The following is a 1,153,433-nucleotide window of genomic DNA, read 5'->3' on the forward strand; positions in this document are numbered from 1 at the left end:
CAGTCAGATTACAGGTTCAACAAAGTCACCTTCAGTCAGCAAAGTCGCTATTTCGTACATGAGAAAAACGTCTTCATTTCCTTGGATAAAGTCAGCACAAGCACAAGCACTGTTTCTTTAGCAGCACAACTGTCATGGTAGACGGCAACTTTAGCTTGTCTCTGTATAAACTGCAGCCTCTTTTAAAGTTCCCTACCATGATATTATAAGGCAAATGAGTAAGTGCTTACATGCTGTTTAAGACTTGGGACGAGCGGTGAGAAGCCCCAAGCCGGTGATTACTGAGCTCTAAAGCACATCTGCACGTGAACACAGTGTGTGTGGCGAAGAGGGGAAAAAAAATCACACAGGAGCAAAGGAGAGCCCTCAGGCATCTAACTAATTCAATAGAATCACAATCTGAGTAATTATAGTCTGCTTATGTGAATTATGTGTGTTTAAAATGGGGTAAGAAATGGGTAAAGAAGACATGTTAATTTCGGAACTGGGATCAAAAGAAGAAAAGAGCCAAGCAGCAATGACAGGGCGGAACATTGGTTGAATTTCTCTATGTTTACTTTCAAATGACTGTATTTCCCAGCACAGTGGAGTTTTCTTATTTAAAAAAATTACTATCACTGAATTGGACCTGGACTATTTACAAACACTCTTATTAGTGATAGCATATATGGATAACTCTCTTCATGTACAGCTCATTAGAATCACAATGTGTCAATAGCCTGAGGTCACGCAGCCCTTGTTTACCCACACTAATTGCCTCTGAGCATGTCTATGGAACAGAGAAGAGGTGGGCACACACAGAGTGAGAAACTGATGGTGTTGGTTGAGTCTTTTGTCGGTTGGAGCCCTTGGGCATGGGCTCGCTCAATTATCCCATGTAGACACAGCAGGGAACAGGAGGGCTACTCCCACACCAGTCCATAAAAATGGAAATGTCCTCTTTCAACGTGCCATTACTCTCTATAAGTGGGTTGCAGTGCAGCTTTAGCACTTTTACTAACTAATATAGCACTACTGTGTTGCAAATGAGGCAGGAGTGTAATTCAAATCGATTCAAAGACTCTGTATAAGTCCCAACAGCAACAGCATTTACAAATCACTTTTAGCATAGCGCAAGTTTGAACTGCATGCAGTTGTACGACCAGACAGGCATGCAAAAGATTACAACATGCTGACATCCAAACTCACAGGTATTACAAATATCACACCTATATCATAGCTCTCTCCATTAAAGGTGTATGTCATGAGTCTTAATGAAGTTTTGAGGAACATAAATGCAAAAGTGAGTCATGTTACTTTAACTGGTTTATCTGTGATGATATCTGAAAAGGGTTTTATTTACTGCTCATTACTCTATTAACGAGGCAGTTCTAAGTTTTCTGCAGATCTGGACTGTTTTACAGCAGCACCAGTCAATGTGCTGCAGTGGTGACAACAGTAGGTCAGATTTGATGTATGGCCTCTGTTTGTAGAAGTTGCAGCATCCACTTGAGCACTTCAACAGTGGCCATTAGTCTTGTGTGAGAAAGACCTTGCACAGCATAGAAAGGACGTACAAGCACACACACACCATCCCACACCCATGCTGAGAGCCTGACCCCCCTCTCCTGCTGGCATCTAACAGCGGGCACTACATCACTGTCAGCATCCAGACCACCAGGGAAAAAGCTCCGGGCCACTCTACTCGTGTAGCGCCAAGATCTGAGCTCCTCTTTGGCCCGGCCCAGTCGCTGAATTATGGCCAAGCCAGGGAAGTATGTTGTAGTGGGAAGATGTTCCAATTTGCTGGGCTTTACAGATAATGGACAGGTACAAATAGCCCAAAAGTTGTCCGGAAATCGGTCATTCAAGTGTCACTTTAACTCTCCAAAAGCCTAAGGGATTGGCAGCACACATCATATATTGTCTACATTCCAACCCTGTGGATGAGTAATCATATGCTGTCTCAGCCCCATTAGGAGTCTAACAGGATTACAATATGTTGAATATTCAGCGCAAGCAAGCACTTCAATGTCCTGTTTGGCTAAATAGTGTCATTTTCAGGTTTATTTTCCCACACAACATCTTTGGGTAGGACTAATTTTTAAATCATCACTATTCAATTAAAAAAAACAACCAACTCTTGACTGGAATTTGATGTCAGTAAAAATTTAGCAAGAGACGATGTCACATTTTCACAAAAAGAAATGAAGCTCAACCTCTCATATATTCACAGTGTGAAGTGTTCAACAACAACAAAGTACATCCAGCATCAATAACAACGCCTGGGAAAAGAGCAAGCATCTTCTTCACGCCACAGGGAGTCCCACGCCTGGTGGAGTTGAACAGAGGGTGTAAGTTCAGCTCTCCTCTTACAACAGTCACCGGTGCTTGCCACAAGCCTCAGAGCTGTGTCAACGATGGCTATCAAACACTGAGTTTGACCTTCCTGAAAGGATGAAAGTGAATGGAGGAAAGACAGAGGAGGTGTGTATTGACACTTTGTTTAATGTTTTTACTCTCACACTTGATTGTTCAAACACATCTTTAAGCTATAAATTGTGGTACCTGGGGGGTTGCTGGATCATTACGACCCTAATAAAGATCCAAGAGGTCTCATTCATGAGGTTAACAGACATGTTATGAGGAAATTACGGCTCAGTAGTGTGTGGACAGTCCATTGACAGCTGTGGGCAGCTCTGGACTGCCTCTCCACCTACAAAGTATCAGCTGTCAAAAGGGGTCAGTGTCAAAAATATGTAGTACTACTTGTCTGTGGTCTACTTATGGTTGTGCTGTTGTTTGTCCATCAACCAGCCGCAAAGAAGAGCAAAGTTATAACTTACAAAGTGTTTGCAGGACTGCTTGGGAGCATGTTTGTATTGGCTGAAAACCTTTGTCCATAGGGTCCATAGGCAATACTCCACAAATGGATACAACCACAGTAGCATAAATTGACTGACCAAGAATGTTCTTCAAGTCAGTGTGCAATGTGGTTTCACCCAAGTACTTGACCATTCAGAAATTCAACAGTGCATCGGTTATAGAGACAAAATGTCTTGGTTCCATGACAAAAATCCAAAGGTGCTTTTCCCATGAGACTTCAGGTTATTGCAGAAAATATACTCTGTGGGAAATGAAGGTATATGATATTTTCACGACTACCTACTTGTTAGCAAAAGGCTTCCCTGGGACACATATTAGCTTAGCCTGGGACACAGGCCTCATTTAAAGTATATCACTTTAAATAGTGGGGTACATGTGTTGATGGTCTTTATTTTAAAAACTGACAAAAAACGGACAGACGTAGCTCCACTTAAATGGTCCTATAATGGCCATCTACACTTTACCTCTTCTGCTTTAACTATCAAGTAGAAACAATAGGTCATTGGGTAGCATGTTTGCTGCATCAACTTATGAACTATAGAAATCCTAGAGAAGAAAAAATGGATTAGTTTATCTGGACCTAAGCCAATGAAGACCAGAGAGCTCAGGCTGACTCTGACCTGGCCTGTTGGGTCTTGGGAAAGGTTGTAGTAAAGGTCATGGTCAGCTATACCACTATCTGATATAACCAGCCTAATGGGGGGTGTATTTGACGCTCAAACATTTAAGTTCTGAACACTGCCAAGTCACAAACAATGCTATTTAGAGCAGTCACACTGCTCAAGTCGAAAATGTTTACAAATGTACCACAATATACTTCACAAGGTACTGCAAATTTACTACAAGGCAATGCATCTTAAACCACTTCAAACCACTTTAACTGTGGTTTAAGATGCATCATGTGTTAATGTTGTATTTCTAAGGGTTGGCAGAGAATAGTACAGGCCGGACAGAATTCAGATCTGCTGTGCTTACCCAGTAAGGAGTTTCCTATCCTGGGAAGGTGCTAGAAAGACAAAGGGGAGCTATAAATCATTTGTTTTCTGGACTCACACAGGTGGTGAGCAGCACTGAACTTGAACATTGTAAAGACCTGTTAAGAGTTCAGGTTAAGTCCCACCAACCCCCACATACACCAATGAATAGAAAATTTAGGTCAAGCAGCACAGTGACCTCAGACGAGAAACCTTCAAAAGAAGAAAGAGAGAAGACCCCTCCCCAACCCCCAACACCATCCACTTCTCTTACAAATCAGAGAGCATTACATCTAAAGAGGCATCCTTTCATCTCTCATGCAAAAGTGAGGCAGACAACTTTGGTTCATTCAAGAACAGAAGGTGCTTTTACAGGTCATGGAGAAAGTGATTAAACCCAACAAATAACACCATGTTCAATTAATAAGGATTTACAGTAGAAAATCCCACTATGCAAGTCATTCATCCAGCTATCCCACTCTGCTCTTAATACCACCCTGGTCTTCATTTTGACAGTTGAATCCCACTCCCATCTGTTTAAAAAAGAAAATGTCCCAGCCCTTATTTGGCCCGGGGTCTGGTGCTGAAACCTCTGCTTTTATTAAAACGCAAGGTCCACAGCTCTGTTTCAGACACTGTCTTTTCCCTTTTCTTCCATTTCCTTGTTTCTGTTGAAAGGAGACAATGAAACAAAGCACGAGAAAACGTTTTTCTTCCTATCTCCACCTCACTTCTTCTCACCTCATTTCTTCTCCAAAGCCCTTTGACATAAACAGAGCCCATCTCTCCAACTCTCTATAAAGAGACTATCCAGCCTCCCTGGGAGCTTGAACCACAGACAATAAATTCACATTACTCTTGCACAACACTTTCTCTCGTGTGCTGCCTCCCAACCTGACCCAGCTCACTTTTCATTCATTACTTTACCCTCTTTTCCATTTTCTCTCTTGTATCCTTGTCTTCCTCTTTTTTTCTTCCTTTCTTCCTTCAACCAATGTCTTTAATCCCACCTTAATCTTTTACTCAAGCCCATCAGTGCAGTCAGCACACTTGAATGACTCTTTCCTCATTTATACCTAATCCAAATTTTCTAAGCAGAGGGCTAGATGAAAAGAAGGGGTTAAATGTCTTTATTGTCCTAAAGCTCGTAGCAATTTAACACAGACAGACTGATTTTTACAAAGAGACAGAGTAAATGGTTGGTACCAGAGTATCTTTTCAGTGTACTTGTCATTGTGTCTTACTTAATTATTTTATTTTGGAGAAAACTCTGTTTATCTGCTAGAAATATAACGATAACAAAACATCCATCAGTGGCCCAGTGGTCGGACTTGAAGAGGAAAACAAAAACTTGCAAATGTTCAAGAAGAGTAAAAAATAGATCAAAGTGTTTGTACCAACTCATTCAAATGCAATCACAACCCAATCACACTGTGTCCTCGCAGCTCTTTTAAGCGAACGGGTCAGTGGTGTTTTATTGTTAGTGGGAGCTAGCCTAATGAAAGGGACAATGCAAAGATTAGCAGTGCCAGCCAGGCGGCTCAAACTTCACCCTGGCTTTAATTGCTGTGAACAAGAGGAGATGTAGAGGGAGGGCAAACAGAGGACAAAAGAGGAGGGCAAGCGCAGGAGGAGTAGGTAAGACGAGGTATGGAGCTTAGATGATAAATGTAAGTATGGCATTTATGGGGGTATAATATGTCCATCTGGTCCATGCTGGTATGGTATGTGTCAAACACTGAATGTGATCTTTTAAACATCTAATAAACCAAAGAAAATAGTGAAGCTTATAGATGACCAAAAGGCACAAAAGACACACACTGCATGCCACTAGTGGATGTATGCATATGCACATGGACAGATTTCATTGTTTTGACTTGGTGGTAATTAATGCTTTATGAAAAGATTTACATTGTTGCATCCAGCTGTGTTTGTGGAGTCCCTCCCTTGAGTTTATTACAGAGCTGTGGCATCACACAGCAGCAGGATCCATATGAGCATCTCCAAAGCAAATTTTTCCAGAGTGCTAAAGTAACTAGGCTATCTGAGCTATCCCTGTCCTGAATCTTCTTTAGTAAAACTCACAAGGACCGTGTTGATATTATCTTGTAATCTGTAATGCCTTTTCCTAAATGTTGACCTATACCATTACTTACAAGGTACACCACTGGGCGAGTGGTTGAAGAAAACTGCCCTGAGCAATGGCCAAAATTACACTGTAACACAGTGGTCAAGGAAAAAGTGATGACATCCCTGACTAAATTATGGCCTTTTCACTGTACTGTCCTGTAGCAGTGTAACTTTTCTCTCTTCTTCTGCTCTTTTCCTTTTATTCTTTCTCTTATGTCCTCTCCTCCCTGTGTTCAAAGCAGTTCCAGACAAAGCACCGAAACTGATGCATACACTCATGGGTAATGATGTCATGTTACAGTTCACCCATGATATGACCAAAGTCTGACAATGGTGCATCAAAACAGCTGGAATGCTAGAGGACACGAAGCATTCAAGGACAAATAAAGGCATGGAACTTGAGGTAGGGGTGGAGTGCAAAATCTGCTGTGTGACAGCCTTTTAGCTCCACAAACTTATCAGAAACTGAAAAAAAAAATTCCCATTAGGGTTGTGAAATCATCTAAATTGACTTAGAAGTGTTTTGTCAGCCTTTCTTGAACTAAGTAGAAGCATGTAATCAGTTTAAGAATAAAACCATATAATTGAGGTAAAACATAAAATGACTCAGTTTTTCATGTAACAAAAGCTCAGCCAGAGGTTACTGACACTTACCAGTCCAGAACATGTCGATATGGCTGCAGAGGAGGCCGACTGGTTACGGATAAATCCCTGATAAAGGCAGTTGTGAACCTTTGCATCATCCATTGCTGTGGTGATGCCATTTGAGCTGATCATCTGCACAGTGAACCCAGGGCCAACCACAGAAGATAGATGCAGGTGAAGGTGCATGTCATGCCCAAAGGCAGAGAGGCGATAGTGCAGAGAAGGAGGCAAGGACCTTTTGCCGCGATGGCTTCGCCTGGTCACATCATGGGTCAGGTACGCTCCCTGAGAGTCCACTTCCACAGGGGTTACAAATACGTAGTCTGATGATAAGGGATGATAAGGGATAGAAAGACTACATCAAAAAATTCTGATGTCAAATACTTTAGCACAAAGACATCATGTTTTAACTACAATTTTCAGTATAATTTAGAATATGCATAATTTGACCAAGTGGGAGTGCTGTCTTCTTCCTTGCTTATATGTGCCAGTGGAGTCACCAAGGTGTCATTTTCATTCAAACATCTATCTCTCTTTCATCATTGTTATTTTCAGCATCCAAACCTTTCTATAGTATACCTCTGGAAAAAGTGCTGGGAGTAAACAAAAGTATGTAAATCACATTCGGGAAAGCGGAGGACAGAAAAGGGAGTCTTTGAATAAGTACTGCACTCACTGGTTCATGTAAACAAGCATTTCTATCATTTCCATCCACATAAGCAGTAGTCATGTCACACTGTGTAACAAGTAATATTCTTCACTGTTTAACACTCTGGTCTAGTAACTGATTCAATGTTGGCATTTATCTCACTTTATTCACTTTCTCCCTATAAACATGGAATACAGCCAGCTGGAAGAAACATCCTCAGATGTGAAAAGACAAGCACTCACCATGATTTAATCCGTGGCTGTTGCTGGAAGAATAGCTGGCTGAAACGGTGTGGGAGGCCTGTGAGCAGTAAATGTGCAGCGTCTGAAAGAAAAAAATCATAAATGGACAGGTAGCAACAGGTTACAAGCAGCAGAAAACTGGGAGCCAAAAGGGGATATCGAGTTCCTCTACTGAAATATGAGTTGCACTTGAGATTAATTTGGGATCACTTTTCACCGCAATGAATGTGATTAGACAAGTTTGTCGCTGATTTAGTCTTGCTGATAAGAGACAACTGCTTGTTTGGTTTTTTTCTCGCAAACTACACGTGCATGTGCTGAATTTAAAAGTGCACACGTATATATTTTTCGTATGTAAGTGCAACATGCCTTGAAAATACTCCAGGACAAGAGGGTGGAGAGTAGCTTGACTGAGGTGCAGCCGACCAGCGGGATTGGTAAAGTCCATAACAGAAGAAAAAGGCAATCCATGGTGATGGCATGCAAGCTCACACCTCCTCCGTTACCTCCTAAATGAGCGCAAAAGTAGTAACCTGTGGTAGCGCATAGTGCAGTTGGCACGCATTGTTTAGTGGTTCTGTCCGCCTGCTTTGCTCGCTCAGGTGAAGTCGGAAAGTTGCAGAAGCCGGTGGTGCGCGCAGACGCGGTGCGCACACACGAGAGTGTGTATGTGTAAGCGTGTGAGCGTGTGTGGCGAGAAGCGGCGGCCAGCGGTGTCGGGGATCACCGGGAGGAGCGCTGACTGAGCATTCAGCTCGGCTCTGAGAGAGTGGGCCTGCGGGATGGAGCACAAGTCAGCGGCCGACAGCCAATCAGCGCGCGGCATCATTTACCACGCGTAGATAAAAGAAGAAAAAGAGATTCTCCTCTTGACAGCGGCTGGGCTGCTGGTGCCTTCAGAGGCCGCCGGGAAATTTAAGCTTTAAAAGTTGTGTGAGCCGATATTTAATCAAAAGTTGGCAACATCAAAGATCTGAGCGGCATTTCGAAAGGCAGATTTTCTTTGTAAGTACGAACTTTAAACTTACAATAACGCAGATTTATTTTCAAATACACCAACAAAGATGAAGCCAGATCCCACTGACGTTTTTGTTTGACCACGGAGAAAAAGAGAGACAGCGATAACTGAAGTAGTTTTACTTAAGAAAACATAAATTTAAAAGAAAATCACAATAAAGGGAGTGCAGAAAGAAAAGTGTGGAAGTTAGGAATTTACGGCAGAATCCAAGGCAATCAGAGAAAACCTCCTTATTGTGGCTGTACATAAACAACTGGCAACAAATATGAAAGATTCCCTGAATGCAGCTAAAGGCTCAAGGTTTCATTATTCTGCTTTGACATGAGAACTGCCCGGGGTCCCCGAAGTCTGTCAGACCATATTAGGTTCCATTTCATCTGCAAATGTGAAACTGTCAGCAAAGTGTTTCATCTTGTGGTTGCAAATGACATTGTGCTTTCATCACATTATACTAACATTCCAACAAAAATAGTACTAAGCGTCAATAAAGCCTGTGCCAAAACAAGAAATGGCCGAGTTAAGACAAATGCACAAGATATAAAAGAAATACAGAGCTTGGATTAAGAAAAGCAAGCATTAAAGAGGTTTTAAGAGCAAACTGGCTGAAAAGCAGTTTGTGCCAAATTGCCACACAAATTAGCACAAATTGATTCAAAACCGTGGACTCGTGAACCAAAATAATTCTGGCAGTATTTGAGGAAAATCGTGCTTTACTGATTTCCCCCTATTTGCGGCAGTGTTAATGACTATCCAATTACAGTAAATAAGGCAAAGTGGTTGCTAACTCTTTTGACATTTAAAGAGGAGGTTGTCACTTGCCTGCATCAATTTGCAGCAATTAATACAATGCATTAGTTATTGTGAATAGATGACAAACACCTTGATATTTTGCTGCACCAACAGAAACATAACTGAAGTATATTGTCAGATCTCTGCACAGATATCAACATCACAAAGCATATTAACACTTTGTACCACCTTGTGTGGATTGAATTATGAATCGCATTGTCTTAATAAAAGTACTAAATAACTGTGTGGGCTATTTAATCTTATGTTGCAAGTATGTAGGAAGTAACTACCAAATCATCTTACACTTGCTTCACTTGCTTTCCTTCAATAATGGTGCGATCCGGGCTCTGAGGAGGCAAATCCAGCACTGATAGAGTTCCACTGTGTGTTTTTCCATCTGGTATGCTTTTATTGTTTTGGCAGTGTGTTTAGGGTCATTGTCATGCTGATAAATAAAGCCATTCAGATGCTTTCCAAAAGGTATTGGATAGAGGATCAACTGAATGACTGTACCTTTCTGCATTTATAAGCAGAACCCCAAACCATGAGAGAACTTCCACTGTCTTTTACAGATGGCTCTAGACACTCGGTGTTGTATCTCGCTCTTGGCATTCTTCAAACATATTATTGGAAGTTTAAGCCAAAAAATTAAAATCATTCTTTGAGACCTGTTGTTACTGATTTTCAGTCAGATTCTTTTGTGTAATTTGATATATCTCAGCCTTTTCTCTCCCATGAGAATAGTTTCTTTACCGCCAGCCTTCCATTGAGACCATTTTTGATGAGACTTCAACAAATAACAGATCAATCAATGAAGAATCGTGTCAGGTCTTCACTGGATTTTTTTTCATGTTTCGTAAGGACATGACTTTCAGATAGTTTTTAATCTGCCGTAGATAGTTTTATGGCCTGCCATTTCTTCTTTTGTCCTCCACTTGTCCGGTTCCCTCGTATTTTTAAGGTCACACTGTGTCATCATTGTCATCTTTTTATTACATTCATAGGCATAGAAACAAATTATGTGGTCGTCTAATACATGTAGAGGTTAAGCTTTGCTATTTTATGCTCGAATGACAAATCTCAGTGTTAAGTCGCTTAAAAAAAAGAAAAAACATCTCTCTAAAAATGGTAAACAACAAGGACTAAAGAAATATTTCCATTAAAAAAACTTAAAAACCTTCAGGAAGGATGGAGAACTATTACTAAAGACCAGTTAAAAAAAAAAAAATCGAATGCATTTTTCTTGCATTAGGAAGAAAATTTTAAACACTTGTCTTCTGGACAGAACTGCATAATATTATGACAGCAATAATTTTTATAGAATTCTTTCTTGTCTACTGATGGAACTCAAACTATAGTCTATTTGCACAATTCTGATATATAACCCAAGAAACCTCAGACACTAAGTTCAGTAGCACATTTTGTTGTTCTTCGTGCTCTATACTTCTGTGCTTGTCTTGTTGAAACAACTGACAGCCGACAACGCCAGCCCTCCAGTTTTCCCCGCACCTTGGAACACCAGCTGTGCCAAGAAAAAGAAAAAAAACAACAATCAAACCAGACAGAGAATTCATGAACCTACGGCAGTGGAGGCTCTCCAGAAGGTAGAAGCAAAGAAAACGAGGGAAGAAAAAGAGTAAGATGACAAACAATCAGTTATACTTAAGTGATCCAGAACTACCAGCTTGTAAGCATATGGGGTATATTACCGTAGCAAATTAACCAGCCTCTGATTTGAAGGGACTCGCAGTCCCATCAATGTAACAGACAAACTGTTAATAGAAGCACATCTAACAGGATGTGCATTACAGACAATACAACAGAGTATTCAGGAAAACTGTCAGAGCATCCTGGACATTCTGGCAGAAGTAAAGATAAAGGCTTTTGCTTCTGGAAGACAGGTAGGTAAGGTAAGTTCTAAACAAGACCAATTAACAGTTGAAATAAAGAACATGTTGAGTAAGTGACGGGCAGGTGAGTAAGTGACGGACAAGGTAAGCGACTCATGTTGTAACTGACGTCAGACGCCGGAGATTTTGGCGGAAAATTAAAGCAAATGGTAGTTTAGATTTGAACAAATTCATTTAAGCTTCAGCATTACCAAATACACTTATCAATTGTCTTATAACTAACACTATTTGTCTAAATAATCTCCAACACCCTGGAGAACAACGAGGAGAGTTTAGAGACTCTCCAAGATTACATCGATCAGTGCTTTCAGGATCTCGTGATGAAGAAGACCCCGTGTGCAGCTTCCCCGGCCAAAGCTGAGACGCCGTCGTCGAAAAGACAACGCCCGGCAGATTCCCCCGGCTCAACATCGCCAGCCGGCAAAGATATTGCCGACATATTGGAGTCAGTCGACAAGCGATTGTCCAGTTTCGACGCAAGGCTGTCCTTGGTGGAGATTCTTCACCGAGAATTTAAATGCTTGCGAGAATCCCTGGAGTACAGCCAGCAGCAGGTGGAAACGCTTGCCACGCTAAGGGAGTCGGTGAAATGTCTCACAGAAAATGTTACCCAGCTCAATAGAGAAAATAAAAAAAATAAAAGAAACAGTTATCGATCTACAAGCTCGTAGCATGCGTGATAATCTGGTATTTTCTGGTATTCCAGAAGCCGCTGGAGAGGACGCGGAGACCACGGTAAAAAGCTTCATCAAAACCCACCTGAAGCTGCCGGAGGACACTGTGAAGAACATCGTCTTCGATCGGGTACATCGCCTCGGCCCCATTTGGGCTACGGCCGGGAGACCACGTCCTATCGTGGCCAAATTCTGCCACTTCAAACAAAAGCAACATGTGAAAAGCCGCGGCAGGGAATTAAAAGGAACGGACTTCAGCGTGAACGACCAGTTCCCCAAAGAGATCTTGGAACGACGCAGGGTCCTCTTCCCAATCCGACGCGGCTTCATCCAGAAGGGCTCCCGCGCTGTCATCGCTGTGGACCGGCTGTACGTGGACGGACAGCTCCACCGCGACCCCAACATCACTCCGTGGCTGTATTAACCTCACACCAGATAAGAATCAGCTACACCATTTCCCTATCCACTCACACTAACTTGCATTAACATCTGTTTAACTTACCAGTATCAAATCGCATCTTAAAGTGTGATTTCATAGCAGAATTAACACCGTCACTCTCCGTCAGTGATTTAATTGGAATGTTTACGTTTTGTTTCTGTTTTTTTTTTTTTTCTTCTCGTTTTTTTTTTCCCCTCCTCTCTTTTCCCCCTCTTGGTTTTATGCTGCTCACCCCTGTCCTTGGTTTCTTTCTTTATTCCTTTCACTGCCTCGATCACCTGCTTCGACACTCATCCACAAACAACACCCTTTATTTCGACACATACGCACCATGCGCTCAACGGCAGCACATTTACATCAGTCAGACAGCGCACACAGTCATATAAGATACACACACACACTTAAGCCAAGCCTACTCATATTAGTAACTATGCATACACAAAGTCAGACTCAGGGAGCATCTCGCCACACATTTTTTCTCTCTCTCCTTCTCTTTATTTATGAACAAGTGACGTATTCTCTCCACCTGTCTAAGCAACGCACACAGCATACATCCCTAGTTATACACAAACATCTATGGGTACACTGAGGTTCATTACATGGAATATAAATGGAGCTGGCTCCAGAGAAAAGAGGTTAAAAATATTTAACCAACTCAAAAAACTACAGGCAGATGTTGTCCTATTACAAGAGACCCACAGACCTCTTAGAGGTTCGAATGAACTTAAAACACCTGAGTTTCCTAATGTGTTCTCAGCTTGTTATAATTCTAGACAAAGGGGAGCAGCAATTTTAATACATAAAAATATTAATTTCACAGTACTCGATACAGTTATAGATCCAGAGGGCAGATTCTTAATCATTAAACTATCTATACGTGATAAAAAGCTATGTATTGCAAGTGTATATGGTCCAAATGTTGATGATCCCTCATTCTTTCACGGTTTTTTCAGTGCACTCTCTGAACACTTAGATGGCACACTTGTTCTTGGAGGTGACCTCAACCTTGGACTAAATGAAGACATGGATAGGCTCAATACAGCGGGAACTCAGCGTAATTGGCAGTCCACAAATATAATCAAACAGTATATGAGCGACTTTGGTCTTTGCGATGCATGGCGCTCCCTTCACCCCACCAGTAAGGAATATACTTTTTTCTCACATGTCCATCACTCCTACTCTCGTCTGGATTATTTTTTTGGTCAGCAGCTCACTGCTGAACGACATTTCAGACACTGAGATTCACCCTATAGCTGTCAGCGATCACGGTTTTGTATCTTTAACACTAATGCACAAGAATAATACTACGCCAAGAAAAAACTGGAGATTTAATATATCACTACTTAAAGATGAAGACTTTATTAAATATTTTAAAAAAGAGTGGACTTCATATTTGAACTATAATGACACTCCCGAAACATCAGCTTCTGTTCTATGGGAAGCAGAGAAAGCTGTGATGAGAGGTAAAATAATTTCTTTCTCATCACATAAAAAGAAAAAAGAAAACAAAAATATTCAGGAATTAGAAAAAAACATCAAATCACTAGAAGAAGCCTACGCGTCCCACCAAGATCAGGAAACATTGAACAAAATACGCAAAACAAAACTAGAATTAAATGAGATAATTGATTAAAAAAAACAAAATTCTTAGTACAAAGACTACGCCTACAAAATTATGAACATGGTAATAAATCCGGTCAATTTCTAGCAAACCAGCTAAAAATAAATAAAGAAAAAACAATTATATGTGCTGTTCAAGATTCATCTGGGAACACATTATATGAACCGATACAAATAAACAACATTTTCAGGGATTTCTATAAAACGTTGTATTCACCACAAATAAACCCGTCTAAAAAAGAAATTGATCAGTTTTTGGACAACATAACTCTTCCAAAATTATTGGACACTCAAGCAATGGCACTGGATTCACCACTGACACCAGGTGAACTCCAGGAAGCCCTGATAAGTATGCACAATAATAAGGCTCCAGGTCCAGATGGCTTTCCTGCAGAATTCTACAAAGAATTCTGGTCGATTCTAGCACCAGTTTTCTACAGAACGTTGTTGGAAATTAAAGAAAAGGGCAGACTTCCATCAAATATGAATTCTGCAAACATTAATCTCCTGCTAAAACCAGGCAAAGACCCTGTATATCCCTCAAGCTATCGTCCAATATCCCTTATAAATGTAGACCTTAAAATAATCTGCAAAGCTCTCTCAAAGAGACTGGAGAAAATAACCCCCCTCTTAATTCATCCTGACCAAACTGGTTTCATAAAAGGTAGGCACTCATCAACAAATACACGTAGATTACTTAATTTGATAGACTACTCATACAGTAAAAACCTAGAAACTACAATATTCTCTTTAGACGCAGAAAAAGCATTTGACAGAGTTAACTGGAAATTTCTATTTGCAACTTTACACAAATTTGGTTTTGGATCCTCTTTCATAAACTGGTTAAAAATATTATATAATTTCCCAACAGCTTGTGTTAGAACAAATGACCAGACATCCTCCAGCTTCTGTCTTTTGAGGGGCACCAGGCAGGGATGCCCACTCTCCCCTTCACTATTTGCAATTTTTATTGAACCACTAGCAGCAGCAATTAGACAGAATTCAGTAATTAAGGGCATAAAATGCAAGAACGTGGAACATAAAATCAGCCTTTACGCGGATGATGTGTTACTCTTTCTCCAAAATTCACAAACCAATATCTCTGGGGTGATTGAATTGATAAACTCTTTTGCAAGAATATCAGATTACTCAATTAACTGGTCAAAATCTACAGTCCTACCGATTAATTGCTCCTTCCATAATTCCTCTTCTACACCACTGCAATCGGGAAATATAAAATATTTAGGTATTAATGTTTCTCCCAAGCTTGCAGATCTAACTAAATTAAACCATATCCCACTTTTAAAGAAGGTAGAAGATGATCTGGCTAGATGGAAATGTCTACCCATATCACTCATGGGAAGGGTTGCCGCTATAAAAATGATGGTCTTACCAAAAATAAATTATTTATTCTCAATGATCCCAACTAAACCGCCACAAGATTGGTTCAGATCTCTAGATTCATGCATGTCCAAATTCCTTTGGAAAAATAAACCCCCACGTATAAGCTTAAAAACACTACAAAAGACCAAGGATAAAGGAGGACTAGAACTGCCTAACTTTCAGCACTACTTCTTAGCCAACAGGCTTCAGTTTATCTCAGGATGGCTAAAACACACCCTCTTAGATGAACCTTGGCTAGATGTAGAACAAGCACTCTGCAATAATCTAGAGATCTCAGACCTACCATTTATCAGCTCAAACATCCAACGACATGAATGCTTTAAAAGCATCAACATCAGCTCTTCTCTGACAGCATGGTGGGAGTTTCTAAAATTGACGGCGTCTTCATTAATCCCATGCAAACGTACACCTATCTGGAACAACCCTGACATATTACAAAACAATAATATGATAAACTTTTCAGATTGGAGTGATAAAGGAATCAAATATTTAGAACATATACTAGAAGGAACAGAATTTATTTCATTTGACGGACTAGTTACACAATATGGGATCAACAAGAAAAGATTTTTAGAATATCAACAAATTAAATCCATAGTAAAAAAGAAATTTAAACCGGGTCAAGTTGAACTACAAACACCACCAAGTGTGGTTCAATTTCTTACTCTTAAACCCCCCAAATTACTATCCAAAATATACAGAATGCTTTCTAAAACAGATGAATCAATATCACTTCCTATTGCAAAATGGGAAGCGGATTTATCAGTTAACTTAGACCAAAACTTCTGGTCTCAGATTTGCTTAAAAACCTTTCATCTAATTAGAAATCCCAGTCTTCAATTAATTCAATACAAAATATTACATAGAGTGCACTATACAGGTCATCGGATGTTCAAGATGGGCTTTACGTCTACCAGCAACTGCTCACACTACCAAACCAATTCACCGGACAATTACATCCACGCTCTTTGGTTCTGTCCACCAGTTCAGAAGTTTTGGCGCGAGATATGTGAAGACTTATCGAAGTGTCTGAAATGTAACATTCCAACTTCCCCCTTAGTGTGTTTGTTGGGCAGCTTAGATAATGTCACTTCAGAAAAGAATATCGCCCATATGGTTTTCACTGCCCTATGCATAGCCAAGAAAACAGTCCTCATGAACTGGAAAAATAAAAATAATCTTAATTCTAACCAATATAGAAATTATCTATTAGATTACATTAGTCTTGATACAGCCTCTGCCACCACATCAGATCAATTGCTCTGGGCTCCTTTGATCAGCTCCATCACCTAGTGGGGGTGGGGGGTCATAGTTTGGTCCCGCCTTCACTGTTGTGATTGGTGAGGGGGTAGGGACAGGCTTAGGGCGTCGGGGGGTTCCCCGGAGGCATCTTCCTTGGGGGGCTCAACCCGGGGTAGCGGTCATGTCCGGTTAGGGGCTCTGTTGGCTCTCCGGTGACTGTTTCCTCGCGGCTGCGTGCAGCGGGGCTAGGGGAGGGTCTGTGCTGACGGACGTGGGTTACTGACCTGGTAGCCTGGCTGCCCCTGGGTGGGTCCGGGATGGGCGTGAGGTTCTGGGGGCGCTCCGTCTCTGGGCTGGGACCCGGACCGGGCCTCGGGGGCTTGGGTCCTGGTTGGTGTGTTGCCGGGGTTGTGGGCGGGTGGGTGCATGGGGGCCCAGCCCTGGAGCAGGGTGCCGCCGGTGCGTCGAGCCACCTGGGGGGCTCTTCAACTGGTGGGGGGGATGGTCACATCTTGCAGGAGCTTTCCTCTCCTCAGGAGCTGCCTCTGCAGGAGGGGGAGATACAGGAGAGGTGGAGGAAGATCTCAGCCTGGGTGTTTATTGTCTTATGTAGTCTGGAAGATGAGTGGATGGTGGGGTGGGTGCAGTTTTCTCTGTGGTGGGGTTGGGTGGACTGTCCCGGGCTCTTTGGGCCGGGAGGCGCTGCTGCACTGGGCCCGGTCTGGATGGGCCTGGGCGGGTCGCGGAGTATGGGGGTGCCTACTGGGGTCAGCGGGGGAGCTGGCCCCAGGGAGGGGTCACTTGCCCCTCCCTTCCTTCCCTCCCCATCTCCAGCTGCCTCCCTCTTCCCGCTCCACCACAACCACCCACACATGCAGGGCCTTGGAGTAGGGGTATGTCACCAGGGTGCAGAGGAGGCTACCCCCCCTCTGTCCCCTTCTGGCTGCCTCTGCCTCAATTTTATCCCACAACTTAGACATTCACATTACTCACACTCTCATTACACATACATATAGGATCTTGGGGGTGGGCACGATACACGGAGTCCAAAGTACCATCAGGGTGTACACCCCACCCCTGGCGTCGTTGCCCACCTCTCAAGGTTAAATACACGTAGACATTGAGGGCTAGCAGGAGGGACCATGCGCTTACCTGCTGCTCTCTGGCAGGTAGCTCCAAGCCCTCCTGGGTTTTAAATGCACCTTAGAACACACATGCATCAACATTACAATGAGCGGGTGGAGGGAGGTTCGGAGTCTTCTCTCACCCCCGTTCTCTGCGACCTGCTGGAGCAGGGGGGCTAGGACTAGGAGGAGGAGTTGGCCGTCCGACTGCGGTCTGGAGTGTGGAGCCTTCCTGCTGCTGCGGAGTCGGGGCGGTCTGCCTCCCCCCACCGCAGGGAAAAGGGAAACACCACCTGGGTCTGGGTGCAGTTCCCCCCTCCAGGGGCGGGGGCACCTAGACCCGGTTTGTAGAGTACGCTTGGGGAGTGTGATCGTGTGTACAACGTCTCTTTATGTCTGTCTCCACGTTGGTTGAGTGTGGAGTAAGTGCATATGAGAGCATGAGGGTGGGAATGGATGTTTGTATCTGTGTGTGCCTGTATTTCTGTGTCTATATGTCAGGTTGGGTGTCAGGCGCCACCTCTCTGGGGACATCTCAGGCCCTCCAAGGTTTGGAGGCCTATCTCCCCCTACCCCCCCCCTATCCCCTGCCAGTGGCGGACCCCCTCAGACATCGGTGCGTTGGTGGTTCTTTGTGTCCGGGGATGGGCGTCCAGGTACACACCGGCTCACTCCTTGGCGGCCGCTTATCGGGGCCTGGAGCCTGGGGCTCGCTCGGGCCACTTCGGAGGTGGGGTGCCCCCGGCCTCTCGGCCTGGGGCTCGGTCACTCAGGCGCAGCTGGCTGCCGGCGGAGCTCACGGGCGCGTCACTGCAACTCTCCCTGGCTTCTGCTCCGCGGCTGCTGAGTGAGCCCTCATCTGGGACTCTCCTCAGCTCTTTCCGGGACAGTGGCGCGGCTGCCCCTCTGTTGGTCTTCCTTGGTCTCTTGTGTTCTGGGGGCCTCTGGATGTCTGGAGTTTTGATCTCCTCCATACCTGCTTCATGCCCTGGAGGACGGGGCTGTGGCCCCCCCACACCCTCTAGCAGATTATTACATGAAGGAACCTTTTAAAAAAACAAAAAACAAGCGCGTCCATGCTCACAGGTGTACACACGGGTGATCACACCCACAAACTACACCCTTTTTGGCTCCTACCTCAAAGCACACTGTGTTCTGTTGATCTTATGTGCTGCACAATAATGTTTAATATTTAGTATTTACTGTCATATTCCCATATATCATTGTGATGTTGTTTATTCTATTACTCTTGTTCTCTTCTGCTTGCTTTCTTTTTTCTTTCTCAGCAGGTGACCCAGGTGATTGATATATGCATTTTTTTTTCTCTGCCCGTTCTGTTGGTTTTTGTCTTTTGCCCTTCTCCCCCGTCCCTCTTCTCAGCTGTTTCTCTTTCCCTCTTTCTTTCTCCCCTTCTTTCCCCCAGTCAAGTCTGTCCCGTATTCAGTAAGTGAAAAGAAAATAAACAATAAAAGGTGAATCAAATGGACCATTACGGCAAGGCTGGGATGGTCAGTTTGGTAAAGTAAATCCGTTGGGCATCTTTCTTTGCTTTTAGACAACAATTCTGATGGCAAAAGAGCCAAACGGGACAGGCCAAAAAAAAAAAGAAAAAAAAGAAAAAAGAAAAAAAAGAAATAAAGAACATGTTAACTTAAAAAAAAAAAAAAAAAAGAAGTAAAGATAAAGCTAATAATCAGTTATTCATTAGCTGTTATTTATCTACAGTGAGCTACATCACTTGACTGTCTTTCAGTACAGCTCCAAAAACTGTCTCTCTGTCTCTAACATGTTGATTTTTATGTATTTAACACAAAAAGTGAAGCTTGAAGTAATTCTGGGTTGTGGGGATAGTGTGGGAGCAAGTGTACACCATGGTGCAAACTTGGGTAGGTTAGGAAGCAAGCCTTGATTACATGTAATTATCTTCTTGTAGTATTTCTTTTTCAACTGATTAAAACAAACAAAAGCACACACACACAGGAAAAGCAGATGTGGTTATGAGATTCCAAAGCCTACACTTGGTGAGGTTTCTGTTTTTCTGCGTCTTGAAATAGTATTAATAATTCAACATATTTTAGTTGAATAGTTTTTTATTGAAGCAGGATAGTAAAAGCTGAAGCTATCTTAAATATAGGAATGACTGAATTGTTGGATCCCATTAGAAGATCTAAAACATCTTCTAAAAAACCTTACTATCCCTAGCATTTTTTTTTTAATATACTTGGCTTTCAAGACCTTCCACCCAGTGTCCACAGAAATTGGGAATAAACTCTTAAGTTATATGATATAGGTTATTTCACTGGCTTATTACAGCTTATGTTTGTCATTACAATGTAAAATGCAGTTTTGGTGGCCCTAAGTGTCAGTGTAAGTGCCAGTGATTTGAGGTTGCTGGAAAATTTCCTGCACTATACTGCACTTCAGCAGGTAATTGCACTGTCATCCGCGCAGTCTGATGCAGAGTTCCTGAGGAAATAAAACCACAATGTTTCTCTGAGTTCTCAGGAAAGATTCTGAATGATTGTAGATGTAATTGCTCATTTGACACTACAGCGCACTTCTTAGTTTCCATTGCCAGAGCCATATAAAATGCAGAAAATTAGAAAGAGGAAAGATTTGTGGTCTGAGCGGCATGATGTGGTTCTCGTCCTTCGTTCCCCGCTATTTCTGCCTCAGTGTTAATCTTTTTCTCTTAACACGGACGCCTCACTTTCTCTTCCACTTAAAATGTTGTTTGCATTGTTGGTGGTGGCTACAGATGTTTTCAAATCTATAATCTGAGTACTGTTACACCCCAGCACACCGCAGCTTGTTGCACTCTGCCACTGTGTTGAAAGATGATGTGCTTATTTACAGCATACTAAACCCACTGTCTAAAGCCCTTAGCAGTCTCTTCCTTTCTCATCATGTCTCTGCCCCAGTTGGGTTGTTGAGTTACCAGGGTCTGTCAGGCCGGTCTGTTGTTTGTTTCCCAAAAGCGATACAACATATCCAGTTACAGCTGGAAATATAAGCAGTTAGATTTCCTGGCCAACCCAGCTGCCGGGGACCACATTGAGACCACATCTATCCTCTGAGCCTTCTGTACTGGGAACAAGATGTGGAAGGAACCAGAGTAAAGAAACTTTGACAATTTGATGGTATCTCAGAACTAGCAGACGTATTGTACTCAATCATACACAGAAATAATTGTACTTGCAGCAAAACATGCCTGAGAACAAATATTTGAAAGGTGGCTTTCAAAGTTCTTCATCATCACAGTGAAAATAGCCATATCTGCATGACCCAGATCCTCTGTCGAACCTACAATTGCACTGAGCTCAGTCTAATCTACCATAAAAGGGGCTAATTTGAATCTGTAATCTGTGTTAAATTAATTAAAACTAGTAAAAGGAAACAAGTCAGTTGTTAAAAATCAGAATTTTGTTTTATTTGCTGAAATTAAACCCCACTCTGATTTTTAATTTCATACCAGCTGGAACTGTAGTTTATCATTTTTTTTGCATCACCTCTTCTTTTATCAAAATCTTTTTTGGAAAAAAAACACTCAGCTCCACAGCTGTAAAGCTGTAAAGTGTTTAATCTCTGGGCTCTACCAATAGGAGACGCTTAGGAGATAGTTAGACAGTGGCTCTTTCTGTGCACTACATATAGGCAAATCTAGTCTCTTTTTCTCTACTTGTTGTCCAACACTAAAACTAAGTTAACATTTAGTCACAGTTGTAAACATCAGATGGTGTCGAAGCATGAAATTCTGTCCCAGTAGGTGGAATCACTGCACTTCAGGCCAATTTTTTAAAACAGTCTGTTGGTGGAACACAACATAAATTTAGTAAAAAATCACTAATAAGGTATCTAATTTGTCATTTATTTGTGAAATTATATTGAAATGAACATTGAATTGTTTAACCAAAGTCCAATATGTGGCTCAATTCTACAACACAACTTTGTGCTTTGAAAGTGAGCCTTTGGTTTAGGGCTTAGGCTCCACTGCATTGATGTCATTCATCACTGCTTAAGCTTTCTCATTATACTGTGCCATATAGTTACCCACAGGGAAGACCCATTTAGGATGGGTGCAGAGCTGGCCAGAAAAGCAGATGCATGCTGTTTCTAATCAGATGTAGAACCTATTTACTTAAAAGTCAAACACTTCAGTGAAGCCTTAAAAGGCCCAAGCTGTAGCCTCAGGAACATGTCAGCTTTTTTCCCCTGATTACGTCTCTTTTCACTTTTTGTTTGTTTGTTTTGCCTGTCACAAGGCACTGCTTTTTCCAGCACGGGCCCCAAAACGTACAATTCCAGTACCAGACGTTCCTCTTCTCTCCTCATCGGTCCTTTCCACCAGTATCTGGTCCTCATTTCAGACCTTGTAATTTCCCCTCCTGCTTGTATCTGCGGGACTTTTTGGGGTGAATTTCTGTCTGTTTGTCCTTCCAGGATTATTTTAAGCCATGTCAGCGGTTGCCACGGTGGCAGGCATTTCTTTCCCTGTCAGTCGCGTCTTGTCCTTTCCTGTCCTGTAAGAACTCTTCTTCCGTGTGGACAGAAATAGACAGAGCATGGGCTAATCACGTTCAGAACATGTGATAATGTTTCAGTTTGAAACTAATGTCATCAAATCACGTTCAATGATTTGAAATATGTTTAGATGATGTCTACACAAAAACGGATTAGAATGCAAGTTTATGATGAGCGCAGATGCAGCCTGTCCATGCACACACAGTATGTCTCTAAGAGTGTTTGTTGGCAGTATAAGTAGTCAGTGTCACTGATAGTCTCATTTTTTGCCGAATACTTCTTCTGCAGTCCACCTTCTGTTGTTTTTCTCTACCCCACACAGAAATGAAAGATGTGAAATGTTATAGTTTAGCTCACAGATGGTCCATCTAAGAATTCGGAAGCAGCATCTGGGATATCAGTCATCTGGAAGCAGAGAACCGTGCAGCTTATGGCTCTGCTCTGAATATCTGCCCTCAGATTACAGGCTTTTGGAAAGGATTTTAGACTTGTTTGTCTCTCCACATTACTCTTACAGAATCTTTTATGTCTAAACTGTGAATCATTATAATTGACTGTTCATTAAACCCCTCTGTCAAACAGAGATTTTGCATTCCAAGCTTAACCATTTTAAGTAGGCACGACAGGTCTGTCAAGCTTTGGATTTCTCAGTCTACACGCTTGAGTGTTTGGAGGGTTGTGTGTTTTCTGGAACCTCACCAACTGTAATCACAGCAGTGAAAGTGCAATGAGTGGATTAACGTATGTGTTTACATGCCCTACGTTATTTCCTAAAGTAATAAAGCCACATTTGTTTGTGACGTCACAACAAGTGATGCTAAAAATTGCATGTAGTAATGCGTCTGTTCTCTCCCTACTGTTTTTCTCCCAGTTCAATGTAGGATGACTAAAGGACAGTTCAGGTTAATATCAACCCGTCATATTTCCCAATAATGTCTCTACTGTTGGTCAGATGAACTTTTCACATTCACTGTAGCGTTTCAGAGAAAGAGCTGGGTACTGGGGAGTAAGTAAAACTGAAAAGATGAAGGGAGCTTACTCTAGTTGTGGAATCTCTACAACAGAGCTGGAGAGCCACAATCTATAGTAGCCTGCAGCAGAATAATAGTGTATCAGTACCATGAGGATCGTGCAGTACATGCAACGTTTTGTAGTTTTGAGCGCCTTAATTGTTAAACAGAATAACATACTATACAAAATAGAATAAAATACTGTAAAAATAGAATAAATTACTTGTTTAGTACACATAGTACACAAATCAGTTGGTAACATCACACAGGATATATCCTGTGTAATAAAACTTATAAATAAGTCAATAAACTTATTGATTAAATGCCATTGATATCCAGATGAAACACATCCATAACTTAAATTGACAATGCCACATTTACTGTGTTTGAAAATGTTTCTTTGATCTAATATCTGCTATTGAAATACTTTTTTTGCAATGCACACTACACTTAATCAAATTGGTTTATATTGGTACATGCTTTTTCTTATTTCTCTGGATTTTTCTTCTGGCTTCTCAGACTGAGTTTTGCTATAATCACACAAAATCCCGTGTTTTCTTAAAACCCTGTGTTTCAGCTTTAAACTGCTAAAGAATGCTCAGAAAGAGGAAATGGCAGCTCAGCTCAGCTCACAACTTGCCAATGGGGGGGATGAGATAAATACATGGTTTACATGCAACAGTGTGCATATCTGAGGTGGGATTCCCCTACTTTCACTTTGAAGTCAAAGGGATCATTACATGAAAAAGGAGATGTCATCAGTTGTCAGCCAGGTGCCCTGAGTCGCGAGCAGCCAAAGAGACCGTTTCTATCAAATCAGCACCCGGGGTTTCTGCCTTTGATGACATCAAGTGAGCCTGTGCAAGTGGAGGCGCTAACTGCCCACTGAGTGTGAGTTTGATGAGAGTTTGTAGTGAAACAGAGTGAAAGCCTGCTGCTCTGTGGCACTGGGACAGTTTATCTTTTTAGTTTTTAAATATAAGTTTCTATGCTTTAAATTCATTGTGCCTCTGTCATATATGTAGACATTCATCTGATTCATCTGTATACAACTACACAGTTTTCCTAGCTGGTTTTTATAAAGCAATATGCAGGACTGTAGGTACCATAGGACTGTAGATATGTTTTCATGAAAATGCATAAAAGCATTTATATTCATATAACACACTGGCTTTTTAACTCTTTACCCTCTTTGTGTGTCGTCAGTTTTTTCTACAAAATAAAAACAATTTGAAACACAAAGAACAGACTTTTTTAGTTATTTAAACCATACATCAATACTTGTTCATCTAAAAAATCAGGATACAAGAAGGTAGACTGAAATAGACTGGTAGACTAAAATGAGAACATAAGGAATATACCTATCGATCACTTATGGGTTTTTTTTTTGTTTGTTTGTTTGTTTTCTGTTCTAATGTGGATTCAGCCTGTTTCTGTTACTCGTCTAATGAAAGAGGCATCAGAAGAGCCAAGTGCAGTTACAGATACCTCATGGAGGAGTACTTCAACAAAAAGCTACACAGCCAGTTCCAGTGACAACACTCTGCTGGACACACTTAAGTTCTTTGCTGCTTTTGACCACCAGAACAATGAGGTCAGTGTATATCCTGCATATTCAGGGAAGAATGAGGTCAGATCTAAGCAAAAAGTAAGTAAAGCAGCTGGGCCAGAGCTACAAGTACTGAAGCCCTTTGCAAAGCAACTAACAGAGGCATTTGCAAAGACCTTTAACCTGAAGCAGGCTGCATTTTCCACCTGCCTCTAGTCAGCCATGACTGTCCCAATTCCTAAGAAAGCAGCAGCTGTAAGCAGTACCTGTGAGGATGTCATACATATGATATCCTCACAGGTTACAAAATTATACTTTGACCTCATAAACATGAAGCAAACATTTTGAATTTATTTATTCAAATAATTATTATTTATGCTTGGTATAAACTGAATCTGTACATATCAAATAAATTTCATTTGGCCAGATTCCTTTAAATGTAACATTTACACACTTGAATGAAAATGTACATAATCAAATTATTTACATTCAGCATTTTAGGCAAGAAAAAACAAACAGCACCTGGAACAGATAAACTAGAAAATACATGGATACATAAATCTTCTTCTAGAGAGTGTGTGTGTGAGAGAGAAAGAGAGAGAGAGAGTGTGTGTCTCTTTGTCACAAATGCGCTTGATAATAAGGGTGGGAAGCCACACTAACACCCACCAGGAGCCACAGGCAGCAGGTGAAGGAGGGAGGTGAAAGTCCCAGACGACCAGAGGAACCTCCCCTGATAAGGACGAGGTCCAAGCCAGGGAAAGCCACCAAGAGAGTGGGCCAACAACCACACCAGAACATCCAGCCACGTACCTCAGAACCAACAGGCACCCACATCTCAGGGAGGGGCAGAAGCGTCCAATGGGGAGCAAAACCATGTCCCACAGTGGCCAAGGCTCAGCAAGCCCCAGACCCAGGCCCAGCCATGCACCATAGATCATTCACTCTCACCCACCTAGTAATAATACACAAAGAGAAATATAGACACATACACACTTTAACCGCAAAATTCAAAGATGATGCCACCATAGTGGGACTCATAACCAATTACTTTGAGACAACCTATAGGAAGGAGGATCAATACTTGGTTAAGTGGCACTTCTAGTGTATAAAAACTTGGACTTTAACATGAAAAAAGCAAACAAGATGATAATTGATGATAACCAAGGCATACTGAGGACTCTGCTTAGGGCGCAAAAAGGTGGGGTATTTCAAAATCCTTCTAGTCAGCAGACCTCGCAAACATCTCCCATCAGGTGAAGAACCCTGCAGAGACTCTACTTCCTGAGGACATTCTCTGATGAAGGACAGTTTTGACAAGTGCTCAATAAATAAAGTTAATGTAATAAAGAGTGAACCAATGGCAAAGTAGCGGAAGTGCAAAAATACCATTAGCTCAGTTCAGAGTCAGGAGGCCTATTTTCATTTTAGCTTCCAGTGAGTGAATCTGCATTAGATGCAGGCAGGCGGGCAGGGGGGTGGCACACTAAGAAGACGTCATTCATTTGTGGCTTGAATGAAACAAATACATTTACTTTAATCATCGATTAACAAGTAGCTGACCCAAACTATCTGTATATAAACAGCATTAAATGAATCCTGACGTCAAAGAGTATTATTAAAGGGCTTTCATGTTTTAGCGTCTTTTAGCTCACTGTTTTGGTTTGGAAGCCTGACCTTTACTGTATTGGTTCACTTTCACCATTCTCAGCTAAATATTGAGATCAGAACAAGTATTAAAAATGAGCTAAAGCTAAAATGTAGATATATGTCCCAGAATTTTTCTATTTTAGGAATTTTTCTATTTTTCTATTGTAGCGTAGCAAGTTAGCATATGCATAAACACAAATCTCACCTTTACAGATCTTTTTTTTTTTTTTTTTTTTTTTTTTTTTAAATAAAACCAGTAATTGTGAGATCAGTGTTTTTACACTTTCTCCTCTGTGGACCATAAATGATTGTGTAAAATCACATTTCCATTTTAATAGTTTCAGCGAATAAGGTGGGTCTCACCAAAGCTATCAAGACTGACCCCAAGAGACCCATAAATATGTTTAATAATTTAAAGATCTGAAATAAGGACTCTAAATTAAATACTTATTACAGCCACACTTATGATATTATAGATCAGCTTACTCTAAAAACAAAACTTGAAATAGGCACATAAAAAAAGAAAGAAAACAATATCATTGTCTTTATATTAATGGAACTCTCATGTTTTTTGACAGTCACAACTTAAGTAAGCCTAAAATATTTTCATGGGAATTTGTCATCAGGGCAACACAGAAGCTGCCGTTTTGAAAAAACAAAACAAGCAACCATAAACAATCATCTTTCTGAACGTAATCTAGTATTTTTAATGCCTAAACTTAACAAAGAAAAAAAGACTCTATTCTTAAAATTCCTAAATTCCTAATGAAATATGAAAACATGCAGCATATATGACTCAAACCTGGTCCTCTAGTGAGAGCAGTGAAAGGGTTATTTAAACAACCAACTTGTCTAGGCTCCAAGTATGAAAGTTTCCAACATTTCAAAGTGGAAATTATAAATTTAAATCAGTACAGTGGCCAGACAGGCGAAAAATGTTGTTCGGGGACATGAAAAAAATATTGAGAAATTCATGTTCAGGAACACCAGAAAAAGTGGAAAATCTGTATCCAGAAACAGCAAGAGGTCATGACTGTTTCACTGCTTATTTAAACAGTTCAGTTCAACTGGACCTTCAAGATGGCCTTGGGAATATCAGCCCTTTAACACTGTTTGATCTGGGTTAATGATTGACCAATAGTGCCCTAACATCCCTTTTCAAAACATTTTTTTTGTGTAAATATAATGTAAAATAGCAATTTTTCTAATAGTAATTTCCTGTCCTGATCCACCAAATTACTGTTCTTGACATTCTTGGTTTTCATAGCAGCCTCAATCTAATTAATCTAGATGAGTGCAACAGAACGATGACTTCATCCAAAAGGTTAGGTGGAGTAAAAATGTAAGACATTTATTTTAAATTACAGTCATTTTTCTGGGGGAGAAACCTCAGACATCACTCCAAAAAGAAATTATTGGTAGGATCTCTCCAAGTTTTCTCCCAGTTTTTAAAACGTAACCAGGTGCCTGTGTTGTTGTGTTTCACTGGAAACATACGTAACCCTGCGAGGAAAAGATTTGTGAATAGTCACTGTACAATGAATTAACAGACTTGCCAATTATGCAAGCCTGCATAAAATATACTTACAATCATCACTGCACTGGAGTTTAAAAATTGAACAAGCTTTGAGGAAATAGCAGAAATACATGACATCAGTCCAAGACAAGTAGTAGTGTTGTATTTTACTCTATCAGCACAGTTTATAAATTATACTTGATGTTTGCAAGAAGAATGCATGCAAATTTGCGCATTTCTAGCACTTTGTAAAAGTTTTTTCTGCACACTACAGGTATTGGTGTCTTCTTCTGTCAATGAATTTATACAGTGCATGGTGTTGATAGTGCAAATAGTTCAGCAGACAAACATAGGAAGGTTCTAACTGTTGTGGCGGGGCTGGGCAAAGATGACTGGGCAATGTTTAAATACGCTGTTTAATTCTAATTAGGTACGGTCTGGTGGTGCCCTCGGGTCCCAGTGTATGTGCCAGTCTTCCCATACACACATACACACACTGTAATGTCTATTGCCTCCCTCAACAAACCCAATTCTATGTTCTTCATAAAAGTCTCCATAAACTACAACACAGGGACTATTTCTTGTAGAGTAACCCGCCCTAGAGTAAAAAAGTTGCAAGAAAGACAAGCTGGTTCATTTGCAGTTGCAGAAATGGCTCTTTCTAAGTTTTCTATAGTGTTTTTTTTTCCTGTATTTGCCATTGCAACGCACATTAATTTTGTTCTTCATGTAAATCAGATATTAACAATTTTTTGCTATTCTTCTATTCTCTTCAACCCAAGTGTAAGTGGTAGGAGAATACTGTCCGAGATAAGTAACACAGACATCTTCCAGTTCAACCACTTTCAAAATGTGTGCCCATAGCTTTGTTTGTAAGGGCTATTTGAGAGTCTCTAGACACAAAAAAGACAGAATTATAAAGTGAAATTTTGGGAGTACGGGCTTGTGGTGGGGCGTGGTTTGCGGTGCCGTGCGGACGCACCTGCACGGCATCCGCAATCACGCCCGCCGTGTTAAAACACGTGGACTCAGGGGTTGGGGTGGGTGTGTGGTGTGACGTGAATTAAATAAAGTTGGCTCTGAACGTTGCTCGGTGGTCCCGCCGTGCCTTATTCACGCCACAGGGCTGAATGACGCTATGGCATTCAGACATACAGCATCTAGACAACATAATGTATGGAGTAATTTGTTTTAAGCCTACTGAACCCCTACAGCTCATTGTCTCACTTAATGTTTCACAGTGTCAAATCGACAGGTGAAACAGTGCAAAACAGCAGAGGTATGAAACTTGTTTCATCCTTGAAGTGATGCTGGCTGCTTTGAAATGCAGCTTGAGCTTTCCTCCTAAATACTTTCAGGCCCACCCATCCACCCAGGATTAAAACACATCTGTCTTGGTAGAAATACCTTCTTATGAACCACTTTAATCTGTTCTCCTGTTACACCATTGTTGACAATAATATAGTATACAGTATGAAATGCATATATCAAATTTAAAAGGTTTGTGAGATTCTGCTCAGCCACAAAACCACCGACTGACTCACTGTTTTCATTTAGTGAGAAAAGCATTTCAGAAATGTTGTTTTGCCAAAAATATCATCTGTATTCTACTTACTCTAGTTTGCCTGTATTTAATTCACACCACCTTCCCCAACACACACGTTGCAGTTAACGCTATTATTTTTGGATGACATGAACATAAAACTGAAAATAAATGTTTCCCACTTGAACACTGTATTCCCAAAAGTGCTACAATAACTCCAGAAATTGGTTATAAGATAGCAGCTCGTGCTTATAAATTTCATGCTCCTTCACTAGATCACACAAGGACACAGATGTCAACACAAACAGGAATTTGGCAGAGGCCAGGACTGTCAAAAGATGACTTAATAGTGTATTTGGACTAGCATTGTGTCTGTGATAAGAGGGATGACGGTGAGGCTGAAAGGTATAAACTATGCCAAGCAGCTGTCAACCTCTCCCATCATCTGCTCTCCAGTGAAAATAAGAAGCTCTTAATAAACATTCATTTGACAAAAATATTTACAGGGCTGAATATGGGCGTAATCTTTGGATATCTTAATGCCAGTAAAGAAGAGGGCAAGCCTGAGCCAGGGATAAGAGGAGATGGATTTAGTGGAAGCAAAAGCAGCTGCAGGGAAGCCTCTGTTTCAGATTCAGTGAGAATATTTTCTCCTGGAAAGTAATAGTAGACATGGGATAGTTGACCTACTCTGTTTATCCATCAGACAGTAAAGGTTTATGATGCTATCTGCTTGTGCAGATAGTGTGTAAGTGGAGCAGCATTACCTCATTCTATTTCTCTCAGGAACTACAGGTAAAGAATAACAGAGGGGCATTTGTTTTGTGTCACATGGTGCCCCGTAGGCATCAGATACCTGCTTAATGGCTTTATGCAGACAAAGAATTGCAGGCGTCAGATGACAGGTAATAAAAAGAGCTGATGTTTGGCAAAACCTCATAGTCAGCTCTATTCCATTCATATTTAGGCCTTTTCAGGACCTCTGGAGCATACTCCTTTCTTATTATATCTGTTGATATGTGAGGCACCAGGGACAGCTGACAGTGGAAACCTTCAAGTTAGAAGTGCAGCACAGTTCCTGCCTGAGCACTGGATACGACTGTCCAGCACACGGGAACATTGAGCTCATGGAAACGTACAATTACCAAAAAGAAAAGACATATAAGCTGTTGCCCTGAGTCCAAAAAAGTGTCTTATTAATCTTTCAGTGTGGAAAGGCTTCACTGCTTCATCGTTTATCTCAATGAGATGTAAATTTGTTAAACTCTTCTTCAAATAATCCGCAGAATAGTGAGCATACAGATAGACAGCTGGGATTTGGATAGCAGGAGGTTTCAAGATATATCAGTGCAACATCAAACCTGCTGTTGTAAGTGAAAAGTGGGGCTACATCAGTCTTGTGCAACTTTATCATCTGGTGCAATGCAATTAGCAAATGGTAGCATTGTCACAGTCACAAAGGACTCCTTCACATAGGACATATGCATCATTGGCAAGCACTAAAGGATTTTTACACAAAAGTGTACACTTTGCGACTTTGTCTTGATTAGTAAATTAGGAGATATTTTTTTCATGCAGCAGTGACCAGATTTGTTGTCAGTTACATGCAGTAAAACTATAATTTAGCTTACAGTTAGGTTGGCCAGTTTTGTGTTTGGGTGAAAGCAGTTACTCTATTTGAAGTAGAGACTGTGTGTTGTTTCCACAAGTAAATGGACAATCAGGAGTCCACGGTGTCTGTTACAAGCTAGGATGACCCCTCACTGAGTCTAAGCAAGCGCAATCTGTCCAGACCACGTGGCAGATTTCACCTACAGCTCTCAGCATACAAGACTTGATGAGTCTGGAAGAATATGCTGTTAGGAAGTGTGTAGTCACTTAGGCTTAGCTAGTCCTTATTGGTCAGTAAACCAATGCAAATTAGAGGACATCTATTTATTTAACGACTCACAATGTTTCTGCTAATTACAAAAACTTTGATATCTAAAGAATGTAGAGTAGTTTATAGTCAAGTTTGAAAAAATTATCACTCATTCTAATAATTTATTAGAATTTCAAGACATTTGTCCCATCACGTGGAAGTGAAAATTACTTATATTTGTAACAAACTTCGCATCATTTAAGTTTTTTTTTTCAAATTCTGCTTAATACTTTAAATGGTTAAAAATCCAAAGTACAAGTCTGATACCAAGCTTGAATTTACAAACAAAGACGATGATGTGTGAAGATGCTGGGTCGGCTAAAACAAAGAACGAGTGAGAGGCTGGAGACAGGAGCTACAGAAAAAATTCTGCCTCACTGAGTCACTTCAGAGCTGATGGGATAATGAGGCCTGGCCAAGAGCAACAGCCTTGGAGGTCTGTGTTCTGTGCTCCACCACCATGCTACAAATACAACGTGACAACTAGCCGGACTCGTCTCTCTGTCAGGGATGCACCAACTGCCAGTGTCTTTCCTGTCTGTCCCCCCCTTCCATCCCAAAATCATCTCTCACATCACATGGCTGCGTGTTGGCTCACTCACAGTGCAAGTCCTCTGTTTTGCTCTACGCATCGGGATTTCCCATAATGAGCCCTGGGGTCTTCCATACTCCCTTATCCCCTTATCCTGCCTTCTTCCTGTTGGCCCAATCCCCATGCGGAGACGTGAGAAAGTGCAGGTCTGTAGTATTACTAAGATGACACCATTCACACTGGCTGATATGAATGGTGCTGAGGTCTTGGCTTAGATAAGTCCTGATTTGAACTTTGGGATTTGATAAGTACTGATGTAATGTTTCATAGTCGAGTAAATAATGGTGCTACACACCCTAATTCTAGCTCATTGCTAACAGTTTTCAAGTCAGACATTTAATGTGGATGAACAAAAGCAACATATGTCATTGGTTTCCCACACAAAACATTTGGAAGTTTGTTTTTTCAATGTGCACTGTAATCATTTGCAGAGTCTCAAATGAATAGTTGACAGGGTTCAACAATACATTTGAAAACCCTATGAAGTAGGACATGAAAATGTTTCTAATTCAGAATGCTGACAAGTGTTTGGATTGTGGGGGGAGAACCAAATCATCCAAAAGAGATACATGCAGATGTGTAGAAAAGTCTACACACAAGGGACCAAATCAATGGGTCAATGTGCCATCCATTTTTACTGGGTTAGACTCTGGATGAAAAGTTTGGATACACTTTCTAATTGAGGTATTTTTTTCTGCTTTTTTCACAGTTTCCTTCAATAATGAAGACAACCAAAGACATTAAAAACATGCAAAAACGTGAAATTAAGTAGTGAAGAAGAATATTAAATTCAGTATGTTTGGTCTGTAATGGCAGAAAGGCTAGAGAATTAAAAATAAAAAAACAGAATAAAAAAACAGCAAAATGAACAAGAAAGGTACTGAGAGAGTGGCTCACCTGCCATTATCGCTGCTACTGCCGATGCTCATGCCAGTTCTGTGCAGTATCTACAAAATGCGAGATCGCATACCTTTGCCTTGGCTCTTGAAACAATCTATAACCCACTGTTCATATAAACTGAATTGTCCCACCAAACTACAGAAGTAATGCAACTGTCGCACTAGGGAAAACAATGGTTGGAGACTGTGACACGACCAGAATTATGCAATAATGCGCAATGAACTTGCAACCTGTTGCCTTTGAAATGGCCTTTGAAATCTTCAAAGTGACTTTCGTGTGTCAAGGCAGCAATAAAACAGAGTCGGTCTGCTATTAGTTTGAAATTGAATCGGGTCAAGTTGGCAATTACAGGGAATCTGTTTGTGATAATGTGATTATTAACTGTGATAAATCAATAAAAACTGCAAAACGTTTGCCTTCTGCATAAACAGAAATTTGCATTAAACAGAAAATCACACTGACTACTTACATCGTCATTAAGTAGTCAGAACCTCATAGTTTTGAACAGAAGTTCAGAAATTCCTCCACAAATAAAATAAATTGCTGCAGCAATTAAACTGCAAAATCATATGAGTGCCCTGTAACCTTGCTTTTATATAGAAATATAACCAGAGTACAACCAGTCTGCAGACAGTCCCCTACTGCAAAGAGACGAATTGTGCTCATCAACGCAGACAGTGCTAGCCAAAACTAGCCTACTCATCTTCCAGACTCCTTTAACTAAAACATCTTCCCCAGTGTTGTCTTTTTTCATTATTTTTATGACAATAAGTGAAAACACATTACTTCACCAAGAAAAGATATGGAGTGATTACTAGAAGACCTGGCCTTCATTGCCACTAGGGCTGCCACAAACGATTATTTTGATAGTCGATTAGTCACCGAGTATTTATGCGATTAGTCGACTAATCAGATCATCATCCACTGGACGTAAAACTACAGCTTATTGCACCATGCAGCATATGCTCTTATATAACTATCATTAGCTTACAGCTTTAAGCTTTTAAGGTGCTAACTAAAAATAAAGACAAGATGATAGTTTATTCAATTTTAATGAAATTTGCAGATTGTTTCGGTGAAGTTTAATAAACTCCTTGCTATCTAAAATATAACAGGACAACGGAGTATATTCTCCAGCATCTCACACTTCTGATAATCAGCTGTCTGCTTGACGTTTATTCAGCTGTGTAAAAACTATAACTTTAATCTCAGACAAACCGATTTACTCAGGAACAAATAAAATACTAAAAAAAAAAAAAGCCAAACAACAACATTTTTAATTTATCTAAGTGACTCATATATATTTAACCTGAGTCGCGAAAGACGGCGGTGGGTTTGAAAACAATTTGCCGGGAGTCCGGTGTTCTCACCGCGCTAGTGACCTAGCCCCCGGCTAGCTATCGAGCTAGTGGGTAACAGACGTCTCCGAAAACGTCGGAGCGCTTTTGAAAATATGTGGTGTCCTGATAAACTGAGCCGATATTTGAGGTTTACACAGCTACATTCTCGCCTGAAAATATGTTAAACGTTTATTTTGTGACCCAGAAAGAATAATAAGAGTAATATTAAAACTAACTATCTGCCGCCATTGTTGGAAACTAAGCTGGGCCGCGCTATGAATTCTGGGACACAGCTGCTTCTTCTTCTTCTTCTTCGGGGTTTAACGGCAGCTGACATCCTTGTACATGCAGTGCTGCCATCTTCTGTTTCAGTCCGTTATTACACTCTTAAATCCTGCTACTTATTCCTGCGTCTTTTGGGATCTTACAAAGCTTCAAACGACGCGTCGACTATTAAATCAGTCGTCGACGATTTTGATAGTCGACGTAATCGTGACTAGTCGACAAATCGTGGCAGCCCTAATTGCCACCTAATGTTGGTTTGAATTTGACTGCACAGTGAAGGGAAAAACAGCTAACAAGTGCTAAGCATATGTGTGACCTCCATCAAGACAGTTTGCATTTTGTAAAATGGGAAAAGGGATGAAAACCCTTTGATGAGTAGATGTACAAAACTGGTACTGTATCTAACATTCTCAGAATTATGCCTTTCAAAGCAAGACTTTAAATGTAGCACATCTTTTCTTTTAACTACTCATTGACTAGATGGTGTGTCCTGAACACGTCTGAAATGGCACATATTACACGAGCGTTACTGTATTAGCCAGAGGAGAAGCTGCATGAGCAGTTCAGCCCCAGTCTGCGCTAGTGGTCAGCAACCACAGCCTCGCTCCTTCCCTGGAGAGCAACAGACAGACACGCAGACGAATGAACGACCAAAATTACAGCTCAACCAGCGTTTTGAGGATAAACATCCCTTGCAAAAATACACCGAGCAGCCAGGAGCAGAAAAACCAGCAGGTTCAGCAACCAGGGCACAGCACGAGGAAGGCACGTTGGCCTGCTGTATTTAGAACTTGTCTTTCTAAGGATAATCTCATCCCTGGACTTCTGCGCATGGATCTCAATTTGTGGCTTCTCTGACAGACCAAGGGTGGAAGGGCCATCCTTTGATGTATTTATAAATATGTATTGCTTGTTTGTAAAATGCACCCACAAAGTTGAAGGAAGTACGGTGCACACTAGAATTCTTGACCACAGAGGTCATTTATTTCATGCTAAATGATGCCTTATTGGCAAGAGCTTCTAACCTAAAGTAAAGCTATATTAGTTTTACCTGACATCTTTGGCAAAATTCAAGCTTGCGATCTCCATCTTCAGACCAAATTCAGTCACAAGGGATCGCTTTTTGACAACCAGACCCAAAAGTTAAATAGCTGAGTCTAGTTAAATGACCTCTCTGAACCTTTCTATCTGAACCCAGCCGCTTGTTATACTTTGTCAGTCCTGGCCCCCTCCAAGGGCCCCATTGTCTGGGGGCAGAAGCTGTAAACCCTGCCCTGTTTCTGGCCTCAGAGGCTGGACAATGGGCAAAGACAAACCTCTGACATCCCGTCCTCCAAGGGTACAGCACTATTGACTTTTTCTATCTCCTCTTTTCTCACTGATGTTTGTGTGTGTGTGTGTCTGTGTGTATTTGTTGGAGGGTAAACGTATTTGCTTTTTCAATCAAAAGAAAAACACAGAAGGAAATACAGCGAGTGAAAGAAAAGGACAAAAGATGTAGGGCCTCAATGATGAAGTGACCTGAAGAGAGGTGAGATCATTTCAGATGGGATTACACCCCCACGCCCATACACCAGCTTCATTGTCCCCAACCCTACAGTAGAGAGCAGGATATTGCTGCACCGTGCAGTCTTTTCACTATGTGATCTCAAGCCTGCTGAGTAAGGTTTTTTTAGGGTCAGCAAGTTCTAAGGGTTCTCTTAAAGTCAGTGATGACTCGAAGTGAATTATGCTGGAAGTAGTAGACAGAGACTTGCCCCCCAAATAAATCAGTTTAAATCAATAAAAGTAATAATATTCTAAAAAACTGGCAATGTGTCTTCTTCACAATCTGCATGTAGCTAAAGGCACCACTGTGTTCTTCAAGTAAGTGTTCTTCATCTTCACCTCCCTGGCACAGGGAATCCCCCTCTGCCTTCTTGTTTTTATTTTTGTTTTAGTAAGACAATGGGATACAGTGTTGCAATATTTCTAAACCTCACTCACAGAATTGCTACATGAAAATATCATTTTGAATCCCAGAAATGTTGTCATCAGCTTTCACATCTAAAGATGTATCTATTTTCTCTAGACTTTGCCTATATATATATATTTATATATATATATATACAAAAATATATATATATTTATTTTTTTTTATTTTTTTTTTTTTTGAAGTTCAACTAATGCATATTTGATACATGACATGAATGGCCTCAGACAGCAAACTGATCCAGTGACTATGAAGAGTGACTAATTAGTACAGTACATCAAAGTTCAAAGGCAACTTCTCCACATGTCATCCTCCACAGCTTGTAGCTATACTACAATAATCTTCTGTGCTCTTGACACAATCAACTATAGAGCTTTGTGATTAGTTGAGATACCAACACACAGATACATTGTGAGCTGTGGTGCAGCAGTAGTAAATCAGCAGCACCTCTTTGGGTCATTGCTGTGCCTTCTTCAGCAGTGCCATGGAATTTGCAGTCACTGAGAAGTTCTCAGAGGTGTTGGTCCCCTGGAACCTGATGCTTGGTACATGCTTCATTCTTTGATGAAGACTGGAACATAATCCTCATCACATGATTTTCTGAAGTCAACGATAAGCTCCTTGGGCTTCCCTGTGTTAAGGGACACTGAGCATCATCTCACCATATTTGCACCTTCGCTCTGTAGGCTGATTCATTATTGTTGGAAATCAGCCTAATCACTGTCATCAGTGAATTTTATGATGGTATTGGTGGTGAATGCAGGAAGACAATCATGAGTAAAGAGGGAATAGGGAATCAATACAAACTCAATACACAGCCTCGCACGTCTTTGTGTTTAGTGTTATGGTGGAGAAGAAATAGGACTCTAGTCATGCCACCTGAGGATCCAGGTAAACTGTGGTAAGCTGAGATCCAGGTAATATGGTTTGTGAGTGAGCTGCCAGGGGACAGCAAAACTGAAGGCAGAGCTATAGTGAACAAATAGCACCCTAACATATGTTAGGATGCCTTGACTGATCTAGAGTGACTGATCTCTTTGATGAGCTAGCAAGTTGGCAGGCTCTGTAAACAAACTAATGTCCAGAGTCCAGAGAAGCAGGGATACTGGCCTTGATGTGGAAGGGGACCAATATTTTTAACCTGGTATTACTGTCATTGTGAGAACAATTAGTCAAGAATCATTCATGACGTGACGTGGACGTGACATTCTGAACTGAAGACTTGTACACCAAGAAAACAAAGTGCGAACTGTTAGTCTACTAATGTAATGTGATCTACTAATACATAAAGAATACTTTTATATATTTTCCATGTAACTCTGCTAGATCCAGATGGAACGATTACTCTGTTGACTTTACCACTTGGGAGCTGCAAAGAAATGAATTGAACTTTAACTTTCACTATTGGCTGCAATTATTGCACCCACAGTGATTTACCATCATACACACTTCCATATTTCATCCTCAGAAGGCTATTCCCAGAGTTTCAGCTAGTATCTAGGAAGTCTTTGATCATACATTTAACATTCAGCATTTTTTCTACCTTGCTAGTACACAGTATATGCCAGCAAAATCCAACAATAAGCTACTGTCAGAACAAGCCTTTTCCCAGTTGTCAAAGATAATTTCCTTGTATGGATCAAAGTACGTCAGTGAATTCTAAAAGGGTCTGACTTCCAACAGTAGTGAATAATTATTACCTTTAAAATAAATTATGGAATAGGTTGAATAGTCAAAAGGGTAATATTCAAGGAGCAATGAAGACCACTTTTTTTTCTTTTCTTTCCTTTTTTCATAAGAATAAATAAATTCTGGAACATGGAGCTCAAATTCCCCACAAATGGTTCTGTTTATTTACTAGAGCTAAGGAAATCTGTAACACAATCTGGTGGGTAAGGAAGTCTTAAAAATGAATTTCAATTTACCGTCAATCTCCGAGACCCACTTTTATTTCCAGGCTAATGTAGCGCAACATGTGACAACAAATTATTCTCTTTGTTTTTACTCTTCACCCACACAAGGCCTCGTTCAAAGTGCTGGGTCCACTGAGTTCAACAGGCAAGCATGTAAACAAAGTCACAAAAGCACAGATTAACCAGTTACCATTGGTTAACAATTTCAAATCACTGAACAGCTGATTATCATGCTACTGATTACCAACAACCCCCATTCACTTTTCAAATTAGGCTAGTCTTGGCATTGATTTTACAGATCTCTATGGGGATTGAGCACCATTCTTCCATGATTTTATTTTTTGTGTGATGGTAGTAGACGGGTATTCAAGTGAGCTGAGATCTGGTAGTCTAAGGAGGTTGAAAAGAAAGTGACTGTACTTCTTTAAGTCATGACCCATGCCTTTTTTCATACCTTGGCTCATGTGATGAGGCACATGATTAATACTGGGACAGCATCCTCTTAACAAAGAGGTAAAACATCTACACAAGCACATAAAGAAGTTCAGTTTTTCCTTACACTACCATGACCTGGATGACTGAGACCCTTCACAAACACATTCACATCCCGTAATTGTGAAGATCATGGGATATGATCATTTTCAGGCTGATAACAACTATGAAGTTAGGCCAATAGAGGAGGAGGCTTTATAATCATGGAAAAGGCCAATCCCTTCAGGATAGAAACATATGACCACAGGGAAAAGTTTTTTTTTTTTAAATTAGATATTAGTTTGCAGTGATTTATGCTTGAAAGGTGGAAAGTGGACCCAAAAATGCACATAACAGTACAACAGACTCTGGATTTCCTCAGTGCAACAGCTGGCGTTGAGATTTTTCTTTTAATCTGTCACTTATCTGCATGTATCATTTTGTAATGATGATGCTACAAGAACAGATAAGAACCCATATGGCCATACCATATGCAGTCACTGAACCCTACATTAAAAGCTGTACATGTCTTGACAGTACATAAAGGTCATACATCAAAAATGGGTTGATCCCCCCATTACTGGCTGGTGATACTATACATATACAGTGGCTTGCCATATGCAAGGCCAGGATGTTTACCAGAAAAGTTTCCCTCCTTCCTTATAATCGTCTAAACCACCATGAGTGTTGTGGAAACTGGTTAGCCTTCACTCTCATGGATCTGTAACGGAAGGCAGCTTTCACGGTTGATTTTTTATTGTCCAAACAGTGCCTCAAAATACACAGGGTGCTAAGCCTGATCCTTTATAAGATGATGATAATTATAATGCACATCTACATTGTGTATCTGAAACTGCTATTGTGGGGGGGGGGGGAAAGTGCTGTGTTTTCATTATGCTAAATCTTCAATGAGTGGTTTCCACTGTCAAAGCAAAGACATTCTGTCTATTATTGAGGCAGTTTGTCTCTCTGTTCATTCGTTTCTTAGAACAAGAGAAATGTGTCTTTTTCTCATGTGTAAATCACAGTAATGCTCTGAGCCGAGGCAGCTGTAAAAGCACACCTAACAGATGAGTTCTCAATTAAGATTCCACAGTCAGTTCACTCCCAGCACCAAAACACCAAAAGACTCATGAATATTGAAAAACTGTGTTAGAACATCATTTTGTCCCTTTTTCATCGCATCATTACTTTACTACTCGCCCTTGTCACTGTAAAGAACCTCGACATAAAACCTGACACATTTTAATTTAGATTTACTGGGAATTCAGAGGATGTTCATTGAGTTTCTATAGGACTGAAATCTTAAGGATTTACAGGTTTACTACATAGTGGGAGGTTTCATGTCTCCAGTGGTGTGGGCTTAAAGTGATTTAATATCTGTATCAAAGAGTCAGAGAACTGAAGCTCATTCATACACAGCAGCTAAGTCAGTTCCACTTTTCTTTATAATCCTTCACAAGGTTGACTAATGAAAGTAATACAGCCTTCACTGTGACAATGGCACATTATTACTCGTGCTATAGAAAACCCCTGACTGCAGGCAGGGAAAGAAAGTTGTAATCTAACAGCAAGCATGGAATGATGCAGGCAGCAATGAATATGTAATCCTGTCACATCCCAAAGTATTCTTTGGTCATAAATAGATATCATGTATGGATTAGACATAAATTATATACACGTTAAGCTAATATGCAACATTTCTTTTCATTTCAGGGAACTAAAAACAATTTTATTTGTTTCATTCATTAATCACAGCAAAAGTGTTTCTGCAAGATGAGAACAATAGGAGCTTCTTACTTATAAAAGATAAGATGAACGTGACTAGAACAGCTTCCAACAGCAACTTTTAATGTTTTCTGATCTGCACTTCTGTCCACAACAAAGCTGCATGCTATTATTTACTGCCGCGTCCGAACAATGATAACAAGAGCAACTGCCACACATGTGAGCTCATACTTTGATAAGCCCCGCCCACAGCAGCGCAGTGGCAGGGAGAATCAGAGTGGTCACATGGCTTCTCTAGTCATCTGTTACAATAGTGGCCTAACTTGGTCTGTCTGATCGTACCGACCGCTTTCAACTGCTGCCAGGGCCACAGGAAGCCAGTCATCATCACTGTGCAAGTGTGTGCGCATGTGTGTGTTAGGTGGAAGTCCTGGAGGGAAGGGATCTCTTGTCTCGCAATTTTCCGCCCTGATTGGAGTGAATGAGTGGTCATTCTGTTGCTCAGCTGAATCTCTCCACCTCCTTTTCACTTAAAGTTCGCAGCGTGGAGGCAAAATGACACACTCTTACAGCTCGAGATGTGACATCATCTCAGGCTTGATGCTTGTGCGTGCCAAGTTGCACACCCCTGCAGACTATGAGCCTTTTTCTATATATAAGAAAGTTAATGCAGCATTAGCACAAAAGATTATAAGGATACAGAGAAACAGGGTCGTCTGGTTTTCTGACAGCTAGATAGAGCTTTTAATGGCAGAAGGCCTTTCCTGGTGTTTTGACTTCTTGTAACAGCTGGGATGGGAATAACCCTTTGTTAGAAATTATTTGTCAAGTTAGTAGATCCTAAGGAGCTGATCTCACAAAACAAATTCCCAGGAGTCTAAAGTGACTGCGTTGTCTTAATATTTCTTAGTTAAATCTTTAGTGCTTAAATAAAGGTTGAAAAGGTTATAAAAGAGGGAAAAGAACAAAATAAACAAATAATACCCCCAGGAGTCATAATATTTTTTTACCCTTTAAGATGCAATAAGGTGCAAAAAACAATAAGTATAATGTCAATGCTAAAAAAAAAAAAAGATGAAGCAAATTTAATGCACCATTATCTCATGACATCCTTAAACATCTACACGATGTGACCTGTTTTTACAAGAGGCCATAAAGTGTGTTTGTGTAAATCATAAGCTCAAGTTTCATGTTTAACATGTAGCTCACAAACTCACTAATATAGTACATTTAACAGAATGAAGACTTTTCTCTTAGATCAGCACTCTTCCTTTCAACTAAGCTCCCGCCTGCAGCAACTCTTATTTAATTACTGTATACATCAAGGCATGTTGCGTCTTGGTGGTGAACGTTTTGTAGTGAGTTTGTGTGTCTGTGTGTGCATAGCATAGCGCTTATAAATTTTTACAGATTTGTTTTCACTGTAACCAAGGATTGACTTTAAATATGCCAGACTTCCACCTAATATCTCTTCAAATCCCTGTGAAAATTATGACTCAATCATTGCTTGAGGTAATGACTGTTTACACTCTGTTTTACAGCGTGGTGTTTTAATGATCAATCTGTTCAGCGGGAGTGTCAACGCCCAGACTCGCATCCCTTGCCCCGGGTCTTTTCACTAATTTTCTGCAGCGAAGAGCGGATACGGGTCTTTTCAGAGTTCTTGGCCTGAAAAGGTAGAAGCAGATATGTTTATGTAAAAGTTCTACTAAAGGTGGAGGCCAACAGTGAGAGGTTACGTGGATTGAGGGTGCTCTGGCAAACATGTTTGCTCACATCCTCCCACACACACAAGTGCCAAACATCAAATCATCCAATTTTCATCATCTCAGAAGGAAACATACAGACATACGCACATTTTCTTGGCTATAACACACAGGCAGATTTATGAGTATAAGAATTTCCAGTTTGCCATGTACTCTGTTGCTGCAGAAAATCATATAAAAAGCAGAACAGAAGCAGAAAAAAACATATTCCAGAAAACAATAGGGACCGTATTAAACAGGTTCTTTATAATGTGTTCAAATGTACACATTAATACATGAAGGCTGTTCCAGTTTCCTTGTCTGGAGGCACTGTTATGAGAAATGTGATCTGAGGAGCCAACACACTTAACTGTGAAGTTCTTTAGTGGTTCAAGTCCCCTTTAATAAAGAAAAATCCCCTCACCTGCCACAGCTGTCTGCATAAACATGTTGTGAGCCCATACACCCCCTCACACACACATACACACACACACACAGGGACAATTACCTGCTGTCAAACTAGAGAACAGTCATTTAAGGAAAATCAAACCAAACAAAAGGCAGCCAGTTCTCATCTTGGATTACAAATCAGAGGAGCCAGAGCTCTACTGCAACAAAACACAATGCCACTCTGTCTATGCCCTGACAGATGAGGAAACGAGAAAACATTAGTGGGAGGAAAGACTTTAAAATCAAAGAAAGTGTTACGCACATCTGACTTACACATTCTGTACTATAGTACTCTAAGTTCTAAAGACCAAACAAAGCTGCAGCATATGAAACTGTAACGAATGTGTGCGGTGAAGTCATAGTGGCCAGGGTCAGAATCACAGTTTAGATTTGAGCCTTTAATGGAGTATTTACATACAGCTGTCAAATGTTTTAGTCAAGTGTGTGTTTCAATTGAGGAACAGACCCTTAATTTAATAATTTGTAGGAGCCCTTTGTAGGAGCCCCTCTGGCAGGGATCATGGTTTTGAGTTTTGTTTGGTAAGTTTCTACAAGCCTCGGATGCCCTGGGGAGTTTTCCGATTCTGCCACACAGATCCTATTAAACTTTGCTGAATTGAATGGGGAGCATCTGTAAGAAGCCATCTTCAGGTTTCCTCCCAGATATTCTGTACTGTCTGTGCTTTAAAGGGCAGTCAAAGAACTGTTCTAAATCCATTCCTGGGTTGAACATTTTGGGAAAAAGCTAATCTATTGCATCAGTCTCTGTGCACTCTGAAACAGGGCTTTTGGCTGTCGTCTATTACTGCTGAGAAGCCCCCTCAGGTATGATGCTGCCACCTCCATGCTCCGTTATAGGATAAGCAGCACCTGTTGTTTCTTAGACATGGCACGTGACGTTCAGCCCAAGTAGTTCGACTTATACAAGGGTTTTATTCAAAAAGCTTCCATATAATCTTTCTAAACTAAAGGCCTAATTAATAAAGTGCTGCAGAGAACCATCTTCTCAGCAGCTTTGCTCAGCTTTTGCAGAAAATCTGAAGTCCTCTTATAGAGACATGACAAGAGATGAGATGATATGACATGATAGAGTAACTTTGTGTCCATTCACTTCAAATTGCCATATGTGAAACCTTAAAACTGAACAACTTCATAATTTAAGAAAAAAGTAAATTTAAAAAGAAGTTTTTTATTTTTTTCAAAAATAAATGACTAATTAGGTCAACTTGATTCTAATTGTCAGCTCTGGACAGACAAAAGATGTTCACTGTGAGGGTGTTTGGTAGTTTCTGTACTTTTGTTTCATTCAGGAGCTTCATCATTTAGGCAGCTGTACACCCCAAGTGTAAACACGATTCATTAATCAGTTATTCGTAGCAGTCCCACTGCCTCAAGGCAACCTTTGTTGGCAAACACTGTTTTGTAAACCTCTGAATTTGCACTGCAAAGATCCAGTGTAAAATGGAGCCGTTATTAGAGCAGCAGCTATGCTTCTAATACACTCTAAAGAACCAATTAGCAGCATACTATTCTCAGGGTGCACAAAAGCAGGAAATTAAAGCATTTAAAATTTTCAGGGGAGCACGAGATGCAAATGTGGCTCTGTTTCTCACTCTCTGGTATTAACTTCAGAGGGAAGTGGGGGTTGAAAAATAATTGATAACACACTTTAGTTTAAAAAAAAGAAAGAAAGAAATCTGTTTTCTTTTTCAAGTTCACTTCCAAACATATTGCACACATACACCGCTGCAGGAGAAAAGGACAACATGTAAAATAACTCCTCAAAACTAAGAGCTGAGGCTCATTTCATTTTTAATGTATTAAAAAACAGTCTTTGGTTTGCATTTAATGTTGATGTTGAAATGGAGAACAGGTCCTTTCTCTCATCCCCACCCCTGCTTCCTGTTCTGCACCTTACTAAACCTTAAAATTAGAGATTCATCTACTTAGTATTAGATTTCAGAGAGTTCCAGTATTTAATTTTTACCTGCATGCATGTTACTCACATACTGTTCCAGAGACCAAGTCAACATCCATTCCAAAAGCACTGAGACCTCAAATCGTTTCATATCTATTCATATCCAATAAAACATTAGTCAAAAACATCTGAAAGTACAGTGCTGTGAAAAACCTTGGACTACCTTTAATTTCTTTATGTGAAATGTTGCTTCCAAGGAACCACACTTTTGCTATTTCTTTTATTTAGAGTGGCCTTGAGCAAAGGTTCTCTAGCCTTTCTAGAGGTCTTTCAATTCATTAATTTGGACACTGGCTGCTTTTTTGTTGCTAATTTTCTTAGTTCGGTTTTTATATGTGACCATTTTCAGAGGGATGTTTTTTTCTGTGTTTGATGAACCACTTCAATCATTCAAACGTAAAATAGCACACAACCACAGAGATGAACCAGATTTGTGTCAGCACATAACAGACAACTTAGGGTTTGTAGGGTTTGGTTGGGTACAGTATGGTGTGCTTTTGGAAGAAGTGGCATGAATAAAAAAAATATGTACAGATGAATGGTGTCTGAAAGTTATGCCCTTAAGAAATAGTGGGGGAAAAGCAAAACTACTGGCACAGGACCTGAGAGATGCTGATACATGGTGAAGCCTCACCAAAAATGGTGTCTTGGTTGAACCTTGGATTCAGTAGGAGCAATGCAGATTCAGGCTGTGGAACAGTGAACCACAAGTTTTCTGGAGAGATTGTGAGAGTTCGACTATCCACTTTATCCTCTTTACATATGTTTTGTGGACTTGGTGAATTCTTATAATCAGGTTCCCCTGGGACACCTGTGGGGTGTACTGTGAATGTATGGGGTTCAAGAGTTGCTGCTACAGGCCGTCAGGTGGGAACTGTGTCTGGTCCTTGGCACAAAGTCAAGCACATCTTCAGAGTATGTTGGACTCTGCCATCTATGTCCAAGCCCTCGACTATGGTCATGAAATATGTTTAATGCTTAATAGAGTAAGGTCACAGTCACAAGCAGCTGAATTAAGTTTACTATGTAGGGTGCTGGGCTCAGCCTTAGAGATAGAGTGAGGCTCTTGGACAACCAGAGGGACCAAAAAAAGAGATAGTTGAGATGGTTCACCTCCATTTTGAGGTGTTCCAGGAATGCCCAACTGGGAGGAGACTCTATGAAACCCGTTAGAGAGAATGTATATATCTCATCTGGCTTGATCCCAGATGATCCCCCATGAGAAATTGATGTGGCTGGGGAGGACATGTAAAATATCCTGCTTAGGCTGGATGCAGTACCATCAGGAAAGCGATTAAGTGGCAATAGATACATTTTGCAGCATGTATCTATTGCAACATAATCCGAAACACACTGTCAATGCAGTAAAAGCATACTTGGGTAGAAAAACACACAATGAAGCAGTATCAGTCGTGGACTGGTCTCGCCAGAGCCTGACCTCAACATTACTAAAAAAGTGTGGGATCATCTTGAACAGTGAACAGAACAAAAACGCAATGTTCACAATGAACACACCCGAAACTCTGGCTGATTGGGACCCACACCCAGTTTCACACCTTGGCTCAGGCGATTAGAAGATCATCAGGGGGTCCTTTTGTCCCTCTGTGGGGGGTTACTCCCACTAGGTTTATATCTGGGACTCTCCACCTTAGAACTGAAGAAGCTTCTCGGATGAGAGGTGAAACGTCTTCAAGTAACTTAAAGAAGTCCAGACGCTTTTCTTTGCAAGCTCCTTTGATTACGATGACCTGGATGACTGAGAACCTTCACAGACAACAGAACAAAAAGTAAAAGAAGAAGAGCTTTAAATTTCCTGCAGTTCTTAAGTATTTTAAAAAGAAAAAAGAAAAACCAACAACCAAAAACCGTTTTGTTACACTTACCACAAACCTACACAGTAAATGTGAAGAAAGTTCTAAAATTGGACGATTTCTGTTCAAGTAGGGATTTAGCTTTGCAGTTTGCTTTGTTAATTGCATGAAAGTGGAGCTTACAGAATCTGAAATTCTCTCTTATAAGGTAACACATGTGGATATTTACATATCATAGTTTGTTCATTCTTGCATAAAAATGACAAAATCACCATGCGTGCTTAAAACAAGTACCCGCACACGTTCTTGGAGGATTTGGATAGGAAAAGTCATCAGTATCATCTGAAGACAATTTAAAATGATCCTCTCAGTATGCTGAGACCTTTCATCTGACAAACAGAACCAGTAGTGTATGCGTAGTCAACCAGAATCAAACATTTTATATTTATTTAAACACATGAGTTTTGAGTTTTGAAAGCTGAATTGGCATTTTTTGTCCTAGCTGTCTCCTCAAAGTTATGATGTAATTACTGCAGTGTGTGTCCCTGAGAAGACAAAAGAGGATAGAGGACCCTGTCCCCTATGACCTTGGTCCAGACCGCCTCCTTCTTTGCCATTCTTATCTGATCTTATTTAAGGCTGTCATTTATATGTGAAAGGTTTTTTTCCCCATGTTTATGTATTTTTCTATACTGTTTAGTATATTAACTCCTACTTATGCCATCGTTTAAGAGGTACAGCCCAACATCAAGCCTCCGCAGTATAAGGTAGGACTTACCATGTTTGTTTATTTTGTTGCTGTGTATTGCCATCTTGTGGGCTTCTATGGTACTACTGGAAAGAATGTTTATAAGAACAAGACCATTTCATTGTCCTGGTTCTTCCCTAATATCTGGTAGCCTTTATTGAAGGTATCAGAGGTCATAACAGCAGAAACAAAAGCATGAACAACACATAAAAGAATCATTTACATAATCATGAATTTGGCTACATTCTTCCTTTTTTGCCACTGTCTCTTTTGGCACTGCTCGTCTCCGTTTCCCTAAAAAGATGTGTAAAATGTTTAATATCTTATCTTAAAGAGAAATATATGAGTCTGAAACAAAAGGAGTCAGATAGGAGAGAAGAAAGATGGTAAGATGGTCCAGAAAGTCAAACAGGCTGAGATAAAGACAATATGTAAGCGAAGGGAGGAGAAAGTAAAAGAGCTATGATCAGCTGACAGCACTGGTCAAGCACCAACAAGACATCAGCAGATGTGACGCTATTTGAAGTAGCATGAGTGCTGTGGAAAACAGATAGCTTAGCGGACAAGCAATCCAGCCCCAGCATGGCTGATTTATGGGTAGGCTTACAGTAGAGTAGCCTTACCAGGCTGGAGTTCCTTGTTTCAGCACCACTCACACTGGTGTGCACAGTGAAGCTGACTCTGCCTGCAGGACACTCCAGACTCTGTTGAAAAACACAACAATTTTAGTTCAGTCTAAGTTCTTTTATTCATGTAAAAAAAAAACTGAAAATCATACGATGGAAATAACATCCTGTTTTCTTGTTGCCCCATTGCTCTATTTTCTTTAATTTAAAAAATCTATATTTACTACTGTTGTAGAAACTCACAGGGACTTTGACCCAATGTTGCCCTATTGTTTTTCTTACTCCCTAGCATACTGCATGCTCAACCCTGTGTTGGACGACCAAGGTTAGAGGCTAAGTTTAAGTAGTTTAGCTCTGAAAAAGGTGGAAGGTCTGCTGCCCTTTCACAGCTGCATTCCACAGCAAGTAAAAACACCTGCAGTGTACCTTTTGCAGCAGTAGTTCAACATAGCTTATACAGAACACAAAGCCCACCGAGGGAAGCAAAGGTTAAGCTATGCGTTTATTGTTCGCATTTGATATGTCAGTTTTATACTACTAATAGGAAAGACCTTTTCTTTATGAAATACTGTGTCTAATTTTAAACATCTATATTTTATGCAGATGGAAGATTTGTATGAGTTTTATGGCCACATAGAAACAACAGAAAGCCAATAAAACTGATTTGGGTAAAATGTTTCAACATTTTCATTTGAGACACTGTCAAGTAACAATTTAAGGATAATTCCATAGTCTCAACCTGACATGTTTCCCATTAGTGTGACTGTTGTTCCTCCTTGGGTCATGCAAACGTTTTTTACTAGTTTTTCTCCCTGCAGCTTCCCAATATGAACACATACGATTTCTACATGAATCATTTTAAATGTTTGCTTTTGAGTCTGATCCAAAACAAACACAGAAATTAGCCATCTGGAGGAGCTACAGAACCTACAGAAGAATTGTAATGGGACTTTAAAATTTACTGTGGTGCTTCAATATGTTACCACATCCTCCCTGACTCAGAGAAGAGAGGACTAGGTGTATTTCCAGGCTTCTGTCTGCTCTGTTTTCTCCTGTCCCAAACTCCTTTTTTCTCTTGCTGTGAGGAGTTTCTCTCTGACAAGGTCAGGGGATGTGGTACTTCCCCAAGTCTCCTCACAGGTTTCCCATCATTTCCAGTCTGGACCAACTGCTGCTGCAGAGATAAACACACCACATGTGGTCAGATGTGACTGTCCTTCACATTCTCTTTCTTCTCCTTTTCTTCATTCTTGCTCCTAATCTTTCAATTGTCTAATCAGCCCGCGTTGTGCTTCTGTCACACTGCATCTCAGCTCTCTTCTTTTGCGTTTCCTCCTTCTTCCAGGTCCTCCTCCCAATCCATCTCCACTTTCCTTCCTCACCTCCTCTTGTCCTCCTCTGTCAGCAAGCAGAAAGCATTAACTCTCGTTTTGGTTGGGTTCTGGAGAGAGGAGAGGATTAAATTTCCCACGAAGGGTAATTCTTATCTGGAAAGTGTCCAGACTGAAAGATGGTGCTGAGGATGTTTATATTAATCTCACCTACATCTGCCTACAGCTACCTCACTGTAGACACAGACAGGGAGTGCGTCTGTGGGAGGATTAGTTCACCCTGTCGTTAATCTCGCACACTCCCCAAACAGAATTAGGTAGTAAGGTTTGACATAAAAAGCTTTTAGTCAAACTACACATATGGGAAAATACAGTAAAACAATGTTTTAAGACATATGGTCCACTACAATTTACTGGCCACTCATGCAGAATTGCTATAAAAAGATAAGGTATTAATCAAGTAAAAATGAGTATGAGAAACACAAAGTAGTCAATTTCATGAGATGGCCCTCAGTTGTAGTATGAGACTAAGTCTTGTGAGTTTAAGATTGGATGCATTACAAAAAAATACATATTTGCAGTACATCGTCCTATCCTGACAGGAATCACATGTTGCAGTGCACTGGTATCCTGTCTACTGTTCTCATACTAATACCAGGTTTCACGTGCTAAAACATATTTAAGTGAAAACCAGTGTGTACAGACAACAGAACAGAAACAGAGATTCATAACTGCATGGATTAACAGATTTGCTTGTTTTAAACTAAGACCCCGAATATGTCGATCATACAATATACCTCCATTATACAAACCCTCCATTAAAACAAAAAGCTTACTCAGGCAATATATTTGTTAAAAACCATGACCTAGGTAACATTTTGAGGTAAAGGTGCTTTTATTTCTTTAGGAAAAGATTTTAAAGCATATTTCAAGTTCTCCAATGGCCCTCTGGTGGCTACAGGACCCATAAACAAGTCAGGCTAACAGAGATGCACCCATGGCTTCACATCAGAACGGGCAAATAAAGGTGTCCAATGGATAGCTCTGCAAAACGCACCACTCGGGGGGGGGGGGGGTTTCTTTTCTTCTTCTTTTTTAATCTAAGACATTGAATTATTAATTATGCTGTGATGCTTATCACTACTAAAGAGGAGTAAAATGTCTGGAAATCATGTCTTAATTTAAGTAATCAGCTGCAGTCATAAAGATTTAAAATACTATCTGGAATGTGTAAATGAATGCGTAATAACACATTCAATGAATATGGGAAAACTATATTGCTGACATGCTGTAGTACTTAGTAATTTTCTCAGACTGTTCACCATCTGTTTTGTAAATGAACTGCAAAGATAATTCAACAAGAAATGATCATTTCTGTTTTTGGCTTTTTTTAATTATTTTTTTTATAAAATCTTGGCTATGGTCATTTTTTTTTTTAAATGTAAGTTGTTACACCGTGCTTTCGCTGATCTGGACCACTTCAGATTAAATTAGGATATATGTGGCCCTGTCACAGTCCACTAGTCCTCCTCTGCCAACTTGCCCTCTATCTTTCTCTCCTGTCTGTGTGTGGGTGTGTGTTCACTCTGGCTTCTTTGCTTCTCGACCAGCACACCTGGAAGCAATCTGGTGATAACTCACCTGTGTGCAAGCCTGTGATTACTCATCTCCTACTTACGGCTGAAGATTCCTTTCAGCTAATGCCTGATTGTTGCATCAGCAGTGGTAGTGTAGCTCAAGCTTGCTTTGGACCCACCTGATTCTCCTTGCGTGCAGATGCTTCCTGCTTGCTTTCATTCTGTAGTGCAAAATTTGTGGAGAAAAAGGAACCTGAAAAAAAAAACAAGTTATCTGGAAGTTATCTACCTGCTCCCTTTGTTTACACCACATGAAAGAAAGACAAAGCATTTCTCAGTTTCTGCTTTATTGACTGTTCTGACTTGCATATTTACAATAAACCTATTACAATTTTACTCTGGAGACCTGCATTTGAGTACAGATCTGGTTTGTTTTTTGACAGGTACAGAAACTTTAGATTTTTGTTTCCACACTCTTGATTACACAAAACAGCTTAACTGAGGTCTCTGTTGAGTCTATTAGCTGGATCTCCGTATGTAACTTGTCTTTACATTTGCTTTTGCACATGAATACTGTTACGTCCCCAGCTAGGGCCGTAACAATACACTGAGAGCCACTGAAAATCAAATTCCTTTTATAAGTACATCCATGTGCAGGCAATAATGTTCACTTGCAGTTCAGATTTTAATTCATTTTAGTTCATTCTTCAGGCGATGAACACAAACTTTTCATTAACATGGACAAATCATATTAGCATAGAAACGTTTTCAACAACAAAAAAAGAGGCAGATACTTGCAGCCATTGGTTATAGCCGTAGGTTTAAGGTGGTCATAAAGGACGTTTGGGGGTCATTTTAAAAGTATATGTTTAAAGAAAAATTAATATTAACCTGTGCAGAGGATAATATATATGTTGATCATAAATGTCACCATTATTATTACTATTGTTATAAAATATAAAAGAAATAATATCTCTACCAGCTTACTTGTTGTCAGAAAGCTGGTAGAGATATTCAGTCCAATTACTGTGGAGACAAAATCAATGGAAACTATGCTTGTTTGAGAGAAAATACCTTCACGTTGAATTGCTATAGGTCAAGCTGTTATTTGTATAGTGTCATTGACAGCTTAACCCGTGTGTTGTGAATTATTTTCAGCAGTGAAATTGAGCTTGTTTCCTTTTAATTAAGCAATGGATTGGTGCCAAAATTGCCACTAAACATGTTTGTCATGGATCAAAAACCACACGAGTGCTAATTGATTATGGAGTCTCCATAGAGCAAATAACCTCCCTGAGGTTAGACTCATTTGAAACTTGGCCAGATAATAACTGTGCCTGTTTAGTATCCACAATGATTTTAGCATTAGTTGAATTGCTGAAATCAGTGTAGACATGTTCTTCACTTAATGAAGGAGGACAGAGTCAACACAATGTCACCCTCTGGTTTGTGGACACCTGAATCTGACTGAGAGACTGATAATACTGTAGTGATGGCCTAAAAGATACTCTGTCTTGTTCTCTCTAGGTAATAAAATAAACATACTGTAAACAGCAGACTCATTAGGAAAATGTTTATTAAGGTGACAGATCAAATGTGCAGTTCAGCCATTTTCTCAAAGGTTTCTACAGCCTACAGTCTGATATGTTTTTGAAATTAAAGGAGTCATCCTATCCCAGTCATTACAAAAAACACAGGTTTATAGTGCTTCCACAATTGCTTCACTTTTGAGACATTTCAAAGTACTCTTTGAATAAAAAAAAATCTAATCTGCACACATGCTGAAACAATCTTTCATCTCTGAGCTACATGTAGCAGTAGGAGTAGGAGTGCAGACGGATCTCCTGTGAATGTCCAACTTTCCAAATGAGTTCAGCTTTGCTTAGACACTACCACTTTAAGCAGGTCGTCTAGACAGAGTCACGATGACCTGCTGAAAATATGAAGAAAAATGTGAAGAAAATGTGGCTACATGTAAATCTGGAGCAATAACGTTTCCACAATGCAGAAAGAACATTGCTGGAGATTCAAATTTAAGGCAGACTCATTTACTCTGTTTACTTGGTACAAAAGAGAAAAGGTTAACCGCATGTCTCACCTCAATTCTAAGGCTATTTCTTCACTGGGAATAATTTTATATTTCAAATATTCTAATCATTCTTTCATTCGGGCAAGGTACCTTCTAATCTTTTGTCTACAGTTCAGCAGAGATCTTGTGTAAAAGTCCCTCTCAGTGCCAGTGCTGTTCTCTGTGTGTGTCTAGGCTCGCTGCCAGCCCTAATATGAAATATTGATAGATATGTGTCACCTTGGCGTTATTGATGACAGATGCTGAGTTATGAGACTGCAGCAGCATCAGTGTGTCATAACGCGAGCAAACAGCTTCAGAAAAAGAACCCTGATACACTGCTGTCCCCTGCCTTACGGGGAACATACTCACTGCCTACTTTATTATGTATAGCTGTTCAATTGCTTGTTAATCTAATCTCAGCCAATCACATGGCAGGAAAATCTGTGCATTTAGTCATGTAGACATGGTTACAATGACCCGCTGAAGTATCTGAAACATCAGAATGGTCTTTTAAGTGACTTTGAACATGTGCGCATGATTTCTTGTGTGGGATGGGTCGGTCCGAGTATTTCAGAAACTGCTGATCTACTGTGATTTTCACTCACAGCCATCTCTAGGACTTAAAGAGAATAGTCCAGAAAAGAGCAACTATCCACTGAGTATCAATGCCTTTCTGATGACAGATATCAGAGCAATGTGACCAGACAATTCTTCAAGACCCATAAAAGCCCTCTTTACAACAAGGGTATGCAGAAAAGTATCTGCAAATGCACAACATATTAATCCTTGAAGCAGATGTGCTACAGCAACAGAAGATCACACCAGGTGACACTCCAGTCAACTAAAAACAGGAAATTGAGGCTGATTGTCACAGGATCACCAACATTAGACAACAGAAGATTAGAAACATGTTGCCTGGTCAGATGTGTCTTGATGCTCAAATAATATCAAAATGGTTTCTTGAACATGGACATGACTGAGTTCACTGTGCTCGACAATCACTAGGTCTCAATCCAACTGAGCACCTTTGGGATGTGGCAAAATGACAGATTCGTATCATGTAGGTGCAGCACAGAAATCTGCAGCAACTATGTGATACTGTCATGTCAATATGGACCAAAATCTTAAAACCTTGCTGAATCTATAGTTTTATGAATTAGGGCAGTTCTGAAAGTAAAAGGGGATCAACATATAACTGCTTTAAATTTCTCAATCCACAGTCCTCCTCCCTGATCCCAGTATTGAGCGCATTCTTTCTGACAATTTCTGTAATTTTCTGAAAACAGCGATAGAAATATAAAAATCCACTTACTGTACAGGAACTAAGCAAAGTTTCAGTAGCTCTCGCTTTTATAGTCTTTACAGAGTGGGGGGGTTTTTTGCACCATAAAGTGCAGCTTTATGAAAGCCTCCCAGGGAAGACTGACTGACAGTGTGTGCAGGTATTTCCAAATTTTAATCATCATTGCATCTTACCCTTTTCCACCACTTCTGGTTCTTCATTCTTCCATTCGAACATTTTTTCCCCTAGAGTCTCAGGCAGGCAAATTTTGCACAAACTGAAAAGTGGATTCAAACCACTCACTCAAATGAAATGTTTTCATTTGGTGCATAAGCCTTAAAAATGATTTTCTAGATATCAGCTTGAAGGCCCATTGTATGTGTCCATTGACATTTCTCATGCAAATACCTTATCTACAATGTTGCTTGGCACATAGGTATAAAAAAAATCACTTTTCTACACTCTGGGAAAGTCTTCCCCTTGCATAGATAAAAAAAAATGTAATACAAAGAGTCAAAACTGACCTTGCTTGCCATTGTAGGATTCTCTTTAATGTTTCTATTGGAAAATACCATCTGAGCCAGAGGGGATTTTTGATACAATACTGCAGGCGGTCAGAATACAAATGCATTTATACATGAGGCCTTATGGGTATACCGGGACTTTGAGATGAATGCTGTTAGCATATGGTTTATTTAACTTTAGTTATTTTTAGAGTAAAGGATGTAACAGGAACAAATGCAACATACCACAGCATATATACCCTAGACAAACTCGCAGAAAATCAGATGAGAGGTTATTCCTTGAAACCTATTCCAGCTTGACCCAAATGAAGATCTGCAAGAGGGCATTGTGCAGTTTTCACTGGATGCTCACTCTTATTACTAAACTGTCCTGAAACCAACTCACAGAGCACCCCAGTTGCCTGGCAATGCAGAAATATATCAACGATGTTGATATATTTGATATATATAAACACAGCCTGGGTGTTTATTGTCTTATGTAGTCTGGAAGATGAGTGGATGGTGGGGTGGGTGCAGTTTTCTCTGTGGTGGGGTTGGGTGGACTGTCCTGGGCTCTGTGGGGCCGGGAGGCGCTGCTGCGCTGGGCCCCGGTCTGGATGGGCCTGGGCCCCCTCTCCCTGGTGGGTCGCGGGGTATGGGGGTGCCTACTGGGGTCAGCGGGGGAGCTGGCCCCAGGGAGGGGTCACTTGCCCCTCCCTTCCTTCCCTCCCCATCTCCAGCTGCCTCCCTCTTCCCGCTCCACCACAACCACCCACACATGCAGGACCTTGGAGTAGGGGTATGTCACCAGGGTGCAGGGGAGGCTACCCCCCCCCCGTCCCCTTCTGGCTGCCTCTGCCTCAATTTTATCCCACAACTTAGACATTCACATTACTCACACTCTCATTACACATACATATAGGATCTTGGGGGTGGGCACGATACACGGAATCCAAAGTACCATCAGGGTGTACACCCCACCCCTGGCGTCGTTGCCCACCTCTCAATGTTAAATACACGTAGACATTGAGGGCTAGCAGGAGGGACCATGCGCTTACCTGCTGCTCTCTGGCAGGTAGCTCCATGCCCTCCTGGGTTTTAAATGCACCTTAGAACACACATGCATCAACACTACAATGAGCGGGTGGAGGGAGGTTTGGAGTCTTCTCTCACCCCCGTTCTCTGCGACCTGCTGGAGCGGGGGGGCTAGGAGGAGGAGTTGGCCGTCCGACTGCGGTCTGGAGTGTGGAGCCTCCCTGCTGCTGCAGAGTCGGGGCGGTCTTCCTCCCCCCACCGCAGGGAAAAGGGTAACACCACCTGGGTCTGGGGGCAGTTCCCCCCCTCCAGGGGCAAGGGTACCTAGACCCGGGGCTTAGAGTACGCTTGGGGAGTGTGATCGTGTGTACAGCGTCTCTTTATGTCTGTCTCCACGTTGGTTGAGTGTGGAGTAAGTGCATATGAGAGCATGAGGGTGGGAATGGATGTTTGTATATGTGTGTGCCTGTATTTCTGTGTCTATATGTCAGGTTGGGTGTCAGGCGCCACCTCTCTGGGGACATCTCAGGCCCTCCAAGGTATGGAGGCCTATCTCCCCCTACCACCACTTCCCCTGCCAGTGGCGGACCCCCTCAGACATCGGTGCGTTGGTGGTTCTTTGTGTCCGGGGGTGGGCGTCCAGGTACACACCGGCTCACTCCTTGGCGGCCGCTTATCGGGGCCTGGAGCCTGGGGCTCGCTCGGGCCACTTCGGAGGTGGGGTGCCCCCGGCCTCTCGGCCTGGGGCTCGGTCACTCAGGCACGGCTGGCTGCCGGCGGAGCTCACAGGCGCGTCACTGCAACCCCCCAGGCTTCTGCTCCGCGGCTGCTGAGTGAGCCCTCATCTGGGACTCTCCTCAGCTCTTTCTGGGACAGTGGCGCGGCTGCCCCTCTGTTGGTCTTCCTTGGTCTCTTGTGTTCTGGGGGCCTCTGGATGTCTGGAGTTTTGATCTCCTCCATACCTGCTTCATGCCCTGGAGGACGGGGCTGTGGCCCCCCCACACCCTCTAGCAGATCATTACATGAAGGAACCTTTAAAAAAACAAAAAACAAGCGCGTCCATGCTCACAGGTGTACACACGGGTGATCACACCCACAAACTACACCCTTTTTGGCTCCTACCTCAAAGCACACTGTGTTCTGTTGATCTTATGTGCTGCACAATAATGTTTAATATTTAGTATTTACTGTCATATTCCCATATATCATTGTGATGTTGTTTATTCTATTACTCTTGTTCTCTTCTGCTTGCTTTCTGTTTTCTTTCTCAGCAGGTGACCCAGGTGATTGATATATGCATTTTTTTTCTTCTTTTTTTTCTTTTTCTGCTCATTCTGTTGGTTTTTGGTTTTTGCCCTTCTCCCCCGTCCCTCTTCTCAGCTGTTTCTCTTTCCTCCTTTCTTTCTCCCCTTCTTTCCCCCAGTCAAGTCTGTCCCATATTCAGTAAGTGAAAATAAAATAAACAATAAAAGGTGAATCAAATGGACCATTATGGCAAGGCTGAGATGGTCAATTTGGTAAAGTAAATCCGTTGGGCATCTTTCTTTGCTTTTAGACAACAATTCTGATGGCAAAAGAGCCAAACGGGACAGGCAAAAAAAAAAAAAAAAAAAAAAAAAAAGAGGGCATTGTGCAGTTTTCACTGGATGCTCACTCTTATTACTAAACTGTCCTGAAACCAACTCACAGAGCACCCGAGTTGCCTGGCAATGCAGAAATATATCAACGATGTTTTATTATTTCTGGTGAGCATGACACCTGGGTATCTACAGCAGTTGTGGACACTGCTTTTAACCAAGAGGTCACATAATGAACTGAGTTGTGAAAAGATCAGATCTACACATTTCTATGACACTCTGCAATGAAAACAGTCTCGTGCAAAGTGACAACACACTTCACCACACCACAAAAACTGCTCAGAAACAGGATGAGGAGGAAATTGCAGACATTCACCCCAAATCCAAACCCAAAGAGACAAGGATACAAGCCCATTCCATGGAGGCCTTACCCCGTAACCTACAGGAACCAAAGAAATCCATTTTATCATCCCAATGCCAGACTTCACGGGAAACTGGATCAGAGATGTTTGGGTAGCATGAGGGTACCTACACAATATTAAGGCAGTTTTGTTGATGTGGTGTAGATTATATATGGATGACAACCACCTGTGGGAACAGCTGTATAAATTCTCCTGTAGTTGGCTGCCTGCAGACTAAACACATCATAGCAGCATTTTATCTACAGTCAGGCTTTCGCTCACATATCAAACCAGATAGCAGCAAGGGAGAAGGCAGGCAGATGTCCTGCTGTATTATAGCAGGAGGTGTGATAGAGATATAGATGTGGGAATGTTGTGCTCACCGCTATGGGATGAAGTTCCTCTGTTTCAACAGTCAGTCAGAGCACACCACATGGGTTTGTCATCTGCGATTATGCTCACCATGATGACAACACATTTCCAGAGAAATGTATGGCTGCTGTTCTGTGGGATGTGTGTGGATATAATGACATGAATATGACTGGAGAGATATATTTATGATGAAATGCCTCCTCATATGCACTTCATTTATCTACCAGCAAAACGCTCTTCTTTCCCTCAAAGAATCCCTGCATGACCACACTGTAATTTATAAGTGGTGTTTCAAATTCACACCAGTTCGTAATTATTCATTTATTCTAATCTAATAATCAGTTGAAACACTCTTTTGATTTCATTTGCTTTAGTTCTGGCATGAAAAGCCCCTCATATTTGGATTGCTCACTGTTGGTTGCTAATGTCCCATCTTGTTTGTTTCCATTCAGCCAAACACTAGGGAACTCGCCAGTTCCCACTTTTTTGCATTTCCCCCCTAGTGGACAAGTTAAAAGGCCCTCTGACTGCTCTCACCATGTGTACCCTTTGATCAGAGAGCAAAAAAAGCAAAAGCAAAAGAACGAACACAAAAGCTCCTTGATTCAAAGGTTTTTATGTAGGAGACATTTAATGGAGTCCACAATGTGATTTGAAAACACAAATTAATATTAAATATAATGTAAAACAAAGTGCTGCATAACAGCTCCTTGCTTCATGGACTTGTTTGGATCATTAATATATTTTGACATTACTTTGGTAAGTTGGTAAGAAAGTTACACCTTTGAAATATAACTGAAACTATATGAATTGCATTTCTTGGACTCTGCTGCATTCTAGTGGACCGATGGTGCATCAGTTTGAGACTTCAGCGGTACATCTGTACAATATTACTGAGCTGCATCTCAATGCTCTCTAATATGATTTAGTTTTCAATACAAGAAAGGCTTTTTTTTCTCAATATCATCTTATTTATGATTCAGGCCATGAGAAAATAGGACATAATGCCTGAATGGTAATCTATTTATGAGTGGCGTTCCCTGGTGTTTGAAAGCAGAGCTCCTTTCTCAATGAAAGCACGGCTCTTTATCATACATCCCAAAGTGTTTAACTAATTGGGAAGAAATGAAAAGCCTTCTTGAGGTTACTTGTTTAAATTAATGCTTAGGGATTCCTTTTGGATTTGCCTCGATGTGGAAAACATTCATTCAACAAGACAGGCAAAAGCTCTTCTCACCAGAGTCGACTTGAATATATCGAGTATGAGGCAGAGCTCATTTATCTTCTCTGGCTTTTTCCACCCTGTCTGCCTGTCAGTCAGTGTTGCAAGACAGCAGCTCACGCAGACTCAGTGCTGAGATGCAGATTGATAAGGGGTTCAGTCAACATGAGGGGGTGTAACTGGTAGGATGCAGCACAATGCCAAACACACCCCCTCGGGGATATCAGTTACACTCCATTTCTGCTGCAGTTTTATAAGAAACATGAGATTTTAGCTTCATGTAAAGTAATTATATATTTAGAATCAAAGGGGTTGGAAGTGACATTTGGCCTCTTTACTCATTCACAAGCACAATTCACAACAGGAAGTCACAGAGAGAAAAATGTTTGTAGTTTTTGTGATAACTTTATTCTTTCAAACCACAGTTTGGAGTTAAAAATACTCCTTTTGAATGACAGAGGCAAAGAACACACACCGACACACTCAAACAGACCATGACGAGGTTGGGCAGATTCATCACAGTGATGATATTCAAAGAGGCACGCTTTAAAATAAGTCAAAGGGAGCCTTATCATTTCTAGTTAAGGATGGCAGAAATCTTTTCTGTTTCCCACGTTTAACAAAACATCAGTTTCTTAGGGAGGCTCAGTCCCAGACTTTGGATGAGCAGTACTCATTGTCAAAAAGAGGACTATTGTGGAGAAAAAAGGCCTCGCAAAAGCTCTGTTTTGTGACCTGTAATACTGAGAGAAACCCTCACAATTGTTATGCTAACAGTACCTATTGTCATGCGTATTCTCTGCATGCACAAAAATAAGAGGACACAGAGTTCCTTTAAGAGTACAGCAAACACCTAACTTTGTTCGTATTTTTAATTCTACATTTCTAAATTTTATGTAATTCACTAAATTAAAAAGAAAGACATTTTAGAATGTGTGCACACATTTCTAATGTGTTTCTAATGCCAAAGAGCCAGAGCCAGCCTGTTAACAAGGCCATGCTGCATTTTGATTGAGACTGCTACATTTTGGATGAACCATATATGAAATAAAGACAGAAGTTACTGCCCTCTGCTTTGCATGATAAGTCACATGATGTCCAGGGAATCAAATTCACCAGTGTAAGAACCACCTTTCTCCTGATATAGTATGACCTTGAAACTTCTATGTAACATCTACAAGTTATTGCTGGTGACCTACAATGTATTGCACAGCTGTTACTTAGCACAGCTCACTGAAGTATAATTTCTGACATAGCTGACAGCTAGAATGCAGAGAATTTAAAACCAATTTCTCAGCACCAACAACAAAAATCATAAAGCAATAGTTCAACAAACAGTTCAAGCTTTGTGATAAACAATTTCTCTCTTGCAGACCAGAATGTAGATGCTGAGTTAAGCTAAGTCTCCTGGATGTACAGTATATGAATTGCAAAACAAAGTGCAGATATGCTAATCAAAAACATTCAGATAGCAGGGAAAAAGAGCTAGCTAGTTGTGTGGTGACATTAGCTAGTTATGAGTAAAATGTAAAGATATAAGATAAATAATCTCTGGATAAACACTTCTGTTCTGGACAAGTAACACACAAATTTGTATCGCTAAAACAAAGTGAACACATGATCTACTTTAGAATTATCCCTAATGATTACAATTTTATTTTTATAGCTATTTTTATTTCCTTGAGCAAACTGCAGACATGCTAATCTCTGAAAAAAATAGCTTGCTAAAGTGGTACTGCTGAAGACTGAAGTTATGCATATAATGCATTATAATGCATATCAAGAATGGGGGACAGTCCACTGTTTTCAACTGGTATTGGGCTAAAAAAGCTCATAATTTAACTAACAGTGCATGGGTCATCCTTGCAGGGCTTAACATCCCCCTGCAGCAACTGGATCACAACAGCCTTGGTCAAGTAGCTGGAGGTGCCTCTCTTTCCCACTGGTGGTGTGTTGTAGAATTCCTCCATGTCATCCTGGGACAAGTAAAGTCAGGGTCAGATGATAAAATATGTCTTTAAAAAGTACCTAAACCAACGAGCTGCAAGTACGAAGAGGCTGTTCATGAATTAGATGCAATAAAGGAGGAAAAAAATCAACAGGATTAAATCTGACAAATGTAATAAGACTCTAATGAATTGGAAAATGTCAGTGTTAACCCTTCAACAATTTAATTAAATTGAACCCACCTTAATATAACTGGAACAGAAGATAAAAGATTTTAGAGGATCAATTTAAGAAGGTGATGTTACAATTTTGTGGTAGACACTAAGGTCACGTTTAAAGAGGAAAAAGAAAGTATATTACAGGTCACCCTAAGGTTGAGACACATTACCTGTTTCTCCATTCCTTCAAAGCGGCTGCGATCTCTCTGGAAATCCCTGAAGGCTTCCTTCACCAGATTGTCCAGATCCACCTTTTCACTGAATTCCAACTCCGGGTTCCTCTCCAGAACTATGGACACCACCATCAGCAACTATGGGCAACCGGAGCGAGGGCAAGACGTTAATATTAATAACAATGAAGACAGTCTCAAAATTACTGAAATCTAATCATTGTAAACCACAGGAACAGTCGATACCAGGATGAGTAAAATCCTTCAATACTTTGATTCTATTTGTTGGTGCTGATGAACGGGCCTGTTTACCTCCACTATGATTTGTCTGTACTCGGGCAGAACAATGTTCTTCAGCGTGTCCTCCACCAGCAGGGAGAAATTCATCTCATACATGGTCATGTCAGACAACGTGGGTTGCTGCAAAGAGATGAGGATATAGGAGATGAGATAAATGTGATTAATGGGAGAAAAAAAATGTAATGGAACATGTCTTTGCATGTTTGCGACCAGCAAAATATGGTCATGCTGCAGTGCTACAGTATACATGAGACCTACTGTAGACATCAAAAAAGTTTGTGTTGCTTGTTAAAGCTTTACTCTTCCATGTATTTCAACAAATTAAGCTAGAAACACTTCACAATAACATGAACCTGTTGTATTTTAAATAATGTTAAAACACTGTGAGCAGAAATAGCTAATCAAGTCACACTAACTGAATCTACTGACCAAACAACCAGCAGTTATAAATAATTCTTCACAGAAAATCGGTGAATGACTCCAGAAGTCCAGACATCACCATATTTATGAAGGTTCTAGTCCATAATTACTGATATTAGTGCTAATTCACATTTCGTAAAGTATGCATGCGAACTGCATGGATTCTGCTTGTGTACAGACTTTACAGGTCTTTACTCCCAAACAAGCAGCAGCTAAAGGTGGCTGCAATAAAATGCCTGCCATAAAATGTCTGTCAATGCATCTCAGGGGAGCAAACTCCATATGTGGTGGTGTCTACGTGCTTTAGATTTCAGGCCACAGTGGAGCCAAAGGGCTATAACCTGCAGTGAAGCCTGTTAGGAGGCAAGGCACATTTTCACAAATGGAGTAAAAACTACTAACTACTACATGTCAAGCAGAACATTTGTGCAGAAAGCCATCTTCATTTCCAGTGTTTCCACATTTTAGCAGAGCAACTATCCATGTGGCGGTCATATGAGCATTATCGAGACTTTAAAAGTAGTTACTTTACCAACAGTTAAAGTTGGTTTAGTCAATTAAGGGTTTCATTAAAAGGCTTATGCACAAGTACTTATTCTGTATTTCTTCATGGGAGTCATGCCTGCATATGCAAACATATTAATGATTTACCAAAAAAGAATTTCTGGCCTACAGAAATTTTCCACACAGATTAAAAAAAAGTGATTCTTTTACAGCACACAACACACAGTGTCATCATTAATCAGCATGGGTCAGAGTAATTATCTAGCAGCAAAGTGGGGGTAGGCGGGTACCTGTGGTAGGTGGTTCCCAGCTACCACAATACCATTTGGGGTCCTCTCCAGGATCTGCCACACACGATCATAAAAGCCCAAAGGGGTCCTGTTCAGAGAGCCATCGATCTGACGCTTGTTCAGCCAAGACCTGAGGCGAAACGAGGAAGAAACTGCTGAACACATCTTAGTAACAGGCAAAATATGAGGATGCCAGCCTTTGTGCCAAAGGAAAATTGTCTGTGAGCTGGTGTGTATTAGATCAGATGAGATAAGATAAGATTTTCATAATTGCCAAGGGGAAATTGGGTTGTGGCAGCCGCAGATAATAAGATATGAATGTAGACAAGAAAGAAGATAAAATAATTAAAGTCAAAAAGATTATACAAAAAGTAGAGGCATTAAGATAAAGACACAGCATCTTCAAAGGCAGATCTGTGAGTTAATGTAAGGAGAAAGCATGGATGACGCTCTTGATAAAGTGCGATAATGTGTGTTTGTACGATGCGTGTTCGTGTGTGAGTGAAAGAGAGAGAATACCTGCCAGTGTGCTGCGGCTGCAGCACGTCCAGCAGAAGCTGCTTGATGTCGCTGGGGGAGAGCTGGTAGATGTCCTGGGGTGGCATGTCTCCTGCCACGATCTTCAGTTCATGTTTCATAGCCTGGACAATCCATCTGGAAGTCCACATAATACACATGTGCTGTTATCAATGGTGGCACTGAGCCCTGCACAGCTCACATCAATATGATCACTTAGGGATAAATTGATTCACACGTATATAACTGATAAAATAAGTTCTAATCCATCACTGTTTAGTGTAACTGCAGACAATAGTCAAGTGCACAGGTAAAAAACTGCCTTTTTAGTCTGCTGGGATTACACCTTCACAGGGTTTTATTCATGCTCACACACAGGATGCAGATAATTCAAAGGTTTAAAAAAACAAAACAAAACAAGGATGAAGTCAAATCTGCCACAGGTACATGTGCTTTTTCATTTTAATGAGCTGGAAAACAACGCATAATTTCTGACTGTGCCCCTTGTGAGAAGCCATTTTTTACAGCTTGCTTAACTTATTTACAATGCCACCTTCTTGTGCTCTCCAGTGTTTTTGTAAAGTTTTTATATGTCACAGCCTTGGTCTGAGAAAGAATGGATATGTCCAAAAATAACTAATATTAAGTAATTTCTTGATCAAACGTGTCACCTTGTGCTGCTATTACTGCTTTGATTAGCTAACATGAGGGCTTCTTTCTATAGTTTGTACTAGAATGAACAGCAGGGAGGGAAGAATTACAGCTGCCCCATCCTGCTCAAATTCATCTAGCTTCACTAAATACACTTGGGTTACCCGACTCTGATCTTGATCATGCCACTGAACAGCTCAGGGTTGTTGGAGATAATGCATCCGATGTGGATGACCATCTCTTGCTGCAGAACAGCCTCCCGCTCCCCACCATAAGGGGAGCATTTGCTGTAGATGATGCCCTGGATCACCCCTGGAGACAGTGGGTTAGAGATCACCTCTTCCTCGTGTCCAAATAGACCAAGGGTCACCTGGTAATCACAGGAAACACCACAGACACATACATATGTACACACAGACACACACAGACAGCAAACATCACGTTGGTTAGAAAGTTTTGCAGTCCGGCAAATCTGCAAAAGTGTGTATGTGCAGAGGCGAGCATGAGCGCAGTACTTCTCTAAGGTGTAATTCTTACAAGTATCCTTTTTCCATCAATCTAAAATTGGCCTCCTCTCTCAGAGTCACATAAAAGTGAGTAGGAAAAATTACAGATCTCAAGATTCCACTTTTGTATTTGTTTCTTCTGAAGCCATCTCAAGAAAATTACACCTCAGCAGTCTAACTGATGAGAGGACACGCTTTTACTCTCGTCTTCAGCTGATGAAATCTAGCACTGAGATGTATCTTTCATCTATACATCTAAATGGATTCGAACTGAGTACAAAGAAGACAAGCTGGAAATAAAGTTTGGGTACAGCCGAGTTTAAATTCAAGGGGAATGCTTTGTTGGATTTCAATAACGACGAGAAATTTAATCAAAACTCAAGTCAGAATTGACTTAAATGGGGTGGTGCCTCTTATTTTTTCCAACTGAGCTGTTATTGTAAGCAGAGGAACACAGGCGTCTCAAATTTTAAATCAGCTTTTCCAATCATGTTGAGAGGAGCATTCCCTCCGGTAGGCAATCTATATGCAGATTCACACCTTGAGCTACTTGAGCATAATGAAATGCCTAAAACTGCTCAGAAGGGTAAAAATGAGGCAAGATAACTGACACTCTTGAGAGGAGGCTAATCTCTGAATAACACTTGACAGAAAATGATGTGCCGAAACTCATCCAGCGTGAGGGAGTGGCATCAGGCAAATTCACGGGTCACAATATATCAATTGGCATATGGAGTGTGTCTAGACACGGTGCAGATTAGGACTCTATGGTAGTCACACCAGCAGCGCTACTATAACTACAGCTTATATGGACACACAATGGAGGCGAGCTGTGATGATTGATATGAGCATGCAGCTGGCCTAAGCAATTCCCACAGGACGACAGCTTGAGGAGCTTTAAACCAAATATTTCAACTTTAATTTTTTTCCTAATCAGTGAACATTAAAATTATTATCCCAACATGCCACCAACATTTTTTCAGACATAATTTGCCGAAAGGATTGTCACTAATCAGGCCCTGCAGTCTGTGTGTCCACTTACCTGCTTGCCATGCACTAAAACACTAGTAATACTGGGGGCAAGGCTGTCCACTAGCTTAGATAACAGACTGGCAGCAAGACGGACAACAGACCTAGTGGGCGAAAAGACACAAGAACATTCTTTACACCACGACAGATAATGACTAACAGCTAAGACTGCAGCCTCATTTAATTAAAGTTTAAAAAAATAAATTTATAATCATTGCAATTCTTCCAATATTTGATTAAATACTCTTTAAAGTATTAAATCAGAATCAGAATCGCGTTCATTGGCCATGTATATGCACAGACACATACAAGGAATTTGGTTCTGGTAGATGGTGACTCTCAAGCACAGCAATGTATATTTCAACAATGTAAGCAACACAATTCACACACACACACACACACACACACACACACACACACACACACACACACACATATATATATACAGATATATACAGCTACACATACATACACAAGCTGTGTAAACCAACCATAAATCACCAATCTAAATCTAAAAGTCAAACACATGACTAGAAAATGTGTCCCTATAAATAACATCTAAAAGTTTGTCATCTCCTAAAATATTTTAATGTTCACTAATTTCTGATTGCATTGTTCAGGATTCAGCGCAACCTTCAAACTGCCTCCTCGGGCCTGCAGGAATCCTATGAGGAAAAAATCAGCACACAAACTGTTCACAAATCTTCACATGGTAGCCCACAACCAAGCCTGCTATCGACACACATCCACAACACAGAAGCAGGGAACACATGGAATACTTAATTAATGGGGGGCATGGATATAATCAGCTGAAACACAACCTCCTCTTATTATATGCTGCGAATATCTTTTTTGTGTGTGTTTCTGTGTGAAAGCGTGTGTGTGTGTGTGTGTGTGTGTGTGTGTGTATCTGTAGAGTTATTCAGTGCTTAAACCTGCAGAAATACAAGGGCACATCTTGAATACAATGAATAAAAAAGGTAACAAAGCTTTAACGTTTAGAAGGCATGATGTGGTGTCAATCCACCGATGCTTTGTTGGGGAACCTATTTCAAGCTTCACTTCCTGGCCCATGTTAGGTAAATGAGAAAGTAAATTGAACTGAGTATTGATGCCATTTGCCAGCAAGCTGAAAACCTGCCTGCAGACAATTTTTTTTTAACTTGACAGCATAATCAAATTTCTTTATGCTAAAATCCTATTAATTAACAAAAAACAGCATACAATAAAAGTTGTCATTTCAGGCAACTGGATACAAAATCAAATAAAAACACCGAGGGGAACAAAAGCTCACAAGTTGTGACAACCATTTGTAGTATTTGGTCAGTTTTTTGTGAGACAGGCCAGCAGTACACCACAAACAAAAAGGAATTTTGGCAGTTTTATAGACAAAGATCAAAAAGAGAAATGCAGAGATTTCTTGACAACATAAAACACTGTACCCTGATTTGATGTTTTCATTTACCCATATCATTGCCTTAGAAGACCCGTATATTATTTCAAAAATTACTGAATGCCTTCTGTGCATCTGTTGTGCAAGATCTAACAACAGACACAGAAAAAGGCAGTCAATTTGGCTCAGTTATGTATTCCACAAATTTTATACCACATTTGTTCTAATATTACATCATGTTTGCTAGATGAAGCACTTTCATCTAGCAAACAAATAAATTGGACCTGTGGCTGCAAGTCAAATTCTGTTTCATTTGCAGTATACAGCCAGCCTTAGAGAAACATGTGATGCTAAAAAATAAATTATATATGTATATCAAAACAGCAGAAGTGAAGGGCGAGCCACTGTGATGGTTAATGGAGAGAGAAAGCCCGTACAGATCTGTGTCAAGGCGCCTGCTAGCTTGGCAAAGCTGCCTCATCCAAACTGACGACTGTGTGAGAGTTAGCTATGTTCTATATTTCTAACCCCAGTGGTTTCACTAGGAATACGTTTATCTCCTTGATATGCTAAGATATTAGCCTATTCGTGTTTTTCCAACACCTGCTAGTCAATTAAATAACACTAAGATGCTAAATCTTATTCTTTTAAACACATCTCTAATAGCTAGATAACTCTAGGGGCATTAAGTGGCCACTGCTTATGTTCACATATTGTAAGCATTGTATAAGTTTTATGCATATTTATTGAACTTGTTTAAAAAAGAATGAACTCCAAATTCAGTTTAATGTTTTCTTTCACACCTCTAAATGACCTGCCTAAGAAGAATCCAAAGTGTGGATGGGCTGAACCTCACACAGCTCTAGGAAAGCTTTTTCGACAGCAAGCTAGCCAACTAACCGGTGCTACTCATGCACGGACTTGACTCCATCTCTGCCTGAACATTACCTGTTTCCCATGCACCAGAATTGTGGTGATGTGAGGAGCTATAGAGCTGGCAAACTTCTTGGTAATAGCTGCAGCATGGCGCACTGCCAGCCTACAGTTCAGCCAGATTAAATGACAGTTATTTTGAAGTGTTTATGAAGATTACACAACAGGTCTATATACAAGCAACTGCTTAAAAGAACCCTCGCTAAAGTACAGAGAAAAATCCTCATATAGTTCACATCTCATTCAATTTTCAAACTCCATTCCAAGTTCTTTTATTACACACACGAAGAATGTTAGCAAAGGCAAAAACCGAAAATCAAATCAGGACAAATATAATGTAATCCAAAGAAATGTAGGAACAGAAGGCTGAACTGCTGCAAAAAGGTCTATGAACAGATTTTAATAGTGCATGTGTGTGTGTGTGAGAATATCAGACCAAAGTTTTCGGCTGCCAGCTCTTCTGTAGATTCTCTCCAATTCTTCCATCATGTTCTCTATAATTACAACAAAACGTTCAGACGTTAAAAAAAACTTCAAAGAGAAATAGAGTTGTATTTAAATTAATAAGATGTAACTGATGAATGCATCAATTTTTAAGGTAGAAAACAGTTTAGATGATGTCAGGCAAAACTGGGAAGTGGAAATTACAGCTTTTAGTTGCTCTCTAGCTCACAATGCGAGTGCTTACCATCTTTGGCAAGGAAGTCAGATCCTTCTCTCCTCAGAAGGATGCTAGCAAGCTGAGCCTGACTTGCCAAGCAGTCACAGTCCTTTACAATGATACACAATGATACACATTCAGATGAAAGGGATGATGAGCCTTCCATACAAAAACAGTATAGTTAAACATTTCAGCCAAGATCATTTCTGTTTGACAGTAGGGCTCTGTTCTGGGAAAGCAGAGGCAAAGACCCCGGGGGGAACAAAGCTGAGCATGCATCAGTGACAACAGGCACGACACTGATTAAGTCAGACATGGCATAGAAGGAAGAGCTGGAGGGGCTTCTGCCAGTCTTGGTAATGCTGTTCGGATAAAAGATTACCATTTAATTAGCAGCTATAGCGACAACAGTGAGGAAAAGTTTATGCCCTGCCCATTTTATTCACAGTTCTCTTTAGTTAAGAGAATGTGTTATTTTTGGGTACTTTTTGAACAACTCACATGGAACTTCTGAATGATCTCATTGGTGGATTTGTTCTGCCACTCCTCCACATTAATCTCAGGCTGCTGCTCCAGGTCGGAGACGTTGGGCGTGCTTGTTTGTCTTTTCACCTTGGAGTGCTTAGGCAGCTCCAGCTCCTCAAAGCTTTTAAACTCTGGGATCCTGTTCACACACACACACAGATACAGATACAGACAAATTATATTTTTTGTGTTATCCGCAGCTTTGCTTTCACATTTAAAGCAGTAAATGAAAATAAAGCTGGTACCACTTAGACACTTTGATTTATGCAGTAATTATGGCAAAAACACTGACATCTGTCAAAGGGAGCATAAACACTAGAGGGACTCTTACTCTGCTTCGTTGATACGCAGGAAGTCCAGTTGCTCCACAAATGCCCCAGATATCAGGGTCTAAATGATTGATAAGGACAGTGCACATCAAAGAAATTGTCAAGTGACTTTTTTTTTTTTGGTGAATTTAGCATTCAAGAGATTCTGCAGTACTGCACTGACAAAGTACTTCTAAAAGCCTACTCAGGAGCTGCATAGATCCCAGAGGGGAAGTTTGTCGGGTTACTCGGTTTACAAAACAACTGTTTAAATAATGCAGTTTGTACCAGATAACAAATGGAGTAGTAAGGTGTGCAATAAGTTCACGCTTACAATTTTTACAAATGTGTACTGTTGCAGTGACAAGTGAGTGTCTTACACGGTAATGCGATGATAAAAGTTTGAGCATTTTAAAAGCATAGCTGTGTAGGAGTGCAGTTCGGTTTGCCTTTCTCCTGTGGTCTAAATGTGATATTAGCCATTCCAACTGAAGTTAACTCCAAAACAAAAATAAGAGGCGTAGGAGAGGAGCCATCCTGCTCCCCATAACAATGAGATGATGAAGAGCAAATGTTTCAAAGCTGTAGGAGTTAGCTGTGTTGCGAATGGCAAATAGGCAAAGGGAAGGAAAAACTTGAAAGCAAAAAAAGAAAAAGAAAGGATCATATGAGGAAGTCTCTGCTGAACACCACAAACACACTGGAAGTGAAGTTTAAGTTAGAAAACTGTCATAAACTTTGCAAAGTTACCAGTGTGCAAATAATCCTGGTTCTACCTTGGCCTAATTTTCTGGGTTTTTGAAATCATGAATACTGTGTTCAAAATCATTCAATGTAGACATATTTGAACCATGCAGTTAAAACTGAGGATGATCTACAGGTTAGCTTTAAGGTTAACTGTAAATTTGGGAATAGCCCTACGAAGATTTCCATGATGCACCAAATTGAGATATAATATGGACAAGGCACCAGCAAAATAAAGCAGCTTTTTTCTATCCCTTTATAACAATCGCACATACACATCTGCACTTTGACGGATGCATAAGGGCTAATTAAGCATTCACTATCTTGTCCAATGACGCCAAGGGTTGGACCAATAACCATCCAATTAGTGGACAAGCTGCTCTACCTCCTGAGCTACCAGAAGTACTCAAAATCTAGCAAATAAGAAAAAATATAATCTGATTTTACTTTGAATATGCTTTATGGTCCTGACTCTTCTTCGGATTGTAGGCACTGCAACATCTACTGAACACTGACTAATGAACCATATAGGCAGAGGTTATTTCATAGCATTTGTAACACTTGTTTCATCCATTTCATAACGCCAATAAGCCACATTTATTTATTCATTTATGCACTTAGACTTAATTTTATTTACCTCTGAGTAGGTCAAAACCCACACAGAAGGAAAAGACTTGTCTTCTATAAATATAACATTTAATTCCATGCTGTCATCCAAATTCAAGCCATAAAAAACCTTCACTCACACAGTCCCAGTCACCTTTTTTAACATTCAGAGCTCAAAGCAGCTTTAGCCTTCTCAAGCCAACAATGATAGTTTTCATACTGAATTTCACAGACCAAGGTCACACACAGATGAACACTGGTGCTGCTATTAAAATAAAGGGGAACACCAGCTTAAAGGCTGAGAAATTTTTGTTTGTACTGTAAGGCAGAGGGGAAGCCCTGGACAACTATTTATTATTAAAACATTTGCTATATTACACCAGTGCATTTATTTTAGAGTTTATTTGTAATATCTGTTGAGCTAAAAGAAGGGAGCAGCCTGTATACTTCTGTCTCTACGGCTGCTTTTATAAAAGCCCCCACAATAAGCAAACAATCAAAAGTGGAGGAAAAGTAGTGGTGATATTGATTCTGTGCTTGCTTGGAAATGTAAGAATATGTGAATCTAAGAGCATGATTGATCAGTTAAATGTAGGATTGACCCATTCTGATGATCACACAAGAAAGAGAGGTTCTAGTTGTAGAAATATATGATATGATATGAAATATATTCAACGTGTTCAACACATAAGAAGAACCAAACCTAACCAAATACATGCCCAGTGGCCTCTCTTAAGTATTCAGATATAATCCTATGAAATAAAATCATAATAAAGTCAAGCTATCAACTGCAATAGCCTTTTATGTTCACTGGTGTCTAGCACTAAATCTACCATCCTGTTTCAGTATCATGTCAGCTTACGATGTGCTGCTGTATCTGTCTATTTTTGTTACATTTCATATTTTGACAAGAATTATTTTGAATAACTACAAAATGCAGTCAAAGCAATTACATTAAACTAGATAGTAGGGCTATGTTAGCCCTACGACAGACTGGCAACCTGTCCAGGGTGTACCCCGCTCCTCGCCCTATGCCAGCTGGGATAAGCTCCAGCAACCCCCGCGACCCTGAAAAGGATAAGCGGAAGCAAATGGATGGATGGAGAGATAGTAGCTAGTATCTCAGTGTCAAACAAACTTGCCTCACATTGCTTTTGCTGTTTCACACATAAAATCCAGGCCATGTTGGAAAACCATTTCAGGTCATTGTTCACAGTGCCTCAAGTGGACATAGTCCATTTCAGGTTTCAAGTGGAAAGACTCCATTAGGTTTAGGTGAGCAAGCTACCTGATTAGTGTGTGCAGGATGCAGAACACACGATACCCACTGGCCTCACTGTGAATTCACCAGACAGTTACCTGCTATAGTCTCTAATGGGCACAGACAGAGATCGCCCTCGCTTTGCAATGAGAGTTGCCAGGATTAAATCTGTTTGATCTAACTGGATCCAACTACTGTAGAAAGCTTCGGTGCTGCAGGTCATGTTCGACTTTTGTGTGGGTTTTTTCATTTAGTTGACCAGTTTGATTGTTTAAGTGTTGATTAAAGCATATCTTTGACATTTGCACTGCAAACAAAAACATAATTAACCGGATCCACAAACCTGAAGTCTGTCAACATGAACTTTGACTTCTCCGATGCTGCCCTTCTTGAATGAGGCCAGCATGTCCAAGACTGGGTTAAAGCGGCTTCCTCTGATGAGACAGAAGTTAAAATATTGTGATAAGCTCTCTCTCCTTTTATCACAAGTATCACTGATTTTATTCCAGACATAATATCTGTATTAAACACACTAATAGTATGCAACTGAAGCTTCAGATCAAATGAGTATACTCAGTGCTTTATCTGGTATGTTGTTGACCCCTAGACAGCTCATAATCCCAATCAATAGCAAACTAAAGACTATTGAATTGTTTCTATGAGAGCCCACTGACTCATTCCAGATGCTGTAGCGTGGCTGCTTAAACGTTTGTAGCACATTTAACATATGGCTCCCTGGATAACGGTCAATACTACTGTAATCAGCCCACCAGCCAGGTTATAGTGATACAAATGAGAAACATTATCACCCAATCAGCAAGCAAATGTGCAGTAGCACCTTTCTGCTATAAAGACAGATAGTACATACTGAAGGGAAAAAATGGAGGGGAGGAGGAGAAACAGAAACATGATTGATGGGGAAAAAAAGCGAAATAAATTCTCTGTCAAGACATTTTGTTGCAAGCTTGAGTCGGATGTTAGACAGAAGATGAGATAGTGAGTGATGTATGACGAGATTGGAGAAGGGAGAGTGCTTTGAGAAAGCGATCATACAGCAGGAAGACCACAAAAAAACGACAAAAGGACTATTATAGAGTGTAAATATTACTTGATGTTATCCTCACGGATGAGAACGAGGAAGAGAGGACGCCCTGGCATCTTCCAGCACTGTTTGATGAACTGCAGGGTGTTCTGGACACACAGACACACACAAACACACAGACACCATTTCATACGTCCAGAACAAAGATTCAACTTTCAGCTTGAATCTGTGGTATTTCTAAAGTTCACTCTGGGTTTAAATTCTTTGACAGTTGTTACATATTAAAAAGTACAACAGCGGCTTAATGACCACATAGGAAACTTAGGTATAGACTGCCTGATAATTTCCTTTAATTAATATTTCAGTCTTGGTATATGCCAATTCCTGCAGTCATACGCTCCTACCGTTTTTCAGTGGCAGGTGCCAATTAATGCTGATAAGCCATTCTTAGCTGGCAATCAGTGTCAGACACTGATGTATGTAGTGCATATATAGAGCAGTCCTGAAAGTATGCAACCATATTAATATCATTAGTCTTTTTATGGAAATATGGAAATAATCAGAAAGTCTGACATTTTTAAAGTAATTAAAAAAGAACAACAAGTTCTGAACCTTCCATGAATTACCACCATGGCTGAGAGATCTGAGTATACAAATGATAACAGTTGAATGTGCTAAATATTTTGGCTACCTGCACTTTGTACATCTCCTGATTCAAAAATGTTCAGTGGTAAGAGGCTACTTTGCACCAACTATTGAAGATTAGCTATTATCAAGCCTAAACAGTTATCACTGGAAAAGCCAGTGATAACTGTAGCCACTATCAGTCCTAGCATTAAGCAGTCTATGACAGCGTGTGCCTTTTCTATTGGGCCAAGTGAAAGCAGTAAGAAATCACATTAAATTACAGATTTCTTGCCTTTTTTGAAAAACAGACTCTTTAAACCAGACAAGCTGAATATATCTCAGTTATTTAAGTTGTGTAAGCACATAAAATCTTGTAAGTTGTGGACTCGTGACATTGGTAAGCTCCATAATGTGACTCTGACTTACCTTAATGTCATCAATCAGCAGCATAACATCTTGGGACAAGTAGAAGTCACTTAGATCAAACACTATTGGGTAACACACCACCGTCTTGCCCAGGATACGATAAATCTAGAGGGAAACGAGCACGCGCGCACACACACGCGCGCACACACACACGCAAACAAACAGCTGCATTAGAAGACGGATAGCTCACAAGAAGCCACATATACATTATTCTGGATAGCGTATAAAACATGCCATCAATCCTAAGACAGAGGGGGCACACAGGAGTTACACAATCACTCTTGATAACACACACTGATGCAGCACATTCACACAACTGGTAGAAAGCTCCTTTTCACACATACAGATTTTCATAGGGGCACACACACATATAATGATAATGTCCTCTGGCAGTCAGCCATCTTCCCCATAAATGTTCCATTATTATATTGTCTTAGCAATGCGTTGGGAGACATGATTCATTTGTTTGGCAATGCTTTTGTTTGAGGAGGCTGTTATAGCTCAACTTATTTAGTTGTACTATGTTCTTCATTTGCAAGAAACCGCAAACAACACCAGCAAGAAACATTAACGCCACGCAAACATGGACATTAGAAATGCTAATATGTAACAGCTACACAACATGCACATACCCGGACAAAGCACACAGGCTGCTGGACAGCAACTTAGCACATTAAAATGCAATAACGCCTGAGACTACGCAAAACCTCAGCGTTCACTGATGCATAGTGTATGAATAAAGAAGGAAAGCACTCGTGGAGCTGAATAATTTTTGCCATATTGCGAAGCTCTGGAATATTTATGTGGATCAATATGTGGGAGGTTTGTTAGGTTAGTGGTCACCCATGACCTGTGCAAAGTCTCATGGAGCACATATGTACAGTAAGCACATGTATTGAGATGTACTTACATGACTGTGGGTACGTGTGTGCATATTCAAATACCTTACAGGTCCCAATGCAGCCCACTGGCCTCTCTGGGCGTCCACTCAACCCCAGCTTTTTATTGAAGGCAAGGAAACGGTATGCCTGCAGAAAGACAAACACACACACATTATACAGAGACATAAACTAACACCTTATCAGTAAACTAAACTCTGGAAAAATCTTCCTGCTCTCTGATTTCACATAAGCTACAACCTACATCTTTATCTGCAGTCCCTGCGATCAAATTGGTGACTGAAAATACCACATTTGATTTAAAATGTCATGCAGCACAGTTCTATTCACCATTTAAATGAAAGCGTGGGTCCAATATCTGTCTGTCCCACTGGGACATTTTTTGTTGTTGCAACTCATAAGCTGAAATTACCTCCATATGGCAGAACCACCTACTGATAGCAGCTCTGTGTAAAGCTATGAGACGTGGCGATAATGAAAGGTCCCCGTGCCACCATCAGCAGCATGCTTAGCGGACCCAAGTATACCCATGGGAGCGAGAGCTGATAACACCGTTGTAATGCAGTGCAGGGGCCCACGAGAAGAGACACTGACATCACGCTGAGTTCTCAACAACATCTTTTGGTGTGATAGTTCCCAAAAATGATTTCTTCTCGTATTTGGTGATCTGAGTTGCAAAGCCTGTCAATCGCTCTGTTGTTACGTGACACATATACAAGTTATGATGTTAACAGCGGCAGATCTATCCAAAGCTTTGATTAATTTTTATAACAGTTGGTCTTCAATTTCACACTGTTGGGATTTGTTGGCTGACATGACAGCAACCAAAAGATTTTATCAGTTGTAGATAGCTAGCTAATTAGCACTGGCTCTCGACCGGTTGAAGGATTCCTCTGCCATAATCTGCCTTTCTAAAAAATAATTAAGTTAGCGAGTGATGTGGCTTTGGAAATATTGCCTGTTGCTGGGAGCAGTTTGGTTCTTGAAGTTGCGAGAAAGTTCAGTGCCACTGCCATAGGAGAATTGTGCTGTTGGTGGGTATATAATTTATTTATTTTACCCATCACTAGTTTTAATGTTGTGGCTCAATGTTACAAAGGCCTTTTTGAAGAGTTGTATTTAGCCCATGAAAACAGTAACTTCTTAGAATGAAGATTGTGTTACAAACCAGGCGAATACTTGAATGGGATGGACACTTTGTTTATGCTATGGGATATGTAGGATTAAGCATTATTGAAGACTACACATAAAACAGGAAAAATTAGAATCTTCACTGCTTAGATTTTGACCATTCTCCATCTCATGAAATACCATAACATATCACTGATTGAATTGAAACATCTATCAGCTTTTTTTCTTTGCACTGAACTACAAAATATGACCTTGTTTCTTTACAAATTAAACTAAAGTGAAAATATTTAAAATTATTCTTTTAAAAGACATTCAAAACTTCTTCTTGGATAGATGTTTTTCCCCCTTTGGGTAAATCATCACAGCTCCACTCAATAAAATGATCCAGTTCTATGTTCACATCCAAGATTGATATAGATTGGAGAATGAAAGGGGTCCTTTTTTTTGAGAGTAGGTGTTTTCTGTCTGGTCAATGTGTAATCTCTTCACACTGTAATTCCATCTCTTCCAGCTCTACAGAAGAAGTACTGTGCTGACTTTAATCAAGTCACAAGTCAAGTTTCAAGCCTCAGTCTGGTCCTTCAGTCGCAAGGTGAAAATCCTGAGTCAGTTCTTTAGTACAGAACAAATTTATGAGATGAAAAATGTTAACATCAGCAGTGCGAGTATGTCTGGTGCACAGAGGCCGGAAGAGAGCTTGATATTAATTCTCAATTCCAACATGGTTTGGCTGATGAAGACAGGCAGAGGTCAAATATCACATTTAATTGGTGAACTGATTAAGACTTGTAAGTCAAGTCTGAAGATATAATATACACATAGGCATTATTACGCATTTTGCACTAATTATGGAACTGGAAAACCCAGATCTATAAACAACTAGCAAGTAAAACCAAGATGGATGAGTAAGTTTGCAGGTAATAACTTATTATTATATCCAAAAGGCTCTACAGTTTGTCAAAACAGAACTGAGGAAAAAGGTCACGGCCTCCCCCTCAGCCATCTCTGAAATGCATTTACACACGACAGGAGAGAGAATACAGGAGCTCCAGCCTTTCAGCTTCCCAAGCATTTCTTTGGTGTTTTAGATAAAAGCTTCTTACCACTGAGTTGCCTGCTGACAAAATCCACTGATGCAAAGATGCAAAGAAAAAGAAGGTGGACATTGATTTCTTGCCGCTGCTGGATCGAAGCCCAGTGGTGTGACACAGTCACCACAACTTATCATTTATGTGTGAGGGAGAGAGAGAAATCTGTGTTTGCAGTATTACATTTCTCTTTTGTACGTGGCTGAGTATGAAACCAGTATGAACAACATATGAGCGTGAAATTTAAACACGTTCTGAGTTCTATCATCATGCAGCATCAGTACACAAAGACTCAAATATCAGAGCAGGAAATCTGCCTATCAAGCTTTCCCTGCCGCATTACAACACATCCTAATTGCAATACACAACATCCTCCAAAAGGTGGTGCTCTGCCACTCCTATGTGGTTCCTCACTGCTCTGAAACGCTGGCATTTAATACTAAATGATACAACATTATGTTAAAAAGAGGGAAAAAGTAAAGTTTCATACATATATGCTTATTTATAAAGTAGAAAAATGTTAATTAAAGATTGACTGACTTTGCAAACTATTGCCATAACAGGCAAAGATAAGACCTGGAGGAGAAAACCCAAAGGAGGGTGGAGGAACCTCTGCACCCAGTTCTTCCTGTGTGCAGAATACCAATGACGAACAACAACACGCAGGCAGCCTATCAAAGCATCCTTTCATTCTCTCGCATTTCCACTGACCGAAGCGCAAACAGCAAGACTGACATGTGGAAAATGTAACAAAAAGCTGTATTTCGCATTTCTTCTGTGGGTAAGTGTGAGGATGAGCAATTATTTGCTTACAAAACTTTTTCTTCGGCATAGATATACTCCTCATTTCGACAGGTGCTCAGACAGGAGTTTTTCTGCATATTTTACTATTGCTGGTTTGGTGCCCTGCACAGTGTACATTTAATTGCTGAAGTCAATGCTCACAAAAGATTTAGTTTTGCTGTAGTTGCTGACAACCAGAGAGACTTAAATTAAGCTTACAGGTTGCAGAACAGCTCGAAATAATGTCCGCGATGACATGGGTAGTTTCCACATCTTGCCCAAAAGTCCCTTGGAAATATTATTTTTCACTGAGTTATGGTCGAAGTAATGACACAAAATTGATTACAATTACAATAAAGAAAACAAAAAAACCCTCTTTACATTGACCAACACTTTTTCAGTGTAGATTTACAAAGAGAAATGGATAAGCTATCACAAGCTGATTCTCGATTTTATATTTTTGTCCATTATGACTGTTTAATAGTATTTTACTCACTCGCCGGAGAGTTTTGGTCTTCTAGATCATAGATTACAGAGCCTTCATAAAGACAACAGGTCAAAGCTACTGGGGAATGCATACAGCAGCTTATGATTCAATGCCTTTTTTTCCTCCACTGCATTTCCGTACATGCTGTAAAAGGAGGAGTAACTGTGGGAAGAAGGTTGCTTTCTATAGGCTTTAAAACTGAACAAGCATGAGCACACTGCAGTTTAGTTTTTAGGTCTCTATCGAGACATGTGTTTGACGCAAAGTGTCATCCCCACCCCCAAAACAACAAAATGTATTTTTAATGACCTTTAAGAGCCTCATTGGGATCTTATTTGGAAGGCTTCACAAGCTGGAAAAAATTCAAGAGTAGTCTCATCAAACAAATTGCCATCCTTAGTGAAATCGGCGATGACAATCAGATATGAAACGGCTAAAAGGAAGGCTATTTTTGGAGAAAGCAGTGACATGAAAGAGGATCAGCTTAAGGGTGCATGGGTGGGAATAACACATTTCAAATGTAATTGCCACTCTCCCATCGACAGGCAGCTGTTGTCAACACAATCAAATGGCTGCAAGAAACGAGGTGAGGTGAGCAAATGCAGCCCGCAGCACCAGAGATGGTGATGACTCGGAGATAAACAGATTCTGTCGAGGAAGAAATGTCTGTCTGGGCTTCAGATTTAATATTCAGCACAGTGCCCGCTCTGACTCACAATTGCATATCCATCTGAGAGGCTGAGCGGTGCAGCAGAATGAGGCAGAAGGGAGAGAAGGAAAAAGTAACAGGTATGACAGTTCAAAGGCAGATGATAGACCTGGAGGGGAGAGTTGTTTGGTGTAACGGACATAATGGGGGGCGGGGCAGGATATGGGCCTAGGGTGGAGACTCGGGTTACGGATTCAAATGTGACGAATATTGTGATGGAGGGACAGAAAGCAAAAAGGCCCATGACTACAGAGCTCAAAGAGATGACATGATAGGAGAAAATGGCTGTTTACAGAATGTGGCGTGGAGGATAAACGCCAAGTAACCGACATGACAGATGAGCACCAGCAACTAGGGAGTGACTGAGTGATGGATATGACAGAGGAAAGACAGACAACACAGAGTTGGTAGACTTCAAACAACAGACATGCAGATGAGGAACAGTATCCAGTGGAGAGACAAGGATTTGAGTGATGGATATTATGGGACTGAAGCACAAGTTGCTAGGGAGGTAGTGCTTGGTGTCATAAATATGACAGTACAAATAGTGTAATCTGCAAAAGATGAAAGGAGCAGAGTGGACGGAATGAAAATAGCAGCTTGTGCTAAACTTGCTACTCAAGCAAGTGACAACGGCTTCACTTTCCTTCCATCTCATCTTTATCTTACAGGAATATTTCCATGTAAAGGGCTCAGTTCCTTGTTCTGAATAACAATCTGCTACTTGCTTTTCTTCTGTGTTTAAAAATATATAAATAAATAAAAAATCTAGACACTGAGCATAAGCTAGACCATCTCACAATCAGTATATTAATTTTGCTCTTTAAATAGCAAGAGTTTTATGACTTTTGTTGCTTAAAGTTATGAAAGTTAAGGTTTGAAGGGATTTAGATTTGCTGAGCAGATTCACTGGTGAATTCAGATTTAATTAAAAGCCATTGAACCTCAACCCCTTTTGTAGTAAAAGCTGATTTATACTGAAGATGACATCAGGGAGTTTTTACATCACACAGGATTTGGACTTTCATTTTCACAACATGCTTGTTTGATTCATAAGAGCAGGATTACTGCTGAAATCAAAGTTACCTTTTTTTTTTTAAAACAATCCTTTTACACAGAAAGATTCATTATCATTTTATTCTATAAAATATCACTTTGCATTGAGAATGTACCTTAGATCAGATAAGAATTACACTGAGGTAAACCGAAGAAAGGAATAGTTCTAGTGGCTTATAATTAAAAAAATGTAGCTGAACCACTAACTGACCTATTATTATTGGAGGTTTTATCGTTCATCACTCGACCTAGTCTCATAATGCTGATGAAAAGGCTTTTTAAGGGTTGTGTTTATCTTTAAATATTTAAATGCGAGATTGAAACAGCTTATAGTGAAACCAATTCAAAATTTTTGACCCATCTAACATACTGTTCTGAAACCAAATTTGGAGACAGCTCTGCTAAATGCATCTCTAGTTTGCCACAGTGAAAGCTACACCATTATGCTGATCAATCAATGTGAACAATGACTGCTCAACTAATAAGTCACTTCAACTACTCTGCAGCCCCGCTGTGACTGATGGGACAATCGAGAGGAAAATCTTAAGAGCAGGAAATCCTGGACTGACAAGCAGATGGACTGACTGAGCCAAGACGTATTGGGGTATTGATAGATGACTGCTGAAATGTAATCTGGCTCACTGCAAGATTGATCTGTGTAGTTGTGTTGGTGGTGGGGTGGCTTCAATAGTCTATCACAGTTTTCCTCCCTCACATTTTCTTCCAATCATTCAAAGCAAACAGGGCTGGGCTTTCTTATTTGAAGATAAGGAAAAGCCCGTAACTCAAGGACAAGTCACTGGCGCTAACTGTGCTAACCGCTAACCTCCAAAGGATCTGCAGTTACATTTCAAGTTTAACGTTGGTAAAATCCATCACTCAAACAGCAACTGTCTAATCATAAAGAATTGCAAATGTACATGGCTAGACTGTAGAATTTTAGACTCATTGTGGATTATAGTTAATTAGTTACTTCTGTGGGCAGTAGTTAGTTTGTCTTCAACCAACTGCCTCATAATGAAGGAGGGAAAAACAAATCACGTTATGAAGAGCCCACTTCTGGACTGACATATGCCCCATGTGAGTGCTGAATTACCACTAATACCACATGATATTAAATACCACATCCAAGTTTGTGTTAAGGAACCTTTTTTTGGTTTCTAATAGTTTAGTTGTAATAGTTTCCCTGACATCATCACTACACAACTAGACAAAAAACCAACAGGAAGCCTCACTGAAAAAGTGTATTTTCAAGTACCGGTATGTTGTTTTCAGTTTGTTACTTGATTAGTTGTTAAAACCTCTTTTCTGACTGTTGTCATTTTTCCAGTGGACATCTAATAGGAATGAGAACACCTCAAACATTCTGAACTACACAAGAGGAGAACATAAACACAGGTCATGATTTTAAAACGCTTCTAACCAACATGTGACCAACAAGCTTTACCTTGACCAGTTCCTTTTGGGGCCAGATCTGGATGGGCTCCACTTGCTGGGGTGTCTGGGTCTGAATACCATAGGTATTCAAAAACACTTGCAGTCTACAACCACATAGAGAAAAAAACATACAATATTATTTTCATGCCATCTCCATCAGCTCCCACAGACCTTTTGTTGAAAAATACATATGAAAAACCCTGATATGCTGAGAGACACAAAAAGCTGGAAATCTAACTGGACAGCAGGATATCTATTCAAATATATGGTTAAAAGACTATGACTAAACAAAAAAATGGAACTCGTTTCTCCTTCAAAAGAAGAAAAAAACTATACCCATGATTCACCTTATTATTATCATTTTTCTTATTTTAAGAATAGATGGAGAGATGCTGTAATCTAATCCTGTCCTCACTTCACTTAAACTGTTGGAGGCCATCTAGCACAGTGCCATTCAACTGAAATTCACCACTGTAAGTTTTTTTAAAAAACGGTTGGACGGTCATAACTAGCATCGTCATTTATATTCCTTGCTCTCTAAGCTGCTGAGATATGCTGACTATAATGGGCCTGCTTCAATTTGTGTGGTCATGGGTAACTGTTGAATGATTTATTAATCATTAATGGGATCGTGTCTGCATGTCTTTTGTTCTCAAAATGAGTAACAAGTAACTACATCCTTGGTCTCAGAAGCCTGCATTACCTCCTTTAGCAGAAGTAACTTGGTGACTTGTTCTACATAAGCGTTTGTCCACCAGCCTCCGACACAAGCTTGTTGGCATTGCTGACCACTTTTTCAAGCAAAGGTTTTGTTACATAGGGTTCGGGGTTTTTCATGGATGTACTGCCTCCTTCAAACCAAAAAATTTCCATCGCCATCCTTCACAGCTGGTATGATGGTTTTCTCCAGAAAGCTGTGTTTAATCGCTGCCAAATGTGTCTACTGTTCACTATGCTTCATTCAGGCCAAAGTAAATTATTCTAAAAGGTCTGGTCTACAGCAAAACTGCTGTTTTGCTCTAATTTTCTTTTTTGGACTGTGAAGCCCTACTGTACAATATTAAGTGCCTTGAGGCGACTGCTGTTGTGATTTGGCGCTATATAGATAAAATTGAATTGAATTGAAATCTGTTGCCAGACTCCAAGCGCATCTTACACACACACACACACACACACACACACACACACACACACACACACACACACACACACACACACACACACACACACACACACACACTATTTAAAAGCTGAATATGTTTTACGGCTCTGCAGCTATAAAATCATGTTGAAAATCTGTTGACCTGCAAAACTTTCCCAACAGATTGATGTTTTAAAATCTACAGCCTTGTGAATTTATAGGTGTTAAAGCTGTGGCTGAGTCAAGTGAAATCTAATGAATGGTAATAAATATTATGTCTCTAGATTCATTCTCTTTAAATTAGAACAAATGTAGAATGACTGTTGTAAATATAAAACTAGACGCAAATTATTCATGTATCGAAATGTTACTAATGAGCTTTACTGAGACACAGTATATACAGGAGACATGTTGAAGATGATGCAGGAGACCTGATGGGGACTTGCAAGCAGCAGTAATTGGAGCTACAGGTTAACAAGCTTCACAGAGTCACTTGACCCTGTTTAACACACATACCCACATGCCACACATGTATTTAAGTGTGCTTACACAGGCACATGTGTACTCACACAGACACACACACACACACACACACACACACAGACAATGAGAAGAATGACAGATGAGGCAAAGGTCAGCCTGAGCTCCAGCTTTATGAGCTCACCACAATTACGGCACTGACAGAGTTGACTAGGAGTGAGCAGCGGAAAATAACCTCCCTTTATGGTCTGCAACACATTAAGAGAGAGACACACACACACACATATATACACACACAGACACACTCACACACAAAAATTACCTCTGGCTCTCAGCTATCAGGGCCACGTGAATCACAATGTCATTCTCTATGGGGCCCTGTGAAAGAGAAAAACAGAGAGATTTACGTGAAGACTACTTTTGCCTACAGGTTGCTAATGAATAACCAGACACAAACGTGAAAAAAAATGTCCTGTCTGACAAATCCAACTATGAAATACGAATTCAGGGAGAACAGGGACCATCCAGTTTGTCGCTCACATTTTTTTAAAGATATATATGTATTTAGCTTTTAGAACTACAACAACTGGTCTTCAGAGTTGACTAAAGACTGTCGTGACACAATGGAAATTGTCGGCAAATATTTACACAGACAGTAAATAACTGGATCAAGATTCTTATCACGTTTTAGAATCACTGTTAACATGGACTTTATTGTGTTTTTTTTCCATGATATAGTAGAAATTTGTTCTTTACTGTTTAAGATATTTTTTAAATTTACTTTCTGGCATTGGTGAGCCTTGCAATTTAACATCAATCAACAAAGAAGAAAACTGGAAAACTGAGTGGAAAGTGGCTATAATCGAAATTTACCTCAGTTGCATAGAAGAAAAACAATAACCTGTGTTATTGCTACTTCTAATCTCAAACAATTCAACTGAAAAAGAAAACAACTGATACAGGGGTACCTGTCTGAGAGGAAAGTGCAATGTAATTAGGAAGGTTGAGAGCGACATAGATGGGGGGGGAAAGGGAGTAAAGATTAGAGAAATGTAATGTTATTACACTAATGTTTTCTCTGCTTAAGTACCCATATGGTGAAATGAAATTACATTAAATGGACACAGTAGTGGAACAGAGGCATTCGATTTTCTCACTGCACAAACACCATCAAGTTTTGTCCCATCCCACGTGCCACTGCCTGCTGTAAGACTCACTAATGTACGCAGATGTGAATTAATCCACAGCTGAATCCACAGCACCAGAATCATACATACTAACATCTGTCAAAAACTATAATCCAAAGTTTGTTTTAGGAAACATTTTTATGTTAAATATCAAACTGAGGGTTTTGGGGGAATATACATAAAAGAAAAACAAAACATATCCTAAACCACTAATACAAATCAGTTCATCAGCAAAGTTAACAGCATCGTAGTATTCTTCATCTCCATTATATTAATCCTTTTCATAGACAGCATGAAGATACACACTGCCAACCTGACCAGAACACAGAAACGTGTCAGTCATGTTGACATCAACAACAATAATAAAAGAAAAAAAGTGACTGAAGAGACGTACAAATTGTCTTTTGTGGAGAACTTATATACTACAAAAAAGGCATAAAGGCACAAAAAATGTTGACAGTTTAAATCTGCACTCATTATCTTCCACAGCACAAGAAGAGACTTTTGAAAGGCTTTTGTAACTTTGCTTTGCATTTGCCAGTAATTTTATTTAAATTTATTATGCATTTACAGGTCTTCGTGACAGTATTCTTTCATATCAAAGTTCACCTTTACATGTCTTTTCCAGTACTTTAACACATGACGGGTTTCTATGTATTCATATGTTTGCAAATCAGTTTTTCTCCATTGCTTTATTTTATCCAATAGTTGACTGTATGCATCTTCATCTGTATATAGGCTTCTCTCTCTGTGTATCCTTCAGTGTCTTTCATCTTTTCATTCTTTAAGATAAGATAAGATAGAACTTTATTAATCCCTCGGGTGGGTTCCTCTGGGAAATTCGACTTCCAAAAAGCACAGCAACGACCGAAGTTACAGTTACAGAATTGAGATATATATCTCTCTATCTCTATCTCATATATATATATATATATATATATATATATATATATATATATATATATATATATACACACATATACACACATACACACACACACACACACACACACACACACATATATAAATACAGAGACAAATATAAATAAAATATACAAAGGGGATAAATAGAATAAATAGGAATAAAAAATAAAAATACAAGTGAATTGCACATTTCAAGTATTGAGTCTATTGCACTGTTGACTATTTACAAAAAGTATTGCACAAGGTATTGCACAGTGAGGTGAAGAGGCACTACAGCTTAGTTGTTCCCCCCTCCTTTGTCCTCCTGTTTCCCCTCCCTCTCCCCTCCAGAGAGGAGTTAAACAGTTTGATGGCGTGTGGGACAAAGGAGTTTTTAAGTCTGTTAGTTCTTGTCTTGGGGAGAAGCAACCTGTCACTGAACAGACTCTTCTGATTGTTTATGGCCGTGTGCAGAGGATGCCCAGCATTGTTCATAATGTCCATCAGTTTCTTTAATGTCCTTTTCTCTGCCACTGTCACCAGAGTGTCCAGCTTCATGCCGACCACAGAGCTAGCCCTCCTGATCAGTTTCTCCAGCCTGGATGAGTCCCTCTTTGCTGTGCTGCTCCCCCAGCACACCACAGCATAGAAATTTATTTGCAGAATTCATTTTCACGATTGTAATTTCGATGTGCACAAACCAAATGTAAGTGGAGCTGATCATCTTTATTGTACATCGACTATTCGGGGCCATTTAGGAAGCAGGCAGCATCTTGTGACTCACAGACGAACCGGCCTTTCATCTCGTTCTCATTGTGATGATACTCGCACTAAAACGGTTACACACTAATACACACATGTAGCAGAACATGGCAGCATGAGCACCGTGCCAGTATGTGTTGATGCTCAGAATCATCGTCAGGGAGAGAATGCAGAGCCAGGGAAACCAACACACAAGTAGGCATTCTCTCACACACACTCACACACACACACACACACACACACACACACGGCTGGGAGCCATTTTGTTTTGTCGATAAGAGCTGGTTTTAGCCAACCATCTCGTTATCGTCAATCAGAGAGCAGAGGGAGAGATGGGGGCGGCTGAGTAGAAAAAAAAAAATAAATACGCCTGAACACAAATCTCTCCAGATTAATAGGGGAGCAATGGGTTCTAAAATGCTGCAATGCAACTCTCTCATTAGCGCTGCTCTCTGAGCTGACAAAGGACTCATTTGGCAAAGGAGACGATGTTGAAATGTATAATGGAGACGCAGCAGATATGTACTCCCGCTCGCTTTCTTTCATAGTCGACACACGACTATGCAACTGCAGCGAGGAAAATGAGATGAGTCTTCAAATGTTTCTTTAAACAACCTTTCAGAGGAACCCTGAAAACATCAATGTAGTGTGACCGGAATGCTTTCAAGGCTGAGGCGAGTGTGGGGGGGGGAAAGACGTGTGGTTTCTCCACAGGGGCTCTAGAAGGTAGTTAACAAACCATACTGGACTGTGGGTATACCCAGTGGTTAGACCAGCGCAGATCTAAGAGTCCAAAGTCCTTTACGATACTTCAGGGAATTTGATTTTAGATAAATAAATGGAAAAAGAAGACGGAAGAAAAAGAATGGGCTGCATTTAAACCTATGAGCAAATAAATTCTCAAACTTTAACTACTCAGTACAATAAGAAGTTCAGAGACGATATTTCAGAATGTATTTACTGAGGCAGATTTGATGAAAACAGGTAGGCTGCCTTAATCCAGCCTCACATTGTTTTTAGACACGCATTTGAATATAATTTTGCTTGATTGGAAAAAAGAACCCTTTCTTGTACCACAGTGCCTCCAATTACACAATTAAACCCACATATTACATACCCACAAATACCACAAGTTCACTTAGCTTCTCCCAGGTAACTCTACTGGAAATCGGAAAGGGGACATGAAACGTGAGCTGCATTGCTTCAACATAAAATAACTGCTGGAACTACTCAGCATGAGTATAGTACAGTGCACTGTATCCAAGCGGACACTCCTCCGTTGTGCCAGCATTAAGGATTCAGCTGTTAACAGCTTAAGGATTGCATATAATCAATCAAACTGAGGTAAATTTACTCCGACAAAGCAACCAGAAAATAGAATTACCATGCATAAGACAATTTGCCCTACCATGTCCTCCAGTGAGAGATGTTTGGATAACTCAGAAACTTCAAATTTATACTTCCAAAAACTCAGTGTGGCCTATATGCTATAATAAAATAAAGACCAATGACTACAACAAATATTTTCATTTTAAAGCAAAAATATTGGAAACTAACTAGTATAGGCTCCAGCACCTCACTACTCCAGATTATGAAGCAGACTGCCCAATAAAATCTCTTCACTTTGTTCATGGTTGCTCTAAGCTGTGGTAAGGTTTTTGGTGCTGGTTGCAGTCTTTGGTGCTGATTGTACTGGTTAGTAGAAACACGTTGTTGCGCCCACAATTTGCCTAGGGATCTCTTGCCGATAAAAAAAAAAAAAAAAAAAAAAAAAAGGTAAAATCAGCTGCTTTGTTTGACTCAAGTAGGGTTTGGCAAGGGCAAACAACTTAAGCACTTAAGTGCTCTGTCATTATTCTTAGTGGAAAATCAAGCATATTTTCAGTGGATGTTGCGATTCAGCAAATTTGTTTGTGATTCCCATGGATAGTATCTTAATATGGAGCTAAGGGTTTGTGGGAGACTGCCCAGTAGAAAGCCCTGCAAGTTGCTTATGAGTTCTTTTTTACTTTATGTGGTATTGTTGGTTTACACCTCAGCAGATCCGTAGTAGTAGAAGCTTAGTAGAAACTGGCTTGGGTACCTTGTTGTTAATGTTGAGGAGTTGTAGAGCTAATGTTACAGAAGGTGAAATTTATTACCTTCAGGAAGGGCCAGGCTAGATATTTGCCATTGCTCCCAATCTTTAAATTAAGATGACAAAACGTTTTGATCCACTATCATTACTTTCAACATAATGGTTCTAAGATGCAGGTAGGTCCTTATTGTGGCAGGGTAATTAATTTAAATTAGCACACAACAAAATTATTAGCTGATGTTAGCTGTTGAGTCTAGTAGCAGCTTAAGAGCTGCGCGCTAGTGGCAAATAAATCTAAATAGGAGAGTTAAGTTCAAATGCACTTTGATGAGGCAAATTCAAACAGTGCCCCAAGTAAATAGTTAATATCATTTTATCAACTGGATGCATAAACAAATTGCTAAGAATGCAAGAGCAGTGTAAAGGTAGACTTGTATTAATTCTTAAACACTAAGATATTTTAAAGTTATAAACTGCTGTGACTTTATGAAAACTTATTTACAAAGAGAGCAGCAGAGAGCAGCAGGATCTGCACATGCCCTCTAGTTCACAGCAGTATACGTTTCCCATGCCAAATTTAAGCACTCTTATAATATTGCTGTATTCTTATAAATGCATAACAACACGATGTCAAACATGTTGTGCCAGAGGGAAATCCAGCTCAGCAGGCCAGATCACAGAATACTTAAATACTGTTTACAAGAGGGCAAGTGGGCAGTGGCAGAAAACTCTGAGTTACCACTGGAGAAGTCATGGACTAAGATTTAGGAGCAAATAGAAATGGAAACCAAGAATATATCATCAGCGGAGGCATCTGGATAGCAATGATTAATTAAATCATTTGAATACCGCTGGAGTGCCTCCAAGTTCCTCAACTGAATTGATATGGAAATGTGATTATTTTATTCATGAATTAAGTAGATGAAAGCTAAAACAATGCAGTGAAGTCCTCAATATTAACTCGAGATGCCTTAGAGGTGGATCCAGAGTGCTTAAAAAAAGGCAATTTAGACCATCAGTGATGTCTGTTGTTACCAAAGAAACTTTACAGCATTCTAGTTGGACAGTAATTACAAACACTGGCCGACCACTTCTAAATATAGAAACGAATGTTCCCATTTGGAGAACTCAGCTCAATTTGGTTGGGCTTAATCGAGTTGCATTTATTGAGGCTTAATAAACAGTCAATCAAAAAAATCACTAAACTCACAAGAATTACTGTGTAGTGCACACTTTTGCTACACTAGCTAAATGAACCTAGTATTTAGGTTTTCGGGGTGTATTTCCCTTCAACCCCAAAAAACCTCAAGTAAGTAGTGTTTCAAATAATGGTTTCCAAAATGAGATAAACAAGAAGTAATGCATTCATAGTCTAATTTCTCGACCTATTTGAACTGCAGATGCTCGCGCTTCAGAAAAATTGGACTGCTTCTACAGAGGAAGCATACTATTGGGGAAAAAAGGTAAAACAAACAGGGAACTGGAATATAAAAGTGCTTAAAAAACTCCCGGAGAGGAGGGACACAGTCAGGGAGCTTGTTTGTTTTGTTTCTGTCTAATAATACTGTCTATTTCAAATGTGTGTATAGAATGAATAGAACAACCTCAGGCACTTCGCTGTGACAGAAAGAACACACAGTTTTGTTTACCTGTGTGTGGACTGATAAACACACAATCACTAATGAAAGAGGCGCATTAGTAAATAGAGATGGCACACATCTGTCACACAAACCAAACAAATTAGAATAAATAACTCCACAAAAGAGTAGACACAGAATCCTAGAAAGACTGAGGAGAGATACATATACTGCATGGGAAGGATTTTCAGAAATACTCTACATAAGCTGCTTGAAAGTGGCTACAGCCTACACTGCTGTTGGATACTTGTGATTATAAAATACAGATGAAAAGTTACAGATTACGATACTGAGGTGGATTCCAGAAAAATGCACAACCTGGCTGCTAAAGACAGCATGAAACCACAATGCACGCAGACAAGGAAGTGGTAAAAGGAAAATAAAGAAGTGCTGAAATGGAACATGCTGTTAAGTGCTATAGTATATCTTCAGCTGCCGGGTGGACTGGCAGTAGTCTGCAGCAGGCCTGGATGCTGCGTGCTGCCCCTCAGAGATACGGCCTCGCTAAATTTGACAAAGTGAAAAGCCATTTGCCAGAGAGCGCTGCTGTGAGTCCCCGCAGAATAGAAATGAATTTCAGCTCCGCTTCATTTGACTTTCCCCCCAAAATTAAAAGCACTGAGTTGTGACACAAGATGAAAAGTGCATCTCAGATCTTTCACTTTTTACTTCTTTTTTTTTACTTCTTTCCCATCTTTTCATTTTTTCTTTGGTACTTTTCAGTCTTTTATTTCATCCTGCTTATATATTTCTACTTTATTTCATTTTTTTGTATCATTCTACTTTTCCTTACTTCTAGTCTTTTTTTTTTTATTTCCGTATTTTTCTTCTGCTTCTGTTCTTCCTTCCTTCTGTCTTTACATCCATTTGCCTTTTTTTGCGTCCTCCATTCAAATCTTTCTTCCTCTCTTTAGTTTTTTTTTTTTCCTATTTCCACTGATTTTTACCTTCCATAATTCAATCTCGATGTTTTGCTCTCCATCTGTTTTTCCTTTCTTTGGAGCTCTGTTTTTCCCATCCTTCCAGTGTTCCGTATCTTATTCCTTTGGAATAAGATAGTAAAGAAGAAAAGAAAGGTCAAGGAAGGCTCCTTGACCTTTCTTTTCTTCCTTCCATTTATTCGTGGCTCGTGGGTGATCGTGGCACAAGAGTTGGGAGTTCGCCTTGTAATCGGAAGGTTGCCGGTTCGAGCCCCGGCTTGGACAGTCTCGGTCGTTCTGTCCTTGGGCAAGACACTTCACCCGTTGCCTACTGGTGGTGGTCAGAGGGCCCGGTGGCGCCAGTGTCCGGCAGCCTCGCCTCTGTCAGTGCGCCCCAGGGTGGCTGTGGCTACATTGTAGCTTGCCATCACCAGTGTGTGAATGTGTGTGTGAATGGGTGGATGACAGGTTGTGTAAAGCGCTTTGGGGTCCTTAGGGACTAGAAAAGCGCTATACAAATACAGGCCATTTACCATTTACCATTCCATCTTCCTCATATAGCTCCTCCATTTCTGCTGTTAGCCTTCCAATTCCCCATTCTTTCTTTTCCAACTCTTCCTTCCTTCTGATTCACTGTTGTGGCTCAAGAGTTGGCAGTTCGCCTTGTAATCAGAAGGTTGCCGGTTCGAGCCCCGGCTCTGACAGTCTCGGTAGTTGTGTCCTTGGGCAAGACACTTCACCAGTTGCCTACTGGTGGTGGTCAGAGGGCCCGGTGGCGCCAGTGTCCGGCAGCCTCGCCTCTGTCAGTGCGCCCCAGGGCAGCTACAATGTAGCTGCCATCATCAGTGTGTGAATGTGTGTGTGGATGGGTGGATGATTGTGTATAGTGTAAAGCGCTTTGGGGTCCTTAGGACCAAGCAAAGCGCTATACAAATACAGACCAATAACCATTTACCATTTCTTCTCTCCTTCATTATTGTAACTTTTTTTGTCGCTGCTTCTTTCTGTTCCTTGTTTTTTCTGCCACCTCTGTGGATTCTGACATTCTCACTACTGGTTTTCATTCCTCTCACTCTCTCAGTCTTGCTGTCACTCAGGTTGTCTCACAAGCCAGAAGTGAATCGGCTACAAACAAACAGCTTTTCACAAATCTCAGAGGTTTCTGTCAACACACTCCTGTCAGTAACACAATCAAAACTCAGCTACTTTCAAACACTGGAAATAACTTGAAGCAGTAGCAGATTTACTTGCACAGCTGCAAATCGGGTTGTCACAAAGCATCACTATTTCTGATTAATGTTGTGTGCTGAACTTCCACTCCTATTCTTCCCTTTAATTTCTCTTCCTACTTAGAGAAGCTGGCTGCCCAATTTCACCAAAAGAGTCAGTTTATTATGACAGGGCTACAGTTTAGTCGCTGGTTGGGCATATTTGAAACCAAAAGATATTAGTTGTGGTCAGGAGATGGACTGAAAAGAGAAAAAAAATGTTCTGGTGATGTAAACCTAGAATTTATAGCTGTTTTCATTTGCCTATAACATACAGTGACTTATGAGGATATTTATTGATTGACACGATGTTTTCCTCGAGCCTCAGTCTATATAAAATTTATATAAAACTTTAAGAGTAAAAAAAAAAAAAACACCTCTGCTGAACCAAATGATGTGACGCTATTTCAAGGTCAGATCCCTCCCAGTGTGTCGGCTGGCAAAGCGCAGCACGAGGGAGGCAGCCTCAAGCGAGCATCACATCACAAAGGAACAAAACATTCAAAGGCTTCCATAAAGTTAAAAAGCAAGCAATGGAATTTATCCACCACCCCAAAAAAAAGAAAGAAAAACTATCTGAATGGAATATAATCCCTTCTTTTCATGCCCCTACACAGACGAATGACTCCAGGCTCTGTATCGTCCTCGGGAAGTTGGTCTCTGTGCAGCTCTGAGATTCATATTTTGATGAGAGAATTTCAAAGTGTCAGGGGTTTTAGCAGAAATATGTGGGGCGGGGTGGGGGCATAAAAGTAATGCTAAGTCATTTTCAATCCAGCGTCTGGGAAAGAGAAATGTCTCCTGTGTACATTTTTAAAGTTGGATCATTTCAAAAGGTCATCTAGTGGTAATAACGATGAGACCATGACAAGAATGTGAGGTGAACACAAGAGAAGGAAGAGGAGTTGATGAGGCGAGAGTTTGATTTAGGGAAATGTTTTTTAGTCTGACAATGTGGCGGAAAAAGAAACCAGCAGGCCTGTAGAGAGAAAGACTGACAAAAAGAGAGAGGGAGGAAAACAGATGGAGTGAAGGAGGGTGGAGTCACCTCCACAGAGGAGAACCAAGTGAAGAATTCAATTGCATGCTGCTGGCCACTATAATTGCAAAGGCGCCCTGACTGAGAAAGCGATACATTGTTCCTCAGCTCAGAAATATTATCCTCCGCCGGAGGAATCCTTATGAGTGAAGGAAAAAAAATCTATTGATATTAAAGGTGAGCCGTGGTGTGAGCTACAGGAGCCTCTGCTTGTCATAGCAGCCCCGTTTGATATCATGCCTGAAGAGCCAGGGAGGCTGGGGAAGATAAGTGGCCTGATTACCACTGCCTGTACGTGTGCAGAGGAGCATAATGAAATGAGTGCCGCATTGAATAAAGAAATATACATGCAGCCACATATGAAGATCAAACTCCTGTCGGTGACACGTTGTCTCAGAGTTAAGCGCGCAATGTTTGTCTTTCTCCATTTCGTGTGAATGCAATTCTAGATAATGCCTTAACCTTCCATCCCCTTTGCAAGTCATTAAAAGAAAGCAAAAAACAAAACGTGAACACAAACTAGCAAATCCTGCCAGCATGCGTTATTCTAAATGAGTTCTAATGCACACACGCAGGCCGACAATGACCCTGGAAACACAAATATGTTCCCAGTCGCTGTGCCAGGCTCCACTCAGATGTCCACACAAAAGACAGACAACAGCGTACACGCATAATTACAAACTTTGGGAACAGATGGGCATTTTGGTTTCTAATGTGTGCTGTTTTTAATCGCTTCCACACACACACACACACACACACACACACACACACACACACACACACACAAGCTCTAAAATGCTTGACAAACAGAATACACTGCTGTGCCTGTCACCAGATGAGCAGAGCATAAATGCAAACAAGATAAATATAAACTAGATCCAATCATTTAGACATATGCGAGAGCCAAGGTGAAGTCAGAGGAATCTGCAATCATTAAAAATCTTAAAGCATGCACAGCTGTTCTTATGCATGCCAGCAAAGGTAAAGTGCCAAGGTCACTACGGGAGCTGCAGTCTGTGTTCTGTGTACCTTCAAATGCGTACACAGGATGCCGCTGTCACAGATGACAAACTGTAAACATCCAGTCACATTCCTAATATCATGTTATACTGGTACAACGTCTGTAGGCATTCATAAAGAATTAATGCTGCTTTTCAAAAATTATGATACCAGTGTCCTCTAGGGAATTGCTTTTAAAGGAAACCCACAGGTTAGGATAAAAGACAGTCTGATGATTTACTGAATATATTTCTACATTATAAAAGAAAAATGTGACAGTGATTTTAAGTAAAACTGAGCTTCTAAAGTTTAAACTTCTTCAGCAGGCGTGTTACTAATGAACTGTTTAGGTGACATTTCTTGGTCTCAAAGGATATTCAATACACTTTTAGGAGTTTATCTGGTAGTGGCAACAGATGCAATGTGGCTGTGTTTTAATTGCTTGCATCTCTTTATCTGTATTTATTAAACAGTGTACCTGTTCTCCTACTATAATCTTGTTTCCCTTTCATTTTCTCTCTACACTTCCTGGGAAAATGCTACTGTCAGGACCACAGCAGTCTCTAACTTCTAGTTTCTATTGCTGGGGAGCAAATAGGGAGCTCCCTGGGTGATCTGTCTCTCCTCCGCCCACATGAGAGGGAAGGCTTTCATCAGTGGGAATTTCCGTCCAAAAGATTACTATGTTTAATCAGTAATTTGTCTTCTTTCCCAACATATAATTACAGACCTCGTGCTGTTCTCTGGTGGCTGAGTCTTGCATGTATCAGTTATGTTAGTTCTGTTTGGTCGTTTCAGACTGACAGACAAGCCAAAAGATAGGGAAGACTTGGCGGTAGTATTTTTGTTCGCTCAGATAACTTCCTAAGCACGTTTTCTGTCTCCTGCCTGTACTTTTGTTCCTCTCTCCAGACGTACGCGTGTTAGCCAAAATACACTTGCCAAGCCGAGATAGCAAACTTTAGGGGGGAAAAAAGCCACTACTGAGCCACTTTTCTCACTCACACCTTGCATTTTAGCACACTGATACTATACATAAAATGAATGTTGTAGTCAACAGCCACATTGGAAAAATAACAAAACATGGTCTATGAATAACTCAGCAGGAACCTTTTGAATGTTCTTTTTCTTATAAATATTCTTACAATGGTGGATGTTCATATTAAAGATGGCAAAAGAGTATTTTATAAGGTAAAATAAGGTAAACGTATATGTAAGTGATTCCTATGAGCCAGACGTTCAGGCTTCAGATTACTCCTTTTTCTACCCGGATCACAGCTCTGACTATAAGCACAGAAGTACCACCCACCTGCTGTTCAACCCTTCTGTTTACAAAAGGCAGCGGATCAGATGTGCCAAATTAGGTCATTGGTTCTCAAACTGTGGGGCATCAGTCCACTGCAGGTGGGCAGTCTTTCATAAACTGCATGATTGGAAAGTAAGTGCCAGGGACCAGTTCCTATACTATCTGATAGACATAGTTTTCTTCAGGTGTAAAGTTTTCCAGAAGAAAACTATGAGTGACCTTAAGTTTTCTTGAAGTCATAGATGAGTGGATTGCATCAGCAACCAACAAAACACATTCTCACCAGACGGTGAGTGGCTGGTGCATTCAAATGTTTCATGCACAAATCAGTGCCTGAATTTGCTCATACTTTGTACTAAAGCATTTCACTACTAGTACTACAAATTTCATGGCACTAGTCTACAGATGCTGGAAAATCTGGATTTGTTTTTTCACTTGTATTTAGTTTCTTATCTTGGAATGACAGACTAGCTGCACCAGGTCACTGTGCTGTTCTCTTGTTTTTCTTATAGTCTCTCTGGTGGAAACATTTACCTTTCCTGGCTTTCTCTTTGGAGACAATTGTTTCAGTTTCTTCAGACTTGGATTTTGTCCTGGTTTCTCACCTGATTGTTAACATGCTTCTTTATATTTAGATAGCATGCAAATAGTGTAGAAGCTATACATTTTGTGCTAGTCTATTGAGTCAGAATGATTCTGACATATGCACAGTGGTAAGAACCAAATGGGCCAGTGGGCATGTTTCATAAATCTGATGGTAAATTAATATAATTTATGCAGGGTAAGAATGTTTCCATACACATATTAACAATTAGTATTTTTTTTTTAGTAATAAAAAAAATACTAAAAAAATTAGTATTTTTTTAGTGCACAAAGCATATGACATTTAAAGAAAAAAAATGCCAAAAGACTTATTTTAAATGAGAAAAGTTGTGCAAATTGTTTAATCTAAAAAAATGGGCATCTTTTGTTTGCTGTCAGAATTCTTTGGGTTTAAAGCAGAATTTGAGTACTGGGAAAAGTGCGTCTATTGTAAAGCCTGGGCTTGTACACTGTCAAGAATAACTATGAACAAACAGAGAATAGATGCCAAGATGCCTCTTCTGAGTACATGTTGCTGCAAACACAAATCCCACACTCACCTAACACTCTGAATGCAGCAGCAGCAGGAAGTGTTGATATACCTTGATATACAAGGGATGAGACAGTCTTTTGTTAAATTGAGGGCTTGGATGAACTGAGCACCACAGGTTCAAATATTTGATCTCTAGTTGGATTTTTTTCTTCTACTCCACCCAAGGTTGTTTAGCCTCCCAGTCTGCTTTTTCTTTGGTGTTATTAGCAACCTGTAACACGAAGACACTGTACAACAGAGTTGGCCAACAACACTGACAGTTAGACAAAGAAACGACAGGCCAAACCAATCAGACATTGCTAATGGGGCCCCTGGCACAGAGAACGGCTTGTAACCCAGAAGAAGAAGTAGAGGTGTGTCAAAGGAAGACAGATACACAGAGACACCCACATTGTGAGAATACATAAAAGCAGCGCACATATTGGCATGAGCATGAGGACGCATCCGAGTACGGGTGATGTGTCAAGTGTTAATGCATGCAAAGTGCATGAGTGTGTGTGAGTGATGTCCATTTCCCTGCAGGTTAAGGTCAGTAGCTATCCCTCCAGGGCTTTTACTGTCACAGACCACTGAGCTCGACATTTCCTGCCCACTACCAGGCCATTTGGCAAACAGCAGGGTTTAGCACACTTTCAATCTGTGTCTTTGTGTGTGTGAATGTTTCAGGGTGCGAGTGAGGCAAAAGATACAGAAGGAAGTGTTTGCATGTTGGCGTGAAAAATGTGTGATTCTGTTTGTGTGTAATAGTATGAAGTGAAGGATGCACATGTTGGAAAATATTGTGACTGGGTGTGTGTGGATGTGTGTACACTCTTGGGTCAGAAGGATTCTAACACCCATCTGTTTCATGCTGCTTAAGGTGTCACTTTGCTCCTCTGAAAGAGCCAATCTGTAGATTATTGAACAGTGTCCTACTACTGACCTCTGAATCCACTGAATCTAGAGGCACATACCTATTTCAATGATCTCATCAGGCGTCTGTGTTATAATCTTGCAGCACAGCTATTGAAATGAGTATTACAGCTCCACGAGTTGATGCCACTGCCACATATTGTAGCCTTTCTGTCTCAGCAAAGGGACTAATACACATCATGCTTTCAATAAAATGTGTGCTTGAAGGCAGGCATGCATTTAAACACAAAACAGCCACCTGATGCAAACTGACTGATACAAATAAGGCCATTTTCTCCTCTCCACCCTGTGCTGTGCTCCAATGGAAAATACACAGATTCATGAAGAAGTAATGAGAATGATACTTCAGTTATTCTTTTTGTATTAAATCTGTTATACTAAAAACAGCTGTTCTGAAATAATTCAGCCTGTAGCCAATTTCTTGCTCAAAAGAAAATTGTGTGCTTCATCTGGAATAAAAAGAACTGCATAGTGACTATGCAATGACAAATAGAGCCAGTTATTTTGTAAACTAGAGGCTCTTGGATTGACATGATCACTACAAAAGAGAATGTTTGCTCTGGTATCTTCTCATCCAAAGTGCAAATAAAAAAGTAAATGGAAGGAATTCCGTTTTACCTCATTAGCATGCAAATGTATGCAACAAGGCATGCAAAAATAATCAGTATTTAATCATCAACTCCATATGGTATATTGGTTATTTATGCCTCAACTATATATTGTTCTTGAGTCATTATAAAGAATTACATTACCCTATAACTTCATTATCCAGTTGGATTTTCCATAACAATATTTTTCTTTTGGATTCAACATATCTGGAGGTGCTTTGAACTTGTTAGCCTTGAAGTATTAAGGAGTTAGCAATTTCTTGAAAATATGGGTTTTCTTATTACTATGCAAATCTATGCAGACTGGCATTACAAAATTTAATGAAATCATCTACTCCATATGGCGCTCCTGTTGTGTTAGTATGATTTTTCTTTTTCTTTTTTACTACGTGTTCTTCTTGGCTATCATGTTGTGATACCAGAATGACTTTATAATGTCCCACAAACCATATACCAAAGTGGGGGGAAGGGAGGGGGGGTCATCTATTATTCCACTACTTTTATTTTTCATTATCTGCACAAAATCTATTCATAGAAATGCTACATGCACACTGTGTAGAAATAAAAATGAATTTAAACAGAGCTGTATTAAATATATTGTCTTAATATTTAAATGGCACTCATTTATTTATTTTGTATTTAAGATGGGTATAGATTCAGATTCCAGTATGGACTCGTTCACTATATTCGGTCACGTTTACAGATTATGTGATAGATATAGCCCTATCTATCATGCGTATACATTTAATGTAAGATCTAAGAGCAGGCATGTAAATAGTGTGTATATAACATCTAAACATCATCAATGGAAACAATATCTGACCAAAGTGATGCTAAAAAAAACAAAAAACAAATGTGGTTGCTTGTGTATTTCTTATTCATCTAAGAGTTGATTACCCAACTCCATCTCACTTTTGGATCCCATCGTTAATGCGTGCATTAATGCCCTATATTTTATGTTCCAACAGCTTTGTAAAGGAGGGCAAATTCTTATTAGCTTTATAAAATTATTACCAAAAAACTCCAGAAACGACACATTTCCAAAGGTTTTCATTTTGATATAAATCATTTTTTGCAACCTTGGAAAGATTTCAGTCAGCTGGTATTATAAACAAACCTGCCTAAAGTTTTATATCACAGAGGTTAGCTTGAATTTTGGGCCTCCACCAGATGCAGCATATATTGAGCTGAAAGCTGCTACACATTGCATCAAGCTACACTGTGGTTGTTAATTCTCAGCGGGACTTACGCTACAGAGAGAGCAACTTAAGTCTGTCTTGGTGTTGTGTTAATGAAGCTTTATGTTTGGACCCTGGAAGTTATTGATTTACATTTCCCAGATTTTCCAATTAGATTTAACAAGTTGGTTTTCAGCCAACTACCTTATTTCATTCTATATATTAAGCATGAAATCTTTTTGTTGCTTTTTACCTCCATACCTCTTTCAGACTCACTCCCTCGCCTCTCTCTGACCCCTCTAACCTTACCCATTCTCTACTTTTCTACCTCCTTTCGTTCTGCCTCTAAGGAGGCATGTTTGTTGCTGTAGTATCCAATTGGGGGCCCCTCTTGACCCACGCCTTATCTCTGATTGATGACTGACAGCCTCCACAGTGTGGACCACAAATGCAATTTTTCCATTAACCTCATTCTCACATAGGGCCAAGCGTGTGTGTGTGTGTGAGTTTGTTTGTGTGTGTGTGTGTGTGTTTGTGTGTGTGTGTCAAAAAGTGAATGGATCTATATGCAAAAGAGAAGCCTAACAAAAGCTAAAGGATCCCTGAGTTTTATAACAGAGCTGCTATTTTTGATGGCTACATGCTCTTTTTGCATGTGCTTAAGAAATGTATGTAATTTGCGTGTTTAGTTGAACACACTGCAAATTGAACAAAATTCAAAGCGACAGATGAAACGAGTGATACAGACAGAGTAAGAATAAAAAAGACTAAGAGAATGCCACAGTGGTAAGGATGCCTGAGTAGCTGAGCACATTAGGGACACAACATTAATAGCAAGTGTGTGACACAAGCAACATAAGCAGCTAATTCACTTTCACAGCCATTCATGACTTCTTGGATCCCCAAATTGCTATGCCTGCTGCGTATTATTGCACGTTTGTCAGAGGGATGTCACCCCACGCTCCCCAGGGTGTGCTTGATCTGACTCACCCCCACAGCCCTGGGAGCGCCTTTTCTCTCATGCAAAAAATCAGCACACAGTCGACCGATGAACTTTTGTAAGCTGCTACATATCAAGGGAAGCTGTGCTTATCCACTGACTCCAGCTAAGAAAATAATCTTGGTAATTTATTTGCAACTATTATTAGCGCACCAAGAGGCCAGCAGCACTGTAATAATGCGCTTTTGCTGATTTCTCTCCTCTTGCCACATGGCTTACATACATATTTAAGCTGTGTAGTTTGATTTTACAGCTTCATACGCTATTTAACAGGCTTCTAGTTTACTACAATAGTAAAAGGTTCCTGCACATCAACAATGCATTAAAGCTGCATATAGGAATATCCCGATCACCAACTAAAATCAAAGCTCCACCATCCAAAAGCTTATTGTTTGGAGTGAAATCCACGTTCCACTTCCTGCTCAGGTGCACACATAATGCAGATTTAATGCATCATTCTTTACCTATGCATAATACAGGAATCTATGATATAATATTTCTTAGATTCAGGTTGATGATAAAAAAAAAACAGATGCTTTGTAGTGCCCACTATTGAAGCAAGATGCATGAATATAAGTGCAAGTGGCATGTAAGCGCCAACACATCCAAGTTCCTCCAGGGTAGTGGATTCAAGCCAGGGTTTCTGTAGGAACTGGATTAAAAAGCTGTGACAATAAACCTCATAAAGAAAATAAGTATGTTCATTTGTATTCAGGGGAAACTGTTAAAATTACATTACAACTATATCTCCCTCTGCACTTAATTCAAAGGAGCTAAATGTAGCTTCTAACATCCTGCTGTTTAGAATAGCTTCTAAATTGAGTCTCTCAAAATTGACTATTCCTGATATTTTGGTGGAAATGACTCAAAAGATGCATTAATTCCTCATGCAGGTATTTTTATATGATTTTGTACGAGGGAGTGCAACCCAGTTCTTTTGCAAATAATTTTCTTTTCTAAACCTTTACTGAATGTCAGAGCTGATGTCAAAAAGCCCTGCGGTAACTCATATCATAAGCTTATATGTGGAACCAACAGCACAACATTGCAGGCTATTCATGGGTGCAGCATCTCATTCTCCCCAGTGAAATGAATTGATGCAGGGACTTTAAGTGTTAGCGTAACATTTGCAGGAAAGGCACGATGAATAATACACACGTACGCCAACACGCAATCCTGTAAATAACTGCACCCACAGAAAAACACACACATTTCATATAGAGACTGAGATGTCATGCAAAGACATATGTAGAGGCTGTATGTATGTATATGTGTATGTATGTATGCATAGAACAGGTATTCTGTTTTTGGACACATTATGAGAACCGAATTATATACACACAGAAGAGAAAATAGGAGTGCACAAATCAGGCCTTAACTGCATGTGAAAGCTCAGCATGCCCATGTGTCTTTTCTGCCTGCAGACCAAACACAAGACGCTGGTGATGCAGAAGCAACTGGACAGCTGATACATGTATACACACACACAACTCTCTGTCTCACTCACACACACACACACACACACACACACACACACACACACACACACAGTATACACTACATTTCTTATTCTTTCTTTTCCTCTCCCCTCACTCATATTTTTTTCCTCTTCCCATCTTGGGCCTCTTTACTGACACAACATGATACTTAAGCTTCATACTGAGGAAACAAAGGTGTGAGTGAGAGAAAGCTGGTAAGTTGGCGGAAAAAAAGAAAAAAGAGATTTTTTAAAAAGGGGGGGGGGGGGGGGGGGGGGGGGGCAAAACGAACACAAGATTATGATCCAGCAAGACTTATTACAAAGCAATAAGAAAGAAAAAGTAAAGATGAGAGGCAGTGGAGGATGAATGGTAATAGAGGATGAAGTCTACAAATTCTGTGGCCATTTGACCCCAAGAAACGCTAAGCTTAGCACCAGCTGCATGAATAAACAACCCTGGCATTCCTGTCTTACAGGAAAATAAAATCCTCTTCACATAAGCTTTCAGGTGGTACTGCTTGAAAAGATTTCTCATATTTACTGATATGCAGACAGAAGAGCAAAACACCTGCTTCACCTGCAACACCCCTGTTTGAAATGCTGTCTCCTTTCAAATCTTTATCACAGCTTTGTAAATGGCATTCACAGTGCAAGTACACCTAAAATGTTCAGTGTGTAGCTGCAAAAGTAACCAACTATTTTCTACCAGGCTTGTCACATTAGCTTAAATCTGTGACTTTTTTTTTTATCTAAAAATTCTGCGAATTTCTAAGTCTGAAAACATTTGCCCAAATGTTATGTTCTCAACAAAAGGGTGGGGAGGAGGGAGGGAGGAATACTTATCATAAAGTATCTGACTAAAGAAAAAGTCAAACAAAGCAGATTCACAAATAAAACAGTATTTTAATTAGGGCTGCCACAAACGATTATTTTGATAGTCGACTAGTCACCGATTATTTATGCGATTAGTCGACTAATCAGATCATCATCCACTGGACATAAAACTACAGCTTATTGCACCAGCAGCATCTGCTCTTATATAACTATCATTAGCTTACAGCTTTAAGCTTTTAAGGTGCTAACTAAAAATAAAGACAAGATGATAGTTTATTAAATTTTAATGAAATTTGCAGATTGTTTCGGTGAAGTTTAATAAACTCCTTGCTATCTAAAATATAACAGGACAACGGAGTATATTCTCCAGCATCTCACACTTCTGATAATCAGCTGTCTGCTTGACGTTTATTCAGCTGTGTAAAAACTATAACTTTAATCTCAGACAAACCGATTTACTCAGGAACAAATAAAATACAAAAAAAAAAAAAAAAAGCCAAACAACAACATTTTTAATTTATCTAAGTGACTCATATATTTAACCTGAGTAGCGAAAGACGGCGGTGGGTTTGAAAACAATTTGCCGGGAATCCGGTGTTCTCACCGCGCTAGTGACCTAGCCCCCGGCTAGCTATCGAGCTAGTGGGTAACAGACGTCTCCGAAAACGTCGGAGCGCTTTTGAAAATATGTGGTGTCCTGATAAACTGAGCCGATATTTGAGGTTTACACAGCTACATTCTCGCCTGAAAATATGTTAAACGTTTATTTTGTGACCCAGAAAGAATAATAAGAGTAATATTAAAACTAACTAGCTGCCGCCATTGTTGGAAACTAAGCTGGGCCGCGCTATGAATTCTGGGACACAGCTGCTTCTTCTTCTTCTTCTTCTTCTTCTTCGGGGTTTAACGGCAGCTGGCATCCTTGTACATGCAGTGCTGCCATCTTCTGTTTCAGTCCGTTATTACACTCTTAAATCCTGCTACTTATTCCTGCGTCTTTTGGGATCTTACAAAGCTTCAAACGACGCGTCGACTATTAAATCAGTCGTCGACGATTTTGATAGTCGACGTAATCGTGACTAGTCGACAAATCGTGGCAGCCCTAATTTTAATAAATGGGAAATAGCTAGGCTATGCCAATCAAAGGCCTAAAACAAAAGCACAAAAAGGAAAAACATCTTGAAATGAAAAATTCTAAAAAGAAAAATACAAAAACGCTTCTTGCTTACAAGAGGACAAAGCCACTCACTGGTAGCTCAACACTGGCCCACACTTTGAGCTGGCAAACTTCTCACACCAGTTTTAAGCCAGTGCTGATTACTAAGTGGAAATTGGCTCCACAGGAAACAAGGGCTGGCACACGACTTAGAGAGAGTGCTGGATAACCCACACAGCCTGCTTGGGCTGTAACAGTGATTATATGTCAGTCATGCTTCCTTTCATAACCCCCAATGGGCCAAGTATAAACATTAATATCATTATTTCACGTTTTAAGCAAAATTAGTTTTAATATTCATCACAAGCCAGCCTTCAAGAGTCCATTATATCTGTCTTTGAAATGTATATATCACAACTTATGGCTACTTTAGACCAGATAAGACGAGGTATTTTTGATGATAACGACAGCAAAACCATAAAAAATATCAGATGAAAAACATTAATGTCCAAGGAGTGATGAAGTACTCTGTGTACCTAGTTGTGTGTTAAATAGCTGCTGTTAGGCAGGCACTCAGTAAACTTTTCGGAAATGTCCATATTCCACCACTTCCATCAGTTGGATCCAGGTCGACGCGAGCACACACAGGGAAATGGAAACTATGACACTTGGAGACTATACCCATGCTATAGCCTTTTTAAAAGCTAATTCTTCTTGAAAATTTACATGATCTAAAGAAAGAGTTCCTATTTGACCTTCAGATACAGATGTACAGACAGCAATCATCATTTTATGACGATTGCTGTATGATGACACTGCAATATTGTCTATTATTATATTACCTTTTATAAATTCCTATGTGACTACTCACAGGTGAGGTCATGTATTTCTCACCTATGGAAGCAGTTCTATGATGAAAATTAGCACATTGAATTAAACGGTTACGTTAAGGTAGGAAGCTGTCAGCTATTGAATGACCTTACTGTGCAAAACTCGAACCTCTCTTTCAACCATAAAAGGATTTAATGAGTGTGTCATCATTGTCACAAAACACCAGAATTTCCTTCAGGTTTCTCAGAACTAAAGTTGAAGTAAGACCATTCACACATTTATTTGGACTGCGTGAGACTGAAAACATCAAACTCAATACGATAGGCTTTTGTTGATGGGTTTCACACAGAGCCGTGCCTGCTACCATCAGAGGCCAGGTTCACAGCAAGCTTTCACACTGCCTACAAATCAACTTTCAAGAGTATTATTGTTAGAACATTTCTGAGCATTACTCCTACTCCTAACAGGAGTCTAGCACACAAGGCACACTTCTTTAAACACTGAATTCATAAAAGCAGTGCTGCCAGCTAAACATACTCATACTGATTTCCTTTTGAGAACGATCCCTCTGCATCCAAGATGCTGATATGTAGATATCCTATTAACAAATACAAACACACATATTTAAAATCCTCTGTTTGATCCCAGCTAAAAATCAACGGTTGTTCCAAAATGCAAAGATCATAGAGAGCTTAGTAAGTAATCTGCTTTCAGTCGTTCAGCAACGCTCAAGACTTAGATCAATGACTCCGAGTAGCTATGCTGTTGCTTGAAGGTGTGTTTGAAAAGAGTGAAAATAACATACATTTTATACACCTGTGTTGTCACCCACAGTACTTGAATGCCCTGTGCTGGAACTAATGCCTGAATTCCATTGGGAGAACGCCTTTGGGCTCCTGATATAATAGCTGGTGAAACTGATTCGACTTGATCCTAATTGCTAAAGCCAATGCTTGCTATCATACCACTGCCTAATTTTTTGGATACCTGCTAAAAGCAGTACCTGAGTTTGGGTTGTGGGTTCAGGGCTGAGAAGCCCAGACTTCCCACCTCTTTAACCTGATGAAGTCAACAGAACGACACAACGACACAGCATAAAGCATCAGGTCAGTTTTCATAATAAAAGAACACATGTAGACCAAACCCTTATCTTCTGAACTGCACTCAGTTGCTAGCTGACAAGACAAGTTGTAAACAAAAACTGTAACGGAGTATAATGGGCGTGGGAGCTTCCTTCTTTAACAATTATTCAGAATTAAGAGAGATGAGTTACGTCTTCACAGAGCTTGCAAATGTCCAAAACTTTCAGTAAGTGTGGCCCTCCTTGAGTTGAAGAATGTTTGTGAGCCTCACAAAGTTAAAAATATACGTGTTCGTCTCAGAACCAAATATTTCTCTCTAAAATTTTCTCACTTCACAAATGATTTTCTGCTGATTTTTTCTGACATGATCTTTTCCATTTCTGGCTCGCTGTTTGTTTCTCTCTGTCTGTTCTGTCTGCTGATCTTTTTCCAGGCAACCTATTTGATCCCGTCTAGTGTTCATCATACCTCTGAGGATATGTCCTCTCTTGTGTGCCTTGTTCTAGTACTGTCTTATAGACCTAGCTTCAAAAACACAATTCATCATACAGCAACAGAATAGGATGCTGTACAACAAAGAAAATGAAAATCATTCCAGTGTGTATGTATCTCTACCCTTCATCTGTGTGATCCACAGAGCTGCCGGCCATCTCAGATACAGAATTAAACCTCAGACATGATTGCTATTCAGGGAGGTAGTTTGTGGAGAAAATTGACTGGGTTTAATCCTCGTCTGCAAGCCTGGCCTTTGGCAAGGTAAAATAAGATGAGAGTTTCTGCTTGTTTAGATGTTGATGGATGAATAGTAATTAAAACCTTACCACACATGAATAACAAACAGTGGTAAGCAGGACTGAGTAGTGTGAATGGTTTAAGGTAGGATGCGGGAATTGCCTTGCGGGAGTAAGGGTGGGTGTATAGTTGGCATTGAGAGGTTACTGTACATCTTTGAGGCTGACACATGCAACTGCACAATAGGTGAGGTCATAGCTTATGTAATCCTCCTGAAATATGAAACTTAACATCAGCAAGTGAAGATCTGTAGAACTCTGATAAGTTATGGTTCTCCCACAATTTCCTGGTTATTTCTAAGATCGCTGATACTGAAACAGTGTGGCTCAGTTTAGATATCTCATTTTCAGTAACACATGTGACTAGGCAAACTCCAGAGCACGAACAGTATATCTGCATTTTGAAACCATGTCAAAAAAAAAGACTCTAAACACTGTGCGGTGAAGAACTGTGTTTCTAGCTAGTCTGAGTTACACTCAATAGTTTTGTTCAGTATCATCAATTGTCATTGTTTTGGAAAAAATATATATAAATCCAGCCAGATTTGAAAAGTGAATACGTGGGCATGGAACAAGAGTGGCTTTAGTGAGGACCTCGCCTTTTTAAATACCACCTCCACCCACCTACCACCTTTTTGTTTATGTACCTCTGATGCAGGTGTTTGTTGATCTAAAATGCCAGGAATAACCCTGGAGCAGCTTATATAAAGAATCCAGATATAAGCCTGATAAGAATCATAAAATCGAAATATCTGTTTTAAATTTGAATAAATGTAGACTTTTAAACAAGAGGAGAAGCTGCTAGCAGAGAACACCATCACCACTGGAGACATTCTTATTATTATATATAGTGTATTCCAATCAGCAATCAGCTTTTGATTTTTCATTACAACTGCTAACATTTCCACTCCTTTTACTCCCCTCCCAGTTGATAGAAATTACAAATATAGAAGTCCTTTTCTTTCTTTCTTTTTTTTAATGCAGAGTGAGCAATCCACTTGCTGCCCACTTTCTGCATCTACAGCAAAATTCCACTTACAGCTACTTGACATCTAGAATAAACTAACAATTAGGATTGTCATCATGTGTAAGATGCAATTACTTCATAGGCTAAAAGCTCTTAAATGCTTTGATTTCAGCCATATTTACAGGGGGGTAGTATAAGTTTACAACACTTCAGCACTTGAATCCGATGTTGTACTGATAATAAACGCCTGTAGATGACAGATGATCGTCAGATAGAGTTACATCAGAGCTTACCTGGTTGGAGTACCGCATACTGACATTGCGCTGGTCCTGTCGTGGCACATAGCGATGAATTGGATCAATATCTTTGGGACTGATCAGCTCATCCACTGAAAAGTGAATGTACACAAACATACCACAAAAGGTAGATATGAATACCATTAAAATGTAGGGAATACTGTGGGATACTGACGCACGACTATTGACAAGTAACTAAGTGTAAACGCATAAAGACTTAATGAAAACAAACCCCACATAAACACTTGGTCCTTGGATTATTGTGAGACACGTATTAAGCTACAGTTACAAAAAATAATTCATAATGAAAAACTATTGAAAACATATTAGTTTTAAGTTAATCGTGAACTTGCAGATTAATGTCAGAGTACAGTGAATGAATGCATCAATTCAAGTCGACATACTAAGCACACAGACGCACAGACATACCCAGTAGCTTGGCAATGTTGTACAGGGCCTGACCCCACAGGAAGACTTTCCCATCACGGCCAGAGTTGCTAGGGAAACGCTTCTGGCTCCCATGCTTGTTCTGCTCCGCCTCCACAAAGTCAGCCGGTACATAGTAGTACTTGGGGATTATAGCGTGGCCTGGCACGAGAAACGAGAAGTGTAAGCTCTATGTGCATAAGACTAAGCAAAAATAATCTTTACTTCTTACATAGTACAAAAACTATGTACTTCAGTAACTTTGCACTGGTGGCACACAGGGATAATAGCAACAAATCATACAGCAGTACAGATGCTGAGTTTAACCTTTGAACCACTGCTGTACTTAAGATCACCTTTACATCTTAGCATGTTTAAACACATGACTCTTATGCAGTTTCTACTGAAGCCTTTGTGTGTACCTGGACTTTAATAAAAAAAAAACCTGGTATTTGAATTTAGATGGACTAGAAACAATTTGGGGTTCATTATCTTCCCTGTGGACACTTTGCAGACTGGAGGAGCCTGGATTTAAACTACCAACCTTCCAACTGGTGGACAACCAGTAACTCCTGAGGCACAGCTGCGATATAGGCAAATAACTTTAAAGCGTATTTTTCAATTTGTTCCCAAACTAAGTTTTATTTTATTTTGTTATTATTAAAAAACAAATAAATAAATAAAATCAGATAATTATAAATGGCTACGTGAGACACCCCTGTACTTTTAGCTTAATTCAAAAACTTGGCTAATGCTACTAAAAATTCTCTTTAGCAGTATGGGGCTTACCATGTTAACCATCTAAGTTTAGCACTTTAGCAGGATATTTCACACATAGTGGTTGTAACTGGACCTACAGATAAGAACACTAAATCTTTTTGTGCCCACTCTTAGGCTACGTTCACACTGCAGGCGAAAGCGCATCAAATCCGATTTTTTTGACCCTATGCGACCCATATCCGATCATGCTATGACAGTGTGAACGGCGCAAATCCGATATTTTCAAATCCGATCTGGGTCACTTTCGTATGTGGTACTGAATCCGATACATATCCGATGTTTTAGAAAGCGACTGCTGTTTGAACGGTCAAGTCGCATTAAATCCGCCTTTTACGTCACCGACACAAGACTGAAGCCAATTATCAGCGCCCGAGAAGACATCGCGAACGCTTCCTAGCCATCCAGTGTAGATGTCAGTGAAACTGTTGGGAAGACAACGTAAACATTTCATTTGTACTGTATAATCTGCAGATTCTGACAGAAATCTGCAGCTATCCTTTGAAGCACCGCTCCTCTCTTAAACGGCAATAAGGATCATTATTAGGTTATTTACATTATTATGTAAATAACAAAATAACTTAAAGCAAAAATTGGGAAACGTAAAGTCCGAAGTCTTTATATTAACGGCCATCAGTCAAACAATACTGTTGCTCTGGGTCTAAACAGAGCGCGTTGTGTGTGACATCTTCTTTTGCGCATGCGGGCCGCTTTGAGCGTTCACACTAGAGCGCGTTTGCTGTCGCATTTTATTTGTAGTGTGAACGAGGAGACAAAAAAATCGGATTTGATCAAAAAATCGGAATTGAGCATTAAGACCTGCAGTGTGAACGTAGCCTAAGGCTACGTTCACACTGCAGGTGAAAGCGCATCAAATCCGACTTTTCTGACCCTATGCGGCCCATATCCGATCATGGTATGACAGTGTGAACGGCACAAATCCGATATTTTCAAATCCAACCTGGGTCACTCTAGTATGTGGTCCTGAATCCGATACATATCTGATGTTTTAGAAAGCGACTGCTGTTTGAATGGTCATGTCGCATTAAATCCGTCTTTTACGTCACTGACACAAGACAGACGCCAATTATCAGCGCCGGAGAAGACATCGTGAATGCTTCCTGGTCATCCAATGTAGATGTTAGTGAAACTGTTGGGAAGACAGCGTTGGAGAAACGTGAACATTTTATTTGTACTGTATAATCTGCAGATTCTGACAGAAATCTGCAACTATCCTTTGAAGCACTGCTCCTCTCTAAAACAGCAATAAGGATCATTATTAGGCCATATCTAAATAACAAAATAACCTTATAACTTTAAGCAAAATTGGGAAACGTAAAGTCCGAAACAAGTCTTTATATTAACGGCCATCAGTCAAACAATACTGTCTGGTCTGGGTCTAAACAGAGCGCGTTGTGTGTGACGTCTTCTTTTGCGCATGCGGGCCGCTTTGAGGGTTCACACTAGAGCACGTTTGCTGTCACATTTTATTTGTAGTGTGAACAATCAGACAAAAAAAAAATCAGATTTGATCAAAAAAATCAGAATTGAGCATTAAGACCTGCAGTGTATAATATAAATACTAATACTAAATAAATAATATAAATGCTTACTTCAAGGCTAGCACAACTGTAGTTGAGGACCCCACCACCGTCCTCACTCACTCATCACAATATATTAGCATGTCTTCAATAGCTGAACCCTGCATGTGCTTTATGTATTATCAAAACAATAGGAGCCCCTGACTCCTGGGAGGTCAGGCAAACCAGCAAAAGAAGATACAATAGCAGCTTCTGACAGTACAAAATCCATTGGTGGATTTACACTTTTAATAAGTATTTAACAGTAAAACAGAAAACACTCCCTTTGTGTTCTCCTCTAAAACCCAGCCAATTAACTTCAGGAGTTTTGTTAATTTATACAGAACCAGTACAAAGAGCTCTGCAGAGACATTCAGGGTAACTTAAGTCAGCTCTGTTTCACATCATTATCCTTTCTGCACTCCAATTATTTCAATTTCTTTTATGAATAGATGAATAGAAACACCCAGCTCTTGACATCCTCATCATTTAACTGTGTCCTCTCACATCAATGTGTACCGGTGAATGCATGAGCCAGGCTCTTTAGCTCACAGGGAAGGTTGAGTTCACTTGGATGCATCACTCTTGTGAACCTTGGTATGTGGTGTATGAATATGTAAAACTGATTTAATAAGAGAAAGTTTGTCGCTGCCGGAAGGGGAGAGAACAGAATCAAAAGTATTAAAAAGAACTATATTGACAGGCCAGATGAGATAATATCATATATGTTTGTGTTCAGGAGTTCACGGTTTTCCTCATTCAGCGGTCACTGCATGTGTGTGGGTGCATGTTGGCTTTTATGTGGTTACTCACCGTCATACGACTGAAAGATGATGGGTTCAAGGAGTTCCTGGTATTCTTTGACCTGGGCCTTATTTCCTCTGAAGACCCCTACAACACACACACACACACACACACACACACACACACACACACACACACACACACACACACACTATAAAACATTGAAAATGCTTTTTCACATCTAACTGTTAACTGCATCAGTCAGGCAAAGTTACCCTAATAAAATAGTTTTACAATACTGAAAAATGGTGAGGCACTGTCAATAAAAATCTTCCTAGGTATACAAGATTTTTTAAGAGCATTTCATTGTAGAGGCTTGTTGGTTATTGATGTATCCGTCTGGATCAGTTTAACTGCCTTTTTTCTTTTGAGCAGAGCCAATAAAGATGAATAGCTTCATATAGAGCAACAGGCCCTGCAGGTTGTCTGTTAGTCTTAAGAAAAACCTGTGGCATATAGAGAGGCAAAGGGGCTATTAGATTTTTTTTTTTTTTTTTTTTAAAAAAGGAAGAAAGAAATGCTTAGGAAAAACTAGAGTCTTTCATTTATTTCTGACCATTTACTTTGGGTCACTAACAAATTTAAAAAAAAGAAAAAAAGTGTGTATCCATGTCCTCTAAAACCAGAGAAAAATGTAATTTCCTGTAAAACGCTATAAGTCTGTCTTATACCATGGCAATGACCCACTTGAGGCACCATAACAGCAGCAATGGATAGAACAAGGCTTACCGTCAATCATCATGTAGATGAAAAATATGGGAAACTCGCACTCGATCCCATCAAAAAGCTGGAGAAAGACAGAGAGAGGAAGAGAGGGGAGGAATTATTGCTTTTTTCATTTCACAAAGAGAAGAGAGGCGCAGGAGCTTTAAAGCTGAATTTGAGCAGCACTGAGTATGGAACAGTATGGCACAGAGAAAAAATATAAAGGATGTGACATTCTGAATGAAACCTGTCAGTATAGAGAGAAATATTACTGATCCTTTACAAGGTCTTTTTTTTTCTAATTCAAAAACTTGGCTGTTTGTTTTGAGGAGGACATCTAGAGGTGTGAAAGTTTAGTATGTTTACAATAGACAGACACATAGATGGAAAAACACAGAGAAAGTCGGAGTTTAGTTTTACTGAGGACTCAGTGTCACTTCTCTATCACTGAATAATCAAAATCTTGGCTTTCAGTCTTTTACAACCTAACATGAAATAAGGTATTATTTGTAACCTAGCAACAACAAACACTTAAGAGCAGCGCTCAGAAAATGACACTGTGGCAAAAAACACTGCCATGTTGCCTGTGAACTCAGACCTTCAATATCAAAGATTTGTCAGATTTCACTCAGTATAACAAAGACAAGAGAATTACAATGTATGTTTAACAATATAAATACCTACTCGCTGTGTGCTTAAGTTAAAAAAAAAAGACATTGTTTGCTTAGGCTGCTGCCCCCGCGACCCGGCCTCGGATAAAGCGGATGAGGATGGATGGATGTTGCCTTTTAGTTCTGGTCGAGTTCTTCTTGACATTTTAGAATGTGAGGTTCACAGTAGTTTTATATAACCTAAAGTTGAAAGTATAAAGTCCAAACAAAAATCCAATCAATAAACTATACCATGTGTTACAAATGGGACTGCAAGCTATCATACATATTTAGTCAGGCCACAAATAAGCTTCAATATACCCTTTAAGGTTTTTATTCAAGTTTCTGAAAGCTTGTTAGAGGCATGTTCTTCCAAAACATTTTTGTTTTTGGATGTTTTAATGATGGTGGTGGAGACTGATCTGGTGACTGTGAAGGCCATAACGCGTGATACTCAAATTCATTGTAGTTCAATGACCACTCCCATCATGACAGAACCGCTCCATCACAGAAGAAAGGTGATTTTGCGGTGACCCTTCCCTCTAAAAGGTCAAGTGAAGCCAAAATGCATCAGCACAATGTCACCATAGCATAACTGAGCCACCTGATCCCACCACAATAGTTGACCGAGTGTTAAGGGTTTTGCCTCTAATCCTATAATTTCTTTTAATTCAAACTATTTATAAATATGGGAGCTTTGGCTCACATTAAATACATGTATTTCATAGTAGATAGTTCTGCTTGTGTATTCATACTAAATCACAAATCAGAATCCTTTGACTGATTCACTTTCTCACGCCAGACATGCAGCAGATTGCTTGGTTGTGGTCCAGCTGTTTAGTGTGCAACAAAGTTTGACTGACAGCTCTCATGTTGCCTGGAACAGACCAACCCAAGTCATTTCAGTAAGATGTTCGGCTTCCTTTAGCCTCCAAAACAACTTCAAAACCCTCGGCACACATTTGTCTAATTTAAGATGAACATAATTTTTTCTAAAAGATTAACTCAGTTGCTGTTTTGACAAATCCACTGCAAAATGTAACCCATGCCTCTTCCCACAAGTAAGAACTAGTGACTTTGTAGGCCATGGCATATGATTTCTATCATTTTTTATACTTGTCAAACCATTCAGTGTTTTTCCCTCCTTGCTTCCTCTTATTTGGCCAATTTATTCAGTTTTTTATTTTATTTATTTAATTAAACCTGTCAGCTCATAAACACATTGCTGTCAAATGAATGTGAATAAATCAAAAGCACCAAGTGGCAGCAGCTAGACAAAAGTTCCCTAAATAAACACTTGAATTCACACCATCACTTCCTGGATTTTTCTCTGAATCTTGCACACTTCATCTACTGTATTTGCACTGTATCTTACACAAGCACCCATGCACAAACAAACGAACAAAAATCTTAAGCCATTCAATTACAAGTCACATTTACAATAGACAATAAAGCTAAGCAGACAATTATTCACTTTAGCAATTCAGTGCTTAATTAAAGAGGATCAACTCAAAACACTGTCCCTACACAATAACCCACCTTTAGTTACCGAATTTGGAAAAACACTAAAAATAATAAAAGGTCAGTTTGTAAAAAGATCAAATAGTCTGCAGAATTTTATTAGCCTCTTAAAAAAAATCCATCGATACAAAATGCATGTGTGCATATGTCCGTGTGTGTCTGCATTTTAGTCCCTCTATCTATAAAAGTAATTAGTTCTGACTATCTTTGTACCTTATCTTTTTCAATAATCTCTGCGCTGATGGAAGATAACAGAGACATCCTAATGCAATAACAAATGCCTGGCTGAGCTGGCACACATGCTCGTACAAACACACTTAGAAGGTGCTTTTCACTGAGCGGATACTCATGTCTGTATTAATGTGCTTCTTTAAATGTCGGCACTCTGTGATTATGTAGATCTGCAGGTCTCGAGGTGTATATTTCACCAAAGACGGGAAGCAATAGCAGCTATCAGGTGGGTTATAGAGAGGAAGGAAAAAAGAAAGGCAAGTGCATAAAGAGATAGAGAAGCAGGGGAGGGGTGTATTTGGTGGCGGGGGGGAGAGAGTACGAGAGAACAGGAGAGCTGAGGCAGTCACCCAGTGAGGCCTGTGCCTTTTGGCCCGTTGAGGCTGTAAACAGACAGGGATCCCTGGTGTTTTGTGCTTGAGCAGCTCGACTGATTGGTAAAACTGTCTATCACACAGGCTGCTGCCGCTGCTCTCTGTCAATGGTAAACAGACAGGGAGCACAGACGCCTGCCCTGCTGTGAATTCTCTCTTAAACACCAACAACAACTTTAGTCAATGTCTTCTGCAGGGGAACCCGGCCTACCTGTGATTTCTTTCCTCCAGATAAAACGCAAACTGTGTCAGACACACTCAAAGCATTTCATTTTGTTGTGAGGTGGCTTATGACTCAAAAGAGGTAACATTTTACTCACGGTATTGCTTTTCGACTATATTTGTAACACTATTAATCAGCGAGGATTCTGAAACTGGCAAATCACTTTTTTTAATTCATTAATAAAAAAAATTAATGAATGAAAAAATTAATTGGGTTTTTACATTATGAAACGTTAACTGGCCAGAGTGTCTTCCACAACAAATCTGACTGCCTGCTGGTTGAACTAAGGGCAGGACGGAGCCTGAAGGAACTGAGGCATTAAACATTGTTTGATAATTCTTAGAGTCTTTGTATCCTATTAACCGCAGGATTAAACAAAGCTCATTTCAAAGTGGTTCAGAGTTGGAGCCCCATGAGTGCCCACTCTGACATATCAAGCAAGCACTTCCATCATCAGTGCCTTTTTAAATCTTTTTTTCTCAGCCTCACCTTTCAGACAGAAAAGTCACCTTTTGTCACTACAAAGTGATGACTATCCTTTTTAATGAATCATGAATGTAATTAAGGAATCAAATTACTGTCAGGTGACTCTTTGATTACATACATCCCTACTAGGTACAACTGATTAGGCCTTTTGAAACAGTTGGTTAGTGTTTCACTGCCAAACAGAAACTCCAGCATCTGTCTAAACTCACAGATCTCTGCTTTCTTACCTAACGCCTCTCTGAGCTCATTAATTCTAGCAGGCTAGCTCTCCAGGTAAAGTAATGATTTGTTTAGTATTAAGAGTCCAGCCTGCGATTCACTCATGGTATGCTTCTAAAGTGACTGCACTGTCATTTGGCCAGGATCACAGGGAATTCACTAAAGGACAATGAATGCCCGGTCATTCACATAGGTGTATATGCATGAGCATACACACTGATAAGGAACAACTCAGCTGCATACCCAGCGCACCCACACACATGCACGCTAAGATTTAGGGTGAAATACCTGGGGGATTAGGATGCGTGGAATGGGAGAGGCTAAGTCGCAGGCAGATCTCTTAGCATTATCATAAAAGGATGAAACCTTTGGAGGATTATGAATTTCGAAAACTTTTGAAATGTCAAGCACTTTCAAGCTGAACTTTTCCACATGTTATGCATTGCTAGCTGTGCTTGTGGTTACTGGCAATTGAGTTCAACTCAGTTATATTAAACCTATATTTTACACGCACACACACACACACATACACTCGTCATTTTGTTCAGCTGCTAAATTGCTCACTAATGAAAATAGCTAATCAGCCAATCACATGGCAGTAATGCAACACACTTAGGCATCCTGCAGCTCAAACTGAGCATCTGTATGGGGAAGAATGGTGATTTAAGTGATTCTGAACATGGCATGGTTTTTGGTGCCAGATGGGCTGGCCTAAGACTTTCAGAAACTGCTGATCTACATCTCCGTGACTTACAAAGAGTGTTCCAAAAAGAGAAGGGGGGGGGGGGGGGGGGGGGGGTGAATGAAGTCTGAGGTGAATGACCAAACTAATTAGAGCTAACAATAAGACAACAGTAACTCAATTGTTTGTTATAGTCAAGGTATGCACCTTAAGGTTCAATTCAAACTGGACTGGCTCACCAAGATGTTTCCAGCACTTTACCAACAAAGAGGTAAGATAGTTCTGAAGCAGCAAAGTGTACCTAATAAAGTATCATCCTTTAATTCTGTGAATAATTAGCTGCTATGGAACATGTGAGGCAGATTAAACAGAGGTGATAAGAACAGCGCAGACAATTTTAAAAGAGATAAAAATAATAGAAAGGAGGTAAAACGAAAAAAGAAAAAGCAAAAACAGATTAGGAATAACAAAAGAGAAAATTACTAAAGAAAATACTCAACAAGAATCACAAACCATGACAAAAGGACTAGAAGTGTAGCTGTCAGCACACTGGACCACAATATATTTATTCGATGTCTAAAAATTCTAAAATGTCACTGCTCGTAAATCTCTAACTGATCATTTTCTTTAATGGAAAGTCGGGTTAATTTTTTAAAAATCCATTTACTAGATTTGAAGCATATTATTCACAGATATAATTTTTATTTCAACTGCTACGCTAATGACCATCTTATTAAAACCTGGAACAACAAGAAACATTTTGGATCACATTATCTTCGTTAGGAATATACCCCATAATTTCTTCTTTGCATTGGCAAAATACAAATGAGCTATTTAAAATGAAACAAAAACTGTGGCTTTAATCCAAAGAAGAACAGAATATAGAGAAAAAACACGAGTACAAACCTTCATTTCAGCAGGTTTGTAGTAGCGGCGATTCTTGTCTTCGTTTGCGGTGCGGTAGCCATCACGGAGGAAACGTTTGAAGCCATATTTGCCACGGAGCTTGCGGACAATCTTGTCAAGTGTCTGAGTGTAAAGAGCATCATCATCAACAGCAAACGCAGGATAGCTGATGGTTGGAAGTAAAGCTGCATCTGTGTTCTGCCGGAGACAAACAAAAAGATTTACAACAATTATGAACTACGTGAAATGTTTTTGCCACATTTGCTATATATAATATATATTTCCAGGCTGATATTTTTACTTCATTTTTTTAAAATATATATATATATTTTAGCTACATTTAGTGTTTGTGTAAAAATCCACTGGCATTTTAGGTCAGAGAAATATTTTGAAAATTCCACAAGGACCAAAACTTTTCCCAATGACTGCATCTCACAGTCACTTTGCATAATTTCTGAGTATAAAATGAGGGAAGCCAATAAGATAATTTATTGTACATCTATATATTCTACAGAAAGAATTATTAAACATGCGTGAATGCCCATAAGCGGTTTAGGAGTGAAAGTGTCGGTTTATAAATAAAACACTACAGCACTGACTACATTTACATACAGGCTATGGTTAGGAATGAATCTTGTTATCAGGCTTGACAAACCACTGTGACTGAGCATCTAATAGTCCCATTTTATTGTTTGGTTTACTCTATTAAGCAAGGGAAATGAAATCTATCAGGGCATAGCTTCACTGCAAACAGCTATGAATATTTAAAGTTTATTAATAGACGGCAGATTCCAAAAATCAAAGCCTTTCCATATCCTGTCTGAGCACTGGAATCTATAAAATAACTGCAGGGACAAGCGCTCTGACATGGACGTGGCTATGAACGCTTAAGGACCAGATTTCTGTTCTGTTTTGATTTCTGCTGCTCTCCTTTGTAGCGCGTTTCTTTTTTATACTTTGCACATATCTCTGCAGCTCACAGAGGAGCCAGGTGTAGCTCTTTCTAGTCCTATTCATTTATATTCTTCAAATTCTTGTTACAACCCTAATCTACATGGTAACATCCTCAGCAGCTACAGCTGAGAAATCATATCAGCTTGCAACACACTCTGTGCAGGTATTGAATGTGTCTAGAATTGAATACTGGATTTCAATCTTTTGACATATTACATGACATAGTGATAATATATTGATGTTTTGCATATCTTGACACAATCCTGACAATTGTTGGCGTCTCCTGCACTCCTTCAGACTTCTTAATGTCAGTCTCCTATGTCTATAATGCCATTGCTGATCGTCTAATTACACTAATTTCCTCCCAGGCTGTTGGTGACTAGACAATTCTGGCTTACAAGTTCGACACACACACACACACACACAGCTGTAATAATTTAAGTGCCTGCGAGTGTTGGCGAGTAGGAAAGATTTTCCTCACGCTTTCTTCTTTGAGCTTTACCTCCCTGCATCTCTATATCCAGCTCTTACTTTTGCCATTTCTTGTCAGTGGTGTACGATCAAGAGCTCAGGTACGGGCAGTGTAATGACTGCACCGTGAGGAACATACATTGTTGAATTGATATCTACTGACACACTGACATGAGTGCGTGGTCTGTTTGATGTGTGTAATTAACCTTATCTGACATATGCGTGACAGGCTACTATTTTGTAGAGACTATGCATACAGCTGCTTCTCTACACCGTAAAAGAGCGTTGGGGGAAACGTTTGCGTCATGCTGTGAAACTGTGGATATTTTTCTAAGAACAAAGAGATCAGCTCACAGACAAAATGCAACATTTAAACAATATTTTAATATTTATTCTAGTTCTAATATGATCAATTTAGACAAAATAACAAAAAGGAAATAAAAATAAGATTCTTGATTTTTGAATAAACTATTTTAAAAGATTGTTGCATTTTAGAGCAAAACGAAAGGTTACTTGATCACTGTTTTAACGATCACTGCAAGGCGGATATCATAAAAATACTGTGGGAGTTTTTTTGCTCTGACTGCACATTCCTGTATGCTGGTTCAACATTTCTCTACAATAGTTAATAGTTTAAATATTTTAAAAATTGAGCAAATGCAAAGTGCTCACTGTGCTGGACTGACATTGTCATCCCAAGACCATGTACCAATTTGTCATAAGCCTTCAGTGAAATTCAGTTTACTGAGTTTGATTCAATTTGCAAGAACAGACACCTCAGAGCACTTCATATTGTAAGGTAAAAACTAATTAGAGTGAGAACTACAACAATCAGACGATCCCCTATGAAGCAAGCAATGGTGGGAAGAAAGAACCCCCCTCTTTCTCTGGAAGAGACTTTCAGCAGAACCAGGGTAAGGGTTTAGGGGTGAGGTAAAAGAGAAGAGAAAAAAGGAGAGAAAAGAGAAACAAGAATAAAATGCATAATGAAGAAGAAATGGTTACCAGAGAGAGTCCTGACTACAACCCCAAGCTTTATCAAACAGAAATGTTTTAAGCCTAATTGTAGAAGTATGAGGGTGCCAGTATCTCAACTCCAAACTGTGAGCTGGTTCCACAGAAGCGGGGATTGATAGTTGAAAGCACTGACTTAAGTTCATTCTACGTTTGGAAACTCTAGGAACCACGGAAAAGCCTGCACTCTGAGAGTGAATGGCTCTACAAGATGTTTAAGATATGAAGCTGATAATATTTTGCAAATTTTAGAAGTGCTCTATTGCACATATTGCTTTGTGTCGTTTCTGCCTTTTGTTACTTGTAAAATCTGTATGCTTTTCTTTGTTTTATTAAAATTATTTAGAAGATGTACACAGTCAATAAATTGATTGATGTACTCACATGGGAGCGAGACTCTCTGGGTAGTAGAGAGCAAAGGGTTTGCCTGTTCCTGTTGTGAGCATCCAGATCCACAAATATCACAGACCATGAGCAGCCCTGCAGCATAAAAGAAAAGCATTCAATTTACAGCTAAACAATTTGTGCTTCACAGTAACATATAGCTCTATACGTGCAAAACGACAAACATACACAAAGTCCTCCATTTGTCCAAAGAAATAAAAATAAATAAATAAATATGGAAATGCTTAAAATTATTTGGCTTCAAAGCCTCCGGTATTACACCTCCACACATCAAAACACTGTTTTGCTGTAAAACCAGGCAGATATATTTGGATTGCTCATGTTATTGAAGTGCAGTGTGGGAGTGCTTAAACAACAGCTAGTCATCCGATCACTTTAAAAGTCTCCCTGTACAAAAATGAAGCACTACTACCACGATGCAGTTTGTCCATCCAGAGCACTTAAACACTTCCATGAGAGGAAGGGGGGGAACATTTTGTGCTTTTTACTCAGTAAGGGAAGCAATCAAACCATTTTTCAGGAAAAAAAAAAACAGTCCACTGCACTTCATCCATCCATCCATCAGCAGTGCTTATATGAAACCAAGTGGGCAATTCCCCCAAACTGCTAAGCAGTTTCTAACGCAAGTCAGATGCATTATGTATGAATATTGCCAATGTCGCGTTTTTTATTTCTAAAAAAAAAAAAAAAAAAAAAAAAAAAAAAGAAAGAAAGAAAAAAAAACATCTGGCCAAGGCTTTTAGTCAAATCAGCAAGCTTTCCTCTAGAAATTTACATAGTGCATACATAGTGAATTGCTAGCCACCAGTGTAGACAGCTGTGTGGCAAGTTAGTGAAAAAACCCACATAAGAAAACAAGAGTGTTAGAAAAGCAACGTATAAAAACACTAACCCACAAAGCAAGCATGTAAAATGAGTGTTTTTGCCTTTTAGATTTGAGCCATTTTGTCTTCTTTTATTTAGTCACATTTTTTAAGCAGAAGCAGACAGTCCAACCAGCTTATCATGATTTAACTACTACATTTTTCTATTTACCTCTTTTACAAAAAATAAAAAATAAGTTTGAATATTCACTGTATATTTGTAGCATAATATCTCTTCCAACAGAACTAAGCAATAAAAAAAAAACAAAAAAAAAAACTAGGCAATGAGTTAAGATAAGACATAATCTGTAGAATACTTTCAGTGCAACAGCTCAACCCTTTTTGAGCAGTGGATGCTGTTTTAAGGTTTTCTTCAAACCAACTTTGATTTTAGAAAACTAAGAACTGCTTGTTCCTTGTGCATCTATCACTATGCATCCTCATGAGTGATCTGAAGTAAAAAAAAAAAAAGTTGACTATAACCTGCAGTCTTTGATAGTCTTTGAAGGCAAATATCTGTCAATATAAATTATTTTCAGGTTTTTCTCAATACAACCATCCTTCCACCTACTGTGAGGATTTGGCTCACGCCTCTCAAAAAAAACCACTGATGTCATTGGGTTTTTTTATGGTCTGCTATGAACATTGATTGAATGTCAATTATTTAAAGCCCATTTTTTAAAGACACTATAATGATTTACTTTGAACTTTAACTTGGCACCACTTTCTATGCACTGATATATGTATGAAATACATTTAATTTACAGAAATATATTAAACTGGACTTTGTTAAGCATGTGCTTGGCTCTGCTTTATCCCTGCTCTTGACACGGTGTGAATTAGGTGACAGTCCCTTGAGAGAAACTAGAATGTGTTGGGATTTGATTGTAGAGCCGTGTGTAAACAGCACTGTGAATTTAAAGACCGGCTTTAAAGTTGAAGGATCCTCCTCATGTGAGATCAATTTTATCCGCCCAGTTCAATTTGTCACACCGAGAGGCTTCTATCATGCGTTCAGTGTGACTTTGAGGGGGCTGTGGTGAGGGGTTGGGTGTGACTTTTCCAAAACTGAAGGATGCGTGTCTGTCCATGTAATACAAAGGCTAACTGTGATATACAGCCACAAGAGTGTGCAAAAGTATGATAGAAGAGTTAAGAGTGTACTGAATGTTCCGGTTTAGGGCATCGAGGGGAAGGAGCTACATTTGGTGCTTGAGCGTCAGCTGGGACATCAAGATTGATAGAGACCATTAATAAGCAACTGGAAAGCTTGTAGCATTCCCACAAAGGGGCACGAGACCGGCAGAGACAGGCACACTCATTCTCTCACATGTACAGAAGCCCCATACAGCATGGACCATAAAGCAGCCACCTCTATAAATTGATTCTTTCAACAAGCTTGAGCTCAATGACAAAATCCATTTTCAGGCACAGTTAAATCCTTTATTTTGCAGATGTTCAGAAGAGAAACACAAACAGCAACTTTACGGTCATACCCGACAGCCATACGATGAGAAGATAAAGAGTCTAAGCTTAAATGGAGAGAACTGCCACACAAACCATTCTGGGCAAATACCCGAGTGAAGAAAATAAGAAGAAAAGATAATAAGAGAGGAAGCTTGCTAAGTGGAAGGCTTCATTTTCCAATCCATTAGCAGGTATAATGAATGTCTCTGTTTTCTTCTCCTAAAAAAATTAAATAAATAAATAAGAAACATATCCACTAATGGACTTTGCACACAGAAAAACAGCCTCTGAAATTTGGAGGGAAACCTGATTCAACTGTGGCCATCGATCACAGTCTGTAGAAGCACAAACAATTTGCTGAGACAAACACAAACATGCACAAACATACTTTCCTGATCAATCGTCCACTCAGAGAAGCAATCTTGCTACAGTGACAGCGGCACTAATTACACTGATGCTGTCTACCTGTAAATAAACTGCAGTTTTCTACTATTCAGGCTGGTCATCGGGGTGACATTGCACCCAGCTAGGATACCTTCTTGATGTACAGAGGAGATTTGAATGGGCTATAATGCAGTCTACTACCTGGTGGCACAGTTAAACAGGAGACAAATCAATGTGAGTTCGGAAGAGGTGGCAAAGTATAAGAAGTCAGGGAATCAAATACCTGGTTTCCAAACAGGTTGAATCCATTGATGGCCTCCAGTGCAGCTTTAGCAAGGCCCACAGAGCTGAAAAGAAAAGAAACTGCAAACTTTCACCAAAACATACAATAAGCAAGTATAATTCAATCTAACATTGATCAGTTTAAGAATATATTATTTTTCATTCTTAAGAAAGCAGAAAAAATGATGCAACGTGAACCAAATGTGTTTTGAAAATGTCAAAAGTCCCCAAAGTTCACCAGAAAGCCTTCTGAATCACATTTGAATCTTAAATGGCTATCTGTTAGGATTCAATAAAGCTGAAGGCTCCTGAGATTGTGGTCTACTTTCGATAATGGATGATGGAGAGGAGAGAAAAAAAAAAAACATAATGCATTTCACAGTGGCTGGCTACTGTGATTGCAATGCAGCCTAAATGTGAATCAATTTTACTGTCATTTTGTTTCCCTTTCTACCCTACCAAGATTTCCCTAGAAAAGAACAGAGAGGAGAAAGGGAAAAAATGCAGGAAACTTGCCACTGACTGGTGGTAGATGTGCTGACATATTAAAAAGCATTAGTACAGATGATGGGAGGCTAATTTAGCCTCTAAAAGAGTTCTGCTGAAAGTAGTTTTGTGTAACACACAGAGATACACAAACACGCGCAAACTGACAGCAGTGGTCAGAAATCCTGACAGTACCTCACATGTACATAGAATGCTTTAAAGCTTTGTGGAAACCCAGGGTGTTAAAAAAAGTGATGCTTGGAATCAGGACCAGAGTAAAATGATGATGCAACCATGTCGGTTGACAGGTGGAGATAAGGATTCGCATGATGAAAATATTGCTGCAGACTGTACAACAGTCTTCTGCTACTCTGAGAGTAGGTGTGTTTACATACAGTGGTTCAGTATTGATCCACACACACCAACTTTTCTTTACTTGATTAAAAATGGACAAACTCATTGTGATTGTGATTCTGCAGTTGACAGAACCACCGACTGCTCAGGAATGATCCATTGTGAATCCTGTGAGCTTAGAGCCATATTCGTGTTTCGAAGCCGGACGTGACAGATGAGGAATGGTTCTAATATGGAGTTTGATTATTATACAGATCGTGTTTCCATGGAGCCATTCTGAATTGTTTCGTTTTTGGATACGCCATGGTAATTAATACAAAAGTACATATATAAGCCAACTCATTAACTGGGGGAATCCAAAAGCATGGCATGGAGAGATAGAAACACGAAAAGACACAGCACTCCTCAATACACTGAATTTGTTATCTTTTCTTGAGGACATCTTGACAGGCTGGTGCCAATAGCTCTGGATTGTTGGAGAAAGAAAAAAAGACATGCTTTTCAGAGATAAGCAATAGCAGAAATTGAGGATCTTTATCAAGAAACCGAGCGAGGAGAGGAAGGCCGGTTTGACCTTGGATGATAAATCAGTTAGGGAAAACGTAACAAAAAGTCAACACAGGCTAAGAACAGTGCTGGTGTTTGAACAGGTTGTTCCAAATCCTTATCTGCATGGTGGTTAACCATTCAGATGGCTGGTCCATTACATTTTCTTTTAATATAGGTTATTTACTTGCTGACTGACATTTTTTTTTAGCTACCAACTTGTGCTGATTTGACATTTCCATCAGTACACACTGACCCGACAAACACCTCACTAGATCAAATAGACTTGATTATAAAGAAAAGCATTACATGTTCCCACATTTCTGCTGCTTCCTGCAGGAAATACAGTGTTTTTACATTTATTGTTTGGCGCTGATCTATTTATATGGACAGGAAAGAAAAAGAAGATTGAATAGATAAGAGTCCTTCTTGCTATAGTTACTGTTGTTTTCTCTATAAGCAAAAACCAATGACTGTTTTCTACAGTCATTGGCAAAAACCATTAGAATTTCACAATCTAGTGAATTAAAATACATAGATATTACAAATAAACTTAACTCAGAGCCCTATTACTAAAAATCTGAAATAATTAGGGGTTTTGTAGTTAATTTCAAGAAGATGGAACACTCTACATCATTGTTGTTTTTCCAAGTGCTGCACTCACCGACAGTGAGACAGAAACAAATATGGGCCCAGGCAAATATGATTTGCAGTTGCGTAAGAAGAAAACCAAAGTAATACTTTAGTAAAACTAAAAGATCTGTTTTAACGGGTGTATTTATAAAACTAGAAGAGTATCAAGGTATAGTTTCTCTTGGCCCATGGAGCATTTAAGCACTGTTGCATTTTTAAAAAACGATTGTTTCTCTCTTGTGACTCATCAGTAGGCACCTCAGTTTACTGCTACACCCACTGCTCAATCCCCAATTTAAAGCAACAGCTGCTAAGATTTAAAAAAAAAAAAAAAAAGGGGGGGAAAGAAAAAAAACATGAGCAGCTAAGGTGAGCACAGTGAAGAATTTACCAGCTAAAGAGTGACGCATTTCCCTCAGGTGTGGGTGGACAAGGTGGTGGAAGGTGACTCGATATTGGTCTACTCATCAGATACATACAAAAAATGACTCCAAATGCATCCTAATGCATTAGACGAGTGGATGTGTAAAATGGCAACTCTTAAGTGACACATTTAGCATATTAAATATATGTAAAATATATCCATCCATTCTCTTCCCTTTGTCCATTTCAGGGCTGCAGGTGGCGCTGGAGCCTATCCCAGCCGTCTTAAGCGAGATCCAGGGTAGAACCTGGACAAGTTGCCAGACTGTCGCAGGGCTAACACATAGAGACAGACAACAATTCACACCGAAGGGCAATTTAGAATCACCAGTTAACCTAACCCCACAAACTGCATGTCTTCGGACTGTTGGAGGACGGTGAAGTACCTGGAGAGAACCCACGCAACACAGGGAGAACATGCAAACTCCACTCAGAAAGACCCCGGCCTGATGGTGGAAGTGAACTCAGGACCTTCTTGCTGTGAGACAACCATGCTAACCATGTAAAATATAGTGGGTTTGCAAACCCATGAAGTATGGGTTTGCTCTAAAAACATTTATTTTGAATCTTTGATACATTCTCACATCTTTTTTCTGGTGTTACAACTTTCCCACAGACCTTATTTCAGGTATGTAACTTAAGAGTTTTAGGACTTTTGCAGCACCCTGCATACAGGACATATTCTGGCCAGTACTACAAAAGTGGTAAAAGTATAGAGAAAAGCAAAAGTAAGGTTTAAAAAAAAAACAAAAAAAAAAACGAGAGTGTGGAGAGAATGTTTTTGTGTGTTTTCTTTTTACTGACCTGGAATGCAGTTCAGTGCTGCCATTATTGTACTTGCTGCCTCTCTCCCACATGCCAAAGTCAGGTACCCTATATGCTCTTTCCACACAGAAAACCAGGTTCTGGATGAAGGAAACCTGCATGTAGAAAACAAACATACATGGGACACTCGGAAAAAATGCAACATACTGTGTTTATGCAACCTGCATACACAGAGTATACTGACACACACGCCCATGTATGCATAAACGGGGCTAGAGACAGAAGATGTGTCCAAAAAGAAAGTGGAATCGCAGTACATAACGTAAAATGCAGCCCCACACACACACACGCACACGCACACACACACACACACACACACACACACACACACAAATGAACGTCTGGATCCATTGATAGATGACCTTTGATACTGATCTGGGGTGATGAGTATAACTCTCTCATTACAAAGGTTACTACGGTGAAAAAGAAAGCTGATTTCTAATCCATGCTCAAGGTGAAACTGACCCTATGGCTAGACTGTAATTAAAAAGAATAGAGCACCAGTACGTGAAGCTAGAGCTTCATTGCCTTGTCAGCTACCCATAACTATAAAGACACTAAATCAACACACTTTACAAATTCCAGCTAAAACAAATGCCACCCTTTAGATGCTCTAAAAACTCATCAGTAGTGTTGTTGATTCCACCAAACATTACAGCGGCATCGAAATGTTTAAAATTGCAGTTAGCCGATTTCAAATGTTTCTTATAACTAGCATCTGGCACACGCAGATTCCTGCAAAATTATACAGTATACATATAGGAAAAAATTAACTAAAAAGTGAAACATATAATGTGCCAGCACACTGGTGTATGTGCTTGAGTGATGGTAGATTTAATCTAAAATGACAAAGTGGTGGAGGGGAATTGAGAGATGAGAGTAAAACAGCTGAAAGAGAAAGACAGAACCTGTGCAGGTCTTAAATAGGCCAGGCAGTGAGGATGGGCAGAGAAAGAGGGGGCAAAGCAGATGAGGCTGGGAAAGAGGGAAAGGTGTTTGCCGGGTCTCTTATTGGGGGGTTTTATGAGCAGAGTGATTAACGAGGGGAACTTTTTAGTATCTTAATGGTATCTTAATGAATGTTACTGCCCGTCGGCCAAATGAGTCCCTCTGTCTCCCCTCCCTGCTGCTAGAAAACCATCCTGGCCAGTTCTGCTTTTTTTTCCTTTTTTTGTGGGGGGCGGGGGGCTGACTATTTGGGAACGTGGGCACATTGGCAAAAGCACACTACATGTGCTTCTGCTTTTACCATGTGCCAGCAGCTCTCACGTATACTCCTGTGTGAAAAAAAAGCACCCCAGACATACAAACTGGCTAATGAGTCGCTCCATTTCATGCTGCATGAAACTGAAAATGGCATCTGGGAGGAGGTCGATAGTGTATCTTCTCAGAGGACATGCATCAGCCTTTCTATGCCACTCTAAGAAAAAAAAAAATATACTGCAATGCAGCTTCCAGCTCAGTCAAGTGGACACCGATGGACTTCACAAGTAGTGACAGCCAACAACAAACTAATAAACACTCTAATAATGTGATTAGTCCAAATGAAACACATTTCAAACAGTGTTCAGTGAGAAAGCTAATCTCAAACCCTTATGCTCAGTGCATCTGATGTTTGTTAATGTGAGATTGGGGGAGGCGTGCTTCGGTTTGTATTACACAACCTAATAAGCACTGTTTAACCATGCAAATTAAGGTTGCTGCACAAACAGGACTGCCCTCATAAAAAACTTACATTGTCAATTTGCTTTGTTCAGAGTAAGAAATGGAGAAAAATGAGAGATGACTGGGTTGGGAGGTGTGTGTACGCTCACTAATTGGTTAGTGGTATAACGTTTCACCATGTCCTTACTTTCTTAAGATAAGCTCAATTTAGTAAACAAATGGATTCCTTTACCAGGGGCACAAATTTCACTGCTCTGTGGCGGTAAGTAAAGCTGAGCAGGCTGTAAAAACTAACAGAATTAATGACGTTCCAAATACTCCTGCGGGCCACATAATAAACAGCACAGTGTGTAAACTTAACAGCCAAGTTGCCTTCTTGTTTTATTTAGAGCCAAACATAAAAAAGGCAAAAAAAATGACACCAACAGATAAATCAAACTACAAGAGACCGTTCAGCTTTACAGTAATAGAGGGCTGGTGTGTTGCCAAACACAACGTTACCGGTTCGATTCTCAGGAGGCTATTTAAGCTTCCACAATGAAATCATCTAAACGTTTCTCTGCTGAAAGTCAACTGAGCGGCTCAGCAAGAGCATAAATGTGAGCCAAGCTATAAAAGTGAGATACTGTCCCCTGATCCTGCATTTGTGTCAGCTCTAGGATATCTGTAGGGGATTTAGGATATATCTAACTGGCTTTAGAGACCCTTTGGTCTTACTTTACAGCAGCTAGCTCAACCTTCAGAAGGTAGCATCAGATTACTTAGATCATTTAAACTATATCGTGGTGTATTTTAGAATAAATACAGAATTTCAAAAAAAAAAATTCCAAAGATTAGAGAAGCTGTGAGATGTTTTAAAATACAACATTGCCATAAATGCACAGCACCATGGAAAATCCACAAAGTGATAAAATGTAACAACTCCGTAGTTATTTTTCATGCAGTTTATAATCATATCAGTACATTTAACCTTGACAGTAAGTGAGACCAGAGATTGACACTATTTGCCTCTGCTTCACAGTTTAGAAAATGTAGCGATAAACAGGCCGACATTTACATCCTAATATTGAAAACCGCAGTCATTTTAACGCCTTGTTTACCTCGTCGGTGTTGAAAATGATCTGCAGACCAGAGCAGATCATCTCCACCAAGTACAGCAGGAATAAAGAAACGGCATCGATCTGTAGAGGTGACAGAGGGAAGTAGGGTGGATAAGATGCCATCAAAGCAATTACTATCATTTGCACATACACCGTATAATAACTTCATACTTATAAATTAGTCTTCAATTTCTCGCACAGTGCAGAGAATGAGACAGACTTTACAGTAGCTATTAAACTTTTGACATTGGAAATCATCAACAATGGTGAAGTTGCTGGAAAAAATAGAATAATCAATAAATAAGTTACCTCTTTTACATTTTTGAATGTCTTTTTCTCCCCTCACAGGCAACTAACCTTGCAGCTTTATTTCGATTTCTCTCTCTCTCTCTCTCTAGCTCTCTTGATGTATTGGCCACCCTTCACTAGAAATGCATTCTCCATTCAAATGCTACACACCAAACTGACCTCTGTTAATACCACTGACAAAGGAACAAGCCGTTTTAGTGCCAATTTAGTGCACAAGCACTTCTCGGAGAAAGTCATTTTTCTGAGCGTCTATGCATGCCAGGCAGAGGGGCTGAGGAAATGAGACATTTTAATGGAATCCCCCCCCCCACTCAAAACACTTGAAACAAAACCTGTCACAAAGAGATTGATTGTCTATTTTATTCATCCTGTTGTTCATTCATCTTTAGCAAGGTTCACTTACTACAGACCTTCTTCTCTGACCTCATTTTTTCCTAAAGTTATATTAAATATGTGACACAAAATAAAATACCAGGGTGGCAAATTTTACTCTACATTTTTTACAATATACAGTAAAACCCCTAGGTAACACACACACATCAAACACACAGGTGTATGCACGAAGAATTCAATTTAAACGCTCTTTTTTCATTTGGTAGTTGCCCCATTTTTTCACTTGTCTGCTTGCTGGCTGACCTGCAGGTGGTGGTAGTCGCCGTGCAAGTAAACCTCATCTCCGGTGTCCACATGGAATACAGAGTGCAGACACTTTGAGGGGCTAGGATCCTGTTTAAACTCCTCCACCTAACAGAGATGCACAGAGAGAGAGAAAGAGAGAGAGATGAAAGGAGGAAAAAAAAGGTCCAGGGTAAAGGGAGGGAGAGAGAAAATCAAAGGGAGAGACATCCATGGCCCCACAGAGGTTACTAGAAGAAACTAGCTATACTAGAGTAGCCTTCAACAAATTCAAAAACATATCAACCGAAACCTTTTGTATTGAGTCAAACATGGTGATGAACTTTCTTTACACACTGTAATGTCTGTCATGTCTCTTATGGTTGCACTGCTTAAGGCAGAGATGGCACCTCTGCTCTAATTCTATATATGTCAATTCTAACGAATCAAATTCAATGCTGCTTCTTGTTTCTCTATCCTCCTCTGTCCATTCTTCTCTTTCCCCCATGTCAACTTGTCACGACAGATTCCCACATCCCCGGGATTTCTTTTCTATAATTTTCTCAGGCAACTTGAGATAACTGCTGTGAATGGAAAAAAAATTAAATTACACTTCACTTCCTTTCAGCATGTTCTCTTGAGCTAAAGCTGTTTGTTTTTTATATTTAAACTGTCAAACTGAACTTCTTTTACTGCATTCACTTTTGCTGACCCATCAACGTCCAGAGTTTTTTCCTGGCTCCAAAGGCTGGGGTGAAGGGTGATCAGAATGTAAGCATAATTGGTCTGAATATAGTTAAGGCAAAAACTTGAGTCTTACTTAACAGAAGTCAGTGGATTTCCACATCTGGCTCCTTTGTCTTAGGCCATTTAAATGTTTGTCTTTGTTTGTTTGCCTTTTTGGCTCCTCCATTTCAATTGCCACTTCAGCTTATTCTAGCTTTCTTTGCAGCTTTTTCACTTCAGTTAGTCTTGCTGCTTAAATTTAATCAGCTACTTAAATCTTAACCACCATCTGCCTGCACTGTTTTTTCAATCTATTATACCCATACAAATATGATTCAAAAGGTTTAAAAGGAACTAACATTTCTTTAACATTTTTAAGCCGTTTCAAAAAAATTAAATGTTTACAATCCTGGCTGCAAGAGTTCATCCCCACTACAATCATACATGCTGCACATAATCTGTTCTTTTGTTTTGGTTTTTAATAAAATAACCTGATAAAGAGTGAAGAGTTTAATCAGGGAACAACACCACACGCTACACGTTACAGTACAAACATCTCTGCTCGGGACCACATAAGGGCCAGATTATGGCAACCAAAATGATAACACTGTTTAAAACAAGACATGTACAACATTTTAGTTGTGCTTTATCCTCGGTGGTTTGTTGATGGCTTCGCATGTGTTTGCTTCATCGACTACACTACACACCAAATCACAGATGGGCCGCCTGTCCTGTCGCACAGTTATAAATAATTGGCCCTTTGTCCCATTTTCACCTCCTTCGTTTCTTTTCTCTACTTCTCTCACTGCTCTCTCTATCATTAAATCCCTCGTTGTTGTCTCCATTGTTTTTCTTACTTCCTACCTTCTTTCTTGCTTCTAGCTCTCTATCTCCTGTACTTTACGCTATGAGCTCTTTTATTTGGGTTCTTTTGTCGTCGTCCCCCCTCACACCTATTTTGCTATATAGTCAGGTCATAGTGGAGACCCGCTGTCCCACTTTCACTGAAACTGCTCCATTTCTTGCCATCCCATAGTGAGTAATGCTTATGTGCGTATGTGTACAGAATAAGAGGGGTACCTCTGTCAGCAGCTAACGCTGTTGTTTATGTTTCTATAAAACTTGCTTTTGTGTAGTGGTCTCACAGTGTCAAGTGGCTCCACTCTTGGGATATTTGAAGAGGCCCCTGATCTTGCTTATTGTTTCAAGTGCTGCAATGCGCCAATATGGGCTTCAATTTAGCAAACTACTTCAACGCCTGCTGTTTTAACAGTCCACTTTCATGCACTTATTTTCCATCTTTAGCTACGCACAAAACTCTTGCATCTCATCAAGTCAATTAACTGCAATTCCTTATCATTTCTCACTGAAAAGGAAATGACTTTCATTTTCAAAACAAAGTTATGTTAAAGGGATACAGTGAGCTCAATAACTGTTTAGATCATCACGACTAAATGATCAGCTCACGTTTTTACGCTTAGATCTGTGACCATATCCCTGAATTGATCAATGTTTTGGTCTCTTCAGGCAGTGTAACAAGCCGTATACAAAAACACTGACTTATTGGCCTATTTAGTGTTCCAGCAGCCACTGGCACATAATTAGCATTTGGAGCACAGTAAAAAAAAATTACAAAAAACAAAAGTAAAGTTGCAGAGTCCTGAACTGACAAAAAATGACTTAAAATATGCTAAAGAAATAGATGTTGGATTAGCAATAATGGTAAGTGGGCCAAAATTCCTCCACAGCATTGACAGTTATTGCAAATCCTTGAATAGCTGTTGTTGCTGCTGCTAAGGGTGGCCCAACCAGTCATCAGGTTTAGGGGGCAATCACTTTTTCCACACAGGGCCATCTAGAGTTTTTTATTTCTTAATCATAAAGAACTTCATTTACACCACTGTATGTATGTATTAAGGATAGGGATGTCACAGTAACACAAGAAGGCCGGTGTTAGTTAACTATAGAAATGGAAAAGAGTGTTGTTTGCAGCCTTAATAAGCCCGGACAGTGAGTTCCTCTGTTGCATATATAAAAATTTGTATTAACAAATATTGTTCTGGATGATAACGCTGCCTGAATTTCAATGCAAATCAGCATAAAAGCAGAGCATCTATATAGCATGTTGTATCTGTTGTTCACTAGCTCTGTTTCATGAGTTTCTCCTGCAGTATTGTCCAATTCCTTGAGGAAAACACACAAGTATTATATTTATTTATTTGTTATAATTAAGTTTAAGCACCTCAGGACATTGTTTAAAGATACAGGAATTGATTATTTGAAGGAAGAGAAAAGATCTGGTGAAATTTTAAACAATGTATTTTAAGCATTAATATTTTTATTATCATTGTTATCATCAGTAATCTCTAAATGTTTCGGTATACCTTTGTATTCAGTACGAACAGAGCTGCTTTAAATAAACATAAACAGCCACCTCATTTGTTTATCAATGGCAAAGGTAGAATCTTTTCCTTTAAGAAAAGTGTAATTGTTAAATAAAAGATATCCTTTCTTCCTCATACACTATCTTATCTAATCAGTGGGGCACAGCTGCTGTATTTGCTCTGTGATATTTGCCCTGCAGTGCCCCCATGTCACAGTTTCCATAAAAAATGCCATGTACTTCGTAAGCGTTGGTGACGGGGCCATAACGAAAGCTGTTCTGTGTAATTAACTGTGTAAACGCAGCTTTGTAATTAAGACAGAGAAACTCTCTCCCCTAAATTGGATCGTCAAGGTCGAGGCAAGATGAAAGAGGATGCCTTTCAACGGTGCACACCATATACGTGCAGATACACAGGGACGCAGCAGGCTGCTCTATTAAAAAAATATGCTCAACGAGGGAAAAAAAAAAAATATTCAGGAGACATATCTGGCTTTTCTTTGAATACATAACATGGTTTGCCATTTTTTTCCTCATTCACAGCCTACTCTACACATTCATCAGTTTTCAGTAGAGGTGGCGTGAAATTTTCCTCCTTCGGAGCAAAAGTCATTGGAAATTAGGAGACTGCTGGTTATTAAGCCCTCAGGACTATATCAACTGGCTCCTTTTGTTATTTGTTGTGATATGAAAGAGGAACCAGATGTGTCCAAGGCTGTAGCACTAAGAGGCTTTGATGAGCAGGAATATACCTTTGATCTGCAACGCAGTGTGTAATTTCGGGGGTGTTTTTATGCAAACATGCAGAAGCTGTACTGAGCCAGGATGAAACACTCACCTTATCGGCCTGTCTCATGTAACAGTAGAGAATTCCTCTCATGCACTTGATGGCAGAATGCTCCAACTCGTGAGTTCGTCCCATGTCATCATCAATGCGTCTGAAGGGCAGGGAACAAAGGCCGAACACATGAAGACAAACTGTCACCTACAGCAACTCCTTTTGTTTTAAAAATGGCAAATATTACTAACTGGAGTCACAGTTGGTCTTTTGGTCAGTATTCTTACTCCTTAAATGTCCGAAAATAACAGCAGAGATCTCACAACTTAATATGAAGGACAAGTTTTCCGAGGGAAAAAAAAGTCCAAGTAGTCAGAAGATCAGACACATTGTAGAACTGTCTAAACTGTTATTTTATTCAAATAAAATATGAGTGAAAGAGAAGCAGAACATCAGAACCAGCTTAATAAATAATAAATAAATAATGCTAAATATTAAGTCTTTAATTCCTTACTACCTTTTGGTCAAGCCATTTTGTTCCCAGGTTTAAGCAAATAACAAATAATAAATAACCTGCTGAACCCTTTTTGGGGTAAGAAAGATAAAAAATAAAAAAATGAATCAGGTTTAGGTTGACATAACCCAGATCAAGCCAAACTTTTGCATTCATAAAGCTAGAAATGTTTGCCTAGCCCATATTTCATCAATAGGATTGTGGATCCATCCTAAATATTATTGTGATACAGAGAACTACCATGTGATTTTGACATGGACAACACAAATCCTGATCTGATGAGGACTGGAAGAGTAGTAATGGTCAATCATTTGTTCCGTTAAAGCTGTCAGTTGGCCAGGACTGCTGTGAAGATCAAACTGCTTAACCCAAGACTAAATACAATGGTTCTCTGGCTGTTTCAGTTACCCATAGCTATGAAATAATGATCATACTGTGATTTTTTTTTGCTCTTTAGACTTTCCCACACGTAGTACTGACTTTGAAGTATATTAGTCATCAGTGCTGATAAACCAACAGAAGCTCTTAACAATTTACACAATTTACATTTAATAGTGAATGCAAATTAACTAAAACATGAATGAATGCACTATAGAAAAATGCATTCAAATTGTGGGGAAACAAATCAGCTTTAAATTAAATCTGTTAGGTATAGAAAAGAAAAGTTTTGAAAGTCCTGAAATGAATACTGGTAGTAAAATGCCACTTTGTTCCTTGGTTGCAGCGACCACAGTGCGAATCAGCTCATTCTTTCTGAGGCTGGCAGATGTCAGATGTGTTTGACAAAGGTCAAGCTAGTAATGACTCTGGCTAACAACAAAGGAAAGCTAAGCCACTGATGTTATACTTGTTTAAAATTTACAAGGTACACAATGCATTAATGACTGCCTTCAAGACATGACCCCGTGCATCAAAACTGACTGCATGGACTTGTTAGTGAGAGGAAATTTTCACTAGAGCTACCCAGTGTCATTAACAAGAAAATGTATATAACAAATAGAAAAGTGAGTAGGCAAAGCTGCAGATAAAAGCTATCATGTTTCCTTAAAATAGAAGTTTGTGGTAACTCCAACTGCCAGTCTTGTCATTGAATCTCACACACACATACTCAAACACACACAGCATCTGGGTGTGAAGTAAGTAATGGCACTATCCAAGCCTGTCAGATGAGAATCATCTTAATTAAATCCCAGTGACAATTCTAATAGGAGGCAGCCATGACTGATGACTGGGATCTGCCTCTGGTCACATCACTGCAGTACACTCTATTTTTACCCCGCTCTTTCCCTCCGTCTTCCCCCTCCATCTAGTTTCCTCTCTGCCTCTCTCGCCATCTTCCACTTATTCTTCTCTATTGCGAACCCTGACCAGCTTAAATCTCCCCTCTACCACTCCCGCATCTCCACTTTCACTCTTTCTTCTCGTATACCTCCCCTTTCCAATTCTGCCTCCTTCCTCTTTATCTTTTTGCCCCCCACCCTTCTTCTGTGCCCTGTTACAAGCTCATTTTGTGGAAGTGCTCTTTCCTTAAGAGGAATTTGGGCATCAACACAGGGGAACATTGATAAAGGGGTTTGGTGGCCCCAGTGAAATTTTGAAATGTTCTTCTAGAAGTAATAACCCCTATGTGGTTAAAAAGCAAAGCCTCCAAATGACAGAGGCAGATTAAAGATGAGGATCAGTAAGCATGAAAACGAAGAGAGCAGGGAAAAAAACCTGTGAAACTAACTGGGGCTTTTTGGTCAGCTTTCATATAATGCCCAACAAACTGAGCTGTCCATCTATTTTAGTATTTCTTTTACACCAGCGTTGCTGTGATGCTGAAAAAAGGCAATACATAGGACTGGTTTTTCAGCTACTCCTGAGTTTATGGGTCAGTGGCATATTCAGAAGCACAACATGCTGCAACCATCTATCACTATATAACAGCAAGAAAGACCTCTGCCCACAAGAAACTGGACTCACTGCAATAACCATCTGTGTTTATGACCTCCGCCTCCACTACTCACCATGAATTTAGATTTCAGTCTGAGATACTCTCACAACAGTAATCGAAGAGTTCTTTAAAAAGTCTAACTGAACATAAACATGAGTTCTAAGTTTTTAACTTGTACAGATCACTAGCTGTTTACCCATATTCTATGATTGCACCAATTACAGACCCTGCAACCTCTAGCTTGTTGGGTTGGGTGTGTGAAAAGACATATTTTCAAATAATTTCAAGGATTGTGTGCACTTGTTAGTACAACTGGGCTTATCTTGGAGCCACACTCACCCACAAACACGTACATGTTGGTAATCTGCCAAACAGCTTTGGTCAAGTTGAGCTTTCTATGAGTTTTGTAACTCAATTTTAGGTAAAAAGCACTATCTTTAGCACACAGCTAAGGTGCCAGCTTCCTAAGTCCACACAAATTTTGGAAAAAGACATATTGCATACTTATAAACAAACATATATTACACAGTTTATTTTGCATGCGTGTGCATTTTGCATACTAACCGATATGCCATTGCCAAGGCCCAGGCACTGGCAGCACAGTACAGAGAGTCCCGGACCTTTGCCTCTTTGCAGGTAGAGCATGTTTTTACTGGGAACAGACCAGTGGTGGGACTCTGGTAGTTCAAAATAGTTGTCTTGACTAAAAAGACACAAAAAAGATAGAGACAGACAGAAGAAGTGGTGGGTTAATAGTTGCAAAACTGGAAATGTCATCTGCTCACAGCTAAGTAGTTGAAAGGCCAGTGAAGAAAGCGCCTGTTTTCTAGGCTGTAAAGTATTCTCCTGCAGCTCTTTGTTACGAATATCAAAAGCATCTCGTTCTAACTGATGAATTAGGTGGTAAATCAAGAATCAACAGAGTAAAATTACCAGTTGGAAAATACAAAAATGAAATTTAAAAAAACAAAAACAAACCCCCCCCCCCCATAAGATTCTGTTTAAAGCGCAATAAACAAATCAGATAAATGTAATAAATAAGTATAAGATGAGAGAGAGAGCACTATGCGCCTCACAGCTTCAATGTCAGGGGCGGGGGAATAGTGGACCTCCCAGCTTCAGCGTCATATAGAGGAGCCCAGAGCAAACCCAGCAGCAAGCCTTAAAAAAAGGCTATAAATTTATATATAAAAAAATCCAAAATAGCTGCAGCAATCTAAGGAGAGTGGGCAACCAGAGTTTTACAACTTAAAGAAATTCTGCACTTGTGAGCAATTGTTGCAGAGAATCACCACGTTACCAATGACTGTGACACTTTTCATATGTTTTACTGTTAATGAATAAGTACTTTTTAAGATTGTAATGCACTTCAATAGATTCTTACAATATTAAAATACAACTGAATAAAAAAAAACTATAATACACAAAAATATTATTCAAATGCCTGATAGATCTGGATAGATGCATTTTCAGCTGGTTTTTTTTTTTTTTTTTTTTTAAAAGAAGACACAGAGTCAAGGGTGCAAAGAGAGAGAGGTAAACTGCTCCATAGTTTTGGCACAAATGTTTGAAAGGCAAAATCCCATTTATTTTTTAGATCGGTACGTGGAATCACCAGAAGACCACTATCAGCAGATCGAAGGAAGAAGCATGATGTAGAAGATGATGTAAGTGGGGGCCTCTCCACATCAGGCCATGAAAGTAAGAGTCAAGATTTTAAATTGAGATCTGAAACTAAATGGAAGCTGGCGCAGATTCTTTAACAATGGGGTGATATGTGAGAATTTGTGAGTGTGAGTTAAAAGCCTTGCAGCAGCATTTTGGACAGCTTGAAGGCAATTTAAAGAAGCCTTCAATATTATAATCATGAGGCAATGAAGGCATAAAAAAGCATCTCCAATTTACCTTTAGAGACAACAGTCCTGAGTTTAGCGATATTTCTTAAGTAAAGAAAGCAATAGAAGGTCATAGACTTGATGTAAACATGAAAAGTCAAAAATTGATTAAAAATTAACCCAAGATTTGAAGCTGTAGTTTTTACAGTGGATGAGAAAGATCCCAAATGATGTCTAGTCTGGGGCTTAATGCTCTCTGGAGCAAAAATTTAACACTCATCCAACCATTAATTTCCTTAAGAAGTTCCATTAGAATGGATAGTTTATCTAACTATAAGGTTTGGAATAACGGTACAGTTGAATATCATCTGCATACAGATGATAGGAAATGGATTTCAAACTAATTATAATATGGCCTTGTGGCACAATATACCAGTTAAACAACAAGGGACTTAAGATAGATCCTTGCGGAACGCTGCATGATAATCTAGCTACAGCTGACCAAAAGTTTCCCACTGACATCAAAAGTGTTCTACTCGCAGAAATGAACTGAACAACCCCAAGATGGAGCTAGACATCCCTATCATGTGATTTAAGCGGTGGATTAAGATTTGATTATCAACGGTACTGAAGGCTGAACTAAGGTTAAACAGAACAAGAACTGAGCAATCACCCCTATCTGCAGCCACCAGAAAGTCATTTGTCCATGAAACCATAAAGCTGCACTTTCTTTTTGCCTTATAGTCTGATTTGTCATAACTTTTCCGTTTTGTGGTAAACTTTTCTTTGGCTGTCACTTCTTCACCCTGACCTGTCTTATTTGGCTCAGCAGAACTAAAATATATATCCTGCTACTTTTACACACACACACACACACACACACACACACACACACACACACACACACACACACACACACACACACACAACGGTAAGCGATTCTCTGCGCGATCAACCTCTCACATGTTTAAGCTTGCTGCTGGAGATTTCACTTGTCATGTTTGCATAGTAAGCCAACGATTGATAAAACGATGTCAGAGGAATTGGTGCGCAAATTATCATCACTCACCAATCAGTGCTGTCGCTCTCTATACACAGTTTGCGCGATTGCAAAGTGAAAGCAAACAACAAGCGCAAATTCAAACGCGATTTCAACATGTCACATATTGACAGTGGCTCATCGATGCCAATGACATAATTATCCAGCTACATTTCCGAAAGAATGCAAAAGCATTGACATATATTTTTCCTTCCTACAATCCGGTTGTTCAGTGATGACGCAACGAATCCTACTTCCGGGTCTAAAGTAGTCTGCGTTTAATATGGCTTTTGTGTTGTTAACATGTTTAATGTTATGTATTTTCTTCTATTTGATCTCAAAAAGCTTCTAAAACAGTCAGTGATCACTGTTGACCTCCCTCGGCTTTTATTACCGCTAATCATTTATTTAAGCTCAGTTTTTAAAACCTTAGGATGTAACTACAGCCCAGCCCATGCAGCAGTATATGAATGACTAACCTCGTATTGTGGATGGATTATCTCAGTTGTTCTCCTGGCTGAAGTTTGGTCCTTTTACAGCATCCTGCCATGCGATTACATTTGTTCCTGACCACCGAGAACACTCACGTTAACTTTTATCGAGTGGGAAAAAAGTTAGCTTGTTTATATTATGCTAACATAGCCGTCTCTCTAGCGGTCATGTAGCACATCATTAAATACCAGCTAGCCAAACTTCAGTAACCCTACAAACGTCACTGCTGTTTAGTTTTCTGTCTTCATTTATGCTGGAAGTGATAGCAGAGCTGTATGTTTTAATTTGTTTCCAAAACCCTGCAGTCAGGACATGCTATATTGTATTTAGATAGAAGCTAGCGAGCAAACTCCCTGCTAACTTCTAACTCCGTTTTCATGGATGCCTGGATGTTAAACTCAATTGTTACACCTGGTAGAGCAGAACGCTGATCATTTTATTAAAGATGAAAGACTTTAGACAGTTTTTCAACTCTCAGTAATGCCATAGTGATCGTTTGATATATGGACCTGCAGCAGAGTTTAGGTCCAGACACGGCTAGTGACGTCAGACTGAACAATCGGATAGCCCGATGCAGGGCAGAGATAGATTTTGGTAGCCTGACTGGAAAAATCGCTAGCCCCGGGACGTCGGGCTAGTGATATTGCAAGCCCTGTATCTGGATTGAGGAATCACTCATCTTTGGAAAAGAGAGTTTATTACAGAGAAATGGCTCTTTCCCAAATAAAAGCTATACTATACGCTTCTTCTGGGCTATATTCTCAGCAGCATATTGTAGCGGGTCAGGGCTGTTCTGTTTGTACAGTTATGTTTTGTTTATGTTGCCATAGTGACGGGTGACGCCCTCTCGCTGCAACGGTGTGTCCTTCCTGGGTCAGAGGGCGCCCTGTGTGTTGTTGTTGCTGCTGTGCGGTTGCTGCGCTGAGCAGTTAGCTAGCGACAGTGTTCTTCTGCAGATGTCAATAAACGGCTGTGCTCCCTGGCTAGCTCACGGGAAGCAAGACCAAACGACACCTCCGTCTCCTCCTTGTCTGAGCTCGCCACAATATTAAACATATCAGGTCCCCATAAGGAGAATCATGTGCTAATGGCTGTCTAAATGACTCGGGTAAAGTTTGTAGCATGCATGCTTGTTGTTTTTGTCTGCTTCCACTTGTCTTTGTACTAGGATGATGTCGGCATAAATGTGCAGTCATATTCGTTGTGTTCCCACTAGTGCTGTCAGCGTTAATCTCGTTGAAATGACGTTAACGCCACAACATGGCAAATGTCCGTTAACGAGCTACCCCTGATCACCCGGTGCATGGGGCTAGACGGCCAACACGTTAACGAGCTAACTGTGCTAACACACTAGCTCCCACCCATGTAATTGAGCATTGCGTGGCACATCCAACATACTGTTTCACTTTAGTCCATGACGCGCTTACCTTCAGGGTCATACGTCACATGAAAACCAAAATAATTCCAAACGCCAGATCTGAATGAGGGTGGGGGAGGTTAAATTTTCCATGTTGCAAGGAGAGCTTAACTTCTGTCTTGCTAGCTTGCCCTGCGCTCTTCCTTCTTGATGCTGTCTGTGTTGAGCGCTCAGTGGATCTGCGCTCGACAGTGCAGCCTAGGCAGAGTAGTCGAACACAGATTCACTGAGCGCTCAACACAGACAGCATCGTCAGAAGGAAAGTTGATAAAATAAATTACAAATTTTGTATTGTTCATACATGTGCGTACCGAACGTAAAAAGCACTGTTCAATATCGATACGAGTATCGTTTCGTTGCACTCATGAAGGCACCTGGGCATTTGCAGGACTTTGTGTGGGGTAATGGGGTCGTCGGGACGACTGACCCCTTAGTTGGGGGCTATGTATAGCGGGTCAGGGCTGTTCGGGGTTCTGTTTGTACAGTTATGTTTTGTTTATGTTGCCATAGTGACGGGTGACGCCCTCTCGCTGCCACGGTGTGTCCTTCCGGGGTCAGAGGGCGCCCTGTGTGTTGTTGTTGCTGTACGGTTTCCGCACTGAGCAGTTAGCGATTGATAAGACGTCGTTGGATGTGCCACGCAATGCTCAATTACATGGGTGGGAACTAGTGTGTTAGCGCAGTTAGCTCATTAACGTGTTGGCCGTCTAGCCTCATGCACGGGGTGATCAGGGGTAGCTCGTTAACGGACATTTGCCGTGTTGTGGCGTTAACGTCATTTCAACGAGATTAACGCTGACAGCACTAGTGGGAACACAACGAATATGACTGCACATTTGACATCATCCTGGTTCAAAGACAAGTGGAAGCAGACAAAAACAACAAGCATGTGTAACCGGTTTCTGCTTCATCCCGCTGCAACAGTTCGGCCCAAACAGACTCCTCGACTCTGCGTTGTGTAGTGTTTTTAAAAAGACAAGGAGTCTCTGATCAATCGTTGCCACTTTATTTCCTGAATGGAAACAACAGTGTATTATCAGTGCACAGGCTCGCCACACACCACTCCGCACAGCACACTCTCGTTTGGCTACGGCAGACTGGCAGCGATTACTGCAGCAATATTACAATTTCTAATATACAATAAAATAACAGCAACAACAAATGATGTACCTGAATGGAAACAACGGTGTATTATCAGTACACAGGCTCGCCATACACCACTCCGCACAGCACACTACGGCAGAACATCTCATTAGCATTCCGCTTTAGTACATAAGACAAAAGTACATAAAACTGGTGTTGGACATGTGTCCACTAAGCACTTATTACACTCGGTGCTCGTCAGCTAATCAAACATGTTTTATGTGTCTGTACTACTTAGCTATATTGTGTGCGGAACAATACAACTCACCTCTCATATGGCTACGGCAGACTGGCAGCGATTACTGCAGCCAGCCTCACCTAAGCAGCCACACCGAGAGGGGGGCGCTGTTTCCCCATTACACTGATATTTGCGGCAAGTGGAATAATACCACATAAAGACTGTTACACATGCATGCTACAAACTTTACCCGAGTCATTTAGACAGCCGTTAGCACATGATTCTCCTGATATGTTTAATATTGTGGCGAGCTCAGACAAGGAGGAGACGGAGGTGTCGTTTGGTCTTGCTTCCCGTGAGGTAGCCAGGGAGCACAGCCGTTTATTGACATCTGCAGAAGAACACTGCCGCTAGCTAACTGCTCAGCACGGCAACCACACAGCAACCACAACACACAGGGCGCCCTCTGACCCAGGAAGGACACACCGTTGCAGCGAGAGGGCGTCACCCGTCACTATGGCAACATAAACAAAACATAACTGTACAAACAGAACAGCCCTGACCCGCTACAATATGCTGCTGAGAATATAGCCCAGAAGAAGCGTATAGTATAGCTTTTATTTGGGAAAGAGCCATTTCTCTGTAATAAACTCTCTTTTCCAAAGATGAGTGATTCCTCAATCCAGATACAGGGCTTGCAATATCACTAGCCCGACGTCCCGGGGCTAGCGATTTTGGGCTACCAAAATCTATCTCTGCCCTGCGTCGGGCTATCCGATTGTTCAGTCTGACGTCACTAGCCGTGTCTGGACCTAAACTCTGCTGCAGGTCCATATATCAAACGATCACTATGGCATTACTGGGAGTTGAAAAACTGTCTAAAGTCTTTCATCTTTAATAAAATGATCAGCGTTCTGCTCTACCAGGTGTAACAATTGAGTTTAACATCCAGGCATCCATGAAAACGGAATTTATGACATTTAACGGAGTTAGAAGTTAGCAGGGAGTTAGCTCGCTAGCTTCTATCTAAATACAATATAGCATGTCCTGACTGCAGGGTTTTGGAAACAAATTAAAACATACAGCTCTGCTATCACTTCCAGCATAAATGAAGACAGAAAACTAAACAGTGACGTTTGTAGGGTTACTGAAGTTGGGCTAGCTGGTATATAATGATGTGCTACATGACCGCTAGAGAGACGGCTATGTTAGCATAATATAAACAAGCTAACTTTTTTCCCACTCGATAAAAGTTAACGTGAGTGTTCTCGGTGGTCAGGAACAAATGTAATCGCATGGCAGGATGCTGTAAAAGGACCAAACTTCAGCCAGGAGAACAACTGAGATAATCCATCCACAATACGAGGTTAGTCATTCATATACTGCTGCATGGGCTGGGCTGTAGTTACATCCTAAGGTTTTAAAAACTGAGCTTAAATAAATGATTAGTGGTAATAAAAGCCGAGGGAGGTCAACAGTGATCACTGACTGTTTTAGGAGCTTTTTGAGATCAAATAGAAGAAAATACATAACATTAAACATGTTAACAACACAAAAGCCATATTAAACGCAGACTACTTTAGACCCGGAAGTAGGATTCGTTGCGTCATCACTGAACAACCGGATTGTAGGAAGGAAAAATATATGTCAATGCTTTTGCATTCTTTCGGAAATGTAGCTGGATAATTATGTCATTGGCATCGATGAGCCACTGTCAATATGTGACATGTTGAAATCGCGTTTGAATTTGCGCTTGTTGTTTGCTTTCACTTTGCAATCGCGCAAACTGTGTATAGAGAGCGACAGTACTGATTGGTGAGTGATGATAATTTGCGCACCAATTCCTCTGACATCGTTTTATCAATCGTTAGCTTACTATGCAAACATGACAAGTGAAATCTCCCGCAGCAAGCTTAAACATGTGAGAGGTTGATCGGGCAGAGAATAGCTGACCATTATGTATGTGTGTGTGTGTGTGTGTGTGTGTGTGTGTGTGTGTGTGTGTAAAAGTAGCAGGATATATATTTTAGTTCTGCTGAGCCAAATAAGACAGGTCAGGGTGAAGAAGTGACCGCCAAAGAAAAGTTTACCACAAAACGGAAAAGTTATGACAAATCAGACTATAAGGCAAAAAGAAAGTGCAGCTTTATGGTTTCATGGACAAAAGAATTTCTGTGGCTGCAAGACGAGCTATATAACCGGGGCTGCACATAAGTGGTCCGCAGGTGCGCATTTGCTGTCAAAATAAAATAAAATAAAAAACGCGCACAAGATATGAAGTTGCAACGCGTGTTTGCATACATAAGATTTTCTGGAGGAGGACAGACATTTGTTTAGAACTCTTAAAGATGTCGAAGAAGCAAGCTCCTTTAAGCAATTATTTTGGTGTTCCTCCACCTCCAAACAAATGTCAGAAGGAGTCCGAACCACAAAAGAAGCACTTATTCTCGGAAAAGTGTTTGCAGGAGGTGAGCTGGCTTCAAACAAATGATGAACGCACAGAGATGTGGTGCGGAATGTGCCGTGAAAATCCCACTCTAGCGGACAAAAACAGTGCTTTTTATATGGACGCAAATGCGCGTTGCAACTTCTTATCTGGTGCGCGTCTTTTCTTTTGACAGCGAATGCGCACATGCGGACCACTTATGTGCACCCGTGTAAATAAATAACATAATGTTCTGCTGGGTGTGTTGTTGGTTTTCTCTCGATTTCTGAGTCGACAAGCGCCTTTGTTACTGGGACCAGTCATTTTAAGAAAGGCCCCCATTAGAACCCATGAGAAATGCAAGAAATGCATTATTGCTCAGTCTGCAATATCTTTCCCAGAACAAACACCAATTGCAAATAACATACTAAAATAAACCTGAAAAAATCTGTTTAGAACAGCGTACTATGTTGTAAGGAGTGAACTACCACTGGCAAAATTTAGCAGTCTTTGCAAACTTCAAAAAGCAAATGGCCTAGATCTTGGTTCCACTTGTCTCTTACCCGTGACTTCAGTGGAAATTTCAAATTCAGGATCTGACACAGACTGATTCATGTCCTACACAGTTCTTACAAGTTCATAGAAATTTCTGTTCAATTAGAACCAAGTATTTGAGTTGATGATTGTAATTTTTATACAATGTTGTAATTTGTTTTTCAACAATTTTTTGATTAATGTTTTGTTTCCTTTACAATATTATACTTTAATGTATAATATTGTAAAGGAAACAAAACATCAATCAAAAAATTGCTCTCTTTTTTATTTGGGCTACTTAAATTTATTTTGGGCTACCAAAAACTGAAGAGTCCCTGCCCGAAGGGGTACCAGGGATTTTGAAATTTTGAGAGCCCAGAGATATATTTATTTTTTAAATTACTTTTGTTTCAGCAACATTAAATTTAAAAACTGTACTTTTGAGTTAAAATATATATTTATAAGTTTAATAAATGATAAATTAAAAAGGTATGAACATTTTTTTTGTATCGAAAAAATATTGAACCGTGACACCAAAGTATCGAACCGAACCGTGAATTTTGTGTATCGTTGCACCCCTAATATATATATATAAAAAACTAAAAACAGACAGCATGAACAACATGAAATGTACCAGATATGATAAATATTGGTAACAAACAGTTCAGTTATTCATTTGACCAACATGCATACATAACTTTAGCTTGTGTATTTTAACTAATGCATTCGGTAACACAGTGACACCCTCCTCGCCATTTCGTTCTATATCGCTATGTAAACTGGGAGCCAGAGTCAGACACAAGCTATCCAGTAATGCACTGTCAGCACATACTTTCTCTGCTTTAGGGTTCACAAGCTAGTCCTCATTTGTGACATGTGAAATATATTTAACTAGCTCTAGAGCAAGGTTACACCTCTCTTGTGCTGTAATGGTTGACCTGTAAAATTCCTCAGGGTGTGCAGCTGTGTCACTGCCTCATCCATTTCTCTGGATCTGTTTGTATGCAAATTCAGGCATAAATTCACTCGGGTAAAATTAGATTATGTTAAATTCCATTTAGAAGAAGATTGGGCAAAGATATTTGACATGCATTTTTTTTCTTCTTTGATCAAAGATGACAAAAACTGATCTAATAAACTTACTTGGCACACTCCTCTTTTAGTTTTAGGCAGAGTGACAACAGATGGCTTCTTGGCAACAGTTTAGAAAAAGCAACCGGTCCTGGAGGAATATGACTTTGACTAAAGATGTTTGTTTTTTTTCCTTTTCATTCAAACAAAAAAAAAAAAATGGCATTTTGCTGCATAAGGTGACAAGAGCCAGTTTATGTTAATGTTTTATAGGGCACATTGCTTGAGAGTGTCAGCTTGCTCATGTTTAAATACTTTACAGACTTAACCATGTTTTCTATGAGGGTAAGGAAACTTGGTCATCATTTTAATTTAGGTTTTCTTTAGCACAGTAAAATTCTACACTGCTTGAGTGAGCTGGGGAAAAAAGTGGGTGAGAATGAGTGAGTGAATGGTCTGTATGTGGGTGTGTGTGTGCGTGGCTGGGCTTGGGTCTGGGGCTTGTTGAGCCTTGACCCTGTGGAACATGGTCACCACTCCCTGCTCCTACCCCTCCCTGGGATGTGGTTGCTTGTTTATGTGACTGGATGTTCTGGTGTGTTCATTGGCCACTTTGGCTCAGGGTAGCTTGGACCTCCTCCTTGTCAGGGGGCCTCTGCTAGGTGCCCCCTAGCCCTGTGACCTTGTTCTCGACTTGTACCATGGTGGCTGGCCTCTAGCGGGGTTGACTGCCCGTCGCCTCTGGTCCTCTCACCCTTGTTCCATAACCTCAGACTACAATCTGACATGTTCTCATATATTGCTAAAGCAATTATAAACTATATAATTTCATGAATTAAGTATTTTTAACCTCTTTTGCAGCCACATTAGAATCAAGATGCTATGAAAAAGGAAACACTACTCCAGGAAATAATTAATTGCACATTTTTGGCTCAACAAACAAACAAACAAAAAGTAACCCAACTTATTGATTTTTGAAAGTAATTTAAGAAAAGCAAGCATTGCTTTATCAATATTAGACTTGGAAATAAAAAAACAAAACAAAAAAATGCCTATAGATGTATGCCTTTGCAACCACAGAAGTCCCAATTTCTGTCCTTAAAAGTTGTAGTGTGTACTGTGTCCAGAAAAGTGTTTGTGAACAATACTACATACGAATACATACTACATATAAATCCCATCACACAGGTTATCTGGGTATGACATATTAAATTCACATGTGAATTTATTCTTCCTGAAACACTTGAATTGTTTTTTTTAAATGCAAAATGCACCATCAGCCTTGAAACGCCACAAGCTCTTCTAGTTTTGACTGTAGGAATCGAAAATGTGATCCCGACTGCGTGTCTAAATCAGCAAAGCCGATTCTTTTTAAATACGACACATCACTCTTTGTACTTTTTTAATTCATTCACCTGCTCTGCTGTAACTGCACCAGTGTGAAGTCTTTATCGTGTACATAAATTCTTACAAAAAGCAGATTAGAAAGCCACTTATGGTATGCACAGCAAAGACACCAGTAAGATGTAAGATTTATCTAATCCCCCATCTCCCATTACAGAAACCAGGATTCTTGTTTACAGCATGTCGATCTCCTCTAGCGCTATCATGAGATTCACATTTCATATTTCACTCAGATCCCAAAAATTGGTACAGACATTCATGACCCCCTTTGGGTGAATTTTAATAACTTTAATCATCCTCTGACATTTAATTTGTGTAATCAGATCCAAGGTTTTACTTTTCCATTGATTTATGACCAAACACCTGTATAACTATTAAGACTGAATACCGCTGTCACTGCAAGCACGCCAGCACACATTTACCATTTAGCTCAAAAACACCACTGTGCCTAAGTACAGCCTAACAAAGCTGTTGGCAGTACTGTGGACTTTCAGTCTTGTTAATAATTTAGATGTTTACTCTGCTTGCCCCCTTCTTTTCTTTTAATTATATAGAGTCTTTTAAAATTGCAAAAACAGAATTAAATGTCTAACACTTGGTTCCTGATTTACAATTGAAACTTTTTTCATTTTTCCAGTTAGAAAATGTCTGCAACTAATTTTCACAGGATTTTTAGATATATGGGATAAAAACCAGGCTTCCCAAATGATTGCCATAAAGGCTATACATGTTATGATATAACCCAGACAACTAAAAGCATGTTTGCAACAGAATTGAATCCAGCAGTAGGCATTTTCTAAACATATTAATAAGCAACACTTACTGTGATGTTGGTGTAAGAGAAACAAAAATCCCTTGAATTCCGACTCTACAGTGCCAGGATGAGCTAGTATAAAGAGAGAGTGCCCCCATCTATTAATTGCTTTGGTGTCACCAGAGTGGGACGTACTACAGCAGGTAATGACCAAGGTCATTTCATAAGGAAAAAAGGGACATTTTTCAGCTGGAGTCCTGACTGTGAAAGTCTGTCTGCACTACATGGATGAGCAAAGATAAACTAGGATGGTTCAAGTTCATCAAGGTTCATGCTCAGCATTAGTTATTGAGGACTGAACAACGGTTCAAAGATCTTAATACAAAAACAGATCGTAGCTCTCCAATAATATATGCTGAAATATTGCATAGTCAAACAGAAGGGCTCCGGGAGAGTAATTTATGTCTCTCACACACACGCACATGCCCACACACCTCTCCTGCAGAGGTCCCCTCGCTGATGACTAATCTGTCTGGAGGGATCACTTCATTTTTCATCAGAACATTATGCCGACACAAATGAAGGGGACATCCATTCTGCACTGTCGTTTGTTTCAGAGCAAAAGAGAGACGGACAGGAAGGAGAGTGATATCGAGAGAGACGGAAGGAGACACAGATGAAGGAAAACCAGATCAAGAAGAGATGTGTCTGTGTGAAGGAGAAAAAAATATATGTGTGTATGAATAAAAAGTGAAGGCTACTGAAAGCGGGACGAGAGGGTGGGAATGTCATCTGTGTGTGTGCATGCATATGTGTTCAGTCAACTGAAAATGGAAGTCACATTGGCAGTCAGATAAAGAGGCTGATGGGGTGAATTAGCATTAAACAGAAGGACATTCAGAGGATGCGGTCTTTTGCCAAGGCCAATACTGTAGGTAACAATTTTTTAAAAAGTGAAACGGGTGTACTAAATTCATAGGGCTACTTCTTTGCTTGCGCTCCACCCTTCCATCAGGTTTGATGATATTCAGCCAAGCGTTTTAGCGCAACCTTGCAGACAGTAAACCAAACAGACAACACTGGGTTTCGTTCACCTGCCCACAGTCTGCATATTAGAAAATACACAAAGTCCCTGGCGCAGAAAAGAAGAGAGAAGCCAATGTCAAGGTGCTGTAATCCAATATATTTTCTAATGGCCAGCAAAGGGCAAAACCTTTAATTGCAAGAACATGTGCAGTTGTAGTAAAAAAAAGTCTCTGATAAACAGAGACACTACTGCTCATTTCACTATAACATGATGGGGGTTTTTGTGAGTTGTGGACCTATTAAGAGTAAAACAGGCAATAAGAAACACACATGCTTCAGGGCAACAGGCAAAAAGCTCAAGTCTAGCTTAAAAAAACAGGACTTCATGGGTGATGGACAAAGCAACTTTGTGCATCACCTTTCCCTCCTTTTTGACCTTTTAAACAATGGATAGAAACAATGTTTTATAATACATCTGTTAAAGAATCGACTTCAACTGCATCAAACAATCATAAAGTCAAGCAGGATAAAACGAGTGGAGATGCTTTGCTATTGCTCAATTTGAAACTGGTAAGGTCTCGAGTTTCCTCTGCTGTGAAACGGTGCAGTGGAAGTCCTCAATAGATGTAGAACATAAACAAGAGAGAGCTTAACATTGTTCAGTCTCAAGCTGCAAGTTTCTCTGGATGCAAATCAACTGTTGTTAGGAGTTTTCTGCCTAGCCATCCATCAAGCTAATGTCCCACTAAATCAGCAGCTAATGTCTCAGACGCACACAGTCTGCTCTTTTACAATGGGCCATTTCACTGCACCGACAGTGTGGAGAAAATGAGAGAAGATGATGAGAAAGGAAAAAAAAACAGCAATAGATTGAAAAGCAAAAAAAAAACAAGAGCAAAAAGATGGAAGAAGTCAGATGGTATCCGAATAGTTCCACAGCAGATGCTACAAGAGAAAATACACAAACGTTGATATTCATCATTCATACCAGTCTTAACAATAACTTCTCTACTCCTGCTGACGCTGAGATAATGGTTGCTGCAATTCCACATCTGTGACACGAGCTGTTGGATGAAAAACAAATGCACACACAAAGCCACAAAAGGACCTGCTTGCATCTCAATGCTAACAGAGTAACCACAGTTAACAGCACTTCTATAATGTACAATACCTTTTATAAAATATGTAGTAAATATACAGTTGTAAGAAAGGATTGTATAAACTCTTGGAATGTTCTATAGTTCTACATTACATTCAGTACAGAAATACAAGAAACAATTATGAACTAAATTGTGTTTTAGGTTACATTTATGTAGAAGTTTAGAAAAAGGCTTCACATTCTTTTCCTATAAATTTTATTGAAGCGTGAGATGGGAAAGATAGACTGATATCAATGATACTTGTAGGATGATAAATTCATGAGGTGACCTAACCATAAATTCAAGAGGCATGAGGGAAGAGCTCCATTGGATCCCCAAATAAAGAATTACAGCATGTAACACAAACCCTGTACGGATCAACCAATGAGATATGTGTTAATTTGTCATAAATAGTGAACAATGAAATACTGAATATGGGATGCTGATCATTTTTAACGCAGATTTTGTTAAATCCTGAAAGCCTTTTTCTTGCCAAGAGAATGAAAGAAATAAGGCAGATGACAAAGACAGATAACATAATTGGAAAAGCAAGATATAAGAGAGCAAGACAATCTAAATTTGTAGTCAAAGATAAAAGACTGCAATAATTGAAAAAAAAGAGGCGTATTCTTATTCTCTCTTCTGTAATCAGTATGAGGCAGAAGGCAGAGCGATAGTAGCCATACCTTCTGCTTCCTGTTTTATCAGGGAACTGGCTGAATCAGTGAAGTGTGTGCTCAATGCCACATAAACAAGAAACCATAGAGCGGTTCCAAGTTTAAAAAAATAAAAATAAAAAAGTGGAGGGAGAGAGGAGATTGAGTGATGAACCATGAGAGATGGAGGTAAACCTTCCCTGGTATTCTTTTCTTGATAACGCGAAAACAAGCCCCCAATCACAGCAGCGTAAGCTTAATACTGCTGCCTTTGACTGAGCTAGGGGTGGCAACAAAACAACAAACAAACAAAGAGAAGGAAGGAAAAATGTAACTGGTTTGTTTGTCATTGTCACCCCAGCCTCACCCCTCTCCACCCCTTTTCCTCCCTAAAACTGAAAGAAAGCAGGTATATTGGCAAGCGGGTCTGGGTACAGGCGATAACAATGTTGGCTTTGTTCCCTGCTAGAATTGGACAAGCGCTTCCAATCGGCCCCCAACACAACAATTAAACAAGCTCAATGTTCAGCGCTGCGTTTTCGACATACCGCTATCTGGCAGGGGCTTTTTTCTGTAAATCTATGGGGTCTCAAAAGAAGCTGATGCTGGAGGCACTACTGCCTTAGCTGATAGCAGCAAATCGGTTCCAACTGAGAGCTACACCTGTTGCACACTAAGCACCGTTTATTGTCTTCAGTCATTTTCCAAACACACATAAACATGCCGCCTAAGGAAAAGCCACCAAGGGCACATTAATGCGCACGCAAACTGCCACAGGAGCACACACATGCACACAGAAGCTGCCCCGTCTTCATCAGGGCTGACCAATGGGCTGTGTCATATCTGCCACGAGTTTGTTCATGTGAGAAAATGGTGCACCCAGCCTTTAACAGATGCTTTCACACAAGACATTAACAATCAGCACCTGGTTCAGGGGCAGTTACCTTTCCTTTTCCTTGTTTTTCAACTGTGGAATGAAACAACGAGACAAATAAAAATGCATTAGCTTACTTCAAATGCTGCAGTTTCTAAAGCCTTAAATAAATCCGACGCCTGAGCTAAATCCTCACCCAAAGCTGTGATTTGCCTCAGTAAATGTTCGCATTTTTTACGGCTATTCTTCTTTGCCCTTTAACTTTGGTATTATTTAACATTTACAATGTGATCATCTAAATGTAAATGACACATATGTCATTTTACTGTGTGTTTAAAATACTATAAAACACAGAAATGTTTGTTGTGCTACCTTTGAGTTAAGTACCTGTAGTAAACACCAACCTGTTGCCAACATCTGATCCACTTCCACATGCTTAGTAGCGCTGAGCTTGTCTGTGAGTGACTTGACTTAATTTAGATTCATTTAACAACTTGTTTGTAGTTGTCAGCTGTGCAACTGTTTAATATCAAGAAATCGGTTGCAACCAGTCCAGTCAATGCAAGCTGGAGTAAACAAGAGGCAGCAGAGGAAACTAATGAAGTCAAGGTTGTGTAGCTGCAAACAATGCACAAAAGGTTTGGGGAGATTTGTAGGCGAGGCTGGAACTACAGAGAAAAAGAATGAACGCTTGTTATACCTTTCAATCATGCATTATAACAAGGTGTGAAAATTGCCTCTTTGTTTTGCTGCACTGTGATGCTTGGGTCCATGGGGAGAAGCTGAGCTCTTCTTTAATTTAGAGCTGTGTATGATCGCAGTTATTGATGCAAACAGCATGAATCCATGAGACAAGCTATTCAAAATCATAAACAATGACTCAAGGCTAGGAGGAAAGGCAGGAGTTTGCAGCTTTTTAATAATTAGCATGTATTACCTTTGACCTGACTTGACATCAAAAGTGTGGTTTGAAATTCACTGGGCTGAACTCAGACCCATCAGAGATGTCATACAGTCTGCAAGTGCAAGTGCACTTTACTCAAAAAAAGGTCCTAATGGACAAAGAAAATTATTTTAAGTGATATTAAGCAAAACTGGCAGCAGTGCTCAAGAACAACTTGAGAAACAGTGCAAAGTCTCTAGATCCCAGTGTGAATATCTGAGGGATGCACTTGTACAAGCCCAGTTGCCAGAGACTCCACGCCTATAAGCTACAGGCCCCAAAGAATCCACTGCTAATGTCCTGGTGCCAGACACGACAGCTTGCCCTGATGAGTCAAGAGCGGTTTTGGCAGCCCAAGGCATGCCTACACAATATAAGGCAGGTGGGTTTAATATGCAGACTGATCAGTGTATATATTTCATTAAAGTGTAATACTGTCTTCTGGCATTTGCAGATGTGCTCCTTATTTTTAGGAGAGGCTTCCACTAGAAAAATCCTGCAGGAGATCCTGTAGCCTAGTTTTCACTTTTTGCAATTCCAGGTGAAAAAAAGAAAAGAAAAGAAAGAAATGCTAATGTAGGTCACCCTGTTTTTAGATCTTTGTTCACGGTCACTGCCAGGAGAAGGCCACAATTTTTGTATATTCTGTAATCCCTTAAATGTCATGAGCAGAGGAGCACCGACATCATTTACACAACATCAGTATTTCTACTTCTACCCAGGAAATCTGCGCACAGCCAGTCGAAGTTGCCTGGTTGCACTCTGCAAAACAAACCAACAGAATAAAAATATGAAAAACACCAACTGCACTGACATTCCTTCTGAGATGACGTGTCCATTTAGCTGCTGTACATTAGGTTTTTGTTATTTTCAAAAGAGCAACGGAGAAAAGTCCACCATGTTTCAACAGTGGCAGCATCAGCACTGATCCTTAGGGACAGCATCCTGAGCTGCATTACCAGAATCCAATAGCCTTACACAGCCAGAGGCAACACACGATGCTGCCTCCTGCACCCACCTCTTTCTGCTCAGATGAAGCAGTGTGTTTGGCTCTCTGGCTCTACTTGTATTGATTTTACTGTAAAATAAAAAGAAAGGCGAATCCAGTTTATCATCAGAAGGCAAAACAAACATAAAGAGACAGTTTTCTGTTGTTTCATATTTCGCTTAGATTACTACAATACGTGTTGACCAGCTAATAACGGCAAATTGCCACCTTATTACCCATTTTGTTTAACTGTCCTCACATTCTCATTAAGGCCGCCAAACACAGAACAGTCTCACGGCAGACATTCTGACAGTCTACGAGATTAATAACAGATGCATTCAGTCTAAGTGTTGCAGTGCCTGAACTCTGCAATAGTGTACAATGGCTCAGAAGTAATATTCACAGGCACATCTAAGTAGAGCAGAACCAACATTAATGCTATTAGTTACACCTCAGCAATTTATTAAATAAGCCAAAAGCTGTGTCAGGAAAAAGGTTATCGCTAGACACACCGATATCCATTTGTGAGGAGCACAGCAGCTTTACAGTCCCACATTTGACTGCAATTTGCTGTTTAGCCTTCTGCCAGCTTATTGTCCCTGTCACACAAACATTTATGAAACCAATAAATGAAAGCAATAAAAAGTCTAATCTTAACTTTTATAGAACAGCGGGCTAGAATACATACAAACGGGTGATCTGAATGAATTCTGAAATTGAGGATGCTAAAGCTGTGTGGCATTGTGGGGAGGTGCCTGTGTGGACTGGGAGGTAAGGCTGGCAGCCACAGTGCTGCACTAACAGCTGCAGGTAATTCTGTAATCAGCACTAATGCGTATTTATCTCTCCTGCAGTGAGGCTGGTGCCTCCTTATTGATTACACATTCTAGAATTATCACCTGGACCAAGCCACACAGGCTATCCATAACCAAATTTGTGTGTCTGTAGCTCACAGTTAGTTTCAAACTAATGAGACAAGCTTCTGCTAATGTAGGCATGATTTTGCGTATATGTTCAATATGTTGGGATTTTATCTATTAACATCTTCGACTTCCTAAGATGTTAACAGCTTTCGCCAATAAGTTTAGCACATACATATGCTAGGCATGATTTCCTTTCCCAACCACCACTCACCCCCCCCTCACCCGCTGGCTACCGTTTAATGTTCCAGGTCTGAGTACATTTCAGTTATTCTCTTTTTCTGTGTAAATTTTACCCCATTACTCTGTCTTTTCTTTATTCTGAACTTAAAGGCCTTTCATTCCTCTCGCCCGCTCGCTCTCTCATGCACACGCATCCTTTTGAAGACAAACGCTCTCGCAGACCACAATGAGGTTCATGATTTTATGTATTTTGTGGCTGTTTTTTTTTTTTTGAAAGCACAGAGACACTGCCCTCTCACACGCCTTATAGATTGTGAAGCTCGGCTGAAAATTATTCACCAGAGGCAGTTGTCTGCAAGGAAGGGTTGGAGTTCTGTGCTTTTCTTTTTCAATCATACCAGATCAGTACCAGGGCATGGTACACTGCAATCACACAGGTCAAAAGAACTTGACATCAGCGGTGAAATGTGCTCATGTATCAGTATCTGTACTGCCCAAACCCTAAAAGGCTCTGAAGCAGTAATACACACTGGAAAGTCATTTAATTGTCCTTACTCAGATAATACCAACCGAGTGATGAGTATCTAACATTTATAAAATGTACTCTGCAGCTTCAGGTATTAGTTACCAGGATTTGTTTATTAGCTTTTGGATTATTTTGATTTTAATATGACTATTATATTCTAAGAGGCTATAGTATATAGCAGCGGTCCCCAACCTTTTTTGGGCCACGGACCGGTTTATGTCCAACAATATTTTCACAGACTGGCCTTTAAGGGGTCGCAGATAAAAACAACAAAATAAAATCAGTACCAGTACCTAAAAACAGAAGATTTATTCATAACACACAGGGAAAGACCCAGGGAAACCGAGTTAACCATAAAAAGCAATGAAAACCCTGAAAACCATAAATTTCACACCCAAGCCTCACCTCTCGCAGCCCAGTACCAAAAGACTCATGGGCTGGTACCGGTCCGTGGCCCGGGGGTTGGGGAACGCTGGTATATAGTATTGTCACAGAGTATGTAAAGAACACTGCACTATAGGCTTTTTTCTTAATGAGTACTTTTACTTCTGGTGCTATAATTGCATTTTGGTGCCAGTACTTCTTCTTAGCTCTGTCCAATATTGAGATTTGCTAAAGTGGGATCGTTACTTGTTGCACATTATTTCAAACCGCTCTTGCTGCTTTTACTTAAGTAACAGATCCAAACACTGTTCTCACCACTGCAGCTCAATGCATGCTGCGGTAAATGCTCCTGCATCTTTAACATCGGTGAACTCCCATGTCTGGCCTTTATCCTGCCAGCTGAGTCTCTCTCCAAACAATAATGTATGTCTGCAAGATGTAATCACTATACCCAAGGCTGCAATTTAAGAATATTGGCAATGACAAAACAAATGCAGCCTTTACTGCCGTATACAATAGCTCAGCAGTGTTGCCAGTGGGCCACAGGTTTATGGAGAGGAAAGGATATCCAGTTATAGAACACTGTAGGTTCTTCCAGTCCAACATCACAGTAAAACCAGCATTTAAACTGAATAAACCTTAAAATAAAACTCAGACGAATATATGACACCTTGTAAATTAGGAAAATATAGTTTGAAACAGGTACACAAGACAGAGATGAGGACACATTTTGGATAATATATAAAAAGAATGCCTAGGCTATAAAACCTTTCTTTCCAGGTATTTTGGAACTTTCTACATCATCTTCTGTGACATTTAACAGGGGAGCTACACACTGAAAGCACTGTTGTTGGTTGGAGACTGTTAAAGCTGAGGTTAGAGAGATTATGTTTAAATTCCATCATGATCATGCCTTAACACATGCAACCTGATGCTCTGTTGAGATTACAGAAACAGTGAAAGGCATTATCTAAGACAGTGGTCCCCAAACTTTTTTTTTTTTTTTTGCTGGGCCCTCTTTGTTTTACAAGAAAAATGTTTGCGCCCCCCCATCACCTAACCCCCCACCCCCTCGCACAAACACATCCTCCAACCACACACACCCATATTGTTTCCAAACTCCATTGCGCTTTATTTCACACCTCAAACATTTAGTAAACAATTAAGCAAATACAAGTAAACTGCAATAAATTACAGGTAGTAGTAAAATCCACTACTAACTCTGTTACGCTGTGTCCACACCTACATGGGTATTTTTGAAAACGCAGCTGTTTCTATGCGTTTGGGCCTTTCCTCCACATGTAATCGAATCACAGAAAACTGAGATTTGTTAAAACTCCTTTTCTGCGTTTACGTGTGGACGAGGAATACAGAGTTCATCACGCAACGTCAAAGGTATGTGCCTTTTTTCACGTCACGCTGTGCGCCATGTAATTGTTTACATGAGATGAATTGCAGAATGGCAGATAGAGACAAAATACTGTTAATCTGACTATCTGCAGGTTTTACACACTTACATATACCCACGCAGTTACTGTCCCTCTATTTAGAAAGGCAGAGGCGTCACGGTGTGATTATTTTACTTGTTGTTTCTGTTGTTTCCTGTGTAATAATATTCAACATTGCTATCAAAACATTTTTTCAAAAAATGCCTCTTTGTGCAAAATGGGTTCAAAAACACAAAAAACTGTGGGACACTGTTTGTCTGTGATTTGAACCGGGGAACAAATCATGGCAGGATCAGGCTGATGTTATTTGTATCCCGCTGTAACTTTACTGTATAAAGAGCTAACATCTCCAAAATGTCAGGAGTAGTTAGTCATTACAGCAAGCGTTTGTGAACTAAAAAATCAAGAATGTAGGATACTGTTTGTCCGTGATTTGGAGAGCCCAGCGGATCCTCCCGACGCAGGGAAAACCAATTCTGCAGGGGAGAGCTACCTCGGCACTGGTGCAGGTGAAGCTAAAGGGCAGATATGCTTCAAATATGTTAGGAAGCATATTTGGCGATGCTTCATCTCCTGCTTTGCGTTTGTGTGGGAGCCCCGTTAAAAACCTGTCCATTATGTGTCCAAAGCGTTCCTTTTTTTTTTCTTTTCATACCGCGCCCCCCCTGCAATGGGCGGGCCCCACACTTTGGGAACCTCTGATCTAAGACAATGTAGAAACTTTTTCTGCGCAGTTTTAAAATATTAAAAGCTGTGCACTGTGCACTGCAGCTATACAGTGAGAGAACATAAAAGATGAAGTCAAACCACTGAGATACTGTGTAGATTATGTGGGTGTCAAAGACTCATAAACTTGATGATGTTGGAATTACTATGGGAAATTAGCGATCTAATGTTCCTGTAATACGGAATAACAGGGACTAGTTTCTCTTATGTTTAATGACATGGCAGAAATTGAGTGGAAATTAATACAATTACATCAGGGGAAAAATATTACACGTGAATGATCAGACTCCTCCATAAAAGTACCAAAATGCCTGCAAACTCCTCTGATTGCCATTTCTGCTACACATCTTTACATTATTAATCCGCAGCTTCCAAAGAGTGAGCAAATGTATTTACCTGCACTGTAGTAGCGGTCCAGCTTCTCCCAGAGGGGTTCATCTTCCCGCTGGAGATTTGACAGCTTCAGAGGTTCATAGATGGAGCCTGAAGAAGAATATACATATTAAACACAAACACTTGCAAACACAGTCCTTCAATAGCATTCCCAAAACTGATGTTCTTTAGAGGTTTAAGTTTAGCAACAGTTTCAGAATACATTTATTTTTTGTTGGATGTTTCCAGTTAAAAAAGAAGACTAAAATTGTAGGCTTGCGGTTGTATGTATCCATCAAACTAAAGCTGATGTTTACATTGATCTATACAGTAATATAGATTTCATCTCAATTCAATTCAAGTTTATTTCTATAGCCAAAAATAACAACAACAGTTGTTTCAAAGGACTTTTTAATATAAGATAAAGACCCTACAGTATTCTGGAGAAAACCCCGACAATCAAACAACATCCTATAAGTGGCATTTTGCGATGGTGGGAAGGAAAAACTCCATTTTAACAGGAAGAGACTTCTGACAGCCATTAATTTATGCAGAAATTAAAAAGGTAGAGACCGAATTATGAAATAACGCCAAAATCCCCATGTCTTTTTCCATGTTACGGCACAATGGACAAAAAGTGTTTTTGCAAACATTGTGATATCACAGTAAAGCTGACCTTTGAACTTTTGGATAGAATAAAGAAGTGTTGACATTTTCTATCTGACTGTAAGAATTAGCACATAATGTCTTGAGGCATATCTTGAGTGGTCAAAGTGAGTTTGACCTTTGGCCACCAAACTCTGTTTATCTTTAGAGAGATTATGACTTGTCATATCTATTGGACAAACCTTTGTATGTACACAAAGACAACCTGAATGGATAATGCTCTGGCCACGGCTTTTGTCAGCTTGGGACACAAGAACAGGCAGCAGACAAAACACAGAAACAATACACACATGCTATCAGTACATTCTGTTTTTCACTGCAACACATCTGTGCTGAGACTCACAAAAGTCTCAGCACACAAAATGATATTCAAGCCCTGAGCTAAACATTCAGAAAGTAGCTGCGACTCGTGAGCAGACATTTTCCTCTGAACTGAGAGAGAGTAGCAGTTTGAGGGAAGCCCCAATTTGTTAGACTTTCTCCATTTTCAGACACTTTTCACTTTGCTGAGATTTGCATTTTAATAGGTTTGACCTTGGGTCAGTACCACAGGTACTGAAAAATTCACATTCTTACTGAAATTAGCATAATTTCCATCAGCATAAAAGTTGCTGGGGACAAAGCCAATCCATCTCTTTTTAAAGATAACACTTTAAACAGGCATGGAGGAAGTACAATGTTCCAATTTTAATTTCTAACATGAGATCAGACAAATGTAAGCTGTCACTGTTTGCTTGGTTTTAAACAATCCCCTGACTAACTTCAGTGACTTCATTAATACTGTAAATTCATTTTGTGCCATATCAGGATCTTTCATGCTTACTGTGGAGGAGCAATATAATTCTTCTGAGTTTAATCCACATAAGCCACACTGTATCAACAGTGTGAAATTACAGAAGATTATGGGTAATACTCTACTTTGCACGTCAGAATTCCCAACAGTCCAAGCATGAGATGGTTTTCTTTTCTTGTAAACACGGAAAAAAATGTTCTGACCTGAACTTTTCTGGGTTGCTGTTTGAAGGAATAGGATGATCACATTCACAACATATGTTTTCCTGTAATCGTGAAATAAGTATATGGTCTAGAGTCCAGATATCGTCACCTATGTCCCCTTCAGCTGTTTCCCTCAGATCTGCTGTCACTACTTACCGAGTCTGTAAACTGTCCGGTGGAGCTTGGTAATCGCAGCCGAACCGGCCATTCTCAAAAGGTGAATTTAAGGCCAAGCGTCTCTCAGCTAAATCACAAATCTACAGCAATTCACAGTAAATGAGTTAGTAGCAGAGAGTTACAATTTTAGACATGCATGAATCAACAACGAATTACATCCTGGGATGACGACAATAATCAAGAACATGCAAGAAATTACAATCCATTGTATTTCTTTAGAAATGAGTGATGAAGAGTAGAGTTATAATGAAAGATGACAATACATGGTTTAAATGACTACATCACTATATTAGGACATAATTTGACTAATTACTGCACTTTATTCTTCATAACATAAATGGTATGCTTTCAGAATGCTGCGTTATTAGGCTACACTGGGATACACCTCTTGTTAAATCATAATTTCACACCAAGATCTCTTTTAAAGTAGATGGTTATCAGCAGTTCTTAAAATGGTTGGCTTCTTACAGCTGGCGACAGTTAAGAGTTTAGGTAACGTTTGTGCAATATCCGACACATTCCCCCAGCGCAAGAGTAGCATAATGTGTCAGCTTTCACAGGCCCGCACAGTCCTTCAGGAACACAGTTTAACACAGTAATATACAGCAGCACAGTTTTACTATGGGCGAGATCTCACAGCGACCTGATGAGAAGCTCTTAAAATAGCTCTTGAGTGCTTCACATTTACACCTCTGACCTTTCATGCTTCTACCAACAGTGCAGTAGACACATTAAAACGGGCAGAACAGAGGCACTACGTACAGAGGCACTGCAAGCACAACAGAAAAAGCGGGCGTGTCACAATGCAGAAGATCATGCAAAGTTATGTCAGACCTGATCGCTTTGATCGGGCTTTAAATTCCAAGAGCTTCCACCCGACATCTGCTAAGCTCGCCATGTTTATGAAAATGTTAAAATAGCTACAAAGCTAAGGTGTATCCGGTAGCTTCTTTCAAAATAAAACGCGAATCGGGCTTCTCAGCATAGGGTAAGAAATCATAAGGCTAAATTCTGCCGTGGCTTACCGGTAAATAAAGCCCGAGTGTTTCCACAAATTATCTTCTGCGTGTTAAGATATTGAATTTATTTTTATTAACGCACTCATTTCGATAGTTAATATGTGTCTCATATTTATTAAGAACACAATTTCTTTCCGTTTCCGGTTTGTTTCTAAGTAACTCTCAGTGACTTGATAGCTGTGAAATAGCTCGGGGAGCACGACACTGACGTAAATAAGGAAATTCTAATGTCATATTATTTATCTTTATTTCTAAACGTTACTTGCAGCTTTTCCCACTAGAAATAAAAAAGCACGACATATGCTTAACGCCGTTAAATGTTATGTGTAATTACTTAAAAAGCAGCTACCATTTCCTTCTGCTGTAAAGCAGTGCGCCGTATTACAGTCAGTGTTGTTGTTGGGAGCTACACTGACAGGAAGATGATTTGGACGCTTAAATTAATTACTTTAGCGTTTTTGTTACTTTTGGGGGGACAGTATAACACATTTGCTCTTCAAGATGTAACGGCCGACCTTTTCGGTCCCGGGAATTATGGGACGGTGGCAGCTTTCGGAGATTTTAATTCGGATAAACAGACAGACATCTTCACGATCAAAGAACGTAGGTTTACTCATCCACACTTCACACAGCAAACAGTCAGTAAGGCTTCTTATTAACAGTTTGCACAAATTATGTATATTGAGTTGAAACACTAAATGTAATCAATTTAATATAAAATGTAATTTGACATGTATTAATGTATATAAAATGCGTTTTTACCTACACATTGAGCTACAATGTAGCTTTGGTTTGCTTCTTTATTTTTAAAACCGAAGTTTAAACGTCTCATAGCAGCCAGAGGGGGGGAAGTCCACCTCTGGACGACAATTAGCCTGGTCTTGCTGTATTTTTATTAAATGCACCTGTGTTTTCTCTGCAATGACATTTCAGAATGACTTGTGAAAAATATATACTTAAATAAAAAGTAAGTAAACTTAAATTTTTTAAACGTCTTTATATTGTCTTCTTTTTGTTTCAGAGACTGATTTGGTCATATTCTTGGCTGACTCCAAACCACCTTACTTCAAGCCCAAAGTTCAAGCCAAAAACATTTTGGGAAAGTATGCATATGTGTTTGTTATTTCACTCCATTAGCTTTATTATGGCACTGGTCTTAATTTATGATTGTAAGTATGTTCAGTGCTGACAAACTGAACTTACTCGCATTTCAGCATTATGTTTACTCAGTACTTTTCTTGCTGTTTCAGAAACATCACCAGCGTGGTTCCCGGAGATTATGATGGAGACTCTCAGATGGATGTCCTTCTCACAGCTAAGAATGGCCAGGAAACAGAAGTTTTCATCTTTTGGGGGCACAACCAGACATTAGGTACAGCTCTAATAGTGATTTATTTACAAATGCTGCCCTGCCGTCACAGGAAAAAGCCATACCCTGGACAAGTCGCGAGTCTCTCCCAGGACTAACACATAGAGATCGACAACCATCAATGCTTGCTGAAATGGAAACTCAAAAACCGTTTCTACTCTCTGATGATACTTTAATTTTTTTTAAATTGCATTTGTAAACAATGGTTGGTAGAGAGAACAGAAAGTCTTGGCCTCTCTATCCACTTGTTACAACAGAAGCAAAACATTGTCAAGATTATGCATTTGCTCAGATTTGTCATTGGTGATACTAAACTTTGTATCCACACATATTAATTTCCCCACAGATTTTACTGCTTATATTACAAGTTGATGGAGGCATATTATTGCAATGCAGTAATTCTTAGTGAATCAATCATTGCTGCAACACATGATGTAACATAAATCACAAAATGTGTACATTGCCCGCCAAACTTTCCATTTGCTGTTTTAGAGTTGGTATTGCAGTAATTTACAGTGAAGAAAGCATAGATGTTTTAGGACCTTTTGGAGGGTCACTGCCACAATATCATGACTCACTGGGAAACCGTAATTTAAAAGACACATTGTTAATTTTATTAGCAACTGCTGTCCTTTTTTCTTTTATAGGCTATCACCATTCAGTCCAAAACAATAAACATTAACTAGATCAATAAAAATGATACCTCATTTTCCACATGTTACCAACTTTTGCTTAATATACAATGCCAGTAGAAGCTCATCACCTGATTATTCAGATTTGTTTCTTTTTTATGTGTATATTTTCTGTTTAGGGATTCCTTTTTTATTGAACTACAGGCAGAATATATATACAAGAAAAACCATTGCATAATGAATATTTCAAGCTTTAGCTATTTTTAGCAATTTGTAGCTGTTGACTTCAGTTAAGCAAAACCACTGATTTCTGTTCTGTGTTCTTGTCAAACCATTAATACTCAAGGCCTTTTTACCTTCTTCATTTTGTATAGATATTGGAGGGGGGATTAAGCTGAATCACACCTTTAGTGATCAACCTCTTGTCATGGAGTAAGTATCAGTGTAAATTTACATGAATTGCTTTGAATTTTAAATAATTTGCCTGATTTCGATTTTTGGCTCCATTTGTGCATTTTTAGTCAAACTTGGTTTTTACAGAGTTTTTTTTGTCTTAGTTTTGAATAATAAATCTTATCTAACTTTTCCAATATATTAGCAACCATTACCTCATGTTTTACCTCCCTCATCATTGAAGTCCTTCAAAATGACTACTTTGGTGATCTCCGTCTCTCCTGAAGTCTTGTTTTCATTAAAAGAAAAACAATCTTTTCAGTTTTAATGGGGACATGATTCCAGATGTTTTTGGAGTCATCAGCTCTTCCTCCAGTGTAGTCTGCTATCTCACCAAAAGGTAATGGAAAAGTTTCCAAACTAAGAGTTTTCTATCTTTATTTCTAGTGCTGTTACACCTGAAGTTCAATTCTGTGGTGTGTCTAAATTCTTTGGTTGTTTTATAACTTTGGCTTCTCTTAGGACTGAAGTGTGCAGCAAAGCACTGAGTTTAACTGGCGCCATGCGTATGCCTCACTCCAATGCTTTCATTGACCTCAACAAGGACTTCACTGCTGGTAAGTCTGATGTTTAAGCATTGCCTAAGCATGAATAACAACTGTAAAATGCTTTGGTGTTCTTAGTACAACTTATGTTGTCAATTGTATCAAGTCTTTCAGCTTTGCATGTTTTCAAAACTGTCACAACCTTGTACAAAGGTTACATTGACTTAAGGGAAATTATCAGAGAAACTTCGATCATAAATGACTGCATATTGCAAAAGTGCCTATGATACTTTACTGATGTATCATGCACATAAATTTAAAAAAACTAAAATTAAACTAAATGAGTATTATTTTATTCCTTTTTTGGTCATCTTTGGCTTCATGTTGGGACTTTTCTTTTGTTTCTGTAGTGGAATAATATTTCCTGCATAACGATATAGAAATGTTTTCCCTCAATTTATGATTTGTGATCTCCCGGCATAATTCACCATCACTGCAAATGCATTGCTTTAACTGCACAAATTTCTTACCCCTAATCACCTCCTGATTTGCCCAAAATATACCCAAATCATTTGTTGTTTCAAATCGTTCAGCAGGTCGATAAAGTGAGCTTACACTGTGCAGTAAGGTGCTACAAGGATCTCATTTTCTATAATTTTGAGACATTTTGTGTCACTGCATGTTTGCACTACGGGTGTTTGATAACCTTGAACGTGGAATTGAGTACAGCTACTAAGAGGAAAAAAAGGTGGAAAAAAATCCAGGAGGAACCTTTCCAATGCTGTAGCTGGTGCATGTGTGAGGTTGGGAGTTCACAGAAACTCCCCACTAATCAAGCCTTTTAGACATTGTTTCCATTGTGACCCAAGGGAGGATGGAATAGGTTTCCACCACCACTGATTGCAGCAGTTTAACCAAGCCCTTTGGGCATAGGTTCATGGCACACTAAGACGTGGCCTGGAATTGGTAGGTTTTTTTTCTCCCATAAAAACAACTCTAGAAAACCTCCTACAGGGCCTGGTTCCTACAGCCAGAACATACAAGACCCCAAGCGTGAATAATGTTTACATAAAGCCTGGCTTTGAAAACACTGCCTATGGTCACCTCACTCTAAAAGTGCAGTGTTGCCTTCCACTTAACCTTCTTGCTAGCATATTGCTCCATTTCTGTTGGCCTATGATCAGTTTCAGCTGAGACCTAAATCTCTTCAACACTGTTTTGTTTTGTGGCTCATTCCTCTGCTGGTGTCCTTGTACTGTTTTGGTGTAAAGGTTGATACCTGTTATCACCTATTTTAAAGCATGACTTCTGAGACTGAGTCTTTTATAGTCTTTTATTTAGTAAAGCTTATGAATTGATTGAAAAGTAAGCATTCCCCCCCACCCTGCCACCCAAAAAAAGAAAAATCTGGATCCTTTTGCTGTTAAAATGTATCATTTGTTAATTTTTACTTATTTATAGTGACTTTGTCCATAATGCCATTTTTTTCTATTTATTTGTATCAGTCAGTGCAGCACGGAGACCCTGCCTACTGTAAACCACAGTAATCATTGTCTTCTTACAGCTGCAAACATAACCTTTTGGTGTTTGGAGACATAAAATCCATATAATCTCCTGAATAAATTTAGTGTTTATAAAAAAAAAAGAAAAAAGAACTGGTGCATTTTTCTCCAAAAATCTCCATACGATGCAGATGTGGTGTAGCTGAATTGTTTCATAAAGTTCATTCTGCAAAGATGTATTTTTTATTTTATTCTTTTTCTAGAGAGAACTTGAGGAACTGGGAAAAAAACACCAAAATATATTTAATGCCACAAGTTCAGCTTGACTAGGGGAAAATGGAACAGTCATTTTCTTCACCAGTGAATGGAGAAATCACCTCATTCTTGTTTTACAGCATCTCACTCCTGTCCTTCTGCCCACTAAGTGTAGCGCTGTCACTTATACTTATGGGAGGATTTTTGTTTTTCCTCTGGAAGCTAATCCTTGTGTTTAAGGTAATCAGAAAGGATTTAGTCATGTCATACTCACTGCAGGTATCTTTTTGAGCTATGAGGTTTTTCCCAAGGCTGTCACAATTTAACCAGAGAAGATTTTAATTCATATTTAATCTGTTTAGGGATTAGGAGAAAGTCAATAAATTTCCCCTTTTTGTTGCAGAATTGAAAAAAAAAACTTTGTTTTTTGGGGGTTGTTTTAATACAAATTAGAATGTGTTTCTTTATCAAGTGTGCTGCAGCTTGTCTGTCAGAGTGATGGCCTACACGTCAGCCTGTCTTTTACTTTTTTTTTAGGTTCTCTGCTTTAGGTAGTCATATCTTGCAGTGCATATGTGCAATCACAGAAAACACACAAGGACAGTGATCATTATAGTAAATTCTTATGACTTGTCAAGTACATTCAACTACAATCACTTGCTGTGGTGAATGCAAGGAAACAGCTTAGAGAGAAGAACCTGTGGGGGGTGGGGACACTTGCTGTACATCTGGTCGATGTCAGACTCTTTGGCTGCTGCTATCTGTGGGGGCATGCAGATGGAGGAAGAGAGAGGAGAGAAAAGTAGGCAGGAAGTGATGGAGTGATAAAGCTGAGCCGGAAAGGATGGATGGTTTGAAATAAAAGGATGCCTGGAAAGATAAAGGGCAGAGGAGGGGTGAGCAACGCAGTGGGTGAGTCTTGAGAATGGCTCAGCTCGCTGTCTGCTGCGACCACCTGCTCCTCTAAGCGGTACCGGCTGGAGTATAACAGTGCGGCTTAAGCAGGGAGAGAATGAGTTTTGAAGACAATCTGGATCCTGTTAGTTAGCCAGTTTAAAATAAATTTGTCTTTAAAGTGACATTGATGCTTTTACGTATTCATATTCTATTATGATATTAATATGTTTGTCATAATTCATTATTTATAGTCAAGCACCTTAGGCAGTTACTGTAGCCTCAAGTCTTTTTGCGCCTATTTATATACATCATCATCATCATCATCATCATCATCATCATCATCATCATCATCATTATTTATATACACCTATTTCTGGGAAGTTTAGGCTCCATCAGGTGGGTTGGGGAGCATTGATGTGCAGCCATTTTCAGATCTGTCCAGAGATGTTCACTTAGGTTAAATTTGGGCTCTGGCTGGGCCACTCAAGGACATTCAGAGTGGTCCCAAAGCCATCTCTTTATGAACTTTGCTGTGTGCTTAGTGTCACTGTTCTGTTGGAAGATAAACCTTTGCCTTGGTTTGAGATACAGGCTCTCTAGAGCTCTCTGGAACTGATCTCACAGTTCTTACTGCTGAAAAATGCCCCCACACATAATGCTACCACCACCATGCTTTACTGTAGGTATGGCATTGCCCAAGTGACGACTGTTGCTTAGTTTCCTCCAGACAAGACGCTTGGCATCTGTTTTGATAAACCTAGCAACTGTACCTTATGTGGTTGCCGATATTTGGTGAGCTGATAGAAAAATTGCATTTTGAATTACTTGCCACAAAAAAAACCATTATTCCGTTTATACTCGCTCCTCTTTGGTAATGCTAGTTTGATGCTAAAGTACCAAGACCATGCCTTATGAACATCTGCTACAGATTATGCAGAAATTATAAATTGCACTGGATGCACAAGTAGCATTGTCTTTTATGCATCATTGTTCGCTTTATTTGGCGAACAGTGCTAAGAAATAAAAACTTCCCTCAAATTTGTGGAAACCCAAAATAACAAATTCAATTTGGAAATGTAAGAAGTAGAAGATACAGATATTTGTATAAAAATGTAGAGAGTGAAAATAAAAAGTTGTCAGAAAAATAAATGCTCAAGTAAAGTACAGACACCTAAGTAGTTATACTTTGTTACTTCCCACTTCTGCTCAGCACACTCTTTGTAGGTAAAATGGAAGAACAAAGAATTCATGAAGCCTAAAATAAACTCCAGGTTGCAGTTTTTTTTTCATATACTGTAGCTCAGTTAAAGCACCTGTCTTTACTTAAGCTACTAATAGCAGCATATCAACATGTCAATCAACATGTCAAGCAGATGATTGAAAGATGTGGGTTTTTTTTGTTTTTTAAAGGTAACAGACATTGATTATATTACATTATATTACTGTATTTCGCAATAAATCTAACTAAGAAACCCCAATAAACTGGTCACCCAGTATATTTACTCTGTTTTTAACTTTGTGTCAGCGCTGCTGTTTAAAGGATGCTTTCTTCAGCATCTTATTTTACAGTGAAGTATTTTGTTAGTGTCGTTCAAGGAGGATTGAGGCTGTTGCAGGGCTGTGTCATGACCCCAATCTAAGTCCAGTGTCCCTGTAAACAGCACTATAGTAGTGTATTGGGTGACCTCCCTACATTAGCACTGCCAGCAAAGGGCTGGGGGAAGTCAGAAATAGTTACTTGGGCAGTGTCAAGGCCTCATTTAGCTTGCTTATTGGGCACTTCAGCCAACCAACCTGGTGGTGACACATTGCAAATGGCTCATCATCTCTTTTGTTGCCATCATCCTCCCCCAGCCTCTGTCTCTAACTGCAACACATTCGTAACAGCTTCATGCTCATTTGTTTTGCAGTAAATTTATCTCTTTCGTAAAACATTTGGGAAGCTGACGCCTGTTTTAACAAAGTGACATTTTTTGTCATTTAGTTTCTCCAACAGAGTTCATTGTGTAAACTTTGTGTATTAAAATGTAATTATGTAGATATACCAGATATATTTTTAGACCATTTTGTCAAAATAATGGTCCTCAGGCTACTATTTGTTAGCACTTAAAAGGGGTGATGCCACAAAACAAAAGTACAGTATATTTCTCTGTTTTATTTTTTGAATGACAAAAGAAAGCCTGTCATTAAGCACTTCATTGTAGGTGTAGATGTTCTCTTCTGATTACTTGTCACCACAGTGACACCTAATTAACAGGTAAACCGCTCTTACAGGACAGCCAGGAGGTCCAGCTTTAGAAAATAGACAGCCAATGTGAGCAGGTGCTTCAGTGGTCATCAAAGCTTCCGTAGTCATCATAGCAAAAATGGCTACAGGAGATGTCCTTATCTTTTGAATGATGTTCTGTGGGAGTATTCACACTCATAAGATCTGTCTCCCGTAGAGGATCACAGTAACCTCCAGGGGCCACATCACTTCATTTCAAAAAGAGCACTGCCTGGAAGGAAGTATCAGGAGCATGATAAGAACTTGTCTGAGGGAAAGGTAGTAATTGCAAGGTAATTTTAGATGCCATTTTAGGGGAAAAACATGCACAAAGACGGCAATACCAGCATAAGGCTCCATTGCTAGGCAACGGACATGGTAATGCTCTGTGCAGCATCCAATTAAACTACCTCTGTGTTGAAGTGGCTTGTTGATTGTGTGACTAATAATGTGGTGGTGGGGGGAGAGAACAGATTTGCCACCTAACAAGGGTGGCCAAGAAGAAGAATTGATTATACAGGGATTAAGTTTACATTTGGTGAGGCATTTTTAATAGCCATTTTAGAATCAGGACACTTGCACAGAGAAAGCAAGAGAGAGACATTCACTAAGTGAGGAAGGATATTACAGAAATTTTAAGCTTTAACAACCAACCAATGCAACATGTTATTGCTGCTGTGTCTTTTTGTTATGTGAAAAGTATTTTTTTCCCAGTATATTTTAGAATTAGAATTAGAATTCAACTTTATTGTCATTGCACATGCACAGGTACAGGGCAACGAAATGCAGTTTGCATCCATCCAGAAGTGCTTTAGTGATATAGATATATTACAATATATATTAGCAATAGTATAGATATGTAAGTATACTACAGAAATGGGTCTATTATGGTATGTTATAATGTACACGGTATGAAGTATGTTGTGAATATTCTATAACTAAGTATGTAAAGGCTGTAGTGAGTACAAGCTATGAACAGGATATAAATATGAAAAACTATACAGAATATGAAATAAATAACTTTACAGAAATCTGAGATATACAGCTATACAGAAATGGGAACTATGCAAGTTGTAAACAGTTGTAGGATTAAAGATTATTGAATGTACAGAATGATTATTTACACAGAGCTATACAGTAGTGCAGTTAAGATAAGTGAGGGTGTAGATAGTTTCTACAGAGGCTATATAAAGTGCTAGTGGTTGTGAGTGGTGGTTCACTCCATGTTATTATTGTGTGTTTGAGGGTACAGTTGTCCATTGTGGGTGTGTGTATGTTCAGTCCATGAGTTTAACGTGGGTCAGATGTCAGGAGGCAGAGTTCAGGAGTCTGACAGCTGTGGGGAAGAAGCTGTTCCGGTACCTGGTGGTCTTAGTCCGGAGGCTCCTGTGGCGCCTCCCAGAGGGCAGGAGGGTGAAGAGTCCATGTGATGGGTGACTGGGGTCTTTGATGATTTTCCCAGCCCTTTTCAGACACCGCTTCCTGTAGATGTCTTTTATGGCAGGAAGTGGTGCTCCGGCGATGCGCTGGGCAGTTTTCACGACCCTCTGCAACGCCTTCCGGTCCGAGGCAGAGCAGTTCCCGTACCAGACTGTTTCCCTGTTTTATCAAATAGTTTCCGAGAAGGAATATTTCAGACGTGAAAACCTAAAAGAATGAGTGATAGTCATGTTAAGGTATTTCTTAAATATGGGATAAAGTATTCCTTATTTTTATGGGTAGCACAGTGATGTGGTGATTAGCACTTACCTCACAACAAGAATCTTCTGAGTTTGAATCCCCTGGCTGGCTGGACCCCTTCTGTGTGTAGTTTTGTGTTGTCCTTCTACTCCTGCTTCCTCCCAGGGTCCAGAGACATTCACCTTGGGTTAATTGGTGATTCTAAGTTGGCCGTAGGTGTTAATAGTTGTCTCTTTCTCTGTGTTAGCCAGTAGAAGCCTGTCCAGAGTGTATCCCACCTCTCACCTTGTGACAGCTGGAATAGGCTCAACCCCCAACCTTAACCCTAATTTTAAAGAAATTGGAAGAAAATGACAGGATGGATCCCTTCTTTATTTTTCTGTACACTGAAGGTCATGCATTTTGGAGAATACCTGTGCCCAAAGTGCATTTAGTATGAAGGGATTTGAAATTCTCATAGGTGTCTTACAAACGAAAAGATCAACGTCACTGATATTCATCTAAGCTTAACTAAACAGATAGTTTAACTTTACAGACCCAAAAAAGAGACCACAAAAACTGTTGGCGGGTCTGGTTTGTGGGAGTACTATGTCTGCCATATTTGCAGTAACTTGATAAACTGAGAATAAATGCCCAGTCTTTTTGAATAGTTGTGTTGTAAATTGAAGTGTGGTAGTGGTGTGTTGTGGCATTCACGTCCATGACCGTAGCCTGTGAATATACATTACCTCTTTTATATATATTATATATTGCAAACTTTAGAAGAAAAGTAAAATATTGAAGAAAGTATCTAAGAATAATTCTTACTGACCTCCAAGATCCATTTTTTAACCTTTAGAATATTGACATTTTTGTCTTTTGGAGAAACGTGTTAGCTATTATTGGATGAGTACCCATGACATTTGCTGCATATATCCATTTTAGCCAGAGCATGAATCTTAATAAATTTGGGGATCCTTTGATGTGTCTTTCAGCACCACCAGTTGCTTAAATATTCCGATATTCCAGTATTAGTCATTTGAACTCTAGATGGAAATTTTTTGTATAATATGACAGATAACCTACTTAACTCTTTAGGTTCAGAGTGATTCACTCAGATTGTCAGTGGGAAGAAATGTGAATCACTTGATTTTCCCAAATCCCTAGTGAAATACTTTGCTGACCAATTAACATATGAATGAAGTTCCCAGCATGAAACACGTTGATTCTTTGTTTCTTTAATTGAACAGGAGCTGTGGACATGCATATTTTGCAGTGTCACTGATAGGCAGTATTGCTTTCATTAGTGTGGAATGCTAAATGGCCGACGAAAAGAGGGGCATTTTTGTACTTGCTTTCAAAGAACACTCTTTAAAGCATGTATTGGGTGACCGATTGTTTGACGATGTGTATGAAAGGTCCCAGGTTGGATTTCAGCCGTGGAAGGTTGTTGAGATTTAAAAAAAAAAAAAAAAAAATTTTCACGTTTTAACCAAATTCACAAACATGGTTGGTTTTGACAAGTCCTGCCAACCTTGTTTGTGACACTTTAGGTTTGCATATTTTGTGTGTGTTTATCAATCTTAATATGTAATGTGCCCCTTGCAAATGTTATTGCTTAACCTGGAATAGACACACCCAACAGTGTATTTATTGCAAGTACACTGCTCATTGCTCTTAATGTTGGGACACTCCACTGATGTACTGTATGCACACACACACACACACACACACACACACACACACACACACACACACACACACACACACACACACACACACACACACACACTTGGTTCCACTCTGTGTAATGAGCTTTTATAGCTTGTTGCACATACTCACAGACAGATACACATTTAGCATAAAAAATGTTGTGAACAAAATAGGATTGAAAGTCTGTGTGAAAGTCCCCATAGCTACTGCACCTACGTTGTTCCCTGTAATGGTTTTAGGAGATTATTTTTTCTGGGAATAGCGTGGCTCCATTCTGCGTTTGTGTGTTTTGCCATGTTTGTGAATGAGGCATTTTGATGGATCGGGGTCAGAGTCACACAGTGTGGAGTAGGCCTACATATTGGCTTAGAGACGGATTTATTCAGCAGAGCTTTATACTTTGTTCCTGGCCCGGATTTTGCATTTTATCTGGGCGTGTGTGGGGTAGTTTTGTAAGGGAAGGTTGTGGATGTATACTGTGAATATCAGAACTAGCATCATGATGTTGAGACAGTTTATTGATGGTCCTGTATGTGTGAGAGTTGGTGCATGTACTTGCGTAGGAGCTGAGAATTGTGTGTAAGTAACGGTGTACATTTGTATGGATGCTTGTAGTGTGTGTACTTGTGTAAAACCTGTGCAGCTGCTTTGACGTTGATTGACGGCATTCATTCTTTATTAAAAGTGTTTTGACTAATTTACCAAGTCAGCCATGTTGCAGCCTCTGGGGAAAAACACTGATAGAGAAGAGCATCTTTGAAGCAGCTCTTTCAACCCTCTTGGTCTGTTTCAGACATTTTAATAGAGAGGAAAAAGTTACTGTCATTTTTCACTGCATTAACAAGTGAAGTGTAGGTGATATAGTAGCAGTGCAAATGTTTTTTTTAAAGGTTTGCGTCTGCTCTATCTTTCAACGCTATAGTAAATCGTCTTTGTGGGCTTTGGGCAAGTTTGGAAAAGCTCGTTTCACAGTCCACTGGTTTCTTGCTAGCAGAGAGACAGGGCCACATATCAGTGAAGGTGGCCAGAGAATATTTGCCACCAAACTTGCACACTACCCACTGCCCTGCACCTCTTAAAGGGACACTCTGACATTGCAAGATTGTAAAGTTTTTCCAATGTGAAGGGACATTACATTCACCATCACACTGGATTCAAACTGTTTGGTTCTTTTAATTTCAGAATCATCTTAAATATTTTAGGATTATTTTTAGTTTACTGTGATTGGTGCCCTGTAAGTTGGTTTTTTTGTGTGTGAATTCCTTGATATGATATTCTTTAGAGCCAGAATTCTTGAGCAGACACCTCAGTGTGCTATAACTGTGAAGGGCTAAAGGTGAGCAAGTGTCAGGCATCCGTTTCCTTAGGATGACCTTTTTGATCTCACATAATCAAATAGATGGCAGATGTCTGCAACTATGTTGTTTTTCATAAGCATACATACTCTGCATAAAATACAGACCATTATTCTGTAATGCACAATCACAGACATAACATCCTGTCTATTTGCAACCACTCACTATATGCACTCATTCATATTCTGTGCATCTGTTGTTTGTCAGGTGTGTTTACACTGGGAACATTTTTACATTTTCTCCTTGTTTTTTTACTTCTTTTTTTTTTTTTATTAAATTGAAAGCTCTTCACTACAAATATAAAACTTAGCTCGAAGAGTAAAGAAATTTGTGTCTGGTCGATTATTTCTTTGTTGTAAAAGTGCTTCTTGGCATTAATTCTTATATCATTGGAAAGTTTGTTTATTTTTCCTTAAATGTTTCCACAGCATAGTTGAGTATGTGGGTTGTGCCCATGAAAAACTTGTCAAATCGTCTATGCCAATGCTAAATAGCCTATTCTGCTAAAGGCTCTTGTTTTTAGTTTGTGGTACCCCGAGTGTTGACAAGCAGGTGCCTGATTGGCAGCTGATTAGCATTATTCAGCGAGGAGTCCAGATTTGGCCTATGGCAGTTAGATCGCACTGATACGGTAATAGCTTTTGGTGGAGGCAGTGTGATGGTGAGGGGCGGCTTCTCCCTCCATCATAAAACAAGGCTTATCATCATTGGAGGCAATCTCAACGCCGAGTGCTATCAAGATGAGATTCTGCAACCAGTGGCAATCCTATATCTCCACAGTCTGGTACTGAATGCTGTCCTCCAAGAATATAACACTTGCCCCCTCATTATCAGAGACTACCTCCAGAGTTTGGGAGTGGAGAGGATGGAATTGCCTACTTGCAATTCTGATCTCAACCTCACTGAAACTGGTAGCATCAGCTGGGGGGTGCTGTTTGTGTCAGAGTGACCAACACAGCCGCACTGGCTGTACAAGGGGGGTGCCAGGGTATTAAGACCCCTGTTTATTAATGAATACATTCTTAAATTGCCGATATTGCAAAAATTGTTTCTTCAGACTTCAATCATCCAATCCAATAAACGACGCCAAACAATAAGTTTATATTCACAAGTAAAAATATTTAAAGGCTGCTGAAGTATTACAGATGAGAAATTACCAAATGATTACAAGTGGTGGACAAACAATTTTATAAAGAAAAAAAGGAAAAACAAAAAGAGGAAAAAAAATCCTCATTGACAAGAACTGTGGATATCAGAGTTGGTGCCAAGATGCAAATCTTTCACAGGGCTGGTCAGGAAAAGTATAAAAGATTTGGGGGAACAGAAGATTATCAGTGTGGTGCCAGTTAGTGCGTTAGTTAGTACAATTTTCTTCTTCCAGCATTGAAACAGGCACCAGTTATTAGCCTTTTGGGCTCAAATGTCAACATATTTTCAGACCAACCTTGTCTCCTTGCGTCTCTGCTCCCTCCTCGCTGTAAGTGAGTGAGGTAAAGTATCTGTTTCACTGGTGACAGCTGTGACATTTCCTTCAGAATGCCAAAAGCTCTCTCTCTGTCCAGCTGAGCTGTGGATCAGTCCGAGGGTTAAAGACAGAAGGAACAGATCGATGCAAACAAACACAGAGGGCCTGACTGATAGGCTGCAGAATGGCTTATAGCAGGCCTGTAGACAAATATATCCGAAATACACAAAAACAAGAAAGTGCACATATGTACACTCTGCATTTATCCTCCGTTTTATCCTCATTTTACTTCATTACTGTCAATATAATCCAAACTCTGTCATGCACACACATGGACCCACACACTATAATTAAAGACCCATGAAGTGGACATTTGTCCTCTAGCCTCCATAAATAAAACAATGTGATCAGTTGGAAATGATAGCCTTCCTTGAGCCCATCTTCATGGCAACCCTGATAGGATAAACCCTTATACACAGCTGTGCATCTTCACATGTGTGTCTGTGCTCCTGCGTTCATATTTGACAGCCAATGGGGGGATGAGAGTCACAGCTTGTTTGCTGAGTAACTGGCTAACAAATAACCTGCTTAGGGGCAGCAGGACAAGAAGGAAACCAAGGACTGGCACTTTCTCTCTCTCACTATTACTTTCATACTGTGTCTCTGTTTCTCTTTTGCTGCCATTCTCAAGGTTTTACTGACCCTTTATCCTATTTTGACTGCACTGCCTTTTTACTTTAGTCATATATAATTGTAGCACTAAAAACATTTATATAACCCAAATGGCTTGAAGTGTTGTGGTGGTGAGTGATGTGACAGCACACGTGCAGAAAAACACTCAGCACATCAGACACTAATGCAGCATTCGTGTTGCTGGCTGTCAGATCCACTCTGCACTGCAGCCTGGATAAACTGCAGCTACTGCTGCTGCAAGCCTTTTACAGGTATAAGCAGGGGGCTGTTATTTTGCTGTTGTTGGCCTCAAATTACCCTTGAAGACTAAAGAAAGCTTACACAGAACCTATATATTGAAGTGTGAAAGGTGTTTGTTTATATGTATTAATTTATTTCTTATATTGTAATTAGTCTCCATCATTTTTATTTATTTATTTATTGATGTACGTATTTATTTAAATCCTAAGTTTAAGTAATAAATGGCATTGACTTGCTCTAATTGAATGGACAGTAAAATAATTACTGTGTTAGTTTGTAGCTCCTCAAAATTGATTTTCACAACACAGGCAGCGTGGTGGCTTAGTGGTTAGTATTGATGCCTCACAGACAGAGAGACTTGGTTTAAAGTCTCCTCTGTGGAGATTCTCCCTGTGACCACTCAGGTTTTCTCCAGGCATCCCTGCCATTGAAAAATAAGCCAGGTAATACAGCAACCTTGAGCATTTTTAAAATAGATTTTCTTATTTTTAAGAGTCATACTTCTTTGTTAAATAAAGCTCAAACAAATTAAGTGAATTTTTTGCTGCCTTTAATATTTTAGGCTAGTATGTCAGTTGTTGAAGTTGGACCTACTTAAAAAAAGAACAGTATTGTTTCTGACTTTACCTATTACAGTATCAGTTGCTGAAAACATTCGATGGCTGTCATGAAAAAGAAGTCAGAGCATACAGCCTTAGAAATCAGTCCACAGGAAGTGTCCAATTTAACCACTTTCCACTGCCGATAGCAGCTGCAATGGTCTCTAAAATTGAGAATTGGACTTGGAAATGTCTGCTGGTAGTGTATATATGTGTATGTATGGATGGATGGACGGATGGATGGATGGATGGATGGAAAAAGACAAAGTATATACGAATCAAGAAGTCTGGGTTCTAAAACCTTTGAGTATATCAAGAGTGGACGGAGTGACTGTATTATGTTATCTTATACTATGTACAAAAGTTGATTCTGTTCATCTGGACGTAGCGTTTTCAAAAACTCTATGTACAAGGCATACTATGTAAATCTTGTACACAGTGACCCAACTTTACTTGTCAATCAGTGCACGCACAAAAACCCACCCATAAAAGTGCACTAGCCTTTTAACAAGCTGCTAATTGTGAACTTGCAAGCACAAAGAGTCACAAGCAAATGAATGCGTTTTTTTTTGTTTTTGTTTTTCTTTTTTTTAAGTATGTGGTTTCCACGGTGCTGAAAGACAAAGAGACCTGCAGATGTGTTCAGAGTATTCCAGTGTAGTGTGTGTGTGTGTGTGTGTATTTGTATGTTAATACTGTGGCAGACATGAAAGTAATACAACTGGTGTTAACAGGGCAATTAGCTTCAGCTCTATATATAGACTTCGCTTTTGCACCATTAAATGGAAGTTTACTGGTGCTTGTATTGCACTTTTCTAGTCTTACTAACCACTCAAAGCTAAATTCACACTACACTTTATTCACTTCACATTAAACACTTGCATATAACATCCACTCCTATGGCCACTTTAATTTCACAAATTTTCCTAGCATGCATGTCTTTGAATTTAATTTTCTTCATGAAATGTGGGATGAAACGAGAGGCTCTTTCCACTATATTTTGATAGTGCTGCACTACTGGACCATCCAAGGTCCTTTTTATAATTGTGTCTGGATATTTTTAGAGGCCAGGTTAATGCCTACAGATCGTTTTTTTTATTGCATGGAAAAGCAACTGTTATTTCAGTAAAAGCATAGCACAGAAGATTTTTATTTTTTATTTTTTACTGATTCAGTTCCATAAGATATCACACTAAGCCATAATAGCTAGACAGCATCCAGTACCAGGGCCTTTTAATTAGTTTAAGCTCTCCCCAAAAAAATAAAAAAAGCGGGGTTGGCAGTACGGGGTGGGGGGATTGGGGGGGGGGGGCTGTTTGGTCCTCAAGACAGTAGAATGGGCGCTAAGTGATGGTCTGCCGACAGGTTCCACTCTTGCCCTTTAAATGCAGGTGGTGTTTGTCGTTCACTTTTGGGGCAGGAGAATTTTTTTTTTTTTTGCCATTTTTTGCTTCACTCTGGAACATGAATTATTAGGAGAATGCAGGGAATGGCAGTACAGGACTAGCTCTATAGAGAGAGTGTTGAGAGACTGCTGTGATAAGGCATTTTAGCCCTTAACAGTTTGCTTAATCATTTACAACTGGGTTTCCCCTTTGGCCAGAAATTTTGCCTTTTGATGTGCTCATTCATTTATACAAACCAGTTAATGTTTCAGCTTACTGTTCTTGGGAGTCATAACACCTTTTGATCCGCGGCAATGATGCTACCCTGTAGTAGCGCAGATAAAAGACTTTGTGTGTGCAGAGAGAAAAAGATAGAGCGAAGGTGATAGTGAGACAAAGCAATAGATAGTATAGGCCCCTGCCTGTAGCTGTCTATTCTCCTCAATGTCAGAGTTCTCCTTCTCTGCGAGAGGCTTAGCACCCACCTAGCATCACCCTATCTGTTTATACAGAGGCTAATAGGAAGCCTGGTCTTTATCCCCACACTGCAGCTCAACATAATGGAATAGAAAGACATAATGCTGCTCGAGTCAAACAGTCAGTAGAGGCCTTTAAATTGCTTCCAATCCCCTTAACAAATCTGATGGAGAGGCTATGAATAACTCAAGGGCTTCTCTTCTCTTCTCTTCTCTTCTCTTCTCTTCTCTTCTCTTCTCTTCTCAGATTAGCCGTACTTAACCAGCAACGGAACTTACTTTTACTCTTACTTTTATTAATTAGGATATGTCTTCTTGTGCTTACCTTCCAGTTTGGAGATCTTAATTTAAATCACACTTGCTGCAAACAGTTTCTTCAGAAATGTACATTTTCTCTATGAATGAATACAGACCAGATAGAATATAGTCCAGTCTCCAGATGACTTGTTCAAGCGACATCAGTTTGATAGAGACCACCCTTGGAGTTTCTTCTTTTATGCTCTCTTTCTCCTGCGTCATGTAAATCGACTGAAACAATCCAATGAAATGTGGTTACAAGAATGTCTAAAATATTCAGCTCTGATGTTTTCATCTTCATTGTCAGGGTTTATTAAGCAAGAAGCACTCAGTACTAACAAGGGGAAAAGGTTTATATGATATTGAAGTTTAAAAAAGTAAAGTAATATTACAATACATTTGAACTTTTTCTACATGAAAGATGCAGCCTAGTTTGAATTTAGAGCAGGAGGTGTGCTATAAATTAGTAAAAGCAGGTTACAGTGGTGAGTCAAATCAGAGCCTGAGATGTACGACTTGTCTAAGCCAGAGAATCATTATCTCTACTGTTGTCATGAAAAAGCAGTGAAACAAATGGTCCGGACTGGACTGGAATAAATCCCTGCTTTGAGAGGAAATTTTGAGGAAGAGAATATATTTATAAAAGAAATTCCACTAATATGCATCCCCACCATTTTGCTAAGTATAGTTTGCGACCCAACTCACTTTTGGTGAAAATATATTAATGATGTGGCAAAAAATCACATCATAGAAGGTAAAAATTCATCAGCTGGTAGGTTGGGGTTTTGATGTTTTAGGTGAAAAACTATATATGTTCTGTTTTTTCCTTCTTCTCTTTAAATGGAACCAAAACATAACAGCCACTGTTTTTTGGTTATTTACTTTCCATTACTTCTATAGAACCTCTTGGTAAATGGATTGACTGGCACTTATAAAGTGCTTTTCTGCTCTTACTGAATACTGAAAGTGCTTTTTACTACAAAGTCACTTTCAACCATTTGAACACACTTGTGCAGCAATTTGTTGTTTGCCTATAAGCTATCATGCACACATTCATATGCCAATAATTACATCAGAGGAGTCCACAGTCTTGCGTGAGGAACTGGGGCAGCCTGGGATGAGCTACAGCAACAGCCACTTGAACTAGTCATGTGGTAATACATAAAATTAGGATCAAAATTGTACGTCAAGCTTCAGATCCTAAATGCAGAAAAGAATAACTTCCAGAGAGGAAGAGTAAAAATCTTTTTCTCCAAGTACCCTAAACAAAAAAAAGACAGTTACTAACTCTTATGTGATTGAGGATATTGTAAATCCACATGAGGCACATTGCATGTTTTGTTGCCAGCATGTGTTAAACAGCAAACACCTGTCCTAAGAAGTTCAAATCATCTATGTAGTAATAGGAACTGCATCAGCCATCCAGCCTTTGTGCTACATGCTGTTATTTGTCCCAAAAATAACAGCTCAAAGACGTACAATACCCACACAGCCTCAGCATTGTGCAACATGGTGTTGTGTGCCACAGTTTACCATGCTGGTTGTTCTGTGGTACTTGAGCTGTTTTGCTTGTTGTTTTAAAAACCATGTTATTAGCAAGAGACACTTGCAATTATTCTGTTAGTGTGAAAGGCCCAGCTGATTGTAGATGATTGGCTGGATCACAAACTGATGACAAAGAAATTCACAGATGCACGCTCAGATATTTAAATAATGTGCTGAAATCAGCCATGCGGTGTGGGGGTGGGTGTGCATGTGTTTATGCAGGCTGCTCATCATGTACCCACTCATATGGGTATGACGTGCATGCCTTTTGCAGTGCCATTTCTAGGGAAGGAACAATTTAACAACACTGAAAAGCCTGAAAGAGAAAGCAGAGTAACATGGAAGAAATGGTGAAGTTACTGAAGATGGAAAGCATCTTTTGCAAATTAAAGGACTAGCTTGCTTTTGCTCTGTACTAATTAATTAAGTAAACATCTTTTTCAGATGCATCTCAAGCACAGGATGGCCTTACCATTTGGTATCAGTTTCTTTCTGTTTTGCTTTGTCTCCCTCTGCCCAGTGTTTTTGATGCCTTGTATATCCATCGCGTCAGCTATCACAGTTAGCATGTCTTTAATTATCCGACAACATGACATACCAGTTAGAGCTCTGAATCCCTATTGTTGTTACGCAATCCCACCCTCCTACACACAAACACATTTATATACCTCAATTATGCATCTTTCCCAAGTGGTGGAGGATGACAGCTCCATTAGCCTATGCTTTAATTGAGTGTATGTGCTCATACTGCAAGGAGCTAGATAATGTTGTTGAAGTTGGATTTGGTGCCTCTAGTTTGTTAAATGTGACTCAGCAAATAAAATGAGCTAAAGGATGAAGTGATGTAGCAGTCGGTATTTCCAGCCTCAGACGCATGATTAGTTTCTTTTGTATTTGTTTGTTTTTGTCTATAGTTGTATGGGATGAAAAGAATAGAGCATTATGCACAATAAAGTCCTAAAAAACAGTTACCCTCAGTATAGAAAACATAGCAAAACATAAGAGAAGACAAATCAACTGTAATTGAGAGAAGAAGGAAAAAACAGGGAGAATACTTTTGTACAGAACGTGGTAAATTGTACTGGGTATTTGAGAACAAAGAAAACTGAGTAAGATTACGTCTTCTAACATCTATCTGATGAAGAAGATTGTGTTTACAGATTATATGGTTAGTTTATGCACTGATCAAAAGAGGTTCTGCCTGGGGATTCAGCGATATAATAGTGCAGGTCACACCGACATACACCTCACTACAATTTAAACTCAACATGCAGAAACATTTGCTAATCACTTTGTTTGTATAGTCCTAATATTAAGCAGAAGGCTACACATTCCTTATAGCTGAGGCATTACTGATGGCTTACAAGTACACAGCAGCTGTCCTGATTTTCTTTTTCTACTGGGCCGTGGATTGATGGGATTCTCTGGCTTTGATAGATGTACTGGTCACCACCAAATGCACAGGACTGACAGGATTACTGGTGGCTTGTCGTGATACTGGGACAACCACAGTGCCCGTGAACTCCCAGTCAATGTTTCAATGTTTTGTGTCATCTTCATTGAGAACATCTGCCTGTCATAGCATTGCTTGACGTTGAAAAAATTTGAAAATGTAAAAAATTTCATCCAGCTGTTTAATCTCTACTTCAAACATGGGTGGCTTGAATTTGGTGCTGAGCAGGAGCCCACCCCCCAACAAGAGATTGGTGATCAGATAACTAATGCTTATTCCTAAAAGACTATCAAACAGTCCATAAAGCCGGCTGCTTCAGTGATTTCTTTGTATCATTAAACTGGTGTCACGCTGATTTACCATTGCTATCATACAACACTGTCAAATTCACAGTGGGCATTTTCTAAAATTAAAAAGATTAAATTAAAGCAGCAGAACCAACGACATCCTTATTTGATCCATACTTTTTTTGTCATTTTTGGTCCTTACACTAGTATTACATTTAAACTGCCTTGCTTGTTTTCTTTCGTTTCTTTTTCCTTCACACGTTCTAGCCCTACTAACGTTGCTAAAATGAAGCTAAAAAGATTTTCGGCAAGTCTTTCTCATATTGAATATAGGAAGGAAAACAGATTTTTATGTTAAAACAATGGAGTAGACTTGACCTATTGAGTCATATCCCTTTTGATCCCTGCTGTCTGTCCAAAGATTCTGCATTTTGGAAAACTGACAAGACTTTCCTCAGTTTTTAATAATTTAACTGTTTATATTCTAGCAAAAAATGACTGGGTTAATTCAATGGGATGGTGTTTTGGTTTAAAATTTATGAACCTTTTTAAACTGATATATAAATTCTTACTCATACATACTTTACTGCATACATGTTATCCTTCGCTAAAGTAGTTTGGACTCATGGTCATCATTAAGGTATCAGAGGTATCAAAGGAAATGATAAATGATCAAGGGCAGTAAATACATACTTCTTGTTTAACTTAAATTATCAAAAGGAATGCTTTTATAGGCAGTGGTTTAAATTTTCAATATGACTGAAAAAGTATCCAGTGAACTAGAAAAGAATGATAAAGATATGCTTTGAAAAAACATTATTTCAGAACAAAATTAAATTGTGATAAGTGGTCAAAACATGAAATACCATACCCGGAGGAATTTCCCATAGGATCCACTCTTCTGTTCTGTTCTGTTTTTTGTTTATGTTCCTCTTTTTTGTTGGAGTCCTCTTTATATCTTTATATTAAAGACCCTTAGAAGCCCAGTTATAAGTCCCTGTAACAGCAAAACTATGTTAAAGTGAGTGATGGTGGCAGCACTTATGTTTCTATTGCTATTTGGAGCTCTTCTCTCTGGAGAATTTGTGGAATACTTTATTGCAAAGAAAGTGAGTTAGAGAAGGGGGAACAGAGAAGTACAATACTTTTAAAAAGATCATTTTAAAGGAATCACATTGCGATTACAATATTGCATAGTTTACAAACCAGAACTTTGTTTTCAGTCTGTCTGTATTCCCCTTGACAGACTGTGAAACTGCTTTCCTTCTTAGGACAGATCTGAGAACAGAGCCACCTGTAGTGTAGTGTCCAGGGAGGAAACGGAGTGAAGTTTCAAGAGTGCTCAAGTGGTCTTTCCACGTTTAAATTGTCAGTTTACACCCTCAAGATGCTGCATGAAAGTGGTGAAGACCAGACTAACCAAAATAAGTGCAGTGACCTTCTAAGTTGGGCTGAATTTAGTTAAAGTCTAAAGCAAGAGAAAATAATGGAGATGAGTCTGTTAGTGGTGAACATGGGTGAAAAAAAGAAAAGCAATAAGATGAGCAAAAAGAGGAAGAACCCCCACAGCGAGAATGTTAAGTGTTTACAAGATGAACATCTCTCTGCTGCTCTATTCCTCTCTCACTGACACAACGCCATCGCATCTAATCAGCCAATCACGGCTGGGTTCTGTTTAAGAGGCCTGATTGGCTGATTAACCAAGCTCATCAACACACCACCCGGTGTGGCTCCAAACACACATAGTAACACGAAAACCTGCATAAACACGCTCTGCAAAGTGCTGTGTGTTTGTTTGTGCGTCTGCACATATGCATAATCTATGCATACATTTGTTATGTACTTTGCATTTGTTAAAAAGTTTGGAGTCCGCGTGGGCAGCATTTCTGCAAGTCCACAAGGATTAAAAGTTGTAGTTGAACTGTTTTACCAGCTTGAGCACCTTAAATGTGGCATTACTTTGCAACAGCTGTAGCTGGTTTTAGATAAATAACCACCATCTGTGGCCCACCATCCCTGTGATTAAACACAAAGGCACCAGAGCCTCAGATACATTTTTGGATATGTAATGTTATATGACTATAATTTGTAGTACACCGTAGGTTCTATTAAAACCATGAATCCATGTGTGTTTAGCACAGATGGCGTAGTATATTCTCTATATGTTAATAGTTGGTAACTTGATAGTTAATAGTTGGTATCTCTCTGACATAAGAAGCTGATGAATTATTTTGAAGGAGGGCCAGGAAATTCAAATCCACCAAATTAGGAGCACCTGCCACAGTGGGAAGCATGTGTAAAGCACAAAACATACATATATGCACTAAAACCTAGATTTTAAGAATGCTAGCCAACTAAATCCTTTCTCACATGAGCTCCTAGAATGTATTTGGGAAGTTGAGCTCATCCAGAGAAAGTTACTTGTCACTTGTGAAATGACTACAGATGAAATCTAGGACTACATTTCCATGTGTATTTGTTACAAGACTTTTTTAATCGGTATGGTATCAGAGGATCACTTTTCAGTCAAAAAGCTTTGACTGAAAATCTCTTTCAAAACAGTATTTTTAATGTCATGTATAGTCATGCATATTGAGTGACATTGTAGCATCTTGAACTTGTTGGCTTTGATGACCATGACATTACTAGATAATTCTTCTGTGTATGGATATAGGATTTCTATAGTGCTTTCTATCATTACACACACAACCTCCGTTTGTCCTGTTGTTCCAGTTTTTCCTTTATTAATTTTCCCCTTATTTCAGTACCATTTGTATATGCCCATGCAGGGCACAGCAACACATAGCAGGGCCCAAAGCAGATCAATGGCAATATTTATTTCATGTCCAATTATTGGGGCAGAACCAGAGCACACAGGAATGAAAGTAAACGTCCTCTCAAAGAGAAGCACGCAGAAACTGCATTATAAGTGCAGCCTGCAGCCTGAGCTTCAAGAGCAAGTAATATGAGTACAAGTGCAGGTTATAGGATTCCAATAGAGCAAGCTACAGGCATTACCAGGGGTGAAGACTCCAGAAGCTGAGCAAAATCCATCTGCTTTGAGCAGGAGATTCCACCACTATCCCTTTTTCTTCTCCTTACTTGTTTTTACTTATACTGTTTTAAGAAGCCAATTTATCTTTGTTGCTTTAGGAAACCTACTTAAACTGCATATTGAACAAGCAGTGCCTCTCTATATCAGAGTTGGAGGAAGAAATGTCAAAAATATACAAAAATGAATAAAGATATTAATCATTCCTCTGTGTCAACTGTTGAATGTTAAAATATTTAGACTTTTCTTCTTCTGTATATTTTGGTTTAATTAATTAAGTTGAGCATAAACATGTATTGAGTCCTGTGCGTCATATATTGTGTTGAAGAGTAGATTTAATTTCATGTTTTCAATTTTAGCTGCTGAGAGACAAAATGAAAAAGAGAACTTTTTTTTGGCTACAATAGAGGTCTTCTCAATTTTTTCAGGATTTGTTAACATTGTCCATATCTGTTAAAAGCCTTATTGCAAGAGTATAGTGTACATTTCCAGTTATGTGATTCTCTGTGTTGTAGATCAGCACATTTGATCAGCGCATCTGCTCCATACTTGATTATAATTGCCAAACAAATTAATGTATCACTTAATGACTTGCACCCTCCCTTCTTCTGTCTTTTTCTTCCTCTCAGATTTATTCCTGACAATGAAAAACGACCGAATGTTTGAGACCTGGATCAACAAGGTAATAAGCTTTTTGAACTTATTTGAGTGTCTTTGAGTCTCTTGCCTATCATTAGTGACTTTTTACAACTCAGACTCTTCTATAATGATCAAAATTGACATTAGTGAAGCATTACAGTCCTCCAGAGTAAAGTAGAGCCCAGCTTGTATTGCATGCATGGTGCTGCTAATAGCCTAAAACCATATTGGCATTTATATAATGTCTGTCTTATGTGGTTAGCCATTTGTAATGTAACAAGTAGGATAAGCACAGTGACCTGAAATGTTGCCTCAAGTCGGCAATCAACTGATTCCATCCACCTTAACCACTACAGCTACAGCAGGCAATGACGCAATTGTAATGAATTTATTTGACAAATTACAACTGGCTGGCTATACATATCACATCTTATCATCTTTTTGTTTTTTGGGGTTTTTTTTCAGTTATGCTGGAAAAGGAAAACAATGGTAGAATTGTTTAAGCTTCTGGCAGTGTAAACTAGTTGGCAACTTACCGTGAAGACACTGCTTGAGTATACAAAACCATCTGCTCAGCTATGATTCAGCTATATGTATTACAAACACTGCAGAGTATTACAAACAAGAAAGCCAGGACTGCTCTCCAGAGCAAACTCTGAGATGACCCCATATCTAAATTACCCCAAACATTCTTTTTTATATTATATTCTGTTAAAAAAAAAATTCAAAATTTAATGTCCGACAGCTTATACACTGACATTGATGATGCCACAGACGTTTACACAATCTCAGTAAAGCAGTTAATATTTTTGCACTTTATTTTCCAGGAGCTTAATAACTTTATTCGTTTTCATTACAGTGCACTAGAGTAAAATATTCATATTGTGTTCATCTATGTTTGGAGCTTTAAACGAGTTAAACTCAATAACCCCTAAAAATCAGTCATATGGTAAACTGTCAGCGATCTGGTTCAGTGGGTCTTGACTGATAGGTTGAGTTCCGAAAGAGGGCAGCAGGTCTCTTCCGAGTAGAACTTAAATGTATAGTTTGAGTTTTTATGAAGAACAGCATAGCTAACTGTGACAATCAAATTAGAACAGAGGTTTTGCTGTAGTCTGTCCTACTTCTTGAAAAGAATAAAGAGATTGGTGATCACTATACAACAGCTATTTAATTTATTGTTACACAACATTTATTCATTTATTTATTGCTAAGATTTGTGTTCAGTCTCAAAGGCATTCAGTTATAAACTAAGAATGTACAGTATGGCCTCAGTTGCAGTCTCACGTCCTGAAGTATAACTACAGGTATTGACAGTGATGATCCCCTCCTCTGCTTCAGTGTTCATTTCCTTAATGCAACAAATGGATCTGTAGTGCTTTGGTGGGCTTAGGAGTCTAGGATTGTTGGCACTGCTGCAGAACTAGTTAATATTCTGGGAGAGCAAGGAGGGGAGACCATGGCTCTGGGTTTTTGTCAAAGGGGCCTATTTGAAATTCAGCAGGTCGAGGCACAAGCCGAACAGTAGTCTATCTTATCACAGAGAAGGGGAATAGGAGAAAGGACGGGGAGGAGGTAAGGAAGAAGAGGGGAAACGGAGAGAGATTGAAGGATGTGGAAGAGACAGAATGTGTCTGAGGGGAGAGAGACCAAGCAGGAGCAAAACTGTGCAAATAAACTGCCATACCCAAATACCAGTTGGATGTGCGATGGGTGGCAAGAATGCTAATTGGAGAGGATGAAGCAAATGAATTTCAGAGAAAGATCACTTTAAACTTTTGAGGTAGTTCCAAATGATTTTTATAAAACTCTGCAAATGAAGGGTTTTTTTTGTTGTTGTTTTTGTCTATTTCATAAACAATATCTTAAAAATATATTAGCTTTTTATTCAGTTGTGAATCTTCAACAGACTGAACCATTTCACTGCAGTTATTACAATGAAAAATATGAAATAGAATCTAAATAGATGCCAGGGCCTACATCCAAATGCAAAACATACATGAGAAAATGAGAAAATGAAATGAATGAAAAATGAATAATTGAGTTTAACAGAAAATTTTAATTCTAGTTTTAAAACAATAGGACACTGAGTGCATTGACCTCAACTATTTTATCCTTCTACAAAAGAACTTCCATAATATCACTAAACACAGTAATATGCAAAGTATAATTTCCTTTAAGACAAAAGTGCTAACAGGCACAATGCAATCATTTTTCAAGAAAATCCAGTATATCACATCACATCTGTTTTTAACCCTGATCAATAACTGGAATTTACAATGACCAAAGATCAGCTACCACATTTTAAAGATACTGTTTTCAGCTCAGTTTTGCTTGTGGAATTGTTTCCTTGAAGCACTTTTTAATATACGTTTATCCTTTTTCTGTTCGGTGTATACATGGATACATACGTAGACTATAAACCATAAAACAGATGAATCTATGACTTACACTTTTCAAGGATTAATTTTTAGCCATGAAGAAATAAAAAAAAAAAAGTGAAGTACATAGTATTATCAATGTTAAGAACTGAAGAATTTTTAGTGAATCAATAAGTAATTGACACTCACACCAAAACAGTTTTAGTATTTTATAATTCTATTTAATGTTGATCTTGGCATTTATTTTGTAATTTTGCATACTTTGCCTCCTGCCAATCAAGTCATAAGTAGTTCTGCAAAAAGCATGTCTTACAAGCATCTCTAGGTATAGTGGAAAGGATTTGGGAGCAAGACAAAGTGAACCTTGTCAGTGTTTCTGCAGTCTCAGATTATGGATCTCTTGATCTACTTCTTAGCTACTCTATGAAGAAGTTAAATCCTTTTCTTTGTCTTTTTTTCTTCTTTCTCATTTATTAGCAATGCTTTTTCAATTTTTCTTTTTCTATTTATGAATTTTATTTTGCATCCACTGGCTGCAGCTTTTCAGCCACACTATGATGGAATTTCTTCAAATTTTGGTTGAGTTTATTCACTTGAACTGAGCTGAACTGAGCAGTATTTAGTGGTCAAAGGTGAAGTTCAGCTGTGAACTCAAATAATATGTTTTTAGCCATACCTTATCATTTATTATAATTTATTTGCTAATTATGATTGTGTACAAATAATGGCAAAGTGACATTTTATATGCAAAAGATCAACTTCTCTGTGACTCCAGTTATTTAAAACAACCAGTGTATATGTCCTGCCTCTTTCTTATGTTTTTATGTACGTGCCAAGACACATGAATTTCCAGTGAAAGGGTGTACTCACACTTCCATGTCAGAGCACTCTTGACCCCCAAGTGTCCACTTTGTTTGGCTAAGTGTGATCACTACTAAGTGTTGTGCTCTGGGCTCCTGCAAGAAGCAGGCCCAGGCACAGTTGAGTTGGATGTGGGCACAGTATAAATATAGTGTGATTGTAATGGACATCATGAAATCACTTTTGTTAATTAATTAGCTAGTATGTGAGAGGCCAGTGTGTGTTATTGCTTCCACAGTTAAGCCACATAATGCATAAAATCATGAACCCCCTTATGCTCTACAAGAGTGCTTTTCGTGTGTGTGTGTGTGTGTGTGTGTGTGTGTGTGTGTGTGGGTGGGTGTGTGGGTGGGTGGGTGGGTGGAGGGGAAGGGAGAGGGTAAGACCAGCCAAGAAAGAGTGTGAAAACCTAAAGACAAAATTAAGCGTATTCAGGCCCAGATATTCAGGCGGTGTAAGTGCATTGTTGGGGGGGGCACCGTGCCTTGTGTGAGTACACCCTAATTTAGCTCAGTTGAGTGATACAGACATGAGGTGTTACTTATAGTGCTTTTCCTGTTTTCCTTAGCAGTGTATCATTTTTTTCAGTCACACTGACAAACAAGTCTGTACATCCACACTCTTGAATAATTTCTAAAACAAAAAAGGTTTCTTCGGAAGCATTCCATGGACACACACACACACACACACACACTTGTGCAAATCTACACAAACACAGAAGACCAAGCCATTTCCCAGCATCCTTAGAGCATTAGACCTCTGTTAATCCCATCGTGGTTTTCGGTTCAATGCGGCTGCATCTATCGGTCATAGGCCAGCACGCTCCTCTTTCTCCAGCACTCTGTTTTAATTACTTTTCTATGTTTTCTCTTCCCCTAAGTCTCCTTCCATCTTTCCTCTTTCCCCTGTTTTTGTGTGATTACACAAGAGAAGGCAGTCACAGAGGGGGAAATAAAATCAACAAGCTCCAAAGAGATGAGTGAAGAGAGGTGTTTTCATTGGCTGCCAAATAGAGCCAAGTGCTTTAAAAGGTCAGTTCTTTAACGGCTGATATAATAATTTAGTTCACTGGTCAGTGAGAAGCTGTTTTTATCCCCAGTCACACACTTACACAGATTAGCACATGCATATAAATAAACTACTGCTTGCCATCAAAGCAAGTCAGTGTTTTTATATTGAGGCTTGCGCTTTCAGTTTTTAATGGTAAACACCTTTCAGATCAGCTTGCTTGCTTTTCACCAGGATATCAGAGAGGTAGGCAAAATGAAAAATTCTTTATAATAAGAAGAAAATGAATGTCATTTCGAAGAGTTCTGCTTGAAATTTGGTCCTTTGAGCAACAGAAGAAGTCAAATGTGGACCCATTTGATGAGATTTATTGGCTATTCACGACATCCATTTTTTTTAAAGTCTCCCCCATATGTGTATCATCATTCCAAATAAGTAGTATTAGATTTCTTTGGCTCTCTTCCACAGCACGTCTTTTATCCTGTCTTCCTTCTCTCACCCCAACCGGTCACAGCAGATGGCCCAGCCCCTCCCTGAGCCTGGTCCTGCTGGAGGTTTCTTCCTGTTAAAAGGGAGTTTTCCTTCCCACTGTCGCCAAAAACGCTTGCTCGTATTAATGTTGGGGATCATATAATTGATGGGATTTTCTCTGTTTTCTTTGTATTATTGTAGGGTCTTTACCTTACAATATAAAATCACCTTGAGGCAACTGTTGTTGTGGTTTTGTGCTGTATAGATTAGAATTAGATTTGCTGCAGTCTTACACACAAACAAGTTGTGATCAAAAGCTTCCTGGAATAATCCCATTACAATAAAATAAATGAATAAAAACAAACACATGTGATTTAAATTTGATCGATCTCCCTTACTGCATCCCCAGACAGTGTTCTATATCCACAGTTTCGCATGCATTTCTCAAACTGGCACAGAGGGCAATCAATCAATCAATCAATCAATCAATCTTTATTTATAAAGCACTTTTCATACAGAGAAAATGTAGCACAAAGTGCTTTACATAGTTAAAAGCAGCCCACCCCACCCTCCAACTCACTCCCCACACTCTCAATACACATATATCCCCCCACCCACACACACATACACACACGCGCACACTTAAAGAGTAAAAATTGGGCTGGGCTCGCATGAGCCAAGTGAGGAAACACTATAACAGGGAGCCGTCTGCACCGGGAGCCGGTCACAGACCGCAGCCTCCAGGCTGGGCACACAGCAGGAGGGAGGCAAAGGAGCCCCCCAGCCAGGCTGAGAGGACCCCAGAGACCCAGCAGCCACGGTCAATAACAGCCCCGGTGCAGAGAGCGCCCTCCGAGGAAACACTGGAGATATGACGCAATACAATATATATAGGGTAAAATGATAAAATAAATAAGAACAGGATACAATATAAATATAAATAGAATAAGAAGATTAAAAAATGAATAAGAATAAAATCAAACAAATATTAGGTAAATCCTAAATTAATAATAGAATAACAGGATAGAATAAATAAGCATAAAATAAATAAACGCTAAGTAAAAGCTAAATTAAAAAGGTGGGTCTTGAGCCTGTTCTTAAAAACATGTACGTTCTCTGCGGCCCTGAGCTCCTCCGGCAGGCTGTTCCACAGACGAGGACCATACCACTGAAAAACTGCCTCTCCGTGAGTATGTGTCCTGACTTTAGGGACAATCAAAAGGCCAGTACCAGAGGACCTCAGGGTCCGCGAGGGTTCGTATGGTAAAAGCAGATCTGAGAGATAAGAAGGCCCAAGACCATTAAGACATTTAAAAACCAATAAAAGAACTTTAAAATCGATCCTGAAACACACGGGGAGCCAGTGCAGCGATTCTAAAACCGGTGTAATGTGGGCCCGCCCTCTGGTCTTCGTCAGCACACGAGCTGCCGAGTTTTGCAAGAGTTGTAAAGTTGAAATATTCTTCTTAGGAAGACCAGAGAGCAGGGCATTACAGTAATCAATGCGACTGGTAATGAAAGCATGCATCAGCATCTCCGTGTTGGCCCGAGAGAGAATAGGGCGGACTCTGGCTATATTTTTTAGATGATAAAATCCAATTTTGGTTACATGTTTAATATGTGGGATAAAACCAAGCTCAGAGTCAAAAATAACACCCAGGTTTTTCACTTGTAGCGAAGGACATAGTGAAAATGCCTCTAATTTAGACAAGAGTTTCTCTCTCTGAGCCTCAGGACCGACAATTAAAACTTCAGTTTTGTCCTGGTTAAGTTGTAAAACGTTTTCTGCCATCCAAGATCTTATATCCAAGATACAGTTAAAGAGGGCATCCATTTGTCTGGTGTCATCAGGAGACACGGAGATGTACAGCTGCGTGTCATCAGCGTAACTGTGGAAGTTCACTCCATGCCTCCTGATGACACCGCCGAGAGGGAGCATATACAAATTAAAAAGTACAGGGCCTAGAACCGACCCTTGAGGCACACCACATGTCATTTTATGGATCTTAGAGGAGCATGTATCCATACTCACCATAAAAGTTCTGTCAGAGAGATAGGAAGTGAACCAGCTGTGTACAGCACCAGAGAGGCCCACCATGTGTTTCAGTCTGTTTAAAAGAATAGCGTGGTCTACTGTATCAAAGGCTGCGCTTAGATCCAGTAGCACCAGGACTGAGAGCTTTTGGGAGTCCCAGTTACATCTAAGATCATTTAAAACCTTTAGGAGAGCCGTCTCTGTGCTGTGGTTCACCCTAAATCCAGACTGGAATATTTCCAGGATCTGTCTATCATTGAGAAAATCAGTAATCTGAGTAAAAACAAGTTTTTCTAAGACTTTACTTAAAAATGGTAAGTTGGATACAGGTCTGTAGTTATTAAAATCATTACAATCCAAATTGCTCTTCTTCAGAAGGGGCCTCACCACCGCCGTTTTAAAGGCAGCAGGGAAGACACCCAACTGAAGAGAGCAATTCATCATGCACAAAAGCTCAGCCTCAAAAAATCCATAAAGTGTTTTAAGGAGTGAAGAAGGAATTGGATCTAAAAGACATGTGGTGGGTCTCACTGTGGAGAAAACCTTCTGAAAGTTCTCAGCATTAACCAGGACAAAGCTGTCCAGTGTCTCCTCAGGTACAATCGAGCCCTCAGATGTATTTAAAATCATATCACGATTAGATAAAATATCAGATCTGATGGCGCTGATCTTTCCCCTGAAGTGGTCTGCAAACTGCTCACAGAGCGAGTCTGTGGGGGTTCTTTGGGAGCTGTTAAAATCAGGGTTAAATAAATGATCTATGGTGGAAAAGAGGACCTTGGGATTATTTTTGTTAATACTGATTATTTTGGCGAAGTATGAATTTCTTGACTTCCTTAATGTATTATTGTACACTTTAAGTTGCTCGCAAAATATTTGATGGTTGATAGTATTTTTATTTTTCCTCCATCTCCTTTCTGCTGCCCTGCAATTTCTTTTGAGTTTTTTGACTTCTTCGTTTCTCCAGGGTGATGCATGTTTTACGTTAATCTTTTTGGTGGTGAGTGGAGCAACGGAGTCAAGGCTTTTCTTCAGTTTGCTGTTGAAATAACTAAAAATCAAATCGCAGGATGCAGGTAAAATCACAGGGGGGCATTCGTCTAAAACCCTGGTAAAATTTGCAGCCACTTCAGAGGTTAGATAGCGCCTCCTCACAGTTCGCACCGAGGTCTCCCGCTGAATAAAACCGGTGATGTTAAAAAACACACAGTAGTGGTCAGAGACAGCCAAGTCAACAACAGAGGACACGCTGGTGGACAGCCCATGGGTGATGACCAGGTCCAGAGTGTGTCCTCTGTTGTGAGTCGGCTGCGTGACGTGCTGGGTAAAATCCAAACAGTGAAGAATGTTTAAGAATTCTTTTGTTGCAGGGTCAGAAGGATTATCTATGTGCAGGTTAAAATCACCGGTTAAAATTATCATGTTATATTTTGAATGTATGTTTGTTAAAAATTCTGAGAATTCCTTGATAAAAGCAGCGCTGTCTTTAGGTGGTCTATAAACTGTGACAGATAAAACTGGAGGGCTGCTGAAAACAATAGCATGGAATTCAAAAGTGGTAAAATGATCAAATAAAATTTGTTTGGTGGTGAGTGTGTTGTTGGCTAAAGATGCAGTCCCACCACCTCTCTTACCACTTCTAATAGAAAAAGAGAAATTAAAATTTGGTGGGGAGGCCTCAGTGAGAACAACTGGTGCATCCGAACCCAGCCATGTTTCAGTTAAAAATAAACAGTCAAGTTTATTATCTAAAATTAAATCATTAATAATAAAAGACTTGTTCGACAGAGAGCGTACATTTAAAAGTGCCATACTGATTGAGACTGGTGGATTTTTGACAATAGAGTTGGATGGATGTTGATATTTTTGAAGAGGCCGGAGGTTATTAATATTTTTGGAGTTACTGGATTTATGATAATTCTGTTGCTCTCTGTTTGTGATTATGACGGGTATTGTGTTGACTGTGGGAGAGAAAGGTCCTAGTCCAGAGTTTTGTGTATCACTGTTAAAAGTGGAACAAATATAGGAGCTGGGACCAGGGGAACATCAGTCAGTGGCAGACGGATCAGCAGGTAATGTCAGTTTGGGGTAGTGACAGGGCGATGTGCGGGAGTGCTGTACGCCAAATGCCAAATTGGCGGACAGCAAACGGCGTCCCCAGGCGTTGAGGTGGAGCCCGTCTGCCCCAAAAAGATGCCTCCTCTCCCAGAAGGCATCAAAGTTGTTAATAAAACCCACGCCGTGGGAGACACAGGCGGAGGAAAGCCAGGTGTTAAGGCTGAGCAGCCGGCTGAAACGGCCTATCCCTCTGCCACAGGTGGGGGTGGGCCCAGAGATAAAAGCACTCACCTGCAGCTGACCAAGGAGGCTGAAGAGTTCGAGGAAGTCCAACTTCAGCAGCTCAGATTGCTGTTTGGGGATGTCATTGGTGCCGATGTGGATGATGAGCCAGTTAACCTGTGGGTGGGATGCCAGAATGTTGGGAATTCTGTCCACTATGTCAACAACAGTGGCTCCCGGGAACGACAGCGTGAGCGCCCCCCTCATCCGCACGTTCCTGACGATGGAATCCCCGAGGACCAGCGTGGAGAGAGGAGGTGCCACTGGGGGCTGTTGGCCATCTGAGATGCCCGCGCCGCGACGCCGGGGGTGTTCAGATGGAGATGCGCCAGCCGGACTGCGTGAGTGACTCCCAGGTAGCCGCGCCGTGGGTCCTCTTCTCCGAGGAGCCGGGGTAAAGCACAGCTCTCCGCGGTGAGTTTGCACCACAGCGTCGGGTTGCCCGCCGCGGCTCCGGGGGCGTAGTGGTGGAGATGGCGCAGACCTCTGCGACACAGCGGGATGGCGAGGGCTAGCAGTCAGAGGAGGAAAGTCCACAGGATCCAGGACATTGAATTTATTCTCCAATACTACCTCACCAGAGGGGTGAGGGTGCGAGAGACGGATCCTCCTGCCCTCTCTGCAGCCACCACGCGTCTCAACCATGGTCCATGGCGCTGGTTGGAGTGGAGTGGAGCTGACCAGAGCCTTGGGTCTGGCCCCTAGCTGAAACCAGGAGTTCTCGTCCTTGGCAGAAGCAGCAGCGACGCAAGTTGAGAGCCTGTGTTGACTGTTGGCGGGATCTTGGGACACAGCAGCTGGATGGTGCACTGTGTCGGCTAGCTCAGCGCTAGTAGCGGTGGTTTGAGCTTTGCCAAGGAGGATCGTGTCAAGTTCGCATTCAGCCCCCTGGATTTGGTATAGCGTGGATATCCTTTGTTCCAGCTCGATCACTTTTTGGCTCAGGTTGATGCAGCTTTCACAGCTGGATGTTGAGGTAAGTGGTGCCATTCCGGAATCTCGTACCGGCGACAGCGTCAAAAACAAAAACAGACACTGCCACTTTAGCTTACGTTAGCTAAACTCCTTTGCTAGCTTGTTCCCAGTACTGAGGTTTGCAAGTTCTCTAACAAACTGACCTGACTTTTGTATGGAGGCTCATGACTGGTAATGGAAGGTGGATTTCTGTCTAGGACAGAATAGGTTATAGCAATTTTAGTAGAGAAGTCAACAGCTTGAATTTGTCCTGTAAATTCATCCCCAGACTTCATATTGACAACAGGGGATCGGAGAGAGAAGTTAACAATGGCACGTCGTCATGAGCACAGAGCACATTGGAAACAGTATTTGGCCAAACCAATATCGCTTTGCTCACCACCTGCCCCATTCTTCAGATTTGCCTCCCTGCAACTCATCTTTTTCAGGAAAATCACAATCATGTTAAAAGGTTATGTTGTCACATTACAGATATGGCGAAATAACTGGTACATTTCTGAGGTGAGTGAGCAAGAATTAACTGGAAGCTATATAAAGACCCACTAGAAGATGGCCTTAAGGGGCTTTTGTGATTTTGAGTTTACTACCACGAGTTTACTCATGGTAGGGATGCACTGATCCAATATTTGGATTGAGATCAGTTTGATCCTGACTCAATAATTTGGCCCTGATATTGGTATAATATCTTGTATCCTTGGCTGTAATTTTACTATAAATACCAGTAAAATTGTTTTTTAAGCCTTACAGATTACAAGTTACAAAAGCAACATTTAATAAGTTAAAGTCAAATACGTATTTTTCGGACCATAAGGTGCACGGGATTATAAGGCACATTAAGCGAAACAAAGCAGTCAGATAAATCAAACTTTATTCAACTCATTCTTGCTTCCTCCACGTCTGTACCATTGACTCATTAATGCTATATTCTATCACAGCTGCTCTATTCCCATGTTGTTGCACTATATTAATGACTAACCTTCTATTGTGGATGGATTATCTCAGTTGTCCTTCTGACTGAAATTTGGTCCATTTACAGCATCCTGCCATGTGATTGCATTTGTCTCTAACCATCAGGAACCTTCACGTTAACTTTTATCGAGTGGGAAAGTGTTAGCGTTCATCCTCCAGCTTCACTGTTTGTTATGCCAGCGGTCCCCAACCCCCAGGCCTCGGAGTCGTTTGGTACCGGGCCGCGAGAGTTGAGGCTCAGGTGTGAAATGTATGGTTTTCAGGGTTTTTATCGTTATTTTGTCATCGTTTTTATCGTTAACTTGGTTTTCCTGGGTCTTTTCACGTGTGTTATGAATAAATCTTCTTTTTATCGGTACCGGTACTAGTTTTATTTTGTTGTATTTATCCGCGACACCTTAAAGGCCGGTCCGTGAAAATATTGTTGGGCATAAACCGGTCCGTGGCGCAAATAAGGTTGGGGACCGCTGTGTTATGCTAACATAGCTGTGTTGCTAGCGATCACGTAGCTCATCATTATATACCACCTAGCCCAACTTCAGTAACCTTACACACGTCACTGCTGTTTAGTTTCCTGTCTTCATTTATGTTGGAAGTGATAGCAGAGCTGTACGTTTGAATTTTTTCAGAAATCTCTCAGTCAGAACATGCTATATCATGCTTAGGTAACTACCAAAACTAGCGAGCTAACTTCCTGCTAACTTCTAACTCCGTTAAATGTAATAAATTTCATGGATGCCTGGATGTTAAACTTCATAGTTACACCTGATAAAGCAGCAATGCTGATCGTTTTATTAAAGATGAAAGAATTTAGACCGTTTTTAACTCTCAGTGATGCTGCAGTGTTCGTTTGACTTTGGGACCTGAAGAGGACGGAGTTTAGGACCCAGATTACTCCCAGATTTACAAGCACCTTAGTCCGACAAATACGGTAATAACGACGGCCGGCTTCCATGTTCTATAAAAAAAAAAGAGCTTTGTAGGGTATCTGACGGACAAACACCAAACCAGTTCCACATCACTGAAGTGGCACCATTTTTACAAACCAATTCTGGTTCATGCGTTTCACTCAACGATCCGCTTTCTCCCTTCTCGTTCTCCGTTACCGCCATGCTTTTTTTGGCCATGTGCGTATGAAAACAAAGGCACTGCGCATGCGCGTTTTACCCATATATTATCGCGATATTTCATTTTCTTATCGTTGCCTAACATTGTACCGGTATTACCGTGAACGGTATAATATGGCCCAGCCCTAATTGGATTCATACTCTGTATCAGTATTGTAAAAGAGCTGTATAAATCTGGATTCCTGCATCACTAGTTGCTGGAATTTTGGAACTTGATGATACCTTGCACAAGCTGATCCAGGCCTCCCTTGTTTTTAGCTCAAAAAGCACCAGCACAGTAACACTTCATGCATACACATCTTTTCCATTAGCATTTGAGTTACTTATACACAATACTGGTTAAGTGGTGTTTTTAGACACTTTGACCCATCTCCCTTAGTTTTCTAAGATAGACTTGGTCCCTGTTCCCTTCTGTTATTTTCTTTTTTGTTTTTTTGTTTTTTGTTTTTTTGCATAGCACAGCATCTCTTAGTGCATTAGCTGGGCATATGTGATTGTGCTGTTTGCCTATGAGTGGGTGTGAGTGACAGAAACGTGTTGAAGGTAATGTCAACAGAAATAAGGAACAATAACAAAAATTTATCCTTTTATCTTCACAAATCAGTCAGTTTACACACACATGAATGCAAAATCAATACTAGTCAGTCACACTATTAAAATGTTTCATGTCAATGCCTAGAGAGTTAACGGACCACTTCCACATTCCTAATTGTGGATTGATTCTAATTTTGTAAGCAAATTGACAGAATATTCAAGTTGAATGAGTTTAAATATCAATTACTTTGTACATTTTCAAATGTCAGCATGACAGAATTTTTTTTTTTTGTTCCCTGTAACTTCTTATAAATCATAGAAAAACACTTCAAAGTGCACTTGTGCTTTGCAGTCTTTCCCTAGAAGATTTGTTTGTACAGTCAGTACACAGTAAGATAAGATAAGATAAGATAAGATAACCTTTATTAGTCCCACACGTGGGAAATTTGTTTTGTCACAGCAGGAAGTGGACAGTGCAAAAGTTATGAGGCAAAAATTAGAATACAATAAGAATAAATACAGTACACAACTGTACAGAATAGAATAAAATAAAATACTATATACAGTAGAATAAAATAAAATAAATATACAATAAGATAAAAATAGAATACAAATACAAATACTATATACAACTGAGTAAAAATACAACGATGACAGAAAGGATTATTGCACTTAGTATTATTGCATATGTATGGATGTGTGTGCTTGATCAGTTAAAGTCTTTATTATGGAGTCTGACAGCAGTGGGGAGGAAAGACCTGCGAAATCTCTCCGTCCCACACCGTGGGTGCCGCAGTCTCCCACTGAAGGAGCTGCTCAGTGCTGTCACAGTCTGCTGCATGGGGTGGGAGATGTTTTCCATCAGGGATGACAGCTTAGCCGCCGTTCTCCTGTCACTCACCACCTCCACTGGGTCCAGAGGGCATCCTAGAACAGAGCTGGCCCTTCGGATCACCCTGTTCAGTCTCTTCCTGTCCCCAGCAGAGATACTGCCGCCCCAGCAGACCACGCCATAAAAGATAGCAGAAGCCACAACAGAGTCATAGAATTTCTTCAGGAGTGGGCCCTCCACTCCAAACGACCTGAGTCTCTGCAGCAGGTACAGCCTGCTCAGCCCTTTCCTGTAGAGGGCGTCTGAGTTATGAGTCCAGTCCAGTCTATTGTTCAGATGAACACCAAGGTACCTGTAGCTGTCCACAGCCTCAATGTCCATACCTTGGATGTTCAGTGGTTGCAGTGGAGAATGCTTGTGCCTGCGGAAGTCTACCACCAGTTCCTTGGTTTTACTGGCGTTGATCTACAAAAGTAGTAATTCTTTCAAATGGAAACAAATAGGTTTGGGAAACGCATGAATCTGCACTTTCTACTGTTAGTGATAGTTTAAACCTTTTTGCCAAAGTACCTCTTGGTGCATTTAAATCACCAGGCTAAGTACTTCTACATTTGTGCCTTGTCAGGACTGAAAGCATCAAACATGATGCAAAGAATTAACCTTTCAGTGCACAATTTATGTATCGTAAATAATTTAAATTGAATCTAATATTGGCCTTTTACTGAAGGCTTATTGCACCAAAATACCCTAAAATAGCACAGAACAACATACCTGCATGTTTTTCATTGCAGCATTGGGTGAGTAAGTGTTGACTTGAAGGCTCTGTAACCCTACTGGAAATAAATATTGCAATAACATTATCATTTTTAGGGTTTCACTTGCAGTCAGCAGTATTTAAGAAATGCATGATTAGCAAAGGGAGAAAACCACACAAATGAATCCCACATTGCTTCAAGAAATAATCTTTCAGTTTGCTTTAAAAGCAAATCTGGCAAGACGTGTATATATTTAAATGCAGAACAAAAACTTCCTGAAGTAATTATTAATTTTACAAGTTTTTATATTTTAGTTTTAAAAGACAAATATTAGTATATGTTATCTAACTACTGAGGTTATTAACTCAAAACGAAGTGATTTCTTTACCCAGTAAAAATGAAACCGATAATTGGAATTTGAGTTGGACCTTTAGGGCTCAACTAGCCAACTCTGTCAGACTGTTATGTTCCACTTCTTTATGACGCAATCAAGTCATGCAAAAGCCCCATTTAGATGTCAAAATATTGAAGTACTAACTAACCTAAAGGGAACTTCAGACTGAACAGTCATAAGTCTTACTAAGCAATCATGTTGGCAGCACTACTCATTAGTCTCCTAATCTTAATGTCTCAGAGTGGAGTGGGGGACCATGGCTATGAAGCTGCCATTAAGTTGATCAAGTAGGTACTTTCTATCATACTTTTCTGGAAGCATTAAACCCATGACAATTCCCCGAGATAAAAAACAGTCTTTGGCATTTCAGAAATGCCCTCTCTCAGGAAGAAAAAAATACTTTTTTAGCACTGCCTACTCTATCTCTCCAGGACCTGCACAAACTGAACTGTATCACCACAATTAAATAGGTTGCCTTCTCACAAAAAGTCGTCTTACATGTGTCAGGAGAAAATTAGGAAGTTAATGATTAATTAGTTTCATCTAACTGCCTCACTTTCAGGGACCTATTGTTCATTCTGGCACACTGTCACAATGTCATGGCTTTTTGGGACACTTGAGTATAACAGAAGAAAGGTGTTTTATAGTCCAGCAATAAAAAAATAAAGAAATAAAGAACTCACTGAGTCTGAGTCATGACTTTCCTCTTTCCCAAACCTATCTACTTTTACACGTAGAGCAATTTTCGAGTCCCCCATTATACTCATAGCTGGATCCATTACCTTTGCTGTTACCAGGGCACAAATATCATGATATAAATTTTCAGATGTGGTGAATTCACCGGGCTTATGAAGGCTTGCTTTGCAGCAGCTGTCTGGTCCACGGTACCTATGGCGATGTTATTCAGGGCCTAAGCTGCCTGAAAATGGATGGAGGGGCAGTCAGACTATGCCAGCAAACTAACAAACCTTGGGATGAGCCTGGCAGCGATGATGCTGTCAGTAGACGGATGCTTTTCCCTGGAGTGCAGCTTTCTGGCTGCTTGTGTTGTCTGCAGCTGCTGATGTAGAATTCCAACTGTTAAAACAGACCAGGAGATTGTACACTGGGATCTTTGTCTCGGCTTTTCCAGGAGGCTTTGGGCAATAATCATTTCGAGGATCTGATTATTTTTCACCTTTCCCATTGATATCTTTCTTGTTATTTTTTAACTGGCCAACTTGATCTCGGCTCTCTTGGCAGTAGATTCCACTTAAAAAAATCAGATATGTTTTCTATTTGCATATATTGGGATAACCAAAACAGCCAAAAACTTTAGGAGGAAAAAATCATGTAAATTTGCTCAAAATCAACTTCAAGGTAATCTTCTCCTGCATTCCTGGACCATTTTCATTACAGCTGGGATTTTCAGATTACACCCTGGAAGTTCAATTACACTGCTTTCACTTTGGACCACAGTAACTTTTGAATAGGCACTGCTAGTGTTCTTGCCAAATATGCTTGGAACTGGAATTTAATCAGTTAATGCTATTTTATGACCATTCTGCAAGCAGCTGACAGTAGAAAAGAATACAGTAATTTTATGTCCGTCTGTGCGTTCTAATTAGAAAGCCTTAAATATTTCACAGCCGTGAGTTTTCTTTGGAAAAGATTTTGTTCAAACCGGTGCTTCCGTCTGCATGAAATATTCAAGCAATCTTGTGGTGTAGTGGAATTTCTATCTACATAGAAATCAATATCATACAGAGTGTACTGGATTGCAATGTAGGTAGAAAATGTGCTGCAAGTGTTTTTACACAGTTTTATTTAAATGACATTTTGGAGTTTATAGTTAATAATTTGCAGTAATAGTGTTGCATTAACCTTTGGTTTCCTTCACCGTAGCTTTGTCTTGATAGTTTACCCACTTGTTTTGCTACATCTCATGCCCAGCACCATTAAGTGAAATTTATATTTTGATTCTAGTCGTGTTGTTATAATAGTTTTCACATCATTATAACTATTAAATTACTGTTGTGCAGTTGCTAATTTGTGGTTTGCCATTTGTCTGATTCCTTTGTCCTCTCATTGTTATTGAGTCTATTATCGCTCAGCTTTAGTAAAACACAATAATTTATAGATGTATAACACACCCCTCATGTCATAGTTTATTCATTTCAACAATTATTGGCTTGTGCATAGAACAACATTTGACCACACATATACACACCCACACATTATATACTTATATATAATAATGTATAGATTGTGTTCTCTGACTCAACTATTGTACCTCCCTCACCTTCTCTTCCTATCTTTCTTACTCTGTCACTTTCTCATAAATCAGTAATGTTGTTATCGGCAGGCTCACAGACTCACATGTGTTCTTAGGCAAAGGCACCCACACATACAAATCTTTTTTTCCCCCCACTGATATACTTAAACCCTTGCCTTTTTTCCTTGCCCTATGTAAAGGGCACCACTTACCCAATAGGTTTGCTAAATTTCAGAACTCTCACAGCCACTGTTTTCTCTAAATCCACAAACCAGCAATGTAAAATGCAATAAGGTGCAGTGTCATATTAAAATGAACAATTACTCTCCGGGGTGGGGGGCTTATCTTCAACGGATGAAATATTAATATAAAAAGTGGCATTTTGCTGTAGTATTTAAAATTAAAATGTAATACATAAATATTAAATAATCCAGAATGGAGACAATTGCCGGTTGCTTTACCGTATATTAGTTGAACTCATCATGAATGTGGTTTGTCTTCTTTTCTGCTAAATGCAATGATTTAAAAATAAATACATAAATAAATAATAATAATAATAATAATAAAATCTTACAAAAACACTGGTTGTGAATGCTAACTATTTAAAAATTTTCAGTTATTCCACGAAGCATATTTTGGCCTGTAATTCAAGAATTTATAAACCAATCGTGTTTTTATCTTGTTTTTGTTTCATTTAATCAAACATTTCTAATAAGATTAAAACGAAGTTTTTGCTTGATAAGCGTTATGCATATATTTTGAAATTTTACTGAGTGCATGAACAAGAGCAAGCTTTTTACTTTTTGCTTTCCAGAAACATTACAGCTTTTTATGGTACACGCGAGGGGTAAACTGGACTTGTCTTTTATTGCTGGATCTCTGACTAAACATTTGAGTTGTTCTTTATGTTTTTTCTGTCCATTTGTCATCTATCAGGACGGGAACTTCACCAAGACTGACGTCATGTCAAAGCCAAACGAAACCACAATTATTGGGCAGTCTTCCTTTGTGGACTTTGGTGAGAATTATAAAGATTTTTCATTTGCTTGTTTGCTGTGTTTTTGTGTAAATGTGATACAGTTATTGGTTTGAAACCTAGCACTGGGATATACTTTCAGTAGCAGGGCCATATGAACAGAGCCAAAATGGAGCAAAACAAAAATCGAAGAAGACAATGTGTAATGACAATATGTGCAGTCAAGGTGCATAAAAGTTCCCAACATTTAGTCACTGTGTGGACGAGGCTGGATTGTACTGAAATTTGTCCTGGTGTGTGTCTGTTACATCCCTTCCTTTCCTCCTGAAGTCCTGAAAGCTCTTTCTGCATTGATGCTTCAAAGGCTATCAAACAGGACTATGTTGTGTTTTGAGGTTTGACAGTTTCACTGTCTGTTTCCAAATACTTACAGCCCAGATATGCTCATTCCTTAACTGGCAGGCTAATCTCATCCATGCACAGTGGCAGGCACACACTACAATATAAAACTCTATTATACACACTCATAATCCCATAGCCAGATTTTTGTGGACATCTTATCCCTTCAAACAATCTTGGCCAGCGCTATTCATTGTTCAGATGAGCTTTACATTTATCCGCTGCAAATCTCTGCTGGCTCGCTAATCTCCAGGCTGCAGCCTGCATGCCACAAAGTTGGCTGGTCATCTTGACAGTGCTGTCACCTCAGTTAGGGCAGCATTGTGTTTTGGTGCCTTCTTGTGCTTGTTTTTAAAAGTAAGTAACCGTTTCATTTACCAGTCTGATGATGTACAAAGTAAAATGAAAGGGAAAGCACCGTAGTTTTCGGGTCATAAGCCGCTACTTTTTTCCCACACTGTGAACACTGCGGCTTATACTGACGTGCAGCTAATGCATTTTTTTTTCATGCGGCCAAAAACATTTTGCCTGGTAACAGTAGACCAATAAAATTGATAAGTAGTATATATACGGTATATATTTTTACCGGTTGTTAAGAGACATTGTAATGTTGTTTGTGCACTGTTCCGTAAAAAAAAGAAAAGCAACGTAATTTGTGTGTTACTGATACATACGTATATTTAAAGGTAGCCGTGTTACAGGCGCTGTTTGCGGAAAAAAGCATTTGCAGTATGTATTTTTGTATGTTTATGTTACCATGTTTATGTTACCTTACGGATTAAATTAAACGTTAAAAATCCTCATGTGTAATATTTCTGTGTAAATATCTCAGATTACAAGTGAAATGCATACGGCTTAAAATCCGGTGCGGCCTGTACAAGTACAAAATTGATTTTCTTTCTAAAATTAGAGCATGCGGCTTTTAATCAGGTGCGCTCTGTAGTCTGGGTATTACAGTATGTGAATGATTGCTCAAATAGAGAAGAGTCAAAGTTATCAAGCTGGCTCATTTGGAAGCAATACTACAAAACTGATATAGAAACATCTGATCGAACTGAACATCTTAAATATTGTTTAGTCTTAACATTAGTGTGGGATTATTTGAGCACCAGTAACTGTAATTTAACACTTGTGAAGTGTTTCGGTCCTTGGCTCATTATATACTCTGTCTCAATGTCAGATTCTCTTGAAGCATGGAGTTTTGTTTGGATGAATCTCAAATTGATTTTGATTTGACTCCAATAACACTAACTCACTCACTCCAATGTGCCAATCTATTTTGAACCTGCAAGCAGCAGGAGATCCTCCTACACAACTCTGTTAATAATTTCTTGAACTGAAACCATGGTAGACTGATCCTCTGGACTCCATTATGAAAAAAGACTCTAGACTGATTTTTATTTTAACTTTACAAGTGAGTATTTCAGGATTGCGCTTACTTTTATATGAGATTATACTACTTTATATAATGCAATAATTATTTTCTTTCTCTCTTTCTGTTGCTTACATCTCTAAGTCACTTTGTTTTTGACAGATGCCATGTAGTTATTTTTTTTTTATGATTCTTCTTCTTGTTATTATTATTCTCATTATTATACTTGTTAAAATAACTTAAATTACCATGAAACTACTATGGTTGCAGAATGTTTTCAGAAAATTGGCTAACTGACCAGTTTACTGCTCACACTAACAATAATTAGTTGTGATAGTTTCATTAGCAATGAAAAGGATAAGCATATAGGAACTGTAAGACGCTATTGACATAGTATCTGTTTGAACAGAGTGGTTTGTGGCTTATGTAAAATTGACGCCACAGTTGAAAATGTTGCTGGTTTAACCTCTGCAAGAAATTCCATAGCTGAACTTACATATTTTTACTGCAAATTGTAAACCATTAAAATAAAAAAATGACCAGGAAGCTGGTTTTACTGGATTAAAAAAAAAAGTGAATTCATTTCAGTGTAAGAGTTTAAAGAGAAGGTTGTGTTTCTTTATTGTAAGATGCATAACAGGAGTGGATAGAATAACCTACACGACCTGAGACCAGCTAATAAATACATTGCAGAACTTTATGAAATTTCAGCCAAAAGTTCAAGAGGGTTTTGTCAGAGGCAGTAGAGAGATATTATTTTTTCATGTATATGTAGGGTTTGGTTTTTCTCCATCCATCTGTAACCTTCTGATTCCACAAAGTCATGGTGGCAGCAAACTAAGCATGGTAGTCCAGATATCATTCTCCCGAGCAACTTTCCGAGCTCCTTCTGGGGGATCCTGAGGCATTCCCAGATCAGATGAGGATTATAATCTCTCCAGCGAGTTTAGCCTGCGGTCTCTCCCCACTGGGCATACCCAAAAAATCTCCAAAGGGAGATGCCCAGGAGGCATCCTGAGAAGATGCTGAACCACCTCTACTAAATCTTTTTTCCCCTTTTATATTAGAATCATCTTGTATTGTTAGATGCTATCCCCGTAGCATACTCTGGCTTCAGTTCAGACTTTTTCTTCTTCGTGTTTTTTCCCAATCATGGGAACTGCACTTCTCAGAGATCACTACGCATCCATCATCACATTCTTTCTTGCTGTAGTGGTCTTTGAGAAAGGCGAGTTAGATTATGCATAAGAGAGGAAGAAATCAAACGCATCCCTCGTAATTGAGGAGCTTCAAGATGGGGGCCACTTGATGTCTTCAGGGCAAACGATGCAGTGTGCTCATTCATGTAAGGTCTCTTCTTCCTTAGATTTTATGTCTGCTGCTTCATGCTGACAACACATTTCTTCTGCTGTATTTATTCAAAACAATCAAATGCACCCTCTTCTGTGAGCCAGGCAGTGAATATTAAGTAAGTTGGCAGGATAGCGCTATAGATATTTGTATGAAAATTAAATTACAAGTATGCTAAAGAGTACATTTAAAATCTCACGCATGTAGTATCTCTTAGTTTGTGGCTCTTTGGCTTTTAGCTTTAGTTTTGTTTTTCTGTTTATCTTCTTTTTTTTTTAATCTATGTAACCTTATCACTTAGTTTGAGTTATGTTCTGCTATTAGCTGTGTAATGTTCAATGCATTTTTAATTAACTTTTGGGCTTGTGCGGTACTCATGCACATGAACACAAACACATGCACGAAGGGCTTCACACTGATAAACACATCCTTATTGGCAAGATTAATGTGTTAATCTCACTGCAGCAAAAGGGTGTCCATCAAATATTTAGTGAACAAACTCCCTGTGCCAAAATTGGCAATATTGTATGAGCCAAAGGGAAAATGACCTATATGCTGTGGCTGCATGTGGGTGTCTTTGTGTTGAGGGAATCTGCGCGCGTGTTGAATTTATTATCTCAGAAGTTTTTTTTTAATAGCTTATCTTGACATAATTTTTTTTCCTTTTTTAAAAAAAATCATAATTTCTCCTTCAGTTTGGAAATGCACACTTCCACATCTTGTTCTTGTTAACTGGTGGAGAGAAGCCTTTAAGGGTCACGCTTCTAATAATCTGCCAAGTCCAGGCAAAAAGATGCCTTCAGAATACAGAGGGATTTTTTTTAATTGTCCTGGTTTGTCTTGCTTCACTTAGCCCCTCTTCAGCTGTCAGTGTCTTTCTTTATTTCTCTTGATCTACTCCGTATCTCCTATCTACGGCTTACTAATTTTCTGCTCTTGTTTTCTTACATCGCCGTCTGTTCTTCATCTAAACAGCTTTGGGTGTCACAGATTGTTACACTAGTGGAAGACCAGCTATCACCCTTTTTCTGTCTTTTAATCCGTTTAGTTATTTTGTTGAGTGTTCTTATAAGCATCACTTTACTCTGTTCATTTTACTTTAGTGGTTATGATTAGTTTTACAATATATGAAGCAATGGTGTTTAAAAGAAATAACTGAATAAATTGTTACATTTAGTTCAGGTTCCATCAGTCATGCTGTATAAGGTGATGTTAGCTCAAAAGGCATTCCTCATTATAACCTATGGTTTTGTCTCTGGGCTCTGAGATGCAAAAGACACTGATACAAAGAGAGATGCTCTGTGCCACTGAGAGTGAACGCAGTATAATTCAGAGGAGATTGTATTTGACAAAAATAACCACAAACCTGAAAGAAGACGTATTATATTTTAGTGCCAAATGTCCAAAATTGATTTATTTCAGCTTGAAGAAAACATAGTTCTTACCTGTAAATTCTACAAATAGATGCAGCTTGAGTGATGACAGTATTGACATAAATCCTCTTCTACTTCATCTTTGTTATTTATACAAATTGCCAAAGTCATGTAAGTCCCATTTTTGTGTGTGCTCCAATGGTTTTTCTTTATCTACCTGCTGAGATTTACGTACCTGATCCAGTCTGTTTCTGCCATCCAGTCTCACTTTGTCAATCTTATTTTGCAGCGTTTGTTTCTCTGTGTGCGGCCCTCCTGATGAGTCTCTCTGACCAGCTTCCGCTTAGGTTAATTAATGAGCACCTTGTGAATTTACCTTAAAAACTTAAATGCATGAGAAAGTGGAAAAGGAAAGAGTGAGGGCAAATGGCACATTTCAAAGGTGGCATGAAGTGAGGTGGAAAAAAGGGTGAAATATAGAAAAAGAGCCAAGGTAGATGATCTGCAGACGGAGGAGGAAAGATGGCAGGGAGGATAATAAAAGCAATAGGAGAGAGGAGAGAATGAAATAGAGCAGCATTGCATCCCTCTGTGATTTGGAGTGGGAATTATTTCCATCACACATCACAATGTCAATTCTCACTCTACCCTTCTACCTCTGGTTTTCTGTCTTCCACCAGATTTTCCCCCATAGATTTACATCTGTGTCTGCTGTCCTGTCTGTTCTCTACATGTTTCGTCATTTTCTGTTTCTTAAAATTTCTTTTTTTATTAAAAATATTAAATATTTTATCATAACAATAGCAACAGTAATAAAAAAAGAAAAAAGAAAAGACAATTAATTCTTATCATTACTGCATTGTGTTTGGTGGCTGGAAAGTTCTGTTACTGGTGAGTACGTGCTTTACTGCATCTTTGTCATGAGGTAACCTGTTCTCAAATGGCAAATTATTCTAGTGTCTTGTCACCAAAGGATCATCACCGAAGGGTTAAGTGTCCGCTGTGACTGAAAATGCATAAGGAAAAAAATACAATGGCTCATAATTTCCCTCTTTGCACATTCAAGTCATTTTCCCTTATCTATAGTACATGCATCCAAAAAATCTGAGTCTGAGATTTGTTTAGAAATGCCCCAATTTTGGCTTTTTAATTTGATTTAAAGTTTATTTTCTTCAGCTCACTCTAGCAAAACTCAGCTTTGTGCTTAAGGTTCTTTCCCTTGCTTTAGAGTTTGGCTTCTGACCAGAACACATTTTTTTACTTTCAAAAGTCACAAATCTTCGCTTTATTGACTGGAACCTTTCTGGCCTACACCATCACCTCTGGGTGTGGGCAGAGATTTAAGGTTAAGTAATAGTCTTGTGAAAATACGTGTGTCAGTAATTTAAAAGTGAAAGAAACTGGAACCGAATAATACGTCTTTGTCCCATCAGAAACGGCACTGCCTTCAACCACTCAACTCACACGGGCAAAATGATGCACACTTGTAAATACCAAACAGGAGCGAAAAATTTGAATCCAAGTGTCTGAGCAGCATGCCCAGACAGCATACATTGGCTAAACTTGAATCGTGCGTGCACTTGTTTATGTGCATGTGTATGCGATTGTTCATGAAAGCGTACGGGAATCTGTTCACACATCCATGTTTGTGTGCTTGCAGTTCATTTTCCAGCAGTACACTCTTAATAGATGCACAGCATATGCCAGACAAAACAGGCCCATCTGCCTTATCACTGAGGTAATTGCATTTTTCAAAGTGACAGCGGCCAATGCATAATTCATCATTAGGTAAAGCACAACGAAGTCCCACAACCGAGTGTGTCAGCTCGCGTCAGCGCAGGTAGGATGTAGGGAGGCGGCTCAGCGACCAGCAGCTCACTAGGATAGGAGATATTTCAGACAGCGAGACGGGAATGTGTTTGGAAGTGATATTTAAAATTGGAAAAGCTGTCATCATGCTGTGTGTGCATGCGTGTGCTCAACAACGTGTATGTGTGTGTGTGTGCGTGCAGGTAAGTCGGTATGTTAACAGCCTATTTCTCTCCGCTCTCCCCCCAGGCATTTTCTTCTCCACTCATCTTATTATATTGTGCTACATCCAACCTCTGGCCTGCTCCCTCTTTTCTCTTTTCTGCCTCATTCTCTCTCCAACCACTGCATACCTTTCACAGTCCCCCCCCCCCCCCCCCCCCCCCCCCCCTTTTTGTGTCTGTGTGCTTTTTCTTTCTTTTACTGGCAGTCTTGTCTTGTTTTCAGCCAGTCTACTCTGCCATCGCACTCACTTTGCTTTTTCAGTCTCAAATTCTCCATCACTTTCCTTTTGTCTCAGACTCCAGGAGAAGTGGATATACCTGTAAAACAGAGGTAGTGAAGTGCTGCTGGGCTAGTCAGGATCAGAGTGGGTTGTATAAGCAATATTGCTTAACATTATGCATCTATGTTTATGTGAAAGACATCCCTCCAGACCATGTTAATGAAGTGAAAATGTGGCAATTGGAAAAATAAAATCTCCTAATCAGGCACCATTTAGTGACATCCCTTGCATTTAGAGATATTCCAATGCAAATGCAAAAGATTTATTCTCCTGGGTTTACGGTTTCCAAGTTCAGATATTCATTTGCACATTTTAATATGCAATTTGATGCAAATTACAAAGTATATCTCACAAAAGTGTCCTTCATTGAAGGTAGAAGCCCAAGAGTTCTTCTTTCTTATTCCAGTGTCTGCTGCACAGTAATTATGAAAAAGTGGCACTCTCAATTAGAAGAACTCACCCACAACAATCTACACACTAATTAGCACTTAATTTTTGAATTAATTTTAGATTGTGTTGCACATGTTCTTAGTGTTGTGTATGTGCTTTCTGTATAAAAGTTTAGTTAGTTTTCCCCCCCTTATATCCACAGTAATAGACATAACACAGACTTACTACATGAGTCATGAGGTAAAAAGTAGCAGTGCTGATTTATTAAAATAATAATAAAACAAACACAGGTAGCTTCAGAACCTCCTGAAGATGTGTTTTGTTCTGTTTTGTTTTCTCCCTCACTATTTTCAATGGGTTTAATGATGATTGTATATAGATCCATGGGTAAATGGCAGACAGGGACTGGTATTAGCCAGTCAAGATGCCAGTTGGCAACATTTGGCATCAGTTCCCTAAAGCAACTAAAATATCAAAACAATAGCTTCAAAGCTTACAGCGTGATTATCCCTCAGTCAAAGTGAATCACACAATAATAAGAAAAGATAAGTCACAGTTTACATTTATCTTGTTTGGGAGATCTCTATAGACCTGTCAGATATAATTTTCATCTTATATGGCCCTGTTTTATCACGATGCGTGCATGTGCTTACAGTGTCATGATCAAAGACTGAAATCCCGATGCCTCAAGCTGGGCACTTATGCTATTGGTGTCTTAGATTTTAAAGCCATCCATTATGAATGCAGGGGAATCACACTGAAACTGACACTGCTTCTCATTGACTGATAACTTGTTAGTCACAAGCTGTTATCCAGTCATCCAATACCTAATCTAATATACTCTGGTTCGTCTACCTTTCTAACCTAATGAGGGAATTGAATTCGGTATTCTTTATGACAGAGGTGTCGAACTCCAGGCCTCAAGGGCCGGTGTCCTGCAGGTTTTAGATATTACCCTTGGTCAACACACCTGAATCAAATGATTAGTTCATTACCAGGCATCTGGAGAACTTCAAGACATGTTGGGGAGGTCATTTAGACATTTTAATCAGCTGTGTTTGATCAAGGACACATCTAAAACCTGCAGGACACCGGCCCTTGAGGCCTGGAGTTCGACACCTGTGCTTTATGACTAGTGATTGAGCCCAAAAATTTGTTGAGGTCATAAAGCAAGGAAGCCTAGGGCCATTTTCCTATAGACTCCTAGCATATACAGCATAGCATGCAGATACTTGCCAAACATATACACAGGACAATGACTCAAGGACTCTTGTTGAATTATTGTGCAGATGCATATTATGATTTGCATAGTTATTGCTGCTGTTTTGTGTGTGTGTGCTATGAATCCTATCAGGTCACAGTGGATACCATCAGTCTTTGTATATCCTCTCCTTTTTCTCTTTCTCTCTAGCTATTTAGCTCTGTTTCGCCTCCTTCTCTGACCAACCCTTTCCAGACTTCCCCTCTCCTCACTGCCTTCTCCATTTCAATCCATACCTGCAGTTTCCTCCCTCTGCGACTCTCTCATCCAATCTACATCACAACATGCATCATCAGTGGTAGCGGGAGATGAAAAGCGGGAGGGAGGGAGGGAGGTAGGTAGGGAAGAGTGAAGGAGAGAATGAGGTTGAATAAAGAGGAAAGACAGACTGAGGAAAAGAAACTTTTGAGACTGAGGAAGGAATATCATGTGAGCTAGAAGAGGAGGAGGGCAAGAGGAGACGGGTGAAGGAGAGCATAACATAAATAAAAGAGACAGATGGGTAGATAGATGAAAGAAGGTATTCAATGAGGAGAGGGCAGGTGGGACAGAGGGAGCTAATGTTGGGGTGTGTTTGTGTGTATAGCAGAACTGACAGTAAGCATCAGAGGCAGAGTGGCGAGTGACATCCTCTGTAGGACTAAATTTGCACTCATTTTCTCTCACAGTCTCTTTTTTTCCTGTTTCTTTCCCTACAGCCTCTCGACATCCCACACTGCAGAAATGTCCAAATGCGTTCATTTTCTGCATTTCACTTTGTTTCTATTACACCCACAGTGATGACATAAATCAGAAGCATTGCCCACACCTAAAACCATGTTTTTGCTTTCCACCTAATAATACATTGTATTATTTTTATGTCAATATTTGCAGCTTCTGCTTGGTTGTGTGCTAACTGAGCTAGAGTTGCTGGAATTGTGTTCTCCAACATTGGGGGATGCAGTAATGACTAGCATATACCGACATTTATTAACAAATAGCGGTCACGTTCCCAAAATACTGGCCTCCTACAATTCATTCTATGTGATAGGACCTGCCCGTCTTTCAAATGCCTACACCTCTCCAACTCCACATCTTCTCCAGAGACTGCATGGAACTGGGATTATGCATTAAAGAATACTTTCCTGTATCTCTCTGTCACATGGTACCACGGTCTTACGTCAACAGAAGGTCCTGAGTGTGTTGGCTGCGATGGGAGAAGTAAACATAAGCAAACATTCTCACCAAGGCTGCAAAAGATGATGATACTTAAGCCTCTGGTAGTCTGAAACTGTAATATTTCATGAATATTAAAGTTTAAATAAGACAGAAAAGAAAAGAAATGTATCATTGCCTACTCAGAAGCCAATTTTAAAATCTGGAAATAAGCTATATTTTAAAAGTGTAAAAAACTCCACCTTTTTTAATGTTTATTTTGTTGAAATTTTATCAGCCATCAGTATTAAAAATTATAAGAAATAAATACATCTACCTTTACTATTCACAATTTAAAGCACTTTGATACAACTGCTGTTGTGGTTTGGCGCTATATAAATAAAATTGAGTGTGTGTTTGCATCACAGCAGGAAATGTTTTGATATTTTGTGCATTATTTAAAGAAAACTTGGCTTTAATGACCTTTAGACTTGTTCTGTTTTGTAGTGCATCTAATTATCTGACTCATTTTTCCCCCCTCTCTGTCACTTGCTCAGTTGCCCCTGACAGACATGTTCAGCTTCTTCTCCTCCCCTGCTTTGTACTGTCATTCATCATCAATGTCATTCAGTTTTCTCCTTCCACATGGCACAGCATCTGTCTGGGAGTGTTGCTCTGTCCTGTTGAAACAAATTCAGATAAACCATGCGATGAGAAGGCTGGAAGCAGTTTCACCACTTTATGTCTGGTGTCAATACATGCCAACCCATGAACACAGAGCAAGTGGTGTGTTTTTATGAACTGGCCCAGCAAAATGTTAGAAGCTGTGCAACAAACCATTTACTTGATATTCAAACCTTTTGTTATTTGTGTCTTTCTAGTGTTTTGATGTGTGCTTTTAAGCCAAAGTAAATTGTTTAGTTATGGAAGATTTCTTGTTACAACAAGAAGAGCACAGGTGTAAGTAGCGAAGGTGATGATGGCTTCACTTAATTTACTAAATCTCCTCTTAATAATTCAGCAAGCATGCCTGTATCATTGCAAGGCTCTGAAGATTTAATACTCAATTGGAATTCAGTGCTGATTATTTTTATTGAGCGCACCTGTGATCCCTGTGCTTTGGCAAGTCAAAATATCCGCAATAGGAGAAAAGGTCCTAAACTCGTGCAAGTCAAAGGAATGTGACTTTACTTTGATATTTGTAAGGAACTGGACAATAACACAATTCTGTGTCATTTTTTTACAAACTCATATTAGAATTTGAGGAACAGGATATTTTCCAGTTCATCAAAATTCAATACATACAAGCTTAACATTTCCCTTGATAGATGCCGCATTGAGCAGCAATGAAATCAAACTTATTCGAGTCATTTCACACCTGAGTCATATGGAGGCTTTTTGCTAGTCATCTTCTATGCTGTTTTCATTGACGCCAAAAAGCTGCTTTGGCACTTTGGCCTTTTTTTTCACATAGTAAATTGATCAAGAATCAATGAGAGAACTGATGAAGAATCAAATTTAAAAGCACAGCTAATAATGGCCATGGTGTCATCAATCAATGAAATCCTCTCAGTATTTGTTGCTAACAGATTTTGAGTAACAGTCTCATGTTACTCAACAAATGACAGACGACTTATAACAAAAGCAACAAAAACATTATAAGAAGTTCTATTAGTGCCCATAGTTTTGTCTATCCTTGCTGATGCAAATGTGTTGAAACATTTAAGATTCAGTCAGCATGGTTTAATAAGGGTTTTTTTGGGCTATTTTAACTTAGTTTGTGCGGCAAAGCCATACCTGGTGCACTCAAGTGTTTTGTGCTTTGAAAAACTGTTGTTTAGATTTTGGAGGCTCTGTCCTTGTTTGTACATCAGAACCCTGCATGGCATCATGATTAGAATAATTAATAGCAATGAAAATCAGTTGAGAAAATGATACTCAACTCTACTGACATTGTTAAAAGGCATCAAAGAGACAAGTGCTGCTTAGATTTGTGTTTGCTTGTGAAAAACAAGCAGGTGCTCCTGTGATCCATCTTCTACATGAGAAAAAAAAGTGAGACATTGTAATGGAATAAAAATATGAAAATAGCACAGCTTTAGAAAGTAAAGCATCACAATAACCCTGTGTTCAATCAGAATTTGTTGCTTTGTGATTTAACGTTTTGTGTATGTTTCTGGCAGATGGCGATGGCTACCAGGACCATCTCCTTCCTGCATGTTTGGATAAAAGCTGTCAAAGAAGTACCATCTACCTAGCCAAGTCAGGCTCAAGAGACTCAAAGGTACGCACCTGACCATATTTTGATGCGTTTGAAGTCATTCAAATGTATTAGTTTGCTTTTATCCTTGTTAAACTCTTCATTCTTTGTTACAACAAATGTTTGTTACATTTGTTTTCCTCACTTCTTTGCTTGACTGTCCTCTTTTCTAAATTTGAATTTTATTACACTCTCAAAATAAAGATAGATTGGATCTCATGTGGATGAAAAGGATTGTTGTCATTTCTATGTAAATGACTTTTACTGTTAGTATAGTGAGTAGCACAACAAAAAGCAGTTTTGCCTGTTGTGTGTTTTAGTATACTCTAAACTGTAGCATATCTTGTTTGGTATGTTATTATCTTTTTCCTCACTCTCATTTCACACTGAAAATGTAAATGCAAGCAGACAAAGACACGTACTGTTCAGACGTGGAGATCTGACAAAACATTTAGCCATAACAACAACTTAGATGATTTCTTAAAGATGTATGGAACAACCTTTTAGAGAGACATTTAAAAAGTGACAGATATACAACAACTACCTTTACAGAATGTTTGAACAGTGTCTTTTCAGGAAATGTGATAATACAGTGAAGGTGGTATGACACAATACTTGCAGTAATGCAGTAATATGTATATTTTTACATACTGTCTGTCCTTTATAATGGCACCAACTCTCCAAAGTAAATTTATGCACAGGCTTCTTAGGGTACTTTAAAGGGTTGGTTACGAGATTTCTCATTGTATAATTGTGCTATATCATGTTGCCCATGATAATACCAGATATAAAAATGTCATATAGCAATATTTTGCCATGCATTTACATCCCTAAGTGCAAGCAGCGAGACTAGCACAGGCAAGTCTAAGATCAAGAGCTGCAAGAAGTCTTCAATGACGACTTAGTACCTAAAAAGCGAGTTACTTCAACAACCTCCAACAAAGCACAATACTTTGCAAAATATGAAAGAAAGATGTTCCCACTACAGGTGGAAACGACAAACTTGTTTTCCACTTAAGGCGAAAATACACTGAGCATAACCAGGCTATGGTAGCACATGCGAAGGAGTTGCTAGCGGCTGCCAGTGTGCAGCCCAAGAGTAAACAGGACTCAACCAAGCATCACTGGAGAACTCCTAGTTAGAGTCCTTGGGGCGGGTTAGAAAGGTCGATCCTACACAGCAAAATCCGAAGTGTTGATGTGAGTTAAAATTACTGGTGTTAAAAATTTCGAGTTGAAAAGTGTTGGTTTGAGAGTTACAGTAACACTAACGGTGCTGAAAAAGCTCTGTAGCCGGAGTTATTTCAAAGAGTCAATACTATAACACTCATTTGGAGTTGATTTCCACATCCGGGTTTTTCGCGCTCATGGGCATGAGGAGTCCGCCAGAAGTTTGCTGTCAAGATCGAGGAGGTTGTTCAGGTAAGAACTATACAACAAGACCTATGTTATTTTATCATTATTAAATATTGTAACTAACTAGCCTATAACATTATTTATCAGAAGCATGCAATATTTTCCTAATGTGGAGTGTATTCATCTGCGGTAAGAGATGGGATTCGTTAGCTTAGGTAGCTAAACTATCCTCTATAACAAGTTAATATTGCAGCGAAAATAAATGCGTGCTTAATATAATTCTCAATTCTAGTTAGTTCTAATGTCATAAGAGAAATGCTTTCCAGTGTTCAATGCTTATTAAATGAAACGAGGGAGGAGTTAGCTATCCTCTGGATATGTTAAATGTAATGTTAAAATTTGAATTTGTGGTAGCCTAGCTGGCAGCTAAGACAAATGCGTTTAGCCCACTGCTTTTAAGGGAAGGAACATTCGCCTCAGAAATATCCTATTTAAAAGTGAACTAAACAATCACATGGAGACGTTCAAGTCAAGTTTTGGAAAGCGTCAAGATAGGCTAATTACACGTGCTACCAGCGAGTTTAGCAGTAGCCTAGCCTACAAATCTTTGAAGTGGCAGGGGGTTATGGAATTCTGTTAGATGTTAGTGACCAAGCAAGGCGCGCTGCGTTTGTGCATGGATTGCTTGCTAACGGTTAGGATATATCATACATGTTGTAGTAGGGCTGCTCAATTAATCGAATTTTAATCACGATTACGATCTGGGCTTTCAACGATCATTAAAAATGACTGAGCCGATTATTAGCCCCTCCCTCGTGCTTTACTCTCGCGCTGCTCCGTGTGGCAAATCGAGCGCACCTCTCTGCATTTCGAACACGTGTCACAACAATTAAGAGGACGCGAGGGAAGCTCGGAAAGCTAAGCAGAAGTTATTTGGAGAGGAGAGTGACTGCCGTTGGTTGAAAAGAGAGGTAAAAAAAACTTCTGTGGTGTGGAAACATTATGGGTTCGCGGAGTCAGACGTGGATCAAGTAGACATAGTGTGTAAACTTTGCTACAGTGTTGTAGCTGCACCACAGAGCAACACTGCAACGTTCACTAAACATAGATGTTTACATTTTTCATTTATTTTTTATATTGCAAACATTTGCACTGTTATCAGTATTTGCACACTATTTTATATTATTTTTTGACAATCTTTAAAGTCATTATTCAATACATTGTTATTGTTAAATAAATATCGTCAAATAATCGAGATCTCAATTTCAGTGAAAATAATCGTGATTATCATTTTTGCCATAATCGAGCAGCCCTATGTTGTAGTAGGCCTAATCTAAGGGAACATTTTCCCCTTTTCTACAGTTTTAGTGAAATAGGCTACCATCCAGTGTTTAAGACAAAGCGGTATAACGACTGAGGGTCGTTGACGTCGCCTCCACTGATAATCCTAGCATGTCGTGTCACAAAACAACCACCACAAAGTAGCAACTAGCCAGACGGCTGTGCATGTGTCAGAAACTCCCGATATAAATGTAAGACTTGCACTCATTAATTTACAGTATAAGGGATATTTGTTGTCATAAGTGAAAGCGTGATGAAGGCAGGTGTGCGTTCAACAGGAAATTTTATGTGGATTATCATCCTGACATGGTTTAAACAGAGATGCTTTTCCCCAAGTAGGCTACAGCGATTTACTCGCAACATAGCAGAACTAAGTATCTAGCCTGCGTGCAGACGAGAAGATCGCCGTTGTCGTCTTATAAACATGTGGATGGGTGGATAATTCATTGGATGCTATTTCTGTGTACCCAAGTTCAGCTATTTTAGTGCGCAGGGGGAAGCCAAATTATGTTCCTGAGGTTGAAGTGGTCTGTCACCCCTTCACAGATCATCACACAATGTATAGCCTAATATTTTCTTAAAGTTGTCCGGATTTGTTGCCACTTAAGCTATGGTTTAAATATATGGTAAAAAATATTCTGTGCCCCCTTCTCTCCACCAGGTGCTGTTGTAAGACATGTTGCTGAAAGTGAAATACCTCAATGTAAAGAAGTACATTAAATTGCACGCAGGATTCACTTATCTAGAATTCATCAGTGAAGGTAAGATAACCTGGCAGAACAAAATTTGTTGCACATGTATCAGTTCATCATGTTTGCATCTCATCTATTTAAAAAACGAATTAAATGTTAACACATTTTATTTTAATGTGTGACATTAAAAACAGTACAGAGCAGTAGGCCTAGGCCTATATTGTTGCTGCAGACTTGTCTAATTTAACCATTTTAAAGACAGGTAAAACAGCTGTTAATAAATATTAGCTAAATAAAAAAGTCAAAATTAGTTTTTAAAAAAGTTTTTCAGGCATTTTAGGTGACATTATGCTTATCTTTTTGTAAAGCCAAAACCAAGTTTGGACTTCCGGATGCTGCTGACCTTGATATTTTCGATGAAACTGACACAGCTGTCGAAGAAGACATTTTTCTGGAGTTACTGGAGGCCCAACCAGACCTATGCCTGACAATACGTGAAAAGATTTCAGATGAAGGTAAATGTTATCATAACTTAAATTTTCAGAGTATAGCCCACTCAATGTAGAGCCAAGTTCTTTTGCTCTTGATGCAGATGACATTGACCTGTCTTCATGCAATATACATGACAGTGGACAGGGCTGGGTCATATTTGTATAGAATGTTGTCTGAACATGAACATTGAAATTGTGTTATTAATGGCATTGTGGAGTAGCCTAAAGAAAGTTAACCAAATCATCTCTCCCAAAGATTTTTGTCCTTTAGCTCATTCCACACCATCCTCCTCGGATACATTATCTTCCCTCACGGACACTATATCACTTTCATCAAGTGACAGTGACCTCAGGGAAAAGGGCATTCCTGCAGGCCGCAGTAGATCCAGCAAAGACAGTTCTGCACCAAATGTTTCTGTGTCAGAGGCTGCAAAAGAGGTAATTGAGAACAGAAAATGTCTTTTGTATTTTTGAGTTGACACCATTTATACTGTAGATTGTTATACAAATTGAAATTCAAAACATGGTGGTTCCCAACTTGCCCTGTATGAAAAAATGTTAGTAGAAGTTAGTGCTTCTTGCTAGATATGTCTTTCACAGGTTTGTTGACATTCCTCTAAACTTTCACCTTTACTGACAAACAAGTTTTTATTGTTATTATTTTCCCTTTTATATGAGCAGATGGTTAAAAATGCCTTGACTAGGAAACCTGGTGGAGAGGAAATTCTTGAAGAATACAATGCCGAAAATTCACTGAGCCACCGCACCCGGCGGCAGCTTGTTAACATATTGGCAAGTGATATGACTGAGAGACATGGGTAAGAGTAATAGTACCTAATAAAAAAGTAAAGATGGGCCATATGGAATATTCTTGTAATGTATACTGCAGTAAAGACACATACTTCTGATTTAACATTGTCAATTGTATTTCCTCTATAGCAGAATTCCCTCCCGTAAGCAAAAGGAGAAATATGCCCTTGGAATAATTACACTCTTTCCCTCATTGAAGGATCCATTTTCTCCAAACGGCTATGTAAGTCATGCAGTGATTGTAAAACAGCACATTATTTAGTTTTCATCATGGAATAATTACATCAGCTAAATGATTTAAAAGAAAAATCTTAATTCCTCTTTCGTAATAACTATTGTCATAAAACTGTATTGAAATTGTGGATGTTGTTTAACATGTATTGCACCTGTTACATGATAATAGTCCTTGGGTTTCTTTTTGCTGAATCTGCAAAGTCTGTAAGATCGCATTTGATGTTTATTTTTCATCTATGTTTAAATGTGACAGGAGCATTTCTACGACGGAGTGAAAGGCACTGGATATATAGCGTGGCGCCTCAAAACCATGTCCAGGTCTACAACCAAACGGCCAGTGAAGGAAGTCCCAGTGCATCAAGAACAAGGGCCTAAGCGCAGAAGATTAGCAACCACATTGCCTCAGCAACTTGATGGAGATGCCTGCAAGGAGGCCATCTCATTTCTTGTTCACTCTCCTGATGAAGCAAGTGTATTTCAGAAGATGAAAATGACGTTCCAACATCGCCAGGATCTGGTGCATGATCCACAAAGAACTGCAGATGTCTTCAAAACATTTCCACGCTTTTTGGATGTCAAAGGACTAGTAAGTCAAATCACTTGATATTTTCAACTGTTAATCCTTTTTTTTTTGTTTTGCTGATGTGGATGGCAACAGTAAAAGATGTGATCATTGGTCATCCCAGTCAGGCTATATCCCATATTGGTCAAAATCACATTGCAATGTAAACAATGTTGAGCACTGTCTTTATGTCCTGTGTGTATGATGAACAGGTCAATCAAGACTTCCTGCTGCTGTTTGGTGCTGAAACAGCCACCAAGTTGCTTGAGAAGTGGGACATGTCATTCAAGCCAAAGGTTATTAAAGAAGCCAAACAGCTGACTCAGTCAACTGACCTGTGTCGTTTGATAAAAGCTGCTGAGAAACCAACAGAGAGTGATGTAAATGGTAGGCGTCGCACCATGCTTGTTTGATTTTAATAATATTTATTTTTACCTGTCATTTTGAAATTGTTTTATAAATTCAACCATACACAGACTGGGACAGTGACATGGCCTCTCTGCTGCTACTCCTTCAACTTTTGCCACCCACAGCTGGACGAAAGAGGAGAACCAAAATAAGTCCAACTGATGCAGCACACAAAATGGTGCACTTTCACAAGGTAAATATGTTGTCTCACTTTTTAAAATCCTACAAAACACTTTTTCAGTTTTTGCACTTTTTAGTTTTCCTCTCCATGAAGTATGTGTCTTAGTATTTTGTAATAAGTTAGCAAGGCACATAATGTCAAACTGAATGAATGGTTCATACTCAGCAAGTATAAGCTAGGCCTATATGTCAATATCTCATTTGTTTTTAGTCATGCTGCAGCATTGATGAACACTTGCAAGCAAGAGATGGTAAACAACCATACATCCTCGCTGTTGGTCGAACCCAGAACAGCATTGACACCTTCTACATCGCAGTGGACAAACAGCTCATCCCCTGCCAAGCCACCAGCTCACTCAGTGCTTTTGATGAACTTTTCAAATCCCACTACGTGTTCAACTTATCTTACGACGAGTCACTGGTTCATCTCTACAGTTTTGTGCAGACCACCATATTCAACATTGATGCCACCTCAACAGATGAGTCACCACGTGTTCGTGAGTTGCGTGCCAAAATGTTGAATGAGAACCATGTTTAAATGTTTTATCTGTCAAACTCTGCATAGCACCAGTCAGGCTTTGATAAGTCATTTGCGACTAGGTCACAGTTTTTATCCAAGCACCAAATTTAATGACTTGTTCAAATTGTTGTATCCAGGTAGGAACATGATTCCCAAACACCACTTTATGTTGCACTACCCAACTTGCATCAGAAAAATTGGGCCATTATTGCATGTATGGAGCATGAGAGGTGAGGCTAAACATAGGGTGTTCAAAGACACCCTTAAGAACTTTAAGAACATCACAGTGTCACTTGCCAAAAAACATCAAACATCCATAGCATACAAGTGGGAGACATGTCCTTTAAGCCATGTTGAGTATGGGCCCTTGAAATCATTTGATGTTGATAGTGAGGAAAATAGTGAAATGATCTCCCTAGGCTTGCCTGCTGTTGCAGAAGAGGCTTTCGCTGCTAATTGGGTTAACATTAATGGGACTGAGTACAGAACAGGATTGGTCATTTGTTGTGGTTCTGAACATGAGATGCCGGTGTTTTGCAGAATAAAAACAATAGTTTTGGTCAATAGTCACACCTACTTCATAGTTCAGAAGCTTGTGGTTGAAAATTTCAGTGAACATTGCCATGCTTATAAAGTGTTTGAAACGGATGAAAAAGATGTTGTTAAAGCAGACTGTATTGAAATATACAAGCCCTTTGATTTGCAAAGTGCTTATGGTGATGATGATGGTCTGTACATTGTGCCATTATTTTTGTTGTGAACGTATGCTGTATGGTGCTTGGAATTTAATATTTATTAAAATGCTTATGTGACCAATTTTATGTTTTCTCCTTTTATCCTGTAAAGGGACTTAACAAGGACTTTCACTGAATGTAACACAGTAGTCATACAGTAATTGCACTTTAATGCATTTTTGTATTCAGACAATTAATACAGACTAGTATTTAAAAGCTCATATATGTCACTTTAAAGTGCCAAAATAACACTGTAAAAGTTACAGAATAACACTCTAAGTGAAAACAGTCAACACAATCCAGTGTGAAAATAAACACTTAAAAGTGTCATAAATAACACCATAGTTGTTGTGTAGTAACACCCTCAGTGAAAAGAGTTAACCCAAGCCAGTGTAAAAGTGAACACTTATCAGTGTCCTAAAACAACACTATAAATGTTAGGTAGTTACACTCTGAGTGAAGACACTTCACACCATACAGAGTGAAATTTTAACACTATGGGTGTTATATTTTTAACACTACAATGGAGTTAAAATAATAACACTTTGCAAAGTGTTACTTTAACTCTAAACCAGTGAGAATTATATAAACACTGGAAAAGTGTTAACTTTAACACTATAGGAGTTGAATTAACACTGGAGATTTTGCTGTGTAGGTAACATCCTGGGATAAAAATATATTTTTCAGTGTTATTATGCCACAATATTCTGCAGCTTTACTGGGTGATTTTCTTTAGTGATTGGTATTGGTAAGTGTTAAGCACTTATGGTACTTAACCTCCTAAGACCCGAATTCTTTCACGACATGCATTTTTAATTTCTCTTTGATATTTGGGCATATTGGGGCCCGATGAATGTAAAAAACAAAGACTTACCAGATTTTTTTTTTACCTTATTTTTAAGAAAAATAAGAGCCACATATGAGGATATTTGTTTAAAAGTTTGATACAACAGAAGCAGTATAATGTCCTCGTAAGTGGATATCAGGCCCATGTAGAGCAAAATTGAGTATTTTATTCTAAATAACCCAAAATGTGATGTCCACATATGTGGACGCCAGGTCCTAGGAGGTTAAAATTTCCTAGGCTACTATGGTGCTCACATTTAACTGGATATAATTCTGGGTTAATGCTAATCCAATATAATGCTGCTGATCCCTTGTTTTGATAGATAATCTTTTGTGTGTTATCAGTGACTGCTGCTCACTGATAACACATACAAAAAGTGGGATGATTAAAGGCGCTAATTTACTTAGTCCTAAAAATGTTAAACTAATTTTTTTTGTTTTTTTATATATCACCAGAAATATAATTTTTGCAATTTTAAGATTTTATTGCCCAGCCAGCACATGCCGGATAGCCTACCACCTTTCTTCTGTGGATTTAGACACTTTCAATTTGTTCTTGCAGCTTATCTTTCATGAGTACAATTTTGATGTCATTAAAAAAATAATTGTTCCAAAATGAATTGGGGGGGCAGATCCGACCCCACCATGATGATACTGCATGATTGATTTTAAAAAAATATATATTTATGAGGTGCCCAAAACATTTGCAAATATTGTATATGACCTCAAGTGAAATTTAAAGAAAATCAAAAGTAATTTATTAAACTAGAGAAAATAAGCATTAACTTTGTTGAATGCATAACATTAAAAAAAAATAGTACTCTGTAGTTTTAAAGTGATTTATATTTCTGATACCATTTAACTGGAAAATATTACTCAATCAACCAATTAGTTAATTAGTTAAAAATGTAACTGTTAGATAATCACTTAATTGTCATCTAGAGTGAAACAAAAATTCACTCTAACCCCCCCTGACATCTTGAATATCTGTGTAACACTACTTAAGGTAATAACCCAAAGAGGTTGCTTTTAAAAAGATTATTTGAAGTGTTTTTACATATGAGCAACGCTGAGTGAAGTTCACCTCACCAATCACTCCGCTGCAAAGTAGAGCAGTGTTTACCCGTACAATGGTAGTCTATTTCAGGAATGCATTACCCACGTGGCTCTCTGCAGGAGGCTCTCTTGCTTAGAAAGACATAAGGACTGCATGTCACTGTGTTTATGGAGCCATACAAGATCGAAGTAAAAGATATGCACATAAACATGCTGTCCCATCCAATTAAATGTACCCATGCAGAAATTATTATATGTGCACAGACATGTTTTTGCACTCATATGAACACACAACACCACCTACGTACCATCTTGAATTATTCTTTTCAGTTGCATCCTACCATTTGGCATGAGGCCTCACTTCTTTTTCTTCCTTCCTCTGCCACCAGAGAACAAGCTTCCACTTTCATTTCCAGTCCAAAATAGAAATATTACAGGCTTATTTGCGTGTCCACCCCCACAAACACATGTGCACACAAAAGACACACATGCAGATACACACTGATGCGCATTCCCTGTGGACATGGACGTCTTTTGTTTGCCTGTCAGCCACAAGGGGGGAAAAAAAGATTGAAGGAGGAAGTGAAAGAAGGAGTGTTGAAGAAAGAGGAGGGAAGGTAGCGTGAGAAGGACTTATCTGCACTGATGGATGAAGTGAACACATGTTGTTTTCTGTGTTGCTATTTGCTTGAGAGACAGTAATCACTGTCAAAAAAGAGACAGGCAAAGGATTCTTCCTTTGAGTGGCAGTGGTTTAGCGGAGTGACAGGAAAACGAGTTTATCTTTAAGCTTTCATACATATAAGTAAACGTTTAATTAACACTGAGAAATTACTTTTTTTGTTGAGTTTTAAAGGCGAAAGAAACAAATACACTCCCTACAGTAAGCAGATTGTAAAATGAGTCTTTCCTGAAACATCAATATAATTAATATTCCAAAATTGTGTAAAAGGCTGCTGATTTAACTAACATCAGAACTCTCCTGGTATCACCAGTAAGCAACTCGGACATCTCTATGAAACACAACCACAACCACCAACCACAACAAGTCTTGTGTAGCAAACCTTTTTTCTGCTTTTTGCTTATTACCATCAGGACCTGGCCAGGGTGTTTTATTTCGAAGATCGACTGGATGCTCTATGAAACTTATGTTACTGACTTCCTGCTGTCTTACTCTGCTCAAAAATAGATTGGGTACATAGGTTTTGTCATAGCACAGAGGAGCTGTTTCTGGGATCCTTCTGAAAGTCTGTGGCGAACTCCATGGAATCACAAGCGTTGTTTAGAGTTGCCGTGCACTTCTATGGCAGTATGTCACAGCTGGAACACAAAGTAACTGTATCTCATGGGTATCTGATGCCTACAAAGCCAACATTGCATTGGAAGACTATAAAAAGATACTTAAAATTTGGAATTGTGCCATGTCAAAATAAAATGGTAGTTAAGGGGAGCTGCTGAAGTCAAAACAAGATGTGAAAGGACAGCAAAACAGGAAAGCAATACCTTGCTATGATTGCACTGTTTTACTGCACAACAATAATGTGCAAATAAAGAAAAGTAATCAGAAGGAAATCTGATCAACCTCATCAGATACATCAACATATGAAGTATACATAGCAACATCTTGACAACATTTTTGAATTACTTTGGGCAAAAGTACTGCAGACGGGTATTAATAGTTACCATTTGTTTAAAAAAATAATCTACTACAAGGGAACAGTGCATTAACATATGAAGAAAACCTTGATATTTAATATGCATTCACTTCAGGGGTTGTACTTGATCCTTTTTACTTTCCAGATTAAGTAAATATAGAATTTGCCCATGGGTGCCCAAACCTTTGCAACTGTATGCTTTCAAGGAACTGTAGTAATGTGCAGTCTACATAATATCGTATTTTAACAGAGGCCAACACACATTTTGTATTTTTATCTACACGACTCTGTTGATTTTTATCAGTTCATCATTATTTGCTGTGCAAATGCTCTGCCAGCTATAATTATGCCTGATCCTACATTATGTGTGTGGCTGGTTGCTCCTTTAGAGTGGCTTCCCAGCCATTTTAAGCACACAGTCAGCAGATGCCTCTCCTGGGAAAATGGTTGAAGAGATGAAGGAAGAAAAGTTTAGAAATAAGGAAAAGGATTCGTAAAACCTTACAGGAGGGATTAACATAGAAGGAAATCAAAGAAAAGAGTTGGTTTTGTGGTTATGTGGGAAAGATAAAGTAAAGAAAAGCGAGCTGAAAGAAAAAGAGAAAGTGTAAAAGAGAGATTTTTGTTGTCCTGTTATTGTCACCTTGAGGGGAAACGGCCCATTTAGTGAGATACTGGAGGGGCGATAATGATGGAGAAAATGAGTGATATGTACACTGGCAAAGAGGAGATGGGATGAAACCCACTGAGTAAAACTAGTGTGTATCAACGGTTCATCTCCAAACAGCAGTTTTTGTGTTCCTTCCTGCAGTCTCCACCACAGCTTTGTCTCTACCTCTGCAGCAGCTCCAGGCATTTAGTTTACCATATTGAAAGAAACCGTAGGGGGCTTCCAACACTCTCTTTGCTTCATTCCCTGTCTTTACAGACACACATACTGACTGCATCTATTTCACTTTGGACCTTCCCTCTTTAATCCTACCAAATTCTTTAACACAATAGGTTATTACTAAAGAGAACTGGTTCATTTTGTACCACACCTATCAAACGAATTGTAGCAACACAAACCAAACCACAAAATGACAAAACAGCCTCCTGAATGTCAGAGGAAATCTGCACCATGAGGGAGCACTTCCTAGGCAGTGGTACTGCTTCTGTAAGCATTTAATACCATGCCTCATTTCCAGTTGGGTAAAGTAAAAAATATGAATGGCAGAGTTGACATATAGTGTAGGGTTAGTTCTAAATAGCTTAAGCATTGATGAAATTACTTTACAGATTGATTTTTGTAATCATAATATTAACTTAGACGAGCAATCGTTTCAAAAATAACAGATGTTTTACAGTGACTGTTATTGACATTCTTATACTTAAGATATTCTTTTTTAAATTATGGTGTTTTTTAATATCTAAAGTCACACAACATGGGCTATGTTTTTCTTTAAAAGTGAGAGATTTTATAGAGGTCTAAGGGGTCATACTGGCTTCCTTTAGTATGCTCCAAAAAGTACAGATAATAATTGAATAAATGGGTATGCAGTACAATTTAAACAATTCCATGAAGAAATAATTATTACCAATACCTGTCTCTGATGTTTATTTTTGAGTTTTTTTGCAAAACTATAAATAGTCTTCTATAATAAGTTGTCACATAGACTGTACATACTTTATTTGTCCTGTACAAAGCTTAAATTGTTTTCATCTTGTACTTTATTGTTTTTAATCCATCAGCAAACTTCTTTCTCTTTGAAACAAGTCAGCTAATTCTAAATACACTTGCATAATAGAGGTCTCCTTCATACCAACAAACAGTTGTAACCCACTGAGGAATGCACATTGGACTTCTGGTGTATCCTGTGGTTTCAGGGTTGCACTTTCTAGATTGAGTTTGTTCTACTGTATCTACATGGATGAGCAATTTGATTGTGATGTGATCTGAAGAGTATTACATGCCAGATGGTGGTTAGGTGGGAGATATGTGTTGAAGGAACATTCCTGATGAAAGTCAGAATCTAAAGTTTCCTATCAGAGCATTGTACTAACAATGTTGCTACAACAATGACAGTGTATGCCTCACGCTGTTACAGCAATGTGACTTCACCTGTCAGTGCTATTAGTGTTGTGACTGATGGTGTTTTGTGGATTCTGTCATCTGTCATCTTTCAACACACCCAAAACATACAAAGCGCCACCATAAAAGCCAAGCCAGCTGCCTACTGTTGCTGCCCAGGCATTGCAAGGGATGCCAGTGTGAGTCAGACAGCCTCCTTCCAGTCTTCCCAGTCAGCCGGTCAGTTAGTGGTCAAAGAGGTGACACTGACAGCAGGTACCAGGGTCCCCACCCTGCTCAGCTGACACAAAGACATATGGTCTCACTCTGTTACTGGCTCTGACTCTGACTGCCTTTTTCCGGACAAGAAAAAAGGGGTAGAAAACCTTAAAAACTGAAAAGGGATGTATCAGTGTAAGGTGTTCTACTGTATAGGCAGGCAATGTAGATGTCATCTACAGAAATAGTGTCCCTTTCTGATTTCCGCTACACTTAGTAGTAGAAAACCTCTCTAGCTGTAATGCGTAACTAATCTGAGACTACAGGATGTTCTGTATATAGCATCTGTTGTATTTTCTTTGATGTTATGGTTTCTAGGAAAACCAAACTTTTATTTAAAATGTCCAAAAATAGACATTATTGCTTTCTTTCAAAATACCATTCTGTGCTAATAAATTAAACAGAGTCATTTACTAGAACACTGCTATAACATACATGTAGACTCATAATCAAAGCCATTAATACACGATTACATTTAATTTTTTTCTGTACTGTTCAGTCCCACGCCGTCTTTTAATGCCAGTTCTAGTGTGCTGAGCGTTATAGTCATTATATCAGTAGCTGCATAAAAGTCACTGCTTTACTACACTTTTTTTTGTTTTTGTTTTGTGATTTTTGTTTCCTTTTTTTTTCTTGTCTTGGACAGCCTTGTTGTCTGTCAGTATTACTGCACCTCCCCACATCACCCCATAAACCCGCACCACCTCCCTCCTCCACTGCAGGCCGCCCACATTTTAATTTCTTGGCCTAATGAAGCGGGAGCTCTCTCCGCCAAGTTGAATCAATGGGAGTCTGCAAGCATGCCGCGGCTTTTTCACTTTAGTCATCAGCAAAGCCAGGAGAGCGAATTTGCGTCTGGGTCTGTGTTTGTGCCCTTCCTAGTTCTTATTCTTTTCTGCATACATGCACATTTTGCATGTAAATGTGCATGTGTGTGCATGCACAACACCATAATAAGCTGTCTTAACATGGTGTTTTCTCACTGTTTCATAAAAAAGCCATTTGTATGCGGGATCCTTCCCTTCACTACCATTAAAGGTATCAGATTACTTCTCACACACAAATCCCATCATCGTCTCTATCTCCATTAACTTGGTCATTTGGATTTGTGCTTTAACACATTTGCATGCAGACACACACACAAAGTCTCACACTCAATTTAATGTTAATATGTCGACATTTGAACCGAGCTCAAGTTATTTAGACTTAGTATCTCTCTGTTTAACTGGACACTGTAGAGCCACTGATTAATCTATAAAGACACACACTTGACATTATTAAAATACTCTGCTATATTTAGTGATTAAATGTCAAAACTTCTGCAGCCACAAGGAAGGAGTAACTGCTTCATGATTTATTCAAAAAGCTGCTCTGTCAGTTTGGCTGTTCATCCAGCTTCTGAAATAAAAATTATTTAAGTAGACTAGAAACCTTTAATATCCTCACTGAGCCTTGCATGATTCCCTACACAGTACTGCTGGCCAATAAAACCAAAACAGAGTGAAAATGCGGCCTCTTTTTGCCGTGTCCAAACACCATGAATTGGTGTTTTTGCTTGGAAAATAGTTAACTTATGACTTCCACTTTTGCTTTATGACTTCATTTGCCAGTTTACCACAATTAAGTCTTTCATCATCTGCTTTTGTTCTGCCATATGTTCACACAATGTGATCATTACGTGTCTGTGTCATTAGGTAATGTTTGAGAGACACAAATTATCTTTCTATTTAGGAAATGATGTAATAAGAGACCATAATGATAATGTATTTCTTGCATTTGATTTCACTCAGCTAAATAAATTACTAATATGATAGGCTTCATTTTGGTCCCCTGTTTCATTAAGCATCTTTTTATCTCATATTCAAGTTCTTGTATGTGTACACGCAAGTAAGTGCAGGTTTTTAATCGTAACACTTTTGTGTCTTTTGTTTATGAGACTTTATTTGACTTTATTTTATTTTATTTTTTTAATAATTTTCTTTGCCAGTTCCATCAACAACTGTCACATAACGATAATGCTTAGATTAAACTCTTTAACCCAGTGCACAATACACGTCTGCATTTTCTTCAGTGTTGTGTAGAAGCTGTTTGTATTCTCCATGCTTTTCCTCATACTTCCTCTAATCAGCGTCAGAAAGGAGCAACAGACAGTACAATGATTGCTTCAGGGCCTATAGCAGCACAGTGGTGTGCTGATAAGGCTGGCGGCCAGCAAAGGCCTTGCTCTGTCCTGAGAGAGAATGTCATAGCAGAACTGAGCACAGAAGGGACCAAAGGACTCAAGAGGAAAGAATTCACCTGTGAATTAATTCGGCTGGCAGACTACAGGGCAAAGATTGAAGATGTAATCAGAAAATCTAGTAACCCAATCAGTCTGGAAAACTTGTACACAATTCTAACCACCACATCTTATAGCTTTTTAAAAAGTTCAATAAATGAGGGAGAGAGAGATTTTGGATTGAAAATAAATATCATTTGGATTTATAAAGCAGTGCCAGTTTCAGTAATATGTCATTATCTAAAGCACAGTCTGTCATTTTAGATCAAGGCCTACATGTATTCATCCAAACTAAAGTATATGCACGCCTGTCATCTTCACTCCTTTCTTTCTCATTTGTTTCTCTCCCATTTCTTTTCTTTCCACCCGATGTCTTATTGGTGACTTCCCTGAGTAAAAAACTGTAAATAACTGAAATTAACATGTTTGCCCCCGGCATTACGTTAACAGGGGAATAATTGTTCCACCTCTCTGGATGTGTCCGAATGAGAATGATTTTGTGGGACAGTGTACTATTATGTCCATCCATGTCTAGCATTGTGTTTACTGGCCGCAAATAGGCTGGCAGCAGCCTCTGTGGGTCTTACTCTCTGTTCGCTTCTCTCTGCCAGTCGCTGCACTGCCGCAATCTCTGGCACTTCCATCCACTCTGGATGGCAGTAATCATGGCCAAGCTTTACGCCCATATGGCAGGCAGTCAGCCTCTTAAGCTGGATCGCAACATCACTTAACAGTCATTTAATGATAGCTTACTTGGGCACCATTGCATTAAAGCTCCAAGTTCGGTGTTATCTTCAGAAAAAGATGAAACGTAGATTTTAGTTTCTTTTTTTACGCTCTCGCTTTTAATGCTCCATCTGAATGTAGAAGAGTAATAATTACTGTCACCTCAACAATCTTCTGCCTACATTTAGTCAGTTCAAGTTACTGCTTGTACGCTTAAGGAATTAAAGCACATTATTTGCATGATTTATGAAAACAACTGTAATGTTTCACTAAATTAGAACTTGAACGTGATATTAAAAGCAACTACCTTCACGATAAAAATATTCTGCATGATAAAAGCTAAAGTGGTTAAGTATCTTTAATTGGCTTCCAAATAAAACAAAATGATGATTTAAATAATATTTAAGCATTTATTGGGGCAAAGCGACCAATTTTAACCAAATGCAATTGTTTGAAATTATGCAGATATTTTGTGGTACTTAGTTATGGCAGTTTGTGTCTTTACATTTGCTGAGTCAAACCAAAAGTAATTAAGCAAAGGGAATAAGACAAGCTCTGCACTTTGGCTTTTTAGTATGAATTGAGAAGCCAATAACTGTGTTTTAGTCATGTTTCTAAATGCTGTCTGGGATTTCTGTTAGCATCTTGAAGCGGGGGGGGGGGGGCTTTACTTGGCCAATGACTATTCTTTATTTTCTTTGTTTTTGAAAATGAAGAGTAAAGAAATGATATTTCAACCTGGGACCCTCTAAGCAAATTGCTGATGCTCATTTTGCATTTAGCCACTGAGGCGTCACATCATTAACGTGACCTAAGCCCACTACCCCGCCTACGAATAGGCAATCGTGTGTTACCTCTATATCATGTAGTGTGCACAGCTGGTTTGGAGAAAACGTGGATTACGATTTTCATGATGGATTTCAAACTAATTGGAAATAGGCTATGGTTTTCTTTTCCGAGACATACTGGTTGTATTAGGAGCCATTAGTGGCAGTCGTGGTGAATGTATCTCTGGTGTCTCTCCCCTGCACCTGGTGTATGTTTAACATTCATGAATAGTTTAAACCTCTAGCATCCCCTCTTATGCCTCTCTAGAAACTGCACATGTAATTAATACAAACTGCCCGTTTAGTGCAGTTTTTAAAAGGGTTTTTTCCCCCCTCCCTTTATATCTGTAAAACTACAGCAACTTACAGTAAAAGGATTGATGAATGGATTGATGGCTGCTCTGTGGGTTGTTGGGTGTGCCTTATTATACCTATCGGGGATCAGGACGAGGCATCTCAAAGTATCTCAAATCCAAGTTTAATGCTAACTGTAGACCATCTGATGTCAAATACATGCACTGATTGATAACACATGTTACTCATAAACCTCTGTTTATAAAAGTGAAAATTTGGGCTGATAATAGTCTCCCCCTTTTCTTTGTGTAACACTTCATTCTCTTTAATTGTAAGTAATTCACAGGAGTCTATTGTGTAACAGCTCACTGTAATGGCACTAATCACAGCAGAGAGATCATTACGGCCATCATGGTAACAACTTTGCTGAAATTAATTGTTTAGGAATATTTGGACAATAAAACCTTTCTGTTGCAACATGGAAAGCAATAGCATTTTTTTCCCATTGTAGGCAACTGGAGAACAGTAATAGGACAAACATGTCATGTAAGTCAGTTTTCGAACTGCAAAAATGATGCTGCTAAGGTGGGGGGCCTACTTTCATTATTCTCTTAACGTGTAAAGAAAATTGCATCGAAACGAGACTGCGGGCTGTGAGCACATGCACAACATCTGATTCTAAAACTCCCCTATAGGTGACAGTTTTGTTTTCAATGTAGTATGTAAGTGAAATGTAGGCTGATTTCTGTATATTTTGTTTTATTCAGTCACATTGTTCATTCTAAAAATCATTTGGGAAAATACACTGAACATTACAGAGTTGCAAAAATTCCAGTGCTACCAGTTAGAGATGTATAAGTTCCTTTTCACATCTCTAATACTTAGTGTTTGTCAAGTATTTTTGCAGCCTTAGTTTTTATTCAAGATCCTGCAGGAGAAAGAGAATGATTTATTACATGGTGAGAAGATTTAGGATTAAACTTAAGTCATGTTTTTTTTTTTTTTTTTTTTTTTTTTTACTTTACTGCTGAAAGTTTCAAAGAAACTCATTTTTGAAACACTTAATGTTGTTATGCTCTTAAAGCTAGCCACTGTTGGACCATCAGGTTTGAGTATTATTGGAGTGCTCTAATCGCACTAAGAAAAAAAAAAGAAAAATTGCTATTAATGTCAGTTGCCTGAACCATTGCTCTTAGTCTGCTGATTTGGATGAGATAAAAGCATTTGAAAATAGGCAATCATTTGTCATTAGCTTGAGATTGCTTCTTTCTTTCTTTCTTTCTTTCTTTCTTTCTTTCTTTCTTTCTTTCTTTCTTTCTTTCTTTCTTTCTTTCTTTCTTTCTTTCTTTCTTTCTTTCTTTCGACTTTTTAAGCTTGTTACTGCTGTCAAAATTCCATTACATTGGCATACGTACCGTATGAATGTGTAGGTGTATACACTGTGTGGGCAAAGGGATCTGTAACTTGTGATGCAGTTAAAGTACAAATAATACCTGAAATGCAAATAAAAGATTCCACAAGAAATTAGGTTAAACTCATATAACAACCACTCCAGACAGGTAATTTAACCAAGTCATTTATGATTAACAGAATATGTAAAATTTGTTTCTTTCATGTAAATTCAACTTTAAATATTCATGATTTTACTACTGTATTTATTTAATATATATCAGATTTCTGAACACTGTTCAAGAGTTATAATCTCCGGTTTTCTTTGAGAAAGATAAATATACACAAACGTTTTTTCTCTACCAGGCTCATTTGTTTACCTTTCTCTTTGTATTCTTGTTGTTCTTGATTGTTAAAGGTTCCAGTAACGTATCACTGGTATGACTGTGATTGATGACTAACTGTTGGGGGACTTGTTTTTGCAGTGGATACCAGTTCTCTCAGATTTCAAGCGGAAAGAAACTGTCTGGGGCTTTGTGCCAGATAACTCGAGTCAACCCCCAGCCCTTCACCTTGGGGACTACAACCTGGATGGGTTCCCTGATGCCCTGGTAGTCCTCCAAAACAAAAGTGGAAGGTAGGAACAAAGCACACCTGAGCTCCATTTAATAACTCCTCATATGTGTGCATATTTGCAGGTTTTGTTCTGTAATAAACCTACTTGTGCGAGGGTGAGATATGTAGATATAATTTTCAAGTTCCTCCAAGATCCTTGTATAAGATCGTGTCTTGAAAAAAATAATTTCATGTGAGAATGAAGCTAATCCTCACTTGGCAGAGGGTCCTTGGAAATTTGTCAAGTAGGTCCCCGAACTCCAATCCAGCTAATGTTTGACTCCCATCATTCACTTCATGAGCCATCAGTGCAGAGGAATAAACTGTCAGTATGCACAGGTCCAGGAGGAGCCTACAGCATGTAGTGCAGCTACGTACAAACCTTGTTTGCATAGTGATTACTCTAGTTTCTTGACATTAATATCATGAGACTCTCAGATTTCATGGAAACCTCTGAGTTTGCTTCATTTATTAACCACATTTGAATTTGTTGTGTAGCATCCTACATTTGATGAGATTATACTAACTATAGTATTCCAGCAGCACCATAAATTTGAATTGATTGGAAACTAATAACTCAAGATGCATAATTAAATGGCTTATGCAAATTTGTTTAGCTTTCAAAACTATAAATGTATTTTTCTTTCTTTTCTTAAAGACGCCACACGGTGGATGAATTTACTCATTAATTTACTGTGAAATTAGTGTACTTGCAAATGACGCATTCTCATGGTGGGGGTGGGGGTATATGCCTGACAGTATAGCACTATCCATTATGACATTTAAAAAATTTTTTTTTTTACAAAAGCAACAGTCACCCACAAGGGACAGGAGGGATAATATAGCAGCATTTATTTCTTATTAATTTACATTTTCACAAAGGCAGTTAATTTGGGCAACACATTTTCATCCTAGTGCTCAAAGGCAGAAAACTATATATTTGCAGTGTACAAGGTATTCAGAAATAGACCTGCAATCCTGTTCACAGTAGACTTCCAGAACAGCTCTCTTCCTCAAGCACGGTCACTTCTAACATGTTCAATGCATTCACATATGGTGACCAATTTCAGGTGGTGCAATGGCAAACTGGTCATCCAGAGGTTGACAGTGTTGCACGCTCAATCTCGGGGCCGTGCAGTTGGATGTATTCTGGTTATATTCATATATAAAATGCAGGCACCTATGTTATTCTGCATTTCCCCCCCCCCTGGTGTGACTGTAGCATTAACCAAATCTATTTAATATTGAAAGAATGTATGACATCATAATTTAATGAAGAAGTGTTACTGAGCACAGGCTGGAAGGAAGGCGACTAAGGTGGGTTTGTTCTTCAGCTTATGGACGTTGTGACTGATAAGCCTAGTCTTTAAAAATCATTGCTGCATGCGTTAAAATGCAAGCACCACAACCACTGGGAGTAAGGAGTATGTGTTTATTGAAGGACATGTTTGTTGTGGATTATCTTGCCTCAGAGATGATGATAAGATAGCTGAAGAGGTCAAGGCTGCGATTATCTATGCATACTGATTGCTGTGTTTGTCAGAAGTAGTAAGACGTTGGGTAAGAGCTTCAAAAGACACATTTAAACTCTATTTTTCTGTATAATTATCAGTAAGTTCTGCTGGGCTTAACTCTTTGCATTCACCCTCATCTACAAATGGCTTATTTCTCAAAAGCTCTAATCACAAAAAGCAATGGTGTCTCCCGTCCTCTCGTCCTTTTTCCATTTCGCTCTCATCTGAAGCCTGAACTTTGTAATCCTCTACTGGGTCAGGGACATTATTGCAGTACACTTTACCAATATAGTATAGTCTGCTCCAGCTAACTTTTCAAATGACGTTATAAACTAATGAAAACAGAGCAGGATAAAGAGAGAAAAAAAAGGTTAGAGAATTTTTTAGATGCCTTTTTAGATTTTTTTAGATCTCTTTCAGCTACCACAAACCTTAGAAGATTAGCATAACAGTGCCAGTGGCTTGATTAGTAAATTCTATATCATGCTTAGACTATAGGCCTATACACAACCATTCTCCCACAACTCTGGTCTGAATTGCTTCTTTTGAGTAAAAGGTACGAGGTTTCAGAGGATAGCCTTGACAGATCAGATGTAGCTGTTTTTGTTCACATACTTTATGAAATACCACCAACCTCCTCGTCTGCTTTGGATTCAGCAGCGCTCTGAAGTCCAACCTGCATCGGGCGTTGCTGTCTCTGTAAATTCTTTCCACTCAGATGCTCTCATCTAACCAAATATTTGTAATGCCCACAACTAGTCTATTTCAAGTCCCACTCCCCCTCCGCCTCTCTCTTTTCTCTCTCATCTCTCCATCTCTTCTCGTTCAACTGGGTATTTATAGCAGCTTTTCAGATGAAAGTCCTGCCAGTCCGCGTCACTCCTCCTCGCAGGAAAATGAATGTTGATTTAAGTGTTCAAAATAGGAGAACAGAAGAAGAGAGGGTGTGAGATGAGTGAAATGAATGGAACAATGAGCAGATGGAGGCAGCAGAAGGAATAAATTGAGAGTTGGAAGGTCATTTAGTATGAATGAGGCCATTTTCTCTTACTACTCAAGCTTAAAAAAAACCAAGTTGTTTATACTGCTTTAGAATGATATGTTTCTTATCTTATTAATGCTTAATTATTGATTCCGCTGTTCTTTTTTCCTCCTATTTTAAGACCTCAGACCTGCTAATAGGGAATTTTGGGAAATGAATGATCTTGAAAGCCAGTGTGACAATATACTTAAGTACCATGTAGTTCTACTGTTTGTGATGGCTGTAGGATTGACCCTAAGATGATTTCAGAGTTTGTTTGCTCTTGATGTCATTCAGACTGCTAAGCTCTTAGACATTTCAAGTCATTCATGACACTACAGTTCTATGAATTAGAATTTATGTTTCTCTATGTGTAATAGCTGAAGATATTAAGAATAGATTTTGCTCAGCAGAAAGTTGGCAAACCCAATAAATCTCAAGGAGGAGTCACTTTTAAATTAATTTTTTGTATGCTTAATTTAAATTTTAGGTTGTAAGCAATGTAGGTAACCTACTATCCAGCCTTTTCACTTTAAAAAGCTGTTGTCACTGCTGTCAAAGGCATCAGTTGCATCACCTACCATTTCAGGGTAAGAAACTTTATATCAGCATAAAACTAGAATTATCCTCTAGTAATACTTTTTCTCAATACTATTACTAATAATAATTACAGATTTCTTTGCGAAGCAGTCATTATGAGTTCTATTCCCCAGCCAGCTGGAGCCTTTCTGTGTATAGTTTGCATGTTCATAGGTTAGCCAGCTTCTACCAGAGTCCAAATGCATGCATGTTAGGTTAACTGGTATTCTAAATCAGCCATAGGTGTGAATGTGAGTGTGAATGGTTGTCTGTTTTTCTGTGTTAGCCCAGCAATAGAATGGCAGCTTGGTGTACCCCACCTCTCATCTACAGCCACCCACCACCACCATCCTGAACTGGATAAGCGAAAGAGATGGATGCATTATGAATTCCAAGACACTGTCACTGTGTGTGTTTGTGTCTTCATATCTGTGCCACGTGTTTGCTTTTATCTTTGTGCAGTTTAATGTCTATCGGCAGTTCCCAGAGCTGCACTCCTCCTGGTCTACGTTATGTCCAGGTCACAGGACAGATGGTCCCTCCAGACTCTTTCTCTCTGTCACTCTTGCTCTGTCTCGTGCACACTGTTACATGCTCACACAGATGAACATCACAACAAAGAGTACAAGGCTGTTGCTTCCTGCTGAAAAGAAATTTTATAGGCATTTCAGTGATTGCCAGAAAGTTTGGGATGCCGACTGAGATGGGAAGCAAGACCGAGAGAGAGAGCAATGCGGTCTCAGTGAAAGAAACGTAGTGTGAAAGTAAAAGACATGACCTTTTCCCTGTGTTGCCTTTTACACATGCAAGAAACTTTCTACCGGAATCCTCATGATAAAATATCTCCTTTTCTGGCATAGATGACAGAGTATGTCACTGTGCAGTTTACATGTAGCAGATTCTTCTTCTTGTTTCCAGGCATGAAGCAGCTTGTAGAGCTGTATGATTTATTCACAAACTTACATGGCCCATTTTCTGTTACGGCTTCGAATAAAAAATAATAAAATAAAAAAAGCAGTTATTAATTGCACTTTAGTCATTTGAGGTTCACCATTCATAGACTAAGTAGTGTTAGAGATGTCACGTTGACAAAAGCATAATGATTTATGAACCTTTTACATGTTTACAGATATAAACCCTGCATGTGGGTTGGGAACATTCACTTTATGCAGCAGTTAATCTAATTACATCTAATTTTATTAAGATAGTAATAAAGGTATTGTTTTGTTTTATTTTGAATTATTTTGAAAGATCTACTGTTTCTCTAAAAACCAATGTAGGTCCTGATCACCCAAAGTTGTGATAAGTTGTTATGCAAGTAAATTGGACACATAGTACAGTAGTACAATATACTAAGAACAAACTTAGTATATTGTACTAGCATCATTAGTGTGACTTTGAAAGTGTCAAAGCTTCAGAAGATGCCTATTTAAAGAGAATTTGCCACAAGCTGCTACAGAGTGCAGTTAGATAAACCAGTAAATGGCTTTACTTTCTAGGTATAACACAAAATATGAACCACTCTTAAACTGCTTTTGTATGCAGAGTGTAAGACTGTTTGTGTCAGCCACAGCCCTCACAGACTGGGATTATCCTCAGCTGTAATCACCCACCCTCAACTGTATCACATTCATAGACTGAATAAAATGTGCAAAGGTCAGCTTTAAAGTGTAATCTGCCTGAAGCAACTTGGAGATAATTACAAGTGTGTCTCCAGCGTGCACATCAGCATGTGCGTCTCAAGTAATTGAAAACAGCCAGATGACCTTCTAGATGAAACCTCACTTTCAGTCAGATCTTTGCTCCTGCAATTCTGAGGCTTTCCCAAACCTCCGTCACCATAACCTTTAACTTCAGCGGATAACTGCAAGTGAAATCAGACCAATGGATTAAAATGGGCCTACATCATCATTGCACTCTCATATACACAGAGATAATAATTTAATACCCATTAAGTCCAAGTGCTGTCCACTGTTTACCTTCTCAGATAAAAAATAAATGCTACAAAGCGAATACGATATTTGCAGTATGACTATTTTCTCTATTTTATCTCTCCAGCATGAATATTTCTCTGTGTTGTGCCTTGGGCTGTATCAGCATGCTTCTAAGCAATATTCCAGCCTTTCCACCCCTGTCACTCATATAAAATGTTCAGAACAACCATTTTCAAGGTGTATGAGTCAGCGAGCACTAACACGCCACAGCAGTGACAAGCTCCCACCCTTCCTCGGAGACTTCAGAGATGGGTCCCAATGCAGAAATTGATTTATTCCGAGGACCTAGAAATTAGTATGTATTGCTTCCTATTGACTATAAATCAACCAGATAGCATATTAATAATTAGTAATATATATAATTTTTGGAGGGTACCTTATTGTGTTTTCTTGATTCTGGGTTGTCTTTTTACTGCCACTGAGCTAGAAACAAAAATATTATGAATCCCTTTCACAGTTTCTTTACTTAGCAATATATAAACTGCTGGTGGTTGGTGGTTTCATTTAGTCGGGCATAGTTTTTCCTTACCCACATACTTTTTGAGATTCAGGGCATGGTTTGCCAATAATAAAGGTATATACCATTTTTGACTCAGTAGAGAGATTTTTATTTTATTTTTTTTGCTTTTGTTTTGCCAACTGTTATTTACTCCCAAGAAAATATGGTCATTATTTTAAATGTCTAATCAGCCTTCTGTTTAGAATAACATTAATTGTTTTTCCCCCAAATTGGAGTCAGAAATGTTTTTTAGATAAACAGAATCTCCAAACATCTGCTGATCTCTCTGAATTTAGCTTTTGTTTGCCTGTGTCAACATTTAGAGGACATTAATGTGTAGACATGTTAATACCAGTCAGATCTCCCACTATAGTGTGCTTTTGAAAAAGGGCTAAACTCTTCTCTGATAATGAACTATGTGGAGTGTTTTTGTTTGGTGTTTCTATTAGAGAGCAGAGTGTGGCGTGGGCAGCAGTTAGCAGCACTAACTGTCTCCTTCTGATCTTTTAGCTCTGACCAGCTGCCGGAGTATAAAAAAAAAACAACAACAAAAAAACGACTCATCAGACGTCTAAAACCAGCAGAAGGCTTTTTGAGCTAAATGCTATCTTTTGCACACAGAAACACTGTGACTGCTTTTGGAAAAGGTGGCCCCATTAATAAATTAGTTTTTGGTTTGTCCAAAAGTGAATTCTATGAAGTCGATAAGACCACTTTTAATTGCGAAAATTGAATTTGTTGTAGATTTCTCCCTATACTTTGCAAATAAATCAGTCTAGTCCTACTGTTCTAAATGTGAAGGTATCAGGAGGTTCACATGAGAGTGTTAATGCACAATCCTCCACCCATTTATTATCCTAACAGCTTATCTAGTTCAGGGTCTCAGGAGAGCTGGAACCAGAATACAACCTAAATGAGAGAAACTTCAGGCCAAAGCCGTTACGTTTAATAGTGCACTAAGTTTTCATGCAGTCTCTGTTGAGTGTGTGCCATGGGGGGCTAAAAGCATAACCTAGAATGTCCTTCAATGTCAGCAGCTCCCAGGTGAAATTTCACACACAAGAGCCCTGTCTGGGTTGAAACTCAGGTCCCTCGTGCTGTGAAGCACTGGTCCTAGCATCAAGCCACAATTCTTTAAAAAAAAATCCAAATTTTTCCAAAATTAATTCCATCCATTTTCTTCTGTTTATCTGGAGCCTGGTCTTGGGGGCAGCAGCCTAAGCAGAGAAGCCCAGAACTCCCTCCTGCTGGCCACCTCCTCCAGCTTGTCTGGTAAAACACCAAGGCATCCTCCTGGTGGGACATGCCTGGTAGACCTCGCACAGGAGGCATCTTGGTCAGATACCCGAAACACCTCAACTGATAAAGGCATCAGAGCCACATCATTTGCGTAAAACAGAGACGAGATTCACACACTGTCCAAGTGGAAGCCTTCCGTCACTTGGCTATGCCAAGAAATTCTGTCTATGACAATTATGACCAGAATTGGTGACAAAGGACAGCCCCGGCTGAGTCCAGCATCCACTGAGAATGAATCAGACTTATTGCCGGCTATACAGACCTAGTTCTTGCAACGGTTGTATAAGGATAGAATGGCATGTAGCAACGGGCCAGACACCCTATACTCCGTGAGCACCCATCACTCTGAGGGACGCAGTCTCCAAGTCCACAAAACACACGTAAACTAGTTGGGCACACTCCCATGCCACATGAAGTATCCTCAAGAGGGTAAAGAGCTGGTCTGTACCGTACTATAGACATACAACTTCACCGAAGTGAAGTCGGTGCTCTTACGGAAGAACAATTTCTGAATTTGCACTGCATGAAGTTCCCACCATGGGAAAAAGGTAACTTCTACAACACATGACCTTTAAAAAATGGTTCTTGGTTTTCTCTCCAGCCCGCTGCGGTGTTCTGAGCTGCTGTTGCACATACATCTCCACAAAACGAGTAACATTAGTGAACCAATACAGGCAGTTAAATGGTGATGGCTCTCATAACCATACTTCATGTCGCACGCAGATTTGCTACCAACTCAACTTAACTTGGTCCACTCAGATGACACAGTTCACTTTTTTGCATCTATTAATATTGTCATTGTTATGGGCTCATTCTAAACAAACTTAACAAAGCTTTAATTGTATATAATCGTTTGGTATAATTAGCTGGGAAATTATAGTTTTGGGGTTGAGACCGAGCTGTTCTCCACTTTTCTTCCAGTTGTTGTACTGTTTCTCCCCATCAGCTGCAGAGGGTAGAGGACAGAGGGCAGGATGATGCCATAGCGCTGTCAGCAAGTTGAATGTTAAAAAGTTAAGAACCACTACTGTGAAAGGGAACTTTTGCTGTTTAATTGTAGGTAATTTTCTACCAGTAAATGGAATATTTACTGTCCTGAAAACGATTTTCCATGTATTCGTGAGAGCGAGAAAAATATAGACTAACAAGCAACACAATGAGTCTAACAACATCTTGTGATGGGGTTGTGTGCATATTGTATGCCTCTTGGATTTCCCACATCATCCTGACAAAGAAAAAACATCATTTCTTTTTTCTCTTGTCTTATGAAGGAATGACTAAAGGATAACAAACTACATTGTCTTCTTTGTGCTACCCACAGATGGGTCCACAGTTATTTGGTTTTTTGGGCATCTCTAAAACACAGAATAGGATGCCATCTTTCAAAAACCAGCTTCTCTTTACAGTACACTCATGTTTCCTGGTACCTTTTTCCAGATGAAATCGTGGGACGTTCTTAAATGGCAAGTTAGTGTAAGAATTTATACACTGAGTATAGATTGTATACAAAGTCAGTAATGTGCTGATTGCTGTGATAAATTCCTATTTTTATTTGATGAGTCAAAGCAAATTAATGACCATATGCCTGCTCTCTCATACACAGACACAGGAGAGCAATCAGCCTTTACACGTTCCTTTGGGCTTTTTTCTCTTTTCCTCATTTTGTACATCAAAGCCATAGTGTTTTACTGAATGCCACCAGAGATGCTCTCTCCATGGGAACACACAACTGCTGCTGTTAAGCATAAAGATAATAGCCCCTTCTTTGCTCACCCATATACTTTGAAAACTAATTAAATCTTCCTTATTAAGGCTTTAGGGCCCTCTCAGGGATTGAGCATGAGTACGAATGTGTATGTGCAGTGTTTGTGTGCCATGGAGAGACAGAGATGGAGGAAAAAAATGTGTATTTGTTTTGCCAACTCGATGAGAAAGATTGTAAAGTCTGTGGAAGATGCTGTATAAAGAAAGGAAGGCAGGAATGAGAGCTTCCTACATGAGTAATAACTCCACCTCAGTGATTGCAGTCAGTTGTCAGCCTGTACAGATGTTGCTTAGGGAAAGCAGTCATCAGAATATATCAGTGGCAGCTTGTGAAAATCCTTTCTGCTCTAAACTATAGAATTCAAATAGAAAGTTGGGAATAATATTTCTTTGTTGCTTTCTTTCCTAATTGCCTTTTCACCATTTGATAGTAGGGTATAACTTGAAAAATATTTTCACTTTCACACAAATTATATGTTTCTATCCAGTTGGTCATAATTTACTGCGGGAAAAAGAACTGCTTGTGTAGGTGTTTTTTTTTCTTGCCTCTAATCATCCAGGCAGCTGCTTAAACCCCAAACTGGACAGCAGTTTCCAGCGTTTAATTTGTTTTATTAAGCCATTTGCCTCAGTTAACTAATTTTACCTTGAAGCATCTTGCTCTCCACTTTGCTCAGGAAAAATATAGATTCATTTTCGGTTGTGTACAAAAGCTTTTAGGACATTATTGATGAAGCATGGCATGAAGCTACTGAAACTTAACATTAGACAAACAAAGCAGAAAGATCCCTTACCATATCAACACAAAATCTGTATAACTTCCATTCCCCATACTTAAATTTAGCAAGTAATGCAATGATGCCAGTGAAGAGCAGACATCCTGCACATTTTTACAACCTTTTACTGTGACAACTGGAGCTAAAATGCTGATTCCTTGAATCAGATAGTGCCGCTTTTCGTTAGACCACGCTACTTTCATAGACACAACAATAGTGAAGCAGATCAACCAGTACCCCACTGCCTCTCTGTACTCAGGTAGGCTTCGCATTCACAGGAAGACGCACATATGATCTCCATTCGACCCTCGATTTGCGACCCTCAACGAGACGCTGCGTCCTGCTGGCCTCGAGTGTTTGATGTTAAAATGTTCCTCCTCGGTTTTATAAGAGCCCCCCCTGTTGCATGTCACACTGCACCTTCCACTGGGCTGCATTACATAGCTGTGTGTGTGTGAGTGTCTGTCTGTGTCTGTGTGTACATGTCCCATGTACCCATGCGATGTAGCAGTGTGAGGTGAGAGGGAGCTATTTCTGGAATATGAAATGAGGTCACAGACAGAGGCAGCTAAACTTAAGTGATTTCTGTTGTACCTCAAACACTATATGAGAGCACTTCACAGTGTCCTACACACCACCTTACTACTTGTTACTGCTGATTGCAGATAGTTTTATTTAAAACTGATATTGTCTATGAAGATGCACGTTCAGATGTCATAATAATCTTTGCAAAGCTGAGGAAATCAACAATGGGAAAGGATAAGCCTTGAGGATGTGTAGCAAATCTGCAAGACACACACTCAGACACACATGTGTGTAAACCTCTTCAGGCTATAGGTCAATGAGTGTAATAGAATAATGTAGTTAACCTCTGCTTGAGGTTGTTCCTAACTACAGTCACAAAATACCTTATTGTGTTATCAATTCTGTCTCACTCTGCAATAAACACGTGTTTTATGAGAGAAGAAAAAACAAATAAACAAATTATAAGTACATTCTTGATTCAGCAACAATTATGAAATATAATTATCTTGTTTCTACATGACAAGAATCAGATAAATTGGCTGTTTTCTTTTTTTCATTATAAAATTTACCATCTCTGTCAATTTCTAGCTAATTGTAATGAATTGCAAGTCTTTCTTTATATTAGAAGGAAATGTCCTCTTCTGATATTAATACTAGATTCTTGCAAAATATACAAAGCCAGTGTAAAAGTGTTGACAACTCTATACTCAAGCTACTTGAACTAACTTTAGCTTCACAGGCTGTCAGCAAGAGGTGCTTCACAGCCTGAATCCTTCACATTCAGGGCTTTTAAAATGATGAGCTGAAAACAGAGTGAAGGACTTTAAACTGACAGTTTCCAAATAAAATCTGCTAGCCATTTATAGATTACACCGATTAAATTATCTTCAATTACATGCCAAGATATTAAGTACAGTGGTAGTTGCTAAGTGGGATAATTTGTCTTTTGTGCAGTCTTTTAGTTTAGTTTCTCTTTATCAGTTAACTTCAACAGAAAAAAGATAAATCAAAGATAAATCACTCATTGCTTTTAAAACACCACCAATACCAGGTGCACTTGCACAGCTTGTAAAACTTTTCAGGGTCCTTGACACAGAGTTTACTCCTAACATTTATTCCCTGGATTCATGTTATCACAATATCTTGTGGCCACAGCACTTTTTGTTGAAGATGGCTTCCGTTATGCTTGGGGTCCTCATCCTGGTGGAAAATGACTTCCAAATGTTCTTCTGAACATTTGTGAGTCTCTTCATTCTGACAAAATCCTCAATAAAGTTTTTCAGAATTAAAGTCCCAAACTTGCCAGAAACGAGTCTGATCCTTCAGCATTGCCTGCAGACACTCTGTCTTGTAGGCACCTTAGCATATAAACCGTCTTCTGTGAGGGCAGATGTTTCAGATTTTGACTTGTCAGTTCAAAGCACCTGCTGCCATTTTTCACACCCCACTTCTTTTTTCTGTGCATTTCTATGTCATGAGTTTTTTTGCACAGAGAAAGGGAGAAAGAGAAAAGGCTCTTTGGGTGCAAGTCTTTCATTAAAACCACTTCTGACTACTCTTGTGCAAGTTGTTGATGGCTGTGTCAGTCTTTCATCCTTTCTTTTTAAGGCCTCTCAATCTTGTTTATTTCTTTGTGCTTCTGTAGAAAAGCTTTAACCACACATCTGTCTAACACATACCTGTCTCTCTGTAAAGTTTTTGGAATTGCTTCTGTCTCGTTTCTGTGCTTACTCTTTCCGTAGTGTCAAATGCTTCACTGTCCTTTAGCTATTTTTTTCCCTAGCAAAGCCTTTTCTCATTCAATTAATAATGGTTCAGCCTGCATATTTTGTTTTTTAGCATATGCTTCCTATGTCTAGATAACTGTAGATTAATGCAGAGTCTGGCATTTCCTATTGCCAAGCTAATGTATATCCAACAGTCAGAGATAAATGATTGTTTTTGAAAATGACAGAATGACTTTTTCAAACAAAAACTTACAATGCTGGTTGAAAGATTCTCCCTTTGCAAAGTCATCATTTCAGTTACTTTAATTATAATGAGCCGAGCTCCCAGACATTTGTTTATCTTGGCTTGCTGTCAGCTTGTTTTTCTCTTCTTGATGTGAAAAAACTTTCTACTTGTAGTTATGGGGCATCATGTACCTGCAAACTGGTCAGAGTCACACTCAACACTTAAACCAATGTTTGCACAGTTTTATGAGTACTTTATTGCATCACTAAGCATGGCCAAATAAAAATTTGATTCTTAATATTTTTTTTGCAATTAAATGTAAATAATGTATTTTTAGTGTCCGTGCTGAATTTTAATTAAATATGTTAAACTTAAAGTTCAAGTCAGTATAGCATCGCATTCATTTGCCCACTCACATAAAGCAGAGCAGCAATTAATCCTTTTGCTTATACAAAGCTCACTGCTCTTCACCTTGTTGATGCCTTGATGAGTTCCATCACATTAAGTTTTACTGTTGCTGTCTGTATATATGTGTGTGTGTGTGTGTGTGTGTGTGTGTGTGTGTGTGTGTGTGTGTGTGTGTGTGTGTGTGTGGCTCTCTGTTTCTATCTATCAGTATGCACCACGACTAAGCAGCTGCCAAGAGCTTAGCAGGCTGTTGCTAGGCAATGCCATTTAAAATCCATCTTACTCTGTATGTTGGAAACAGGGTAGCTGCATTTGTCTCTCGGTTTTTGTTGTTAATACCAGAGTGGAAACTGTAGTAGCATGAGACTTTTGGCTTGTTAGTCCTGCACAGTATTTTCTTTGCTAAGTTTTGCTTTGTTTGCAGGAGGCTGGTTTGAACTCAAATGACACCCTAAATGAAGTAAATTATGCAGCTTTCTTGGAAATTGCTAAGTAATGTAATGACTGAGGGTGTTTGTCATTTTGATGATTAGTGTCAAAAGTTGTCATTGTACCACATTCTAGTATTTCTTACCACATATTGTCACAGCACAATGGTGTTATTGCTGTTTTCTGTCGGTTAAAACAACACAGTAGAAATGAGGCTATTCCCAGGTTATAATGTTTCACATTTACTGTCCTCAAAATCCAGTTTTTGATTGGACAGTCTTGAGTAAACTCCATTGCTGTATACTTTTTCACTTTTTTTTTTAAACTTTTTTGTCTATTCTTCATTTAGTATTTGTCTGTAAAGATCACGTGTAATCCGATTTCTATTTGGCTGTACTTAGCACACAGTCATAGGCATAAAAATGTAGGTGATCAGTTTAGTTGAACTGATTTGTGAAAAGCACAATAAACCAGAAGTCTAGTAACTCAGTAAATCCAAATTACTTTATTATTATAGTGCAAGCATCAAGATGTTAACGAGTAGATTTTTATCCAGTATAATTTCTACCCTCTGTCATAGATGTCACAGCTAAAGCTGATTTACAAGCCACTAGTTTTACAATTTTTTTAAATAAACAAAATTATTGAACAAGTCCAGTGATTGGTTGCATATAATATTTATTTGCTATTTTTGTATCATAAGTTCATCAGTAATTTGGGTAAAGTATTTCAGTTTTGTTATTTTTAAGTCAATTAGACCATGGTGACACTATGGCACCCATTTGATACCCATCTCTACAAAAATTAACTTTAGCTATCAAACTTCTCTGACCTGACAGGGTGTAATTTCCCCCTCAATCTATCACAGCTAGGGTAAGCTCCAGCCCGTCTGCAACCCTGAAATGGATACGTGAATTTTGCTTCACAGATTGTGATTTTCTTTTGTAATGAAAACCTTGTTTGACATATTGGTGAACAAAACAATTTGGTGGTTGTTATTTGATAAGCTTGTGAAGAAAAAGTCAAGTAAGGCAAGACTCAGAAGAAAGCTGACTTTGTAAAGTGTGTGAGGACAAAGATGCAGCCAGACACAGACAGTGAGGATGAAAGAGTGAGTGACAGCAGGCGGACCGTGTAGAGGAGTGACACTACCAAAGGATGTACTTTGACTTTGATTGTGTCGTTGTGAGTTACTGCCTGTGTTCATCACCACAGTGGCTAGCAGAATGAGAAATCACAGCCCCTCGGGGCCAGGACAACATATCGCTGTCTCACTGTCACTTCGTCTACGTGGACCTGCCCACTCGTTCCCTTCGTTCACCTTTCGTCCGTGTCTTTCGGGGGTTTTTCCTGTTGCTGTCAGTCTTTCAGTCTCTCTTATTGTCAGCTGGTCAATAAGTTGGAGGACTGCTACATCGGAATCATTGCAACTGGAGATTCCCACAGTGATTGCATCAACAGGGTTATTTCCTTCCTTCAGAGTGGGTTAATAGTATTATATAATTGTTTTCAAAGGCTACAGAGAACTCTACTAGTACCAGTACTATTTGCCCTCATTAAAACTTGTCTGTGAAAGAGTTCTTTATTTGTTATATATTTTTACTATATAGAAATCAGACACACAAAAGCAGAATGCATAATCATAAACACAGGATTTAAAAAATAATAATAAAATTAATTGCAAATAGGTAAACCAGATCATAAGTAGTTACATAATATTTAGGATTAAAAGAACCATCCTAATCTAAGTCTAGATTTTATGAAGGTTTTACAGTTCAACAGTATACTGATTTATCTTCACTCTTCATCAATAAAAAATATCTATATTTTTGGCTAGTAGACATTCTAATCTGCAGCAGGTCTACTCAAAAAGACAACATGCTCTGGATTAGGCACAAAAACATGCTAGGCAAGGTGTGAATTTGGAGGATGAATGTATGATGGGTTAGAAGATAGACCAGCTGCTGAAATCATGTATTCTAATATGGGTGAAAAGTAGCATAAACAACGAATTTTTTATGATTGGATCAATTTGATTAGCGAGTGATTTAGATGGTGTGAAAGCAGATTAAATGGTAAGGTTTCTTCACACAAAACAACACAAAATGTTTTAGGGTTGATAGACTATGAAAGAGAGACTACATATAGCTACGTGGTTACAGTCTGCAATGTACTAGGTGAGATTGTCTGCATACAACAAAATTGTACGGTACAATTACCCTGTTGTAAAAACACATTTGAGAGTGGATTTATAATCATATAAATATGAGATACGACTAATACTGACCTAAAATATGGAAATTAAATTGTCTATCCTTATTATTTTAAAGGTTTTTTTTAATCTTTTGGTTTTTTGTGTTTTGTTTTTTAAAGTTATAATGAAATAAATAGTTAGGTAAATTATACCCTATAAATAAAGGGACAGTAGGTCATTTCACCAAAGAAAGAAGAAGGGAGTCTTTCCTTGGCACTGTAATGTCGTTATTATCAAAACAAAAAGAGAAATTTGAAATGCACCCACACACACTGTTAAAATGTCTTGTAGCCATGTGTTAGTCCTTGGAGTTATGAAAGGCAGAAATGTGGAACAAAAGCGTATGATTGGTTGGACTGAGGTGGAGGGAGAAGCAGAAGGGCCGATAAGATGAAATGAAATGAACAGAAAAGGAAAAAAAGAGAGAGATGAAGAAGAAGTTGGCCAGGTTAGCTTAGTCATTCAGCTTTAGGGAATTGAGTAGATGGAAGAATGAGTGGATGGACAGAGGAAAGGGACAAAGGTGGATAGGTAACAGTGGTGCCTCTGAGCTTTTGAGGTTGAGGGAGAGAAGTTGGTGTGATCAGTTGGTCAGCCTCCTGCCAACTCACCACCCCTCTGGAGGCCAATTAGAGAGAAGGTGGATAGAGCCTGAAATAGTGTAAGACTCCCCACAAGCACATACACACACAAGAAAACAGAGCTGACACTGGGTTCATACAATAATGGAATCTCTCAAGCACACTACCTCAGATACACACACATATTAGTGTCGGTACAGGCTCAATATTCAATTCAATTGAAATTTTTTGAGTTCAGTTTTATTTCTAAAGCGCCAAATCACAGCAACAGGTGACTCAAATGTTTTATATCATAAGGTAAAGACCTTATAATATGCAATTAGGGTATTTATAAAATAAGTCTTGCCATGCATTTAATGTCATGTTTTTGTTAACTGTCAGTTTTTATTTAAACATTTTATTACCAATATAGGATGAAGAAGCTGTGATCAATATGACATTATTACAAATTAAACAGCATGATGACTCAGTTGTTAACTAGCAGGATGGGTGTGGTTTGTATTCACTTCCTGGTTAAAGAAAAGCTAAAAAAAAAAGAAAAAAAAAGCAATAATAATAATAACTGACTTCACTCATTGGTGCATAATTGTCTGCAGAAGAATTTGATGCCATGAAATAAGAAGAATGGACATTTCTCTCCTGGTATTGAGTAACCCCATTAAAACTAATCTCATTTCAGTAAAACTATATATTTTAACCTCACAGGAACATCACAGAAAAACCTGTTACTACTCTTCAATATTTTGTTGTTGTGTTCTTTTCAACTAATGTGGCAAGAATTTAACAGCCTGTGTAGTGAGGTTGAAAAAGCAAAATCAATGCTAAATGTCTGAAAGATAGAAATAAAGAAGGAAGAAAGTGTTGATTTTGGACCCTATCCTTAAAATAATTACCCCTTGGACATTAGACATTGAAAGTCAAATTTTTCACATTTTTCATTTTAATTTTTTGAATAGTACTGATGGTTTGAAGGTGCTATTTTTTGTTATGATCAATGCATTTAATGAAAACAATCTTTCTTTAATAAAGTTTATTGCATTCAAATTAAAATATAAAATCAAACTGGTGTAACTTCAGGACCATGGACAGCGCACACCATTTTCACTGTGATCTCTTGAGCTGGGCTCTAACAGAAGAATCCTTTTAGTGGTGGAGACAAATTCAGCTCCCTTCACTTTGAGAATATGTGAGATACAGATTACAGATACACAAGACTCCCCCACAAATCTGCAAATCCTTTTTACTTTTTTTAGCTGAATAAATCCAGCATAGAACAATTGTGGCAGTACTTTAAACAACACCAGTCACAGAGTATAGCTACAGTACAACACTGTGCTTGTTCTTTTGCAAATGGATAGAACTTGGTCCCTGTATGGGTTATTTAGCCTGTCACAACCAGTCACTAAAGTTTACATGCACTGCCACTATCTTTGAAGGTGAAGTTGGAGTTGGTGAGGGTGCTCAACCATTCAAGTTCGAAGTCCAACTTAACAAGGCGTTAGAGTTGAAAAGGTCTTCCAATTTCAAATGGAATGCACCAAAACATTTATATTACATTGATTAAATGAAATACTGTATTACACTGCCATGGAGTTGACTGCCATATAAAACACAGTGTCGCCATGTATCTGACTTGGTATGCTAAACACTTAAGAGTTGCATGTCTTAACATTGTTTTAAAAGAAATGTGGACAGGGAAGACATCATAGAGGACATGAAGTAGATGTTTACTAACAAAAAAACACAAAAAACAAGGAATACATATTGAATCATAATACTATATTACACAAAAAGAAATTTGTGATGCTCAAATCAAAATTAACACCAGCATGCGAAATTGTGGGTTCAGAGTAGTCATCTGCACGAGTGCATGTGTATAATATGAATAGATATCAGGTTTGCACCTCTACCTGCTGCTGTAAACATAAAACCGATGCCGAGAACAAAGTTGTGTGTGTTTGTGTGTGTATGTGTGTATATATTGAGAGCACATGTACCTGTGTGTAAGTCTGAGTCTGATCCACACTATGACCTTGAGTTCATCCCTACCATAACCACCCCTGCAGTGCTGGAAAAGAGGTTCTTTTGAAGTACGAAAATCTCAGAAAGGACACACACATATTGGCGAATAACAATCATATACCTTCTAAAGTTCAGCCTGAAACTTTGATAGCGTTACTTTCTTTTTACACACACTCAAACACACACATGCACAAACAGAGATACTCTCCCTGAATGTCAACAAATCTATCTGGCTACAGGCATGATTATCTGCTGGTGAGCCAATCAGTGCTCACCATTTACACTGGGTCTTGTCCAGTAGGTGCTGCAGTTGCAGGTCCTAATGAGAGCCGATCATATTCTGGATACAGTGTTGTTTGCATTAAGCCTAATGAGGAGGGGAGGACTAGTTCATTGTCAGTACGCATGGGTTACACAGAATGACCTTAAACAAACCTCCAGCTGTAATTACAGCCAAAGTCAGTTAATCCTACAGAGGTTCCCGCAGCCCCACCCTTCAACCCCACTCACCCCACACAGAGATATAGCTATTCTGAAACAGCAGCACACCATCTCAGCTGACACTGAGCCTGAAGCGTTACGTCCCTGCTATAGGAATTAATTAAATTCCTGCTCTTCCCTGCTCTTTGAAGTGTTTTATATATAGATTCTTGTCCTTATTGAATCTAGGAATTAACAGCTAAATGCACATTTATTACTTTCAGTTAACCCGAATATTCAAATTCAAATTCAAATTTTATTTGTCACACACACACAACCATACACAGTATGACATGGGGGTGTAATGCTTGTAGCTGTACAATGCCCGACCATTAAATGACAGAAGAAAAGTTTTACAATATTTACAATTTACTACAAAAATTTACAAATTAACTTAGGAATTTACAGTAAAGAATGTGCAAATAGCAGAAGAGATTATAAAGATAAGGATTATAAATTATAGGAATTATAGGATTATAGGAAATGTGTGGTGGTGCGTGTGGTGACGTGTGTGAGAGTCCAGTCTTACACCTGGTTCAGGCCCCGAATAGCCTGGGGGAAGAAGCTCCTCTTCATTCTCTCTGTTTTGGCCTTAAGGGAGCGGAAGCGCTTCCCAGACCTCAACAGTGAGAAGAGTCCATTGTTGGGATGGGAGAGGTCCATCATAATCTTCCTAGCTTTGGACTTGCACTGCTTGGTGTAGATGGACAGCAGGTCAGGGAGCTCTGATTGAATGATGCGTTCTGCCGAGTGCACCACCCTTTGCAGATCTCGTCTGTCCTGCTTGGTGTTGTTCCCAAACCAGGTGCAGATGTTTGACGTCAGGACGCTCTCGATGGTGCAGGAGTAGAAGTTCTTGAGCACCTTCAGTGGCAGATGGAAGTCTCTAAGTCTTCTGAGGAAGAAGAGACGCTGACGGGCTTTCTTAACCAGGGTGTTGATGTGACAGGACCATGACAGGTCCTGAATATTGCAGAGGCAACCTGCTCATTGCATTTCACGTGTTAATTCCATCCAAATATATGTCAACATTTTACGTGACAATTAAGGTTTCCAAGCTCTGTAGCTTCTCCACCTCTGTGTTTGGAAGTTAGTAAGTCTTATGTCAGACGATCCAGTTTAGCAAAACTTTGAACTGTTTGCTGCTGATTACAGGAGTTTGTGTTTTTTTGTGAAAAGCAACAATCAAAATTTCAATTAGATGCTTTATGAAAAGGACTACAGGGATAAAATACAATATTACAAAAGTTGTTCATCTGCTTTCTCTTACTCCTGGTTCCACAAGCTCTGTTTTTTCCTATCACACAGCTAACAGCAGTGGAGAGGCTTACAAGCATATTTCAAGTACCAATTTGACCAGTAGGTTTCCACTTTCTGAAGCTTGCTGTTATGTAACATCACCATTTATCAGATATGTGTTGCAACTATAATGTACTATGGTGCCATAATGTAACAACTGCACACAGCTGATACTTTAAATAGAGCATACACTTCATAATCACTACATAAACTTTACAATGATTCTTTTGTTGCCGTGTCTTCCTCCCTTTGTGGGTGACACAATAGTAACTTGTGTTGGTGCATCGTGTCGTAGTGTGGTACTTCTCTTGACTCCATCTGACTCCATATGATGTGCCCCCTTTTTATATTCTCTACAAGATCGCATGCTAAGCAAAGTCAAACACAATTCCAAGGAGGATAAGATAATCGTATTGACACGTCTCCATCAATCATGGTTTTATCAAGCAACACACTCTATACATTACAGTATTTTATCTTTTCTGTTCACCATTTTCTGGAAGCATGAGGATAGAATGTTTTCCTGCTGCTGAAAAGATCACACAGTCTTTCTAAAATATCCTTGATGAAAGATGTCCCCGCTTGCGGTCTATCTTCTAGTCCCCAGAGGCTTGTACTAGCTTTGTGGGTAGTGGTGATGGTGGGGATGGGTGTTTACAATCCTGATTGACTGAGGGCTTTCACAATTATTCTATTTTTAAACCAACAGCTTTTCTTTTTTTTAAAGCTCAGCAATCCCACTGAGATCTAAGAACAGGTACAGATAGCTATCTCCAGTGATAAAGATTGAATTTAGTCTCGCCAGTGAATTAAGATGTGACAAAGACTGCACAGAAAAAGTGCAAGTACAGAGATGGGTGGAAAATAGAGGAAAGGGGTTGGGTTTTGCCTCAACTCAAGTATATGATCAAGTATACTTATTTGCTTGCATTTGTAAAGAAATGCCAAATACAAGGTGCAGGAAATACCACAGTAAGCTTCAGTATTTAGACCTCAACTTATCTTTGTAACTCAATGAAGGAATGGGGCACCATTCTTCCAAAAGATATTCTCCTTTGGTATGAAGATGATGGTGGTGGAGGGTTCTTTGTGATATATCTGTCTAGAATTTTCCATCTGTGTTCATTTTAGTTAATATTCTGCCACTTTAAAAGCCATAGTGTCAGATTCACATCATTTTCATACTCCTGAAACAGTTCACTGACCCCTTTTTTCTGTACAGATAGGGGCTTATCAGGGTAGAAATGTTTTATCATGGGATAAAAGAGATCAAAGTAAGTTGAGGTCCATAAGTATTTTATACTGAGGATTGGATATTATTAATAATGGCTGCATTTCCTAAACAGTTAATGTTATACTTTAATTAAAGTAATTTCTATCACATCTTAGTTATTTGACTCAAACTCCACTCTGGTGGTTTACAGAGGAAAAATTGTCCCAAATCTTTGGGACCAAATTATAGTATAATGCATTCGATGACCTTGCACTATAATAAAAATGGCATTTCAGACACCCTATAGATTCAGATTCACCCTATAGCTGTCAGCGATCATGCTCCTGTATCTTTAACACTAATGCACAAGAATAATACTACGCCAAGTAAAAACTGGAGATTTAATACATCACTGCTTAAAGATGAAGACTTTATTAAATATTTTAAAGAGTGGACTTCATATTTAGACTATAATGACACTCCCGGAACTTCAGCATCTGTTCTATGGGAAGCAGAGAAAGCTGTGATGAGAGGTAAAATAATTTTTCTCATCACATAAAAAGAAAGAAGAAAACAAAGATATTCAGGAATTAGAAAAAACCATTAAATCACTTGAAGAAGCCTATGCGTCCCACCAAGATCAGGAAACATTGAACAAAATACGCAAAACAAAACTAGAGTTAAATGAGATAATTGATAAAAAAAATAAAATTCTTAGTACAAAGACTACGCTTACAAAATTATGAACATGGTAATAAATCCGGTCAATTTCTAGCAAACCAGCTAAAAATAAATAAAGAAAACACAACTATATGTGCTGTTCAAGATTCATCTGGGAACACAATATATGACCCGAAACAAATAAACAACATTTTCAGGGATTTCTATAAAAGATTGTATTCACCACAAATAAACCCGTCTAAAAAGGAAATTGATCAGTTTTTAGACAACATAACTCTTCCAAAATTATTAGACACTCAAGCAATGGCACTGGATTCGCCACTGACATCAGGTGAACTCCAGGAAGCCCTGATAAGTATGCCCAATAATAAGACTCCAGGTCCAGACGGCTTTCCTGCACAATTCTACAAAGAATTCTGGACGATTCTAGCACCAGATTTTACAGAACGTTGTTGGAAATCAAAGAAAAGGGCAGACTTCCATCAAATATGAATTCTGCAAACATTAATCTCCTGCTAAAATCAGACAAAGACCCTGTATATCCCGCAAGCTATCGTCCAATATCCCTTATAAATGTAGACCTTAAAAATATTCTGCAAAGCTCTCTCAAAGAGACTGGAGAAAATAACCCCCCTCTTAATTCATCCTGACCAAACTGGTTTCATAAAAGGTAGGCACTCATCAACAAATACACGTAGATTACTTAATTTGATAGACTACTCATACAGTAAAAACCTTGAAACTACAATATTTTCTTTAGATGCAGAAAAAGCATTTGACAGAGTTAACTGGAAATTTCTATTTGCAACTTTACACAAAAATGGCTGTATTTCCTAAACAGTTAATGTTATACTTTAATTAAAGTAATTTCTATCACATCTTAGTTATTTGACTCAAACTCCACTCTGGTGGTTTACAGAGGAAAAATTTGAACCTCCCCCCAAAACTTTCATGTCCCAAATCTTAGGGACCAAATTATAGTATAATGCATTCGATGACCTTGCACTATAATAAAAATGAACTCAAAGCTTACAAAACAGCTGAATCGTTTCCAATGTTAGTTAAGGGCTCATCATTTTTCCTATAATTTGTCACCCTTCAATATATACACTATGACACAGTGCAATGTAAGGTTTGGACTATATCCAGTCATGCAGAAAATTATTAAAGTTTTTTTAAAAAGCACAAAATTTCCTCAGGGCAGCAGCCTAAGGCAGCTCTCATCATCTTAAAAAGAGAAAATCAACCCTAAATTAATATGTTGTAGCATTTTAATTTGTCAATTCCAAGTGCATAACAAATGTCATGTTGTTGTAAAAGCCTGTAGCTCCAAATGATTCTAAGCATCAAACTTCCAGCTAAGACTCATCGTGGTGTTATTGTTGCCAGATAACAAACTCGACACAAGCAAAGTACTGATCAGCTGATGACATGAACATTACTTACATTTGACATCACCAGGGCTCTCTGTCACTGTCTAAATGTAAATGGTAACATGCACTTACAATGGTTTTTTCCCCTTCTCTCTCTTTGCCCCCCAGTGGCCAGCAGGCCTTCCTATTGGAGAACGTGCCCTGTAACAGCGACACTTGCCACAGTGTTGGACGAATGTTCCACATCCACTGGGACCAGTCAGATTTAGGAGCCATTCAAAATGCCGTCAGGGCAACTTTCTTTGACATCTATGAGGACGTGAGTAGTTAAATTTTGTGTTGATTTTCAGTTCTGTCCAGTAGTATTTCATAAATCATTCTCTGTACCATTTCTTACGCCTTTTTAAAAACTCATTTCTATGGATACTATTCTTAATAATTTTTTTGTGTTTTGACTACATTTCCATAGCCAAAGATTATCTTGGTCTAGTGGAACTACAGTTCTTTAGCCAGCTGATTTTCTTTTAAATATAGCCTATTTTAAATATACATAAAAAGCCATGTGCAGCATATTTAATCATTTAACCTTGTTATTTTATTTTGTTGTTATTTATACATTAGGAGACTCACAGGAGCCTTGTATGCAGCTTGCAATATTTGTACTTTTGAAAATTTAACTATAATAACAACTATAACAACTCCCACTGCAATATTAGATTTGCTTTTATGATGAGGGAAGCGTCATCCACCTTTGTTTAAGTAGATCCAATGCTCCTGACAAGTTAATCTTACCTGAACTCTTACATGCAAACTCTGAGAATATCAGACAAGTTAGGCTCATATCTTTTTTAGCAAAAAGCACCCACACTCATCACCTCTCCTAGTTTAAGAGCTGACATCAAGTGAATAAATGTCAACATTAGATTAGTTAGACCTACCATTCTCTGTTAGATTGTTAGAGTCAAAGCATTAACTAGTCAGATTTCCCTGCTGTCAAAAACAATATTGCTCTTTCTGAACTCATATTAATTAATTAATTAATTACTTCATACTGGTAGGCTATTAGTATAGTACTTTTCTCTTTATGAATGCAGCATTAACAACTGTCACAAGTCAACTATGCAGTCATCCAGCTGACCCTCAGAATACAGCTCTGGGTCATTTGTCTCCGCTCACAGTCTTTCCACTTTTGTCTTATTTTGTTAGATATACCAATAAACTGAAATCATTTTGTGAAAAATCCTACGTAAAGAAATCCTTGCCAAATGGAGCAGAGGAATGCATATCAGAGAGTGTGCAAACTAGGATATCTCTAATGCAGAAAAGTGGATTATGTGTAAAGCTTTTTTGACACGCGCATTAACAGAATTGTTTACATTAATCGGTTTTCTTTTATATTCTGAAGCAATAACTCCTGATTTAGACTGAGAATATGAGTATTTGGTTCAGTGCTTCATTGTTGTTATTAAAATATTTATAAGCACATGGGGTAGCGTGTGCATCAGTGTGCTTTTTTTCCCCCCCTTTTTTTCTGAGCTACTGTATTTATTTGTGTGTGCGTGTGTGTGTGCGCGCGCATGAGTGCTCTGTGTGTTTTTGGTTTTTTTGCTCTCCCTCATTGTTGCAGTGTTATTCTTCACTTTGTGCATTTTTATTTTGGAATTTGATTCATTGTGGGAGTGGGTGCAATAGATGCAGGACCTGGCAATACACCACTATAGAGGAAGAGTAGATAAAACAAGATGAGCTATACTTTAATTTTCCCAAACGTTGGGAAATGATTTGTTAGGTTTTGCTCTCATTAAGTGTGTTAAGTGTGTTGCTCTGTGATATTAAGCATTTAATTAATGCTGCAAATGAGCCTTGCTAGAAAACATCTACACATACTCTCTTACACACTACCTTTGTCAAAATCCTTCTTTGTGTGTGTCGTAGACTTTGATTCCAGCACTCACCCCCAGTCTCTTAATGAGAGACTACATATAGTACAGAAGCTGTATTGCGATCTACTGTATGTTCTTGTCTTATCAGAATTAATTACTACTGCTAATGTGGCCTGTCTATTAAATTCAACTCTCCCGCTTTCAGTGCTTGGCTCTCTCACTCGCCCCTGAGAGAGAATTTATAAATGAGACCGAGAGAAAGAGAGACTTAGTGAGGAAAGGAGAAAGACAGCGGAATAGAGATGATGCGATAATTCTGGATGAGACATCCAGTATGTCAGAGGGATAAAAATGTACATCAGAAGAAGCACCATGCCATGCTCTCATTGTCCCTTATCTATGTGTCTGTCTTCATTTGCAGGGTATTTTAGACATGCTGGTTCAGAGCAAGGCAGAGGGCAAACAGGACTTGAGAATTCACGCTTTGAAGAACAATTTCGAAGCCGATGCCTACTTCGTTAAAGTGATGGGTAAGGGACTGATTTGCCAAGTATGCTCCCTTTCTCACTACTCTCCCCATGCTGAAACCAGTCCCTTGAAGGGGCAACATGAAGGAAGAACATTTATTTCCATTCCCAAGCTGTCCTCACCAGATAACATACACATACTGAAATTTGAATATATTATCATTTAGTCCTTTTTTTCTTATTTTCTTTCTGTAACAGCCCCTCCTAGACCAATTAGGAACATTAAACATGAGCAAGTCTTTTCCCCAACCTCGAAAGCAGATGGTCATGACTATTATCTGTCATATTTTGATTTCTAGCCTGGAGCTACTCAGTTGGTGGTGAAAAAGGGATCTCTCTGAGCTTTTTGTTCAATTTCATCTTAAATTAAACTGGCCACTGTCCGCACAAAAAGATCTGCTGTAGTAAATGCACCTTCTCCCAAAAGGCCATTTCGAATCTAGTCTCCTTGTACAGCACATAAGGCACTCTATTGCACTCTATTGCCTCTCAAAACATAAAACCACACTTCTCCTAGTCTATGTTGGTGCCATTAATGAATCAATGGCAGTTGAGATGAGAGGAAGAGGAGTAATTGGTTTTTTTGTGAAACATATATTCTTCTTCTTCCTAGCGGTTTATATCCCGCGACACAGGGTCCGCTATCTTGCATGCCTTCCTCCACTTCTTTCTATCAAGGGCGTCTTCTGGTGTAATATTCACAGCCTTCATATCATCCTTGATTCGGTCCATCCAGCACTTTTTTTTGGTCTTCCTTGTGGCCTAGACCCAGAAGCCACCTCAGCATCTTCATCTCCATGGTGTGAAGAGCTTGTTCATGTTTGGTCGTCGCTGGCCAGCACTCTGACCCGTAGAGTGCCACTGGGCGCACAGTTGACCTTAGGATAGATTGGCATTCTCTTGTCACATAAGACTCCACTCACCTGATGCCACTTCCTCCACGCTGTGTTGACACGGAGTCTGGCGTCTGGTAGACTTTCGCAGTCCGAGATGACAAGGGACCCGAGGTACTTGAATTGGGCAACTTTAGTCAGCGGCTCGCCGTCGATAGTGATGGTGCTGTTGGTCTGGGGGCTGCATTCAAGGTACTCAGTCTTCTTGATGTTCAGGCGCATGCCGTTTTCGAAGAGCCAGTCTTTCCATGCTTGTGTTTGGGTTTGCAGGGCTAGGCAGTTTTCTGTTTCTGATAGGCACACATCATCTGCATACAGGAGGCTCCATGGATGTGGTGATTGCAGATCAGCCGTTGCGGTGTCCATACAGAGAGTGAACAGCAGGGGCGAGAGGGCCGAGCCCTGGTGGATGCCAACGGTAATCGGGAAGGCTGGTGATGTTCCCGCTGAACATCGGACCTCGCTTGTGACGTTACGGTAGAGCAGCTGAGTCCATTTCACATAGGCTTCCGGGGCACCATGAGTTCGTAATGATCGCCAAATCAGCTTGTGGGGGACCCTATCGAATGCCTTTTCCAGATCCAGAAAGACCATGTGCACCGTCTTGTTCTTTTCCCGGTGCTTTTCCATCAGCAAACGGGCCGCGTGTATGGCATCGATAGATCCACAGCCCTTAACAAAGCCGCATTGATTCGGGGTGATTGTGACCAGTTGACGGATCAGATTTTCCAGGACACGTTCGAAGATCTTCATTGCATGGCAGAGTAGACGAATTGGTCGATAGTTGGTGCACTCTGTGACGTCTCCCTTGCCCTTCCAGTTGGGCACTGTGATGCTCTATGTCCAAGCTCGGGGGGCTTTGTCTTCGACCGTGATATGGTTGAAGAGTGCTGCAAGGAATGTTGTACCGCAGTTGCCCATCATCTTCCAAATTTCAGCTGGGATGTCGTCCGGTCCTGTGGCTTTTCCGTTTTTCATTTTCTTCAACGCGTTTTGGACGTCGGCAGTGGTGATTGGTGTGACAGGCCCTGCGACTGGGTCCGCGGGCGGGATAGGCGGATGTGTAAATTCTTCATTGCTGATTCCAGCGAAGTAATCTGACCAGCGCTGAAGGATGTCTCGGGGGTCTCGCAGAACCTGCCCATTGGCTCCTTTGATTTGGACAGCATGGTTTGTATCAAAGTCCTACTTCACGCGGTGGCGGGCTTTGGCAAGTCGGTAGATGTTATTGGTCACTTCTGGGGTTTGGAGCTGGTCATAAAAATCTTGGTAGTGTCGTCTTTTCGCGGAGGCCACTGCCCTCTTTGTTGCTGATTTCAGCGAGCGGTATCGGGTGAGATCTTCATGCGCTCGCGATCGCCACCAAGTCTTATAGGCCAGCTTCTTCACTTTTATTGCTTTTTGTACCTCCTCATTCCACCACCAGACCTGTTTCTCAATGTATTTTTCACCCGGTTTTGTTGAACCAACGGTGTCCTCCGCAATGTTGTGGATGCGCTGTATGATCCTGTCCAACGTGTCCCAAAATTAATTTTTTGTTTCATCGCTGCATCCAGTCTGTGGTGCATAGCAGGTCACAACATTAACGTCAGCTGTTCCTAGTTCGATTCTGATAGACATTAATCAATCAGATGTTCGCTCAATCTTATACGGGGATTGGAGCAGGTGTTTGCTGAGTGCGATGGCCACTCCATTCTTAGTGGCTCTCTCTCCGCAGTAGAAGAGCTTATATCCCTCTCCATTCTCCGCCGCTTTGCTTCCGGTCCATTTGCATTCTTGAACACAGGCTATGTCGATGTTCCTCTTCTTGAGTACCTGGGCCAGCTCTCGGCTGCATCCAGTCAGAGTTCCAATGTCGATTGTTCCGAATCGTAGATGAGCTGGCTTCTTTTGGTAGAAGTTTCTGGCTGGCATGTCTATAAGATGCGACAAACTGGTGATTGGATTTTGCCGGCCGAAGCATATATTATACCTGATATTTTTTTGTACAGTAGAGTGAGTTTGACTTGTCTGTTGGGTCACATTTCAGTGGAAGTACACGTAGATATTTCAACACAAAGACTTCATTAAAGTGTGTGAGGTACACAAAATGAATTAAGTTATATACACAAGGACAGAGCTAGTACATTATCCATCATACATGCATAAAACCTCATATACCAAAGCCACTGGCCATCTTTTATCCATTAGAAAAGTCATTATCAGGTTCCTGTTTACTTCAAGACAAACCCCCAAATTATCAACTGTCACATAAATCAAAAGGCATTTAATATTTAAATAATCATCGGTTCTATTTATTCCCATGGTGTTGAGGGTGTATATCATAAATATTTCTCTCCAGGCCAGCTTCTTTAAAGCATCACCTCTTTTAATAGTCAGCATGACCTTCTCAGTCAGAGAGAATTTTAATGAAGAGGTTGAAGAGGCTGATTTGCTTTCATGCCATATTTCCAATTGTATGCAATAATTATGCAGTAAATTACATTTTTTTTCTATTTACTGTGCATTTGTTTCTTTTTTACAGCAAAGATTTAAAAATCAAGCCAAGAATGTGTGATTCAGGTTGTAAATGAACTGATTTACCACCAAAATTTAGTATCATCAGGTAAAGTTATTAACCCAAAGTTAAAGCAATGGGTATGGGTGTAGTGTATTGTTTTAGGGAGTCAATAGCCTGATACAGTTATTGCTTGTCTTTTTCTACTTTTTCATTACCCAATTATCCTGTCATTTTCCACTTTTGATAGTCAGGCAAAGCTGTCAGAGATCCTCGAAAAAATACCTTCTATTCTTTTATGCAAGGAAGACAATTAAATGTTCACTAAGTCTGAAGAAACGGCACACACTTTTTGTCCAAGAGTGCTGTAAAACTTGTATTCAAATGTCTCACTACAAGCAGCTTTGGCTTCAGTATCTGTTCAGAAATAGTTTCATGTATTTTTGGCTCACTTTTTTTTTTTTTTAAGTTAATAGATTTTATTTCTTTCATTTTTTTATTGCAGCAGTGTTTGAGTAAAAATCAAGATGTGTTCTTTTGAAGTCAAAATGTTTGTACAGCATTAGTACCTGGTGACATTTGAGAAAAGTAAAAATAGTTCCACTCTGGGGTGGGCCTGTGCACAATTTAATCTGTCACTCTGCTCTGCTCATTAGCACGAAAAGGAGCGCTGCTCATCCCTTTCTGTTTCTGCACAGTTGGTGAACAGTTGTTGTTTTGTCTATTGGGAGGGGAGGGACTACACCTCCTCTTCTGCTTTCTGAATCACACACAAAAAACGACACACAGTGGTACTAGCACTTACTAACACTTAAATTATGCCTCAGAATCAATATTGTTTTCAAGGGATTACATACAAAACAAGTTAACCTCTCCTGAGGTGCACTGTATACCAATGATGCCTTTCACTTGTCATTGATTCAATGAAGACATTATACTGTTGACACAGCAGATCAACAATAAAGGCATTTGAGACCTCATTCCACTCAAACAAATTGTTTGTGGTGGTAACAAATGCTCAAATTACATCAAGTTCACAATAGTGGATCAAGTGATTTGAGTCATAAGACTAAATGAAATAAAATTATAGTTTGGATTTAGGAATTTAGTATGTTGGTATCCACCACAGTGGTATAGTGCAAGTACCCTTCACTTGTTAGCCCGTTCAGTTAGACAGTTAAATGTCTTAATACACATCTTTGAATTGAGCCAGCAAACCAATCACTGCTCTCTCCACCACTTGAATGACACAGTAGTCAGAAGGAGGAGTGGCAGAGCAGTGCCATACTTTCATGGAATAATAGGATGTGAGAGGCAGAAGAAGGTTAGTTCCATTGCACCGACCTGTTACAACTGACACTAAAACCCTCTATTTGGTTCAGTTGGTAGCAATACTGTTGTTTCTGGGAACTTGGCAACCTGGTAATGGCAAGGTGTGTTCTGTGACATGTCATGTCAAGGTTAGTTGAAGTAGAAGCAGTGACCTGGATATCAAGTTGTAGCGCTAAGATTTGACCCAGGTGTCTTGTGTCTTGGCTTCCATTTTGCATTTGTGAGACATGTGTTTAAGCTGAAAGGTTGTCCTACTGAAGGTGCAAGTGGTTCCTAGGTACCCACAAGAAGTCTGCGTGGACTTGATATGGACAAGCACTAATGTTTTCATTACATAGGGTTGAATTATTAATCGTTTCTGAAATAAAAAGTGAAATTTAGAATTTTCAAGAGGAGCAGTTGTAATGACTCACCAACACATATTACCAACAATGTCTTTAAATTGCTGTAAAAAGGGAAGTAATTATTCACCAAGTCCCAATTTTGCAAATTGGCATCTGCAGATGTAATCTGCTGCTGATATTAATATTAATTTTTGAAGGTGACCACACTGCAAAAATGACATTTTTGGCAGACAGATTATTATATGTTGAGACTGTCAAGACAAGATTTAACAAATATTTTTATTCAGAAAGAAAACATTTTGTTTCATTATGATGTTCCAAAATATAGACTGTAAAGTGGTGAATCATTTTCTAAATAAATAATTTTTCCAGCTAACTGCTGCTCACACTATATCATTCACAAGCCGTCTCATTACTATGGCTAACACCTGCTTGATTAGTTACCAGTAGCCAGAAATTTAACATTTATATTTCAAGTGCATGATAGTGTTGTTTAAAGCCTATCATCTATAACCCTATAATGCATACTTCATGCATACACACTTTCAGTAGACAAACTCCCAGTGATCCTCTCTGAGCTAGCACTTGGCGACCTTTTAACAGGGAGAAATCTCCATCAGAAGTAGGCTCAAGATTGGACAGCCATCTGCTGCCAGTTAGGGAGTAATGGGAAGGAGAGAGAAGAGCACAAAAAGACAATAAACTGCAACCAATATAAAAATAAACTCTCTGGTTGTTGGGGCTGGTAACTGGATATGAGAAAAATGCTGTTTCTGAGCTAGAAATGCCTGCAAAAAAGTACAGAGAGAAAAACAAAGAGGACAAAGAAGAAACTATAAAAGAGAGAAGACAGATGGTTATGGCAATAGGATTCCAGTGCTGTCACACATGAGCTAAATAATGACAGTAGGTTACAGTAGGTAAGTGATGCATTGACATGCACAGTTAAGATGCTGCTCAGTTAGCAGTCCCTAGGAAAGCTTCTGATTGGGGATCTTCATATCATCACCTCAACAAACTTGCTCTGATTTCCTCAGAAAACCTTGATCTTGAGCTGTTTTGGTTATTGATGTAGAAAAAGAAAGTGTCACAATCTCCTGAAGTTGATGGACATTTTAAAACATCTTTAGATTCTGTACAAGCAAAAATGCTGACACATTGACACGCACACTCAACCTTTACACAGTAGTTTGCCACTGATTACAAGCAAGTGGCTTTTATTAGCGATTTCTCTTATTAATGCTGGGTTGTGTAGGAAATGACAGGATTCCTTTATCCAATATTTAAAAAAATTAAAAGTGCAACAAGATAGCCGCCAGTCTGTAAACAGACTGCCAAAAATACGTGGCTGTGCTGTAATAATGCAAGGTATTTAATTTATAGACAGTAACAATTCCTGAAATCATTGTCGCAATACTGTTTACAAAAATCCCAATGAAATTAAGTATATTCATCAAATCTTTATCCCTAGATGCACAGAACCCATTTTCCAAATTCAGTGGGCTATAATATATTGGTTGGTTGTAGACTCTGCTTACCAGAAATCCCTGGGCTCCAACACAAGATGAAATTTTGTTCCCACATAAAGTGCACATATTTCAGTTTGTATTCTAGTCAGAGAGGAACTGCTGCTTTTCTGATATTCTTTCTTTCGAACTTGTTGTTTACATGCTCTTCTGCAACATTTTAAGAAGCTGGTTCGCAGGGGTTCTGGGTAATTAGAATGAGAAGGGAGGCAAGGAAATGGCATGAACCTCTGCATGGATTCCCTCCTGTCAATGAAACCCCTTACAGCTAATAGGAAAGAAGCAGCTGGTGACTTTGTGTGCATCAGAGGAGGCACATTGTAATCTAGATTCTCTCCAGGCATAGTCGGCTCAACATCAATAAACATGGTTGTACAAATTGGGAATCTGAAAGACCACTACATTAGGAAGAAATATAGCAAAATACTAAAACTATTATATATTAGGTGGTTTATATATGCCAAAAAGTGAAAGAGAGTCATTTGTTTTTAGTTTTCTGACAGCTTTTGTGTGTATGCTTGTACGTGTGTGACCTTGACACGTCCCCTTTCCTCGTGCCGTAACAGGAATTCCTTTCGTGCCGCCTCTTTAAACTCTGCCGTCCTTATCGTTATCCATGTCTTGTCTCACTGCAGCACTTCAAACAACACACAAAAAGATACACCCACGCCAAAATTCATGTTTTTTTTCCTCCCCACTGTCAGCTTTCCCGTGTCTCCTCTTCATTCAGCTTCACTTATTACATTTCTGGTTGTAAATATTTCATACATGTTCACTGTGTTGCATTTTCACTCCATCTAGCAGAGTACAGATGAGAGAGCAACAAGCAACCAAAATAAAAATGTATCTGTCAAGTGTTCACACCTTGTCAACATTTCATTCCTCTCCCTTGTGAGTGTGAGCTCAAATTCAGCTTAATAGCCTTGCACCTCCTGTGAATCCCCATGAGGATAGAACTGTTTATTTACCATTCTATTCAGGCATCTCTGATAGCGCAGCTAATAGTATTACACTGTAGTAAGTGAGGCCTAAAGCGTGCACTTCATATTCACCCTTGACACTTTGTCAGTTAGTTGTGTGTCTTTGTAGACAGCCTGATACAGTCCTCTGTTCTGTAAGATGAAATCCCATTTTCTCAAGACGACATCCCTCAACCCTCCCATGCGCATTATTGAACAACACCCACTGTAGGATTTACTTTGTGTCCAGCCTGGTATACACTTGCATGTGAGCGCAGTTTCTGAGTGAAAGCTCAGATACCATGAAGTACTTTGACTTTCCAGGCTAAATCCATCACAATTTCCATCACACACACCTTAGACAGCAACCTTGCCTTTCTGCCTGCCAGAAACCTGGACTCTTGCAGGCATGTTCACACTGAGATGACCTGAACCTGTACTGGTTTGACATCTTATGCTTCCAAGCTCCTGACATAGAATAGTCCCCTCAGTAGTGCTTTCCATCAAGACCTGTACCTCTGTTGCTATCGAACCATTTATTATTTACAAGCATGCTATAACTTTGTGAGTAGAGCCACAGAGCAGTGAAAAAGTTAGCAGTAAGGACGCCATTCTGTAATAAATAAAATAAAATTGAAAGCAGAGGGTAAAAATCATATCGGTTCTATATGTCTTGTTGTTTTGACAGTATTTCAAGGAAGGTTTCTTTTGTATAGTCAGTTGAATTTGGTATGCTCTAAAGTTGCTTTTCAGATTTAGACCCTGAGTATTTTAGTTAATATGAAGGTGAATTGTTGGTAATAGCTTTTATTTAACCCAGCCATATGGAGTGCCTAATGCTGGAGTGCCAGAAACACACACAGCACATGCAGTGTTAGTTTGCAAAAACCAAGCTAAAGTACAATACAAAATTTAAAAAAAAAAAAAATAATTATATAAGGATATTATATATATTAAAAAAACACCCAGCACGCCCCTGCGGGCGGTTTATCCTTCAAGCTCGGGTCCTCTACCAGAGGCCTGGGAGCTTGAGGGTCCTGCGGAGTATCTTAGCTGTTCCCAGGACTGCGCTCTTCTGGACAGAGATCTCCGATGTTATTCCCGGGATCTGCTGGAGCCACTCGCCTAGCTTGGGAGTCACCGCACCTAGTGCTCCGATTACCACGGGGACCACCGTTACCTTCACCCTCCACATCCTCTCGAGCTCTTCTCTGAGCCCTTGGTATTTCTCCAGCTTCTCGTGTTCCTTCTTCCTGATATTGCTGTCATTCGGAACCGCTACATCGATCACTACGGCCGTCTTCTTCTGTTTGTCTACCACCACTATGTCCGGTTGGTTAGCCACCACCATTTTGTCCGTCTGTATCTGGAAGTCCCACAGGATCTTAGCTCGGTCATTCTCCACCACCCTTGGGGGCATCTCCCATTTTGACCTCGGGACTTCCAGGTTATACTCGGCACAGATGTTCCTGTACACTATGCCGGCCACTTGGTTATGGCGTTCCATGTATGCCTTGCCTGCTAGCATCTTGCACCCTGCTGTTATGTGCTGGATTGTCTCTGGGGCATCTTTACACAGCCTGCACCTGGGGTCTTGCCTGGTGTGATAGACCCCAGCCTCTATGGATCTTGTACTCAGAGCTTGTTCTTGTGCTGCCATGATTAGTGCCTCTGTGCTGTCTTTCAGTCCAGCTTTGTCCAGCCACTGGTAGGATTTCTGGATATCAGCCACCACCTCTATCTGCCGGTGGTACATACCGTGCAGGGGCCTGTCCTTCCATGATGGTTCCTCGTTTCCCTCCTCTTTCTTGGGTTTCTGCTGCCTGAGGTATTCACTGAGCACTCGGTCAGTTGGGGCCATCTTCCCAATGTATTCTTGGATGTTCCTTGTCTCATCCTGGACTGTGGTGCTGACACTCACCAGTCCCCGGCCCCCTTCCTTCCGCTTAGCGTACAGCCTCAGGGTGCTGGACTTGGGGTGAAACCCTCCATGCATGGTAAGGAGCTTTCTTGTCTTTATGTCAGTGGCTTCTATCTCCTCCTTTGGCCAGCCTATTACCCCAGCAGGGTACCTGATCACAGGCAGGGCGTACGTGTTGATGGCCCGGATCTTGTTCTTACCATTCAGCTGACTCCTCAGGACTTGCCTGACCCTCTGCAGGTACTTGGTGGTTGCAGCCTTTCTAGCGGCCTCTTCATGGTTCCCATTTGCCTGCGGGATCCCCAGGTACTTGTAACTGTCCTCTATGTCTGCAATGTTGCCTTCTGGTAGTTCAATCCCCTCAGTTCTGACTACCTTCCCTCTCTTTGATACCATCCGACTACACTTCTCCAGTCCGAACGACATTCCAATGTCATTGCTGTATAGCCTGGTAGTGTGGATCAGTGAATCGATGTCTCGTTCACTCTTGGCATACAGCTTGATGTCATCCATGTACAGGAGGTGGCTGACAACTGCTCCGTTCCGTAGTCGGTATCCGTAGCCAGTCTTGTTAATGATCTCACTGAGGGGGTTCAGGCCTATGCAGAACAGCAGTGGGGACAGAGCATCTCCTTGGTAGATCCCGCACTTGATGGTGACTTGTGCTATGGGCTTGGAGTTGGCCTCTAGTGTTGTACGCCACATCCCCATTGAGTTCCTGATGAAGGCTCTTAGGGTCCCATTGATCTTGTACAATTCTAGGCATTCCAGTATCCAGCTGTGGGGCATTGAGTCATAGGCCTTCTTGTAATCAATCCAGGCAGTGCACAGGTTGGTCAGTCTGGTCTTGCAGTCTCGGCTGATTGTTCTGTCTACCAGTAGCTGGTGTTTTGCGCCTCTGGTATTCTTGCCAATTCCTTTCTGTGTCCCGCTCATGTATTGACCCATGTGCCTGTTCATCTTAGCCGATATGATGCCTGACAGGAGCTTCCATGTAGTACTGAGGCAGGTTATTGGTCGGTAGTTGGAGGGGACCGGTCCCTTCTTGGGGTCCTTGGGGATCAGGACCGTCCGGCCTTCAGTTAGCCATTCCGGGTGTCTCTCGTTAACTAGCAGCTGGTTCATTTGTGCTGCCAGACGCTCGTGGAGTGCAGTCAGCTTCTTCAGCCAGTAGGCGTGAACCATGTCGGTGCTGTCCAACTCTTCATACTGGAGACCCTTTCTTGGATATCTGCCACTGTGATGGTTACTGGACCCTGTTCAGGGAGGTCGCTGTGGTCTGCCCTCAGATCCTCTAGCCACTGAGCATTGCCGTTATGGGTTGCATCCTTCTCCCATATGCTCTTCCAGTATTGCTCCGTCTCCAGCCTTGGTGGTGCTGTTCTCTTATTGTTCCCTTGCCACTGAGAGTACACCTTTGCTGGTTCTGTGGAGAACAGCTGGTTTATTCTCCTGCCTTCTATCTCTCTGGTGTACCTCCTCAAGCGGCTGGCCAAGGCCGTGAGTCCTTGCTTGGCAGTTTCCAAGGCCTCAGGTATGGACAGCTTGCTGTATTTCTTAGGCACCTTATTTGTCGCACCTTGCTGCAACTCCGTTAGTTGGCTAACCTCCCTCCGTGCTACTTTGATCTTGCCCTCTAGCCTCCTTCTCCATGGAGGGTACTGCCCCTTGTCACTGTTCAACTTGTAGCCAAGCATCTCACTGATCACTGCTGCCGTATTGTAGATCAGCTTGTTAGTGTCGGTAATCGTGGTTGTAGGTATTGCCCGTAGTGCTGCATTAACATCATCTAGCAGACCTTCTGAGGGTACTTCACGTAATCTTGGTAACCGGCTGTGTGTGTGTGTGTGTGTGTGTGTGTGTGTGTGTGTGTGTGTGTGTGTGTGTGTGTGTGTATATATATATATATATATATATATATATATATATATATATATATATATATATATATATATATATGTATATATATGTATAATATAAATTCAAATATAAGATGGTAATGAGACATAATATGGCCTGAAGATGACAACACTAACAAAAAGACAGGGTCTGAGTTGGATGTGACAGTTTCTAGATGTGAAGATTTTCAATGGAAGTCACCAGGATGGCCAAGAATAGAAATGAAGGTTAATTTTTGAATGTGGCTACACTGCAAAAATGACATTTTTGGCTGACAGATTGTTGTATGTTGAGACTGTAGTTACCAAGAGTCAAGAACTATTTGTATTTTTTATTCAGAAAGAATATAAATGAATATGAATGAGAATATAAATTGTAAAGTGATTAATCATTTTCTAGATAAATAATTTTTTTTTACCTAACTGCAGTACACACTAAATCATTCACAGGTCTGCTGTCTTGATTAGATACCAACAGGCAGGATATTCAAAATTATATTTAAAGTGCATGATAGTCTTATTTAAAGTATATCATCTTTAATTCTCTAATGCATACTTCATGCATGCACACTTCCACCAGAGAGAAATCTCCAGTGATCCCCTCTCTCTCCAGAAATGATTATATCAGAGGGACATTTCAGGTTGAGCTGCTTGGAGACAAAGTTGGTGTTTTAATTTCAGTAAAAACAGGTTCGCACATGCAAGATGAAATTAAAGGTTTTCAGTATAACACAAAGATGATGGTTAGTTCTGATGTTTGTGTTTTGTGCTTTAGAGAGAAATATATTAATATAGACATAATAACCACCTGAAGATCCACATTTGGCAAGCAATGAATAGAAAAATTACTATATGACACCTGTCTCACAATCTCTGCTACAATTATATGTGTAGTTATGCATCTCAAGGTTGTGTCGGTACTTTTGTGAGCCAGGTGGATCCTGGAAGGTGCTTTATTTGCTGTGATCAGGCATTGCATTATTACCTTTAGTGGTAGAATGCATGTTTTCAAGTTAAAATGAAGTTTGTTAAGATACGCTATTGGATCTGCAATTACCGCGGCTGCTGGCACCAGACTTGCCCTCCAATGGATCCTCGTTAATTGAGAATTACAGAGGAAAAACAGAAATGTTGCAACTCTTTTTCAGCTGCTCTGTAACTGATATTTTCCTCCAGGTCTTTCTGGAGATTTTATTGAGGGTGAAAGCAAACAAGAATGGATCTGACATTGATTATATTTGCAGTCACAGCATGGTACAGATTTCTCAGACACCAACAATGAAGCCAACCACAGAATGTGTAGCAGCAGTTTCGATTCAATTTCAGCCAGTTTGTTATAATTGAACCCATTCATTAGCTTCAGCAGTCTGTGGTTAAAAGTATTGTGCCACCTACACATTACACCTACAGAAGCTGTTTGGACCATGGAAACCAATGGCATGAAGCTCCCAGCACACAGTGTTTGTGATGACATTAATACCAAAGGAGGTTTGGAACGCAGTTTGCAGTTAATGATTCAATGGAGCGTGGGCAACTTTTACCTACTATGTACCCCAGCACTTCCCACATCCCTAACTTTATTTGGTCTGCCACTTCATGGCTGAGTTGCTGTGGTTCCTAAACACTCACACTTGCAATATTGCCACTTACAGCTGAATATCTGGGAATATTTAGGAGGGAACATGCTGCGAAGATGGCATCCTATTAGAATACGACACTCTTCAGTGAGCTCTTTAGAATGACCAATTCTTTCACAGAGGCTTGTTAAGGCAGACTGCGTAGCTGGAGGCTTGATTTTATAGACCTGTAACAACATGACTGAAAATACCTGTGCATGTGTTCAGATTTAATAATTTAGGAGAAATTTTAGCATTTTTACCCCCAACAGTGTAAAAGGATTTTTTTTTAAATTTGCACTTATTACAAAACATAGTAAGGACGTGCATGACTGTTAAATCGTATGCAGAGCAAAGTGGATCCACATTAAGCTGTGAAAAAACCGCGTATGCAAAGTGGTTGCTTGGTGGACAGATGGATGGATGATTACTGCTGAGGAGGGAGGAAATGGGAGAAATCATAAACTCCAAAATTAGAAAGAAGGATAAAATCGTGGGTGATGGGAAGGAGGCGGGTATCTCAACATGAGCATCTCAAAGTGTGTGTTCATGTCAGTGTGTGTCTATGTGTATGGAAAAGACATGAAGAGAGAGACTGACAGGCAGAACTGTATGAGTTGATTAGTTTCCTGCTCACTTATTAGGATGCAGATTAGCTGCATTGAGAAACATCTGGGAGCTTTTCTCAGGCTAACATGTTCCTCATTCTCTCCTCACTCTTCACATCCTCTTTCATCATTTCTGTGTGAAATTCAGACCTCTTTTCTCCACTTTCCATATTTTCTCCTTTCTCTTTTTTCTGTTTATCCACCCATTTTTTCCCATTCATTTCCTCCTTCTAACCCCTCTCCAGCCTCTGTTTTCATAGTCTCACCTTCTGCCCTCACTCTGTCAGCACTCTTGTTTCTCTTCTGCAAATGTCTTTTACGGTCCCCCAGTTTCCTCTCCACTCTTCTCATCCTGTCAGTCAGAACTGTCTTTTATTCCTTCTTTTCATTCCATTTAAATGGCAATGAGGAGATTTACATGAAGTCTTTAAATGTAACTGTGTCATCCAGAGTAGTATTTGACTGGAGGCAGTATTTCCAGAGTGGTGTGACTACTTTTTCTCTCTCCCTGTCGCCACACAGAGAGTGTGGAAGTCCTGGTCCAATTTTTCTTTAAATCACCCCCTACCAGCTCAGTTGAAGTCTCAGTGACTCTGACCGTAAATTAAGCTTTTAAGCAAGTGAAACAATACTGCATATTAAAGTTAATTTATTTATATTTATCATCTGTCTACAATGTTTAATAGAAGCTATTGTAGAACAAATGAAATTACATAAAACACCCAGTGGGTGTTGTATTTTGGTGTAACGGTGTGCCAATAATTTTAGCTGTCTTTGTTCATTTCAAAAAGAATAACATTGGACCTCTACAACCAAATGACCAGCAGCAGTGGGGAAATCAGCTTCAGAAAAAGAAGTTACTGTTATTAGTAGAGCTGGAATGATACCACGTTTTTATGTCCAATACTGATACCGATATCATAAATTTGGATATCTGCCGATACTGATATGAATCCGATAGTGTTTTTTAATCAATAAAAATGTTTTTTTAATATCTTGCTGCTTTTTGTATAAGTTCATACTCAAGTTACAAAAAAACAAACACTAAAGCTATTCTGTTATACCTGTATGTAAAAAATATACTGCACCCAAAATATTTCATAGTTCAGCAATACTGATCAATCTAATAAACTTAAACCTACTCCATCCTCCCTATTCTGGTATTTTAAAGAGTAAGCAACCTAACTAATAGGGTTCTAAAACTCCCAGCAAAAAAAAAACAAAACATAGGGAACCACCCACCCTCCACCTCATGATGCTTAATCGACGTTGTTGAAAACACGCAGTTCTTTGAATCTTTGGGCTGAAGGAAGGACAATACTCGGTGTATCAATGCTCAATCAACAATCATTTATTTCCATACAATTCAACAATAAGAGCATTACAACGTCCGGACGGGAGAGATGCCACCAGAGGGTCAGGCACATGTCTCAAAATGGTGACGGGTTGCTCAGCTTTTTATAGTCTCTAGTGGCCCCCAGCTAGTCGTAAAAGCCAAAACATCACATTTTTTTCTCTGTTACAGCGCCTAAATTATGACCTCGGCAGTTGTTTCTCTGCTTTCTGTAAGGTGGGGGTGTGGAATGTAGTCTATCTATCTCCCCTGTCTTTAGACACAGAGTCTCCTGCTTACAACCTTCTCTTCATGATTCAACAATTAAGCATGTCAAGAAAACAGTGTAACACATTCCCAGCAGATCAAGGATACAGAGTGATGCACATTTATCTAATGAACTAATATGTGAATATGTTCTGTTAACTCAAAAGTATAATGAGAACTAAACTACATACAGCTCACACACTCTATATTAAAGGGTATAATGTGATCTACAGCAGTATTCTAATTCAACTACTTTGATTACATATATAAGGTAACATATAATAACAGAATAATCTAATAACGTAATCAACTTTAATTTGATGCAGTGTGGGGAAAAAATGCACAGAAGTCAATTATTTTTCAAGAATAATTAAATAGATTCAACATCTTTCTTCAACAGAATTGCAGACTGCACAGATGGAAAAAGTACTATAGCTTACCTAGGGTATATTAGACTTAATAGTTACTATATACAGTAATGGACTTCTATACATTTTTCATCCGATTAAAACTTTGGGTGTAAGATTCGGATAATTATTTATTAAAAGCTACACATTTTAAATGAGAATAAGAAAGAAAAGTATGTCTTTGTGCCCCCTTCTCCCTGTTCATGCCCTATAGGCCCCACCTGGCTAAACTTTGCTAGACCCGCCCCTGCACAGTTACCAGCCGTCAGCTACGTAGAAAAGGATCCTGGTGTAAAAAGTAATATTAAATAAATTCTAACAACAGCTTATCAAGCTTAAACGTGCTGCTGTTGTTCAGCCGCTGGTTTCCTCTTTCTGGCGCGAAGTGGGCCAAAAACAAACAAGAGAGACGGACTCACGACAGAAAAACCGATCAGCTGATCATTGATCAGTTTCATGATTGAAGTAGCAGCAGGAGAGGGAGGAAGAGGCAGTCGCTCCATATATCGGTTGTTAAGCTTACCGCGGGAATGCTTTACAAACATTCAGAGATGAACTTAGAGAGTGTGGAAGTCCTGGTCCAATTTTTCTTTAAATCACCCCCTACCAGCTCAGTTGAAGTCTCAGTGACTCTGACCGTAAATTAAGCTTTTAAGCAAGTGAAACAATACTGCATATTAAAGTTAATTTATTTATATTTATCATCTGTCTACAATGTTTAATAGAAGCTATTGTAGAACAAATGAAATTACATAAAACACCCAGTGGGTGTTGTATTTTGGTGTAACGGTGTGCCAATAATTTTAGCTGTCTTTGTTCATTTCAAAAAGAATAACATTGGACCTCTACAACCAAATGACCAGCAGCAGTGGGGAAATCAGCTTCAGAAAAAGAAGCATAAATCAATTTCATGTGAACAATGTCTGTTGAGAATGAAGGTAGATGAAAGACAGACCAATTATCACATGGGAAGTGGTTTAGATAATGGAAAAAATAATAATAACAAGCAGTACCTCATTTTAAATTGGACTTGGGGGATGTTTGATTCATGAAGTCATGAAGACTAATCCAGTTCCCTGAAAATTATTTTTTCTCAGTGGCTATTGACAGTCTTGGGTTGTGCATTGTCTTTATAAGGTTTATAATTGTCTGTATGAACAAAGAAACTGTCAGTCAGCTTTAAAGACATTAAAAAATTGTTAGTTATCACCAGAGATAGGCAGTAACGCGTTACTTGTAACGCGATTACTTTTTTCAAGTAACGAGTAAAGTAAGGGATTACTATTGCAAAAACGGTAATTAGATTACCATTACTTTCCCGTAGTAACGCTGCGTTACTGCGTTACTAAAACCGTGATTTTTTTTTGTGAGAATGTCTCATGACAGTGACGTAAGCCAGTGCGACGTTAGTGACAACAGCTGTGTGCAGATCAACAATGGATCACATATCGATTGTGGGAGAGAGTATGAGCGTGCAGCGTTTAAAGCGTGGAAGTACTGACCTTACTTTGAGTTTGATTCCATATTAGCACATTAAAACATTAGCGTCCATCGTGCGTGGGAAGAAAACTTTTTACAGCGAAAAAAACCCCTAAACTTCCAAACAAGCACCGAGTGCGCTACCACGTAATGGGAAACTCACAGAGAAACTCGCGGATTCTTCAACTGACCGCGGCACACCTGCACCAGGGTAAACCTCCGCCTACCGCAGTCCTGCTTTACAGGTGAAAATAGAGCAACAGGACCGCTGAGTCTTTGACTTTATTTATTTTCTGCTGTGTTTTACTTGCATCTATTTGAAAGAGTGAGTGTAAACACAAAAAATATTTTATTTTATGTGCTGGAATGTGCAGAAAATAGGTTTAAATGTTAAACTAATTTATTCAAGTCAGAGAATGGTGCATATAATTAAATTTTTGCTTGATGCATAAAGTTAAAAGATTAAAACTGATAAAACAAGTTTTAAAAAGAGACTTTTCCATTTGATTACATTTTGTATGATGGATTATGTAGAAAAAGTAGAATTGGGCTGAAAGATCTGTCGCTTTATCACCTCTTCAGGTTGTAAATAGTGTTTTTAAAAAGTAACTAAGTAATTAATTACTTTTGAAAATAAGTAATCAGTAAAGTAACGGGATTACTTTTTTGGGGAAGTAATCGGTAATTAGTTACTGATTACTTTTTTCAAGTAACTTGACCAACACTGGTTATCACACTAAGGGTATATGTGCCGTTTTTATCTAGATGTTGGAGGTGGGGTTTTTTATGTCACACCTTTTGCTCTGTTTATTTTATATATTTAGTATACGATAAATATGTAACAGAGAACAGTTCGCAGGTCCCTTGGTTTTATCATTTTACTGGCGCTAAAATAGCTGCCACGACCAATTTTTGCTGTAAAATTACTGTAATTTGTTTGGATAAGGAGAACATGATTTCTTTAGACGTTTAGCCTTTGTGACCACGTTTGACTTTATTTTAATTGATAGGGAATATTAACATTGTGGTCACGTAATTTTTATCAGAACCTGTAACAAACTACAGGCCACTACCAGCTGTTCAGCGACAGTGAGCATACATACTTATAATGATGTTGCCCAAAGTGGAGACTGAATAACGAAGCCTCCCCGTGAGATTTGAATCCTCACGGCTGTGCTGTGCCCAGTCTTACTTACAGTAGGCCCAGACGAGACAATAACCTTTAAAGTGTCTGATGGGAGCACTGGCTAGGACATGTGTATTACAGTGGACATAAACAGTACACAAAGTCAGTGAATGTTCTGTAACAATATATATGTCATCCCTGTAACGTGGATCACAAAGCCATGAGCAGGAGGTCATTTCACTGCCAGTCACAATGTGTGTTCCTTGTTGTCTGGGCATGTGTGGTGTCCACGCGTATCTGTAAGCAGCCCCTTGCAGTCAGCAAAACCAGCCTGAGGACAATGGGAAGTGATGTGCGTCTCAGAGCAAATGCAGCTCAGCTGTCTGTTTGCTGTGTTTGTGTGTCAGTGTGTTTGCGTACAGTGTGTGTGTGTCTGCATGGGTCTCGTTGACTCACACTGGTAGCTGCTAGCGCTGATGTGGCATGTTTCCTTATCAAAGTCTGCTCATCACATTTTACTCTTTATGTGTGTCGCTGTGTGCATTTCACTTTCATACATGACTTCAGCTAAGAACACTGTTGTGAAGTTTGCATGTGGTTACCATGACTCCAAGACTGCCAGCAAGGAGGCAGTTAAAGGTGAGAGTCTTGCTTGAGGAGGCATGCTCTCTGCCACACACCAGACATTTCTCAAATTGTTCAGCCATTTGTGTTAGAGCTTAGCCAAAGATAATTCATCTCCCTTTCCAGCTCGTAGGTGGCTACTACAATAGAGTGAGACATGCATGAACATATCATAGCAATATCGTGTTGAAAATCTAATTTCAGCTTTATAAGACTTGCGTGCCGAATTGTGTGTTTGTAAGTGTAGTTACAGAAATTCATTTCCCATGAAATTACCCCTCTGCACTGTGAAGCCTGTATTACTGTGATTTTTCTGGTGTGAAAAATACACTCTGAGAGCTTTTTCTCTTGCAAACTATAATGTCACAACAGGTCTCAGTGCAGTGTTTGTAGCAAACATAAAAAGGGCTTCAAATAGTGATTAGTTTTCTTGTGTATCAGCATATGAAATGTTTTCTGCCACATATTTGGGAATCAAAGCTGAGCACAAACATTGATTTTCTTCCTTTTTGTTACATTTAAAATTTAGTATTATATCATTTTTGTATTTTCTATGTAACCAGTGATTTTTTTGTCACCTTTTTAAGTAGTGAGTTTAGTTTGTTTTTACAACTCAGATATCAAAAGAAGAAACTTAATTCAGGTTAAAGTTTCCCAAACATTATGTGGAAAGCCAGATGAAATTGTTGGTCAAACAGGTGTTACAGGTGTTAATTTATTAATATTAAATGTCAACACCTTATATATGAATAAATGTTTCAAAACTAGGCTAAGGTTTAATAAGCGGGTGTTTTTGTACAGTCTATGAAATAGCTTGTCTGATTTTATGAATCTAATAAAGGATCATCTGTGATAGATTATATATAAGAAATACACTTGGTTTACACTTAGTGGTGAGAAACAAACTGTCTTCTCATATCACAGAACAAAGACTGGCAGTATGGGTTAAAACACAGTGCCCCTTACGTACCTTCAATAATATCAGGCTAGGATTTATTAGAACGGTGTACTTTTGTCCAAATCAGTCAGTGCACCTCATCGGTTAAATCTGAATAATGGCTAACTGGCAGCTCTTGGCAAGCTGTCACTGAAACTGGACATAACATATTGATGAGTATAGCAAATCCAAGCATGGCACCCGTCTTTTACTTATCATTAATTTAGCCATAAGCCTACACAGTGAGCTGTGCTTCCACATATATTAGAATTCTTCTTCACTGGTTTCTGGGAAGAAGCATTCACCGTGTTATTAAAAGCCAGAGCACCCACCTCACTAAATATAATTACCTCACAAGATGCTCAAACATCTTGGTCATTAGTTTGTTTTTGTTTTTGGGGGGAAACCAAGTGTTCTGCCCAGCAATTTGTGACTGGCCAGGGCATAATTTTTAACATTTTGCTAGATTAGAAAAAATAAATCTCTCAGCAAGAGGTCTTAGCATTCGGCAGTGTTTGAAAACCTGCTCACAAGTGACTAATGTGAACTGGGAAAATTGGGACAGAGCCCATGGGAATCTACTTGCATAGTATAAAATATACATTGTGTACTAATTTTAATCCCTACATTAATTCAAAACCCCAATCTTTACTGCAGATGATAGGTTTTCTGATTAATCTGAAGGGTGGGAAAAGTGCCTTTGCTTTTCTGTTTCTTCTGATTGTGTGTACACATAGACATAAACAAGCAAATCCTTATTTGATTTTACTATTTTTGACAGTTAGACAAATGGACTATTTTGGTTGCAGAGCCTTTTCAACAGTGTACATGAAACTATACTGTACAAAGAAACGCACACACAAGCCCTATTCATAAAACGGTGCTTACCGTCTCTGCTTAGCTCACTATCACTATGATGAAAACACGCACAATGACCAACACAGAGTACAGAGGCCAGTTCATCCTCCACTTGATTAAGTTAGCCCTGCAGAGGAGATGCCATCAGTCTTAATGTTACACGAGAAAATAGGCAAGCTCAGTCTGAGCTGGATAGGCTGTACTGCGTGAGAGAGGGTGAGACACTGAGACTATATTGGCAGCATAGGATGCTCGAGAATTATTCTTAGGATCTTGTTTTGTCTATTGTGAAGCTGCTATGTAGTTGTTTCATATTAACTAAGGATTGAAGTATGTGGAACAAAAGAAGCCTCACAGAACACACACACACACAAACACAGACTCATTTTATCTCCTGAAGCAATGGCGTGCCCACTGAGTTGTGAAGGACTTCTGCATTGATGCTGTTTGTCTATGTTTTTCTCTTTATACATGAGTGACTTTGTGCCACAAAATTTGTAATGTAGCAAATTTTTGCCCCCTTTCACTGATTGAAGTTTCTACTTTTTCTGTTGTCGAACATATTGTATTCGTCAAGAGCCCTCAGTGTATTTAAAAAGACCTATGAACAAAACTGCCTTGTTATTAGTAGAGCTGGAATGATACCACGTTTTTATGTCCAATACCGATACCGATATCATAAATTTGGATATCTGCCGATACTGATATGAATCCGATAGTGTTTTTTAATCAATAAAAATGTTTTTTTAATATCTTGCTGCTTTTTGTATAAGTTCATACTCAAGTTACAAAAAAACAAACACTAAAGCTATTCTGTTATACCTGTATGTAAAAAATATACTGCACCCAAAATATTTCATAGTTCAGCAATACTGATCAATCTAATAAACTTAAACCTACTCCATCCTCCCTATTCTGGTATTTTAAAGAGTAAGCAACCTAACTAATAGGGTTCTAAAACTCCCAGCAAAAAAACCCCAAAAACATAGGGAACCACCCACCCTCCACCTCATGATGCTTAATCGACGTAATCAACTTTAATTTGATGCAGTGTGGGGAAAAAATGCACAGAAGTCAATTATTTTTCAAGAATAATTAAATAGATTCAGCATCTTTCTTCAACAGAATTGCAGACTGCACAGATGGAAAAAGTACTATAGCTTACCTAGGGTATATTAGACTTAATAGTTACTATATACAGTAATGGACTTCTATACATTTTTCATCCGATTAAAACTTTGGGTGTAAGATTCGGATAATTATTTATTAAAAGCTACACATTTTAAATGAGAATAAGAAAGAAAAGTATGTCTTTGTGCCCCCTTCTCCCTGTTCATGCCCTATAGGCCCCACCTGGCTAAACTTTGCTAGACCCGCCCCTGCACAGTTACCAGCCGTCAGCTACGTAGAAAAAGATCCTGGTGTAAAAAGTAATATTAAATAAATTCTAACAACAGCTTATCAAGCTTAAACGTGCTGCTGTTGTTCAGCCGCTGGTTTCCTCTTTCTGGCGCGAAGTGGGCCAAAAACAAACAAGAGAGACGGACTCACGACAGAAAAACCGATCAGCTGATCATTGATCAGTTTCATGATTGAAGTAGCAGCAGGAGAGGGAGGAAGAGGCAGTCGCTCCATATATCGGTTGTTAAGCTTACCGCGGGAATGCTTTACAAACATTCAGAGATGAACTTACACACTTGCTTTACTTCTCTCGGGGATAACTTTGTCGGAGATGAAATGCCGGTTTGGTAGCGAAATGCTCAACCAGACCACTGACAGGTCTCGCATGCCACAGCCGCTCTATCACGTGATGCATACTGCTCCGAGATGCTAAGGTTATGAGGCGAGTTACAGCGTGTCCCACATTTTGTGAGGTGCTTTTTTGATATTTAACGGATCGGATTACATTTTTTATTTCTCTCCAATATCCGATCCAGTAATTTAGGTCAGTATCAGACCGATACCGATACGTAATATCGGATCGGTCTAGTTATTAGTTTTTTATTTTACTTTTTTTGGCTTTAAATTTAACAGGAAAGAAAAGGGAAAGTAAAGCTTCACACAGACAAGGTCACTCTGACAGTTATTTCAGAGAGGTGCCAATTTTGACTGAGTTTTATCTACACATGAAATGAACACATCAAATCGTTTTCTCTTATATGACAAAAAACAGAAATTGCCATGTATATTAGTTTTACTTCAGTATGCAGCTTATTCTGAAAATGGAAAACGGATGCAAGAATCTACTGAAATGAGCAAATATGCATAGAAACAGATACAGCATGTAAGGGAAAAAAAAAGAGTTTGTACAATTTGAATGAGTTTGAAAGTCAATATTTGGTATGATAACATTGATTTTTCAACACAGCCAAAATTCTTTTAGGCAAGCTTTCCTGTAATTTCTTAAAGTTGTCTTCAGGAATAGTTCTCCAGGCTTCTTGAAAGACATTTAAAGCTCTTCTTCGGATGTTGGCCTTTTGTTCTGTTCTCTGTCAAGATCATCCCACACTAACAACGCTGTGGTCCAGACCCTGGGGAGGCCACTCCATCACTAATAGTGTTCCATTGTTTGTTATTTTGGCAAGAGCTCCAGTACCACTGGGTCAAATGCAGCTCCAAAACATGACAGAGCCTCCACCGTGTTTTACAAATGGCTGTCGACACTCACTGTGCCTCTCTCAGTGTCGGGGTCTGTACAAATTGATCATTTGCATCAAAAATGAGCATTTTGTGCGTGTGTCATTCATTCTCGTTCTTCTGTAATTCAGAATATCTCAGCATTTACTCCTTGTTTCCATTTCTTAACACCCATCGATTAGCACCATTCCTGATGAGCTTTTGGTAAACAGTAGATGGATGAACTAAAGGGTTAGATAAATCTCTCAGGTCCTATGTTAGATCTTTTCAGGGGTTTTCCTATTGCTTAAGAACATGGCTTTTATATAATGTTTATTTTCTGTAGGCCCACATCCTTTTCTTTTGCCCTTCACTTCTCCAGTTTCCTCAGATACGTCAAAGGACACACTGCACAACATGCAGAGATATGCCCGGGTGCTCCGGTGAGTCCCAAATAGCTGATAGCTTTCTCACCCCATTGTTGCAACAATACAATTTTATGCTCATCAAACTGATTCAACTAAAGAAATGAGACCAAGTTATGTGTTTTTGTGACAAGCTGCTAGTAACAAAGTACCAAAGAGATACAGTTAAAAATGTTTTGGTTCTTTACTAAGTTGTCTGCTATGTGTAGACACAACACTAGTTAATGATTTGAGTTAATAGCCTTTCTTTTGCTTGAATGATTCATAGGTCAGTGTTAAGTGGCTTAACAAACAAAGAAAAAATTCCTGGGAACATTGTCAGGTACAAGGACTAGACTGAAAATGAGTGAAAAAGCAACCAAAGACCAAATAAACACTTGAAAATACCTTCAGAAAGCCTGGAGAAATATTGCTCAAGGACATCTTCGAAGCAAATATTAACGAATCAGGAGTGAACCAAGACTTTTGCTCAGTACCTTATCAGTACCTTTATTTTTGCTGTAAGCATTCAATTTCAGACATGCAACAGATGCTATTTGTATTCCAGCTGCATTGTGTTGTTTACACCCGTCGACCCTTTAATGCACTGACATCTGTCTGTTTTGCTCTGCTGTTTTGATCATTCAGGATACATTTCACATATAGTGTTACTCGGGATGCATTTTAAAGGTTACTGCTAGATTGACGCTAAAAAATGAAACAAGTTCACAGTTTGTGCTGCAGCCCACAGAGATGCACAGACTCCACTGGAAATGGTGTTCTTACACTTCGGGTTTCCTAATCGACCTGTTAACCACACAGACATGCTGCTGGAGTGAAAATGGGTGTTCTCTAATAATGTGTGAATGCGTTTTCAGTGGTGCAAAATGGATCTCAGAAAAAATTCCATATACTGTATGTAGCAGAGGGGATCACGGAGTGTGTGCATTGTAGCTTTCAGTCTCTCTAGACTGTTTCTGTTATGTCCTATGTCCCTTTTCTTGATAATCCCAAGTGGAACTTAGTTCAAACAAGTGGCAATCTGAGCCCTCGGTGTTGTATCTTTACAGGGTCAGTGACAATGACAGAAGTACTCTGACTCAAAAGAGCCTGAATTTCAAACACACCATAAATAATCGGATCCCTTGGATCTATTGATCATTTGTGTCCTTCATAGATGACTTTGGTGAGAAGCCTATAAAGTGTTGATGTGGCGTTCACTCAGAGTTGATGCTGCAGTATAATTATATGCTGCACTGTTTTTGACCATGTTGCTGCATTAGGCCAGATTTCCACTTGTACTCCCAAAAACTTTGATCTTTTTAGAGCCAAATGACCTCGTGTTTTCTAGTGTCATTCAGCTTTATCTAACTTTATTCGACATTCTAGGGCCTTAGAAAAAGTAAGAAACAGCCTTGGGAATTGGAAAAAACAAACTACAACCCTTGTCAGATTTCCTTCTCCCATTGAGTGATGAATGGCCTGTGATCACTGCTGGCCAGATTTCATACCCCAACATGAAAACATTTGTAGTTCATTTTTGGCAAACAAATATTGACAGTATCATAGAAACTGTACCTATGTGATTACTAAATGTGCTTTGAAAGGCATGTTTAATGAGAACAAAGCAAGGGTCCCAGTGAGCAATGAAAGCATTTTTCCTGATAAAATTCAATTTCTCAGTCAGACTTGTGTACCAAAGATGTTAAGTAGAAGCTGATATGCAGTGTGGTCAGTTAAGGTCAAGGAACACATGCTTTTCTTTGATGGGAGCTCCATCTGAATTCTGCCGCAGGCATATACTTAATAGGCTTGTGAACTTCAAAGCACCAAATTTGCCTTTGCCCCGTGTACGCCATTTGTTTTTAAATCAAAGTTTTAAAAGGAAAAAAAAATCCTTGTTTATTCACATAGTGGTGTCAGACAGGTTACCACATAGAGTGACCAACGTATAAGAAAATGGTGCAATGCAGTCCTTCATCTCTGGTGCATTTGCATATGACATAGGCATAATTGGTCACACTTTGTTTGGCTAGCGTATCAACGAGTCATAACAAAATGACATCATTGCTCCACGTAAAAAGGGTGGTGTTGTAAATATTCACTCTGGAATTGGATTGGTTGAAAAAATTGGCTTAAAACTGATTACTATTACTATTTGTCAGATAGTAGATAAGTAGTAGTCATGTAAAAATTTTAAGAAGATGGATAGATGGCAATTTACTACATGTGAAGTATATATATATATAATGTGCAATTGGTGTTCTATGTCATAGTAGAAGATGTAAATGCAGAACTATATCTTTTATGGTTGTAGATATCCTAACACAGAGACTGATGAACAACATCTTTGTCTGTATGGACTGCCCTTAATACCTACTGATTTTACCTACCACTTGCTAATGCTTAGTTCTATAAATATTCTAAACATGTCAGAGAATGAATAGAAGAGGCACGCTGATAAGTGAATGTTTAATTGAGGGAGGAGAGAAAAAAAGAGTCCATGAATGGATGAATGGAGATCATGTAATGTGGAGTGGTCCAAAATTCACAGATCGCCTGCTGTTTCTACATTAGAGTACAGCTCCCTGGTTTCAAGGGCTTTTACATAGCTAAGAAACTTCACAAAATAATTGCAGCACTGATTTTTGTTCAGATGTTATCGAGGCTATGCATACACTAAAACTGTTTGTAGTTATTTATGAACATTTGAAATTTAAGGCTTTATCCATCCACTGACTATATGATTTTACCAAGGGCACTGGGATATTCCCTTTGAGTTTGGCTTTTGTTTAGTACATTGCTGGGTGTTGACCTTATTAACACAAAATCGGGTTTCAGCGTGACTTCATCAGGCAAATCAAGACAACCTACACCCAGGACCCTATTAGTATGCTAATAAAGTCACTTCTCTAATGACTGCTTAGCAATTCAGTGGATTTTGTCTTTGCTCTGCTAGTACACACAAATGAGGGAAATACTTTCTTAGCATGCACGTCCACAAACGCATGCAGTGCTAATAGTTTGCACATTTATTTTTCATGTTTTTCAATGCTAGCAATTATTTTATAACCTCCCCTCTCTCCCTGTATTGTCCAGGTCCACCTAGTGCAAAGAACTGATTAATAAGTTGTTAAAATGCAATGTAAATATGAGGAATGCTTAAGCATGGTTAATAGTGTATTATTTGGATTTCACTTTCAGCATCTGATTCATTTTGAACAAATTCTTTTATCTGCCTGATTGGTGTTTGATATATATATATATATATATATATATATATATATATATATATATATATATATATATATATATATATATATAGTGACTGTTGGCGAACTGATACAGCAGCACTTCAGGTACTTGTTTTACAGTGCTGTATTATTGTGCTGCACCTGTAACACGTGCTGAGTATCATGTCTAACTCTTGCCATCTCTTCTTCTACAGTACTCAGTGGCCTCTGCTCCAATGACTGCCCTGAAGGTGTTAAGGTAAGATATTGTGCTTTGTTTTTTCACTTTTCTAATGATGACATAGAAAAGGTGTTATGTTCTTATATGTCTGACCACAGATATATCTGTCTATCCATTGCACTTATCTGTGTACATCATCGTCCTCCAGAGGTTGCAGTCTTCCAGTATTCTATAGCAGGAAGAGAGATGGTACAGCTGCTGGCCAAACTTTACATCAGTGCAGAGCATCAACTTTATATTTAGGAAATTAGCAAGGAGGATCTGAATGGGTGATGTGCATTTAAGCTTTAGAGCAGCATGAGCTCTTCTTTATAAGTAAAGTACCTATCATTTAATGCAGCTTGAGAATGTGGGAAAAAAATGAAATGATACGTTTTGGTTTCATTCAGTAGCAGTACCAGAAATGTGCTGTTTATATTTGCTTTTTCATAATGGAGAGAAGTTACAGACCTTCATAATAAATTTATAACAGATATCAATACTTGGTTAACTCCCTGACGACATTATGTAACTTTCTGACGTATCCAAGGCTTCATGTTTGCATCGATGTGATGAGACCAGGTACTTCTTATCAGTTTGATACATACTGGCTTCCACAAAGTTAAATTCAGTATTTCACAACTTTTACAGTATTTCTTAAGCTACATTTGTAGCTCTTTTATTAGAAAGTAAAATGTACAGATGGTCATTGTACAATCTATGTAAAAAAAAAAAAAAAAAGAAAGAAAAAGGTAACAATAAGGGATTTTTGTTTCTCATTTGTTGGACATTGTGTAATAGCAAATAAAGGCTTTTGAAATCCTGATGTGATAAAGCAGTTACAGAAACTTACCAGCTGCTCAGACTGATAAGAGCTTTGCATAAAACTGTTGATGGGCTTCTTGCTTCAGATACTGACGAGAAGATGTAGTGCAGTCCTAGAAAGTCTGTTTGGTATTCCCAGTACAAGGTATTCTACTAAGTGCTGATAATGTCCCCTGTACCCATCACTGGACTACACTGCACATTACCAGATGAGGTTTCATTGAGGCAAGTCGAGTGGGGTTGAACTTTTTGTGTAGGTCCTTTTGGGAAAGCTCTGCATTATCTGATGGCTGCTAATATGAATTGCATTGCAGAATGATAGCTCTTGTAGCTTCCGTTACCGCTTCTGTTACTATAACAGAGACTCCATTCTCCATTATAGCTTGTACCTTTCATTGATTATCACAAGAATTGCGCTGGCTTGCATCAAAATAGGTGGAAGTTCAGTTTCATATTCACTTCTCCCTGTTTTTACTTTTGTCCCTCTCCTGCTTTGTCAGTTTTCTTTGTGTGTGTGTGTGTGTGTGTGTGTGTGTGTGTGTGTGGGTGGTGGTGGTGGTGGTGGTGGGGTGAGGGTTGCAGTGCAGGACCAAATACCTCTTTAGGATTACTTTGGTCACTAGCAGATTGGAAAACACTGGCTTGTCTGCAAACACTAACCATGTATTGGGCAAGTTGCAGTGAAATTTCAAAATGTGAAAAATGTGCGACACAAACCGGAAACAGAACACACTCTGTCAAAGTAAAAGTTTTGCCTTACTACTGCAACAGTCACATTTGAGTTTAAAGTTCCCATTTGGAATTGTGAAACACTTCTCACAGTTATTTAGTGAGTAGTTGGCATTTTCCATATTAACTAGTTGTATCGCTAATATTATATACTAGCAACCAAAGCAATCAGAAGGAGTTTTTTTTTTTTTTTAGTGCAGCGCAATATACCACTTTGCAACCAATTTTACACTAGTGACAGCCCGCAACCACTCACTGACCAGTCGCAGAAAACACACTTTTCCCTAGGGATGGGTACCAGGGGTGACAGTTAGCAGTCAGTGCACAGTGACTACCAGTAACCATTCACAACTGACTGAGAAATAAACATTTTTCCCTCGTGCGTGGCGGTTGCCAGCCGTCCTCTAGGGCTGTGTGAATGGGACCTAACCGTGGTTGTGTCAAGGGCTCTTCAGTGGTGTCTGGTGTCTTGCGTAGATTGCTTTAAATGCCCTTTAAGCACATATGGCTACTCATCGCATGTAGGTGGACAAAGAAATAAACAGAAAAAAGACTGAAACAAAGCAGCCAGTAACATCCACTACTTGTATTGTCTCTTACCAGTGGAAAGCCCTTTGCAAAACACGTTAACTTTGGCATCAGCACAGGCTGCTGGTGTTAGAGTTGTTTTTGTTTTCTGTCTGTCTACTCTCCCGCCCGTTTGTTGTCTAACTGAAAGGTATGATGAATGCTGTAGACGAGTGGAGCTCGTGGCTGTTTCTACTCCTCTCGTCTCCCATCCATCAAACCCCTTTCATTTCACTCTCCCACTCCTCTTCTTCTTAGTCACACCTCTCTTCTGCTGTCTTTCTTTCTTTCAGCCCACTAGTCTGCTCCTCATTGCACTCTTTCCTTTTTTTCTTTTTTTTTTACCTCATTTCTATTCCTCTCTCACCCAACTGCTGAGTGTCACAGCATAAAGGCCCAAGTCTCCCTTGCAGCGTGTATGTGTGTATAACAGGCTCATGATTAGTTGATGTAAAGCGAAGGATGGCGCGACAGATCTCTTCATTAGTTGCCATCCCTTCATAATGAAGAGATAATATGAGAGATGAGTATCCACCCACACAGGCACGTAAACATGCAACCGTCACACTCATTTATGCTCAGTCAAATCAGCTCGGTCCGACTTTTGCGTGTTACCTACTAGTGGAAATAAAACTGAAGAATGACTCAAGGTCACTTGTGCCTGTATCACTTCCACCGCACCCTGATTGTTTCTCTCTGTCCTCTTTTTCACCTTCACTGACAGATAACTGAAGTGAAAAGAGATTGCAAAATATTAGCTGTTGTTCGATGTCTTATTTATGTGTCTACATGTGTTTTTTTGTCAGCCTTTTGGTGTGAACCAGCCAGGCCCCTATGTCAAGTACACCACAGTGGATTCTAATGGTTACCTGAAAAATGCATCAGGTAAGACCTTTTTTATTTTTTGGGTGGGGTGGGCTGATCTTTTCCTGATAATTCTAAATAACTCTGTAATGATGTAGAATAGCCAAAATAAGCGTTCATTTCTTTGATATGTTACCACCTCAGCTTTAGCACACCAGCAACAATTATACCTAATACCTATTAATAACTTAACCTTCTGACAGTGACGGCTGTCCTTTGTCTGGCTGAACTCCACAGGTGTGTTTCGGAGGATATTGGAGAAAGTAGAGACTTTGAAGAAGAGGGGCATATTGATTTTTATTTTCTTGTTTTCTCCTTTTATAAGTGAAAATAGCCTTTAAGCTTTTTAGTCTCAAAGACTAAAAAGGCTGAAATAGAAAGGGCAGCTGAAATAATGGAAAATATAGTGCTTCACAAAGTTGCTATAAAGGAAAAGAAAACAAATGAGTTTGATGTGTCAGATCTGTCTCATCTGACCTGTCGTAATGCAGTTTTAAAGTGTTAGTCCATGTTTACAAGTATTATGACTTAAATATGAAACCTGGAGTTACTGCATTGGGTCTGTCTGTGGGATACAGATTTCTTATATTTTGTGGAAGACTATCGTAGAAAAATACTGTGAAAGCTTGCAAAACACTCGGGGCCCTGTTTCTCCTCTGAAGTGCTTTCCTTGCTGAAGCAACACTCAGAAAGCTGTAGCTTCCTCTGTTTTTTTTTTTCCTTTTTTGATTCTTTTTTTCCTTTGGATTTAAGTCCAAGTTACTTGTCTTTCTAGAAAGTGCCAGCATCACACGACAGCTGTTTTCTTGTTGCTGTTTATTTTGTCATGCTGCATCACCTGCCACCCTCCTTATAATTCGTGAAGAATACGTTCATGATCGTATGAGGCCATAGTGACTGTTTGTTATGGATGGAACTGGTTAGGAGAACTGAACTGAAAATATGTTGCCTACTGACAAACAGCTCCACTTCATGTAAGCTCGAAGGACTGTTCCTTGCACATTTCACTCTATTAAATAAATTCCTCTTGAAAGTCATGTCCATAATTACTTGGACAGTGACACAGTTTTTGTAATTTTGCCTCTGTCCACCACCCCGTGGATTATAATTCAAGGGGTTTTACAAAATATTCTGTTAACTGTAGTTTGAGCTGTTAATGCTTAACAGCAATTGAACAAATTAAGAAAAATGTAAATATTAGAATAGAATAGAATAGAATAGAATTCAACTTTATTGTCATTGCACATGCACAGGTACAGGGCAACGAAATGCAGTTTGCATCCATCCAGAAGTGCTTTAGTGATATAGATATATTACAATATATATTAGCAATAATATAGATATGTGAGTATATTACAGAAATGGGTCTATTATGGTATGTTATAATGTACACGGTATGAAGTATGTTGTGAATATTCTATAACTATAAGTATGTACAGGCTGTAGTGAGTACAAGCTATGTACAGGATATGAACAGGATATAAATATGAAAAACTATACAGAATATGAAATGAAATAAATAACTTTACAGAATCTGGGATATACAGCTATACAGAAATGGGAACTATGCAAGTTGTAAACAGTTGTAGGATTAAAGATTATCGAATGTACAGAATGATTATTTACACAGAGCTATACAGTAGTGCAGTTAAGATAAGTGAGGGTGTAGATAGTTTCTACAGAGGCTATATAAAGTGCTAGTGGTTGTGAGTGGTGGTTCAGTCCATGTTATTATTGTGTTTGAGGGTACAGTTGTCCATTGTGGGTGTGTGTATGTTCAGTCCATGAGTTTAACGTGGGTCAGATGTCAGGAGGCAGAGTTCAGGAGTCTGACAGCTGTGGGGAAGAAGCTGTTCCGGTACCTGGTGGTCTTAGTCCGGAGGCTCCTGTGGCGCCTCCCAGAGGGCAGGAGGGTGAAGAGTCCATGTGATGGGTGACTGGGGTCTTTGATGATTTTCCCAGCCCTTTTCAGACACCGCTTCCTGTAGATGTCTTTTATGGCAGGAAGTGGTGCTCCGGCGATGCGCTGGGCAGTTTTCACGACCCTCTGCAACGCCTTCCGGTCCGAGGCAGAGCAGTTCCCGTACCAGACTGTTATACAGTTGGTCAGGATGCTCTCGATGGTGCAGCGATAGAAGTTCACCAGGATGTCTGAGGACAGGTGGTTCTTCCTCAGAGTCCTCAAGAAGAAGAGGCGCTGGTGAGCCTTCTTGACCAGCTTGGAGCAGTTGGTCGTCCAGGTGAGATCCTCGGAGATGTGGACTCCCAGGAACTTGAAGCTGCTCACACGCTCCACAGCCGTCCCCTTAATGTGGATGGGTGGATGTGGGTCAGCATTCCTCCTGTAGTCCACGATGAGCTCCTTGGTCTTCTCGGTGTTAAGCAGCAGGTTGTTTCTGTCGCACCACTCAGCCAGACGATCCACCTCCTCCCTGTAGGCGGCCTCATCGTTGTCACTGATGAGGCCAATCACCGTGGTGTCATCTGCAAACTTAATGATGGTGTTGGAACCATCAGCAGGTCTGCAGTCGTTGGGATGACGTTTACTTGGAAGCAAATCATTTGTAGTCAGTGACTGCCAAATGCTGTTTCAGTAGCTGCTTAAGGTTCTGCTTGTTCGTGGGTCTCTCTCCATTCAGTTTTGTATTTATTAACTGAAAAGCTGCTCTACTGGTTTGAGATCAGGTGACTGGCTTTGTCTTTGAAAAATATCCATTATTTTGGCTTTGTTAGGAGAGCTGAATTAAATTTCTGTTTCCTGTTGAAAAACAGCTCTTCTTGTATGGTCAAAGGACTATTCTTTCCATAGTACAGCTACAGATGCTTTTGCACTATGCTTTGTTTTTGTCAACCGCTGTCCAATGAGTTTTGAACCCGTTCTCACTCCTGAGGCGTAATATACCAACGATTTGTCACGTCCTGTGGCAGGAGGAACGCGAAAGATGACCTTTTGCATTCTTATGCTACACGCCAGGTTATGGATTAAATCCAGTAGAATGACGCTCCAGTGGTAATACACGTTCCAGCCCCAACCATAACCTTATCCCTAACCTTAACCACGACTTTAATGACGTTAGATAGTGTTTTCCAAAGCGATTTAAGTAAAATTAACGATTCCTAACGGTTCTCATGTTTCTCAATATAGGGACGTGGTGGGTGCCCGGCACCGCAATATACCAACGATTTGTCACCTAGCGTAAAATGTTACTCTTTGAGAGTGAGAACGTGTTGCAGTTTTGCAGCAGTTGGTTTAATCAAAGCAGATAGTTTACACTTAAAAACTTGTACTTCTACCAGCACTTACATTATCAATAAACACTAGTGACCCAGTCCACCTGGCAGCCATACAAACCCATGGCATAACACTGCCTTCACCATGTTTGACAAATGATACAGTGTGCTTCAATCACGAGCTGTTTCTCTGCTTCTTCATGCTTTTCTCTTCCCATCATTCTTGAACAAATTGGTTTGTTCTTCCCACAGTGTTTTCAGTACTGTGCCAGATCTTTCAGATGTTTTCTAGCAAAGTGTAGTCTAGCTTTCTTGTTCTTGAGTGTAAATAGTAGTTTAAAACTTGTTGTTATGCCTGTATTTCCATTAATGAAGGTGTCTCTCGATTATAGACTTTGACATTGAGTGTCTTGACATTCAAGACCACATCAGACAGTCTTCAGTCACTCACGTTTTACTGTTTCTCTTACAGGTTTATTTTGTTTTTTCAGCCTAATGTTGGCCTCCGTTATGCAAACAAATTACTCTTTAAACAGTTAATGCAATTCTTTTGAATTAAAGCTGAATGTCTGCACTTCAATCATATCTTGATTGTTTGATGTAAAATCCATTGTGGTGTTGCAAAGAGGAAAAAAAATTACAAAAATTCTGTCCTTATCCAAATCTTACATACCTTAGGGTGGGTGGTATTTTATTAATGTCAGTTGAAAACTTTTGACTCCAGCCGTTTTGATTATATTGCTAAAGCTAGTAGGATCACTGGGTCATGTTATATTTAGCAGCCCATGAGGTAACGAACTCTACGCTACTCTACTGCTCAAGACTAATAAGGGTAGAAGTGAGGAAAAAGAGAGTGATGCATAGAAAGATAAGGGGAGACACTGAGGACAGCAATGCTGTGCTGTATTAGCTACAGTTAACATAGTTGATGTTACATTGTGGGAAGGACAGAGAAGTGGAAGAGGACACGACGCACTGACAGCCTGGGGTCAGGGATATATATAGTCTGTGTGGATTCCTCTGTGCAACATAATTCAATTTTGTCAGGTTTCATTGTTTCATTTGTCTGTTGGCACAGTTGGAGAATATACATATTTAAAGAAAGAGCGGTCATTTCACAGTCTCACATCATCATTATTTCACCACTATTAGACAGCTATAAGCTCCTGTCTATGAAACTGTGCTCAAACGAATCTTCTAATAGCTGCAGAGTTTTTAGTTTGGTGCTCTCTGTCCCAGCCCCAAAACACAGAGTGGACAAAAAATCACATGAACTCTGCTGTATTTGGCTGTTTCGTTCCCTCTCCACACATCCCACTGCTTTAAAATATGCAGTTAAATGGGCGTAGAGAGCAACAGTGAAGAGGGAGCAGTGTGGGGGAGAGAGGAGCACCACCTGCTCTCATACCCACTGCAGAGAAGATACAGAGAAGAGCGTGATACAGACTCCCACTTAATGTGGATGCACACTAAGCTTAGATTGTACAAAGGTTTTAGAAATGTATATGTGGTTACGTTTTTATATTATGTTTAGCAAACAGCATTAAAACACACTGTGCAACTGCTTAACATGAGTATGACCAAGAATACAGACAGCAGGAAAATGGTGAAACTGATGTCATAAAGCAATGTGGCTTTTACTTACTGCTTCTGATTCTTTAAAGGTCTTTCTCAGCTGTGAAGTGTGGTGACTCTTAAACATTACGTTTATCTCTGCTCCAAGTGAAAATCTTTGAGTATTAATATAGAGCCCCAAGGTTTTGATCCCTAAGGTTTTAAATGTGGTCCGGGTCAAGGATCTATGTTCTTCCCACCAAACCTAGAAATCCAGCATGCCTTTTTTCTTTTTCTTTTTCTTCATAAACCTCAGCTTGCATTTAGGTACTTTGTCGTGTTCCACGTAATGTGAAAACCGTGTTGTGAAGTGACTAGTTGTAGTAATGAACCAAAGGGAGAATTATCAAAGACCTTCATAGCCTAAGCTCACTGCAACAACTGTCCTGTTTTGATTTCTTCACACCGAGTCACAGGAGTAAGTCATTTTCAGCTGCAGCAGGCAGCTGAGGCAAACCCACTTGAGTTCTTTTCAGCATAAATCACTAGACACAAACAGTTAGAGACTAATAATAATAATAATGGATACTTTATTGATCCCCATGGGGAAATTACTTGTTTTTCTCTGCATTTGACCCATTCACTCAGTGAAGCAGTGGGCAGCCCACTAAGCAGGCGCCCGGGGAGCAGTGTGTAGGGACGGTACCTTGCTCAGGGGTACCTCAGGGTAGCCGTTAAGTGGATTCGAACCGCCGACCTTCCGATCATGGGGCGACCACTTTACCTACTGAGCTATCCCTGCCCCCTAGATGGACATAGTGCAACATTTATCAATCAAAGAGCCAGATATCTTCCTCAGGAATTGTTTGTGACAAAAACAAATGTTTTGTAACTCCTAGAGGTCTGAAGAAGACTATCATGTGTTTACCGCTTCGAATTTAAGATTAAGCTATTTTTAAATACTGTTGAGTTTTTATAGATTCTTATTCTAGTGCAAGGGATGATGCATACAGTAAGTGTACCATAGTTGATCATAATTCATGCTACAGATATGGTAATAAACCCAAACTCTTTCATGGCTGATGTGGAACTGGGGAAGGAAATCAAAGCAATTTTCGTCAGATAAATGTGAAAATGTTTCTCAGCACTTATACAAAGAGAAATGCAGCAGTGAGTGCTAATACCATGTAACTGTGAATCTCCTGTGACCCCCACCCCTCAGGGAGTTTTGCTGCAAGTCATCTGTATTTCTTGTTTTTTAAAGCCAAAAATTCTAAATAAGACACATACAGAACAGAATAAAATAATCATAATGAATAGCTCCTTGCTTTCATGTTGGTCCATGTGGTCCTTCTAGTTCGTAAGAACATGGTGACATTTTGTTCACTCAGCCAGTACATCTTTGTCAGTAAGAAGTCTCTGGATCCCCAGACAGTGCTCCTGGTTTGGGATGTTCATAAAACAGACTCCCATGTATTTAGAATATCCTGGCAGTATTATAGCCTGTCCATCATAACTCCAGCTTATTCTTTCAGTGTGTGTTAGCTTGGAGTGTACAGAGAGAGAGGAGGAGGAGAGCACAAGTAGCCAAAGGCTTTGCCGGCACAACTCCCCAGACCCCTCATTTAACAGCAGCAAAGTGCTGCCAGGGAGCAGGCGTGTGTGCATGTGTGAGTGAGTGTGTGTGTGTGTGTGTGTGGTGATTTAAAGTGTATTTATTCTGTAGCTTGTAGCTCGGGGAACAGCCAGCGAGGCTGCCAGAGATGAGCAATGATGGGGGTGCACACAAACACACACATACACACACCCACGATGTCTGGGGCTCTCCACCGGGGCCCAACGATCTTCACTTACCCTTCACCCTCCTGAAAGGGAAAGAGAGCAGAGAGGAAAGGAGAGATTATAAAATGCTAAGAGATGGAGAAAGGACTGAGGAGGCTCAATAGGGGATTGAAATTCCAGTAGAAAATAGGAAAAAGGAATAAAAGGACAGAAAGAGGGGAAGCAGTTACTTATAAGAAAGAAATACTAAGATCTAATCAGAAAAGGAGGCCGTTTGGATGAAGATGGGAGAGGAATAAAAGCAGGGATGGTAGATGTATATGGCAAGTTCAATCAAGCACATGGGACTGCTTTGTGTGATATGAAAATGGCACAGAAGGAAATAATTATTTTTGGACTTTTCATAGTATTTTGCATCACAGAGCATTGTTTTGCAAGTAGCTTTGAATGGACCACATCAGTAGATGTGATTTTCAAACTGTTAATTTCTTCCACGACAGAGGTCTAAATCATCAGTTTTAACACAATGAAGAAAGATGTCATGTGGATTTGTTCTTGTAAGTTACAGAAATAGTTCCTCTTTCCAATAACAATAAACTGACTGAATCTGGAAAAGCAGTTTTTAAGTGCAGTTATTGAAATTGCACTTATTTTTCCAAAGATATTTCAGGGTGTCAGGTTGATTCATTTAATGTGAACATTTTCAAAAATGTAATCATACAGTTTTTTTTCTTTATCGATTATTTAATGGTTTCACTGGATTAATTGGTCCAGCCCACTTGAAATCAAACTGGGCTATACTGTATGTGAACTGTGACTTAAAATGAGTTTAACTTCCCTGTACCAGAGCTGAGGGGAACATCGTATATACTCAAAAACGATATAATGATCATATCACCCTCTAATCTGATTAGATTGCACTGCAGTATAATAAGTATGTGTTCATGTATTTATCTTTTATACATTCTGCAGTGTGTGCATACTGTATTTCTATATGTGTTCTGTCTGGGTAGCAGCATGTGCATGCATGCATACCCTAACATCTGTCTCATTGTGACCTTGTATGTATATTGTACCAGACAGTGGTGCGCCATGCCCCTTACTAAGCAGGTTGGATAGATGAGCATGGGCTGTGATTCTGACAACACCACACCTCATTATCAACTAACTCCTGCTGAGACACAGAGGGAGTGAGGGGGTGGAGATGAATAGTTGAAGTTATTCATTAACAACCTTTTTAATCCTTTTTCTCCTCCACTCTGGACACTGCATTGTGTTCCTCTCAGGGTCCCAACTTTAGACAATCAGGGGACAGAGTTTGAATATAATGTGCCTCTATTAGCATGATCAAAACTGCAGTGTCAGGAAAAACATGCTTAGAACACATGTAAACATTTTTATTGTGAGCTCCAGTAAATTTGTTGTCTTTACATGCAAGCTGGGGTCAGTTCACCTGCTCCTGGTGCTGCTGCTCTGAGTTTTACTGCTTTTTTTGTGGATTTCATTGACTGCAACAACAGAAGCAGACTGATCAGTTTAACTCTTGATGTGACCTAACAGTGAGCATGAACACCACAGCCTGCTCTGCACCAGTGCAGCATAGTGCACCATTGTCAACTTCTGTCAACAGTACAGTAGACTAACCAATTTAGTCTTCAATGAACTATACTAAACTGTGTAGTATTTTCATACAATCTTAAACAATTTCAAATTACTATGCTTGAATTGTTTTATGAAAAATCTTCGGCACAACACCATGTATAGATCCTATAAATGATTAAAAAATCTAGCATAATTTGGAACCGTACCCAAGCTTTAAATTGATAGTTGACTGAATTTCATTGAGCAGTCCTTACCTTTACTTCGGCATCTCTTATGAATCTATCGAAAATGAACATTTTTTTCTCCCTAAGAAAGTACAGCCCATCTGCCTTTATCTCACAGATGTAGGGTGGCTGTGGCTTAGGTGGTAGAGCAGATCAGCTACTGATCGGAAGGTTGGTGGTTGGATCTTAGGCTTCCCCAGTCTGCATGTCAAGTGTCCTTGGGCAAGGTACTAACCCCAAATTGCCCTCCGATGCGTTCATCGGAGTGTGACTGTGTGTGAATGTAGATTAGTTTGCACTTGTGAATGAGGCATGTTGTATACGGCGCTTTGAGTTCTCCGGGAGAAAAACGCTATATAAGAATGGTAAATGGCCTGTATTTGTATAGCGCTTTTACTAGTCCCCCCTAGGGACCCCAAAGCGCTTTACACACCCAGTCATCCACCCATTCACACACTGGTGGAGGCAGCTACAGTTGTAGCCACAGCTGCCCTGGGGCAGACTGACAGAAGCGAGGCTGCCATATCACGCCATCGGCCCTTCTGGCCAACACCAGTAGGCAGTAGGTGAAGTGTCTTGTCCAAGGACACAATGACCGAGACTGTCCGAGCCGGGGCTCGAACCGGCAACCTTCCGATTACAAGGCGAACGCCCAACTCTTGAGCCACGATCAATCCATTTACCATTTACCATCCATGTACTGTGATCCAAACTGCAAAGTTTGTGTCTGGTGATTTGTTAAGCTGTTTAAAACATTTTCATTTACCTGCCAATTCTAAAAATCACTTTGCTCGTCTTCTGTAGCACTAGCCAGAGCCCTCAGCTAGATGCTGAGGTTCCACAACAACAACGTTATTGACAACTTCAGCATGAATGCATCCCAACAATGAGAAGAGGGGAAAAAAATCTGTGGGTGCGGGTGTAAACGGGCCTTGGGATAACATCATTTACTTAATACTGATCTCCACGCCATTAGCTGCAAGCAATTCCAGGCTGCAACACACAAAACAAACTATTCTTTTTTTGTGTTTGTTTTTGGTTTATTTTGCCACTCTTACCAAATTCAATTTTGAAGTATATGTACTGTGTGTTTTCGGTAAACGGGCGCATCAGCTGCTTTGATGGTAGTAAACCACTCTGCAAGTATAATTTCTTTTGTGTCTTCTGTGGTCAAGCAAATTTATTAGTTTATAATTTAAATTAAGGGTTTAATGGCCTTAGTATCACAACAGCAATCAGGAGTCCGCACTTTCTCTGGGACGTGGTGGAGGACGGTTATTTTTTAAACAGCTTGTCAATGTCTTGAAAGCCACCTGTGAATTTCTCAGCTGAGATACAGTGAGATAAAACAGTGCTTATACTCTAATCCAAATTATCTTGGGAGCTTGAAAGATTCTTCTTATTTTGGGAAATAAACTAAGAAAATACCATCACTCTCATAAATAAATTTGATGGAAAACTAGCTATAGTCCATGCCCATAACTCTTCATTACATTAGGTTGTTTCTGCCAGACATATTTTGGCCTTTAGTCTCACCAAGCTGGAAATTGAAGTAGAAAGAATAATGTTATTATGCTAACAGGGAATAAGGAAAGCTCAAGAGTTCTTCACATTGTCCAGACAGTGCAGTTGTGTCTATAGTGTCAAAGACTATTTCCTTTATGTTCACCACAGACAAAGAAAGAAAGGGACATTTGAGAGCAAAGTAACAGGAAAGGCAAAGAAAGTGTAAGGAAGGAGTGCTCATAGGGAGAAGAATCGTAGCACGCCCGCATCAATGTGGAGCTCTCAATAGACTGTCCAATTAGATTAATGAGTCCACGGGATTAGCAATTACACACACACACACTTTCATACTTAACCTTTAAAAAACACATGTTCACCTGCAGCAATTCATCCAAAAACATATTGATCTTAACCTTTTAAATGTTTGTTAAAAAAAAAAAATCCAAAGAAATTAAGAAGAGACCTCAGAGAGAAAATTATGTGAGTGCTGACCTGTCCACTTGGAACCAGTTATGTTGCTTTTTGCTGCATCACTCTGATTCCTCAAGCAGAATCCTAAAAGCCAGCCCATTTCACTTGACGTCATACTGATCTATGGGCAAGTGTACCCCTGTTCTCAGAGACCTCGTCAGGTCAATAGTGCAAACCTTTTCTCCGAAAATTTATTGCATGGTATATTGAGGATAGACTTTAAACACACAGTGAGAATTCATAATACTGGGAGAAAGATAGGGGAGTAGGTGGATGGGAGAAATGAAAAGGGTTAAAAAGGGAGAAAATGAGAGGGTGCAGAGGACAGAGCCGCAGAGAGAAAAGGATAGGAGTGAAAATGAGGGTGGAACAAAAGACAAAGATAAGAGATGCAAGTGGCGAGAGATCAGAACCGAAGATGAGAGAGGGAGAGAGGAGAAGGAAATATTGGTGTGAAAAGAAGAGAGGTAGCCCAACACCGAGATATGGTGAATTACTATTGATCAGGCTTAGCATATTTTTTCTCGTCTATGTTTTTCACTCCTTCACCTATCTCCCTTTGTCTCTTTCCTCTTCTCACCCATTAATCTCTCTTTTCTGCAGCTAGTTTATTGGTACCATGTATTGTCAAGACTGTTTAACTTATAATATGCTTCTATTGCCTACCTGTCTGTTGTCCTGTGTGTTGCTAAACATCCTTTGGTTTCCGTGAAGCAAGTGCTCATACAGTATGCATCGAAATGGATCATGAACTTTTTCACAGAGAGTAAAACTAATCTCAGGAAGCTACAGTGTGTCCTTCAGTGTTTTTGTTCTGAGATTTTCTCAGTTTGTTGGCTGAAGAAAGTAACTTACCTAAAGCAATGATATGGTTCAAGCAATATGACTGTAATGATTGTAAACGTGTCCTCATTGGATCAAAAATGTAACTTCCTGCTGAGGTAAATGCCTGTACAGTTAATAAAACCATCATATTCTTTGTGTTTAGTGGGAGTTAATAATTATTAGTAGACTAAACTGAGATGGGTGGGAACATGATAAACATTTTACCTGCCATACTAGCCTTATCATTTATAACAAAGCTCCACTTAGGTACTCCATCATAGAGGCTCTGGTGTCAGTTGTTTTTGCCAATATCATGTGTCAGCAAAGATTTGTGCAGTGGTACAGAAAATTGCAAAGACTTATGTTTTCTGTCATAATAGAAAAGGCAGTGGCTAAATATAAATGGATTTGGAAATGATCAGCTTAAGAACTTATCCATGGAGACAATTGTAAATTTAATTCAATTCAGATTTGTTATTAAGAGTCCACTGTGTCTTGCATCATCAGCAATAATATCTGTAAACAGACCTACAGCGCTGCACCAAGCAGCATGCGTGTGAACTGCTGGTAGAATATTATTCTGCAAACAGAGCAGTATTTTAATCTGTTGTAGTGTAAGTAACCTGGTACAGGAAGAATTTCATATTATAGACATGTATTTCATGCTGTAGGAAATGTTCTTAATTTGAAGAAATCACCTCTGTTATCCAAACTATACACTGTTGTTAGGTCAAATGTAAAAGTCTGTATCTCATTTCTTCTCTGTGTGCCAAGAACTTAAAATCCCTCAACCCCAAAACACAACTGTTTTTCGGACTCTGCCTACAGCCCTGTGATATCCCAAATGGTGCATTTCTAGAAGAAGTTAGAAGTTGAGGTTTTGGCTGCTGTCTTCAAATCAAGGGTGTCCAGTGCAATAGGGCTGTTCAATATAACGATATATATCGGATGACGATATAAAAACGTCTATCGTTTCACAAAATAAACTGTTTACGGCAATATTTTTTCATCGTTTTGATGGTCACTGTAGTGGCTATATTCATTTCTTAAAGTTCTCCCTTTCTGGACAAGCGCCTGTTTTTATGCGGTGTGGTTAGCAACAACGACGGTAACAGCATCGCGTGTCCGCTTGTTTATGTTCCACATAAACCTTTCACAATAAAGCTCAAGATCCTGTTGAGACTTTTCAAAATAAACTGAATCACGTGAAAGAGCAGATTATTTACGGATGAGAATTAAAAAAGAGCTGCCAAGTGCTAAAAAATAAACCTTCGACTCAAACGTTAGAACAGGCTTTTCCCCGCAGCACGCCGTGTAATAAATACTCACCAAGAAAACGGCGGCCGTTACAACTTATGTCTAAAAATGTATCGTTTCATACATCGGTTAAAACACTCGACTCCAGCTACATGACGCGCAGCTGGAAACACTTCACGCAAGACGAGCTCCCCGAGATTCACAGAAATTACAGAAAATGTTACATTTTTGTGATTTATATCGTTATCGGGACGATAGAATTCTTATATCTGGATATGAGATTTTGGTCATATCGCACAGCGCTACAGTGCAATGTGAGAAATGTTGACATTGATCTAAGTCGAGACTTATTCACAACTGCGTGGTTTATTTCTCTATTCTAATGATTTCAAAATCAGATCTCACTGGATCATTTTCATAATATCAGAAAAAGCAAGCCACTATGCAAGCAGTTAAATTGTTTTTCTTAAGTGTGCAGTTGAGGGGGATTGCTGTAATTTGAACACACCTGCCAATCATCTGCATTGATTATAACAAAACTCCATTTAAGTATCTAATGTTGACATGTACTGTAACTTAATGACGACGTTAAACTTTTTCCCCACATGATGGAAGTTTGTCAATCCTAAGAAGCAGACCTGTATTTTTAAATGCACTCAGCACTGGCTGACAAAACTTTTTGCCAACTCTCAGGTTTCTCCTCCTTCTGCCAGTCTTGAAGTGCACATTTATCATTCCAGACAAAGCACACTGACTACTCACTTGTTTTGCTGGGTAGTACTATTGACTTAATTCATCTTGGTCTGGTTTCCAAAGTTTCTCATAACAAGAGAATTGATGAATGCTTCCATTTTGAGAGAATGTATAATAAGGAGGTCATCCATCCAAGAACATTATTCATAACTGTATGCTCTTTTGGTTCATCAGTAAAACTCCCAACTCTTAAATGTTTTCAGGCTTCTTAACTTAAAAAAATAGAGTTTATTTTTGATTCAGGCTGAATACTTTTCTTCTCATTTGAATCACATTTTCTTCAGGTGTTTTGTAGCTTTATTTCATTTCTTTCTACAGCTGACATGGCTGGGAAAACTGAAGTGAATACATAAAATTTAAGAAATTTTACATGTCGTGGAGCTACACTGTATTTTTTTAGTAAAGGCGAGCAAGCAAGAGTGACGCACACTGTCTTTAGGTCTGTTGCTTCACACATGCAACCATGCTTCCATTTCATTCATCATCTGGATGCAGATGTCAACATGTTTTATTGCTGTATCATTTGAGAGAGAGCGCAAATCTAGATGGTGATAAAGACAGAACAACTATAGAGCCCATTGCCACACGTGTGGTAAAACACAAATCAATGTTCAGATCTTGACACCATTGTAGGGCTCTGAAGGGGGCTCTTCAAGCCAGGTGTAGTGTGTGTGTGTGTGTGTGTGTGCGTGCGTGCGTGCGCATATGCGCTTCTGTCCCTTATGGCTCCACCCTACATCTCGGCAATTTGCTCCTTTTATCGCCATCAGGGGACCAAATGGTTTCTATAGCGACGGGCACCAGGAAGTTCTCAAAAAAAAATGTTTCGTTTTTGAAACCCCAGGGAGTGAGAGAGAGAGTGTGTGTGTAAGTGTGTCGGCACTGCAAACCAATTATGTTTATGACCGTATTTCTTTCCTGTATGAATTTACTGGGATCATGATATTGGTGCATTTTTCATTTTCCCGTGGAAGGATTTGCAGATGGTGTGCTGTTGCTTTTAACAGTTGTGTTTTACACGTCTGATGTTCAGATTCCTTATTTATTCTTGATTTTTTTTTACATCACTTATTGCCATCTTGTGCCCGTACACAAATTTGACTCTGTTTCAGACTGATAGACATGACATTGTTATTCTGCATGTGCCTGGCCAGAGGTGGTAGAGCCCAGAGACAGGATGTGTCATAAGATCTCGGCAGATGGACACACACAAACGTGTTGAAGCTCCCTCAGAGGCATCCATGTCCTCTCTCTGTCCGACTTTCTCTCTCATCTTTGTCTCACTCTTCTTTTCTTTTTTTTTGCTTTTTTTTTTTTTGCTTTCTCATGCCCACAAGGAGTTAAAATGTGTCAGCTTAAATATCATGGGGGCGGGCTTGTATCCCAAAAGCCTTATCAAGGTCCTAGCTTGCATTCTGTTGTGAGGAAAACAAGGTATGATGGTGTGAGAGGAAGTGAAATACATTTTATAAACTAAGAAAAGCACTTGCTCTTCAACCCACAGTAGAGTAAAATGCAATTAACATAAAGTAAAATGAGATTCCACTCAGGTACATCGAAGTCATTTAATTTTCAGTGTTCCGAATTAGTTTCAGCCTAGAGTGTTATCTCAGGTACTGTGACTAGCATACAGGTGTCAAAGAATACACCCAGTTGTGTATCATATGCCAAAACTGTCAGTGAGTCAAAACAGAATGAAAGACTGTCAGAGTTACCACAGCTAGACTTTGCACAGGAGGGTGCTCATTCAAGAATGAAAACATAAAACATAAAATAACACAAAAGTGCTGTACTAATAATGATGATTTAGAAGAGTAAAAAATAATAATTTCCATAATTTGTTAGACAAAGACACAATTTTTATACACCGCTACAGTTGATTTTAAATCTTTCAGCTTTAATTCAACTGGTTTTACAAAACTTGTGCATTTTCAGAGGTTTAAAATGAATCGACAAGCGGTTTTATAGCCAGGTGAGGCCTGTCAAGTTCTATAATCAGGAGAGGTCTTTATGAAAGAAAGTACAGAAGATTTAGGTGCAAACCACTGGTTATACTCAAGAACAGGAAGTCAGGATTTGACTTGCAGAAAATATTTTTTAAAGCCTGCATAGTTTAGAAAGAAGAAACCAAGATTAGAGAGATAAAAGTAGGTAGAAGGAAAGGAACGGCTCATGATCCAAAACATGCCATATCACTGCCAGTGGTACATGGGCCAGTAGTGTTTACTGATGATGAGACTGTTGGTAGAAGTAGCAGGATGAGTTTTGAAGTGTTTAGCACTATACTCTCTGCTCAGATTCAGCAGAATCCTGCATAACTGATCAAACAGCACTTCAGTGACCATGTCAGTCACCTGATTTGAACCTGATATAGCATGTTCTTTAGTTATTAAATACAATACTGAATGTAGAAACAAGCTAAACGTGATGATGGCTGTAGTAAAGCCCTGGATGGGCATCTCAAGGGAGGAAACAAAGAATTTGGTGATGTCCATGGGCTCAGGTTCAGTTCAGCTTTACTTGTATGGCATCAAATCACAGCAGCAACCACCTCATCTCAGTTTACTTTAGTAGGTGTACAGTCGGTGGCATTTCCAAATCTTTTATTTTACTTTCCTTTGTCTCAAAATAATATAAACACAAAATAATAAAATAGACATTAACGTGTTTTGTATTCTACCAATCCATGTTTGGAGTAACAAGGTGGATGATCAAGTTCAGTTCTAAGGACTTAAGCAAGATTTCTAAGACTTTTTTATACTATACTTTGTTTTATGTAATCAGTAAAATGAAATGTAATTCTTCAATGAAGAGCAACTTTTTATTTTCATTCTATTATATTTTTCTTTTCTCTTTCTTTTGGCACAAATTGGGTTGGACCCTGTGGATATCTGTGTACTTTCTTTCGTGGGCGTGTGGTCTTGAGCGTTTGCTTGTCGATGTGTTTGGCTTTGGAGCAATAACTTGTTGAATCGAAGCACATCATGCTGCCCACAAGTGTGTCTGTGTTTAAAACTTGAGAAAATGAGAAGTCCGCACAGATGTACACACACCAAGGGTGACTGCTTGTGCTACTTTGAATCCGCTTTGTCTTCTAAGAGATGGATTGTAGGCTGTCAGTCATGTGTGCAGGGTGGAATCCCCTGCCAAGACCTCCGCTGGCTCTGCTATTGGAAGATAGGACAGAAATGCGCTTGCTCGCATATGCACAAGCGCACACAAAATGCAGACACTCCGATACACTGCTCTGCATAATACCCTTTGCCAGCCTCCCCGTGTTGTGAAATGGCTTTGCTCCAGCCGTGGCCGTGTTTGTTAGCCGGTCTACTCAGACACGCACTCGCACAGTACTCAGCAGACGTTAAGCCAGGCTCCCTGCCTGCAATATAACCCTGCTTGATCCTCCATCACACACACACACACACACACACACACACTCTCTCTCTCTCTCTCACCCACTCTACCCTGCTGAGTGGCGGGCTGCAAGCTATCCACCTCTTGCCCACAAACGAGGAGAAGCCTTCTGTCAAAACCATCAAACCAAACCTGGCCTAAAGGTTCAATCCCCTCAAAAATCCCCTTTTGTTCAGCACCATGGCTCTGAGGTTCTGTGTGAAGCAATGAAGTGGGGGTTTTTTCACAACTGCAGGATAGAGAACAGAGAAGAATTAGTCTGCCAATAAATTATTGGTTGTCAACTATTAAAAAAAATAACCCTAAAGGCTATTTAATTGTTTAGATTAAAGACAGAAGTGGTTAACAAGAGTTCCGACCTGTCAAGTTAAGCAGCAAAAACTCTAAGTTTACTTGGTTAATCCCCCCACTGTGTTATCCTCACACCCTTGTCCCACATTCACCAGTTTTGTTCCCACACATTTATGTGTGGGTACAAAAGTAGCAATTGACAAGAATTTTTATTTTTTTTTTTTAATTCAAATCATTCAGATTCTTACTCAGAGATGCCGTTTCTGTTGTTGTTGAGGTTTTTGTTGCCCCAGTTTCTGTAGATATCAACAAAGGTACTCTATCTTGAAACACCATCATTCTGATTTTGATCAATCAGGACTTGGGGTCGCTATAAGCGTCGTTGCTATTTATTTCTCCTTTTACATCCTCAACTTTTCTTTGTAGTTGCCAGAAAAACTACTTTTGGTAAACTTGGATTTTGTGTTTGTCCACATGTTTTAAATGTAATGCACATGTAAATTTAACCAGCTGGGGTAGGATGAAAAGTCTCAGAATCGCCAACATAGTCATGATCCATTGTCTTACAGTCTGTAGTATATTATAGTCAATTTTTGCCAGTCTGTTTGATGGTTTTTGAGCTATTTCAGGCTGGATCAAGTGGTCAACTGAATGACCCATTGAAAAACATTTTTATCCCTGGTATGATGATGTTGCTATGTGTAAAAAGCATTTATAAATCAAATTTCATTGCAGAAGTACACAGCTTTCCACTCTACTGATCTGGTGAATTCCCCTAACACACACACAAATGCACGCACATGCGCGCACACCTCAGTAAATGTCAGACACCCCAGGATTCAGCTTCAATGTCTCATAAAAGCTCTGTCTTTGTACTTCAGGTAAGTGTCCAGCTCCTCCTGGAAACAGCCAATATTTTTGACCATCCATCGTCTGTCTCTCTCCATGTGCAGTGTGTGATTAAGGCAATTACACTGCCTCTTCAGAAAACCGCATCCCGGTGCTGAAAAGCTGTGAAAATAAAATGCATAGACCAATAACAAGCGAGAGAAATTTAGGCATAAATAGACACGGCTGAAAAGCTTTCTTTGGTTGAAGATGGCAAAAGTCAATGGTGTTCATTGAGCTTCCATGCTAACTGGAGCCACAGAGTGGACATTAGAGCATCAAGGACAGGCTTTCATTGCACTAAAACCATATAGTAGCTACTAGATACTTTCACCCGCTGGCTGGTCAATTTGTACCCCTGCAGTGTTCCTGAGGTAAAAAGCCAGCTTTATTTGTGCAGCAAGGAACAGCTTTTAAGAAGAGAAATATTTAGCTGCAGTCAGGTGGACTGACAGGACCTTACTGCAGGTGGCCAAAATGAACCGGACAAACTGAGGTTGGGCATAGATTAAAGAAAATAAAGAGAGAAGCATAGCTGTTGTGCTTCTCTTGGCCTGCAATACGCAGTCCATCCACATTAGTTCTGATCACTGGCTGCCTCAAGGCTTTCTCTTTCTCTTCTTCCATCTTTCTCTCTCTCCCCTTCCCTCTCTTTGTTTACCACATAGAGGTTGATTTATGTCGGCTGCACTTGGCAGAGTTGGGTGGCGTGGGCGAGATACAGCAGCTGAAGGGGAGAGAGAGAGAGAGAGAGAGAAAGGGGAAGCAAAAGGCCAAATCAGAGTGATGTATCAAGAGAGAGGAATGGAGAGATGAGCAGAAAGGAGGAAACACAATAGTGAGGATTGGATGAGAATATTAAGTGAGTGGGGAGAGATTACAGGAGGGAGGTTGGGTGAAGAGACAGAGAGAGGTGTTGCACTGGCCTCAGGTGTCTCTCTGATTTGTATCTTTTATGACGCTGCTTCATGTCAGAACACAAGGTCTCATGCTGCAGTCCCTCTGGCTCAGTCGCTCTGGTTGTGTATTTCCTTCTCATTCCTCTTATTATGGTTACTCGTACGTATTCATGTTGTCATCAACAGTCGTGCTCAGGATAGGTTTGGTTGGAGCACATGGTTTTACATTATATGAGCCCAGTGATGAAGTCTAAGTTGTTGATTTAATGTTCTTTATATCGTTCCTGGAATCTACAGCACTTTGTTGTTTCTAAATGTACGAAAAACAAATTTGACTTGACTTCAGATGTTACACTGTGTCTCATTCCCACCCATCCCAGACCAACACCTTGTAATGATCTTGGATACAGAATCGTTTTGAGGTTTCCTACTTTGTCAGACACCAAGATGTTGGCGGAAATGGAACCTTTTGGTGTCGCGAGTCGATCGGGCTTGTTCTGGTACTTGTACGCTTAAATTTGGGGAGTTTGGAGGCCGAATCAACTCCTTTGTCTTGCCTCTTGTCATTCCTGCACAGTTTTTGTGGTGTTTTAAGGTGCAGTGTCCTTCTTAGGGATGCTGCTAACATTTGGGCAGTGTCACTGGAAGGGAGGGGCTTGTGGTCTGGCAGTATTAAGATGGATGGCGTGTTTGAAAGTAACTTCTAAAGTACATGAATTCCAAAGCCTAAGACTTAAAAAGCCCAACAGAAGATTCCTTTGTATCAAGAATGTTCACTAATTTCTGTTTATATTTTCTGCACTGCTTATAGTTGCTTATAATAATGCTCTTTAAAGACTTTTTGCTGCACTCTTTTTGCACATTGTTGAATCTCATAGATTACTGAATTATGATATAGCTTTTTTCCCCCAAGTATTTTCATGATAAATTTCAGACTTGACCAGCCAGAAGTACAAAGTTGTACTGGCAAGTGTACCAAATTTCATTCTCTCGAGTGCTTTCCAAAGAATTAATTAATGCAAAAATGTTAACTGTGGTGGCAGTAGAGTCATAATGATTCAGCATCTGGAGACCGCACATGCTTGCTTGTACATTCAAGGGCAATACATGCATATTTTAATGTATATTCTGACTTGGTTTTAGTGTTTGCTGAAAAGAATACCTCATTGATGGCAAACTTGTCTTTTCTTTGTCTTCCCTCCTGTAGCTGGTCAGCTAAGCCAGTCAGCTTATTTCTCCCTCCAGCTGCCCTACACTGTACTGGGGCTCGGACGCAGCGCCAACTTCCTGGATCACCTTTTCGTCGGCATCCCCCGGCAGCCTGGAGAGACGGTGAGGAAATTTTACCGAGATAACTGCCAGTACTTCTGCTGCAGGGTTCATGGTCTCACAGAATGTCTGAGGAAGATTCCTTTACAGAGCTTATGTCACAGCAAATAGCAAAAGGAAGGAAAGTTGTGCAAAAAAATGAGCCTTTTACAACCCCAGGTGCAAAGTGATTTAAAATACAACACTTGTAGTCAAATGCCAGATTAAGTCATTTCTGAGCAGCTTAACGTGTCCTGAATTTAACAGTGTACGGCATGCCTGACTAAGACATTGAATGTCTCTGTAATGAGCCTCGGAATCGTGGTTTTAAAAACAAGAAAATCTTCCAAGAAAATATCAAATGATGGATGAATTAATATAGGGAGCAATTGAAGCACTTTTTGTAAGTCATAAGCGGAGAGCAAAAAAGTTGTTTTTCTCCAACTGCTCCAGCATTTTTCATGATGATGCTTGATGTAGCACATTTCTTCCAGGGATTGTGAGATTAGTTTGAAAGGTGTTTCGTGAAGGTTCAGTAGAGGGATTTCCCTCCACATACTTTCTTATCAAATTAGAAAGTGAGGTAAACAGAGACTACAGTATCTCCCTAATCTTGCAAAGGCATTTAATGCTTGGTTGAGATTTTTCTTTAATTAAAGCAGTAGTTTATGCAAGGAACTATTTTATACCTTGTTTGCCAAATGACATAAACACAACTGTTTGCTTGCTGTTGACGTTAGTTCATAAATATAGAAAGAGAGACGTTAGTCTGTACATTTTATAGCTTTTATGCTTGAAATATAAAAATAAAATATAAAAAAGAATTATCATGCATCTTAGCTTTAAAAAAAAACTATGACATCTTCACAATCTCACAGTTACTACTTTTTTTCTCTCCAAGTTTTACTGGAAGTCTTTGGTTTGATTTATGTATAATTCACCTAAACACAGGCCAGCAGTTTTATTTTTGTAGGGATTTTCACATTTTATTTACCTCTGCTTCTCCTGCTTAATGAGGACAATATTTTCTCCGGTGTCATAAACAATGATTTGACTTGAAAAAGCATATTTTGCCACCCACATCTCACTAGAGGCGTGATTGCGCAGTAGAATCTAGGTGAAAGAAAATCAGATTTCCCTGCCCATTTAATGACTAAAAAGTAAATAAAGGTTGAGAGAATTATGTGACACAGATTGATGCTTTACGGAAGCTAGATTACACAGCTCCTTTTTAATGTATGGGATGATTGATGACATCAACAGAGGAATTAATAAAGGTGTAGCGAGCTTCCCACTGAAATAGAAATGCTAATGGCTTCCTTTTTTACTACTTCTACACATCTTTGCTGAGCAACCAGCTAAATGACTGTTTATGAATGACTCTGAATCAATCACATATGTGATTCCTGTCATATGGCAACAGATCAGTATAGTAATAATAAAAAATTGGTTTTATTTTATGGTTTTTATCTATTCTTTGTCTATATTTCTACTCTTCACTACCTCTAATCTCATCTCTCTTCAGTTCAGCTCTCTCCGCCTTCGTCTCCGTCTCTCTTTTTCTCTCTGTAACGTAGCACTGTCACTCTGAATATTAGGCACGACAGGGCCCCTTTTCCCTCCTGTGTGGTACCAAGGTTTTCGTTGAACAGCTGATTAGAATTGCAGATGGCTCAGTCCGCTAGTCAGACAGCATAGGGCACCGGGAACACTCATCACAAACAAACTGCGTTATTGTCCTCTTTCCACACCCTCCTTTTTCCCATGCAAAGGAATGCAATCCTTTTTCCCTCATTTTTCCTCCTCTCTTGTCCCTTTTACAGTGTGAATTAATTAATGCCTAAAGATGTGCGCTATTATGCAGAGTAGTTTTTTCTTTGGTGTCCAGAGGGACTGGGGAGTGGAGTACCTCCATTGAATCTACCTGTAATGAGAAAAGAGGCGAAGGTTTAGAAATCTGATCGTTACGCCACCCTGCACAGTCGGCTTATTTAGCTCTTTCTGTTTGCCAGCTCTCTTGATCTGCTTGTCTCTCATTTTTGTTTTGTTTCAATCTTTATTTCTGTCCTGTTTTCTTCCTGTCTCCCCTGCTGTGCCCTTTACACTTTCTCCAGCACAAAGAGAGTTTCTGCCCGCTGGTTCGCAGAAGGCGATGTTTTGTAGAATCTTAGTGGATATCTTCTTCCCTCTGTCCAATCAGTCCTCTCATTTATTCACCCCTCCTCATCTTTCTCTGTGAGTCTCAGTCCTCCTGTTCACTTATCTTCCACCCAGGGGATTCCCTTTGCTGTTCAAAGTGGTTTACTTCACTAATCAGTCCCCTACTTGTCACTCTCACTCTCTCTCTGTCTTCCTCATCCTCTAACTCTGTATCTATCTCTCTCACTCTCCATAGTGTGCCAGTTTTCCTGGCTTTGAACCAGAGTATCTCTCGTTCTCTCTGAAGACTTAGGAACACTTTTCTCTTCCAAACAGCCAGATCGGATCTGCTCCCAGGCAGCGGTAGTGGAGGCTGACTCGTCTCCAGCTCTGCTCCCCCGCCAGTTGCCGCACCAACGGCAGTGCTTTCCAAGAGCTAAGCGACAATGGCTGGCGGCTAGAATGTGCTTGTTATGTAAAAAGCAATGCCGTTGCTGTACGCTTATTCAAAATAGCAAGATGTAGTTCCTTCCAATTGATGAAGAAAGGAGTCACAATTAAAGAGCAGTGGCACTTACAGATTCTGCCAAACGTAGAACTGGAATTCTTTCCTCTGAACTGCGAGTATAGTTACAGCCTTTAAATCATTAATATATTGCCCCCTTCTCCTATTTATACCACTGCGCTCTTAACCCATTATGAGCCAGAGAACAACCCCAGTTGCCTGAGCAGGCTCTTAAAGCAGAATAATATGGATAAGAACGCTAGCAGACACAGACGACTACACTGGGCTTTTCCAGAAACCTAAGCCCTGTTTTATAAAGATGCTAAATACAGCCTGTGTCAGTCTCATGTCAGATGTCACCACTAGTTGCTGAGCCCTAAGGCAGCAAACAACTAAAAATGAAACTGAAACTTATGCAGAGTCAAGCTGCTGTCAAACAGTTCTCTAAGCAAATGTTTGTAAACTCTGCAGTTATGTTAAGTCTGTCTTAACCATCTCAGAACTTTAGATATTCCCCAATATAAAAGATTTCTTTTTTTTCCTCTTGCAAAGTAGCCTCATTTATTCACTTTGCAAGGCATAATTAACTCGTGTGGTAAACGGGTTGCCCCTTCTCGTGCCAAAGTATTCATGTGCAAGACACTGAACTTGTTCTGGCAAGGACACAGTGGAAAGTGGTTTGCAGAAAGTTAAAAGGCACTCTGTAATTGCAGATCTTTTAGAGAAGCGATTTCCTCGTTCAAATCCAAGTCATAGCCTGATGTTTCTAGGCTAAAACCAGGCTTCCTTTCTCCTACTCTTTGAGCTAACAAGGTAAAAATGATTGCAGTATTTAGTAATTAGGGATGTTTGTGGCGTGATGAGGTTTTGCCACCTTTTTAGTATACAATCAAATATACAATATGGTTTCTTGCTGTAAAAGCAAAATCATTTTTTCTTTGTAAATTTGTTGGGTTTTTTTCTTGTACATATGTCTCATTACCGTTGTCTTAATTAAAAAAAGAAATCTAATCTGCTTTCATGCATAACTATGAGGTTCAATATATTCATCATACTGTTTTAACTTTTGCTTATTTTCATGATACCTGCATGTAACGGCCCTGCTTAACCTTTCAGGCTTTCATTTTTGCATTTAAATTTTGAATCAGGCAATGTGGCTAAATGCTTTAAAATCATAGTAAAGTGTAAGTTATCTGCTCCAGTCTACAAATGTAGGCAGAAAAAAGGCTTAAAAAAAAAAAAAGAATTGGACAGTATGTCCCATTTGTCCTCATTATCGCCACTGTGGTGTCCTTTTGTAAGACCTGTACCCCTACCTGTACAGGGAAGCTGTTCCGTGACCAGCAGGTCAGATTGTGGTTGCACTGAGCAGCTTCTACACAAGAAAAGTACTTTAGTATATTCAGAGTGTTCCTGCAAACAAGAGCTTTTGACACTAAAACATCTCAAACTAAAATAAGCTTTATGATGAGCCTGAGGGATCTGTCTGTCAAACACTGTCTTTCCCTCGCCTACACAGAAATGAGTCGAGATCTAATCAGGAAATATAAAGCAAAACTCTTATTTGGGTAAACTAGGAATGTATCATAATTTAAAAGCAGTATCCCTGCCACTGTGGACACTCAGTGTTAATATAATCACTGTTGATATAATACCAAACAAAGAAACCAGTAAACATGAGCATTCAAGTTGTAAATGAAACACAGGAGACAAGACATCATTAACATAAAATACTTTTGTTTTTCCAGAATTTGCTAAATTGAAGTGGTAATATTCAAAAACACTACTTATCTTACTTAATAGTAATTCTGAATCTCTAACTTGTAAATTTTCAAGCTGCAGTCTTCAGATGTGATGTAGTGAGTCATTACTGGACTGGAGATTTTTGTCAAAATAATTGACTTCAGTTAGAATTTTGTATGTACTTTTAATGTGTGTTCTAACTTTCAACTCCCATAAATTCAGTCTTCAAAGCAGACCTTTCTGCTGCTGCGATGTGATGCGTTACATGATGAAAAGACCATGTGAATTTCATCAAGACGGAGACTGACTTCTCCAGATGGCTGCGCTCGCACACAAACTGCCACAGAAATCCTTTATCATACATGCAAATACACCCGGCCATATGTACCACACTCACAATAAAGAAAAAAAAGGGTTTTATTCACCATAGCCTGGGTAATTTATTTCAAGTAGTAGGTTATCTATGTCTGAAACACACGGCTTAAAATAGCAAGTCCACAGTAGCTAAGAATGAGACCCATTACTCTGCCTCGAAGGGCTTAACATACATATTGTGTCGGTGTGTGCATATCTTAAAGCAGTCTGCTTGTATTGCACATATGGTTGCTATAATGTATTACTGTGAATAAAGATAATCAGTTAATGTGTTTTTCTTCTCTTTTCAGGAGATAAGGAACAAGGAGTGGACGGCCATCATTCCCAACTCTCAACTTATTGTCATGCCTTTCCCACATGATACACCCCGCAGGTACATAAACGCTTACACCTCTAGATATAATACAATATAGACGGGTCACAAATGGCTGCTTTCCTTGTTCACAGTCATATAATTTGCTCAGAGAACCTGTTAACATTTGTTACTATGGACACTATTCAACACTTTTAACCGCCTCGCCTGATGTCATTTGCTGGCATATTCGAGTTAATGTTACCCTCAGCTCGCTCCAGACAGCGTCTCTGTGGTATATCTTCACAAAACAATACCCAGAAGTGAGAAAACATGCTCACGCACACACGCTATTACCTCGCAGCATGTGTCCTCATGTTATCATGACGCTATTCACATGTAGCTGAAAACCCAGGAGGAGCTCCAGATGGCTAGTCATCGCAGACAAACAATGACACACATGCACTTTCCTCGATAGGCTCATAACACTTGCATGTTTGCCAACGCACACATACCTACATATACACCACAAGTGAAATCAGACTAACTGACTGTTTATATGAAAACAGGCGCCTTGGTAGTCTTTTCACACAAAGTACAAGCTAACAGATTGCAAGATGTATCATGATGAAGATAAAGTTAATACATCAAAGTGGCTGGATTTCTGGAAATACATAAAAGTTCTTAGAAACTAGAGAGAGCGCAGTCTTTCATTCTGTTCAGCTGTATGACCAGAAAGTGAAAGAGTTGTTCGTTTATTTATTTTAACATAACACAGTCTCTGCTAATGTCCAGCATTTTGGTAATTGCATTGTTTTTCTGTCAGATAAAACTATGGCAAAACATAAAACAGCATATGGCAATCTTTCTTTGTCTCGCTTTCTCCCTCTCTCTCCCTCTTCTTAGTTGGAGCGCTAAATTGTACCTTACTCCCAGCAACAGCGTGTTGCTGACGGCCATCGCACTGATCGGCGTGTGTGTCTTCATCCTTGTTATTATTGGGATCCTTCATTGGCAAGAGAAGGTCAGAACACACACACACACACACACAGACACAGAGTAGCGTGTTGTAGTTAATGTTGGCCTCTTCCTGGTGATTTACTGCTTCAGAGTGTGAGTGTGTGTATGTGTGTGTGAGACAGAGAGCGAGAGAGAGCAGATTGGTCACAACCAGCAGCAGATGGGTCTCACTGTCCCTGTCCTGTAGTCCTCTCGCCTCCCACCAAGACACACATACACACTCTTTCTCTCGCTCTACCTCTCTCTCTCTCGTTCTCGGGGTCACAACCTGGAAGGACGTTCAGCTGTAATTGCCTTCTTCTGTCCTTTCAGCACGGCAGATCTGCTGTTCATTACCGCCATAAATGTGCTCTCCAGGGAGTCGATGCATGTTTTCATGTTTTTGGTTTTGTTTTTTTTCTTCACCACCTCCGGTGAAGAAAAAAAACTGTTTTCTTTTTCTTTTTTTTTTAATGGAGGCACACACACACACATCACAGTCTCAGAAAAATGTATCCCATCATAGCAGGGTTGATGACACTCAGACACAAACACAAATTATCGCAAATGTTCTCTTTTTTTCTGGATTGTTTCCTTTTTCATCCACACACACACACACACACACACACACACAGTCTGCTGGGCTGAGCAGTGCAGTAAGTTGTTGGCATCTTCTCCAAACCATCTGCCGTGAGACCATGTGCACTTAATGTGTTCCTGTGTGTGTGTTTGTGTGTGTGTGCGCGCGTCTTCACTCAGGTTGACATGCAGCATGGTTACACACACAGAAGGGCTCTAATTGCCCTCTTTTTTAGAAACGTGGGTGTGTGTGCATCAGCTTCATCTGAGCTGATGCGAAATTCAAAAAGATAAAAATAAATAAATAAGCATGGCTGGTGCCCAAACTACGTACACAAGATACATCTAGCAGGCTCAGGTGGATGGGAGGAGTGATGAGTGTGTGGATGAAAGCTATGTTGCAAGAGCAGGAAATGGGGAATGCAATTAAGAAAACGGTTATTTCACTCTTAAAGGTTATTTACGATTCTGTTTATACACAAGCTACTTAAACGTGCTTGGGTGCAGCCCTTCAAAAAAAAAGCAGAAATGCTTAGCTCAACATGAATCGTACTGTACATACGTCAAATGCTGATTGGTTGAAAGTTGGACAGTATAGTATTGACATTAGTTTTTGGAACAACAGGTTGGAGTTTGAATCCCAGTTAGCACATACACCCAGTAAAGCTAGATGTTAACCATGTCTACATCTGGTACCAATCGAACTCCTTCAGTTCACATGCTGACGTATCCTTGGACACGGTACTGAACTCCAAGTTGCCCCTGATGCATCCATCAGACTGTGTCAATGCCAGAAAGCACTTAGGCGTAGATAAAAGCATATGAATGTTTGTGTGGATGAGACTTGTAGTAAGAAACCACTTTGAGTGCTCAACTGAGTAGAAAGGCTATATGAGTACCCGTCCATTTACCAAACATCAAAGATAAAAGAACAGCATGAAAAGCTCAGACAGTGGCTATGTTGGACACTTTTACACACATTTCACTTCAGTTCTGTTATGTTCCGTCCCAGTGTGTACTGTTGTTGAGTAGCCCACAGATTCAACTCAGTTCTGTCTTGTTCTCACAGAAAGAAGGAAGGAAGCGGTTGTCAGTCATAAACCAACAATATATTTGGCTTTGAACACTGTGGTGTCCATAGGCTGACTAGTCACAGTAATCAAAAATGTCTCACTACCCCCCACTGTACCCCTAATAAGAGTAATAGTTACTAGTTCCAGAAAGGTTTTTGGCCTTTTTGACTACTCGTTTCAGAGTTCTCATTTCCGCAGCATGCAGTTCAGTAACATTTTCTTAATGGTTTAATAATATGGTGGTATATCATATAGTACTTGCAAACTCATGATAGGCTTTGATTAGATAGATTAGAAGCAGCACAGGAATATATTATTCAAATGCACCGAAATATGTAACATCGCACTCATCATCATTTCAATTCAGAACAAAACACTGCACCACATTGGTGAGGCATCCAACATTCACAATGCATATGAAAACTCATTTGATTCAGATTACTAAGTGCATTATCAGGTTTCCACTGTGCATAATCCTGAGCTTCCACTGTGCATGCAGCAGAACTTCAGGTTCAGTGATTGAAGTTCTTATTGAAATGCTCCTTGGGAGTCACAGTTGAATTAAGCCGTGTTTGCACTTGACTAGTACTACCTGGGGAACTCTGTGCAGTTGGAATATTTGCAGAGGTAGTCTGTGATGTTTATCCCATGCAAATCTGCCAAGGCTGCAATTTGAAAAGTAGAAATTCCAATTATCTACCATGTTACACCAAATACAAAAGTGCTGTGAAAAAATTATCCTTTGCAGTTGTTTGTTTTCTTTTTACTTTTCTGTTACCTCTGTACCGCCCAAGAATTATGAAGGTTGTGTTTAGAAACATTTTGGGTGCAAATTCAGGAGGCTAGAGTGTCTGTACAGCTTAGAGACAAATTCACAGAAAGGGCAACTTAAATCTATCTAAAGAGCAAAATCCCAAAGTATAATGAAATGGTTGACATGCAGGGCAGCATGCTTAAGGAACATTTCACCATCTTTCTTTAAAATGTAGCAGGCTATTAGTAGTAAGTTAACATTAGGTCTGTAGCAAGCAGCCAGATGCCTTCTAATCAATATTTGCCATTATATGAGAGTAATATCAGTGGATTCCAATAAAACTCAGATCTACCCAGTTCAAATGTGCCACTCTAAACACAGACATGAGTGGGTAATTTTTAACTTGCACAAGATTTTTAATATGACTTATCTTTGTTTAGCTACACTTTTACAGTTGTCATTTATACCATTGAAAACATGGATTTGTTTTTTTACTTCTAGAAAGGTGAAATAACACTTTTCACTTTGCAACATTTATTTTTACATACATCTGCACATAACAGTTTCCTGCCATAAATCAAACTGCAGCTGTCTCTAATTTAACTGGTGAACAGTGTTTTAAACCCACAGCGTTCTTCTGTCCCTAAAGCTAAACAGCATTGACTCTATCTGAGGACGATCTCCAGTGTCTTGTCGGTATATACCCTTCAGGTTGTTCAGGTTGACACAATTTAAAGATAAATTTGATTTGAATTGGACTATATGTCTGGCCTTGATAACTTGAAGACACACAGCTGAACTGACTGGCTAATGTGGTGTAACCTCCTTCACCACCCAGAGAATTAACACTGAAGGTAAATCACATATAAAAGCTGCTAACATTCTTTCTTATATCTCATCTTCTCCCATCTCCTTTATGCGGGGCATCCGCTAAGGTCAAGGCGAGACGGCTGATTGACATTTGGCATTTCTGTGTGTTTGCACCGCCGCCTCTGGTATTTGCTCTTCTAATAACAAAGTCAGGCAGAGGGCAGAAGCATGAGGGCAAAGACACGTTGCCCAGCCTAACCAGCTAACAGGGCTTTTACACAAATTCTGTGAACTTCTGTTCAATGCAATATTAGCTAGGGATATGAAGAAGTCCATATGACTATATTCCAGAAAGTAGAAGAAACAAGTATTTAAAGGCACCTGTTAAACCATTTTGAACCCCATATTTTTATTCTTGGACTTTGTTAGAGTCGATCTGCATGATTCACAGCTCGTGTGGCTCAAATATGGGAGGTATGTCTTATCTTACATATATGGTATCTCACTATGGTTCAGCCTATTGGTTTGTCTGAAATAGCTGTCCTCTTCCTTTAAAGCCAATTTTATTGCAATTGGCTGCCCGTAGCAAGCAGAAGATTTTCTGACCAGATTGGTAAGTCTTTTGTGCACAAAGCCAGCGAGCTATGTGTTTGAGATTACCTTATTAGTGATATCCTATCTCATGCACAGAGCTAAGAGTAGAGCAACTGCCTGAAACAGAGCTTTTTGAGTGTTCGTCTCCCAGGGATTAGGTTCACATACACTGACCTCATTATTTGAAACTTTGGCCATGTTTAATGCAAGAATCAACCTTTGCAACAGTATATAAATGACACAAGTTGAGGAAAGGTCCCCTTTAAACAAATTGTGGGAAAGAAAAAACCAATGAAGCAGAATTTAATCAATCTCATCATCATGCAGGCCAGACTTAATTAGCTGACATTAAAGCCCTGTGAGACTTCAGTATGCATCACTGTAGTTTTCCACCTGGTTTGGGACACAGACCAGCCCACTGTGTCAGAAAACCCTTTAGATGGACACAAATCAATGCTCTGCTGCTTAATGATGATTCAAGCCTCAGGATGACTATTGGTAGTATCCCCAGGACAGTCAATTAAACCAGGCCTGGACAGCAGCACAGCCCAGTGGATTGGTTATCCAAAGGAAAGAACATCAAATCAATCTGCTCCCTAAAAACATGTTGCTTTTTTTTTTTTTTAAAGAGTAAAAAAAAGAACACCGCATCAATCAATATGAGATGCTGCAGTCTTTGAAGATAGATGAAGGCTTTATTACAAACCAAAACTGACAGGATTAAAAAAAAAAGATTGAATAAATGTGTTTCTGCTCGTCTTTTGGATGAAGCAAATTAGTCAACATCAGGGACGCACTGGCTTACCCACAAAAGAGGACATGCGTCTCAAAAAATCTTTCTAATGTAGTGACTGGGTTTAGTCGTTTTGTTATGCTAAAACATGAACGGCTCTGCCGTAACATTTAAGCAACGTTTAAATGTTTGGAAAGGGAAAAAAAGATCTGACAGTATTTTAACTTGTTGCCTGTTCACCCACAGAACAAAGTCATTGACTGACTACACAATCAGCAGTCCACATAACATAGAATTGTTGTTATTCATTTGTCTTCAACTGTGCCAAATCACAAACTTTAAAGATGTACATTTCACCCCTTTAAACCTGTGCCTCATCACGTCTTGATTATAAAAACAGACCAAAACCTTTACTCTTAGAGTGATAAATGAGATAATAATATGGACACTACCAGAGTAGCTTTGTATGATTCAAAATAATCCTTCTGTATTTTACAGTGGTGTTTCCCTCCTTCCTGGTTTCCTATTTTTTGCATGTTTGTTACACTTAAATGTTTCAGATCATCAAACAAATTCAAATATTAGATAAAGATGACACAAGTAATCAGTTTCTAAATTGAGCTGTTTAATATTAAGTGGAAAAAAATCCAAACCTATATGGTAATGTGTGAAAAAGTGATTTCCCCCCTAAACCTAATAACTGGTTGGGCCACCCTTAGCAGCAGCAACTGCAATCAAGCGTTTTCAATAACTGACAACGAGTCTTTACAGCACTGTGGAGGAGTTTTATCCCAATCATCTTTGCAAAATTGTTTTTCAACCATATTAAAAGGTTTTCAAGCATGAACTGCCTTTTTAAAGTCATGCCACAGCATCTCAATCGGATTCAGGTCAGTTCTTTGACTAGGCCACTCCAAATCCTTCTTTTTTTCTTTTCTTTTTTTTTGTTAAACCATTCAGAGGTGGACTTGCTGGTGTCTTTTGGATCATTGTCCTGCTGCAGAACCCAAGTGCGCGTTAGCTTAAGCTCACATTGTCCTTCAGGATATTTTGGTAGACAGCAGAATTCAGGGTTCCATTTACCACAGCAAGTCTTTCTGATCCTGAGGCAGCACAACAGCCCCAGACAATCACACTACTACCACCATATTTTACAGATGGGATGATGTTCCCTTTCTAAAAATGCTGCGTTACTTTTACACCAGATGTAATGGGACAAACTTTGTCAGTCAGATTCTACTTAAGTGATTTCTTGATTGAGAACAGGTGTGGCGGTAATTAGACTTGGGTGTGGCTAGAGAAATTGAACTCTAGCCACATTGAGCTTTCCAAAGATGTGATAGCAAACAATCACTTTTTCACACAGGGCCATGTAGGTTTGGATTTTTTCCCCCTTGATAATAGATAATTTAGAAACTGCATTTTGTTTTTACTTGCATTATCTTTGTCTAATATTTAATTTTTTGATGATCTGAAACATTCAGTGTGACAAAAGTACAAAAAATAGGAAATCAGGAGGGGGCAAACACTTTTTTACACCACTGTATATCTTGTTGGTTCTACCCATTAGTTTACCATCTCTGACACCAGCTGTTTTGGCTCCTCTTCCTTAAGGCCACCCTTCTTTTAATGCAATTTTCTTCAGTTTGAATGATGTCACTGACATCATACAGACAAAAATAGAAAAGAATTCCTGAAACTGGGTGATTAGATCAGTCTGTCACCTCAGCTGTTGACTCACAGGGTTTACTTGTTACAAGCACTGACCTCATTATTTAAAACTTTGACCTTGTCCCCTTCAGATTCAACTAAAAAGCATAGAGTAGGTATAATTAGGTCCACTTGGGCCAACACGACATTTAAAGAACTGGATCATGGATTTATGACACATTTACAAGTGTGGCTTAAAGCAGATAAGACATATGTAAGCTGTTTGTCGCAGCAGTTATTTCTCTTGGTAATCAACAGACCCCGTACTGTTTCCAGAGATGTAAGGGAAATCCTCATTCTGTGCATAAATACATAGTTGAGACAAAGCTTACACGAGGCTTCAGCAGTGTGAGGTTGTCCACATCGATGAGGATCTTCTGCATATTTTTAGCACAAAATTTCCTCCCTTTGTGCGACTGTCCCTTCACTGCAGCTCAGCTAGGAAATGCCCGCAGAAATGAAAATCTTGTACTTAAAAAATACCCACTTGATCAGGTTTTTTATTCCTGATTACTTACACTGGCTTTGTGTTGGGAGAAACATGGCCAGTAGGAATGGCAGGAATGATTACACCAACAATTACACCGATATAAAACATCTAAACAAAAGAATACTTTGATTCCAAATGGCTCCCAAAGTGACATAAATGGTTCATTTATAGATTTGACTGTTCTGTACAGAGACTAGTTTTACATAAGGAGGGTTGAGGACTGATGTTGGGAATTAGTCTGCAAATTTTAAACAAGGAGATTAGGGTTGTGTCCTGGGTATAGCTTTTTTTACTTCAATATTATTTTATTTGTAGGTTCTTGGTTTGATTATAGGGACCAAAAATGTATGTTTAGGTGATTGAACAAATCACTGATTTTGTTCAAATAAACCCCGGAATATCAGACACTTGTTACTGTTACGGCCTTGATCAATAGAATAATGGATTCTAACTCATCCGTGGCCATTTTCACATGTGAATAATCATTTTACAGTAGTTTCACACACATTTGCACTACTGGAAATACTCTGTGTGGTTTTAGTCACCGAAGCTGTCTGGGTAGAGCTTGCAGAAGACCACGCTGTCTGACATCATACAGACTTTTTAATGAGGGAGCTAAATGTTTTAAAGACCAGCTAATGTCCAATCTGACTTTGTCTCACATCTGCGTTCACACCTGCACTTCTTCCAGGTGATGTCTCAAAAATTTAAAAGCTGTTATCTATGTGTGAAAACGGCTTAAACGGCAGGGTCGACCCCAGATCCTTTCTGTTAAGCTCAGACATTTTGCATGTCATTTTTCACACGGCTGCAAGAGCTCACTCTGCATAATGGTTGTTTTAACCTGCAACGTCCACCTGGTGAGGAAAGCATCAACTTGGTGTATTCTGGAAGGTGCAGCTTATAAATAATTTAGTTAATACCCTCACAGTCCTTTTTAAGAAAGATAGAATTGCATGTATTACAAGTACGCAGGAACTACTTCTTCATTAAATTTAGCATTTGAGAAGAAATCGCAGTCTTTTCAGGTTGTTGGTAGTGAACAGTCATTAAGTTGGGACAAAGTGGTTCTGACACACTTACAAATTCAACAGTAAGGGTGGAAAAAGTGTCTTTAGTTTTATTTTGGCGAAAAACGTTTTACACTTTCCTTTGAAGTCTACAGGGGGTTGAGTTTGACACCTGAAAGAGAGATGTAGGGTGGAGTATCACTTCAGCTGTGACTTTTGATACCACAGTTGCAAATGTTCACACATCCCCATGGCCTCCTCCTTCTTGTCTTCAAAAAGAACTGTACATTATCCCTACTCCTGCACTGCGGGGATGAACACAGTCTGGACATGTTGAAATTACAAAATTGCTTTCATGGGCTCTCACATCATAACATGTTCTTGTTCTGTTTGAGACGATGTTAGGTGCCGGTTCAAAGAAGTAAACAGAAAACATGAGAAATTGCTGCTGTTGGCTGAAATTTTGTTGTTGTTTTTTTCATCAGCACACCAGGAGTATTAGAGTAGAAGCAGGTGACTTGAGCGGGGCCCTCAGGGAGGAGGTGTTGTTGGGAGAGGGTGGTGGACTTTGCTGCTGCACGTCTGTCAGCTTGTTCACAGCTTAGTTCGTACACCACTGCCTGCAGCCATCACACCTGCCTGTCTGTCCCACTGCCCAGATGATGATAATAGACTGTTGGCTATGAATGCACACATATTATCCTTAAAAGCCTTTTCACATTGACGGGAGGACAGAAACTCTGTGTGTTTGTGTGATGTTTGAATTTGATTAATCATTGGAGCAAACATTACATTTTTACCTGTTGTGATGTAATTGAATATTAACCTCCTAACAAAAAGTCTAATTTGTGCATCACTTATTAACAGATTTGAACATTAGACCACAAACCTCCAAAAGTTGATTCTGTTCATCTGGAGGTAACGTTTTCAGTGGGAAAACCACTGAAAACGTTACCTCCAGATGAACAGAATTTACTTTTGGAGATTTACTTACTGGGGTGATTGAGCATGCATCAAGACATTAGACCACAAAGTTAACCAGAATGTTTTAGTTTGATCATTTTCTCCTAACACATTTTTAACTAATCAACTGGTAAATGTAAATAAAGTACAAATTTTCCAGTTAAGCAATCTGTCCAAGAATAAATGGTAGTAGGTTCGTCCTATTCAGCACTGCTTTCAGATCTGAGTGCGTTCAGTTGGGCTTGGTTCAGGTTCTCTGACCGATGCACTGCAGATTGCAAATCAAGATTTTAGCTGTTTCTGGTTTAGAAGTAATACAGTGTCCTCACATTCAACAAGCACACAGATGCACAGAGCTTTTGGCTTTTAAGAAAATGTACTTCCGTTTTAGTCACACATTAGTCATCTCACTGCCATCAGTTTTAGTTTGGCTAACGAACAGCATGCTCAGGCTGCAGCTGTCAAGCTTTGATATGTACAGCTTCTGTGATTGCACATGTTGTTCGTGTTTATTGTGAGGTTAGGGGAACAGGCACTGTTTACCTGTTTGTAGTGGAGTATTCAGTGGTTCCCACATACTGTGCCCGTGTAACTTGGCTTTGCAGAAATAATAGCAGGTGATGTCTAAATTATTCTCCACGGCAAATCCAGTAGTTCTTCAGAAAACTCTGTGTTCCTGTTGTTCTGTTTTTCCTTGGTTATTAGAGATGTTATAAAGTACAATTTAAGGCAGGGGTCTTGTATTTATTTGGCTCATGGGCCACCCTCCATTAGCCAAATCAGTAAAAACATTGCATAGTAACCTGTACTTAAAAAAAGCCTCCAGAAATATCTGTTTCTCTGGAAAGGTTGAAGCACAGTACTATGCAAAAGTCTTGAGCTACCCTCCACTTTTATTCTTCGCAAGCTTTCTTGTAATTTCTTCAAATGTCAACTAAAGGTCCAATTCAGCTCTCGGGTGTCAGGTATTTCGTCAATTTCTTTCCCATTTCTTAAGGACATGACTTTCAGGTACTGTTCATTTGCTATAGATGGTTTTCTTAAGCCTGCCACTTCTGTCCTTCACTTGTCCAGTTTCCTCAGATGTTTCAAGGACCCCCTGCACATTCGGAGGTATACCGAGGTTTTCAATATTATCTCAGTGGGAAAAATCATGTGGTTGCAAAACTACTATTATATGTTTGTCAAACTGTTATTTTTGTCACTTCTAATAACATTTGCAACAAATTGTGTGACTGCTGGTAACAAAATACCTAAAAACAAAATCTTAACTGAGTTGTCTTTTGTGTGTGGACACAACACAGGTTTGTAAGTTGGTGCCAAAATGATTTGTAGATCAGTGTTAAAGTGTCTTAACAAAAAAAAAAGAAAAGAAAATTCCTCTGAAAATGGTCAGGTACAGGACTCAAGATGATTGAAAAAGCAGCCAGTTGCCAGAAAAAAAACTCTAAGAAAGAAGTTGAGGAACATAGTGAGTAAAAATCGCCAAAGCTCTGCTAACAACAGTTCCAAACCTCCACTGGTATTAACATCAGCACAAAACCTGCAGTGATTTCCATGGCTGAGCAGCTCCTGTGTTATGTGTAGGTGGAAGCACTTACATAGTGTACAGTAGTATAAATCATACGACATTATGCGAACTCTGTTAGAGCATACAAATCCAAACATTTGATTCAAGAGCAAACAGGGGTTTAAAATAAAAGAGAGACGGAGTAATACAAAACAAAACCTTGAATACTGAAACCAGAAAGCTGTAAGTAACACAGTTATGAGGTTGTTAAACTACAACTCTCACTCATTTGCCTGCATGATATTAATAAACTCAATCCATCCTTTACAGCTTTCATCAGATCTGTCCCTCTGAAGTCTTAAATCAATAAAATCCTGCGTCACGTTAGAACTGTCAACTAACATCGGTGTTTTCTCACTCAACCATGTGATGAGTGTTTTTAACTTTCAAATAGCATTATTCTAAATGCCTTTAAGTTCTGATGGCACATTCCCCAAGATTTGAAATAATCAAGCCGATTTTCTTTCTTTTTTTTTTAAATTTTCCCTACCATCTCTGATTGTTAGCCAGTAATTGAAAACCCCACGGGCATTCCCAAAATACACGGTAGTGATTTGCCTTTCTGGTCCCTCTTCCCCTCCAGCACAAGCTCTGTCCCTCCTTAGAAATTAATTTTTGTACATGACAGTGAAAAATCCATTTCAACAGATGATGGAGAACCTAAACTTTCTTTAGAGAAATAAGTGAAGGTCGTCATTGTTTGTTTTGTATACGCTACAAAATCTGATGATGTGTCCTCTTGTATTTATGACTCCAGTGCAAGATAAATGACTGTTTTCCTTTGACCTTAAAAACCTGGCTTTGTGTGTTTCTCTGTGTGTGTGTGTTGTGCAGAAAGCAGATGACCGAGAGAAGCGCCAGGAAGCCCACCGTTTCCATTTTGATGCCATGTGAAGAAACAAAGCTGCATCATGGGAGACCATCCTCTCCCATCCTCCCGCGCATGCCTCTCACCTGACCACCCTTTCCTCTTCACACGTTTTCACTCAGACTCATTTCAAGGGCCAATAAATGGATTCTCGTATACCCCAAAACGTTTCTTTTTGATATTTTTCAGTCCTTGAGTCAGATGTTAAATATTTATGCTCCATTTCATTTATTCATTCCAGTTTTAGAAGTACAGGAGCTGCAACAAGGCCATAGAGACAGACAACGAAATCCTAATGGGAATCACTCTCAAGTTTAAAGCAGTGATTTCTTTGGACCGACTGTCGTTAGGAGTGTGATCGTCAGTGGTGTTATTAGTGTATTTGGATCCTTTTGAAATGCCCAACAAGTAGCTCCAATGATAAAAGCAGTTTCTTTTTGTTTGTTCACTGGGAAGGAAGCACCTTTAACATTGTGTGTATATAAATGTGCATCGTTACTTCAAAGCCACACACGTGTTTCTGTCCATTGTCTTTGCACAGCTGATGAACCTCTTGGGTTTTTTCCTGTGAAATTAAACTGAACTGATTGTATTATATTGATTCAGCCTCACAGCTACAGACAGCAATTGGTGAAAAGTGAACATAATGTGATATAATGATGCTGCAGAACATTTTTATGCTTCCGATCCCACTAAAAATAATGAATGGCCTTCATGTCTGCTGAGTGCAAGTTTGTCTCTTTTGAGTCTGTCCTAAAACGCTGCATCATGGGAGTGCCAAAATAAAGAGCCTGGAGTCTGTAAATGTCTAATTCTGCTGCATCAAAGTCCTGCAAATCATCCGACGCCTGGTTGTCCTGCTGAATAAAGTACAGTTCGCTAGTTTCATGTTTTAATTTCTGTAGAGCTGGGTGGCTCCGGTGTGTTTTATTTATATTCCAAGAATGAGCTCATGGTTTTCCATGTGGTTTGCACTTTTTTTAACAAATGATTAACTGTGGGTGTATGTAATTTATTTGGCTTGCAAATGAATGTTCAACCTACTAAATGTGTTTACTTACTAAAGTTGAGAATAAAGGTTTCTTCTGCTTAAGTCACATGTTTCTTTCCCTGTTCCACTCCTCTTAAAGCTGTTCATAAAATTATGACCCCAAAGTCATACTTGATCACTTTTAGGAATTTCCCACTGGAGCTCCTTTCCAAGAACATTTTTTTGTTTATTTTCTTGCTGAGAAGCTAGTGGCAAATTTCCACTCAAAATAATCCTCTTTTTATGCTCTCATTATCTGAATTTGTTGCACGGTTAAATTAAACAGCCTTTAATTTTACATGAGACCCTTGAAGGTCCCTTGGAGCACCCCTCTGGGCCTGCACCCCTCTACAGGGCCGCCCTACTAAATAATGCATGAAGAGGGTAAACCTCCCCTGCATGGAAAATGAGAGTAACAATGTAGCCTTCAAGCAGATTGCAACTGATTAAAAACACTACAGTATTGATAGACAATTGCCAGCCGTCGGTGTGTGTGTGTGTGTGTGAGTGAGAGAGACAATGTTTGACGGAGAGATACAGTGAGGAAGACAAGGGGACTCAAAGCAGTAGGTGGTGCGCTGCACGCTGTGTTAGACTAGGCAGCAAATAAAGCGTTACAGAACCGGAAATATGATATTTCCTTAAAAATAAAAGCATCCAGTGAAACAAGCAAAAGTTGAACGTGGGGAAAACGTGTCATTCCCTTTCTTAATGAGAGCAGTGTCCACATGTGCAATATTTAGCACATTAGTTATCCATGACTGTATTATTCGGGATAGCTGAATCAGTGTTATCCCCATAGATAGATAAACAGATATTTTTTATGCTCTTTTCTCTTTAAAAATCGCAACAAGTTCGCGAGTGAAACTTTATTTTTGAAATACCTCACCGGAAAAGCTCCGTGTGCGTTGTCTGTAACTTGACCGTGTTTCTGACAAGCCTCTCATTGATGTAAGCAGCGCCCACGGCTTAAATGAGCCTCGTTCAGGAGCGTTTCTTAGTTCAGACACGGGCGGAGAGCTGGCAGAGACGGACTCTTCTTCTTCTCCACCACCTCCTGCTGTCCTCCTCCATACTCTTCCCCAGTCTCTCTGTCACTCTCCATCCATCATCCATCCGTCTGCGTCTTTTGGATACCTACCTTCCTCTCCTTACAGCGCGTCAGCCCAGCTGGATCAGTCCATCCTCCACATGTCTTCTCCACCGTGGTCCAACTGCAGGCTGCTTTTGCTGTAATAATGCCTGGCTGAAAGGCTCGCAGCGGGGTTTTTCTTGCAGCAAAGGGAACGCCGAAGAAGAGCTCGGTGGAGCGCGGCTCTGCGTAATGGATTTACTTTTGTCCAAGCAAAGTTGGATTTTGTGAAGAGCCTCGTGGACCCCTACAATGGTCAGAAAAGGAGGGCGTTTTTAGAAAAGGTGCTTTTGGGTTAGGAATCACATCGTCAGAGGAAATGCACAGAGGTGAGTTGTACAGGAGCCCCTCGGTCATCCGAGGTGCGCGTCAAGGTCTGATTCCTTGGCCACTACACGGACGACAGCACATTTCAACCTTGGATATAATGTTTAACGTTTAATCCTCTCTTTTTAGCGCAGCTGACAGTTTAACTGCAGGTTGTGGGGTTTGATCCCATCAGAATGAAGGTGCCATGAAATTCAAATAGCCTATTAACCATGGATGCGCTTTAGAATATTAAAATGCGCCTCGTTAATTTAATGTTTTTCGCTTAATCTGATGCAATTTACAGACAGTTTTCAACGGGTTTTTTTTCCTGCTTTCTGTCACACCTATTTCCATTCTTCCTTTATTTGCATCTACTTGCCCTCTTGTGACAGATCTTGGTTCAAGCTTCTGCTGCTCAAACCACGCAGGTCCTCCAGGGTTTGGTTAGGTCTGATTGGCTTTAGTCGACCGGAGCACATTCGCTGCTAATTAGAAAGACTTAATAAATAAATAAAAGCGAACACCATTAATCATCTGGTATTTTGAGCATTTAATCGCTAAAAATAGTTTTGTGGTTTTATTATATTGTAATGGTCCAGTGGTGCAAGAAAAAAAAACAGAATCTGTGCGGCACTCAGTTTACAATCAGTAAACAGTGGGAACAGATTTATGATCATAGTGGACAGCAAAGGTCAGATACAATTTTTTTTTTTTTAAAAACGCACAGCAACGATACGAGCCGTCAGCGCGCATTGACTGCTTCCAATAAGGCGTAATAAAAACAACTCGTCACAAACAGTGTAGCCTAGCGTAAATCTGTCCAGAAAAGGAAACTTAAAGCTATTATATGTTTTAATATATGTTATCAATAACCTAAAAATATATACTCTCATATTACTTTGTAATGCACGGGTTACAGCTAGGGGTGTCAATGGGTGCTACCATGGCCAGTTCCTTCTCTGCTGCGGTGGAAACGACGAAGTTTAAGAGCCAGTCACAGACGTCCCGCACACGCGCGTGCTGCCGCCGGAGCGACTCCCGCTGCAGCCACAGGATCGTGCCGTTGGCACAGGAGGCACGCGCCGGAGCACAAGGCTGCAACGCCGATTAAGTGCATCGAACCTGTCAAAGGGTCTGCATGTGTGGGCAGTTCACTGCATCGCTGAGGCGCTGAGGTTTAGGCCATGAAAACGATTTAACAGCAAAGCGAACCACCGCTAACAAAGGTGAGGAGAGCGTCACTGCCAGAAAGTAGCTTGGCCGCAAGAGGTTTGCTCAATACACGGGGATGAAAAAACAAGTTCTGGGCATGTAACTCTATCCTGACCACGTCTTAATAATAAGTGACCAGAAGATACATAGTGTTTTAAGTTCAGCTTTACAAAGAAACCTTAAAGAAAAATATTTTTAAGTAGTAAAAACTACTGAACAGGCTAGAGTTCCTTGCACTTCAAAATAAAAGCTGCTTCAAGCATTACTGTCCATATTAAGTCACTAACCTGCTGTTTCTAGGGAACTGACTTTGAGGTGTGTTTGTAAATGCTCAGATTAATACATGAAAACCAATCCTGCTTGCGGTGAGTCTAATAGCCAGCATAGTCCGGTGTGTTCCAGCGCTGTTGATTTTCTGATGCTTTCAGCACCCTCTCTGGGTGAATGTACCTCACTATTTCACTACACAGGTTACAGTGTGAGTAAAACTGAAGCCTTTTTAGAGACTTTCATATCTTATCAACTGTTTGGCAACAGCCATGATGAACTGCAGGATATTTCTGCCTGGTGTGGCCATTAAACAAAGAATTCTGCATCTCCCCCTAATATAAAGACAGTTTAGTTTCTATGTCCCTTTGCTTTGTACTTGTAGCCACAAGGGAATTATCTAATTCCCAGGCACTTCTAACTCGTGCCCATAAGTTATTCATCTTGAAGCCACACTAAATCATTGGCAGGCAATAGTATCTCATGGGCCTGCAATGATATTTCTCCCACCCGTGTAACAGGGGGTGTCTCCGTAGGGTACAGCAGTGCTGCTGATTCTGTTTCAGTTCAGAAAGCTGCGGTGACCTCAGTTTGTGCCCAGCTTCTGCTTGGTTTGGACGCCAGAGTCAATGGGATGAGATGACCCAACCTACATTTTTAAAAGAGTGCTTTATTTCATAAGATGTTAGCCCATTAACTCATTTTTTTTACAAGTTGTGTCTATGTTCATAATCTCCACACTCCACCCGTTTTTATACACATTTGCAAGTTGTTCTCTTGATGTTGAAGTGACAAAGACTGAAATCCTGTTTAGCTGCTGATTTATTTATATTGTTTCAAAATATGTTACAACTACCAGAATAAATTATGCAACCTTTGCCATTTAAGTGAGTTTACATTTTTATAGACTTGAAACACATTTAAGTCACTGCAGCCCTCTGTCTTTACAGATAAAAGCACTCTTCTTACAAAGTCTGTGTTTTAAAACTTCTGACAAAAGGCCTTCGGAGTGTGGTGAGATTCCCACTGTGCACACTTTAGCTTTGTGGAGGGCAGCAGTGTTTCAGATATCTTCAGAATTTAGATTCTGGCTTATTCAGTGAAAAAGCCTCAGTGTGAGCTTGCAGCATCTCTCTGTTATTTGGGTGGTCTGCTCTCCAAAATTGCCTGTGGTAGTTCGTACTCCCACCTACTTCATTGCAAGATAATGGAGACAGAGGTAATGAGATCCTGAAGCTGGGAGGGAGGGTTTCTGTATGTGTGCATTTCAAAATGAGTCTAAGCATCTAGGCTCACTGGTACGTTTGTGTTCATTGCTCATGTTAAATGTGGATTGTTCTTCATTAGATACCCGCTTCTTTTCTTTTTCTCTCTCTTTCTGTCAGTCTTCCATCCGTCCTTCCTGGGTGCCATTATGCAATGTGCCACGCTCACACTTGCTCTCCTATTCGATGTGAGCGGGCCAACCTATTATGAACTCAGTGGGGATCAGGTCTACAGCGGCTTATCAGAGCAAGACAGTGTCAGAAGCTGTAACATGCGTGCTCTCAGCGCAGATATCATTGTACTACAACATATTCCATGTATTGGCCGTGTCCATGCGCTGCCCAGATGCCTGTCTTTTCATCAACGCTGTGGGCCCAGAGGCCCGGTATCCATTTTTTTGTGCGAATGCTTTATCTTTCTGGTGCCCAGAGGCTGCAGATTAGTAGGTGGAGTTGGTAGATTCAAATTACCTTTAAATAACTCTACAAGTATCATTGCAAGTCTGTTCACACTGTATAGGTACATTTAAAGCTGTGACTAATTCAAGTATTCCCACCATTCATATCTATATATAATCTTAGCTGTATTATTTCTTCATGTATGCCTTTATCTCACACTGAACTTTATCTCCATTAAGTGTTGTCATTAGCAACATATTTCTGAAGCCAAAATGCCTACTAGCACTGCACTTTAGTGTTGCAGATAAAACTATTATTGCTATTGATATTCTTTTGCTTCCACGTTTCGTGTTTCGCTAAGCATCTGTGGAATTCCTGAACAACTGAAACCATTTTGATAGTCATATGTGAAAATGTACTTATAGGACAAGGTAAACAATCTTTTAGATTAATATTTATTTGACATTTTATAGACCAACAATTTATCAGTTAACATGGAAATAATATGCAGTGTAATTAGAGAAAAGAATCACAGTAGCCCTTGTTTATTGTGCCGCGGAATGACAAGTACTGTCATAATAGTGTGTAGTAGAGTGTCACTATTGTGGCCAAACAGACTCATAATAAATGTAATACTGCTATTTATGGAAAATCTGATGAAAATAAATCTCCTGGTCCAATTAATTTTTGTACAGCTTTCTTAATTGTGTCTTTTTGCTTCTGTTTTCGGTAAATAAATGACACTGTAAATGGGGGTTGGAGAAAAAGTCTGTAACCATGACTGTATGAATCTTTAAAAACATGAACATGATATCAGTATTTCTTATTGAGACAATATGGCTATCATTAACACAGATATATCACAACACCCAGTCACTGAAAAGCAATGAATGAAATGGTGACCTCATGTCTAGTTCTCACTTTCCATCTTAGATTTGTGTTATTTCCAGGATGCCTGTGCACTATTTGTCCTTCCATGAATAATTTCCTTCCTCATTTCTCATTCTTGATATACCTTTATTGCATTAACTTTTCTCTCTCAGCTCTCCTCTTCCTTTTCCAGCCATACCTTTTTAAAAAAAATTTACTAATTCAATCACAGACGTACTTAAAAATGATATTGATCTATATTTCACTTTCATCAGACACAGGGGAAATCAATACCACAGCCGATCACATTCGGTGTCTGTTCAGTGGCTTTACTGCTGATGAACTCGAGGATATGAATACAGAATTTAAGTCACCTGTGACTAATGTGTAATATCTCTGTTTCACAGCGTGGGTACTCTTCTTTCTAATAGAAGAGGGTTTCGCTCTGGCACAGAGAACTAAAGGTAAGCTCAGGTACTCCTATTTTCTCTTAATGTTGTTTCATCCATATCGAACCAGTGTGAAATGAGGAGGCATTATCTCTACTTTTATCACATTAATTCCTTCAGGCCTCTCGTCCCTTTATAGCCTCTGCCTGCTTGTTCCTTTTCTTGCACCAATCCTCCGTATACTCTCCTTGCCTTCCAATCATCCCCCCATTCATCCCTTGACTCAATACCCCATCTGTCTGTCGCTCTCTCTTTTCCCGCTGTCTTTCTGATTTCAGAATCCCCGAGCGATTATGGCGGCCAGAGGCCCAACCAGAACGACTGTGGCACGTGGATCCGCAACATCAACGGCGGGAGTTTCACCTCCCCAAACTACCCAAACCCCTATCCACCCAATAAGGAGTGTGTTTACATCCTGGAAGGTAAAGCCAGATCACTGATGTTTCATCTTCTGCTCCATAGCACCAGAACAGCTGACACAGTTTCCCGCCTTTCAACGTGTTGCCTCCTTCAGTGAATGTCATTAGCCTGACTGGCATTGTTTTATATAACCTCGCTCCTATCTGATTTTCTGTTCTTTTGCTAGCGGGCAATCAGCCTGACATTTTTCCAAATGAGCCATCCGGAGTTTGTTTCAGCACACAGATACCCTTTGAGAATGATGGAGAGTGGCGTATTGTGGGTAGCGCCTGACTTCTGGTCTCATCAGAGCAGTGCTACAGTGTGCTCATCTTTATTGGCAAAAGATTCGGTTGAAGTAAAATATAAAAGAGATGAACATCTGCTACACAACTGAGCTCTGATGGCATATCACTGAATTGTAGGCATTCTTGTCAGCTTTAGTGTTCACCAGAAATATCACACCCATCAGTAATTTGGTTTCCTGCCGCACGGGAAACATAACGGAAAGCATCATTAGTAGCTATAGGAGATGCGGTCTGGGATGCTGCTTGATGTGTTTTCTAAACTGATGAACTGTTTATCCATGAAGTTAAAGTACAGGCTCTCATGCTGATGAGATGCGTGCTTTTACCTTCTGTGGTGGAGAATAGATTTTTCATATGGCTCAAGTGCTCCCCCTGTGGACAAAGCAAGCTCAGACCTATTGTTGGTGAATAAGCCTACTGATGTGTGCAGTAGTACCTCGCAGCAGGCCTGGGACACCACAGATGGAACCTATCATTTACTATTATTTAGTCCTGAATGGCCTTAGTCATATTCATATTCAGGCTCCAGTGTTCAGCCTTTCAGTCTGAATCGCAGCGAGATGGATGCTCACGTTTGGTAGAAGAGCTAATCAGATCGCTTTGTAATCATAAACTGTGGTTAGTGAGCCTCATTGATTGTCATGTCCCAGAGTTCATCAGCTCAGTGATTATACATTCTGCTCTTTACGTATCAAGCTGTGTCATTTACGTGTGTGTGTGTGTGTGTGTGTGTGTGTGTGTGTGTGTGTGTGTGTGTGTGTGTGTGTGTGTGTGTGTGTGAGAGAGAGAGAAGGAGATGGAAATTTATAGAGAAAATGAGACTCAACACATCAGGGAGTGAATGCACTCATAGCAGGAAGTGCAGGCATACAGGCTGCTCATTCAAGCAGAAAGGTTCAAATTCAAAGGCAAGAACAGAAGCAAAAACTCACACAGGGAAAAGAGAATCACTTTGGTTATTTTAGTTCACTTGTTCTCTGTGCCATACACATGTACCACCCTTGACCTTGCTCTTTTTTCTCTTTTCCTGGGTGCATTTTGCTTCTGCAAGCTTGGCATGATTGAGAGCCCCACGCCCTCACCCTCAACATCTCTTTTTAGTATGATTCATCTCTGAAGGCATGAATTGCCCTTGCAACCGACTATGTGTGTGTGTGTGTATGCGGGGAGGGAAGGCATGGTATTAAAGTGCAACAAACATTCAGTACATTCATCTGGATCTGCATGACAGATGAACTTGTGAACTAGAGTTCATGCTGTGACTGCAGTGTTGTGTATTCACAAAATCAGTGACAGCAGTGCTGACATATCCCACAGTGGCTCCATTTGTGGATGCTGTGGTCATGTGTGTCCACATACACATGGGTGACACATTAAAGGAAAAGTGCAGAATAGAATATTTTAGTGTTGGGCCATTGCACACCTGTCAGAAAATGACATTGATCATACAAGTTTCTGTAACCCACTGGAAGGATGAACAACTTTGTCACAAGATATATTCTCTCATTTGGTGCTTTGATGATGGTTGGAGAGCACTGCTTGACATCTCCGTCCGAAGTCTGTCGTAGGCGTTCAGCTGGGTTAAGATTGGGTAATGCAAAGGCAATCAAATGTGACTCACATAATTTTTATACTCATTCAGTGCACCCTTATACCTTATGGATAGAGCATTTTCGTCCTTGAAGAGACCACTCCAGTCCAGACAGAAATGTGTCATCATACACTGAAGACTCAGAAATGCTCAGAGCAACTTTGTACTGATTTGAAGTGAACCTCTTCTGAGGCGAGAAGTGGGCTCAAACTATACATGCCAAATATTTCCCCAGCAAACAAAATCGCCTTCTGTATTGTGAAGCACTTTGTGATTTTTATCTGTGAAAAGATATAAATAAATTTGACTTATTTACTTACTTTCTCATTGTAGGTTTTCCTTTAATTTGTCACCTGTCTGTATATGTATTCTTCTGAGTGATGTATGCACACAGGGAATGCACTGTAAACAGACTGAGTAGCATAACTTGAAAGTATAAAATCTAAGCTAAAACTTGTCTGCGATGGATGAATGGATGGATGGATGGATGGATGGATGGACAGACGGATGGATGGATGGATGAATGGATGGATTTTGAGTTAGACCATCATATTCGGGGGTGAACACCACCTGTGCTAATATTGGTCATTATTCATAGTTTGAATAGCAGAAATTACTCTGAAAGTCCTCAGTAATGCAGCCTGTACAGAGACAGGAAACACTTTCGTTTGGATTGATCATTTTTAATTCAGTGCTACTTTTCAGTAGTCAAACCACTTTCTTGTGGGCCACTTGTCACATTTTCCTTGATCATTTTGGTTCTCTCTAGAAATAGAATATCATGCCTGAATACAACCTTAAGAAACATTTACATACAGTAAACATTTAGCATGGCTAAGTATCAGAAATTAACAGTCAGCAATGTGGAACAGGATTTACAAGACTTTATAATCTGCACCTTGCTCTGAGCCAACTTCTAAAAAGTTCATGTCACCACCCAGATTATCTGCGTCCTCTAAAGGAAAGACTTAATTGTATTCTTTTCACAGATTTTCTCCCTTTGTTTCTTTTCTCTCTCTGCTCCCTTGTTTGCCAAAGCCCTTCCTAGACAAAGGATTCAGCTGTCTTTTGATAAGAACTACTACATAGAGCCATCGTTTGAGTGTCGCTTCGATCACATCGAAATACGTGATGGGCCATTTGGTTTCTCTCCACTTATTGATCGCTTCTGTGGGGGAAAGAATCCAGAGATTGTCACATCCACAGGACGTTTTATGTGGGTTAAGTTCACCAGCGACGAGGAGCTGGAAGGCCTTGGATTCCGAATCGAGTACACCTTTATTGCAGGTACAAGCAACCGAACGGCACATTTGCACTGAATGTAATGGCACAGAGTGTGAAAGCATGTTTTTGTACACATCAAAGGTTTTGAGCAAGATGTGTGAAGAACAGGATCTGATTAGTTTGCTTTTATCCCAAAACATAAAGGAGAATCTGATCTCCGTATAACAAAAGGAATACTTATCTTCCCCCCTTTCCCATCTTGTTTGTGTTCATTACCAGTGAAAGATGATGAAAAAAGACAGAATGGACATCCACAGTTCTCTCATAGATCTACAATTTTCTTCAATCATAGATTTCCCCCCCCCCCCCCCCCATTTTCTTGCCGTTCAATAGAGACAAGTCCAACATCAGAGCCTTCTAAATCTAAACCCAGTATGCCCAGAAATCAGTGCCTCCCATCAGGTGACAGATATTAGCTCCAAACAGACCTCCTTTCTGCTTTATCTAGGATGCGTTAATGTGATCTTATCTTGTGTTCTCTTCTTACCTGTTTCTGCTATGTGGATTGAGAGTAATGTGCCATCCAAATCTTATCATTTCAGACCCTGATTTTCATCTGCACGTGGGTGGACTGCTAAACCCCATCCCAGGTAAGCTCTTCAGTATTTTGCAGGTTTGCGTTCGATCCTTTTTGAAGAGCTCCTCTGTGCTCAGAAGCTTACCGGAGGCTATCTCAGGCACTGGCGTTAATGCTGAATGCGTAAATGTACCTTGACAGGCATACGACTGTATATGAATTGAAAGGACGTACATGAGCACACATGTACAAATTAAAGAACACGAAAGAATGAACACACACCTCTTTTATCTTGCTCTTCCCTCCCTGCCTTTCTCTCTTTGTTTCTCTGTCTTCTTATTGTCCTTTTTCCTAATCCGCTATGCTGACTTCAGTTCAGCCTTAAATCCTTTTCTTTCCTCAATAAAATCCATTATCTGTCCCTCTGTTTGTCATGTGTTTCTTTTCATAATAACCATTTTTCTTGTTATCCTCTGCTCTTTTTTTTCTATTTGGTTCTTTTATGTACATCCATGTGACCCCATTCTTGACTTTTTTATTTTACACCCTTCTCTCCTTTCATTTTTTTTCTTTTTTTAATGTTTCTCCTCCACATTTCTTTTGTCTCTCTGCAGAATGCCAGTTTAATGTTGGTGGATGGGACGGGATTATCCGCTCCAGTCAGGTGGAGGAAGAAAAACGAGTGAAGCCTGGTGATGCCCTGGACTGTATCTGGACAATCAAGGCTCCTTCTCAGTCCAAGGTCAGTACAGTAAGGCAAGGCAAGGCAAGGCAAGTTTATTTGTATAGCACAATTCAACAACAAGGTGATTCAAAGTGCTTTACAGAGACATTAGAAACAAGAACAAATAAAAAGCATGATTTAAAATTGAATAAAACAAGCAAATAAACTGACTAATTTTAGTCAGTAACCAGGTACAATCCTTAACACATTTTTTCTATCCTGCTCGAGCTCCATTGTTGTGCTTTCTAAACACTAAAATCTAGCTGGTGTCTATCTTTCTGCTTGAATGAGTCATGTTCAAACCCATTTCATTATGCCAGACAAATGCACACCTTGAATAAATAAAATCTCTAAACATCCTCCATTCTCACTACAAAATAAAGTGGAATAACATTAAAGGGTTTTTATTCATCTCTCTTGGGGATATTTGTTACACTGGCAACATACTGAGTTAGCGCCACAGAAAGACAGAAATTTTACATCTAAAGCATCAGTAATGTTTCTCTCAGTTGTGTTCAATCATTTCACGCCTCTCAGCGTCACTGAAAATTGAGGTTACACATCTTTCTCAGTGAATTGTAAGAGCACAGGGGCTCTGTTCACACCCCAGCTCAGAATATTTATTTTGGCCACTAATGGAACTGTGGAAATGACAAAAACCTGCATGAATCCTGTCCAAGATCGCATGAAAATGATACAAAAATCTCATTGCAACAAATGCAGTTAATCCCAGAATAGATATGAATAGTCATCCATGAAAAGAAATCTGAGGAGAAGTAATTTTGAATTTTACCATGAGGACTTGAAAGGAGTTGAAGCGAGTGTGTGTGGGGGGGGGATCCTTGGAGTACAAACAAGAATAGGAACGACTCAGAATATCTAAACAGTCATGAAGTAAACTCTGAAATCATCTTGTATACTGCCAGTCTGTTCAGTGTGCCCCACTTTCCATTGCTTCACCTTCCTACTGTTCTCTGTCTTTGCACCATTAATTCTTTGCACATTCACCTATTACTATTGTGATGCTATTACACATTTCTTTTATCTATTTTTGTGTCACTGGGAAACTATTTTTGATATTCTCTGTAAGAATATCAAGTAAATAAGTAAACATGCAGCCAAGAAGATGTAAAACCACAACCCGACAAACCACCTGTTTACTGTTTACCACTGAAGGGGGACGCCTAGGAGGTGGTTTGTGGGTGTCGGTAGATCAGGTTTGTGCCAATTCACGCAGAGTCAACTCAATACTTTTTTTTTCTTTTTTTTAATCATGTTCCTTGAGCTGCTGCTGAGCAGTTTTTACAACGTAGCGGTGCAGTTGGTGTTGAGAGTGTTATTTCCTTGGAGTGTACTCAGTCTGTTACAGCTATGGCACCCCTCACCCATTTAAGTAAACCTCTTGTATAGACGTGTTTTTTGCCACATTTTTGAGCCAGTTTTGTCACATTTGAATGGCTAGCATGTAAAAAAGTAACATCCACATGAATGCCTAGGCAGGTTGCATTGTAGCACAATGACCGCTGATTAACTTTACCTTCCAGGGGTTTTAGTGTTGTGGCTGATCGGTGGATATAAATCTGAGTGAGTCTATAAATTATTTACATTTAAATATGTAACGGTAATACATACAGTAGCATTGTGCGCTCCTTTCATTGAGAACAACACTTCTGGCAGTCTTGTCTGTACTGTGGCTGTAATTTAAAACATAATAGGTGTGAGCATTGCAAATACACAGATAGGCAGCATGGGAAAAAGCAGTGCAGGCGAATTTTATTTAGTGTGGCCCTGGAGATTCACGAGTAGGCAATATTTTCAGGCCAAGAGTGAAAACCCAGTGATAAGTTCTGATATTTATGACTAGATATCAAAAATCTCATTGGAATTACAACCGCAACCTGGCTAGCCTTAATTCATTGCTGCTCTGCTTCTCCCTAGTGACTAAATGAGTCATCCACACACTCCTGGGCTGCTCACTGGGCTCAATACACTAATGCACACAAATTCATGCACATCCTATTAAGTATAAAGTGGCAGATGCATTCAGTCACAAATTACACAGTATCCATTCACACAGTACAAGTAATTACCTATGCACATTAAATACTGATATGTATATAGGAAAGTAATATTTTATTCATACACGATTTGCATGGATACGCATTCTTTTCTTACTTGCATAGAAAGTAGCCTCCACAATCGCTTCACTGATTCATCACGTGCAGTGTGAAGCAGAAGTGAAGATGATCTGAATTTAGTAGAAGGACAGAGTTTAGTGGCCAGACATTAGCTCAATGACGCAAAAGGAAAAGAGCAGCAGGCTCAGCAGCTATTTAACTGCTGCCTGCTCACCGGTGTCTGTGAGCTAAATGTGCTGAAATTTAATCTGAGCCATGGTCATGATTTTATCATGTCATTATTCCTGACGTGACTTGTGCGCAGAATAATTTGTTGACTCGTGCTATGCAGTTACTCACAGTGGGAGCTGAAATGAAACACAGTTATATACTTGGGCTTAATAATAAGCAAACTATGCTGTGCTGGCTACATAGACTGTAAAGATAAGATGGACATTGCTACTGTGACAAAACCCACTGGTTTGTGAAATTAATTTTGAAGCTTGGCTGGCATTTTAACCGTCACCAATTTTTTTGGAAACACACATTGGGTGCAAGAGGTGGCTCTGACTGAGAAATGGAAAGTGTTGCACCCTCATATAGTGTCAAGGTAGCCACATCCTAAAGCATAACCTGCTTTGTTGTTTATTTTACTCAGCATGGATCCATGTTAGCATAATGAAAATTACTTTGTCTTAACTGATGTAAAACTACTGATTGAGGTCATTAATTAGTTTGCAATAGCTATGTATTTTCTCATAGGCTGCTTTATAATAGGGAGTCACCCCCTAGTGGTAATTAGAAAAAAATGCAGGTTTACATGTCATCACCTTCCTTTATGTCCAGTTTGTAAGAAAGACATTCATAAACAGGGCACAGGCTCAAAGTGAAGTTGTATCTCAGTAGTAGTGTTATTGTAGAAAAAGCACAGGTGTAGTAACAAAATTATATGAATAAAGAAACTGTATTGAGGATGCTTTCTACTGGCTGCATAGTCTAGCATTTTTACACGTTTCTCTAACAAGTCAAAGGTCCTGTTTCAGTCCAGTAAGGAGACCCACATATCTCAATGGGGTTGTGTCAGCAAGAGTGTCTGGTGTTAAAATGTGGCAGATCAAACATGTAGAACTACCTTCTAGCGTGACCCCTTGTGACTAAGGGAGCAGCTGAAAGTAGCTTTTATTAAATCTGTTTTGTAACTGGCTTATTCTTTATGACTTGCTTCTTTGTGCTTCATGCTATAACCAGGTGAAACTGTTATAGGCTGAGAATCGATGCGATGTTCAAGGACAAACTAGTGCATTTCAGTCAGGTTTTTAAAAATCCCATTAAATTTTGGGTCAGTACAACATGATAAATACAAGGTGTTTTGATACTTGTGTTTGACTGCAATTTCTGGAAAGCTGAAATTTTCTGACTTTCTGACCAGGTGAACACACCATTAGTATTTCATTCTGAGCCCAGACTTTCAATGCCAGGAGAGCTGCAGCTTCAGCTCACTAGTCTTTCCTCCCTGCGGCATTCTCTGAAGAGAACCATGAAAAAAACAGTGTGTGAGGAACACAGAGCACGCTGCTCCATATTCTCAGATTTACTTTTACACATTGCTATACATTGCTATATGTATCACAACCTGGATGAATTAGATTTACTTTGTTGAAGTAAATCTATGTTCTTTCCATCTGTTAAACTCTTTATCCTTCCTCCATACCTACATGCTCTAAGGAAGGGCTTTATAACAATTCACAGGTTCACGGGGTTCTTCTCTTATCTGTGTTTTGTTTATTACGAGTGTCTGAACATCTTCCGTGTCTGCTATATTGGGTTTTCTGATTTAATGAATATTTTTCACACTTTGCTGACATAAAAAGTAAAGTTAGTCTGCTGTCATGGTTAGACAGCAGTGAAGCGAAGTGATGTATCGCTGTGAATTTCATTTGATTTGCATCTCCTGTGCATCCCCAGATCTACCTGCGCTTCATAGACTACCAGATGGAGCATTCCAATGAGTGTAAGAAGAACTTCGTGGCTGTGTACGATGGCAGCAGTGCCATTGAAAACCTCAAGGCCAAGTTCTGCAGCACCGTGGCTAACGATGTGATGCTTAACAACGACATGGGAGTCGTACGAATGTGGGCCGACGAGAAGAGCCGACTCAGTCGCTTCCGCATGCTGTTCACATCATTTATTGATCGTGAGTGCCAGTCTTCCTGACAATACTAATTCAGCCTGGACCCAGCATTTTAACATCTTGTTTCCTCATGTGAACTTCCACATGGTTGAGTATTTGGCCTAGAGCCATTTGTTATGCTGTTAAAAAAACAAAACAAGCATAAGACATCAGTTTCTGGATGCCATCTGGAATACACAGAACGGGCTCAGTCTGACCACACGTATAAAAACTGTGAGCTAGACAATTTTTACGGCATCAAACCCGGCATTCTGCTGCGGGTTTAACGCTGCTGTTGAACAGCACTTTATGCATCTCTGTAGATATTGACTAATTAAAGGGATTTAACCATCTCTAGCTTTTTTTTTAAGCTGACAAATAAGATAAAATATAACAGTTTTGTGTTATTATTTGTTTATTAGGAGTGTGATTTGTAGTTTTCTTTGCCCTCTTTGGCTGAATAGTTCTCTGTTAAGAACGGGTAAGCCGTAGGGATTTATATAGATAAGATTTTGTTGCCATCATCAATTCTGCTTGTTGGTTTGGTGATTCATTAACACTTCCCTAATGAGTCTTTGTCATTTTCCTGTTTAGGAAAAAAGAAAAAAAGCCTTCACAGGTTTTCAGCATTAGCATGGCTGATTTACTATTTGAGTCCAAACACATTCAATAAACAGAAGAAAAACGCTTACATGTGACTCGGGCATGCAAAAAGTTCTGCTGCCTTGTGTTTTAGATTCAGCAAGTTTCATAAAAATGTGTTCATACTAATAAAAGAAACTGAAACTTTGGAGAATCTGGTGCCTCTTCTCAACTGGAACCAGTTCTCAATTCCCATCCGTAAAGAGAAAATACATGTTGATACTTTCAGGATCTTCCAGGCCCTAAATTATCAACCCCACACACACGAGCAGTCGTAAAAACAGTTGATTTATGAGGTCCTGTGTTCTATTTGCATCAGCAGTCAGCAGCAGACACTGAAGTGGCATTTCAGCAAGGAAAGCTAATTACGCTGCGCCATGTTTAGACCGCAGATATGAGAAAACCAATTATTAACTCCAGCATTTTTAAGTAACTGAAAGTATCAAATAGTTTCTTGATATGCATGTCACCGCATCATACTGTGTTTATTATAGGTCACTTACAAAAGGAAACTAGAAATTTATTTCTCTGTTTTGGTAAAAGGAAATGCTGCATGGGGTTAATGGAAGTAATTTCAGTTTGGGCTTCATCACTTTTGAAGTACAAGAGATTTTCAGACAAATGCTGCCAAAGGTTGCGTATAAAGTAGAAAGAAATTGCCAGGCAGAAAACAGTTTTCTGTTAGCACACTGTAATATTTTCATTAAATGCCTGAATGGACTGAAATATTAATTGCTACATTCTCCTGCACACTTCCCAAGCCCTGTGTGAATGCTAATGTTGTTTTCATCAGCAAACCCATAGCGATTGCAGTCGCAACTTGAAGGCTTTTAGATTCAGCAAGAGTGTTTTTCTTTTTGTTTTTTTACTTGAAGAGTCCTTAAGATCATTTGGATCCTCATTAATTCTGACTTTGAGTAACACACAGTTCATCTCAGAGTAGTCTGAAGACGCCTGAAGAACTCCTAAACTTTATTTGGTCAGAGTCAGCGACTGGCTTAAAGTTTGCTTGGAGGTCAGAGGGAACAATTAATCTTTGTCACTTAGTACAAGATGAGTTGTGCCTTTTGCACTCCGTCATGTGCTCTAATCTTCCAGCAGAATCCCCTATGAAATGTAAACCAGGCACATGAAAGCCTTATTAAATAAACACACGGCCACACAATGCACACACTCAGATGAGTTATGTCCTTGTGTGAGGAGAGAGGCTGTGAGGGTGAAGCACTGTTGACACCTTCCTAGAAACTACATTTTGAAGGCGAGAGACACATAATCGGTTTGGAAGTGATGGCGGTGTCAGGGGAGCGACCCTGTCTACTTTCTCACTGGGAAATAGAAGGAGAGCACACTCCAGCGCACACATACTCTGTCATGCACAACCTCACATACATGCCCATATGCATGTCCCGCTGTCAAAGTTATTTAACCCTGAGGCAGAGGAAGCAAGTGGAGGCACAAAGCCCTCATCACAATGGACCTCGGAAGAGGGTTGAAACTAGTAGAGCAAACTAGAGTCTGTTTCAGCTGTGATAAAGACTCAGAGAGTGTGTGTGCACACAGCCGCTAAGCTTGTGTGTTTAAAAAAAGAGAGAGGAAAAAGGGGTGGAATGATTTACTCAGGGGAGCTTGGAAGGGACAGTTTGGAGAAGCAAACAAGCCATGTACTGCATGCGAAGAGGAACAATATTTATCTTTGTGAACACCATTTTAAAAGCATGCTCATCCTTTGGGCTCAACAAAGAAGTATAAATATGAGGCATACATTAATCATAATTGTTTTTGTTTTTTATGTTATCATTACTTTATTCCAATCTATTCTCTGTTACATCCTTTACTCAACTGAACAGGACAAATCTGATTGGGTCATATTTTGCACAAGTTATGAGCTTTAGGATTGGACAGTGTGCTTAGCACTGTTCTGGCTTTGAATCTCTCAGTGTGGACTTGGCATGTTTTCCCTCTCTGAACTCCCATTTGTTACTCAGTGATTCCTGTTTGTCGTGTATGTGAGCGTGAATGGCTGTTTCTGTGCCTGCGCCATCCTGTCCAGGATATACGACACGTCTTATACAAATAATTGGATACTAATGGATTTAGTGTAAAACCGACTTGAAATTAGATGAAGAAAATATCCTGTAGACATCATTTTCTGTTATTGTTGGCAACTGAAATGGAAACAAATTAAATGAAAGCATACTACTCATCAGCTGTTTTAACCCTGTAAAGCTTGAACCATGAAATAATTACCATAAAATTCAAATTTTTAGAAACTAGAGTGTTTATTGAACCTTCTGACAAATTAAAGAAAAATAAAATAATAATTTGCATGTATTAGTTTTAGTAGTAGTTTAGTTTTAGTTTTGCTCCTGGTATTTCTGTGCAGTTTTTTACAGTGGCAATGCATGTGTCCGATGATTCATATGATCAGATTTTTTGGGGGAAAAACACACTGAACCACACAGAAACTCATGTATCGAATATGATACACTTGGCGTTAAAAGTGTTTATAATATAGGGCTGCTCTCACAAAGATCAGGTTTTCTAATTTCCCTTATTTTGTATTAGACTCAATAAGAAGTTTTAGTTGCACACTCCTGTTTCTTTACAACCCGACATGAATTTTCCATTTGTTATATAGAGGACTTTGTGAAATATTAACCAACTATTAGTGTTAAAATATTCTGTCTGCTAAACAATTCCTCTGGACTAATAAACAAAATACTCTATAAATATCCTTAAGTAACCTAAACCCAGTTTCCACATCACCCATCTCTAGTTCCACTTGGCAGATAAGAATTGGCTTTTGCTGCAGCTCCAAACTTGTCTATACGAGTATGCAGTCATCTGCATCTTCTTTCAGCCTTGCATGTCTTCCTGCTGACTGGAAGTGCATCGGTCTCCTGAGCCCAGCAGCCAGCCTCAATTACCAGCCATCTCTGTCTCTGCCATCACAGTCTTCATACGCTGAAAGTTGCTTTAATGTGCTGTGTCTCGCGGCACCTGCCTAACCACCTGCACCCCCATGATGAACCGAAGCCATTTCTGCCCCCACATCCCCACCTCTGCCTTTCTTTTCATCTTTTCCCTATTCCCCCTCTCCACCCGCTCTCTGTCTCCCCTCTGTTAGAGTCTCTTGACGTGATGGCTGCAGTTTAGTGAAGCCGTCATCTCCTCCCCTCGTCACTCCGATGTTATGTGTGCAGGAAATGATGATGCATGGCCTTATGTGTACTGTGTCTCCATTAGACCTCCAGTGTTTCAGAAAATAATAGAACATTTCATCTTTTATTACGGGCCTCTACAGATTTCCACAGCCAAATGATTGTTCTTTTATTGTTATTGTTTTATTGTTATCATCAAAATAGCTTCTGGTCCTTTTCACAGTGTAGTCATCTTTTACTCAGCACTGTTAGACAGATGTTTTCTTTTTTTCTAAATTCCATTATCTCGGTGTATTGTCTTTTGCCTGCAGCTCCTTGCAACGACAATACTTTCTTCTGTCACAGCAACATGTGTATTAACAACTCCCTGGTCTGCAATGGCGTTCAGAACTGTGTCTACCCATGGGATGAAAACCACTGCAAAGGTGATTATCTTCTTTCTTCCAGCTAGCTGATTAAGATTTACATGGCATGTTTGTAGAGTTTGGATTTGCTTTTAAATTTCCCAGTTTTCATTGCTTTTTTCCCTCTCATTAACCTTTTTGCTACAGAGAAGCGATCTAAGGGGCTTTTTCATCAGATCACTAAGACCCATGGCACCGTTATCGGCGTCTCATCAGGCATAGTTCTTGTTCTTCTTATCATCTCCATCCTGGTCCAAATGAAACAGCCAAGAAAAAAGGTAATACAGTCTTTGTTTTGCCATTGGTTGTAGTTGGACTTTCATTATTTTTTTTTTGACTTTTCTTTTTTTTTCCCCAAGCTTTATTTTCATTTTTAAATTGGAAAACAAATAAAAACAAACAAACAAACAAAGCAAAAAAAACAAACAGAAAACTCACAACTTGTTTCTATGCCTTTCAAGGTTAACCTCAGACATCTGAAAACCAAACACAGAAAATACAAGCATAATAATAATAATAATAATAATAATAATAATAATAATAATAATAATAATAATAATAATAACAGCATAGCAACATTAATAATTACAGATTTTTTTTAAAGCAAACAAAAAAACAACAAAAAAACAAATAACTCAAAAAAAAGAAGGAAAAAAAAAGAAAAAAGTGAGCAAGACAGAAAACACACCATGTGAACCCCTCCCACCATCCCCCCACCCCTTTACCCCTGTATGGCTCTCAACCTCATCACATTGTGTATCAAGACAGCCCATATTTACACCTATCTATAGAAACTCTCATGCACAGGAATCAACATCTCCCACGATAAAACTGCAGCATTCAGGAAATCGAGTCAGGAGGGCCTAACCGGGGATCAACTCAAGGCAGACCCAGGGGGATTTGCGTCATCTCTATGATCTATTAGGTCCAAAGACGGTGGTTGGACTTTCATGACTTTCATTCAACTAAGAGATGTCGGAGCCTAAAAAGATGATACAATATTAAAAGCAATGGAATTACTTACAAGTTGGAAACGAATGTAGCTCTAAAGACAGAAAACAAAAAAAGCTTATGCTTAGATTTCACCACATGTCATAAATAATCCAGTACATGAGATAGGAAATGTATAGTCGCATTGTAATATCTTCTTATGTTACACCATTTTCTCTTAAGCTTCCTTTTCCATCTATTTTTATATCACTCTATGATGCCTCATAACTCCCAGAACCCATTACTTACTCAGTAAGCATTACTTTATGGCTGTCTTGAGGTGGCCAGAAATATTGGAGTCTGACTCTCCCATAATGGATTTCTCCCTGAGTGAGTGCTGAACATTTTTCAAAGTGGAGACCCTAAAAAGGAGTACTCTCCTTTTGACTCATGCTTTAAATGGATATAAAATATATATATTAAAAAGCAAGCAAATAATGTGCATTGAGTTAAATTATTTATTCATGTTTATGGCACAAAAGGTACTTACTAAAACAAGTGCTTAAGTACTTGTTTTACCATTTTAGAAACATGACTGTTTAAGTGGAGAAAGTTAGAGAAGATTCAGAGTTAGGTGTTTCAGATTTAACATTTAACTGGCATTTCCCAGCTGACACCCATCCAGTTAATCAGCACAAAAAAGAAAACATACATAAATGTCTCATGTGATAAATTAGTCAGTCAAATTTATTTATATAGCACATTTAAAACAACAACTGTCAACCAAGGTGCTGTACATTTCAGATAATCAAAAGAGATAAAAACATAGGAAGACATGATAAAGAAAAAGAAAAAGAAAATGAGATGATTTGAGTAAGAAATGAGACACATAAAAGTACAAATTCATTCTGATTTAAAACCCAAGGTTTTGAAGTGTCTAATGTTGGAGAGGTCCTGATGAAAAGGGGAAAATAATTAAATCTCTGTCCACATTGGACCAAATCACTCATATAGGAAAAGGAGAGATTTAGTTTTCAGAGTGCTTCAAGCAGCACATTTATTACATTTTTTTTGACAGTTTTAAGACTTAAAATGGTTATTCCTTCTATTGTCTTGATATATGCTCATGCTGCATCACAGTGGACAACCAGTGGCCTGGTAATCACTTAAGTGTATCGTCTGAATGGATCTTTTTCTTTTCAAGGTTGTAGCTCGACGTCCTGGTGTTTTCAATAAGGCTGGATTCCAGGAGGTCTTCGACCCTCCCCACTACGAGCTCTTCTCTTTGCGTGACAAAGAGATGTCCTCTGACTTAGCTGACCTTTCTGAGGAGCTGGACAGCTTCCACAAGATGCGGCGCTCCTCCACTATGTCCCGCTGCGTCCACGAGCACCACTGTGGTTCACAAGGCTCTGTGGCTACTGGCGGTGGCAGTATGAAACACAGCCGCACCACTCTGAGCTCGATGGAGCTGTCCTACCACAACGACTTCTCCAAGCCGCCACCCATGAAGACTTTCAACTCCACAGCCAGCTATAAGAAGAGCTGCTATGGCTACAAGCAGCACTCACAGACTCACGACTGCGACCAGCAGGTCATTGAGGACCGAGTCACAGAGGAGACCACATGTGAGATTTATGGGCGCGGTGCAACAGGAGTGGGTGGAGGAGCCGCAGGTGGAGGAGCAATGGGAGGAGGAGGAGCATCAGGGATTGCAGGAGGAGCAATTGGTGGAGCGGTGGGTATAACGGGAGGAGTGGCAATGGGTGGTGGGATGGGTGGTGGAATGAGTATGGCAGGAGCCATGAGCATGGCAGGGCCTAGTGGCATCGCTGGAGGTATTGGTGGGATGGGAGGAGCCTGTGGAACCCTCAGTGTTCGTGGCAACAGTGCTCGTAACAGTACCACCATAGTTGATCCACAACAGCGCTCGATGTCCATGGACTTTTAGATGGAAGAAAAGAAATGGAAACAGATCTTGCAGGTCGATCATCTAAAGAATGCAAGACAGGAGGACTATAATTCCAAACTGATTACTCCTGCGTGCTCTTCTGCCATTGGTCTTCAAGCACTGGTATTGTGGGTTAAATCTCGAGGACTCCTCTCATTCTCATGTGTAGGTTTGGGAAGAATGGATCAAAAGAACTAAAAGGAAGTGGGGAAAAAATCTGACATAACTACTGGTTCTGTTCTTCAGGATACTGAATGATTCGGAGTGCACAAAGTGTGGAGACATCTGGTCTCTGCAGTCTTATACTCAATAAACATCTCCTTCCATCAGAGACTTCTAGGAGAATGTTCTCGCATGTAGACCCAGACTTCTCTCTGTTGGGTTACCACTCAAACACAGAAAGAGAGAAACCTGGAGAGATGTTGTAGACTGACTTTTTGCATTTATTCACCTGCCATGCACAGATATATGATATATGATCGATAGTGTGTCTTCTAATAATTTATTTGAGTCTTTATTTTTGTCAGTGTACTATACCGTTAAGACCAGTATGTATCCAGCCTCACGATGATGCTTGGCTTTTAACTCTTTGATCTTTTTTATTTGTTGCTCAGACGATTTTATGAAGGTGACTCATCCATGACATGTTGTGTTGATGATGAGGTGGAAGATGAAGAAGTTGTTGTTATCAATAATGATCAACTAAATATGAAGATGGCGATGATAATTATGTGATATTACTATAATAATTATGTATTTTTCATGGTTACCTCACATATACAGAAGGTACACTTCATTCAGTCTCTCCTCAGGAAGAGCACATGAAGAGACTGTCTTATTTTGCTAAAAAATACAGAAAAAGACTATTTCTGCTCTGAGTTTTATAGCATAAGAGGATTCAGACTTTGAGTGATCATTTATCAGATATAAATATTTGGATGTGAGCCCTGGCTTGAATCAAGATAGCCTCTCTCTGCCATGCCTCTCCAAACCCCTACCCTTAAAAGGAGAAAATGTAATTCCTCTGTGTCCCCATGAATCGAGTGTGTAAAACAAGCACAACCTGTTTCCTTACAGTGACAGACATGTAGCCTACTTGGGACTCAATTATGATTTTAACCACTAGTTGTATAATTTCATTTTGTTGAATTAAATGAGAGCTTATTCACCTCACCGTGTGAGTGTTTCTGTTCGCTGTAACCAAAAAAACATAAAAGTAACTCTGCTCAGGCTGGAGATGTCAGGACAAGATTCACTTTGTGACATGCAGGCAGAACAGACACAGCCTATGCAAAGTGTTTTGGTTTGCTTTGATGCAAAAGGGGCTGTGGGGATACTTTATTCCCTGAGTTGTGCGAACCTTAAGATTGAGTTTAAGTTGAACACAAATAATCAAAAGCTGTCAAATTCCACTTCCATCATCTGTTGTGCTTAAAAGACTTTTTGAGTGGAATGCATAATGCATTGCTTCCTGACCACCAAAGACCAATTAAGCTTAATTAATATTTACAGATTATTTTCTCTTTGCCTCTCACTCTGTCTCTCACTTGCTCTCTTATTTGCTTTGCTGTCATGATGTGTTTGCCTTGTTAAAAGCTTATGACACAGTCTTAAAGTATTTGGCCGTTATTGATGCTAATTCCTTTATGCATTGGGCTGGTCACCTACACAGTGACACCTACACGTGCTGTCTCGGGATTCAATCTAATGATATTAATCAATACATTATGCTGAAATCACTCTTGAACAATTCAATTCAATTTTATTTATATAGCGCCAAACCACAACAACAGTCACCTCAAGGCGCTTTATATCGTAAGGCAGGCCCTACAATAGAGATACAGTAGAGCAGATTTCACAAAGTCTCACAGCTCACTACAAATAACAGTCAGCCAAAGTATGCAGTACTGTGAAAAACTAAGTACAGCCTGCAGCAAGTAATCATTTTCTGAACATTATGAGTCTAAAATCTTTGTGAAGGAATTTTGTTCCACTATTCTTTGTTTGAGTTCATTGAGGTCTGCAGGTATTCGTTTCTATACGCAGCTTTCTTGCAGTCTCGCCACAGCATTTCAATCAGGTTGAGGTCTGGACTTTGAGCCACTGCAACATGTTGTTTCTTTTCACGTTCAGCCATTCTTTTGCAGGGATCTGCCAAAACCTCTGCTTTTAGGTGGTCACTATTGCTGATGAACATTTAACCAAGTGCATTTAATTAACAGCACATGGCTGTTACTTTTTTCCACAGTACTGCATAGAGTAGTAGAATTTCTATAACACAGCATAACATAGTGGGAAATTCCATTACAAATTGTGTTTCATGTGAAAACAAAATACTATCTGTTTGTATTTTTACAATAATAAGTGCCAAAGGTCACCATTAACATCACTGAGAAACGCATGCAATAATAAAAAAGCAGCGCCACCTGCAGACACACTGCATTCAGCATGCGTTTTTATTAGATTGATAAGATTCGAGCTAAAGACACAAATCTGGACATCAAGAAGTGTTTTATACGCATATAAACTAAGACATATGACAGATTGCGGGTGAATTAAATGGCAAATAAAATCAGTTAGAAATCATTGTAACATAAATAAAGTACCAAAAAAAGAATTTAATGTGTCTAATTTAAATATCAAAAACATTTATTTTGTTTCTAAATCGGATCAATGTCCACTCGTATGATCTGGAAGAGAACCAATGAAATGAAATTGAAAAGCTGAGATGTCCTCTCTGGGATTGGAGTAATGCTCTGTGACTGTGGTAATAAACCTGTTTAGACAGTAATTGTTCTAGTTTATCCTTTTGCTACGTAGTACACACAGAAGAGTATACAACACGTGTATAAGTACATGCAATGAATGACGTAATAAGCATTTATAATTAACAGGGTGTGACTGATTGGATGAGTTTGTTGTCGAAGTATTATTGCACTGTTCATGGCCTCTCAGAAGAGGAGTGAGACGGGACGAGGAGATCTACTGACACCCAAGACAATTTGCACGGACAAGCTCTCATATCCCCCTCCGGTCCTAATGCTGGATGAGACATCTGAGGTTATAATATGCCACAACAGTAATGGATCTTTGACATGAAAAATGAAGACAAGTTAGACGTGGAGAGATCTTAATTATTGAGACACTCGCTATTAGGTTGAATTCATTAACTGACTTCAAAATTGAATTTCTGTGCAGGCATAACAAACTCAATGCCACTCTAAATCGTGACCGACATCTTAAATTAGCATCGGGTTTAAAACGAATTAAAATAAATTGCAAATATCTGCAGTGCTAATGTGGTCAAGTACAAGATTATATTCCCATGTTGTGAGTGTGCGATAATCACATGGTTTGGATTGTACTAAGATGCAACCATTCAAAAACAATGTATTCCATAATAAATAAAAGGGCCCAATAATAAATCAACCATAATTTGTCTGCAAGGAGTGGAGGTAGTCAAGGTGGATGAGTTTAAATACCTGGGATCAACCATCCAAAGCAACAGAGAGCTGAAGAAGAGACTGCAGGCAGGGTGGAGTGGGTGGAGATGAGTATGAGGTGTGACAGAAGGATATTAGCAAGAGGGAAATGGAAGGTTTACAAAGTAAAACCTGCTATGATGGATTGCTTGGAGATGGTGTCACTGACAAAAAACAGGAGATCGAGCTGAAGTGGCAGAATTGAAAGATTCTCAGATTTATTTATAAATGAGTATATCAGAGGGACCTCAAGTCCAATGCTTTCGAGACAAATTAGAGAACCAAGGCTGAGATATTTTGGACATGTGCAGAGGAAGGATAGTGGATATACTGGACAAAGGATGTTAAAGATGGAGCTGCCAGGTGGGATGAAAACAGATAACGTTTATGGATATAGTGGAGGATGACATACGGAAGACTGATGTGACAGAGGAGGATGCTATGAAGAGGGTGACATGGGGGCAGATGATCTGCTGTGGTGATCCCTAAAGGGAGCGGCCAAAAGAAGAAGATTCAGTGAGCATAAAGAGAAACAGAAAGTTCGCTTTTCATTAACAGACTGTAAAAACAGGATGGCAGTTTGAGCTCATAAACTGAGTTTAAACTTTTATATGTGAAGGTGTAACTATAGGGCCAGTTATAAAATGGCAAGAAATTGTTCAAGCTTTGTCTAAATTAACTTTAATTAAATGATTAATATTTGCTAAAATAAATAAATGAATGAATGAATAAATAAGAGAAGAAGAAAAATGAAAAGGAAATCGAGTGTTTACTCTCGTGTGTAAGCTCATCAGTCATCAAGCACATCCACGCCAGGGGGCACCAGCGGACACGCGGCGGGTCTGACTTTCCGGAAATGGAGACACGAGGCGAGCCAAACATTTTCCACCGGCTCCTTCTCTCTTTGTCCATCCAGCTCCTGTCGAAGCAACATCAACAGCAACACCATGTCGAATGTTGTCGACACGAAATTGTACGACATCCTCGGAGTGTCTCCGTCTGCAACTGAAAATGAGCTGAAAAAGGTAAATACACGGGAGATAATTTGCGGGATTATATATTGCGTTTAAGCTTCAAAGTCTTAAAAGTGCCTCAATCAGGAAATGCGTTGCTATGCGAAGCTAACTAACATTAGCAGTGAATCAGGCTGACCGGCCTGGATATTCATGTGACAGTCGGGCTGTGTCGTTTATGAGTTCAATAAATGTTTTATTTTTCTTTCACAGTTTAGCTACGATCGACTAGGAAAACGTATGTTTTTCATTTTGTTAATGTGAAAAAGGTCAACCGAAACCAAGGCTAGCTCGTACGCATCAAACGATTGACCTCACGCTAGCTTTAGCTTAAGTGTTTGTCGCGAAACCAGCCAAACTAGTCCTTGATTTTGTGTTTGACAAACGGTGGAAATAGATTCCTAACACGTAGTGATCAAAATGAGCCGAAGAATCCAAGTTTGATATTTATTCAGCGGTTTTGTTTTTTTATTTAAATTTGGTTGGGTTTTTTTTTCTCCCAACCGGCGTGTGATGTTTTTTTTTTAACTGGCCATGCTAGACTAGACTAAATTGATGTTCACCGACCTCTTGTTTATTAGCACATTATCGGATAACTTTATTACGCTGTCATATTTTCATCTTAAACGTTATCGTTACCCCGTCCGTGCTTGGCGAGAAGATATGCTAATTAGCTTAGAAGCGTTAGCACTGAAATTGTCAGACATTTTGAGTTGCCTTTTTTCACTAAAGGGTAATTCCCGGGGATGGGTGCGTGGAAATGGTGAATAGCAGTCGTCGCTACTAAACCAGTTATGGATTATTGTTGGGAGAAAATGATTTTTTTAAAGCCGAGACAGAAAGTGCGTGGCCGGCCAGGTTTGTTCGGGGAGGGAGGCACGTGTGATTGCGTAAACCGTAGATAAGCTTCCTTCATGTGTGTTGGAGTCATGTCGACGCAAGTTTCCCGTAAACAACGCATGCCCAATGTAAAACTTGCTAGCTAATGGAGTTATCTCTGTTTTTTGTTATTGTCTAGGCATACCGGAAACTCGCAAAAGAATATCATCCCGACAAGAACCCTAATTCTGGAGATAAGGTAACTCCTCCGTGGCAGCCTCCACCTGGTTTACAGTGGAGCTGGTCATCATATGTCCAGATGAGTTATGCGATTATGTTTGTTTTAATTATGTTTGAAATTAAAAAACGTGATTGGGAAAACAATAAAAAGCTAAAAAGTCTGTTTTCATTTTATGCACCAAATTCTAATGTATGTGTACTTAATTACTCTGTTTCGTTTATTGATTTGCAGATTTTCTTTCTTTTGTTTTTTGGATGTTTATTAAAATTAGTCCTTTGGATAAAGTGCAATGTGTTGCTATCAGTGTTATGTATAACTAAAGAAGAAAAATAGTTTAAAATGTTTAAGTAAAACATTTTAAACATAGAGAACATGTTCTCTCATAGAGATGTGCCTAGTATTTTGTGTATCTGAAGCTTTAATGTATCTTTCAGTCCTGTTATGACAGGAGTTACTTCCCGTTTTAGTTTTACTTTTGCTTTGTGGTGATTTCGCTTTAAGCCTTTACATTTCATTAAGGGTTTAAATTGTTATTGAACATTGAGCTGAAGTTGGAAGAGCCCTTTCCACAGCTGTGCTTAACATTCGCATTAGTTTCTAATGTAGATTTTGGAATGTTTATTGAAAGGTGTGTGGGGGGAATTACAAGCCTCTCTTTCATCATCCCCAATATGGCAGTGAGATTTTCTCAGCAGGAAATTGTTGCCAACAGGAAAATGGCAACTTTAGAGTCTTAAGCCTGGAGGCAGTGTTCATAATAATGAAAGCATTTGAGTTTTGGAAATGGTGTGTCCTACCGAGAATATCCTTTACACTGGCTGTGAGATTAACTTGTAACTCATGCTGAACGTCACATTTTATCTTCAAAGCAAATGGAAGCTAGATGTTATTCTTTTTAACTATTAGTTTTCTTTCTAATTTTTTTTTTTATTGGAGACCTAAGAGTGTTGGTAAAGTTTGTATAGGTCAGTTGAAACTTTGAGTTACTGTTTTGACAGGTAATCAATTTGCTGTGAATTTGCTCTGAAGTCTTATGTTTTGGAGAGCTGAAATTGTACCCAAGACTTCTGTCCCCCTCGGGTGTTTTAGATGGAGCCAAAGGAAAATCCCAAGTGTTATTTATTTTTCACCAGTTTAGTTGATTGGTGTCTGCTTTCCATAAGCTTAAGACACATTTTTATTTAATGGTTCTAAAATGAACCCCAGACTGTATGTGTGGCTGGATCTAAGTGGGTCAGTTAATTGTTTTGTCAAATCCCAAAAGCCATTTTGAAACAGGCCGTTCCCTTCGTCCAGTTAATTTTATTTTATTTTTTGTCTTGTCTCCGTTTCTGGTCTTCTCAAAATGTAGTTCAAAGAAATCAGCTTTGCCTATGAGGTGCTAACTAACCCTGAAAAGAAAGAACTTTATGATCGCTATGGAGAACAAGGCTTGCGGGAAGGTGGCGGGGGTGGCCCAGGGATGGACGATATCTTCTCCCACATCTTTGGAGGTGGACTCTTTGGCTTCATGGGTGGACAGAGCAGTCGATCCAGGAATGGAGGTCGGAGGAGAGGAGAAGACATGGTCCATCCACTCAAGTAAGACCTAGCTTGGAAACTCAGATGAAATTGATTTAATGTTTTTGTGTTTGCAATTAATTAAAATTGCTCTTGATGTGCAGCACAACTATTTTATCTTGCATCAGTTGATATCATGTTTTTTTTCTGTAGGGTTTCACTGGAGGACCTTTACAATGGAAAAACAACTAAACTACAACTTAGCAAGAATGTACTCTGTAGCACTTGCAATGGGTGAGTAGTATAACCAACATCTTGCTGTTATTTCTGCTTGATAGTTTAGATATTAACAGTTTTAATCCTGGGATATTTGTTGGTTATTACAACAAATCCATCTGTGGCTTTGTGTGAATACAGGCAGGGAGGCAAGACGGGTGCTGTACAAAAGTGTACGGCGTGTAGGGGGCGTGGCATGCGCATCATGATCAGACAGCTGGCCCCGGGTATGGTCCAACAGATGCAGTCAGTGTGTACTGATTGTAATGGAGAGGGTAAGTGCCACAGTGATGTAAACCATGACTAAGCACTTGCGTGTTTTATTGATCTGCACAGATCTCTGATCCTGTGTTTTATTTAATCTGCCCCAGGTGAGGTGATCAGTGAGAAAGACCGCTGTAAAAAATGCGAGGGCAAGAAAGTCGTGAAGGAGGTGAAGATTCTGGAGGTGCATGTGGACAAAGGCATGAAGCATGGCCAGAAAATTACCTTTGGAGGAGAAGCTGACCAGGCACCTGGCGTTGAACCTGGGGATATAGTTCTTGTCCTGCAAGAAAAAGAGCACGAGGTACATGGGGGGAGTCTGATTCATGTTATCCTTTCCCTCGTAACCCATGCATACTCTGTAATAGGAGGTGATGGTTTTAACATTATTTTGAGCAGTCTATTCTCCTTTTGTGTTTTTTGTATGTCAGTTGCTAATTACTTCACTCCCATAAAAAGGTGAACTTCTTCTAATTCAGCTCCTCACACCTGACCAAAGCTTCCTGTTGCATTCTTTTGATGTCAAACTGTTGATTCTGTTTTCACTAATGGCCAAAATCTCATAGTCTCAGCTGGTTCGTAAAATGTATGTATAACACAGTATAACACAGTACATGTGTGGGTGTGCAGAGGTGACGAATTTACGCACAACTTAAATAAGCATCAAAGAAGTGGAAATAAAATCTCGGAGACGTTGGAGTTAGTCATGCAGAATTTGTATATTTCAATTTTTTTTTAAATAAGTTTTAATTACATTTTGATTTTTGTTTTGATTTCAGGGTGTTTTTTAAATAAATTTGGTTAGTTTTGGCGTGTTTATAAATGTTTAGTTTTAATCTTTAATTATTTTAACACAGAGGATATTTATCTAGGAGCAGATTTTAACATTTTGGAATGAGTGTTATAGCAGCAGAGTGTCAGGCTGGTGTAGAGGTTAGTATTATCATTCCCTGGGGTGTTTCCTGCATGGAGTTGGCATGTTCTGCCTGTGGGAACTCAAGCTTCCTCCCACAGTCCAGACAGACACGTAAGGTGAATAAGTCATTCTAACAGGTGAATTATGCTTCTGTGTTAGATCTGTGTCGTACCTTACGTCATAACCAGGACCCTATTATTATTATTTTTTTTTTTCCCTACAACATAACGTTGTAGGTAACGTTTCATGATTTCATTTTTAATTATGATGCTTGGGTTTTTACCCCCTCCCATCCCACCTGATGTGGTTTAACAATGCACTTTTTGCATACAACCTGAGTACATCTGTGAGCATTGTGGTAACTTGGAGCGTTGCATACAGTTTGGAAGGCATTTGGGGGGCAATCTATAGCATTTTCAGTTTGCTCTAGTAAATTCACTTAGTGTAGTAGATGGACGACCTGGTCATTGTTTCTCTGTCTATGGCATTATGCTTCACCTAACTTTCATACTAACATGCCAACCTCCTGCAGCGCTGATGGATAATAATTTTATGGGTCTTAGGTAGGGCTGGGCCATATCATACCGTTCACGGTAATACCGGTATAATGTCGGGCAACGATAAGAAAATGAAATATCGCGATAGAATATGGGTGAAACTGATACAGATTAGAAAAATATGATTTCTGTATCAGTCATAGTTTTGTGAGCTGTCAGAGCCTAAAATGCAACATTACTAAGGTTGATAGTTTTTAATTAATTTTATCTCTCATAAAAGCTGCAATTGTCTTGATCAGATATCATGTCAAATAATTTCTTATGTGTTGAGGCACCCCTCCTTATGCAATACGAGATTTAAATAATTGTTTTAGCACTTTGAGCACTCAAAAGCCTAAGTCATGTGTTATATAGTGTTTGATTGTGGGCTAAATGGTGCACCTGCTGTGGAATATATACAGCTGTTGTTCGTGAGTTTATGATTCATGAGTAAGCTACTGATTTAAAACACCCCCTCTGTTTGCAAGAAATAAAGTAAGAAAATCTTAAATTGTATCACAGAAAATTCTAACAGGGAAAAAAAGTCTGTATTTCAGTGCATATAAGAAGGAAAACATTATACATTATTGAGTTTTTATAATTAAATCGTATTATGCCTTAATGTTGAATTTCTTTGGTAGCAAAACGTCTTGATGCATTCTCAATCATCCAGGAAAGTAAATCTCCAAAAAGTTGATTCTGTTCATCTGGACGTAGCGTTTTGTGGGAGAAATGTTTCGTCACTCATCCAAGTGACTTCTTCAGTCTCAGCTGACCGCAGGTTTCCCCAATCTTATAAACCGTACATTTGCATAATGACTGAAACCAGCCCACTGAAGGATGCAAATTCTCATTACCACTGATCAAAGACCACTGATCAATGGCCATGAGTACCATTCACAGAGAGTTGGGGAATGGCTGCAATTACAGCATTGTAAGATGGCGAAAGATGGGTGTGCCGTGGGCTCCCCAGCCTAAGGGTTAATCTTTCGGCATCTTACAATGCTGTGATTGCAGCCACACAGTGGACCAAAGGAAAAAGGATTTTGTGTAGTAGCTGAACACAGTGTTCCTGGAAATGAAGAAAAGGAGTGTTTCTGTTCACTGAAAAATCAGCGCTTATGATTCTACATGGTTGAAGTGTTGAGTTCCTGGTTTGCATTAACAACACTTGTAGCTGGATGCCAAAAAGTGATGGGTGTCCTCTCATGAAATAAAGTTATATTGACATCATGAGTGGTGGATTGATAGGCTAATCAGTCTTGTGATGCTGATCTTTTTTTCAAGAGCAATTCAACTAAATGTTGTAATTTTAATAAAACAGACAAATCGTAATGAAGCTTATTTGTCGTAATGGTGCCAAATTCAGAAATATGCAAGCCACTTACCTTACTCGGCTGAGGTAAATAAAGACCCTGGTAAATGTTAAAGGAAATGGGTTGTGGATGGTTTTGGCTTAACTAGAACACCACCCAGAGCTTCAGGAGTGCCTCTGGCTCCTCCCACAGGATGTCTATCTTTAATGTCAAAATATGTCATTCATAGACATCTGTAGCATAATGAGTTGGTACAGCCAGCAGCAACAACACATAAAACACTGATCATGGAACATCAGTACTCTTTATGAAATGGCACTATATCAAAAGGTCTGAAAATCATTTGAAGTAGTACAATAAAAAGTATTTAAGAGGCATTAAAAAAACTACTTGTCTGTGTATACAGGAATACATTCTGACAGCATCCTATTGAGTAAATTAGTAACTTTTTTGTGCTATACTTGTTTGTACTATTGATTTCTAACAAATGCTCTAAGGCAGAGGTGTTTAGTGTTCGGATACAATACAGTTTACAAAAATGTGATGGTGCGAACTTAATTGTTTTCTAATAATTAATAAAAAATAATTAAAATTGACAAAGCATTACAGTGCCAAAAAAGCTAGCTTGTGGAACAGTGTGAATTTAAAGTACAAGGCCTCTACTGAGTGTTCCATTATGGGTTGATGTTTGTCTTGTTAATTCTAGCCTTTTGATAAGATATTTATTTGCCTGTCAGTTTAGTGTGCAGGAGTTCTTAAAGCTGTTGTGTAACGCATTTTACTGCAACATAAGAAAGAAATGTTACAAAACTCCAAGTTCATAGCCTCCCCCAATGTCTTGACTGCCAAATTACACCATGAAGAAGCATTGTCACACAGTCAATTATAGCTGTCACAGATGACGAGCTCAAAAGACACTGTCAGAGAAAATGATTCTGACCACTTTAAAAGGCTATCAGTCACAGACAAAAGCAATTTGTTCTGAAAAATTATCTGTTACCGTGTTTAATGTGGTTTTTATGAGAGAATAGGCTTCAGCGATGAGAACTCTTTGGATTATTGGAATAAAAAAAACTTTTTTTTCCCCCTAAAATTGACTAACTTCTGCTTTAGCCCCAGCTTTATTCAAAGGTAATGATATACAGTGACATGCTTTCCCACACTGTCATATTTGGTATATCAGGAAATGATGCTTTGTTTGTTTGGTTTGTTTGTTTTTAAATCTGTTAGAACTGTGACGATTTCATCTATTAATAGATATTACTAACAATCTCTCTCTATTTTCAGACATATAGACGAGATGGCAATGACCTCTTCATGAACCACAAGATTGGGCTGGTGGAGGCGCTGTGTGGTTTCCAGTTTATGTTGAAACATTTAGATGGAAGACAAATTGTTGTTAAGTACCCTGCTGGCAAAGTCATTGAACCAGGTAAACATCCATTTTTAACATTGCTTTTCTTACTGAATTTGTCAGGAACAGACTGCATCATTATTCAAAGCTCTGACGTGGTTGCCAGATAAGTGTATTAGCCTAGCAGGTGTCCAGCTTTGGGCTTTATTGGCAGAGAGTTTCTATCATTGTAAAGATGTTCTTCACACTAACACTGGGGGGTGGGTTTACCCTAAATCCCCAGTGCTGGAAATACTGTTTAGAAAAATGTGATTAAGTCTAATTTTAAACAAACGGCACTCTTTTCTAGGCTCTGTCAGGATGGTGCGGGGAGAAGGCATGCCACAGTACCGAAACCCTTTCGAGAAAGGAGATCTTTATATCAAGTTTGATGTCCAGTTTCCTGACAACAATTGGATCAGCCCTGAGAAACTTGGGGTATGACAGATTTGTGCTTTTAATTTACTGTCTTTAATCTTCTAATTTTGATTTGTCTCATTATAGACAAAGACCAAAGCTCATTCTTCGTACTTAGAAGTAATTACAAAACTGTCCTTCATAGGCAATTTTTTTTCCTCCATATAATTAGATTAAGACATTAAAACTATATTCCAAACAGACTTAAGTCAGCGAGTCATTTACAGTTGAGTTCAAATATATTATTTAAATCAGACTTGCCCATCAGGCCTCTGAGGGGGCATCAGTGATGGCAGCACACTGAGGCAGTAAATAGATTTGCTCTTTTATTAGCAGCTTTGAAACAAGCAAGGAAAAAGGGAAATATTGGCAGCAGTGTTGATGGAGAAAGGCCACAGCACACCTTACTTTGAACAACAGCTGCTTTAACTTGAAAAATATACATGATTTTCAGACAGCTCAGCAGTGAGTTAGCTGTCTGACCTGTAACATGTTCACATGTAGGACTGCTGTTTTTCTTGGGTGGAAAGCAATTTATATGTGTACGGTTAGTGGGGAGAAACCCAAGGTGCATGTTTTCTCAAATGATTTTTTTCTACTATGTCTTCAGAGTCCGTCACATAATCTGGTTTTGGTCTGAAGAGAAAGTATGACCTGTTTGTTTGTTGTCGTTGTTTTAACGAGGGGGGGAAAGATATTAATTTCATTCAGACTTCCATTCAGCGATTTGATTCCTTCTTGTGATGAATGTGAAAGTACTTAAATTCTGTCACGCTTGTCTTTCTGGCTGAGGATGGAAGTGAATTTCTTCCTGAGACAGCACCCCTTCTCGCTCTCTCTCTCCTTGTAGCAGTGCACTCATGACCCCACAACCTTCTGACACCAGAGAATGGTTAGAAATCCCAATGAAGCTGCCTGTTAAAGCTGTATTTTGAAAATTGTTTTCCCTGTGAAGGAGCTGGAAGACATGCTGCCCTCACGGTCAGAGCCACCCATCATCAGTGGAGACACGGAGGAGGTCGACCTGCAAGATTATGACGTCAGCCAGAGCTCGTCATCTGGTAACCGCAGGGAGGCTTACAATGACAGCTCGGACGAAGAGGGCAGCCACCACGGCTCGGGAGTACAGTGTGCCCACCAGTAATCTCATGCGCTTTCCCACTCTGACATATACACATACAGACACACACAACCCATGAGCTAGATGGGAGAAAATGTATGAGTTGCAGACTAAACAAAGGCAGGTCAGGCTCAGTAGCTCCTCAGACACAGATCACAATCACACTGACTGTGCACAAGTTGTTGATTGTTTGAAATATTGTGCCCTTGAATCATTTTGATTTTTGTCTGAGGAACTAACACTGGTGCAGCCAGAGACAGATCTAGACACTTTAAACAGCAACTTTAGGTAAAAATTCATATAAAATATTTAAGATGTAATGAAACAAGTGGTCGCCTCAGTGAACACCATGTTAGGATGACGATCTTCTGTTCATACAGACTTCACCCACCCACCTTTCTCTTCCTCTGTCATGGCTGATAGTCCAGTGTCCTGCTAATTGGAGCTCAAGATCAGTAAAAAGGAATGTTTCTTTGTGACATGGGTTCTGTTTTCATAGTATTTACATTAATTTAAAAGACTAACCAATGTGCAAAGACAAAGCAGCTGAGCAACGTGACATGCAGATCCTCGGACTTATGCATTCATGGACTTGTCGACTCGGCGCCATTTGTAGGATTTGTTTTCTGATTTTTACAGCTTTAGTTTCTTTCTAGGTTTTTACGTGTTGTTGTTGTTTTTTTTTTGTTTTTTTTTGTTGTTTTTTTTCCCCTGTCTTTACTTTTTAATTCGAACAGAAATTTCATTAAGTGTGTATATCACTGAAGTGGTTGTTGGTAAGCTTCATCAGCTGCTGTATTTCAAGGCTGTGTGATTTAAAAATAAATAAATAAATAAAAACCTATAGTCTGTACCTGTGCTGAGACCATGTGCATGTACAAAGCTTTGGTTCCCGCACTTGTCAAACATCCAATAAAGCAGCACACTTCTCAAGAAATGTCTATGAAGTTGTTGAATAAACTGTTGAAATATCATTCGTAGTGTGTTACATTGATTTTTGCAATGTTTTTCTTTTTGCCACCAGAAGTAGTAGGCTAGAAATAAGTTGAAGCCATCAGAGTTTTGAAATGGCTCACTAAGGGAAAAAAGTTGTTCTTTCTATACACAATGTGTCAATGACGAGAACTAATCCAAGGATCCTGCCAACTATTCTCTGGAGGTACTGTATGACTAAATCAAAAAACATTTCCATCCTCAGTCAGCTGTCATCAGTGAACGGGATCGCACACTGTCCTAAAAGCAGTCTGAGTGGAAAGACATGCCAATGAAACTACAATGCTGTGACCTCTGTAGTTCTTGAAGAGGCAGCTGATCACTGCTTCTTCCATTAGTATTTGTGTACAGTGTAAACTGTTGAATGGGTTGAGAAGCACGCATATATACATGCATATACATTTCAACTGGTCATGCTGGTAGCTTTGGTTAGTGGTGCTGATTTAAGTAGTGTTGCCATTTAAGTGTCCTGTGATGTGGTTTATTGACTTCAATGTGAGGAACCCTTAGTGACCTGAACATCGGGCATCTATTGGCCCTTTCAGTGTCATTTAAAGAGTGAAACAGCTAAAACCAAGCTATTTAATTAGTGTGGATCATGTCCTACCTGTGCCAATGACCCTTGTGTTTAACAAATCTCAGCTACGTCTTCTTTGTAATCATCAAACTTTTATTAGAGTTCAGAAAAACCTGTGTAAATGCTGGTATCTGATAGGTCACTGAGGAATTTCCTTCATCAGTGCTTGTTTTAGAGGGCTCCTGACATTTGTATTCTATTGGAAAATGCAGTAAGTTATGAGCCATCAAACAAATATGGAACAATGCAAATTAGTGATAATATTGAAGAAGTCACTTGTTGACCCATTAGCGGGGGGCCCTTAAACAGTTCTTTTTTTGGTGGTCATAGTAGTAATGCTAGCGAAGGAGGCAAGGGTTTTGTGTTGCAGTGTGGTGCAGATTAACAGAAAACAAAAATCTGTTTTACAGTTTTCCCAAATTTGGGGATAGTGGAGTATGTAGGAAATGTAAGAAAGTTAAAATGACAATCTAGTAAAAGTCTTTTATTTTAATTTTAACAAGTACATAAGTAATAACAAAATCATTTTATTTCCAATTTTGCTGTGTCAGTGTGAAAAACAATCGTTATTATTTATGGTTATCATGTAAGTTTAAAGACAAGCTTAGACAGCATTTTCACATTGACTTTTCATTATGGAAAGGATGGAATTTTCTTTAGTGCTAAGTCAGTTTTAATTTATGGCAAAGATGAAGTTAGCTACTTCACTGTAGAAGCAAACCCTAAAGTGCTTAGTAAAAGGGTGCCGAACATAAGGCCCGGGGGGTGTAAACGGCCGTCAAAGACTCAAAATGCATCCAGTTGATTGCTTTGGATAGGTGCATTTTCATAAATTTGAGCCTACCCCTTTTCCTATTTATAAGGACCGCCCCATGGCCTTTCATACTTATTTACCAATGTATTAGACAGAATCTTTTTTTATTTTATTTCACCATCTACTATACTTACTATACTATACTACACTCTTGGTTTTATAATGACAATTTAACCCCCGAAATGTCAGACTGACAGATTTCTTTCTTCATACTGTTGACATTGCACTTGTTTTTGTTATATTATAGCATTAAACATGTAGTAAACTTCTTTGTACTAGAAAGATCAGTTTCACTGGTCCAGCTAGCTTAAATCAACGTCCATTGACTAGATGGACTTAAACAATGAATAACAAAATACAAGGAAACTTAGACCCAAACTAATAACAGCTACAACATACCTAAGAAAAGAAATATAGCAATAAACCCTGACAAATTGGTAACTCTTTGAAGTGTTACTGCATTCACAATCAGTCACTTTGTGCAGTGAGTCAAAGCATTGGGTGGACTGCATCAGGCTAAACTAAATTGATAGAATTGAGTGGACTCGTACTTATAAGAGAGTTAGAACAACAACTAAAAAAACTTAGAATATTCTGAAAAGAACTAATATAGGTTAACTGGGAGGAGCGGTGAAAATTAAGATGGAACAGAGGTGGAGGAAGACGATGTTACATCATGTGAGGAGCAGCAGTGTCCCTCCTCCAGAACAAGTGAAAGTATTTTTTCTTCTTTTTTAGGCACTGTTCCATGAGCACTTTTTTTTCTCAAGGATAAGGTTTGTCAACTCATGGATTATTTCTGCATTTTCTTTCTCAAGTTTCTTGCATCTTTTCTCCACATCTTCTAATTCTGCTTCATGTGTTTTCTGTTGTTGCTTTTGCACCTGGATTTTAGTGTTCTTGTTCTTCAAGTAGTTAGAAAGTTCCTGAAGTTCTGTGTTTTTTCTCAGCATTTCATTGATGCTACTCTGCATCTCTGAGCATTGTTTTTCCGGCTTTTTCTTTTCTCCCTCCAGTTCAGTTGTTTTGTACTTCCTTTTTGTTTTGTTTTTTCCTCTGAAGAACAAGTTTTTCTTCTTTCTGTTTCATGCTCCTTCTCTTGAAGTATTTCTTGATTTTTGAGCAGTGTTTCATCAAGAGTTATTTGGAGCACCTTGTATTTTTCTCATCTCTTCAAGTTTGCAATCCATTTCTTTCTGTTGTGTGTCCTGTTGTTCTTTTTCTCGAAGAAAATCTTTATTTCTGTGCAGTGTTTTGTCGAGCCTTAATTAAAGCACTCTGGATTTTTTCCCCCATGTCTTCAAGCTTGGTGTCCATTCCTTTCTGTTTTATCTCTTGTTGGTTTCTCTCTTGGAGCAGCTGTTGATTTTTGTGCAATGTTTTGTTATGCTTTACCTGCAGCCTTGGAGTTTGGACTGCATGTCTCTCTGCTTGATGTCCTGTTGTTTCTTCTCTTGGTGGATTTCTTTATTTTTTCCAGAGCTTCATCAAGCTTTACTTGCAAGCCTTCGTTGTGTTTCTCTGTGTTCTGAAGCTTGCAATCCGTTTCTTTCTGTTTCATGTCCTGTTGCTTCTTCTCTTGAAGCATCTCTTGATTTTTCAGCAGTTTCACTAAGAGTTATTTGGTGCATTTTATATTTTTCCTCTTTCTCTTGAGGTTTGCAATCCATTTCTTTCTGTTGTGTGTCCTGTTGTTCTTTTCTTGAAGAAACTTTATGTCTGTGCAGTGTTTTATTGAGCTTTATTTGGAGCACTCTGGATTTTTCCTTCATGTCTTCAAGCTTGCTGTCCATTTCTTTCTTTGAACTCTATGTCCTGTTTTTTTTTTCTCTTGGAAGATTTCATTATTTTTTTCCAGAGCTTGATCAAGCTTTTCTTGGAGCTCCTGATTCTTTTTGTCTTGCAGAGCCCATTGTTTCTCCTCAATAATACCTTCTTTTTCTTGAAGCTGGTAGGACTGTTTTTTTTTTTCATTCAGCACTCTTTCACTCATTTTCTTGCCTCAGGGACATAATCTTTTCTCTGTTCATGAGATTTTCATTCTGCATTTCTTCAAAGCGCTTCTCCTCTAGTTGTACGTGTTCACCCCAAGGAAGAGAGCTGAGGTAAGGGTCTAGGGGTTCATCCCATGGAAGACAGCTGGGGTCAACTTCTTGTCTTTCTTGATCATTTCTCTGTATCTTTTATATATATTTTTTTTAATTATTCAACTTTATTCAACAAAAATTTACAATGTATTTCAATCGGGAGACCCTTCAAATCCTCATTCAACTTATTCGTCTTTCAACTCTAACTACTTCCACATATGTTGACCCACAGATACCATTTAAACTTTAAAACGAAGTCAAGCTATTCAGCTTGTATTTATCTTTTCAATATCTTTTATACTTTTTTATTCAGTTCCAGTTTAAGTTTCATGCTTTATTTTCTAATGTACATTTTAAACATGCTCGGCTACTTGCCAGCTTCAAAACCCCTGAAATACAGACACACAGAGACATACACTCACACAGGGAGAGAGAGACAGACAAACACACAAGGAAATACAGACACACAGAGACATACACTCACACAGAAACACACACATACATGTGCGCGCACACACACAGCGCAAATATTCAGTTTTTTTCTCATCTACATTTTAAACATCTTCAGCTACTTTCCAACTTTGAAACTTCTTCATCTGTGTGAACTTTAGCTTTCAACAGTTCAACACTTCAGCCTTCAGGTGAATGTTTCGTCCTATTTCAGCTCATTCAACATTTTTAACAACATTCAGCAGCCATTTCAGCTCAAAACATTCAGCTATCAGCATTTACACTGCAGTTTCTTCAGAAAATGCATTTTCTAGTTCTAAATGTACTAGTTAATAGTAAATACGTGACATTCTATGCAAAACCTTATTGATGGGAATCAAAAGCGTAATATTTTTGCTTAAATTTGAAATAATCTACAGGGAATTGTAATACACACTATCATCTTTTTCGCTTAAGTGTGCTGTGTATTTCAACCCTGTACTCTTACAATACTGAATCCACACCGAAGACACTGCTGCACTGCACTGTTTCTTACACTTTAAAGTTATGCTTTAGTGTCATCTCATATTTATGCTTCCGTTTGACTAAGCCACGTTAATCTCTCCTTTTAGTTGATTGATTTGGATAAATGTAACTTAACGGTGTACTGCTAATTATAACATTTTAGCCCTTCGTATTTTCTAGTACCTAAAAAATAAGATAAAAAAAATAAAAGGAGACAACTTTATATATCACGTCGCATTCACAGGAGAATACATGTAATACACTGAACATAGCAGTGACGTCATTGGACCCATGTATTTCACTATTCATAAATGCCCTTTTCGAGAGTTTCCGTCAGCGGCGCCGTGGCTTAGTTGGTTAAAGCGCCTGTCTAGTAAACAGGAGATCCTGGGTTCGAATCCCAGCGGTGCCTTTTATTTCTTTCCTTTCAGTTGTTTCTTTTGTTGTTCAGTGTGCACCATTTGTCATAACTTTACATTTACATAGTACTTTTCTCTCAGCAAAACACTTTTCCAGGTGTATGTGAAACTCAAAATACGTTATTAAATTAAAAGGGACTGTATAATTTATTTTAAAGTCCAACTTGCAGTACAAGAGTTTAACCACACGAGGGCGAAAGTGAAAGGGCATACTCATAAAAGAATCAGAGCACAAGCGGGCGAGAGGGAGAAGATTGTTATGTATCTTTCCTACCAGAAGCCGTCTACGTAATTCTGTATTTCAGTTCAATATATAAAGTTTCATCTGGAGAAAGAGGGGACAAGGCTTAAGAATTATGTGAGCCACTTTTTTTCATTTAAGATGTGGAAAGCTGAGTAGAGTCAGCCAAAGTTAGAGCGGAAGTAGTCTTCAAGAAAACAAAAAATTTCTAGCTTTGCATCTCAACTGTAATTTTAAACTACAAATCCAAACCCTATATAATCTTGATTTTTATATCTAAGACTATAGTCTATAAGACGTTTAGTTTTATAATGCTGCAAAACTTAACGTTTGCCACGAAGCCTTTATTTTGAAGGGAGTAACAAGAAGCCGCATCGCTAGTTGGAGCTAACTTGATCGTAGCGTCTTGGCTACCGCTGCAAAAGAAGGACACAATGCCTTTTCACGGCAAGGAGGAGCTCTAGCTGTGTCCAGGCTGGACGCAGATGCCGGAGCTAGTGTGGATCGCACAGATGTGGAGCGAACAGCGAAACGCGTGTGGGAGATAATAGCAGAGGTCCCCGCCGGACCATGGGACTGACGGTACTGCCCCTGCTGCTGCCTCTTCTCGGGCTGCTGTGGCTCCGCTGTGCTCTGCTCTGTGCAGGTGAGAAACAACAATGCGTCTCTACACCGCTGTGATGTTTTAGACGGAGGCTTGTTCTAATTAGTTTAGAAAGCTCTGCCTGTGATGTTCACGAACACATGATGGCATGCACAAGTGATCCGCATTGCCCGGTGAAATGTAAGTGGCCATGCTTTTCTATTTCTTGATCCGTGTTCGCATCTTTACGGGAGATCCGGTAATTTACAAAGCTCCTACTATGATTACATCAGTGACTATCAGAGCGGAGCGTCTCTGTGTTCACACCCGAGCAGCAGCAGTGGGTGTTATTTTGTCTACTACTGTGTGTCTCTGATTAAGTGATCTGATAGATGAAGACGGTTTGTTTTCATTGTTTTGATTGGATGGAGGGAGAGCACAGAGGCTATCGTTGTGCAGAAACCTGCGGGATTATTGATCTGTGGTGGGTAAATGATCACGGTTAGTGTGGAAACATGGACGCGCTTTCGCAAATGTGATACTGCTGCTATCGGCATTACATCACTGCTTCTCTGCAGCCAGTCAACCCCACGGTCCCCTCCTCCCCCCTCCATTGTCATACACTGCACTTAATTGGCATTTAAATAAAGAGGAAGGCTGCTAAAGGGACACAGAGTGAGAGTTTGGAGGTGTGTGTGTGATCCAGGTGTTAACATTGTGTGGGGTCGAGGGTTCTGGACTGTGTCTTCATTATGGGGACAGAAAGCCAGTCCAGATAATTCAGGTCTTCAAAAATTAAGATAAAGGGATATGTTCAGGTTAGGTTTTTGGGTTAGACAAGTTGTAGTTAGGGTAAGATCATGAATGTTAAGTCAGGGTGATGTGAGACTGAGGAGAGAAGAGATTTGCACGATTAAAGGGGAACACACCATCCCAACTCAGGAACCTTCAAGCTTTGAGGTTGGCTGATGTGTCCAGTGTGCATGTTGTCCTTATGCCTGGTGCTCCAGCCTGTGTTGCTGTCTGTTCCCCTGTGCTGGCAACCTGTCCAGGATGTCCACGAGTCTAGTCGGATAAGCGGTTTAAAAAGCAAAAAGTCAAAAAAAGAATTGATGTTTTCACACATAAAGTTCTAGGGTGATTGAAGTTGCATGCACAAATACACACACAAGCTGCAACTGCATTCAGTATCTCCACATTTTACCTGAGCTCATGATTATGTGTGGTTTTTGAGAACAATGCAGATTAAAAACTGAAGGGCTTAATGCTGAAGTGCAACCTTAATCCACTTGTTTCTCTCAGGTACGCTTCACTGTAATCAGAGCAGGAAATTAAAAAGGGACATTTACATGCCTTAAAAGCTATAAATGCAATTTCAAATGTTTTTGTAAAAAAACAAACAAAACTTAATATCCCTTTATACACATTTCAGTGAAAGTTTGGCATGGTTTACTCCATTACATTTGTTTGAAAGCTATTAAACTACAGGTTTGATATATGTTAAGCTAGAAAACACACAAATATTATCAGCACCACTGAGGTTTACATCACCTAACCCAAGGTAGCTCCTAAAAAAAACTACGGGAAGTTTTTTCACATCTAATAATTCCAGCGTGATGCTAATAATCAGCCACGGGATCGACATAATAATCTCCTTTAAGGAACATTTTACAGCTGATCTTCATTAAATGTGAATGCAGCGTCAAAACCTATAGATGTAGTTTTCCCACCACTATCTATTAGTGTGTCTTGTGTTGTTACGTTTTGTGTATTCACCTTTCACTGATAAAACACTATTTTAATATTTTGATGACTCTATTGGCGTCTGAGCTGGAGTTGTTCTTGGCTGCAGTGCATTTTGGAGTCTCTGGATGTCATAGAGAAAAGGTTTGCTCCCTGAGCAACTATTGTTGGTGAACTGTTCATGTTCTGTAGTTTAAGCATAAAACAGCAGCTAAATCTTATTTTTTTACATCTGTTGGTAAACCAAAAATAGTGAGTTAATGTGAATTTTCTTTCTCTCTCTCTTTCTCTCTGTGATCAGATTTTTCCAGCATCTGAGTTTGAAAGTAGATGAAACACAAACACAACAGTCAAAATGTGCTTCAGTTCTCTTATTCATTGTACCAAACAACAGCATTGTGTAGCAGCTTGGTCCAGCCCAGTATGTGTAGGTATTTATGTGTGTGCTAAGTTAGTGTGGATAATCGATATCCGCACTTAAACGATTCCTCCCTCCGCCACCCTGCTTCACTCTGCTGACTTTACTGATTCATCAAGTAAGCCAGAAACAAACAGCACTAAGCAGCAGACTCCCTGCTGTGTGTCAGCGCTGGATCATAGTTGAGCTAATGTTCTGTCTCTGTGGTTTTGGTTAATTAAGAGGCTTGTTAGACAGCGTTTCCTTGCATGTGTTTCATTCTTTCTGTGGCATTAAGCAGTAATGCGATGATTAATGCGCCTGCTCTATATTATTGCTTTCAGCACAAGAATGAAATGAGATACTTCCCATTCCACATTTATGTTGCAGATTATGATGCCGGTAACTTGATCGCTGCGCCTTTACTTAGAAAAACAACAGGATTCAGTGCCTGCACACCACACAGAGGTTTGCGTGTTAGTCCTGGAGCTTTTCCTGGCCTGCTCACACATTTGTGTTGCTCCCTGGAGTAATGGTGTGATGGCAGCAGGAGATGCTGTTGCCTTGGCTGCCAGTTTGGCTGCTGCTTCTGTTTAAAGCTCCATCTGATCAGCGTGGAGCTTCCCCACAATGGCACTAAGGTCATTTGTCTTGTCAGTGAATCGTTTAGTGTTTTTTGTAGCGGTCACAAATAAAAGAATGAGGATAAAACGGTTTATAGAGTGTGGAAGCCAACATTTTGGTAATGCTCGATGTCTGCCAAGTGTTCGTGTTCTTAGTTCTGATGTGCACAAGGAGCATTCAGACCGACCTCCCTAATATGTATGCTGCCATCCCCCCTGTCTTTTTTGAGACAGGCTGCAGCGAGCAGGTGGAGATCCATACAGAGCGGAGGGGTGTGATCTACAGCCCTTCCTGGCCTTTAAACTACCCAGCTGGGGTCAACTGCAGCTGGCATATTCAGGGGGGTCAAGGAGAAGTTATTACCATCAGGTAGAGTCCCTGAAACATACGCTGCATACATATGATATTTCTATAACCGAGTCACCTAAACTCATGTTCCATGCTCCAGTTTCCGTAACTTCGACCTGGCGGAGTCAGGAAAATGCATGGGAGACTGGCTCCTGCTGACACCTACGTGGAAGAGAGAATCCAGGCTATGTGGCTCGGTGCTGCCGCAGCCCTTCATCTCCACCAGGGGGCGTGTTTGGCTCTTCTTCCACTCTCAAGCCAACAGCTCTGGGCAAGCCCAGGGCTTCCGACTCTCTTACATCAGAGGTAAGCTGGAGAATATTTGCATATTGCTTATCCACTCCATAAACATACCAGAGTGCGTGAAAATATTAGAAATACCTCTACAGTTTAATCCATTAGCAACACCCACTGCAAACTCATTATTAAATAAAATGAAATAAAATAATAAATAAATAAAAAAAATAAAATAAAATGAATTATCATGTTTATAACATTTACGTCAGGGCCACCTGCAGTATTTTATATTTGAACATAAGCATCTGTTCTGGGACCTCCCCATGCTTCTATGCACATATGTGGAAAACACGAGGTGGGTAAAGTAGCAGCAGAATCTCTGTGCAGACCAGAGCATGCATCAGTAACAGCAGTTATAACAACATAGAGGTCAAGATGCAGCATTAAAACAGAGATTTAATAAAGCCATAATAAAGTTTTGTGAGGGTTGAATTAATAGAGCTGTTTTGTATGTTTACACAGGGTTACTGCTTTGTTTGTTTTGATATAATCATCCACAATACTAATGCATTTTTTTTGTTATGGTTTGTCTTTTTTTAAAAAGCTGAGAAAAGCCTAAAACCTGTGATATTGATTGCAGTTGGACATGGCAGACAGATGAGACTGGCAACTATCTCTTGGGGGGTAAAAGTGATGTTTTAGCAGCTAACCAGACATATTCTTTTTTTAGGTCACCTAGGTCAGAGCAGCTGTCAGTCAGATGAATTCCTCTGTGGGAATGGGAAGTGTCTTCCTCGCTCCTGGAAGTGCAACGGTCAGGATGAATGTGGGGATGCCTCGGATGAACGCAGCTGCTTGCCGACTCCCACTGAGGCGCAGCCGGGCCTCTGCCCCTTTGGCTCTCTGCCGTGCACCGAGGCCCAGTCCACCCGATGCCTGCCCGCGGGCCTGCGCTGCAACGGAGCCCGGGACTGCCACGATGGAAGTGACGAACTGGGTTGCCCTGACACTACTTGTGGCAAACGTCTGGGGAACTTTTATGGCTCGTTTGCCTCTCCCGATTTTTTCCGTGCGAACCGTAGCGGCGACACTGAGCTGAGATGCTCCTGGTTGTTGGACACTCAGGACCCTAAGCCCATTGTTCTGCAGCTGGACCTGCAGCTGGGGCCTGGAGATTTGCTGCATGTCTATGACGGCCTGCTGCAGCGAGCGGAGCATCTGTTACAGGTGTTGTCATATCACAACAACAGGCGGCCCGCCCTGTTGGAGTCGAGCCGGGGACAGATGAGCGTTTTGTACATGGCCCAGCCTCACAGTCCGGGGCATGGTTTCAATGCTACATATCAGGTACTGAGGTTGGCTAATGTTCATTTCATTCATCGTTTATTCTCATCTATCCTTTGAAATTCTTTCACCTCTTTTTTTAAAGTTGTTTAAAACTTTTAATTTGTCAAAAGTTACAGTGTTTTTCTTTTTTAATCCAAAGTAACTGATTTAGAAACAGTAACTGCTCTTTTTGTTCAGAAAACACAGTCAGTTAAGTATAGTACAAGTTGTCCCTTCTGTGTCTAGACAGTGATGCATTTCTCCTCCATCCTACCAGGTGAAAGGTTACTGTTTTCCTGGCGAGCGTCCCTGCGGCAGTGATCAGGGCTGTTACTCTGAACGCCAGCGCTGTGACGGCTACTGGCACTGCCCATCTGGTCGAGATGAGGAGGGCTGTCCGATGTGTCCAGATGGAGAGTTCCCCTGCGAGGGTGGTACAGGAATGTGTTACCCAGCCTCTGAACGCTGCAACAACCAGAAGAGGTGTCCAGATGGGTCGGACGAGAAGAACTGCTACGATTGCCAACCTGGAAACTTCCACTGTGGGACTAACCTGTGTATCTTTGAGACGTGGCGCTGTGACGGCCAGGAGGACTGTTTAGATGGAAGCGATGAGAGGGACTGCTTGGCAGCAGTGCCCAGGAAAGTGATCACAGCTGCCCTGATCGGCAGTCTGGTCTGCAGTCTCCTGTTGGTTATTGCTCTTGGCTGTGCCCTTAAACTGCACTCCCTCAGGAACCGAGAGTACAGGTGGGCCCTCATTCTGCCACTAAATGAATGTTAAGTCAGAGGAACGCTGGGATGGTGTTGATTGTTGCAGCTGCCAGAAACTGTAGAAGTGAAAGTATTTTTGTGGGTTTTCAAATAGTTTTCCTGATTTTTCCCTAATCCTGCTCTGTTTTTTCCTTCCTCACTCCTTTACAGAGCTTTTGAGACGCAGATGACTCGCATGGAGGCCGACTTTGTCCAGAGAGAGGCTCCTCCTTCATATGGTCAGTTAATAGCCCAGGGTCTTATCCCTCCGGTGGAAGATTTTCCTGTATACAATCCCACCCAGGTAACAAATTCGCGCACACTAACAGACACTGGCGACGCTGCATTTAGAGAGAAATGAACTTCAGCGTGTTTCTGTTTTAATCCCCCGTCATCCAGGCTTCAGTGTTACAGAATCTTCGGTTGGCAATGCGCAGGCAGATAAGGCGTCACTCAACTCGCCGCTCCACTTCCTCCTCTTCCAGACGACGTCTAGGCCATCTTTGGAATCGCTTGTTCCGTAGTGGAGGACGAGGCAGAGGCCACGCCCCACTCCTGGATCCCCCTGGACCCACGCAGATCACACTAGGGCTTCACAGCTACCGGACTGTCGGGGAGCAGGGACCTCAGAACAGGGCCATGTCTGCAGGTGGGTCTGACGTAGTGGGTGTGGACCTGCCGGAGAGCCCTGCATCGCCTCTCTCCTTTCATTCAGTAGACAGTCCAGAGGAGGAAGAGGACCTGTCACCTGTCAGCAGAGATGGCAGCAGGGCTGCAGAGTCTTCACCTCCCACTCCTTGCCAGAGTGACTCCTCAGTACAAAGTGGACTTCCTCTCTCCCCCCAGGAAGCCTCTGTACCCCTGTGCCCACCCCGGGCATCTAGAAAATTGGTTCTGGAGCTTGCAGTTAACCTGAAGGGGGTTTCCTTAAGACGTTACTCCCCCTTAGGACCTTTGTCCCCTATTTCACCCCCTGTGTTTCCCAGCAGTTCCCAGACACCATCAACTCAACCTCAACCACAGGGTTCAGAGGTGACTTCACCCACCGAGCCCTTATTTTCCTCTGTGAAACCAGAGGACAGTGACAGCCAGTTTACTGTGAACGTGCCAAGCAGGGATGAGATGAAACCAGAGGCAAGAAGCAGCCTATGCAGGTTCGGCAGAAGCATCAGTGAAGAGGGAGGAGATTTAGGAAGGGAGACGCTGTGCTGAAAAGTTTAGGATGACGCTCTCCTCACTGTCGAGAGCTGGCAATTGCAATATCAGTTCTGATAAAGTGTCCTTGAGATGTGACTCCACCAGAGTCAGAGGTGAGAACCTGTACTTCAGCCTTTTGTTTGGAGGGGGTACAATATGAAACTCAATAAATATCACTCCATTTCATTATTTGAATGCATAAAATGTGCAGTTGCAAACAATTATGCACATGCAGTCTTATCCTAAGACGAATAAAACCAGCATTAGTCGTTCTTCCTGTAAATTGCTTTCTAAAGCTCATGCCAGAGCTTAACTACTTCATTTAAATGCAAACAGATAGCCCCAATTAGCCCGTTATGATATTTACCCTGAATTTGTTCCAAAAGATTAAATCCAGTTTTGGCCACAAGTACTAATACAACCCACTACTGGCAAAATGTATCTGAAATGCCAAAACAGCCTTTATGTCTTTACCCAAAGCCATTATGCACCGCTACATACTGTGAGCCATAACAGCCTAATGAGTGAACACACAAATTGATCTGATCGATCCTCTATTCTTTCTTGTTCCCTTTTATTGTTTATGTTAGTTGTTATTGTTTTATGACATCATTAATATGTCACGGCTGAGTGCATCAATTAAGGATGTTGTTGCTGAAATTTTACATTTTTTTTTAAAATATTGGCAACAAATCCTGTGATTTGTCCACATCAACCTTCTTAAAGACATAACAGCAGTAAGGAGAGAAATCAGACAAAGCCGTGGACATCGAACAGAATAACACACGAGGTGCACTCGTGGAAGCAGGAGTTTGAAACTCTTATGTATTTATTCATTATTTAACACATTTTTGTAATTTCCTTATAAGATCTTATTTTACACATTGATAAATATGATGATAAATAGATGGAATATTGAGCTGAATATTGACTCTACATTTCCATGAAGAGTCAATATTCAATATTCAGGGATTGTTCAGGGATTTGTTCTTCATGGTTACATAATAACAGACCATTACAGATATCACTGGTTGATTTTGGTCTTGTTGTGCGTTTTGTTGACAGTAAGAAATGTCTTGAAATACAGCTTTGAACCGTGTCAGAAAAAGGTTTGATATTTTTTTTAATAGGTTTTTATATTTTCCTGTGGAGAGTTTGATGAAAATAGCACACCTGGTAGTCTAGGTTACCCTAGTGTAGGCTAGGATAGTTTCTGTCTGAAGGCAGTCATTAAAGCTAGTTTTCCCCTCTGTTTTATAACCTTGTGCTAAGCTAAGTAGGTGCAAGCTATAGTATATATTTATAATTGAGAATTTGGAAGCTTATCTCCCAGAAAAAATATCAACTTTTCCTTTAACACTTGCGCAGTGTCAGTATTGATTCATCAGACATCATTTTGACCACTTTTAAGAAACATCAAGAACTTATTTATTCACTTTTATCAATTGTAGCTTTAGTTTTTATCTTCATGTATGATCAGTTTAATATAAGCCAAACTTGGATGAAGATTTACAAAGTGAGTCCAAGAATATTGCCTCTAACTCTGTTCAGCCTCTCATCCTTTTCATAATAAACCAAACCTGTCCCGTTAAACAAAGTCCATCCTTTTAAATGAACCCGACTTTATATATATATATATATATGAGTGTTTGCATTGACCTCCATTCAGTGCACTGACTGTATGTGAATGCCCAAGAAACTTTGGAAAGAGGAGCTTCACATGGAAATAACATGTTTGTTCACTGTTCATCCCAGTCGATGACTGGGTCACCGTGGATGTCTGGACTGCTGGTTTATTCTGGTGGAAATTCAAATCTATGCTGTGGAATTTTCTAATACTGGACGCTTAAGCAAAGACCTCTATTTTCAAGTCTTCAGTGGAGACCTGTACAAAGTTTTGCTTTACGTTTCTCTTTCTGCCTTGAAGTTATTGCCTGTTTCTGGGCTGCTTTTTGACACTGGTAACATTTTGCTAATCACTGTTGGACCTTTAAAGAATGTACCAGTCTTCTTTTGTTATAAATATCAGTGATTCCCCCCTCCCACTTGTGCTGCAGGATATTTATACTAGAAGAATAAGAAGCCAATAAGTAGTGTGGGTTTGGAGCAAAAGAGAATTGACCAGAATGCCATTTCGTGTGGAAAAACTAGATCGTTCCTACTGTTTTTTTTTCTTTAAAATGAGCTGAATGTGCCATGCTACCCTACAAGTTTTGCCAAGAACAGCTGCTATATGTTATGTGCCATTAGAGATATCTCCATAGTCCTTCCAACTAATTTCTGCCTCATAATCTGTTCTCATCTCCAGTTCTTTCTTTGAAATATCAAAAAATAAGCTAATTATATTTATTTATAGTTTTACAGATGTTTTACTTGTGTTCTCTTGTACGTCTATTTAAAAAACATCCGTCCTCATTTAGCTTAAAGTGAAATCGTTTAGCTGCTGTCTGGAAAAAAAATGCGTATCTTGCTTTGTGATTTAGAGACATGCATTAAAAACGCCTTAATGGGGTTTTCCCTGTTGTTGCAATGGTCAAGGAGGGTTTATGAATCAACTCTGTGGTTTACCTGTTTGAAGAGATTAGATTTGTCTTTGTCTAGACAACACTCTTTTATACATGTCATGTGATTGTTAAATATGACTGATCTGGAGGTACAGTGCACTAATATGTCAGAAATCTCAGCTCTGGGATTATTACAGCGAAGAGTAAGAGAAAGGGAACCTTTCAGGTCTTCTTCCATTGTATTTAAGTAGTGATTTATTCAGGATGTAGTCATCAGCTTAAGGAGAGTCATGGTAATTTGGTACAATCTTTAGTGAAATTGTGTTACACTGACTGCTAATGTGGTTAGGTTGATGATTATGACCTGCCAGTTTAGATAAGTGTGTCTTTTCTGTTCCCTGAATTTCAGCGTTTATGCTTTAGCAAAATGTCTTCAGTATGCTTTAGTAATAGCTGTACGTTTGTATAGTTTTGTGCACAGGTAAGCACACTGGATTGTGGCCACTGGAAAGTAAAGTTCTGCTGAAAGCTTCTGTCTGATAATATCATCATTAGAGACTTGAGTTTGAAGCTTTGTTCCCTTCACAGGCTGAAGATGATGTTTGTTTCTCACGTTTTGAGAATTATATTTGTATATTTTGTGCTGCAAGAGAAATGCTGCCATGGCATTGTTGGGTTTGCAGATCCAAAATTCTGTTTAATCTTCTGCTTATCATAATTTTCCTGTGCCTGCAATAAATAAACTTCAAAATTTATTTTCTGGGGGGTTTTTTTTCTCTTTTTTTAAAAAAATTTTTTTTTAACTCGTCACCAAAAGACCAGTGAGTTAATGTGATGTGTGAGCGTAATGTGCACACAAACTATCCTCATTAGATTGTGCAATGAAAACAAAACATATAATTTGCTTTTCTGTGCTTTAAATGATACAATAACCTGTAAACTGTGGTGGATTGTACCTGGATGAGCTACTACGTCACTCGCATTCTGGTTTTTCATAGTAAAATGTACTATAGTAAACTGTTGTTGGCATCAAACTACTCAAAGTGCAACCACCAACGTACTACTGGTACATAGTTTATTTTGCACAGTAGTTACCTTTGACTGATCTTACTTCAAACTGTGAGGTGCAGAGCCACTGCAGGTGGGCCATGAACAACCAGAGGAAAAACAAAACCATTAAAATATGTTAAGAAAAAAAAAATTGCTGAAAACTTGCTAAAACCTATTATAGCAGCTGCCAAGCTTCCGAAGTGGGTCATGCCAGAAAAAGCTTGAAAACCAACGACTTACTTAATTAGCACAGAAATCCCCATTTTTGACCTGATGGTGCTAAAAAGGATCCCACAGAGGAGACGACACACCGAGTTTCTTTGAAGTCGCTATATTTAATGATCAATTACATTGTTATTAATTTACAACTTCTGTCTTTTACAAAACAAAGGTACACCCATTATACAGTATACAAATGTACCACAACATGTTTGAGGAATGTCATCTTTGTAGAAGCCCCTGGTGCGTTTTTAAAAGTTTATTTTTGTCACACAGTATTTACAGCTCTCAGAGCTAAAAGCACCGGGACATGGCAGGACAGACACGAGTCTCTTTTCATGGAGTTCCCAGCAGCTACGGGCTGAGAAAGAGACTGCACGTTCAATAAAGTTCAAAGCTGCTGGTTTACTTTTCATTTTAAAAGGCCAAAGGCCCCAACCTTCATTTGTTTGTTATATGTACAACATAAAAGAGATATTAAGAGAATACTCAAATACGATAAGGTAGCAACAACAACAACAATATCTCCTGGACCACAGTGAATGCAAAATTACTGAGGTTGCAAGTTTGACCAGGTCTGGGCCATAATACATCAACAATGTTGACTAATACAGGAAGTCCAAGAGGTCATGGGATACAAAAAGGATGTTAATCCAACTCTGTGATGTCAGCAGTGTCATGTTAAGTCAGCTGATCAGTGGATAAGCGATATTGAGTTAACGGTCATTGTAGTGGCTTTTGGGGAAGTGAGAGCTCAAGTAAACATCCACTGCCAGCCGTCTGTCAATCATTACAGATTCTGTTAGAGTTATGCAACAACACATTAGTGCTCAAATACTGTATCACAACAGGTCAAGAGTGTAATAACTGTTTTGGCTGGTCGAGCACCTTGAGAGGTTTCACAGTGGGAACCCAGAGATGAAATCACTGCTGAAGCAACAAAATCCTGCAAGAACCAGTCATGGTCTTGCCCGTCTTTTAAAAATAACTGGGAGAGATGAGTGTCTCTAATAAAAACATTAAGGCAGCAACAGCATCTCTCATGAGGGAAAAGTGATATAATCATAATTCTTTTTAAAAAGTCAGTGGAAAGAAAATAGAACAGCCAGATTCTGTAGCCAGGCAGAGATATAGACAGAACAAATTACTCATCCACAACAGATCAACAGTGAGCATCATGTGAGTAATTAGTAAAGCAAAGTGCAAAGTAGCAGCAGTTATAGAGAAGTATTGCTAAGTGCAGAAACTGCTTGCATATTTATCTTATTCCATATAAGACATTACACACTCCAAATACCCGCACAACCAACACACTATACACACGTCTATATTTCATAAGGCACATTAGCATGCTGGAAGCATCCTGGAAGTGAAGCAGAAAAAGACTTGGAACAGAATGGAGATTCTTTGAGTAAGAAGGGAAAGGATAAGGATCTGTATGAAAAATAAAACTTTGCATGCTGGTGATGACAATGGATGGACAGCAAAACCAAAAAGTTAAAAACACATGCACTGGGTAAAATGGGCTCCATGCCAGCCCAATCCAGTCCACACCTGTGCAAAAATATATGACACTTTCTCTTCGTGCTTCACTGACCAAACAAGAACACGTTTAAGACGAAAACGGGAAGTATTGACGTTGATGCAAAAGGGGAAGTCCTGGTTTGACTTCACTCCTCAGTCAGTAGCTTTGGCAGTGAGGGGCTCAGTTTCTGAGGGGTCATCCTGAGGAAACACCACATAACACACCTTCTGGCCCTTGTACGTGAGTTTTTCTGCAATACAAAAGACATCATGAGCAGTCAGACTCAGATGGAATTACTGCTGACATAAATAGTTAATATGTTCTGTACGCTGGAAAAAACCAACTCACCAACTAATCTATAGAGCCATTTGGGTTTCTCCTTCCACTGCACACCCACAAAGTATACAGGGACTCCAGTCAACATGATAACCATACCCAGGCCACAAACCACTGGTTCAGAGTACAGGCTGAAGCCCAGCAGCACAGCCCAGAAGATCAGGTAGCTGATCGGGATCAACAGGTTCACCTACACAGAACAAAAACACATTTGTACAAAAACCCTTGCCACTGTAAATATGTTGATTTATCTGCAATGAACATAATTATCTTTTTCCTTACCTTTTTTTTCTTTTTACATTTGTAAACCCATACTGTCTCTACATGTAGCATCCAAATATATAAACATGTACATATATTTGTCTGGGATATTATCAAAAACAAATTTTTGACATTTAATTTAATGCTTTAATGTATTGCAATGTAATACTTATTTGTTTGTTTTTACTTTTTATTTTAATTTTCAGCTTTTATTTGACAATAAAAGTAAAAACAGAGAGCGATTGGAGGGAATGGCATACAGGAGAATGAACGTAAACAGAAAACAGGAAATAGTGGATGTTATTTGTGCACTAACTAATGTCATGTAACTGCCATTTGTGACACCAGGGGGCGCCAAAACAATATGCATGCTAACTCATTGTTAAATGGCAAAATCTAGTGGTACACAAATCAGACTGCTGGGAGCTCTCAGTTTCCTATGCTAAATGCACAGATTACTGTGACACATTCATTGCAGACTACTTTATATACTACTATATGAAAATTAGCGTGTATGTCTACATCACCAGTCTATACATTACACTGTCTTCTTTGTTTTAAATGCATTAAAATTGACACACTGTTCAGAGCCTTTGAATAAAAGTTTTTAAAAATTATTGATTTGATGTAATGGGAAGCTTAATTTTATAATTGATTTGCCTTTGTTTAAAAAAAATCTAATTATTATAATTTAATTCAAAATTAAATACTTTTATTTGAATCTGTCAGCTTTTTAAGCTTATTTCAAATTTCTATTTTTTTCTTTCTGCCTTACATAATTTTAATATTTTCATTTTTTAAATTCCTCACTATAATCTGCTTTTATTGTGGTTAAGTTATACCTCCAGATAAAACAAGTGCCATACCTTTATAGGTCTAGCCAGGTTGGGCCTTTTCTTGCGGAGGTAGAGAAGGCCGGCAATGGTTACCCCATAGGACAAATAGTTGATAAAGGACACATAGTTGATCAGGTTGTGTGTCTCCCCAATACACAGGATGACAACTGTGGCAAAGCACTGTAGGACAGAACAGGTTCAAACAAGAGAAAATTAAAGCACTGAATCTCTGTTTTGAAGCTACACAGCTGGATAAACCTGTTAGTGTGAAACGTACACAGAGCAGCAGGGCAGGAATTGGTGTGCAGTTTTTTAGGTGGATCATTGCCAGCAGATAAGGAAGGTGACCCTCTCTGGCGCCAGAGAAACACAATCTACCGAGAGACATATTTACACATGTTATACACGTTATTTTGTGGAAACAGCGGGCATCAGTAAAAATAAGTAAAAATTAGGGTTTGGTGTGTTGTACAATGCAAGACAAAGCGTTTGTGCTGTACCTGGAGGAGGTAAACAAATATCCATTAATTCCTCCAAAGGTGGACAAAGCTACAGAGATTGGCATCACCCAGGAAAACATTCCCAGCAGTTTCTCCCCAAATGTCTGAAAAAACACAAAACGTGATTGTCCAGATGACCGACATGTTGACTAAATTAATTATTTATTAATTCATCAGTCCCCTCGATTACTGCACTAATTGATTGATTCACTGAAAGATTAAATAGCCTTTTTAACAGCCTGCCTGCATACCACTATAAGACTATGGTTATATATGCATGTAGGTACGATGTAGGTACGAGATATAATTTTTTACAGTATATTTTCAATGTTTTTCAGGCGTGAACTCAAGATCGAGAAATAACAGTCTCGATCCTTGGTATGTCATTGAAATCCAATGACTTGTAATAACAACCGATGAAAAAACAACAACTTTCAGTTGCTCCCTCTCTACAAGGGGCTCCACAACAGGTGGCTCCACATGTTTGATTTGGCAGACGTTTATGCTGGATGCAATTCCTGATGCAATCCCAAAGGGGTTAATGTCTCAGGCTGGAATTAAACCAGCAACCTGCTACTTGCCAAACTAAAATAACCATTAATGATGCAAAATAAAACTGCGTGCGTAAGCAGTGACTGAAGTGACCGCTGCTCGACATGTGACAGGATTGCAAATACACAACTGGAGCCTGGAATGTCTGTTGACTTTAGCAGTATATGAGCTGAAACAGGTTTGAATATACAGCCTGAATTCCAAAAATGAGGCCACTGTGTGCACTGTAAACAAAAGTAGTTTTATGATTTGCAAATCTAATAAAACAACATTTTCACAGTAGAACATAGAAAACGACTCAAATGTTCAAACTGAGAAAATGTCCCATTTTAAGAAAAATACTGGCTCATTTTTAGTTTGTTGGGAGCCACCCGTCCTAAAACCCGTTGCTATGTTTTCTATGTGCTGCTTTGAATAAAATATGGATTCATGAGTTCAGTTATTGCATTCTGTTTTACATTTTCCACAGTGTCTCAGCTTTTTCAGAACTGGGTTTGTAAAATATCCAGTCATGGCGCTGGAGAGCTGCTCACCACTGCCACAGCATTAGAGCTGAGGAGCTCCTCTGGGGTCATGGAGGAGAAGTAGGCAATGTTGGTCATAGTGTAGACAAGGGTCACCAGTGGGATGGAAATGTAGATGGCACGGGGCAGGTTCCTGATGACAGGAAAAATATTAATGATATGGGGCAGAACTTAAGAAAAACTTGTGGTGTGTCTGCTAGCTTTGCTTATGCATATCGTACTTGCGCGGCTCTACGACCTCCTCTGTGACGTAGTTGAGGAAATTCCAGCCGCTGTAGGCAAAGGAGGCCTGGAGGAAGGCCAGCGCTATCTGTCCCACTGAGGGGTCCTGACTGAATTCAAAGGCCGCACTGGGCTGCAGGGCATCGTAATGACCTGGATGAAAGATGAGAAATATAGAACGAGCAAATAAAAACCGTAAAATAATTGTTGGTTCATCACTAATCATTTTAATGCAATAAAACCAGAGAGCAGATGAAACATGTCCAAAGCACAGAAATTACTGTTACCAATTACTGAAAAACATTTTTTATGCATGTGTGCACATGTCTGTGTGTTTACCTCTACAAATTTGGACAAGTCCTACTATTATAATGAGAACTAGCGCGAGAAGTTTTCCTATAGTGAAAATGTCCTGGATCCTTGTCGCCCAACGCACACTGGAGCAGTTCACCCAGGTCAGGAATACTGCACATATACACACAAACACACACAGCAGAAAAATCATTAAAGTTTTACGTAAAAAAAAGTTAAAGGTTTATTCACAGGTATTTGTGTATTTCATGCAAAGCATCACGTCAACAACACATTTAAATTTGCAAATTACTCTCTCTCAATCCCTACTTTCTATTTCCTGCTTGTGTAAACTGCACATGTGTGGCCCTGCTCTCCTCTAGGCTGCTGACCTTGACATTATCACTAAGTTTTGAGGGTATTTTTGTGAAAGCCAACATAGTATCGAATGGCCCAATTCCAAGAGAGCCAAATCAGCCAAGCACAAATGTCTCTCAGTTGCGCTTACAAGCAAAAGAAAGAAAACGGAGACCTACAAATACGTCAAACAATACTGTTATTGTTCCTCTAAACTCCTAGGCTACTCAGGGACTAGGTATTTTCTGTCTTCTTTTTTGTGCTGTTCTGAAAGTACTTCAAGTGCTCTACTGAGAAGAAAGGCGCTATGTAAGTACCAGTCCATTTGTCCTGCGGGTGCAGATCAGATGCACGAGCTACACCTGCACAGTGTGCTCATTCTTTTACTCTGGCATCCTCGTCTTCCAGGCTCTTTCCTTCATTCTTCCAAATACTCTTTAGATTTGTTTTGCTCTCCGAATTCAATCCCACCTCTCCTTACATACTTAACACTACTGGCTCAACAAATTCATTATCTTCCAAATGACAAAGATCCTTGTTTGATTAAATCCCCATTTTCTTAGTTAGTTCTTGTGTTGTCTCTAATTTCATGTCACACTCTTTGAGCCAGGCTATAACATGCTTATGACTTCCAAACATTTCTGATACTTTAAAGTCGTTTGCCCAGAGCTATGCACAACATAAATAATAGTGACATCCAAATAAATCACATAAAAATATTAGTGATGGGTTTATTGGGTGGAAATCAGTGATAACTTTACAAGCAGGATGAGAGTTGTCAGGCAGGAAAAGCTTCCCAGCCAGGGTATGTCCACTTTTTTGTCAACTCCAGTTATCTTCACAGCGTCTCTATAGTCCACTTATCTGTTGCTTGTGTTTCACATGCCCTCAGAATTGCAGGTGTCTTAAAATGAGAACATGGAGATTAGGAAACAGTTGAGCCCTCGGGGTGTATTAAAGGAAGATAATCTAGTTATTCATTCATTTCATTCTTTTTTTTTTTTGGGACCTATTCTTTTTTTGGCTCATATTTCACCTTCTCTCTTCTGACACTTCTTTCCTTCTCTCTTTTACCCACTAACACCCACTCTAGTGACCTAGCAGTGACCATGTCATCCATCACTAGGGCTAGAGTTTTCCTCCCACCACAGAAATCTGAACAAGCTGCTTCCGCTGGCAGAGGCACAGACGTATATACACACACGTGTGAATTTTTGGCAAGAGGTTTTGGAGGCACCGGGCAGAGCTTTCTCTCCCCTACAACACTGCTGTGTTTTATAGTCAATTACCCTTGGAGTGTTACATGAATTTCCGTTTCTGTGTTCCTGCATGAACCCCCACTACGACCTCCCCCAACTTTCCTCTATTCTAACCCTGACAGGAAGGAGGTGCCAGTGGCTTTGAATGTGACAGTGCAGGTAAATCTGTGTCCTGCTGTCACTGCTTCTATTGAAGGCTGCCTCAGCTCTAGAATACTAACTAATTACCACTTTAAGTCTTAATGGATTCTGACCCCAACTCACTGCAGATTTATCAGCAGGCTTTAACCTCAGGAACGCCTCCTCCTGGTCCAGGATCTGGACTCAGGAGTCACCACACTGGCAAAAACTCCCCAGTCCTGTCTATACATCACAAAATATCTGATAACAAAATCTTCAACGAGGAGACCTATGAGATCTAAAAAAGGATGCTGAAAGTTACAGATAGAGAGGAAAGAATGTAATTACATATGTTATATGGAGGAGATTAAATGGGCTTTGAGGAAAAATTCTAAATGAATAATGAATAGGGGCAAAACAATTCTGAAACCAAGAACAAAATGACTATGCAAGCATCCACAATACCGTACCCCAATTCTTGTGCCATGGTACACTTGTGGAACTGTTGGCTTAATAGTTTTTCTAGCTATAAAACATTTGTGATTTTGTTTTCAGCTGGAGAATTAGCAACATAATAAAATTAAATCCAAAATTCCTCTAAGGCCATTACAGAGCTCTGTGTAAACATGACATTCTTCTTGGCGTTTGATGCCTACCATACACTGGAAGAATCATGTCATTTGTCCAACGTGTGACAGTTTTTCCATCCCCTACAACGATAGTGACATTTTGTTCTTCTGAGCCACTCTGGTTTGTTCTGTCTTTAGGGCAGCCGCTAGTCTGATGATTCACCATGAGCCCTCAATCGAATTTTAAATGAGTTTTGTGCAGCATTCAATAAAACATCCAGTGTGTTCAAGGGTTCAGAGGAAGCCTGAACTAAACTCGCTCAGCCACACTAAAATAGAATTTGTGCATGACGTTTTTATTCTGAGCTAACATACTTGTGTGCTTTCTTAATTTGTGTCTACGTTATGCTCATAGTTGTTCTGACTCTATGGGGGGCTCCATTTTCCAAATAATGAGAAAGAATTAATACACAGTTGATACACGAACGTTTAGAGCAGTAGTTCAGATTGTAGTACACATAGTAAAATAAATAGAAATGGTATTTCCACTTTTACTGAAAACAATTTTACAGTCTTCTTTTTTGAAATAAATTGAAGTCAATGATCTGAACCAGTGATGGAGACATAACGTGAAACTTCTCCCTACTGTACCAACACAATAATGGACTAACACAGACTTCTTGCTGGAATATTCTCTTGGCCTTTGAAATAAAAACATCACATTTATAGTGACTGTTTTGTGGGATTGAGTATAAAATTAATGATGATGGCTCCATAAGACAAGTTACAGTGTTTTACAATTTAAAGAAATATTTAAAGAATACGGGGCGATCGTGGCTCAAGAGTTGGGCGTTCGTCTTGTAATCGGAAGGTTGCCGGTTCGAGCCCCGGCTCTGACAGTCTCGGTCGTTGTGTCCTTGGGCAAGACACTTCACCCGTTGCCTACTGGTGATGGTCAGAGGGTCCGGTGGCGCCAGTGTCCAGCAGCCTCCCCTCTGTCAGTGCGCCCCAGGGCGGCTGTGGCTACACTGTAGCTTGCCATTACCAGTGTGCGAATGGGTGGATGATTGTGTATAGTGTAAAGCGCTTTGGGGTCCTTAGGATCAAGTAAAGCGCTATGCAAATACTGACCATAAAGAATATAAAACAGTGTTGACTGCTGGAAAATGAATTTTTCTTTCTTTTTAGTGAAACTGATCAGCAGATGACAAACTAAACTGCAGGATAAATGAGCGTGCATGGCTGTGCTGCTGTGGGCTGTCGAGTGTGCCTATTCTTAGAAGAACACAGCCAGCTTACAACTGGACCTGTCTGGTTTTCACCAACACACGCACGCCTGGGTCACCCTGTGACTCTTGAGCAGTATGCTCAGCAGGAGAGGAAGGAGGGGGGAAACATAACTAGGCTGACTCGCATTCATAAACCCTCAACTAAGAAAAGTTCAGTGAACTTAAGAGCACCCTCACGAAGACTCAGCACAGCAAGAAAATATAACACATTAATTCTGGTGCTGGAAAGTGATGAAATATTTACTTTATCCTTCACAGGTAACTTGAACTTTTTCTTTTCTTATCCCTTCCTATCGACTACCTGTGTTGCCAATTGCCTGATATGATGCTGCTCATTTACATGCACCTGTCTTTGGTTTTTAAGGTGGATGGAACTACAATGAAAGGGCTTCAACTGTACATAGATGATTCTTTTAGGGTTCAGAATAATATGTTTTCCATCTGTCATCAGACGTCTGACACTTTTTCTCCTCACAGACTGATTGAGTTTCATAAGATATGAAGCTTGCATAACTGCTGATCACAGACGGGTGACTACAATCTTTCTGTGACTTTAAGTCTCAAGTGTGATGCCATAGACCAGATTGGAGGACAGGGGTCGAACCAGCTAGCCAATAGAAACATCAAACATCTGACTCGAATGTCTGGCTGGCCAATGGGGACTTCCATCATTATTGATGTGAAAGGTATTCTGCGCTTTTCCTATTTCCATGGTGCCCTGTGACAGTAACAATGCACAATAGTGTAGACACACCCTCTCATTAGCAGCGTCCACAAAGACTGGCACCATTATGTATTCTGACACTGATACTGAGACACACGCGCACACACACACACACACACACACACACACACACACACACACACACACACACACACACACACACAAACTCATACCACACTCTAGAATACAACACAAAAACCCACTCGCACAGTGTCCCTTGCCCAAAGTAGGCAGCAGTTGTAGGATTCTGTTGCCATAAATAGTAGAGGGTACTCAGCAAATGCTAAGCCTGACGTGCGCACACACCCACATACGAAGCCAACCATCCCACTCCCCGTCTATCCCGTTTCCCCTTCTCCATCCGGTTCTGACAGGACCAAACTGGCTGGTTTGTGGATCGGATACATGCAAGGTCTGCTTGGGCCACTGGCTATTTAAATACAGATACCCCAACTGATCAGATTAGAGGCTGGAGATAGAGCATAACATTTCTTGTGGAATTATCAAATGACAATGACAGCCCTGAGCACACTGAAGTGTCACAGAATCACATTTCTTTAAGCCACCGCAGGAAATGGATTTGATTTGGTTTGATTAGTCTGGTTTACTTTGGTAAATGCACAAACTTGCCTAAGATGGAAGTACCTTTTTCCTTGTTATTATTTGTCTTCCAAACAGTCATTTATAGGAACATCGTATATAGGAGCAACAGTATTTTGGAAATATATGTACAAGTGCAAGTTAAAATAGATATTTTTCTTTAAGATCAGTTGCTTTTTATGTTGCTTTGGAAGCAGATGCTTGGTCTGATGTTTACCTCACTGGGAGTCACTCTGGCTCATTCAGTCAGATGACTTGCATGTTGAAGACAACAGCAGGTCTGAAGTGTGATACTGTGAACTAGTTTGTCATGATGACACAGGCATAGGCCACACACATGCAGTCACGCAGAAGAGCAACAAATCTGTCAACCACTCATCTGTTTATTCCATGCCACCTGAAAAATCTGGCCAGCAACCAATCAGCTTGCCACTATGGAAATGCTAAGGAAAGCATTTATCCATTATTAATCATTAATCATAAATGGACAGTCAAAATTCAGGCTTATCAGAGTTGAAGTAAACTCAGAAAATGTTGCGTTCCTGAGGTGGAATGTTAAGCACTCCCAGTTCCCATGGTGTATTGCAAGCTGTATGAATGTCAAAGCTATTTTGCTCTCAAAAACCTGAGGGCAACAACTGTATTCTTAAATACATAATTAGCAATTTTACAGCAAGTTGTTACTGCACTGGATGCTTCAGTTTGTTTGGAATCAAGAACCATGTGCTTAGCATTAGCAACAATGTTTACCCTGGCAGGACAGTTCTAAAAACTGTTCAGTGGAAAATCAAAGAGAGATAAGACGTAAAGGACAACACTAAACTAGAATAAACATTTACTTAAACTATCATGGAATAGATAAATAGAGTTTCTAAGGCTGCTGGTGACTCACAGACACAAATTGTTGCGAGAAGTTTGGTGGCGATGAACGGAGGAAAACAGTGCTGAAAGGCCGGCTGCAAGACGTAATTGGAGAAGGTGAGCGCAATGACGGCCAACGTGGTTGGGTACATGATGAGGACAGCGCTCCATAACAACAGGAATCTAAAGGATGAAGAGACAGAACGGGATTTCAATTTAGAATAAAGTTCAGTGTAATAACTTGAGACTAAGTGGAGAGGGGGGGGGCTGTCACTTGTGGGCAGTTATTTTGACAAGGAAGGGACTTTCACTGCTCTTATAACATTATTCCATATTCAATAAACTGTATAAAAAATAGACATAGCTGCCATGATGTCATATTGGTGATGCTTTTTAAACAACTTGAGCTGAGCATTTGCACCCAACTCACTGGTGAACAGCTGGTGATTGATTTGTTACCCAGTGATGGTACCCTGGATAATCCTCCTTGCTGACTGTAAAAAAAAACATTAAAAAAATAACTTATTGTTTAATTATGACCTGAAACCAGAAACTAGACCCAGAAAGTGATCAGGAAACGGTTTACTCTGGCACAGAACAAGACAGTTGAAGACCATTAAGTCTTTCTGCAACCACAGAGGTTGCAAAAAGGTTGGTGGTTTCACTTTTCAGACCTGGATGTTAGGTCAGTCTTTTATACTGTCTTTGATTCCATCCCAGCTTTACAGTCACACCTATACTTAAACCTGTCAGCAAAACAACATCACTGTAGAAGTTGGGTCTTTACTTAACCTCCTACGACCTGGCGCCCACATATGTGGGCATCACATTTTGGGTTGTCTAGACCACAACACTAAATTTTGCTCTAGCACATTAGCAGGAGCTTCAGCGTTCCATCTGTAGCTGCAGAGGATGTGCTCAGGCAAACACTCAGTGTTTGACACTCGTTTTTTGACAGCATTTAAAGCAGATTTTACAACCACTGTTGTAACTTAGAAAAAAAAGGATGTACTTGCATGCATAAAGCACTTACTAAATGCAAGCCATACTTGGTTATCATCAAGGAAGCATTGACCTGATGATTTTATTAAATTAAAAACGTCAGAGGACCAAAGCCATTAAGCACATACTTTGGACATGTAAGGCTTTGGGGGAGTTTTTTTCAAACTCAAGTAACTCCAGAATTTTACTATTGGTGCGTTGGAAGTTGAAAACATAATGAAAACTTTAATTCCACCTCCAGAGTGAGTGCTTTTTGTTGCTTGTTCCCTTCTTATTCTTTCTGTGTTGGTATTCAACTGTAATTCAAAAACTCCTACACTAGTTCTTACTTTCTGCTGTTTTTAACATTTTTGAGTCGTTTGCTGCTGCTCCTGTGTTTAATCCTTTGTGGTACTTGCTTCATTCATAGTTGCAAAATAACCGAACAGAGAAAGTCAGACTGAACTACTTTCACAGAAATGCTTCTGAAGGCTGGCACAGTATATAACAAGTTTGACCTTCTCAGACTTAGAATGCCGCTCTATGATCAGCTGACACACCACATGACCTCTGAAAGTCATAAGACGCTCACAGATGATTGGTTCAAAGCCAACACGCCCATTGGACTGTTGCAATATAATTCATATGAGGAAAAATAATTCAGGGGGAAAGACGCAACAAGCTGCTACTGCAGTTTAGGAACATCTGTATTTTAAAAAATGCATCTAGAAAAATGACAACGACAGTACTTACCCTACTAGGCCCCCAAAGATTTCTGTCACATATGAATAGTCACCTCCAGACTTTGGGATGGTGACACCCAATTCAGCGTAGCACATGGACCCAAGGGTGCAGATGCCCCCTCCACAAACCCACACGATGAGTGACAGTCCCACTGAACCTGCATGCTCCAACACTCCTTTAGGTGAGATGAAAATCCCAGAGCCAATGATGTTCCCTTAGGAGAAAATATTACAGTGATTATTTATACATAAATATTCATCAAAGACTTCTTTTTGTGTGTAACACAAGATTTGCTTTTATTGGTTTGTGCTCCCAAAGCTGTCACACTTCAATTTAAAACTCCAGACATTTAGAACAAATGGCATTTACCATTTATCTGTAGTTTGGTGATGATTTGGTCAGATGTTTATACATTCAGGTAAAAAGAAAAGTAACAGAATAAAGAACACAAAGTAGAATCAAAGCGATTCCAAAAGTCTTATTAAAACTTTGGCTTGAAGGTCACAATACTCTAACAGTAGCTCTCCAAGCTATTTTTGCTAAAGTTGGACAACACACATCTGTAGTTAAAGAGAAGGAGAAAGTGAAGAGGAAAGACTAGCACAGCCATGATGGGAAGTAAAGAAAAAACTCTTTTCTTTCTGCAGTAAGGCATGTGACTATTGCTTTCACTTAGTGATTAATGTAGCTATATATAGTAATGCTTTGACATATGACTGCATGGTATGCACAGCCTAATCTCAGTGATTTAAAGCTGCTGTTTGTACAGTGTTCTGCCACAGTGGCTACAGGCATTCTTCTATTTTTCAGCCATCCATTTTCTTAACTGTTGATCCAGTTCAGGGTTGTGTAGAGGATGGAGCCTATCCTGCACAACTCCCCGGAGGAAGCAGCACTCCTCAAAGGTAGTAGTGTCCTGCAGAAGAACAATGTACCCCACCACAATGCAGAAACTGTTTAGGGATGGCCCAAGGAACAGCCAGGCCTCTAATTTCAAGATCCCACTCAGATGAAAATCTGTAGGATGAACAAAATCTGATTCATGGATCCATGGAACCAAGTGGACCCAACAGATCTGATGCTAACATTTCAGTGTTAAACATCACTGAACATGCAAAAGGTGTTCTGTCTATGCCCTGATTGTTCAGATCTTTCAGCAGAACATGAGAGACCAACACAATATCGGTAGGATATTTTAATACTGGTGATAATACAGGTGAAACCATCCATAAAGCTGCAATTTCATTTATACAAATAACTAGTATATTTAATAAGATAATAAAGTAATTTAGTCCAGGCTCATTAAAATGTGACTCATTAAAAATCAGGCTCAGCTGACTCCCTAACAAGAACAAATAAAGGTTCTCTGACAGCTTGGTTGGCTCAGGCACATACTAATAAGCAAGTTCAGACTCAGTCTGACATTTACATGCCCTCACCCCTACCAAAAAAACGACAAAACAAAAGCTAGCACACATAACAAAGTAACCAAACAGCAGCTGTCACAGCAAAACATTGTTTGTACTGTCCTTCAAGTCTTTGTCCTCTTTGGAAAAGTGTGAGAAGAATTGAGTCCTCACAATAAAATATGACCCTGTCAACTGTAAATCTTTTAGAAACTATTAAAACCCAGAGGCACACTATGGCCCCAAATGCTCCCTAATGATGCAGATCCAGCAATGAGATCTGAGGAACGCATTTTTCATTGTCTGATCTGATTGTGGAGGCCACTGTGAGATGCAGAGCTGTTACATAATGCAAGTGTTGTGTTTGTTATGTCATAAAGTTTGGCACTACAGCTGAAACTGTTAGTCACAGGCCTACTGACCCTCTCTGCATCATATCCCAGCACCATCTCTGAGAAATTTTCTCAAAATGACCTCACATTGCTCACCATTTTATACAAGCAAATACTCCAAATCTCCTGTGCAAAAGGGAAAATGAAGAATGTCTCATATTATGTGGGTTTTTTTGTAATGCTGCATGTATAATACCTTCTAACGGAGGGGAACTTGTACTACTACGATAAAGCGGTGAGCGATGATGAAGCTGGTGGCATGAAAATAGTGATTAATGTCACGACTAATAGCAAGTGAGCAATTGCAGAAAAGTATATTCAGTGTGGTTAGAGATTAATAATACAGGACATTTGATAGTTGTGGAGTATTGTCTAACTGTAAGTGTAACCAGTGGTAATCAGTAGCTACCTGAAGGCTTCCCTGCTGACAGCTTCAGCAGTCTATATTACTAGAACAAGGCATATGAAATGCAATGTGAGTAGGCTGTATCTGGTGGGTAGTAGCATGACTCAAGTTGCCTGTGTGTACTGGCTGTACAGGCTTTCCTCCATCTGTGCTTGTGGCAAGAGTTCAGCATTATGCTAAGCTGATCTGAGCGTTTATTTTAATCTTAAAATATTAATGTAGAAGAAAAATGAGCAGTCAATCGTCATATTACCTGAAGAAATCCAACACCAGTTTCTTAAATGATTACAGACCTGCCACATTAACATGTAATTATGAAAATCTTTGTGTGTGTGCAGTATGTAAACGCCTTCCCAATGTGATCAGCTTAAACGCTTACCAGCAAACATCCAGGATAAGCAGGGCTGCAGAGTATGCACTGTGTCTCCATCTCTTTTCCAGCCCGGAGCACTTACAGGCTTACCACTTACAATGCATTATCTTTGTGGACCACATTTCTGTGTTTTTGATAGGTTATGACACAACACTTGTTGATCAGCACCAGTCTGTAAAGAGCCTGTGATCAAATTTCAGAGAGATGCAAAAGGCTCTCTCATTACTGATCGTGGTGGAAAGTGGAAGAGTGGTGACTCTAGATTTCCTTAGACCAAAAATCCCACACTCTCTGAAATGGGATGACAGGGATGACTGGTTATGTCTTCTTATTTGTGTGAGTGTCCTTGCCTTATATGAGCAACATGAATCCAGAAAGTGTTTCTCAGTACCAGGAGAAACTAGAGCTCTGGGAGAAAGAAGCTCTAGCGGTCAGTTCCATACCCAGGTTTGAACCCAGGACACTCTTACACCCCTCTGTGATGCAGTGGTGATCTGCTGTGCTCACCTGCTAGTTTATTTTGAACTTGGCAAAGGACTTTACTTCATGCCAAATGACCACTTGAGTTGTTGCCCACCCGATGCACCACTCACTAGGCAGGCAGCGGAGCTCTTTTTCTCACACACTCATTCAGCTGCACTGCCAGATACAGGAAGTCTTTCACACCAAATACATTAAATCTTTATAATACTTTAATATTACTTCAACTCTGATAACAAAATAATTTCACAAATATGGACTAAATAAAGCATTATACTGAAGGAAAAAAAGTGAGTCAAACGCAAAATTTGCAGAAATAACATTAACTGCAATTACATCTCATTTCTATCAGAGCACATTAGATGTGAGCATGGCTATGAAGATGAACTGTTGAACTGAAAATATTTTTAAAAGGCAAACTATTAACTGGTTCCTTTGTAGCCTCTTGACTGTCGCAGAATTCCACCTTTCACTGAACTGCAAAAACCATTTGTCCCAGTGATAAACATTTCCCTTTTTATTTGTTGGTTAGTAATTTTTTTCCACTCATTAAGACTAATTTTTATATTTACCACAACAAATGTACAAAAATGAGGAACTGTTATTGAAGCCACTGATTGCCACTGCCAAAACCCTACCCTGCAACATGTGGTTCTGAAATACAATAAAATATTTTCGTGACAGGATTCATTGCAGATTGAATTGAACACTAGAATAGTGTAGAAGTCTATAAAAAGAGTATATGTTAAATTTACCGACCATTTCCTTATGTACACTTACTGTAAGGGATATGTAAAATGCAACATCAGATTTTGGAGGAAACTACAAACAGCACTGCAACTTCCTGTATTTTGACAGTTATCCAATTTTTGCAGATGCACGTGTAAAGTAAAATTCATTGTCTGCAGTATAAGCGTATTTTATGATGTAACTGGTATGATAAGGTTACTGAAATTAACGATATTAATGCCTTGGTTTAGTCAGTAGACTATCCGAGGACAATGCTACAATGGTAACAGTAAACTCTCCCACTGAAGCACGTGGGAGATGTGCCGGTTCTGCGTGTCTGTCAAGTTCAGCTTTAGATCATCCAGCCACGTATGCACGCTCATATTCAGACCACTCAGACTGATGCAACAGTTTCCACACAAAGCTCAGAACCCTGCATTCATACATCAGAGCGTGCGTGCGTAACGGCGACTTTCCAGCTATTCATTCTTAGAGTCAGACAGTCACGAACCACGTCTAAAAGAAAAGTCACATCTTAGTCTTTATAGTGTCCGTACAGCAAATATAATACGTAGAATAAAAGAACGGACTAGAATAAAAGCTCATACGTACAGTGAGTGACTCACACTGTGTGTAATTATACTCTAACCTTGACAGAGAAAGAGTAACTGTACATCAGCCACGTTATAAGCTTTCCGTTCGGTCACGTTTCCTCGTCAGTTTTTTCCTTGTCGCAGAATTCATCACTTCGAAACACTCTCCGTGAGTTGAGCACGTATAACAAAAGCTGTCACACACTCACCGATGATAATAGCGCAAGCGCTCAGAAGTCCAATTTCTTTTTTCAGGGTGACTCTGTCGCTATTGGAGGAGTCTTCATTCTTCTTTCTTTTCTTTTTGTCCTCCATCTCCTCCGCCTTGCAAATGGGCTTCCTGGTAGCCTCGGTCCGGTCCAGATGCTTCCGACTGAACCAAGCTCCGCTTTACGGGCTGCCCTTATAACATCCCACAGATGAAGCAGGAAATGCGCATGCGTACAATGCGATCCACCTCTCAAACCCCAACCTTGACTCAGGTAAGTGAGTGCTGGCGTAGGCAATAGGGAACCAGTCCACTTTAAATAAAATTGTTCGATGAATGTGTTTGTAGAATATTGTGGTTAGATTTGTGAATCTGGACAAGCACATACTTTACTTTTTTCTTTACATATATTTTGCTTCGAAGGGGTCAAATATTTTAGTTTCGCAATAGTTCTCCAGGCTTTCTGGAAGTCTTTAAAAAAACAAAACAAAAAGTTTTGTTGGACATTTTTTGACTAGTCTTGAGACTGAAGAAGTCGCTTGGATGAGTGAAAACGCTACGTCCAGATGAACAAAATCAACTTTTTGGGATTTCCCTACCTCGATGATTGAGCATGAATCAAAACAATGGTCCCCAAACATATGCAGTAAATGCAGTAAAAATCAACCTGGATAGAAAAGCATATAGTTGAGCACTATCTGTCATTAATGACATTCCTATATGCGATCATCTTGACAGAGAACTGAACAAAAGGCAGCCAACATCCAAGGAAGAGCTCTGGAATGTCCTTCAAGAAGCCCGGAGATCTATTCCTGAAGATTATTGAAAGAAATGACAAGAACACTTTCACAGGGAGCTCAGGCTCTATTGAAAAATAAAGGTGATCATATCAAACATGGACCTTTAAGCTCATTAATATTCCACAAACTATTTTTTCCCAATAAATTTGTTATTATATTATTGTTAGTATGTTTATTGAAATATATAAAGAAATGGTTTAGCACTTTTGTGCTAGACTGTACTCATGAGGTGAATACTTTAAATGAAAGCCTGTCCTACTTTGGTAAAAATAGTCCAGTGCAAGCAACCTTATTAGTCCCATCAGAGTCAATTAGGTGAAATCCCTTTCCCTACAGACTATTGTAATTTGATCCTCTGCTCATTCCCTTTGTGTATAGAAAGGTCACCACATATCACATCAGTCAGTAGGTATTGAACTTTAGAATATCCCTGATCAAACACTAGCTATTGAGATTAGATTATTTGACATTTTGCTTTCTTCATGCCCTGTGGTACAACGCTAACTTACACACGTGTTGTGTACTAAAATCAGCAATTAACATTAAAAAATGTAAAGACTTTTACTGGCAAAAGTCCAAACACAGAAAAAAAAATTAAGAAAGGGAACACAAAGCAGAAATCCAGAGCAAACAGAATGACAGGACACATGGAAGGCAACAAGAGGAGCTCACAATAGGCAAGAGGATATATGGAAAACAAGGCACAGGCACAATGGAGCAATAGACCACAAGTGAAAAACGATGAAGACAGAGTAGACAATCAAAAAGGAGGGAAGGCAGGCAGGGGAAACAAACAAGGAAGAAAGAAATGCATCAAATCACAGAAGATACACAATGAAAAGTAATTCCAAAAAAAGAAAAGAAAATTAAAAGGCAATGCTTGTGACAGCAGAAAAATCAAAACTCAGTAACGTCACGTCATCATCTGGGTCGTGGGGTTAAGAAATCCATCTTCAGTCAGACTGTGAATTTAGCATTGGTGTAAATCACATTTTTTGGTTAGGATTTCACCCAAATCATTTTTTAAGGTTAACTTGAAAGACCATACAAGGCTCATTCTAGTGGTTCACATCTGCAGAATTAGTGCTTACAGCTGTTATATGCAAAGGAAATAAAAGTCCTTACCCAAACAGATGTTTTTGGTGATTGGGTGACTGGATTCCTTCTTAGATCTTCCTCACTCTCTTCCTAATTACACTAAAAAGAAGACTTTCTACTCATGTGACCTCAAGCATTACTGATACCTGCTATAAATGTTATTAATGTACACATATGTACAAGAGCATCCAAATCCAGGGGATAGTGCATGTGCTATACTTACTTTAAGGCACTTTCTCATTCACCTGTTCACACTCACACACACACATACACACACACACACACATACACACACACACTCCTGAATTTGTGACTGTCATGTACAGTGTGGCTTGCATTCAGACACAATTTGGGTTTTAGTGTTTTGCTCCACGACAATCGGGGCGAGTGATTAAGCAGCTCTGTCCCTTGAGTGTTTCCATCTGAGTTTCTATGTTTCACATTTCTAAGGACTCTTTACTTGTGTATTGTCCCCGGTTTGTATGTTTGGATCACACCAATAAAGTCATTAACTTGTAAAAACTTGATTTAATCTTTAAAATTAAATAAAATGTAATTTATTTGATACATTTTGTGTCATTGTCACTTTTAGATTATTGGAAACCCATTATTAGGTGACCTCTGATGTGTTGGCAAAGAACATGCCATATCATACTAAGTCTTGTTAAATGTTGAAGTATTATTATTGGCACTTAATATACTTTGATAAAAATGTATTAGTTTGACACGTTGCTTGGCTTGACTTTTCAGCAGCCAGTCTTTCAGCATATTTTATTGACTTGTTTATATGAGATTGTTTATTGCTGGTAATCAAAGATTCTTTTCTGGTGCAAGCTTGAATTTTCCTCCACCACAAAAACAAAGACCTTTGAGTTATTTTTACAAAGCAGGCAGCTGGAAACTAAGAGACATAAACAGACACATTATTGCTGTATTTTAGGAGTTCAAAACTTGCATAATTTGAGGATTTTTGTCATGTAATTGTGAGACATCAAGTGGAATCGTAAGATTCCCTTGCAAAATGCGACATTTTCAATTTGACTTCAGCAAATGATCTAAATGATATAACAGTGGGTTATTTCACAGTGTTCATTAGAGTGACAGCCTGGGGGAAGAAACTGTCTCTGTAGCGGCTGGTTTTTGTAAACACTGCTCTTTAGCGCTTGCTTGAAGGCTGCAGTTTGAACAGTTTATGTCTGGGATGTGAGGGATCTGTAGCGATGTTTTCTGCCTGTTTCCTAACCTTGAACCTGTACAGGTTCTGGATGAATACCAACAATGATCCTCTTTACAGACCTGATTGTCCATTGTCTGCTACAGTCTGGCCCTATCCTGTTTCATCCAGTTCCTCTGCACCTTTCCTCTGGTGTTTAACTACCTAGCAAACTTAACTACAGTTGGTCTTCTCTGCTGCCAGTGTGAGGTTTAGCCATTTAAGTAAAGACCTCTGTCCCTAACAGTTTTACAGCTTACGGTCAGAAGCAGGGTTTGTTGTAGATAAAAAATAAAAAACTAAATCTCCTACAAAGCAACTAGATGCTTGCTCGGTTCACTGGGTCTCAGTACATACATTTTGCCACCAAGGTGTGTATGCCAGGCTTTCTGAGGATGTCATCACACCATTTTAAGGGCGCTAACTGCACATGCAAGAGAATCCAAGTAGAAAAGAAAGTTGTATGATGAAAACAATACACCACAAGTGTCAACAGCAGCTCTTGTGCACATTTACAAGTGATTATATTCAGTGCCTTGAGATGCAAGAAAAATATGACTCAAGGAATAGTCCACCTCATGGTTCAGACTGAAATCACTCTCTTAGGTATTGGGTGGATTATTATCAGTTACTTTTCTGATCCTTTGTATTTCCATGGAGCCTAGCCAGCAGACTGAAGTCTTTACTTTACAGTTCTTCACTATTTTTTCTTTTTTACAATTCTAAAACATTATATTTAAGTAATGCAAATTCACAGCAGCGGTGGAAATGAGCTTCCTCCGAAGGGTGGCTGGCCTCTCCCTTAGAGATAGGGTGAGAAGCTCAGCCATCCGGGAGGGGCTCAGAGTAGAGCCGCTGCTCCTCCACATCAAAAGGAGCCAGCTGAGGTGGTTCGGGCATCTGACAAGGATGCCTCCTGGGCGCCTCCTGGGTTAGGTGTTCTGGGCATGTCCCACCGGGAGGAGGCCCCGGGGCAGACCCAGGACACGGTGGAGAGATTATATCTCTCGGCTGGCCTGGGAACGCCTTGGTGTTCCCCCGGATAAGCTGGAGGAGGTGGCTGGGAGGTCTGGGCTTCTCTGCTTAGGTTGCTGCCCCTGCGACCCGGCCCCGGATAAAGCGGAAGAAGATGGATGGATGGATGGAAGTTCACAACAATAGTCATCTGATATGACTTTATATTGTGCAATATTAGAGAGGGATTTGGCAATCCTCTGTGAACAAGCACTTGATAAGAGTGGGTGGATAAACTCTTTTAACAGTAAGAGAGCGCAGGTAAACCTCAGGTCACGGAGGGGCACCCATCTACCATGACTGCTGGAAAGGACCACAAACTGCAGTAAAGAGTAGACAAGAGTCAGTGGTCGCATATACATGCAGAGGGGAGCAGTAGATGAATTATGGTTGGTGACAGCTAACACTTATCACTTGTAAGCATGCAGCTATTTCTGTATGTAAACATACACCAATAACTACATGCTTACATGCTCAACTTAAACAGTATATATACTAATATGATAAATGATACCAGCGAAGGATTTTAACACCTTCTTCACTGTTTTGGTCACTTACATTGGCTCTTGTCAACTCATTAAATTAAAGATGAATTAAACAAACTAATAGAAGATGTGTATCATCCATTAAGATCCCTGGTGTATGCAAAATAACTAATTATGTATGTGTGAGTGTTAAATCTATACTAATGTCTATAATATGCCTACCAGTCCACTGAAGGACACAGGTGAAAGAAATGGTAATGATGGCTGAACTAGGAGGCAGAGGAATACTCCGACCATATCTATGGGAGCAGTAACAGAGGTATGGATGTTACTATCCATCTACACCTCCAAGGAGTCACCAGGGTCATAAAAGGGTCAGGGTCTTAAAATTAAGCATATATCTAACTGTTTTTTGAGCAGGGAAAACCCGCGGCATTAATAATATTCTTAACTTTTTTATCTGAAGAAAGACATATTTACAAATAGATTTATGCTGTTGCATCAGGAATTGAAAAGTTTGATGCAAGAAATCAAACCTCTTTAGGCGTTTGAGTTTATTTGTTTTTAATGAAAGTATTGACAATGTTTCAGGTGGATTTACTGATCCAATAAATACACAGCTTACAATAGAGATTCGTACTACAGCCTAAAATAGAAATGGCTAAATAAGCACAAAAAAACCAAATACACATCACTTCTTCTACAGTTTAAGGAGTTAAGTCATTAAGCTGCGGCAGGCGAATGCTAACGAATTCAAAATTAATTTGGAGGCCGGCCTCCCTCTCCAAAAGGAGGGCCCAAACAAAGAGAGGAGATGCTTTGTTGGCTACAGGAAGGCAGGCAGAAACACTGGCTGCAGTGTGATGGCAGGAGGGGATGAGGAAGAGGAGATGGAGGGGAAAACAGCCAAAGTACTGCAGTGGCATAAGGGAGGAGCTGTGTTGCAAACAAATACATCACGGCATCCCAGTAGATGACATGCTCTACCGCCTGAGCTACAGCCACCCCATAATAAGACGATTAATGTACTTTAGGTTCACATATCACGACCCACTGACATATTTGTCTGAAATATTTACGCTATACTTGGCTTATGGTTGAATTAAACAATACAATTTACATCTCATAAAGTTCATTCTGTTCATCTGGATGTAACGTTTTCAGTGTGAGAAATGTTTCATTATTCATCTGAGCCAGTTCTTCAGTTTCAGCTGACTGCAGGCTTCACCAACCTTAAAAACATTACAGTTGTATAACAACCAGTACCAGCTTCATAACAATGAGTCACAGCCTCATATCATTTTGTTTATATGCAAATTGTCATGACAGCTGAGCAGAGTTGGGGAATGGCTGCAGTCACGCCATTACATGATTGTGACTGATATAATCTTAGCCCCCTCCTTGGTTCAGCGACAGTTGCTCAGCGATGTGCACTGTAAACAAACCCATATGGATTAATGTTTAAGGTTTGACACAGCAGGTAGAGCCATAAATTAAATAATATATATAAAAAACATTAGTCATTGTTAGAAATATGACCCGATGGCTTCGGATAACATTTTCTAAATTCTTTTGCAGTACATCAATAAGACCCAGTTAAACTTACATTTTACCAGGGTATTGAATCAGCCAAATTGTCTCAGCCTTTATATTTCTGACAGTTCAATAAAACATTTCGGTGGTTTCATCTTCTCCACTACAGTCACATTTCCCTATATGGTGTTTCCTTATTATAAATAATGGATAATGTGCCAGCAAACATGCCCATGTAGGTCCACAGTAGGTAGGTCTGGGTAAAGTAAAGTTAAAGTAAAGTAAAATTTTATTTTTATAGCACACCTCAAAAAAAAAATCACACTGTAAAAAAAAATTGTAATATAAAAGTATTTTATTGTGTATTTTACAGTTTTGTACTGTTCTTCTAGAATACCATTAAATTTACATAAATAGACTGTGATTTTACATTTCAAATGTAAATTAACGTAAAAATCAAACATTTCTTTCACTGAAAACGCTACATGCAGATAAAAAGAATCAACTTTTTTGGATTTCCTTAACTGACACACATAGACTTTATTTAATCCAACTCTGGGGAAATTCACTTGTTACAGCAGCACAAGGGACAGGAAGAAAACGGGAATTATATTAGAAAAAGATATATTAGAAAAACTAGAGCTAACCCAAAATACTATACTATGTACACATGATTAATATACACAGTAAAAATGCACCAAGATTTTCTTTCTATATGTACATAGAGTGCAGTGCATTGGGAGTGAAAATAATACACATGTATTTTTATTTTGCTTTATTTATTTATTTTACTTTTTGTACTTGGTTGACTCAACTCTTGTACAAGATTTGAATGTAATAGTAAGGCTAGTAAACTACAAGTAGAGGATAAACCAAGGACAGAGATGCAGAGGGAGGAGACAGGTAGAGAGGGAGGAGAAGTGGAGAGAAACAAAACAAGAGGGATGAAGCAAGAAGCACCAGAGGAAAAAGGGAGGAGAAGAGGCCACAGACCCAACAACACTTTAGTGCCGAGGACAAACTATCACTCTCCCTCATTCTTTCTTTCATCCAAGCCTTGATCTATTCTTACTGTAGAGCTTCTGGAGTGCCTGCTCCAATAGTTCGCCATACTGCCCAAATCACAGATCATTTGTTAACAGGGAACCCAGAGTTCTTGCAGTTGGGGAGCAGGGCTGCATAGCAACCCTTCAGCACTTCCTGTTGGGCCGGGGGTTGAACGCCGGTGCCCGTTGTTCACTGCCGTACCCCCTCTGCCTTTAGAAAAGCAGCCGGGAAGTAGTTGACTTACAATCGGCTTTGTGCTTCATAGTGAGGAGAAGAGAAATGAGCGGAAAGGCAAAGCACCCTCAGTTCACTGCAAGCTAAATCAAACAAGGGACCCTCTATATGATAATATACATTTCTGAGGGCTGACATTAAGATTTTCAGAGAGATGGTGCTCAGGGCTAAGTAATGTAATGTAATACATTTAAGATTGTGTGACAGTGTTGGTAAATGGCGTGGATTGTCCATTTTCAGCAGTAAAAAAATGTTGTGAGTGAAAAATGCAGCTCTGTTTTTTACCACTCTGCAGACTTCTGTGATTACAGCCAAAAGGCTTTAAGTGGTTCAAAAGCAAATACAACTCAGCTGCTTATGTGGGTCAACTCACATAAGCAGCTCAAGCTATTTACTTGAAATACTGATAGAAACTAGTGACACAGTGGTCAAATGTGTCAGCAAGACAGCACCAAACACTGTTAACTATGTAACTTAAGAAGACAACATTTCTGACCAGAAATGTAATTACTGCAGATAGCCACATTTTTATGTATTTACTTTGTCTTACTCTCAAAAGTGTCATTTCTTTGCTAATAAGGGTATTTTCTATTAAGCAATATCACTGTAAATAATTATAGCAGTAAAAAAGTGTAATATTTGTAAAATAATTCCAGTCAGTATTATTTATGTAATACATGTAGAATGTAGAATTATCTAGCACATGCTTCATGTTGCAACCCTGCAAACATGTTACTTTGGGGCCTGTATGAGGCCACTGTGGACAAACCCACACAGTCTCAAACGGGGCAGCCCATAGTGTATGCTGACTGTGGGCAGCCCACACTAAGCAGATACCCAAAGTGAGACCCATGAACCTGGGTCTGTGGGCAGCCCACAGCTAGATGGGGCTCCACCCAGGTTGCACAGATGGGCCCCACATTTCACATCAGTATTGCCCATAAGAAAAAAACTCCTACAGGGGCCCCAAAGAGCTGCCCACAAAGACCACGCCCCAATAAGTGCCCACATGTGCTCCAAATTTGATGTTGATATTTAGCCTGTAAAATTATGGATTGACATCTACAAACCCATAACTCTGCATCCCCTTAGAGATAATTTAGAAACAAAACAGAGCTCGCTTATTAAAAAAAGAAATTTTCTGGTGGTCAAAATCCCCTTTACGTCGTTTAAAAATATTTTAGCTACATTTTCCCTGACTTTTTCATTTCGCTTTGCAACAAGAGACACTTGGCAGTTAATGATAACCTTTGGATATGTGTTTAGTGAAATATGACCGTTACAGGTCCTTGTTGTTAGTCACACCTGCCACACCTGTTTTTGCTGAGTTGTTTGAAATGAAGCAGTGCTCCTTCAGAGTCATAGTAACAGCCTGAAAACAACAACAACAACAACAACAACAACAACAACAACAACAACAAACAAACAAAAAACAAAACATAAAGAAAAATGAGACAGAAAATATAAAAATAGATAAAAAAAATTTAATAACTAAATAAAAAGATCTTTGGAAAAGCACCTTAAAGTCATTTTTCTCAAAGTTTTTCTAATGTATGTATTGATAATATAGTAAACTGAGATAACCTCATGACTCAGAACAAACACCATGGCGTATAAACAACTACGGAAAACTATAAGATTAAAAAAACATATTGCATAAAATAGACATAGTTGTTGATGAAAGAAAAAACAATATCTCCATCTAGTGGACTGTATTCTTAGGTACAAGACCCATCCACCCTTTAATTTCCTCCCATCCATCCATCCATCCATCCATCCATCCATCCATCCATTCTCTTTCTCTTATCCAGGTCAGGGCCACAGTTGGACTGGAGGCTATCAGACTTATCATAGGTACTCTGGACAGATCTATCACAGGGCTGTAAAGTGCAACAATCACCACTAACAACAATTACAGAACAAGGAATTGTTACATATGAACAAAGCTGGAAACAACAAATGTTTACAACATAAGAAACTGTGGGGTGCTGGTTTCTTTCAGAGGATTTAGAGAAAGTAAACTACACAAAAACAAACAATAACAAATACACAGTAACAACAGCTTGGAGTAAATTAATGCAAGCCAACATCAATACAAATGTCTGGTTTGTCTTCATACAAATCCCTTAACTATAAAATCTGTCTGCAGTTTTAAAAAAAAAACCCCGAAGATATAAATAGAAAGTTCCTTGTAAGCTGTTGGCTGGGTTTCAGATGCAGAACTGGTAAAACAAGCCCCTGGCTTCTGTTAGTATTGCATACATGTGCCATCTGACAGCTACTGACAGCAACACTACAACAAATCTTGCTGAGGTAACTTTAAACAAGACACAGGCAAAAATTAAAGTTAACACAGGGACTGAGTTTTAGGACACACACATAATCACACACTACTTATTGTAACGTCTGTTTTTGTATTTCACATCATCTTGTTTCCCTGAATGCCCCCTTTCTGCCAGCCTACATGTCAGTAAAGGAAACTGCGTTCACTATTTTATTTTAGCATTTAAAAAACAGATAAACTTCAAGTAATATACTTTTGAAAGCTGTGATATAATATGGCGCTATATTGCATATTCAAATTCATACAGTTCGGGAATTCTAAAACAGAAAAGCCCAGGGGTAACATTTTTCTCTTTCAAAGAAAGAATCTTAAAGAAAGAGACACAACTGTGGCAATCATTCATGTGATAATAGTGATGTAATGAAATATGTGTCAGACACTGATTTCTTCCAAGTATTACATCTTAGACTTAAAGACATACAGCCTGTATCAGCATGTGGAAAAATAAAATGAAACAACACCACCAGGTGGCCTAGTAGGCTGTTAGCCACATCATCTCATGTTCCGTTTAAAAAAGAAAAAGAAAAAAAGAAAAAAAAAGTTTTATTCTAGAATAAAGCTCATGAATGACAGCAGCTTTGTAATTTTTAGTAATCATTCCCTCTATGAGGATAAATAACTCATATGGCTCAACAAAACATAGCATAACCATGGGATGTCCTCACTGTAGTACGCAGGGGTTCAGGTTTGTTAGTTTTTTTGTTTACGTGTTTTCTCACACATTATTATATCCTTGTCCGGTGTTGGTGTGTAGGACATTTTGAACAACAGATCTGTTGCCAAAGTCACATTTCCGTATTGGTTTATGTTGAAGGAACTATTTTGCATAGTTTTACATAGATAACTGTCACTTTGCAAACCATTGGTTTAGAATAAAAATAGAAACTGAAAAACAAACGACTGTTATGTTGAACTACTACTGCTAGTATTTTACAGTGTTACAGTACTTTAATACTTAATGTGTTAATGTAATACTTTTGTATTAGCTCAACATTTGATTTTCTTTGGTCAGACAGATCTGGGAAATTTAGATGAGGGTGGCACAGGTATTAATAGAATATAAATATGACTTTGAGATCAATACAAGAGTTAAAAGACCGATATATTTTCTTTTTTTTCTTTTCACTATTACACGCTTACATAACAGCATTTCATCTTATATCTAGCCGTCTCACATAACGCACTCCGTAGAGCCTGAACTAAACAGGTGTCTTCCGCTGAGCTTCTTTTGGGCCGTGAAAGCACCACCCATTCTGTTTGTGTGGGCGGAGCTTCTGGTTTCCTACTGGAAAAATCTCTGACTGAGTGAAGAGAAGTTAGAACAGCAGGCATATTGGTGGTGTAGAGAGGTTCTCACCTGTTGTTAAAAGCTGTTAATTAAAAAAAGAAAAAAAGAAAACATTTTTTTCTCCTCTTGAGGTTCTCGGAGTGCGTGCCTTCAGGATGACGGACGCTCTTTTACCAAATGGCATCAACGACGGCGGCGGAGACAAAAATTATTTCAAAAAGGTGAGTTTTTGTCTCTCGTCCTTCCACTTTGAGAACAAAAGCAGGACACGTATCCCCACAGTAATGTATCCAGCGTATACTGTTAAGTTTAACCTGGAAAAATGGTGACTTAAGGTTAGGCTTGTTGTTGACGTGCTACTGTTTTAACTTATTAAACCGAACGTTTAATAAGGCCTGTGCTAATGTTAAAGACAATTAACATTTCCCAATGAACTCCCCTTTTTATATCCAACTTATTGTTTCCGCTTCCCATTTAAAGAGCAATTAGTTGCTATTTTATTTTTCTTCCATTTTAATTTTTTCCAAAGAAACCAACTAATCATGGTAAATTATTCTTTGGTGTATTAGATGTAATAAAAATCGATAGGTTGATGCTTGATTTCAGTCTTTCGAGTACAAAAAGCTGCTCCTTATCTGTCACCAACAGCCGCAGCAGAAACCACAGCATTGTCAGCTTCAGGTGTCCGTGGGGGTGTGTGTGTGTGTGTGTGTGTGTGTGTGTGTGTGTGTGTGTGTGTGTTACACCCAGAATAGCTGTACTTCGTGCACTTGTTGATACTGGGAGCCGCGGCCAAATATCCCACAATCAACATAATCAACTCCCTGTTTGTTGTTAGGGAGGTGTGAGGATGATTGATAGTTAAAAGAATTTGTTGACATTCCTGGTGGACTTTGGTCAGTTTAGCCTTACTGCCGAGGCATGAAACAGGTTGGGTTTGTTTGAAGAAAAAAAAAAAAAGAAGATCATTGTATTTAAGAGAAATTGATAGCCAAGTAAAGCGCAAACCTTTGATCTTTTTAATGATTGTATCTCACAGTTCCTGGGAGGTAATCTGAATAACCTCATCAGCAGAGTGATGTAAAAGATACATATTTAAATTGGACTTGGTTAAAAATGCACCCCTTGTAGTGTAACTGAGACAGTTTCATGCTGTAAATAGGCTTGTGAATTGTCATGGCACAATAATTGACAAACCCTGCATGAGGACCAGCAGAGAAACCTCTCCAACTGGTTTCACCTTTTCAAGTACCTGGGGTTGTAGCATTTTCCAGAGCGCCTAGTCTGTCCAGTTTGAGGTCATGAGAAAGGCAGCTGGCAGTGAGAGAGTGATTATCTAATGTGTTTTTATTGGCTTGCCTGACTGCCATGCTGTGGTCTGTGTCTCATTCTTCTACATTTACACTGGTATCCACAACTGAAATGTGTTTTTATAGAAAAAGCTTGTTTAGATGGACATCTGAACACAGCCTTTGTTTCTTTCAATCCCACCAAATCCCCTTCTGAACGCTGTCTGGATTTAGGCTCTGTGTTGCACTTCCTCTGTCTATAAAAAGGTCAGTGGGAGCTGGGGTCTGGCACTGCCACAAGACATGATGGGAGACTATAGAGCCTCCAAAATATTATTATTATTATTATTATTATTATTATAAGGCATTTCAGATATTACAAGCACCTATTTTTTTCATTTTAAGTTCTTTCTTTTAGTTCGGTGTATTTCTGTATTGAACATTCATGTGTTTTACTTTCATGGCCTTGCCATAAAAATGCTTGCACATTTGCTAAAACCACACAATGAGTTCTGTGCCCTCATTTTGTCACGCTGAAGAGATTTGCAATTTGGAAACTTTGGGTCAAATTTTAACTAAGTGAAGTCGAGTCGATCTTTGCCTCCATTTTTGAGCTTCTCTCTCACTCTTGAGTGAAAATGAGTGTAATGATTTACAAGGCCTCACCGGCTCCAGTGGATGCTCCAGGGAGCTGTTGTGGTTCGGGGCTTCCGTCCTAGCCTTCCACCGTTTCACCTCCAGCTGGCTGGTGTCCGACTGTTTGGGCTGCAGAATGGAAAGATGGCAGAACAAAAAGCCGAATAGGCATGTTTCTTCTCCTTATCCTCCTTGGCCAGTTAGAGGATTGACGTAGCATCTGGCCTGAGGGTGTCCTTCAGCCAGACCACAGACACAAATTGACAACATGTGTCCTGGTTCACAAACCAGACAAGCTCAGCTGACTTGGAGGCACACTTAGATTTCCTCAGTAGACTTTTGTATTGGAAAACGACAAATGAGATCAAGCCATAAACAAATATTTACTCATGCAGTAGTTCCCCTGAAATAAATGCATGTCTTTGAATTGAAACAAGAACACACTGTTTGACAGCAGTATGCACACTTGGAATGGATTCAGAGTGAAGAGTCATTTAGGGAAAATACAAGTTTTCAACTTGTCATTATTCATGTCATCATTAAATGATGCCGAGCAGGAGCTGTGAGTCTGTTGCTACCAGAACTGGGTCATGGCTGAAGCCTCTCCCTGGCTCGTTGCCAGTCCTAATCAGCACTTGTATAAACCAACTATCCCATGAATTAATGCTCCACATGTTCTTTATGAAGAATCAGTTATATAATACCAGATTGATTTGCTGTTTGATGGATATGGTAATGGACTGCGCTGCCTTTGTGTTTTGCTCTAATGAAGTGTTTTGAACACTTGTAGAGAAAGACTGTTCTGTTCAAGTGTGCCAGTGGGTAGGAGGGGCTCACTTCAGTGTGCGGATCAGTGGGTTAGTAAGGGCAGCAGCAGCATAAGCAGCCAAGTGGTTTAGTTCCATGTGTCACTTAATAGGATGTCAAAAAGTTTTGTAGCATAGTAACAAAGTATACATAGAAAAATGTCCTGCTATGGTTGCTATCATACTTGAGCCACTCCTTTGTCCTGGTACATACTGCTGCTGGTGATGTCACGATTGACGTGACCGGACAAAACGTCTTCAGCCTGCCGTCATTCTACAATTATCTGTTGTGTTTTGCCACACCCTTGATAGTTTCAGTACTCTTCTATTGTGTAGTTAACATGACTTGGTTAATCATTACGCCCTCAGGTGGTTCAACTGTTTGAACAGGATGAACCAAATAACTATGGCAGGCTGGTTTCGAGAGTACATTATACTGTGACTAAAATATTATGCTAAATGTGACTATTGTTGAAGCCACTTGACCTGCAGTGCTGAAATTTGTTCTCAAGACAAATACCTTTGCTTACTCATTTTACAGGAAGTCTCTGAGATCAACATTGACGTGAGACTTAGTTATCTGTAAAATATCTGGCAGGTGTGACAGAGAAGCACGTACATCTATAGCCTTACTTGGAGAAACTGTAATGAATAAGAATATTTAAGCTGTTTTTGTGGCAGACATAACAAAACATCTAATTTCCGGACAGTCTTGTGAACTAATTAAAGTGTTAACAAAGTGTGGGTTCTGTTTTTGTTACAAAATATAACTTTTGCTCAACATCTTATAAGGTGAATTAAGTCAGTTTAGGTAGTGGGAAGGCAGTGAGAGACTGTCACATTATCAGTGAAGAGATGGTGACTGCATTCAAAGCTTTACTACATTACAAAAAGTATTTTTACTCCTAAGTTTATATTAATATTTTAACTTTGGTATTATGCTGTTGTTGCTATGGTGATACTACACATCTCAGGTGTAACTAATTTAGTTTTTTGAGGAGTTTGGCTGTTAGATTCAAAACCTTAATCAGAGGTACAGGGCACAGATCATCTTCAGCTGTTATGTAGATATGTTCATTTGTATTGTACAGTGTAACAGTAATTTAAACATTACTCTGAAATTTTTGGTAAAATTTACTCAGACTGTTTTCTCCCCTGCTGACCATGATTGTGGGAATCCTCCCTGTTATGGAAAAAAATTAAATAATCGAAACTTGTGCCTCATTGTTGACATTTAAAATGGGACAGAGAAATTAAACATATTATCCATTTATTACTTATTACAAAAGAAACTAAAGCTCATTCTTTTGCTGACCTCAGAGTGAGTCAGATCATTTCAGCTTAGATGTCCCATGCTGATCACTGTAATCTAACTAGTTTTACTGTGCTGACTGGTCTCTTCACATCACGTTGTTTTCACTAACCAAAATAAACCACAGACCACACCTCTGCTCTTCAGTGAGTCAGTGAGAATGAATTCCTGGTGCCAGTTTATGTGAGCTGCTGTGAATGACAACCTTTTAACTTATTTAGATTGGTAAGTTTGTGATAAAGTCAAGGACACGTAGTACCGCTATAGTTCATGTGGGTCCATTATGTGTAGTCATGGAAAATGACATCAGGTACCTTAATTGATACACGTAATTACATAATAAGGTGAAGCTTTTTTTCTTACGTCAAAAACTAAAAATGATGTAAAAGCCCTAAAATTTTAACAGAAAGAAAAATGTTGAAACCTTAAGAGTGTCAAGTATTTTATCACATTGAATAAGTAATAATATAATAGATCTTTTATAGTAAATTGAAGCTGAAGTTTTGAACGTGCAGAATCTGCTGGGAAGGCACAAATTTTTTGGTATCAGAAGCTTTGTAGTTGTCCAATTTTTACAGAAGAGCAAAGAGGGAAGCTACTGTTTAGCATCCAACAATGTTTCTCTCTAATATGTAAAACTGTTCTATTGTTGCATTATGTTTTTCTGTTTGTTACATTTTTAGAAGATGGGTTTTTTGTTGGGGGTTTTTTTCTTGCTGACTCATTTTTCCTTCTTGTGTTTCAGGGTTGCAACCCATTCGCACAGACTGGACGAAGCAAACTGCAGAACACACGAGCCAGTCTTAACCAGCAGATTATCAAACAGATGAGGATGAGGGCTGGAGCTGAGAATCTGCTCAAGTAAGAGCAAAGTGATACATGCATCCAACTTAATATATGGGTTTACTGTGTGCATGTGTGTGTGTGCTTGAAGTAGATATGTTTTTTTAAGTAATAGTTGATTCATTCTAAAGTGGAAATATTTAAAGAGGAGAGCAAAGTCTATGATGGGTTTAAGAATCCAAGCACACATGTAGTTTTGCATATGTTACATCATTGTAGCTAGCCTTTGTCACTGCATTGCAGGGAACTGTTGCTGTTGATATGTCTGGCCTCACTTTTGTCTTTCTGTCATGAGCTGTTGTGAATTTATACTGGTAAGAATTGAAATGACACAGGGTAAATGGTAGTCAGAGATAACAATCTCGCAGAGGAGCATTCCTTGTAATCTGAAAACAAAGAGCTTCAGTGACATGTGATTAAGGAGGGTCTACTGAACTCTTTACTTTATGCTTTACTTTTATCCATTTTATTATAGTGATTATAAGAAATCAAGAGAGCAAGATGTGAGAAATTAAGCCTAAAACTTTCCCCAGCTGAGTTTACAACTCTGACAGCCAGGATGTTGTTTAGTGGTATGAATGTCAGAAAGCACCTTGTGATGAAAGGTTGCTTTTCTCTAGAAGAGTGAATCATTGTCTTTCATCACTGTGCTCATGACTGTGATGGCACAAGATAAGAGATCTCTTTCCTTTTGTCTGATAATACTGCTGTACATGGATACCACAGTTATTGCATGGTCTTTAGGTCTGTCTAAGCCTGCCGTCAGCCTCTGAAGTCTGCACATTCCTTTAGTACTTGACATATTCTGACCAGGCAAGGTCGGAGGAAAATGTGTGTGTCTGTATGTGTGTCTCCCTCTGCCAACCCACCTGCAGCCCAGAGAACGGCATGGATTTACTTCTGAGTTATAGGTATTCTCTCTGCTCTATTTTTTTTAAAGATCTTAAATCATATGCAATCTAACCCAAGGTCTACCTCTGCTCTTCCATCTCAGTGTGTGAGAGTGTGCATATCCTGGCAATCTTATCCCACTAGGACACCCATTATATGCTCTGCCTGCTTTCTTTTCTTCTGCTTTGCTCTGCATTCCTCCCTTTCAGCAAAAGTCAGTCTGGTCAGACTGGTTTTCTTCTATTCTTGTCTCTCTTCTCTTCTCAAAATTAAAACAGCAGAGACCAAGACAAGATAAAAAAAAAAAATCTAAATTTCCAATATTGGAACTTTACAGACCATCCTGCCTGGTCAGTACTGAATGAAGCAACTGTAAACTAGCAGGATAAAGGTATATTAACCTGCTATACAGGCCACTTGGAACAAGGGGTTTAAGGTTATTTTTTTTATTTGAAAGTGTTTTCACATTTGCTTTATAGTTGCAGATGGCAATCATAGCAGCCCTTATTGTACTAAAATGAAAATGTATATGTAAAATTGGTGGAGTCGCCCTTTAAAGCGTTTAGTTATAAAACTCCACCAGCTAGCTGCCCCTAAGGTTAAAATACAGCACACTGCCAATCTGCCAAAAGTGTAAAAAAGCTTTTCCAAAGAAGTGGATAGAGACAACCACAGATGCTGGCATACAGTTGGATTCCCACACACTGCAGGATGATATTAGATATTTAAATGACATATTAATAATAGCCTCTGGGCTAGCAGACATCTGTTCTGTCCAAACCATAGGATCTCTTCCTCCACTACCATGATCTGTTCCCCAGACCAAACTCCTCAGAAGCCCTTCAGCAGGCCAACAGGAAGTGATGCAGGCTGTGGTAGAGTATAAAGTGTGGATTTAAAATCCAGCATGTGGTGACCTTTTTACAATGTGCCTGAACAAAATCCAGACTGCTGGATATTATTAGCTTCATGTCATACAAAGGGAATCCACTGAACCTGACTGTGGTTAATTCTGGTGGGTGGTTATTTTGTACCTGCTTTTTTACCCTTAGGTTAAGCAGGTTTTTTTTCCCCCTCCAACCCCTGCCTTGTAGGACTTCATTACTTGTGACCTTTCATGTCTAAAAAATGCAATCCTCTGTAATTACAGGGTAGAAGGAGATCAGGTGACAGATACGTTCTAAACAGTCTCGAGACTGACAGGTTGTAGGTGACGATGGGTATGTGTGAGTGTCCCATTAATTATGACTGACGGGTAACTCGTTAGGATCCACTGTAAAACGTAGATAAACATAGTGTATGTGTGTGTGTGTTATCTTGTGTCTCCATGAATGCACGTTAATTGCAGGTTGTTTTCACATACTGACAACGTAACATAAATTCTACATAACAAAGGTTCCATCCACTCTGTGCATGCATGTTAGCATTAACAAACATGCAGCGGTATTGGTGCAGGGTTATCTCTGCTATGCAGCAAATGCTCACACCTTATCCATTTGTTTGTTCCAGACTTCCTGCATGAACACACGTATACAAAGCTGTATGCAAATGGAACATTTAGTGCACTGATCCTTCTAACTTAAAAAAATGCGAACTACATTTTAAACATTTAAATGTGTGTAAGTAATGATAATTGTTGCAGAAGCAGATGGTGACATGGAAGTTGATGACTAGTGGGATTCAAAAGGGGTCTCCTTTCTAGGCGTATTTCATTCAGAATGGTTAGGCTTTAAAAGCAGGGAAATCTGAGACTAACGTTTACACACACGTGTCCTTGACCAGATCCTAGGTGACCTCTGTGCAGTCCTATTACAGTAGTGACATGTACATAGTCTGAGACATCTGTCAAGCATGCGTGCCGAAGAGTAGAGCAAGTGTACAGTGGGCCGCAGTGACGCAGATCTGTGGTCCAGAATACCAGAAGAGACACGCTTGTTTTAATAATCAGCTGCAGTGAGGTTTGGCTGAGCCAGAATGGATAATAACAAGGCTGATCTGTTTTTTTTTCCTTCTCCATTTTCCCCTTCAATCTTTCTCTCTCTACAATCACCTGTTTGCAGGGCTACATCCAATAGCAAGGTGAAAGAAATGGTTCTCTTGGAGTTGAGCTACGTTAACTCAAACCTTCAGCTTCTGATGAGCGAGTTGGAAGGTCTCAACAGCTCTGTGGAGGTTTACCAGAACAACCAGTAAGTACAAATGTTTCTCCTCTCTTTTCTACTGCTCCAGTTCAAGGGTTTTAGAATGAAGGAATTGTGAACTTATGACCTTATTATTCTTATGACCTCACATTAGATGGTAGTATTCTTGTGAGTAGCAATTCAGCTGCTGGCAATAGGCTATAATTGCTTACAATTTTCAGAATAATTGTAGTTTTACATTAAGTGCATGTAAGGAGGCTGTGAAATAGATATCATGCTAAAATGTCCACACATCTCCAGGAGCTCAACGCAAAGGATTTTGGTCCCAGTTTTCTTGTGGTGAGGTGACCACTGATCCAACCTCGCGAAGAAAAATTATGAATTACTATTAAAATAGAGATGTAAGACAACAGACACACATTCACAACCTACAAGAGACAGATGGCTCTGGCACGCTTTCAAACGAAAGCCTCTTGATGACAGAGGAGGAAAAGTGGTGACAGTGGTGTTGTTGTTAAACTGGAATATCAGGTTTTGCACAATGCACAGAACAACAAGGAAACACTGAGTTGAATTTGTATGCAAGCCAAGATGATCATCTGGCAAAAAGCATTCTCTCACTCAGTGTGACGGTCAGGTGTGTGTTGTATGGGTGTGTGACAGTGAAAGATTCTAGTATTTTCTTTCCAAATGCACCTGCCATATTTATAAGGTTTGGATAAAAGGAAGTTGATGCATGTTATCATTCTCTCACTCACGTGTAAATGAAACTTTGGCAAGACACAAAGGACTTGATGAGGAAGTGGTGACAGATTTTTATTTGAAGATGCATCTGTTTGTGCTGCAAATAGTACACTTCCTCGTGGCTACGAAGTAACCAAACAAGTTTAAGCCAGTTGTGGGTAAAGAATATTAATTGGGTGACTGAAAGTAATCATGGGGTAGGTTTTATTCCAGAAAGAAATTAAACAACTGTGGAGTCTTCCATTTTGAAAATATGAAGTGTAATCATTATTAAAAAACAAAAACACATAACTGATTTAATTTTGACTGATGAGTTTGTTCCATCGGAAGCTTCGGTGGCATTGTTTTTAGCTCACCCAGTACCTTGCCCACTCCATTCTGACCACTTACGTGTGGTGATCAGTGATACATGCTCATTCTCAAAGAACAGTGTGGCTGGTAGGGTTGATGGTATCAGAATATTTGGGTGTCTTATTAGGATCTCTCAAGACGTTACTGTCAGTGCCTGGAGGTAAATTCATGGTACACAACTCTGTGTGTAAAAACAACAACCCCCCAAACAAACAAACAAAACGACAAACAAAAAAAAACATAACTAAAATAAAATAAAATAAGAAAAGAATGCACACCCAGTAGAGGTAGAGTAGTCTATGCTACATATGATTTGTTATTAGGGTTAGCTCTATGTCCTTCCATCCTTGCCCAACAAAATACTGAGCAAATTAACAGGGTTGTTGAGGTGACAAGGTGTAATGCTTCTAATATCCAACTGTGTATTTCCTATTCTAAAAACTGTTGTAACGATTTGTTGAGCTAAAGACCTAGTTAGGGCAGTGTTGTAATTTCTGACATAAATCTGCAGATGACCTTATAAAACCTAAAATGCCAACTCATATTGGCTCCACAGTAAGCCCAGATTAGTTTGTTTGGTCTGCAGAGTCTCAGTGCTGTAAGCACCAGGAGCCTTCAACCTGGTTGTAATAAATTTGGTTTCCTGTCTGCAGGGTACCAGGCAGGGAGGACAATGAACTTTGCTCTTAGGAATCTAGGGAGGCAAATATTGAGTGTATTATGTGTTTTACACTTGTGTTGCTTGTGGTAGTTTGTATCTTGCTTAAATGCAAAAAAAAAAACCTTCTCTTTGTGAACATCAAGAAAACCTCACGCATCAGCCACTAAGATTATTTAGATCCTCCAAATTCACCAGCTGCCTCTCAGTATAATTGTTAGTCCCAGCGTGATCAGTCTCATGGGATCAGATTCATTAGTGCTGGAACAAACAGCCTCTCTTCAGTCTCCTTATCAGACTATTAGAGAAGCACCTGCTCACGGCACACACAATAGGAAACCTCTGAAACTGTCATTGTGGGTCTGCTTAAAATAAAACCCATTTAGGTCCATAGTGTTCTCATCGTCAACAAGCGCCTTATGCACAGGTGTGTGGGAAGCCTAAACTGGAGAATATTAGATATGTTGAGAAAGTCCTTTCGTGTCATTGCCTAGCAGGTGTCTCATAGGGATGACGCTGTACAGCCACAATGGAGCGTTAGCCTCCTCCTCTCAGCCTGAAATACAACCTCACTCTTAAGTACAGAAACACAACACCTGTCTCCAACAGTCTTTCCCACTAGTCCACTGTCCTTTGTATAGTGTCTTTCTGTGGTTATTTCTTAGATTCAGCTCCTTTGTGGCATGAGGCAATGCATAACACAAAGTGCCATACAGTCTGTGGCCTGATGGCAGTACATGTAATGTACATTTGTTTGTTCTGTTCTCTGAATTGCCCTATTGAGGAAAAAAAAAATCTGGCTCATCACTGATAGATTATGAAGTAAAAATGAAACGGACTCACTAGCACTGCTCATTATTTCAATGTATGAGTGTAAATGATTCGTCACACTACCAAAGTGTTGCTGATTTGTCCAGTTCCTTTGTGCAAAGTTCATGAACTTTCCTAGAACATTTCTGAATCAGCAGAATTAAAATGATTACTAATGAAAACAGTAAGATAATATGTCAGCATTGCAGGTCACCGTATTCATTTTTGCTGAGTAAGAGAGACTAATTTGCTCTTGTCTATTGTCCAGAATACACAAAGATATCAGATGCTCAGCTCAGCTGTGACCTCTGACACCAATTGCGAATACTTTAATAATTCAGTAATAAATATCATCAGAGTTTTAGAACTTCAGATAAATTTAGTTAATATTAATAACATCATTTTATGAAGTTAACACTTCTGAACACATAAAATCACACGTTTTTAGTTTTATAACATTATTTTAATATACGTTTTCATCTGTCCCTCCTTAAGGGAAGATTAGTATTCATTAACATCATCCGGTTGCTAACAACATATCCAAACTGAGTACACACTGACTTCTTAGCCTCATTGACATGTTCTAGTTAAACGGGTTAAGAGGTCTTCTTAGTCGGTGTATACTAAGAAGTCAGAACAGATTGCAACAGCCTGAAACCTTTTGCTTTAAACGGTTTAAGAAGTGCTTGGCTCTGTGTAGCTAAACCCACAGCTTCCCTTGACTACTTGTTGTCCGTTTCCCGCGTGTGTGTGAGGAGCGAGTCTCTGAGAGGCTTGTAAAATTTTCCCTCCAGATTCCCTGTGAAACAGATGCACTCAACCCCCATGGACCCATCTCTGCCAAGCCAGAGAAAAGTCCAGAGTGATCTCATCTACAAGGACTAATGGATTACACTGCAGCCTCTCTCTCTCTCTGCCAGTGTTACTGATGAATGAGGTTTTCCTCTGGCACGTCAGCATGCCAGAGGAATGCTGTCTTATCACTGAGTGTTGAACATCTCGTGTAAAGAACAGTATTTTGCAATAACAGTGCACAATAGTTCACCTCCACTCCTTTTGATGTGAATTTAGAGAAAATCATGTCTCTTATGAGGTCTGAGATTGTTAATTAATCCTTTTAAACATAAATGGTTTTGAGCCTGAAGTTTGTATCAGGCAATTCCAGAAGCAGGTGTTTTTTGTTGTTGTTTTTTTTTAAATACAATTTTTAATAACAGCTCATTATTTTGCTTTGAGGAAAAGAGAGAGTTTAGTTTTTTGTTTTTAATGATGCCTCTGTGATTAGCAGCAGGTTTCTGTCAGGTTATAGTCCCTCAGCGCTGATAACAAGCTGAACTTGCTTTCCATCTGTCACTAACAAGGACCCCCATAAAACCAGAAAATTTCCAAACCATTAAGGTTGTAGCTGACATCAAAACAGTGTGTTTTATGGCAGCCTCTGTTTACTTTTTGCCAGGCTGCAATAATCGGAGGTTAAAACCTGCTAGTAGCTAGAAGAAAGACAGACTGAAGCAAAGCTGCAACTCCTGAATAATTAATCAACAGTGAGGGACATGGGAGGCCTCATTCACCTTTAAATCCTAACAGATTTTTCACAACACCATCTGCCTAATCCTTTTGTACAGTACCTCCTATGAAACTAAACTTTCTCAACAACAAAGCTGTCACTAATGGGACTAGTGTGATTTAATATTTACTAATCTAACTGTGTTGACCTCATATACCCACTAAGGCTTGGTGTGCTTTCAAAGGGTGTTTCCTGGATATATATATTCACACAAACCATAGAGACGTCTTTTTAACCATCAATCTGTTGCACTGGTATATTTTCTATTTGTCCTTACTTGTATTGAATATTTTGTCCCTTTTTTAAAAAAATGAAAGGTCCTGCTGTCCTGCTATCATGTGTTTGCTTTGTTGGGAATTTATATCATATGGATTACACAGATCAGCTACATATTTGTCTTTGTTGCCTTCAGAGATTCTGCCAACATTCCCCTCATTGCTTTGGGCCTGAAGGAAACAAAAGAAGTTGACTTCTCTACTCCATTCAAGGTACAAAAGAAACCTCAAAAGTTTCGACTTGGCATTCTTAAACTGTGTTGTGCTTTCAGAAATGCATACTTGAGTACATGCAAAACACCACTTTTGATCATCAGTTAAACAAAATTGTATTATAATTTCTGTCAAAACAGGAATATAGGTATGGAGCTACAAATAATAATAATAAAAAAAAAACTGATATTTGTAGGCAGTATTTTCAGTTTGCATGTTTACATATATATCCGTGAAACTAAGTATCCTTGAATTACGTATTTCAGTCATATTGTCTGTCGCATGTATGTGTTACGTTACTATGTCATGTCACTGAATGTTCATTTAGGACCAGGACATCACCTGATCAGGAAAAAGCTAAAAGTGGGTCACTAGTTATAAAGACAAGTTGAACTCTCGTAAACGGGGTAAGCCCGCTTGTAAATGTCATAGTTGGCACGTTTATGTTGTGTCGCATCCTGTTTCGGATTGTTGACGGGCATGTGAGACGTTTTCTGACAAAGATCTCCGAGCACGTTAATTCTGCTCTACTTCTTGACTGAAATCGTGCCTCAGTTTTCATGACCTGCGGCCTTATTCAAAAAGCTTCCAAGTACAAAGAGTTGCTCTCATGAATAAATTCTAAGAAACCTAAGTTCTCCTGACAGTAAAGGGTGTATTCCAGTAAAGATAAAGGTTATTCATCCATATAAACATTTTCAAGTTAATCCTCCTTAATGGGGGTATTCACAATATGGCTTTAAATTTGATGGAGCCTCTCCTACATGTGGCTGGCTCAGAGAGAAAAGAAATTCTCTCCAGCATACACAACACAGGGTTGTCTTCTTTGTACTATTTAGTGATGGTATGAGAAAAACCACTGTGTAACCAACAGATTGAATGCTTAACTTAAGCTCCTAAATGCTAAAAAGAACTTGTATTTACATGCTGATTTTTTTTTTTTTTTTTTTTTTTTTTTTTTTTTGTCTTTCTGTCTTTTATAGGACTTTATCTTGGAGCACTATAGTGAAGACGGGAAGACTTTTGAAGATGAGATTGCTGACTTCATGGACCTGCGACAGGTGTGTTTAATATACCCATTATTCATGTCTGTCACGGAAAAAACCATGAAATCCTTTGACTTGAACTTTTATGGGCTGGGTCAACTACAAAAACATATTTCCTGTGCAGTTAGCTGCGGAGTTCACTTCATTTTAGTTTACAGGTAGAGTGAGAGATCATTCTTGACATTTCTGCCACCTACCAAATACACTGGAGATGATAATGATTGAGTAGCACAGAAAACAGATGGTCTTTTGTGTTCGTTCACCACTTGTGAACATGTGCTTTTGTCTTACATATCCTAGGCATGCAGAACACCAAGTCGAAGTGAGGCCGGGGTGGAGCTGCTTGCAAAATACTACAGCCATCTTCCTCTGATAGAGAGCCGATTCTTCTCCCCAACCAGACAGACGGGCATCTTCTTCACATGGTACACTGCAGTCATTTCCTAATTAGCAAAACGGACAAAGCAAGCAGTGCAAATGTCACCTTGTCTTTCTAACCTCTGACAGAAAGGAAACAGGTGAGACTATATCCAGTGACTTCAAAGTAAGCAAAGAGGTGCCATGAACACCTGTGCTTTCCTGAAACCATGTCAGCTGGTGTGACTCGACTGGAAACTTCCTTATGAAATAAATAAAAAGGAAACATTTGACAGCAGTTTTTGGGGGTTTTTTTCCCCTCCTGCTGCTTTTTCGTCATGTATCAAGCCTGGAAGAGAAATCCTGTTTAGAAAGCAAAACAGTAGACAGCTTGAGAGACATATTAACTTATCAGTGATATCAGATGACAAATCCTGTCTTGGATTTTATAAGAATTCCACACTCAAGAGTCACAAAGGAGTCTCAATGAAGTGCAAGCATTCTTTTCAGAGAGGTTTTATTGCGTGTTAGTCATGCTACTTATGTTAGTCATTGCTACTGAATTAAATTGAAAATTCTAGCAAAGATAAATGCACAGATAAAGAGCTCAAAGACTTTAAAGAGCTTTAGCTGTGAAGCAAATTTGAAGCATTTCAAACAAGTGATATAGACAAGAATATGATATACATGCTGTTACATTAAAATGTAACAACACACAAAGTGTGACATAAAGGCTGTTATATTGCTGCTAAAAATATTTTTCACTTCATATTCTTTGGACTGTTTATCTTCATGAGTTTTTTTTTTTTTTTTTTTTTAACACATTAATGTTGTGTTTACTTTCCTTTAGGTATGACTCCTTCACAGGAGTGCCACTATGTCAACAAAACCTGTCACTAGAGAAGGCCAGTATCCTTTTCAACATGGCCGCCCTCTACTCTCAGTTCGGTACCCGTGCTAATCGACAGACACTAACTGGCCTGGAGGAGGCTGTTTCTTCCTTCCAGAAAGCTGCAGGTATGCAGAGACGTGATGAACTGATGATCTGCAGTCATATTAATTCTCTCTTTTCAGCCTGTGTTAAGGCCAACAGTCAGACTTTTGTTTCTTAAAGTTATGTTTATCTTTGTTCCTCTATAGTCTGAAACACTGCTACCGAAAGCTGAATCTTTGAGTAAAAGGAGCAGATATAAAAAAAAAAAAGAAAAGAAAAGAAAGCCAAGATGAAAAAATAAATAAATAGTGACAGCAAGAACTTCTTTTAACTGCTGAAAAAGCGCCAGGCACAGGGTTTCATTCAAAGCTAAAGACTTTTTTTTTTCACCCTCGTGCAGTGCTTCTCTGATAACACAGTTCTCAGAAAAGTATTACCACTGCAGTACATTTTTGTTTTTAGAATATTGGCCAGCTTCCACCCTGACTTCTGTTCCGTGACGGAGAATGAATGTAGATGTTTCTTGTCATGTGGCTGAGCTCCAGGAAGCACCAAAAACATGAAGAGACTGTCCAACCCTCAAAGGTTTCAGAATGTTTCGTGATAGATTTATGACTTTGCAGTGTCGGCAGTATTGCTCTATAATTATAGCTCTGGATATTGCTTCAACTATGTTGCTTTGATGGCTTTAATTTAGGCTTGTGTGAAGGAAAACAATTATGTTATTATGAAGAACATTGTGACCAAGAACCTGTAGTAATCCAAGCTGGGAGTTTACAGGCAGGAAAGCTAGGTGTAGCGCAACTGCTGCAGGGCTCTTTAGCCAAGGATGCAAAAGGTGATGTGAATGAGAGAAGCCAGCTACTGTAGGAGTTGCCAAGTCTTTATGCGAATTGTACTGAGGCATTGCTCTGTTATTAAGCTGTCTGCAACTCACTGTTGCCAGGTTTTTATCTGGCAAACAGTAGGCATAAATTCTTAGCTGGAGTGGACATGGCCTTATTTCTTCCAAAGTAACTTGTATCTATTATTGTACGATCTACTGTACAGTGTAAAGCGCCTTGAGGCGACTGTTGTTGTGATTTGGCGCTATATAAATAAAACTGAATTGAATTAATTTAATGTTTATTTCTTTGCTCAGTGTTTAACAGACAGACACAGATATAGTTAATCTTGCTGAAATAATATTAACAGCAAAAAGGCACTGGTCTACCTGTGCACCTTTTAAAACATCTGTCTAAAAGGGTGTCAGTACTTGGGGTTAAAGTACCAGCAGAACCACATCTGTTGTTTTGTGGACTAGCAAAATATATGCTTTCTTTTAATTAAGTAATTGATAAAAAAAGAGAGAGAGATGGCAGATGCCCAATCTATTAACTATAATATCAAACTTTGACAGTAAATTTTTGACAGTAGAAGTCAAATGTGGGCTAGCCATGATACATAAATACTCATGTTCCAGATATAGCTCATGTCAACCAAATCCCAAACGAGAGGTTCTATTCTGAAATTACCATTATAGCCTTGGAATTACATGACGACTTAGATTACATGAAAGTGGCTTTTGTTATGTAGCTGACCCAGACTTGAGGCTGGAAAAGAGAAAGCAGGCTTTCTCCCTGCAGGCTTCAAAATAGAACCCAAAACTGGAAATTTTCCATGTAGTGTAGGAGTAATTTAGTTTTTTTTATTTTTCTTTCTTCTTCTTATTTTCTCAGTTAAGTCTCTGATGATTTAAATAACTAGCACTAATTGTAGTTTCCTTGGACTAATTAGATTTCGACTTGTGCCGACTGCTCTTTCCTGTCCAGGTGTCTTGAATAACCTTAAGGAGACTTTCACCCACACTCCCAGCTACGACATGAGTCCAGCCATGCTCAGTATGCTGATTCGGCTGATGCTTGCTCAGGCTCAGGAGTGCTTGTTTGAGAAGATTGCACTGCCTGGCATCCGAAACCAGTTTTACTCTCTGATGAAAGTTGCACAAGAGGCTGCAAAGGTAAACTTCAGAAAAGCCACACATAGTCCTCACATTATATACAAGTAATACTCTTGTTCTTGCTCCAGACTTACAAAGATCTACTGTACTTAAAGTGAATGTAAAGTGATAATGTCGCCACAGTTCTTTTTATTTTTTGTACCTGTCTTGGTGCTTTTAATGCACTTTTAAATGTAACTCTATCATCCTCTTCCTGCCAGGTCTCAGAAATCTACGATCAAGTCCATCAGTGCATGATCCAGACACCAGTAAAAGACAATGTGCCATTTTTCTGGTCCACCATGTCACAAATTAAAACCAACCACTACCGCTCCATGGCACACTACTTTGTAGCTTCAGCACTGCTGGACCACCAGTGTAAGAAGAGATTCAAATTTTTGATTCAGTGGGATTTGGGAGGAAGTTTTTATTTCTTCATAGATACATATAAAAAAAATGCTGTTGTGTTGTTCTGCTTAGACAACACAAATGTATTCTTTACCTGAAAAAACTGTTTATGTTAAAAGACTGTTAATACATTTCTCCTTTAGTACGTTTTCATGCGGGTTGTGTGTAGTAGATATTTGGCTCTTGGTTGTTAATGTGTACAGCAGTTCAAGGCTGGATGTAACAGGATTTGGGCTGCCTCTTGAGCTCTCTGGAATATCTGATCTCTTAAAGTGCTGTATGGGCCATTGGGTTGGTCATGTCAGATTACGTCCCTGTACCACAGCCATCTTGGATGCTTTTATATAATGCCTCTTTGGGGATACTCACAAATTGTCTGACACACAAAGAGATCCATGCTTGCAAACACACACACATACATGCACATGCACAGAGATACACACGATTGTAAAGAGTCCCAAAAAAGACAGCAAAAGAGGTCATGATGAGAAGGGAAAGAAAGACAGCTGAGGTGATTTAAAAATAAAAAAAACAAACAAAAAAACCCCAACTGAGTGTAAGTGCTGTATACTTCTGCAGGATTAACAGTTATGTAGACTCTTACTGCTCTTTACATAAATAGATGGGACCAAGTGAGAGAGTGTGAGGGAAAGGAAAGGTGATTTTCTTATCTCCAGCTTTATGTCAACTCCATAATGCAATTTTCTACTGATGTGCACTGTTTCGCTGTATGTTTTTATTCTTTTCCTTTTGTACTTTACATGTACATTTGGAAATGAATAAATCAAAAACAAAATAGAGCAGAGTGGGTGGCTATGGTTCTGAGAGTGGGACGAGACTGAATAAAGGAAACAACGAAACGAAGCAGCTTTGGGTTTGGCAGCTCATTAACAGATTCCTGTGTGAACACGGAGAATAGAGCAATTAACCACTGGACTGTAGAGAGGCCTTGACTACAGAGCAGGGCTGAATTGAGATTGCTGTAGTAAACAGATTAATCACAAACGATTCCAAATAAATTCTCTATACTGTCTCTGCTAAGCAGAAAACTCAGGAAGCTAAAAGATATTTCCGGATGCTTTTGGTTTAATAGATTTAATTAAAACTTTAAAATCCAGTGAACCAGAAAAGGAAGATTGAATTATGGAATATATGAACAAAGATTGCATTTCAAAACTTCTTTTAAAACATTCATTTGCTTGTCCAATTCAGGGTTGGGGGCAGGGAACCTATCTAAGCTGTCATAGGGTGAGAGGCAGAATATACCTTGGACAGGTCACCAGTCTTTCACAGGATTAACACATAGAGAACGATAACCATTCACACTCACATTCACACCTACTGTCAACTTTTGACTTTGATCTTTGGACTGTGGAACAAAGCTGGAGTACTGATAGAGAGCATGCAGACCCCACATAATAATCAAAAGCATTATCAATAGTTCTGCTTGTATTTTATGCTTTAAAACGAGAGATATAAAACAGTTTTCCAGTTGCTTAATTTTTTTATTTTTTTCTTTTGCTCTCTGTGTGTTCAGTGGGTCCGGGCGATGATGAGGACAAGCAGGAGAAGACCTTGTCACAGGTGTATGATAGCCTTCCTGAGGGATGCACTGCTCTGGACATCTTAAAGAACAAAGATGAACGTCAGCGGATTGGTAAAATAAGCACAAAGCGGAACAAAATAGCTCTGCCTATTCATCTCAGTCCCTCCTTTCCTTTTTATTGTCTTCTTCACTTTTCTTGATGAATTTTTCTCCTCCTCTGCAGGTAAAGCTCACATCCGTCGTGCCATCTTCGGTCATGAGGAGGCTTTGAGGATTTATGGATTGTGTAAGAATACCAACAACTTGGAGGTCCTGCAGGAAATTTTAAAAGCCAGTCACCAGCGCTCAGTCAACAAGCAGAGTGAAAATGAAAATGAAGAAGAGTTCACTGATTATTTGGAGGCCCCAAAAATCATCTGTGAGTTGTTTTTGTTTAGTTTTTAAATAATTTATAATAATAAGAGTTAAAATATATGCAAGGAAACATAAGTTTGTCAATGATTTTAAAGTTCATTTGAGTCTCCAATAAATGTCACTGAGGTGAAAGCTATTCATCCTCTGGTAATCACAGAAACCGAACAGTCACCTTAGTGTCGCCACAGCTAACACTTAACACTAACAAAAGGCACTAAAGCGAAGCAAAAACACTGTTGATTTGGGAGGACTGTCTCTCAGGAAACTGCTCATAAAAAGGGAGCTGCATTGTCTGCCACACCTGCTGCAGTTAGCTTTGATAAGTGGCATTTATTTCCAAGTAGAGATGATGTAATGTTTATACTGCCAACTCCCTGTCCATCTCTCTTAACAGTTGAAATGTGGTTGTGACGGTAAACATTATAGAGTGATAAATTTATTTTTGTTACTCTCTTTTTATAGCTAAAACAGAACACAAAGCAGAGATGGAATTTCCCGCAGCTGCAAAGGTGAAAGTCATCGACTTTTTCCAGAGGCTGGTACGTGGGTTACTAACGATTTACTCGCACATTTCATACATGGTTGTTGGTCTGGTCTATTCATTAAAGGACATTAAATGCCTCTGGATTTGTGTTTTGTCCTAAAAAGTTTCATTTATTTATTTTATTTTAACACCCAGAGTGTATTTTTTGTTGTTTCTGAATACACCCAACCAAGGATGAGTCTTCTGGAAGCTTTGGCACATGAAAACTCCTCTGATGTGTCCAAACCTTTCTGGACTCATGCAAAACTAACACTAAACATGGACAAAGGTGCTGGTCCTTGCTTTAAGTCTGCTCATGGTTAATGTGGTATTTTAAAGGGAGATGAGAAAATAGAACTTTTTACAGTTCACTGCTTCTGTTGAAGGAAAAATCTCTACTGAAGTTGGTGAATTTACCTTGAGATTGAAGGTTGACTTCATTTTCCTGTAACTCCCAAACTTTTCGCATTCCAAGTGCGGAGTCTTTCATGCTAAATGCATTGAGTAATGTTCCTGTACCTTTCATAAATGGTGGTGGTGAGAGGTAGGGGGGATGGGTGACTAACAAATTTTCTCTCTCTAACCCTGGAATCTTCTGTTCACTTTGTTTGAAAGGGATGTTTAAAAAAGCTGAAATCATTCATAAGGGGGGCCTGGGTCACAGCTGACATTTCCAGTAGTAGGTGAATAAGTACCTGTCTGGTGCCAGTTACAAAAGCAGTCACAGCAGCAAGAACATATTCCCAGAGATATGAAGAGGAATGTGGGACTGAAAAGCTTAATCTGGCACCATCTCGCTGAACAATCACTCTGGTGATTACTAAAGCCAGTGCGATAAGAGTCGTCTTGGTACTAGGTACAACTGAGTGTCAGGATTCAATGGAGGAGAGATTTTCCCAGCAGATAACAAGTGTGTTAGAGACGGGCAGCCTAAATGGAAAGTATTATTGGAAATATCAACTTTCAAGGATGGATGCATAACACCTACAGCATTTTGAGAAGGTTTTCCATGAGTGTCAGTTTGTTCAAAGGATTCACTGCCTTTTTTGCCTAATCATACAGAAAAATGACATCCTTGCTAAAAAAAATTTCAGTTGTGTGAAAGGTACCATTAATTCTTCAGTCATATGACTTCCAGCTCCTCTGAATTGAAGTGGTAATACACAAGACTGTAGCCACCGTTCTGGCCCTTTACCTGGCATTTACTGCTACAGTAATATAGCTCAAATATGTGAGTATTAAGGGCTCAAGCCAAGACATTATATTGGATTTTCAGTTTCCCCCGCAGCATTCACTGAAATCAAACTCAACAGGATATTATCTTCTTAAGTCAAGAATACCTGTAGCCTTATTAATCCCAGCATCCACATTCTGTCTCCGCACAGGGCCCGCAGTCAGTCTTCTCGGCCAAGCAGCGGTGGACTGCCCCACGGACAATACGGGTTCGCTCAGATGACAGAGACCTGGGTTTCACACTGAAAGGAGACTCACCGGTTCAGGTGGTTTCACTGGACCCTCTCTGTGCAGCTGCTGTGAGTTAAACTCTATTTCCTACCACTGAATGAACAGGAGTAGATATACAGGATTTTAGGTGACTGTCAGTGTGGTCCTATGTAACAATCAACATTACATGGTTTATTAACTTTCTATGTAATTCATAATTAATGCATTAGTCCTTTGGAAGTTCCTTTTTTGAAATTACTCTGTTAAATTATGATCACGCACTGGTTGGCATATCTGTTCTCATCTTAATTTTACAAGGTACATTGTTTTTAGAGCACAGGAGAGATATCTTTTGGCCACTTTTGGTGCTCTTGGCAGATTTGATTAAAAATCAGATGCATAGGTTTCTCGATATTAATTACAATCATGACGTAGCTTTGTTTGCTGTGGAAAATCTAACAGCTTGAATTTTCAGTTGTGCTTCCATGCAGAATATCAAATATGTTTCGATCTTATCTACTCAATGAGCCTTTGATTAAATAAAGTCACTCTTGGAAGCCTAAACAGGATTTCAGCCTCAAAGAATGTTTGGAGGCCTTCCCCTCCTCCTGTTTGTCAGCTACTCTGACTACTAATTTAATTAAGAATCAGGGAGTATTTACTCTCTACAAGCCAGCAGTCTGACAGCTCATTAAGAGGTGCTGACAAAGAGCAGACTTTTATTAGGCCCTGCAAGCTATGTAGAGAAACAGATTAGTAGTCTTGCATAAGATAACTAGGTCAGACTATTCATAACTTTAAATACTGCATTAAATAGGATTTTTATTTAGAACTTGCTGGGTCATTAGTGTTTGACCTATCTTAGGTGGACATGGATCACATTATAAGGTAGACACATGTGAAATCATGTTAGTGGAGTGCTCTGCAGCACGCTAATGATGAGTTATGCCTTCTGAAAAAAATAAGGCGTAAAAACCCCACCCCCCCCAAATAACCCCCACTTTAGACTAAACTTCAGTTGTTTTTCGGCTGATTGTAGCTGCCTCAAGGGAGTCGAAGGAAAGTAGTTCAACATGACTTGTAAATGTTTACTCTTCTACAATATCAGGACATTTCACCCTGTAACTCAATTTTCTTTGTCATGTTTTTTCCCAGGCTGATGGCCTCAAAGAAGGTGACTACATTGTTGCTGTGGGTGACACAGAGTGCAAGTGGATGAGCGTGAGTGACATGATGCGACTTCTGAAGGACATTGATGAGGAGGGGATTGATATCCAGGTGGTCAGCATGATGGACAACAGCACTGCCATGGTATGCAAGGCCCTCGTTTTGTCCAATGTGTTTAGGGAAAGGTTATCAGCAGGTTTGTTTGATTAACAAATGGTGACGGCAGAATTGGTCTTTGTGCAAAGTGATTGCTCAGTCCAGAGTTTTAGATTTCTCCTTGGAGGTATCAGTGTAAATGGTTTATATCATTTCCCATGAGAAACAGGACCTTGACTATGACCTACGTGTGTGTTTAAAACAAATTACTGCTGTGTGAGTTCACCAGCCAAGTAGCCTAAACATGTGGACAAAGAGCTAAAATCATTGAGGTTTAAACTCATCCACAGTGTGGCATGATTTGGAAAGAAACAGTGCCTCAGTGAAATTAAGAAACTATATGAAAGTATGTTAAAAAGTAATGCACTTCTACAAGTATTTAAAAGGTGGTAAACTTCATTAGGTTATGTATTTATTCTGTACTTGTTTTGAAACCCCTCATAACTATTCGCAATAGTTTTTTTTCATGATTTCGGATATTAACAACTGATCAATAACTCATTGACTGATGAAATAATTAGGACTGTTTGGTATGCAGTGTAAAAAAAATAAATAATAACTCTGCAAAATCCTGACTGACACTTTTTTTTTTTTTTTTTTTACTAAATGTCATTTTCATTGTCTGTACCATAGCCTACCAAGAGTGCAACCTTCTGTGGAAACTTGCCTAAGACCTACTCCATGATTTGTCTGGCCTATAATGAAGATGACAAGAACTCCAAGTCTCGCAAAGTAGCCAAGAAGTCATCATTCCTCAGCTGGGGTTTAAAGAACAAGATGAAGAGTGCCAGCACCCTCAGCCTTCCCACAGCAGACAAGGCCGGCGCTCTGCCCTGGAATAAACCTTGTCCCACCTTCCCCAGCTCCAGCTCCTACAACAATGACAGTGGCCTCTACTGAGCTAACTGCAGCTGTTACTGTCTGCAGTACGCATATTGAGCCCAGTATACAGTACTGTGCTGTACCTATACTATCAGTGACCTTTGGTGTTTCCACTGGAATACTAAGCAGCAGTGTATGTAGTATGTTGCTTTGGAAAGTGGCTGTGCCAAATACTGTATATTGGTGGACATGATGGTATGTGGGTGCTTTCCCAGCACAGTTCTGTATCTGATGCAAGTTGCACTGTACGTCAGACACAATAAAAAAGCATTTAGTGCCATTCCAGTATATGTACAGCACAGTAAAACTGCACTGTCGGAAAAACTAAAACGTATACACACGCGCACACACACACGCGCACAGATCACTGAGACTGGCTTCTTAGTTAAGCTGCGATTTCAGTGTTTTGTTTTTGTTTTTTCTGAAAAACATGCTCCAGACGAATCGAAGAAGAAAACAAAGTGGTGCAAACACACCCAGCCCCAGTTTCTGCTTGACTGAAAGGCAGTGATTTGATTGTGGGTTAAGCACTCCCTTGTTAGTGCCATTGTGTACAGAGCTGTACACAGTGAGCATAGCTGTGCATACTGTATGTGGGAAGGAATCCTCTTATTGCCACAGTTTTGTAGAAATCAGTGGCTGCTGATCAGTTTCGGGATTTAAAATTCATGGATTTTATGGATGTAAATTTAATAAACTATGTTGCAGTATGTTAAACAGTGATTGAGGGAATGCTAATTGTATAGTGGAGGGGTTTTTTTTATGTCTGGGAAGAGGGGTGTGATGAATGCAATATTCTATAAGCTGCTAAAAAAAAATCATGTGTACCATGGCTATGTATTACTGTCATTTGTATTTGTGAGACAGTCTTTGAGGACTGTTGTTTCTGCTGAGTGCCGTTCCTGGGACACAGTTTTAAATGCACAAATATTGGTATTTTAAATTTGCTTAATGTACCAGTTATGCCACAGACCAATATGCCTCCAAGTTCCAGAAATACAAGGATGTATCATTTACCCTTGTGATTCATCCTACCCGCTTCCCTAAGAAGAGCATGACCTGTGTTTTATTGATGTGAATTTTGATGTAGTTAAAGTTTATTATGTCTGTAGAAGGGAAGAATGTGGGCAGACTGATGACTTTCCTGCATCACTTGGACAGCCAGTCACCCTACAGTGACTCTGATCAAATCCCACATTTGGGTTTCTACTCTTTATCTACCTGTCTTTATCTTAGTCACAGTCCCTATTTTACTGACACTTTGCCGTGTTGGACTTTCTCTTTATCTACAAAGTAGATTCTTATACACATTTGATAATCAAATTATTTATGTAATAAAAAACACAAATATATATTTACCTGTAAGCTGTAGGTTGTAGAGCTACTTTGTGAATGGTCAAGTTGTGAATGTTGTTTTGCACGCGAGAGTCCTTGGTTTGTTTCTTGAATGAATGTATTTTACTAGCCTTGCTTAATCCATTAGCGAACTTATATATTGCTGCATTTCAATGTTTTAAATTCTAAATGTTTTTAAGCAGTTTCACTGAGAAGACGTAACATTCTTTACTGTTTACCTGTTACTTTCTTTTAAGTGCCATTTATGCTAAATCATGAAGGAAAATGCCTCACCGAGTGTGTAACAAGTCTGTGCAGTGAATGCTTCATATTTTGTTAAGTGTACTAACAGATGCAGAGGATCATCTTTTTTACATCTTTGTGTTCATGTTACAGTGCCTAATAATTCTAAATGCCTTAGTGTATCTGCAGAGGTTTATGGTACCTGGTTTTTCTAAAGCTTTCAGGTTGCCTTTGTTCCTTTCTGTGCTTGGTCCTGCATAGCTCTGTGTTGATAAGTCTTTGTATGAGTTCAAATGACAATAAAAAGGAATAAAACACATGGAAAGATAAAATTCTTTAATTCTGTCTGTGGTTCCAGTTACCAATCAGGTCGGGAATGCGTGGAATGAGTCTTGACCACATACACGCCAAGTCAAGACTCGTGCTTTTAACTATTGAACGTCTAGCCCAGGATCATATGACATCCTAATCCACAGAAACTGAAAAGAAATACCATGTGGTTAAATTTTATTCACAGATTTTCTTCATCTCTGTGATTTTAGTTCCAACATAGCCCTGGAAAGATAAAATTCTCTCCAGCTTTATGTTAATCAGAAAAGTAGATATTGCAGGAACCAATGTGTTGACTTTAGTCACTATTTGTCTACATTTCCTAAGGCAAAGTTGTTTTGTTTGCTTTTTTTAAACTAAGAAGCAGAACAAAACAAAGATTACACTTTTTCCCCATTTATTACAATAACTCTGTTTTTCATGTTGGAAAGTAATAAAAAGGTTAAAATTATACTTATACAATGCTTTTCTAAAGCTGTTCCTTTATGCTTCAAATGACAAAAAACAGGCTAAAGATCTGACTCACACATAGCTGTATTTTATTGAGGAACGTCTCAGTTATTTAATGGCTTTATGGTTGTCTTCTGTATTTGGTTTTGTGTTGATTGGGTGGATTTTATAGTTTGACGTATTTCCTATTGGTGAGGAACTGTAAAGATTGCAATTGGGATACCTATAAACGTAGCCACTGTTATAATATAGTAGATAAATAGTTTGGGAATTTAGACAGAACAAACACAGCAGGCCTTCAGATAGGCGGCTAATACAGGTGGGAGAATGACGTTTTATTTACTTATTCCTACTTGAAAAAAGCCCTGGGCCCTATTTCAGGAAGCCGGTTTAGTGCAAACTTTGAGTAAGTATACCCTGAGTTAACGAAAACTCTGGGTTTTCGGTTTCACAAAGCGAGTTTAGATTAATCCTGAGTGAGTTACTATGACGACACACTCCGTGAAGCTAACCTGCCCCCTAGCAGGTTTACTTCAACTAACCCTGACTTTCTCCGCCTCTTTGTCGGAAACCTGACTGTAGGAAGTGTCAGACATGGCGTGCTCCTTCCTTGAAGAGCCAGTAGATGTTGAAGCCCAAATTCTCCGCAGAGCTCTCCGCCGGGAGAGAGTGATTAGAGCGCGTTCGGACATTTTATCATTTCCTGATGATTTCCTGTGTGAACGTTACAGCACAATCTATAATTTATTTGAATAACACCCTCAGGCCTAATATTGCTCATGTGACACATCGCGGACATTCTCTCAGTTCTGTACATATTATTTGTATTGCACTTCGGTTTTTTGCAAACGGGAGCTTTCTGTATAATATTGGTGACGCTGAGCACGTTTCCAAGGCTACCGTCTGTCGGGCAGTCAGGAATGTTACAGTTGCACTGAAACGTCTCCTGTACTCGTTTGTGGTGTTCCCCGGTCATAGACCCACAAGATTCATCAAAGAGGGATGCCACAAAATTGCAGGTATCAGGATGAACAAAACTTAATTCATGATGTGGTGATATTTGAACTACTACTTAAATTTTACATTTATTCTCACGGTTCCCAGGCGTGATTGGCTGTATAGATGGCACTCACATTCCAATCATTGCTCCTTCAGTAAATGAAGGAGACTATGTGAACAGGAAGTCTTTCCACAGCATTAATGTGCAGGTACATAGTTCCCTGTAGCATTTCAAACTAACAAATTATTTCATTATAGTAATGGATGCTAATTTGTGTTCTCTGCACTGTGAAGATCATATGTGATGCTGCCAACATTATCACAAATGTGGAAGCCAACTGCTCAGCCTCTGTGAGTGGTGGTGGTGGACGACCTCCACCTGTTTTTCGGGCCTCCGCTTTTTTTTCTATTGGCTATAACGGGTCACATTTGAGCACACAGAGTAAGCAAATATGTACTTGTAATGTGCTCAGATAATTTCAATAAGTGCTTACAGAGGGGAAATTAATGTAGCCTCTAACTGCAATTGGTTTACAAACAGACCAAGCACTATGGCTCATAATACAATTACACCTTACCTGTTTGGACTATATTTTTATATTTCATTTTTACTTGCTGCCAGGAACGTTTGGGGCCTGTTGGGTTGCACCTGCGCTCACATCACATCACAAAATAAAATGTATGAAATAAAAAATAAAATAAAATGTAATAAAATAACGTGTTAAATGGGTGGAAATCCCTAGATCAATGTTTAAATTAACACTCACGCATTGACTCTGTCGGCTATGTTTTGCCATGCATGCTCCCTTTCTTTTGCAGCTGTGGCTGTGTTACTTTTTTTCCGCGGAATTTGCATGTTATCGGCATATGCTGCCATCAGAATTTCGGCCTCAATCAGAATCAGAATCAGAATCAGAATACTTTATTGATCCCTGGGGGAAATTATTTTTTGTTACAGTGCTCCATTTTAAACCAACATTAAGACAAGACAGACAATACGCTAACTAAGAATAGTACAATATATACATATATATACATACATACATACATAAGTCACTTATAAATAAATATTTGGAAAAGAAACATGTGTAGTTGTAGCAGCAAACAGTGTGTTAAGTGGATGCGTTGTACAGGGAGATGGCCACAGGCAGGAATGATTTCCTGTGTCATTCAGTGGTGCTTTTCGGTAATCTCAGTCTCTCACTGAACGTGCTCCTGTGACTGACCAACATGTCATGGAGTGGGTGGGAGGTGTTATCCAACATTGTCTTTATCTTGGACAGCATCCGCCTCTCCGACACCACCTTGAGGGAGTCCAGCTCCATCCCCACAACATTGCTGGCCTTACGGATCAGTTTATTAAGTCTGTTGGCATCTGCGACCCTCAGCCTGCTCCCCCAGCATGCAACAGCATAGAGGATCGCACTGGCCACCACAGACTCATAGAAAATCCTCAGCATTTTCTGGCAGATGTTGAAGGACCTCAGTCGCCTCAAAAAATAGAGACGACTCTGGCCCTTCCTGTAAAGTGCTGTGGTGTTTTTAGCCCAGTCCAGTTTATTGTCAATGTGTACTCCAAGGTATTTATAGTCCTCCACAATGTCAACACTGACCCCCTGGATTGAAACAGGGGTCAAGTGTTTCCTGGTCTTCCTGAAGTCCACGATCAGTTCCTTGGTCTTTGCCACGTTGAGCTGCAGATGATTCTGCTCACACCACGTGACAAAGGAGTCGACCACAGCCCGGTACTCTGTCTCATCATCCCTGCTGATGCATCCAACCACCGCAGAGTCATCAGAAAACTTCTGAAGATGGCAGGTCTCTGTGCAGTGGCTGAAGTCTGTGGTGTAGAGGGTGAAGAGGAAGGGGGAGAGGACAGTCCCCTGTGGTGCCCCTGTGTTGCTAATCACCTTGTCAGACACACACTGTGGGAGACGTACATATTGTGGTCTTCCTGTCAGGTAATCAACAATCCAGGACACCAGAGAAGCATCCACCTGCATCGCTGCTAACTTATCACCCAGGAGGGTCGGCCTGATGGTGTTGAAAGCACTGGAAAAGTCAAAAAACATGACCCTCACAGTGCTCGCCGGCTGGTCCAGATGGGTGTAGACACGATTGAGCAGGTAGATGATGGCGTCCTCTGTTCCGAGACGAGGCTGATAAGCAAACTGAAGGGGATCCAGATGTGGTCTTACTATGGGTCGCAGCTGGTCCAGGATGAGCCTTTCCAGGGTCTTCATGATGTGGGAGGTCAGTGCCACGGGCCTGTAATCCTGGGGGCCACTGGGACGAGGCGTCTTTGGTACAGGGACGAGGCATGATGTCTTCCACATCACCGGGACCCTCTGCAGACTCAGACTCAGCATAAACAGTTTATGAAAGACTCCACACAGCTGGGGGGCACAGGCCTTGAGGACAAGGGGACTCACTCCGTCTGGTCCAGCAGACTTGCCTGAGTGAAGTCTCCTCATTTGCATCTCAACCTGGTATTGAGTGAAGGTGATGGGTGGGGGAGGGGTGTCAGGAATCTCACAGGAGGCAACATGTGAAGAGAGAGGCTGGCACAGTGGTGTGGCTCAAGCGCTGTAAAATACATTGACCGCGCCTTCTTTCCCTCCGTCTCCATGGTGACTCGCTTAATCTGTGCTCCACTAATCAGGGCTTTATGTATCCTCGTGTGCGCGTTTAACTTGGGGTTAAAGCAACTCCGCGTTGACTGAACTAATTGTTATCAGCCTTTCTGAAACCGAATATTCCGAGTTGGACAGTTCGGGGTTACTCAACCCTGAGTATCGTTTTTCACTCTGAGTTTTCTAAACCGGCTTCCTGAAATAGGGCCCTGTTCTTCAAATTAAAAGTCACCAGCAGTGAAAGAAGAAAAAGAAAAGTTTTTTCGGGGACAAACGGTGTTATTTAAATGGGCCAACATCGTCCCCTGTTGGCCAGGCTGCGAGTTGGTAAGCAAGTCGTTGCTAGGTGGATCAAAGCAGTCTCTGATTGGCTTTTGCCTTCAAACTTAGCCAATCAGCGTTACGTTTGGAGCACGGTTCCTTCTTGTTGTGAAGCGTCTAGATACAAGGAAACTGCAAGCAGCCATCCTTGTTGAATTTAGTTAGCTTACACATTTTCCTTTCTCGGCGAATTATAATTTCTGATTTAATTGTAAAACTGTTTTATTGAAAGAATACTTCGCAAAAGCATTAAATAACATTAACCTATATAGTAGACGGCAACTGTAAAACGTATTTCCAGTATGTTAAGATTTAGCTTTAGGAGGGAGAAAGACAAGGAGTTTGTAAGTTTCCATTCTTTTATGATAGATATTAACCTTTTGTAGTTTGTCTTATTATTTTTGTGTTTTTTAAGGCTTTACTTATGGTTAATTAATAATAGTAGGAGTTCTTTGTTTTCAAAAATACTGCCGCTAACTCTTGGTAATGAGTATTTAATTGGTGGTATTGCCTATTTTTTAAGCTAGAGTTTGTATAAATGGTGAATTGAGGGTTTTTTGTGCACTAGCGATTGCTCTAGCATTACTTAGTAAAATTTGAGGATAAATATTGGTGCTGTTGTGCCTTCATTACGCTCATCACTGGTCGTCAGGTGGTCATACTGTGATTCTGTAATAAATCCCTTTACCCTTCCCCTGCTGTTCACCCTGCACAACATCTGTGTTGTTTTGTTTTTGTTTGTCCCCCCCCCTCAATTTGGTGTCATCTTATATAAACCCTCCTGAAGCGTTGTGTCTGTATGTCCCTCTAACTCTTCTCTCTGTGTTGCGTAGAAGCATATAGCTCATGGTTTGATCCCTGCTGCCTCCATTGCTCCCAAACCAGCCGTACCTCGTACCCCTCCCCCTCGCAGCCCAAACCCTTCACCTGAGAGACCCAGGTACCTAACACTTTCTGTTTATCGCCCATAACCTCCAACAGCCTTTCATGTTTCATGTTTCTACTAAACTGTCATTTAATCCACACTTTCATGTTTGCTATGAGCTTGTTAGAGGCTGTTTATCGAAATGTTGATTATTTCCACCGTATTTGAGGTTATGTTCTGTCCTTCCGCAAGCTGGGCTTTATTTGTTTTTCTATCTGTTATTACAAAGAACGTTAACAAGCAAAATATCATGAGACTTTGTGTAGCAATAGATCATGTGTAAAGAAAAAAACATTAAATTTTAGTGCAGGTCCAAGTCATTTTAATTAAATTGAAAACTAGAGCACTGGCTTTGGTTAATGATCTGCTCTGCTTGTGCCGTTGTTGTTGTCATAAATGATGCATTTATTGATAATTGTCATCATCCAAACTCTATAAATAAAGTCAAAAATTGTAGAGTGACTTCAAATTTTCATGCGATGCTTTCCATGCATTTCATTTACTTTTCTGTTACACATAGTGTCTCATAAAGTATGTGTTTCTATCTACAGGTCAGCTTTAGCAGCAGCCATTTTATCATCCTCACTCACTGGACAGACATGGGCCATACCTCCTGCCCGGCTGATGTCTTTATCCGAGAGTGGTCAATCAGAATCCTTCACATCTGAGCCAAACATCAGCACAGCACTTTACACAAGGTAGCCATCATATGGGAAAGGCAACAGTATTATGTCAAGATTTGTGTCATCACCAGTGTGTCAGAAAAATAAAATTCATTTTCTCTGGCAGGAGTTTTAAGAGAAAAAAACTGTTCATAAAAGTGGCTGTATTAGTTTGTGCCTCTACTAAGATACATCTAATTGTCTTCTGCTGTTATCTTACATGCTTAACTTCCTCAGAGACAGATGGTCAGAAGATTTGGTTAGCCGGCCACGTCTGTCCTCTCCTGACCAGTCAGAGGGGGAGTTGGAAGACAAGGAACAGGAAGTGGTGGATGAAGAGGATGGGGAGGAACATGTCTACCACACTCTGGACCGAAGGCAGAATTCTTCACTCACCGAATCTGTCTATGCTCTGCCACTAAAAACTAAGGTGAGGAGCTGCAGAAAGAGCTTGTATTATGTGCATGAAGGTTTCTCAGTAGATTGTTCCATGCTTCTAATACAGATCGCATAAAATACCTGTAAGAGGTGATTAGTGGTTATAAGACTAGAGGCTAAATGGGTGGCTGTGTATTTATTAGGTGTAACCCTAATAGTGGCATGTGTTACATTTAGGTGAGGCAGTTCCAGGTGTCTCTTCCAGAAGACAAGAACTCTCAGAATAACTTTAATCTTGATTCATCCTAAAATGGGAAACTTCTCGGTTCCAGAGCATCTAATCAGAATAAGTTCAGCCACCGCTGAGAATATTTGCAGAGCTAAATATGTCTGTGTAATAAAAAAAAAAGCCATCATCAGATGTCATGATTCACTATGGCAACAGGTTAAATAGAGCAGAGCCTCCATTTTAACGCAGAGTAGTTATGAATATGTGTGCCAATGCAAAATATGACATTTATCTTTAAATGGTGAGTGATGAAAGAAATAAGTAAGCTTTATTTTTATTTATTATTTTGGTTATTTTGTTGATTACTCATTCATATTTTTCTAAAGATGATCAAACTAAAATCCAGCCGATATCTCTACATATATTACAATAATTATTTCGATATATTTATTCATCAGTTATCTGACGTCTGTCTTAATCTGTAACAGCTGAATAAGAGTTCTTAGATTGGATTTATTTATTTATTTATTTATTTTTTACATGCAAATTTTGCCCAATTTTCCCAGCTCTGTAATTTGGAAATGTTTAAATATTTCAACATTAAGTGTTGTCAAAACACATTTAAACAATCTTCAAAATGTATCCAAAACCTCACTTTAAACTCCATTTAGTTCACCTTCAGGATCACTACAGTCATTCTCACTGAGACATTTATAAATCTCCAACATGATGCCAATTATGACAGCAATTTTCAGTCTTGGCTGGTCACCATGTAACAGTTGACTGGTAATTACTTATTATTTTGTGCATCTAAAGGGTCAGCCCATGAGGTTTATTTAATGGGAGGTTGGAGTGTTGGCATGTATTTAATGAGTGTTACTACTCCTAAATAGGTTTTCCTTGAGTCTGTGGTATTTTGGTATTGTAATCCCAGTCTGATCCAGTAGGAGGCACAGTTGTACTCAGAATCGATACTTTGTTTCTTTTTAATGCTGTGCTATGGTTGTCACTAAAACTATCAGCTGTGATTCAGCTCAGTAGCCATATATACGGACTTGGCTTATAGCATCTGCAGATATCCTTTCAGTTTTTCTTAGTAAATGTTGGTGGTTTTTTTGTTTTTGTTTCCTTCTATCAAACAGTTTTCTCTGTTGTACATTTGGCATTTAATTTATGTATCTACATGGTTAAATCCTGAATCCCCCCTTTTTTCTCCACTACAAAATGTTACCGTGTTTGTCTGTGGTGCTCTTACAATCCAGGTGGTGAGTTCTTGCACTTCTGCAAATTGCCTGAAAATTGCCTTAAAAAGCTGTTATTGTGATTTATGGTAGTCACTGATCACAGTACATTAGTAATGGGAAGTTTTTCACAGTCTTGGTTTATCTGCACACAGTTAATTCTATTCTGTGGTGTACAGTTTATCTGTAAAATTGCCTTGTGAGTTCTCTTCTTAATTCGGTCCGTGGCACTATGCCAAATGTCTCCTTTTATAGATCCCTGAGAAAATGTTATATTATGTTGTTGTTCTTCTACTTGGATAGCTAACCTGTAAAGGTCCCAATGGTCTCTCCCTGTCAACTATCTTTCCAGGCTATGGCAGTGTCTGAATCTCTCAGTTATGACAGCCACAAGTCAAAGTGATATAGGACATCATGGATCTATTGTGTCATAATCTAAGGCCAACAGACCTAGTATGGTGACTCATATGATATAGTAGTTTTACACAATGGTGTACCACCTCTAGGTCCAAAAAAACATCAGCCCGAACCCACATAAATCTACAGGATGGTCTTCACTTTCTGCTTTTTTTATGACTCAGGGTGAGAGTAAAGGTCACTGTGAGGACATTGTGCTTGTTTCTAAATATAGAAATGCAGTATATTTTTTTCCATCAACAATTGTGGAATTTATTGAATTTTTATCATGGTTGAGGTGTTAAAAATAAATTGTCTTCCAATTTTTCCTCATAATTCTGTTTCAGCTATATGTCTTCTCTACACTGAACTGACAAATGTAATTCATTCATGTTGTTTTGTAGGCTCTTTCAAACGGTACAATTTAATAAATACACTGATAAGATATTATCGGATACGTTTTGGCAAAGACCATAAATAAACTCCTCCAGGCTGCAGGGATTTATATATTTGTTTGAAAAGACTTACTATACTGACTCCCTCTTTATTTATTTTGACAGTCTGTCTTCAAGTCCTCTACACCCCTGCCAACTCAGACTTCTGGCAGAAGAGAGTCTTCACCAGGTACTGATTTTACAATAATGACAGATGGGTTAACATATTTCATAAGGAGAAGAACATCGTAGTAGTAGTAATAATGATAATGATAATACGAAGGACAATGCTCATGAAAGAATTGATCTGTGGTAAAAATTGACCTATGTATTTAAAATATGGCCTGTATATTGTAGAGCCCACTGAAAAAGATCAGAAATCAGCACTGATTTCCAGTTAGCTTTCTTCTAGTACATTTTCACACATCCAACACATAAATGCTTGAAAATAAAACTGTGTGTATTTTTATAAACAGATTTTTGTATATAGGTAGCAAATAGCAAACGCACATGCCCACAAATTTCAAACATTTTAGCTGATATAAAACAGCTGGTTGTGATCACTGATGTGAAAGACAGGTGGTAACATTGACAGTAATAGGTCTATCGAGTAATTGGAATGACTCTAATTATGAACAGCAAATCTGAAAATCTCTCCAACAACATGTAACTAAACATAAAGTTCTGTTATTGCTTTTGTGTATTGTTGGTGCTCTTCCAAAACAACGTGTAATAGAAATTCAAGACTATTGGCTTTTGGAGTCTTTTCTATGAAAAGCACTAGTAAAACAATTAAAGCCATGCAACCTGATATTAAAATCTTCTCCATCACATAGCCAAATTACCGGTACACCACACTCTTGACTCTATGTTAGAAAAGTACAGCTCTTATTCAACTGACATTTAGTTTCATAACAGCCATAAGGTAACCTCATATCATTAGAGCTAAATGGAAAGCCTCGTTAGAATTGTTATTAGCAGTGCTACCCTCAGGCTTTTGGTGGTGGTAAATTAAACTGTTCTGTCTGTTCCTAAAATGCTCCTACCTTAATAACTAAAGTGCAGACATAATATCTGTCTGATTCGCAAGGTAACACTTTCAGGCTTTGCAGAAATTACATTTTTACATAACCATTAGCTGATTGTGGTAAAAAGGGATTTTACTATAATAAAACCCTTAGAAATCAGCGCTCCTCTCGGTTTTGAATTCATTCAATGAATTTGTTCACATCACACAGATTTCACTGAGGAGACCAGTGGCCAATCCCCAGAACCCAAAGAGAAGAAAATGTCTGTGAGGAAGACTCTTGAAAATTGGAAAGATGATGTTCCAAGTAGGTGTAAATACTAAAGTAGCCTGTGTGTGTCTGCTTGGCATTTTTACATATAGATTTTTAATTTAAAAATTAATAAATGTATGTATATTAAGCATTAAAGGGTCACCCCACTGTTTGCCTTTCTCTTCATGTCCTGTAATCTACCCAATAAAGGGTGAAGGCATTCCAATATCTGTAAGTTAACATGTTAATGTTAATATTAACTGTAAAAAAAATATCAGAGTAAAAACAAACCATTCAATTGGTCAGGTGAAATAAACATGTTAACAATGAAATATTTTAAGTTGCATGCATTTTATGTATGTATATTTAACATAGTATTGTAGATAATGTTCTATAATGATATTTGTGGTCATCAGTGCACATTGTGTTCTGATAAATGGCTTTAGCAGAACTCGATGTGAAATGCAACATGCCATGTAAAAGTACTATTTCTTCTCTACATCATTCTCTCCATGACATTGCTGTTTTGTTGTTTTTTTTATTCATGTAACAAGAGTTCCCACCTCAAATGAGAAATGTATTTTGAAATGGTTATAGCAGGCTGCCTGCTGCCTAGATGCCTAGATATGTTACTAGATAAATGATAGTAACATAACTCATATAGTTATGTTACAGTTTTAGGATTTTTTTCTGTTTGTGTCCATGTTTTCTATCTCTGCTGTAACAAAAAGCAGCACTAAATTTGTATTTTCAATACAGTACATACTTTCTGTTCATTTATACATTTTATTCTATTTTTGAAAAGTATTTTTGTTGCCTGTTTCAGCAACACCGACCATTTTCACTGCTGGTCACCCCAGGCAAGCAAGCCAAGCCAAAAGCCCCAAAGACCTCCGTGAGCTTCCTCCAGAACCCAGCAATACATACAGTGAACTGCGGAAGAAGGTAGTGAGGGACCGTCGGGAAAAGAACACAAGGATGGTAGACAAAGAAAAGCTACTAGAGGAGAGACTGCAGCGCCTGGAACGGGAGATTAGTGACAGCAAAGCCTTCTCAAACCAGAGGTCCTCTGCAGGTAGAGTAGAGGAACCGCTGGAGAGATACTGTACAGAGGAACAATGTGGAGAAATTGAATGAAGGGAAGTAGGGAAAGTATATAGAAGTAACAGTGGAAGTAAAACAGATGCAAATGAGGCAGAAAGGAAAAGTAAGCAGAGAGTTACAGCGGATGGAGGAATTTACAAGTGTCAAAAGAGGGAGCTGGAGATAGTGCTAAGGGTAGAAATGGCACTGATCGTTGGACTCCACAGCATGTCCTCAGCATGAAGAGAAGAAGAGGGAGTAATGAAAAGAAACATGAAAGCACTTTGCTGATCTTTAGGCAGACCACATGTACTGTAGAGTCAAAACCCATGTTGAGGAATGACCTGAATGGGCTGTGTTGCATTGTAGTGTTGCATAGTTGCACACTCCTGAAAGATACTAATTATTGTCCTGATTTTGTAAAAATCACAAGCCCTCACATTTCACATTTTTTGCTTTAATTCAATGCTTTGGCATGTGGAAACTGGCTTAAAACTACTTATTAATCTGGAAAATTATTTGTAACCTGATATGCTTTGTTTGCAGGCAGCCAAGCAGAGCTGCAGAATTTGAGGCAACATGCTCAGGAGCTGGTTGATGAAAACGATGCCCTCAAACTGACAGTTCACCGTCTGAATGTGGAGCTGAGCCACTACCAGGCGCGGTTCAGACCACTGTCCAAAGAAGAGGTATAACAAGCTCAAGACATGAATATGACAAGAGACTACTTCAGTGAAGGATAAGGGGCTAATTGAGAATTAATGAACTATAGGTATTTCTAAAAAAAAAATATATATGGGTCAGTTTAAACTTTTCATGAATAAGATGCAATGCAACCTCAGGGTTTGCTTGAAAGAAATTTGAGAAATTGTATTGTGAATATTACCAATCAGCTCAGTTACGAACAGCTGTTCCTATTAGGGAGTTGTACAGAGAAAAAAATTCAGTCTGTCTCACTCCTACCTTACCAAATTTAACTTAAATCAGGTATATGTGTTTGTTGGGTCTGTGTTTCCACAAGCCCCGCTGGTTTAGAGACTTATTCATCATGAAGAAAACAAGACAGTCAGCGATCGATCGATTTACTTTCAAGGGAGGCCTCATTGTTATCTGCCACAAAATGACCCCTTTTATTGGGAAAACAGTTCATATAATACACATCACAGCAAAAGCACCACCCACGTAAAACCCCCAAATGGTTACAACGACAAGGCACTATGCGTGTGTATGTGTAAACATCTGTATGCATGTGAGAATGTGTGTGTGTGTGTGGCCTCCTGCTGACCAAAAGGGTCATAAAAGCAGGAAGCAACATCACAAGAAACAGATCTTCCAGATAGGATGTATCTGCAAAAAAACACTACATCCCCCCCAGAACCTCGAGAGGTTGGGGAGGGGGATAAAAGAATTCCTTTCTTAACAGAGTTAAAACAATGTAGAGATGGTAAGCATAAAAATGACAACATTAACAATTCACTCTAACAGTGTTCTCCTGTATTATCTTCATTTACTCTTAGACTTATTTTCTTAGATTCTGTAGAAAATCTAATGGCAGTACATCTCCTTATTTTCAAAGCTTCATAACTGAGCTTTTAAGATACACATCCACCTTTGATCCAAAACCCTGCTGAGTGAAGTAAGGTTTTATTTTTGTCAGTCCTTCCCTCTGATTTGTTGAACCAAAAGAGTTTTTTGTTACTGTCTGTGGCGGTCTCTCTGGTACAGTCTGTCCAGATTATTGTAGGTTTAGCGCTGCAGGAGAAAGCCAGCCTTTGGTTTTAATCATGACTACCTCATGCTGTGTTTTCACACCAGGGGATCTCCTGCTCTCATCACTGCCTCTGTGGCTGCATGTCTCTGCAAAGGCTCATTACTAACAAGTGAAGTGTGGCTGGAAAGAAAGAGATAAAGGAAAATGCATTTTACAGTGAAGTAACACAGTTATAAGAGATTGGATGAGTCATAATCAGTTTAATTGGTTCAGTTAAAAGGATCTGCTTCCATATTAAATTATCTATAGCAAACCTTGAGTGGGTCTCCTCTTTTTTGCTGTAGGAGGCATTTTGCTGGTAAGTTAGAAGTTCATAGGATCAGTACAGATCAATACAAAGTTGCTCTGATTGATTATCTTTATCCTATAACATGTCCTAACTGATGAGTGTTCTTCCAGCAAGACATTGCCACCATTCAAAGGGCATGAGGTAACACTCAATGATTTGATGTGTATGAGCCAAATGAACACCTAAATTAAATTTTAGAGTGTCATGGAAACAGGTCCATCTTTAAAACACCAAATAAAGGGACATCTTTGGAAGAATGGTGTTCCATTCCTCTATTGGAGCAGCTTAGCTCTTAGTCAGAGTAACTACTCTTGTGTAGTTATTGATGCTACACTAGATTCCAACACTCTATTGGCCCATTTTGATATATTCAACTTATCCATGTAAAGGACTAAACTGTAGTGATGGGATAAAAGCCCAACTTCATTTTCTTTCTTTCTATGTCACTCCTTACTCATCTAGCACTCCAAAGTCAGTGGCTTACCAAACACGGGGTCTCCTCCTCCATGGCTGGTAAGTATAAATATATAACACTACAGTACATTTCTGGCTTGACTGTAGGCTGACCTTTTAGGAAGTTAATAATCTGATGTCACTAATCAATACATATAGTGTCGCTGGCTAATCTAATAGGCAAGTCATTTCGTAAAATAAATTGACTGGTCAATCGATTACTATGGTTGATTTTTTCAGTATCCCATGAAATTGAAGAAAAATGTGAAATTGCAGATTTTCAGTCTGCTGACAGTTGGTCTGGTAGCACGGTTAATCACAACCAAAGCTCACTAAAATTTGCAGGTAAGAGACTGGGCATTTTCTTTTAAATGAGTATATCTGAATGCCACATTGTCCAGTATCTGTCCACCCTAACAAGATCATAAAGCCCATTTGCACCAGGTATTATTACTGTCACTGTCTGATTGAAAACAAACTTTTCCTGTGTGGCGTAATCTCTAGCAAGGCAAAAGATTCATGGCACTCATGTTATGTCTAGTTTAAACTATTTCTCTTTGTCCCTTTTATGTAGGTCGACATGAAGTATTTATCTCCTCTACTGCTGGCTTATGAAGACAGAATGAATGAGAAAGATGCCATTCTGCAAACCACTGAGGTAAAGTGGTGAAATTTGTGTGAGTTTTAATGAATCATCTTTCATATTTTCTTTTTGGAGAATTGGTGAGGTTATTTCAGAGGTGGGGGTTGTTAAGTACTATTTGATGTGCCAACTTGTATTTATGTGGTTCATGGGTTGAAAACCTGCAGTACACTCAGTAGATAGAATGCATTAGTCAAGGTGCTCCCAGGATCTTATTAGATGAGGTAAACATTTAGTCATGCAAACAACAGAAGTCAAAATAAAATCATATTTTGTTCTAGTGGTAATTATTGTCTTTTTAATAAATATTTGGGTCTTTTAAAGGTAGCTATATAATACATCCTTCCTTTGGAATTAATAAACAAGTAAAAAGTAAAAACATTCTGTTTAATATGCTGCAAAAGGTTGCGATTGAGCAGGTTTCTGTGTCCTGAGGCGATCCAGTTCCAGCATAAAAGGACTTGGAACAGTTTCACAGGGGGAGGTGAGACCAGACTTAGTGGGTATAACACTAACAGGACAGCTGGTGTGCTCAGGCAGTCTCAGTGAAGGATGGTATCTCCCCAGGGGGACCTTTAAGCCTTGGCTTAGAGGTGGTAGTAGAGCAGAAGATGCATTTATTTTGTGTTTTTCTTTATGGCCTTGAAATCATTAGTTTTTGTGTATTTGTCTGCTACAGGAAAACATGAAAAAGTTGCATTTTCAATTAGAGGAAGTCATTAAAGAAAATGAGAAACTCCATGATGAAATTACCAAGACCGGAGCGGTCAATCAGAAAGACTGGTAAGAAAAAATGCACGGCTTTGTGTATGTGGGTTATTTCAACACTGTATGAACTTGATTTGCCGTCATCATTCATTCATCTGATCTTGTAATGAAAATTAAATGTCTTTTTTCTTTATCCATTGCTAGATGATAGATGCAATTAAGAAAATGAAAGAAGCTAAACCTTTGTTTCCTTTGGTACACCCCTGCTGCTGGTATTCTGTCTTTCGTAATCATTCTAGCATAGAATGCTGCTGACACTGACTGAAACTAACTCTGAGAAGTTAGATAATTGCACTGCCTTTATGTAAACTATCAGGGATTTTAGAGTTGTTAACCTCTTCATGTATCTCAATCTAATATATAAGGGATTACTTAAGTACTAGGAATACATGTTGATGCTCAGTACATTTGTATACGTATAGACTTAGTCTTTATTTCAAGTGCTCTTGTGAAAAGTATAAATACTTCATGATACTAGATGTCCAATTCATTCAAAGGCCAACACTTGTAGGCAATCATATTAACTCATTTATTTGTATTCAGTAGACTCATCAAGTTGTTAATATGTTTCTTCTTAGAAAGACTAACTTGCAGGAGTAGAAAAGTATATGTTATCTTACAAGGATTACAGAATTTATGTAAGATTTGTTTCTTGGAAAGATAGCTTAATCTCTGTAAAGGCTAATGTAGCATGTAGCAAAGCTATTTATAGTATTTTTGTGTCTGTTTGTTAAATTAGCAAGTTTTGTGATGTGCTGATTTAGCATTGATAATATCTCACTCTCCTGCTTTCTTTCTTTCTGCAGTTATCAAATTCAACAACAGGCCGTTCTGGTTTTGCAGGAGAACCAGGATCTCATCAATCAACTCGAGGAGCAGCATGCTGAGGCCAAGGCCACTCACAGCAGACATAACACTGAAGGTATTTTCTGAAACACTGAAAGACCTAAAAAAAAATTAAAAAGATGAAATAAATTCTTCCACAAGCATTTACACTAAAATCTTTAAAATGATGCATGCATTTCAGAATTACGTCTGTTTTTTTTGTTTAAAAAAATGTTTTTAGGTCTTTTTTGATAGGGATAAATGAGGAAATACAGAATATAACACAGAATACGCAGAAAAAGTCTAAATGTCTACTTTTGGTGTTGGCCGTGTCCCTTTGAAGGTCGTAGATTCGAACGTTAACGCAGTAGATGTTTCTTTTTGGATTCAGGTATATAATGCAAACTTTCATTTTTGTTGGCTCTTTGACCTAGCTAACACAAAGATGCATTGTTAGACATAGGAAAAGCTTAAAAAAAGCAACAGCTTGTTTAAAAGAGCCTTTCACAACATTAACAATGTAACAAATCGTTGCCAGAATGAGCCCCGCCCTAAGAATATACATCTCGTCATGTGTCTCAGTCTAATATGGATGTGATTTATTGAGTAGTAGTCATACGTGTTGATGCTCAACGCATTTTTATAAATAGGATACCATTAAACTTCATTTTGAGTTGTTTTCACCTACTGGGTGATACCTAAGGTTTTTTCCATATTATTTTTGGTTTCATAATACATACTTTCCTTTCTGTTGGCCCCGTGATCTAGCCAACAAAGAAACACAAAGACCCATTGTTAAACATAGGGAAAGATCACTTTTTAAAAGTCTTTCACAACGTTAACAGATCTTCATTTTCCATTTCGGGTGAGCCCCACCTCAAGAATATGCAACTTAAAAACGTACACACTCGCAATTTCACGGCCTTTTTTGTAAACATGTTAAATTCAGAAAAGATTACTCAAAAAGACTCAAGTGACATACAAGGAGAATACATACAAGAAAACATGAAAATACATTTTGAGCACTAAAGGCATTTAGCCTAATGTACATTTACTGGGCTCGCTTCCCTATTTCGTTTTTTTATTTTCCTTTTTATTCATTTTCTTCTGTTTAATACTCTCTTTTTTTCTTATCTCTTTCTTGTTTCTTTAGTGGCAAAAGTGTCTAAGAAACTGATGTTATTAGAAGTGGAAAACCAGCGTTTGGAAGGGGACCTGGAAGAAAGCAGGAGGGAGGTGCAGAAAAATAAGAAGGAGCTTCAAGTTCTGCAGGCCCGCCTAAAGGATGCAGTCACCTGGGACGAACACTGCAGCATTGCTGGAAAACTGAGAAGGTACCCTTCTAATCTCACGTTATTAAACAAAACTGAATACTTAAGTATTAAAGCTGCTCTGTTATTTCAAAGAGAAAACAAGAAACTGTAGACTGAACAATTTATCTTCACAAGCATTGACCATTCTTGCTCTATGTTGGGTAAGGGTGTTGAGAAAGCTTTGTTTATTATTATTTCAGTTGATTTGTAGCACAGATAAGTAGACAAAACAAGAACTACAACAAGAGTAGCACCTGAAGCACTGCAGTTTTAAGTGCAACAGAAAAGTCAAATGGGATTTAATGAATAAATGTACGTGGTCAGGTATTGTCATAGCCCCTGGGATTTAAAATACAACTCATGTTTACACAAATGAATCAAAAATAAATTGCATAAGCATGAAATAACAGGACTATTACATTTAAAACAAATATCAGTAGGCTATATTTTGGAGTTTTAATTGCAGATTGTGACACGTGCTGTGACATAATTCTATGAACTCTTCTCTTCACTCTCAGACAACTGGAGCAGCATGAGAGCAGAAGTAAGGGTGAAATTGACAAACTGCTTCTGAGAGTATCTAACCTCCAGGAGGAGAACAGGATTCTAGCTCTGGACAAAGCCCAGCTAACTGCAAAAACAAGGGCAATGGAGGCTGAGCTGGAGCTCTCCAGGCAATCCAACAGGTAGTAAATATTTAGTGTTCTTTGTTTGCTGTTATCACATACATGAAACCTGGTATACAGCAGTGAGACACAGTTCTTGGAAGGTTTTCAGCATTGCTTGAGCCATTAAAACAAAAGAATGTTATGATTACTATAACAGCATGTGGAACCAATTCCATTTTCAATATATTAAAATACTTTTGTGCAAAGAATATGCAGCATCTGGATATGTTGAGAAACAAACTGCCATAAAAACTGGTACATGGATGTTTAACAAGAGTAAAATCAGTGTAAACTATTTATTGTTTATAATTGGGACAGCTTGCTTTTAAAAAAACAAACACTCATGATAACTTGAAATTGAAGCAGTCTGATAATGTGCTAGACTCCTGCACATCCACTGAGCTCTGTGTTAAGGTTTTTTTAAATAAAAAAATCCAACCTATATAAAGTAATATGGAAGAAGTCCACTTAGTAAGTGTTATGCACATGACTTTCATGTGGGAAAATGTGGTTCATATCCTATGTGAGGATCAGTGCCAACAAGCTCGTCTGATGGGAGACAGGAGAACTTTCTATTTTCATATAATCACTTTATTAATTTAATTATTATTAATTTATTTTTTTCTTTTCTAGATTTCTGTCCAACATTGTAGCTGGTGATTCATTCTTTTGTCCTGTTTGTCTAATGTTTTGACACCTAGTATAATTATAATTAATTAACTGTAGGGATTGCAAGGGATTGCAGCTGTACTTAAATATGTTCTGGTCTGGAGCCTTCGTTTCCCAGTAGATTTGTGCTGAGATTAATGTGAACTCTTTCAATATGAAGTGTGAAGTCTGTCAAAAGGTGTTTAATAACCAACATTTCCCCCCACCTTGTGCAGATGGCATGATCTCAAGTATCATCCAGCTAACCTATTGTCCTTCTTCTTATTTAACCCTTCTATCTGCTGCTTTCCCTTTTCTTAACCCCTGCTTATTTTTCTTTACCATGTTTTCACCAAACCTCCCTTTCGCACTCCATTCTCGTGCCCCCATACTTTCTCTTTCTCTCTTTTCTGTGTTTTTGGTCCTCTTTTAATACTCTTTAATCAATTCCCTTCCTCACTCGCCTATCTTTCCATCAATTAGGAAGGCTGAAAGAAGAATGAGTATGTTGAAGCAACAAAAGGAAGAGTGTGTGTTAAAGGAGGAAAAGACACGGCACTACCTGGGAGCTGTCATTTCTGTGGCAGAACACATTTCCCAGGAGAGAGACCAACTATTACACATGGTACTACTGATGCTACTGTAAAAAGATTTTGTACCACATGTGACACTGAATAGATGCACAAACATGAGGGTCTTGAAACTTTCCTTTGATAAAAAAAAAAGGTCTAAATATACTGAATATTAAGTATCAATTCATTCACTTACTAATTAAGCTGTTTGTAGTAATGCCAGCTTTGGTTGCTGTTTACAGACAATTGATCCGAAATGACAACAAAATTCAGTAGTTAAGGTGTAAAGGTATTTCATAAGGGTTGCAACAGGTCTGGAGGCAGGTAGGATTTTGGATTTTAAAAATAGTCACAGAAAAACTAATAGGCACCCAAAAACTGCTGGCAGATGCAAATCAGACTGGCTACCCCTCAAAATTTGTTGGTAATAATGTCATAAGGTTGCAGAAAACCTGGGACCAGTCCCTGGATAGATTACTGGTACATCTCAGGGCCAACATAGACAGGCAACCACTCACACTCACATTCACTGACATTATCTAATGCTTATTTGTATTTCCTGAACAAGTTTGCTCTTAAAATTAACTCCATTCTAGGAGAAAGAATCTTAAGCTCCTTCTCCTCAGCTCTGCTGAGAATCATTAAATTGATGGTTAGGACTTCCAGATAATCAGTCAACTGATCAATTAAAACTGAATTATTAATGATTCCAAAATCTTATTTGGTTTTCACATGCACCTGTTTTCAGAGATAGCAAATTTAATAATTTAATAGCAGAAAATTAACTAGCCATATAATACTATTCTTTCTCTCTTTTTTGCCATATTTTTCAAGTAGTATTTGATAACAGTGTAATAAAACTGGAAATTCTGTTTTTGGAGTGCCAGCCCAGTATTTTTAGTGGCTCCCATATAGCCACCCCTAAGAAATTTTTTTGGAGGAGGTGCCCCTGAGGATAGGTGACAAAAGTGTGCATTTGATTCAGTGTCATGTTAAAAAAACAGTTTGAGATTATTGGAACTTTGTGACATGATGCATTATTTTGCTAGAAGCAGCCATGAGAAGCTGGGTACAGTGTGGTGATGAGAGATGATGAACATGGTCAGCGACAATACTTGTGCAGGGTGCGGAATTTAAATTATGCCCAGTGATGTACTGAGGAACCCAAAGTGTGTCAAGAAAATATCCCCCATACCATTATAGCACCTCCACCACTGGCACCTTGTTTTTGATACAAGACAGGATGGATCCATGTTTCCATATTTTTTTACCCAAAATTGTGACCCCACAGACAGGCAGCAGTTTTCCAGTCTTCTATTGTTAAAATGATCCTCACAAATGATCCTCACATGTATGCATATCTCTGTGTATATCTCTGTTGTATACTTTCATTATTCAGACAAGGTACACGCACAGAGAAGATAACGTAAAGGTTTTTTCAGTCAAAGCAATTGTATAAATCAGACCAAAAAGTGTGTAAGGCGTACAGGAACCGAACTGTCTGATTTTCCACCTCTGGCATTATATAACTGGGTATATATTATCTGGGTTTTTTTTAAGCATTGTGATTATGTATGTTATGTAAGCAGTAGAAATGTTTTAAATGCTGAAAACATTTTATTTTTTTTTAAATTTATACATAGTTGCCTATAAAGCACTATGATTATTGCAGAGTTAAAGAAGACTCACGGTTACTTTTTGTGTTTTTGGAGTTCTAAAGAGTCATGACCAATAATCTGAGAATGACTGGCATGGGGGAGCCTTAGCTGACTTTGACTTTTTATGAAATCTTGATTCACACAGTTACTTAGTAGGTAATAATGAGTGAGTATTTTCTTATCCATCCTTATCCAACCTAGTACAAGTCTGCAGATTGGTTATACTGTCCTGAAGTTAGACAGCTTTTGTGCCTCACCCATTTGGCTGCACAGGATTTCTGTAAATTGGCAACAGTTTGACGTCTTTCATTCATTTCCTTTATCCAATTCTCCCATAATCCCTCACTTCCTTTATCCAATTGTGTGTTTAACCCTCCCTCTGTGTTCCTTTTTTAGCTCAGTAACCCGCCATCTTCCCTGTCTGCCTCCCTAGGCATCATCTCTTCAGCAGGAAAAGCAGAGATTCATCAGCAGGATTCTCAGTGGCACAGTTCGATTTGGAAAACTACAAGAAGAAGTCAAAGTAAGTTTGTTTATTAAAACATCACTTTCAGAATACAGTCACCTCCCCTGTAAACACTTTTTTTTTCACACAAGAATCATACATCAGTGGTTTTAAAAAGTCAAATCTGGCTCACTGGCTACAGTGGGTTTGGTTTGTCTTAATAATGTCTGCACATATGATTAAGGAGCCAGAACTCTCTTAATGTATTCCCAGAAGCTGCACTGCTACGTGGCAGGCAGGTTAATTTGATCTTAACCTCTGATGCTTGGCAAGCTTTTGAACAACACATTTGGTTCATCTGGTGCCTCAACTGATCAGGCTGAAACATAACGTTCCAGTTTCAGTCCTCATGTCTGGTGTCTATTGATCAGCCCACTCTACTGGAATTGATAAACCATCTGCTTGTCAGCCTCCACTACTCGCAACGAATAAATTGATGAACACTTGTGTCTTGCAGATTGCTTTCTCTTATGCTGACTTGAGTGGGTCAAGTCAAGTATCTTAGATAATCTTCTCATTTTTAAGAGCTCATGCAATTAGGACCATACATTGTAAGCATGTTTCATGTAAAGAAAGCACCAGTATAATGATAATGATCAGAGGTTATAAAGGGGTGCCGTTTGTGCTCTATGACTGTGGTCATAGAGAACATACTGCTGTTATGTGCTATTTTACATGCATTTTCTCACTTTGCCTGTCAGCACTTTTCCTTTATGTTTGTCCCTTTCTAAAAATCCTGATTCAATCCCCACCAGGCCATGGGTTCTTTAGTTCAGTTTTAGATTACTTTCATTTAATTTTGTTTTCAGTTGACTTATAATTATACATGAATTCAAATTAATTAGAGTTTAAATTAAACTATTATGCCATGAAATCTCATCCCTCATGTACAGTATTGCACTTGCATGTAGTTGTCAGTACCAGACACATGCATGAGCATAGGTAATTGTAGATTAGAACACAGAGCCTCTTTCTTCCTTGTTCATTCTTTGGCAAGACCACATTGATCCCACCATTCCCACAGAAATAAAATGAAGCCTATTATAGTAAATCACCATGGTAGCCTTTTCTGCTGATATGAATCTTTCCACTGTGGTTGACAGTTGTTGTACACCATCAGCTACTGTACAGTTGTGCATTCTTCTTTTGTAATTGTTTATTATGATGAAAAAAACATGACACTAGCTATAGTGCCTTGCTCAGCGGCCAGTGGTATGTGTGTTCTGTCAGTAGCTCTTGTCACTCAAACCAGAGCAAGGAAAAACATCTCAGTGGGTTTAACAATTTTATTAGGGTCTCTATAGCAACAGCTCATAGGGAGAGAGAGAGAGAGAGAGAGAGAAGTGTATGTGTGTGTACGTGTGTGAATGCAAATCTCATAGTTGGTGATCAGACCATGAAAAAAGGAGAGCCGTAAATGTTGTGGTAAAAAACATTTTCCCCTCTTTTCCTAATAGTAACACAAAAAAAAAATCTGACATAAAGGTGGACTTTAAGGTTTGTAGTGGTTTCACAAAAGCATTATGGCTTAGGAATTGTCTTCAACACAATTTTAAAATGAAATAAGAACCAAATTGAAGTCCTGATAGAGTATCAGCACTTATTGTTTGACCACTGCCTGCTGCAAGAATAGCCCGAACACACATTGGCATTGATTCTGAAAGTCTCTGAAACTCTGCTGGATGGATGGAACATTATTCCTCCAAAATGTTTTGATCCCTTTTAGTGTAGGGTTAAAGAGTCTTGGTTTTTACCTTGTATTTGTCACACATCACGTTGTTGTAAGCCAACCATAACGTAATATGGTCGGCATTTGCGTCATCACATTGTATTATATAAAGAAACCATACACATAATTTAATTAAGATGAGTTCATAGATTAATTAAACGAGTCACTGAGTGTTTACATTCTCTTATTTGCTCTGTGAGTCACAGCTATGTTGCCTTTCTGTAACCTGCTCCCTTCTGTACCAAACACCTGGATTGTACAGGAAAAAATATACAAACCCATTTCAGACTGGTGTATCCCAGTTCACATTTTTGAGGACATTCACACCAGCTAGAGCAGATAAATATCCCTGTGTTGTCTTTTTTATTTCTCACCTAATCAGTGTTTAAAGTATTTAGAGTTTACTTAAGCAAATATGATGCAATGGTAGGTTAATATCAGTGGTTGCTGTTTTTACTCATTTCTATTTATAACAGGACTGCATACATGTTATTGTTCTTGTCTGTACTGCACTACTTACATCATTCTTTTTCAAAAGCCTCAATTGTGGAGAAATTAAATAATGGAAATAATTAGTGTGGCTTAGCCTGTTACAGTAAATAATGCATTATCACAAATAGCCAGTAACCCAGTTTCACAATATAAAATACCACGAAAGGAGGGTGGAAGGGAAATACATACTCTAAAAGTATGTTAAGAAAAATATTATGCTTCTGTTATATTTTAACTGAAATATTTGGATAAAAACAGCAACTATGATAATTCGTTTGTGTACTTTACTGTTTCACAGAAAAAAGTGCATTCATTGCTCCACTTTCAGTTGTACAGCAGTTAGTTATTAGTTAGTTAAGTTAGTTAAGTTATGCCAGTAATGATTGTGAGATGTTTCATTTTTTGCATTTTCTTTGTTTGTAGTGCACAGAAGTGTAGTGGCTATCCAGTCTTTTTTTCTCAGGCTTTTCTTCAGTTGAAAATGGATTTAGTGGCTCTATAGGGCTTAGACATAAAGACCTGGAAAACTGACTAGGACAAAAAAAGACACCTCTTTGATAAGGAGGAATAACAGTCACTGGGAATGATAGCAGAGGAAATTGATCTATTTAGCACAGCATTGTGGACAATTTTATAGAAAACAAAACAAAACAAGTGAACACAGGGCAGGTCCCTCTACGGAGAAAAACTGCAGCTGATAACAGAAAAATCTGGAGAGCTGTAAAAAAAACAAACAACAACCCTTAACCATCACTGATATCACCAACAGTTTGAGAGTGGATAGCAAAGTTCAAAGAAAACTTACTGTAGGGAATAACAGAGATTCATACCTCTTATGGCATACCACTAGATTGGAATTATGCATGTTTGGAGCAAATGTTTAATGAACTAATGAAACCAAAATTTCTCAAAGTGAAAGTGAAAGAAAGACTGAAGAATACATGTGATTCAAACCTCATCAAATATGAAGGAGCTAATAAAATGTTATGGGCATGTTCTGTGTGGCAGTAAAACAGGGATGGGCAATTGATTTTAACAAGCTGAACTCAGTTCTGCTTAGTATTAATTTGATCTCTTTATAAGCTTGTTGGTGAAGTCCTCCACGACAGTCCCAGTTTCTCCTGTGGACCCTTGGGGAAATTAATTGTCCATCCCTGCTATAATAGAATCATTTCAAAAGTATACACAAACATTTAGTTTGTCTATGCATGAAGCAATTCCCCTGTCTCATTTAACAGGCCTTCCAAAAATACAGTGGCATTAAGCACATTGCCTGTGCAGCCAACGCTTTATCAGTGACAGCCAAGCCAGTCACCAGATTTAAAGCCTGTTGAGCCTTTTTTTTTCTAGATGAAAAGAAGATTGAAGGAAGAAATCCCCAGTAACAAAGATCAGCTGAAACCTGCTGATTTGAAGCCCAATGATGATAGTAAAGCTTTTGTCATGTCAGTGGTCTGCAGACTTCGTATTCTTCAAAGAGCTATGAACATTTATGACTGTTATTTCTGAAAGAAAAAAAGCATCCACATATGAAAAGCATGAAAAAAGACTTAAATGCTAGTTTATACCCCACTCATATTTCGGCTTCAATTTCAATTTAAATAGCAAAATGTTTTTATTTTTGTTAATTAAAAAACAAAAATGAGTAAATGGAATAGTAAATGATAGTCTGATAAATTCCTGATAGTTGTGATGAAGAAATTTCAAAGCCATCAAAAGGGTTAAAAACCCACTAATGTTAAAATGACCAGATAAACCAATCTTTGAAGTTGTCTAGGCCACATGATAACAGGATTTGGTGCACATAAACATAAACAAGTCACAAGTTTTTAGAATTGGAAAACATCGAGGGCAAATCAAGGCAAACATTTGTAACAGCAGAAAAGTATACAATAACAGCAATAGGGAAGTAAGCTTTTTCACTCTTTGTGAGAATGAATGAATGAATGAATTTTATCCTCAGGAAAGATTAGACTTGAGTGTTGAATTACCAGGCAGGAACCTTTAGTACCCGACCTCAACCCAGGCAACTCAATGAAAAGCATCAAAATGGAATTGTGAAGGTTATTCTTGTCCCCTTATCTTCACACCTGCTAAAGTCCTTTTTGTTCTTTCTCTCATTGCAGCTTATGTGGACTTGCTCTAAAAGCTCAGTTACTTAAATAGATGATAACTGATTGAGATCAGAGGTTTTCTATCACAGGTTCCGTTTTAATACAAACGTGAAATACTAGCAGGTACTAACAGTTGCTTTCTTTTTAATGAACAGCTCTTGCTCTTGGTGATTACTGTCAGCCTGCGGTGATTGTAATATGTGTTGCCACCTAATGAGTTGAAAAAATAGGGATTGTGCATTAAGTGTGTGCTATAAAGAGAAACAGATTGTGACTACATTATTCATATGTAATTAAAATTCATGCTCCTCCATCTCCTGGATACACCTGAAAATGTTAAATATTTTAGTGAGTGCATGTATAAATATAGCCAGGTCACAGGTTTGACCCATTCTGCTGCTTGACGTCAGTGTGGGATGACTTTTTTCCGCTTTAATTTTCTCCTCCACTCTATAATGTTCTCCTCCACTTTCCCCCCCATCATCGCATTTATATGAACATTTACAGAAGTTATTACTCTAAATAATAGGATCACATAGGATATTTATTTGTTCTACCCTCCTGGTGTGCTGACCTTTGACCCTCCTTCTTTGTGCCTACTGTTCAAGAATGGCCTGAGTGAGTCAATTTGGCTAATTGTGTTTGACAGCTGAAAACCATAAACCACAGACTATGCTAATTAGTACCATTTTCAAAGCAAGAGAAACGGTTGCTAAGGAAAATAATGACAGTGAGCTCATTGAATTACCCACACAGAGGTTTGTCATACTCAAGGCTGTCCTATATGTGGACCAATTTCATATTTGTCTTTTCAGATGTAAGGAGGGAGACTGGGGTTTTTTTTTAATGGAAGCTGTCACTCAACTCAGGAAGATGAAAGGCAGGGTCCTTTAGATGTTGTATTGTACAACAAGCAGGACAAACACTTGACTGACACGAAGTCTTTGTAACAGATCTTACCAAATAGAGCAAAAATAATAACTCTGTTCCTCTTTTCTGACCTGCTGCTGATATCTGTCATAACTAATATCTCTTCTAAGAATCGCTTCTTCTTCTTATGTCTGTTCAGATCATTTTTCCTCATCAAGTCTAAGCTCATTGTGGCATATTTACTGTGTATCTTTGGTGAAAATAATATTGCACAATAGTATGCCACTAAAAAATGAAAGATCTTTGTCAAAGTAGTAATTCTCAGTTGCCATTATTCAAAAGAGAATTAAATTGTTATCCTTTTTTCTTATCCTCACACCTGGCAGTAATATTGAGTCTCATCAAGCTTTGGAAGGTTTGGAGATAATCATGTCAAAAATTGAGTTTAGAGTCTCTAGAAATCTTCTAAAGATTAAAAATCCCACTTCTACGAACACAGCGGTGTTTTGTGATATCACATATAATCTCTTGCCTTTATGATTTTATTGGTTTGACGGCATCTTGTATCTCTAAGCTTAAAAACACTACCTATGAAAAATTTCACAAAAATCAGACAGGAGGTAGCAGAAGGGAAAGTATGCACACGAGCAACCTATAGAAGAAAATAGTTCAATTTATTTAATTGCCTAGTAGCGTCTGTACTCGGTAGCATAGTGCTAAGCTGCAGACACTGTATCATAAGCAGAAATACAGGAAATCATAAAAGATAAAATGTACAGCAACAGATAGAGCAGTTGACAAAGGAAATCCAAGAAATAAAAATATAGAGCACAAATGACAGAAAATCATCAGGACATACAGAACAGAGAAAAAGTTTATCATTCAAATGAATTGTAAATGCTACATCTGCATTTGATGAAATGTACCATTACCCGACTTCAGTCACTGGATATATGAAAAATAGTAGTTCTAGGCCCCTCAGTTATCAACATTTTAACAGAAAAGACTCTAAATGTTCTCCGAAGACTAAAATAAAGCCTACTTTTAAATTCAACAAAGGTCATACTATACTCTCCTGCTCATGAACTTTGTTTGATTTAGTTTGATTTACAGAATGAAATGCCCCTATAAAGCAGTTAAATGGTAAAACTATTTTAACTGGTTCTGGAAATGTCAGGCACTGCTGGATACAATTAAACGTGTCGCAGAAGAGAAATTTCTGCTACAACAAAACAAAGCTTTAAGGGCAATTTCTTTCTGCAACACAAAGGAAAAGACTTGATCAAAAATAGCATTTAAAATTCTGGACTTTCTTTCTTTCTTTCTTTCTTTCATTTTTATAAAACCGAATTAAAACACAATTTGTTGAGTCAGTATTTCCTGGTGGTACATGTAAGAAGAGCCTTTTTTTAAACATGCAGCAGACAATTAAGACAGCTGTTGCAACACATGTGCAAATTTGGCTTCTACCACGACACTCATTAGTATCTTTGAGCAAAACAAGCACGTTACCTGTACCAAAAAATCAAGAATAGCAGAGTTGCTAAAGCCAAAGGACAAACTGAATGGAGGATGTGTTGTTTGACAGGAAGTATCAAAAACCCTGAGGTATGAGCCTAGTTTATGCCTCACATGCACTGTTTCCTTGCACAGTAGCCCGAATGACGTGAGAGCTAGAGGTGCAGAAATGCATATTCACTAACAGCAAGAACCTCGTCACACCTCTGCCTGTGTGCTACTTGTGTAACAATTAAATTATGGCCATGTCACAGGTTTTTATTGGTGTTTTGTATTTTGTCATGGCAAAAAAACATGCTTTGCATGCAGACAGTTTTTTTCGAAAGTGAGGAAGGCTGAAAAATCGAGCCAGATGGATAACATACAAAATGTCAAGTCACTGTGTTTGCAGTTCTCACATTATGACCTGTCCTTCACACTCACTTTGAGGAACGGTGTTTCAAGTAGGATATTAAACTGTTGTAACAAAAATGCACGATCAGCAGGCTCATCAGCAGCCTAGTTCATAATAAACCATAGATAACCACCGACCTAAATCACACCCAATTATTTTTCTTTTTGTTGTTGGCAGCTGTCAATTGCAGTAATTAAAACGAGTTTGAAAAACGAGTAAGTAAACAGACCTTTCTTGTAAACCATTATAATGCTTTGAAAACTGTATTCACATTCATGTCAGTTCACACAATCCCAAATTTAATTTAAAAAGGTTTGCATCCCGGATTTTTGTACATAAACAATGTTGATAATTGAGGGCACAGGACTCCTGTCAGTGTTGTTTTTATGCAAGTCGAGGATTAAAGGTTTGTTGTCAAATGCTATGTTAGACTAGGTCAACACACAACACATAACAAATAAAGGTCACAAAAATGCATCACAGAAAAGTCGGTATAGGCTGCTGACAGACCATGCCATTGGCTCTGTTTCTCTTGACCAAGCTGGTATCTCCGTTGAAGCAGTACGTCTAACAAAAGCACAGCACATCACTGAAAACTGACTTATTTTGTCTCACTGGCCTTTTATTTGCATGAAGGTGACTGACTGCTCAGCTTGTTATGCCTGTGCAGGAGAGGATATCATCTTTACCTGGAGGCCTGTACTCCCACAGGCTGACTCTTTCCTATCCTAGGACAACCAGTTTTCAGGATCCCATCATCCTCTGGAAGAGCAGTCACACATGCCTTGACAAAGGCACTGGCAGAATCCATAGACCAGGCAAACTGTCAGGCTTGATGGTACTAAGCTAACGCATACAATACCCAGAGTCACTCTCTGAATCACCAGCAAGTAGATTCCAAGAGGAAGTGAGCCAAAGTATAAGAAACCCAGAAGCCAGACCAGGATGCGTGGGACATGATTACAGAACTTGGACAAGGCATCCTGATCTGCTGGCCCATTAGAGCCTATAGATACTGAGTCCAGGCTTTGCTCAGCATAAACATCTGAGCTGCCATTTTGGCTTGGAGAGTGTTGTGAGTCCCTCTGCACCTCCATTATAGTGATTACCAGGCAGTTGGATGAGTCACGAGATGGACTGGAGGAGGAGAAACTCTTTGGAGTCAAGACCACCTCCCTGTTTTGGTCGGAATTCCAGGATTTGTCTCGCATCACCAAGTGGGACATGATGTTAACATCATCAGGCAGGGCTGAAATCTCCTGCTCAGTGATCTCAGTTTGGTGTCGGCAAAAGGGGCAGGAGATGCAGCCTGCACTGTCAGCAATATCCAGGATTTTAACGAGACAACGGGCACAGACCCGGTGAAGGCAGTCCAGGATTTTAGGCTTCCGGTGGTGGACATTGTAACGCTGATAACAGATTTTACACTCTAACTCCTCCGGAGGAGGACTTTCCTTCTCCTCAAACTCAGTCTGAGGACAGCTCATCTTCAAGTCATGTTCTAGGGAAACATATAGAGACAGGGTGAAATAAAAACAGAACATCACATGTGACTTTAACTAGTATGCAAAGGAAGTAATAAAAGAAGAAGGAAGAAGGAAGGAACAAAAAACCAGAGCATGTTTGTCACTACAGTGTCTTGCATCTCTCTGCCCAGCAGGAAAAGGTCAAAGCTCCTCTCTGACTGCTTTGACTTTGTGTACCTTCTGGTGATGAAAGATTTATGATTTGGGAGTTGAATCAGGGTATTATACTAGTGCCCTTTTGTGGCAAAGTAAGAGCCAGTAGTGCTATTGATAATCAGGGAGAGATGGTACAGGGAGCTGCTCCCTGAACATTTTTCATTGATTCATTAGTGTTGATGCAGTTCTTAAAATAAATGACCAGCCCTTGAACCAAAGGTTTGATTGTTACTTAAATTATTTTTTAATGTATTTATTCATTATCCATTGGATTATATAAAGTCCTTCTTGGCATTTAATTTATTCAGTTAGGGCATTGGATAGTAGAGCATTGTCATTCATTGAAAGACTCTCATTGTTCTCCCTGAACAAACTGATTTCTTTTATTGGGCATTAAATGTGTTTGCTGAGTTAGTCATCAGGGCATTCGTTTTCGTAACCGTTTATTGAGCGCAGGGTCATGGTGGGGATAATGCCTATCACAGCTGTCATAGGGAGGGGTATAGGGTACACCCAGGTCATCAGTTCATCACAGTGCTTCCAGAGAGAGACAGACAATCACACAATCACCCTCACATCCAGTTTAGAATCACCAAAGACACCTAACATACATGTCTTTAGACTGTGGGAGAAAACTAGATCACGCAGAGGAAACCCACAAAGGCACATGGAAAACAGGCAGAAAGGCCCAGCCAACCATGAACATTCAAAAACCAGCAAGTTAATCATTACTTGAATTTATTAGTTTACTGAACATGATGGCCATTATTGGCTAGGATATGCTGAAATTTTTGACCAGTCTACCTACAGCGGGGAAAATAAGTATTTGACACATCAGCATTTTTATCAGTAAGGGGATTTCCAAGTGGACCATTGACACAACATTTCCACCAGATGTTGCCATCAAGCCAAATATTGACGTCATACAAACAAATCAGAACATATAAGTATACAAGTTAAACCACAATAAATAAAGTGAAATGACACAGGGAATAAGTATTGAATACATGGAGATAACAAGGGGCAAAATGACATAGAAAGCCAGGAGATCACCTGAAATCTGTCAGTATTGATAGAGAAATCCTGTCCCCTATCAGTACTAATTGATATCAGCTGCTTTAGTCCTAATTGATGGCCTATAAAGGCTCCTCATTACCCAGAAGGCACACAGGAAAGACTTCATGATGGGTAAAAGCAAAGAACTCTCTCAAGATCTTCGTAATCTTATCGTTGAAAAGCATTTTGATGGGAATGGTTATAGGTGCATTTCCAGAATGCTGAATGTTCCTGTGAGCACTGTGGGGGCCATTATCCGGAAATGGAAAGTGCATCAGTTCACCATAAACCTGCCACGATTAGGTGCTCCACGCAAGATCCCTGTCCGAGGAGTCCAAAGAATAATCAGGAGGGTTCTCCAAGAGCCAAGAACCACTCGGACAGAACTTCAGGAAGACCTTGCATCAGCAGGTACTGTTGTTTCAAAGAAAACTATAAGCAATGCACTGAACCGCCATGGCATCCATGCACGCTCACCACGCAAGACTCCATTGCTGAACAAAAAGCATGTCAAGGCTCGGTTAAAATTTGCGCAACAGCATTTGGAGAAGCCTGTGGATTATTGGACGACTATAGTATGGTCAGATGAAAGCAAAATTGAACTTTTTGGCAGTCATTCTACACACCATGTTTGGAGAAGAAATGGCACTGCTCACCACCCCAAGAACACCATACCAACAGTCAAGTTTGGGGGTGGAAGCATCATGGTTTGGGGCTGCTTTTCAGCAAGGGGTACTGGCAGACTTCATATTATTGAAGGCAGGATGAATGGAGAGATGTACCGGGACACTCTGGATAAAAATCTGCTGCCATCTACCAGGAAGCTAAAAATGAAAAGAGGGTGGACATTTCAGCAAGACAATGATCCCAAACACAAGGCCAAGGAAACAATGAAGTGGTTTCAAAGAAAGAAAATCAAGTTGCTTGAATGGCCCAGTCAATCACCTGACCTAAATCCCATAGAAAATCTATGGAGAGAACTGAAGATTAAAGTTCATAAAAGAGGCCCAAGGAACCTTCAAGATTTAAAGACCGTTTGTGTGGAAGAATGGGCCAGAATCACTCCTGAGCAATGCAGACGACTGGTCTATCCATACAAGAGGCGTCTAGAAGCTGTAATCACCAACAAAGGCTTTTCTACAAAGTATTGAATAAAGTGTGTTCAATACTTATTCCCTGTGTCATTTCACTTTATTTATTATGGTTTAACTTGTATACTTATATGTTCTGATTTGATTGTATGACTTCAATATTTGGCTTGATGGCAACATCTGGTGGAAATGTTGTGTCAATAGTCCACTTGGAAATCCCCTTACTGATAAAAATGCTGATGTGTCAAATACTTATTTTCCCCGCTGTATATGTCAGGATGTTTGCAGTTACCTAAAGGTGCTTCATTACTGTCATACTAGACAGAAGTTTTACAGTCTTACAATTTCCATCCCCACAAAAATTTAACAGCAACACCTAGCTATATTAGTCATAATTGTCATGTACCTACAAAAATTCCCTCTGAAGACATATGAGGAAGGCTTCAGACCCCACACTACATGGACTTTGCTCCAGACCTTCATTTAGGAGGACCCCTCTTTGTAGCTGCATACTCCATTGTTGCTGTTCCTGATCATGTTTCAAGATATTCCTGATTCATGGTTCATATTTGTAAACAATTTTAATTTTAAATTTAAATCTGTGTGTGTCCAACAAAATTGATAGCTCGTTTTTAACCATCCATCAATCCATACGGCCCTCCTTTCCGAAGAAAAAAAGGGTTGTAACATTGTGTAAAATGTAGGTAAAAAAATAATGCCCTGATTTGCAAATCAGTCAGACCCTGTATTTAATTCTTTATAATATTAAGATGACCAATACTGAAGCTTAGATTTAAAAAAAAATATATATATATATATATACTCATAATTTGGGGAGCTTTTAATGGTTTCCAGAACAGAGACTTTTGTTCTTGTTTACATTATACACACCATTCAAACCTTTTTTGGAAATGGGTTGTAAGCCCTGAAAACAATGCAAACATGACATGATAAGGAACTTACTGACAATTGCTCTGGTTGTTAATTCAGCATATACTGATGCAACTGGAAATGATACCGAAGGACTGTTGTAATCTAATTCCACAGACATTGAGCTGTGATACAAAAACTACTGAACATCAGCTCCAGTTGTTACTGTCACATTTGTTTTTGCATATTACAAAACACATTCGAGTCGTGATGAGGTTTCTGGTAACTCGTCTACAGCCTGAAACACTTCTTCTTTTTAGCAAAACTACCACACTGTGGATTTCTTTGAATGTACCTGAGGGCTGAGAAATATGTGCGATCATACAAAAGAGACTAAATACTTAGCAGGAGGTCTGTCATTTCTGAAGCAAATAAATATCAAAATCATTTTATCCATACTGTGTATATGTTCTGTTTATTAAAACTGGATAAGGTAGAAAATTCTCAATATCAGACATGGGATTTTTTTATAGGTTTCCCTTGCTTCTGCAGATTTAGAACAGCATTATTCTTTTATGCTCTGTTCTCTTGAAATTTAGCCTTGAGAAAAAAATGAAATATGAAACTCAGTTTTCTTCAGGTGAAGAAATAATCAGTAGCTCTTTTAACCGTCTAATTTTCAATTTTTTCAATTTTCCTGTCGTATTTGGATATGCCTGCATGGCACTGCTTGTGTGTGTGTGCGTGTGTGCACAGAAGTCCACAGTTTAGGTTTGTTTTGCTGTCAGTTGTGCCAAGAGCAACTGACAGCAAAGGAGCAAATGAGCAGCTACTGTCTCTGCAGCCAAATCAACAGACCTAATACTTAATACTGTGCATAAACTCATGCACCCATTGTGTTATGTCAAATAATATGTAAAGATGTTGTTCTTAGTTAGCTATAGGCTATGACACATAGTGCTCAGCTAGTAGATTTAACGTTTTGGGAATATTTCTCTTGCCTCTAGCATACAAAAGTAAAGTGGTTCCGATGAGGCTACTTGTGTGGAAAACACATCCATTCTCTTACAAAATCAACGTTTTTTAGTCTTGAATTCTTGGCACTAGGATTTGCGCTACGGCCACGCAACTTAAATGGCATGTTGAGGCCAGACACAGTTGCTGTATAAGGTGTAGTAACACATTGACATTTTTCGTCCTTTTTAGAAAAGTGCTTGAGATTGTCCTCTGGGACATTACTTCTGATAGGTATTTGTCCTTGAGGGCCCCTCCATTACAGGTAGTGCCCTCACCTGAAAATACCACAGATCACGCTGTACTTCCTGCGTATTGTATTTTTTGCGCAGCATCTTCTTGGAGCCTATATTATGGCTACATTTCCCTAAAGATAGTTGGTTCATATGATGAATTTTAATACACTTTTTCTGTGTAGTGACATGTGTAAACTGAAAGACAAGGTAAAGCTGGTTACTTAACATGCTGCCTCTTACATGTACTGTAAGAATAACTGTGGAAAATACTCTAACCTCAATATCCTGCAAAAGTGCGTGTGTGAAAATTGATTAGATACCAACTAGTCAATGGGATATAATCAGTTTAATCAGTACTGTTTCACCATCATTCAGAATGAAAGATGTGTAGCTCTCTCTAAATGTGGCAGTTAGCATAGGAAACAGCAGTGTCTGGAGATGGTAGTCCAGTCTTTGTTCAGCTCTAAGTTTATTTAGTTCAATTCAAATTAAATCAGTGAGGTTTAGAAAGGTTACGAAAGGTTTAGTAAAACCTCAGAAATTGCTTTTGAGAGCCATGGCACAGTTCATTCCTCTTGATACGGCTTACTTTACTTCTGTATATGGACATTAGCAAGTCCCCCTCCCATCATGAAAGTGTTATATAAAGAATGGCCAGTCTTTCACTCATTCATGACCATGAAATATAGATTGAATAGGTGGATTTTGCACTGGCAATTGCCCAATAGTACTCTCTGTGACTTACTGACTGTTAAATATTTAAGCCTGTCTGTTGAGTTAAAAAGCCTTCTGAAAGATGTCAGAAAGACGGAGATGTTCTTGCTAGATCAATCATGTAAGCAGAACTGCCTGATTTTCCACAAAAGTCCCCCCCCAAAAAAAAGGTTGTAAAGAGGGGGATCGATGCTCATAACTCATGAAAGAGCCCAGTTTGCAAAAGGAATTTGAGAGTTGGGGTTATAATTTTTTTAAGTATCCCAGAGAGCTTACATTGTAAACAAACTTTCATTTGTTTTCCCCACAAAGCCTGTATTACTAAGACCTAACAGACCATTAACAGTCATTAACCTTTTGCAATGCTTGAAACATTAATGATATTATTCACATCAGTGTTTTCTTCTTTTGCAATCATTGTACTACCTTAGTACTTTTTTATCACTACTCCCTGTCATTATGCATTAACTGGCCGTTTACTGCCAGAAATTTGTATCCACTTTGGAGATATACTTTATGCCACACTTTCAAATCTACCATATGAACTTACAGCCACCATAATATGTATATTAAACATTTCTGGGGGGAAAAATTGCTTTTGTTGGTTGAGCTGTGGTTTAATTGAAAGAATTTGCTGAGTGTGTTGTTGTCAGGTTCCTGGTCTGTAAGGAGAATATCCCTACTTTACGTGCTAAGCTATTAATCACCACAGCCTTCATCACCATCTTGCACTTTGCAATATTGCGTATCTCATCACTTTGCAGTCCAACCAGATGAATTGTCCAGAGCCATCCAGCGGTGCTGTCATCTGGAGCAACACACATTTGCATTGATCTATTCTGGTCCAAGACCTGCCAGGTTTTTTTTCTTTCTGTACGTGCTGTCAGATTCTCTTTTTTTCAAGTGTATTGTTTTCAACTAATAGAAGACAGGGTATGCATGTGTTATTGCATTCAATTAAAGATAAATTATGAGCTTAGCTGGTGATATTAGACTTGTCTCAGTTTTTACAGAAACAGGACATAGATTTTTTTGTAGTCCATGCAGAAAGCATGTCTTCTGATACATGCTGCAAATACAGAAACACTGCCGGCTAAAGTCAGCTTCACGTGTTGAAAATGCTACTGTGATCTCTCTCCTAATGAGAAACTGCTTCATAATGTGGATGCTGTTGCAAAATTATCAAGCAGGTGACGTTATTAGTTGTTAATAGTCACTGTGAACAGAGTGATGGTAAAAAAATAATAATAATAAAAGGTACCCTTTGGATAAGATTAGTTACTTGAGGTTAGATAGCAGGACAAATTAGTGCCCATATTGAAGAGATTCCAAAAATAAAGAAAGAGTTTCTTTTTAGCCATAGTGTCACTCTAAAATAAATCAACCACTCTTGCCTACTGTAGTAGTTAAATTTCATGACTAAATATAGAAAAATCACACCTTAGTCATTGTGACTGAGTAGTTAATTCACTGGGATCTAATTTTTTTTTTTTTTTTTTTTTTAATTTATTCATTTTCAGGCACAACAAATACCTATATTGAACATAAAATACACAAAACAAAAAACAAAACTTGCCTGAAAAAGGAGTGGGACGAAGAAAACTTATTAAATCCCACCCCTATACTCACTCATCAACAAAAAAAAACAATAAACTTCCCGCAGCTACGCCCATCATTGCATACAGACCCATCCACAGCCCCGGGCAGATACAAGCATCTAAGCGGCAGCTCGCAACCAACAATTAGAGCCTTCATAACTGAATACAGAATATATAAATTATAAATTGCATTACCACAGGTAACAGGCAGTAATAACTACAAGTAACAGACACACATACATATACATACATATATATCTACACACACAAGTACATATATGTACATACATACGCACACTTTATTTTTTATTTTTTATTTTGGAATCCATACCAGCAATGGTAAGAGGACAGACATTACAGAGCACACTAAAACCCATCATTGAGTATACTGTGACCAGACCAACTGTTTGTAGAGAAATTTAAATCTATGAATATTTTTGCATTGTTTCAATTGTAAACTCAGACTGTTCCAGATTTTCACACCACATACAGACACACAAAAGCCTTTACGGGTTGTTCGAGTTCTGGGTAATTTGAATTCTCCAAAGCCTCTCACATTATAAACCTTTTCTCGAATTTCAAATCTAGTTTGTAAATTTGCCGGTAAAAGTTTAGTAAAAGCTTTATACAAAATTATGGATGTATTGTAATTAACCAGATCCTGGAATTTAAGTAACTTTGCCTGAAGAAAGAATTTGTGAGTATGATCTAGATAACCAGCCTTGTGAATAATACGCAGTGCTCGTTTCTGTACTGTGACTAATGGATTAGTTGTATTTTTATATGTATTTCCCCACACTTCCACACAATATGTAAGATATGGAAGAACCAGGGTACAGTACAGAGTACGAAGTGCATCTTTATCAAGGAATTGTTTCACTTTGTTCAAAACTGCGAGGCTTCTAGAAATTTTGGTTTTTATGTGTCTGACGTGGGGTTTCCATGAAATTTTGTTATCAATTATAACTCCCAAAAATTTGTTTTCACTCACATTATCAATTGGTACACCTTCAATGATAATTGGTAATTCTATATTATATTTTAAATTACCAAAAAACATTGCTTTAGTTTTATTTATATTTAATGATAATTTATTTATGTCCATCCATTTTTTTATTAATTTTAGCTCCCTGTTTACAGTCATTACAAGATCAGTATAATCATCGCTACTGAAAAATATGTTGGTGTCATCTGCGAACAGTATGAGTTTAAGTACTTGAGAAACATCAAAAATATCATTTATGTATACATTGAAAAGTTTTGGTCCCAACACTGACCCTTGGGGAACACCACATGTAATACCAAGTTTCTCTGAATGGTAATGCCCTATGCTAACATATTGTTCCCGACCTGTTAGGTAACTTTTTATCCAGTTACCAGCTTTCCCTCGAATACCATATCTTTCCAATTTATCCAGTAAAATTGAGTGATTGATTGTGTCGAAGGCCTTTTTGAGGTCAACAAAAATACCAACTGCATATTTATTTTTATCCAGTGTATCAGTAATTTCTTCTACTGCCTCAATTATCGCCATTGAAGTGGTTCTTTGCGTTCTGAAACCATACTGACCAACATTTATTATTTGATGTTTTTCAAGGAATTTTTCTAATCTTGAATTAAAAAGTTTTTCTAGAATTTTTGAGAATTGAGGCAGTAGAGAAATAGGCCTATAATTGGTAAAACTGTGTTTGTCATTACTTTTATATAGTGGTATTACTTTCGCAATTTTCATTTTTTTTGGAAAACAACCGGACTGAAATGATAAATTACAGATATATGTTAAGGGACTAGCAATATTCAGAATAACCTGTTTAACTACAGACATATTTATGTCATGATAATCCATTGAAGACTTACTTTTACATTTTAATGTGATATTTATTACTTCTTGCTCATTTGTAGCTGAGAGGAACAGTGAAAAGGGATTTGATTTTATATTACTGATATTTTCATTTTTATGACACGGGATGTCCGCTGCTAGTTCAGGGCCAACATTTATGAAGAATTTATTGAACCCATCGACAATATTACTCATGTTGTGATTTTCACCATTTGCATCAGTAAAATATTCAGGATATGATGTTCCAGAAGATCCTTGTTTAATTAAGTTGTTTAACACATCCCAAGTTCCTTTTATATTGTTTTTATTTTCATATAATCTTCTTCTATAATAAAGTTGTTTGCTCGTTCTTATAATATCAGTCAATTTATTTCTATATGCTTTATATCTTTGTTCCACTTCTTTTGTTTTTACTTTGATAAACTGTTTATACAGATTGTTTTTCTTTTTGCAAGCATTAATAATTCCTTTTGTGAGCCAAGGACTTTTTATCTTTTTTTTCTTTGTCATGTGTTCGTTTACAGGACAATGTTTATTGTACCACATAGTAAAAATATCTAGAAAATTATCATAAGCCTTGTCCACATCTGACTCTTCATACACCGAACTCCAATCTTGTTGTGCTAAATCGAAATTGAAGGCATGAATTGCTTCTTCATTTATTGTTCGCTTTGCTATCATGATCTTGGTATCTATTTTTTTTAAATCACAGTCACACAAAGTAAAAACTGGTAAGTGGTCAGTTATATCACAGACAAGCAGACCACTATTAATTTGGAAATCCATGACATTAGTAAAAATGTTGTCAATAATAGTGGCGCTATGTGAAGTTATTCTGCTTGGCTTTGTTATTGTTGGATATAGTGATAAGCTGTACATTGTGTCAGTAAAGTCATCAATGGCTTTTAACCTTGTTGGATTTAGCAAATCAATGTTAAAATCACCACAGATAAATAGTAATTTTTGGTTCACCGAAGCAAACGTTTTTTCTATCCATTCATTAAAAGTGTCAATACTTGAACTGGGTGTCCGATATATACAACTTATTATAACATTTCTCTTTTTTTCATTCATAATCTCAATAGTCAAACATTCCAAAATTCCATCAATAGCCATAGACATAGTTGTTACAACATTATATTTTATAGAGTTATGAACATATATAGCAACCCCGCCGCCCGCCTTATTTAATCTATTCATGTATTTTAAATCATATCCATTCAAACAAAAATCTATTCCTTTATCGACATTGAACCAAGTTTCAGTGATGGCTATAATACTAAAGGGGCGAGAAAGTTGTTGCAAATAGTCCTTAATGAAATCAAAATTAGAGTACATACTTCTGCTGTTAAAGTGAATTAATGAGAGCTTCCCGTCTAGGTTAATTTCTTTTTCATATTGTTCCTGAGTGAAATAATTACAATTTTTAACAAAAGAAGAGAGAAAGTTACTTTCAGAATCTATTTCTGGATCTATTATATTATGCTCCTTATATTCACAATCTAGATCAATTACTTTCTGTTGAAGAACTAATTTCAACGTGTCCATGTCATTTCCTGGTGTAATTGATACATTGGTGTCAGTTATACTTGTCCAGATCCTCCATGTTCCTCACTATCAGTACTTTTGCCTCTTCTGGTGTCCCGTTTAGCTTAATGAAAATCTTACAGTTTGTTACCCATGTATGTTGTATTTTACCGTTCTTCTTCAGTTGCCTTGCCTTCCTCGCGATGTCTGCGTTTTTTCGTGTCAGATGCTCATTAATGAAAACGTCCGTGCCTTTCAGTTTGCGTCCTTGTTTCAGCAGTGCGACCTTGTTCTTCCGATTGACAAATCTCATAATGATGGCCGGCAGTCTGTCACTCCTCCTGGGCAGTGAGTGACATGCTTCTATGTGCTCCAGGTCCATCTCTATCCCCTTGCTTTGGAGGAAGGACGCCACCTGTTGCTCTACCGAGCGGGTCTCCTCGTCGCTGGGCTCCCCGACGTTCCCGGCCACCGCGCGCGCGTACGAGCGCGGCTTGATTTTAATACCGCTGATGACCACGTCGTTCGTACGGGTGTACTGCTCCAGCTCATCCACCCGCCGCTCGAGATCCATGATCCGTCTGTCCTTCTCGGCATTTTGGAGGCGTAGCTGTTTTACCTCCTCCAGAAGCCCCAGAAGCAGCTCCTGCTGTGCCCTGACTGCGGCCACGTCTCCGCACAGCGCTCCGAGGGAGGTTTTAATGTCCTCAACCTCCTCTGGTGTTGGGCCTTTCTTGGGTGGCATACTGAAGCGAGAGCACGAGGCGGCCACCACGAGGGACCCGGAAGCGGAATTTCTGATGATGGCGCCTGGCTAGGCCTGCTGGCTGATGGTGGAGCCTGGCTGTGGCCTGCTGGCTGATGGTGGAGCCTGGCTGTGGCCTGCTGGCTGATGGTGGAGCCTGGCTGTGGCCTGCTGGCTGATGGTGGAGCCTGGCTGGGTCTGCTGGATGTGGCCTGCTGGCTGATGGTGGAGCCTGGCTGTGGCCTACTGGCTGATGGTGGAGCCTGGCTGTGGCCTGCTGGCTGATGGTGGAGCCTGGCTGTGGCCTGCTGAGCCTGGCTGTGGCCTGCTGGCTGATGGTGGAGCCTGGCTGTGGCCTGCTGGCTGATGGTGGAGCCTGGCTGGGTCTGCTGGCTGTGGCCTGCTGGCTGATGGTGGAGCCTGGCTGTGGCCTGCTGGCTGATGGTGGAGCCTGGCTGGGTCTGCTTTTAGTTTAATTTTTATGTCTCTTCCACGATGTTATTTCATATCTGCTTCTGCCGTGGCCTGGTGGACAAGAAATTGGTTAAGGGTTCCCCGAGCTTTCACGCCCCTCATGTTCTTCATGTGCCCACCACTAGAAGCATGCCAGAATAGTTCAAAAGGCTCGAAGAAACACTCCGACTCCTTCGAGGTAGGTACCCGTCTTTGGTTCACCGCTAACGACAGCTCTCTCACAAATATTAATTGAACCTCTTTTCTCTCTTTCAACTGGGAAAAACCGTGCTCCGCGGCAGCATGGAGGTTTTCCTTGCCGTCTTTGTTCTTCTACACCACACCTTCACGCGCACCGAGATGCAGGTTTACTGCACTTTACTGTGGAGAGTCACTCTCTTTATATCTGAATTTTGAGATACTGTAAATAGTCTTGTAATAATTAGGGAGGCTACTGTTTACCCAGAAACATGCTTTGATATGTCCCTGAGAAAGGTTGTTGTAGACCAGGTTACTAACCACTTCATAAACATATGTTATTTAATGTGTAGTTCAAGAGGTAGCGTAACATGTGAGAGAAAGTGGAAACATTAAATTCTAAGATACACATTGAATATAATCCCAGGTACTTTTGATATGTTTTTGCACATTATGACTGTCATTGAAAACCTTATATGTTGCCCAAAGTAAACAAATGTACTCATACAGGTTTCAAGCATTGATGGGGTTCCTTTTACTGTTATAGACTGTTGAATGGGTATGCCTGCCCTATAACCCTTAGAATTCATTTAACTAAAGAGAAAGCCTTTAATACACACTGGTTAAAAGATGCAATTGATAATAGAAACAAAAGGATAGTGAATGAGCAACAAAAGCATTATTCAAGTTAAGGGAACTATTAGTTAATAGTAGAAATGAAAATGACAGACTTTTATGCTACTAGCAAAAAGTCTTTAGCCTTCACATGTACAGCAGCAGGCACTGGGTTTCTTAACACTGAAGTCGACTTCACATTTAAGCATCTGTTGGACTAGTTACTGTGTGTGAGCCAGTCTACCGTTCTGGCGCATTTTTACTGAATAATTAGGCCCTTATTGAGTCAGATGGTAATTTCACACTAGAAATTACAGCCATTTTGGTTTACCAAGAAAAATGCTAGAATCAGTCATTTCAGCATGAGACCCATAACAACACGCACACTATCCGGTTGTTCAGTGATGACGCGACGAATCCTACTTCCGGGTCTAAAGTAGTCTGCGTTTAATATGGCTTTTGTGTTGTTAACATGTTTAATGTTTTGTATTTTCTTCTATTTGATCTCAAAAAGCTCCTAAAACAGTCAGTGATCCCTGTTGACCTCCCTCGGCTTTTATTACCGCTAATCATTTATTTAAGCTCAGTTTTTAAAACCCTAGGATGTAACTACAGCCCAGCCCATGCAGCAGTATATGAATGACTAACCTCGTATTGTGGATGGATTATCTCAGTTGTTCTCCTGGCTGAAGTTTGGTCCTTTTACAGCATCCTGCCATGCGATTACATTTGTTTCTGACCACCGAGAACACTCACGTTAACTTTTATCGAGTGGAAAAAAGGTTAGCATGTTTATATTATGCTAACATAGCTGTGTCGCTAGCGGTCACGTAGCACATCATTATATACCAGCTAGCCCAACTTCAGTAACCCTACAAACGTCACTGCTGTTTAGTTTTCTGTCTTCATTTATGCTGGAAGTGATAGCAGAGCTGCACGTTTTAATTTGTTTCCAAAACCCCGCAGTCAGGACATGCTATATTGTATTTAGATAGAAGCTAGTGAGCTAACTCCCTGCTAACTTCTAACTCCGTTAAATGTCATAAATTCGGTTTTCATGGATGCCTGGATGTTAAACTCAATTGTTACACCTGGTAGAGCAGAACGCTGATCATTTTATTAAAGATGAAAGACTTTAGACAGTTTTTCAACTCTCAGTAATGCCATAGTGATCGTTTGATATATGGACCTGCAGCGGAGTTTAGACCCAGACACGGCTAGTGACGTCAGACTGAACAACCGGATAGCCTCTTTTGTCTTTTTGTTTGTGCAGAGAAGAGATGGTTTTTTTCAGTATTACACTGGGTTTTAAAACACTGGACCACTTTCTGTCTCCCATTTGCCGAACAAAGTGTTCTTATAACCTTGATAAACACGCCTGCCTTTGTATCCTGCATTCATGGTGTTTAGTGGCTCATCCTGGGATTTCAAGCCAGTAACAAGTCCATCTTTTTAATAGCAAAAAAAATGCTTTGAGGAACACGTTTCATGACATAATGGAAAAGACTTTAATCAGCAAGATAAAAGCAAAGTCTAAGCTGTGTTATCACAGCTACAGACATCTTTGAAATACTGAGCTCCAGACGCTTTGACCTGCGCCTTCACACCCAGAGTTATGCAGGTCAATACTTTGTATAGATCCTGACAAAACCAGATCAAACGCGGTTTACCTGCATTTATAGCACTAGTGTTCCAAAAAAAAAAAGTTGTAATTGTATATTAAACATACTGCAATTGTTTTGTAAATCTTGAAAAGCCATGTTATATTTAAAATAGAAAATAAAAAGCATATAAAAATTTTGAATATGACAACCATATTAAAAATGTAATTGTACTAAGAACACCATTTGCATTTGTTTTTCACTGGCAGGTACTTCTTGGTTACCAGTTCGGGTTTTAATTAATGTACAGTCTGACTTTGTCCAATGTCATTGAAGACATCAGATTTTACCTTAGGTTTCTTGCCATATTCCAAACATTCTGTAAAAGACTTAGCAAGTTTTTCATAGACAGACTTGCAGGATGTGTAAGATATCGTGCGAAAAAGACCTTAATGTATGTTGCTTTCCTAAAGTCTGCTGCTGGACACAGAAATTTTGTCCAGTGGCTTCTGATACTCCCTTAGTTTACAGCAAGTGGACCATTTGCCCTCACCTTCCTGTGTCATTATTCTCCTGTCCCCTACCTTCTTCATTTCACTGTGGATTGTTGATGATAGCTTTGACCTTTGTTGTCAGAATATCCGCTTGGTGATGCTTGTCTGAATTATGCCATTGATTCAAAGGATTATGGCCATGCTGCTGCCAGAGCTTTCATGCTTGTTTATAACAATTAGGTGTGAAAAACAAAGAAAGGCAAACTTTCTTTGATTTTTTTAAAAACTAGATTGTTTAAAAAACATTAAAAGCATTAACAGTTCTATGTGTGCCTGTGGTAATAAATTGTACCACAGCTTTATACATACAATATAGTCTAGTGATTCTAGTCAATTCTAATAAGGTACTTTTGAAGATTTTCTCTTCTTGGGAGTTCTTAAATACTGATAAATTATCATTACTGCTTGTGTGCTTGGTGTCAATATTGGGCACATATTTAACTGCATGTTCATTTAGTCACATATGTTGTACTCCTATATGACACATTTGAAAATGCACAATATTTAGGCATTTGTTCAACCATTAAATCAGCAACCACCATATAAATACCTGATTGAGTCTAATGAATACAGAAACAATTATGCAACCAGACAAACATAGTAGCACTACTACAAACCATTTTACATAACGTTTTACAGCTATTTATTTAAAGTTATTTAAAGTTATTTAAACTGGCATTCAGGCATTTTCTTTTATATGCAGCTGAGGCAATGACAAAATTGTGTCTTTTAAATAAGACATCTGGCACAAACAGTATTCTGTTAGGAACAGTTGTCAAAGTGTATTTCATCATAAGCAGCAATTATGTATGGATGGGAATGTGGCTTAAGTCTCCAAGCTCACTGCCATCTTGTGCAGTTACACAGGAGAGTGTAACTGTAGAGAAGAACACCCACTTATGCTATAATCTGTACCTCAGATAGTACTAACAAAAATGAGTAAACAGGGATTTAACAAAACACAGGGAAGCTGGTTACAAAGTTTTCAAAAAACTGAAGTTACTAAACAAGTTGTATGCTGTATGTATGAAACTACAGGAAACTGCATGGTGGCACATTTAAACATATCACACATGTGGCATCTCTCACAGTTACTGAAGAGAGAAAAACGGGATTTATGCTTCAGAATGAAGTCAAGCAACTGATTTGGAGAACAGCTCTGTAAGTCTACTGTGGATTATTGTATGAGCATTACCATTAGCATTTAGGTTTGAACAGTTTTATTCCTGATAACAGAACTGTCACAGTGAGTACTTTACTAGATAATATTAACAGACTTCTGGCCTCTGGCCTCTGGTTCATGCTATTATACGATTTTTAAAAGGGAAAGTAAAAATAATTTAGCCGTCCAGGGAAGTTTAGCCCCAATAGCGTTTTATCATAGCGCAGCATTTGGACACAACCTTTGTGACAACAAATACATTTCACTGGAAGAAGTCAGCACAGTGTCTGGTCCTCGGTCCTTGACCTACTTTTAATTCCCGTTTATTGTTTAATGTTCCATTTGGTTCTTAGTTTGTTTAGTGTTCATATTTGAGTTTCATCTTCCTTTATATCTTTTTTTTGTTGTTGTTTTTTTGCTTTAGTATCCTGGTTAGTATAACTCAATGTGTTCCTTTTCCTAGGCTTTACACCTGTGTCTTTCTTCATAGAGTTTACGGATGTTAGGGTCTTATGTCTGTGTGTAGTCAGTCACGTTTCACATCTGTAGTCAGTGTTGTTGTGTGTTCTTTCTGGGCTTCTTGAATTTTTTTAGATTTCCTCCCCCCCCCTCTTTTTTTTGCATTTAACCCTAAACCAAATAAACTTCTCACTCTGTTTTTGTTTTTGAACTTTGTCTCGGTATGCCTTGTATTTGGGTTGTAATCTGCTGCACATGACAACATTTTGACTCCTAGGGTTTATCATTCTGTCCTGTAGTCCAGTTTCCGAGTCAGCCATAGTTGCCAAAAAGTAGAAACTATTCAATAATATTCATTTTAAGGTGATGGCCTAGGTTTTACCTGGGCAAGTTTACGTTTACATGTGGTGTTTGCGTATTCATCCTGTTTTCATGTAGGTTTGATGTGGCAATTGGTATTTACCATCAGAATTTTAAATCCACAAATGAAAAACAATCAGTGTAGTTGTAAAGAAATTTTAAAAACTATAAAGCTCCTAACAACTATATGTTTGTATATTTGTATTTTTATATATTTATGTTTATATAGTTATTTATCCAGTGCTCTGTGGTTCACTGGAACTACTTCACAAAGTGGTTATCAATGGTAATCTGAGTTTCTGTGGAGGTTAAAGCAGTGCAAGGACATTGTGTAAGGTCACCCTTTATGGCTGGCATCCCAGGAATAAACCTTGCTCTGAATCTGATGAACATTGCAAAATGATTCTATGGTCAGATGAGACCAGCATAAATTTGCTTGGCTCAGATGGGGTCCAGCATGTTTGTTGTGATGGTGAATGTTATGTACCAAGGCAGCATAGTGCGATGATTTAGAGCTGCAATTCCAAAGGTTTTGGGGCTTTTCACACCATGGAGGCCTGTAAATATAATTAAATGCTACCAGTCTACAGAAATCTGACTGAAGAGGGATAACAATCCAAAGCACTATTGCACAAGAATGTCTAAAGACAAATATAGTCTAGATGTTTCCCTACTAATCCAGTGCAAAAATCCTTTGGGGTATTTTAAAGAGAAGGTTTTCTTGCATTACATAGAGCAGCACCATCCCTCCAGCAAAGAGCGACTGAAAAAAGTTCATACAATGAGGCCTGTACTGTCAATATAGTTCAGTCAAGACCACTATAGTCAAAGGAAAACTATTTCCATCAACGTTTATGTATATTAAAATATATTTGGCAGTATGGTTCTTTCCTGAGACCTTCCCACATTTCCCTGTGCACACATGGAAATATGGCAGCGCAGATACATGGTTGGCTTTGAGCAGGTGGTAAGACTAAAAGGATGAACTTTAGCTAGTTTTTAATGGAACAAAACAACTAGTGATGGGCATTCTAGAGAATCTGTACATAGCCTTGGCTGCTCAAGCTGGAAGTTAATGTTTTCAAACTCACATGAAAAGTTGTTTAACCTGAGCTGAAAAGTATATTTAGTAATTTCAAGCATGATCGCTAAGCACACCATTTAACAGCAGCTTCTGTCCTCTTCTTACAGAAACAAAGTAGTCTAGCTTGCAAACAAGGCTCAGAGTGATAGCAAATCGAATCTCGTTCTCTGCATTCTGCACAATGTGCTCCATGATCATTGTGCTATTCCTTCAACCCCTCTGTGACCATCTCCTGCGGGAAATGTCTGACTGTCCATTGGTCATGCTGATCAGCAGTATCCAGCTATATGGGATGCGCTCCTGACTCAGCAGCAAAATAGGTTATTTCAAAATGGAAGAACACCTGACCACATTGACCCGACAACATGTTATTAGACTGATTAAAGTGGACACTCAGTGATCTGATCTTACACACCAAGTTACAATAACAGTTGATGTAATTCATATTCATGTTGGGGCTGTTTGTTGTAATTTAATGTGGGGTTAAAGTATTGTTATGCAAAAGTCCTTCTGCAGAGTAGAGCTCTTTATACCATACCTTCAATTAATACATTCTTTTGAGATTTTCAGGAGTTAATCCATTTCTTTCTCAATGTCAGAATGGTAATAAAATAAATCATTTGCTAGCCCAAACCACCCTTACTCCAACTCTAATCTGTCTTAAATTATACTTATGCGAAGAAAATATACTGGATTTATTTTGTATTTTTGTTGTTACTGTGTGGAGAAGGTCAGCAGCCCCTGGGATGCAGCTAGAATGGGGGCTATATTGGCTTTGTGTTGCTCAGCTCAGCTTGTTGTGAGGGCTAAATGTCACCAGTTCAGCTGGGCTGATGGCTGACTCCCTGGAGAGTTGGAGACATTTTGATTTGACAACATATAATACCGATTCCATTCATCACTGAGCTCAGCTGGGAATTAGCATGCCAGCTGGGCAGAGACAGAGGCCATATTCAAGGTTGAGACTCCTAAATGGTTAAGCGGCCAGCATGTGAGGAGGCAAGACAGGCGTCAGATAAGTTTCAGATTAATATTTAGATTCTGCTTGTCAGGTGGGGCTTTGGAGCCACCCTGCTGAGTGAAGGTCGGTGCCCTGCTGCTTTTGTGCTTTCAACATTTGTTAAATACATCTTGAATATTTCTGGCATGTTCTGCTTTTTATCAAACATGTTTGCATGTGTTTGACTTCTCTCTGAGTGTGCACTATTATACCCCATGGACTCCACTCCTGTTTTTCTATTTTCTTTTATAAACTAAGACCAATACAAGAATGCATTAAAAATGGTGTTATGTTATTTATTTTGGTTGTCTTAGGACATAATGACAGTTTTAGTCAATGCATCTTAAGTCAGCTCGTTTATTGGTTGTTTTTCATTGGGGTTTAATTAGGTTCTGTGTGGTTTTCAAGACATTAAGAGAAGAATTGTTTTTTATGAGTATTTTTGTAAGGAGAATCCTATTTTTTATTTTTATTTTTAGAATTTGTCATTCCTGGTCCATGAGAAGTAAAGCAAAACAGGCTGTCCCTTTGTCAGAGCATTAAATACATCACACAACTACAGGGTGGCGGATGGTGACATATGCTACCCCCTAATAACCACATAGATGCTCTCCTCCAGAGAGCAGTCACCTTTGTTGGATTAAGTGGGAGATGTGGCCTATGGTTATATTACAGATGAAGCCTGTGTAAAATTGAACAGACAGGCTACACATATGTAATAATCTTCATTTATTTTGTTTTAGCTACATTTAGATTGTTATTATTAATTATGCTTCATCTCTGTGGTTGTATATTCCATAGCACTGTTAGTCATTCTTACATTGTTCTTTTTCTTTCTCTTGTTATTACAAAAAACACAATCACAGCCACACACATAGACTGCACTTAAAACTCACTCTCTTTGCTTATAAGGTGTTAGTAAATAAAACTGGTCCTACGTTTAATCAGTCAGATACATTTCTTGCAGCATGTTCTCTGTCTTGCTATCACGCTATTTGCAATCTGTGGCCTCTTGTATACACACCTTTATAGAATCAGAGCAGCCTTTTCAGTGCATCTTGCAGATAGCAAGGCTAACAGATACATTGAAGCTGTTTGAGTGAAAAACACCTGTGAATCTTTAGAGTTGCTCTGCAGATAATGCACTAAATATATGTATTCCTTAAAACTACCATTGTGTGCATGCCAAAGAGAAAAATGAACCCAAAAGTGCAAATATTTAATGTGCAAGAGTTGCTGTCATCTGAACATAACTGTCTCGCATTGAAACACCAAGGCTGGTATCCCACAATAAATGATTATTGTTGTCACAGTGTAATTATGGCTGACTTATCATAGTGAACCAATCTTAATAAGAAAACCAAAATGATTTAGATTTGGTTTTATAACAACCCTGAATTGGAATCGCTGAAGAAAACGGCTGGCTGGATGGATGGATTATAACATGTTTATCTTGGTAAGGCAAAAATGTCTTCAATTCAATAAGTCATGATTTGTCCTAAGATTCAAGTTGTAAATCAAAAGATATATATTTTGGTTCTACTAGCAGTATAGTATGACAGACTTCTGATGAGAATTGTGTCAACTGTATGATCAGAGAAAATATAAAAGCTTATATTTGGTTTAATGTTGCCAGTGTACATCCATAAAACTAAATAGAATGTCCATTTCTAGAAATGTGTAGAAATGTGTAGAAATGGACACATTTCTACACTGAAATGGACACATTTCAGTGTAGAATGCTGGATAATCTTTTTTGTAAACATGAAAAATATATGTATATGTCATGTTAACTCTGATGCAGGGAATTATTTCAGTTCATGTTCAAGATAATGTTATATATGTATACATTTTTCTATACATATAATATGCTATTGAAGGTTTTCATTTTCTTGTATGTTGCTGGTACAAATGGTACAGAGCTATGGTGATGTTACTGTTGGCATGCAACTGCTATAATGGGCACTTTAGGAGTAGACAATATAGCCTTGAAATTATGTCCCAATATTATCGATGATAATATCATAAATAAATGAAAAAATAAATACTGAACAATATGTGCAGCTCACAGGCAGCAGCGTTTCTTAGTGCAAACAAAACAAAGGGCTTCGTTTTCCGTAGTAGTAGTCTGTCACTAATGGCAGACTACTTAATTCAAAGTCTGAATTTATTTCCACCCGGAATTATAGTGAAATAGTGGCGGCATAATATTACACATTTGACATCTAACAGAGTGCAAGTCAAATGTAAGCACAAGGTAGCCTAGGTAGTGATTTGCTTTGAAAGAGCCTGCACCACTGTGTCATATAAAAAAAAAAAATGAAATTGAATCTTGAAATTGAATCCTATCTTGTGCTCACAATGCTGTATCTTGTTGGTTCAAGCATTTAACCAGCTGCTTAAAGCTCTACTTTCACACCGTGTAACCACATCAATAAACAGTGAAACATGTTTTTTATTTCCACTTTTAGAGAAAATAGTTTTCTTGCATATTTTGCAAAGTACTGTGCTTTGTTGGTGGTAACTGGAGGCTGACACGCTGCCCTCGTTCTCAGACATGTCTGGGCTTGAATCGTTGTTGTATATGCTAGCAAATGGAAATGCATAGCATCACTTTATCACTGATGTTGTGATATGACGCTATATGCCAAATAAAAATCAATATTGGAATTATCACAGGCAGTATGATAAGGTATAGTACTAGTTCACATATGTGTTATAGGTACATAATTAACACGGCCAATAATCATGTCACAGCAAGCTGTTGATTTCTGTTAATTTTATTTTAATTTCTTGTTTGTTTTGTCACAGATTTAAGCTCTGGTCATAATGTAGTATGAACTCATAATTGGTTAAAATAAATAGTGGGATTATTAGTCACATTTAATAAAAAAGAATCACATTGCTTCACCTATTTATCTGTCAGGACATTTTTTAGCTGGAGCAAAAAATCGTTTCTCAATTTAAATTTCTTGGAAATGATAAAACTGTATGCCACATGCATATAAAATTATAGAAATTATTGCTTTGAGGTCACAGAGGAAGCAAAGCTGTCCATGTAATTCCAACACTTATTTAACAGGTGGTTCATTCATACTTTTGCTGTGACAAGACCACAGTTAGCCTAAGGAAAAAGCATTTAACATCTGGTGTTGCTTCTCTGAAAATATTTGAAGAGAGGCTTTATTTGAAGGAGTTTTCACTTCTGCCTCAGTCTACAATAACCAGGAGCAGTTAGGGTCAAAACATAATTTGGGTGAATGCCTCATGTTTGGATAATTATAACCCAACAGTCTTCTAATCGGGTATCGTAATTGCTAGATTTGAAAGGAAACGGTGGGACATAGCCTTGTGGATAGAAAAACGAGCATCAAATTCATCGTCAGTATTCAAACATTAAGCAGTTTGCCTAGCTGCCTCTGTGAAGAATGTCGTATAATAAAATACAGGGAAGCCAGTTATTTAGTAAGCAATTAATCCGTAAAGTAAAAGAGTAAAAAAAAGCATGTTCGTTTTACTCTTTCCGAGGCAGACATTGTAATTTTCCCACTGCACACGCACACAAATACACAGGCTGAGAGATGGCTACTACCCCCACACACACACTATCTGTCCTTATTCAGACCTTGTTTTCCTCAGTTCTAAGTTGTCTCTGACTGCAGTGCCCAGAACAGCAGCATGTGTTATAGCTACTGTCATTGTGTCTTTTTGTGCATCTGTATTTTTCTCTGCCACACAGTTTTTCTTATAGTCTAGTTTTTGTAGATTGTTACTTGACTTTATCAGAAGTAAAGCAGGGCACAGTAAAAAAAAAAAAAAACCCTCACCTGTTTCCACTTGTAGAAGTGTGTGTGCTGCACTACGAGCAGTTGTTATGAACTGTCAGCAGCCTAACAGCTGCTCATCTGTAGACACAATGACTGAAGTATAACTTTATAACAAACTGCTATTTCCTGGACACAGACATACACAGACACAAAGACAAGTACACGCCCACCAGACAAATAAACACCACATGCAGAAGAAATACAGAGGGATTCACACCATCCTTTCCACAAAATCTACTGATCTGTGTGTGTGCATGTTTGTGTTTGTGTGCTGTTGTTGTTGTTTCTCACCTTGTCCCAGTGTGTGAGACTCCCCCTCCTCCACTCCACTTGTTTCTGCTGCGCTGTCCTTCATGTAAATCCACCCCTCTCATAGCAACACTCCACATCTCATTCCTCCGTGTCTGTGTGCTGCTAATGTGTATGTGCAGGTGTACCGGAGCCAGGCGTCAACCAGACTGGCAGCGTTGGAGGAGGCGGTGGAGGGGAGGACAGTGTCTTACCAGACGGAGATCCTTCACCTGCAGACGCTGCTGAGAGAAAGACAGGAGGCAGAGGAGAAACTGCTGCAGTCCAAACGGTAGGAGGGGTGTGAGGAGAAGGGAGAGGGGGGGGAGGAGGAGGAGAAATGTTAGAAGGCAAAAGGGCAGGAAAAGGGAGGAGGAAAGGGAGAGAAGGCATGAATGGGAGGAGAAGGAGGAGGACGAGGAGGAGGAAAAGATGATTTGTGTGTATCTGTGGTTTGGAAAAAAGAGTGAAGACAGGGAGAGGCATAAGTGTGTGTGCAGGTGCTCGTAGAGGCAGAAGGAGAAGACGTGTGTAGGCAAACAGATCACTTTTAAGTTTTTCAAGTATTCACGTAGCCTAGGCTATAAAAAAGAAGGAATTGCCATACAGAAATGTGAAAGGTTTTCTTTGAGTTTATTTAGCAGTTACATCAACAGGTTTATTCCTCAACTGTGAAATTCTTTGTTCAATACATATTCCTCCTAACTCAGTCCTAAATTATTAAACTGAAGATGCCAAAAGTATTTAGAATATTTCTTTTTATATGTTGATAGAGTTGTCAGAGACCACTTTATTTTCTTTTTTTGGTAAAGTTTCATGGTGTGTGTGTGTGTGTGTGTGTGTGTGTGTGTGTGTGTGTGTGTGTGTCAGCCCTCCCGATCTGTGAAATGGCAGCAACACGAAGAGCAGAGGCAGTGACGGTGTGTGTGTGAGGTGGTGACGATGCCCATCGGGCCCTGTGTCCCTGTTATTAATCGAGTCAAAATCTGTATTCGCTCAGTCGTGCGAGATCAAACATCTTAATCGTTTATTAGAAAGCACTGAATAACAGCACAGACATACACAATATTCACATGAAAATTTGAAGAAAAGAAGCAATATCATTTCTTAAGTCGCAATAGGGCTTATCAATACACTGAAAAAACACTGACGTGTGGAAATGGAGCAAGATGCAAACACTGTTTAGTGCAATACTGATTTATTGTATAGCTTTTTGTTCTGGGGGTGTGTACATAATGTTACAATGTGAATAGGTGACGCTGCATTGAACACCCAGTTATATTACTCAATTGTCTGTGCTTCTTCCACTCAAGACAATAAACGGTTGTAACCAGGCTTCATTCTGCTAGGTTCATTACCTCACTGTTGACTCTTCTGCTTCCATAATGTAGCCATAATTTTATGGGCCAGCCATGTCTCCTCATGCATGTTTGTGCAGACAGTAGGTCTGTCCACAATTAAAAGTATTCCATTCAAAAAAAAAAAGTCATTACCCATAACTGAGACATTCCTTGTCCACAGATCCACATTGGGCAATTCCTACAGCCACATCTTGGGCGACCGTGGTTCAAGAGTTGGGAGTTTGCCTTGTAATCGGAAGGTTGCCGGTTCGAGCCCCAGCTCGGACAGTCTCGGTCGTTGTGTCCTTGGGCAAGACACTTCGCCTACTGGTGTTGGCCATATTCTGGCCAACACCAGGCGCGATATGGCAGCCTCGCTTCTGTCAGTCTGCCCCACGGCAGCTGTGGCTACAACTGTAGCTTGCCTCCACCAGTGTGTGAATGGGTGGATGACTGGGTGTGTAAAGCGCTTTGGGGTCCCTAGGGGGGACTAGTAAAAGCGCTATACAAATAAAGGCCATTTACCATTACTCTCTGGACCCCATATATCTTTAATTTTAGTTTGGTCTCAGTAGTTTAAGAACATGTGGACCCGCGTTATGATGCCTGCTCAGTGCCACATGGCCCTCAGACACCATTATTAGCTCTCTTGCAAGTATAATGAAGCATTTAGAGCCAAAACTATTCCCCTCAGAAGATAAAGTAAGACAGTAAATGTTTACATTACAGTGATTTTGTTGATATGACCATTTAAAGCTGATACCTTTGCTGATGTTTGTATCTCTTTGCTAAGATAATTGCTCACGCTCCTACCCTACCTAGAGTAAATAGTATCAACTTCACAGCAAGCTGTAAACACAAGCAGCCAAAAAAGGTTTTAAATATCACTTTTTTAAAACATCTCGTCAGTGTCCTATGTCATTGTATATCTGTGTGTTCTGTCCAGTGTATGTATGTGTACAGTGCATTTTTCTCTTTCATCACTGGGTTCAGGACATACATGCTGACATTCTGTAAAGTGGTGGAAACAGCAGATCACACAGCTCTGTTCTAAAATCCTCCCTTCACATAAAATGAGTTAGCCCTCCCTCCCTCCCCAGGATGAGCAATTTCTTCCAACGTTACCACCAACCCCACAGTTGTACACAGTGCTCACAGACGCTGGACTGCTTAGGGTGGAAAAACTGCACCTGATTCTTAACAGGATTCACATGAATACTGCCTGAAGCAATATATTTTCAGTAAATATGATATTATTTGATTGAGAACATGTCAGCACATACTTTACGTTATGTATTTAGTAAATATTTCGTGTATACAGTAGTTGATCATATATTCTTGGTTCTTTTTAGACTATTGTAGTACGACACCCAGTGAACACTGAGTCTTTGTACTCTGATGCTCCTGAAACAATCTACCGCTTCCCCTTTATTCCCCTGTTAGTCTGTTTTTAGCTCAGTCTCTGAGCCAGCTGCCTGCTGCTATCAAATGAAAGCAAGCTAATCAGATTGTTAGAAGATCCTGTCCTGGTCTGCCCTGAGGGCATCTTAATGACAAATTGTACACATTACCACAGACATTACTAACCTACTGGCTTTACCACACCACAAACCGCTGCACCACTGCCTTTGAGTAACTGCAGATACCCTTGAGTCAGCTTTACCCAGTCATCAGAGTGCATGTGAATGAATCTATGACTGACCTCCAAATGGTGGCACAGAATAAAATGTGTTATTGTGGCAATAGCTGATGGTGAGTAAAATCTTGGTGATTTAAAAAGCCAGAAGTACCTTCTTCTCCATTTGAGCGTTACGAGACGATTTAAATGAGAATTGACTAGGGTGAAGACAAACTTCTCAGAACTGAACAGAAGAAAATCTATCTCTGCTTCATTCGTTTCTCTCTGATCCACTGCTTTGTATTCTGCCCATGATACAGCAGCAGAGATGCTGATAAGTTGTGATTACCGCCTGCATGCTGAGTTCTGCGTAGCCTCCAGGGAAGCTGCATTGCCTGAGACTTCCAGGAGCTCAGGAGGGGTTTGAGTCTTCAGATCACTTTTTTCCCCTCTAAATGCAGTCCTGTCTTCGCCATATCCAGCCACAAAAAAGCAGAACATAGAAGAGCAGTCCTTATAGAGCTAGCTTCCTCCCAACAAACATTTCAGCTTTTGTTTGATTTCTTTCTGCAGCCTTCTAGCTAAGACCTGAATGCATAATCTGCTCTCACTGTTTGGTGTTTGTTGATAAAACATATTTTTAGCATGTTTTTCAGGATTTTGAGTGGGTGGATTTGAGCTCAGTGATGAATAATTGTTTGGAAATGATGCAATAGATTAAGAACTGCCTGAGAATGGGTTTACACTGAGTTTGTTGTCATATGCTATGTTGTAAAATAGCCATAGATTCCGTTTTGAATTGAGTTTAAGCATCGTTTTAGCTTTAGGTTCAGGTGAACTACAACAGCTAATCTAAAGTCGGTTCGACTTTTTGTCTGATGCAGCATTAATCTCTCCTGTTTTCACTCGTGGGAAAATGAGAAGTGTAAATTGCTGACATTATTTTATGTTAATGTTGTGCACACTTGGAGACTCATGCATAATTAATGCCTATGTCCAAGAATGTGGATAAACATATTTTTTAGCAGTAGTTAATTATCAGGTTCACGAGTGGTTCTGAATCTGCTTTATCCAGCAGAGTAAAGGACCAGAGGGGATAATAGCTGGTTCTCTGTTCCTCTTGAGTTACATGGTTCTGGGCACAAAGGTGTGGTGTATTTCAGGAGGATCATGTAGTGACCAAGATGTTTATGCTTTTAGTGGCTCATCAGGTGGTTGAACGTTATAGAGCAGGGGTCTTGAACTGCAGGCCTCGAGGGCCGGTGTCCTGCAGATTTTAGATCTCACCCTGGGTCAACACACCTGATTCAAATGATTAGTTCATTACCAGGCCTCTGGAGAACTTCAAGACATGTTGAGGAGGTAAATTAGCCATTTAAATCAGCTGTGTTGGATCAAGGACACATCTAAAACCTGCAGGACACAGGCACTCGAGGCCTGGAGTTCGAGACCGCTGTTATGGTGGAACCTATGTTAAATCTAGTTTCTTTTCCTTGCAATTTGTTTTCCAGCCTAAAGCATGAAGTGAAAGAGGACTGTTACTGACACACAGCAGTGATACTTTTGTAGTCCAAACTGTACATGTAGCTGACATAGAAAATCCATAACCTTTTGTAGACCTCAACCCAACCCAACTCAACACCAAGATGCCATTTCTTCAGGGGTTTTTTTGGTTTTCAGTTACAAAATAATGTAAATTTTAAATTGGTTTGCAGTGTTTGTTATAATAGGTTGATTTTATTTTTAATGATCAATGAAAAATTAAAACTTATATCTATCTGGATGAGTAAAATTTTGTAAATATGTATTTGTATTGCTGTGACTAACTTCTCTTTAGTTAAGGACAAAATACTTGCTTAAAGTCATAATTAAGGAGAGATGCTAGTGTTTTTCCCTGTAGCTGTCTTTCTGCCTTATTTGCCTTATGATCCCCAACAGCTCAGAATAACTCAGAATGATGTTAGTGTCTTCGCTGACTGAGACAGGATGGGGGAGGTAAGGAGTGAGATGTTCTGCTGCAGAGCAACAGACCAAATCCTGATATAGCGACAGCTTACTGAAGCTATTATTGTAATGGAGGTTTTCTGGGATGGCAGAGCTACTGCTAAGCCTTGCTAAATACAATAGGTCAGACTGCATCTGTGTGGCTTTTGGCTCCTGCAGCTATCCCACCAAACATACACACTCCTATTGAATTTTCCATCTGTTGTAGCACCAAGATTAATCTTTGTATTCTGTGTGAGTAGTGAGTAGCCTCATAGGAAGCAGCGGTGAGAGCTGTTGCCCCAGGTAACTGTTTGGGTTGGAGGTAATTAGCAGACGTGTGAGTCTTTACTCACCGAAGGCAAAGGACAAAGTGTTTTTTAGCAAAAGTCATTCACTCCGAGGAACATTGTTAATTAGGAATGAGATCATTTTTTTTCTTCACAGTCAAGTTAATGTTCTCAAGATAAATTTACAGTCTGGAGGGTTTTTTTTTCCTGCCTTTAAAATTGCAGGGAAAATTGGTCATTATAAAAATTTTATGTGTGCCTTTTATAATATATAGGCTTTTGATGAACCGCCAGGATCATAGATTTGTCCAGAACTGTAGTCATCTAGAAGTAAGAAGTCACCAATCAGTAGGAAACTCACACAGCTGGGAATTAAAAAAAAAAAAAGAAGAAGCCTGAAACAAGATTTAAAGGGATCTATTGCACTTTCTTTTCTTTCTTTCTTTCTTTTTTTAATTTTCCATTATTTTCCATTTTCCATCACTCACAGTTTCAGCAGTTTTGGTCTACTCTTGTCTGTCAGTGAAAGAGATATCCATGTCCCAGAAACACAGAAACCCCACCCACTTACAGTTCAAACCTTCTTTTTGGTCAGGAGCAGCCTATCAGAAAAAAGCAGGCTTAAAGGGAGGGTGGCCTTCAAGGGAGAATAGCTAAATGAGCTTGTTTCAGGCAGAAAATTGATTGAGTTGCTAATCAAAGGCCTAATATGAGACCAGATATAAGATAAGATCCTTGAGGTGTTAATTATGCAAAGACACTCTAGTGAGAGCTGGAACGGAAACTATATGATAAAACAGTTATGTCTGTGAAGGTTGTCAGTCATCCAGGTCATCGTAGTCTAAGGAGCTTGTAAAGAAAAGCATCTGGACTTCTTAGAATAGAAGTCCAAACACTTTTCTCTACAAGCTCCTTAGATAAAACAGTTACAATGACAAAAGATTGATCTGTCTTTTACAGGTAAACATAAGGCAACCAGACTTCAGTGGTGGACTTCAGAGAGATGTTCTGATGTACACTTGGAGCTAACCCAGAGTACCAGTAGTAACTTCTACTTAGGCTTATTTCTGAAGCTTTGCTGCACCTTATATGGTCCTCACAAGCAAATTAAGGTTGTCAGACTGACATCATGTGCACAGTATAGTCAGACACAGCATCAACTGGAAAAGTGTCAGAGTGCAAAAGATACAAACAACGTGAGACCATACACACCTGCTTTACAACTTTTAACCAGACACACTGACTCATTTGCTGATGCAGACCTTGAGTTGCTTTGTATTAGTTTGACTTTTTTTTCCCCGTTGAGATTGTTAGAAATTATGATCATTTGCTAAGGTTAAAGTGCTTCCCCACAGTCCTGCCTAAAGCTCAAACAGAGATCTAAACATAATACAGCTAATGCACAAAGGAGTCTAATCGGTGCATCTAAAGTGCATATTTTCAACAATATCGCATAACATGAACAAAATCTAAAGAAAGTAAAGGTTCATAAAGACAGTATTTATTTTCTTTAATAAATGTTGTATCAAATCTGGACACACACACACACGCACACAGACATATATATATACACATGCAGATGTACACTCACCCCTCCAAACGCCTTCAACGCTTATTCCCCTCCGATGCTGCAGGCCCGGATGTACTGTCTACATTGGCTGTCTCTCACCCTTTACCCACCCCTGTTGCTTGTCATGTGTTTCTTTGGTGTATTAAGAGTTTTTTCATGTGCTATGTGCAGAGGTGTTTTTTTTTCTGTTCTCAAACTGATCTCCCTATTGAAGCTCAGTCTGGGGGGAGTTATTTTTTTTTCTCCTTATCTTTCCTCATGTGGTGCATTTTGCATTGTTATACCTCTCTGACCTGTCTTCCCCATGTGATGTTTTTGTGTAATGTATGTATGGTCGGAGGGTAAGATGGCGCCGCCATTGCGTGCAATAGGTCGGCAACATTAACATGAAATTTCCCCTTGTGGGACTAATAAAGGTATCTTATCTTAAATCAATCAAATCATAAACAGCTGTCCTGCTTGGTAGAGCAAACCAACAGCTAAAGAAATATTGAGGTTATTTATTTTTGTTGTTCACATCATGGTTAGGCAGAACAATTTAGAGTAGGTTCTTCTAAGAAGCCTGACAGCTACATATGAAAGGCTGAACCGAGTAACTTCCCTGGGCACAGAAAACAAACTCAGTTAGTGGGAAATGAACTCAGATGGGTTTTTTCCCTCACTACAGGCAGACCACATCTACATTTTTGGACTGGCACTGCTCATTTTGTACCCGTGCTGTGACCAAACTCAAATGTCACCACATCTCACACTGAGCTAATGAGGCAAACAAGTCATCTTCACTTTGAGTGTTTAAAAGTTGGAAAAATACTTCAGAAAAGTCAAATTTTATGGTTTTGTTTTGGTGTTGAATGCGTGAATGTTGCCACATCTGAGCCGTCAACAATCATCTCCCTCTGACAGTTATTCCCATATCATCTAAATGCAATATAACACCCTGGCCGAGCAGAGTGATTGCTGCTTTATTTAGAAACACTCCACTTTTTCCTGCATTGTGCCTGGTGAGTTAATTTCATGAGGAAGTGCTCGTCTGCTCCAACTAAAAAAAAAAAAAAAAAAATCCCTACTGACATGGAGGTAAGTGTTGTGGTCAATGCGATTTAAAGCCTTCAGGGAGACTGATTTTAAAAGCTTTATGTTTTATTTATAATCTCTAATTGAGGAAGGTAGCTCTCTGTGTGCTTGTGAGATTTGTGATGTCTAATCCAAGTCCGGCCAGATGCCACAGAAAGTGATGAAGTTTATAACACTCGTGCTTGTTTGTCGAAAGCCCCTGATTATCAGCACAGTCTAATTAACTGACTGTTCAACCAGAGGCTGTTTATTAAACACATCATAGGTCAATCTGGTTATAAACTTTTGCTACTGAATCGCAGAAGGAAGAGAGTTATAGTGCCGTAAAGCCTGATGCTCAGTCACTGCAGTATTGAGCCTTTAAAAAGCGTTTGCTCTAGTTAATGTATATTTGTATAGCAACAGAAAAATGCATCTGGTCAGCAACTAGTATTTTTTTGTTTTTATGGGTTTAAAAAAAAATATCTGTTACATGTTCAGAAAATTTGATTCACATCTTGTTATCTTTTAACTCAGGTTTTCTTTTCCTGCTATAAGTTCTTTCCATTAGAAAAGATCCAGGATCACTCTCAATATACCAAATACATCACCTGTTGTTTGTGTAACGTTTCTAATTTGACTGCTGGCTTGTTGCTGACATTAAGAATGCACATCAGATGGCAGGCTAGACTCACATGAATAAATAATTGGGCATTCGTGTGTAGAATATATATTTTTAAAAAGGATCAAAGTCTTATTTAAACTGTCAGTGCAATCGATTGCAGTTGCTGTCATTAATGGATCAGGAAGACATTTAGTCCTCAGATTATACCCATGTTTGTTTGGATTGTAAGCAGTTAATGTTGTGATCAGCTGAATGTTAAACCCTTGCTGATATGACTGCTGGCATTAACCTTCAGGCTTATACATTCACACACACATGCATAAACACACGACTGATGGATTTTTTCAATTAGTTCTTGACTAAAAGCCCCACAGTGAATCTTGTGTTTAAAGAGATCGTAATGTTTCATTTTCTATCTAATATGGAGAGGTGTCCATTTAACTTAATGAGCTTTTCAGTAGCTGCAGTTTGTATTGCTTTATGTTTATTTATAACAATACCTTTTTAGCTAACCTTTCTATTACAAAGCACTGATTTTCCACACATTCTCAATCTATCTTAATGCATACTCCTATTTGCACAGTATACTCTTCATTTTGGAGTGCCTGCACTGTGAAATTCACCCAAACCAACAACTACATTTCTGTTCTATTACATTCTGATGGGGTGCTATGTGTGCTTCTCTTTTTCAATCATAATATACAATGCCTCTGGTGCTGCTTTAGATATAATTGAGAAAGAAGATGAAGCATGCACTTCCCAGCAACCCAGAGTGATGTAAGGACAGCAGAGGACTGTTGCCGCAGCCATTGCATCCCCATTATCTGCGATGGTGATGACAGGTTTACGGTAGAAACCTACAGTCTGTTTTGGATAGTGTTTTCGAAAAGAAAAGCCCCTTCCTCGCTTATTATTATATACAAACGTGCCATTATTCACTGTATTTAAACATTTTCCTTCATTCTTCAGTTTCTTGCTTTAATGCCAACTCCACTTCACTTGATTAGCCATTATTTTATTGAAAACTGATGCTGCAAAACTGAAAAACTGTTTGACATTCTTTCTGTTTTTTATGCTTTTTGACTTTATTTCGTGCTGATCTCACAGAGATTCAAAGTTCTTTCTGAATCTGGTTGTTGTTTTTTTAAGCTGAATGACTCCAGAACTGAAATAATCATAATTACACCTTCCTCCAACAGAAATAGTATTGAACTCTCTTCTAGTCTGAGCTTTGTGTTTGCAAAGAGGCTCAAAACCGAAAAGACTCTGAGCTCTTGTTTAATATACAGGCATCTAATATCATGCATTTCTGTTTAATTCTTCTTAGACACATGTAAAAAATTCAGCCATTCCTGTCACAGTCCGATTTAGAATAGGTCATCCATCCTCTTATTTGTTTCAGACTTGATTACCATAGTGGACTTTATTCAGGCTTTAGCATACACAGAATGCATGTCATTCAAAATGTCGCTACCAGAGTTTTAACATGAAGAAAAAAGAGTGACCATCAATGGCCTTCAATGACCACAAAAATTTCAGCACTTGTTGCAAAATTTCATCTTGAAAATTGAGACAATGTCATAAATTGCAGGGACAAGGTAAAAAACTTGGGCGTGTGGTTTGACGTGGTGCTCTCCTTCAAGTCTCATGTAAAAGAGATAACAAAGACCACCTTTTATGATTTGAGGAACATAGCCAAAATCAGACAGGTTTTGTCAAGCGACACTGCAGAGGTTCTTGTCCATGAATGCTCTTCTTTCTGGGCTACCAAAGAAAATTTTAGAGGTCTACAGATGGTGCAAAATGCAGCTGCTCGCATTATAACAAGAACCGGGAAATACATTACCCCTGTACTGAGATCTCTTCATTGGCTACCTTGTCAGGTTCGAGCAGATTTTAAGGTCCTGCTGCTCACCTACAAGGCTTCAAATGGATTGGCACCTTCATACCTCTCCGACCTTTTACACCTTTGCGTTCCATCCCGTGCTCTACGATCTCAGCACTCTGGCCTTCTAAAGGTTCCTAGAGACAGAAAAAAGACAATTGGAGAGCGTGCTTTTTCTTTTCGTGCCTTAAAGTTACGGAAAGTCATAGCAAAAGGAGCAAAGCAGCCCAACACTCAAAATCAGAATATTTTATTAATCCCGGAGGACATTATGTTGTCACAGTCGCTCCATGACACTAAGAACAGTACCTAACTAAGTTAAATAAAATAATACAAAATATAGCAAAAAAGCTCTAATTACAAATCTCCCAGTATATTACACTACTATACTATTATATGCTATTATACTAAAATTAAATGTATACAGTTGACACTGAGGTGCCCCTCTTATCATTTTGACTTTTTATTATTGCTGTAGAGGATGCGATATTAATGGTGTGCAACGATTGCAGTGTGTACTTGGGCTTTAGATAGAGGAACTGTACAGAGAGATGACCTCAGGCAGGAATGATTTCCTGTGTCATTCAGTGGTGCATTTGACTAATCTCAGTCTCTCACTGACTGTGCTCCTGTGACTGGCCAGTACGTCATGGAGTGGGTTGGAGGTATTGTCCAGCATTGTCCTTATCAAGGACAACATCCGCTTCTCTGACGCCAGCTCCACCCCCACAGTGTTACTGGCCAGTAACTGATCGGTTTATTGAGTCTGTTGGCATCTGCGATCCTCAACCTGCTGCCCCAGCATGAAACAGCATAAAGTACGGCACTCGCCACAACACGACTCATAGAAAATCCTGACCATTGTCATCCAAACAGTTCAACTATGAAAATCTGAAGATCATCTAGGTGTGTTCTGACAAAATTCAGATTCCTCCTGCTCCTGACAAATGTAAACCAAATCCATGTTTCTAAAAATGGTGATGATTTGATTGAGCAGGGGTGGGAGTGATCAGACCTGTGTGCCCACTTTAGCTGCCAAGGGGTGTAAATTCAGTTTACACAGGTCCAGTTGGTATTGTGTAACTTTATTGCTATTTCACAATACTGTAACTTATCAAATATGTAGAATGATGGACAAATGGATCGTCTGACTCATTTTCTTGTCTCCTCTCTTCGCACCTGCAGGGAGATAGAGGAAGAGCTGGAGGTGGTGTGGGAGGCAGCAACAAGGGAGAACCAACAGATGAGGGAGACTCTTTTGGATTCCAAACTCACTGGGGACCTCCACAGTTGGCCTGCTCATGCTCCAGATGAGATCACTACATCCTCCCAGCAGCAGCAGCACAAGCATGGGCTGGATTTCTATTGCTGAAATACCTAGAGCAATAACCTGCAGGTGTGCCTGTCTGCTCAAAATAGACTGCTCAGATAACTGTCAACTTGTTATCATGTTGTCAGCCTGCAGACATCCAGCAGCTTGCCTTTGTGTCAGTTTGTTGTTCTATCTGAGTGATACCTGAAATCTGTCTGGTGGATGGAAATATTTGCAATACATGGACAGAAACAGTATTCACTTAACACAGTCAAGCTGGTGAGGAAGACTTGGCTTGGGCACTAGTGATGGAAAGAAAAGCATCTTGGATAACTTTTATTTCTAGAAGTGAATGACTTTTGTATATTTTAGCATATATTTGTATTTTTTAAATTATTATTCTCAGGGTTTTATAAAACATGCAAAGTATAGTGCCATACAGGATAGTGAAGAGTTGCAAGTGGCACTCTGTGGTTATTACTTTTTTTGTTGCTAAGCGAAGGTTGCCATCTGCTGGACAAATGTAGTAACAGCATTTTTTACTGTCATGTATTTGCGGGTCTACATTTTATACAATGAATGAGAAACGCTTTCCTGACACTGTTTGAATCCCACAAAATTAAAACGACAAAAGGGCACAATTTTTTTTCATGTAGAATTGTGCATATATACGCGGTTATTTACAGACTTTTTACAGACCTTGTTTTGGACTTGCAGTTGTATTTTCATTACACAAACAGCAATGTACTGACCCTTCAGATACCATGTTAATAATAAAGAAGTTATTTCTTTTCTTTATGGCTGGACTTGAGTCATGGTAAGCCGCACTTGTCGTCTCACATCTATGTTTCATTTGATGGCATCCATCCATGAGCAGTCCTCAGGGATTATTCTATCCTGATCAGTCAATCCAAACTTAGAATAATCCTTTTTCCTTACTAGTTACTATGTTTTAAAAATCTGACGATTCTCCTGCCTAATATCAACAAAACTGGCAAATATAACAAGCTGATGATACATCCCTCCCAAAGTCACTTGTCTGTTGCAAAAGACTACATAGCTTTAAAGACCATGTAGCTCACAGATAAGGTAGCCTTATTACCAAACCTCCTCTGCAGATCGATCGATTAGTATAAAAGCGCCGCCTACAGACCAATCACCTCTCACGGAAGTAGTGATGGGATTTCCGGCTCTTTTTAGAGTTCCGGCTCTTTCGGTTCGGCTCACTAAAAAGAGCCGGCTCTTTCGGCTCCGAACCGGCTCTTCAGGTTGTTTTGTTGCTTTAATTAATTTATTATTAACAATAATATAAAATTATGCACAAAAGGAATTACTAACGTAAAAACAAGTGGTTTTATTTATATATGTTTATATATAAATATATGCGGTGGCCCCTAGAGACAAAACACGTATAAACTCCAAAACACATTTCTAGCATGAACTGAACTTCCAAAGCAGAGCTACTAGATCACTTAAATCACACAATTGAAAGCATGTGTGTATTGTTTGTGTATTTATACACAGGCACTCATATATATATTCAAATAATTTAAAAAAAAGTTCATTTACCTGTTATTACCACACACCAAATCCGGTCGTTGGTACTTGCTGGCTTGTGTAGCCACAAGATAACAAAGGCTCAACACTGTGCCCAGCATCCTGGAGCACTTCTGTTGTCTTTTGTACGTGTTTTGAGTTTTTATGTGCTTCTGAGTTTTTATATGCTTCTGAGTTTTTACGTGCTTCGGAGTTTGTACGTGTTTTTACGTGTTTTGGAGTTTGTACATGCTTCAGAGTTCGTACGTGATTTGAAGTTTGTATGTGCTTTGTCTCTAGGGGCCACCGTAAATATACTTTTATTTATTCACTCCACATAAAATTTAATAAATAAATCATATAATACAAAAATCAACTATTCACATTTCAAGTTTTAACTATTTAAATTTTCAGCTTTTTCCTTTCACAAATTTAAAGTGAAAAGAACACAAAACACTGCAAACCACAACACAATTAAATATAAATTATAATATGAAAACTAAAAGAACATGCATATTCTCTGTCATATGGACCTGCATGAATAAACTTTCTCAATCCTTTATCATCTGCAACCGAAAATAGTTGTGGATGATTACTATACCTTTCTAATGTTGTTGTCCCTGCCTCTCTTTCTCTCTCTCTGGCTCTGTTCCTGTGCTACTGAGTGTAACTACCGCCCCTCCCCCCTCTGCCCAGCGTAAAGCACAAGGCTCGCGTGCAGAGTGAAGCGGAAAAAAAGTGCGAGAGAGAGGCTGAGAGAAAGAAAAAAAAAACCCCCACGTGACGGCTCGCGATAAGGAGCCGGCTCGCGTCGTTCACGTCAAAGAACCGGCTCTAAGAGCCATTTCGTTCGCGAACGACCCATCACTACACGGAAGATGGCGTCGGCACGTGTGGAGCATCCTGCGGATTTGGTTGTGTGGGGGGTAAGAGGTCTTGAGAGACCGTGTTATCCCTTTGATGTTTGCACGAGCATGACCCTAAAAGCGCACTGAAGTCTTGTAGACAACCTGTTGTTTACAACAGAAAGGCCGCAGTTTGAAGAATTTCTTTGTTGGAATATTGAAACTAAACATCCATTGCATAAGGAAAAATTGCAAGAATAAATATAAATAATGGAGTTGTTCCTGTAATTACACTTACTAGTGCTTTATTGCCAGGACAGCGGCTTCGAGAAGCTCCTTAATGGTATTTAAAATCGCTGGGAATGTGCATGATCGGGGTGTACTCTGATTTATTTCTTATGTGACTATGTCGAAATAGTTTTGTTGTTTTTTTTTGTTTTTTTTTGCAGCAACTAGTGCTTTTAATCTGCGGGCCTGCAATTCTAATTTTCTGAAAGTTCTCTGATCCTGTCCCTGTTCGTGATTGGTTATATCCTGCCAGCAGCGACCCCCCTTTGTGTGAACGTGTTCGTGGCTAAATTGGGAAAACCAACCGTTGATTTGCTGAGTCGTGAATAGGGATGGGTACCGGTGTCCGGTGCCATGATGGCACCGGTTCTGACATAAACGGTAGTAACCAGACCGAAAAGCAGCGCACATTTCGGTGCTTTATTTCGGTGCTTTTTTTCCCTGAGCTGTGATACACTTCTAGCCAATCATTTTACGTTTCCGAGGATAGTAGGCGGGGCCAGGTACGTACGTTCTGTTAGAGCAGAGCTACAGATTAAAAATGTCCAAGGCGAAGCGGTCAGAAGTCTGGCTGTACTTCACAGCAAAATATGCAAACTCAGCAGCCTGCAACAAGTGCTTTAAGCTGATACTGTGATACTGTCAAAGGAGGTAACACCAAGAATCCGATTAAACAGCTGGCGACACATCGCGTTTTTTTTTAAAAGCCGAGAAATGCGCTGTATTTGATAGCTTGCTGCGAGACCTCACACCGTGCACGTTGGGTGGGTTGCCAGTTATCGGACCGGAGCAACATCCCCCAAAAACCCGAAGAATAGAGTCCTGGCCCCTAGCCCTGCCAGTGTAGCAGAAATGATGAGGATGATGATGCAGCAGCAGCCGTTCTTCTCTGCGTGAGTAGCTTAATGTTGTTCGTGTGTGATTTACATTGAGTAGGCTAACCACGTTATTACATTAATGCATGTAAGGTGAACTAGCAAACATCATCATAGCTACATGCGGCTGTCTTCTTGTTTGATGGCAGATACTCCCTTCACCCTGGCCAAAAAGGCTAAAATGACCAAAGAAAAAGTGGGAAACAGTTTTGTTTTTTTTTTTTTTTTTTGTTTTTTTTTTTTTAAATGACATCAGAAACAGCAGTATGCGACATTACGTGATGGCAGAGCTTCAGTTCATCCTTTGTCATTTTTTTTTTTTTTTTTTTTTTTTAATAAATAGGACAGGGGGAATGAATGAGAGAGAGAGGGGGAGAGAAAGAAAGAAAACCAAAGAGGAGAAGAGACGGTGAGAAGGGGGGGGAAGAGAGAGGAAAAAAAAAAAAGAACTCCTGGGTCACCTGTATGGAGAAAGGAAAAAAAAAAACAAACAAACAAAAAAAACAAACAGAGGAGACAGCAAACAACAAAGAGCAACATAATAATAGAGAAAACAAAGCACCATCACGTCCGGGTACACACCGGCTCACTCCTTGGCGGCCGCTTGTCGGGGCCTGGGGCCTGGGGCTCGCTCGGGCCCCTTTGGAGGTGGGGTGCCCCCGGCCTCTCGGCCTAGGGCTCGGTCACTCAGGCGCAGCTGGGGGCCGGCGGAGCTCACGGGCGCGTCACTGCAACTCCCCCTGACTTCTGCTCCGCGGCTGCTGGGCGAGCCCTCATCTGGGACTCTCCTCAGCTCTTACTGGGACAGTGGCGCGGCTGCCCCTCTGTTGGTCTTCCATGGTCTCTTGTGTTCTGGGGGCCTCTGGATGTCTGGAGTTTTGATCTCCTCCATACCCGCTTCACACCCTGGAGGACGGGGCTGTGGCCCCCCCACACTCCCTAGCAGATCATTACATGGAGAAACCTTTGGAATGCAAGCATGCTGATCCACACAGGTATGCACACATGGGTATTCACAGACACGGACTAAAGCTTTCTTGGCTGCTGCCTCAAAGCACACTGTGCGCTGTCTATCTTGCGTGCTGCACAATATCGTTTATTATTTAGTAAATATTGATATCTATGACTAGCTAGTTTATTGTGATGGTGCTTTGTTTTCTCTATTAAAGTGGGAAACAGTTAAACATGAGAGGTTTTTGGACAAAGTTTGTGTTTTTTCCATTGTTTAAGCACTGCTTCCAGCCAAGAGTGATGCCATATATGTAGGGTTGCCAACCGTCCCTTAAAAAACGGAATCGTCCCGTATTTAGAAACAAAAGTACACGTCCCGTATTGAGCTAATAAGGGACGCACTTTGTCCCGTAATCCAGTGAGAATCAAAAGTAGTCTATAACTTTTAATGGAATTAACACTTTGTTTGAAAACATAATTCCCAGCCCCTCTCCTGCTTTGTGACCAATGAGCTGACAGCACACTTATGACAATTCGAGTGTGACAATTCAGATTACCGCTCATCTCATTGGTCGAGGAAAGGTCGCTTACGGAGAAAATACCGGAAGACAACAGATGACCACAACAAGAAGCATGGCCAACAGGGAAACAAACGCCGACACTGCGGTGCAAGTCTCGGACGACAGTACACCTAAAGCTGGGCAGACACTGTGCGATTTTTTCAGTCACGTTATTCAGCTCCTGCTCAAACTGCACGATTGACTCGCAGGGGTTAGAAGTTGGTAGGTCACGATGCAGGGTCTCACACTATACCACCCGATGCTCTGATGCGACCTGAGTGCTCACACTGTGCCTCCATAAAATGAAGGTTATAACAGAAAATCTGTCGCTCGCTCTCCCTCTGTCTTTCACTCACACAGACACGCACACCACCATCAACTTTGCTAAATTGCTAATGAAAAACATTGATCAGGCAGCTGTGATTAAGCAGCAGTGTAAATCCAACTATTTTCACGGTTGTTGTGGTCGTGATCATTTTGTGAGGCCACATCGAAAAGGCTCGGATGAGCTTTCCAAAGTTCTACAAGTTGTGCCTCCATCGCTTGTGTCCAGATCACACGCTGCACAGCCGAGCTGCACCGTCTTTTTCACCGACGTTTACGTGTTTGCGCGTGAGCAGTGTGAGCGGCTCACGAGCGATTGATGATCGGGAGCTGCTCGAGGTGTTAATCGCTTCTCGTTACCCCACGTATACTACACGATGCACGATGAAGGCCAAAATCGGGCCGATCACCAAATCGGTCGCACGACTCATAAATCGTCTCAAAATGGGCCAAAAATCGCACAGTGTAAGCCCAGCATTAGAGCAGCAATGTTTGTTCGCCCAGAGAAAGGAAAAAAAGGCTGCGAAAGATAAGATAAGATAACCTTTATTAGTCCCACACGTGGGAAATTTGTTTTGTCACAGCAGGAAGTGGATAGTGCAAAAGTTATGACGCAAAAATTAGAATACAATAAGAATAAATACAGGGAGGAATGGGAAAAGGAAACCACTGGGCTGGGAACATGCACGATAACACCTATAAAGCGCACTGCACTGTGTGCCGGCGCACTTTTTCCATAGGCATGCTTCTAGTGGTGGGCACATGAAGAACATGAGGGGCGTGAAAGCTCGGGGAACCCTTAACCATTTTTTTGTCCACCAGGCCACGACAGAAGCAGATATGGTATGTAAACACTGGTTTGTTTTTTAAACCCTCTGGTTAAGGTTAATATGGGCATGTGCAGTGAATATCAGCGCTATGTGGCCAGAAGTGTGATAATATAATTTATTTTGTGTAATAAACAACTGAAAGGATAGATGATTACAACAAATAGATCACTAATACATAAAAGTAATACATAGATGAATAATGATGATGAGTTATGATGCGTAATCATGGGAACAAGCGGGTTTACAAACAGGAGCAGCTGATTAGCATTAGAAAAGCTGAAATAATACCTCAACTGAAGCCAATTGTACTAAATGCACTATATGTGCACTGTTACAAGAATATTTTTGTTGTATTGCTTTCTATTAATTTATATAATTTTAAGTTAAGCAGGGCAGAGTTCTTTTAAAGAAAGATTTACTTATATTCTCAAAAGTTAAGCATGACAGGCTTCTGTTTAAGAAAGAGACCTGTTTTACTGTGTTAATGTTGTCATTTTGAGCTAAAAATAAATGGCTAAATGATCATTTGTTTCCCATATGGTCATATCACAAAGAATATGCATCTGCTTAAATCAAATTCAAGTCAAATGGTTAAAAAAATAATTTCACACACAAAAAAAAGAGCTACCACACTGGGAAGGGTGAAGACAACTGGGTTGCCCGGCCCTGGCCACGAGGTGTCCCTTATTTATTTTTCAGGGAGTTGGCAACCCTACATTTAATCGAATCGAGTAACTTTAATCTCAGCCAAAACGATTTACTCACGAACAAGTAAAACACTGGAAAAGCCAAACAAGAACATTTTGAAGTTATCGAAGTGACTTATATATCCTGTTTAACCCGAGTAGCGAAAGACCGCGGGGGGTTGAAAACGATGTGCCGGGAGTCCGGTGTTCTCGCCGTCTCAGAGATTTGAAGTTTACACAGCTACATTCTCGCCTGAAAATAGTTTAAAAGTTTATTCACGCGCTATGAATTCTGCCATATGTTTTTTCAATTTTGTTGTCTGGATTGAAAATCGGGAGAAATTCGGGAGAATGGTGGCTCCGGGAGATTTTCAGGAGGGGCACTGAAATTCGGGAGGGTTGGCATGTATGAGACGGTTCACCAAATATGTGGCCCGCGAACTGTGGTGAGGACACAGACTCAACCATGCAGTGCTGAAGTTTGTCCGTAAAAGAGCTCTCACCCTGTTTAAACCACTAATGAGAGAGACAGTAGATGGAGAAGTCCTCCTGTGAAAAGTTGTCCGTTCATAAAGTGTGTCAGTATTTTATAAGGATGCCATGTTTCTGTATCATCTCTCTCCTGTCAGAGCCTCTTCCAAACATCAGCCTGTTTAATGCTCTCATATCTTCAACATCTAGAGTAAATTATACTGCACAGTTTTCTCTCCAATAAAAGAATATTTACTGCATGAGTCTGTTTTCCATTTTATCTGAAACATTCAAGGAGATCTTTTACTGTATTTTGGTGATATTGCCCTTAAATGTGACTAAAGTTTTCATACAGTGGTGATCACGGACATAACTCTGAGATCAGTCTGACTGAACTCTGAAAATCACTGAGTGTTATTTCACAGAACCATAATTAGATTAACTCAAACGGAAACACGCGGTGTTAAACAGTAGTATAATTATCATTAACTGTCAAAGTAAGTGCGTATTTTGCTTGTTTCCGTTTCCATCAAAAATCGAATTAATTAATAATTGTTTGATTTGTGTTGATGAAGGCCTGCCTCCTTCTCCTCACAGTCACTTTTTACGAGACCATGAGTGTGTTTCATTTTTTGTTCTGTCAGTCTTGGATGTGACTCCTGAAAAGAGATTCACCATGATTCTGGTTCTCCTTTCACAGTCAGTACTGCTGGTTTCTCTCTCAGACTGACTGAAGATGAGTGATCTGGAGTCTCCAGGATCCAGCCGTCTGTCTGTGACCGACACAAAGTAAGATACTGTCTCTAATGTACACGAAGGAAATAGAGAACATAGGTGAAATCAGTATGTAGAAACAATTACAAGTTTAAAAGGACAAGTAAGATTGAGTGGGAGAGGACTGGTTTAACAGGCTGTGAGGCTCCTGAACTCTCTGCCCCCCTCTCACGGACAATAACCATATCCAACTTCTTAATAGCAATGAACTGGTCTGCATTGGTGCATCATATCTTTATTCTCTTCCCCCTCCTGCCCCCCCCCCCCCCCCCCCCTCTTTCTTAAATAGATAACTATCATATCTGATATCATATCTCACAGTACAATAATATTGAATGGGTTGCATTGTTGTATTTTGTCATGTTTCTCAGGTCTTTGTCTGAATTTCTACGAACATTATTGCTAAGGATTGTCTTATTGCATTGGAGTCACACTGGGTTAAATATGTACACTTGGGTTTTAAGGGGTATTTATTTATTATTTTCTTCTTTTTTTTGGGTTGTATGGAAGCCCCAAACGCAATTTCATTGTTCTTGACAATGACAATAAATAAATAAATACTAAATACTAAATACTAAGAAGAGAAAATTCCACAGTATCCGTGCAAAAAGTTTCACTTTGAAATCTTTAAAAGAATGTGGACAAACAGGTGGACTTGGTGTCAGTGGAGTTTACTCCTGGAAGTTTGAGATTATGATGATTATTACTTCAAAAACACCTGTACAGACGTTTATCAGTCATTCCATACCAGCGCAGTGCCCAGTAACACTTTGAGGTGACTGGAGCTTTATATATAAAATGAATGCAGTCCGATCAGTTTATGAGAATAGTCAAAGTGACTTTGGTAATATTAGTTGCCAATTTTTAGTTGGTATTGGTTTGTAAGATTAGTTTAAAATGAAGACTTCATTTTAACTGAATTTTGTTACGTCTCAAGAATTTGGACGTTTAGCCTTAAGGACAAACCTAAGGAGGAGGTTGGACTTTAGAGTTGAGCCCAGAGATGTACGGCTGAGTGAGGGGCTACTTTTTGTCATCAAACTAAAAAGAAATAAAATGTAGGCTTAGAAGACACGGTTGGTTGTTTGGTTCAGCATCTCTGAATATCTTCAGAGCTGTAGAGGCTTCAGAATGTAGAAGTTTGGATGGAAACTCCAAATACTTGAAGCCCACAAGATGCATCTTTAAAAAGTCAAAAAGAAGCGAAGAATTGCTGTCGCTAAAACCAAAATAACATTTATAACAACAACAAAAGTGTATGATTTGGTAATATGATTGGAATGGAACAAATGGATTCTGAAAATCAGAGATTGAGTTTCCAAGTGAATAATGCAGCTGAAAAACTTTCCTGTTATATGAAGACTTTTAACCTGTAGTTCAGTATTGATCTGCCACAGTCAGCGAACAAAACTGCCAAAAAGGAAAAAGACATTAAGATCCTCAAAAGCTTGGCATAATATAGTCATACATTTTCACCTGAATACATCTGCCCTGTGCAAATCCGTTTCAAAGGCCTTTGCAGCTAATAATGGTCAATATATTAATTTAAAGAACACAGAAAAACAGCTGGTTCTTTTTCAGGGTTTCATAGCTTTTTTGTGTAGAATGCCAAGCTTTAATATTATAGAGATTTGCAAGTATCTACAAAGCATGATATGATGTGAAGTTCAACATCTGGGACATGTGTCCCGCTATGCATTGCAGAAAATGACTCAATCTCTTAGTACAGCAAACAAACAATGCAGGAGGGCGGGAAAATAATGGTCTCCTCTGCCGTGGCATCAGAAGTTGAGAATTGACGGGACAAAGTGTTGGGTTTCTCGTTTTGGGTTGCCGGGTCTATAGATCATAACACAGTTGAACCAAGCAAAGGAGAGGGCCCACCTGGTTTGTCTTGAGTGGCTGCTGTGAGATATGCAAGATGCTTGTGGTCAGTCAAATGATGAACAATGAGCAGGTGTTCTGCTCCCTCCCGCCAGCTAGCAGTTCCACTTCTCCCACGTCATAGTTTTGCTCAGTTCGAGAAAGACAGCAGAAGGGAAAAAGCTGCATTTTCCCTTCCTTGTTCTGGAACAAGATGAACTCCATCAACGATAAATTGTTGGGTGGTCACACACAGCTGACTGCAGCTTTCCAGTCTTATAAACAGTACATTTGTACAATGACTGAAACCAGCCCACTGGCTGTGACGTCAGTTCCTTGATCATGAATATGCAAATTGTCATGACCATTGATCAACAATCATTGATCAAAGACCATTGATCGTGGAATAATCTTCCACACTGCACCTAACGTGACAAACTGAAAGCAGTCATTGGGTGGGAAACCTTGAGGAGAACACTTTTGACCTTAGAGAAGAGCTCTGCATAGAAAAGGATCAGGTTTGAACTTAGTTTGTGCAGCTGTACCTTTAACTAAGGCAAGTTCCTGCATCAACTCGTCCTGTTGTCTTTTTGAACTGTGCTTCACTATTCACTACAGATGAATGCACTGTAAACACCTGCGTGTGAGTCACTTTGGTCACTTTGACAGTTGCACTGGTAATAATAATTTTCCCTTTGTGTCCTCAGAGAGAACAGTGATGTTGGTGTGGAGGAGGAGGAGCAGTTGTCCTGCTGTGCTTTGGGTCAAGATGTCTCAGAGGATTCAGTCGCTACCAGTTGTGGCATCTCTGTCCAAAGTAAGAGTCGGTATCCGTGTGCTGATGAACACATTTTTGAAAACTTGACTTCTTGTTTTGTAGGTGCATGAAAAAGATTTCATTCGATTTTTTATGGTATAGGTTTTTTTCCTGTTTTACTTTGAATGTTGTTTCCTTTCATGTCTCACGTTAGTTTTACTTCCTGTCTTAATTATTTTTCACCTGGTTTGCTAAAGTTCAGCTGTCATGTTCCCCACCTGCTCACAATATCAGGCAATCCTCAATATATACTACTCAAAACAATCAGAGGAACACACTGAAAACATAATGGCTCTCGCGCGGAGAAAAACATGCTGGAGATCAATACTGATGCAAACTGGGTGATGTGTTAGAAACGAAAGGATTCAATTGTTTGTTGGAAATAAATGATCAAAATACTGGATACTGGCTGAATCCAAATACAAACAGAAAATCAGAGTAAAAAACGCTGCAGCAGGCTTTTCCATTTGGCTCTGATTTCATAGCAGCAGCTCAAAATGAAATAGTTTGTATGGCTGCGTGTGCTGCTGGGCCAAAAGTTTAGCTGGTCATTTGTAGATTTTTAGATGAAATAAAAAACAAAAAAAACACTCAACAAAAGATCATCTAAAGAAGAGCAGAGTTCATGTACACACTTTATTAAGCAGCTACTGTACAACAAGAACAGAATCATGTAAATGGCCAAACATCAGCAACAGTAATCCCAGGGTGTAGCACAGCAGGCAAAGAGACGCAGTAGCACAGAGAGAGTAAAGGATCACATGGAGAACAAATGGAGCGCGCTCACGAGCCCTCTCTTCGTACAGAGCCAGAAACGTCTGACCCACAGAGCTCACTAAGACGACAATAACTCGTTTTTCCCCACACAGATTACATATAACATCACACTGAATGAAATTACATGTAGCAGATTACATGAACTATATAAGATGAGGATTCGCGTATTAAGCATATTCAGAACTATTTCCTTCCATTATTTTCTTGGGTTAACAGTTTTTGTTGCTTTTCTGCTATCGCTTAAATTTTATTCATATAGCACCAAGTCACAACAGCCACCTTAAGGCACTTTATAGTGTTAGGTAAAGCCTCAGTAATAAAGCCTCAGACAACTCCCTACGAGCAACGACTTGGAGACATTAAGAAAGAAGAACTCTCTCTTTGTACAGTCGAAAACTGAGACGGAACCAGGTTCAGTGACGGGCCGCCATCCACCACGACTGGTTGGAATGAGGGGAGGAGGGCAGGATAAAACCTGCAGGCTGAGAGCAAAGTGCTCCATCTATCTGATATGATACTGTGAGGCCTCTCAGATAAGATGGGGCTGTTTTATTATGGCCCTTTTTATGTGAGAAGCATTTTGAATTCAGCTCTGGATTTAACAGGGAGCCAATGATGTGAAGCCAGTATGAGGGGGATTTTCCCTCCTCTTAAAATGTCTCATTAGGAACATTTTTAACAGTTGCTTCTTGTCTCTGCTGTGACAAAAAAAAGGTTCTGATTATGAATCAAAATGTTTTAAATAAGTCACACACTGGTTATAACTTAATGCCGAAAATGTCATGTTACACGATTTACTATTTTCTGAAGCTTATTTACAATTTACAATGCTTAACACCATTCCCATCCCTCCCGTCAAAAGATAAAAGTCTGTTTTTCATGCAGTTTCACACACTAAAGACATTTCATTCTTTTTGGTTTCTTGTTGTCAATCAGCAGATGCGAGTCTGGAAGAGGTTTTAGAAGAATATAAGACCAGTCTGAGGAGGAGGTTTGAAAGTGTGACTGAAGAAACTGATAATACAGGAAGTGGAACCCTCCCGAACAGGATCTACACTGAGCTCTACATCACAGAGGGACAGAATGAAGACGTTCATAACCAACATGAGGTGATGCAGCTGGAGACAGCTTCCAAGATGGAGGCTCTTGATGACATTACAGTCAGGTGTCACGACACCTTTAAAGCCTTACCTGACCAACAGAGACCCATCAGAGTGGTTCTGACCAACAGCGTCGCTGATCAGAGACGAGCAGTACAGTCTTCTGGAGCTGCTCCATGTTTTCCATCCAACATTACAGAAGGTCACAGCAGAGAAGCTCGCTGTCTGTAAACTTTTGTTCATCTTTGACGGCCTGGATGAAAGCAGACTTGGATCATTGGATTTCACCAACGGGAAGCTGCTGTCTGATGTCACAGAGAAGTCATCAGTCAGCCAGCTGCTGACAAACCTCATCCAGGGGAATCTGCTTCCCTCGGCTCTCGTCTGGATAACTCCCCGACCTGCAGCAGCCAATCAGATCCCTCCTAGACGTGTTGACAGGGTAACAGAAGTACGAGGCTTCACTGATGCCCAGAAGGAGGAGTACTTCAGGAGGAGATTCAGTGATGAAGAGCTGTCCAGAATCATCTCCCACATGAAGACATCCAGGAGCCTCCACATCATGTGTAGAATCCCAGTCTTCTGCTGGATCACTGCTACAGTTCTGGAGCACATGTTGACTACAGAGCAGAGAGGAGAGCTGCCCAAGACCCTGACTGACATGTACTCACACTTCTTGTTGGTTCAGATGAAGAAGGGGAACAAACATGTGGGGGGACATGAAACAAGTGAGATGGCTGAAAGGAAATTTCTTCTGAATCTGGGGAGGCTGGCATTTAAACATCTGGAAAAAGGAAACACCTTCTTCTACCAAGAAGACCTAGATCAGTGTGGTCTGGATGCTACAGAGGCCTTGTTGCACACAGAAGTTTATACGGAGCTCTTTAAACAGTGTTTGTTAATCTTGAAGGTGGCTTTTATTTGTGATTCAGGTCTCAATGTCTCTTTGTGTATACTTATATGCAGAAGTAACACAAAAGAAGAAGTGGGAGCTGGCCTGACACCAGTAACTGACTTCCAGTGAAAGCTTTGGCTAATAATATTTTTTAGCGAACATTTTTCTTGTAAAACAAAGGGGGGCCTAGCAAAAAAGGTTTGGGAACCACTGCTCTACAAGGTTGGCGAAATAAAAAAAAAAAGTATTAACATTTTTTTATTTGGACTTTTATTAGTCCAAATTTTTTTATTTGGACTAAAAAAAATGTTCGAAGTGGACTAGGTGCTAATTTTCAGATGTCAGGTCTACATCTAGAATCAAAATGAGCACATACATAAACAACCAAAGTGAAGCATTAAGACAAAACATAGCAACGTCAAACAGCGTCCACACATTTTGCCACAAATACATGCAAAACAACTAAATTGGGCCACAAAAGTGATGTAAATTGACCAAACTAAGACACAAATCAGACAAAAACAGATGCAGGATGATCACAAACAGACACGTCGGCTACAAACTGATGCAAAATGACTAAAATCACACGTGTAACACTTTCTACATATTTGACAACAGAAGAAAAACACAAACAAACTTGGAATGCATTTTTAATTTGGATTTTTTTTATTTCATGCCGAATTAGATATTTTAAAAATCAAGCCAAAGTCTCCTCCCTGTTTGTACTGTAAGGTCAAAGCCCTACTGTACTACAGAGAACCCCAACAATCAAATGATCCCCCTCTGAGCAAGCACGAGGCGACTGTGGGGAAGAAAAACTCCCTTTAACAGGAAGAAACTTCCAACGGAACCGGGCTCAGAAGGGACGGCCATCCGCTGCGACCGGTTGGGGGGATGGAAATCAAAAGGAGACGAGATGGCGTGAACTACAGTTCTAAAATTTGGATTTGAGGGCTGATCCCAAAATTTTATGGTGATGCTTTTAAAAAAAGGATTTGGTGCTAAAAGTCTGCTTCAAGATTTTAAAAGAAGCAGGGCAGTGGGAAAAGCCAAAATGGTCATTTTAATGATCTCTGGCTTTAGTGAACCACCTGAAGGGTTTTAGCAATGTTTTCCCCACCGCAGAAAAAAACCTGGATATTTTGGACGTCTTTGGGGGACCCGGGATGACTCCGAGAGTGATTTTTAGATGTCTAATCAGAGCCTCATCAAAAGATGAATCATTTGCCATCAAAGCCTTTAAGACATTGTCTGGGGAGCCAAACTCCTTGATGAGGCGTTTGGCTATTTTCTTGATGAACTTTGTCTTGTCATTTGTCAGACTTGTGGCAGACGCTGTGCTGCTGAGTTCAGGCTGCATTAGATTGCTCAGACGATTGATGACCGTGTCTATTTCTTTTGTAGTAGTTGCGATCCGAGCAGCAAACTTTTGGGTCTCAGGTTTAGATTTATAGATGACTCTCATGATAAGGAGCAACGCAAGGTCATTGGAAATTTTCTCAACATCAGAAGATGAACCTGACACAGAATCCATCTCTGATATTTTGGAGGAATCTTTGAGAGAGTGTTTCAGGCTCAAGGCTCCAGATGATTTATCTGGAGAAATGCTCCCAGGTTGTGGCATTTGAGGTGACTTGTCAGATGCCACAGAGCATTTATCTGGAGAAATGCTCCCAGGTTTTGGTGTTGGAAGTGATGCACCAGATTCTTTTCCTCTGCCATCTGAATCAGGGCTTTTTTCCTGTGTTGTGGTCTGTGTTCTTTTAATAAAGTTGTGGATGTCTTCCAGGGCCCCAGAAATCTTGTCCATTTGAATCATTTGATCTTTCTCTTCATTGCAGAAGAGTAAAAGCTTCTGCAAAAACCTTTCTACTGTGTCATCTATGAGGACATAGAGGACTTCAGTAGAAATGCGACGCTTTGAGCCCTGTACTGATTTCGGAGTCCTGGAGATGACCGTGTCTGAGAGGGACCTACCCATTAGAGGTATGGGGATTTGATAGCCTCGATCCACCGTAAGTAGATCAAACAGGTTTGCCACTAAGTCCTCCGTAAAATTCCTGATATGCCCACTATTTTTAAAGTCCCCCAAGGTCTTATCGATGAGGAAGAGTTCTTCTTTCTTTGTTAATTTGTCAAATAACTGATTAACGTCTGATCTAATGACGTTAAAGTCGACTGAAGAAGAACGTTTAATTGCGGTTCCCAGGCTTGCCGTATGTCGAGAAGGGGAGCGATGAGCCTCTGTACTCTGGGGAGCAGCCGTTTCAGGTACTGACCCTGGGAGAATGAAAACTATACTTTCATTGGAGGGCGCAGTTTCCTTCTTGGGGTGGCTGCAAATGTTTTGTAGACAAACAAAATGTTTCCTGTTTGCCTTTATTCTTTTTTTCAGCTCTGTTTTCATTTTTTCAAATTGTTTTTTTGCAAACATGGAAAAGTTGTGTTTGCGTGCTTTGAGCCTGGCGTGTGAGGTGGATGGCACACATTTGGAGAAGAAGTGTCTCACCTTGTGGATAATTAAGCCTGCATTAAAGGCAGGTTTGGGTAAGTTACATTTCTCACAGAGCTCTTCACTGCTTGAATCCATGTTAGCAAGTATCTCACCTACGATGTCAGCTGCAACCATTTCTACTGGGGTTGGAGCCTGGATACTTTGTGTTTCTGCAGTGGGTTTTATTTTGCTTTGTGCTGTTAGAGCTGATTCTTCTGGGAGCTCATCTTTATCTTTTCCTGTCATCTCTCCATCTGAGCTCCTTGTTGACAGAATAACAGAAATCTCTGCGATTGCTGATTGCACTGATATTTTTGAACCAGTACGTTCTGTACTGGAATGAGACCCATTTGTCCCACACTGGCAGCGCAGCTTACATGCTGCATACCTTTTCAGGCATGAGGCAGCGCAACAAACCATGCGGTGTAGTTTCTTAATACTACTAAATTTGCCGCTAACATAAACGGCAGGGTCTACTGGGAAATCGGGGCTTTTTTCAATCAGTGCAATGGTTGAGCTGACCTTTTCTGAGATCTCTTCCTCAACCATCAGCGTCAGCTTGTCAGCGCTCTTATCTTGCTGTTTTGAGACATTAAGAGCGCCGGCGATGGCAGCTGAGATCGAGTCTCCGAGGGACACCCTTATTTTCCCCTCATCCATAAACTCTTCCCTTATCATGGGTTCCTGAATAACAGGAAGGGCTATTTCCAGGATGCTGGCAGAGGCGATCTGAATGATTTCAGAAATCATATCAGCGAGCACGGCATGGATGCTGGAGTCGCATTTTCCATTTTCTATAATGCTCCACTGAACTTCAGAGAGCCTTTCAAAGCACCTGTTGATTGGCGGGATAATCTGGTCTGGTGTGACCACGATTGAATTTTCGTTGATGGTTTCCATTGTTGTGTCACAAATTAGATTTTCTCTGTTTGAGCGTGTGAGAATTTTCTTGTATTACAGAGCGCCGACTGCTGAACGTTTTGCAAACAGATGAGCATCGAGTTCTGATTTTTCTGTCTGAGAGCCGTTATTTATAGGCTCGGTTGTCTGTGACGTTACTGACAGACCAGCGCGAACGCCTTTGATCTGCCAGTGACGTCACAAGAAACGCACGCGGAGAGGCGGCGTTCCTTGCGCGCTCTCACAGATTTGAATGACGCTTTGGAGTTGACGGCACGCCGCAATGCATTGTGGGAGCCCGGCACCATTTTCGGGGTCTACGAATCAAAACAAACACGCTGTGTTGGAACGACGATTACAAGATGCTTATAAGCAGTTCCTGACCCACCAGGATTCATTGGAATCATAGGTTGGAGGACGTTTTGGGGAAATGGCCGACTGTCGAAGCGGAGAAGAAATAAACTCTTAAAAGTTAGTTCTGGGTTTTTATCCCACTTCATATATACACCAGGACACATGTTAGCATAATGAAAGAATTGTAGAATTAGGTGGAGTCAACAACAACAGCATAGTGCAGTCATATCACAAATGTTAGCATAATGAAAAAGTCCTACAAAGTCAAATTTAGCTAACCTTCGGCTAAGTTACGTGACGTTAGTGATATCGCCACTTAACGCGGCTCTTTGGTCGGTTAGTTAGTTTAGGTTTGTGCCGAAGCTGGGTCTGTTTGTCAGTGTGAAGCCAAACGTGCTTTAACGTTTTAGGAAACACCGAGCAGACGGCTCATACTTGCCAACATTCAAAGGGCTGTTGGGGGGGGGGGGGGGGGGGCAAATATATTTTACAGTGTTTATTTATTCGACAAAATACGTTAAATGTCACCGTTATTATTGGCTGGCCGGAAACAGCGGGGGTGTCCAAATTCAGAGGCTGCTTCCACCTGAGGACCCGCCTTCGCGGTCTAAAGAAAGCCGCGTAGTACGTCACGAGCTCCCTCGGTGGAGTGAAACTGCGTCTGCTCCTTGCTGTCTAAAATATAACCGGGCGCTGGCGTCAATTCTCCACCGTCTCACACTTTGTTTAATCAGTTTTCTGTTTGACGTTTATTCAGCTTTGTGAAAACCCCAGAGGACCCCTCCCGAGGGATTAATAAAGTTACATTTAATTAGGGTTGCCAACCGTCCCTTAAAAAACGGAATCGTCCCGTATTTAGAAACAAAAGTACACGTCCCGTATTGAGCTAATAAGGGACGCACTTTGTCCCGTAATCCAGTGAGAATCAAAAGTAGTCTATAAATGTTTATGGAATTAACACTTTGTTTGAAAACATAATTCCCAGCCCCTCTCCTGCTTTGTGACCAATGAGCTGACAGCACACTTATGACAATTCGAGTATGACAATTCAGATTACCGCTCATCTCATTGGTCGAGGAAAGGTCGCTTACGGAGAAAATACCGGAAGACAACAGATGACCACAACAAGAAGCATGGCCAACAGGGAAACAAACGCCGACACTGCGGTGCAAGTCTCGGACGACAGTACATCTAAAGCTGGGCAGACACTGTGCGATTTTTTCAGTCACGTTATTCAGCTCCTGCTCAAACTGCACGATTGACTCGCAGGGGTTAGAAGTTGGTAGGTCACGATGCAGGGTCTCACACTATACCACCCGATGCTCTGATGCGACCTGAGTGCTCACACTGTGCCTCCATAAAATGAAGGTTATAACAGAAAATCTGTCGCTCGCTCTCCCTCTGTCTTTCACTCACACAGACACGCACACCACCATCAACTTTGCTAAATTGCTAATGAAAAACATTGATCAGGCAGCTGTGATTAAGCAGCAGTGTAAATCCAACTATTTTCACGGTTGTTGTGGTCGTGATCATTTTGTGAGGCCACATCGAAAAGACTCGGATGAGCTTTCCAAAGTTCTACAAGTTGTGCCTCCATCGCTTGTGTCCAGATCACACGCTGCACAGCCGAGCTGCACCGTCTTTTTCACCGACGTTTACCTGTTTGCGCGTGAGCAGTGTGAGCGGCTCACGAGCGATTGATGATCGGGAGCTGCTCGAGGTGTTAATCGCTTCTCGTTACCCCACGTATACTACACGATGCACGATGAAGGCCAAAATCGGGCCGATCACCAAATCGGTCGCACGACTCATAAATCGTCTCAAAATGGGCCAAAAATCGCACAGTGTAAGCCCAGCATTAGAGCAGCAATGTTTGTTCGCCCAGAGAAAGGAAAAAAAGGCTGCGAAAGATAAGATAAGATAACCTTTATTAGTCCCACACGTGGGAAATTTGTTTTGTCACAGCAGGAAGTGGACAGTGCAAAAGTTATGACGCAAAAATTAGAATACAATAAGAATAAATACAGGGAGGAATGGGAAAAGGAAAACACCTGGCTGGGAACATGCACGATAACACCTATAAAGCGCACTGCACTGTGTGCCGGCGCACTTTTTCCAATGGATGCTTCTAGTGGTGGGCACATGAAGAACATGAGGGGCGTGAAAGCTCGGGGAACCCTTAACCATTTTTTTGTCCACCAGGCCACGGCAGAAGCAGATATGGTATGTAAACACTGGTTTATTTTTTAAACCCTCTGGTTAAGGTTAATATGGGCATGTGCAGTGAATATCAGCGCTATGTGGCCAGAAGTGTGATAATATAATTTATTTTGTGTAATAAACAACTGCAAGGATAGATGATTACAACAAATAGATCACTAATACATAAAAGTAATACATAGATTAATAATGATGATGAGTTATGATGCGTAATCATGGGAACAAGCGGGTTTACAAACAGGAGCAGCTGATTAGCATTAGAAAAGCTGAAATAATACCTCAACTGAAGCCAATTGTACTAAATGCACTATATGTGCACTGTTACAGGAATATTTTTGTTGTATTGCTTTCTATTAATTTATATAATTTTAAGTTAAGCAGGGCAGAGTTCTTTTAAAGAAAGATTTACTTATATTCTCAAAAGTTAAGCATGACAGGCTTCTGTTTAAGAAAGAGACCTGTTTTACTGTGTTAATGTTGTCATTTTGAGCTAAAAATAAATGGCTAAATGATCATTTGTTTCCCATATGGTCATATCACAAAGAATATGCATCTGCTTAAATCAAATTCAAGTCAAATGGTTAAAAAAATAATTTCACACACAAAAAAAAGAGCTACCACACTGGGAAGGGTGGAGACAACTGGGTTGCCCGGCCCTGGCCACGAGGTGTCCCTTATTTATTTTTCAGGGAGTTGGCAACCCTACATATATGCCACATAGCTGCAGAAAAGGCTAACATTGTTATATTTTTACAAAAAAAACCAGCTGAACATGAGAGGTTTTTGGACAAAGTTTGTGTTCTCCATTCTTTAAGCACCGGTTCGAGCACCGTTTAAGCACCGGCACCGTTTCAAAAGTACCGATTTGGCACCGGTATCGGATAAAACCTAAACGATACCCATCCCTAGTCGTGAACCAGCTTCCTGAAAGTTGGTGGTTTTAGTGAAGCCGCGTAATGACAAGACGCTTTGGGAGCGCTGAGCTTTGTTTTTAGAACAGGCCCGGTGTTTTGGCACAACACCGAGCTGAGCGATGTAGATGGGGCCATACTCACACAAACCAAAAACTAAACACCAGTAATGTTCCCTCTAAGCTGCGCAATTGCGCACTGCTGGCACGGTCTCTGCGCACAGAAAATCTGCGTTGCGCACAAAAAAAAATCTAACCTGAATTGAAATTAAAATTAATACTTTAACAATTCTGTTGTGCAGTGTTAGTCAGTAAGTGGCTGCTTCCGTATGGGATACGTGTCATCGACCTGAGCAGCCCAGTTCTCTGGGTTTTGCTTACGTCGCCGGGGAAGGGCTGCTTGCATTTAAATAAATAAAGAAATGAATAAATAAATAAAGGGACAAAAATTAAATCAAAGAAAAGGAGAGCATGGCGTAATAACACGATGAAGAGCTGTTTGATTTGCATGTAGTATAAATAAAAATAGGTGTTCACTTTTTTCTCTGCTTGGAAAATGTTTAAATAATTTCACTTGTGTCAGTTTGATTAATTTTGGTTGTTTAGGACATGACGAGGTAGTTAGTTTTATGTTTTCTGATCATGTTTCCATATCTACTAAAATTGTAATTAGGAAGTACAATTAATTGTTAGTTAGTTTAGATGTCTTTTTTTTCATTTTGTTTCCAGATTTGTTACTTGGACTGAGCTTATACACCTTTCTGTCTGTCTTTGTTTTTCTGCCTCTTTAGGGAGAAGAATTGGGACCTGTGTCTCTTGCCTCAGAAGATACAGATAATGACAACAGGGAAATACCCCATCCTTGCCCATTTGGAAAATACCGACGGAGCTTGGAGACCCTTATACCCTTCCGCTGTTCCTCACCAGAGTCAGTTTCATTGATGAAAGAGAAATTGCTAAATGTAACCTGTCTGCCAAATAAGTTACTTTCTTTGATATAGAATGTCTTCCTTGTACAGTACTCATTTGCTTTTGCTTTTTTTGTCTTGTCCAGGTCCCACGCTGTAGATAATGCAGGTTTAATATCATCTTCAGTCTTTCTGTGGATGATCCCCAAAATGTGGGCCATGTTCAAGAATGGGCTGGATACATCCGACCTACACCTGTCTCCTTCTGATGTAGCAGACATTAGCGCAAAAAGGTCTCTCTTTGCAGATTCACATTTTTCGGTTGTTGTTTAAGGCATTCGCAGAATCTAACATTTCAATGGATGATGCATTTTGTTTACAAAGGGGGTAAACAAGCATGTGGGAAAGAAACCTCAGACGAAAGAGATGATGCACAACGAGGAACAAAGAAAGGGCTTTATTAGAAATATTAAGAGGAATAGACAGAAACCCAAAGTAGGTCTGCTTGGGACATGACGCACCATTAATGTAGCTGCTGAAATTTGCACCTTGAAGATAAGTCAAAGGAATGAGGCTGACTTGTCAAAATTAAATGCTAGACAATTTTTAGTGTACATGATTTGATTGTGAGTGTTTTGCAGGCTCCAGAGGCTATGGAATGAAGAAGTGGCAAGGAGAGGCTTGGAGAATGCCTCACTGATTCGGGTGACTCTTCGTTTTCAAAGAACTAGACTGATTCTGTCCGCCCTCGTTTCCATTCTTGCCATGGTGGCGGCCTTTTTGGGGCCGGTGAGTTGTCGTCATCTGTATTTTCAGACTTTGTGACGTTCTGATGTTTGCCTAAATGTTTTATTTATTATAAATCAAATTTGACTTCAAGAAATAGTGGTTCATACTCTGTAAACAGTTTCTAATCGCTTTTTTAGAATTTCTACTCTCTGAAGTGTATCAAGCATTTTGTCTGTCCCTTCAGGCGGTCGTCGTTTATAAGATCTTAGACTACGTTTGCGACCCAGGAGAAACCAGTGGTGTTGGTTTGGCCTTTGCTTTGTTCACCACAGAGTTTCTCAAAACTTCCATGATATCCTTGCAGTGGGCATTAACACTGCGTACGGCCATCAGACTGAAAGGTGCCTTATGCTCTTTGGGCTTCCAGAAAGTCACATCTCTGCGAGTACTTGGCGACATGTCAAACGGAGAGGTAAAGACTGGTTTACACACACAGAGAATTCACTTTACCTGCACTGCTGTGAAAAGTGGCCTAGTCAAAGTCTAGACTTGAATCTAACTGAGATGTGTTGGCATCAATAAGTCTTTCATGCTTGAAAATCCTCCAATGTGGCTGAATTACAACAATTCTGTTGAGAAGAGTGGGCCAAAATTCCTTCGGGACTCATTCCCATTATTACAAATGTTTGATTGCGGTTCTTCCTCTCAAGGGTGGCATAACCACCTATCACTTTTTCATGTATGGACAGGTACATTTGGAGAACTTCACCTTCATAAATTAAAGCACAATTTAAACACTTTGTATTTATTTTGGTAATTTTTGTCTAATATTAAGATTTGTTTCATCCTAAAGAAATGCATGAGACAATAAGATACTTTTTCAGTAAATCTTCTCACATTTGGTGTATTATGAAAAACAGGTGAAATATAAGGTTTCGTTTTCTCATTTTTCTTTCATCTAGATTCTTAATATTTTGACAAATGTTGGACACAATGTTTTTGAGGCAGTTGTGAATGGGAGCTTTGTGATGTCCACCCCTGTACTCTTTGTTGCGGGCATTTGTTATGCCTGGAACATTCTGGGCTACACTGCAATTATTGGAGTCCTCATCTACGTCATCTGTATTCCCATTGAGGTATGTACATGAAGTTAATAAAGTGAGATAGATAAATACAAAAAGGGCTCTGATTGAGGTAAGCATTACAGTCAATGTTGTAATGTAAAGTTGTAATGTAGATAAACTATGAAAGAATTTGCCCAAACGTAATATTGGGCATGTAGTTTAATATGCTGAAACCTGTGCTGTGAGGTCTAAGTCATCATTGAGGAATACCCTTACCTTCTACTTTTGGAATCTTGGCAATCAGGGGACTAATCATTTTTTCTTCTTCTTTTCTAGTATCTTGGCATATCTCACAAATGTATTCAAGACAAAAGCAATGGTAATAAAAGACAAACGTGTTCATACAATGACTGAGATTCTCAACAGCATTAAGCTAATCAAGATGTACGCCTGGCAAGAATCTTTTGAGATGAAAATTGCAGGTAAATCGAGCAGCTGTTTCCCATTTGGCAGCACTTTCCATTTATCTAGTAATATCACATATCACACGCATTATTTATAGACTCCCATTTGTTTAGATACAAAATCAGGCATGTAATCTTGTTACTAGATGCAAAAGAGATGATGTGAAATGTTTGAGTGCTATGGATGTGTGTTAGGGTGCGTCTACAAAGAATGATGAAAGTAACAGACTAGGCAAACAAACTTTCTTTCTTACAGAGTTGAGGAAACTTGAAAAGAAACTAGTACAGAAGATCCTTGAAATCCAGATTATTAATGGCAGCTTGACCATGGCCATCAGCACCATTGCCACTGTTTTCACCTTTCTCATCCACACTTTGTTGGGGTTACCACTGAAAACATCTGATGTAAGTAGTAGCACAGCTCTGTAACAATATTATGCAGTAACACAGCCTCTGTTAGCATTTCCACTCGGTGATTTGGAGAAGTTGTGAGTAGAGATGAACTGAGAAGAAAACTGCGAGAATTTTGTAAGAAGGCTTGGTCTACTGACAGAAAAGGTCTAACATATAAATTGAGGATTGTTGTGTTGTGAGATTATAGTGCAATATTTTCTTCCCAGGCTTTTACTGTTGTTGCCATCTTCACCTCCATGAGGTTCACCTTTGCTCTCATGCCGATTGCTGTGAAGGCCCTCACTGATGCTTTTGTGTCACTAAAACAACTTAGGGTAAGCTCTTCTTTTTGGTTCTAGTAGTAGTAGTAGTAGTAGTAGTAGTAGTAGTAGTAGTAGTAGTAGTAGTAGTAGTAGTAGCGTTTCCACTTGTTATGGTCTTTCTGTTCATTATTAAGTTTTCTTTAATACACTTTTATCACTGTCTAAGGAGCTTGGAAAGAAAAGTGTCTGGACTTCTTGAACACGTTTCACCTCTCATCTGAGAAGCTTCTTCAGTTCTAGGGTCAAATGGTGGAGAGTCCCAGATTTAAGCCCTGTGGGAGTGTCCCCCCCAAGAGGGATAATGAAACCCCCAAATGATCAATGGTCATGAGAATTTGCATAATTAAGATTAAGGAACTGACCTCCCAGCCCATTGTTCCTTCAGTGGGCTGGTTTCAGTCATTATGCAAATGTACTGTTTATAAACTTGGGGAAACCTGCAGTCAGCTGAGACTGAAGAAGTCACTTGGATGAGTGACGAAACGTTTCTACCACTTAAAGAACTTAAAGAAGTCCAGACGCTTTTCTTTGCAAGCTCCTTTGACTACGATGACCTGGATGACTGAGAACCTTTCGGGTGAGCTCATTGTGAAACCTAGCCCCACCCTATCATGGGATTTCCTGAGGTCAAATAGCCCAGGATGTGAGTGGGCACAGTGGACATAGATGGCTTCTTTCACTCCTCTTTCAAACATCTGTCCTCTATTTCCAAAATGTGAACATTGGCATCCTTGAAAGAGTGACCTTTGTCCTTTACATCCTGGCCCAGAAGCTTCTCGGATGAGAGGTGAAACGCGTTCAAGCAACTTAAAGAAGTCCAGACACTTTTCTTTCCAAGCTCCTTAGACTACGATGACTGAGAACCTTCAGACACACTTTTATCACTATTGTAATATAAGTACAATTTAAGCATTGCTTACTTGTGAAGTATTTCTATGGAAAATAATTGGTTTTGCAAGGCAGCAACTCATTTAGACATGTAGACACAGTCAAGATGACCTGATGGAGCTCATCCAGTCAGATCAGGGGATGGTACAATACCACTAAACATCAAAATGTTGCTTACCATTGTAAAAAAGAGTAGAATGCCTGTCTATAGGATAAGATAACTGCTGACCTAGCTAAGTTTGCCCTGCAGACCTACCCTGTGGCCACACTTTGACTTGTTTCCCTATCATACCTGTGCCACAGACTTTAGGTAGAGTCATAGTTATTATGTGTCCTTTTTGAATTTCATTATTCCTTTTGCATTGATGCCAGACTAAATGTAAAGGAGTAGTCTCACACTCACCACACACTCATGTGAACCTCTCCAAATCTTGTCCTCTACAAACCAGTGAAAAAGGCCATGCTGCTAATCACAAGCTGGATTTGTATTAATCATGATGCTTTTAGGACTTGCAGTACAGTATTTTAATTCATAATCTTTTTAGTTTTGTTAAAGTTGTTACTGCCATGGATCTTAGAAATCTGAAAAGCAAAATTGGTAAAAACCTGAATGATGTAAATGCACTGTGACTGTTTCAGAAAATCTTACTCATCCAGAATCCTGAGCCTTACCTGACGCAGATAGCAGGCAGTAATTCTGCTGTAGTGATGAGAAATGCTACACTTTCATGGACCAAACGCAGCCAGTCAGAGTCACCGCCCAGAGCAGCTAATGAGGTGACGGAACACAATATGGACGTGCCTTCTCCGAATGAAAATGTTGAGACCTTACCAACCCTCAGAAACATCTCTTTTACACTACCCAAGGTGTGATCAAATAATAACTGAAGTTATCAAGACTCTGCTGGATATGAAATGATTATCTCTGTGATATTTCCTGAAGGGAAAACTGCTTGGTGTTTGCGGGAATGTGGGTAGCGGAAAGACGTCACTGATTTGCAGCATTTTGGAGCAGGTTTGTTTCTTTTGTATGCTCTATTGTTTTGTATCTGTCTGCATTTATTCACATTATGTTTTTACTATTTCTAACTTTACATTACAGTGACATTAGTTTTTTGGCCTGCTCACTTTCCTTTTAGATGTACCTTCTTCAGGGCTCCATCACAGCTGATGGGACATTTGCGTACGTTTGCCAGCAGGCCTGGATTTTTCATGGAACTGTTCGAGAAAATATTCTCATGGGGGAACCTTTTGATCAGGCCAGGTAATTTAAATCCATCTTCTTGCATTTATGGCTGCCATCTCCTCCTTGTCAACCACCACTTTGTCTGTATAGTTAATCGAGGCCCTTTCGAACTGCATGTCCCCAATCTGCCCTGGGAGGCACAAAAAAATCAAGTTGGATACCTTCCATGGAACTTCTAACGGTTTTTATTTTGACATTCTGAAATGTTGGTGGAAGGTTCATAGTCAACCAAAATGAGGTCCTCTTGGTTTTCTGACAGTATCACCTCTACTGCCAGAGATGGTAAAAAGCTTGGCTAGGAACCAGTGTTTGCTGTAAACTTTATCAATTCACTTTGTTTCAAAATCAGATTTCCATAAACTGCTGCTGAGGGGAAAACGGTTTAGGAATAAATTAATAGCAGTCCTTTAAAATATGTCAAAATAGCATAACTGAATTGATACATTTAATGCAACATTTTGCATGAAATCCTTTTTCTTGTTAAATGATTTTGGTCATGCTTTACTGTCAGCAATTGGTAAATTGGACTGGAACTTCTGTAACACCTTTCTATTCAGGTGAGCACACAAAGCATTTTGTTCTTGCACACATCCAATCACATACACATTTATACAGTGTTTAACATTCTTCATTTATAACATTCTTAGACACTCACTCACCCTTTGATGGATGCATCAAGGGCAACTGGGGGTTCAGTATGTCGAGGAACTCGGGTTAAATTCAGTGACCTCTTGTTCTGCTAACTGAGCCGCAGTCACCCACAAGTTATAATTGGCTGAATAAATGACTAGCTCCCATCCTATTAAAATATACTTCGCTATAGTATTAACCAGTTTGTTGCCTTGTACTGCTCCCCAACAGATATGACAGAGTTGTGGATGTCTGTAGCCTCAGAGCTGACCTAAGCATCCTGCAATATGGTGACCAAGCTGAAGTGAGTGCTTTCCAGACCAACAGGGGAGTGTCACACACCGACACAGGGGTTTTTAAGTGTATTTATTTACCCCACTCACTTAAGATGTAACTCAAGCTTGCAAATTGATGCTACAATAAAGTGGAAGGATTAAATTGTAATTTAGTATTAATCAAAAGTTCACAATATTATAAATATCCTTTTTGTGGGCAGATTGGAGAGCGGGGTCTAAATCTATCAGGGGGACAGAAGCAGAGAATCAGCCTGGCAAGAGCGGTCTATTCCAACAGGGACATTTTCCTCCTTGATGACCCACTATCTGCTGTTGATGCTTATGTGGGGAAACACATTTTTGAAGAATGTATAAAGAAAGAGCTGAGAGGAAAATCCATCATACTGGTTACACATGAGCTCCAGGTAGGAAAACGTATTCAATTATTATGTAGTGGAGACTGGGCTGTCTGGGCTCAAAAGCACCTTTTCCTTTAGTACCTACTCTGACTCGCCTCGGATCGACTGGTTTTCCATTGTAATCTGGTACTACATGCGTGGTTGTCGTCATACCAAAGCGTCTAAGTGTCCGGTGACGTAATTAATATACAACACGAATGCTACAAAAAAGATGGATGTCAAGGCAAGAAATATACCTGCTGCTGCCAGCCAATCGGTCCCATGCAGTGTTACAACGTCACATTTTAGTACCTGCTCGGATTAACCCCAGGCAAGCAGGTACTGTGGCCTAACTGAAAACTGCAAGTCAATCAGAGTAGGTACTAATGGGAAAACAGGCTATCGTTTAAAGCGGTGGTTCCCAAACTTTTTTTACTGGGCCCCCCTTTGTTTTACAAGAAAACTGTTGCTCCCCCCCGCACAAAAACATCCTCCAACCACACACACACTCATATTTTGTTTCCAAACTCATTGCGGTTTATTTCACACCTCAAACATTTAGTAAACGATTAAGCAAATGCAAGTAATCTGCAATAAATTACAGGTAGCAATGAAATAAACTACGAACTCTTGTACGCTACGTCCACACCTACATGGGTATTTTTGAAAACACAGCTGTTTCTGGACGTTTGGGCCTTTTGTCCACACGTAAACGGGGTTTCGAATCACTGAAAACTGAGATTTTTTTTTTTTAAACTCCTTTTTTGCGTTTACATGTGAACGAGGAATACGGAGTTTGTCACACAACGTCAAAGGTGTGTGCCTTTTTTCACGTCACGCTGTGCGCCACGTTATTGTTTACATGAGATGAATTGCAGAATGGAAGATAGTCAGATTAAGAGTATTTTGTCTCTATCTGCAGGTTACTGCAGTTACATGTCCCTCCATTTAGAAAGGCAGAGGCGTCACGGTGTAATTATTTTACTTGTTTCCATTTCCTGTGTAATAATATTCAACATTGCTATCAATACATTTTTCAAAAGATGCCTCTTTGTGCAAAATGGGTTCAAAAACATAAACAACTGTGGGATACTGTTTGTCTGTGATTTGAACCGAGAGAACAAATCGTGGCAGGAACGACCTGATATTATTTGTATCCCGCTGTAACTTTACTGTATAAAGAGCTAACATCTCCAAAATGTCAGGAGTAGTTAGTCATTACAGCAAGCGTTTGTGAACTAAAAAATCAAGAATGTGGGATACTGATTTGGAGAGCCCAGCGCATCCTCCCGACGCAGGGAAAACCAATTCTGCAGGGGAGAGCTACCTCGGCACTTGTGCAGGTGAAACCAAATGGCAGATATGCTTCACCATATTTTCTAGTCTTTGGCTTAGAATGAAGTTGGTTTGGAAACATATTCAGCGATGCTTCATCTCCTGCTTTGCGTTTGTGTGAGAGCCCCGTCAAAAAACCTGTCCATTATGCTAGCAGCGTCCAAACGTTCTTTTCTTCTTCTTCTTCCCCCCCCCCCCCCCCCCCCCCCCCCTTTTCATATTGGGCGGGCCCCACACTTTGGGAAGCTCTGGTTTAAAGAAACATACCTGAGTACGTATGGAAAACCTACATATTTTGCTCATGAGTTGTAAGGTGCAATTTTTCCAAAGAATAAGGATTTGTCACATGCCAGTAACGCACACAACTGTTTAGAGCTCTAACCAGAGTTGAGCTGGTTTTGATAATTTGTTCTTCCTTGTGGCTTTTAGTATTTGGAGTTCTGTGATGAGATCCTGGTTCTGGACAATGGAACAGTATGGGAGTCTGGAAACCACAGGGATCTGATGAGAGCCAATGGACGCTATACTCAGCTCATCAGTACCTACCAGATGGAAGAGTCCAAAGTAAGGGTGTCATGTATCATGGTTCTATTACTGTCCTTATTATTGAAACAAAATTGACTGTAAAACAAAGTGTGCGTTCCATAAGTGTCAATGTTTTAAGCTTATCCAGACTGAGCTGTAAGACTGTCCTTGATATATATTTATTTATTTTTATTTTTCTTCTGTCAGGCCAAGAAAAAGAAAGCTGGGGACATGGCACTAGCATCATTTATTGATGGCCAGTTGGAAGAGATTGACCTCAGACATTGTGCAAGCACTGGCACTGAGAATCCTGGTGTGAAAACATGGAAGAAAAACATTTGATTTAAACTGACATATTTTCCCTGAAGAGCAAGTTTAAAAAAAAAAAAAAAAAAAAAAAAAAATTAATTCAGATATTAGATGTCAGCTAATAAAAATGTATTTTTCTTTTTCATTCTATAATGATTTGTTTGTTTGTTTGTTTGTTTGTTTGTTTTTGTTTTTTAAGCCGCTGTCCCAGCTGGTAATCAGCTAGTGAGTCAGGAGTCCTCTACAAAAGGTGCCATCTCCTGGAGAACATACTGCACATACTCCCAGGCACTTGGAGGTCTGTTATTCACACATGGAATGTTGGGGTTATGTATGAAATTAAATTGCATATTTTCATTTTAAATGTTTTTTTGTTTATAAATTTTTTTATCAATGCACAGAAAGTTATTGCATGTCAGTTTTTAATTTATTTTTAACTTTAAAATAAAGGATTCGATATTAGCCTTTTTACTGGTGTCAAACAAGCTTGGCTATATATACTGGGTTCTAAACATCCCCTCACAACTGCCAAGACACTTGTTAACAACTTGGCAAAGTCAAGAATTGTAGTCTCAAAGAAGATAAACCACTACAACGCTTCACAAGAATAGATTTGTAAGACCAAGAACTACTCCAGACTTTGGTTGTTTAGAGCAAACAAGAGAATCTGTCAGATATTACAATTCAAGTCAACATAACATATTGATCAGTAGCTTTCATTTGTTTTCCCCCCCATATAACTACCACTGAGTACACTGTAAATTCTTCCTCTAACTCCTGTTTCCCAATGCTGCATATGCTTGTGGATACATTATTATGAGCAATAATGCACAGCCAAACTTGTGATGCATAAACTGCTCATTGTTGTTACAGGCTACACAGTTTCTTTCATTATCCTCCTGAATATGTTCCTGTTGGCAGGATCCACAGTCTTCAGCAATTGGTGGTTTAGCTTCTGGATGGCAAGTGGTGATGGGGTGAGAATTATTTCATTCCTTATCACTGTCACACACGTTGAAATAGTTCTCTGTGAGCCTTCAACTCACAAGAGGGTAAGAAGTCATGCCTTTTTTGTGGCTGTTGTGCAAGATAAACTCTTTCTGTATTTACATTTTGCTACGTAAAGCTGAGTTGATGTTACATCATCACTCATTGGTCTTCTAGCTCTCCTGCTGGTCCACACTTACACGCTCCGCCTACTGCCAATATCTCAAGGTTGGCTTCATCAGCAATCAAGTTTTTTTCTAATTGCCAGTTATTTTTGAAAATGTTTATTTTGGCCTAGTCCAAGCATTTCTCATTGAAACAACTTGATGTTTTGATCTTCTGTTGGTTTTGTCACTTAGTTTTGGTCATTACACACTCACTCTAGTTTCCATGCACTTGCCCCTTAAAATACTTGGAATGCCTGAGGGTCATCTTTCAGCTTGAAGACAGTATAAAAATTTCAGCAAGGGTTTTAGCTGTCACTTGAGTAAGCGTCATCCCTGAACCATAAGAAATCAGTTTGAGGAAATCTTGAGGAAAAGTATTTGATGCTCACAAAGCAGGAGATGAAATCCTGTGGTAACTTTGTATGTCTGAGTGTCAAGAACTTGAGTGAGAAGTATCGTGATTTAAAATCCAGAGAGCCACACATTATAGACCAAGCCTGGCAGATGTAGCAAGCGAAAAACTGTTTCTGACTCCTCAAATTCTGCTTATTTCTAGTTTTAGGAAATGATATTTAATCATTCGTTTATGTATACAATGACTTTGTCTGACTTCACTAACTTTTCTTTTTTTTAATTAATTTATGTTTTTATTTCCAAGTAACACAACTGCAGTCCAGGGAGAAATCTCTCAAAATCCACACCTTCACTTCTACCAGGTTATTTATGCTGCAACAGTGGTTGTCATTGTTGTACTTTCCATTGTGAAATCCATAATCTACACTTATTTCACCTTGAAGGCCTCCTGCAAATTCCATGACATGCTGTTCAAAAAGGTACTGTGAATTCTCAGCACCATAGAAATCTCTGCTAGTCACCATTACACATGGTCATTTTAAATATGGATAAGGGTTTACTTATCACAAATGTATTGAATCCAAAACTGGGAACGTTTACTAGCTACAGATGAACTGTTTGTTTTCCTATTGCAGATTATTGATAGTCCAATGAGTTTCTTTGACACAACTCCAACGGGCCGACTTCTAAATCGTTTCTCTAAAGATCAAGACGAAGTGGAAACTGTCCTTCCTCTTGTCATGGACTCTTTCTTACAGTGTTCTCTACTCGTCGCATCCACAGTTGTTGTCATCTCAGTTATTTTCCCCGCCATGCTTGTAGTTGGAGTTATTATGGCAGCTTTTCTTGCCTTCACTGTCTTGTGAGTTTATGCTGGTTAAATCTATAAAACACAGTTACTGAAAGTAACAGGTCCTCTAAGGTACTATATATCTGTGCCTTCTCTGCAGTGTATTCCAGAGGAGTATACGTCATATGAAGAATCTAGAAAACATCAGTCGCTCTCCATGGTTTTCTCTAACCACCTCAACTTTGCATGGCCTCAGCACCATCCATGCCTATAGTAGAAGAGACAGCCTTATAGAACAGTAAGTTTCTGAAATTTGTTACTAGGCTATCACCTCTTGCTTTTGCAATGTTTTTGATACAACACATTGTAAATTGTATGTTTCTTTGGGGCGGGGTGACTGTGGACAGTGGGATGTTCAAAAACTCCTGTTTTATATTACAGGTTCAATATCTTGACTGATATCAACTCCAAATACCTTTTCATGTTTAATGCTGGCACACGTGCATTCGCCTTCTGCCTGGAATTAATGGCTGCTACTACGACGCTGTTTGTGGCTCTCTTTGTAGTGCTCAGCAGTAATGACTTAATCAGTCCATCCTTGAAAGGCCTCGCGATATCCTATTCCTTGCAGGTACATTTGGACAGCACATGAAGCCATGTTCATTTTGCTTTTCAGACATGGATTTACATAATTTTCAAACTTATTTTCAGTTGACAGGCATGCTTCAATATGTAGCCAGACTCTCGATAGAAGCGGAAGCAAGATTCGACTCAGCGAAACGGCTCCAGGAATATGTCACGGTCAGACTCATGTCCTGAAATCATTCACCTGTCATTGTTTTGCTGAGACCAAGGCCAGAGTTCATTAAACATGCTACACACCCATCTGCTTGATCCCTGTAAACTTTTAATTGTGTTTGCAGGATTGTAGGTCTGAGGCTCCCAGGCATGTTAAGGAGACTCAGATCCCACAGGACTGGCCTAGCAGTGGGGGCATCACCTTCGTAGACTATAAGATCAATCAATCAATCAATCAATCAATCTTTATTTATAAAGCACTTTTCATACAGAGAAAATGTAGCACAAAGTGCTTTACATAGTTAAAAGCAGCCCACCCCACCCTCCAACTCACTCCCCACACTCTCAATACACATATATCCCCCCACCCACACACACATACACACACGCGCACACTTAAAGAGTAAAAATTGGGCTGGGCTCGCATGAGCCAAGTGAGGAAACACTATAACAGGGAGCCGTCTGCACCGGGAGCCGGTCACAGACCGCAGCCTCCAGGCTGGGCACACAGCAGGAGGGAGGCAAAGGAGCCCCCCAGCCAGTCTGAGAGGACCCCAGAGACCCAGCAGCCACGGTCAATAACAGCCCCGGTGCAGAGAGCGCCCTCCGAGGAAACACTGGAGATATGACGCAATACAATATATATAGGGTAAAATGATAAAATAAATAAGAACAGGATACAATATAAATATAAATAGAATAAGAAGATTAAAAAACGAATAAGAATAAAATCAAACAAATATTAGGTAAATCCTAAATTAATAATAGAATAACAGGATAGAATAAATAAGCATAAAATAAATAAACGCTAAGTAAAAGCTAAATTAAAAAGGTGGGTCTTGAGCCTGTTCTTAAAAACATGTACGTTCTCTGCGGCCCTGAGCTCCTCCGGCAGGCTGTTCCACAGACGAGGACCATAAGATGAGGTACAGAGAGAATGCACCAATTGTGCTGAACGGTATTGATTTCCACATTCAACCTGGAGAGAAGCTGGGGATCGTGGGAAGGACTGGCTCTGGTAAGGCTCTGGGTTCAGTAGCTGTTTCTCTTGTTGATTTCATCTAGTCTTTGGGTGATGATGATTTACAACAATACACCCTAGAAATGATGATAAATACATGAACTAGTTTTTCAACATCACTCTGAGACAGACAATTTAATCTTAGAGTGTGCAAATATAGGAAGGCAGTCCTACATAGTTTGTTTAATATCCTCAATGTTACTGGAGGCCAAGGTAATGTCATCCAGGGTATCTGGCCATGTTTCTAAGATAAGGCAGTGCACAACAACCTCAGTTTTTTCTGAATTTAGAAGCACTTAGAGGGAATTAGAGGTGATCCAGGTTTTAATTTCTTTAAGAGATTCCTGTAGTTTAATTACTTGGTGTGTGTCAACAGGCTTCATAAGTCTGGGTATCATCAGGCAATGAAAATGTATGCTATTTATAATAACACTGCCTAAGGGAAACTCTTATAATGTAAACAGAAATGGTCCCAACACAGAACTCTGTGGAACTGTATCAGCATCAAACGCTGAGGTCTAACAAGTCAAGAACAAAGAGTTGACTGTAAGAGGCCAGAAGAAAACCATTTGCCACCTTCACTTGTTCCATTTCTGTACTGTGAGCTCTGAAAGTTGACTGAAACTGCTGTTTTACTTTGAAGAATTTTTGAGATAAAGTTAGCCAATTATAGGCCAGTCTCTAAGATAGCTGGGTCAAGTGATGGCTTTTAAATAATGGTTTAATTACTGCCACATTAAAGGCCCGTGGTAAATAACTTGTTAATAAAGATAAGCTGATTATAATTAAGATGAAGATTGGTTAATAAAGAAGATTAGTTAATGGTAGGAGGGCTTTTTCTTTTTTAATTGTTATTGTTGCTATTATTCCCCCACCCCAACCCTCTAAGATAGATGGCACCCCTGCCTACACCTGGTTGTGCTGAAAGTTTAGTGATTGACTCTAAATCCTCCCATATTCCTGATTTCAAATGATATTTTATGTAGCACATTTTAATGTAAATTTTAACAGTTTTAGGTTAATTCAGCTACTCTAATCTGCGGTTTGCATCTGTAGGAAAATCGTCTTTAGGAGTAGCTCTATTTAGACTTGTGGAGCCTGCAGCAGGAACCATACTGATAGATGGGGTGGACATCATGTCCATTGGCCTGCAAGACCTGCGTAGCAAATTGTCTGTGATTCCTCAGGACCCTGTGCTATTTGTTGGTACAGTCAGGTAACCTTGGCCAACCCATAAATCTCACATTGGTCTGACCACTGTGGATCAGTAACTGGCTAATGACCCCCATCCCTGCAGGTACAACTTGGACCCCTTTAATAAATACACTGATGAGGAGATCTGGGCAGCGCTCGAGAAGAGCTACATGAAGGACTCGGTATGTTTTGAGTGCAACGTAAAAGTTGGTACATTTAAAATTCCTATACAGCCCCTTTTTTTTTTTTTTTTTTTTTTTTCTCTCTGCTCTTTGTATACATTATGAATTAGGATAGTGGAGTGGAGCTGTAATGTGATTTGTTTCCTCAGATCTCAAAGCTGGAGGGGAAGCTTGAAGCACATGTTATGGAGAATGGAGAAAACTTCTCTGTAGGCCAGAGACAGCTGATCTGTATGGCTAGAGCTTTACTCCGTAACTCCAAGGTCAGAGTGCACTTTTTTGGGGGGGGGGGGCTTGATGATTTGTCACCTGGCTGGGACAATGCTGCCACATACTGCATTCACTGATGCCAGTCAAAGCAATTTCCTGTGACTCTCTGTCAATATGCTCTGCACTGTCCTTAAACATCGCAAATCTGTCCTGATTTAAATTTTTTCCCCTTGAAGGTCATCAGTACAATGTTTCGATTCCTCTTCAGAAGTACCCCTAAGCCTTAAAAGCCTGGTAGGGTATTGTTGTCACGCCGCAGGGCAGATGGACAGGATGTACACCTAAGTTTGAATGCTACTTGAGATTGAGGTGACGTAGGAGCGTCAAATTGAGACCATAGACATATTTACTAAAAATCTCAGACGGAGTTGAATCTCAAATTTCTAAAAATAAATATAAAAACTTGAGAACAAGGTGATGTAAGATTTTGAAATTTGTACATAGGTGTGTCTGCTAGGAGGCTGAGTGGCACCACTGGCAGTCACCAGTATTTTCTTTCTGTTTTTTCCTCTTTACATGGCCACTGCAACATAATCTTCACTCGGTATCTGTTGGAGAGGTCTGCCACCCTGTGGCCAACTTCCTTTGGAAAAAATACAAAAAAATAACTTAAGACAAAGGAAAATTATTTTTACGGACTTCTCCGATTTATCATGGCACTTTTCAGAAATCCAAAATTAGCAGCCATGCTCAAAATGGCCCAGAGGTGAATGAGAATGGTAAATGGCCTGTATTTGTATAGCGCTTTACTTAGTCCCTAAGGACCCCAAAGCGCTTTACACCACATTCAGTCATCCAGCCATTCACACACTGGTGATGGCAAGCTACACTGTAGCCATAGCTGCCCTGGGGCGTACTGACAGAGGCGAGGCTGCCGGACACTGCCGCCCCCGGGCCCTCTGACCACCGCCAGTAGGCAACGGGTGAAGTGTCTTGCCCAAGGACACGATGACCGAGACTGTCTGAGCCAGGGCGCGAATTCATGGGGCCCCATGACCGTGAATGAATGAGAGGCCAAATTGAAATTGGTTAAGGGTTATGATTATTATGGACCTGTTCTTCAAACTATTCTATAATGTCTCATTTGTATGAGATTGCTAATCGCCACATTTGTATTTAGAAAGTATGGGCGTTTTATGTATTGTGACATGCTGTCCTCCTTTAAAACTGTTTTTGCTTATACTAATGGTCTGTCCTCTTCTTGAGCAGATCATTCTTTTGGATGAAGCCACTGCCTCCATAGATGCAGAGACAGATGCTCTGATCCAAAACACCATCCAAGAAGCCTTACGTAATAGCACTATGCTCACAATAGCTCATCGGCTCAGCACTGTGATGCAAGCAGATCGTATTCTGGTCATGGACAATGGACAGGTAACAACCCCAAATATGCACAGATTAATGTTGTGTCATCTTATGCTTACTAATTGCTCCATATGACAGGTGGCAGAGTTGGATGATCCAAATACACTGAAGCAAAAGCCATTCTCTATGTTCTCATTACTGCTGACTGCTTCAAACACTGTAAATTTGTGAAACAAAGTAAATCTTGAAACCAAAGAACATCTGTGGAGTAGGCACATGTATTTAGATTACTATTTTAATGACTATTCTGTATATTTAAAAATGTTAATTATTTTATTGTCTTTGTCTTTAAAGTTTAAATCTATAATTGTGTATCTATAATGTGTTGTGTTTTTAAAAAATCTACAGTAAATAAAATGTTGTAACAAACTGTAAAACCATGTTTTGCCAACTTACTGCAGTTATATTCTAATGTTGCTGACAAAATGTTGAGTTAAATTATTCATAATTTAAGAGTTAAACACATCCCCATCTTATTAGCTTTTAGCCTATTGCTTGTTTTTGCATGCATCTGTTATTGCATAGCATCTTAATTTATTCCACCAGTTAATGGACAACTGCACTAAATCAAATGTAAACATTCAGTGACGCGGTGGTGGCTAAAAAGATTTGTTTACCAAAATGTGGGCTGGCAGACTGGACTTGTTTGAGAAGTCTGAAATGAGTCAAGCATAAAATTTGACCACTAAAACATTTTTATTTTTCTGTTCAGAAATGCAAGTAAATAACTGTCATTTGGGTTCCTTATTGAAACACACACAAAGTATTTAGTAAATATGAGGATTCGTGAATGACAATCATTGTATCCCCCAATACAATGATCAAACTAAGAAGAGCAGCATACACAAAAGCACCCAACATTCTTAAAACCAATTACAAAGTCAGCTTATATATGCCCTGGAGTGCATCCATTGGCTATAGGACTCAGAACTCAGCCAATAGGATCAGATGGTGTGAAGGGTGGAACTAAGAGGTCGGGACCTGTCACTCAGCCAATAACTGAGTTTTATTTATGCTAGCGCTAGCAGATTTTTATTTGTTGTGACATCTTTGAGTTTTTCATTTGTTTTGTAAACCACTAACAATGATAAATTGCTTGCTTTTCTTTTGTCATGTGCCCTGTATATGTGTTGTCTCCTCCACCACCTCACCTTTTAATCCCGAGCCTTAGAAGTTAAAAAAGAACAAAATCGCTAACATTAGATTTACTAGTTGGAGTAAAACATCTGAAATTGTTGTTTTGTTTTTAATATAAAGATATTTGGCATAGATTTACATTGAAAGGTTAAGCATGCTAGCTCTCCTCACAGCACCTACAGGTGGTGTTAATGCTGTAAAATCTCCAGTGAAAGCCGTGATTTCTTCCTAGAATATATTCTTTCCAGCTGCTTTGGAAATACACTGCTGATAAGAGATTTGTTGGCTTTATTATTTAACTGTCCTATGTCACCAACTGTCACTCATGAAACAAAACTACAATTTATTTAGTTACATTTGCTGAGTTTTGGGCAGCAGCTTTGGTGACATGCAGCAGGATGCAGCCAGCAGGTGGCAGCATATAGATACACTTGTAACCCCAATTCATCCATACGTTTGTTAACTGCATATCCAGCATAGGGTTGCTGGTGCCCTCATAGCCCCACAACCTGTTTAAAATAAAGGTAATCTCGCTGTATATATAATTTCTTTTTTTAAAATACCAATTAATACTGAAACACAAATTTAAGTAATTTATTAGCACAGATCTTATCAGGGTCATCTGTATATACCTACACTATGAAATTTACCATGGTTTTTTTTTTTTTTTTTTTTAAATGTCACACAAAAAAACAGGATTTAAATTACATTTAATAGCAGCAAAGAAAGACTTGGCAAATACATAACATAATTAAACTATAACGTGCATAAGAAGTCATCTCATTCGAAATATGAAGAGAAACCCAGTAAAGTACAGTGCTCATTGTTTTGTATCAGCAGACAGGAGAGATAAATGCATAGTTTTTGAACTTTGTAAATAGTTATGTTGTCTTTCCTGCACTGTTATCAGTTTCCATCTCTGCTGCTCAGTTACATCTCATACAAGCACACCAGAAAAGAGTGTAGTATCACAGTACAGACTTCGATATGGCTGTGTATATGGATAACTGTTATGAACATGCCCAGTGACTACTATGCAGCAGTTTTTTGGTTGTCCTTCTGTTCAGGAGTTTACTGTATTAGCAGCTGTCAGGAGTGATGAGAACAGAGAGTCTGGCCGTTGCTTCAGCACATCTGGATGGTCTAATTCTGCCACCTGTCGAACAGAACACTTAGTGAGTTTAAGTTAAAGATTGTGTAATCATCTTTGATTTGTGTTCATTTGTGGGTTGGTTTTTTTTTTGTTTTTTTTTTTGGGGGGGGGGGGTTTGGGTACCTGTCCATTGTCCATGACCAGAATACGATCTGCATGCATAACAGTGTTGATGCGATGCGCTATGGTGAGCATGGTGCAGTCTTTAAAGGCCTCTTTGATGGTGTTTTGAATGAGAGCATCTGTTTCTGAATCGATGGATGCTGTGGCTTCGTCTAAAAGAATAATCTGCCAAAAAATAACCAGCGTAATGGTGGTTAGAAAGAAGAAAGCGGTGGATGGCAAAAGTGTCATAAAATACAAAAATGTTTACAGTGCTTATGTTATTATACACTTTGAATGCACGCAATGGTAAATAATTAATGGAAATATTGGTAGAGGCATCACAAGCTAATGTGGCAGCAGTATCCCAGCCAATAAACTGTATTTGCAAATTAAATTTAGTATCATCAAGAAGGTGTTATGTGTGTACACACCTTGGAGTTACGGAGTAGAGCCCTAGCCATACACATCAGTTGTCTCTCACCAACAGAGAAGTTCTCTCCATTTTCCAACACTGGTGCCTGTAGCCTTTCTTCCAGCTTGGAGATCTGATGGAACAAAATCATATTTTGGTACTGCCATTCATACCCCTCAGGCTAACAGAAAGAGGATATTCGCAGCAAAAAAGCCCACAAAATAAACTACAAAGTCGTATAATCCTTGCCTAAGGCAAGGCAATCAAAAGTTTGAACTCTTGTATGGAAAGACTATCTGCAGTTAAACAGGAGCAGCATAAGGATGCTGGGACGGTGCCTCGGGCTGGAGAGCCAGTGAGATTGGCTTGCAACCCCCATGCTAGTCTTGGATTAAGGACTACTACAGTTCATTTTTGCCAGAAAGGAATTCCTGAGCAGAGATGGGCAGTAACGGGTTACTTGGTAATTAGATTACCGTTACTTTCCCGTAGAAACGCTGCGTTACCTTGTTACTAAACCCGTGATTTTTTTTTTGATTTTTTTTTTTTTTGGCGAGAATGTCTCATGACAGTGACGTAAGCGAGTGCGACGTTCGTGACAACAGCTGTGTGCAGATCAACAATGGATCATATATCGAGTGCGGGAGAGAGTATGAGCGTGCAGCGTTTAAAGCGTGGAAGCACTGACCTTTAAGTTTGATTCCATAAAAAGTGACAAAAACATTAGTGTCTGTTGTGCGTGTTCAGCGAAAAAAAAACCCCTAAACTTCCAAGCAAGCACCGAGTGCGCTATGACGTAATGGGAAATTCACAGAGAAACTCGCGGATTCTTCAACTGACTGGTGCGGCACACCTGCACCAGGGTAAACCTCCGCCTACGCCACTCCTGCTTTACAGGTGAAAATAGAGCAGAAGGACTGCTAGTCTTTGACTTTATTTATTTTCTGCTGTGTTTTACTTGCATCTATTTGAAAGAGTGAGTGTTAACACAAAAAAACATTTTATTTTATGTGCTGGAATGTGCAGAAAATAGGTTTAAATGTTAAACTAATTTCTTCCAGTCAGAGAATGGTGCATATAATAAAATTTTCGCTTGATGCATAAAGTTAAAAGATTAAAACTGATAAAACAAGTTTAAAAAATTTACTTTTCCATTTGATTACATTTTGTATGATGGATTATGCAGAAATTAGATTTGGGCTGAAAGAGCTATTGCTTTATTACCTATTCAGGTTGTAAATAGTGTTTTTTAAAAAGTAGCTAAGTAATTAATAACTTTTGAAAATAAGTAATCAATAAAGTAACGGGATTACTTTTGGGGGAAGTAATCAGTAATTAGTTACTGATTACTTATTTCAAGTAACTTGACCAACACTGTTCCTGAGTGTATTCTGTGATAAACATTTAGACATGCCAGAACCTTATCAAACTTGTTGTAATAAAAATCTTTAGGGTTTATTACTTCCAGGTTCACGGCATGAGCGCAACATTAGTCAGCATTAGTGGTGCCATTAATAACTGCTAGAGAGTTGTTTTCCTCTGCGGAAAAACATGTGCCTGGACAGATGGTACTATAATTGTACACAGAGGAAGGTGAACTAAATGTAGGGCACTGGAGGAAATTTTCAATGCAAAGATAAAGTAAATATGCAGAGCTCGTCAGAGAGTAAACAATACTGGCCAGTGGCAGAAAAATTGTTAAAAATCTAATAACTGATAGCTAATTAAAGGAAACAAAGAACAGAAGTAAAACTAAATAAACGTCATGAACAACATGAACATAGGATGTGTCAAAAAAATGAACATAAAATATATGTTTGGCTCTAGGGCTATTCCATTTTCTTTTAGGGCTATATCAGACGTGTCACAGAGACTGCAGTCTTACGCGTTGTGGGTTTTAGTTTTTGTCAAAGCAAAATCTTGGATAAAAGCAAGTGGCAAAACAAACAATAAGACTATACAATACTGATAACATACTGAGTCCTTTATATAGGTCTTCTCCAGTGCTGCCCAAATCTCCTCATCAGTGTAGTTATTAAACGGGTCTAGGTTGTACCTGTAGGAAAAACAGCTCTTTAGTGACTGACATGCAGGAGTAAAATCAGTGTGTGATTCTGTACTTCTGGTTCACTACCTTACTGTACCGATGAACAGCACAGGGTCCTGAGGGATGATGGACAACTTGCTGCGCAAATCCTGCAGGCCAATGGACATAATATCAACTCCGTCTATCTTTATGGTTCCTGCTGCAGGCTCTACTAGTCTGAATAGAGCTACTCCTAAAGAGGATTTCCCTACAGACACAAAGCACAGAGCAGAGTAGCTGAATATTACACTATAGCTGTTGAGAAGAGCTGATTAAAATTGTAATCTGCACTATGGAATAATTAGGAATTCACTGCTATAATAATTACAACCCTGTTTCCCAAAAAAAGGAAACTGTGCAAAATGAGCCATGCATGTCATGGCGGAGGCTCTGCCGAACCCCTGAGACCGACTCACCGAACCCCTAGGGTTCGATCGAACCCAGGTTAAGAACCACTGCTCTAAGATTAAATTGTCTGTCTCAGAGTGATGTTGAAAAACGAATTCATGTATTTATCATCATTTCTAGGGTGTATTGTTGTAAATCATCATCACCCAAAGACTAGATGAAATCAACAAGAGAAACAGCTACTGAACCCAGAGCCTTACCAGAGCCAGTCCTTCCCACGATCCCCAGCTTCTCTCCAGGTTGAATGTGGAAATCAAGGCCGTTTAGGACGATTGGTGTATTCTCTCTGTACCTCATCTTATAGTCTTTGAAGGAGACGCCCCCATTGCTAGGCCAGTCCTGTGGGATCTGAGCCTCTTTAACATGCCTGGGGGCCTCAGATTTACAATCCTGCAAATAAAAAAGTTTATTTTTTGAGTGAGGCAAACAGAGGGAATTTGGGGTTTGGTCTTGGCAAAACAATGAAAGATGGATCGTTTCCGGAGAGAAATCTGACCATGATGTATTCCTGCAGTCGCTCCACTGAGTTGAACCTTGCTTCCACTTCCGTTGACAGTCTTACTACATATTGAAGCATGCCTGTCAACTGGACAATACGCAAAAGTTCTAACAAAACACAAACACACATTTCAACATGACTTAGACGTATAACTCTGCTCTCCTTATTTACCTGTATGGTATAGGTTATGGCCAGGCCTTTCAAGGATGGAGCGATAAAGTCATTACTGCTAAGCACTACAAACAGAGACACCAACAAGGTCATAATAGCAGCCATGAAGTCCAGCCAGAAAGAAAGCCACCGGGTGCCAGAATGAAACAATAAAAAGTGATTGGAGTTGATGTCATTCAGGGACTTGAACCTACAATATGACACAACGACGTGATGAGAGTTGAGAGCACCGATCAAAGACCACATCATTTACAGATATTTACAGAAGAACACATTATTTACTATTACGACCAGTAATAGAGAGACTTTTATTTGTTTCTGTGAAAGAGTTCTGGTGTCTTACATTTCTATGTGACTGTTTCTTGTGTTGTAAGCATGGATGGTGCTGAGGCCCTGCAGTGTAGAAGTCGTTAGTGAGATACAGGGAGAACGGCTGATATTTTCCATCTTCTTCATAAGACGAATACCCCTTTGGAATAGGCTGCAGATAAATTCAAACAAATGTTGAGCAAACTGTACCTTAAACAACTATCTGCTCTCGCACTAAGACAATTTTTAAAACTTAACTCACAACAGAATGAGGGTAAACAAAGCTCCCATGATGACTACAGCCACAAGCATGTATGGAAAAACGGATGTGATGATGATAATTGTGAATGTGACGAGAAGACAATACTGCAGGAAAGAATCCATGACAAGAGGAAGCATAGTGTCCACCTCCTCTTGATCTTTAGAGAAACGGTTTAGAATTCGGCCTGTTGGAGTTGTGTCGAAGAAACTCATTGGACTGCCAAAAATCTGTGAGAGGAAAATACAAACAACAAAAATAATCATTCTTTGAATCATTGAGCAGTTAATCTGTGTTTCAATTGGTCATGTTGGATGGTAAACACTGGGGATTATTTCTTGGTACCTTCTTGAACATTGTGTTGTGGAGTTTGCAGGAGGCCCTCAAGGTGACGTAAGTATAAAAGAAGCATTTGATGAGGGCAAGTACCACCATGATGAGCATCATCACACCATAAATCGTTTGGTAATAGTGCAGGTCTGGATTTTTTGAGATGTCACCTGGATCTGAACCTGGGTTAGTCGATGACTTCGATAAAACAGACAAAATATCTTTTGTTAGTGGAGAGAGAGTGGACTTGGCGTGTCTATCGTTTCAGTGGGTCTTTCTTGAACTGTCATCTTGAGTGACAAGACACAGCTAGAGAGCAGTTTTCTAATACAGCAGTGCATGGAAACGAATTTCTTTCCAGATCCAGAATTTGCTAAATAAAGAACATAACACTCCAGCATGCAAAAGTACTGTTAAAGAACAATTTTTAGCAGTAATGGTGTTGGAGCATGGTTAGGGTTAGGCTCAAGCTAAACAAGCGTAATGAGTAGACTAAGATGTGCCAGTATTCTGTGTACTGATAGGCTGGAATAATACGAGAGTGTACCACTAAGAAATGTGCTAGCTGGAATATTATGTTCTTCATCACATTGGTTCTGCCCAGACCATTCAGTTAGCACTCTGTTCTTTACAGGTATGCTGGACCCTGTAAAAGATTCACACTGCAGCAGTATAATGAGCACATCCAATAATCTGATCTTAATAAGAACTGCTCAAGGCCAAAGAGCACTAACTCTCACAGACCTCACTTGACCACCACCTGAACTCATCACTAGTAAGTATTTGTGGGTTACTTAAAAGCTGAGATAGCCTGGAAAAAGCCAAAAATTCAAGGTTTGACCTTAAGTCCATTGTAACCCTCTAATTTTAAAGAGACTGGCTAACACGGGCAATCTTACTTGAAACAATGTACCTTCTGGTGCTTGTAATCATCTTTATTGGATTAACTTGTGTTAGGCTACACAGTGACTGAGAGCTCATAGTCATTTCACCCAAGCTGTTTATGCATGATGAGATTATTTTTGTGTGAATGCTAGAGAGAGAGGATTCTCACCCCATTACCCTTTCCAAGCCAGAAGCTGAGCCACCAGTTGCTGAAGGCTGTGGATCCAATCATCAGGACAATGTTCAGGACAGTGAGAAAGACGAGAATGTAGCCTGTAGCAAAGAGTTGCAGCACAACTATTAAGTACATATTGGTACATTATTGCTTAAAATCATGTAAATGCATGTGTGTGTTATATCAGACCTCCAGCTGCTTGACAGTACCGGTGGTAGGTTCTTAAGGAGACAGCACCCTCTGTGGAGGACTCTTGATGGACCAGCTGGTCATCAGACTTGACAGGAGCTTAAAACAGGGAAAATATTTTAATAGAGTCGTAACAGGATTAGTGACTTCCATTTGCATTGACATGCATCACATGTGCATTTCCATTATAAAAAATATTTAAAAAATCTAAAGTATTGCTTGGTGTAAAAAAGGGGATCACATAACAACTAAATATGTAATAGTGAAACAGCTGACAAACGGTGGGATGACACTCAGAATTAAGTGAACTTTAAAGACTTACGCTTTTGCTCAGCTGTTGTTTCATGATCCTTTTCATCTGACATGTCAAATGCTGAAAGGAAGAATAGAAGTAATTTTATCATTCTACTAATCACAAAAATTGACTTAAATTATCATTGTCCACATATTGTAAGACATAACTGCAAAGAGTTGAACCACAGACCCCTACAGCAAGGAAATCTGGAAACTGATCACTTGTATACATTGTATCCATAGAGGGAAGAGTCATTTTAAATAATAATAATGGCTTGGATTTATAAAGCGCTTTACAATGCCACTATTCATTCACTCTTGCATTCACACACTGGTGGAGGCAAGCTACGGTTGTAGCCACAGCTGCCCTGGGGCAGACTGACAGAAGCGAGGCTGCCATATCGCGCCATCGGCCTCTCTGGCCAACACCAGTAGGCGGTAGGGTAAAGTGTCTTGCCCAAGGACACAACGACCAGGACAGAGAGCCCGGGGATCGAACCGGCGACCTTCCGGTTACAGATGGGCCAATGAAGATGGGCCAATGAAGATGGGTCAATGATGCATATAAATATGATAGTAATGTTATGTCATGACCTTCACAGGTCATGTTTTTGGTACGAAGTCACAAGAACTTATAATATGGGTATATAGCAAAAACAGCCAGGTCAACAAGTTTGCTGCCCTGTCTGTTATTACTTTACAAGGCCTTGTTTTTGCTTTACAAAACTTTGACCTGTCCCTGGTTATACAGTTGCTCTTTAACAATCAAAAGTACTGATGTGTCAACACTGCACGTGCATTGGCACAGCAACATTTAGAAAGTGTCAGCGTCATCCCCCTGAACACTGGTCTCTGGACAGTGAAAAAACAAAAATCCCACCGTATTCAAAAAAGCACAACTAAATCAAATCAAATCAAATCACTACTAAAACATGTAAAGTCTGTCATGAATTCAAAAACACCCAAAAAGTTCAAATTATTAAAATGATTTTCTTCCTAGTTTTTTTTACCAGGGTTTGCCATCCCACTGTCTGCACGATATCTGAGCTCAACCTCTTTCAACTCAGGGGTATCTTGGGATGATAAATCCTCCTCTTCCCCTCCCTCCTCATTCTGAGTCTGACAAGCAAGAATATCAGGAACACAGCATTACAGCACAGCCCGTACAAACGTATAACCACAAATGGAATGATTTGTACCTTGTTTTACAACTGATCATTAAGTTTATTGTTTTTGACATAATAAAACAATAAAGAACAGGTGAGGTGGTTTGCAGGAACATAATAATAAGAATCAAAGATAAAAATAGAAGAGGTACAAGATGCATGCTTTTAATTTAGGGTATACTTACTTTGGACTGTTCCATCTGGTAATTGGTGATGAGCTGAGCATAGCGTCCGCTGGCGTTCATCAAGGTTTGGTGGTTTCCGGCCTCCCTGATCTCCCCGTCATCCAGAACCAGGATGTCATCACAGAACTCCAAATACTAGCAAGCATAAGTGAGAACAACTGTGGCAACAAAATCTACAGACCTGTTCAAAACTATAATCACATGTACGTACATATTTATGTCATTTGACAGATGTTCTTATCTCCAGTAGCGTGACTTACGAAATGGCTTAGAACTCACGGGTAAGAGCACCAGTCAAATACTCTTCCTCAGATTAGTGACTTATGATTAGTAGGTAAACTATTAGCCAAGAATGCCTTCTAGGTTTTTTCAGATTTGACTGAATTGGTCCAAAATGTCCATCCATCCATCTTCATCCGCTTTATCCGGGGCCGGGTCGCGGGGGCAGCAGCCTAAGCAAAGAGGCCCAGACCTCCCTCTCCCCAGCCACCTCCTCCAGCTTATCCGGGGGAATACCAAGGCGTTCCCAGGCCAGCCGAGAGATATAATCTCTCCAGCGTGTCCTGGGTCTGCCCCGGGGCCTCCTCCCGGTGGGACATGCCTGGAACACCTCACCCAGGAGGCGCCCAGGGGGCATCCTTGTCAGATGCCCGAACCACCTCAGCTGGCTCCTTTCGATGTGGAGCAGCAGCTGCTCTACTCTGAGCCCCTCCCGGATGGCCGAACTTCTCACCCTATCTCTAAGGGAGAGGCCAGCCACCCTTCGGAGGAAGCTCATTTCTGCCGCTTGTATCCGCGATCTCATTCTTTCGGTCACTACCCACAGCTCGTGGCCATAGGTGAGGGTAGGGACGTAGATTGACCGGTAAATTGAGAGCTTCGCTTTTACACTCAGCTCCCTCTTCACCACGACGGACCGGTGCAGCGTCCGCATTACTGCAGCTGCAGCCCCAATCCGTCTGTCGATCTCCGGCCCCTCCTTGAATCGCTACCTTATCGTGGTGGAGGGGTTTGTGTGTCCCAGGGATCCCAGGGGCTATGTTGTCTGGGGGCTTTTGCCCCCTGGTAGGGTCTCCCATGGCAAATTGGCCCTGGGTGAGGGACCAGACAAAGAGCGATTCTGAAGACCCTTATGAAAAGGACAGCGAGGGAACAGTTTACCCTGCCCGGGATAGGGTTACCGGGGCCCCGCCCTGGAGCCAGGCCCGGGGAGGGTGCCCGAGGGCGAGCGTCTGGTGGCCGGGCCTTAGTCCATGGGGCCCGGCCGGGCACAGCCCGAAGAGGAGACATGGGCCCATCCTCCCGCAGGCCCACCACCCGCAGGAGGCGCCATAGGGGTCGGGTGCATTGTGTGCTGGGTGGCGGCCAGGAGCGGAGGCCCTGGCGGACTGACCCCCGGCTGCCAAGACTGGCAATAGGGACATGGTCCAAAATGTCATATTTAAAAATACAATTTTAGACAATATGCATATTAATTTCATGAATATGTATATTCATATTCATGAAATCTGATTTCCAGATTTCAGAGTCTCAGACCAAGCTATGATCCATCAAGTAACCTGGTTAATTTTTCACTTTGGTTTTTATACAGATTAACAAAATGGAATATAGTGATTTTTATAAAACATTAACGGATGTTTTTCTATTCTTCCTGTCATGGTAAGACATGGCCTCTGACTGTAAAATTACAATATATATGGTCAGGAAAGTCTTCTTTTAACTGCTTACATCAGTTGTTCTTGTCATTTAGTGTTATTCTTTAGTGAAAGCACTAAAGAATGAAACCGTGTTCTTACCTGGAGCTGGTGTGTAACCAGTATGACAGATTTTCCTTGGAGTTCCTTCTTTATGCATTCTTCAAAAATATGTTTCCCCACATGAGCGTCAACAGCAGATAGAGGATCGTCAAGGAGGAAGATGTCCTTGTTGGAGTAGACTGCTCTGGCCAGGCTGATCCTCTGCTTCTGTCCCCCTGACAGATTAAGCCCCCGCTCCCCAATCTGACAAAATGTCAGTAAGACTTAATATAATCCAGAAATTTACTCAATCTTTATGGAAGAGATGGTATTATATTTTAAATATTGTAATTCATTACATTATACTAGTGCATTTATTCCATACAACACTATGGCATTATTCTGTCTCAATTAGGGCTGCTCGATTATGGCAAAAATGATAATCACGATTATTTTCACTGAAATTGAGATCTCGATTATTTGACGATATTTATTTAACCCTTACGACCTACTATAGAACCAAGTCCGCCAGAGCTTATATTATTTTTTTACATGTTGTAGTGCCATTTGTGGGAGCATTTCAAGTTGCTATACAACTGTTATAGCCCATATTTTAATAATATGTATGCATTAAGTCCATAGTAACTACATTAATTGCAAAAAAGTGCAATAAACTACAAAAAAATTGAAAATCATTTTTGTTTTGTTTTTTACATATATTTCTACTTGGAGAAATTTAAGAGGTTTATCCCTCAAAACTTTAAATACAAAAAAGTTGCAAAAAATAGTTTACAACAACAGGAAATTTATTTTGAGTGTCTTCATAGTTTTATTTTGGAGATACACCAATTTTTATATACTGCAGGAAAAACGAAAAAACAATCCTATGATGCAAATTTGCAAAGAAAACAGCATGTGCATCAAAATAAACTATTTCCAGCAGTATATAGATACACTTGTAACCCCAATTCATCCATACGTTTGTTAACTGCATATCCAGCATAGGGTTGCTGGTGCCCTCATAGCCCCACAACCTGTTTAAAATAAAGGTAATCTCGCTGTATATATAATTTCTTTTTTTAAAATACCAATTAATACTGAAACACAAATTTAAGTAATTTATTAGCACAGATCTTATCAGGGTCATCTGTATATACCTACACTATGAAATTTACCATGGTTTTTTTTTTTTTTTTTTTTAAATGTCACACAAAAAAACAGGATTTAAATTACATTTAATAGCAGCAAAGAAAGACTTGGCAAATACATAACATAATTAAACTATAACGTGCATAAGAAGTCATCTCATTCGAAATATGAAGAGAAACCCAGTAAAGTACAGTGCTCATTGTTTTGTATCAGCAGACAGGAGAGATAAATGCATAGTTTTTGAACTTTGTAAATAGTTATGTTGTCTTTCCTGCACTGTTATCAGTTTCCATCTCTGCTGCTCAGTTACATCTCATACAAGCACACCAGAAAAGAGTGTAGTATCACAGTACAGACTTCGATATGGCTGTGTATATGGATAACTGTTATGAACATGCCCAGTGACTACTATGCAGCAGTTTTTTGGTTGTCCTTCTGTTCAGGAGTTTACTGTATTAGCAGCTGTCAGGAGTGATGAGAACAGAGAGTCTGGCCGTTGCTTCAGCACATCTGGATGGTCTAATTCTGCCACCTGTCGAACAGAACACTTAGTGAGTTTAAGTTAAAGATTGTGTAATCATCTTTGATTTGTGTTCATTTGTGGGTTGGTTTTTTTTTTGTTTTTTTTTTTGGGGGGGGGGGGTTTGGGTACCTGTCCATTGTCCATGACCAGAATACGATCTGCATGCATAACAGTGTTGATGCGATGCGCTATGGTGAGCATGGTGCAGTCTTTAAAGGCCTCTTTGATGGTGTTTTGAATGAGAGCATCTGTTTCTGAATCGATGGATGCTGTGGCTTCGTCTAAAAGAATAATCTGCCAAAAAATAACCAGCGTAATGGTGGTTAGAAAGAAGAAAGCGGTGGATGGCAAAAGTGTCATAAAATACAAAAATGTTTACAGTGCTTATGTTATTATACACTTTGAATGCACGCAATGGTAAATAATTAATGGAAATATTGGTAGAGGCATCACAAGCTAATGTGGCAGCAGTATCCCAGCCAATAAACTGTATTTGCAAATTAAATTTAGTATCATCAAGAAGGTGTTATGTGTGTACACACCTTGGAGTTACGGAGTAGAGCCCTAGCCATACACATCAGTTGTCTCTCACCAACAGAGAAGTTCTCTCCATTTTCCAACACTGGTGCCTGTAGCCTTTCTTCCAGCTTGGAGATCTGATGGAACAAAATCATATTTTGGTACTGCCATTCATACCCCTCAGGCTAACAGAAAGAGGATATTCGCAGCAAAAAAGCCCACAAAATAAACTACAAAGTCGTATAATCCTTGCCTAAGGCAAGGCAATCAAAAGTTTGAACTCTTGTATGGAAAGACTATCTGCAGTTAAACAGGAGCAGCATAAGGATGCTGGGACGGTGCCTCGGGCTGGAGAGCCAGTGAGATTGGCTTGCAACCCCCATGCTAGTCTTGGATTAAGGACTACTACAGTTCATTTTTGCCAGAAAGGAATTCCTGAGCAGAGATGGGCAGTAACGGGTTACTTGGTAATTAGATTACCGTTACTTTCCCGTAGAAACGCTGCGTTACCTTGTTACTAAACCCGTGATTTTTTTTTTGATTTTTTTTTTTTTTGGCGAGAATGTCTCATGACAGTGACGTAAGCGAGTGCGACGTTCGTGACAACAGCTGTGTGCAGATCAACAATGGATCATATATCGAGTGCGGGAGAGAGTATGAGCGTGCAGCGTTTAAAGCGTGGAAGCACTGACCTTTAAGTTTGATTCCATAAAAAGTGACAAAAACATTAGTGTCTGTTGTGCGTGTTCAGCGAAAAAAAAACCCCTAAACTTCCAAGCAAGCACCGAGTGCGCTATGACGTAATGGGAAATTCACAGAGAAACTCGCGGATTCTTCAACTGACTGGTGCGGCACACCTGCACCAGGGTAAACCTCCGCCTACGCCACTCCTGCTTTACAGGTGAAAATAGAGCAGAAGGACTGCTAGTCTTTGACTTTATTTATTTTCTGCTGTGTTTTACTTGCATCTATTTGAAAGAGTGAGTGTTAACACAAAAAAACATTTTATTTTATGTGCTGGAATGTGCAGAAAATAGGTTTAAATGTTAAACTAATTTCTTCCAGTCAGAGAATGGTGCATATAATAAAATTTTCGCTTGATGCATAAAGTTAAAAGATTAAAACTGATAAAACAAGTTTAAAAAATTTACTTTTCCATTTGATTACATTTTGTATGATGGATTATGCAGAAATTAGATTTGGGCTGAAAGAGCTATTGCTTTATTACCTATTCAGGTTGTAAATAGTGTTTTTTAAAAAGTAGCTAAGTAATTAATAACTTTTGAAAATAAGTAATCAATAAAGTAACGGGATTACTTTTGGGGGAAGTAATCAGTAATTAGTTACTGATTACTTATTTCAAGTAACTTGACCAACACTGTTCCTGAGTGTATTCTGTGATAAACATTTAGACATGCCAGAACCTTATCAAACTTGTTGTAATAAAAATCTTTAGGGTTTATTACTTCCAGGTTCACGGCATGAGCGCAACATTAGTCAGCATTAGTGGTGCCATTAATAACTGCTAGAGAGTTGTTTTCCTCTGCGGAAAAACATGTGCCTGGACAGATGGTACTATAATTGTACACAGAGGAAGGTGAACTAAATGTAGGGCACTGGAGGAAATTTTCAATGCAAAGATAAAGTAAATATGCAGAGCTCGTCAGAGAGTAAACAATACTGGCCAGTGGCAGAAAAATTGTTAAAAATCTAATAACTGATAGCTAATTAAAGGAAACAAAGAACAGAAGTAAAACTAAATAAACGTCATGAACAACATGAACATAGGATGTGTCAAAAAAATGAACATAAAATATATGTTTGGCTCTAGGGCTATTCCATTTTCTTTTAGGGCTATATCAGACGTGTCACAGAGACTGCAGTCTTACGCGTTGTGGGTTTTAGTTTTTGTCAAAGCAAAATCTTGGATAAAAGCAAGTGGCAAAACAAACAATAAGACTATACAATACTGATAACATACTGAGTCCTTTATATAGGTCTTCTCCAGTGCTGCCCAAATCTCCTCATCAGTGTAGTTATTAAACGGGTCTAGGTTGTACCTGTAGGAAAAACAGCTCTTTAGTGACTGACATGCAGGAGTAAAATCAGTGTGTGATTCTGTACTTCTGGTTCACTACCTTACTGTACCGATGAACAGCACAGGGTCCTGAGGGATGATGGACAACTTGCTGCGCAAATCCTGCAGGCCAATGGACATAATATCAACTCCGTCTATCTTTATGGTTCCTGCTGCAGGCTCTACTAGTCTGAATAGAGCTACTCCTAAAGAGGATTTCCCTACAGACACAAAGCACAGAGCAGAGTAGCTGAATATTACACTATAGCTGTTGAGAAGAGCTGATTAAAATTGTAATCTGCACTATGGAATAATTAGGAATTCACTGCTATAATAATTACAACCCTGTTTCCCAAAAAAAGGAAACTGTGCAAAATGAGCCATGCATGTCATGGCGGAGGCTCTGCCGAACCCCTGAGACCGACTCACCGAACCCCTAGGGTTCGATCGAACCCAGGTTAAGAACCACTGCTCTAAGATTAAATTGTCTGTCTCAGAGTGATGTTGAAAAACGAATTCATGTATTTATCATCATTTCTAGGGTGTATTGTTGTAAATCATCATCACCCAAAGACTAGATGAAATCAACAAGAGAAACAGCTACTGAACCCAGAGCCTTACCAGAGCCAGTCCTTCCCACGATCCCCAGCTTCTCTCCAGGTTGAATGTGGAAATCAAGGCCGTTTAGGACGATTGGTGTATTCTCTCTGTACCTCATCTTATAGTCTTTGAAGGAGACGCCCCCATTGCTAGGCCAGTCCTGTGGGATCTGAGCCTCTTTAACATGCCTGGGGGCCTCAGATTTACAATCCTGCAAATAAAAAAGTTTATTTTTTGAGTGAGGCAAACAGAGGGAATTTGGGGTTTGGTCTTGGCAAAACAATGAAAGATGGATCGTTTCCGGAGAGAAATCTGACCATGATGTATTCCTGCAGTCGCTCCACTGAGTTGAACCTTGCTTCCACTTCCGTTGACAGTCTTACTACATATTGAAGCATGCCTGTCAACTGGACAATACGCAAAAGTTCTAACAAAACACAAACACACATTTCAACATGACTTAGACGTATAACTCTGCTCTCCTTATTTACCTGTATGGTATAGGTTATGGCCAGGCCTTTCAAGGATGGAGCGATAAAGTCATTACTGCTAAGCACTACAAACAGAGACACCAACAAGGTCATAATAGCAGCCATGAAGTCCAGCCAGAAAGAAAGCCACCGGGTGCCAGAATGAAACAATAAAAAGTGATTGGAGTTGATGTCATTCAGGGACTTGAACCTACAATATGACACAACGACGTGATGAGAGTTGAGAGCACCGATCAAAGACCACATCATTTACAGATATTTACAGAAGAACACATTATTTACTATTACGACCAGTAATAGAGAGACTTTTATTTGTTTCTGTGAAAGAGTTCTGGTGTCTTACATTTCTATGTGACTGTTTCTTGTGTTGTAAGCATGGATGGTGCTGAGGCCCTGCAGTGTAGAAGTCGTTAGTGAGATACAGGGAGAACGGCTGATATTTTCCATCTTCTTCATAAGACGAATACCCCTTTGGAATAGGCTGCAGATAAATTCAAACAAATGTTGAGCAAACTGTACCTTAAACAACTATCTGCTCTCGCACTAAGACAATTTTTAAAACTTAACTCACAACAGAATGAGGGTAAACAAAGCTCCCATGATGACTACAGCCACAAGCATGTATGGAAAAACGGATGTGATGATGATAATTGTGAATGTGACGAGAAGACAATACTGCAGGAAAGAATCCATGACAAGAGGAAGCATAGTGTCCACCTCCTCTTGATCTTTAGAGAAACGGTTTAGAATTCGGCCTGTTGGAGTTGTGTCGAAGAAACTCATTGGACTGCCAAAAATCTGTGAGAGGAAAATACAAACAACAAAAATAATCATTCTTTGAATCATTGAGCAGTTAATCTGTGTTTCAATTGGTCATGTTGGATGGTAAACACTGGGGATTATTTCTTGGTACCTTCTTGAACATTGTGTTGTGGAGTTTGCAGGAGGCCCTCAAGGTGACGTAAGTATAAAAGAAGCATTTGATGAGGGCAAGTACCACCATGATGAGCATCATCACACCATAAATCGTTTGGTAATAGTGCAGGTCTGGATTTTTTGAGATGTCACCTGGATCTGAACCTGGGTTAGTCGATGACTTCGATAAAACAGACAAAATATCTTTTGTTAGTGGAGAGAGAGTGGACTTGGCGTGTCTATCGTTTCAGTGGGTCTTTCTTGAACTGTCATCTTGAGTGACAAGACACAGCTAGAGAGCAGTTTTCTAATACAGCAGTGCATGGAAACTAATTTCTTTCCAGATCCAGAATTTGCTAAATAAAGAACATAACACTCCAGCATGCAAAAGTACTGTTAAAGAACAATTTTTAGCAGTAATGGTGTTGGAGCATGGTTAGGGTTAGGCTCAAGCTAAACAAGCGTAATGAGTAGACTAAGATGTGCCAGTATTCTGTGTACTGATAGGCTGGAATAATACGAGAGTGTACCACTAAGAAATGTGCTAGCTGGAATATTATGTTCTTCATCACATTGGTTCTGCCCAGACCATTCAGTTAGCACTCTGTTCTTTACAGGTATGCTGGACCCTGTAAAAGATTCACACTGCAGCAGTATAATGAGCACATCCAATAATCTGATCTTAATAAGAACTGCTCAAGGCCAAAGAGCACTAACTCTCACAGACCTCACTTGACCACCACCTGAACTCATCACTAGTAAGTATTTGTGGGTTACTTAAAAGCTGAGATAGCCTGGAAAAAGCCAAAAATTCAAGGTTTGACCTTAAGTCCATTGTAACCCTCTAATTTTAAAGAGACTGGCTAACACGGGCAATCTTACTTGAAACAATGTACCTTCTGGTGCTTGTAATCATCTTTATTGGATTAACTTGTGTTAGGCTACACAGTGACTGAGAGCTCATAGTCATTTCACCCAAGCTGTTTATGCATGATGAGATTATTTTTGTGTGAATGCTAGAGAGAGAGGATTCTCACCCCATTACCCTTTCCAAGCCAGAAGCTGAGCCACCAGTTGCTGAAGGCTGTGGATCCAATCATCAGGACAATGTTCAGGACAGTGAGAAAGACGAGAATGTAGCCTGTAGCAAAGAGTTGCAGCACAACTATTAAGTACATATTGGTACATTATTGCTTAAAATCATGTAAATGCATGTGTGTGTTATATCAGACCTCCAGCTGCTTGACAGTACCGGTGGTAGGTTCTTAAGGAGACAGCACCCTCTGTGGAGGACTCTTGATGGACCAGCTGGTCATCAGACTTGACAGGAGCTTAAAACAGGGAAAATATTTTAATAGAGTCGTAACAGGATTAGTGACTTCCATTTGCATTGACATGCATCACATGTGCATTTCCATTATAAAAAATATTTAAAAAATCTAAAGTATTGCTTGGTGTAAAAAAGGGGATCACATAACAACTAAATATGTAATAGTGAAACAGCTGACAAACGGTGGGATGACACTCAGAATTAAGTGAACTTTAAAGACTTACGCTTTTGCTCAGCTGTTGTTTCATGATCCTTTTCATCTGACATGTCAAATGCTGAAAGGAAGAATAGAAGTAATTTTATCATTCTACTAATCACAAAAATTGACTTAAATTATCATTGTCCACATATTGTAAGACATAACTGCAAAGAGTTGAACCACAGACCCCTACAGCAAGGAAATCTGGAAACTGATCACTTGTATACATTGTATCCATAGAGGGAAGAGTCATTTTAAATAATAATAATGGCTTGGATTTATAAAGCGCTTTACAATGCCACTATTCATTCACTCTTGCATTCACACACTGGTGGAGGCAAGCTACGGTTGTAGCCACAGCTGCCCTGGGGCAGACTGACAGAAGCGAGGCTGCCATATCGCGCCATCGGCCTCTCTGGCCAACACCAGTAGGCGGTAGGGTAAAGTGTCTTGCCCAAGGACACAACGACCAGGACAGAGAGCCCGGGGATCGAACCGGCGACCTTCCGGTTACAGATGGGCCAATGAAGATGGGCCAATGAAGATGGGTCAATGATGCATATAAATATGATAGTAATGTTATGTCATGACCTTCACAGGTCATGTTTTTGGTACGAAGTCACAAGAACTTATAATATGGGTATATAGCAAAAACAGCCAGGTCAACAAGTTTGCTGCCCTGTCTGTTATTACTTTACAAGGCCTTGTTTTTGCTTTACAAAACTTTGACCTGTCCCTGGTTATACAGTTGCTCTTTAACAATCAAAAGTACTGATGTGTCAACACTGCACGTGCATTGGCACAGCAACATTTAGAAAGTGTCAGCGTCATCCCCCTGAACACTGGTCTCTGGACAGTGAAAAAACAAAAATCCCACCGTATTCAAAAAAGCACAACTAAATCAAATCAAATCAAATCACTACTAAAACATGTAAAGTCTGTCATGAATTCAAAAACACCCAAAAAGTTCAAATTATTAAAATGATTTTCTTCCTAGTTTTTTTTACCAGGGTTTGCCATCCCACTGTCTGCACGATATCTGAGCTCAACCTCTTTCAACTCAGGGGTATCTTGGGATGATAAATCCTCCTCTTCCCCTCCCTCCTCATTCTGAGTCTGACAAGCAAGAATATCAGGAACACAGCATTACAGCACAGCCCGTACAAACGTATAACCACAAATGGAATGATTTGTACCTTGTTTTACAACTGATCATTAAGTTTATTGTTTTTGACATAATAAAACAATAAAGAACAGGTGAGGTGGTTTGCAGGAACATAATAATAAGAATCAAAGATAAAAATAGAAGAGGTACAAGATGCATGCTTTTAATTTAGGGTATACTTACTTTGGACTGTTCCATCTGGTAATTGGTGATGAGCTGAGCATAGCGTCCGCTGGCGTTCATCAAGGTTTGGTGGTTTCCGGCCTCCCTGATCTCCCCGTCATCCAGAACCAGGATGTCATCACAGAACTCCAAATACTAGCAAGCATAAGTGAGAACAACTGTGGCAACAAAATCTACAGACCTGTTCAAAACTATAATCACATGTACGTACATATTTATGTCATTTGACAGATGTTCTTATCTCCAGTAGCGTGACTTACGAAATGGCTTAGAACTCACGGGTAAGAGCACCAGTCAAATACTCTTCCTCAGATTAGTGACTTATGATTAGTAGGTAAACTATTAGCCAAGAATGCCTTCTAGGTTTTTTCAGATTTGACTGAATTGGTCCAAAATGTCCATCCATCCATCTTCATCCGCTTTATCCGGGGCCGGGTCGCGGGGGCAGCAGCCTAAGCAAAGAGGCCCAGACCTCCCTCTCCCCAGCCACCTCCTCCAGCTTATCCGGGGGAATACCAAGGCGTTCCCAGGCCAGCCGAGAGATATAATCTCTCCAGCGTGTCCTGGGTCTGCCCCGGGGCCTCCTCCCGGTGGGACATGCCTGGAACACCTCACCCAGGAGGCGCCCAGGGGGCATCCTTGTCAGATGCCCGAACCACCTCAGCTGGCTCCTTTCGATGTGGAGCAGCAGCTGCTCTACTCTGAGCCCCTCCCGGATGGCCGAACTTCTCACCCTATCTCTAAGGGAGAGGCCAGCCACCCTTCGGAGGAAGCTCATTTCTGCCGCTTGTATCCGCGATCTCATTCTTTCGGTCACTACCCACAGCTCGTGGCCATAGGTGAGGGTAGGGACGTAGATTGACCGGTAAATTGAGAGCTTCGCTTTTACACTCAGCTCCCTCTTCACCACGACGGACCGGTGCAGCGTCCGCATTACTGCAGCTGCAGCCCCAATCCGTCTGTCGATCTCCGGCCCCTCCTTGAATCGCTACCTTATCGTGGTGGAGGGGTTTGTGTGTCCCAGGGATCCCAGGGGCTATGTTGTCTGGGGGCTTTTGCCCCCTGGTAGGGTCTCCCATGGCAAATTGGCCCTGGGTGAGGGACCAGACAAAGAGCGATTCTGAAGACCCTTATGAAAAGGACAGCGAGGGAACAGTTTACCCTGCCCGGGATAGGGTTACCGGGGCCCCGCCCTGGAGCCAGGCCCGGGGAGGGTGCCCGAGGGCGAGCGTCTGGTGGCCGGGCCTTAGTCCATGGGGCCCGGCCGGGCACAGCCCGAAGAGGAGACATGGGCCCATCCTCCCGCAGGCCCACCACCCGCAGGAGGCGCCATAGGGGTCGGGTGCATTGTGTGCTGGGTGGCGGCCAGGAGCGGAGGCCCTGGCGGACTGACCCCCGGCTGCCAAGACTGGCAATAGGGACATGGTCCAAAATGTCATATTTAAAAATACAATTTTAGACAATATGCATATTAATTTCATGAATATGTATATTCATATTCATGAAATCTGATTTCCAGATTTCAGAGTCTCAGACCAAGCTATGATCCATCAAGTAACCTGGTTAATTTTTCACTTTGGTTTTTATACAGATTAACAAAATGGAATATAGTGATTTTTATAAAACATTAACGGATGTTTTTCTATTCTTCCTGTCATGGTAAGACATGGCCTCTGACTGTAAAATTACAATATATATGGTCAGGAAAGTCTTCTTTTAACTGCTTACATCAGTTGTTCTTGTCATTTAGTGTTATTCTTTAGTGAAAGCACTAAAGAATGAAACCGTGTTCTTACCTGGAGCTGGTGTGTAACCAGTATGACAGATTTTCCTTGGAGTTCCTTCTTTATGCATTCTTCAAAAATATGTTTCCCCACATGAGCGTCAACAGCAGATAGAGGATCGTCAAGGAGGAAGATGTCCTTGTTGGAGTAGACTGCTCTGGCCAGGCTGATCCTCTGCTTCTGTCCCCCTGACAGATTAAGCCCCCGCTCCCCAATCTGACAAAATGTCAGTAAGACTTAATATAATCCAGAAATTTACTCAATCTTTATGGAAGAGATGGTATTATATTTTAAATATTGTAATTCATTACATTATACTAGTGCATTTATTCCATACAACACTATGGCATTATTCTGTCTCAATTAGGGCTGCTCGATTATGGCAAAAATGATAATCACGATTATTTTCACTGAAATTGAGATCTCGATTATTTGACGATATTTATTTAACCCTTACGACCTACTATAGAACCAAGTCCGCCAGAGCTTATATTATTTTTTTACATGTTGTAGTGCCATTTGTGGGAGCATTTCAAGTTGCTATACAACTGTTATAGCCCATATTTTAATAATATGTATGCATTAAGTCCATAGTAACTACATTAATTGCAAAAAAGTGCAATAAACTACAAAAAAATTGAAAATCATTTTTGTTTTGTTTTTTACATATATTTCTACTTGGAGAAATTTAAGAGGTTTATCCCTCAAAACTTTAAATACAAAAAAGTTGCAAAAAATAGTTTACAACAACAGGAAATTTATTTTGAGTGTCTTCATAGTTTTATTTTGGAGATACACCAATTTTTATATACTGCAGGAAAAACGAAAAAACAATCCTATGATGCAAATTTGCAAAGAAAACAGCATGTGCATCAAAATAAACTATTTCCAGCAGTGCAATTCGAGTTCTAAGCATCACAGAAACTATTCAGAAAAGTCAAACATGACTTATAAAAACACCAGTATAGGCTTTTAAGGCCTACAAGTAAAAAACTAAATTTTCCGCGAAAATGACGTCACTTCCGGTTTCGGGCAGGAAATGGCGGACATGCGATAGTTTGCGCTGACATCTGTTTCACTGTGGGAAGTGTTACGAACAGCTGATTGGATCGGCAAAGCGTGTTTCTGGAATATTATGTTTTTGTTCCTGCAAGCGCTTTTTATGCAATTTTTGCAAAGCTATATGTGGAACGAAACCGTGACCGAGGACAAGCTGATGTCAAGTACAACTCCTCTGATTTCATATGCAAAAAAAAATTATTGCGCTAGCTTACACGGTTCAGGTTCTTCAGGAATTTAAAAATAGTTACACAAAACAGAGCGTGCAGCTCGGACCGGCTTTAAAGGGTTAACAATAACAACGTATTGAATAATGACTTTAAAAAATAATATAAAATAGTGTGCAACACCACTGAAGTTTTTTTTACCTCTCTTTTCAACCAACGGCAGTCACTCTCCTCTCCAAATAACTTCTGCTTAGCTTTCCGAGCTTCCCTCGGGTCCTCTTAATCAGCGGTCTCCACCCTTTTTTGCGCCATGGACCGGTTTATGCCCGACAATATTTTCACGGACTGGCCTTTAACGTGTCGCGGAAAAATGAGGGAGGGGCAAATAATCGGCTCAGTCATTTTTAATGATTGTTGAAAGCCCAGATCGTAATCGTGATTAAAATTCGATTAATTGAGCAGCCCTAGTCTCAATATACCCTCCTTTATCTTCACATAGTAGTTGCTGGAGGGGAGATATGATTGTTACAGTTTGTTTAACTTCAAATGGTAAATGGCCTGTATTTGTATAGCGCTTTTACTAGTCCCCCCTAGGGACCCCAAAGCGCTTTACACACCCAGTCATCCACCCATTCACACACACATTCACACACTGGTGGAGGCAGCTACAGTTGTAGCCACAGCTGCCCTGGGGCAGACTGACAAATAGCTCATTATTTATTTTGGACTTTGTTGAATTGTATGTTTAAACGACTAGGACACATGACACAAGGCTTTTTTTTCTACTTATCTAGCAGATACTTGTTTATGCAGATAAGGACTTTCAATGAATTTCTTTGACAGTTTAACCTCCTAAGACCCGAACTCTTTCACGACATGCATTTTTAATTTCTCTTTGATATTTGGGCTGATTGGGACCCGATGAATGTAAAAACAAAGAATTACCAGATTTTTTTTTTTTTACCTTATTTTTGTTTTTAAGAAAGATAAGAGCCACAAATGAGGATATTTGTTTAAAATTTTGATAGAACAGTAGCATTATAATGTCCTCGTAAGTGGATATCAGGCCCATGTAGAGCAAAATTGAGTATTTTGGTCTATCCATTTATCCATTCGCTTCCGCTTATCCGTTTTCAGGGTCGCGGTGGGCGCTGGAGCCTATCCCAGCTGTCATAGGGCGAAAGGCGGGGTACACCCTGGACTAGGGATGAGTATCGTTTAGGTTTTATCCAATACCAGTACCAAACCGGTACTTTTGAAACGGTGCCGGTGCTTAAACGGTGCTCAAACCGGTGCTTAAAGAATGGAGAACACAAAATTGGTCCAAAAACCTCTCATGTTCAGCTGTTTTTTTGTAAAAAGATAGCAATGTTAGCCTTTTCTGCAGCTATGGGGCATATATGGTATTGCTCTTGGCTGGAAGCAGTGCTTAAACAATGGAAAAAACACAAACTTTGTCCAAAAACCTCTCATGTTTACAGTAACTGTTTTCCACTTTTTCTTTGGTCATTTTAGCCTTTTTGGCCAGGGTGAAGGGAGTATCTGCCATCAAACAAGAAGACAGCCGCATGTAGCTATGATGATGTTTGCTAGTTCACCTTACATGCATTAATGTAATAACGTGGTTAGCCTACTAAAGGTAAATTACACACGAGCAACATTAAGCTACTCACGCAGAGAAGAACGGCTGCTGCTGCCATTAAATACGGTGCATTTCTTTGCTTTTTAAAAAAAACGCTATGCGTCGCCAGGTGTTTCATCAGATTCGAGGTGTTAGCTCCTTTGCACAGTATCACCTTAAAGCATTTGTTGCAGGCTGCTGAGTTTGCATCTTTTGCTGTGAAATACAGCCAGACTTTTGACCGCTTTGCCTTGGGCATTTTTAATCTGTTGCTCTGCTCTAAAGTACCTGGACCCGCCTACTATCCTCGGAAACGTAAAATGATTGGCTAGAATCTAAAGTGTATCACAGCTCAGGAAAGAAAAGCACCGAAATAAAGCACCGAAATGTGCGCTGCTTTTCGGTCTGGTTACTACCGTTTATGTCAGAACCGATACCGGTACCCATCCCTACCCTGGACAGGTCGCCAATCTGTCGCAGGGCTAACACACAGAGACAGACAACCATTAACACCTAGTGGCAATTTGGATTATCCAATTAACCTATCCCCACAAGCTGCATGTCTAGCTTGGGCAGTGGGAGGAAGCCGGAGTACCCGGAGGGAACCCACGCAAACACGGGGAGAACATGCAAACCCCACACAGAAAGACCCCGGCCTGATGGTGGAATTGAACTCAGGACCTTCTTGCTGTGCGGCAACAGTGCTAACCACTGTGCCACCATGCTGCCCTATTTTGGTCTAAATAACCCAAAATGTGATGTCCACATATGTGGACGCCAGGTCCTAGGAGGTTAAAGAGAGAGCACCTACCTCAGTTTGGTCACCGAATGGCAGAATCTTCAGGTCAGCTCTGAGGCTACAGACATCCACAACCCTGTCATATCTGTGGAGTGACAATGTAAGATAGTGCCCTGATTGAGAGAAATATAGTGTATCGAACAGAACCATTTAAATAATTCTAAAAATCCAATGAGTCCAATAACATATGTAATCAGGATAAGCACTGGTCTCTGGAAAACTTTTCTTTGAAAAAGAATTCCTTTAATTTGCTCAGACATATGGTGCCTGGTGGTTTATGAGAGGTTATGAAAGGGCCCTTTCACTTTCTGTTAAGTCAACACTACAGAGGTCAGCAAGTTTCCCTTCTCACCATCACTAAATTGAACTTCCTATTAGGGATGCACCGATACCGGTATCTGGTATCGGCCTCGATACCACATTTTCTAAAGTACTCGTACTCATTAAAAGTCCCCCGATACCGGGAACCGATACCACGGTCTGAGACCTGTCTATGTTTGAGCGGCATGTAAGGGGTTAATCACAAGCGCCAAGTGCCCGCCCCCAGGCCCCGGCTGCAGTTCAGAGCGGGGAGAAGGCAAGGCGAGACATGTCAGCTGTGTGGAACTATTTCAAAGTGAACGAAGACGTGAAAACAAAGGCGGACTGCAAATTGTGCTCAGCGAAATTGTCCAGAGGAGGCTCAAAAGGTAGTGCATTTAACACAAGTAATTTAATCAAGCACCTAAAACCCCAACACGACAACAAGTACAAAGAGTTTACCCACGCTTATTTACCCATGCTTATTAGCACAGAGGAGCATAGCTGATGCTATAGCAGTGGGACGGAAACTAGTTGGGCATTTTAAACATTCCGCCTTAGCCTACTCCTGCCTCGAGGACATTCAGGGACAGCTCAACCAGCCAATAAAGAGACTGCAGCAGGACCTACAGACGCGCTGGAACAGCACGTATTACATGCTCCAGTCCCTCATTGAGCAAAAGCGAGTGCTGGAGGTGTATGTGTCCGAGCACGAACTCCCTGACTATCTCACCGCTCACCAATGGGCTCTTATGGAGACGACTGTTGCCATCCTCGCCCCCTTTGAGGAACTAACTAAAAAAGTGAGCAGCTATGACGCACTAGCCTCTGATGTCATCCCAGCTGTGACTGTGCTAGTGAGACTTCTAAACAGAGAAACAGATGAGGACCACGGCGTCAAGGCAATGAAAGCAACCTTACAGGCAGCTGTCAAGAAGCGCTTCAGTGACGTCGAGACCAACCCACTGTACTTCATCTCCACCATACTTGACCCAAGGTAAAGTCTGTGTGCTATAGGTATTCAATGATAAACTACAGTACTAAATGTAAGATTATTTTACATCTGAAATATTATATATTTGTAACTAAAATACACAAATACAAATGTATGCAATATATATAATATGAAATACATTTCCCTTATTACTACCAGAAAGTCAAATGGCTGGCATTTGTCAATGAGTAAGTACTTGGTATCGGTATCGGCGAGTACTGAAATGCAAGTACTCGTACTCGTTTTCCAAAAAAGTGGTATCGGTGCATCCCTACTTCCTATTGTAACCCTGTCAGATAATGAAGATGACCTCCACCTTTATTACATTCTTATCAGATGCAAATTCACAAAGATAAGATGAACTTTCTCCTAGTTAAACATTTTTCATGTAAGGTAAAGTCACAGGGAATATATAGTCAAATCTAAAACGCTTGCCCTCATTTTCATAGTCTTGGTTGGTGCAGTAACTAAAATCATATTGCCCCAAATGAAATCTCCTTATTTTATAATAATACCTGTTCTTTTCATATTCAAGTCTTAGCTACTCAAAAATAGTGACAAGCGCTGATTTATGTTAAATTATCAATTACTTGGTTTGGTCAAAAGGTTCCCCCATGAGGATATTTTCTTGAACAGTTCCGTGGAAAATCCAGGCCTGCTGGGAGACGTAAGCAAATGTCCCATCGGCTGTGATGGAGCCCCGAAGAAGGTGCATCTAAAAGATAAAATCAAGGAGACAGAAAAGCTATATTTACTGGACATTTTATGTACGGTTAGAAATAGTAAAAACTTCTTCTTTCTCCTCCTTCGTCTCTTGTTAGACCTTATCAAGGCTGATCGTATGCCCTATTCATATATATGTATTGACTTTCATCCCTTTTCTCTCCAGTGTGTACTTCCACCTCTCCAGGCTCTTTTCCACCTGCTCCACACTCTTAATAAAGATCACAGTATCATCTGCATACATCCTAGTTCACAGAGACTTCTGCCTGACCTTTTCTATCAGCATATCCATCACCACTGCAAAGAAGAAGAGGCTCAGAGCCACTCATTGATATAATCCCATTTTCACTCCTACCACAAACCTCACAACTGTCTCGTTGTCCTCGTACATGTCTTGCACCACCCTAACATATTTCTCTGCTACTGAGAGAAGTGCAGCAGCACCACAGTTTGTCTTGTGACACCATACCATAAACCTTTTCTAGATTCACACAAAGACACAGTGCAACTTCTTCTTACCTTCTCTCTACTTCTCGGTCAACAATCTCAAAGCAAACATCAAATCTATAATGCTCTTTCCTGGCATGAAGCCATCGTTCTGCTCACTGATCGTCACCTTTCTTACTAACCTACCTTCAACAATTTTTTCCTGTAGCTTTATGGTATGACTCAAAAACTTTATCACTCTCTGTCATCTACATAATTCTGAAGATAAAGTTGGAGATTACTACTATGTTTGCAAACAAACTGTAACAGCTTCCTTCTACACAAGTGTTATGCAGATAAGATATGTAGAAGATTGTTTTGTTATATACTAAGATACAGCTTGACCCCTGCATGAAGAAGAAGTGCAAGCATGCAGAATTTCCCCAACTCAGACAGTGCCCTGCTTCTAGTCTCTGGATTGATAAGACTTGTTTAGCTTATCTGCTACATATATCCTGTTGAACTATGTTTGACCTGTGTAGGGTGACTAGTTTTCTGTCTTGCAACAGGGTAACAACCTATACAGGTGGGGTCTGCTTCCCCTGTTCCAGAGAATTCCTCACTTCAATCCTGCATGCCTTGTACTGACTGAATTCCTTCATGCAAGAATAAACCTCGCAAATGAACTCCAGTAGTAGGACTTATTTAATCGACTACATTTAAATAACAGACATTAGCTGAATCCTAGTAGCATTAGCACAAGTTTTGCCTAATAACGTGTCTTCAAGCTAACAAAACAAAAAGAAGAAAAAGGTTATTACACTTTTGCACATCACCCTTGCCCTGGTCATAAATGCCTTTCAAGTCTTCATCCTCTTCATAGCTGCCCTCACCTTCTTATTAATCCCCTGCACTTCCTGATTCACAAACTTTCCTCCAACAGTCCTCCTGTTTCGCTCACTGTCTACATTCACTGAATCCTCAAGGTCCTCGTTCTATCTTCTCAACGCATGCAAATAACGAAAGAGTGAACAAAAATAAATAAAAGAAAACTATAAAGAAACGATACAAAATAACAGAAAAGGACAAAAACACAAAAGAGAAAGCAACCTGTTCCAAAATGCTGGAAATCAGTGATGTCTTTCCACTTCCCACATTCCCACAGACACCGAGCAGGTTGCCCTTCGGGAAATACCAGAGACAATCAGTTTACTTTTAATAGAATGCAGATAACCTGAGATATCATTATCAGAATTGAATCACACCTTAGGCAGTGTGAAGGAGATGTTTTTCAATGCTGATGAGGATTCAGTCTCAGCTGTCTTGTGTTCTGACACTCCGCTGGCTGTGCTGGGTGGGGGGGAAGACTGGCTTTCAGGTCTGGTCCAGGAAAATGTAGCATTTTTCATCACTATAGCCGAGTCATTATCTACCTTTTTCATCAGGTAGGGCTCAGGATTCTGGATCAGCAAAATTTTCTGAAATAACAACAAACAGCATTTACAAGCTTATCTGTGTTTTTCTGTTGATATTTCTGAATGAAAGTCAGATACAAGGTGTGACAAAAGCAAGGGTTAAAGTAAGACAGGAATCAAAGCAGCGTTAAACCAGATTTGTGATGCAGGTTGACAATATATCTTATATTTAAAAGATGTGTACCTGAGATGACCTTATCATGCATAGCATCTGCCACTGGCAGCCAGCAGTACAAAAAAAATAAAACTGTGATTTTAGAAACGTCTGAATTGTGAGGTTTTGGCTCGCTTGTACATATGCTGACTTCATTGTTTGAAAGTGTGTTCATATGAGCATGCATCAGTGTAAGAATATATATGACAAAAGACACAAAAAGCACAATAGAGTCACTACATGAATTGTTAACAGTTACAGAGGGCACAAAACAAATAATTTACCCTTAATCGTTTTAGTGCTACAACAGCCTCAGCTGTGGCCTTCACAGACGGGGGCAGGACAAGGAGGGAGAACCTCATGCAGTTGAAGATGCCAATTGTGGTAAAAGCCTAGTAAAAACAAAGAATTATGTTAAGACACTATATATGATTATGGAATGCAAGAAAATCATGTTGATATTAAATGGGCCACAGCAATCTGGTTTAGCACAATCGCAATTAAAGGAATGCAATAAACCTTTATTTCATTATCTTATGACTCATATCCAAACAGTCTGAGTTTCAGAACTGCAGAATCTCAGACTTGTTACTTTAAGTTGACATGTTAGTTAAAGGTGTTTTTCCGCCTGTACAGTTTTAGTATACTGCTGTAGTACTCACATCAGAAGTGCTGAGAGGTAACCCCAACAAAGTGTGAACCAGAAAGGTGAGGATAGTGGCAATGGAGGGTAGGATGTTGGCGATGCTTATATTAATAGTCTGGACATAACTGACCTTCTGTAGTTGTTTCTTTTCATTTTTCCTTAAGCCTGTAAGAATTAAAAGTTTTTCATTAGTTAACTTTATCTTTAGTGACTTACCTTTTTTCTTTACTGTAGTTCTTTAGTGAGCACCTTAGTAATGAGAAATAAGGCATTCAGATGACTACATTATGATCATTTTTTAAACAAGAAACTACCAAGAGTACAGACTGAAGACCTAGACCTCACAGTGTTGATAAGAAAGTTAACAAGATCATAAGATACTAAAGCATATCATATTCCCACATGCACTTTACTTGTCATAGGAAAATGAGAACACGTGCCCCAGATTTGGCAGCAAGCCAATGAATGTCCATAAAAGTTCAAGGTAAATTGAAAGTAAGTGAGAGTTCAAGATGTTCTCACAAACAACTGCATGTTTTAGAGGCAGATGACTGCTTCAACTTGTAATGAAGGGAGTCTAACAAATAGATATACTTGTGAGAGGTACATAAAAGTGTATGGATTAGTTAGACATGAAGTCACCTTACTCATTATAGATCTGTAGTTGCGGTCAGAAGTTCACATACACTCATGAATGTCATTGTAATTTAGGGCTTTAACTATTTCTTTAAACAGTTCTGTCTTTGGGATGTAATGACGGTGTTGATGGTTCTACAATGTGTTTTCACTTGACTGGACCAAAACCTATTATTATCTCGTTAGTGATAATGATTAATGGCAACTTTTAGGTTCTTTTTGCCAGCATAAAAAGGATTTCATTAACAACAATCATTGGACGGACCAATACTCAGAACAATGGGGAAGAGAAAGAACTCAGTGAAGATCTCAGAAAGAGAAGTATTGATTTACACAAGATGCAGATTCCAAGATCATCATTTCAAACAATTCTAAGTACAAGAACATCGACATCAGTTTTCACAGTGAAGTGAGTTATAGCTTCATGGACTGAGAGGCTGCCAACCAAGAAAGAAGCCCCTGCTTCAAAATCGACACCTTCAGACTTGACTGAAATTTGCACATGGAAAAGCCAAATGCCCTCTGGAAAAAAGGTTTTATGGTCAGACAAGACAAAGATTGAGTTATTTGTCCATGGTGATAAGAGATACGCTTAGAGAAGTAAAGATGAGGCTTTCAAACCTAAGATAATAGTACGAGCTGTAAAGCATCGTTGCCTGGGGTTATTTTGTGGCCAGTGGTACCTCCAAATTCTTCCACTTTGGCACAAAATTGGTTTTGCAATGGATAAATTAGACTAACATTTAGAAGACCAGTCCAGAAGCTTAAAGCCCTAACCTCAACCCTCTTGCGGCTAGGCTTGATGATGGTGACCAAAAGCATCTGGACTTCTGATCACAACTGTACATAAGGATGCCCATACATACCATTGTGACTATATGTTTGCTGATTTTGTTTTTAAACAAATTGGTGTGTATGAATATTTCCTTGATATTTGACATACTGATTTAAAAAATATCAACATGAAACAGCTTGACATACCTGTAATCGTCTTCTCAAAAGAATCTTCCCACGCGTACATCTTGATTAGCTTTATACTGTTGAGAATCTCATTCATCGTGCGAACTCTGCTGTCAGTTATCAATAAGGACTTCCATCTGAATTTATTTATGAGCTTGGCCAAGAAAATCTACAAAAATCAAGAAAAATACATTGTAAGTGACTAAAGTTAATAAGAAGCAAAGTAATATATTTGGGATAATATAAGAAAAACACAGAAAAATCAGTTTTGCTATCTTAGCAGCTTACTAAACAAGGAAATGAGTTTATAGAAAGGTAAAACATACCGTTCTATATGCCTCAATTTTTTGTGATATAATATTTTGTTCTTATTGTTCTTATTCTTATTCTTATTCTTATTATTATATTATTGTTACAAACCTCATTTGTGCAGTTTTTTTGTTTTGTTTTGTTTTTTTTGATTATTTTTGTTTGTCTGGTTTTTGCAACATTAGTATTTGCCATTATTTTTCATTAGCTCATATTAAACACATACTTATATTTCATTATTGGTCAGTATTAAGTTTTAGATATTAAGAATTTTATGCTAGCAAAAAAGAGTTGCTGGCATAAAAACAAACTATTTGCATTCTCGCAAACACCTCCCCCCTGATCAAGCTTCCTAAAGAACTATGGAGTCTCCACAGGGAACCTCTTCCAGGACCCTAGCCACAAAATAGGCCAAACATTTTTGAACAATGATGTAATTTATGTAATTTTGCCTGTCTACACTATCACTATGCACAAGGTGCAAAAGCTTTCCCCTAGGCAGTACATTAGGACTTTTAATTGAGCCCTTGTTTTTCCCTTTTCCTGGGTCAGAATTGTAGTGGGAAATTCTACAAGAACATATTGTCCTGAGCAAAACAGCTCCCAGGAATATACAAATTCTTTACAACATTAAGGTTAAAATCATTTCTGTTGCTAACATCAAATTTGAAAATATAGCATATAAGCATACAATTTCCAAAATTTGGATTTGCTAACTTTCCACTATTTTCAGTTAAAATAAGAACCAACTTTATTTTCACAGCTTCTAATGTAAAGATATGTCAGATTTATGTGAAATATACACAGACCTGTACAGGGACAAAAATCAGGTATGTGAAGATTCCAGTCAGTGCGGTGTAGCCCAGGATGTAGCATATGTAGACAATACACAAAACATAGAGCACTGTGCTAGACAGCACAAAGCTCCCAAACACTACAGCCTCGAACATTCTCTGGCCATCACTGGTCAAAATGTTAATCATCTAGACAGCAGAAAGATATGAAGAAAAGTTAATTAGGAATTGCATCAAAACAAATTTCTTTTATGTCAAAACAAGTTCAAATTATTTGTAGCACTATTGACTCACAAGATAATTTATAATACATTATGGAGGGATAGAAAGAAGAATACATGAGATATTAAAAACATGTAAAACATATGTATACACGTCAAAATATAAAGCATGCTCATTCAAGATAGAATATAGCAACAAAGACAAACAAGGGTTGCTTTTCATGTTCACAGATAGCAGACATTACATCTGGTCCACTAATGTCTACCATGGACACAAACAGCACCCCACATCCAAGTTTGTTCCACTACAGCGTGGGTGAAAGCAATGTCAAAGTTTTTTAAAGCAAAAATGAAATCTTTGCTAAAAAAGACATTAGCATATTTTTGTTACACTGGCCTCTGTAGGCTATCAGCTGTAAGAATATTGTACAAGTGGATAAAATTACTTTAGAATCAATTACAAGAGCATTAAAACTTTCTCAGACAAATGTGGCTATATTGCATTTGCCATAGAAGTGAGAACTAGTCTTTACCTCTCCCATTGAAACACCGCTGTATACCCGCAGCGATATGATTTTCTGAAAAGCCACTGTAGAGAAAGCCCCTTTCAGTCTCACTGCTGTGCGCAGGTTTATTGACCACAGCAAGGATATTAGGAGAGCTTTGCAACATTCTGTGGTGAACAGACCAATGGACAAACCAACACCATAGGACACTGTGTTGGACACGGACTCCTCTGGGTTTTCAATATAATTTAAGATCATGCTGATCAGTACAGCCTGAAAGAACAGGGAGAAAATGGTTAGTGACACTTAAATAACATGAATCTTTAAGATCAAATTACATATTTTATATCACCATGGACTGAGAGGGTGCAGAGAAAGAACGAAGACCCTGCTGCAAAATCGACACATTCGGGTTCGACTGAAATTTGCAGCTGCCCACATGGACAAGTCGAATGCCATCCATGAACAAATTACACGGTCAGACAAGAGCAAGACTGAGCTATTTGGCCACAATAACAAGAGATACATTTAGAGGAGTAAAGCAGAAACTCTCAAAGCTAAGAACACTGTACCAGCTGTCAAGCAAGGCAATGGAGGCATAATGCTATGAAGCTGTTTCCCTGCACAATGTACAGACTATCTCCAAATTTTTCAACTTCATCTTAACAGATACATGGTAAAAACTTGGACAAAGTTGTTTTTTTCAACAGGACAATGATCTGGGTCTGTGCCAGAAAATCAACCAATTTAAATGAACTGTACTAGTTCTGTGAAGAAAAGTATTGAAGTTTGATGATGGCTACCAAAAGCATCTAGCTGAGGTGCAAATTGCTCGGGAAATTTAACAAAAAATGAGTGTAAGTATATTTTTAGGCTTGTAGGTATACTTTTAACCCTGTGGGGATTTGAAAAAATCTGAAATGTTTTCAAACTTACGCACCCAATTTTTAAAGTCATTAATGATGTGTGCTGTACAATAGTTCCACCCTGAAAAATGAAATAGTTCAAAGAAAATAAAAGAGGCACAGAATTACCGTGACATTCATCCCCTTGATGAGTGTATGTAAACTTCACCACAGATGTACATATTAGTTATTATATATTGCTACACTTTCAGGTACTACTTTTCAGAACAAAATGTGCTTTCATCACAAGATCTGAGATTAAAATCATTGTTTCTTTGTTTTTTTTTACTTATGTGCACCTTCAGATGACTTGATGAGATGGTTCCTCTCTAAATTACTCAGATGCGACATTTAGAAATGGCAGAAATGCCTTTGGACAAAACTGGTTTCCACTGTATACAGCTGGGATTGTTCATGTTCTAATATCTAAGAACATGAAACACAGAGATGATGACTCACCGGGCCCAAAAATGCTGAAACCATGGCAAGAATACCAATAATGACAGAAACAATCAGCCTGGTTCGTTGAAAGTGAAAGGCCACACGAACCAGTGAGGCTTTTTCCAGACCCCTCTTTGCCACTTCTTCATCCCAGAGTCTCTGAAACCTGTCAGACACTTACAATCAGGACCTACTCACCCAGCAGTCTGTTTTTCTTTTAAATATTATAGGTACTTAGTAAATTTCAAGTACTTTTCCAACTGTCACTATGTCTTTGGATTTTGACTGTGATCCCCCTGACTGATTTTTGGATATGTTGTGTTTAAATCTGAATATAATATGAAGAGAAAAGACCTTTGTGCACTGGTGTCAGCAATATCAAAAGGAGACAACTTTAGCTCGGAGATGTCCAGCTTATTCCTAAAAATGGACCACATCAAGGGGGTCATCCAGGCAAAAGTCATGAAGGACAGGAAACCTGCATTGTCCACAGGGTGGGGCCTAAATATAAAGCAGACATAAAATGTTGTGTGAAAGGAGGGCATTAATAGATTTCCAAGTATAAAGTATTTATATGGAAACAAATAACTAGCCATCAAATATTATCTAAGTTCATCTAAACGATCAAGTTTGATATTGACACTGACTGTGGTGAGGAAAAACGCAAGGGCTTGAGCATCTGCAAGCTCTGCTGATATTTTCTAAATGAGGAAGGGTGATCCCTTTCACAGCTGTGCACACAAGGATCATCTGGATTGATGATCTCAGATCCAGTTCGCCACTGGACACCATCGTCTGCCTAAACAGTCAAAAAAGCAAAAAGAAAGTATAAGACAACCAGTAAAAAAAGCAGAGTGGATGAAAGACTGAGGTTGTGCCTTAGTCAATAGCTAAATGTCTGAAATTAGCTAAGCATCTAAAAGGAAAGCAGGATGTGGATGATGGAAAAGATGTCAGGAAGTAAAAGCAACATGTAAATTTGCTGTTTGTTTAGTACTTACAAAGGAGAGTCTTCGAGTGCCATTCTCCTCCAGAGAATATTTTTTCTTCATTTTGTTCTATGTTAAAAGAGACCAAACCACAAAGTTGAAATGATACTAACCAACATGATAATTCAAGTAGAAATGTCTAATTTAAGAGCATTATTTACCAGAATCAGAAACAGGAGGCTGTAATACATCACACATGTAATGCTGGTTTTAAACTGCCCTGCCTTAAGTCCAGACCTGTTACTCACTCAAAACATTTAATGTGTTGTGAAACAAAAATAAAACAAAAAAGGCTGTGAACTGGTAAGCAGCTGAAATCCTCCATGAAGCTAGAATGTCCTTTTAAGAATCATTGAAAGGCTGAAAAAATGGGTTGGTGTATTTGGAAGTGCATTAGAGTGGTTCTCCTCTTATCTCCATCACCGATCCTTTTCTGTGGCAGTCTCCGATTTTAGGTCATCCTCTACCTCCCTTACTTATGGTGTCCCTCAAGGGTCAGTCTTGGGGCCTTTATTGTTTTTAATTTATCTTCTCCCCCTCCAGCATATAATGGGCTCTTTTGAGGACATTTCTTATCATTGTTATGCTGATATTCAGTTGTACGTTTCTTTTATGCCCGAGGATTTATCTAAGCTTCAGCGTCTGAATGATTGCTTAGATTTGATCAAACGTTGGATGGCTGCAAATTTCCTCCAACTCAACGAGGGGAAAACCGAAGTCCCCGTATGCGCCCCTGATAGGTTTCTATCACAGATAGTGAAAGCCCTTGGTCCTCTCTCACTTTATGTTAAATCCTCTATCAGGAATTTAGGTGTCACCTTTGACTCGAGTCTCACATTGGATGGGCATGTGAAATCTCTGGTTCGGTCTTGTTTTTATAATTTAAGAAATGTGGCTAGGCTAAGCCCGATTTTATCTCGCTCTGAACTTGAGATATACATGCATTTATTTCGCCACGCTTGGATTATTGTAATTCGCTGCTTACGTGTCTAAACAAAGGTTCTCTAACCACTGCAGAGCAGTACCACAAATGCCTATCCAGTGTTCCATTCGAGATAGTAAAATATTGCCAAAGACTGTGTCAAAGGCAGCTGTTAAGTCTAGGTGAACCAAGATCACATGATCCTGAATCTGTAGCCAGGAGAATGTCATTAACAACCCTATGCAACGCAGATTCTGTGCTATGCAGAGATTTAAAAGCAATCTCAAAGACATTATTTTTAAATTTAAAAAGTTTTCAACTGACAAGCAATTTTCTCCAGAATTTTACAGAAAAGAGTAAGCTTGCAAATAGGCCTAAAATTTGATAAAATGGCGGGCTATTTTTCTGAAGCAGAGGTTGAGCTGTAGCATGCTTAAAGGTTTTAGGAAAAGTACCAGATAAAAAACTGGTATTAATAATAGCTAGAACAGATAGACCAAGAGTAGAAATGACCTCTAATAATTGAGGTGGAGCAACATCAATAGGGAAACCTGAGGGCTTCAGATGGCAAACAGAGAGAAAGTTACAGGCTCAAACTGGTAGAAAGCAACAGAGCAAAGAACAAGGGCTTGAATGGTAAAGAGTAGGTGGTGTCATCTGAGCCCTGGCATTATTCACCTTTTCCACAAAGAAATTCAAAAATCCCTCACATGGCTCAGGGGAGCTAACAATGTGTGAACAGTAGAAGCAGACAGCTAAAGACAAGTTCATCAATTATTAACATCTATTTTAATGGATGACACATTTCAAGAATTTCCCATTTTAAATATAGTTAAACTAAATCTTGCTTAAAACTTAAACTGACTCATCAGAACATGAGGTGAGGTCTGGAAAAAGCATAATTTTAAAAGGTTTTGTACAGTACCAATTAACCATTCATTTGAAGGTTTAGTTAATGAATGGTTAACCAGTCATATGAATGGTTAACTGCTAGTTAGTATGTCCAAATTTTGGACCGATATTGAATCTGAAGAAAACAAGTTTTTTTTTTCTGAATAAAGAATTCTGTTCATCCATAACTAACACCTGAATATAAAGTGTTAATGAATGAACAGTGTCCTCATACCTGCCTCTCAGCTAAATCATCTGCACAGAATACAACAGGTCCTCTACTAATCAGATGGTTATTAGTTCGATCCAAGGCTTTTCCAGTCTGCATGCCAAATATCCTTGGGCAAGATACTAACCCCAAGTTGCTTTGTGATGCATCCATCAGAGTATGAATGTGTGTGAATGTTAGATAGAAAGTACTTAAATACATAATAGGTGTGTGAATGGGTGAATGAGGCATGTTGTTGAATCAGTTCATTTATACCATTTAGATATGTTTAAGCTTAAAATCTTATCAACTTAAAGACTGCACATGCAGATTACAGCGCTGTTTTTGAAACATCTAACTAATAACATATAAAAAAAAACCCACTAACTATTCCTAACTAAATTATTAATAAATAAACATTAAGAATATTAATAGTAACTGTAATTTATTTTGGTAATGATTTCTTAAAAATGAAGTTAACTATAAAACACAATCAATGAAAACTGACAATCATAAAATACAAGCACAAACTAAAAAGATCAAAACTGAGCTAAACTAATTTACAGTAAACACAGTGAAACTTTTCCTGTCTGAATGAATGAATTAAATTAATCTAAAAAAATCTGAACAATACCTCTGTGTGGAGAACAAGGGAGACACACTGCCGCTAGTCAACACTGACAGTGAGTGAAGCAGCATTTTACTCTGCCTTGCATAACCTTTATGGAGATCAAAGGTTAGCCTGTTTAGAGGTGATTGCCATTCTTCGTTCTAACTGGACAGCTTAGTCACAATGACAAATCATTTAAAATCAGTGGTAACACTTAATAATAATGACACGCTATTGGGCATTAGTAAAGTATTAGTAAGTGCTTAATTCATTTATAAAGCATTATTCCTCCTTAGTCTGTATCAATACAGATATACATGTGATGTCTCATCATGGAGCAAGGTGTGAAAAAAGGCATGGGTCATTATCAGCAGAGGTTATTGGGTGAGGTGACCTCGATAGGTCATCATGTGAACTTTTGATGTCATCTCCATAGCTCACCATGTGACTTATTGAGGTCACCTGATTATGTCTACTGCACATATGCATTCAAGATTATACATCAATTGATGCATCAATTGATGTATGATGTGCCATTCTGAGTTTTTATTGAATTTGACTGAATGAGGAGGAGGAGACCATCCAATACTTCTTTTATTTCAGCCGTGTTCACCAGACACCGTTCTTTCTAATTCAGGAGCACTCTGGAATTGAACCTGACTGGATGCTGACTCATCTCACTAAAAGCTCACTAACACAAACCAGAGCAACACTGAACCTCAGGAATGAACTAAAGAACTTTCAAACATCCCAGTAATCCTCACTAATGTTTTATCATGACCTTATTCATATTTTATTTTAAATGACAAACCTTAAACGTTATATTACCCAGTTACCCAACTGCTCATTCTCTCTTAAACTCCTCTTACAGACTTAGACTCTCATCCTACCAATGTTTTAGTATTCTGCAAACCTCAAGTGGACTATGTTTGCATCACTCATTTTAATTATCTGTGTGTGTGTGTGTGTGTGTGTGTGTGTGTGTGTGTGCGTGCGTGCGTGTGTGTGTGTGTGCGCGCATTTAAATACTTTGTTAATCACTTTCTTAAACTTTTTAAATGATACCATGAAGATGTTATACATGTGACTGTGAATGGAGAATAAATATTTATATCTGGGGATTGAACTGGTTCTTATGTAGTGCTCTTCTATTCTACCTGAGCACTCAAAGCGCTTTATAAAACTTGACTCATTCACCCATTCTTACGAGCACGCTTTTTTAAGTAGATGAGTTACTCTACCTCCTGAGCCACAGCTACAGACTAAGGACGACTAATGCTTTATAAATGATGAATTAAGCACTTCCTAATATCTTATTAATGCATAATAGTGTGTCATTATAAAGTAACTACCTGATAAAGACCAATATGTGTGTCATTATCCTTAAATCAAACTTACACTGAAGAATTAAACAAATAAAATCTAGATTTTAGGTTTTTCTGTCTTCTAACTTAATGTATTGGGGAAAGCATGCAACTATTCTGATAAATCTCACAAAACAAACGGCCATGTGAACATACAAACCACGCTCAGTGGTAACCTTTTATGTCAAGGTATCCCTCTTTCTGATGACTCTGTGTGGACTGGTGATGTCTAAAAGAAGAAAAGAAAAGAAGAAAATATCATTTGCTAATAATACCACTACTAACATTTATCTGCAGGTAGATAGGACAGTAAATTCTGTGCCTTCTCAAACAGCCACCAGTTGTTTCATATTACATTCCTGACTGTGCCATATGGTGGGATTAAAGGGGAATTGCATCAGTTTTACATGTCAAAATTAATGTATTTGCATGGGAGGAGCCTCATACAGCTGGAGGAACTGTGTCATGTTTGAAGGATATTAGCGTTTAGTTAGTCTACAAATTGTAAAATCAAGGTATTCAGTTGAGTGGGTATAAAATTCAAGATACCTCTTCTTCCAATAAAGTGGACTTATCTAAGTCATCTCAACATGTTTTTACATATGAGGGAAAAATCATAATATATCAGATAGGGAACCAATGACACCCTGTGAGCAAGCACTTCCAAATGCCACACATTTAACTGAGTGGCTCATTACAGTTTCCATTTGGATTTGTCAAGCAAATTAACATTTGATATTAATAGATAGATGAGAACACAGTTGATGTTAAGAGGTTAAATATTTATACTGTGCTTTCCGACTCCACATTAAAGTAAAGAGACCATTTCATGCCAGGATACGGAAAAGGTGAAGACATTAATTATTCAGTACAACCTTCATAAATCTCACTGGTAACTGCTGTGTTGGTGGCTGTCATGATAGCATAATATCATTCATGAAAATAGTTTGAAGAAAATAGTTCTTAAATTGTTTAGCACTGACTTTATTGTTTGTTATTTACGGAAGAGGATTAGGGCCACTGGAAAAAAAAATCGGAGAAAAAAGCCAGAATTCTGACTTTTTTCTCAGAATTCAGGAAAAGAAGAAAAGAAAGACTTTTTTCCCCCAGTGGCCCTAATCCTCTTCCGTAGTTATTAATCAAGTGTAGATTAATTAAACTGCAAAATGGTGTTGCAGAGAGAAAAAACAACTCTAGTGGAATCAGCTAGAAGTATGCTGTCACATGCAAAGTTGCCAAACACATTCTGGGCAGAAGCTGTTGCTACTGCAGCTTACATACAGAATAGGCTCCCAACACGTGCTTTAAAGAATGAAACACCCTATCAGAGATGGTATGGAAAAAATCAGACATTAGCCATATGAAAGTATTTGGTTGTGTTGCTTATGCTCATGTTCTAGACACAGAGAGAAAGAAGCTGGAAAAAATGCAGTGAAAGTTCGTTTCCTGTGATAGGCAACCAATGCAAAAGGCTACCGACTGTGGGATGAAGAAAAAGGAAAAATACTGATTCGACGAGATGTGGTCTTCAATGAAACAGAGTTTAAATGTAAACAAAGTGAAAATGATCTCTGTTTGGGGAATGAGGTGACACTACACACGGGTGAAAGACAAACAAGTACTGAGGAGGCTGTCACCAGTGAGGCTGTAAAAGGAGATCAGCGGATCAGAAGACCTCCAAAGAGATGTGGATTAGAGGAGTTTGTTGATGTAGCTACAGTTGATCCTTGTAGCGGCAACCTTCGGTCCTTCTTTGCCGCTTCTGCAGGACGTAAAGTTTCTGACTCGTGCTCTTGTTAAGTCGCTTGGATGCCTTCCGGTAGCAAAAACGAGGCGAAGGAAAAAAGGGGCAAAACATTTATTCTCCATACAAATCGAAAGGTACAAAACAAATGCCTCTGGTGGGAGCTCCGTTTACATTCCCTTTATGTTACAACAAAAAATAACATTAAAACGGCGATGGTCAGAAAACTGTTGCTCCATGTCTTGCTTGCTTACCTAACCTTTTACCCACACCCCTCCGCATGCGGGCCAAATATACACCCCCTTTACGACATCTATCAACACTTTACAACAACAACAGACTAACAAAGCAGGATTAATTTATGGAGCACAGCCTATTACATTATAACATAAAATGATCAAGATTATAATAGAAACTTAAAGATCATGACAAATACTTAACTATGGCATGATGTAACTGAGTAAAATATTGGCCTGGACTTGGCTCCAACAATCATTATGCGAACATCTGTTGTGTCACAGAACCAAATTCACTGGAAGAGGCTATGTCAAGTCCAAATGCAAAGGAGTGGAAAGAAGCAGCTGATTTGGAATATGAGTCACTGCTGGAAAATGGCACATGGGATTTAGTGGAGCTACCAAAGGATCGCAAAGCAGTTGGATCAAAATGGGTCTTTAAAGTTAAGCATCACAGTGATGGACAAGTGGAAAGATACAAGTGCAGACTTGTTGCCAAAGGCTATTCACAGATTTATGGTGCAGACTATGATGAAACATTCTCTCCAGTTGTACGATTTGGTTCAATTCGTACATTGTTATCATTTGCTGTGCAAAACAATCTAAATGCGCATCAAATGGATGTCGTGACTGCATTCTTGAATGGACACCTGGAAGAGGAAATCTACATGGAGAAGCCAGAGGGTTACATCAAACCTGGGCAGGAACATCAAGTGTGCAAACTAAACAAGTCAATATATGGACTGAAGCAGTCTCCACGTTGCTGGAGCAAAGCTTTTACAGAGTTCATGAAAAGCATTGGTTTTACACAGAGTACTTCAGATCAGTGTGTGTTTGTTAGAACAGGTCAGGAGTTGGAAATATTGGCTATTGATGATCTGATTTTGATTACAGAATCAGCAGAGAGCATGAAGAACTTAAAGGACACTCTGAAGAAACACTACAAAATGAAGGACATGGGTGAGCTATCCTACATTCTGGGCATCTCAGTGGTCCAAGACAAGGCCAAAAACCATGTTGTGCTTCATCAGAGACAGTATATTGAAAACATACTACAAAAGTATGGAGTGGACAGTGCCAATCCAGTAGCAACTCCAGCTGACACAAATGTCAAATTAAGAAAGAGTGATGATGTCAGTAAACCTGCAAACCCAAGCATGTATCAGTCAATGGTTGGAAGTTTATTGTATTCTGCCATAGCCACACGACCAGATATAGCGCAAGCAGTGAGTGTGTTGTCAAGATTCAATGCAAACCCAAACACTACACACCTTACAGCTGTGAAAAGAATCCTGAGATATTTGAAAGGAACTCTAAACCTGGGACTCAAATATCAAAGAACAGAAACAGGAACCTTGGTTGGGTATTCAGATGCTGATTGGGCAGGTGATCAGGATGATCGACGTTCTACAACTGGAAACATCTTTCTACTTGCAGGAGGTGCAGTTAGTTGGCTTAGCAAGAAACAAGCAACAGTTGCACTTTCAACTGCAGAGGCTGAGTATATTGCTTTGAGCCAAGCTGCACAAGAAGGAGTTTGGTAACCAAACCACTGCCTAGACAAAAGTTTGAGTATCTCAGAGGGAAGATTGGACTGTGTTCAGTTTAAAAGGGTTATCATATACTTAACATGCCTATACTATGCTTATGTTAAGATGGCGAGCATTTAACTGTAATGAAGAATAATAGTTTTGTCTAAGATTAACACAGTACTTTTTTGTGTGAGTTCAAAACAAAAGAGAAAATGTTTATTTTCTAGTAACACTGTGATATAGGTGCATTTTTTTTTTTTTAAAGAAATAAGCAATGGCAGTCAAGTAAGTGAACTCCATGGTAAAATTAAGTGGGATTGTTGTAATAGTAATTTTACAATGTATGTTGAAGGGATATTACTGCCCTCTGTTGGCGTGTCTGTGCATTACATGCAATAAAAGGGGTTCCTTAAAAACATCAATGGCGGCCCACTACGATTATTTATACCATATGCGAAAGCACATCACATACCAGAGGATATATGTGCACATTGTGTGATTTCAAAAATTAAAATAAAGTGCAGCAGCCTACAAGGAAGAGAGTAACCATGCTAAAAAATTGATATGCTCTTTCACTACTCAGGGATTCATGTTTGGACAGATGGCCACAGTGTCACAATTCTCTGGTTAACCTACCAATGATAAATCATCCATTTCACCAGAACAAAATTTTACTAATATTACATGACAATATTCACTGTAAGCTGTAACACCTGCAAACTGTAATTTTATGGCAAGCTAAAATATCAGTAAGTTGGACACCAAATCTACTCATAGCGTTATTTAAAAATGAAGGCTGTAAAAGCAATTCTCTCTCTCATACACACACATAACTCTCTAGACGAATAATATATGAATGTTTTAAGTCTGACTGAATAAAACAAGTCTTGTAATACTTTTCTATGTTGAGCATTTGCATACTTTTGGCCAAGCTACTATTCAGTGAAGACGTGTCTCTAATCAGTTTTTATCATTCTAAAATTGTATAAATTCTAGTTCTTCTAACGTGTTTCCTTTTTACGTTTTATGTTTTAATTCACTATTATTATTATTTCACACATTCCAAAACATTTTCGTTGTTAACTCCGACTGTTGCAAGCTTACGTGTAGGCAACCCCCCTGTTCTCAGAAGGGCTCACACACACACACACACACACACACACACACACACACACACACACACACACACACACACACACCATCCCTTTGCACTCCCTACATGAAACGTCCCTCTTCTTTAACATTTCGGCTAACCTGGCCTCTTCCACATCCGACGTATATCCCTGAATTACGGTGGCCCCTAGAGACAAAGCATGTATAAACTCCAAAACACTTACAAATTCCAAATAGCACGCACAAACTCCTCAACACATACAAAATCCAAGACACATGCAAACTCCAAAACACATGCAAAATCCAAAACACGTACAAAATCCAAGACACGTACAAGCTCCAAAACACATACAAAATCCAAAACACGTACAAAATACAAAACACGTGCAAAATCCAAAACACGTGCAAAATACAAAACACGTGCAAACTCCAAAACACGTGCAAACTCCAAAACACGTACAAAATTCAAAACACGTACAAAATTCAAAACACATGCAAAATCCAAAACACATGCAAAATCCAAAACACGTACAAAATCCAAAACACGTGCAAAATTCAAAACACGTACAAAATTCAAAACACGTGCAAACTCCAAAACACATGCAAAATCCAAAACACGTACAAAATTCAAAACACATGCAAACTCCAAAACACATACAAAATCCAAAACACGTGCAAAATCCAAAACACGTGCAAAATCCAAAACACGTGCAAAATACAAAACACGTGCAAACTCCAAAACACATACAAAATCCAAAACACGTACAAAATCCAAAACACGTGCAAAATCCAAAACACGTACAAAATCCAAAACACATACAAAATCCAAAACACGTACAAAATCCAAAACACATGCAAAATCCAAAACACATGCAAAATCCAAAACACGTACAAAATCCAAAACACGTGCAAAATTCAAAACACGTACAAAATTCAAAACACGTGCAAACTCCAAAACACATGCAAAATCCAAAACACGTACAAAATTCAAAACACATGCAAACTCCAAAACACATACAAAATCCAAAACACGTGCAAAATCCAAAACACATGCAAAATCCAAAACACATGCAAACTCCAAAACACATACAAAATCCAAAACACGTGCAAAATCCAAAACACGTGCAAAATCCAAAACACATACAAAATCCAAAACACGTGCAAAATCCAAAACACGTACAAAATTCAAAACACGTGCAAACTCCAAAACACGTACAAAATTCAAAACACGTGCAAACTCCAAAACACGTACAAAATTCAAAACACGTACAAAATTCAAAACACATGCAAACTCCAAAACACATACAAAATCCAAAACACATGCAAAATCCAAAACACATGCAAAATCCAAAACACATGCAAAATACAAAACACGTACAAAATCCAAAACACGTACAAAATCCAAAACACGTGCAAAATCCAAAACACGTACAAAATTCAAAACACATGCAAACTCCAAATCACAACGGAAGTGCTCCAGGACGCTAGGGGCAGTGTTGAGCTCGATTTGTAAAATAAACGGCAAGTTTGTTGCAAACACATGGGCTCTAGTCTCCGTTGCGCTTCCCAGGTTGCCTAGCAACTATGATACTAACAGCTGGAAACGTGTCATACAACTTTTTTTGACAGAAATGAAGGAGAACATATTTTTTTTCATTTGTTTGTTTGTTTCTACAAGAGCTTTGTGTGATTTGATAAGTATCTGAGGCTGAGACCACAGGACAGTAAAACATGATTTTTGGGCTTCATTTCTGTACTGAACAGTCATTTAAGATTAGCTAGTAAATAACAATTAGCTAATGTTGTTCATGAGACTAAAGTCATATCACTTTGGTAATGTAAATATAATATGGACAATATTATGGTTATTATATTAGTCATTATTAGGTATTACAGCAGTGAACATGAACTCTTTGTCAAATACTGAGCTTCAGTACAGATTCAAGTTGCAGTTATTTACATGTCTTACCACCTTAAATCTTCACTCAAAGACAAGTATATAGGAATGACTGCCAAATTTATTTGCCACTGAAGCCAAAGGATGGCATCTGAATAAAACCTCTCTTGACATGCCTAGATGACATTAAAGCTTGGTTGGCTCTAAACTTTTTAAATTTGAATGAAAAGAAAACAGATTTGTTGGTGTTTGGACCCAGTGGCCCCTGTGAGTCCTCTTCTTTTCATTTGGAACCCCTGGAGGTTTATTTTAAACCTGTTGTTACTGCCCTTGGTTTTAAGTTGGACCAGTCCATTTTTATCATTTAAGGCGACTGGCAAGAGTGAAATCGTTTCTTTCTAGGCAGCACTTTGAAACCGTGATCCATGCTTTTATTTCTTCCCCTGTGGACTACTGTAACGCACTTTATGTGGGGGTCAGTCAGTTGTTACTCTGACATCTGCAGCTGGTTCAAAATGTATATTGACAGTGCATATATAGGTGTATCATATATAAGAGACAAATGTTGTTCCTTCAGTATGTTGGCATTACTAAATTTGGCTCAAATGCTTACATACATGTGTAAAAAGAAAATGTACAAGCTGTGAGCTGTTTCAAATCAAATCACTTTTATTGTCACATCACATGTGCAGGTACATTGGTACAGCACATGTGAGTGAAATTCTTGTGTGCGAGCTTCACAAGCAACAGAGTTGTGCAAAATACAATAATGTAAACAAGCAAAATACAAGAATGGCTACATCTGAAACTAATAAATATATGTACAATATATAATAGTATATATATGTTTCTGATAAAATGAAGAGTAGACTGATGTATTAAATATTCCTTTATTGGGTGAGAAAATCAGACCATGTCATAACTGCTTTAAGTCATACAGAATAGATATCAGAGCTTTAAACAGGCTGACGTCTGCTAAATGGGTCAAACTGGGCAGAAAGTATACAAACACATAACATCCTTATAGAATATGATGTAACACTATAGATCAACTTACCTCAGAATATATAAAGCATATAAACAATTACAGCAATATGATGCAACAAACACAGCAGTGCTACTGATCCAAAATACTCAAAGCTTCATAGAACTGAAACAAACATTTATTTTTAGTTCCATTCTGCTGCTGATACAGACTTTAGGTTTCTGAACATTAAACTTGTTGCTGCCTTTCATAGTGCGTAACTTGAAGGCCCTGAGTACTTTCTCCCACACTGGAAACACTGGAATGATAAAATTATTTGAACATTACCTAATAAGACTGATTCAGGACAGACAATTAGTTATTTTAAACTTTTCTAGCAGTCCTTCACAAACAGGGAACAGTCTGTCTATTCTCTCCATCTGTCAGCTGCTGCTGGCTCTTCCTCCTCCTCTTCCTCACATACTGCTGAGATTGTCCTGGTGGATCATCAGGGGTGCAAAGCCTCACAGATGATGTAATGCAGTGGGTCCCTCAGTCTGTTCTCACTCTGGACACTTGCAGGTGTCACACATAGAAATCAAATGTGTGATAAGCTGCAGGATTCAAACACAAGTGTGACTTATAAATACATGTTCATACTTTTATTCCACAATCAGAGAGAAAGAAACAGAGAGAGAGTGCAGGACAGACAGACAGGTGACAGTCTCAGGTGTACACACTGCTACAAAACAGCACCAGAGAAGGAGGATTTAGTGTTTGTGTCATTACGAGTGCTAAACAAGAAGAGTTCCCAGATGGTACAGTGGACACATGTGTGACTCCTGTGATTAAAGCATCTTTCTTTCAGCTTAAGGAGTGAACCGTCAGCTGACTGACATGACTGACTTTAATTACGCATAAAATCATCACATTCTCTGTAAGATTAAAGTCAGCTATTGAACGGCGAATATTTTGAAGTGAAGGCTTTAAAACCAAGTTAGTACAAACGTCGCTAATGTCACATAACTTTCCCGACATGTTGCCAACAGTAATGTTTTAATGTTCTTCATTATAAAAACATTTGCGCATAAATAAGTGACATAATATTCAGTACTTACTTCTGGAAGTTTACTCTTCGTCCGCTCCGCTTCCGCCGTTTTTTTTCGGCAAAATTATCCAAACCACCGCCGCGCTATGAAGTCTGGGATATGTTGGGCCATGAAGGCTACACAGACCCATCCTTAAAATTCAGGGAAATTAAGGAAGCATTTGAGGGCCGCATTTCGAGCAGCCTTGGAATTGGGACAGTCTTTGTCGTGTCGCTGTGACATAATCGGCCTTAAAATGCGGCCTTTAAGGCTGCAGACCCCAAATCCGGTCATTGGTACTTCCTGGCTTGTGTAGTTACTAGGTAACAAAAGCTCAACACTGCCCCTAGCGTCCTGGAGCACTTCCGTTGTGTTTTGGATTTTGCATGTGTTTTGGAGTTTGCGCGTGTTTTGGGGTTTGCACGTGTTTTGGATTTTGCACGTGTTTTGTATTTTGCACGTGTTTTGTATTTTGCATGTGTTTTGGATTTTGCATGTGTTTTGGATTTTGCATGTGTTTTGGAGTTTGCGCGTGTTTTGGAGTTTGCACGTGTTTTGTATTTTGCACGTGTTTTGTATTTTGTACGTGTTTTGTATTTTGCATGTGTTTTGTATTTTGCACGTGTTTTGTATTTTGCATGTGTTTTGTATTTTGCATGTGTTTTGGAGTTTGCACGTGTTTTGTATTTTGTACGTGTTTTGGATTTTGCACGCGTTTTGGATTTTGTACGTGTTTTGGATTTTGCACGCGTTTTGTATTTTGTACGTGTTTTGTATTTTGTACGTGTTTTGTATTTTGCATGTGTTTTGTATTTTGTAAGTGTTTTGGAGTTTGCACGTGTTTTGTATTTTGCACGTGTTTTGTATATTGTACGTGTTTTGTATTTTGTACGTGTTTTGTATTTTGCATGTGTTTTGTATTTTGTACGTGTTTTGGAGTTTGCATATGTTTTGGATTTTGTACGTGTTTTGGAGTTTGCACGTGTTTTGGATTTTGTAAGTGCTTTGGAGTTTGCATGTGTTTTGTATTTTGTACGTGTTTTGTCTTTTGCATGTGTTTTTTATTTTGTAAGTGTTTTGGAGTTTGCACGTGTTTTGGATTTTGTAAGTGCTTTGGAGTTTGCACGTGTTTTGTATTTTTTACGTGTTTTGGATTTTGCATGTGTTTTGTATTTTGTACGTGTTTTGTCTTTTGCATGTGTTTTTTATTTTGTGTTTTGGAGCTTGCATGTGTTTTGGATTTTGCACGTGTTTTGGATTTTGTAAGTGTTTTGGAGTTTGTACGTGCTTTGTCTCTAGGGGCCACCGTACTGAATCGCTAATTCTACCTCCTCCCCCGGCCCGCACGAGCTGCGGCAGCAGAACTTGTGGTGACAAACATATCAGTAAGTTTTGCACATTTTGCTGCGTTCACTCGAAGGCTTTCCCCCCTTTTTTTCTCGGAATTTTCTGCACCCCCATTGCGTTTTATTTTTTTGTTGTTGTTTTTTTTTTTAATTTGTCCATTTGTCCAAATGCCACTCCTCTCCAACTCCGGCCAGCTCAAATTGATGGACGATCTGATTTCCTCGTGTCAGCATTGTTCCCACATCATCATAATTAATGTTGTTCCAGGTTCAACATTGCAAGTGACCAATCACCTTCTTGTGACGTCATTCCTTTGCGACTTCGAAATACCCGCCTTCGAGTATTTCGAAATACAAGTGAAGAAGCGAAAAACCGCCGCCTGTCCGCCGAATTTGAAGTCAATTCGCCTGTCCGCCGAATTTGAAGTCAATTTAGGATACTTTCCTTTAATAAACGGTAAGCATTATACATATGTTCCTCACTTGGCTTGCTGTTTGTTTGCTAGTGATAGGCTACTTGACAACAGCATTAGCTAACCAGTGTTCTCTAGACCAGCGTTCCCCAACTTTTTGGGTTGGGTCAGGCAAAATTGCAGTAGCTTCCCTGATCATTTTACAAACATAAGTGAAGAGAATCTGGACTAAAAGGCCTAGACTTATGGTTGTGTGCTGAATCTATGAATCAAACTATCACCTGGAAACATAATTAACTGGTCCATAGCTGTGAAACTGGACATGAGTTCTTGATTCTATGGAGATTAACAGTAATCCAGAAATTTACAAATTTGTCCCAGGGACATCGCGTAGATGTTGTCCCTGGGACATCGCGTAGATGTTGTCCCTGGGACATCATGTTAAAGTTGCCAGAGACATACCATATGAAAGTTTAGCTTCTTTTAGCCCCTGTTTGTTTTATATTATTTTATATATATATATTTTTTTAATATTATATTTAATATTTACATTGTATTGCAAAAACCCCCAAAACAAGTTAAAATGAATTAATGAATATTAACTAATTAAACCTTCGTTATTTTTCCACCAGAAATGGACGACATAATTAGAAGAAGTGTTCTGAATGATGAAAAAAAAAGAACTGGAAAAGACACACAACTTTGTGTGCATGTGTCACAATGCCAGGAGGACCCATTCATTGTTGTGTTAGAAAAATTGAACTCATTAACCCTTCATGGACATTATAAATGTTTAAATGTTGCCTCAGGTAAAGACAGGAAAAGAGATTATTACAAATTCAACTGCATCAGAGCTGGGGAAAAAAGTCGAAACAGCTACAGAGCAGTGGGCTGTAAGGCCTATGTTTCATTTAAAGTACTCAAATGTTGGAAAGACCACACAGTCATCGTGCAGCGTACATATGATAAGCATGATGGGCATGATCCTTCGGACCCAAAAGACGCACATTTCAACAATATTTCCAGTGATTTGAGGAGGAAGATTGAGGAACTGCTTTCCCTTGGAACTAAGCCAGCCATCATACTAACCGAATGTCATAAATGGGCCAAAGAACATGGACACAGAGATCTTCACAACAGAGAGCATTTTGTCACACCACGTGACATTGACAGTGTTAGAACCTGCATGATGAGGAAGAAGCACTTTAACTGTGGAGACAGTCAATGTGTACATACCTTACTTAATGGAAAACATCAAGAACATGTTCTCTTCTATCAACCATACACATCTGACCAAGAACTAAGGATTGTTTTGCAGACACCTGTAATGAAATCAAACATGGAGAACTATGCAAAACAGTTAGTATTTGTTGACACCACGCACTGCGTTAACCAGTATTCCTTTCCCTTATTCACACTTGTTGTAAGAGATGATCATGGGCATGGAGTCCCTGTGGCCTATGCTATTGTCAGCAACGAAAGTCAGAAAACCCTGGAAACTGTTCTTGGAATAGTTTGTGAGCATTTCCCAACTTCCCCGAGGTAAATAATACATTGACAGCTATTAATTTTGAAATAATTCCTTTTCAAAAAAGTTATAACATGCCAGAATCTAATGCTATAGCTGCAGCATGGGCTGCAAAAAACTTTCCTTTCCAGTTGTTAAAGTTATTCCTATAGGCTGTATGCAGTATTTTATATATCTACTTGTGAGTTGAAATGTTTAATTTGGCATTGAAGTGGTGCTTTGAGATAGCAAAAACATTTTCATACTGTTTAATCTCATTTAGTGTTTTCTTTTTTTCTGTAGAGCATTTATGGTTGACAAAGACTTTGCGGAAATAAATGCTTTGCAGAAGGTTTTTCCAGAGTCAGCTATCCTTCTATGCTGGTACCATGTCTTGCAGGTAAACCACATTGTTTTCTTTTCACGTTGTCTAAGATGCACCTGAAACACATTTTTACAACAGGGTCCTGTTGTTATGATTTGCCTCATTGTGATATTCACCTACTCAGGTTAATGAATATAAAGGGATAAAATGTTGAGTGACTATGTCCATCCATTTAAGACCACAGTGCACTCATCTTCTGGTGGCTGCTTCCCAAAGCTCTTTTTGACATTTAAAAATATGTTTGCCTGGTTGATTTCTGTAATGCACAGGTCCTCTTGTCCAGTGAGTGACAAAGTTATTTTTGGACGTCAGCTTTCTTTTATGCTTTTTGTACAGCTGCTCCTCTGTCTCTCTCTCCAGATTAACTTTTTTTCTCTTACATTCACAGGCTGTTAATCGATGGCTTTCAAAATCAGAGTCCGGGGTCCATGGGCTTTCTAACACCCAAAAGAGAAATGAAATCATTTCTTTCTTTTGTAAGCTGAAAGCTTGCACATCTGTAAGTGTAATTTGTCTATTTCACATTTTGATTTCTTGATTACACTAAGAGCATAATAACTTTCAGTTGCTAAAAAAAGTTACAGAGAGATACAAAATAGATTTTTGAAACAATTTCTAAAACTGGCTTCTTATCTTGCTTATCAAAACAAGTACTTAAGCTGTGCAGAACATCATTGTGTCACCCACTGTGCAGTAGAACTTGTGAGTGGGATTCTTTCACAGACAGATGCTGAAACCAAATATGCTTATAGGTTTAGTGTTCCTTCTTAGCCATTGTAAGGGAAGAAATAATTGCTTCTTAATACAAAAACACGACATATTATTAATAACTTAAAATTCTTAATGTTATTCAATAAAAGGAAAAGGGCTTCAATACATAATATTAAAGATTTCAATAGGTCTGTTAAATGGATTGAAATATATTCTGTTGCATCCAATTCTCTTAGGAGGACGACTTTAAAGCCACATCAGCAGAGTTCTGCCAGACATTTAAGCAATACCCTTTGGTGTGCCAGTATTTTCAGAAGCACTGGGAAGGCATTGGCCACATGTGGTGTGACTACGGCCGTCGCTTCAGTCACGCTCGTTCTGAAACAAACAATGTGATTGAAAGGTATGATTTATTATTTTGACCTCATTCAATTGTATTGCTGAAAAAAAGATATTATGCTTTAATCCAAGAGGCTAAACTGAGTAGGTTCGTCATGTCATTGCCAGAACAGGTTTTAGGCAAATCCTTTAAATTCTAGCAGCGTTTTTAATGTTATCACAACAAAAAACAGAGTAGGTGGATTTGCCTAAATCAGCTAAACCGGCACAGAGCATTCCTTTATAAAAGACGTGTGCAATAGGTATTCCAATTTTTTAAAAAATAATACAGTCTTGATTAAAACTTTAAATTCCTTCAATTACAGTTACTAATCATTTCAAATAACTGTTTTTCAGATTTTTCCACCGCCTGAAATACCAGTTTTTATCTGGCTACAAGAATAGGCGTCTGGATGATCTGATTGAAGTGCTCCTAGGGAAGGCCGACGACTACTTCTCAGTCATAAAAACCCTGCAAGATGTGGGCCGCATGAAAAACAGGTTTGCTGACACCTTGTCTCAAGTTTCAGACTCTGCTTCAAGACTGATGGAAAGTGGTTGGGCTCTTAAAATTACAGTCAAGAACAGCCATGGAGTTAATGCATATCAAGTCCCATCTGAGTCAAGAGAAGACATGGTGTATGATGTCTGCCCTGTTGAGTCCTACTGCAACTGTACATATGGCTTACGAGGACTTCTTTGCAAGCATCTAGTGTTACTTGCAAAATTAGCAGAGGCTGACAATGACATCTATCCAAACATGGAAACAGATCTTGGCAAGAATTGCAGTGAAAGAAAGGCATTACTTTGTACACTGTGAGGACTTGAAAGTGATAAAAATGCCAAGTTTGTTTGGAAATCTGTGTTTTTTTGCATCGGCTGAAACACTTCAGTGCACTTGTTGTACGTTCTCTCACTATAACACATGTGCTTGCCTGAAGGTGGCTTGTAGCCATTTTAAACAAATGAAAAACTCTCTGAAAAGTCCTCTATCAACTTTGAATGACACTCCTGTAGTTGAAAGCACAGACAAAAAATGCACAGAAGATGCAGTTGGAAAACTAAATGCTGTTTTAGACACAGTTAAACAGTGGGCATTCATTCCAGAGGGTATTACTGCAATGATAGATGAACTGCATACAAATGTCTTAAAAACAAAACAAGTAGGCAAAAGTATATGCCAGTACGAAATAAAGATGACAGATAATGCACGCAAAATTAGGCCATTGTATTCTAGCAAGAAATGTTCGGCCAGCATCGACATTCCAACAGTCTGAAAATGAATGTGAACAGTCGATAACCACTGAAAGAGAGACATCCTCTGGAGAAAATGAAAACCTTTTGGAATACAAAACAAAAAAGAGAAGAGTTAAAGCTAAGTATATGCACAAGTAGACTTTTGTGTGACATTTCAAAGGGACTGCATCCATTACTTCTGTTTATTGAAACCTAAAGCTGAATAGCTGTCTTAACTTTCTGCCAAGGAACAGATGAAAAGAAATTGTTTGGTCTCTCAAGCAGTTGTTATTTATGTGTGTTATTCATTACTTTGGCTTGGTTGCTGTTTTTGATACAAATTCATCTGTGCCCATTGTAATATTTTCATATGTTACTATTTTTATATTGCTATGCATTATAAATAAAGGATTACTTATTACTATTAAAGGTCTGCATTTGTAATTGTTGGTATTATTTATAAAATATGCGCTCTTAAGTTTTTTGCTCCATAAAACGATACCTGTCACTTTTTGGACATAGAGTATCAGCTGTTGAGAATCCTGGCTCATACAAAATAGAAGTAAAAGGTTTCAACATCCAGCCTTTTTATGATTAAATACAAAGTGTAATAACAGAGTTATTGGGGTGTGATTTTGTTAATAGTTAGTCTTAAGTATAAGTTTAATAGTAATGAGTAAGAAAATATAGCCAGAATAATGGAATGAGACTAACACCTGACCTCACACTGAGATGAAGTGGCATGTTTGTGCTAATGCTGACATTGGGGCTCAGAGTTCCTCTGTGTGTATATATTTGTGAACGTTAACTTGGCTAATGTCCAAGGGTTTGACTGCTTTCCTGTTGGATTGTATCACAAAGAACAGGGATAAGAGCACCAGTGGCCGTGCACACCCTCATCTCTCTCCTTCACCCGATCATTAGTGTTGGAAACCGGCATTAGCTCAGAGTAGATTAGACTTCAGTATAGTGCAAGTGATTTGATTTTATGATTATTTGATTCAGTTTTTTCTGTGTTCAAGCTCAATTACTTTAATAAAATATGTTGAGTTCAAACAAATAAATAAACAAATAAACTGTGGACATTACCCTTTTAAACCTTTCTGAAACAAGACAGGTAAAAACCAGTGTATAAAAGTTTACATAGGTATAAATAGCTCTAACACTTTACTCCAGCCTGGCGTCCACACATGTGGACATCACATTTTGGGTTATTTAGACCAAAATACTAAATCTTGATCAACAAGTGCCTGATATACAGTTATGAGGACATTATACTGCAACTGTTCCATCAAAATTTCAAATTAATGTCCTCATATGTGGCTCTCATTTTTCTCAGAAACAAAAATTAGGTAAAAAAAACAAAACCTGGTAATTCTTTTTTTACATTCATCGGGTTCCAATCGGCCCAAATATCAAAGAGAAATTAAAAATGCATGCCATGGAAGATTTCGGGTCTTAGGGGGTTAAAATGACCAGACCCCTCCGGCCTGTTTTCCAGGCCACTAAATTAAACCCAGTCAATTACCAATTGAACAGAATAAAAACCTACGAGGTCCACTAATAGTCCAAAAGTCCAAATCTTTAATAGAAAAGACAGGCAGAACTCAAACAAACAATAATCCAAACGAGGAGCATATATACACACTGGAAAGTAAATAATTATAAGTTATTAAATCAGACTAATTAAATACAGTAAAACTAATAAGGGAAGACAAACACACGGGAAATAAAAATAACAGTGTAAACATACCAAAACTCAAAATAAAACAGGAAAGCTACTACAAACCGAGTGTGACACAATTACATTCATATTGAAACATATGTGATAATTTTCTTTCTTTGTAGCATTTTTAAGATATGTGTTAGAACAGTCATTATGCTGTTTGGATTAGGAACCAATCATTTTTGCCAAATAGTTAACACAAACTTAGAACAACAATGAACAATTTTCAAGATTCTGATTTACAGAACAAACAAAAGTCACAAAAGGTTTCATTATTTAAGAGACAAGATCAAGTTTTTCACACAGGAATGAAATGACAGAATCCAGTGCAGCGGGGCCAAAGGTGTGTGTCAGCAAACTGAAGGTTGAGGAATCAGTCAGCTCATGTTTAAGATTGTGTTGGATTTTGAGAAGAGTCTGTCTGTTATTAGAAAGTAAGATTAACAATGTTACACCAATAACCCAAATACGGGGAAATGACAAATAATACCAAAAAAGATACAACTTTCATATTGTTTTACTAACTTACTTTGTCATATCAGCACTTGAATGGTCGATGCCTTTACAGACCATGTCTGTTGTGACATCGCAGGCCAATCTTCCGGCAAACCCGAGGGCTAGCTCCCCAGCCTCCTCTTCACTCAGAACACTAAACACTGTTACTTTAGTTTTGGCCTTCTTAGGCCTGTCAAGAATCATTGCGGGCAGTTTGGCTTTACGGCCCTAAAAAAGAAAAAGTGCAAACACCAAAAGAGCAGAGAGAGACACACACACGCGCACAAAGTTAAATGCTTTTGTTTACATGGTGTAATTGTGTATATGTTGCAGCAAATGCACAATTTCCAGCCACATTGTCACTTCATTGATACGAGTAACCCGGATTTATTTCAGGTGACATCAAAATCACGAAATGTATACCTACCCCAATCAAACCTCTGAAAACATGAACTGACATGTTCTCTGCGTTGATTCTGCGCTTGATCTCGTCTTCTGTTATTGTGTAGGTTTTCTTTTTTGAGCTTGGTACAGATAAGCGACCATGCACTCTGTAAACTGTACTAGTTCCTTCTGAATCAGTTTGGAATTCTGTATCTGCATCGATCCTGTCAACATCATCAGCAGCAGCATTATCTGTACTCAGACTTGTGCCGTATACTTCTGCTTCTTTTTCGTTGTCTTCAGTCTGTGTACCTTCATCTCTTTCAGTCTGTGTACCTTCATCTCTTTCAGTCTGTGTACCTTCATCTCTGACTGTCAGTCTTCCTATCTCACTGTTACTTGTCGATTTGCTGCAGATGTTCTCTCCCTTAGGAACTTTTCCTTTGTCATTCGCTGCCTGATGCTTTCCCTGATGACATTCTTCACTGGCTACTTCTATTGCTCCTCCTGTATAGCCACCTACTATGCTGCACAACTCCTTTCCCTCTGCTGTGCTGCACTGTGCTGTTACATAAAGAAGAATGATATAAACAGCACTATATCAATTTAATTGTGAAGAGAAATCCCCACAATACGACACAGTTATGTCTAAAATAGTTTTGTGTAAAAACTGGATCTTGAAACGTCCACTTTAATTACACAGTCCTGGTGTGCAAAGGCAAAATTACGAAAAAAAATTTCACTTTAAACATTTTTGGACATTGTTTAGTTATATTGTGACTTACTCTCACAGAAGATACAGATGCCACAAACAGACTTTGAACAACGCATGTGCTTGTATGCACCACATTTCTGGCACTGCACCTGTGAATTAAAAAAAAAAAAAAGAAGAAGAAGAAATAAACAAACAAAAAACAAATGAACAAAGTCCATTAAATAAACAATCTATATGGCTAAGGACATGTCATAGTGTACCCGGTCTTTGGCTGCAATCACACACCAGCACTGACTGCACTTCCTAGTTCGATCTGCAAAATATAATTTGTTTAAGTACAAGTTACATTTTCCAATGTTAGAGAAAAAGAAGGCAGCTAATTTTATCTTTACCTATTGAGGAAAATAAGTAGTGGCAAAGTCGGGATCTGAGCTTTGTGATTTCAGTGTTGTACTCCTCCACTTGTGTTTTACCGTCAATGAGAGATTGGGCAAACTAATAATTGATGAAGAAGAAAAAAAAAAAAAAAAGAACAAAAAGAATTAGATTAACAAAGAAATGTTTGTTTTAACCCCCCCCCCCCCGAGAAAAAAAAAAAAAACAGAGCAACCAAAGCAAAGCATTACTGCTGAAATGGTTCAATCTACAAAAAAAATTGAGATTTTACCATCCTGCCTCTAAGGCTTTAAAAACTGAATAGGCAAAAATGTAAACATTACTTATATAGGTTAAAGCTATAGTTTTCAGTACCATTATGACATGCACTCCACATGAGTTCCCATCCTGTTGATGTGGGTGGCTCACATGTGACAAGGTCCACTCTCCAGCGCAGCCTCTTGCTGAAGCAAATGAGCTGAGAGATCGCAGTTATTACAAATAAAAAGCATATAGAGAAATCAATAACCACGTTCGGTAATGATTTCAATTAAATTAAATATGTTATGTTAAATATGTTAATTAATTACCTCCAGTTTTTCAACACCGCACTTTTTCTGACCTCCGACTCGCCAAATGAATTCATATAGACTATGGTCCTCTTGGGTATGTCACAAAACTGTTTTGTAAAAAGATGGATATGGTAGGCTTGGGCCTTGAGAATTCCTAATGAGGGACACTGAAAAGTATCATGCACTAGAGAGAGTGCAAAATCTGTGCAACTTACAAACAAGGTCCAGTGGCTGCCGTTTTCCAGACAGGCTCCAATCAATTTCTCATACATCTGAAAGATGTTTTTCTGGAAATAAAAATAATGTGACAAGTATGTTTTTCTGTCAAGAATGACACTGCAAAACTGCAAAAGCTTGTCAGGTGAGACTTGTAATTAATTCTGCAGATACACAAACATATAGAAAGTGTCATTTTTGGTTTACATTAATTAATTTCTATAGTGTGTACAAAACAAATCAAGACCACAGACTCAACACGCACCACTCAATTTTTGGTGTTCTTTATCAGTTGGCCAAGACAGAAATGTTTTAATCTGTGTGCATTGCTTTTGAACAAGTCTTTACACAGAAAAGGTTTCAGAAAGGTATTTTTCAGGTTCTTCTGACAAGGCTTCAATTTTGGAAAATGCTGTTTGTTTATAGTGGCAACTTATAAACCCTTTGTGATAAGAACATAGTTACCACAGTCCAAGTCATACCTTCAAAAAGTATGCACTTTGTGCTCTTGTGGACCCATCCAAAATTTTTCCAGTGATTTGGCTTGGTATTGGATAAATGTGAGGGAAATTCTATAAAAATAACATAAATACACCTATGTTTTCAAATACATTACAAAAAACGTAAACATGCTATGTCATTATGATCAAACAAGCTTTTCAACATACCTCACACTGCAAATAGATTAGGCCATCTATTACCTTATAAAACAAATAAATAAATACATATAAATAAAAACAGAACTAAGGAATACGATTCATTAAGTAAATTGTACAATAAAGTGTATTTAAAGCAGAATTTAACATTAGTTTTATGACAACATAAAAGGATTTTTATGTCAAGAGGTACCTCATCTGAAATGTTAGTCTGGTCAAACAGGGATTTCAAACTTGAAATACCAATAGAGTTTGGTCCAGCTACTCCCACAAGGTAATCTGTGAGAAAGCATATGCTGTAGTCAACAGATATCATTTTCTTTTTGCATGCTGCAACCATCATCCATTTCAGTCTTCTAGGAGCTTTGTCTGGTTGTAGTTCTTTTTTCTCCTCCTCATCTATTAATTAAATTGTTTTCTGACCTTCCTAACTGTTTCCGACCTGTCTTCCCAATGTGATGTTTAAGCAATATATGTATGGTCAGAAGGGGGTGAAATTTTCATTGCAGTTGTACGTGTAACATTGCATGTGATAATAAAAGGCTTGATTGGTTGATTATTCAACATGAGTTGACATTTACCTGACATTGTGAAGGAGTCACAGTTTCTGTAAGGGTGTAAGAACATAACATGTGGATTTGTTACACTTCTTTTTCACAAGTTAATAACAATCAATAATTTTCATTCCATTATTTACAAGCTATCACACGATGTCCCAGGGACAACATTTACACGATGTCCCAGGGACAACATTTACACGATGTCCCAGGGACAACATCTACACGATGTCCCAGGGCAAATTCTACATGATGTCCCAGGGACAACATTTACACAATGTCCCAGGGACAACATTTACGCGATGTCCCTGGGACAACATTTACGCGATGTACCTGGGACAAATTTGTAAATTTCTGGATTACTGTTAATCTCCATAGAATCAAGAACTCATGTCCAGTTTCACAGCTATGGACCAGTTAATTATGTTTCCAGGTGATAGTTTGATTCATAGATTCAGCACACAACCATAAGTCTAGGCCTTTTAGTCCAGATTCTCTTCACTTATGTTTGTAAAATGATCAGGGAAGCTACTGCAATTTTGCCTGACCCAACCCCCGGGCCACGAAACACCCAAAAAGTTGGGGAACGCTGGTCTAGAGAACACTGGTTAGCTAATGCTGTCGTCAAGTAGCCTATCGCTAGCAAACAAACAGCAAGCCAAGTGAGGAACATAGTGATGGGACGTTCTGTATCGAGGCTTCGGAGCGTGTGTCGAGTAATGGAGGGGGCGTTTCCGCGAAGCGCGTATCGAGGCTTGCTTCATTTATGGGAGGAGCTGAAAATGATGACGTCCGAAGCCTCGCTGCCCGGCTGTACCACGTGACTGGTTCATGAAGTGGTTCGAACTTTGCCGCGAGATATGACAGCGATATAAACCCCTCAGACTTCATTCAAAAATGTGGGTGTTTGATGGAGAGTTGCGGTTAGTGAGAGTTTGGAGACCGTTTGGAGGTTTATGAGAGTGAGGAAAGTCAGGAGAGAATGGAGCCAGCTAAGAAGAGGAGGATGTCCTCCCCTGTGTGGGAACATTTTGATCTTATTCCTCCCAACAAGGTATGTAAATTTCTACAGAAGATGTATTTTCATGATACTGATGGTGCAATACAATTTATGTTGAGCTGTCTTGACTTTTGTACAAGGTGAAGTGTTTTCTATGTGCCAGGGAGCTGGGATATAACAACAACAACACCTTACCCATGCTTAGGCACTACAGAGCTTTGCATGAGAATAAGGGGGACACCGATTGTGGAGCAAGACCAGGTGAGCCATCAAATGCAATGATAATATAGGATGCAGTAATGTTACTAAATGATATAACAATATTATACAACTGTTATAAGTTACGTATGTGATATTTATATTTGTGCTTTATCTTTATTGTCTTTCCTCAGGAGAACAATCTCAAATAGATGAAGACCTGGTCAGCATGGTGATTGAGGACTCCCAGCCATTTAGCATTGTGGAGGACAAAGGATTCAAAAGATTTGTTAAATCATTAAATCCTAGCTATGTTCTCCCCACTAAAAAGGTCATAAAAGCAGTGAAAATTTAGTTTTTACAGAATAAAATGTGAACAGGCAGTGTGTAGCTGTCCATACCTCAACGTTACAAAAGCACAACCACTGTCCACACCCCAACCACACCTCACCTCACAGTAAATGATCATTTCCATTTCAAGCATTTCCAAATAATCATTTCCCATACTGCCACTATAAATATACACAGTATACTGCCATCACTACAATATACATGTTTTACACACTCCTTTTGTTGTTGACATTTACAGGCTGTGTGCAAAATGCCACACTCTTCAAATTCATGCCAGCTATTATTTTTACGTCCTGCTAGAGCAAATGAAGCTTCATGAAGCTTCGCGTTGGGGTGAACCAATTGGATGAAAAGCTTCAGTGCTTCATGGGGCTTCATGAAGTTCTCTTACCGTAATATTTAGGACACACACAACTCCAAACATGCACCCCCTGCACTGACTGTGCTTCTAAAACTGGAGGCTGGTTTGAGGAAATCCTCATCTGAACCCACCTGTGATGTCCAGTCCTGAGGCATAAGGGTCACAGGACAGACCAACCTCTCTGATAAGGTCTCAGGCAAACCAGATGTCGAAATATTTGCGCAGTGAAATTTGGCTACCTGTGGTAAGTAAGGAAAATATTAACCTGACAGCTTGAACATGTTCTTCCCGTGATACCTACCTACATCCATCTAGTGTCAAGCAGTTTTCCTTTTCTCATTCTTCCTAATCACCTCCTGGGCTCTATAGGCGTATTTTCTCTAGAGTTTTTGTTTTTTCAGGGAGCAGGTCAAGTTCCTGATAAATACCCCAAACTTTGAAAACGCCACCTACTGACCAATCATTTCTCAGGAAAGATGGCGTTAGCAGATAATCCGAGGACCGCTGTGTGGAGATGGTAAGAAGGTATCTCTTTTTAACAAACTGTCTAAAACTGACGATTTGCGTGATTAGTAGAGAAAATTCCGAATCAGAAGAGAGAACTTTTTCCTTTATTTAGGTCTAAGTAAAATACTATTTTTAAAGTAGTTTAATTTGCTCTAGACCAGGGGTGCCCAATCCCGGTCCTCGAGAGCTACCGTCCTGCAGCTTTTAGATGCATCCCTACTCCAACACAGCTGAATCAAATGAATGGCTTGTTATCAGGCCTTTGCCAAACACGATGGCATGCTGAAGAGGTAATCAAACCATTTGAATCAGCTGTGTTGGAGTAGGGATGCATCTAAAAGCTGCAGGACGGTAGCTCTCGAGGACCGGGATTGGGCACCCCTGCTCTAGACCATTAAAAAAAATCATAAAAGAGCACAAGAGACTTCCTCCCGTGCCTAAGTGAAATAACAGTGTCACTGATTAGGCATTTACCCCAAAGTCATATTTACTTGTTATTCCCAGTAAATATGCAGCTCTGGATCTGTCCCCGTTTGACAGTCATCCTCGATTGGAAAAAACCTGTTGTTACGTCCCCTGGCTAGTCTAGGGGGTTGAAGGGACGAACATAAAGGTGGATAGAGAAGGAGGAGCCAAGATGGTAAGTGTAGAAGGTCTATTTAATGCTGGTGATGAGATTTGGGTTCAGACTGAGGTATAACGTCAGGGAGAGCCATGGCCAACATAACAAACAAAACATCCCTGATGTAGAAATAAAAGAAACTTACCTAACTCCAAAGAAACAAAATATACAACCTATAACCATAACCTACCTAACAACACATAAACAGGAGAAAACAGAGTGTCAAAACAAAAGGCAGCTCTCCCCTACAAGCAGTCTGAACATGAAAAACAACAATGTTCATACAAGTTACAAAGGCATGCAAGCCTGCACGAGTATGGCAACCAAAATGGCCAGAGGGCACAGAAGCACAGCTCCACAGGCATTAAGTAGTGCTTTGCTGATTACCAATTAGCCAGACTCTGCGCAGCATCCAATCAGGACAGAGGAGGTGGAGCCTAGACAAAACAAAGGGTTAGTAGGGAGAAGAGACATCCTCCTGGGGGATGTAACACCTATAATAACCAGCGTCTCGTGTTCTTATTGGGATAAGTGAAGCCACACAATAAAAAGATGCACCCAGTATGTCAAACTTGATTCTTATGACTGGCGTAGACTTGCAAGTTGAGTTAAACATATTCAAAAAAGCCTACTTTCACTAAAAGACTTGTGCTGTAGTTACTATATCGACCCTCACACTATCTCCTTCAGATGTTGCTGACGTTGGTACGCAAAGGTCTCTGATTCCCATTTCTTTACACTCATTTATCATATACTGTAATACTAATGCATAATAGACCTAGTTTATGAAATTTGTATTTGAGCCAAAGATTCATCAAAAATTAGACTATACTGTCCACATCAAATGTAGGATGTTTTAATCATGGAAAAAGACTTGATTTGTTGTTTAAATGAGACCACTGAGTGTGAGTGTCTGACAGGTTTCAGAGACTCTGGAAGGAAGAAGTGGCAAAGAGAGGCCCGGAGAAGGCCTCGCTAGTTCGTGTGGCCCTGCGCTTTCTGAGAACCAGGCTGATTCGGTCGACTGCTGTTTCCGTCTTTGTGGCATTGTCATTATTTCTCGGGCCTGTGAGTTATCTGTCTTACAATATATAATACACTGCTCCAAAAAATGAAGGAGAATTTTATAATTAGAGTATAACGCCAACTAGGATAAAGCTCTGGGATATTTATCTAGTCAGTTAAGTAGCAGAGGGGGTTATTCATCACTTTCAACTGCTTTGGTATTAAGGGTAAGTTAAGTAGCTGTATGTTGGCCAACAGAATTATGTTATGTGTATATAAGCATGCATAAGAGCATTCAGTGTGATTGTTTTCCCCATCTTTAAACATTATAAGGAACTATGCCTTTATTTGTCTGTAATTTTTAACATGAATGTTCAACTCTAGCAGAATTGGTCAGAGCAAAAAATATTATTGAAGGTAAAGAGAACTGGCAAACTTTTTCTCTCACAGGATTTAGAAAAAAGAAAAAGGAACAACTAAAGTTGGTGGGTTACATCCAGGCTACTAATTGTACCACTACCCTAATCTCTGCCACCTTTGCCACCGTTCTGACCCTCTTTATACACCCCGTGATAGGCTTGCCACTTTGTGCAGCTAGTGTGAGTACCACAGAAGTACAGCAGTAATGACAAATTTTAAATGTGGTTTACCACAAATTGAAATTTTCCTGTATTTTTCTTTATTTCCAGGCCTTTACCACTTTTGCCATCTTCATCTTCATGAGTTACTGCATTGCTCTTATGTTTATGTCTGTGAAGTGGATAATTGAAGCTGGAGTGTCACTAAAATGATTAAGGGTAGATATACTGTAAAGGCTTGCTTTTCCTCCTCCCAGAGGGAGGGCGTGTGTATGGGTTCTGTTTGTCAGTTACTTAGCAGTCTAGCAGTTTTAAATTTATCGTTTTCAAATTTTGTGTGATGTTAGATCTTAATAAGAGCTTAAGCATATTTAATTTTGGTGATAATTGGGTCAAGGTTGCTCACACCTACTGTTAAAATTGGTAAAAACTTTATATTACCCAGAATTTTTTATGGACTGTCTTCAAAGCTTCATAAAAATACACTACACCTTTGGGGACTTGAGTAACTATATTGGTTAAACAATGTTGACTTTGACCTCCCAGAAATCATATGGAGTAATATATAAAAAGTGCACTCTCGCTCACCTTCAACTTTAATTTATTCTGCACATTTTGACTGCTTTGTCCCCCTCCCTGGATCAACTGTTCTCACACTTTGTTCATCAGCAGTCTTCAGAGTCCACTGAAGGTTGTTCCCTATGAGCAAAGTATAGTGTGCATTGGCTTTCATCAGGAATTGAAAGAGTCTGCTGAAAGGGAATTTCAGGTGGCCAGAGCAGGGCTTCTAGGGACTAATCTAAAAGCAGTCATACTTGAAGCAGTGCAGTCTTCCCTGAAAAGGCCACCTTCAAGAAATATAGAAATATAAACCTGTTTAGGTTTTAGCTTTGCTTTTATAGGCAGTCTTGGAACTTCTTGGTCACACCTGGTATATAATCTAAATAAATCACTGTGCTGTGATTGTTGAAACTTAAACTTAATGGTATTGTTTTAATCACAAATTGTGAACCATTTTGGTAAGTCACTCCACTTCAGATGCAACAAGAGTGTTTGGGGGGGGGGGGCATTTCTCACAGTTGTCTTAACTTGTGTCTTTTAGTATTTGGAGTTCTGTGATGGCATCTTGGTTCTGGAGGATGGTGAGGTTCAGGAGGCTGGAAACCATCAAGCCCTGATGAATGCAAATGGGCGCTATGCTCAACTCATCAGCAACTACCAGATGGAAGAGTCTAAAGTAAGGATTTCACACAAACTGCAGTACAAATGTTTGTAGCTCTGTTACTCTTACTGTTCAGTTAGCTCAAAAGCCTTAGTATCAGTTCTTTGTTGCTTTGAATTCACTGAGTTCTGTAAGCTTTATTATGTTAAGTATGCAGACCTAACTGTGAAACTGTTATTGTTCTCTTTTCAGAAGCAGATGGAAGATGAAGTGATGTCCCTGGATCCTGCCAACTTGAATGAATCTGAGCTCAGACCTGGTGAAGATGTTGGAATGATGAACAACGGTATAAAAAACATGAGCATGAAATTATTATTATTATTATTATTATTATTATTATTATTATTATTATTATTATATGATTTGTAATGCACTATTTAATTCATGGTGAACTATGAAGACACATGTAAGAAATGTTTGGAATAACGGAGATGTTATGGGACAGGTGCACCATTGTGGCACATTTCTCAAAGTCCATGTGTGACAGTGTCTGTGCCTTCAATCTAGCTGTCATGATATGACTCTGTTAGCTACTTTAACTTTTATTGATGTCTTAGAACTTAGAAAATAACTGCATTTTGTGCAGGTTTATGTTCATATTGGAAGAGAGATATCGGGTGAAACTGAAGAGCTTAAAAAGTTGTGCTGTCCGAGTATAGTGTTCATTGATTGTTTTTATAATCTCTAAAATATCTATAATCTGACCATATATCTATCTTTATCAACTCTCTAGAGATACAACTGTATACCCCAAAAATTGGATCCGTTCAATAAGTACACTGATGAGGAGATCTGGAGAGAAGTTGTTTCTTTCCATGTGCTCCTCCTTAAATCAGTACTTTCCTGCAGTAACAGAGGCTCATATTGTCTGATAGATCATTCTTTTGGATGAAGCCACAGCCTCCACAGATCCAGAAACAGATGCTCTGATCCAAAAGACAGTCAAAGAGGGCTTTCAAGACAGCACTGTGCTCACCTAGCACATCGCATCAACACAGTGATGAATGCAGATCGTATTCTAGTCATGAACAATGGACAGGTAACAAAGACGGTTAGACAAAACTAATCCGTATATGATCTTCAGCCTCAACTTACCAAGTGTTCTCTTTGACAGGTGGCAGAATTGGACCACCCAGATGTCCTGAACCAAAGGCCAGAGTCTCTGTTCTCTTCTCTCCTGGCTGCTTCTAAAACAATGAAGAGATGAACTGGTGTAAAGCTGTGATATCAAATAAGCACAGTAATCCCTGTAATGTAATACATTTACACAACATATTTTAATGTTAATGAAAAGGCAGTGTAACCTTTTTATAATTTTGATCAGTCACAAACATATTGGAGTATGTCGACCTGTCCCTCACACTTGGCTGCTATTTAGTTTTTGCTTGTTTAGTTCTCTGTTTTATTAGGTTTAAGCAGCAAAGCTTTTTTAAGCTTGATCATCAAGCTAACCATTAGGTTCAGGTTTAGGTTAAAATGTACTTTCACAGTATAAAACATCACAGCATTTCCCATTAGTATTCACATGCACTGTACACAGTTGTCTGATGTCTCTGAAATAATATTGCTCTGTTTATTACCAATAACTACTGATGATGCTGCCCTATTTTAAATGACAAGAAGGCAGAGGAGGGTACACAATGGCGAGAAATGATGAACATTCACTTATCAGTATTTTATTATTTCTCTATTTAGATAAGCAGGATGTGTTTTTGTTTTTCAACCTCGAAGTTTTTATAAATAGTGCATTTTACTTTTTACTTAATTGCATGTTAAATGTTTCATGGCTTTAAATAGAAGTGAACACGAGTTTTTTTTAATGTAAGTTTTAAATCTATTGTGTAAGAAGGGACAACTCACTTAAAAAAAAAAAAACATGGTGAGGGCTAACCTAATAGTTACGTAGGTTTTTAGGTTTAATTTAAAAACGTAATTAGTTGATGTAGTAGCAGACAAGCTCACAAGAACCTTAAAAGAACCTTTTGATGGGTGCATAAAAAGTTTTTTTTCTTATTTTAAATAAATTTCAGCTGTTAACTGGTTAAAAAGTGCCACAAACTGACCCACATTAAGAGGATGTGTAGCAGGTGAAACTGCTGTAAACTAGGGCAAAATGTTTACTGCCACACATTAATAGATGCCTTTTCTTAAAATTGAAGAGCTTAAAAATCATTCATTTTAATAGAGGGTTATTTGGAACTTTGAGTTGTATGTTGTTGGAAAATGTATGAAAAATGAAATTATAATTAATAAAAAGTCATCAAAACTTGTCTTTCAATTAAGCAGAGGTCAGATGGTTATAAAGAAGTAAAACTTCAGTGAAAGAAGCTCGAGTCAAGTGCACTTCAGCTGTCACGTGGGGTAAGGACACACGAGGGCACTACAGGCTTCTATACTCGTATCCTTGAAGGACTGGGTTTCATTTTTAATATGACTGATCCTCCCTTGGCACAGACACATGTTCTCAAAGAAATGCTCTGTGAGGTTACCTTTTACCCACTGAACTTTAAAAATAACTCATCTCTCTGAAGAGAAACTACAAGCCTCTAAATATATAATAATGTATGGTTCAGTTAAACAGTACGAGTCTTTTTACATCACTTAATTGTAAATATCCACACCTGCTGAACAGATTAGACTGGGCTTAATAATTCATTGCAAGTTGTTGCATTAATATTGGTTTAAAAAATAATTTGGTTTTCCCAAGCTACATGGGAAAATATGCCATTTTATTGAAACTAGGAGAGGTTTTCTTTTTCTAATCAGTGATTGTATAGAATTCTTCTAAAGTTTTCTACAGTCATTATTTCTAATACTACAGGTATTTAGATTCATCTGAAGTCAATTATAATTGTTTATAAATAAAAATTATACAGCAAAACTCTTTTTGTTATCGTCTTTTGTTTTGTTTGCAGCATCCAGGATCTTGTCTTATCTGATCATATGTAAAGCTTGCTTCAGTCTTTTACTAGTAAAGAATCACGACTTGCATGAGAGAAACTGAAACATCAGATTAGCAATGAAATAGTATTTGAGGTATACGGACAAGTATTGTACTTCAGAAAAGTATTCTACAAATGTAAAGAATTTTTTATCTTTACATTTGTGCAGAATAAACTGAAGGTTGAATTGCACAGAAGGCACTGAAGGAAAAAATATACTGGTGGCAGCTCAGTCAGCACAAGGCCTGCTGTGTGTCCTCAGGCGTGACTTCTGTGTGCTGCTTTAATGTAACTAAACTGAACTTGTAACATATAACAATAGAAGAGAGAAGCATGACATGCTCACAGTTTATTTACCCTTATGCAAGTCAGGTCTGTCTTGGAGTTTGAATGATTTGGTTTATGTTTCTTAACAATTAAAAATTTCCATGCAGAGAAATCTCCAGTGGTCTTCAGGCAGCATCTAAAGATTTCAGCTGGGTGCTCAAAGCTTCACCAGCAGTGTTGTTGAAGGAGGAATGTAACACTGAATGTTCTGCTTCGAGCAGATCTTCTCAGCTGCCTTAGAAATTTAAACCAGTGACCTCACAGTCACAAGCTTTCTCACCCCTCCTTGAGGCACAGGCTAAATTAAAATATCAATGGATCAATTATTATACTGGGTCTGTGTTTGGGTGAGTGCCGACTCACATGCTGTGTTTTCCGCCTAAAAAGTCTTGATCTCCTGTTTTTGAAAGATTGCATCTGTGATTTAAACTAATAAAGTACTAGATTGAATACACCCATGTACAGATGAAATATTGGGGCCTGGGCACCAACATGAACACCCAGCTCTCCCACAGTGAAGAGTCACTGAAATGAAAACACATACAAAATTACAGAAGAAGACAAAAAGTGATGACAGAATGTTTTGCATGTTTTTGCAGATGTTTCATACTTCTTTAGTATTTGTATATTTTGCATGGGTTGTGTGGTCTTGTATACTGAGTTGGTCTTTTTGCAGCCATATCTAGTGTAGTTGTGCCTTTATTGTAAGTTTGTGCCATATTTCTGTAGTTTTGCTTCATTTGGAGTCATTTTGCATCTCCTCTGTATCTTTTTTTGCTGTTATTTTTGTCATTTTAGTGGCCAATTTGTTGCTGCTTTTGGTTGTTTTGCCCTTTAATGTAATAAAGCAATAGTTTGTCTCTTATTGTTGGAGTTATTTGTGTGTTTTTTCACATTACAGTGGCCATTTTGTTTCTGTTTGTGATTGCTTTAGGTGTGTACCAATTTGTGTGTGTGTGTTTTCTTTTTTTTTGTTGTTGTCATTTTTAAGTAATCATCTCTTTATTTTTTGTCTTTTTTATTTATTTGAATGTTGTTGTTTTTTTGGGTGGGGTGTAGTGTGTCTCAGAGTTGAAGGTCAGCTAACCCTTTGTGCCCCTTATCCACCAAAGAAGATCTAGATTGTTTTCTGAAGCGTTGTTTTATTCGTTAGCGAGCTACTTACACTGACACGTTTAAAGTATAAATGTGAACTCATATTTACAGCCCTGTTTCAGACACGTACACACTGCAGTACAAATCGTGTATGTCTGTCAGTGTGAGTGTGTTGGAAGATCCAAGCACACACGTACAGACGCTGCTATACACACACTCCAGTGGGAGGAGCCAAACCTCTCGCAGCTCCGAGTTTGTCAGTTTCCTAAATATAGCGGACAGGATCTGTCCGTGTCTTTCAGCCGGAGACACTTTGATAAAAAGCCCGTATTTACAGAAGCACCGGGAGGCCAGCGGGGGTAAGTGGAGCAAACATGTCTTTGTATGTGAAAGTGTGCTGACTGTGTTCTGTGCTTTGGAGACTGAAAGGGAGGGGAACCACGACCCTTCTTGAAGTGCTGCGATCTTCTTTCAGTGTTTGAATTTCTTCCAAAACTGCCTTAAATGTTGCTTCTGCACTGCTTCATCTCTGTCTAGGCTATATTTGGTAACGGTTCGTGCTTGTTGTGATCTCATGCCTGAGTGTCGCTTACTGTGAATACTGTACGCGGAGGCTACTGTACATGTTGTGATAAGTGGTCTGAGTGAGAGCTGCATAAAACTTTGATTGGATTGGACTATCTTTGACAAAGCGTTGCCTTTTCTGCGTATCTCGCTTCGAATATCGCAAAACCTGAGGTGTCCTGAACAACGTGTGTTATTTCCTACAGGTACACAACACCCAAAACTATAACCATAAATTAGCCTTTACAATGGTTCAGCAAAGCAGTCATGTTGGAAGTCCCCATCAGTGTACATGATCACTGATCGAATAGGAGTGAATTATACAAGTTTAAATAGTTTTAAGCCAAACTATCCAGTAGTCTAAAGCAAAAAAAAAAGAAGAAGAAAGAAGAAGAAGTCCAAACCATAATTTGTTTAAAAACTAGTTGAAGCAGTGGCATGATTGAAGAGTTATTACAACTCATCACAAAATATCTGCTGGAAGATTTCAAAGTACACCCTGCTGGAGATCCTGTGACGACCAGTACACATAGCTGGGGAACAACAATCAAAAATCATAGATGTATGTCAATAAAATAGAAAATTTAACATTAAGTTTTTCGACTCTCTGAACCTGACACATTACGCTTAAGTATTTTACCTAAAGGGGAAATGCTGCTTTAATCCTTATTTTACTGCACATGCTCATGTTGACCCTTCTCATATTGCCAGATTTGAGAAGTTGTCGCTTTCAGTCAAAACCGAAAAATTACGTTGCTTAGTAGGTTTATTAATAATATATCTGTTATTACAACCCTAGTGCTAGAACACCTCCGTCTTACTTCATTCATTCCAAGAGTAACTCATCAGAGCTGAAAAAAAGAAGAAGTGTGGCAATCATTTCAACTAGAGATATGTCATGTAGGAAATAAAGCAACAATGTGAAATAATGGCTAAGAATTCAGTGAAACGGATCATAATTTTGAAAAATAAAATAAACTAATGCATTTGTGTTGTCATGTGAGACTGTAGCCTGTCAGATTTTAGATGTTAGTCTGATCTTAGCGGGGTTAAAATATTTAAAAAGCTCTCTCTCTCTCTCTCTCTCTCTCTCTCTCTCTCTCTCTCTCTCTCTCTCTCTCTCTCTCTCTCTCTCTAATTGGAAACAAACAATATAATGAAACCAGTAAAAGTCATGAAATAAACAGTTATGACATAATACAGAACTGTTTTTGTTCGTTTGTTTGCAGTACCGACATTATCCACTAGGAGGAATTTATTAGCAAGGCAGTAATTTCCTGTCCTCTTCCTCTCACCCCAACCAGTTGCAGTAGATAGCCGACCCCCCCCCCCTGAGCCTGGTTCTGCATGAGGTTTCTTCCTGTTAAAAAGGAAGTTTTTCCTTCCCACTGTCACTAAAGCATTTAAAAGCACTCAAAGCTCAAAGGGGGTCATATGATTGTTGGTGTTTTCTTTGTTTTCTTTGTATTATTGTAGGGTCTTTCCCTTACAATATAAAGTGCCTTGGGACAACTGTTGTTGTGATTTGGCACTATATAAGTTAATCGAATTAATACATACTTTACTTACTTTTCATTTTTATATGTATTTTCATATATTTTAAATAAACCTCTTTTTTAAAAATTATTTTTACTGTAGGCATCACACATTTGCACAAAAGCAAAGTCAATCTTCTTCGGTTTTTAGAAAACAGTCTGCTATTTAGAAAGCAGCATGTCACTTAAATCAGTCTCTCCAAGAAGACAGAGAATGACAGAGTTCAGTCTCCAGTTGTGTGATTTCTATTAAACAGGCTGTGGTTATTTTATTGGTGTCTGTTACTTAATAAAACAGTTAGCTCATCAAATCAGTGCTTATCGCTGAGATAAGGGATAAGTACTGACTAACTCATAAAGTTTAAAAACATTGTTTCCCTCACTTTGTTGTAAAGTTGTATTTAAAGGATATATGAAGATTATTTAATTTGCTAACCTAAACTTGAAGTGTGGTGTGTTTTTAGTTCAATACTACTTGGTAAAAGAATGATTTTGTTAAGGGTGGTGTCACTGATGCTGGGTTAATAATTTCTTTGATAGTCTAACTGTGGCACTATAAGGAGCACTGTGGAGTGTGTCAGCATTTAATTGCTAAACTCGTAATACAGCACTTTTCCTTTGATAAACATGAGAAGGGAAAAACAGCGACATAATATAATGTCTGTGGGAAACACCTAAAAACTTTTTAAATGTGTTGGCTCATAAGAAAGACCAATCCACATTTTTTACACATTGATTGTTAATAGACAGAAGTTATTGGCTCTGTAGTTCAGGCATTCATGCTTGTCCCTGCTGCCTCATTCCTGCTCTTTGTTTTCATATTTCATTAGCAGGGCGAGCAGCATGTACCATCAGCTTCAATTATCCTCCCTGTCAGCGGACCGGCAGGGCCTGTCTGCTGGCTTTAGTGATTACAGGCTTCAGGGGACAGGTAATCAGGTCATGGTTACACTGTCACCCTGTCAGACTGCTGAGACCACGGGGAGCAAATGGGATGAAAGAACTCTACCATCTTCAGTCAGTTAAGGCTAGATATTGATAGTGTATATAACCCGAATACTGTCTGGCATCATTTTGGTGCAGTATCACATAGTGTATATATTTTCTTTCCATTAAACATGGTTGAAACTCTGATGGCATCTCCCTGGTCAAAACTAGTCATGTTAGAATACCAAAAAAATAAAAGACCATAAGCGAACAAATGTCAGTGTTGTATCCATGTAGCATAGACGTTGAGTCAGACAATTTCTTTAAAAAGTGAGAAAGATAGATTAGATGACTGCAAAGAAGGGACCCAAAATCCTTTTCCCATGATGACTAGAGAACATGAAAAGATCTCTACCTGATGGTTCTTCAGCATTGAAATGTTTTTTGGGTTCTTCTAAGAGTTTCGTTCAGTTTTCCGCAAAGAGCTTTCAAGGCATACTGTACAGGACTTGCTAAACACCAGATGGAAGCTGGTGATCATATCATAGCTGAAAAAAATCTTAGAGACCAAAAAATGTGGTGTCCCTCAGTTTCTTGACTCCAAGTTACCCTTAATGTTTAACATCAGCCACATGAGTTTAAAGTTGCTCCCTGTTTTTTTTTGCACAGGTTCAAGTTATCTGAATGGCTTAATAGCTGTTATCCAGGGTTTAAAGTAAAGCAGTGTATTGGGACTTGATGGGAAGTAGTGCATTCTTAAAAACACATCATATGTTATGATGGGTTTCACACGGGAATGTTCTCATCACCCAGTTGCATTGCATAGTGGTTTCATGCACATCCTGATCTGATTATTTTAAATCTGATTAAAATACATGTTGCTAGTGCTTATGTTTAAAAGAATATACTGTAATATCCCTTGATACTTATGTCAGCCCATTTGGAGAACATGGACCCTGCCTTTCATCATTGTTTAACTTAAAATTTGCTTTAATGCAGCCCACAGTGCTGCTTCTAAAACCCATTAAACAGACTATGAACATGTGGATATCCTAGCAGAAATGATAGACATTATTACTGTGTCTGCCAAAATAAAATGGGAACCCACCCCCCCAAAATATCTAAGTGTTTTATAAAGAATGATGCAAGGGTTGGTGCTGAAGATGTTACTAGGGTGTGTCCAGTACATGCAGAAGAAATTCAGCACCATCGTATTTTCTTGATTTATACCAATGCTTCTATAAATTTACACCTAATACAAAAGACTGTTCAAGCCTAACAGTCATTTATTTACTTAGATATTATTCAATATGTGCATACAGCCTGTGTGACACTTGCAGGGCACAGTCCCAGATTTTGCTGATTTTACATTCATCATTGAGCTACCCAGGGTAAGTATGTAACCAATGATAAAAATATAAAACATAATTTCCCAGAAAATAAATTAATTTATCTGACAATGTGTGTTTTCAAATATTTGGAGGGGAGAGCTTTTAAATACAGTTATATGTAAGCTACATCTAAAGGCATGCAGCTGTCATCACTGGTACTCCAGCTTCAAGTACTTTTTAGCTACAGTACCACGATGCTGCTTGACTCAGCTGTCATGATGGTATTTGCTAGCCTTGCATTGCTATACAAATGTAATTAGTTTATAACATGTGATTTCTAAGACACATTATCACTTGGCACAGACCAAAGCACCTCTGGAAACAATTGGACGATTACAACCAATCAGAGCAAAAAAATGGGATGTATTGCTAATGGATGGAAAAATGTCATTTTCATCAAACCCGCCCCTTGTTGGATTAACAGTTGTCTCAATGCCAACCAGGCTTGGAACAGTGACTTTTCACATTCATATTATTCCCAGGCTAGGTCTTGGCCATTCATGCACATTGTCTAGTATTCAGTGTGACTCACCACAGACCAGGGTTGGGGAACTCCGGTGTCCTGCAGATTTGCAGATTTTAGTTGTGTCCTTGATCCAACACAGCTGATTTAAATGGCTGAATTACCTCCTTGACATGTCTTGAAGTTCTCCAGAGGTTTGTTAATGAACTAATCATTTGATTCAGGTGTGTTGACCAAGGGTGATATCTAAAACCTGCAGGACACCGGCCCTTGAGGCCTGGAGTTTCCCACCCCTGCCCTAGACCATGCTGTGTTTATTTTATTTTATTTTTTTTGGTGTAAATCTTTCTCAGTTGAAGGTAAACTTTAAATTTCATTTTAAAACTATCGACCTTTACTATTCTATCAGATTAAAACACCAAAGAATTGAAGAATTATAAATCAGTTTTGCAACAGGAAGCATACAAAACCAATATTGGTTGTATAACACGTTGGGTAAATCATTTAATAGTATAATGTTAAACAAACCTGTGATTTCTCATGAGAAGTGAGGAAATATCCTTTTTTGACATTTTGATGTAAATGAAGATGTGGATATAAAACCTGTTAGCAATAACATGACAATCTTTAATCTTGTATCCACTCTGTCAGTTAGGTTTCTTTGTGTGGCTGCACCGAGTCCATGTGTTCCCAAGTGGTATTTCCTTCCCCACCTAGTTTCTCTAATGATAGAATATTTGGGGCCTTGTGGTAAACAGAAATAGCAACACTTCTGAGGGACAGGCTTCTCTTTTTGCACCACATGCTGAAGAAATAGAGGCTGCACTGTATGCATTTGTGTGTGTGTGTGTGTGTGTGTGTGTGTGTGTGTGTGTGTGTGTGTGTTTTATTGAAAAGCTATTTTAAGTTATCCGTGACTGACTGATTTGAGTTTTTCTTTCCTAGTCAATTAGATGACTTGCTTTAGTGAATCCAAGCTAAATCACGTAGCTTTAATGTGGATAAATGCGTTGAACCTGATGAGCTTGATGACGACTCCCTAAACGTTATGCATTTTGTATCACGCAAAGAAGAAAAGATGAAAGCTCTAGTTGATAATTCTTGCCGTAGAAGCATTCAGCAGATTGACTTCATAACTCTCAGAGAGTTATGACCCATTTCAGCAAAAAAAACAGTCTAAATGAGAGAAGTGCTCTCAAGATTTCCTCTCCAGAACAAACTGACTGGACTGCATTTACAAAGCACTCGTCTAGCTTTAATAAGCACTTTACACTACAAACCAAGCTCGCCCATTTGCACAATGCTTTCTATACTACACATTTAGCATTTTTTCCTATTATATTCACACACTGTCACATTGGGGTTAGTTTTAAGGTTCAGTATCTTGCAAAACGACACTTGAGCATGCAGACATTCATTCAGAAAAAAAATGTAAATAATGGTTTCATAAATTAATTGATATGTGTAGTTATTTAGATTTAGCACACCGGTAATAGCCAATAACTGAACAGTCACTATCAGCAGTTTTACCAAGAGGTGCATCACTATTATTGGAGGCACCATACACAAAGTAAAGGCAGTGCCACATTGCAGCACTTCAGCTCCTGTCATCCAATCAATATACTTTGAGCTTCAATGCACCATCTATTGACCTCTCCACATCTTCGTTTACTAGTCTGCTAACATCTTATTTCATTGTAGAGCTCTGAAGTTCATGAATTGAATACTTATTGTAACAAAAAAGTGACACAAACCTAACCTTTCTAAATCTTTTGACTGTGCCACCTTCTCTGTATCCATTCCTTCTCCTTTCACTTGCCATACCAAACACTTCTAGTTTCTATCTGACACTTTAGACTTAATTCAAAGAATTCACTCTGGCCACTCTTGTAGTGTCGTGTAAGGATGATGACAAAAAAACTAAAAAATATTCTTTGTCTTTGACTGTTTGAAACGCCAATTGAGAAACATTTTGTTGATCCACCCATCCACCCTCCACACTGCCGTATGACCTGGCTTCCTAAGTTTGCTCCTGTCATAATTACTTTGGCCATCAGAGGGCTGTGTCACATGTTTTGAGGTTAGTGATGCTGTTGTTCATTTGAGCAACTGAAAGGCAAGGCAAGGCAAGGCAAGTTTATTTGTATAGCACAATTCAACAACAAGGTGATTCAAAGTGCTTTACAGAGACATTAGAAACAAGAACAAATAAAAAGCATGATTTAAAATTGATTAAAACAATGAACTGACAGAAAGGTTCTGTCAGTTCATTTGCTTGTATTGCAGTGACTGATGATTATGAAGATGTATTTGGGCGTTGAGGGTTTGAAATGGTGATATTAGTTAATTAAAATGAACTACAGTGAGCCTGGCTTGTGACAGGTGAGCACATTAAAATACTTATTTGATTATGTATCTCTGCTTGTCCTGATTCAAATTACTTTCCGGCAGCGCTGAAGGGTCAAGGGAAATATAAAATGTGTTTTAGGCGTATTTATATATGGAGGTAATATTGAAATCATGTTTATTGTGTTGAGCAATACTTTCTAGCAGTGAAGGCTTTGAGTGATCTCGTTTCTCTTCAACTCTACCCTACTCCACTCTTCTCTGCTTTCCTCTTGCTGTGGCTTTTGGAAAAGCTCCTAATCTGTTGGACTTGAGAACTCTTCCTGCGGGGTCACCCCAGTAATCGGGTTTGAGCCAACTCTTCCTAGCCAGCCAAACCTCTGGCTGCCTGCCGTCTGACCACAGGCCCACACACCCGCACGTTTGATGCTAAATATGCTGCAGAGGAGCTAAGAAATTACGCTCAATAAATATAGAAATCAAATAAAACAATTTCCAAATATTAGCCTTGCAATTTACTTTCCTGCAATCATATAAGTCTGCCTTTGTTGCTCACAGTAAATAGATTTCCCGCGGAGCTGCCAGGTTAAACAGTAATGTTGAATCAATAGCAACATGGCTTGGCTTAATTAAACTCACTGTTGATTTGTAGGGATGAGAGCCAGACCAGAGAGTGGTTTGGGTCTGCTCAGTGTCCTGACACTGTTCTTAATGGTGCCAACACTTGATTAATACTGGCTGTACATGAAGACACTGTCACTCCATGCTGAGTTGAAGACTAGGTTATACCAGCAGCTTCCACACTGTTCAAGAGAATTCTTTATTGCGAGTGTCTGACTTTTAGAGTTTTCTGCTAATATGTGTAGGATTGTTTTTTCCATACTGTGCTATAGTATGTCAAGCAGTCGTGCTGTGCATTTGTACTGTGGCCTTAAAAAACAGGGGATAAGTGACTGAAGCTTCTCTTGTGTTGCTCTTTTTACATTTAGATATCAACCTAACTTTACATTAGCATCATCCACGCCAGGGTTTTGCAAAGTAGCTGTTGGTATAGTAGTGGACTGAACCATTACTGCTGTTGCTGCTTTGCACTAAAAGTTTTCCTCTGGTGAACTTGCATGAGTTTTTTGTGAAGTAATAAAGAAGGCATGGTGTGTTTGTTATGCAGTTAGCAAATCTGTTCAGATAAACTGCTTTACCATCTTTCTTGGGGTGTTAGCAAGGACAGCTTCATTTCACAGCTGTTCTTAGCATGGCTTGGTCTGACTAACAGGGAGTTTATGTTTTTTGTTTTCATTGCATGGCTGTGCAAAAAGACAGTGAGCTCTCAACTGCTTGTATGGCACGCTTTTAGCTTGTTGTGCACCTCCCAGTATTTCTAACCCACTGCGTGCAGTGTAGCCAGAGTGTTCAGGCATGAGGTACAAGTGACAAGTCACTGTTAGTTTTATTAGCCCGACTTACTATCTTTTTTTTAAAGGAAATAAATGTTTTGTATTATATGTGATATCATTTGGCCGGTTAGGCAGTTAGCTGTGATTGGTTGTTGTGGTTCTTTTCATTACTCGGCTTGGGTCATGCACTTCACTTATACTGTGTTCAGTTATTTATTTATTTTTTAGTAGGCTTAGGCAAGTAGCTATTCAAAATGTAGGAAACAAAAAGAAGAAACTAGTTTGTTAATAACATTGCTTGAAGCACTGAAGCTGGTATTAAGAGAAGCCAGGATCATGGATTTGAGCAATTATTTCTCATAATCACAGTAAACCTAGAGGCTGATTATAAGTAATGTTAGCATAGGCACCCATATGGTCTGAGGGTGAATCAGCTGCTTAAAAATTCTAAAACACACAAAGATGCCATGAAGAAAAAGTGGTTTACTATTGTTTTATCATCCAGAATATTGAGTTGACACGTAATTAGATGTCTATAATTAGAAAGACTGATTAAAATAGGCAAAGTGCCTTCATTCAAACACTGCAAAACTGTAGGTTTGGAAATCAGGCCAGTTACAACATGTGTTGAAATACTAGCCAGTTTTCAGCATCTGCATAAACTTATAAACTCATCCTGCAGCTCTACACCGTCCATCTGTTTGCACAGCGTTTTCTGAGCACTTATTTTCTTGTGTTCAAAGCACCCACGTCTTATCTTTCCATTCAACAGGAGACAGTTTTTCAGTGTACAGCTTTTTTTAGTCTGACTTTGTTTTATTATTTACACTCACTAATCTAATGATCTGAAAAGCTTTAGAGACTCACCTTTTTATAGTTTTCTATTACCTCTATGTGGCACTTTTGCAAGATCGATACAAATTCAGTTTGTGTGGAGGCATTCTACTCGTCCAGTACATATGCTAACCTAAAAAAAGAGCTCACTGTTTAACCAGTATTTTCAAAGAGCCAGAAATGCTAATGGTGAAATATATGTGTGTATATGTAAGCAGGGGTTTTGGGTAGGGGATAGGAGATTGCCTAAAGGAACCTCAAGATGGAGGCCTCAGATCTTCTTACCATTACTTCACAAGATAAAAAGGAAGTTATTACTTTGCTGAAAGCGCAGAATTTCAATGAGAGCAGGAACAAACAAAATGTTAAAGAATTCATTATAATATCATTTAATAGATCAAAAGATTGGGCTGAGGCTACAGATATTTCTCATTTTTGGAGCTATGTGGCTCGGCAAACTCACATGCACTAATTCATGGTGTGATGTTCGCAAACTTTCCAAATGCGTCCCTTTCGGGAACTTTAGACTCATGTTCAATTCCCACAGCCCACGCCAGAGCCCAAAAGTGACTAGTCGATAAGTGCATGAACAAGACACTCGGATAGGCTACCTCTCAGTCATGACTGAGTGAGAAACTCATGCAGTCACATAACTTGTTGGTGATGACTTTTTAGAGTGGAAACTGATCAGTCAAACTACAATTGATGCAACTTCTATGTTGGTTGCCTGACTGCTAATAGTTGCGTGTCAGTTTAACCTTAAAAACTGTAAAATCGTGGATCACTTATTTGGCATACTTTAAGGCACGATCCCATCACCCCTCTCTCCAGCTTTACTGTACAAAATCAGCAGCTATTGCTTTTCAAAAAGTTATAAGCAAAAATTGCCTTTCTCAGATCAACTCATAAATGAAGCTGTAACAGCTAACTTTGGTGGTCTTCTTGTTTTACTTCTACTCAAAAGTGTGCTGAATGTTGCTGTTTTGTATTGGCCTGAAAAAAGGGACCAATAAATCCACATTAAACACTAAGCACTTATATGGTTGTAAGGCTTGCAAAACTCTCTCATAAAGTCAGTTGCATCACTTCAGTTTATACATCAGTAACTGAATGAGAGTCTGTTCTTTTGGCCAAATGGTTAGTACTGATTGAGCGAAGACTAGAGTTTCTAGTCCTTTTTCTATATTCATTTCTGCAGAGAAATGTAATTTTTATTTTCGTCAGCTCTCCATAACCCACAAGCATTTGTAGATTTGTGTCTCTGTGAGACGTTTTTGAGGCAAATACTAAATGAGCTTCAAAGTTGTAGCAGTAGTGTTTCCATATAGAAAATATGATTGGGGATTCTTGACACTGAACTGTGTGGGAGCAGCTCAGATTGTAATTTGTAAATGTTATTGGCTCAGCAGACCTTCAGCCTGTTTTTCTTGTTAGAAATTTTACACTGTACGATTACAATTTGGAAACTCAAGCAGACACATAACCAACATAATGACCCTTAAACACAGCCCAGGCTCATCTCACCTCGCAACCTCAGCTGACAGCCTTTTAAGAAAACATGAAACTGGCAGACAGAAAAAAAGAACATATTTTGTCAGGATTCAAACTTAATTTGGAGTGCAATTAACATTTTTTTGTTTTCTTTTTAATGAAAGGAACAGAGGGTATGGAAGTGTGGCCGTATTTTACAAGGCAGCTTGTGTTTCAATCTTTGTTGCAGGCATGACATCAGTGTCTCTGTGTTGAGACAGGAAAATCTTAGCCCACTGCCACTGCCATAAAAGCAACACAATAATGAAATGACATCACAGTGTGCCAGTAATTAAACGAGCAGACTGCTGTCTTGGAGTTTTTACAAGGCTGGGAGATTGAGAGTAACATTGTGGCGCGTAGGAGAATGGGGTGTCAGTAAATGAAGCCTCCAAGCTACGGGCTTTTTTAATGTATAATTCACAAAAGTATTATTACATTTTTATTGCATTATTCTTATGGTTTGATACACACACTGACATGGCCTTTTATGTATTCTTGCCTCCTTAAAGAGAATCATACTTAACAGAATAACACAGCTTCTTCACATGCTAACTGGGGAGTCTGGTGGTACGGCAGATGACAGTTTAAGCCAACTAATCTGCCTGGCCTTCAGCCTAGCTCAAATGGCCATGCTGCTGGTGCATGGAGATCAGTTTAATTATTACATTTCAAGAAAAAACCCATTAGCTTCGTGACCTGCAAAACAGCATAGGCCAGTGTCGATACTCTGGCTGCTTGATACCAGAGGCTAGCTTGTCTGACTGTGGGTGATGAATTAATCACAGTGCATGTTCCTGTCATGCCTGGCAACAGACTACAGCATCATTTGGTTTCCTTTCTCCTGACTCACTATAAAAGACGTGTTCCTGTCTCACTAAGCCACAGGAGAGAAGCTAAAGTGGAACATTCAGAGGACTTTGACTCTACTGAATGTCAGGTTTTGTCATTGGCCACGTTTACAAGGAATCTCATTTGCAGCTGTTGTTGCTGGTAGTAATATGCAAATTATCATTCTTATTCAAAAACTGTGCATTGTGCCAGAGCATGATTTGCATAACAAAATGTTAATTCAGTCTCATGATATTTTAACATAAATTGACATTCACTTTCTTTACATCAAAGAAGTATGTGCACATCTGGGCTTGTGTGGATAGTGGTAATATAGACGGGGAACTGTTAAACACTTCAGCTAGTAAATAAGCCCGATCTAAGTCCTGCACCCTCAGGGACCAGGTCCACCATATAGAATGTTTATGATGCATTTGTTCCCCTAGAACCTTTATAAAAAACTTCATTTATTAGAACTTCAAAGAATGTCCAGGCTTGCTGGGGAAAGAGAATCTTCTGCCTTATTTTGCCTTGAGCAAAAGATCCTCTCTTCTCTTGCTGGTGGATACCATGCAAATAAGCTGCTAGAAGGAAGAAGGACGACACTGAGCAAAATGCGAAGTAGGAGAGAGCAAGGAGACAAGCAAAGCTGCAGGGAAGGTAAAGATACGAATAAAGCAATCTCTGTCATCAGTTCTTAACACTTTAGCAAACAGTAATGAAAGAGAAACTCTTTCATCTATTAGCAAATCACCACAGATCTCACCATGGTTGTTTCTGCACTGACTACTAGGATCAGCTCCATAATCTACTGGAACAAAATGATATTCGGAGACAGTGATTTCTTTATTCGGCTGGCAGCAGAAGATTGGGGGGGCTATCAAGTGGTGCCTGCTGCGTAGTAACAGCTTGAAACCTTATTGATTTAATGTTGGAGTGACTGAAGCAGAGGTCACAGTGGGGTCAACACAATTAGAGTTGGACCCATGCTCTTTAATGAGGAGAAGTGATGAAAGGGTTCCCAATTACTCTGCCAGTTTGTACTGAAAACAACCTGTTAAGAAAGAGCATGATTAACCTTCCACAGCTCTAACTTCTGCTCATTCTTTACATGAGGAGCTGGTGAAGGGGACATTAATTAGTGCTCATAATGTTAGAACTACTGTGTAGAACTTTCTATTTTTACAAAGCCCCTTTAGTAAGACATATTGAGGTCAACAGTCCAGTGTTAGATGGGGCCCATCATGTTTATGTCAAAGGTAAATACTGAAAGAGGAAATGCATGGTACTATGTGCACTCTATTACAATTTTTAAATATGTACAATTGCATACACTTTGAGCAACATTTATTTGACACATAGTTGTGGTATGAACTATACTGTGCAAAAAAATCTTGTGTAGCAAAGGTTGCTATCGATTGAAGAAAAAGGCATCATCTTTTTTTGCCTTCCGCTCAAAAACAGTCTTGCTGACCAACTACACAAAAGTTCAACTTTGTCAGCTTCTTTATTCTGAGAGAGAGAGAGTCAGTGTTTCAGGAAAAAAGCTGCACATCTGTTGTGGATTTTAATCTTTTTCTTTTTGCAGTGCAGTAAACGCAGAAGCGCATTCCATCACGGATACAGTGTTTTTTTCACTGCATGAAAACTAGACTTTATGATCTTCCTGACGGCTGACATCGATCACCTCTACTGATGTCTAAGAACACTAGGCGATTTTGTTCCTCAGAGACTCTTATTGGCATTGAATGGACCAGGTGTTGCTATTGTCAAAGATGCATTATATTATATTATATATTACATCTATGAAGCAATAGGCAGTATATTAACTTATAGCCTTTACGTTAGCTGTGCCTATAGAACATTTGGAAACAGAGGAAACGGCTATCATGTCTCTCCCCAAACAATCAGCTTACCAGCAGCTAAGTAACTAATTTGATCTTGTTCGGCTAATCTGTACAACACCCCCAACACCCCTGCAAAAATGCCACGTGGTTCCATGTGGGTGTAGCTGTGTTGAAAGTCCTTGAAAACAAATTCTTACCAAAAATTGTCGTCAATTTTATATTTCATTTTGACCAAAGGCTTGCTTTTTGCCTTATTGGCTCATAGACATCACAATAATTGTTGTAATGTGATTATGATATGTGACAGTGTGATATGTATTTTTCAAAATTAATGTTAACTATTTTCACACATGAATTGCAACCATGAACTTCTTGAGAAATTATCTAACAAAGGTGCATGTGAGAACACAAGTTGGACATTGAATGCCCTTTAACATGCCATCTCTCTCCATGTGGTGTTGACTGATGTGAGAACATGGCAAGTAAATTCAAATGGAATAAGTGGAATGTTTCCTTTTTCCACTATCTAGACAGCGCTTTCTTCTAAACCACAATGAGTAATTTAAATAGAAAAACCAGGGGAGTGAAGTTTTTACCCTTGTGTAACAGATATGGAAGAAGGAAATTATAGGGTTTAATTTTCCTGACACTGGCCCTTCGGAACAGTGGAAACCAGCTCCAACCACTAGTATGGATCACGCGCTTTGCCCTTAGAAATTTGTTTGGTGTTTGTTTGTGTGTATATATTTTTTAAATTCAGAGACAGACTGATAAATAACTTTATTGTTGATAAATAACTTATAATAAAGTTTAGCATAAAATAATTTGATCTATTTGACCTTTTGGCCTGACTTCTGGCTTTGGATGTAGCAATAAATTTGTGCTCAATGGAATAAGAAAATGTTAATGGTGGTTTGTGTGTTTGTAGTGTTTTGAAGGGTGGTTTACTCAAAGCTCCTTCCTTGCCAGACAGACTGATCATAAAACAGGAAGTACTGTAGTTGACAGAGCTAACAGGAAGCTGGCAGCTTGCAGGGGTTTTACTTCACTCTAGTTTAGTTATGTCCAGCCTTTTTGTCATCACTGTGGTAGTAAATAATTTTTTCATACTTTTAAATATAGACTTAGTTGAAGTTTTGAGACGCACACAAATAAATGCTAGTAATAGTTCCAAATCATTTTTAAATGACTGATGAATATTAGATGACTTAACCTGCATTTAATCTTGGAACATTTCAATGGCCATGAGTTTGAAACACTGTTGCTGATGAACTACGTGGGTGACACAATGTTTCAAACTCCCACACTACACTTCACTATTCATAGGAATTGCTCAGTAGAGTCATGGGTCATGATGTTTCACTGTCAGAAAATGTAGCTTTAAGTGAGCTTAAATTTAAGTGAGCTCTTCATAGTGGATATAGGTTATTGCTTAGTATATTTATAAATTGTATACAACCGGGAAGTATTTTAAAGGAACAGTTTAACATTTTGGGGTATATACTTTACTTTCTTACTAAGATTAATGATATCATTGTCATGTTTATGCAGCAGCTAAACAGCCAGCCGTATGGTGGCCATGTTCATGGATAGAACTTGGCCAGTGCTCTGCATATGACTTATTTAGCCATTTGCAAATATAAAGCAGTGGTAGTAGTGATTGCAAGCTTTACAGTTTAACCGATGTTTATGTGCTCTGCCACAAGTTAACTGCATTGCCGTCAACTCAGTAATGTGTCAGACACAGAGAGAGGGACTAGTGCATTGTTCCAAAGATCTTAACAACAACACTACAATGCCAGGTGTCCACAGCACTACATTTGCTTACAATACATGATAAGAATCTCTGTCACAGCAGTTTCAGTGTTTGTGCAAAACTCTTCATCCTAGCTTAGTGCCTTAGGATGGCACTACTCAGCAATTCCGCTTTAAAGACTTCTTGAAACATCTAAACAAAATCTGCCATAAATAAAAAAAAAACAGTCAGAGATGTGCTCTTCTGCTGGGCTCTGCCAAACCTAAGCAGCCCATATATTCATGCACCATAGTGTTCAGTCACCCAGCACTAGCTTGGTGCTGGTTATTAACAACTCCAAAAATAAGTACTGCTACAGCTACATTCGCCCACACTAACATTCACTAAGCAACATCATTTGTTTGAATCATAAAAATAACAACTTGCATTTTTTTAAAACTTGATTCAAATTTAAACTGACAAACAAAAGCACAGAGAATAATTATTAAAGGTAAAACTTTCTTTGGCGTTCCTTTTTATTTTACAGACCACAGTTTTGTCTTTGGCTGAGCTCAATATTCTTTACTTCTGCTTTACGTCCATGTGATTATTCAAAGATTTTGTCACTTTGTCTAACAACTTAGAACTATGTGAAGTTTTAGCAAATGTATTTGGCTGTCAGCTATTTTTTTTGCAAAGAGGTTACAATGTGTGTACTCCCCATTCATATGTACTCTTGTGTGGCACTCACCATATTTTATCTGTAAAACAATGTTAGGTGGAAGCTCTTTGACTCTTATTTACCAAATCAACAAGAAGTGAGATTCTGCTATTGAAGAGACATACGAGATAAATTAAAATCCAGCGCAATCCAACCTTGGAAAAGTGTGTTTCACACCCTGACAAAGCATTGTCACGCTTCCGAATATCCACAGGAATTGGATTTCATGGGCGAGATAAGGCGGAGGGTTTTTGACTGTGAGGTTCACTCTAGGGTTTAGCGCTCCCTGTTTAAGGATGTATCAAGAGGAGAGCATCTTCTAACGTTAGAGAGGTGCTGAAAGGGTCAGAGCAAGTTTAAATGATGAAATCAAATGTATTTTTTAAATTGATGTTTCCCCATTTTTTATGTTGGTGTTTATCCGTATAATTAACACTTTATTATGATCTGATATTTGTGTGTTACTTCACCACAAAAGGAGAAATTCCACAGCAATATCACATTTGTTACCAGTGTATGAAACACATCCTAAATTACTGTAATTTTCTTTTAGGCAAGGGAAGACAGGTTTATTTATAGAGACATGGCAGTGCTCAGTGCTTTACACAAACATCAAGAGCATTACATAAAAAAGCAAAGGAAATTACAAATATAAAATAAAACAAAATAAAATAACGAGAAACTGTCAACAGGATGCATACAGTGAGTTACCTATGACACAGACATACATCATCATTGCCATCATCACCACCACCATCGTCACCACCATCCCCACAATAGCCATCATCACATTCACTAGTGTACATACCCAAGAACGTATATTCAAAAGGAAAAAGAACATCTCTTCATCTTAATTCAAAGCAGTAGCGAATAAAACAGTTTTAAGATCAAACTTAAAACAAATTTAAAAATGTACTTAAAATTAAAAGAACTAAGATTTGGAGCAGACGTCAGGTTTTGTAGTAGTATGTTGCAGATATTGGGAGCACAAATAGTAGATGCTGATGTTCTTGTTTAGTTTGAATTCTCAGAATGGAAAAAAGCAAACTGTTAAAGTGATCTAGTTACTCAATGTTTTAGAATAGATGGGACTTTTTGTTTGGGTGTAATAATATGACAGTACATGGATGATTTGTGTGTTTGTGAGTGCTGGTTGTCTGTTGGGTCATCTCTGTTTGTATTAATTTTCATATCAGCCAGACAGTTTCTGCCATAGTAACATTGATCAGGACAGCTTGTCTGGGAAACATGTGAATGAACGGTGTAAAACAGACTCCACTGAAGCATGGGCAGCCTGAAACAAAGCAATTGTTGCTACTACAGAGAGGAAAAAGTGTCCATAAGCATTTGGCAATTTTGTGTTTCAGTAGTATTCCATTGTTTCTGGATCCAAGGTTGCATCATCTTTCATTCTTTTTAAAATGTCAGCAATAAAGCATTCAGAGAAAAACATGGAGACTAGACATTTACTGCCAGTAGGGCTGCCACAAACGATTATTTTTGCAATTAGTCGACTAATCAGAGCATGCATCCATTGGATGTAAACGTACAGCTTATTGCACCAGCATGCATCTGCTCTTATATAACTATCATTAGCTTACAGCTTTAAGTGTTTAAGGTATGTGCTAACTAAAAATAAAGACAAGATGATAGTTTATTAAATTTTAATGACATTTGCAGATTGTTTCGGTGGAGTTTAATAAACTCTGCCGTCTGCTCCTTGCTATCTAAAATATAACAGGACACCGGAGTATATTCTCGAGCATCTCACACTTCTGATAATCAGTTGTCTCTTTGACGTTTATTCAGCTGTGTAGAAACTATAACTTTAATCTCAGCCAAACCGATTTACTCAGGAACAAATAAAATACTAGAAAAAGCCAAACAGTATCAATTTTAAGTTATCTAAGTGACTTATATATCACGTTTAACCTGAGTAGCGAAAGACGGCGGTGGATTTGAAAACGATTTGCCGGGAGTCCGGTGTTCTCACGGCTCTAGTGAGCCTTGCCCCTGGCTAGCTATCGAGCTGGTGGATAACAGACGTTTCCGAAAATGTCGGAGCGCTTTTGAAAAAATGTGGTGTCTTGATAAACTGAGCAGATATTTCAGGTTTACACAGCTACATTCTCACCTGCAAATATGTTAAACGTTTATTTTGTGACCCAGAAAGAATAATAAGAGTAATATTAAAACTAACTAGCTGCCGCCATTGTTGACAACTGAGCTGGGCTGTGCTATGAATTCTGGGACAAAGCTCCTTCTTCTGGCATCCTTGTACATGCAGTGCTGCCATCTTCTGTTTCAGTCCGTTATTACACTCTTAAATCCTACTACTTATTCCTGCGCCTTTTGGGATCTTACAAAGCTTCAAACGACGCTTCGACTATTAAATTAGTCGTCGACGTAATCGTGACTAGTCGACTAATCATGGCAGCCCTAACTGCCAGCATGAACAACAAATCTTAACCACATCTTTAATATTTACCATCATTTACCTATTTGCAAATTATTCACTGACATCGATTTTCTAGCTTACAATACTAACACATGGCAGCTACAAATTATTCACCTTTCTATGACTATATTTAGGCCCTTGACGGACCTTTTTTGGGGAAAAAGTCAAAGCGATGGCTAACTAATGATAAAGTACTCGATATGTTACATGTATTAATATTTCAGGGAAACCACAATCTTCCCCTGATGTAGCCAAAAAATGACAAAACACAAGAGAAGGTGAACCCAGAGTCCTGTGCTGTGTCCTCCTACTATTAAGCACTTAATGTGTGAGTTGCTAAATATATTAGAAAAGAGCACTGGTCCACTATCCAGTCCAGAATCTAACACTAGTGTGTAATAAGTAAAGGGGTCTTAAAAACAAACTTTAATTTGTCTTTAATTATAAAAATATCCCATTAAAAAGGTTAGCATTAGTGCAATTCAAAAAAGACAAACAGACCTAACATTTGTCTTTTTTTGGTACATTTTTCCACATTTTCTTTTTGAAGCAAATAAAGTGATAGGAAATATTCCCACAGAATGCATTTTGTGGTAAGAGAAACAGCAAGCTGTCCCCTAGTAGGAGGGTCAGTGGTTCAATTCCTGGCTTCTCCAGTCCGCATGTCAAAGTTTCCTTAGACAAGAAGCTGAATCCTGCTGCCTCCGATGCATCAATCAGAGTTTACTTGAAATAGGAAGGATAAATGCAGCTTGTAGCATAGAAGCACTTTGAGTGCTCAATTTCAGTACAAAGTGTTGGAGTAGTTAGTGGTTTCTAATGTAAATCTTACATAATCTGAGTTATATATGGATGCAAATTGCTTCCACAACAACACTTCTATTAATTTGGCAAGTTGGCAGCTTGGTTCAAAGTAATTATTGTACTGATTTTAGCCACCATATTTTTCATATCATAGGCAGCATGGTGGTGCAGCGGCACTGTCACAACACGAAAGTTTCCTTGTTATCCAGCTCCCTCCCACAGTCCAAAGACATGTTGGATTAATTGGTGATTATAAACTGGTCGTGGGTGTGGATGCGAGCATGAATAGTTGTCTGTCTGTCTCTATGGTAGACTGGTGGTCTATCCAGAGTATACTCGGCCTCTTGCCCTGTGACAGCTGGGACAGACTCCAGCCTGTTATGAAAATGGATAGATGATTAGAGGTCATTAATGACCAGTGAAGCAGCAGATTCTTGAAAGATTTTTGCAATAATGTCAAACTTTAAATCTGCTACAAAATGAAAAAGCACCATCTCAGGTAAGTTTTCAATGTTATTACATAAGATGCATTTATACTGAACACATTTATACTGATATAAATATATAATAGCAAACAATGAACACATTCAGCTGTTTCTAATTCAACAGGCTTCCAAATTGGAAGAATAAACATTTCCCTTCTTAACATTTAAGATCTTCTAAAATCATTTTACACCAAACTAAAGTAATTTCTGGCACTAGCAACTAACGGGGCAGTCCCATTTATTCAGATAGGCCGGCTAAGAGGCTAGTTATGGTTATGACTTTACTTAATGTGACCTGAAGTGTTAAAATTTAGCAGATTTAAGCAGATCATCATGTTTTAACAACAGAATGCTGTGACTAAGATAGTACAAAGTCCAGTCTGTTATCCTAATAATACCAGAGCAATACCAGGGTTTATCTGATTGAAACTTAGAACACTGCAAATATTCAACACTCAAAAGCACAGGCTGAAATAAATATCTGCATGATGATGATGTTTGCAGGGATGAGTATCATGGAAAGGATTTTCTTTCTCTCTTTTTAAAATATTTGTGTCTTCCCATCAAATCATCCAGATTGTAAAACCGATAAATCCGTGTGACCTTTAAATCCCAAACATACAAGGAGTCTTTGTCTGTTACAGTTTATATTCTGTCGTGACTTCCGAAGGGTCAGTTGGAATCTCGGCGATGGTGAACAGGAAGCATTAGAGTGATAGCGTGCCTTTTCTTGCAAATTAATTGTGTTTAAATATAACTTTGCTTTAAATGTTAAAACAAAAACAGAAAATGTAGGGTTTCAAATAATCATTTAAATGGAACAAGAACAAAGTGGGCTAAGATACATTTGGAATTAAAATGGTATTTTGGAAAATTTAAGTGTGTGTGGGGGTTTTTTTTTAGTGGTATTTAACTATATTACCATTTAAGATATGTGCACTACATTTAAATCTATAAAAATAACCAATACATTTTCTCTGGTGAAAGACAAATGCATTTGTTCTATCTCTCAACCCTGTGAACTGGGTCTGCTGTGGGGGTTTTGGTGGCTCAGCGCTGGGCTCCACATGCTGCAATAATCCAGGGAGGGTTAGGATAAAGCCTGGCTTCGTCTCACTCTCTGCCTCCTCCCAGATCAGATGAGATTAGGTAAGAGCTAAGGAGCTCTGCGGGAAGGCAGGGCTCAGAAACACTGAGGTTGAAGAAAGGAGGGACGCATCAAGGCAGGTGGTCACTCCTGCAAGAGGAGAAAGCCAGAAAGCAGAGGTGAATCCACTAAAGACAGCTGGCCTGGTTGGTGCAGATAAAGAAGAGGTTGGTGCAAGCTACAGTATACAGAGGCGTGTGATGAAGTATGGTACATACAGTATGACGCTTATTCTCTATGTATTACAGTGTCTGTGCTCATGTGTCTCTTTATAATTATAGATTCAGCTCCGGAGTGAAAGGAACGCTCTCTAGAACAAACAGAAAGTTCAGTCTTTGGCTCAATTGTGTGTTCCAGCAATAGTAGTTGAGAAGCTGGTGAGGGATCATATCCTTGTTGTTGGACCAGCACGTGTTTAGTCAGTCTCGCTTCGTGTCCTCTTAATGGCTCTCTTTATGGTGTTTTGAAAAGATGTCCTCCTTCTTTCTACAAAACTGCAATCAACAGTGACAGCAAAATGTGAAATGCCAAACTGCAGAGGAAAATTTCAAAATGGTAGAAATGGATTTTGTGTCCCTGACTAATGTATGTTTATTATTCATTCTTCTTTCTGTTCCTTCTTTCCTTGCATAACTGGCATTTTCAGTGTAAGCAGTGTGTGACCCTTTGCACTCTATGATTTGTCCAAGTATTTGAATATCTTTGCTGAATAGAACTGTTTCTGTGACTGCTCGTACACAGTAAATAAACAATGATTAAGTTAACGCTGATTGTTGCTCTCTTTCAGAAAGCCATGCTAAGCTGATGGACTAACAGGAGCTGACAGGGGGACTATGTGTTGAGGATTGTCTTTTAAATTTTTATATACTTGGAGCCCTCTGATATTCATCTTTGGTTGTTGGTGGACGTTGCTTTAGCAATGGGAAGGAAGAAGATTCAAATCACCCGTATCGTTGATGAGAGGAACCGACAGGTGAGTGTCTTCTTCCTTTGTCTTCTTAAATGTCTTTAGTTTTTGCGCAAAATATCTTTGCGTTGTTGTTTTATGTCAGTGCTGAAATCTGCTGTGTACTTTAACTGTTGAGAACACCTTCTAGTTTTAGCATTTATTTCATTGTTATGTTTCGTTTTCGTGATATCTCATGTGTCGATGTGTGGCCCATGTGGCGCTCCTGCTCAGAGCACACTCTAAAAATGTGACGTTCACTGTGCTGATTCCACGATCCCAAAGAGTCGCATAAAAGTAGAAGTGCCATTTTAGTCAGGTACCCGTTTCTAATAAAAAGACACATATTATGTACATGAGCACGTACTGATAGGTTCATTAACACTTTGTAAAAGCATCCTGCACCCAACCTTTTGCTGGTACACTTTTGTTTAAATCTAAGAAGCTCCCAGAGGTTTCTTTAAGCTGTTTCACTTTTGAGAGTGTAGTGGTCACAGCTGGTGGCGAGGGCAGTAATTTGGGGTTAGCTGGGTCCGGACAGCACCCTGTCATTAGCAGGGTGGGTCAGTGTTAGGGACACACAGTGGCCTTCTCTCCTCACCGTCTCCTTACGCAGCCACATTGCTGCCCACTGGAATCCCTCTCTGTCTGTCTCCTCTATATATATCACCCCCAACAGCACAACAAATACCAGCCTGTCTGGAAGGAAGGCACAGACTCTGGAAATAGGGATGTGGCTGGAAAATAAATATCTGGGATAATGTTTATATTTGATGTTTGGTTGTCTTGGCTGAAGCATTTTTAGATAGACACTGCTTCAGTTGTGTGGCGTGCACTATCACTTGAGTCTGCCGTATATTTAGGTTCTTGTACTCTATTTTGGGAAGTTGGTTTGTGTTTGTTTTTTTTTAATCTGTCAAGTGCATGAAGTGTTTTCAGCAGTTTTTCCTCTTTTTAATGTATCAGACTATCACACATCATGCACAATATACAGCAATGACTTGGCTTTAGTGGAAAGATGCACTAGTGATAGATGGTGTTTATGCAGCCACACACTCTAATAGAGGAACAGTGTAGTTTTTGGTAATCTCTTTTCACGTGTATTTGCAAGTTATGCTCAAGAAATAGTATCACTTGAAACTTGTTTTCAGAGACAACAGTTTACAAGTTAACTGACCTTATGCCTTTGGAAACTGATTGTTTAATGTTGCTGAATTTGCACATTTGCTCAATTACAAAGAAATGAACAGTTTGTAATTTTCATGGTTTCATTTTAATGGAGAGGGGCAGAATATGAACCAATGATCCAGAGAGAAAACATTAAATAATAGTTATACATTGATTTGCATGTCATTGGGTGAAGTAAGTATTTGATTCTCTACAGACAGAATTCTGGCTCCCATAGATTGTAATTCCTGTTCCACATGGGCACACAGCCAATCAATCAATCAGTCAGTTACAGGTGCTCCTGATTTCATCTCATTATGTGGATATAACACACTTATATACAGAATCAGTTTCTTCCATTTCCACCTATCTACCACCGTGGGCAAGACCAAAGAGTTGTCAAAGGACGTCAGGGACAAGACTGTGGACTGCTGGAATGGCTACAAGACCATCAGCAAAAAGCTTGGTGAGAAGGTGAACTTCTGCTAAGATTATTAAAAAATGGAAAACAAAGTGACCATCAGTCACCCACAGTCTGAGCTCTATGCAAGATCTTGCCTCATGGGGTGAGAATAAAAATGAGAAAGTTGGTGGTTTAGGCGAGAACTACACATGACAAGGTTGTAACTGATCTCAAGGCAGTTGGTATCCCAGTCACCAAGCACTTCATTAGTAACACAATATGCTGTAATGGATTGATGATCCCAACATCCCCTCGCTTGAGAAGGCATGTGTACAGGCCTATCTTAAGTTTATCAGTGAACATCTAAATGATTAAGAGAAGGTTTGGGAGAAAAAAACTGTGGTTAGATGAAAGTTTTGCATAACATTCATTTGCTGTGTTTGTGGAAACACTGAGTATAACCCAAAGAACATCATCCCCACAATCAAGCATGGAAGTGGAAACGTTCTGTTTGGGGGCTGTTTTTCTGCTAAGGGTACAGGATGGCTTCACTGCAGTGAGGGGCCAATGGACAGACCCATGTATAAAAAAAACCCCTCCTTCCCTCAACCTGAACATTGAAAATCGGTCCTGGATGGGCCTTTCAGCCTGTCAATGATCCAAAATAACTGCCAAGGCAACAAAGGAGTGGCTGAAGAAGAAGTACATCAATGAGTTGCCAAGCAGGAGCCAAGAAAGCTAAAATAATTTATAGAGTTTCTGTGAAGAGGTGTGGGCCAAATTCCCTCCTGAGATGTGTGCTGATCTGGTGACCAACAAGAAACATCTTACCGCTGTGCTTGCCAACAAGGTTGTCTCTACGAAGTACTAAGTACTCAAGTACTAAGTAAGGGAATCAAATACTTATTGTACTCAATGACATGCTAATCAATTCATAACTTTTATGTCATGTGTTTTTATTTTTATTTTTATTTTTATTTTTCAGTTCTGTCTGAAGCTGTACAGTTTTGTTTTTTTTTACAAGTGAGCACACTTACGAATTCAGGACGTGTTTATTTCCCAAACTGTAAGACTGTCATTCAGTTCACCACTATCATTTAATCTTGTTACTGTAACATGTTTGCAAAAACGATTCTGCGAGAATTACTATACAAAATATTGCGACTAGGCACACATTACATTATAGCAGCCCGGATGGGAAGAAAATAAAAATGTTTATGAATGTTTGTGTGCAAATAATTCAGTCCCAGTCAATGTATATTTGGTGTTCTATACTATAAAAAAGAAAAGTCAATCTACAGTGCATTGAGTAAAATTCTTCAAATGAGGCTTAAACCAGAGACCACATATTTACCCATCTGAGGGTTTACCATGTAGACTATAGTCAAACTAGCTTTACAATGTCAGCTGTCGATAAATGAAAGAAAACAACGTTATTTTACTGCAAATACAGTTAAATACTTTGGTAACAGTAAAGATATGAATTTTTTAGGACTTGCAGTTAGATCAAAGTTAGTCTGTGTTATTTCTGCTTTATAACTGTAGTATGTAAAGCAATGACATACTGTATATAATACCAGGATATAAAATGGTTTCCTCACTTCGGGAATGCATAAAACAGGAAAAGTAAAAAAGAATGTCAGAGGAGTGGATATTTTCTACTAAACAGGTACTGTGCACACAGTTTCTTGAAACACCACTAAGCCATCACTCAAGTGGTATTATTTAGAATTCCCATCAATTAAATAAATCGTTTGGCAGAAAAGCAACTAAAAGCTAAAAATAGAGAAAAAGATTTTTGTTATTTGACTGTGAATAGTTTAGATTTAGCTCTAATAATAATGTGTCCTGTGTCGGTATACAGTTTCGTACAACTGGGCTGTTTTGAAAGTTGTAAATCTGTCTCTAGTCCCAATTATATTTTACAGAGGTAATAATCAAGACACTTCCTGTTATAATTCTTGGCCATAATGATGCTTGAGTGTCATGACAGCGGTATGGTAAGATCTGTAAAAGTGCTCAGAACAATAAGTGTAAAGGAAAGTGTAAAGAACTGAACTACAGAAATAACCATGTAAAAAGAAATATACCTGACACTCAACATTGCCAGAAAGCTTTGAGATGTGAGTCTGCAGAAGCTTCTGGAACTGAAAAGATATGAGTCAGGATCCCAGAAGCTATGACAGAAGTAAGACATACCCAGATAAATACAGATGATTCATTGCAGGGAGTGAGCTACACACCAAAAAAGGGATAAGAGCATGATCCATGTGTGACCTGTGGGTTTACACTGAGCTGTAAATGGTCCACTCCAAACAATATGTTTTAGCTTTATGGTCTGGAGGAATATGGAGGTGTCAAGAATGACTGTTCTACTTTATAAGCCATAGTGCAATATAACACTACAGTATGAGCTTAAAGGGGGGTTTGACTGTATTTCTGCCGAAAATGTTTATGCACAGCCCTCTGTCTTACTAATAAAGTTGAACACCTTGATGGTAATCATTAAGGGAGGTGAAACATTACATAGTTTCTTTCCCCACCTACCTTTCCCATCCACTCCACTCATTCAGTAACATTCCACTAGAAACTGCAGTGTTACTGAATTAGTATTTCCAGATTATTACTGCGTTCTTTCAGAAGTGCAGAACTAGAGAACTAGAGATCCCCCACCCCTTGTCTCTTCCTGTTTGACACTTACACACACATTTTAATTCTCTTCTCTTTTCTCTGAAAACTATCAGCCAGTGAACACGGCGGTAGGATGAGCTGACAAATGTATCGCTTGTTTTGGAAGAGTTGTTTAAACACCTAAAATGAAACATTTATGTTAGTGCAGATTTGTATTACTATTGCTATCATTGCACCATACATTCACATCAGAGGCCACGGGGCAAAGCACTGCGGATTACCTGTTCAGAAGCCATTAGATGGACTATTTAGATTTCACTGCTTTAAAAGACATTTTTTTTAATATTATTGGGTTATGAAGACAAAAACATTTAATTGTTACTGTAAAAAGGGATTTTGTTTTTGAAAGATTTATAACATTTTCAACACACAGCACAGAGTACAAAGCAAACGGTGATTTATTACTTCAGACAGAACACATTCAAAAATATTTTTGGATGCCGTGTAGCCTTAATTTTATAAATACTCTGACTTGCTTGTGAAAATCTAGAAAGAACCAACAGGTATGACCCTTTATTTGACCTGTTGTAGGTTAGCTATTCTAGGCTGATCTCTGGCTTTTGTTCTTCCAGGTGACTTTCATGAAGAGAAAGTTTGGCCTGATGAAGAAGGCCTACGAGTTAAGTGTTCTGTGTGACTGTGAAATTGCCCTCATCATCTTCAATGGCTCCAACAAGCTGTTTCAGTACGCCAGTACCGACATGGATAAAGTCCTGCTGAAGTACACAGAATACAACGAACCCCACGAGAGCAGAACCAACTCTGACATCGTCGAGGTACGTGGTAGGACGCTGTTCTTAACCTTTTACTCATGTCACTGCTTTGACCTTTGGATAGTCTGTTTGTAGAGACGTCTTTTGGTGGGTCATTTCTTGAAACCTGTTAGGTTGCATCACTCAGCACTAATGACTGTAGTATGCAAATACACATCGCATGCTGCAGCTGATTTTGAATTAACACGAATTAAATTTTAGCAAGAATATAATGCTGAGTTATTATTTCATTGTGCACGCAAGTGCATTGATCGACTCTTGCAGCATCCATTTAGTAGATTAGGGAAACAAATGCCTGCAGTTGTGTTTTAGAAAGATGAATTCCTAGAAAGTGTAACTCCAGAGGATTTAGGTGCTGCCTTCAGTATTGTCTTCCTCTTTATGAAATATTGAGAAATAGATTTTCCGTTGCTTATGATGTGTTATTTCATTGAACACATTAGTGCTGATCTTTATAAAGTAAAGGCCAGATGTAAGGGTTGAGTAACACTTGAGGTTCAGGAGAGACAGACAGGCATGCAGCTGTTTCCTTCTACTAGTTTACACTGGTGCATTCTGTGAGGAAACTGTCCCCCATCCGACACAAGTAAAAATGAGAATAGTCCTACTGATCAGGCAAAAATAAAAGAAGAATTCATGTAGGTGATGCTAGACGAATAAAAGTGCTCAAGCAGTGTGCTCATTTCATGCTGATTACAGTACAGTACTACAGTTACTGCATAATAGGAACTCTAAAGGTTATTAAGATTTAAAGTGGTAAAATAAAACTGGCTGAGTTCCACTATGAAAGAAGGCAATAAAATAACTAAAGAGGTCATTTAAGAAAGTCTCTAAACTGGTCCAAATGTTCAATATAGGGAATTTAAAAAACTTGTTTGGTGAGCATCAGGAAGTACTGGTACATGTGTAACATGTAACTCAATCCAAATAACTGCGCAGCCATAAATTCCACCTTTGTAAACTCTGCTGATGATGAATGTAGCCTGTCATTGAGAATATTCGTTTAACCGTATGTTAATGTCTACTGGTTACTGTGTTTACTGTGGCATTAAAGTGGTAATTGGACTGGCACTTTCCTAATCTCAAAGCATTTTATTACTATCACAGTCACCCATTAATACAAGCACCTTTTTCTATGCCTAAGTCCTTTTAACCTATGATTCACACACATTCATACACTGCCATTCATACACATTCATAGACGGCGGATACATCAGGGGCAACTTGGGGTTTTGAAGAATAGCTCTCAGACTGAAAAGCCAGGGATTGAACCTGGAACCTTCTGATTAGGAAAGAGTAGTGGAAAGTGGTGAATGAGCGTAAGGTAAAGAGTTCTGATTACAAATTCTGTCTATAGCAATACATTTCAATATACACCTGACTCTAAACCACTTCACATAGCAGAACAAATGCCTTACTATGCTTATCTACTTAGTATACTAGTCTACTTATCATTTCTTTTCAGTGTCAGTGTGTGGTAAGACTTGAATTAAGCGGTCAAAGAAGTGCAGGAGACTGATGCTGTCCAGTGTAGCAAGTGATTTATTCACCATTTTGTGACCCAAACAATATTTACAAAGAAACAAATAGGAAACTCAACTCTATAATTAACTCAGTTCAAATAAACATAACTGAACTTAAATCAATGGAAATTAAGGTCAAACTGCACACAGCTACACTGACCTGAACCTTTCTTCTCAAACACCTGAGTTCTTCTGCTTAAATAGTTCACTTAAGATTTCTCCTCTGGACTATTCCATTCGGTAGGTAAGATGAACATATTTATATTCAAACCTCTACTGCTACTCTTTACTGGCAACATAAACTCTGTGGTGTAATCAATACGTATTACAACAATAAATCTATTTCTTCATAAACCCTCTAAAATCAACTTTATTAAATTACAAGAGTTCTTCCCCTCCCGCACTTGGTCTCTTCCTGTGACCTCAGAAGAACCCAGAAGCTATAAAGCAGGAAGTAAAACTACATTTCCTCCTTTTGTTTCTGGAAGACAGGTAGGTAAGGTAAGTTCTAAACAATACAAATTAACAGTTGAAATAAAGAACATGTCAATTTAACAAACTTATAGGAGTTGATTTAAACCAAGATGTTATATTATATAATCTGTAAAAGTGCAAAACATAAACCCGAGATAGTAGACGTTTGCCTATTGCAGATCACATGTGAAATATGGTTAAATCAAAACAAGAATGTTAACTAAGAATATAGACAAGTGGTACTCTCACCCACTTTGTCACACAGTGAAAAAGGAAATACAAAAAAAATGATGAAACATAGGCTGGACCTCAGAAAAGCTCAATTGAGACTGTTCACAGTGATAAGACCCAGCTGTCCACCGTTCTGCTTGGTCCCACAGTGTCATCAGTGTGGTGATGCTGTTGAGACTGGTCCCTGAGCAGCTCTGTTCTGTTTTCATGGCATTTAGTCGGTGTCCCTGCCATTAAAAATGAATGGTCATTGTGACTCATTTTGTAACTGCTTATGTAAGCTTCTAATGCGTGTTTTTCTCTCCGGAAGCCTGAATTTACTGCTCCCACACTCTTTCCTCACACGCTCAGTATTGTTTCCATCCTTTCAGAGGATTAATTTTCATTTTCTTTGGTCTTACACTAATTCAAACCATAACCACTGTCATCCTAACCTAACTTTAGTTAGACTTCCCAGAACCTTAATCAAGTCTTCAACTTGCAATCTTAAGGAAAGAACTGTATCAAACTGAAGAGCAACCAAACTGTCTTCAGTTTCATCACTCTTATGTGATCTCATAAAGATGGTTCCATGTGTACACGCTTGGCAGTGCTGTACCAAATGTTAATTGTAAGGAACTCAAGCTTCCCAAACGAATGTATTTACTTCCAAAATGGCTCCACTTACTGGAAAAGAGGAGCTTTGGTTTTTAAGTTTGTTTCAGTAGAGTCTGGCCAAGTCTTTTTTCCAGTGTGCTCTAAATTTACTGTTATTTCAAATGTTTCACCTTCCCCGGGAAATGTGACATTGTTTTTCAAGGGTAACTACAGGCACTGTGCTGAAAATAAAAATAAAACCATAAGCCAGTGCAGAATAGAAACGTGCTTGTTGACGTGGAAAGTCTCGTCAAACTCTACAATCACCGAACACTGAATTAATTTTCGATGTGGTGACAGTGGTGGTGGTGGAGGCAGTTAATATGCATCATTGATGTTGCCCATAATGATTCTAAGGACTATGACCCTGTCTATTCTGCTGTTAACCACAAGCAGACACCTGTGACTGCTCTCTAGGCCAATAGGCCTTGATTTGCCTGCTTTGAGCCTTTATTTGTTTATTCCCGCAAATGTCACGCATACAGACAAGCTGGTTAAAACAAAGCTTAGAAAGTGAGAGGTGTTCTTTTACATATCGGTCAGTCTATTTGCAACATTTAGGCATGAAATTTGACTATGTGTAAAGTAGTACCCCACTGGCTACAACAGTCTTCCCATGTTTGGAAGGAGAAGCGGAAAGCTTCTTTGGATTCATTGTCGTTGTTTGATGGAGTATTATGCTTGCTGATGTCTATCTCTTCAACACACAAATAGCTCGGCTGGTTTTGACACACACAGGAAATCTGCTCATGAGCGATGCTGCTATAATACCAGCATACTTTGTCTTCCTTTACATTGTTTAACAGAAAGTGTAGGTAAATGTTTTGATATAAAGTTTGAATATTTCTCAGTATGTGATCAATCTTAGCAATACTTCAGATATTTCTCTTTCATTATTTTTTTTTGTAAAGGGTATCCATGGCATTGATTTGGATGAACTAACTGACAAGCTGCATTATCGGCTTCATTATCTTGTTGCATTACTAAGCATAAAGTGGAAACATCATACCTAAGGGTATTAATAAACTTCCCCTTTTCAACAATACCATAAAGTCAGCCTTCCATTATTAGTGCTTTAAAAGAATAGATGAACATTTAGAGAAACTGTATTAGTCCCTTTCGTGTTTGAATTAAATTAAGAGTGATATCATTCATACTTTTGTATGGTAACTTTTTACCATACAAAACCCAATCTGTTTGTGTTTTTTTTTTTTTTGCCAACTCTCATGGTGTCAGTAAAGCTCACGACACAATAAACAGGAAGCCATGAAGTCCCTGCCTTACAAAAAACAGTTTTTTCTTTGCACGTAGGATAAATTTGACTTTTAAGCACATTCAAGCACCAGCAGTGATTCATAAATGTCACAGAGTATGCAAGGGTTGGGTGCATATATCCATATGGCACAACAGCAGCAACTTCCTTAACCGTTAATAACTAGTAATTATTTGACACAGGGCTGACATCTAAAAAGTAAAAATGTCAAATATGGCAGCAGATAACCTGGTATAAATGAGAGCATATTTTATAATCTCCAAAGTTTCTGTGGTTGGATAAATTCTTACACATGGTTATAATTTAGTGTTCAGGAAATCAGGAAATTTTAAACTAATAAAACAGTTTTGGCAGCAGAACAAGGGGTCGTTTTCTGCTCATAAATCCTAATTAATCACTTGGATTACTAACTGTATACTTCATGAAAGTACAATTTCTTCACATTCAAGTAAAAAGTGGCTCCTGTAAGCTATTTAAAGGACCAGTTCACTGAAATTACAAAAACAACTGTACAAATATTCCCGTGGAAAGGCCTTCTCTCCATGTACTTGGTTCTGATGGTGTTTCAAAGAAACTTTCTTTTCCATGGATTGTGTTCATTCCACAACCAGAGTAATTCTGCAAACCCTATACTCCATGCCTAACAATGTGTTTGCGATAGATTAGCATACACTGTTACAAGCACTAGGCTTTTGAAATGTCTCCATGTGTGTAGATGAAAATGTAATGTCAACCATAAATGGAGGTGGAAGCAAGCAAACCTGTAATGATAACGGCCTGCCAGCTAAAACAGCTACAAAGTCCTCACTGTTCAGCTACTATCACTAACAGATTACTTTTGTCATAATAATTGAGACAAGTTTGTGTCCAGCAGACTTGAGTTTCAACAACAACAGAACAGTTGTCCAAGGTATGCAGCAGTGCAGCCCTGTCAGCCTGCAGAGCCCAGAGATGAATGAAAAGCATAACAGAAAGAGAACGCTACAACACAGTGAAACCTGGCACTGTGGCAAAACGCACAACAGCTGATTTGGTTTAGTTCTGTGTGACAGGATGCTTCATGTGAAAGCAATCTGTGAAATGTAAGTGTGCCTTTCAAAGTATGCGAGCTGTGCGTTTTCTCTCTGCCAGAGATGCATTGGATCACTCCTCAAGCACTCCCATGCCTGGCCTATTCTTAGCCTGTAGGGCAATCACCCGACTGGAAAAGACTCGCTCCAGAGAAAGAGGGGGTCTTATTTTATCTGTGATGTTGCCCCGAGAGCAACAAGACGTCACCCTCACATGTCAAGATGCTTAGTGGTGCAGCTCGTGCCTCATGGTGGCAGTGATCCAGATGCCTTTGGAGATCTACTAAAGCCGACTTTGACATTTGAGATGATAAGGATACACATACACACTGTCATATCCTCTAACAGCCACTTTAAGATAGTGCCCAGACATGATGTAGTGCTGTGAACCAGCATCTGTGGAGATACATACTGTGGGGTACTGTATCCACTGTCACATCTCTAATGAAAGCTGTTTGTTTAATTCTTTAAAATTAGTATGTAATATTCAAAGAAAGTGTGTGTTTAGATAATTGATAGCAGCTGTTGCAAGGTCAAGCACAGGGCTCACCTGAATCAGAGAATGATTGCAGACTAATAAACTTCTGAGCGGAGCAACTAAAAGAGCTCATGTCAAGCTCGTGTCTCCTCACATCATTAATAATAATTACACATTCATTATATGCTTAATCTCATTGCTGGAATGGTACATTTTGCTCTGGTATTGTGTCACATATATTTACAAGGTACTGTGAAGACTTACAGTGCGTATACATTAGAATGCCAGAATTTTAAAGCTTTAAAGCAGGCAGATAGGGGCTTTTCCTGCATCTTTTTTTGTCTGTTGTTAATGTGACACTTGGACCAGAATAGATATTAGTGTGATCATTTGATCTTAATCAGCAGCTAAGTCAAGGCTTTGTGCCAGAGCTTACTTTCACACGACAGACATTAGTCTTTGAAAGCACAGATGAATTTTTAAACAACATTCCTGGCCTTCTTGTTTACAGAGACACGTTCCAATGCCTTTATCTCAATATAGGTTATGTGTCACAGTGTTTTCCTTTGGTAGTCTTGCCAGAAGACAGATGTATAATATTTGCAAATGTATTTGCAAATGTCTGCACCAGACTCTTTGTATTGGACATCATTTGTTTCCTGAAAAAATGCACAGCATGATGGTGGATAGTCAAAGGGTTTTGCAGCAGATCTGCAAATTTGGATGCATTTTGCATCCTTATTCCTTCTGTAATTTACAGCATTTTTAAATCCCTGATGGTTACTGTGTTTGAAAGCTGTCACTTTGAATAATTACAAGTAATTGGTAACCCACATAATATACCGTGATATCTCTTCCCATAATTAGACAAAACAACATAGTTGTCAAACAATAGCATCCAACAAACAAGCAGTCAGACAGGATTAGTTAAAGCTTGTGTTGAACTGAATGGACAGAAATATGTGCATCCTTTGTTATTCTGTTTAGCTTGAATTTACTAGAACTGAAATGCAGCAGCCAGATTGTACAGGAACTGAGTGAGTGACTGTTTAAGCGGTCAGCGGTTGTGGAAATAGATTTGTGTGTGTTTTTAAAGCTTTAAGTAAGTACTAGTGTCTGGGAATGCAAAGCACATGTGTTGGGCCAACAGTCAGCTGGGTGGTGTGTTGCCCTGATGGTCCTTTCATTTCACGCTATGACGTGAGATGAGCAGAGATGAGGTGATGGATACCAGGGAAATTATGTAATTGTACAGGCTTGCATGATATTGGCATGATTTTTGTTTATTTATTTATTAGAGTGACTCATCTGCCAAAGGCCAGGTGCTGAAAATGACCAAATATCAGTTACTCGGTCTGCATTTCAAACTAGTCATCTAAACCTAATCATTCAAAACCAGCTTGCAGTGCAAATGCCATGCTTCACTTGATTTTATGTACAGTGGGAATTACGTATCTTCTTCTATTTTAATGCATGACACATGTTGATGTTAAATATTTGAAATGTACCATCACTTATTAATGTGCTTACGGAGGCCTATAATCCACTGGAGAATTACAGCATCTTTTAGCTCATTGTTTTGTTGTTACAGGGTTTGTCAGTCTTATTTTATCCCAGGCTGTAGCAGACGGGTCTTTCCAGAAAAAAAAATGTCTGAAGTACTTGTTAAACAAGTTAGCATCAAAAAAGATGAACAGGGCTGCATAGTGAACAGAATATTCAGATACTGTTTGTCCTTAAGTACATGGCAGAGATCAAAGTACTAATATGAGAGCAGCTCCAGAGAACTGCTGCTCAATGAACAGTTTGTGTTTTTCAGACCATTCTCTTTTTAATGTAGAGATGGTTGTGTTGGAAAAACCCCAGTAGATCATCAGTTTTTGCAATACTCTGACCAGCCTATCTGGCACCATGTTCAGAGACACCTGAGTCATCAGTCTTCCCCATTCTGATGTTTACTTTGACCTCTGGGACGTCATTTTGACGATGTTAACATGACTACATGCAGTGAGTTGTTAGTTGTTAGTGTCAGATATTTGTTTTAATGACTTTTGTAACTAAAAGAGTGGCAAGTGAGTGTTTAATAACTATAATAATTGAAGAATGTTGATGATTTGTGATACTCGTCTTGGGCTCTAGCCTTTACCATGAATGGAATTCCAACCCAAGATTTAGTTCCTATTCCAAAGTACAATTTTCTTTACCAGCACTGCCTTTGACAGCACTGTAGAGCTTTGTCTAAGCTACACTGCCAGTAGTAATATAACCTTCCACAGACACAGGAGTTGTGAATCTAATTAGATGGCTCACTCTCAGTGACGATCAGGGATCCATTAACAGTCAACTCTTTGCCTTTTATTTCCCTGTCTGTCTGCCATACATAACTAAAACCATCGAACTACATTTAAAGTTGTTTCTAGCATGCTCTAAAAAACATATGTGTGTGCTCTGGTTCATTATGTTTAAAAGGTTGCTACAGAAGATCAGCAAGTCTGCTTTATGGAGCAGCCTCTCTTTAGAGGAAGAAAACCCATAAAGTGCAAACTACACAGAGCAGCGGCTTCAAAAGTCACAAAGTCTTCACAGTAAATATGGAGGCAGATAATATTTGTCTCCACAAGGTGCTATACTGCTCCAGAGCTGATATACTGAGACATTAAAATTTTCTCACCTTAGAAACTGAAGCTGAAATAGGTGTTGATGAGGTTCAGTGTCACATCAGTGTCTTCCAGTAAATAATCAGGGACGTGCTTAAATATCTTGCTTAAGACCACTTTACAGTTTCATCTTGTTTGTCAGTGATTGTGCAGATTAAGTACCTTTATTGGTGCAGCTCAGAGATGAGGTTTATTTTTATGTGTGTAGACTGAGTAAGAAACTGTGTACAAAAGGTGAAACACATTAAAAAAAAGCCTAGTGTGAAGTAAATGGACTGGTTCCTATACAGCGCTTTCCGACGTTATCTGAACACTCAAAGCGCTTTACACAACTTGCCTCATTAACCCAGAGCCTGTACTTCTTTACTTAAGTAAAACTGAAAACATTTTTAACACTAATATCTATACTTAGTTACAGAATGTCTGCACTTTTGCCACCTCTGCGACTAACACCTTGCCTGAGAAGTCTGTATAGAAATATCACTATCTATGCATACTCAAAGGTGCATCGGGAAAAAAAGGTTTTGACTATAAACCTGTAAATTTGCAAATGTGTTCTCAGTGTCTGAGAAGCAGCTATGTACAGTGAGCGTTACGAGACTTGAATCTGATTTCTAGTGTTCTCAGTGGTCAGTTACCCTTCCTGATTTCAACCATATTGCACACAGGGAGCAACCAGATCCATACACATCCTGTTTTTGGTAGTACCTCAATTTTAATGTTCCACAATCAATTCATGTACTGACTATGCATACTCTTTCTCTTCTGTCTCTACTCTCAACAATCAGATTATCAGGGGAAATGCTCATTAAACTGCATGTTTTTACTAATTTTAACCTTTTACTAAAGAACTGGTGGTGAAAGGCTTTTGTTTGTTTGTTTGTTTTTTAACCAATGCTTACCTGTTTTTCCCTTTTGTTTTTTTAATGCTACTCCTTTATAACTATGTCACCTACAGGCCCTTAACAAGAAGGAACACAGAGGCTGCGACAGCCCTGATGCTGACGCATCCTATGTCCTCACTCCTAATACTGAAGAAAAATACAAGAAGATTAATGAAGAGTTTGACAACATGATGAAGACTCATAAAATTGTAAGTTGCGTTGTTTGTTTTTTTTGTTGGTTTTCAACATTTTGTTTAGTGACTGTTCCCACCCCCATTTTCTCTGTAGGGTCATTAATTAAGAACCTTCCAGTCATTTATCCTCCATCCACAGTCTGTGGTGATAATATGTCTGGTCATGCTCACAGACACAAAGATGAAGACAATACAACTGATAAAAGACAATTGCATTTTACCAGTTCATGTATTTCATTTTAATGCTGATTGGCTCTTTTTGTCTCTTGCTGCCTTCTTAGTCCACAGGCCAGCAGCAGCAGCATCAACAGCACTTCATGCATGTAGCACCAGGCAGCATGGCCTACAGTCACAGTGGAGGAGGAGGGGCAACTTCCCAGGCACTAGCTGCAGCCACAGCAGCTTTGGCTGACGGTGGTATCCTCACCTCACCTCACTCGCACCTCCACAGAAACATAAACTCTTCACAAAGACCCCCGAGTGCTGGAAGTGAGTAATATGAACTTTGTGTTGTTCTTTGGTAACTAAACTTACTGTTAAACTGCACACTGAGCCGATGACAATAACTCAGAGGAGACATGAAAATGAATGTGTGCAAGGATGTCCAGATAAGCCTTAGAATTATGAGTAGAAGAGAGACTATGTAGAAAACTATGTATTTTAATTAGACAGTATAGTAGTTTTTAATGGAGATGCAGGAGATGAGCCATGCAAACATTCTGCGCAGGAGGAATTACTGATTTCCATTGTATTTATTTATTTCTTAACATTGATTTGAAGACAGCGCATCTGATAAAAACAACAGTTTGACTGTTATTGTACAGAAAAAGGCCCTGCTGGGGAAAATACATTCGAGCAGATAGAAAGTGAACGATCTAAAGCAATCTTACTTAAAGCTGCAGTCTTATTTAAAATCTTATTAATAAGATAAAAAGATGGATGCATGCAGAGTGGTTCTTAGTGATTGCAGAACATTAAATGCGAGAAAAACGTAATAACGAATCCTAACGAGTGTGTTGTGTTTATCCTCAGGTGGCCTGCAGGGCAGTTCCGAGCTGGCTCTGCAAAATGGATCTGGACCGACTGGTATGTATCCAACAGGAGTTTAACAAACATGCTCTGACATGTATACTGCATACGCACAAACACAACTCCCTGCATATGGAGCAGTCTTTGCAAGCTTGTTTTGCTTGTGATCCCATGTGAGCAGCTGCATGTGTTAACTGTGTGTGATCTGTTTGAACAAATAGTTATTTGTTTTCTTGATTTTTTTTTTTTCTAGAGGCCTTAAGGGATTAAAATTAGCCAATAAATTACGAAAGAATGAAATATAAGAAAGAGGTTCCACAGAAATAATCTGATAATTAGTTCATGGCTCCTCTGAGGTTCTGTTAGCGCTTCTTAAAATAGTGGGAGTTGATGTAAGATGGTGATGGATTTGCTATTGGTCAGCTAAGGCCAGTGGATATGGGATGTGTTCTTCCAGGAGCCTGGCTGCACCTCAGTTTCATCCCTCCTGGTTTTTGTTGCTGCTCTTCTGCCCTTATGCTTTGGTCCACAACCCTTTCTACAAACTGTCTTTGCATAATTCCCCTCCTGCCATGGCCGTGCTCTCTTTCTCAGGAACACTGCCATTATGTAATGCCAAGAGAGAGAAAATATGAATTATTCATGATTATCTCCTGTATAATATATAGCTGTACTTTCTCCAGTCCGCATGCAGAACTTGGCTGTGGACATGTTGATTTAATGGATCTAATACATGAGACTGTAATACTCCACTCCATTTTCAAGTGCATTCCAAAGCTCTAAATATTTGAAACTTGTGCTATATGCATGATGCTTTCCATTAACAAAAAAATATCCTTTGCAAAATTCTTACAAAAAGTAGCTAGAATCAGCACTTAAGTGAAAGTTGGAATTGAATTACCATCACTTCTTAACATCCTCCACACGTCTGTATTTAGTGAATGGATTTGGAAAGATCATACCATCAAAATCTCCTCCTCCTCCTCCACCTCATGGGAACAGCATGGTCCCTACCAGCCGCAAGACAGACCTCCGGGTCCTCATCCCCCACTCCAAAGGAATGATGCAAACACTGGTAAGTGTGTTTTCTTTTATATTTATAACCAAAACAAAAAAGCCTTTATAATGAGTAATATTCTTAAAAATGTTACCTAAAGCTTTATGTATTTATTTAGGTCCAATACAGAACAGCAATCAAGCTTGTAACATGTGATGTAGTTTTAGTTTTGACTGGAACTAGGAAGAGTCCTCTAGCTGCTGACAGCTCTATAAAACCATGAACCTTTGATTCCTGATCTGGATTTTATTAAGAATCAGAACAGTACATTGTGTTTTCTAAGCCTGTGGGATCCTGGAGTCAGGCATGAACAGGGTAAATATATGACACAGATTACCACAGAGTGGGCCAACAACTTTTGAGAACAATTGGTTTGACACTATTTGGGGCAGATGGTTGGTGGTTTTACAGATGAAATCATAGTTCCTTTGAAGAATGGACAATACTGGCAAAAGCTTGCATGCCTCATTTGACCGACTTCACTGCTACTTCTTTATAGTCCCTTCCAGTAGACTCAACAAGATTCAGTCTTATTGTGAACTAACACTCTTTTGATTACATTTAAGGTTCCCGTAATCTCTTTAAAACACACGTGGATGTGCAGAATCTATAGGCAAGGTGCAAAGTTCTGTTTGTGGTCCACTTCTAGTCAGATTTTTTTTTTTGGAAACGCTAGGATTTAACCAGTAGCAGTAGGCTTTAGGTAAAACGTCTGTGTGGAGAGTAAAAGGGGAGTGCCACCTTAGAAAGCCCACTGGCTACGCCAGAAGCTGTGAAAGATCGGCCATTATACTCAGAGGCTGAGTCAACAGACTAGCCTGAAGGGTTTCCAGACTGAAGTTTGTCACACATTTGACTAAATGCATATATATCTCATCATAAAATCTATGACCCAAATTGGCATTCACACTAAATAGCAGCTTAAACTAACACAAAAAAGAATGTAAAAGCTTATTAGTTCAAGTTTTGCCCAAAAGTTTTGGAAAACAACAGCCTGTTCATCTGAAAAGTCCGACAGTTCGACTAAGTTTCCAAGTCATATGTCTCTTTGTGAGGGCAGTGCAAATTCTTTATGGAAGCTCAAGTCTTGTTTAGACTCAGTACCAGTAGAACAGAAATGCAGAAATAATATCAAGTGCGAAAAATTGGGCATAAAAAAGTGCTTTAAAAGCTGCCTGGTACACACAGTTACGGTTCTTATATACATGACATCAGAGCACCAGTTCATGGTTGTGTAAGATGACTTGGAAGACTGTAGAAGGAGTCTGTTTTCCTTTCTTAAGATTCCACATTCTGCAGCTGTGCCGGGTCGCTGAAGTTATTGATTTGCCCTTAACTCTCCTACTGTTGCCCTTGCCTCCCACACTGTGCTCAGACATGATGTAACAATTAGTAAACAATGGAAACGGACACTCTTTTCTTTGTATTTTTCCTTTTATGGTGACCGACCAGCTCCATTATTCTACTGGTTGTGGTTTCCAGGGGATTTTTACATATTGCAGAAGGATATGAGTTTCTATTTTCTGGTGTTCTAGAAATTAATGTCGAGGTCTTTTCATAGAAAAAGGAAGAGTTTCACATATGTGCGATATAAGAAAAGAATATCCAGACTATTTAGAAATGAATAGTAAAATAAATCTATATTAAATATAATTTAGATTACAAATTCAGAGCACATTAGAGGTAGCTTTTAAAGTTTTAATAGCGATGTTTAATGTCACTGAAATTCAGAGTGACTAAATTTCTTTTGGAGAAGTGATGAATCAGCAGCCATTCATTCCACATTAAGTAATCATAATTCCTCATCATTCTGTTGATCTTATCTGTTTGTCAATTATCGGTGACTGGGTGACAAATAATTTGTTGTTGTCATGTTTGCAGGAAACAGAATCTGGCAGAGTCTAGTTTTCAGGAACTGTGCTGAATGGGTTTGCAGTCGTTTGAAGCTGGAACACTTATAAAATCCGAACCATGATACGGCTAATGCCTCCACCCTGTTTAAACCAACAGAAGAAGCCACTCATATTTTTCTTTCTGCTTTTCATTCACTCCAGCAAAAGATGTTGTGTTGTGGTCTCACAACTCCTCCTCAGTGTGATCATTTTGAAACTGCCTTTCACTTCCTCCTGTGCACATGTTAGTGTAAGCGGCATGCTTTGTTTAGTGTGTTTTGCACAAACAGGCGAAAACAACAAAGCAAAAACAACTGAGGAGGTCTGCATTTCTTAACAGGATGTCTGTGTCTACTACTCACTACCATGATAGCTTTAACTTGGATTCTGTAGTGCATTATCTGTAGTCCACAAATGCAAGGACACCATAGAAAACACAGGGAATGAGACATGTATGGGTTGGTTAACCCATTGTTTTTATGTTTGCTGAGCAATGAATGACCTGGTTCAGGGTGACGTGATTGAAAGATGAACGAAAAACAACTCCTAAATTCAGTGTGATAAGTTGAGTTCATGAGCCACCTGTTCTGAACTGATAGGCTATTTTAGGACAATGAATAATTAAGAATGAATTACCTGCTGCTATTCAGTTGATATTTCAGTTGTGTGTTTTCTAAAAGCAGACAGCCGAATAAATTGCACTGATATCGCTTTTTGGAAAAGAAGAGGATTTCATGTCATTAAAGGAAACTGACTGATAAATTAGACTATCAAGTCTTGGGTTAAACATAAACATTCAAAAAGTACATTTTTTAAACTAAACTGCAGTTTCTGAATAGTTAGTGGATTTCTGTTAGACTTCTGTCTTTACAAAACATTCAGTTTTGTTGAGAAGAATGCAAATCCTTGTTCAATTCATGTGCAACTTCTGCTAGCACTATGGGAAGTGTAGGAAATTCAAAACTATATATTTTGAACTGATTAATGTTTTTTTGTTTGTTTTGTTTTTAAAACAGGGGATGTGAGCTTATACTGACATCTTGTGGTTGAAATGGGGCATTAATAATAATAATAATGGATTGGATTTATATAGCGCTTTTCAAGGCACCCAAAGCGCTTTACAATGCCACTATTCATTCACTCTCACATTCATACACTGGTGGAGGCAAGCTACGGTTGTAGCCACAGCTGCCACAGCATTACAAGTCTAGTTCTAGCGAACACTATAATTGCGATCTAAGCACAAAAAGCAACAAACTAAGAGAACAGTAACATTTCATGAGTGAACTTAGTGACTTTATGTCTTTGTTTATTATTTGTTTTCAGAATAACCAAAGGATGAGTAGCAGTCAGTCCAGTCAGCCTCTTTCCACACCAGTTGTCTCTATCACCACACCCAGTCTACCCCATCAGAGTCTGGTTTATGCTGGCATCGGCTCGGCCTACAACGGTACAAGTTCTTTTTACTATTCGTGCTGTGTTTCTGTAGTTACCTTAGCCCTGCTGACCTCAATATTTTACAGTATGCCCCCCAAAAAATCAAATAAGAAAACAGTGTACATTGCGGTTTGTTTTAATTGGTTAATGGAATTGCTGAATTAATTAGGTGGTGTTAAATTTCAGCTCTTTTAGACAGTTTATAATGGTATGACCAACTGTATCAGGGCAATTTTTAAAAGAATTTACTCTATTTTTGTGTGTATCCCATTCATTTAACATAAACACTGTTAGATCTTTAAATTAAAAAAAACATAAAGCAACAGCAGCCTGAAAAAATACAAAATGCTAGATTTAAATGCTACTTGGATGGAAGTGAAAAGGTGAATGTGAAAAAATGAATTGCTCCCTGGGCCTAATAGCTTGCCAAACTGCCAGCTTTAGCAGCAGTAGCTGCAACCACATACTTTTGATATCTAGAGATCAGTGCCTGGCATTCATGGTGGCAATTTGACCCCCTCTTCTATCCAGAAATGCTTTAGTTCAGTCACACTGGAAGGTTTTCAAGCTTATTAAGCAGCTTGAAAAATAATAACTTTTTTGTTTTAGTTTTAGCCTGAATTGTTTCTAATAGTTCTTGATTGTAAGGAATTCCCTGAAAAAATAACAAACTGGAGCTGTGAGATTTCATAACGATATGGGATGGAATACAAGAGTAAAGGCTGCGAATATAGGTAAAATGAAAATGACTCAGGTGTTTGGATGTAAAGGAAAAGCCTTACTAACAACAACAAAAGTCTCCGCGAGTATCCACAAATTGCAGTTAGCATCAACTTCTATCAAACAAGAGATGGGTAATTGTTTCACATGGGGCGTTTTTGCTCATTGTGGTCAAGTGGAACAAAACTACAACCTTAAACCTTGCCAAGGAAAATGAAAAGAAGTCTTATGAACACTGGCAGGACATTCTCTGGTTAAATAAAACCATTTTAGTCTAGATCAGATTTTATACAGTGTGTGTGTGTGTGTGTGTGTGTGTGTGTGTGTGTGTGTGTGTGTGTGTGTGTGTGTGTGTGTGTGTGTGTGTGTGTGTTGTTTTTTTGTTTTTGTTTTTTTTTATATTGACCTGGCCAGGACTACTACACTGGCTGCACAGTGGTAACTGTGAATCATGGATGTGTGAGTGTGCTAATCCATGGCAACATGAGTGCAAAAGGTCAGCCACTGAGCACTGCCGTTATGGGCTGTGTCTTTCTCCCATATCCCCTTCAACTGAGTATAGCTGGTTTATTCTCCTGCCTTCTATCTCTCTGAAATAAACTAAACCACTGTCCAGGATGAGACAACAAACATCAACAACAACATGGCCACAACTGACCGTGTGCTTAGTTAATACCTTAGGCAGCAGAAACCCGAGAAAGAAGAGGTGCAAGGAGACAAACCATCATGGGAGGATAGGCCCGTGCACGGTTTGCAGCAGATAGAAGGAGTGGCTTACATTCAGAAATCCTACCAGTGTCTGGACAAAGCTGGATTGAAAGACATCACAGAGGCACTAATCATGGCAGCACAGGAACAAGCTCTAAGTACAAGATCCATAGATGCTGTGGTCTACCACACCAGACAAGGCCCCAGGTGCAGACTGTGTAAAGATTCCCCTTAAGACAACCAAGCACATAACAGCCCTGCCTTCTAGCAAGGCAGATGAAATCCCACTGTTAGTTGGAAATTACTTTTTTTCTGGCCTGAAATTTTCTTTAACATTTAAATTTTTTTCAAAGCACTCTATCCAGTCTGTATTCAGTTATATTAATAAAAAAAACACCCTGAAATAGCTAATTAAAGTTAGTTAACTAACTAAAAACACTGTGATCGTTGCCAAATGATGTAGTATTGAAATATTTTTCTAATGCTACACAACAGAGTTCTCTGTGTTGTTGTGTACTATAAGTATTTTCAAACACAATGATTTAATCCAGTCATCAACAAAATACCAACTTTCAAAGCCTCTCAGCTACCTTGTGTCACAAAACTGAGTATAGAGGCCTCCGTGCATGTGGGCAAATACAGGGCTCTAGTGGGTGAGTTCTGGTTTCACTTTTACAAATTTTCAGCACATTACTAAAAGTGAAATAGTTTCAGGTAGCTTAGCAGCTCATAACAAGAATGTAAGAGAAGTTGTGGTGCAGCGTTTATACTGTATTCAAGTGTTGTTAAAAAAGGTAATGTTTGACTTTTTATAGAAGTGTAATGCTTTTTGATCGGCATGATGTGCATGTAGTGTATGAATGTGAGAGTGAATGAATAGTGGTATTGTAAAGCGCTTTGAGGGGTCCCGAAAAACGCTATATAAATGCAGTCCATTATTATTATTATTATTATTATTATTATTAGTCTCTCTCCTTCTGTCTTTGTCAGATTACTCCCTGAACAGTGGAGCGTTATCAGGCTTTAACTCTGCTGCAGGGCCCTCTCTGAGCTCAATGGCAGCATGGGAGCAACAGCAGCTGAGCTCCATGGGGTAAGAGCCTGACACAGTTAAACTGTCTCCCTTCATGATTTACAGATTAAATGTTTAACCATTTCTCTACACTGTTTTTTTTTTTTGTGCAGACATACTGTGTTGTTGACATAAAGTTAAAAATTACCTGATCATACAGTGTGCAGTAAACTGAAGTAGCGTGCACAGAGTTGGAGAAATGCAAATATGTATAAATATATACATAGATATAATATATATGATAACAGATTCCATGACATAGATAATTGCCCTAAAATATGTAATAAATAATAATTCTGGTTCAAACATCACACATTTTTGCTTTTGTGTAAGACCATGAAGTTATGTACTTTTGGGTGATGTATGTAATAAAAAGCTATTTTATAAATCAACATATCTGCTATATGTTACGTCTATTAGACACATTTTACCCTAGCTATGAAATCAATCAAATTGTAAGTACAATACTGGCCTCTTAATCTGTGGTAACGTAGATGTTTAAAAGAGCTTTAAACAGAAATGCAGTTATCTCCGCTTTTTACTTTAAATACATTATTATTATTAAATGTACTCAATAGCCACAGTTTTCAGAGAAAACGTTTCTGTTTACAGGCCGATTACAGCCATGTCACCACCAGATGGCATCTTCACTCCAGAGTCACAGCCTCAAATTTTCTCTTCCTCTGTCTGTAGGTCAGGAAGCTCCACTCTCTCCATCAGCACCAATCATAACATCAACATCAAAGCTGAGCCAATCTCTCCACCCCGCGACCACCTCAGCCAGTCTGGGTACATGACCCATCCACATGTTCACCCTCATCTTCACTCCTCTGCCTCCTCATCAGCTCGAGCAGAGATGGGGCGATCCCCTTCTGACAGCGTTGGCTCCTCCTGCAGCTCTCACGAGGGCAGCAGTGACCGGGAAGAGCAGCAGCGACCTGACTTCCACTTGCTCCCTGCGAGTCGGTCAGAGGGCAGGGAGAGTCCGACAGTCAAGCGGATCCGAATGGACAGCTGGGTGACATAGAGCCTGGAGCTACATCGAGAAGCTGCACCAGGGCAAAAAACAGGAAGGACACTGTTGTGCAAATGAAATGTGGTTTTTATTGACGTGTTCTGTTGAATTTTCTTTAATTTTTTATTTTTTTGCTGTTGTTTTGGTTACTCGGAATTTCTTGATAAGGGTTGAGCAACATTCGTCTGAGCATTCTTGATTGGATAAAGCTGAAATTACAGTGGTACTTCATTTAATCTTATTTTCTTCTTTTACAAACAATTAAAGCTTTGGAGATTAAATATCTGGGTCCAAATGCAGTACAGTTACAGTAGAGTACAGTTATTTCCATTTGCAGTGCACTGTGGCGCTGGATGGAAGAGAGACAAAGCATAAAATCAAAGTTCATGAGTGGGTAAAGTTACTTGGTGTCAACCAATTCATTTCTAATCTTCTCAGGGTTTAAAACCATTAAATGAGTCCATCGTGAAAGCAATACTCCCTCCACATCATCATTTCTGTTACTCCTCTTTATAAAAACACGTATTTATATCAGCCAAAGCAGTATACTGTTTTCTATGTTGTGTGTGTTTTTATATTGTGCACAAAATTATACAATATTTCATTCAGATTTGAAATCGAAAGCCATGGACACTTGTATATGTACTACCAAAACATGTCACTATTGTTTGTACATAGTATCTTTAATATATATCACTTTTGGTGTAACTATAGCGTTTTGTCAGTGTGTTTTATCTGCCTGCCTTCACACTTTGTCTCCTGAAACTCCCATAATTTCTTAGATAAAGCTACTTTCAGCTGCTCCTTTGTTACAAGGGGTCGCCAAAGCAGGTAGGTCTGCATATTTGACTTGGCAGTGTTATGCCAGATGCCCTTCCTGGTACAAACCCAAGGGGGATTTGTGTCTCTGGCTGGAATTTAACCAGCAACCTTTTGCTTGCCAAGCAAAGTTGTTAAAGCCTACACTACAGAACCATTTGTATCCTTTCTTAGATAAATAGATAAACTGGCTTTGTTAAGAAAGCTTAGGAAACAATTCTTAAAAAAAAAAAGGTTACTGGTCGAGGAGGCGTCTGTTTGCCTTACAGCTGAAATGCAGTGGCCTGGGTTCGAGTCGGATCTCTGGAGACCTTTGCACCCTCTCCCCCTCTTTCCTGTCTACTCATCACTGTTAAACTATCAAATAAAGCCCAAAACCCCCCAAAATAAATGTGAGAAGAAGACAACTCCTCTCTAGAAAAGGTTTATTGATTAGTTAATAAATATGTATATATATATATCCCTGTAAAAAAGATTTAGGAAAATGGATGCATTATAAAGAAAGATAAAACTGCTGAAACTTTTTAAAAAGCTGCTGAACACATGCACATCAACTCCTGCTTGGCTGATGGTGTTAGGTGATAAAACACAATGTCATAGATCAGAAAACAAAGCGGAACTCTTTAGAGGAATTTGTTCTTAAATCTGTTATCGTATATATGTACCTTTGACTCCCATACCAGTGTCTTTTGATAGAGTATTTATCTGCTTTGGTCTTTATTAAATAAGTAACTTGTGCCTAATGATGGTTACACACTTAAGGCCATGTGTCTTTGTGAGATTACGTTTTTTTTTTTAAATATACGTTGTATATATCTGAGATAACCATGGATGAAGACAGTTAATATAAATATTACTTTAATGGCACTGAATCCATACAATAAGAGACACATTGAATTCTTGTACTGAGAGAAATCTTACCTCCAGAGAGATGGGAATTTACTGAATGACTTTATGACTGAGCAGAAGATGATTAAACCTGAGAAAATGCAACATGTGGGTAAGTACAAGGTAGCGCATGTGGTGAGAAGCAAAAGCTGCAAAAGACTAACCACAGTGCTTCCACTGAATGAGAGCATGGCTGGAAAATGTAACAGCTTTGACTCTGCAATGAAAGACGGATACAAAAAAAGAGCAAAGTGAAAGTTTTTTTTTGAAATTTTAAGTCTGTGGAAAGATGTCATTCTAAATAAAGAAATTACAAAACAGCTTGCAAACCAACCATGACATCTTTCCACAGACTTAAAATATAAACGTACTATCAATTACAACCTAGTGGCAATTTCAGCTTCCTTTTACATCATCTTTATGATTCAATTCTGTCATAATCAATTGAGTCTGATTTTGCTTTTCAAAATGAAAACCCAATATGTGTTGAAACAGCAATTTTCATTTTTAAAAAATTCTGAAATAATTGAAAGAGTATATCACATATGGACAAATTCGACGGGCCATTAATTTGAAAGGCGAAATCACATGAAATTTACATGGTTTTACTGTCGGGTTGGATACTGTTGATCTAAAGTGGAATTATCCTGTGGAAACAGCATCTTTCAATTTAAGAGCATTTTGAAATCGTTAAACGAGTAGGTCGTCTACGGGCAATTTGAAAATACTTGATCTTAACATCGTATCTCTGTGGGGTTGTATACTGTTGATTTAAAGTGAAATTATTCTGTGGAAACAGAAAATTTCCTTTTTAGAGCATTCCGAAATCACTGAAAGTTAGGTAAGTTATTGGCATTTTCAACAGGCCATTATTTTGGAAGGCAAAATCAGAATGACTTGAAATTGAAGTAGTACCATGGTGTGGATGTACACTTTTGATCTAACATGGATTCATCCTGTGGAAAGAGCAAGTTTCATTTTTAGAGCGTTCTGAATTCTTTAAAAGAGTAGGTCGTATATCGGCAATTTGAAAAGTCTTTTATTTTGGAAGGCAACATCAGACTGATTTGATATTGATATGGTATCACTGTGGGGTTGGATACTATTGATCTAAAGTGGAATTATGCTGTGGAAACAGCAATTTTCCATCTTAGAGCATTTTGAATTCGCTCCAAGAGTAAGTCATATATGGGCAAATTGAAAAAGCTTTTATTTTGAAAAGCAAAATCAGACTGACTTGAAATTGACATGGTAACATCGTGAGGTTGTATACTGTTGATCTAAAGTGGAATTACCCTGTGGAAACTGAAATCTTCCTTTTTAGAGCATTCTGAAATCACTGAAAGTTGGGTAAATTATGGGCATTTTCAACAGGCCATTATTTTGGAAGGCATAATCAGAATTACTTGAAATTGATATGGTAACATCGTGAGGTTGTATACTGTTGACCTAAAGTGAAATTATCCTGTGGAAACAGCAATTTTCACTTTTAGAGCATTTTGAAATCTTTAAAAGAGTAGGTCGTATCTTGGCAATTTGAAAAGTCTTTTATTTTGGAAGGCAAAATCAGAATGACTTGATATTAATATGGTATCACTGTGGGGCTGTATACTGTTGATCTGGAGTAGAATTATCCTGTGGAAACACGAAATTTCCATTTTAGAGCATTTTGAAATCACTGAAAGTTAGGTCAATTGTGGACAATTTGAAAAGGCTTTTACTTTGGAAGGCAAAATCAGAATGACTTGATATTAATATGGTATCACTGTGGGGCTGTATACTGTTGATCTAAAGTGGAATTACCCTGTGGAAACAGGAAATTTCCATTTTAGAGCATTTTGAAATCACTGAAAGTTAGGTCAATTATGGACAATTTAAAAAGGCTTTTATTTTGGAAGGCATAATCAGAATGACTTGATATTGATATGGTATCACTGTGGGGCTGTATACTGTTGATCTAAGGTGGAATTACCCTGTGGAAACAGGAATTTTCCATTTTAGAGCATTTTGAAATTGTTCCAGGATCAAGTCAGATATGGGCATTTTGAAAATGCTTTTATTTTTGAAAGCAAAATCAGAATGACTTGATATTGATGTGGTAACATCGTGAGGTTGTATACTGTTGACCTAAAGTGAAATTATCCTGTGGAAACAGCAATTTTCACTTTTAGAGCATTTTGAAATCTTTAAAAGAGTAGGTCGTATCTTGGCAATTTGAAAAGTCTTTTATTTTGGAGGGCATAATCAGAATGACTTGATATTGATATGGTAACATCGTGAGGTTGTATACTGTTGACCTAAAGTGAAATTATCCTGTGGAAACAGCAAAATTCTTTTTAAGAACATTTTGAAATCGTTAAAAAAGTAGGTCGTATATATGCTCAATTTGAAAGGGCATTTATTTTGGAAGGCATAATCAGAATGACTTGATATTGATATGGTATCACTGTGGGGCTGTATACTGTTGATCTAAGGTGGAATTACCCTGTGGAAACAGGAATTTTCCATTTTAGAGCATTTTGAAATTGTTCCAGGATCAAGTCAGATATGGGCATTTTGAAAATGCTTTTATTTTTGAAAGCAAAATCAGAATGACTTGATATTGATGTGGTAACATCGTGAGGTTGTATACTGTTGACCTAAAGTGAAATTATCCTGTGGAAACAGCAAAATTCTTTTTAAGAACATTTTGAAATCGTCAAAAAAGTAGGCCGTATATGCTCAATTTGAAAGGGCATTTATTTTGGAAGGCATAATCAGAATGACTTGATATTGATATGGTAACATCGTGAGGTTGTATACTGTTGACCTAAAGTGAAATTATCCTGTGGAAACAGCAAAATTCTTTTTAAGAACATTTTGAAATCGTCAAAAAAGTAGGCCGTATATGCTCAATTTGAAAGGGCATTTATTTTGGAAGGCATAATCAGAATGACTTGATATTGATATGGTATCACTGTGGGGCTGTATACTGTTGATCTAAGGTGGAATTACCCTGTGGAAACAGGAAATTTCCATTTTAGAGCATTTTGAAATCACTGAAAGTTAGGTCAATTGTGGACAATTTGAAAAGGCTTTTACTTTGGAAGGCAAAATCAGAATGACTTGACATTGATATGGTATCACTGTGGGGCTGTATACTGTTGATCTAAAGTGGAATTACCCTGTGGAAACAGGAAATTTCCATTTTAGAGCATTTTGAAATCACTGAAAGTTAGGTCAATTATGGACAATTTAAAAAGGCTTTTATTTTGGAAGGCATAATCAGAATGACTTGATATTGATATGGTATCACTGTGGGGCTGTATACTGTTGATCTAAGGTGGAATTACCCTGTGGAAACAGGAATTTTCCTTTTTAGAGCATTTTGAAATCACTGAAAGTTAGGTCAATTATGGACAATTTGAAAAGGCTTTTATTTTTGAGAGCAAAATCAGAATGACTTGATATTGATATGGTATCACTGTGGGGCTGTATACTGTTGATCTAAAGTGGAATTACCCTGTGGAAACAGGAATGTGCCATTTTAGAGCATTTTGAAATTGTTCCAGGAGCAACTCAGATATGGGCAGTTTGAAAATGCTTTTATTTTTTAAAGCAATATCAGAATGTTTTGATATTGATATGGTAACATCGTGAGGTTGTATACTGTTGATCTGGAGTGGAATTACCCTGTGGAAACAGGAATTTTCCTTTTTAGAGCATTTTGAAATCACTGAAAGTTAGGTCAATTATGGACAATTTGAAAAGGCTTTTATTTTTGAGAGCAAAATCAGAATGACTTGATATTGATATGGTATCACTGTGGGGCTGTATACTGTTGATCTAAAGTGGAATTACCCTGTGGAAACAGGAATGTGCCATTTTAGAGCATTTTGAAATTGTTCCAGGAGCAACTCAGATATGGGCAGTTTGAAAATGCTTTTATTTTTTAAAGCAATATCAGAATGTTTTGATATTGATATGGTAACATCGTGAGGTTGTATACTGTTGATCTGGAGTGGAATTACCCTGTGGAAACAGGAAATTTCCATTTTAAAACATTTTGAAATCACTGAAAGTTAGGTCAATTATGGACAATTTAAAAAGGCTTTTATTTTGGAAGGCATAATCAGAATGACTTGATATTGATATGGTATCACTGTGGGGCTGTATACTGTTGATCTAACGTGGAATTACCCTGTGGAAACAAGAATTTTTCATTTTAGAGCATTTTGAATCGTTAGAAGATTAAGTCAATTATGGACAATTTCAAAGGGCCATTACTATGAAAGGCAAAATCAGACTGACTTGATATTGATATGGTATCACTGTAAAAAGACTGTGGTTGGAAAGTGTTGATATAAAGTTCAAATAGTATTTGGAAATACGACTTTTGCTTTTAAGAGCATTATTAAGTCATTGAAAGAGTAGTTCAAAAATGAAGATTCACAGGGCTTTTACTTTGAAATCCAAAATAAGATGGCCTTGATAGTGACAGGGCACAATTAGGGTACAAGGCTGTGTCATATAGATCTAACATTAGAGTTTGTAAAAAAAAAAAAAAGCCTAAATTATATGTTATTATGTTCTTAACATATCTGTTAATTCACTCGAAGTTGGCTTTTATTTTGAAATCCGGTTTCCACATCCATTCCCGTAATACTTTGAATGCACAGGGAACGTAAAACAAACTGGAGGCTGGCTTGACTGCAAGTCTCGAATTGGAGGCTGGCTTGACACAAGTTACTATTTCTATGTTTCTTTGACACCAGTAATAAAATAGCTACATGGACTGGTTCTTATATAGCGCTTTTCTACTCATCTGAGCACTCAAAGCGCTTTACACAACTTGTGCATTCACCCATGCATACCCATTCGCACAAGCACATTTTTCTTAGTGCATCATAGCTAACATTCACACACATTCATACTGCGATGGATGCATCGGAGAGCAATTTGGTTAGTATCTTGCCCAAGGATATTTGGCATACAGACTAGGGGAAGCCAGTCGAACCACCAACCTTCCGATCAGTAGATGACATGCTCTACCACCTGAGCTACAGCCACCCCGATATGTGTCTGGTACCTGGCTTCACGTGGCCAATGAATTGTAAATTACAATTGTGAAAGAAGCTGTGATGCTGATGGGAATGCAGCAGCGACGTGAAAACAGAAAATACAGAAAAAAGAAACTGCTCAAAAGCATTTAGGGCTGGCAGCAAGAGACATAGCAAAATCATAAACATTAGCAGTAAAGTACTTAATAATAATGGATTACATTTATATAGCGCTTTTCGAAACCCTCAAAGCGCTTATACAATTCCACTATTCATTCGCTCTAACACACTGGTGGAGGCAAGCTACAGTTGTAGCCACAGCTGCCCTGGAGCAGACTGCCATATCGCGCCATCGGCCTCTCTGGCCATCACCAGTAGTTCTTGCCCAAGAACACAACGACCGAAACTGTCCGAGCCGGGGCTCGAACCGGCAACCTTCGATCACAAGACGAACTGCCAACTCTTGAGCCACGATCGCCCCCACTTAATGTTAATATTTCGTCTTTGTTGAATAACTACATTATGCCAATTAAATAGCAGTTGAAAGTGAGACTGTTATGACTGTGATTTTAAAAAGGTAAAACGATTCAGTTAATATGAAACGAGTAAATGAACAGAGTAGTCATATGAGAAGTGTGCAGCTTTTTTTCTTTTTAGCTCAGAGAAATCCACAATGGGCAACGACGTCAGTTACTCGGGGGTGGACGAGGGACGGATTAAATGTGCCAAGGTTAATGAGAATTATGAGAGCAAACAGATGTTTGAGGGAAGGATTAGTTTAAGATCCACAAAAAGCTGCCTAGCCAATGAGCCTATAGCCAAAAAAAAATTATTATTTTAATTTTAATGGTGGCTATAGCCTACTGTATCGGTAAGATGAATGCATCTTCATCTGAGCATATCTGCACATACATTTTGCTGTTATCTGAAGGCATTTCAACAAATGTTTTGACACACTTAACCACAGCCATAACCACATTTTATTTGAGTGATTTCGGGGTGTGTGACACGAACAAAACGAATGTAAAATGACATTCAATATGTTTCACTGCTGAAGACAAATACTTTAAAACTTACAGAAATGCAGATAACCTCTGTAAAAATATGTTTCAAAATACCCATGTATTTTTTTCAGGTTATGTATTTCATTCTCCTTTAATGTGCAGATGGACAGTGCACGCGGTCCTCGGAAGAGCTTTTATTTTGAAGAGCCCATAAGCCGCTTTGTTGTGTCATAGCTGATATTTGATGCTAAAAGGGAGAGGAGGAGGAGGAAGTGTGTCAGAGCCAGAAATTGCAATCGATGTGCACAACTGTTGCTGTTTTGTAATTCCAGCTACACTGAAATGAGTTGAATAAGGATAAATACCTTGGAGGTTTCCAGCAGCGGGCGGGGAAAAACAGGTAAATATGACTTTCTGTTTTTCCTTTTATTCTCTTTTCCTGGCGAGAAGCAGAAAGTTACCTGCTGGGGTCTTCGAGGTGCGGCTAGTCAGGTGAGCCTTCTTCCTGTCCGGCAACATTACTCCTGGTGGTCAGATGAGAAGTCACCTTCGAGCTGTCAGTTTGCCACGTGGGAATCTTTAGTTTATGAGTCTTTAAAGAAGGGTAACAGAGAACTCCTTTCAAGCATCTGACAATTAAATGTTTGTTCTTTCTCACGAATTGAAACATGTTGTTACATTTCATTTTAAATGATTTTTAATAGAGAGATAACATTTTCATCAGTTCGGCATTGATATCAAGGAAGAAATGGTTTCAGTGGTACTTTTAATGAATCATGGTCACCTCCCAGTGCTCCTGCAAGACGCTGCTGGACAAGCCTCATGTTGTCAGGGTGACACGGATGGTTACATAGTGTCTTGCATGGAGCTACATGGTAAAGGCTTGCATATAAAATGCACTATATGAAGAATACTGTTGTTGACATTTTACCAACGCTGATTGAATTTCGAAAACTTACTAGGTTCATACCGGCTTAACTGCTGTAGACCGACATACATCTTTATGGTTAGTATACATAGTAACAATACTTAAGCTTTCAGCTTTTATGTTGACTATTATATGTCTGAAATGTAGTCTACTGAATCTGTAAATGTTTTTTTTTGTCGTTTTGTCTGTATTTTCTGCAGTCACTGTCTTGCCTCATATTAAAGCATAGGAACCACAAACTGTGAAATAGACTCGTTTCAGGAAATGGCTTGTCCTGTTCAGCAAGAGACGTCCGTGATGCAGTTACTCAACACAACACATCAGCTGAAGGGAAGAAAAAAGCATTAGAGGCTTCAAAGAGCATTGATGGATGTGACCTTTTGTAACTTGCATCAGTACTTTAGAACGTATACACACAGAGGGAATGGGGGTGGTAAATTAAGGGAAACTGAAAGTGTCTTGCTAAGGGGCACCACATTCTGCAGGAAGATGTTTAGTGCAGGTTTCGTGTTCCAAGTCTCTGGATCTCTGCTTTAAAGACTGAGCAACTTTCTTCTAAAGTATATCTAGTATTTGTGATTAACACTGTCAATACAGTGTCTTCACTGTCATTTTAGTACAAAATCTCCCACAGGTGCTAAAATGGATTGAGATCTGACGATCTGATTTCCTCATGTCATACTCTCCAAACCATTCATTGAGTTGTGTCGTGGAGTGGGGGAATTGAATTATTTCCTCAGGATAATGTTAATTAGTCAGAAATTTGGTTTGTGTTTAGGCTTCAGCTCTTATGGGAGAGGTGGATCAAAACCTTGCCAAAAAATTACCCCTACAGCGTAACAGATTATTTCCTTTATTTTGTCAGAGGTCTGTACATGATAAATATTTTAAAAATGAGAGCACAATTTCCTGTAATTTCTAAGGAGCTTGCTTTCAGGATAAGAACTTGTATGCAGAACATTTCAAAATTGACAGAAGCCTTTGTTGTTTATCTGCTTCAGTAAATCATTGCCTGGTCAGATCTCTACATCTCTAATATTTAGAAGACCCATTCAGCCAGAGTACTTTAATGTTTAACAACGGATTAACCCGGGATCATTATAAAACAACATCATCAGTTATTTGTGTACTGTCGGGCTTTTCATAAAATCTGTTTTTTTTTTTCCTTCAAACAGCGGCGTCCTCATTTTGAAATGGGAGACAGAATGCACTGTGTGCAGTTGTGCATGCTTTTCTTGCAACCACTGATGCATGTGTGAGCTTGCTTTAGCTTTTGTACTAACACTGAGTGATCCCTTTTGTATAAGAAATCATGCCAATCAGACAGGATGCCTTTCTAGTACGTACTAGTATCAAAGGATGATTTTCATACACACCTTGGCATTAGTCTTATTGCAAAGGGTTTTTTCATGGACAGTAAAAGTGCTTTTACGTACATGTACCCACTTTCAGGTTTGTTTAACAATGCGACCTTAAACCATTGCCTGTTTATTTCCTGTTTATTGCGATCTAGAACAGTTTTTTAAGCAATCTTGCTGAATGTCTCGCTATCTAATATAGTCAAAAAAGTGACTTAAAAGGAGGCTGGTGAGGAAGGTTTTGGGACATGTTTATCTGTATGATGGACAGTTGGCCTCAGCATGTCCTTGAACTGAGCTGGCTTTGTGCAAAAGCCTTCATGTGGACCCTGACTGTTCTGGCTCTAATGATGTGTTGTACAAGGATAGGCAATACAAGCTTTAACTTGGTGAGACATGGCAGGCAGAAAGAGTGGATTTTTTTTCCCATGTACTTGCTCCGTAACATTTTAGGATAGTGAAAAGAAAATGTTCAAAATGTGCATTTAGGCGTTTAATTTGCTATACTTTGTCTGTTGGAAATTCATGCAGATGAATATGCAATAACTACTGAATTTGCATGTTTAAGCATAAAAAACTAGTGAAATTAAAGAAATGACACCTCACTGTGACTATCATAAGGTAAATAATGGTTTATGTATTTCAGCCACTTCACATGTACTACTTTGCTTGAACTTTGGAGTTCCTTATTTGTGCAGTATAACTATATGGTGCCTTAAAGTGCTTGCTAGACTTTTTTTTTTTTTTTTTTTTAAATGCATGCAGGTGTGTCCTCCAATTACTTTCCAATCCTCTGATTAGATTTATTTTTTTAATAAATAAATAAATCTCCTTTTTGTAAGCTCCATCTAATGTGTAAAGAAGGATTAGTGATTTGCCAGAGCATTAATCAAGGGCACAATGACTGCAGACTTGACCAGTATGTTTCTGATGGTGGGGAAACAGGAACCCCCCCCCCTCCTCCCAAGTTGGTTTTTAGAGCTCACAGCTGAGCTGATCTGCAGCTAATTATCAATGAGACATCAGGTCTTCAAACTACAGTCAACGGTGACAGTGCCCATACTGTATAAATGAATCAAATAACAAAACCACCTTACTTCAAAGGTCATGATACTTACCATGACTGTCATGAGGTAAATAATGGTTTATGTATTTCAGCCACTTCTCATTTATTACTTTGTTGGAACTTTATACTGCACAAATTAGGAACTGTAAAGTACAGTACATTATCCAATATCTTTTTATTTATTTATATATTTATTTATTTAGGAAGGGCATATTGATTCAGGACCAAGCCTTAGTTTTTTGCATCATGCGGTTAGCCTTACTTTAGTTATACATACATGTATTTTAGCCCATACAACCAACCAGCCTTCTGGATCCTGCAGGGTGGCTGTGAAATGTAAGAAAAATTCTTCAATAGTCTTCTGAGAAACTTTTCATAGTACAAAAATCCCCCCTATTCTGATGAAGCATCTTGCCTTTCATCAGAGTCTATTCTTGCCAAATGAAGAAGTGGGCCTCATCTTTTTTTTTAAAAATTTCTAATGATTTGCTGTTTTCCAGTGGTAACAGTGGCTGGACTGTCAGTTGAAAGCTATGTCGTATCCTGCTCTGTTGAGCATGATTATAGCTTTTTGGGGGCTTCTTTACAGCCCCAATTCCAAAAAGATGGGACACTGAAATTTATTACACCTGAGAAAAACCTGAGAAAATATACTGTTTTTATTCAAACTAAGGTGATTTTGAATTTAATGGCAACAATATATAACCTCAAAAAAAGTTGGGACAAGTATAACAAAAAAGATGTTTACAGAGGGAACTCCAAACTTTCTGGAGATTGTTAGCTGCCAAACTCAAGTATAATTTATTTTTCTTCTCTTCCTGCATTTTTACTGTTTAAAAATTTGACATGTTGTATTCTGTTGTGTATTTGGAAAAAAGTGGGTTTGTGTAAATCATTGCAGTTGTTGTGTTTTTGAAACTATACTTAATTCATGCCCTAAGTTACACTAACACCATTTTCGAGTCAAATCACATGATCAATGCCCTACATTGCAATGTTCTGCACACATGGTCTTTTTCTCCCATTACTCTTTTAAGCCCATCACGCTCTTGAAATCTCCTTTGATTCCATTAATAATTTTGCTCGAGATGAAGTTTGATCCTGAAATTAGCTGATATTCTAACTTAGGCTTTGTAGTGAAACATCCTGCCAATAAAATGCAGTGACGTGAAAGTGATGCAGGCTATCAGCCCTGTTGGCAGTCATGCACGTTAATCGGTTGGTCTGTGATGACCAATAAAGCAGTAATGCGACATATATCATTCCAGGTTCCTGTTTTTTGAAAGAGGACCATCTGGAATATTTAGTATTTAAAGTTATGATTTTAAAAAAATCTTCATACATGTAGTGAATTCAAAATGTCAATTGAATTGAAAAAGTGGATTGAAAAGTCCATATGATGTGAATTTACTGGAAAGTTACCACAGTGAGTGGCCATAATGTGATCTACCTTCCTCATATTCTGTACAGGCAGCACACTCACCAAATGGAGTATTTCTACTAGTAATGCCGTGTCTGAAATGGACTGTTTCCTGCTACGTGCCATTCTGTGGCCAAAAATTTGGGCGATAATCAGACCTGATAATCCCAACTTTGGTCCCTGAGGGCAGTGGAAACGAGCTGTAAACACGAACTGACATATTGTGTATTTTCTTCTTAAAAGATTGAAATGACTGAGTTAGTTCACAGTGCGTTTCTGTCGCTCACAGCTAAGTTTATCTGTAGCTAAAGCAAAGACTTCAAACTACAGTCAACAGTGACAGCGCCTTTAGGTGTATAAATTAATCAAATGAAAAACCACCTTGCTTCAACGTCATGAAACTTGCTGTGACTATCATTAGATAAATACAGTTTTATGTATTTCAAACACTTCTCATTTACTGCTTTGTTTGAACTTTGGATTTCCCATTGTGCAATATAAAGTAGGGTATAATCTTACATTATATGGTCCCTTCAGGTGCTTGCTAGTGTGTGCCCACGTGAGACACAGATTACAATTAATCAGTCAGTTACTGTAGTTCCAAATACTCCTGATAGCATTTAGTTATGTGTCTACAGAATCAATTTCTTCCATTCCAACTTATCCAGCACAATGGGCAAGATCAAAGACCCAAAGAATGTTATGCTTTCGGCCTAATTTTCTACTAAGGCTACATGACAACTTTAACTGCATTGAGGGGCAAATGGACTGGGTCATGTACTGTAAAATATTGGATTCAGCCAGAATACTGAAGCTCTATTGTGGGTCTTCCAGCTTGACGATGACCCAAAACATACCATGGCAATAAAGGAGAGGCTAAAGAAGAAAATTAAGGTCACTGCAGTGGCCTAGTAGCTGTGGAAATCTGTGGAGAGAGTTGCTAAGTGGCAGACAAGAAACCTTAAAGATTGAGAGTTTTTGTAAAGAGGAGTGGTTATATCTTTCCTGAGATGGGTGGAAACCTGGTGACCAGCATCGAGAGCAGTCTTACCGCTGTGCTTGCCAACAAGGGCTTTTCCACTAAGTACTAAGCCATGTTTTGTTTGGGGATCTAATACTTAGTCATTATCAGTGACATGCAAATCAACTTTTATGTAATGTGTTTTTTTTGGGAGAAGTATTTTTAGTTGATTATCTCTCTTTCTAAATTTTAAACTACCATAAAAACGAGTAATAATAATAATAATGGATTGCATTTATATAGCGCTTTTCTAGGCACCCAAAGCGCTTTACAATTCCACTATTCATTCACTCTCACATTCACACACTGGTGGAGGCAGTTACAGTTGTAGCCACAGCTGCCCTGGGGTAGACTGACAGAAGCGAGGCTGCCATATCGCGCCATCGGCCCCTCTGACAAGGCCCTCTGTTGGCCTTGTCTTGCCCAAGGACACAACGACCAGAACAGAAAGAACAGGGGGATCGAACTGGCAACCTTCCGGTTACAGATGAGCTTCCCAATCCCCTGAGCCATGGTCACCCACGGTCGTGCATGTTTAATTCTTTGCAAGTGAACATAAACTAAATTCAGCAGGGGATCCCATAATTATTTCCTGCACTGAAGGAAATAAAACTGATAATCTAAGTTGAGGAGAACATACGCCCACTGGTATTGAGTAAACAGATGCACACTCAGTGATATACGTGTTGCTGAACATAAGGCAAGGGGATGCCTCTGGCAGACTTTTGACCGACAATTGAGACGCACACATGCAAATTTGCTAGAGGAAAGTAAGATGGCATGAGACCTTTTAACATACTGTGTTGATTTTTATAAATGCAAGGAGTAGAACTATTGAACGTATCACAAACACAATATGTTATTTCTGAAGTTGGAGGAAGAAACCAGATTTCACACATGTCTAGAACAAATTGGATAAGAGTCACTGACTGGGCAGTTCCAGTCTCAGTGTTTCAGTTGCATGACTTAATTCTAGAGATTAGATGATCATAAATAATCTGAAGCTAAGCTTTTTGATAACATGATGTTATGGTGTTGAGTGATTGCGATATGGAATGTAAGTGCGAACAACTGTTTCAACTCTAAACATAATATTTTGGTTCTTTGTTAGATCTAGTGTATATTGATAAGAGCAGCAAGTTTGGAATCCCTACACAAACTATAGAGCATTTCCTTAAATAGTCTGTTGGCTTTCTTCCTCTTGTGTGTGGTTTGAAAAGGGGAGAGGTGAAAGTAAAAGTCAAAAACATAATGCATATTTTTGGCCTACAAAAACATACCTCCATTATGATCACGCTCTGCTTACTACCTGTGGGAGATATACGTCCCAGCTGCTGTCAAGCTGCCATCAAGGACTCATGCTTTTCTGGTTCAATTTTCTCATAGCCAGGCAGGTGACAAACAATAAAAATGAGTTGTTGTAGTCTAATACCTGGAGAAACAACTTCAGCTAACCAGTAGGAAACATTCTTGTGGAAATGATAACCTCTTATGATATTTAACATCTTCTATTCATGTTCCATGAATATGTTTTGCTTTGCTGTCGATGCCTGAGATTACATCCTCCATAATAATATGACGTCTGCCATCTCCGCCTCTCACCCTACACTTCCCTTTACCTGCTGATAGCATGACAGGTCGTTGGCCGCAGTTGATGACAATACAAAGTGAGAAGCTGCTAAGAGGATTATCAGGTTTTGTCAGAAGCAAAGGGCTGGTAATGTTTCTTTTTTTTTTATATATTTAATTGATCATTTAGAGCTTAAGCATGAATGACACATCACAGTATGCATTCTGTGCTTTGTCTTCCCTGTCTTTGTTTCTTCAAAAAAGCTGTAAGTTTGCAGTGGCTAACCTGTAAATGAATGACAGATGAGACACACACACACACTCATTCATACAGGAACAAGCTATTAAAAAAACTATGTAGTAGCTGAAGTCGGCCCTCCAAAAGATATACAGCCGAGCTGTAATGTAAAGCTGTCAGAATAGTCTCCTTCCGGGTGAGAATAGTTGTCGTCTTCAGTTAGAGGTGTGACTATGATAGATGGGGCTTTATTTATAGTTGAAATTATTTTTGTCTACTTCCTTTTATTCCGAGAAGCATTTAAAAAATCTTGACGTGCAATATTAACCTACATCTGTAAACTGTTTTTTCTACTTTTTTTTTCTGCAGTGAATCTAATGACTAGATTGTTTTCATGAGACTGAAAAAAGGAGTGGCAAAATTCTAAATTTACCGGTAAATGCACACCACAAAAAGTATGCCTGCTTTCTGTTCAAAGACTTGTGTATTGTTAAGGTATTGTCCTTTGACCTTTTAATTTCCCAAGAGATTTCTTCCTGATAGCAGAGAGACCTGGTCAGTGGAAGTGAGCTCATAACAATCATTTTACTGGCAAAACTGACTTTGCATGATTTGATGATTTCTTCTTTTTTTTTTTTCTTCTTTCTTTTTTCCCTAATGCATTATTATAATATAATGTTATAATTTCCCTTAAATGAAATAACAGACACAGATATCTGAAAAAATAAGTCGTTAAGTCACATGGAATATGACATGTAGACAAAGATGAGGCAAACAAGTAAGTGTGTGTGTGTGTGCCTGTGCCCAACTTTGTTTCTGTGCACCTGCTCATAATGTATTGTTAGAATGGGGAGCCAAGAGAGTATGGAAATTAAATCAACACAATAAATGAAACGATGAACAGATAAATGCATGAATGAAGTAATTAAAGAAAGAAGTAAGCAAAATGAACACAAGTTATAAAGGTATTGTTACTACAGTGTATTGTGTCTATTTGCATGTGTTTTTGTTAGATGCAGTGCCTTGTCTCTGCACCCATGAACAAAAGAAAACATATTAACATTATTTGTAACTCACAGCATTTGAGTAGACTAAATTTCTGTGTTAAAAAGCCCCTCTTTGTCAACATTATATTGGAGTGCACACGTGAGTTTGCATTATTAATTGCAGTTGTTCCAGCTTCCTCTTCTGTTATATAATTGCTGCAGGTTGTTTAATTTCTGGGTCACCATTATAAGCATATTTTATGGCACTAAAGGCCTCTGATAGATAATGTGTGTATTAGGGCTGCCACGATTAGTCGACTAGTCACGATTACGTCGACTATCAAAATCGTCGACGCGTCGTTTGAAGCTTTGTAAGATCACAAAAGACGCAGGAATAAGTAGTAGGATTTAAGAGTGTAATAACAGACTGAAACAGAAGATGGCAGCACTGCATGTACAAGGATGCCAGCTGCCGTTAAACCCCGAAGAAGAAGGAGCTTTGTCCCAGAATTCATAGCGCAGCTCAGCTCAGTTGTCAACAATGGCGGCAGCTAGTTAGTTTTAATATTACTCTTATTATTCTTTCTGGGTCACAAAATAAACGTTTAACATATTTTCAGGCGAGAATGTAGCTGTGTAAACCTCAAATATCTGCTCAGTTTATCAAGACACCACATATTTTCAAAAGCGCTCCGACGTTTTCGAAGAGGTCTGTTAGTCACTAGCTCGATAGCTAGCCGGGGGCCAGGCTCACTAGAACCCGTGAGAACACCGGACTCCCCGCAAATTGTTTTCAAACCCACCGCTGTCTTTCGCTACTCAGGTTAAATATATATAAGTCACTTAGATAACTTAACAATGTTATTGTTTGGCTTTTTTTTGTAGTATTTTATTTGTTCCTGAGTAAATCGGTTTGGCTGAGATTAAAGTTCTAGTTTTTACACAGCTGAATAAACGTCAAGCAGACAGCTGATTATCAGAAGTGTGAGATGCTCGAGAATATACTCCGGTGTCCTGTTATATTTTAGATAGCAAGGAGTTTATTAAACTTCACCGAAACAATCTGCAAATGTCATTAAAATTTAATAAACTATCATCTTGTCTTTATTTTAAAGACAAGATGCTGTAAGCTTAAAGCTGTATATTTGAATATTTGACATTAAAGATCGCCACCAAATCTTTATAGAAATGATTACAGTAATTCACTGTGCATTTTGTTCTTTAATGTGTTTTAATCCTTGTGATTATTTGTTCCTGTAGTTGATGAAATGTACTAAATGCAGTTTGAGCTTAGCTACAGATATGCTTCAATGACTGACTCCTCTCATTCTCGTTTTTTCACAATAGGTGCCAGTGATGTCCAAATCTTAGACACAGACTAAACCTTGCATCCATCATGGAGAAGAAGCCAGGCATGATGCAGCATCTCCGGCAGAAGATGCTGCCACATTTCAAGCGGGGCAAGGATCCCTTAAACAAGTTGGCTGTCCAGCTTGACCACAATCGGATGAGCTCCTCCGTTCCTGACGTAAGGAACGTGAAGCAGGATTACCCCCACGTCTCCTCCAGAGTGCCTTTTCAGCAGTACAATAGTCCCAGTTATAGCGATCCTTCCACACCGCTTGACAGGCCTCCTACGGGTCCTGTAGGAGGTGGGAGGAGTGTAAACCTTAGAGCAGGTAGTGGAAGAATAGGGAGGAGTGAAAACAGACTGAGCGTGCCTACAAACTGCACAAACCGTTCTTCTTCCCAGGAATCATTTAACAGTCTTTGTGGAGAAGAGACATCTTCCCGGGAGACACACCAACCTGGACGAGGCATGGAGCCCGAGGAACTTGCACTACCAGAGATGATGACTGTTTACACTCCAGACAGTGCAGCTGTGGATGATTCCCTGGACAGCTCGCAGGTAAAGAAAATACTTTTGAAATAACCTAGCAGATTGGGCATCTCCACATACGGAATATTCATATAATGTTTCACATAAGGATTGAACCTTCTGGGACACTAGCACTGACGACTTGCATTTTTATTTTAAATATTCACTCATATTTTGACTTTGTAGTTCCTGTTATATCTAATACTTTGACACCAAAATTAACTGACAAGTCAGCATTTTTTTCCCCCCTGCAACACACAGTAAAAAAAACATGTTGTACATTGGCGGGGTTGAGGTATCAGGTGTATTTACACTTGACTTGCAAAGTTTAACTTGGAAGAGCTGGATATGGTTGCAAATCGAGGTCCATCCTAAATCAATAGTCTACAGTAGAACTGTGCAAACACTGCTTCTGGTGGATTCACGTCTTTGTTAAAAAGACAAGGATGTAGGCTGTGAGTGCCAAACAGAGTCACATTTAAAACTATTGTTTGTTGTTTTGTTTTTTCTTTCTTTCTTGAAGTTAAGAGACAAGATCGATTAGATTTAACCAATTATTTTATAAATTGTCTTCCACATTAAACGTTTTTGTTTGCTTGCTTTTTGGGACAAGTGTAAATAAGTGTATTTTATGGTATGAACTATCCATCTTGCTACACATTCCTGTTTATTGCTCCAATGATTTCATATTAAAAGAGATTTGCCCTAATTGATAGAAGTTACATTTGTTCAAGTTATAAATCTTTCTCAGACTGAGGCCTTTACACACTGCGTAAAATTTAAGCGAATATTTTGTGTTCATTTTAAAATATTTTTTGAACTTTGACTCATTTACACCAACCGTGTAGTTTCACAGGGCAAAACTGGCACACCAGTACCGAATACACAATTTTATCCCAGCTAAACTCTGGTTCAGTGGTCTCCTCGCAATGACTTTTGTGCCTCCTCAGATGTGGTCTTAACTCTACCAACAAGACCTCAAACTGACATCCTGAAATATATATGAAAGCATTGGAAACCCTGAAGTTCTCCTTGCTGTTGCCTTCTTGTGAGAATCACCTAACTACTCAAAACAAACATACACCATAATCCGGTCTTGTGATGATGTGATGAATCCTGCTTCCGGGCCCAAACTACTCTGCGTTTAAGAAGGCTGTTGTGTTTTTAACATGTTTTAATGCTTTGCATCTTGTTCTATTAAATCTCAACAATCCCCTAAAAACAGTCAGTGATAACTGTTGGCCTCTGGGTTTTATTACCGCTAATCATTTTAAAGCTCAGTTTTTAAAACCTTACGCTGTAACTACAGCCCAGGCAGTATATTAATGACTAACCTCATATTGTGGATGGATTATCTCAGTTGTTCTCCTGACTGTAGTTTGGTCCGTTTGCATCCTGCCATGCGATTGCATTTGTTCCTAACCATCGGGAACCCTCACGTTAACTTTTATCAAGTGGAAAAATGTTAGCGTTCATCCTCCTGCTTCACTGTTTATATTTTGCTAACATAGCAAAACTAGCTGTGTTACTAGTAATCACATTATATACCAGCTAGCCAAACTTCAGTAACCCTATAAAACCTCACTGCTGTTTACTTTCCTGGCTTAATTTATGTCAGAAGTAGTAACAGAGCTGTACGTCTTAATTTATTTCAGAGATCCCTCAGTCAGAACATGCTATATTATATTAGATGGAAACTAGCGAGCTAACTTCTAACTCTGTTAAATTTCATAAATTCTGTTTTCATGGATGCCTGGATGTTAAACTTAATTTTCACACCTGGTAGAGCAGCAACACTGATCATTTTATTACAGATGAAAGAATTTAGACAGTTATTCAACTCTCAGTGATGCCGCAGTGATCATTTGACTTGGGGACCTGCAGCATAGTTTGGGCCCAAACGCAGCTAATGACGTCAGACCTAAAGACTGGATACCCCCTCCACCAACCTTTACACCTGGCACATTGCAGTCAAGTACTGTTGTACTGGCAACCGCCAAACACGGGACAAACATGTAATTTGTCACGCTACAGAACACTTCTGCACTGAGTCTTTGCTCCACAGCATCCAGTGCTTTGCATTGCATTTCTTGATGTAAGGTGTGGATGCAGCTGCTTGGCCATGGAAACGTATTCCATAAAGCTCTCTGTGCAGTGTTCTTGAGCTAATCTGAAGGCCACATGAGGTTTGGAGGTCTGTAGCGATGGACTCTGCAGAAAGTTGGCACACTGTGTTCCTCAACATTTGCTGATCTGGCTCTGAGATTTTATGTACTGTACCAGTTTGTGGCTGAAATGCTGTCGTTCCCAGGCACTTCCACTTTGTCATAATACCACCAACTGAAGTGAATGATTTTAAGGATCTGGATTGATATTAGTTCATATATATTACTGTGGCTTTATTTTGTGTTTTATCTCAGATGTGTAATTATAATCAGGATAAACACTACAGAAGGAGACTATTGGCTGTTTTTATTGCCAATTAAAAATGTCACTTATACATCTGGCACCTGGTGTCAGATAGAATCAGTTGTAAACCTCATCTCCTTCCTCATTCCATTCTCTGTTAAAATGACCCGGAGGTGGATTTTTGATCTACGTCTCTCAAGTACAGCTGCTACTCGCATTTCTAGCATAACAGTGATGTGTAAATAATAGGGCTGCACGATTAATCGTTAGAAAATCGCGATCTCGATTCATACTTATGTGCGATCTCATTTCCAAATGACAACGATTTAAAAAAAAAAAAAAGAAAAAGAGAGACGACGATTGTACCTCATTTTGATCCGGGACGTAATCTGCATGAAAACAAGCGCTCACTCTTCCTGCTCAACAAATGACAAGGGCGGAGCCTTATACCACGTGATACAGAAGCTGTGCCGTGTGATGCTAACATTAGCAGGTAAAAAACAACGGAGAGCACGTCAGGGATGACGAGAAAGTGACAGGAGAAAATCCGTCCCGGTCAACCACCCAAACATTAATAACAGGAACCTTATACAGCGCTTCCCTATACCCGTCGAACTCCCGCAGGCACAAAGAAATTACGGAGGCTATTACTTATCACCTGACCAAAGATATGGCTCCCATCAACACTGTGCAAAACGAGGGATTTAGGAAAATGATCAACACCCTAGACAAACGCTACACAATGCCGTCCCGCAACTATTTTTCTATTGTTGCACTACCTGCTCTATACACGCAGTGTCGAGCAATGGTGGAGACGGAATTTCAAGCAGTACAACATTTTGCGGCAACAACAAAACGTGAGACATTTGTTGTTTTTATGTTTGTTTATTGTTTTTATGTTCAGTCTCAACTGTTACGAAGTTGATGTGCAGTTAATAAGTGCAATAAATATTTATACTGGAAAAGAAAATCGTGAGAGAATCGTGATCTCAATTCTAAGCCAAAAAATCGTGCAGCCCTAGTAAATAACATTGTATGTATTGAAGATAACCCTTTAGAGCAAATCATCAGAATCAGAATCAGAATACTTTATTGATCCCTGGGGGAAATTATGAACATGTCAGGCTTTGCATTCTTCTCGTAATCAAGGGCAGGCTTTGTTTGTCAGATCATGGTTAGAATGACTTTCAACAGGTTTTGTGTAGATTGCATGCTTTACATGACATGACGCACAAATGCAAGCTGACTTGAAATTCCGAATGTTTAATTTTCATTTGAACAATAACATTGGGCGTAGCCTTGGCTTTATTTTCTTTGTCATGCAAAGTGGACACCAATGAATGTGCAAGCAGATTAATGCTGTAGTTCTTGTTGACATGCAGAGGACGACCCAGACAACTAGGAAGTCATAGCCTCTTTTTACAGCTTTGACAGGCTTGTTTGCTACACAGGCTAAATGAATTACTCTTGTAGAAGTTCATAGGCTACTAAATACCTTTTTATTCAATGGTTTAAGCAACAAATAAAGTAAAAATTAATTGTGAATCATGTTCATTTTGACTTCTTTCCACTAAGCTATACTTTCTTCCTGGTTTCACTATCAGTGGTTTAGACAAGTGTGGTTAGAGAGGGCAGCAGGACAGGTGTATAACATGTTGGCTGACAGTTTTACACACACACACACACACACACACACACACACACACACACACACACACACCCCTTATCCTAAACAAAACCATAACCTAATCGTAACCCTGACATTTAAAACCACGTTTTGAGCCTCAGAAATCCCTTCAGACTCGTATGGACGGGCATTTTGTCCCCATAAGTGACTGTTGGTCCTCACAAATATAGAGGCATGCTAATTTTCTGTTCTCACAAACATGCCTAAACGTGTGTGTGTGGGGGGGGGTTGATAAAAAGAAGTTGCAGTTTGGTATGGTAATCTTTGAATAATGCGTTACCATCAACATGTTGTGAAACTTTTAAGTAAGTAACAGGAAATGACCTAAAAAATCATCACCCAGTAAAATGTTTCATCTTCCTGTTGGTGTTGTAGTAACATATCAGTGTTTTGTTTTGTTTTTTGTTTTTTATAGATGCTCTTTATATTTATCTGATTGACTGAGGTGATATTTGTAGTTTCCGCCAGTGGGATTTTGATTTCGAATCTTTACGCTTTGTAGTTTGCAGCACAGGATGCTGATCTTTAGAACCTGACCATTTTCTCAGCAGGCAGATATTATCTGCTGATATTAGCCATTTGGTGGTCTGTTGTGTGAGGAAAATATAAGAACTGATTATTAACTGATTAATTCAAGATGGAATTAATTGAAATGGAAGAAACACCCTTCAACTACATTATGAGAGTGGCTGTTGCATAGTTTGTCCATCAGAGGGTGCTCTGCAACTTCCCTTTTTGCAACACCTGGTTGATACACCACAACAAAACAACTAGCTGATTGAGATCTGAGTCAGGTGTAAGCGTAAATGAATAACAGCACATAAGAAACATTAAGAAATCTGTGCTTTTGTGTTTAAACCTCAACTGGCTTTACATTTTGATTGCTATTAAGCATTCAAGGCTAATGCAGCCTTGAATGCTGATTAAGCGCAAGCTGATACATGCTGATATTAGCATATTACAAAGCCCATATTTCAACTAGCACATTTATTTCTATGTCTGCTGGTTATAAATGGATTTGCATTAAGTTTTACCAGAGGTGGGTTTTGCCTGGATATGATCAACAGCTAAGGTCTACCTGTATCTGGATCAGGATCTGATGTAAGAAAACTGATATAAGAAAAATAGAAGAAATGAGAGACCCGCTGTCTTTCTTAGTCATCTTATTTTCCGTCATCACTGAGGTTTCAGATCAGTCAAAAAAACTGTTTTGAATTTGGTGAAAGCAACAATGCACAGTGTGAAAACTAACCGTTTGTTTTCTCAGGGCCCCCAGGGTGGTTTTAAAACCACATCAAAGAATATCAAGAATAGTAAAGTGCTTTTTATTTTAATTCTTGTCATGTCCCATTGTGCAACTGTTGTTGTCAACTGAACACTTCCTCATAGCTGTATAAATAGTCCATAGACTTACAAAAAAAAACTCTGGGAGATTATCTTTAATTGTATAGAAACTATAATGAATACATCTGAATACAGCAATCTATATTTGAATTCATAAAGAAAGGAGTGGTATGTATGGCAAAATACCTTATGTTAGGTAAACAGTTACAGTGTTTGCAGTTACTCTGAAACCCAAAGAAGAGAAGCAAATTAGGGGAAAAAAGTGGAAATTGCCTAGTAGATGTTTTTTGGGTTACCTCTGTTCAGTCCCCAGGACACAGGAATTTTTAATAAATGCTCAGAGGATTTGTGCTGGTGGTAGAAATACCAAGGAGAGGGCAGTTCTGAGCCTTTAGCTTTAGCTGAGTGAAGCTTTTTCATCAACAGGAATTTTACATGTTTTGAAAGTCTTTGTCATGTGTCACATGGTTTAAAAAAATATTCATCTTTGTCTCTGCAGTATGATAACGATTACAGCAGTCACATAAAGGAAGGGGACCACCAAAATGTAAGTGCTACTGTCTAATTTGTAGTTTGTAAGATGATTTTTGTTGTTGACTGGTTAATATGCAAATCAGCTTTAGGCACGACAGGAGAAAAGGGTTGCGTCTGACAGTTTTATCCTAAGTTGCATCTTTGTGGTTGTAGAATTTTGCAACGGATTGTCCCTTTCATGTCTCTATGCTGGTGGTTTTCAGCATTATGCCATGCCAACAGCAGTGTGGGTCTTTGGCCGACGCGTGGTTATATCAAAGTTTAATTCCAGATTATTGTGCTCTGTTTAGAATGAGATAGAACAGTAGGCTATTTGTGGTTCAGCATCCAGTGTGTGTTGTCCATCTTTTGTAGCCGGTCAGGGTTAGGAAGCTGAGCTGGGGTGATTCCAGGGTACTGGGGTTTATTGGGTGAAAGATTCATGGCTTGCTGGAAAGGCTTAATAGTGATTAAATAATCCACTGCCTAGACGAGAAGCATAAAACTGCACAGAATACAATCTTTTAAAACCTGTAAGTGAGTATACTTTGTTTAGTTTTTTTTAATTAAAGTTGTATAAATGTGACAAAAATAATACAACCCAAACAGTAAAGAATTAGGAAAGCTGTATTAGAGTCTCGTCAAATTCCTGCACGTGAACAACAGTCTGACTTGAAATCAGTGCATGAAAGTAAAATGAAAGAAGTCCTGTGATAATTTTGTTGTTAAAGATTAAAAAGTTATTCTTCACATAAATAGAGGTGGAGCTATTATACTGTGGTTAATAGCATTACTGGTAATAAATTTGAAGTTTAAATATTAATGGTGCAGTGACCCATAATAAAGGCAAAAAACTGTTTTCTGATCAGATACTTCCTGATTAAAAAGCTGCCCAGTTTGTGCGGAAGTAGATGGGGCACTTTGGTAATACTACTAGTAGTAAAGTAATAATCTTGTTTTTCTATTCAGTATGAGATGGACAATGAGGCTGTGAACATGTCTGAGAGTGCCAGAGATTCCCAGAGGTCCTACCTGCTCACCGTTAACTTAAAGGAAGGACACAACTTGGTCATCAGGGACCGCTGTGGTAAGGAGCTCATATCGGCACTACTACAACTCAGCTTTTTGTTCCAGATTATTGTGATGTACAGCAACACTAGCATTAAAATACACAGTCTGAGAAAAACAGAAGATCAACAGGCACCGCTGTGATGCTGATTATCATCCAGGAAACAGGATCAGTGCAGAAGCAAGTAATACTTCAGCACAGTGGAAAATGAGAAGTGTGGCAGTGGAATCCTATTCAACTGATGAAACAAAATGCCTTTACCCTCCCACCCGAGGATCATTGTCTGACTAGAGCTTCATCATTTTAACTTCCCCAAATTTTCCTCTGCATATGATTACCTTACTTGAAAGTTCAGTGTGCTGTAAAAGCAAAGATGCAGTTACCTGTTGGTGTATGTTTATACCTTAGAGCTACACGCCTACTTCTTTTTTTTTTTCTGAAGCTGTGGCTTAATTCTGACTTACAATGACATGCATCACGTATTTTCTTGTGTATGCCTGTGGCAATGAGTAAGTGTTACTATTGTTATTGCTTTGTCATCTTCTCATACTGAGAAACGTATCTGAGTTGACTTGCTAAATCTCTTAAACTTTATGAATTATAATTCCCGTAAACGTGGACAGATGCTTGGGCCTACAAAGGGGAAAAAAACCAAAAACGAAACCCTCCGCCATTCCTCATAGTCGCTTTTTCCCCCCCTGTATGTGTCAGTGTTGACTCGTGTGTTTGGCCTTGACTTGATAAGGACAACCAGGAATGTCTGTTTTGATTACACGCAGTGTTATTAACTCCAGGGACACAAAAGACAGCTGAGTGTCAGGTTAGCTGTGAAGCTCTTGTAGCAACACGAGCAGGATTCCTTGCAGCAGTTTAGAACCTGTCTGAGCCACACCCAGACCAGCAGTCAGTACAGAAAGCCTTTCACTCTTGGATTATATTTTCCTCTTGAGTGTGCCTGCATGTTGACACAACCAGACTGTAGGTAAAGATAAGATGGAAAATAAAGAGGATGACAAGAGGCAAGCGGATTTGGTTTCACCACATTGTTAAGACCACATGGTGGTTTAAAAGCATGAACAAGCTTTTATTTTTTTGGTTTTGATCAGATTATACATTCAGCAGTCGCAGCATGCGGTGGCAGCTGTTTTGCTAATGACTTCTTGTGTGAAGGGTCTATAAAGCCTATTCTAATAGCAACACCACAAAGAACCGGGCAAGCTCATGTAATGTAACGAAACAGAACAGTCTAAGCTCCTCATGAAGTTTAAGCTATGATCACAGCTGTGTTTGGTAGACTGCTGCCCTCACCTGGTTGATTGAGAGACAATTCAAAAGATACACCTCCTACTTCCTTTACTCTGAAGTGAAAATGATACAGAACAGCAACAGAAAGTGAGATTTAGAAGTTTCAAAAGTGACTCAATGTGGAATTTGTAGTGTTAATCTTTGGGCCTGCCTATATATGTTAGTGTTTAAAAGAAACTCGCACAAAACCTGCAAAAGTGATGTTTTCAGTTGCAGTTAGTTTTCACACAGGAAGCTGAAATGTGATTGGCTATTGTTTCAGGAAGTTGTGGTTACATCGGTTGGGACCACATCCTCCATACAAAAATGAGAGATCACACAGAGCAGGTCAGACCTTCTACGTAATAGTGCAAATTGGTACATCTACATAGAAGTTGAAAAACAATGGAGTCAGTGTTATTTAGAAGTAAATGTCAAGTTGTCAAGTATTTATTAAAGACAGTCATGATGACAACGCTGCTTTTGAAAGATGGAAAAGAGAAGTTGCAATAATCATGCTTTGTGTTCTGAAATAACATGTCCTACAACTCATGATGAATATTATAATGTTACTAAGTAGGATCATGTCATTTTAATTTATTAAACATTATAGACTTTATTTCACTCAGAAATAAAAAATAATTTTATATTCTGGGGCTACACAGCAGGATTTGGGTTTATCTAGGTAACTTCTTATTTAGGTGTGTTGCCATGCTAACCTAGGCTGCAGACCTAACATACACGGAGCAGGTTGGGTTCAAGATTAAAGATCATTAAGGGAAAAAAATCCCCAGTTACTGACCAGTTCTCTGAAAATAGTGTCACCATTCCTGGAAAATCCGTCAGGCTCGTCTGTGCAGATATCAGGAGGGTCTTTTTTTTCTTTATCTTTCCTTTTGTGAGGATTATTAATAAAGAGAATTTTAGATGAATTATAGTTTTGTAATAGTCATAAGTCTGTTAACTTCCACAGTCAGCATTTTTTGCTTGCTTTTCTTCCTGCCTTCAAATAGGTTAAACTTTATAGATTTGGTTGGCATTTTTCAGTCTTATTGACCAAAATCTTTAAAGTACTCACACAGTTCTCGCATACTTATACAGAGATTCTAATACTAAATTACTATAGAGTGCTTTTGCTCTCACATTGCAGATTTCTCTGCAGCACGTGTTGCTTTCAGTCTGTATTATGTGTTTAAGATCTCCGTATATGTCTGGGGTCATAATTTTGTGCTCCTTTGTAAAATCAGCCACTCTGCTAACAGTGCATGATTCCACCCCTTTGTGTGAATGTTCTCATAGCCTGACTGGGAAACCCTGGGTTCATTTGGTGTGTTGTTAAAAGCGATGGCTTTAGTGAATCAAGATAATGAATAAATACCCTACTTATATTTATCTTGCTTCATATTACAGGGCCCTGATGATGTCATTCCAAAAAGTATGTTTGTTTGTTTATTTGTTTGTTTGTTTTCTATTTACTGGTTTGCAATATTCATTCTCAGGTACCAGCGACCCCTACGTCAAATTCAAATTGGATGGAAAAACATTCTACAAAAGTAAAGTGCTTTATAAAAACCTCAACCCTGTGTGGAATGAGTCCTTCTCTTTGCCCATTAAGGATCTGAATCAGAAGCTTTACATCAAGGTAACTTTTTTTTTTAATGGTCAGTTTAATAAAGGTCATGTCAACAGTGTGGGAAATAATGAATGTGAAAGTTTTAATGAGCAGCTTTAACACTGAGAGTCATAGTCTGTTGTGGAAATGTACATGTCAGTGCATGTTTTCTATCCTTCGTTATGTAGTTAGGGTGACATTTTTTTGTCAAAGTGTTATGAAAATCAATGTATGATTAGTGTCTGTGCACCTTCATAAATCCAACAAAACGGCTGTTATCACTCTGTATGAGTTTTCAAGGATACTGCAGTAGGACAGTCAGCACAGTTCTCCTTACATGAACTGTCTTGTGTTAAAGGACTGTTGATGTTTGATATACAGGTGTATGACCGTGATCTTACAACTGATGACTTTATGGGTGCTGCAAGTGTCCTTCTGAGTGGTCTGGAGATGGACAAGTGAGTATGGTGATGTGGAAGTGCTTGAAGCAGCTGGACAGAGCTCTGAGGTGTAGCATGTAAATTATAGTGATCCTGGAATAATAAAATTGGAAAAATAATATTGAACAAATCACCAGTTTTCTCAATGAATATATTTCTAAAGGTACTATGCAATGAAATTCTCACTAGATGTTGGCAAAAATGCATCTAATCCACACAAGCAAAGAAATCAAACCATAGATGTCCATAAATGATGTGTTTCTAATGAGAAATGACACAGGGAAAAAGTATTGAACACCTGAAGGAGGCTCAAAAACCTTTGCAACCTTGACCTGTATGCACGCTCATTACCTCCATTTCTGAAGAAAACATATGTTGAAGCATGTTTAAAGTTTACTGATCAACATTTAGACAAGGCTGTGAACATACCAGCAGTAAAATTTGAAGGTGAGAACATCATGGTGTGGGGCTGTTTTCAGCATACGGCACTGGAACGCTTCATGTAATTGAAGGAAGGATGAATGGAAAATTGTACAGAAACATTCTTAATTACAAATCTGTAAAATCTACCAGGAAGATGAAGAAGAAACGAGGGTGAATGTTTCAGCAAGACAATGATCCCAAACACACAGACATGGAAACTTTCAGTTGGTTTCAGAGAAAGAAAATACAGCTGCTAGAATGGCCCTGCCAGTCTCCTGACCTGAATCTAACTGAAAATTTGTTGAAAGAACTGAAGCTCAAAGTTTACAGAAGGGGCCCAGGGAACCTTCAGGATTTGAAGGCTGTTTGTGTGGATGAATGAGCCAAAATCACATCTGAGGATGGATGTAACTAGTTTCTCCATACAGGAGGCTTCTTAAAGCTGTCGTCACCAACAAAGGCTTTTGTTTAAAGTCTTAAATAAATTTCAGGTTATTGAGAATCTGTTGAGAATTTCATTTCAATAGCACCTTTATATATAACTACTTATAAAATTGGTGACGTGTTCAATACTTGCTTTACTTCAGTATGTGAAATAAACTATTTCCAGGCACTGCATTGGCTCAACCCATTTATGGGTTTGGCAACGCAGCTGCATTTGGCTTATGAGTGTTGAACTTTACTTTCAAAGCATTTGCCCATTAATTATTAACATTGCAGTGGCTGCTTTTACTGTAGAATTTATTTTTAGAATGTGTAGTGTGTCTGTAATGTGGGAACAGTTTGGGATTATAGTGTGGGTGCTTTTCCACATTTCTACACTCCTCTTTGAACCTGAAATAAATTACCTTAATGAAAGTAACCTCCAAGAAATTGTCACCAAGTTATCAAATGCCTCGTTATTCTATCTAGCTCAGTTCTATACCAGTTTGTGCACACACAACCACTCCCACTTATGTTTATGGCCTTACAGTGAGTAACTGAGTCCAGGTGCATCTAAGACAAAGCTGCAGTGAGTTCAGTCTGTGCCCTCGTGTAGCTCGGCTTGCCAGTACAAGTGTTAATTTGACCTGAGACCTTTGCATTACCCCAGTGTTAATTAAACACCTCTCTTGTCCTTTGTCAGCAATTTAAATATGAAGAAGTAAAATTAATTGCATTGCTGTGGTATCATATTGCTCTAAGCCTTAGTATTTAATGCAGTTTTGCTCTGCATATCTTTTAAACATACTTTTTGACAATTATTGCATAGAATACATTTTCTCTAGTTCATCTCCTCAGTGATCTGATGCTTATATTTTTACATCCTGTGGTGCTTGTTCTGAATAAATTCAAAGGCATGCTCGATGGCACATGACTGCCCATCTCTCATCAAAAACCCGCTTTGTTTTCAGGGTCAATGAGATGTCTTTGCGCCTGGATGATCCAAACAGCCTGGAGGAGGACATGGGCGTCGTATTGGTGGACTTGAGTCTGTCACTCAGAAATGGAGACAGCAAAAGAAGCAATGTATATCAAGCTCCCTCATGTATTTGCTCCATGCTTTCAAGCAGAAGGCAGACTTGTCGTGCATTGCATTTATCGTATGTCTGTGTTTGTGTCTCTGTTTCTGTGTAAAGCCTACTAACTAGTGTCATTTTGTTTTGCACCTAAAATGCATGCTCCTGGCGGCAGAAATGGCACCAAAAACGAACACGAAGTAGTAGGGTAAGGCATGGTGGCTGGAACACATAGGAAAGACTTCATGGACCCTTCATTCTAATCAGTATTATACAGATATCTGCCAAATATAAAAAGGAGAAAAACAAATGAGGCCCATTGGTCTGGTGAATTTTTTTTCACACCATGTTCAGGTTTCACGATTTTTCTAATTCAGCTCAAATTGGTAACAAAAGGTAATGTAACAAAAATTCTGACAGTAGTTCCTTTAGTTTTGGCAGTTATCTGTGCTTCAGTTGATTCCACAAGAGGGCAGCAAATCATTTTATTTCACAAATCAGGGCGCAGTATCTTGAAGAAATTTAACAGATGTACTCAGTGGTTTGAAGACTAAACTCTTTCAGTAGTTGTTAGTCAGTGTTTCCTTAATTAACTGACTGGACATATTCCTATTTGGTACTAACCTATATACAAATCAGGGTAAATTAAGTGTTTCAATATTTTCAGTGATAATTATAAAAGGATCCCAAATACAGAAGATTCCTGATCCCAGTTAACTTGATAGCAGCAGACCAGCTAAAACGAATATAGAGTTTGTACGTTGTCGCTTTCACTCAATGACTACAACATATGCATTAAAAATTAAATAAACCTAAATTCTTATTTTTAGCCCAGACCTGACAGGCTATAGTGGAAGTCCCATAACAAGGTCACACTTATTATGGCACCTTATTATCCTATGATGATAACCATAGGATTGTTCCAAGAAAATAAAAATAAAATCCTGTGATCACCTTTGACCATTATCATAAAAAAGCACAGATGCTTACCAGCATTTCCCAGTAACAAGTCCGGCTGTTGTTCTGCCTGCTCACTGATGAGGTATTTGACTCACAGAGTTTAGTTGGGGAATGCATGCTTCTTTTTGTCTGCCACGCTATTGTCTGCAGGTCCATTCTATGTACTGCATGAAGCGATGCTACGCAAGATTAGACAGCTATACACGTGGCAACATTGCACATTCGCAGGATTAGTTAGAAAAGCTTTTGACTGTCTGCATGCCTATAAGTTTGAAGTTGTTTTCATTGTTGAACAGATGTACCTACTGTGTGCATGTGCTTCAAATTCTTCTTGTAGTCTGCCAACTGCATGCTGTGCAGCTGTTAATTAAAAAAGCGTTTTCTGCATGTGTCATTACAAAGTTGGCTTGATCTGCAGTGATTGAATCTGGCTTAAAGTTATCTCAGGGGTACACTGTGTCTCTATATAAACTCAACTAATTATCTTAAAACATGGCTTCCAATTATACATGAAAGCTTTACCTAATCTCTGAGAATGTTTCATTTACCTGTCTTCCATGGGCAATTGTTATAATGTCTCAAACATGGTGGTGGTGGAACTGCAGGAAACTGAATTTGGATTTTCTTTTTTTTTTTTTTTAATATTTTTTTTTGTATCCTTTAAAAAAAAGCTGAAATTGAATGTATTGATTTATTTTTTTTAAATTTAAAGCATTACCTCTCATTCCTCTCATTATTATTATTATTTTTTTTGTATCCCTACTTTTGCAGGCTGGAAAGCATTCTCAGCCTATTAGTTTGTCAGAAGAGCTGAAGAAGAGTCAGCTGTGGACAACTGTTTTGTTGGTGACTCTGGTTGAGGGTAAGAAGCTGCCGGTGGACAGTCAGGCAGGTCAGTTCTCCGTTCTCTTCAAACTGGGAGAGCAGCGATACAAAAGCAAGGTATATCTCAACAGAAGACTGTTGCTCTTAATTTTTTCCTCTTCCTAATGTGTCTTTGTGATTCCTAACCCTGTTCCTTTTTCCCTTTTGTAATTTAAAGTGTGTAGATTTTTTATGTTAGCCTAACCTCAGCTGATTTCCAGTATTCACAGTGACTTATATTGTATTTATTCATTTATTTAGTTGTTGTTCTCTTCATTTTGCTCTTTTTTTGGGGGGGGGGGGGTGAGTATTCCACGTCATTCTCGATAGGTGTGCCCGTAGAACTAAAAGAAAATAAATCAATCTGATGTTAGTTTCAGGTAACACTCCAACTGTTATATATTGCTCTTTGCTCTGGATAAAATGCCCCCTGATGATGACATGAGTTACTTTGGCTTGGACACTTTCTTATTTCTTAATTTAAAACCCACAAAATCAAATGAAATTTGAAAAGTGAATTTTCAAGCTAAATGATGCTAACAAGCTGCATTATGTGTACTTAAATTAAAGTCTATTCTGTTTTCAACTTAAGGACATCATTTGCTCAAATAATCATTTAAAATATGACTAGATGTGGATGTTAAGCCTTAGTAATCTTTTTCTGAAAGATGCATGGGGTTGGTTATTCTTTGTTCTTGTTTTCATGTCAGCTTAAAATGTATCTTCAATCTATAGGATTATTAGGCCCAAATCACTTTAAAGTGCTTTTATTAAAATATACATTTGCAGAAAGGCCACATGAGGTTAATGCCATTGCACTGAAAATAGACTTTCAAAAGTCATAAAAAAATCCAAATATTGATGTAATAGCTGAATCGGTAAACAGATTTGCATTTCAAATTGATTTATAGTTTATGGTGCATATTCCAGAAGATTTTATATTTTTCAAAGGTCTTAGGCTCTTTAACAAAAAAGCATTTGTCTTAGTGTTATTTTATATCTTGTGTGTCTAGTGATGAACAGAATTATCACATTTTAATTTTCCCAACATTCCTGTTAAATAAAATGCTGGCAGACTAGTTTTCACTTATAAAATCTAGAAACATTTGTACACATAAATCCCACTGCATTATTAAACAATCACCTAAAGGCGATTCTTATGAATAGCAGCGTAAATGTGGGATGAACTAAAGTCATTATCTGCAGAGGCAGGGTAAAACAGGGTGAGGGACAGCACAGCTAAAAAGATGACATTGCTAGAATCTAAAAACATCACACATTTGCTTTAGTGCAAAATCCAAGTGACAGGTCAGTTATCTTCTGCCATTAACATATTTCAAAGTTATTTCAAATATCTGCTGTTATGCAGAAGCAAAAAGACCCAGACAATACTGAGGGCTAGTTTCCAGCAGTGCCAGGAAAAGAGCAAAAAAATGATCAGGGGGGTCTTGTTAAACCCATTTGCAGACTAGAAAGTACTTGTCAGAAGTAAGTGTTGATGGAAAACTTTCCTTGGTTCAATGTATGAGCAAAGGCTAGCAAATTGGGAATGTACAGAAAAACAAGGACCGGGGAGAAAAGAAGGTAACAAATGTTCCAAACCTGGAGCATTTGGGAGGGAGTTGCCTTTGGAGAAAGGTCGGCGATGGCTCTAGGTGTCTGCAGGCAATAGAGATGCATGGCAGAGGTTCTTATAGGTTTGATTTTCCACAGATGGGTCTGAGGACTTGGTTATTAATAGTGGTCTCCTCAGTCCTAGCAAGTACAGACAGAATTTTATCCATGACTGAATACCATCAAGGAGACTTTTGATTGGTCCAGAATTTGTTGTGCAGCGTGACTATGAGCGCAAATATGCAGCCAGAGTCAGAATTATCTTCAGCCACAAAAACATGGAGTCCTGAAACAGATGGTGTGCCCCCTGATCTCACAGTCGTCTGGGATTATTGTACATGGAAAAAACAAATGAGACAGTCTACATTTCTTTTGTTTGCTGCACTTTACGCAAATGAGGGTAACTAATAAATAATTATTGTTCAAAGTAACCTCACTTTGTAAAACTTAGTATTTCATTGAGCATTTTTGGTTTCCGTTAACTGATACTGGGTTTATCAGAATCTGAATCAGAATACTTGATTAATCCCGAAGGAAAATGGGGAAAATAGGCAATACAAAGATGCCTTTGGTAGTGCAAATGTTAAGCCTAACCCTATAATCTTTCATGTGACCATAGATCACATGGGGAAAAAACCACAAAGCCATGAAAAAAGAAACGGGCCTAGAAGGGATCTAAAATGGTTTTGCAGCGTGTAATATGACATGGCCAGTGTCTGCTGCATCATCCAGCTCTCCCGGCAGCTGGATGATGTCTGGCGCTGATGCTCACTTTTATGCGCTGTTGGCTGCGTACTGTCATTGATGGTTATTTCGCGATCGTGCAACATCATGCATTACACATCAAAGCAGCGTGATAACGAGCAGCATTGCTGATTTTCTTTTCCTTGTCTTATATCCAGGTGCAAAGTGACGGTAATTATCTGTTCTCCTGTCCATCTCCTAATGTGCGATGGAAATTTCTGATGTGTCTATCAGAAGCTGCTAAACCCCAAAACTAGTCTGTTTAGAAAAGAAAAACAATTAAAGTTAACATCTGGACATGATGCAGATACTTTTCTGAATTTTAAATAAAGGCCAGCTGGAAATCTACAAACACGTCAGTCAAGTCTGTGTTTTGAAGAGTTTGCAAATACGCTGACTTATATAAGATGTTTCTTCACACTTTAAAGTGAATTTCAGTGTCATTGTTAATTGTTGTGAGTTTTTAAAAACAACTTTTAAACAGTTTTCTTTTTCTTTTTGATTCAGGATCACTGCAAAGTGCCAAATCCTCAGTGGAGAGAGAGGTTCACCTTCAAACAGTTTTTCAACAGTCCAGAATATCTGGAGGTGGAGCTCCGATCCAAGGAAGGACGAAAGGCTGCGGAATCCCTGGGGAAGTGAGTGTGTTCAGCTATTACAGTATTTATTTGTGTGTGCTTGCCCTTTAATTAAAATAAAAAGTGGTTTCTGGATTGATTGATTTATTTAAATGAAAGCTCTTTGCATATTTTTTATGTGTGTGTGTTTGATCTGGCCCAAATGTGTGGAACTTGTGTGTGTACAGGCGTTGCGTGAACATGTCAAAAATCCCTTTGGATCAAAGGCAATTGCTAGAAATGGAATATGGGGGAGGACACGTGTGTTGCCTCCTTACGCTGACCACGTGCAGTGGCGTCTCCATCTCCGACCTTTGTGCCGCACCACTCAGTGAACCCCGTGAACTTCAGAACCAGCTGGACAACTATGTCAGTATTTTTGCCGTTTAACTTCTATTTATACTGCACTCTACCACCAACATGTTTAAATATATAAACACTTTAAAATGCATTTTCACTTTGAACAAGCCTATTCTCTGCTCTCAGAATATCATTAGTTGTCATTGGCATCAACTCCACAAGATGTTGTTTGTGTATTGTCTTTTTGCCACCTTAAAACTATCTGGCTGTTTTTCTCCGACCTGAATTGCCTGAGGTGTATATTTATCTATCTGAAGGACTGAACGCTGGTACTGCTGCTACGTGATTGTAAAAGTGTGCTGAAACTACAAAAATCAAATATTGATACATTAGTAACAAAATAAATATAATGGTGTGCTGTTAAACACACATAATTAATGATTTAATTTAAATCATTTCATAAAAAAAGTTCCAGCATTCATATGTCATGCAAAAACCTGCTACTTTTTAATTTTGTCAGTTTTAAAAGTAATTGAATCACTTATTTATGAATACATTTCATCTTATCCCCTTCTATTTATTTCTATATTTTCTTATAACATTTCTTTAAGAGAGCTGAGCTCAGTGCCCAACAACACATTTTGAAAACAGGTGGAAAATAATACACAAGTGTAACTGTATATGTTTACATTTTTTTAAATGTCTAAATTATAATGTAAATATTAAAATAGGAAAAGTCTTTACATTGGGGGAATGATACTAATATAGATAAAGTAATACAGAAGCAAATTAAAACAAAAGTATTAATGCCACAGTTTACATTTAGGCTAGTATGTACATTTAATTCTAATATTTTGGTGCATTTTATGCCATACTTGCTGAATGATTAGCTAATAGCTGGCTGTAGCTCAGGTGGCAGAGCAGGTCAACCACTAATCAGAAGGTCGGTGGTTCGATCCCAGGCTGCCTCCTGGCTACATGCCAAATGTCCTTGGGCAAGATACTAACCCCATGTTTGCCTACTGGTGGTGGTGAGAGGGCCCGGTGGCGCCAGTGTCCGGCAGCCTCGCCTCAGTGCACCCCAGGGCAGCTGTGGCTACAATGTAGCTTGCCATCGACAGTGTGTGAATGTGTGTGTGTGAATGGGTGGATGACTGAATGTAGTGTGAAGCGCTTTGGGGTCCTTAGGGACTGAATAAAGCGCTATACAAATGCAGGCCATTTACCATTTTAATAGCGTCTAGAGGGATGCTGCGAATACGTTCCGTATAGTAAACCATGTTTGTCATTAAGCTTGTTTTTAAATAATCCAGTGCATTAACAAACAACAATAACAACAACAACAACAAAACATTTTGACATCCATGTTTTGGGGTTTTGTTCTATTTTTTTTTTTTTTTTTTTTTTTTTTTTTTGTCCTCCACAACTCCATCCTTTAGCTTCGACAGTAACTCAGAAAATACGCCCTTGGCACGACTTTAAAAGAGCAAATCTTCAGCTAAGTGAGCTAACTCAGAGTGGCTGTATTCTGTTTATTAAAGCTAGTAAACATGCCAAGAAAAACTGTTTTATTGTGTCAGTCTGTAGAGCAAACATCACATCTAACCCTAACATAGGCTGAAAACACGCATTTACTAAACTAATAATTGGGCTTAAAATACAAGTTTGAAGAACTGAAGTGTAAATATTTAAGTCAAAGTCATCCTGAAAACCTACAGCCCTTTCTGCGCTCTGTGTTAAGGGCCAAGAGATGGCAGTATGTGCCTGGTAATGGGTTACTGCTAGGTCTGTGTTAAGCAAATGACATTCTTTCGTGACAAGTTGCTTTTAGGCAGAAGTGTCTGTGTACATCTAAGAAATTTAAGGTCTGGAAATGCAACCTGACCATGCAGCTAGACTAGCAATGAAAAGAGATACCGTGACAGAAATAAATTTAGCCCAAGAAGGGAAAACAAGTCCAGATTTTAGCCATTTGGTAAACTGTACTTGATCATGTACAGAGAGGAATAACTACCTATAGTAGATTGTTTTGGAGACACCACCCCATTGCAGTCTGCCTTAAACGCTGTTATCAAAAGCTTTCACTTTAAGTGCTATGCTAGTTCATAGATGTTAGATTTGCAGCCACTGGTTTCTTTTCATTCCAGAAAAGTATGAAAATACTTGCAGTGACTTGATGCTTGCTTGTGATGTGTAACGTACTTTGGTAAGCATTCATTTGCAATTGTGTGGCAGCCCAGTTACAAGTATGGACTGTTTTGAGCACGTGCCTTGATATTGTATTTAAGGTTTAGTGGAAAATGCTGATGCCTAAAACTTGCAAAGAAAATTTTTGTTTTGCAATATGAATAAATTTAGTTGATGCCTCCCTCAACTAGCATCGTCAAAAGGTTTAAGGTGTAAGGCTCAAAAGGTTTTATGGTTAAGAGTATTGCGGAGAACCTGAAGTAACATCTTATGCTGTCACATAAATCTGGTTTTAGATTGAAGGATTTCTTATTTTTGTGCATTCACTGCTGAATTAAACACTCTATTTATGCTTTGCAGGTTTGCCAAACCTAATTTTTCTTGTCTGCTTACTGTCTCTCCAGAGTTTAAAAAGGTCCCTGACAAATCTCCGTGACGTTGGTTTCCTTCAAGTCAAAGTTATTAAGGCTACTGATCTGATGGCGGCTGATTTAAATGGTATTTCATGCATTTAGATTCGTCTTAATGACAAATTTAAATGAAACACAAGAGCCCTGCTATAAAGTTTTGAGTGTTGTGTTTTGCAGGCAAGAGTGACCCTTTCTGTGTGCTGGAACTGGGGAACGACAGACTACAAACCCACACGGTCTACAAAAGCCTAAACCCAGAATGGGATACAGTCTTTACATTGTCAGTTTGGGTTTCTGTTTCCACACCCTTTTTGTTATTTAAACTGAAACATATTATTGAACATTACTTTTCTTACATTACTAAACCATTTTACTGTTTTACAAATAAATTGAAATATCCTGACATATTGCTATACGGTGTGCTGATTTGTAGGCATCTGACCTCGTTCTATGTCTCTGCAGCCCTGTCAAAGACATTCATGATGTTCTGGTGGTGACTATCTTTGATGAGGATGGAGACAAGGCGCCAGACTTCCTTGGAAAAGTTGCCATTCCTCTGCTTTTGGTACGTACAACCTCACTAAGAGTCTGTGACGTAGACAATAATCTATTTGCACTCTGTCTAAATTAAAGTGAAGAGGGCGATAACACTCCAGCAGGCTGAAGACTTGCTAAGATGTAATCCAGCGTGACTGATGGTCAGGTTCATGGCTGAGTTCAGCACCTGATGCCCTTTCTGTCCTGCAGATCCGCAGGGGACAACAGATTGCCTTCCCGCTGAAGAAAGAGGACTTAGGCGAGCTGTCGAAGGGGAGCATCACTCTGGAGCTGGAGGTTATTTTTAACCCTGTAAGTAAAGGTTCACCCTGCAATGAGGACACGATGGCTTTGAAAGGCAGGCCTCATTCTGTCGTCTTCTTATTACTTTATCACTTTTTTTTTTTTTTTTTTTTTTTTTTTTAATCAGGTCAGAGCAAGTATTAGAACCTTCCAGCCGAAGGAGAGATATTTTATGGAGGACAATCCCAAGTTTTCCAAAAAGGTTTGATACTTTTTACATTTATTCACGATTCATAGTTAACAAAGTATATTTATGAATGGGGAAAAAGTAAACAAATAAATTTACTTTCCATAACATCAAATTAAAATTTCAAGTTGCTTGTTTATTTATTTTTTTCACTGGTTAAGTCTTCTGAAACTCAGCTGGAACATTTTTTTTAAATGGGCAGAAAATGAGTCTACAATTATATTGATAATCAATTAAAATTATTTTGTGAGCAAAAAGTCCCACTTTCAGTTTTTTCTGGTTGAAAATGTGTTTTTAAACAAATGTGCTAGATGTTAAAAAAGTAAAATAAAAATGATTTTAAGAAATGTGATATTTTTGTGATGCTGAAATATCTGCAACTTCAACCCAAAAAATTTTTTGGAAACTAAAAAAAGACATGACAAATTGAACAAATGTTAACATGTTTTTACCAATTAGCTCTTTAAGAAATGGACATAAAAAAATTAAGTACTTTTTTTTTTTTCCCTTTTCTTTTCTCTGGAAAGCAAAATGACTCCAAAAGCAGACCTTCCTTTGCTTGAATTAGTTGAATTGGGCTTTAATTGAGGCCAACTTTGACTGAATTCTTGTTCACTGTTCTGCTACATTAGTTTGATATACAGTGTGCAAGACAGGGTGCGAGACAGGGTGCCTGACTGTCTGTACTTCCCACAATGACTCATTGTTGTCAGACAATACATTGCTCACTAACGCCAAAATTGGCTTACACACACCGTGGACTTGGTTTGTAACGTGCAGGTTTTCAGTCTGTTTTAATATTGAAAGACCTGTTTGATGAAATCAGGTCAGATTACTGACATTTTTTGCCCCCTGACCACAGTGGCTCATGCCAAGGCATACCAGCTCCTCTCGCTATTCCTCAAGCTGACTGGATGCTTTTTTTTCTTTTTTTTTTTTTTTGAAGTGTGGTATGGGTGGAACTCCTTACAGAATTAAATCCAAATACCCTGAAATCAGTATCAACTATGACCATTTTTTCAACACGGCTACTGCAGTATTTAACTGCTTTGTGTGTTTGTCTTTCAGGCTCTGGCCAGGAACGTGATGCGTGTTCAGACATTGTACAGGGCAATCATGTCGACTCTGCAGTACATCAAAAGCTGCTTCCAGTGGGAGAGTTTTCAGAGGAGCCTGCTAGCCTTCCTGGTGAAGTGCTTTAACTGCTTATCAACACACTATCTGCATTTCCCTCTGTTTTCCCTCCAAGGCTGCGGAAGACAACCGCAGTCTGGCCAACCCCTACTTGAACTCTCCTAGAGAGAATCTTAATCAATGCAGCACTGGGCTCAGCAGAAACACAGGCTTGGCCCTGGCTCTGTGTTGGAGTGGACGCTTTCAGTGTTGCATGTCTCCTGGATGTAGAGTTAAGCCTCAGCTGGAGAGAGTAGAGTCCCACCGGAGTCGAGATAGTCTATTTTTGTTCTGCTTCCCTGACAACTCATTAACCCTCTGTCCGGTCTGTGCTCGGTGTGATTTAGACCCCATTATGCAGACAGAAGTTCAATTAAAAGGCTCTTCAGAGATAAGGCTGATTCTCCGTCCTGTCATTGTTGAAGACAAGTGATAAAGCAAATGTGAAGACAGAAACATGGGAGTAGCCTTTCAGCCTCTGTCTTTAAACTACAAAATAAAGTGGGTGCTGATCTTTTTGGAATTATTCTTTCAGAGATCTGGCGTGATAAAAATGGCATACAGCAAGTTGTTCATTAACTGTGCAAGCAATCAAGGTCACCTAAAGTTCCTTTTGTTTTTGCAGCTCATGGCCTGTAGGTGGCAATAAAGTTATGTCAAGCGTTTAGACTTTCTTAACAGACTAAAAGAGATACTGTAAGCCAGCCGGTGGTACAGTTTGTTCAATTTGCCGTGAAAAATGGGAGCTGCAGCACAGAGCTGTTATCTGAGCAGCAGCCACTCTGTGTTTTAGCTCTGAGTCGTGCATTTCATTTTTCAGCTTGGGATTACATTGATCTAAGCTGTGCCGCCCCGGATGAAGTCGGGGTCAGCGTACTTTAATAAGAAACTGTTTGCAATATTTGGTCTTTATTACAATATAAGAAGATTCTTATTTACATAATTATGAAGAATGTTGCGCGCATACTGTGTTGATTATAAGCAATGATATTATTATTTTACCTGACAGCTGAGACACACATACGCTGACGGCGACATCATACAAGCAGGAACAAGTGCACAATGTACACACACATCCTCCCACTGCATCTCGGTGTTTGAAAGACAGTACCATCTGTACTCATGTTTTCACACTAATGCTCGCTGCCTTTTCAAGCCTCAGCGAGAAGAAATAAATGGCTGCTTAATACCACCACATAAGCGTAATGAATCAGAGCTTCACTCCTCATGACAGGATACAGTGACGAGCTACCTGCACCATCTGCCGATTGTCAGTTAGACAAAGAGCTTTCGTCAGTACAGTATGCTTTAGATGTGCCTTGTTAGGTAGTGGTTATCTCAGTGAGAAGCCCCAATCCCAAAGGTGTTAGTCTTGTCCTAACCACTGAACTATAATAGATCACACGCTGTTCCTCTCCTTTACTTTATTTCTGAAATAGCACTTGGTGTTTAGCTTTTCTTTTTATGGGTTACCATTTCTTGTCGGTGCTCTGAGTCAAGGGGGAAAAAAACACTGAGCCTGTTTCCAAATAGCACTCTTTTTTTTTTTTTTTTTTCATATTCTTATCTGTCACCCCACAAAAAATGCAGCAACAATGTTGAAAAGAGTGTGGTCACATGTGCATCCACCTCATCCTCTTTTTGATTTCTGTGTTATTTTCTGGCAACTTTGTATCAACTATTTCTTAAAAGGAGGCTCTACAGGCATCTTACAGTGCCTCTAAATAATTTTTAAGTCGCATTAATGCCTTTTAAAATATATACATGAAATTTATATAGTTTTGAACTAGATTTGCAATATAAACTACACACTAACATTGGCAAGATAAATTGTGTCTGTTCATCCAAAACTGATTGATTTTGGAGCGTGTCCACAGTGCATTTACAGTATTGCTCTAACCCTCCTCACCCCTTTACAGCAGGCTACATAATCCTTTAAACCATGTAAGTGACTGTCAGTCTAGTGACTTTTTAAGTGCTGAAATAATTGGAGATAAAGCCAAGTTAAATTTGTAACAGTTCTTATAATGGTTAATCACTGGGCGGTATTTTAGGGAGTGGGTAACACGCTCAGTGTTACAAGATTTATTCTCACTCATTCTTCAGTTTATAACACATGAATATGTAGACCAAAAACCTGTGCTTAGACTTCAAGGTTTGACTGCTATATCCTTACTTATTCTGGCATAGCCATTAGCTTATGATGTTTAATGTTAGGGAATCGTTTTAAATTTTGGGTGTGTGTTCAGTTTTGCGACTGTATGACTCTTTTCCACTTATACCACTGTTAGACTACATTTTAACTGTTAGTATTATGCCATAATTGTTACTTGTGGGTGCACTAGGTGTGCTCTTCACTCACATGTTCGCACTAAAAAAACAATGAATGGTCCAAAGCGGTTTTTGTGCCATGCAAACCCTTCCCCCAAACATGAGTGTGGAAATCCTGCTGCTTTCTATAAATGCGCCAGCCTCCAGTTCAGTAGCTGTCCCAGCATAACATATCCTTTTTCTTTTTTTTTTTTTTCCCCCTGTGATGTGGATTGTATTCCCAAAGTCCCCTTTTGCTGTTGAAGACTGTGTAATGCTTCTCAAGCTGAAATGGGCTACAATTATCACAATCTTTATGGGCTGAGTATACATTTCCACTAAAGCGTGACTTGGCTTTCCCCTTACCCTCGCTCTCCCAGTCATTACAAAGTCCTCACTAATAAAACATAACCCTTCCAGTGAGGAACTGGTTTCATCTCCTCTCCCAGGCCCTATTTTGGCTTGTGATAACACAGGCAAGAGCGTGCTTGGCTTTTTGCACATTAAAGCTGATGGTGGTGGTGATATTGGCGGAGGTGGTGGTGCTGGTGGTGGGAGGGGCGGCACTGATCTGCCATCTTTTATGTCAGTTGGTGCCTCAGAGGAGAGTGATGTCTTCACCAGATGTTCTCTTCTATTTTTATTAGCATATAAAAACCTGTAAACCCTTCCCAATGCTTTTGGCCCGCTGCCGTTTTGGCTTGTACTACCTCTCTGATAGGATTATTTTATAGTTCCATTTAGCCATGCAATTGAGATATCACAGGCTATGTTTCTTTATCCTTTTTACCTTAGCCACACAGGTGGAATGTGCATCATAAGTGCCATTATGGATGTTAATTGCACATTCACACAGAAGCTCCCTGAGGCTGTAGTGAATCGGTCAGCTTTAATGTACAGAAGATGAAAGGGATGGAGCAATTAGAGCTATGTGGTTAATGTCAATGCATAGTCAGGAGTAAGTGTAAGTCCTACTGAGCAGAATGGTTTTCTTTTGCTGTATATACAGGATGGATGTGACCTCATGATGTCACCAGTTGGTTTGCATAGTCCTCTTTTGAATCCTAAAGCTGAGTTTTTTTGGCAGTCACCGCCTTGGGTGCGTTTTTGTTTGTTTGGGTTTTTTTGTTTTTAACTGGATATGAAAAACAAGCAGTAGGTCTGACTGAGAAACCAAGGACACTGCACACTCACAGGGTAACTACTTGCCAATCTCAAGGTAGCCATGCTTATTCTCCATTTATCTTCTAATCAATTATACTCTAATTCAGGACCTGATGGAGATCATTTTCTGTTAGATATCATGTCAAAGAGCATTAACATGTGGCTGAGACTATTAACTCATCAGCAAAGTGTTTATTGAGGTTTGAATTCAAGAAGTTGGGTCATTCTGTCATAGCTTTTTATGGAATTGAACTTGATTTTTCAACCAAAGGAGTCTTCCCCTTTAACAGCAGATTGGCATCACTTTTTAGACCTAGAGCCTCTAGCCATTTATATACCATCTATACCTGCACAGCATATGCAGTCTAACTGCAATTAGTGTGCAGAGTTTGTATAATGGTAGGGCAGCCTTCATTAGCTTGACCAATTATCTTACAATCAATTTAATAACAGATCGAATTCCTGTTTGGTTGATCTAAAATGTAACGCTTCCCCTTTTGCCTTCATTGATGTCTGATTTCTGGACCCTCTGCCCGCAGGTGTTTTTGGTGACAGTATGGTACTGGGAGTTTTATATGCTGCCCCTCTCCTTTGTTCTGCTCATCTCGTGGAACTACCTGCAGATCCAATCTGGACGGGTCAGCCAGGATGTGGTGAGTTGAGAGCAGCTTTGTCAGCCTTATCCATCTTCTCCTCTTTCTGCCAAATGACCTGCTGGCTCTTATTCACGCTTCTTATTTCTTTATTTTGTAGAAAAACAGCCTCTTAAGCCACATTTTGTTCTCATAATTAAAGGCTGGTATGTTTCCATAGCAACCCGTCGCACATGGCTACATAATACATAATAATAAAATAACACATAATACATAAGCATTGAAAACTCACTGAATAGACTAATGTAACAGACCATTATAGCCTAAGCTAATTTACAGCGCTTGTCCTTTACTAACGCAGTTTTCTTTTTTCCCGTTCCTCCTCTAGTTTTTGTCCTCGGCTTCACTGTAATTGGCCTGCTGCCCTGTTCTTGTTGTGACTGGTCAGATTAGAAAAAAAGTTTTTATCTCTTACAATGTCACAAGGTCACAATGCTCCCTGCTTTTTTTTCCCCCCAATGTAACACTCTGAAGAAGTATTGAATGTGAAACACAAGGTCTGTTTAGAGAATGCATTAATGGTGGTTCAACACAGAATACATGGTAGCAAATTTTATACACCAAGCTCTGCTCACACAACAATACACATTCAGTTAATGTGTTGACTATTTTGTTCCCAATTAATTAACTTTTCAGGTGATCTGTGTAAGAAAATTGTAAAATATTATTATTATTATTATTATTATTATTTTTAATTTGACTAGAGCATATGCAATCATACATAAGTCAAATGATCGGTTGATTATCAAAATAAGTAACAATTTAGAACATTAAAAATAGTGGGCAAATGTTTTGCAGAAAACATTATTGGCTCTATAGTATACAGTGTATATGTCCTCAAAGAACCAGATCTGCATGTTGATCAGATCATGCACATAGATTCATTTGTCACAAGGAAGCATAGGGTAAAGATTTATAGAATTTACTTTGGAAATCAATGCAACGCCCTCTGCAACTGATTTAAAGTTTTTATTCCTAACTATGAAACAATAAAAGTTAAAGTTTGGTCAATAAACAAGAAAACATTCAAAAACTCATCATATACAAACTCTGAGCATATTTGGGTTTAACTATATCTGATATCATGTCCATTTCAAACCTGAAAACACACAAATTTGACAAATTTATCATGTGAAATAACCTACATGGATTTTTTTTAAGTGCAGCATCCTGTTACAGATCAGAACAAATGATCAATGTTGGAGTAAAGATTTTTTTTTTATTTTTTATTTTTTGCCATGTTGTGGGCAGCAGAAGCAAGGTTTAGACATAACACTGATATATAGCAAGAAGCGTTTTTTCTTGAGTTGGAAAAATGTGCATGTTTATGCTCATTGTAGCCTGAAAATAGCCAGGCAACTGCTGGGGGTTTGACTTCTTAATGCTGCACTAGCTAGATGCTCATTTTAGGTAGTAGGCTAAGATGAGATGATCGGGGTGCGAAACCAAAACAGTAAAGATAAGAGCGGAGAAACAAAAACAATGAGCTGAATCATGCTAAAACACACAGCACCGCTAAGTGGGGTCATTCTAAGTGGGCTTGACCTGTTGAGCTATTTCTCTCGCATACAAGCAATTGTGATCCGGTGCTGATGGAAAGGTATTAATTAGCTATTAGTTCCTGAAAAGTCCACTGTGTCCTGTGTTGGTCAGATTTTCTGCAAAGTGTTTCAGGAGACTGATCTCAGCGTCATCTCACAGTCCCAGTGAGACGAGCTTTATTAAGTCTGATAATGAAATTCTCATAATTTCACCTCTCCGTTGCAATTGTTTCTTTCAGACCAACTTGGATTTGGCGGATGAGGATGAAGACGATGAGAAGGTATGCGCCTCTGCCAGGTGTTTGCTGACTTTTGTATGCTGCTCAATAAAAAAAGAATTTAGCTTCATTTTGTTCATGTTGACAAAAGGTATCTCCCTCTGATCTATGGGTCTGTGTTGCTAAGCTTTTTATTCAGTACTAAATCTTCTGATGCATTTTGATTCCTGTCAAGCACCAGTTGTATTTTTTTGTAAACTTGTGCTTACCAAAAGACATTTGAGCTTAATGAAGACCTCACCAACCCGTTTCCACTTGTCAAAACACATTCATATGCAAATAGAGGGGTGGGGAAAAGGGTTCTGCTGCATTTGGAAAGTCCCTCAGCTTAACACACCATATAATACCATCAATATGGAACTAATGACGGCACTTAGACATGCTTTTTCAGAGCTCATTTTGAAAGTTTATCTTGAAAGTGTTAAAATGCTTTCAGGCAATGAAATATTTCTTCAGGGTGACAGGAGTTTATTGTGGACATTTTGAATGGCCGGCATTGGCCTGATTTAAAGTGGTTCTCATACTGGTTCCAGTGGGAATGTGACCCTTAAATGGCTGAAGTGGTTTAGTGCAGTGATGGGTACTTCACTGAGGTGAAGCGAGATTTGCCTCACATGTGGTTTTTCACATTGAGTCACTGTGCATCTGGAATATCCTTTTGCCCTGTCCCCCAATAACTAACGCTGCCCCCCCACCATCCACACATACCGCAGATCCTCTCTTTGGACCTATAACCCTTCTTTAGTCTCAACGCATTTGATGTGGACATGTGGCCATGTCTCTGTCTGAAGTCTGGCGCTCACTCCAGAGATCTTCGAGAGGATCTGGCCTCCTCTGTTTACTTAAAAGTCATTTTTCCTCCTGGGATCTGGAGCAGCCTGAGAACGATACTCTGTCTCTTTCATAATGCGATGTCCAGTCCTTTCACATCTTAACTTGCTTTTTTTTCTCCTTCTTTTTTTGTTTTTGCATTCACATTTTGCAGACACTCTTCATCAGAGTTGAATGAGTGTGTTTACGGGTTTGGTTTCCTGGTATTGATCAAAGCTGCGGTTTTGGAAATGTTGTAGCTATCAGTCTATGCAAACAAAGCTGAACAGGCAGGGTTAGTTTATACTCGAGCCTGCAAATTCCCACAGAAGTTTTGTTGTTTAATCTACTTTCAAGTGTCCATACTTTATTTCAAATGTGTAATAAATAATACTGAAGTCCAGTACAAACTCTATATACAAGAGATTATTTTATTCAGCCTTTATTTTTAATTTATTATTATTATATTTAGAAGGGAGAGCAAAAAGTGGTGGATATTGCACCATAACATTTACTAAGTAACTCTCTTAGCAAAAACCAAAGCTTGTTTGGTGCTGATTGCAAGCATTAAGAGTAATTTAATGAGCTGCACGTCTGTCAGTCTGTCACAAGCTATTACTGCAGGAATATTGTCAACCGGTGCAAAACCTTTAATTAGAACCATGAAGACACGGTCCTTCATTTTTAATTAGTACTTAAAACAACACAGTTTACACTATTACTGTTCATTACCTTTTTTAAATTCACATCTTTGAGAGAGCTTTATTCTTTTTGCTAAAAATATTTTTGCTCCAAATAAAATTGGCCATATTAGGCAAAAACTGAAGATGCTTTGTATTTATCTTTTTTTTGTTGTTGTTGTTGTTGTTTTTGAGGGTTTTTGCAGTTTTTTCATGACCACTGTGTTGCCTTTGAGTGTTTTCCAAAGCAGATTTTTCTTTGTCTTTTTTTTTTCTTGCTGCTTTAGGAGTCCGAGAGGAAAGGGCTCATAGAGAAAATCCACATGGTCCAAGACATCATCCTCACCGTTCAAAACCTTCTCGACGGGATCGCTTGTTTAGGGGAGAGGATTAAAAAGTAAGAGATAACAATGTATTGTAATTTCAGAGCTGTATCCATTTGATTTTTCCAATTCTAGAATCAGACATGTTTATGACTGACTTTAATTTTGTCATTTTCCTGAAATGTGTTAATAATTATGCATCATTTATTTTTGTTGTTCTATGTTTTAATATTGCTCTAATAAGTACTGTACTTTATGTTTATTTTCACTGAATTAATGCAGAAAGAAAATCCTTCCTTGACTCTGACTGATGTTTTCTTATTTGTCAGCATGTTCAACTGGACCATGCCGTTCCTGTCAGCCTTGGCTTTGTTGGTGTTCATCACTGCAGCAATTATCACATACTTCATCCCTATACGCTACATAGTTTTAATATGGGGTGAGTTGTAGATGTGGTAATTATTTCATTTCTTTTGTGTTCATTGTTTTGTGTTGATGACAAAAATCTTTTTCCACTATTGTAAGTGTTTGTCGTAGAAAAAAGCCCCTCCTCTACTTTAATTTTATCTCTTTTGTTTGAATCTTTCTATTATCCAGCAGCTATGTAAGGCCGAAGGAGTATTTGCTCCATATGTTTCCGGCTGTGTCTTTTTAACATTTGCAACTTATTATGTTAGTGATGTTGACTATGATGTATATCCTATTGTTAAGACTTTTACTGGATAAATTTATTGGCTGAATGACTGGAGTGTAAAGTGGTGTAAGTCTTCCAGCTATAAAAAGTGACAATAACACAACAAAAAAGGCACATACTGGGGATACTCAAAGCAATATTTCTTGGACAGCATGAGTCTCCCCTGCAAGTATTTGTTTGTATGGAAACAAAGAGCACAGCCACAGGAGACTAGTGTTAATGATATGTTGGTGTGAACTTTTGTTTTAGGTATCAATAAATTCACCAAGAAATTACGGAACCCGTACAGCATTGACAACAATGAAGTGCTTGATTTCCTGTCGAGGGTGCCTTCAGATGTGCAGAAGGTAAGCTCCGCTGGATCAGCCGGCCAGGAAGCCCAAAATCCCAGAGCCAGCTAGCTTTGCATCTTACTACAACAACTCCCAGGCATTCTTTACTCTTGTCTGTATAATTAGCTCCATCTGTATAATTATGTAGCCCTGTATAATTTTGGTTGTGTTTTGGTCCCGATACATCCCTGGTGGAGGTCTGCTGCTTAGCAGCTTTGTAACGCAGGCTGTTCCCAGGCTGAGACGGGAGACGCTGCTGCTGCTGCTGCTGCTGCTGCTGGTGTCTCCTGTTCGTACTTACCAACACTTCAGCTTCAAAAGCTGTCGTGAGTGTTATGGGGTCCTACTGAATCTTACATTCAGTAAGATTCAAAATGGTTACCTTGCACCTATAAGCTATATAAACATTGTTTTTTTTAAGTGAGTACTATTCACAAGTTTCTTTTTCATTCCTCCTCTTGCACATGATCTCCGTGCTGACCTCTCCTCTCTTTCTTCTCTCTTTTTACCCGCCGTCGTCTCTGCTCCTCACAGTCCCTGTCTCTCTAAGCTGTTTGACCCCGTTTGTCTCTTCTCCTTCTACAATGCCCTTGGGCCACTGGGTTGCGTAACGGTGACTTTCCAGTATCTCTGTTTTGTTGTTGTTGTGTATGAACGATGACTATGGGTCTCCCTCTCAGTGCTGGTAGTGACAGAACTTTCTTCTTCTCATTTGCAAAAAAATATTACAACAAGTGAAGAAAACACATTTTAATTTTACTTAATGATGAAAGTATCCTAAACTTTTAAACTAATCTTTTTTTGACCACTGTGTACAAAATAATATACCGTTCCATTATCAGAATATCAAAGTACGCACCCTGTAATGAACCTTAAGAACTCGCTGCTTTTCACTTCATAAATGGGAAGAATTTAAACTGCTTGCTTCTGTTGAGTGATGTCTGTTGTTGTCTAAGGTACTTTTGTTTGATATTTTAAATTTATAAAATGTGATGATTTCCAGGTTCAGTACAGTGAGCTGAGAGGGAGCAGGAAGAAGAAAGTCTTGTAGAATGCACTGTGGATGGAAGACTGTATGAATACTGGACCCGATGCTGCTGTGTGTGGGATTCCCACCTAAAAACACTTTCAGGAGGATGGAGGAACTGTCTGAGCGCTGCGGTCTCTCACTTGGAGTTGGTTTCAGGTTGTTCAGCCGGCACGAATCCTCATTCACTGCCTCATTCAACCAGCACCTAAACAGCTTTCAGCCAAAGATGTCCTTACTGAGGACTTTTCACAGATTACTTTAAATATTTACTAATGTCTGTGCATTCTATGTACAGTTTACTCTTAAAGATTGATAATTAGAAGCTGCTTTAATTTATATTCTTCGCCTCGGGCTGTGCCATCTGGAACTCAACTGTAATATTGGTTTGTAATATGATTATACATGTTTGTCCTGTACATATTTTAATTTACGTAACATACTTAAAATCTTTTATGCAATTTAAGAGAAATAATCTTTACAGTAAATTTCGAATTAAACATGTTACTTAAAAAAGGTATATTTTTCTGGAAGTGCAAGGTCTCTGGTTTTAAATGTTAGTGATGATTTACAGGCGCAATTATTTTAACTTGCACCTTTTTATATGTTTATATAAATGGATAATGTAAAGTTGGCCACAAATTATGCATCATATTCCTTTATCTTTAAGCATAGATAAAGTGATATGCTCATAAAATGGTGACTAATTTTATTTTTGCATGATATATGGGCCTATTTTTACATGCAAGGATATGTGCCTACATTAAGTTTTTAGATTGCTTTCATACATTCTATACAGAGGACTGTACTCTGTTGTTTTTACTCTTTGCTTGTTAGTGGGGTGGGGCCACTTCTGTACACACTTTATTTATTATTGGCAATCACTGAAGAAGACTTTGTGTCCTTCATTTCTAACAGCAATAAATCTGCACACAAACACTTGGCGGTATGTTATCTGCCTCTACTCTCTCAGCTCTGTGCTGCATCTCTTTGAATTCATCTGCAAGCATCATCTATCCTCTCCCTGCTCCCTTGCTGCAGGATTGTGGGCGTCTAACAGCACCGTTTCAGAGCCCCCTCTCTTCATTAGGCTTTCATGAAGCAAGGCAAAGCCGTGCGAGACCTCACCGGCGCCCGGGCTCCCCGCTGCGTTTATGGCCCTTGGGCGTCGCCACAAGCAGGAGGACCTGCCTGACCTCCTCTCAGCTGCTGTGACGAGATGCCTGCAGCCAGCATCCTATCAAGCACAGCAGCCAGACAATCCTCTGGTACTGGGCTGCACACGGCTCAGGAGGTGGATTTTAAAACCAGCCACAAGCAACAACAGCCTCACTAATTTAAGGATTGGAGAATTGGAATAGTTAAGATGTTGCTGTTCCGAGTAATACCCTGGGTTTTATGGCTTTTAAGTCAGAGCGCGTGGGCTCTCAGTTAGCTGCCTCTTAAATGAGAAATGAGGAAAATTAGAGGAAACCTGGTTTCAAGTAATACAAGAACAATGTTTTTGTATACATTTTTTTACAAATCTATTTGAGGATTGACCTCATTAGATATCGCATTTGAGTATAATTGAGTCTTGTTAACATTGTATTGTTTTATTAACTTCCTGTTGACAAATAGCTGCTCAATGCGATATGCATATAATACCCTGGACGGTGCTACACAATATATGCAATAATTTGATGATTTGTCCAACTGTCTGAGGACAGAAGGTGTGGAGACTGTGGCAGGTGATGACCTGCATATCTCTTCATCTAGTTATAATGTTGATTTGGGTATTCAATATTAATAACCTGCTGTCAAGGACACTGGAAGGACATTTCAATTTGACACTTATAGGCTCAGCATGAATATGTATAGGCAGCGAAAGGCTTCAGAATTACCAAGTAAAATCATGGTTCACACGTGGAGACTAATGTGACGTGGCACCTGCATTATGATGAACCACATATACTGTGGCCAGTAGGTCTCGAAAGACTTGTCATAACTCAATATCGGACCAGAGAACATTCAGCTGTGCCTGTGTTTGGATGTGTGCAGAGAGGCGCGCTGCATGTGAAGCTGTGGATGCGCAATATTATCCTTAACAGTTTTTATTAAGTCATTAATAACTAAATTCAGTATGAACTCTGTGTGCATGTGTGTGTGTGTGAGTGTGTGTAGGTGGGAAGCGATCTAATGGGCACTTAAATGATTCCCATCACTGCACAAGACCGTTTGCTTAGCAGGAAGCTGTTTGCACCTTCACTCACAGCAAGCTCGACTGCTTGGCTTGTGTCTCAATTCCTATGTCAAGTCATATGACATTTTATTTTAACTTCTGGCTGCCTGTCAAAACTTTAGTAATATGTATGACTATGTTTGTTTTTTGTTTGTTTTTGTTTTTTTAAGTATGTTGAACGTGTTTACCTCTGCGCAGAGATCTTATTGGTTCCAATAAAAACACAGCTCAGATCAATGCATGTAGTCAGCTACTTGTAAAATAGTGTGATCACATCTGTTCATTTTTTCAGCTGTGTCTTCCTGTTTCCAAATATTACCTCTCATCACAAGAGATGTATAATTATCACAAAATTGTTCTGATGATGAGAATAATTATCGTTACCATCATTGCTGTTGACCTCTTCTCAGCAACTGTTAATCAGCTAATATGTTTTGATAAAGTAGGCTGGCTGGGAATCAGATCAGCACGTTGAAACTTATCAATTTCAGTTGGATAACAGTCTCCAGACAGTGTGTCACATTGTCAAAGAAAACAAAGCACCATCTTGGGATTTTGTAGTTTCAAGGGATTTTTAGACACTTTGTTAACGTAAAAATGTTTCTTTTTTTTAAAGCCTGGTATATTTCCCATTTATTTGGCTATTATTATTAATATGGCTCTAAATTGATAGTTTGCACCTATGCTCTAGAAATGTCTCTTTACCGCTGTCATCGAATATGACATTTGGTCAAAAGTTATAAAAGTCTTATAAAAAGCAAGCACAAAAAGACCAGGGACTTGCATTTATCTAATACACCAAAGAGCTCTGTCAGGGGAACCTCGCCAACTGACCCACAAACGCATTCATTCACACTCAGCCGTTGCTCCAGAATACACCTGATGTAGGTCTGCTATATTGCATCACTAAAGTGCTTTGATTCCATTAATTGAGGCAATTTTTGGAAGTAGTGGCACTCTGCCTTCTAACATACCTGATATATTTATCACACTACATGCCTAATGTGCCAAAGTTCAACTGAATCATGCCTCATCCCACCTCCTTGAGAGGGCCAGGTCATGGGATGCTTAACCAGACCCTGGCAAAGTACACTGTGATCACAATTGTCAAACAAACTGGTCTTTGTGAGGTTAAAAAAAACAACCCTTCTGGCAGTACCATGAGTTGCAACTTGAGGCTGACTTCTAAAGCAAGTCTTCCAAACCTCGAGTTAGTTATAGAGCTTTTCTACTGTGTTTGTTGAGATGGTGCCTTTTGAAGCATGTCTTGTAAAATTTGTAATGTAATTAGGGGTACGTTTCGTATCATTTCAGTGTTTTATTTTTTTCAATATACCGCCAGTATTGTAAAAATCTATTAATTTCCAAGTTTAAGCTCAATTATTTTAACTGTAATAGACAAAAGTCGTGTCATAGAAGACATGAATGGAAGGCTACACAATGCTTTACAGTGTTACTCCAAGTAAAATTGAAGTTTTCATATTCTGAGAACCAAGGAAAAGAGAATCTTCCCCTTGAACTTTTTTGTGATTTACTTCCTCTTTGGAGCTAAAAGAGGCCACCCGAACACATGATTATTATTATTGAGATATCAGTGGAAAGCTTAGGATGTCCTCTATTTAGTAGCTCAAATAAGTTAAAAGATATTGACCAAAAACCAATGTCTATTACAGAGGACAGAAATGAATAGGCTAGTTCTCAGGAGGGTCTACACTCATGGGACACTTTATCAGCTACAACTTACCAATACTGTGCTGGAACCAATTTTACCTTCAGAACTGCCTTAATTCTTTGTGGCACAGATTCAACAAGGTGCTGGAAGCATTCCTGAGATTTTGGTATGATAGCATCACACAGTCAGCTGTATGTCCATGATGTGAAGCTTACTCTCGACCGCACCCCAAAGTTGCTCCATTGGACTGAGATCTGATGACTGTGGAGGACATTTGGGTGCAATGAATTTATTGGCATGTTCAAGAAACCAGTTTGTGAAGATCTTAGCTTTGTGACGTTATATCCTATTTGTAACAAGTTATCCTGCTGGAAGCTGTCATCAGAAAATGGGTACACTGTGGTCATAAAGGAGTGGGCATGGTCAGCAACACTACTTGAACTTCAGCAGATCATCTTGACCATGTCTACACTGCATTGCTGCCATATATTTGGGTGACTGAATACTTGCATTAGACAGTTAAATATGATTTTGAATGGCACCACAAAAAATGGGTTTTTGTTCTAGTGTTTGAACTGTGTGTTCAAACACTAGATTTTTGGGAAATCTAGTTCAGATAGCAGTTTAGATACAGCTATCTGTAGCACTGTTGAAGCAAACCCAATACTGGAAGACTTTAAGGAGCTTTAAGGTGAATTACTGTAGACTCCGTTAGAAGGAATCTAACATTTTAAAGCATATTCTGCCCACAAGGTCTGAATCAAAAATTCAGAATGTCAGGCACACTGGCAACAAATCTCAAATGTCACGGAGAGATGAAGCATCTAGCAAGTCGGAAATATCTGTGAGTGGCTGAACACAACAAGAAATAATTACCAAAGGGTAAGACTACGAACAAACAGCCAAAATAAAAAAAGTCAATTTTCTTTCCTGCTGTATGCTATATCAGTCAAATAGTAAGACATATGTGCATTGATTTTGCATTTAAAGTGATTTGTCTGCACTTTTGTTTTTAATTCAACAGATTTTTTTTAAATCAGTACTCAGTACATGTCCAAAGAACTGCTTCGCAACTCAGACAATGAGGCCATCTAGAGAAACAGAATGGGGGTTTCTAGAACAACTTCACCCACTTCCAAGGTGCATGGAGAAGAACAAGAGGTTGAAGATACAGCAGCACTTGCAGAATAGGGAACAGCTTTATTATAATAACCAGCAGGTTTCAGCCTTTTTAAGGCTATTCTTTATGACAAGTGTTAGTTAAGCCTGAACCTCTTTGAACATCCAAAGAAATGCACAAAAAGACGTGTGTTGTTAGTACTACAGCACTAGGAAGCATTTCGATATAAATGTCATTTTATAGAAACACCTTGGCAAGTTTTTTTTTGTTTTTTTTACTTCTCACAATTCTTTTCCTTTGTCAATCAACATTCATTAGTTGTATGTATTAATGAGCATGAGTTTGACCATGCGGACACACCACACTTCTTCTACCACCCCCTGTAGTTTCTACAATCCCACAGGGAGTCTGGGTCCAGGTAAATCACAGGCGCAGTGTGCACTAGCTGTGCTGCTGCCCACAGGCTGTGGCTCGACTGTGATGTCCCGGAGCAGGCCAACATCAAAGACCTTGATCCAAATGAGCCTGGGGCAATGAACAGCTCAGAGCTCTGATTGACAGAGGAGATGCAAAATAGTTTTTGTGAGAACGACACAGTGATGTTATGTTGGCCTTTTGTCTGTGTTTGTTGTTGTTTTGCATCAGATACTCCCTAAATATACCACAGATTTCCCCCCTAAAATTCTGTTAAAATCAGCACTGTCAGGTAAGATACACAGTACGTATTGACCCACAGAGAAAAGTTCTGTGCAAGACAGTAGACCTTGTTGTGGCCTCCAAAACATTTGAATTCAATTGAAGCACTTAGAGGCGTTTTTGTCTTTGTTGCCATATTTAAATCTGAAGTGTTTATTTTTGTCTATAGCTTTTGCTCCTTTTCAACTGGGAGGATCCATTGATGTTTGGGATGTGTGTGTGATGCACCTATTCCATTGTGCAATTATTTAAAGTAATTACATCAAAACACATTTGTATTTGAATTTTTTTTTTTAGCCATAAAAATAAACTTTCAGAAATGCTAAACTCTCAGTAAGACGTTAAGATTTCTGTTGTTTTATCTTAAAGATTAAAGGTTGGGGAAGATATTTTGTGTCATAAACAAATCTCAAATAAAAACCAAAAAATGTCTTTTAGTATTTGTGGACTTTCCTGGCGCAAAATGCATTTGTTCCTTCTGAGGATGTTAAATTTTAAACCAATAAATAATTTCTTGAAATAGCTGAACACTGGCATTTTTAGTAGTCAGCACTCAAACTATATTGTGCTATATTGTTTATTTATTAAAGGCAATTTTTAGATGTGGATAAACACTCATTTGGTCATGTGATGCAGCACTTAAGTACCTGTTTCTGACCTCCCCAAACAAGGACCCCATTGGTTGTTTGTGCAGCCTGTTATTAAGATCTTTAGTTATGTTTCAAAGTTGGAAAACCTCTTGCAACCATTTGAATCAGTTCATATAAAATGTTTTCTAGTATTATCTTTAAAGTGGCCAACCTAAGATCTATGGCTCCCAGCAGCAAGTGACTATAAAAGTACTGTCAATGTTCCATTTGATTGTGGCTGAAGCATGGCATTTCACTTATTTAGCCATTACGTTTAACAGTTTGTCCATTTCAGCAATTTATCCTTTCTTTTGAGGCATTGCAATTGTTTAGAAATTACATTTAGTAAGCTATTGCGACCTCATTTCTTTCCTTTTACAACAGTTTTGCAAAGTCTGGGATGAGAATCAGTCTTCGTAATCAAATCCTGATTTCTGCTCAGTCATATTCATTTTTCTTATCCTTATTGTTGTAGAAGCCATCTAGGACACAGATATCCTAGAGTGAGGCAAGATTATGAGAAAGGTGGTGGATCGGCCCAAAACTAGACAGGACGATCTGTGGAGTTTTGGGCTGTTGGGACCACAGTCACAAAGAACACTACTTGTAACACACTGCTGTAATGAACTGAAGTCTTGCAAAACCGTGAGGTCCCCCATGCTCAAGAAGTCACATGTATACCCCAGTCTCCAGACTATAGGAAATCCATGAAAAGAGTTGATGTTGTATAAATACAATTGAATTGAATTGTCTCTCACCATTAAAATGAAACTAGCCATAAAAATAGAGAATGTTCATTTCTTTGTAAGTGAGCAAACTTATAAATTCAGCAGTGGATCAAATAATTATTTCCCCCACATGCAGCATAGTTGGTGAGGTGAACAACAGCTGAGGCCAACATTGTTGACCGACATAATTATTTAAGAAGCCTAAAATTTAAAAGAAACAACCAAGTTTGAAAATGAACAACAAATGGGCAACTAAAATCACATTACAACTTGTATGTGAAGCAGAAGTCATCAACCATCTTCCTGGAAGCTATTTTTGGCTAGTTGTATGCCCATGCTGTACCTTTTAATAACAGAAGATGTTCCCAGTGGTTAATGATATTTGAAGTACAAATTATTTCCAGATTTCCTTCAGATGTCTAAATTGTTGCTCAGTATGTCATAAATTCCCTGTAATACTAGAATAGTTATCCTGTAGTTTTCTTTTTAGTTTTTTTTAAAAAACGTTTAACTGCAGCCTAAGTCTCTTTTAAGATTAAGGATTTTTAGCACTGGAGATTTGGTCTCCAGGTATTGCATGCTGCCTGCCCACTGCTCCTTAAGGTCAGCTGAATTTCCCAGAGGAACCCACCCGACTGCACTGGTACACTGTTCAAAGGGTTTAAACAATGAAACCCTAATTTCAAAGTAATCAACTCTTATATGTTAAAGGTTACAATTTAACATCAATCAATCCATTTTCTCTTGCTTGTCCAGGTTGTGGGGGGTTGTGGACTAAGCAGAGATGCCATAATCTCCCCTATCTCTCCCCCACCACTTCTTCAGCTTAAGAGGATACCGAGTCATTAACAAAACAGTCAAGAGATATCGTTTCTGTCCATCGATGTGTCGCAGTTTTGTCCCAAGGTTTTGTTTTTGGACATGCCTGTTACATGTCTCCTTTGAGATGTCCGGGAAGCATTCCAGATGATGCACAAAACACCTCAACTTGCTCCTTTAAATATGAAGGAGAAGTGGCTCTATTCTGAATATGTCCTGAATGACTGAGCTCCGCACCCCATCTAAGGACGGACGGAGGCAGCCTTGAGAGAAAGCTAATGTCTGCCTCTTGTATTCTCAGTCTTATTGTTTTGTCACCACCAGTAAATGTTGTCAGTCTCCCACTCCACCCTCACCCAACCTGTGAATAAAGCCACAAGTTACCTCCATCTCTTGGAGCAATATCTCCTTCCCAACCCCAAATTTTGTGGCTGATAATCATACCTTCCACCGCCTCAAACTGAGCTTCAAGCTAACCGAGTGTGAGCTATAGGTCAGTGCTCACTGAAGCCAGTCTAAGGCATTTACACAATTTATTGATTATAATAATTCTGTAATCTGTAATCATCAGATTTATCTTATAGATTTAAATCTTGTGAGATTAGAGGTTTTATTTTCATCAAAACAAAATATAGAATTGTTTTAAAGGAATTAATAAATAAAAATTGACAAAAACATGAACCCTAACCCTAAATTACCACCTACAATATATAGGTGCTAACATTTGCATACTAACACTTGCTTATATCCCATGTAATGGCACTTTGACCCTCAGGATGGAATAATGAGTCACTGTTATTCCTAGTCTTTGCTCAGTCTAAAATGAGAGGAGGAAAATGTGGCACTGCTAGGAGAGTGTATTTTCTGACACAGTCAGTTATTTAAAAAAAAAATGCAACAATGGCTCAAACTCTCTATATTAAAGGGAAAGATGGCCAGGGTGTGTGTTTTAGCCTAACAATACTCTTTTTGCAGAACTTACGCTTCCTGGCACACTGCTTAGATCATCACCTTCCCACAGGCCCGGGGCCATGGGCATCAGGTGTAACCAAGGACTAGAAGCCTAATTTGTGCCACAACAGGCAGCGATTATGCAGCTTCCAGCAGGTCATCACACAGGTAGGTTGTTGGATAATTTGTATCTGGTGATGGTAGAAAGAGACACAAGTTGTTTTGATGTCCCTCTGGCATAAATGCAAAGGAAAACTAGGCAAAGAAGCAAACAGGATCCATAGCAACTGCTGCATCAGAGCAGGTTATTGAAAGAAGTGTTTGGGACACAAAGTGCATTATTTTATCTAGTAAAATCATACTTGGCAGATGAATATGTTCCTTTGGCTGGTGAATCAGAAAGTTAATTATTGATAGTGCTCATGATAAGTATTGTTTGAAGCAGGTGCAAAGCATGTTGAGAATTATCATGTTAGGTCTTGCATCTGGCTGTTCTGGCCACTGGGGTCAGATGTGGAATTGATAGAGTCCTTTCTGTACTGGAAGAATGAGACTACTTTTCCATAATGCATGATGGAGGATTAATCGTAGGAGTGCTCAGGTTGTTATTAGCCTGTTTGAAGTTGTAGGCCATCTGTGGGTCAGTGTGCGTCCAGTTGATCCTGGCAGTAGACAGGGTCACTCCCAGTCTGCCTTTGCTGAAAATGTTGGATGATTGCAAGTGGAACTACAGCCCTGACTGCTTTGAGAGGGAGCATCCGTCTGCCTCCCTCGCTGCCCAGAGCATAAGAAACATCTGACTCTGTTCTGTTCTGACAGAGACCTAGCAAATCCAGGTTCAGCTGTGGAATGCTTTCCTGCACAGGCAGTTCTATGACCTCCAAGTCACTGCAGCTGGTCTCTTTCAAGCAGATTCTCACAGGAGCTGTTGTTGGTGTACAGAAATGCTGCCGGTGATGCTAATGGTGTGTGGGACTCTTCTCAGCTTTCCTCCCAGGGAGGATTTGCCTATGAGAGGCCAAGTAGGAGCAGCAGACTGGCAGGGGGAGTTATCTTCTGTCTGCAGGCCATACTGAAAATTGATGTCTGACTCAGTTCTGTCCAGAGCCTTTCTATTCTCCGCTGCAGGTGTATCTACAGAGATCTGGGGTCTGGACTGCAAGGCCAAAATACCCTTCTGAAAGAATGAGCCCAAGAAAAAGCTACTTTTTAAAAGCATCTAATCCCCCAAATGTTTTCTTTTTGTTTCGTGCTGTTTAACTACACTAACCTTAGCCATTTCATTTTTCCTTGTTTTACAAATGGATTTTTCAGAACCGTTACCAAAAAGTATATGCTCAGATACAATACATGTGACCCAAATACTGTTTCTTCACTCTCTGATGACCTGAGTAATTGAAATCCCCTGTGCACCTTTTATGACAAGCTGTTAAAGTTGTAGGAAAAGCTGCGTGTCCCTCTGTGAGGATGATAGACGGCTTATTGAAACTCTTGCATATGTAGAAGATGGTAATAGGTTCCTGTGGGAAATGTTGCCGTGCCCGTGCCCAAGACAGCTCTCTAGTCAAAAAATGAATACTAAATTGTATGAAACAGACCAAGTCATTGTACAAACCCTTCATTCCTGCCCCTCAAGTTACATTTATTTACTGATGCATGAATACTAATTTGTTAAGCTTTCTCACTGAGTTCACTTTCTTTTATGGTTGCATCATGGTTTAAACATTTAGGTTTTCTATTTTTTAAGTAATCCATTTTTTGCTTGAAAATGAATGTGGAATAAATGGATTTTGGTCCAGTTTTTGTCCACATCTCCAGCCCTTAAGAAACTTTTTAAACATAATCAGATCTCGTGATTTATTGGTAGTTAATATGTCCTCTTCTTGTCATAAAAATGTGTACCCTTATTTGTTCTATTTAATTATCGCATAAAAACCTACTATACTGCCCTTGAATCCTGGTCTCATATAAAGTGTAAAGATGAATTGTGAAAAGAATGTGTGTTTTCTCTCAAATGCTCCCCCCCTCAATCTCATCAGCCACCGTGATTAAGGTTTGGCATTGGGGATTGTGCTGTCTTTTTGGAGAGATATTTCAGCTGCATTTCTGACACTCTGAAAGGAGAGGAAGATAAAGGAGGCGTTGGGGAAAAAACTCCTTCCCGTTGTGTGAGTCCTAGAGAGGGCCTTGAACCCTGCCATTCACGCCTTTCTCTCCATCAGCTGAGTCTAATTGCCAGAGAGGACAGGAGACCCCAGGCCTGATCGTTCCTTATCCTCTTTAGCGCTTTCAGGCGAGTGAAAGGCGAGCTTCTGCTTTTGATCTTTTCTCTGATTCGCTTTTTCTTCTCTGTCATCCCTACCATCCTCTCCTCAGGAGTGACACCAACTCCTTTCACTGCCTGCCCCCGTCTCCATCTGCCCAAAATAATGACCAAGGCCCAGGCATTATTAAACAGAGGTGGAGAAGAGAGGTCAGCACCGGGAGAGGGAGAGGGAGGTCTGGAAGGGGACTCCAAACTCCTCTAAGGAGGGGTGCCCCTATTCCAAATCTACTCCGTAGCCTCTCTGTGTTCCCCTAAATTCATCCCTTACAGTTTTCATGGCCTTAGCCTGGAGAAAGCCCATTCTTTAACAGACCACGTACGTGAAGGCTCGTCCTTTCCCAGAGGCGCTGCTACAATAAGACCCCAGGCTGCTTGAGACAATGGAGCCTGTGTGATCTCTCAGCCAGACTCAGGATGAGACGATGCCTTGCTTGCCAGTCCCATGGGAGGGTAGACCCAGTGGTCATTGTTGACAGCTAATGGACAGCATCTTTCCACTGGCAGGCCCCTTTGCAGACTGTGTCATTTTAAGTTGCTTAATAACAACACTCAGTTTTGACCGACAGAGGAATTCTATCGAGAACTGCAGTTTGTTTGCAGATGAAAATCATTCCCCTCTCAAATCTCAAAAGCTAACACTGGGGGGGTGATTGGATGAATGAAGCCAGCAAGCAAAGACGGCATTCAGTGGATTAAATTCAATATAACTTGTGAAAAGAGAACAGAATTGGAATCTCTTCATTCAGCAGAACATTAAAATTACAGGCACTCCTTTTTTATCCATAGCAGAGAGATACAGACAGGTGATAATTGTGTCAGACATGCTAAGAAAGAAGATGCAGGACACTACTAGACTTCAGCCATGAAAGACTATGCATAGCACCCTGTATCTGCACTGATCTTGTGATGTTGTTTTTGGCACTAGTTGAATACGTTGTAGATACACTATAATGACTGTCCTCGCTCTGTTAGCTGATGTAGTGGCGTAATAGAGACATGAGTACCTTTATTTCAATTAAACGTACTTGCACATAATACAATTCATACACTTGTCCACATTTCATATTGATTTTGTTTTACAGGCAGTAAACTTTCACAGTGGTCCTGCCTAATCCTAACAAAGGTGTGGACATAGTTGTCCTTGGTTTGATTTTCAGACTGCTTATCATTAACACTCAGCGGCGGTGAGGTGAAAGGGACTTATATTAAATCTGAAGGGCAAATTTGTAGCCAAAACAACCCCGGGCACATTCAAACTTTTCCAGTCGATGTCAGTATGTACAGGGAGTGCAGAATTATTAGGCAAGTTGTATTTTTGAGGAATAATTTTATTATTGAACAACAACCATGTTCTCAATGAACCCAAAAAACTCATTAATATCAAAGCTGAATGTTTTCGGAAGTAGTTTTTAGTTTTAGCTATTTTAGGGGGATATCTGTGTGTGCAGGTGACTATTACTGTGCATAATTATTAGGCAACTTAACAAAAAACAAATATATTCATTTCAATTATTTATTTTTACCAGTGAAACCAATATAACATCTCCACATTCACAAATATACATTTCTGACATTCAAAAACAAAACAAAAACAAATCAGCGACCAATATAGCCACCTTTCTTTGCAAGGACACTCAAAAGCCTGCCATCCTTGGATTCTGTCAGTGTTTTGATCTGTTCACCATCAACATTGCGTGCAGCAGCAACCACAGCCTCCCAGACACTGTTCAGAGATGTGTACTGTTTTCCCTCCTTGTAAATCTCACATTTGATGATGGACCACAGGTTCTCAATGGGGTTCAGATCAGGTGAACAAGGAGGCCATGTCATTAGTTTTTCTTCTTTTATACCCTTTCTTGCCAGCCACGCTGTGGAGTACTTGGACGCGTGTGATGGAGCATTGTCCTGCATGAAAATCATGTTTTTCTTGAAGGATGCAGACTTCTTCCTGTACCACTGCTTGAAGAAGGTGTCTTCCAGAAACTGGCAGTAGGACTGGGAGTTGAGCTTGACTCCATCCTCAACCCGAAAAGGCCCCACAAGCTCATCTTTGATGATACCAGCCCAAACCAGTACTCCACCTCCACCTTGCTGGCGTCTGAGTGGGACTGGAGCTCTCTGCCCTTTACCAATCCAGCCACGGGCCCATCCATCTGGCCCATCAAGACTCACTCTCATTTCATCAGTCCATAAAACCTTAGAAAAACCAGTCTTGAGATATTTCTTGGCCCAGTCTTGACGTTTCAGCTTGTGTGTCTTGTTCAGTGGTGGTCGTCTTTCAGCCTTTCTTACCTTGGCCATGTCTCTGAGTATTGCACACCTTGTGCTTTTGGGCACTCCAGTGATGTTGCAGCTCTGAAATATGGCCAAACTGGTGGCAAGTGGCATCCTGGCAGCTGCACGCTTGACTTTTCTCAGTTCATGGGCAGTTATTTTGCGCCTTGGTTTTTCCACACGCTTCTTGAGACCCTGTTGACTATTTTGAATGAAACGCTTGATTGTTCGATGATCACGCTTCAGAAGCTTTGCAATTTTGAGACTGCTGCATCCCTCTGCAAGATATCTCACTATTTTTGACTTTTCTGAGCCTGTCAAGTCCTTCTTTTGACCCATTTTGCCAAAGGAAAGGAAGTTGCCTAATAATTATGCACACCTGATATAGGGTGTTGATGTCATTAGACCACACCCCTTCTCATTACAGAGATGCACATCACCTAATATTCTTAATTGGTAGTAGGCTTTCGAGCCTATACAGCTTGGAGTAAGACAACATGCATGAAGAGGATGAAGTGGACAAAATACTCATTTGCCTAATAATTCTGCACTCCCTGTATAAGCAGAGTGCTTTACTCATTACCCTCGGTAATGTCTGTGGTTACAAGCAATGCCCAGGATATATCAGTGTTTTTATCCTTGGCATTAAAAACACAGGAACATTGTCTTTCTTTATACTGTATCTCTCCTTCATTTCTTTCACGTATTTTACACAGGTTATGAAAGTAGGGTATAATTTCAAGCCATAGAACTGTAGCATATCTGTATTTGGACCTGCGCTGCATCTTGTTGAATTAATGATTCCTGTGTTAAACAAGGGGAAAATGCCTCTCTGCAGAAGTGAGAAGTAATACAATATTTTACTCCAGTAATCACAGAAAGATCAAGTATCACTTGGCAATCTTAAAATCTCCAAATCAGAAGCACCCAGTACATACTATTGATTAATTCTGATACATTTGTGTCATCGCATAGTTCTCAAATCAATGTAGTGGAACAAAAAGCTGCTTTGCTATACAGCCGAAACAAAAAAAAGAAAAGAAAAAAAAAGGATGGATTAGTGAGAATGAACGTATTTAATTTTAAAAATCATGGCTACACAGTAGATAATACCTTAGCCAGTCAAACCACTACCTACCTCCTGGAAATGCCTTTCAGAGATGTGATAGAGCAGTTTTATCTAAATTACTTTTAAAGGCTGGAGGAAGTAAAATGTTTATACAATGTCTGGTTTTCTGCAATATATTTTCTTTTTTAATTTTCTGCTCATTGTTCATTTTTTTATGTTTGGCTCAAGCCAGTGTGTGATGGATTCTGGAGTGCTGGAGGAGGAGGAGGAGGAGAGGGAAAAGGGCAGAGTATTAGGTCAGGTTGATAGAGACGTCAGCACTGCTTCAGTAATCTTGTGACGCGCAAGAGAGCGGCAAAAAAAAAAAGCCGGGAGGGAAGCGATCGGGACAGCTGAAAGACCAGCAGCTTGGTGACAGTAGAAGCAGAGACCACCCCAACAACAGCAGCAGGGGAAGCTAGGAGGGGAGGGGAGAGGAGGGCTGGGATATGGGGGAGGTGGGTGTAGTGGTGGCGGCAGTGACGGGGGGGTTGGGAGGGTGTGAGGAGTAAAGCCGGGGGGTTGGATCTTCAGTTACACATCATAGCTGATGGTTAACCCGCCTCCTCTCAGCAGTGTGTTAGAAAGAGAAAGGGTAGTGTGCCAGTTATCAGCACAGTGAAGGATTTAAGCCTTGTCTACCTCATTTAACATCTCCAACAGACTGCACTTATTTACTGTTGTGCCAAATGAAATAAAAGCAAAAGTACGCGCACTAATGGAAAGTCCTTAGGCGATCCTTAAAAATAATGAACATGGATTTCTTACTTATCTATGAATTAAATATATTCTGCAAATACATTTTACAGAGCATACTTATACGCTTAGTTATACACACACTGTTGCCCTTTCAATATGCACACGAACAGTCAAGTTGTTACCTATGTCATATCCACTCATAAACGTTAAATCTACTTACAATGCCATGTTGTGTATTAGGTTTAAGTGGAGCTTCTGGCGTCCAGGGTTCTGCTCAGTGGGTGACCCAGTAATGAAATGTGATTCAGGTGGTAGATGGATATCTATAGTGAAATATCTCTCCCAGCTCACTGGCTGCAGCCCAGACGTCGCCTTCTGCTCGCTCCTGCTGTAAAGTGTGACTTGTGGTGTTTGGCCTTTTTGTCTAGGACAATTATGTTCACCATTAACAAGCTTTCTTCTGTTATTGTTCATATCAATTAGAGGTGGATGGTAATTTGAGCTGATGGTGGAGACAGTGCTGAGTGATTTAGTGCTGATGTTGTGGGTGTATGGGGGGCAATTAGTGCCGCAACAAAGTCCATCTTTTGTTCAGCTAGTTTGTGGCAGCATGTGGAGCTCAGAAACATTCCTCAGTGTTTTTTTCTTCCTGTCTTGGCTGTTTTTGGAGGCAGTGCACCATGTAGATAACCACAGTTATCTAAGGTCCACACACTGCTTTGACCTCTGGAATCATGCACTTAGTTCTTCCTTGGTAAATTTGTAACAAGAGAGATACTTTGTAGCATAACTATATTCAATAAAATTCATATTTGTGGTTCATCTAATTGGACGGTCAGCTGGGACATTATTAAAAACATTCAGTTAGAAGATAATATTGTCAGATTTTTCAAAATATTTTGGGGCCTTTTTTAGCCCTTGCTATAACAGGACAGTTGAGAATACAGGAAAGCTCAGAGAGACCAGGGGAAGACCCACAGCACACAGCACAATCAATTTAAACCAGGACCTCTGTGGGTCGCGTGCTGTGCTCATCCATCTATATCAGGCTTTGTTTTCAGATTTGAATAAAGTGAATTGTGAAAATTGACAAATGCCTAATAAACAATAACTCAGTAACTTGAGTGAACAAAGCTGGTCAACTGTTGGGTTTGCCTGCTGATTTATTAGGCAAGAACCTCCTTAGTGTACATTTGGAATGGACCAGTAATCCCAAGACCAACTTTTCTCTAGCAGATCATGTAAAGTCCATTTCATCCAGCTCAGTTAGACACATGTGAACCTGGGATTGCTGTGAGGGGCATTACCAATTAGCTAAACTCACTTAATTTTTATCTCTATAAATGTATTAATGTGGCCCTCTACAACAGTCCTAGTTTTTCATGTGGCCCCTTGGGAAAACTAATTGCCCCATGTGGAGTAGCATCTCCGTTAATTGCAGCAGGTCTGGGGTCATTTTGCCAGTATGTCCGATACTCGAGTTGATCAGGATAGACCAGAGCATACTTCTTTCATATTACCTTGTGTTAGTTCAGAAGGTTATTTTAAAAAATTATTACATTTTTCTTATTTTTTTAATGCAAATTTTATAAATTTAATATACTAATTTTAAACTAATTATTTTAGGTCCGGTTACTTCAATGCTGTTCAAGATGCCATGGTGGGAAAGAACAATTAACTAAAATCTTAAATGATGTGCATCACAATGCTTCCAGTCTGTGTGTGTCTTCTCTTTAGATGTGTTCAGGCCCTCCCCAGATTGCTTGTACTTTATTTTCTCCTTTTATTGAATTTGTACAGGTTCCTGTTGGATCTGGTCCAAAATTATGCACTCACAAAGTCCAAAACTGCAAATCTGCCAGAAACTTAAATTCACATGACACCTTGTATTAAAGACGCTTTATAAAAATATACAAAAACCTGTAGACTGCATCTCATGTCCAGATATAAATTTAACATTGCATATCTACCTTGTGCATATAGCCAACAGTCTCCACCAAGAAGCTGAGAGAGCATTCATGTGCATGAGAGCTCATTTTGAAAAAGAAAGAAGCCACTTGCTGCTGCTCATAAAGGTTTATTGTCAGTAATAACCGAAAGTGACTCAGACGAGTGTGTCAACATTTTCATAAACTCAGAGCTTCTCTTGATTATAGTCGCAGTGTTTAGAGAGATCTGGCTGAGCAAACAAAACTGAAGCTTTAAAAGTGGGCAAAGGCACAAAAGTAGGCTTTTGAAAATGAGAGGGACCTGTCCCCCATCCCTGTTAGAAATTATACCTTTGTCTTGGATCGTGCTTCCTCTTCAGACCAGAGCGTGCAAGAACACACCAACACATTCCATTTTTAAATGGAGTGCTAATTTTAGTCTGACAAGCTCTCTTATGGCTGCAGTGGTGCTGCTTGCTGCTTTTCTTTGGCATGAATGACTCCTCATACACGGGCAGCATTCCAGCACTCAAACCTGCTTGTGCCCTCTCCACCCTCTTTGTCGGAACTGCAGAGAGGGCTGCTGGACGCCCATCAGTGGAATGGCTTAGATAATGACTTATTGATAGGAAAGGATGCTGGGTGCCCTGTGCATATTAGCATGACGCCAGCTGGTCGCGGTGCTGCTGCTGCTGCTTTCATCACCCAGAGCATTGCTAATGTAATTACCTGTGGATGGTCTGCATACGAAGGTAGCTTTGATGTTATTATCTGTTTCTATAAAATTGTGTCATGCAGTGTTATGGTGGTATGGTTAGATCTCCCCCACCCCCCACCAAATTTTTAAAATAGACATCGACTGCATATAATCTAAGACAAAAGCAAGGTGTAATATGTTATATGTCACCAAATAAATAAGTTACAAATAAAAAATTGGTCAGTATAATGATTTAATTTACATTCTTTATCAATCTTTAGAGTACTTAAAAGTGAAACTGATGATTCTGCAATATCATGACATTGTATATCTGGACAGGCATTACAGATTTATTCCTCTTTGATGCTTTATGTCTCATAATGATAACCGAGGCTCAGTAAAGCATAAACGTGGAGTGTTCCCACATGTTACGCAGCTGACATCTTTGTACTATACTCTGAGATGAAAAATGTCTCTAACTGGGCCAAAGAAATAATTCTGGCATATCAAGGGAGCTTGAGAGAGGGGAAGGAGGGGAGGTTCCCAGCATGTCCACATATGACAGGCCTTTACCCACGGCTGGCCGACGCAGCGACATTGTGCGCCTGTCATAGCTGCCCTTCAACAGCAGATGAAGCTGTCAGCAGGACGATGACTTTATTCTGACAGCTGCTCCACCCTCTCTCTTCAGAGCGTTGCAAATAAATATGTTGGGTTTCAAAGCTGCCAAGGCAGACGTTGGACAGTGGGTCAGGGGGCCAAACGCAGAGCAAAAGCATTCCCTTCCCCTCGTAACCTGTTCTCAATGAGCTTGGTCACCTCTCCAGGGCACCCATTCAGCGTGAGCCATCCAAAGGGCCCCAGGGCCCCAGATCTCACACACTGCCTACCGAGAGAGTCCTGTGAGCCTCTCTCTCTTTTCTCTCTCTGTGCATCACTCTGTTTGCCACAGCAGAGTGCCAAAAATATCCTCCACTGCGAGAAATCAAGAGTGTACCAAACAGTTCAAACCATTCATGACAGAGTGTGAGTCAGTCTGATGAAGATGAAACGACTCCTCAGTCAATCAGGGTGAAAAGAAATATTTATTCAAAACGTTTCCCTTGACGATAAAGTCAAAATGTCATAATAGGGGCAACATACAGGTAAGATAGAAATGCTGTTTTGTGTTCTGCTGCTTGAATGGAGTTGACAGATCTGCTGTATGGGACCTTCTGAATCTTTCGCCACTCTTCTCCTTTTTTTTTTTTTTGCTTGAATATAATGATCATCATCTTGTCAGCTCGCTTCGTTGTGTCGAGCTGTTTTGTAAAACTGTTCACGCTTATATTTACATTTAGAACAGCTTCGTATTGTTTGTATTACATCATGAAAGTTTGCTATAGTTATGTCCAGTTATGTTTATTTCTAAACACTGAACTATAGCTTGAGGCCTTTTTAATTTGAAAATTCTAACATATTTGGGGCTTGCAGCTGCCTTCGTCCAGCTTCTACAATCAACTGAATATCTTTGCTTTTTATAGACTTTTGGTTAAACAGAACAAGAAGTTTCATGATGTTACTTTTGGAATATAATCAGCCGTTTTAAAGGAATTTTTTGAGTATATGGTTTATAAAATAAGAGGAAAAATTCAGCAGGTTAATCAATAATTGTCAGTATCAAACTTAAAAAAATAGAAAATTTCCCCTTCAAATATGTTTCCATCAAATTATTGAGCTCTCAAAGTAGGTTAGACTCTAGCTTTTTAAGTGTCTGTAATAAATGCTTATACATTATGATGAAGGAAAAATTTAGTGCAGTTTTTTCTTAAATGTAATCATCCCAAGACTAAATTCCCTGACTGCAAAAACCCAACATTTAAGTTTGTTTTCTCTACAAGACCTTCCTTCAACAAAGAGATGGATCAAAATCCAGCACAATCAATCCCAGTGATTCCCACTACACCCTTTGCTTTAGGTATAAACCACATTCCAAGCGCAAAGGTTAACGATATTTAAGCAATATTTCAAGTTTTAAATATTCAAAATCTTACAGATGTTGGAAAGAACAAGAATTCTGTCAGAGGTAAAAATCAAATGCTGGAATCTTCCAATTTAAGAGTGTTACATTTCACTTTCTCTATTGTTATATAACAGATTATAACCCCCCCAATCCCCATTGCATAACACATCTAAAATGCAAGAACCCTCTTTGCATGCAGTCACATGCAAAACTGATGATAGTTTATTGATTAAGATTTAATTCATTAATTTAAATTGTGTGTGTGTTTGACATTAAGACTTTGTTGGCAATACCTAGAAAACCACTGTAAATGAAAAGTTACCTATGGGACTCTAAATCTCTAAATGTACTTTAAACACAAACGATCAATGAAGACTTTGCAAACACAAAATAAATCTACAGTTTTCTGACTTTTTTAAAACTTTTTTCATTTTCACATTTTTAAACTTAAACTCTTTATGTGTCATGTTTTAACTATAACGCATACTGTTGTTAAAGTAACCCTGATAGCACATTAAATAAGGCCTATACCAAGCTAATGTAATGTACGTTAACTATGTAATGGAATTACATAGCTCAGCTCAGAGGACTAATGCATCAACTGGCACTGCAAAGATGCAACATGTGAGTCTTGAGCTAATCTGTCTCACTCAAGTGACCATTATCCCCTCTGGGTTCTCTTACACTGCAAGTGCGTGTACAACTCTAATGTGTTTACTCGTGAAACCAGCTACTTTCACGTTTCTCAAAAAGCCATGTTTAAACAATGTTTATTCAAACCAATAATTATGTCAAGAGGCCACTTTCATGAGAAAATCGTACTGTAACATTAACATTTACAAGTTTTTTCTCTCTACCCATCCCCCATATGGACATGTCTAATACACACTATAGACTCGTACCCTTTGAAATAATGGATAACTTTTTTGAGTTATATAACTGTAACATAGGGAACAAATCCAGCAACAATCAGACAGTTTTGTCTTCCAAAATTGTGAATGATAAACCAGTGGTAAAACATTTTGTCTACATTTCATTGAACTGAAACTGGATAAAGACTTCATATAATCTTATGAGCAATGGATACAGAACATGGCAGGGTGCAAAAACATTTGTATTAAAACAAGCAAAATTTTAGGAATTCCAATGATTTCATAATCCGCTGTCATCCAATTTCCTAGATCAGCAGATTACAAACAAACAGCAGTCAGGAGATCAAGAGGTCAAAGGTCACAGCACACGGACAATATTCCAGTGACCTGCGAATGATGATTAAGAAGTGCTAAGAGAGAAATCAAAGTCCTCTTATCTTTGTTAACAGCCATACAACAAATAGGCAGAAGGAAAAGCATGGGAGGGATGTATAGTAGTATTTAACAAATTATCAATGTTTAATTACGCAGCTTTATGTAGCTAGTGAGTTGTCAGGCACACAGATAATAATATGAATAATAAAATAAAAATAAATAACTGAAATAATAAGATTATTAGACTCCTCTTGGGGAAGCAAATGCGTTTAGGACAGGTGTTAAAAATAGAGAAGTTAATCATCAGGCAGCGCCTTGTCTCAAAATCTATGGACTTCTATTTGTTGTACTTTTTTCTGAAGCTTTCAGCAAAGCGCTATATGTGAAGTACATAACATTTAAAGAATGCTGAATGACATACAAATGTAGAACATTGAGATGACTGGGGAATTTATACTCAGGTGCCTTATTGTTGATGGTACTGTACTGTGCACAGTGTGAGCAGTAGCGAGTTGTTAAAGCACTTTTGACTCATCACCATAGGAATGATCGAAACCTCTATGACCAACTTGTAGATATGTCTAAAATGTGCAGTGCTGTAAAAGTGTTCTCAGCTTTGTTTTGAATTTTCACAATTTTCAAACAATAATCGCTATAGTGGACCATCTACCTGCATCTTATCCTATCCCTAGCATCCTCCTCGGCCACACCAACCTTCTGCATGTACCAGCGCAATTTTAATGGAATCTGGATTAATGAAAAAATGCTCTTTTTGTCAAAATGCCAACATGCCTGATGTGTGCTTGAGATGCCAGATAAATAGGATATTTTAGATATATCCGATGCTTTAAATGTGTGTGTTTATGGGTATGTAAACAATTTTCAATAAAACAGAAAAACAGTAGGTACTTTCTTGTTAGCGTAGGCAGCATGTAGGCATGTTATGTAATTGCTCAGATCTGTCATTCATACTATATGATATGTCTGTCCTTTTTGAGACCTAGCTTTATGATTATTCTTGATTCTGTAATGCCATTATCACAGATATAGATCTATATTTTACAGATTGGACTGTGCGTTCAGCAGTGTGGCATGTATTTTGTTTATGCAGTTCTAGTTCAAAGAAACCAGTTTTTTTTTAAACAAAGTACACGTGAAGTGCATTTACTTTACTTGGTTATTTCTAAGACACTGTACTCCCTCAGTGAAAACAGCTGAAAATGATGCTAAGAAAGCAATTAACCAAAATAGTGAAGTTGCAGCCCAGCCAGCAAACCAATGATCTCACTAAAGCTTTGTAAAGCTCAGAGGATCTGCTTAATGCAACTATTTTTACACTGACATACATTTTTTTACACTATTAATTAAAACTGCTGTAGCTGAATATTTCCTTCATCACTCTCGACGTAAAACAGTTCGTCTTTATCTTTATTTCATCTCTTCTGTACAACCTTGCAAGACTGAACTATGCAGACTGAAAAATCTGAGAGACAAAACAAAATTGAGATATTTGAAGTTTCCTGATCCTATGTAAATCCTCTAAGACTTTCATTTGTGTTTGGCTTCGTCTTTGTGCCATAATATCTGCTTTCTTCATCCCAGTATGATTTTTTCTTTTGCCCCTGTTGCCTTTCCAGTAAAAAGGAAAAAAAAACTTTTTAAAAGGAAGATTTGCATGTTAATGGATCTTAGCAACAGCAGAGGCCCTCTCAGCACTGTGCTTTTCAGTTTCCCATGCTCTGCTGCAACAGTACATAATAAAAACAAACAAAAAAGTAGTATTTCACATGGCCCTAAAATTTCTTCTGCCCTCAGTCAGATTAAAACCCATTCCAGGAAGCTTGTTTGGATCGGGTTGTAAAAAGAGATCACTGATAGCAATGTATTAGTGGAGGATTAACATGACTTTCACCCTGGTTTCTGTGCACAATAAAGCTTTAATCTAGGCTCTGCTTGTGAGGCAGGGCTGCCGGTTGGGCCAATGAGACGCTGCCGTGTCTGCAGAATATCCCCGCACATGGGTGTTTCCTGTGGTGGCGGAGGTGCTGGGGCTGGGCCTGGCAGCAGACTGCGGTGACAGACGCGCCCCTGGGATTCCACCTGTCAGCCACACAGGCACTAATCGACAGGCTTCCTATAAGCTGAACTCTCTGTCACCTCTCTGTCAAATCTTCATCATCTCATTCGTCTGATGACTTCCCTCTGCCCACCCCCATCCTCTTCTTATCCAACGCAAACTCCGCCCATCCGCCTGCCTGTATAAAACACACCAACACCAATCCTCCATGCCTGCTGCTCCCAAACAACATTCAGTCTCATGTGTAAAAATAAAGAAAATTGGTTTCTTTTTGCTTTAAGGAATAATCCAAAATCTTCTATGCAGCTTCTTATTAAAACAAACCCCATGAATCCCGCCCCTCCCTCAACATCCCTGCTTTTCAGCTTTAATGTGACAGAGGTGGGCTTTAATGTTTGGTAGTAATTGGGTGGGAGAGGGAGAGACTGTTTGGGAGGAGGAGGAGGCGGAAGGGTCATGGTCAGGTTTCTCATGGAGGTTATTCTGCATCTGTCTCTTAGCAACGACAGACCGCTCTTTGTACAGTCCTTGAGTTGATTGGTGTGTGTGTGTGTGTATTTTTTTTCCCTCCTTGGTCGCTGAAATGTTTTGCGAGGGGGGCTCCTCAGCAGACAGGCTTCCTCGCATATTCAGTGCTTTTAAGATTTTGTTTCCATGAGCGTCAGATGGGCTCGCTGAGGCGTGGCGCTTGCTGTATCTTCACCTCCACGGGTTTACATTTGCATTTCTCAAGTGAGGGTGAAAAAAAAAGACAGAAATTGAATTTTTTCAGTGAGCATTTGAGACCAATGCTCCTTTAATGATGATTGTGCTGTGAATCTTAATAACCTTTTCCGGCATAAGTTTTGGCAAACGGTGTTAAATGATATGGCTGCACGGCTAAAGTTTGGTGGTTTGATGTTGTCATGTCTGCCTTCTCTTTAGCTGGTATAAGGTGAAAGGGCAGACCGGGGTCAAAGGTCATTGAATGGATCCAGGGGAACCTCTTGAATCTTGCCATCAGCTTCAAGGCATCTAAGCAGGGAGCTGGAGTGGCATGATGTCAGTCTGAACAGGATTAGTAGGGCAATTCGGGGACAAGGAAAGGAAATAAGAAGGAAAGCCAGAACTTGGCCCCTTCTTCCCACAGCTTAGGTTTGCCCACAGATAAACAAATGAGTACAGTAAGCAAAGTTCACCCATTTCCATGTAGAAGCACAAAATGATGACAAAACTGTGCTTTAGTTTGACCTAATTTACTGACCAGAGGGAACAAACATATCTGCATCAAGGCGTTTTTCACAGTATAACTTATTTCTGGGACTTTATTACAAACAAAAGTAGCAGCAATTCTAAACTGCTGCTTTTGATCACTTGCAAAAGATTTAAAAATATGTTTCTTTGATCCGACGGGGCTTCCGTGTTAAATGTGTCCCAGAAACTTCGCTTTTGAACAGCTTTTCCGCGCAAAATGTGAAACTTGTTCTCAGATGTTTCAGGTCCCTTTAATGCCAGTTTCCAGACAGATGGAGCCCCATTTCGGAAACAAACGTGCTTTTAAGTCTTCCGATCACACTTAATCTCTGTACCAAGCCAATGGACTCTTTACTGACTTGTACAATCATTTATGTTCTGTTAGCCCACTGTATGGGAAGACGTTTGTATTTAGAATTAAACACCTTGCTCTCAGTAGAATATAAAAATGTCCTCAGAGAAGAGGAACTGTTTACCTTCACTCTGAGTCTCTTTGGCGGTATCAAATGCAGCCACTGTATGTACGCTGAAAACAACTCTTTCCTCAACGGGACAAAGTTCAAGGCTGCAGTTCTTTAAAATGCTTCACAATAAAAGCACAAAGTTACACTAAATATTAGGGGGAAAATGGATATATCTCTTACAGAAAATAAGATAAAAAGTTCAGGCGCCCATAAATAAATAAAATGAACGACTGAAGTAAATATACAGTAAAGATCGAAAGATCGATTAAAAGACCAAGCTTCCTTTACTCGCACATAAACCCTGCCTCACTGTGGGAGCATTTGTTTCTTTATTTTTCTTGTTGTTTTCCTGCTCTGAAACTTCTTCTGCTCCCTTTTTCGTTTCATCTAGTATTTTGCTTTGTTGTTTACAGCGTTATCACAAATACACAATAAATTTTTTTTATTAGGATATTTTTCCAAAAGAGAATTTTAAGCAGACACGTTCAAAAGTCTTGTATTTTATTTTCACATTATTATTAAAATAAAATTTAAGGAATGGTCAAAATTGTTTTGTTTTTATGTGGCTAAAAAAGTCGGTGGAAGTTGATTTGAGAACTGAAGGTTTTGATGTGAAATTTTAACATAAATATGTAGAGGAAATATATAATATAAAGTGTGCTGTAAAACTTGTCAACACATTCACCTGTAAAATGTTTAAATGCACAGAGATAACAGTTATTAACTGGGCTCCGTTTCAAGAAATATTTGAATTATCAAATCATTCCAATAGTTAATTTAAGTGTCGCAGTTTCTTCCCGTTCGGCGTAAGAACCCACTGAAGTCCCACAGTAAGCGGTTCAATTCAACCAACGCAGAGAGACATAAAAGAAAAATATTAGGGATCCAACAGAAAGGCGCATTCCATAATATATTGACAGCTTTCCGTTTTTCAAAGTAAAACCACTTTAAAGGTGCATTGCCACCAAAGAAGAAGAGGAAAAAATACAAAACTGAATATATTAATTGTTTGTTTCTGGCGAGAAAACACAGGTGACAAATTTTCTTTAAAAGAAATAATATTTCAAATATTTTCTGGATTTCTATAATGTTAATAATATATCGATATTATATAAAAGTTAAGAGATACATTTAAATGTTTAACTTATAAAATTCAAAACAACATGGTAGCTTTGAAAGTGAAATTTAAAATAAGAATCCCTTCAAAATCATAGTTGATTAGAAAGATAATTAATTTAAAGCGCTTTTATTTAGAAAATAAAGGCGCAACGTTCCAGCAACTCAACTGAATTTCTCAGGAGTTGTGTTTTGTACTTTTATTAAATCAACCGTTTTGTCCACCAGGCGTTCTAAAAATAAATAAATAAATAAATAAAATGTGAGAGGAAAAAAAGTCAGTCTTGGTCTTTTCTTTAAATAACACAGAGCGGGTGGAAAACTTGCAACAATACAGTTTTTTAATCTTTTTATATTTTATGCACATTGAGTTACCGCGTGTTTAAATGTACCATATAAGAAACAATATGTACGTGTATGTGGAATTATCGATCATTCCAACAAACGGGAAATACATGAGATGTTATGCAATTTATTTTTCTTCGCTTCTTAAATCTTATTTTTCTGGAAACTATTTGGTTAGACATGTTTTTAACATTATATATATATATATATATATATATATATATATATATATATATATATATATATGAACTCAGTTTCAGAACTTTCTAACAGCGTCCACATCTTGATTTTTTTTTTTTTTAAATCAAGCATTTCAGGAGGTTTCTATTCGAGAAGAACTGCGCAAAAGCTTCGTGAACTACATTAATCACAGCACCGCGCAGGAACCCGGACAACAGGTAGGTCAGTGTTATTTCATTTGTTCAGTAAACTATTTATAAGCATTTGCGCTGCATTTCTTAAAAAGCTATAAACACTCCGACAGTAATGCTTCCTGAGGGCTTGAGCATCATGGTTCACTACTTCTCACTTGACGATGAATATTAATATTAAAAAAAAAAAAAAGATCTCAAGCGATATGACTGGCTGCACGCTTTCATCCTCGAAAGCTGATTGGCTAGGTACAAACCACGCTGCTTGATAACTGATCCAGCTCCTGTGCTCGTAGAAAACAGCAGAGAGATGTTTCCCCCCTTATTTATTACTCCGGTCAAGAAAAAAGGCAAAAACGTGGCCGCGAAGGAAAGTCCATTTGAGTAGTGTCGCGTATTGATCTCAGGCTGAACTCTTTTTTCCACCACCACATAAAGCCTGGACACTCTTTTCTCATTATCGTCTCTTTGGAGCTGTACGTGTGTGGGAAAATGCTCCATTGTTTTATGTTGGCCCTTGGGCCCAGAACACCCAGGGGCCGACGGGCACCCAGCTTCGGCCTCCTCAGGGTAAACTGTAGTGACAGAGCACGCAGGGCCCCCTCATTAGCTCTGTGTTCATTAGAAGCAAAGAAGCTGATTTAATCCTCTCTGTCCTCCTCAATCTGGCACCACAGTCACGGTTTTAACTCCATTTTCATTCTCTTATGAAGAGTTTAACCAGCTTTTTTTTTTTTTAACTAATAGAAGATTTAATAGCAAAAAGAGTTGGAAAAGCAGCTTTACCTTATTTGAAGACAGACTTTTATTGTAGTATTCTAAAAAGAAAATGTTTTTATATCATACAGTTTTCTTTTGCATGTGTGGATGTACTGATACAGCCATACTACAAGATCATACTAGGTTTTGTCTTAATAGTTAATTTAAAACTATTAATAAGTTATAAAAAAAAAAAAAAAAGCACAGCTACAGGCTACAAGCTGCAAGCTACAAGAAAAGGATGTAACGTGACACTCTTTGTTCCCTCCCTTTAGGTGTTTTCTTAAGTTGTAAAGATGTTAAAACTGAGTGATCAAGCCCAATATAAGATAAGTGCAGGAGAAAAGTTAACTGTTTTCCTGCAGGTTGTTAAATAAGGCAAATGTAAATACAACCTGACATTCACATAAAGCTATCACTGTCAGTGGAAGCAATTAGTTTGATTAAAACGCCCAATTAGTGACAATATTATAGTAAGAAATGGGCTCCAGAACACCAGACAGACTCCACTTGGCTTACGTTTCCTTACTCCATTGCAGTACAAAAAAATCAAAATTATAACGGATGCGCTCCCTTGTGTAAACACACTTGATTCCTGTTGGAAGGTGACAAACATGAACACTGTTGAGCTGAAATGACGAAATAAAGCAAATACACTTTATTTATAAATCTTGAGTTATAATTTAATACGGTACCAATATGTTAACCAATATGCTTTCACAGTACATCAGAGTGGTTGTCAAAAAGAAGTAAACACAAATACACTCACACACACACACACCCACACACACACACATGCACATACACTCTAAATTCAGCAATACCCTGCAGTGGTCTGTTGTGCCATTAAGTGGCCTGGGCTCATTAATGCATGAGTTATACTGAAATAAATTTGTTTCTTGGCCTGGGAAATTAAGAGATTGTAGTTATTATAGACCCAGTGCTCTTAAAATCTCTGAGGAAGTCAGTGTAAAAGTCCAGGAAACATAAATTCATTAGAAGTATTTGGTAATGCATTTGTCCTTAATCTCGTAGTGTCATTCGTGTTCTTCTTACCTGTCACGGGAATATGATTTGGACTTTAACCCCTCTAAATATAAAAAACATTGGATTAAGCTATCCAACAGTCAGCTCACCGCCATGATTAGCCTCTCAGTTCAGATGAGGAAAAAAACAGAAAAGTTGAAGTGTGACAAAAATCCGGGAGAGACAAATTGCTTTGAAATAGGATTTTAAAGAGTTTAACTGGAACATTATGGCAAAAGGGAAATAATCGTATTAGCCAAGAAGTATAACGAAGAAATGACTAACGCTTGGCGCAACCGAACACTGAGCATGAGAAGTGCAGTTCTGAAATGTTTTTGCTGTTCTCATTCTTTGCATGTCAATAAGAAAACCAGAATAAGAAAACAAAGTAACTAAAACAAAGCATCAATCTCACCTTTCTGTCTCTATGCAACCGAGCAAAAAGGTTGAAGTCAGAAGAAGTCGGGTTTCAAACAATCATATTAAATCTTTCTGAAATGTTCCTTTAGTCCAAAGTGCTATGTCTGGAAGGTATGAAAACAACAACAACAACAACAACAAAAAACAGATCAACACAAGACGATCCCTGCAGTTTTCTCACTAGCTGGGGTAAAAATATGTAAAACATAAAAAAAAAGAAAAAGGGAAAAAAAAGAAAACAAAAAGGATCCAAAACATAATTTACAAGCACGATAAATATACACACAGGTCCAATAAATATTGTTTGTTATCCCAAAAACCATAGACTGTGAGAGGTCACCACACTGCAAAAACATGTCCATCTTAACCAGTCATTTCGTTTACTGACATTAGTTCCCTTTAAACAAGTGAAAATTTCTGCCAGTGCGGTCAGATCATTTCGTCATTGGTAGATTTCCTGTATTTTATGGACCCCTCTAAAAGTGGCATAATGGAAAATAAGGCAGCTAATACCTCCGGTATGATGAAAAAAGCAAATTAAATTACATTTTTACCCTTAAGATACTTTAGAGAATTTAATTCCACTGGCAGTTTTTTCTCTTGTTTAAATCAACAGAGATTTTACTATTTGAAATGACTTGATTTGAAAAGTGGGACCCTTCCTGACCTTAGTAGCACCACAGCAGCTTTTATTCTCTATTGAATAGCCATGTAAGGCCAGTTGAAGCTGCTACCAGAAAGCAGCATGTCCCTTATCAGAGTTTCTATGGGTGTTTTCCCCACCAGACGGACGAAGAAAAGCTGCTCTATGACAGAAGAAGAGACGCTGCGGAGGGAAGGCAAGCGAAGCAGCAGCTTCCCAAACCTGTTAGGCTGGTTGGGATACTGGCTCCTCACATACTCTTCTAAAGCACACTGCGATTTCTCCTGGAGACCCTCCACATGGGCCACATCTGATAGACCACAAGCATCTACAGAGAGAATGTAACACAGAAACAAATAGGCAGAAGAGAAGAGGTCAGGACCAGTGGTTCAACTGGGCATCTGAAAAATACTTCAGTTTCACGTTTATTCAGTGTTAATACAAAATCACCAAAACTCGCGATGGTACAGTCTGAATGTGGAGTTAGATGAAAAGTTACAGTGATCGAAAGTCAAAAAAGCACCAGAAAAAACAAAAATCTGTAGGTATTACTATTTACAGATATTATTTAAATCCCTGGGTAAGACATTAAAGAAGAGGTCAGGGCAGCAGAATGCCAAATCTTAGTGGATGCATTTAAATATTTTATTACTTTGTAAACAGATTTGAGTGAACCTCACTAAGATGGTATCAGAACCATCAACCATAAACACAGAACACCCAATAAACTAGTTAGTCAGACATGGTTGGGTAAATGTAGAGGTTTAAAAATGTAAAATTGGATACTGTAAGAGCGCAGTGGCAGGTTGAAAATAAAACATATAGGCAAATAGTTGAGGTTTGTCAATCTGATGCCATCTGGGATCAACAATGGTGCCACTGCTCTCATCCAATCAAAAAAAAAAGAATACTCAGGGCCCAGACAAAAGGAAGGAAGCACGGCAAGAGCATTGATTGCTCTGAGTCATTTGCATTTCAACGCACACCAGACTCTTCTGTCTGTACTGTAAAGCTGCAGGCCGGCTGGAAACAGGGGTTAAAGCAGGACTGTCCCAGTTTAAAAGGCACGGGCTCACATGTGCTCACATATGCTCACGGGGACTAAAATAGACCAATAGGAAACCTTCTTTGTTTATTTTTTTACTCTGCTGCTACTTGTCCTTTTGAACCCACTCACAATCTAACAACCAAACATCCCTCTGTCATCTAAAAGGCTGTGAAGAAACTGGCATACATTTTGCATTGCAAAGTCAACTAATAGTTCCCATTGCTTTATGAACAGTACAAAAAAAGCTTCTTTATGAAGATATTTTCAAATTTAAAGATGTAAAGAATAAAATGTATTATGCAGTTACATTTACATGCTATGATCGTTTTTAAAACAGTGGCAAGATTTAAATATAAAAATTTTCTTTTTAAAATAAAAAAAACCCCTCTAAATTTTAAGCCTGAAAACAAGTTTTTTTCACTTGAAATTAATATATATATATATATATATATATATATATATATATATATATATATATATATATATATATATATATATATATATGTGTATATATATATATATATATATATATATATATATATATATATATGTATATGTATATGTATGTATGTAAGTATGTAATAAATCACTCTGCTGAGGCACCTTTTATGTGAAGCAGCAGTGGAATATAGATGCTGTCAAATGTTTAACTCAAACCCATTTGCATAACCTATTCAGGCAGAGTATTTCATATTTTAAGGGCTGTAAGGATTTGATGCCGTTTTAAGACCATCAAACTCACTCACTCACACTTCCTCTTCAGTATTATTTTAATGCAGATAAACTGTTGCTTCAAGATCTGACAACTGTATGAGGTCACTTAAGTTCACTATGAATTCTATCAGAGGTAAAGCAGCTGGCTCAGGTTTAAAGGGAGTACTTTTCTAGAGCAAATCCAACATATATGATTTGTATTCCTTTTTTAATGACCGTTTATAACGATATCAGAGGATCATCAGACTTATGATCATACTAAAATCTGCAAAAGAATTATTTTATATAGATTTTGCTTTTAAGGTGTTTCAGAGTTTTAATACAAATTATTGATTTTTCTTTTTAGCCCCCCTCCCCAACCCCGAACGCACAGTTACCGAGTGTTATGCAAACTATTATGCCACGAGCAATAAAAAAAAATCTGTAAAATTATTTTTATAAGATTTTCTGTCGTTTTTTTGGAAATATTTATTCCTACGTTTTTCGGGCGATTTTTAAGTAACGTTCTCGTCCGCTCGCATTAATTTTGTTTTCGCTACATTTGGAAAATAATTTATTTAACTAAATTAGGATTTTAATTTTGATAGCGGTTGTTTTCTTCGTGATGGTGGCGGCACAATTCTCCTTAGATTTTAAGCTTGCGTGATTTCGCTAAAATGTCAGCCACAGCGTGTGTGGGGGTGAAAAGGTAAAGTTTACCTGTGGTGAACAGCACGATGGCCTTAATGCAGCTGTACTCCGCCGAATCCACGTGCAGCACCTTCAGCTTCTCCACCTGCTCCTGGAAGACCCGGATGTGGTCCATGAAGGCCACCACCCGGTCAGCAGACATTGGGGATGCGTGGAGACCAGCAGCGGCCAGTAGGGGGGCGGCGTGGACGGGCATGGAGCACTGGGCGGCGTTCAGGACGAACAGTTCGCTCCAGGTGAGGCGAAGAAGGGCCACCTGGTCCGGCACCTGCAGGTCCGGGAAAAAAGGGATGTTGCGGGCCCACTCCACAGCGCTGAAGAGCATCCGAGCCGCCAGCTCGCAGATGTTCTCAATGCCCAGGATGTTGTTGTTCTGCAGGCACTGAGAGCCAAACCTGGAGGTCGGGTAGGGTTCGGCCCGCAGCAGCAGAGAGATGTACCCCGACAGATAGGAGTGGCACTGCAGAGGATCCCCGTTTGTCAGAGCAAACTGGCCGTGATATGACTGGGTTGGTATTCTGCCTCTCTGGACAGCTGGAAGAAAGAAACGGCAGAAATGCCACATCACGCTAGAAGGCGATTAAAACAACGAAGATGACATTTAAAGAACCCTAAAACTAGACATCACGCACGGGACGTCATTTACAACAGCATATGTGAATTAAAACCTCGCGCTTATTTTAGTCAGATTAGGCTGGGATTCCTTTCTAATGTCAGTAGTGAGCTAGCTTATGGTTGGCTGGCTCTTCAGAAGTGGACATGGATAAGTGTTGTGGACAGCTCCTGGAAAGAAATGTCACATTCAGCTCGGTGTTGGGAGATCTAGAGCACAACCTGCAGATAATGGCGTGTGAGATTTTTTTTCCTTTCCCCCCCTCTTTTCTTTTTCTCAGCGTGTTTCTGGGTATTCAGTAGCGTTGCATTTTTTTTGTTTCAAATGTATAATTGCTCCAGTTCACAGCCCAGATTCCGTTTTCAGTTAATGCTCTCTAATATCATCAAGTGAGTAGGCTTATTGTAACTTAATTATTTATTTTTTGGCTGTGAAATCTCTAATAGCCTAAACTTTAATAAACTTTCACATTTAGACAACAAAGCAGACTCTTAGTAGACTAGTGTAGGCTGCGGTCTGGGCCTAGTGCTGTATATGAAAAGCATGCATAATGAATAAGAGCAGACACACATGGTCCGCACGAGCACATCATTTAAAAATGTATTTTACATTTTTATGGCTACAATTTAAACGAAAAAAAGGCACTAAAACTAAAGTTAAATATATCTACTGCCGAATGTGAACTCCTGACATTTAAAGCTTCTGCAGACTCACACTCACCGGGGATGATGGACATAAAGCGGAAGGGGAGCAACAATAGTGCACCTAACATGCTACAGGATGCTAGCGGGAACATCTGTAATAATTTGTAATATTACACACTGAGGTCTACACAATATAAAGCTATAGTACCCGAGACAAAATAAATAATTATACACCGCGTATTTAAAAAAAATATATATAGACATTATTAAATGAATAAAATATCCCTAGTGTCAAACAAAGGCAACATGTGGCGATGGTAAGGCTCCTGGGTCCACAAAGAAATATGTAAACATAAGCTAGGCTACACATATGTAGCATCCACACAACTAGATATGGGGCAGATATGCGTTCAAACATAAAAGAGTGCTGCATGTGAAAATGTTATGGATGTGATAGTACCAGTAATAACAGTTTGATGCCAGCGCGTACCTTCTCTCCTCATGCCGACTTTGAGGCATTTCTTGAGGCGACAGTACTGGCACTGGTTGCGGTGGTGCTGGTCTATGGGACAGTTCCTGTTGGCCCTGCAGGTGTAGGTCAGGTTTCTCCTGACGCTGCGTTTAAAGAAGCTCTTACATCCTTCGCATGTGAACTGTCCATAGTGCTTCCCGCTGGATTTATCCCCGCACACGATGCACTCGATCTGCTGGCTCTGCTGTTTGTCCATGGACAAGGAGGAGGAGGAGGAGGAAGAGGAGGTGCTGTTGTTATTGTTGGTGGTGGTCGCGACGGTGTTGCCGGACGGATTGGACGGCGGTGCTCCCTGAGGTGCAGCTGCTGTTTGGGGTATTTCCAGAGAAGGCGCCGGGTTCATGTGTCCCGTCAGCTCTCCGGGCAGAGACAGAGGTGCAACCTGAGACACCGGGGAGGAAAGAGTCCCCTGAGAGTCCCCGACCGCCTCGGTGTTTCTCCACGCTACCATCGCCATTTCGACTTTCTCCAAAACTTTTTGCGCCCAACTTCGTTTTTACGCGATAATTAACTCACACGTACTGTCGGCATCAATAGCTAATACACAGTCATGGGAAACTGCGGCATTGTTTGACGAAACGAAATACAATTTCAAATAAAATAAATAAAAGCGAGCTCATAGGATAACGGCAGAAAATTAAAACGAGTTCACAAGTGAAGATTGAGCAGTCACCCAGAAGCAGCTGCTGGCGCGGACAAAATCCAAAAAGACAGCTTCATTCAAACCGTCATAGTGCGCTATAGCATCCACAGAGGGGGGGAAATAAAGACGGAGCCATCCACACAGGGAGGAAACGTTATCCCCAAAATATACAATCTGATCCTTTCTGTTCTGTGTGTCCAGCTTTAAACAGAATGCCGTGCGAGCAGATCCTTCATTAGGGATGGAGTCACGCGACCAGGCTTTCCAGACGCTCCCTGCTCTCCCGATCAGTAAGAAGTTACATTAAAAAGACATCAGGGAGAGAGAGAGAGAGAGAGAGAGAGAGAGAGAGAGAGAGAGAGAGAGAGAGTCAAAGAGGGGGAGTGATGGATGTTGATTTTGACGATGCTTTGCTCCGGGACGGAGGAGGAGAGTGATGCGCCCGCACGTCACCGGCTGTGAATCGGTGACGCGGGTTTGGGGCGGAGTTAACGCGTGGAGAAGCTGGTCTCGGAGCAGCAGTGCGGGGGTTCAGCTGACTTTAAAGAGGGTAAGAGTTCACATCCTCCCTGTTATGTTTTCTGCTTTCCCTCCCTGTCCAATCGCTCGCTCTCGCTCTCTCTCTCTCTCTCTCTCTCTCTCTCTCTCTCTCTCTCTCTCTCTCTCATGTGTGCGCACACGAACGGGTTTTTTCTGTTTGTTTTTTTTATTTTGTTTTTTGCACTATGACTACTTGCTTGCCGTGAATCGGTCAAACCACAGTTTGCATCATATCACCCATAATGTATATTATGAGTACTCATGTTATACTGGTACATAAAGAGACTGCTTCTGCCCGCGAAGACCCCGAAGGGGCCAATTCAGATTCTAAATGCAGTTATTTGATGCCACCTAGTGTCGTCAGTAAATTACGCAGAAAAATTCCCTTTTTTAGATCCACTTCACTCACAAAAAGAGATAGATTTTATACATTTCTTTTATAAACAATACATTTAATGCACCTCTCCTCTGCCCTGTCTTAGCTGCAGTCACTTTGTGGACTTTGTAATCACGTAATCATCCACTCACACCAAATGACTAATCAGATAAGAAGACATTTTTAGAAATTACTAAAACCTTTTCTTTTTTTCTTTCTTTCTTTCTTGAGAGAGAACGTTTACAAGTTAGTTTATGTATGGGTGAGATACATATTGGACTTTTAGCTTTCATCAGTAAACTTGCCAAACATCCTCACTTCCAGTGCAGATTTACTGTAAAAAGATTGTTGTGAAATGCTCAGTATAAACGCACAAAAATTATTATTTTAGCACAGGCTGTAAAATCTATTCTAAATATAAATTAAACAAACCGAATAAATAAACTGATGTTATCCCTCCTCAAATAGCAATAATACAAAGATATATGGGAATTAAATATATACAAGAAAACCAGTGGCTACATGTCTAGCTGAAGAGATGACACCTTCACATGCGCCTCTGCCCTTTCTGTCTCTCATGTTCATGATCTATTGAATTTCACTCAGAGCAGCTGCATTGGCGCATACGCTACTTGATATCCATAAAGCTACTGCATTTTTCAGAGTAGATTTGGTGACTTTGATTATGGTACTAAACTCAGTGTTGCTGTGTGTCTCCATACAGTTGCATTGTTTGATTTTGGTGTATTTACGTGTAGCACAACCATTCTTTTCATTTGTTGTGGATTTCTCAAATGGAATCAGTCTGATGTCCATGGATGTCTTTGATGGCAAGTCAGTGCCATGTAAAAATGTCTGTATGGCCATTTCACTGTTGACTCATGCTCCATGAGTCCTGAGGCTGAGTGTGCTGTCACGTTCTTCCAGACGGCCAGAGCTGCAGTCATCCAGCGACTGCTCGCACACAAAACAAGCCTTGCCCCGCCTGCTAACAAAACACACGGCTGATGTCCAATACCAATCAGCAGTGGAAGGTCAAGGCTAAAGTGTTTACCACACTGAATGTGGATGATGCATTCCTTCACACTGTTTATTTCACTGACCTCTCCCCTCCCCCGCTCTCCCTCATGATGGGTCCGGTTAATATTAATCACAGATTTAGGAGTTTACAGATGATAAATCCCACCTGTTTTTGGTGATCTGGTGCCCTTTATGACTTATCACCAGTGGGGGAGCTGAAAGCGAGCTAATTGGAAACAAAATGAGGGAGAGTTTGGCCAGGAGAGACCTGCTGTGTGGGCAAAACCACCAGGATATGACTGTTTGCAGTGCAGTGGGAGGCAGCTCTGGCTTCCTGCTCAGAAATCTGCAAAATGTTTCTAATGCAAGCTTGATGTCACTTTACTGAAAATTTGCTCTTATAATTCTGAACATGACAAACATTGGTCAAGCTAAAATCTGAAAAAGATATAGTGTGAAGGTGGTTGATGAGTTTATATGACATGAGAAAACTACGTTCAGCAGGTAATATGATGAAGCGTATTGTCAAGGAATTACTTGACCAAAAGAGCTTTTAGAAAAGCACACATTATAGTCTTCTAGGAATATCCGGTAGTATTCTCAGCTTTGGCAGTGAATGGGTGTGGTGTAAAGTCATTACGGTAACAAGATTAATGGTTGTGAGCTAAAAGTGCACGGTAGCCTTTCAGATCCTGCAGTGGATGTCTTCTGTTTGTGTTTTAGCAGTGACTGTGTGTAAGTGTGCAGATTCCGAAATGTCATGACCTGACCCAGAGGCCATGATGTAGAAACAAACCATTGCAAATCAAATTGTCCAATTTACCTGCAAAATAACAACTCAATATCTGAACTGTACCCACAGCAAAGTGAAATGTGTAGTGTCTGGATGTGGTTGGGCGAGGCAAAATACATCAATATTTTAAAAAAATAATCAGAATAAAATAAAAACAAAGGGATTGTGCATGTGGAGAAAAGGTTATGGTCAGCATATAACCAGTCCTAAGTTCAAAAGTGAAATATACATGAGCATTAGCATGATTTCTGGAAAAGAAAGAAACATTTGCCATTTTGTGAGCGGAAAGCAAATTAATTATTACATCTAGCTTCTACCAGTTATTTAATTATGTGGAATAAATGTGCATCCACTTTTATTTCAAAGGATAGTCCCTATATCCCTGTGATATTTCGATTGTTTAAATACTAATGAAGAATTAATCACAGTTTGTGTCTAACCAGATTTTTCTGAAAAGAAACCTAATCCAGTTACACAAGTTTCAACCTTATATTTATCAAACTTATCAACAACCTAGAATTTTATATCTGCAATCTTGCAAAATAAGCTCAATGTGCTTTTGTTAAAAAAAAACAATTAACACCAAAAAATCACAGTAAGCTCCGGAGAATACAGAGAATATGATCCCCGTGACTCTTCTGACTGCAATTGTGTGGGAAGTGTCTAAAGTGCAAGCCTGTCACAATTAGTTTGCTTTAAATTTTATTTTTGAGAATACATCCAACTTTTCTGACACACAGAACAACTTCATCTTGAATAAAATTTCTAGAGTTTTTAACCTGAATACAGTGGGAATCAAGTTTCTGTGAATAAGCAGATGTACACTAGACATTTACTGAATTTTACATGTTAAATTAAACTATAATAAGAAGTGTTAACAACAAAGTTTTACTTATTAAAACAAGACATTTAAAAAATGAGCAAAAGTTGATTTTCATGCATTTTACAGTTAAAGAACAAGGAAGTTTCTGCTACAGATTGTTGAACCGGAGCAACAATTAATATTAAAATCAGTATCTTACATTATCATTTATAGCAATTGTAATTTTTACAGTAACTAGTGACTAAAACCTTTTCATGTTTATGTCTCTGGTAATAGATGCTGGACAGTAAAGAGAGCCTGTAGATTGTCACCCTGCTGTGAACCTTGGCAGCCACTGAAACAAAGCTGGTACCTCTTAGGCTCTTTAGCCGGCTCTTTAGCCGGTTCACATCCTGGTCAGAGAGCAACAATAGTTAGTGAGTTAGATTAACACGGCACAGCCTTTGCTTAACCTGTGACCGCTGAACCATCTCTCACCTTTTATTAACCCCAGACAGCTGACCTCTGACTCCTTCAGGCCAACTGCAGAATTCTTCATGAGGTGGATTTCACGCTTGAGAGACACATTGTGCTACAGGTCAGTGTGCAGTTATAACGCACCGCTAACGCTCGTCTCACTCATGAACAGATTCATCCTGTCGAAATGTTGGGATCCTCATTAGGAATTGTACAAAATCCTACTTAACCTTTGACCTCACTCAGACTAGCACTCATTATCTCGTATGAGATTAACCCACATTGCTTTGTAAATGATAGAATCAACTCAACTCAGCTTTGAACTGTAAACAGTTTTGAAACTGATCAAATAAGATAACATTTTAAACAAGACATATGCTTTAGTCAAACCTTTTAATGTGGACTGCACACATTTCTGACCTGTTTATGCATAAGAGAACTAAAGATGACTGTATTATTATTGTAACATTTTGCAGTATTTTAATATTTAAGTGCAAAATTTGAGGCATATTTGCTGGTAGCCTTTCAGTTGATGCTGATAGAGGTCTTTCGAATGAAAGGATCGCATAATTAGTTTGACAGGTTTGTTTATGCCATTACAAAATATTTTTATTGTCCAGTCTCTAAAGTCATGGATAATGAGGGCAATAACATGATGAGTTTCTTACATTGTTGTGTTTTGTTTTTCAGGTGTTAAAGCCAAATAAATTCCCAGGGGGGCGCTGTGCACACCTTACCGTCCGGGTGGAGGCACTAAGTGGTTAATTAAGTGGAATGGAAGAGGATAAAGACATAATTCAAACTTTACTTTAAGATAATATACTTAAGTGTGATTTTTTTGTGCATTTTTATTATTATTTGTGCATCTTAGATTTTTCTTTAGCCTAATTTAGCAAATCATATCACATTCAGTTCATGGGTTAATCAGTGGCAGTCTGAAAGGGCTGCCACTTGTGGTTAACAGTGCTTTTAGTTACCTTAGGACATAGGATTGCTTTCGTTTGTTTATTAACAGCTTTGTTTAAAAGTTTGGTACTGATCTTGAGGAAGACTTTACCAGAGGTGAGGTTCAGCTCAACTTAGAAGTGATTCATTTATAGAGCTTGATCTAGTTCTGGATCTACACATTTCTGAGATGCTCCTTTAGCAATGTGATCAAATTGCGCATTTTATGTAATTTCGTCACAAAGAGAAATACGCCCCCCAATTTTTTAAAAATTATTTTAAATGAAAACATAAGAAACTAATACAGATCTAAATGTCTTTCTGATCCAGAAGATCATTTAGCCTCAATGAAGATTCAGTTAAATCTTTAATGTTGATGAATAAACACCTTGGTCTGCACTTTATCTCTCTTGTGTCTCGTGCTTTAAGTCAAACTCTGCTTACCATTTTATAAATTCAAATTTATCTACTTTTACTTTTTTACTTCTGACTTTATTTACCCCATAGTTTTATATGCACAAGTCAACGTTATATACAGTTAAAATTGTGACTGACCATAACAGTGTCGTCAGTAATCTTTTAGTCAGTTTACATCAGAAAACATCTGTGTTAATGAGTAATTACTATAGTTTTTAACTGTAATGTACAAGAAGCTGAATCACAGTAACTAACAATAAATAGTGAAGTTAAGAATACAAATATATAGAGAGCAATATTTATGATTAACATAACAAACAATGCAAAAAATATTACAGGCGTGATTTTATTATTATTATTATTATTATTATTTATCAGGAAATGAAGAGTTTCAAACACACTCACTTTTCATGACAGGCTCTTTTTTTTTTCAACATGGCATCAAAGAATTAGTTGAGTGTTTTAACAGCTGTCATGTGGCTGGCCATGTGTCATTTATGCTGGTGGTTTTTCTTGCCCTAGTTAGTGAGATGCAGTGATATTCTTAAAATGCAGCTGTGAGGCAGGCTGGGAGGATTTGCTGTCTCTAGGAAGTTTCTTTGTGCTTGATCAGTTGATCTGTGGCCACTGCGGGGAGGTAATGCTGGGATGTTTTGATGTACTGGATGCTACATTAGTTCAGACGGCAGTGTGAAGGCCAGAAGGGACATGGACAGTTGGGGGCTAAGTGTGAATGAGACAGAAATTTAAAGAAACCAAAGAGTCTTTCTTGGTACTTTCCAAGGTCAGGTGGCATACATGACTATAATTCAGAGAGACTGTGCTTTTGCATCTGTCTGCATCGAAGGAAAAGTTATCGAAAGCAGGCTGAAAGTGTAGTCCTTTAGAAAAAAGGCATTATGTATTGAAAATTGGATAAAGTATAATGTTTTTTTTTTTTTAAATTGGCACTTGAATTGTGAAATGGTGAGATTTTGCAACCACTTTTTTCTCCACCACCCACTTAGCACTGACTTGCTTCTACATTTTCGCAGCTCAAACACACCAGACACAAACCCTCCCTCTCACTTTTCTACCAGAAGACCAAATGTCATTCACAGCAAAGACATTTCTTTTGTCCTTCACAGCACCACATTTCCTCAGACTGAGAACACTGTCCGGTATTTTGATTGATCATGTATTTGTATCTATTCATAGAGGCCAGATTCATCATTCCAATTTGTCAAGTTGCTGGTGTGCCAAGTTAATTATGTGCAGGAAAGCCAGAAAAAAGAGGACAGCCTCCTGTTTAGACTCATCTGAGGTTTCCCTACCTCACCTCGTCTCCAAACGAGCAGCCAAAGCTTCACTGGGCTGCTGGAGCTGTTTGGCACCATGGGTAATTAGTGTGATGAATGCTTTAGTGGAACAAATAGTGGCAGTCGGCTGTCTCGCTCATCGTGTGGCTGTGCTGTCATAGCTCTGGGGCTGCGAGCTCATCAGGGTAATGGATGATTCTGCAACAGAGCCATCCCTCAAACAACAGCGCCACCACTGAGCAGGAAACGGGCCTCTTTTTTTAGTCGACAAAAAAAAACCTTGAGTCTTGAAGGTATATGGATGTCAAGTGCTTTTTAGAAGGTTACCAACAACCAGTAACAGTTAAATCTGGAAAAATGAAATTGAAGTATCTCGTGAGGTATAATTGGGTGAAATGTAAAAGAATAGCCCAGTGCATTATTCTAAATATGCATTTTTTCTCTCTAAATAGGGCTAAATATATGGATATTCAAACATCTTACTAATCCTCTGTGGGATTCTGTCCTATGCCTGGGCTGTAGAGCTGTCGCCGTAGAAATGATGGATCACATTATTAGATTAGGGGAAAGCAAGGACGGGCTACAACTGGATTTGCAATTCAGAGTCTCTTTTGTATATGGACCTTTTCTGCATCAAAGGAATGGCCCTAATTGGGCCTCTGTCATTGAGTCAGAGATTGTTTTTTAACAATGCAGGAAACCTTGCAATAAATCAGGTCAGCTGTCTGAGCCACGTCACTGGACAAGGCATTAGTCAGATATGCAGAATGTTCTCTTTGCATACAATGTAAAAAGAATTCATCATCATTTACGAGCACAGTTGCAAGCCCACATCTCCTAATTCTTCCAACAAACGAAGGACATATGGTGATTTTTGTCTCTTGGATGAACCCCAGGGCAGAGGCAGCCTTGAAGGTCTGGCTCTGTGTGCTGTCATTTGAGTACCAGCTAATGGCTTATGCTTACTCTGTGCTTTGACTTTTCAACCCACTGTGACAGAGAATAATATGATTCACATAAGGGTGAATTCTCAACCATGTCATCCATGTAGCGGAAGCTGCCGCAGACAGGTAATCCATAGCTGTATCAGGGAAAAAAACACCAGTTCACTGAATTGTTTCGATGGCAGCCAGACCCAAGGCTAACAGAGCATGAGAGACAGGCGAGGTCGTGGAAAGGTTATTTTTTAGGTTCAGGAGGTGAGACTTTGGGGACGTGGACACGTCAGTCTTGCAGAGTCCGCGGGTCAATGTGAAGACAAGTGGAAGACACATTTCTCTGTCAGCACGCAGAGAGCCCGCACGGGTTCAGGCTTTTGTCGTGAAGTCCCAAGTCATTGAGTCAATAGCCAAGGAACATGACACAACCTCTCACAGTCACACGGCATCAAGCGGAACAGGGAATGGCATGCTTTCCATTTCACTGCACCGTGGCCCTGGCGAGACCTCGTCTGCACTCGAGAAACAGGAGAGCTCTCAGCCCAGGCTCTCGCATAAAAGCAACGCAGCAACCTGGCCCCGAACACGTACCTGGCTCGCTCACAGCAGCAGTACAAGATGATTCACCGGTCAATCCATAACCCCGGCTATTATCTCCACTGGCTGCTGTAGCGCGGCGAGATGCCTGTGGATAACCAGAGGGCTTGGATGAAAGGAAATTAGATCATGGCAAAGCACCAGCACATTTCGATTAAACTGATGTCAGGATTTATCTTCTTCCGTCAGTGCATTTAGATGGGAAAAGAAAATGTAACCTTTAACCCCGGCTGATCAAGCACTGACCGAGTGAATAGCCCTTTATCACAAGAATAGCGTTACATGCAATGTAACAAACTACATCATTTTGTCTGCGTGTGAGAAGAGTGAATAAAAAAATACATATCTTGTATGCTGCATCATTATCTAGTGCTGCCTTTAGCAACATTCTATTTGTGACATTTAAACAATACAAACGTGTTCTCTTCACAGGCTGCATGTTTATAGAGCATTGCTTATTTTTCATCCAATTAACAGTGCTAAAAAAAAATCACTTCTATGTTTTTAATCATAATATGATAAATTAGATTTATCATGGGCCAGGCTGGAAACCAGCACCACAACAATGCTCAATCTTTAGACCACTGCTGTAGCATCATAGCAATGTGGCTCTTTCTGTTTTAGTAACCATATTTAGTTTACACATGGATAAATCTACCACTGCTTTTGTTCAAAAGGAATTCCTCAACAACTATTAGATGTATGTCCATGAAGTTTTCTTTTATCAGTTCACCCCTGAACAATATCTGTTCAAAGACCACATGACCTGAAGAATACAACGTTTCCATCAGCCAGTGGGGAAAATATGCCTTCAGACGTTTCTTTTCTTTTCTTTCAAATAACAAAAAAGAAAAAAATTCTACTTATGGAATGTCTGCACAGAAGATCATTATTTGTGCTTAAAATAAAGACACCATTTCTGCAGGGTTGACATCTTAAAGAAAACCTTGAAGTCTAAAAGAGCTGCTAGCATTGCTGTAGTGAATTCTCAGTCAAGGCATCTTTTAATAAGTGCAATATCTCTGGCTGGATTAAGTGGCGGCATGCTGGTGCACCACCACTCTCACACTGAATAAGAAAGTTAACAGCTCATACCGTTCTGTAGCCCTTATGTGTGGAGTTTGCATGCTCTCCCTGTGCCTGCCAGTGTTTCCTCATACAGTCCGAAAACATTCATGCTAGGCAATTGTTGATTCTAAATTAGCTGTAAGTGTTATTAATTAATAATCCTTTGCTAACTCATCAGACAAGTTCGTATTACAAACAAAAATAGTATATTTAATGTATTTACAATAAACATACAATCATGTAATTTCCAAGAAATATACAGAACTAAAGCTTTTAAATATAAATTTATCAGAAAAAAATTGAAAACAAATACCAAGAAGCAACAGAGCATATCTAAAAAATCTTTGAAAATATAGGTGATATATTCTTATTTCATTACCCTTTTCTTTTGCAAAGGTCCCTTACAAAGAATCCTACAATTCTCATTTTGACTACCACCAACAGCATAAGCAGACATGTCATTTTAAAGCCGTCACTGTTAGCATAATGTTTCTCTCAAATCAAAGGCAACATGCTGCCTAAAGGCTCAAAACAAAGGATTATCAATCCGTATATGAAGAGTTGTCTTCCAAAATGTCAAAAAAAAAATTCCAAAATACATAATAGCAACAAAAATTTTAAACAAATTATATCTTCTTTTTTTTTTAAACAGGAAACCTATTTATTGTTGGCGAAATGTGTCTTTAACCACCATAGATAATAATAATTTTTCTTTGCAGATGTCATATTTTGGTAGTGAACTCTTCATAGGTCAATACTCCTGCCACTAAAAGTCCTTTATAAAAGTCAAACTGTTGTTACCACACGGCAAGGCCATCAAAAGAGATGAATGAAAATAATAGGATGAAAAAAAACATTTAAGCTTTAAAGTTATTTTCCATCACAAGGCAAAACGTCTTGAGCACATTGAGGTGCTAAAAGAAAACAGTCCTGTTGCCACAGGTCAATGCAAGGTCAAGCAAATGCTGCTGCCCTTGCACTTGTCGGACAGACCTAAAATATGTTGTTTTCTTCTTTGCAAGTGTTGAATGTTACAGTGCACAGGTTGATATGGCACAACATGAGCTCCGATCATAAAGTCTTAGAGTAGAGCTTCGCATCCAGGCACAGTTGCAGGACCGCTATCAGTGAAGTTTGGCTGATCTTCTACAGTCAGCCTCATCTACTGTACAAATTCAGACTACAGCTCAACATCGGTGCCACAGTAATAAAAACAATACGTTCAAGCAAAGTATTGTTTTCAATTGTACCAAAGCAACAGTATCAGCTTTGTCACTGATGGAAAGAGAATTCAATCTAAATTCGACAATACCTTCACTAGTAGAAAACTTCTACATATTAACAGTTATTACATCCTAAGTGTTACTGTTTTCTAGACCAATGTACAATATTCTATAGGCAATATATTTTTGGGACACTTTAGGATGATGTGGTGAAAGTAAGTTGAGGGATATCACAAAAAGGCTACATACAACCGGAGGATCTGCTTTGAGCTCCAGCGTGTTCAGACAAAGTTCTCTGCAGGACGTCACAGAACACTTCTATGGTGTCACTTCGGCACTTTTATGGCACTATTATGTACAGAGGAGTCAACACTAGACACACTGGGGTGCTATAAATATCAAAGACAGCGCCACCTGTTTGGGATTGCTGACGAGGAGATGGTGGCCAGAAGGTGCCCCACCCTGTTTCTTTTGAATTATTTGTACAGCTCAGCATTATCCCAAATATCCCGTTTGGAGCCAATATTTCCATCGTCGTTAGATTTTGAGCTTGAAAACAGGCACTGACTAATCAGTGCCGAAAAGTTCTCTCACTATATATATAAAAAAAATCTCAACTTGTTTATAGTCTATTCTAAGAAAATCCACAAAGACAATGATGGGATGTGGTTTAGCGTGTCTCTGTGGTCAACATAGGTTCATAAAGCACTGATCTGTTGTTTTATTTTCCCACTGTGATTTTAGGATTTTTGAAGCTATAGCAGCATCAATGTAGAGTTTAAATCTTATTCTTTTGGTTAATTATTTATGAAACTCAATATATTGCAGACCTACAAGTAATGCGCATCCAAAATAAAAGTATTTATTAGTGTAGAGTTTATATGTAGAGTTTAAATCTTGTTCTTTTGGTTCATTGCATATGAAACTTAAAATGCTGTAGACCTACAAGTAATGTGCATGTATTTACTCTTAATAAATGACTCTTGAGACACTGGTGGTGGCAAAAAGAATTTGTGAACCTTTTCAAAGCTAGCTTAAAGGAACAGTTTGAAATTTTGGGAAACAAGCTAAACATACAGATTTTCTTATGTGAATCTATAACCAGTAGTTAGCTTAATTTAGCACAAACAGATAAAGCAGAGCAGCTAACTGGGCTATGATGACATAATCTACTGACCAGCACCTTTAAAGATAACCTATTAACATTTTTGTTTCATATATGCAACAACTAAGGCATAAAACTAACAAGTTCTAATTTCATGGGCATTTTTTTTGGTTGATTTCCAGGCCCAAACCTGAGAAAATAAACCCCAATTTTGACATTTCAGTTTCTGTATACAAAGTATACAAAGACAATGTAGGTCTAACATGTTAGTATAATAAGATGACTTGACTAGACTGATTGTTTCGATGTTTGGACTGAGCCTGGTACTCAGTTTTATAAAAAAGCCAAGCTAACTGACAGCTAGCTCTACCTTTGTACTTACTGTACAGCTGGCCAGAGTATTATCAACCCTGTCTTTCTAACTCTGGCTAGGAAAAGAATTTCCCAAAAGCGTATTTCCCAAAGCCTCAAAGGGTATATGCATTTTAAAAATGAAACGTATTGTGATGATTGCTCTCTGGATTTTTGATGCAAAACATATTAAATACTTACAGAGTAAGCCAGAAGAAAAACACTATATATAAAGTGGATATGTCAAAAATCTGAATCCAGCTGAATTCTTTAACAAAAAGCTGTATTGTATCTGCATGTAGACAATCACTTCAGTGTGAGTGATTGTGACAGCTGAGGTTTGATTTAAAAGAAGAAGAAAAAAAGTCATCATCACAATGCAGTATGCATTATAAAGCTGTTCCATGGTCAAAAATAGAATTTGGAGGCCATTCGAGTTAAATGTATATTTAACCATTACAATGGCCAACAAACCACAGAGTCTGTGCAATATAGTGACATCATTCTGAACATATTTTATTTTTATGTGCATGCATTACCAGCATGCTTTTTAATGAACTCATTCTGGCTGGACACTGTGCGTCATGCTATGCTGTGTCTGTTGACAGCTAGCCACTACAATCAACAGTCTCAATACAATGACTTGGTATTCCACATAAAGGCCTTCACACTCTCACTTTCACCCAGTGTGAGCTCACTAGTCATACTGGTGCTCTTGGTAAAAGCTTCCTTCCCCACAGCTGCCACCTGCTATGGCCCTCCTAAATAATGTACCTGGAGTGTCTTATTTGCAGTGTCTCCTGCTTGTTATATTTGTTGCTTTGTATTTCATGCATCAATGCTGTAAACGATGTCCCCAAGAGTGAAATTACATTACAAACTCTTATTCTGCATCTGTTTGCAGTTGGCATGAGCATTGTTGAATCAGTGATTTAGGAAAGGTTACAGGTTCATTTACTGAATCTGATCATGTGCATCTCGTCTAAACATTAATGAAAAAGCCATCTTACTCTGTTCCTTTGAGTCAGGCTATTATTTAAACTTTAACAGTTAAGCTTTTATTCTGATTACCTGTCAGAAGCTGCATCTAATTTTCATAAATGTCAAGTAAAAAAAACAAAAAACTGAAACGTTTTGTGGCTCCGAAACTAAAATATAATCTCAGACTTTGGTCGAGTATCAGTGCCAAAACTTCACATATTTCCAACAACTTTCTCGACTAAAGTAAACACTGAAAGCTATGATGAAAGAATTTGTTTCTTAATTCTCTGAAAAATGTTAGAAACCTCTTCCACATTTTAACCATTTCAAAGTGGGATAATCCATGTTTTGTGGAAAATGTGACCTGCAATAATTGGTGGCAGGAGCTAAATAAATAAATCAGTTTTCTATATTGCTGTAAACTTCTGCACCTTTTGAACCATTTGATTCCTTTTTCATTGCTTGTTGTATGTCTGTTTGAGTCACTGCCGGGGGTTAAGGTTGAAGAAACGTACAGTAATTGTATACTGGCTTTGAAATGGGCCCTTTTCATAGCAGCCACACTGAAATGTTATTGCAGGGTAAAGACGGATGTGATTAATCACAACAATAGTGGCTCTGTTCCATACGTATACATGGGCAGAGGCTCTGGTATTGTGCATGCTCAATATCAAAATGACTGCAGTGAAAAGGGCTTGATAACTGGTTTTGGATGGAGTCGAAACCTAATAAAGGCTTTACAACAAATGTGTTAAGAAGTCTCCTGTAGGGATCCCCAGATGCACTGCAGATGGACTGAAAATTGATTACTGTCACCCTTTTTGCATTTTCTGATATACCATACCTGAGAAATACTAAAGGAAAATAAACCATTTCATAAACTCTGGTATAGTAAATCCAAAACTTTGAACTAAACTTTCGTCAGCAGTAATCTATTGCATGTGATTTTTCCCCTCTTTCCTCGTCACTTTCTATTCCAACTTTGCAAAGAAAAAGTAAAAGCAATTTTCTTAAAGCCAGCTTAATTTCAGCTGACAAAAACGTGGGCGTGGCAAATTTGGGGAATCTTCTCTTTTTCAATATGTGTCATGTTTTGGATGATAAGAAGACTGGAACTTTACTGAGGACATTTCTCTGAACTCAGAAACATCACGCTTCAGGTCTGTTGCACATTAATGGCTCCGGTTTGCAGCCCCAGTGCAGACCAGCACTATAAAACAGACTCCATGTTGTCACATGTCTCACGGTCCTCCAGGTTGTATATGAATTTTGTCCTGTTGGTTGGGTTCTGCGTGATATCTTTTCCCAAATTGTCCAGAGTCACGTTGGAGGCGAAGAGTTCGGTGGGCGTGAGGTACCCCTCGTTGTTTTTGATGTATTTCCTGTAGTTCTTTCTCAGACACTGCCATGTGGTGGTGTACAGGAGGAAAGCTGATGACTTGAGAACGATGGCGATGCTGACATACAAATGCCTGTAGGCCACATTGTCGTACAGCATGCAGGCTCCCTTCTCGCCGCAGACGGAGCTCCAGAACAGACAGGTGGAGTCGATGCCCATGCCGAAGATCAGAGGGGGAGGGATGAAGCCTGGAGCAGGTGGGGATTGCGGAGAGACAGCAGGTCACAAGGTCAAGAAGAACACCAGTTTGAGTTCATGTTCCTAATGTATCCAGGCAGACAGACTGATGAAGTTCATTTCAAGCAAGGTGAAAAATTGCCCTGACGTTTAAGTCACAGAGTAAAACTACAGACCAACAGCTGTTGCACAAACACAATACAGAGTGCCAATAGTAGTGAAGTGTTTCTTACCTATTAATCTTAGAAGCAGGAACAGAACACCAAGGGCGTAGGATTTAAGCTCTGGACTGACAGTTCTGAAAATTAAGAGAATACTTCAACCCTTTAAGTACTGTGGTGGAAAACTGTTTTAATTGGTAGACCTATTGAGTTTTAAATTACATTATTTTGTACATATCTCTCTATCTTACCTATCTAGATTACAAGCATGATGTATACACACACACACACACACACACACACAATGTGCATATAATGCCTTTAGTGTTATTTGTCATTATATATGAGTTAATATACACTTGCGTGTGTCTGTATTTGTCCGTATCACTGTCAGCTTGATAAATCAATCCTTTCCATTGAAGAACCACCGGTATTTTGAAATGTCGCCAGCTCCCTCTTGTGAGCAGTTGATGAATAGCAAGTGGGGGGGGACGTGCTCATACCTGATAAGGATGATGACAGAGGGTGTCTGGGCCATAGCTCCAATCATGCTGCACACACATATAACACACAGGAAGGTGAGGAAGGCTTGCTGACAGCCTGGGCTGGGACACTTTCCTGGTAAAGCCACTGCTTCTTCGCTGTTGCTGGGTATACACGCACAGTTGGTCAGGTTCTGACAAACAAAAAGAAATGAGGTGATAATGTAATAATGATATATCAAGTAAATCTGCAGTATTTATATTTATTGTGAGCCCTTCAGGCACCGGGGAGCAATGATTATCAGCAGTAATGTCCCAACTCACTGGTTTGGTACAGCCAGCGAAACAGGCTGAGAGGTAGGTGACTCCATTGGAGCCACAGACAGGGCTCACCGATGCAGTGTAACAGTTACAGTTACTAATGCATGCTGACTCAGGCTGCTGCCAAGACTGCAACGTCCTATAGAGGAAGTCAAAGGTCACGTTAGGGATAATGCTGCATATGTACAATTTGAAAATCTAATGCAATTTTTCTGAAGGATTTTTTTAATTCTGGGATTTGTTTAATTTTTTGTTTGCATGGACCTACAGTATATCCCTGTGGGGAAAAGTACTATACAGAACTAAAAGTTCCTGGAAAGACTCTTCATTCACATCAGTAAGTCATCACTCTTACTCATTGCCGTAGGCCACTGTGACCCCAGCGACAGGTCCAGTGTCACAGCCTAGGAAGAGAAAAGAGACATAGCAGGCAGTGGACACCAGGTTGACCAGCATGGCCATGCGGACAGCACCCAGAGCTGACAGGTTCAATTTCTTAACCAGGAGTCCCCCGAGGAAGATTCCCAGACAGGCACAGGGGATGGCCGTCATACCTGGAGAGGGAAAAACAAGTAAATTCTATATTTATAGAGCAACATTCCTCATGATTTGACAGTAAAAAAAAACCATAAATAATTTCCTTTTATTGAGATAAGAGTGGGACCCCTCTAGGAGAGAAAGGAAACCTGCCTCACCATGGTAACCATGATGGTAAGTATTTTGCTAGAGTACTGTTAATGCTACAGAGCCCAATATCATTGAGATGAGAGAATGTAAATGAATATCTTCATTTAAGTACTTTATTTCAATACAGTTTTAATGGAGTTAAGTGTTATTGTCTTATGCTACTTTCTACTTTTACTTCACTTATTTTAACACTTTAGTTATCTATTGTTTTCCAGTTTTCGAAGCATAAATCCACCATATTATTATCTTTAGTTACGACACATTTTTACTTTTGGTTATGTTACTACTCGCAAGTTTAGTCCTGAGTTTTGTTTAAAGAGATATTAAAAAGTTATTTAAAATTCTCAGTTTACCCCGCTCATCAATCCTGGCAAGGTTTTCTGACATCAGCCTATTGCAAAACAATAAAGTCAAACTCTTGGCAGCACAGCTTTACAAGCCTTTTTCCTCTGCTTTACAATGTGTTCCCACTCAGTGATAATTATGTAGCTGTGTTGATGCTTAAAACCTCTTGGGTGTACTCTTTCTCCCACACAAGAAATTGTGATGGAATCTACGAATGTGAGCTGTAAGCAGAACCGATAATGGCCCTGGTATCAATAAATTCTTATCAATATCCATCCCTACTGCCTACCTAGCAGCTGATTAGCTGAGGATGTTGTAAGGTTGAATTGCTGCTCTAAGTATTTGCCCAGAAAGGCAGCAAAGCCAGCAACCACAGCGATCTCCATGCAGGCTGCCAGCGTGATGCAGCTGAACACTGGATTGGAGAGAAGGTGCCTGGTAACCCGGGGGATCACTGGGTCAAAGGAGAAGAAAATTAAGTAAAAAGTAGAAAGGATGAAGAAGGATTGAGAGAAAAGAGCAGAAGCATGCGTATGAATTTAAATATTCCATTAAACAATCTTGTCACTTATTAAACCCCCTCCACTCTTCTCTTGACTTCCTCACCTCTCAGATGCTGACAGACTGAGAGTCCGCTGTTTATATCAAAGCCATGAATGGCTCCATTGGGTTTAGAGCCCTGGAACTCCAGGCTCAGGGAAGAAGGCAGCATGGCCTGCTCACTCTCAGCTCCACTGTCCATGTCCTGCTCATCCAGCGCCTGGGGGAAACCGAACATGAAGAGGGCGGACAGGAAGAGTAAGGCACCACACAGGAGGAAGCCGCCCCACCACGCCCCGATCCAGCGAGGGTCATCTGGGGTGATGTCCAGCTTACCTTGGTTGGAGGGTAAGAAAATTCACAGCAGTCATAGAGGGAAGGATGAGTATTGGTGTACTAGTAGAGGTCACAATAAAATTACCTCTGTTTCAGTGTGGTATAATTTTGCAATATTTTTAACCATTTATTTCCCAACTTACTGGTATCAATGAAAACAGCATCAACATAAACTTTGGTACAGACAGATCCTAAGATGAAGCCACAAGCTGGGCCGAACACTAAAGTTGAAAATAGGATACCTGCAAGACAAAACAAAGGTATAGAACAACAAGTCTGTCAGAAAATGACAGTATGCAGCAAAACCCCAAAAAACAAAAAACACCAACACATTTCAGTGTTTGCACCATAAAATGACCCAAGCCAAGAGGACACATGCATTTCACTTCATTGTTCAGCAGAGGGCAGCCTTGCATCAAGCTGTTTATTACCAGCACCTTCTATTCTATTAGATATGATGCTTCCTATTATAAAGTATACTTGTTAATTGCACTTTGTGATTAGGAATCAAAGGTATGTTGGTTAAAGATTAAAGATTAAGTATGAAATCCATGATCCAAGAGATTTTATAATTTCATCCGAAGTCTTCCAGCGACAGATTTATTCACCATCACTGTAATATGCAGCCCATAGGTTGCACAGTGTAATTGATCCAAGGCTAGATTATCCAGCAGCATCATAAATAATCAAGCAGGAAATGGGTTCTTACTGTAAGAGCAGTGGGGAGTGACTGATGCACTTTCTGATTGACATTCCCCTGAATGTAAAAAGCGGCCCGCTTTTGGCACAGAGGCTGAGAGCTCTCTATAAAGCATCACACTGTGCTGGACTGTTTGTGTGTGTCTGTGTGTTTGTGTGTGTGACACTTAATCTGTTACCCATGCTGGTGGTAAGTGGAACAATAGGAGTGAGTTCCAGTAGCCTGACTGCTAATAATGGATCCCAAAGCAGAGGAAGCGCTGCTCACTCCTGACAGGATGAGAGGGCCAGTCAATTTCTCTGTAGGCGATTTAATGATTACTCCTCTGGACATCACCAGTTATTGTTTGTGAGAACAGAGTAGTATTATAGGCTCATATTTAGAGGTATAAGTGCAAATAATAAAAAATATAGATCAATCACAAGAAAATAAGAAAGCATTTATTACAGTTTCAAGTCTATAAGATTGGGATCAGAGGTTCCAGATCAAACTAGGGTCTGGTATTTCCTTTGCTTATGAAGTGTATAATGTTATCGTCATGCTAAGGTGTAAATTCAGGCCTTCAGAGTAAAGGATGTGGATGCTTATTAGTCTGGCAAGATACTACATCAAACTTTCCTCACGGGACCTGCAAAAAAGTCTTGCAACTGTTGTCATTAAAGTGCATGCACCTGCAATCAGAAAGAGCACAAATTTAACCCACGTAGCAGGCATACTAAAGAAAGTCTGTTCTGTCCATAGTTTGGAAACTAGTTTGCCAGCGTTGGACATCAAGGTAAGGACTGGGCTCTCTGGAATTATGTGCTCTGCACAGACCAGTCAAATGGCTACAAAAGCAGTATGCTTGTTGCAGAACAAAGACAGCTTGGTGATTAAATGCAATCACTGATTAATCTGAATTCTGGAGATTTCTTAACGGTGAAGCCATGAGTCTGAACTAGCCTGAACCAGGCCGAGCCAGGATAATGACGCCAAGTGCAGTAACAAATCTACCAAAACAAAGGCCCAAATCTGAATCTCAAGAGAACACCCTTGAAAAACCACAAACATCTTGCAGTGAAGGAATTTCATTATAAATAAAGCACCTGGAGGTTACTGTTGCTGTGATTTGGCACTATATAAATAATTGAACTGAATTTTATAAGAAATGAGAGTTCACAAAGCCGATTTCAGAGAATTGTGCAAAGGTATGCAAACACAGCTTCAGTTTTAAGAGGTGCAATACTAGGATCTGAGGCCTTCTTTTAACTCAATTTACTTTTTCTACGACACTTTTACACACTGTAATTTCACTTTTTTTCCCCTTGTGGTGTTGTTCAGCTCCATTTGTAAAACAGTTCAATCATTCTTGAAACTTTTGGCACTGTTTCAAAGAAAATCAAATGTCTCCCTGCCCACTAATGTCAAAAAGACAATTTCAAATATAAATTTTGTTTTTATCTTTGCATAATTGTTTATGAAGAGAGACAGGCTATCGTGTGCTTACTGATTCTGGCGAGGAGTCAGTCTTGCCAGCTCTAACTTTCCCTGTGTGCTATTTTTATTTGACCAGAGCCATTGATACCGCCGGGGCTTAAGTCAGGTAATAGAGGAGGTCAGGGGTAAGAGCAGGGCCTGCTCAACAAGCAACCAAATAATGACCTCCGATATCCTCTTCTGCCTTCCTCTGGGTTCCAATCACAGACACACAAAGGGCAATTAATCTATAATGTATGTGATGTAGTGAGGCTGGCAAACACACACAAACATGGCAGTGAACCAGCAGAAAATATTGGGCCCCTGCCAATCTGATCTACAGTACACCAACGCTCAATACTTTGAAAACTAGTGTGGGTACAAAAACCTCAGTGTTTCCAGTTACATGAGACAAAGAGCCGGAGAGTGGTCGTCAAAGTGAAAGTGCTGATGACAATAGCAGCAATAAGCATGAAGACAGAGATGTGTGATGCCAGTCTGCTGTCTGAACTCAACAGTTGGTACTTCCGAGACCATATCCATGGAGACATGACTGAAAACCCAGTGAAAGAATGAGGAGTAGTACTGAAGCAATAATAAACATAGCAACCTTTACCTTACAGTATATCATTCACTACTGTTTAGTCATCTGCTCTATTCCCATGTTATTTATTTGACTCACATCCGATAGCAAGTGGACTTTACTACAGAAAGACTAAATGATCTTTATGTGGAATCATTTGTGGGATTTTACATTTATATAACAAATATATGCATATATATTGCAATTTATTTTGTACTTTTAGACTAGTAGAGCAGCATTGCACAATTCATGTTTCAAACCCAATCTTAAACCAGCTGATCCGACATGGTTTTTCCCCCTTGTAATTTACACTGAGTTGCTGCAATGCAATATGTGAACTACTAGAAAAATCAGCAGTTGCCAGACTTATGTTCCTCCGCAGATATTGATGATGTGCACACATTTTTAACTACACTCTTAAAAATAATTATTCTTCTGACATACAGTAGATTAACTTTCACAGGATTGGTATAAGTTCTGATTGCTCATTATAGATGGAATGTAAATCTTTCATGACTTATTGACTTTGCAGTAATTGTAGAGGGATGGAAGATGCTCTTAGTATCTGCAGTGTACCTGCAAGCATCAAAGCACTGATAGCTTTGGAACGGGAGCGGAAAGTGAGGTACAGGAAGACTGTCGCCACTATAAAGTGGGGCTCTTTGAGAGCAATCATACTAATATATGTATATATATTATAGTGTTTTCATACACTTAAAACAGAATATTTGTCAGGGATTCCTTTCCAAATATAGCCCACACAAATAATAAATATAACCTTACACTAAAATGTCTCAGTCCCTTCTAATTTACACTGGCTACAGTGTCCTATGGTGACAACCTTAATTTACTTCTATTGTTTGACGTAAAGCTGTTGTTCCTTCCTTCTGAACACCACCTGCTGAGATGAGCTAGACGTGAAGCTAAAGGTAATACAAACCTGATGGCCAATACTAACAGAATGTCAATTTATTATCTACAGTACACTTATTTATTTTACATAGAGCTGTAACTTTGTGTCACATAAATGAAGATGACCATCCTGGCAATAGAGGCACTCCACTTAAGTCAAGCTTTTGCAGAACAACAACCTCCTTAGTGGAGACCATGAATACTCAGCAAGAGGTACCATTTTCATTTATCACAAGTCTGCAATATGGCACCACTGAACACAGGTTTGTGTTTAAAATATTGAGATAAATATTAGAATTAATAGTAAATTATTCAATTAGTATAACTATATTGTATACATATACCAAATTAGGTACGTTTTTCTTTCAGTTGTTCTTTAAAAACAACCACATGCACTGTTAACTATGGGACCTTATACAGACAACTGTGTGCCTTTCCAACACATATCAATCAACTATATTTACCACAGATGGACTCTAGAGTTTTATTTTTTTAAAGAAATTTGCAAGAATTTCAAGCAAACTCTATTTACATTGTCATCATGGGATATTGTGTGTAGAATTTTGATGTTTAAAATGAATTGAATCCATTACACACAGATATAATAGCCTTAAGTGGACTATAACAGCCTTAAAAGTATCACAATTCTTAAACAGAGCAGGTTTCATATTTGCCACAGTTTAGGTTTTCACCAGACAATCGAGTCCAGATCTCCATATTATTTTGACACACGCCATATCAGTCCTTTTTATTTTTCACATTTTGTTATTTGTGTAATTTAGTCAGTGATCAGTTACATTAAAAAACTGCAATCTACTGGGGTGAGATTGATCAATAAGCACGTAACCATGGATATGACAACATATGGCACAAGTAGCTGATACATTTAAAATCATGCATGTAGATGGAAGCAGCAGTAAAAGCAGTACTAAACCGATTTAAATATAGATATGTAGCTTTTTGGGGGGACAGTAATGTAAGTAAATACAGATTATAGTTCTTTTTTAATCCTGTAACCCTTGTGCAAAAAACAAAGAAAAAAGTGATAAAAAATTATACTCAACCTCATGGTAGGTCTAGCTCCATATTGTGCCTTTTGTGCCTAGCAGTAATGAATGCAGCAGATGCAAGGTCATACTGTGTTAGACAAGGCTCTTCTACCTGGTCACACTGCCAGCGCATGAATAATTTCACACTCAGGCTCACATTATGGCACAGTTCAATCGCTGGCACTTTGTATCTTGGCCAAGGTGCTCTTAAAAGGTGCTCATATAAAACAACCTGTGCCGATCTGAGCGGACAGTGTGTGCTGAGTCAGCGCCCATTCCCTTCCTCTGCTGTCCTACAGTGGAGGAGTAATAACTCCAGTGGAATAAAAACATTTTTGCTGCAGTGGACTCTAAACTTGCAGCCTCACACTGCTTCATTACACACATTAAAGCGATGAATAGAGGCTAAGATAAGAGAAGCTGACCCTGCAGCTATAGAGCTGGACTCCATGCTCCTCCTAGGCTGCTCTTTTACTGTACTTTCATTTATTGTTCTGTACGGTGCTTTAAAGCAATGTGCTGTAATTTGTTGTATTTTTGTCACCAATACAACCAATGCAATTCTCTGCTGCATGCTTGTAATATTCCTGTAGTCCAGCTTACTCTGAGTTGCTTGTACATTCGCTTGATATTCAGAAAGCGTAATCAAGATTGTTGGTTTGTCTGAATATTTGCAATCTTCTCTTGACCTGATGTTAAGAAATCCATGATGATCATCATGGATCAAGTGCGCTGAGGGCTTACAATCAACAGCCAAGTACTTAAATGGTTAGTTCACAAAATAGTAGTATCAAGGTCACTATGATCATCTTATATATACCGTCCTGTTATGTGGATAATACTAGTTCAGTTGTACAAACCTACAGCTGGGACTGATGATAATGTAGTGAGTTGTAGAACAATTGAGTCATAAACCACAATGCTGCACAAAGTAACATTTTGACCTAAGTGTGCTGGCTAAAGTACGGGATTATCACAATTTATCCTGAGGTCCAGATGAATAAATGCTCCAAATCCGAATTTTGCTCAGACATTTTATTAAAACTCACAAATGGCATGACTCAAAAAAGTCAGAGGATCACCAAAATCAGTAGAATATTTTTTCTCTGGGAACGTTTGTACAAAACTTCATAGTAAGTCTTCAGAGATACAGTATTTCAGTGTGGATCTAAAGTGGTAAGCTAACTCCATCCTTCTACTGTGGCCTAAAATGAGTAATAATGGTCATAGCATTGAATTTTAACTTGAAAAATAAAATGCGAATGCATAGAAACTAAATAAAGCAGGAGGGTCTTTGGCTAGCTTTGTAACTCACAGTGGGTTTTTTTTTAAAGATTTCATTATGGACGCAGAAACATTTACTGCATCGTGTTAAGATGTAGTGCAGAAGCGATTTGATGCTACATACTTGTTAAAAAATGCACACAGCATGAAGGCTTCTAACTGAATAGCTGCTTTACTCTAAGACCCTCTGTGGTGGATACAATTGATAGGAGGGTTAGCTGCCTTCACATGGGGTATCTGTCAAGCAGCTGACAGCAATCAATTATACAATTACAATCTGGCTTGGACTCACAGTCCACAGCGCTGAGCAGCAGGCTGGTCTTTCTGAAAGAAGCCATTTTCTCCTTTTTTCAGGAATCTTTCACAGCTGCCCACACACATCCAAACTTTAAATAATAGTTTGACATTGAAGGGAATATATTTTGTCACATTTATTCTGTAACAATGGTGGATAACTATTTTAAACATGGTCAAAGCTTCAAATAAAAAGCCCCGTCTATATACAAAGATCGCTGTGAGACAAAAACTCTTCAGACTGTTTCAGATTCCTTGTGGCTCTGCTCTTTTTCTACTCTTGGCTCAGTGTGATGTCAGTGGTAAGGGTTATACTTAATAAGACAATCGTACGCGCACAGTTCTGTCCAACTTTTCAAAACTTTAGCTTTTCAGATCTTATGATCAGAAGAAAGTTGGCTCATAGGAAGAAGGAAGGGAGCAAAAATGCTGCACTAAGGCCCAGTAAAAGATAAATGAGGATTATACTGACCTGTGAATCATGAAAAGCTTCTCTAATACAGTTCAAGACTTTAATGTGAGTTATAGCTATAGTACGCACACACGCACGCAAAATATTATGCATATACAACAGCTTCAGTGAGTTGTAAGCTCACCAATACGTCTGTATGATAATTAATGGCTAAACTGCTATGAAGTGTTACCAGCGATGGTGGTGCACTGAAAGCAGTGCCGGCAGAAAAGAGCAAATTTTTACAGCCAAATCAATCTTAACAACTGCTGGATGGATACAGATATTCATGGGTACCACAAGATGAATCCTAATCTATTTTATAATAAAGCACTGCCATGTGATTGGCATTTCATTTGCCTCACTGTTAGTCAAACTTTCCCAACAGCCATATCTGTTCTTTTTTCCTTCAGCCATCATAGATCATGACGGCGACAACTCCAAACATTATACATTGTGCTAATGTTGGCACGCAGGCTTTGGCACTTAGTTCAAAGCATTGCTAGTGCCAGAGTGCTGCCTCACAGAAACACTTTTCATCACAGAGATCTCACTCTACTACTGCAGGTCATCATGGCTGCATTGCCGCCATCCCCCCCCCCATAAACTGCCAGAAAGCACAATGATTTGATGGTCTGATCATTGTGGTCTGATGGGCAACTAACTGAACAGTTAGCAGCAGTCTCTGATTTTTTTTAGCTGCCTGCTGCCTGAACTGTTGCTCACAATGATTAGGACAGGCACACTCATAGAGGAAAACAAACAGAGTGAAGTACAAGACACACACAAGAGAAAGGCCACATAACATTTGAAGAAGAACAGGCACATGGAGCAGATATATCCTATGACAAGTGTTTAATGTTTCCTGCATTACACTTGAGTATTCTTTTGTGCCCTTCTCTTCCAGGCAGTATTGATCTATTTAGGGTGAAGATGTGGCCACAAAAGAGCAGCCTCTCCTTCAATCCTCTGCTTTGTTAGCAAGCCTGTGGAGAGCTGCCGCTTTAATATTTAATCATTTGGTTAGATGTTTGCTAAACTACACCTAACCGCTTCTCTGTCACACTGCATTATTCAGGAGGTTTTCTTACAGTCTAAATGTGCCTTCACACGTCAGTCTTGTCAAACAACACCACCGCCCTGAGACTAGAAGGAGGAAATACAAAGGAGCACAGAACACATACGTACTGTGTAAATACCAATAACACAACAGCAGTCACATTGTAGGAGGTAACCATGGCAATCAACATGCCTGGATTGTCAAAAAATGGAGAACAGAGACAGAACAGAGAGGGGGTGGTGGATAGAAAAGACTAATATAAGAGTACTATCTGTAAGTGTCAAAGGAAGAAGCTTGGGGGATGTTATGAAAGAGAAAAGGCTGGGGCACATAAAAGTAGACTTCATACCAAATCAGGCTCAATTTTAGTCTGCAGTGCGATTTATTAGAGCTAACCCCATTCAGGAGAAATCCAAGCTTAAACCACTGCTATGCCAAGTGATGTCCAAATTAGCAGTAATTCAAATGCTTTCTGTAAGCAACCAATAAAATAAACAATAATAATAATGCATTTTTCATTATATCTCGGGACTAATTATTATCCGTTATTTTCCAAAAATGATATTTAGCCATAGCTCTCATCTAACGATCGAGATATTTCCAAAGAGGGGGACCGTTGGTGGCATCAAAATTCAATGGTGTATTTCCAATAGAATTTTCTGTTTCACTTTTAGAAATTGCAGACTTAAAACATACAGTAAAGCTTAAAGCCAAAAAAATTGGGTGCCTTTAGTTTATTGTCTAAACCTATTGTTGGCTGCTCCTTCAGTTAGAAGGGGTCGCCACAGCAGGTACCTCCGCATATTTCAATTGGCAGATTTTTAGACTAGATGCCTTTCCTGATGCCCAAGGGATTTTTATCTCCTGGAATCAAACCAGGAAGCTCAAACTTGTTTTGTAAATCTGTAAACCACTACAATGTAAAGTCACTTATCCAGTTTATTGTCTTTCAAAATTTGCAAAGATGACAGTGAAAAAGTCAAGCCATAGATTTCACAAATCAATGAGTTTAGCGTGACGTCCAAAGTCTGAGCTAGCAAATTGGACCAGTTTTGGCACTTAGTCATGACTGGATTGATTGCAAGAAATGGTTATAATAAAAACGATGATTATGAATGGCTTTAGTAACCTCTTGACGTTTTCTCTAGCAACACCCTGAGACAGACATTTGTGGTTTTGACCAAATGTCTCAACAATTTCTTTCACCATGAACTGTGCCATCAACAGATGAAATACTTTGGATCATTGCCAGCCATTGCTGTCCTTTGTGTTTAACGCTAATTAGTAAATGTTAGCCATATAACATGATAAACTAAGGTGGTGTTTATTATATCAGCCCTGTTAAACATCAAAATGTTATTATGTTGGCATTAGTATTGGGCTAACAGCATTTTTGTTCGTCTTTAATATGAATGTGTGCAAATTCATCATTTTGTCAAATTAAAAGAAATTTAAATAAACAAGAATAGTAACCATGAAGCATTGTGCTGTCCAGTTAATACATATAATGTATCTAAAATGTTTGGTAATTGCTATAGTTTCTTTACAGGGGGTATTACAATATTTCACAGATGTTAAATATGACTGTGATTGTTCACATGGATCATGTGTTCATAGTGGGATATTATCTGGCTAATAAATTACATTTACACTGAAAAACATCAGGTATCTGGTATGAATAGGCCTCTGACCAAGCAGGAGGGTAACTCAAGGGTGGATTACTTGATGCTGCGTTCTCTCTTCCTTTCCTCCACCCTCTGTCCATCCTTACCTCCCTCCCCTACACCGAGGTCTGCTGGCAGAGACTGTGCAGATCAAAGCAGGCACAGAATCCGCAGGCCTACTCACCCTGCAAAGAGGTCTGTGCTGAGATGTAAGCAGAAAAAAAAATGCAACAAACCAAGGAGCTTGTGAGGAGGAGCAACTACTGTAGCTTCAGGGAAATGAAAACTGAACAGCATATGTTTATTTCTCAGTACCTTTGTTTCCATTAAAGCAACAAACCCATATGCCGCCGGCTTTGCCTTATTGAATCACAAAGCTTTAATGTGTTGGTGATGCCTGCATCAGACTAAACACCACATCTAGCTGAAAAAAGTTGTAATTTTTCAATACTTCTTGATACACTAATGCCAAATATAAAACGATAACAACATATATTAACTGATATCAACTGATAATAACTTGTATTTTTAAATACTAGCTATTATATTTACCTACTGTTGTTACAGGTTCCTGAAATGAAGTGTGGTTAACCTATAAGAGCTCTAATTTGTACATGAGGAAAGTGATTAAGATCAATATAAGAAAATAATTTAAATGCCTGGATAGCCCCCACGTATGATGGCTATATACACTACATTGGCAGTTTTGCCCACCTACCTATTTAAGCAGAGTAGTTTGAATATCACCAAGGGGGAGTCTTGCTTGCAGACACCAGGTATATCACATACATTTAACAAAATGTTAAATGTACCTATGCAATATGTGCATACATTAATATACAGGTTAACAACCCTAATGCCATCACTATATCAGCAAACAACCACAGCTAATAACAGGACAGATCTGTCTAGCGATAGAACCTCAGCGTTGATGGAAGCAATTTAAACTTACTACATAAAAAGATGCTGAGAGTCCAGTTAGGTGGCATGTGCCTGCTGAATCTCTCTGATATGATTATAAGGGCCCCTGTTACCCACAAGAGTGGAAAGCTGACCAGCTTACTCCGACCAGCTTAAAGGTGTCTGTGGCATGGTTTTGACTCCAGATTATGAAAAGACATAGCTTTCAAAATAAAAGTTGTATTAAACTTGACTGTGGGCTCTAAACAGAGGAAAAAAACTGGGGGGAAAAAAAAACACCAAAATTGCCCTTTACATATATATTTCTAAATTTTGTAGCAAGTGATATGTATGTTTCTTAAGTTCTCTTTCTCTCCATCTGCCCAGATAGAGCTCTGCTGCTAGCAGGTCACACGGATGGCACATAGCTTCAGTCACTGCCTTTGAACTGTTGCCTTGGCAACTTTGGCACACAGGGTTATTTCGACCTCTCGGTTGCTGCTGTAACTAAAACCACAGCCTTTTGCTGCTGACCTTCAAATGCTTACTAAAGTTGGGAACGCGTGCTTTGCCAAAGAACCCCTGCAGATATGAAAGAGGGCAACATCAGACCCAGAATTTAATCTAAAAAAAATCAATATTCCTCATCTATTTTTGCAAATGCCCAATTCACACTTAGCAACAGTGCAATGTACCATTACTGAGCATTTAATTAATAAAATTTACTAGCAGCATTCTCATCTCAGAAAATCAAATCGTGCCAGTGTCACGGAACTGCGTACAAGGTCTCCTTTGGCGTTGTTCTTTGGAGCCATAGCAATTTTGGATGCTGTGAGATAAATGCCTTGTTGTAAAGTGCTACACAGTCCACATTACGTGACTCAAGGGATAACAGCAGATTAAGACCAAGCAAAAACCCTCAGGGCAAAAAAAAAAAAAAAAAAAAGTGCCGAAATCTGCAGTTCTTCTTATAGCCACTTGAATTAGTCCCCATAGACGCTAATGTTAAAATGCCTAACTAATAGCATTAAAAATATGTTTACAGACTGGTAGAAGGAAATGGTACTGGACTCAGGGCATGAATTTTTTTGTTCCTCATTCGTTAGGATACTGGAGTTAGGGGTGTGTCTGTTTTGACTGACAGCTGTCCTGACACAGGCAGCTGAATCTTGTCTGGCAGCCGTCTCCTCTGCAAAGTTGAGTCACTGAACTAGATCTCTCCACTGTGTTTGTACTATTGGCATTTTTAATGGAACTATATTATATGGTTTACTGTGTGGAACAGCCCATCCAAGTTTGTCCATCTATTCTGGTGAGTGAAATTCTAGTATTTTCTTTATACACTGTAACGATACTGTTTGCCAAACAATGTTGTTATTGTTAATTTTATAAGTCAGCATTTCATCCAACTACACTGATTAAATTCTGGCTTAAAAATAAAACAGCATGGTAGAAGCCAAATCACTAACACTGAGGCATGAAAATGCAGAGTCCAAAACCTGTGGGAGACTTCACGCTGGCTGCATCCATTTTTTATCCCATCCACCATTAAGCTGCAAGTTTGTCATTGAAGAGGAGGTTCATGTCCTCTTTGAAACCTCGTGTGTGGCCTTATTTTCCTTGCCTCGCTATTGAGGTTTAGGCACAAATATGACTTGGTTCAGTTGAGGAAAATAATGCGGTTTGGGTTAAAACAGTTCAACAAAAATTTGGAGTGACAGCCCCGTCTTACTATTGCATAACTCAGATGCTTCGTGCCAAGGTGCCAAAGGACACCATGTATATCTGTGAGATGCCACTGACTCTGATAAAAATGTCAGCATTTGACACCCTTGGATTGCAAATGAGCTTGTACACATTTTTTTAATGCAACTATGCAATGAGTCTGTCACGTGAAACTTTTGCATGTACAGCAGATACCGGCTGGGAGCATCAATCTTTGTTCACATCAAGCATTAGAAACATGGTATGAAAAGCAAAACAAAAAACAACAACAAGCGAGATGCATGAAAACACCTTGAGAGGTCTGAGGACAAAAAGCAGACTGCTTGAAGCTGAGAGGTGGTGTTTGTGATCAAAGCATCAGTGAAAAGAGCTCTTCATCTGGCCACTAGCAGTAATTAGCCTGAGAATCCACAGTTACATTGTTCATGTACTGAATAAAAATTATAGCTATAAAAAAATACACACTTGATAGTCATGTTCTGTGTTTTACCTCTGCATTGACTCACCTATATACAGTGAGGAGTCTTTTCTGTGGACATGGTCATCAATGTAGGACACTCCTAAGGGCTGAACAGGTGTTGCCCCGATGCCCAGCAGGACCTGGGCTCCGATGAGCAGAAGGTACATCATGTTGGTGTTGGCTCGATTACCGCATTTAAACCCAGAGTCTCTGTTCTCTGACCTGGAGATGTTGGAGCAGACATCCCTGCCATCCTCGGCATGCCACGAGTCACCGGCCTCGTACTCATACTGATGAGTCAGGAACTCTGGCAGGGCTGACAGCAAGGCCCCCAACGCCATGACAATGCCACCGCAGCCAATCAGCCGGGGCCGGTGAGCCTTGGCGCCAAAGTAGCTGACAAAGAGGATGAGGGCCAGGTTGCCGATTTCAAAGCTGCTGGCAATGACACCCACATCTGCACTCTGGAGGTTGAAGCGTCTCTCCAGAGTGGTCAGAACACTTACCTGGCAGAAAAAGAGAGAAAAGGAAGAGAGATGAAGGACAAGTGCTACAACTAGCAGCCAATGGTATCACAGCAACTCGTTTAAAGTGAGTTTATATACTTGAGTTTAGTTTCTGTGCTATAAATTGCTGCAATTAAAGTTATGGGAGTATAAAGTTTATATATTTTCCATTTTAAATCTGTTTACAATAATACGAGTATTTAGCTTCAGGTGCTATCAGCCATCTGTCACTACCTTAGAGCTCATATCAACCTGTTGATAACACACAAGCTGCAAATGTGCCTATCTCCATCCTCCTGCTATATAGCTGCCAAGAAGGTCCCCAAGGCTTAACCTGATACAAACCTGGGAAAAGGGAATATGTGCATATGTGTGGCTCAAGGCAAGAAGCTTCACGTAGCTGTTCTAATTAAATGGACACAAACATGTGCCAGCTGTGTTCAAGGTGCCTAAGTGTTAAAGTGGCTCCTTGCATCAAATGTATTGGATCATCTACAAGACTGAAGGTAAACAGCTAGCTAGAAGTTATTTTAGTAATCCTTCATCCACAGCAAAACTAAAGAATAAGCCCAGAGCAGGTCCGAATAAAAAAAGCGAATGAATCATGTTCATTGAGCTCAGGTGAATTATGCATAACGGCTTTTCATCCTGTGCTGTATTGTTTATCCTGTCACACAGAGCTCCACTGCAGAGTCAAAAACTGGATCATATATCTGCTGATGGATCCATGTACCAAGACCTCAGCCTAGTCATGCTGTACTGGTGTTGTCCTTGGAGAAGGCTAGAAAACAGTCACCCTTCCATAAAAAGTGTACAGTCGCTGTCTGACTACTAACATGAAAAGATCTGAGTCAAACACTGATGTATTTCAACTGTGGCAAACTAAGTAACAAGATCTGCTACCATATGCATCTGATTAGTATTCAGATTTGTTTAAATTCACCGAATGCTCAACTTATTAAACAATTCCATTCAATAACATTCCAAGATTTGGATGACAAGGTTGAGACAAGTCTGTTGTAGTACATTTAGCAGCCCACTGTGAATCAATAAAACAGTATTAAATAGTGATAGCAAACTATTTCATAGGACAGGAGAGATGTTGGTTCTGTGATGCTTTTATTTGCAGATATTTGCTAAAGGTGCATCTTTGGTTTGGGATGTTTAAAAGAGAAAGCTCCACAACAGGCTTCAAGGACAAAAGCTAAACCAAAAAGTTGGCTCTAATGAAATGTTTGAACTCACCATTTTTAAATTAACCTTGCTGTTTTGACTAATATCAAAGAAGTGCTTCTAATTATCTGCACCTTTCAGAGTGTGTTTAGCAGACAAGTAAAAAAGATCCTGTCTTCCTAAGCTCATTAAAAATAACTTCCATTCCCTTCCTGTTACAAAGTTATTTATGGTATCAAGACTGTGCTGACATTTATCAAGGAATTGGCTTTGATAAAAATAAATAAAATAATGCTGATTACAATAGCGTATTTGTTCTTAAAAAACAAAACAAAAAAAAACTGATTTCCAGTAAGTGGCTGAGCCAAAACCAGTGCTGACAGTTATTCTAAATGCTGAGTTCAAGGCTTTGTCATTCATTTCACTCCTGCATTAGCGATGGCTGATGAAATCTTTATTTATTGAGTCAGAAACACATTTTTCTCCCGTGCTCTTGCAACATAAACTTGATCTCTTATGTTGACATACATCTAATCATAACAGTGCAGTAACAGCTTATAACTCTGATCAAGCTGTCACAGGAAATGCAGTCTGGTTAATGAGGGGGAGAAAAAAAGCTGCTGTCTCCTGTGTTGTGGAGATCACGTCATCTCCTAGGCCTATATCCTCCGGTGTCAAAGGCCTCCTGCATTATTGAGACATATGGGTGCAGAGCGTGTAGCAGTATGGACCTCCTGACCAGTGTTTCGTAAGCTGCTCTCTAACAGACCATCCATATGAGCAAGTAAAATTTTCCATATATCGTAGAGTCTACTGCCGCTGTGACGCGCTTTGTGACATGCAGATGGCGCATAGGCCTGATGGATAATACGCAGCAAGTCATCAGTCAGTGGCTCCTGGAGGATGTAATTTTAGTAATGTGATCAAAATAATATGGCTATTAAACGCAGCAGCTGAGCACCCGAAGCAGCGCAGCGTTTTTTCACTGTCTGCCCGCGCCGGTCTGAAGGGCGCTGCGTTAACCCCATGTTACCTGAGAAACATGACGTTCCTTCAGACCAACACTGTGTCCCCCAAACTCACCAGATAGGCGCCCACGGTGCCCTGTGCCAACATGAGAGCACATTCCGACACCAGGAATATCTTAATGTTGGAAAAACACGAAGTCTTCTTCTGATTGTCATCTTGCTCCGGGTCGTCGTTGCTGCTCCGCTCTGTGCAGATCTGGTTTTTAACCTGCATCCTTCGGCTCAAGCTCCGGTCAGGTTGGACGGCATGAAACTGAACGGGTCCGGTCCGGCGGAGGGCATCTGGTTATGATGGTGATGACGAGCTGCACTGCAGAAGAAGTGCGAACCTGCTGTCAGGAGCCCGTCCAAGCTTAAATATACAGCAAGAAACCCTGCTGTCCACTCAGCAGTGCGCACAGTCCGTCAGCGACCTCTCTTCACCGCCTGTCCAGTCAGTGCCTATCGGCTACATCACATTTAAATACGTAACTTACGCTAGTGTTACATATGACGGCTTAAGCGTAGAACTACAGTACGCTCTGCTTCCCCACATCCGGGTTTTGTTTTTTGTTTTTTTACTCAAAATTTCCCCAAGCCGACTGGTTCTGGTTTCCCAGTCCGGTTCCGAGACGCAGCTCTGCGTCCCGTAAGCAATGTTATGATGCTCCTCCCATCCATGGACCACAGCGCTCTTACCTCACTGCCAACCCCATCTCTCCTCCCAGTTCCTCCCTTTCTTTTTCGATATACGCATCATCCATTACAGATTGAATCATTTCCACAGAACACTGCATCAGTAAGCTTCGATAAAGCATTCCCGTAACTTCATCATGGCGTTTTCTCTGCACTTCGCTGGTAATTTTCATCCTTGCATTGCAGATTAATTCAACAATTCGCATTATATTCCATTCTGAGAAGATCTCTGACTCCTCAACAACTTCTGGCGAGTCGCTGTATAGAGTAGCTGATATTTAGATGTGTCAAGTTAGATTTTAGGTCCTAAGCTGCGTCACTGTGACAAACTATGGATGATAACAAATAAAGAAACGGTGGATGAACAGGACAGTGTTATAATGATGCACTCTTCAAAAAAGATCCTGGCAGCAAGAAAGTTTATTGTGGGAATATATACACTATACACATATAACCTCACAGGACACTTAATACACCTATACACACTTGTTGCTGATTAGTAATTACAAATATCTAATCAGCCAATCACATGTGAGGCATGAAGACATGGTCAAGATGACTGCCTGAAATTCAAACCAAGCTTCATAACAGAGAAAAAAAATTATTTACGTGACTTTAACCATAGCGTGATTGTTAGTGCCAAATTGGCCAGTCTGAATGTTTCAGAAAAAATAGGATTTTCCTGCACAAGCCTCTCTACGATTTACAGATTTGGGCCGGAAAAAGTGAAAACATAAAGTTAACAGCAGTTCTATAGGGAAAAATGCCTTTTTGATGCAAGATGTCAGAGGACAATGCCCAGAATGCAACACATTGGACCTTGAAGCAGGTGGCTACAGAGGCAGAATCACACTGGGTGTTCAGGTTCTAGCTTACAAGCTTGTAAGTTTGTTGGCTTACAAGCTAATAGCAGGAGCCTGAGCATGCGGTTTTAATCAGAATTGGTCAGGGAATTGGAAAAATTATGTTTTGTCTGGTTCTAATCTATGACATTTGCATAGTAGAGTAACAGATTTTAAGTAGACAACATGAAAGCAAGGACCCATCCTCCCTTGTATCAGCTTTCAAGGCAGTGGTGGTGTAATGGCATGGGGGATATATTCTTGGCAGACTTTGAGTCCTTTAGTGCCAGCTGAGCTTTTTTAAACACCACAGCCTATTGGAGTATTGTTGTTGACCATGTTCATGGCTTTATAACCATCTTCTGATGGCTGCTTCCACCCAGATAAGGAACCATGTCACAAATTGCAAATTGTCTCAATCTGGGTTCTTGAACAATGAGGTCACTGTGCTCAAATGATACCAACCAAGCCAATAGAGCGCCTTTGGGATGTGGTGGAACAGAAGATTCACATCCCAGATGTGCAGCTAACAACTATGCAGCAACTGTGTGATGCTATCATGTCAGTGTGGACAAAAAAGTCTCAGGAATGTTTCCAGCACCTTGTTGAATCTATGCCATGAAGAATTCAGACAATTCTTAAGGCAAAAGCGGTAGCGGTAAAAGCACTATCTAAGAGGCTAGTGAGTGTACACCATGATTGTTTGATGATTTAAGCTTTTTTAGCTTTAATTTACTTTGTTTTATTCACTTTAAGTTTTTTAAGATTGAGAAGGTGGACAGTGTCTTCTCTTTTGTTTTTACAAATTTTCATATCCTGAAGGTTGGGACCGTCCCAGACTTTTGTGTCACAATGAGTGCCATCATTGTCAAGGTTCACAATAGGAACAAAAAAAATCTACACAGCAGCATATGCTTGTATAATTGTTCTTGTGGGCTCCTGTTCAAAGCTGAAATTATTATAATTAAATAATTTGTGTCGGCATTGCTTAGATCTTGAATAATTTGTGAACTAGCTGTCCATACTAAAACAATTTCTCCTATTCAAATAGCGCAGAAGAAATCTTTACATTAACCAAAAAATTATATTATCTGTACCAGAACTGAACCAAGTACAGACACTATCTGAAGCATTAAAGTTTATTTTGTGAATTTTCATTTGTGTGGGGTAATAGTTTAGCTAATCTTCATCTGCACTGTATAGTGTGTGTTTTCTTCTATATTTGCATAATATTATTGTTAGGTATGCGGCATCTATTTATGCCCTGTCATGTGAATTTCCCATCTCTGGGACTAATAAAGGCTATCTTATCATATCCTGTCTTATAGCTTTGTACCTCGCACAATCAGAAGAGTAGTTCAAATCCCTGGGTATAGCATCTTATTGATTTTTTGTGAGAGGTACAGTCACATCTTTCTCCCTTAGTGCTTTTAGGTACAAGATATACTTCTTACATCCAAAAGTTGGGAAAGCCCTGTGTTGTAGGAGCCAAAATATTATAATCAATTTAGAGCAAAAAATAGCTTAAATAATGTAGAATAGCTCAAAATAAAACACAGCAAAGCAAGATTGCACCGTAAGGTAAAAAGAAAAAGTGCAATAAAATAACACAGATTGCAAAAACCTGAATATAGTGCATCCATAAATTTTCTTTAATGCTGATCCTGTTCAGGATGAAGCCCATCCAGGTGTATATATACTGGCTATACCCCGGACAGCTCACCAGCTGTTCGGCTGTTCTCCTCACAAAGGGTTATATTATCTACAACCACTGTTTGAATAGACCAAAATATATCTGGTGGTCACAAAAATGTATTATATTGCCATCCTTAACGTACCTAGCTCAGACACAGTGTATCATGTTCAATCATTTCCATTGAGAACTGAAGCCAGCTACTTGTTTTCTTTTTCTTCAATGAAAAACCAAACATCATGAAGCATGTTTTACTCTAAATCAAATCACTGTCTGGCTGCAGGGATTTGACTGATGACTTATTCATTCTGACATTTTTAAGCAGAAGAAATGAAAAGAGACTGGCAGGACACAGCAGCACAGAGACAGCTCTAAAAGGTTCTTCTATTATAACTCTAAAATAAAAAAGGAGTGAGTGCCAATGTCACTTACCACGCTCCCCTCAGCTTTTGGCTCGCAATATTCCTCGGACAGTTCGGATGCTCTATCAGGACCAATTCAATAGCATCTGAAGGAGCGCAATCCATCAGGCGAAATGTGGACTCAGCAGGGAGAACATCCATTTCTCATGGAGTCACCCTGAGCACCCGGGGTGATTTAAGATCAACCACAGTGCCTGCTGATGCGGTGCATGACCACTGAAGGCATTATTTCAGGACGCATCTTAATCACAAGGTCCGCTGAAAGAATGATTTTATGCATTTATCCAGTGGCAAACAAACACGTCGCCTGAACAGAGATGTGTTCTCTTGATGCCCTTTGAAGAATCTGGCTTCACTCAGGTATTTTATTTTGGCATTATATCTGTTACATATTTGCCCTTGCTGTTGTTTGGATTCTCAGCGAATATTGAATATTTTTGTAGAGTGGCTCTAAAGAAACATCTACTTGTATTTCAAGAGACCAAGAGAAAAAAAATCATTTTGAATCTGCACTTGTGTATTTTACTTGCTTTTTAAAGCTAAGAACATACCAAAATTAAAAATAAATAAATAAAATATCACATTGGTGTTGAGCTAAAGCAGTATGAAAGCAATGAAACATTATAACTTACCTTTATAATACTTGATAAACCTTACATCAGGTTATCACATGACTATACCAGGGGTGGGCAACTCCAGGTCTCGAGGGCTGGTGTCCTGCAGGTTTTAGATCTCAACCTGGCCCAACACACCTGAATCAAATAATTAGTTCATTACCAGGCGCCTGGAGAACTTCAAAACATGTTGAGGAGGTCATTTAGCCATTTAAATCAGCTGTGTTGGATCAAGGACACATCTAAAACCTGCAGGACACCAGCCCTCAAGGCCTGGAGTTGCCCACCAATGGACTATACAATGCAGAACGATTTTTAAATAGCATCATAAATGTGATATAGTGACTCATAAATATCCTTATAATGCATTATAAAAATGACCTCAGTGACCATGAAGTACCCTGACCTTTTCATTTCCACAGTGTGTTTGAATAACAGTTACCTTAGTGATCCACTGACTTTGTTTAAATTTTTGGTTTCTGACCAAGTGGCTGCCAAAGGTTCAGCTCTATTTTTTGTTTATAGCTAACGTTTGCATGGTAATACTCTGGAGAGATGACTGCTCCATCGCACACTATGGAAGAGTAACATTCTCCATCACTACAAATAGGACTCATCACCCTACATCCGGAACTTCTGTGACCACTTCAGCCAGAGGGAGGAAGTGTAAATTGATCTACAGACTTTTCCCACAGTCTATAATGATTGAAGAGCTAAAATAACTAGTGGATTTCCTCACAGAGTTTGGTTACGATTTTAAATTACATTTTCGTTACTGGCTTTTCATCAGTACTTTTGTGTCCAAAAGTAAACTACCACTACACATTTTACCCATTTCCGTACATGCTTGTAAAAAACCACACATTCACACACATTAGCAAATCGAAGAAGTTTGTCACAAGAAAGCAAAACTGGCTCCTGTCACTGTGTCTCTTGGTGGAAGTGGCTGCAAAGAGGAACACACGTCTCTCAGCGCGACATCTGAATAACCAGCCCTCGTTTAGCTCCACAATGAAACAGGTGTTCAGATCCTATAGCCCAGTAGGGGTGTGATTTGAGTGGGTGGGAGAAAGTGGGGGGGCTTCATCTGCTGTTTGAAAATATGGGACAGTAAATGTCAGCTGTATAGATAATGGATACAAACTGTGAGCTATTCTCTTAATAATAACACGAGTATTATTGACCATTATAGTTTTTCTTTGTTTTAAGGATCATGGATGAGCTTTGCTGTTGTAACACTTTTTTTTTGGCCCTTTTCCACAGTGAGAGGAGCCGTTTGCATATTCGTCCCATCTGTTTTCGTCTTCCTGTGGTATCTCTCATCTCGGCTGCCTGCCTGCCAACCATTTCTGCCATGAAGTGGGGATGTTTCCGACAGGCTTTGCAATGCATATGGAGAGCCCTCTTCTAACATACAATATATAAGCCAAAAGCTGCCTCTAGCTCTGCTGAACAGCAATATAATGCTCTTTACAGAAAATTATCTGTAAAACAACAGTTTTGTGCCATTACAGATATAGGTCAAAATAAAATGTCAAGCACAAGAGCTTTGTTTTTATTCTTAACACCATGCACTTTGTGGGATTACTCAGTGTTTGATGGCAAAATAGGCGAGTTAAATTGGATTTACTGTATTATTTACTTTTTTCTACTGCCTGATGTACTGAAATACCCAAAATGAAGCAGACCTTCTCTGTTATTAATTATTACAAAAAATTATATCAAATATCGAATTGCACGGTCTATCACTGCCGTCATATTTTAGTCTGTTGAGAAGTGTGTTCAATATAAAAGTCAGTGAGTTCAGATTTTATAGCGTTCTGTAGTGCCATCTAGAGGCCATTGCAGTTAATGTCAGTGGAAATTTGATCCAATTCTCTGACGTGATCAGTGCATGAAACCATGTCTTGTATGTGTATGCTATTGGACTAGAGTACTATAAGTTCTCAACACAACAGGATAACAGCATAGATCCTACTATTAGGAATGTAACGTTCACTCAAAGACTAGGATTTCTATGTTATGATACTTTCTGCTTCTACTCCACAATATTTGTTATGCAAATATTGTAATTAGTACTCATTAAATTTATTTTAACACTTTAGCTACTTATTATTTTTCAGATAAATTGCATTATTATGGATTAAGTTACCCATCAGGTAAGTACTGTATATCATCAGTATATATGAACAACTGCAAAATGTATATGGTATACACATCAATCAAATAATATTCATGATGGCATCCAATTAAGTAGCATAATGTATATCATTCTGAAAGCGTCATTCTGTGAGTATATTTACTTTAGGTACTTTGATTTTACAATTAGTACATGCACTATATTATATACAGATTTTTACATAAGTAAAAAAAAAAATGTTTAAACAGTTTTTCCCCCACCTTGCAAAATGATAACACATCATGTTTAAAGTCCTGTGCAGCACCAGTTTTAACATAAATTTGTAATAGGACAACTTGAAATGCGCCTGTCTCCAGGCCAACTCAGGTTTGTGTCAAATGTTTGTCCAAATTCGCTGCAGGCAACTGCAAGTGACAAATAAAAGGGCTTCATCAAATGTTTGTGGAGTCCAGGTAACGTGATGGAGAACTTCATCACTTGTCTTAGTGATCCAGTACGATTACAGTAGCAACAATGAAGAAGAGACCCTCTTTATTTTAAACCATTAATCTGAGGTGCCATCCATCAGCTGGTTAATCTAATGAACTACTTCCTCAGTAAATAGTAATAGTAAATAGAAATCCTGTAGGAAATATACATTCCTGTGCTAGAAAGCATTCATACTGGGGTTTTAACCTGTTTTAATTTTGTTTGTTTTCTTCTTAGCTGTGCGTATTTAATTTCGCAGACTTTTATACTACACACAACCCTTCAGGGATTTGTGTCTCCCCGTAGGATTAACGCAGGTCTTTTGTCTGTGTAAACCACTATACTATTTATTATAGAAAATAATCAATGTAAATAAAAACCCTTAAATAAATAGGTATGTCCAAATCTGTGATTATTCCTGAAAATGCCAGAAATTTACTCAAAACATGGTGCACCAGTAAACCATCAAATGTAACCAAACTATAGTGCAAATGGCAAATTAAAGGTTGTAGTTAATAAAATTATCGATTGCTGCTTTGCTCAGGTCCTCAGTACTGTGGATGCTTTTATACTGTCACTGCATGTAGAGAGAATGTAGAGAGAATAGAGCCATCAGTAATGCAGTAGTGCTGACACTGGTCCTTGTTTTGCTCGATGTGTATGTGTTTGTGGACCTAATGCCACTAGATGGCAGTAGTTCCTAACAAGCTGTCCGTGGATTCCCTGCTGAACCTGCCTTCAGCTGTTGCTTGTTGCCATTTGTATGCACTCCATACATTTTTCTCTCCTGTCTGTTGTTATCTGTCTCTGTAATGGCACGATGCCCCCACCGAGATCATTAAACTTTAATTTCGTTTTGTCATATCCTGGTCTAGAGATCACAGGAGGCCATAGCTTCTAAGGTAGATTTAGGACTGGGGGGAAGGAAATTATAAACTCATCCCTTTCATCCTTTAGCATATATTTTACTGGATTATATTGCAATACTATGGTTTATAGACATACTGTTTAGAATATCACCACAGGAAAGTTTACATCATTATTATAATGTGGCATCACTTAAGGGGCTCATATTCAAAACATCCCTGGATTGCCCTGTGGCTCTATCCTAACATTGCACTATTATGTATCTACTGCCTCGTAAAGGAGATACTGAAATCATATTTTTTTATTTTAACAAAGTACCAAATATAACTAACAACTTTAAATATTAAGAGACATCAAAATACAAAATTGCAGAAAAATTGACATTTCTAAACATTAAAGACAAAGCAATAAAGAACCGGAAAAAATTAAAGACATGAAATATGAAGGAATTCAAAACCCCTGGAATACTAATCAAAATTATAGATCATAAAATAAACAAAGGCAGAACCAAAAGAATACATGAACATAAAATAGCAAATATTTCTCCTATTGTTCCTATCCTAAATGACTAAACTTAATAATAATTATTATTTAAAAAGATGCTTAATAATCCAATAATAATCCAAAACACAAAACTGAGAGTCCAGTCTGTCCTGAATAGCTCACATGTGTCAGGCGATTGATTTAATTGCTGTGGTGTAATTGGCAGCAGCTCTCCTCTCCCTAGTGATGGCAGATTTTACCAAACAAAATTACATCATGGCTCTTATAAAACATATTTAGCAATCTTTTGAGGTGTCAGTGGGAGTTATGTTGTTATCTTGTTTCCAGCATTTTTCCTAAAACTTTGCTGTTGTGTCAATAAATGAAAGTGGCTTTCTTTCTTCCCATCCTTCAAAAAGAAGGAGATCAGGGATATTTCCCAAAATTCCAAATAAGTGCTTGAAGTTGTCTTAACTAAAAAAAGCCTCCTTGTTTCTTTTTTGTTTGGGGTTTTGTTTTTAGTTCAAGTGAGCAATCTCAAATATTATATGTGTATTTATCATATTTAAAAGAAGAAAACATTTTCTACTTTCTGAAATACTGCATTCATTTTGTTGTTGTCGTGCAGCAAAATACTCCACGTGAGTAATTGATCCGAATGTTTACATCAAGTGTTCGAGCAGACAAACACAATCCTCGTGGGAAATTGACCATGAGTGAAGCACTGAAGTCATACTGTGTCCCTTTTTTGTCTGGATTCAGGTGTGTGCTAAGACAGGATCTGGATAAACAAAAAAATCAATCTGGTGCTAAGGAGAGACCTTTATCATGTTTATTGTTATTGGTTAATTAGACCTGACAAACAATAACACGAAAACCCTTACTGGAAATAAATCGATTTTCCCTTTTATTCTGCTTCAGGTCACCTCACATCTGGTGATGCACATTCACTTTATTGATAATATCAATAACATTGCCACTAAAGCTGAAAAATAAACATGCCTCTCTTAACCTGTTATTTTTAGTGTACTTACTGCTTATATTCAGTATAACAGTTTAACTGGTTTAAACATGGAAAGTCTAAACTGAAGCCACTGAACAACATCATCAGATAATATGGAAATGATTTCTTTATATGCACCAGCATGATCTCCAAATTCAAGCTGGGTTTTTTTTTCTGAGGTACTAAGATTTCTGCAAGTATGCAAAAAACACACTGATTCAGCTAAGCTGCACTAAAGAATATTATATGTATATCCCTTCCTACACTTCTGTGATGCATCAGCATCTAAAGCACACTACCAGCCTTTGAATTTCTTTTGTGCATTCACAAGTAAATGCTAAGAAAAACTCACTAAAACTGTTCGGTGATTTCAGCCCACATTTTTAGTGGCTACCAGGATACAGACTGGTCACCAGTTAAGGAAAGTTGCTATATTTGCTATTGTTATTTTACACGTGGGTTTTGTACAAATGTTTACATTCTAGTACAATGTGTCAACTGACCAACCAGAGAGCACGTGATCAACACTGCTTGGAGTGTTTATTGTAACCAAATGGGTCAAAATATTTATTATTAAAGTGTTTAAAACATGCATTTAGCTTTGAGTTATGTAACTTGTAGCCAGTGGAAAATGGCGCTCAGACAAGTCCAGTTGTCAAGCGCCCATAGTGTATGCCATGCGTAATCTATGGCCTCAGCATTCAATTTCATGGTGTGTTTTCTGGGCAGGATCATTAGGAATCATTAGACCAAATGAAAACAATATGATATTTATTTTGTACATTATGACACCCATTGGATTCAAAAGGAGCGATAATGTTGGGTGCATTTAAAATAGAGGTCACATCGTAGTTAACAAGACACCATGAGGGTACAGCATTCCCCAGTTTCTCAGAGCATCTAGTTTTAAAGCAGCAAAATGTTCACCTCAACATGTCAACAAAATGGTGAACTTAACAAATCAATATGTGACATCACAATGAGTATGTTTAGCTTTTATGCACAGTCGTTTAACCAGGATCGCGCAATTTGGCATTAATGATATTGTCAAGTTTCTTATGTTATCTGTAGACAGAAGAGCTATGGAAAACATTTGTGTCATTTACCACAGTCACATACAATATGTGATTTGGAAAATTCACAAAGTATAAACAACCGTAGGGATGTATGTGTTTAGTGAGTTAACATCATTCATCTGGACCTCTGGTGGCTAAGGGGAAAGCTGGAAGGTTACCTCAGAAGGTGTCCACCAGGAGGTTATCAGCAGGATCATTTAAGTGTCAACCACTTCCAGAGTAGGTTAAGACAAACCTCGTAAAGGCTTGAGTTACTAAACAAGCCCCTATTGCTGATGTGCTGGGCAATGTAAAGAAACAGGTCAGATTAAAAGAGAAAAACAACACTTTATCTGGTCCTTGTGTTGAGAGGAGGATGAAGTCCAGACAAGTTGTGGCCTTTCTGAGGTAAGATGAGCAGGAACATTAAAGGATAAAAGACACTTCAAGGAAATTCTCAAATTACCAAATAAAGAAGCCGAAGAAGAGCTGAAATAAAGTCATATACTGCTAAAATATTCATAATTAGTTTAATTATTTATATTTACTATAAAGAGAAAAAATACGCAAATGCGTTAAAATGCGGAACTGATGTTAATTATGGGGGATCTGAGTGTTTCCAGGTTAAATTTGCTGAAGCTTTCAAAGTACAGTCAACTTCCTGACAGCGTCGGCATATTTGAAAAGATCACTAATGTTTAGCACCTTGAAATGACAAAACTATTTACCAATGATCACAGCTCTCTGAATCTAGAAAATGTGGGCTGAGTGTCTAGTTTGCTCTTAATGACGCTCAGCTCTGACACAGAAATTGCATTAGGCTGTATGACAAAGTGGTTGAACACCAGCTAGAATGCAGAGTCTTTAATGCATCAAATCTGCCATTAAATGAAACTAACCTTTAAAAAGAAATGAGACTTGAGTCCAAAATGTCATCTTCCCTTTTTGGATAAAAACACACTACATTTGCTGACATATCAAATGAGATTTTGCAGACTGTGATTTCAAAGTGGCTAATAGATAACTGAGGCTCATGTTTCTTTTCAGAGAGATTTCTGAGGGTCCATCTATTAAAGACTGAAAGTATTAAAGCGTCAGGCTCCGTGACATGGAATGTGGTTACCTTTTAGTTTGTTTTGGACAAAAATGCATGAGACTGAAGTAAATTTCAAACACCAGCTCATTGACATTTGTTCACATAAATTAAAACTGAAGCAAAATTCCAACACCAGATATTTACATATTGTAACTGTTCTTTTTTTCTGTATATTTGTCACACATGTTTCAGTTCAAATAATTTTTAATATCTAATATAACCTAAGTAAATAGAAAATGCAGTTTTTAAATGATGATTTCATTTATTAAGGGAAAAAGCTATCCAAACCTGCTTCTATTAGTCTAGAAAGTGTTATAAAGCCATTTCTAAGACTTCTGGACTCCAACAAGTAATAGTGAGGAGTATTATACATAAATGAGATCATTTGTAACACAGGTGTATCTTGTTAGGACTGGCAGGAATAACAAAATTACCCCAAGAATGCACTGACAACTCATCCACAAGGAGAAAGAAACCCAGGACAACAGCTAAAAAGCTCACTTAAGATCAGCAATCATGGTTAAACAATGAGAAATGGACTGGGCAAAAATGGCATCCATGCGGGATTTCCAAGGAGAAACTGACTGCTGACCAAAAAGAACGGAAAGGCTCATCTCACATATGTGCTGCTGGTAGTGTGATGGTCTGGGGTTGCTATGCTGTGAACAAGTATAAGTTTTCTTTTCCATGCAGGTTGTATGGCCAGGCTGGTTTGTCTGTGGAGGCCTCAAGTTGTCTCAAGAACCTGGCTGATTGTTGTGTAATATGGGAGCTGATATAAGCTCAGTGCAGCCTTCTGTGGCGATCGTGGCTCAAGAGTTGGGAGTTCGCCTTGTAATCGGAAGGTTGCCGGTTCGAGCCCCGGCTTGGACAGTCTCGGTCGTTGTGTCCTTGGGCAAGACACTTCACCCGTTGCCTACTGGTGGTGGTCAGAGGGCCCGGTGGCGCCAGTGTCCGGCAGCCTCGCCTCTGTCAGTGCGCCCCAGGGTGGCTGTGGCTACAATGTAGCTGCCATCACCAGTGTGTGAATGTGTGTGTGAATGGGTGGATGACTGGATATGTAAAGCGCTTTGGGGTCCTTAGGGACTAGTAAAGCGCTATATAAATACAGGTCATTTACCATTTACCATTCTGTGAAGGATAATCTTCATAATAGGATGATCTCTCATCAAATATTTCCATAGTCAATATTTCTTAACTTTGTACTTATACACTTTTATATTAGTTGTAACTCCTGAAATATTATTTCCACCGTAGGAAAACTAACATCTGTCTTCATTTTTTGTTTGGTAAAGAATGGCAACTTAAGACATCAAGTGAAACTTCCACCGGCTCTTGGATCTTTTCTTGAGATATTTAAATCTTCAGTGGGGGTTGTCGGCAGGAGAAGCACAAAGAGCTTTTCTTAAGTCAAAATATGAGCAAGCCTTTTCATTTTCTCATGTTCTGCTAATGCAGCAAGTTGGCTGAGTAAAACAGTGTGATATCCAACAACCTTTGAGAATATATGCTGTTTTAAAAGGGGCATGGTCAGCAACCTCATGTCCTCCTTCTGTGTTATACTGATAATTGCAACAACAAAAAAACAGATCTTCAGGGCAGAAGAATAAACCCCATAAATAAATAATCACTTTATATGCCTCCCTGAATATACTGCAAGATTTGCAGTTACTGCTTCTGTCTGACAATCTCATTGATCATGCTTCTGTGTTTGGTAAGCAAATACAAAGGCTTAACACTAGCTGTCAGATTCTTCATTAAAGAGACAACAAATGTGAATAAATCAACAGTTTTAACAGAACTTCAACTGATGTAAAGAGAATAAAGTCATATTTCTGTGCTCGATTACATAAAATGATATTCAAGCAATGCATCCAGCTGTGTTGTTATATCAATGAGTCCTCTTTTGAACAGGATTCTTGTTAATCTATAATGTAAATATGTAATTGGTTTAAGCTCATGCAATCTTGTGAAAATATAGTGAATACAAAACACATGATAATTACATTTTAATGATTCACTTTAAGCTTTAAGCCATGTGTTATTGAAAGTAAACAGAAGGTCTCTTCATGGACAATCTTCACCTTATCTTTTCAACCTTCTTTGATGCCCGCAGGATTCAGAATCAATCAAACTTTCATGAACCTGGCAGCATTTCTCCTCCCTCATTCCTTGTATTCCTCCCCCTACCTTGTGCTTGTGTGTATGTATGAGTGTGCTTGCACATGTGTGTCAAGGCCAGGTGCTCTGTTCTCACTCCCAGTGCCAATCAACCTGTCACCTGATGTCCATTCACTCTTCAAACCTAGTTGGATATCTTCCCTGGCTTCTCCACTCCTCATCGGTTGCCTCTGATCTCCTTCGTGTCTTTTACAACTAAACTCAGGGAGCATCTCTCAGCCCCGATTGGCACCAGCCTGCCCTGCTCTTTAGTGCTGTGTAGCCATTCCCACCAAACTAGCCAGATAGTCGTGCTCCCTATCCTTTAATTCAGGCAAGAGTCCTGAATGTACTCATTTGTCCCTGTCTTAATCAGTATTACCTGAATTTATGTGTTGCTGTGACAACCAGGAAAGCAGATTTATATGAAGGTAAATCTTTTTTAAAGCTAGACCCCCTAAGGGTCGCCATGGCAGAGCATCAGCTTCCATCTCATTTGTCTTTCATTTCTCTTTTGCAGAGCATACATCCACCTCTCCAGGCTCTCTTCCACCTGCTCACTACTCTCAGTGCAGATCACAATGTCATCTGCTAACATTATAGTCCACAGAGAGTCCAGACCTCATCTGTCAGCCTGTCCATCACCACTGAGAACAAGGAAGGGCTCAGATCTAATTCTTGGTGTAATGTCCCCCCCACCTTGAACCTTTCTGTCAATCCTTCGACACACTTAACCTGTCACGGCCCGTGGCTCGGCATCCAGGGAGCCGTTAGAGGCTGCGGTGGCCACACCCTCGGGCTGGGCCGCCTCCAAACCACCTGCGTCTCATCTGAGGCAATCACCGGAGGACTACCTCAGCCAGCTCTGACGGCTTCTCCTCGCCAGTCCGTAAGTCTCCTCCCAGTGTGACCAGCATTTGGCGTGGAAGCCTGTGGCCTGCCTGCCTGACTGCCTGACTGCCTTCCTCCCTCCCTAGGATTCCCTTCACGGGCACCTCTCCCCTCCAAGCTCCACGGTCCTGCTCTACCTGTAAGCCTCGGCAACTTATGAAGTCTAGCTGTTCGTTTCTTGACAACCTGCCTACTGTTAACTGTGTCTCCCCTTTCTGTTGCAGTTTCCCCACGGTCCCGATTACGGCGCTCCTGGGCTCCACGCTCCTCGTTTCCCCCCGTGGCATGAGCCACGTTTCCTTAGCTTTGTTAAAAGATTCCTCAGTTAAATAAAACTTGTACATAGTTCTGAGCTGCGGTGTGCTGAGTCTGCTTTTGGGGTCCTGTTACTTGAACACTCCGTGTTCTGTGACATAACCATTATGTGACTATCCTCATATGTTCTGCATCATTTTCAACCTGTCTGTGTGTGTGTGTGTGTGTGTGTGTGTGTGTGTGTGTGTGTGTGTGTGTGTGTGTGTGTGTGTGTGTGTGTGTGTGTGTGTGTGCGTGTGTGTTGTGAAATATGAGAACTTGAAAAATATGTGTGTAGGAAAAAAATAATTTGAATTTTGAAATTTTCACTTGTGTTTTACACACTTCTGCTTTTTAAATTTACAGTCATACAAAAAACAATCACAAATATGTGGAAGGATATCAACACAAATATGATATTTTAAACTTGTAATTCAACATTTGAAAAGTCAGTCAAAATTGCTCTCTCCCTGTTGTCCACTGTCTGCCATGCTGGATTAACAACCACCAGGCACACCAAGCCATTTAAGTATCTTTGTTTAAAAAAATAAACTCTTCAACTAGCCATAAATTTAGCTTGGACGGCAGCTAAATTTAGCTACTGTCCACAAACACCATTGAGGCTTACAGCTGCTACAGTAAGCCAGAGAATGTATTCAGGCTGATGTTTCTATCTTACCCAGATGCCATAATGTGAGGAAGGTCATTGAACTGTAAGTTCACAGGAAGAGTGAGATGAGCAGAGCAGCTGGCTGACTTACTGCTTTGAATAACATAAGTTTAGATTAAATCTATATGTGGCATGACGACATAAACAAAGGCAGATCTTGGTAGATTTTAAATATAAAATATTCAAGGACTGCAGCAGCTGTTGAACTACAGGTATGTGCATCTGTTTTCTGAGTGGCACAATGAAGCCTATGTACTGATGTGTTCAGCACGTGATGTGCCCCTCTCACACTAGATGAAATCTAATAGAGGTGGACAGGCCTGGGAAAGATCAGTGAGCAATGAATGAGTTGGCACTCTCCAGCCTGCAAGATATGAGAGAATAACCTGGTCCAAGTCCAAAATGATGTACTAACTGGTTCCGCCACAACAAGAAAGAGTCCTCAAACACACAGTATCTGTCAGTCATTGCAAGACTAACCAGATTAAAATATCAGCACACATATGGGTCACTAGAGCTGTGTGTGCTGCTTTTTCCCCTTTTCATTAAGCCAGTGGCAGTTCAGTCATTTAGTTTGTCCTTGACCAGATTTGCTGACTTGCATGGAAGTAGGGACATGGCTTTATGGTATCCAGAGGCTTTAGTGAGACTGGTTGGAAAATTACTACATCACTGACAGAGACTTTGGATAGTGGAAGCCACTAAAAGCAAAGCTGGAAAAAGAGTGTTAGATCCCAAAAAAAGAAAAGAGAGAAAGAAATCAAAACACATAACACGTATCACAAATAGAGGCTCTGACATATTTGTATTGTAATGTACTACCAGAAATATAGAAGCAGGTTAAAGGAATAGTTTGACCATTTTAAGAATACAAATATTTCAGATGTAATCATGGATTGTTTAAAACACGGACATACTTGGTTGGAAATATGAAGCCAGTGTGGAATGTCCAATCCAATCCAATTTTATTTATAAAGCACTTTAAAATACCCAGCACAGGAACAAAGTGCTGTACAGAAAATAAGTTAAAAACAATAGAATAACAGAAAACAGCAAAAATAAAAAATAAATAAAAATATAATTCATAATAAACAGCCCTATATTAAAAGAAAAACAAAAACAAGATAAAACAGCATCGAATCAACTAAAAACAACTAAAATACAAAATAAAAATAAAAAATAAAAATAAAAACCAACATCTCAAGTGGTGTCAAAGGCCAGGGTAAAGAGGTGGGTTTTCAAGAGTGACTTAAAAACAGGTAAAGAAGTGGCCTGTCTAATCTCTAAAGGAAGCTCGTTCCACAGTTTTGGAGCTGCTACAGCAAAAGCACGATCTCCTCTAAGTTTACGCCCAGTCCTGGGTATCTTCAGGAGCAGCTGATCAGCTGACCTAAGAGAGCGGGTGGGTGTATAAGGCTGTAGCAGTCCAGAGAGATAAGATGGGGATATGGTTTGCTTTTAAAGCCATGGAGAGCTTTAAAAGCAAATAAGAGAATTTTAAAATGAATCCTAAAAGAAATGGGCAGCCAGTGAAGTGAAGCTAAAATAGGGGAAATGTGCTCAAACTTTCGAGTGCCAGTTAAAAGACGAGCTGCGGCATTTTGCACCCTCTGTAGATGAGTAATACATGATGTGCTGACCCCAATATAAAGTGCATTACAGTAATCCAGCCGAGTGCTAACAAAGGCGTGGATCACTGTCTCAATGTCTAACAATTTACATTCTATCCTGCCAAGTTTATGGGCTCAGCCATTTGTTTTGGGTCCTAATATATAAAATTAAGGTTCTTTTGTATAAATTGGTCACATCATGTTTCAAAATTGTAGGCTAATTAGTTAACCACAAGTCTTTAGCCAATGAGTGTGCAGACCTCCTCATCACATATAGTTTTTGCAACCAAGATGGTGACAGCTGATTCGCGTATCTTAAGATTTCAAAAAGGGACTTCAGAAAACTGTGAGATGTGTCAGTAGCTCTGTCCACCTTTTAAATTGTCTACAAAAGCAATATTCATTAGTTGTTCCTGTTCAAATGTAGCTGGTCTGAATATTTCAGACCAGCTACTGATCTTACTGGTATTTTCCCACATAGGCAACTCTAGGGTTGGTTTTTCTAGTCCTTTTCTGACAAAGTGAATATAAATTTCACATAATGTAGTTACATACACTTACATTGTATCTATTCATCATGCTTTGCATATTCTAAATTCTCCCTTGCCAGCTGGAGCGGCAGTCTTTGACATGTCTACTTAGATTACCTTCACTGGTAGCTTCTGTTCTGCCCACAGGAAGGTATCCAGGTGGTCTCCTTCATCTGCACCAGAACCGATAGACATTTGTTTTTTTGTTTTTTTAATTAAGAAGCTTTTCACTAATCTTCTGTGACACATCATGTTGACTGTCTGAATACACCATCTCATGTTTTTATTCACTGTCCCATACTCATGGCTCACACTCCTTGCTGCTGACGTTCTCAGAGGCCAGTGAGTCCCAGAAGTTAGGCAAAATACTAACGCTTCTATGGTCACCACTGTGTTCCCTGCGATCATAAAGACATGAAAAGAAGAATCAATGAATGGGTGAAAACCCCACTGCCCTTTCTGAAGTGTAACTCAGAAGATTTACTAGGAGCCTAGCTTAGATTTATTGTCTTGCTTTAACGTAATTGTTAGCCAGTCCTACAGTGTCACATTTTGTGTGAAGGTTGTGTCATATTCAATTTTTTGAGACACTCATTCTGTTGTGCAGGGGGAAAATAACATGCTGTGATTTGTGGCCCTGTCTATTGCATGGTCAAAATGCTTTGTCTCTACTGTGTTTGGTATTCAGGGCTCATTTAACAGAATATTATGAGACGGGGTTTGAGCTGTTGAAGCCACCTGATGCTACATGAAATAATCTTAGTGATTACACAACATAGAATAATTTGAATAAGTTTATTAATTATATAATTAGCAGAAAAAACTGTATGCTAATCATTAGATCCATTGCATTTTAATTATTGCCTTTATGAAATGGAGGCTTGTTAGGAAAGTCAATCAAATATATTTTCGTCTAATGAAACAAAATGCTAATGTTCAGTAAACATTTTCAGTGACAGATTTCTTTCTAAACTGATTTTTCCTTTTTTTAAAAAAATATCTTGACATATTTGATAAGCAGTCATTTTGAAACATTTCTTGGACCCACAGACAAGGAAAAAAAAATTTTTCCTGCCAATTTCTGACAACTTTAAGTTGAAACAGTTGATCCGTTTCATCAGCTTTTTCGTAGTCCAGCCAATTGAGCCAACTTATTCACGCAAAGGAACCTAACAATCTTCATTAAAAGTGCATGTAATAGTCCTGCATAGAAAACTAGTTTCAGCTGCTCCCTTATTCACAATGGGTCACCGCAGTGAGTAGCTCCACATGTCTGAGTTTTGCACTGGATCCCTTTCTGATGCCGCCCAGAATCAACTCTGAATATTTTGCTCATTAGACAAATGTGAAAACCACTACACAACGATACCATTATACATGATGTCCTAAATATATGATGTGAAAATAATTCTAGCAGAAAAATAAAGAGACAAAACCTAATTGTTTTAAAATAGTCCTATAATAGTGCTTTCTGGTAAGTTTCAGGCATCTGATATTAAAAGTCTGTCATAGCTATCATGCGTGTTACTTATAATGACAAGCGAAAATGTCATGTGACATACATAATGAAATCATCGTATTTCAGACCACGACTGACATTTGGTATGCATCTGTAGCTCTTTCTTTATCTGCACATGAAGGACTCTTCCGATTACTTTTAAGCTCCGACAAACCCTTTACATCAGAACTCAGGAAGCACTCTTCAGTAACCAATCAGCATCTTCTATCATTTATTCAATGTTGTATCCTTTAGCACATCTTGGTGAATGTATAGCTCACATAGCAGGCTCAAAACCAGTTAAACATATCATGTAGCGGTAAACGTGTTTTACTGGGTAATGAAGATATGTAACCTTAAATTAATATGGACAACCTCAAGCATCACACAGGCTACACAGACACATGGACATAATTTGTCTACAAGTGATAGATAGATTGTGTCTTTAGACTTATTCTACACATGCATGTTGTAATTGTAAAAACCAATAAGTTCAGTAAACAAACAGCCCAAACAATGAAATGCCAATGTTGCCCCTCTCCCTGCGACTAAACACTGTCAGACGCTGTTGTCAGTGGATTTTGCCTCAGCCTGTTCAGAGCTGAAGTCCTTTTCACCACTGGTCATGCCTCTTTTAGATGGTAAGACAGATCCAGTACATTTCAAGGACTCCATTATTACTGCATTAGTCTCCAAGCTGGACATTACAACGGCTTTGCGATAGCAGTTTCTCAGCCCCTTCTGGAAGCGTATGGTGAACAGGCCATATATGATGGGGTCCAGGCAGGCATTAAAAAGACCAAAGATGAATAGGATGTGGGTCAGAGAGTGAGAGACTTTTCCCTCCAGGTCATCTGGGAAGAACCAGTACCATAGACCCAACAGGTAGTACGGAGTCCAGCACACAATGAAGCAGATCACAATAACAATGCTCATTTTCAGAGTTCTCATTCTTGCTTTTGGGATGTTGTTCTTTGAGCAGCGGAGATGTGGCTCACTGGAGGGCACTATAGGAGAGAAAGGAACACATTTGATGTCAAATAAATACATCGAGCATTTCTTTGAAGAAGTACATTTAGAACACACTTTTATCATTTCATTTATACGTTTCTGCTGTGAATCACGTTCTTTCTTTAACTGCAACAGTTTATACATCAGTCTATCCAGCACAACTAACATCACACAGACTTTGTACTGGGGAGACCAGCCAACGTCTGCTCCACTACATTGGACATTTGCATTCTCACATGCACATTTGTCAAATTTTCAGTGTTTTCTCACATTTACTCTGGTAGTAGAAAGATAATCTTTGCTGGTGGCGGAGATGTTAAGGTGACTGCATGGCAAGTAGGAATGGTCAAGCGAGAAAAGGTGGGAGAGTGTGCTGATGGGTCAAAATGACAAGAATACGATGAAACAAGAAAAACATAACCTGAACAGAAGTTGGTGATACTGAAGTTAAATGTTGCGAGCACCTTTTAGCTTGAACATATTTTTTAGTTCTTGTAGTTTTGCCTGTGTTTGGATCAACTACCATTTACTTGGACACTTACTGTTCTTTTTTGTCATCTGTTTGGAGATCTGAATAAAGATCCTGGTGTAGCAAATAATCATAATAACCAGCGGCAGCAGGAAGAGACAACAGAAGGTAAACACGTTGTAAGCAGTTTCTTGCCAGTGCGTAACGAAGCTTCCCCTGGTGGTGCACTGAGTGAAGTTTGCTGGATAGGTAATGGTCACATTATGGAAAATGAACATCTGTTGGATTAAAAATTCAAAACAAAATTAGAATTTTGCAGGCAGTAGCTGTCACCCAACATATTTTTTTATTTGAACGTTGGCTTGAAGATTAAAATATTATCCAAATGATTAGACCAAATGGACCAGTGTGCCTCAGTCAGTAAGCGTGAAATGACAATTAGTAGTGTACCAGAGATTTTTAGGTTTGGGGAGAGGATTGAAATGTGAATCAGTTTAAAAGTTCAGAAAACCCAAGCAGTGGTTATTATTACTTTAATATTTAAAAATACTGCACAGGGTTAAAGTACTTAACACCCAGTGTTAAGTACTTTAACCCTGTGTAGAAGCTAAACAACGATTTACTTTAAAGACATTACAAGAATGTAAGATTTACCACACAGTCCTCAACCTAAAAGTAGTTTCTCTTATATCAATAAAAGCAAAAAGCTATTCTGAAAATATGGGAAACAGTGTGTAAATTCAACCTACACATCCCTTTAAAAACTAGGTATTTTTATTTCAAAGTATTTTATAGCTGCACATTGATCATTAGCTAGTAAGGCGTACTAGTACTTCTCTGCCTAAAAACACAGACGCCTGATACACTTTTAAAGCATTATATGAGTTATCAAGAGCACATTTAAGTGCCTATGCAGAGATGTTTTAAAATGGGTCAGCTTGGAGTGTAAAGTCAGCAACATGTTATTTTATCCACCAGCTTGTAAAGTCTGATAGCAGCAGTTTTCATATCTGGTGGCAAAATAAACAGTTGCTTGCTATAAATGGGAAGACTGCTTTCGTCTACCTCTCTTTGTCACAGTTTCAAAAATTACTTGAGACTTTTACAGGGGTTGAATTTACATTAAGAATACCTAAATGATAATTATTGCCCCTTTGAAGTTGAAGTCTACAGATAATTAATCATTTCATTTTTGAAAATTACTCATTTTTGTTCCAACGCTATCAGTTAAAAATGTGAAATATCCAACTATATCATTCCAGACAACACAATACAATATTTTCATAGCTTACTTTAAGCCCCAAAACCGAAAGATATTGCACTTATATTCATATATGAGAAAGAAAAGCTGTCCATGTTTAAGAACATGTGAGCAGTAAATGTTTGGGAAAATAACTAATCAATAAAGCAAGTAATCCTTTCTTTTCTACAATTAATTATTATTTATGATCAGCACATTTAGGAATTCTTGCACATTTCAAAATGTTTGCAATCCTGTGCAGAATCATCTAGCATGCTTGAAGAGAAGATGGGCTATATTTGTGTTTATCATTACACCACAATGAAAAAGTGTTACAGGCTGCACTCACTACCACGCTGTTTACAGGGTAAAAGCCATACAGCCAGGGTAACAGGTCCTGATCTTTTAGAAATCTGAATGATAGAGCTATTAATCCCCAAGGTTTATGCCCCCCTAAAGCCCACAGCAGAAGTTCATGCATCAGTGTCTAGAAAATACCACATCTGATGTAAATACACCCTGGGACACAGAATGATTAATCATGTATTAATAATGTAAAAACACAATCTCATGTTCTCTTACATTTGTTTGCCCACAGTTTTACAGTTTTATAAGACTGAGACACAATATTCATCTTCATCTAAAGCCAGTTATAAAGCTGATCTATAGCCAGCCCACTGCGATAGATTATGGATCATTCAAGGAAGGTTGCACTTGCACAGGAAGTGCATGAGGAATCTGCAGAAGAAAAGGTCAGCACTAAAGTAACTACTATGACTCAGACCTTCTCTGAATTACTTAAAAAATGGTTTGTCAAACTATAATCATGTGTCTTGGCTTCTGGTCTCACCTGTGGGATTGAGAGCAAGGCGCTCATGATCCAAGCCACCATTAGCATGACCCTGTTCCTTTTCCGGACCATAGCGATGCCCAGAGGGTTGAGGATAGCCGACTGTCTGTCCAGACTAATCACCACTGTGACAAAGGCACAGGAGTACATGGCCTGAAGCTTGAGGAACATGAGGAATCTGCAGGCCAGGTCGCCGGCCAGCCATTGAACTGTGATATTCCACACTGCATCTACAGGCATCACGATGAAGGTAACCAAGAGATCAGCTGCAGTCAAGTTGATTATCAGAACTCTAACATGGGACTTACGCTTGTGCCCATTGGCAGCCCAAAGCACAGCCAAATTGCAAAAAGTGGATATGCCACACAGGATAAAGGTAACAATCACTCTGATCTTCGCTGCAGTGGAAAAAGTAGGCAGCTGCAGAGCACCGTCCACTGATGTCCAGTTACAGTGAGGATCTGGCCATTCACAGCTGGCGTTGAGGTCAAGTCCTGATCTCTGCTGGTACATGACAGCTGCAGGATCACAGCAGGAGGAGCCGTTCATTTTCTGACCCTCACCAAGAACCCAGCATTTTGCTCAGCTACATGTGGAGGCTGCAGTTGCTAAAGTGAGATCAAGCATAAATATAATATACATGAGCTTATGCATGAAGTTGATGCACAAGATTTATCTGCATTGATTTGCATAATAGGACTAAAAAATATTAGTTCTGTGATTAATACAATCGGTGACAAAGAGGGAGCAGTCTGCTGCATAGAGCACATCTCTCGGATGTGCTCACTGAGGTGGAAAGACGCTGACTTCTTCTAACAACCCATCTTCTCTGAATAGAAGCAGCATCAACAACAACCAGTCAAGATAATTACACCCCAATGGCATCAATTTTATGAGTCAAAAATACTTACTATAATACTAATACTAAGTTTATTATATTTATGAGACAAAGTTTAGCATCTCTCACTTGTGAAAAAAAATGCAACTTAGCTGTGGCTTTTATGCGTCTAATAATATGTGTGTCATTTAAAATGTAAATCAACAATTAGAAGTCGTAGTCAGCGTCAAAAACAGCACTGTGCCTGAAAACAAAAACAATTAAAAATACATTTATAAGTACTAAAGTACAATAAAATAAAATAAAATAAACCCTCACATTTTGGTGTTGCAGATAACTGTACTTTCCAGACGGTGACCAAATCGAAGCCCACTCGTTTTATGGAAGTCCGAGATTCCGGTGCGGCTCCATGTCCCTGCAGCAGGCACAGTGCAGTGCTGAGCTTCTGAATAATAACTGAAGAATCTCAAATGTTCCCTCACAGTTTTATCTCCGTACCCCTTCTGAGGAGCTCATCTCGGTTTTTATTACTCCCTCCGGTGAGCGCGTCAGCCGCTCTGTGGGCGCGGCTACACCAGGGTCCCCGCATCTGATCCAGGGGCGTCAGTTTCAATGAAGCCCGAGCTCCGGCGAAGTTTCTAATTTTATCTCTGGCTGAATTAATTCAATGAGGCACTACAGCCCCTATTAGCATCGCTATTATCCACAGCATCCCAAACCAGCTCTTGTTAACGACGTGAGATTGTTACTATAACAAGCATAATGTTTTCTTGTTGAGCTGGTGAAGCTTTATTGTTTCATCCCCCTAAAGCTTAATGTTTACTGATTAACTTCCATAAAGCAATTGTCTCTTTTGATGGCCTACACAGGTTTATTTGTTTGTTTCCTTTTGTTTTCTTTTTGTTTTGTTGTTTTTTTTAATGTTCCCTGTCAGGTAAGAAGCCCACAAATCTATTCTAGTATTACGTAATTAGTCGATTACTAATTACGAAACTGGAAAATACTAAAAAATAAAACTTCAGTGTTGAGCTGAAGGCAAACACCTTACTCATGAGGTTGATTTCAGCATCTTGCTCCTGGATGCAGCAGGCCTACTGTAGCCCAATTCAGACTGTTAAAATACATATAAATTTGCTTTTAGATACCGTTTTCATCAAAGCATTTGTGCTCATGTAAAGCAGGAAAAGGTAGCACAAAACACCCACTCAGCAATGTTTTGTAGCTAAAAAGTTGCTTTAACTTATGTACTAATCAGAGGGTATTTCTCACCCAAATGACTCAAGAGTTAAATTTAAAAAAAATTACCTTAAATAATTTATTATATGGTTTAATCTATTTCCACAAGTAAAGCTAACTCAAAACTGGGTTTCATTTTCCTAAATTCCATAATCTACACATGGTCCAAGCTTTTGTAGAGTTATGGTGGTCAGCTAGAGTTTAGACAGTTGAGTATAATTTTTTGTAGTTTGAGTTATTTTGAACAAGGCACAAAATAATGATTGAAGAAAACCTGCAAGCAAACACTGGAAATGAGTTTCTCTCATTTTAGGGTCAACAAACTCAGAGTTATTTGCTAAACCTTCTTCCTGGAATAGGCCTCGGTGCACTTACATATAAATAAATCCACAGACTTCTACGCTGCAAGATGCATGTTGTATGCTGTTTGACCAAAAAGCTAGGGCTAAGACTAAACGGAGACTAAAAGAAAACTGAAGATAAGATTCCACATGAATGTTACTAATGCACAATGCCTCCTGTTTGTAAATAACATTTAAATTTATAATAACGGATTATATGGCAGTGGGGAATAAATTTCACTACAGTAGATGTCTATCTGAAAGTGCTGTGATTAAAATTAATTTATCTGAATTTCAGGAGCGGGTCCACACCTCCATACATACACATCTACTAGAAATGCTGTCAAAGTTAAAATGAGGATGTGGTCCCAGCTAGTTAACTTAGCTACACTAAAAATGTGTAAATCTTCCACTGTTATTTTTTCAGTGGCATGTGGCAACACTGTGCAGAGCAGTTACTTAAACTCTGCTCCAACAGAGGTCGAATATCTTGTTAATAGTGTGACATCCTCACTGTGCACGACCCTGCATACTTTGGCTCTTCTAAAAAAAGAAGGAAACAAATCAGAAATTCCTGAAAATGCTGCAGTGAGAGAACTGACAGTGAGACCACATTTCTCTCATATAGGCTTCTATTCTTTGGCTCACTATTAAATCAAGAAGGAAATTTAAAATCCTTTTCCTCACTTTCAAGGTCTTGAATAATCAGGCACAATCTTATCTTCAAAACTGCATATTACCATTAAGCATATAGTTCAGACCCTGAACCCTTTCTCAGTAACACTGCATTAGGCTTAGGTTGCTCAGTTTCCCACGGTGCCCTAAATGATTCTTCGTCATTCATCTCTTTTCGCTCTCTGTGTGTGAATACACCATTTTGCATTTAATCAATGTTATCATTAAACTCTGCTCCATTAGTGTGTCTTTTGTCTTGTCTCAGTCCTTTCGTCTCCAAAAGGTCATCATGGCAGATGGCTCCCATTTCCTTGAGGCTGGATTTTCTGGGCATTTCTTCCTGTTAAAAGGGAGTTTTTCCTTCACACTGTCAGCAAATTCTTGCTCACAGTAACCAACAACCAGCGATCGGGTAAACTGACATATTTAGAGTGCAAAAGGTGTTGTGACTATTTCTAGATTGAGAGCAGTAACTGCCTTTAGCCCTGTCATTAGCATTAGAAAGCACCTTCATTTTTACAAAAAAGTTGAGTAAAGTTCTCCTCAGTATCAGCAAAAACATCAATACACATATTTCCCAAAATGCTGATCCATTTTTAATAGAAATGTCAGCCTGTCGGTGTAGTGTTTCCACTGCAGAGAGATGACAAAAATACTATATAGTATACATCTATTTACTACATAAACCCTCTAGCTAGAAGTCTTTTTTGCCTCACTCATAGCTGGCTTCTTCCTCGCACGACAGTTTCTCAGCACATTAATGTGAGAACAAACACATCCCGCAGTCTTGCAAAATGTATATGTCTTTTCTTTTTTTCTTTATTTTAACCTCCTAGGACCTGGCGTCCACATATGTGGACATCACATTTTGGGTTATTTAGACTAAAATACTCAATTTTGCTCTACATGGGCCTGATATCCAGTTACAAGGACATTATACTGCTACTGTTCTATCAAAATTCTAAACCAATATCCTCATATGTGGCTCTTATTTTTCTTAAAAACAAAATAAGGGAAAGAAAAAAAAATCTGGTCATGCTTTGTTTTTACATTCATCGGGCCCCAATATGCCCAAATATCAAAGAGAAATAAAAAAATGCATGCTGTGGAAGAGTTCGGGTCTTAGGAGGTTAATTATAGCTACTATGAAAAAGGCCTTAATTTCTGCTCTTTTTATGAAGTAATAAAAGCACTCAAGAATACATTCAGTGTCAAATCTTGGGGGGAAATGCCTTCTTTTCGATACTGCTTGAAGATTTAGCAGCAGAATGGCTTTGCAAAATTGAAAATCTGCAATTTAACCAAAAGCGTTGCATGTAAAAATATCTGACTCCTTTGCATTGAGCAAAAAGTGATGGAAATGATGATGAGACAGAATGAAATTGTGGGAAAGCTGTTTAAGCCTGTTTTTATTTTTTCCACTTTGCGACGATTGTTTTAACAATGCGATAAGGCATCTGGTTTTACCAGAGGAGAGAAAAGCATCTATTTATCCCCTTACGAGTTGCACCTGAGCAGAAAATGTGAGCTATAATAAGATGCACTTCAGTTGTAAAGACCTGTAGAAGCAGATGTTAATTCATATATGAAGACATGAAGTCTGAATTATTTGCTGCAGCTTTACTAAGCGCCAGAAAGGAACATAGTTTTCCTATAAAAAACTTTTATGAAAACACCAGCTGTTCTGTCTTCTACCAGAGAGAAAGTCAAATAAAAGATTCAATTAGAAGCATGTCTGTTCATGCAGGGGAAATCAAATAATTACTGAAAGGCTGGATGATGCATTTTAATTATTGGTGCTGTTTTGAACAAAAAGGCACAGGAAAAGAAAGACTTAATGTCATGATATCCCTGACTTTCTAATAATTTGCAGCGGAGGATTATCCATTTTTCAAAGCAACGGAGAAGCTGATTGGTGCTTGCTGTTGGCTTATGTTGACACACTCTGGGCTACTGTCCAAACAAGCCACAATCTTTTCAGCTCCACAGAAATTAAACTCATTTTCACTTTAATCCACAGTGACCTTTGTGCTTGTCCTGAACTCAAGTATTATCACAAGTTAGATTAAGTCCTTTTTGGAAAGAAGTCATTGAAATCTTGGCTGGTAAAAACGGTTTTGCTTGGTAAAACTTTTCTGTATCTCCATGACTATGTCTGCTGTGACACAGATAGGTGTCATCTCCAGAAATATAGAGAGAAAACTGAGGTCTTACACTGATCGGCTTCATAATTGTGGTCAGAATTAAAGTTTGTCAATGGAAGAGTCAGATTCAGCCAGAATATAAAGAATGGGATGAATGGATAACAGATGAATCCTGGGCATTTTTTAAAAAAAGAGATCATTCATTGCTCATTATGAATCCTTCCACTTCAGCAATCCACAACATGTAATTGCACCTGCTGCTTTCACAACCCTGAGACAACTCTCCTTAAACAGGTGTGCATACTCAAAAACTTCACTACTTGAAAAATCAAACTTTCTGCTAAATAAACTTTCAAGCACCATTATCCCACATCCCAAAGGTAATTTATTGGATTCCGATCTCTCAACTGGGGAGGTCACTGAAATCCACTGATGTAAAACATGAAAACTCATTTTCATGTTTATGAAACTAGCTTGAGAAGATTTTTGCTTTGATGTGGTTCATTTTCACGGTAAGTAGCCACTAGAGGATGCTGAAAACTGTGGCCATAAGGGGACACACATGCAAGAACAACTCTCAAGGAGGATTTGGCTTTAAAATCTTTATAAAATGGCATTTAGGCACCCAAAGCGAAAAGAAAACACTCTCCACAGAATTACATCACGGTTGGCAACCTGGACATAACATAAGACAGGCTGGCTTCATGCATTAAAGCTGTTCACACCAAATATTCACACCAAATACAAAGCCAACCATGTCAGCCTCAGATTTCTGTTCTGAGCTGACAGGAGTGCAATGCGACATCGTTTTCTGCTGTTGTTGCCCATCCCCCCTCAAGGTCAGACGTGTTGTGCTTTCTGATACACTGAGACTTTGTTTTCCTACTTATCACAGCTGTGAAGACCAGTTACCTGACTTATCATAGCTTCTCTGTCAGTGCAAACAAGGCCAGCTGTAGTCTTTTGACCGCTCTCATCAGCAATTTAATTTTTTCTACCCTCAGAATTGCCAAACATAGGATTTTTTTTTCCAGTAATCTACTGCTGCTATAAAATAAGATACTAAAATGATACAAAAAATAAACATCGGCATATGAGCATCTTTCCTTCAGTACCATCATTTTCTTTACCTGAAGGTCACCTAAATCAAACGGTTTTATTGAGTGATGTAGTTAACTTGAAGAATAGGCATGAGCCTTGATTAAATGCTGAGTTGGCAGCATACACCATGTAAAAAGATTTTCTTCACACTGCAGAGTAATCACATTGAAGATAAGGCTTGCCAGGAGAAGACAGCCAACTAAGTGAAACTGCAGCTTCACAGCCCATCGTAACGTACACTAATTAGAGACGGTCTTTAGTTCGTAGCTCAGCTGACATTTTACTACTATGTGTTATGAAGCCAGTGATTTACAGTAGCTTTAGATTATTCTTGTATTCATAATGTAATGATGGGGAAACAAGTGTTGCAGTGTTACCTCTGAGACTTCTAGATAATCCACATATTATCCATAAGACAAAATGGATAATCAAATTATTTAACAAATGGCAGGAAATAGCAGAAAAATGTTCTAACCATGCCAGTGCCAGTACAATAATCAGATATAAACTATACCAAATAACAAAAACATAATCTGATTGTGTTTAAGGTGGTATTAGCTGAGGAGGAGCAATCAGACTCAGATAAATGAAGGAAATAGATGGGAAAATGTTATTTATAATCAATGTTTATGTTCAACTGAAAGTATGATACTAGTACATGTATGCAGTATTATACTCCAAACCAATAGGATGACATTCTTGGGTCCCTCAGATCTGAGGTCCCTTTCTTTAAGGTTCTCAAGAGAATAGTGCATAATTTCCATTTCTCCCACAAAAGTATAAAAGAAAGCTGTGCTTGAGCCCCAGAGACCTGGGTCTACAGGGTCTAGGGGAGTAACTTTCAAGTTAATGGTCTCTCAAGACAAGTGGAAGCATGAAAAGACTTAATCAGTGCAAGGAGTGTTTACCATGAAGGTCTTTAAACTGTGGTGGAAACAAACAACCAATGGGCTAAAAGAACCTTAACAAAACTCCTGACAGTAAAAGTTACAGATATGTAAAATGTAAAAATGTGGCTTTGTTGTTTGTGATGCAGGATCTTTGATCTTTGAAGTGATGGTACTAAAACCAACCAGTTAGCATTTAATGAATAAATTAACAAAATACAGTAGTACCTACAGAATAGCTTCTTTGAACTGAACTGAACTGAACAAAACAATCAACAAACAAATATTTGATTTCCTATGCTAGCTAAATGTAAAGGATGGTGGGTATAGCAGCAGAAGAGGAGCCAAGGGCCGAACACTACAAACTACAGACTGATTATCCTTTTGTTCACCCAACATAACCATTTGTAAAGTCCAATACAAAGCTAACAACATTCTCATTAAAACTCAAGTAGCACCAATTAATTTCGTTAACCAGTTAATCAAGTTAGAAGCACAAGGTGGAGCCTATCCTTCGTCCTCCAGTGTACTTAATGCTCTCAGCCTGGCCACCTCTATAAAATTGTCTTGGTCTGTCACTGCACACTGAGTAAACTCTCCTTTTATAGTCCTGCTCTTCAATTTTATTATACAAGTATTTAAATGCTTTGGTAATATTAATTTAAGTAGCTGTCGTGCTAACTAATCACTCTTGAATTCAAAATTTACCAACAGAAATAAAAATTCCAGATAAAAAAAATGAATAAAATATATAAGATTTTGTACGGTTGTCTACTTTTCCCCTATTAAATATCAGACCATTTCTGCAGGGCTGTTTTACCAAACCCCAGGACAACCCCTGCAGGATATGTATGTTTCAGTAAGAAGTCTTAAACAGAACAGAATAATAGCATGAGTGGCTTTCAGAGATGTTGTCCTGCATTACAACATAACCGAGATGCAATGTAAATTTGCATCTATTTTATGCCTCCTCACTCTGTGACCTTATTTAAATATCCTCCTTATCTTTATTCAGTAATTTTATTTCAGCCGTGTTTCTGATTATTTAACAAACTGCAGTTTAAGCTGTTCTATTTAACCTAATTTAAATGACATGCTTCAACTAGCCCACCTTCATAGCTCACATATGCTGTCCATATCATATTATCTCCAAGCCAGGGAGAAAGCTTTATGCCATCCATTCCAATTACCACTCAGATGTACAATGACAGAAAATAATTAACATGTCCGTTTGAACATAAGCTGTGGTCTACAGACCTCAGTGGACATTATGTAAAAAATCCTCAGGAATATGGAATATTGTCTGGAGTGTGGCTTTTTTCTGCTGGCAGCAGCAGGTCCAGAAAGTTGTGTTTCAATCAAGCTGAGCAAGAATCATGTGAGGTTGGCAAAGTCAAAATTAATCTAAGATGATGGCAAGAAGTGCACTCTGCTGCCACATTTGAGGGGGTGTAGAGTGATTGTGAACATCACAGTGTTTGCAATGTGGACATTTGTAACACTTAAAGCAAAGAGGGGAAACATATAAAAACCACTATCTGCTGGTTCATCTCGTCTGAACAATCATTCATGTGATCTACATTTAAACCTGGCAGGTGTATTGCTGCGGCCTGAGTGAGTGCAGTGAATGAGGAGTGGTTCCATTTTCTCCTCCCTGTTGCTAGGCAATCGGTGGCAGAGCCAGTCACATGTTGATGTCATGTGGTGCCGTCACAGCCCTGGTTTTATTTTATTAAGTTAGCATTACCTTTTTCTTTTATTGTTGTAGAAAATAATCTCCAAATGTTTATGTTCAGCAAGATATTGTTGCTAAAAGTAAATCGTTAACTTCAGGCTATAAATAAACGACATCACAAATCTCATTTAACTACTTGTTACTAAATTAATATAATCTCTGGTTCACTTAAAAGCATTCAGGAGTGGGCTATTTAATAATAAGAGATATTTTATCCCATATTTGGGGAGTTCTTTTGTTACAGCAGCTGAAGTAGTAATATAAATAGTTTCTACATGTGGTATGAAAGAGAGAGCAGTAAAGTAGAATCAGGCTGTTACTGATCTTTGAAGTGACTGTAATATCGCTAAAGTAAACTGAACTTGCTGCTGCTGAGTGATAGAAACTCTCCATTATTTTGCTGCACATGTAAAAACAAAAATCTCAACTTACTTAAGAAATGTTTGTTGCTCATCCCATTTATGTGTACAGCCTCTGTAGACTGTCAATGTGAACACCCAGGTACTTCTACCCCTCCGCCACATTAATATAGTGTATTATCCCATGACAGATACAGGCTGTGTAGCTGTCCTCTTCCTTCTGAAGTTGATCACCTGTAACAGGGCGATATTTAGCAGCTGGATTTACAGTGAAGAAGACTAAGACAGTACAGTGGAAGCAAGAGGCATTTATTTCAACATATAGCTCTAAGGCCATGACAATCACTGGCATGTCAAGCCTTCTCACAGCACAAACAATCACTCTCCTGTCTAATGACAATTAGCTGCCTTAAATACTCTCATCTGTTAAGGACTAAAGCATTATTTTACTGTCAGTTGGGTTTTTCAAATTTTAACTTTCCACCAACATTTTACCATTTTCACATGATTAAATATTTTACCCTTAAAGCTCAATAATCATTATAAAAATGCCCCAAACCCCATGCACAACAATTCCCCACACTCCCTTAACAACTGGCCTCTCCTGGAACCTTTAAATGGTGTCTGGACCTCTGTGAAGTAGTCAGATTCAAACGTCAAGGAAGGTGGTAGGGAAGCAGACTCTGCAGACATTTTGGGTTTTCAGAGGTGAGCAATTTATTTACAGTGGACCCCATCCTGCACGAAACTTAACAACCCCCCAAAGTAACGTAATTAGCAAAACTCAGCCATACATTGGGTTGGTAACACAGCTCACCTCTCCTCTCTCATCAGAGTCTGGCAGAGACTGACTATATATAGGGCCATCAATCTCCCTTCAATTATTCCAGCCAGTACCACTCATTTGAGCTGAGAGATCTAAAACTCTACATAGTTGACTAAAAATGACAAAAACATTCTCACACTTCTAATTAGCACATTTACACAACTAAATGGCTGTATTGACAAAAAAAAAAAAAAAAAGATTCAACAAATCCCTTCGGACCTGGAAACAAACAAAAGGAAGCATTTCTATGGTAAAAGAAACCCCTCCTCTCAGTTCAACCTGCTGATGTCATGTGTGATGTCATCAGCACTTTAAAATTAGGAAATGCTAGGCAGGCCTTTCCCCACACCTGACCTACATGAAGACTGAAAAGAAAGAACAAAGTAAGCATGAACAAATGGCTTAATCTGTAACATAATAAAATATAAAGAAACATGTAACTGAGTATTTGCCTTAATTTGCAGAATGTTTGATTTGCCGGCAACAGAATGCTTACATAAACAAACCCGGGATAGTTAGTGCAGCAATGTTACTTTGACAAATGGAAAATCATAGCAAATAAATACAGAGACAGAATAATGTGCAAAAGAAAAGGTCAACACATCTGGGACAAATGGAGAGCATTACAACTGCTCATCCACTTTGTCACGACCCCCCTGGGAAACATTTCCCCAAGCACCCTGGAGAGGACACTGAAAAAACAGGTGAGTTATCACATCTTAACAGACAACACAGAAATAGCTGAGCTGGATGTCTCATGTGTTGAGCTGAGTCACAGGATTTGGAGCACTGACTCACTTCGTCATCGTGTTGTTTGGTCATAAAACGCTCAAGAAGTTCAAGTCAACCTTTATATGACACAGGGATGGTCTAGGTTCAGTAAAGAGGGCAGGGAAGAGTAAATAACTGTGGCACAGCATATAATGTTTGTTGTTGTCAGTTAAGTTCAGCTAGAATTGTTTTCATTCATTTTTTTAAACTATAAAAATATCCGATAGCAAGAGAAGAAGCAAGTTAATAAAAATGTTAACTTCTCTCATCAGAAAATCTTGATCTTTTTAAAATTACTTTTACTTTTCATTTTTACTTTTACAATTTCATTCTTTAGTTAAAGTCCACAAAGACCTGTTCAATCAGCTTTGCTTATTCCACCTCTTGCCACACGTCACCTTTTAAAAAAAATCCTGAAAATGCCTCTGGCTAATGCATCTAGCAGGTTCTCTAGTCTTTGCTGAGTGCTTTGCAAATTGCTACAGAACTCAGTCACTGGTTTTTAGCTCTACCCAACCTCCTCAACCAAGGTTGTTTTTGTCTGGGGTCCTTTTCTCTTTATTTGGGATGGTGCATGTTGATGAACATACATGTAAAAAAAAGAAATTACATGAATGTAAACATACCAGATTATAGCCAAAGGCTAATTTCCATCTGTTGTCCAAAAAACATATCAAAAATGGACATAATAATTCATTAAAAAAAGTTTTTTTTTAAATTCAGAAAAAAGTCTGGCTGCTCAGTTTAGACTTTAGAGAGACAGCCAGCTCTCAGAAGAGAACAATTGGTTTCAAATCTTGGCTTTCTTACTCCCCCGGTTTGGACTCTCCACCTTATTAACTCTTCAATTAAAGTTTTCTCTGCTGTGTTTGTAGCTTGCACTTGAATCTCTCACTCTGAGTATTCCCAGGAGCACAACAGCCTCAGATGGCAAAGTAGCTGCTAGGAAGGACGGCACTGGAGGTCGGACTGTGTGTGGAACGAGGGATCGGCACAGCACAGTGAGGTTGTAAACAAACAGCCATGAAGCTGAGCAGAGAGAAAGCAAATAGGTGATGAAATTAAAGGAAGATAAACACTGGAAAACATCAAAAGCTAAATTACTAGGAGAAAAAAAAGTTTTAGTCAGTCTAACAAACAACAATCTACCAGAGAACAGTTGAGGAGCAGGAGTACGTGCACTGCATAGCGATGAGCTGAGAGGCAGGTGAGCAGGATGAGGAGATAATGAGCTAACTGCAAGCAACTGTGCAGGATGAGTGGAGCCGAGAGCCAGAATAACAGAGACCCCACCCAAATCACTGCATAAATGCACAAACAGGTGGCTACTGAAAAAGCAGGGAAACAATGTGGAGGTCTTCTTGTGGTTAAAAAACCTCCATAAAGCCTTGAAACAAAGCTTTGGAGGTGATTTTTTTTTAACTTATGTTTGATCAGTGTCTTACTGCATGATTGCTACTTGGGGCTTCCGAGACGTTCTTTGATTTTACGGTTTGGTTTTTATCCTGACATGCAGTCAGGAAATTTTAGCACCTTTACATCTGCATCCTAATTTGAGTCAGTCTCTGGTTAAGATGGTTCCTATAATGCAATATTAATTTCAAAATAAGAACAAAATTGCTTTGAATTCGTTTTTGTGGAAGTTCTGAAATTATACAACTTAGCAGAAAGTTGATTCATATAGATGCAATAAAGAAGGATGGACCACTTGTGGCATTGAACCAATCATTTAGTTTCAGGCTTAGAGCATTCTGCCGGGTAACCACAACACTGTGCAGAGGATGTGAGATGTTGTCCGTAAAGATTTTTTATTTTATTTTATTTTTTTTACATCTCCAATTAAGATTACTTAGCCGCAGAACTTATCGTTCCTTTTAATTTAAGTTTGACATGCCTGTCAGAGAAGATGATTCTTTTGTAAACGGTATTGTCCTTGTAACTGACATTTTTAAAAACATTCTAAATGTTTTTATACTTACAATCACAGTGTAGATTCTGACCATTTTCAATAACAAATTCTTCATATAATGTTAAAAACACAAGATGTGCAGAGGAAGCTCTGAGGCTCTGACTCTTGAAGAATAGCTATTCACTGTAATGTGCCTGAAATTACATTGACAAAAAAAATGTTTAGTTTTGCATATTTAAGCAAACCAGGGAGGCACATTTATGTAAATGAAGATCTTAAAATGATATGTAAAAATTAGGATATATTCAAGAGTATTAGATTTCTCTAAGGTTGAATGTCCAATTAATTTAGTACTAGAACACCCTCTAGTGGCACACAAGCTCAAACAGGGCCTTCCTTGAACCTAAAGCACACCTACATTATACATGGCTAGTGTTGACTCCCCCTACTGATGGATTCCAAATTCCACACTATGAAAGTCAAAGAGGAAAATAAAAAGAAGTGCGTAGACAGATTTCCCCCCCCATAAACACTACTGGATTAAAATTATGGATTATGATATGAGAGATTAAATTGTACAACCACAGGTAGGATCCAAATTTTCCTTCTCCACAGCTTTTCCCTGCTTTGTTGGGAAAAGCAATTTACAAAAACATAAATATTTACTTCTATAGTTTGCAACAAAACCTTTTTCTTACTCTTCTTCTTGTTGGTCCCTTTGTCATAACAAATCATCACCTTCCATCTCAACATCATGTTTTAGGACGTACTCACCCTAGTTCACATACATATGATTTAAGGGTAAATAATGAAGAAACCCAGAAACCATACAAAATATATATTTTTCTCTTGATGTTCACTTTTTATGAGATAAATCTTAGAATATGGTATTGATTGGAAAAATTTCGCAAAGGTTCATGGAGTTTTAAAATAAGTAAAGGAGGCCATATTCAAATAAATAAGGAAAGGTTCATTTTGTGACTTATCTATTAGCCCTCAGTTTTAGGATAACACTACCTTTTCCCAAGAAAAACTCCAAGCGTGAAAAGGTTGTTTGTAGGTGATGACCTCCAGGTTATCACTCTCTTCAGATCTCTTCCAACTGGTTAAATAAAATGAAGAATATAAAGGTGTCACAGGGGGAATCTAACCCATCATAGATCCAACAGCCGTCGATATCTGACAATTTGTGAAGAATACAATCTAATGAAACCATGTGGTTAAAAAAATAACAAATAGAAACAGAACATAAAAAATATGGCTGGACAACGGAGGGTGCAAGAGGCCCACCATTCCTCAACCACACTACGGCATTAATAATAGTAATATAAATTAAAAACAAAATTACAAAAAATGCTTCCACCAATCATTATTTAGTAACAGCAGCCTTAGTCCCCTTAAGACGTCATTTTAATTTTCTCAAGAAAACAATTGCTGCATGAAAAAACATCCTTTTTTAACTTTGATAAGTATGGATAAAATACCCAGATTATCTTGTTGCTCCTTGGTGAAATCGTGAGTGTGACTGACCTAAATGTAAATTGGTTATGAAAAATTACTCATTACTTCACCTTTAGAAAGAAAAATAATCAGAAATCCGTATCAAATGTGACTTTCATGTTTATTGCAAAGTATTACCGTTTTTCTTGCACATCACTTTTTGAAAAAATAGAATATGATGACATGACAAAGTCAGGAAAATAGTTGCTGGGGTAACAAAGGTAACCAAAATGCTGATCAGCTGTGTGAGAACAGTCCATTTTGTGCTTGGACAGACTGATTGCCATTGTGCAAGTAATCCCACTCCGTATGCTCTTGAGTGCTCCGGCAGATGTTGATAAATTCTTCATTCCCCCCACTCCCCCCAAAAAATCTTTTCTTCTCCCACTGAACCCCTGAACCCACAGCAAGCCTGAGCTTTCACACTGAAGAAGGTTGCATGGGTTCATTTCTAGGAGGTGATGGACACCATATTGTTGGGACTTAGGATCTCAATCCAATAACCATCGGGGTCCTGAATGAAGGCTAAGCCTTTCATTTTGCCTGCAGGGGGGGAAAACATAACAGAGAACGAGAGGGTGAATATAAACTGTAAGTACTGAGTGGATAAAAGTTCAACTTCAGATTCAGACATGTGCAACAAAGACAGGCTGAATACAAGATAATTCAATTTCATATTAGTACAAATATTAAATATTAGCTATTAAAGGTTTACAGAAACCGGCTATCAACATGTCATTAAATTAAAAGTAATTAAAGTAACCCTGTGCGGAAGATGTAGCTACTTTAGGAATTATTATGTGGAAAAAATATTGATTTACTACATAAATAACTATGATTAAAGTATCATAACCCTGAACAAATATGTCACATCTTACCATCATCAGGCTTTTTAACAAAAGTGACTCCTTGCTCCTCAAACAATTTGCAGGCTGCATAGACATCAGGAACTGCAATTCCGATGTGTCCTGTCAAGAGTAACGGAGACGGTGCTCAGACAGACACACAAGTATCCACAAAAAGCAGCAGACCCAACACAAACATACATTATCAACTCAACACAACAAGAAAGCAGTTTTACCAAAGCCACGTGGATCCGAGTTTCCATTGTGATAAGTCTGACTGTCATCGGACTCAGAACCCCAGTTACTGGAAGAACAGATTCAAGTAAATATTCCAACTTGAGCTTGGTTTGCTTTTTGATTGCTTACAACACTAACTTTAGGTTTTTGACTACATTTTAACAACAGAGGATCATTTTTTACTGGATGAGGGAGATAACAGTTGAAGAAGATGCACACAATGCAATAAAATGAATTTGTTCCTGGTAGTATCTAACATCCACCCTTACTGTGTCAGCTCGAGGGTGGCTCTTCTTGAGAAAGTCCAGGCCGTTTTTTCCTTCACATCTGCAGGGATCTCCTTCTTGTCCTCATAGCCCAAGAAGAAGAGAGAGAAACGCATCGAGGGAAAGTCAAACTTTTGCAGGAGCCTGCAAAATATCAATCGCAGAGAAAACATTTTACATAGTCAGGAAACGTCCACACAAACTTTGAAAACACATTTAACGATTTTATGTCTCTCTTTGCAGTGACAAATAAAAAGATGTAAACAAATATAACTCGGTTCAAGAGCTGAGTAAACCGAAGCCCGCACGGATACTCACGTCATTCCGAGGATTCTGGTGTAGAAATCTAAGGATTTATTTGGATCTTTAACCCTCAGCATCGTCTGCTGCATCATGAAATCCTAACACAAAAACATAATAATAGATTAAGGACAAGTCTTCGAGGTAAGTAACAGTATAACTGAATTACAAATATGACAGGGATGAAAATTAATGTTTCCTTAAACTGCAGAGGAATTCAGATTCATTCAACAAAAAAACAAACACAAATTGTCACGTTACATTTAGTTGCTCAAGAGTGGCGGGACTTCAGTGAGCAGAGTACAAGACAATCATTTTATATTTCTTTATGATGTTAAGCACTGTACATTTCATTCTTGTGTGAGACAGTCAGCCTCACCTCTGGCTCCGTTTAGCAACGTGACTGAGAAAAATTTGTATCCTGGCACTAAGCGGCGAAAAACACCTTCAGTCGAACTGTACCTCTGTGTTACTGAGCGCACAAACACAGGCGGTCAGCATCATAGGGCTGAACGTGCCAGATTTGCCTGTGTTCAGTTAGATTTAGACAGTGACAGTAGTCGATCGTGGCTCAAGAGTTGGGTGTTCGTCTTGTAATCGGAAGGTTGCCGGTTCGAGCCCTGGCTCGGACAGTCTCGGTCGTTTTGTCCTTGGGCAAGACACTTCACCTACTGGTGATGGCCAGAGGGGCCGATGGTGCGATATGGCAGCCTCGCCTATCAGTCAAACAAACTGCCACTATGTGTTACACATTTTCAGTTCCAAATGGGACATCAGGCTGCAGGTGTTTAACATATGGATATGCAGTGGTTCAAACAATCGTGTGCCACCTGATTAGTGAAATTATCAGAGTTAATATAAGAAAAGAAAAATGTGGTAAAGTGGGCGTCTGGTTTTTACCCTCCGTATTTCTGTGTTTGAAGTGTATGAAAACCAAACTTTGCTCTTTGACTGCATTTCACAGTTAAGTCCTATCTCTGTGCGTTGTCCTTCCTGTGCCCTTCCTCCTTCTGTGTTAATGTTTCATATCTATAGAAACTCTACAAACACCGCAGCTGCAATATATTTCCCCAGATAGCATCACAGCTGCATTCATATTTCCGACTAGTAGTTCATCACTCATACAGCACACATTAAACCAACAAAGCAAAAGTGGAAAGCCCCTGAAAAATGAAAGTGCCTTTTATTTCTCAGGTCAAACCTCATATTTTACACGTGGGAGCAAACCCTAAACTTCAATTTCAAAGCATGTGAGTGCCAGCCAGAGCAAAAAAGTCAGAAACAGCTAAAGAAAAATAGAGGGAACCACTTAGTTCCGCTACACAATTAGGTTTGTTTCTGTTTGTAGGTGTATTTACTGGCACTTGAAGCCATACAAACAGGAAGGTAAGTGGGCTGCAGCACGTTAACGTAGTGACTTCAAAAACAGACTGAGTGGAGCAAACAGCATCTATCCAGTGAATAACATGAACAGTAAGTTACTAAGAACTCAATAAATGAAATGCAGGGCAATGTGGGATGCATTGCTACTGCTGAAAGGCACATTTTTATAAATCTTAAAGCATCTTAAAGAATAAACATACGAATGATGACCCTCACAAAGGTCTGGGAATGAAACCTGTGAAGGATGAATAAGCTGTGTTCAACTGAATGCATTTTTTGCTACTTCTTATATGCATAGATTCAACATAAAGTTCATTTGACGGCCTTTGGACTCAATCAAGACTATTGTCATTATGTTAATAATAAGCCCTTAACTATCAAGAGCTTATCATTAACTATTTATATATTATTTCCTATGCTGTTCTGTCTGTTAACCATCTTTACGCTTCTCTAAGTCTGTAACTTTTCTCTGGTTTCCAGGTGCCGATTAAACTTGCATGGCACCATGCTGGCATTATTTCACTCTTGCCAACCAAAGATGCACTGTGGCTGAAGGCTGCTGAAATCTCTAGCCTGGCTGAAACCTTAATACAGGTAACTTAGTTTGCAGTTTCTCCTAACAGTTTTTCTTTAAGAGGTTTTCTCTTCATGAGAAAGCAAACAGGGTTTTTTTTTCCTCACTACAAATCAGAGCCTTTTACGTGTACTTACATTGTAAACTTCATTCACTGCTTTTTGTACAGCTATAGTAATAATATGTGGTTGACATAAAACCCCAAGCCACACCTCAAACCACTCCTCAATTCCACCTCACACCTACTCCTTATAAATGCACGCTGTTTGGGAACCACAGGCTCAACAGTGGAGCTCTTTTTAAGACTCAAATGTGTGTCATTTCTGTGATTTACAACCAAAATCAAAACGTGGAACTACGAAACATGAGTGGGACGCCTGGTGAGCCTACTTGTTGGACAACTTCCATATCTTGCGACACATGCTGACCACGTTAGGTATTTCCATTCCTGCCGACCTTTCGCAACAGGATGCGGAGTATATTCTGGTCTCACCGCACCTAAATAGCAGCTTTTCTAAACAGTACAGGCGGCTCTCCCATTACGCACAGACTTGTTTTACGCACGCCTTGGATGACGAGTTTTATGTTCATACGGCAGCAGCCACTGGAAGGTTCACCTAGAAAGGTGAACTCACATCCGCCTGCCATGAAACCACATGGGGTTTTGGTTTCTTTCTTTCTTTATTTTTTTTGGTACATCATTAACTAAAGCAACTTAAACCGTGTGGAAGAGAAACGAATCCCCCCTAAACGAGAGCAAAACCACCGCGAATTTTGTGGAGGAATGTGTCCGATAATGGACGTAGCATTAAAAGCGGGTTAACCTGTTTGGGAGCTGCTATCCTGTTGGGTTTGAATTATTGCCAATATGTAAATTTAGATCACCTCCATGAGGGGCTACGATGGTCTTACCTTAGTGATCGGGTCTCCATCTTTACACACTGCTGCCACAGCCTCGTCTGACAAACCTTTATTGCTCATTTTTGCTACAAGAAGCTGGAGTGCAGTTCGGCAGAGACTGACTGGCAGGGAAAGGGACTAAGCAGAGGGAGTTCCAGAAAAATATACTTCCGGCACAAGATTTCAACATAAAAGGCACAGTAACCGAGAGGAAAATGCAGAGGATCGCTCGTTTCCTGCTCCACAGTCTTTTTCTTAAAGCTTTGCAGGATTCACAGCTCAAAATATACTTTACTCATCTTTAAACCGTGACTCGGTGCTTCTTAGTGGTTTTTCCGACTGGCTTCCACTGACAAAAAGAAGATGTGAATGGAAAGTGGGTGGGACCAGAAGCTTGTTTCTAAGATGGCCATATTAAAGATACTTGTAGATATTTGACTGACTGACTGAAACCCAGCACCAGGAGTGCTTCCAGGAATTTTTAAATGTGGTCCCGATTAAAAACAGAATATTTACCCATACCTAAAACCGTGAGTGGGATTTTCAGGCTGTTGTTTTTGTTCATAAAGATGTGTTTATGATTTTAAACTTTAGAGACATTTCACATCATCATCCACCACTTTAATGGTGTATATGCTAGAAACTAAGGAAAAGCCAAGTAATTTCTGCCAAAATTACACAAAGACAAGAGTGGCAACCATTTTCCCTTTCGTTTTGCTTCAGCGATTTATTCTCTGCTTTTTTGCAGGAAAAATATCTCTGCAAACTCAAAGGATCTCTTAATTATTAAATAACACAGAATGTGCAAGAAAAGCAAGCTCGCAGTATGAAGTATAATTACTCAAATAACTGTAAGTGAACATATAACACACTTTTATTCTGAAAACAGACAATTAGTGTAATCTTTTAATCTTGACTGAAGTTCCTCATTACGTAACAGATAAGGTTTACCATGTGAATATTGTAATTACCTTACATACTTCCTTATGCTCAGTAAACAGCTCACGCACAATAATTTAAAACCCAGTGTAAATATTATGCAAGTTTACTCAGTTCTGTTTGATTGTAGTTTATTGATGGCATGTTTGTTGAAGTACTTCTCCAGCACATTTAGATTGCAAGCTTTGATATGCATAAAACTGGCACCGATGTAATATTTCTGGGTTTTTTTGTAGTTACTATTATTTTCCCATGCAGCTTTCCAAAAATAGAAAAAGATCATCTTGGACTTGATTATCTCCCCCTATTTTACCCAGGCTTAAAAAAACAATAACAAAACATAACCACACACATACACTGGATAGTTTGCCATGGAAATTACTTTATTTTAGACAGGCAGCAGAGATCTTTCATGTGAGAGAAGAGACAGAAGGCGATATTGACAATACACATGGTTCATCACAGCTGCACCATTTGGCTCAGGGGGATAAGAGATTTTTTTTAAGCCGTTAAATATAAAGCCACATACTGTAACCATACAGACAGAGCAGGGCTGACAAAACTGCAAAACCGCAAGAGTGCTTGCAGAGTTCCTGAGATAGTCTGGCTGTGAGGGAGATGGGGCTGTTGCCAGGCAAAGAGACATCGTAGTTCTCAGGATTTCCCCTCCCCATCAGTAACATTCTCCTTTGAGAGTTTTACAAAAAGGCCAAACATCCTTAATTCATCAATTTTCAAGTACAGAAAATCTTGCATTTTAGGTATGGAGTTTAAAACCACTTTCTTGAATATTTTTCAAAGTCCAGATAAAGTACAATTGCTGCTTTCACTCATCAGATGTTTGATGCTGACACACCTGCCTAACTCCTGGCCATTTCCATTCTTGTGTCCCCCTCTGGACAGCGAGTCTCTTTCTGACAGGCCCTTTAGAGGATAATCAACAATTTAGATATTAACGGCTATAAGAGTAAACATCTCTCGTCTCCGCTCCATTTCCAAAGTGTTGTAACAATGATGACATGTTTTTGTTTTTTTTTTAAAACCCAAAACAAAACAAAGAGAGCATGTTCCCTTCCTGAATCCCAAAGTTTAGTCACCTCACTTAAGTTAAACACCAAGAAGGAAAAACAGTTACAGAGAAGGTGGGAAAGCCCTTTTCTACTAAGATGCTTATTCTCTTGCCCCAGAAGAGCAGGTGCTCAGTAACTACGTCCAAACAGAGTGTAGTACTGGGCCGGCTCCTTGCCGCTGACACACTTTTGTCCAGGTTGGAGGGTCTTCAGAGGAGTGAATGGGATACAGAGAGTCTTGGCTCCCATGGACGGAGCACCAGGCTCCAGGTCCTGGTCCCTAAAAAAAGATCAAGCAAATAGTCCTTCAGTGGTGGAAATTAAGCACTCTGAGCACAACAAGCAAACTGTGGGGGAAATCACAGGAAACATTATGTATACAATACCAATATGTCAGACTTACTTAGCAGTGATTTTCTTGATCCAGTCCTCGCATTCAATTCCTCCACAGAATGGGATCTGGACAATCTATCAAGCAAAGGAAAATATATGAGATCAATTATTTATTCTGATGAGGAAAGACGGTGAGATGTCTGAGCTGTTGTGGCTTGTTTGTGTTACTCACCTTGCCCTGGTCCAACTCTTTCTGGAACTGCTCCATTGTGTCTGCAGCCACCATGTGACTCTTCAGATCATCTGAAGCTCTGACAAATAGACATTAACCAAGTGTTTACAGACACCATGTAATCTCACAGAATCTGTGTACACTTATTTATATTTTAACTTTGACACTTGTATCAATTATTAAATCCTCTAACAAAAAGCCCTGTGGTAGAACTGTCCTCGACTGGGGATGTGTCCATTTGTAACAAAACCTCAGTGTAGTAAGTATAACATACTTTTTGAACAGGCTGTTCTGGATGTCCTCCAGCATGTTGAGCAGATTCTTCTCCACTTCAGCCTCTGGTATTGTCACCTTTGCTCCTGAGTCTCTCCTCACTGCGACACACTGCTTCTGCTGCATGTCTTTAGGGCCCACTTCCAGTCGGATAGGCACTCCCTGGATGAGAGACCCCAGCATACAGAACAAGGAGTCAGAAACCAAACTGACATCTGTTTTTTTCCAATTAATATCCTCTGCATCAGGTTAAAACTATAATAAGGATTATGATCATGTTGTTAATGACCTTGAGTTCCCAGTGGTTGAACTTCCAGCCAGGTGAGTAATTGTCTCGGAGGTCAGACTTCACCCTGATACCAGCCTCCTGCAGCCTTTTCAGGTATTTGGTGCACTGAGCCAACAGCACCTCCTTCTCCTGCTCTGGCAAGGTTGCGGTGATCCCACAAGGAATGATGACAACCTGGGAAAGGAAAGAGAAATCTTAGACTGGCTGTTGCAGCATCATTTACATCAATATAATAGAATTAAAAAAAAGGACCTTAACATCTTCATCTGTTACAAAAATAAAATCCCATGTGTACATGTGACTGAGTGTTCACCTGGAGGCAAGCCACTCTGGGTGGCAGCACGAGTCCCATGTTATCTCCGTGGACCATGGCGAGAACACCGATGGTCCTGGTTGTGATTCCCCACGAGTTCTGGAAAGCCAGCTGCTTCTCGCCCGGCCTCTTGGGGTCCTCAAACACAATCTCAAACATCTTGGAGAAGTTCTGGCCCAGATGGTGGGACGTGGCACCCTGAGGAAAAGGGGACTCTTGCTTCAATGCAATGTTTACTTGCTTACTTGAGTAAGAGGATTGAGAGAATAAAGTCAGTGTGTTACCTGAATGGCTCGGCCGCTGGCAGAGATGAATGCCTCCACGGTTGTTGTGTAATCTCCTCCTGCAAATTTCTCCTTCTCAGTCTTCCTCCCTTTTACCACAGGGATGGCCATTAGCTCCTCATACACCCTGGCATATAGATCCAGGATTTGCAGAACCTGCATACAGATGACGCATAAACAGCCTTCCAGAAAAACTGTACTCGAACATGTCTGCCTAGGTACGACTGTTTTACATTCTGTCATGTATATTACCTCCTCAGCTGCCTCCTCCTTTGTGGCAAATGCTGTGTGTCCCTCTTGCCACAGGAACTCTCTTGTCCTCAGGAAAGGCTGGGGATGTTTGAACTCCCATCTCTATACAATGGAGAAGAGATGCACACTAAACTGGGTGCTCTTCCATGAGCAATCTTGCAACCATTAACTAAAGAAAAGAAGGGAACACTGACCACAACGTTACACCACTGGTTGAGTTTGATTGGCAGGTCTCTGTGAGACTGGACCCACTTTGCATAGGCTGGATACATCACTGAGGTGAATAAAGAGAGATAAATGGGGTTAGGAACAATGTTAAATGTTTTCAAATTGATATGCTGAATGTGAGTCTGCATAGCTTTATGTTAGCCAAAGAGCTGTGGTTCAGACCTGTTTCACTGGTGGGTCTGACAGCGATGGGCTCTGCAAGCTCAGTCTTTCCTGACCGAGTTACCCAAGCAACCTTAAAAAAGGGGAAACCAAAACTGTAATAACAGGATATTGCACATTTACAGTTCTATATTTTTACTACTAGTTTTATTTGTATGATTATCTCATACACGCTCTTTCTGTAAAGAGCACTCGTCTGTTTGGGCAGCTAGGACTGACTGTTTTGACCTGCTGAGAGAATTTTTACGACAGCCACCTTAAATGTTAGGACTTGAACCTTTCAATTAACCTCCTGACATCACTAGGATATAAATGACGGAAGACCATAAAAATAATGGCAGAGTCCCATTTATGGATCAAGACTGTGCTTGATCCATAAATGCATGCGCGAGCATATCATTATGATTTCTTGTAGTTGCCTATTTCTTTAATTTATGTTACCCAGTTCGCTTTTTGTAAACATCAGAAGATGTCCGTGCAAAGTCTCATTTACCTCTGGAGCAAAGTCTGCAATGTGGGACTTCTCCTTCTCCAAAGCTGCCTGAGAGACAAACATAGGGAAGTAGCAGTTCTCCACACCCAGTTTCTTAATTTCCTTGTCAAAGAAGTCTTTAATAGACTCCCAGATTGAGAAAGCCCAGGGTCGCAGCACATAGCAACCGCTGACGTCATAGTACTCAATCATCTCAGCTTTAGTGATGACCTGAGGAGGACAAGAGAGGAATATTAACAGAAGATTTTGACTGACATAGCAAATTGTGCTGTTGGAGTAAAGGGTGATACTCACCTGAGAGTACCAGTCAGCCAGGTTCTCCTCTTTTTTGGCTTCCAGACCCAACCTGACAGGAGATATACAAATGAGTAAGAGTTATAGAAACATTTCATAGGTCTTTTAAGCACAATTTATTGTTAATCATGTGTTTCTTCGACAGAATTTCATTTATTTTCTTCACAAATTTGAGAAAGCGGTGATGAAGCACTGACAGAGAAACACGAACACAACAATCGGGTAATTCTTGGTTAGTGATCACTGCTCCTGAGTGCACAAACACAAGAGTAATGACTGCAATTTCAAGTCAAGTCCATCATGCTGCTTAAAGCAAACTGTATTTCTAAAGCTAACTGACAAAACAGAGCTGGAGCATGAGGGCAAAATGATAATCCTTTTTTTTTGGCACAATGACACTTTTACTGCCTGAGGAACAAAATCTACTTTCTATATATCCATATAGACGTATATAAACCCTTTTCTCTCCCAGCAGGTCTCCAACTGACAGCTTCAAGTGTGCAAAAACAAAAGTGCCAAAAACAAGACTACGAGTCTAAAACCATGTTAGTATCAAGGCTTTGTACTCACAGTCTAGAACTTTAGCATGCCAACATGGTAAGCATTAATTCAGTGGGTTAGCATTTAGTAATCCTAAACACAAAACACTGCTCAGGCTGAGGGGAGTGTCAGAGCGACTGTCAGGAAACAATTGCTAGAAAATGCAACTTATTTAAAAATGTAGCTTTTATTGAACCATATGGCAATTAAAAAAAAAAAAGACAATATTTTACATACAGGAGAATTTTAAACATTTTTATTTGTATCATGTTTGCCATTTATTACATTTTTAAGTAATATGTATTGTAAATATGTATTGTTTGGGTGCATCAAAAATGATGCACCAGGCGTTAAGGAGTTAACTCTCCCCCTAGCCCAGGGGTCGGCAACCTGCGGCTCCGGGTGGTTTGGGAAAATAAATTAGAAGTATTTAGCTGAAGTGTATTTTATTTGTGTTTAGTTCTTTTTTTTAACTTGTAGTTCTAAATTGGAAGATTATTGTGATTTTGAAATATAAAAATAAAATTATATCTTATTATTTTTTCATCGCTCAAAATAAGCGTCACACTCGCGGAAGCCGATATACCCGCCAAAACGCTGTGCATTTATCGAGACTTTCAACACCAAGTAGGCCAGTTATGGATCTTTGGATCCACATTATGTTGTTCTTCACCGTGAACTACGTTAAAAACAAACACCGCTCACGCCTCACAGATGACAGCAGACGCTGTGCGCAGAGGTTCGGGACCAGAAGTCTTATTGTAAACATATCACGCAGACCCGACGATGTTTGCATGAACACGCTTTTCAGCATCTCTTTATTGACCACTTTTCACACACGGCTGCTGTACGCATACAGCCGGCTGTAGCTTTTCAGCTCACAGCCCGACACACACCAACACAACAGCAGAGAGAGCACAGACTTTAAGGCAGTGAGGCACGATTGCGGGTGCCGCTCAGGTGCGTCCGCCTCCCCTGCAGCGGCGCTGCAGACCACGCCCCGCCACACACATTAACCAGGTAAAATACATATTTAGGCAGAATTTTGCAAATATCTATTTTTTTTTTTAGCAGCATAGTGCTTTTTTTCCCCAATTACTTTTTAAAAGTCAGTTCAAGGCTCCAAAAGCCCAAAGGCGATATAAGGGTGGCGGCTCACAACAGTTTGTTTCCTACATGGATCATTTTAGTTCAGCTGGGTGTCTTTCCTTTTGTTATCTTTCTTTAGGAGTTCAAAATGTGTTAATTACATAAATAAATGTAATTTTCTCTGTAGCACTTCATGAATTTCATAAGCAACACACCTTAGTTGCTCTGTGGATTCTTTTAAAAAGCAGTTAAAAACTTTTCTGTTCATACAAGCCTTTTGTTGATCTACGTATTTTATATTCTTTACATTATGTACATTTGATCTTTTACATTGTGTATAATGCCTATTGATTGTATTGTTTATTTTAATATTTGTGTACAGCGCTTTGTGACTGCCTGTCTGTGAAAAGCGCTTAATAAATAAACTTTACTTACTTTAGTTGTTCACACAAAGCATAAAGGACAAAAAAAAAACAAACAATATATACAGCGTTATCTTCACTTTAGATTTCAAAAAGTATTTGCGGCTCCCAGTGTTTTCTTTTGCGTGGAAACCGGGTCCAAGTGGCTCTTTGGGTGTAAAAGGTTGCAGACCCCTGCCCTAGCTCCTTATTTACCACTCCCTATATTTAGACATGTACCATTTGTTTTATTGGATAACTTTTAGGCACATTAAATGTAGTGTATTATACAGTAAACAAGGCGCAAATTCAGACAGAACCTATAATTATTATATTATTACAACAAATTCCATCACTATACATCCGGTAGTTGTCAAGATGATTCACTAAAAGCCAAAAATATCAACCTCTTGATGCTGTGGTGATCATAGAAAACAGATATTTCAATCTGGACCAACCATGGCAACAGTGCCCTCTCTTGACAAACGGCTAAATCATGAATATTAAAAAAATTAGTAATGTAGCACCATCTTAAAGCCAGTAATTTTAGCACACAACAGGCACTGAATATGCAGGAAAAAGCAACCACGTCAGACTCACCGAATCTGATTTCAAAAACCCTCCTCAGTCGGTAAGAAACAGCAGCATAGGCTTGTGCTTCAACCATCTTCGGTTTCCAAATCAACACACCCAAATACCTGTGCGTGAGTGTGAGTGTGTGTGAGTGTGTGTGTGTGTGTGTTTATTGTTCTAAGACAAGACACCTGACAGGAAGCTGGTGGTGTTCATACCAACAACAGTCCTGCTTAAAATGTACTACTCATTGGAGTACAACCTCCATCACCTGCTGGGGGTTTCATGTTAAACATTCAAATATATGTTTACCAAACCGTGCATATTCTAATGAACTCAAATCAGATGTATGAGAATGTGACCAAGTGTAAATGCTTTAATTTAACTCTCCATTTATTGTCAATTTTCAGCAAATTCAAGGACAACCAACTACAGACAGCTGTGCTATTTCTTTTACAATAATCTGCTTTCTTCCCCAATAAATGTTTCCCCCATTCATCACAGTCAGATGTACCCAAAGAACACATTTTAATGTGTTGAAAACCCAAAGACAAACAATAACTTGTATGCAATGCAAACAGTAAAATACTACTATGTTCATGGTATTGCATGTAAAAAGGATTATCATTTTAGCTGAAATCATATCAGAGTTGTTGTTATGGAGACCCATTTTAAACCAAAAACTGTGTTAGCTGAAAATTGAAATCTAAATTTAAGCCCGAGCTAGTTCATCTGCATTTGGAAATATGTGAAGAGAGATGGGTGAAGGAGTACTTCCAGTCTCTCACCGTGTCTGTTTCTTGGGTCCTTGACCCTCTCCTGCACCTCCTGCTCCTCCGGAGGACTCCTTGCTCTGGCCTCCTTTGTCTCCTTTACCCTTCTTCCCTCCTCCTCCTCCACCCTGTTTCTCAGACTTGTTCTCCTTCTCCTTGCGGTTTTTGTCCTCTCCTCCTGTACCACCAGCAGCAGCCACTGGTTTGTAGTCTTGTCCAGTGAGAGTCTTGTACTTGCTCTTCAGGTCCAGTAGAGTCTTCACAGCTTCGTCCACCTGGTCCTAAAAAGGAGATGTGATTGTTTATGTTTATGTCTGTGCAATTTTAGTTGTATTTAATACCACTCTGTAAGTTCTTACCTTGGGGGCCTTCTCAGACTTTAGCTTCCTCACCAGGTCTCCCTGCTGGGACACCTGTGAGAACAGCTCCTGGGCCTGAAGAGAGGAGTTAGACTGAGTGGAGGCTGAGCTGGCCTGGGTTTGGGTCTGGGCAGGGGTAGCTGGGGCTTGTAATCCCGGTTTGTAATCTTTTCCAGTATTCTGTTTGTACTCTGCCTTCAGAGCCAGCAACTGCTTCACTGCAGCATCTACTTGATCCTGAAAAAGAACCAATGGAAGGAGAAACATCAAGTCAAAGTCAACACCTCAAGGACTACTGAAAGCTACAGAGCCTCAAAAATTTAGGCAAATGGTAAAATCTCACCTTAGGAGCTTTTTCAGCCTTCAGTTTTCTGACCAGTTCTCCTTGTTCAGCGACCTTCTCATAGAGGTCATTGGTGGAGCCATTCTGGACTGGAGCGGGTGCTTTCTGAGGTGGGGCCGCTCCAGGCTTATACTCCTGGCCTGTGATACGTTTGTACTCTTCCTTCAAAGCAAGCAGCTGTTTCACTGCTGCATCAAGCTGGTCCTGAAGAAGATGAAACAAGGAAACTGTAACCCAATTTATTACGATGTTTAGGATTTTTGTGGGTAAAAATATTCCCATTCCAGTGCATGGTGAATATTGTTTTCCCACAATTTACATGCTGGCGACAGCAATCAGTTTTTTTTTTTTTCTATCAGGTGTCAGATCATTGTATTACCTAAGATTGGTCATGCATTTTTGATGTTAATTCAGACATTTAGCAGTTTTTGTGTGAAACAAGTATGTTAAGCACATGCCGATACGGAACATTTACTGCAAAATTAATTTAAAACCCTAAAACAAAGTTAAAGTAGTGCAGAAAATGTGTTCAAATAAAGACAAAGCACTTTCAACTAGGGTATTTGTAAGAAGAGTCAGAGAAGTAATTTCTTTCTTTCTTTCTTTCTTTTTTTAAGTGGTGACACATAATTCATGCCAAAATAAGAAATAATCAAACGTACAATTATCTGTACCAGCCCTGTTACCAGGAACCACGTAATGTTTCCAAGAATAAATCTAACTGGTTCGGCACTGAAGCCATGATAGGATGGATTGTTTATTTTAACACTTGTGTGTGTGTCTGAGTAACATTAATAAGTATTAGTGGTTTCAGACTAAGTAACTCCAAATTTCTGACATCCGATTTCCGAGGTGACCGGAATGTGGCATATGAATAAGGCAGGAATTTTTCTACTGTCTGTATTCATCATGCATTTGAATACCTTGGGGGCTTTTTCCGACTTCAGTTTCCTCACTACTTCTCCTTGCTGTGCAACATGTTCATACAGGCCCGAAGAAGAAGAAGGTGGCGAGGAAGAAGAGGTGGCAGTCACGGGAGATGAAGCAGAGGGGGCGGGTGTGGCCATCCCTGGTTTATAATCCTGACCGGTGAGCTTTTTAAACTCTGCCTTGAGAGCGAGGAGCTGCTTTACTGCAGCGTCAATCTGGTCCTGGTACCATTAAAAGTGATCTTATAGTAATGGGTATTTCAGAATAAGCTTGACTGTCATGCAAATGGCACGAGGAGGTGGAACGGTCACTGGACAAATGTTGTGGGACATCACAAGGGAAGGACCAGACAAGTGATTTTTGACGCACGAATTCAGCGGATATGAGATGGGACACAAAAAACGAGCGGACAAACAACGTGGGGCATAAAACGAAGATCTGACAAACAGATGAGGATGTGACTATGGATTGGAAAATGCCCTTTACCTTTGGTGCTTGCTCTGCTTTCAATTTCCTGACCAGCTCACCCTGCTGGACAACACGACTGTATGGACAGGACGTTGAGTCTGAGGAAGAGGTAGATGGGGCTGGCGTTGAGGCTGGAGGAGCCATGCCTGGCTTGTATTCCACACCGGTTTGCTGCTTAAACTGCTCCTGCAGATAAAGAACAGATGAGACTGTCAGTATTTTTTTTTTCAAGCAAAGCCCTTTTTGAACATCAACTCCTGACAATTTCAAGAGAATTTGGATTTAATATTTGCCAGAAGGATCACTTCAGCACATGTCTTTATCTTTATAATACTTTTATTTAAAGCCAGCATACCTTTAGAGAAAGCAGCTGCTTAACAGCCTTGTCCACTTCATCCTTGGGAGCTTTGGCAGCTTTGAGCAGGCGGACAGCTTCGCCCTGTGCTACAATGCTTGAGAACAGGTCAGCTGCTGGGGCTGGCACAGAGGTTTTAGGAGCCTTGGCAGGGCTGGCAGGCTTATACAACAGAGATGAAGATGAAGAAACTGTCAGTTACCAGTTTATCCAAGATGTCTCACATTTTTATCCCATTTTATTCCAAGCTTGCATGCTAAGCTGATGCCCTGAAGGCCCTAGATGCCAGGGAATTTTATTTATTTACTTTTATTTTTAGAAAGACGCTACAAACATAAATATTGTTAGCCTACTGTTGCTAACAATAAAAAAAGAACACGTGATAAAACTCTGAAGAAGTAAAGAACCAGAAAAGTGTTATGACTTAATAGTTTTAGCAGATAACCATCCATTTATCTTTTATCCATAATAATTAAGACAGGTAGGTTTGACTTTCCTTTGGTGTATATACACACTAGGACATAAACACACACACACAATACATTCTCTTCAAAAGTAGGAATGAATAAAATCCACATAAAATTCCCAGAATAAAATCCTTCACACCCTGTGTGACCAACAAGTATAATAGAAGGAGGCTAGCGTTTCACTAATATTCAACTTTTAAGCTAGAAGCTGTCGGTTTTCAGGCAATAACAAATAATAATATAAAAGGCCGACTGGTAGCTTTCAAACTGGGCCTGAACCTTGTTTAGTTTTCACCTATTATTAGTCTAGCATTTGCTTTACTGGTTAAACCAGTTAGGATTCACAGGGTAGGTTCCTGCTACTGCCACTAATTGTACTGTGCTTTTTGTTTCCGTCTTAGTACATCCAACGCAAACATCAGAGCAAACTTTAAGTAATTCAGATGACTTTATGTCTTTCATACAGGACCATTAGGCGTATAATTGCAAACCCCTTACTGAATACTCACTGTGTTGTCAGAAGCCTGAGTCTTGCTCTTTTCCTTGGATCCAGCTGTTGGCATCTCCTTAGTGTGGCCATCTGGAATGTAGATGAGCACACAAGGACTCTCCTTACAGCTGTTGGGACTGCAGACACAACCCCAGTTAATAAAACAGTAATACAAAAAAATGGATACATGCCCAAAAGGTGTTTTGGTACTGAGCAGATTCGGGTTTCCACTTCTTTACCTGAGTGGCTCATAAGGCTGGTCACAGATGTAGAAGCCCCGCCTCTGGAGCTGGATGATGTCACCTTTCTTCAGGTTCTTCAAACAGGGGTCACCAAGCATCTTTTCTTCCAACTGAGATCAAAAACAGATAATAAAATAACCACATCCATGCAGTATAATGCACACACAGAGCAAATAACTGACCTTGCTATGTTTATTAATGTAGTCCTTGAAGTTGTCGTCTTTGGTGATGACAGCTTTGGAGATGAGTGGTTGATAGTTGACGCAGATGGCTGGCACCGGGAGGGAATTGTTTGTTTCAGCCAGCCAAGTGATCTTTGTTGTCTTCTTGTAGTCTTTGTTGTCCAGATTCAAGCTTGCCTTCATGGACAAAACCTTTCCATCAGCCCCTCTAAGTGATAAGAAAGGGCGACAGCATGAACAGATCAGAGGGAATTCTGATTCTTAAAAGAAATACAGATCATCTAAACGATGGTCATACTTGTTGATCTTGGTGATGATGAGGTTGCCCCAGTTGATAAAAGTAACCGTCTCTCCCTCTGTGAAAGTCTCAGCATCGGCTCCTTCAATCAGAACTCTAGGACCATACCAAACCTCCTTCATCCCAACCTCGGCATTCTAGATAGGCACAGAAATGGCATCAGCTCAGTAGCACTGCAGCAAAGCTACATTGGTAAGTATGCATCAGTGAACTGACTCATGCTATAGTCAAGTGACATAAACTGCAGTTCCTGGAGTGGCTGGTTTTCAAGTAAGGGAGAGTCAGTCCTTATAGCAAAAGATGCTGAATGCTATTAACGGAGATGTTTCAGCTAAAAACCAAGGTGCTCTTCCCAAAAGAGAGTAACACAAGACATGTTAGAGCTAAAAAGATTTTTAGGAATAAAATCAGTAGGGGTGCAACGATACACAAAATTCACGGTTCGGTTCGATACTTTGGTGTCACGGTTCGATATTTTTTCGATACAAAAAAAATGTTCAAGCATTTTTAATTTGTCATTTATTAAAATTATAAATATATATTTTAACTCAAAAGTACAGTTTTTAAATTTAACCCTAACCCTTGTGCGTGTTTTTTATTTTGACAGCGAATGCGCACCTGCGGACCACTTATGTGCAGCCCTGGTTATTTAGCTCGTCATATTGCAGCCACAGAAATTCTTTTGTCCATGAAACCATAAAGCTGCACTTTCTTTTTGCCTTATAGTCTGATTTGTCATAACTTCTCCGTTTTGTGGTAAACTTTTCTTTGGCTGTCACTTCTTCACCCTGACCTGTCTTATTTGGCTCAGCAGAACTGAAATGCTTTTACACACTCACTCACATAAGCTCAGCGATTCTCTGCGCGATCAACCTCTCACATGTTTAAGCTGCGGGAGATTTCACTTGTCATGTTTGCATAGTAAGCTAACGATTAATAAGACGATGTCAGAGGAATTGGTGCACAAATTATCATCACTCACAGATCAGTGCTGTCGCTCTCTATGCACAGTTCGCGCGATTGCAAAGTGAAAGCAAAAAAACAAGCGCAAATTCAAACGCGATTTCAATATGTCACATATTGACAGTGGCTCACCGATGCCAATGACATAATTACCCAGCTACATTTCTGAAAGAATGCAAAAGCATTGACATATATTTTTCCTACAATAGCCCGACGGGCAGGGCAGAGATAGATTTTGGTAGCCCGACTGAAAAAAATCGCTAGCTCCAGGACGTCGGGCTAGCGATTTTGCGAGCCCTGTATCTGATTGAGGAATCACTCATCTTTGGAAAAGAGAGTTTATTACAGAGAAATGTCTCTTTCCAAAAATAAAAGCTATACTATCCGCTTCTTCTGGGCTATATTCTCAGCAGCATAAGGAGAATCATGTGCTAACAGCTGTCTAAATGACTCGGCTAAAGTTAGTAGCATGCTTGTTGTTTTTGTCTTTGCACTAGGATGATGTCGGCGTAAATGTGCAGTCATATTCGTTGTGTTCCCACTAGTGCTTTCAGGTTAATCTCGTTGAAATGACCTTAACGCCACAACACGGCAAATCTCCGTTAACGAGCTACCCCGATCGCCCGTGTGTGGGGCTAGACGGCCAACACCTTAACGAGCTAACTGCGCTAACACACTAGTTCCCACCCATGTAATTGAGCATTGCATGGCACATCCAACATACTGTTTTACTTTAGTCCATGACTCGCTTACCTTCAGGGTCATACGTCACATGAAAACCAAAATAATTCCAAACGCCAGATCTGAATGAGGGTGGGGGAGGTCCATGTGTCTTGCTAGCTTGCCCTGCACTCTTCCTTCTGACTATGCTGTCTGTGCAGTGCAGCCTAGGCGGAGTAGTCAAACGCAGATTCACTGAGCGCTCAACACAGACAGCATCGTCGGAAGGAAAGTTGATAAAATAAATTACAAATGTTGTATTGTTCGATACATAGCCGTACCGAACCGAAAGCACTGTATCGAACGGTTCAATATCGATACGAATATCGTTGCACCCCTAAAAATCAGTTACAATGAGATTTAAATGACAGCTGTTTTGATGGGACAAACTGGACAAAAATATGTAAGTAATCAAAATTGGCGGCAAGCTGTTAAAAACAAAACAAAAAAATCCCCTCAAACCTTGGGATGTTTGGCAATTTCCTTCATCTCCTCTGTAGCCTCTGGGACAGACACTGGCACCACATAGGAGCTGGATAGAGCTGTGTACCTGGGAGCTACCGGGTCTATAACCTAAAACACCAACAGAGAGAGACACATATACACACGCAGAGGTCAGTAAAAGAAAAATCTGCACTTCACATACAAAAAGCTGAGTAATGCAAGAAAAAAGCAAAATATGATGCAACTTTGAAGGCTTCTCCAAAAAGAAACAAAAATCTGGACAGAGACGCTTCAGCTCAGTAAGCGATAAATAAAACTAAGCCAGAGGAGGAAAAAAAAAGATGATTTCAAGAGTGAATAATGACTGTATGCAAGTTGGGAAACAAGCTTTTATTCAGCTGCTTACTTAGTCGCTATCCGCTTCCACTATTTTACCAGCCAGCCTGGATGTAAATGACAACTGAAGGATTTGAAAAAACGTTTTCATAACTGATTATAACGTATCGTACACACACTTTTCATGTTGTTCCACAAAGTTATTTATTGAAGATCTAGTCATAAAAGTCACCATTTCTCACAGATACTACTGCTAAAAAGTTTCAAGTCATTTTGTCTATTTAAAAAAATCTTTTTTAATATAACAAAAACATTCAGAAAAGTTGCAACCATCACTGATGTGCTTCAGTGGCACACGGGTTTCTCTGATGCAAGTTTACTATGTTAAAGATCAACAACTTTGGTTGATTAGAATATCAGTCCTTGTGGGCTTGAATGTAATCTTAAAATGGGGAGAAAAAAGCAAAAAAACCCAAAACAAAACATGGTTTTGAAAGTTGTCAGGGTAACAATTCACATATTATTTTCATAAAAATCAAGATCTCATACACATTCTGTATGAAGCCCTTTACAAATTGTCTTACCAATATGTACCATTTTATGAATCTGCCACTGGAAGACCTGTGACCTGTTCACAAATTAAAGACTTGGGTGTTCTCACTCAGTAATGCATGATTAACTATATGAAAGGGCAACTTCTTCATCACAAAAAATACATAAATAAAACTGAAGTGGCGTAAAGGATGAAAAAGAGACAACAGATTCATAGGAAGATAAAGACAAACTGCCTTTTTGGTTATAAACATGCTGTTCAGGGCAGTTAATATGGAATATATTGAAGCATTTCCTGTATCTTCAGTGAATATGCTTTAGATTTGACATTTGTTCAATCTGTGTAAACATGTATAGAATAAAAACAACCATATTTACTTTACTCAGAATGTTTGGGAAGGGAAGCCAACAGTCACGTGACCCTAAATAACCACTATTTTAAAAACCTTATTTTGTATTGACTTAAAATTGTCTGTTGCATTGTGCCAACCTATTGTTTGGAATCCTATTGTTTGGGCTGGTAAAATAGCGCAAGCCATTGGCGGGCTTTCAGATTAACCAGCACATGATGGAAGCAGGGAGAGTGACAATGAGGAAGAGCAGGAGGAGCAGGAGGTGGAGGAGTACCTTCAGACAGCTAACGGGCAGCTTGGAAACAGAAGAGTGAGATGCTGTTTAATGTCAGATACGATAGAGGAAGAGAGAGAGGAAGAGACAGACACATTTACACAGAATGATCCATTCACAGAACTTATCCTTGCTGCTTTGTTACACTCTCCTGATTTGGTTTGTGTCTTATGTCAACGTCCAACGCCCTGACCACAAATGCATGTATGAATAAAATAGTGAATTATAATTTTTTCAAATGGACGACAGGGAAATCAAAACAGGGGAAGCAGAAGAGAAAGTGAAAGCTGAGTGATGAGAGTAATTAAGCAACTAAAGAATAAACTAATATGGAGCCTACTTTATTTCACTAAGCTTGGTGTAATTATCCATTACATTCAATAAAAGAAGACTTATTCTGCCTTGTTTTATCTACCAGTGGTGCATGAGCCATTAAGCATGTGTCTCTATGATGTCAGTAATTGTGGATATTGCTAATATGGTCATCAGTTTGCTGTCAGCATAAAAGCTCCTCCCACATGCTGTTAAATTCTGGCTGCCCTTATTAACAGAAATCAGAATAAAGCTTATTTAATGGAGGGTCAAGAGCTACCGTGGGTGAATTGATTAGCTACATAATGGTCGAGTTTAAGATGAATAAGGATTATATTGGATTATTAACCCTTTAAAACCACTGCAGTACAGTCCAAAGATACAATACACACCTAGAAATCAGCTTTGAAGTCATGTTTTGATTTTACACAATGTGGAAAAATGGCTACTATTCAAAAACGCCTAAAAATGGCAGGTATATTACTTCAACAACAGGAAAATATTTTAGCCTTGTCAAACAGACCAACAGTGTAAAGTTCCTAAAAACTGACCTAACCTGTTCTGGCACATAAGACTAAAGCACACAGTGGAATCACATTCACTGAGATTCATGTGGTCCAAAACAAAAATGAAAGTGATCATTAACAAATATGTAACAGGTAACAATTATTATTATTACTATTATCATTATCATTACAACTCATTATTGTGTTGGCCATTAATGCCCTATTTCTAACTTGATTTTGGTTGAGCTTAAAACATAAGTAAATAAGTAAAGCTAAATCAAATGCTTTCAAACCCAAATGCCTGCAAAGACACTAGGATGGAATGGTAGGAACAGTACGAGGCACTGGTGAGTAAACTGTCTGTTAAAAAGCTCCATATTTGAAGATTTATATAATAAAAGGAAAATAAAAGGTGAATTAAAAGCAGACAGCTGCTCACAGTTACAAAGTCTTGATTAGCAGAATAGAATTAGACAAAACTCATCTCTTAAATACCTGTTAAAAAAACAAAAAAAAAAACAAAAAAAAACAGCCACCTTAAAACATCCCCTTGCTAGCATGAAGAAAGTTTATGAGAATAATGTAACTATCTGACAACTGCAAGGAGCAGCTGGTTAGTTGAACATGCACATGAGACCTTTGCAAAAACAGAGACAGCTGTCTTTAAATCGACCTCACTGCGACATGATCACTGCCAATTGGTAGCTGTTGAATTTAACCACCCTTGAATATAAATCCTTGTATAGGTCATACGTTTAAAACAGACTTTGTTTTTTGTTTATTTTTTGAGAAAAAAAAAAAAAAAAACTGCTTTCACTTTCTTTACATTTAAACTGATGGTTCACACCTTCTTCCTGACTCTGGGATGAAGCAGCAAGTGCCAGCAAGGAAGACCACACAGAGGAAGCAACACTGACATCCAGACAGTTGAAAATGAGGACATCAAATCATGAATACCAACATATGTGGGACGTGAAATGAAGCAACTAGTTTGGTTTTTCAGGTTTTCTGTGTTATTGGGGTTAATAAGCAGGCTGAGATTGGGGGTAATGAGGCAGAAGAGGAGGTGGCAAATGAAAGCATTTAAGAGAATGAAAAGAGCAAAGCCATGCCAGCAGTGAATTTGCAGAGCCTGTTTTTTTACTACAGATTCATTACATATACTTGAACGCTGGTAGATTTACACTTATACCTCTATGCTCACACGTGACATCTCTAACATATAAGTCAGGTTTTGACTGAAGAAAAATCCAAAACTAATTCACAAAGCAGGAAATAAAGTTATTTTGTGTGCAATTTAATATATCAAACTTATGTTCACTGTGCTCATATAAGCCCAATAAATACATTTATTTGTGTTGCTGCAGCAAAGCTAAACAGGCTTTAACAACAACTGATTAAAATTCATGATCAGAAACATTTTAAATGTTCTACTGACAAAAATTTCGACACAGATGAAATATAACAAAATTTTAAATGTACCTTCTTATTGAAGGCCCAGATCTTGTCCCACTCCATGTTAACCACAGACCTTGATCCACCCTAGGGAAAAAAACAGGGATTAATAAATAGAAAAAAAAAAGCACATTTTTATTTAAGAATGTACTCATTTGCATCAACATTGTGGTTTTCACTTAGCACAGATTATTGCATCTTCTTTAAAATGCACCTGGGCTGCTATGAACTGCTTCAGACCCTCCACAGTCATTCCTCTTCTCAGCACTCCTCTGACAGTGGGGAACCGAGGATCATCCCTGAAGGACAAGACCCCCAAAAAAGTCAAAAGAGCACTTAAAGGGAGAGAGAGATAAAAAGCAAAACAAACTAAGCCAAACTCACCATCCATCAACATATCCCTGATCAACAAACCAGGTGAGCTTCCTCTTGGAGAGCACCGTGTTGTTGAGGTTGAGTCTGGCGTACTCCCAGACGTAGGGCTTCCTGAGGCCCAGAGCATTGATTATCCAGTAGAACTGCTCATCACGATCATGATACTCAGTGGTCCTGAGAGCATGGGTAACGCCCTCTAAGCTGTCCACAATGGGGCAGGCAAAGTCATATGTTGGGTAGATGCTGAAAGCAAAGAAGATGAGATGTATTATCAAACTTAATTATCTGAATGTGCTCAATTTTTACCACACACACACGCCGTGATTTGTTCCAAGGTACACAAAAACACAGCAAATTCAGAGTGACTTCTGTTATGCTCAACAATAAAGCCTTCACTGACCGACTGCTGCTGTAATGACCAACCCGTTAACTCAACTTGAGTGGTCCAGTCAACTTTAGAAAACATTTTAACCTTTTCACGCATAGCGGTCACTACAGTGGACAGCTATTCAAAGGCTTTTTCCTTGTATTTGTGTCAGTGTTGATGGTATACTTGCACATAAACCATTGCATTGGACACTGATGTGTCACTCCATACACATCAGTTATCCACCTAAATGGATATGTAAAAAAAACTCTTTGAAAAGTACATGTTTAAAAAATGAAGTTCAAAAATCTTTGTTTCATGCCTAAAGATGAATAAAAATACTTAAGAAAAAAAAATCCTGATTGAGGTTGTCAGAATTCATGCATGAAAAGGGTTAAACCCCTGCATGGATTACGTTTATTGCCAAGTTCTATATGATTGCTTGTTTTTTGTCAGTGCGCATTGCTGGTTACTTTAGCATGCATCTAAAAAACAAACAAACAAAAAAAAAACATGCGTCTCCATTTTTACCAGGTGGACAGTTAACATCTAGACAGACCTCATGAGATAAGTGATAAATGTGAAGAGCCACTACAAAGGCTGTGAATAAAGCTCAGAAATTTCCACGTATTTAAATTTAAAAAAACAAACAAACAAAAAAAACAAAAAACAACAACAACCTTGGTTTCATGCTGTTCTCTTTTGTTAATGCAAAATGAAAAAAAAAAGAACAAAAGTGATCAATTTGACCAACTAAAATAAACCTACAACACAATATGCAAAATCACAGGACAAGTATGCAACACACATTTTCTTTAATACAAATTGAAAAAGTGCAAATTATAGTCAACATTTTGGATGCCACAGAAACTAGAGATTAATTCCTCATCAATTTTAGGATTTTGATTACTGGAATAAATAAAAATTGTTATTAATACCAGAGCAGTTTTTGAATAACATGACTTCCTCTGTTCGTGTTAATGCTAATTTCTGCTTTCTACGCTTTTCTTTTTATTCTGTGTATATAAATGCTACAATTCAGACTAATAATAGAATAAAGCCACATACTTGTAGGTGTTTCCTGTGCGAGGGTGGGCTGCGTTCTTGCAGCGGTAGAGGGTGGGGTCTCTCATGCAGCCATTGTTGGAGTTCATGTCAATCTTTGCCCTCATGCAGCATGTCTGACCGTACTCTGTTCCCGCTTTCATCTCCGACCACATCTTCATGTTCTGCTCCACGGCTGCAAGAGAGAGAGACACAGAGAGGAGTTGTATAGAAAAATCACATGTTGCTAGGCTTCAGCATTCACTGACAGGTCATCATCATCGTCCCGTCCTAAGCCGTACAATTGTTTCTGCAGGTGGACTCAACACGCTGCTCCCTCTCCTGCTTCATCTGCTCAGGTGGGGTGTTGTCGATGTAAGCTTTGCCCTCAGCAAGCAGCTTCTCTGCAAACTTCATTATAGTGGGAAAGTGGTCACTGGTGTAAGTGAACTGGTCTGGACGGATCTGGAGCATGGCAACATCTTCCAGGATCACCTAAAGAGCAGCACAGCAAAGAAATGTGAACACAAAACTTACACTTCATGGTTTTTTTTGTTATTATATTTATTTATCCAAGTAACAACAAAATAAATAAATAAATAATATCTTACCTTCTCAAAGTCCTCCTTCTCCTTCTCAGGGTTGGTGTCATCGAAGCGCATGATGAGCTTGCCTTTAAATGTGACCTGGTAGTGCTGGTTGAGCAGGGCAGCCTTGGCATGTCCGATGTGCAGGTATCTGTCCAAGGGAGGCAGAGAAAAAGTTAGGTAAGCTAGTAAATTAACAAACGTTTCTTCTAAACTCCAGATTCAAGTCGTACCCGCTGGCCTCAGGAGGGAACCGAACCACCACCTTGCCCATCTCAGCTCCTGGCAATTCCACAAACTTCCCGACATCTGCCTTTTTCCCTTCCAACTGTGAAAATGACACAGAATGGAATTAAAAAGTGCATTTATATCTTAATCTTACATGGGTCACAAACATAATGATCAAGCATTAAACATTCAAACATCAAAGTTTAATGTACCAGTTTAGTTTAAAGAGATAAAAACAACATGTTTGGTGGCTTTATAAACATTAACATCTATTCTTTTTTCTTTGCATCTTCAGGTTAAGGATTCGGGTCATGCTCACCCAGTTTTACAATCATAGTTTGCCACAATGAACACTGACAAAATAACACTTACTTTGTTTTTGTTCATTGAAGCCTTCTTACTGGTGTACTTGTTGCCTACAGCAGTGAAAGGAACTTGTGAGCTCAGGAAGAAGAACCAGCGGCTGACATGGGAAAAGGATTTGCCCTGCTTTGGCCATTCCCCATGATCTGTGGATAAAGAGTCACAATCTGTAGTGCTGATTTTAAAATGTTTAGTTACATATATTTCACACTAAAATCAGTCAGAGAAAAAAGCTGTTATATCCTGGATGTTACTGACCTTTGAGAGCAGCCCAGACAGACAGATCAGCCAGGGTGAGGGCATGCCCAACCAGGAAGGTCCGCAGTGAGAGAGCCTTGTCCAGTTCAGCCAGTGCCACAGTCAAATCTGGCTGATTACACAGACTGCGAGCACTAAACTCCAGCCAGTGGTCAACCTGAAGACATCATGAAGAAAAAATTAAATGAGCATTCAGAACAATTGCAAAACATCACAGATATGCACAAACATACACACCTCAGTCTGCTCCATCATGTTGGATCCATACAGGCCAAGAGCAGGAGCAACCCGAGCCAAGTAGCGACAGATAGAGTTGTCATCGCTGAACTGGACTGAACTGAGAGAAGGAAAATGAGAAGAGACAGTTGAGATAAACTAATGTAAACTCCACATCTCTTATTTTGTACAGCATGTAAATTAAACTCGACCTGCAGCTCGATAATTGTGGCACCTACTCTGAGATGTGAAGCCGCGTGTCTTTGCCTTCCTCCACTGATACCTGCACACTGCTCTTCACATGTTCAGCTGTCAGAAGTGCCCCTGCAAGACAGACAAGACAACACAGTGTTTTTAGTGTTTTTACTCTCACACTCCAAAGCACAGCTCCAAAAAACAGTCAAATTTGATCACTGCATACCTGCACACTCAAACAGATATGAAATCTGACAACCAGGTGAACTGGTCCAGTGACACAAAGCACGCAAGCTGCAATCTTTCCCGTAACTCTGCACAACACCTACCTTAAGTTCAGTCTGCTTCAAACGCTTTTTGTACTGAATCCACATTCAACTCCAGACCTTTTATCTGCTTATTTCTTTTCATTTGTTTTCAAACTAAACAAACCGAACAATGGCATAAGCTCACATACAGACAAAATTACATTATTAGTTGTGTTACAGGTCTCACAATTTCACATTAATATTGTAACAGTATGCCACAGTTAATCTAGGAGGCCAATAAAAATTCATTTCTATTTCTGAGCTCATAACAAGCCTTGGTAAAGAACTCAAATAGATAACCCCCAAAATTCTGTAATCTGCTACACTGAACAAGCCCATGAGACAGAGTTGCTGAACATTTCATACACAGAGGTGACGTTCCTTTGAATAACTGATGTAATCTTTTGATGAGCATGCCAAACATTCATAGAGCTACCGTGAATATTTTCTAAGGATTTTTACCACACTTCACTAGTGACTGCAACATACAATTCCTACTGCCAGTTTGACCGGAGTGATTCAGAAAGTGGACCCTCGCCGTTTCGTAGAATATTGTAAAGTCATGGTTCCCTTGGAAAATGGCTTAACATTCATAGAAAATCTAAAGCTGTGTGGTGGGTGTCTGCTCATACTGTGGAACACAAGTCCTTAAAAATTATGTAAGTTGTAAAGACCAAAAGAAGAGCAGGGTTTAGAGCTTAATTGTCCGCTGTATATACAGTAAAATATAAATAGTACTCCCTTTCCTCCAGATTTTAGATAAGGCAACAGAGTCCAACTTCTTGAAGTACAAATAAGTGATACTTACTGTGTACTTATCTTTGTCATAGAATAATGAAAGAGCAGACCTCACCTGGCCATGAAAAGTGCCTGTCCAACTAATTTTGAGAAATGGAGGACTATGTATAAAAACAGCAATAAACCCAAACCAGTGCTTTTGTTAAACCTCCTGAACTAAAGCTGAAAGTCTGAACTTCAATCACAATCTTGATTTTTTCATGTACAGAGGCAAAGCTGTAAAGAAAGTATCTAAATACCTACAGATTTTATTGTAAGGTTTATATAGTCATATATTGGCCTGTCTACAGCTGGTGTATACATGCTCTGTATAAATATGCATGTATGTACAGCTGTAACTGTATGTTTACAGGTGCATTCCGGCATATCACCATTATAAAGGAAAGCTTCTCTCTGAATTTGTTGTGCCCTCGCATACATTCCAAGCACCTGCATTTCTAAAAAACCGAAAGAACACAGTGCAGGAGTGATCATCCCCATCCAGTTCTACTACGTTTCAGGAGGCTTGCATCAGCCTGCTGTGCTCAGTAAAAAAAAATAGCTACACAGGGGCGCTGTTCAGCAATTATGAACGCTATTCATTTCATTAGCTTGCTTTTGGAAATAACTTCACAAAAATAATCCCTATAAATTATTTTCCACAGTTGATTGAACGTGTCAGAGTGGTCTGCCACAATGCATTCAGTTTCAGCAGCTTATAAAAACCGAAAGCTGCCCAGCTGAGCTAACCGGCCGGTCTTTAGCTAATGTCAACGTGTCAACCAACGTGTTTCATTTCCAAGTTCAAAAAGACTTTTTATGTGTAGTGTACTCATGATATGTAGATGTTACAGTGGAAGCAGGTGGATAAGAGTTAGAACCGCTGTTTTGAACAAAAAGAACATTTCGTGAACTGTTCACGTGTTGTGGTTTTGGTTTCAGAAGTGCCTACTGGCTAGCTAGCCTTAGCTAGTATTTGTATGCATCTACAGATCACCAATCTCCATTGATTTATGGATGAAGTCACACTCTTAACTTCATATTTTATTTGAAACAAGAGCTACTACTCATTTCACGATATTTTAACACTTTATATCATCTGCTATTAAATTCGGGTCGTGTACAATGATCAAATATAAGTCGTTTTAATTACAAAATAAAACTCCAACTTATTTTTTTCACATCTTCATGTCTGTCTTAACAAGATTCATCACAACGACTGATTTTTGATATTATAATTATATATTTTCCAGTTTAGTATGACACACAGGTGTAAGAAAGCTGATGTCACTCGCAACCTTTCATGCACACACACGGCTAATAGCAGAAAGTCACGTTATTTGGGGATCTCAGGGTGTAACTCACCGAGAGGAGGATTGCTTGTGTTGATGGTGAGATTTAACGCCATACTGCAAAATCCGGCTTCCACACAGGTGGTTACAAGACCCAGCTGAAGTTAACTGGCATGTACAAGAGGTCCACAGCACAGAAAACACTACTCCAGACACAGGAGAGAGAACGAGCAGAGTCGTTCTTCTTCGCCTTTCTTTGCGATTTACGGCAGCTGACATCCCTTTGAGTTACACTACTGCCCTCTTCTGGTTGCAATGGTCAATCGTCTGCTATGCAGTTGTTCAAATCAAATTATTTCACATAATTCCATTTTTACCAACTTAGATTAGTTAAAATCTATGAAGATTTACCAAGAGTCAAAAGTCGCACCTTTACAGTTTGTATCTTATCGACCCTTTTGCGATTCTCTTGGCTTTCATTAATAACTATAAGGTCAAGAAGATAAAGAAAATTGGTATTTTTGCAGGAAATATGACCCATAAAATTATTTTAATGTTATATTGATGTTAATATGTATAATAGTTTCTGTTCAATACAATGTTTTTCTTTTTCATCTTTCAGCTCTAGGCCTGTGTAGGGTCTGTCTTTTCTAACATGCCGACTAACGATGTTGTCAAAGAATAATTACAATACTTAAACAGTGCTTCAAGATTGCATTAACTGGCTAATCCTTGATCATTTAGCTTTAACTTTATATCTCACTGAAATATTAGTGTATTTCTGTCGTGTTTTATCTGCACTTAATAGGCATATAATAGGCATAAGTGACTTTTGGATTTCTGGATAGCAGTAACAGTAATTTTGCCACTTCAAACAAAACAGAACCATCTATACACAGTCACAGGTGAGAAACGTATTCAGACAGGTTTTTATTGTTAACTAAGAAAGATTAATGAACCTCATACAATCTTTGGTGCCTACAACATGCATTACCTGTAACTCTTTTGCATCTGGATCCGGTGTCGTTATAGCGGAACTAAATGACAGAGCGCAAGTTCCCACACGGACTCGCACTGCTTGTGATTCTCCTGCACCGTGGTTTCTCTTTATGAATGTTTTGTGTAAAGTTTGGTAGCGGTGGATTGATAAGAGTCTGTTCTTCCAGCAGAAACAACCCGCGCCACTGCGCATTGATCTGATCCGGTAAAACAAAGAGTGCATTCGTTCAGTACAGCAGTGCCGCTTTCAGCCACAGTCTGCACACCTCTGCACTGTTGATTCATAAATGCCGTCTTGCTTTCTCTGCTGTGTGAATTTATGCACTTATTCATTCTTATGCCAGCCAAATATGTAGTCTGATCGTGGTGTTTTGCACGACTGCATGAGGCCTGCTTTTACCTGTTTTTAATACAACAGTGTGATCACAGGAAATGCGCTCTCTGTACTGTTATTTATTTTTGTTTTGTTTTTTAATTTGTCTTTATTTACAGTACTGTATATCAATTTTGGACCCACCCCTTGTTTTTTTATCTTCATTATTATTAATATTATTTATATATGTTGCTAGTGAAATGGGAAATAGGTAGAGCGATTAATTGAAACAGCTGGATGTAAATGCAGCGTATAAGGCAACGGTGGAGTTTGTAAAATCTAATGAGCGTGAAAGTCAATATTTTTTATTCTTCTATCTTAATTCTTCAGCACACCCTGAACTCTTTCGGGAAGCGTTCTTGTCTTTTCTTTAAGCAGTCTTCAGAAACAAACACTCAAAGCTCTTCTTTTGATGTTGGCTGCATTTTGTCCTATTTTCTCTCAAATTGATCCCACACTGCTTCAATAATGTTGAGGTCCAGGCTCTAGGAAGGCCAATTAATGTCCTTTATTGTGTGTTTTCATATCCAGGTATACCTTTACTCTAGTATACTGACAGTGTTTAGGATCATTGTCACGCAGAACAAAAAGAAGCTGATGTCAATCAGATGATTTCCAGATGGTATTGCATGCTGGATCGAAATCTGATGGTATTTTTCTCCATTCATAATTCCATCCGTGTTGACAAGATACCCGACACTACTGAAATGCTGCCTCAAACCACTGCAGAGCCTCCACTGTGTTTTACAGATGGCTGTAGATACTCACTGACTTCTCTACACAGACCTGTTGCCACTGATTTTCACTACAGTTCCTGTGTATTTTTATTTTATTCCCATTTCCCTTCCTCAAGAATGGCTTCCTGACAGCCACCCCTAGGCTGAGACCATTTATGATGAGGCTTGAGTGAACACAGTGAATAGATGGATCACCCGAGGGTCCAGATACATTTCTTGGGGCCTGTGTCTGGCCTTTTTCTGTTTCTTTTAAGGGATTTATTTTTAGATAATGTTCGTCTACTGCAAATAGAATTATAGACCTGCTACTTCTTCTTTTATCCTCCCCTTGTCCAGTTTCCTCATTTTTCTTTAAGAACACTGCACACTATGCTGAGATTTCCCAGGTTTTTGGGTAATAGTTCTTTGGAATAGTTCTTGTTCATGAAATAATACTATTTCATCCCTGTCAAGCTGCTATCTTTGGCATTTTTTATAGATTAAACTAAAGAAATGGGAGTAAATTCTGTGTTTTTTGTGAATAGGTGTCAGTAACAAAGTGCTGAAAGATACAGTTTAATATTTGTTCTACTGCTAAGTTGTTTGTAATTCCTTAAATTATGTGCTCTTATGTGATTAAGTGACTCATGGATCAGTGGCTTAACCATTCCTCTAAACATGGTCAGGTACAAAGACTGGATGAAGAAGAGTGAAAAAGAAAAACTTTAAAACACCTTTAGAGAGTCTGGAGAAGTATTGCTCAATTTGTAAAAGAATTACAAGGGAGTTTGGCTCCACTGGAAGCAAAATATAAAGAAATGAGGGCTGGCTCAAGAATTTTGCCCAGTAGTGTAGATAAGGCAAAATAAAGACTTTTGCTCAGTTGCAAACCATTCTCATTGTCAGTAATGATTCCCACTAGATTTCTAAAATTCTTTAAGCTTCACTTGAAATTGTATATTTACTGCCAATTTCATAGATTATATGTTTATAATGGAAGCTCAAAGTGGATGTTTCAGCTATTTGTGTCTCTGTGTGTGACATAGACTTGGCTTCTCTGTTTTTATGATTCAGGCATGTCTCAGGACAGTCAGCACGGCAAGTGGACCATCTCCAGCAGTGATGATGATGACGATGAGGCTCTTCCTCCTTCAGGGACTGCAACATCTGGTTCCCGTCAACCCACTGAGTCCAGTCACAGTTCCTACCGATCTGCTACTCCATCACCACCCGTGGAGGTGAAACCAGAGCCAGCCAAACCACCGGTGTCCTCTCTCGCTGTTGGCTCAGAAGCCAGGCAGTCAGCCGCTAAGAACCAGTTAAACCCAGTGAAGTATGAAACCAGCCCTTCACTGGCTGGAAAACGCAAGAAAGTGGCGTCAGATAGCACGGGCTGGGCTCTCTCTGATAGTGATGAAGATGATGGAGAGGTGAAGGGAAAGAGTTTGAGTGACTTGCCAAAGAAGGCGCCTCCAAACTCCAAAACAAAGAAGCCAAAGGTGGAGAGCGAGCGTCCTCCAAGTCCTCACGGCCGACTTTACTACATCGATGAGCCCGATGACTTCTTTGAATCCCGTCTTCCTCCACTAAATGACACCTACAGGTTTTACCTCAACAAAGTCACAGGACTGGAAAAGAAGTACAACAATGGCGCTCTGCATATCCGGGGTGAGTTTAGAGAGAACAAAGCTTCAGACACTGGTGAAGAGACAGGTTACCGGTTAGAGCTTTCAAACTAGCAGGGAAAGTTTTTTTTTATTTCATTTTATTACCTTCACCAAAGAGCTTATGTGATTGGTTTGTTTTTCCTCTCTGTTTGTTAGCAGGTTTACTCACAGTTATGGATTTATTTGAAAAAGTTTAGGAGTGGATGCGATAACTTTTTGAACCTTTCTTTACCATGGTGAGATGGCATTTTTTTCATATACATATCAAATGGAAATAGGAAAAGTTAAAAACCATTGTCTCCATTTTTGTGAACTGGTACAATGGTACAACCATTGTACCAGTTCACAAAAATGACCATTTTAAAGCCCTTTATCCTTTGTGGTGAAGACCTTAGAGTAATGTAGCGAGAAGTTTAGTTATCCCATTTCAGCAGTCATTTGCAGACATCAGGGAGATAAAACATCAAAGGAAGCAACATCTGGCAGACCCAAGAGAGCAGCCATCTGCTAAGTGACAAATTCTTTGTCAAAGGCACAGCGAACAATGCGACGAGCAAAGAAAAACAACAAAAAAGGGAAACTGGCAGTTATATTTGCCATTTGCGGCTCAGCTCTTGAAATCTTGGTTTTAGTTTCACTTCCGCTGTTTTTGTGATTTCCCCTTGGACATGTCTCTGCTGCAAACTCCTCGGGCTTAATGGTTTGGCTTTAACTTATAATCCAAACTTTTTTTTCCTTTTATTTAGACATTCTTTCCCCATTATTTGGCACCTTGAAAGAATCGGTTCAGGTGAGTAAAAATAATTATGCCTTCTTTTTCTTTCCACAGATGTTTTCATTTTAAACAACAGTGATAAAACAAACAATCAAAAAGCAACAACCATCTATCCCTGATAGTTCACACATGGCAATCCACTTTCTCAAAAGAAAAAGTCCACTCAGAAAAAAGGGCGGCAAATCAAAAAAATGCATGTCTGCTTGACTTCCTGTTAAAGTCACATCTCCTACAAAACTCCAAAAAAGCCCCAAAACATTAAAAAAAAATGTTTACCTTTCTGTACATATGTTATTCTTTCTAGTGAAAGGTTGGAAATCATTTCTCTCATCCACTGTGTTCAGACCGAAACAGCGATCACTGGGCTTCTGAAAAATTTTACCCCTGTGTATTTTCCAAATCACTTTTCCTTGACCTCAGTGGAAAATGAAGTCCAGGGAAGATGTGTGGAGGAGAATTCATAAGGAGTTGGGGGGAAAAACAACTGTGGTGATCAGAGAATCCAACTGTGCTTACAAAAACCTGCTTAATAATATGACAGTAGGTGTTGTGGAAGAAACAGGCTATAAAGTGAAATGAAATGTTTGCCACGTTGAGATTATTTGCTCATCCTGTCCACTCATGTTTTCACATCCCAGTGGAATGGTTCCAGTGTAGCTCCTGTTTTTATTAAAGCTTCCTGTGACTGAAGTCTGAAGTCAAAATACTGCACTGCCTTAGCTGAGGGCAGAACTAATGCACTTTAAATATAATAGAAAATATCTTATTATTATATATAAAAATCTACGCTCTTGACGCAAGATCATAACTTCTTGAGAAGCAGATTTTATTACAGCAGCTTAATGTTCATAGCTCACCTGTGGGTTTAACAGGCTGCCGTTAAAGGCTTAAAATATATCAGCAGTTTATGAACAAAACTGAAAACACACTATTAATTTCTATCTAGGTCACCAACATAACTTATCAGTCACGCTGGTGACTGATGGTAAATTGTGAAATGACCTTATTATCCTCTATCCTCAATCCTTTCATAAGCGATGGTCCAGTGTGTTCTTTGCCTAAGGAGCTGATAAAGGTGGTGTTGACACACATTTCTTAAGCTCTTAGAAAATGCAACTGGCTCTTAATGCCTTCAGATGTATAACTCAGTTAGGATCCTTCCTAAACAAACCCGATTAGCCAACCACAGCCCTGGTCTCCATACTGTGTATGCGGTAATATGCGGAAATATGTGGTAAACAGCAGCTGTTGGATGGGTTACAATGAAACATGCGACAGATCCCTAAGGATGAATTTGATGACTTTACTTTTCATGTGTCAGGTGAAAAACTTGGGACATTGCAAAGAAGTAAAAGTATGGCTATAAACTCCACTCTCTTTCTTTATAGTTTAACTATTGCTTTGATATTGCCTGGATGGTGAAGCAGTACCCATCAGAGTTTAGGTAAGTTCTGCTTCTTCTTTCCTGTCACTGTACTATAACTCCCAGATCTCAGGTCTGATGATATTCATATAAAAAAAACGTTATTAAATTAAAAATTACAGTAAAATGAGAGAAATGAGTCAGACCATTGAGCGGTGAAAAGTACACTGGGGTGGAGGAAGGTAATGGTGCAGGGAAAGCTAAACTCTGTGTTTATGTTTTCAGGGATCGCCCAGTTCTGATCGTACATGGTGATAAGAGGGAGGCCAAAGCTCGACTCATCCAGCAGGCTCAGCCCTTTCCACATGTGCGCTTCTGCCAGGTACAGGCTGGCCCACACAGGAAACAGCTGTTTATCAAAGGGAAATGGTTGATATTATTTCCACTTTGGATTGCCGTTTAGGTTGAGCTAATGTTTTTATTTGTAATCATTTTTTAATTTTTGCAGGCCAAGCTGGACATTGCTTTTGGAACTCACCATACGTAAGCATTGTTGATGTCTAAAAGGGGTGCTGAGAGCAATCTAAAGCCTTAGGCTTTGGTTCACATATCAACTCCATTTTAGACTGTTTTTTTCCAATGTCTATGACATTGTACAGATCCAGGTTGTAAGCACAGAAGCCCAACACACCTGCTGTGCTTTTGTTTGTGAGGAAAAATCAATAAGAAGAAAGTTGTTTTAAAGAGGAAAGAGCTAAAACTGTTTGTTTCATACACAAAGTGAATGTGAGTCATGCAAAGCTACCCTGGTCATGCAAAGCTACCCTAGAAGAATAAAAAAAAAAAAAAAAAGCATAAAAATACAGATGTAAATGAGCATAAAAAGTCAATCTAAATTTATTGACTACAAACTAGCACGACTGTTATGTAACCATATCAGGCTTTGCATCATTGTTGTCATTTTGGCTGTTTTCTTGTCAGAAATTGTATTAAATTCTATTCTATGTGGCATTAAAAGCTCTTCGATAAACACTATAGTAAAGATGGTGTGAGATATGATGATGTGAAAGACCGATAAAGTCATACAGAAAAAAAATGCTTTAAGTCATTGCTACTGGAAGTGGTTTTACAAGCTACTTAATCAGGGCGTGACTTTTCACAAGACTGCAAACAGTCCATTGAAAATATGTTTACGTTTATATGATCCACATTGCAGATATTATAGGCCTTTTAGCTTGCTCTTTGTTGTATTGTATTGCTGTGTGTCATCAGGAAAATGATGTTGCTGTGGTATGAGGAAGGCTTCAGAGTCATCATTTTGACCTCTAATCTCATCAGAGCTGACTGGTACCAGAAAACACAAGGGTACGTCTATTCTTTATTTATTGTTGTTGTTGTTGTGGTTTATTTGTCTGTTATCAAGGACATGGGAAGACTACCAAGCCAAATTTGATGCCGCTTGGTAGCAATGTGGTTTATCACCAGAGAAAAAGAGCCCTTCTAGTTCAAGAAGGGTTTGGAGTCTGCAAGTTGGACTACTAGCCCTACTTCTTATGAGCCACTTTAAAAGTATAGAGACTTATAAATAATAATCATATTGTGATTAAATGTGTCGCTTGGTTGTGAAAATGTCCTTAAATCAGTTTTTCCCAACTTAGGATGTGGATGAGCCCTCTGTTCCCTCGGTTACCAAAGGAAAGCAGTGCAAGCGCTGGTGAGTCGCCCACCTTCTTTAAGAGGGACCTGCTGGAGTATCTGGCATCGTACCGCGCTCCAGAACTTGAAGAGTGGATCCAGAGAATCAAAGAGCATGACCTGTCAGAGACCAGGTATACACAAGATGCTCTTCTGTATTTCGTGGTTGTAACAAGTGGCTATTTGAGTTACTGATGCCTTTTTACCAACTCAAAGCAGTCTGGGGTCTTTCTGCTCTGACCTCTAGCACCAACAAGGCTTTTTTTTTTCTTTTTTTTTTTTTTTCAAACTGCCAGTCACTGGATTTTTTTTTTTCATTTTTGGATCATTCTCTATAAAGCTGAAAGATATGGCTGTGAGGGAAAATCCCAGTAGAGCAGCAGTTTGTGAAATAAATGAAATGAAGTGGCTTAGAGTATAAGTCTAACTTTTATTATAAGTAGTTTAAGTTTTGGTTTCTGTAACGAAGAAGCTTCCCAGCTCTGACAATGTATCCAATCTTATCTTATATCCTATTATCTTATTTTTTGAGATGCAAAGAGACAGAACAATATAATCAGTGCAATAATGCCCAGATTACAGTTTGTTCTACCTTTGTCTTCTGTTATCAGGGTATATTTAGTTGGCTCAACCCCAGGAAGATATGTAGGTTCAGATATGGAGCGCTGGGGCCACCTGAGGCTGAGGAAGGTAACGATTTCCCTTCAACTTTACTGTGTAACTATATCACCACTGAGGTGTTGCTCTTAAAAAGTTGGATTATAATGTTTATAGAATAGATAATTTTCTGCAAAATGCAAGTGATTAGAAGGAAAATGGCTATAATATGCAAAACATATGACTGGATTTTCCCTTGTTCTGTTTTTTTGTTTGTTTGTTTTTAAGCTGTTGTACGAGCATACAAATCCTATTCCTGGCGAGGAAAGGTGGCCAGTGATTGGCCAGTTTTCCAGCATCGGCTCTATGGGATTGGATAAATCTAAGTGGTTGGCGGGGGAATTTCAGCGCACCCTGACCACACTAGGAAAATCCTCTCTTCGCCCAGACCCTCCTATGCACTTGGTCTGTCCAACTACAGCAAAGATAATGCTGTTTGCTGCATGATCAGATTTAAAAGAACTGTCTGCTGTAGTCACTGAGTTTATTAAGACAGGAAACTTTTTCACTCAGGTTTTCAGACTTTTTTTTTTCTTATATATTTGAAAACTTTAGCACTAAATAATCAATCAAGCAGTTGCCCACTTCGTATATAGTCAGGGTTTTGTTGTTCCACTCTTACTTCCGGTCGTTCCTTTTGTTAGAAAACTTTGAGAAGATATTTCTCCAGCTTGCATTATTGAGCCACTTAGCTCATTTTATGACTTTTGTGTTCTTTAGCATTAATAATTACTAGGCAATTGCTATGTTTGACCACAGTTTATTAAAAGTTACAAAGCTCTATATTTCTAAAACAAGTTTTTAATGGGACCTTCTTTTGCAGCTTTATCCATCAGTAGAAAATGTGAGGACAAGTTTAGAGGGATATCCAGGTAAATATTCTTTTTACTCACATTTCAAATACAGTATAACTCATATAAAAACTAAACTTCTTCAGAATACTTTTAATTTTAGTATTTTCAATTTGCGCTTTTAAATATTTCTGTTTTTATTATTGTGAATTTACTTGTAATCTAAACATTTTTGTCCTCCAGCTGGAGGCTCTCTTCCCTACAGTATCCAGACAGCTCAGAAACAACTTTGGCTCCATTCTTACTTTCAGTAAGTTCTACCAAAGCAAAATTCAGTCCTGCTGTTAGGGCGCAGCAGTAATCAGTCACTTCTAGTGTGCAAGTATGATTGCAGTCTCCAGCCCCTTTTTTTTTTTTGTTTATTGTCACATCTGTTTTTAACACAGAATCTTTCAGGTTGATCACAAATCAGAACAAATCAGTAAATAAAAACAAAAAAACAAACACAGCTCAGAAGAATCAGAGAAGTTCAGGAGCACCAGAAGGAAAGCAAATAGTGTGGCTGATTCCAAATAACTCACTGCACATACCAGTTTAAATAAACAGTTGAGTTGGACTATTGAATTATCTAAGATTATTAGCTTGTATCTAATTTCAGTGTGCATATGGGACCACAATTTATTACTGTAGCACAAACACAACAGATGGCAACTAAAGTGTTGAAGAACATCGGGGAGAAATTAAAACAGATGAACTGACTGAGGTGCTTAAAAACAGTTTTAATAATGTAACATTACTAAACGCTTTAAACAAATGAGAAACATTTAAACCCAATATTTGATCTGAAGAGGTGGTCAATACTGCACATAAATCATAATCTCGAAGTTGGGGCTAGTCTGAAATTTGGTAGTGGAAAAGTTTTTTAGTTGAGATTTTAATGAGGTGGAAAGCCTGAAGTCTGGAAGTTTCAGAGCTGCTGCTGAGCAGCTGTACTTTAAGAGCAGTGATCAGCTAACACAGCTAAATGACCAGAGTTATAATGGTTTTTCAGGTCTAGCAGAAACACTGGGATTTGCCTATTGAGGCAATTATTGAGATATGAGAAAATGTATTTAGATTAGCCATAACGTAACATTCCCAAAAACAGGAAAAACATTGAACTGATGGCCACATATGGTTTGCTCTGTTATCTTCTGGGTTATATTTGACATCCAGGTGTCCGAGTTATTCCATGCATGAGGTGGGCCGTAACTAGGCCTTGACTTTTGCTTTTTGCGTTCTCTGTATGTTTTGGAACAGCAGTCCCCAACCTTTTTTGTGCCACAAACCAGTTTATGTCCAACAATATGGATATATACAACAAAATAAAACCAGTTCCTGCACCCAAAAAAGTTTGGTACAGTTTGCACACATCTTTTAAGTGATCCGCGGATTCTTGTGTGTGGTTGTTTTTAGCCGCTGGAAGGCAGAAGCAACGGGGAGGAGTCACGCCATGCCACATATCAAGACATACATGAGGGCATCTCAAGATTACTCTCAGCTTGCCTGGTTCCTTGTCACAAGGTTTGTGTTAGTGTGTGTCTTTTCATCTGTTCTTTTATTTCTCATATAGCATTTACTGCTAAAACAGGCAGAATTACATTTTCATGCTAGACTAGAAATACGCTTTTCTTGTGGGTTGCAGAATTAAGAGTTGTATGCGTTTATAGTTATCTTTTCCTGTGTTTATATAAATAGTAATAAAACGATGTGGTTGATAAAATTAGTTGTTCTGTTTTCTATAATCAGTGATAGCATATTCTTGTGTAATGGTTGCATCTTGTGTTGTATCATTGTATTTGCCATTAGTCTGATCATTTCCTGGTCGCCTGAGCTGTAATAAAAAGTTTCACTTTGTCTCTTTGGTGGGTTTCAGTGCGAATCTCTCCAAGGCAGCATGGGGTGCGCTAGAGAAGAACAACACTCAGATGATGGTGCGTTCATATGAGCTGGGAGTCCTCTATCTGCCGTCCGCCTTTGTAAGAGCAACATACAATTTAATTGTGAAGAAAAAAATTTCTATTACCTTTTATCATTATTATAAAAGACCCGATGTGTAGTTACATGATGGATGTCTCCCTACAGGGCATGAAGACATTCTCTGTTGACAAAAATCCATTTCCGGTCTCTGCGTCCTTCTCGGGTTTCCCAGTGCCGTTCGATCTCCCCCCTACATCCTACACTACTAAAGGTATTGGGTGTTTTCTTGCTTTGGAACTAGACTCCAGGAACTGTAGTTTTCAATACTTCAACGTTGACTTATTATTTTTTTTTTTTTAGTCCTAGAGGTTTTTGCGTGTTTTCATCCACATTAATAGTTTCTGAAAACCCTATCAGTGTGGATCTAGCACCCACCAGTCCTGACTCTATGTCCTGCATAATGTTCCTTTTTATCTGGTAAATCAAAGTATCAACACTTTGAATTTTACTTCACTCTTTTCCTTCTTTGCTCTCAGATCAGCCTTGGATCTGGAACATTCCTTACAGCCAGGCTCCCGACACACACGGCAACATCTGGGTTCCCTCCTGATCACACGCACACACGTCTCATTTGAAAGTCTGCTGTCTGTACCTGTTAGTTACTGTGTTTAGTTGTTAGTGGTATTAACATTTTTCTGAATACTTTTATACTGTACCATATACTCATATGATTTCTACCAATAAATAAAATATTGTTAGATTTGTGTATTTGCAATGTCAGTTGTTGTTTTTCAGCATTAGAATAAGATTTAAACATAAGAGGTTGCACTCAAATAGCTTGAGTTATAAATCTTCATATGTAATTCCAATTTAGAATCCCAGGAGAGGTCTGATGTGGTCTTATTTTGGCATAATGGGGGAGGTTCTGTGTAAATTTACTTAATTTAAAGTGACAGCTCTGTATGAAACATCCCTTTTAAGTGAAACCTGTTGCACAGATTCATAAATGTTCACGATATAAGCTTGTTTGCTTCTTAATATCATAAAGGATAAAGCTTGTATAGGATTTGGGGAGAACATTAATGGCTCATTTTTTTTGTTTTTAATCGCCGATCTGCACGCATTCCTATTTTTGGTGGTCGGGATTTACAGCACTTTGTGTTTTTTTTTTTACTATCAGGTTAATGATTATATCCGTATATGTACCCCTTGGGGTAAATTAATTACTGATTAAGCAGTTTGAAAGAGCCACAACCACGTTTTCTCTCTTTAACTTGGGTAAGTTCATCTCAGCAAGATGGCTTTTTTTTTTTACGTGTTTTAATGTTAGCTCACTACATATTTACACTGGTTAGAATTAAACATATTTACCAGAAACCTCAAATTAGCACCTATACAAATACAGTATGTTTTTTCCCTAGATCTTTAAAAACCCAGGGTGTATTAAAAAGCAACTATTCATTGCTGCCTGAATACCCTTTTTTTCTTAATCTAGCTTCAACTGCTCTTTCCAACATCGTCTCATCATCTTCATCCCACAGTAAATACTACAGCTTTGCACATCTTCTCCTCTCCATTCCTGGGGAAGAAGTGTCTTGGGGAGTAAGGCATCTCCTCACTCTCCAAGATTGCGTTAAGTGATCTAGTCAAAGATGTCTGCTCTCTCTTCAAGACATCTCAATACCTCCACAGGTATGTCACCTGGACCAAGTGCCTTTCTACTCTTCATCCTCTTAATATCTGCCCTTCTTTCTAATTCTCTATAATTCCCGATCCTTTGTCCAGGCTTCTCTTTCTCGATTTCTTCATTCATAAGCTCCTCAGAGTACTCCTTCCATCTTCTCAAGACGCGCTCTCCATTTGTTAGTACATTTCCATCTCTATTAGGCTGCACATCCTTTCCAATTCAATCTTTCTGCTTAGTCTGTAGATCCATGTTCTTTATATTTGTTATATTTGTAGTTTCCTAAACGAGTTAATGCGTACGCTACACCTGTAAATTCACACAATGAGCATCTGGTCTGAATTAGGAGTTAAATTAGGATTCGGTGTATAAAAAGTTATTTTACAGCTTAGAAATAATTGCAATTGGGAATGTAAACATTGGGATGTACTCCCTAGTGTGTAAACAGAACAAGAAGCAAGATTATACTTTCAGCTTCTACTGGGTTTCAAATTTCTTCTTCATTTTTTGTCTGCTTCCTTTAGGGGTCGCCACAGTGGATCAGCTACCTCCACCCTATCCCTAGCATTCTCCTCTGTCACATCAGACTACATCCTTTACTACATCCATGAACCTGCCCTCTAGTCATCCTCTTTTCTTTCTCCTGCTGCCTGGCAGCTCCACCTTCAACATCTCTTATAACCAGTTTATTCACTCTTCCTGCTCTGCGCATGTTCAAGGCATCTCAGCCTTGCCTCTTTAACTTTGTCTCCAAGCAGCTCAACCTGTCAGTCTGACATACTCATTTCTAATTTTGTCCCTCCCGATCACGCCAAGGGAAAACCTTAGCATCTTCAACTCCTGCCACCTCCTGTCTTTTGTTAGTGGTACTGTCTCCAAACCATACATCATAGCAGCTCTCATTACCAACTTGTAAACCTTCCCTTTCACTCTTGCTGTTATTCTTCTGTCACACCCACTCCACCCTGCCTGCACTCTCTTCTTCACCTATCTTGTGGATTATCTGTTGCTTTGTGTTGCTTGGTTTTATGTTTAGAAAGATTAATAAAGGTACTGGTTAAACTACATAACATAGGTGGAAATATAGCATAACTTCTCACCCGTGTGAAGGTGAACAAGAACAAATGTGAGTGCAGTTCTTAAATAAGGTGTGAGACATACTGCAATGGGAAGGGAAAGGGGAGGGAGGGAAAGCAAAGAAATGCAGTGTGAGAAAAAAGGAATCTAAAACTACACAAACAGCAATGAAAATTAATACATTTAGTGAGCATAAAAAAAGTAGAACAAATGGGTAAACTGGCTCTGAACCTGTTTAGAAGTATAACCAAAAATATATGTCAGACCAAATTATTAGAAACATCCCACAGCACTGCTTCCAAGCAACAGCCCTCTGCCACTGTACTGAATCATAACTGCAGCCAGGTGTCTCTAATAAACTGGCAACTCTATTTACTGTACGTTCAGTAAACTGCGACTCCCGTCGTTCTTTGCGTCGGTGTGTCAACATGGCGCCTGTCTGCCGGACAAAAGGCGAATCTGTCTGACGGCGGATTGAAGCCCAATTAGAAGCAGAGGAGACATTTTGGGAAAACTGTCAGTGTCTGTGTGTCCCTGCGCCCCGAGGCGATAGATATATGGTAAAACAAACATCCGCGGAGGCTCTTGGACTGGAATAATAAGGTAAGTTAAGTCCTCCAGCTCCAACTACTGCTGTCTTCAAACGGTCCTGCCAGGAGCCCGATGCATTTCCTTTTTTCTGTCTGATAACTGCAAACTCCTTAAAAAATCCCCAGTGCCACCGCAGCGGTGTTTTCCCGCGGCGGTTAAGTTTCACACTATCAAAACTGATATTAGCGGTTTTGTCTGAAAAATAACGACTCGGGCTCTCATTCGGCGGGTGTGTAGTTCTCCAAGAGTCACTTAATAAAAAATAATGTCAACTTTTCCAGTTGCTGTACAATGCTCGCTAATGCGGTGCACTATGTATTCCAGCAGAGCGTCGTAATTACGCTGAATAATGAAAGTCATAATAATTGCCCTATTCTACTGTGTTTACTAGGAGTTAGTTTATAAGATGTATGCCGAATTCATGTATTGTTATCCATTATATGTAAAACGTATTAGGACATTTTCTATCGAGAAGTCAGTGTTTTCCTCGAAGCAGGAGGAAAATAAAATCCAGTTTTCTTTAACGCGATTCGGCGTTGAAGTTGACGATCTAAAGACGGACCTCTGCATCGGATTTACCTTATAACATCTGGTGACAACAGTCGACTAGTTTGTCTTGCGTTTCAGGTTTAGAGTCCAGTTAAAAAGTTTCCTACTGTAATTTAAGGACTTTGTGCATGTGCACAGCTGGCACATGTCTGCTACCAGTTCATGCCACGTCTGGATAGGACTTTAAGTAGGTCACTGGGTTCAGGAATGGTAATAGCTTTCCTAATGTCTTTGACTTTATTTGCTCTACTTGAAGAAAGAAAAGTCATAACCCACAGTGTGAAGTTTTGTTTTTGGTTTTTTTCAGGGAGACAGCTGGATTTATTTATTTATTTTTGACTGATTATTAGTTAAAAAGATCTGTAGAGTAAAGTTTAATGCCCCAAAGAGACAGGTATCCTACAGTCTCAAGAGGGAAACATTCAAATTTTTTTTTTAAGAAATAGCAGATGGAATCAGTAAGAATATGAATTCATTCTCTGAAGCTAAGTTTGGAGAGAGAGAGCAAACCTTCACCTTGGAGGTAGCATTTGCAACTCAAAGGATGCTAAGGGTTCAAAATGGTCCGTAACATTTGTTCCAGATGCTGAAGGTCACTAAGGGTGACACCAGCAATCTTGGAGCACACCTTGACAGATTTGCCACGCTTGCTTCTGTTTTTAACACAAGGAGAGTGGCAAATTATAGATGATGAAAACGAGGAACTTCCTTAAAAAGAGCAACCGTTGATTTCCTTTTTTTTTGTTTTTTTACATACAGCATGAATCAATCATATTAGGCACTGTTCTTGTCTGCACCTCAAAAAGGAAGTGTGTGCATATGTGTGTTTTCATGTACTCCATACAGTGCTTAGCAGGCATGAGCCAGTGCCAAATACTATTCAATTATCGGTAAATCTGTCTGTGCTTGCACACATATCCTGTTATTTATCTGCTGGTTTTGTGACAAAGACTATCAAAGCTACACACATCCATTTAAAAGCTAGACAGAGGGATATTATTTTACTGACATTGTGGCATCTTATGAAGGGCGTTTCTCTGATTTTGTTTAAATGGGGTGGCACAAAAGAAGAACAAGGCAGGAGGGGCCCACAGAAAATCAGAATATTTGATAAAAAGTAAATACAGTGCGGGAACTTGGTGCAGAAAACACTGGGAAAGATTTTTCAGTGTTTCAATGGGCGTTGTTTTGTATTAAACCGACCCTTTATTTAAGTAGGGTTATGAGTATTATTTAAGTAACACAAAGGTATTAAAGGTTTACCATCAAAATATACCGGCAGAATCGTAGACGCTATATTATCACATTACAATTATTGATTCTTTGATGTGTATATAATTTTAATGCTTTAGCTGGAGATGCTTTTAAATACTTTATATGCCACTGAGTAGCTTTATCGATAATAATACAGCATAATATCACGTAATTTATATTTTTAAAAGCTCCAGAATATTAAGTAATGCAGCTTTAAAATAAATTGTATGGAGTACAAAATGTGGCAAAGAGCATCATATTGAGTAGAAGCGCAAAAAATACTTAAAGTACAAGTACATTAAAATCCACTTCAGTAAAGTGCTAGTGTACATTTACTGGATACATCTGCTATTTCCTTATTTTAACAATGATTACAACTGTTGAAGATTACATTTGGACTGCTTTAACAAGGTACCTTGTCTGTCTGTGCTTTATCTGTGTTATCCTTTTACCAAAGTTAGTGTGGTTGCCAGACGGTGTTAACATTTTAATGGCAAACCTCAGCTGGCTGGATGAAAACCTGATATGGAAGCTACAGTTTCAAATACAGCGAATAAATGTTGGTTTCCTGCCTTAATATGGTTTACTGTTAGTGTTCTCTGCTGAAAGGAAAGGTGGATTTTTGGTGGCATTCACTCATGTCTGCTAGGCATTGTTAATTGACCTCTATCTGATTACTTTCTCATTTGCCTCCTCATCACATGTTGTCACATGTTTAAAATTCTGTCTGTCTGTTCCTGACTTTGCAGAGAAGTAATACAACAAGTAGAAAAAAATCTGTGTTAGCTAAAACTTTTTGTGAGGTTTCTTTTTTTTTTTTTAAACCTCTTAAAGTCCCGCTGGCAACCAGTGATCAGGTTAGGGTTAGATTCAGAGCTGCTCTTTGCATTTTGTAACTTTAATTAGAAAAGAAAAGCTATAGTCAATGCAAGAGTCTTCTATTCTTCCTGAAATTATGCTTCTTTGTTATGTAACTAAAATGCAATGCCAACCCTGGTGCTGCACCTGAGCAGTTCACTGTTGACCCGCTGGATGTTAAGAGAGGTTCAGTTTGAGACTTTAAAGCCAGACTTTGATGAGTTCTTCTAGTTTGCACTTACGGTACATGAAATCTTTGAAAATGCCTTGACTGGATCTTTCTTTGTTTAAAAGTGGAATAAATATAAAAATCTAAAGTCAGTCCTTGGCTTCATTTTTTTGGTAATCTTCCATTGTTAATGTTAATCTTAGGTTACAAACTGAGGTTGAATCTCCAGAATGTGAAGGTTCAGATGTTTTTAGTTAGAAGCTTCTTCAACCTTTTTCTTTTAAAGCTGTTTTAGTCAGCATGTCTTCCTCGGTTGGACCCCACGTCTCCTCCAGTTTCATGTGGATTAGTGATATTACACCTAAAAATTTTTCACTCTTAAATGCTGGACTTTATCTGTCCTTAATTGTCCTTTCTCACATGGGGCACGTGGCACTATATAGTTGCTCCAGAAGCGTTGTCACTACTGGCAGTCCTGGTTCAGGTGAGGGTGATGCCTGGGTGGAGCGTGTAGGAGGGCGCCCACTCGCTCTCTCCAAATTCTCCAGACAATTACTCTTTTTAATTTCTCATACAGGCGCAATGGGATGTCGCAAGGACTTTGCACTAGGGAGCTGGCAAGTTAAAGAGTTTTTAATGCTCAATTTGATTGAGTCGGACATTTACGTTCTCACTTACAGCTCCGCTGAGTAATGAGGAGAACAAGTGCAGCGCTGCAGTGAATGTGTGAAAGACAGTTCCCCTCAAAATAAACATCTATTTTTAGTATGCACAAAGATCAACTGATTTACCAGTGGTACTTGGTGTTAAGGCATATTGTAAAGAATACAGATGTTTCCTTTTGTGTTGAATTTGTGTTAGAAGTAAAAAAATAAATAAAAAAAAAACAGCCAAGTAAAGCAAACAGACTGTGAAACAACTGAAGATATGTTTGATTTTTGAATACGCATAACAAAATGTTGCACAGGTGATCGCGATCAGTGATTATCAAATTAAATGAAGTATATAAATAGTTTAGATAATCATTTTTGTGGTAACGTTTTCTTTATTGATCTTGTGTATCAGTCTAACTTCAGTATGAGTCATCCTCTGCAGCAGGGAGGGAAAGTATGAAGCTTTGCTGCCTGAAATGTAAATTTTTCTTGGCATTCTTCCCAAGATGCAAACACACACTCACCCGCAACCTCCCTCTCTTATATCTGTACGTGTTGATATGCCTGCTGACTTTGATTTTCTGCTGTGGCCTGTTTTTCTTCTCTGCGCCAGAAAGAAAAGCACTGAGACAGATGTTTTATCTCTTATTTCTCTGTTTATCTTCCTCGCTTGCTCTCCCGCTTTCCTCCCTCGGTTCAGCCTTGTGACTGTTATGACAGTTTTTTTCAGAAGTGACAAATTCACTGTGCAGTTATAGATAAGAATTAAAATTTAATGCGCCAGGGCTGCATTGAGGGGGGAATGCATTTGATTTAAAAATCATACAATAGCACACAGTGAATTGGGTGAATAACATATTTGTGTAACTTTAAAATGATTAGAGGAACCAAAAGCTCATCAGCTGTAATAAAATGCTTATTAAATGTGTAGGAATGCGCTTCATATCTGGACAGCAGCTGCTGAGTGGTGACGTCTTACTGTGTGTGTGTGTGCGTGTGTGTGTGTGTGTGTGTTGTAAATCTGCAGGCAGGAAGTTACCAGATGTGACTATACTGGCATTTTTTTTCTGTGATTCTTTCAGATGTGAAGCTCATTGTGCAGAAAAAAGTCTGCAATGAGCTAAAAACTAGTGATTTTCATTTTGTTTCATAAAACTTGCACTATTTATGGAAAGCATTTATTTTTCTGACTAGTCATTTCAAGGTATGCATTTTTTAAACACCTCTAAAGTGTTTAGTTCTGTTGTCAGTACATAGAAGCACTACGCATGCCTGCATTGCAAACACTTCACAGCAGTCATGAGGATAGTGTTACTGTGCAGTGGGCACTGATTACTGTCAGCTAGAGGTGGGCGATATAGCCTCAAAATTATGTCACAATATTTCGTGAAAATGTGCAATAATGGTGTTTTTCATCATGTTAAAAAATACTGAACAGTGTTTTGTTGATGCTTGTAGCTTGCTGGCAACAGCATATAGAAGTGTACCCAAATAAAGGGCGTTTTCAATCTCTCTTATCCAGTGAGCTGCTATCACTGATGACACACTACCTAATCCAAAGTGTGAATCTATTGAAGCAAGCTACCAGCAGCAGCAGGGCATTATAGTGCAATAGTGATGACACAGCATTATATGCAGTGACATGGCATAAGTCAAATGTAAGCCAGTGTTTTTTCTTTTCTTTTTTAGTGTTTTCTCTGGAGATTTTAAATATAAACTAAATGCTTAACACTTTAGTTTAACCAGAACTGCATCAGTTATTTCCATCTGCCATTTGCTCTTCCCGTCATATGGAGTTCAACTGGCAATGCTTGGTTAATTCATTTGTTTACATTTGGATTGCACATCACGGACTACCAGCATCTCTCCTTCCTAGACTGGTTGTTTGTTTGTTGTTTTCACCTTCAGCTGAAACAGTTTTCTTGCTTTTGTTGGAGGTTGTTGAAATAAGGGACTGTAAATGCATGGCGTTGCTATAGCAAAGGTATTGCAATATGACACTTTTATATTATGTTAAAATTTATACCAGTGTTAGCTCAGACAACTCTACTAAACAGTTTTAAAATAATCTCGTACAGGATGTTCCAGCAGTGTGAGGAGCCTCGCTTCACCATCGAGCAAATTGACCTCCTCCAGAGGCTACGGAGGACGGGCATCACCCAGGCAGAGGTTCTCCATGCTCTGGACACCCTGGATCACCTGGATCGGCAGCATGGGCACAAGTTGACCCATAAACCTTCCTATATGCCACCTTCGTCTTCCAGCACTGTCGCCGCCTCTTCTTCCATGACTTCTACCGCCACTCAGACAAGTTTTCCCAACAACCGCCTCTCATTGTCCCCTAATAACAACTTTGACACCACCTCCCCACCTCTGCCTGTTCCGGTAGCCTCACCTAATACCATAACAGCAGTAGTGCCAAACGGTTTGGTTGCCGTTACCAATGGGAAGCTTTCACCACCCCGGTTTCCTCTTGGGGTGGTTAGCGCTACTGTAACCACACCAGGGTATGCGTTTGAAGCTAGTGAAGAGGACATAGACGTTGATGAAAAGGTGGAGGACTTGATGAGGTAAGAACAGCCCTTTAAATGGCAGGTAAAACGAGGGCACACCAGCTAAGAGCAGATTAGATGTTCTAGAAAGTTATTTTGGAGGTTGTTTTTCAGGGTGTGCATTCAGACAACAAGATTAGGAAACAGCTTTTTTTTATTGTTTTAATTTGTATTAAATGTTGACTACAAGAGACAGCAATGATTTTATTTCCCTTTACAGGACTCACAAAGGTGATATTTCTGGTTTATTGGAAGGGTTAGTTTGAATGAAAGACTTCAAGGCTGAGGAGAAACTGGCTAGTTTGCCAGATCTACATCTAGCAATCATAAAGCACAGCAGACAAGTGCTTTGTCAAGTGTTTTAGTCTGGTACTCCATGCCGTAAATGCCAGTAGACCAGCCTTCCCTTGATTCAATAATATAACACCTAGAAATTTTTTTTTTTTTTTATAAAATAGTTTTACCGGTATTTTTGAAATACATACATGTAATACTTGCATGTACACTCAATTGGAAAAGTCAGCATAGGAGGAACCTGCATGTATGATATTTTGATAGTCAGCCCTGGTAATGAGTGACGGAAAAGGGACTCTTGCCAACCAACTGCATTTAGTGCTACAAAGATTATAACACTATTTTCTTTAGTTTACTGCAAAAACAATAATAATTTGGAATTCAGATAGGTGCATGTTGCTTTTAAAGACACATGTACAGTAATTTGCAGCAGCAGAGGGTATGTGTTAATACAGAGGGTCCTGATTCCTGACAAGGCTGCTTGTAGCTCACTCTGAATATGAATATGATGCGATGATTGCTGCCAAACAAATACTCACACATACAAAATGAACACAAGTACACACATCCAGTCTAGTGCCTCTCATCTGTAGTCTGCAGCCAGACGGCAGCAATCAGCAGTATTGATTTGAAGATGTGTGAAAATGAAATCAAAGGAGAAGGAGAGCAAGGAATATTACAGCAGCACACATTCAGGTACAACAGCCTGTAATGTATATTTGAACTGCAGACAGTTATATCTGGTATAAGAATAGTGATTGTTGTGTTGCCGTGTGTTAATTAATATCAGGCTTGTAATGTTGAAAATTTAAATGTGTTGTACCTTTTTCTTCTCCCTTCTTGTAGGAGGGACAGTGCTGTGATCAAGGAAGAGATTAAATCCTTCCTGGCGAACCGACGTATATCCCAGGCTGTGGTTGCTCAGGTAACAGGTGAGTATAAATTGAATCTGTTTGGTAAAACACAAGCAGAAATGTTGGTGTGTGAACAAGCACCAGACCCCCACAAGTGTGACTCTGGTCCCGCTCCTCCAGGGATCAGTCAGAGCCGGATCTCCCACTGGCTCCTACAGCAGGGCTCGGACCTCAGCGAGCAGAAGAAGCGAGCGTTCTTCCGCTGGTACCAGCTGGAGAAGACCAATCCTGGTAACAACTAATTTCTCCAACAGCTCCACATTTCTCATAAAACTTTTCTGTAACTTTTCCACCTGTGGAAAAAATACTGTAAAATAAAACAGTAGGAGGGAGTTTTTTAATAACTAGTGTGCTGCTTTGAGTGTGTGACTCACTGTGTTGTCTTTTTTTTTTTTTTTTTATAGCAAGAGCGAAAGATTTTTTTTTTTTTTTTTTTTTTAGGCTTAATCAGAATCAGAGATGTTTAGACACGAGTCAACAACTAATATTGAATATTTAAAATTACAAAAGAAGCTTACAGCCAGTAATAGATCAATAATAAATAATAAGACTTTGGATTAAAAGGTTCACAGCAAAAACAAAAAAATTGACAAATACAATTAATTGAGAGACAAAACTGGTAAAGACAGAAGACGACAAATTTAAATTGAACAATTACTAAAGCATTCACTCTAAAGGGAGCATTGTAATGAATTCCAGGTGGTCTAAGCATAGAAGAGTTCTGCCAAGCTCAGACAGCTTGTGGGACTTGCATTGATAGATAGTATCCGTGTAAATTCTTTTGTAAGAAAAGAAAACTTGTTTTTTTTTTGTTGTTTTTTTACATTTTAGGAATCTTGAGAAGGCTACAGTTATGGAAACAAAGTGTGGAATAAACAATGGCTACATTGTGTTAAACATGGGATCAGCATATTGGAATGTACAGAATGGAAAAACAGTGGAGTCTACTTCTAGTTAGCACGTGACCTCCCTATAGGGAAAACAAACTGTCGTGGTGCTTCTTCCAGATATTATGACTCTTATCTGCCTTATTAGCTTGTTACTCTATAAAGTACTGATTCCCAGTCGGTCTGAAAAAAAATACAACTTAAGAATTAAGAATGTAGTTGACCTGTCCCTGAAAGCAGGTTCAACAAACGGTTTCTGGTCATCATCACCCAACTTGAATTTTCATTGGATGAAACTGGAATTTTACATTTGACTTTTATATCAAGTTTTTCTTACCTAATCTAATCAGGTGTAACCTGACAGGGATAAAATGTCTGTGACAGAAACTGGAGATAAAATTCTGGGAAAATGGACACTGGTTACTTATTTGCCTGTGCTATTAGTTACACAGTAAAGCAACAGACTCTGGCACATTTCCGCCGTCAAAAGGAAGTTTTTATTAAATGAAATTAAATTAAATGTTTTTTGAATAGTTTCTGACCAGCAGTGGGCTGAAACAAAGTTATGTTTTATGGTGGAGTTCATTATTTCTGCCATTACTGGGTAAGAAATGCCTAATAAGATTTACAAAAAGTCTTCTTTAATGTTTTTCAGTATAAGCATTTATAATTTGGGCACTCTTACAACCATAGCAGAGATCTTTGTAAGGAGTTACAATTACTAAGTGTTAAGCGATAGTAGCTGTTTCAAGTTATAACATATGTTAACATTAATGTAAACATATTAAAAGAAATGTGTAAGTTATATAGAGCTATCTACATGCTAATCAGCTAGATTTGAGATATTTCAAACAGATGCAGATCAGATGACTGGATCTAAATTGGATACAGATCCTGGAGCGGCTTGAATCCATGATCCTCTCTGCAGCTGCATATTGAAAAATAAATGCTTTAAAATATATTTAGTTCAGAATGTTAAAGTCCTTTCAGCCTCGTCTAAGTTAGAAATTAGTTATTCACATCATCACCACCTCTGACTGACATTTTTCTATCAATGTGACCAACTATGACATATAAGTTAGTGATCATTAATCAGTGTATTATGTGTCTAAAGATTTATACAGAGACAAAAGTTTGATTTAGACAAGGATTGCTGTGGTAATGTACAGTAAATGCTTCCAATGGCACGAAACTGACTTCCAGAACCTACTAATTTACAGAACCTAGTAAATCTCATTGATCTTTTGTCATGTTTGATGCTCCAGGTGCTACTCTGGCAATGCGAGCCACCCCCATACCACTGGAGGAGGTGATGGACTGGAATCAAGCTCCTCCTACATTTGGTTCGGCCCCCGGGGGCTTCCGTCTGCGACGAGGGAGCAGATTTACCTGGAGGAAGGAGTGTCTGGCTGTCATGGAGGGGTGAGGATGAGGAGGGGTACTGATGTAGAATTGTAGAACTGATGTAAGAAGAATTGAAAGTAACAAAGTGCAATGTGTATCTGCAGCTATTTCAATGATAACCAGTATCCCGATGAAGCCAAGAGAGAGGAGATTGCCACTGCCTGCAATGCTGTCATACAGAAACCAGGTACAGTCTTACTGGCAAAAGGTTGTGAATTGCATCCCAAATTAAGTATTAGTGATTGGGGAAACAAATTATTAGATTTGCTATTTAGTATAAATATGTTAACTACTTCTTTGGCTTAATATGTATTTATTAATTAGAAGAACTGCAGGATCCCAAACTTAATTTTTCTAACTGCATTGTAAAGCTAGTTATGTCCTAGACTGTGTGTGTGTGTGTGTGTGTGTGTTTTACAGGAAAGAAGCTGTCTGATTTGGAGAGGGTAACATCCCTGAAGGTCTACAACTGGTTTGCAAACCGCCGCAAAGATATCAAGAGGCGTGCTAATATTGGTAATGTCTACGTCTGTATTTGTGTGTGTGTGTGTGTGTGTGTGTGGGAGTGAAAGAGAGATACACGTTAGATGTTGTATACTACACTATGGTTTGGTGTAAATAAATAAAGAACCCACAGGAAATCACTTGTGCTGTATCTATGTGCTTAAGAGCATTATGTGCAAGTAGCACGCACAAGAGCTTGTGTTTCACTTTAACAGAAATCCTAATTGTGTGAGGTTCTTTTTCTGTGTCACCCAGTTCACACTAGTATTGCTGGTCATCACAATAGACAGTGTTAAATTTCTCGCACACCTGAAGAGGAAACAGGATGTTGTTTTCTTTCCGAGAAGAGCAGCTTCTGAATAGTTGAATCACTGTTGTCCTTATTTTGAGTGTGTTGCTGTTTTGTAGCTGAGTCGATATGCTATGATGACGTTTGTGTTTTTGAAGAAGCAGCCATCTTGGAGAGTCATGGCATCGAGGTTCAGAGTCCAGGAGGTCAGTCCAACAGCGACGACGTGGATGGCAACGACTTCCCTGACCAGGTAAACTATATACGTGAATTCCTACATCTTAATGTCTGAACATAGAAACACAAACCCCCTAAAAAGAACAAAGCAGGAACTCTGTATTTTTAAAGTTAATTGCCTCTCTGATTTTCCCCATGAGAACTGTCCTGGTCTCCATAATTGTTTTTCAAGGGGCTCGGCATAACCTCAATAAGCCATTGTTATTAATGACACCCACAGCTGTTGCTGTTGTGATTATGTTGCTCACTTGTGCACAGCTTGTGTTTGTGCTAGATTTTTTGCTTCTCAACACTTGTGTTGGACTGTTGTATGTACCATATATCTTGTGACTTCAACGACTCTGTATCACTACAATGACAACTGTCACAATGTTGACTATTTATGTAGAAAGCATGTAGCAGTTCTGCGTCTTTGCTCTGTAAATCTGTGGATGATTAGTTTGTAATGTTAGCAAATTACTTGATCAGCCCAAAGCCTTTGGATCAAATGGTCTACCTGATCCTTTCAAGGCAGTGTTCTCCCACATGAAACCAATTGCATGTACCGGTAATCAGTGTTACAGGGACACTACATTTAGCAAGTATTTGCAGAAGAAAGAAAGTTCAGGGTCGGATTTGGTCTTGAAAACTGAAATGTTTGTCACAGTCCTTCGAACAGAAATCACTCCACAGATTGTTAGAGACAACAGAGTGTTGACGATCTTCTTTATTTACAGTCGGTCAATACTTAGGGAATAAAAAGTGTTTGACACATGAAAAAATAGCAAAACACAAATGTAACTCGCTCGTATTGCTCCAATATGAGGAGAAATCTCTCCGATAAGTCGACTTGGCGTGGGAATTTGTTCATAGTGCTTGTATGTTTAATAAAAATTAATGTTTGGCCCCAGTGTGTGAATGATCAAAATCACAGGAATATATGGTGACACCGATAACTTGCCTCTGCCTTGTATAACTTGTTTGCTGGTTTTTCACAGGGCTGTGAGGTGTCCTTATTTGATAAGAGACCTTCAGCAAGGCAGTTCAGTTTCAGTCGAGCTGACCTGTCCTCTCCAACCCAGGTACAGCTGGAGCACATCTACACCCGCCTTACATTTATCAGCGATTCCACACGGAGCTACAGATCCACTCAACCTTCTTTTTTCTTATCCCCTCACTCAGGTTCCCACACTGCTTCCGAGCTGGTTTTCTGCCCTGGGTAGAGGGGGCGTGTCTGGACAGAGGGCCGCATCTCTTATTGGTCGCTCCCTAATATCAGGCGCGGTTCCTCAGATGGAAGGTTCCAGACTAACAGGTGTTTCCTGGTCCCCTCCTTCCCCCTCTCTCCAGGACGAGCCCACAGTTCACAGTGCCCTGTCCGAGGCCCAGGATCCAGTCAGTTTGGAGAAGGCGGCGGCAGTGAGTGACAGCAGCCCGGTGGTAACCAATCAGGGGGATGGCGCAGGGTGCAGCGTGGGGAATGACATCAAGACGGAGACTCTGGAGGACGACTGAAAGGAGGGGCAGATATCACAGCTGTCAGAGCGATAAACAGGTGTCATTATATGCAAGCAGATTTTATAGGAATGTAATAATAAGTGGAAAAAAAATGACCAAAAGTCGTGTAAAGTCCAACCCTGAGATACCTCCCAACCCTACCTCCAACCACCAACCTGCTCTGCTACGCTCGTATAGGCATTATTATTGTATTATAATTATAATATTAACAATAAGCTTTTATTTGTTAGTGTTCCCCAGCAACCTGTGGAAAATTTAAAATGTACCTAAAAACAAATTCAGCAAAGAAAGTGAAATAGGACGCACCTATAAGGGAACACATGCTGTAGCTGTCCGTTTTCTTTGTTGATTGTTTATGTTGAGGCATTTTAAATCTTCCATAGAAGGCTGATAAACAGGACTTTCATGCATTGTGCAGATTTTCTTGGAAAACTGCTTTTTTTTTCACAGCAGGACAACACTGTATTTGACATGGAATTCCAAACATTTCAGGGTCTTGCACTGTGATCACAACACAACTTAACAGCCTCAAAAGATAAATGCGTTCATTTTAGTTTATATTAACTGATAGTTATAAAGTGTTGCAGCACATTTCATCACAGTTCTTTATATTTTATATTTAATCTTAGGGTAACAGCATATAAGTAATCTGTCTCTGGGCCCAAAATGTCTGAAAAATGTTTAAGAAAAAAAAAGAGAGAAAAACAGTATGAGCCTCCCCTGCCTGATAAGATAAACTCAATGTGTAGAAGCAGCAAAGGCCATAATGATTGAAACACCGATAATGCAATTTTATCATTACTAAATCTTTCAGGATTTATTGTTTTTACTTGTATTCAGATTTTACTTGTATTCGTGTGGTTACTTATATGCTGCAAGTTTATATTGAAAATTCAGCCGCCTAAGGTTTTCAGGCACTAATTTGGACTTAAATGTGATTTATTTCTATTTACAATAGTGAAATTACCCTTTATAAATATTTAAATACTGTGAATTTAGTAGCGTTTAAACTAATTAGGGCCTCAGTTTCCAGTGAGAATTTAAATCCTGTATGGCTTTACTTTGCTTCCAAATCAATAACAAGTTTTTTTTTTTGTTTTTTTTTTCATTTTTTTGTTTTGTTTTGAGAGAGTTGTATGAAAACTAGAAACCTGGGCGTCCTTGTGACCGGGTGACGTTTATTCATTCGTACCCAGTTACCTGCTGGATTATATAATTAATAATCAACACATATCATTCAGCTGAGAGGAAGTCAGTAGTGTCAAAAAGCTGTTTAAATACTAAAGATTAAAATGTAAAGTGAATAAATACAGATGGGTGATAAATTAAAGGAAACTGAACCACTTAACTGAAACTGAACCTACAGTGTTAGGATCCAGTTTGGGCCTGTTTGTCCCTGTAGAGGGAAAGGTCACAATAACTCTACTTTCCTAATAAGGGCGTTCTCTTCCAGGCTGGCAGTGCATTGTATCTTTAGGCATGCAGTCTGCATATAGCTTTCAGACGTGCTTTAAGTTTTTCTAAACATGGTCTATCTTTTGATTTTCATTTTTTTTTTAAATGGTTATCTTTTGAGGTGAAAAAGCAAGTATGTTTGGTGTTAATGTCACTGGCTGGAGGCCATTGATTGGTAAACATTTGGTGCTTGGAAAGCAGCTGTGGCTGAGAGAGCCATTCATAAACTGATTGGAAGATTAGTGGTTCAGTTTGCACGTTGAATTGTCCTTGGGCAAGATGCTGAACCCCATATTAACACATTTGAGATGTTCAATACGGGTGCTGATATGATAGTTAGTAATGTAAAAAACCTGATATTCCGACTATATTGGCCCATATGTTTTTTCTTTCTCTAACATTTGTTGTGTAGCTATTTATTTACTTGTTTACACTCTGGTTTTTGTGTTTGCATTGTACCAAACGTAGACATTTGAAACGTGTTTGCTGTTGTAAGTGCTGATGCAATAGATCGGTAAGTGGCTAATATCATTGCCCCCGATGTATCTATCAGAGCGCGAGTGTTTGCACCATATTCTTAAAGGCCCATAGTATGCAAGCACTATATGAATACAGGTCTATTTAACGTTCACCAGTTTGGCAGTGTTGGGTTGTGCTTATTTTGTGTGAGCCGATGAACAGAAAAAAATGAGCCAAGAAAACAACTTTTGAAAACAGAAAGCAGACTCTTGTAAGCTGTGAAGTCACCAGAATTACACTCACTTGGGCACCTATGGGAGAATGTGGGCTAGTTAGAGAGGACTCTGAAAACACCAAATGAGGGAATATGTTTTGGAGGAATGCTGTTCATCCCTGTAGTAGAGTTTTAGAAATTTGGAGAATCACTGAATTTCCAGTGCATGAAGGGCCAACACCTTGACACGACATTGGGTTTTTCCTTTAATTTGTTACCCATCTTTCTAATATGTGTGTGTGTGCGTAGACACACAGACTATACTTAAATACAGTATATCTATCCAAATCCATTTCTTTGTACACTATATAGACATATTAGCTTCAAATGAGAGAAACTATCAGTATGAGTCTTATCATGTTGGTGAAAGACGAGTGAAACATTAGCCAAAGTATTAAGTTTTAAAATTTTGTGTATTTTCTGAGTGTATGATAATCATGGATGAAACTGTGTGTTTGAGATATGCTAATCAAAGACGCATCAGATGTGTTAAAAACTATTTCAAGCAAATGCATCATTTTTATATTCTTTTTCAGGTATATCTGTGTTTGTGCTCGATATGCCATGTGTTCAAAACACACACTGTCACTTTTAAGCTGTATTTTCATTTTGAATGACACTTAATTTGTTTATGGTGCTTTGAGTCCTTGTTGATATATTTCACTAGTCACTAAGACTGACTGACAGGCCAGAGGAGGTTATTTCTTTTGAAATCACCATAAGAAGAAATCTCCTTTAATAATTAAAAAACCAAGTAAATATTTGAGGTAAAATTGAGGATATTTAAGGTTAGTACAGCCATTGTAGAAGTATTTTTAAAAGCTGAAGGCATGGAAGCGTCTAATAAGCCATAATTTAACTGTCTAAGTCAGATACACTCCTTGGTCTTCACATGTGGGTTCAAAACACCCAAGACAATAATGGCGAAGAAGTCCAGATGTGGGTGACGTCACAGCGATGCCGTCTTTACTAAACTGCTCGTGGTTCATATTGTTAAAGCTCCAGAACCCTAAAATAATTTCCAGATCAGTTTTGTAGTGAATACAAAATCATCCACCGGTCAAAAGTGAGTAAGGGCTCTGGGGCTTTTGGTTTAAACGCCGTCCTAGTCATGCACTCCCAAAATGTTCTGCACACTAAGCACCGTGCTCGGAGCGTTTCAACTACACTAACAGAAATGTCATAGTGATCCAAGCTTTGTACGTACGTCCTGTTCCACCAGAGTCAAGGAGGAGACATGGCTCCTCAGCTGCTTAATGTTCCGCTGATGAACATTAAGATAATTGAAAGATATACGGTCACAAGTATGTCTGAAGGATCCAGGATTTTAACTGAAGATTTTGACAAAATTTTGACTCTGGCTTTGGCTGAAAATGAGCTCAAGTTTGTAGGCGAGAAAAGCAAAACAATGGGTTAAAACACGCTAAAAAAAAGTAAGGATGACTGCAGTCTCCAGTATGAGCAACACGCACACAGACAGACACTTACTAACCTTTAAAACAAAATAAAAAAAAGTGAGTGCAGCTCAGTGGGGGATCACTGCTGACACTATCATTCAACACTATCAGTCCAGCTCTTACATTTGCTTACCTTTTACAGCTGACACTAAAACCTTCTCAAAGGCTAAAACATTAATAATACTACAGTGCAGTGTAACACTTGATAGAAACCTAAATGCTTATGAAGGTGCAGCACACCTCAGCTTCATGCTTAAGTGCCTCATTTTTCTCAGCGCACTAACAGAGGATCAGTGCATGAAGAAGACTTCTACAATGGCTGTACATTTTTAACCGTACTAATGCAGGCGAGTTAATAACATGATGTTCTGTTACACTAAAGCGGCTTCATTCAAACCGGTTCATCGTCACCAGGTGCTTTACAGGCTAAGCTACTAGTTCAGAGTTTAAAAACTCAACATATATACCTCGCTCCCTCCCATTCAGCTATAAGCTACTCCCCGCAGGTTTGTTCACAGCTGCTTCAATGTGAATCAAAGCTTCAAACTAACTGTCGAGCTGATTTGTGTCAGTCCCGTCTGGATCAAACTGTGACAAGGCCGTAAAGATGATTCACGCTGGCTGACAACAGAAGCGTCAGCGGCTTTTCAAAAGGGAAATTTCTCCTCAAACTAGAGCCAGTAAATATCACGTTTAAAGGGAATTTACTCATTTATGAGCTCCAACGTCCACCAGGGTCCATAAAATACGAAATAGTCTCTCTGTCATTCTGGTGGATTTCAGTGTTTCGGGCTAAATGTCTGAGAAACTTTGTTGCATGGTGGAGGATTTCTTTAATTGTGCGGCAGCAGAGCTGTCCTGGGTGTCTTTGCTTTAAGCATTTGAGACATTATTAGTCAGTTATGTAGCTTTCTGTCATTTAATGATTTACACCAAAATTTACAAACCCATCAAAGGGTTACAGATCGTTTTTTATTTAGTTTTTTTCTTTTTAATCTGCTAAGCAGAAGCCTTTCTGAAATGAATCTATGGATTCATTTAGGCCATTGTGCTATTTTGAGATTATTCTTGTTTGCCTTCATGGTCTTCTGATGACATTGCATTTTGGAGGTCTGAAGCAGCCAGTTAGTGTGAGTTTGTGTCATTTTAGCTATTTTGTACATAAGAAAAAGGGAAAGAAAACTGCAAATGAAAAATAAAGGCAAGGTCACAGTCTTAGTTTGATTACCCATCGCGGTCTATTAAAACGATTGGATAGATAAATCTGAGGTGGATCTGTGTCAATAATTTGTTAAGCACCACCAGGAGACCTTACAAAAGTGAGAGTAAACACTGATTTAAACGTTAAGAAATAAGCTAAACCTTCTTACATAAAGAACCCATATTTGCTTCTAATAACAGAAACCTCAGTCTTTTCTGGTGTTTACTGTGCTTTTGTTTGTCTGTTTTGATCTAAATGGACTCTTTTTGTGCCAGAAACTGCCTAATACAGTTAAAGTTCTCATAAAATAAAAAGCAGTAGGACAGAAACAGAAAAGCCTTTGCTCGTGCTGCGTGTTTCCATCTGCCTTCAGTCCTCTGTTGCCTTGTTGAACTGTTTTTCTTTGTTTGTTTTTTGGAACATCTACCTGTGCATATGTTTGGCACTGACTACACCTTGACTCGTCTTTACCTGTGCCATATCCCGCCGTCACTTTGGCCGGTGGTCCACATAGTACAGCAAATACTTTATTCAACAGGAAAGTTTGGATGTGCGATGCTTCCTTTAACAAAATCAGGGTGCATGTTAAGGTTGAGACTGATGCCTCTCATGTGAGGTGCTTTCATTCCTCCTTCATTGCTCAGTGTTGTGATATGCAGTTTCACGTTTAAAGAGTTAAAAAAAAAAAAAAAAAAAATCTGTTTTTTGGGTTGGTTTTTTTTTTTTTTAAATTAAGGTGAAAAACACATCTATCATCCATGTGGTCAACGTGAAATGGAGACGCTCCGGTGTTGATGTTCTCATGTAATCAGCCAGGAGGAAAACAAGCAGTGGTTGCCATTTCACTGTGGCAATAAGCTTTTCAATAAATCTCTGTAAAATGAAAAATATCAAACCTCAGCAGGATCTTTGTTGTATCAGTTTAAATTGATTTTTCTTTGTTTATTTGCTTCTTTTCTATTTCAGGATTTAGTGCCTTTTTTGGACAGTAGACTGTTCTGTAATCGCTATGTAGAAACTCTACATAGGCCTTTTGTTACTTTTTCATCTGTTGGATAAACCTTATGTTATATTTAAGGTGTGTTTTTATTGATATTCTATTTACAAGGGAATAAAAACTGATCAGACTCCATCAGTGTGCTGCTGTGCTTTCTTTACCTGCACATCTCACTACAGAATATTTAAGGCATTTGAGACTTTGGATGAAATCTCCGGTAACTAGTGAGCAAACTAAGATATAAATGCGTTCAAGTCATCAGGTTTGACCTGAGTGCCTGCTCTTGTCACTATACAGTCTGAAAATAAAACCAGCACAAGTAAAAGAATTTGACATCCAAATAAGGTCATCTGCTTCCTGAGGGCCAAGAGGTTGTGATTAGATTTCTGCCTAATTTCCAAAGTAGTCATTTGTGGTACTGGAACTGGGGAAAAAGAAATAACCCCACCGATATAAAAGATCTGTAAAACAGCTTTGCGCAATTGCATTATGCGTACAGTGTGATCTGTGCCTGCAACCATGGGAGAAAACTAATGAGTATGTGCAGTGGGCTGGACAACAAGAAAAGAAACCAGAAAATAGGAAAACTTGTTTGTCCATAAGCTTTTTCCCTTTTCCCAGTTCAATGAAACTAGCGTGAAACACTCATACCATTATGATTTAAGCATTTTACTCTTGAAGTATGTGTTTTCCCACTTGAGCCCTGCCCAGTGACACGAAATATGCAAACTGCTCAGTTCTGTAGTCTTACTGCTTTAATAATAAATAAATAATTCGGAGTTCAGTTGAATTTCTTTATAGCTCCAAATCACAACAGCAATGGTCTCAAAGCATGTTGTACTTTAACCTCCTAAGACCCAAACTCTTCCACGGCATGCATTTTTAATTTCTTTGATATTTGGGCTGATTGGGGCCCGATGAATGTAAAAACAAAGAATTACCAGATTTTTTTTTTTTTACCTTATTTTTGTTTTTATGAAAAATCAGGGCCACATATGAGGATATTCGTTTAAAATTTTGGTAGAACAGTAGCAGTATAATGTCCTCGTAAGTGGATATCAGGCCCTTGTAGAGCAAACTTGAGTAAATAACCCAAAATGTGATGTCCACATATGTGGACACCAGGTCCTAGGAGGTTAAGGTAAAACCCTAAAATACTGAGAAACCCTAACAATCACACCCCATATGAGCAAGAGATTTGGTGACAGTGGGAAAGACAAACACTCTTTTAACAGGAAGAAACCTCTAGGCTCAGGATGGAGCAGCCATCTGCAGCTACTGGTTGGATTGATGAAGGAGACGAGACAAAAGCCATGAAGAGGAAGAAAGCCAGATATTAAATGCAGAGACGTGTATTGGGTTAAAGGAATATATGTTCCACAGTATTAACAAAATAATTCCAGTTTAAGCTTCTGTATTTCCTGTTAATGTGGCTCAGTTACCAATTTGGAAAAAGCAGAAGCTCTGAAGTCTTAAGAAAATAGATATTTTCTACATAAAGAAATAAATCTGTTTTAAACTCGACTTAGTTGTAGTTAAAGCAGTTTGAGCCACATCAATTAATACACCAAGTTGAAGGCTGAGGTATCCTTTAAATGAGTTTTGTAATGAATCTGACTGGAATTAAAGTGATTTTAAAGTACCTAATAACTTTTTGTCTTGGCCTTGAGTGGTGTAAACAATCCCGCCTTAACTTGTATATTTGAGTTTTCAGCTGTGACATTTTTAAATCAGAGGAGTGTTCGTCGGAGGACGCACGATTAATTCTGTGCTATAATCTGAGCAAATTACACAGTCTAATGAAAACTTGGCAGCAAGACTGACTCACTTCAATTCATTTGACCTTATTTGAACTTAAATGGGCTGACCAGTAAAACAAGTCCATAATAAACCCCCCAAAAAAGTTGTGGTGTCTTCCAGTATTAAGAATTTATGTATACTATATAAGTGCTGTTTCAACATTACACCCGTTTCTCCACATGAAAGAAACACAACAGGAAATCTGTAAAATTACAGGTAAAGTTCCAGAAAATGGAAAAAAGTTCCAGTGGTGCCAGCTGTGTTTTGAGATAACAAATGAAACAAACAAAATGCAGTTATTTCTAAAAACTTCAAGCATCAGATCTTCTAGGCACAAACAAATACTCTGTTAATATTCCTCTTTTTTTTAATTTTATTTAATCTTATCAGATTAGCCTTCAGATGGTTTTAAAAAAAGAAAAAGAAAAAACTTATTATAATACATGTTTATTCTTTGGATTGCAGCATATAATTACATAAAACAATTAAATTAATCAAAACCCAAACTTGTGCTCAGATTTTTTCTTTTATAATTCTTAATATGAGCATATATATACACACACATACATACATCGAACAAGCACTTGGATGGTGCACTCACACATACAAATGACACATCAGGACAAACCTGCCCTAAGGGATCAATAGTAGCAGTGACTGATAATGATTAGTTAAGATGATAGATGGGCTTTATTAATACTGCTGACCAGGCTGAAGCCCAATAAACAAACACTTGAATATTTAAATATTTTCAGCTGAATGGGTTAAAAGATACACGACTGAAAATAATTTTTTGTTGTCGTTTTTTGCAGGAGTAACAAGAGGAGTAAACTCTCTGACTCGGCAAGCACCAATCGCTCAGCTCGGTAAAAATATGGCAGCTGGTACCTCAGAGGAATATTGATAACAGCCTTTAAAATACACCAGCAGACATTGTATCTTAAATGATGCACATGCAACAAGGCGGCAATGCATCACCCGATGCCCTCATATTGCTCATTTGTGCAGTTTATACTAGCACAGAAAACAGGAACTTGCTGCCAGCAGTGAAAGGCTGTAAAAAAAAAAAAAAAAAAAAAAAAAAACTATAAAAGGGCCTCGGAGCAGGAGGTGGCATAAGCAAGGCCAGAGGTAGTTTCAAGGTGAAAACTAACTACCCAGGCAGGAAAATATGCTTTTGTCCAACACAAATCCAAGAAAATACAATTTCGGAGATAAGATTTCATCCCAAGTAGCTGTTAGGTTGCTGCTGCAGGGCAGTGGTAGGTTAGATTTCACTGTCTAGCTATATAGAAAATTCCCTGTGAGGAAGTCAGGCATGGTACCCACTAGGGGGCGACACATTAGCCTTCCTTTAACTGGAAGAGAGTAATAAACCTGACAGCTCCTGTGGACCAAACCATTAAAAATTTAACCAGACTGGCTTTCTGTGGTTTTGGAATGACCCTTTTGAATACTGCTGAGTTTAGTACAGAGCAGAGCTGAAATTGTTGCTGCTGAAACTAGTCTGGCTCCAGGTTGAAGGCCACATTAAGGCAGGCGGGGGTTTGCTCAAAACCAGTGATCCTATACTCAGCATGCAGCTGCAGGCAGTACGACAGACGATGCAAAGACATGGGATTGAAAATGAGCAAAATAAAAGCAAAAAACCTTAAAAAAAAGAAACTGCGAGGGACAAAAGATTCGTCCAGACCGACATACGCTTGGATCCATATCACAGGAATACAAGTAGAATTAAATGTGGTCCTGATGGTAGTGTCATGGAAACAATCTCTACCTCTAATCTTTATAACTACTGCAGCAGAGATGGAGCCTATTGAATTGAAGCTAGAATATTAAACTCATCCAAACAGCAATTACTAACGCTACACTTCCTTTTGTTCAGTTCTTCTTTAAAAAAAAAGAAAAATAAATCGACCCTTGTTGACGTGTGGATCTTGAGCATCCTGCAGTCTACAGAGCTATATTCTTATCTGTTTTATGCCCTCATCACACTTGATCCACTGCTATGGGGAGCTAAACAGGAGATTGTGCTGGAAGAGAAGTCCATCTACATTGGAGCTTAGCTCTACATTTTACAGTTTAACTTCTGGGAGGAAAACAGTGAGTAATCTTAAATAATCATACTAGGAGAAGGAGAAGAAAAACAGGTAATCTGAAACAAGAAAAAACCCACTTCATCTTTAAAAAACAAAACAAACAAAAAACCAGTTTGTATTTTTCTTCTTACATGTACAATAATTCCAGAAATTAAGTCTTCAATTCCATCTGGAGGCGTTTGTGCAAATGAATTGAAGCGTTGATATGAAAAAAGTGTGTGAAAGATACATGGTCACATGGTTTCTGAGGCACAACAACATAAAAGAACATCCAGAAGCCTGAAGTGATCTCAAACACACAAAGCAGAGCAGACACCAGGACGGGAATTAGTATTTTTTGCCAGTAGAGCAGCGAGGGCGAAGGCTTGCCGCTCTATGCTGAAGTCCCAGGAAATGTACGTGAAACGGCCGCTGACGGTTATTTTCCCATCTTGGCAACGACTCAAAGACACAACTGAATCAGAGACAGGTGCACTCGACACTCACCCACACACACAAACGCACACAGGAACACTTCCTTTATTACCACCGAACCGTTACAGACCACATTATTGAAAACTAACCGACAGAGCACTTCACAACCTGCTAACTAATGACACAACAGGCAGAAACTAGCCAATAAGAGGACTCCAGAGGTCTGGACTTTATGGCCAGACAATAAATACACAGATAATAAAATAGACTGTGGAGCCTCATCTTATATTTCAATCAGTTTCCTGTACAGAAGTGATTCTTCACCCAGAAAATATCCTGCCCATCGCTTCTTCAAGGCTCATACGACAAAGTGCCTCATTCAGAAGAATTTTACTAAGTCATAAAAATATATGGGCCACTGAACCAGGAGCACGGACTTTAGTTTTGTTTGTCAATTCGGGAATTAAACACTACTACTGAGATCCAATCTATCATACAGTATGAGACACGAGTAATCAACTGATTCATTTACAGGTAAATTTACAACGCTAATAGCAGCGATTTTAATTAAATCATTTGTGCAACATTTATTTATTCAAATAAAAAGGCTTTACCAGCTTGTGTGCGATCACTGCGTGCACACAAGCATTTAAGCATAAATAGTAACTTCACTGATGGATCCATAAAGACGATAGTGTTCAGACATAGTGTGTTTACAGTATAAGCACACAGTAATCCAGATAACCGTTCCATCATCAACATCAGGAACCTGAAAACCATTACAGACACCAAAAACCTGCCTCATCCTTCAATAAAACTTATTCAGTTCATTGGGAGGCTCTTTTAAAGGAACCATAGAGCTAAAATACCCCAAGAACGTTCAAAATTAATTATTTTCCACCTTTAAAGCCATCTGGCCGTGCTTCATCCTCCCTCTCTGAGACAAACCGAACACTTCCTCACCTCAGTCTCGACATTACTCCAGAAATTTAGTGTTGCCTTTTCAAAAAGGACCGCCGAATTTAAAAAGGAAAATCCAACAAAACTCCAGAACCCTCCAAAAAACATCTCCCATTATGCAACTCAGTAGCAGCTTTTATTAGAGTCTCACCACGAGATTAATGCATCTGTGGCTTCATGGTATAAATTTATAGAAAAGTGTCATTTGCTCAGGTGTACAGAGCTCCTCCTCAGAGCTACAGGACGTTTTCACAGGCAGTAAAATTTTCAATGTGAACTGAACTGGATTGGCCCTTTAAAGAAGACCTATTATGCTCATTTCCAGGATTTTCATTCTTTCCCATGTGACTGAATACAGTTTGCTTTGTATCACTTATGTTGGAATATCATCCTTTTGTCAGGCCTCTTGTGAAAGCTGCATAAACTCGGGGGAGAGTCACAATTAAAAAGAAAGGCTGACACTTTAACTCTTTAAACAGATTTAACATGTTTCAAATTTTTGCCTCTCTCCTTGGACTTCCATCATGTAACAGATTAAATGACAACTTACTCAAAATAACCCATATTTATATTATAGTTGGACTCAGTGGAGCCCCTCAATTCATAGAATGAAATAAGCTATTTTAGCTCCATTCCCCTCGCTTCAGGATGCCTTTCCTGATTGGCTCCTGAGATTAACCTGAGATGATTAGGTCATATAGAGCCAAGAATATAAAAACTGTCTGAAACAGAGCATTTTGAGAAGCTTAAAGCCTTAGATTTTGGCTTATAGGGATTACTTGTGCAAACATTTATTTTAGATATGATCGTTCACCACTGTAAAAGTACATACAGTACAGGAAATGAGTAAAAGCATAATAGATGTCCTTTAACTTGTAAAAGCACTGCAAACACATATACCATCTTCACTCCTAATAGTGCTTTGGTGCACTGAAACAATTTAAATCACATTAAATCACAAGAATAAAATTCAGTGTAAAAATGTCATCATCCCTCTGGAATGTTTCATAAAACCTAATTTAAAAAAAGTAATAATCCACATGTCTACGATATCTTTTAAATTTTCTTCCACAGATCAGTCAGGACTGCCTCTGGGTTTAACACTTTCCCAAAATGTACTCATAGCTCGTTCTCCCATTTGTGTCAGTATAAAGAAACAAGGACTAAAAACTTACTTTTAAAAAGATCAAATGCATAGAAGCAAATTCACCCTTCTCTCAAGCTTAAGTCACTTTCTTTTCCTCAGCACATACTCTGCCCATTTCCACCTCCACAGCACTAAGGTGCTGCCCAAACAGCGCCTCCTGGTGTCCGGATATCATCAGTCACTTTCAGGGACATGGGAATATCCTGACTGGGATTAAAAATCCAAACAAACAAAAGAATAAAACAAACAAAACAAAGACGACACCAAAGAAAGCCAACCTGTTCTCGTTACCTTATCTGGTCGCTGCATCATAACCACAGACATGTTCTGTTCACGTACAGAAGCTCCTTATCCAACGTCTCCAGTGCAAAAATCAACTTTTAAAGCCTCCCAGTTTCATAGTGGCTTTGTCACGACTATTCCTGCTGTACGAAGCTAATCTTTAACACCATCACGACTACAACATTAACGTACACACAGAGCAACACTGTACAACATTTACACACACACGCACACTGTGCTTTCCCCTCTGCAGTCCCTGAGATCACCTCACACTTAGCACAAGGCATTCTCTTCAACACAAACACGGCTACAAGGAGTTAAATATACAGACAAATGCAAACCAAGCCATGGTGAAGGCACATTCTGGGAGGATCAATCTTCAAAAGAAAATGGGAAAAAAAGGAGTCCGAGAGGGAGAGTCAAAGTGTCAGTCTGCAAATTGGACCTGGAGAGTTCAGGAAGGTGGCAACCGTAGCGTTAAATTCTGGACTATCAAGTAGAGGCATCATATGCAGGGATACAAACATGTCAAGTGTGAAAACGCAGCAAATATCTACTGCCACAATATGATTTGAGGTTTGTGGTACTCAGGAACTGAGATAAATAAATAAAATGTCAAAGAAAAGTGACGCCAATCTTCACTGCCTAATAGTCAGCTTTATAAAATCTTTATGGTCAAATAGGATCATTTGACTTCTTTTAACAACTATTATAGGCTGACAATTAATCGTGAAAGATGAACGACAACAAAAAAAAATAAAATAAGATGGGGCCAGTAAATCCATTAGCCTCGTCCTTTGAAAGTCTTTCATCCCACTGTAAAAATACCTTGCTCCCAACCAAATTACCCTAGTGTGACCACAAAAAAGCCACATGTTTGCATCCCTGTATATCAGCTAAGAAAGCATCATCCAGCCTGCGGGGTTCAGTCCTCACTCCTGGTCCAAATAGTTCTGCTTTTCATTCAGTCTCAGCAGTCTTCCCACTGACTGCTAATCATCTTCCCACATGACAACTGGTCCTCCCACGTACTTCCAAATATCCTGCATAGTCTTTCATTATCTTACTTGAATTGTTCTTGAAAGTTCTCTTTACCGTGTTTATTCTATATCCATCCAGACTCTATGAATGGATGCAGTGAGTGTAGAATCTAACTGTAGGAGGTTAGGCAGTAGGTCAGTTGTAGAGTATGAGCCTGTTGCATAGCTGAGAGGAGGAGGACGACGATTGTGGGCTCCTAGTTTTCATGTCTCAGCTGCTCCAGGATTTGCGATTCTCCCCTCGGCGTGTAACAATGGCCTCTCCTCGCAGGATGGGGACGTGGGCAGAAGGGGTAAACTCCCCTGTCTGCCGATTGGTCCGCTCGCGGGAGGACAGCCGGTTTGGGCGGACCAGCACCCCGTAACCCGGCTTACAGTGGAAATACCGCTGACCTCCGACGGAGCCGTCGTTCTTACCTGCAAACATAAGGTCATCTCCATCAATCGACAGACATTTAGGACTATGGTGGACTGCGCTGATCCTTTTAACTGGATACATACCTACAGGAGTGTCCAGCTCCACCCCCACCCAAACTCCTTCAGCAAACTGTGTCACCCCAATGTAGCGCACCGTCCCCGCCTTATTGTTCCCTACTGTAACATATGCTCCTTCTGTCAGCCAATCAGGCAGCACGTCTTCACCACCTCGCTCATCATCATCCACAAAGATCTCTAGTCTCTCAAAGCCTTCATTTCCTCCGGAGTTTATCAGCTTCTGTTCGGAGGAGACGTCGGACGTGATGCTATTATGATTGGCTGAGTTGTGAGAAGCAGGCGAAGCGACGACTGACACCTTGGCACCAAACTGAGAAGGAGAGGTCACAATATCGTTCCTGTCAGCGCCCTGCTGCTGGGGGTTTGTGGGTAACGTGGTCTCGACAGCCAGGAGGGAGGAGGATGAGGAGGAGGGTTGGAGAACGTCACACAGGGTAGCTGTAGAAACACTAGCAGAGAAGTAGCCGCTTGACGACTGGCTGAGGGGGCTGAGAGGGGTGGTGTCATGCGGGTCATGCACAGGAAGAGGAGAGACTTCTGGGAGCTCTGCCCGTCTGTCTTTGGCTGGGGGCCGTAGAATAGCAGTCTACAGGAAACCGGGGGGACAGATAAGAGCATGCAGACAAGGCAAAACAAAAGAGTAATCAACAACAGTAATCAACCTTCAAAATAAAACTTGACAGGAAGAAGTCTAGGGTCTGCGAATCTCATCTTTTGACTGCGTTGACTCCCTATAGAGCCCCAAGGTGCATATCAGGCTAAAGCATACGTTACTGTGTACAGGGTGAGCTACGGCACAGATTTAGTGCAGTTCTATAAATCAAGCACAATGCAATTACGCTAATGAGTGAATCGCTGAAAAGGTCTTAAACTGCACATAAAGAGCAATTCATTAAAACTTACAATGGGACCACATTAAGAACCGATGTGGAATTGGAATCTAGTAAGGATGCATCTTACAGAGAAAGAAGAGAATAAACAGAACTACAGAACTGTATTATGGGACTGCGTGATTTGGGTACTAGATCTTCAGTTGCTTTTAGTATCCCTGAATTTATAAAAGTGCATTATCAGACTGTTGCAATGACCCTTGTTAGTTGATAAATTGGACAGCAGGGATTGATGGAGGCAACTTTTGTTTTTTGCAATACACTTGGGAAAAAAAGTGAAATCATCCTCTAATGCTGCAAACTGAAAACAAACAGAGACTGTGGTTACCTAATGCCGTTTTTCCTCAAAGAACCAAGTGGATTAAACTACAAATAAAAATTACTAATCAAAAGTATTCATGTTATTTTGATCTCAAACAAAATCTTAAAAAACCTGATTAAAATTAAGTTACCGATAAACCAAACAGCATGTAAAGGATAAGACTAGATTTAATCTCACCGTCTCGGTCTTGCCTTTGTTGTCGTCCCCTCCTGATGAGGTCACTATACGAGGCACGTGCTGCTGAGTGACAAGGACACAACAGAGAAAAAAGAAATGCAAATAAACAGGCTGTGGCAGGCTAATGGCACTGAATCAATGCTATGTATTTAACATCATGTCATGCTGCATATGCAACATTATGATTATTAGGATCGTTTACTACAGTCATGGCCAAAAGTTTTCAGACTGCTAAAATGTGTATTTCATACACTTTGTTCCTTCATTTTCCTGACCCGGAAGTGTGCCAGAGGGCGAGCACCTGGTGGCCTGGCCTTAGTCCATGGGCCCACCCTTTCGTAAGTCCACCACCCACAGGAAGGGCTGGATGCAGTGTGTGCTGGGCCGATTCCTGGCTACCAAGGCTAGCAGTGGGGAAGGAGCCTGAGCTAATGTGTAAGGTTGAGAAGTACTGGATAGAGATAGTGAGGCTCAACTCAACACACAGCTCTGGAGTTATCTTTGGCAGTGCTCCACCTGGGGATTCTGTCAGTGAGACCTGGAGGGGTGTGACTGGCCTGCCACACCTGAGTGGTGTTCTACTACTGGACTTCTGTACAAACCACAGTTTGTCCACAGAAAACCATGTTTGAACATAAGGGTGTCCATAAGGGCACCAGGACATCCCAGGCAGCTCGATGATCAATTTTGTAATTGTGTCATAATGGGGTTAGCTCCTCCAGCCATACATTCTGGACACTCGGGTGAAGAGAGGTGCTGAGCTGTCAACTGATCACCAGCTGGTGGCGAGTTGGACCTGTGAGGTTGCACTGGGAATGTATGACAGAGGCTACCGTCCACGAAATCTTCAACTCCCAGCCTGAAGGAGCAGTCCTATCAGGCTTGGTTAGACTGTGGGACTTGGAAAGCAGCCAATAAGTGGAAGAAAATGGATGGATGTTTCTATGATATAGTGAAAAACAACGACTTCTACTGGCACATGAAGAGTCAGTATTTACATTTTCGAGCCTTCCTTTTCATAACTTGAAGTTCTAAAAAGTGGGGGGTAAGTAGAAATCCTCAAACTGATCAGCTAGGACCACTGATATGGCAGGAATCGATCACCAGTAGTCTAAATCTGACCAATAAGTTGATAGCCAGCATGCCACACAGAACAGCACAATGCACACTTTCTTTTAGTCATTAATTTGTCAATTATAATTCATCAATATTTTACTGAAACCATGAAACCCTGAAGAAAGAATAAAAAAACAACAACAACAAAAAACAAACAAACTTGTGCCTGCGAAAACCTCTGGTCATGAGTGCAGCTACAGCATTACAGCTTATTAACGCATGCTGAAATGTCCTGGGCAAGATGTTGAACCCCAAATTGCTACCGATGCACCGATTGCAGCGTGAGTGTGTGGAACGCAGGTAAAAACTGCTTAGTGGTGTAACCACACGTAACCATCTGTATGGTTATGTGTGAACTCATAACATGGAGTGAAAAATGTCACCTGCAATCAATAAACTATTTCAATGGGCAGAAAGAGTAGAAATCAATTCTGATTAACCCGTCTACAATTTAGTTCAGGTCATTTCAGTTTTATTGAAATTGCCAAATAACAACAGTCACCTCAAGGCGCTTTATATTGTAAGGTAAGGATCCTAGAATAATGGTTCAAATATTTAAAAATAAAAGTTGAAAAATAAAAAAGTGATATTATATCTATTACAGATATGTAACAAACTCAATACAAGGCTTCCAGGGAATTGCACTGGACCATCTGCTGACCTGCTGGTTTTGCGGCGAAGGTCTCAGCTCCTTCTTCTCATCTCGCACTGGAAACAGAGACTTGAGCAGTTTGGGCATCTGGGGAACCAGCGCCTTAACTGAAAGATAAGAGGCAGCAAGTCCTGAACGACCTGGAGGGGGGGAAGAAGGGAAGAAGGCGAGAAGGAGGAAGACGAGGCGAGAAGGGAGGAGGCAGAAGAGAGGGAAGGAAGCAAGGAAACAAGAGGAGGTCCAGGAGGTAGAGGAGGCATGAAAGATTAAGATTGGAAGTTGAAAGTGAGTCCAGAAAATGGCAAAAACCCCAATACTGGGATAGACTAACAGAGGAAGCTGGCAAAAAAAAAAAAAAAAAAAAAAAAAAAACTAAACAAAAAAACTAACACAAAGATGATTTCAGCCATTAGGATATGATTTCATAAACACTCTAAATTACTGGACTGTGAAAGAGAAATTATTTAAACATCATTAATTCTGTTTATTTTCAAAACAGAATTACGCTGAAGGACATCACAGTGACAATGATTCAAACTGACATTAACATGAAATCACTATGAATCAACTAACTGACAGACAATATTCAGATTAATCACAGCAGACATTAAAAAAAAAAAGCTCTGTTCAAGGAGATGAGGAGAGAATGGAGACCTTTACACTAGAAATGAATACAAAGAGAGCAGGTAGATAGTGTGATAACACACTGGACATGGAGGATCTAGCATTTAATAATGTGAACAATGAAACATCAGATGGTGTGGTTAAATATCTTTGGAACGTCAGACAAAAGAGGACAAGGTGGAAGAGAAAGTAAGGTGAAATCTGTGAGCAGCTCAAGTGGATGAATCCAGGCAGAAGAAAAAGGAGGAGAAAAGAATGGCTGGGGGAGTAAGATGGAGCAATGAGCAGAGCCCAAAGTGTTTTATTGAAGAGAGAAAGGAGATGGGAAAAGAAGGAGGGGTTTACCTTGCTCTGGTTCCTGGTTCTGTGGAGGAGGAGTGCCGAAGGGAGTAGTTGATGAAGACGGGGAGGTAGAGTAGGTGGAAGGGGAGGAGGCTGGGCGGGGCAGGGTGCGAGGAAACTGAGAGGGCATGTAGATATCCTGCTGACTCTCCCATCGACCCTGAGGGAGCAGACAGAGATAATGTTGGATTTAAAAGGATGAAATATCTGAGTCGTACAGCATCCACAAGTAAAAGCACACAAATTACTGCTCCAAGCACAAAGTATAATTTATGTATAGCTGTTCTTGTCAACTAAAAGATGCAAGTTGGTTAGTTTCTACTTTCAATGTACTACCTGTGCTAATGCACATTATTTTTAAATAATAAATAAGCATATTAACTAAAAAAAAAAAACAACAACAACAACAGCAAAAACAAGAAAAAAAAACCAAAAAAACAACAACAGGAAAATACCCCTTTTTCAGATATACATGGTAACCCATATGTAAACAAATCATAAATTTTTTATGCAAATATAGGGTAAAAGCAAACAGGTCTTTCTGTTGATTTAAACTGAAAAACTTCAAACAGGGTTCCTAAACCTTTCGAAATATTGTTTTTTGGTCTTTCAACATGGTTTGTGTTCCAGTGTGCTAATGCACCTTACAATATGACATTAAAGTTGGGCCTTTTGAAGCATGTTGGCTGAAGCATAAAGCATAAGCAGACTAAGAAAAAGAAAAATTGTGTCACTTTCTCAAAACTCACTGTCAATAAATTATAAACTTATTTCAATTATAAACTTATTTAAATGATTAAGGTTGGTTACTTTGGTTCAGTGCTGAACTCTATAGTGTTTGGTGCTGAGATTAATCTGACTAGTATTACGTAGATAACTAGGGGTGCAACGATACACAAAATTCACGGTTCGGTTCGATACTTTGGTGTCACGGTTCGATATTTTTTCGATACAAAAAAATGTTCATGCCTTTTTAATTTGTCATTTATTAAACTTATAAATATATATTTTAACTCAAAAGTACATTTTTTAAATTTAATGTTGCTGAAACAAAAGTAATTTAAAAAATAAATATATCTCTGGGCTCTCAAAATTTCAAAATCCCTGGTAGCCCTTCGGGCAGGGACTCTTCAGTTTTTGGTAGCCCAAAATAAATTTAAGTAGCCCAAATAAAAAAAGAGAGCAATTTTTTGATTGATGTTTTGTTTCCTTTACAATATTATACATTAAAGTATAATATTGTAAAGGAAACAAAAAACAAATCAAAAAACTGTTGAAAAACAAATTACAACATTGTATAAAAATTACAATAATCAACTCAAATACTTGGTTCTAATTGAACAGAAATTTCTATGAACTTGTAAGAACTGTGTAGGACATGAATCAGTCTGTGTCAGATCCTGAATTTGAAATTTCCACTGAAGTCACGGGTAAGAGACAAGTGGAACCAAGATCTAGGCCATTTGCTTTTTGAAGTTTGCAAAGACTGCTAAATTTTGCCAGTGGTAGTTCACTCTTTGCAACATAGTACGCTGTTCTAAACAGATTTTTTCAGGTTTATTTTAGTATGTTATTTGCAATTGGTGTTTGTTCTGGGAAAGATATTGCAGACTGAGCAATAATGCATTTCTTGCATTTCTCATGGGTTCTAATGGGGGCCTTTCTTAAAATGACTGGTCCCAGTAACAAAGGCGCTTGTCGACTCAGAAATCGAGAGAAAACCAACAACACACCCGGCAGAACATTATGTTATTTACACGGGTGCACATAAGTGGTCCGCATTCGCTGTCAAAATAAAAGACGCGCTCCAGATAAGAAGTTGCAACGCGCGTTTGCGTCCATATAAAAAGCACTGTTTTTGTCCGCTAGAGTGGGATTTTCACGGCACATTCTGCACCACATCTCTGTGCGTTCATCATTTGTTTGAAGCCAGCTCACCTCCTGCAAACACTTTTCCGAGAATACGCGCTTCTTTTGTGGTTCGGACTTGGAGGTGGAGGAAGACCAAAGTAATTGCTTAAAGGAGCTTCTTCGACATCTTTAAGAGTTCTAAACAAATGTCTGTCCTCCTCCAGAAAATCTTATGTATGCAAACACGTGTTGCAACTTCATATCTTGTGCGCGTTTTTTTTCTTTATTTTGACAGCGAATGCGCACCTGCGGACCACTTATGTGCAGCCCCGGTTATATAGCTCATATTGCAGTCACAGAAATTCTTTTGTCCATGAAACCATAAAGCTGCACTTTCTTTTTGCCTTATAGTCTGATTTGTCATAACTTTTCCGTTTTGTGGTAAACTTTTCTTTGGCTGTCACTTCTTCACCCTGACCCGTCTTATTTGGCTCAGCAGAACTAAAATATATATCCTGCTGCTTTTACACACACACACACACACACACACACACACACACACACACACACACACACACACACATAACGGTCAGCGATTCTCTGCACGATCAACCTCTTACATGTTTAAGCTTGCTGCGGGAGATTTCACTTGTCATGTTTGCATAGTAAGCTAACGATTGATAAGACAATGTCAGAGGAATTGGTGCGCAAATTATCATCACTCACCAATCAGTACTGTCGCTCTCTATACACAGTTCGCGCGATTGCAAAGTGAAAGCAAAAAACAAGCGCAAATTCAAACGCGATTTCAATATGTCACATATTGACAGTGGCTCACCGATGCCAATGACATAATTACCCAGCTACATTTCCGAAAGAATGAGAAAAGCATTGACATATATGTAAATGACCTTTAAATTTGGTAAATATTTTTACGTTTGTTTGAAAGGCACTTCGGTTTTATTTTGAAATCAATGCTTTTATTTTGAAACAGGAAACTGGCACAAAACCGTTAAAGGGCTGTTAGTAACGTTTCTTTTAGGATATGGTAAAATAGTGTGCCTTAAAGTGAAAAATATGTACGTTTACTTTGCCAATTAGTACCTGGCTGACAGTGGCACAAGGTTTGTTAATGTTTCCTTTAACGGAATAAGTTACATGCAATCAAAATGTCATTTAATAGAGTTTATGTTGTTAACCTTGACCTTTATGTGTAGTTGTAAGTTAGTGAGGTGATATAATGAATTGAGTGATGTAAATTTGATGTATATGCTATATGTGAGCAGGAGAAATTTGTTTCCTTTGATCTTATGGTATTAATATTGCTGGTTTTGTTTTGCTCCTAGCTCTTACGGTGTCTTCACTGAATGTTTCAATAAAAACATTTCCAATAAAACCTCTGTGAAGCATCAGTATAAGAGACCATCATTCAGCCAGGGATGCTACAATATATTTTTCTTCCTACAATAGCCCGACGGGCAGGGCAGAGATAGATTTTGGTAGCCCGACTGGAAAATCGCTAGCCCCGGGACGTCGGGCTACCGATTTTGTAAGCCCTGTATCTGATTGAGGAATCACTCATCATTGGAAAAGAGAGTTTATTACAGAGAAATGGCTCTTTCCAAAATAAAAGCAATACTATACACTTCTTCTGGGCTATATTCTCAGCAGCATATTGTAGCGGGTCAGGGCTGTTCGGGGTTCTGTTTGTACAGTTATGTTTTGTTTATGTTGCCATAGTGACGGGTGACGCCCTCTCGCTGCGACGGTGTGTCCTTCCGGGGTCAGAGGGCGCCCTGTGTGTTGTAGTTGTTGCTGTGCGGTTGCCGCACTGAGCAGTTAGCTAGCGGCAGTGTTCTTCTGCAGATGTCAATAAACGGCTGTGCTCCCTGGCTAGCTCACGGGAAGCAAGACCAAACGACACCTCCGTCTCCTCCTTGTCTGAGCTCGCCACATTGGTGTCAGAAGTGGGATGATGGTGGCACCCCATGTTCTGACCCAAGTGACTTTTCCCCCGCCGGTCGTGACCGGCTGGTGCGCCAAAAGAAGGCACTTGGACATTTGCAGGACTTTGTGTGGGGTAATGGGGTCGTCGGGGACGACTGACCCCTTAGGTGGGGGCTATGTAGCGGGTCAGGGCTTGGTCGGGGTTCTGTTTGTACAGTTATGTTTTGTTTATGTTGCCATAGTGACGGGTGACGCCCTCTCGCTGCGACGGTGTGTCCTTCCGGGGTCAGAGGGCGCCCTGTGTGTTGTTGTTGTTGTTGCTGTGCGGTTGCCGCACTGAGCAGTTAGCTAGCGGCAGTGTTCTTCTGCAGATGTCAATAAACGGCTGTGCTCCCTGGCTAGCTCACGGGAAGCAAGACCAAAGGACACCTCCGTCTCCTCCTTGTCTGAGCTCGCCACAATATTAAACATATCAGGTCCCCATAAGGAGAATCATGTGCTAACGGCTGTCTAAATGACTCGGGTAAAGTTTGTAGCATGCATGCTTGTTGTTTTTGTCTGCTTCCACTTGTCTTTGCACTAGGATGATGTTGGCGTAAATGCGCAGTCATATTCGTTGTGTTCCCACTAGTGCTGTTAGCGTTAATCTCGTTGAAATGATGTTAAGGCCACAACACGGCAAATCTCCGTTAACGAGCTACCCCTGATCGCCCGTGCGTGGGGCTAGACGGCCAACACGTTAACGAGCTAACTGCGCTAACACACTAGTTCCCACCCATGTAATTGAGCATTGCGTGGCACATCCAACATACTGTTTCACTTTAGTCCATGACGCGCTTACCTTCAGGGTCATACGTCACATGAAAACCAAAATAATTCCAAACGCAAGATCTGAATGAGGGTGGGGGAGGTTCAATTTGCCATGTTGCAAGGAGAGCTTAACTTCTGTCTCCCCTGCGCTCTTCCTTCTGGCAATGCTGTCTGTGTTGAACGCTCAGTGGATCTGCGCTCGACAGTGCAGCCTAGGCGGAGTAGTCAAACGCAGATTCACTGAGCGCTCAACACAGACAGCATTGTCAGAAGGAAAGTTGATAAAATAAATTACAAATTTTGTATTGTTTGATACATATGCGTACTGAACCGAAAGCACTGTATTGAACGGTTCAATATCGATACGAATATCGTTGCACCCCTAGTAGATACATTTAACTAGAAAAAAGTTCTTCTTTTATTAATTAAACTAAGTAAATTAAATGACCACATAATTATCGGGTCTATTTAATAACTGAATGCAGTGTTAAATACAAAGAGGTAAAGTTTTTGATTTCATGCAATAATAACACAGCTCTCCTAGCTCTCTTTATGCACGCTAATGAAGAGAGCTTCCAACGTTGCACAGGCAACACTCCAGCAGTTACACAAACAGAAACACATGATTTTGTGCTGTTGAACAGTGGGTATTACCTTATCGTCCAGCAGGCAGGTTGTGGACAGGTCTTGTCTACTTCCAGACAGCTGACAGAAGGGACAGCCAAGAAAATATATATATATTGAGAAACATCACATCTTATTGCAATAAAATGTAATGCCATCTGTGCTATGATGGTCTGCCACTATATTTCATGCTTTACCCTGTTAACAGAAGGAGAGCTTATGCTCCGTCTGTTACTCTTCCCTCTGCTAGTCAACTGCTCCTTCACGGCCACTTCCTAAAACACAGTATTTTAATGTATATATTAGAAGAAAATATTAGAAGATCATCAATTAAAAAAAAAAAAAAAGCTGTGTGACTGGATGAATGCTTGCCTATTCATAATGTGGGTTTAAATTCAATCTACAGCTCTATTATTTATCTCCACCTACCTGTCTGAGTCTATCCAGTGTCAGAATGTTCTCCAGACTCAGGACACTCCGGAGGTATTTCTCAATGGCAGCTTCATCATCGCCTGACTGGCTGTTGTGTGCGCTTGCAGCGAGTCGGGCCAGCATCTCCCTGTCCTCTGAACCAGGAGCATCCTAAGGAGACAAAGCATCATAAAGATTAACAACATGTTTAATAATATGCTTGGCAAAACAATGCTTCTTCCCATTGGCCTTACCCCAGGTATGTTGGAAACCACCTCAAAGGTGACCCCACAGCCAGGTACGGTGCTGCGGGTTGACATCCTTCTGAGAAAGTTGTGGGCAAATCCCTGGCGGCCCGGGTTAACATTGACGCAGATCCTTTTTCTCAGCACCAGCTGCATGTCAGCAGGGTGACTGAGCTGGACCACCACCCGTATGGTCAGATAGACACGCTGCTCAGGATATGATCCCCCTCGACTGAGCTGAGGACACTCATGGACAGTGGAGTCCCAGGATGCCTCTGCTTTAACCTGTGGAGTGAACAGCTCAGTTACTACAAGGGTTTCTAATGAAAAGGCCTCCTTTATGAGAATTACAGGTTTATCCTCACCTCTCCATCGTAGTGTCTGACAATCTGTAGATCAAAAAAGTCATCCTCATCCTCTCCATTCAAGATAGCATCCCAGCCTCCAGCCTCTGGAACTTCAAACTGGTCTTGAGAGCTGAGGTCATCAGCTGGGGAATCAAAGATATTTCAAATTAACTTATATAAAAAGATAAACACTTTGTGAGATTCTGCACAATTTTGCAAATGACTGACTTACGTTTGAGATTGAGGAAGAGGACGGGGATGTGAGTCTCCATGCCAGGCAGAGGAACCCTTTTTAAAAAAAAAAAAAAAAAAAAATGTTGCTTAAACCTCTGTGTCTTAAAATGTTATAATGAATGCTAATTTCCAGCTCGATATTTCTGTTCTCAGACAGTAATCCTTTGCAATTGGCCTACATGCACCTCCTCAGTTCAAACAAGATACTTTAGCTCCATTCAAGCCAAGTTATTACAAACTGCAAACAGAAGGTTTGATGAGACTTCTGTGTTTAAACCAGAGTGTGTGCCTTATATGACCATATTAGGGATATCTGCGCTCACTGACATCACAAAGAGCCGTTTAAAATTTTAAAGCGGTTTGATACAGAGCGTTTAAAGCAGTCTGAAGCTGCAGCTTTAGGCTCACAGGGGCTTCAGCTGTTTTCAATAAGAACATCATTTAATGGGCTGTACCATTCAGCAGGTGCTCCAGGAATGCCGCTGCCAGCAGAGGGCACCATTACAGCATTTCTCTCCTCAGTTAGAGTCAAACGCCATTCAAGGAGCTGCGCCTCTCTCTCCATGTCATCTTCTGTTTTTTCTGTACAAAACATGCATGCATTAAACATTTCATTCACCTTACTCCACTTGCAAAGTGTAAATTGCTGTAACTGTGAATTAGGATCAGAAACAGTTGTTAAATACCTGTGCACATCAATATTTTGCATACTAATCTACGTATTTTTACCTGCTTTGCTAACCAGGCTCTGTAGGTGCTGATCAAGGTATTCCTGTCTCTTGGTGAGAGCACCTAACCACTGCCGCCGTAACCGTTCCAGGTCTCTTTCCTGTCCACCAAACAACTCAGTTAATCACTCCATCTTCTTCTTCAAGTCAGCTACTTCAAAGGTAATTTATGACTCAATGAAAGTGTAAATCACACTGTAGACAGAGTGGTCTACCTGATAACTGTCCATCTCATCTGCTTCCTGGTTTGCTGTGGTGTTTCTGATCTCCACACAGCCCACTGATACAGCGAGCACAATCTCTGCGATCAGGGGCATAGTGCCAGAATCCTGAACTGAGCGCACGTCCACCTGGATTCTTCTCGACTGACCCTAAAGGAGCATGAGGAGAAGGTTGAGGAGGATTAAGAAGACAAGACACTAGTTAGAATATTTAGAAGCCCGCTTTTCCAGTTTTCTGATTCAAACAGGTTGACTGTTTTTGTTGTGATGTGTCATCCTCACCTGCCGAAGCTGGAAGATTCCTCCGGTCCGCACATCTCTGGCAGGTACCACTTCCACTGGAACAAAGTCTCCATTCTCGTTTATCTCCAGGATTTGAATCCACAGCTCGAGCTTACGTGTTACCTCACTCCATCTACAAAATCAGACACTGTTTGCACACCTGTGCTCCTTGCAGAACAAGAATCTATATGTACTCTTTCTGTTATATCTACCTGTCTCGTAATGTGCGTGTCTTAGCTTGGATGATGCTGAGGTCCCACAGTGCGGGGTTTCTTCCAGCATCAGCCTGTCTGTGTCCGTACACCTCAATGGCGACTGCCCCTTCTGTAAGGTGCTCGATAAATTCCTCAGTTACGGACACAGCCAGCTCCTACATAAGCCCCCAAAAAACAAGTGCCATTCAGACCAATCCACAACACATTTTCACACAACTAGAAATCAAAATAGACACCGCTCAGGAAAGCTTCTTGATTTGTTGCAAGACTTGAAATTCTCGTCTTCCCTCCCATGTTTACCTTGCAGCTGTCAAACACCACCATGCAGTGTGGGTCCTTGTTGCTGGGTGATGAGGATGACGTGTCAACTTCGGGAGCCACGATGATAGGCTCAGGCTGGTCCCAGAAAGAATACTGACAGAAGACGAAGTTGGACAGGTACTGAGGAAGACCAGTAGCCTGCAGGATTTTAATCTGTGGATGACAAACGGGAAAAATGAGATGCCAACTAAACATACCTAATAGTCCAGGAAGTATTGGGAAGATTCAGATGGTCTGAATGCACTAAATTTTCTGATGAGCTATGAGTCTTACCATGCAGACCAGTTTGCGATCCTGAACTTCAATGTCCTGGTTGTTGTCAGGCTCATCTCCTCCAGCCATGTTATCCTCTAAGCCCCCTCCAACTCTTACCACCTCCACATGCAGGCGACCTGCAACCTAAACACAGCAAGAAAACATCCTTTAGCCTTTAGTATAAGAAAAATACTTTTTTTTTAACGGGGAAAGATGCAAAGCTGTTTTAATAGACTTCATGAATAAAAGTACAGACTTGAAAATGAGAAAAGCATGTCAATTTTTCCCAGAATTTGTTCCTTGTCCCCAAAGACTTCCTGTATCTCTGGCTGTTCTATTCTATAGCTGCTCATTCACCACTCAGATTTCAAATGCAATCATGAAAATCAGCTGAAAGTTTACATCAGCTTCCTGGAGTCAATTTTTGCTATCAATCTTTTAACATTTTACCAACACAATTCCCTGAATATCATGCAAACTTTTACTTTTAAATTCTGATCTCAGTGAAACTCTTCCTGAGTCACAGTGAAAAGCGTAATACCATACCAAGTCTAGAGACTGTTTCTGTAAGTCAGGGCTACTTCTATAAGAAGAAATTAAGGAATTAAACTGGTGACAAATTGTGTTCTACCTCTCCTTTCTGGTTGATGATGGGAACAGCGTACTGCAGTTTGACGTCATAGAAAAGACAGGAAAGGAAGACGTTGGCGACGCCGATCAGACTGTGGTTTTCTTGCTCATCAAAAAACGGGTCCGCTCGGCGTAAATATGGACACATTGCCTGGACAAGGAAAATTTTAATAGGTAGATGTTAGAGATGTGCTTATTATGTGTGACTTCATAAGATTCCCAATAAGTTTACAATGAAGCTATCATGGTGGCAAATGGCTGTTAACTCACCTGGTCGTCTGGATTATTTAAGTGGTAGTCCTGCCATTCCTGGTACAGCTCTCTCATGTCAACCAGACGGTTCTCCATCTTCTCCAAACTCCAGATCTGTTTGCCCCGACCCCGTCTTCGAACCTGGATCGCTGGTTCACTGAGCACTGCATCCCTCTACACACAGACATACTTATAAGCTTTTGGGAACACCAGAGGACAGGTCACCCACATGTAAGGTCTTCATGTTTGTGTTTACGACCTTGCGGTTTGCATTAAGGTTGTCTGATGGGATCTGCAGAGTGACTCGGTACTCTGTGTGACGTTCCAGCTCATCTGCAATGAAACAGGCTTCTTGTACCAGGAGGTTCGCCCTGACTATCTGCTCCCTCAACCTCCGAAGACTCCTCACCAACACAGCCTCCCTGCAGAAGGACAACAGGTGGAAAACAACATGAAGGGAGACAGGCGAACGGATGGATTAGGAAAACCAAGTTGGTATTAATCAGCACATTATGCATATTCCTAAAATTCAAAGAAACTCACCTGTCCTCACTCCACTGCCTCAGTCTGCTCTGAGCACTGCTTGAATGGCTCATCCCTCCTATACTGAGCCTCTCCATGCTGCGATAGTGAGATTGCTGTCCTGGACCTTGCTGCCCAATTGTTGGCCCTCCAGACTGACCTGTGGACAGGCGTTCTGGGTTGAGCTTCTTACGCAACTGCTGGAGCTCCTGCTCGTACATCTGCCTCTGTCGCTCCAAAGCAGACCGCTTCTCCTCTTCGTGCTGCCTCTCCAGAGACTGGAGGACTGCCTGCATGGGGTCTGAATTGACACAACGTTGAGAAGTCAGACAGGAAGTGAAAAAGACATGCTGTTTTCCATAATAGTGTCCTAATACATCTTACCATTGCTGCCCAGGGCTTTCATCATGACCTCTGTCTGGGCAAACTCATACGAGAAGCTGACTTCACTGGACACTTCACTGGCTGTATCACCATCTGCATCCAGCTGTTCACTGCTACCACTGTTCTTCATCACGCCACCTTCACCCTCTTCATCATCTGCAGCCCGAGAGCGCCGCTTAGGCAGGTTGATCCTGAAAGTGAGTTAAATGCATTCATCCATGACTCAAAAATATTTTATGTAACTTTAACAAATAGCCCAAACCGATTGATGGGAGGTTTTTTAAAGACTTAAAATATAAATTAAATAGAAAGAACAGCGGTTACCTAAAGAAGTGGTTGTTTCCCCAGAGGATTCGGTCCCCATGGTGGAGTTGCAGAGCACTGGTTACTGGAGAGCCATTAACACACGTCCTGTTTAAAAAAAATGGTGACAATAGTTGGGAGTTGCATTTATATTTTTAAAGAACCTCAAACAGAAGCTGAAGCAACCGACTGAAGAAAACATCTCTTTTGGTAAGAGGACTTTAACCCTGGTGGGGTTAACTACACTATGTTTAGCCTCATCAGCATAGGGCCTGTATAATGTAGCAAGTTCCAAATAACCAGGACATCTTTTTCTTATCTGGCTTTACTTTGTAATCTTACATGTTGGACGTGTATTTGTATTTTATAGCTTATTTAACACCGATGTACCAGCCAGGAACTGCACATACAATTAGGTAGTAGCTAAATCTAGCACAAGGGATTGTTTCTCTCATGAGAATGTTTTTGTGAACGGTCCCTGACAAATACAGAGTAAAACTAAACTTAACTACTCTAACATAAGCAACGCTCACACGAAGGCATTTATTAACTAAATAAGTCAACCTAATGTTTCCCAGTGTAGTTACAAGTGTGTTCACATAAACTAGGCATTTTTGCACAAGGGTGACAAATTGTATATTTTAGAAAAGACAGCTATAACTTTAGTAAAATAAAAAGAAGCCAAATGCATATTACAAGCAGTTTAGCAACATATTTGCTGCAGTCTTACTAGATATAAAGCAGTCAGTGTGAGACAGGAGAAATAAAGTATGTATATAGGTTTGTGTAGCATAAAGATATCCTTATGCAATTTAGAACTCTTTTAGCACCTTTTCCCAAGTGATGGTGCCGAACTATTTGAGAGTAACAGATAAGTAGGCTGACCTCTAAATTCCACATAAAGGTCAACCAGAAAAAGGACTATGTGTTTCTGTAGCCAGCAGGAAGGGGGGGAAAAAGAATCAGGATATAAATTTCACTCCACTGGTCACAAGTTAATAAGGGAAAAATACAAGGTTTAGAATGATTGCTGAAAACTACTGACTCTCTCTCTGTGCACTGAGGCTGGTGAGAGAAGCCAGCTGGCCAGTGGGCAGTGGTTTTGTATGTGCTGATCTCTTATTTTGAATATAACCTGCTGAGAAATAAACCACCTTTAGAACTTTAAAAACCCTAATTTTAATCCAAAGTTACCCAATTAAAACCTTGCAGTGTAATTCTCTGAACTTTGTTTGTGTTACGTTTGCGTTCCTTACCTAGCGTTGCGGTAGGGGGCGAGAATCACAGCTGCCTCTGCTGTGATGTCAATGACACAGTGCTCTGCCTGGATACCCATCCCGCACAGCTGAATGTCCTGGGAGTCTGCTGAGCCCACTTTTGTGTGTTCCTGAGATGTTCAACATGTTACAATCAGCTGACCCAAACAAAAGGGGAATAAAGAGCCTGTCTAGAGGAACACATCACAAATCTATGGGATGTTCCAGTTATAATTACAATCACAACTGATCTAAATTTTACTCCTTAAACTTTATCTGTTCTAATCGAGCCCATCAAACAGCAACATTATTATGTTTCCATAACAGCTGGTTGCCTTTCAGGTTTCGTATAAATGAATGAAATTTCCTCTTAAGCGTTTTCAAAACCCAGTGCAAGTCACATGACAACTGGTTCTTCTTCAGCTTGCTATTAAGAAAAATGAAACTTCAGTTTCTATGATTCAAACTGTGTAAAAAAAAAAAAAAAAAATCTCTTACACATCTGATCAAATTTAGTTTTTAGAGGACAAAGACTGATCGCTCATTAAGCTGCAGTTACACAACTCTGGTTTAAAAAAAAAAAAAAAGTCAGGAATAATACTTTAGAAGGCATTAGGTAAAGCATGATGGGGACTCTGTATGTGTCTGTGTGTTCATGCAAACCTTCAGGTAGTACACAAGCAGTTCATTGAGTGCAGGATCAGCATTAAGGTTGACAAGAAAACTCTTATCGTCTCCAACTTTAATCCCTGAAGACTGAAGAGAAATACCCAGACTCTCCAGCTGCTTCTGACGCTCCTGCGCACGCGCACACACAAAAAACATCAGACTTTCAGCTTTTAAAGTATCTGAATGATGCAGTTTGAGAAAATAAAGACACTGTGCACTGTAATTATTACACTGAATAAAAACAAAATCAATTACATTTGATGTTTCTTGTGCATCTCACCTGTGCAATCTCCTCAGTTTTGCGAAGCTTCTCCTCCCACGTGACCGTCATCTCTTGAATCAACTTTTCGGACTCCTCCAGACGGTCTTTGAGCTCTGGAGCTTTCAAAGACTGGCGATAATAAAGCACATGACAAGCAGGTGAGGCAAATACTTCAACACGGTGATTGCTTAGATTGTGAAGATCTCTCACCTCTGCCTGTGTCAGTTGCACTCGTAGTTTTTCGACTTCCTCTCGGAGCTCCCTGATGATGCGAGCGTTGGGATCTTCATTAACAACAGCATGGTTAACTATGTTCTTTGCTCGGTCGGCATAACGTAGTGTCGACAGCGTCTCCTCGTAGTTGTCTGCCGCTGGACTCACAGTAGCAACCATTGCTGTCCGACTGTTACCTCCCAGGCAGTCCTGGAGAATTCATAAGGGGGGAAAAAAAGACAAAAGTAAAATATAGAGGAAAAAATGCTATAAAATGTTTTTTGCTCAGGTGGTCGTTTATGTTTATCATACCTTCAGTAACCATGTCAAAACAGAGTCTCTGTAAGGAACAAACTTGGTCTTGTTCTTGGCAGTTCCTTGTTCAGCCAGAGCTGAGATCACTAGACCCAGAGTAGTGAGGGACCTTGCAAACACAAAGAGAAGAGACCAGCTGATGGACTGATAGCAATCATGTAGCTCTGTCTGCTTGTGTGTTGAGATACTTTAACGTCAGGCTTGAATGACCTTGGAAGAAATATAACCTTTATTGGGAAAACATTTAAAAAACTGTTTATGTACTGTTTCTCTGTATCCATGTTTTAATTGCTTCATTACTTGTTGATGTTGCTTCCTTCCTTCAGGCGCTCTCCTGCTGCTCCAGTCTTTGCTGCTCGCTCACTTCCAGCCAAGTCTACTAGGCTCAGCCGACTCACCTTTTCCCCACTCGTCTACAGAGATACAGAAAGAGCAAAAAGGAAAATAAAGTCTGATTACTGTCCCATTTGTTGCTGCATCCATGATGCCTTATGCACTAGAGATGCTCTAGCAGGGTCCTGCAACCTGCGTTGGTGTTTCTGTCCACTGTAAAATGTATTTGTAAATGTATTTTTTTTCCCTCCTTTCTCTGACTTTCCACTGATGTTTTTTTCCCCAGTGTAACAAGCAATGGAACAAAAAGCCATGGTGTTCCTAGGCTGGTTTAAAACATATCCAGGGGTTGCAGTAAAGATGATTAGGCACATCTGAATTAACTTCACTTACTTCAGAAAGCCGTAACACTGACCCACAAGGGGTCTGACAAATCTCTAATAACCCTTAAGGAGGCTGATTTTTAAGCAGCTACTACCTGAACACATTTCTGTATGCTTTGAAGTTTAACTGAGCAATATCCATTCTTGTCTTCTATACTTCTGATTCTTGTAATTCTACCAACCAGAGCACACCGTTATCTTTCAGTGTCTTGATGACAGTTTCCCTCTGTGTCTTCCCAAGGGCTGTTGAAGAGGTGGATATCACATCTCTATCTGTATGCCACATCCACTCCTGATTGTGACAGGTCAGCAGCTGACAAGGCTGAATCTAACACCTGATCAACACCTGCTGACAAGCCAAAGCAGCCCATCGGCTAAATATCAGCAGATGCAGTCCTCCGTGTGTGTCAACTGTGCACTTGTCAAGCCACCTTGCTTTTCTGCACACATCAATGTTTTAACAAAGTCGCATACAATGTCATGCAATTACTGATCAGCTAAGCGGCTGATGATCTGTGGTGTGACATGTCTGAACTTTACCAGGTGTTCTTATGTCGAGCCTCCAAAAGGTTTTGGCTGAATGTGCACACAGATACAATGATAATGGTGTTCTTGTAAAAGAACTGGTTCACTCCCACTCCCACATAACTCCATAAATCTCTATCAAGTCCACACTGCTCCACTTCAGTTGCAGCCTTGCAGACTCAACAAGCCAACTTCACAAGATGAGACTACCTGCTCCCTTACCAGAAGAGTAACCCCAGTACACAAAATGCCAAATTCATTACATGATTCACACTGTGCTACGGGTGAAGCCGAATATACTTAACCTTCTACTGCTTTAGTTTCAGTGTTGTGACCTTTAGGCTCTTCTGGACTGCAAAGAAACATTTCAGCAAATACCATCCTAACTATTCTTTGACATCACTGGTTTTAATTAAAACAAAAACAAGCTCTTTCTTTTTAGTGTATATTCATCATTTTTCTGATTCTAAACTTTCATCAAAATCTTTACAAGTTGTTCAACATTTCAACAAGCTTGACTATTGAGACTTAAAGCTGACCTACTATGAGGATTTTTAGCTTTTATTCTTGGAGATTTATTGAATCTGGTTCGCCTACTGTCTGAAACAAGCGACTTTAGCATCCTTTAAGCCAGCGGTCCCCAACCTTCTTTACACCACGGACCGCTTTATATCCGACAATATTTTCACAGACCAGTCTTTAAGGTGTCGCGGATAAATACAACAAACTAAAACCAGTACTGGTGCCAAAAAAAACAGAAGATTTATTCATAACATAGAGGAAAAGACCCAGGGTTAACAGAATTAATGATTAAAAAAAGATTTAAAAAAAAATAATGCTAAAAAACAATAGCAACCTTGAAAACCATAAATTTCACACCCAAGCCTCAACTCTCGCGGCCCGGTACCAAACGACTCACGGACCAGTACCGGTCCGTGGCCTGGGGGTTGGGGACCGTTGCTTTAAGCCATTAGAAGCAACTTAGAAGCTGAAAAACAAAAAAACTGATGCTCTATATATCTGACAGTATTACCAATATTGTTATTTGTGTTTCTGTCTTTTCTGAATGGCTGACTCTCAAAAAAACAAAAAGCAAAAAAAAAACAAAACAAAAAAAAAAAAAACCACACCCCCCCTTCCCCCCCCAAAAAACAAAAGAAAAACCAAGAACAAAAAACAACCAAAGTCTGAACAACAGGCCATAGTTAAGGGGTGGGCAACTCCAGACCTCAAGGGCCAGTGTCCTGCAGGTTTTAGATCTCACCCTGGGTCAACACACCTGAATCAAATGATTAGTTCATTACCAGGCGTCTGGAGAACTTCAAGCCATTTAAATCAGCTGTGTTGGATCAATGACATCCAAAACCTGCAGGACACCAGCCCTTGAGGCCTGGAGTTGCCCACCCCTGCCGTAGGGGCTGCTATGCTCACTGGCCAAGCTGCACCTGAGCAGGAAAAAACCCTCTGAAACAGAGTTTAGGGCAATCTGAAATCTCGGCTAAGAAGGATTTCGAGCATATAAGGTGATGTCATGGTTAGAAATACAACCATGACTAATATGAGAATACACTATTGTAACCTATTTTATCAGGATATATAAATGAAAGAAAATAAGGAAAATCATAATAAGCTAACTTTAGCCATGTGTTCTGTTACATGTTTTTCTTTTATTACATACAGAAAAGCTTTTCTACATTTTTTCTACACTACATTTCGCAGCAGTTTGTTTGTAGTTGTGAGAATGTGTATGTGTTACTATAAAATAAACATTTGTTAAAGGGGTTTTCATTGTGCTTGGAAAGCAAAGCAACCTTATCTTGAGAAGCGGATAAGTTCAATCTTAAATCCTAAACAGCTGCATTGCATTGTCACCTTGAAATCTCAGGTAAAGTAAACTCAAACTTGAATTCTGAAAAGACTCGCTTATGAGATAAAGCTCACCCTCAGGGACAAGTGATACAGATCAGCCTCACACCAGCACAAGTGTAGATCCCCCAGGACTGAGCAAATTGTTAAACAAACAAGAGATGTTTATCCGTAACAGAAAACTAGACCTTTTTTAAATAATGCCCTGAACTGAGAAGTCATGTTAGACAGCTACAGAGAGCGGGGAGGCAAAGCTGATGACTGAATAGCACTACCACATGAGAAGCCACAACCTTTTGTAATTCAGTAATTTTAGCTCCTTACTACATCATCAACGATAGGATCTGTAGCCCGGAAATATAAGACTTGGAGATAAACACAAAAGTCTACAGTACCCTGACACTTTTGTCTTGTTCGAGTCTTAACATCTAACTAGCTATTCGAATAGTAAAAAGAGGAAAATACTTTATTATTAAAGCAGGGGAGTTGATACTCGAGTCAGTAACAAATGTAATGCTGTAATGTGTCTGCTCATAAAACGAGTGTCGGGGCATCAACACACAGATACACATGGTAAGAAATAGGGTCAACTCTGCAGTGCAGAAAACAACTGCTGGAATACATTTTAAAAACTCTGCATTATACTACACAGCCTGCAAAGTGTTTTATGACACAGAGAAACATCAGGAAACCATTGAGATATAGATAGGTACACATGGCCAAAGCGCAAACAAATTTGACCTTTGAGTTGAAAGCGTGGCTGAAAAGTCCAAACAGGACAGGATACTGAAAGGAAAACCAGTGACAAGATTCTGAGTGTCAGAATGACTCATCCAGCAACAGGTGATTCTGCTACTTGTCAAAGGTTGCCTCTTATTAACCTGCCCCCAACACAGGCTGCGTCATTTGAGGGCGGAGATGAGCTCCAATTCAAAGATCAACGGTCACTATTTCTTTAAAACTGGGGACAGATTATATATTTAGATTGAAGAAACTTGGAAGCTTAAATACGTGTTGAATATTGAAGTTGACTACCTTAAATGGTGTTCTCAGGGTCTCAGAAATACTGCTTACCACTGCCTAACAGGGTTTCAGTGCCATGAAACGAGTCCAACTCCCTAATGACTAATGCTCTGCTAGTCAAAGGATCACAAAGCAACCTAAATATTGCAGTCAGCACGGCAAAAACAGAAATAAAATTACTCAAATTGCACTGAATGGTCAAAATTGTGTTCTTTGGAATAACACAAACCAGTAGAGATTTTTAATCTGATGTTCACTTATGACGGGATAATAAAATAAAATATAGTGTTAAAAGTAGCAGAAGGATGTGTCAGCTAAGTGATTCACTCACTGACTACACAGTTTATGCGTTTGCTGTCTGTTAGACTTTGTTCAGCTTGATGAACCTACCGGCGAATTGTCTGGCCAACTCAGTGACTGACTCTGGGCGTGACTTGAAAGGAGAGCAGGCTGTATCAACTGACAAACTCACAGTCATGTCTGTGAATTATTAACAGGACTTGCTGGTAGCAACTCTAGCTGGAAATAAGAGCAAGGATCAGGAGAGACTAAGTGGGTCAGTCAGGACGGAGAATTAGTCATTTAAGTCTTTTCTTAAGAGTGCCTGGTCACATGGCGGAGCTGACATCATCCCTTTTTTCTTGTGGTTTAGATATTATTAAAAATAGCAGAAACATTATCGCACCCCAAAAAAGTTCAGCAATCATAATGATTAAAAAGTAAAGTCTCAATCATTTCTAAAGCTTTAGATTTCTCGTGCCCAGCAAATCCTTGCAGGCCTTTTGAAGAAAATCTATGTGTGATTGATGTGGCTAGACAGTGTAGAGCATATTTGAGAGCTTAGAAGTGGGTGGATGATGCAGCAGCTTGATGGTGCAGGGATGAGATTATGGCATGGGGACTGAGGGAACATGGTTTGAATCCAAGTTGGAACAGATGTTAACTAGTCATCTTTATAAATAACAGACCAGTCTTGTGTGAGCATGTGTGTGTTTGTGTTGTTATATCTTACCCCAGACTTTAAATCTTTGAGTGTGTGTGTGAGAATAATGTTGAAGACTGCATGCGATCGACTGCTCTCCTCATTCATGTTGGTAGCAGCGACAGTGCGTGACTTATTGCCCTCTGACATTAGAGACTCGATGTCCTGAAGGAAGAAGACACAATAAACAAACAATACAATCATTTTCATAGTTTCCCATTTTGCTTTAATTTCAAAAACAGATTACATGACAGTATTTTACTAAAAAAAGAAAATGCTAAAATATTTTGCCATGCCTTCATAAAAACCACTATTTTGTCACATAAAAGAGAAAATGTGACAAGCATCATTACAAAGCTCAAACTCCAACCTTTAATACTTATGCAGCGACAAGTTCATGAGTGAGGATGGATGGATGCAGAGATACTGTAACCATGACATTTAGCTGTAAATTATAAAATTGTTTGTTTCACTTTTATTTGAACGTGCTTTACCTCACTCCAAAGAATAGTTGTCAACATGGCCATAAATTACACGGCACATTCTTCGCCTATTTTTATATTTTATAATGATTATAATTTATAACTAGTGCGGTTGAATCGCCTGAAAATCACAATATAAAAAAAACAAAATGTTATCACCATTTTTGATTTGGTTGGTGAGACTACTAACATTTGGTACTTCAAGTGATATAAATACTCAAAGAGGACGGTGAGAGGAAATGGCAGCAAGAAACTCTGTTCAGGTGTCACAGAAAATCTGAAGAACTGATCAGACAGGATGTGTGGTGCAGTGCTGCATGGTGGATGTTTGGGGTAGTAGGTGACATAAATGCATGAAAGGTTTTTTTGTTCAGTGAATTGTTTTTACCTTGTAGCTGGCCACTGCTAGTCGAGACAGGCCATCCACGTATGGACCCAAAACTTTATGTTCTCTCACCCGCAGTGTTTGCCTACCCCTGGGCATAGAAGAAAATGAGGTTTAAAACAAAGACACGCAACATGGTCACTCGTGACCAATTGCATCCAATGCTTGAACAATGATGTCCAAGCAGGGGAGGCAGTAGAGGCTAGGCTTGCTCTGGTAACCAATAGAAGTCCACAGTGCACAGTTCACACTTTGTGAGCACTTGGCTCTCTGACCCCAATTCTAACTTGCCGCAGATCTAAGAACTTCATCATTATCTGACCCACAGCAGAGCGCATATGGCAGTCAGATGGTCTGCTAGTCTTTGGTCCGTTTTATTGAGGTTAAAAGTCATGCAGTGAGTGAAGGTCAAAGGTTATAGTGTCTGGGACAGCAGGCACAGGCCTGGGGTCCTGATTTACAGCTGACCTGCTGGACACGAACCGGACAAAAACAGTGACTGCAGGGCAGAATGCTAATCTTTTTATGCACTGACCACAGCAGCTGGTGGATCCAGAACAAATGACAGACTTTCACTGATTTATCAGCTAATCTGAGTTTATGTTAGAGCAGAGCTGCAAGCTGGTCATTAACCAGAAAAGTAGACTTACAGCAGATGTATTTTAGTTTATTGGAATTGTCATTATCATTATTAATGTGCATTTTTTTTTTCAAATTATTTGGAAATAAAACATTTAGCGTCTAAAATATTAGAAATATAAAACATTTTCTATCAATGTTTCTCCAAGAACAATTTCAGGGGTTGTGCCTGACATGCAGGTCAAACTCTCCAGATATTCAATATACAATAAAGTCAAATGCAGAATATCTTCAATCATTTTTGCTTGAAGAATGCCTTGAACAATTCTACACTTTCAAAACAGTTTCACATGCATTTTCTAAGAATCAACTTATTAATAAACTGAACAATAAATTTAAATGTGTTCTTATTCTTCAGTGCCTGTGTTTACAGTCTTTTAAATATGTAAAAATGAGTTTGCATTTGAAAATACACCGAAGACTGATGTAATTCTACACCTGCTGGTGCTGTTACAACCTTTGTGGGTTTTACAGTGAGTCAGCTCTAAGATGCTGAATCTAGTTTAATAGGATACTAATATTAGAAAGGCAGAATCTGCATTATAAGGATATGAGACGAAAGACAAACGTTCTGTAAATCTAATACTCTATTGATTTAAATTTGGCTCGTGGAAGGGAACTCAACCAAAGGCAACTACTGAATTGTTTAGGATTTATCAGAGCTGCCACACCTTTCAAATGAAAAACGAAACCACCCACACATTTGTAAAAGGGCTGATTGAGGAATGAAATCATACCCTTTGGGATCGAGCAGATCTCGGACCTTCTCATTGTAGATCTCCATGTAGGAGACCTCAACAGTGAAACTCTCCTCCTCCCGCTGTTCCTTCTGTGTCCGTTCAAACAAAGCACTGCACAGTCGAGGTATCAGCCCTGGCTGATCCACTGAGCCCATCATAGTGTACGACTTTCCCGAGCCTGCAAACACGGAGACAAATACTCCAGTTTCAGGAGACTGACTGCAGCAGGTATAGTTAAATGTAAAATAATTTCTTGTCTTTGTGGCAGCTGATACAAAACACTGCCACTAACACACAAAGTAATGATGGTACGATTGTGAAATTATTAAAGAATGATTTCACCTGACAAACAAGTAAAAGGTTCGACTCATTATGACTCATGTGTAGACAGTGGATCAATTTATGAGCTCCAACTTGCTGTCGCAGGGTCAAGATTATATGTAAAGTAAGAGTATGATAAGCGCTCTACACATTATGGGACATGAGATATCTGAAACATGTGCATGTATTTTAACTTCTGTGTCTTATTTGTACTGAAGAAATGCAAGTCGGTACAAGTGGTAGTCCACAAAGACACTCCTAAAAAAGCTTTAAGGCAATAAAATATAGATAGAAATCTGCCACATACTGTAACCAACCCCTGTTGTTAAGTTAGACGCTCTGTCATAAAATAAGATTCACCATAAATATGTGAGTTGTCCAAGTGTAAATTACCAGTTTGTCCATAGGCAAATATACAGGCATTGTAGCCCTGGAAGGCATTGTGGAGAAGACTTTCCCCAAGGCACTGGAACACCACCTCCTGACCTGCAGTTAAGTGGCACAAACAGACATAGTCTGTATAACTGAAGCATATATTTAGTTAACACATCTGGTAGTGATATTTTAATGCAATTTCTTTTTGAATGATTAAAATAAAAATTTACATACCTGCAAATTTTTCCTTATCTGTCTCATCCATGGACCAGAAACAATAATCATAGGCAAAAACCTGTAAACACACAGACAAAACAGCACCACCATGACATGTTATACTGGAATATGTAGTCGCACAAGCCACCACAGTAAAAAAAAAAAAGGTGTATATTGTGTTTTTAAATGCTCAAATGCTCAAATTGTGTAATCATAGCGACCATCAAGTCTCAAACGACGATAAAAATAATCACACACAGCAAAGAGAACCAGTGGGAAAAAACATTCAGTTTCTAGGGAACAAGTATTGCCTCAGGATTAAAATAAAGGTTCATAAATTAAACAAACCATTTTGGCAATAATGGTTTTACAAATCATTACTTTATATCGCTGCCTGTATGGTTGCACACAGCTCAGAAACTGAGCTGAAGTAGTACAGCGGTGCCTTTGTTTAAAACAGATGATTCACAACCATGGAATTAGTGTTGAAAATGTCTGTGTGTGTATTTGTGTGCCGTTACCTTGGACTGACTCCTGATGATGTTGGGAGGATCGAGGTCAACGGGAACATGTGGAAAGACAGAAAGACGGCATTTAGTGCAAATTAAAAGGATGCAGTAGGATGGGCTTTCAAGGCTAATTTTGACCCTAATGTGTAGCAAGCAGAGATAAAAAGAGAAAGAAATTTATATGTGGGTGGACAGACAGGCAGACTGGATTAATGTCATTTGCTTTAGGCTTTCCTTGTTTTAACATTTACTTTAAAACATAGCCATTGTTGTAGTTGTTTACAGCTTCTGTGTCACATGTCAAAAACAGCCTCTCGGGGGATTTGGGTGTGTATCTGGGTGTTAGGGTGGGCGCTGCATTCATCTCTGAGGGCGTAGTAAATCGTTTCAGGAATGCGTGTGTGAGAATAGCACTAGATGTGTGAGATAGAGGGGTACTGAAGCTGGCAGTGTGTTAACCTTTAAAAAGAAGTGGAACAGCTCTGTATATCTGTGCAAGCTTTTACAGAAAAACTAAGGAAATATATACACAAGCAGCCTCAGTCATACACACGACAGACATCACGAGCTTTTAGCCAACAGCTATGTCCTTCAAAATGGTTTCCTCCAGTAAACAGACGGGAACTCCATCTGGTTTTCTCTGCATATGAGGAAATGTCAGTACAGGCTAACCTAATTTTAAATAGTATGTGCTGAAAATGAATTATAAGCTCTTAAGCTGGCAAATCAATAACTCAATAACATAAACATTTGACATCAACCTGCTCCACAGATTATAAGAAATACATAATTTAGAGCATGGTTTTACATTATTATATGCATGAAGTAAATGAGTATGTGTCTGTAAATATGTGCAGACACATATGTGATTCCAGTTTCCACATCTTGGAGTAAAAGTGGACTGTTCAATCAATTCAATAATTCTTACTTCCCACAAAAAACACAACAAAATGTGTGAATCTGAGTGTGCAGAGAAAACCAACCATTTTAGAATTGTCATTACAATATGAAGTATGACTGAATACTGGTAAATCAAGCCTGGTGTAAGGTTACTAGCAGCCAGCTTAACTGTCAAATCTCCTAAGGTGCTTAAGCACAATAATTATGCAAGTTCACTTCAGGCCACATTTTACAAGATGGATCATTTAAACTTAGGCAAGCGATCGCATTTGACACATTTGCTGAATTGGTGCCAAGACGCCGTTATTACTTAGTGAGAAAGAAAAAGAGCTGGAGGCCATACACAAAACATTCTACTGCAGCAACTCAACTGGATTTTCTACTCTGGAGGAATCGCAATCATTTTGTTTTATATGGTTTACTCACACCCGTTCTAAGTGCCAATCTCTTTTGATCAGCATTGCACTTCACGCTGCATTCCTATTGGTTTGTTAGTCGACACGGGTCAAACCAGGGCTCACAGCATGAGACAGTCATCCTAAATTTGACACTGTCTGAATTTTGTCCCAGGATTTATCTATTAAAATGTCCTACCCTGAACCTCTCACAGTGCTACACAGGACTACCAATCTGTGGTTAGGGTCAGGCCGAACTCTCAAAGCATACTAGTGTGACCCAGGCCTGCAGATTCTTTTCAAGATCAAGATTGTTCAGTGTGAAGCCACAAGCACTGATTAGATTGGTGTTCCCTGAGAGAGGGAGTCTCTGGCAGTGCCTGTGACTCCTTCTACCATAGTTCATATTCACTTCAAATGCAATAAGGTTTTGTCTGTTGTCCTTTATTCTATTCATCCTAACTCTCCTCTCCTGTCACCTTCTTCCTCCATTAGTGCAGTGGTGGTGCTGCCCAAAGGGTGAGGGCAGCTGTCAGCCAAAGAGCTGCATCAAGTCAGATCATCATCTGACTCGATGGCTTGAGGAAAGAGATTTCTAGCGGTTTAAAAACCCACACTCAGAAATACTTCTGCCACCAAGGCCTACAACCTTTCACCGGCTTCCTTCTAAAACACATTACTGTACAGCTTAACATTCGGCAATGAAAACCTTGCTTAACCGAACTGTTCCCATTAGCATTAATCCTTTGTCTAAATATCTGAAACACATTTAGGCCCTCATAAAGATGGCATCACGAGAAAACACACTTGCACAAAGACATCCTCACACCTGTTTCCTTTTACCCATGCACATTCTTTATAAACCACTATAGCTGCAGTTCTTGCACAAACCAGCCAGCAATCTGTAACACTTCATATTTCACAGACGTTCCACTGCTGATGTGTTGCATTCAGAGAGCAGATGCACGCAGACCGATTCCTATCTGCTGTGTAATTGATACCAGTAGCTATTCTTCAATAAGTATCCAATCAGGACTTCCTACAAATGTTTTAGAGGGTTTTGTCAATGCTAAAAAGTGAAGTTTATTTAAGTTCCCAAGTTAAAATTCATTAATAACATTTACTCTCTTAAAGCACAAAAAAGGGGATGAGGTAGGAGTAATTTTATACACTATAGTTGTCATCCACACCCTTATTTTCAGATTTTTATTTTTTTTAAATCCTATTCTTGGGGGCTTTTCAGAAGTCTCCCTGCAGATGCATCTCCAATTCAAGGATGAAGCTAACTTGACAGGTTTTGACATACACAGTGATGACAGCTGTCACAATTGCTTCAAAGGCTGCTGGCAAGAAGGGTCACCCATGTTTTGCGTGATATGAAGCTAGGGACCCCCCCTGACCAATGAGCGAGGAGAATGAGACGGTCAGGAGAGCTGTGAACCCGCCTCGTGCACTTCTATTAGTCCCTCCCTGCTTCGGCCTACTCCTCTGCTCTGATCGCCGTCATTTAAAAAAATAACTTAATGCATGGCTGCTTCCCCCCCCCCCCCCTCTCTCTCTCTCTCTCTTCTGTTCTTGCATTCCTGCTTTCTCTCTCTCACTATCTCTCTCTCTCTCGGACTGTACCATCCATGGCGATGTAGGGAGGAACAGGAGTGGATGATGGAAAGAAGGCTGAAGGTAGCCAAGGGGTTTAAGGAGGAAAGAGCCTGAGTCTGAGACTGGAATGTTAAGCTGAAGCACAAAGAGCATAAGAGCAACACGGCACATACTGATGGCACATGACAACAGTTTTAGTACAGTTTACACAGGTTGGTAGGTTATAGAACAATTGGCCCTCACATGGTGTGTAAATGATTAAATGACCTGAATTTATCCTCCTATATTAACAAACTGTACTCTCCAGACAGCATACAATGTTTTATACATAGCACATTTTAAACCTCTGCACATTCACTGTATATGTGCAACAGCAACCTGCTATTCTTCCGATGAGCAAAAGTCAAATAATATAGAGAGTCTGCTTTTTCTGTCCTAGTTCTTACTGCTCGATGTTCTGAATGAGTAATTAATTAACCAGTTAGATGTATCAAGTCCCCCCCCCCCCCCCCCAAAAAAAAATAAAGCCAGAAAAAATCCTTCTGAAAATGTATACATTCAAGACTCACTGTAGTTTAAGTGTGTCTGCAGTGATCATGTAAGTACTGCTGACATTAAGCCCCAAACCAAATTGAAGCCCAAGTAAATCTAGTTCAGTTTCTCAATCCCTGTGATGCACTTTCAGCGGAGTTCTGGATGGTTACTTTCCCTGCCTGCATTCAACCCTTTGCAGCAATATGACAGAAAACTTGACCTACAAAATATAAATAGATTGCATCATTTGTATTATCAGGCAACTGAACAGTAGAGCAATTTGTACACAAATAAGACAGACCAAGCTGTTTATGCGGCTTGGCTTTGATATGAACACTGAAATTAAGGCTGCAGATTTTTTTTTTTTTTAAGTTCCACCATCTCATACACTCAGGGTTAGTTTACCACTACTACTAAAATCCACAGCTGGGAGAGGATATAGTAAAGGTGGCAGTGACTATCGCAGCCTATTTATATATTTGTGCGATCAGCCAGTGCTCTCCTGCTTCCCTCTGGTGCTAAGCAGGTAAAGTATGCTCAATTTATTGATGTGCTTACATTTAAGCTCTCTTCTTATCGCTGCACTACAGGCCAAACAAAGTCCATTTATCTCCAAGATGTTCATGGAAAAGTCAAATATTCAATCGACTGCTCACAGTACACCAAAACAATTCAATTTCTCACACATTTTAATTTTAGTTTTTATGGCTGTCACTTTCAGACAACAAAACTTATGGATTAAAGATTGCTGTGGACCCAACTCTGTATTCTCTTCTCAAATATTAAAGCTAAAAGCAAATGAACGTGTTAGCTTGGACTTCGCTGTTATTGGTTAAATCCTATCTGACATTCGGATAAAAGATCAGCTCGACCCAAATTCAAAAGCTGATGGAATACTGGTCACAATGTACTTATTTTTGCACTGGTGTATTCTGTTTTTATATTACATGTGACAACAGGAGCTAGCAGGAGAGCTAATGTAGGAAGCTAACAGTGAAGAAGAAACAGTTTGGAGGTATTTAACACCACCTTTACCAACACCTTTTGTTTGTGTGTTTGGTAAAGGTTTTCATTTAACTGCAAAAGATGACTAAAATGATCTGATAGGAATGTAAATCTCCAATGAGATGAAGCTTTGACCTCAATTTTTTATTTTTTTTTTAAATCTCTTAATAGTCTTGCCCCTTGTTATTTCTCTGAGTTGCTTCACCCTTGCACACCATCCCATGCTCTTAGTTCAGCTAACTAGATGCTTTTGACTGTCCCAAAGATATTTTATACATCCAGAGGAGACAGTCTTTGCAGTTTTGGCTCCTAAGATATGGAATGCCCTGCCATTGGAGGTCAGACAGGTTCCATCTCTTGCTGCTTTTAAAACTTATTGAAAAACACATCTTTTCTCCTTGGCTTTCAACCAAGAGTAAGTTGTTATCCATCTTAAATTTTTACCCTTAGTATGTACCGTTACCATTTCAAATGTTTGGCCATCTTCTATGAATTAAGTTATAGCTGATTAATTGTTACATTGACACTTTGGTCAGTTGTTATGTTGTTTTTAAAGCGCTTTGGAAATAAAGTGATGATGATGAACATTTCAACATTTTCTCTTGTTACATCCACAAACGGATGTATTTTATGTGATAGACACAAAGTAGCCCATAACTGTGAAGTGGAAAGAAAATAAAATTTTTGTATTTACCCCTCCTCAGCCAATTCTTTTTTGAACCTTTAATTTTTGGCAATTACAAGTCTTTTGGGGGTAGTTCTCAACTGCTAAGTATCTACTTTTAAGATTTGGGCAGTGACTATAGATAAAAATTAGCATATGGCTAAATCTGATACATTTACAGCAATGTTTATTAATGTACATTGTCCCTCCTATAAAAACAAAAAACAAAAACAAAATAACAACAACGACAACACAAGCTCCACCCCAAATTCTCTTTGTGAAAATAGCTCTAGTGCAGTCAGATTGGAGGGACAGCGTCTGTGAAAAGCCATTTTCAAGTCTTGCCACAGATTCTCAATAGGATTTATTGGACTTTGGGCCATTCTAACACAAATATGCTTGTAATATGCAACATTGTAGTTCTGACTGTAGGCTTGGTGTGGTTGTACTACTGGAAATTCTACTTTGTGCTCCTTGCCTGGACTGTCAGTTTAGGTGGATGACCATATCTTGGTAGGTTTGCTTTAATGGACTGCACAATGCTCTGCGAGATTTTCAAAGCTTGGAATACGTTTTTAAAACCTCCACAACTTCATCCCTGAACTGTGTGGTGTGTTACTTGGTCTTCATGATGCCATTTGCTATTAATCATTAGTTATTATTAATCTTTTTTTGGGGGGGTTCCCCCACAGCATGCCTTTTGTCCAGCCTTCCACACATCACCCTCATCCAGTTGCAGCAGATGGCTGCCCCTTCCTGAGTCTGGTTCTGTCAGAGGCTTCCTTCTGTTAAAAGGGAGTTTTTCCTTCCCACTGTTGCCAGGTGCTCGCTCATAGGGGATCATCAGATTGTTGGCTTCTTTATAAAATAAAGAGCCTTGAGGCAACTGTTGTTGTGATTTGGTGCTATATAAATGAAAAACTGAATCAATTCTGAATTCTCAAACAAGCCTTTGAGGCTGTCACAGAACAGCTGTATTTATACTGAGATTCAAGTATGACAGGTGGACTATTTACTAATCAGGTGACTTCTGAAGGCAACCGGTTGCACTGGATTTTATTTAGGGTTGTCTGAGTAAAGGGGGTTGAATACACCAGACTTTTTAGATTGTTATTTGGAAAAAGAAAATGAACACTATATAACATTTTCCTTCCAATTCACAAAGCCAATGCATCAGTATCACCTCTACTTGCAAGAGCAGGAATAATGTGGAGTCATAAGCCAGTGTGTCAGTCTTTTCCATCTTGATTCTAATGCAGACATTTTATTAGTGGACCCCCAACACATGGTTGGTTCACACTGAACAAGTTAAGCACCCGCCCTTACTTTACATTCAAGTGCCATCTTTTCGACATTAACACAAACACTGTAGAACATTCACTCCCAACACAAATCTTAGTGAGCACAATAAAACCACTCTTACAAGCACAATGTATACTGCCCTCAGACATATGGTGTTACACACACCTCATCCAGCATCAATTCAAGATAAGGGGCCACATAGCCACTTTTGTGTATCGCCTTGGAAACCAAGCCGCCTGTATTTGCCTCGTTGACATCTGATGGGAGACAGATCTTTGTCAGAGTGTGTCAACATTCAGCTTCACGAGTCCAAAGCAAACAGCCTCAGGTCATCATGCAAACTGCAGCGACTGATGACGTGGCTGTAGGGAAGTTAGCTGCCTGCTTATCAGACACACAAGTGCAAAGTACCCTGGCAAAGCAATGCAGATCCTGGAGGTAAGGACATCTCTGGTGAGAAAGGACACATGGAAAAACACCAAGGATACTAAGTTTAATGAGAGATTTAATATAAGACGAAAAAAAGACCAAAAAAATCCCCCACAAAAAACTCATTAACCTTGGTTGACAGAGTGAATAGGGAGGTAGATAATTACATCATTAATGTATCTTTGATGGTCAAGAAATTTCCAACTTCAATCAAAAATGTATCACCATTATAGTGAGTCATAGAGTCAAAGGAGCTTGCAAAGAAAAGCGTCTGGACTTCTTTAAGTTGGCTTGAAGACGTTTCACCTCTCATCCGAGAAACGTCTTCAAGCAACTTAAAGAAGTCCAGACGCTTTTCTTTGCAAGCTCCTTTGACTACGATGACCTGGATGACTGAGAACCTTCACAGACATATGAGTCATAGAGTGGTCCCCTGAACAACTAAAGTGGTCTGCCCAGGAAGAACTGAATCAGACCCACACACAGGACACACAACTGAAAGGGAAAAAATAAGGAAATGCCTGCCGAGTCCTTTCAAATACTTGTAGTTGGTATCCGCACTGCAAAGTTGTTTTTTGGTTATTTTTGTTAGTTGTTTTTGTTTCCTCCCTCAAAGGTTTTACCCAGGGGAGAAAGAAAATCACCAGTAGTGTAATAAAATATTTTTAACTTAAAATATAATTACAATAATAATAATACAATACACAGTCATTAACGGGCAAGTGAACACCCTGTAAATGAACCGTCTTAGTGCTGAGGTGCATCTTTTCAGTCCAATGTTGAAAAACGGCTAGCAGAGAAAACTTGTGCTTTAATAATTTTATTATTTAATAATTTTATTGTAGTACAGGCTGTCGTAAAGAGGCTGCAAGTAAGCCTAAATAGAAAGGACAAGCTCTGTTGTGTTAATTTTGTTTAAGGTTTAGGGCGATCGTGGCTCAAGAGTTGGCAGTTCGCCTTGTAATCGGAAGGTTGCCGGTTCGAACCCCGGCTTGGACAGTCTCGGTTGTTGTGTTCTTGGGCAAGACACTTCACCTACCGCCTACTGGTGATGGCCAGAGGGGCCGATGGCGCGATATGGCAGCCTCGCTTCTGTCAGTCTGCCCCAGGGCAGCTGTGGCTACAACTGTAGCTTGCCTCCACCAGTGTGTGAATGTGAGAGTGAATGAATAGTGGAATTGTAAAGCGCTTTGAGGGTCTCGAAAAGCACTATATAAATGCAATCCATTATTATTATTATTATTATTATTATTATTCACCCATCCTGTACACAACCTCGTCTGCTGGCTGCCTTTCTTTCCTTCCACATTGAACAAGACAGTCAGGAATGAGAACATAAGTTACATTTGGAAAAGTCCTAATCCTTATATTTCTATATGCTGATGTCTGTATCGGTTTACACAATAAGCTACAAGTCTTCAAAAAGTAATCGTCATTTAGCCTTGGAAAAAAAAAAAAAAAAAAAGTGTCCTCTGCTTTGACCCACATTAAACTGGAGGTATATGTCTAAACTGAAACAACCGACAGGTGCTTGTGCATCAGCTGTAAGGCATTCAGCACCAAGTCCATCTGGATGCATGCATTTACTAATCAGGAGTAAGCTTGAGAGCAGATACCTTTTAAATGAAAGTTGTGCTCCCAAGCTACCATTAGATATCAGATCAAGTAATCAGATCAGTGGCCATGACTTTCCCCTATCTGCCTGGTTAGAAACACAGGTCCTGACAACCTAAGAGAAGAAAATCCTTCATTTGTATTTAAACAGAACTAATCCTGAGTTTCGGCAACAACCCCCAACAAAAACACTTCTGGAGACGTTACTGAAAACTATCTCACGGCAGAGATTAGGGGTCTACTACATTAGAAGGTGAACATTTCCACAGGTGAAGTTTTCAGCTTCTTTTTTAATTAATAACAAGGCAGTGTGTTTTCTTGCACAGCTAACGGTATGTCAGAAAGCAACCTTAGGTTAAGGAAACTGAGAATAACTCTGGACACACACACACACATCCCCCCTCCCCCTCCAAACGCCTTCGACGCTTATTCCCTTCCATGCCGATGGTGGATCAAGGAGACCAGCGCTGCTGCAGGCCCGGATGTACTGTCTACATTGGCTGTCTCTCACCCTTTACCCATCCCTGTTGCTTGTCATGTGTTTCTTTGATGTATTAAGAGTTTTTTCATGTGCTATGTGCAGAGGTGTTTCTGTTCTCAAACTGATCTCCCTATTGAAGCTCAGTCTGGGGGGGGGGGGGGGGAGTTATTTTTTTTTCTCCTTATCTTTCCTCATGTATTGTTAGACCTGTCTGACCTGTCTTCCCCATGTGATGTTTTTGTGTAATGTATGTATGGTCGGAGGGTAAGATGGCGCCGCCATAGCGTGCAATAGGTCAGCAGCCTTAGCATGAAATTTCCCACTCATGGGACTAATAAAGGTATCTTATCTTATACACCAGCCTTCATCCTTCAGCCCACCAACACTATGCTGATTATATATTGTACTAGTGGGCTGTATATAAATGCATATTGAGCTACCCTAAAGTTAAATAAACCTGTCACTGCTCTGGAGATGCCCAGCAAAATGATCCCAATCCTTTTGTGAAGGCCACATGTCACATGACCTCTGACTTAAAACTTCCTTCCTTGAGCTCATTTGTATAGCAAATGTCCTGTCCAATTTCCAAGCTGCCTATTGTTCCACACTAAGTGCTTTTACACAGTGTAAGCCACAGTTCTGACAGTCTGTAGTGGTTTGTTTAACATTGTTATTATTGTTTGAATTATATTAACAAGTGCAGTAATAAGACTCTACTTAATGCCAATTAAAGTAAATAAATTTAAATGAGAATCTAATAATAATAATAATAATAAAGCTAGTTTGTGCAGATAAAGCTATCAGAAAAGATGACGTTATCTTCTGCCCAGCTTTAAACAGAGGACCTTTATAACTCAGTAACTTAAACAAATAGTGTGCACCTGCAACACCCTAACCTTTATTGCACCCACTCCAGTCTTTCGAAACCTTAACAACCAGGAAACTTGGTGAGTAAAAGATAATCCTCAAATGTAAACACCATGTCAATGAAACCTGGACCCAAGCAAACAAAATAAAAACAGCATCTGCAAACAACACTCAGCCCATCCTTCTGTCACTTCGTTAGTCCTTTGTCACTGACAGACAGTGGGAGAAGCGGCAGCGCTGCTCTTGTTCAGGCCACCATAAAAGTCACCTCTAGGAAGTTTATGGGCGACAGATGCTCGTGTAAATGAGGCTTTCCCCCCCTCTTCCATCTTCTCCTCAATCAAGGAAGGGGCTTTACGGTCACTGGCAGTGACCCAGAGTTAACCTCCTCGTGCGTTGCTAAGGAAACAGAAGAGTTGAGAAAAAGGGAGGAAGCCCAGGCACAAGGAGTTGAGCAGGAGTCAAGTCTGTCTTTTTATATATACAACTCTCTCTGTCTGCGTGCATCTCGATGGTGCAGTCTTTCTTCTAGGCATATCTCACACAGACACACACAGACACACACACACACAGACACACACACACACACTGCTGCTGTCTGCTCATGAACGTCAGCCTGAAGCCATTATTCACCGCGTCTGATCTGGCAGTCTGCAGTCGGCTTCAGCAGTCACAAGGAGGTCTTTCTTCTGACACAGCTGGTTTCCACCAATATGGTCAGTAGTCAGAATCCGTAGTCAAGAATGATTAATAGATGATCTCAAACCATCAGACTAGACGAAAAAAGGTTAATTAAAATCGCTTACTTCCCATCAATTTGAGACGCAGTTTGAGCGATCTCACCATTAGTCTGGAACAACTTGGACACAAATTAACAGCACACACACAATCCTGTTCTGTGTTTTACAACCAAATCTAACACATCTTAATTCCTTCAGTACAGGAACTCAGACACCCCGAGCACAGTTATGCCATTACCACCAACAGCAGCTGGTTAACAAGATGGGAGGGAAAGCCAAGAGTGGAAAACAAGAGACAAGTGGCGTGAGTTAAAATCCACCTGCCTTGAAGAGGCCCAACAGGTGGCTGGTCTGCTTCCTGCCAAAAACTACATCATGAGGACATTCCAGACAAATCTGAGACAAGACCTCTTGAGAAACAGCAATTAGAGGGAGGATATAAGAAAATTCCCAAAGCACTGCAAACCTCTCAGAAGACAAAAGGGCAAAAAAAAGAATAAGAAAAAAAGCCAACTATAAATCTGTATGAGGGCAATAAAAGAGGGCTACTGGCAGCTCATGAGATGTGTGACTATTAAGGCCGTTAAAAGTAAGACACTGAAAGCACATCAATATTATTTTATCCTTTATTTTCTTACAATTTGGCTTAACCATTAAAAGTATGTCTATTCAGCCCGTATCAGCATGGTGTCTCAGTGGTTATCAATGTTGCCTCATAGCTAAAGGTTCAAATACAGGCAGGACCCTTCTGTGTAGAGTTAACTCACTTATAAAGAAGAGAGAAAATAAATATCACAAAACAACAATCTGTTCAAGTGAAAAAACACAAAATTACATTACAGTTCGTGCAACTTTGTAACGGAGGTATTTAATTTTCATGTCCGCAACATGTATTTTGTTTAGAATGGACAAAGTGTGGACAGGTAGCTGTTGCAGTCAAGACAGCAGAGCTTGAAACCTTCTAAAATGACAAATAAAGTGTATGACTTGAACTTGGGTCCCTGGTGTGAGTGCTGAAACCTATACCCTAAACACCAATAGTTTTTAAGCGTTAATGATTTAAACTTTTCTAGATCTAAACATATTTAGTAAGGCTGACATCACCACAAAAGGCATGATACTGCACTTTAACTGATGAATTTACAGTAGGTAATGACTAGGTCACATGTGTGACACCACTGGAGTGGAGTTAACATTATGCCTGTACGGGATTTCTTTGGGAGTTCCACTCTCTGCCACAATACCAAAAAAAAAACCAAAAAAAAAAAAAAAAAAAAAAAACCATGCTGCCTATTTTGGCCTAGGACACTCAAAAAACTTTCACTTCCTGGTAAAAACCCAGGCTAAAAATTGCTCCTTTCTTTTAAATACCCCTGGATAGTTTTGTCAGAATAAAAGTCAAATAGGGGTATTCTCAAGCAGGTTCTAGAGTTGTAAGAGCCAACTTTTTTCCATTGATTACTAAAATCATTTATGGATGTACATCTGTAATGGTCATAGTAGGTAATGTCCTCAGAACATTTTCTGAGAATTTCTCAAGTCTGTTCCACCCACATCCTCTTGAATTGTGTCAACACATAACAATGCAAAATGACTGTTTTCATTCACTGCTGCACAAGACATACATTGCAGCCCTCATTGAGAAAGAAAAAAAAAAAAAAAAAAAAGGGGGGGGGGGGGGGGGGGGGGCAGGGGGGGAGGAATTAGGTGCCAGTGAAGAAAATACATCAGCTGTTGACATGAGTCACACTCTAAACAGACTTACCTAGAGTCTCCTTTTCCAAGGTTACCTCCTGCAGGATGGAGGATCGTCTGGTTTTTCACCATTTCCACAACACATTTAGTGTTTAATTCCTTTTCTGTGGATCAGAAAACACAAAGTGTTATTACTAAACGACTGAAGCTCAAAACCTCACACATCCCAGTCAATGCAACCATTCACAAGCAAACATAATATTTGGACCCAGAATCCTTAGTGTTATATACATGGCTGACACCAAGTAACTTTTATTAACACTGCTCTGATAGCCACGTCCTCCCTGCATAACAAGCAGGAGTTAAACTGCATTAGATATTAGCCGTAATTTCCTGTGGAACAAACGTTATGTTTAAACAATTGTGTGTGCAGAAAAGCAATCACAGACTCAGAAAAAAATGACCTTTTACTTTAGAGTAAGCATTTGGCTAATCAATACCCTGGTTATTTTGGGCACACAAACACATACAGAACTAAGGACGTTCCATTCTGACCGTGGCCTGTTCGTGCAGTGACGTAACACTTGGCCTTCAGACCACCCACTGCCCACTTCCAACTCAGCATGTCTGTCGGGAGACAGACACTCTCTCTATTTTTAAGATTAGACATGTTTGATAAAGGCTATACTTAAATCTAGATCAGATGACACACTATAGTAAAAGTGGGTCGATTCTTGGCGTTTGATTGTCTCGCTATTACTGTAAGATCCATAACTTTATAATATAAAACAACTTGAGGGGACTTGTTATGATTTGACACTATATAGATTAAATTAAAAGCATGCATAAGGACTGATCTTGATGCCTTTTTCATTTATAAAAAAGAAAAAAGCTAGCTGTAAAAGTAACCAAACTGGAAAATAACAATAAATAATTGAGACTGGTATGTCTCTCCATTCATCTGCCGTCCTTAGGAGACCTAATAATAGTTGTCTGCATACTCGCATGGTAGGTGCTGCCAGCATATCCTGGGCTTCCAACATCTGACAGAACTGCTTGTTTATTTGAATTAAAAAAAAAAACATGTACTCATAGGAGAATATAACATTAGAGTCACTGGAATTTAAAAAAAAAAAAAAAATCACAAGTGTGTACAATTATACATTATTACTATAGTTAAGACTGTGGTTACATGCCACAAAATACTGAATAAACATAATTAGTCAGTTTGTTATAAATTAATGTTTAATCATAATAATAACACAGCTACATACCACATCAATAGGATGTCTTTCTGTGTCAGCGGGAAGCATATTTGTTAAGACCATAAATATATGGCTGGGAATTGTGTTCTCCCTGGTAACGATAGCCTCTTTAAAGTATCATAAAATTACCCTGTGATCAGAGGTCACAATGGGGTTCCTTAAAATGCAAATCAGTATTTGCTCAAGGTCATTTTTATTGATAATAAATACCATCCTTCCACCACCACCATATGACCTTGTTCAGGCCATGTGTACATATGCATGATAGAGTAGCAGTTTTATTACATTGTTGCTGTGCAAATTACCACCATATTCAGTAAATACTTCAGCCAAATCTTTAGATATGGGCTGTTAGACTTTTTATTAAACAAACAGTATATGAAATAGACGACTGTCAATAACCTCTCAACTGTGCAGTAGGCTTGCAAGAACATGTAGGGATGTTTCGATCATCAGCAAATGTGTTAGGACAGGAAAAACAGTTTGTGGTTTCAATTCCTTTCTGCAACAAGAACTGTCTAAAGTAGCGTTACAGAAGTGCTGTTTCTTCAGTCGTTTCTTTTTTTTTGTAACCAAGTCATGACTGCTGGTATAATCAACAAGTCAGGGTGACGCATACACTCGCTCACCATGTGCCAAATCATAGCTTCACAACCAACAATTCAATATCACTATGAGAGGAGTGCAACAATATCTCCCAAATTCCATAAAATAATTTTTGAACCACAGTTGCACAATTAATCCACTTGATTGGATCACAAAGCAATAAACTTGCTTATTCTAATCCATTTCTAGGTAAATTGGTACCTGAATGGCCTTTAAACATTAATTAATTTCACAGAATTAAAAGCTGGGAGGGTAAGACAGTTTGAGAATATTTATAACCCTAGTGCACAGAAGACATTAGTAGCCTTTCTCATGGTTTGGTGACAAAGTATGAAAAGTTAGCTTTATTGTTAAATAAAGCAATAAAACACGCTTTAGCAAAGGGCATTTCCAATTGCTGTGTAGCTGGTGAATAGGTTGTATGTGGTTTTACATGCTGAATTATTAGCATAGCTGCCTTTGCCTAACAAACAAGATGCAAATAGTCACTTTATCTAGCTGGTACAATTTCTTACATACAATACAAATGGGAATCCCAATGTGTGTAGTTGTACATCTCCAGGCTTTTCTGGCTTAAGCGGACAGGGTTATGGATGCGAGCATGATTGGACCACATACAGTTGTGGTCCAAGGCACATAGGCACAAGAAGGCTGTATTGCTCGACTTAAAAGAAGTCAGCGCATTTTACAGAATTTTTTGTTAATTTGACAAATAACGTGTACTTTATGCTTGAGCAAAATCAGTCTAACTTACAAAGATGTTCAAAATCAAAGGTCTTGTGATTTTCCGTGGGTGGAAGGGCAAAACTTGTCTGGTCGGCACCAAAGTTTACTGTATGCTGGAAAAACTGACGTCCGATGGGGAGGCCAAGTGTGGTCATTCAAATTAGAAATATTATGTATTTTAAGCTGAACTGTCTGCTTTGTGGAGCTTGCACTACTGTTTCAGGCATGAGGGTAGAGCCATGGAAACTTAATGTCAAAGGTCAGAGAACCTGAATCACGCTCCAATTCTTCTGCTGTCAAGGGCAGTACAAAGCAAAAAAAAGGAAAGCAAGAAAAAACGGCAGGTTGATTCAACAGAGAGCCCATAACAGACAGAAAGAGCAAACGTTAAACAAGGGGGCTGACACAGACATACAGCTTTTAGAATGCAAACTTTCTGTTCTACTTTTTCCTTCTGTTACTGCAGCCTACATTACCCATGTGCCCCATGTGCAGCAGCTGTACTTTCTGCTCAGCAGAGAGGAAAGTGTGATGTAGCATGGTTGAGAGGATAAATGTACCCATTGTTATCTGCCTCTCGTTGCTCCATAACCAGCTCCCACTTTCCACTGGCCTTCCCTGGGCTACCGGTGCTGAGGTTTGGCACCACAGCACTGACATCAGCCAGGAAGCTGATTGGCCGCGGTGTTGCCGTTGCTACGCCTGAGGTTGCTCTGTTCTTCGAAGTCCACAGCCATGGGAACATGGAGGATTATGCAACGTTAGCAAATACTCATTCAGACTCACTCCCTTCCTGCCTTTGTCCAGCTAGGCAGCTACAGCACCTCTCCTCCTCAACCTGGGATACATGGGGACAGTGGCCTTGGGTTAAAGGGGCCTGCTTATTATTTCAGACTCTGAATCACCACACCAGCTAGGGAAAGCTGAGAGGAAAGTGCTCTCCCTTAACTACCATGACTGTTTCCAGAAACAGCTGTGTGATGGTGGAGAACAGAGTAAGAGCTGTGGCTGAACAGATCAAAGGTGCGAATGTGTGAACTGGAAAACCACACAGAGCAATTTTTCTGAGATCTGAGAGGATTTGTGAGTGCACTTCTCCTGGAGTGACTCTTGCCCACTGCTTTTTATGAAATCAAAAAAATACTACTTGAATGCTGGTAGATGTGGACAGAAACTCCATTCAGACAGAGAAACCATCAAAAAGGCCCTTATGGAAACGTGGCACTGCCAGTTCCAAACCTATTCCCACTGCATTTAGCAAACTCTCAATTTTCCTGCCTGTTCCTTTTTTTGCCAAAATAATAATTGGTTCAACTTGCTGGAAGATAGAGGATGCATACAGGAACTGGTTTATGTACAACATTAACTAACTACTAGACCTGGATGCTGGCTTTGATCTAGTTTTAAATCTGCTTCTGAAAGTTGCTTTTAGTGGTTTGAAAATATAAGCCCATTTGAGTATAGTCAAGAAACTAATTTGAGATCATTTAAGCTTTATGACCTGGCATATTACATTATCCAGCTGGAAGCAGCCACAACCACCAGTCTGAACCATTAACATGACTCGGGATGGAGCCATGCTTCCATGTTTATGTTGTGTATGCCAAATTATGAGCCTACCATGCAAATGTCACCACAAACATCAAGTCTCATCAGACCAGGGAATCTTTTTCCAATCTTCTGCTGTCTTGGCTGGCTAATTAGTTATTTATGTTAACCACCAACTGAACAGGTGTATCTAAAGTGGCTGTGGCTGATGGGCATGTTGTCAAAGTTCAGGAAATCCACTGAATTAAAATTCACTTTGTTAAGTGTAACAAATTCACAAGTCTACAAGCAATCATGTAAAGTAACTGTGACTTTAGAAACTATGTTTGTTTTTTCCACACCTGACTCACATGTAAGCCTTTCTCCATTCTCAGCAAAATGCTGCACAAGCCTTTATTATTTATGGAATCAATAATAAGAGCATTAAAGAATGTGCTCCAAGTATCAATAAAATCCCCTCATAGATATCAGCTGTACCCGTTAGGTCAGATATCACACTGAAAAGGGATAACTGAATGAGGACAAACTGAAGAAATCTAAGACAAAACAGGACAAATGAACTTCAAGTAAATTCCCCTCACTCCCTGTCAACTACCTTGCAGCTGTTGGTGAAAAACTGGACTTTTTAAAGTGGAAAACTTACTTCTAATTTTACAGAGAGCCATCAGTGAAGAAAAAAAAAATCATCTTTCTCCCTGCAGAGTTTACTCTACATCAGAGTTCACAGTGAGATCAGTGTGGTGATCCACTGCCTTGATCTTGTGACCGACATCTCCAGTTCAAATGAGGGGGAGGACACACGTGATTCATTTTGCCGGTTGTTGGTCAACCACTCTACCTCAGCAGCTTTCCTCTTTCTCCTCCTTTTATGGGACACATGGTATCCCACGGCACAAACACAAATTGGAAATTGACCAGGAAATGTCATCTGTGTCTTCCTTCCTGCAGTGCAGGGAAAAAAAAAAAATCTGGAATGCATTTGACCGGCGCATTCGAGCATGCACAAAAGATTTGTGCAATACTGTGCTTTTGTTATCTGGGCTTTTCTAAAATTAGAGATGTAACAAGATGTAGATGTTAAGATGTTAGCAGCCCAGGAGAGACAGTGAGAGATGCAAAGACAAAAGCCTAAATTTCTGCTCCAACATCATTAGGTCAGCCTTCTTGGGTTATTTACATTAAATGAACCAAAAACATGCCTCCTCAGCATATGACAGTTGAAGCCAAAAAGCTACAGACATCTGTATCAGCCAGTAAAGGAGACAAAGCGTCTAGACTTCCAAACAGTAGATCTTCACACAGCAGCTCAGCTTTAAATCTGGCTGGATGGCAGGCAGCCATCAGGGAAGCCCTATGGCAGCACTGTACAAACATGTGCCATCCAGCTCATTTCACTAATGGGTGCTAATCTCTGACTGCCATCCTACTCCTAAGGGGGAGAGAAAAAAAAAAAAAAAAAAACCCACCAGAAAAAGGGGAACAGTTAAGTCAGCCCAGGTTCCTGTGAATAATCCATACAGCATAAAAGTGTGAGACTGCCAACATGACATTACTGTATGTCAAGAAGAACTAGGAATCATGTGCAGTGTCAGTGTTTTAATTTCTCTGCACGAGCAATCATGCTGTATGTGTACAGAGATGTCAAAAGCCCTCCTTTTAGAGAACATGTGTTGCAGCTGAAAAAGACTCAGGTGGCACACAGAGATGCATTCAAGATTCTGATGAAGCCTCAAAGACACAAGTGCACACCAAATGTTTGAAATTGATGTGTCAGCCAACTGATTCTACCCACTCTTTCTAGAAACACTGGAGCAACTGATTATATCTCGGGGATGGACAACAATGTGAGAAATGAAATAAAAGTTTTTTGTATGGATATCAACCCCAGTCATAGCAGACTGAAGCCACCCTCTCACCTCTCCTGTTCATGGGCCGTACACGAACAGCCACCTTGACATTGGAGTCGTCCAGGCTCGGCTCCCCCATGCTGTCTCTTTACCCGGGGAGGGAAAGCAGCGCTTGTCCAAAATAAATCCGCCTTTCAGCTGAACAATCATCCAAAACTCGGGAAATGCTCCGCTAGCCGGACTCTGGGCCGGCTAGCCTCTCTCAGCTTTGCTCCACAGACCAGGCATGTCCACGGGAAAAAACAAAAAGCCTGGGTGAAATCCTGCAGGAAGACAGCCACCTCCACTACCACCACCGCCGCTGCTGCTTATTTTCTTCTTCTGTTCATATTCCAGGCTAATTTAAATCCGCCGGGGCGTGGAGGCTGGAAGAGGAAGGAGAAATGTAAATCAAGCAAGATATTACAGTAGCTGGGGTTTGTGACTGAGCAAACATATGCTATCTCCAAAGCCAGAAAAAGGGGGGCTAACCAGCTAATTTGCCAGGCAAACTGAAGGGGAGCAGCGGCAGGAAAAGAGCAAGTTTTGAATCTTTCCTACCATTTTACTCCATAACATGCCAAAACAACACCCAGTCTACGAGCTACACACCTAATGGAATTCATCCCAGATGTGACACCGTTAACCTGTCAGTTAAAGCGAAATGATCCGATGAGAACTGCCTGCCGATGATATGCAGCTTCCCAACGGAATCCGCTGTCCTCCCTTTGCGTCGAGTTGCAAACACCGAGCAGCATCCGCCCTTCCGCTTAATTATTTTCCCTTCATAATAAAAGCCCCGAAGTGTTGTTCTATCCCGCCGCTATCAAACATCGACTAAGTACACTGAATTATCTTAAAATAACGAACTGACAGTAAAGGTCAAATAAGGAAAAATACCAAACACATTGACAACTAAATTTCAGCTGCTTCAGTTTACGCCTGCTTTCATGATTTTATGCCAATTACCTTTACGTATAAACTTTACAAACTCATTTTAGTTGCGCCGGATTTTAACAAATTCATCAGTGGGCTTCAATTTAATTTTATTCATCATTTAAAGTTCATTCCTCGCTCAGCCATGAGTACGTCATCAAAACGCCCAGCCGGGTCCGTTAACAGCACGCTAGCCACACAACAAGCTCCCTTCTTAAGATACTAACTTGTGACTTTAAACTATAACCAGCGTGAATACAGCAGATACCAGCAAATGCCACAATCTTTTGGATAAATTGTTGATAAAAAAAAGTACTTTTTACCAAAACGGTTCAATACCCCGGCCACTCAGTCAGTCACGCGACACTTCCGGTGGTCACCGTCAAGTTAAACGCAGCATACGGAATACTTCCGATATTTTTTTTCCAAAATATAACACGACAACTCCTTTTGACACTCATTGCAATTTCGGGTCATGTTCCTAAGTCACATCATAACATAACGTTACAAAATCAAATTCTAAATTCAGGCGCGACAAATGAACAAAGCAAAATCAATAAATACAGTTAACATTTAAGAGCTAACACAGAAAGCAATGTCTTCAAATATTAGCTATGCAGTACAGTTAATAATTTTACAGTTGTACCCAAATATCAGTGTAGCGATCAGCTTTTCTGTAAGAACCTGCTCAATAGATGGCCTGTCCAAACACTGAGCAAACAGCACTTCATAATTAATAACCTTAATGAGAAATAATTCGGTGGTAATTATCTGAGTACGTCCGTGGAAAATACTGAACAGGCAGAACCAGTAACAAGTAACAAATTTCATCAACGTGAATAGTTTATATTAGATATACAGAAAGGCCTATGCATATTATTAGTGTGTAATGCCTCAAGAAAAAAATCTGCAAAAAAGAAAAAACAAAAAAACGAGGTTGATTGACTATTAATTTTAAAAACTTATAACGGAAGTCAGTTCACATCCATAAATGAACAAAGGACTGTCAGTTTTGATTTTGAACGTGCTGGAAGATTCCTGACACCTAGTGGCCACAGGTGGAGCTGCAAGCAAAAAAAGGACGCCTGAACTGTTGGTAATAATAATTTGTGTCAAATTATTATTATCAATTTTTAAAAAGTCAAACTTATATTAACAACAGCTATTTGTTTATTCATGACACCATAGTTTAATTACTGTACAATGATATGCATAATATGACACTATATTACATCATCCTGTAAGTGAATAATTTCATTTTTACATTCGGTCTGTGAAACTGAAAGGATAAAGTTGAAACCTTTGATCCAGAGACATCATAAGGCACTTAAATTAATACTGAATCTGAGGGAGAAATGTGGAACAGCAAAGATAGTGGTAGAAATAGTGGGGGTGATTGTGTGTCCCCATTCTGTTTGGGATCACACTATTACAGAATGGTCATTTGAACATGGCTGCCAAAGGGTGAGATGTGTTTATACAAAGAAATTTGGTTGATCTGCTTCCACTGTGGCTGCTAGGAAGTTTCTGGAGTTGAATCTAGGTGGAGCTAAAGTTTGCAAAATGAGATAAAGGACACCGGCTATAGTGAGGACTGTAAAAGACTTTTAAATACAATTCTGGATTTGAGCCTTCCTAAGAACAATCATTTTACTTTTTGGAAAGAAAGCTGTATCTTCATATGTTCTTCCAACCAAATTTCTCACAATGTGTCTGCCTTATAATATATTTTAAAAGTAGCTTAAGATGGCTCAGTCTTCATGCCTTTTAATGACAAAATCAAACAAGAAAACAACAACAAAAAAACAACAATAAAAAGTGAAGTCTGGAGTTTCATTTCTTGTTTATGGTCGTTCAACATAAATCAGTGGTGTATGGTTCAGACCACTAGAGGATGCCCTGCCTCAAGATGTGGCAGCACTAAAGGTGAGGCACTGGAGAACAGACAAGACCTTGCTGAGCTGATTTTATGGTTTCTTTTGTCTCTACTAACTCTAACTTTGTATGAGAAAATTTTTAAATTATATGACCTTCACAATCAGAATAAGCTAACAAGATCTGTTGGTCTGCAGCTATCAGAAGGTCAGAGTAAATGCAAAATTGTAAGTAGCAATACTGACAATTTTTACTAGGACAACCATCATCTGTTGTCGTTACTAGCATCTCAAAGACTTTTCTTTTTTCCTTGTTGTTAATGCCTCATAGAATACATGTACCACGGTGCTGAAGGAAACACACACCTAAAGCATCGCTAAAAATGACATTTAGAAATGAAATCTGTGAAAAAGATGCTGTACTAAATGGAGATTATGTAACTCCAATGCTGAGTTCTCAAAGATTGTGAATTACCAGGTGACTCTTTCAGCCAACTACCTGTCAAATGTAAGTAAGTGCATGGAAGTGACAGGACCTCCAACTTGTCTTATGCTCTGATGAAGGCCATGAGGCTGAAATGTTATATTGATTGACAACCACTATGATCATTTTGACACTTGTAACACTTTAATCATAATGAAATAAATCAGATGTACAGGAAACATTTTATTACACCAACTATTTTACCATAAAACTCAGCAAAGCCAAAGTTGCGTGATCAGACTGGTAAAATGGGAAACTTGCTGAAGGGCATTTATATGACCTTCTGATGATGATCTCCTCTCTCCCCTCTTTCTCATTAGCTGCCTGAGGTTTCATTATGTTTTATAAATCATATGAATGCTAACACAACAATGAACACAAAATGATACGAAAAGGTTGTTTTGCTTTTTTTTTTTTTAAAGTTTTTTTTTATCCTATTTTTTGTCTGTTATTGATTTTTGTATGGCTTTGGTATTTTTGTGTCTCTTCTCTGTTTTTCTCAAGTCATATTTTGTCTGCATAACCATCTTAATTGCTAGTTGTTTGATTATTCGGCTTTATTTGTTGTGTTTTTATCACTGTGGTAATTTTGTGTCTCTTTTTAATTTTTTTTTATTGTCTTTGGCAATTTTGTGTTTCTTTTTTCCTTTTCTTGTGTCTCATCATTGTCTAATCTTTTGTAGTTGTTTTGCGCTTCTTTGTAATTGTTAATGTTATGGTGGTCTCTTTATGTCCATTTGTAATTGTTTTTGCTTCACTGTCTCATCATTTTGTATCTCTCTGCAGTTTTTCTGAATCCCTCTGTCATCATTTAATTGACTCTCCAATAACATGCTAGCCCAGGAAGCATGCGTTACACAGAATTCATTGTGACCTTTTATAATTGTGATGTATAATAGAAAATCAATTGATAAATAAGTATAAGAAAACACAGGACTTATTGTTTATTATTCTCAGTTAAAAGGCGTGCGTATGTTTCATTTTTAGCACTCTGCTCCACTATTCCATCCGTTCACTTTGCCACTCATATGACGTATGTGTCTACGTAAATGCTAAGCAGGAGTGACTGAGTAGATGTCAAATGATTACCGAAACAAACCCCTCCTCTTATACGTAGGAGAACTGGAAATAGCAGACACAAGAAACAGAAGAGGTGGGAGTCAGAGGAGAAGAGGAGACAAGGATGGACAAGGACAAGGACCCTACTTAATGTCCTACCCGTCTGTTTACTTATTTACTTACTTATTTTACAGAAAGAAACTAGGAGGGCCAAGAATGATTAAGACCACTAAGGGGTTTTCTTAGGCAAAGGGCAGGAGTTTTAAAGAATATTAAAACACTCCTACTGTGTACATTTTTCAGTTCAAATCAACACCTTCCATTCAGGGCAATGAGGAATGAAAGGTCAGGGGTCAGCTGACTTCCTGTCAGCTGGGAAGAGACCACAGAGAAAAATAATTCACATTTTATAACTGAGTTTTCAGAGGTTTGTTTGGTTATTTCTACTGCTGGTTCTTCAATAAAGAAAAGGCTCTTAAGGCAAGCTAGTCAAAGTTCACAGCAGAAATTATGGCAGCATACTGTATGTAGTTTTTGAGCTTTCCTGTCTCCCTTGAAATTTACTTATAAGCTTCCTTTGTGTTTTGTGTTGTCTCACTTCTTTTAGCATTTACTGTAGTTATAACCTTTTTCTGTAAACCCGGTACAAATTGACAGAGTTATTAAGGGCAAAATGTTAACTATAACATCCAAGCTGCCATGTTATCAACTCTGAAACTGTAGGCTACACAGTCACACTCCTGTTTTAACCTAAACGCAAGCTTTTTCACAGTAATCTTGTTTCTTTTATTGCTGAGAACGATATGAATGTCTCAACTTACTTTCACACCAGTCTGTTATATATCACCAAAAACAAATGCTACAGAAGAAGTCAGCCGCCTATCATCAACAGGAAGTACAGTATCATCTTGGGACTACAGATATTAGATTGATACATTTGTGTCCTGCATTAATTCACTGTGTGAGGTAGATTTTGTCAAACTGTTTCATTGTTTCTTCTCCCAGCTTTAGGTGAAATCGCTTGAAATGTCCAAAGCAACCTGAAAAGGATGATGGACATCTGTAGGAAATGATGCTTTCACCAGTGTTTCTTTGGCTTTGTGTGTGTGTGTGTGCCTGGGTAAACATGAGCGTGGTGATTTGAGTGATAAGAGAGGAGGGTGGAGGGGGAAGGACTGACTCCTTATCTGTTCCTTTGTTAAGATGACATGATTGCAGTAATTGTTCCGGCCACTAATCAGGCCAGTGCAGGAGATGGTTTGTGTGTGTGTTTGTTTGTATGTTCCTGCTTTGTGTGTGTTTTCATTGTGCGTGATGATTAGTTGAGAGATGGGTGTTGGAGATTCTCACAAGCATACCTGTTGTATTTTGGCGTACACAATAGGTATTCGAGGAACCTGATTGGGTCATGATTTCCAATTGTGCAATAATAATAAATAAAGTAGTTTTTGTACATTTAAGGGTACACCAATATCAGGTATTTTTATTCTTATGCTTTGTACCTTATTGGCAGTAGCGCTGAATTGTGGTGAAAACTGTTCTTTTATTTATGTTTTAAAAAAGCTCCTTTTTTTGTTTTTTAACGTTAACATTTTTTTCAAATGGTTCATGAATTAGTCCAAGTGTGCTTGGCCTACACTCCAAAAAATGGGTGGTTGTTACATTTACAAGACTCTTAACAAGTAATTTGAACAAAAATAATTTCATGTTTCTATGGTGAACGTAATTAAATCATGTAGGATCTGCATGAAATTAAACAACTTATCTTTATTTATTCTTGTTGAGATTACATGATACAATGTAGCAAGAGTGGTTAGAGTGGTTGCCTGGACTCGTGAGAGTCCAAGATCACGTGAGATTTCAAACCACAGCAGAATCACTGGGGATATAATAGGCAGAAAAGCATACACATGTGTATACTATTGCTATTTATTATGGTTTAACCTGCCAAAGATGAGGTTAAACCACAAACAACCTTGATAAACCTTGATAAAGACAAGAGGATGGTTGGAGTGACAACTATGTGAAAGTTATTATAAATCTATTAAAGTTTTATGTTAACCAGACTTTATTGAAAACTCAAAAAAAAAAGAACTCTTTAAATGAACTTAAAATAATAATGGAAAGGATTTCCACATTAACAAATGGCTTTCTATTAGCATTAAGTATTTTTATTGGACTAACGTAATTTGCATGAGTTGGATCAGCTCCAACTCAAATACATTAAGTTGAAATAACAGAGCTGCATAATGCTAAAATTAAGCAATTTAATTGTATGGAAATCCGTTCCATGATTTTTTTTAATGTTCATTCAAAAGTTATTTTTTGAGTGTAGTGTTCTGATATAGCACCTCAGAATCAAGAAGAAACAGTTCACCTGATGTGCCTTTTACTGCTTGGGAACATACAGTTACCAGCCACTTTGTTAGGTACACCTGTTCTGTTGTTTGTTAACACAAATATTTAAGCAGCCAATCACATGTCAGGAACCCAGTGCATTTACGGAGATATTTTCTTGGCACAAACTGGGCTTCTTAGTACCAACTGATCATTTAAATATCACAGCCTACCTGAGTAGCCCGAGTATTGTTGGTGATCAAGCCCATCCTCTGATGACCTCAGTGCACCCATCTTCTGATGGCTGCAGGATAACCTGCCATGTCAAAAAGTACAAATCATCTCAAACTCGTTTGTTAAACATGACAGTGAACCCAGTGTCCTCAAATGGCCTCTCACAGTCACAAATTCTCATAGAGGAACTTTTGGATGAGGTGGAACGGGAGATTTGCATCATAAATGTGGAGTCAACAAGTCAGCAGCAATCATGTTAATATGGATCAAAATATCTGAAGAATGTTTCAAGCATCTTATTGCATCTATGCCACAAATAAATAAGGCAGGTCTGAAAGCAATTGAAGGTTCAACCCTGCACATCGGTGTATATAGGATTGTACCTAATATAACACTGGTGGGGTTGTTGTCTTCATTTAGATGCACTGCTCTGGCCTACAGCTCCCATAGAGAGACACCCTGTTTTAAATGTTTTTAGATTTTAGTCGGTTGCTTAGGTTGCTCATGGGCATGGTGATAGTTGTTACTAAAAATCAGGAGGGCATTACACATTCTTTCTCCCTGTGCAGGGTGTGATAATGTGATGTATTAAATGGTTCACATACTCTGGACATTAACCAGTAATCCTTGTTTCCTGGGCTGTCTGCAGCAGACATCTAGCACTCGCAGCAGGTTACAGGAGCCAGCTGGTGATTGGAGTGCTGCTGGGTTGAATTCCCAAAAGAATCCGGGAAGTCCAGGCGGGATAGAGACATCATTGAGTGGTGCTACCCTCCAGCAGTGAACCACACACATGAGCACGCACTCTCTTCAGAGCTTTTGTTAAATGATGTTTCACATTGAAAACTGTTTGTACTTTTTAGCCCCGAGGCGATCTCTAGACTCACTCAATTAAGGCCGAAATAAAGGCTGTGTGAGACTCTTGCTGCGTCAAAAACCACTCCCTCGTTAAAGTGCACTGCGTTTATCGATTTTATTTCAGTGTCTGGATCATTTATGTGTCAGTCATCCGCTATATAATGCCTTAAAAATTAAACTATTAAAAATCACGTCATGTCCTACTTTCTGTGAATGTTATACGGTCCTCAAAAATGACAGCACCAACTTTCAGTGATAATGAATGATAAATTTGCTAGAAGACTGTTTAGTGTTGTTATAAAGAAAGTAAGAATAGATGAAAAGGAATAATTTTGGATATAGCTATGTACACTATGTGGTCAGTGTTGATAAATGTCTGAATCATCTGACATTTTGGTTAACTCCATTCAGTGAACTAGTGAGAGTGGATTATATAGAGAATATAGCATATAGAGAGTGAACGAGTGGATGGTCTCAGACGTCCTTACATAAAGGGCTTTAAGTCCACATTATTCTGACACAAACCAGTTTTGGCTGTCACTCCCAAGCTCAGGAAGCTCAGGAAGAGCATTCAGTGACGTTTAACATCCGGACACGACCTGACCTGGAGTATGTCCATCTGCAGACAGTCACGACCTGAGAGATGTGATGTCAGTTACACGTGGCAGTGCATCAGAGCCTCCCACACTTTGCAAACCCACACCAAAAGACTCTAACCAACCAAAACTTAATAGGATCTCAATGGTCGCTTAATATAATTGTCTTTATTGCCTCTGTGGAAGCCACGGTGGATGGTAGGGATGCAGTTATTGCTGGATGTGACCTAATGGGTGGGGTGGGTAGAGGTATGAAGCTAAAAGCCGAATTCTGGCAGGAGACATCAGAGATTGCACTTTATGGCCTTGGTGGCGGGGATCCATGGCAGAAGATGGCCGTCCATTACAGTGAGCTCTATTAGGTTAATGACTTTAGCGGTTTTATGGGCATGAGCTCATTACTTAGACAGGCCAATCTAATCATCAGCCGCACCAATGACCATGGACATAGCAAACTGGTTTGTGGGTAAAAATGGACCCGAGGGTGTTCCCTGTACAGCCTGGGAGATATTGTGGTTTCTGTGTTGTAGCTCTAGCCATAATTAAGTTGATTCACCTGTACATTCATACATACATCCTGTACTGCATTGTACTTGTATGAGGCTTTATAATATCTTTGATACCTGCATTCTAATTTTGATCAACTCAGAACCAGATTAAGCTACCCAATAGTTTTATTCCAATACACTGAGGTCAGTAAGTATTTGGACAATAAAACCATTTTTCCTCTGTTGTCCATTACAGGGGATGTGATGGGAGACCAGAATATAGATTAAATTAAAGGGATTTAATAAATGTATTGCATTAACTGTTTGGGGACATTGTTTAGGACATTTTCTGAGGCTCAAAAGTTATTAGATATGCAGTTTCATGTTCAGGGGAGGGCTGTTTGCTCATTATTCCACCACAAATTAAGCAGATAAAAGATCTCCAATTGATTTCAAATGTTGAATTTGTGTTTTGTTGTTGTTCGCTGGGAATCTTAAAGTTCCAAGGGAATGTCAATGCAAGTGAAGGAGGCCGTCATTTAGCTGGAAAACATAAATAAATGAATAAATAAATATGAGAAATAGTAAATCCTCTAGGAGTTCCCAAATCAGCAGTCTGGTACCGCCTTAAAACTGAATGCACTGGCCAGCTCTGCAACACAGAAAGACCTGAAAGGAATTTCTTTCTTTGGTTCATCTTGCAAAATGAAAAAAGCTGTTAATGAGGTAAGTACGGCATTGCCAAAGTCTACAATCAAGGCAAAGAAATACGACATTGGTCAACAGCCAAGTCAGTCACCTGATCTCTAACCAACAAAAGATGCTCATGAGTTACTGGAGACCCACAAAGAAGCAGCAACTGAAGGTGGCCACAGTAAAAAGCATCAGTACAGCATTTGGTGGTGTTGCTGAGCCCTGGGCTTCAGGTACCTTTAACTGTAAATGATTTTCACCCAAGTATTACATTTTTTTTATATATTTTACAATTATTTCAGTTAAGAGTGTCTCTGGAGTACCGTCTAAATATAAATTTGATTCAATTTGCATTTTAGACAATTAAAAAAAAAAATAAAAAATTGGTTTATATGCACTGGCTTTGCAGACCTTTTGGATGTATACATGTCTATAATTGTGAGTGGATGTGTTTTGCGTAGATGCCCATGAACAGGCAGGCAGACAGTGATGAAAAACAGCAGCAGTATCATGATCAGCTCTTCCTGCATTGACTCATCAGGCCGATGCTTCCTGGGTCTGCAGTGTTCAATAGGGAGCTACAGGAGTTTGTTTGGTTCATCTCACACATCAACCACTGACAGGGTTATTTTAAACCCACGGTTTGATGGTACACAGTGGTCTAGAAGTTACGGAACAGGCATGTGGTGGTCAGGGTAGGAGCAGAGCGTCACAGCAACTGATTTAATCTAGAACCACATAAAGTGGGTCATTTAGCGCTTTGGCAACTTGCATTAAAAAGTAATTAATAAATGTAATTGGCAGAATGTTCTGTTGTTTCTTAGGCTGCAGCCTGTTGTTCTTTCCAGCTGATGCCATAGAAATACAAAGTGGCGGCTTGACAAATTGTGCTAATGCATCAGTATCAAAAACTACAGTTGATTGAATGGTGGCAAGAGGTGTCACGGTTGACGCTGGCCAACCGTGGGGATGTGAGGAAGGAGGACCCAAATGCTGGACTCTGTGTGCTTAGCAATGCGTTTATTTACAGTGAAATGGAAAATAACAATAAATCCTCACTGCGTTTCCGACTCCCGTGACGTGTCCTCTTCCCAGTGTCAGTGTTTCTTGTCCCCGCTCCTCAGTGTCTGAGCACCCCGTGCTCGCTGACCTCTCGTCTCCACGCTTCTCCTGTGGGAGATAACAAACAGGCAGCCGTAAGACACACACAATGCGGCAGACTAACCGTACTGAATGGCCAAGAGACTAAAGTGAAGTCACACAATGATCCAGCGTTGGAGAGAGCTCCACCGCACTCTTAAGTTGTAGACCAGGTGCTCTCAGAAACACCGGCATCCACACACACACACACACACACACACACACACACACACACACACACACACACACACACACACACACACACACACACACACACACACACACACTTGCAAGCAGGGAGAACGAGGGACAGCACTCCAAAAACACACATGTCCATAACTGCTCAGGGACCCTGGGTCGCTCAGACCCAGGGTCCCTGACAAGAGGCTAGTTCTGGAATCGAGTCCATCACCACTTCCATGTTAAAATTATTAACTTTAGAGCCAAAAAACAAGCAAGAAAACAAACAAAACCTTTTTGCAACCATATACAAAAAAAGCTCAATAAGGATGACGTTTGTTTGGTTTTTTTTGAGTCAGTTACCTTTTTTCAGAGCTTAAAGTTATAAATCATTAGGGGGATGTCAGCTGTGAATGATGGCTGTGGTGATTGTCTATCAAACTTCACCTCAGCACAATCACGACTGAGCCGGACCTCTCACTTGTGTTTGTTGTGTTTATAGCTTTTACCTGGAGTTATGTGACAAACTATTAAGACTGCTGTGAGGTTAATTTCACTAGCAGTCCATCCAAAAAAGTCTGCTTTATACAGTTCAGGGTCATAGGGAGCTGAAACCCATACCAGTGGTCATAGGTCAAGAGGTAGGGTACACCATCGGCAGGTCACCAGTATAAAGCTTCGATCCTACTCTGTTGTGGACATGGACACAAACAGCGAGACGTGGAGATTAAGTAGTCTTTCCCCTTATACTTATTTGAAGTTTCTTTTAAGCCCATTGCCTAGATGATGTGTCTGTATCTTCACAAAAACAGCCAGACATGCAAACATCTGCACAGATATTTGCCCTCATGTAATGATGAAATTTATGCCACTCACATCCAAGAGGAATCACAAATGACAATAAAAGATTAACACACAAAAAGAAAGACAGCGTTCACAGTCACATTTAGACATTTGTTTAATTTGTAGTTAAAAAACACACGTCTTTGGACTGTAGAAGTAAACCAAACATGCACGGAACAAAGCCCCCAGCTGGTTGATGAATTTAAATCAGTGACCTTAAAGCTGTGAGTGAAAAGTGCTAACCTCTACATCACTGTGCATCCTATTTCTAGCATTTACAGTTTCACTTTTTTTGCATTCTATTTCCCACAAATTATGTGCATGTGCATGCAGCTCATGGATTCTACTTTGCAATTCAAATAGTCAAATAGTCACTTTTGAAAGAAAAAAAATGAACATGCTGATGGCTAAAACGCTAACACTGAGGCTTTAAAACGAGTCCATGAACCAGTGGGTGATACCATGTTGTCTACATTAATCTTTCATATACTTGACTTGCTGTCACATGTAAATTTATAAATATTTTAGCAGTAACTTCATATTGTGGAACATATGCGCAATATTTGAAGGCTGCGTGAGTTTGAACAGCATAAGCAAAGGTGTTTACAGTACTGTTGTAACGTTTATAGTAATTTGACTGATTTGTCACTGTTAGTTTAAGGGCAGTAGTCATTAATAATTTATCGATAATGTTGTCTTCATGTATTACTTGCTAAATTTCACTTTTATACTCTAGTGAGAAGTTGGAAAGCCACAACATCTCATACAACATTTTCTATAATGAGGCAGTTACAGCTGGCTAAAAACACAAAGAGATTTTTTGTCAGTTTTCTTGATTGTGTATCTAACTTTGGGTTGCGGGGGATGGCGCCTTGATGAGCTGTCACAGGGAAAGAGAATGGGCACACCTTGGAAATAGACACAGAGACACAAATGGACTAGCTTTATCCTCAGTCATCCACACCCACCACCAATTTCGAACCTCCAATTATCCCAAGATGAATGTTTTTGCAGGTTTGTTTTGGTACAAAACTGGAGTAAACCCTCATGATCACCAATGTAATGTGCAAAAAACAAATTCTGACGCAGACTTTTAAACCCAGAATATTTCTGCTGTGAAGAAAAGGTGCTAACCGTTGCACTATTGTCCAAATTAATGATTTTTACTACAATTACTTGCAGACATTGTTTGAGCTTTAAAATCCAAGTCAGTTTTTCATTTTTAGACTGTTTTCATGCTTTAAAGAGGCTTTAACTGTAGATTAGGTGCTCAGTGCCGCTTACCAAACTCAGGCTGTGGCCGCTATGTGTGCGTGCATGTGGGAGTGTGCGTACTTGAATCTGTGCATGATTGCAAGTCAGTGAGTGTTTTGCGTGCGTGAGTGTGTTAGACAGCAGAGACATGACAGAAGTGAAGCTTCCAGGGAACACTGGTAGATAACAGAGTGTTTCTGTTCTCCGCTCTACTGAATACCAATCACTTTCCCTTTCAGATAAAACCCAGAGGAATGAAAACAGACTGGAGAATGTGTGAATGTGTGTGTGTGCTTATAACTCCATGAAGGGCTGTGTGACAAAGAAGCATTTACTATTTTAAAAGTATTAAATATTTCTAAAGTATTGCTGAACCAGCTGTCCTTGAGTCACTTTTCTCATTTTTATTTGGATTGACCCTCAGGTAGAAGTAAAACCCTGCAAACCACTAGGTTGTGTATCTCTAAGTCCCTCATGCTTTGGCCTTCTGTCCACATCCAGATTTCTTAGCTAATGGTTATGACCTCTATTAGTGCCCCTTTTCCTCACAGACTCACCTCTTCCGTCCTTCTTCACGTTTCGCTCTCCTCCCGTTCTGTTCCCGGCTCTTCCTGCTTCTTGAACGAACACTTTCTTTTCAGCTATCTGCTCCTCCTGAACCTCATTTTGCCAACATCAACACAGCATCGAGAGCTTATGACACAACAGAGAGGTGACAAATGGCACATAAGATTTTGTAGATATAACTTAAAAGATTGCAGCATATCATGATGTTGCTACAAGAAATACGCTTTTACTTTCTTTAGCTGTATCTGTAAAGCTGTAAAGTCCACAAGATGTCATCTAGTAGGAAAAATAATTTACAATACTTATATAATATTATGATAATGGCTGGGAATAATAGAAAGAATAATGTGTAAGACTCTAGAATTGTTCCTCCTGGCAAATAATTCATGTAAGAGCATGTTTTTAACAGAAAGACAGAGGTCAATTAGAAGCCTTACTGTTATGATTAAAATTGATTTGATTAATTTACTGAACCCAAATCTTCCCCAGTTCTATCAGTTAACATATCTAAACTTGAACATTATACTGTTTGGTGTGAAAGAGAAAAAGAAAACTAGAAGAGAGGAAAAAAGTAATTTGTAGATATGGTCAAGGAAATGACTACAAGATCACTCTGAAACAGCCTCAAGTCCCTATTGCCAATTCTGCAGGGTTCATGGTACCCTTCCTAACGTCTCTGTGTATGGCCAAAAGCCAGAAACTGATCCAAAGTGGCAAAAAATGGAGGAATAACAGTGGATCATGGTAGGATTTTTGCTTTCTGAACAAAATTGGGCACTGTGGAGAAACTGGACTCGAGAAGACCCCATTTTTGAGAGACACACATGACAAAGCCTGACTGGAGTTTGCTGAAATGCATCTTGACAAGTCACAATGCTTCTGGGAGACAGCTTTCAAAGAAAGGAACATTGCCCTCAACATGAAATACTATGGAGGCAGCTCGAAAGACTGTTTTGAATGTGTGAAGGGCTCAGTGAAATCAGACCAGAGAGAGAGAAACATGCTCCCCAAAGCTCTGACCCAATCAATGACTGTGGGAACATGAACCAAAACATAAGTGTGAAAGGATCCAAGAACTGATGGGTAATGAATTGCCTCAGTAAATGACTTGCTATACATCCTGATCTGAAAATGCATAAAATGAAAAGATCAAACCTGAGAATTTTTGTAGTTCATTGAAAAACAACTACTGCTTCTGTCAATGGATACTTCATTTCACTTTTTGTATCATATATTAAGAATGCAAAGTGCTGTACTGTAACTTTTACCATTAAAAAAAAAAAAGTCAATTTTTAAAAAAACGTATCTTTTATTCCTTCCAAATTGTGCATTCATGTACAGAAATCATGTTTTCTTCTTTCTTCTCCTTTTTACATTTATATTTATGGTGAAATTAGTAAATATGACCAAATAAACTAAAATGAATCATTTCCAGTTGTTTAAGAGGACATATTATTTAGTTATTTCCTCACTCTCTTGCTTAGACTTGCCTCCTGGGTTGAGAACTGTTGCTGGTAAGCATGCCACCTCAAACTTCCACCTCAGCCTATTAATAGAGACCTTCAGCTCTATCACTGATCTGTCTCCATCCAGATAAGGAGCTCTTTGGCCGGGGAGGGAGCAAATCAAACCATTTGACGTAAATTTCCCGGTTGGGTCCCTCAAGCCGATTTATCTTGGAACTGAGGTGTGTGTTAAATTCCTTCTCTTTCTCTGACTAAGCTTCCTCCTTTTATTCACCTTATTTTCTGCATTACTCCTTAAATGAACAACCTCTGGCTAGATAATTGACACTCTGACCATTGACAGATGACTTTTTGCAATGAATTATGGGTCTTGCATTTTGTTTACAGCGCTATCACAGCTCTCAGTCATCTTTAATTTCTTAGATGCAATGGGCCATCACAAGACAATGATGGAGAAATATATTTATTCAACCATCTGCTCGTGAGTTCAACCCGATGTGGCCATTACGGTGTGGCTTTTAAAGGCTGATAAATCAGCCATTGCAGAGAAGTGAAATTGAACTCTAATTGGCCCCAACCCTAATATCTTCTGCTAAATAAAAGCCAGTCACCAAAGCTGTAGGTGGAGTTTTCATTATCATTTGTCCGCTTGTCTGTTTGTTTTTTTTATCTGTCTGTCAGGCAAAATTACCACGACACGGTTGGTGAAAGTTAGTAGAGAGGCGGAGCTCAGAGGCACTGTCAGAGCATCCTTTTAGTTCAGAATTACTCAGAAATTTGCAAAATTTCACTGAAAGCAGCTGAAATAAGTCTAGATGCCACGATTTGGCTATGTGGCAGGTTAGGCAGAACTCACACTAGAAAACACACAGCGTGAGTGGACGACAAGACAATGAGCAGAGGGAGACTGACAACATAAATACACAGAGGATATGAGGGAACAGACCACAGGTCTGAAACTAGTCTGACTGATGAGAAAACTGAACGTGCACAGGGCGAGAGACTATGAAAGTAAGACAGGGCGTACACAGGGATATAGAGACATGGAGACAAACGACAGACTGGAGAGACAAAGAAATGAAGCGGAGAGAACACTCAGAGAAACCAGCCATAAAGAACATTAACAGATGAGTGAGGCTCAATCACAAAACTCATGATAACCTAAAAAATAACATTCAGACATGATGATCTCCTCCTTTCAAAAAAATACAAATCCAGACAAAAAACGATCATGACACTGGAATTATTTTAGCTAAGCAATGGTTGTTTTCTACTAAGAGTTATTTAATAAATTATGTACACCAGAGGTTTTTGCAGTGAACACTTGATCAGGTGTAATGCTGGTAGTGGCAAGAGGACCATTAGGCCTAATAGAAAGTGTCTAAATTAGACATGAAAGAATAACTGTGGTCTGCAGTGGACAGGAAAGGGGCAGTCTCGGTAACCTTTCTGACACATTGGAGGGTAGGAAAATGACATGGTCTGACGTCTTGCAGAATGAATCACCTCTGTGACATTTGGTCCACAGAGAGGTTTTTACATGTGCTGTGAAACGCCCCCAGAGCGGCAACCAAACAAAATCATGGCTCGGAAAAGAAAAGAAGAAAAATTTTAAGATTGTTTTTAACCTCCTAAAACACAACAGCAACATATTTTACTTTTTGCTACTTTACCTGGTTTGGGAGCATAAAATCCATGTGCAGCCTGATGTTATGAAATGGTATTCAAGTAGCTACTTAGCTACTGTCTTAGCTAAACATTTTCCTATTGATGAACAACATGCTAACCAATTCCCTAGCGCAGCACAAACTGAAACTGAGCTGCGTTGCCAGGAAAAATCAGTAAAGTGTCATTTTATGGCTAATATGTGGGGCCTAAAAGAACATGCGCACACGTGTTGTTTTCATTTGGTTGGTTTTAATCTCTTTTAAATAGATTTAAAACTTTGCTCATTCTATACGCTGATGCCCTGTTCACCCTTCACCTAATCGATGCATTGTTCCTTCAAGACACAAATTTTTAACAAAAGAATGTCTCCCCTCCCTCATGAACCTATTTCCCACTGAGGCTTTTTGCGTAAAAGTCGATGAATTGTTTTAACCAGGTCTCGATTGGATTGGGTCTCTGAGCGTCTGGCGGGGAGAAGATAAGACCCGTTATCTCTTTCTGCAACCTCTCTCTGTCCTCCCCATGAGTGGACAGGTAGATGGGGGAAAGTGAATAAAAGAGATGGAAGACAAAATCAACAGAGATGTAGTTAATAATGGTCTTAATATTAAAAAGCTCCCGGTCTTATGAGAGCTCCACTGGCTGAAGTTAAGATTGTGCTTTTTAGTGGCCTACTCAGTATAAGTGAACAAGAATGCAGACAACGTTGTTACCAAGACTTCCTGTTGCCACTTCCTGCAAGAGGTCAGAAAATTCATTCCAAAAATGGACATTTAATAATTTATCCCAAGCATTTTTCTCTGTCATACCAACACTGCAGGTTCTCCTTGATGTGTCAATGCCATTCTTTTTTGCTGATGATGTAACTAGCCTTGCAGTGCATTCTAGTACTGTTGTATTTTATTTTGAGAACTGGATAGTCTAGTTGCCTACTTAAGTGGTTTGCTTGCATAAAGTGGAGTTTTAGGCAAATCAGAGTTATCAGGTGTGACTTGAAGCCTGTGAAAACAGAATGAAAACAGATTTAGCAGTTGCACAGTTCATCTAGCCTCACCTTTTGTTTTCAGAAGGAGGTTGGAGTTTGAATAGCGGGACTTAATGTAAGACAAAGTTTAGAAAGAAGCTTCTATCTTGGAGTTGATCTGAAATCCAGGAGCAGAAAGCCTATGAGAGGCATTTGTCCAAGTGCAACAATGCGACGGAGAAGCCGTCTGTCAATCATAAGCCTCTCCAATGGAGGGAAGCAGTACAGTCCATAGAGTGCAAAACACACCTGTGGACACGTATCATTACTTACATGGCAGAAAACATCACATGCATTGATTTTCTTTGGAAGGGCAATGGTGGGGGAAGCAATTGGTCTATTATCTAACATAGAAGTAATAAAAAGATAAAATACCAAACTTGATACTACTAACACACTGTATTGATCTAGATTTAAATCTGTTTATTTGCGGCATTAAAATAAAAAATCACTATCTCCAGTAGATAAATACATTATTTAAATTTTCATAAAATCCTATAACATAGACAGGTGAGGCACACAAGGTTTTGTTTTTTTTTACAAATAATTATGTGTTACTGCGGGCATGCTTACAGGTGATTAGCCTATTAGGTATGCTCTATATGACCTCACACGTCCTGTCGAAGAAATGCAAGTGAGCTTAGCACAGGAACTGGTCAATAAATAATCATTTCATTTCAGTCACAGCAAGGCATGCTAATGTAAGTGACTGTTGTACTTTAAATGATTCCTTCCCTCTTGTTGTTTTGTAGCAGGCTAAAATAAGCATCTGTTGTGGTTCTGTCTAATTTACTGTTTAGCTATCAGCCATTTCCCTCAGGAAAAGTCTTAACGAGTATTTAATTAATGACATTGATTCATTTGGTGGAGGAAAATGTGCTTCATGAATTGGACACTGAGATCAGACACAATAGTGACTTTAATTGTTTCTCAGTCGTTGTCTTCATTTGCCACCTTGTGTTTGACAATACTACCTTTCTTTAAATCTCTCAGATTTCTTCCGCACAGATTCATTTGTTACCTTTCATCTGGTTTGGTTTAATTAGCGGTCAACTAGAGGAACTTGGCTCCGCAAACCAATCCAATTGCTCATTTAGCGTTTTGTGTCACCTTTCAGATTGTCAGAATGCCAGAGTGTGTAATCAAGGGTGGGCAAATAAGTCGGCAATGTAGACCATCACTGTGTCGCAGAGGTTTATTTCCTCCATTTAGGTTAAACGAAGATGGACAAGAGTGTGACTTTGAAGTGAAGGAGATATGTATCTGTTGACTCTGTCTGCTCTCATTATTACATGCTCTCTGCCCTCTGTTAATGTGATTTGTGTGTGAGCTGATTCAGTATTGATTTGATTTGAGCTAAGCTTGGCCGAGTTGAATCAAGTGAAATTATGTCATTCTTTCTGGCATTTTTCTGACAACATAGCTAGCACCGCAGCCTGCGTCAGCACTAATTACCACTCTGTCAGTTTTTTAAGATCATCTGGGGAAAATTTCATTCCCTTCTCTGTGATTACTTCAAAAAGTAATTATGCAGGTAATGACAAGGCATTAAAAAGTGCAGTATTTTGCAGTGAAGTCATGTCAGTAATCTACAGTGAACTTTAGATGATCACGATTTATATGAATGAAAGAAGAAAAATAATATTACAGAAATAAAAATGGTTATTTGGCACTTTCAAGTGTGTCATGATACAATGCAGTACAGTGGATGGAAACATTAGGGGAGTTGGCACTGTAATTTGTGTTTTGATAAGAGAAAAGTCTTTGACCAAGCTGCTCTCTCTCTGATGGCTATCTACTAATGAACCTTTGAGTAGAAGAGACAAACACAATAATGGCCTATTGACCTCCAGAAGACTGCATTTACTCCCACAACAACCTCTGTCTGTCTGTTGGTTTGTTGGTACTCAGAGTTTTGACTTCATGCCACAGAGCTGGGATTCTTGCATCAGCCTAGCAGTAGCGAAACAGCGTCATTCCCAAGTGATCCCACTGTCAAATGAATTAAGCCTTTTAAAATGTGGCGTTAATGTTGGCATTTCAACCCAAATTACAATCCTTTCCTAGCCACAACCAGCTCCTTGAAGGAACATAATTAAGCAGTGCGTGAAAGTTAAAGTGATCCCTGAGTGAAAACAAAATGCAAAATAGAAGCCTCCTAAACTTGTGATTCACCCTTTACGCATACTTTGTAGCTGCTGTTGCTGTCCAACATTGTGTCAGCTGGTGCATCAGTGCATGCCTGCGTGACGCCTGTAGCTTCTGATGAAATGTCACAATTGGGGATGAAAACTAGTTAATTAGAGACGGAAGCTGGATCCAAGACTCAGTTATCTCTCTGGCAACTTTGACCAATACATTAGACCACATCTACTTAATCCGTATAAACCTTTTTTTCACCTCAGACTGTTTCTTTTTGAGCCTCCAGAAAATCTGCATTTTATGGTATAATGCCTTGCCATTCATATTAATAAATAAATTAGATGCTATAGTATGTTTATTGTTGAGTTTTAGCTGTACTTAAAGACTTTTTTGCATTTGGGCAGATTTGGCTTGGCTGTTTCATCATTCTTTATGCTAAGCTAAACTCAAAAATGAATGAATTGAAGGGTATTTTCTGCCTTTTAAGCTGTCCCTTTAATAACAAACAGAAATGTCTATCCATCAGAAAAGCGGAGATTGTGTGCTGCAAAGTCTGGATGCATACAAGGATTGACGAAACACACCCTGCTGCAGCTTTTAGATTCCATCTCACAGGGCATTTGTTGACTCAAGGAAACCAAACACGATGGACCGGAGGCAGGAAACGTTCCAGAAACAGTAAACCAACTCACTAGGTTGACATGGATCCTCATAAGAAATGATCACTTGACAAAACCTATTTAAGTTGCTTCCACCCAAATTGACCTGAGCTCCTATTCAGTTCCATGATTGACCCCAGCTTTTGTCCAGTGTTAGATGGAGTACACTGTATCCTTTCATGACCCCTTAAAAGGACCGGTAGGCATATGCTTTATGGTACTTGAAAGTACACATATTGTTGAAACTCAACTAAAAATTTGGAAAGGACCTTAATTGTCTGCTCTTTAAGCTTTTGTGGCAACTTAGAAAAAATACCTTATTTGAAATCCTTATTTTTATTAATAACAATAATAGTGAGCATGGCTCAGCACTGAGTTAAAAGTAGTATTGTTAATTAAAAAAGTCAAACAGAAAAGGGATTAAGATAGTTTAAAAAGACAGGATTATAAGGCAGTTTTTTTCTGTTAAGGAGTCCAGTGTGTGAATGAGAGTGTCAATACATCACAGAAGAAGGTCCTAGCACTCATAGCTCTGAGGCTGCCACTTGATCTATCGATACAGACTGCAGGGAGCAGGAGGGAAGGTAAGTCTGGAGGAGGTCAGGGAGATATGTAGCACAAAGAAGAGCCTTAAATGTTAATGATAATTTAAAGTTAATTTGTTGCAGTTCAGAGAGTCAGTGTAATTGAATCAGCAGGGGTGTGATACCAGTTCTGTTCTGTTCTTCCTGTAATCATGCTGATCATAAAGAGTGTATTTTTGATGGCTGCTGTCTGCTTTTTGTTGGTTTCTGGTAAATTGCGTATTTTTTAAACTCGAAATATTTGAAGCATGCAGCTTTTCTTTTTCCCGATGCTGGTTTTGCATTTGTAATTGTCATCCAGTGGAAGCAGTTATACTGTATTTTATGTTTGGCATATTTATTATTATCATTTGCTTTTTGGTCAAATATTTTATATTTTGCATGATATTAATGAATGTATTCCATGCATTCCTTTATTGTACAAATTTCTTGTTTTGATATTGCTTTACTTCCTACTCGTGACACTTTACATCTGCTTGGTTCAGTCCCACAACATAATGTGATTTCCAGCCAATCAAGGAAAGCTTCCCTTAGGCTAGGACCATTAGCATAGAAGACATTTACCTGTCCACATTTGTTAGATTGCCTGTTATAAAAACAAGAAAAACACAAATATTTTGGAATCTATCAAAATCTTGTTTATAATTTAAAATTATTTGAAAAACATTATAATAATAATAAAAAAATTATATCCAAATTTAAGCCAGCACACTGGACTTGTCTGAAATGTAAGAAACAATTCAAACACATCATTCAAAAAACATTGTTTTTTAAACAAGAATTCAAATAAATTATGATAATTTTAATTAAAAAATACAAATGTGCAGCACGGTGGTACGGTGGTTAGCACTGTTGCCGCACAGCAAGAAGGTCCTGAGTTCAATTCCACCATCAGGCCGGGGTCTTTCTGTGTGGAGTTTGCATGTTCTCCCCGTGTTTGCGTGGGTTCTCTCCGGGTACTCCGGCTTCCTCCCACCGTCCAAAGACATGCAGCTTGTGGGGATAGGTTAATTGATTAATCCAAATTGTCACTAGGTGTGAATGTGCGAATGAATGTGAGTGCGAATGGTTGTGTGTTAGACTGGCGACCTGTCCAGGGTGTACCCTGCCTTTCGCCCTATGACAGCTGGGATAGGCTCCAGCGCCCCCCGCGACCCTGAAAAGGATAAGCGGAAGCGAATGGATGGATGGATGGATGGAAATACAAATGTGCTTCACTATTATTTCTGATTTTTTTTTTTATTCAAAATTCATGAATAACAACAATAATTTTATTTTAGATTTAAAAATACCATTTTGATTAAAGAGCGTGTTCATGCTGGTAGAGCAACCATTACAGAAGCATGAAAAATGAGTTTTTAAACTACCTAGATTGTTAATTTAGGGCAACACTGGCATACACATTATATTTGGTGGTAGACTAATATGCTTTTTTAACCACAAGTGAAAAGAGATTGTGAAAAGCAAATGTAGTTTGGAGGACAATAAAAGAGGTTGAACCAGAAGAAATGTCTTGGAAGCCACATAGATGTTTTTCCAAGCATCTGGCAGAATTAAGTGTGCCGTGGAAGCATGTCCAGCGTGGAATCCATGAAAATCTACAATGTATCATGACAATGAAAGCCACAGCACTACATGTTCTTGATAGCCTACATTTTGAGAAAGGCCCTTTTTTATTTATCCAAAAGCTCTATTTACTATTGGGACTCTGTAAGATTTTTGGCAGTTTTAATTGGTTTTATCTCCTGTATTGTTGTAGGCTTTAAGGGTGTGTTTACTTAAAGAATTATTATTATTACTTAAAATTATTTCTGTACCTGAGGTTTCCAGCAGAACATTGCTGACTAAGTAACACTGTGATATTGGGAAACCAGGCATCAGAGAAAGTGAAAGAAGTAAAAGTTTTATTGTAAGTAAGGAGATGCTTTCTCAGCATCAAATATTGGCTAGATTAAAGGTTTCCTACAGGGCAGCGCATGGCACACTAAAATGCTTTGCAGAAACTGGATCAGTTGCATCCAAAGCACGATCAGGCAGTGCAAAAGTAACACACTACTGGAAGATCAATACGTCAAACTTTGTTCTCTCAGAGATAGAAAAGCAGCTTCATCACAGGTACAGAATTTGATAAATTAAGAACACAAGACTTCGAGTACTGAGAAAAGAAGAGGCTGTGTGGTAGTGTCTCAAAGGAAGAAAAGGTCCATGAACCACCTCACATTAGAGGAAACACTAGGGCTGTGTTAAGGTATATAAGTATTTCACAGGCTTTTGGTTCACACACAACCACAATCTTATAGGAAAATCCCTATCAGGGCGAAGAAACTCAAACGTCCACAGTATATTTGTGTGCGTCTGTGTGTCGTCTAAAGTTCTTCAAGGGACGACTGCCTCATCCAGTTATTCATTACAAGTTATTACAAGAGAAACAAGGAACAAAACTTATATACAAATACAAAAATACAAATCAAAATCAAATAGGAATCATGAACCCATAAAAAGTCCTGGGTACAAAACCCAGGGATGATGACAGAGAGCCACATTTTAATTTCTGCACGTAATGTAGATGGTCCAGTCCATTCTGATAAAACTACTTAAAAAAACTGCTTTTCCCTGAAAAATATGGTTGAAAACGTTTTTCACCTGTAAAGTTATACTTGATGATCAGCATGTCCAGCCCTGGGCTTGGCCCAGCAGTACACTGGACAATGCTAATTCACTTTACAGCTGTAAGTACAATTACCTACATCTTTACTAAAATGATGAGTATGTTGAAAATAATCATTAACCTCTACCGCACAGCACACAACTGGCTCAGGTTTTTCACAAATTAGCTGCTGCTGGTCTCTTTGAGGGGCGACACACAATACCCTCAGTGGGTTAATATTCAGGATTCTTAGAGCGCCAACTCGCTAAAATGTTAGGGACAGCCCATACTGTAGCAGCCTATCAGTCACAAGATAGGCCCAGCCTAAAGTAAAATGTGCTTTGGTAATTAGATCTGAACTCATATAGCAATTTTCTCAAAGTGCTTTTTACTACATTTTTTTAGGTCTTAAATTGACATTTCTAATTTCCTCTAATTTGGCTTCCTGTGTTAATGTACATCCTCACTCCCTATGCTAATGTAAGATTTTGATTTCATATTAGCTTAAAGGTAAAGCACAGCTTCGGTACTGCAACCTGCCTCTTTCCGTGTCCTGCATTTGATTGGTCCTTTCAGAACAGTAACCCTAACAGTATCTTGTTTCCTCACTTGTTTATTTTTTTATTGCGATACTGTGTTTCATTGTGTTCCATCCTCCATCGACAGGCGAACGCATGGCCAAAGCAGAGCAGCCCTAATCAGAGAGAAACAGGACACATCCTCCCCATAATGAAGGCCGGACAGACACATAATAAGTAGCTCTCAAATACACGCTTGTCGTGATTCTTTTGTTTTCAGCCCAGAATATTTTTTTCTTTTTTTCAGCAGAGTGACAGTAATGCAGTCCTGCCACTGCCTGAAGAGAGGTTGGAGGACATCTGACTGTCACTCCCACAACATAGTGGAGGAGTGACAGTCACATGTCCTCCAACCTCTCCTCAAAGCAACTCTGCACATTAAATATGACGTTTTATCTCTTTTTATAAGAAAATAAGAGTACTTAGGTGGTGGAGTTCATTCATATAATGATAATAAACAACAAACAGCTCAAATGAAATATTAAGCAAGACTGTTTGGATCACTATTTCCCTGTGAATTACTTTCTTTGTATTTTATGTTACAGAAATAGTAACATGTTACAGATTTTTGTCTTTGGCTTAAATATTATATTTAAGCCAAAGTAATTATAGTGCTATATATTTTTACCATGTATTAAAATAAACACCAGGAATATTGTGGGATATGGACAGAGGTTAAGATGGATCTGGGAGAGAACAGTGATGCACTATCCTGGACTGTTCACTTTAGGTTACTCAGCGGTAGCAAACAGCAATATAAATTTAGGGTGATGACGCTGATTAGACTCATTCATTCGTCTGTCAAGCAGTGTGTTAGGAACCTACTGTGATCTTTGCAGCATTGAAGTGAGATAGGTTGTTAGTCAGAAAATGAGACCTCTGATCCCTGCAGCTGTTGTAGCTGGGTTAAAATAGATCTAATTGGTTAATTAATATCAGATAGATCCAAGTCTATGGAGAAAAAAACGTTTGAAACACAGTGTTTAAAGCAGCCTGAGCTGTTGGTTCACAGAGATTACTTTTACATATGTTATTTGAAACTGTGACTATGTTTAATACGAGAATTTGTTAATAGTAACAACTATATCGGAGGATGAAGTGCAACCTGTTGCACAGTGTGATCGGCATCTGTGTCCTAAAAGAAACACAAAATGACTAAAATAATCTGAACCAGCTGAATACGTATGTGCAAAGACATCAGAATAAGAGACTTGGGGGCTGTGTCTACATTATTTCATTTGTTTAAGAGCTAAATATACATAGAGTATGTAAAAAAGATTTTTTATCTGAAGTCACCATTTATGGAATTCATCTTGCAGAAGTGTGATGCAGGCATGGGAAGGGTCACGTTTACATATACCAAGGATGAGCCCTCTGTCACACAAGATGCCTCAAGCATCCAGCAATTAAACTTTTGAAATTAACTTTTTATTTATGTATTTTTTTAATGAAGCAGTAGTAGTTGTAATTATAGTATCAAATAACTGTAGAATACCTTTTGAAAGAAGAATATTATATCTTTTTAATCTTTGAGTTAAATGTATTAGTATTTTCTGTTTTATTAGTATTTAAATGTATTGACGTCAATTTTCTGAAAATGACAACACAGCAGACATATGTCTTCCGTCCTTCCTCTTTACGTCTTTCTCCCTTCTTCTCAGCTTTATTTGCCTCTCCATCTTTCCACACACGTTGTCCATTTGTTTTTTTTTAATCTACCATCTCTCGTCTATCTTCGTCTTCTCCTTGCAGCCCTGCTTCTACCTCCTGACTCCTCCTTGCTCCCCCATCTTCTGCCTCCTCCTCCCTTGTCCATCCCTCTCTCTCTCTAAGTAATGAAAGAGGGATTTTTGAAAGAAAGAGAGTGAGAGAGAAAGAGAGACAGCAGAAGGAGGAGGTTGAAGTGGAGGGGTGGGTCCCTATAAGAGCAGCTGCCTCCAGCCTCCACGTAGCCAGAAACACCACACTGAGACAGAAGAAAGGAATCATACGCTGACAAACTGCATTCACCCAAGGGACCTCCTATTGGCAGCCCCAGAACAGGTAAGGAATCCTTGGCGAGCAGGAGGGAGTAGTACAGGAGGAAAAGAAACTGCTTGACCTCTGACCTTTATATAAAGAATTTTTTCCTTTGTAGTTTTCTCAGTATTGTCATGCACTAACCGTTTGTTGTGTGTATTGTTGAAGAAACCCCATAGAAACTATACATTTACATTCATTTGACTCGTCTTAGTTCCTTTAAGGGTGAGTGATGTTGCATTGCAAGCCCTGTTTAGACAGCCCAAAAGATAACAATGAAATCTAAATTTAGCAGAAAATACAAGATAAACAGGAGAAAGAAGAAACCAGTAAGTCCTTTTTAAGAGTAAAGCTTTATTATCCCACACCTGCTGGAGTCTCCCAGGATAATTACTTTAATAATTACTGAGTAATAATTACTTCTGTGTCGTTACCTTCTGACATTTGAGCCTAATCTCACTGAAAAAAAAAATATAAAAAATATCTCAAACTGTAAGTGACAGTGTGAGTTAACACAGTACCTCAGGTTAAACACTTTGTGTTCAATAGAGTCAATGCATCTGCTCTTAAAGAGCAGCTACAGACCTCAATGTTCCTTAATATGTATGATTAAGAAGTTAGCTATTAGTGTTGATTAAAAAGCAGAAAGTTATGTACAGAACACAGAGCATGACGTGAAGAGGCTGCATCTGAGGAGTACACATGCATTTTAATTTGTAAGCACATTGGCAGGTAGCAGATAGAAAGGTCATAAATTGCTGGTCATGATTTGTCATTAATCATCAAGCTCTGATTCACAGCTGATAGGATCCAGGAATGAAAGGGGACTCTTTGCAGGGATATGTTGTTTGGGTTCATCTGAAGTAATGAAAGGTAATTTGGATGAGCTCATGTTGCCTAATGAGGGTAAGATTTTGCAGAACTCCCTTCATCAGAGGAATATTTTTCGATTTTTTTTGACGCAGTTGCCTGAAGGTTATGTTGTTTTTAATGACAGCTTCTGCCACATTCTTCATTAAAGTAAAAATACTTTGGGTTAATTATGACCAAAACAATTACATGAACATTAACCAGTATGAGCTCTCATGTAGTACTTATAGACTGCTCTCAGCTTATTTTGAGTCACTGGTGTAATTTGGAATGAACATTGCTACTTTAAAAGGTAGCGGCTCAGAAATCAAGGGTTTTACTGACAACAACTGTGAATAAGTCTCAAGCTTGTTTTGTTGTTGTCATTCAGAACCAGCTGTTCAGCTCCCTTTATAAAATATAGAGACTAAAAGGTTCAATTAAGTAATATAAATAGATTTTATTGACATCTAAGGCACCTGGACACATCTGGCCCATCGTTTTGCTCCAGACTTCAATGCTCTTTATTACCCCGTTCAAGAGCTGGAGTAATGAATCAAGCTAATAGGATTGATTAAAATGGTTGGATCTTTTATCAGATTTATCAAATGACAATTTGATGACACATACATCATCCATTATAGTTTTTAATTTTCTTTAATTAATGAATCATGTTGTCTAACTAACAAATGTAATAATTAATTTACTATTAATCATTGTAACTAATTATTAATCAATCAATTTTAAACATGAATCTTATTTTTCTGTCATTTATTTGCATTAGTAGTATTAAAATAGCAGCAGCCTCCTTCTTACATAGTTTATTAATATTATTCTTCCTGTGCCTTTAGGCATTTAATAAACTGATTACTAAGAGCTGCATTTATTCAATCTCTTAAAAAAAATCTTTATAAAGTCAATAACAAATTTGAATATATCTTTTTTCATATTAATAATTAGCCTAAGGTTATATTTAGCCTGGGGCACACTTTTCCTTTGACCTTCAAAGAAATTGTTTAAACAAAGGCAACACTGATGATTGAATTTTCTGTAGTAAACTTTTGTTTAAAGACCTTTTTAACAACTGTTAATCCTTGGTCTTGTGTCAGTTTATATTCATCTTCAGGAATATGTTTACAGACAGTGCTATTAAAAAGAATAAAAATAATAATAAAGAAGCGTCTGCTTTCTTACACTTCACAGCAAAATTTCCTGTGGGTACAACAGATCAGGGTAGAAGATGTTCCTATAGCTATCTCGTTGCAGGTGTTTTGCGTTGACTGAATAAAACCAGATAAGGAATGTCTTTGGTGAGGCTGCATGAACACTAAATAACACTATAAAAATGTAATGCTTACATTTTGAGGAATACTTTGAAAAGAAGTTGAGGATTTGGTGTGGGTGGTTTTAGGTAAACACACTTTTGTATTCAGAGATACTGATGTATGCAAAATGAGGTTTATATTGTAGCTCAGTTGTACCATTGTGAAACACATAATCTTGTAGTGATGAACATCCTTTCATTTTGTGGGCGATTTCATTGTGTACCTGCAGACAACCTGACAAACACTGCCAAAGTGACAATGAGAGATAGTGAGAGAGATGGGATTTCAAAACAAACTGTAATTGCAAACAAAATGTTTGAAATATCTAAGACAGCTATCTTAAACATTGTAGAATCAATCCAAAGAGACAAAAGAAGGCTCACTCACGGAGCTCTGAGCTTTTTTGTTCATGACATAGCTTGTCTTGCAAGTTTAATTTCTCAGTTTTTATTCAGACAAGAAAATTTCTTACATTTCTTATCCCTATTGGAAATATTTTCAACTCACGCCTTCAGCCAAATGCATCAAATATAATGCTTCTCCTGGCTTGTAAATCCCTTCTAATCCACAGTTCTCTTCCTATCACTAAATACATTCCACAATATCATTATTTTTTATAGTGAGATATATATATTTTATTCCAGCACAGTTTGTGTGAAGAACCTACAATTTTGTTGTACATGTTATTTTCTAATTCTTTTCTTTTCTATTCTATTCTATTCTATTCTATTCTATATGGATACACGTCGTTAACACTCACAAAACATTCTCATTTAGGGTAGAAGGGGAAAATGGAATGAGGAAATGATTGCTGGATCACAGGTCACACGGCATAGTGGCGGGGTACACATCTCTGACAGCAGCATTGAACTGCCTGTGAACGTGTGGACTTAATCCAAAGATGCAATGTTCCTAACACAGCAGGATCTCCAGCCATCCTTTTATGCTTATCTATCCTTTCACAGACCCCTCTCCTTATCGTCTTGCTGTGTTCCACTTTTCCCCTCTGTTTCAACACCAAATAGAAATGATTCATGTCAGATACAGTCTGTTGAGGAAGAAAACCCTACTTAAGGTTACTTAATTTCTTCGATATCTACTCAAGAAAAAAACTAGAAGTCATGATTATTGCTGTCTAGATACAGTCTCCATACTTTCCCTCTGTCTTAACACGTGGACATATTAAAAGACCTGGATGTGACCTTCTTAGTGGCAAATGATGAGCCTACTCCCTTGAAATTGCATGCTTCCTCAAACTAAATTGCAAGAGCAGAAAGACATAAATGCAATTAGATTTTTTTTTATATCTATTACGGCAACAACAAAGCTTTGATCATTAGTGCATTTGGCAAGCAACAAATAATTGTTAATATATTTACTATTCAATCTTGCATTGCAATATTTACTTGTAGTTCCTGCTACATCTGTTGCTGCTACATTTTGATATGGGGAAGATTTGAAACATGATACGTTTCTATGCTATTATGCATGACGTACAAGCCTCAGGCAAAATTATTCATTTTTATATTTGTTGCCTAATACTAGCCAGTGATGGGAGGCAGGATGTGAAAAATGTTTTTTTACAAGAAAGCTGAGTGCTTTGTATGTCTCATATCCACCTCAATCACCTCCTGCAGCCTGTTATACCTTTTGAATCTGTCAGATTTTAATTAATCTTGTAATTAAATTAACATAGTCATAATAATATAGAACAAGAAAAGATTAAAAATGAATAAATAAACAGGTAAACACTATACAGTAATTTTTTTATTATTAACAAATGATAAACATTTGTTAAACTTATTAACAAATCATTTTAACATTTAGATTTTTAAAACTTTTCAAACTACTACTACAAATTACTGTGAAAGACATCAGGCTGTAGTAAATCGGTAGGCAGTGAAAGAGGGAAAAAATCTGGTTTTGAAGGAACTTGATCTACAGCTTTGACTTTACAGATCAAAGTGTAAATTAAGTTCAAGGGAAATTATGTCTGGCATATCCATGTTCCAAATCAGGAGTTAGTAATTTACTGAGGAAATTTGGTGATAGGGCGTGCAGTCTGAGCCACAACTTGACCTGTTCATTTCAGTCATCTGTCAGTGAATCTCTGTAATAACTTGAAAAAAGTGCAATAATAACAAGAAAAATCATTGGGAAACCAGTCTGGTGTGACCTCTGTGTAAGTATGTGTCAGTCACCTCTACAACGTCAATTGACTTCAGGTGATTAGATGCATTGAGAAAGAAAATTGATTTAGCTTAGCGTGTCTGCTGTTAATGGCTTTAGCTGCTACGTCACACTCAGTCTGACTGACAGGGAACATGACCCCCTCCCCCCCCAGAAACCAAATAAAACAAAACTTGAGGTCTTTTTCTAAATGTTTCCTCAAATCTGAGATTTATCGAATCACAGATGCATCAATCACAAAACTATATGAGTAATGGTGCAACTGACATGACCTCTGACCACGAAAGAGAAAGTTTAAAGAAATAACTTAGTGTTAAACCTTGTTTTTCACACAGATGAGTTATAGCTTTTGGAACATTGATACTGAGACATACATGCAGAAAAAGTAGAGGTTGTAGTAGAAATGTTATCTTGTTTTGGTGGGAAACAAAACAGTGCAAGTGAAAAAAAATAGCAGCATAAAGTGTGAAAAGAACAAAAGACACTGAAACGGCGTCTTAAAAGAAAAGAAGAGTTGATAACAGGGGAGTATAAGAGTGCTCGTAGGCATAAGGAAGAATCATGTATTGATGTGCAAGATTTATTTGCTCTCCTGAAACGTGTCACGTCAATGACCACACTGCCATTTTGCCAGTTAGACATCAATATTACAACAAAGAGCACAATGTATTTTGAGTGGGCCTGGGACAGGTTGTCACTCACAGTCTCTTTTCTGACAGAAAATGTACTCTGGCTGCAGGCAGAAGACTAAATAACATTTAATTACCTGTCAAATCGACTCATCAGCTTATAAAACCAACATCATGATTTCACTCCAGTTATTTAATATTTCTTTAAAATTGCTCGTCCTCACTCCTGCAAGAGTTGGAAGGATTTTACTCCTTATGAAGAAGTTGTCTGAGCTGAATTAGCCCATAAAATAATCTGTACATAACTAAGGATTCAGAAGAGTGTAAAAAAAATGCTTTAAGCACGCGTTGCATTAAAATTTTACGTGACATATTACACCAGTTACTATTTTTAAAATATACTTTATTGTCCCTTAGGAGAAATTCAACATTCCTCTGAGATTTTGGTCTATATTGACATAATAGTGTCACACAGTTGCTGTAGATTCGGCAGCTTCACATCGATGATGTGATAAGCCATCCATCCATGAATTAAGCCTCGTGACATGGCACGTTATCCTGCTGGAAGCAGCCATCAGAAGATGGGTACACTGTGGCTGTAAAGGGATGAACCTGATACAAGGCAGGATGGTTCCACGCTTACTCCAAATTCTGACCGTACAATCCAAATGTTGCAGCAGAGTTTGAGATTTATCAGCCCAGCTAACATTCTTCCAGTCTTCTGTTCTCCAGCTTTGCCTGTATGAACTGTAGCCTCAGTTGCCTCTTCTCAGCTGACAGTAATGGTACCTGCTGTGGTCTTCTGTTGCTCTCAGCTTCAAAGTTTGATGTGTTGTGGGCTTAGAGATGCTCTTTTGCTCTTGTGCTTGGTTGTAATGGCAAGTTATTTGAGTTTGTATTGCCTTCATCTCAGCTCAAAGCAGTCTGGCCATTCTCCTCTGACATCATCAATGCAATTTCACCCAGAGAATTGCTGCTCACTGGACAGTTTTGCCTTTTCACACCATTTTCTCAGTAGATCAGCAGTTCTAAGTTCAGCACATACAGAATAATCTTTTTTCCTCATTCTTAACAAGAGCTTAAAATTCATCAGGTTATTTTCACTATGTCTACATGCCTAAGATTCATATATTTATAAACAGAGATGGGCAGTAACGCGTTACTGTAATCAGATTACTTTTTTCAAGTAACGATTAAAGTAAGGGATTACTATTGCAAAAACGGCAATTAGATTACCGTTACTTTCCCGTAGGAACGCTGCGTTACTGCGTTACTAAAACTGTGATTTTTTTGCGAGAATGTCTCATAACAGTGACGTAAGCGAGTGCGACGTTCGTGAAAACAGCTGTGTGCAGAGCAACAATGGATAATATATCGAGTGCGGGAGAGAGTATGAGCGTGCGGCGTTTAAAGTGTGGAAGTACTGACCTTACTTTGAGTTTGATTCCATAAAAAGTGACAAAAACATTAGTGTCCGTTGTGCGTGGGAAGAAAACTTCTTTTTACAGCGAAAAAAACCCCCCTAAACTTCCAAGCAAGCACCGAGTGCGCTACAACGTAATGGGAAATTCACAGAGAAACTCGCGGATTCTTCCACTGACCGCTGCAGCACACCTGCACCAGGGTAAACCTCCGCCTACCCGACTCCTGCTTTACAGGTGAAAATAGAGCAAAAGGACCGCTGAGTCTTTGACTTTATTTATTTTCTGCTGTGTTTTACTTGCATCTATTTGAAAGAGTGAGTGTAAACGCACACAAAAACAATATTTTATGTGCTGGAATGTGCAGAAAATAGGTTTAAATATTAAACAAATTTCTTCCAGTCAGAGAATGGTGCATATAATTAAATTTTTGCTTGATGCATGAAGTTAAAAGATTAAAACTAATAAAACAAGTTTTAAAAAGGGACTTTTCCATTTGATTACATTTTGTATGATGGATTATGTAGAAAAAGTAGAATTGGGCTGAAAGATCTATCGCTTTATCACCTATTCAGGTTGTAAATCGTGTTTTTAAAAAGTAACTAAGTAACTAAGTAATTAATTACTTTTGAAAATAAGTAATCAGTAAAGTAACGGGATTACTTTTTGGAGGAAGTAATCAGTAATTAGTTACTGATTACTTTTTTCAAGTAACTTGACCAACACTGTTTATAAACATAAATATAATAAATGTACATATGTAGAATGAAATAATAAAACATGATGAAACTATTCACTACCACTTTGTTTTGCGCCTGTGCGCTTTTTTTTCCTTTTTTTTTTCTTACAATAAAAGCAGCCGGTGAAGTAGCAGAGTAAGTTAAAGAAAGATAAGACAGGGAAATTCAAGGCAGGCTAAGAAAATTATATTAGAGAGGTAGCTTGTGACACTTGGATTTGCACGAACTCTCTATGCACTGAGGATAGTAATCTGTTTTATACTCATACAATTTTGCTGCCCCTTTATACTTATGGTCCATCATCTTCCTCAAGTCAAATTTTCACGTTTAAAATCAAGTGGCGGTTGTCACATCAGTTCATAAAGTGAGCATTGTCTGTAGTAGAGACTCAGAGCCAGTCATTACCACACAACAGAGTCATTGCAATCATATCATCAGCATTGCATCATCATTTGGCAGACAACAGTTAAACTCACACAGCCTTGTAATGCCATTTGTGCATATGCACATCTACAGTGTGTCTGGCATCACAGAGGAAACAAAAAGTGAGGAAAGTTACAGCCGAGCGGAGACCCTGACGTGGTGCACTGACGCAAATTTGGCAATACTGTGGTCTTTACATAAGTTACCCGATAATCTGCAGCTTTGCTTTTAAAAAAAGATGCACTCCAAGACGGATGCACATTGCTCCCCGATCAGCCACGCGTAAATAATCCGGCTTTAAGCCGTACTTCAGGCTGGGAGTAATTTATTTTTTATTTCCTATTCTTGATGAGAAAATGGCAATAATGGGGAGAAACACTGGTGGAAACAGTCGATAATACGATGTGAGATAGTTTGAGAATTTCTGAGGGCTGTCCTTATAGTGAGGTGTATGTGGCTGGATGACAAGACCAGAAATTAGACTGGAATATAAGCCTTTCTTTAACCTTCTTTAACCTTAACAGCACTTATTTCTAGTTTCCTTGATGTAATTTAGAAGATTCTGAAGATTATAGAGTTAAATAAATGTACACACATATTTTCAAAGTACAAACTTATGTTCCTGTGTCAAAATATATTTTTTTATTATAGAAAATGAAAGAAAATGCATACCATTACATTTTTAATCACATAGAGGTTGCTGAAACAACCATTCAGTGTTTATTTCCTCTTAAAAATGTTTTAGCTTCACTTCATATTACTCCTAGCTCGCCACACCCCAACCTTCATTGACTTTATGACCCACAATTTGAGAATCAGTGAGAAATAACAGGTTTGGACACTAATGAGAAATGCATTTCCTTTCATCGGGGGGCTGGACTTATTCATTTTGACTGCAGACATCCATCAGTAGCGCCTCAGCACAGTAATGACTTAATTAACTGGTTTATTTAGTGGTTAATCAGTTAATTAAAAGCAGAATAATTGAGTCTTACAGGCACTCAAGAGAACATGGCAGACTTGAGAATAAATCCACACTGTGCTTCATTTTTACAGAGCTTTGAACAATTTAGAAAAGACGTCAAATATAGATAAACACTACCTTCAGGGCTCCTCTGTTTGCACACATATCTGTACTCCAATATCCTCAGTGAGTGCTATCAGGCTGTATTCGTTCTCTTCTGGTATATTCTGGATAGCAAATCGGGCCTTAGTTCTTTGCCAGTGAGAGAGTTAGCCCAGATAGGATAGTCATCTGTTCCCTAAAGTGTAGCACTGGTTGCTCGTTACATCTCCAATGACAGCTGCCCAAGCATATTTGAATTTTTACAAAATTAAGAATACTTATCATATTATTCTGACAGGGTTAGCCAGTTGCCTTATTTTGTCTGAAACTTGTGAAAGAGGGAATCATCTGAACAAAAAGCTTTTAAACCTTTCCAAAACATTTGACTTAGTTGAAGTAGTAATGTATAGATGTATAACTCTGCGACTGTTCTGTTGGTCAGTCAGTCTAAAGTGAAATATTCTACCAGTAACTGGAAATTGTGATAAAAACATTAAATTGATCGATCTATGTTTAAACCCTCAACTGTGGTCATAGGCTCTAAGAAGTGACCAAACGAATGAAGTGGCAGATTTAAATGGGCAAAAGGAGTTTCCTTTAGTGTGACTTGACTCAGCCTGAGAGATACAGTATGGTGAGGAGCTGAGACATCTAGAGCCTAAAGTAAAGCTGCTGCTAAGGATCCAATTGATCTGATTCAGGCTTCTCATCAGAATGCCTTTTGAATGCCTTTGGAAGTTTTCCAGGCATGTCAAACTGAAAAAAATCTTGTCTATCTAGAGCCCAGAAGAGGCACCGGGGCAGGCCAAAAACTCACTGGAGGGATTATGTATCTAATCTAGACTGAATGTGTGAGAATCATCCAGAAGGACCTGGAAAATGGTTTCTAGGTCCTTCTGGTTGAAGGATATTTACTTAGCCTGTTACCACCATTGCCCAACCTAGAATACGGTAAGTGGAATAAAATAGACTGAGGCATGGACGGCTGGAAGCTCACCCTCTGACTTTCAATTTAACAAAATCAGAAAGTTGTGATTCATAAATAAAATAAAATTACAGTAATATTAATCCTTAATTAAAACATGGAAAATTGGCTTGAAAAGCAATGCAGTCATTTGGTGCAAGCATAACTACTAATGTTTAGTAGTAGTATAGCGGTATAGTATACTAAAATATTAAAACTGAGATAGTAAAGGCTCAGCTCAAAAAGCAGCAGCATGATTTCACCCTGATGAACATGATTTAACCAGATGTGATTTGTTTAAAGGTAAAAGCTCACTGTTTTCTTATTTAAATTATTCCATCTCGTAACATTAATCTGTGTGGTAGAGAAGATGGATTTGTCTGAATGCAACCATTTTACAAGCAAATAAAACATAATTTAAAATCCAGCATACAGAGGGACATGCATTTGTATTCCTAAAACAGAGGCTAGATGTTGAAAGATGAAGAAAGCTTTTTACCTGTTTGAGGTAAGAACATATCCGCCACACCGTTACACCACCGCCAGCAGTTGGCAGGATGTATCCATACCTTCATGTTGTTTATACAAAACTATGACCCTGCCATCTGAATACCACAACAGAAATCGAGACTCATCAGAACCTTTTAAGAATTTTCTATTGTACAGATTTGGTGAGGTCATGTCACTTGCAGCCACAGTTTCTTGTTCCTATATGATAGGATGTCAGTTCTGTGTGGTCTTCTGCTGTAGCTCATCTGCTTCAAGTTGGACACACTCTGAGATGTTCTTGCACTGGCCTCTGGCATCAACAAAGCCTTTTTGTCCAGAGAACCGCTGCTCACTGGATAGGTTTTCTTTCCTGACCATTCTCTGTAAACCCCAGAGATAGCTGTGTCAAATGTCAGTAGATCAAACACTTGGGAAATAAACCAACAACCATGCCACGTTCAAGATCACTTTACTTTCCCTTTCTGATGATCAGTTTGAACTTCAACGGGTTGCACCGATCATGTCTACATGCCTAAATGCACTGAGTTGCTGCCATGCAAATGGCTGAATAAATGAGATAACTGAGATAAAACCAAGTAATTAGATAAAACCAGTTTATCTAACAAAGAGTACGTCTTTAATTATCTTCACTCACTGCTAAATTAAGGATATGTGGCTCACCTGTGTTTTCCTCTTCTGACCACATCTCAGTAGAGAAATGTGGCCATCTTTGCACATTATCCTCTTGCTCTTGGAAAACAAGCAGGGACAGATTCAGTGACAGGAGGATGGAGAACGAGATGTATTGTGGCCACATGAATGCGCACAAGCTGTTTGTCTAAATCCAGTGCCATCTGTCTTACATTCCTGCCTAAAACAGCTGTGATGTTCTTTTGTCCTTCACTGGCAAACCCACCCTCTTTCCCATCAGATTAAAGACTTGACACACACTTTTATTGTTTGCACACGAGAAGGCTGATTAATTTTGCAGAGCTATTGTTTTTCATGAGTTGTCAGAGACTGGACTGAACTGTACTGCAATTACATTTCTATCGTTTTTTAATTACCCTGAATAAATTCCAGATTTCTAAGATATTAAAAAAGTTTTTCACTGAAGACAAATTAGTTCTAAAAATTTTTTAAGCTGTTTTAATAGATAATTTAAACCAGCCGTTAAAGTTGCATTTTAGTACTGTCTGTTTTAATGTATTGAAGTACAGATACAGTGTGGACATATGCTTGTGTGCCGTGTAAGTGTGTGTGTTCCACTGTTTTGTGCATATGAGTTCAAATTTGTTTGTCATCAAGAAACAATGACTCAGTTTGTTGCCGGAGGCATTATTGAGGCATCAATTAAAGGAGTTAACGAGTTTGTTTAATGAGACGAAAACCGTAATTGTGTTTCTGACGTCAGACTTGCCAGACTCTTCCTACCAAAATAAGGTCAAACTGTTTTATTTTGTTTTTGTCCCTGTCTGTATGCTGTTTCATTTATCGCTTACACTCATTCAGTATTTCTTTTTTTTCCATGTGGATGTGCTGTTTTTCCTCTTGAACTCTTGTCTGCCCTACACAGTATTTAGTGCAAATCACACATTGATGAGAAGCTAGTAAAAGTTTAAAACAGCCATCCATTCGCTTATCCTTTTTCGGGGTCCCGGGGGTGCTGGAGCCTATCCCAGCTGGCTTAGGGCGAGAGGCAGGGTACACCCTGGACAGGTCGCCAGTCTGTCGCAGGGCTAACACATAGACAAAGACAAGTAATTGTGCTCACATTCACCCCTATTTCCAATTAACCCAACCCCACTAACTGCTAACTAACTGGAGTGCCTGGGGTGAACCCACGCAAACACAGGGAGAACATGCAAACTCCACACAGAAAGACCCCTGATGGTGAAATTGAACTCAGGATCTTCTTGCTGTGAGGCAATAGTGCTAATCACCGTGCCACTGTGCTATTAGTATCAGTTCAAGCTATTAGTGTCAGTAATAATTAAAATGTTATTTAAAAAATAATTTGCATTAAAAGTGACTTTCAGTTCTATGTATTATTACTGTGATATTAATCGAAAGTATTTAGCACACTAATGATTGAATAGTAGCTATATGTTTGTGTGACATAATGACACTAATTGCACAAATGGCTGGCTTAACCTCAGTTGATAGAACAGTAGTGGTGTGGTCAAGGACATCAAGGATATTCTAGTAATTCTTGAATGTTTATTTTAAAACTAATTGTCAAATGTAATGCATCCATGCAGTCTGTGAATGCACCTTTCAGTCCTTACAGGAGATAACTATCCTCTCATCCAAATATGATCAGTTCCAGCTCAAAAATCAATACTGTCATTACCATAATGCCAAACTGAGAAGAAATACCAACATTATTATTGATATAATACATAGAAAGAAGTGTCACTATTAGAAAGAACACAGATTGTAATATAGAACAGACCAAGTGAAATGTGTGGGACTGCAAGAAAAGGTGCATAAATCTGTCTGCTACTTCAGCTCTATTGCTTTATATTGACTGGTATTTTAGAGCTATGATGGGAACTACACATCCTAACTTAAAGAGTCAGTGAGTCAGTGAGGCAGGCTAACTTGTTCAACTAAACAAAACCACTTCTCCTGTACTTTTTCGGGGATGGGCAGAGGTGAAGGCAGATTGACTGAGGGATGCAGTCAGTGCTCCCTCATCCCTCATCAACTGCCTACTGAGGTTTTTGTCAATGTATTTAGCTGAATTTAGAATAATGAGCTTGGCAAGCTCAGTCCAAGGTCTCATCAAAAATATATTTGAAAGTAAAAAGAACCCAACCTAAAACTCAATCTAATTGATAAAATATGACAGTAATAAACAGCTTTGTCTCATGCTAACTTCTCTTATTATACTATTATCAACTATAGCAGATATTTCCATAGAAAACCCTGTAAAAATGTGTTGGATACTTTGTACAATATCTGCGTCAGAGAGACACAGTTAGCACCTGAAGTTAGAGGGAAATTTCAGAGCTATATTTCCCCAAGGACTTTGTAAGAAAAAAAAAACTACTATTGAAACAAAAAACAGAGCTAAATGAGACAGAATATTACAATTACATTTGCCTCGTGGCCAGAAACACGAGTCCAAATTTATGACAATGTTGCTCCCTAACTGTTACAGTAAGGACTCTGTAACAAGCTTGTCACATTAGCTTAAAACATGTGTTCATACTGCCTACACAATATGCTGCTAATTGAAAATGACATTGTGGGCTTAACAAGCACAAAGTGCTTTTTAAAGACTACACTGCATGCTTGATTTTGGATACCCTGATAGGTAATGTAGCAGGACACCACAAATAAACAAAACTTCGTTGATAGACATACAGTTATGATTTCAGCAGGGATTTGTTTCCTTGTCCCTTTCTTCAATTTTTATTTGGCTCGCAGAAATTATTATTGGTGTCAAGAAAATAAGGCAAACCATGACATATCAGAAGATACGGACTTAATCACTGCACATTTAGCTGAAACTACTTTTCATAGCAATTTGATATTATATTACATAGAAGTATATTACTCTGCTATTCTGCAAAGACAGATAGTGTTTGAAAATTACACACTCACCAAACACTACAGAATGTAAGTTACCCGAGATGTAGTTAGTTCAGTATCAAAGTGTTGGACTGAACACTTGCCTTTCCTCTGTCCTGTTGTGCAACAGAAGGTGGGACCATGAAGACTGTGGTGGCTCTGCTTCTGCTCTGTCTCTGTGATCCTGGACAGAGTGACTGCCAGGCTGACTGCTTGTCTTGCAACAACATCCTGCCCAAACAGCTCAGTTTTAACACCATGGTAAGGGCTCAACACACATCAACACACATCAACACACACACACGCTTGTGGTTATGAGAGTGACCCATAGTCACAAAGGTGAAGGCAACAGAAGAGTCAACTGGGAGCAGTTAAAAGGTAGCTGCTATTCTTCACTTTCACATCAATAATTATTAATTATTTGCCATCAACCATATAATCAGTAGTTGATGGTATTATGCATAATAATTTTTCAACAATATCTTATTATGAAACTACTATGAAGCTCAGTTTTGCTACACATCAGCTATGAAATATTAATAACATAATAATGCACAGCAGATATGTCATGAAGGCAAAACTGGTCTTCTCTCACATTAATAAATCAGCTAACATATAGCGCTAAATAAATCTCTTCACTTGTATTATTTTCATTTAGTGAATATAAAGTGGAAACTCCTCACTCCACCTCCCTGTATTTATCTCATCCTCTCAACAGCTCCCTCACTGACTGACTCAACAAACTACCCTTTTGGCATTTGAGTTTTAATTTGTTGTGGCTAATTGATTCCTGGGGATAGATGTATGTTTCTCTTCGTGTTTATGCCTGGTGGTTGTTTTTCTCTACTTAATGGCATGTCTGCTTCTAAGTCAATTTTGGCAGGGAGCACACTAGAAGACATTCAAGTCCACATGGCTTAAAACATAACCTTTTAAACTGTTAGTGTTAGGTACTTAGCTCAGGTGTGGTATTTAAAGGGACCTCAAGTGAGCCTAGTGCTTAAAGACAAATTGTTATTTAAAGCTATGCTGACCACCTTTTACTCCTTTGCTAATTTAAATGTTCAATTTCTTTCAATTTCACTTGGAAATCTTGCAGCCCTCCAAGCACCTCAGTATTTCATGCATTACATGTTCGAATCCTCAATCTTATTTTGACAGATGCAGTCCAGTAACACAAACCAGCATACCAGTTACAGAATGGATCCGCATCCATACTGCATCAACACATGTCATCTTCGGTGATGAAAAACAGGTTCCCTATTTAACGGTGAAGATGTGATTTAAGGCTTAGGGTTTGGGCTGAGGTTAGCATTAGTGCTTGACATGTAGTAGTTGACATGTAGTATCTTCGAAATTAGTGTATGTCAGTGTTCTTTGAGAGACAGACACCCAGGCAGGCAGGCAGGCAGGCAGGCAGGCAGGCAGACATGTAGACATATCACAAATGCCCACTGAACAGCTGAAGTGGAAGAAAGAGGTGATAACAAGGGCAGAAATCTAATCAATGTCCTTTTGTCTTATTGATTTTGGCATTTTTCAAGTTAAGGACTTTCCACTCAAGCAGCCCTAGCAGATCAGGTGCTTTAATATTGCAGCACATGTGTAAATGTCTACGCTTTTAATGCATAGACGTGTTCAGGACTCAGATTACCCAATCATCTAACAATGATTGCATTTTCCAGTTTCTCAGTTGTATGTAATAGTTATATTTCCTAATTTTGTGTGTCATGGATTTCTCAGGAGCCATAATGGGAGAGACACAGCTTCATCCAAAATGTATCAATTTAGTAATCAAATAGTCTATGTTAGTCAGTGTCATTAGCGTGTCAGCATGAGTAGGTGTATGGTTTTGTATGGCGCAAACCAATGACTATGATTCATTTTAATATTTGTTAAGAGATGATATAAACAGCTCTGCCAAAAATAAACAGATCTGGTCATAAACCTTGTCCTTTCATTTTGTGGACTTCAGCTGTGTTGTCAGTTGTATGTCTGGGAATCAGCATCAGTAAACTCAGATATCAAGTGGAAACTGGTAAAATGATGTAAGTGTGTGACTGTCAGCCAAGAATACTGTGAGAATGCCTTCAGTCTTCACTGTAATTCATCTTTGGTTGATATTACATTACCATCAAAACAAATACGAATTTAGTGATGTGCATGCTTCTATTTATCATTTTTTTTAAATGCAGCAGCATTATTTATTTTGGTGTTTTTATCTGAGAGATTACCTTATGTGCAAACTTTTGTCTGTTACAAAGATCTCCTCTGTTGGGAGCTGGGAAATTAAGATTATCTCCTGTCTTTGTCTTTGTCAGGTGTGTTTCATTGAGTGCGAAAGCAGCGTTTCCCCATCCTCCTCATGGGACCTCTGTCGTGAAGCACTGCTGTCACCAATCTTGTCCCCAAGTGGTTCAGTGTGGAAACGATCTCAGGAGGAGGTGGAGGCTCTGTTTCCTGGGGAGGACGAGCAGATGAATGGACATTTGTTTCTTCCTATTGCACTACAGAGGGTTGATCATGTGACCCATGGACTTGATGCAGAGGAGAGGGATCTGGGTGGGAAGGGAAATCACCTCAACACTGCCTATAATTCCCAGAATGCGATGTCCCTGGAGGATGAGTATGCAGAGGAGGAGGAAGGTCAGGAAGGAGGAGACCCTGATGTGGCAGCAGGGCAGGGAGATGCAGCGCTAATCTCCAAAAGGTTTGGTGGCTTTGTAAAAGGGAGGCACGGCCACAGGAGACTCATGTCTCCAGGAAGATCCTACCAGAAGAGGTATGGGGGCTTTGTTGGTATTCGGAAGTCAGCCCGCAAGTGGAACAACCAAAAACGTTTCAGTGAGTTCCTGAAGCAGTATCTGGGGATGAGCACTCGGGCCACTGAGTTCAACAGTGTGTCAGAAGACCTCACTCAACAGAATGAGGTCTGAAGTCTTTTCATTGATCTGTTTTGTAGTCCGGTCACTAACATGTCAATGTTTGTCTGACATCATCAAACCTATTAAATCTAAGTAACCAAAATGAAGCCCATAATCGGAGACTTCTGTTGGAGTTCCTTGATGTTCTGAGATATTTGAAGTGCTGATTCTATTTTCCCATTCCTTGTATTTATGTTATCAAACTCTCCTTTGAACACTCATATAGTTTGATGCTCCAGTGGAGGTTTTAGGCCCTTTGAAACTGCATATAACCTGGCATGTTTCCCACCTCTTGAAACTCTTCATTTTTCAGACTTCCCATTCTGTTCCCTTGATCAAATGTAACAGTTTCATTTGATTGGCATTTTACTTTTGAAGGAAGCTTTTACTTTTAAAATCCATAGTAGTCCTGCAATGATTTACAGTAAAATGTAGATTTATTTTACTGTTTTATACAATCTGGCAGTCAGATTACCAACAAAGGTAGCATAATCCTTGCTGTTCTGCTACCAGGTATTATATGATTATTTTAACCAATAATTTTAGTATTATTTCAGTAATGCTTAAAACGTGTACATGCATCCTTAATGTTGAATATGTGTAAGTTCCTCTCTCTTAAATATACCACTATCTTGGAGCAGAATGCAAAAGTCAGTCTCTTTAAAATGACAACATCATTTTTCTTTTAATTTATGGTTTGGGTAATGTCAGCAGTAATGTAAAGTAATCTGTATGTAACTTGTGGAAAATAAATGGAAAAAAAAATCAGCTCAAATCTGTTGATTTATCACTGTGCCAAAATACACCTGAGACAGGGCTATTGCTATTTCATGTACAAGTGAGCAACATACATAACTGGCTCTTGAAGCGCCAGTGTGTACAAAAAGTGTTGGGTTCTTGAACTGTGCTAGTGTGGAATATTTTTCTTGCTCATTATTATAACTTGTAAATAGCTGGATTTAAACATGTCAATAAATATAGTTTAATATTTCCTTCGTGGCTTGTCATGGAGCAACTGATTCTGTGTCTTGAAGTGTTTTTTCCTTTGTTTTTATAAGACAGATGACTATTTGAAACGACATTTTTTTTGGAAGAGCAGAAAAAATTATTTGGTCTCTCTATTAAATTATCAAGTAGGCATACATGTAAGTAATCTAGTGGTAGCCCATGGCTTTAACCCATAAGCTTTAATAATAGAATCTTTATACTGATCCAATGAGAGAGGAGCTGTAAACAATATAGATGGATGGAAATGATTTAGACCTTCCAGAGTTTCATTGTGAGCTTTTCATAAAATCAAACTGGAATAAAAGCCCCATATTCAGGATGAATCTGCTATTGCTACATTTTTATTTTTAGGAACAGTTTTTTGATTCTCTCCTCGGTCAATCACGGCACTTTCCCCCTAGCATATTAAATGGATTATTACACAAACTTTTGCTACTTAAACTAAGTAGTATTTAAAATATGCAACTTATCTAATTATTAAGTGAATTAAAAACAAGGAAACACACAGAGATAAGCATGAATGTGTTTTATGAAGAAAAGATTACATGTAAATATACTATTAACAATTAATGGGAGTAATGTAGTCAGTTATTTTCCACTAAAAACTCAAAAAAGGTTCCTTCCTTTTAAAATTTAAAAGATAAGTACACAAATAAAATTTGCGTACTTATTTTACTTTGCAGTGCAACATGTTAAAAATACATTTAGAAAAGCTGATTACAAAAATGATTATTCTGTGTGACCCCCATACACAGTGGACATGGGTTCACCTCTTTACAAATCCCAGTTTAACCTGATTACGTGTGAAATCTCAAAAGAACTTTGTTGCTATGTATTTAATTTTTCTCTCCCTTGTTTGTGTGAAAAAATGTGAAACTGAATGAGAAGGCTGGACTATTGTACAGACAATTTAAGGTAAAAACAAAATTAACAGTAAAATTAAACCTGCTGAAAAAGTTGAATTACTTATAGAATATTCTTAATTGCATTATAATATTGCATTTTGACCTTCTTGAAAATAGGGTAGCAGTAGTAACAGGGTTACTAACCCTCTGGGAGTTAATTTCACTAACATGAGGGAGCGCTTCCTGAGAGTAAGTTATATTTCTACCTTTTGTGAACATGAATATTAATTAGAACTAGAAATAGACTGGAACGCATATTTAGTACCCTTTGTTTTACTAGAACACTGCAGCCACAGAAGCATGCAGACAATACTTACAAATCCTATACAGAAGGTTTTTGGCTCCCCTCAGTGGTTACCTCTGTGCAGGCCCAGCTCTATGCTATTGCAATACACACTTGCCAGCCCCTTCTTAAGTTTCCCAATTCAACTGCTTATCAACACAAGTGTGTAATTAGCCAATCACATGGCAGCAACTCAGTCATCCATTTAAGCATGCAGACACGGTCAAGATGACCTGCTGAAGTTCAAACTAAGCATCAGAATGTGTCAGAAAAGTGATTTACGTGACTTTGAATTTGGCATGGTCATTAGTGCCGGGCAGGCTAGTCTGAACATTTTAGAAACTGTTGATCTACTGAGATGTTCCCACGCAACCATCTCTAGAATGCTTATTGTTGATATCAGAAGTCGGAGAAGAATGGTCGACCTCTGGCCATTCTGGGCACACAAGTCAACTCTTGAAGCAGAACTACACTAGCATAAGACCACACTGGGTGCCACTCCTGTCAGCGAAGAACAGGAAGCTGAGGCTACAATTCACATGGGCTCAGAAACATTTGACAATAGAAGACTAGAAAAACTGCCTTGGTCCAATGAATATAGAAGTGCAACATTCTGTTAGGCTTAAACAACATGAAAGCATGAACCTACCTTGTCTTGTAACAGTTCAGGCTGCTGCTGCTGGTGTAATCATATTGGGGGTATTTTCTTTGCACAGTTTGGACCCCTTACCACCTGACCATTGTTTAAACCCTACAGCCTTTCTGCGTATTGCTGGTGGCCATGTTCATATTCCTTTAGAGTAGAGGCGGCTTCAAAAAGTTAATGCACTTGATGTTTCTTGAACATCACATTTAAGAAACATCTAGTGTATTACCTGTTGGAGTGAGTTCACTTTACTCAAATAGCCTCCACACAGTCTCAGATCTCAATGCAATAGAGCACCTTTGGGATGTGGTGGAACTGAAGATTTAGATCAAGAATGTGCAGCTGACAGAGCTACAGCAACTACGTGATGCCATCATGTCAAAATGGACCAAAATCTCTGAGGAATGTTTCCAGCACCTTATTAAACCAATAATAAGATAATTTAAGGTTGTTTTCAAGGCAAAGGAGTGTCCAACCCTGTACAGAATACCTAACACTGTAAGTATGCATAGACAGTTGTGTTGATAAATCTGACTTTGAGAAGTTGAAAGAAAGAAAAAAACTTCGATAATGAGGTACATGGCCCCATGTAACCAAAGACATGTTTAAATATTCCAGATGTGCAAACCTAGCTGATATCTTTAAGAGAAGAATAACTTGCACAATCACTTCCGCGTTCTATGTAGTCCTGCCCCAGTGCTTCCGGTGTGGTTAAACCATGGCGACGTTCCACACTCGCTGCCTACAAGAGCTCCCAAAATTGAACATCACTGATGTTCATCGGATTTGCAGATTGACGACTACCCCGGCCAGCAATTAGATAAAGGATTTAAGTTATATGCTGCATCATATATACACAACTACGAAGGTAAGAAAACGTAAATTAACCGACAAAGAAACGCTAGCTAACGTCAAATGCAAACACTACGTTACTCCGCTATGTCCTTCATTTGATGTCAATTCTCTATATTACATGTTTTCTTAAACGGTGTTTTATGTCGTCCGAAACTATAGTTGAGGTTTTCTTAACTAATGTCACTTTTGTTGTTAGACACTGTTATAATAGCGTTAGGTAGTTGGCTAACTAAGGAGGTAGTTAACTACCTAATGCTACTCTTGCTAAGTGTAAAGTATATATGTTTAAGACGTGCTGACATGAGTAATACAGAAATAATGCTAATGGTACTTGTATCTTTATTCAGTGTCCAATAAAGACAGGTTGTCAGGGGAGGTCGGTGTGAGAGCCCTGTGCTACAAGTCAATGAGGAAGAGTGAGGCACCACACAGACTAAGTGTAGGCAGGAAGCTGTGTAAAGTTGTTAATCCCCGTTCACTGGGGTTCAGTTTATTTAAGCATTAGTTAAGTTCATTCCTAAAGGCCCATCAACTTGAATGTTTTCCTTGTCTCCCTGCTTTATCACTCCTAATTTGACTAGTCGGATAGTTTACTCAACGTGTGTGGGTGATCAGAAACATTTGACACCAAATTAATACTGCAAATATACACAATCTAAGTTATTACAGTTATCAAGGATGGCTGTTGTTTTAATAGGGAGAGAAAGAAACACTAAGCATTCAAGAGGGTAAGCCTGTAGTAACCATAACACTGAACTATGTTCCTGTTCGGCTCTTCCATGAAGATGTTACATTTTTAATTTTCGTTCTTTCTTCTTAGATTAAGCTTCTGGATTCATCGCCGGTGGTACTGACACATAGCGAGTGCTCCTGTGTGGCAGGCGCTGTTATGTGCAATCACACAGTGGCATTGCTCTTCCAAACAGCACACTACTCACAACTCAGAGTGCCAGTTGTCCCCCCTGTGCATAGCTGCATGGAATCTGAACAGCAATGGCACAAGCCACGGACAGTGGTAATTTAAATGAGGTTAAAGTTTTTGAATTAGTCCATGTTTACATATGAACAGCAACACCATCCATAGTAAATGTGTCTTCTGTTAGGGTGTGAAGCCAGGACCCATCAACTCCATGATCTTCACTAAGCCGGTACCAAATAGGGTGGCCCAGACTGGAGTACGGTAATTAGATTTGTAAAATTTGGTTTCATGTGTTACAAATGTATGTTGCTATTTGTTCATACATACATGTGTCAGAATAGGTATTAATTTACATACAACATTACACTTTCTGAAGACTGCTAACTCAGTCATGTACATATACATCCCAGTCTCTAACTTATGCACCACTGTTTTACACCTTTTTAGTTTAGTTGTTGTTCAGTATAATAACCTTCTTTCTTACATTATTGTCATTGATGTTTTCTTTAGGAGTGGCTTCTACAGAGGCATGGTGGGTCCGTTACCAGATCCCTGCTTGTTCAGAATAACGGAGGCATATGCAAAATTTAATATTGAGGACAGGCCACTTGTGACCACAATGAACATGAGACCTGACAAGCCCCTTGTGGAAAGTGCCTTTGGGCTGGTGCAGGAGGGCAGTGTTCTGTCATATCAGCAGCTGGTTTTGACAACCCGGTACATCACACTACACCGTGATGCACCACCAACACCGCACTTGCCTCTGGAGGGGTATGACATCTTGCCATCAGATTGTGTGTTTGTGTGCTCAGAAGAAGAGCTTCTGCATCTGAAAAGCTTGTCTGTAACTCTGGAAATGGCTCACAAAATAGAGGAAGCTACACGTGAGCAAAGCTCTTCGTCTGAGTGGCATCAGCTCTGCAGGCCCAGAGTGACTGCCTCTAGGTTTCGGGAGGTGTGTCACGTCAGAGGCCAGAGCTCTGCAGTCACTAGCAGAGCGTATATTGAAGGGAACAAGGCAGACAGCAGACATGAGGAGGGGAATTGAGATGGAGCTTGCAATAGCAGCAGAGTATAGTAGGCTAATGAATGTTAACTACTCACCCTGTGGTCTGGTCATTCACCCCATTGCCCCCTGGCTTGCTGCATCTCCTGATGGTGTTGTTTTTGACCCCAATGAATACCCCCAGTTTGGCCTCGTCAAATGCAAATGTCCCAATGTGCAAAACTTTGACTGCAAATATGTGCAAATGGAATGTGGTACCCCTAAACTAAAAAAGAGCCACGCATATTATTGGCAAGTGCAAGGACAACTGCTCATCAGTGGGATGCAGTGGTGTGACTTTGTTGTGTGGGCACAAGAGGACTACCTAGTGCAAAGAATATACATGGATACAGATGTGCACAATGCAATCAGAGAAAAGGCTGACTACTTATTTTTTCACATATATATGCCAAGATACCCGTGTTTGGGGAAAAATGAACAGTAAAAACATAGCAAAAAGGAAAACAGATCCTTCAGGCTGGCTGGAACAAAATAACTGAGGTTTTATTTGCAATATATTTCATGAATTCTTTTGTTGTTACATGTTACTTTTATGTGAAATCAATAAAGTTATTTAAGCAATGGCATCAATTTCATTTTTTAAAAACACACATTAAAAGATTGAATTTGTGCAGAACTTATTTACATGGTAAGTATTTAAAACTCCATGCCTAGCATACTGATATACATTTAGACAATAACACAACTGAATGAAGAAAATGACAAATGGTATGATGATTTTAAAACGATTTAGTGATTTACTTTATAATTTTGATAAACAATTTTGTTGAATCTGAATAGTAATATAGTAGTATAATTAAACAGTATTATTAACATTCAACATTTGCAATGAATTTGAATTATTAATAACTGAAACTCAACTATCAGCACTCAAGTACTATTTCTGTAATCAAGTATTGTCAGCTGAGAAGGAAGAAATGCAACTGTAGTGGCCTCAGCTGCAGGTCATTTTCCATAAGTTACTTGTACTGGCACCGGTGTCTTGGGAAAAAACCATCTTGTCTCACTTAACCCATTTTTTTAACTAATGCTGTGTTCTGGTAATTTGACAGCATACATGCTACTGCAAACAGTTGGTTGATATTGTAAACATGTGACATGGTAATGATGCTATCAAAAAGTTTGTTCTGTTTTATCCTCATAATGACTCGCTCCACATGTACCCTGAGTCTGGCTATGGCCTGCGTCTCCTTAACCTGGTATGCTGGCATCTGCTTCTGCTTAGATAGAAAAGGTGGGCAGTACACTTTGCATTTACAACAATCGGTGATTAGGAAGCCCTTATCTACCATCACTGCCATGTCTTCAGTCAACTTCTCAGCAATGCCTGATTGTTTGAATAGTTCCTTGTCACTAACCGAACCAGCATACAGATTAGAGATGAATGTCACTGGACCATGTGGAGCTATGCCAACCAGGGCTTTCATCGTACAGTGGGATTTGTACAAAGAGTACATTTCACTTTGGAGAAGTGGTGAGGATGGTGTCTGACACCTCAGCTCTGTACAGTCAAGGATCATCTGGGTGTCTGAGAAATCTTTGAATTCCTCAGGGAGGTAAGCTTGCACTTCTTCACGTGTAAGCCAAATGCATTGAGACCCCAGTACAGTGGCAAGAAAATTTGTCCATTTTGCAATAATGCGGCTCACTGTGGACTGGTGTATGGTAAATCGGTGTGCCAGGTCCCTCTCCTTCAAACCAACTGACAGGAAAACCAGGAAAAGAAAAAACTCGTCAATTGGCTGTAGCAGCTGCCTCTGGAAGGTGAAAACAAAAGGGAAAATGTTACTCCTTAAGCTATGAACTAGTAAAATTATGCTTTTCTTGGCTAAATGTTTTGTAATGATTATGCATACTACACTGTACCATGGGGTAAACAATGAGGTGCTGTAGTACACAGGTGTATGTATGTAGGATACTGAGTCTAGCGCTATTGTACATAATGTAATGTTATTGTACATAAATACAATAACATTACACCTCTAGTTCTAACTACCAACAAACCCATAACCTACCGTTGATGTGCGTGCAGGTGTCAACACTTCTTCGTTCCGATTGGCAGCTGACTTGGCTCTTGAAACCCGGATCATTTTATAGATACAAGGCTCAATCAAAAACCAAAATGCCATCAAATGATCATAGCTTGGAAATCTATTCACGAGAGAGACATACATCGTGTCAATCATTAATTAACATTACACACTGACATAAAAATAATGTAAACTGTGACAAATATGCTAATGACATGCTGTATAAAATAGTTTGATTAAGAGTATTTGGTGTTGTATTTTATCTGTAGCATTAGAATATCGTTTAAATACTAAAGCATCTAGATGAAACATACAGTCAGCAGAGAAAAAGTAAATATCTATTTTGTTTTCATTAAGACTGGAAAAACTTTCTAAATTTAACTGATGGTGACCTTGGTATATTTTAAACAGTTAGCTTGGATAGAACTTAGGTGTACCTGGTATAGAATCGGATGTCAGTGTCGGAGCCAGCAAAACGCTGTAACCCAAATTCTCGCTGGACACGTAACTCCAGTATTTCCTTCCTCAGAGTCTCCACGTCTTTGGACAGGTCTTCTGCAGCTGATGCAGATATGTCCAATGCAGACGGCTCAGGGACTGGGCAGTAGTCATGATCTCTTGTAAGACTGTGGTCTTCTTGATCGTCAGGAGGAACTAGTTCTGGGCGTCGCTCCGTTCTCTCCCAAACACCAGGCCGCGGTGGTTCAACTTTATAGCCATTCCACTCAAAAAGTGTTGGTACAGCACCTTTAATAAGCCGCCTTCGACCACCGAGGGTTGTTGGCTCTATGAGTTGATCACTGGCAAAGTGTCTGCAGCAGACCCTGGTGTGAGAGGTAATCGTGAAATGATCCCGTCGTATGTTTACCAGCCATTGTCTTCTCAAGTCGGAAAGGGTCGGAAAGCCATGAAAACTTAGTATGCCGTTAAATTTGGCTGAAGCCGAACAAAGTGGGACACAGCAATGCTCGGAGTATTTCTTCTCTTGTTTTTGAAAATATTCTGTTTTAAATACTTTCCTTTTTATACTCATTCTGAAGCGACATTAGCATAGCAACCGATAGATAAACAAACATACCGGAAATGCCCAAGCGGTAGTATTTGGAAACGGAAATACGTCACATGCCCTAGTGCAAGTAGTCCATTGCAGCAACAATTCAGCAACCTAACATATTTTAAAAGTCACACTGCGAAATTTAGTATTAATCTCATATTGGGGAAATTAATTTGTTACAGCAGCACAAGGGGCAGGAAGAAAAGGTAAATTCGAGATAAAACAAAACAAAACAAACAAACAATAAAAAAACAAACAAACAATAAAAATAGAAAAAAAATAAATTTTTAGAAAAAATAATTAGATTAATAATAAGTAGGTTTGCAACTTTCTAGATATACCCTAAGCATTTGAGTTGGATGAGTTCAATGTTTTCGCTGATAACCGCTCCACCGCTACTGAAGCCATTCTAAAAAGACGCAGACGTAATTTATTTTGAAGGGTTATACCGGAAGAGGTACCACTTAACTAACGGGAGTCTCTGAATTTGGCTTTCAGTTACACCTTAGTGACTATCCTTCTGTTGAAATATCATAATCACTGGACTTAACTAAATCGGTAAGTTTAATGTAGTTGTGAAAAATAAGTGTTATGATTAGAGAAGATTTTCTGCCTGGTTTAGCCGTCGTGTTAGCAAAAATAATAAACATTGGCTAGCTTTTCGATAGCCTAAGCTGTGCTATGTGACTAACATTATCAGTAGTGCTAACTTTAGTAGTACCAACACATACCCCCCAAATGTTAGGAACTTTGTGCGTGACTTTGGTCATCTACACGTCTGCTAGGTATCTACCACTAATCTAAATATCACAAAAAATCACAAAGATACCGACATGTTGTTAGCTAAAGCTAGCTGTGCTGCTAAGAATACAAGTAAAGCTAAAGCAGTGCTTCAAGGCTAACAGCAGTCTTTATAATACAAGCAAGACTGTTGTAAGTTCACCTTGCTGATTTCCCAGGCCCTATTCAAAGTGTTTAATGTTGTATTTACTTTCGATTATGTCTGGTTAAGCTAAATGTAGCAACTTAAGTTTAGGAACAGCAGTGCATCTTTGTAACCTTATGGAAACTAGCGACTTCCAGTGTTGACAATTTAATCTGGTTTATAGTAGACACTTTCAAAGGCCCTGACATAGCAACTTTAGAACGCAAACTAATCCATGCTGTTAGCAGAAAAGGTCAGCAGTACTGTCAGAGATGTATAGATTGTGGTGTAGTAATAATTTTATTAGTATCTACCTAGCCAAATTAAAATGAAACTGTGACATTGACACAACCCTATCTACAGCAAATATCAAATTATTTCAGATTAAAAAAATACAGCAACTTAAAATAATACAAGAGGTCTATATCACACCCTGCAAACTGTAGAAAACGGATCATATGTTACTAAAATTATATCATGATATTTGTAAAGTTAGGGTCATTGTTGCTGTATTCACTGTGGTACTGTCCTCTATTTAAGGTTATAGAGTAACTTTAGATCCCGTGTCTCTTATTGCAGAAAGCACAGCTATGTCCAGCTGTGTGCGGAGCTCCAGGGCTCTGTCCCCTGTTATGCTCCCCCGGCTGCGGCTGCTTCACCAGACGGGGTATAGATTGGTAGGCAGGGGTCTCTGGACTTCCCCTCGGTGTTTGACTGTCAGTGGAGACTCCCAGCTGCTTCCATTGCCCAGGCAGGCCCGGGTTGTCATCTGTGGAGGAGGTATTGTGGGAACATCAGTGGCCTACCACCTGGCTAGACTGGGCTGGACTGATATTGTACTACTTGAGCAGGGCAGGTGAGTGTTTCAGCTCAACAAATTGAAGATAAGCCATTGTGTTTGTTGTCTTAAAATTAGCACGAAGAGAGAGATGTTCTTTATGTTATTGACTCAGACCACTGATATTATATGAGAGTAGGGATAGCTTTAACATTAGGAGGTGATAGTGGAAAGAAATGTTAGATTTGATATTGTTGTGTTAATACTTTCTTGGCCATTATTATCCTAACCAGACTTGGTGCAGGAACAACAAGACTATGTGCTGGTATTGTCAGCGTGGCCAAGCCCATTTCCATCGAGTGTCAAATGGCCAACTACTCCAGTAGTCTTTACCAGCAGCTGGAGGAGGAGACGGGGGTTAAAACAGGTGGGATGATTTACAGAATTTGGCTTTTGTCATATTTAACTTTTTTAATTTTTTAAAACTATTTTATTCTTAGAAGGGTTTGCTTTTTCACCATTTTACTATTGGTGCTGATAGTTAACAGTTCCCACATGCACATCACCACATATTTTTTAAAATGTTAATTATTAATTTAGATTATAGAACAGTTTGCATTTGTATCTTCCCAGATTATAGCTTCTAAAGCATAAAACAGACAAGGGAGCAAATTGTGACATACTGCCTTCTGTCTCAATGCATTTAGAAACATTTCAGATTTGTTGAAGTCCGAGATATCATTTGATGTGCACCAGCAATAAACAAGCTGCAAAGCTAGAATACTAATTATAGACTGAGTCATATGTGGTGTGTGGTATGTGTTGCAGGTTATGTGAAGACAGGGTCTTTGTGTCTGGCTCAAAATCAGGATCGCTTCATTTCTCTTAAGCGCCTCGCATCAAGGCTGAAGTAAGTCCTGTAGTTAGTTTTTAGACCACAGCTATGTGGATTAAGCTGTAAAGCTCTAGTGGCTTTGTGAGGACAAGCTTTTGGGGACTCAAAAGTTTTTGTTTAAAATAATAATAGTGTCAGCTGATTGTCCCCTTTCACTGATTTAAAAACATAAATGACTTTTGACCCTTTCACTTCATTCACAGGGTAATGGGGATCAATTGTAATATTATTAAACCTAAAGAGGTGGCCAAACTCCACCCCCTTGTTAACATTCATGACCTGGTAGGCGCACTCCACCTTCCTGAAGATGCTGTCGTGTCTCCACCAGATGTTAACCATGCCCTTGCTGTGGCTTCAGCTGGACAAGGTAACACAAACTTGCAGTTTGGTTTGGTAGACCATAAATCGTGTATTCTGCTGTTGCTGGCCCACCCTATAATTGTAACCTCCTCTTTTGTCCTTTGTTTCCTCTTTCTTCTCCTTCAGGGGTTCAGATCATGGAGCGAACCAGTGTTCAGCAGGTTCTGGTAGAGAAGGGATGTGTAACAGCTGTAGAGACTGACCGTGGTTCCATTAAATGTGAATATTTTGTCAGCTGTGCTGGACAGGTAGATTGCTCTATGGGAGATGCATTAATAAGACTGAGAAATGGAATCTGTGACAAAAAAGAAAAACCCCTCTGTAAACATTTTGGAATTACTTTTGTTTCTGTGGAAATTCAGTGTCATGCTTGGTCAAAAATATGTAAGCAGGACAGGCAGCAATTTTTTCCTTCTCCTTCATCATAATAATAATAATAATAATAATAATAATAATAATAATAATAATAATAATAATAATAATTTAATTCTATTTCATAATCTTTTTTCCCTCTGAAACTAGTTGAAGCAGTTGTTTCCTATGGTGACTATAAGTATCTTGTTTCTACACATTGTTCTGATTGTATTTGGTTGCTCTGACTGTTTCTGCTCCAGTGGGCTTATGAGCTGGGCCAGGCTAGTGAGACGAAGGTGTCAGTTCCCCTCCATGGATGTGAACACTTCTACCTCCTCACCAAACCTCTCCAGGAGCCACTTCCACCCAAGACACCAGGTCTCACATATTAAAAAGCTAGGAAGTAACCTTTGCAGTAGACGCTATTGAATTTTAAAGTCCAATTTGTGTAGCCAGCTGAAATCGTGTCTGTATTAAAGAACATTCACTTCATGATTTTTTTTCCTGTTTTTTGGCAAATTAATTAACGAATTGCAATTTATATCAGATCGACAATTATGTCTAGTCCTTTTTTTTAGTCCCATAGTAAAAAGAAAAAACTAGGGCACAGGCTGTACCTTTTTACTTAGCCAAATAATGTGCTTAGCAATATGCAATATGGTAATGCCTGCTGAAAGGCTAAAAACAAGTCCAGCCAGGAGATGTTTCTAACTATGTGTCTCTTTGCTAGTGGTGATTGATATGGATGGCAGGATATATGCACGGCCGTGGCAGGGAGGCCTTCTGTCAGGAGGCTTTGAGAAAAACCCCAAACCCATCTTCACTGAGGGTCGCAACCAGCTGGAGATCCAGAACATGCAGGAGGACTGGGATCACTTTGGTAAAAAAAAAAAAAAAAAAGTATTAATGTTGTATTTTTATTCATTAAAAATTGTTCCAAATAAATAACCCCAGCTTTAGGAACATGGTTTATCGACCTATGTTGAATGTCAGGTTCTAGTAACAGCTGTATCTACCACTTTCATGTAGATTGCTGACCCACTATGAGCCTGGCTCTGCTGGGGGTCTCAGCCTGTCAATTGGACGTTTTCCTACCAATCTTTACTGAATACTTGCGCAAATTGAGTTACTAGATTGTTGGTGTTTTCTGTCTAATATTGCAGGACTTTAACCTTACAATACTAGTCGGGCACTTTACAATACTCTGCTGCTTGCCCAGTGACAGCTGAAATAGTCTTGCCCGCAGCACTGAATTGTATAATGTTAATGGCTGGAGTAACTGAATAGGAAGAACACTTGATCAACTCTCCTGTCATTAATGTAGCACAAAGGCAAGGTGTGTTTAGTTTTTCTTAGCTGTAAAATAGCCACAGTTGTAGACTGCGTCTTAAAATGTTGAAAATTATATATGAGGTTTGCCTCTCAAATAACAACACAAAGTCAGACCTTCATTGGTTTCATTTAACAGCTACAGAAGACTGAGGAAGCAAGCAAGACTGGGCATATCTATTTTTATCCACCTCTGTTTAAGGCTACCTTAAATGATTTTGACCCACCTCTCTGTACACATGTAAAAATACACCTGACTGTTTGCCTTGGCCTTAAATCAGTAATGTGAGATTTCTCATACCAGGCTGCCATAAAAACAAGAGTTTATTATAGCAGCACACATCACCAAACCAGTCTGTGATCGACCGCTCTGAAGCCGTTATTTTCCCATTTATTTTATCTTATAAGTGTAGGGGTTGAAAAGGTTGTTGAAAGAATCCATCACAATATATAATGTTAGAATGTACTGTATTTTATGAATGTATATTATATTAATGTATTGTAATAGATATTGTTAGAACTGCAATTCATTTGATTATTTTGTTAATCCATTATTAAATTTTTAAAAATAAATCATCTTAATGGGCAAAAACACCTTGGTTATGGATTCTCGAATATATGAAGATTTGCTGCCTTCTTTTTTCTTATGTGATACTAACCTGGATGTCTTTAGGTTTAGATTTTTTTTTTTTTTTTTAATTTTCATTTTCAGCATTTATTTTGGAATAACATGTTAGACTGTTGATGGAACAACATGGGTTAAGGTTGCAGCTGGAACCTTTAGACTCTTAGATGATTTATGGTGAGAGGTGGTTCAGGGTTTTTCAGTAATTGTACAACAATAGAGGTGAGCAAAAGAACAAGAAGCAGCACTAATATTTCTTGGTTATGGTGTGGTTGGTTGTTTAAGTTAATTAGAGTGAACTGTATTAAATTATCATCTGCATTTGCTACATTTTAGAGCACTTTTTGTTTTCCGCCTTCAGAGCCGATGCTCAGTGCCCTGCTGAGGAGAATGCCCAGTCTCGAGTCAGCTGAGATCCATCAGCTGATCAACTGTCCGGAGTCCTTCACACCTGATATGCGCTGTCTGATGGGTGAGACCCCAGGTGTGTCTGGGTACTATGTGCTGGCAGGGATGAACTCCTCAGGCCTGGCCTTTGCTGGAGGGGCTGGAAAGTAAGAACAAATATATATATATATATATATATATTGTATCTGTTAAGACTAGACGTAAGCACGTGATCAATACTGGGTCACCTGAAATAATTCAGCCATGGTTTATCAGTTGCAGCGATCAAGACTGTGTTGTGGACGTGCCTTTTTTGCATTACAAGAAGGGATAAATGGCCTGTTGTGTGGTTTGGTATCCAGGTACCTGGCAGAGTGGATGACCTATGGCTACCCCACCGCCAATGTCTGGCCACTGGACATCAAACGCTTTGGCAACCTGCAGAGCAGCCGAACCTTCCTGAGACACAGAGTGATGGAAGTCATGCGTGAGTAGTGAGCCTTGTTGGGTGTTTGGTTCATGCTTTTAAGTAGAGAAAGGCTGTATAGTCATCTGAACCTTGGTGTACTGTTTAAATAATTAATTTCTGCTGTTGCTTTAGCTAAATTATTATAAATCCTATAGGTGTTGGATATTTATTATAATGTGCAGTATATTCTAATTCTTGCTCTGCTATCTCTCCTTCTAATATTTGTGTGTCAATGTTCAGCCCTGCTGTATGAGCTGAAGGTTCCCCGGTGGGACTTCCAGACCGGACGCCAGCTGAGGACCAGTCCTCTGTACGACCGCCTGGACACTCAGGGGGCTCGGTGGATGGAGAAACATGGCTTTGAAAGGCCCAAGTACTTTGTTCCTCCAGGAAAAGGTTTGTCTCAGTGAGAAGCAGTGGTACAAAAATACTTTAGTCAAAGTCTTGGACTGCAAATGATTTTGACGGATTTTAAGGCAGTTTTGTCTAATGAATTAAATTACTTGGTTGAATTGGACTGTTTCTCTCTGTAGATCTGCTGTCCCTGGACCAGAGTAAGACTTTTTATAAGCCAGACTGGTTTGACATAGTTGGAGCAGAAGTGAAATGCTGCAAAGAGGCCGTCTGTGTCATCGACATGTCCTCCTTCACCAAATTCGAACTCACTGTGAGTCATGAACCACTTTGGAAAACTTAGAATTAGAACTGGGTTGCAGAGAGGGGAAAAACTGCTGCTGTGCTACCTACTGTTGTCTATGTGGTCATACCCAGCTAGCATATGATATTTATCAGTGTTATGTATGTATGTTTGTACTAGCTACTCGAAAAATTTTTTGTTGTTGTTGGGGGTTTTTTTTCTCTTTAAATTATGCAGGCAATTTTAATTAATGCATTTAGCTTTAAAAGTATTCAGGTTAAATCCTCTGCTCTGTCCTGATGGCTCAGTCAACAGGTGACCAAGCCTTGGAACTGCTGCAACATCTCTGTGCCAATGACCTGGATGTTCCCGTTGGACACATTGTCCACACCGGCATGCTGAATGAGAGAGGTGGCTATGAGAACGACTGCAGTGTGGTCCGCCTCAGCAAGAACAGGTTTGAAACATCTGTGCAGTGGCACTGTAGATACTACTACATGACAGATTTTTTAAAAATTGCTTACTTTCTCATTTGCTGTCCAGCTTCTTCATCATCTCTCCAACGGACCAGCAGGTCCACTGTTGGTCCTGGATAAAGAAGCACATGCCTAATGACCCACACCTCCACCTAGAGGATGTCAGCTGGAAGTACACTGGTACGCATGCAGCAACTGGGGTTTCTGCTCTGATATCGCCATCTAGTGCTCATATAACATTTAAAAGGAGAAACAATGCAAAAAGTCAAAACAATCCACTGTCGACTTGTAACCCAGTTATTTAAATAACCTTAAAAATCAGACACCAGAGGGATGAAGTCTGTGGAGGGATGGCATTAATTACATGTCTGAAAGTAGATCTTGTGTATTTTTAATGCAGTCATCTTAATTGTGTAAAATGTGAGCAACAGTTGTACCAGATTCTGTTTTTGCATGTGTAATATAACATCAGATGTGGGCTTTGTTAACCAGAAAGTCTGTTAAGTGTTTATAACTCTTATTCTTCTCAGCTTTAAATCTGATTGGACCTCGAGCTATGGATGTTCTTGCTGAACTGTCATATGTTTCCATGACACCTGACCATTTCCCCTCCATGTTCTGTAAGGTAGGGAAAGCTAGATACAGCAAAGCTGATGGCTTGTTTTTTTTAAATGACTGTTTCATCAGTCTGTCTCTTCACCCTGCCAAGAGGAGTAAACTGACCATGTTTATGTGCATGTGTGTTTACAGGAGATGAGTGTGGGCTATGCCAACGGGATCAGAGTCATGAGCATGACTCACACTGGGGAACCAGGTTTCATGCTCTACATCCCCATTGAGGTGCAGTCCTACACACACACAGATATTTAATAGATACCTCGTCACAGGATGGTTGATAAAGTGACAACAACCCATGAGTATGTTACATGAGTTGTTATTTTTTTAATTTTTTTTTAATTTTTTTTTTTTACAGTTAATCACACAACTCCCCGTTATTCTTCAACATTTAGTTTTTCTATAACTTGGGTTTTATCTTGAAATGCCAAAGATGGAAATAAGTATTGTTTTTCTATTGTTGTTTTCCAAAGTGTGGGTGACAACAAGTCATTTACAAAAAAACAACACTTCTTGTTTTGTTTTTTACTTTCACAGGAAATTAATTAACTCATTCACTGCCAGCCATTTTCAAATCAGGTAACTCCCCACTGCCAGGGTTTTTGAGCATTTTTACTCATTTTTGAAGAGCCACAGAAAACTGTGTGTTATGATCATATAAACGCTGAACCTACCAAAATGAAGAACAGACTCTCTTCTTTCATCCAAAAAAAAAAAGCTTGTTTCTACCATTTTCCATTCTTTAGTAATCAGCTGTAGAAGAGAGGTGGGTTCCACCAAAAATGCCTGTTTTGACCAAAAAAAGGGAGAAAACGAGCTTTTTGTGAAAAATACATTTCAAGCAGAAAAGTGCCTTTGACACTAACATATAAAATAGTTTTTCACTTCTATAAAACAGAAATAACACTGAGAAAGGTTATGTTTTATCAAAACAATTTATTTACAAATATATGAAAAAATAAAATTCACTGACAAGCTGCCCGAGGTTGTATTCTAGCCCCTCCCATTGAAAAACGTAATTGACGTCTATAGACGTCAATGGCAGTGAATGAGTTAAGCATAGCCATAGGATTAAAAAAATGAAACATTATTCAAAAATTTCTGACAATATCTTTTGATTCTGATCTTTTTCTTGTAATACATCATTACTGGGAAAGAACTGAAAAAAAAGCTTTATTAGGTGGTAGAAGTAAAAGTGTATTAATAAGGAATCAACCTTAGACTGTGAGAAGATAAGGATGAATGAGTGAAAAACACAAACAATCAAGGGTTTAACTTGTCCTTTTATGAGGATCAGAGTTGTGGTTGAAGGTTTTGGTGGACCAGAGAAGACTTTCAAATTTCAAAATGGATGATTGCAGTGTGAAGTTCAGGAATGGCTGAAAGAGGAGGGTTTTTTTTAAATTTTTTTATACTACAACGATCATTTTAAAAGCAGAAAATGGTGTAAGGATGGATAAAACATTTATTACACAATTATACTGTCAAATTATGTCCAATTAAAGTCCCAAGAGAATCAAAGTGTCCTTAGCTGCCTTGACTCTGTTGTTATAAAATACAAGTATCTTCACAAGACAAACTTCCAGAGGAAAATCCTAGAAAATATCCAGTTTCTTGTAGCAAATGTAGGAAAGAGTCACCAGGACTCTAGGACTTAAAATTGTGATAATTCAGTGTCACACATGTGTTGTTGTGTTTTTATTGTTAATGGTTAAAAGTGATATGATTTTTGCATGGCTTATTCTGTCTGATTACTGAGAACCTGGCATGTATGATGGTGTTTAAAAAAACAAAAAACACTCTCACATTTCAGTGTACCGGAAATGCCATATAGAGTATAAGACACCCGTTCCTCTGCTCTCCACAGTACGCACTGCACGTGTACAACGAGGTGATGTCAGTGGGTCAGAAGTACGGGATCCGTAACGCAGGGTACTACGCATTGCGAAGTCTACGCATAGAGAAATTCTTCGCCTTCTGGGGTCAAGACCTCGACGCCTTCACGACCCCGCTGGAGTGTGGACGAGAGTTCAGGGTCAAGTTTGACAAGGTCTGTTGACAGTTTTAAACATATAATATCTGATCCTACCCATATTGGAGACTGTTTTTCTTTGTACATCGAACTGCCTCATCCTAATAGACTGATCAGTTAGTCAGCTACATTTTTACTTTGCCAATATGATAGAAATGCATAAGATGCTTTATTTGACTCTACTTATTAAGTTTCAAACTTTCCCTCTTTTGCTTTAAAATGGTTGAAAGATGAGAGATGAAGAGTAGAATAATTAAAGCACTCAACATCTTGGTGCAGTCTTTGTCATGATGCAGCAGGGAATTTGTCACCGGGCTGCACCCGCAGGCACAACAGGTGGCACTTTAAAGTAGCAGGTGTAAAGTTTACTGTCTGTCTCATTTTGAAAGGGTGGAACATCAGGTGAGCTGTCTGCTGCTTAGAGCAGTGTCAGCGCGGTGCTGATTAAAGGCATCTACAGTTTAACGCTGGTTTCACAGACTGTTTTAAGTTTTATGGTGTTGTTAAAAAAAAGGTGGGTGACTTTAAAACATGGTGGTCTTATGCTACTCCAGCAGAGCTGCACATAGCAGGGCCATTGTGTTGTTTACTCAAGTTGATCTTCACTAACTTAGTGAAGGTTCTTAGGGCCTAATTTCCTCTATTTATCGTCATCTTCTTCACACCCCCTGCCTTTTTCTCTCCATCAGGACACAGATTTCATCGGCCGTGAGGCATTGCTTCAGCAGCGTCAGGACGGTGTGACACGACGGTTTGTCATGCTGGTTCTGGAGGACCATGACACCGAGCTCGACTTGTGGCCGTGGTGGGGTGAGCCCGTCTATCGTAATGATCAACTAGCGGGGACAACCACCAGCAGCGCCTACAGCTACACCCTGGAGCGCCATGTTTGCCTGGGCTTTGTGTCTCCACCCCTTGGCCCTGAGGGGCTCCCTACAGCCATCACTCCTGACTTCATCAACCGCGGGGACTACGAGGTGGACATTGCTGGTCAGCGCTATCCGGCCAAAGCCAAGCTCTACCCGTTCAGCTCCCTCTTCACCCAACAAAAGCGCCGCAAGGATGACATTGAGCTCAGCAACCTGCAGGGGAAGTGATGCAGAGTAACGCAAAACTTTCCCGTGACACTCCTCCACCAAATCCACTCCTGCTCTTACCTTGCAGTGCCAACCTTTCTTTCCTTTTATGTCTCCTAATGAGAGGGCTTTATGCACAATCACTCCTCGTAACTCTAATATTTAATCTCCTTGTTGCATCTCCCTCTTTCAAAGTGCAATATTTAATACGCTCCAGATGCTTTTGCTGCATTAAATACAAAGCTCTTGTCTCATCAAATTCTGCCGTTGTTTCTCAGCCCTGCCCAGCTTCACTCTTAAACACAGTCTCATGGCTGTCTGAGACACTCTCTGGTTAAGTGCCTTTGTTAAGGCAACATCAGCAGAAGATGCTGAAGACTTTTTCCAATTTGTTCTCTGTAACCTATCCAGAAGGGATTTGACTGACAATCTTCTCCAGTACTGTTGTAAACTTCCCACTCTGCAGATGGCTACAGTCCATGTAGTTGTTGACTCTATTGTCATTTTACAAACCATATATTTGCTGCTGTAAAGATATGAGTGATGTGATGTAAAGAGTGGCTTAATTCAGACACTTTACAACTTTGTCAGCATTACACCTGATGATGAAGGAAATGGTATTTTCCTGAATAGAGGAAAGCCCTGGGAAGCATAAAAAATCCTGGGATAATCATTAGTCTTTTGCCCATTACTAAACTTCCACTCCTGTTAAAAGGATTCCCAGGATTTCCCAGAATTCCATCATTTCCCTTGAAAGTGTCATTGTCAGTTGTGAGCTTATTTTGCGGTGTGTGTGGAACCTGTTGTAATGTACTTTCAATTTGTTATTTATGTTCTGTCGTTATGAAGCATTGTTGCACTCGATGTTTATGCTTTGTTTTGTTGATGTTTTGCTGAATGTGTGGCTGGTGAGAGAAGCCAAGATGGGACAGGAACTCTGTGACTGGAGTCTACAATATCTAATATCTTACATTTGTGGTTTGACTTTTGCCTGGTTCAGAGTTTAGATGTTTGTGTAAAGAAACTGCGACTCAAAATAAATTGTATTTTTGTATAACTAGTGTGTACAAAATCTCTATTTTCAGTCATGCTTTTTAAAAATATGATTTATAATTAAATATTTGATTTCTAAATCTGACCTTCTGAGACATAATTTCAGATGTTTTTCCAAAACCGTATTTCTTTCTTTCGTTACTCAGAACTATAAAGCTCCAGGGCTAATAGGGATTTAGTTCAGTGATACTTCACCTGTACAGGGAGTGCAGAATTAGGGAATAATTTTATTATTGAACAACAACCATGTTCTCAATGAACCCAAAAAACTCATTAATATCAAAGCTGAATGTTTTTGGAAGTAGTTTTTAGTTTTAGCTATTTTAGGGGGATATCTGTGTGTGCAGGTGACTATTACTGTGCATAATTATTAGGCAACTTAACAAAAAACAAATATATACCCATTTCAATTATTTTTTTACCAGTGAAACCAATATAACATCTCCACATTCACAAATATACATTTCTGACATTCAAAAACAAAACAAAAAGAAATCAGCGACCAATATAGCCACCTTTCTTTGCAAGGACACTCAAAAGCCTGCCATCCATGGATTCTGTCAGTGTTTTGATCTGTTCACCATCAACATTGCGTGCAGCAGCAACCACAGCCTCCCAGACACTGTTCAGAGAGGTGTACTGTTTTCCCTCCTTGTAAATCTCACATTTGATGATGGACCACAGGTTCTCAATGGGGTTCAGATCAGGTGAACAAGGTGGCCATGTCATTAGTTTTTCTTCTTTTATACCCTTCCTTGCCAGCCACGCTGTGGAGTACTTGGACGCGTGTGATGGAGCATTGTCCTGCATGAAAATCATGTTTTTCTTGAAGGATGCAGACTTCTTCCTGTACCACTGCTTGAAGAAGGTGTCTTCCAGAAACTGGCAGTAGGACTGGGAGTTGAGCTTGACTCCATCCTCAACCCGAAAAGGCCCCACAAGCTCATCTTTGATGATACCAGCCCAAACCAGTACTCCACCTTGCTGGCGTCTGAGTCGGACTGGAGCTCTCTGCACACCTTGTGCTTTTGGGCACTCCAGTGATGTTGCAGCTCTGAAATATGGCCAAACTGGTGGCAAGTGGCATCCTGGCAGCTGCACGCTTGGCTTTTCTCAGTTCATGGGCAGTTATTTTGCTCCTTGGTTTTTCCACACGCTTCTTGCGACCCTATTGACTATTTTGAATGAAACGCTTGATTGTTCGATGATCACGCTTCAGAAGCTTTGCAATTTTGAGACTGCTGCATCCCTCTGCAAGATATCTCACTATTTTTGACTTTTCTGAGCCTGTCAAGTCCTTCTTTTGACCCATTTTGCCAAAGGAAAGGACATTGCCTAATAATTCTGCACACCTGATATAGGGTGTTGATGTCATTAGACCACACCCCTTCTCATTACAGAGATGCACATCACCTAATATGCTTAATTGGTAGTAGGCTTTCGAGCCAGCTTGGAGTAAGACAACATGCATGAAGAGGATGATGTGGACAAAATACTCATTTGCCTAATAATTCTGCACTCCCTGCAGTGTTGATTGTAAAAAGGAAAGCAAAGCATTTATGGACTCACCTTTAGTACAGCATGGCATTCATTATGTAAATTATAGTCTCTTGTAGGGTAAAACAGAAAGTAAGGTAGGGTATGCTTTAGAGTGGGCCTAACTGACACGTCATTGCTGTGTGAGCATCCAGTGTCCTTTGTTTCTCAGTCAAAATTCCCATCTCTATTTTCAACAGCTTGGGGTTTTGAGCCTATGAGCAACAGCTCATAGGCTCAAAACTTTGTTAATCAACTGATGACATCATGGTGAATACAACCTTTTTAAACTTTTTATTTGATCGCATACAAAGTCTTGAATAATCAGGCCTCATTTTATCTTAACTCATTCACTGCCAGGGTTTTTGAGCATTTTTACTCATTTTTGAAGAGCCACAGAAAACTGTGTGTTATGATCATATAAACGCTGAACCTACCAAAATGAAGAACAGACTCTCTTCTTCCATCCAAAAAAAAAAGCTTGTTTCTACCATTTGCCATTCTTTAGTAATCAGCTGTAGAAGAGAGGTGGGTTCCACCAAAAATGCCTGTTTTGACCACAAAAAGGGAGAAAACGAGCTTTTTGTGAAAAATACATTTCAAGCAGTCTGATGTTCACTGACAAGCTGCCCGAGGTTGTATTCTAGCCCCTCCCATTGGAAACGTAATTGACGTCTATAGACGTCAATGGCAGTGAATGAGTTAAAGAACTCATAGTTCTGTATCACCCCAATAGAGAGCTTGTGGTTTAAAAGTAGAATGGGAGGCAGAGCCTTTAGCTTTCAGGCCCCTCTTCACTGGAACCAGCTCCCAGTTTGGATTCAGGAGGCAGACAACCTCTCTACTCTACTTTTAAAAAAGCATATAGTCAGGGGTAGGTCAGGTGATGCCTTGAGGAAAAAACACTTCGAGGCAAATGTTATGATTTGGTGTCATAAATAAAGATGAATAGAATAAAAAATTTACACTGTTGTTTCTGGTATTCAGCAGAGCTAAAATCCGAGGTCATGCAAGCGTAGAGACAAAATCCACTGCTGGACTCAAATTTTCCTTTCTTTCCTTTGTGTCACAAAATTATTTTAATCAAATTAGAAAATGTGCGATAACAAGCATATGTATCCCTAATTTTATTAATAGATTTGGTAATGTGTTGTTTTTGGAAGATCAGCCTAATTACAAGATTTATTCATTTATGCGTTCTAAAATACATGCAGTGTAATACAGTTGGGGGCTCTTGCAGTACGTTCCAGTTTGGATACTGCAGCTGCTCTCTTTATAAAAGAATAATCTAGAAAGTCATGTTTTATCAGTTTGGTAACACCTCTAGCGTGTATGAAATACCATGTGAACGCAGATGAATAAAATATTTAGCTTGCAGATGGCATTTTATGAGACCTCTCAGTGGAGTCTGTATTAACAGCAGGACAATAAGTCTCAGTTCTGTTCCACATTTTACAAAATGGCTCCCATTGTGTTGTTTGAAATATGCAGCGATGAGGCTTTTAACCTGAGGCAGAGCGGGAGATTGTTGGTAAAACTACTTTTCTTCATCCATCTATTTTCTTAAATACGTACCCAATTCAGGGTCACCAGGGGTCAGAGGTGGCATAACAGGCAGGAAGCCACATGTTATAGTAGTCGTTCTTTTAATGAAATACAATATTTGTAGGTCAAAAGCATCAGATTAGTCTTCGTGTATTTTATTTGTGATACTGTATTTTTTTTCATCACCACTGTATCAGTGAGGCTTTTAAAAAGCTCTGAAGCATTTAGACTGGAAACCCACAAACACATGACCCTGTAAGTCATTTCATCTGTTGCAATCTATTTTTGTCCAAACCGTGCACTGACTATATGTGCACTTATATGGTAAAACTGACTAACTGACTAGGTTAAAAACATTTGCACCTGTTAAGGTGTAAAAAATTTTCTGGGTGTCTCAAATGTTAAAAATATCCAGAAAGGTTCAAAGAAAATCTTGAAGAGATGTTGAAACACAATAAAATTGATGGTACTTGGTATATACTTGCTTCCATTTCCACATTTCCCCACTCAGGATTGATCTTTCAAGGTCTGGTAATGAACTAATCATTTGATTCAGGTGTGTTAACCCAGGGTGGGATCTAAAACCTGCAGGACACCGGCACTCGAGGCCTGGAGCTGCCTACCCCTGCTCTAAAGAATTTTCTTTGAACATTGGGTGCCTTTTCATTCATTTTAAGTCCAGTCCTTGTATTTGAACATTTTCAGATCAATTTTTTATTTTGTTAAGGCACCTAACACTGATCTATGAATAATTCAAGCATAAAAATGCACCTAATTCAAGGGTGAACCAGTGTTCTATCTAAGCATAACTCAGAAAAAGAAATTAATTGCATATTTAGGCACTTTGTTGCTAGCAGCTTGTTGCAAAAACATAATTTGTTCCCATTTATTTATCAAAATCTACAAAAAAATGCCAAAGACTGTTTAACAGGAGTAAAAATAATATTTGTACTTTAAGATGAACTGGACTAAAGATGAAGTGGGAGGAGTTAAAATACTATGTAGAGCAGGGGTAGGCAACTCCAGGCCTCGAGTGCCGGTGTCCTGCAGGTTTTAGATCCCACCCTGGGTTAACACACCTGAATCAAATGATTAGTTCATTACCAGACCTCTGGAGAACTTCAAGAAATGGTGAGGAGTCATTTAGTCCTTTAAATCAGCTGTGATGGGTCATGGACACATCTAAAACCTCCAGGACACCGGCACTTGAGGCCTGGGGTTGCCTACCTCTGATGTAGAGCAAATGAACAGATCTGAAAGTGAATCCCTTAAGAAATACGACAAAGTTCAGCAAAGACCTGACACAGGACCAAAGACGTGTATCTGGCCTCGAATTGATCCATCTACTGTTCGCTGAAGTCTCATCATGGTCTCAGTGAGCGTGTGGATGTTACAGAGCCATTCTAAAGGAAATGGAAACAGATACAAAAAGGCAGAGGTATGCCAAAATACACAAGAACTGGACTGACAGCAGGTCTTATGGAATGACCAAAATAAATTTGAAATTTTTGGTTCAAATCACTGTCAGCATGTATGCAGAATGCTACGGTTAGATTTCTATCCAGCATTTAAGCCATCTGGAAAGCATCTGACTGGCAACGGCTCCATTTTTGCAGAATGATAATGACCTCAAACACACTGCCAGTAAACGCCATACATGCATGGAAAAAACACAGTAGAGAACTATGAGTCATGGACTGGCCTCCCAGAGCCTGGGTCTCAACGCTGTTCAAGCAATGTGGGATCGTCTTGACAGAGAAGGAAACAAAAGGCAGCCATCATCAAAGGAAAAATGTTGGCTGTCATTCAAGATGCCTGGGGAACTGTTCCTGACGGCTGTTTAAAGAAATGACAAGGTTTGCTTGGAGTTCAGGTTAGGTTGAAGAATAAAGGTCGTCATATCAAATATTGACTTTCAAGCTCATTAGAATGATAGAAACTGTTTGTGCCTTAAATCCTACATTCACATGTATACTTGCATGTTTAAAAAAAAAAAATCCATGCATTTCTTTCCCATTTTCCTATCAAAATGTAAAGAAAAGAAGAATGGAGGGGGGGGAAGAGAGGAGACTTTTGTACTGATATCATGTTAAATAGATGTGTGGCTGTCTAATGTGCTGAAAGTTGAAAATATAAAAAGGCACACAAGAAGGTTAAACTTGGGCAATCTTGCATCAATCTGCAGTCCTGTAGGTTCAGCTGTGTAGCATAGTCAGGATCAAGGGTTCCTGTGGCTACTAGTTGTTCCCACGCAGAGCCGTTTCTGTGCTGTGTACAAACATCAGTCTACTAATGAACATAAAAGCGCCTGCAGTGAGAATGAAGGTTTATTCATCTGCCAACAGTAGCAGCAGAGGACTGAGAAGCCTGTTCTCTGCTCATTAATAACACCCATCTGCAATTATTTCCCCAAAATGCTTTTTGTAAGGTCAGCTCAGAGCCAGAAAAGCTACACAACAAAACTCTTTATTAGCATAATTCAACACAAAAGCTTCCTCCTGTTGCAGTGCATTCTGGCACACAAAGATCACGTCCTTCTGGCTTTCCGTGGGCGGCATCCATTGTGTGGCACGGGGGTGTTGTCAGTGATAGATACCACCTCCAGACCTCCCATTGTCAGACCTTTGATTGCAGACTGCAGAGCAGAGAAAAATGCATTCATTCATTAAGAAAGCTAATGGGAACAGATCAACATGTCTGCCGCTCCTTAAATTATCCTCATTATGACAAGTCTGGAAATAATTAGAGGACCACTTCTTCATGCTGTGACAGGTTTGCTGGTATTGACCGCCCACTTGCATATCGGCACAGAGCAGGGTCAGCGGAACAAAACTAGTTTCATTTTCATCCTGTTATCCTGCAGTAAATTTTCCTTCTTCATACAAATGGTTCCTTGATTTTTTTTTTTAGATTTTTTTTTTTAATCCTTCTTCAAACAGTGCAGATAGGGTAACATAATAAACAGGTAACACAAATAAAATTCATTTTATTTTAAAATGAGATTAATCAAAAGGAAAAAGTCAATCTTGTGCACATTTAAGCAAAATGCACTCGTACCAATAACTTTAACATGATGTCTTTGAAGGCTGCTGTACTAAAGGCTGCTCCTCCGATTGCAAAAAACAATAGATGGGTCCTGGTGAGCTGTCAGTGTAGCATTTTTCTACTTGTGAAAATAACATCAGCAATTTCTCACCCCAATGAGAAAGACAGATGGGAGCATACTGACCAAACAATCAATGTTTTCCCAGAGTACAGCCATCAGAGAATTTGCTTCAGAGGTTAAGGATCTATGTAATGTTGTAACAGTATGTTGGTAAAATTACATATAATATTAAGAAGTTTCAGTTTCACATGTTTGCCTGTCCAGTCGTCTGAAAATAAGCCAACTCTTTTCATTGGTTGTCTTATTGGGTTATGACTGTATGCTTGCCTTTAACAGAAATATGACAAATTTCGATACCAAATAAAAGTACGAGTACAAGTTTATCATCTACTAAGCCAAAACAATTCTTTTAATAGGCTGTTTTAATGAGGCTTCCATCCCTGTTAACTGTCTTCAGTCTGAAGACAGACCAAACAACAAGATACAAAAATAATAACACTAATTAAAAATAAATCGTAGTTTTATCTGGAATAGCTTTAAAGATTTCTTTATAGAAACTACTCACCAAACGCCCAGGACCAAGACCTTTGACCACAACACGCACAAAGCTAACTCCTTTGGCTGTAGCTTTCTGTGCAGAAGGACAGAAGAAAAATCTGAGATGAGCAGCATCCCTTTGACTCCGGTGTTCAGAAAAGTCCAATAAAGCCAACAAATGAAATCCTCTCCTGGTTCTGAGGCTAATAGATGTGATTAGTAATCTTGACTAAAAACACAGTTGAGAAGCTTTAGACACACCATTGCTCTGAGTCTATGGCTTTTTCTCTGCTTTGCCACTTCTAACATGTTCAGAATAAGCAGGTCTCCAATTAATGTCATTCACTAGAGTCTTAAGATCGACTTCAACAAACAGTAACTGCAGCTTTCATTACTTTGTGACAGTTTCGCGGCTTAGCAGCCATTACAAGAGAAAGTAACCAGAGGTATTCAACTGTTAGTTTTAGGTATGTATACAAAGAGGCTTAATTGACAAAGAGGTAAACAAGAATTATTCTTTAAGATTTCCACCCCTCAAAACCAGTAGAATAGACTCTTAATTTTAATTAATTAATTAATTAATTTTTTTTTTTTTCTGACTTGTATTTTCCTCCGTTTTCTATCTCTTACTCAATCATGTGGATTGAGAGAGTTTTTGTTCTTCTGGTGGCTGTGGAACTGTTACTTTTATCAAGGAACGGGACCGCGGCACATCTCCTACACGCACGGACTGTTTACTCCAGAGATCAGCTGATCGCCCTGATGCCGGCCGGCTCGCTGGCCAGGCCCGCAGAAGTACCAGCTGAAATTTGGAGGAAAACACATCGGGGATGCAGAGGTCAAGGACAGAAGAGAAGAAAAAAGGTGACGGTGAGACAGCGGAGGCTCGAAGCGAGGAGGAGGTTTAAACCGTGTCTGCCGTCTATCGTGATGGGAAATGTGCGATCGTTGGCAATTAAAATCGACGAGCTCTCAGCACTGGTACGGAGTCAGAGGGAATACCGAGAGTGTAGCCTGATGTGTTTCACCGAATCATGGCTGCACCAGGACATTCCCGATGAGAATGCTTCCGTGGAAGGCTTCCACACTGTTCGGGCGGACAGGGACAGCATCGCTAGCGGTAAGCGGAAAGGAGGTGGGCTTGCTGTTTTAGTTAACAACCGGTGGTGTAACCCTGCCAACATAACAATCAAAGAAAGGATTTGTTGCCCGGACACTGAACTGTGTGCTGTTGGACTCAGGCCGTATTATTTACCCAGGGAATTCTCTCACGTCATCTTGGTGGCTGTTTATGTTCCCCCCTCTGCTAACCCCACAGCTGCATGTGACACTATCCACTCTGCCATAGCTCGGCTACAGACTCAGCACCCGAGTGCCTTTATTGTGATCTCGGGTGACTTCAACCATGTATCACTGGACAATACACTACCAACATTCAAACAATATGTGGACTGTCCCACCAGGGGAGAGAAAACTTTAGACTTACTGTATGCTAACGTCAAGGATGCATACAGCTCCTCCTCCCTCCCCCCACTTGGTAGGTCAGATCATAACCTGATTCACCTCACCCCCCGCTATGTGCCAATTGTGAGGAGGGAACCTGTGACCACCAGGACTGTCAGGAGGTGGTCAGAGGAGGCCTTAGCCGAACTACAGAGCTGTTTCGAGGTGACCGACTGGGAAACACTCTGTGAGCCTCACGCCGAGGACATCAATGGGCTTACTGAGTGTATCACAGGCTACATAACTTTCTGCACCGACTCCATTGTTCCAGCTCAGACTGTTCATTGTTACCCAAATAACAAGCCGTGGGTGACTAAGGACATCAAAGCCCTCCTCAACAACAAGAAGAGGGCTTTCAGAGGGGGCAACAAAGAGGAGGTGAGGAAGGTCCAGGTGTTACTAAAGGACAAGATCAGAGAGGCTAAGGACAATTACAGGAGGAAGCTGGAGTGGAAACTCCAGCAGAACAGCATGAGAGAGGTGTGGAGGGGCATGAAGACCATCACTGGATTCAGGCCAACCAACAGCAGGGGAGCTGAGGGAGGTGAGAATAGAGCCGACGAGTTGAATCTGTTTTTCAATAGATTCGACACCACAGTGTCTGCTCCCACCCCCACAACCTCACCTGCAGTCAGCCTGGAATCCAGAGCCACACCACTGTGCCAGCCTCTCTCTTCACATGTTGCCTCCTGTGAGATTCCTGACACCCCTCCCCCACCCATCACCTTCACTCAATACCAGGTTGAGATGCAAATGAGGAGACTTCACTCAGGCAAGTCTGCTGGACCAGACGGAGTGAGTCCCCTTGTCCTCAAGACCTGTGCCCCCCAGCTGTGTGGAGTCTTTCATAAACTGTTTATGCTGAGTCTGAGTCTGCAGAGGGTCCCGGTGATGTGGAAGACATCATGCCTCATCCCTGTACCAAAGACGCCTCGTCCCAGTGGCCCCCAGGATTACAGGCCCGTGGCACTGACCTCCCACATCATGAAGACCCTGGAAAGGCTCATCCTGGACCAGCTGCGACCCATAGTAAGACCACATCTGGATCCCCTTCAGTTCGCTTATCAGCCTCGTCTCGGAACAGAGGACGCCATCATCTACCTGCTCAATCGTGTCTACACCCATCTGGACCAGCCGGCGAGCACTGTGAGGGTCATGTTTTTTGACTTTTCCAGTGCTTTCAACACCATCAGGCCGACCCTCCTGGGTGATAAGTTAGCAGCGATGCAGGTGGATGCTTCTCTGGTGTCCTGGATTGTTGATTACCTGACAGGAAGACCACAATATGTACGTCTCCCACAGTGTGTGTCTGACAAGGTGATTAGCAACACAGGGGCACCACAGGGGACTGTCCTCTCCCCCTTCCTCTTCACCCTCTACACCACAGACTTCAGCCACTGCACAGAGACCTGCCATCTTCAGAAGTTTTCTGATGACTCTGCGGTGGTTGGATGCATCAGCAGGGATGATGAGACAGAGTACCGCGCTGTGGTCGACTCCTTTGTCACGTGGTGTGAGCAGAATCATCTGCAGCTCAACGTGGCAAAGACCAAGGAACTGATCGTGGACTTCAGGAAGACCAGGAAACACTTGACCCCTGTTTCAATCCAGGGGGTCAGTGTTGACATTGTGGAGGACTATAAATACCTTGGAGTACACATTGACAATAAACTGGACTGGGCTAAAAACACCACAGCACTTTACAGGAAGGGCCAGAGTCGTCTCTATTTTTTGAGGCGACTGAGGTCCTTCAACATCTGCCAGAAAATGCTGAGGATTTTCTATGAGTCTGTTGTGGCCAGTGCGATCCTCTATGCTGTTGCATGCTGGGGGAGCAGGCTGAGGGTCGCAGATGCCAACAGACTTAATAAACTAATCCGTAAGGCCAGCAATGTTGTGGGGATGGAGCTGGACTCCCTCAAGGTGGTGTCGGAGAGGCGGATGCTGTCCAAGATAAAGACAATGTTGGATAACACCTCCCACCCACTCCATGACATGCTGGTCAGTCACAGGAGCACGTTCAGTGAGAGACTGAGATTACCGAAAAGCACCACTGAACGACACAGGAAATCATTCCTGCCTGTGGCCATCTCCCTGTACAACGCATCCACTTAACACACTGTTTGCTGCTACAACTACACATGTTTCTTTTCCAAATATTTATTTATAAGTGACTTATGTATGTATGTATGTATGTATGTATGTATGTATGTATGTATGTATGTATGTATGTATGTATATGTATATATTGTACTATTCTTAGTTAGCGTATTGTCTGTCTTGTCTTAATGTTGGTTTAAAATGGAGCACTGTAACAAAAAATAATTTCCCCCAGGGATCAATAAAGTATTCTGATTCTGATAATAAAAGTGTACAGCTACTTTTAATTTTCAATTGTAGCAAAAACATTTAAAAACTGATGAGAGGAAAGTATAATTTAACTCTACTGAATATGGCAGCATTATAATAAAACTTAATTTATCAACTATGCTGATTACAACAAATGAAAAAGAAAATCTGTCTGACCATAACTTTGTTAGCCTACAGCCTTTATAAAATCCTCAGAGAAGCCAGTTTGTTTACAGCAAACATTTAATATTCATGAATTAAGTGTTGCTGCACAAAGTGGAGAAGCAGCAGATGCTGTAGTCTCTAATTTTAATTTAATTGGAACAATCTTCTGCAGGGATAATGAGGTGGCCCAGCGTTGTGTTGTATCGAACTCACCGCAGCAGCAGAGATGCCCGCAGTCTGAGCAGCGATCGGCGTCGACTTCTTGATATTTTTGAAACCTTCTGTTCCGCAGGATGTCCTCACCACGGACTGCCCTGCGCTGTCTGTCAGCTGGATGTGAGTGCTGGTAGAGAGAACAGCGAGTTACTGGGTCGCAAACTGCCAGGCATTTTTACAGTGAGGACAAATCAGCAGTCGTGAACTCTAACTAATATGTGGCTTTTAGCAATGGCCACCATGACTGTTAATAGGAAATTTAAATCACAGCAGAACATCTGATTTCACTGAATTATGATAACAGATCCAAGCAGCAATTTTCCCTCTGAAAGCAGGTTTCATGGTTACTTAATAAAATCAGAACACTACGGCAAATGGGTCTGAAATTACAAAGAGGAAAGACTAAAATAATGAAAGTGCTGACTGAATCTTGAATATTCTTTAAGAGATATTTTCTGACACTTACATTGTAAGTACAAATGTAAGAGTTTGCTTTCACTTACTTGTTGTATGTGGCTTTAATGTGAACAATTGGTAAGTCTTCAAACTTCTTCCCACCCCATCTCAGTGTGCTGTCATGTCCAGGCAGTGGAGGTAAATAGCTGTAGGATTGAAACAAAGATTAGCCATTAATGATAATACTGCAGCAGGCTGTGCTTCTATTTAATGGAGCTTAGTCTGCTGACAGTAGACAGTGAAACATGATGCTGGCAGGTGTTAAATTAAAGAGAAAACATGAATAAATGAATGAAGACAAGCATCCTTTCACATCAATGCACCACATGATAAAGGTAAGCAATACAGTCATGCTGTGGGACATGTATGAAAACCCTGTTAATTCGGGGTTTGTATTAAGATGGTGGAAGGAAAAGATTAAGTACACATCACTGAAGCTTTAGTCAGAAAGACTGCTCAAGCAGACAATGAACATTTAAATCTACGTGAAAGCCATCAGTAAACAGTGGTGGAAATTGTGGTTGACAGGGCGCAGATTTGATGACTGTGGTGCACATGTGTTAGGAATAGCAATGAGAAAGGGAAAAAAATTAAGACAACTTTTTTTATGTGACTGAAAATGTCAATACAGGCCACATTAGCAAGAACAAGCAGCTGATATTTTTTAGTGCTGCAGGAAATAAAGTAGTGAATGCATTAAAAAAATAAAACAAAAACATACCACTGAACCTCCTAATAGATGCAGCTATGAAAATCCTAGGTAACATCCTTCTCAATTTATTGTGTTCATAAGATTTTCAGAAAACTTGACCTTTGACCTTGAGTTCAAGGTCATGGAGATTTGGACCTTAGCAGCTATGCCTTATGGTATCAGGTTGAAATTCCTAGGTGACTTTCTTTTTGAATGATGACATTCACAAACAACACCCCATCAGCCTCTTACAGCTGTGCCCCCTCCACCCCCCGCTATACATGGTTTGTGCCAATTCATCCATATCCCATTAGCAGTAAGTTTAGGATTTTACAAGTTCTTATTTTGATGTCAAATATTCAAACTGAAAAATGATTACATATATCCATAATATATTACTGAGTATTCAAAATAGATTGTGATATTTTACTAGTCACAATCTATTTTGTGACACTGGGATATTAAAAGCTAACTGCCAACTTTCAAGTTCATCTGATGATTTTAAAATCAACCTAGGGAACGAAGAAATAAAGGAGGTCAAAGATTTTAAGTTTTTAGGAATAATCTTAGATTCACATCTTAAATTTGACAAGCATGTAAAGAAGATTTCTAAGATGGTCAAGGCTAATCTGAATTGTTTTAAGTTAATTTTGCACTATATACCCACTTCAGCAGCTCAGATATTTATGCATTCTATATTTTCTCATTTTTCATATTGTATGACAGTTTGGACCCAAGCAGCACCATCTACAATTCAGCCTGTGGTATCCTTATATAACCAATCTTTAAAAATAATGGATAAAAAAATCTGTTCGGTGGCATCACTGTCACATTTTAAAGAAATATAATCTACTTAGTTTTAAGAGTTTTAATCGTTTGTGTTTTCTTAAATTCGTTTTTAAATGTATAAATAGGATGGCCACAGAGTGTCTCAATAGATACATCCAGAGACAAGATAGTAATCGTATTACTAGGAGTAAGGTGAACGGCAACTGCAAGATATTATATTGCAGATCTACATTCGGTCAGTCAGCTTTTTCTATAAAGGCTTGTCATCTGTGGAACACACTTCCAACCGATATCAAATTGATTACAGACATTAGATCCTTTACATTGAAGGTTAAAGGGAAATCAAAGTTGTGGTCATTTTAACTAATGATTTAAATTTTATTTTAAATTGTCTATTAATTGTAATTGTATTTATGATGTAATTTGGTTTTATGAAAATGTATGTTTTATTGTAAAATGTATCTATTTAGATTGTAAGCCCAACAAGGGACAATTGTTGAAAATTAGCAGTAGCTATAAACCTATGTGCGGTACATCAGTTTCATGTCTTGCACTTGAACTATGTTAAACTGCACTGTCCCTTTTAAATAAATAAATTCAAATTAAAGATAAAACCTGAACTGCTGACTGCTGAACAGTGAGGACATCCAGGGGGGCTTTGTTATATTATCACGATTTGATTTAACTCTCCTTTTGCTCAGATTGTCAAATTACAGACCCCGGAAAACAGTGTGACACAAAAAATAAAAAAAGGTAATCGAAACTGATTTTATATTTTATAACCAACTAACAAAATAACTTTCAGATGGCAGTTTCCATTAAGTGACAGGTGAGGAATGTCTCCCTCTCATTTTTTCCTCTTTCATTTGCCAAACCAATTTCCAACTGGCCCCATTCCATTAACACATTCACCTTACACGTGAAAGCTCCCCGGTTCAACTCCATGAGGAGACGCATGTTGTGCTTCAGGAGACCAAAAGTTTGCATAAATGGCAGGGTTGTGTCATAAAGGGCATCCAGCATAGAAATCTGTGCCAAATCAAATTTGTGGATCCATCTGCCGTAGCGACTCCTTGGGAAATAAGGGAGCAGCTGAATGTACCATTTGCTAAGCAAACTTCCATTTGTTTACTTCATTTTGGAAGTACTTTAGCAAGGATACCCAGCTGAATTTGGGAGAGCCTAAAAGCCTCAGCAGCATAGGGGGAAAGGAGTAAGTGTGACCACTGTGCTATTTGCTACCAGTTACATTTAAAAATGTTTTATGTATATAGCGAGACCAAGAGTGCATTCCATCAATTCAATTGGAGACCCAGAGGCCATAGCACAATGCAGTACAGACACAATGAGCTGACCGTGGTAGAAGAACAGATGTATATGTGTGTGCAGTGTATAGATAGATAGATACTCTCATACATACATACATACAAATGGGTTCAATACCAAAAATTTCAGAAAATAATATTGTGGTCAGTTATTTAATGTATTGATCCTCGTGGGGAAATTCCTCTGTGCATTTAACCCATTCACTCTGTGAAGCAGTGGGCAGCCATTGGGCGCCCGGGGAGCAGTGTGTAGGACCGGTACCTTGCTCAGGGGTACCCCTGAGGGCTACCTGGATGGGCCACCTGGAGACAGAGTTACTGCAAATCAGTATATAAGCTTCTTTCCATCCTAATGGAACCAGTTTCTTCCAGGATGTCAAAATGCCCCATCCACAATATATTTTGCAGTCAACCCAGACGCCTGTGAACTTTTCGGGCGTTCTTCGTTGCTCTCAAATAAACTAATTGTGCAATATCTTTCTGGAAAATGATGGTGCATCCCTCCAGAAGAGTTCAAGAACCGCGTTGGGGCGGTTTGAGCTGTACATTTTGGCACACCTTGCTTTATGTTGTTTCATTTCATTTGCATGTACATTTGTGCCTGACCTGAAGTCCTTCGCAGTCTCTGCGCTGGAGGATGCTTCTTTCTCCTGATGCCTGATAGCACTGCTGCATATTGTCCGCTGCAACGCTCTGCTTCCACATCTGTACACACGCAATTTAATTAGCAACAACTTTATGAACCTGTCATATTAAACATAATCTTCTGTTGATATTGTAATCATAATTATAAAGGTGTCATCTAAAATACTATTTGTTATCCAAATGCTACAGCCTAGAACTAGCCGCCAGCTAACATAAATGCTAAGAAAACATAGCCATAAAGCACTTACAGAGAGGCCGTATTTCCGTTCAGAGGGGCAGACAGCTGTCGACATACGGTACTCAGTGAGCTAAACAATATACAGCTAAATTTATTCATGTTCCACACACTTATACACAATCTTGCAGCCAGACGTTAAATAATTTTACACACAACAAACGTGACATTGAGGAAGCGATCCAGACCAGACCAGACCAGTAATACCCCCGGAGGTGTGCGGGGGTGGCGTCACGTTCAAAAAATAATATATGTAGAAGCTTCACTTATACATTGCTTATAATCCGTTTTCATTTAATTAAAATATAATGATAATATTTAGTATGGGTGTATAAGTGGCGTATTATTGTTTTTTAAATATATTAATTTCATTTCACACCCACGGTTATGGTTAAATAGATTGTCCGTTTTCCCGCATAGAATTGTGGGTCGAGAACGGAAATGGTGCTTTCAAGTACTTAAAAACCCCCTCGACATTATGCCATTTTGTGTTTAATAAAAACGTATCTTCGTCAACCAAACATTGTAGCGTTTTACTTAAAACACAATAAATAATATAATTACTCTATAAACTACTATCCGCAGAGAAATTATGTAAAGAATCCTACTTCCATTTTGTTTTATTTAGCATTTTCTAATGTTAGGATTTATTTTATTTTTTTTGCTTGTACATTGAATGCAACAGAAAAAGATGGCTGCGCCCTGTGGAAGAATGGCAAGTCGGCCTCTCCTGCAGTTTCTGTCTCGTTTCAGCAGATCTCCCGTCGGAAACACGGGCTTCCGTCAGTTTTCCAGCGCTACTGTTTGCCGTGCGGCTTTTCAGATCAATGAAGCGGCGGAAAGAGCGAATTCTCCGTGGACTCTGATGGCAGCGGTGTGTCTGCAAAGGCTGCCGGTCATCTCAGCGGACTGCAGTCCTATCGAGCAACAGTTCAAACAGATGCTTCACCAGGTGAGTCTCCGTATCATGGAAGGGCTGAAGACTATTAGTGAAAAGAATAAACTGTTTTTGTTTTGTTTTTCTTAGCGTTCACAAAGTACATGCGGTCATTTGAAAAGAAAACACACATGTTGGTTCTAGGCAGAAATATATGACGCTTGGGGGATGTTACAATTTATATTTCACAGCTATCACTATATCAAGGCTAACAGTTAGAATATAGAGTCCAGTGATTTTGTGATACACGATGCGGTGCAAGACAGTCCTCCAAGATGAAAACTGGGATGTCCCAACAAAAGATTTATATAAATATGTTTGTGGATATCAGAAAATAAGTGTTTGGAGAAGAGAGTGCAGGCAGGGTGGATTGGATGGAGACGAGTGTCAGGGGGTGATTTATAATAAGTTAGCAGCAAGAGTGAAAGGGAAGGTGAGACCTGATATGATGTATGTTTTGGAGGTGGTGGATTTTCATTGGGATTGAACAGGATGGACAAGATTAGAAATGAATACATCAGAGGGACAGCTCAGGCTGAGGAGTTTGGAGGCAAAAGATAGAAAGGTAAGGTGGGGATGGTTTAGCCATTTTCAGAGGAGGAATAGTGGGTATTATGGGTAAAGGATTTTGACGACGGAGCTGGCAGGCAGGAGGGAAAGAGGAAGAACTCAGAGGAGGTTCATGAATGTAGTGAAAGAGGACAGACATATAGATGGCTGGTGTGACAGAGGAGGCTGCAAGGGATTGGGTGAGATGGGAGCTGATGAGAACAAAAGAACAAAATAAAAATATTGGATAAATTGGATGAGGAAAATAAAATGGATGTATGGATATTAAAATCTGAAAAATGGTCAGGCCACTCACTCACATGTTATTTGGCATTTTGAAATCTGAGGCAATATTTGAACATGAGTATCTCAAAAACTATTAAAGGTAAAAGCCTGAAGTTTTCATTTTATATCTGGACTCTGTGCAGGCCAGTCAAGTTTTTCCACACCAGCCATATTCTATGTCTTTATGGACCTTGCTTTGTGCACTGGTGCACAGTCATGTTGGAACAGTAAGTGGGCATCCCCAAACTGTTGTTACAAAGTTGGGAGTGTGAAATTGCCCCAAATATCTTGGTATGCTGAAGCCAAGCCCCACACCATAATCGCCCAAACTGTACGCTTGGCCATCCAGGTCTTTATGTCTTTAAGACATTCCTGCAGTTTAACTAATTGGTGTGTGTTATCTGGCTTCATGGACAGACAGAGCTGGGTGTCATCTGCATAGCAGTGAAAATGTATGCTATGTCTTCTAATGATGCTGCATGTATATATATATGTATATATATATATGTATATATATATATATATATATATATATATATATATAATGTATGTTTATTTAAGTGTCCTTTCTGGAATTTTAACTGATAACTAATATTCAGATCTGCCACAGTTGTGTGAATTACTTGAAATGTATGCACAAAGCAAGAAAATTATTGCAGAACATGGTGGTATTCATTTTTATCTCTATTATCTTGCTGTAATAATAGTTGGAGGCCAAATTATATCTAGACAAATCAAAGAGCTGCACAGCTCTCATTTAAAAACAAAGTTATGTGTCAAGTATAGAATTAAAACAGAGGCAATGACAAAGTTTTAAGCAGAAGTAATGTAACTTGTCGATCAGTGGTTAATCAGTTCAAACCAACTCAAGAAGTCCTGACCTCAAAATTCTTCTCACTTTGTTTGCTATCAAATGCACGATAAAGCAGAGATGCAGATGGAGGTTTACTGTGTGGTGTTGTGTGCTGCCTGAATAACAGATGGTTTTATAAAGAAATGTTGGAAAAAATGTTCAGAGTAGTCTAACTCCTTTGGACTAACCTTTGGGCTGCTGAGATTATTTCAACTCAGATTTACTTTATTATTTCAAACTTTGGCCAAATTTGATGTGAACCTTCAGCTTTGTAATATTATATACACGCACCAGGCAGTTTACTTTACTGGTACTCTTTTTTTTTTTTTTTTTCCCCTTCAGAGCTGCTTAAATTCTTTGTGGCAACAAAGGTGCCTTATTCCAAAATTCCTCTACATCCCTGAGGTGCTGTATTGGATTGATGTCTGGTGACTGTGCAGCTCATTTGAGTAAAGAAAATTCATTGTGAAGTTCAAGAAACAAGGTTGAGATGATTTGAGCTTTGTGATGATGTGTTATCCTGCTGGAAGCAGCCATCAGAAGATGGCTATATTGTTGTTATAATGGGATGGATGTAGTCAGCAGCAATGCTCAAAAACAATGCTCCCACACTATTGCACCACGACTATGACCCTGAACTGCTGATTCAAAGCTGCATGGATCCATATTTGATGTTGTGTTTGCCAAATTTTGACCCTGCAATCCGAATGTTGCATTTTTGAAGACCAGGCAATTTTGGTGAGCATGTACAAATTGTAGCTTCAGTTTGATGTTGTTAGCTGACACAGTGACAACATGAGACTCGGCAGCAATGCCCAGACTGAAAGATGTCCTTTTGAGACACAGGCCTCTTCTGGATTCTTTCAGATCGAGCTGGAAAAGAGCGTTCTGTCGGACCACGAGCTGCGCCTGCTGGAAGATGCAGAGAAGATGAGTCGTAAGCAGGCGGACGACTACGATTCAGATGAAGAGGACAGCCACGGGGACAAGGAGATAATGATGGCTCAGGACTTGGAAGACATCTGGGAGCAGAAAATGAAGAACTTTCAACCAGCGCTAAGGGTCAGAGGTCAGTTTAGGCAGTGTATGATCAGTAAAGGAGTAGACCAGCATGCACAGAGTATGAAAACATACTCAAGCACTGCAAATGTGCCTGATGAAATGTCTGTAATTTAATGTGATGTATTGTAGTATTCAGCCTTTAGTGGTGCTCCAATCATTAATCAAGTAAAACAGAATGAGAATGAAAATTAGATTATCTGAAGGAGTCTCACAGAGCTGGATTTAAATGAAATTACCAGAGAGCGAATAGCCTTTAATGTATTTTTTGATATTCAGAAAATCTATTTGCTCTGGAATTCTAAATTAGCATTTTGCTCCCTGTGACATTTGAAAAGTTAGTGTGAGTTTTGCAGACAACGACAGAGCTGTTGTGAAGCTGCTGACTGCCTCCTGTCTCTGGTTTAGCTGATGTAGATAAAGACTTGACCTCAGCAGAGCGCTGCTTGGCCGACTCCCTGGTTCTTCTGGCTGAGCAGGAAGTGGGTGATGAGAAGCTCTGGCTGCTGCCTCAGACTCGGTGGCAGGAGGGGGAAACGCTGCGACAGACGGCTGAGAGAGCTCTCACCTCCCTGCCAGGTAACTTAAGTTTTCAGGCTGCTAAGCACCAGAATTATTTAACAAATTTAGTTTCCTAACAGCTTCTTATGGATTTTATACATTAATTCAGGTGTACTTCAAACTTGAATGGGTCTGTGACTACTTTTTTTTGATTAATCTGCCCTTATTTTCCTGATTAAATCATTTTTCTCTAAACTGTAATTAGTGCTGGTTTAAATCAGAGAATTACTAAGGCATCAGCACTACGAACACAGTGTTAGTAGATAAACCTCCCATTAATAAACGGGGATGTAAATTGCAGTTAATTCCCTTCATATTTGATGCTTTATGATGGAAAATACTTTATTTTCATGATTTTTGGAAAGCCTTCATATTTTGGCTAATTGCAGCCCACTTTAATATGAAATGAATTGTAAAATCTAAATATCTGAACATATTTATGTTAAACCCCAAATATTTTCAGATTTTGTACAGCCCAATAAAACTACACTAATTATACATAGAGCATGTCCCAGTACCCACATCCTGTCTAATTCATTATTCCTTGTTCAGTTTTCTGGGATTTGAAACATTTGTCTCTTTAGTAGTATTCTCATGTCAAGAAGGATGAAAAGAATTTTTTAAATCATATTTTATTCAAAAAATGCTGTGAACAAGGCTTTGCCCCATTTCTGATTTCAAGGTCAAAGCCTTAATTATGCCAAAGCATCTCAGTCTGTTTTTACTCTGGACTTTGACTGGACTGCTCTAAAACCTTTATTTTTTTTGAGGCATTTAGAGGTGGACCTGCTGAAGTGTTCCCAATCACTGTGCTGCTACATAATCCAAGTGGGGTTGAGCTTCATGGCATAAACTGATCCCCTGGATGAATCCTGGGAAGGTTCACCATTGTTTTAGGGTTTCTCCATTTGTGGATAATGGCACTCACAGTGGTTCACTGCAGTCCTAACATCTCTGAAATGGGTTTGTAAGATTTTATAGACTGATGACTTTGTCAGGAAGGAGGCAAATACTTTTTCATAGCATTGTACATGGGTATTAAGACGGATCCAGTCTTTGGACAGCCTTATGTAGCAGGTGAAGCAAAAACAAATTAATCTGCTGATATTTGTTAAATATGTTTTTATCAGTTAAGAACTTCCCACATTTAAACAAGTACCCCAAAGTGCAAGTGTGTGTTGGATATTTAAGCACATTTTAAAATAAGTGTTAAGGGCAGGATTTGAGGTACTGTTAATATCCAAAATTATTGTCCACATGCTTCATTTGCTGCATTCTTACTGTATTAGCATCCTGATCTCTTTTGTTATAATGATCCAGCTTTATCCTAAGGATCTTTAAAGTCTGATGTGATCATTCATAAATTCATTATCCACAACAAGAGGTTTACTGTAAATCCCCTCTGAAAACTCATTTGCATACACCTCATAGAGCAGTGCTTGGCCCCGAGCTGTCATCTCCGCTAAGACGTCCACTGATCTCAGCCGTAGATTAGAGTCTGTTTCAGAAATAATAAGCAGACGATTTGACCAAAGTTAAGGGTGAGAGGTGAAGCTGATGACTAATGGCAGAAATATTCCCAGTCACCCAGTAATGATCCCTCACATTAAATATATTAACTGTCTGATTCTCAACATGTATCCAAGCTTTAAAGCATTTAAATAAGAGTCCACAGACTGACTGTACTAAACCATTTCACAACATTTCTCAAGCTATTAATGTGTCAGCTCCATCAATCACTTCCTAAGCCATTCCCCTGACAATAACATTTGGTAGAGGGTTTATTTAAGGTGTCTTAGAGGAGCAGAAGTTGATCCATTTTTAATATAGCTGGACTCGGTGAGAATCTAACATGGCCGTGTTGTGCCTCACTCTGCACATTGAGCCAGCAGCGACCGTGGGGATTTACACGACATGACATTAGATTAAAAAGTGGGTTGTTGTCGCAGCACAGAAGAGAAACAGAATATGAGGGTGATGTAACACTTTAATTAGAGGAGTCAAACACTGATGATCCACAGGAATGCGACAACATAAAGCGGCACCATTAGAAAGTGTTAAAAGCTGCATAAAGGTTAGCAACATCTGCACTTTTGTTTCCATCTGCATGAACTCACAGCCTGTTTTCCTACCTGCAGCAGCTGGTTTCAAGGCGACTTTCCTTGGCAACGCCCCCTGCGGAGTGTACAAGTACAAACTGCCCAAAGCCATTCGGACAGAGAACTCAATCGGGACAAAAGTATTCTTCTTCAAAGCCATCCTGGCAGATGGTGCCCCTCCCAAAACCAAAAAAGCTCCTTTTCTGTGGGTGAAGAAGAGTGAACTGCAGAAATACCTCAAACCAGCGTACATGATGAAGGTCGAACGCTTCATCCTAGACTTGTGACACTTAAAGTTATACAGGGACATTGACTTACATTTATGAGCCCCAGAAAGTTACCTTTATTGCTTATCTGTCATCTTGTATCTCAGAATATCTTGTGACATGTCTGTATATTTCATTCTACAAATAAAGTGTTTTTTCACACTTGAACCAAAGTAATATCTACTTGATTGTAATGTTGTCCTGAGACTATGTGATATTTTTGTCTGTTAGGAGTATCTGCCTGGGACAAGTTTCAAAAGGTTTAGGGTAGATGTTACTTAAGTTAATTTTCACTAGATATACTACCTGATCAGGTATGTCATGGGAATGGAGGTGCTAAGTGGCAATTTACTGAAAAAGTAATGTAAATTTACAAGCATGGAAACGGACGCTAAGTGTGTGATATTGGCTGTCTTCAAGGTTCCACCTCGCTGCACACTAGCATCATCTGTGCCTACACATCATGCCATCACCAACAATGTTTTTTTCCTTGTACTGGTCATTCTCATAAAAGTAAATCATGTATGCCCCAGACAAATCTGAACGTGTTTTCTGGCAGAACATGGTGAGATGTCCTGGATTGGCTCATTTTGTGCACAAAGAAATGCTCTTAAGAACGGACCTAAACATAGACCAATGAGATGAAGATATCCTTTTCTTGGTTTGATTCCTGCCCTACAGATCACAACCCTCTAACCATCCCTCTAAGTAATACTATGAAATCAAGGCAAAAATGAAACTTAGGGGAAAAAAACAATTAAAAAAAAGCTTGAAAGTAACACCTGAAAGCAACTTTCAAAACAAAGTGCAATTCTTCAATGCTGATGCAAGTATTAAAATGAGGGCTATGATCTACCCACAGTGTCCTCCCTCAAGTACTATATCAGCCAATAGTAGGCCTCCAGAGATGATGTGTCATATCATTTATCACAGCTTGATAGCCTACACAGCTACAGACGGTCCTAATTAAGATTGCCCCGTCATTCAATATGAAGAAGAGGATAGACACGGATTTCGTGGGTGCTGCAGGGAATATTTAGAGCCCAAACATTTGTCTAATAAATAAGCATGAATGCAGTAGAAGACTTGGTAGAAAGTATTTAATTTTCACACTGCCACAAAGTTTGTCAAAGAAGCAAGAAAATCTCACATGGGGCCCATTCCTTTTTTTCAGCAATGTGTTTATTATTTTTAAATTTGAATATAAAATATGATTTCATACAACCACTAAATCTTTTGGGGCAAATGTAATTATCCCCGCTACAAATACACAGACATGCATGCACACATAGTGCTGTGCAAATGTAGACAGGTGTGTGGAAAAAAATAAATGGAGTTCAAGAAGGACATTTATCTCAAACAGTCTCAAACCAATAATTTCTTCCAACCATTGGGTGAAATTTTCAACTTTAGAAGTGTTGTTTGCTTGGTTGCTAAATCCTTTCAATGCAAGCTTGCCTCTTTTTCTAGTTTAGAGCTTTCTCAATAACACAGTTTGGATTTTTTTTCTTTCAAAATTCATCCCAAAACACACTCGTGGGATTCAGTCTTGTGCAGAAAGTTTTGAACGTGAGAGCAGAAGTAATGCTGAAACACATCTGAGCTATTTAAGTCCAGAGGGTTATAAATTAATTAAAATTAATTTATCAATAGTGTGAACATGTGCCCCATGCATATTTAAAGAGGTGACTTCTCTAGACAAAAGACACAAAAGAGGACAGAAGATTAAATCATGCATGCATGTGTGTTGACTCATTAGTGAGAGTATTAAATGAGATTTTTTTTAATCAGCAAGAGAACAAATATTTGAAAAAGAGAGCAAAACAGGAGCTTTTCTTTAATATATTCCTTTACAACAGGGGTGTGTAACTCCAGTCCTCGAGAGCTACTGTCCTGCAGATTTTAGATGCATCCCTACTCCAACACAGCTGAATCAAATGACTGGATTACTTCTTCAGCATGCCATCGAGTCTGGTAAAGGCCTTGTAACAAGCAGTTCATTTGATTCAGGTGTGTCGGAACAGGGATGCATCTAAAAGCTGCAGGACAGTAGCTCTCGAGGACTGGAGTTGGACATGCCTGCTTTACATAAATGATAACGTTTGCACCACAAAATTTACCAGGATGCACAAACTGAAATGAATTTCCTTGCAGAAGGTTTCTCAGGCGCTCCACTTATGTTTCCACCTAATGTTTAAAAAGAAACCTAAGCCAACTCTTCCAAGTGAAAACTTTCCTTTCATTGAGAATGTCGTCGTAGTCCAAGTAGTCTATGAATTCTTTTTCCATTTGTTTTTATACAGACTACAGTATTAAAATATTTAGACTCATTGTTATTTTCCAATTGTGAATTTTACTACTCACCAACTTCCATCAATCTGGGCAGTGCTATAGCTAAGATTCAGCCTTTGATTATAACATGTAAAACCATTTAAAACATAATTTTAATATTTCATATATTATATATACATATTCATATATACATTATACATACTCACTTAAAGTTTGACTTTAATCAACTTTACCCAGTGCGTATCATAACTTATTCTGTATATAAGCATACTGATATTGAACACTGATATAGGACAATATTCAAATCATGACATTTTTTGCATTGCATCTAGTTTTATTTTAGGTTACGCATGAGTTTAGTTTTAATGGTCAAACCTAAATTTAAGATGCCCCAAACCCCTTAACTGTACAAGTGCTATTTTCAACATTTAGTAGTCACAGTTGACTGTAATTCAATTCCTTCCTCCTTCAAATGGGCAAGACAAACATTCAAGATAGCCACAAAGAAATCTTCCTTGTACAAATCCTGACACTTTGTCATTCACGTGTGTTCAGCTTTCAATTTCAGATATCCATAATTTCATTTTTGATATCCAGAATGTTCATTCTGACTCATCATTAATGGGAACAACTCTCATTTCAGATATCTACAAAGTTCCACTTGACATTTTACTTCATATATCAAAAACGAAACATTTCTCCAGATATCTGTAATGTAATCTTGAATGTTGATAATAGACAATGACTAGTTAAAATGACATTAAAAGGGAAAACCTAAACTCTGTGAGGGGGCTCTGTTATGCTGTCATGGTTTTGGTTCACCCATCCCCTGAGAGGAAAGGGAAAGGGGCTGCAAATCAATACAAAGTGGTTCAGACTGATTACCTTTATCTTATAATGAAGCATTTCTATCCTGCTGCGAGTGGTTTCCAGGACAACCATACGCTCAGTCATAGATCCACTGATGAATATAAACACGATAAAAGCACATGCTTTGTTCTTCAAAGTCACTAGATCTCAACTCAGCTGAACATCAAGAAATTTTGGATTGATATTATAGACAGCACTCTTCACCATCATCATCATCATCATGAAAACACCACATGAGGGAATATGTTTGGGAAGAATCGTCTTGGAGAATCAGTGCCAAAACTTACTTATGTAGCACATGGAGGTCCAAAACCTTATTAGGACACTTTATGCTGCTCTTTCCTTTAATTCCTCATTTGTCTGTACTTGGTTCCTGTGTCTTTGTGTTCTAGGGATGATGTATTGTTGCAATCCCATTCAAACTAATAATTACATAGTTGTCTTTTTGGTCGTGTCTGCACTGATTGATTAATTTTGGCACTTGAGGCCCTCAGTGTCCTACAGCGTTCTTTTGTCCTGTCTTTGTCACAGATTTGGTGCCATATAAATAAAGTTTTGCCTTCAGAATGGCTTTAATTCTTCATGGCATTGACTCAACAAGATTCTGGAAACACTCCTCAGTGATTTTGATCCTTATTGACATGATAGCGTCACACAGTTGCTGCATTAGTGTCTCCTTCACTACACCCAAAAGGTGGTGCCTTATAAGTACAGGGAACTGTCATCTTCAAATAGCCATCAGAAGATGTGCACACTGTTGTCAGGAAAGGATGGGCATGGCCAATAAAAAATTATGTTTAATTGGTTCTGTGGGGCCCAAAGTGTGTCAAGAAAATGTCCCCCCACACTATTATGTCCCCACCAGCAACCTGAACCATTGATACAAAGCAGGGTGGATCCATGCTTTCTTGTTGTTTATGTCAAATTCTAACTCTACAATCTGAATTTTGCAACAGAAATTAAACTGATCAGAAAGAGCAACTTTTTTTTACAATCTTCTCTTATCCATTTTTTAAAAAGCCTGTGCAAACTGTAGCCTCGGTTTTTGGTCTTTAGGTGAAAAGAGTGACAATCAGGTTTGGCCTTCTATTGCTGCAGCCCATCTGCTTCAAGGTTCAGTGCTGTTCTGCATGCCTTCATTTTAACCCTTTCAGCTTGAAGCAGTTTGGGGATTCTCTTTTGACCTCTGACATCAACAAAGCAATGAGAGCATAGAGAAGTGCCTATCCCTAGGTATTTTGTCTCTCTTTTCTTTTTCTTTTCTTTTCTTTTTTTACCGTTCTCTGTAAACTATAGAGATGGTTATGTGGGAAATCCCACAGATCAGCAGGTCCTGAAATACTCAGACCAGTCTTTATGGCACCATCAACCATGCCATGTTCAAAGTCACTTAAATCACCTTTCTTCCCCATTTTTGATACTCAGTTTGAACTTTAACAGGTCATCTCCACGATGTCTCCACTTAAAAAAGTGGCCAGTGAGTGTAATTTGATTAGGCTGGGGTTTTGGTGCCAATCTCATATTATTGAACTGTGAGTAGCTTCTCTCTCAGCTGGGTATCCTAACCTTGTTAGGAAGCTACTGGAGCAATATCACATCAGGTTCTAAGTCCCTTAAGGATTCCACATTCTAAGTTGTAAAAGCTGGTGGGAGTGACTTGCAGTTGGCCGTTTTGCAGAGGTGGACACACATTTCCCAACAAAGACAAAATGTTTTGGAAAGATATGATCAAAACACCCACACAACACGAAAAAGCCATGACACAACAGTTTAAATACAACCCAGTGCCCACTCACATCAGTAATTTGTTCTAATGTTCACTTTTACTGCATTCGTGGCACCTATTTTTAAAAAAGGGTTTGACATGACACACTAAAGACCTGCTACTGGCTGACTCATGCTGTGTTCAATTCAACTCAGAGGTCACAAATTCCAAAGTTAGACATGCCAAATTTTGAGCTCAAAGCTTTTCATCGCTTATTATGCCAGATGAAAAAATGCAAAAAAAAATAAAAAAATTAACTGCGAGCAGCTTAATATTAGTCGAGCTACATCAGTAGATTTTATGCATCAACAAAACAGAAGAGATTATATAATAGCTCTAAGAGGCTGTAACACACTGCAAGCACCATATTTGTTTCAGATATGCAGTATTCCTATAAAGCTTAGCAAAAGTTCATGTTTTGCATGTGGATGTTGTCTGCTTTTTGAAAAAGTGCAGATGCATCAAATTGGCCTTTAATTATTGGGGTCTGACTTGAAGAGCTGTTTCATTGCATTTTCTCAAGAGGAGTTCAGAAATTTCCAAGTTGAATTGAGCACAGAAACATTACTTAATTACAGGGTATGATTCATAATTTAGTCCTGCTGCGTTCACAGTATTTTTTAGACCTTTTTTTGTCAGGCCCAGCCATCATTCAGAAATTCACTCATATGTTTCATAAATGCTTAAAAACGGGTCCTTGAAAATTGAGCACTGATTTGTGTTGCTGCAGTGTTGAGTGCACTCTTGATGCTGAACTGTGTGGGTCTGAAAGGCCCGCTGGAGATAAACTGATGAGCTTCAGATGCAACCAGGCTGTTCTGTCTAGCAGTAGATGGCAGTATTTGCACATCAGCCTCTGAGATGACTGTGAGAAGCAGTGTAATTAGGCCTGTGTGGTGACCTCAGAGGGGGACTGCAGAGTTTTTCTGATCAGTTTGGCTTCCTCTAACACATACTGAAAATATCCATCATATCAGGCTAATGTTCCTTTGGAATAGCTAGAACAATTCGTCTTAGGTAAGAGCATTCTGATGTTCCCGACCCATTCACTGACTGCAACCAGCCTGTTCTGTCTATTTGTGTCTACTAGGACGGGATGTTATTAATGTTGTAGACATTGCCATTAGATTTTTCCATCTTTATTTTCAGGATTTGTTGAAAGCCAGCAGCCTGAGCTGTTTGTGAGAGTGCCTGAGTGCTATGTGAACCCGCTCTGACAGTTGAGATGAGGGATGCGAAGGTCATGGCACGCTAAACAAGGCCTTTTCTAACTGTTGGACAATTCAGTTTGCACACAAAACCTTAGTGTTCTGAAGGACTGACATTAGCCCACTGCTACCCTCAGCCCAGTTGTAGTCATATCAATCACAGGCACAAAAAGAGAAACAGTGGATGCTTTAATCTCTAAGGGGAGTCACATGAAAGATCGTTATGCTTTTTGTATCGAAAAGCCCTTAGAGATCAGGAAAAGCTGACTTGGGAATCAGAAATTGCCAGTCTGAATCCAGAAACCATCAAAGCATTGCTAGTAACCACAGAAATCTTTTAATCACTTATGAGTCATTTTTGTTCCCCAAACAATGTCAAGGTGCCCCCAGACTAAAGCAGTAAACTACCACTTGCTGTTGAGGCAGTCTGGGACATGGATGAACTCTGAATTCAAAACAAGTTGGGAATAAAGGGCCAGCCCATCGGTTTGTAACCGTAACCGTAGGACAGAAAACCAGGATGTGCCTTCTCCTTCAATTTTAGAGATCCCCAGCTGTATGGAGATGTAGAAGAACACTTCTAGGGGGCACTTCTTTTATTTTACACTAGCCTGAGTTTGCAAAGTGCTACTGAGCACAGTGAAAACAGCTGCACGATGTCTTCCATGTTACTGGAGCAATCACTGGAATTAGGGTGATTGCTGAATTAGGAGGGTCTGGGAGGATCTAACTGAAATGTAGAACAGAGGTGCATTATTTAAAGTGTACAAATAAAAGAATTTCCACCTCGCAGAATCTTTATGGAAGCATAAAAAAGCTTGGGAGCTTCAGGAAAAGGATTTGAATATTGATCAATAATTAATAAATAAAAGGAATGATTAATAATACATCTTCCAACCTCTCACAGGTATTATTAAAAGGGTACCCCAATATGTAACATTGAAGCTGCCAGTATTGTGTTGAGCCCTGTCATGCTATGGACACTGACCCTCTGAGGCTATCATATAAATTTGTAACACTGTTAAGTTGGTAGTGGATACTTTGGGGCCTGCAGGTTATGATGTGGGCCCTCTGTGGGTCCACCTGGTGCATCAAGCAGATGGGGATGAACTAAGAACTGGGGTGTCGAGGGTCACTCAACATTTTTGGCTGTAGTCAGGTTTCTTGAGCCATTCCTGATTAGTCTTTGAAGGGTGAATGGCACGTTGTCCAGCTCGAGGAGAAAGCTGCCGTGTGTATGTGTGGTTGATGAAAAATGTTTAACTGATAGATCAGATCCACATGAATACTGATGACCAATGTTATTCATGTCACCAGATTTCAAACTGATAAACAATGAAGAAAACGATTTTTAACAGGTTTCCCAAAACTTTTATATTCCCACTTGCACATTTTCCTTGCCTGGTTAATAACCATTTTTCTCACCTGCCACACCTCAGTTCGTAGGTTACTTGTTCTAATTTGTAATCTTTAAAACAAATTTTACAATCCTGATCACCAGCATCACTTAAATATTCCTCCAGACACAAAAGAGACATTATATAACTGCTTTCTAAGGAAGTGAGTGTAGTAGTTTCCACATTAGTTAATTGTCTTGTATCGTATGAGACATGCAAACGTCAGAACACCTGGAGAGGCAGAGGTGGAGGATCATAACTTTCCTCCACTAAAGAGTCTCACTTCCTCATCTTGCCAGAGGCGAGTCAACAGTCTTGCTCTTCATCAAGACACAAAGATAGCACTGGGATAACAAAAATCAAAGAAAAGGTCTTGCAGTTTTTCACCACTGGAAACGGAAAAAGAGAAGCAGAAAATGTAGAGGGTGAGGTTCGTATCTCAGAGGTGGCCGATGGCAGCTTTTCAACCCCTGCTGCAGGTTTTGAAACTGCTGCACACAGAGCAGGAGATGTTACTACTGCCGCTACACTGTTATATTCACACTGGCCTCATTCTGACTGGGGATTTCAAACTGATTCCAAAGCAGCCACTGAATTTTTTAACCTTATTCTTTTGGTCCTTTGAAGTTCAATGCACAGAGCGAAGCACTGCCAGGCTGAGGGGCTCAGATCCATTGGGGTGACCTGGTCTAATAATAGTACACTCACTTGTGGCACTTTCAGGCACTATCAGGGGTAAAAGCCTCCACAAAATGGCATACTTCATCTTCATCTTCAGTGACACCCGTGGCAGATTGGATGTGACATTATGCTTACGTGTTGCAAAACAATACTTATTTAAATAACTGTGGAAAAAAAAAACATGTGCAGATAAACTGCCAGCAGTTTGGCAGGGCAGTAAAAATGTGCTCACAGCAAATAGCACACAGTCAAACTTCTCCACTCTGACTCGTCAGTGTCATCTCTAGTTATAAACAATGCCTGGCTCCAGAAGACAGCAGCCATCTGCGGAAAACAGAGCAGCTCTGGAGTCAACCTGACTTAGTGAGGATAAAGGGCAGCTTCACATCTCCACTCAAATAGAATAACAGCAACCCTCAGCTGTGTTTACACACTGCTGCCTTTTTTCTATTTTATGCAAATCTCTTGTGACTGAGTGGGATGTAAGCAGACCAGTCATTCACAGCAGCTTACCAAAACATTTGATAAAGAAGCTTATTAAGACTCTTTATTTAACACACAATAAAGGCACAGAAACATGAAGGTAAAGGAGTGTTGCCCTGAGCAGGGCTTCTGGATCTGAGATGGACCACCTTAAGCGCCTTAACCACCACCCTCCTTCATTCCACTCTCCCAGCATGCACCTCTACCAGCACTGCACTGTATTTCTTACCGTTAATCATTAAGTGACAGTCAGCTAAGCACACACTTCTAGCCCCATCCTGCTTTGCCTTTATGCAGCTGCAAACAGTGAATCAGGCGTCTGCTGAGGGAGTTTTTCCTTTTTGTTAACCACCATTAAAGTGCATTCACTCACCACTGCTTACCTAAGCATCTTATTGAGTGGTGCAAGCATAGAAACATATAAAGATAAATAAACTGATTGAACTTATGCATTAGTCCTCCACTGGAGCCAGCCAGGCCACTTACTGCCCTGAGAACAATCCACTATGAACAAGTGCGATAATGTGTAATTTAAAGAAATACACTAAAACTTGAACTAAAAAACCTTCCAGGTGGAGAGAAAAATGACCTGATAACATTTCTTGAAGCCAGTATGAAACGTGGTCAGGGTAAAACAATATCTGACCTTGAAACTAACAAGTGTCAAGGTCCCAGCTTCTTGTTTAGGGTTTGTGAAGTTCTGGTTCCTGTTTTGATTTTATTCTTATTCCTTCTTGTGCTTCCAGCATCCTCCGATTCTACTCTCTGTGTTGTTTATGTGTTTTCATCTTCCTGCACTTCCTGTGCACTCTGTCTTTATCTCCTCTCCTTTGTGATTGCTTTTCCTGCATTAATTGTATCCAACTGGGCCCCGTTCATGCCTGTCTCCCCTCCTGTTATCAGTCCTTTCTGTTATAATAGTTCTGTCTTCTACTTTGTCAAGATGTCTGTTTATTCTCCCTATGTGGGATCTGGATTCCAGGGCCCTGTACTATGAAACAAATTCAACATACCCTGGGTATCTTTTCATTATCTGTGATAATCTTAACATTGGATATCAACTTGATAAGTCAACCCAGGGTTTTCCCTGTGTGTTCCCATTAAAGGGGTGGTGTTAACAGCATCTAACCAATCACAGGCATTAATGAAAATACTGCAGCTAATTTTTCAAAGATACAATAACTATAATATTACAGAAATATGAACAAGTTAAACACACAGACTAAAAGCAACAAAGCAGCAACACTACAAACAAAGGAGTGTGCATTAAAAACGCTTTATAAAAGCTTGAGCTTGAAATGTTTTAGTCAGTAAGATAAGAGACAAGCCACCATATTAATAGTTCAGTGTATTTGAAGCTAGCAAGAAAAGCCAGCAAAAATGCTGACTGTAAGTTGACAGACTTGTCAATATCACAGCTTTCCCATTCAGACAAAGGAGAGACTGGAAGATAATTTAAACAAGAATGTCATTAAATAAATGTTTAAAAGACAGTTTTAAACATTTATTCCTTCAGCTTTAACCTCAGTAATGTTTAATGATCTCAGAGTAGAGAAGAAACTTAAAAACAAACTCAAAACATAGCCTTGGACTAAGCTACATGCTAATTTGAAGTCCACAAGTTCAAAAAGGTGTCCTGCCTTGGGGTAATTACAACCCTTGTGAAACTTGTTTGCAGCCAACCGAAATAAAGGTACATTTAAGAATCTATATATATTACTGTTGCTCACTGGGGAAACACAAAGACATTAGATGTTATTAGAAAATGTTATTAAAAAAATGCCATGGTAACTTATGCCGTGAACATAACCTGCTCTGGAGCAGTTACCATGGCGATCTACGCTGGTAAAAAGTGATTCAACTTCGTCATCCTGAAAACCCAGGGTTAACCCTGAAGTTACCTGGACAAGATGAAATCCTGCTTCGTAGTACAGGCATACTAGTACATTGCTTCCTTATTCCCTGTTTGTTTACCTGTTTGTGGAATTTTATTTTATTTTGTTTTTTTGCTACAGGCCAGTAAAAGCTCATTTTTTAAATTTACTTTGCCTGCCTCTTTGTCCTGCATGTGGATCCTCTCATCACCTCATTTCAAATGAGGTGAAAATCCATGAATGAAAATTCATGGAGCTGCACTAAAAGAAGGATGGTAAAAAGGAGACTGGGTTTCAAAGTTTTGATGATGCAGAACCAGTTTAGCAAGCTGGCGTATGATTTAGGGCAGCATGACTCAAGCAGTTTTAGTCTGTGCTTGTAATGTGTCTGATCAGAGGTTGGCGTATTTACACAGTGCAGATTTCTAGCAGCAGCAATATTTATCAGTGTTGGAAAGGTTTAATAAGCTGTTCTAACCAGAACAAAAGACATGGAATTGAAGAGAATTGCTCCTCTTATCCTGTTATCATGCTGCTCATAAACTGTTGATAAATGAAAAAATTGGTTGAACACTTTTTTCCCTTGTTGTGTTTGCAGGCCACAACATGTTTCTAGGGGCCTTCACTGGCCTCCAGGTCACACTTTGAGGACCCTATTTTTCTTTGATCACATTGCATATTCCAACCCTTTACAAATTAAAATGAATTCATCTATTTGTTAATAAAAGAAAAACACTTGCAGGTATAGTTTGATCAGACTTGATTGACAGTGACTTTGGGATTACGTGACATCTCTGTTCTTCTACCTGTAATCCATCCACTTCAAACCAGTGAGTGAAGGCTTAAATCTTTCCTGTGAAAGAAGTGAAGCTGGTCTAACTTTGGCAGAAGCTGTCATAGCTTACAGTATGAAGTTGATTAAGAGAGTATGTAGGAACACCATAAATCTGGACTAAAGGTTTAGACAACCTTGATAAAAGACAAATACTTTAAAGCACTTGTGTCATGAAAATTATGAGATGGCATGCTTTAATTTCCTCTTTTTTTCCCCATTTTAAACGGTCATTTTTGTCAGGTGTTTGTACTTCAGCTGTCAGACTCAGCTACCGACTGCAGCTCGATTTAGACAATATGAAACGAATGCAGTAAGCACTGTACTTTTTTAACTGCCAGGATGGCAGACTGGGGGAGGAGGAGGAAGAGGTGGGGCGGGGTGTTGTAGACTGTGATGGCTAGAATCTGTGAGCGAGCGGGAGGTGATGTGAGCCATCTGAACCTTTAGTCTACCATCCATCAGAGCCAGAGAGACACCAACAAGGGCAAGCAAACAGAGATAAACAAAGAAATGTATTGTGCGGCGACCCATTGCTCTCTCTACGGTCTGTCCTGACGCAGAGATGTGATTTCTCTCCATCCAGTGGCTGGGAAAGCATCTTCATCTCCAATCACACACATGCCGTCAAAGTAGAGTATGCTTTCCTGGATGAAAAGTCGTGGTGTTCTTCAGTGTGGCATAAGTGATTCTGCGGCTTGTCACAGCTTTCATCCCTGAAATAGACCTTTACAGGGTTTGATGTATATTTGAATAACACACTGAAGCCCTATCTTCTTTGTTCTGTGTAAATTATATCCCCATTTTGCAATAGTACAAAGCAAATGCATTTTAGAATAGTATTCAATAAAATGAACTGTTTGATACTGGGACAACATAATCTTCCTACGAAAAGAGATTTATATTTTCATATTTTATAATATCAGATTCCAGATCAGGGACTGGAAAGGATCATGCATCCAAACCAAAAAACAGGTTTTTGCTAACATGTGCACCATTTATGTTTAATAATGTTAGCTAGATAGTGTGTAACTGACATTAATCAATGCAACCGCACAGAGATTTCATTCATTTGTAACTCTTATGCCTCTTCCTAGAGTGGCTGAGATTCAACATGAAAGTAACCCGCCTCCCCTAAGAAGCAGAGCAAATATAACCCCAACCAAAATCATGAAAAATACAACTTGTCTCTCTGCATAAAATTAAAAAGAAATGGCAGCTCACCCTACAAATTCCTGAAAGCTAACAAAATCCCTTTTCATACATGCACACCTTTTGTTAATGTGACAGCATCTGATCCTGTCAGGTTTGCGCCTGAACGTGCACCCTTGTTACTTTTCGCAGTGGAAAATCTCCCCAGGTCAGACCAAGCAACAATTACGTATCACTTTCAGCACAATGCAAGTCTGAATGCATGCAGTGACATTAACAGATGGGCATGTACAAGATTACGAATATGCGCGTCCCTTCTGCATCATTATTTGTTCAGCTTACTAAGCCAGCTTTATGAAAAATATACAGGTGGACACAGAAAACACAAATTACACAGGTACCATGATACAGCTGTATCTTTCGCAATAGGAACAGTTGCTTTTCCAGGTGTAAGGAAAATTGTTGGAAAAAATAAAGAATAAATGAATGAAAAGCTACATTTATGAGAGGCATCTGAGTCAACAGGAGGCGGATTGGATGGTGGGTGTAAGAACACAATGATTCTCACACCAGAGGCTGGTGTTTGCAGCCATAGTTCTTTTTACGGTTTGGCTTAGACAATAACAATCAAGGTAATACTGAGGTCATTACAGTTTTGCAAGAAAACATAATTGTTAGTGATCACTGCTGAATCAGTATCTGTGTATTTACACGTATCATTATGTTGATAGTAAACAGAATCTGGCTGCAGTTATGTGTCTTTCCTTTCTCCTACACAAATATTCTTCATTGTAAAAAAGTACAGAGGACACTAGAACTATGAAACAGCTTAAGTAGAAATATGTTTCGGGAAAAGACAAAGTATGTTTTATATTTTAAATTTGGCAAAGTAGCCACTGTGTGCCTTTACGACAGCTTTGCACACTCTAGTCGAAAGTACACAGCTGGAAGTGTGCCGAGGTATTGTTGGCATGGAGCAAAAACACCCCGATGCTGTAATAAGACATAATAGTGGTGCTCAGCTGAGTAAAATGAAAAGCCAGTTGAAAATATTCAATAACTTTAGCTCTACATTTGAAGTTTCTTCAAGTGTAGTTGCAAAAAAAATAAAACTATGTGATGAAACCGCCGCAGGAAAGGAAGACCAAGAGTTTCAGAAGTTAATCAGAATTAGGGGCCTCAGAAATAATTAACACCAACTCAGCCTTCCTAGGGTTCAGCAGGCACATCTCAGCATTCGATGTAGGAAACAGTAAAGAGGTTTGTTTTATGCCTAAGGGTCCAAAAAAGGAAGAGCTCAGCAGGTGGGACCTCTGTGGACAGGGGTTGTTCTGCTGCATCAGATGCTTGAATGATTTGGGATTCACAGAGTTTGGAGGCTAAATCACTTTGTTGTAGGTGTTTGTTGTCTTCCTCAAGCCAGTTCTGAGCAGTTTTTGCAGGGTGTTGGATGCTACTTTAGTCTGTGTCATTGCCAACGATGTTTGGGTGGGTGGTAAATGTCAATGTAAAATCTTTGTTTCTCAGAAGAACATTGCAACACTGCAACTAGGTGCCCAGTGTTGTTCACCTTAACTGTCACTGGTTTTAATGTGGTTCCGGTTCAGTCTCTATAATCATAGATCATATGAGGATCAAAAATAAGCATAAATTAGGTTTTCTTCCAGACCATATTTCTTAAGCTATAAAGTGCTTGTTTTTTTAAATGAGGTGAGCTTAATGTTGAAAAATGCAAATGTGCGAACATAAATTTATGAGAACCGATTTAAATGCCACAGAGTTAGTGTACTGTGATGCCTTTCCTCTAGTTGAAGCAATGCATTAAATCATCAGATTAAATGTTTCATATTTCACTTTTGGCTGTTCCTGCTTTGTATAAGTCCAGCTCGAGTGAGTCTGCATGTATCAGGAAAGAGTGAGAGATTGTCGGAATGGAACAGTTGGAGACGGCAGACGCTCCTCCTGCTTCCTCCTGTCCCAGTCTCCACTCTGCAGGAGGAAGCTTTAGTCCTCTACACCTTCGTCTCTCTTTCCTTCTCACCCTCCCTCTTCCCATGCCTTCATCTGAAGCTGTGTTTTTGTCCCTTATTTGCAATACAAATATTGTCTCCTCTGACGTGACTTTGTTAACCCTGCACATGTCATGTCATTTGTCCTTTCATGTATATGTTGCCATTCATGCATCTGAACAACTGTCACTGTAAAATGGATACATATTTGCTAAAATATTAGCATCTTTTCCACTTTCCATTTTTTTCTTCTGTGATTCCTTATTCATTTCTTCCCTCTTATCCCTCTCTGCCTCATCCCCTATACACATACACAGAGATCCGTTCAAACTGTGTCTGGCAGGCAGACCTCCGGCCCGCAGGGCGAGTCCTCCTCCCCTCTTCCGACTGTCTGGATCTGCCGCCTCCTTCGTATTGCCCAGATCCTTCCCCTTCTTCCTGGGAGCTGTCACTCCAAAACAGACTGTAGAGTAGTTTTGGTAGTGTGGGGGTGGCAGTAGAGGATGGATGGACGGATGACAAATGGGGTGTTGGGTTTGGAGGCGGGGTGAGGAAAAAGAGAGTGTGAATGGACAGCAGGAGGTTTAAGGTCACATCCTGCTGTTCGGTAAAGATGGCATCGTGTCAGGGAGGATGACCCCTTTCGCTGACTTCCTCCATCACATCATCCGCTCACAGCACATGTCCTCCTCCCCTTTTCCAGCCTGCAGGCCCTTTGATTGGCTGGTCGGGTTAGTGGTTCACTACCACCCACCAGCTGGATGAGTGTCATCTCACACCCAGGTCACTGGTAGCATATGGAAAGAAGGCTGGAACAAGTTCATGGGTTCGGTGCTGTATAATAGTGTATAACGAGAGGAGGAGACGGCAGTTGATCAAAAAGCTACAAATGTAGAACAACTGCCAAAACAAAATCAAATGAAACCCAATCAGATAAGTGGTTTACAGTTTAAATATTAATATGTGTATGTGCATATCTGAAGGTTTTCACACATACACCGACATGCACTATGTTCATTGATTTGTGTGGGTATTTTGCTGGCAGTGGCCTGTGAAGGGGCGAGTCCCCTTCTAAAGACCTTTCTGATGACGATCAATGGTCCCTGAGGAATTTCTGAGCCAATCTTATTTGGCAGCAGCAACCATCCCAAGTCCCTTGAGATTGGGGGGACAACAGCTGTTGCAGCAGGGCCAAACATCTGGCAGAGAAAGGTAGGAAAGTCAAAGCCTTGTCCCAAAGGTTGTTAGGAGAGTTGGTGGCACTGCGGATCATGTAAAATGGAGCTGTCATTGTTAACATAGACTGCAAACAGCAAGGCGCACTACTCCCCAGACGGAGGAGTCATCTGCATCTTTCCTTCAAAGTGCTGTTGAACATTTCTGCAATGATGAAAGACACAGCAGATTTGATAGGAAGGCCTGAGGGACAATGTTGGACTGCATTGCATAGTGCATGCATAGTGGCAGCCGGTGTATAAGACCCATTTTTTAAACTGTCTGTCTGTCTGTCTGCTGCACTTGAGCTACAATACCGTTTCTCAGTTTCTTTCCCAAGAGTAATCAGGTAATGAGGAAGAACAGTTATGTACTATTCATATGTTTTAACTTCAGTAAGGCATCTATGCCTTTCAGATCCTTTCCGAGTCAATTAGGTCACGTGAGACTCATCACAGTTACAAGAAGAAAGGCGTGATTTGTTGTGAACAAAACCTGTGATGGCATGAAAGAGGACTTTTATGATACACTTGATCGTTGAGAGAAGCACAGTCTCTGATTGTGATTCAGTCCCTTGAGGAGTTTTGATTAGGATGCATGCTAATCCAGCTTGTCCTCACAATATCTGCCTGAATCTTTCCATTTCTACAAAATACTGCAATTTTTCAAATCAAACATAAAGTGTGAGACAATAAGCAAACACACAAGCTGGTAGTTCAAATACAACTACATGTAGAACAGAGCTTTGAGAACACTTACACAGCGACAGAAATGCAATGAGTAAAATGCTGCAGGTCATGCATAGAACTAACTTAAAATAGAACAACATCATTTCTTCAGTAATAGCTGAAGTGGGAACTTCAGGAGTTCAAAAACAAACATAACATTAACTCATATTATGATTTGAGTGGTCTAATGCAAGCCTCTGAGCTTCACCTTAGGTAACTGGAGTCATTGAGCACTGAGCAGAACCTGTCCACCTTTTGTTTGTGATGCAGGTGCCTTTTGTAGCATTTATAATGGAATTATGACAGTTAACATTGCTTAATCTTCACATTGGACAGGGACTAAAAGGAGAGATCATATTTGGTTCTCTTTATTGACTCCCTGTTAAATTCAGAATCAAATTGAAGGTTCTGTTCATCTGGACATCGGATTTTCAGTGGGAAGAACGTTTTGTCACTCATCAAAGTGACTTCTTTAGTGTGAAGAAGACTGCTGTCTTAGACTGTCTTAGATGCTGTCTCCATGACCCTGATCGAGATAAGTAGCAGAAAATGGATCGATGGATGGTTTAATTTAGTGAATACATGCCTCAATTTTTCTTTAGTTTTTAATTTACTTTCTATTAGTGTAACCAGTGGAGACTTGCCATTCACAAGCGTTTTGTCTATTGGCATGTTTTCTTAAAATGTAGGCCATTAAACTCGGGATATAAATGTTTAATTGGATTGTTACATCACAGAAAATCGAAAGCATTTCAGCAGCTAAAGCCAAATAAAAATCAAGCACAAATCAAATGATTTTTGAACTGGTGTGGAAAAGATTGAGATTTTTCTTTTTTTGCCCGCAAGCTATGTATCTCAGTTGACTTAATTTCAAGTGATGACAAGTTAACCAGTTCTAATTTAATATCTAAACTAACCATCTTTATTCACATTATTTGTAAAATTGCACGGCATGAAATTACAAAGTTACCTTAGAGACCAAGTTCCACATATTTGAGCTAACCATAATACAATACAGTTAGTTATAATAATACTAGATAATAGTCTTCTAAGATCTATAATTGTTTGCCTGGCATTACAGTTTTTAAATATTATGATAGTATTTTATAACTAAAAAAAAATGCTATAAATTCCCTCACTCTGGGCATCATCACGAAACTCCTTTGTGAGATCCTGAAGGGATTAATACGTGTTTCTCGGCTTCGCAGAACTTTAAATGCTCTGAGGTGAAGCAACACCTTTTGCAACACCTCTGCCAGGAAAAACAGCCTGGACCAACTCAAGACATCAACTTTACACTTTGATAAGGGTTTCAAATCCCCTTTGTGGTGATGTCAGTGTCTTTTAGCTTCCATCCTATCATGCTCTGTGCATTATTATACCTAGTCAATACTTCTCCAGTCATTTTTATTTCATTTAGTCTTGTCAGTACTTACTCCTTCTTACTCTGATGGAGAAGTTCCACAGGAGGTTGCTGAGCTTACATTCCTAACAGAATCCCTTTTCAAATTAAATTTAAATGACCCCCTCAGCTCATAAGCAGAGGCTCTCCTGACAACTTAATTCATAATTCAGTGCTGAGCCAGGGCCTTGAGGGCCATAATGACGGCCTAAATGGAGGAGAGATGCTACTAAATGGGCTGTTTGTTTGCACCTAAACCTCTTTACAGGCCACAAGTCCACAGCTCAGCAATGTGGTGAGGAGGAGACAGCGAGGTGGGGGGGTTGAGTCAGTTTGCTGACCAGTCACTTCTATGTCTCGGGTCGCCTTTCACATCTTGACCACACTGAGGTTTGAGGTGGTTTAAGGAGCATCTTGACAAGGCCAACAGGTAGAAGAATGAGTTAATGTGAGGGAAAGCCTCAGTCTGTCGCACAGTATTCAACCTGTACCTGTGGAGTATGAGAGGAGGGTGAGAAACATCGGGAAGAGAAGGGCATTTTGTGAAGAAGGTTATGGAGGAAGCTCATAGTTGGGTACAAACAAATCAAGGCTTAGAAAAAAAACTAAACCCTTCTGAGTCAGAATTCTGTATCCTAATGAGGCCGTCCAACAGAAAAAAAACATATAATGCAATATATGCAATGCAATAGTGTAATATATATACATATATATGCACATATATACATAGACACACACACATATATATATATACATATACACATATACATATACAGACATTAATGAAAAAGCCAATTACATAAGCACCTTGTCAAATCTGAGGAAAAACCTGACCCTTAGCATCCACTTGTCTCAGAATAAATGCCTCCAGCTACCTTCAAGGCCACATAGGCGAGGTTGTTGCCCAAGGCCTGACTGAGGCACTGACATCCCGCGGCTGGGTCTCGACACATTAGTCTGCAGTGTAGTTGACAGTTCTACAAATACTATGAAGAACACTTAACTAAACAACTGAACCCAAGTTCAGTGCTTTAGGAAGTGGCCAAACTCCACAGCTGGTAATTTGTTTCCCGTTTTACTGTTTAATTGCCTGTTTACCAAATGTGGAGAAACAATAATCAAATCTATAACAAGGAAACAGTGCAGTCTTTAAAAACTAAGTACAGTTCAGTGGGCATATTAAATGCCATTTAAAGTGTAATCTCCAAATTATTTTCATTTTAATAATTTTGACTTAATGTTATTTTGTATTTTTACTGAACTCTCTTTTTCAAGGAACATGCAAAGATAAAAGGATGACAATAGTTTTTGTTTTAAAAATGTTTGCCTTTTTCCTAGAAAGAGAAGACAGATCTGGCTGAAGCTCAGGAAGAACTTCACATGCTCCTTCTCATGCACGTGGCAGATCACCAACTAGGTGGGACACTCATCAAAAGGACAACATAAAGACAACACAAGGCCACCTCAGTCAGTGTTGACAAGAGCCCTTGAATCTATGGCTGGAGTTCACTGTTCTCTGTCTGGTGAATCAGACCTAAGTGGTGTGTACTAACCTCAAGCCAGAGCAAATCTCTTTAAAACACAGACTCCTGTTGTGTACAACACACGCACACACACACACACACACACAAAACAAACAAACAAAATAACAAAGACATCAGTCACAGCATATCTCGATGCTGTGACCCGCGAAAGCACAGCCCTCTTGGTGTTGCAACAAGGGGCGATCCACAATTTAAGACACAATACATCAGCTCAGATAACACAGAGGCCAGCAAAACAAGAGCAGTCACCGAAAATATGGAGGCTAAACAAGACATCCTCACCTCATAGGATTCAATCAGAATTGAACTGTTTCAACACTAAGCACACTGAACAGGAGATCAGTCACTGCACAGTCCCCTACACTTATTTTAAACCACTAACCGCAAGAAACAGCATCATATACAATGCATCAATTGGCAGAGTTTTTGATCAAATAAATGCTGAAGGATCTTTTTATCCAAATAGAAAACGTTTAAAAGCCTAACATAGAAACAGGTGAAAAATCAAATGAAAAATTTGAATAAATGCGGGGGAGAAACACAATTATTCTAAATGCTTCTACACAGGGGCACAGGTTTCAGGCTTTCAGATTCACACCATTACCTGTCTGAACATCCCCAAATTTCTGTACGGGGTCAACTACAAGCTAATATCTACTTTAAGCTTGAATATTTTTTTCAGAGTCATTGCATTTGTTCCCACGTTCCACAGAAGCCTTGAAAATCTCCAACAACCAAGCTGAGAATCATTATTGCTATTAAGTTTAGGTTTTCGTCTAGTAAAACTACACATACGTTTACATAGAGACTAAATCGGAAAACCATTCCTAAATATCACGATCCCAGCAGGCCTTCTCCTTTCTACCTCCCTCCTTCTCTCACTTTCTGTCTGCTCTCAGGTGGATTTGGACAGGGTTGGTGCCTCGCCCCGCCTTTGGGTGGTACTTCCTTGCCTTTGATCCAGCCAACACACTGGTTTGCCACTAGCTCATTACTTCCCAGGAATAAAAGGACAGCTGAAACCTCCACTCTTTGCCAAATTGTAGTTACCTTTATGGTGGAAATAAGGCTCTCAGCCTGTGCCTTCTGTTACCTGACCCTGATCTCAATGTCTTGTCTCCACTTATAGCTGTCTTGTAGCACATGCCTTGGTTTGTTTCAAGTTATCTGCAACTTGAAAGATTTCGTTTGTTGTTCACCTGTAAAGGAAAGACTGACCTGCAAATCAAAGCTAGCCATCTCTTGCCATTACTCACCTGCCTGCCAATTTTCCACAAACACTGCCTTCTGGAACCTTCTCTTACCTCCCCCACTTTCAAAATCATAAAGGAAACAAAAGTAAAGATTCAAGTCAAATATTTCACAAGCAATTTACCCGAGTTAAACCTACCTGTCTCCTTCCCTTTGAACCCTATCAAAATAAAAGCAATTTGAACTTGGTTTGGTCTTGCAGGTTCTGTTTTAGAGTCTATTTATTACTTACTTTCTTTTTGATTATTTGCCTTATTGCTGTCTCCTCTTCTGTTCTTTTAATTCCAAAACTAACAAAGGTTTCATTTTGATTTTTACATTAGAGAGCAAGTGCTAATGCTTATTTGTGGTAAACTAAATTCAGCCTGCACTATACCTCTAAATTCTGTGGGGTGCATGACTTGGGAGCTTCCATCCCAAATGATCAGTGGAGTGACACACTGTGCCCAGTGGAGTCATTACTGGCATATGCTAAGTTTGGCTGTCTGTTCCTACTTATATAATTTTTGCACTAGCTCGCTCAAGATCCCACTGCTAAATATGCAGGGGTATTTTCTGATAAGGATGATGTCTGTAAAAATGATTTTTGCTTGATGCAAAAAAAAATTGATGCAAAAAAATAAATTTTGATATTAACTGAAAACTACTGCTGTTCAACTCAGATCTTTGAAATGGATTCAGTAGTTTTTGGCTTAGTCTTTGGCTCTTTGGTTTATGCTAGCATTTAATCTCAGTGTCCAACTACCAAACAAATTTTAGCCATTCGATGCCTAGGAGTTAGGTGCTCTTAATCAATTCTTGTGAATGACAATTGCCAAACAGTTAAATGTGCAGTTGAAAATGAGAGAGAATTAATACTTGAAGACAAGAAGCACTCACGCAAACTGTTCCATTTTAAAATATCTTTTAATAGCTGTTCAAAAGTTTAAAAATCACAATCATGCATTGCAACAGTTATCTGTAATCTCCAGCTAAATGCCCACATATTTTGTACCTGTCTGTGCCTGAATGGCTTTTGGTGCAACACATTGTGTTTACAACACTCAGATGGACCCTCAACACAGCTATGAACCAAGTTTCTCTAACAGCCTTTTTCTTTCTATAATTTAATCAGACAACACCATCTGCAGTACAGCTTGTGTTGAGTTGTTCTGTTTAATAGAGAATCAAATAAAACACAATGAAAAACATATTGTGCAAAGTACATTTTATATGGAGTTTTTGTGAAAAGTTTTTTTTTTGCACATTTGGAAAAATAGCTGATGTTGTAGTCTCAGCCTAATTCACTCTATACAATTACAGATTTTCAAAGGCTGCTGCAATAGAAACCTTAGTCAGCAATGCAGGCAATCGACATTTTTATTTTTCTACTGAAGAAAAATATCAAGAGTGACAAGGTAGAGACTGCACTGGAACAGTTTACTGAGAGACGTATTGGCTCTCACAGGGACTGAAAATGAGTTCACAGATACTCAAATCTCGGTGTCACTTTATTCACTGCCCTGCTGTCTCCTACTGGTAATGAAAAAGTGTTGGTGACAAGCTCTAATCGTGTCTCAATTTCATTTTATGCTATTGCGTGAACATTTTGAATATGTAAGAATAAAAATCATCTTTACTTGACAAAATACATTACACCTGTACTGCATGACAAATATCCTTGTGTAGATTTGTTTTAGCTGAGCTTATTGATGCTGCCTACTCACACATTGGTGGTGATGATCATTAATCTCTGGTAGGCAATAAACAGTCAGTGTGGATGTAAATGCACTTGTCATAGGACACTTTGACTCATTTCAACTTCTGAGTTAAAACTGAGATTTATCTTTTGAGATATTCTTTCAGATTTCGATTTTGTAGAGTATGTTCACTAGCACACTTCCATATACTTGATGCACTGTCAACTATTTTTGTTGTTAACTGATTTTATTATTTTCTGGTCTGTTTTTCTCTCGTGTGATCATCAGTTTGACAAGCTGAATATTTTAACAAGTACTAGACAAATTGTCATGAAATTTGGGTGTGTTTGTAGTATAGATAGGATGAATCCTAAAAAAACAAAGCAAACTAATGATTTTGTTTTTTTGTTTAATCAGACTGGGCTTATTAGCTCTAAATATTCCAATTTGCATGTTAACACGGCAAGGGATTGCCACTGTAGATAGATCTCATGTTGGATTTGGCACAGATTTTATGCCAAAAACCATATCTAACACAAACTGTGCCAGTAAAATTTCTAAATTTTAAATCCACTTAACATGTCAGGCACATGTGCTCTTACACACAATAGTCGAATTATCAAGTTGTTAAAAACAGACAGTTGGCTAGGACCCCCTGGTGTCACATATTAATGCATGGTGTAGCCCAGAGATATTTAGGGGCTGAATTTTATTTCCAGTGTACATGTATAGATGAATGGCTCTGTTTACTTATTCTCTGTATATCCATATTAGTGGAGATAAAGGTTATTTGCAAAAGTGCTTATTTATTTTGGAGGGAGAGGTCAAGCGAGGGAGGAAGGAGAAAGCTGAGGCACAAGGGAAAGGACGGAGATGGAAGAGCATGTGGTTGGATGTGGCTAGCATTAACCAGGACATTGGTAAGGGACTGCTTGGATAAGACATCCAGTGTGGGTTAGTGCAGCTCAGACTAGTCATTACATCTCTGCCTAGAAAACCAGTTACCGGCTAGCTAACTAAGCAATCAGAGTTAGTTCCGGCTGCGAACTTCACGGATTTTAGCAAGGACTGCATAGGACTGGCGAGGCTGGAGACTCGGCCAGTTAGATTGCAGCTCCGTTGGAGTATACTTGCTGCTCTCAAGTTTACTTCAACTTGAATGTCTTGCTGCATTTTAATGTTCCTTATTTCAAAATAGTAAGTAGTTATTTGTGTGACTAGAGTTGACTGAATTTATAAGTAAAGTGTGGAACTGTAGAGAAATTTTATTAGAATATTTCAACATAGACAAAAACAAACACCTTCAAACACACAGTTAACGTTGTCTTCTTCTTCTTTTGACTTCTCCCTTTAGATGTCAACACAGTGGAACTTCTACCTCCATCTCACCCAGTCCTTAGCATCCTCTTCTCTCACATCAATCCTCTACACGTCCTACACCATTACATCCATGAACATTCAGTTCCTCTTTTCCTCCTGCCTGGGAGATTCATATTCAACATTGTTTGTCCAGTATATCCACTCTCCTTCCTCTGCACATCTAAACCATACAAGCCTTGTATGACTCATCCTGAGTGGTTTAATCTTGTGCATCCTGTTCACTTCCATGAAAAATCTTAGCATCTTCATCTTCGCTACCTGTAGCCTTGCCTCCTGTTTGTTAGTGCTACCGTCTCTAAATCATACATCTTGTAAACCATCCCGTTGACTCTTGCAGCTGTTGTTGAACAGCCAATGTATTTATTACTGTATGTGAACACGACCACTCTCAATGCCTGAAATATAAATGGAGGCATAAGGTTGAGTTTCAATGCCAGCCCATTTCATTTCTTACATATATATTCACATTATTATCTTCTCAAGAAACCTTTCCGGTGGAAATGACAGTTTTTTGAATGTTGACGAAATGCCAAGGTTGATTTTTCAGAGTCGCCAAACTCAATTTTACTGATATCTACTGCAGATCTGTGCTTTGCATGAGAAAGATATCCATACTATGTGGTTATGGGGTAATAATCCAGTAAAAAATCATGGAATAATTTGGAGAGACAAAACCTGCGTGCCCATATCCAAGAAAAGGCACATCACTGACATGCAGCGGTCTTCACTCTAGCTCATATCTGCCACCTGGACCTTCATTTATTTTGGATATATTCATAGAAAAAAGGACCAGTGCTTAGGAGAAGCCTTGCCACCCCCTTTCTTTGACAAGAGTTCATCATTATCAGTGTATTTTTTTTTTTTATAAAGTTCTTCTCCAGAAATCTTTATTGATTTTTGAAGATCCCATCCCTAGTTAGCCTGAGGACTGTAAAATGCAGTACTTAAAAACACACATTGGCTCAGGTTTCATGTGATAATTCAGACTGCTTTCACTTTAATTTAAAAAGACTTAATACAAAAAAAGCTCCTCGGGTTGGTTGTTTTAAAGGAGACCAACTGGTTGTGGACCCAGCAGCAGAGAATAGCAGATAGCCCAAATCCCATGTGCAGAGAGCTGCTGCTACCTAAGGGGGGCAGTTGCTTTTAAAGAGGCCGGGCCACCCATGTCCTGCTGTGCCATTACCTGCTTTAACAGCAGTGATTTGTCGGTGACTCTCACAGGCACACCGTGATGTTGGTTTGGGAGTGAGCTCTATTAAAAAGTCATTAAAGCTGAGAGAAAGCATGGTGGGCTCAACCCTCTTGGCGAAAGGCGCCTCTGGAAATTACTCCATCCATCATAATTACACCAACTGGACACTGCTTCACAGAGGCCAAGGGACACAGATCCCTCCATGACCTCACTGAACCAGAGTGTTAGGTTATAGGGGGAAGGAAAAGAAGGAACAAATGTATAAAAAGAGAGAAGGTGTGAAGAATGAAAACTCAAAAAGATGGAGGGAAGCAGGCCTGTAGGGAAGTATTGGAAAGATAGAGGAAGTGAAAGAAGCAGAAGGAAATGAGGAGGGTTTCATGAAATGGAAAAATAAAGATGTGACCCTGTTTTAGTGCAGCTTAACTGTGAAGAAAGGCTGCTGTCAAAAATAGATAATAAAAAAAGGAACAATATTTCCTTAGTGTCTGACTGTGGGTTCTGTTTCGGTGAATCAGTGAATGTACAGGGAGTGGCGAGTGATTTTGGTAATTTTGAGGCCAGAGGCAAACAGTATAGCCAGAAATTGGTTTGGATTTAGAGAAACACATTATCTGTGGGTCTGGCATCAGTCATGACCAATCAGATAAGTACTTTTCTTCCTTTGATACTTAGAAAATTGTATGATGTAATCATCCAGAGCATCACAAATGCTTCTCTTGAAAGGAAGCTAACATCCTTGTGTGCAGAATTGCCACAAGTGAATATACTGTTGGGTACCTTAAATAAACTACTTACGGCTGTTGATTGTATTTGTTTTTGTGGCCATAGGGGAACAGTTGCCCAGCACAGGAAATGATATTAGGAGGAAAAAAAACAATCAAAGGTTGGCAACAAATCACAGTGTTAGCCCACACTATTGACTGCTGACTGCACATTGTTTAGAGGAAATAAAAGAAGCTGTGATGACCTGTCAGTCCTTTATGAAGCTAACAGAGATAAATCCATGCATATTTAAATTTCACTGTCCACCATGGAGCTGGTATTTGAGTAGATCAAATTTGAAGTCCAATCACTTATTGAATCCAATTAATTCAGAATTTGCAAGCAACTAAAGAGCCAATAACTCAAACTCGATGAAGTGTAATCAGCTGTTATTGGTTTAGATGGCACTACAGTTCTGCTACAGTGCTCAACAAATTAATGTACTTTGCTATAACTGCAACCCAAATTCAGGTAGTCAGCGCCAGTGTTTGTCCAGTATTTGCTTCTGATTCACATGTATGAGGTTGATGTCTTAAAACATTGAAATAACCATAACAGTTAACAGAGTCCCAGAAATTGCCCAGACACAGGTCTGAAATACTATCTGCCATACCAGCAGACAATAGCCAATAGGTTCCCTGACTGATTGCCAACCAGCTAATAAATATAAATAATATAAAAGATACTTTTGGCTGCTACCTTGTCACAAGGGGTCCCCACAGTGGGTAGTATAGGTAGCCATGGGAGTTTTACATCAGTTGCCCTTCCTGACTAAATAAGATCCCTTTTTAATAGGTAGCAAGTAAAGGGGACACAATGAAGGAAGATCATCTTGGATGGACTCACAGTGCTGGGTCTGCCATGACAAACTGTGGTTTTTAAAAATTTCCGACTGTTTGGCAGCTGAGAAAGGGATACAAAAATCCAACAATGAAAATAGTCATCACACTCCGAGCCCCAGTGCGTACAGCAAAAGAGACTCAAAGGAAAATAAGACAAATGGGAAAAGCACACAAAGATAAAGATGCTTAAACCAACCCAGTCCGTGCATACAGTTGAAGACAGCCCACTAGCAATCAAGTTTACACTCACTATCAGGATTTATGTATTTGTTTTACATGGTAATATAGTCACAATCAGATATTGTCAAAACTTTGAGGGGGCCGGGGAAACCTTTTCAAGGGCTCCCTCATACACTTCCTGGTGGTGTGCTGAGTGGCAGCTTCTGTTGAACCAATAAAGATGATTTTCCTTGCTCCCTGTGTTGTATGCAAAGTTGCTTTTGTTTTTCAAGTCTTGTTTGTTCAAGTCAAATCTTGAAGTCTTCTCCTCTCCTTTTCTTTGCATTACACTCTTGGCACCAGAGAATCTTCCCAAACTGATCTACAGCTTGCAGTTTTACAGCCCAGAGTGAAGTAATCTTAGAGGAGCTACAGAGATTTCAGTGTTGCAGACCTGGAGCAAAGAGCAGGGTGAAAAGAAAAAAGTGTTCACTGTGTATTCCAGTCATCATCATGGGGAATGTGAGGTCCTTGGACAATAAGATAGGTGGAAGACTTTGTGAAATTTTGGTTTCAGCTCTGCTCCACAAGGATATCATAAAACCTGCATTTATTTGTTATATTTTACCTTTTATTGTGTTACATTAAGACTTTGATATATTGAACTTTTCACGTTTTTCTGTTTGACATAAGGACACTCGCTGGACACAAGGACTCTTGACGCAATGATCCGGCAGTGACTGAGGGATTTCTTAAGCCATAGCAGCAGGTGATTGCGGTATGAATCACAGGTGAGTTAATCAGTTAACAGCTCCCAGGTATGTCTCATCAGAAGGGCAGCGCAACAAAAAGAAGGCCCAACTTTGGAACACACACACATGCATATAGACAGAGTAGAGGGAGAAAGAGAGAGCACATGATAGAGAGAGAGGGAAAGGCAGACCAGCACAGAGATACCAGGTGACAATGACACAAATGTGTGACTGTGCTGCTCAGCTGTGGAAACTCATGCCATGAAGCTCCTTGTGCACAGCTTTTATGCTGGTGTTAATGCTAAAGAATGTCTGACTTGTTGCATTGTGTTACAATAGCACCTGTAAATTCAGTGAGCTCTTTAGAACAACCCATTCTTTCACAAATGGAAAACCAGACTGCATAGGTATAAATGTGTGGAATTGAACCTGAAAACACCTGAATTCAAAGATTAAAAGGTGCGACACAATACTTTTGTGTATTTGCTGTATTTTGGTCAGCAACATTTGTTTGTTTCTATTATTATGTTTGGGGATAGTGAATATATTGCACAAAGGATGTCAAAGAGGGTGCTGCCAGGCAGGAGGAACGAAGAATGACCACAGAGGAGATTCATTTAGAAGGAGGTCATGCAGAGGGTTTGTGTGACGGAGGAGGGAAATGCTAGAGATAGGGTGGGATGGTGACTATCTGGTGTGGTGAGAAACTGAAAGAAGAACAAGAAGATCATGTTTGTTGTTAGTCTTTAGCTAGTTATTTGTCTTTTTGTTACCTTCTATTTTACATTAAAAGTTAGTTTTGGCTCATGTCTTACTTCCTGTATTTTCCACCCTCATCAGTTTTACCTGTGTGTTATTGTTTCCACCTGTGTTTCCTTTCCATGTGTGCTAGCCCCAACAGGGTTTATCTGTTTTGATTCTGTTTGAGCTTATTTTGTCTCGTGTGCCCTTACTTGCCTTCTAGACTTTTTGTTTTTGTTTTTTTTATTTGCATTGGTCAAAAAATGTTTACCACCATAAAAGCTGTCATAATAATATCAGCGTTTCTATTGACCTAGAGATAATAAAGGACGGAGTAACGGGGACCATATGTATGATGTATTAGTATAAATGGTCTGCAACTGGATATATGGACTTTTTAACAGCACATTACAAATTTATGATTCATAGCAAATTATTTTGTGGATCCCTCGCCTACAGCTCGTTTCATAAAACTGCAGTATAACTAATGGAGTTTTGCCTGAACTATTCAGTGGCAACATATAGTAATTGACAACAAGTTTAAACCAATGATGAAAACAACAGGAAGAGCAGATACTGTCTTTCTATTAATAGTGACAGGCAGTGTTTGATTTCTAATGAGACACTTGAAAAGTGTCTCATTCAGGTCATGTATTTACTGCCTTTTGGTAGTTGATACCAATTTTATTTTTTTTATTGTTTAAAAACCATAACATAATGTAAAACTGTTACTTACATGTGTGCTTTCTGTCTGATCTTTATCGTCTTCTTCAGTAATCTCAGAACATACATGATGTGTTGCATTGTGCAGTTTTCTGTCTGAATTCGGCTACCTGTGTGTCTGGGCTGAGCCAAGTCCTCACTCTCTCTACGTACTGGAGCCTGAGCCTGGCAGCACTGCCAGAAGACTGGAGGAAACATCAGCTTAGAGACACAGAACACAGGCAGCAAGAGGGACTAGGGTTATTAATGATGACCGCTGGAGCTTGGTAGAATGACAAAACAAGGGAACAAATAGCGTGTGAAATGCACACCTGTCTGCTGTACTGACATGAGCCTCAGAGGTAGAGGTGAGGGAGAAGGTGAATACTATTAAGATGGACGAGAAGGTGTGCTGCACTCTAGAGGAGGAGGACAAGGAGTTGCAAAGGCCAAAGGAAGACTAGGTGGTGAAGGATGCATCACAGAAGGTGCTTTAAAGCAGGAGGTGCAAAATGGAGGAGAGCAGAATGCCGTGGAAACAAAGGAAAATCAGTTCAAAAGAAGGTGTAAGTGTCTGCAGAGAAAGAGGATAGTGTGTACAATACTAGAGAGAACTAGAAAGCGAAAATTTCTGAAGAAATTTTAAGTGTGCCTATGCCGCCGCTAATCAGTATAGTTTGCCATTAAACGGCTACAGAGAGCAAAACTCACCGGAGCAGCCATTCTCCACCATGAACTATGGTAAAACCAAACACCGCTCGCGCCTCACAGATGACAGCTTACAGTTTTGTGTAAAGATGAGGTGACTTCGTACAGCCCCAATTTGTAGACGCTGTGCGCAGAGGTTCATAAGCAGACCCGACAATGTTTGCATGAACACACTTTGAAGCATTACGTTATGGACCACTTTTCACACATAGTTGCTGTACCCACACAGCCGGCTGTAGCTTTTCATCTCATAGCCCGACACATACACAAAAAAAAAAAAAAAAAAAAAGCAGAGAGAGCACAGACTTTACACCTGAGAGGCGTGATTGCAGATGCCGCTGAGGTGGGTCCACCTCCCCTGCAGCGGCACTGCAGACCACGCCCTGCCACACACATCAAACACGTAAAATAAATATTTATGCACTTTTCATTCACTTTTTGTTTTTTGTTATTTTTACACAGTGTTCTGAATGATTAACAATGGTCTACAGCCAATCTTGTGTATTATTATACAAACTTTGGTTGTAAGATTCAGATAACTATTTAATAAAAGCTAAATATTTTATATGAGAGTAAGAAAGAAAAGTATATCTTTGTCTCATACTCTCATCAGACAATACATGAACCTCTCAATAAACAAAATATTTGCTCGGCTTAAATGACAAACCGCTATTTTACACAGTGGAACACTTATTTTTAAACAAAACCAATGCAGTTCGCCACTGACAGTGCTTACCTTTGCACATCACAGTAAACACTGAACCAAGATGGCGCCCACGCGAACGAGAAATCTGAACTACGGTGTCCTGCAGAGGACAAATGGTCAAAATTGCTAAAATTTACAACATATATGCAGCTCAACAGCGACACCTTGTGACTTATTCCAGTCACTACCTTACATATACATAACGTCTTACCTGACATTCAGTTCACCGGACACTCATACTGAATCACCAGCCCATATAAATGAAAAATAAGTCCAGCAGCCAACCAAGAGTCATCACGAAAGACTAGGGGTGACACGACAGCGTGAGCGGGCCTGGGTGTCAGCCAGCCCAGCCTGGGTGTCAGCCAGCCCGAGCTAGCCAGCTAGCCGCCATGCGGCGGTGAAACGAGAGCGTGAGCCGGCCTGGGTATCAGTCAGCCCGGCCTAGGTGTCAGCCAAGCCGCCCTAGCCAGCTAGCTGCCATGCGGCGCTAGCAGTAACATCGTGAGAGATATGGGACTTCTTGATAAAATATGGGACTTCTTGATAAAACGAGCAGATATTTGAAGTTTACACCCCTACATTCTCGCCTGAAAATAGGGGAGGCTGTCATAAAGTTCAAAATCAGTAACTTAGCGCGCACAGCTGTATAGAAACTCCGTCGTGCTAGCTAGCACGCAGTACAGTTATTGTAACTGTCAGCACAACGAAAATAAACTACACCTAAACTCGGTTTATATCTGACCCAAATAGAGTGCAGTTAATAACGTCTTACCTGAAATTCAGTTCACCAGCCGCCTGCTTCTCCTGCATTGGGTTTCCCTTATCCACGATTGAGCTCCGCGTTAGCCACCACCGGTCGATCGGTGTTTCTTTCCCCGCATACGAGGGGAAGAGACATATACCGGTGGCTAACGCGGAGCTAGCTAGCCACCGGTATATGAACAACTCAGTTATTTTTTCCACATCGACCAGCATCATCGGCCCATATAAACGAAAAATAAGTCCAGCTAAGACAAAGACTGTTTGCGGAGCGATCGGGGGTGAAAGGAGTTAGAGACGCCTCACTGAAAGCCAAGCCTGGGTGCTTTTGAGCGAAGCGGCGCTAGCTAGCCGAGCTAGCTAGCCGGCTGGCCAAACTAGCTAGCCGGCTAGCAGCAACATCGTGAGAAATCTGTTGCTAATATGGGATGTTTTGACAAAACGAGCAGATATTTGACGTTTACACACCTACATTCTCACCTGAAAACCGGTCGATCGGCGGCCGCCTCACATGTTTCTTTCCCCACATATGAGGGGAAAGAGACACATACCGGTGGCTAGCTAGCTCCGCGTTAGCCACCACCAAACAACTCAGTTCGTTTTTCCTCATCGACCAGCATCATCGGCCCATATAAACGAAAAATAAGTCCAGTGTGAAACAGTCGCTTGGCGAGCGATCGGGTGGTTTAGCGAGTGTCAGCCTCTTAAGTTTAAGACAAGCCCGGCTGCTTTTTAAGCGACGCGGCGCTAGCTACCCAGCTAGCGTCAGTACACAGGAACTACTTCCGGTAGTTATACAAAATAAAAGCGTCCACAGGGACACAGCGGCCGCCTCGCATTACTCCCGACATACCACTAGAGTGAGCCAGCACACCACAAATGAAGTTTTCTTGTTCTCCATTCATTTCAATGGGAAAAAACTTGCATTAAAATATTCATATTTAAAAAACTATAGAAGTAATAAACACCAAAAGTCATAGCAACTCATTCCAGCTCCAGCCGCACACAATGATATATCATATGTGAACCTTGTCTCAAAACTGTGGGGCGAGTTAAGGTCCAAAATTTCAGGCGGAAAAAGAATAATAATAACTAGAAAGCGAAAATTTCTGAAGAAATTTTAAGTGTGCCTATGCCGCCGCTAATCAGTATAGTTTGCCATTCAAACGGCTACAGAGAGCAAAACTCACCGGAGCAGCCATTCTCCACCATGAACTATGGTAAAACCAAACACCGCTCGCGCCTCACAGATGACAGCTTACAGTTTTGTGTAAAGATGAGGTGACTTCGTACAGCCCCAATTTGTAGACGCTGTGCGCAGAGGTTCATAAGCAGACCCGACAATGTTTGCATGAACACACTTTGAAGCATTACGTTATGGACCACTTTTCACACATAGTTGCTGTACCCACACAGCCGGCTGTAGCTTTTCATCTCATAGCCCGACACATACACAAAAAAAAAAAAAAAAAAAAAGCAGAGAGAGCACAGACTTTACACCTGAGAGGCGTGATTGCAGATGCCGCTGAGGTGGGTCCACCTCCCCTGCAGCGGCACTGCAGACCACGCCCTGCCACACACATCAAACACGTAAAATAAATATTTATGCACTTTTCATTCACTTTTTGTTTTTTGTTATTTTTACACAGTGTTCTGAATGATTAACAATGGTCTACAGCCAATCTTGTGTATTATTATACAAACTTTGGTTGTAAGATTCAGATAACTATTTAATAAAAGCTAAATATTTTATATGAGAGTAAGAAAGAAAAGTATATCTTTGTCTCATACTCTCATCAGACAATACATGAACCTCTCAATAAACAAAATATTTGCTCGGCTTAAATGACAAACCGCTATTTTACACAGTGGAACACTTATTTTTAAACAAAACCAATGCAGTTCGCCACTGACAGTGCTTACCTTTGCACATCACAGTAAACACTGAACCAAGATGGCGCCCACGCGAACGAGAAATCTGAACTACGGTGTCCTGCAGAGGACAAATGGTCAAAATTGCTAAAATTTACAACATATATGCAGCTCAACAGCGACACCTTGTGACTTATTCCAGTCACTACCTTACATATACATAACGTCTTACCTGATATTCAGTTCACCGGACACTCATACTGAATCACCAGCCCATATAAATGAAAAATAAGTCCAGCAGCCAACCAAGAGTCATCACGAAAGACTAGGGGTGACACGACAGCGTGAGCGGGCCTGGGTGTCAGCCAGCCCAGCCTGGGTGTCAGCCAGCCCAGCCTGGGTGTCAGCCAGCCCAGCCTGGGTGTCAGCCAAGCCGCGCTAGCCAGCTAGCCGCCATGCGGCGGTGAAACGAGAGCGTGAGCCGGCCTGGGTATCAGTCAGCCCGGCCTAGGTGTCAGCCAAGCCGCCCTAGCCAGCTAGCTGCCATGCGGCGCTAGCAGTAACATCGTGAGAGATATGGGACTTCTTGATAAAATATGGGACTTCTTGATAAAACGAGCAGATATTTGAAGTTTACACCCCTACATTCTCGCCTGAAAATAGGGGAGGCTGTCATAAAGTTCAACATCAGTAACTTAGCGCGCACAGCTGTATAGAAACTCCGTCGTGCTAGCTAGCACGCAGTACAGTTATTGTAACTGTCAGCACAACGAAAATAAACTACACCTAAACTCGGTTTATATCTGACCCAAATAGAGTGCAGTTAATAACGTCTTACCTGAAATTCAGTTCACCAGCCGCCTGCTTCTCCTGCATTGGGTTTCCCTTATCCACGATTGAGCTCCGCGTTAGCCACCACCGGTCGATCGGTGTTTCTTTCCCCGCATACGAGGGGAAGAGACATATACCGGTGGCTAACGCGGAGCTAGCTAGCCACCGGTATATGAACAACTCAGTTATTTTTTCCACATCGACCAGCATCATCGGCCCATATAAACGAAAAATAAGTCCAGCTAAGACAAAGACTGTTTGTGGAGCGATCGGGGGTGAAAGGAGTTAGAGACGCCTCACTGAAAGCCAAGCCTGGGTGCTTTTGAGCGAAGCGGCGCTAGCTAGCCGAGCTAGCTAGCCGGCTAGCAGCAACATCGTGAGAAATCTGTTGCTAATATGGGATGTTTTGACAAAACGAGCAGATATTTGACGTTTACACACCTACATTCTCACCTGAAAACCGGTCGATCGGCGGCCGCCTCACATGTTTCTTTCCCCACATATGAGGGGAAAGAGACACATACCGGTGGCTAGCTAGCTCCGCGTTAGCCACCACCAAACAACTCAGTTCGTTTTTCCTCATCGACCAGCATCATCGGCCCATATAAACGAAAAATAAGTCCAGTGTGAAACAGTCGCTTGGCGAGCGATCGGGTGGTTTAGCGAATGTCAGCCTCTTAAGTTTAAGACAAGCCCGGCTGCTTTTTAAGCGACGCGGCGCTAGCTACCCAGCTAGCGTCAGTACACAGGAACTACTTCCGGTAGTTATACAAAATAAAAGCGTCCACAGGGACACAGCGGCCGCCTCGCATTACTCCCGACATACCACTGGAGTGAGCCAGCACACCACAAATGAAGTTTTCTTGTTCTCCATTCATTTCAATGGGAAAAAACTTGCATTAAAATATTCATATTTAAAAAACTATAGAAGTAATAAACACCAAAAGTCATAGCAACTCATTCCAGCTCCAGCCGCACACAATGATATATCATATGTGAACCTTGTCTCAAAACTGTGGGGCGAGTTAAGGTCCAAAATTTCAGGCGGAAAAAGAATAATAATAATAATAATAATAATAATAATAAATCCGAGCAATAGTAATAAGTGTGCCTTCGCATAGGCACACTTAATAATAATAATAAATCCGAGCAATAGTAATAAGTGTGCCTTCGCATAGGCACACTTAATAAGGGAGAGGGAGGTACAGAATACAGAAGAAAGGAGGAGATGTATAATAGTGTTGCAGAGCAGGAGTAGGTGGAGGAAGAGTGCTGCAGAGGAAGCTCATTCAGCTGTATTTGAGTCTGGAATAGAGTCACGTCTGACAGAAAAAATAGGGGAGAGGAAGAGACAGGAAAAGGAAAAAGAGAGAGAGTGCGATGCTAACCCATATTTCTATCACGATGTGGTGTCAGTGGTCAGTGTGTGAGGTTTCCTGTTGCTAAGTTACTGTATTGCAACAGCAGCACCAGTGTCTGTGTTTGTATGTGTCATCCTCCCAGTGGTGGGTGTCTGCACGACTCTCCCACTGCTTCCGCCAGGTCTGCTGCTTTGAAACTTTACAGCTGTTAACAAGAATCAGTCTGCTGGCAGACAATTTTCACCCCCAGCAGTTCGTACGTATAGGCGCCCGACCACCTTGCTACGTATTCTGCTCTATACTGCCGATACTGCGGAGGGAATAGCAGTGCCCAGCTGGCACTGAGGAGCCAACATGCGCTCCCTGGACGAGGCGTGTGCACTGGCCCAGGTGCCCTGTCATAACCCCGACCATCAATCAACACAGGCTGACAGTCCCGGCTATGGCTCCCACCCTAAGGAAACGTGAATCGCCTTTTTCCCCCTTCAGGATGATGAATGAGGATGGAGCACTGGGCCCTAAAGGCTAGGACTCTATGGAGTGTGAAGCAGCATGGAGATAGAAGTGAGCAGAAGAAGGAACCCAGGGAGAAGTTACTAAAGAACAAATTGAATCTTATTGTAAGCCTTGAAAATCAGATTTGTCAAAATAATTGAAAAATGCCTCAGAGTGTGATATTAGCAGCAGTGCTACAATGAAAAAAAAATCCACTATGTCAAGTTTATTTCACTTGTTTGAGGGAGAAAAAAAACTCAAATGAGAGGAGACAGTAGAAGATGGAAAGTTTACATAACAAGGCTGTCTCTAACTAGGATGAGAAAAAAGAGGATAAAGGTGCAGCACAGTAGTAACCAGTGTAGAAGTCCACCACCAGCTGTGACACAGCACTTTGGTGCCTTTAATATGAATGGTTGAAGGCCGTTCCAAGTTTGACTTTTAATATCAGAGAGCGAGAGAGAGAAAATATACTGTGCTCAAGAGAACAAAACAACCAACTAAATTCAGAAATGTGAAAAGAATACTTAATAAATACACACAACATAAAGAGTACATCCCTAATACTTCCTCTGGGAGTTCCTGTGCCACTGAAATAGCTTTGAACCAGACATAGAACCTCTGGGTGTGGTGTCTGGCACCAGTATGTTGACAGTAGATCCTTTGGGTCCTGTTGGATGGAAGAAGGTTGGGGCCTCTGTGGATCACTGTATCTCACAAACGCTCAGCTGCACTAGGATCAGGGGAGACTGGGTAAAATCCTCAGTAAATGAGCTGTTTCTGAGCAAGTTTGAAGGTGTGACAACACTGTTACCATCAAGAGGGAGTGGGAGATTGACTGATTAGGTAGGGTGATACGTGGCAAGAGCTAAATAAAAGCCAGTTCCCATGGTTTTTTAGGACAACATTGCATTATGTTGGCTGATCATAGAATAATGCAGTGTATACCATACAGGGAGTGCAGAATTATTAGGCGAGTCGTATTTTTGAGGAATAATTTTATTATTGAACAACAACCATGTTCTCAATGAACCCAAAAAACTCATTAATATCAAAGCTGAATGTTTTTGGAAGTAGTTTTTAGTTTGTTTTTAGTTTTAGCTATTTTAGGGGGATATCTGTGTGTGCAGGTGACTATTACTGTGCATAATTATTAGGCAACTTAACAAAAAACAAATATATCCATTTCAATTATTTATTTTTACCAGTGACACCAATATAACATCTCCACATTCACAAATATACATTTCTGACATTCAAAAACAAAACAAAAACAAATCAGCGACCAATATAGCCACCTTTCTTTGCAAGGACACTCAAAAGCCTGCCATCCATGGATTCTGTCAGTGTTTTGATCTGTTCACCATCAACATTGCGTGCAGCAGCAACCACAGCCTCCCAGACACTGTTCAGAGAGGTGTACTGTTTTCCCTCCTTGTAAATCTCACATTTGATGATGGACCACAGGTTCTCAATGGGGTTCAGATCAGGTGAACAAGGAGGCCATGTCATTAGTTTTTCTTCTTTTATACCCTTTCTTGCCAGCCATGCTGTGGAGTACTTGGACGCGTGTGATGGAGCATTGTCCTGCATGAAGATCATGTTTTTCTTGAAGGATGCAGACTTCTTCCTGTACCACTGCTTGAAGAAGGTGTCTTCCAGAAACTGGCAGTAGGACTGGGAGTTGAGCTTGACTCCATCCTCAACCCGAAAAGGCCCCACAAGCTCATCTTTGATGATACCAGCCCAAACCAGTACTCCACCTCCACCTTGCTGGCGTCTGAGTCGGACTGGAGCTCTCTGCACACCTTGTGCTTTTGGGCACTCCAGTGATGTTGCAGCTCTGAAATATGGCCAAACTGGTGGCAAGTGGCATCTTGGCAGCTGCACGCTTGACTTTTCTCAGTTCATGGGCAGTTATTTTGCTCCTTGGTTTTTCCACACGCTTCTTGCGACCCTGTTGGCTATCTTGAATGAAACGCTTGATTGTTCGATGATCACGCTTCAGAAGCTTTGCAATTTTGAGACTGCTGCATCCCTCTGCAAGATATCTCACTATTGTCAGTCCTAGTTTTACTGGATCTCAGTGCAGCATTTGATACAGTTGACCACAACATATTACTCAAACGACTGGAGAACTGGACAGGTCTTTCAGGAACTGTACTAAACTGGTTCAAAACATACGTAGAAAACAGGAAATACTTTGTATCAATAGGTAACTTCACATCTGAGCAGACAAGTATCACATGTGGAGTTCCCCAAGGTTCCATCTTGGGACCCTTTCTGTTTAACATCTACATGCTCCCACTGGCACAGATTATAAACAACAACAAAATAAACTATCACAGCTATGCAGATGACACACAAATATATATCACAATGTCACCAGGAGACCGAGGCCCTGTACAGGCTCTTGGTAAATGCATTGAGGAAATCAATGACTGGTTGTGCCACAATTTTCTCCAGCTAAACAAAAACAAAACTGAGGTAATAGTCTTTGGCGCCAAAGAAAAACGATTACAGGTCACCAGAGAACTTCAATCTATACATCTAAAAACCACAAACCAGGCGAGAAATTTGGGTGTAGTGATGGATGCAGACCTAAACTTAGAAAAACACATTAAGACAATAACAAAGTCAGCTTACTATCACCTCAAGAATATATCAAGGATAAAAGATCTGATGTCTCAACAGGACCTGGAAAAACTAGTCCATGCATTCATCTTTAGTAGGCTTGATTACTGTAACAGCATCTTTACAGGTCTACCTAAAAAATCAGTCAGACAACTACAGCTCATTCAGAACTCTGCTGCTCGAGTCCTCACTAAGACCAAAAAAGTGGACCACATCAGTCCAGCTCTGAGGTCTTTACACTGGCTGCCTGTCCGTCAGAGGATAGACTTTAAAGTTCTGATGCTGGCCTATAAAGCTCTGAATGGTTTAGGACCAAAATACATCAGTGACCTCCTGACCCAGTATGAACCATCCAGATCCCTCAGGTCATCTGGATCCGGTCTTTTATCAGTTCCCAGAGTCAGAACCAGACACTGAGAAGCTGCATTCAGCTTTTATGCTCCTTATATCTGGAACAAACTCCCAGAAAGCCTCAGATCAGCTGAAACACTCAGTTTATTTAAATCCAGGTTGAAGACTCACCTGTTCTCAGCTGCATTTGAATAAAGCACCAAATCCACACTTTAAGCTTAAATTTCAAAACTTACATTTAACTACTGATTTTATCTATTGTTCTGATTTTATCTGTTTTGATTTTATATACTGTTGTTTGTTTGTTTGTTTGTTAATTAGTTAGTTAGTTTATTTGCTTGTGTTAATCAATTTTAAATCATGCTTTTTATTTGTTCTTGTTTCTAATGTCTCTGTAAAGCACTTTGAATCACCTTGTTGTTGAATTGTGCTATACAAATAAACTTGCCTTGCCTATTTTTGACTTTTCTGAGCCTGTCAAGTCCTTCTTTTGACCCATTTTGCCAAAGGAAAGGACGTTGCCTAATAATTATGCACACCTGATATAGGGTGTTGATGTCATTAGACCACACCCCTTCTCATTACAGAGATGCACATCACCTAATATGCTTAATTGGTAGTAGGCTTTCGAGCCTATACAGCTTGGAGTAGGACAACATGCATGAAGAGGATGATGTGGACAAAATACTCATTTGCCTAATAATTCTGCACTCCCTGTAGATATACCAACAACAGAAAATAGTCCATCATTGATGGTTCAAATTGAAGAGGCCAACAATATTACTGTCATAACTGTGGACTTGTATAACCAGACCTGTGGCTTGTGAGCTGATTTTTAACCAGGGTGTGTGCAGAAATGGCCCAAATGTGACAACATCCTCTAAGTTGCCCCAGGTCTGTCATGTAAGCTTTCTGTATGCGTAGTATTTTTTACATAAGTTAGCAAAATTATTTGCCTTTTAAATTGTTTTTATTCCCAGGCTTTGCTAACTATAATATTAACATCAACTTCCTAATTGATTTAGTCTTTAAAACACAAATTCAGCTTTATAGTTTACTGCTTTGGTTCTTTCAAATAATCAATCTCCTAGTTAAGGAAACCCACAGCGGCTCAGTTCTTAGCACTGTTGCTTGGATGTTCCTCTGGGATTTCCATTCTCTCTTGCCACGAAAAACTCTAGTCTCATAACAATTGTAACACTGAAATTTAATTTTGTGCTTAACGACAGTCTTATCTTAATAAACCCATCCAGACAGCTCTAATGGATCCGAGGATTTATTCAGGCTGCATTACTACAAACAGTTCCACCATTTCAAACTGAAACCTGTGAGTAAAAGCTGAACACGCCTCATTTATTGGGAGGAATATGAGCTCTGCGACTTGGATCAGAAGATGTTTACTATAGCAAGGGCAGGACAACCAGTCTGGCAAAAGTGGATGAGGTCATTTATTGCTTGTCTCTGGTCAGTGCAAGTGACTCAATACTATTTCAGCAACAAGGAGCAAATCACACCAGAATCTCAGGCTGAACTGTTGCATTGTGGGGCGTTGTCCAATATTGTGCTGACCCCTTCCTCTCTGTATGTTTGTTCCTTCCTTTGTTTTCCTGTTTGTGTGTAGGAGGTAGGCAAAGCCAGTTCTAAAAGGTAATAGCTTTATTTTCTATACCCTGCAGGAGCACATTCATTTTGGTTTAGTTTTAGTTTTTCCTGGAGACAAGACAACTTACATGCATAGGTGTTTTAGAGAACACAGGGAGCCCCAAATGTCCTCACAAAGCCGGGTCAGCATCTTGCATGGCAACTCCAACACTCTAGGTGTGCGCAAGGTAAAAGGAAGAACAGATAGTAAAGCCATTTGTAGAACCTAGTTATAATTAAATGGTGACATTTACCACCTTCTCTTTTATTATATCTGGGGTCTTTCCTAATATTTAGTGCCATTCGAGTTCCATACTTTCCATGTCCAGTAGTAAAATAACTGTAAAACTAGGAAAAATGTTAGCTTATCATAAAAAAAAACTTTATTTCATTTCAAAATTGTGTGTGTTTGCATTTTTTACTGTGTCCTCTCAGTTACAAAAGTCATGTGGTACTGCTGCAGGAAATGTCACTTCATGAACTGAATGATATTAAAAACCTCTCAAAATATACATCTATTTTCTAAAATAGCTATTCTTTTGATTTCATAGTTTCAATTTTCTTTAATTTTTACAAGATTATAATTTTCTTAATCAGGTACAGGTGGGAATCACCAGATACCTGATGATATGATATTATCACAATATTTCACCCAAAGTACAACACTATTGCAATTTTTATAAGGTTTTGCGAAATTCTGACTATTGCAATAACACATTGCAAATTTTCTCCATCTTCATCTTCAAATTGTGTCTTCAAAGTTAGACTTTGTCAATGTCAGTTATATCCAATAAGATAAAATGTTCTCACTTCAATTGTTTTTGCTGCCAAATGAGATTGTGAAACATACCAACACCATCATTAAAGGCTGCCATTAATGTCATCATAAGATGAAGTCAGTCTGATATTAGTCAGCAGTTGAATGGAGGAAAGTTGGCAATTACATGGGATCTGTTTCTGATAATGCAGCAAATAACTGTGATAAATCCTCAAATCACATATGTATTAAGCAATGTTTTGAGGAAATTGCTGCCCTATTTAACCCTTTAATGCCCTTTGCATTATATTTGATACACGAGTTTCTGAGACCTCTATCTCATCAACATGATCAATACTTGCTATCATTTCAAAATGTTATGGACAAAACTCTTTTGTCTAAAATTAACATCGTTGTTAACAAAAAGTTGCCAAAAACACCTAATGTATCAAATGTGATACAAAAACTATATAATAAATATATGATAAAAATATATCATACACAACATGATATAACAAAAAACAAACAAACAGACAAAATGGTGTTTGTTTGTTTTAATAAGGGTTAATAAACATCTCAGTTCCCCAAAAAATCTGAATTTTCTGGTTATTTTTTGATGGGTTGGGTCTTACAGGGTTAAATTTACAATAATGGATTAGACAGCAGTGAAAAATACATTTCATTACAGTAGATGTCTTGCTGAGATTGCTATAACTTTTACATTTATGCTATAATTAAATTTATGGATATAATTTCTCCACTGTTACCTTCATCAATTCAGTTTGCCACCACAGTGAAGAGGAACTATCTATTACTGTAGGGTCTCTACCTTACAATATACAGTGCCTTGAGGTGACTGCTGTTATGGTTTCACACTGTACATAAAGCTGAATTGAAATCGAACTGAATTTTTGCTCATGTAAGACTGAGCCATTAGCTTGCTTTAAATAGGGAGGTGGCTTTGCCAAGCTAAGGGGAGTAAAAACATTGTTAATTTTTTGTTAACAACGATGTTAATGGGACCGAGAAGTAGGAATGACCCATCTGCATTTCCAAATATCAGTGGATGTATAATAAATCTCTGCCTTACCTTATCCAGATAGCCCACTAAACGCAGAGTTGACAGTTCACTCCCCTAAGCCTCTACATCCCGCAGTGGTGCTGGCAGGATAAATAACAGTACGCACATAACCTCATTTAGCAAAGGCATGCATCATAAAAATCAAGTAGGCACAAAGACAGTATCAACTAAATGCAACAGCAAGACCAAACCGAGCTTCTACAATACAAAATCAGGGAGATGAGAAAAAAAGTGAAATAGCATTCATACCAATTTGAATTTCATTCTGCTCTCCCCATTGTCAAACTAGTAAAATGGCCTCGACATTATTTCCAATGTCAGGATAGATATTCATCCCTTAGTTCTTTGTCAGTCATGATATTCTTGAGATATGCATTGAAGTGTCATAAACAGCTGAAGGAGCTCTCAGTTCTGAAAGTAGATATGGGCACCATTAAGAGAGTGGCAGATGTGCATATTACATTGCTGGCAGCACTAACTTTTTATAAACAGGGTCTTGACTGATGAGGATAGTTTTCTTTCTGATTTTAGACGCTTAAAAATGAAGATTTATTTCTGTATATTTCTGCATTATTAATTTCTAAGTTATTCATTCTCTTACTAACACACATCTATCCATTTTCTTCCACTTATCCAAGGGTCACGGAGGTGCTGGAGCCTATCCCAACTGTTTGGGAGCAAGAGGCAGAGGTGTACCCTGCCTCTCGCTCTGGACAACCCTGGATGGGTTTCCAGTTTATTATAGAGAGACAGCCAACCATTCACACTCAGAATCACACCTACAGCCAATTCAGAATCACAAGTAAACCTAGCACACATGTTTTTGGACAGTGGGAAGAAGCCAGAGAAAATCTATGCAAACACAAACATCCAGGAAAACATGCAGACTCCACAGAGAAAGCCCCAAACCAACCAATCTGAAACAGCACCTTCTTGCTATGATGTTACTCTGCCCTTACACACCATATAAGTAAAATAAATAAATAACGTGCCATGCAGATGACTATATTGAGTTAACACCAATTACTGGTGTCAAATGTGCATCAAATGTGCATTTTTGTGCACATTAATCAATTAAAGAATACAAAGAACAGATCAAAAAAAATGCACACAGGAGCTGCTGATGACAGGTGTGCGAAAAAACACATTGCAAAACGATTAGTAGATTAAAAGGCACTACACAAGTGTAGATTATTTACCATCTGTACTTTTATTGCATCTGCATTTCCAAATGCCAGCATATACACAGATCTTTACACACAAAATAACTGCCTTAGGTCATCGAGATCACTTCCTTTTTTCCTTGTGTATACCTTGTGTTAATGTGTCTCTGAAAGATAAGACGCGTCTGTAAAAACACAAGCACTCGTGAGGGCCCTGTCTCACCTTATCTAAATGGAAACCTCTACAGTATATGTCTGTGTATTTTCACGGTTGCTTCTTTTTAACGCACTCATAAAACAACATATGATATCTCTCCCAGAAGACACTTTGTCCAAATGAACAGTGACAGCTGAGAGACTCAGTCATGCTAATAAATGTGAAAGAGACGAATAGCTGATTTTTGCTGCTGCTCCTCTGTTAGTAGAGAAAATGATGAGAGTGAAATTAGGGCCGTATGAGTTGATACCATTGCGGGCCATCTGCAGCACTGCTCAGATTATGCAAATGCATTTAATGCCCTATCCTCCAAATAAATAGTTGCCACCAATATTTTTCCCAACTCATGTTGAGCTGTGCTCAGATATCCACTTTGCTCCATAGACTCCCGCAAAGTGGAGTGAAGAAGATTTTCCCTGTAGCATGTTGAAAAATGAGAAACATTGTCTTGAACAGCATAATGGCTATAAACACAGGCCTTCTACTGGAGTTCTGCTGAACATTAACTACTTCATAAATGAGCTGACTTTATTTGGACCCTATTAGGCGCGTCAGTGGAATGATTTAGATGGAGAGAAACTCTTAGTAGCGTAATGAGATCCTCATACAATGGCCTGCTTTGCATCTCAACTGTCCAAGTCTATGTTAAATATGGAGGCCCTCATCACAAAATTAGAGCTAATTGCTGTAGATTTATATGTAATATTTTAAGCTTTTATGTGAGACATTTTCAGGCTCTGTATTATTTTGTCTAACAAGGTAAAAATGTCAAAAATAGAGTGCTTTTAGAACATTTAATAAATTATTTAAAAAAGGGGGGCAGGGTGAAACTGGAGCATTACTATAAGTTTTACAGTGGATGGCATGTAAAATAAGCTTTGGCACCAAAGAAACAAAAAAAAAATAAAGTCCCCTTTGAGGTATAATGCAAATCACTTGACAGCAATGTGTCATTGAGCAAATTGCTACCACCCAACATGCTCACTGACATTTCAAGTTGCTAATGGGATTTTTTTTTCTTTTTACTAGACCCTGTGTCTGGTACAGCTGGAGTTTTACTTTTTACAGTAAAACACATTTATTTTTCTGTATGCTTTACCAAAAAAACAATTTTCTTTGCTAAATGTGCATATTACAAAAATGAAATGCAACTGTGGTAGGGCGTGGTCTATGGCCCGGCTGTGGGGGGAGGTGGACACACCTGAGCAGCATCAGCTCATCACGCCTCCACGGCACAAAAGTCTGTACAGGGTACTGTTGTTGTGGTTGTTGTTATGTGCAGGACACTGCTGAAAACCTGTGTTTTAAGATGACAACCAGAAATAAAGATGCTGAAAAGTGGTGAAACGTGGTCCGTCCTGTATCTTCTACAGCAATGTAATGAAAAATGTAAAACCTACTGTCATGGCCCGTGGTCTGGTCTCAGTGTTTTGAGTTGCTTTAGTGTTTATGCTTAAGTGTTTTCTTTTTGGTTTTACTTTTTTAACTGTACAGTAAGCCTTAGGATGTAGTCACACAGAACTAGACAGTGGTTCGTGACCAAATGGCAACCAGTAGTTTCAAGGAAAAGTGATTTGATACCAACCAGTTGGCAAGCGGTTGCTGCAGGTCTAGAGATGGATCAATGACTCTTGGAAACCAGTTGCTAAGTAAAAGTGTGCATTTTGCAGGTGGTAACAAGGCTGCTGGTAGTCAATAGAAAAGAGTTTGAAAAGAGGTATGTGGTGCTTGCTGCTCACACTTCCTTCCAAAAAACAGTTCTAACCACAAATCAGCGATCTTAAATACAGTAGGTTGTATAAGTATAATAGACATTGAAATGTTACTATATTCATTGCAAAAATACCTTGCTCAACTGGGAAATTATTTGCAAACACAATATATTCTGTTACCCACCTCCATTGCTGCTTTGCCTCCACCCCTTGAGTAACCTGGAAGTAAAGGAATCAAATTAAGAGGGAAAATGAGACAAAGCTGGAACCAAATAGGTAACGCGCATAAACGTTTGGCACCATTACTGATTAGGAGTGCTAGACAATAGATGTGAACCTTTGATTTATCCATTATCAATACAACTACAATAACCATCTTACCAGAGTTTGGTAAGATGGTCATTGCGTTCTGACAATGCAGAGAGTTTAGAAAATTAAAAAATTGTGGATCGCATCAAAATGTCTTAGGCTCAATATCAATGCCAGCACTTCTTTTTATTTGCTTCAATAATTTAAGTGTTAAGTGCTAATTATTTTGGAGAAGAAGCATACTGGTCTATCAACACAAATGTCATGAGCTTACTCAAGGATATCTCCTGCTCCCAAAGGGTCGATCAAACTGTGGGGCTGCCAATACTATAATAGTGCACAACAGCTTCTTTCAAAAGCTTGCTAACAAGCAGGAGACAAAAGTCATCTTTCTTTTTAGTTAACAGTTAGTGGTGGTGCCACTAAAACTAGGAACTGCATGAGCTCCTTTTTTAGGGCAGTGTTCTATAATTTCAACTTTTCTTACATTGGAGAAACTGTACCTTTCCAAACCACCTAACCCAGGTATGGAACTGTGAGATGTGCATCCACCAGATAACTGATATCAACATGGATATGCTCTAAATGTGTGGATCAGGGACTTGAATAAACCACATCATTATCTACATAGACTATATCACTCCAGATCCCCAGTACTTTAGTCATGAGCCTCTGAAACTTTGCTGGCAGTAATGGTCAGAGGTGGGACCAAGTCATTGTTTTGCAAGTCTCAAGTAAGTCTCAAGTCTTTATCCTCAAGTCTCAAGTCAAGTCTCAAGTAATGTCAGGCAAGTCAGAGTCGAGTCTCAAGTCACTGGTGTAAAAGTCCGAGTCAAGTCACAAGTCTGAAACTTTGAATTTCAAGTCCTTTCGAGTCTTTAAAAAAAAAAAAATGAAAAAAAAAATGTTGCAGTTATATGCTAAATGTAAATATTAGACCATGTAATTTTAAAATCTGTGTTTTTCTCAACACATGACAAAATAGTGAACTTAGAAAATATACACAAATTGTGAAATTGCACCTCTTTAAAATGCAGCTCAATTAAACCTAGCTCCAAGAATAATTTTCACCGACAGTTCTGAGATAAGCTGCATGTTATTCTTGGATGCGGTTGTAGGACCAGCTTTAAAAATCGCATGACAAAAATATCATACACATTAAAAAAAAAACTGTATCACCAACGTAGCCTGGACAACATTTGCTAGTTGTCCAGGTTTAAATGTTAAACTAATTTATTCAAGTCAGAGAATGTTGCATATAATTAAATTTTTGCTTGATGCATAAAGTTAAAAGATTAAAACTGATAAAACAAGTTAAAAAAAAAAAAAAAAAAAAAAGGGACTTTTCCATTTGATTACATTTTGTATGATGGATTATGTAGAAAAAGTAGAATTGGGCTGAAAGCTTTATCACCTCTTCAGGTGTCAGGGCTCTGTGTGCGGGCAGGCAGAGATGAGGATCCAAATGCAGGACTCGAACACAGAATTGAAACTCAAAAAACCTCAGCTTTATTGCTGGCAGAAAAAACATGGAGTGAGGATGGACCACTGAGACCAAGGACACACAGGCATAATTCTGAGGGTACGACACGACACAGGGCATGGGAAAACACAGGGCTTAAATACACAGGGTAGTAATGAGGAAATGGGCCACAGAAGGGAGACACAGCTGGGAGAGATCAGGGCTAACGAGACATGGGGAACAAAGCTGCACACACTAACATAAGACAAAGTCTTTCACAATAAAACAGGAAACATGAATCACAACTCAGAGACATGGACTCAACACAGAGACAGAAAATGAAACATGGAACTGAACTATACATGAAACCACCATTCCTAAAACATGGATAATAGAAACATGAAACTCTAATAATGATAATAATAATAATAATAATAATAATAATAATCAACATCACAACAAGAGAATGAGAAACAATCCAAAACACCAAGATAACTGAAACACCAAGTACCAGAGAAACAAAGAATAATCCATGATGCAAAAGTGAACCAAAACATAATAAACTCAAAATACTGGGTCCAACGGACCCAGAACCGTGACAGTACCCCCCCCTCAAAGGGCTGGCTCCCGACAGCCCCAAACAAACAAAAGCACCAAGCACCAGGCCAGGGCGGGCGGAGGGGGTCCAGGACGGAGGGACAGAGACCAAACAAAAAACAAGGAGCTCTAGAGTCCACGACGAGTTCAGGGGGCCGACCGTGCACACGGCAACGGCGGCGACGGGCGAACAGTTCCGGAGGCCGACCGTGCACACGGCAACGGCGGCGACGGGCGAACAGTTCCGGAGGCCGACCACTTGGAAGGCAGTGGCCGCCACTGAGCAGGTCCGGAGGGCAGCCGCGATGCCAGCAGCGGCGACAAACCTTTTCCGGAGGCCGTCCCCGAAGGCCATGATGCCACCTTATAGGCCTGGAAAATGGCCGGCAGAGGCTAGGCGGAACAGGTCGAGCTGGCTCTGACGGCGGTGTGGCAACCGCAGGACCAGACGAGGCTGAAGACACGGAGGCCGGACCAGACGAGGCTGCGGAACCTGACGGCAGCGGGACGGCTGCGGAACCTGACGGCAGCGGGACGGCTGCGGAACCTGACGGCAGCGGGACGGCTGCGGAACCTGACGGCAGCGGGACGGCTGCGGAACCTGACGGCAGCGGGACGGCTGCGGAACCTGACGGCAGCGGGACGGCTGCGGAACCTGACGGCAGCGACGCTGCAGGCGGTGATGCGAATGGTGATGATGTGAATGCTGTAGGCGGTGGCGTGAATGCTGCAGGCGGTGATGTGGAAGTCGCGGGGGATGAGTCAGCAGGTGACGGCTGAACACACTTCCCCGGACTGTCAGCAGATGTGAGGATGTGCTGGCTGGGTCCTCCAGGACCCTCAGCTGACGACACTTGAGGCTGGCCGGGTTCACCCGAACCCCCAGCAGACGAAACCTGAGGCTGGCCGGGTTCTCCCGAACCCCCAGCAGACGAAACCTGAGGCTGGACGGGCTCCTCGGGCCCTCCAGCTGGAGCAGAGGCAGGACCAGAGGCGAGTGGGACCTCTGGCTGAGGGTGGAGATGAGAGGCTGACTTAGCAGAGGACAAAGCTAACGATTCCTCCACTAACTGCGCTACTGACTGGGCTATGGACTGTAACAAGGTTTGGAGAGGGTCTGATTGTGGTAGAGCCTGAGCTATGGGTAGCGGGAGTGAAGACTGAGCTATGGGTGACTGAACTTGAGATGAAAGTGATGGTGGTGGAGTTGGTGACTGGGCTACAGGCAGCTGCTGGGCAGGAAACACTGGACACTGAGCTACAGGCGGCTGATGAGCAGCTAGCCGAACTGAAGGTGGCTGCTGGGCAGCTAGCCGAGCTGACGGTGACACTGGAAACTGAGCTGACGGTGGCTGCTGATCAGCTGACTGAGCTGAAGGTGGCTGCTGATCAGCTGACTGAGCTGAAGGTGGCTGCTGATCAGCTGACTGAGCTGAAGGTGGCTGCTGATCAGCTGACTGAGCTGAAGGTGGCTGCTGATCAGCTGACTGAGCTGAAGGTGGCTGCTGATCAGCTGACTGAGCTGAAGGTGGCTGCTGATCAGCTGACTGAGCTGAAGGTGGCTGCTGATCAGCTGACTGAGCTGAAGGTGGCTGCTGATCAGCTGACTGAGCTGAAGGTGGCTGCTGATCAGCTGACTGAGCTGAAGGTGTGGAAACACACTGTTCATTTTTAAACATGGGCACAGGAGTAGGCACAACAACCTCTGAATTAACTACTCCTGAGTTACCTGGCTGGGGCTTATGAATATCTGGGATGACACACATGTTTGCGCTCACAGATATGTTGATTTGAGGACGAACAGCGGTCTCTACATGCTTGACAGGTTTTGAAGCATGGCAATCATCCAGAACATTCCTAGCCGGCGGTTCAGACAAAATCCCAGACTCCTGCTGGGACTGTGAACGCTGGCAGCGCATCTGCCACTTGCCAGTTGAAATGGGATCAGGGCTGGCAAAAGGTGACATGGAGAAACGCTGCTGTGGAGTGGAAATGAAAACTGCACCAGTCCGTACTACAGGAGAAAAGGGAAGTGTGGTTGGGTGGTGATGGCTAGGGTTGCATTTCTTCTTTACGGACGGATCAAATGATTTGGTGATGAACCGTGGCAAAAAATGCTGCTGTCGCTGAGAGTACCAAGTGGCGAGGGCCTCCAGGAGAACAGCTGAATCCTCTTTCCCTGGGCCGCCCATGCCAAACAGTTCAAAGGCTAGCCTCGCTCTTAGAGCTGTTATTATTTGCTTAAGTCCGTTTATGTGCAGAAAACTGACGGTGGAGGCAGTAGACGACAAGAAATTATCAAAAAACACTACCTCCATATGCCTCGTGTAGGGGCTCGCAGCGTGGATTATCCTCCGACAGTAATCCCATAGGTGCGCGAGATTCTCTCCCTCAGAGGTGAAAAGTGAGTCCGCTGGATCCATACTGGTCGCGTCGTTCTGTCAGGGCTCTGTGTGCGGGCAGGCAGAGATGAGGATCCAAATGCAGGACTCGAACACAGAATTGAAACTCAAAAAACCTCAGCTTTATTGCTGGCAGAAAAACAAACATGGAGTGAGGATGGACCACTGAGACCAAGGACACACAGGCATAATTCTGAGGGTACGACACGACACAGGGCATGGGAAAACACAGGGCTTAAATACACAGGGTAGTAATGAGGAAATGGGCCACAGAAGGGAGACACAGCTGGGAGAGATCAGGGCTAACGAGACATGGGGAACAAAGCTGCACACACTAACATAAGACAAAGTCTTTCACAATAAAACAGGAAACATGAATCACAACTCAGAGACATGGACTCAACACAGAGACAGAAAATGAAACATGGAACTGAACTATACATGAAACCACCATTCCTAAAACATGGATAATAGAAACATGAAACTCTAATAATGATAATAATAATAATAAACATCACAACAAGAGAATGAGAAACAATCCAAAACACCAAGATAACTGAAACACCAAGTACCAGAGAAACAAAGAATAATCCATGATGCAAAAGTGAACCAAAACATAATAAACTCAAAATACTGGGTCCAACGGACCCAGAACCGTGACATCAGGTTGTAAATCGTGTTTTTAAAAAGTAACTAAGTAACTAAGTAATTAATTACTTTTGAAAATAAGTAATCAGTAAAGTAATGGGATTACTTTTTGGGGGGAGTAATCAGTAATTAGTTACTGATTACTTTTTTCAAGTGACTTGACCAGCACTGACTACGGGTACAAAAATTCCCCCAAATCATACTTATGTGTCGACATATAGTCATCTGTCAAAGCTTCAGCAGCAGTTTTTACTTTTTGATTGTTGACATGTGTGATAATAAACTTAAAGATTACATTTTTCAACTGCTCCAAGATGATTAGGCCACATGGCTTTTCAAAATTGGCAAACCTAAGGGTTGAAAACCCTTCACATTTCTGTGACTGAATGTGGTGAAACAACTCAATAATAGTTCTTAAAGAATTAAGAAAGACTAAAAAAATATATAGAAATATATCCATCTGCAGTGCATAATGTTAAAAAGAAATTTTCGTCTACAATAGACTGAAACCCAAAAATAAAAACCAGTGATCTTTGAGCCCTGAGGTGGCATAGAATGGTAAAAGACACAGTCACAATCACTGCACAGGACCACAGACACTTCTGAAAAGCATTGTCATTCAACACAGTTTGCAGTTGCATCCATAAATGCATGTTTAAATTCTACCATGCAAAGACAAATACAAACAAGATTTAGAAATACTGCTGTCATATCCAGTGCATTTAAAATGAGCTGAAGTGAAGCAGAAATCTGTTCTTTTGTCTGACAAACCTCAATTTGAAATACCTTTTCAACCCTGAACTCTATGTAATCTAACTCAGAGACTTGCTGGTAGAAAAGACTCCTTTATGTGATGCAGATAGAGAAAATGTGGTCTCTTGCACACGCTGCTGCTTGCCACAGAGAGAGGAATATGGGAAAATTGAAAGTGACAACGGCCTCCTGACAGAAAACATGCTGCTTATGATTTCATAGTATATTGCCTTAGTGCGCTAGTCCCACAGATTCCTGGCTCAGCAGCACTGGTGTGACATGTAGTAAGTATTCTCTGTTAAGATTTTCAGCATAGTTTTTTTAAATTATATATCAATTTCAATTATTTAAGCTCGTAACGCCTTGTAACTTTTTAAACTTCTTGGTACTGAGCTGCAGGACTGCAAAAAACACATTTATATCTGGGAAATGATGAGAAAATAGCCACTGTAAAGAAAAGAACTACTGCATAATAGTACAGGGATCAAATACATTGATATGGTTGAACAACTCTTTTAGTGCAGTGCCTAATGTTTAACCCTTCTTTAAAGTTTGAGGGGATATTGGCTGTAGGGTGTAACCCGGTGACAGTTAATGACTACACTTCACTTCTGGTTCAGGTTAGAAGCGAGCAAGCCATTTGCCATTAGCTGTTGGTGTCCTGACAACTGTTTTGTAGATGTCTAGGAATATAGATGTTTTGTCATTGCAATAAGTGGCCACAGGCAAAGGTAAGCAGCAAGACTCAGTCACATGTGGGGGAAAAAAAGGTTTTCCAAGAGTGGGTGTCCAAGTAAATTCACCCCAAGGTCAGGCTGTGCGGTGCTTAGAGAATCTGCACAAAAAACAAAACAAAACAAAAAACCCAAGAACTTCATTCCAGATACCACCAGCCTCATTTAGGATGTTCAAGCAAGTTCATTGCAACACAGTCAGAAAAAAACCCCTGTACAACTTGTTTTGGAAGGGTTGCCAGAAGAAAGCCTCTTCTAGCTAAAAAGAACATAGAAGCACAGCTTCAGTTAGCGAAATTGGATCTGAAAAAAACAAGACTTCTGGAACAATGTGCTTTGGACATTTCTCCTAAAAATTCCCTGAAAACCTTCAGTTGATCCAAAATCTCATCAGGTTGCTGAGTGCTTGTTGACAGGGAGTGGAAAGATATCACCCCAATAGAGCACTTTAATCTCAGACTCCTGGCTTAGTTGTTGTACCTAGAATATTTAAAAGTAGAAGTAGAGCTTTCAACTTTCCAGCCTCTCTTCTGTGGAACGTGCTCCTTGTTGGGAGACAGACACCCTCTCTACTTTTAAGACTCTAACTTTCTTTTTTGACAAAGCATATATTTGGGGCTGCATCAGTTGACCCTGAATCCTCCCTTATAGTTACACTGCAATAGGCCTAGGATGCTGGCAGCGTCCCATGATACGCAGTGTTTCTTCTTCACTCGCACTTTTTCACTCGCTATGTGTTTATAAACGATTTTGTATTAATCAATAGTTATTATTAATTTCTGGCTCTATTCCACACCTTCCCACCTTCCCGCTCTTCTGGTTTTGTGCAATAAAAATGAAAGTAATCTCCGTGGTTTCGACCGCATCGCTTTTCACTTCCTCCAGCACACAAACTGAAATCAGTTGTCTGTTGCGCAAATCCACATAGAGCCAATAAGCAGAATCGATAGGCAAGAAGACTAGAAATTCGAGGGAATTGAACTACTACGAACTGGTTTCTCCACAAGAACCAGTTCTTGATTCCCTTCTCTGTTATTTTGATCACAAAAATTCTTCCTGTTGTATGGAAATTCATTTGAAAATGGCCCTTAGCTCCTTTGCTCTCTGTCAAAGCAAACACTTCAGTGTTTGGGCTTGATTGCTACTTTCATTTCATATTCCATAAAACACAAAGTGCATTTTAGAAATTATGGTTAGCTAACAACTTGTCAGTCACAAGTCATTAGCCAGAAAGCATGAAGTGTTCTCAGTTTGCTATGTTAACATTTTACACAGAGCACTGATTAGAGCATGTATCAGTGACTACTGACATCACAGTGATGTCATGGCAGAAATGAACTAATAGCACAAAGGAAATGGTGTGGGTATGAAACACAGCTTACAGAGGAGGAAGTAACTGCAAGAAGGTTGAATCAGCTTCAGTAGTGTGCCCTGTATGCAATTTGTCAATAGAATACACAAAAGAGCATCAGTATCTGCCCGGATCAGTGGCTGAGGTTGACTCCATGGCATCGTAAAGCTATGCCCATTTCAATACCACTGAAGTTGTATCACTTTGACTCTCTTCCTAAAAAGGTCTGCTACATCAGTGGTTCACACATAAAGCAGGTCAACACATCACACCATTTGGCAAAAATACATTTTTACTTGACATGAATGTTTAGCACATTTACTTTGAAAATAAGTAATCTGGGAAGCATTGGGTATTACTGGCTGGAAGTGTCATGGTAGTAATAACTTTCCACTTTATATAGCTTAGAGTGAGGTCAGTGTAAATTGAAATGAAAAGGTCAGTCTGACCTTATCCTAGGCCTAGGACTGAACCTGCAAATGCTTTAGTGCTCCCAACAAGATTAAAATAAGTAGATGCCTTTTTACACTTTTGAACCTTAAACAATTTCTTTGTTCACCTAAATTGTGACAATTCTACAAGGAGAAATGATAATGACATGAGTGTCAGGGTAATAGAAAAAAGTTTCCCTTTAAAACAAATAGATACGACATCATTGGAAACCCCCAAGACATTATTAGCAAAATTAGGTCTTGGGGTATTTTAAACTGCTGTCAGAATGAAGCTGAACACCAACAGTTTGAAAGCACTGCATGGTCTAGAGAAGAAATCTAATCTGCTTTAGGTCTGTACTGACAATATTGATATTTCCACATACTGTTAATTATAGAATGGACTTCAAGAAATCTAGAAAAGGAAAAATAAAACACAACACGAGCTTCATATAGACTGTTCTGTAAAAAGTATTCACTCATCCACGCAAATCTTTGAATTTAGGTGTTTGATCCATGGCCACAGGTGTATAAAATCAAACACTTTGGCATGCAGATTGCTTCTGTATACATTTGTGAAAGAAGACCTCACACATAAAGAGTTCAAAGAGCACAGCTCCAGCGTGGTACCGTAATTGGATGCCCAACTATGCAACAAGTCCAGTCATTAAATTTCCTCATTACTAAATATAAATAAACAACTGTTAGTGTCAATACAACAAAGTATAACACTTTATAAAAGTAAGCCATGAAGTGGTAGGCCATATAAAATCAGAGCCGGATCAATAGGTGCATAGTGCGCAGAGATGACCAACATTTTGCATGCTTAGTTGCTGCAGATCTGCAGACTTCATGTGTCCTTCAGATAAGCTCAAGAACAATGTGTAGAGAAGTTCATGGAATAGGCTTCCATGGCCAAGCAGATGCATCCAAGCCTTATATTACCAAGTGCAAAGCAAAGTGCCAGATGTAATGGTGTAAAATGTAATCTGATGGACAAGTGTGGGTTTGATGGTTTCCAAGAAAGAAAAACAGTACTTTTCTGATTGCATTGTGCCAAGTATAAAGTTTGGTGGAGGGGTTTTTATCGTGTGGGTTTTTATCGTCTGGGTTTTTTCTCAGGAGTTGGACCTGGCTCCTCAGTTCCAGTGAGAAGAACTCTCAATGCTTCAACATACCAAGGCAAGGCAAGGCAAGTTTATTTGTATAGCACAATTCAACAACAAGGTGATTCAAAGTGCTTTACAGAGACATTAGAAACAAAAACAAATAAAAAGCATGATTTAAAATTGATTAAAACAAACTAACTAACTAATTAACAAACAAACAAACAAAACAGTATATAAAATCAAAACAGATAAAATCAGAACAATAGATAAAATCAGTAGTTAAAATGTTAGTTTTGAAATTTAAGCTTAAAAGTGTGGATTTGGTGCTTTATTCAAATGCAGCTGAGAACAGGTGAGTCTTCAACCTGGATTTAAATAAACTGAGTGTTTCAGCTGATCTGAGGCTTTCTTGGAGTTTGTTCCAGATATAAGGAGCATAAAAGCTGAATGCAGCTTCTCCGTGTCTGGTTCTGACTCTGGGAACTGATAAAAGACCGGATCCAGATGACCTGAGGGATCTGGAAGGTTCATACTGGGTCAGGAGGTCACTGATGTATTTTGGTCCTAAACCATTCAGAGCTTTATAGGCCAGCATCAGAACTTTAAAGTCTATCCTCTGACGGACAGGTAGCCAGTGTAAGGACCTCAGAGCTGGACTGATGTGGTCCACTTTTTTGGTCTTAGTGAGGACTCGAGCAGCAGAGTTCTGAATAAGCTGTAGTTGTCTGACTGATTTTTTTAGGTAGACCTGTAAAGATGCTGTTACAGTAATCAAGCCTACTAAAGATGAATGCATGGACTAGTTTTTCCAGGTCCTGTTGAGACATCAGATCTTTTATCCTTGATATATTCTTGAGGTGATAGTAAGCTGATTTTGTTATTGTCCTAATGTGTTTTTCTAAGTTTAGGTCTGCATCCATCACTACACCCAAATTTCTCGCCTGGTTTGTGGTTTTTAGGTGTATAGATTGAAGTTCTCTGGTGACCTGTAATCGTTTTTCTTTGGCGCCAAAGACTATTACCTCAGTTTTGTTTTTGTTTAGCTGGAGAAAATTGTGGCACAACCAGTCATTGATTTCCTCAATGCATTTACCAAGAGCCTGTACAGGGCCTCGGTCTCCTGGTGACATTGTGATATATATTTGTGTGTCATCTGCATAGCTGTGGTAGTTTATTTTGTTGTTCTTTATAATCTGTGCCAGTGGGAGCATGTAGATGTTAAACAGAAAGGGTCCCAAGATGGAACCTTGGGGAACTCCACATGTGATACTTGTCTGCTCAGATGTGAAGTTACCTATTGATACAAAGTATTTCCTGTTTTCTAAGTATGTTTTGAACCAGTTTAGTACAGTTCCTGAAAGACCTGTCCAGTTCTCCAGTCGTTTCAGTAATATGTTGTGGTCAACTGTATCAAATGCTGCACTGAGATCCAGTAAAACTAAGACTGACATTTTTCCACTGTCTGTGTTCAGACATATGTCATTAAACACTTTGGTCAGAGCGGTTTCAGTGCTGTGGTTCTGTCTAAAACCTGACTGGAAGGTATCATAGCAGTTATTCTGTTTTAAGAAGTAATTGAGCTGTTGAGAAACTGCTTTTTCAATGATCTTACTTAAAAATGGGAGATTTGAGATCGGCCTGTCGTTGTTCATTTGTGTCTTGTCAAGATTGTCCTTTTTCAGTACAGGTTTTATTACAGCAGTTTTTAGTGGTTCCGGAAACACACCTGACATTAAAGAAAAGTTGACGATCTGTAACAGGTCTGACTCTAAAGTCTTTGAGACCTTTTTGAAAAAACTTGTTGGCAGGACATCTAAACAGCAAGAGGAGGAGTTCAGGACCTAAGATGTCCTCCAGGTCTTTGCTGTTAATAGGGTGAAACTGTTTCATGGTGTTTAAACAGTTTTTCAGTGGACACAGTACATAGTCTGGATCTGCTGTTGATGTACCAATTGCTTGTCTAATCTTTTGGATTTTTTCTGCGAATAATTTGGCAAAGTCATTGCAGGCCATGGTTGAATGAAGTTCAGCCAAGACATTGTTTTAGACAATTTCATAATCCCAACTTTCTGAAAACATTGAAGGGATGGCCTCTTCCTGACTATGCACCAGTGCACAATGGAAGGTCCATAAAGACATGACTGAGTGGAAGAACTTGACTGGCACACAGTCAAGTTCTGAACTCAACCCAAAAAACACCTTTGGGAGCAATGAGAGCAGAGACTCCGAGCTAGGACTTCTCGTCTAACGTCAGTTTCTGACCTCACAAATGCTCTTCTGAAAGAATGGTCAAATCTTTTTACTTCATTACAATACTTTTCCATGGTCTATATTACTTCATACTAATGATTCCTGAACTGTTTTTCGGATTCGATATGGGTCCAATAGTCACTCACTAAATTAGACTGGCTGTCAGTGAAGCCAGGCTGTCAATATTATTCTATGTTCTACTATGTTTAGAACACTACAGGTCAGCAGTGATGCATCAGTCAGTAGTGGTACAGAAAACATGGCATGGTGAGCGCAACAGCAAAGAGTCAGCAGGTTGCAGGTATTTCACACCTGCGCCTCCAACTGCTTATTTTTGGGTTTTGGGTTTGTTTGTTTTTTTGCACGTTTGCAGTAGTTTCTGAGTTAACCTGACTGTGATCAAAATCTTTGGAAAGACTGAAAAGTACTGATAATGATGCTGTCTGAGCCAACTTAACACAAGCAAGGTTTTTATTTTCACTTTACTTGTCTCATGTCCACTCCACTCTGGATATGTTTGATTGTTGCATTCCTACTTTCATACTACTCACCTAATGTGCCCTGAAAAGATTGGAGATTAGAAGTCTCCTGTGAGAATTTAGACTTTTAAAGCCTAAAAACAGAGCCCAGATTAGTTGCAGTAGCTTAGCCCTTTCAAATCACTTGAATACTCATATGTTAAAAGGCTATTGTGGATCCCAAACAATTGTTGCTTTTCCCATCTTTTTCATGTCCAATGAGTATTTACTATTGCCAGAGTTTATTTTTTTGAGGTTACATCAGCATACAGTCTCCATTTTTTTTCTCATGCTGTGCACCATTCATATAATGTATGTATGTATCTGATTTGCCCACCTCCAGATGCATGAAAATCCTCTTATTTCGCCACTTATTTCTTGGCGTAATATCTCATCCATCTTCAGCATCTGTCAGTTACAGTTTAGCCATGGTCCAACATTTCTTCCCAGAGGAATGAGAGTGGAGAGACAAGAAGGGGATTTGTTTCTTGCCTAGGGTTCCATAAACATAGCACATGTCTGTTTACAGAAACACTGGCTGCTGGTCAGACCTGTGATATCACAATTATATCCATTTGGTCATCCTTTAGCCAAAATGAAGATATCAGTGTGCAGAACTGACAGAGCACTTTTTTTTAACTTTCCGGTGCAGTAACGTATTTGGGAATGTCCACCTAACTCAGACGACTCAATCGCAGCATGCCGGCTCTGCTTCATTGCCTCATCTCATATCTCATCCCAACCAGCCCTTCCACTGCTTTTTTTCCTCCCTCTGCTAGTTTTCTCATTACATTCCTGGCACTCCCAAGGAAATAATACAGAGCTTTACTATTGGTCTCCGTGGAAAAATGCATTTCCTTTCATCTAGCCCAGTGTGAGTGTGTGTGCGTGCACATGTTGTGCGTGTAGACTTCACATACAGTTACTATTCTATGAAAATGTGCATGCAGCCCCCCTTTCCCACTCTTCAGGTTCCTTAAATAGGCTATTTTCTCCTCTAATGTTGTTTCCCCGTTTCTCTTCTTTTGTATTGATTGGACAAGCTCGGCGGATCAATAGATTGCTGTAGATCAGAGCGACCGCTGCTCAGGCGGCCTACCATCTACTAGCGTTCAACACGTTCTCCCTATAAACCGCTCAGAGAGGCTCTCATTTCTGTGTCAAGGTTATGAAATAAAGGGCTGATAAAAGCTGACGGTGAGGCTTGTTTGTTTTGACCGATGAATAGGTTAACTGTTCCGGCATTGTAGCAAGCCTTCTGCGAGCACTCTGGGTCTCACCTCATTGTGGAGCAAATTACCTTGAATCTATGGTCTCTTTATTGCACTCACAAATCCTGAAAGTTGTTAGTGCCACAGGGCTGAGGAACATAGGGGAAGATTGTATACTAATGGCCCCATGATGCTTGTGGTTTTTTGTTTCATTTGATATATCGAACCATCAATCATTGTGCTGCACTATTAAACCACTCCTTTCCCAATATCATTTAACTTGTTTTTTCTTTTATTTCCCTATTTTGACATTTGGCTGACACTGCATTCTAGGCAGGCCTTTCAAGTTGAATAAAAAATCTGAACTTTACTTCTAAATTCACTCTCTACGTATCAGTAAATTGATTTGGTATGCCATACAGCTTTTTTTAGTCATGTTTAGTCATAGTTTAGTCACCTACTAAACTGTGACTAAATGTACATCACTAGTCAGTAGGGTTTGATTTAAAAAAAGACCCCAGGGCAGTGGCACAATTTTTATGCATTCTCTCTGCTCTGCCTGTTTTTCTTCAGTTATCTTTCCTGTCTTGGCACTCTCACCTGCCCCGCATTCCTGGCAGTCAGATCACATGAGGAATGTTCAATGTAAAAATAGTCTGCACCATTTGACAATGGTTTCTAGGCTGAATGGGTTGCTTGAAACTGTGTGCAACAGTGTGTATGCAACAAGCTTTGAGGTGTAGTTTTGTCTTGTCTGGTTCCGCTTTAGTCTTCTGTAAGGCTCAGTTTGTTGGTACTTATTGTGCTTATGAAGACCAGTTTAAAAAGGTCTAGCAGACCACTGATTTAGGCAAGCTCAGCTGGAATCCTAGTAGTTCAGCTGGTCCATAGTTATGCTATTTAATCTGCTTTAGCCAGCTCACATCCTGTGCGCATGTGTAAGATGCTTTACAAGCTATTTCTACCCCAGCACCTCTTTTCATGGTGTATCTAAATTAACCGATATTCTTATCTATTGTCATTGAGACCTGTTCGTTTCTGTGCTGGTGGTCTATCTGCTGCCTTCTCTGCCTTTGGTTTTACACTTACAAGCAGAACAGATCAGAACAGAGTCATACTGCCAAATAAAATTTGGAAATATACTCCCCAGCTATTATTACTGGGAGTATAAGTCATTATTTGGGTTACTGTTACCTTCCTATCAGTTTGAGGCAGTCTGGTCAACCTGACCTGTGACATCAACAAGGCATTTTTGCTCAGAGAACTGTCTATAAACCCTAGAGATGGTTTTGTGGGAAAATCCTAGTAGATCATCACTTTCTGAAATACTCACAACAGGTTGTCTGGCAGCAATAACTATGCCATGTTCAAAGTCACTTAAATCACCTCTTTGTGCCATTCAGATGCTCTGTTTGAATTTCTGCTCATCATTTTGATCATGTCTACATGCCTGAATTAATTGTTTCTGCCATGTGATTGACTGATTACCTATTTGCATTAATGAGTAGTTGACCGAAAAAAATATCCAGGGAGTGTAGATGAACCAGTCTTCTTTTCAACGATAGTGGTCCTTACTGAACTTAGCTCTGGATTTTGCCCTCTTGGTGCATCCCATTACATTGCAGTTTTTTTAGGTATTGATAGTGTTTTTGCTGGTAGATAGAAATGATATAGATGTGTCTTCATGCAACACAGAGTGAAAGAGAGCAATTAATTATTTTCTACTCCAATGTGGGTGGAATTAAATGTGCTGCTCTGTCTCACCAAAAGGATCAGCTGCTGTAGGCACAATGCTTGAGTAATATAACAGAGTGTTTAGTGCATCACATTTTATATTTAACAAAACATTTTGGTATATTTTGTCTCACCTTTTCCTACTCACGTCATTAGCTCCCCAGCAGGTATACTGCTGCTCCATATTGACTTTGACTTTGTGCATTTGTCAGATCTCTGATCATCAACCTGATCGTATCTATTTAAAAAAAAAAAAAATTACAATCCCTACCTAAACCATTGGCTTTGTTTTCCTGTCAAACGATGATACACGATAGCTCTTTCTAGTAAGAGTAATTGTGCTGGATTTATGGAAAATTGGACCTTCTAAAAGGTTACTGACATTTCCCACTGACTCCCATTGCAGTTCTGCTATAAACCATCTTTCCTTTTTGTAATGTACCTGCTACATTTCAAAGTTAGCAAACAGATCTGGTTGGGATTTTGGTGTGTAAAAACTGTTTAGTCAAGCCCTTTGGATGAGCACATTTGGCAGTAAATCACAGTTAAATCAAAGCTGAGATAACTCTATTGTTTCCTTATCTACCTATTCATGTGAGCTTTATATCCTTCTGGTGATGGCAGATAAGTCCTGAATCTCTTAGTTAGGAAGTCTCAGCTGTTGCTGCTCCATTGCCTGAACTGTTAACCCCAAAAGCCAAGCGTAATTAGTCCCCTGACTCTAGTCATGGATTTAAGTGCATTAAGGCTTTTTGCCAAATGCTCCCATCTTGCAGCACTGCCCTTTGTTTTACCTTTCAAACTGGTCAAAGATGCAAGTGATGCAGATGGCACAGTTCTCTTATAGCACATTCCTGATGAGATGAAGAACCTGATGGAATGGAACCTGGTTCAAATGAGTCTAAAATGTCTACTAAACCTTTAGAAATGAGGTTATTGTATTAGTATTGGTATCGAAGAACATCTTTGCTTATGTGAGGTCAAGCTGGTCTGATTAATAGTCACGGACTCCCATAATGATCATTTAGAGCCTATGTCGCTTCTTTTACCAGCTCTAGCTCGACATTTGTGTTGAAGTTCACTTTCTTTTATGACTAGTGATTTTCTTCTTTTTTTGTGAGTTGCCAGAAGTCAAACAGTAATGCTCTTTGATTTGTTTCATTACTTTAAAAGTGCTATGACAGTATTTGTTTTGAACGTTACGTCTCTGCTAATGAGCTCCAACCCATTTGATGTTCTGTTTCCCTATCTGCTCACAGGCTAGGTCAGTGTTCTAGTTTTCCTCTGTGTTGTTCAGCTTCCTTTCCAGCGAGTATTTTGTTCTGACTGTGGGTTTCAACTCCATCCTGCTGGACAGCAGCTGGTTGGAGGAGACCTTGTTCTGTTCCCCAGCCTTGGCGAGCTTGGATCTGGTCGGGACTTGAAGCAATCTCATGATATCACAAGGATTACTGTAAACTGTTTACTCAGCTTTACTTAGTGTTCCTGCATTGGATCACACCTTAGAGCTCAACCTTTTTATCTCCAAATCTGTACCTGTAAAGCTTTGTGTATTTGTCTTATATTGTATTGAAATGATTGCACTGATGAAATCTGTGCAGACAGACATAAACATATTTTATTATACTTAAAAACCATTTTTGAAATAGCTTCTGTGTCACTGGGACTATATTTTGTCATGATGACACACACAAAGATTTAACATGGTGAAAATGGTGCCAACCATGCTGTTACAGCTAGTAATACTGTACCATTATTAACATCCCTGCACTCTTGTTCAAATTTAAATACTTCCTTGATCACATCAATTGAAAGTCAATTCTTCACATTTTAAATCAAAGCTTTGGGGAAAATTTCCCGAAAAGGGGGTTTTAGGTAGCCTAGGTTTTAAAACCTCGTCATTCCTCGTCATAACACCGAAAGTACTTTTTCATTCTTACCTTGCAAAAATAACGTTTTCTGTAGCTTTAGAAAATGCTTCTTCATCTTTACTTTCTAAAAGCAATTCCCTAAGAAACAACTCATGACCCCATTTCTTTCTGTACTGCATAACAGACTTCCTGTGGCAGCAACATTTGTAAACATATCATCATCTTCTTTGCAGTGGACAAGTAAGCAAGCATACAAAAAACAAGAAATGGAACAAACCGTCTTTTAACACCATAGTGTCTCAACAAAAGTGTCCTTGTGATAAAAAGAAAATACACATATCAGCTCCTCTTTCAAGTAAACACGATTGTTCAGCCTTATTTTCTGCATCTGGAGGTATTGATGAAATAATGTCTTTGGAGTCATTTATCCATACTTTTATTTGATCTTGTTAGTGCTAGAAATTAGTTTGTATAAAATGACGATTCCAATAAGCTTATTCTTGTTTTCAGTCTTTCTTTGGCTGCTGACATCTTTAGACCTAGTATTACTTTAAAAACCAGGTTATTTCACAGTGTCCCTCTAACTGTTGTTGTGAAGTTACACTCTGTATATAAAATTACATTTTATTATTCCTTCTGCCCTGCTAAGTATTATTTCATAAATAGTTTCGTTGTTATCTTAATGGGAACCTATTATGTTTAGTTTCAGTTCTATACTTTCATTCTAGTATTCCCCTGTAGTAGCTTTGCATGATTCTCACAGTTAAAACAAATACTTATAAATGCTTTCATGTATCCTGTAGTTAAAATAAGCCATTTTAGGTCAGAATCCTATAATAACCCCTGCCTAAACGACCACTTTCTTTAGATTTGTTTGGGTGCTCACAGAAAGCCTGCCAAACTGTAAACCTGTGAAGTAACACAATTTCTTGTTCTTGACAGAAAATGACAGTTTTTCAAATCCATCCATGCGTTTCCAAGCCAAAAGACACCCTTTTGAGTTCTTTGAATTTATACACATATACTGTATGTAAAATGTACTCCATTAACTCAAGCCAACACTGAAAGAAAGGGAATGGCTGTGGGGGAATTATTGGGCCCAAGTACTTTTGTTTGTGTTATGACAGGAAAATGGTTTATTTATTATGGTAGCTGGCATATAAAAGCTGAGCTCTTAATGAAGCTTCATCTATCGTTCATGCTATGCAGCCTGGAACCATGGCATCCAAAGGAACGAACTGCTACTCTGTCCATTTTAAATGACTGGCTTCTTCACCTGTGCTACACGCTCTGGGACATTATGCAAATGTGCAATCCCCTGGCTAGCAGACCTCACTGCTCTCTGCCTATAATCAGACATGATTATGCACTGTTGCCTGCAAAGGCTGCCTCAGCAAATAAATTCACAATGACCATTATCATATTCAGACCTAGTGGGACAGGGTCAGGGCATGGGGCGGACAGGTGTAGTATATCCAAAGACGTCCACGTCAGAGTAGCTTCAAGTTTGGTTGTGGTGTGTAAAGGTTAACTGAAGGATTTAAGCTAATGAATCGATTTGATCACAATCATGAAATAATAATGATAAGAACTGTTGCTATAATGGAACAAAATTCAACCTGAATTAGTGGACACTATTTCAGAACACTACAGAGAGTTTCAGCAACACAGCACAAGAGTTAGTGAAGATGAACACCTGCAAAGAGCAGGAGCAGCTAGCTTACAATACAGAACTCTCCTATAATCAGTGTAGCTCCATATGTCTTGTGTTCCTGTCTTCATCTCTCCATAGGAGAACTAGTTCTTGCCTCATTACAGGGAACAGATTTTGCACCAGTTAAAAGCCTTTCGGCTATGCAAAATATCTGGTTCAATATTTCAATATTTTATCATGCCCTTACGGCAGAGAGAATAAACAGCACCCTGCAATTCCCCAGAACTTCAATGCTCAATCTCTGTTTCTTTTTCTATATTCGCATATCTGTATTTTGTCCCATTTGGTCTCATCTAATATTTCTCTCCTTATGTTGCTTTGTTTCTTTCCTTTTTCTTTGTGGTTGAAATCAGGGCGTTTAAAATCTAATAGTCTGTTTATCTGCTATATCAATGACTCCAGCTTAAACATCCTTTACATATATTTCTTGATCTGAATATCAGATAAGTTACCCTTTAAGTAACAAAAGACATGGATCTTCAATCTAACAGATATATCTATAAACAAAAACTCTTACTTGCTTCGTTGCTTAAAAATAATGCTCTATTTTTAAGCCATATTAACTTTAAGTTGTCTAATTTACTTTTACTTTTACATTTTTCTTTCAATTAGAAGCTCATCTGTTTAATTTCCTTTTACTACACCTTCATAGATCCTGTAGATCTGCATGCAGTGTATTTCAACAGCTGGAACATTTACAAAGTGAAGGCTGGAGTAGTGACACCAGCATTTAAAACAAGGACACTTTGAGAAAACATCCCACTTTTTACCATTTTAAGGGGAAGACAGTCTTCTGATAGTTTTTGATTTTCTGGGAATAATTTAGCAAACTTAAGCCTCCTTTAACTGCTCATCATTTGCAAAAACAACCTCCTAAAAATTAGAATTAGGGCTGATGTGTGCATATTTATAATCCTTTTACTGTAGATCTACTGTGTGCTGCAGAACAGTTTGCCCTGTGACAATTTTTAAAATCATGACAAAATTTTATCCATTTGTTCAGATAAATGAACAAAAACCTTATTTTAAAAAATGTATTTCAATTAGAATATGTTTTGCTCTTGTTCCACATATTTCTGTTGGTGCACAACAATTTGGTAAACATTTTCACTGGTCAAACGGAAATAAGCAAATAAGTGTAAGGATGGTTCATAACTCAACTGAGAACTCTGACTGAGACACTGATGACCTTTCAGGGTAAAACTTTACTTTTTGCTAAAGCATGGTGACCCTGAATCCTCTCCATGCTGCAATAGATGTGGGCTGCTGGGGGATTCCCATGATGCATTGAGTATTTCTTCTTGATTCACCTTTTACACTCGCTATGTGTTAACAGACCTCTCTGCACTGAATTATACTGGTTATTAATCTCTGGCTTGTTAGAAGGGAGTTTTTCCTTTGTTGAGTTTTCTCTGTATGTATTATTGTAGGGTTTACCTTACAATACAAAGTGCCTTGACTGTTGTTAATAAATATAATATAAATAAAATTTAACTGAACTGAATTCATATGGTAACAACTGCCAATCATGGACAAGCATGCACTGAAATTCTATTGGACTCTTAATGGGACCATAATTTATTAGACAAAGATACTTTATTTTTGGTAGTTTTGCCTCTGTACACCACACCAATTTTTGAAATTAAAGCAACTTTTCTAATTCACAGTACCACATTTTCAGTCTCAAAATTGATTGCTTAATTGACTGACAAGCAGCTTTATGGTCAGGTGAGGCCACTTCCCTTGTTGTTTTATGACAAAGCCTTATGTCTGAAGTTGATTTCAAATCAGTGCAAGCGAGGAATGCCTTATTAGGCTGAAAAAACAAAACAAAATAACAAAAAATGAACAAACAAAAACAAAATAAACTTATTAGAGAGACAGATCCGTGACACACATTCTAAAAGAAAATCTTTAGGAAGATGAAACCAAGTTTAACTTGTACCGGAATGACAAAAACGAGAATATGTATGGGGAAGAAGAGAAACAGCTCATGATCTGAAGCATAGTGCATCATTTGTTAAACATGATGGTGGCAGTATTATGTATGACTGCCAAAAGAACCGAGTCACTAGTGTTTATTGATGACATGACTGCTGATAGAAGCAGCAAGATGAATTGTGAAGGCTTTCTGCTTAGAGTCATATAAATGCTGCAAAACTGATCTGATTGAGCTTCACAGTGCAAATTAATAATGACCCAAAGCATACTGCACAAGCAATCAAAGGCAAAGAAAGGGGATTTTCTTCAATGACCAAATCATTCACCTCATCTCAGCCCAATAGAACATCATTTTTAGTTATTAAATACAAACCTGAATGTAGAAAGTGCTAACCCATTTAGGTGATGTCCATGGTTTCTAGATTTCACGCAGTCATTGAGGTCAAAAGATTTTGCTAAAAGTATTAAACCATTATATTTATGTTAGTTAGTCCTAGTACCTCAGAAAAATGGGGCTTATGTATAGCAATCACTGTAATAGTCAAACAGTTAATAAGATTTTTAAAACAAAATCCCTTGTCATGAAGATGAAAGTCTGCACTTCACAATTACATATTGATTGTTTCATTTAAAAATTCACTGCAGTTGTGTACAGGAGCAAAACTGCAAAAAAATCCATCTTTGTCCAACAAATTATCAACCTGATCTGTATATTCAGAAGGTAGAAACTAACAACTTTTATTGTTTAGATTAGCAGACTTAAAACTCTAAGCAGTGGGATTCACTAATACACAGTCAAGCAGTTGATAACAACATTCTGCTCCCTTGCTGGATTTTTGCTACAGCAAACGCAGCGTGACAGAAAAGTCAATTCTTATTGGACTGACAAGAGTGTTACTAACAAAAAACTGGACTTTCAGATTTTCCCGATTGACTGTTTAATGACTGCTAATAAAAGCGTGTGTGAGGATGTGTATATACTTTTTGTGTGCTTTGCGCCATCCATCATATCCCAGAGACACAGAACGTTATTATTCTCACAATCCTGACAACCAGCTCTAAAGTATGACCATTTTGGAGCTGGTCATATTGTGGGCTGTCAGGGTGAATTGTTGAAACACATGCTGAAGTTCTTCCAAACTGGGTCAGCAAACCAGTGAATCACTACAGCGCATCTCATCCCCCCACCCACATCTTCCTCCTTGTTCTAACTCGCTGAAGAAATAGCCTAACTACCTTTCTCTATTACTCTGTTTCTTTATGTATTTATAGAACATCTGTCACAGAAAGTATTGTCAGACCACTAATGTGCTGCATTTCTTACTACTTGTAACATTTGTTGATTTTAACTTTGAAACTTATTCTGTTTTGTACTCATTGTAATTCAATAAGGGCTAAATGCATAATTCCCAAACACAAACTCACGGCTCTAGCAGTAAGACTTTCAGACAAGTGAGGCGAAATCGGGAGAAGACTAAGCCCTCCTCTTTCGGTTTTATTTATGTAGTTTTCAATTACCCTGAAGGCTCTAACTGCTTATCCGAAAGTGTGTAACAAAAGTTTCACTAAACCTGAATTAAAGTCAAATACAAATTGCCTTTGGGGAAGAGGGGTTGGGGGTGGCGGGGTGCATAACAGGTGTGTAATCTACATAATGCAATCACCACATAATCACAGCAATTACATGCACACTAAATTGTGGCTTGCCTTAAAATCCACTGAGCATGTTGCTTGTTTCATCCCCTGTGAACCAGCGCTTTGCTGTGTTCCTTCATTTTTACATTCACATGTAAAATATTCAGCTACATCTCTTAACCCGAGCAACAGTACGTCAGCTGAAAAAATTGTCTCTATAATTCCAAGCAAGCGATAGTAAGGTGGTCAGGTTCATGATCCCAATGCAGTGACAGTGAAGTAGTGTTAATGGATAACAAAAGTGACAAACAGTAGTATTAGATCAAATTAATTGATTGTATGAGCTACATGATAACAGTAAGAAGTGCAGCCCAGAGGACAAGTTTTAATTAATTGGTTTAATTGTTTTAAACCAAATTGCTAATTTGAATCTTTGCACTCGGCTCTACTTTTTATGCACGATTCAATTTAAGAGCTGTTCTTTTTCCTGCTTCCTTCTGTTTTATTGGAATGTTACACTCAGCAGTATAATCTGACATATCCCAGAGATCAAAAATCAAATGAGCAGTGTGGGTTGTATTGTGAGGCCTATTAGTGGATTTTGCTTGGACCGACTTCTGCAGGTGACACTATTGTTACTGTGTCACTATGACTGGTAGTGAAGAAGAGTAGACGTGGTTGAAAATGTTGGACAATCTCCTCATTTGCTATTTTTTTGTGTGGTTTCACATGTTGGGGATAGCATTTTATTCTCTATATCTGTTAAATAAATACCATGGAAAGACCAAACTATAGATACAAGCACTGCTATCAAAACCAAGTTGCTATAAATTGGAATTTATAACAGGAAATATTCAGACCACTTCATGTTTTACAACTTTAGACTGTGCATTTAATTTTGAATGCATATAAATTACATTTTTGGTCGTTATCTTCACCCAACAACTCAATAACACAATAGAAAAGTGAATACAAGCTTTTAGATTTTTTAAATAAATATTATAAAATATGTATTGCCTAGTAAAAGAATTCAGAACCTTTGTAGGTGTATCCCATTTCTGTTAATTTACCTTGAAATGTGTCTAAAGCTTGACTGGAGTCTGCCTGTGGCAAACTGAATGAACTGGGCATAGTTTAGAAAGACATGCGCCAGTGTATATATGTGAGGTCTAAAGCTGCAATTCATATTCCAAGAGAGGAAGTCCAAACTTTTGTCAGAGAAAAAGAAACAAATAAATGTAGCTCAACAGAGATTAGACAAGCTACACATTCCATTGCTTTGTGTTTCCAAGAGCACAGAAGTCTAAATAATTTTGAAAAGAATGTTTGGAGGAACCAGGACTCCTTGAATATGATGATGGCCCAAGAACACATCAGTCAGTCTAAATGAAGTTCTCTCCAGGGAGAACCTGCCAGAAGAATGACCATTGCAGTAGTACTTCATGAGTCACACCCTTATGCATCTGGACAGAAGCCACTCTGAGTAAGGTAAAGGTAAAGGCATATGACAGCCTGCATGGAGTCCGCCAAATGGCATTTAAAAACACTGAGCATGAGGAAAAAGATGAAACAAAAGTTGACAGATTTTGGCAAAACTCCAAGCACTACGTCTGTTGAACACAGTCTGGATTACATCTTTGCAGTAAAACATGACAGTGGCAGCATCAGGATCGTGACAGGAACAGGAAGACTGGTCAGAATTAAGGGAAAGATAAAGGCAAAATCAGAAAGGGCTCACTTTAGAGTTACAGAGTGACACTTTGGAGTGAGCCCTTTCTGACTCACTTCATTCCAGAGTGACACTTATGCACGACAATAGCCTTGCATACAAAACGCAGATGAGACAACAGCGGTGTGGCTTCTCAAGAAAAAGCTAAGACTTAATCCAGATAGAATATCTTTAGAGAAATCAGGACAGCAATTCTGAAACTAAATTTAGGGGAAAAACATGTTTGGATTCATTATGGTAACTAAGTGTACATAGACAGGGAAAGTGTCAGTTTATCCAATTAACATCGGCTCCATAACAAAGAGTGCAAAATATTATCTTCAGTTTTGAGGGACTATGGGAGAAATACTACCTCACAAAATATGTGAGATAGTATTTTCATATTTGTTTTTCTTTATAACAATAACTAATACACATTTTAGTTCTGTTGTCTAAAACCTGCAATTCCCGAGTGTTTTTAGTATTTTGTTTTAAATGAATATAGATATGTGAGCAGATTTTTAAAGAGTTTAAAGAGTCCCCAGCTTATTTGTTTAGCAGGAACAAATAGGCTGGGGACTACGAGCTGCAAGTAGAACAGGAAATCTTTAAAACATTGAGAAATGGACTTACACAAAATTGTTTTATTTGCAAAACTGACCAAGTTTGTGTGTTATTAAAGCACGTTAATGACCGCCCAAATTTCTAGTGAAAAAATTTAAAAAGTAAAAGTAGAAAATGTCCATGCGATGTACAGTACATTCAGTTATTTTGAATCCTAAGAGAGTCGTAAAACCTCTATCTCGTGCTCTGTAGAACAAACTACTAGGTGTCAAATACATATTGTTATATAAAATTTTGAGTAGTGAATACACAGTCCTTTAAAAAGGACAGAGCACTTCAGCGTTATACTTAACAGTGGTTTAAGAAAAGGAAGGTTTGGGAATAAACGGAACAGGAAGAAAGGTAAAGTAGATGAAGAGGAGGGGGTCGGGCCTGCTAATTACATCCACTGGTAGTTTTAAACAGCAGGTCTGCAGGTTAAACAGCAACCTCACTCTGGAGCCTGTCAGGGCTTTGAAGCAGGGCTGTGGATGATAGATGAACCACCGCACTGAAACAAATAAAGGAAGCTCATCTACAGCACATACAGTACAGGCTCATACCCGTTCTCTCGCTTGTACAGATGATACAGCTTGTAGGAATGGACAGTAGCCTCAAACATTTGTGCCCATTAGGATGGCTATAATCTGCAGGCTGTTTTCTTTTGGGGGGGGGGGGGCTATGATCACACCAATTTAAAAGCTGCTCACAATAAATGAACAGTAAAGAATCTAAACGTCTGCCTCACTTTATTTGTCTGCCAGGTTTTCATTGACAAGCCTGATCTCAGTTAAGCAATCAGTTCAACACTGATGGGTAACTAGTGGTCATAAATAGTGGTTAGTCAATGCCACTGGCCTCTAAATCAGGCAGATGGTTTTCAAAGCAGCATGCTTTTTTCACTCAGTGTTCTTTTTTGTTTACAGCTCTAGGCCATCTGTGTTAATCTGTAAGTATGAACAGAGCTTTACACGGACAGATATTACACTGTCACTGTAAAGGGCACAGACTTATTTCATTGAATAAATTGCAGGGAGGTTAAAAAGAAACCAAACAGATGGCAACGGCTGAGCCCAGTGGCCCAAAGCACCACCTTTAGTTTCTTTCAGAACATGTGTGGTTGATCTAGAAAGGATTTTTAAGAAACATGATTAATAAATCAGTACTAAATAACAGAAAAACCTTCCTCACATGGGCTAAATCTATTTCAGTTTGGCATCTTTGATCAAATGTGTGTGTATGTGTACCTCACAATATTGTGAGCACACTTTGTTGTGCAGATGGGAGTCTTTCATCATGTTAATGCTCTTAATATTCCTGATAGGGATGGCAGGGTAGAGACAAACATCCGTCACTGCAGTCTGCTTTTTATCAGATTTTGCAGGCTGAATTAAATTTTGTAACATTAAACTCAAATATCTCAAACTACTTCTTGTAACATCCCGCTCTGGATAAAAAATGTAAACGAATGAAACATTTCAGGGCACTTTTTTTAGATGCTGTGCAACAACCCTAAAATTCGTCTTTCTTGTAATTGCCTAAAATATCACGTAAACATACATTCTCATGTCAGTGCGCACTTGATAGCACAGGTGGTAATGTGAAACTTGTTTCTAGTCCAAAACATGATGAAGCTCTTCATTTTAACCTTAAGGTAAGATGAAGTTAAAGTCACAGCAAGTGAATGTAATATCTAATCCCTTGGTTTAATCCCGGCCTGAAGAGAGCATCAAAATGTTGACAAACTTATGCTGTCATTCATGAAATGGAAGAGAATTGCTTGAAAGAAATATGTATTTTCTTAACTTGCGATTTGAGGCGGCTGCAAGCAGAGATAATCCAACAGACCCCCTGAAGATGGATGAGGAGTTCAGGGCATGTGTGTTGGCATCATTTTTTTCACACACATGCCTCCTCAACACCCCAAACTGGTCAGACAAATGACTAAATGTTTACATTTAGGATCCCTGGCTGCAGCTTGAAATATTAAACTTGGCTCTCTGAACCTAAATCTGAAGTGGTTTGATTTTGTGGAAATCCATCTGGATGGAACGGTCTGCCTTTGATACAAGCTGCATTGCATCAGGTGTCCAACTGAAAGTCATCTTGGTTTTTTTTTTCCCTTAAACCTTGTACTTGATATAGAGGTTCCTCCACTTAATGTATCTATCCATCCATCCATCCATCCATCCATCAACTACTACTACTTCTGGGGGCAGCAGTGTAGGCGGAGAAGCCCAGACCTCTGTCTCCCCAGCCACTTCCTTCAGCTCTTCTGATGGGAAAGTCTTGTTCAGTGGCTTCATGGAAGTCATCGTCCACCTGAGTTTTTGCTTCAGCTACTAGAGTCATACTCCTCGTGCACCTGTTAGCCACCTTCGGTGAGGGGTGTTGAATAAGCTGAGCAAGCCCAATAGAAATCCTTGGGACAGACAGGCAAGACAGAGTTAAATTTCTGAAGTAATCACGCCTTTAGCTATATGATTCCCTTAATTGTACTCATTGATTTAATTTAATCATTATAACTCAGTGTTAGGAGTGTTGTTGAACTATACAGAAACTTGCAAAAAAAATTTTTATGGAGCTTTCTCAAGAGTGAAAGTAGTGACATTCTGTCAGGCCTACACCATCATCCCCATTTTCAAAAAGACTGGTATAGACAGCCTCAGTGACTACAGACCAGCAGCTATCACATCTGTAGCACACCAGAGACTGTCTACCCCCCTCCCTCAACCCCCACCAGTTTGCTTACAGAGCATGGATTTAGTGAAGGAGGACACACACGGGGTGGGTGTGACAGAGAAGAATGCTAAGGATGTGAGATGGAGGCAGATGACCCACTAGTATAGATGACTCAGTTAAAAGGAGCTGTGAAAAGAAGAAGCAGAAGTCAGAGTTGCTGGCATCTTAGTCACATGCAAGGTAGCCTTTGGAGTATGACACAGGTTGTTATGGCATTAGTGGCATAGGTCTTTCCTATGCAAGTTGTCTTTTTTTTTTTTTTACATGTGGTGTTGCAGTTGTGAAGAGGCATATGATCATAAACCACTTTTCCTGACTTTAGCCAAACAGTTCTTTGTGCCGAAACACCAAATACATTTTGTTCTCCTAGCCGGTGTGGACTTTTTAGTTCTGTGAAATGACACTGGAATCTCTGACTTGCCAGTTATCAGTCCAGACATCTTGTGTGACATCTTGGAGAGACATAGGTGTAATTCCCTTTAGGGAAAAGTTTTACCCCGTTTTTACTTTTGGCGACCTGTCCAGGGTGTACTACACCTCCCACCCTATAACAAGTTAGATAGGCTCCAGTGCCCCCGTGACCTTGAATTCAATAAGTGGAAGAAAATGGATGGATAACAACTTTCTATAGTCGATTTAAGTTACTATATTCACTCCTAGCATTGGGACTCCTGCTCTTACTGTTTTGTATAGTCTCATCTATGTCTTCTGCTTCATGGTACTGGCAAATGTATTGTTTACAAAATTTCTGTCTTAATGGAATACCCTTAAGATAAAAACAAATAAATGCAAAAGTTAAAAGTATCATACCAAGTAAATACATTTTTTATTTCAAAATAATGCATTTATTTTCAGCTTCACCTTGTGTGACTGAGCTGCTGTGAATACTGATTCATCGGTCCACTCTGTCAGTGTGGCTCTGGCTTCACATTGATGCATCAAAGAAATACTGATTGTTTCAGAAACATTTTAAGCCTAAAATGTAGCCACTCTTAATTAGTCCTGACAGTCAGCAAAGTAAATTTGTGTATTAAAGATGGTCCTGATTTTTCTCAAACACCTGTCTATTCTATTACTTTGGCTGAAAAATAATATTCATCAGGACTGAAGTGAAAATGACCCACATAAGCAACCAATTTTCATGCTGGTGATGAGTGGACTAAAGTCTGACAACTTGTTTATCCAGTCTTTTACTTCGTTTCCCAACTTTTTTTATTTGATATTTTCTTTTCATATTCCAATATAATTGACAACCTGTTTTTAATTTGCCTCAAGTCTCTCTGGGGCTCATCTGAGAAATAGGCAGGTTCTTGGGTTATGGTTTATTTTAGTCTGACTGCTCTCATTCTAGACAACCTCTCTGAAAAACAGTCAATTTACTAATCTATGTGGAGCAATGCAACAACCATTTTTTTCTTCATCAAAACTATACTAGAGTAGGTGTCTGTTTAGAAACTTGGCTTGCATGGTAAAAGCAGGGGATGCTGTTTTCCCATTGGTCTTACCAGCTGGGAAGCTCAGATGAAGGATGATTGGTTGAATTAGACCCAATACTATAAAATCTCATGTGGTGCGTGGGCGATGTTCTCAACACTGGAAAATAACGAAAATGGGCATCTTTTCCTGCAGTTTATACAGATATGAGGACCTGTAGGGAGGTGGATGATTAATTACTTGTTTACTACTGAGTAAATGCTCCCTCACCTCTTATTTAACCTTTTACCGCTGAGTGCTCATTAGAGGAATTAAATGTAATAGAATGGACTGCATTTAGGCTTATTTAAATAAAATTACTGGGCACGTAGAAACCTTGCTGTGGTCTATAATATTATTCACTGGGATACACTGTACTTCATGAGGTTTTAAATATGCTGTCCCTGAATCACAAACAGTGTAAATAATCAGTCTCAAATTGATTGATTCTACATTGATTAAAGGTAGTTTTAATGTATGCTAAAGGAAATCCACTTGTTAAGTCATGACTAACCAACCCTATTTATTGGTCCAAGCATCTGTTTTGAGTGTTGAGGTTGTTATCATTTTAATGTGTTGTAATTCTTTGTAGTTTTATTCAATAGATATGAGCCTCCTCAAAATAATCAGCATTCACAGCGTCTCTTACTTTTTACTGGCACTATTCATGAACGGCATGTCTTTAAGCTTAATTTAAAGGAAAACAATATACACTATAGTCGGTGGGCTTGTGGTGTCCAATACAAATATTTGAACACATCAGAAAAGAATCGCTCTCTGGTTGAATATGTGTTCATTAAGTTTAGGATCAGGATTTCTTCACAGTGAGAAATCTAAATGATCCAGCAGCATATTAATGAGTAACTTCCTGTTGTGGATGTATCATCTCAGATGTTCTCTCGGCCTGAGTTTGGTTTTTTTTTGGTGTCTTCTTCCTGCCATATCATGGTTTTTGTCTCTGCACACTGATGCATTATGGGTAAGTATTGTCTATGTTTGGTGTCTAAGCTAAACAAGCTAAATGCTAATACTGGCATGCTAACATTGTTTGAGCATGTTAGCATGCTGGCGTTAACATTTAGACTCCTAAGACTGAAATATGATAGTTACCAAGTTTACTATTTTAGCTTAGTTGATGGGTTCTAAAGTTAAAAAAAGATGATTAGTTACCAAACTAAGTAGTTTAATACTGGGGCCGAGATGGTTCAGTTGAGCAGATATATATATATCTGGTAGTCAAACTGAGACCAAACCAGCTACACCCTAAACTGTAGGAGGTTGTCTCAGTCTGGTTCCAAACAAATGATGAAAATCTAATCTTTTCTCAGTCCAACTCAACTACCGGGTGAGACAGACAAACAGGCAACTTGTTTTACTGCGTCTCTTTTTAAGGAGGTCCCTCAGAAAGAAAGGTTTGACCAACAGTTGTGTCCCTGAGATGACCATAATAGGATATCAGTCCTGTAAGGAATCATAACAAAGAAAAAAACAAAACAACACCCCAGAATCTGAACCTGTAGAGCAGTTTGAAGTCTCACAGATACTACAGTACTTACACATAATTCAAAATTTTAGCCATGCTGATATGAGTGTATGCCCCATAAATGCAACAGAAAAGCATAATATGTACCTTTTAATCATTAAAACATCGACAGGTTTGCAATTTGAACCTTATGTCTTCTGAAGGGGGGGATGTCAGGAAAGTTGAGTGGTGAATGAGTGGACAAAGAGATGGTTTACAATACAAACTGATAAAAGGTCATTCGTCATTTCAGGACTCTTAGTATAAAGGCAGCTAAACCTTTATACACACCCACAATGAAAACTACTTAACACAGTCACAAAAATCTAAATCTAAAACAACATAAGAGAGATAATGATGAGCTTGATGACACTATTAATTTAAGGATTAGAATCGAAATACTGTTAGTACCATTAAGCTTTGCACTTGCCACTGAATAATTCTTCTTCTTTCTTATTCTTAAGAAAGGCTATGTATAAATTATAAATCAAAGAAGTGTTATGATGTATAATTGTCAGTATGAAAGACGATTGAAACTCAATAGAAGTGCGTAATCTTTAAAATAGTATCAATTGAGTTAAAGACAGTTTTTAAAGGGATAGACATTTACATAGTAGAAAACCAAAGTTAGCAGAGCTAGTTTTCACTTGCACACTTGTAATAGGAATTAAATGTTGATCATTCATAGCAGACTTTCTTCAAAAATAATCACTTGAACACTGGTCAACAACTGAAATTAAATACATCAAAATCAGCTATTTGCTTTGGCTTGAGAAAATGGATACAATCAGAATTCATGTCAAGCGTAAGGAAAACTGCCACTACACAGTCTGTCCTCTCACTGAACTGTCCAGCAAATACCCTCAGATTTATATCATGATTAATACACTGAAAAAGACTGCATTGGTTTCAAAATGTAAAAGGATAGTGAAAAAATCTCATTACTCACCAGCTAAATGTAAATTAATTATCTAAACATGTTTTTTTTGTTTTTTTTTTTAAAAATAGCCACATTTCCTGTATTAAGGCCTTAAGTAACCTTTTTGTGTTTACCCCACACCCTTATATTAAAAATCCAAGTTCAGTTTGGATTGATGGTTTATCTAATGAAGGTAGCAACCACTCATTAATTTGCAGTGCCCTTTATAAATTATTATCTACAAGTGTGCAAACTTCTACACAACCACTAGAATTGAGACTATCTCAAATTAAAGTAGGTGTTTTGTTGCTCGCCTCACAAACTGGTCATTATCCCCACAAGGAGTCTGTGCCAAAATCCAATCTTCCTTTTATCAGTAACACTTTCTACAAGCAGACTAGTTCCTCCTGATTAAACTGTCTTTTAAGCCTTACTTTTTCTCAGTGTGACAAACTGGTACAGACCCACTGTTGGGGTGTCTTATTGCATATAAATCATGACATGTAGGTGGCACACTCTTAATGCAGCCATGTCATATACTACGTATGACGTTCCTATGGACTTTAGAGCTATTCATTGGATAACAGAAACTAGGCAGTTAACTGTAGATAATCTTGTTATCAGGTTCACACAAAATTGTCTCAAATTGTCTCCTAAATCTATTTAGAAGATAAAATATTGTGGATGTAACACAAGCATAAACTGTTTAGAGTGCTCTCTTGCTTTGTTTGTCCATTACTTACTAACAGCTTACTGCATTTGCAAAAAGTTTCTGGTAAACCAACTACAAGCCATATGGACTGTGAGTTATCCAACCACAAAATGTCTGCACTTCAGTTACCTTGCTCAAATGATCTCATTAATATTGAACTGTAACAGCACCTCGAGGCCTTGAACATCTCCTCATATGCCTGTACACCATTTTAGCTTCACAAATGACTCTGTGATTGAGCAAAACATGCTGACATGCAGTTTTGGGAAGGAGTGTAGAATAACATTAGTGGTTTCATATAGCCAGAAGTAGGGAGGGGAAGCGGTATTTTGCAATAACTACATTAAGAACGTGAGTGAAACTGGTTTAAAATGGAATAAACATGAGTGCTTAATGTACCCCTGCATTATATTCCTCATCCCATCTGCATTGTTCTTAAGAAATTGTGCTTCTGAGAATTTGTAATTACTTGTTTTATTCTTGGCTTAGCTTATGAAAGATTAAAATTACGTTTAAGGCATGCTTCTCCCCATGTTGTAGCAGAAGTACTTTTGTGTGCCAATATCTGAGGTACTTATCACAGAGTCTCGATATGTCTGAAACGGGTGCTCGTGGACACACGGCTACTCTGCCAAATTTGTCAGCGTCAAATGTAACATCTAAACTCTGCTCAGACATGCCGGGCAACTGAAACCCAGAGGAGTCCTCTAAAGAGAAGATCGAAGGGACCAAACGGCTGAAAATAAATGGCGTGGAAAAACATGGGCTCATGATAAGTCTACAGAGAAATGGCTTGCTGGCCCTTTGCCTTTTGATATCAGTTTGAATTAGAATGATATTATTGATTTTCGCAAGAGCGGAATGACAATGCGCCTTTAGGCAGTCCACAGAGAGTGAAGAGACAGAAGCAGAAAAAGGCCAAGGGATGGAGGGTGGCAGAGAGCGAGTGAGATAAAGAGAACCAGGCACAGGAAGACAGATAGATGGAGGGAGGGAAGGAGAAGAATAGGCAGATGGGAGGAGGGGGTTGCGATAAAGGAAGAGGAAGAGGCAGAAGCATGAGTGGGGGTCTGCTTGCAGAAATAGAACGACTCCCCAATCAATTGTGCGTCGGTGGCCCTGCTGTGAGACTGCAGGGGATCCCTCAGTGGGAACACATAAAGGAGAGGTTGTAATAGGCCAATACATTAGATAAATGGCATTTACTGCTATGGAAACGACTCCAACCTGGCTGGAGGTTGCCCACCGTGCTGGCAGCAGGTTTGTATTTATAGTCCTCTCTTGCACCTCACTGTGCAATTTCTCTGACATCCTACCGCCAGCGTCACATGGACACAGCACCACCTCCTCCCCCCACCCTTCTCCAGCGACGTCTTCTCTACCCTTCTTTACCTCCCCTGGTTTCAGTGACCCTACATCTGATATCTTGCCACCCACATACCCAGCGGCCCCTTTGCCTTCCTGTAGCTGGTTCCAGGACGGCACTGTTGGTGACTAGCCACTTCCTGACAGTGCAAGAAATGACCTGCTGGTGGACTAAGTGTCGCCTGGGGAGCTCAGGAGTAGAGAAGCAAACTGAAGATCAAACAATTCAAGATTGTGTTAAGCGCTGAGGCAAATTTGTGCCCAAGACAGATATAATTACTTATTTTATTAATGGCTTATTAATAAGTGATTAGTTAGATCTCACCACTAGCTGGCTGTTATGGTAATTAGCTGCTCTATTTAATATTTTATTCTAATGTAACCTTTATTCATAGGGGGTCAACATTCTCCAGTGAGTAATAAGTCGGCTACAGTTTTTCTTTGTGTAGTGTTCTTTAATTACCACCAAAACAGAAGTACCCTACACTCAGCTTTGCTCTCTTGGGGTTCACAAAAGACTCACAACTCCACAGCTGTACATAATACCCTAATATCTGGCACAATCATAACTGTCTCCTTTAAACAGAAATTGAAATTACTGCTTAAAGGAGTAATTTCAATTTCTCTTGGAGAAGAGGGCTTAATTGGACAACTTAAGCATTGCACATAAATATATGTACAATAATAATCCCTATATTAGCCTACAAAACATGTAGAAAGGGTTACTCATAGTTGCAAATCCCTGAAACGACAATTATTTCAGAACCTGCCCTTAGCTTGCAGCTTTTCTGTTTTAACACAGTCGCATTGCTTCCTTCGGTTTCTTGCTGCAGGCCACCACAGCGGTCTTTTTGTTGAAAAATGCTCTGGAAAACCCAATGCATACATCCTGCTGTGCAACAAATGGCTACTTGCAGTAGCAGCATTGAGTTCTTGCTCAAAAAAAGTAATATATCACACATTGCTCACTATTTTTAGAATAACCTAATGAATTACATATTTACCCCATGAAAAATTTAATTTCTTATAGTTCTACTCCTGCAAGATCACCTGAAATGTATGGTCAAGCAGCTGCCGAATAACAAAATAATACCAAGTCTTAAAACATAACAGAAATCCCTGTCCTATTAGATTTTACTTGAACTGTTCAGCTATTGAACTATTCAAGTAACAAAAGCCAAGGTAAAGACCAGCCCAAGAATCACTTTACAGAAACATGAAGTCTTAAACAGTTAGGTATGGGCAATATATTATCACGTCACAACCCTGTAAATCTCTGCATTTCTTTCCTGTTGAAAATTTATTCAGACTGCTTGGTTGGGTCTGCAAACCCTCAGCTTGATTACAACTCTGGTTTGGGGACTGCTTGGCGAGATTTGACCTTGTACTCACAGCAGTGGATACTCTTTCTGGCCTTACAGTCTACATCTACCTATCTTTTGACATTGAAATCTTTTACCAGACCATTTTCAGAAAAAAATAGTTTTTGTTTGTTTGTTTATTTGTTTGTAAAGCGACTTAACACTGACCTATGACTCATTCGAGCATAAAAAGGCACATAATTTATGGGATTCATGTATAGTGTCTACACATAACAGACAACTTAGTCAAAAAACAAGTTTAGATTGTATCTTTAGCCAAATTTGGAATACCTTGACATGGTGTGTGCTATCTCCTTTAAAAGTTAAGGAAGCTGGATGAGTGGAGGCCAAAAGAAGTGACAGGCCTAAGAAAACCACCTACATTACAGTCTCTGAAAGGCATGTCCTTAATAAATAGGAAAAAATACAGCAAAAACCTGACATAGGAACTGAGAGATGCATTTGGCCCTTCATTTCATCAATCTACCTTTAGCTGAAGCACCATCAGCAAAGGTCAGTGTTGGCTGATGTCCCACTTGGATTTTGTGTCTGTTCGCTGTCCTTCGTCTTCTGCGATATCATGGGTCTGATAGGTTTGTAGCTTGAACCCATCCGCTGGAACGTTGAAGACAATATAATTACACTGCTAAGCAAGACACGAAGTAGGCAAACTTCTTCATGGTACTCGTGCACGGGAGAGACCGGACAGAGCGCCGTCCCTTCGCTTGACCCCAGTCGCTCTCGTCCGTCCTCCCGTACCACTGTCCTTTTATTGAGGTTACACGAATATGCATAGGTTCATTAACATACGACGTCTACATACAAACAAAGAGTACCTTGCCTGTGTGTGTGTGTGTGTGTGTGTGTGTGTGTGTGTGTGTGTGTGTGTGTGTGTGTGTGTGTGTGTGTGTGTGTGTTGCTGATCAAAGGGTCAAACATCCTTGGTCAGGAAGAGGGTAGACTAGACCCCCCCCCCCCCCCCCCCGGTGAGGAAGTCCAGCAGTTCATCTAAACAGAAAAGCACTTAGACTAGAACAGACGTAGCTACGTTAATCCTACCATAAAACAATTAAGACAAGGTACGAACTTTCCCATGCTCCCAGGATATAGGTGTGCATTCTAGTGTGGAATACACACCAAGCCTCTGTAGCCTGTTAAAGATCACACAACTTATCACTACACAATTGATTATACACCTCTAAGCATCTATGGTTAAATATTTCTAAGCATAAATGACAATCAACAATACAAACTCTAACATTCCCCCGTTTTTGACCTTTATGCTAGAAAGTTCCCAGTTATGCATACCTCATGTCTGACAGTTTCAATGCAAACATTTTTATACTCAGCATATGTCAAATCACCCTAAATTATTGCAAAGATACACAGTTTAATAAATGTATTAGCAGTTACCCCATTCATTGAGCTCATCTCATGGCAAACTGCATCTTACGAGCAACCAAAGAAATTGTTAATTTAATAGTGAAACTAAGAAAGTAACATTTTCAAAAACATCTCAGCTTGGTGATGCTTCCTCCGGGTGTGCAAATCACATGTCTCTCTGCAGAGTGGTTTGAGTTCTGCAGGGCGTCATGAATGTCTCTTCTAGTTGTTTCGTTGTCCATAGGACCAGAGTCCAAATGTATGTAGAATAAACATTCAAACATACCAGTTAGTTTTGTTGTTTGTCAACATGGGTCTCAGCTATTTCCAGAGCTGCAGACCTCTCAGCACTCTAGTTTTATGGCCTCCCATCACCTCACTTCAGGCCTTCATCCTGCGAGGGGGATATTTATGACTCCTTCATTGTCCACGCTCTGCAGAGAAACACCTCTGTGGAAAGGGTGCAGGGTTCTGTTGTCTTACTACTGTTATGATCCCAGCAGCCTTCAGAGTGTCATCGTATGCACAGTATAGTGGCACAGCATTAGGTGATGTTCATAGGAAACCGCTGTCATCACCACCATAGCTTCTGGTTCCTGTGCTTTCACAGAATCATGATGTCATCCCCGAACTCCTTCTGCGCTGTCGATGGAGCTTGGCACGCTCCTCATCCCTCGAGTTTTCATGTTCCAACGCTGCTGAAGGTTTAAGGCAGAGCACGTCGTACACCTTAGTTGTCTTCCTCAGCGTCAATATTGAATCTTTCATTTTATTTAAAATCTCCTGGAAACTCAGTAGCACAGCTCTCTGTGTCATGTCTGCTGTGCTGAAGATGATCTCTGATCCTCCTGAAGCCTCTCTCCTGGCCTCCCATCTTGTGGACGATCCTCTCCTCTATTTTGCAGGCAGTTTCATGGTCCTTGCTGTGGCTCCAAGGTCTGATCTCATGATGGGCCCCAACCAGCTTGACCTTTGACCTCAACCACTGCCTGGCTGTCGGCTATGCCTGGAATGGTTCACGCTTCTCACTGGGCCTCTGAAGATTTCTCAGGAGATTACTGCTGCACCTGTATTTCAGAAAGACTTCTATGTGGAGAGCATGTCAACAATCATCAAACCACATTCTTTAGTTCAGTGAACTTCACTTATAGGCCATCAAAGCCTCATCTGAACATGGGTGCACCACTTGCATAGGTTTAATACTTGTAAATAAACGGCTAATCACACAAATCACTGCAACAATAATAGTAAACATTGTTTAATGTTAATCCTTGCACTCCACCTCTTGACGCATGGACATTCCCATGCGTCAACTCACCAAACCTGGATCCCTGTCTTAAAGAAAAAGATTAGCTAGATCATGTCCCAGGCAACATCAGGGCATCTCCTCTGGAGTAGCTCCGTAACCCTGCAATAAAAGATGTTAGCGTGTGTTGCATATTAAGTTTGCTTAACACCTGGCTCTCCCAGGAGCCTGCATACACACCATCACGGCCTGGAAAGCAAAATCTGGAAGTGAAATCAAACTTCATACCTGTAAACAATTGTATCATAAGAGTAATAAGCATTCAACATCAGCAAGACAAGTGTCATGTGCAGGTTTTCTCAAATCAGTAACTACAACTATTACCCTAATTCACCTCAGACATGGATTATCCCATGTACTCTGTTAACATTAATGTAATCAGTGACTTCTCTTAAGCAAAGTCACTCCACTCATATATTATTATTATGGGTTCAAAAGTGGCCAGCAAATGAGCCCATAATAAACTATTCCATAAATACCGTAATCTCTTATTTGTTTTACTCATGTCACTTGTCCGCTTCAGCTGAATCTACTACAGCATTCTCAAAGAAACAAACATTAGCAATACACATTGACTGTGGTCAGACGGAGGTCAGACACAGGTCAACAGATTCTAGAGGTGCCATAAAACACCATTAAGTTAACACTCGCTGTGGAAACAGTAACACTGGTCTCATCACAGTATGTCTCAAACTATATTAATTTCTCCATCAACATATGCCTGTAACTACAGTTTTCTTCACACATAAACCCAGAAATCTTGTAGTAGAGAAACATTAGCCAGTATTCCTATAAATCACATGATCAAACACATGAAGAACCGTAATGCTGTAAAAACGAAAATGCAAATGTTAGCGCTTGCGCAGGCATATGCATACTTTGTCACAGCTATCTCTGTGAGCACACAAGCTAGTGAATGACGCACACATAGTAAATTCACAGACACAGAAAATGGCATTTAAAATGTTAAATCATCACGCAACCTCGAGTGTTGCTGTCATCTTTCTGCTTCTGTAAAGGGAAGCACACACAGACTCATCTGCACCCCTGCCAGGCGGGGGTCAACTTCACACAGTCGTGTTACATCAGTAAAGTCTTGTCAGCTTTTGTCAGCTTTTACCAGTCAGTCAGTTTGTTTTCCTTTCACTCACTCATTCATGCATTCATTCTTTCTTTCTTTGCTGATAGTGGAACCTATCGTCGCATTTAGTTTCCACTCTCAGCAAAATGACGTCATTTCAAAAAGAAAAAGAAGAACTTTAGTTTGGATTACATCGCTGAATCCTTTTGGACTGGGACTGTCATTTAATAATTGTCCCAAATAAGTGGCTTTCTCCAGAGTCCATTTAAATGTGGAGAACTCACTTGGCACAATTTTCTCGACGACGTGTAGCGCTTTTAATTCCCGACGTGCAGATCTGCTTAAAGAACAGAGATTATCAAACAAAACTTTCAGTGCACTGTGAAAGTATCAAAATAAAAAGGCCTTGTTAAGTCATGACACAAACTCCTCATCTCAGGAGGGTAAATCATACCATTAGCATGGTTCATCATACCATCATACTAATCGGCAGGCTCAACTTCACAACAAAAGAAAAATCATCAGCTAGATTCACTCCAAACCAACCATCAGCTGCACAACACACAACATAACCCTAATGTCTTATTAGCTATGAGTTTAATTACCAGGTCTGTGCTCTTCACTCATTTAGGCCACAGATCTATTTTATTCAATTTTCCTTTTCCATTCATCATAAAACATGTGACATGCTGTCATGCACTTCACAAAACAGTCTGTTCTGACGTATTCAGAGTTGTGTATCTAAATACAGGATTCACTCGCACATCAAAACAGGAAACTCAGTGTTTTAGAGTCTCCACTCAACACACAACAAACTCCAACACATCTCATTCACTCGTGCTAGAATTCAATCACCTTTCATTAATCTAAAACCGATCAACTAATTTGCATATCAGCTATTAACCCACTAAGTTGACAGGACGACAGAAAAGCATGTTCAAAATAGTATCACAAAAGACAATTTCCCTCATACAGTAAATTACATGTGCTGCCTCAATCAAGCAGGAAGCTTCTCCCAATTTACCATTTTAACAACTAAATTTATTGTCTGATCACTGGTTGGTCAAACCAGGATCTTTTTTCCCACAAAAGTTAAACTGTTGTCCTGCAACCTGGAGAGTCAATTTTTTGCATTGGATAAATTCAGTATTTAATAACAAGTGTCTGCTAAATTGACACTATTTTAACACTGATGAAAGATAACAAGCTAATTTTCATTGCATGGGTGTTTGTGCCTTTCCTACACATTTCTCTGCTATTATTTAATCATTTCTTAACTAATGTGCTATGAGTCCACTGGTCTTTGCATCACACTAAGTGACTTGGACAAGATGATAAACAGACTCACATGCTGAAGATGTTGTCTAATCTTCATGAGCTCTCTTGTGTTTGTGTTAGTAGGGTTAATGCATGTTCTGCTTGTGTGTGTGATTTTGTATATGATGTATATGTTTTTTATATTTGCATATATCCAGACTCCTTCTCAATTTTCCAACTTAAGCAGTCAGTTTTCTTTTCCCCAGGTTTGCTAACCCAAATTTTGATTTCCCACATTAAATAACAGCATTCCTCTGTGTTCTCACCTAGTCTTCTCACTCTGTTGTCCTCTCACTCTTTTGTCCTCTCCCACTTTAACAGTCCACAGCCGGCAGTTCTCCTTCAGCTTCGTCCTGTGTTCCACTGTCTCTTCTTGCCATTTTACTCCACAGGTGGCAAATGTCAAACTCCAACTGTTCAGTTCTCCTCAAACGTTTTCTTCACATGCACAGTGAAGTTTCAGCTTGTTGTAAACACAGTGCCATTCATCCGATCAGTCAGGATGATGGGTTTGCTCTTCTTCTTTGATGCTGTTTGTCCACATTGCTGCTGCTTTGCTGGGACTCTTTGCTCAGGACTTGCTGCTGTCTTTATCTGCCATGTTATTGCTCTTTGGAGCTGCATTCCTCAGGGAGGAGTGAGCACTTGCTTGTGAGGTTGAGAGACACATGGCGCTGTAAATAAGTCAGCCAGAAACTTGGCCTGCATGTTTCCAATGATGTTAAACTATAACTTTCTTCCGACCGCTGCATGTGGAAAATTGATTCAGGTCTGCTTTTCACCTGAAAGTGACAAACTAAGACATGTTCATTATTATCATCACTGCTTAACCAACACACATCTCTCTCTCTCTCTCTCTCTCTCTGTTTTTGTGAACAATCCTTTCTTAAAAGCAGAAAATGAAATTATAGTTGTTTTTTTTTTTGGTTGATCAACACAAAACCTTTTTCCTATGATTATTTTTTTCCTACAATATAAATTCTCCCTCTTATTCACTCTTTTTTTTTTTTTTTTTTACAATAGCTGGCGACCTGCAAAATCACCGCTGTCACTCACAATCAAAGGCAATTACTTTTGCACAGTGCACAAAAACACTGTGATGTCAGACAGATTCACACTCACTTTGTGATCTGCGTAAATAAATCACATGACTGATGATATGTGCCATGGTGATCCATAAATATGATCACCAGTTTATTTAATTATTATTAACCCAACAAAACAAATAAACAAACACATGATGCTGATGCTACACACACACGAGTCAAGGTGCAGGAAAACTGCTCACGGGAACGGTGCACACTCATAGCTCTGTTTCCCTCTCTTTGAGTAGTTCTCAGACAGCTCTTGATCTGATAATGTGTAGCTTGCTCATCAGCTCAGAAGAGAAAAAAAAAACAAAACCGCAACGCAACATCACACAGTAGTTGCTCTGCCCACAGCGGCAAAGTCTTACACTTTCATATTCAACACAGCTTCTCCATCATGTACTTTTAGATGTTTCATACAGGGTTCAGCATATTAGTTGTTTTCACAGGTGTGCTGTATATCTCAACAATGGTTCATAATAAGACGACAGTCTTCCACACAGGTCAAGTGCCTCTATGCACTTCATTAGTTTAAATATTTATCTATATCACTTCACCTTACATGTCATTGTACTGAATTTGAGCAACCACAAGCGTAATGTAGATTACTTTTAACAACTATCCACCTCAATTACGTCTATGGTCTGGCACACAGGCTGAAGAGTTAACGTTTTGTGTCAGCAAGGGGTGGGGGGACAGCCACCCACCAGAGCATAGCTGCTGATGTGGGCTGGCCTTCTCCACACGCTCTTCAAGGCTGGTGTGTTTTCTGAAAACTTCTTAACATCTTAATCTCTTCCATTTATAAGCCTGCGATTAACCGCACGGCTCAGGTCCGCGTGAAACCCGCGTGACCGCGCTTGCGTGAACCCGCGCAGCTGTGGAGCCGTCGCTCCCTCTCTTTTTTACATAAATACTTTGTGCTGCCAGGAGCAAAGTCCAGCACAAACGTCTGTCTCCCTCCGACTCACTCTTGGTTGCTTAGAAACCCATGATAACAACAACAGTCGGTGTCACAGACCACATGTTCTGCTCCGCACACACCCACACAACAACAACAACGACGACGACAACAACAAAAACAACACAAAATAGGCCTATCGTCCAGCACAGTCTGGACCCCGCGGAACTTCTCAACGCCCCACAAAGTGGCGGAGAACTCACCTCTCGCCACACAAAGTAGCGAGGAACCTCTTGCTCCACAAAGTAGCAAGGAACCCGGGTATCGCTCCACAAAGTAGCGAACTTCTCAACGCCTCACACAGTGGCGGAGACTGCACAACGACACGGTTATAGAGTCGGGCTCTTCTCAACGCCTCACACAGTGGCGGAGACTGCACAACGACACGGTTATAGAGTCGGCCTCTTTAAACTTACTTGGCATTGCTTAGAGTGTAATATCAGCCCGAATCCCGCCGACCGTCATTCATCGAGGAGAAAAGACAGACCGCGAATCCACAGGAACTTCCTGGCTGACGTCAGTCTTTCAGCGTGCCTCTCCTCCCCTCGGTGAATGCGATTCCAGGGCTCCGGCATCGAAGGACCAATTAATGATAGGTTTGTAGCTTGAACCCATCCGCTGGAACGTTGAAGACAATATAATTACACTGCTAAGCAAGACACGAAGTAGGCAAAGTTCTTCATGTTACTCGTGCACGGGAGAGACCGGACAGAGCGCCGTCCCTTCGCTTGACCCCAGTCGCTCTCGTCCATCCTCCCGTACCACTGTCCTTTTATTGAGGTTACATGAATATGCATAGGTTCATTAACATACGACGTCTACATACAAACAAAGAGTACCTTGCCTGTGTGTGTGTGTGTGTGTGTGTGTGTGTGTGTGTGTGTGTGTGTGTGTGTGTGTGTGTGTGTTGCTGATCAAAGGGTCAAACATCCTTGGTCAGGAAGAGGGTAGACTAGACCCCCCCCCGGTGAGGAAGTCCAGCAGTTCATCTAAACAGAAAAGCACTTAGACTAGAACAGACGTAGCTACGTTAATCCTACCATAAAACAATTAAGACAAGGTACGAACTTTCCCATGCTCCCAGGATATAGGTGTGCATTCTAGTGTGGAATACACACCAAGCCTCTGTAGCCTGTTAAAGATCACACAACTTATCACTACACAATTGATTATACACCTCTAAGCATCTATGGTTAAATATTTCTAAGCATAAATGACAATCAACAATACAAACTCTAACAGGGTCCTTCTCTCTTGGTGTCCTTGCTATGTCGGTGAGGCCACTGGTTGACTTATACTAGATCTCCATTTGAGCTCTGGACATTGGTGCAGGCTTTCATGAATGTTTCTCACACAGCATCCTGGTGTCCTTGGCTTCTTGGTTTTTCCCATTGGTTGCAACCAACTGGTGATTCTGGGCTCCAGGGTTCTCATCACCACATCTCATCATCACCTCATCAGCTCTCTTTGTGGAGGTGTTCCCACAGCACAATTTATCACACTTTTTCTTGGGGTGGCTGTAGCTCAGGAGGTTGGGCAAGTCATCTGCTGAGTGGAAGGTTGGTGGTTCGTTCCCTGGCTCCTCAGTCTGCATGCCAAATATCCCAAAATCATAGTTAGAAGGCACTGAAAGGCATAGAAAACAGTGAATGGGTCAATGTGGCATCTTGTATAAAGAGCTTTGAGTGCTCCAGCAGAGTAGAAAAGCACTATATAAGAATCAGTCAATTTACCACACTGCCTGGTGTTATCTGTATTCACCTTTCCTTGAATGTTTGGTTTCCGGGTCTTATCATGGTGTACTTTGTTGGCCCTTTAGAGGTGTGGATATAACGGTCATGGGCACAAACTCACAGATTTCCCCCACAATAAGCTACACCTAAACTTGGTTTATATCTGACCCAGATAGACTGTAGGTTATAACTTCTTACCTGAACCTCTTCACCTGACACTTGGACCGGCGGCCGCCTCGGGTCTCCTCCTGTCTCCCCTTTCCCTCATCCACCTGCTGGCCTCTGTGGAAGCTCAGCCATAGCCACCGCCAGAGTTATTTTTACACATCTTCCAGCACCTGGCCAATTCACCATCTTTCACTGTTTATACCGTTAGTAAAAAAAAAAAAAAAATCATCGGCCCATGAAAACGAAAAATCACCATCGGCCATCGGGCACATGCCCAGTATGCCAAATGGCCAGCCCAGTTATGGTCGTGCCATCAGTTAACCCTTCACGTGCCAGCTGTGGGCACACGTGCCAGCTGTGGCACGCATGCCCAGGGTTGCCGACCCTTGATATAGACACACACACAAACAAAGGGGTGGGGGTAATGCTGTTTCAGAATTACATATAACCTTTCTTCTCTGAGCCCCCTCGCCAAAAAAACCCCAAAACATCTTCGAGGAAGGGCGCCTGTCAAGAAACCATTTTAAAGGAAGGGAAAAAGGGAACAAAGGTGGATGTATGCCAATTTAATTAACCTGGAATGAAAATCAGTGGCAACAGGTCTTCTTCGTCATCAGGAGAGAGGTACAACACTGAGTGTTAGAGCCAATTTCTGTCCCATTTCTGTCCAATGGGACAGAAATTCGCCACTACATTGAGTGTCTACTGCTACCTCTAAGAGATGGTGAATGTCATGGGGCTACATTTCAGTCAGTGGTACTGGGATCTTGTTAAAATAAAGTTGGATTTTGATTCACCATCCAATATCATTTGAAAAACAAGAATAAGAAAACAAACAATGGAACACTGTCATTGGTCTCTCTAAAGCCTGGACCCCAAAATTGCTGAAGAAATTTGGAGTCATCTTCACAGAGAATGGATCAGAAGGCAGCCAACATCCAAAAAAAAGACATTTGGAATATCCTTCAAGAAGCCTGGAGAACTATTCCTCAAGACCACTTAAAGAAATGTAAAGAAAGGTTAAATAAGAGAGTTTAGGCTGTGTTGAAGAATAAAGGTGGTCATACCAAATATTGACTTTCAGGCTCATTAGAACTCTATAAATCCAATCAGTGCACCTATTTCATGTTCTTGGGAAATGAAAGATACCAAGAAATGAGTAGTGGTTCTAGACTTTTCCTTTCATGGTCCTGGTCTCGTGTTTTTGATTTGAGTTTTATTCTGGGAATTGTGGTTTTCTGTCTTGTATTTCCTGTTTTACTTTGGAGAGTCCCATGTCCGGTGTTCAGTGTTTTGGCTTTTGCTTCCCCGTTGTCTTGTCTAATAAGGTTCAGCTGTTTCTCCCTCCTGTATGCCATATCCTTGTTACCTTGTGTGTATATTGCGTGTGTGGTTTCCGCTGTGTTTCGTCGGAGCATCTGCATATCATTCTGTGTATTATGCCTGTTGGTCATCCTGCTCATCTTCCCCAGTGTCTCTCCAGCTACATTTCCATGTTTCAGGTTGTTTAGTTTTATGTTTCTAGTTTCATGTTTAGCTGTCCCCAGTTTAGGTTTTTGTTAGTGGTTTTGTAGTAATTCTTACAGCTACAATAAAGGCTCATTTTCAGTTTGAAACTCTTTCTATTGCATTATTGTCTGCGCCTGGGTCCACACCTCTCAATCTCCACATTTCCACAATATTGTAGATGTAATATGATCACAGCAAGGTATTATTGGTAATCAGGGCACCGAACATTGGTCACTAAAGAATCTTTAGCTGCTACAACTGCACACTAGAATTAATAAATGACACAATTGTAAGTTTAACTTCATTATAAGATAGCACGTCAAACTCACATGTCAAACACATTTCTGCCTCCAAGTGGACAATAAATATCACCTAATGTTTAAGTATTATTAGGATATCATTAGTAAACACAGGGGTCAGGAAGGTTTTTGGTTCAATCGTTAAGTTCAGCGGAGGCATGTACATGCTGACTTTGCATGTTCTCCCTTGGCCTGCATGAGTTTTCTCCCTCAGTCCAAAGACATACTTGTTAGGTTAACTGATGATTGTGTTGAACTGATGGATGTGAGAATGTGTATAGTTGTCTGTGTCTCTGCTTTAGCCATGCGACATACTGCTTACTGTAAAATAGAAATTTTGAGACTATGCTATTTCTCTAAATAAAAGGCTGTATATTGTCTTATGGTCACACAGTGTTCTCACCATATTCTGTAACCATAACAGATAGATTGGTTCTAAAAATATTCTAGCCATAAAATCCCTCTTTGTCAAAAAACATTAAAGACAACATGATCGACTGTATTTTCATTTATATCTGATTTCCACAACATGACATGTCCCTCGTGTATCTTGTCCCCCACTTTAAGTGGATTGTTATGGTATCTACCTAATATCCCTAAGTTGGATAAGTTCTGATGATTTCATAGTCAACGTATTTAACATGTGACTCAAGAATCTCTGAGAATTAACATCACTGGGTGCCCCACACAGAGTGGTAATTTAACCAATCTGGCACTGATTATTTCCAATTTGAAGTAAGACTGGGAAAATTGCAAGAATGCCATCACTGATCATTTTTTAATTTCCGTAGCTGGCATTGATTGGGGTCCTGAAGTCACTTATACAAGGACATTTCATTCAGACAAAAGATGCTCCCCTGTCTGTTTCCACTATTCCCATTTATTCTGGTTACTTAATTCCAGATTTACTGACACCTGAAAAGATTTCACAATCTAATGTGTACAAATACACCTCCTCTTCTATCCTCCGCATCCTTTATCTGCCACTGGTAGATGAATAATTAATTCCTCATTCAAAGGGAAAGGGCAAGCAGACTCACAATGTTGTCTGAGAACAAGTAACCCACAGACCATTGTCGCATTCATGTCTCCCAGGGGAGCAATTCCAACACAATTTACTGAGCATGAACATTAGACTGTCAGATCCAGGCCAGAACCCCTGCCTCCCAACACAACAACTCTGGTCAACTAATGCACAGGGGAGGGAAGACATTGGGGAAGGCTTTGCTTTCAGGTAATGGCTCTTAGCGCTGCCTATTCATTAAAGTGAGTGTCTGAACAATAGAGCTCTACGTAATGCATCTGCTTTACACATTCTGCATTATTTATGAGTTTAGAACAGCTCTATATTCAGAATGGGTTAAAAGCTTAAAGGTTGTTCAAGTTGTTCAACTTGGTGTTTTCAGTATAATGGGGAAATGCTGAAAGGCCCCTCATTAAAAGCTATAATAACCAACTTTTTTTTTTAAGTCAAGCAAACAATAAATAAATAATGTTATATTGTAATAATTATACGTCTGTCTGTCACCCACTCTGCTTTTGTATGCCAGAAGGTGGCTGAAACACAACACTTCATAAATGTTGTTGAACCAGTAAAGACATTCATACTTGTTTCCAGCAGCAGAACCCAGCTGTTCACATGCAAAAAATGTGGAAGTAGCTGAGTGAACAGTTTTTTACATTTTCACTCAGCAGCTTTCACTAGGTCATGTAAGTTGGCTCGCCAGTCAAACACAGTGATAATACGTTCAACAAACAATATGGTAGTAGTTTTGGCACTGTTGGCAGGTGTTAAATCCTAAAATTAGCATCTTCATAAAGCATGCTCTAAAGTTTCCTGGTAGATAGCTATGTTGCCCACATACAGTGGACCGACATCACCAACACCCATGAACACTGGACCACCACTGGACATCTACTCTTTTGATTCAGTCAAAATGACCTCCAGCAGGTCGCTGGTGTGAATGTCTCTGACCAAACCATCACCAACAAACTTCATATGTTCTTCAGAAATAAAGGAATAAATACCACTTACCGGTCCCACCTGACCAAAATCCAAACCAAAAATCTGGGACGTTTCCATCCAATCAATACCTCCAGGTCACACCTTAGACCTTCCAGGAGATCAGTAATGCCTTGGTTCAGCTGTGGGAAGAGATCCAAGACACCATTAGGAGAATCCCCTCACATTGTCAGGCACTCATAAAGGCACATGGAGGCCACACAAACTTTTTGACAAACATTTTGTCCAAATGGACTGACCTGTTACATCATTTTTTCACTTTATTTTTTGGTTGGCTTTTAGTTCAGCCCTCTATAGGTTGCTAATTTTGTCAAACAATGTAGGATCCTGTCTTCCACACATTACCCAGTCCATATCATTATAGATATCCAACATTATTTTTCCCCCCATTGAGATCTGGTGTATTTTCAAACCGCTCTTTTCTTTCTTTTTTCTTTCTTTCTTTTGAACAGTGTACATACTGAAGAGAACCAGTATAAGAGAAAAAACTGAACAATCCTTATAAGCAAGCACTTGGTGTGAGCTTGTAGAAAAAGTCTTTTTAAATATGAAGAAACTTCAAAAAACCAGGCTCACGAAGGGTGGCCTTGACTGGTTGGGGTGAGGGGAAAGCAAAGAGAGAAAGGCATAAAACGAAGACAACAGTAACCGCTGATCATTAACATGCAACTGTGGAATCCCAGATACCTGCAGAAAACCTGCAGAGGGGGTTAGCACAAAAAGAATTATCTACAGAACAGAGAAGAAACAAAGTTAATGACATGCAATGGTGGCATAAAAATTCTTGGAGAGTGAAAGCGAGGACTGGAGTTTAGTGCATCATGGGAAGTCCCCTAGTACCCTGAGCCGATGGCAGTATAACTGAGGGGTTATTCAGGGTCACCTATCCCATCTCTAATTATAAGCTTTACAAAGAAGAAAACTTTAAATATTATTCTTAAAAGTAGAAACACACGTCCTAAAACCAGACTGGGAGCTGGTTCAACAGCAGTTTAGCCTGATAGCCAAACACTGGCACCCACAAAACTCTGGAAACCACAAGCAAAGCTGAACTTTGACAAAAGTACTATACTGGGATAATATGGTGCCATGAGGTCTTTAAGATATAATGGAGTGTGATCACACAGTGCTATGTACGTGAGAAGAAGGAATTTAAAATATTGTTTGGCTGATATGGGAGAAATATGATCTCTCTTGATAAATCCCTTTGATTTCTGACATTATAAATGTGTGGGTGGACGGGGATTTGGATGCAGTTCCAACAATCTGACAAGCACTTTTACATAAGTGTAAAAGGGAAAAAAGAAAGATTTTCTACCTTCAAAAGAAAGACAAAATATCAGCTTTAAAAAATCTACCGAGCTTTTCACACCTACTTGCTGAGCTTTAGGCCAAGGCCACCTACCACTACCAACTTCAGACCTACAGAGAAAAGCATTGCTAAATGTTTTCTCCTAAGATATTGCAACTTGTCACCAGCAGGATCTATATTACCTACTAATATCCTATGCAAAGACATGTCCCCAGTGTCAGAGTCAATTCAAATTGATTGCCACAGAGGAGTGTATCTGCTGCAAGTAAATACAATTTTGGCATCTCAGAAGTGGAAAAACAAATTTACAAAGACCGCTTTCTTTTCAGGAAATGGCTGTCACTGTATTCTTTGTAGAAGAATTTATTTCAATCTGATTTGGAAAAAAACGATTTACTGTTGATTTACATTCATTGAAAGAAAAATTTCATTTGTGAACCAAATTGCATTACACAAGAAAGCCGTGCGTATACCTTTTTATACACATAATTCCGTTAATTTAACTTCTAATAATTCAGTTAAATTCAATTCAGGTTTATTTATATAGGAACAAACACAACAACAGCCACTTCAAGAAACCTCATACTGCAACAGAGAGACAGTTTTCAGAAGAAAACTCAAACAAGTAGATAACCCCTACCTCCAAGCACTTTTACCTCCCTTTTAACAGGAAGAAAACTCAGACAGGCCTCGGGAAGTAGCAGCCATCTGCCCCCAACTGGTTGTGGGGTGAGGGGAAAGAGACAAGAAAAAGGAGAGCCCAGGGAGACAACACAAAACACAAACTACGGGAGGGTGAAGACAAAGTTTGATTCAAAGTTTAAAACACCTGGGGAATGAAGAGAGGTGAGTGAATGCTCAGAGTATCACATGAAGTCCTAGAGCAGTCTTAATCTATAGCAGCATAACTAAAGGATGATTCAGAGTTATCTGATCTACCCTAACGATAAAACTGATCAAAAAGTAAAGTTTTGACTCTAATCTTTAAAGTCTCCAGGATGTCTGTCTCCCAAATCAAAACTGGGAGCTAGTTCAACAGGAAAGGGACCTGGTAGTTGGAGGTTCTACCTCCCATTCTATTTTTAGAAACTCTAAGAACCACAATTAAGCCTAAAGTCTGAGAGCAAAATTGTCACAGGCTGGGTCTCTGACCCAGTGCTCCGAGTACATTTTGTATTTGTCTCATTTTTGATTTGTGATTAGTTCATGTGTCATTCCTATTTAGCTTTTAGTTGAGGTTAAAGGCAGTCATTATTTATTGTTTCCTTGGTTTCTGTGTTTGGGTTCTTGTATCGTTCATCGCGTGTTAGGTCTGTTAAGCTTGTGTTGTCATGTCTAGTTTCAGTGTTTCCTGTTTTATTTTAAAGGAATCGTGTGTTCTTTGTTCATTGAATTTAGCTTCACTTCCCCTGTCCTGTCATTAGGCTTATGTCAGTCAGCTGTTCCCCCATGTGTTCCCACTTCCTCTAATCACCTACTGTGTATTTAAGTCTTCTGTTTTCAGTGAGTCATTGTCATATCGTTTGCTTTATTTCCAGGCCAAGAGGTTGTGTCACATTTTCTCATATCAGGTCCATGTTCCTGTTGTAGGTTTTTGTTTAATTTAGCTCACCCAGTGTAGTTTATTGTTATTCTTGCCTTTTGCCTTTTGTTTGCAGTTATTTTGCCAGCCTCAATAAACGGCTCGTTTTTGGTTATTCAAGTCACGTTTCACGTTTTGTTTCGTCTGTATTTGGGTCCACCTTTCACTCTACACACAGTCAGCCCCGCTGATTGTGACAAAAATGCTCAGTTGGAATAATATAGATCTTTCAGCTATGATAGGGCCTGATCATTCAAGACGTTGTTTGTAAAAGAAGGATCTTAAATTCAATTCTAGATTTAATTGGGAGCCAATAAAAACAGTCCAGTATTGGGGAAATATGATCTCTCTTTTTTTGTCGCTGTGCAGCATTGCGCAGATGAAAGAAAGCAGTCATAGGTATTTGTTTAATGTACACACTGAAGGACATATCCTGGTCAAAAGTAAGCCATCCATATTAAGTTTCTGGTTGGATGACATGTTACAATAACCTTGATTTTGTCTGAACTTATATGAAGTGTTATAACCTCAGGATAATGATGCTCAGAACATAACAGCCTTAATCAGGACGTTTAATGATGACTTTCTGAGACGTCAACAGTTAGCCACAACACACACAGGAACCTGTTTCCCACATAATATTCCGATGGGGAAAACCTCTGAAGGTTTCAGGGTACAGCGCCCACAACGCCTTCAACAAGAAGGAAATCACGGGCCATCCAGGCCCATAATGATCCATATAACACCGTCTAATTTGAGAAACAAACTTTTGTTAATTATAACTCAACGTAAGTCACTAAAAATATAACTGGTCTATCAGTAAAACCAGCCTCAGGTTTGTCTGCCCACCACATGACATTTTTGAACACACCGTTGTGTGTGTTTGTTTGGTTTGAGGGGGTGGATGTCATCGTCTTTCAGAGTGGAGTTGCTGTGGGTTAAAGTTTTGTCCACATGCTTGAATGTAGACCCATTTTTGCATGAAAATTACATGAATATCTATAAATAAAAATCCATATTTGCAATTAAATTATTTAAACCCACATCCTGCACCACATCAGCAGGTACACACACATAAACATGCAACCTACGCTCTTCACCACCTACGTCTCAATGCCAACTCTGAGTATTGGGCTGCTTTTGAGCTAGTTTTGATTAGCTATTGGCCTAGTTTTATAAAGCAGACCTGGCAACCCAGACATCCTGGTGCACATATTGTATGAATAAATTCAAACCTATCAGACACATACTGTACCCAGTAAAACACATGTACAAGCTTAGCTGGAAGCTGAGAAGTGATGATATAGGTGGAAGTGAGAGGTTATACAGAGCAGAATTTACCAGCAGGCTGATGATTAGCCCCACTATCACCCCTCTAACACATACACACACCTCACTATATCACTCCTACTTCCCCATCTGTAGCGAGAAAATGTCACACACACACATGTCACAGTATATTGTGTACCCATACACACACATTGCAATAGTAGGAAGAAAGTGCAAAGATGTAGACATAGATGAAAATATTAAAGACCTTGCATGTATGATGTGTTTTAATCTATTTTGTTATACATGCATTGTTTGCGTGAGTCTATTTTTAACCCAAATAGCTGGACCCACTTTCAGGCTCAAAATGCTACTGTCTCTGACAGTGAATTTATCACAAAACAAATAATAAGAGTAAAAAACATCTAGCAGAAGCCAAGCTGAAATTGGGTCAAATCATTTGATAGTGTGCAAGCTTGATTCATTATTTTAGGAAGGTGTTATTTCACAAAGAAGAAACATCTTGTTGATAGTTTCATATGTGGATACCAAAGAGCCTGAGCACTAAAAGCAGTGCTCCAATAAAACATTAATAATTTGTTGACATATGGAGAGGATTAGAGAATATATTACGCTTTCACGACACTATTCACAATAAGCTAATGTAGTCTGATACATGCCCGTACTGAAAGGTGGTAAATGTGTGTTTTGTTTCATATCCTGTCACATATATTCCAGCAATAAAAACACTGACAAATGAAGTGTAAAGCATTGATCATCTCTTTAGAGTGCAACACTCCTTTGGGAAACCTTGGGTCCTCACATGAATAAGGATGTTACTTCAGCACATAACCACCTATATTGTTGTAGATCAAGCGCACGTCAGTCTGGCGGAACACAACAAAACATCCCAAGGTGATGACTCTAAAGTTCCAAGATCCCAAACTAATTGAGTATCCAGGGGATGCTGAACAAGCTGAATCCACAGAGGCGCCAATATCTCCACCAACAGGGAACCACTGCCAGTGTACATCCTGTGGCGAGGAACTTCAGATGTTTTAATGGGTTAGAGGTGTTAGGTAGCTAATTTAAGTAGCTAATGGGAATTGACATCCTGGTCAACAACGCTGGCATCTTCAATGAGATAACACGGGAGAAAACATTTACTGTTTTCCAGTTAGTATAAAGAATTTTTTATTCTGGCTGTGTCCTTACACGGCAAGAACTCACTGTTTCAGTCAGCCAACGGAGAATCAAATGAAGACTATCTTGCTCTCAGTCTTACTGACCTCTCAATGAAACAATGCCTTCTGAGCAAATCTCATTAAAATAGATTGATTTACTTATGTGTATAATCAGAAACACAATCTCTTTTTTTAAAAATTTTTTTTTTTAACCTGTTATTGAAACAGTGCTGCAGGGGCTGGAGTCTATGCCAAGTGACGCTTCATACTCACAAATTAAACCATGACTAATTTAGGATCACCTGTCAGCCTAGCATGCATGTTTTTGTACTGTGGGAGGAAACCAAAGCACCCACATAACCACAGGGAGGACATGCAAACTCAAAAACAGGCTCCAGCTGACCAGCAGGAGTGACCAGCAGGTCACTGTCGCCTCACAGCAATCTTCCCACTGTGAGACGACAGCTGAATTTTTTGCACATTCTGAACCCTCAGCATATTTTAACCTTCTTTTCAACACAGTGTAATTACTGTGTGATCCTCAAGTGTGAAGTTTAACATAATTTCATTCAGTTTGTAGGGCTTTATTTAATGTACGTCTACACTGATGCGATTTCTCTATCTCTTGAACGATTATGGTAAATTAGTTTCTAACAAGTGCTAACCCACTCTGTTCCAACATATTAGTAGCATAATAAGACCACAAAGACACCCAGAGTTTTAAAACTGGAGACTTTAGGTTACCCATTTAACATGCTGAAACTAACTAACTGGTTTTCACATGGAATAATATTAAGTTATTACTCAATCTCTGTTATTAAAGTCCTCTGATGCTGCTGAGGAATTTCCATTGATAAAATGGATTAGCCTAACACTCCTTGTGACACATGTTCCAAAAGTTTTTGTTTGACATTGCATATGGCAGGCATTGAAACCTTTGCATAACTTGTATATAATGGTGGAAGTCTCATTGGTGTACAACTCTTTTCTAATTTAAGCTGCTGAAACGACTCTAATGAGCCCAGGTTGTCTGACATTCTCATCCTCCACCTACCTACATATTATTCATTAAACACATTATTAGCCAATTTACACTCACTGGCCAACTACACATTAACACAGTCCAATCAGCTAATCAACAAGGCAGTATTTACAACAACAACAACAACAACAACAACAACAACAACAACAACAACAACAACAACAACAACAACAACAACAACAACAACAACAACAACAACAACAACAACAACAACAACTTTATAAAGCGCTTTCAGACAAAGTGCTATAAAGCTATTTTAAAATAAAGAGATAAATAAATAAAAGTGTTACACAGCAATACAAGTTAAAAAAACATAAAAGTTAAAAACAATAACAATTTAAAAAAAAACCTAAAAGGCTAACTTAGCTTTAAAAACCTCCAGAGAGCCCTCATCTGGGACTCTCCTCAGCTCTTTCTGGGACAGTGGCGCGGCTGCCCCTCTGTTGGTCTTCCTTGGTCTCTTGTGTTCTGGGGGCCTCTGGATGTCTGGAGTTTTGATCTCCTCCATACCTGCTTCATGCCCTGGAGGACGGGGCTGTGGCCCCCCCCACACCCTCTAGCAGATTATTACATGAAGGAACCTTTTAAAAAACAAAAAAAACAAGCGCGTCCATGCTCACAGGTGTACACACGGGTGATCACACCCACAAACTACACCCTTTTTGGCTCCTACCTCAAAGCACACTGTGTTCTGTTGATCTTATGTGCTGCACAATAATGTTTAATATTTAGTATTTACTGTCATATTCCCATATATCATTGTGATGTTGTTTATTCTATTACTCTTGTTTTCTTCTGCTTGTTTACTTTTTTCTTTCTCAGCAGGTGATCCAGGTGATTGATATATGCATTTTTTTTTTAATTTTTTCCCTCTCATTCTGTTGGTTTTTGTCTTTTGCCCTTCTCCCCCGTCCCTCTTCTCAGCTGTTTCTCTTTCCCTCTTTCTTTCTCCCCTTCTTTCCCCCAGTCAAGTCTGTCCCGTATTCAGTAAGTGAAAATAAAATAAACAATAAAAGGTGAATCAAATGGACCATTACGGCAAGGCTGGGATGGTCAATTTGGTAAAGTAAATCCGTTGGGCATCTTTCTTTGCCTTTAGACAACAATTCTGATGGCAAAAGAACCAAACGGGACAGGCAAAAAAAAAAAAAAAAAAAAAACCTCCAGAGAGTATGCCTGCCTAATATCTTGAGGGAGGTTGTTCCCCAAAAATGGGGCACGAAAAGAAAAAGCACGCTCCCCAATATTTTTTTTTCTGGCTCTAGGAACTTTTAAAAGGCAAGAATCCTGTGATTTGAGAGCAAAACGCGTTGTTTTGCGGATTGCAACAGCACAAGAACTAAAACCAGACATTGACACGCTGACCAAAGGAAAACGATGTCAGACATCAAGCCAGAAAACACATAGGTAAGTAATTTTAAAAACCTATTTAAAATATAATAAAATGTATTTCAACCGAGTGCAATTTAATGATACTTACATGTTGTTTTGTGTTTGTTGTTTTCAGAACATGATCAATGGATAAGGTTGGTGGAGAGCGGATCCACTTGATGTGTTCAAGGACAGGCAGCATGTCATTTCGAACTCTTAGTTGTGAGCTGAGACAATGTTTATTTGTTATTTTGAGTTATATTATACTACTTTATGTGCAACAATGTTTTTGTTGTTTACAGGTTTATGAAGACAAATGTTTACTCCTGAAGGCTGTGGGCAGCCTTTGTTTTTGTAAAATTCTACATCTGTCACATGTTCTTTGTAGCTTTGTAGCTGTATGTTATTCTGACCCTCTCATTTGAGACCAAACAATTTTGATAAGTTATTATCATAACTTGTTTAAATATGTTTCTTTATTTACTTAAATAGTTTGATTGTTGAGCAGTGGAGTAATGTGGGTTTCTTAACTTGACAAATTAGATTAGATGTATGTTACAGTAACAGAACAACAAGCAAACACTTTTTAAATGCATAGTAATATTCGTAACTTGAATGAGTAATAAATACATTTGTCAATATGTTATGAAGTAGTTACATTTATTTTACATTATATTTGGTTGCATTGAATTACATTTATACTATTTTACAGTTACATCTGGCCCTCTGAGGACAACCATTACGCTCACGTGACCCTCAGTGAAAATGAGTTTGACACCCCTGATTTAAAGCCTTGTAGGTGAGCAGCAGGACCTTAAAATCTGCTCGAACCTGACAAGGTAGCCAATGAAGAGATTTCAATACAGGGGTAATGTGCTCAAATTTTCCAGTTTTAGTTAAAATGCGAGCAGCTGCATTTTGCACCATCTGTAAACTTCTAAAACTTTTCTTTGGTAGCCCAGAAAGGAGAACCACACACCCAAATTTTTAACCTTGTCGCTGCAATTTATGATATTTTCAAGATGAAATTTTGGGACAAGTATTGAAATTTTTGGGGTCCAGTGACCATCAATTGTGTCTTATCAGTATTAAGAAGCAGGAAATTATCCGATAACCAGCCCCTAATTGCAGATAGACACGATTCTAATTTAGACACTTCAGCACAATTCCCAATGGTTAATGAAACATATTGCTGCAGGTCGTCAGCGTAACAATGAAAAGCTACATTAAAATAATGTAAAAGAACACCAGGAGGCAGCAGATATGGAGAAAACGGCAATGGGCCAAGTACAGAGCCCTGAGGCACCCCATGCTCCACTGCACAGGTCTCGGAGAGATCATTTTTAAAACTAACAGTCTGAGAACACCAGGGAAGACCAGACAGATCTGGACCCTGGAAAGGCACAGGGTGTGTAAACAACAACAAAAGACAGAGGAAGAGAGACACTGTATACACTGAGGGGTCATAAGGGAGGTGGAAACACATGGGAACCCAGCAGGAACAAATTACACATAACGAGACAGGGGAAGCAAAACTAAACATAATGCACGCGGGACAAGAGAATGTCAGAATAAAACAGGAAACCGACAGAGACCAGCCACAGGAAAACATGGGAAGCACACGTTGACTAAATACAGGGAACAGTGGGAGGAGACAGAGACAAGACTAGGAAGACACACATTGAGGGCGAAATTGTGGGAGGAAAAGTGTTGTTTTTGTGCATGCACACGGAAAAAAAATCTAATTCTGTGTCCATGAATGCAAATCAATAGGTTAAATATTTTGACTACTTCAAGAACAGCTATGATGCTGTGTTGAATCCATGATGCTGCTGGCTGAGACACAAGTGAAAATTAAAAACCAGTTTTGCATCAATTCTAAGCTATATGTCAACAACAACCATCTGACTCTGGACATTGCATTTCTAAGGCTTACACCCACTCAGAGGTGTGACCAGTGTGGATCACAGCCTGCAACACGAATATAGCACAAGTGGTTTCCACACGATGGGATGGTATGCTAAAAGGTGTTGCTTTCCTTAATGATGTGGATGTGCGGCAGGTTTGAGTTCATCACAAGTGCGAATGAATCACAAACCATTTAAGGTCACATTTGATGTCACATACTGCTTTCTGATTACTCATGCTGTCTTCAAAACCCCAGAAAACTCTTGTAGACAACAACCATTTTGTATCTTCTCATCAAACACGTCAATTGAATCTTGTGTTGTCTCTGTGCTTGGGGAAACTGGTGGGCAATTAGATTGGGCCTCACAGAACTGAGAAATCTGTGTTGTCAGCTGTGTAACAGTAGAAATTAGCCAAGCTCAAACACAGACAGATAGTGATATATACTGACACAGAGCTGAGTATATTTAGTCAAGTATGAACACTTTTATTTGAACCAAGGTGTGCACAAGAGGAAAATATTGCTATGGGACTTGCTTCAAGAAAACTGCTGTACAAATTTCTGCACTCCACTTCAGATGTGGGTTTTCTGGAAGCCTAATAATGTGGTTAATTGAACATGTTACAGTGCTCTATATCATGTTTCATCGTGTGTTGCATAATTAGATTTAATACATAAACGGGGAATTTACATAATAAATCATCTACATCTATTAGTCAACAGATGGGGGGGGGGTGTTATTTGAGTGTAAAATTGATACCATCAATCACTAGTAGAGTGATATAAAAAGAAAACTTAGCAAATATGACGCAGTCGCTTTTTATGATGCATGCATTTGGCAAAAGCATTTACTTTGGAGCGTAAAATGGCACAGTCACAAAAATGCAACATTATTAAATGTAAGATTTCAAAAATTGGAGATGATCTTGTTTGTCTTCAGGAGAAATTCTTGTGGATGTAGAAAACACTGGATGGGCTGGATTTGGCAATGCAAGGATAATTAATTGCTATCGTTAAGCATTATATGTGCATTATCTCATACCAGCAGAATTCTCAGTTAAGCTTACTGTGTTTGAAAATGTTTGACCTGGGAAATATTAGATCAAGAATCAGAGGCAAAGGATTGTGTTATGTAAACTAAATAATTCAGCACACTCTGGACCCAACTGGTGCCTTGGATCAGACATCACACACATTTACTGTTCCCGGGTCCCAACTGACATGTCATCAGGGGGTGCTGAATTTCTAGCGATGGCTTGATAAGGCTTTCTGCTGAACTTAATGTAGTGAGAGTCCCAACTGCAGTGTCAGTGGGTTGTTGTTTTTTTTTACTTGAGTAATGAGGTATTATTAGCACAGTTTTTCTTGTTGAAAATACTGTAAACTAACCTCAGGGGGGCTGTGAAGAAACAGAAAATAAGGGAGGGAAACTCAAACAGGCTTAAAGCCAGAACCAATCAATTCTGAATTAGAAAGTGCAGACTTTGAGAACTAAGAAACAAGAGTGGTAAACAGCAGGTCAATGTCCAAGTTTGTGGCAGTTTGTTAAATACTTTATATGGAATGGTCAGTGAGCACTTCCATACACCAGATGCCTGTTTACATCAGATCATGTTAACTCACACTAGATATGTGTTGTATTTTCAGGCTATAATAAATGTATTAGTCAAGATGCAATTGGAAATTAACAACAAATGTACTTTACTGGTTAAAGGCTACAGAGTAATCTTAACAACATTTATGTATCAAACAATGGTCTTTCTATCATGAATAAATAGTTTTATTTTCCACATTAAAGCTGCTATGTTGTGAATGGTGTGGCTATATACATCTGGTTAGCCATGACATTTGCACAAATGGTAAATGGCCTGTATTTGTATAGCGCTTTACTAGTCCCTAAGGACCCCAAAGCGCTTTACACATCCAGTCATCCACCCATTCACACACACTGGTGATGGCAAGCTACATTGTAGCCACAGCCACCCTGGGGCGCACTGACAGAGGCGAGGCTGCCGGACACTGGCGCCACCGGGCCCTCTGACCACCACCAGTAGGCAACAGGTGAAGTGTCTTGCCCAAGGACACAACGATCGAGACTGTCGGAGCCGGGGCTCGAACTGGCAACCTTCCGATTACAAGGCGAACTCCCAACTCTAAGTCCTGAATCACTTAATATATCAAAGCAATTAGTATCTCAGAGGGACAACTCAGGTTCAGTGTTTTGGAAACAAAGTTAGGGAAGCAAGGCTGAGATGGTTTAGACATACAGTAAATAGACACATACTGGACAAAGTATGATGAATATGGATCTGCCAAGCAGGATGAAAAGAGGAAGACCACAGTGAAGGTTCATGCATATCATGAAGGAGGGCATGCACAGGGCTGTGACAGAGGAGGACACTGGGGATAGGCTGAGATGGAGGAAGATGATCCGCTGTGGCACCTCCTGAAGAGAGCAGCTGGAAGAAGAAAAAAATTAAAAATACCCTGTTGAGTTGTCTTGTCAGCAAAAGTTTACTTTTTCTGCTTGTCACTGAAATGAAGTGCATGTCCAGTATATTTCTTCGTGCAAAAGCTTTGGCCATTTAGAATTTTTTTTTTTAAATAGGAAGTCATCAGTGTAGTAGTATGAAACCCACAGCAGGGTTGCACTGGTGACACTTTATAAAAAATATAATACTGAATAAAATGTTGAAAGTGACCATTGGATAAAAAAGGACATTCAGTAGCAGGTCCAATAATTAAGGCTTCAGATACAAATAGTCACTAGTCAAGTCATTTTTATTTATTTAGTATTGGGGTGAGCAATTAATTTTTCCAAGGGGTAGATGAGAAACTGGGACTGTTTTGGACCACACCAATAAGTTGAACTCAATTCTGCTCAGTATGAATTTTATCTCTTTTTAAATTGCTATTGTCAAGAGTAGTTTTGACACCAGCATCGTGAAAAGGCCAATGCTTTTATAATTCTTTAATCAAAATTTCCCCAAAACAGCTCTGAACAAAATGTGTATGATTTTGCAAAAATTCTTTTAACTTTATACAAAGTGCTATTGTTATCGTGTTTGTAATTTAATTACTTAATCTGCAGTTTATGTTCTTTTTTCTTGTACAGTAATAGAAATCTAGTTTCTCTGGAGCTTGAACCAATGTAAAAAAAAAAAAAAAAGATCAGGTTACACTATCTGAGATGGAAATGCAACAGACAGCCACATCAACAGCAGATGTAAGCTCTGCCTTCCATTCTGCATTTGAGAGCTCCATGTCCAGGTCTTTTTTCTCACAAAACTCTTACATTTCTGATCTCAGGTCAAACACTATTTAGTACTTTGCCCAGGCTGATCTACCTGACATATTTGTGGCCTATGTCACCATGTTCAGTCTTGTGCTCTACCAAAAATACAACAAACTGAATGTGATTCGATGCACTTGCCATAATGAAGTGCTATTTTAGCTACATGTCCTCAATCCATCTTGAGATTGGCTTACTGTTTTTTCAGAATTCTGTGTAATAGCGCAAATCTTGTCTCGACTGCGCCATCCATGGATGCGTAAGACCAGGTAAAAACTCCTTGCTTTTGCAGCTTTGCTTGCAAGCCTTCAGTTATATGTTCATTTGCATCAGTCAAGTTCTTGAATTTCTCTGCATGTTTAGTCTTTAAAGTTAAATTCACCTTGTGTTCCTTGTATGTTGTTATCTGTGTGTCTTCCTCTTTTTTGTGTGCTTCTTAAGTCAGAAAATAATTTCCTCTGAAGAAGTGCTGCTTCAGTTCTTTCTTTGACCTTGTGATTTCCATTGAAAGTGAAGGAAGGGTGATTAGAAAGCAAGGTAGGAAATTTTTTGTGTTAGCCTGGTGAAGGCATGGCAAACTGTCCACGGTGTTCCTCGCCTTTTGCCCTATGTCAGCTTGGCTTGGCTATAGCTCTGCACAACCCTAAACTGAATAAGCTGTTAAAAAAATGGATTGATGGATTGAGATTATCTGTCCCACTTTTGCTTGTTTCACCTTTCTCTCATTAGTTTATTGCATTTATAACCCAACATTCCTTTTTTCACTCTGTCTGTTCACCCACCTGTTTGCTGGCCTGTGTTCTTTTCTAGTGTTCTTTCTAATGCCTGTTTAAGGATATCTTCTCATTTCTTCTGTGCAGAAATGTGTGTTTTGGGGGACTTCAAGGTTTTACTAGCTTCCGATTACAGCTTCTATTTTTTTTCTTTTTTACCCAACTATTACATCTTGGATTTGAATCCTTTTTTTTTTTATAAACCACATCAGTAAGAGCTCTGTTTTTCTGTTTGCCTTTGTAATGGTCCCTTGTTTTTCATTTTGTTAGACCAGCTAAGTGAGTTATGTCTTGTTTCATTTGCTTTTTTAAATTTTCTGTTTGACTGACCTCTTTTAAAGGCCCAGATATTTTGTATTTTTGTTTTTTGTTTTACCACAATTTGGGGGGGATAAAAACCATTTTTGATCAGTAAATCCTAACCCTTTAGCTGAACTATAAAGTTTAGAAAATACTATACTCCCACACCAAACCTTCCAAATAAATGCTGTTAACAAGTCCTGTGAAACAACAAAATTCTAAACAGCATTTTCCTTTTATCTAAAGATGTATTTTACATTGTACATGGATAGCATATGGTAAAATATAACACTGTGTAGTAGTTTTAATTTGTTAACTACAGTACTATTATTTACTATTTACCACTACTATTATTATTTTTAAGCATTATACACTTGCAAACAGGTTACACTGTAGATTTAAAACGGTAAAAAAATGAGATTTTGAGCGCTATCGGCAGCTGATGTACAGCTCATTTCTGTTTGCAAGGGGCTGAAGGCCGCTGAATAATTGAAACTGTGGATGTACAGCCACAGCACTGGGCTGGCTGTGATGGAGCCTGGCTGAACAAACCGAGAACAGCAGGAGCGTTTTAGCAGCCTGGCTGCCGCTCTGTGATGGCACCTCTAGTCTGGCAGGGACAGATCGCTGTGTAACAAGCCTCATTATAACACAACTCCTTCGCCACATCAAAGGCTTCCCTTTTTATACCAGGAGTGGGATCACAATCCTTGGGATATTTCAGCACCTATTCCGTCCCCAAACCTTCACATCTCCCTTTCTGGGAGCAGGAGGAGGCAAAGTCAAAGTTTTGGGTCAGTTTTAGATGGCTGCTGCTGAGTAGTGGTGGCGGTGCTGATTAATACTGAATTATGATAATGATCTGGAGGATGGGAAAAGGGCAGATGAGGCTTCTTATTATCTCCCCTGCTCAGGTGATGATAGATCCAGGTTCTGCTGTTCTCTGACATTGAAAAGGGACAGGGACTGACTTTTTCATTTTGTCAAGTCAGCAGGCCCCAAACCAGGATGATGCATTTTTTTTTTTTTGGGCCAATGCCATTGTCCGTTTTTTGGTCAGGGCATTCATGCTGGATTGTAAATATTTTAGGGAGGAGACTGTGACCTCGTTTCCACCTGATCTCCCCCAAACACACACTCACATATGAACCTCTCCTCTGTCCTGCATTACTCTAATTGGAGCTCAGGGTATGCAGGCGTTGCCAGACATTACATTGCCCTCTCTCTGTCTGTGTCTTTCCATGTCAAAGTCACTTTTCAGTCTGTCACATCTCCTTCTCTCTTTGTCTGACAGAGGCCTAACTGCTAGTTTTATTTAATGTTTTGCTTCATTCTTTTTGAGGATGTTGGGCTCTCTGGTGGATATCTTCTTACAGATAGAGACATTGACCTTTGAATTTAAAAGTCACTTAAAAAAAGTCTTCTGATTCTCCTTTTTCCTAAAAGTTAGAGGAAGTTCTTCCCTACTGAAGGTTAACCAGATGGAAAAGTATATATTATTTATTTCTACATTATTCTGGATGTTTCCTTGATCACTGATTCATGAAATTCTAAATCCAGTTCAACCATACACAATCAATACAAACTTTGCTGCATCTGCAGTCTCATATACTAACTGAACACACAATGTACAGTACAAAAGCAGCAGAAAATATGGTGGAAATGCAATGCTGTTTATTATATCTAATGACTGTTTTGCATAAGACAATGAGTCTTATTGGGCCAACCACTTTTTTACTTCACTTTTTTAAACCAGTCATAATTTTCATCCCTGCATATATTTCCATTTCACTGCAGTGGAGGCATTTATTTGTCCCAGTGATCCCAGGGGCAAGACTTGTTTTGGTTGTTGCACCTTATAGGGTCTCCCAAGGGAAAGTGGTACTGGGTGAGGAGCCATATAAAGAGCTATTCACAAAACCCAACTGAAGAAACAATCAAGAACTAGTTCAGCCTGCTTGGGATGTGGTTACCGGGCCCCACTCTGGAGCCAGGCCTTAGCCCATGGGGCCTGGTTGGACACAGCCTGGAGAGGTGACATTGGCCCTTTCTGTAGGCCCATCACCAGGAGGCTCTCCTCTCCCAGGTGTTACAATAAAGTTTAACATCGAGGCATCCATGAAAAACAGGATTTATGAAGTTTGATGCAGCTAGAAAGCAGGAAGTTAGCTTGCTAGTTTCCATTCTAACTGACTTATAATCGTGTGCTACTTGAGGCAGTGACTGAGAGCACCTCGTCGCTGGACTGTTGAGTAATGCTTGTCAGCGCTACTTTAGCCTAAGCCAAATCTGAGTACTCTTCGTGTTATTTCTCAGTGTGAATTCCTGATCTCTGTGTACAGATCTTTCGTGCCCCGTTTGGAAGTTTGGTCACCCAAGCCTGTTCATGAGTGTGGCAGTGAGAGTAGCATGTGTGAGAAAAGGACCTTTTTGAATGAATTGTGCTGTTCGTGTGGAGCTGTGCAAGAGAGGACATTTTCCTGATTCTTCCGTGGAACCCTGGGAACCTTGGACCCTTTCCCCCTCACCTGTATATAGTGCACCGGGAGTGTGTAAATAAAGTTCAGTTCTCTGTGATTTCAGTCTGCGCCTGAGTCCTCCCTGTTTTGCCGTGACAGACATTTGTGAATCCAGAAAAATAGGCAATGGCCATAATACTGAAGTTAAAAAATAAATGTGGGACATCTTTTTATGCAGTTTATTATTGTCAAAGACATGGTCAGTTTAGTCTGTGATAGTAAGGAAGCAAGGAAAGACATGAATCTCATTGTGTGTTAAACCTAAAAAAAAAACATGAGAAAAGATAATACTTGTTATACAACACTTTTGTTCAGATCTAATTTACTTGTCTAATCCACCAAGTTTATATCAAAGTCACTTTTTATTCTTTGACGTGTCTTCAGCTTTTTACAGGGAAGGATGAAAGAGGCTTCAGCAGAGAGGGATGTGATGACACCATAAAACTGTGATGTGTGTTTAAGATTTAAAGAAATGGAAATGTTTAAGTGACTGAACTAAATAAAAAATAAAATTAATGGCTAAAACTACAAAAACAATGTGAACCTTTTTTTAATGATCAAGAGGATCCCGTACCACTGTCTCACTCTTTCATTGCCTCACACTCTTTCCAGATCAAAGTAGTTGCTGTAGTCATTTCAGTGCTATTTAATGAACATATTTCCAGTCCACCCACATGCTTATTCAGAGCCGCCCACATCAAAGAACTTAGGAAGAACCTTGACTGTTGCTGTGATGAAGACGCGGCCTACCGCTCCATTATTCCTCCTCTGCCCCGGGCATCGGTTACAGAGCCTCGAAGTTCCTCTGCTGAATGTCCTCCCTCTCAACAAGGAAAGGCTGCGATAAGGAAGCAGCGTGAAGATTTTTCAGTGGCTCAGCAAACAGAAAATAAAAATAAGACATTGTAAACTTGGGCTGTTATCATTGTGTTTGCTTCATGTCCCTATCAGCAGCAAGGACAAGGACGTGCACATTATGCATAAATTTAAAGCCAATGTCAAATATGTAAACATCCTCAAATTGAATGTGGCTAACAACATTCTTTACCTGTGTTTTGTAGTCCAAGTAATGACTTTTTTTTATTTTTGCAGAGCAGATGCAAAGAGACAGCAAACTGGAGAAGAACTAAATAGTTTGCATGAAAATGAATGCCCATGGCTTCACAAAGTAAAGGCTTGGGGTGAAATAAATAAAAAATATATGTTATCTTCCAACATAACTCATGGAAAATACCCAATAATAGGTAAATGTCCTACATTAAACAATCTACTTGAGTAAATCCAATCACCTGTCAGGTGATCCAATCACCTGTCAAATTAATTAATTAAAAAATATATATATACATAATATTACACACACACACACACACACACACACACACACACACACACACACACACTCATAAAAATCAAAGGCGTAAACGTCAGAGACATGACCTGATGTCACATCAAGGTGCTTCTTCAATGACACCTGGATGTGATAAAGGTTAATTCTGTATAATGCAAGAATTGTTTTCAATTATCACTTTATTGATTAGAATGAAACAAAATAATAATAATAATGGATTGGATTTATATAGCGCTTTTCAAGGCACCCAAAGCGCTTTACAATGCCACTATTCATTCACACACACACACTGGTGGAGGCAAGCTACAGTTGTAGCCACAGCTGCCCTGGGGCAGACTGACAGAAGCGAGGCTGCCATATCGGCCAGCACCAGTAGGCGGTCGTTGTGTTCTTGTCTTGCCCAAGGACACAACGACCAGGACAGAGAGCCCGGAGATCGAACCGGCAACCTTCCGGTTACAGATGCGCTTCCCAACCCCCTGAGCCACGGTCGCCCACAAAATAAACAAAACATTGTCGAGGAAAGTCGAGGAAAACCAGACAAACCTCAGAGATGATTCAAACGCAAGATTTACTTTGGGGTCCATACTGACCTGACTAACCAGTTGCATCACAGGAATAATGACACTAATGTGATCTCAAATTCAGGCTCACGTATGTCCAGAGACGTTCAGGGTTGAAATACATATGTGAAAATGGCTTACATTCACATAACACTACTGGGAACTGGCACTAGGAGTCTCCTTTCAGCATACTTTCTTTGATTAACCCGTTACTTTTTTCTATGGCACTTCTATTGATACAAACAAACTGTTGCTTACCTTCAATGATAAACATAATTTAAAAAAACACATTTGTTGCAAATCTGGGTCTTATCCATCTGACCCAAAAAAATTCCAAACTTACCTTGGTACTAACAATTGTAATTGTGCTGACTTTTGTTTTATGATCATGTAGTACTGTTCCATTATATACATGTCTTTGAGACAAAGATTTGTACATCCAACACATAGCGTGCTGGCTTCTGTGCTGCTTTGTAATGTTGCTGTGGACATGATGGCTGTCAGAATTGTCATCAGCAGAGCTCAGGACTTTAAGTGAGGAGGTGGTGGGAAACTCGCACGTTCCTGAGGAATCTGTCATACTTAGCACCGATTTCAGAAATAGCAGTCATACACTGTCTGACTAAGGTGCCGAAGGGGCAGATGGCTTTTCCCATGAATCACCTTTCCAAGATGTTGCCACCAGATGGTCCAGTGGCACTCCAAAAAAATTTGAAAAATTCAAAGGAAATGGTGAGTCTGACCCATTATAAATCTTATGAATTAACAAGAATTATATTTTCACATCTCTCTGTCTTCCTTTTGTTGAACATCTTCTTGGAATCTAGAACAACAATACATTGACATTAAAAGTTCAAAGCCTAAGATCAAACATCACACAGGGAAGTCAAAGATGGTGTGCTCATGTATGGGACACAGTTTTCCTTAAATTAAACTTTTAGTAACTATTTCTGCACACTTTGGGGCAGGACAGTATGATAAATGAATAGACTACTGTATATAAAAGAAGGACGTAGCTAGAATTACCTTAAACCTGCATTCATTCTAATGGCCAGTGGAGGGCAGCTTTAATTGCTTTCCAATTATTTTAATAATCAGTTGGTGTATGAAACCAGTAAACACTTTTCTGGTGATGTCATGGTCTGAGTTACTAATTTGAAAAGTTAAGTCCTTAACGACCTATTTTGTTTTTTAAATTATTGTCCTATGATGACTAAATACATCGTACAGTGTTAATTTGGTTCCAAACCCTCCCTTGCTTGTGACATCACTGTCTAGACAATTTAGAAATGTTTAGAAAAGTTGACATTGCTAATGAACACTACTCTTACTGTTAGTTACTACAAGAGTAAGTGTGAGATTTAAAAAGATATTTAAACAAGGGTTCATTTTTGGCATAGTTTTTAAAATACATTTAAGCATATGAAATATGATTGACAGCGGGGTTTAGGTTACAAAAGTTTTTGATCACTTTTTCTGCTTATAATATTCATATTATATATTGTATATAATAGAAGCCATATTCCAGCACTTATTTTTCCTTACCTGCACAACTCAATCTCACTGCAATAGTGTTTCCTCTGAGGCTGGGAGTTGCTTATTTCCAAAAGGTTTTTTTTGCAAAGAGGTGCCACCAGTGTTACAGATATTTTTGTTCAGATATTTAAATTATTTTCTCTGAACTTTAGGAGCACAACAATAAAAACACGTTTGGGACAAACTTTTTCATGGCAGACATTAAAGGCCAATGACTTTTATTGTCTGCAGTAGTGTCCTGTTGTCCATCTTTGCTGACTGAAAGATATTTTTCACTCCTACAGATTCCACTTAGTGCAGATATACACACATTGATAAAAGCACATTCAGCTTGTCCCAGAACATTGTTTATTTTCATCTTGATGTATCCTATGGGAATCGTTTCATCACTCATCCAAGTGAGTTCTTCAGTCTCAGCTGCCTGCAGCTTTCACTAACCTTATAAACAGTACATTTGCATAATGACCAAAACAAGCACCATTGTCTAACATGGGTTGCAAGCTCAGTTTCATGATTATTAATATGCAAATTGTCAGGAACATTGATCAATTGGCATGAGTACCATTCCCAGACAGCAATCACTGCAATCACAAGGTTGTAAGAGGGTGAACGGTGTACTCTGAAGCCCCCTTCTTGGTTCAGAGATGGTCATTCTTGTGTCAAATAAATTGGTTCCTTGTGTCCTGACAATAGCCAGTGTTCTTCCCTGTCCAGGATGTGTACGTTCCCATCATTGAAAGAGTAGCCACTGGCCTGTAGGTGTAGGTGTAGACTGTGGAGTTTTAGTTCTTCTGGGTAGTGGTATCTGCTTTGTCACAGGTTGTTTGGTTTCCCTGATGATTCATGGCATTCCTCTTGGCACTGTCCTGGATGATTCTTTAGGCCTGATGTTCAGCTGGGATAATCACATTTACTCAGGGCCTTTTTGATGTGGTGTTCATCTGTGATGCCTTCATTCACCCTCAACAGCTAGTGGCAGATGGCCACTCCTCCCTGAGCCTGGTTCTGATGAAGGTTTCCTTCTGTCAAAAGGGAGCTCTGTCGCCCAGTGCTTGCTCATAGGGGGTCATGTGATAGCTATGGCCTTCTATGTGTTATTGTAGGGTCTTTACTTTACAATATAAAAAGCACCTGGAGGCAGCTTGTTGTGATTTCACACTATATAAATAAAATTGAATTGAATTATTATGGTGCTAGTTTCAGTCATTATGTAAATTTTCTTTTTTTCAAAGCAAGAACCACCATAGCGCTATATTTTATTTATATAGCGCCAAATCACAACAAAAGTTGCCTCAAGGCGCTTCATAGATACAGAGAAAAACCCAACAATCATATGACCCCCTATGAGCAAGCACTTTGGCGACAGTGGGAAGGAAAAACTCCCTTTTAACAGGAAGAAACCTCCGGCAGAACCAGCTCAGGGAGAGGCGGGGCCATCTGCTGCGAGTGGTTGGGGTGAGAGAAGGAAGACAGGATAAAAGACATGCTGTGGAAGAGAGACAGAGGTTAATAACAGATATGATTCAATGCAGAAAGGTCTATTAACACATAGTGAGTGAGAAAGGTGACTGCAAAGGAAAAACTCAATGCATCATGGGAATCCCCCGGCAGCCTACGTCTATTGCAGCATAACTAAGGGAGGATTCAAGATCACCTGGTCCAGCCCTAACTATATGCTTTAGCAAAAAGGAAAATTTTAAGCCTAATCTTGAAAGTAGAGATAGTGTCTGTCTCCCGAATCCAAACCAGAAGCTGGTTCCACAGAAAAGGGGCCTGAAAACTGAAGGCTCTGCCTCCCATTCTACTTTTAAATACTCTAGGAACAACAAGTAGGCCTGCTCTCGCACTGACATCACACATGGGCACCATCTTTGCCTGTAATTGCACAGTTTGGTATCCTTTGAATTTGTTTTTACAATTCTCACTTCATGTGAGTCTATGTTCTGCCTGGTGAGTGTGGCATGTCTTCTCACCAGCTCACAGCTCTTCTTCTCACTCAAAACTCCTCATCTTCAGGTCCCAAAGTGCTACTACATAAGAAGATGAGACTGATTAGACGATACGTAGTGACTGTTCCACACTGCCTGCCTTATTACTTACCCTGAACGGCACGGCCCCCATCTCCTTCCACATTTGAGCCACGTAGGACACCCTGTCCCCCACATACTGCTTAAAAGGTTGGAGGAAAGCTCAGACTGAAGAAGTCACTTGGATGAGTGACAAAACATTTCTCCCACTGAAAATGCTATGTCCAGATAAACAACATGAAATGCATCAAGCCCCTGCAACTGCACATTGTTCACTGAGTTGAACTAAGCATGCAGAGCAGAAGTGTGGGAGAATTCGGGAAGCCTGAAACTATGTTAGTGTTCCCAGCAAGAATATCTGGTATGGAATGTTGATTTTGACAGAGGATATTGGCTTAGTTTGAAAAAGTCGAGTTTAATATAAGATTTAATCAAGGAACTTTTACGTTTCCATTTTTTATTACTTTGGGACACAGAGCGTTGAGCACAGTGATATTTGCAGTAGAAATTAAATTGCTTAATTTCTGGGAGGCTAGGGTGTTTTATGATTGCAGAAAATGTATATTAACCTGATATGTATGTATATTTTGATTTAGTAACTGTTTTTTTTTAATCAAAATGAAATCATATGTGTTCATAAAAGGCTCAGTTAAGCTCAAAATAAATGTAAGAAAATAACTTTGTTTTGGCTTGTTAAAAATGTAAAAGATTTAGTCTCATAATGCAAGTGTATTTGAAATAGTAGCTATGACCCTGAATATGTAAATACAGTAGTGTTTAATGTTGCATGTGGCATTATACAGAATATTAATATTAATGAACTTATTCACCTTGGTGTATGCAGCCCTTGCTGTCAGCAAACACTGGCTGGCCAAAAGCATGCTATAGGAAACACACAAACGTACCAAGATCCTTCATCTCTGTTGATACATTTTTCAAGATGTACAGTGAAGCCTCAGTTGGAAGTTATTGCAACAACCCAGTCTAGTACTGTATACTGTAAATCTTCCCTGAGGCCCTCAAGGAAGTCTGTAATGTATTATCATGGATCATGTTATGGTCCAGAGGCTGGTATGTGTGGCTTTTATATGACTGCATTTTAACACAGCACAGGAAGAGGTTGCGGATATTCAGCTTAAATGTTGTGGTGAATGCCAGGTTGTATACTGTAAAACGGCTGTAGGCAAAACAATTAATCTCCTTCAGAAATGCTGAGCGGGCCGAGGAAAAGAGGTGCGGGTGACCAGTAGTAGGAGGCATTGGGGTAGAGCTCTCATTTCCTGAGAGCAATCAGCTCAGCTCAATATCCCTCACCACTTCAAGGCACTTCAGCCCACTGCAGTGATGCTGCCTTAAACCTGCCAAGCTCTAGTACATCCACTCTTCATACCTAATGATACCTTAATAAGGGTTTATTGGAAGAAAAAACAGCATTGTACCGAAACAGCAGATTTACTTTGCTTCCTCTTAGATTTTGTTACATTTAATTTCTTCAGTTGGAAATTGATCAGGTCCAGATCAGATTCAGTGACAAGTCTCTTTTAATTTAAGCTGGAACTTCTTAATGTTGGGATTTTTCCTCCCACTTCACATCTCAGAGGAACAGCATAATGAAACAAGTAGCTGCACCCAGAACATGTGAAACTGCACTGTGTACCTGAGCAGCAGTGAAATCTCATTTTAAAACTTGAAAGTTGACACTAGTTTTACACAATTCAGGAATCAAACCTATTCTCCGATTGCATGACATAACAGCTATAATGTTTTCAGCAAACTGAGAAGAAAGAAAGAAAAATGTGTGTTCTAACTTATTTAATGTTATGTGAGTGGTAGCCATAATGAGAGCACATCAAATTCTCCTAATACAGAAGAAATGTGCTTTTCCTTTATTGCCTCCTGTAGCGTAGGATACACATATGAAAGGAAAGGAGATTAAACCTTTTATCTGTCAATGATTTACGAAAAGAAATGATCAAAAATGACTAACAAGGGACACAGATCATCAGGTAAATTACTTCTGAGATTTCCATTTTATGCCATAGCTTGCTAATATTGGGCCTTCAACTGTACGTTAAACCCACAGGCAAAATGTGAAAGTAATGTTTCTTGTGTGAAATCAGCTCATTATGAAATTATTGTTGTTAGAACTTTGTAATGTGGATTTTGAAAAGTGCTCTATAAACAAAAACAATGCTATGTTGAAATGATCTCAACGCATTACAGATATGCCCTCATTTTGAGGATATTGCCAGCCCTTAGGATTATCATTATTTAATTTTACGCCATTTACAGATTTTGAAAGACTGAATAAATGAAACGTTGAACTTTATAATGTCTTCCGTAGGAGGAGACAATATCAGTAGACAGCGGGGTGAGCAGCATTTTTAAATCCAGTCAATTCAATTCAATTCAATTTTATTTATATAGCGCCAAATCACAACAAAAGTCGCCTCAAGGCGCTTCATAGATACAGAGAAAAACCCAACAATCATATGACCCCTTATGAGCAAGCACTTTGGCGACAGTGGGAAGGAAAAACTCCCTTTTAACAGGAAGAAACCTCCGCCAGAACCAGGCTCAGGGAGGGGCGGGGCCATCTGCTGCGACCGGTTGGGGTGAGAGAAGGAAGACAGGATAAAAGACATGCTGTGGAAGAGAGACAGAGGTTAATAACAGATATGATTCAATGCAGAGAGGTCTATTAACACATAGTGAGTGAGAAAGGTGACTGGAAAAAATTAATTTTACCTTTTTGATCCTGGTAAGATACAGTGCTTTTTATAGTGAGTTTTCTAACAGGAAAGGAGTTTTGGAAAAGCCATGACTGTTCACCAGTTGTTTGGCTTGCTCATCTTTCATAAGTTTCACTTACCTTGTGTGTCTCTGTTGGCTCTGTGATTTTTTCCCTCATGAGTTTCACTTATGCTCAATTAGTTCTGTGTATGTATATCCATGCTTTTCTCCTTTGTCTCAGTTGTTTTTCATTTGTCAACACCTCCCTGCTTACATATTTGTGACATCAGGCTTATTGTTTAGAATGTAGCTTTTATTCTTTCCTTAACCAACATTACCTTTTTCCCCTGTTTGGATTTTTGTTTTCGCCTTATTGTTCTGCAAAGTTTAGTTGAACACATGCTTAGTATGATACACAAAGACTTATTTGTTGTAGGTTAATATTCTATATTTCATGTTCTCAGCTAAAGAACAGCATATCACAAAACAAAACAGGCCATAAAAGCTTTTCGAAGTCTATTTATCACTGTATCAAAAATCTGCAAAAACCTTAACCTCCTAGGACCTGGCGTCCACATATGTGGACATCACATTTTGGGACGTCTAGACCAAAATACTTAATTTTTCTCTACAAGGGCCTGATATGCACTTACAAGGACATTATGCTGCCACTGTTCTATCAAAATGTGAAACAAATGTCCTCATATATGGATCTCATTTTTCTCAAAAACAAAAATTAGGTAAAAAAAATATCTGGTAATTCTTTGTTTTTACATTCTTTAGGTCCCAATCAACCCAAATAGCAAAGAAAAATTAAAAATGCATGCCATGAAAGATCGGGTCTTAGGAGGTTAAGACCCGAACTCAAATTTATAACGTCTGATTTCGTGTTCAGAGTAGTATGCTGAAATGTACACTCACCGACCACTTTGTTAGGTACATCTGATCAACTGTTTGTTATTGCAAATATCTAATCAACCAATCACATGGCAGCAACTCAGTGCATTTAGGCAAGTAGACGTGATCAAGATAACCTGCCGAAGTTTAAACTGAGCATCAGAATGAGGAAGAAAGGTAAGTATTTAAGTGACTATGAACATGGCATGGCTGTTGCCACACGTGAGTGAAAATGTGAGTCTTTTAGAAATTGCTAATCTACTGGGATTTTGCCGAACAACTATCTAGAGAGTTTACAGAAAATGGTCAGAAAAACGGAAAATATTCAGTGAGCGTCAGTTTTCTGGGGGAAAATGCCTTGTTGATACCAGAGGTCAAAGGAGAATGGCCAGACTGCTTCATGCTGATAGGAAGGCAGAGAAACTCAACCACTTGTTCCAAACTGAGGCATGCAGGGAAAGCATCTCTAAATGCACAACATGTTAAACCTTAAAGCAGGTGGGTTACAGCAGCAAATGACCATTCCTGTCAGCTACGTGCAGGAAACTGAAGCGATTTGCACAAAACTAAAAAGCAGAAGGCTAGAAAACTGGGAGATTTGTGTCATGGCTGTACAACTGACAATTTCACAGAAACTGTGAGGAGCAAATCTGCAGCAACCTTGAATCTATGCCGCAAAAACTACGGCAGCTCTGAAGGCAAAAAAAAGCTCTGAAGGTTCAGCCCAGTACTCGCAAAGTGTAATTTGAATGTGAAGGGGCTCTAACATGTGTTAAAGCACCTCTTCTCTCACAAACGTGTGGCTTCCATGAAACACAGACTTGCAGCTTTTTGGATATTCAAACCGTTCCAGCCTTGACACAAACGCCCTTCGTGAGCAGTGAAATCCTTTGAGCTGGATATTAGCAACCGAGCTGATAACATCCATTTACATAGTCACCCTGACCCAAGTAATGACATTTACAAAAAGCCAAGCCCTCTGTCCCCACACTTATCAGGCATGTATTAAAGTATTTTCCAAGTGCTTTGCTATGATGGAGCAAATTGAAGTTGTGAGATCCGTATGTGTGAGTCAGCAGTGCTGCATGCACTTTAGCCCAAGCCAGTCCTACAGAGTTGGCTGCCATACAATCCCTTCTAATATAATAGAAACCAATTAACTGAGTGGGTGGCTTTACCCAAATCTTGATTTAAAATGGAGCTTTATTAAAAAGAGTTACAATGTGGCAGCATGCTTAACCTGACTGGTGGCAGAGATATGATAAGGAATGTAATCCCTGAGGCGAGAGCTGATTAGCTTATCCAGTCAGAGTCACAGCTAGTGCAGAATGAAAATGGCTACCGTCTTGGGAAAAAAATCTGTTATTTAAAGTCTTGACAAAAAATAATTTTGTGCTTTCATGGACAGAGAGTAAGACAGATGTGAACTGAATGATAATTCATTACTAATTCCTTATTGCCTAAAGTAATTTTACCTGGCTTCTCTTCTCAAAGCACAGCAGATTTGAGCCTGCAAATATGCAATCAACGTCACTTATTTAATCTTCTATGGTTTCCGGGTTTAGGAAGAGAGCATCGCCACTGTGGCTCGACCTACAGCAGACTGGGCTCCACTGAGACTGCTTTCTGAGTTTGATTGGATGGGATGTTAATGGCATTATAATGATGTGTCAATGAGACAGTGATACATCACTGCGATCAAAGTATTGAAAGAACAACACTAATACAAAACATTTTCTTTGTTTCTGTCTTTCTTTGCATGACTGGGAGCTAGTCACGTGATATTTAATAACATATTTGTTGGTATAAAAACAGGCAGTTGCTGCTCACAAAAAGTGAGCTTGTATGCTATCCTTGACAGAGCCCTTCAATGTCAGTCAAACTGTGAATGTAAAATGTAGTGTAAATGGACCCGTGGTAGCAATCTCCAGCTGGCTTGTTTGACTTGGCTGGCCAGCGCTGTGTGTTGTAGGTTCAGCCATCTTTTACTCCTGCAGGTTTCCTGTTTGCCTGCTCCTTGTCAGTGTTTATCTATGGATTACACCTTGTCTGCTTGTCTGCATGTCGCACTCCAATTGCTGCCTCATCTTCTTGCTGAACAAGCATCTCTCTTGGATGGGCACTGCAGTGCAAATGAGGAAACAGCATCTTTTTACACACAGGAGGCTTTATGGGAAAGGTGTTTTGGATTTAGTCCTTGTTTGTCTTTTTTCTAAAAATATAATTATGTTTGCTGAAATTGGCAGTAATATGTTAAACCTCTGCTTTCAAGCTGGAAATTAAAATGTGTGTGGTGGAAATGTGCATGTTCCATTTGCTGTAGTGTATAGATTTCTCTGCTCTAACCTCTGCTACCAACCCAGTGTTTGAGAAATGCCTTTCTGTATGTTAGATAACTCTATATTTTCCTTTACAGCTTCCCTACTTTAACCATTTATTTTGAATACATATGCCAAACTGTAATTGTGGTTTAATTCCAATTAACATGCGACTATAACAGAAATAGTTTCAACATAATTTTACTCCATGTAGTTTGATCCAGTACAGATCAGACTACAACTGGCTACTGTCAACTGTCCACCTTTTGAAAATATAGTAAACCAAAAGTTGTTCATGCCCATGAAATTCTGCAACACGCACAAAAATCATATAAGCTGTTTTTGCTTAGATCAGTGTTTCCCAACCTTCTAGAGCCACGGCACATATTTCACATTAGAAAATCACACTGCACACCACCAAACAAAAATGTCACAAAAAGCATATTGCTCATTTTCCCCATGCACCAGGTATAGCAGAATTGGTCCCCAGTATACCTTTTTTGCTTTCTTCTGACCACTACTCATGCTAGGGCCTTCATCTGGGTGAGAATTTTCTCCTAGACTCAGGTCAGACTGACTATTTTTTCTTTTCAAATATTTATCTGTTGCTATCATGCGCTGCGTTGTCTCACTCACAGCATGGCTATTATGTAATTTCGTCTTTGTCTTCTTCTGTTTTACTGGCAGTTGGCAACCCATTCCATTAGAGCAGGTAGTTGTACTGCCCTCTGGTGGAAGAGAATGTAATTTTCTGCCCGGTTCGCTTAGCGTACTAATCAGGTGGAACCAGATAATCTTCCACGGCACACCTGATCATTTCTCACAGCACACACAGTGGTTAAAATACAAAATCGGAGTAACTGTATCCAATACATCAATAGCACTTATAGCTCAATTGCCAAGCCAGCATACTATCTAATATACTAATGTTTGGTCGTTATCAGTGTTGGGCAAGTTACTTTGAAAAAGTAATTAATTATAGTTACTAGTTACTTCTTCAAAAAAGTAACTGAGTTAGTAACTGAGTTACAAAATTCTAAAAGTAATTAATTACTTGAAAAGTAACTATTGCATTACTTTAAAGAAAATGTTTAACCCTCTGGGGTCCAGGGTATAATTGGCCATTTTTAACTACTTTTGATTTTCCCTCCACATTTTACCTTTAAAGACTATTTACTTTGCCTTGTTTGGTATCATTCTTTTCAGCACAACCTCACATGTCTGAATTTACAGTTATGTTTTCATTTTTACATACTGTATAACACAATTGATCTAAAATCAGACAAAAAACATTAAATCTGAGTAGGTTATTATATTTTTTACTGTAACAACCACAAACATGTTTATTGAATCGTATTTCATAACTTTAAATGCAAATATAAATTGTCAATTTTAAAATTATTTGCACAAGTTTTGCAAACAACAAAGTTATTTGCAGCCATTTAACTTTTACCCTTTTTTAAATAACCATTTCAAACTATTTATGGAACAATCAGCTGTTCTGCATCCAATAAGATGCTACACAAATTATTTGTGCCACTCCAAAAAAAAAAAAAAAAAAAAAAAAATTCTGTCCACTATAAAGGAGAACTTCACAGCCTGATACCTGCAGGTCTGACAGCAGCAGGTGTATCACTCCTGTTCTCTACCTGGAGACAGCAGTCGCCCCATTGTTCTGACACACAACACAAAGCTATCCACAACACTACACACGAACCACACAAGACAACACATTAACTACACACTCCAAACACGCGTCACAAATCTCTCACATCTCAAAACTCTCTCTCTCTTTCTGCTCTCTCTCTCTCTTTCGCCATCACTCCTAAAACTCCCCCATTTTCCTAGACAACCAAATGTCATTTTGCCATCTCATTTTTTGATTGGTCGACATGGTACATTTTTCCACCAACACCAAAGGGCTGGTTTTTTTTATTTTGTATTGTTTTTTCATTTTGGTCATAGGCAGAGAGTGCTTCCTACCGCTGTCCTTAGACGTTAATAGTGACGAAACTATTGAGGAAAAAACACCCGTATATATTGTTTATCATGACTCTGGCCTATCAGCACAATTTAAAAACTGGTATTTATCACCTTGTTGCTTTGTCATCTTAAAGTGGTCATGTGATTGGCTTGCCACGACTGTTCCTCAGTCAACAGCAGCACTCCTGCGATTGTTTTGTCCCCTTAGCTCCAGGTTTTGTGCCAAAAAGTGATCGTCTGCGCGCGCAGCTGCTTAAAGCTGTAGCGCCCAGATTACTTACAGCTACTTCCATGCAACTAATATAAGATGTGGTAAGCTGAACACAGCTTCAACCGTCTGTTTGTTGAAAAATAGTAACGCGAGCGTACCGCATGTTCTTGTTAGTAACGGTAACGTTGTAACAATAGAAATAGTAATTAGTTAGATTAATTGTTACTGAAAAAAGTAACAATTAGTAACGCCGTTATTCCCATCACTGGTTGTTATACATTTCACTTTACTTGTTCAGTTTTTTACATGTACACATCTCTTACCAGTTTGTGGTCCATCCCAATAGTGTGAAAGAAAAGTAACAACATTTAAAATTTCAAAGGATATATTACAACATTTTCTCCTTCTATTGTGCTGAATATGTTTATTATTTAATATTATTTTAGCTAATTAGGCCTGCTGTGGGTTGTTGTGAGGGTATGTTGTTGCTCTCGCTCTGTCTCAGGTTCTTCTTCTTCTGTTTGTTTGTGTGCTGATGACTCCAATCAGCAATCAGCATTAGGGCTTGATAAGATGAGGGAGACGCCATTATCTGGCCAGGACACCATTATCTTAGCTGGATTTGATCTGATACTGTATATATAACATGCCCTTATTTTAACCAGCATGCATTTTTTTCTGTTGTTTATGGGAGGGGGGGGTTGGCGCAGGGGGAGTCAGTTGTTGGTTCTGTTGGTTCTACCTCCCCACCTCCCGTTTCTCCTGAGATCACTTCCATTGCTGCTTATCCTAATCACCTGGGTTCTTACAATGAAGCATGTTCAGCATACACAGTATATCTTCATTATCTGGGTTTTCTTACCTTAACCTTTGCAATCAGGCTAAGCAGGCACACAGAAGAGGTTATCCACTAGGTAAGTCAAACTAGTGGGTTCATGTATAAGACATGGTGTTGGTAGCAAATAACAAATTGTTAACATGGACAGTTGTTAGCCATGTTAGGTCCAAAATACAAGTCCACAGAACAGAGTTGCAGCTGCATGTGTGCGTGTGTGTGTGTGTGTGTGTGTGTGTGTGTGTGTGGTGGAGTCTGTGTGATGGAAAAAGTGCTGTATGTAGTATTAAAAAGTAAGTATGAATATGTTGTGTGTTGTGTGTACATTAAGTTGTTAGTAATTCTCTGAAGGAAAATATACATATGAAATTGATTTAAAGCCAGGGTGAAAAGCTGGGAAAAGATGCTACCTGTGTCACTTAACAGCCTTATCAATCTCACAACCCTGCCATTCAAGCACAAGAAGATCTGACTATATTTACATTATTGTGTTGCTTAAATGCAATCCTATGGCATGCTATACAATGTTAGCATTTCACAGATGCAAGCTTGTGGTGATTCACAGTGCAAGCCTTTGAATTTTACAACTGTCAGTGTTATGCCAAGCTAACTCTCAGTTAGCTCTGTGTCATTTATTAATTTGTCAGTGCCACTGTTTGCATGTAAATGTTGTTTTTATTATTATTTCCATTTTTGTGCCAGAGGGAATTGGCTCACAAAGAAATAAATAGAAAACAACCCCATTAATAAATGAGATAAATAAACATAGCATTAACCATGAATGTAAATTTTGCTATGTTAACATTTGCCTATTTACTGCTGGCACAAAAAACTAGTGGGAATACCATTTTATCTATAACAAAATTATAGGAAAAATTAAATCGAACGAATCACAAAAACAAACCTAACATAGTCGCTGCAGTCACAGTTTATTATTAAAGCACAGAGAAACCTGAACACTTCTAACTATCTATGGGGTTGGCTGGAGACTTACTACATGCCATTGTGCAAGTTGAATGTTAAGTTTAATAGTTCAGTGATTTTAAGGACTCAACCATCGTCAAACATACTGTAGTTTCAATAAAAATCTTAAAAACAAAATGTACCCTCCTCATAAATCAACATTGCTTAAAGGGAAGTGTGGTTGACTCACTTAATTTAGCTTAAAGAATATAGCTGTACAGGCAAGAATATTTTTTAGTGTTTAATTTTGAGGTCCCTCCACCAACACAGCAACATGCAGGCCTTTCTCCACACACAATGCTCTATTAAACTCTAATTTCAGTTATCTTAAAACTCATGTCACCTCAGAATGAATAAGGTCACGACTTTTTCATTTCCTGGCTCTAATTTCTATTTATTCTCTTCATGCTTTTTTGTTCTGGTCAGGTTGAATTTACGAACATTACCACAGAGATAACCTCCCTCTGGTAAATAATGACAGGCTTTCAGATATGAACCGGCCTCTTCTTTTGCTTTCTGGCACGTTGCGATTGTCTTGTTGGTGGAGATAAAACAGTAAAAAAAAAAAAATCCCCAAGGAAATAGCAACACATATCCAAAACTCACACTGGGTCAAACAATCACATTTTTAGACTGGCAAAACAGAGGCTGTATGTTGCTGACGTCTACTTTAATGCACAGGGGGCTAATTGCAGGGAAACATGTTGGAGCATTGTGCACTACCACCTGCTGCGATGTAAGTATACAGAAGTGTCAGATGACACGGTAGTGAAGCTGGCTGAGAGAGATCCAGGTCACTGTTTTTATTTTTAAGTCTGCAAAATTATCCTCTTAGACAGCCCCTAATGTTGAATTTCCTGTGGTTGTCCTAAATGTAACACTGTTGCAAGAAATTAAGCACATGCAATGACAATATGAAGAGTATACCTTACCCTGATAATCAAAACCAAAAGCGAACTATCAATATGAGACCTAAGGAGGACCTATTATACTTTAATTTAACATGTAATGTTATAATTGTGGATTTTAGGTGAATAATAGTGTCAGTATATGTAGTAATCCCTATGACAAAAAGCTCTGGCTTCACAGTGCTCCATTATTCTCTATTTCTATTTTTATATTCTGGATCTAAGTGTCATTGAGAGTGTTAATAACATGATCAATTCAGTTAGAGAAGCCCTACCCACCTGATGATGAACTCTTCTGTTTGCACTGGGCAGCCAATCAGCAGAAGGCTGACTTACAGAGAACTAGAGAGACACTAAAGTTTAAACTGTAAAGTATTCAAAACAATTCTTGTAGAGTTAAATAATTTACACGAGAATATTAAGTCCGCTTTATGCATCTGTTTGAAAAAACCTGTTAGCTGTCAAAAAAATATTTCTTATTTACCTGTTATAATTAACTTTGGAGAAATTCCTGTTAAATTACTGTATTTAAATTTTTTCCTCTCATATGAGCCCAGTTAAATATATCCACATAAGAACTTCATTTTACCCTCAAGCAAAACACTCGTTGTTACATGAGGTAAATTAGAGATGGTTTGGTAGCCCAAGGGTTGGAGGGGTACAGCTGTGAATGCTAAAACTCTCTGGTGGAGCTCTGCATAAGCTGAAAGACTGCTTAATGATATCAGAGTGGCCATACAAATGCAAAACATTTTTTCGCTATTATTTTTTATTTGATGTTAGTCATAATGTGAACTGTTGAAGTCTATCCATGCAGCACTTATAGGAGTTGGGTAATAGCTCTAATCCTTTAGTTGGGCGTCATTCGATGTGTGAAAAAGAAGTAGGTGCAACAAATGTCAATTTGCAAACAGCTGGGAACAGCGGCTGAAGAAGCTTCTGATTGGTTAGTAGAGTCCATGTGAGTAAATTGGTGGCACAGCTGTGGATGCATGTAAGGCAAAACACAGAGCCTGTTTCTGTGACATGGGAAAATCAAGAGATGTCAACCAAAACACCTGGAAAAGAATTGTGGAGCTCCATAAGTGTGGATCAATTTTGAATACAATTTGGTGCCATTTACAATTAAGAAATACAGACAGTTTCTTTCTTTACTCTTAAAGTTAACAAACATGTTTTTTATATTTATCAATCTAAAAAAATAAACATTTAGTCTGATTGGATGTTACAATTAAAAAAGTGTTTGTGTTTTGATCTGAAGAGTTTGTAAATATCTGGTTTCAACTGTATATTTGATGATTGTCAGCACAAAGAGGGAGAGAGAGGAACAGAGAGGGAGATGGAGAATGAGGACAGAACAGAGATGGAACAAGAGCAGGTGAGACACACATGTTAGTCAAATGGTTGTTTACCAAAAGTACCACCGTATCATAGGTCCTCATGTATCTCGTACCTAGTGTTTCTTTTTAGGTTTGTTATTTTTCAAATTCTATATTTATTAAGTTATGCAGGCTTGTTTGCACAACAAGGCTAAATAATTATATAAACTTTTCTGAATCTAAATAGTGATGATGATTTTTAGTGCTGCTATCATCTAGTTCTGATTCTGGTTCTGTCTTGGTTAAGTCCTCAGTAGTATTTAGTATTATTTATTTATTGTCATTGTCAAGAACAATGAAATTGCGTTTGGGGCTTCCATACAACCCAAAAAAAGAAGAAAATAATAAATACCCCTTAAAACCCAAGTGTACATATTTAACCCAGTGTGACTCCAATGCAATAAGACAATCCTTAGCAATAATGTTCGTAGAAATTCAGACAAAGACCTGAGAAACATGACAAAATACAACAATGCAACCCATTCAATATTATTGTACTGTGAGATATGATATCAGATATGATAGTTATCTATTTAAGAAAGGGGGGGGGGGGGGCAGGAGGGGGAAGAGAATAAAGATATGATGCACCAATGCAGACCAGTTCATTGCTATTAAGAAGTTGGATATGGTTATTGTCCGTGAGAGGGGGGCAGAGAGTTCAGGAGCCTCACAGCCTGTGGATACAGGCTGTTGGCCAGTCTGGATGTTCTGGCCTGTATAGACCTGTACCTTCTCCCTGAGGGCAGCAGATGGAAAAGGTGGCGCGCAGGGTGATGTTGGTCCCGCAGGATACTGTGCACCCTCCTCAGACAGCGAGTGGGGAAGATATTACTGATCTCTGGCAGACTTGTTCCAATAATTCTGCCAGCTTCTTTCACCACCCGCTGGAGTAGTCCTGATTTTTAACTGTTGTAGTCCTGTTTTAATTCTGGATCAGTTCTGGGTCTGGTTGAATTGGGGTTTAGTCCTCGTGTCTTGATACAGCCCCGACTTTGTTCTGCCTTGCTGCTTAATTAAAAAACTAGTTTAGGGTGTCCTGCACATGTGATATATATTTTTCCCTATATGAAGTCATTCTTAATTAATTAATCTTTCAGTTATTTCTACCCCCCCCCCCCAAAAAAAAAAAAAATAATAATAATCCCACATGCATACCACCCTTTAGGGCTAAGCCCCGGGTGTTTCAAATGTCTGGCTCCGCCTCTGGCATGATGAAAGTACCGTATTTGGATTCCATTTAATTCAAGGAAATATGTCATCACTGATCAGCACAGATTCAGTTTTGGTGAGTCAGATTTTTCTTTTCTCCTAGATGTGACATGTTTCCAGTTGTGTTTGAAGCCTTCACTTCATGGTGACTGTGGTAGACAGTGTGTTAGAGTAAAGGTTAGACTACCAGGACACATCAAATCCCAGTGCAAGGCCTGTCTATCAAAAAGTGACCTTGGTCCATTAAGTTTTCTTAATGGAAGGATTATGAGATAATGGGCTCTGGGGTATATATGCATTATCACTGGTAGTAGCGGTAGGACATATACAATTTTATGGATTCTTTGAGCAGAATGGGAGGGCCTGTACTGCATGATGCAATTACTAAGCATGCTGCAGAAAGCAGAAGTAGAACGAAGTCTGAAAGTTTCAGCTTTCTCCATGACTGACTGACTACTGCAAAATTTGCGTTTAAAGTTTTTAGACCATTTAAACTTGTATTTGAACACCATGGCACCTTAGTTTCTAACTTGCATGTCATGTCCTAATTGCAACATCCATGGACCAACTAGATCTTCATCTCATATGCTCTACATGCACTTTCTATTTCTCTTCATTATTCCAGTCAAGCAAATAATAAAAAGGCAGAACATATACAGTGTTGTCTAAAAATACCCCCTTATAGGTAGATTTTGTTAACTCGTTTTATTTTTTGGGGCTTGTTCAAGTAAATCAAGTTGTGTCTGTTCATTTATTAAAAAATGGCTTTTGACCCGAGTTGTTGTTGATACATCCAGCAGCCCCGTCACTTCAATGATCGCAACTAAAAAAAACATAAAACAAAAAAGCTGTACATGATTTAAATTCAGCCGTCATCCTCTTTCAAGTAGTCACCTTGTACAGAGATACATCACTCCCAGGACTCCTGTCAGTTCATCAAGCACCATCTGCGACACACACTGGATTTCTTCCACTGAGTCAAAACAGTGACCTTTCAGCTTGAATTACGTTTTTGGGGACAAATTTATGGTGCACACCCGTCTGAATGTTGAAGAAAATGACAAGGATCCTCTTTGCGAGCTTTTTTTTTTTTTTTCTACTGAAAAAGCTGTTGTTCGGTCTCTAGGTTGCCTCCATACAGAGTGCTGTGGGTATTTTTGTTGGTCAATCTGTTATCATCACCATTGCCTATGTTCCTCCATCTGTTGGCAGATTGTCATAGGCTTGACCTCAATAATACTACCTACCTAAAAGCAATTTCTACTATAATTATGATTTCAAATAAAAGAAACCAATTGTAACCATTATGTCCTGCCCCAATCCATCCAATTATACACTGTAAGAGCAGTTTACCTGAATTCATATTAATAAATTATTGATTTTAATAGCACGCTTGGTGCATTTTGTTGTTTCTTGACTAAATCTAAGAGGCCAGGTAGTTTTGAAATGAAGCATGCTTGTTTTAAATTATTATTATTATTTTTGTTGGGGGAGAGCTCACAACTCCCACGCCATCACTTATGAATGTTTCCAAAATTGCTCTCCCATTTTAAAACATAATCCGACACCAATGCCTTGTTATTTTAAATACTTAAAATAATATTAGGTTTTTATTGCTTACTTCTCCACAGCTTCAATGAGGCATGGTCATAAAACTTAAATGACAGCAGTCACAGTAAAAAAAAAAAAAAAGAAAGACGAAAAAAGACAGATGTCTCATTTTGAAAAGAGTCTTGAAATTGCTAAACTGCCCACACTTGCTGGTTTATCTTGTCGCGGTGTGAATGTTGAAGTGTACTGAAAGTGACAGACACCACATTCTTACCTCTGCACCTGTCTCACTAACAACTCTGAAGTCACTATCTCACACTGTCTCTTTCATTCCTGTTGACACTAGTTGTTCTTCCTGCCTTTGGTCTCCATGAGTGGGTGCCCTTAATCACTGTAAGTGACATTTTTCACTTGAAGTCTGCTGAATTGCTTTTCCACTTTGGTTTCATCCCTGAGAGAAAAAAAAACTATTCTCTTTTCCCCAACACTTTAAAAAAAAAATTATTTATTTATTTTTTATTTTTTGTGCAAGAAATAGCCATAGGTGACATGTTTGAGAGACAGTGCTCAGTGCATAAACTTTAAAGAGAAAATATGCAAACACACCCTAAACACACCTTTCTTGCCTCCTGAAAAAGAAAGAAGGCTGTTGTGAGACTTTGGCCTTTTATAATGTTTCCTCTTGTTCCTTCATAGTACTGTTTGTCTCTTAGTTGCCTCCCTGCCAGACAGTGCTGCCTCTTCCACTCTTCTGCTTCTACTGCTATTCTGGCCAAGCTAAGCCAGAACTGTCCCACATGCCATGTCTGTTGGATGTGTGAACAATGCTCGGAGGGAGTGAGGCGAAAACGGACCTCTTAAGTGAGTCAGGCCCAGTCAGGCGGGACGGCTGGAAATGTCTTCCCCTTTGATTCCCCGGGGAACAGCGACGGAAAACAAATGGAGTCTGACTCCCTTATTTTCTCAAGGTCCTGGAAGTGACCTGCCGCTGCTGCGGAACACAGGCTGGAGCACTGATGTTTGCTCCCTGGCCACCGAGCTGTTGGGTGAGCTGTCCAGCGGTCTGTCAACCCGACACAATGGAATGAATCCCCCCCGATCTCTCATTTCTTTCGATCCCAGACACAGACCAGAGCACGGCACGCTCAATGGCAATGCTGACAACTCAGTCGCTCTGGTTGCACATCGATGGCCACTGAGTAATTGGTTGAAAGAAGTTAACAGGCAACACCTTATGTGGCTTTACAGGCAGTAATGATTCACTATCATAATGCAGACATTGCATGAATTCTGTTTCAGTTCAGCTTTGTCTATATAATACCAACTCACAGCAGTAGTCTTAGTGTGATTTATTTTGTGGTGTAAGAACCTCGATTAAAACAGAGAGAACTCCAAACCAATCATCATTTGTGGGGTGTAGAGTAAAACATGGAGAACTGGTGCTGCACTAAACTTCACCCAGCCTTTAACAATAGTTCACAATCACACAAAAAGAATTTCATAATACCAGATATGCTTATTATTCGTCACTGACAGAGGAAAACAAGAACAACCTCAGGTTTCCTTAGAGCACTAAACCAGGCTGACAAAGAGCCAGTACTCTTGAATTTGTATTCAATGACTTCATGTACATCTTTACAATTTAGATTTACTTATGTTGTTCAAGTCATTCAGTTTCTTGAATTTATTGTTGCCTACCAAGGATACAGTCATTCCTAATAATCTTTGTTTTTTTCCCCCCCTATGAGCTACTCACTGATGTGAAAACCAAAGAAAAAGTTTTTTCAGATTGTTTTAAAACTTCAGCCTTACGCAGACAAAAACTTCCATATTTAATTAACACTTTCATATTGAATAGAATTAATGTACCTCTAATGACAAGCTGAAAACCTCAGACTTTTAGAGCTGCTATAATTAAACCTTGACCTTAAAAGACCGGCACTTGATTCAGGTGTTTCCACCAATTAGTATATTGAGCCTCCCATTTATTTTTTAAAAATCCTCGAAAAGCTGTTTCAAATCAATTATATGCACAGCAAGTGTGTGTTAAAGCGCTTCGGTCAAAATTTAGAGCACATCATAGCACTGAAAGAGCTTTGTTGAAAGTCACCAAAGAGCTTTAGACAGTAGACTTATCTCTGCTCTTAGTCTCCTGCTAGAGCTTAGTGCTGCATAACATCTTTGTTCACAACATTTTATCACAGAGACTGGAACATATCCTTGGGATTAACACAACTGTACTCTGCTTGTTTAATTCATATTTATCCAACACATTTTAGCTTGTTCTTTTTTCCCCTTCAAGGCCAGATTGCTGGGATTTCTCCGTAATATTGTACAGTCTTGACCCTTTTATGTGATTGCATTTAGGGCCAAGTATATAAAAAATGGATTAAAACTGAATTGTGATTATTTGTTCATCATTGCTTTCTATGCTGCGGACATGCATGCCTGCTCCAAGAAAAATTCAAGGGATGAAAGGGAAGTTTAGAGGGAGAAATAAAAATAGCCAGTGAATAATTACTGCAACAATAACAGCACACATGCACTCACATTTATCTAATCAGTCCGCACTGGGAATTTGTGCATAATAACAATATTATCTGTCTGCAGTGTGGTTGTCTACAGGCTTGGCACATTTGGCTGCAGGCATACCAGAGTTCAGCAACCACTTATCACACTGCTGCATCTCAGCAAGTGGACGGTTGATTTTGGCACATGAATACAGGATTTTCACCCTAACGCAGCAGAGCTTTAAGTCTAAATTCAGCATTGGGTTAATTATTTAGATGTTGAGTGACACAGAGAGGAAAGCAGGAGCAGAGGTACAGGTAAAAGGTTCAAATATTATTTCTTTATGCACAAGCCGTCCCTAAACCTGATACTGCCAGGCTTTTTCCTGTCAAAGGGGAGGTTTTTTTCTCCCTTGTCTCCACAGGTGCTTGGACCCTTTCTCTCTATAATTTTCTAGGATTTTACTTACAAAGTGGCCTGAATTAACTGCTTTGTAAATAACATTGAATTGAGCATGTGCAGAAACATAGTACACACACACAAACACACACACTGCAGCTGGATGCAACACACCTACTGCTCCTCTGTTCTGAATTAAATAAAGCAAACCAGGTTAGAGAAGGAAGCACAATATGAAATGCATCATCAGTGCTGTGAATACTGACGTCTAAACACAAACTAGTGCTTCAAACTCATATCATGATTCAGAGCCAGGAGCCACAGTGTCTCACCCAAGGACACATTGACGCAGTGTATAGCTGATAACTAGCACAGACTGGTTATGGAATGCACAAAATTACAGAGAGAGAAAACTTGCTTAGATGCAACTGCAAAAGTTAGTTTATACCGTGTCATTTTGATTTGCAGCAGCATGAAAAGGCTCTAATGAAGGTATCTATCATGCTCGTACATTTTATTGACAGGTGCAGAGGATCAAAAACTCTAGCTTCATAAATAACTAAACAATCCAGGGCACTTCTGATTAATTTACTTCTTTTGCTTTTAAAGCACTACTTTGACATTTATTTTATAGTTCTTTTTTTTTTCATTTTCAGAGCTAGATGATGAAACCAGCATGTCTGTCCATTACACTAAAGCACCACAGAAGCATTTGGAAACAGCCATGTTCACACTGAAATAATCACTCATTTCATATTTCATGGTGATTCAAAGATTCACATAGTATTAACAATCAAAACAAACAATTGAATGATCTGTGACCTATAGTGGCTTGAGCTTCTTCAAGTTGAGTTACTGTATAGTTTCTATTATTCTTGTATTTACAGTCTGTGTGCATTACAATAACAAATAAAAACACTGATATATGCTTAGATAAAATTACAGGAATAACATTTTGATGAAATATAAAAATGGATTATATCTATAAGCATTTCTGAACACACATTTATAACTTCCCTATACTACAATGACTACATGAAAACACGGACTGATGCTAACATATTCAAATAACTCTGTTTCAGTTGATTTCTGATTGCCAGAAAGTCTGCATCACTGGCAGTTGAAGCTTTGCTGGCAGCACCAGAGTTTTGTTTGTTTATAACAATTTGCCATTGCTGCTGCTGCTGCTGCCATGTCAGATGGTTCAATAGATTAGATGTTGTATGTTGTATTTTCGTGGTTGAAAGCATTTTGCTGTTGACTCAATAGATTTTTTTTCTGCATCTTTGATGAGACTCAATCAATGATTGAAAGTATACCTAATTTTCTGACCTTCTACTTATGATAGGTGTCGCTACTCACACAATACCGGCATATAAATGCTGACATAGGAGGAGAAGTCAAAACTGGAATCAAAGACTTTGCAGAGTGTTTCTTTGCAAGGTTTTTTCTGCAAAGTCTCAAGTCTTCAAACAGTGGCAACATCTCCCTCTGTGTATCTGTATATCTCTGAGCTTCTGTGTTGGAATATCGGCTGCAGCGTCCCCAGGGTATAAAAATCGAGAAGGGCATAATCAGCCGAAGCGCCACAAAGATTATGATGCATGACACGTGATGTGACGTGAAAATCAGCATCAAAATCAACACCCACAACACCCGTGACAGCATAAAAACACTGTTACAGTGCTCATATCAGAAAAAAGTATTAAGATAATGGATCAAAAGTCACAGTTAAAAAGCTGAAGGCTTGTTTTGATGTTGACACTGTACAAAAACAGCCCCACACAGGCCATTAGAGAGGATACAGGATTAAGCTCCTTTTGAGACCTGGAAGCTACAATCTTTTAATTACAGTCTATGGAAATGAAAATAATGCTTATGTCCTCACATGATAGTTTTATTTGAATTTAAAAAAAAACAAGACAAACTGAAACATATTCATTTACATCCAGTGAAGCACTCTGAACATTTGAAAGGCTTTTCCTTTTACATAAGACAGACTATTGCTTCATCACACTTGTGCTCCACTGTAAATGTTGGCATGCCTTTCTCCTTTCTCTTCACTTGCATGGTCCATTCTCCTGATATTGATTGAAAACCAGGAGTCCAGTTATTTTTTAACCTATGTAATTTGGGTGCTAAGTTAATAGGTCTCCGTGATATGAACCTTAAAGTGCCTGTCATAGTAAAGGCCCGGCTTAAGGGGAGTGACCAGCTAGTGACAGGAAAGAAATGCATGGAGAGTGATAAACAACAGCCTTGAGAAAGCTAAAGATAAGTTTTTTAGTCCTTGTTAGTAGTGAAGCTGCTGTATTTTACTTTCAGTAAAACACTTGGGATTTATCAGTGATGTAATATTAAATTAAAAGCTACCAGCCATTTTTCAGATGTTGCAAAAGGTTGCTTTAAGCACTGTGCTGTTTTTCATTTGCATACTTTTTACATATCGGTTCTATCACTTTAAAACCTGGTTCTGCTTCGTGTGATCACAGTTAATATAAATGTGACTATGAGAAAGTTCCCACTATGATTGTGAGCCGCTTGCTGAGTCATCTAGGTGTTAAATGCATTGCTTACTGGCACCTTGACAGGAGACGATCGTCTGATGTGAGCAGTTTGCTCTCTTTTTTCCCAGCACTAATTATCCCAGCAGGTCACAGATTTGAATATACAACCTTATGCTCACAAACCCACATTTTTCTAAACCATTTCTGGATGCTTTCCACTCAGATCTCACAGCCATGGAGCTAATTGTGAGCTATCTAAAAATCACTTTTTATTTTCCTTTTTGTTTTTTTTAATTTTTCTTTTCTTTCTACAGTAGTCTCCAGTAAAGATAATCACAGAAAGTGAATGTTGAAAATTTTCACTCCAGTCTCAGTATCACTCAGATATGTGATGGCCCAGTAGAGACAGCATTTGTCAGCTAAGACAAGTCAGCCGTAATTAATATCCATCCGGTTTTTGCAGAGGAATTTCTTTGAAATTCAGCACAGTAAGAAAAGATTTTGTAGAAATATTTATATTCGGTTTTTCTAAAAGTTAACTACCTACTTCAAAGAACTGACTCTACAGGGAGTGCAGAATTATTAGGCAAATGAGTATTTTGTCCACATCATCCTCTTCATGCATGTTGTCTTACTCCAAGCTGTATAGGCTCGAAAGCCTACTACCAATTAAGCATATTAGGTGATGTGCATCTCTGTAATGAGAAGGGGTGTGGTCTAATGACATCAACACCCTATATCAGGTGTGCATAATTATTAGGCAACGTCCTTTCCTTTGGCAAAATGGGTCAAAAGAAGGACTTGACAGGCTCAGAAAAGTCAAAAATAGTGAGATATCTTGCAGAGGGATGCAGCAGTCTCAAAATTGCAAAGCTTCTGAAGCGTGATCATCGAACAATCAAGCGTTTCATTCAAAATAGTCAACAGGGTCGCAAGAAGCGTGTGGAAAAACCAAGGCGCAAAATAACTGCCCATGAACTGAGAAAAGTCAAGCGTGCAGCTGCCAGGATGCCACTTGCCACCAGTTTGGCCATATTTCAGAGCTGCAACATCACTGGAGTGCCCAAAAGCACAAGGTGTGCAATACTCAGAGACATGGCCAAGGTAAGAAAGGCTGAAAGACGACCACCACTGAACAAGACACACAAGCTGAAACGTCAAGACTGGGCCAAGAAATATCTCAAGACTGATTTTTCTAAGGTTTTATGGACTGATGAAATGAGAGGGAGTCTTGATGGGCCAGATGGATGGGCCCGTGGCTGGATTGGTAAAGGGCAGAGAGCTCCAGTCCGACTCAGACGCCAGCAAGGTGGAGGTGGAGTACTGGTTTGGGCTGGTATCATCAAAGATGAGCTTGTGGGGCCTTTTCGGGTTGAGGATGGAGTCAAGCTCAACTCCCAGTCCTACTGCCAGTTTCTGGAAGACACCTTCTTCAAGCAGTGGTACAGGAAGAAGTCTGCATCCTTCAAGAAAAACATGATTTTCATGCAGGACAATGCTCCATCACACGCGTCCAAGTACTCCACAGCGTGGCTGGCAAGAAAGGGTATAAAAGAAGAAAAACTAATGACATGGCCTCCTTGTTCACCTGATCTGAACCCCATTGAGAACCTGTGGTCCATCATCAAATGTGAGATTTACAAGGAGGGAAAACAGTACACCTCTCTGAACAGTGTCTGGGAGGCTGTGGTTGCTGCTGCACGCAATGTTGATGGTGAACAGATCAAAACACTGACAGAATCCATGGATGGCAGGCTTTTGAGTGTCCTTGCAAAGAAAGGTGGCTATATTGGTCACTGATTTGTTTTTGTTTTGTTTTTGAATGTCAGAAATGTATATTTGTGAATGTGGAGATGTTATATTGGTTTCACTGGTAAAAATAAATAATTGAAATGGGTATATATTTGTTTTTTGTTAAGTTGCCTAATAATTATGCACAGTAATAGTCACCTGCACACACAGATATCCCCCTAAAATAGCTAAAACTAAAAACAAACTAAAAACTACTTCCAACAACATTCAGCTTTGATATTAATGAGTTTTTTGGGTTCATTGGGAACATGGTTGTTGTTCAATAATAAAATTATTCCTCAAAAATACAACTTGCCTAATAATTCTGCACTCCTAGTTGGCTGGGAAACTGACTTTTTAAAGCTCTCATCTGGTCTTTTCTTTACATGGTCACATTTGTTAAATGCACTTTCAATAATTCACATAAAATCCACATAAAATGGAAGCAATGGACTGAAATGTAACAACTTTCACTTTTGAATACATTGAGAGAAGTTTAGAGATGCTAACGCTGAAATTTGACTTCTATCCTTACTGTTCACATGCACAAGTAAAGCAGGGTGATATCTCAATTTAGTTTCATTCTGGAGACTTGAAATCATTTTTATACCTCCAAGGCTGTCAGACAACACGCCTGGCAAGGACTTCGCTGCTGTCACAGGCTTTAACAGAGTGAATGAAGCTGCGGTGTCAGGACTCTGCTAATTTGAAACATCTAAAAACCTTTGTGCCTTGTTCAAATCTATCAACGCCTGTGATGTAATTACATTTTAAATAGGCTGGGGTGATAAATTGAATCTCTATACTGTTCTGCCCCTTACCAAACTTGATTAATCCATTTTTAATCAGTTGGTGGCAGGGAGGTGCCTTGATGTTTCATTTAACCAAGGATGACAGCTCAGACCATCATGCCTTTGTCAGATGAGTCCTGTTCAGTGTGAAGACAAAGGAAAAAGATGGAGGCTTTTAAATAATCTCACTTGTTTAAAAACTTATCTCCACATTCTTTGTTTGTAGTTGTCCTAATGGCAGTGATGTGTTTGTGTTCTCCTTGCAGGGAGCAGAAGGACCTTAAACGATGACTGCTAAAAAGCAGCCTGCTCCTTTCAGTTACAGTACAGTAGGTGGGTGAGATAACAGTCCAGGCTAAGAAGAATTGCTTCTAATTATAGATGACAGACTCATTCCCCCAGTGTCTTCCTCCTCCCAGTGGCCATGCTGGGAAAAGAGGTGCTCTTAACAAAAGGAACCTTTGCACTTTTATGTTGAGAATGAAGCTAAATGCAATACAGCACTCAGTGATTATAGTGTGTGCTGAATATAAAAATACTTGCATTGTTTTCTAAACCAAGCATGGCAAAAAGCAGTGGTGGAAAACAAGCGCATTTAGTAAGTGTTATAGCTTCTTAACTGATGAATATCTTTTTTATTTGTTATTACTGAAATTAATCACTTGATTAATTTATATATTTTTGCATGGTGTAGCAAAGTGAAGATTTACTTTGGGAAGAACTCAAACATTTAGACAATAATTCTCACAGCAACCATTGTGCTCCATACAAATCACAGCCTCACAGGCTCACAGCCTCAGGGGAAATGCTGGTTTATTTAGCATTTGAACACACCCATTAACACTGTGCTTCCAAGGGGGTTACTAACTGTGTACATAACTTCACTCACGGTGCATGCCTTTTCACAAAAGCAACTGCAAAGCTACTAGGAAGACTGTAAAACTGTAACACAGTTACATCGCACAAAAATGTGGTAAAAGAGAGCATGTTTCTCCTAAATTCATATCAACAAACACTCTGTTTTGCCAACTTTTACAGAATTAAGATTTGCCACCAGCGGCTTGCATCTTACAGTTCTGTAACAAAGAAAGATTTTCACAGGACTCTGTGTAGGCCTATGTGAATCCTTACCAGTTCCACTGGAATTAATGGGGTTGCAGCTGGGTGTTGCTAATCAAATTCACCAGATCATCAGCAAGTGCGAGCACTTCTATGAAAGCAGAAGTTGTTGCAATTTGCTGGTTTGCATCATTCAGGCGTGTCTTAACACAGTGCCACAGTGTTCCCAGGAGGGAAAATGTCAGCAAATTCAATGCTCAGTGAAATTATAATGCTAAGTATTGTAAGGAGCTACATCTTAGAATCTACATTCCTCAGTTAGCATGTTAAATGCTAAAGTTCATCGCAGGAAAATTAGAAAGAGCAAAAAACAAGTGTGGAATGTTTGCAGCAAGAGAAACCCTGTTTCCCACAGACCTATGTCATGCCTGGCAGCATAACAAACCGCATCTGACCAAACCACAATACTTCCAGACTAAGTGGAGATGTCTGACATTAATGCACAGCACTGCATTTGGAGAAAACAATTAAATATAGTATATCAGCACAAAGTATGGTGGTGGTGGAGGGGTGATGGTTTGAAACTGGGCAGTTTGCAGTCATTAAGTCAGCTATGAATTCCTCTGTACATCAAAGTTCCTCCTATCAAGGCTTTAGCTGTTAGAGAAAGGGACGGAGCTCAAATAGAGGAAGCTCCAAGAAGAGCCCCTCCTTTTGACAACAAGAGTTGTGGCCCTTCTTGGAGCTTCCTCTATCTAAGCTCCTTACAGGGTGCTCTTCTTTGGAAGTTTTCTGGGCATGGCCATCTGGAAGCAGACTCAGAGTTAGAGCAACTAGAACAATTCTTATTTGGCCTCGGAATGGTTAGGGATCACATAGGAAGAACGGGAAGGCCTTGCTAGGGAGAAGGAATAATCCGGAATACTCTGATTAGCCTGCAGCACCGCCAGTGTTAGCTGAAATTTTTTTAGGACCCTGAGTGGAAGGACTGAGCACAGCTTTTTAGAAACATTAGTACACAAAATATGTCACTTCACACAACAACAGTCACCTCATGGCACTTTATATTGTAAGCTAAAGACCTACAATTTAGTATTTCCACACTTATAGTTTGTTCATTCTGGTTGCACTTTCTTTTTCGCCAGTAAAAAAAGAGTCAAAACAGGAAACTGTTTGTGAAGCTAGGTCGGCTTTCCTGTAGCAAAGCCTACCTAGCTACAGGAAAATCCAATGTACACGTGGTAGGTGGGTTGGATCAAAGTAAGACCAGGTTGTTCACATAAACCAGCTGCTCTGGATTTCTTTTGAAACTGGAACAGGCCCTCTTCTTCCAGAAGGTTTTCTTGTTGTTGTTTTGATTGATTACTAGCTGCACCAAATTAAAAGTTTAATTTAAATTGACTAAACAGTGCAAATGTAAAAATACTCTTAGTGTATGTCAAAGCAAATTAGCACACAGTTTGGTCCATCACACTTCTATAATCTAAAAAGGTGCAGATCAAATTATTGGTCATGACAGTTTAGACAGTTTGTCATTTAAGCATTTTTGTTTGTCTGCTTATATGCCTCTTCTGATGTGAGCAGGTTAGTCATGTGTGGATCACAAGAGGTTGTCCACACATGTTTCTTACAACCGTCCTCAAACAGATGAACCCACATAGTCAAGAAAATCCAATATCCTACCAAGAAACATAAACTGTAATCATTCTGGGGGGAACATTCTTCTCCTGTGCAACACAGGCATCGAGAGGTGTAAATCTCAGGTCAGGATGACAGTAACGCACCTTGAGAAATTGACTGTAGCATCTTTGAATGTCAGGAGCAGAATGGATGTGAAAATAGAGAAACATAAAGCTGTTGTGGGCAGAGGTGGGATATGTTAACTGCAGCCCCTTGGCTGCATCCTCAGCGGAGCTGGAGAATTGTCGAAAAAAACACATTTCATCTTCTCAAACAGTGGACTGTTTTGGTGAATTCACGTTATTGCAGAAAATGATCACAGGACAGTTACTATGGAAGTTAAAAGATTTGTTCAATTTGTTCAAGTGTTGCGTACCTTTGCAAGTCCGAGGCATTTCATGAAATAATCGTGAAATTTTATCAAGGCAGTTTGTAAAACTGTAACAAAATTAAATCTGTTCATTCGTATTCATGGACATAAATTTTGACACTTTTAATTAAATACAGGTTTGAAAAGTGGTGCAGTATGAACTGCAATGTCTAATATCTTGGTGCCACATTAGGAGTTAACTGCTGAATCAGAAGTTGCAGATATGGCATTTATTGTTATACCAATGTCACAATTTCTGATTTTCATGTTGCTATTTAGTAAAGTGTAGCATAACTGACCACCATGCAGCGAAAACTAGGCTTGTATGCTGCAATGTGAATACATTATATTATTATTATTACATTATGAGAACTGCCCTGTGAACTAAGTCTATCGTTCAATCCCCTCCTTTTAGTGTGCATGTTTTATGTTTTCTTTTTGACTTACCCTTTTCATTTTGAAACTGAAATTCTATTTTCTCTTGTCTACAACAGTTTGTCAGCTGGCTCTTTTTAAGAAAATCATAATGTATAAACTGTTGTCATGCACAGGAGCCTTAAAAAATAATGTTTTCAAGACTTGTGCAGAGTCCACACAATAAGAGCTTAGTCACCCATCAGTCCTTTGCCCTTTTATTTGTCGGGAGGAGGACAAGGACCTGACTTTTCAATGAACTGCTGATACAATTTGTCCTTCAGTCCTTTATATATTGAAAAAAAAATCAGACAAATATGAAACATGCACTGAGTAGAGAAATTTCATCAGCAAACTGCTTTACAGAAAGCATACCATCTATGCCTTCCATTTTTTGATGCAATCATAGCAGCCATGAAGTCCATTAACATCTTAGTAGTCATTGCTCTAGAAATACATGATTACATGAATACTCATGCACGGTTAAATTGTCTCAACCATTGCTATTACTATCGGTATTTTGCTGATACGCCATATGAACACCTGTCAGAGTAGTCTGACACAGTAGGACAGTATGCTATTGTGCATTCACACACACACACACACACGCACAAATACACACACATGGAGGGTGACAGCAGTACCACTGCCCTGAGGACAAGAACAACAGAATGAATGATCCCTGCAACAAATCACTTAATCCAAAAGAAACGTGTGGGTGCGATGTTTCTCAGAACTGAACTATTTAAAACTATCTCTCATCCACGTCTGTATATTAGACTGAATTTGATGGTTTCCTCCATTAGTCTTGATTTGTACACATGAAAATTGATCTCGTAATCTCTTAAAGCAAATTATGCTCCTGACACTGCAGTATTAGCTGACTATATCTTTCATGGAAATTTGATCCTGACCTGATGCAACCACAGCCTACTTTTCAGTCATCTCAATGACGTGGCAGAAATTCTCTCCTGTTTACTTTGTGTTTGTCTAACCGATGTAATTGGTGTTTTTGTCACAACAGCATTCTTTTGTGTGATTACTGGGGACCTTTTAAGTCTATTCATGGAAACATATTATCCTCTCTGCCCAGTGATGCTGACACTGGCAAACCCGTTTAACAAAAATAAATAATAATATAGGTAATGTGAATAAAAACAGAATGGAAGGATTTGCCCTGCTCAAAAGAAGATTCAAATATGGACTTGTTGGTCTAACTTTAATGATGCCATTGGGATGGTTCTTCTCATCTAAAAACAGAAAACGTGCCTCTACGACTGAGAAAGCAGGCATCTTCAGTGCATGGTAAGTATGCTTATCATGACTTTAAAAAAGCATTTAAATGAATACTTTAACCTTTCGAAAATGTGCATAATGGCTGTCTTGGTAGAGGTAATGTCACTTTAATGTCTCTCAATATCAAGCTACAACCAAGAGATGATGACACTGAAACGTTGGAATCTTTTGCCCAAAAAAAAGAAAAGAAAAATACCATCAAAATCAATATATGTTACAGTATATACAACTTTATTACTTACTTACACCTTTCTAGTACTGGGTTGGACTCCCCTTTTCCTTCAGAATGACCGTGATTCTTCATGGTTTCATCCATATTGACATAACGGTGTATGGTATCCTGCTGGAAGCAGCCATTAGAAGATGGGTACACTGTGGTCATAAAAGAATGGACATGATCAAAATCAGTAGTCATTTAGATTGTGGCATTTAAACAGTGGTCAGTTGGTACCAAGGCACCCATGATGTATTAAGAATATATCCCATGCAGCTGTATGCAACCAGCCTTGACTGTTAATGCAAAGGGTGATGGATCCATGCGTTCTTGTTATCAAGACCAAATATCATATAAACCTTAGCCCTATCTGACCAGACAACCTTTTTCCACTCTCCTGTTGTCCAGTTTTAGTTCTTGCGATTTGTAGCTTCACTCTTCTGTTCTTGACAGGAGTGACACCTGGTGTGGTATTTTGCTGCTGTAGCCCACATGCCTTAAGTTTCGAGGTGTTGTGTTCAGATATTGTCTTCTGTGTACCTCAAGTTATTTTCACACAAAGAACTGCTGCTGCTCACTGGATATTTTTTCTTTGTTGAACCATTTTCTGTAAACTCTAGAGATGGTCCTGTGGGAAAATCCCAGTAGATCAGCAGTTTCTGAAATACCCAGACCAGCCCTTCTATCACCAACCACACCATGTTCAAAGTTATTGAAACCACTTTTCTTCTTCAGCAGGCTATTGGCCATGGTTTGGCCATGTGTACATGTCTAAATGGACCACATTTGCATGGGTGGACATTATATATATATATATATATATATATATATATATATATATATATATATATATATATATATATATATATATTTTTTTTTTTTTTTTATTATATATTTATAAAGTGTGACATATTTCTGTTACTTGCATCTTAATTTACTTTTGCATTCAAATATGACAAACTTTGACCAAACTGCCTCACAGCAAACAAGTAAACTATTTCATAAAATTTCAAGAAATTAAAATGTAAATAAAAACAAGTATTTGAAGGGGGAATCATTAAAACAGCAGTAACAACACAATGAATAAAAATAACCCCACCTTTCTACACATTGCAGTTGTGATATGTCCCACCGTGTGATAGATAATGAGAGGTACAGTTATGCATGTATTTCAAATGCAGTTGCACCATCCAGCATAATGAATTGCAGTAATTATGTTTTGATCTAATACGAGCAGAAATAGCTATCTCAAGGTCAGTAAAAGAAAGACAGGGTTTAACCTTAAATATGTCTTAAGTGAAAAATGTTGTCTTTAGTTAAAATGTTTTGGCAAGTCTTAACTAACAGAAAATCAACCAGGAATGTCCCCTCTCTGGTGGGGGGGAAGCGATCCTGAACTATTGTGTGAGGTTGAGAGATACTGGCTAGATATAGCGAGGCTCATCAACACATGGCTTGAGCTCTGGAACCAGTCTGGACTCTGGACTCTGTTTCACTCTGGAGTTAACCTTGGTGAAAGGCGGTGGAAGTGGTGGCTATTTTTGTATCCCCTCGGCTTGTTGCTAATATGTTGGGGGGTTTGCCTTTGGATGGCAGGTTTTCTTCCCTAAACCTTTGGATCTGAACATCTCCTGACTGTTGTTATGTTTTGCACTGAATGACAGTTCAGAGTAACCAAGTGTGGTAATGGTGGTAATTGAGAGTGCTCCTTCTTGTGACTATGTTGTCTTACTGGGAGACTTCAATGAGACTTCATATGGACACATGGCACCAGGGCACTGTATGTTCCAGGTCAATTATTGGTTTGTTAAACATGTCATCAGATCTGTGGCTGTATGTTCTGGATCCTTTGTTGAAGAGGAGAAGAGCTGAGCTATCAACTGATCAAGATCTCCAACTCCCACATCCAAGCAGACTTCAACAATATTCCAAGGGAGGCTGGGGACATTAAGTCCAAATTGACCATGTTTTGCAACTCCATTGCTGTGTCTGCTGCAAGAAGCAGTAGCCGTAAGGTGGTTGGTGCCTGTTGTGGGGGTAATCTCCAAAGTAGATGGTGAACACCATTGGTGAAGGGAGCCTTCAAGCTGTAGGGGTCCTGTTGGCCTTGGCTAGCCTGTGTGCTTCCTAACACTACTAATGGGTACCGCCAGGCCAAGTGGAACATGGCAGAACTGTGGGAAGAGTGATTCTGAAAAAGTGTCAGATGACTCAGGAGTGGAAAGCAGTGCCGTGCTCACATGTTGTATAGTGATGGTGGACTGCTGTAGAGGATATAGTTGGGCTGTGGAAGGCATAGCACCTCCTCAATCCCACTGACACGTCTTCTTTAGAGGATGCATTTAGGGATGAGGGTGACGACTTGCCCATCACTGAGGTCACTGATGGCCAGGCCACTGGAGTGGATGAGTGGATGAGGTTTGTCCTGAGTTCATAAAGGCTCTGGATGTTGTAGGGCTGTCCTGGTTTACACATGGAGATCTGGAGTGGTGAACAAGATTGCGGATAGAAATGGCGTAAATTAGTTTTTCCAAATGGCGGCTTGTCGCCATCTCTTTCCCTCCTAGGTGAGGTGTTCATGGCATATCTCACTGGGAGGAGGGCCTGGGTCAAACCCAGGACAAAAAGGAAAGATGTAATCTCTAGGCTGGCCTGGGAATGTCTTGTAGGTGCCCTGGATAAGTTGGAGGAAGTGACTCAGGAGAGGGAGATCTGGGCTTCTCTGTTGCCCCACGGTCCCAGAAGAAAGTGGATTAATAGATTGATGGAAGACTAATTTTAACAAGAATCAAAAATATTTTTCTAATAATTTTTCACATTAGGTTTACATTATAAATCCAGGGACTCAGTATTTGAGAGACTATTGGCAAGTATAACTGCCTGCAGACCAGTGGGATTAATTACTAAAATTTCAGTTTAATTTTGATTAAAATCGAGGACATTTTATGACAGCACAATTTAGTATCTGCTAAACAACTTGCCAAGGATACAGTACATATTTTCAACATACAAGTTATATGCAATATTATGTTTTTGAATTATAGACCTCTGACAAAAAAGAATATGTTAGTCAGATAAGACATTAACAAGTTTAGGGCAAGATGGGAGATCAAGATCTGATGGTCCACTGCATTGAATACAGCAGTGAGCTCAAGTAATACAAGGTCAACAAAGTCACTAGCATCAAAAATATATAAAACATAATGATGAAAAATTAAAACGACAGATTCTGTGTTATGATGATGATGAAGTTTAAAATAGATGTAAAAAAAAAAACCACATGTATGTATGTATATCTTCAGCCCTTCCCATGAGAGTTGCACGGATGCCCCTCCAGTGGTCCTCCTTGGGCTCTCGCACTCTGGGGCCTCTGGATGTCTGGGGCCTGGATCTCCTCCATGCCTGCTTCATGCCCTGGGGGACAGGGCTATGGCTCTCTACATCCTCTTGCAGACCATTACATGTGGAAACCATTTGAATACAAGCGTGCTGATCCACAGAGGTGTGCACATGGATGTTCACTGTTCGTAGACTTAAATTACACCTTTCTTGGCTGCTACTTCAAAGCACATTGTGCGCTGTCTGTCCTGCATGCTGCACAACAACATTGAATATTTAGTATTTACTGCTGTTTACACTTAGCTAAATTAATGCAATGGTGTTGTGTTTAGTATGTTGCTTTGGTTTTTTTTTGCTTGTTTTCTATTCTTTCTCTCTCAACAGGTGATCCAGGAGATTTTATTTTATTTTTTCCCCTTTCTCACTTTCCCTCTCCCCTTCTGTTTTTCTTTTCCTTCCTCTTTCTTTCTCCCTTTCCTATCCCTCATGTCTGTCCCGTCTGTAACAACTGAAAATAAAATAAAATAAATAATAAAAACAAAGGTCGATCAAATGGACCAATACGGCAATGCCACGACGATCCATTTGGCAAAATAAATCCATTGGGTATCCTTGTTGGTCTTCAGACAACAATTCTGACGGCTAAAGAACCAAAT

The 1,153,433-nt window shown here is 39.4% G+C and overlaps 35 protein-coding genes, 3 long non-coding RNA genes and 1 other non-coding gene across 88 annotated transcripts in view; 23 read left to right on the forward strand and 16 right to left on the reverse strand.

Moving 5' to 3' along the window:
* Positions 1–8,277, reverse strand: part of adamts18 (ADAM metallopeptidase with thrombospondin type 1 motif, 18) — a 55,673-nt gene extending 47,396 nt beyond the window's left edge. Inside the window, exons 1-3 of one of the 3 annotated variants that reach the window (XM_004539801.5) lie at positions 7,875–8,277; positions 7,506–7,587; positions 6,624–6,937 (exon numbers count right to left, since the gene is read on the reverse strand). In XM_004539801.5, the coding sequence (XP_004539858.2) occupies positions 6,624–6,937; positions 7,506–7,587; positions 7,875–7,976 (498 nt within the window). In that variant the 5' untranslated portion in view covers positions 7,977–8,277. Of the gene's footprint in view, positions 1–6,623; positions 6,938–7,505; positions 7,588–7,874 lie in introns of those variants that run through there. The other 2 variants (XM_004539800.5, XM_004539803.5) reach the window with 2 other exon arrangements.
* A 51,473-nt stretch (positions 8,278–59,750) lies between these two features.
* phkb (phosphorylase kinase, beta) lies at positions 59,751–161,971 on the reverse strand. 3 transcript variants are annotated; one of them, XM_012919915.3, is made up of 32 exons: positions 161,889–161,971; positions 161,034–161,134; positions 159,240–159,326; positions 137,303–137,441; positions 134,349–134,448; positions 130,423–130,530; positions 129,478–129,558; positions 126,692–126,807; positions 123,447–123,510; positions 120,429–120,524; positions 117,606–117,803; positions 112,338–112,395; positions 111,618–111,695; positions 108,451–108,609; positions 108,019–108,113; positions 83,976–84,031; positions 82,043–82,136; positions 75,387–75,470; positions 74,443–74,547; positions 73,456–73,538; positions 72,691–72,781; positions 69,760–69,818; positions 69,405–69,567; positions 68,931–69,012; positions 68,679–68,736; positions 65,930–66,020; positions 64,546–64,751; positions 63,734–63,868; positions 63,215–63,344; positions 62,013–62,120; positions 61,701–61,841; positions 59,751–61,341 (listed from the first exon to the last, which is right to left on the reverse strand). In XM_012919915.3, the coding sequence occupies exons 2-32, from the start codon at positions 161,083–161,085 to the stop codon at positions 61,204–61,206; spliced, it is 3,255 nt and encodes a 1,084-aa protein (XP_012775369.1). In that variant the 5' UTR covers positions 161,086–161,134; positions 161,889–161,971; the 3' UTR covers positions 59,751–61,203. The 3 variants fall into 3 exon arrangements, with proteins under 3 accessions (XP_012775369.1, XP_076745724.1, XP_076745753.1); XM_076889609.1 differs by lacking the exon at positions 161,034–161,134 and having other exon boundaries at positions 161,889–161,957; XM_076889638.1 differs by lacking the exons at positions 65,930–66,020; positions 161,034–161,134 and adding an exon at positions 68,258–68,348 and having other exon boundaries at positions 161,889–161,957.
* A 315-nt stretch (positions 161,972–162,286) lies between these two features.
* On the forward strand, positions 162,287–329,360 carry itfg1 (integrin alpha FG-GAP repeat containing 1). The gene is made up of 18 exons (XM_004539805.5): positions 162,287–162,676; positions 163,095–163,176; positions 163,324–163,445; positions 164,449–164,506; positions 164,790–164,867; positions 164,990–165,084; positions 186,781–186,833; positions 204,663–204,744; positions 216,479–216,579; positions 235,769–235,920; positions 258,731–258,881; positions 260,867–260,975; positions 288,066–288,109; positions 290,998–291,076; positions 310,960–311,084; positions 316,113–316,195; positions 317,021–317,138; positions 328,234–329,360. Exons 1-18 carry the CDS (start codon positions 162,496–162,498, stop codon positions 328,291–328,293), a joined length of 1,773 nt encoding a protein of 590 aa, XP_004539862.2. The 5' UTR covers positions 162,287–162,495; the 3' UTR covers positions 328,294–329,360.
* Positions 216,586–223,970, forward strand: LOC143421037 (uncharacterized). 3 transcript variants are annotated; one of them, XM_076889773.1, is made up of 10 exons: positions 216,586–217,977; positions 219,914–220,013; positions 220,313–220,459; positions 220,692–220,873; positions 221,117–221,253; positions 221,375–221,468; positions 221,733–222,065; positions 222,254–222,428; positions 222,518–222,642; positions 222,841–223,970. In XM_076889773.1, exons 2-10 carry the CDS (start codon positions 219,929–219,931, stop codon positions 223,165–223,167), a joined length of 1,605 nt encoding a protein of 534 aa, XP_076745888.1. In that variant the 5' UTR covers positions 216,586–217,977; positions 219,914–219,928; the 3' UTR covers positions 223,168–223,970. The 3 variants fall into 3 exon arrangements, with proteins under 3 accessions (XP_076745888.1, XP_076745853.1, XP_076745906.1); XM_076889738.1 differs by having other exon boundaries at positions 216,586–220,013; XM_076889791.1 differs by having other exon boundaries at positions 216,586–220,013; positions 221,378–221,468.
* Positions 329,361–330,250: 890 nt separating the features above from the next.
* Positions 330,251–352,571, forward strand: neto2a (neuropilin (NRP) and tolloid (TLL)-like 2a). The gene is made up of 10 exons (XM_004539799.3): positions 330,251–330,758; positions 335,159–335,215; positions 335,479–335,622; positions 338,537–338,785; positions 339,325–339,372; positions 339,914–340,041; positions 344,106–344,334; positions 348,425–348,538; positions 348,665–348,795; positions 350,652–352,571. The coding sequence occupies exons 1-10, from the start codon at positions 330,749–330,751 to the stop codon at positions 351,396–351,398; spliced, it is 1,857 nt and encodes a 618-aa protein (XP_004539856.1). The 5' UTR covers positions 330,251–330,748; the 3' UTR covers positions 351,399–352,571.
* Positions 352,572–355,740: 3,169 nt separating this feature from the next.
* On the forward strand, positions 355,741–365,665 carry dnaja2a (DnaJ heat shock protein family (Hsp40) member A2a). Its single transcript, XM_004539798.6, has 9 exons — positions 355,741–355,905; positions 356,912–356,971; positions 358,305–358,534; positions 358,667–358,747; positions 358,871–359,004; positions 359,101–359,297; positions 363,049–363,193; positions 363,465–363,592; positions 364,527–365,665. Exons 1-9 carry the CDS (start codon positions 355,828–355,830, stop codon positions 364,713–364,715), a joined length of 1,242 nt encoding a protein of 413 aa, XP_004539855.1. The 5' UTR covers positions 355,741–355,827; the 3' UTR covers positions 364,716–365,665.
* A 4,789-nt stretch (positions 365,666–370,454) lies between these two features.
* On the forward strand, positions 370,455–370,528 carry trnat-agu (transfer RNA threonine (anticodon AGU)). The gene has a single exon. It is a non-coding gene; the product is annotated as a tRNA-Thr (tRNA).
* A 257-nt stretch (positions 370,529–370,785) lies between these two features.
* On the forward strand, positions 370,786–381,243 carry lrp3 (low density lipoprotein receptor-related protein 3). Its single transcript, XM_004539797.3, has 7 exons — positions 370,786–371,422; positions 374,357–374,492; positions 374,572–374,777; positions 375,439–376,055; positions 376,312–376,784; positions 376,959–377,091; positions 377,187–381,243. Exons 1-7 carry the CDS (start codon positions 371,347–371,349, stop codon positions 377,997–377,999), a joined length of 2,454 nt encoding a protein of 817 aa, XP_004539854.1. The 5' UTR covers positions 370,786–371,346; the 3' UTR covers positions 378,000–381,243.
* A 610-nt stretch (positions 381,244–381,853) lies between these two features.
* Positions 381,854–399,028, reverse strand: slc7a10a (solute carrier family 7 member 10a). The gene is made up of 11 exons (XM_004539796.4): positions 398,897–399,028; positions 394,318–394,522; positions 392,615–392,766; positions 386,853–386,978; positions 386,513–386,666; positions 386,301–386,424; positions 385,216–385,319; positions 384,993–385,089; positions 384,746–384,895; positions 383,631–383,808; positions 381,854–383,532 (listed from the first exon to the last, which is right to left on the reverse strand). The coding sequence occupies exons 1-11, from the start codon at positions 399,000–399,002 to the stop codon at positions 383,435–383,437; spliced, it is 1,494 nt and encodes a 497-aa protein (XP_004539853.1). The 5' UTR covers positions 399,003–399,028; the 3' UTR covers positions 381,854–383,434.
* A 10,931-nt stretch (positions 399,029–409,959) lies between these two features.
* On the forward strand, positions 409,960–435,238 carry rhpn2 (rhophilin, Rho GTPase binding protein 2). 2 transcript variants are annotated; one of them, XM_004539795.5, is made up of 15 exons: positions 409,960–410,172; positions 414,740–414,855; positions 417,789–417,917; positions 422,412–422,487; positions 423,471–423,548; positions 423,834–423,958; positions 424,741–424,907; positions 426,636–426,823; positions 427,024–427,180; positions 428,748–428,867; positions 428,980–429,174; positions 429,633–429,679; positions 431,079–431,225; positions 432,292–432,447; positions 433,093–435,238. In XM_004539795.5, exons 1-15 carry the CDS (start codon positions 410,107–410,109, stop codon positions 433,357–433,359), a joined length of 2,034 nt encoding a protein of 677 aa, XP_004539852.1. In that variant the 5' UTR covers positions 409,960–410,106; the 3' UTR covers positions 433,360–435,238. The 2 variants fall into 2 exon arrangements, with proteins under 2 accessions (XP_004539852.1, XP_004539851.1); XM_004539794.6 differs by having other exon boundaries at positions 409,961–410,172; positions 429,633–429,709.
* A 4,362-nt stretch (positions 435,239–439,600) lies between these two features.
* Positions 439,601–499,954, forward strand: cep89 (centrosomal protein 89). 5 transcript variants are annotated; one of them, XM_024804603.2, is made up of 18 exons: positions 439,601–439,658; positions 440,486–440,592; positions 441,129–441,275; positions 441,477–441,669; positions 444,044–444,107; positions 445,156–445,251; positions 446,024–446,272; positions 446,827–446,969; positions 448,803–448,853; positions 449,368–449,451; positions 450,116–450,219; positions 451,011–451,126; positions 452,183–452,363; positions 452,861–453,028; positions 454,142–454,283; positions 456,322–456,411; positions 487,628–487,776; positions 499,034–499,954. In XM_024804603.2, exons 3-18 carry the CDS (start codon positions 441,202–441,204, stop codon positions 499,218–499,220), a joined length of 2,091 nt encoding a protein of 696 aa, XP_024660371.1. In that variant the 5' UTR covers positions 439,601–439,658; positions 440,486–440,592; positions 441,129–441,201; the 3' UTR covers positions 499,221–499,954. The 5 variants fall into 5 exon arrangements, with proteins under 5 accessions (XP_024660371.1, XP_076746149.1, XP_076746134.1 ...); XM_076890034.1 differs by lacking the exon at positions 439,601–439,658 and adding an exon at positions 439,775–439,996 and having other exon boundaries at positions 456,285–456,411; XM_076890019.1 differs by lacking the exon at positions 439,601–439,658 and adding an exon at positions 439,775–439,996.
* zgc:165481 (E3 ubiquitin-protein ligase RNF182) lies at positions 462,254–487,634 on the reverse strand. 2 transcript variants are annotated; one of them, XM_004539790.2, is made up of 2 exons: positions 487,488–487,634; positions 462,254–465,011 (listed from the first exon to the last, which is right to left on the reverse strand). In XM_004539790.2, the coding sequence occupies exons 1-2, from the start codon at positions 487,549–487,551 to the stop codon at positions 464,266–464,268; spliced, it is 810 nt and encodes a 269-aa protein (XP_004539847.1). In that variant the 5' UTR covers positions 487,552–487,634; the 3' UTR covers positions 462,254–464,265. The 2 variants fall into 2 exon arrangements, with proteins under 2 accessions (XP_004539847.1, XP_076746255.1); XM_076890140.1 differs by lacking the exon at positions 487,488–487,634 and adding an exon at positions 466,875–467,521.
* A 17,024-nt stretch (positions 499,955–516,978) lies between the features above and the next one.
* LOC143421460 (uncharacterized) lies at positions 516,979–521,320 on the forward strand. Its single transcript, XM_076890731.1, has 5 exons — positions 516,979–518,726; positions 520,425–520,561; positions 520,688–520,834; positions 520,926–521,036; positions 521,183–521,320. Exons 1-4 carry the CDS (start codon positions 518,493–518,495, stop codon positions 520,930–520,932), a joined length of 525 nt encoding a protein of 174 aa, XP_076746846.1. The 5' UTR covers positions 516,979–518,492; the 3' UTR covers positions 520,933–521,036; positions 521,183–521,320.
* A 321-nt stretch (positions 521,321–521,641) lies between these two features.
* LOC101482641 (ATP-binding cassette sub-family C member 12) lies at positions 521,642–544,493 on the forward strand. 8 transcript variants are annotated; one of them, XM_076890566.1, is made up of 15 exons: positions 521,642–521,742; positions 522,233–522,406; positions 522,671–522,816; positions 523,055–523,203; positions 523,419–523,526; positions 525,042–525,269; positions 525,346–525,417; positions 525,542–525,666; positions 526,510–526,582; positions 526,775–526,978; positions 528,716–528,850; positions 529,019–529,124; positions 529,320–529,418; positions 529,994–530,097; positions 530,933–531,071. In XM_076890566.1, exons 2-15 carry the CDS (start codon positions 522,336–522,338, stop codon positions 530,933–530,935), a joined length of 1,623 nt encoding a protein of 540 aa, XP_076746681.1. In that variant the 5' UTR covers positions 521,642–521,742; positions 522,233–522,335; the 3' UTR covers positions 530,936–531,071. The 8 variants fall into 8 exon arrangements, with proteins under 8 accessions (XP_076746681.1, XP_076746710.1, XP_076746739.1 ...); XM_076890595.1 differs by having other exon boundaries at positions 530,042–530,097; XM_076890624.1 differs by having other exon boundaries at positions 525,042–525,179.
* Positions 537,966–547,910, reverse strand: LOC143421179 (ATP-binding cassette sub-family C member 12-like). 2 transcript variants are annotated; one of them, XM_076890382.1, is made up of 17 exons: positions 547,808–547,910; positions 546,012–546,146; positions 545,671–545,779; positions 544,689–544,739; positions 544,367–544,465; positions 544,172–544,275; positions 543,133–543,315; positions 542,791–543,017; positions 542,563–542,700; positions 542,220–542,409; positions 542,046–542,135; positions 541,750–541,939; positions 541,190–541,349; positions 541,033–541,111; positions 539,075–539,188; positions 538,662–538,826; positions 537,966–538,541 (listed from the first exon to the last, which is right to left on the reverse strand). In XM_076890382.1, the coding sequence occupies exons 2-17, from the start codon at positions 546,069–546,071 to the stop codon at positions 538,449–538,451; spliced, it is 2,052 nt and encodes a 683-aa protein (XP_076746497.1). In that variant the 5' UTR covers positions 546,072–546,146; positions 547,808–547,910; the 3' UTR covers positions 537,966–538,448. The 2 variants fall into 2 exon arrangements, with proteins under 2 accessions (XP_076746497.1, XP_076746556.1); XM_076890441.1 differs by lacking the exons at positions 545,671–545,779; positions 547,808–547,910 and having other exon boundaries at positions 546,012–546,067.
* A 942-nt stretch (positions 547,911–548,852) lies between these two features.
* abcc12 (ATP-binding cassette, sub-family C (CFTR/MRP), member 12) lies at positions 548,853–578,889 on the reverse strand. 5 transcript variants are annotated; one of them, XM_014408817.4, is made up of 32 exons: positions 578,440–578,889; positions 576,979–577,031; positions 572,820–572,876; positions 572,466–572,617; positions 572,173–572,319; positions 571,837–571,984; positions 570,500–570,745; positions 569,761–569,934; positions 568,664–568,811; positions 567,063–567,211; positions 566,685–566,792; positions 566,037–566,249; positions 565,882–565,953; positions 564,213–564,337; positions 562,341–562,413; positions 558,695–558,898; positions 556,899–557,033; positions 556,558–556,666; positions 555,576–555,626; positions 555,254–555,352; positions 555,059–555,162; positions 554,020–554,202; positions 553,678–553,904; positions 553,450–553,587; positions 553,107–553,296; positions 552,933–553,022; positions 552,637–552,826; positions 552,077–552,236; positions 551,920–551,998; positions 549,962–550,075; positions 549,549–549,713; positions 548,853–549,428 (listed from the first exon to the last, which is right to left on the reverse strand). In XM_014408817.4, the coding sequence occupies exons 3-32, from the start codon at positions 572,868–572,870 to the stop codon at positions 549,336–549,338; spliced, it is 4,137 nt and encodes a 1,378-aa protein (XP_014264303.2). In that variant the 5' UTR covers positions 572,871–572,876; positions 576,979–577,031; positions 578,440–578,889; the 3' UTR covers positions 548,853–549,335. The 5 variants fall into 5 exon arrangements, with proteins under 5 accessions (XP_014264303.2, XP_076746339.1, XP_076746368.1 ...); XM_076890224.1 differs by having other exon boundaries at positions 576,963–577,031; XM_076890253.1 differs by lacking the exon at positions 578,440–578,889 and having other exon boundaries at positions 576,979–577,782.
* On the forward strand, positions 561,916–581,137 carry LOC143421466 (zinc finger BED domain-containing protein 4-like). Its single transcript, XM_076890762.1, has 2 exons — positions 561,916–563,625; positions 579,677–581,137. Exons 1-2 carry the CDS (start codon positions 563,285–563,287, stop codon positions 579,744–579,746), a joined length of 411 nt encoding a protein of 136 aa, XP_076746877.1. The 5' UTR covers positions 561,916–563,284; the 3' UTR covers positions 579,747–581,137.
* A 5,776-nt stretch (positions 581,138–586,913) lies between these two features.
* LOC112435724 (uncharacterized) lies at positions 586,914–591,796 on the forward strand. Of its 2 annotated transcripts, none has more exons than XM_076890469.1 (5): positions 586,914–587,179; positions 588,946–589,042; positions 589,416–589,526; positions 589,975–590,141; positions 590,474–591,796. In XM_076890469.1, the coding sequence occupies exons 2-5, from the start codon at positions 588,953–588,955 to the stop codon at positions 590,934–590,936; spliced, it is 831 nt and encodes a 276-aa protein (XP_076746584.1). In that variant the 5' UTR covers positions 586,914–587,179; positions 588,946–588,952; the 3' UTR covers positions 590,937–591,796. The 2 variants fall into 2 exon arrangements, with proteins under 2 accessions (XP_076746584.1, XP_024660421.2); XM_024804653.2 differs by lacking the exon at positions 586,914–587,179 and adding an exon at positions 587,963–588,677.
* Positions 591,797–592,913: 1,117 nt separating this feature from the next.
* LOC112435729 (uncharacterized) lies at positions 592,914–597,224 on the reverse strand. 4 transcript variants are annotated; one of them, XM_076890812.1, is made up of 13 exons: positions 597,073–597,221; positions 596,685–596,770; positions 596,504–596,536; positions 596,318–596,407; positions 595,835–595,906; positions 595,638–595,726; positions 595,423–595,525; positions 595,065–595,167; positions 594,933–594,985; positions 594,743–594,821; positions 594,001–594,521; positions 593,608–593,801; positions 592,914–593,499 (listed from the first exon to the last, which is right to left on the reverse strand). In XM_076890812.1, the coding sequence occupies exons 1-13, from the start codon at positions 597,116–597,118 to the stop codon at positions 593,355–593,357; spliced, it is 1,614 nt and encodes a 537-aa protein (XP_076746927.1). In that variant the 5' UTR covers positions 597,119–597,221; the 3' UTR covers positions 592,914–593,354. The 4 variants fall into 4 exon arrangements, with proteins under 4 accessions (XP_076746927.1, XP_076746945.1, XP_076746964.1 ...); XM_076890830.1 differs by lacking the exon at positions 597,073–597,221 and having other exon boundaries at positions 594,001–594,269; positions 594,318–594,521; positions 596,685–597,066; XM_076890849.1 differs by lacking the exon at positions 596,685–596,770 and having other exon boundaries at positions 597,073–597,224.
* Positions 597,225–597,337: 113 nt separating this feature from the next.
* LOC111500676 (uncharacterized) lies at positions 597,338–605,763 on the forward strand. Of its 5 annotated transcripts, none has more exons than XM_076890889.1 (7): positions 597,338–598,309; positions 598,441–599,475; positions 601,008–601,155; positions 602,773–602,907; positions 603,085–603,178; positions 603,768–603,931; positions 604,007–605,763. In XM_076890889.1, exons 2-6 carry the CDS (start codon positions 599,435–599,437, stop codon positions 603,782–603,784), a joined length of 435 nt encoding a protein of 144 aa, XP_076747004.1. In that variant the 5' UTR covers positions 597,338–598,309; positions 598,441–599,434; the 3' UTR covers positions 603,785–603,931; positions 604,007–605,763. The 5 variants fall into 5 exon arrangements, 4 of the variants coding, with proteins under 4 accessions (XP_076747004.1, XP_076747028.1, XP_076747053.1 ...); XM_076890913.1 differs by having other exon boundaries at positions 597,338–598,102; positions 598,189–599,475; XM_076890938.1 differs by having other exon boundaries at positions 597,338–599,483.
* Positions 605,764–607,504: 1,741 nt separating this feature from the next.
* LOC101478337 (myocyte-specific enhancer factor 2A) lies at positions 607,505–653,311 on the forward strand. Of its 4 annotated transcripts, none has more exons than XM_004539783.5 (10): positions 607,505–607,615; positions 629,056–629,241; positions 634,048–634,251; positions 643,549–643,683; positions 643,950–644,157; positions 644,701–644,754; positions 645,636–645,772; positions 648,973–649,096; positions 651,502–651,604; positions 652,277–653,311. In XM_004539783.5, the coding sequence occupies exons 2-10, from the start codon at positions 629,188–629,190 to the stop codon at positions 652,608–652,610; spliced, it is 1,353 nt and encodes a 450-aa protein (XP_004539840.2). In that variant the 5' UTR covers positions 607,505–607,615; positions 629,056–629,187; the 3' UTR covers positions 652,611–653,311. The 4 variants fall into 4 exon arrangements, with proteins under 4 accessions (XP_004539840.2, XP_004539843.2, XP_004539841.2 ...); XM_004539786.5 differs by lacking the exon at positions 607,505–607,615 and adding an exon at positions 612,479–612,495; XM_004539784.6 differs by lacking the exon at positions 607,505–607,615 and adding an exon at positions 628,311–628,435.
* A 7,279-nt stretch (positions 653,312–660,590) lies between these two features.
* On the forward strand, positions 660,591–703,740 carry mctp2b (multiple C2 domains, transmembrane 2b). 2 transcript variants are annotated; one of them, XM_024804761.2, is made up of 23 exons: positions 660,591–660,748; positions 670,282–670,843; positions 676,753–676,800; positions 677,736–677,853; positions 680,619–680,761; positions 681,113–681,189; positions 682,989–683,103; positions 683,269–683,301; positions 684,825–684,995; positions 687,783–687,913; positions 688,081–688,261; positions 690,784–690,877; positions 690,967–691,069; positions 691,252–691,354; positions 691,537–691,638; positions 691,757–691,831; positions 692,885–693,004; positions 697,003–697,116; positions 698,897–698,938; positions 700,713–700,822; positions 701,078–701,187; positions 701,692–701,789; positions 702,778–703,740. In XM_024804761.2, the coding sequence occupies exons 2-23, from the start codon at positions 670,331–670,333 to the stop codon at positions 702,823–702,825; spliced, it is 2,649 nt and encodes an 882-aa protein (XP_024660529.2). In that variant the 5' UTR covers positions 660,591–660,748; positions 670,282–670,330; the 3' UTR covers positions 702,826–703,740. The 2 variants fall into 2 exon arrangements, with proteins under 2 accessions (XP_024660529.2, XP_024660531.2); XM_024804763.2 differs by lacking the exon at positions 683,269–683,301.
* Positions 703,741–730,501: 26,761 nt separating this feature from the next.
* LOC101477216 (COUP transcription factor 2) lies at positions 730,502–737,569 on the reverse strand. The gene is made up of 3 exons (XM_004539779.3): positions 736,572–737,569; positions 734,834–735,358; positions 730,502–732,700 (listed from the first exon to the last, which is right to left on the reverse strand). Exons 1-3 carry the CDS (start codon positions 737,068–737,070, stop codon positions 732,426–732,428), a joined length of 1,299 nt encoding a protein of 432 aa, XP_004539836.1. The 5' UTR covers positions 737,071–737,569; the 3' UTR covers positions 730,502–732,425.
* A 157-nt stretch (positions 737,570–737,726) lies between these two features.
* Positions 737,727–742,579, forward strand: LOC101477040 (uncharacterized). The gene is made up of 3 exons (XR_190904.1): positions 737,727–737,806; positions 741,302–741,385; positions 741,955–742,579. It is a non-coding gene; the product is annotated as an uncharacterized LOC101477040 (long non-coding RNA).
* Positions 742,580–746,710: 4,131 nt separating this feature from the next.
* On the reverse strand, positions 746,711–774,224 carry LOC101476567 (solute carrier organic anion transporter family member 3A1). Of its 3 annotated transcripts, none has more exons than XM_076891320.1 (10): positions 774,144–774,224; positions 767,219–767,678; positions 754,779–754,877; positions 754,366–754,635; positions 754,049–754,213; positions 753,083–753,281; positions 752,731–752,866; positions 752,428–752,600; positions 751,997–752,061; positions 746,711–751,774 (listed from the first exon to the last, which is right to left on the reverse strand). In XM_076891320.1, the coding sequence occupies exons 2-10, from the start codon at positions 767,511–767,513 to the stop codon at positions 751,398–751,400; spliced, it is 1,779 nt and encodes a 592-aa protein (XP_076747435.1). In that variant the 5' UTR covers positions 767,514–767,678; positions 774,144–774,224; the 3' UTR covers positions 746,711–751,397. The 3 variants fall into 3 exon arrangements, with proteins under 3 accessions (XP_076747435.1, XP_076747439.1, XP_004539833.1); XM_076891324.1 differs by lacking the exon at positions 774,144–774,224 and adding an exon at positions 773,522–773,600; XM_004539776.2 differs by lacking the exon at positions 774,144–774,224 and adding an exon at positions 769,935–770,664.
* Positions 774,225–787,886: 13,662 nt separating this feature from the next.
* Positions 787,887–793,770, reverse strand: LOC101476278 (putative gonadotropin-releasing hormone II receptor). Its single transcript, XM_004539775.3, has 4 exons — positions 793,617–793,770; positions 792,461–793,068; positions 790,444–790,648; positions 787,887–789,897 (listed from the first exon to the last, which is right to left on the reverse strand). The coding sequence occupies exons 2-4, from the start codon at positions 793,007–793,009 to the stop codon at positions 789,449–789,451; spliced, it is 1,203 nt and encodes a 400-aa protein (XP_004539832.2). The 5' UTR covers positions 793,010–793,068; positions 793,617–793,770; the 3' UTR covers positions 787,887–789,448.
* Positions 793,771–806,884: 13,114 nt separating this feature from the next.
* Positions 806,885–811,456, reverse strand: glo1 (glyoxalase 1). Its single transcript, XM_004539774.3, has 6 exons — positions 811,300–811,456; positions 808,449–808,531; positions 808,134–808,274; positions 807,864–807,931; positions 807,661–807,750; positions 806,885–807,325 (listed from the first exon to the last, which is right to left on the reverse strand). The coding sequence occupies exons 1-6, from the start codon at positions 811,366–811,368 to the stop codon at positions 807,234–807,236; spliced, it is 543 nt and encodes a 180-aa protein (XP_004539831.1). The 5' UTR covers positions 811,369–811,456; the 3' UTR covers positions 806,885–807,233.
* A 1,132-nt stretch (positions 811,457–812,588) lies between these two features.
* On the reverse strand, positions 812,589–836,135 carry eprs1 (glutamyl-prolyl-tRNA synthetase 1). 3 transcript variants are annotated; one of them, XM_012919897.3, is made up of 36 exons: positions 835,958–836,135; positions 833,552–833,636; positions 833,334–833,433; positions 833,097–833,253; positions 832,848–832,984; positions 832,481–832,575; positions 832,272–832,398; positions 831,963–832,155; positions 831,685–831,856; positions 830,259–830,492; positions 830,089–830,173; positions 829,902–829,961; positions 827,602–827,622; positions 826,105–826,215; positions 823,960–824,096; positions 823,662–823,869; positions 823,477–823,589; positions 823,257–823,374; positions 822,281–822,442; positions 821,944–822,111; positions 821,451–821,678; positions 820,528–820,731; positions 820,185–820,421; positions 819,841–820,106; positions 816,450–816,501; positions 816,156–816,365; positions 815,663–815,735; positions 815,467–815,546; positions 815,273–815,374; positions 815,021–815,176; positions 814,737–814,934; positions 814,424–814,597; positions 814,136–814,296; positions 813,862–813,940; positions 813,700–813,764; positions 812,589–813,576 (listed from the first exon to the last, which is right to left on the reverse strand). In XM_012919897.3, the coding sequence occupies exons 1-36, from the start codon at positions 835,998–836,000 to the stop codon at positions 813,426–813,428; spliced, it is 4,962 nt and encodes a 1,653-aa protein (XP_012775351.2). In that variant the 5' UTR covers positions 836,001–836,135; the 3' UTR covers positions 812,589–813,425. The 3 variants fall into 3 exon arrangements, with proteins under 3 accessions (XP_012775351.2, XP_004539829.2, XP_012775352.2); XM_004539772.3 differs by lacking the exon at positions 827,602–827,622; XM_012919898.3 differs by lacking the exon at positions 821,451–821,678 and having other exon boundaries at positions 835,958–836,134.
* An 805-nt stretch (positions 836,136–836,940) lies between these two features.
* On the forward strand, positions 836,941–847,647 carry tdp1 (tyrosyl-DNA phosphodiesterase 1). The gene is made up of 16 exons (XM_004539771.3): positions 836,941–837,088; positions 839,047–839,640; positions 840,386–840,429; positions 841,803–841,858; positions 842,063–842,159; positions 842,286–842,320; positions 843,050–843,142; positions 843,436–843,606; positions 844,084–844,162; positions 844,358–844,534; positions 844,953–845,001; positions 845,164–845,230; positions 846,376–846,483; positions 846,836–846,938; positions 847,045–847,150; positions 847,416–847,647. Exons 2-16 carry the CDS (start codon positions 839,049–839,051, stop codon positions 847,487–847,489), a joined length of 1,851 nt encoding a protein of 616 aa, XP_004539828.2. The 5' UTR covers positions 836,941–837,088; positions 839,047–839,048; the 3' UTR covers positions 847,490–847,647.
* Positions 847,648–850,067: 2,420 nt separating this feature from the next.
* LOC101474893 (homeobox-containing protein 1) lies at positions 850,068–868,270 on the forward strand. 3 transcript variants are annotated; one of them, XM_012920272.4, is made up of 10 exons: positions 850,068–850,243; positions 855,793–856,284; positions 857,407–857,492; positions 857,595–857,705; positions 859,627–859,783; positions 859,870–859,952; positions 860,186–860,281; positions 860,717–860,811; positions 861,773–861,856; positions 861,957–868,270. In XM_012920272.4, exons 2-10 carry the CDS (start codon positions 855,794–855,796, stop codon positions 862,287–862,289), a joined length of 1,536 nt encoding a protein of 511 aa, XP_012775726.1. In that variant the 5' UTR covers positions 850,068–850,243; position 855,793; the 3' UTR covers positions 862,290–868,270. The 3 variants fall into 3 exon arrangements, with proteins under 3 accessions (XP_012775726.1, XP_012775729.1, XP_004539827.1); XM_012920275.4 differs by having other exon boundaries at positions 860,720–860,811; XM_004539770.4 differs by having other exon boundaries at positions 860,723–860,811.
* Positions 868,271–870,366: 2,096 nt separating this feature from the next.
* On the reverse strand, positions 870,367–922,149 carry kif13ba (kinesin family member 13Ba). 7 transcript variants are annotated; one of them, XM_004539766.3, is made up of 39 exons: positions 922,087–922,149; positions 920,858–921,213; positions 914,867–914,960; positions 902,584–902,596; positions 902,081–902,141; positions 901,865–901,957; positions 901,148–901,328; positions 899,775–899,862; positions 898,935–899,069; positions 894,093–894,205; positions 893,790–893,901; positions 893,475–893,687; positions 893,283–893,393; positions 892,997–893,131; positions 892,334–892,464; positions 891,099–891,185; positions 890,775–890,965; positions 890,412–890,691; positions 890,128–890,290; positions 889,887–890,042; positions 889,618–889,767; positions 889,005–889,130; positions 888,711–888,884; positions 888,408–888,565; positions 888,196–888,328; positions 887,908–888,063; positions 887,694–887,793; positions 887,420–887,546; positions 886,963–887,018; positions 886,749–886,873; positions 886,393–886,668; positions 886,157–886,309; positions 885,925–886,002; positions 885,758–885,808; positions 880,499–880,655; positions 879,539–879,669; positions 877,762–877,824; positions 876,379–876,958; positions 870,367–876,294 (listed from the first exon to the last, which is right to left on the reverse strand). In XM_004539766.3, the coding sequence occupies exons 2-39, from the start codon at positions 920,925–920,927 to the stop codon at positions 876,089–876,091; spliced, it is 5,427 nt and encodes a 1,808-aa protein (XP_004539823.3). In that variant the 5' UTR covers positions 920,928–921,213; positions 922,087–922,149; the 3' UTR covers positions 870,367–876,088. The 7 variants fall into 7 exon arrangements, with proteins under 7 accessions (XP_004539823.3, XP_076747925.1, XP_004539826.3 ...); XM_076891810.1 differs by lacking the exon at positions 922,087–922,149 and adding an exon at positions 921,440–921,578 and having other exon boundaries at positions 877,762–877,821; positions 879,539–879,636; XM_004539769.4 differs by lacking the exon at positions 922,087–922,149 and adding an exon at positions 921,440–921,578 and having other exon boundaries at positions 879,539–879,636.
* On the forward strand, positions 883,332–894,226 carry LOC106676609 (uncharacterized). The gene is made up of 6 exons (XR_001342368.3): positions 883,332–883,470; positions 887,710–887,854; positions 887,969–888,239; positions 890,788–890,971; positions 893,300–893,422; positions 894,119–894,226. It is a non-coding gene; the product is annotated as an uncharacterized LOC106676609 (long non-coding RNA).
* A 24,942-nt stretch (positions 922,150–947,091) lies between the features above and the next one.
* Positions 947,092–964,757, forward strand: pnoca (prepronociceptin a). Its single transcript, XM_004539764.3, has 3 exons — positions 947,092–947,181; positions 960,963–961,093; positions 963,154–964,757. Exons 2-3 carry the CDS (start codon positions 960,974–960,976, stop codon positions 963,766–963,768), a joined length of 735 nt encoding a protein of 244 aa, XP_004539821.1. The 5' UTR covers positions 947,092–947,181; positions 960,963–960,973; the 3' UTR covers positions 963,769–964,757.
* Positions 964,758–967,313: 2,556 nt separating this feature from the next.
* LOC106674489 (uncharacterized) lies at positions 967,314–969,834 on the forward strand. The gene is made up of 4 exons (XM_023152540.3): positions 967,314–967,466; positions 968,274–968,468; positions 968,557–968,633; positions 968,883–969,834. Exons 1-4 carry the CDS (start codon positions 967,437–967,439, stop codon positions 969,418–969,420), a joined length of 840 nt encoding a protein of 279 aa, XP_023008308.2. The 5' UTR covers positions 967,314–967,436; the 3' UTR covers positions 969,421–969,834.
* A 162-nt stretch (positions 969,835–969,996) lies between these two features.
* LOC106674454 (uncharacterized) lies at positions 969,997–972,647 on the reverse strand. Its single transcript, XM_014409165.4, has 3 exons — positions 971,906–972,647; positions 971,454–971,589; positions 969,997–971,195 (listed from the first exon to the last, which is right to left on the reverse strand). The coding sequence occupies exons 1-3, from the start codon at positions 972,499–972,501 to the stop codon at positions 970,446–970,448; spliced, it is 1,482 nt and encodes a 493-aa protein (XP_014264651.3). The 5' UTR covers positions 972,502–972,647; the 3' UTR covers positions 969,997–970,445.
* Positions 972,648–972,934: 287 nt separating this feature from the next.
* Positions 972,935–984,537, forward strand: pdpr (pyruvate dehydrogenase phosphatase regulatory subunit). Its single transcript, XM_004539762.3, has 18 exons — positions 972,935–973,080; positions 974,027–974,303; positions 974,519–974,652; positions 975,054–975,135; positions 975,324–975,487; positions 975,607–975,728; positions 976,095–976,212; positions 976,565–976,714; positions 978,150–978,342; positions 978,538–978,662; positions 978,885–979,040; positions 979,178–979,311; positions 979,590–979,738; positions 979,825–979,937; positions 980,288–980,382; positions 980,508–980,597; positions 982,240–982,422; positions 983,094–984,537. The coding sequence occupies exons 2-18, from the start codon at positions 974,038–974,040 to the stop codon at positions 983,499–983,501; spliced, it is 2,682 nt and encodes an 893-aa protein (XP_004539819.1). The 5' UTR covers positions 972,935–973,080; positions 974,027–974,037; the 3' UTR covers positions 983,502–984,537.
* Positions 984,538–989,994: 5,457 nt separating this feature from the next.
* mrps11 (mitochondrial ribosomal protein S11) lies at positions 989,995–999,839 on the reverse strand. Its single transcript, XM_004539761.5, has 6 exons — positions 999,645–999,839; positions 999,358–999,456; positions 995,994–996,092; positions 995,488–995,617; positions 991,286–991,351; positions 989,995–990,249 (listed from the first exon to the last, which is right to left on the reverse strand). The coding sequence occupies exons 1-6, from the start codon at positions 999,731–999,733 to the stop codon at positions 990,142–990,144; spliced, it is 591 nt and encodes a 196-aa protein (XP_004539818.1). The 5' UTR covers positions 999,734–999,839; the 3' UTR covers positions 989,995–990,141.
* Positions 999,840–1,000,176: 337 nt separating this feature from the next.
* Positions 1,000,177–1,006,722, forward strand: mrpl46 (mitochondrial ribosomal protein L46). 2 transcript variants are annotated; one of them, XM_004539760.5, is made up of 4 exons: positions 1,000,177–1,000,583; positions 1,003,123–1,003,324; positions 1,003,723–1,003,893; positions 1,006,017–1,006,722. In XM_004539760.5, exons 1-4 carry the CDS (start codon positions 1,000,308–1,000,310, stop codon positions 1,006,259–1,006,261), a joined length of 894 nt encoding a protein of 297 aa, XP_004539817.1. In that variant the 5' UTR covers positions 1,000,177–1,000,307; the 3' UTR covers positions 1,006,262–1,006,722. The 2 variants fall into 2 exon arrangements, with proteins under 2 accessions (XP_004539817.1, XP_004539816.1); XM_004539759.5 differs by having other exon boundaries at positions 1,000,201–1,000,583; positions 1,006,014–1,006,713.
* Positions 1,006,723–1,087,196: 80,474 nt separating this feature from the next.
* LOC143421976 (uncharacterized) lies at positions 1,087,197–1,092,567 on the reverse strand. The gene is made up of 2 exons (XR_013101576.1): positions 1,091,878–1,092,567; positions 1,087,197–1,088,974 (listed from the first exon to the last, which is right to left on the reverse strand). It is a non-coding gene; the product is annotated as an uncharacterized LOC143421976 (long non-coding RNA).
* Between the last annotated feature and the right edge of the window lie 60,866 nt (positions 1,092,568–1,153,433).

This window comes from Maylandia zebra, linkage group LG1 (genome assembly GCF_041146795.1).
Source record: "Maylandia zebra isolate NMK-2024a linkage group LG1, Mzebra_GT3a, whole genome shotgun sequence".
In the NCBI taxonomy this organism is placed as follows: Eukaryota; Metazoa; Chordata; class Actinopteri; order Cichliformes; family Cichlidae; genus Maylandia; species Maylandia zebra.

Excerpts from the sequence above, each read along its gene's own strand:
- phkb (XM_076889609.1), bottom strand. The coding sequence starts at position 161,952 with ATGGCGAGCTTAGCAGATGTCGGGTGGAAGCTCTTGGAATTTAAAGCC. Across the intron at positions 129,559-130,422 it reads GCGACTACCACCACCTGCAG|ATCGATGCCGTTTCTTTATT; the intron begins GTCAGCCAGCAA and ends TCACCTCTACAG. Across the intron at positions 63,345-63,733 it reads CAGCCGCAGCACACTGGCAG|GTCTTGGCTGAACAAGCGTC; the intron begins GTATTCTCTCTC and ends GTTTCGCCTCAG.
- itfg1 (XM_004539805.5), top strand. The coding sequence starts at position 162,496 with ATGATTTGGACGCTTAAATTAATTACTTTAGCGTTTTTGTTACTTTTG. Across the intron at positions 216,580-235,768 it reads CAGGCTCAAGAGACTCAAAG|TGGATACCAGTTCTCTCAGA; the intron begins GTACGCACCTGA and ends TTGTTTTTGCAG. Across the intron at positions 317,139-328,233 it reads TCCTTCATTGGCAAGAGAAG|AAAGCAGATGACCGAGAGAA; the intron begins GTCAGAACACAC and ends TGTGTTGTGCAG.
- LOC143421037 (XM_076889738.1), top strand. The coding sequence starts at position 219,929 with ATGTTGCTGAAAGTGAAATACCTCAATGTAAAGAAGTACATTAAATTG. Across the intron at positions 221,254-221,374 it reads GATATGACTGAGAGACATGG|CAGAATTCCCTCCCGTAAGC; the intron begins GTAAGAGTAATA and ends TTTCCTCTATAG. Across the intron at positions 221,469-221,732 it reads CATTTTCTCCAAACGGCTAT|GAGCATTTCTACGACGGAGT; the intron begins GTAAGTCATGCA and ends TAAATGTGACAG.
- neto2a (XM_004539799.3), top strand. Across the intron at positions 340,042-344,105 it reads AGGCTCCTTCTCAGTCCAAG|ATCTACCTGCGCTTCATAGA; the intron begins GTCAGTACAGTA and ends GTGCATCCCCAG. Across the intron at positions 348,539-348,664 it reads GGATGAAAACCACTGCAAAG|AGAAGCGATCTAAGGGGCTT; the intron begins GTGATTATCTTC and ends TTTTTGCTACAG.
- dnaja2a (XM_004539798.6), top strand. The coding sequence starts at position 355,828 with ATGTCGAATGTTGTCGACACGAAATTGTACGACATCCTCGGAGTGTCT. Across the intron at positions 358,748-358,870 it reads CTCTGTAGCACTTGCAATGG|GCAGGGAGGCAAGACGGGTG; the intron begins GTGAGTAGTATA and ends GTGTGAATACAG. Across the intron at positions 363,593-364,526 it reads TCAGCCCTGAGAAACTTGGG|GAGCTGGAAGACATGCTGCC; the intron begins GTATGACAGATT and ends TTCCCTGTGAAG.
- lrp3 (XM_004539797.3), top strand. The coding sequence starts at position 371,347 with ATGGGACTGACGGTACTGCCCCTGCTGCTGCCTCTTCTCGGGCTGCTG. Across the intron at positions 374,493-374,571 it reads GGAGAAGTTATTACCATCAG|TTTCCGTAACTTCGACCTGG; the intron begins GTAGAGTCCCTG and ends TCCATGCTCCAG. Across the intron at positions 377,092-377,186 it reads CTGTATACAATCCCACCCAG|GCTTCAGTGTTACAGAATCT; the intron begins GTAACAAATTCG and ends CCCGTCATCCAG.
- slc7a10a (XM_004539796.4), bottom strand. The coding sequence starts at position 399,002 with ATGGAGGACAAAAAGAAAAGAAAGAAGAATGAAGACTCCTCCAATAGC. Across the intron at positions 394,523-398,896 it reads CGCTTGCGCTATTATCATCG|GGAACATCATTGGCTCTGGG; the intron begins GTGAGTGTGTGA and ends TTTTCTCCTAAG. Across the intron at positions 383,809-384,745 it reads ACCTGGCTAGACCTATAAAG|GTGAACCTGTTGATCCCGAT; the intron begins GTATGGCACTTG and ends TGTTCTGTGTAG.
- rhpn2 (XM_004539794.6), top strand. The coding sequence starts at position 410,107 with ATGACGGACGCTCTTTTACCAAATGGCATCAACGACGGCGGCGGAGAC. Across the intron at positions 417,918-422,411 it reads GAGGTTTACCAGAACAACCA|AGATTCTGCCAACATTCCCC; the intron begins GTAAGTACAAAT and ends TGTTGCCTTCAG. Across the intron at positions 426,824-427,023 it reads TTGCACAAGAGGCTGCAAAG|GTCTCAGAAATCTACGATCA; the intron begins GTAAACTTCAGA and ends TCTTCCTGCCAG.
- cep89 (XM_076890019.1), top strand. The coding sequence starts at position 439,955 with ATGTTAAGATTTAGCTTTAGGAGGGAGAAAGACAAGGAGTTT. Across the intron at positions 444,108-445,155 it reads CAGAAGAGAGTCTTCACCAG|ATTTCACTGAGGAGACCAGT; the intron begins GTACTGATTTTA and ends CACATCACACAG. Across the intron at positions 446,273-446,826 it reads AAACCAGAGGTCCTCTGCAG|GCAGCCAAGCAGAGCTGCAG; the intron begins GTAGAGTAGAGG and ends CTTTGTTTGCAG.
- zgc:165481 (XM_004539790.2), bottom strand. The coding sequence starts at position 487,551 with ATGAAGGACAGCGCAGCAGAAACAAGTGGAGTGGAGGAGGGGGAGTCT. Across the intron at positions 465,012-487,487 it reads GTCTCACACACTGGGACAAG|AACATGACTTGAAGATGAGC; the intron begins GTGAGAAACAAC and ends ATGTTTCCCTAG.
- LOC143421460 (XM_076890731.1), top strand. The coding sequence starts at position 518,493 with ATGACGCAAAAATTAGAATACAATAAGAATAAATACAGGGAGGAATGG. Across the intron at positions 518,727-520,424 it reads CCACGGCAGAAGCAGATATG|GGAGAAGAATTGGGACCTGT; the intron begins GTATGTAAACAC and ends CTGCCTCTTTAG. Across the intron at positions 520,562-520,687 it reads TTCCGCTGTTCCTCACCAGA|GTCCCACGCTGTAGATAATG; the intron begins GTCAGTTTCATT and ends TGTCTTGTCCAG.
- LOC101482641 (XM_076890515.1), top strand. The coding sequence starts at position 530,916 with ATGTTTTTATTTCCAAGTAACACAACTGCAGTCCAGGGAGAAATCTCT. Across the intron at positions 532,220-532,341 it reads GGCTCCAGGAATATGTCACG|GATTGTAGGTCTGAGGCTCC; the intron begins GTCAGACTCATG and ends TTGTGTTTGCAG. Across the intron at positions 536,258-536,326 it reads TGGTCATGGACAATGGACAG|GTGGCAGAGTTGGATGATCC; the intron begins GTAACAACCCCA and ends TCCATATGACAG.
- LOC143421179 (XM_076890382.1), bottom strand. The coding sequence starts at position 546,071 with ATGAACGCCAGCGGACGCTATGCTCAGCTCATCACCAATTACCAGATG. Across the intron at positions 544,276-544,366 it reads GTACTGTCAAGCAGCTGGAG|GCTACATTCTCGTCTTTCTC; the intron begins GTCTGATATAAC and ends TCTTTGCTACAG. Across the intron at positions 541,112-541,189 it reads CTGTTCATCGGTACAGTAAG|GTACAACCTAGACCCGTTTA; the intron begins GTAGTGAACCAG and ends TTTTTCCTACAG.
- LOC143421466 (XM_076890762.1), top strand. The coding sequence starts at position 563,285 with ATGCTCCAGTCCCTCATTGAGCAAAAGCGAGTGCTGGAGGTGTATGTG. Across the intron at positions 563,626-579,676 it reads TCCACCATACTTGACCCAAG|AATCAGCAGAGAGCATGAAG; the intron begins GTAAAGTCTGTG and ends TTTTGATTACAG.
- abcc12 (XM_014408817.4), bottom strand. The coding sequence starts at position 572,870 with ATGAAGAAAAAATATTCTCTGGAGGAGAATGGCACTCGAAGACTCTCC. Across the intron at positions 562,414-564,212 it reads GAACCTTTTGACCAAACCAA|ATATGACAGGGTTGTGGATG; the intron begins GTAATTGATAAT and ends GTCACTCCACAG. Across the intron at positions 551,999-552,076 it reads CTGTTCATCGGTACAGTAAG|GTACAACCTAGACCCGTTTA; the intron begins GTAGTGAACCAG and ends TTTTTCCTACAG.
- LOC112435724 (XM_024804653.2), top strand. The coding sequence starts at position 588,322 with ATGATGAGGAAGAAGCACTTTAACTGTGGAGACAGTCAATGTGTACAT. Across the intron at positions 589,043-589,415 it reads GCTGGTACCATGTCTTGCAG|GCTGTTAATCGATGGCTTTC; the intron begins GTAAACCACATT and ends TTACATTCACAG. Across the intron at positions 590,142-590,473 it reads ACAAACAATGTGATTGAAAG|ATTTTTCCACCGCCTGAAAT; the intron begins GTATGATTTATT and ends ACTGTTTTTCAG.
- LOC112435729 (XM_076890792.1), bottom strand. The coding sequence starts at position 596,834 with ATGATGGTTGCAGCATGCAAAAAGAAAATGATATCTGTTGACTACAGC. Across the intron at positions 596,537-596,684 it reads AGACTAACATTTCAGATGAG|GTAATAGATGGCCTAATCTA; the intron begins GTACCTCTTGAC and ends TTGTTTTATAAG. Across the intron at positions 594,522-594,742 it reads CATCTGTATCTTCTGTGAGA|CACAGTGCAGCACAGCAGAG; the intron begins GTAAGTCACAAT and ends TTTATGTAACAG.
- LOC111500676 (XM_076890889.1), top strand. The coding sequence starts at position 599,435 with ATGGCGTTAGCAGATAATCCGAGGACCGCTGTGTGGAGATG. Across the intron at positions 599,476-601,007 it reads AGGACCGCTGTGTGGAGATG|GTTTCAGAGACTCTGGAAGG; the intron begins GTAAGAAGGTAT and ends AGTGTCTGACAG. Across the intron at positions 602,908-603,084 it reads ACCAGATGGAAGAGTCTAAA|AAGCAGATGGAAGATGAAGT; the intron begins GTAAGGATTTCA and ends TTCTCTTTTCAG.
- LOC101478337 (XM_004539783.5), top strand. The coding sequence starts at position 629,188 with ATGGGAAGGAAGAAGATTCAAATCACCCGTATCGTTGATGAGAGGAAC. Across the intron at positions 643,684-643,949 it reads TGATGAAGACTCATAAAATT|TCCACAGGCCAGCAGCAGCA; the intron begins GTAAGTTGCGTT and ends CTGCCTTCTTAG. Across the intron at positions 644,158-644,700 it reads AAGACCCCCGAGTGCTGGAA|GTGGCCTGCAGGGCAGTTCC; the intron begins GTGAGTAATATG and ends GTTTATCCTCAG.
- mctp2b (XM_024804761.2), top strand. The coding sequence starts at position 670,331 with ATGGAGAAGAAGCCAGGCATGATGCAGCATCTCCGGCAGAAGATGCTG. Across the intron at positions 691,639-691,756 it reads TGGAGGTTATTTTTAACCCT|GTCAGAGCAAGTATTAGAAC; the intron begins GTAAGTAAAGGT and ends TTTTTTAATCAG. Across the intron at positions 697,117-698,896 it reads GACGGGTCAGCCAGGATGTG|ACCAACTTGGATTTGGCGGA; the intron begins GTGAGTTGAGAG and ends TGTTTCTTTCAG.
- LOC101477216 (XM_004539779.3), bottom strand. The coding sequence starts at position 737,070 with ATGGCGATGGTAGCGTGGAGAAACACCGAGGCGGTCGGGGACTCTCAG. Across the intron at positions 735,359-736,571 it reads AGTCGGCATGAGGAGAGAAG|CTGTCCAGAGAGGCAGAATA; the intron begins GTACGCGCTGGC and ends TCTTTCTTCCAG. Across the intron at positions 732,701-734,833 it reads CATCGTGCTGTTCACCACAG|ATGCTTGTGGTCTATCAGAT; the intron begins GTAAACTTTACC and ends TTCTCTCTGTAG.
- LOC101476567 (XM_004539776.2), bottom strand. The coding sequence starts at position 770,093 with ATGCAGGTTAAAAACCAGATCTGCACAGAGCGGAGCAGCAACGACGAC. Across the intron at positions 754,214-754,365 it reads AGTCTGTCAGCATCTGAGAG|TGATCCCCCGGGTTACCAGG; the intron begins GTGAGGAAGTCA and ends CCTTTGACCCAG. Across the intron at positions 751,775-751,996 it reads CCTGCTTCTAAGATTAATAG|GCTTCATCCCTCCCCCTCTG; the intron begins GTAAGAAACACT and ends CACCTGCTCCAG.
- LOC101476278 (XM_004539775.3), bottom strand. The coding sequence starts at position 793,009 with ATGAACGGCTCCTCCTGCTGTGATCCTGCAGCTGTCATGTACCAGCAG. Across the intron at positions 790,649-792,460 it reads CCTTGCTCTCAATCCCACAG|ATGTTCATTTTCCATAATGT; the intron begins GTGAGACCAGAA and ends TTAATCCAACAG. Across the intron at positions 789,898-790,443 it reads ACAGATGACAAAAAAGAACA|TGCCCTCCAGTGAGCCACAT; the intron begins GTAAGTGTCCAA and ends TCTCTCCTATAG.
- glo1 (XM_004539774.3), bottom strand. The coding sequence starts at position 811,368 with ATGAGCAATAAAGGTTTGTCAGACGAGGCTGTGGCAGCAGTGTGTAAA. Across the intron at positions 808,275-808,448 it reads ACCAGAATCCTCGGAATGAC|GCTCCTGCAAAAGTTTGACT; the intron begins GTGAGTATCCGT and ends GATATTTTGCAG. Across the intron at positions 807,751-807,863 it reads CTCGGATCCACGTGGCTTTG|GACACATCGGAATTGCAGTT; the intron begins GTAAAACTGCTT and ends TACTCTTGACAG.
- eprs1 (XM_012919897.3), bottom strand. The coding sequence starts at position 836,000 with ATGGCGTTAAATCTCACCATCAACACAAGCAATCCTCCTCTCG. Across the intron at positions 832,985-833,096 it reads TGTCTGGGCTGCTCTCAAAG|ATCATGGGGAATGGCCAAAG; the intron begins GTCAGTAACATC and ends CTTTATCCACAG. Across the intron at positions 831,857-831,962 it reads GTCCACCTGCAGAAACAATT|CCGTGGAGCAGAACATGAAG; the intron begins GTACGGCTTAGG and ends TCTCTCTTGCAG.
- tdp1 (XM_004539771.3), top strand. The coding sequence starts at position 839,049 with ATGTCTCAGGACAGTCAGCACGGCAAGTGGACCATCTCCAGCAGTGAT. Across the intron at positions 842,160-842,285 it reads CACATGTGCGCTTCTGCCAG|GCCAAGCTGGACATTGCTTT; the intron begins GTACAGGCTGGC and ends TAATTTTTGCAG. Across the intron at positions 843,607-844,083 it reads CATGACCTGTCAGAGACCAG|GGTATATTTAGTTGGCTCAA; the intron begins GTATACACAAGA and ends TTCTGTTATCAG.
- LOC101474893 (XM_012920272.4), top strand. The coding sequence starts at position 855,794 with ATGTTCCAGCAGTGTGAGGAGCCTCGCTTCACCATCGAGCAAATTGAC. Across the intron at positions 857,706-859,626 it reads GCTGGAGAAGACCAATCCTG|GTGCTACTCTGGCAATGCGA; the intron begins GTAACAACTAAT and ends TTGATGCTCCAG. Across the intron at positions 861,857-861,956 it reads ACCTGTCCTCTCCAACCCAG|GTTCCCACACTGCTTCCGAG; the intron begins GTACAGCTGGAG and ends CCCCTCACTCAG.
- kif13ba (XM_004539766.3), bottom strand. The coding sequence starts at position 920,927 with ATGGGGGAGCCGAGCCTGGACGACTCCAATGTCAAGGTGGCTGTTCGT. Across the intron at positions 887,547-887,693 it reads GAGCCTGGTTAGCAAAGCAG|AAAAAACAGAAGATGACATG; the intron begins GTAAAAATACGT and ends TGTTTTGTACAG. Across the intron at positions 886,669-886,748 it reads TCAGACACTACGATGGAGAG|GTTAAAGCAGAGGCATCCTG; the intron begins GTGAGGATAAAC and ends TTCACTCCACAG.
- pnoca (XM_004539764.3), top strand. The coding sequence starts at position 960,974 with ATGAAGACTGTGGTGGCTCTGCTTCTGCTCTGTCTCTGTGATCCTGGA. Across the intron at positions 961,094-963,153 it reads AGCTCAGTTTTAACACCATG|GTGTGTTTCATTGAGTGCGA; the intron begins GTAAGGGCTCAA and ends TGTCTTTGTCAG.
- LOC106674489 (XM_023152540.3), top strand. The coding sequence starts at position 967,437 with ATGCTGCATCATATATACACAACTACGAAG. Across the intron at positions 967,467-968,273 it reads ATATATACACAACTACGAAG|ATTAAGCTTCTGGATTCATC; the intron begins GTAAGAAAACGT and ends CTTTCTTCTTAG. Across the intron at positions 968,634-968,882 it reads GTGGCCCAGACTGGAGTACG|GAGTGGCTTCTACAGAGGCA; the intron begins GTAATTAGATTT and ends TGTTTTCTTTAG.
- LOC106674454 (XM_014409165.4), bottom strand. The coding sequence starts at position 972,501 with ATGAGTATAAAAAGGAAAGTATTTAAAACAGAATATTTTCAAAAACAA. Across the intron at positions 971,590-971,905 it reads GACATCCGATTCTATACCAG|ATTTCCAAGCTATGATCATT; the intron begins GTACACCTAAGT and ends TCTCGTGAATAG. Across the intron at positions 971,196-971,453 it reads CACCTGCACGCACATCAACG|AGGCAGCTGCTACAGCCAAT; the intron begins GTAGGTTATGGG and ends TTCACCTTCCAG.
- pdpr (XM_004539762.3), top strand. The coding sequence starts at position 974,038 with ATGTCCAGCTGTGTGCGGAGCTCCAGGGCTCTGTCCCCTGTTATGCTC. Across the intron at positions 975,136-975,323 it reads CGCCTCGCATCAAGGCTGAA|GGTAATGGGGATCAATTGTA; the intron begins GTAAGTCCTGTA and ends CTTCATTCACAG. Across the intron at positions 980,598-982,239 it reads TGCTCTACATCCCCATTGAG|TACGCACTGCACGTGTACAA; the intron begins GTGCAGTCCTAC and ends TGCTCTCCACAG.
- mrps11 (XM_004539761.5), bottom strand. The coding sequence starts at position 999,733 with ATGAATAAATTTAGCTGTATATTGTTTAGCTCACTGAGTACCGTATGT. Across the intron at positions 996,093-999,357 it reads GAGACTGCGAAGGACTTCAG|CTATTTACCTCCACTGCCTG; the intron begins GTCAGGCACAAA and ends TCAATCCTACAG. Across the intron at positions 991,352-995,487 it reads CGGGCATCTCTGCTGCTGCG|AAAGCTACAGCCAAAGGAGT; the intron begins GTGAGTTCGATA and ends CCTTCTGCACAG.
- mrpl46 (XM_004539759.5), top strand. The coding sequence starts at position 1,000,308 with ATGCAACAGAAAAAGATGGCTGCGCCCTGTGGAAGAATGGCAAGTCGG. Across the intron at positions 1,003,325-1,003,722 it reads ACCAGCGCTAAGGGTCAGAG|CTGATGTAGATAAAGACTTG; the intron begins GTCAGTTTAGGC and ends TCTCTGGTTTAG. Across the intron at positions 1,003,894-1,006,013 it reads AGCTCTCACCTCCCTGCCAG|CAGCTGGTTTCAAGGCGACT; the intron begins GTAACTTAAGTT and ends TCCTACCTGCAG.